General features: G+C 38.3%; 5 protein-coding genes across 12 annotated transcripts; 1 reads left to right on the top strand and 4 right to left on the bottom strand.

Annotated features, from left to right (window-relative positions):
- Positions 1-9,026: 9,026 nt before the first annotated feature.
- Positions 9,027-32,797, bottom strand: LOC139671833 (melanopsin-like). The gene is made up of 10 exons (XM_071555107.1): positions 32,664-32,797; positions 30,268-30,401; positions 28,600-28,803; positions 28,007-28,178; positions 25,697-25,852; positions 24,561-24,668; positions 17,605-17,778; positions 15,389-15,476; positions 13,582-13,731; positions 9,027-9,407 (listed from the first exon to the last, which is right to left on the bottom strand). The coding sequence occupies exons 1-10, from the start codon at positions 32,795-32,797 to the stop codon at positions 9,027-9,029; spliced, it is 1,701 nt and encodes a 566-aa protein (XP_071411208.1).
- Positions 32,798-79,348: 46,551 nt separating this feature from the next.
- On the top strand, positions 79,349-112,601 carry HPGDS (hematopoietic prostaglandin D synthase). 4 transcript variants are annotated; one of them, XM_071555869.1, is made up of 6 exons: positions 79,349-79,400; positions 92,858-92,999; positions 101,920-102,015; positions 104,579-104,688; positions 107,342-107,440; positions 108,075-112,601. In XM_071555869.1, exons 2-6 carry the CDS (start codon positions 92,867-92,869, stop codon positions 108,237-108,239), a joined length of 603 nt encoding a protein of 200 aa, XP_071411970.1. In that variant the 5' UTR covers positions 79,349-79,400; positions 92,858-92,866; the 3' UTR covers positions 108,240-112,601. The 4 variants fall into 4 exon arrangements, with proteins under 4 accessions (XP_071411970.1, XP_071411969.1, XP_071411967.1 ...); XM_071555868.1 differs by lacking the exon at positions 79,349-79,400 and adding an exon at positions 80,487-80,539 and having other exon boundaries at positions 108,075-112,599; XM_071555866.1 differs by lacking the exon at positions 79,349-79,400 and adding an exon at positions 80,778-80,796.
- On the bottom strand, positions 111,001-154,205 carry SMARCAD1 (SNF2 related chromatin remodeling ATPase with DExD box 1). 4 transcript variants are annotated; one of them, XM_071555863.1, is made up of 24 exons: positions 154,058-154,205; positions 153,539-153,795; positions 145,870-146,044; positions 142,586-142,763; positions 139,567-139,630; positions 134,986-135,074; positions 132,612-132,701; positions 131,903-131,984; positions 130,064-130,455; positions 123,783-123,985; positions 122,550-122,640; positions 121,278-121,377; positions 119,751-119,810; positions 119,473-119,548; positions 118,915-119,050; positions 117,767-117,904; positions 117,361-117,453; positions 116,406-116,523; positions 116,030-116,151; positions 114,677-114,865; positions 113,678-113,796; positions 112,615-112,797; positions 111,833-111,942; positions 111,001-111,554 (listed from the first exon to the last, which is right to left on the bottom strand). In XM_071555863.1, exons 2-24 carry the CDS (start codon positions 153,735-153,737, stop codon positions 111,493-111,495), a joined length of 3,069 nt encoding a protein of 1,022 aa, XP_071411964.1. In that variant the 5' UTR covers positions 153,738-153,795; positions 154,058-154,205; the 3' UTR covers positions 111,001-111,492. The 4 variants fall into 4 exon arrangements, with proteins under 4 accessions (XP_071411964.1, XP_071411963.1, XP_071411966.1 ...); XM_071555862.1 differs by having other exon boundaries at positions 117,361-117,456; positions 154,058-154,184; XM_071555865.1 differs by lacking the exons at positions 130,064-130,455; positions 131,903-131,984; positions 132,612-132,701; ... (4 more) ...; positions 153,539-153,795; positions 154,058-154,205 and adding an exon at positions 129,385-129,567 and having other exon boundaries at positions 117,361-117,456.
- A 99,054-nt stretch (positions 154,206-253,259) lies between these two features.
- On the bottom strand, positions 253,260-254,123 carry ATOH1 (atonal bHLH transcription factor 1). The gene has a single exon (XM_071557094.1). The coding sequence runs from the start codon at positions 254,121-254,123 to the stop codon at positions 253,260-253,262; it is 864 nt and encodes a 287-aa protein (XP_071413195.1).
- A 14,188-nt stretch (positions 254,124-268,311) lies between these two features.
- On the bottom strand, positions 268,312-980,662 carry GRID2 (glutamate ionotropic receptor delta type subunit 2). Of its 2 annotated transcripts, none has more exons than XM_071555860.1 (16): positions 980,096-980,662; positions 836,857-837,012; positions 573,324-573,608; positions 556,598-556,803; positions 504,593-504,646; positions 496,796-496,969; positions 491,641-491,802; positions 483,890-484,009; positions 427,681-427,782; positions 413,346-413,543; positions 405,814-406,126; positions 384,208-384,346; positions 374,523-374,718; positions 346,837-347,003; positions 275,112-275,352; positions 268,312-270,966 (listed from the first exon to the last, which is right to left on the bottom strand). In XM_071555860.1, exons 1-16 carry the CDS (start codon positions 980,181-980,183, stop codon positions 270,544-270,546), a joined length of 3,024 nt encoding a protein of 1,007 aa, XP_071411961.1. In that variant the 5' UTR covers positions 980,184-980,662; the 3' UTR covers positions 268,312-270,543. The 2 variants fall into 2 exon arrangements, with proteins under 2 accessions (XP_071411961.1, XP_071411962.1); XM_071555861.1 differs by lacking the exon at positions 268,312-270,966 and adding an exon at positions 273,726-273,937 and having other exon boundaries at positions 980,096-980,213.
- Between the last annotated feature and the right edge of the window lie 148,735 nt (positions 980,663-1,129,397).

The raw sequence follows: 1,129,397 nt of genomic DNA, 5'->3' as shown, positions 1-1,129,397 counted from the left end.
ATCACCATGAGGTCTGCATGTCTTAGGCAGCTAAAAATAGATCAGCCTCCCCCTCATTTCTCTCCCTGTAGCCTGTGGGAGGAAAGACCTGACTCAATCACTTGTGTTCGGGTGAGCCCTCTGAGCCCCCATCAGCAAAGGGAAACTAGGGTCACGCATGCTGAAGCAATACTGGTCTCTCCCTAAGCTGCAGCAGGCAGACACAGAAAATATAATCACCCAAGGCCATAGTAGACCTTAATGGACTGGAGCCTGGAAAGTGACATTTCTCTGTGCTGCTGCTCTGGGTAGATGAATACCTCCTGCCAATATACTCCATGCTTATAGTATTTACTTTTGGGAGTTCGCTGCACCAAAAATAGACCAAGGCTTTTCCTCATGCGCCCTGAGCCCAAGGGAGGTGACGCCTGCCTGCAGCAGAGACCCTGGCAGGGCATGTTGCTTTGATGGAGGCAGGACAGGTACTGGGAATAAAACTGTTCATGCTCTGCGAGGGCAGTACAAGGACATTTAGGCAGAGTGCAGCGTGTCCTCATCCTTATGCCACCTCTGACTGTTTCCTTTCAAAGACAATATAAGCATTATATTTATTTTCTAACAGGATTTTCTTCCAATGCAGCCCACTCACAAGATGCTGAAATTTGTAGTGTCATTGCCAATGTTTGATAACATTGAGACTAGGCATTTCAGTTAATATGCATAAAAAACATCCTATAGCCTGGAATAGAAACATGGGCTACACTTTTTCCAAATTGCTTATTAAAAAAGTTATATTCTTGGAGAGAGAAGACTTGGAAACCATGCCCTTAGAAATACGATCTTTATATTAATTTCTGGTTACTGCCATAAGGCATGCCAGATTAAGGTGTGAAAATAATATTAATTCAATGCTTGCTATTTATTCATGGTTCCTGGAGTGGTTCCCAGACATATGTTTTTGTGAGAATTCCAGTTGTGCATTTGAAGCCATTATTGAAATTCACCATAGAATTTCACACAGAGGAACATTCAGTGGGAAAATTTGGATCCCAGTTGAAATCCAATATCTCAGTTGTTGTGTTGTTTGGATCTATGGGATTGTTTTGTGTTTTTGTTGTAATACCTGCAGCTGAAACCCAAATATTTCAGTGATTTTGATCACATGCTGAAGTCAGGGAGGGTGAAGTGTCTGGTATCTAGGCTTGGGCTTGGACACTGCTACTGTCTGGGCACATGTTCACTCTTCATCTCATCCTATGTTAAATGAGGATAATTACATATTCTTCCCTTTCAGAAGAGCTGGGAGACAGCCTGTTGATAAATTATTCCTCACAGAGCTTGCCAGCTGCTTAAATAGTCTGTAATTCTTTTGTGGATACTCTGTCACTGAAAGTACAACACGTTTCTGCTCCAAGTCTTTCAGACTTTTGCACAACTTCCTAGCAGTGCTGTCCGAAGAGCAGATAGAGGGCAGGGACAACCAGGAGTGGGAGAGGAGGAGGCAAGGGTCCAAACCAAGGTGTCTGGGGCAAGGACAAGGACAAATGGCCCAGGACTTGGTCCTGGGATGAGCAACCAAAGCAGCTTTGCAGTTCACCTGCAGTATCCAAGTTTCACTGTGGCTCTGTGTTGATGGGATGGAGCTCTTCGATTCAGGTGGATAGAGTATGACCTCTTAACTGTGAGAGGAGACAATCAGTGGAGATGATGCAGCCTCAGTGAGACTCCAGCAAAGCTCTCCACCAGGCAGTCATCATCCACTCTTTTGCACCCTGTAAAAGCTTGAGTGCACTGAGTGCAATTACAAGCAAAGCAAGGCCAACAGTTCCGGGAGAGCTGAGCAGGAAAGTATTGGTACCTGTTTTGCTTCCCTTGTAGTTACTTGTTGTTGGTCACTGTTGGAGACAAGATATTGACTGAACTGGACTCCTGGTCTGAGTTTGTATGATTTTTTGGGGGGGGGTGGTGGTGGTGGGGTGGTGGTGGTGGGGGGGGGGGGAGGGTGTGTGTTTGTTTTGGGGGTTTTTTGTTTGTTGGGTTTTTTCATTTTTCTGTGCAAAAAAAAAAATCTTGTTCCCGTATATTCAGGCTGGAGAGAAACTTTTGCTCTGCTTTTTACCCAGTTTCATGATAATTCTAGAGTCTGGCTTGCCTGTGCATTTGCTGTCACTCTTCCTGAGCCTCACTGTCTGCCAGAGTCCAGGCCCAGATCTGAGGAGCACAATGGAGAGGACTTCTTTACTACCTTTTACCTGGACATGTCCATTAATTCCATCTACAGACTTATTTTCTCACTCTTTTTTTCCCTGGAGTTATCAAACCTGCTGATTTTTCTGTAGCCTATGTTATCAGAGTTTTCAGTATTTTAACACCAGTGATGTTCCAGAAGTGCACAAGTCTTTTCTGAAATAGATATATGTGAAGAAGAGAGATTCAAACCATCAGACTTTGTAGGGTGGTTAAAACCTATTCTTACACAAGTTTGGAAAAAGCATCTCAGTCAAAATGGAAACATGCCATGGAAGTTTCTCCTCTGGAAATTTTAGTTGTCAATTCTTGCTGGACAGGAAGAGCTCACCCAAAAGCAAATGTCTTAGTGCATCAACAGCTCCCAAGTGTGGCAGGACAATGCAGTCACAAAGGCTCATCTGCCAGGCACCTTCAGCACTGCTCAGAAGCTGCTGCAGGAAAAATCCTCACATGGAGAAAATAAATTCAGACCAGAAGAAAATCAAAGGCTTTTTGAGGAAGCCTCCCATGCCATCAGGGTTGCATGCCAAGGCATCCATGAAAAAAAAAAAAAAAAAGACAGAAAAGAAGAAAGAAAAACCACCCCAGTCACTCCCAAAGTAGGCAAGATAGTAAACCCTTGGAAAACCATAGAAGCCTCTTTTTTCACTTTTTTTTAAGTCCATTTCTCTTGGCCTTGCAGACCAGCATATCTGGCAGACTAAAGTCTGGGAGGACAAGTCATGCAGGAGAAAGTCCCAGAGACCTGTCAGGGGGTTCAACACTTTCTGCTGGTCTCTGATGCAGCAAAATAAGGTCTTAATCTACACTGTGATTGTAAAGACAATTTGGTGCCAGAAGGAAAAGGCCATACCAGCTCAAATTCCAGTCTCAGAAAAGCGCGTGGCTTTTAGGTAGCATGACAATGAGGAAGGAAATATAGCACAACACAGGCTCAGCCCTGCCAGGCAGCTGAAGCTCAAGTTATTTCCACATTATAAAATACCTTAGGGGACAGGCAATTTTCCCACTAAAGTTTACATAAAGAATAACAGAGATCCTACTGATCTGGACAGTTTTTCTTCACAGCAAATCAGAAGCAGTTACTTGCTTGATGGCTGTACATTGTCAGGAAACTTACTGCATTTCTCCAGCAGGACTCCTGCTTTGTGCACTCTCCCAACAGTCACACAGGCACTGAGACTCAAAACAACCTCAGCCTATTTAAAATTGTCAGTAAATAAGTCAAGACACTTTTTAACAGCAGGATTTGTTTCTGTGGGTATTTGCACTTTTAAGTGTGGCTGCTTGTGCCTGTCACTGACACTTCACCTCAACATCCTATTTTTCTGCCCAGACACAAGTAAAGATTGTAATTTTTTTTCTAGGTTTATCAAGGTGAATGAAATTTGCTCTTTTAAGAGAAACTTTTCATCCCCGTTTTCTCCACATACTGGTGCCCAGATAGTTGAGTCTGATCTCAGGGACCCGAGCATGAAAAAGCTGCCAGTGGCTCTGAGCTTGTTTCTTTTGCGTTGTCAATAGATGGGGCTAGACAAAAAGACCTGGGTGTATTAATTGGTTGCATAAAGCTTTTTATATCTTTTATGAAGATGGAGTTGGCCATTTTACTGCACTCCTGGTGGCTTAACAATTTCCACTCTAAGCTGCTGTTTTCATTTGGTTTACATTTACTGAACTCAAATGTGTTCAATTTCACATTTTCCACACTTGTAGTCTGCTCTGGCCTGGATTTTTTTAATCCATCTCAGGAAATAGGGATCATTTGTTTCCAAGGACACGCCTGTGGAAAATTAGTTGTTAATGTTAAATACATCCATCTGTTCCTTTGAAGAGATTTGCCACCTGCTTACAGTGGAAAGGAACCTGAAATTTGGCAAGAAGAAATTCTAGGGAGACATCTTCTGCTGCCCCCTTAAAATCTACACACACTTAGTTCTCTATAGTCTGGAAAATACCATTTTCATAGGCACACACTAGCACTGACTAGTCTCACTGTTCCACAGGGAATAGATCTGCTCCTTGGCATGGAGGGAAGGGGCTGGAGTGCATCACCCTAAGGACCATGCACCGCTGGTGATGGCAGGAGCCCATCTCACATGTTATTGCCTGTGTCTTTGGCTCATTCAGTCCAGCACAAGGTCCTGAAGATGACAAGGGTCTTCTGACGCTTTGCTTTAGGGCAAAAAATGTATGACCTTTTAAATAAAAATGTCCTCACGATATAATAAAGATGAAAAATAAAGAGGAAAAATGTTTCAGAATAAAAAAATGTCAATATATTGTATAACACACTATCCTCTACAGAAATTTTCTCTTAGGAGATTTTACCATGAAATATTGGCATCAGGATCACTGGCATGCAGTGATATCCTCAGGCTGGCACACAGGAAAATTAGTAACAGTTAGCTTTTCATGTCCTGCTACAACCTGTACCACTAACAAGTACAACCTGCTTGCAACTCCAACACATCATAAGATGAGCAAAACATATGGACTTCCTAGCAAGCCATAGTATATGTTAATACAAGGATAAGTGGGAAAGGTACAATAAAAGCAGCCCAGCAACAAACTTTACTTAAATACTTGTCCATTCAAGGTGCAGAGAGAACACTGACTGAGGCTATGGATGAGATGCAAAGCAAGAAATAATCATCAGCTTGTGCTGAGATGACCTGGGAGGGACAGCTGCATCTCAGCTGCCTCCACCTTTTCTGACTTCATCCTGCAGTTACGTGGTCCATGCACTTGCTGAACTGAAGCACTATGGGCAGTTTTGATAACTCTTAAGCAAGAAAGCAGTCACTGCACAATACACATCTAAGTTTCTCCCCACTAATTTGAAACACTTTTATGTATTTGTGAAAGAACCAGACAAAAAGTATCAGGAATAACCTGCACAGAGAAGCAGTAAAGAGCAGCTGGGGGGGGGGGGGGGGTGGCAGGGGGGAGGGAGAAAAACAAAAAACAAAAATAAAAAGGATGTGGGGTGGGGAAAGAGTAAGGACATAAAAAAACCCCAAACAACAAAACAGGGTATTCACATCCCAGTATTTTCCAGTTTTGCACATCACAACATAAGCTTTTCTCAGACAGCAAGGGGGAAGGGGTTTTGGGTTCAGATGTGTCTTCTGAAAGGAGGGAAATAGATGGGAACTGAATAAGCTTTCTGGGAGAATGTGGTATAATGTCCTGCTTCATACCAACCAAAGGCAGAAAGATTCATTAAGATTCAAGTGAATAAATTTTCTTCTTTGAAAATTTCATCTAACTATTGATTTAACCATAAAACCCCACCATTGTCCATGGTAAGAAAAAATACTTACACTTGTGGTCTGAATTTTCTATTACTTATGAAAACAGGAATATACCCTATAACTGTGCCATACAAAGATCTAGCAGAAACAGTTGCTCATTAACTTTCATTCAGCTTTAGGACAAAGATCAAAGTCTGCCATCACAGTTCTAATCTATTGAGTTTGGTTAATCTTTTTCAGTTCTGTTCATCTGATTACTAACATCTCAGTTAAGTCATTCTATTTCAGAAGTTGCTGAACAACTTCAGCTTTTACCAAGTCAGTAAACTCTAATTTTGGATGTTCTGCACTCTGGTAGGTGAGTGCTTGGTTGCATGTGAGCACTCTGAATGACTTGAAAATAGTTATATGTGTACCTTATTATTAAGTAGATTAGAGCACACATTTCAAAAGCTTTTACTCAACTTTTTAATTCCTCCTTCTGGCTCCAAATATAATGATTAAATAAGAAAAACAAACAATAGATAGTTTGGTTTAACTCATAAGAATGTTTTATTCCATTTGAGTGAACCAATACATTCCTTTGTGAAATGGGAAGCAACAGTAATTATTGTACATTTTTGTGTGCCATCTATTCTAATACAGCAACAGAGAAGTTTGCAAAATCTCCCTGCATTGTGGTAGTCAGTTTAAGACTCATTTATTCTGTTACTGATGCTTCTGCAAAAGTCTCACAGTGACTGTAGTAAGTCTACCTGATATTTCGTACAACTTTATGTTTTATCTTTCTGTGCTATCTCATTTGCTATTTTAGCCTACATCAGTTTAAATAAGCAGTATCTTGACATTAGCTTCAGAAGCAATGATACAAATAGTGTATGACATTAACAGTATAAAAGTGAAACACTTCCTTGCACATACCCCAAGCCTGCTAATTTTCTGACACACACCAACACACATGCAACAGATCACTGGAAAGTTGGCTTGTAGACTAACTAGTAGAATGCAAAACTTTGGATACTAAGGAGTTTGTTGACTATTTAGGTCTCCCTCTCTTCATGCTGTCAAAAAATATGGCAATATCCTGCCTACAGTCTTACCAGTACAAGTCTGTTGTAATCAGAGTGCAAAGTCTACTCCAGGGCATGTTTTTATATCATGGAACATCAAGTGCATTTTATCTTGTTATTTAGAGTGATGAGAACAGTAAAAGTCATGTCTAAGACTTGGAAGCCTTATAAAAACACTTGGTTCCTAACATCTGGCTCAAGAAGAAAGGAGATACAGCAGCTGAGGATATTAAATGCAAGAAGTAAGGTCACTGACCGCACAGTTGACATAGGTAAAAAACAAATCAGAGAGGGCAGGTTCAGAAAAAAAGAAAAAAAAATCCAAAACAGAGGGACAGTATGTTTAGCGTAGGACTAAGCCTATCCCATATTCCATGAAAATGATATTTAATTAACATTTGATTACTCGTTGTGGCCAAAACTATGCAGTGGATGAAAGCCTGGCACCAAGCAGATGCGAGTAAGCACGTCCCTGTCCCAGAAGCAGTCCTGCACTGCCTGCTCACTCCACTAGTCCTCAGATGGAAGAACTACTTTTGGAAATGCTGACCTGTTTGCAGATGACCTTGGCATGATTCCTGGCCCTGGCAGAAAACTCGGCACCCAGTGGGCACATGCTTTGGCAGCCTGGCACTGCCCTTACTGAGCCCTGGCCCTCTGGCACCACGCACCAAGGCTGCATGCAGCAACCATGAGCATAGTGTGGCTCCCACCACCCCTTTCTCCTCTTCTCTCCATGGCCTCATTTCTTATGAGGGTCCCTAGACAGCACAGTACCTCAAATAATAGCAGCATTAAGAGTCCTAGCATTGCATTAGGCAGCGTGTCTCAGTCCTCTCAAAGGTCTGCTGTGCTGCCACTCTGCAAAGCCTCAGGCCTGAAAGTTTGGAGGCATTCTTCTCTCTCCTGCCCGACTTTGGGGTTTAATTTTTTTTTCTTTCATGACATTCTGTCTAGATTGTTGCAAACAAGATTTTTATTATTTTTCTTTTGTAATGAAAAAGCAATTAAAGAAAAAACTTCTATGCTTTCCATCTGTTTTTTCCATTAGAAAAACAGGCAAAGAGAAATTACTTCTCAAGACCAGCCAGTGCATACAAAAAACCTGGAAATGCTCTCAGTGATCTCTGCACAATCTAGGCTATAGTCAAGGGAATAAACTGAGACTACGAAGATAAACTCTTACTCTCTTGTTGAATGTCTGAATGCTATTAGGCTCACTGGACCAAATATTTGCACTGTTATATCCAGAGGAACACCTACTGCCTACTAATATATACTGATTTTATGTGGAGAACAATATAGTTTAACTTGCTTATGTTTGAAAATCAGAGACTGAAAGGGAAGATGTGGAGATCCTGGGAAAACCAGTAGCAAAAAGAAGAATGCAGTTAGAGATAAAATTCTAGGAGGGTCTTGTGAGCCCAAGCCATAATGTGAAGCACAGATAAAATGAGCACAATTAGTAACCACAGATAATGATGTGAGTGCAGATTCTGTAGCAAACACCACAGTACTGTGGAGGTTTCTCTCCAAGATGATGTTCTACCCGCTTTGAAGGCCTCTGGTAAGTGACCTGTAAAAGACACCTGCTGGGTTATTTTAGAGGAAATGGGGAGAATATCCTCTGAATAGACAAGTGATATACAGCAGCCAAGGCTTTATTATTGTCAATGACTTGTCAAGCCAACTGTGAACATTCACCCTTTCAATCAGAGACTCATGAGGATCCATACATATTTAATTAAGACTGTAGCTCAGAAGGTGCCCTAAATGCTTCTACAGTAGTGTATGTTTTGGCATATAGCACCTTGCATTCTGACATTTAGGTCACCGTGCTAATACTGAGGTAAAACCCAGGCTTCTAGCGATAAAATTAAAAAGTTTAGATGTTGGGAAGCAGTCACTTCCCAGTTACACCATCAGTTTCTATGTTTAGCAAGCTGCCTATTTAAAAAATTAAACACAGCAAAAAAAATGCTGAAAATTATGTTATTAAAATAACAGGTCTAGCCACCTGCCTTACTGCTGGGGCTGGTGGAAGCTGGGGTCTTGTGGTGCTTGCCATCACTGTTCAGAAGACAGAAGACAAAATAGGAATGCTGTTTCATGTGCAGATAGCAGAAACATTCAGCAGTCGACCCTTCTCTCAGTCATTTTCCCTTTTGCTGGCACCCCCATCAGTGGCAACAAACCAGGGCCTCACGAAGCACACAGCCTATCTGACCACTGCCACTTGATCATGCTGCCAGACCTTCCACTGCTCATTTCCTGCAGCACAATCTGAAAGAAAGCCTGTTTCCATGCCTGAGCTGGTTTGGACAAAGATAACTCTGAAGGCTGCCTAGTGACTACCATATAAGCATACAAAAAATTTGATGACCTAACCTACAAAGCTTCAGTTATTTGGTATAATTAAGTGGAGAAGATGCCAAGAAAATAATTGCTGGAAAGTTTTCTTTTGACAAACTTATGATAGAAATTTCTCAACAGCTTCAAGAAACTCCATGGATGAGCTAAGCCCTTCCAAGTCCAGCATATTGCCCTTTTTGTCATTAAAGTGGAATAATTCAGTCTCTTCCTCTTCTTCCCGAAATAGATTGCTCTCTGAGGTAGGAATGATGATGATGCGAGGGACTGCATTGCTAACGCCAAAGTCCAGGACTCCATTAGCTTGACTTTCTTGAGTTGCCATCTCTGAAGTGCTTGAGTCTCCTCTGCTGACACTGGTGCTGTTCAAACCAACAGGCAGAGAAGCTGCTCTTAGGGAGCTGGCCACAAGTGTTGCAGGGGGACTGTGTAGGATTGGCTGCCCAAGCACGTTCTCCAAATAGCTGGAGGAGAGCAAAACCTGGAGCAGAGACATAAGCTTTAGTGTTGTCATATACCATATGACTATGGAAACCAGTATCAGAAATATTCATTACCAATAGTCACTGTTTGAGTCACCAGGCCTATTTTCTGAACATTTGAATCATTAACTAGGGCATAACATAAAGCATGATGTGCTAACAGGTACTGTTTGGAAAGCAGAATGCTAAATGAAGCAACAGAATACATGCTCAAATAGCAGCAGAGACAAAAAAAAAGGAAAAAAAAAAAGAAAAAAGAAAAGCCCATTCCTATATCTGACTTATTATTAAAAAAAAGGCATTGCTCCATTTTTCACACATCTCAGAGTATCAGACAATTGCACTTTATTCTTATGGAAGAGATCTCAGATAAAACTCAAGTATGCTGTATTCTTTATTTTCCTAAGGTTTCCTCATCCTCGTGACAATATCTATCATGGTGTCCCCAAAAGGCTCCTGCTACTGCCTCAAGGAAGTCAGTAGCTTTGTATTCACACATTGGACAGTACTTCCTCCAATAAAGAAGAAATGAACATCCACTTTGCTAACAATTTCTTTACATGCCTATTTTGAGAGATTCTTGTTTCTAACTTGGTCCTGATAGCAACTTGCCTGTGTCCTTTCCATAGATCTTTGTGCACAGTATGCAAATCCAGAGGAAACTAAGTGAGTTTTGGAAGTGTTAGTTAATATTTCAATACCCTGACAACAGAAGGCATAAGTGATCAGTTTTGGCTTCCTTTAAAAATTACAGTTAAGGCTATAAAACCATTGTGTCAGAGAGAGAGAGAAGTTGGAAGTCCCTCACTCCTGGGGAAAAACAATGTTTAAAAATGCATTTTTTACTTCATTACTATATGAATTCCCATGAAGTCTAATGGAATTCAGAGTATGACCAAACTTTCCTCAGATTGCTATAAAGTTTCTTTCAGAGTTATAGTTGTATTTATTTCTCTTAATATGGCTGTGGAACATATTAATTAGCTACACTGAGTCTTTTCATAACTTGAGCTTCCCATAACAGTTTTGTAAAATTTTCCCATTATTGCAGTTATGGTATTTTAGTCAAAATATACGTTCATTAACTTCAATATTCTTGAAGCATTCAGACATGTCATTCCCATGGATTTACAGAGTTTTAAAGTGTTAGATCAGTTTTCAGCATGATTTCAGTGCAGCAGGGGCTGTAATCTTGCCCCCCTTTGTCTCCACCTAGTCCATGGCCTGTGATGCTGTTTTTACACTGACAAACTAAATGGCTTTTAAAGCAAAAACGGAACACCTTTTTTTGTTTGTTTTGTTTATATCTTTTTAAGATTTAGGGCTTATCATTTTACTCTTAGCAAGTAGTTTGGCAGAACATGTCATTTCATAATGTAGTCTAGCCTGATTTTTTTTTTAGACAGAAACTGAAACACAGTTGTTTTTTACACAAATTTTGTTGTTAAAAAAATTATCAGAATTTTTAGTCCGTCCTCCTCTGCCTCTGATATATACTGAAGTTTTGTGTAATTCTACTCTATAAACAGGAATCATTTGGCAATCCCGATGATTTCTCCAGCTGATCTACCTACCAAGTGGAGGGAGGCACAACGTGCCAAAAAACCAAAAAAGTGGTTTAAATCAACCTGGCAGAGAAGAAAAGCTCATTCTCCCAGATCAAAGATAACAATAGAGTGAAAAACACAGCTCCAAACCCACTCCTCTCTGCTTCAAGTGCTGTTTCCATTGCAATAGAAGGATACATTTCTTTTGAATGTGGCTTAGTAGGCAGACAACCATTTCCATGGTTTTTTAATAGTTTTCATGATGGGTCTTTCCCTTGACACAAAACCTGGATGCAGAAGGACACTTAACATTTCTCCTTTGAAACCAAGTATACAAACCTGCATTTTATTACTAGCAGAAAGGCCTCTTCACTGGCATGCCAAATTTTCAGGTGTCAGTCTACATCAAGTCCGCTACTATCCTATCTAACTGCAGTAAGTCATGGGGCTGGATCATATCTTTGTGGCAGCACAGATGATAGTCCCATGCATTTTTATGCTCTGGAAAGCACCATGCCTGGGACACTGGCTGGCTATTTTACTTTCACTTGAAGGATGCTTTTACATTTTTGATGACCTGGTTGCAACTGTTCAGTAAAGAGCCTTCATCTCAGTTAGTGAAAAGAATTCAGAGGACCATAAGTTTTTAAAATGTTGTTGAGATGGTCTTTCTAAAGCAAACAAATTGTAAGATTATTTTCCTAAAAGAAAATATTTTGTTAAATCAAAATGGTGACCCTTCACCAAATTCACACTTGTATTTTCATAACTGAGCATTTTTTAAAGTGCTATAATTGGAATTTAGTCACAGACAATCCAGTGATGCTACTAAAACCTTAAAATAAATATCTAAAAATACAGTGGGTCTTCTTCACGGTTGGTTGGGTGGGGTTTTTTTAATGATAAATGAGTGGTCTTATACAGAAACATTTTAACTGAACTTGACAAATAAATATTTATTCTGATAGTATGAATATTGATAGATTGCATTTAGCTAACACACAAAGGGTCTTCATACCACACAGGAAATCTGCTGAAAACATTAAGAAAATGAGATTTTGAACATTCAGTGTAAATGAACTCCTCATATGTCAGTGAACACCACTGAAAGCCTCAGCATGGTATTACTCTGTTCAAGGGTTATCAAAGCCATTCAACAAATGTCTTTCAAAGGCAAAGTAGAGCATATGGGCATTCTTGTAGGCTACAGAATTGCTGAATTCCAGAACACAGAAGTATTTATTTAATTACTGAACAGTTTCATGTAGATCACCTCAGATTTACTTCTCATCTCCTTCATTGTGAGACTGAAAGCCAATGGTTTCTCAGAACCTGGTGGCAATATCTTGTCTTTGCCACTTGCCTACAACCTTGGACACATTGGGCTACTGATGCAGAGCAGCAGAATTGGATCATAGGTTTGAGCCCATGTTGTTTGCCACCACATTTGAACCCGCTGTTTTTCCATCAATACTGTTCACAACAGTTACAGAAAATGAACAAGGTTTCTCAGGACTTGATCCTTATGAGACACATGAAAGAAGACAGGGCAGATACATGCAGGAACCGGACAGCTGGAAATTTCCAAAACAGCTCCTGCTTTAAACTGCAATCTCTAGACAATCACCATCAGAGCTGAAAGGGAGCACAATGGACAGAAGCAGATGCTGTAGCTGCTCAAGTTGTGGGTGTCTGTCTACACACACTAGAGTAACCCCATGCAAGGGTGCTTCCATCAAAAAGTAGGTGCTACTCACTCCAGCCACAGACAGGAGATTGTAAGCCTCTGTCCATTGAAAATGCAGCACTGACATGTGCTTAACATTGTGCCACCAGTACAAATATTCATTTTGAAATTGATGTTACAATATGGCAGAAACTGACTTGTGGGTAACCTACTGCTCCCATCCCACTTCCTCAGGGAATGGGGTGCTTCTGAATAGCATGATGCCCAACTTCAGTGGTTTGGGCAATAAGTGTGATGCATCCACAAAAGATGCTTTGAGTACTCACCGTCTCCTCTTTCAGTGAGGGAAGGGTGGCAGCTGCCAGACTCCCACTTTTAGGGAGAAATGGGAGTTTCTTTCCTGTCTTCCGCCTCAACAAAAATAGAACATTTTAATGTACACTGAAAAGAAGAAAAAGGGTGGGTTCTATCATGTCAACCTCTGTTTTGCAGACTTGACTTTATTATGAAAGGAGGTTGCCACAACATAGACACAAGGGTCAGGATGAGAGGAACCAAAGCATGGCTAGGTAAACAGGCAAAGAGGCTAAGAACTCATCTTCTTACATTTGATGCTATTGACTATGTTTTAATGCAGCTTCAGAGCTGTAAGCTGATGCTGGCTTTCCAAAAAGAGGCAACATATTAAAAAAAGTTAATAAGGCATTACTGTCATTCTTATTTGTCAGACAAACTAAAAAAGAAAAAAAAAAGAATAAAGAAAAAGAAGGAAATAATAGCAAGGATGAAGAGGATGTTGGAATCAGTATAAATAAAGCCTATAGATGAAACACATAAAGATATAAACGCATAAAGGCTGAATTATCATTCCAGAGATGATGTACTGCAGCCAGATTAGCACTAAAAAGGAGAGTCCTCAACCACAACTTTTTCTCTTACCTTTTCAGCAGTTGCTGCATTGCAGCTGCAGCTCTTTGGGAGCAGGTCTCTCTTCTCTTGTCTCAGATTTGTTGAGAAAGAATGACTTCGGCGAGGCTTCAGTTTCTCATGAGCTGGCTCTACAGGGTCAAGCTCTACATCGCTCCATGTCTAATCACAAATGATGAAGGATTTCACACAGTTGCACCCTTTCGCAAATTCTTGAAAGTTCTCAAACTGTAGCAAAAACCATGTACACTTACACAAAACTAAAGCTGTTCTAACATAGGTATCACACTCATAACTCCCCTGAGGAGAGACTTGATTTTTAGTCTTGTCACATACCATGAATTAATTTGTTGAACAAAAAACCCTAGATCTTTGAAATAATGAAAAAATATTTAATCTCCTTTCACCATGATGATTTTCACCCTTTTTTATCTCATTGCTTTTGCTATGCTTATAACTGCAGAGTACCTGAATTCTAAAGATGGGAGCAAGTACAACCAATCTGTTTAATATGATTTATGTCATTCTGTGTGACCACCAACTGGTACAAAACCATGAGTGTGGACAGATCCAAACTCAGACTTGCACATATCCCAGCAGAATATCCAGAATACCCAGGGCTTCTCAATCCCCATGATTGTGCTGATTCTACAAACCATGCATGGGAGATAATGGGTGGGCTCTGTACAAATTTTCTAAGAGCATGCCAGTAATGAGGCACAAACGTGACATTGCAAACATGCTGTTCCATTTACAGGCTTGGGCAGAGGCCATCCATCATCCCTTACTTTGTGGTGACTTTTTGATGGAGTATCAATGATGAGATCATTCCACTGCATTTCAACACCAGCTTTTAGATGTGGATAGATAGATGACAGATAGACAGGCAGGGCTCCATACAAGTAGGAAGCTAGTGTGTAGTTCCTCTGCATCACCTTGCTCATACATCTATGTATTGCCACCTGTTTATTTCTCCTCACTTGCCGAATGAAACTGTAACTACTTGATATGATTCATGAACATGTTTGTTCCCTATGCTAACATGTGCATGACACATAGAGGAAAGTGTTGGTGGCAGCAGCTGTTGCTGGTGTCATTCTTGCCCATCAATATTTTATTTGAGCATTCCAAAATTTCACTCAGTTCTGCTGTCATGCAAGTCATCCATCTTAGCTTTTATTTCAGCAGCTCCTCTTTCAACTAAAATCTGTACAGCTGCATTGAGCTGTCAGCTGCCTCAAGAACAATTGCATTTGGCTGCATCAACTTGGCACAACACAGTGCTGCACATCACTAACAGAACGTGTTTTAATTGAGACTCCTAAGCCAAAGCTGTGCCAAAAGCTGAAGTCTCTTAGCCTCATTATCCTGTCTCTTGAAGGAACACCCCCAACCAAACACACACAATAACCTGCTAACACGAACAAACCAAATCCAAGTACTGACCAACAGTGAAAGCTTCTTGGATCAGGATGGATGACACAGCTGAAATTACTTCATTTGACATCAAACAATGGAATAATGAGGAGAAAATTTACAAATAAACTAAGTCAAGGAAAATTAAAAGGTAAAAGTGGAAAAAAAGCTTGGAAAAAAGTAAATGAGAGGTAATCCTGTTTAAAACTATGTCAACATTTCCATGTTGCTATGTGTACTACCTCAAGTAGTGAACGAAGCAGAAGTGTAAGAACACAAGCAGTCCCCCTTTCAAGGGAAATATGGATATGTGTATGTACTGTGTTTGCTCAAGCTGTTAAGTAATCCCAGAAAAATATACTCTTTTTTAACAAGAGGATATTGCCATGTTGCACATACTAACCTCATTTTGCAAGGATAATTTGGGTATTTCAGAATTTATGAAATCATCATGGTTGATACTGTCATATATCATTGTGAAATCAGTGGTTTGTGAATGGAATTAAATCAGCAGGATGGATAATCTCATTTTCCTTTACATTGCAATAGGAGTATTTATGTATTCATTTATATCTTCAAGAGCCATGACAAACACTAAATTTCATAGCCCATACAAAGTGAGTCACTTTTTTTCTACCCTTTCTTTTGCCCTGACATAGCAGCAACCAGACAAGCATACCCTTAAGACTATGACAGTCTAGGCAAGCAAGTTTGGGGATCTCTGTGCTGTGCACTGTGCTAGAGTAGCATCACAGTCCACCAAGAGTCTACCACCATACACTTCAAACTCACTTGGGCTCAAGAGTATGCTAAAAAAAGGCTTGTCCTAGGCTAAAAGAAGCCATTCACTCTTCTATTTATTGTTTTAGTTTAAAAGAAAATCTATGGTAGACATATTTCATGAAACATTACAGAAAAAGCTTGTCAATGCTATACAGTCTCTCCTGAGAAGTAGCTTGTCCATTGTGTGTTATTTAAACAACTTCTAATTTTGAGTGACAACACACAGCTCATTTAAGAAATTTCATTATTTTAATTATCATAATTACTACCTGTCTGTAATACCATAACCTGTAGTCTGTTTAGTGATAGTCAGGAATACTGCATAGTCACAAAGTGGAAGAGGATCCTTGTTCTTAGTTCACAGCTTCACAAACTGGATGGTTGAGGCTAACCATAAAGTGCAATGAGTTACTTTAACTGAAAGCCTGCCTGATGCAGCTGTATGGTTAATGTGCAAGCGAGGCAGTCACAGCACTGCAAAGTAACCTTTCTTTTGTAATAAGGTAGTTTTTGTTTCATTTGGGCTCAGGTGCTGAGCCTTCCTTTCAGGTGCTTAAAGTGTATGTGTGTGCAGGTTTTGTCCCTTTTTTTTAATCTCACAGCCAGAAGGCCTGAATTTCTTGTTAGTGCAAATACTATAGCATTGCCTGGGACTGCTTGGTTTCCTGGTGATCAGTGCATTTTTCACTCAGGTGTGTTTGCTTTACTGTGTGCCTGCCATCAAAGAGTTCTGAAATCTCCCTGTTGCTGTTACCCAAAATGACAATTTCCATTCTCCAGCAGAAAATTCAGTGCAAAATTACCTTGTTTGAGAATAGTGCACTGTTCAGGCTGGTTTTCCTGGTGGTCCTGAGTCCATTTCCAAATCAAAGACCGCAGTTTTCCCCAAAATACTAAACACAGTCACACTCTCGCTAAGGCACAGCTCCATGGCCTGACTCTCACACTGACAACATTGTCATATGTAACTCAGCCCCATCCTTGCTCAGACTGCTGACCCCAGGGGAGAGCAAGTGTTTGCCACTGAGTCCATCATGGTGATTTATACCTTTGTGAGAGTTTACCAGAGGCAGATGGTCACTCTGGTAGGTTTCTGATGCCTGAGCTGAGCAGGGGCCAGCACAGGTCCCTGGGAGGGCCAGCCCCAGCCCAAACCCCAGAGCCACCTTCCCAGCACCTCTGCAGACAAGGTCAGCTTCTTGTGACTGACTGAGAGAGGCAACTGCGATCATGCTGAGAGAGGCTGTGAAGAGTCCCAAGGGATCCTTTTATTTCTATCTTACTCAGTCACCAGCCTTACTGACACTTGGGGTGTGCTTCCTAAACACCAAGAATGCTCTAGAGTCTTTTACTCCTCATGGCGAAAATCTAGGGAAAGAAATAAAAATACTCCCATCCTACAGAAAATAGATTTCTTTTAAAATAATAAGACAGCTTTTGGATAGGTTAGAAGACTTTAGATGGGAGATGGTTTTGTTGTCCTCCAGCCCAGTCAGATACTGAATTATAGGCAGTAGCTGATGACATGGGGAGTGTCTGACAATGGCTCTCTTTCATTCGTATTAAAGACAGCCTGAACATTCTTGGTTTTGCTATACATCTAAACCATGCAAATATGCTGGTCTGGATGCTTTTTCTGATCATAAATCGTCATGCATGAACTCCCAGAAAGGCTCTGCAGAAATGACCTCACATGACCCCAAACATTTAGCTACACTCCCCTCCTCCCCCTTTTCCATTCTCTAATTTTGAATATGTATTTATAGAGTCATATATTTTGGGAGTCTGAGAAATTTTATACTCACTTTCCTTCATGGAAACAAGAAAAGACTTACAGCTTCTCCAGCAGAAACAGATGAAACACAAGTGCTCTTAGTCCTGCCAGCAAGAGATTGGTGGCTGGAGAGAGAAGTCCTGAATGATGACTCATTTATGGACCCTCTCAGGAGGTCATTCTTTGATATTCGTATTAGGAACCTCAAGCAGGGAACAGCACTGTGGATGGTTTTTCTGAAGGAAAACATGAGAAGAAAAAAATCAACCATCACATTGATGAAATTCATTTGGTGAAAGTACAATCTCTTTCTGTCACCATAACATGGCTCCTGTTTTGATTAAGGGGGGGGGGGGTGTTACTGATTATATGTAAACATCACGATATATCTAGTGGAAACTACTCAAAAGCCTGAAAAGAAAATAACAGGTGCTTCCAGGCCTTGTGTCAAAACACATGTGGAAGAGTTGCATGTATAAGTACTAAGAATTGAAAACATCTTAAAGAGCATGATTGCCTCTGGTTTATTTAAAAGGTTAGCCTAGAAAACTTTCATGCTAGTTGGTACAAAGGTCTTTACTGTGCAAAGGCACAAAATAAGTGGAAAAAAGGGAAGAAGGAGAAGACCAGAAGAATCAGATATTGTTACTTATTTGTATCATGACAGCTACTGTAAAATCCTACTGAAAATTAACACTGTACAATCATGATGATCTAGACCCCAAATGTGCCCCATTCATGAAATAATAATCTCAGTCATGGTTTTGCGAATTTACTTCTCCTGGCCCCAGTCCTGGCCCTGCAGGTTGCACAAGAGGCCAAAAGCCTCTCCTGTGCAATGCCAGCTGGCCTTGCTCCTGGCAGGGAAATGCTAGCCAGAATGCATTTGGTATAACACCTCTCCAGCACCTCCCAGTCCATTATTTCAGCACAAAAGATGAAGTTAATACTGGCACAAAACTAAATGAACAAGTCAAGAAGTAAAGCAGCAACAAGGCATATGGGAAAGAACAGAGGACTAGAGAGAGGTGGAGGATGTTGGTATATTGACTTTACACCGAGATGCAAGTCAAGGAGATGTATATTACAAAATCTTTGATTCTACAGTTACCAAGTGTGTTGAATAACTAGTGCATTTTAAATCATCATTTCTATTATCAGAAAAGGTCAGATGTTAAAATTTCAAGACATGATTGAGATCACTAGTTTGGAATAAAAAAAAGAAACTTTCCACCACCAAACCAAATATTTGGCATCATCACCATACTCAGTATACCAGACTCCTGCTCCTCTTTCCTCTCTACCTTCAAGGGCAAGTAAACAGCAGCTCTGTCTCTGCTCTCAAAATGAGGACTTAAAAAGCTGCTCTACCATCATTCCTGATTCTGCCAAGGTGCCTGTTGGTGACCTGGCAGAGCTCCACCAAGATACTTGGGGCAGAAGGATCCTTACATGGTGCTGGATAAAAAAAAGATAGTTAACATTGTGCACAAAATAAAAAGTTCTGAGAAATGCATGAGTTTACAGGATATGAGAAAAGGCCAAGACCCTGTAAGTTCCCTTTCATACTGAAGATTTCAGTCTAGTGCTGACAAGCAGCCACACCTCCTTCTCCCTTGTGTATTTCATCTGTTTCTACCAGAGCAGCTGAAAGTCTGAGAAGCTGAACCTCTTCCCTCTGACACAGATGTAGCTTTTCATGTGTCATAGCCTACCCAGGCTTGCAAGCTGTCTGATAACTTCAGGTTAGTGTAAAATCATTCTGTACATTTATAATCTGAAATAAAGGAGTCACCTAGTGTAAAATACATAGTATCTCGAAACAACTATTTGAAAAAATACTGCAAATCAAAATTATTTATGATTATTCATTATTTATAGCAGAGCAGTTTTGAACCCCTCATTTCTGTATAATTGTGCTTCACTTGAGAGCAAGTTGGAAACATGGAGATGCAGAATTTCCCCATTTGCTATGAAAGAATGATTACAAAACCTAAAACTTTCCTAAGTCCACAGATATCTGTTAGACTTATTGTAGAACATAGAGAGAACATACAAGCTGTTATAGAAGTGAAAGCTTTCTTCCCCATAAAACAGCACTTCATGAATTAAAACTTGAGTACATTCCTTATTTACTCACATTTGTTACTTCCAGTGACACCTATCAGGGAGAGGAGTGTTTTTCTCCTTTATATTCATGAGGAGTGTGTGGTTGGGGAGGAATATAACAATTAAACTCTCAGACCAGTTCTCAAAAGCCAAGTCCTAGCACAAAGGTCACCATTACATTTGCAGTTACATTCATTATACATTCAATGTACTTTTTTCCTCCATTGCTTAAGGTAAGAAAACCTCACAAAAAGACTTGTTTATTTTGTTAGGGTGTTATGTTAGGATGCAGTGACAGCAATTCTCTGTGCTAAAAAACATCTTGCTTTGCTGGTGGTACAGCACTGGTTTGAGCCATATTTGAATTCTTTAGATCCTGATTTCTAGGTGCCTCTTTCTAGAAAGATTTGGAAAATATATTAGATTTAACTTGGTTCAGTAGTTCCAATATAAAATGGCAAATTATCCACTGCTCAAACCCTTCACTCTTTGGCCCAAACAGACCAGCCCATTTATCTGTGATTGGATAAATTACATTCAAGGCATAATGTGAATAATTAGAAGATTTAGAAATTATCCAGAAACACTAATCTTTACATATATATTAATTATTCACTGTTCAAGAAAAATTGGTCCTATCAACTTGTTTTTACCAGCTGACTTATTGGTGTACTGTAGTTGCCTTTCAGTTTTGAAACTGTATTCTTGATTCATCACAAGAGACCCAAGATTACCTCTTTTCCTGACTGGATGGTTCCCAAGTGTATGAAATGTCTTCACAAAAGTCAAAAAACACTTCTCTTTTTGATATATCTAGAAATACAAGTCCAAAAAGCAGGGAAAAAAGAAAAAAACCAAATAATTATTAAGAATGTGCCTGAAATCTTGTGTGGATGCCAGCCTTTTTCTTAACACAGTCTTAGAAAAGATGATGCTGGTAGGAAAAAGATTAATTGAAGCAGTTCACTATCAGGGAGTCATAGAATGGTTTAGGTTGGAAGGGACCTTGAAGGCACCTTAAAGATCACCTAATTCCAACCCTGCTGCCATGGGCAAGGACATCTTCCACTAGATCACATTGCTCAGACTCCCATCCAGCCTGGTCTTGAACACTTGCAGGGATGGGGCATCCACAACCTCCATGGGCAACCTGTTCCTTGCAAAAGTAATATAAGGAATCACTGAACACAACTTCAGACAGAGGAATGAGATGCTGGAAAGCAGTGCTATGGAAAGGGACCTGGGGGTCCTGGTTGACAGCAAGCTGAATATGAGTCAGCAGTGCCCTGGCAGCCAGGAGGGCCAACTGTGTCTTGGGGGGCACCAGGCACAGCATCGCCAGCCATTCCAGGGAGGGTTTTGTCCCACTCTGCTCTGCATTGGGGCAGCCTCACCTTGAATATTGTGTGCAGTTTTGGGCACCACAATATAAGAAAGATATTAAGCTTTTAGAGAGTGTCCAAAGGAGGGCAATGAAGAGGGCCTTGAGGGGAACTACACATTCTCCTATTCTAAACTAAAATGCTTTGCAACCTTAAAAAAATCAAATGGGTTTTGGAGGATGCAAAAAGTGTTAGTTATGTTAGCACACATTTTGAAACAAAACTTGTCTCTAAACTGGAGAAACACGGATATGATGGATGGACCACTAGGTGGATAAGGAGTTGGCTGGATGGTCATAGTCAAAGAGTTCTGGTTAAGGGCTTGATGTCCAGATGGAGATCAGCAAGAGTGGTGTTCTTCAGCAGTTGGTGTTGGGACCAATGCTGTTTAACATCTTTCTCAGCAACATGGACAGTGGGACTGAGTGCACCTCAGCAAGTTTGCTGATGACACCAAGCTTTGTGGTGTGATTTATTATGCAGGAGGGAAGGCATGCCATCCAGAAGGACCTTGACAAGCTGGACAGGTGGGCCCATGCAAACCTCGTGAAGTTCATCAAGGCCAAGTGTAAGGTTCTGCACACGGGTTGGGGCAATCCCAAGCACAAATACAAGCTGGACAGAGAACGGATTGAGAGCAGATCTGCAAAGAAGGACTTGGAGGTGATGGTGCATGACAGGCGGGACCTGAGCCGGTAATGTGCTCTCAGAAAGTCAATTGTATCCTGGGCTGTATCAAAAGTAGCACAGGAAGCAGGTCGAGGGAGGTTATGGTCCCCCTCTGCTCTGCTCTGGTGAGACTCCATCTGGAGTGCTGTATCCAGTTCTGGAGTTCCCAGCACAGAAAGATGTGGTGACCTGTAGCAGCAAGTCCAGAGGAGGCCACAAAGATGATTAACAGACTGGAGCACCTCTCCTATGAGGAATAGCTGGCAGTTGGGTTTGTTCAGCCTGGAGAAGAGATGGCTCTGGGGAAATCTTATTGCAGCTTTTCAGTATCTAAAGGGGGGAAGAGAAAAGCTGAAGAGAGACTTTCTACGAGGGAATGTAGGATAGGAAAAGGGGGAGACATTGTAAACTGAGAGTAGGTTTAGATTGAATACTAGGAAGAACTGGTGAGGCACTGGAACATGTTGCCCAGATAAGTTGTGGATGCCCTATCCCTGGAAGTATTCAAGGCCAAGTTGGATGGGCCTTTGAGCAATCTGGTCTAGAAGAAGGTGTCCTTGCCCCTGACAGCAAGTTTGGAACTAGATGATCTTTAAGTCCCTTCCAATCCAAGCCATTCTAGAATAATATATTATGTTTTCACCCTTTCTGGGTCTATTTCCACCAGCCTTCTGAGAAACCTTCACTTTTCTGTCATGGATCAGACATTGGAAAAAATGTACTCAGTTTCAAGGTTCCCGTCCTGGTTGCAAGGCCAGTTTTTCCACTCCCTGGGTAAACAAACTTCATACCGATGACCTAACCCTGCCATCTAGTGGCATTTATACGTTTATCACATTTACCACCAGGGCATCCCTGTGTTTTGTCAGAACATTTGACACAGCATCACTTTGTGGTAGATATGCTTTGAAAGACCTGCAAAAAATCTAGAGATGTGATGAATAGCAGTTCTGTTGCAAGTATTTCCCCTTTATATAATCAAGTATTCTTGACTGCCAATGTTTAAAAAAAAACATACAACTACAGGGAAGAAATGAGCTCTATCTCCTGTGTGAGGTACAGCTTCTTCTGACTACATTACTCTGAGTTATCAAGTTGAAAAAAAAATATTTAGATGCCCACCTGATTCTGGAACTAGAGTAGAGAACACAATGGTGTGGTATCTCTTTCCTTATGTTAAATAAACAAACTAACAACTGCGAAAAAAATTCCCTAGAAAACCTATTTTTGCTGAATTTTTTGAAACTAATTAATTTAGCTGTTTTAACAGAAAATACTTACTGTGCCAGTACTGGAACACAGTTCTCAGCTGAAGGACATTTCTAAATATTGTTTGACTTCCAAAAAAGGTTTTAGCTTGCTTACTTTATGGAGGAGGTGCAAAGTAAGTTTGTCCTTTTTTGAAACCATTCAGTAGCAACCATGCCTGCATATTCTCTTCCAAAAGTACTTTGTAACTCTTTTTAGGACTACGTGACTGAAAAAAAACCTTAATTTTTGTTCTGTCCATACTGTGCATACCTCCAGGTCCTAGGTAGCCCAAAAAGACACTGACCTTTCTGAAACACAAGGTTATTCTTTCTTACACTTTCCCTAAATGTTGGGGAAAGCTGCGTTGATCTCTGGAGACTAACTTGGCTGCTCTAGAGAAGTTATCAAAAGAGATCGTGACGGACCTTCTTCCATTTTCCAAAGGGAAAGGTATCTGTTTTTTGGAGAACTGTCTTTTATGCGTGTCTTTATGCATGTCTTTATCATTCTATTCTCCTAATTTTTGTAGGTTTCTCATCAGAGTAAAAGTATGGAAATCCTTTTTAACAAAACATTGTTACCTTTCCAATTATCTACTCCATAGGAACAAGTTATCTTTATACTCTTTATCCCTCACCTTACTGCATTCAGAGGACCTGGATAAAATGTAGAATTCTGTTTTAAAATATACAGTAATTGATATCCACAAAAATAAGCATAATTAGAGTATTATTTGCCTATGTAGGTATAGGTTCAGAAATATTTCATACCTAAAAAAATTAAAGTATTTCAGAGAAGTGATCAACATTACATTTTGTATATTGGACACGGTTAGTGTAAAATCTTATTTTTTTGAGTCAAAGCTAATATTTTTTAAAATGGTAAAAATTGAAAAGTCTTTTCCTGAAATAACTAAATGAAACCAATATGAAAGCCTTCAGAAGGCAAATACTTGATCAATACTAGCAAGCCCACTAATGAAAAAGTACCCTTTTCAGTATATTGGGAAACTTTCTATTTGCAGGGAACTCTTGTCTGCACTACTGGCTTACTACAACTCTCACTTTGCACAGAACTTCTGTGAAAATGCTGTTTGCTTCTCAGAAGCTTTTTCCTAAGGAACAGTAACTTCTTTAAATTAATACTGAAGTTGGTGTAAAGAAAATACCTTTAGATGCTTCAGAAAAACAAGCCTCAAACATATGCATATACAGCTTCTTAAAATGGTGATAATGTGATTTTTGAGCCTCGCACTTTGGGACCTTTTGTCTGAAGAGTACTCTTTAATGGCTGTCCCTGGTATGATGAAAGATGACCTGAGCACCACCTCCTACTCCATCACAGTATCGTGCAGCTCTACATGACAGAACAGGGCTGCGGGAGAAGAACGGCTCTGTCCTCTGTTAACCATTCTTGAGGCCACATCTGGAGCTCCATGTGCAGTCTGGGCTGCCATGTACCAGGTGAATGTGGCATGGGGTCTGGCCACCTGGATGCCATCATGGGATGGTCAGCACAGGGACTCACTGCATGGGGTGAGGCTGAAAGAATGAGACTAATTCCTTCCTTGTAAAGAAATACATTTGCATGTACAATTATACACATACCTGTATCTTGGGTGAATTATTGCATATATGATGGGGTTGTAGATTGCAGAAGCTTTGGCAATAACTGCTGGCACAGATTTGGAATATGGTGTTAGGGTGTTGCCTCGACTAAAACAAAGAAAAAACATTACACACAGCTATGCCATGGATTAATACTCTATTACTAAAACATATGACTCCTGTTTACTATTATTTCTATTTTTAAGAAATACCCTTGAAACAGAGATTCATTACAACACATTTTTGCTCAAATAAAAATCTTGAATTTGATAGCATGTACTTGGTTTCATTCATTTGCAGAAGATCAAAGACGTGCAAGTTATCTATTTGAGGATGACTAGGAACAAAAACTCTTACCTTCCCTGTTTCAACAATAGGCCAAAAATCCCCCAAACCCCCCAAAAAAGAGTCCCCCTTATGGTCATCTGGGAAAAGTGATTGGCAATAAAAAGAAAACAGAATTAAACTATAAATCTTTTCAGCAGCAACATCTCTGCTGCACAGTAATGTGTGTCAGTGACTCGGTTCCAAACACTGCAGAAGGAAGTGGTTTGAAACCAGTATTTTCCTCTTCACTTTAAGCTCCTACAGGTGTGATCAGTGTCACTGCAGGATAATCCCACTTGATATCATAGTACCATAGAATGGTTTGGGTTGGAAAACACCTTTAAAGATCATCTAGCCCAACCTCTCTGCCATGGGCAAGGACATCTTTCATTAGATGAAGTTGCTCAAAGCCCTATCCAACCGTGGCCTTGAAAAGCCAAGACATTGACAAGACATCAGTTCCCTTCGGAGTGGAGAACAGTTGGAGGAGACAGCAGTGTATGGAGGAAGGTGCTTGAGACAGTGGGTATTAAAAGATATAAGAGGTAACTCCTCCAATTCATACAAAGAGAGAAAACAACATGCACCAAAAATGAAGATTAAAAAGTCATAATAGTTTTTAAATGCATAGTCAAAAAATCCCTTTCCTGGCTTTATTCACAAGGATATAACAAAGAATGAGATATTACCTCTAATGTAATAATTATTTAAAACCCTTTCAAAGAGGAGATCTGCTTCATGTGGGTGACAGCACTAACCATATTTGCATTTCAGAATAACCCATTTGTTTGGATTATTATTCCACTTACCCTGCCCAGGCAATCAAGGTGACACACGCATATGGAGACCAGGACAAGACAAACACAATGATGACCACAAAAGCAATTTTTGCCAGTTTCCACTCATTCTTCATGGACTGAGAGAGGTGGGATTTCCGACTGCAGGACCCCAGCTTTTGAACATTTCTGTGAGAAAAAAAAAAACAAACGAGATTTCATCAGAACAGGGAAAAAGAAAGGTGGAACATCTTTATGTTCTTAGCAACATGCAAAACGAAGTAGGTTTATTTCCTTGCTCTAATTCTTCTTTTGTCCTCTGATATTTAAAAGCTCTAGAAGGTAATTAATGTAGCAAAATGGTTGCAAGTGTTGTGTTTGCCTGTGAGACTGGACCAGAACCCCTGGGACTAGGATGGGACTGCACTGTCATCCTAAAACAAGGAGGGTTTCAGGTTGCAGAGGTGCTGAAATTGGTACCTCTTGCCCTTTGTTGCTCTCAGAGGTGGAGCAAGAAAAGGCATAGCTGGATGGAAAAATCTAGTCTTACATCTTTTCCTTTTTAAGGGAAGAACAGCTTGCAGAAATTCAAGTTCACAAGATAACACATGCTGGAATACCCCGACAACTCATAGGAACCTGTCCCAAACACTTACACGGATATTTTTACTTACCTGCCAATTTATTCACTGGAGAAGAATATTTTCAGGGAGAAGTAAAACAGGCAGTCCTAACATTTTTGCAAAAAAAGGTGCCATCAAATTCTCTTCTCACATCAAACACCCCCAACTTTATTTTAAAGTTTTATATGGTAAAGCATTTTATATTGCTTAGCATAGAAATAACAATTTTTACATAGCAGTGTAGTTAAATGGAGATATATTTAGGCTGAAGACATTAATTAACAGCCATCAGGGTAACAAACTCCTTCCTGGTACACTGTGAACACAGAATACAATCATGAATGGTTTGGGTTGGAAGGGACCTTAAAGATCATCTAGTTCCAACTGCGCTGCCATGGGCAGGGACACCTTAACTACACCATGTTGCTCAAAGCTCCATCCAGCCTGGCCTTCAGCGCTTCTAGGGATGAGGCATCCACAATTTCTTTGGACAACCTGTTCTAGTGCCTCACTACTCTCACAGTAAAGAATTTTTCGTAACATCTAATCTAAACCTACTCTCTCTCACCTTGAAGCCATTCCTCCTTGTCCTGTCACTATAGGCTCTTTTAAAAAGCCCCTCTCCATCTTTCTTGTAGGCTTGCTTTGGGTACTGGAAGGCCACAATTAGGTCACCCCTAAACCTTCTCTTTTCCAGGCTGAACAAATGCAGTTCTCTCATCCTTTCCACACAGGAGAGGTGCTCCATCCCTCTAATCATCGAAACTTATAAAATGAGGCTCCTGTATAAGTGAGCAAAAGGCACAGAAAAATCTTATGTCCACTGTGCTTCATGGGTGTGCAAGACACTGTTGTTTTAAGGATGCATTCTTTGCTCTTTTGCTTGGTGTCAAATATGCATACACAAAGGGTAGTAAAAAACAAGACAATGGCCAAAAAATAGAGTAGGAACTTCAGTAAGAACTCCAGTTTAGGCAGACAGATAAATGTGCATGTAAAAACAGAATTTAGCCTTATGCAGCCAAATGATTTCAACAAGTGCAGTGAAAAGGTATCAGAACTGCTGGCAGTGTGAGCAGCAGGAAGGACTCACAACACTGGCTGGTGTCAGATCAGACCAAAGATTAGCCATGTGCTCATTAGGAGAAAAATAACTGACAGGATGAAGTTACTTTACAGATCTAACACCCTGCTGATTTTTCTTTTCAAATATAGACCAAAAATTTTTTTGGTAAAAAAAAGTCCTAACAAGCATAGATATTGTATATGGAATTGTAATGCTTGAATTAAGCACAAGGTTTTCGGGCATGCTTGCGCCTTAAATAAAACTGTCAAAAAAAATGAAGACTGCTATGCTTACAGAACAGCTCAAAGGCAGATGTTGCCCCCATTGCTACATGTTATTTATTATCTCTTGGATCTGAAAACTACCGGAATACACAAGGACCAAGTTTCTATCAGATATACTAGTACTTAACACACTGGAGTAAGATTAGAATCACCAGAGACTTATTTTTCTACTCCAAAATCCATACATCCATTCCAGTTTTTAAATTGGCAAAAAACATTTCTCCTGTTACAGCTGCTAATGATCTGCCACTAGAGTTCCAGTTTCAATTCAGATTAATTTTTTACTCAGATTTTTCTGCAGCCAAAGAAATTGAGAAAATCTTCTAATACAAGAAAAAGGATATATATTTCTTTCAGCTACATTGCTTACCTGCCAGTACGTCTTATGGCCAGGAACATAGATAAATAACAATGGAATATTATTATTAGGGGAATAAAAAACACACAGCAACATAAAATCATGGTGTAACTTCTGTTTGCAGGGGAGTAGGTTACATAGTCCCACGTACAGGATATCATCAAGCCTTCAGGCACATAGGAACCTATGGAATACATGGAATGTATTATTCACACATATACCCAAAGTTAGCACAGTTGCTAAACTAATAACTGAGCCCTTAAAATAAACCTTGTACTGTATCCATAGCCTTCAAGAGCTGTACCAGCCATACTATACATGTGGCTTGAGAACATGAGTGCACACATGGAGAGGAGGCCCTGACTGCCGAACTCTCAGATACACACCTAGTAACTCCATCTGCAGTTTGTTCTGCTTGAATACCGCCTGGGGATCGAGGGGGCAGAAGGTACCTGCAATACTGTAGGTATAGATGTATGGTATGACATCAGGTGGTAGCTAGGTGTACACCGAGAACTAAGGAGAAAACTCTTTTTTTGAAACCCCAAGCAAGACTAAAACAAACCACCCAGGAAATTCTAGAAGAGAGAGATCAGACAACATACTCCACCCGAAGAGTGGAGCCACACTCCATCCCAGTGAGTAGAGCCACACGATGGCGATGACCTGCATGGTGCGTTTCTTTGAAGTCCACTGTATGGATTGCAGGGGCTTAGTGATCACAAGGTAGCGGTCAATAGAAATAGCCAACAAAGTCATCATTGAGGTTATTCCAAAGAGTGCCCCGCAGAAAGCATACAAGTCACAGCCTAAAGCAGAAAATGGCAATGTCAGGGGTTTTCTTGAAAATATGTCTACTTCCTTTCAGAGTCCGTCATAATAAATCTGCCATTTTTTTCCTGACTTAGGACTTCTGTCTCATTAGAAGAATTTTCTTAGCCTCACATTTTTCCTAGTTATTAAATGCTTAGGAGAAAAATACAAATATAAATAAAATACAAATATATTTATTTAACAAGTCCTATTCCACATAGGCTGCAACTGGGGACCTTTTGTCAATGGAAAATTGCCTCAAAGAAAATCCAATCTAATTAAAGTTATATTTTCCTGGACTGTTGCCCAATATATTGATCTTAATGGGCTGCAGCAGGCATCTGTCTACCAATGAGTGTTTCAAAAAATGACTTTCGTTTATGTGGTTTAAAAATATAGAAGATGTTTAAATTTAAAGACTAAAAGACTAGCTGTAAAATAGCTCCAATTCCCATTTCTAGTGGCAGTACTTTTTAAGAGAAATGACATTTTTTACATGAAACAGATTTTTTTACCCTGTCAGCTTTCAGGCATTGCACTATCAGACGAAACTTGTAGAGTTACACCGTCTTTAATTTAGTTCAGAAACCTGTGTCAAATGATCATCCATTTGTTTGAAATGTTGCATTGCCTCTTGTGGTTATAGATAAGAGCAGCACCAGGAATGGCTGGCAGTCAGAATACCAGATTCCATCTTAAAACAGACTTCGAAAGTCTTTATAAGTAACCTCCAAATAAGGACCATATCCCCCTCAACCCAAATCAATTGCTTCATTTGTGGCTGCACGATAATTTACACTGATTTTTTTCTAAGGGGATGAGCAAGACTAAAAGCATTCTCAAAATAAAGAAGAGTCCCTTCTGTTCTGCTAAATAGTACATGGTCCCTGGGCTTGCTCCATCATTATACAACCACTACTTCGTGTAAGTTTTCATCCAGTGATGTGATGACTGGCACCAAGCAGAGCATTGAGCCTTCTGAGGTTCTTGCTATACTCACATATCAGCTATATTTTGAACATTCATAATCTTTTTTTTCTTCCAGTTAGCAAAAAAGAAGCTTAAATTTGCAGTCATCAACTGAGTACCATTTTTCAAACATCTTAATTAATTACAAGAATCCCAGAAGCATGGTAATGGATAACAACATACATTTCTAAATAAAAGTAGTAACTATCCCTTAAACTAATAGAGAAAAATTACTTTCAACTTACTAAAACTTTTCTACCTATTTTACCTGTTGATGTTGACTTGTTCTTTTACAAAATATGTAAAATGAAAAAATCAAGACTATAATACAAAATATGTGACATCATGCTGACTGATGATGTTAAGAACTGGGGCTGTAGCTCAAGAGGTTTGTGCAGCTGTTTCCATGGCACAAGCCATGATTATTTATGGCTAAAATAGGCTGCAGACAGCACAGAGCTGGTGAGTTATGAATTAGTGCTAAAAAGTACCTATATCTCCAAGTATCCATTCTCTGTTCAAGCTGTTGACAAAGCACATGGGTGCCTGAGAAGCCGACATCAGGAAGTCACTCACAGCTAAATTCATTATAAAGTAGTTTTGGGGTGTCCTCAGCTTCTTGTTGCTTAAAAACATGAGAAATACATAATTTAAAATAAACAAAGTGAAAGTTAGTTATAGCTTTTCTTACTAGCATAAACACTGTCCAGGCTGGAATCAATAGTTACTTACAGTGAATCAATGGCTGATCATCAGTCAATTACTGCAGCTACAGCTGTAGTCATTTCAAAATAATAACTGACAAGAGCAGGAAGGTTAAAATGGACTGTTTCCTCTTCAGACCAAGGAGAGTTTCTGCTGTCTTGATAAATATGGATTTGTTCAGGAATAGAGAACTTCCCTACATGTTGTGTAATATAGATTTTGTCTTGCACTGCACATGACCAGGATCTGAAGCAGGTTACAAAGCCACAGGATCTGCTTTTGCTGATACTATAAAAGATGCTGACCTGAATAGCTGGCACATTACCAGTTAAATAAATGAACGTTTGCAAAGTACTAGGGCACAAACAGAGCATACACAGAGATTTGGTAAAATTACTTTTGCTTATATGCATCGCATAAAAGAGAACAAAAACTCTCAGCTGCAGATGAACATGCCACAACACCACCACACCACCACAACAAGGAGTGTGAAAGCAGACAGTCTGCAAGCAAAGCTTATCCAAAGAAAAAAAACATCAATTCCAGATCCTTTCCCAACATCTCACCACCTCATGTAGTGCCACTTCCTAGGGATATCTGGAGTTAACCTCCTTGGAAACTTTCAGTGGAGATTCAAGATTACCCTTGGCTCTGGTTGAGAGGAATAAAGATACTGGTAACATGATAAAGAATCTCTCACTTGTACTTAGAGTTGCTTGGTTGAATATGCCTTTGTTGCTCTGATCAAACATTGTGTCCAGCTAGGAAAGTTAAATTAATTTCTGAGTTCAGCTCACGCAAATCCTCAACTGCCACTTTTGAGAGATATAATGAGATGGTGTAGCACTGAACTAGTAGTCCCTCAACGTGTACCACTATTGGTTGTACAGTGAAGTAAAGAGCTTTGATACTTAGAGTTTGATTTCAGGGCTTTTGAGAGTGTTAGGTATATATCATAAAAAAGAGGTGACCTGGCACACTCTGTAAGATACAGGAAGGAGGCAGAATTTTATAAATAATTCTATTCTTGCAACCTGCAGTAATTCTCAATAGTTTGAAATAATTCTTTCTTTTGTCCAAAATGCCTTTTTCAGTGTAAGAAGCTGAACAACTGAGGCCTTTCTGATATGCTTTGCAATATCAGTATTTGCAACTAACATAAATTTGTTTCCTTGTGATGATAAACAAATACTGAAAAAGAAAAGTGAGAAAGCCATCTCAATGCTAACATATTCTTGGGTCTCATAAGTGCTGTCAACAACTGGGTGAGAGAAGGTACAGAGTTCACACCTTCCCAGGTGATCTTCTGCCTGTGCAGATTTTCCTGCTTTGAAATTTTAATGCCATTTTTTTTTTACACCAGCTAAAACACACACATTTCAAGAAAAAGGCAGAGTTTGCATGTAAAAAAAATCATGAAGGTATCAACTGTTGCAGAGAATTCAATTTCTCCATTAAATCATATTAGAAGCCAGTTATTCAAAATAACTAATTTATTTGTCTTAAATATCCAAGAATAGGAAACCCCACTGATGTCTCTAGCATTGTAAGGCCATCAATCTGCATAATAACAACAAGCAGTGAATGAGGAGGATTTTGAAATCTAGCATCACAGTCTGGGACAGAGGGCAGCTATTTTTTTCCCATGAGATTTTTTCATGCCCTTGCTGCAGTAACTTTGTCTATTGCTCTGCCAAGAGAATACACAAACTGACAGAAATCCTGTGATTTGCCTGAAACAGCAAATAGAGTGGTGGCATGAGCTTATTTCATGTCTCACTCTGATTTCTTGGTCCTTCCACCATCTGGGCTTCTGGGAGGAGTGTCAGTATTTGTCAAGTATTTCTGCAAAAAAAGAAGTCTGCAACAGGGAGACTATAGTTTCTGCCACTGAAAGGACTGAACCATTCTGTAAACTTTCAACTGGATCTTTTTATAGAATAAGGTATTTATTTTCTCATTTTCTTTGATTCCTTAAAACATGAGGAACTTACACAGAGGTTATCAGTGATATGCATGAATGTGTGTGTGCATAGGTTGCCTTCTCCCAGCCCCCCTCCCCAGTTTGTTGCCATTGGCCTCTTTGGAGATTTAATCCAAGAGGAAAACAATGCTGAAATCTGCACACAGGCAATGTGAACCTCAAAACCAGTCAGGTTAACCATAAAAGGAGTTTTTGTACCTGTAAAATGCGTAGAGAACTAGGAGGTTTCCAATGATGCCAATGGAGCCAATAATGAGCACACAAGTTCCTACGGTGTAAAGAACATGTGCAGGGATCTCTGCCTTGGTCACAGTGTGTGGCTGGGTGCTCATGTTCAAACCCTGAATGGAAAACAGAAGAAAGGGAAAGCTTAGCCCAATTGGGGCACTTATTCCAGGGAACACTTGCTCAGACTGTTGAAGCAAGGCAGAGCCTTTGCTTTCACGGTTCACGCAAATTGAATACACACCTCTTGAGTTCTTTTCAGATCCCCTGTAATCAAGTTTCCCTCAAGTAACTTTTATTACTTTGACAGTAGACAATTATTTTAAGAAAAGAGCAACAGGGAAAACAGACTGGAAAAGACAGCTAAGGAAATTATGATGATGATGATGATGATATGAAAAAGGCAAAGAAGCACTAGCATAAGACTCGCTCTGGGTAACTGCCCCACTTTGGGGCACAGAGCTAGATGACAACACAAACTGACAACAAGCAATAACCTGTCATACTTTGCCTCTATTAGGAGCAAGGATATAAAATCGCACACTTACAAACATTAAATTGCCTGGATCTCCCCAGGCTCGCTATTCATTAATTAACAGTGTTGCAAAACCTGGAAATTTCCCATGGCAGAGGTATGAGACAAGAGGTAAAACAGTGCAGTAACATTGTCTGTGTAAGAACAAATATATTAAACAGTCTTGACAACTCTTTCACTGCCCTGTATCTCCAGCACATGAGTAAACTCTAGGTATTTTTTAAAAAAAGAATCAAATCCAGTTTTATCACTGGCTAAATTCAGCAGCAAAGCAGCCTACAGCTAAGCCACTCAGCTCTCATTAGCATTATCAACGAGGAGAGTCAGAATTGCCTCATGGAGTTTCTTATTTACCAAGTCAAAAGCAGCTAAGCCTCACACTCGTGATCAGATCTGGACAGCTTAGCCAAAGGTGTAGCACCTTGTCACAGCAGGGGACCAGCTTCACTTCACCACATTTCTCCAATCTGTGCAGCTCAGCAACATGCCAGATGTGGAGTAAGACTGATTTTGACCTATAGGAAAGCAACTGAGGGACAGAACAGGTTCAAGATGAAAACTATTGTCGCACTGATAATATTTAAGCAGCCATTTTTAAAATTATGAGAACAGCCCTCCCTTTTTTGACCCCTTGTTGCAAGCTCCCAATCTTTCATACTGCTGCTTCTCTTTTCTGCATTCTATTCCTCACTTTGCTATGAAGTCCACACACTCCTGCTCCCTCCTTGTACAACAGTCCTAGCTGTGGGGATTATGTCCTTAACTCTGAGACCCTTCTGGGGCACCCTTTGGGCAGTTGCATCAGGCAACAGGGAGGGCATGATGAAACGAATTGCATACTCTGAGTATCCACAAAGCAGTGGGTCTGGGGTGGAAATGATGACAACAAGCTCCTGGGACTGAAGTGATGTAGTAATTTGTACAAAAGCTATGGGTCCAGAGCAGGAAGCTGCTTCCAAGCTTTCTCAGTTGTCTGGCAGACACTACTCATGATAGGATGGCTACTGCCAACATGGAATTTCATCAAAGATCACGTTGCTGGTAAAAACAGAAAGAAATAAAAGACAGCATCTGTTGCTGCTGGTGGTACCAGGAGTCTGTGACCGTTATTTCCTGTGGTTAAGCAGCAATGTCACAGTGTGTAGCATTTATCCTTGAAAAAAGTGTGAGACATAGTGTAAGAGAGAGCAGTGCATGGTGAGGTGACCCAGTAAGGAATGCAGTCATGGACGTCTGGTGGCACCAGGCAGAGCCAGGACCATGCTTTCAGAGCAAGGCTGACAGGGCATGTAAATTAACCACACTAAACTCATTTCCTCTTCTCTCAAACCCAATCTTCTTAGCAGCGTGCGTGCACTAAATCGTAACCCTGCCTCATTTCTGGCAATGCATACCAAAGAGACTAAACTGAGGAGAAAGGAAAAGGATCCCCTTTTTTTTGCTTTCTTTCCAGCTTATCTGTTAGGCATGCAAAGGATTTCCCCCTGTATAGAGGTTTATTATATAGAGGAGTATTACATAAATGTAATTCAGGGCAAGTAGTACTTGCCTGTCATACGCATTATGCTTTCCTCCAACATATGGGAACTCACTGTTGCAGAAATTCATTTGAGAAATGGACTACAAATTTCACACCCAAAGGTGCCTTGCCTTGTCTCTCTGCTGAAGAGAAACTGACTTGAACATTTGGCCTCATTTATTCATTTGCAGGTGGTGAGCTGTGTCAAAAGCTGAAAAATGTCTAACATGACACATTTGTAAACTCAGTTTACAGTTTGCTGGCAATACTGGATGAAATATATTGATGCTTACAGAGTGGAATTTGGAAGGCAATAAAGACCAGGGATTACATAGAGCCTTCAATCTCAGTGAAAAGCTAAAGTGAAGGATGTTTAGATTGTACAGGCTTTGGATCTTGCCTTCAGGGGAGTCCATAAAATAACATGGACACTTTTGCTGCAATGTTAATAGCAGTAAGAATAACTTTCAGATCTGAATGGAAACACAGCTACTCATTCACTCTGTCAATGTTACCCAAGACAGCAGGATGTGGCAGGCATCCAACTGTATGAAATGTAGCAATCTGATAAAGACCAAACCCCATTTATAATCTATAATTTGAATCTGAGAAGACAAATGTGTATAACTATGTGTATATATACATATATATTTCAACAGAAAACCTCAACTTTGATAAAAAAATTATTTCATTAAACTAGTAGAAATTTTCTAAATAAAACAGGCTAAACCAGTAGAAATAGCTGTGGCTAATTAAGGATACTATACCTCATTTTACTCACATAATGTATTTCATGAATTTGGCATAATTTCACAATAGAAATCTTCTAGAATAAAGATTTAAATACTCTGAAGGTTGACAATTTAAGATCTACTCTGTTGAAAATTGCTGCTTTTCTACTGCAGACCCATTCTCACTACAGAAAAACACCCAGCTGGAGACAAGTAGCAGTATCATCGAAGCTTTAGGATATTCGCTAAATTTAAACTTTTTCTCTTTTCCTACAGTGTCACCTCTGAAAAGCTGGCCTTTTGGCAATTTTTATTAACAAGTTAAATGCTTGTTAGTGTAAATATTTTACTGTATGAAGATGAGGACTAGAAATATGAAAAAGAAATTCCAAGCTTGGTGACCAGCTCTAATCACAAGCTGGTTTTCGCAGATAGTCTCTAAAGCTGCTACTACTCTGTGCATTTTTTTGTACTTTTAGTTTCTCACAAGTAATAAGAATAAAACTAAGTTATAGGAGAATATTCCAAGTTTCTATGAGTCTTTTCAGCCCAGGAAAACCCAAATAACTATTACAGATCTTTCCAGATAACTTGAAAAGCAGGACAGCAGCTAAGTACAGCAGATTGCATTCACTATAGACACTGATGATTCTTACTGGGCTGTATTAGCCTCTCTTAGCACCATAATGACATATGGTCAATGACAACTGGCATGAATCGGCAAATAAATTAGTTTGTACTAGTGCAAACGTCCTGTCTTTAGACTTAGCAAAGCACAAATTTTGAGTCCCTCGCATACCACCAGTGTCTAACTGCTAGAGCACACTGTGCACTTATACTTTGACTTACACTTCAGCCTGATCATTTTCTTTTTATTGAGATCAAACTTAGACCCCTTGAGAATGCAATTCAAAAACCTCAAAAAGCTATAGACATGTTGGGATATGTTCCCCCAGCTTCAGCTGTTTCACACTGTCACGGTAATGTATGGATAGCATCGATTGTGACTGTCTCAATCAGTTATTTTATGGGTGCTCAGTATCATCAAAGCCATATAACACAGAATGAAAAGCCTGTTCTGTATTAGCCACAGTCTTTCTCCTTCTTTTTAATGATGTGATTTAACAAAATGATAATGAAGGAAGGCATTATATTTTATTCAATGTATGTATTGAATATATAATGGATGAAGTGAGTTTTCAAGTGCTCATGTGAGATATACTCACCTGTTCATTTTTCCCCCAGATTGGCTTTGCCTCCCTTCAATTGTGGTCCTGGGACAGAATCCCAAGCACTCTGCCAAAGACACATCTATTTCCTAAGTGAAGATTTTAAAGGCACCATCCAGAATGACCTGATTATTTAACTCAAAAATACAAATGTAAACAAGCAGCCGATGAAGATGTCCGTTAGTGCAGCAGAGCCAGCTTCTGGCATTCTTGCTGACCCTGTGCTCACTTTGGCTCCTTCTGAACTTATGCTACAATCACTTGCATTTTGAATCTACAAGATGCTGGACCTGACAACTCCCATAAACCATGATGTGGCCTTACCCTTATATGCCAAGTGACTACAACATCAGAATGTTTTCACTATGAGGCTGCTTGCAAGGCTCTCCTGGCAGAGTAACTATCAGCTCTGCAGGCAAATGGAAGATAAACAATTAACAGTTGTCTCTTAACTATCTGGCAAAGGAAACAGACACCAGATATAAAAATAAACTTCATCTATTTCTCCCAAAATAAAGATGGAAAAATTGACAGATGAGGAAAATTATTCTATGAAAGCTTTTGTAGGCTTTTTAGTGATAAAATTATGTCCAAATAATTAGAGTTGTCTGTTTCTGCTTTCCAGCTTGTAAGATTAATAAAGATTGCAATGCAGAAAACAAAAAATTGTCATTAAAAAAGGAGGGCAAGGGCAGGTCCCCTTCAGTGGGTAGGAGTAGAAAATAATGGACTGAATTTAGAAGTGGTTGCATGATTTGCATTAGGTCGATGTAAGATTATCTAAAGCTTTATTTACTCTCTGATTTTGCTCATGGGTGCAAGCTCATCTTGTGGAAATGATTTACAATTAAATGAGCTTAAGCAAGGACCTGCTTACATGGGGGATTAATGTGCACTAACAAGGGAATGAATTAACAATGTAGCAGCCTCCCTGTGTTGCACCGCTATGTGGGTTCACAACATAGAAGTTTGATTTACTGTACCGAAAACTTGCCTATACTCTTACACCTAAAAATTTTAAATAAAAAACCAGTAAACAATACTTAAGTATGATGAGATAGGAGCAATCCATGTGTGCCAGCTACCAGACAATACTTGCCAAGTTCCTTGTGGTTTCACTGATAGTCCATATAAGAGACAATTTCAGTATGAAGCACCATCTGGTTTGAAATGGCAACAAAATTTGGGGCTTAATTAATATCTTGTACATATGCATAGCTTCTACTTAGGAACTCTTGAAACAGCAATAGGAAGTTGTTGCTATGTGGTAACTATAATAGAGCTGGTGATCATCAGAATTTTTCAAAAGATAATGTATTTTAAATGAACACTTGTGGAAAATATTTGTAATGTCTTTGGGTACTAAAAAAACCCCAAACCAAATCAAAACAACTACGTTGTGGTTAACAGTACTGCCTTTCAACACCACACAGTAAGTACAGATTAATTTGGTCCTCAGAAAATCAAGTTAAACCACAATCATTCACATGCGGAAAAGTTACTTTTCATGTCAGTCTCTGGGTGACAGTCTTCTTCCACAGCTTGTTCCCATTAGCTCACATGCTAAGGCAAGGACTATTCAAACACATATTTATAGTGTGTATTTAATCAAACTGAAAATTGGTTTACCAAATGGACCTGAGAATTCAAAGCAGTCCATCCAAGAGTGACAAAGGACCACAGGAACTGCCAGTGCTGTGTGCAACAGAACAAATAGCAAAGCCAGATGGGTACGAAAATCAGTTGTCTGCTCCAGACCTAGGCATGTGTTCATCCAGACTGATGTTGTAAGTTTGTGGAAAAACCTTGAGAATTTTTTCTACAATAAAATATGTACCTTGGTAATTCCATTCCAGCAATTTGCTTCTGGGCAGTTATTGAAATGAACAGCAAGTTGAAAAAAAGCATTTAATATATGACTTCAGTATCAGTTTGTGGTATGTATCCTTAACACTTCATGTTTAGCACAGCCCCTGCTTTGACAAGATGCTTTCTTTCAGGCCCTTGATATCTGTGCTTAAACTTCTTGCAAGCAATCTAATGACACATAGCCAGGGATGGTAGAAAAACCTCAAAAGACACCCCAAAGAGAAAGCCATCAAAATCTCATCATATTCTCAATACCATGAGAATAAAACAGAAAGATACTCAACAAAGTAGGTATATTCAGGTGTCTACATATCCAGACCAATAAGACAGTGTAAGCAAGGGATATTAATAATTCATACATTTTATAATTAATAAGACATTATATTAAAATTATGCACATGAGAATAATACAGCAATCAGATGCAAACAATAAAAGTGAAAGTAATTTTAGTTTTATATCAGTCTGCTAGTTATAAAACTGTCTAAGGGCATATTTTCTTATCTCTGGAGACTTACTAAAAGAACCCTAAAATGTAAAGTCTATTCTGGAAAGAAAAGAGTCATTGCTTTCTATATACATCTTCAGCCACATCACTGAAATGAGTAAAAAAAAAGACACATTTGCTTCTCAGAGTATAAAAAACCAAAAATAACTCCCAAGAAGAAATATCAGCCCAGCTGAAAAACAACCTGGCTCATGTTCCAGCTTGAGCACTGTCTGCATGACTTGGACAGGGCTTAGCAAACATGACACTTTACTCCAAGTTCTACAGCTTATTCTACAGAGAGTGCCTGCACAACCCAGCCTTGGGAGGGACACTGTGTTAGTTGCTCCCTTGGTTTTTTTTTTGTGGGGAAGCACTGTTAAGTAGCTAGCACAATTTTTTTTTCCCCTTCTGAAATCTGAGTTACTGTAATCAAACCTTGAAGCAATAGATTTTAGTTTCAAGACCTGAAATTTTTAAAGCAAGATACCAAAGGCATGTTTCCTGAGAGCATTTCTTTTTTGGTTTTTGCATAATCCACACAGGTCTTCGCCACATTTTCCCCTACAGAAATTTTATGTTTTGTCTAAACATATCCAATTCTAACCTGAGACCTAAAAGAACCAAATTCAACCATGACTTAAGAAATTTTGAAAAAACAAACAAACAAAAGCAGATTGAAACCCACTACCAGAAGCTGTTACTACTCAATTGAGTTAAGGGCTCAGTCCAGCTTTCCCTTACCATCTCTCACAGGCTTGCATGCTGGCACAGGCATGTGATCCCTGAGACACTCACATGGTATTGTCCCTCTTGCCACAAATGCCATTGAAATTATCTGATGCTATGTCCAAATGCACCTCAAATTGCAACACAAGCTATGCACACTTAGGCAGGCAGCACACTGAACACATCTAATCAATGCTGACACTGCATTAAAATTAGCTGGACTATCACAGTTCAGTGCATATTTGTTTGGCCATGAGGGAACAGATGACTGCTAGCACAGTGCAACAACAATGCAGAAGGCAGAAATCTCATGATAGATAGTTTTAGAACCTTAGGGCATGTTAGAGAAAAACATGGGTGGTCAAAACATGATATAGTAGTTAATTCCTTCAATATAAGAAATTCTGCAGTCCTCAGGGATTTGCTACAGTAAATGCTTGTTTTAATCTTATTATGCATCATACTTTCATAGGTTATGTTTCTCCCTATGAGTATCCTACTGGTAACTGCAGTTCTTTAATAATCACACAAAGTTCACCCTAAAAAAGAAATCTTGTTATCTGTGTTTGCAACTCGGTGGCAAAGGTGTTTTGAACTCACTGGCACTGTAACCCTTGGGGATAACATGTGCTCTTCACCTGAGCTGCTCTCCCTTCTCTGAGCTCCTATAGCTCATCCTCATCTGTTTTACCCATCCCAGGCTGCCAAACTACTGCTGCTCCCATTTCACTATCCACTGATGCCTCCAACCAGGATGCTCCTGCTCCAACCTGCCCACCACACATCAAAAGCCATTTCACTGGCTGCCACTGTTTGCTGATGAGAACACAGTGCCCCTGCATCCAACACCTGCCTGGACCAAGCCCTCTCCCTCTCTGTCAGCCCCAGGCTTTAGGCTGAGCAGCAGTGACCTCAGTTGCTGAGTGATGCTCATGTGTTACTGGATTTAACAGAAGCACATGAAGAAATGTCTCTGTCCACAGATGCTGGCAACACAATTTGAAATTCTGATCTCTCTCAGTGGTTTTTGATCTCTGCTCTGAGGTTTCAAAGAGTTGAATATATATTCTGGCTTCTGGACAGCTAGCCTTTTATATATTTTTTCAATATTACTTCCTTACTGTTGATAGCTGAAAGCAAATCCTTCATCAGCCACCTTTAGCTTTATGCACATCATCTAGATGTTAGTAATCTTTTCATTTCACTGTTCAACTTCATGGGGAGACCCACTCACCTGCTGCCAGAAGATCTGTGTGTGGAAACTGCTCTGAGAAGAGGGCCCTGCATTTTAAATACATACCATGTAAACATGTTCTTACTTTTTAAAGACTGTGAAAAAAACCCCATTAGTAGACATTAGCTTTTCAAAGGGTGATTAAAAATAAATCAATTAAAACAAGATGTTAATAACTTATACTAATCCTATATAGTCTTTCTAGTGCTACTTTTAAAAATACATTTAGCTAATAATGTTCATCAATGAGGTCATTTTGTTCTTGCTAGATTCCCTCTATATTTATTCTGTCAGCTGTGAAGAAGTATAGTGAATGATGAAGAAAGCACAAATGATAATAGTAGAATTACACTTCCTTCTTGAACTACATTATAGTAACATTTGTTTACAATTTTTACTAGCTGAGTATAAAGAACTGAGATTTACCAAAGAATGCACCTCACTCTCCACATTTCACTATTTATAAACAAAGATTTTTCTTCTGCAGGAAATATTCTTAACCGAAGGCCTGAAACTGGAGACATTCTTTGTAGGAATCTGAAATCCAGCTTACAGCAGAAAGAGTTAGAAATCTTAAACAGCAAGCCTTGGTCAACAAAGGCTGAGAGAAATTCCATCACCAAGAACAGAGGAGGCTTGGTAATGCTCAACTTGAAGATAAGCTGACTCCTGCCTTAATATAAGAAAAGAGTCTAGAATGAATGTTATCAGATATGCTGTAATCCCCTGCTGTCTTACCTCCATAAATTCCTGAAATTACCATAACCCTTCCTACCTATTAGCATGTGTCTCCCTGAAACCTTAAAAACTGGTCTAGTGTTCAATAAAGTATTCCAGTTTTCATCCCCATACTGGGATCGTGTAGTTTTTTTGACCTTCACAATTCTTCAACTAGGGTAATTTCCATATTTCAACAAGAAATTTTGGTCATGGTTGATAGGGTGGGGATGGAGGGCAACTCAACTTTTTGATGCCATTTGCATCATTCCATCATGTGCATTTGGGAACATGAATACTGCTAAAAGTAATCAGATCAGAGGCCCACCATCTCCCATATCTTACACCTGACAGTGTCTGGTAACAGATTCTTTTGGGGGAAGAACACGGGGAATAAAGCAAATGAACATTCTCAATCTGCTAACTTTAAATGCATTTGCGATATTAGTATAAACACTGTAGCATTCAGTTTTTGTTTAGATCAAAGTGTCTGATCACTCTAAATTGAGGATTATTCTATGCAATATCTGCTTGCTTCTGTTTAATATTCCTCTATGCACAGAAGCGGGGGTATGCAGAAAGAGCCAGACTCTTCCCAGAGGGGCACAGGGAACCAACAGAGGTAACACACACAAATTGCAGCAGGCAAAGTGTTCAGTGAGATATGTGAAGTACAGAAACAGGGACCCAGAAGGGCTGCACAATCTTCATCCATAGAGAATTTCAAAGTATTGAAGTTAGCCCTTCTTGGAGCAGGTGATGGGACCTGACAACCACCTTTCCAACCTAAAATATTCCATAATGCCAGCAATAAAACCCCCAAAACATACAGTTAAAAAATAAGGGTTTAAGCCATAAGTGAAATGAAATATTATTTCAGTTACTTGAGGACAGGTGTTCTGTCTAAGTAAATTGAAAATTTTTCTACCTACCTTTTTTTACTTTCACAAAGAACCGAGGACATCAAGAACCAAATGAGCCTAAATGGGTGTTTTGCACCCAAAGACTGTAAACTAATTTCAATTGATAATCTCTACAAAGCCAATATGACTTGAATAGGAAGGCTGCAGTTAAATGCTTAATTTCATCTGCAACCCTTTGTCCTACCCTGGCTCTAAATCCCACATGAAAAGAACGATTTCCAGAGGTTTTAGGCACCCCACCTCTATTGATTGCACTGGTGGCAAAACACCTACTCCTCTATGTAGTGTTGAAAACACTCCTTAGTGTTTATCTGTAGTGTTAGATGCACAAGTATCATGAAAATCTGGCTTTGAAATATTTTACAATTAATATTAGAGAATTTAACTGGATCACCACTACAATGCTCAGTCCAATGGCCTAATGCATTTTAGTCTGATGGATTCCCACTAGGTATTTTAAGTACTCAATTCAGAATAAAGTCCCTAGCCACCACAGGTAATGGAGACAAAAGAGATGACTGGGAAGAAAAAGAAATTATTGAGTGAAATATGTTCAAGATGATCCGTGTCAGCAGCAAGAGGCAAGCCTTTATTGCCAAGTGAAAACCATTTGGCACTAGCACAACTTCCCTTAACTCTCTAAACCAAGAGTAAAGCAAACTCTTATCTTGGAAGGAGATCACTGCTTTTCTACTCACATGGAGGGTGAAGCACGTACGAATTCCTTAAGGGTTTAGCTTTGCTGAAAGAAGAGAGACCAACGTCAAAGGAAAAGTGAAACTGGCAGATCCATTCATGATTGGAAATCTACTGCTGTACTGCAGACGTTTCAAAGGTTGGAGCAACACTCGCAAACTAATAAGAAATGGCAATATGGGCAAATTAGAGTGAAATTACAGCAATCAAAAGACTCACAGATTTCTAAAACACTAAACTAATGAAGCATGCATTGACACATTTGGTAGGAATAGGTGTGCATAGTAAAAGTAACTTCTATATCTCCCAGAACTTAATTATGTCATTGTACTGTTCATTTTGGAAGAAGAAACAGTATCTCACACAAATGAAATTATCTTTAAGACAACTTTGATATAGCAGTGAAAGGGCTTCATCCTTTTCCTCTCTTTTGCTCTGTGTAGCACACTCAAAATAGGGATGATGTAGTTGTTTTAATGTGGCCTCTTGCTTTAATTCTGCACAACCCTTTTCCAAGACTCTACGAAAGCTAACCAAAGTTTTAGCACAACTGTATTAGGAAATATTATCCTCCTCTCACTCTTGCCATAATCTTTAGATATGCAGTGGATTTGAAGCAAGTTCTATATTGCCTCTGCAACATCAGCTTGGAACAATGACAATACCAGAAAAGAAAATCTCAGCATAAGGCAACTTCTATTTCAGAGTTAAGAACAAATGTGCCATTTTACGAAAATGAAGCTATATTTTTAAAAGATTATAAGCAAGCCAGCAAAGTAATATGCACCAGAGAATCTTACAAAACAAACAAAAGTAAGTCTAACAAAGCACTGTGGTGGTCTCAAATCATGTCCATACTAGGTTTGAGTTCACGCTGGACCTTTCTCTGGCCACCCAACTCCAGAAAAGCATCACATTAAAGAATATCTCTCAATGGGCGAGGGAACAATTTTCTCACAACAGCTATGATACTCATTTAAGTTTTCTCCAGATGTAAAAGCCCACTGATTACAGATAATTACTATTAGTTGCAAACTTGCATTGAACTTTAGCAAAAGTTTATGGCTAGTTTCTTGTGATTAAGCACTAAACAGATAATAAAAGAGAACAAAGAAATTTCACAATAATTAATTCTGAATACAAAGTAATTCTATCACAAATGGGTTACTTAAGGGTCTTGAAGTGTTATCCAGGACACCATGAGCAGACTAGTACCTCCTGTGCTGTGGAGAGACAGCAAATACTACAAATTCCTGCACCCCTCCAGCATTTCAGACAAACTGTCTTCCTTCATCAGCTGCTTGAGAAGTAGTTGACTGGCACTTACCTAGAGCAGCGCCAACAGAGTTGTTGAAAGTAGCAGCATAAATCCAGGGTCTCCCTGGTGCTCTTGAAATCACTGCTAACCTTCGTTTGCCAACACTCAGCTTCCATACAATGGTCTCTGCAATGCCAAGGAGGGAGGGGCCTCATGCAACAGCAATGGCATGGTGAGCCCAATACTGCATGTTTCTAAGCCGTGCTCACTCCCTCTACACAGTAAAGTCAACTACATTATTTAAATGTTAGCATAAGTTTCAGTACAGAAATCAGAGCAAAAGAACTCAGGTACATAAGAAACTATGCATATTTTTTCTTTCTCAACAAAAAGCAAGTAATTTATTGAAAACTAAACTTACTGGTTGCAGAAAGTTCAATGGAAGTATTTTGTTCTTTTTATTATTAAAACCCAAATAAATTACCTTCTATTCGAGATCAAGTCCTTTTTCAGGCATTGCTGACTTAACAAGGCACAAAGAAGGCATGCTGCTTCCTATTGCTCTATGAGATCTAGATTAGCTGTAGCTATTGGCCATTTCATCATCCAGTCCACAAGAGCTTGGTTTCACCCCTAGTCAATCATTTCATGGGCAGCACAGCTGTGCTGATGGAAGTCAGTCTAGAGGTACCCAGCACATATTCCTACCTGACATTCAAGTCTTCTCGTCTGCATCCTTTATTAAATTCTTCTGGTTTGCTAAAACCACTACAATTGTCCATTCAACTCACTAGTCCTTCACAGTGCTCTGCCCATTTGCTCAGCAAGTATCAGAAAAGTCCATCTCCCTCTTTCTTGGGATTTCTTCTTAGCCTGTGTTTGAACTGCAAATGCTGTTAGACAAAGCTGCTGATATCATTCCCTGGGCTGGTGTCATCAGGACCACCAGTAAGTCCAAGCTCAGATCCCCTGCAACAGGTTGTCCCAGAGGTGCATGTAGTGATACAGCTGCACAGCAGCCTAAGTCTGCATCCTTAAACTGTGCCACGCGTTCTGCATGTGTCACATCACACTTTGAGCTAGTGCCTACCATCTGTATCACGCATTTCTGACTGCTTAGTTATCTACTGGCTAAGCATACTCTCAAGTTCCAGTGTCTACCAAAGCTGTATGTGACATTTAAACAACATCTTTTTGTTCCAGCATTTCCTAGGCTAGCTGTCCTGGTCACAGAATTCATAAAAGGTGTCTAAAGGCCATATTCTTGAGTGTTTGAGTAGAGTGCAATCAGTTTGTGCAAGTCAGCCTGATGATTACCTCTCAGCTGCATTATGAGTAACTACTTCAATTCACTTGCACCTGGATATTAAGATTTCCTACTTTTCAGGGCTCAGAGAGCCTGACTTGTATTACAGCTGCAATGTCTTGCAACTCCATGTTTCTTTTTGTTTGCATAACTTTGAAAAACTCCTGGATACCTTGATACCTAACACTGAATCATCTCATCTAGTAACATCACTTTATCATGCTCTGGTGGTTCAGGAGCCTCGTTTAATCACCTGCAACAATATGCAGATGCACATCTCTACTCTAGTCCCAGTCTGAAGCATGCAATGACTTCTGCTTCCAACTCTGCTTAGCCAAGGACTGTTGGATTAAGCAGACCATCTTCAGTAGCCACCCTCTCTCTGCAGACTGCCCCCTCCCCGCCCCCCCCCGGGCATTGGAAATATAGGACATTATTAACTAACTAAAAGTTAAGACCTTTATCAGTGCCAGAACACTCTCAGTACAGTTAAATAATATGGAGTTATGAGTTACATGCTCAACCTCCTGTTCACTTGCCATTTATTTAATATTTACAAGGACTCTATAAAAAGCTTGCCCAACTATTTCCTGACTTTTTCCAGGATAATGACCTGTTGCAATGAGATAACACCCACAGTTTCCCTCACAAGCTGAAGTTTGCTCCCATAATCTTTTCCACTCTTCAGACTAGAAAGAGAAACATATTCTTGGTAGAATTCTTTGAATGCTAGGGCTGGGCTGGAGAATAAAACTAAGTCTAGGCAAGTTATCAAAGATTCAGCAGTAAATCTTATGTCCTAAAAATCTCTACAAATTATTGTAATGGTATAAGAGTATACAGAGACAGGGTTGTATGAGAGAGAGGTACACAAATTCTTCATGTTTAGTTTGCTGACCTATCTCAGTCTTCTGTTCCAAAACATCATAACTAACTTGTAATGCACAAGAAAATCCTCTTTATGAATGTGTTGAAATAATCCTAGCTGCATGTATAAACAATTAACAAGCCTTTCTACAGCACTTCGTTTAGGTCACTTTGCATTACATTAATCAGCACCACAAAAGGATAACAGCTCTGAAATATGCTTTAGAACTTCATTTATATTTCCTTTTTCATAAAAAGTTTCTTTCTATTATTGACCAGATCACAATAATGTTTCATCAACTAGAGTCTGATGTTGTGACAAATGCCATCAAAAGCAATCTCCTGCTTCATCCCCCTCTGCATAACCAGTGTTCCCATCAACCAAAACTCCAATTCAATCTTAAAAATCTAAACAGCACAAAGAAAATACATTTCCTTTGGAAAGAGCTGTATCAGATGCACACATAAAGACAAACAAATAATCCATTACATTAAAACAATTACAATGAGATTTTCCTTTTACAGAAGAAGCAATTCATTTAAATCATTCCTTAGAAAACAAACAAGAAGAGAAATGCTCCCTTCCTTTCTCTTTGCCCAGCTCCCACTTTCTGAAGCCTTCCTCCTGGCACATACTTTTGGGTTCAGCCGAAAGCATTTCCCTTTCCTCCTCACATCTGCTCTGTGCAGGGCTGCCGAGATGCAACTCATCCCAAGGAGCGCTTGAAATCGCAGGCTTTAAAAAGCCGCTCGCAAGCCCCTCCTGGTCTGCCCGCCTGGCAGCTCGGCAGCGTATCGAACCTCAGAGGGAGCCCCCAGCGAAGCACACATCCCGTCATTCAGCCTCACTGGCCCCACCACAACTGTTTCAAGTGCGGAAAGATGACTTGAAACCAACAAACAAACCAGTCAATCCCACCCCATCTCAAAACCAAATACTTCCCAATTAAAAAAAAAAGTGTATATATTTTTTCATTATTATTTTAATGAATAAATAAATAAAATGGACACTCCAGGAGCTCGTCTCCAGGGCAGCCGAGCCGGCTACCTCTGCCCATCCCATCCCAGCAGCATCCCTAGCCCCCGAGGGTACCGCCCCCAACGCTGGGCATCCTTGGACAGTCAGTGCCCAGGACTCTGCCTGCTGCGTACCTGCTTCCCGCAGTCCCGAGTGGGCAGCCTGGGCAACCGGAGATGGAGGGATTTCTCTTGCGGCGACTCGCACCCGTGGCCTCTTATGCTTTTGCTGCGAGGAGCCTGGCTCTGCCTTCCCTCCCTGGAACCCCCTTTAGGTGGCTGGAAATAGCAGCCGGACACCCCCCGCCACCCCCCCGCTTCCCTCGGCCTCTCCTGGCTGGTCAAACCCGGCTCCGGCTTTCTCTTTACACGCCCTGTGCTCCATCCCCACGGCCCATGAGCCCCCATGGCTGGGTTAGGGTGGCTCTGCCCTGCTGCACATGTGAGCAGCCACATGCCTAACTCATAGCTGGGTTTCTTGCAAGGCTGTCAAGGAACAGGGTATAAAACTGCCATTTCCCAGGAACTCATGCCAGAGTTATTAAAATTACATTCACAGAACATGCCTCAACATTCAAACATCTCCTGTCACAGAGGTACTTGAATAACAACAGAAAATACAGTGTGCAGCAGCAAATGGGTCACAGGAACTTCTTACCTCACAGCAACTTGTTGGTGTTATTTTTGGAAAGCTGAGGACTTTAGAAGCGCTGGAAAGAACACGGATCTGATAGCAGGCATGCTCTTTGAGAGCCTCTTTCTCTTGCACACTGACCAGAAAACATCAGAAAAATAGTACATTTCTACCTCTGTATCTTTTGTTTTTTTTTTTTCCAATGTATTGACAATATTTTTCACATACCTGGTTTCAGTCTTCCCCTTTTAAAAGACATGAACGGAGAGGATGTGTGAGACTGAGCTTTGTCCTGAGAAGAAAAGGTTCAAAGTAGTAGAAAGAGGAGTAGAAACAGCAGTTCAAACACAGTTCAAGGGACTTACATGCCCCCTCCATCTAGGGCATGACGGTGGTTACAGCCTCTCAGGAGAATCTTAGAACTATTTCTACCCACAGATTAGGTCTTTTAACTGGTGATTTGAAAGATAATAGAAATTCAGCTACAGACATAAAACCTACAAATACATATACCACATGGATAATCTGTAAATGCTGGAGATTACCACGGAACTTCCTAAATTGAAGGCCTAGATATCTTTTCTTTGGCTTTCAATATGCCAAAACCATGATGGATATATTACAGTAAAATGTATCGTCTGCCAGAACAGAAAAAAACCCCCAACCAAACCTCCACTCCATGCTTCAGTGAAAACACAATGTGTTATGTATTGTATTAGAAAACCCAAAATTATAGTATTGTTGTATTACTTAAGAATTTAGGTATTTGTACTGCATGTTGGTCATTGTTACTTTATCCTTGGTTTTCATTCCTTACTGAAACACCTTACTTCCACTCAATCATTTGACTTGACAGGTTCTGCTTTCCTCCTCTGAAGCTGTCCAGTAAGTAACTGCTGTCTTTTACAGTCAGTTGTACCTTGGCATCTTGATGCTTTATTTTGCAGATCCACCTGTTGACCTGATCTCTTTGATCTGCCGATTACAGATATGTTTGCAAGTGTACTTCAGTTCTTTATATTACTTTATATACTTCATGTTCAAATCCATCAAATGACACATATGTTAGACATTGTTACAATTACATTGCTATTTTTCTTTTCTGTGTTGCATCTCTCTTATCTAAGTGATATGGTCCATTGGATTACCCTTATTTCCCTTAAAAATATATTGATGTTCTAGAAGTAACATGAGGCATAAAGATTTTGTTTACCTTACAACTTTTTCCATAAACTTTGGCTTTCAGAGGAAAATTTATACACAATATTGGAGCTTCTATATACTTTATTTTCAGCTTCAGACCCTGTAGATTCACAGTTTGTTGGCTGATAATGTATTTTATCATTAATGTGTTTTAAGTTTTCTTTAAGCCAACAGAGGCTGCATGAGAAATGTTGCAACCTCTAACATCCACAGATGGGTTCCCTTTTCCCCTTTACTTATAGAAGTAAGTAAAATGCTGGGAATGCTGCTCTTGGGAACAATCAGAGACCACACAAATTGCTAAGATGTCTTCCCAAGGAATTGTTTTCTTTGCTCGTGTTGTTGCTCACTCTCATGTCTCCAAACTTCTCTGAGGTCAAGCCACTACACACAGTACCTGCCAGAGCTGGGCTCAATATACACTGGATTTTCTGTGAGATATTCTGATTAAAGCTAAGAACTGGGAAAGTTAAATGCCAACTAAAGCAAACTTCTTCAAGTTTCAGACTTGTTTAAACTGATGAGGTTTGGATCAACAGTTTGAGCTGGCTCCATGAAAGACAGCGTTTAGGTACAAGTAAGCCTCCAGCTAGAGGCTTGTTGGACTGCTATCTCACACATCTCTCTTCCCTGCACTCACATCAAGATTAGTTTGTCATTAGGTCTTTCTATTTCTGCAGTTTGTAATTAATCCTAGCACATGGGAAAATACCAATCAAGTGAGTATTTGGACAAAGTATTTGGACTTACTGAGCTTTATGAACTGCATATGCTTTAGACTGACTGTGTGTTTGAGTAAAAACACTGCAAAGCAATGTCTCAAAATTACTCACAGAAAACAGATTGCTCAAGTAACTGGAGAAGCAGGTAGGGGAAATATCTGCCTAACAAAGGTCAGATAAATGTCTGAGACAGGCTAAGGTACTAATGGGAGTAGTTCAATGTAGGGAAATAAAGAAACCAACCAAACATTGAACAAAATGCAGGAAATAAGTATATGTGGTTGTTTGGTTGGGGGGTTGGGTTTTGTTGTTGTTGTTTTGTTTGTTTGATTTCAGTTTTTAAGAAAAGGAAGCAGAATCATTTAGGATAAATAACAGCACTTTACATTTCTATGACACCTTTCATCCCACAGGATCCCAAAGTCGTTGGCAAATTTAACCAATTGAAGGACATTATCCACTGTACATTTTATCTGTCACTAAAGGCATCCCCACTGGAGGAAAAAGCAGTATCTGTTTAATAGGTTAAATGTGTTGTGACAAACCACATCTAAGCAAAGCTACAGAGAGAGTGTAATTGCTAACAGCCGGAATTAGTGCTGAATCCTGGATTAAGCAGTTTTTAGGAGAAGTCTGCTAGTATTATTCCAGTTACCACTGGTGATGACAACTCTATCACAGATCTTGCAGACCTGCCATGCCCAGGGCAGGCTTTGTCATGACCCAGCTCCTCGGGGCAGCCGCCTCAGCATGGGATGCCTTCACATCCCACAGTCCCCTTCCTTGCAACACTTAGGTGTTATATTCACCAGACAGAGAGAGCAGAGATGGACCGTAAACATCCAGGCACAAAACCAGACCCAGTGGTCAATCAAGAGGTGCTGCACGCTTAAAATCATGGAATCATAGAATAGTTTGCATTGGAAAGGACCCTTAAAGGTCATCAAGTCCAATGCCTGTGCAATTAACAGGGACATCCCCAGCTAGATCAGGTGGGTCAGAGCCTCATTTGAGCTGACAATGAACGTTTCCAGGGGTGGGTCATTCACCATCTCTCCGGACAATCTGTTCCAGTGTTTTTTCAACCCGCACTGCGAAAACACTCTTTCTTCTAAATAATCTAAACTGACCATCTTTCAATTGACTTAAACAGTCAACTTTGATCTGAGCCTTCACCAAGGTCATCTTTCTTTCACTGCAGCCTTAATTCTGGCAACACAGCAAGTTTCAAACATGTTTCACATCCAACAGACTATTCACATATGCTACTTCCTAAGGCAAGGGCCTGACAACAGCCTGCCTGACCAGCTGCTTGGAAATGTCTGAACACTAGAGGTTAGCCAAGCAGGCTACATTCAGTTACAGACTACTATCTATAATGACAAGGGGAGCAGAATTGTGTTACAAAGCTCCTCCATGTTACAGATTCAGTGGGATGGGAGTGAGTTTCATACTTCCCTTCTCTAACAGTCATATCAAGGATCTCAGTCCTTCTTATGGCCAATTGTGGCCATACTTGTGGCCACCAATGCTATGATCACTGAAGAGTAAAAAACAGAGTGTTCACAGCATGATTATTAAAAAAACTCCTAAAACTGAAACAACAAAAACTGCCAGAAAGAAGAAAATTCAATGAAAGAAACACTTGGCCACTGAATTGGTAGATTCTAGCTTTAAAATGAAGAGAAATAGCATCCAAATCCCTCTACAGATGTGCTGTTGGACTAGACTAGGATGTTAAAGATTGATGGGTAATCTACAGTCACGTGCTCATTTTGAGATGGCACAGAGGCATGTTTGGAAATGTGTTTTGAGACGTAGAATAAGGAACAGTGAAAGAAAATGTGGGAACAGAATCATACGCCAATGAACAAAATGGATTTATTCAGTAGTTTGTGTCTTTCACTTGTTTAAAAATAGCTACAAAGTTGACCTGGGAATTAATCTCAGGACTGTCATAAACTGCAGTGCAAACACTCAATCCCATCCTGCTGAGTTTCTGACAACTCTGAAAAGTCTCGCATATGTCACATGGCAGCTGATACATTTTAATGGCACAGGCAAACAAAGTGCTAGTATGGGTCAGGTCAGCTTGTCTTGTGAAAGAAACAAATGTAGAAACTTAAGCACTTGGAAAAGCTCTGCTAAACTGCTTCTCAGGTAGGGTTAGTCATCATAGATAAACAACAGCTTTCAAATGCTGAACATCTACAGTAGAACCTAAGCTTTAGGATATGAATGAAGTCAGTTAAAATCAGGGTATGTGTTAGACTCAATCACAGAATTAGAATGCATATCTCTCTGTTGCAGTGCTCATGAGGGACAAAGAAGACTTGACAATGGTTATCTAGGACACATCTTTTGCACAGATCTTCTTACTAGCAAAAATGTAAATCTGTACAAGCTGCATCCTTTTTTTCTCCTCCCTCACTAACAGAGGCATATGTGAATTACAATGGTGGCATTTCATTGTGAATTTGTCTTTTCTTCCTACCCACAGAAACCCCTGCTTGCTATCACTCTGAGAAGGAGAAGCTGGAGGTACCTGGAGTGGTGGTTCCTGCTTGAACTGGGGCTTCAGAATAATTCCTCTTCTGTTCTCACAGCACCTTCCCCCACAGAGACTGATATCCTTCCTATTCCCTTATTTCACCAGCAGCAATGAGTTACCAGGACTCAGATACTACTTTTCATTACAGGCTCACCCTTACCTAGAGTCCTTTCCATGGAAAGAACAATCCAGTGAAGATCCACACCCAATCTTCTTCATCAGGTGAAGACATTCATTTCCTCAGGTACATAAAAGGATTTTGAGCCACATCTTCTAGTCTTCTTGGCCTTTGAAGCTCCTCTCTCGCAAGGTGGCACCAAGCCACAACTAAGGAGTGCTATCCCTGTTGAAGACACAAAAGGGCAGGGGAAGAAATGCAAGTGTCAAAGGACTAGAGGACAGGGAAATAAGAATTCAACTTATAATGCTCTGGGAAGACACTCACCTGGGGGACAGGAATATTTGCTCTTTGTTGCCACTTCTAGTGCACTCATTGGAAAGGTTGTTTGAACAGGAATGGAGATGGATCTATCCTGGAACAGGGACCTCAGATCAACAATTTGCTGCACCACCAATACTGTAAATTGACTCCAAATTATGGTTGTTTGAAAAAATTCATGTAAACACAATATAATATTTTTACTTTCAACAATTGTTTTAGTAGAAAAACACATTTGATGATACTAGAATTTTCCACAAGACAGACATTCTGATTTTTTACTGACTCAGGTTTTTCTCTGGTGTTTTTCAATCACAAAGTTTTCTCCAACAGCTTGTGGAAAAACCCTAGAAGTCACAACTTTTTCTGTCAAAGTCATGACACTGATAGTCACACAGATTTTGTTGTTGTTATTGTGCTGTTATCTTCCATACTGAAGTTTTCCATTTCTGGCCAAAGGTGACTTATTTCTATAAACAGAAACATTTTCACACTTTAAATGCTTAAAACAAACTCCTTTTGTGTAAAAAGCCAGTCTGGAGAATTTCATCCAGACAGCCAAATGCATCAGAGTCCTATCAATGCTTAAATGGGCTCTTGGTAATGAGGTTAAAAAAAAAAAAGAACCCTGACTTTGTGTTGACTTCCTAATTAATTCATTTTTTTAAGAAGAAACACACCAAAACAAGGAAGCCATTAAATGTCTTCAATTCCTATATGACAAAGGATAGAAGCATATACTTGAAGGCAAAACAACTGTGACCAGCATGTCCTTGAAGAGCCAGAGGGACAGCTGTTACAATCCAGAAGGAATACACGTTAGGCAATAGCCGTGCTACTACCCCGAACACTTAGCAGAAAGTGCTCTGCCCTGTTAAGTGTTGGCTCCAGGGGATCCCCCAGAGCACCTGACACTGCTTTGATGGTCCCTGATGATGCAGTGACATGGGCTCAAGGCAGCACGCCTGCAGGAAATGGCCTGCTGTGATCTAACTATGGCACTTTGCAGAGTGCCATGATGGAAGCAAGTGTGATGTGACCTTTTTGAGCTTAGCCCTAACAGATGTCACCTCACTCAGCAGACAATAGTTCCAGCTCTTCAGGAACCTTCATTGTGATCTATGGATGAATTATTCTACAAGCAGCTGGCAGATGTCTCAAAATCTCCAGCCCTTGTTCTTGTGGATAACTTTAACCTGCCAGATACCTGCTGGGAGCTTCATACTGCAGAGAAGAGGCAGTCCAGGAGGTTCCTGGAGTGTATAGAGGACAATTTCCTTCATCAACTGGTAAATGAGCCTACCAGGGGTAAGGTCCTGCTAGACCTATTGTTTACAAACAGAGAGGGGCTGGTAGATGATGTAGTGGTTGGAGGTCGCCTGGGGCATAGTGACCATGAAATAATAGAATTTTCAGTCCTCAGGGATGTAAGGAGAGCCACCATTAAAACCTCTGCTTTGGACTTCCGGAGAGCAGATTTGGGCCTATTCAAAAAACTGATTCAGAGAATACCCTGGGAAACAACCCTTAAAGGCAAGGGGGTCCAGGAGGGATGGACATGTTTTAAGAAGGAAATTTTGAGTGCACAGCAACAGGCTGTCCCAGTGTGCTGAAAGGCCAGCCAGGAGGGGAAGATGGCCAGCTTGGTTAAATAGGGAAATTCTGCAAGAAATCAGGGATAAAAAGAAAGTTTACAGACTATGGAAAAAAGGGCTGGTTACTTACGAAGAATTTACAGATAGAGCTAGGTCATGCAGGAAAAAAATTAGGGAAAGAAAAGTGGAATTTGAAGTAAATTTGGCTATTTCAGTTAGGGATAACAAAAAGTCCTTTTATAAATACATTAATAACAAAAGGAGGGGCAAGGAAAACATCCATTCTCTGTTGGACTTGGAGGGAAATATAGTTAAGGAAGATGAGGAGAAGACTGAGGTACTTAACACCTATTTTACCTCAGTTTTCACCAGTAAGACAGGTGACCCTCAAGACAACTGGCCTCTGGAGCTGGTAGACAGGGAGAGGGAGCTGAATAGCCCTCCTGTATTTCAGGAGGATATAGTTACTGACTTACTGAGCCAGCTGGATCCTAATAAGTCTATGGGACCAGATGGGATCCATCCCAGGGTGATGAGGGAGCTGGCAGAAGAGCTTGCCAAACTGCTCTCCATCATCTTCCAACAGTCCTGGCTCTCTGGGGAGGTCCCAGATGATTGGAGGTTGGCCAGTGTCACCCCCATCCACAAAAAGGGCTGCAAGCAGGACCCTGGCAACTACAGGCCTGTCAGCCTGACCTCCGTGCCTGGCAGGGTTATGGAGCAGTTCATCCTGAGTGCAATCACACAGCACCTTCAGGGTGGACAAGGGATTAGACCCAACCAGCATGGGTTTAGGAGGGGCAGGTCCTGTCTGACCAACCTGATCTCTTTCTACGATCAGGTGACCCACCTGGTGGATGAGGGGAAGGCTGTGGATGTCGTCTATCTGGACTTCAGCAAGGCCTTTGATACTGTCTCCCATAACATACTCCTGGAAAAGCTGGTAGCCCATGGCCTGGACAAGTGTACCCTCTCCTGGATTAAGAGCTGGCTGGAGGGTCGGGCACAGAGAGTGCTGGTGAATGGAGCTGCATCCAGCTGGCGGCCGGTCACCAGTGGTGTTCCCCAGGGGTCTGTGTTGGGTCCAGTCCTGTTTAACATCTTTATTGATGATTTAGATGAGGGGATTGAGTCCATCATCAGCAAATTTGCTGATGACACTAACTTGGGAGGGAGTGTTGATCTGCTGGAAGGCAGGAGGGCTCTGCAGAGGGATCTGGATAGACTTGAGAGATGGGCTGATTCCACTGGGAAGAAGTTCAATAAGGCCAAGTGCTGAGTCCTGCACTTTGGCCACAACAACCCCCAGCAGCGCGACAGGCTGGGCGCAGAGTGGCTGGAGAGCAGCCAGGCAGAAAGGGACCTTGGAGTACTAATTGACAGGAAGCTCAACATGAGCCAACAGTGTGCCCAGGTGGCCAAGAAGGCCAATGGGATCCTGTCCTGTATCAAAAATAGCATGGCCAGCAGGACCAGGGAAGTGATCTTTCCCCTGTACTCTGCGTTGGTGAGGCCACACCTTGAGTACTGTGTTCAGTTCTGGGCCCCTCAGTTCAGAAAGGATATTGAGGTGCCGGAGTGAGTCCAGAGAAGAGCAACAAGGCTGGTGAAGGGACTGGAGCACAAGCCCTGTGGGGAGAGGCTGAGGGAGCTGGGGTTGTTTAGCCTGGAGAAGAGGAGGCTCAGAGGTGACCTCAGCACTGTCTATAACTACCTGAAGGGAAGTTATAGACAGGTGGGGGCTGGTCTCTTCTCCCAGGCACTCAGCAATAGGACAAGGGGGCACGGGCTTAAGCTCTGCCAGGGGAAATTTAAGTTGGATATCAGAAAAAAATTCTTTCCAGAGAGAGTAATCAGGTATTGGAATGGGCTGCCCAGAGAGGTGGTGGATTCACCATCCCTAGAGATTTTTAAATGCAGATTGGACGTGGCGCTGAGTGCCATGATCTAGTAAATGGACTATAGTTGGATCAAGGGTTGGACTCAATGATCTTGGAGGTCTTTTCCAACCCAATCAATTCTATGATTCTATGCCCACCAACCAGTTCTCAAACCAGGAGAACTAAAATACAGGTCCCTTTAAAATTACATAACAACTTCTTCAGCCATTTTAGGCCAAATAATCCTGTGAATTGCTCTTCACATAACATTGTCCTAAAACACAGGCTGAACCAGAATAAGATGAAATTTAAACTACAAACTCCTTTAAAAATTTGGTTTTAGTCTTGACTTTAGTATCTTCAAGACTCAGTGGCAAATACCAAAACTGTTGTTGATTCTTACCTCAGAAAACAGAAGCAATAGTGTCCAGTAACTGAATTAGATGTCTAATAATACATTTATCCTGAAGTGAGAAGAAACTTGAATTTCTCTAATTGAAAAATAAGCTATCAATAATACATTCTGGATGACAATTTGATGTACAAATCTGAGATTGGTTTTCAAATGCAAGTGCTAGAAGTAATGAAAAATAAACTTAAATTAACTAATCTTTCTTTCACATAAGATCTCCCATGATTTTTATCTTCAGAAATTTCAGTTCTCTTCTAGGAAAAAAAAAAAAAGGAAACACTGGAAAAACACCTTGGAAAAATTTGATACTTAAATCAAAGAGGAAAAGAAAAAAAATGCTACTCAAAACCATGTGCTTCCCAGTCTCTGGTCTATATTCTTTACTCTGCCACAGTCTGAGCCCATTTCTTGGCCTAATGCCACCTGAGTTCCTGTAATCCTTATCCATGGCACAGAAGTCATCAAGATGCACTTACCTTCTTCAGCAGAATAGATATTACTGAAAAAATTCAGCACTTCACTAAAATGAAACATTTAAGATAAAACCTCTTGGCTTAAGAAGAGGTCATAAAAACAAAGAGACCTGATGAGTACCCACAAAGAAAGCTGGTGTGGGACTCAGGTGTCAGGGCCTCTTCGACCAGCTGGTGTCCTCCTTTCCTTTGCAACAGGTGCAAGCAAGACCAGCTACTTCCACAAGTAGCTTCTCTCCCACATTTCCCACAGAAACCATAGCACAAATGTATGTTTCCTGAAAAGGAGAAAAGTTTGCTTTGTCTAGAAATCATTATTAAAGAAAGCTTTGAAATAAGTTAGACTTTTTTCCCAAACACATAGTGGAAAACGGATAGCTGGAATGTAAAAGCAGCTGTCTGCTCTAGGTACTTTCAGGAATGGATACTCTTCCCCAAAGCTCAAAATTACAGAGCAGATACAGAAGCAGATGGAATAAGATATTAAAACAGCAAGCTAAAAGGAGATTTTTGTCAGGAGATGTGGTTAATTACATAGGACTACTTTAAGGATCATTTCAGGTATAACCAAAAGAAGTTTCATATTTCTTTTAAACATTTTAAGCAGAGTGGGTTTTTTGTTTGTTGTTGTTTTTGGTTGTTTTTTTTTTAAACCAAAATCTTATGGAGAAATAATACAAAATATTTTTCATTAGAGCTATAAGCAGATCAGATTATATATCCTCAATTTCTGGGAGTGCCTGTACAAGTGTACATGCATACATGCATTTAGATAAAAATTAGTTTCAAATAAAAAAACATTTCCTAATATAGTGAACAATCCTCATTGCTGAACTTAAGTGTGCCTTACTGATCATTTATTGTGGCAGCTGCAATTTTGAAGTCTCCATCTGACTGTTCAGCTCAGAAGAATGCTGGCCTACAGGAAAAAAAGCATTTTTTTGTTCTTTCAGAAGCATAAAGAGACGTTAGATTATAAAGTAAGCTTTGCTACAGTTAAAATCAAGAAATATAGCTGCATAGGATATCAGATAGTATTAAATAAATTACTGAGTTCTCTTATTCTCATTAAGCTTTTCCCAAGAGTCTGGAGCATTCTCCCCAGCTTTTGCTCAAATCATACAAAGAAAAGGAACTAAATGTTTCTTTGTCATAGTTACATTCTGGCAGCAAGGCTCCTGACTTTGAGGTTTAAACGCTTTAGCAACAACTGCACTTCAAACTCATTTCTAGATGAAAAGAAAGGTGTAGAACAGTGAGAGACCAAAAACTCAGAGACAGAAAAAATCTAATTAGATCATCCAATTTCTCTTTTGTCTGCTCCACCAGTCAGAATGGTATATTGTCATTCAAGGAATGATTGGAACCATTCATTTTTATAACTGGAATACAAGAAAAACTAATCAAATTTGCTTCAGAGGAACTAAAGCAGCCTATTGCAGATTCTGTTGGGCAGACAGCATAAGTTTGTGAGCTCTCAGGTATGTTTAGCATTGCAGTATTTGTCCATCAATTCAGTGTTGCAGCTCTGTCAGAAACCAGCAGCTAATGCTGAGGAAACACCTCATGCAGCATCACAGCAATGGTGTAGCTTCAGAAGTCAAGGAGGGAAAAACTCCTGTATTCAACTGGCAAGATCTGCCATAGTTGTTTTGTTATTAATAAAATAAAAAATAAATTAAAAATTCACTTCATTCATCTCAACCTTGTAGAGGTAAATGATGGCAAATTTAGATTTGGTATGATACACAGGAAAAATACTAAGCTATTTTTCAGCAAAAGCAGTTGATACAAATACAGATTTGTTACACCTCCTGTCAGTTTCTCCTTTAGCCATTAGGACCTCAGTAACAAATCACTTTCCTTAAATCATGGAACCAAATTCTACTGTTATGTCACAAGTGTCATTTTGGTTTTTCATATTTGACATAGTGAGAACAGGAGTTGGTTTACAACACTGATCTTCACACACGCATTGAAAATGCAGCTTTATTCTATTTTCACATTGCTAATGAGAGCTATTTCTGGGCATGAATCAATAACTGTTAGCCTTTGCTTCAAGACCAGTCTTTCTTGTTCTAACTCCTTCACTCTGCTCCCTTCTTGCCCACCTAATTTCTAAAATTTAAAGTCTGTCCAACAGAGCTGTTCTTCTCAAGTCACAGAATCAGGTTGGAAAAGACCTCTGAGATCATCAAGTCCAAGTTGTGACTGAACACCACCTTTTCAACTAGACCATGGCACCAAGTGTGACAACTGGTCTTTCCTTTAACACCTCCAGTGACAGTGACTCCACCACCTCCCTGGTCAGCACATTGCAATGTCTAATCAACCCTTCTGTGAAGAAATTCTTCCTAATGTCTAATCTAAATCTCCTTTGGTGCAGCTGAAGACTGTGTCCTCTTGTCCTGTTGCTAGTTGCCTGGGAGAAGAGACTGATCCCCACCTGGCTACAACTTCCTTTCAGGTAAGTGTAGAGAGTGATGAGGTCTCCTCTGAGCCTCGTCTTCTCCAGGCTAAACAATCCCAGCTCCCACAGCCACTCCTCAAAAGACACGAGCTCCAGATCCCTCACCAGATTTTTGTCCTTCTCTGCACTCGCTCCAGCACCTCAATGTCCTTCCTGAACTGAGGGGCCCAGAACTGGACACAGCATTCAAGGTACAGCCTCACCAGTGCCAAGTACACAGGAAGAATCACTTCCTAGTACGGCAGGCCACACTATTCGTGATAGAGGCCAAGATGTTATTGGCCATCTTGCCCACCTGGGCACACTGCTGGCTCATGTTCAGCTGCTGTTGACCAGCATCGCCAGGTCCTTTTTTGCTGGGCCACTTTCCAGCCACTCTGCCCCTTGCCTGTGGCACTGCATGGGGTTATTGTAGACAAAATATAGGACCCAGTATTTGGTCTTGTTGAACCTCATATAATTGGCCTTGCCCCATCAATCCAGTCTGTCCACGTCCTTCTGCAGTGCTTTCCTTCCTTCCATCAGAACAACATTCCCCTGCAACTTGCTGTCATCTGTAAATTTGCTAACAGTAGATTCAATCACCTCATCCAGATCATCAACAAAGATATTAAACAGGACTGGGCCCAACACTGATCCCTGGGGAATACCGCTGGTGACTGGCTGCCAATTGGATACAACACCATTCACCACCATCTCTGGGCCCAGCCATCCAGCCAGTTCTTAACCCAGCAGAGAGTGCCCCTGTCCAAGCTGTGGGCTTCCAGCTTTTCCAGGGACATTCCAGGGACTTTGCTGAAGTCCAGGTAGACTACATCCACAGCTTTCCCCTCATCCACCCAGCAGATCACCTGATCACCAAAGCAGATCAGATTGGTCAGGCAGGACCTGCCTTTCTTAAGCTTGTGCTGGCTGCATCTGATCCCCTGCTTGTCCCATATGTGCCATGTGATCACACTCAAGATGATTTGCTCCACAACCTTGCTGAGCATGGAGGTCAGGCTGACAAGCCTGTAAGTTCCCTGGATCCTCCTTCCGGCCGTTCTTGTGGATGTACATCACATTTGCCAACTTCCAGTCATCTGGGACCTCCCCAGTTAGCCACTACTGACGATAAATGATGGAGAGTGGCTTAGTGACCAGCTCCCTCATCATCCTAGGATGGATCCCATCCTGTCCCATAACTGGAAGCATTACATGGCTCAACAGGTCACCAACTGCTTCCTCCTGGACTACAGGAGGTCCATTCTGCTCCCATCCCTGTCTACCAGCTCAGGAAGCCAATTGTCCTGAAGATAACCAGTCTAAGTGTTGAAGACTGAGGCAAAGAAGGTGTTAAGAACATCAGACTTTTTCTCATCTGTGGTGACTCTATTCACCCCCGCATCCCATAAAGAATGGAGGTTTACCTTGCCCCTCCTTTTGCTATCAATGTATTTATAAAAACACTTATTATCCTTTACAGAAGTGGCTAGATTAAATTCTGATTGAATATTCACCTCTTTCACCTTTCTGTAAGACCTAATGACATCCTTTAACACACTTCCTGACTTGCCTTCCCCTTTTCCCAAAGGTGATACACCCTCTTTTTTTCCCCTGAGTTCCTGTGAAAGCTCCCTGCCCAGCCAAGCCAGTCATCTTTCCCACTGGCTCATCTTTCAGCACACAGGGACATCCTGCTCTTGCGCCTTCAAGATTTCTTTCTTGATGTATGTCCATGCTTCCCGGACCCTTTTGTTTTTAAGGGCTGCTTCCCAAAGGGCTTTCTGAAGGAGTGCTCTGAATAGGCCAAAGTCTGCCCTTGGGACATCCAGGGCAGAGGTTTTGTTGATCATCTTCTTACTCCACCAAATATTGGAAACTATAATTTCCTGGTCATTAGGCCCAAGAGGGTCTGACCACCACACCTCCCACTAGTCCTTCTCTTTTTGTAAGCAGCAGGTCTAGTGGGACATCACCTCAGGTAGGCTCACTTACCCGCTGCAACAAAATGCTGTCTTCCTCACACTCAAGGAACCTCCTAGTCTGCCTTCTCTCTATTGCGTTGAGTTTCTAACAGACATCTGACAGGTTAAAGTCTCCCACAAGAACGAGGGCTGGTGGTCACACCATTATTACAGAATAAGCTGTAACAGGCTCCAAAAAACCCTCCTTTAGAGTCAACTTTTCAGTGTAACAAGCACCTTCACCCCATCACCTGAGATGCAGCTGAGGTTGTATCTTCTCCCTTTTCTTGATTCTTTCAGCACCTCTCACTTCGGATCTCCCTAATCCTGTTTTGGAAGCCAGCATGGTGCATAGGGCAGCACAGTGCAACCTCTATTTTAGCCATGTACTGACTTGTTTTTATTTCGTGTAAGAGGCCTCACTGAAGGCACGACATTTTCATTACACTGTAGCACTCTATAAACAATACACCAACTAAAGGATTAACTATATAAACATCTTGTTAAATTTGCTGTCACTATTTCATTGTAATCTGATGATAACTGCATAACTTAGTGCTAATACTAATTATTAGCCTTGACAGATTTGGCAAATATAACCAATTCTACAGTCCCTTCCCAGCATAAGCATTTCCCTGCTTCACGATCCACCACTGCCTTTGTGTTTCTCAGAGAGCCTCCTGCTTTGCCCAGAGAATTTTGTAACTCTTTTGTTCCCATAGCTGCTCTGTATCCACCTAATTGAAGTAGTAATCTCTGGGAAGGAAATGTAAGGATAACTTGATACCATATTATGCTCAACATGGTATTTCTGAGTGATGTCATACATTGCATGAAAAGACTGCAGGTAACATGCATGTCAGGCAGAATTGAAAAGAAATTGAGGTCAAAAAACAAGAGCTGAAAGTATCTCTTTTTCCTTTGTGGCAAAAAAATTATAGTCATTGATCTGGTTTAATAGTTGTCTTATCAAAGGATTTACTACAGTCAAAACTCTGAATGAAGAATGTTTTTTGGATTATAAAATGTAATTATTCTAAAGTATTTTTGTTTAAAGAAGTAACTCAGCACCCTTAACATTCAGGGTGTCAAGAACCTGATAATTTTAGCTTTACAATTACAGCTAAAATAATGTCTTCCAAAAAGCTTTTGTCTTCAAGGTATGAGAAGCAGGTACACAGGAAACTTAGCCTGGGGTTTAGATTTAGTTTCCAAAATGACATTTTCTTGGATGCTTATACTGAGAGATAAATATTTTTATCAACTGAGGTTAAAAAAAGCTCTGCTAAACCTTCAGTGCTTTGGAGAAAAGGGTATTTGGTACATTTTAGAGAGAAGTCTAAAAGTAGAACTTCTGAGAGTCAGCATGCTAGCTAGTGCTTATCTTTCACATTTTACAGAAAGCAAAATATTCCCAAAAAGAGATCAATAGTTTCCATGAGTTTGTGCAATCTATGAGTTTATCGCATAGACTTATTTTGTACCTTTTGAAGAATGAAATCAAGTTTGATTAAAAGAAAGGAAGTATCCGTACATATATTTCTGATATTAACTATACCAGACATTGGTTAAACCTTTAGGGTATTACTACTGTAGTAAAAGCCACATTTCTTAAAATATGCTAACATATATTAGCTAATATGACACTTCAGAGCCTCAGGTTTCTTGCTTAATATGAAGAACAACGAAAGTCTGTTAACAAAGCTAGTGCTGTGTCTGTTTGTAAGGTCTAGCATGAAATGGCAATATGTTCATAAAATTGCATTCACCTACTGCTTTGCACTCACCCATAGCTCAAAATACACATACAGAGCAGTATCACTCAGCTAAATATAATGGATCTGTGATGATTTCTCTGGGCTGTGAAGAACTGTTGAAATTTGATTAACCTGTGAAAAGAGAAAAGACAATGAATTATGGAGATGGCACTTGCTTCTCCCATAGTGAAGTGTCTGCCACGTTATGATCTTAAAATAGTGCTACTATTCGTGAGGGACATTTCACAAAAGAATTGATACCTCACACCCCCTTCAAAAATCATAGCTAGCAGACAGATATCCTCCCTTAGCAAAAGGGCTGCTGCAGCAGTTCACATCCCAGTGTTAGTGCCATGTTCTTATATCCTCTACTGGCAAAATCCCATCCAGCCTCACTTCAAAACCTGCTGGCAAATGAAGGATTGAATCACTCTAAGTTTAACATATATAAAAACATATTAACATGTTAGGAATTATTTGAATTGACTGGTTTTTTCAGCTATATTTGATCGCATGAGTACTGTTTCCCTTTGACTTCCCTGCTTAAGAAAACTCTTTAGCTGTCTTCCAAAACTTATTCACAGATATTTTCTATACGTAATTTGTTGCTTGTTTTGCATTTCCTGCCCTGACCAAAAGTTTAAGACATTTATTTCTGTTTCTTAGTTATAACTTACAAAGTCAGTAATGCAATGAAAAAACCCCAACAAAACAGTATGATATTGGAGAGATGTATACTACTACTCAACATTCAAAAATTTGCTAAACCCAAAAACTCAGCAAAGGACTGAATACATCTTCAATGCACTACACAGAACTAACCAAGAGCTCTTTATTTTCCAGGGAAGCACAGATTTATGGGAAATTTATTGTACTAAACTAGAATGTTAAAAAACAAACAAACCCAACCCAAGAAACCAACCAAACCCCACAAACAAACAAACCCACAAAAAACCACAAAACCCCTCCCCAAACCAAAACCACCACTATCACTCCCCCACTCCCCCCCAAAAAAAAGAAAAAAAAGAAAAAGAAAAACAACCCCCAAAATAAACACCAAACCAACAGAATTTCATTTCAGGTTGGCTTGCACAGTATTTCATTTTACTGAACTGACTGACATGACTTCCTGGCAGTTAAGAAAACAGAAAACTACCCTTCCCTTTGCCCCAGAAGGAATATATTGACTCTCATTCTCATCCAGGGATTGTAACTATCTCTCTGGTTGAACTGCTTGATGTGTTGGAGTCACAGAAAAGAAGGTGATTCACTAGAAAATTATTTTGGTAAGGGAAGAATATCTATAAAGTTTTGAGTTTTTTTCCCAAAAGGATACTTTTCCTCTTGGCCACCCCTGCAAAGCACTGAAAATGAGAAAATCTGGATAAGTTACAAACTGTCTTGTGAGATTTCAGTAATTCAAGCCATGTGCATTTTACAGAGTTTGAAGTATAAAAATACCTTGTTGAGATTGAAAATACTTCTACATTGGTAAATTCTCAATTTTTAAGAACTTTGGTCCCAGGAAAAGAACTTTGAAACATGAGCATTTCATATCAGCAAAGCTCTGCACGCAAATACCAGTCTTCCTTGTGCAGGGGCAATTCCAAATCCTGATAGCTCTCATTATAGTCCCAGTCCATCTGAGAGTTTTCTGTAGCATGTGTCAGTGAGTGTAATTATTACTTTCCTAAAAAGTCTTCTATTAACACTTTCTGTTTATACTTCAAAGTAAAGAACAATTCCTTACGCAGGCCACTACTCAATGATACAGCTGCAATTTTCTGGAGCTGAGATATATTGGTCTATAAATCAAAGAAACCTTTTAAATACATTTCTCGACTACATCCTGATTGTGCAAACACAAGTCCATGGGGAACCAGATGGATACAAAACATCCCCCAGTACAGAAGCCTTGTCCTCTTAAATTCATCTTTCCCAGGTTGCCAGTTGCATGGAAAGCACCATGGAGCGAAAAAACCCAAACCACACCACAGAGCAAAAGCAGCTGGGCATCTTGAATTTCTTCAGAAATGCTGTTCATTGAAATGATTCAAAACCAAAGAAATTCATGACTACTGATGTGTAACATTCCTGCAAAGGAGATGAGGGATTCCCCATTCCAACTCCACAAAGAACTTATTCTGTGATCAAAAGGTAAACCATTTACTGAAGGTTTCTGTGGTCCCATTTTTCTCCCCATGATATAAATCTGGCCACACCAAAACAACTGCATCACTATTGCACTGATAACCCCTAAGACTGAGCTGTCACTTGCATATCACTAAGTAAAACCTGTCAAACTGTTCTGTGACCGCTAAACTAAGACTAATGACTTCACCAGCAGCCCCTGGGCTCTAACAAGTGGAAAATAACATTGATCTTAATCAGATCAGACACCAGCTTCTCTCAACTCTATCTCAAAGTCTATTTGATTTCATGCTTCATTATAAAATCAATTAATTGTTTCATTGCCTAGTCATTTTATATGTTTCTTATGAAACACATTGTGTTGATATTCAAAAGATAGCAGACACTCAGGATATTTTGTATGAGCCACACACAGTAAGAGTGGAAAACAGCATTATTTTTAAAAGATGCCATGAACGAGTTCACCAGACCATCCAAAATAGTGAGATCAATTGTACCAGCCAGGGGGCCTTTCCTGAGTGCCTAAAAGTCCTGCTTTGACAGGGGCTTCACCAGCTGTGACAAGGAGACAACTGCCATTCACAAATCCATCTTCAGCATCACCTTTCGCCAGGGAACAAGCACTTCCCAACAGAATATCTCAATCTCCTCAGAGCCAAAAGACAAAACATTTTCAGTGCAGTAAGCATTTTAGAAGCTGAAACTAAGAATGAAACACCAAGTCAATCAGTACAGACATCACAGCATGCTGGACATGTGAAAAATGTAGGACACAACGGGGCTCTTTTGTGGGTTTGCAATGATTTCGTTTTCCACACAACTTGTAAATTTGAGTGGATGTTTACAGAAAATGGGTTCACTCACTCAAGCATGATTTTCCAAATGAAGCTGATTTTTAAGGAAGTTATTTATAGTTTATTCTATCAAGCTTTTATTTACATCAAGATTCAATAGAGCTCTTAGCCATGACACATTTTAGTTCAAGATGCAGTTCCATGAATACATAACTAGAAATGTTCATTTCAGACAAATGGGATTCCAACATTAGCAATAAGAGAAAGAATTTTTAAAGATTCAACCCCACAAAAAGTAGGTGTATATCTTTTGTACAGCAGACAGTATTTGCAATAGATGTGGGCTGGAAAACTGCTTTTCTGTTTTTATATTAACTTTTGTCCCAGTTCCCATGCACATATTCCAAAGAGTACTTTGCCTTAGCTTTCCTGAAGAAGTGTTTCTATAACAAATATTTGACTTTTTTACCTTAGATTTAATTACATGCAGTTTTATCCATTATTCCTTAAGCTTAATCATTGATAATTTGTCATGTTTCCTTCTTCTGTGATGTACAAATATGATTTGGAAGTGAGACAATGACATTAACCCTGCCCTCCTTTTGAGGTGCCAATAATTTATTGAAACCTGTCTTGCAGCTCTTCTGAAACCATTCCTTATTCATACCGAAGCTGTACAAGTTACAGTCAGAGCAGCTTAAGCCAGAACAGTATCCTGCTCTTGACACCGACCATCACTAATTCTTTCAAAGGACATTCACCAGGACTTATAAAATGCAGATATGGAATAGCTTGCTGCCCATAGAATGATTTCCCCCCAAGTGTGTAAGTTGAGGTCACATATGGATGATCATGTCTTGTTAACAAGAGTCCTCCCTACCATGTAGGAGTGGTATGTCAGGAGAGGGAGGCAGAAGAACTTCCATAACACATGTGTAGTAAATGCCAGCTGGGAAGCATTGGAAAAGAGAGTCTGAAGGAATTAATCTCAGTCTGAACACTCGAGACTAGATAAGCCAATCTGACAAGTCCTTAGCTTTCGGAAGATGAAAACTATTATTCTTTTGGAATGAGGATGAGTAAACACTTGGACTCAGCAAATTACTGATAGTTTTCATTGACATGGGAGGGATTTATTAATTTTTTTTAATTTAAATCATCTGCTACTAGGAGACATTTTTATTTAAATATCAATTTCCGTTATTTTTCTGAGGCACAGAGGTCTAATAAAACTGGATTACTTATTCAGCAGTCTTTGTTCTCTTTTCTTCCCAGATACTTATCTCTAGGAATTAATATTTTTTCTGGCAAATCAATTTACAAAAGCACTTGCACAAAATTTCATAAGTTAGGTTGATTATAATCCAGTTCTCATAAGCTGAGAATCCCATTTCCTCATGTCTGTCATCCATAATAATAAAAAGACTTTGTTTCCAGGCTTCTGCCTTCACTATTTTAGAATCAAAGAGTGATTCAGGACTCACTAAATAACCCTCACATCCTGTGACTGGGAAGAGAGCCACTAATTCCAAACTGAGAGAAGAGACCACGTTTAGGGTCAGGGTCAGGGTCAGGGTCAGGGTCAGGGTACCCCAAACTGGAAGTGGAGAAAAAGTAGCTATAGATCATAATGTCATTGGTTTTAAATCCATGATCTGTCTTCCTACTCAGTTTGTTAAGAACCAACATCACCATTTGACACAGCAATGATGCACTATAGGAATAAGTGGGTTTAAGTCTAACATAATCATGAACAGGCCAGATTTTTCCACATTTCTGCTTTGTAGTATTTAAGTCTTTTGCTTAGTGTTATGATCTCATATCAAGTGCTACAGAAATTGAGGTTGTGCAACACCTTCTGGGAATAAGTCCTAAATTTGCGTAATTTATGTAAGTGTTACAACTTTGCCCAGAGGATAGCACAGGTCCACAGTTGAAGGTTCTTGCTTCTGGTGAGTGTACTTCACCAGCTTCAGTCACAGTTCTGAGCAACCCAGTATAAGAAAGATGTGGACTTACTGGAATGGGACCTTCCCAGAACCACAAAGATAACTAAGGGAGTGAAACATCTGTCATACATGGAGAGACTGAGAGAGCTGGGACTGTTCAGCCTGGAGAAGTGGATCTCAAGGGATCTAATCAATGTATATAAATAACCCAAGAGGAGGAGAGGAGGGTGTTGAAGATGAAGCAGCCAGACTCTGCTCAGTAGTGTCCACAGAGAGGACAAGAAGCAATCGATATAGGGTAAAGCACATGAAATTCCATCTTTGACATTCCATCAAGGACACACTTTTTTCTTTACTGTAAAGGTGGTAAAACACAGAAACATGTCACCCAGAGAAGTTGTGGAGGTATTAAAAACCCAGCTGGACATAATCCTGAGCATCTGGTAGTGGAACTTGACTAGAAGATCTCAAGAGGTCCCTTCCAGCCTAAACTGCTCTACAGTTAAGACCATACCCTGCAGCAGCCACACTAAAAGTTTATTTTATTACTGAATGCTATGTTCTTGCACACGTTACATTTTTTGGATCATCTGTAGTTTTAATTGGGCTACAAGTAACTCCAAATAGTTCCTATTGATTACTCGCTAGTTGGGTATAATGTGAGGAAATGAGGTCAAAGATAGCTTCAGCAATGGAACAAACATGTCATCTGCTTTAGTGGTCAGCTAAAGTGGTTGCAATCAAAGTCATACAAAGGGCAAATCCTCTTTCCAGCAACTTGCTGTGCTAAAGAGATAATCCTTGCCTTGCCTGTAATTGCTTTCAGTTCCATTCTCTGCTTAAGAGTAGAAGAATCTATATAAAATAAATCTTGTGAGAAAGTATAAATTGTGCTAGACTTAGAGGATGTGTGCTAAAATTTTTTACCTTTATTTTTCTGCTGACAAATGCAAATGCATTTCTGAGCCACTGAGTAACTAAATCAACAAAGGTACTTCTGCAAGAAACAAAGACTCTGCCTTGCTTTCAAACATTAACATGCACGTATAGCTTCTTCGAGACAAACTCTGACTGTACCTTTGTTCCAGAGCACTGCACTGTGCCTCATGCAGGATCCTCGAGGCCCTTACCACTCCGGCTATCAGAAGGTAACTGATCCATCTCAGACTGGAAAGAGAAATGTCACTCTTTAGTTCTACTGGGGATAGAAACCTCCACAGACAAGTCAGAAAAGAGAGATCCTTACCTCACTAGCTGCATTCCGTCATCTGTGCACTCCTCATTTTCTTTCTCATCAGAACAATGCCTGATCTTGGTAAAGATCAGCAGTATGAGACTTAGGCAGACAACACTGTTCCTCCTGTTTTTATAGCAACTTTCTGTAATGAATGTGTATCTTTAATTTCAGTTACTTTAACCCAACAGCTTTCAAAAATTCACAAAATACTATATATCAACAACACAAAGCTACTTGCATTTCTTTAATACTGTGGTAAACAAGTCAGAAGAACTGCCCAATGATTTTGCTGTTTCTTTAGAGGAAGAATGGAAGTGTAGTACTGAAAGCCTGTCCAAAAGCAGAGTTTGGCTGAAAAAAACCTAGAATGGACTCAGTAAGTTTACTGACATCTCAACGAAAGTGGAAATTTCCAAGCAGAAAGTGCTCAGCAGGAAGCATTTTAGTATGGAGAAAGAGACATACAGAGTGTGGTGAACCACATTCTGTAATGTTTTCTGCATGTATCCTGAGATAGCGTTGATGACTTCAGGAGAGTCTACACTTCTCACACTCAGCACAGAAGAAGTGTTGCAGCATCATCTGCTGCTGGGGAACACAGCAATCAGGAGAAGAGGGTAAGGGGGAAATCTCATCTGAAAAGAGACAGCAGTACCTGAGCAAGTGCTCTATCTCTCTCTCTGGCATACACCAAGCCTGAAAGCCTATTTGCACACAGGCCAGGATTGTCTCTCAAATGTCTCAACTCTCACTTAGCTGCAACTGTAGACCGTGACTCTCCAGCTCAGACCACCACCCTTCAAGGAGGGATCTTGTGCCCTGTTTGAGTGACTGCCATTTGCTGCATAATGGGAAAGAAACAGCTCTTGCTATGTGTAGATCAGCAGGGACACTGAGACATATGAGATACGGTTGGTTTGGGTAACTTCTAACAAAATCAGGAGACTACTTGGGTAAGCAAAAACTCCCTGATCACTCATTTAGACAGGTCAGGAGACTGGCAAAGAGAGAAAGCTTCCTGCAGGCAAGGTGTCAGACAGACAGCATCACATTTAGGTTGGACCAATACCTCTGCTTTACCTTCAGCTATTAAACCCATCTGGTGCAGACCTACATCTAACAGTCAACCCCACCCTAAAAACACCACCAGCTCCACAGGTGCTCCCTTCCTCTCTTCCTGCTGCTCTCTGAATCAGTAGAAACAAAAGGGAATACTGTCTGCATGAGGGAGTCATGCCAGGAAAGCTGAGCAACAGAAAAGTATATAGACAGATACAATATTTTGTCTCTGTTTATCTCTCCTCAGTTTCTCACTGCACCCCTGCAGAAGTGCAGGGATTATTTAACATATAGAGGGCAGAGAGGAGTCTCTATTGCTTGTAGGCTGCTGTATATTCACAATTTTGATGCTTAGTATAAAATAGTATGTCAAACCATGTGCCATGTAGTAAGACAGTGCTGCTGAGGTCAGAACACCACAAGAATTTGCAAGTAAGAAATAATCTTACTTACTGAAATAGTAAAATCAAAACATCATGGAGACAAGGACAATTTATCCAGGTACTTAACACTTGGAAAAAAAAATCTATTTTGGCTAAGAAAAAAAACACTTACCAGTACAGAGGATGTTGTAAAACCCTTAAGATTACGGCAAATATTTTGGATGAACATCAAAATATTTGTAGTTCAAGCAAATTATGTTTTCCTACAATTTTATGAGGGTAGACAAAATGGTCCAAAATATGTTCAAATTAAGTATTTTACATCACCATCCAAGTATTTTTTCTTCCTACAGTAGAAAATGACAAAAATATCAAAGACTTCAACATTACAGAGCTAGGTCTTTTCACATGATGCACTTGCAACTTTTTGGGTTGTTTTGCTCTTTATTCTCTTAACTAAGGACTTTCAAACATCACTTGCACTCAAACCCAGAACCATTTCTGGTGAAATGCAACTGTCCTCCTCTAGCCCTTTAAGTCTTGCAAAACCTCATGCAGCAAACATAGAGAGTGAACTGCTCTGCAAATACAATTTTATTTTAAAATAAAAAAAATTTAAAAGTGTTATAAATTCAAGGACAAAATATGTGTAGACCCTTTACAGTCCTCACAGTCAGTATTTGCTGGTTACATTAAGTCAGTTATACAGCAGCATCTCTCAAAAACAGGAGGCTCTTCTAATTTTCACTCCTTAAAAGTCTGCAGTTTATGGAAAAAAGAAGAAAGAATAATTGAAGAAAATTGGCCATTTGAAAGTCTTAATATTTCTGAGAGACTGATGCTATTCTGAAAAGAATACTGGAAACAGGAGGGAGGGCAGAAATAAGCATTTTCACAATATCATGATTGATGGAGGACCAAGAGTTGAAATCCAGAAATCTCTTAAGAACAATTCAACAAACAGGAATCTTAATAATTTCAGACTTCTGGAAGGGAAGCAGGTGGAATGTGGAACATATTCTGGTTTTGGCAAGGCAATAGAAGTACTGATACTGACCTTGAAAGGCTTATCTCTGGAAAGTTAGAGGCACTTCGTGCCATTTTCTGTTATTCTGAGAAGAAAAGGAGAAATACAGGAATCTTGACAGGGCAAGCTCTGGTCTTCATATGAATTAACGCTCAGATCACTGAAGTTGATCAATAATTTTGCACAGATAGAAAACAGTAATTGAATTGGGTCTATGCAAGTTCATTTTAACCCAAAGTGACTTCTTTCACCTATGTCACTTTGCTCAGTGCCATCTCTGCCACTTTGTAACTGTGCCATTATGAGCCAATATCTCTGATTACTTGTTGCTGGTGGACACACCCTGTCTATACAATAATATTTCCAAATGTCTCCCCAAAGCTAAAATGAGCTTGTTATTAGAAAAGACAGTATTTCTTCCATTCTCTATTTACAGAAGCAGTGCACAGAAAGAGTGCTTGCAGTTTCTCTCTGCCCTTTCATAATGACTGGTTATCAGAGTGGGAACAGAGCACAACTGCTGTTGGGAACTGCATTTCAACCCAGATCATCCTGCCATGCACCACACTGGTGTTGCTATTTTATGCTCTCTGAAGTCAAAGGCCAACACTGCTGCTCTCCCTGCAGAGCTTTTCCCAACTGATTCTCATTCTAATAATGCCTGGTGTTTGCTAATTTTTAATTATTTTTCAGTTTACACCTGTCTTATGTCAGACAAATGATAGCTCCCTTCCCCTTCTGCTGCTCCATAAGACACTACACAAAAGGTTAATATATTTAACCTCTGTGCCTACAACAACTGCAGAGAGGCACAGGACAGAGATAAAGCAGTAAAATATTTCTAACTAGCTTTAGAAATGTCCTCCAGATCTCTGCACCTAGCTTTATGCTTCCTTGCTTTCTATGGACAAATCAGGACTGCAGCTGCCTAGTGCACACAGTTACCTGGGGCTTTGCACCCAGAGCTTCGAGCCACTGGAAGCAAGTGCCCTTAAAAATATGCCTGCAGGTCTGAACAGAGTATTCACCCCAGAACGGATATGAGCAAGGGAAAGGCTGGGAGGCCAAGTGATTGCGCCATAGGGTGGGGCAGTACACCTTAGCTGAAGTCCCTGTGAGCCCCAGACAGAAATTGCACCTCATGCTGCGGGTGGCTCATCATAGCACAGTCAGCTCGTCTGGGAACATGGGTGACAATGCTGCGCTTGGGCAAGAGCTGTCTGTCTGCAGCTTCAGGAACCACCAGAGACAAATGGAGAAAAGAATACAGGAACCTAAACCCCTCTTACCTACCTGCTTTGCTTTTTACATATCCAGTAGAAATTCTGACAAAGAACACCCAAATAACTTCTGTTTAAGCAACTCAGACTATTGCCTAATTCAGAGAGGAAAAACAGCCAGCAATGCAAATACGAGATTATCTTTATTTTGGTATTTGAGAAGCACAATACACAGAGTCCCTTCCTCCTTAAGCATGAAAGAGCAACTAAATAAATTCCTTGCTCATAAATCCAAGGCAACTTTATATTATCTTCTGCTAACTGTTAATTGATATCCATGCTCAGACTTCTCTTGTTTTTGAGTTTAAACTTGTTTCTGGTCTACAGAGACAAAGATTTACCACTTCTTCCTCCTGCCTCTGCAACAAGTTCCAAGAACTGCCTCAGTCTCTTGGCATTAATTCATCGTCAAAACCAACCCTTTATTAATGGCATCCAGTGCTTCAGCTGAACAAGTTAGTTTTTCACCTGGTATTTTCAATAGGATTTTCTTACATATATGTATTATATTTCCTTTAATCTCCTTCACCATACCAATACACTGGGGACACAGTGAGCTTTAGAGGTAGGCTGGCTGTGGAACTGGGTAAGTTCTGTGATCTGGAAACAAATGCAAGCATTTCCCTACCGCATTTATGTTGGACTTACCAGTACTGGTTTCTACTGTGATTAGAGCAGTTGCTGCTGGAAAGTCACTATTGGAGCCATAGGGAGGCCCTGCTTCTTTAAAAGCAGCATTCTGGCTTTCAGGCAGGGTGAAGGATTGAACTGTGTGCTACCAAATCACCTACAGCTCTTTTGTGTGGCGCCATAACTAAGGCTCAGACATTGATCCTTTTGTCTCTCTCTCTTTGACAGATCAACCCCATATACTTCCAGGAACAGAAGACTTCTCCAATAGCAAAAGCTCAGAAAAGAAACAAAAAAGCCCCACAGGAACCAGGCCAAAACCAAAACCACGACCATCACCACAAAAAAAACTAAACCAAAACTCTCAAAGTTTTTACATCATTTTCTCCTTAATCCACTTTAGTTTCCTTAAAAGTGATTGTGACACTGAATGACTCATTTTGTGGAATTACAAAGCATAGCATGAAGAGATTTTTTTATTTAAGAACTCTCATATTTCAAAAGGTTGAAGTGAATGCTTTCTCTTCCTCCAGCCTTTCAGTGTATATCTGCAAACAGAAAGCGTGCCCTCCCTGCCCCAGTCCTGTGCCTGCTCAGGACTCCCCAGGTGCTCCCTAGTGAGACCATCTAGTACTTGTTCATGAGATGCAGGGGCTTCATGTTTTTAAGAAGGCCTTCTTTTAAAACTTTTATTCACTTGTTAAGTAACACATTTGTGTACTGTTATCTCTGCTGAAACTGATGTGGATGGAATCAGGCGACAGCACATGTTACATTACATTATGAGGCTTAACATTTCACTAATTGCATTGACCTACTTCTGTGAATCACAGATTATTTTCCTGCTCATAAAGCACATTTGATTCCTTTACACAGTTGTTCATGCAATGTGATACAATCACAAAGGCCTACAAGGGGATGAAAGCTTGTGATTTATCCATCCATATGTAAGCAGACAGTATCTCCAGTTTTCATCAATACTTTGACCACATGAACAAAGCGCTCTTATCTTCTGCAGCTTGTACCCAGATATTTCTTTCTTATCTCTCCTTCCTTTTTAAACAGATAAAACAAAACATTAATTGAAATAAGAAAAGCAGCTGATCGGCTCTGACTTGGCCACATGGTTTTTCAATTCCATGACAAGTTTCTGCAGGATGTAACGCGAAACAAAGCATCAGTATAGAGATTTCAAATGGGTATGGGTCAGGCAACAGCTGACATATCAAGAATCTCCATTCAGCATCTCTATACTGAACTGCATATTCTGAATAGATGGATCCTCTGGCTATTCATCAAGAATTTTTCTTAAATGTCATGTACTTCCTATGAGCTGGGAAGAGCATCATCGCTCCTTAGTCCATTGCACGAAGCCAGAGAAGCTATTAGAGTAAACACATTCTACAGGGTAACTGGGTTTTTTCTTACCTTGACCAGTTTCTCATAAATAAAAGTTCTAAGAGAAAGCAAATAGTCTTCCAGCTAGCTCAGGACTGAGCATTACTTATATGAAGTGCTGAAGCAAATGCACTAGGAAGGGTAATTCCAAATGCTTCAACTAAATGAGCCATTACGGTCCTGCCCAAATTCTCAATTGCAAAACCAGCCTCTGAGACAAAAGCCCACTCAAGTTAGCACAAGTCCTTATACCAGCTTCCCTGGACTTCAGATTAAAGTCTTTCATATAAAACCACCTGCACCTCTGAACTTTCCTATTTATGAATAAGGCTGAGACACCATTTCTGGACATGAAGAACTGTGTCTAACAGACTGCTCTTTATGGCTTTCACTATCTGTGTAGTAATTTGAAGATGAATCTTTCAGCAGATGCATTTCATTGTCCTATGCACAAAAGCTCCCTGCTGCCAGGAGTAAAGGGGGGTGAAAAAAGCTATTGGCTAAACATAAAAGCCTCAAATTGCAGACTTGTCTGTAGTTGATTGTTTAAAGGCCAATCTCATTATTGCTCATATAATAATCTCATTGATCATTAAACATCACCTTTTACTAGAGCTGGAAGGATATTTGATGAGAATGGATAATTTCTCTCAAATGCATTCATGACCCTTCTGCATACTTTTTACAAAATATCATAAACAAAGTAATGGAATATACAAGAGCAAAGCAAGCTGCACAGGTAGGAACATCCTTGTATTCACACAGATGGTGTTCTAAAACACACTAAACCTCTTTTATGGTTATTTTTCAAATTAGAAAAAAGCAATGAGCATATTAATAAAAATTTTAAAAGTGTAAACTTTTTAAAAAATCAAGTACCTGGTATTTTTAATTCTCCCACAGCATTTCTTTGATCAAAACTATTTGCAAATTTAAACTGCAGAGGTCCAACGTTAGGGCTGTTCAAAGGTGTCTTTTTCTGTCTGAATTTACTGCATGCCAAAGGAGCAGGCAAATTGCTGACCTCTATTATAAACATAAAAGGCTAAGTGTCTTTGCTGCATTTGCACGTCTAACATTTTACAGGCCTAATATCTCTCATTAAGGGAATTAAAAACTATGAAACTTGTAATTATTCACTTCCTTTATATTATCCTAAATGTTAATTGGCTCAAATCTGTAATAGCAGCATAGCATTGTAATAAAAAAAAAAAAAAAACACAAAAAAACCCACAAAAAACCAAGGCAGGGATGGCATGAGGAAACAAGGAAATTTCTAAGGAAGTCAACATGATGACGATATAAAAATTTATAGTAAAATTTTGACTTGAGTGCATTTATTTTCCTGGACACACAAGTTGATGCACTAACTGCAGGTTACCAGTCTCAGTCAGACGGTCATCTTTTGTGCAGCATAAATGTCAGCTGACCATAAAAGCCTGGATGGAATTTCCCATCGAGCAGGGAAAATCCTGCACCACAGTCACATACTTACTCCCATTTCAGCTCTGGTGAGCTGGGCTCTTGCTGTTCCTAAAGCAAGACATCAGGAATCATAGAGGTTTTTACTGGCATACACAGTAAGCAAGCCATCTTGCCACAAGGACGTACAACAAAACACAAACGGCATGAGATACTGTATCTTTTTTCAAATCTTCTGCTTAACTATTAATTCTGGAGTGCAAGGTGGAGCAGGAACTGTGACAGAAGAGGTGGGGAAGGTCTGGCCATGAGTCAATAGCCAGAGTGATCCCACAACACTTAGGGAGTCATGGGGCAGTTCTGCCCTGTGCTGTACTCATCCCCTACTAGCCTGTGAATGCTTTGAAAGGGACATCTGCCAAGCTAAATCTTGGATTTAAATTTAATCCAAGTGACTTCCTCTGCACTTATATAGGGGTTTTGAACTGAGAGGAGAGACACTATGCTGACCAAGAAAGATGTATCATTTATTTAACGTCTTCACTTCACTGTATAAAATACACAGAAAATATCCTTTCACTGACCTGGTCACTCTGTGCAAATGCCAGACACATCTATAAAGCTGTCCACAGGGCTTGGCTGACCACAAGAAATCTGGATGTTGCTCCACATCCAGAGAGCAAATTGTCAAAAGGCAAACTGCTGAGTTGTGGGACTTCGCCACAGGTCCTTCCATGATAAGGCCTCTGCCTCTGCTTGTGGGAAAGGTGTCCGACATGAATGGATGTCCCTGCACCCAGGTTTTATACACTCTTGATTTAATATATCATGAGCTTGACTGGTGTGTTCTGAGAGTCCTGAAGTTTCCAGAAGTTAGACAGAGGTGAAAGACATTTTATGCAAAGAGCCTTGTGCAACAGATTGATAGACAGTCCCAGCCTCACTGCTTTTGACTGGCTGTTCAGAACATTTTTCATGACAGCACCAGCAGTTGCAGGCCAAAAGGGCACAAGAAAGGGACTGTTTAATCTGTAAGAAATCATCAACAGTGGAGATCAAGGTTACACCACTTCAGTGCATCACTAAGTTCATAATTTTAAACTTGTAGCACTTCCCGTTTTAGAAAGCACAGGAATTTATTTGATCATTCACGGGTGCACTGAGCAGAATCCAGCAGAAAAACAAGAATCACTTTTTCTTCAGGAGAAGAAACCTAACCTCCTGATCTTGTACTGAGCTGCAGTCACCGAAATAATAGGAGCTCCTGAGCACAGCCTCTGTAAATCCCACTGTTTGTACCACAGTCCCTGTCAGACCCTCAGGTGCTCAGAGCAGCACTGAGGGGAAGGATTAACACCTGCCCAGGATGCACGGCCTGAGCACAACTTCCACCAGATGGGGGCTGAGTTACCCATTCAAAACATGAAGTTAAAAATTTGATCCCAGCACAGTTCTGCCGCAGGTTGGAAATATTTTCTTCCTGATTCACATTAAGGATTTCCTACAGAAAAGGCATAAAGTGGGTTTAAGTACCTTGTCAGTTATTGAAGATATAACTGTAGCACAAAGAAGTTCTTATGCTTCACACCAGCTCAGTGAATGAAAGTCCTGGATTGAAGGTACAGTATTAACTCATTGAATACCTCACATCGAAAGTAAAAGCTAGATTACCACTGTTTTTCCTAGTGCTTTAGCATGTATTATCCTGGTAACCTTGCCAGGGTAGGAACAAACTACTGTCTACTGGAAACAACTCCTGGAGAATTCTGCTCCCCTTTGAGAAGGCTGAGAATCAGATCCCACAACATACCACTGTGTTCCACATTCTGCTCCAACTTAAAATAAATAAAACTACTTAGTGGCTCAAAATCTTGCAAACACTTGTAAAATAAGTTTGTTTCAAATTCCTGAGCACCATATATATTCCTTTAGTTTTCTGCTAAAGAAATGAGGAAAATGTCTCCAACTGCTTTTCTGCAACTGAAGGAACTGTTGCACCCCACAGAGGCTGCTTATTCAACAATTAAAAACTGGTGAACTATGGTAATACTTAAACCACTTAAAATTCCCTTTTTGGGATGTACTTGAAACCACCATTCACAAGCTGACATGCTGGAGCAAAGAATGTTAATGTATAACTACAGCAAAGGCAAATTCAAAAGCATAGAAGTACCGCCATTAAGGTAAGCTTTGGCAATTTGGTTCACCCCTCAGATTACAATTAGAAGACATTTTGGGGTTCTTTTTGTAAATTTTCTCGTAGCTATAAAGGCTGTTGGTGATTGAAAAGTCAGCTGTGGACATCAGGGAAAAAACATGTATTGCATGGAAATGAGTTGACCTGTGGCAAATGATTAATGGTGTGAGCTACAAGAATCTGGCATATCCTTATCCTAGGGGAGAATGCTTTGGATAGCACCACTCCCTGCACCTGTGGAGAACACCCACAACTGTTTTATTCATACAAAAGTGAATGAGGCCTCAGAGCAGATCTGTGGGATACACATCAGACCTATCTTTTTAGCATCAGAACACTTTGCTCCGTTGCTGCTGCACTCCGGTCACACGCTCAGAGGAAAGCAAAGCACAGAAGCATTGAATGGAGTTTGTTAGGGCCAAAGTACAAAAGAAAAGGAAAAAGATAAAACAAACAGAAAAGCATAACACCCACAACAGATAAGAAGCAGTAACATCACGGAGCCGTAATTTCTAATGTGCATTACTCATGGACAGAGTTTGCATGAATCGTCTTCACTCTCCTTCACTGATAACAAAACCCCTCAAAATAAATAACCCAAACTAACTTAAATCACACTTCGTTCTTTTTGTAAAAGTGAGATTGCAGCTATTTAAGGCATTATTCTAGAATTAGATCAGATATTGTGGGGCTTCACATTACTTAGAAATAATCCAAGAAAGACATTTCTTGGCTTGTTCTACACTTTTTACACTTAGAAAAAACACCCATTATCAGACTCAGCTTGCCAGTGCCTGTCTTATTAAAAATTATTATATATATTTTTGAAATGGAACTTCAAAGTATTTCTTGTCTTTGAACATAAGCTGAAAAACTTCATACACAATTTACTATACTAGTCCTAAAAGTCACTAAACTTGCTTGTTATCTGAGAAAGTGATGCATTTGCTGTGTATGTGCCTGTGTGTGAGAGGCGGGGAGAGAGTGAGTAATGAAGGCATACTTGTCATGGGGAGTGGTTTGCATATTAATAAACAGGGCTTGAGCTTATAAGCCTTTTCTGGAGGTCAACACTCAGAGCGACTCGTGTGTGCTGAGGAAGGGACCACGTATCACTGCACCAGAGTGAGTTCTGTTTCAGCTTTGCTTACTGCCACAGCCTGGCTCCTCTCTTTCCCCTTTCTTCTTCTGATTCTACTCTGCCCTTCTTAGGGCTACTGTTACAGTGGCTGTGTGGGGGTTAGTTTCATCAAGTTATGTTACATGTAGAGCAAGTATCAAGAGTATTTAATTTTCAGACTTTTGTTTGGTTTATTCAGCATGAGTCTCTCAGTAGTGCTACTGCCGCAGAGAGGGATAACCAGGAACTCTACAGAATGACTGCAAGTATAACTCAAGTATCCCTTCTCTATGTCTTCTTTGCTACTTACTGGCATCTTTAAACTGCCTGCTTTACTTACAACATCTGTACAATCACATGCACTGCTAAAATTAGACCACCAGAAATTATGAACCTCTTTTCTAGAGGCAAAAAGTCAGGTCAGTAGCCTGTTGGTACATCAAGCCTTGGTTATCTCACCAGTGCCCTATGTAATCAGTACTGAGTTACTTTGATAATCAGGCTACATGTCAGGGTACTTCCCAAAGAAAAGACAACCTTATCAGCAAACAGCTGGAGTGAGGAAGCTCTGGACATTGTACAGGGAGTTTTCAGTAAGTGAAAAATGATTTCAAACCAATATTCCATTAGATGTAAACGCTGACTTCTATGCGTGCACTTACATAACCAAGCCAAATCTAGGCTAATGTCAGAGAAATTAAATGCATATTAAGCAGCACCAACCAATTCCTCTGGGTCATTTTTGTGCATTGCTCTGTTCATTTTTCAAATTCATGCCTTTTGGTTCACCAATGGATTATCATACTCTGGTCCTAATTCCCACCATCGTTCTATAGAGGAAAATCTCCTGCATCTGCTTCCACTTGCTCCATTTTTCCCCTTATCAAAGCTCATAGGGTTTATTGCTGTTTGTTTTTGTCTTTTACTTCAAAATGGTACACTGAATAAGCTGTTAAGAATTTTTTTCTTTAAATTATAACTGTTGCCATTTGCTAAATCCTCCTGCACACATTTCCTCTGATAAAAGCCATCTTTTGTTCACTGCTCATTTCAAATTATCCAAGTAAACAAACTGCATCTTTCATGGGCTTCTGTACTCCTAAGAACTGTTTGTAAACACAAGTACTTTCATACTCAAAAGTTGTGACGTTTGTAAAGAAAACAAAACTAAAAACCACAGAGGTCTTTCGTAAAGTTTACTTTTGTTTATCCTTTTGTTTTCTTTAACCCAAAATAGAATCCACCTCTCCCTAAAAATGGGTACATCCTGTAAATTATTCCTGGCTGCAGATGCACGAGTACCCAGGCACACCATTCTATGTGTTTGGATAGAAATAAGACCAAAGCTCGCCAAATTTCAAGCTGAAAATGTACACAAAGTTATTCTTAGAGTGCTGGGTTCGTGCACAAGCAAGCATGTTAGCCAGTCACCTTCAGTGCAGCACACTCACGAGCCACTGACAAACACACTTTGCTGCTCTTAGGGTTTGCTCTTAAGATTTCTGGCTGTTATCTGTCACACACAGACTTCTCCAGAGCAGTTAAAAAGCAAAAGTAATTGAAGTTGGTGCTCACTTGCAAAACACCTTTGATCAAAATCTCACCAGAAAGTAATTACGCTGCTCAGAAGCCACTGACATACTGCTGGTGTTGGACTAGCAAGGGGCATGATGTGCTGCTGAAAGCTATTTACACCAGCTGAAGGCACATGTATGCTGCAAATATCAGACAGATGACTTTTTTACCCTTTTAACAGTTAGTCCAAGAAGGGGAGAAAAAGAAAGAAGGGAAAGAAAAATCTGCCAAATCCCACATATACATTTCAAAGTGCCAACATTTTGAAGAACCTTGCTTATCTGTAGTCAATCTGCTATAACTCCCCCCCCCCAAAAAAAGATAAACCATGAACTGGGAAAAAAATATGTAATGCTTAATTTTGGATCTTTTTAGAAGTAACTAAAAATGTTGCTGGAATGACTCAGTAAAGCATAAGCATGAAATGGAGTAAGAGAAAACAAGGGCATTCAGTGATACCAGGCAGTCTTTGTGCTACATTTTGTATTTGGGTAGCAGGTGTAAAGGGACAAGGCAAACAAAGAAAGGTATACACAAAACCAGCGGTCTGAGCTCTCTCAAAAGCTTTCTTTAGTTGATATTTGACAACAGGAAAAAACTAATGTGGGAGGCCAGCCTCTAACTGTATGTCTCAGGTAAACAAGCAATATTCTTTTGCCCGGGTACTCTGGGGCAGAGCGAGTAAAGGGCACTGTCCCAAGGCCAGACTCTACCTGGTGTTTCCGTGAACAAAGGTGAAAATGGCTGCAAACTGCTATTTAGAAAGTACTTTCTTCTTAAGTGTAGGGACACATAGGTTAGGGTTTTACACACCAAGCAGTTTGTGACTAACTCATAGAGCCTTGGGTGTTTTTCACTTATGGCCAAATCCAGGTGGTCCCCAGGCTTCTGGCTGGGTGATGGTCAAGGCTGTAGGTCCACATTTCCCAGTGCTGCTCCTCTCAAGAAGACTAGCAATACATGAAGAGGGCTTTAGCAAGACTCTGTGTTTCCCCAGACTCACTCTGGCAGAGAAAACAATTCCAGAATATCTGAAAATACTTGGAATCTGTGCCCTGGCCCACATGCTCCTGGTGCCTCCTGGACGGGATGGCAATGTGCCAGGCATCCCAGGGCAGAGCAGGGGGACATCAGGAATTTGTGAGCAGGAGACATAGTGGGTGGTGCTTGAGAACTCTAAAATGAACAAAATCTTGCCCAGTCCAATCCACAGAGGCTACAGGCATCATATACAGTGCTTAAAAGCCTATCCAGTTATTTCTTTCACACTTGTAATTTTATTTTTAGTAAATTGTGCAGTGGGTTCACAACATGCAGCAGTTCAAGAACAAAGTAGTTTAGGCTAGCAGGGGGAAAGATTGGACACTTGTACTCCCCCTTGTACATATATAGACACACATGCAGATGTAGCTGAGATAGAAGATAAAGCTCACTTTTTCATATCCAAAGAAAGATGTTAGGTGCCCAAAACAACTGTTATACAAGTTACAGTGCTGGACAAGCTTGAGACTTCAGCAAATGGACACGAAATCATCCTGGCAAAACCAGTAGCTGCCTTTGGAGAGCCAACTAAACAACTTAATACACAGTAATGACACTCCCAACTGAGCTATACCCTTTGTAAGAATATTGTAAAGTGGTGCTGATTCATCTAAAGACTACAGAGACAGATGCAAGGCATGAATTTTACAGGACTGATTTGCTTTGGCAACAATTAAGATTATTTAGGCTTTTGTTCTACCACAAAATGCTTCAGGAAATTCTTAAAACATCTGATGAGGAAATGATGACTTAAATAGTTTCTCCTGAGGAATTATCCTAACCACTCCTTTGTCTGCATCTTCTCTGAGATCTCTCCTCTTGCAATTTTATTTACTAGTATTTCTTGGTTTCAGATGTGCAATTTATTCATCTGAAGTTCATTACAGCTTGGGAGGCTGTACAAAACTATTTCAAAAGTTATTTATGTAAGTCTATGACCGAGCAGATGAAAACCAAGAGAGTGAGGATCAAACAGAAAGCTAAGTGATCACAGATGCTCAGGCCCTAAATGGAAGAGCCTAGCAAGCCAGGCAGAAGGAGCACACTCTGCTGAGGTGGCTCAGTAAGCCCTGTCTGTCACCACCCTCCCACCTCCTCGTACCTGCTGATATATAAGAGCTCTCTCATTCACTTCAGTTCAAATGAACGGGCTGAACTTCAAATATCCCAATTCTTATCAGTTTGACCACAGTTGCCTGAGGGGCAATCACATGAAGGGCAGCAGCTACAAAGTCAGCTTAGAGAAACCCAGTGAGCCCTGGTGTCCTCCTTCAATAACAGTCTTGACAGTGAACATCCATTCATTGTCCACTCACTCTGAACTCTCAAAAGAATAAGTATTTTTCTATCATGCTCTTTTGCTGATACATTGTGGGTTTTTTCCTAAAAAAAAAAATAAAAAAATAAAAGTGGGGTTTTCTTCTGTGTTTCTGAAAGATTTTTCTAGAGCTCTGATTTTCCACATCAGTAAACCAAGCTTGGAGCTTCCTCAGATAATTCTTTTAATGACTGCTACAGGCCCTATTTTTTTTAAGCCCACATATTGACAGATCAGGCTTTGCTCACAGAGCAGAGTTTACTCATCAGGTCACTTAACATACTCATGATCATTAGTACTAGTCAATAAACCCACAGTAATGCCTTTAAATTTCTTCTCATTGTAGGAGGCTGATTTCCCTCACAGGTCACAAATAAATAGCACACTGACGTGCAAAATCCTCCTAAAAAACCCCAACTCACTATATATGCTTTAAGTCATGGACATACCTTACCCTGAAAGTCATGCAAAGAAATATCAGGCCACAACCATTGCATTTGGAATTTGTTATTTCAAAACTCAACCCTCATCAAATTGCATAAACATTTACTTCAGATGATTTGTGTACAGAAAAGGGTGTGCAGATTTTTGGTCTCCAAGGTCCAGATTGCTACCTGGCGTAGAAAAATAAGAGTTCAAATTGAAATGTTTATTTTCTGTAACTGAGGTGGAGTGGGAAAAGAGACCATCAATTTTCAGGAAGAGAGTTTATGTCAGAAAGAGAGGTGACAGGAAATAGATTGAATTACTTAGAGTTTTTAATTTCTCTGTCAAAACAGACGGCTGTGAAAATCTTCCATTGGAAGATCTGCAGACTTCCATTAATCTGCCAATATTCTCTAATCCTTCTCCCCCAAAAGAGAGGCAGAAATTATCTTATTTTCTTTGCAAAAAATAATAAAAAATATCTTTTGGCAGGTAAACCCCCAACAACATACAAACCATCAAACCATTACTATTATTAGTTTCCAAAGGCTGAAAATATCTTAAATCTGTAATATTTTTGACTCAGTGTTAAAAGCAGAAGTAGTTTATGCTCAAGGAAAGGAAAACAAGCATTTTTCTTTTTTTGCTCTGCAATAAGAGGATTCAATTCTCTGTTTTCTAACAAGAATCTGAAAGTTATTAACTTTCCCTTTCAGGGAACATATCACATAGCCCTCAGTTTTTCCCAGGTAAAGCCAGAAGTTATTTGTCTTAATGTTACGTATGTCTGGACAAAGTGCTTGGTTTATGCCAGTGCACTTGCCAGGCAGAGTTGCCAATCTTCCTCACAAATGAGGAGTTAGAAGGTGACCAACAGCCACTCCATGGCTGGTTCTTGCTGGCACTGAGTGATTTTTTCAGCATCAAACTTTTCCCTCCAAAAAGGACTGATACATCACTATTCCTCCCTGCAATTTCAGCTCAAAATTTAGACAAAAATATAAACACAGGGAGTCTTATAGAGAATAACATTTCATTAAGGGAAAAGAAAATTGAAGGCATTCCTGCAGCAATCAATTTGATCAGCAACCAGGAGAGCATCACCACAGCTGCAGGGAGGGCAAGGCTGCCTTCCCAGCTAGCTCCTTGTGCTGGTTTCAATGTAAACCGGCAGGAGAAAACAAACTCAGCACAGAAGAGATTATAAATCAGAGCTACAATTTAATAACAGTATTACAATAAATGCAATAGCACAAAGAGAAATTGGTTTTAATCCACAAAACTCAGAAGTATAACCCAGCACCCTGGGACATGAACAAAATGGTGTTTGTTAGCCCCTGTGCTGAGACCCACATGATTCCCCCAAGTCCAAAACAAAAGGAAGTGAAAAAACCTGTTGGTGCAGATGACGGTTGCAGTCTGATGGAGTGGTGGTCGCAGTCCAGTCGAGAGTGGTGGTCTCCTCCTGTCAAGGTTCTGATCCTTCTCCGGATCTGACAAGTGGTTCTCCAAGGTCTTCAAACCCCAAGATTATGTACCCTCAGGTCCAGGTGGGAGCACCCAGTCCCTCACCCACAGTGGAGAGTTACACAATGGGTGATCTGACTCTTGTGAGTCAGGGGGTATTTTGGAATCATTGATGGCCCCTTAGCAGACACACCCCCTCAGGCTGGGTGTGAAGGTGCTAATGACACCCTGGAGGGGAGTGAGGGGAGTTATCACAGCTCTTATCTCACAGGTGTCTTTCACACCCAGCTCACATTCTGAGGAGTCGGGTGTGCCCTGGGCAGCTGCTGCAAATGGTCCATTGTTAACAGTTCATGGGAAATAAATGGTGTAGGATACATATCTTTGGGCACCCACACACAGTGATAAATTGGTCCCACCTGCTGAACTAGGACACTCCTGCATTTTCATCATTGCTCAAATAGGAAAACTTAACCAAGCAGGCCTTCCTCCAAACCCTTCTGACTGCTACATTAGGTTGGTTAGATAAAAGGGAATAAATACTGCACATGGACATTTTCTATCTTTCCTACCTTGCTAAAACTGCAAAGTGCATTTTATAAAATTATAGCTTTGAATCTTTTCTTTACTTGCCTTCTACAGTAACTATTTGAGTCTTGTCTCTCTGGTTACTTCCTCTGAAAATTTTAAAAAATGAAACCAGAAAGACTGCTTTAATGCAAAAGGAGAGAGCTACTTTAATGCTCATCAGCTCTCCAATTACAGGGGTGAGGAATTCACAGAAATGAAAAGGGGACAACAAGCAGACAGGCAAAATTTAACTTAATATTCCTAATGTTTCTGAGGTAAAACAAAGCAAACAAAGTATTTCCTGGTTAAAAGTCTTTGTACTCCCAAAGTAACACAACTCTCTCCAACCCCTAAGGATCAGAACCAAAACCCCATGCTTCATACTTGGATAAGTCACTCCTGGATAACAATCTATGGAGAATCTCTCCTTTAATGTGTAAAGATTCTCTTGTCTGTGTATGCAGACATAGACACAGCCAGCTTCTCTCCTTTCCTTTTCTAAATTGAGCTTCCTAATTGACATTAGCACTACTTGGCCCTGTCACACTAGGAGTAAGGAAGACAAGGAATAATTTTCCCTCTGAAATCCCAGTGCTACCATTAATGGAAAACATTCAGCTGATACATGTTATAAGACTTCAAACTGTATACATGGCATGGTACATCTAGGACATCACAGAAATATATGAGTAAATATAAGAAGTGGGTAAAGTTGCAGTGCCCCCTCCACACCAGTAGGATACCCAAATCTGTTGGGTCTACACCTCTTTCAAAGCTACTCATTTGATTTCCAGGTCAACTTTGCAGAAACAGCTCCTAAAGAAACAGCAAATACTTTGAAAACAGTACTAAAAAACAAAAGAAAGAAATAAGATGCAAGAAGCGTTTCACTTTCAGCTAGATTAGTGCTTCCAGAGGGCACAAACTCCATGTCACGCTCCATAAAGCAAGAAGCTTCTCAGCAGAAAGATACCTTTAGGCTTACGTGAGGGGAATCTGATTTGTTGTTACATTTTCATCCTATAAAATCATGAACATGGAATATATAATCAATTCCAGCAACTCTAACACTCTGAATTAATATAACAGCTTAATCTTACAATAAAATAAACACAGGTATCCATTGAGTGAGTCACGCTTCTGAATCATCATCACGGTCTGGTTGCAATTCAAAAGAGGATGAAGGCACTTGGCAGCTGAGACTTCCAGCTTCCCTCTTCTGACAGGCCCAGAGCCAGGGCAACATTGTGTCAGGTGCTAACTGCAGTGCTTTCCATCAGTGACTCCCAAATTAATGAGGAGCCCTCATGTTAAATAAATATATATACAGGGTAATGCATCATCTCTTCCAGGCAGGCAGTTCTAGTCCAAATTTTTAGAAACATACAGATGAACTTTAATGCCAACCCTACTGGTTGGGAAGGGACAGCTGGGAGAAGGGAAGCTGGAAGAAGCTGTTCTGAAGGGAACAGCTGGGTTTTTTACAACCCCTAACGGTGATGAAATCTTAAGGCAAGAAAACCCTTAACTTCTTGCAGTGCAAAGTACAATTAAAGGGGAATTTGCACCACAAGCCCTTCATCAGACTTTGGATCGATGTGCACACACAGCTCAACTTATTACCCCACCTCCAGTCCAGGGAAAGTTCTTCCCTGTTTGTCACCTCAAATACTAATAACCTTATAAAAGAATACATAATTAAGTGCTGCCTTTTGGGTTTTTGTTCTGGTTTGGGTTTTTTAATTTTTTTTTTCTGAATTCCCATGCTGATCATCTGCATACAGGTTTTTGGTGTCTATTACTAGCCTGAAGAATATTTTCCTGTATTACACTGGGGGCTGGATTGTCCAAAAGAGATAAAACACAAATTCAGGAGAGTTTTGATTCTTTATCTTACAGGGCAGCAGCTCAGGCTGGGCATGCAGAACCAAATTCTGGTTAGCAGAGGCTGCCTGCTCTGGGTTGCACTGGGCACACACCTGAAACTCATCCTGAGCAGTTTCCAGTCTGCCAGCACATTTTCTCATCTCCACTAGTGCTATCTGGAACTCAGCATTTTACTTCTCAGAGAATGACATTGATTCCTTCCTGGGCTCTGTTTTAACACTCTAATCTTGCTTGAAGTTTTCAAATTGATTGCTCAGTACTGCTTCAACTGGAATATAAGCACTTCAAGTTCATCAGGTAATAACAGTGTCTCCATAAAACCAAGAACTATTTTAAATTATTTGAAATCTATCCTTAGGTGTCTTAGATGCTTGTAATTGCACCCTGAATTTTGACTCATGAGTAACATGGAGGATGCCACCTTTGACACATATTTGACCTTCTCTCAGATTTCCTGTTTGATTTTGTCACTGAGTGGCTCCAACAGGTGAATTTAATCATGTGATCCACTAATATTCTGTTTAAAGATATGTTAAAGCCAGTTAAGCTGGCTTTCAGAAAGTCACTAGAGGAAAGTTATAAAATCAGCTAAGCAGGTCAACAACTTTAAAGTATTAAAGCTCATTTAGCTGTAAATTTAAAGCAGTTGAGTTCACGGCTCTGAAAGTGCTGTTAGTGTATGGCAGGGCATGTGTACAGGGGCATCCCAGCTGTTGAACATCAGTTTATCAGTTAGAAATTGAAAAAACACAGCTTAGATGGCAGGTTAATTGGTGGAAGGTAAATCAGTTCCCTCCTGCACTTACACACACTTGGCTTTGTGATGAACTCACCTGAAGAGATTAATAGCATGAAGCAGGTACTAAATGCTTGCAAGTCTGGGCACTGAAGTCCACCTATCACCAACATTTCCCAGTATTTTTAAGTGTAACCTAAAAAGAAAGAGAAATAATTTTAAATATTTAAAAGATTTCCCTGCTTCTCTCTGCCAAAAAAAACCCCAAAGGCAAAATACAAAAAAAACCCCAACAAAACAAACCTCAGCCCCAAAGCATGAACTCAGAGATCCCAAATAGACCTTTTCCCTCTAGAAAGGACAATTTTCAATAATTCAGTAATTCTGGATTTTTGAATGATTTTAATTTGTTACTCATAATCTGCTCCTTTACAAAACACATTTGTAAAATGAGGTAAAGGAGGAAAAGAAACAACCCAAAATTTACTGTGTATGTTTGGCAAAAAGCTATTCTGAGCACAACCATTTCATTTAGAAACCTATCTGTGATTGTTTAGGAAGCACTACTCCTGACATTTCACAATAAATACAAATAAAAAATAAAACCTACAAACATTTACAAAAACATGCTTACAAGAAAGCTACAAAGGCTTTTAAAATGTCAAGTATTTCTGGTAAATTCTTTGTAGGGTGGATTTTGTTTTTCTTTTTTTTTGTTCCTGGATGGAAAAAAAATTAATAAGCTTTGAAGTACATCACCACTACAAATATTTGATTACTCCCTACAGTTGTTCACTGGAAATTTGTTTATCTTTGCTTTAGTCAATTCAAACAATAGTTTCCACTGCTTCCTTGACAGACCAGAATATTCCACAATCTACTATAACAGCTAGAGAGACTTCCTGATCTTCAGCCAAAATTCTCATTTCTTTACATCATTTTAGTGCTCCTGATTAGACAAGTCTTTGTATATAAAGTTCTCCCACAGTAAGCATTACTCTTTCAACACACTCACCTACAGAAATCAGTCATCTCTAGCCCACTCTATATATATCTGTCTACTCCCTTCCTGGTGACTCTACCTTAAAATTTACTATTCTTGTGCTTTTAAAAGCCTTCCAGCTGCCAACAAATCTTTGCTAACACAGAACTAAGTGGGCTACAGGTAGCCACGATACTAGAGCCACATGTGAGTGGCATAGTAAGTCCAGGCCACTGGAACTGTTATGGATGTTTATCAAAAAGCTCTGCGGACATGCCTAAAGAAGGGAAGCAGACATTGGATTTTGTATGTTAAAGGTCATATCCTCTCCAAATGCAGACAGAATCAGTAGTATTTGCTTGCCTCTTAAAAACCTGAAAATAATCAAGTGGGCTTTTTTCTCTCTTTTACTCCCAAATCACTGCATGTCTAATTTGAATCTCAAATAAAACATCCTATTTTAAAATTCAGAAGCAGGGATCGATTGGAAGAAAAAACCCTACAATGTCATTCTCTTTTCTTACATTAACTTTGTAGACATATAAGCCAAACTAACCCTTCATTAATATAGTACAGTTTTATATAGAATTATTATATAAGCACAATAAAGCATAAAAAGTAATAAATCTGGGCATAAAATTTCAAAGTATACTTCTGCCACTTACCTAAACCATGCCACTCATTTTGCCTGCAGCTTCCCAGTTTTATACAGTGCAAAGGAAAATACTTGACTTAAAGAAAAATAATTATAGTGGTGTCTTTTTTTTGAAACACTTGTATGTATTTCCATTGGGAACTCAATCTCTGTTTCTGCTTCTCTGCTGGGCCATCAGATATGAAATGTCTCCTTTTACTAGCAATCTCTTCTGAGCCTGCTGTGTGCTGTAGGGGAACAGGTAATTTTCACAATAAATGAAGCAGCCTCTAGTGAGCTCATTTGGTCTGACTATTTTTTTTGTGGTTACTCTGAAGGCAGAGAGCAGATGCTTTGACTTTTGAGAGGCAAGTGGCAAAAGCAGTTTGTTCTTTTCAATGTGAGTTAATTGCAAGCTTTCTATTTCTGAACAAAGAGCTTCCGGTTTTAAAGCAAAAGCTGATGATACATCTGCCTTCAAGCATGTGTTTTCAAGACAAGATGACTAAAACAAGGGGTTGTTTCTATAGCAAGGCACAGCATGCACAGGACTGGCCCCACCATTTAAGTCCTGAGGTTCATCTGCCATGGCCGAGTGAGCTTGGACGGTGGCAGTGAAGTCCTCAGGACTAGAACCTACAGCACCCGGCATTTCCCAGGAGGTCTCCCATCCAAGTACTAATCTGGGACTGACCCTGCTTAGCTTCCCAGATCTGACAGGATCGGATATCAGGGAAGCATTTAACTGCCGTTGGGTGAGGAGGTAGAAGGTGGTTTTTTTATCCTTTAGCCAGTACATTTATATCTCAGCTGAGGTCATAGGTCTCTCTTATTGGTCTGTGCAACATTTAAACACTTAGTTTTGATTTAAAGCAGCCTCATCTGTTCATCTTTCCTGAACATCCTTGTTGTACAGGCAAAATCCCATATACTTTTTGTTGCCTGTTTTACTGAAAAACAAGTAGAGTCTTTCTGTTATTCCTAAGTAGAACTGAAGGAAAAAAAAAGAAAAAACACATGAAAATCTAGCTAAATACTACCAAATTTTCTTTTGGCTTCTGTATAAGAAACTGTAAACTCGGTGATGATTTGCTCTAAATAACACTGTAGACTGATTTTCCTTGCAAATTTTCCTTCTAATATAATTTAGGTCAACTGCCTACACAACTATGGTACTAATTACTGAGAAAAACCACAACAGTTTGGCAATTCTCATGATTTGGTCTTGGATGAAAGTCTCCATAAGCAACAGGGGCTGAGCAGGGCAGGCTTGAACAGAATTGAGGCTGGAGACAGCAACTGTCTTCTGCCACAGTGTATGATTTTAGATTTGCACTCTGAAAAGAACGCTTTTCAAAAATGGTCTGAGCTTGGAGTCACAGGAAAAATAAATGAAAGCTGAAAATTCTTAATACCTCTGAAAAAAGTCAAGCCACCTTTCTAGAGATGCACAAGGAGGAACTGCAGGTTCAGCTGTCATTGTCCATGCCTGTACGTTGTGGCTGACAAACACAGAACAGAAAGGTGTGGGTAACACAATGATTGCAAAGTGCAACACACCATGGGCTTGCTGTAATATTTCCTTTGCATTGTACAAGCGTGCTTTCAAAAACAAGCCTACAGTGTGCTTCTGTGAAAAGGAGTTGAGGTGCTCCTGTCTAAAGCCACTCGGTGTCTCCCCTCGCAGGGTCTCAGCATGCCGCAGTACAAGCTGACCTACTTCAACCTGCGAGGACGAGCGGAAATCAGCCGCTACCTGTTCGCCTACTCTGGCAAGAAGTATGAGGACCACAGGATAGAAGCAGCAGACTGGCCCAAAATCAAACCAAGTGAGTAGCACAGGTTCTTACAACCAAAGCTCTGCTAGGAATGCTGCCAAAAGCAAAGCAATTTAAGAGGTACCTATATGTTTCAAGACCAGAAATATACTTAACATCTGAGTTTAATTAAGCCTGTGGGAATTTTATGGTGAGACAGCCAAAATGTCATTCTTGATGGTCTTGCAGAAGTCTGGATCCAAACCTTCAATCTAAAATGCCTTACCTCCTGTCATCCAGCTGGGCTTTTACTCCTTAACAATTCAGTACAGCTTTTGTCTACCTAGGGATAAGTACATGAGTGCTGATCTTCTCAGCTTCTTTGGAGAATTTAGTCTCAAAGATAACATCTCAGTCTTCACCTTGGGTTTAGAAAGCCAAACTAGAAAGAAGTGTCAGGAAGGACACCCCTTTGCTACCAGAAAGGTCTTCAGAGAGGCAAAATGATGAGAGAAAAAAGAAATCAGTTGATTAGCAAAGAAAAAAAATAAAAGGATCAAAAGAGATATTAGGAAATAATTGTTCCCATGAATAAGCCCTACCAGCCCTTCTGAGAGTACCCTGCAGGCTACTGTACCCCATCCATTGCATGTTTTTTGTGAAAGTAACCTCTTTCCAGCTATTAAAGGTATTTGTTATTTCTATTTATTAAATTAGCCTTAGTTCAAATGAAACAGATCTTGAGTTGGAAGACTGAGGGCATGAAATCAGAGAAATCTGTTCCCTCATTTCATGAATTAGGCCTGTGTTTTGCAACATGGGCTATGACTTTTCACATCCAGAAGGGAGAATAATGCCTTTAGTCTGGGTAAAAGGCACAAATAATGCACAATGTGCTTTCTACTAATTAAACAATGTTTGTTGATAGGCTTTCACACCATTTAATAAGCCCAGCCAGCAGGCCACCAAATTCTTGCCAGGTCCAGTTAAGTTTGGTTTCTCCTGTTTGCAGTGACTTGAATGACAAATACTCAAGCATCACTGCTTTTCACATGGCAGTTGAACCCTTCTCTAGTGCTCAAACCCAGAAAACACTGGCAAACAACCCACAGAGAGGAATAATGAAGCAGTGGAAATGGGATGTTTTCAGTTAGGGGTGACTGACTTTGGAAACCTTTTCTTTCTAAGAGCTTAAGCCTGTTGACATGTGGTACAGCTTATTTCTCTCCCACCGTAATTCTCAGGGAAGCAGGATAGAAACTAAAGGCAGGATTAAGAATTCAGATGACCCAAGGAAAGCTCTGCATAGGCTTTTCATACTTTCATACATATTCACACGAGTGCACACTCACTAATGTACTGACACAAAGTTGAGAATATAAGCCAAGTATAATTTTATAAAGTATAATTTTATAATTTTTAAAAGTATAATCTTGTCATTTTTGTATACTGATTTTTAGGTAAGACAAATTAAAAAGAAAAAGCATAATTAGTCATTAAAGACTACAGAGGCATTATATCCTGGGACAAGGTGTTCTAATAGCAGATCTATCAGAAAAGGTAAAAAGCATTGCATCTCTCTTTGAATGTTGTTGATGTTCCCATTGTCTGAGCCTGCACAAGAAACAACATAGGAAAACTCTTCCTATGCTTTTCTTCAGTGCCCACATCATGAACCTACCAGGGAAGATTTAAGTATACAGTACTTGTTCACTGCAGTGTAAGCCCAGCTGCAGCACTGTTACCACCAAAATACTGGAAGCCGAGGTACCCTGGAATCCCAAGCCGTACAGTTTGTAGCTGTATCTGCTGCATTAACAAATGTTGGCTTAAGTTATTTAACCTTGGGTTGTCATTGTTTCTCTTTCTGTGATGTGAAAAGTTTGCTAGCAGGTTTACCAAGGGTTAATTAAGATTTTTCATTTTCTCTGCATAATGACCTTTCACAGCAGCCTCTGTGACTGATCCCTGGATGAAATTCCAAGGCAGATAAGTCTAGCAAGATATGGGAGCTGGTGCTCTCAGATTTGTGAAATCATCTGTGTAAAATTTATGCTGGCCTAAGAGTTCTTTGAATGTCAGACTTCTGTGGAGATCCAGTCAGTCAGTGGATGGGAACTGGAGTGTATTGTGCTAATTGACCAGGAAAACATACACCTACAAAGAAATAGTTGGATGTACATCTGAAAGAGCTGTTACATCTTATGCCAGGATGCTAAATTTCTGCTCTAGAAGACTCAAGCACCACTGTAATGGTGCCATCTGCCACTAGTGACCTCTGCATTACAGGCAATATGCAATTATGACGTTTGCCAACTAAAACAAGAGTAAAGGTTTCTCATATGCATGAAAATGTAATGCTGCTAAGGAAACTGTCTAGAGATCATTTAACTGATAACTGCCTCCTCCTCCTCCTTTGTGAAGCAATGGTCTTTCTCATAGTATTTCCAGGTAAAGTATTCTCCCACAGGCAAATCAGTCAGTAAAACTCTGAATTAAAGGTAGCAACAGGGCTCTGGAGTAAACAGCCTTACGCAGTTCAACAAGACTGATAGCCAGTGCCCCAGTCTGTCTCAGGACACCTAAGCCATGGCTTTGCAGGCTGTGATTCAGCACAAGAAATGGTTTCCTTCTGCCTAGGGACTAGGTTGTACAGGGTTTGTGCGCCTGAACTCTAAAACAGTATCACAAAAAGCAGAGATGCAGCAGCATCTGCCACACAGAAAACAAGCCTTGCATTCTCTGGTATCCTGAATTTTCAAAATGTGCCTCTGCTGCCTCCACTGAGGCACTGACTAAGGAAGAAAAAGCACCAGGTAACAGGATCCTTGTCAAAAAATGTTCAATTCCTGGTGTGTTCAAAGGTAAATATGAAAGTTAGGGAATCCATCCAATACATTGCACATTGAAATGCATAACTCACTCTGCTGAGAATTTTCCTACATTAGTGTAATTTGTATTCTGTATTCAGATATTTCTTTAAAAACGAAAAATTCTCACCCCCCCCCCCCGTCCATTTTGCCTGAACTCAGTCTACTTCAGAAAGAAAAGAAATAAAATAGCAGATTCCAGTTAGTCTCATCCTGGTGAAAACCAATGAGTGTTAAGTGTTTAGCAATGATCAAGGGAATTACAGCTGCATTTGATGTTACAGCAGTTATTGTAATAGCAATTTGGTACACCCCTTATTTTGCAGCCCTCAAAGATCATTAAAATGGCTCCAATTAATTGAACATATTAATTATGCACTGAGATGTGATTAAGAAATATCAGACAAATTGAAAATCTTCTGTAATGGTGCATAAAGTCACTATTGCCCTGAGATGTTAGGCTAGCAGGCAGTAACAGCTTTTGATCTGCAGCTCCATCAAGAAATTTGAAGTAATGGCAATAACCCAAACTTTATCATCATAGTAAAGGACGCTTTCTTTGCACTGATGGCTGCAAACATCTCAAACTGTTTAGGAGGTGTAGAATGGTGTTTGAAAGGTCCTTAGGAAACTTGACAGAATAATTGCACTGAAAATACTTCCAAGATAATAGATAAATCTTGAGAAGCACCTAACTGCAGGCAAGAATTCCTCAGGGGAGCAGTTGTCCTGTATCCTGAGTGACTTGCTGCTATGTACCACTATTTAAGATGTGCAAATACCTGTCTCTCAGGGACCTTGTTCCTCTGCCAGCCTTACAAAAAAATGCATCTTTCATATATTTCTTATTAGAAGATGCAAAGTACCTCATATATTTGTTTCTCATGATCCAATTTAAAGATGGATGGAAAGGAAAAACAGTTATGGTTAGTCTTCAAGGCAAAGGTGAACTTATTTTGACACAGATATTGTAGTAAGAAGAAGGACTGTGATATTTTCCCCCACATTTGATCAATGCAGCTGTCTTCTTATTGAACCCATCTAAGATGCTTGATTGCAAAACTTTTGATTATTCAGCTTTTGAGGAAAAATCAAGTGCTTAAACACAGGCTTCTTTGCATCAAAGGCATAGATGATAACAATGCAAGCAGGGCAAATTATGGGAAAGAGCAAATCCGCTCAGGTGAAATGAGGGAATCTGAACTCATGTCTAGGAGCAAAGTCAAGGTGAATCAGTATAAATGTGGGAAGGACAAGGCAGGAATGAGGAGTACAATAATAATGAAGCAGTTAAGATCAGTGGGAATGAAGAAAGAGCTAAGGAAAGAAGAAAATTAAAAACTGTATCTTCATAGGGGAGAACAGCCGTGAGAAGCACAGCACCAGCAACCAACCATCCCAGATGCCAGGCCAGGACAAAACTATGCTCAGCTCTGTGTTGTGTTCCCTCTCGCTGTTCTTGACAGAGAAGCAGTCCCACACTGGGTTGCAGCCAGGAGGATGAGAGAGGAGCTTTTGCATTTAAATGGAAGGCCTGGATGCCAGTGAGAACCTATAGACATGGCAGGATGGGAATTGTTATCACAGCCGTCAGGGAATTTATGGGATGGAGACAAATTAAACAAATGCACTTTCTTGTAACACACATCAGGCCTCATCTCTCCTACTTAGCATCCAGCAGAGACTTATATAAACACCACAGTTCTAGTCCTAAAAGCCAACCAAAATTAAAGTAGTGTAAAAAGGAATTAATCCAATTCCTAAATACTGCACAGGTACTTCAGCGAGTCCTTCCTAAAATGAGAAGAGAGTGCAGATCAGTCTGATGACTTATACTCACCCTCTGAAAGGGTTTTCTTCATGGGAAGTGTAAAGTCTGTGCAGATTTCATTCAGCATGCAACACAAAAAACGATAAATAACATAATAGGAAATGCAAGAATTTGCTTATAAACGTTCAACTCAAAGAAGACTAAAGGTTTAGTTATTTAAACAGGATGCATTTAAAAAACCCTGTTCCTCTTTTCTGTGAGTTTTCAGTGTAAATTTAGGACCACCACAAGCATTTATAGCATCTTCTACTTCAGATGAACAGGAACTAAAAGCAAAATGTTCAATGTCGTGCATGCCTGAGAAATTATGCTGTTTGTATGACGTCAGCAAGAGATTTTTCTGGTTTTCCTTCTTAAAATTTATTGCTCAAGTGGGAGTTGGAAACATTCTAAGAAAACGTTGTTTTGAAAACATGAAAAAGACATCCTTATGGATACACAAGGGTATAAACTGATGTAAGTTTGAAGCAGTTCCCTAACTGATCAGGGTTAAAGAAAAACTAGTAAAAGTGACATGCACATTCTTCCAGTCTGCACCACTTTGGCTTAACTGTTCATTCACAAATGCTTCCCAATACATGTTGTTTCATTATTTGCCCCCATTACCCTGATTCTACCCAAATGAGATCCTTCTCATACATCAGCTTTTCACTTCCTCATCTAATGCAGGACTTGGAAGGAACCAACCTACATGCTCTGCTTATCTGGAGTTGCATCAACCATGTCTTTCACCAAAAGCATGTAAAATTTAGCAGGTTTAGTACAGTACTTATACACACAGGCAATTTGGGCATCCCCCGAGGCACCTTGAATGTGTCATGTCAACGAGCAGGGTAGGGCCAAAAGCACCACAGGAGGACCAAAGCAAGACACACAAGCCCATATCCATGAGTCCAAGGTAACAGTGCTTAAAACCATGTACAGACAGGTTTCTGTTGTACTTTGGAGTCCCTGAGTATATGGCCTGGGTGAGGGTTTTGCTTCAGCTGAGGTGTCTAGAGGCCACTTCGAGGTCATTTGTCAAACCCTGACCTTGCCTCCAGCAACTGAACTATGTCCATCCAGAGTGAAGGCTCTTCGCATCCTTTCTTAGGACGACCTGTGTGACACAAATTTACCTCCTTCTCCAGTTGGAAAATTCCAGTTTTCTTCCTGCCCACAATAGTCAAACTTACATGTACAAAAAAATCTTCAGGGTTTGCTATGAATACATCAATATAGGAAATTGTTCTTTTAAGTTACAAAAACAAAATTATACTTTACTGCAGATTCCTAAAAATGTTGATCATTACATGAATTTTGGATAATAATGTTTCAAAGGCAAAGGGCTTTTTTTCTTAAATTTTTCCAGACTGAAAATGAACTTTATAAACCATTGTATCTTCTCAAATATGGAGGAGGTATTTTCTGCTACTTGACTTTTCTTTGTTAGTTTCTTCAGTTGTAAAACAGCCTGAATATCTGCTGTACTTTCTGGTATGCAAGAATAGCATACCTTGTGGTCAAGAAGAAACAACAGATTTTTAAAATTAAAAAAGCACAAGTGGACTTTCTTCAGACCTCTCATAATTGCACTCATTTACAGCTTATTAACTCAATAATCAACAAAATTCAGTATAAATCCTATACATACACTCTATTAGCAAGGGAAAAAAACTATGTTTATATTCAAATCACAATTTTTTTCCTGTTCTTAATAAGAAAAAATTTAATAGATTAAATAGCACTTGGAACACACAAGAAAATAAGGAACATCTATTCACCATCTGTTATCCTTTAAATAGTCCATTGTTTAGTAATGATGGCAATAGATATGCTGCCTCCTAACAAAACCCCCCAAAGTCTCATTACAAATCAAAGCATAAATTCTTTAGGACATTTAAGGCTTGTGGAACAATGTGAAATAAAATCTACTCTCATTTATTAATTTTACAATCACATTATGCATCATGAAAGTGTATGAACACAAAACAAAGCTGTATTTGTACATTTTTAACTGCAAACTCAGTTTCTTTTTCAAGGAAGAATAACCAGGTCTTAATGAAAATAGCTCAGCACTAAGGAGGAAGTCCTTTGTAGGCATTACTCATGTTTTCAAGGAATGAATAGCAATCTCCTTGAATTCAGAAATTACCAGATTCCTGAGAAACAGAACATGAGAGATGACTACCACTGCCACCCAGCTGACTTTGATACCATAATCCATGTTCCTCAAACGTCAGAAAGATGCCTCCCCTGTAATCAAGTATTCTTTTTATTAAAAAAAAAGAAAAAACAAATAAGCTAACCGTAGAAACAAACTGACTTTCATTTTTCTTGTGATCCACAATGTGAAATATCAGTCAAAGCTGGGACTTACAGATTTCCTCTGTATGTAAACACAGCAGCAAGCAGTCTGTTTGGTTTCTAGATGAAGCAATCCCAGTTTCCCAACTCGAGCAACAATTTAGTGTGTTTTGACAGTTATTGCTACAGAGACCTGCCTTAGTCATACTGACCTGGTCAAAACTGCATTTAGCACCATGGCACTCCTACTGGGGCCTCCAGAAGAGGCTGGTTAAACCTTCTGGTGTGGCTGACATTGCTCCTGTGTTGGCTGCACTTTTGCTCTTACCTGTTGTCAGGCATTAGAGTACAGGCCAATATGGTCTGGCGTGTTCTGAAGGTGGCCACCACATGCTGGCATGTGCAGGAGTCACATGCGCTCTCTTTGCCTCTACTTGTGCTTGCCTGAAAGGTGTGCTGGTATCCTGCACAAGTAAACACTATTACACAGCTCTGTTGCTTTGGAGGCAGTGACACTCAGGGCACTCTGCACCATTAATCCACAGCACAGAATGAACACTCTTCTCATTTTCACACCCAGAGACCTTTTCAGTTAAATATTAAGGGGTGCATCTTTTTCTCTCTAGATTTTCAATGAAACAAAACATGGACTTCCCAGGACTGTGTTGCTGTCTGGATAATAAACTAGGAAGTCTTCTGTGCAACAAGTATATTATTTTTTCAATAATGACTAGCAGAGCCTGTTTTTTCCCTGAGGTACAGCAGCTAATGCTCATTGAGCTGTCTTGCTTCTGCTACTCATCAGCATGAAGATTTATACTGACTTTCCAGTGTGCTAAACTTAAGGGAAAAGAAAGGTATCATGAGTACTGTGTTCATGTGCAACCAAAAAAAAAAACAACAACCAACAAAAAGCACAGAGGAATCCTGGATGTCTTGTGTAACCACCAAAGTAATTTTGCAGATGCAGATGCAATATCCAAGATCCCATACCTAATGTGATTCACAGACTGCATGCTAAACTACAGAGCCACGTGGCAGTGTTCATCATTTATGAAGCTTCCTTCATAAACAGTTATGAATGCACAAGGCTTCATTATTTAGCACTTTTCATTAAGAACTAAAAAACCTCATGGCATAGAAGAGACATTCCAGCTGTCCCCTAAAGACAGTTCTCCTGGGTTTGAAAGCACCTTGTATATTATCAGTAGCCAATGTTTTCACTTTTTCACTAACACCTTTTTACATCTTAAGATATTATTAAGGTGAATATAGATCTTATTTACATAAAGTGCAATCCAGATGAAAATCAGGTGCAAAGCACTTAGCTATGATCAGGACTTGCAGTCACATACTTGGAACATATAGCATTGTTTGAAATGCAGAGATTTACAGTTCCTCTGGTGAACACCACCAGGTTCCCATAAACAGATTCTCACTGTCTTAAACATGACCAGTTTCCCCAGAATACGTTTTGCTCCAAGGTTCTAGCCCCATTTCATATCATGCCAGGCAGCTTCTCCAAAATGTAGCAAAATAGAATTCCATGTTTTCATTTAACTACTAAATTAATAAATGAAAAATAAGATTGTTTTCTTATCTTAAGCTCTCTTGCATTTAACCTTGGAAGTCAGTCTTCTGGATGGGTGGGGGTAAAGCAGGGAAGAGAAGGAACAACTAATCTTGCTCTGGAAATTTTTCCTACACAAAAAATCTAGATGCATAGCAGCACATTCAGCCTCTTCAGTGCAAGGCTAGGGAATAGGAAATGCAATGCCTGGTTTCTACACTACAGTTGCCTTCCTGCAGTGCAATCTGGTTGCATCCTTACCCCTTTCTTTTTTATTTTTAGTCCATGCATTTTCCCACAGAAACACTGTGAAACTGTTAAGAGGGTATGTATTGTTATAGCACTAAGTGGTGAAAGTGCAGCTGTCACAGACTCCACCTGTTAATGGCTATGATTTAACTTCTGTTTCTTTTCTTTTTTACTTTCTCCTCCAAGCTATCCCATTTGGCAAAGTCCCTATACTGGAAGTAGATGGAGTTATCATTCACCAGAGCCTGGCAATGGCAAGATACCTTGCCAGAGAATCAGGTAATAGATATTTGACTATTTTCTTTCTCTGTTCTGAACTCACCTATAATGCTCAGGAAAAAAATACATCCACAATGAAAACAGAAACAAACCAACAGCTCGGCAAGCCCAACCACGCAGAAGTCAACACCAGCATGGCAGCAATGGTACCAGTACTTTTTCCAGGTCCAAACAGCTAATAGTTATTGGCCCCTTTTTGCATCTGCAGTTTGCCAGCACCAAGTGCTGTGTACTAGAAATGCACTGTACCATACAGCATGCTATTAGAGTTGCCACTCAAAAAAGCACTGAAGAGCACTGTGTGGTGGCACTGCCACATTCAGCAGCCTTCCTTACCATAATTTAGTGACAACTGTACTCACTGGGTTGGGATTGCTGTGGCAGTCCCTGATAAGATCTCAGGCTACATTCCCTGTAGTTCCAAGATCAGAAAAAAGAAATGGAGCAAGGCACATGCACTAGGATACTGTATGACAGGATTTACAGTCTCAGATGTCATCTAGAAAGTAAAAACAACAGACAAAAAGGGTTCAAAGTAACAACCTGTAGTGTGAAATTCCATGACTTTCAGAGCTGAAGTCATGTGATTAAGTTCTGTATTTGCACTGTACATGTGTCTGTCTAGAGGAAAACTCAGAAATAATCCCTTCCATGTCTGATTGAGTTTCCACTCTGCCTGGAATTTGGGCAGACTTCCCCAGCCAACAAACTTTATTCACCTGCCACTAGATGACAAAGTGTGTACCTGTGGCTTCCCTAAGGCTCTCAGGGCAGTCTCCCCTGAAGTTAAACTTTGAGCTGCCAGGCTAACCAGAGAGATCACCAGGAGAAGGTTTTGGAAGCATTAGAGATTATCACAGCAGGCAGAGTAGTCTGAAGCAGATTTAGGCAACAATTCAGAGCTGGCAGTGAGATTATATCAGATGGTGACATCACTTGCATCTTTAAATCCTTACATGCTATGGAAGTACTCAACCAGACAGATAAAGTGGCATAAGACTTAGTAATGCAAGTAATCAAAGAGAGTAGCCAGGCTTTGCTTTAGATCAGCAAGCTGTCCTCCAAAACCATCTGCAAAATTGGTCTAGCTGAAAGCAGATGTGCCCATGGCATGCTGAATGTCAGCAGATTGAAGAGGGGGGCTGGGAAGAAAATACTATCCTACTTTGTTTACACTCTGAGCAAAGGGATGTAACCTTCCTTTCAAAATATTTCACATTTTCTAGTGCAGAGCATTATTCTTCAAGGCACTAGCACAACATTTTCAAGCATGTCTGCAGTACTGTGTTCCTGCACATGTACTTCAGCCTTGACACAATTTACTCCTTGCAAGAGAAGAGAGTGATGAGAGTCTACCTGGTAATGAAAAGCAAGGCAAAAACCTGCCTTCCACCATGCTTCCTCTCTGCCTGTCTCCTGCTGGGAGGCTGATCTGAAGCTGTGCTCCCTATGCAGCCTGAAGTTCTGGCTTCTGCATTCCCCTTTTTGACAGCTTTTCCATCAGCTTGCATCAGATACAAAGGATTGGGGTCTGGAGCACACTCAGACCATGCTGTTCTCTTTTCAGTGCTAGTCATGCTGTCAGCTACAACAGCAAAGGAAAAAGAGCAAGCATGGAAGAGAAAAAATATCTTTCCATTGTCATAGTCAAAACTTGCTAGTTCTACCATTGAGCTTACATATATGTTATTGATCCTTTGAAATTAAGAAACAGCATTTTTCGGTGCCTGTCACCAACTCTTAACTGAAGGTTCCCAGAAGTTGGTTCCCAAAAGGAGAGGTACAACCCTCACCTTCAAAAGCACAAAGTTTCACTAAGGGAGATGATTTGGGAGAGGAAGGATGCATAGTTTGTGGGAAGCAAAGCTTCCAGGTGAGGCTTAAAGTACAGAGAGGAAGAGAAGGGTGATCTGAACTTGCACAGAGGTGAAAACATAAATGCAGATCTGAGAAATGAGAGTGAGGGGAAAGAAAGTAGTAGCATTAAGAGAACTGCAGGGAAGCCAAAGGACAGCAGATGAGAAAAGCAAATTAATAAACACGATGGAGTTTGCCTAAGGCACCTGATTACAAGGAAATGGTCAAAAGCAAGTGGGATGTCATGAAAATATTCTCAGTGGGGCTGAATGGGAGGATAGGTGGAAAAAGAAGCAGACTTTCACAGGTGATTTGAAGAATTCAGTGACCAAAATGAAAAGACCACGAGATGGAGGATATTGAAAGCTGGGATGAGGAAAGATTAGTGGAAAGGAATTTGTGCTGACCCTCACTGAATGTACTGGCATGGTGGAAAGCAGGGAGGACAAAGAAAGTACTCAGGCTGTGGGCTCAGGTGATGGAAAGAATAACTTACTACCTCAGATGACTTTAAGAGGCTGGATGAGGAAAAAAGCAAAGGTAGATGAGATTGCACCTGGATGCAAGGAGTCAAATACACGTTGTTAGCATCAAAAAAACCCTGAGAGAACATGCATTTGTATGAAAACATTCAGAGTTTACCTTTGGGGTATCAAAAATTCCTGCTGATGCTGTCTCTAACCTCCCTTCATATGCTTGCTTCCCACAGGTCTGGCAGGTCAGACGCCAGTGGAACAGGCCCTAGCTGATGCCATTGTGGACACCATAGATGATTTCATGACGCTGTTCCCTTGGGCAGAGAAAAACCAGGACACGAGAGTAAGACAATCACTAATTTAAACAAAAGTAGCACATAAGCCATGACTCTGAGCATCTCCTTGGAGACACTGGCACATGTCAGCCGCTGGGTCCATCCTCAGCAACACTGACCTGGAGGAGCTCTGTGGCTTTTCCTTGAGGCTAAGGCAGACAATGCTGCCCACTCTCTTTCTCCTCTTTCACCTGATTTTTTCCACCCTTGGTGGAAAGGATAAGGCCATCATGAGTTGCCCCTTGCTAGTTCACCTTGAATCAAGGATGCCCTATGCATTTACACCAAACTGCTCTTCAGAAGGGGAAAGACAAGACACTTCCACAGCAGCTGGCACTGTGCAATACCTCTCTTGTTGCAAACCACTTACACTCATGTTTCTGCTAACTCACTAAGACAAACAGTCCCATCCCATCTTTTAGTGCTTCTGCATTTTGATTTCTTCTTGGTTTCCAAAAAGCACCAGATCAGCTGCTAGGGGAAGAGGGCAATGGATGAGTTAACTCAGATGTTACAATGGCTCCACACAGTTCTGACCCAAGCAGATGACCTGACCCTTTTAGGGAAGTGGCAGTGTAACAAGTCTCACCATGAACTACTAGTCCAGCCACCTTCCATTTATTCAAAGGTAACATTTCAGAATAAATAGGTACTATATTACAGAAACCACAAAGTATATAAAGTTGCCCCAAACCAATAATTAATAAATACATTTAAAAAATATGAAAATGCTCTGAAATCTTGTAGAGGAAAACCTGAAAGTGTATTTGGATGTTAGTATTTCATAGTGTGAATTACTTACATTTTCTAGTGATTTCCTGAAGTTTCTCACTTCAGGCAGGGTAGTTGACTCATGAATTTGGATCATTTTGGAACAGCCACACTATTGCTCATGTGCTAGTGCAGGAGCAGCACTACTCCCATGGCACTGCTCCTCCTCCGTGGGGAAACTCCCATGGTATTGCTTGCGTGTGTCCCAGCTCGTACTCAAGCACTTCTCAAAAATAAGGACTCGGATCATGTCACCAGTGATTAATTTAGAAGGAAAGAGAGTTGGCAGCCAACCCCTATGTGCTCCTACACACGTATACATGTAAGGCTGTGTGCTGGGGTCAAGGATGATCGAGAAACTTACTGTTCCACAGTCTCCCAACATTTTTCTTGCTGTTGGCTGTTCTCCCTCTCTCCTCCCGGGTCCGCTGCCACCACCTTGTGGTAGAAGTGGCGTCTCATGGTCTCTCCAGGCCAGATTTAAGTACTTTACCCAAACTGAAGTCAGAACACTTCCCCAGGCCTACTAAGTGCTTACAGGAACAAACATCCCTCAGAGAAAGGTGAAAGGATGTGTTATGCTATCTGGACAGTAGCAAAGAGATATCAAAGCAACGTAAGGGGAGCAGAGGTAGAGGCTGCCCATGGAAGCTCCCTCTGTGCCAGGCATAGTCACCCTTTGCCCTGCATCCCCCAAACCCACAGCTGGCATTGCCACAGCTTTGTCATACACCACTGCAGCACTCCAAGGCTGAGATGAGCAGGTTGTGCCACTCCAGAAGAGGGAACCTGGTTGTGTCCCCACCAGCTTCACAGCTTGACTGTGTTCTCCTGTAGGTAGAGGTCATTATCCCCACAATCACACAATAATTTGGAGGTTTCTTTGTGGAATGGAAGGGTGGGGTGGGGGATGACTCACCTAAAAGAAATAGCACAGGATGCAGATATGAGATTTTGGGACTGCAAACTTGTGGGTGGTATTTGCAGTCACTTCTTAACAAGCTCTTAACAGATGGCAGAAAATTATGTCAAATCTTCAATTGTGTCTGTAGAAACACCAATTTTATTTCAGCCTGTGTTTAGGTTGCTGCCTCTTCTAAATTTTATACTTTCCTTCATCAACCTGAATTTCAAGGCTGTAAAAATAATTCCATTCCTGTACACCAGTGCTTATTTAGCCAAACCTGAGTATATTCCTCCAAAATTAGGCCAAACACATTAACAGCACAAACTGTGCCACATGGGCTGATCAGAAGACCACAAGACTGTCCTAATTGCTTCCATGCAGGTGAGAAGAGAAAACCAGAAAGAGTTTCCCCTCTGCAAAGGAAACAGCTTAACCCTTCAAAAACATTCTTAGAGCTTTCTGCTACAGGGAACAGCTAGCAGAGAACCACGACCACACAACCTCCTGCTTCAGCCATTAACATGCAAATACTAAGACCAGCATCAGACTGACAACATGGGAAGACTGAGCTTGAGGGATTCTGGAAATTTGAAACTCTGTACTATAGAAAACATGACGTTCAAAAGAGCCTTCAAAAATGACCATGAGACATTGGGAATATATTTTGTAGCTGGCTTCTTTCCAAATCTATAGCAGGGCTGCTTCCTTGCCATGGCTGGGTGGCTGTTAGCACAGAAGAAGTAGCTGCAGCTCCCCAGACAAAATGTCTCAGCATCAAAGAGCTCTAAGGTATTCATTAAGGGAGCAAAAGATTTGAAGTCATGGCTCGGTGAGCCATGAATGCCATGTTTTGGGCATCCAGCTTTAATCTTTTCCACATTTCAGCTTTCTCTTCCACAAATAAGAAACCCCCAAAAATTCAGTTTTGCCAACTGCTATGCTTACATCTTGGTTTGCATCTCCGTGTTTTGTTCTTCCCCCAGAAAAAAGCATTTGATGACATCCTCACCAACAAAGCACCCGAGTTACTGAAAGATTTGGATACTTTCTTAGGTGATAAACAGTGGCTGGTAGGGAATTCTGTAAGTATAATTTTTGTTTCTCCCATTCCAATCAGGTTGCCAGAAAAATAAAGTATGACTATGGTTGAATTTCTGGGTTTCATGCCAGGCCATGAAACAACTTTCCCCACACTTTTAACTCTTTGTTCTTACCAATACACAATTGGTCACTCAATTGCAAAGAAATAAATTTTTTTCCTTAGTATTAGAAGACTGAGGTTAACCAGGACCAGGATCTGCATTTTCTAAACCAGTTCATAAGTATGTTGACACATAACATTTTGAAAGCCTTTGTACTATAATGACACAAGCTCATTTCACTTATAATCACTGACCAATGTAATAGGAAATATGAAAAAAAAACCCTCTATAAAAACTCAACATCCTTCTTTCCCCAAAACTGTTTAAAACACTCTTCTGCAGCACAGGCCAAGCAAGAAAGTAACATTTGTAGTAAGGGCTTTATTTTAACCAATATTTACTAAACTCAAGCCTTGCATTGCAACCTAATTACTAGCTCTATAATAATGGGCTTCAAAACAACCCCCAAAACAACTACTTAAACAAAACAGATAAATTCATGTGAAGTTGTTAGTAGTCCAAGGTTTTGAGATAACCAACTAAAATTTATTGCTTTCTCTCCCATTTTCTCCAGGTAACATGGGCCGATTTCTACTGGGATGTGTGCAGTACAACACTTCTGTCCTGTAAACCTGACCTTGCAGACAAATACCCCAGGCTTTTGGCTCTCAGAGACAGAGTGCAAGCACTTCCAGCTATTGCAGCCTGGATCCAGAAAAGACCGAAGACTATAATGTAGATCACCTCTTCAGAAAAACACATGCATATTTTGTTTTCAATATGACAAGCATCCTAAGTTATTAACACCAGAATCATTTATATTAACTTCAGATGGGTACGTTGTATCAAATCAAAATCTACCACTTTTTGTGGAAGAGAATCTAAAAACTGATTTAGTAGAATAATAAATACTGATTTAGAGACATGTGGTTTCAATCACATTCCCCCTCTACTAATACAGCCCTTGATCAAACTAATTAATGTTTTATGCAGTCCCCAATGGAGAAGAGATGAGTAAACCTCCCTGGAGAGGTGTAATCTCAACTTTGCCTACTGCAGTCTTTCAGTCTGGAGAAAAGCAAGTTAAATAGTGAGTGTAAATGTGTGGGAGGACTATGGACACTAAGCAAAATCAGAAAGTAAAAAAACCAAAAAAACCAACCAACAAAAAAAACCCAACCCCACCAAACCAAAAAAGACCCACCTAGTCAATAAAATTAAAGAAACTATAAAAAGCACTTGAGAAGTTTGAAGTTTAAGCTCTGTCACTGAAAAAACCCCAACTTACAACAATGATTAACATCACCTTTCAGTAAGTAGGAGACATGAATAACAGGTTGGTGGTGGCAACTAGATTTAGAACAAAGGAAGAGTTCGTTCTTCCAGGACTAGGGAAAAGGTAGGTGGAAATTCTGGCAATGTGGACAGTTTTAAGTGCAGGCGGTTTACGCAAACTCAAGCGGAAACAAGTGCTTGCTTAAGGACTCCACTGTGTGCTGTAAGCAGATAAGCCACAATAAATTTGGGCAATCCTCTGGGCTGAAAATGGTCACTGTCAGGAATGTATTTCTCTTGCCACTTGCTTTTCTCTCCCTCCATAAGCATTTCATTGAATCATGAGTAACACCAACCAATCACTAACAGTTCAGAGACAGGTTAAGGTATTGGCAGAACAGAAAGCAAGGACCAATCTTTAGCTCATTTCTGCTTTGAAACTCCTTGCATGTTTTTTTCTGGCTTTCACAGATTTTTCCTTTTTCAGCTCCTATCTCCTCTGTTCTTCAGCAGCTGATTTCAGGGCATAGTATTTTGGGGTTTTTTTCTGTCTGTATGTTTTTCCTAATCAAAGACATAGAATCATAGAATGGTTGAGGTTGAAGGGACCTCCCGTCCCCTACCCAAGCAGGGCCACCTAGAGCCAGTTGCTCAGGACTGCATGCAGACAGCTTTTGATTATCTCTCAGGATGGTGACTCTACAATCTCTTCAGACCCCCAGTTAAAAAAGGTAGAAATAGCTACAATAAAGAAAAAAAGGCAGAAATAAATATGAGCATCATAAGACAAAGACAGATATTGATCCCAGGGGTTTTACAGATATGATTGTTTGAAGAATAACCACTGTTCAGTCAGATAACATTAACTGATTCCATATACAACCAAAATACCACATAAACCACCCTACAGTACAAGGATTTTACTTCAATCCACATGTGAACCAAACAGGTGAGAATATGCAAATACATTGGGATAAGAGTTGGGTTAGCCTCATGCTCAACAGAAACAGACAACCTAATTAACTGTAGCATAAAACTCTTGTGGCTGTGTGTTAAATCCCACTATTTAGTCCAACAGAACCAGTGGAATTAAAGAAGCATGGCAGGCAAACTGATTCTTACCCATCTCCCCATATAATATAATATTTTTTCACACTATTTTAGCTGTGCATTTTGGAACATACAGCACAACCACAGAGTACTTCTAGGAAAAGCCAAGCTGTTTAGTTCAAACTTTGAAAAGATTTCAAAGGCTTTAATCTTCCATCCATTTTAAACTTGCAGAAATAATGAAGAGTTGACCAAAATACCCACAAAACACCCACAGCCTTGACCAAACAAACAAAAAGTATGTCCAACTCACAGATCACCTCAATGGCTTATCACCAGCACAGTATCTGAAAGACAGGCCAAAATACTGAGCAATGATGGAGTCCAGTTCCTCTTCCCTCCTCTCCACAGAACAGTGTTTAAGCTCCTTCAAAAGCTGAAACAAGTGTCTTTTGATTGTGACAACCACATCTAGCAAAGGTGTAATTATCAAACCCATATTGGAAACAAGCATGAATTCCCAGATGCAATCCTCTGAGCAGTTCAGCCTGGTACACATTTGCTGAGCTCTGCACAAACCATACAGCACCTGAGGCTTTGACAGAGGGCAGGGGCAATAAGGACTCCCCCACACTTTGTCTTTCCCCACTGCTTTTACAAAAGCAGTAGTGTGATTCAACCGCTCTGACTTTAAAAGACTAAAAAAAAGTTTCTGTTCAGGCAAATGGACATCCCCGTCTCCTGCCTCCTGAAATCACATCCTTGTCAGTAGATTATAAACAAGTAGAAGCGCAACCTCATCACTGATACTCTTGATGCTCTTCATTTCAACGAGATGAACTCAAAATCCATTGAAACTTCAAGAAGTGAGCAAGACGTAAGCTTTGCTTTTAGAGCACTTCATTGTCAGAGTGCAGATCTGGTATCCACAACAAGAACTGACAAAACAAATTACAATTTGGAAAGTTCCATTTGGCAGGAATTCTGTTCTTACAATCAATATCCTAACAGCATTGTGATGAGAGTATAATGAAACATCAGTAATTAAGCATTGCTGGATAAAGCCATGTCAGTTCAAATGGAGCATTTCAGCTAGTTTGAAAACTGCCTATTTGATTTATAACATGCAAGTTATTATCCCCCACCAGCCCCAAACAACCACAACCGTGAGAACGTTCTGTCAATCTATGGAATTTTATTTGAACAAGTTGATACAAAACCAGTACAGTACATCAAATGAACCAAAACAAGCAGAAACAGACTCAAGCATTGTCAAATAAGGCACATATAAAAAAATCTACACACAGTATCCAGTGAAACAGACAGTTTATATACATATACATATATTTGGAGGTAGAAATAATTACAAAAATACCAGCAAATCTTATGCAGTAGCAGATTTGTTAATTACTACTTAGGTCCCCATTTTGAAAAGTGATCGTAAAATAATGTTTATTCAGCATCTCTTGTTGGCACATTTGGGCCATTTATGTTTTAAGCATCCTAAGAATGCCATCAATGTTCAAAATTTTTAATACCATGAAGAATACAATAAAGAAACTATAAAAAGTTATAAATGGTCATAAAACTCCTGGTCATCAGTAATGTAAGAGTCCTTGGGGTACATCATCACCTTTCCTCCTTGGATTTCACAACATATTTACATTTTAGAGACCCAATGAAGCTTTTAATAGTGTGGCTATATCTGCTGGAATGGTTCCTTCTTCTCCTGAGGAATAAAAAAAATAGTAGTACAGCTTAAAATATTTTACATAAACAAAGGTCTACAATCGGTTAAAAAAATTCTCTGTTTATAGGACTTTGTCACTGATTTCTGGGTAATTTCCTGTCAAATTGAACAATAATCAGCATAAACACATCTTTCTGGTTTAACATAAAAAAACAGCAAAAGGTTTGTCTGCATTAAGAACCATTTTTTTTTCAGAATAAGTAAATTAAGGTTGCTGCAGTATATTAAGTGAACATCATTATGTGCAAGACACCTACCCGAATCTGCTGCAGTCATGTCTTGTTCTAACTTCAATTTCTGCTGGCTGATTTTGAGCATGGATTCTTCAATAGTCCCCTTACAAATTAGCTTTATGACTTTTACTTCTCTGAAAACCACAAAATAGGAAAAATCCATTTTTATAGTTTCTTTGCATTAGTGGAGAAGGGAAAGATGCTTTTGCTCAGCTGACAGTGGTTTAAAGCAACGAAGAGGAAATGAATGAAAGGGCAATACAAAGAGCTTCTAGTTTTTCTCCCTGGAACAACTGTGCACTGTACTACCAGAAAGAGTTTTCTCCTCAGCCACTGCAAAAGTCTGGACAGTCACAAAAATCTCAATTAACAAACAAGTCAAAATCCCTCTAATTCCATATTACAGTAGAAATACCTGTCATTAAAAATATTCTGTGGTTTCACTCATTATGATAGGGTGGCACTTAGAAGCTTAGAAGTCTCCTGCAGAGAGCAAACAGCTTGGCCAAACAATCCCAAAGACTTCAGATCTGCCTTAAACATTTCTCAGTACAAGAAATGTGAGAATTATACAGAATTTGAGACTTGCTGAGAACAAGAACACAGAGGAGAGTGTAAATAAGGTTTGTTCTAACAGCAAGGTGTGCTAGAACAATTACAATTCCTAGCTCCTGTAAAACCCAGAGCTAGTTTACACAAGTCTCTGCTTAAAATAGATTGTTTAATCATAAAATAATGTCCTTTTAGTCTCCTTTGACAGTTTGCCTTGAAGAAAATCCAAGCACTTCAATTAAAAAACATCTTACCTTGTCTGACCTACTCTATGGCATCGGTCTTCTGCTTGTTTATCATTATATGGGTTGCAATCAATGTCATGAAGAATAACGACATTTGCTGAGGTCAGATTAATTCCCAAACCACCAGCTTTGGTTGACAGAAGGAATACAAATATATCCATTTCTGTATTGAACTGATCTATTAGATGTATCCTGCAGAACACAAGACACCATGCATCAGGCTTTGGAAAAAACACCACACTGGCTACAGAGTTGAATACAGAAGTTCAGATGATGAGAGTACAGTGGCACTGCACAGCAGCTCCTAAGTACAGACGTTATGCACAAGGAAAAAGGGTATTGACAGTCCTTAGTGGTGACCAAAGAAACATACTGAGTGACAGATCAATAGCAAAGAATGAAAGGAGGCTTAAAAAATGATTTTTGATGAACACAGAACACAAAGAGTAAGTTGGAGGATGAGGGAAGACTGAAGTACATGAAACAAATGAGGAGGCAGGGGATGAGCTTTGATTCACGACTGTCTTCTGTAGTAACTAAACATGCAAGGGCAGTGACACACATCAGCTGTAAGTGGGAAGTAACACCACAGCAAGACAAGTTTTTTGAAACTAAAGAAAAAGCATCTAAAAATTTCTTTTTAGAATTCCTGCAACAACAAACCTGGACAGCTCAAATACAAGAAAAGCATTGCAAAATTTTCACCTGTTAAGGACAGACTAAATGGTTTGTCCTAGAGAAACAAACGAGTTTATCTGCCCATTGTAACAGAAATATACTGTAACTTTAAAGGAATAGCTACAGGTAAGCTTTGGTTATGGCATGCTGTCACACAAACACACAGTTTGCATTTCAATGGGTAAGACTAACCTGACAATCTAAAACTCATCTTTCAGCCTCACCCTACTAAGGTGAACTGAAATCCAACGTTAAAGCCCTTCTACAGTCAATGCCCAGTGACCACAGATTTCCATACATTGGAAGAGAAAAGTAAGCGGTTTAAGTTACCTCCCATTCTCCATTCACACATTCTCACTTTTTCTCTCTCATGTTTGGAAAAAGAGTCACATACCGATCCGAGATCTGCGTTTTTCCATCCAACCTAATATATCTATGTTGCCCATGTTTTAGGAAAACTTCCAAGATATCCAGCATCATAGTAAACTGGCTGAACAATACAACTCTGTCACCCTGGAAAAGACAAAGCAAAACAAAAGTTTTAAAACATGTCAACTACAAACTACAGAAATTCTTTACTGGTGCAAACACATGACTTTACTTTGACTGAATCACTGTTTTCCAAACTAAAAGAGTAAGCTGAAATTCATCAAGTCAGGACTGACTTTTATGAAGATACCATATCCAGTATTTCTGCTGCATTAAGCCACTGTTTGTCAGTGCAGTGAAACTTTACTTACTTTGTACTTAGGTGACTCAAGCAAATCACATATCATATGTATAGGTGACAGATTCATTCAATCCACAAACAAACTATTTTTATAAAAAACTTAAATTTAAATGATATTGCATAAAATATAGAGCAGTAGCACTCTTGTCTGAAATACTCATACACACAACACACACTTAGGCAAATTCAGGATCCTCTGAAGCATTATGGTACATGCTTATTTGTAAAATAACCCTGTCTGAATCTCAGGCCAGGACTCCAAGCAGGGATCACTTCTTACCTTTACACTGGCTTAACACATACATGATTATTCTAATATAATACAGTCTTACTCAATTGCTAAAAGAAGGTGAAGTTCATGGGGTGTAAATATTACTCAAGACCCCACATATTGAAGCAGTAGTGAACTTGGGATGAATATTCTGAAATTTGGGAAAATTGGAAAGCTTATTTCAGTTGTTTCTAAAGTGACATGCACTCTCAGGACAGCATACTACAAGCTGTAATTATTGCTGTGCAAAACCACACATAGCACTAAATCACATTTTAAAACTCAAAAAAGGCAGAAGGGTTACGTATACAGCTAGCAGGTGTCAATTTAACCAGTTATTTAGAGCCGCTCTTTACATGGACAGGAAAAGAAGTTTCAGCCATCTGTAATACCTTCTCTTTGAGGTCAGAGAGAATGCGTTCCAGTGCTCTAAACTTTCCAGAATCCAAGATCTGATCCATGTCTAACTTGAAGTCACTGATGTGAGAATATTGCTTACAAAGCAAATGTAGCTCAAAATCCGTCATCACTGTCATATCTTCAAAGATGAGGTCAGGGTTTGCGTCACAATGTGTGGGTTCCTATTAGAAAAAATGAAGGGAAATAATGCAATACATCATCTTATCAGAGAAGGAAAAAGCCACCCCACAACAAAATCCAAAATTTCTGAAAGAACAAAGTAGCACACCTAGACATGGACAAATGCCAGAGTATGCCTCATGTAAGCAACAAAAGATAAACTCTGTAACCCCAGGTTTATAGTAGAGGATCATTACTTCAATTAGCTTTTAAGGAACTTGTACTACCAAAAACTAAGAAGTATATGCTCAACTCCACAGCAATTACCTAGGTCCCATCAAGCCCTATGACCTTCTACCCCTTTATCAGATCTCTTCCCCTGAAGATACATTCCCCCTAAAAGGGAGGTCCAATCCTTAGACAGATGGTAGAAGACATGGAAAGCCCAGCCTGAGATGCAGGGTAAGTAGAGAGATGTCATGCCTGAAAGAAAGAGGAAAACAAAAGCCACATCTGGAGAGTACAATGGCATGAGTAGGATTAAAAGGGACAAAAATCCTTCACAAACCACGGGGTCATTTCTTCCGTTCCTCCACAACCTTTTCTGGCTTTGCTTTAACACAAAGATGAGGAAAATATTCAAAGCCATCTACAACTTTCTTAGAGAACCTCCTGCACATTCAGATTTTAGGTTTTTTATACTTCATAAAGAATTAACAATTTCCCCCAAGCTCCCTTCAGTATTAATTCCAGACAAATTATTAAAAATGAAAATTTTCAACAATTCAAAACTTATACTTTCTCTATTTTAGTTCAGTACAGCCCAACTTTCTTGCTGCTCAGAAAACTATTGAATTCAAGTGCACACTCAGTATTTTTTTTTATAAGCACGTTGGCTTTAAATTTTGGAGAGAACAAATGTTAAGGGGGAGCTAATGAAAAGGAGATGACTGCAGACCCACAACTTTCTCTCCATTCTAGTATCTGATAAAAAAAACGAACAAAAAATCAGTGTTAAACACAGGCAGAGCTTGATTACAGCACTGGATAGATGCAGAGAAATAAAAAGCAGCAACAATGAATTAAGTTTTGCAAAGATACACTTTTGACCAGAGGACAGACAATCAAAAAAAAAAAAAAGAAACAAAACCCACAAAGCAACTCTATCCAATTTGCGTTATAAATTCTGAGAAATTACGGACTGCTTCTGAATCTCACGACCTTACCTTGAGCATAAGCATGGACATGGTCCTGAGCTTGTCAGTTGTATAATTCTGACGATGCAAGAGAGGGTGATTAGCCATTTTTCTAAGTTGCATCATTACATTTCCCATATCAGAGTTTTTCTCTGCAAACAAAGAAAGTGCATTTAGTAATAGTACACAGATGCCTGACACATCTTTATCTCTCAGGAGAAGTTTATTGGAAAGAACTCGATTTTAAAATTCACCTATTAAATGGAACTTTGGAAAAAATCATGGAATGGACATAGTTAGTTTACAAGCATTAAACATTTTACAAAGCAACGGCTTTGTAGTCATGCTCAACATATGTCTTAGCATGAAAAAAAATCCCCTGAAAGGAAACAAGACTCTTACATACCATTGCTGTTAAAAGTTTTCGTGAGCTTGTTTAGGAGAGCAAGGTATAGCTGTTCCTGTTTCTCAGACATGGCACATAATTCAACAAGATCTTTTTTGGGAGGTAGTTGTTTAAGGACCTGAAAAACAAAATTGTGTCAGATAAAACCTGTTCTGTTGTGAACAGTCAGGAATTCTGTACTATCCTACAAACCTGCTTTTAAGCTACTCTACTCATTCTTCCCATCCCAACTCCTTTCATTGGTTGCAACTTCACTAACTAGGTCAGCAACTCGACATACTCAGATGTTGACTTGGTTTAATCATCAGCTCCCACATGAAGTAACATGATCTGCACACTCCAGAACTGCATGAACTAATATTACATGCCACATCTGGAATCTACTTCTCTGCTAATCAGATTTACCCTCTTCAGGGCACTGACCACTGAAGCCTGCAAGTACATGTTAACAATTTTTCAGATCAGTAAATTTTCTCTTTCTTCTATAAATGCAATTTAAATAGGTCTTTGATTTTTTAGTAAAAAACATTTTGATGAAAGAAAATAACATAAAACACACATTTCTAGTCATATATATACACAAATACATGCACCTTCACTCTTTCACTCCTTAATCCTTTCAGTTAAAATGCCATTACTATAAAGTCACAAATATTTTCATGGTCAATGGGGAGGATTTTTCAGTTCTTGTCACCAAGTGCACTGAAACGCTATTTCCTAACTAAAATTCTCAACAGTAAATAGCCAGCAAATAATAAAAATCAAAATACAATGCTGTACCAGGTCACATTTTTACTTGCAAAATCCTTAAAGATAGCTCAAGTTTCTTGCTCTTCCTAGACAAACACGTAAAACTAGCACTACCAAAAATTTCACCTTATACTAAGCTGTTGATCTCAAAGATTATCAGAACTTTAGATAATATGAAACAATTATTTTAAAGATAAAAGGTTACCTCATCTTTTACTCTTCTCAAGATGAATGGTTTTATTATCTGCTTTGCGTGTGCAATTCTCTCCTTTTCATAAATGCTTTGTTCTTCAGCACTCTTCTAAGGAAAATATTGCAAGAATTTGATTACAGTGTGAAGTTTTCAGCTGTGCTGCCACCATCTTAACTGTTCTAACTTGAGAAAAAACCCAGCCAGAACACACATTTTTAACATGACCATTAGTATTCCGAGATATCATGTTGTGACATATTTCTACTTGAATGGTTTATTCCATTGTTTCATTTTATAGATTTTCATAATCCTATTACCTGTTTCTGTAAGAAATCAATAAAACAGAAGTTATGCAGCAACAGCAGTATTCCAGCAAAAAAAAATGTTATTTTCAAGAAAAAGTATACATGATACTTACCGTTTTTGAAGAGAACATCCTTCGAATTTCACTCGTGCTACTGCTGAACATATGTGGCATGACAAAATTCAAGAGGGACATCAATTCCAACAGATTATTTTGAACTGGAGTCCCTGTTAGCAGCAAGCGATTCTTGGCCTGTTTGTCCAAACAGGAAAGAGCAGTGAGAAACACTGGTCAAACAAGCTAAAAATTATTATTTGCAGAAACAACACAGCCATAGAGAAGTGAGAAAATGAGCTTGGGTTAAATCATAACTATTTAAAGTTATTATATATTTGAATCTCATGCAATAATCTCTTTTTTAGTCAACAAAACTGTTTACAGATCTGTGGGGAGCTGTGTACATAACAATTTAAGGCAATTAAACAAAGGCCTTCCTGGATTTATTATGGGTTTTCTCGATTATTCTGTTTGGGTTTTGTTTTGGTTGATGTTGGGGGTTTTTTTGTTGTGGTTTTTTTTCTTTTAATGAGTGTGCTAATTATTGCTTCCACATCAAGGTCTCTAATGTCATACAGCACTTATGCACAAGTTTTGAATTGTAAATAAAAGCCATAGTTTTACTACTTAAAGATCAGCTTCTTAAAAAGGTTATTGATGAAAACATATTGAAAAATAAGTTACAATGAGTGACCTTAAGTATATGACTATTGGATAATTACTAGGGCACCAGATCACAATAATCAGAGAGAGCTGCACTACTTTTCTTTCTCAAAACATTGCTGACTGAGGCTGCAAGCTACAATAAAAATATTTTTAAGCTTGCTTTTCTTGCACAGTCCTACCAGAGCAGGCCCTTAAATATAAGGTTTCAGCAAAAGTCATCAGAATAGCATTTTTTGAAGTCTTTACTACTATGGTATAAAACTGGAAAATCGTTTAACACTGAAACTCAACCACTACCATCACTGTAATGGCTACAGGAAATTTATAACATTTCTCTGGGAGCTTCTCTCCCCTTGAAAAGGATCACAACGTAGGATCCACTCCTTAGACCACATCGACACTTAAATTCACTTGCACACTGTCTAACATTATATGTACAAGCACTTTACAGTTAATATTCCATTTCCCCCTTCTCATAACTAAAAAACAGAAAAAACAGGAGTTCTCCCCCCTAACCCAACAATAACTAAACCTCTTACATTAATTGTCATAAGGTGCTGGTAGCGTACAGAGCTCATGTTCTTGAGCATATGACCTTCATCAAAAATTGCATAGTTAAGCTTCAACTTGCGAAACAGTCCTCGATCTTCTGAGCTGCTAATTGCAGCGTTGTATCTGTCAGAGAAAAATATCACTTGCACTTAGAGAATTTTATCTGATTGCGATAACAATATAATCATTTTAAAAGATAGTCTAAAACTGTTAGGAGTTATGGGGAGAATACATGAGGAGCAGTGAAACTACCTGGAGGTAACCAACCATGAAATGGTTTACTACTGGCAAATAACTACAAATGTACTTGATGAGTCAAGGCTCTCTGTAACACTTTCCAAAAATCTGTGCAAATCTATTGCAATGTAATATCAGCATGTATAGATAGTATCTAAAGCATCTATGACACAGTATCTTACTCAACAATAAAGGTCTAGTTAACCACTACCCGAAACCCAACTCTCAAAACTGTCTCTCACTGTACCACTAGAGGTCAGCAGCACCTCACTAAAGCACACTTTTTGTAGTTTTATAGCTGTACTTACGTCGTTACAATCACATTAAAATCAACAACTTTATTAATAATGTCTACTCTGAGATGTTTCCTCTCTTCTTGAGATCCTACAAAAGGACAAAACACAAAAGGGGTAAAGTTACATAAATTTATATGCATATAAAAATTAAAGACAGTACACAGAAATCATTCATCAAATGTGTGTATTGAAACAAGTATCTTAACACTTTCATGAACAATTCCTCTTTTCTTTGGCTGACCACACAAGTAACTGTATTATTGGATTAATTTCTACACTGGATTCCTCACCATAGTAAAAAAGGACGTTCAGTTCAGGACACCACAGATGAACTTCTCTTATCCAGTTATCTGTAAGACATCATTAAAATAAAACCAAAGAAATTTATATTTTATTATGTCTTACATAACCTCACATCTCAGAATTTAATCAAACATCTGAGTTTAAAGCAAATCCCTTAAAATTATTTTGAAGGTCAAGAAAAATTCTCTCTCAGTATTGCAAAACTAGTAACATTTAAGAAACTGAACAACCTGCAACTGGGCCTTCAGTAACTCTTCCTTAACCAGCTTGTACTTTAAACGCCTACAGAAACAGACCCAGCATGCTCTGTAACCACCACATAAAAACAATAGACTGCCTAGACAGTTAATTCCTGAGAAAGCAAATCACTTCATTTGTCACTACTTGCCTCCGTAAGTATGCCATCAGGACAGACAGTGCCTCTGGGAGTAAAGAAGCCTGACAACCTGACACAGCTCCAGGTGTGCAGCCAGCAGAGTGGCCACAGGCAACATTATTGTGCCCAAGGGAAAACTGTTTTGACAGCCAACATCACCCTGACCCCAGCCACAGCAGAAAGGGATCTCTGGTAAATGTCACTTGGGCATGGGCTGGACCTAGATCAGATGCTGCCAGGAAAGCTGCCAGTACACGGCGCTTCTCAGGCATCCCCATGCTGGGGGGCTTGGGCCAACTTACCACTACAGTTCATGAGCCTCTAAGACTGACTTCACAAAAGTACCTTTGTTCACGCATTTATGTACTCCTTGGGTTTTAGTAATACACATTTTTAACAGTTATGAAAAAAAATGGTGAATTCTAGCAGATTTTGAAAGCACACTAAAAATGACAATTTCTAACTGAACAACTGGAAGCTTTTCTGAAGCGTTACCGAGAAATTTTGAGTATTATTAAGTATTTTATATTAAAAGCAGCATTTACTTTCTAAATTCAACTTGTTACTTTCTTCTTTCTATAATCATTGAACACCACCAAATTTAACTCCATCAAGAACCATCAACCTCATCAGCTTTGCTGATGAATTTTATCCCACCATATTCTTTCTACTTTCAACTGAGGCCATAAAACAATTAGAAAAACAACTAAAAGATAGTCAGCCTCATCATTTTAGGATTTTGATTTGCTTTGACAGATGCTGTGCAGCAAAGAGGAAAAAAGACATTAAATGATTCAAATGTCATGAAACCTAACCCCAAGCACAGCCTAAAGACTTAGAATTTCAGCCAATATTCAGTAACTAAAAATGACTACTTTGCTACACAATTTCAAATTCTAACAAGTAGCTTGACTTTTTGCAAAGCATACAGATCATTCAAAAAAATTCCATCTAAGTCTAATTAATTCAGAACAAGCATGCCTTCAACATGGTTTGCATTCCAATTTAAGTTACTTCAGAAGTTGAATAACACCATAAAAAAAATCAGGTTTTCTTTCATTAAATTATCTTTGCTTCAGCCTGTCCACGATTGCTTTTTTCCTTTTAAGAAAGAAATATTTTTAAGCTTGTAACTTACCTAATGTTGAAGCTGGCACAACTATCAAATGAGGACCTCTATTGCCCTCTTGGTAGAGATAAGCTAGAAATGCAATAGCTTGAATTGTTTTTCCTAAACCCTAAGAGAAAACAAATCCATTTAAACAAAACTTACCATCTGCAGACAATAATAGCATTTTGTACACATAAAACAATTATAATGTAGTGAAGATTCAGTAAATATTAGAAATCTGATTAGAAAATTTGTTCTGCTTAACCACACTGCTTTACAGAAGACAATTCCTCCTTAAAAACCTCAGTCTAACACCATTATCATTTCAGCTCAATATCTGAGCATCAAAGGTTCACCTTTTCTATTTATGAAGTCTTTCACATTAGTTCAAGTTCATCCCTCAAATCACCGTCCAAAATTTACCTTCCAGAAACAATGACGCAAAAGAACGATTACTTGGAAACGAAATGTTTATTTACATTTGAACCAGTTGCATAAAAGATATTCCACCTATTTCTGAAATGAAATTTTATAGGAAAATCAGATTTTTCAAGATCAGCCTACATTTCCACCAATACTCACTTTCATGCTTTCTGTATCAACAAAGTTAAAAATATATCTTATCCATCACAAAACACACACATCCTTACAAAAATTAAGACGTTGAGAAACACTGACAGGTAGTGAAGCAAACCACTCCATTCATTCATGGTTCATCCCAAGATGAACAGCAGCCAGGACTGAAAGCAATGGACAACACACTTAGCAGCTGCATCACTTAGTTTTGTTCTGCTGTGTACCTACTGGTGGTGTCAGAACTCAACAAAACCTCAACACATGAGATGGTGAAAATGCTGCTTCTGGAGAAGCAGAAAAGGCTTCTACTGACTTAGTTCTTCCTGTATTGTTAATTACCTGTTTTGAAATTGACAGAGAAATAAAAAAGATGGGGGCTCGTCAACACTAAACGCTGGACAAGTAGAGTGAATTGTATTTATGGACAAAGAGCTATTAAAACCATGGTTTGAGAATAATTTGTTGTGGTAGAAACTCTTTCCACAGTATTAGAAGACACCATGCGACTTGTAATTATCAGTATCCATGAAACTTAGGCTACCTTTCAGTTTCAAATTGAAAATAAGAATTTAGCAGCTTCTAAGCCTTTTCCAAAACTATTTGCAATTTAAGTTATATTAGTGAAAACAAATTACTTATAATCTGCTTGGATTTCTGGGAAAGGAAAGAATTTAACAAAGTAATAACTTTGAATGATTCTTAAATAATCAGTTTCACACTTACCATTTCATCAGCCAATATGCCATTCAATCTATGTTTATACAGCAGTGCTAGCCAGTTCAAACCAATCTTCTGATATGGCTTCAGTTTCAAACTGTTAGAAAAGTCAAGCTTGTTAACCACCTTTTATTTGTTTCTCCATGAAACACAACTTTACACTTATGGTAATAATCACAGAATGGCAAGTTTAACATTGCCTGTATTTTAATGCACTCTAGATCTCCTTTTGTAGTGAAAAACACAACTTAGTCACTCAAATACAAAGAGCATTTTCTAAACTTTTATCTAAACTTTCATATATCTTAAATGATCAAAATGAATAACACAATAAGTACTTCTCTTCTAAAATCAGTGACACACAAGCAGCTAAAAGCAATTACTGAGCTGCTAATTTTTAAAGTATACAATAAATGTGGCATTTAGCAGTTCCATGCCTAAGCTTGCACTGTTTTACAATTACTGTCAGTACCAAAGAAAAAGCCAAATATACACAACCCATAAAACACACTCAAGAGTAAGTCACCTAGTTCACCATTTTTTGCCAAACATCATTGACAAAGCTCTCTCTAGACAGTTCCTTCCTCTGAGGTTTTATTTTCACACAGTTGAGAATCCTTTTGATATTTACCACTAACAGGCTCCAAGTTGATACTTTGGTTATTCCCACTTCATCCCTGTGATTCCTAACCCTTAGGATAATGCCTCCCACCATATCCATTTCCATTCCTTCTAAGCTCTCTTTATTCCTAATATCCTTTTGGAGATTCTTACCAATTTACCTCTCTGAAATAAATCCTTCCACCCACACATCCCTGGTGCCACTCCCACTGGATACAGAATTCCAGATTATTTTGTACATCTGGACTTCTTGACCAAGCTCTTTTTTCCAGCTGATAAACTTTACAAGTTTGCTCAAATTCATTTCCATTTTTCATCTTTGAAATCTAAGGTCCCCCATTACAGAAGCAGGTTTGTTTGGGCTTCTGTTTGAAATAAGTTGACAATTCATGCTCCCATCATGAGTCAGAACTGACTTTTACATTCATCAAAAACTGGAGGAAGTAGAATCTGCAGGATTACCTCAAGTGCTGCACATCACTATCTGTATCACTGAAAGCAGTTAAGTGTCAAACATCTGAAACTCTACTTTCAGAAACTATAGTTTTGAAAATCCCAAAGTCTTCAAGTACACCTTAATGTCTAACACCCTTATACATATAAAAAAGGGAAAGAGACCTCTGATTCAGAATGGAAGGTTGCTCTATGTTCCATACACATCCTCCATCTTCAGTAATCCTGGTTACTTGTTTGGTCAGTTTCTTTGAAATGTCTTCACATTTATTCATGAGCTTTAAAACCACGTCCCTCTCCTTCAGCAGTATCTTGCAGTTCCACACTATATCTTCAGACAAACCACTAGTCGTAGTCATTTTTGTAAACTGCAAAATAAAAAAAAAAATTATGAACACTGGTAAAAGTAGCAAAGGTGCTACAGTGAAAATCCACAGCTGCTGCAGGCAGTAATTCAAGCATGAGACAGCAACTGAATCCTGATCTTCTCTTGAAACTTCAAATACTCCTTAAACACTTGGTCCACTGCAAACTGTGTGAATCTACACCAAAGGTCATCATTACAGCTTCCCACACTGTAAAACTCGAAATCCTAAAGGATTCAAAAATCTTTAAAGTGTTCCTAATGTAAAATACAGGAGCTTTAGACTCAAAATCCTCAACAGTGCAAAATAAGCTTTTGAGGTCAGGCCCACCAACAGAACAAAACCAAACCCCCAAAAGAATTAAAAATGCACTCAATATCATTAGATATCCTTTTCAGCAAACCCTATTAGATACTAAAGATACAAGATGTAAGCATAATGTAGGCATCAAGGCAGACTAATGAACCTAAGAAGAAGGCTATTGAATTTGATTATGGGTCTATCTGGGGCTCAGTATCACTCAGTTCCAGTTCTAACTTTACCACAAACGGCACAGTCAAACTGGACTTACACATATTGAAAAAAAAAGTATAAGAAGTTTCCCTAAACTATGCCAGATTTTCTACAGTCACCAAGTACTGACAGTACACAGAAGCCTTACTTCCATCACTTGCTTCCTCGAGCCCACACTAGTTACTTATTTCCTTCCTCTAAACTGCAAATCTTCTCTACAACATGGTTATTCTCCATGTCAGAGTCAAGAAGTCTGCAGCTGTGTCGAAACAGGTCCTTTAGGCCCATGAATTTCTCTTGAATTCCATCAGCAGAAAGTATAAAACCTAATAAATGTATTTCACCAGCACCTGGGGTTATACTTGGAATTATAGTATTTCATGTGTACCTAAGCATATTTTACTGTAAAAACATCTTTTTTATTAATGGATTTAAAGAAGTGAAGAGCACTAGATCCTCCAGATCTGCCATTCTTATATTAAAAGATAAGGAATTTCCAAATAGATTTTTTGAATTTCAAATTAGGGATCTGTTAAAATTTAGTACAAGACTTCATACACATATATTCTCCAAGAACCCCTTTCATAAAAAAGGGGTTGCATGATCCAGTTATTATGTGTTAAGTAACTCATCGATATTGCCACATTGTAAAGTAAAAGCAAGGGGTTTTAAAGTGAAGTGTATAATTAAACAATGCTTTCATAAAAAAAAAAAAAGGAGAAACACGAGTGATGCAATTATAGTTTGGGAGGTGGGGGGTGGGAGGAGGGGGCATGTGTGTTTTTTTTAATTGAAAAAACACAAACAAAAACAAAACAGAAAGTTTACTTATACTCACAGGGTAAGGAGAGCACATGTCAAACACCTGCAGAGAAGTTTTCTAAATATACATGTCTATTTGGAAACAAAAAAGAATATGGTTTTTAATAGGTGACTACAAAATTTCAAGATTTGTTTTGATGCCTGAAGTTTTGTTGGCATGAACAGAAATCCTGTAATCCATAAATAAAGGTGTGGAGAATTAAGCCATCTGTTAGTAACAGAAATTGTATTGATTCGTGTCAGCACATTAACATTCAGCTCCAAGTTGCAACAAGAAAAACTTTAGCCACTGGTGTGCATGTGAAACACAGGGTGTTACTCTGCTGTACAGAACATAAAGCAGATCCATGGGTGGCCTTTGGTTTTCCAGAGGTTATGATAGCCTACCAAGTTAATTTTTTTCAAATGAGGCCCCAAAATGTGAGACCATTACGACAACCCATGAGCCCTCACAGCACACTTTGAACTACCACACCAGCACACTCTGCTCATGCTTACTTTACACGATTTGAAGGTGATGCAGGATTTCATTTTACTGCTCTAATGGTGAGAGTCAGGCTCAATGAACTAACTCTAGTTCCACTTTAAGCAGTTCCCATTTCTAACCTGATGCATTTGCTGCTCCACTTCCGTCTATATTTCCTTCCAGTTTGTTTTTCATAGTAGTTTGTACATGTGCAGCCAAACAAAATGAGGTAATAAAAAAGCTGCATCTACACTCCCCTGTATCTCCTAGCTCACACACTGCTGTGTACAGAATATGATGGACAGCTACACCCTTTTTTGACTGCTCAGTTCTCCCATTCCCCTTACAATGACACACTGTGTCAGAATTTCTATGTAACATTTTGCATCAGTTTAACTTGTGTGTACTCCGTAAGATTTTCTACAGACATTGTTTAAATCACAAAGTCTTTAATGAGATGGCTTATTTTGTGATAGAATACTGTGAATGAAGGAAATGAGAGAAGATAGCAAATCTCACACAGATACATCTGTTTTTACAGTAAAAGGAAACTCAAGTAGTTAAAAATAAGAAACTAAGTAGCATTAAACCCTGTCCAGCTCATCCTGTGCATTTACCAGAGGCACCATGAAATTGCATTGGGCACACGCAGAAGGCCAAGGTACTGACCACCACCCCAGACACCAAAAGCTCAGCTGAGTTCCTTCAGGAGCCAGTCTTGGCTCTGCCTTTATTTCTTGGTATGTGCTGAACACATGCAGGTGTGTATTGCCCTTGCATGACCATGTTTACAGCCTCCTGCTGAGGAAACAGCGCTGAGCACTGTGATTTCAAACACTGATCCATTCCACAGTCTGGAAAAGAGAGCACTCTTAAAATATAATTAAGCACCAACAAGTTTTTTAGAGGAGCAAGGATGGGGAAGAAGGCTGATGGGTGCCCAGAAGTGCTTGCAGCAAGGAAAGAAACCATGCCATCTGCTGGCCCATTGTGTGTGCCAGTGGGGTATATCACCAGGACCTCAAAGCACATAGGAGAGTAAGGTGAGAAGCCAACACATAGGAGGCTGAGTGGGACCTCACAGCTGTCTACAATTTCCTCATGAGGGAAGCAGAGGGGTGGGCACTGATCTCTTCTCTCTGGTGACCAGTGACAGGACACAAAGGGATGGCCTGAAGTTGTGTCAGTGGAAGTTTAGGTTGGGTATTAGGAACAGGCTCCTTCCCCAGGGGATGGTTAGACACTGAAATGGGCTCCCCAGAGAAGTCACCACAGCACCAAGCCTGACAAGAGTTGAAGAAGCACTTGGACAATGCACTCAGGCACAGGGTGTGATACTTGGGACTGTCTTGTACAGGGCAGGAGTTGGAACTTCATGATCCCTGTGGGTCCCTTCCAACTCAGGACATTCTATATTCTATGAAAAGACTCATCAGGAGGAGAGGTATCTCATAACAGCTGTTGGTTTATTATCTCACATCTGTCCCAAGGACCTGTTACGGAGCTGTACAGACCAAGAAGCTCGTACAGAGCAGGCCTGCACTGAGAGAAAACCATTGCTTGAACACTGATCCTCTGCACAAAAACTACCTAACATACGACATCAGACCAAGACACGGGGAGGTATTTTCCTATTCACCCTGTCCTGCAGCCTGGTGTGAACCTTTGCTTCACCTTGCACTCCACCATCAACAACATTCTTGGTGCATATCCTTCCCTATCCTCCTGGCTCTCACAGCCACACTTTCTGCTGACCACCCTTTAGTTTGTCTACCTCTGCAACCCCATCTGTGCCCCTTGTGTTCTAATCCCCAGTTCCCAGCAGCACAGAACTGCTCCTCATCATCTTCCATTTGACCATCACACCTTCTCTGCTGTCTCAGCTCCATGCCTGGCCTTTGCAGAAGCACCTGGGGTCACCTTTCCAAAACTTCTGCCTCAGGAAGCAATGTGCAATTTCAGGCTGTGAATATGGGAAGTACTGAGAACAACATTCTCAGAACACAAATCCCAATTTCATTTGCCACCTACTACTCTCCCTATGCACACAATGGATCCTGGAGAGAGGCCACCAGTCCTTGCACACAGACACATCACTTCTCATATGAGACAGACACCTAAAGCCTCAAGGACATACCTGAGCACTCTTTACACGAGTAAGTGTTTGAGAGGAGGCACTCCTACCTAGTCGTGTTCTGCAATAAAGACTGGATAAAAACTACCCTCCTAAGAAAATGTAATTGATCTACAGTATGGGCACTTCTAAATTGCCACAGGAATTTATCTTTGTGAGCAAGGACAACTTCCAACTCTCTCCATGTATTTTGATAACCCCGTCTGCTGAAATTTTTTTCTCTGTATTTCAAGCATTACTAAATCAAGTTAAACATTTGTATAAAATAACCAAAGTATTTTGAAGTGCTCTTATTAGGTTCACAGGCTTAAAATTCATTTAAATCCATCTGAAAAAAAACCAAAACTCTCAGTCCAAGTTAAAAAGGCTGGCTAGAATAAAAATATTCTAATTTACATTTTCCTGGAATAAAACATTTAACTTACAAATAAGTAGGCTTTAGCTTTAATCTCAGGCTGAGAGACTTAAAATCTTCCTCAATTCTAATAATGAACAAGTGGTAACAACTTCTAGTTCTTTACATTGTGTTACACAAGATACCATTACAGTAAAAAGAGAGATTAAAACTAAGCCAATTTCTGTAATGCTGTAACTGAATCAGCTCTCTCCATTACTCTAACCACTCATTATTTCCTTGGTAGGAAAAATGCTGGGTTACTGAGCTACTGGATCTTTATAAATCCACACTGATATGAAGCATCTGCCAAAATCTGCTGCAAATCACTTCTACTTTGGGCAAGTATTCACAACGCTACATAAACACGTGGTTGCTGACAGCAGCAATCTTTATGAAAGACAAATTTTGAACACAAACAGGCCCATGCAATTTCTTTCTGTTAAATATTTTACACAGAGAAAAGGAGAACAGCCCCATAGCAAATATTTCTGCAAAGAATTAAGTTCAGGCAAAATCCAACAAGTTTAGAAAGGAATAGCTGCATGACAGATGTTCTGTGAGAAGCCAAAGGCTTGGGGCAAAACGGCTTTCTTTTGCAGCATACCTCTACCCTGCATTTTTTTAAAGTATCCTCCTGTCTCTCCCCCCTCCCCTTCCAGCACAACATACAAAGATCATTTGGTTTTCCTTAAAAATCTGTTTAGTATCTCTTGCTGTTTTGTGGTAAAATATTTCACACACAGACTAATAAATATTGCTCTTTTACACATATGGAAGAATTTAATGCATACATGAGTGGGGAAGGTTTCAGAACATATAGTAACAAAAAACCCACACCAATTACTCTCTAAGAGGGCCTATACACAGTTACTGCTTTAAAATCCAAAGCCCTAATAAATTAAATGAAGACAATCTGCTGTAACGCACTTCAAATTTCTTATCCAGGACGTTGCTCTTATAAGGTCTTATGTCTTGCAGTTCACTGGAACTGCATGAAATGTGAAGGCAACGAACAAACCATGGGAAACATTTGAAAGTAACATCCCAATGACAGTAAATAACGTACTTACCAACAGGTATTGTTTCCTCTTCTGTGGTGGACTTAGCCTTGTAATGCTTTATCTTTTATTAATAAAAACACAGCACTCTGCTCCACTAAAAATGGCTGCACTGCTTAGCTAGCAAAACCATGCTAGAGACTAAACTGCAGTAGATTAGAAAAACAAACAAACAAAAAAAACCCCTCCAAACTTCCCCCCCCAAAAACCCCCAGCAAAACAACCGTCCTTGCATGAAATTGAAAATATCCATATCCATTCTGGCTTCTTCAATCATGGATCTACCCTGGAAGCTGCTGCTGCTGCTATACAAGTGTCTGCAGTAAAGGTCCTTTAGCCACGTTCTTCCCTCCTGCATCGGTTTTCAGCTACAAGAGCTCAGAACAGGCTAGCAAACACCTCCTTCCCAAGTGAAAGCTCTAATTTCTTCTTCTGCAGTGAAATCAACCAACTTTCTATGCTACAGAGTGAGTGACAGTAATGTCAGCCAATCAGATTGAGTTTTCCAGAAAAATCACCCCTTAATTCATTCAAAATCATGTCATATGCCACTATTTGGAATGCTATTGGCTTAGCAGGAACATAGCATTTTAGCCTAATCAGGATAAGGCCACCCATCTAAGCCTCCCTAGGCTGAAGCCACCTTGACTCTAGGCAGGCTGGGGATAGGGAAAGAAGAATGCAGACCCACCAGAGCCTCCCAGCTGTTAAAGGGCCGGAGCGCGATTATCTTCTGAACCTTTTTCTGAGAGCACTGGGGGATCAGAGTCAGTTCACCCGGGGAAGCATCCTGCAGGAAGCTGAGGATTTTTACTTTGTAGTCATCCTCCATCACCTCGTCGCTGCCACCGTAGTCCTCATCAAGGGAGCTACCACCATCTTCGGACACTGACCCATCCTCTGAGTCTTGGGTTTCTCTTTTAATACTCCAAGTGCTCTTTTTGCCTTTGTCCTTTTTCTGAAAGCCATTCTGCTCCTTCTCAGAAGGCTTCTGTTTTGTCTTTTCTTTACTCTCATCACTTCTGCTCTCAGTGGAGGCTTCAGTGCAGTGAGAAGTTTTTCTTCTGGGAAGAAATCCCATTTCTATGCATGCAATATGGAAGGCAAAAAGTCAACACATATTGGTCAAGGGCAAACAAAACCCCACACTGTTCTTCCAAAACAAAACCTACATATCTGTAAAACACAATTCTATGATTTAATACACAAGAACTCAACAGCAGGTATTACTGAGAAAAAAATAAAGTCTGTATAAAAAAATGCAAGTCTGTATGAAACATGTAAATAGATCTAACTGTGAGTAAGAGATAAGCAATACTAATTTGTATAATGCTCAAATAGTAGAAGGCTTTAAGTAATTATCTTAAAATACAGATTATCAATGCCATGTAATATTGGTGAGCTGCAGAAGTAAGAGTAAACAGTTAAGAATTGTGATGTATCACAAGGATGAGATACTGGTCCCACTGCACCCAACTGCAGAGATGTTAATTCTGCTGATTTGAGAAAACAAGCCTTCTTTCATCATGAAAATGATATATTTTTTCAATTTTAATGCATTGCAGTACAGTATGACAGGTGGGACAATGAAAACATACCCTTGATTTGTTAAAGAAACTCAAAGAATTAGGCATTTCCAGCCAAAATAACCCTACTGTCTTAAGACAGAAATTATTTAACAGAACACCAGCAAGTAGTTTTCAGTAGTGACTTGTGTTTTTCTTCCCTCTCTGGAAGAGAGCAACTGAAGTTTCTCTTCTGTCCAGTCTCAGCTTGATGGTGATTGATTCCAACCCCAATGTCTACCTTTACAAAAGCAGCAGAGATAACTTCATGCATAGTGCTTGCTCTCTCCACTTCCAATTAAGAACACTGCCCTACCCCAAGTACCCTTAAACAGCTGATGCAGCAGAACACGTACCTATCTGACAGCTGTGTAACACACTGAAAAGCGATCGACTCAGTAAACAGTATTTAAGTTATAACTTGCAGATTACTCAGAATCACTGCTTTTGTTCCTTGCCACACTTAAAGCAGTGGTGTTTACAAATGAGTTACATAATTTAAGGCCTATTTCTGGTATTTTTCTCTCCTAGAATGTATTTTGAAACGACAAAATAGCATATGTCACTTGTCACTTATGCAGTTCTTTGCAGTTACTGATTTACAAAGCAGTAATCTACAAATAACGCCAGGTAAAAAACTTATTTTTAAACAATCAGGAAGGGACAGGTGTCAGCTTTGACACATTTCAAAATATATTTTAAGATATATCCATATATAATTACAACTTTTTATGAATATCTGTATTAGCAGGGCAAAGAAATTTATCTCTACTTACAGAGCAAAAGATCAAAATACAGAAAAATTGAGTTTCCTTCTTTTATCCTCCCCATAATATTGATTTCAAGTGTAATTGCAAGTTTCCAGGCATAGTGTTGTCAGGACTGTCGTTACTGGACATTAGAAAATATTTGCATCACAAGTCTGTTTTGTCTTGGAATAAAAGGGATTATAAATCTGTCTTTACCCTCATCATCTGCAAATATTGTCAGGGCCTCCAGTGCTTCATCATACACCCAGTTATGTTCCTGAAGTACTTCTCTCAGTTCCTAGTAAAAAATAAGACATTTTGTATTGTGGTAAGATAAGCACAAGCTAAATTTCTGTGCCTAATAACATTAGGCAAAGAAAACACCTCTAAGTCAGATGATTCAAAATGAAGGAAATCAAAAGCACAAAACCCTTCAGTTTCTCCTTATACACTCACTGTAGGCAGAGCTGCACTCCACTTTCTGAAAGTGTAAGAATAAACAAACAAGACTTGTGCTTCCAACAAATTAAAGGACAGTATGGAAAGGCCCCAGCCAATTGCAGAGTATCATCAGGTATCAAAGTAACACAAAGTGCACAATATGTCTAGTGGTCTGGGGGAGAAGAGTGTGTGACAGAGGGACAGATAATTTCCCCATGCATTTTTGTAACAGGCCATCAAATCTGACTATGCCAGGCTTGTCACAGGGTGAGAAAAGTAGGATGAGAAATTCCATATAGTCCTAACCACATTGAACTGCTCTTAGTTCAGGACAAGTTACATTTCAAAGGCAGCAAAAGGCCTTCCTACCTTGGGTGCTTTGCAAGAGTGCTGCTGGCCTAAGAACTATTTCCCTGGCCTGTCAACAGGTACAGTTTTCTTAAGTAGTCAAAACCTGATATACCATCAGCAAACAGGAGCTCACCTCCTTATCCAATCCAGGGAATATGTTTTGCAGCTTCTTCACAAGCATCTCTTGCCTTTCCCATTGTTTTTTAGGTTCTGACTCATCCAACTATGTTAAAAAAAGAAATCTATTAGGTTTAATATAAATTACAAATATAGAACAGATGAAAGCTTAATCAATACTGCTTATGCTTAAAGAGGTGCTCTAAATGGCAAAAGCAGTTAAGACAAATTTAAGTTGAGATTCCTCATACATAATCAATGATCAACATAAGACAAAACCTTTCATAAGCACAGCACATCTTCAGTCATGAAAAACCAGCACTCTTTACTTGATAAGTACACACAGTGCAAAGTTATATGCATATATAAAAATACATATACATATATATATAAATAATTTAGAACTCTCTAGTTTGTATTTCTTTAAAAATCAAAAAGTTATTAGCAATTCTGGATGGTATTTAAGGCAGAAGATGGCAGCATTGACAGTCAGATTATCAAGAATGTTAAATACCAAGTATTTAACCCACCAAAGTCTACAAACATGTCAAATGGTGTGTTTATAGTGAGATTTCTGGGTTAAAAAGATCCACAAATAGTATAGCACAGCATCAGGAAGTCACAGCAAAAGCTGGCAAAAGTTTGCATCAACAATAGCTTCACTAACAGCTACTATCAGCCTGCAAAAAGGGAGTTTTCTTACAAACAAGTGCCAAAACTTCCACATGCCACAAGCTGCTCTGTTTTATATTCACCACAACTACACAAGTTTGTGCAATGACCTTCGAATAAAAAGTGGTTACAGATCTCCTTATCTACAGCAGAGATACCAACAGGTTTGATTAATATTTCCTTTGCTGAATGATGCTATTTGCTGAAAGAGCACAAACCACATCACCCAGAAGTACTCCAAGTAACAGAGGACATTACTCCTTTCCTCAGTGAGCCTACAGTGCCATTAGAGTGCAGGTACAGTCCGTACAATAGCTGGCAAAGTACGCTCTAGTCTTGGGAACTAGAGGGAAAAGCAAAAGTAAGAAAAAAAGCCCCTGCAAGTTGTCTCCCTATAGTTCTCTATGATGAGTTCTAAAAACCCATGTTCCAGATTTTTCTCCAATCCTTCACCTTTTAATTGTAATGAAACTGTTAGGAACAGAAATCAAACTGCTGCACAAAACCAGGTCCAATGAAGCATTGTTTGCTAGGCTGGCTGGGCAATCATTCAGTAAATTCTCCTTTCATAACCAGGGGATAGCTAAGGAGGAACAAACCAAATTCACACCTTTCTTTCAGGAAGAAGGGGACTATATGTGTAATATTATTTTTGCTTTGATGGAAAACTGCATTTTCTTTATTTGGTTCTGACTGAGGACAATATTAGCCTAAATTTCAACAGAAAGACAGTCACCCTCCATCAACCAGTGTCCAGTATTAACTGCAGAATTCCCTTTATCTACCATAAGTGTTTTTCAAGGATGTCTACTGGGACGACAGAGATGGACTAAGGACAGCACTGTAGAATCGTGCAAATCTGCCAAATACCAACCTGAATGCACCAGGATTGTGACATAGTTCCTATTTATTAGCAGAGGTCAAAGCAATCATTCCTTTAAATGTAACCAATTCATTGCTCTTAAAGACTTCCCCATATAGGTTCAAATATATAGCTAAGCCATGTTACTTCTGCAACACAGTAACAGTGACAACAGATGTTTACTTCATTTCTTTGTGGAAACACAAGGAATGACCTGACCAGTCAAAGTGATCCATAACCTCTAATTCCCACTGGTGTTCACAAATACTAAAGGGTACTCAGCATCTCAGGCAGTTAAATGCCACCCTGATGTCCGTTCCCATCAGACCTTGGAAGCTCAGCAGGGTCAGCCCCAGTTAGTACTTGGATGGGAGACCTCCTGGGAATACCAGAGGCTGCAGGTTCTAGTCCTGAGGATTTCACTGTCACTGTCCAAGCTCACTCGGCTGTGGCAGTTGAACCTGAGGAGTTAAAGGGTGGGGCCAGTTCTGGGCACTCTGTGCCTCACATAAAAATCCAGGCTGAAAGGGCACACCCACGTGGGGAGAGCCCTTCCCAAACCTTCCTTAGCAAAGCCAAGCCATACGATATGATACGACTCAGCACCTCACATACTGCTACCTGTCATCAAACAATTCCACCAAAGCAGGGAACTGGGTACTGTACAAATCCACTAGCACTAAAGAACAAAGCAGGTAATCCCAATCAGAATGCCAAGAATAAGCAAGTAGAAAATATCCTCATTCAGATGGCAAGATCTGAATTTGACTGGATTTTCTGGTAAAAAACAACCCAAGTCAGGTAGTTTCATTTATTTTACAATGCACGGCAAGAAAAAAACCCACATGTTACTTACATAACTAGCTTTTGACTTCTTTGCAACTTGCTTATTTCTGGCTTTGCGATTTTTGGAAGAATCTCTTGCTTTCCTTTTACCAGAGGCAGCTACAAAAAGAATTGACACAGAAGAATTAGTTACTTACCATTAAGTTCACCCCAAAATGGCAGGATAATTACCAAGTACCAACACAGCAGTAGCTACTTACTACCTGCACAATATTTTCACCAGTCTCTGTAATAGTTTCCTACTATAGTACATAGATACACTGAAGTCATTGAAACTCAAAGCAAAGCAGCTGCTTGAAAGTACATGTTTATTTACCTCTAAGTCTCTTTTAGTAGTCTGGCAATTAATCAAGAAATTGCCTTTCACATATAACAACTGAAATTAACATTTTATTATTCTCTTTTACAACTGCCATATGTTTTTGCACACAAGTTGCATAACCTATATCTGTCTGGGTTTTTATTCAAACCTGTATTTAATCCAAGCTGAATACCATCTGTGTGTTGGAATATGTACATCACTGACGGTTTGGAAGCGCTGATGACTGATTTCTGGCACAGGTGCATACCAAAGAGTTTAACATTAAATCCAGATGTCTGAAAGAAAACTATGCATATCAAGTCTGTGATAACCTCATTACTTATGAATAGTCCGTATGAGCCATAACTTTCTGACTATCTTTGGGCCCTAGTGATTACCAAGAGATTAACATCTCAGCATTGAGACCTGCCCAGCCAGGTGCATTTTCAGACTGCGCAGAGCTCATGAAGACAAGAACACGTTACCATTCTTGCTGCACATCAGCTTTGCTTGAAGCAGTATTATCAGAACAAATGAGCAAAAATTCCTAGTCCATGATCTGAAATTGTACTGTAAGTAAAATCTTTTCTGAAAGAGTAACTGCCTGCAGAGCTTTGATGTCTGACACCAGCATCTCCGGCCAACTTCCCCTCCCAGCCTACCACAGGAGACCAGTGCACAAGCTCACACACACATGCACAGATAAAGAACACTTGTTTTCCAACGCAAAAGACTGTCTGGATGATCAAAAGAGGTTTACTTTAGAAAATTCAGTAGCCACATCTTTGCACAAGAAGACATTTTGTGTAGAAATACTTTCAAAGACATTTTTTGCTAGACTCATTGACTCTGACATCACAGATGTGACATACAAATACTTAAAAATAAATCATTAAAACATCCCAAAGGCAGAAAAGTATAAGCAATTCTTCCTTAAATGAAGGACCTAGCATGAAATACCAGAAAACACTAATAAGATTTGTTGGGGTTTTTTCAGTCTCTGTATTTATGTATATAGGTAAAAATATCAGGGAATCAGAGAATGGTTTGCTTTGGAAGGAAGCTGAAAGAACATCTACTTCCAGAATGCTCAGAGCTCCAGCCTGGCCTTGAACACTTCCAGGGATGGGGCAGTCACAGCTTTTCTGGGCAACCTGTTCCAGTGCCTCACCACTCTCACTGTAAACCATTTCTTCCTAAGATCTAATCTAAACCTCCTCTCAGTTTGAAGCCATTCCCCCTTGTCCTGTCACTACACCCTCTTGTAAAAAGTCCCCCTCTATCCTTCTTTTACGTTCCCTTCAGGCACTGGAAGCACACAATATATAGGAGAGGCAGTTCAAAGCATCCAGAAAATGTGCCAGTGGAGGGCAGGTGGCTCTCCATCATTCAGATCTTGACCTTTCTGCCCAAGACCTAATTTAAACAATATTGCCAGGAAAAGACACACTACTAGCTCAAGTCTGAGAAATGTGTGATGTTCTTGGTATGAAAGCTAAGAGCTGCAAGGCCACTGTTGGGTGAAGCACTAGAAGTCACTGGAGGCCTCATGCTATTATTTCTTATGCTCAATTAAAACTGCATTCAGGACAGATAATTCTGAATAAAAACAGTGACCCTGAAAACCTATTTGCTCTTAAAAAATACAAGGGCTCCATATAAGAGTATTTCAGATTTTCCTGCTTTTAGGTCATGGGCTGAGCACTCAGTAGTATGTGAAGAAAGGTTCGTCATGAGCAATTTTAGAGGCCATTAAAGTGTAACAAAGGATCTGGATAACCATGGTCTCAGTAATCTATCAACACGGAATTATTTAAAATAACCTGTGGTCTTTTGAAACTCATCACATTTGCAAATGACCATAAAAATGCCAACTTTCTGAAGACATTCACTTTGAAAAGAACACTTAATTACTCATTCCTGTGCTAAGGGAGCATACAGCTGAGGGGACAAGGAAACTATTCCTGTTAGATGGGAACCATCCCTGGAGTGGAGGCAGGCCACACCAGGCCTTCTGGAGGGATCCTTGTTCCCTCCATAAATTTTGCACCTAATGAGCAATGAGAAAAGCAGCTCCAAGGTCTCAAGTTTTAGAGAAGCATCAGTAATTACTTCTAGTGTTGCTTGCTGCTACCTCTACCAAAAAAACCCCCACCTTAATTACTTTAACTTCCTCTGCCATTACTAAAACCAGTCATTTCTGACTGCTTGAAAAGCAGAGAACATCAGACAGACTTACACGAGGCTACAGCTCAGAAGCAGCCTCGCTGATTTCAAGACACCACCAAAACCAAATCACAAGCAGCAGGTATTACTATAACTTCATACCTTACTTTATATGCATATTGTCAGTGTGTCACATCTAATCTTCATACCTGTAAAGGGTCTGGGATGTTTCTTGTTTTAGCTGTATATATTCATTTCAAGTTATAAACACAAGTTTTTGTCAATTTGAAAGGACAGAAAAATTCAAGGATGTTTCAATCACACTTTTTTAGCAAAGCCATGCTTTTTAAGACTATCTTGCCCCAACCTCTCACACAGTCAACATTTCACAAGTGAAGCATATCATAAATTGACACAGATAAGCAGATGTTCTGTAATGTCTCCATTCTTAAAAAATGTGTCCAAAATGAGGTGATTTATACTGTCACTTTCAGGCATGCTTAGCTCTAACTAAGTATTTTATACAACAGCTGTGATTAGTGAGAATTTTGCTGCCAAGATTTTTTCCATGCGCTTATATGGAAAGGATGTGAAACAACATTCTTAGATCAACATGAAAATGGCCAAAAGGCAGGACTTACATACCAGAAATCAAAGTGTTTGAGTTCAAACATCATGAAATGCAACAAAATTTAAAGATATGTATTAGCTTAAATTGTTTTAATATTAATCAAAACCCTTGAAAAATAATCATAGTCTTACAGGAAGGGATTTTTCAGGAACAGCAGCACTCAGAAGTAGTGTGCTTCTCAGAAATATGCCCAGCATACAAGATATCCCATCTACAGAATCTGGCCATGCACACAGTGATAATCCCAAAATGTTGGTCTGGTTGGGTAAAAAACTCCACCAAACAACACAAAATGCAAAAGCAACCCTTCACTAAAATTAGCTTGAATGTTCTTAGAGCTTTCTTATAAGAGTTAAAAATCTTTTAAGTCATATATAAAAATCAGAAGATGAAAATATAGTATGTAGAATGGGGGAATCAAATAAGCAAAAAATTTTGTACTTTAAGAAGAGAGTAAAACTGTTTTCCCTCAGCTTCCCAGATATATTGCTTTCAGATCCATAGGATACTGCATGAAGAGAGATGAATCACTTAGAAAAACTGAAATACTCAAGAATTATCATATATAGCTTTTTCCATCATATCCCTGAAGATCACCTAGGAAAACCATGGAGAACTGAACTGTAAATAGGCAGTGGTCTGCTTTTTATAATCATATCAATATTTATACAGACCTTCCACGCTTCCCCCCCAACTCCAATAACTCAGTCAAAAACATTAAGACAAAAGACTTAACCCTGGCCTTGGGTGATGTCAAAACACAAACCCAAAGGCCAAAAATTAAGACCTTTTAACATGTCTAACACTTTAAACACTCCCACATCATATGCTGTTTTGTTTTGTTTTGCTATCAGCGTGGGACTGCATAAACTCAGGTGCAGAACAAACACCTCTAAATAAGCTCTGAGCGTTCAAAAGCATGGCTTGAGTGACATTTTCCAAGAGAAAATGTGTGAGGATCTGTCTAATGTTTAAGACTAACAGATGTAATAATTATTACATTCTTTTTCAGAATTACAAGCAAGTTTTGAAATCAACCTGAACAGAAAACTGTGATGGGCCTTGATACAAACAGTATCTAGTTATGAATGGCTACATACTCCAGTATATTTTTTCCATACTAGCAGATTGCTCACCTACAAAATATAGAATTACTATTAACCCATTCCTATTTGCCTCAAGATCCGGGCAAAGAAGGTACCAGCAAGAACAGAAATCACTTAAGGACCTATGTGTAAAGCAATCTTGAGCTTCACACAACAAATTCCCCTTTTCTTGCCTTATTTATGGATTTTGGTCCGCATCCTCATTCCATCTTTCTCTTTGCAAGGCCTGTAACTTCAGTTTTGTGCTATTATAATAAACAAACAACAGTGTAACTTTTACCGTATCCTTCATCACTTTTTAAATACTGCTCAACCAATTTCACATAATTAGCTACAGTTGCTAAAGCAGGGTTTGGTTTTGCTCAGGGTGGTTTTTGTTAAACATACCTTTGTCTTTGAGCTTCAAACCAGCAGCTACTGCTTCATCCATTGTGCATGATGAGTCTATCAACTGCAAAACAAAAAAGTCAACTGCTCAGTGGAGGTATTTAATACAGCTGAACAGAGGAAGACAATGCTGGATCAGTGTAAATGAAATGTAGCTTATAAAAACCATCCCAAATACACATGCATTATGAAATTCAAGAACAAAATCTACTGGTATCAAACTAGCCAGACTGATCACATAAGCTGTATTTGGAAACACTTAAAACCACATACTGGAAAACATTTTTAATACAATTTTATTTATTATCACTTTTTCCCTACTTCTCAAACATATTGTGCATATTTCCTTAAAAGCTTTTTTTCAAAGACTATTCAGTGTTACTATCACAAGACAAGACACAAAAAATAATTTACTGACACAAAAAACATCTCTACACTGTTGTCACATTGGTCCATTTCCTCCAAATATATGCATGAAACTTACAACACCCATCAAGGTTTATCTACACTTCCTTGGAATCCTAGATTCTTTCTTCTTCCACGTGTAATTTCAAAACAGACCCTTTTTACGAATTCTATGTTGAGATTTTCAGAGTGATTTTTGCAACTGAGATAACTGCACCAAAGGCAAATGATCTGAAGGTTACAAACAATAAAAACAAACCACAATAAAAAAAATGAAGTTACAGGGAATCTTGATTCCCAAGTTTCTGTCAAGGTTTGGAAACAGCATCTTACAATTTTGCTATAAATGCAGAATTTCCTTTTCAAAAGGCACGTAATTTTTCCTTAATAGCCTTCATCAGTTGTGTAAGATTTGTCAGGAGAGACTGTTCTAGATCCTTCATGAAGAAACAATAGATTTACCTAATATTCTTCTGCCCTTCTTTAAAAACACTGCAACTATGTAACTGCAGACATAAGTCTGCACAGCCTCCATTTCCTACAAAGTTCTGCTGACAGAAGAGCTATCTTACATTCACCTGAAAACAAACATCACCAGCACTACAAACTGCTCAACAGCTAAGTCACAAAACAGCAGTCAGACATGCCACATATCATTTCTAGCTGGTTTCTAAGCTACAACAAACTGTTATTAGTCTTTGTTTCGAATAAATTCTACACAGCCAAAAATTGAAAAAAAATACAGTCTGGATATACACAATATGAATTTTATTGCAAAGAGGAGAAAAATCTCAAAAGTGCTATTTGCAAGTCTTTTGTTCTTCCTACAGTAAAGGAAGTCTAAACATACCACTTGATCCACTGGGAACAAAACATCCAGCACGGTGCATCAGTAAAACACATGTATTTCTTTAATGCCATTTCAACAACCAGGAAACTTAACACGTTAATTGAAACACATTTAGCTTTGAAAACTAAGCTACTGAAAACCTAGTTACATATCAGCACTGAAAAGTAACCTTGCTAAAAACACATTTTGCTGTACTGAATGTATTTGACTGTAATGTTATCATAATACCATAATGTTCCTGTAGATTTGCACTGCACATTGGACAGTGGCCAAGAGTGTATCATATTCACATGTCAGCATAATTAGAATAAATGATATTAAGTTGAAACTTACAATTTTTGCCTCATGGAAGTGCTAAAGTCTTTGCATGTTATATGTCAAAACTGTAAGGGTGCAATATTTCATCTACTGGAGCAGATGGCAATGATTTCACTCATTCTCCCTTTCATCAGTTAGCTGCACTCCATCAATGGCAGTTATCAATAGTTATCAACAAAACCAGCTAGAATTGAGCTTAAATGCCACAACAGAAAGAAATAATAGAAAAATGCTCTATACGTTGAAATTCATGGTTGTTGAACTTACGGAAAGGTATTTATATAGTGTCTGGGAATATATGCCACTTTTCCTATGTATCTAAGTGCCCAGGTATGTACCCACATGTGTAGGGAAATATTATGTGGCTGTACTTCCCCTCAAATATGTTACTTTTATACACCCTTTAGATATCAATAAAATAACAATGAAGACTTGTATTGTGCATGCATGGCAAGGTTTGTTGGGGTGGGCAGGCTATAGGGGTGTTTGCTGTGAGGAGCTGCCAGGATCTTCCCCCATGTCTGAAAGAGCCTATGTCAGTTGGTTCCAAAACTGGCCCACAACTGGCCAAAGCTCGAGTCCATCAGTGATGGTGGCAGCACCTTCTGGGATAACAGTTAAGAAGGAAGGCAGGGAGGGGGGCAGGGAGGGACACATGCAGCAGGAGAGAGGAGGGAGAATTCATGAGGGCAACAGCACTGCAGACACCATGGTCAGTGTCTGCAGTGTCTGAGGCAGGCTCTTCCACTGCAGCCCATGAGTGTAGCCCACAGTGGAGCAGAAATCCACCTGCAGCCCATGGAGGAGCCCACACCAGTGCAAGTGGGTGCTGGAAGGAGGCTGTGACCCCATGGGACACCCACTGCTGGAAGCTGGGCTCCTGGCAGGACCAGTGGACCCATGGAGAGAGGAGGCCGTTCTGGAACACATCTGCTAGCAGGACTTGTGACTCTGTGGAAGGGATCCACACTGGAACAGTTTGTGGCTGAAGGACTGTACCCTGCAGAGAGGGACCCCCAGTGGAGAAGGGGAGGAGCCTGAGGTGCCCTCACACTGAGCAGGAAGGAGCAGTACAGATCCAATGTACTGATGTTAGTCCCCATGCTTGGTTCCCCTGCACTGCTGGGGCAGGGGGGAGGAGGTAAGGAAAATCAGGAATAAAGTTAAGCCCAGGAGTAAGGGAGGGATGAGGAGAAGGTGTTTTACAATTTGGGCTTATTTCCATTATCCTAGTCTTGATCTGATTGATAATACATTAATTTTTCTGCAAGTTGAGTCTGTTTTGCTCAGGACAGTAACTGGTGAGATCTCCCTGTCCTCATCTTAACACAAGAGTCTTTGCTCTATTCTCTCGCCTATCCAGTTGAGGAGCAGAGTGCCAGAGCCCCAGGAATACTGCCAATGAAACAGTCACCAAAACAAAATCAAAGAACTGAGCATTATTACTTTGAGTAATTCTTGGTCACTTCTTTGGGGAAAAATTTCTTTCAGTGTTTGCAGCTTTGAGTCTCTCATGTCTTCCTCTACATCCTTCTTCACAGCTGGCTGCTGATCCCCATCATTTACAAATGCCATCTTGGGCAGTTCATCTTCAGGCTCTTCATCATCATCAGACTGATCAGAGCTACAGGAGAAGGAAAAAAAGCATTAAAATAGATTTTTGCTTTTTTGTTTATGAATGTTTTACTCTACCCAAACATTACTGTAAACTAAAAACAATGGGATTACATAAAATGTGTTTAAATGCATTCAGTAACAGTGAATCAACCTGTACTTAGAGTGATACCTCTATTCAGGACAAAGGCATGTATTAAGTACAACCTTCTGTTTGCACGAAATATATTTACTTAGCAAAGGAAAAAGAGAAGAATGGACAAGGGAATACCATGACTTCCCCTAATACTGTGCTATATAAAAGGTTACTTGCCAATTTAGCAACAACTACCTTAATACCTGAATTACATCAGTCTACCTCAAGTTTGTCTCAGTCAATCTTGCTAGTGTTTATTTGCCCAACAGATAAACAGATGTGGATTAAGATCTTTGTAAACACTTTCCAGGTGCAGTATCAACTCTGTCCTAGTTCTCAGGTCACTGAGAACAAAAATTCCAAGACCCTTATGCAGCATCTTAAACATATAAATATGGAAAGAGTCTTTCAGAAAAAGAACAGAATTTACTCAAAGATTTATTACTAGAGCTAACCTGGAGAAAAAGCAATCCATATATATCTTTCACAATATGCAGTTGCACAGACAAGACTGAACTAAGCACAGGTCACTCATCCTACTTCCTTCAATAGGCACAGAAGAATCTGCTTTTCTGAATGCAAATTAATTGAACTGTATGGAGTTTGCCATTTCATGAGGATTTCATCATCATAAAGGCTTGCCTGCAGGTGTCTACACTGTATAGGTAAAAGACTGAAAATAAACTTGGTTTTCATCACTACATCTTTCTTAAGGAGCTGCAAGAAGCAGATTGCAACACAATTCTGGAAAAAATAGTAACATGCCACTTACATAAAAGATACATACAGAGAACTGTTCACCATACAATCCTTTTTCTCCTCATTCAAAAGGCATACACAACTACATGGGCTCTCTGGTTGTGCCTCTTAAGACTAAGAAAATAAGATACAATAAACCAAATTCTTCCTTAGTCCAGCAAGCTCTCAAGTTGAAAATCTCAAAAGGTAAATCCTACTTCCACATTAAAAAAAAAGTCTTAATGAAATGTCACATTAAAATTCTCCTGGCATACTTCTGATTTTTTTGCATTGATAGGGAAAAAGGTTTCTTTATAAACTGCATTGCAATTATCCTATCTTTTCCTATCAGTGAATAACATCTAGACAATTGTCAACAAGGCCAGAATTGCAAACATCATAAATCTTGTCCTCACTGCATAGTCACATTCTTATCAAGCATGAAGAAAAACATCCATTTAACTGCTCAAGTACCCAGATCCACAAAATGTTGTGTTTAGAATTTTTTTTGCTAACAGAGTCCAGACAGCAACTCTGGTAGCAAAGTTTGTGGCACACTTCCTTTAAGGAAAGACATGCTTTCTGATCTACACTTTCTGCTTCTGTTCTATTCCTTGTTAAAAATGAGGAAAACTAGGATGCTCTGCAAAAAAGAAAATCAAACAAAAGAAGTCACAAAACCCTTAAGCACTAGGTAATACACACACTAAAATGCACAACTCAAAGACAGTCCAATGATTGATTCTGTGCAAAGCCAGGCTAAATTCAGCAGAAGCCGGAGCTCCCAAGCCTGCACACATCCAAGCTAACTCCTACAACACTCTCACTTTGTTAAATCAATCAGAACAGCCACTTGTGACAAGCCTAGTGCGTTCAATACACATCAGTTAACACCCGAGACAACACACCCTGCTGAAGTGTCAGACACTGGGGTACCTGGTGCATAAGAGACTAGTGGCTACACAGGAATACTGACAGTAGGACAGGGTGCCGCTTTATGTTCATCAATCCCACTAGGAGTCACTTTGCCATCTCTCTCTCAGTCCCAGCAATCACAATACAGTATAGGAACAGCAAGCTGTGGCTCTGCAAGTTGGATCCTGCATGGCTTATCAGCATTGACTCCACATGGTACAAAACCACTTGTCTTGCTTCCAGGTGGGCTTGATCCCAGAATCAGTGCAACTGCATTTACACAGCACTGCACACAAGCCAATTTGGTGCATGCAACCAGCTGGCCATCCTGTATCCTTGCACAAACTACAGCTGTACCCACACACAGCAACAGGAGTTCACTCTACTAATTTTTTCCTTCTTATCAAGTAGCTGCCTTTAAATTGAAACTTTGGGGAAGATGCATAAAAAAAAAATTGAAAATAGAGAATTTCAGTTAATAGCAGCAGGAATACGCATTATTTCACTTCTGCTGACAACCTCCAGTGGCTCCATGCTCTGTGTAGGACTGAAAACCTAACAAGAGACTACACCTGTTAAGGCTGCAATTCCCATAAAAGTTTTCTGCAGATTAGTTCAACCAAACTATCAAAAAAGCAGACTAAGCCATCTTGTTTTGCTTAGCACAAGAACATTTGAAGGGCCCAGACAATTGCCACACAGATGTGTAAGTAGCAGGAGTTTCCTTAAATCATTCCAAATGGTTACAGATGTCTGTCTACATCTTGTCTCACCTGCACTCTCATTGGTGCCTTTTTAGCACACACACAAGTGACTCCTGCACAGTGACCTCCCTCCTAGTGCATTCAAAAATACTTATTTCCAAACCACTTAGAAAGAATGCTTTCACTAAGCATAGCAAACACACCACACAAATAATGCTTAAGTTTACCTTGGGAACTCATACTACAGACTGAAGCTCTACTTGCTTTCCTGTCCACTACCATTTCATATAAAAAAAAAGTGAGAAACAAGCTAAAATCAACTCCCAACAGTTTAAAATTAATAAAGCTGTATTTTATGGTTAAGCTTTCAAGTTCCATTAAGAGGATTTCAGAGGGGCAAATGCACAAACATCACAAATATTTAACATGACAGAACTCCTCCCTCTGAGAAAATATCTTAGCTGGATACTTATTCCCTGGAAATCTAGTAGAGTTTAGTTAGAGGCAGGTATATCACAAAGCAGTAATCCAAAACTCAACCTAGCCTCTGATTTTCAATTCAGTATTTCAACTTAGAAACATCAGGTTGCACAACCATTACAGAAGTCTGGTTTGAAGCTTACATTATGGTCGTGTCTCTCCTTGGAGCTCTGTTTTCTTTTGCAGCACTGAAACGTCTTGGTTCTTCATCTTCGCTGTCTGAAGATACATCTAGGAACTGCACATCCTGCTGATGCTTGAAATAAGATTGTTTCTTCGTTCTCTCAGCTTCAGGAGTTTCAGGGATGATAAAATACTCTGCAAGCCATTTCAACAGGGAGAAAAAAAATAGGAGAAAATGACTTGTAACTTCAAATAATTATTTGTACTTAAAGCATCAGATAGCTGTGATTTATTCTGTAGACACACCACTCCTTCAAACAGAACTCACATCCTTGTGCAAAGATAATTCCCGTAAGCCATATACCTTAAAGTGGTAACTTACCTGGCAAATGATCTCCAGTCCTTTAACATCAAACAAGTAATTTTTGCACCACAAAGTTTAAGAGAACACATATTTTAGGCTAATAACTACTTATTAATACATATTCCTCTTTTGAACAAAATCCTCTGAACTATTTCCAGGATGATCAGGACATGGATAGAAACATAGGTATATGACTGAAGAGAGGAAGATTGATGCACAGAGCGGAAAACATGACGGCTGCAGAGAGCATTTCCTGCATGAAAGAAATCTTGCAGAAAATAAAATAATTCACTGTGGCAGCATTGGATGGAAAAAAAGATAAATCCTAGAAGTAGTACAAGCAATTTGTTGCCACAGGAAACGAACAGGTTTTGAAAGGGAAAGGCACTCAATAAACTAAAACAACATGATATCTAATGTTACAGAGAACACTACTGAAAAGGAAGAAAGTAACTTTAAAATGGAACTTAATAGTGATTAAAGAGATGGGGATGAGTGTAATTCACTATGAGGAAACATATGTAAGAGTTCAATGACAGTTCAAAAAGCCATCATCAAAGCCTTAAGACTTTGGTTGTTAAAAGAAACTTCCCCGTCTGACCATTCAGGAGCCACCCTGGCAGTCACACTCACACCCTCTGAGCTGGGACTGAGACTCCTACACAGCTACACACCTACTCAGACCAGCTTTCCCATAGCTGAGTCTCAGATATCCAGATCCTTAATATAATTTAATCATAATACAATAACTAAGTAACAAAACAACAACTTGAACCCATGTCTCCGAGGAGGGACCCTGAACAAAGGAAACACCCTGGGCTTTTAAACTCCCAGAGTGTAAGCAGGGGAAAGATCTGGAGTCACTGGCTTCTGCTGTGTCCTTCAGTGTCCAGTCACCTGGCCCGTGCCACAGGTCACGAGTTCATGGCCTCTTGCCTGGGGCTTCTGTCCCGCAGAGCTCAACCTGCAGCTGGCACAGCAGCTGGCATCACGAGCTACCTGCACTGAATGGATTCCTCCAGAGGGTGATCTTAGCTATGCATACGAAAAACCCAGGATAAGGGGCATGACAGCCACCTACAAAACTCCCGGCAAAACTGTATTTTAGCAGTACAAATGTCAGTGTAAGTCCTGTTACAGAAAGATCTTAAATCTTCATAATGCAAAAACAGAATCATAGGCATCCTCTCCCCTTTTAACACAGCCACCCTTTCTTAAAACTCATGAGTCTGTAAACCAAATAGCAGTGGTGCTGCTAACTCCAGAACCACAGCTTCAACTGGAAATAAAGCCAGTTTATTCTGCCTCTCTTCACTAATGCAGAACCTTGCTGAATCAAATTACTATAGAGTGCAACATCAGTATTCAAAGTTCATTTGCCAGCTGACAGTAGACACAGATGAAGGTAGAATAAATTAATCTGATAAATGCAGAAATGAGCTACATAGTGTCTAATTCCTTTATCTGTGACAGGCGGCCTCAATCTTAGCTGAATTATAATAAAAATCTAAAGCTTTTCTATCACTTTCAAAACACAATAGAGGATTATGGTAATGATTTTTAGAAAAGGTAAAAAGTCTCACTTTGCAAATTAATCTTGTTATTTTGGAAAGCGCATACACATGTAAGCTCAGGAATGCCTAAAAAGTATTAGTTCTGAAGCAGTAATACACTGTTCCAAGACAGACCTCCCTGCAGCCAAGACCAACCCGTCTGTAGAAGCTTCTTCAGAAGTACCTTCTTCTATCTGCCCACTTTGGAAGGTGATGTGTTGCTTTACATGGTGACACAATTGCTTCACCTGAAAACCATTTAAGTTTTTAGATGAAGAAAGCAGAAGAGCAAGAGAGACCTTTAGGAATGCTATAAAGCTGGGTTAGCAGAGCAAGGGCTACCACAATAGAACAGAAATACAAGACGCATAACAAGATGTGAGTGGAATTACTAAAACAGATCTGTAAGAAACATAAGAAGTTCACATCTACACTGAATGAACAGAATTGATCAAGACAGTTTTCATGATCTTTACCTTGTAGATTAGACTTAATTCCAAATATATTTCTCCTGCAAGTAACATGGCAGAGAACTGACAGGCACTCACGAAAACTTTGCAAAGAAGTATCCTTATTGGATTTTATAAAAAACCCCAAAACACAAGAAATTTTACAAAAAAACCAGTACAGTTTTTAAAATAATTTTATTCTTTACAGTATAAACCTTGGGTGAGGTTTAGATTTAAATAAAGAGTATTTACTGTTTCACTCGGTGATTTATCATTTTATTTAGCAATCACTGTCCAGTGTTTGTGACAACCCCAATACCCACACCTACAAAACACTGAGTGGACTGAAAAATAAAAACCAACAAACATTCTAGAGGGAGGGGGGGAGGGGGGGAGGGGGGGAGAGGGGGGAGAGGGGGGAGAGGGGGGAGAGGGGGGAGAGGGGGGAGAGGGGGGAGAGGGGGGAGAGGGGGGAGAGGGGGGAGAGGGGGGAGAGGGGGGAGAGGGGGGAGAGGGGGGAGAGGGGGGAGAGGGGGGAGAGGGGGGAGAGGGGGGAGAGGGGGGAGAGGGGGGAGAGGGGGGAGAGGGGGGAGAGGGGGGAGAGGGGGGAGAGGGGGGAGAGGGGGGAGAGGGGGGAGAGGGGGGAGAGGGGGGAGAGGGGGGAGAGGGGGGAGAGGGGGGAGAGGGGGGAGAGGGGGGAGAGGGGGGAGAGGGGGGAGGGGGGAGAGGGGGGAGAGGGGGGAGAGGGGGGAGAGGGGGGAGAGGGGGGAGAGGGGGGAGAGGGGGGAGAGGGGGGAGAGGGGGAGAGGGGGAGAGGGGGAGAGGGGGAGAGGGGGAGATCACACATGTAATAAGTTGTTCTCATATTTAGAGCTAATTATAACCTTGTAGAGTAGTAACAGATTAAAGGTATTGCTGCAACATGCAATTATAGGAGGCAGAATTTCCTGATTATAGGCAGCTAAAAAGAACTATTAAGGAATGCCTGCAATGGTAAGACCAGCATTTGCCTCTAAGGCCAGAAATAAGAATACACAGAAGTATCGGTACCTGTAGACATCAACAACAAAACCAAAACCCAACAACAATGAAGTTTTGCAATCACAAGAAAAGAACACACTGCCCTGTAGTCCTAAACATAACCTCCTACTCAAACTATTTGCTACACTCCGAGAAAGGAGCTGCTTCTCCCCCAAGCAGAAACAAAACTGAGGTAATACTTCCATGCTTATCACATTGACTAACACTGTCCAACAAACATTGTCAAATGAAACTAACTTCCACCTAGTTTTGAAAAGTAGTATCAAGAATACGCTGCTCAAGTTTACAAGCAAATAAATATTCTGTTTTCAAAGGAAAGCCTTAATCCTAAACGTCAGTGTTACTCCAAGATGCTTCTTAAACAGGCCCTTTTAAAATTATTATTTCTCCAGCATATCTTCCCACGAATCCTCAGGAAAGTTCACTAGGTACTGCAGGCGTCACCAGAAATGCTTTAAGTAGAATTATACTCTATGAACTGAAACATAAACAAAAGACATGACTTCCTCAGACCATAAAGCAAATGACAACAGATGAGTACAAAAAAGTGCACTCTCAGTGTGAGAGAACTCTCAGCATTATAACCTCAAAGTGCAGTCATTTGGGATGCATATTCAAACAGTATGGAGGGGATATCAACAAATCAACCATCAATAATAGGATTATATATTGTAGTTTAATCTCCAACTTTTATTTCCATTAATTGCTGAAGCATGAATACAAATCTCATGTTGAAATTAATGGTAACAATTATTCTAATTTGTGTAGTTCTAATAGAGTTCTGTTCCATTTCACCAACGGGACTAATTTCATTATCTTAAGTACACCAGACTATTTAGATAACTAAAAACATCTAAATGATAATTAAGATGATGCTTCATTGTTTTCTTAACAGTAATATTAACCAAATTATTCAATAATACTAATTTGTATACATAATTGTAGTAAGCTTTTCCAATGCATTTTTCCACTCTTTACACGTATCTTGCAGGTATAATTTGATAACTTTCCCCATAGTTGGTTTCTGCCACACAGTTAAATGGTGTTCAAAATTACTGCCTACAATTTGGCTGCAAAGTCATTGCAAGCTGTGTAATTTTAAATACACACAAGTGCAAAAAGATGACCAATTCCTCTGGCCATCCTGCCACAAACTGCTTCTTAAAGCACAAGGTGTGCATGTTCAATACAAAGTAACAAGAAGCATTACATACAGACATATCTGGGGGTACAAAACCATCTACCAATATTAGTTTGTTCTGGGAAAACAAAACTAAAAAAAATCAGCTAAAAAGATAATGGTTGTTTCATGACACAATAGACATCATCTGACTATTTTTTTCAAAGATGAATGCAATTAAGACAATCATATCTTTGTCAGAAGCATATTTCAGGGCACTTGACAAAACAGGAATCTGAACAAATCCCAAGGAAATTATACTGAACTATTTGTGCTCCTGAAGGAAAAAGTCTGATTTTAAAATTCTTTTTACATACACAATATGATTACATGATACCAAATGAAATAGGACAAAAAAACATCATCAGCTATTTAATAGCTTTTTTGTTCATATAAGTAAAATAAAAATCATTCTTCTCCTGTTTCCCCACTTTCCTGTACTACTATTTTGTTAATCCACTTTGTTTTCAGAAGAAATAGGCGTAATTGTTGTCCTCACATGATTCATTGAGCATTAAGGCAAGTTATTTTTGCTTAACTTAGTGTAAACTGCTTTTTGTAGAGAAAACTCAGTAGTCTGACTTGTTTGCGTATTCAGCAGTAGAGAGCACAAAGTGCCATGTCTATACCTTTTCCATGACAAAATCTGAGTCCTTTATTTTTGCTTAACTTGTGTAGCTGTAGAAAGTGATTTGATTTTCAAAATGGTTATTAATTATTTTAAATAGGTTACATAACAACGATTTGAAAATAAGGGGGGGAAGAGTCACTAAACCATTCCATCTTCTTTAAACACTCAGTATCTGTAGAAGATGAAGCACTATGTAAATGTAAAGCACTACTAATTACATCTCAATTTTAAATGTTAATTAGTATCCTGGTTCTACACCAGCATCTGGTCTCTTACTTCAGTTAGACACTTGCTGTCACTTTGCCTGCACTTGTACTCTGCTGTTTTACTGTTAGCAACCATCTCCCACTGGCTTCCCTCACAACTACTCAGCCTTCCACTACAGTTGTTCTTTTAGGCTGCCCTTCATCTTTCATTATCTCACATCTGTATGTGTGTACGTCTGGCCAAACTTCGCGAACGCAGATTTGGGCAGGGCTCTCCCCACGTGGGTGTGCCCTTCCAGCCTGTGCAGTGGATTTTTTAGGTGAGGCTCAGCATGTGCAGAACTGGCCCCACTGTTTCAGTCCTGCGGTTCATCTGCCACGGGCCGAGCGAGCTTGGACAGTGACAGTGAAGTCCTCGGGACTGTCACAACACCCGGTACTAACCAGGGCTGACCCTGCTGAGCATCCGAGATCTGACGGGATGGGATGGCAGGGAGGCATTGAACTACCCGGTACGTTCCCCACTGAGACTCGAACTCACAACCTTGTGATCAGAGTCTGGAGTGCTCACCATTACACCACAGGACCGCCCTATCTCACATCTAATCCCACACATATAAACTGAATATTATATCCTTTCTCCTCCCCAGTCCTACCCCTGCAGAACTTCAGCCAAGCAAGACCAGTATTCTGAAAAACAAGTCCCAGAGTTTGTTGGCAGGTATTGTGTAGCTACATACTTACACCGACAAAGACCACAAGCAGATTAAAAGAAGTATAATATTACAATAAATCCTGAGACAAATAAACCACAAAACTAGCAGCACCATCCATTACTTCATGACTACTCTCACAGTTCAAGAAGGGTCCCTGCATACAAGTAACTCCTACACTGTACAAGGCAGTGATTTGTCACAAGCAGGAGGACAACACATATTCCCATACCCGTTCCACTTCCTCAGAGTGCCTGATTTTTCATACAACCATTACAAAGCACACACCTGCAGATGCCAGAACTAACAGTTGCTTGCTTTTTCTGTTAAGTTCTCCTTGTCATCAAAACATTCTTTTGCTAGTGGACAGGCAACTCAACTCCAGAGCAGCAACTCTCAAGCCGAGTTTTAGGAGGTTTTACAAATATATTTTTTAAAACATAAACCATCGATTAATATTTACTCATGTAAACAAGAGGGCACTCCAGTCAACTGAAAAAAGACAACCTGCACAAAAACAAAACTCACTGAAAAGTAGCTACCTATATTGTAATTCTAACTTGGCTCAGCTTTACAAGAGGAACTTCTCCTTGCACAGGAAAGGTTCACTGTTATCGCATAGACAAGGTATCATGATAAAATGCCTTCCACCAAGAGAAAGTCCTGTGCAAAACAAATACAGTTAAACAATACCCACAGATATTGTTGTTCCATTTCAGAGTAAATGCACAGTTAGAATCTGTCTGACCTCTCCAAAAACACTTAGATCTTGTCAACTGTATCAGAAGTTATGTGGACTGTCCAAGATGCATCAAATAATCAGCAGTAAGTAATGTCTGTTCTCCCAGTCCTATTCTTTCAGTCACAAAAATGCTACTGGTGAACGTGACTATGCAGTCAACAGCCATTCCAGTTGTTTATTAGGGCAGGAACAACACACCTCTACTGTATCAGCCAAAGGAAACCAATAAATTAAATAAGCAGGTTTCCCACATTTCCATGGAAATATCCTGAGTTTCAGCCCAAAAAGAGGACAAACACAGTCAGTTTGTGAGAATCTGTGGCAGGTTTCTCAATCCTTTACAAAACCATGCCCAACTGAAAAAACACTGTTTTTTTTAATCTTTTCAGTTTCATCTGTAATATTCCACATTGCCTTATTCTACTGAGTAAGTTAAGTCTACAGTGTTGCAGTTAGACAACAAAAAGCTGTATTTTTCTTTGAAAACCCTGAGATGTTAGTACAAAATAAGCATCAGTAAACAAAGTTAATATACAGGCAAACATAATATATTTTCAACAGCTGAAATTTACTCAATTAAAAAAGTCATTTGAGAAGGCTTCCAAGTTGTCGCTAAATGCACAGGGTCAATTAGAGCATTCCCTGTTACACGAGAATACTTTTGTCGAAATTGTTGTGAAACGTGTGCACACAAAAACACATCTGTAAAACAATCAAAGAGGGAAGAAAAAAACAAAAAACAAACACAAACCAAACGACAATTATTGCTAGAAATAAGGTATTTACGCTGCTCTTACGCCGCTGACTCACCATTTATCTCTGTCACACTCGAAGACGGAGTATCGGGCCTGTTGCTGTCATCTGTAGCTTCATCCTCATCCTCTCCAGCGGCACCACCCGCTGCAGCAGCACCAGGTGCCTCTGTCCGAACCGCCGGCGGGGACAGCGACTCCCGCTCCGCGCCCTTCCTCTTCTCAAAGCGAAACCGGTCCAAATTGTAGAGACTCATATTCTTAAGGTATCTTTCCTGTCCGCAGGAGAGGAGCTGGAGCTTGGCTGGGCAGTCTCTGTGGGAATACCGAGGAGAGGAGAGAGCCGGCAAGGCCCCTCAGACACAGCTCAGGAAAACGCCGGTGAAGGAGGGGGCCGGGAGGCCCCGGCACTCCCACCGAGACGTGAGGACCTCGCCGCTGTCAGTGTTGCGCTGTCAGTGTTGCACTGCCCGCTGCCCTACCCGCTCCCCGCGCTGCCCCGGCCGGCCTCCCCCCTCCCTCCTCTCTTCAGGGCGCCGGCCACCCCGCGGGCAGCGACGGCGAGCCCCACACGCACCTGTCGCACCCCGGGGCGGTCCCGGGGCCGCGCTGAGAGGGCGCGGGGTTGGGCGCGGGTCGTGGCGGGCCGCGGGCGGGGGCGGCGGGTCGGGGCAGGCCCTGGTGGCGGGAGCGGGGCGCGCTCCCCTCAAGACCCGTACGCGGGGCTGCCGGCGCGGGCAGATGACGTCACCGCGCCGCCAATCGCGGCGCGCGAGCGCGTGCGCCCTCACGTCTTTTTTCTCGAGAGCGGCGTGGACCGCTTCTGTCAGGGGCGGGAGTGGGAGTGGGAGTGGGAGTGGGAACGGGAACGGGAACGGGAATGGGAACGGGAACGGGAACAGGAATGGGAACGGGAATGGGAATGGAGGCGGGTCCCAGTCCCCTTCGGGATCCCCGCAGCCTCACGGTCCTTCGCAGCTGGCGCCGTGACAAGGCCGATTTGCGTCTTCCAGCCTCTCACACCGCACTAGTGTTTTTGCTGTCACGTCGTTGTGTCTTCGCGCCGCGCCCTCCTCTCCCACGTTGAAAACTGGGTGGTGGGACCGCGAAACAAACATCGTAATAGATCTGGAGCCCTAGAACACGGAATCATAGGATTTTTTGGGCGGGAAGGGACCTCAAAAATTCATCTGGTTCCAACCCCTCTGCCATGGGCAGGGACACCCTCCACTAAACCAGGTTGTTCAAAGCCCCATCCAGCCTGGCCTTGAACACTTCCAGTGATGGGACATCCACAGCTGCTCTGGGCAACCTGTGCCAGTTTGTCACCACACTCAGTAGAGAATTGCTTCATAACATCTAATTTAAATCTCTTTCAGTTTGCAGCCATTCCCCTGTGTCCTGTTATAGGTAAAGAGACCAAATTATTGAGCCAATACTCAATATTTAGATTTTAGCAGCAATTTATTAATCAAACAGGATGAGCAAACAGCGTGCTGCAGACACGCTGGGCACAGCTAAGAGAACTTCCTCATTCTCCCCAAGCTGGCAAAGATCGCAAAATTTTCGCTTTAGTCTCTGTTAGTTCCTTTTTTCGGTCGGTTCCACCAAGCCTCAACACATCGGTGATTTTTCCACTTTATCTCATCCTGGACTTCTGCACAGTCTCCATCCTGTTGCCAGGGGGTCAACTTCCTTTTGGGTGGTCCTGTGGTGGTCTCAGGGTGGTCCCGGGATGAAGTCAACGACTCTTCCTCAGGTTTCACGCATTCGCAGTTTATACTTTTATATAACTTTTACTAACTTTCACCATCTCAGCACATCCTAAGGACCATAATAGGCATCACAGAATATCTTGAGCAAGCATCACAGGATACATGAGGAAGTGCTATGTGGTTATTGTGGTCAAGCCTTGCAGTCAAGCTTTGCGGTTAGGTTTCCAAAAACGGCTAAGCACTGATAAATTTTAAATCCTACTGTACGCCCTTCAAAACCACAGGTCAATTCAAAACTTTATTTAACTAACAACTTTATTTAATAAGCAAATTTTATTTTATACTGATCTACTTATCACAATGTCGTCATGTATTCACGCCACGCCCTCCCCTCCCACGTTGAAAACTGGGTGATGGGACCATGAAACAAACATCGTAATAGATCTGGAGCCCTAGAACACGGAATCATAGGATTCTTTGGGCAGGAAGGGACCTCAAAAGTTCATCTGGTTCCAACCCCTCTGCCATGGGCAGGGACACCCTCCACTAAACCAGGTTGTTCAAAGCCCCATCCAGCCTGGCCTTGAACACTTCCAGTGATGGGACATCCACAGCTGCTCTGGGCAACCTGTGCCAGTTTGTCACCACACTCTAGTAGAGAATTGCTTCATAACATCTAATTTAAATCTCTTTCAGTTTGCAGACATTCCCGTGTCCCATCACTAAAAAATCCCTCTCTATCTTTATTGCAGACTTGCTTTGGATACCCAAAGGTTCCAAGTAGGTTACCCCTAAGCCTTCTATTTTCCAGGCTGAACAATCCCAGCTCTCAACCCTTCCTCCTAGGAGAGGTGCTCCATCCCTCCAATCTTGGTGTCCCTCCTCTGGACTCACCCCAACAGGGTGTCCTTCCTGTGCTGTGGGCCCTGGATCTGGATGCAGCACTCCCGGTGGGATCTCACCAGAGTGGAGCAGAGGGGCAGAATAACCTCTCTTGATGTGCCTTTGGTGCAGCCCAGGTCACAATTGACTTTCTGGGCAGTAAGTGCTCATTGCTGGGTCATGTCCAGCCTCTCATTCAGCAACACCCCCAGGTCCTTCTCGGCAGAGCTACCCTTGATCTGTTCATCCCCCAGCCCATACTTGATAGCAGGGATTTCCCTGACCCAGGTGCAGCACCTTGCACTTGGGCTTGTTGAACTTCATGGAATTCCCATGGGGCCACTTCTTGAGATTGTCCAAGGCCCTCTGAACGGCATCCCATCCTCCAGGTGTGGATTTAGGGCAGTTTCCAGCTTAGGTTCCTCAACATGCTTCCAGGATTGTGTGCCTTTGGCAGGATGGATGGAGAAACACCTCCTTTTGAAGTCTTGGGGTTAGGACCCACTGCCAGGCTGGACTTCAGCTGATGGTGTGTGTTGTCAGGGGACATGCAGCCAGGTCTGCACAGGCAAAGGCCCCTGAGGTTACCTGGCATTGCACAGAGAGCCTTGCCAGGGCAGAAATGGTGGCCTTAAATATTGAAGTAGGCAGAGAGGTAACAAAACTACCTTTACACATCTGCCCTTCAAATACTAGCCACCTGTGAAATAAAGTGTTTCAAGGCCTGGCAGAAATGAGTAAATATTATACTGGGGAGCCAGGTGCAGCAGCTATTAAAAACATTCTGGAGAGACCTTGCTAGCTAACAGAAAAACAAAATAAAAAGCCACTTCCCCATCCGTGGTGCCAGCCCTGTAGCACTGGGCTCACAGAGAGCTTCTCTACCGTTGATGTTATTTGCCTTTTAAATTGCAGCAGCCCAAAGAGCCAACCAAGGGTCGTGGCTGTGCTGGACTAGTTTGTGTCGCTGTCAGCATTACTTATTACCAGGCTGCATGGAGGCAGGGCTCACTGTGTTGTCTGACAATCTGGCTACATCCTGAAAGCTGGAGGGGATTCAGTTATTTCCAGAAATGCCACCTACACATGGGTTACCTCTACCTGAAAGTTTCTTTGCATCACAGTTAGTTTCTATCACCAGTAGTTAGCACAGCTACATCTTGGCTACCTCATACTAAATCATGATGATGATAATAATACCGTTTGGTTTTCTGAAGGTGACTCTGATGGACAGACATTGCTTGATGCTCCCCTCGCCACTGTGGCTTTTACAACACATCCTGGTGCTCTACAGTTGCGTTCATCCAGCACAAGCAGCTTGTTCTAGTCATTTCTGCAAATTCTAATTCTCCTGCCCTTTCCATCAAGTAAAGGGCAGGGAGGAGTGGTATGGGCTTCAAAAGGCTTTTCCATTTTCCACATTAAAGTGGTGCCTCCTCTTACTCCAGCCTCAGGGCTGCGTCACAACAGTGTGTCCTGTTGGTTTCCGCTAGAGCAAGGAAAAAATCCTCAGTACTGAGCAGGCAGGTAAGCTTGTAGAAGGAAAAAGATTTGGAGAAACCATTTTCCAAGTCAATCTTCAGTCAAGATGCCTTGCCTCCAAGTCAAATATTAATCCATTATTTGAATAACAGATGAGTTGAAATTTGTTGCAATCTGTATTCTGCTAATCCCTAATTCAAGTAAATGGCAGTAAATGGAAGAGAAGACAGATTTCCCCCACAGAAGTGGATGCCGAGGCACAGGTGGATTTGCAGACTGGCTGGTGTGCGTTCACAGTGTGTTCAGCGCAGTACAGAGATCATCTGAGGTTATCCCCTGAGGCTGTCCTCTGAGGAGGGAGTTCCACGGCAAGACTCACTGTTGTCATATAAAAAGGCAACTGGCCTAGGGCTTTCATGCAAACAGCAGGTCAGTCTGAAAACATGCTCACATTACTACCAGCTTGAAATTCCACCCACTTAAAAGTCAAGTTACCCCCCAAAATAAAGCAGCTTGTAGGTACATCAGAAGCTGAGCTGGGTGAGGGTTGTAGAAGGAAAAATGATTGACTGTGAGGATGCTTTCACTTTAGCATGTGGATTTAGCTCCTTCCTGGGACCACATAACCATCACAAAACTGGTAAGCTTCTTTGCAAAGCATTAGTACTGCTGTTAACCCCTCTGGTGTATGTACTTGCCTCACACAAACGTATAGCAACACAGATAAATATCTAAAACTTCAGAACACTGACAAGGCCTAGGCTTAGACCGCTTTTTCTGTGAGGAGTGGATAACAAACTATACATGTGATAGTGTAAGTCACATTTTTTGACTGACTTCGAGGACACAATGACCACAACTGTAGAGACAAATGGGCTTTGAAGGTGCAAAGGTGAAAGAGTAATATGAGAAAAGCTGAGAAAGGAAGATGAACTGGAGAAAGCAAGTGTGAAGGGGAGCATACACTCAGGTCAGTCTCTGTGACTCAACAAGGCAGTCAGGAACACCAGTCTTGGGGGAACAAAATAAGAAAAAAATAAATTCTAGAACTTGGGAGAGAAAGCAAGTTCAAGATAAGAAAACAGTGACAATGAAAGGGATTAAATTCAACACTCCAGAACATGTCAGATTTTATTGGCATTGTGTTAACAGGAATTAGCATGAACCTAGAAAATGCTGCAGCAGATTATTTCTTTTTTTTTTTTACAGTGCTTTGAACTTGAAAAGACTGGGTAATTGGTAGGTATTAGTATTATTAACAAACTGTGGAGGATTCCTGGCAAGCAAAGCAGGCAAAATGTCTTTTTTGAGGTGCTAATGACACAGGTTAGACAGCTCCTGCTTACTGGAGGACTGACAGATTGCTGTCTGCTATTGTTTTGAAGGCTGATTTGTGAGATTTTTTTTTTGAATAGTAGCAGAAATTTGAAAAGAAACTATTTATATACAGAATTGCTTTTATATGGAACATTAGGGCTGTTAAATTTGACTTGTTACTTAAGCTACATTTTGTTGCTATGCCAGTGATAGAGGAGCATACCAGATGGTTTGTAGGACTTCTGAGATCATTGTAGAGGTTTATAGAGCAGTGATATATAATAATGACCCAAACAGAGTTCACAATGAAACAAAAATACCAGTTTAAAATTAGTCATTTTGAAATTGATGCAAATTGAATTTGCATTATGTTTAGTAGAAGTAAATTCATTTTTAAGAGTTTGGTAATAGGATTTAAAATGCGTTGACATAAAAAGCGTCACATTTTATGTTATGTTTTACAAACTGATGAGGCAGTAAAATTGTTGTTCATTAGCAAACAGTGAACCAAGTCAAAATGTATCTGCAGCCATTCCTAACAAATCTCTGTTGTTTCAACTATTGTCCATGTCCTTTTTGTGCCCTGTCACTTCAAGAAGTATTCATGGATGTGCTGCTTTGCATTAGGGGAAGGTCTACATTAACGACAACTCAAGAACACGCTGAAGTTTTACTGTGGTATAAAATCAACAGGGTCTGTGACATAGATAGGTCTTTACAGGATATCTGTTGGGGCTTGCCCCCAGATACTGTATAGCATGGGTGGAAAGTCCTTCTGCTTTGTTATAAATTGTGAACAACAAGACAAGTCAAATGCAGACAGGTATGTACTCTATCATAAATAATAATAATTTTTGAAAAATCTAATAAGTGTTGAAACTAGTTCAGCCGCATCTGGAAAAGCAATGAGAGTTGTACATGGTACATGATGGTGCTGTAGCAACCTCACCGTACCTAAATATGTGAATATCCAAACTATTTTTTTGTGGGAGTTGCACAGTGATTGCAGAGTAAGGCCTCATGTTGGAACTGGCCCAGAGCTGTCTCTTTTCTCTCTTACTCAAGCAGTTATTCCTTTTTATTGTCCATTGAATTGTCAGCTTTTTCTATTCAGCAGATAATAAAAAAGAACACCCTTTGGGGAAGAATAAGAGGGTAAGTCTGGTTTTGTAGTATGACAGATTTTATATTGGTATTACCTTATGTGAGTCGCATTTTTTTGTGTATGAGGATATTTTAAAAGTATCTAGTATGGTTCATGTTTTCTAGGAAAGTGTTATTCCAATGTCTTTTTTTTTTTAATTACCTGAGGTTATTTGAAATTTTTTATTTCAAGTAATATTATTTCAAGATTGATTGTTTTACCTGTAAAAAAACCCACCACCGTTTATTTTTATCTACTTCTCTGAAGTAGTTAGTTGCTCCTTTTGGGTTTGTATGTATTTAACTAAGAAACAAGAGAGAGAGAAACTTGAGTGTAGGGTTTCAGACATTGTGCTTGTCACCCATTTCATTCATTTGGGTAAATGCTCTCTCAGAAATCATGTAAAACATATTCAAAAATCTGACTAGCTCTCAAATGGCTGTTGCTTGTTAGCAATAATGTATCTATGATACTTCTTCTGGGGTTTTAGTATTTTGAGGTTAATTGTCACAAGTTTTACAGCATGATGCCCCAGAAGAAATATGCAATATGATTCAGTACTTAATCATAGAATACATGGATTCTATACCAGTAAAAATTGTGGTTATTTCTCCAGAAATCGAAATGGCAGTATGCTCAAGCCTAATGTGCACAAATTGCCACCCTTCCAAGCTGCATTGCCCTCCTCCTGCAAAAGCTCAGGTGCATTTCAAGCAGCCCTGATCCTTTGTACACCATTGTTTAACATTTTAATAGCTCAGTGAGAAAGTAAACAACTTTATTTGGTAACAGTTGAGTTAATGAAACTTGTTTTCCTATTAGTTTTGGTCTTTGTCTTTCATTCCTCCTTTCCCTCCCTATTTAAGTCCCGATCAACACCCTCACCTAGCAAAGAGAGCTGCCTCGCCATAGCACATGCTGTGTATGCTGAACAGTGGAATATGGAACAGAAAAGTTTTGCCTTGTTGTCTCTGCGTTTCACTGTCAAGGAACTTCTACATATTGTAAGGACTCCTGCTTGATTTTCAAATTTGGTTGAAATTTGGGTGTTCATTTCAGAAGTTTTTGTGAGGATCAGGAGGAGAATTTGCTTGATTGGAAGCTTGTCCTCCTTAGGAAGCTGGGCTAAATGTTTCAGCAGCCAAACAGTAGTAAATGTAAGAGCAGTAAAAAAAACAAACCCAAAACAACAACAGCAAAAAACCAAACCAAATCCAAAACCCCCAAACACCCAAACTGAAAGAACAACCCACAAAAAACCCAACAACAACAAAAAAATCAACCACAAAACCCCCAAATAAAAACCAACAAAACCAAAACCAAACCAACAAAAAACCCCCCCAAAAAACAAAAACCACCCCCCAAAAAAGGAAAAAACAACAAAAAATCCCAACAAAACAAAAAATCCCCAGTAATAAATTACAGTCATTTGAAGATGCCATGTTGACTCTTGGAGAAAAGCCTAAAGGGCATTTCTGGGCTCTTTAAGTGCTAAGAACTTACCTTAGTCTTACAGGATCACAATAGTGTGCCTTCGGGTTAGGAGTGCAAACTCAAGTTATTTGCATTGTCAAGCTCACCTGGGCATCACCTCTGGCCTTTATAAACAAGGTCTTGGAAGGGACACAGCACAAGCTCGTGCCTACACCAGGGGAGTCATTCTTTCACCAGGTGTCACCTACTAATGCTCCTGCATACTTAGATAGGCTTTCCTCATTGTTTCTGTATCTTGCTCTTCGTATGTAATATGATTCATATAACCTTTCCTACACAAAACAGGAATGCCTCCTGAAACTTGCTAATTAGTGCTGATTGAAAGGAGTAATGCCTAACCTATTGCTGATTGCACAGAGTAGAAATCCACTAGTTATTTCCAAGAAATACTTTCTGCCTATGAAATAAATTTTTGAAAACACATATTTTACCTGACTATTGAAATATTTATTAATTGTTTCCTTAGAAAAACACAAATATTACTTTCAAAGTGCTTTATATTTTCTCAGAGTCCATTCATGATGTTCAAATAATTCAACAGTATGCAGCACTATTACTGGCATAATTGCTTAAGAAAAGGATGCAGTCCAGGGGAAACAAAAAACCCCAAAACTTTACTGCTTTCCATACCTGTTGCAAATGGTACCATTTCCATTTTATGTACCTCTTGAAGGTGTGGATCTTATGATATTACAGTTGACATTTCCTCTTATTGTTCCAAGAAATGAAGGCAGGCTAGTCTGAACCAGCCTTGTAGGTTGCCCAATGAAAAACTCAGTTTCATGAAACACATTTAGATCTATGGTTTATACCAGAGGACTTTCCTTTGCCCAGATATGTTCCTTACAAGTACCTGCCGAATTGTAGATAAATCTGCCCAAGGCTGGAACACCAGTTTCACTGGAACAATCAGGGAGTTCCACATTTCATTGTGATCCCACAGCGGATGATCCATGCAGAGTTCCCCACAGGACTGCAGATTATCTTTAGATCATTTAAAACATTCATGATAGTGCATGGTCAAGGATGATCATTTACTGCCCAATTTGTCTTCCCTCAACACCCCTGACTTAATGGCATCCTACATATTCTGAGCACTTAGAATCTATATTGGGTACGAAAATTATGCTAGAAGGGCAGCAGTAGTTGCTGTTTCTATAATACTTAAAGAGTTAAATACATTTGAAAAAATGCAGCTTCATCAAAATCGGTTTTGCCTGAACTGCTGAATATATGACATTTGGAACAATAAGAAGGGACATACATATTTATTCCTTTAAGTAATTGCTTGTATTATTAACTAGTTAAATACACAGTCTAATAGTGAGCTTTGCCATTAATTTATAACAGCACAGGTCAGAAAGCACATTGGAGTACATTTTGAAGATTATTCTAGCGTTAGAATATTATTTTAAGAACCTGTTGTAATAATGGGGGAAGTTTCTTTTAATACAGGTCTCTGGCTGACAAAACCTTCTATAAGGGTTTTTAAATAATCGAGTTGCTAGAAACTTGACATATCTTAAAAAAACTCCAGGTGTGTGCTTAAGGTTTGATGCCACTAGATGACTTCATGATGCTATGGCAATGAGCTTAAGTTGCTCTCTGTAAAGCTGAGAATGGACCCAGAATGAGACCCTTAGAAAGGCTTTTTGAAAATACTTTTCTACACACCTTCATTTGCTAAGTTACATTGCAAAAAATGCCCACATTTTATTAGTCAGATACAGTTCTTTAGCAAGACAGTTTCAATTATTTATAAACACTTTTTAATTTCTCTTTATACCACATTCAGAGTTTGTTACAAGAAAAACTAGTAGCACGTTAAGGCTATCAATAACAGCCCAAGGTCCATAGCTGATGACTGAAGAAATATTCATAACAAGTTTTAGAAACAATTAGTCAGTTTAAGGAACTGAAGTTCAAAGGCAAAGGTGATTCTGTGAACATCAGTTTGCCAGTACTCATTACTTTGAAGGGGTCTCAGGGTCAGAAATATATGAACATATATCATTCTCAAGGATCTCAGGTTGACTACCTGCAGCAGAGACTTTCCATATTATTTGCAAATCACAGACAAATCACTTTTTTGTTTGAAGGAGCCATTTGGCGAGGAGCATAACCTCAAAAGTGCATGCCAAAAGGTATTTTTGTCCTTCTGAGTCAAGTGAAACAAGTACATTTCCAATGCACACTTTCATGCTTACTTTTTGCCTTACTGCTATCAGGCTACACTGCTGTAACTGTTGCATTTTTGACATTGTATAGGACAGATTAAAAATTAACAGGAAATTAAAGATCTTTGGCCCAGCATTCATATAAACGTCCTCATAATTCACCAAAGCAATGTCACAGGGGTCTGCATAAATAAATACACATGAACAGGCATCTATTTGCAGCAAACTTTTTTACACCTTTTTTTTTTCAAATTGTATTTATAAAACCTATCCAGCTATTTTTTTTCTCTAGCTACTTTTGAGAGAGAGAAGGGCTGAACTGGACTTCAGAAAGAATATCTTTCAAGATGGAATTTATTGAAGCAAGTAAAAGTTATTCACTAGCATGTTATTAATGCATAAGCAGTAGCAGAGTTCTGTCATATAATGTTCTGAATCTCTGGAGCAAGGCGGATACACTCATTACATACATTTGTGTACTATTTTATGCCCCTTTACTAGTCTTTAATTCATGCTTTTAAATTCTAAAAACTCATTTTACTGCAAATAAACTACTAACAGTATCCTTGACTGCACTGGATAAAAAACATCACCTAACCCTAAAATACACAGAGCAGTTATTTTTCTAAAAGAAGAACTAAAGTAGTTCTTTGAGCTATTTTTATACTTCCTTCAGATTTCTTTATAACTTACTATATTTTGTTACTTCAATTCTTGATATTTAAAAGCTTGATTAACACTTCATGTAAATGCCTTATTTTGCATTTAGGAATAGATTTAGTACCTGTATACTTCCACTCCTAAGATCAGTGTTGCTTCCTTCATTTCTGTTTCTGAATTCGAAACCATGCACTTTGTTTCATTTTATTTTGTGCTCCAGAAAAAGAAGCCTTATTCCTAAAAAGACAGATTCATACTAGAAAAATGCTTTTACTTCTTGTTTCCAAAACTTCATAATCTCATTAAGAAGCTATCTTTAAAACTTTGGGACTTTGTAAACTCACACAGGTAAACTGAGATTTGCATAACTTTTTAAAAATAATAACTGCTATCTAGGTTTTTTTTTCTTGTTATAATAAGCTTTGAAAAAGAGAATTACTATTATTAGGCTGCATTTAACCATTTGCACTCAGTAAAAGCTTCACACATTTGGGGAAAGGATGACAGTTTCCTGCCCTATCTGTGTAGTGAGATTTTGTATTTAAGGTGAAAGATAATTTTCAGGACCACAACACAACCAGCTGAAGCTTGGAACACTTTCAATGAGAGAGATTTATTATGCCAATAAAATGCCAAAAATTTCTAATCACTTAATGCACACCCACACACTCACCCCCCCCACACACACCTAGGGGGAAAAGCCAGCATGGATTTGTGAAAATGCGCTGTCAAACAAAATTAACTTGTTTTGAAGCAGAGCAGGAAGGTTTATGAACACAGAGAAAACAGCAAATGTTGTATATGTTTGACTTCAGTAAGGCTTTTGGCAGTGTGTCCTTATGACATACCAGTAACTTGGGGTATTTTATGATATATCCAAGCCATGGAAACACAATCCAGATTAAACACCGGAACTGAGTAAGGGGCCAGTAGTGAGTGGTCAAAATAGAAGATTCTGTCATATGGGATGTGTTCACATGGCTTCTGTCCAATCCTTATATTTGCCACCCAGGTCAAGGGATGCAAACTGCATGTGCCCAGTTTGAAGATGACACGGAACCAAGACAGGACTGTAAGCATGCTGGAGGTTCCGCACTGAAATTAAGATTAAAATTCAAAGTGTTATTGCAAATTAAAGAAATTGCTAGAAAAAAATTATGTCATGCAACAGTAAAAAAATCACTGTTCCATGCAGGGAAGACAAAAAAGTGTTCTACATAACCATTCTTCTGCAGAAGCAGAACTGTGAGTGATAACAGGTGACACCACTACGAAAAATGAAAATGCCATGTTTGGTTGTATTGAAACAGTATATCCCAAAGACTACTCTTTTCTTTGAGTAGAAATGTTATGCCCAGTAGTCAGCAAGACAAGAGCACAGTGTCCAGTTTCGGACATACAGGTTTTTTATTGTGGTTGAATTGGAGATAGTTCGGAAAAGACCTGTTTAGTCTCATTTCTCTAAATCATGGTGTTATAAGGGAAGGTTAAGTAAATGGGATATGCTGAATTTAAAGTAAAGAATACCAAGGAGAACATGTCTTCAAGTACACATAAAGATACAGCAAGGAGGTAGAGAAACATCTGTGTCCTATTTTAATGAAAAGCAGAACAAGAAATGATTGCATTAGGCTTAAGAAATTCTTTCCAACCATAGAGATAATTAAACATTGGAGTATAACATCTGGTGAGGTTCTGAATTTGTCTTCATTAGGAACTTTTAAGAACCTGTTAGGCAAACATCTGTCAGAGCTGACATATAGTTGATCCTGCCTTCAGGCAGAGCATGAACTGGATGATCTTCTGCAGCATCTTCCAACTACATTTAAAAAATTATTATTTTTCAGTCTTCCTCTGTTTCCTTAATATGCTTTTCTCACTCCCTTAATCTGTCTTCTTACATTCAGTTTTAACAAGAACAACACAGGACAACTCAGAAAGTCATGCAGATCTCATGAAAGATTTTCTTAACTTAGCCTTTTAAATAATTTTTACCATGTAAGACAAAATTATCATGTGAACAAGCCTGTGCAGTTGATACATCACAGTTAATACATTACAGTTTTCTTTGGTCAGTATGTACATATGTCAAATAGGTAAAAACAATGTTTGAGTCTATTTACAGTATGGGCTGTAATTAGATTATGAGGGATGTAACAAAGTCCTAAATTCCCAGATCTTGCTTTTAAGGTAAGAACAGAAAGAGTGAAGAGGTAAATGTTGAATAAAGAACTGGTTCTCAAGCTATGAAGAGCCAAACTGCAGTTTCTAGAGATAGATACTACTACATCTAGCTACCTTCTTCTTTTTTTCTGCCATGGCCTCTGCCTCTGTAATGCAGGGATGGAAGGAAAAACAGGCTGTGGCTGTGCAGGCAGAGTTCATAGCCCCTTACAGTAACTGCAGCTGTTGGTGAGGTCAGGTGTTCACTGATCTGTTGAGGGCTGGGGCTGGCAGCAGTTCTCTTATCCCTGCAACCAACCACACTTAGTGATGAATGTCAAAAGACAGACAGAGAGACCATGGCCAGCATGGAAACAGGCAATTTTCCTTCCCCTCCCACAATCCCAGCAAACCCAAGAGCTGGAGCATGAAGGTCATCTGACTGATGCATCTCTGGCTCCAGAGGTGGGAAAGTCAAGCTGACACAGCAGTCCATAAAGCAGCTATCAACTGATGGACATGACCTTATATAAACACCATGTTCTCCCTGTTTTTTTCCTGTACCTTTTTCACTGTGAGAACCACCACAAAAGGAGCTTGGCACCACGTAAAATTAATCTCCAGAGCTTTTCCAATTTCTGACTCTTTATATTAACTTCTTTTTGAAGGGCAGGGCAAGGAGGGTGGCGAATAAGGATTTCTGAAGACACGCTTCACATTTTAAGGCTTTGTTGAGATTTTCAACTAAAGCAGAATAAACCTTTTTGGATGAAAATCTCAACAAAGATTAATTAGCATGGCACATTAAACACAAATAAACACATTATATTGCTTGCATAGCATGAGCTATTTGCTAAGTATTCCCTAGTAAGTACTGTGGTGCCTTATTTTCTAACTTTCTGACATGCTGACAGCTCAGTTTTTGAATACTCATGAAGTCATTAATATTTTTGTTATTTCTGTCTTAGCTTTTTAAAAACAAAACAACAAAAAAAGCCCAAGTATGTTCTCTCCTTTAAAAAGACAAAGAATAACAAAATGCATATTCTTAGGCCTTTCTCTTTTCTCTAGCTATTTGGTTAAACAATCTAATTATGACAGAATTTTTTACTGGGGCAAGGCAGGCTCCATTATCTGCATGTAAAGAATTTAATTACTGCTCCATTAATGTCTTGAGTGTCACTCGAGAAATCTCTTGCCACTGCCATCAGTAGCAAAGAATGACTCCTATGCTAAATCCTTGCCCACCAGCAATTTTAATTTTCGGCAGAAATCTGGTCATCAGGCCCTAAGGAGGGAGAGCAGGACGAGGGATGCTGCTGCTAATGTAGGAACCGAAGCAAGCTCATTCTGGTGGCCACCAGGGGGAGAAAACTGCCACTGGCATTTACAGAGTGCTCAAAATCGACGCACCCCTTTCACTTGCTAAGGCTTTTTCAGAGTCTTAGGTCCATCAGTTCTCTTACTGAATTAGTTACGAGAAAATGATTCATTTTGGTTTCTTTCTAAAGTACTGTAAAACCCCCAATGTAATACAATTTTACTTAATTAACAAATATAAAATCATTACATTATTACATGGATCATGTTATTCTGTTAATGTTGCATATTATCTTATTTCAAAATTAATCCTATTATTTTTAATAGGGCTGAATCCATAGTAAGATAGCAATTAGCATGAGTAAGTGCAGAAGAATACTGTTCTAAGTGAAAGGAACAAATCTATTCAAGTAGCTATGCAGCATGACACATACTTGCATCTTGGCCTCAAATAAACTCTGAATAAGACTAGGAAAGGAACATACTGCATATAAATGTTGACTTGATACTCAAAGAGAGTGATGTGCATTCAAATTACTTTCAGAATGGAAGCAAAGAATAAATTTAAGGGAGTCACCTTGTTGGAACAACTAAAGAAAATACATTTGAGATGAAATTACTATAATGTGAGTCCTTCCTGTAGTTCCTTTTACAAGTATCTTGTGTCTCTCTGAGCAGGTTTTCAGCATGATTTCTTCAAATATCTCCTGATATAGTGTTTTCCACACATTTACATTCATTGTGGCAAAAACTATCCACAGAAAATAAGATGTATGGCACAAAAGCAAATCCCACAAAGGAGCTATTTATAATAGAACTCAGCTTTTTAAGTGGCAGTGGGTCAGATTTAAGAGCTGAAATTAATTTTCACACATAATTAGGACTAAAGCTTGTGGTCAGGCAGATGAACTTAGGGTCAGGACCAGTTTTTGAGTGGTGTATAGATTGACTTCAGCTCTACTAACCAAAAAGGCAAAAATGATGCAACAGCTAAATGTCCACTAGATGCCAGGCTTCCTTTGCGGAGTGAAGCAGTCGCGCCTGCTTTCCGCACTCCTCATACCGATGGCCTCTGTGGAACCCCTCTCTCTGATGCTGTGGACAGAAGCTTTAGTGTTTAGCACCAAATCTTGATCCCACTCAGGCTGCCTCCGGATTTATCTTTGTTATTTCCCACAAATTTTTAAGAGAGGCACAATGCTTTTCAGAAGGACTAAAAATAGGAATTGTCTGAAAGAAGAAGGGTATTTTCTGTGTCCCTCTTTTCTATACAAGCAGAAAGCTCCCAGTGAAGAGAATGGGATGAGTTTTGTGATTGACGTACTCAATCTGCAAACAAACATAGTCGAACAATGGCAAAGAAGATTGCTGACTCTGCCTCCTGTGCTCCTGCTGCCATCATCAACAGGTAGGTAACCTCCAGCCTCTGGCTGTCATCAAATAGGCCAAGCAACAGCTCAAAATATTGACTTTAAACTACACTGGGGCAATATTTGCTTTCAGACTATCTTGCTTCTGTATTTGAGAGAGGCTGCCAGAGTGCAAGCATCCCTCTGCAGGGGGGGAGAGGGAGATGGCAGGCCAGTAGCTCTGCTACTACTCAGCAGTACCTGGAGCAGGGCACGCTTCATTTCTCATCGTGGACCAGCCAGATCACCAGCATGGGGCAGACCATCCTTCTGCAGGATTGCACATCCCTCCAGGAGGTCAGAGCTGTTGACAGTACTACTTCTGCATGCTGGCACAAATTCAGGCTTTCTGTTGGGGTTTGGGTTACCTCTAAGAAAATGGCATGGATATTGGAAGCCGCACTAGCTCCAGTTTCTGAAGACACCTAAGTCATGTGGTGCTTGTGGTCTCTCTAAATGGAGAGTCTGGTGGTCTGATTCCCTCATTATTAGAATCATAGAATCATTTAGGTTGGAAAAGACTTCTAAGATCATTGAATCCAACCATCAACCCAGCCCTGCCATGTCCATCACTAAACCATGTCTGCTAGTGCCACATCCACATGGCTTTTAAATACCTCCAGGGACAGTGACTCAACTGCTTCCCTGGGCAGCCTGTTCCATTGCTTGATAGCCCTTCCCATTAGGAATTTCTTGATAATGTCCAATCTTAGCCTCTCCTGATGCAACTTGAGGCCATTTCCTCTTGTCCTATTGCTTGTTACTTGGGACAAGAGACCAACCTCCACCTCACCACAATCTCCTTTCAGGCAGTTGTAGAGAGGGTTAAGATCTTCCCTGAGCCTCCTTTTCTCCAGACTAAACAACCCCTCAACTGCTTCTCATCAAGCTTGTGTTCCAGATCCTTACCCAGCTCTGTTGCCCTTTTCTGGACATGCTCCATCACCTCAATGTCTTTCTTGTACTAAGGGGCTCAAAACTGAACCTAGGATTTGAGATGTGGCCTCACCAGTGCTGAGTACAGGGGTATGATTCCTCCCCATGTCCTGCTGGCCACAATATGTATGGTAAGTTAGTTCAGCTTAGTAGTTGTCTGCTGTGAGCAGGCACCTTAGTTTCAAAAAAACTGCTTGCAGGAGAAAATACCTGATTTGAATAAGGGCCTCTGGCAAGTTAGAAGCTACAACTGTTAAACTGACTATTTCTAACTTAGAACATTTACTACTCAAAAATTACTACCTGTGTTATTGAGAAAGCCCTATCTTGAATTCAGAATAGGATAATGGATATGAAATCTTTCTGGAAACCATAACAGACCAATTTCTTGAGAAAAATCACTACTGGAAAGTAAATACTTACTTCTGTCTAGCATAACATAATTGTATTAACACAGCTTCATTAAAAGAGAGAAACTTCTTTTGGTCATTCATTAAAGTTCATTTTGGTGAGTGGGCTGGTTTACAAGTGTTCAGTATTTGTATGCATGTTTCTTTTCCCTGCTCTCAGATTTTGCCTCTGGCTCTGCAGGCCCTGTGTAGATTTATGGCATGATTTGCAGAAAGGATCCTGCACCTTTCCTACAGACTCTGAACAGAGATCCAGATGCCCAAAGGTTTTGTGAAAATCACAAAGTGTAACAGTTCTCTGCTTACCTACCAGCTCTTCACGATAATCCTGCCATACACTATTTGGTGGAAACAATTAGGGGGGATAGAGTAGGGCCCTCTGCCACTTTGCTTGTCATCAGCTTCCCTGTTGAGATCAAGTTGCATAAATGTTAATGGTCTGACCAGTCTCATGCTCAGCATTGTTGCATCCCTAAGCCCAACAGAACTTTGGGTTTGAGTCAGAGTAATCAACATGCATGAAAAGATTGCTGCGGTGTTAAACTTTGTCAGCACCATGACCTGGAGATTTATTTTAGAACTCGATTTTCCTTGTGAGTAAAAAGGCAAAATTATGAAATCTGTTACTAGTATCGCATACAGGAAAACATGTTATTCTCTAAACACATTAGAGAAACGAGGCATTTTACACCGGGCAGATCCTCGTAGATAGAGACATTTCTTTATTCATGTAACTCAGTGAGTGGTAAATGAGGCATGCTCACAGAAATTATTTGGGATGGAAATGAGTCTAATTAGTCTATCCAACTTAGGAATAGCATTGTGAGGCAAGTCTGGGGAAGATGGGAGTTAACAACAGAAACAGCAGTGGAGAAATAGCATTATGTGCTTTCCAGAGTTAAGCAGAATATTTGTTTGAGATTTTATCTGACAGAATAAACAATAAATAAGGGACAGTTCAAGCAGGCAAACTTTTCTGAGAAACTAGTTTAAAAACATTCTTATTTTAATTGAAGTGTGTATAAGTAGCCTCCTATATATTCCTACCTTAGTTTTCAACTTCATAATTTGTTGTACAGTAAACAGTAAAAAGCTGCTCAGTTAATTCAGCTCTTTCTCAATGGGGCAAAGGCAAGTGTGCTCCAAACTTATACAATAAAAGTTGGTTTCTTTTAAGGTGAGCAAGGGCATAACAGTGATTTTAAAACTAGCTGCTAGAATATGTACATGTGTTTTATGTACTGACAAATCTTTTAATCTGCAAGAATCACATCTAGTAATGAATCGCATTCTTGGAGTGAATAATTCAGCCCTTGACGCCAACCTCTGAGGGAGAATATTGTGGTCATGGTGTCTGAACAGTGTGGTAGCTATGGCTACCTATATAATTCTTAGCAATGGAAAAAAAAGTGACAATGACATTAAATTTAATCAGGTTCCCCTTTTCTGTGGTTCCCACTGGGATGAGCCACTAGTGTCTTGCCTTAAATATTCAAAGCCTTCAAAGTTTGCATGTGTTCATATACTGGGACAATATCCTGCTAATACAGAACAATGGATCTGTCATGTATTTCTCCTGTGGGTAGCCGTAAGTCTGAATTTAGTTAGTATAGGGTATTATGATTGCTGTTTCTTTAGTGATTGTCTTTACATTAGTCTTCACTAAGAAGGAAGAAGAGCAGTAATGAAATGTAGCAAAACTACAATGAACTTGGCTATTTTGGTTTGGAAATATGGAGCAAAGGACTGTGTCTTCTTAAAAAGATTCAGCTTTATTTCCAGTCACACTTCATCTGATATGAATGAGCTGGTACTACATATCACATGGCTGAATACATTTGGGAAACATGACCTAACATATATTTAGGAAAGAAAGCTTAGAATCAAACTAGAGTAGTTAAATGCACAATTTCTTTGAATTCTCATTTGGTAACATTCCTCAATTCTTTTTGTATTTTGTTGACATAACTGTGAAAATGTGACTTTTGTTAATATTTATTACTGCAGGAACTTTAATTTGGATTTTCTTAATCAGAAGCAAAAGTCAGTGCTGAAAATATTGAAGCCGACTTAAATATTTGTGAGTATTGATTTGAAGTAGTTATTTTAAAACACAGCCTTGAAAACAGTTTGCTTATTTTTAAGTGGGAAAGGAAAATGAAAGGGTATTTTTTGCTGTTGTTTTGGAGATAAAAGTTTCACAGCAAGAAAATATGCCACTGTGAAAAGCTAGTGCCTGTAACTCTTAAACCATTTGACAGAAAATTTTCCCCTCAGTTTATATTTCTTTGAAGAGTCCCCATGATCAGAAAATTGCCAGATCTTTTATGATTTTATAATCTTTCTCTGACTTTTTGGTATCTTCATGGTGCTTATCTCTGTTTGTCTGGCATTGTAAACCCAAGACTACTCTTAATACTTTCTCAGAGCATCAGAGCCACAATTTTGAAAGCATCCCTAGTAAGGTGTGCCTTCTTTCACACACATACTCATAAATTAATACAAGTAGGTGAACACATAAGCACTTGCCACTATTTCCACATGCAAACCAAAATACTAGAGAAGTGACTTCCTCTGCACGCCACAGACTATATCTCATTAAATGATGTACAAATAGGACACCTATTTGTTGCACGGGAATTCAAACTGAAGAAAATACTACTATCTTCTAGAACGAAACAGGATGAGGATGTCATTCATCTCTGTTTCTCTAGGTTATTATAGAGTTGTATATGCTACTCATGATCTTGTTTCCTGAATGCTTCTCATAGTTGTGATGTATACCTGTGGAAAACCCCAACTTATTTCTCCTGCCTTTTCATTGCTTGGTTCAGAACAGAACAGGGACCCAGCTTTATTTTATTTGGTTTAGGTAATTTAACATTAAAGAGTTAGGTGTATATTGGTCATGTAGCAAAGACTACATAATTTTCCTTTTATTTTTACATCAAAAAAATCCATTCTGCAGGGAAAAAGGAACCAAAAAAGCTTGTTTGAGCCAGTGCAGTTGCATCCTACCTAGAAAATCAGCCTCCATAGTTTGACCAGGGATGTCAGTATCATCAGCTTTGGTCCCTGGAGCCGTAGCACATCAGTTATAATCTAACGGTAGAACTAGACATTTAATTCTATTTGAAAATAACAGCATTCTTTTAAGACATAGTCTGTCCCTACAAGATCACAGAACGTCTTGCCCAAAGAGTAGCAAGAGCAGGACTGTCCATGTTCCCAGACACACTTGCTTTCTCCACTTGGAGATTTTCTCCAGGTGGGATGCAGAGGCTTTGGGCTTTTGTCTAGGTTTTTACAGGCTGCCCTCCTTAGCGTGAGCCTCTTGTTCTGAATGCAAATTTCACACCAGTGGCTTTTACACATGCACAGGCTGATGACACAGCATGTGTGCAGTAGTTACAGTTCTTCCTCAATTTAACACTCACATGAAGGTCGGACGTCTCAGGCTCCCCATGGATGTGTGCTGCATAGCACATGCCTCTATCCAGGAGATGCCAGATAAAAATGGCAAATCTGCTCAAGACTTTTGGGTACCTTCAAGGATGAAGAGAGAAATTAATTCAGCTTGTTTCTCTGTTCTTCCTTGCTCAGTACCCAGATGTTCTTTGTAATGATTGCCCAGCCCTGCTGCAAGTATACAGATTTTGGGTCGAGATCTATCTGCATTCTAATCCTGCATTTGGTCTGTTGTATGAACACCAATTCAGACTTTGAACAGAACTAGATAAATGTATGATTTTGAACATCTATAGAACTAGCAATCCAGTTTTATTTTTATGTTTTACTTATAATTTTCCTTAAACCTATCCTCACCAAAACCAACCTACTCCTTTTTCTGCCACTCCAAAAGCTTTGCTCTATACAGATCACTGATGTGATAATGCCAGAAAAAAAAAAGGCTCAGAAGAATAATCACCCCAAACCTGTTGACACCACAAAGTGATGTCTGGTCCAATTAAGACTTAATAATGAGCTACATGTTAAGATGCAGAACAATAAGACTAAGTCAGGAAAACAGAGTTTTACCCCTTGCTGAGTCAGACTTGTTAACTAGACAGTCAAGTGCAAGAGATGACATCTGCTTTGACAAAAAAAACTTTTGCATCTCCAAAAAGGTGACAACCAAATTTAATCTACTTTAAGAAATACCAGATCTTTCTCTTAAGCACAGCAGTAGCAAATACCTGACTAGTCAATAGCACTTTAAACAGGTCAGTAAAAGGGCTGGGACATTTGGTTTAAAATTACCATGCCCCCAACACTGGCCACATGCTTCCCACCAGGGTTCCCCTAGTTGCTCAGAGGTGTTAGGGTGAGCCAGCTCAGTTTACTGAGTCAACTGAGGCCTGGAAAAAAAATCGCATTTCATATTTAATCTTGATATAAGCAGATATTGTGTTTTCCTTTACCTGTGTATTTCATGAATATCTGGAGATGCAACAGCTAGCCACTGTGCCTTTAACAAATATTTTTATTAGCATTTCCCCCTGCAATAAGTAAAGGGTGAGTTCAAAGTGACTGTTACCAAAACATTTCTTACCCTACATAGCAAATCTACAAACTGGGACACCTAGATATGATAACTCCTGCTATTCTGTATGTTCTTAGATGAACCCAAATGGCAAAAAGATGTTTCCCCACAGAAACTGCATAAACTGGTTTGGGAACAGATATTACAGAAGTTGAGAAGAACAAGAGTCTTCAAAGGAAGTGGTGACAGCAGGAGGGTTCACCAAGAGCCAGCAAGGTGTGGGCACCACACCTGAACCATAGATATGCTAAGAGGAATTAACACAATCATTAATATATTTCATCAGAAAAACATTATTCTCTCTTGCTTGGACAGATTACTGATGGCCAAAACACTTCTTCCAGCTGCCTGATAATCACTAATTGATACTGATTTCTCAAACTATAAATCTGAGAAAGGGTTTTTGTCTGTGTGGGTTTTTTTTTCCTGCAGTAATGTATACAGATGATAATACACACTAGTAGGCTTACTTGTAATTTTAAATTGAAGGAGATACCACGAAGATCAGGAAAACAGCAAACTACAAAAAGGACAAATGTGCTGTAAAAGAGAATAGAAAAGCAGGTTGTGACAAAATGCTGTGCTCCATGCAGAGACAAAAATTCAAATATTGGCATATCAGCTTGAATTTTGTCAGAGATTCCTAAAGCAATTGCTGCAAAAAGCAAGAAAGCTACCATTAAAATTTTTTTCTAAAAATTAATACTGGGCCAAGAGAGAAATCTCAGGGACATTTTGTCTTCCCCCTTCTCTTGAAAGTCAAGTTAGGATCTTAGCATTAATGCCAAAATTACTGCAGAATTAAACTTTTTTTGTGCATTTAAGGAAACAGTGATATTGCCATGCTGCATTTTCTTTCTAGTTACATGGTCAGATCTTAGTGCAGGGCTGTATTTTTCCAAGGAACTGTATGCTTGAAGGGATGTTTAAAGAATACACCTGTGAAAAGGTTTAAACTGTTTTATATGTATGGATAGTGGGATTCATTCTGCTATAACATGACACCTAAACTTAAGTTTTCATGCATGTTCTATTTCATATGATTACAAAGAATACTGCACATTGTTTCACTTATCTTCATTTGACTTAAAATTGCTCAACTGACTGTTTCATTATCATAGCTTTAACTTCGAAGTCTTAAATGGGTCCAAGACTGAAATGAATATCAGTGTACATGTATTTACGCTCTAGAATCTGTGCCTGTCTGCATAAGTATTCAGTCCCAGTGTATCGGCTTCACTCCCTGCATTGTCACAAGAGAGGCACAAAATGTTTTAGGTAAAATACCACTAAGTGCTAAAACTGGCAAGCATGAGCCCCTAAGAGGTAAAAGCAAATGTACCGACAGTGATCACTTCCAAAGCAGTGTAAGAGAATTTAGAATAGTTACATCATCAATAAAGTAATTTTAAACCAGAGGGAAGAGTGATAATCTCAAGATTTAGTAGAAGAGCTAAATAACATTACCAATGGATAAGAAAAAAACCCCTAACCGACCAGAAGAGCCTTTCAAATCAAGGCAGCTAACAAGAGTCATGGGATTTCTTCTTGACCAAATGGTCAGAGAAGATGTAGACTCAGGCAGAAATTAGGGGCTGGATCCCCACTGTCCCACAGTAGCTGAGACACAGGATAAAATCCTGTTATTTTTAATAAAGATTTCAGATTATGTGGTTAATGGGCCACAAGTTAACACTTTTTTCTTCAACTGCTATTTCTTCCAGTCCTGTTGCAGAAAGCACACATGCCCCAGCTATCTTTTTGTATTTTAGATGTATTCCCTTTTTCATGCAAAACTCAATCATGCAATCTTATTTGTGCATAACTAAAATAGTGGCCGGCCGGAATGAAAAGCTCTTCCTTCAGCTTTCTACATTGACCATGGGGAAACCACCTAACTCCCTTTCTGAGGTATAAAAATGCTACCTAAAATTGGTGCTGTTACAAAGTAAGGCCATGCAGGCTTAATGAAGGTGTGGGGGTTTTATTGCTCGATTTTCTGAATCCCTATGATAGCTCTCCAGGGGGGGAGCAATATAATAAAAAGGGTAAGCTGATACAGCCCTTTAGAAAAACAGTCTCCTTAATTGTTTTACTCATCCCTTCCATGGACTTGCCTCAGGGCAGCACACCCTGTTGTCAAACAGCAGGGTCTGTAACGCAGGTATTAAACAGTGATTCCAAAGTGCACCAACTTGCGTGTGCCTGGCAGAGCCCAGCTGATCATTTATCAGCTCAGCACAGGGGTGATAAGGTTATTTACCACTCTGTGTCACAGCAAGGTTAGTTGTAACTAATTCTAAAATGTGTTCCTGTGAATCAGTATAATATTTATGTTATCGAGTGTTGGAACCATTTTAAAACTGGGACATGAGCTACACATCTGTGTAGCTATGAATATCTTTTGAGCTAACAATACTTCTGACCTGGTGCCCAGTGTGTCTCTGTATCCCTTCAAATTGGGGAATAGTTTTTCTGGGGAGCTGGGATATTATTGTTGTCACAAACTGAAATGTACGGCATGACATCTTTGGCGCTCTCTTCTTGGGTAGGATTTGGTGACAAGCAAATATTCTACCTTTGTCATTATGACAAAGACTCACTGTTCTTCCCATTGCACTAAAATAAACCAGCCAAGTTGGCACAGTTGGGTTTCAGATTCCAGGGGACAGTGAGTCTCACTTGGGAGAAACTGTTTTTTATTTCACGTACTGACCGACACAGACAGTATCGGTTGGAGACACACTGACTCTGTGTAGTGTTTCTGGTGTTTGTGAATTGGCCTATAAACTCTTCTCGCTTCAGAAGCCAGTCATTCCAGAGCTTGTGGGATTGTGTACCTTCCTTAGTCTCATCAAGTACCGAAGTCCCAAGTTTGCCATTGTGGTATGAAGAATTTTTAACTGCAGTGTTTGAATTACAAGAATCTATGAGATATTCAGGAACACCTGAATCACTTATGAACAATTAACATCACCAGATTAATCAAGGGTCCAAGGGTCCAATTTGAACAAATGCCACAAACACAAATAATTTACAAAAGTCATCCTGCCAAATACAAACACCACTGTCCTTCAGAAGGGTAACTGCTGGCAAATTAAGACTCTCACAAGTACTTTTCCCTGGTGTGATTCTATGCTGAATGCCAGGAAGTAAAACCCGTAACTTCTCTTCTTAGTGTGATGATCATCTAGTTGACTGATGGCTGGAATAGCTTTGCATTGCCCACTCCTACCTGTGAGACTGCAGGACTAAGGCAACCCAGGTGGGAGGAGTGGATTCTGCAGCGTGCTGGTGGGCAGGTGGCCACAATCACCAACTTCCTTGACTTTTCGCTATATGTATTTTCTTAATGGGTCCTTGTGAAACTGAAAGCTTCTCTCTGGCTTTGGGAGAAAGTCTGCTCAGAATTACAGCTTAAGATGACTTGATTAGGATTAGTGCTTGCATGGATGGCAGAAAAAGCTATGCCCACTGCTCCTGGAAGCCAGAAATAACATTTTCACTTTCCAGTGAAGTAAGAAGGCAGAGCTGTGACTGAGTCATGAAAGAACTCATCATTAATTCTTTCAAATCGACATTTGATGCCCCAGTGTGTATGTCGGTTGAATTCTGAAAGATTTTTGCAGCTTTCATAATCTGCTTTCTCAGTATCAAAAGTTCATACACTCCTTGCTCCCAAAAATACTTTCCTTTCTTCGTACCTTATATACTTACAAGTGTAAATTTATTTGAGGAACAGGGACAATTTTTCTTAGGAAGGATAAATAGAGAAAAATAGCTTTCTAAAAAAGATGGGCTGCTAAAAACTTGCCAAGGACTCACCAAAAATTGTAAGGACTTTTTTTCTTATCTTTTATTAGCCTGCTGGTTTGCAAGTACTTCCATCTTTCTTCGTTTATGTCACTACAGGTTGCCAAAAACATGTGGGTTTTTTCCTATATTCAGAGTTATTATGAACTGATCAAAATTTGTCCCATTAGGAATCTTTGGTCTATTCTTATATTGTGTTGATACTGTCATAGAGCAGACACACAAACACTGTGGCATTTCCCATGTTGTGCCTATCACAGCCTTTGAACTTGCAGCTCTGAAAAACAAGGGCAGTGTAGGAATACAGTGAATCTCTCTCAGTCAGGCAAAATTACTAGTCCAAGGGATTTTGGATTTTTGTTAAGATGCACTGGCTCTTTCCAACACAGCTAAATGCTGTTTGCTTTCATATGATGTCAAGGAAATTCTTCCAGGTAAATAATAAATATTTAGTGAGCCCCCCCACAGATTAGTTACTTCAGCCTTTGGAGGCTTGAACATTTTGAAACGGAATAGGAAAGAAGGGGCTAAGTTTTTCCCCTAATAAAATTATGTGTTTCAAAAGACACATTGGGTCAGCAAAAATGGCAACCACAGAGCCTGTAACTTTTCTGACAATTCTTCCAGTGGCTCTCAACCTTTTTATGTCTGAAAGACTCTCCCAAATTGCACAGATTAATGTGAGAAATCCCACAGCTGAGTTGCTCTGTGTGTGCAAACCCCGGAGAAGCAGGGGCACCTGACTCCTGGCCGCTGCTGACAGTGATGGATGTCCTCGAGCAGTGCCGGGTTCAAGTGCCGGGATTCCTGGCACACAGGCTGTGCGCTGCTCCGCTCTCAGATGCCGCATCAAGAGCTAATGTGCCGACAAGGCGCGCCAATCCCTAAGGCTCAGTGTCTGCTAGTTAGACTCATTACAATTAGTCAACTTGATATATTGTTTACAATTTACACCAAACAAGCTTGGGGCTAATTATGACTTAGCTAGTTTGTCTCTTTGATGTCAAGATCCTCTGCAGGAGGCCCAGCTACTGAACAGCTACTACGTTTAGTCACAAGCACAGGTACTGGGACTCAACATGGCCTTCAAATTCAACTGTAGCTATGCAAAGCCCTCAGACATTAAGAATTATATTAGCACACCTGATAAACTTGATGCAAATAGATTTATTTCTACATTGTCTTAGAAACACCTATCCATGAAAAGAGCGATTAAGTAAAGAAACCACACAGGTGTGAATTCCAGCCATTTCACAGTATGTTCAAACACAGGACGACTTCATCCACAGAAAATGCAGAGAGACTTCCAAATATTCCTTCATTGCCCTGAAATTTATGGATTGTTTTCCTGGTTTAAGTTGTACTATTATGAAAGCTATAGCATAAAAGATGCTATGACGCTTTCATGCAGAATTTTAGGTTTACTCTACCACTGTGTTGCTAAAATAATGTTGTATAAATGAAAGCTACATGATCAGATATGCCAGTGTATTTAACCTACAATTTCAAATTACAGAAATTATTTAGTAATTCAGGAAGAAACTAGATCTAGTCAGAACTAAAAAAAGAATATAGAGGCTTTCTGACAGAACATAGTGCTCCTTCCCTCGACAAGAAGAGTGAGTCACAAAAATCCCCTTTGCCATGGACAGCACTGTCAGATCATTGAGCTTGACTCTCACTCTCACCTTTGGCACTGGATGCATAACTCACATGAGACCTGATTATCCCATCAACATGCCCACAGTGGCAAGAAATGTTATGGCAAGAAAAGTCTCAAATCATATAACCTGTCTTAGCAACTCCTAGTCAAATATATGCGTTTTGTTTTTTACTCTTCATTGTTTCAGCTCAACATAGGAAAAACCATTCCATACTTCTTTTAGCTTGGTAGCAGTAATAAAGAAGCTTCAGCTAGGTTTAACCAACAACTGTGGTGGTGAATCATGAGACAAAATACCATTCCCTTTTTCTTGTATACTTGGATGGAGTCTGCCCTGCCTCTCAAGGAAGTCAAAACGTATGTCTATCCCCATAGTAAGGCATTGTGCTGGACTGTGAATATATTGACTAATTTGGGGTTTACAGTTTTAACTGCACTGGGATTATTGACAACTTTTAAAAACTATACCCAGAATTTTTATTTTGACAACACTTAAGCTTGCAGAACTAGTTCTGAACAAAACCAGAGAAGATCCCAGCCCTGGCCTAAAAGGTGAGAACCCCTGGGTGACAAGTGTCACCAGTGGGAGGGGGGAGGAGGGAGTGGAGAGGAGAAGTGGAAGAGGTCTTGTATCTCTTCCTGAAAAGTTAAGTAAAAAGTAACAGTAATGACTTGGGATGTCACAGTAAACTCTACCCCGTTCCTGAACAGTAATTTTATCAATTAGTACCTAAGTATTTTAAAAAATTGACAGACAGTTGCAAACGGCTTAGAAATAAAATCTGAACAGTCTTCATTTTACAGTATGCTCCCAGCCACTTTGTATTCTTTTGTCTCTGGCTGTATTTTTCCGTAATTACAGCAAAAATCATTTAACTACTGAGGCAAAATGAGGTTAATGGATGGGATAAAACTTGCGATCATGAAAACATTAAAAGTGGGAAATCAGACAAGATGATGTTTGTAAATGCCACTTTCCTTGTTTGCCTGCCAAAAAAATGCCTTGTGAGTAGCATTGATGAGGGAGAATCACAGGTAGAGCCCCTGTAAAAAATACCATGCCTAAACAAAATCAACCCACTTTTGTAGACCTTATTTTTAAAAGGTATTTCAGTTGTGCATTTATCCCTTCAAGAAGATATATGCCCCAAACTTGCAGTATGAAATGGGATGCAAACTTTCCCCAACATTTTAGACAGTCAGTCAGCTTATCCACAGAGATGGGCATTAACTGTGACTTTCAGACTCACGGTTTGCATTAACCCATCTCTGCTACACAGAGAAACCTGCAAATTGAAATACCAGTATCTGAGAGAGTACTAACAAGCTTTCTCACAAGACTTTAGTACACACACAAAAAAGGACCTTTCTACTGGATCCCTTTGAGTAATTGCATAGTGTGAAAAACTCTTCAGAGAGACCTAACTGAAGTCCTCCTGAATCCTCATGTGCATATCTGAGAGGATAACCGCAGTCACAGCAGTTATGTCCGATTTGGAAAGAACTATAATGGAAAATTTACTAGCTACAGATGGGATTTTCTGTTTCTTTTGAAGCTGAGGGACCATTGTGTGGCAGCTATGGCTGCTGTTATCTGCTATGTTTATTCCACTTGAAAATCTCTGACCTCTGCATTCCCTGTGTCATAAAAAGAACAAAGCAGTGAATATTGATTAATAAAAGTCTTTGACTCTACTAGCAAAGCCTTTGCAAGCACTGGCTATTTGTTTGAGTTGAAGAGTATGTCCTCCAAGACTGAACACCTCTAGTTTCCACTCTTTTGACCCAAAGGAACCTGCTTTACTCTGCCTCCACTGAGTAAATTCACCTAGCCAGGTGGCAAAAAAAAAAAAAAGTATTTCCATTCCTCCTCTGAAAGTAGGATAAAGTTAAGGGAACGTCATAACGCCTTTATAACATGAAAACCACTGGTGACTCTGAACCACCTGAGTTCTGTCTCTGCAGAACAATGATAAATGTCCGCTTGAAGTGCAGAGATCAAGTGCTGGGAGAGCAAGGTCAGATGCTTTACATGTCATCTAATGTGACTGTCATTTCTCAGGCTCTGTAGCCGATGGCAATGTGGCGACAGGATGAACCAATCACTAAGTTACCACGTCTGGCATTTAAAGAGAGTGCAGCAATTCCAGCAGTGCCAAATGATTAGAGATCTAATTGCCATTGTCTAATGAATTCCTCTGTTGTATGGTGTGCATGTTCAGAAAAGTAAGCTAAGTCCTGCAAGGTACTCTCACTAAAAATGCATTTTTAAAAGACTAAATTCTGGTTTTCTACTCCCAAATAGTCTCATGAATTAATAAAAGGTTTCATACAGGCATATCTATAAATAATGGATGACCGTTTTGCTGTTTTATTGGGAATTACCTTTCTATAAGTTCCAACATTTGGCTCTAGGGAAATACCACTGTCTGTATTAAATGCCCCTCCAAGATCAAGAGAATTACACAATTCAATTTTTTGGTTTAAAAATCATTATCAACTTCTTTTCTTTGAAAAGTATATCACCTTATGATTGTTTCAATGTACTAGTGACAGATACAAGATATAAAGTATCTATTAAAGAAATGGAAAATGTGATTTATTGGGAAACTGAAGACCTCCCTGTATTCAAGTTAAGGTGATTTGGTTGCACCCTATGAGCACCTCTGGGGGAACAGAAATTTTGTGACAGATTGCTCTTCAGTCAATTTAACTCAGGCAATTACACCATCCTGTGGTGTCATGTAACAAGTGTAACTTGGGTAAACTCATCCACAAAATTAGATGTCCCTTTTTAAAATGGAATAGCAGTGAGCCAGTCACACAGTTCCAGAAGACTGTCATGGCCTTTCTGTTCCTGCTGATGTCTAAATACAGAGGAAATCTTTTATTTTCTAGGAAGCTATGTTCTCTTTCAAAGAATTATGGACCAAGTCAGGCAGTCCTACGGCCTGTGTAATACCAACAAATCCCATGGGCTGCAGCAGTATGATTCCCATCTGCTCATGTAACCTAAACATTTCCACTTGGATTCAGATTTTGACACTGGCCTGTGACACCTTGCCTAAAAAATAAAAAATAAAAAAATATTTTCTCTAGAATGATGATTCATTGCAATTCATGAAGAATGTAAAATCATAGAGGTATCTAAAAACCTTGTCAACTGAACATCCACTGATGAGGGGTGTTATCTGCTAGTGAAGTCCACTTTCTTCATAAATGGGGAGGTCTTCTAAGTGCCTCTCCACGTCACTCTCTGATCTCCTCCCAAAGGTCAGATCAAAGTGAACAAATGTAGGCATATGAAGTTGAATGCAAAGGGTTCTGAGCTTTTTTCAGATCCTGTGATTGACAGCTAAGGCCTTGCACAGTGACAGTGTCACTTGAGAGACCCTACACTTTTTTTCCCAGGTTTTCTGCAGTCTCTGGTGTCACGGGGGGACAGCCCCCTGTGGTAATGCCAGGCTCCTCACTGTCAGGGGGCTAAGACCTGGACTAATTCATTGCGGTGCAGTTTAATTAAACTGCACCGGAGTTGTTTCCCTGGTAAAATAAGTGTGGGAAGAGAATGTGTGTCAAAAGAGACATGCCTCTTACTGTGTGTGCTTTATTGTTACACCACAGCTAATATATTGTGGGAATTCCCATGGAGTCAATGATAAACTATATTATCAAGCTCCATAAAATAGGCATTCTACTAGTGAGGGTTACTGTAGCCCACAATTCCATTAATCCTCCTAATTTATTATATTATAGCTGTATGTGAGGTCTCATAAATTTATTATGCCCCTTTCATCTTGATAAAAATGCTTGTTTCTCCTCTCAAATAAAAACGCTTATTATTTGTTGTGTCTGTCTCTAAAAAATAAATGTATCAGCCACTTGAAAGAAAATATGATTATTGGCTGAGAAATGTAAACTGCACTTGACATGTCTTCTGCCATAAAATTAAAGAATTTTATTAAACCTTGCTTTCTGAGTACAAAACCCAGTATATGAAGGTCCATTGAATTTTTATTTGCTTTTGTTTTAGAGCATTACACATTCTCTTTTATATATATATATAACTTTACAAGATTTTGTAATTTAAAGCCACAGAACCTGCATCTGTCAGCTTTGCCTTTTATGAAGAAGGCAATTTCTGAGACTCAGCATTAGGTATCTCTTGAACATTGATCTGAGTGGCAAATAAAATCATTCCCTTTTTTAGGGCATTTCACATGAGTAAAATATTTGATGATAGATTATGTTACAGTAATCTATACTGAAACATTTGATATATGCTAATATTTATGCTATGTTAGGTAAGTTATGAAAAAAAATAGCAAACTTTTCCCTTGGAGCTTATGTCCCTGAAGGAGATGAAACTGGTCTCTGTCTTTCACTGGGACTCAATGCTCAATTGGTGGGATAGAAAACTTACTTCAGTCATGATCTAAAGACAGGAAAAGCCACTCCTTGCACATCTACATTTTAAGAACAGGATTTCCTCACCCTCATGTATCTTTCTTCCTTTTTTGGATTCTAATTCTAATCATCCAAGTAAATTATAAGCTCTGTTATGTCATGACCACCTCTCCTTGTAAGTCAAGTGCCAAAAATGTGTTAGCTTTATCAAGTGGTTAGTCCCTCTTCTTACCACAAATAAGGCTACCAAGTTGGTCAGTATTCGTGCACTTGTTACTGTGGTGGTGGTTTTTTCCCCTGTATACTCGATGCTTTCCCCTGTTTTTGTTTTAAAATGTGTGCTACTGGCATTGAAGACTTTTGTCAATAATTTTCTGAAAGAATCTCTCCCTGTGACCTCAATCAGACCTTAGATTTGCACTAAAATACAATAGAGGAACAATTAATAAATTCCATACTGCCTGCTAAAAGCTAAGAAACTGCAGAAATGGGAGCACCTGCCTCATATAAAAGGTACTCAAAGCTAGAAAGTCTTCATGCGACGCTTGCAGGATCAGTGCATAAAACTGGCTCACACAACTCCAAGAGGTCCTATGCTTTCTGCCATAGTAGTCAGGAATAAATTGAAGCTCACAGCACCTTTAACACAGGGAGCCAGTGGCCTTAGGAATCCTTTACACCATAACTATCTACCACCCAAGATACAGCCCACAGCATTCACTATCAGGAAACACAGTACGAAAATGTGATTCCAAATCCCAAATCAAAGATTTGAATATAAAGAAATTATGCAGAAATCCTACTGAACAGGAGATTCCCCATACTTGAGCTATGATAGTTTAAATGAATCAACCAAACATAGATCTCTCCTAGGACATGTCACAACAAAAGTCAGAATCAGCACGTCATGTGGATGTATAAATTGTGAAAAGTTCCTAATGTTAAAGATTACTTTTAAACATAAACAAAAAGGCTGAGGGAAAAGTTTGGAAATGCTACAATATGGTCTTAAAAGGAGGGACAGGGGCAAGGACAAGAAGGCTAGGAAATGCTCTATGCAGAGACTATGGTGGAAGAGAATTCAATGTTGTTTCAAAAACTATCCAATTATTTTTTTCAACACGGTTTCCTGCTCCAAGTTAGAAAAAGTCTATTATCTCAAAAAAAAAAAAAAAGTGAAGCTGTAGGAAGTGCCTGATTTGATACAATTAACTACAATTCAAGAAATTAACATGTAGCAAGTGGTTTTAGAGGGAAATTGGGAAGAAAAAGGGCATTGTTTCCCTAACAGCCTGAAAAATAACAACTGGCAGATATCTCCTAAGCATGCCTTTTCTGAGATCCTTGAGGAAGAAAATGATAGCCTGGGTAATTAGTAACAACAGAAACAATACTAAGAAAACGGTAACTAGTATCTACACAGGTGCTTATCTGGTGTATGGGAGGTGGGAGGTGAAAGACTTACACTTGCCCAAGGCAATTGTTATGCTTTGTCACCATGGGAGAAAAAAAATCTCAAAAACTCAAGCTGTTTAGAACAGGCTGATGAGAGTTGCTTTCTACAAATCTTTATTGAAAGCCCTCAAAGTGGAATGTGCGAGTCTGAGACAGAACTCACTCATTTCCATGCTGATCTGCACTAGAGTGGACAACACAACTAAAACTATCCACAATGGAATTTTCTTGAAAGTGACTGAAATAAGAATATACTCCATTTCATATCTCTGCACAGCGACCTCTTAACTGGACCAGGATGGGATACTGGACTCCTAATTGCCTTGAAAAAAACATTATGTTGGGTAGGGAATGAGCTCCCACTTGTATCTGCTCCTGGTGTGGCCACTTTCAGATTGTTTGTGCCTAAAAGCTTCTGATTTCATAACAGAAGAAAGAACTTTTAGATATTAAACCAGGATCATACTATTAGTTCGACATTTAAACTCTTCAGCCACATTTCTCTATCTACTTCTGGAACCACAGTGAGACTTAACTTCCACAGCTGCAATAGGCACCACAAGATAGAGAAATAGTTGTGGAAACCTGAAGTAGGTCATATGTTGGCTGTGCCATGAAATGTGATACTCTTTGGCTATGAACTCTGTTGTTAAAATTTCACCAAAAATTATGAGTGAGATCTTAACCACAGAGCTGGTACATTCTGGAATACTGCTTTGTAGGAAAACTCACTGTTCAAATGGCAAATTTTCACATATTATTCCCCACCTTGACCCTTACCTTTGTGTCAAAAGATGGTCTTTGTCAAATAATCACATCATTTGTGATGATTTTATTCTGCTAAGTTGTTTACTAAGTTAAGGACATCCTTCTCCAGTGTTAGGTATGGATTTCCACAATTATGTTTCCCAACTAAAGATGCATGTTTTTAGAAATGCATCATTCCACATCCTGCTTGTAATGACAAAAAGGGAAATCAACATAACTATGGTCTGCCAGTATGAGATAGTTTCTCATTCTGGATTGCAGAAATTGCTCCTTTAGAACTGAACATTGTTCTAAAACTATTCCCTACACTGCAATCTTAAATTTGCAGTCCTGTTTTCGGTATTTTGCTTGGTCATATTTACCAGCCATGTGATGAAAACAATAGAAGTCTTTAACCCTCCATACAAGTGGTATCCTCAAACACAAGCAAATTTCTACTTTATGATATTAAAATGATCCATTTCACTTAGGGAAACTGATTCCTCAGAAGTAGCATTATTAAAAGTGTGCTTCAAAATCAGTGTAGTGCAATAACAGTTAAATACAGCCACAGTTTATGACTATCACCTTAACAAGTTTTTAAGCAGTGTGTATTTGCCATCCAGTTGGAGGATATGTCACTACTTTCACAGAAAACATTTACTGCTTGCTTTTTTTTCTTTTTTTAAAACTACATGACATTTAATTCTACTTTTTGACTAGCCAAAATCCAGTACATGAAACAGAATGAACATGAACCTGAATAGAACATTTTATCCCATTTATCCTTTCACAGGATCTAAGAAAATTGAGTAACTCTTGCTGTTATTAATGGACTGTTCCTGATTTGAGTGTGATTTGCATTGTTCCAATGTTTTGAGACACGTGTGACTACTGCCATTGCTGTATAGTGGCAGAGGAAATGGTCTTCACAGAAATTGAAGCTTTGCATTTTTCTGCCTTAGTCTAGGAATGTGATTCTTCACATATTAAATACCTGGCTTAATTTTAAAGCCGATCAGCACAGGTTAGAGGAGTGTACACACACCCACTGACCTACCTTGGCTTACATCTCCCACTGGCAGAGTAACACTTCATTAGTCACAGATAGAGGAGTGGTGCTCTCAGGAGAGAGCTTAGGATGCACATAATCCAGTGCAAAGATAGGAATCAGACACAGACCAACAATATTTTGGACCAACTGCCATTAATTGCAATAGAAGGGAAGCACTGATGTAGTCCATCGTTGTGTGTACCTGTACTTCTGTATTACAGTAAGATTAAGGAATGTGCAAAAGCAGCAGGGAAAACTTTGTAGGACAGTTTTCTAGACATCTAACTTAGAAATATAGGCTAGAGGGAGAGTAGGACCACATGGAGACTGAAGATCCATTTTCTCAAGAAGGAGGAAACAAAATTCAGTAGGATTTACTGTGCACAGCTACAAAACCACAGTTAGTGATTTTCATATAGATCAGCAAGAGAGGGCAAACCCCATCCATGTTTTTCATCAGTGTTTAACTCAGCTCTCTGAAACTGGTACATTTTTTTTCTTTATCAGAACAGATCTTACTATTAGTTAAATAACTTTGGAAAATGCAAGCTATTGTATTTTGTAAGCCCCCCTAACTCTGTAGGCTCATTATATCCAAACTGAAATCAGGGGGAAGAAGAAAAAAAAAGATGTTCATAGAAATAATCCATTCTTATCAGTAGCATGATTTGATATTGTTGATTAAAATTGGAATTAACCAACCATACAAGACAATTTTCCCTGAACTGTAGTGGACAGTTATGACTCCATCACATGCTTTGTGCATCCTATTTTATTGACACATTGAGAAACTACAACTGCTGCACATCTTGTCCAAGAATAGAAATGTACCAACAAACTAATGAAGTTACCTCCAGCCCAGACAGCAATCCGAATCTGAAAGTTCACCTCATATACAAATGTTTGGAAGAACTGATTTGAATCATGCCCAGAAAATTCACACTGAAAGACACTGTGGGGAAAAGTGAATGCTAACAAAGAAGTCATTTCAGGGAAACAAGTTCCTTGTTCTGGAAAGTAAAGCTTCTTTTCTGAGTCTTTAACTTGGCTAAACTCAGTTGTAGCACTAAGGGGTGAAAAGAGATGATGCAAGTTAATGGTACAACTTTTATATTGCTTTATATTTCTTTCTTTCTATTGATTTCTAACTCCAGAAATTTAGTTGGGAAAAAAAAAGATCAGAGATTTACATGACTTGGCAAGGAAATAGAGATTCAGGACAGAGAGGTGTGTGGGCAGGGAAAGGGTCCAAATGCTAATTACTCTGATAAAGCTGAGAAACAGTGGGTTCATACAAGGTTCTTCTATGTTGATTGGCAGCAGTCCTGAACTGAAAGAGGTTGTTCAAGCTTAAAACAAAACAAGACAAAAAACCATTACACTCTTTGCCTTGAGGAAAGTTCAGGGGAAAAAAACGGATGAGAAAGCTATGCAGATGGTCAAGGTGAGGATGAAATAGAAACATAGGACAGTTTCTCAACCCGAGGAATTTTTTTCACTAAACTTCTGTTGGGACTTTGTTGGACTTTGGGGTTTTTACAGTACTGCTGTAACTTGCAAGTACTATTGTCATAGCGCATACCTAGTGAACAGGTGAAGTGAATAAAATTTTGCCCCTGCATTCCCATCTGTATATTACTGTGGAATGTTGATCTTGGATGGCTGACAGATACCCACTCAGCCACTCTCTAACTCCCTCTACTCAACAGGACAGGGGGCAAAAATAAAAGATAAAATTCATGGGTTGAGGTAAAGACAGAGAGATCTCTTGTCAGGTATCATCATGGGCAAAACACAGTTGACTTGGGAAAAATTAATTCAATTTACTGCCAATTAAAATAGACAGATGGTGCAAAACAAAGAAGAAATTTAAATACCACCTTCTGTTCTCTTTGTATTCCCTAGCTCAACTTCACATCTTCATTCCCGACACCTCTACCTCCCCAGCCCTCCTCCCTTGAGCAGCAGAGCAGGAGGGATTTGGGCTATTGTGGTCAGTTGATAACACCCCTCTCTTCTGCTCCTTCCTCCTTTCATTTTTTCCTTACTCCAATGTCAGTTCTCTACAGGCCACAGTCCTGCAGGATAAACCTGCTCCAGCCTGAGCCTACCGCTGGCTGCTCTGTGCTGGTGACTGCAGCACTGCCTCCTGCTCCATCTTTCATGATAATGCTTTTGGGGATGCTTCTTACACTGTTTTTCCTCACTTTGCCCTTCTTAAATACATTTTCACAGAAGCACAGCCGTGCCCTGCAGTAGGTCCATTGGAGTTGGCTGTCAATGCCTGTGTCCAGCATGAGTCAACCTCTGGCCTCACTCCACAGATGACAATCCCTGCAGCCTCCCACTGCCAGTGCCTGGGCACCTGTGCCCAATACTGCTACTCATGAAATTTCAGTGATAAAGCCATAATAAGGACTTAATAAAACCCCAAACCAAACCAACCAACCAACCAACCAACTAACCAAACCTTCCCCCGAAAAACAATAACACAAAAACAACACAAAAATACCCCAAACAACAGTTAAAGAGAACATATGCCAAGGGACAGAAGCCCAGATATATATGTGATATGTAAAAACAACAATTAAAGATTAGCATATGCCAAGGGACAGAAACTCATTATGTGCTTTCCCTCCAGCACCTCCTGCTTTTCCCATGTGTGACTGCTTACACTCCAAATTCCTTCTAATGACTTTAAAAGGGATATGTTAACACATTTGCCACTGATCATCGACAAAAGCAAAGCAATTAAAAATTATACTACATGTGGCAATCGTGCTTCTTAGCACTCAAGAAAACCTCTGTCAAAGGCTTTTTAGACAACTCCTGGTGAACCACAGTCTCAGTGAGGGGAGAAAGGACTCGCTGCTAGTAGTTTCTGTGCTTGCTCTCAGACAGGATCCATTCCCATACTTGTTGCAAGCACAACCTGCTCTGCAATAACCACAAATTTGAACATGCCCAAAGCAACCCAAGTTCCACTAGACATAAATTTTACTTTCACATCTCCAGCCTGCCGCCGGGACTGGTAGGAGCCTTGTGTCTACACTGAGGATGTGCTTCCAGGGGGTGGTGACAGCTCTCAGAAGAAAGCAGTGACTGAAAGGGGAACATGTCAGGGGGCCCTGTCTGACATGGACCTTAGCAGCATGGGAGAGGTTGCAGGGATGGCGGAGGGAGTCAGCACAGCCTGGCAGGGGATGGGGCAGTCGACATTAATTCTCACCCTGAGACAGAGCCTTCTGCCAGCAGCTCAAAAAGAAAAACCAGAATCAAAAAGAAGAAAGGTTTGTTTTTAAATCATAAGGAAAGTTTCAGAGTTTTAGAGAAAAAATAAAAGTCCACCATAAATAATGTAAATTACAATAAAGCAAAGTTTAAAATGGACTAAGGGTAATACACAATTCTGATCGAAACAAAAACTATTTACCTCAAATTGCTCATACACGAAACAGTATTATTTTGTTCTTGAGTTCGCCTTCTGCCTTGACTGTTTATGTATTTTATTGATTTGTTTGAACCTCTGGTTGGGGACGATTAAGAATTTGAAGTAAAGCAGCATGTTGTAGAGACCAGAATCACAATGTGTGAGAAATAACTGAGTACGCCTATTAAAACCTCAGGAACCCTCTAAGAAATAATGCGAACATTTTCAAAGATAATTTTCTGTTTCTATAATGAAGAAATGCAAATTAAAATCAGAGTGGAGGCAGTGTATAGTTAAAAGCCGAGGCTCAGCTTTTACGCGTGGATTAACTTCAGCAGTTGTGATTGATTACCCAAGTCAGAGAGCAGTTTTGCTTCCGCTATGAACTGCTTCATCACTTACAGAATTCATCTTTGCTTAAGTAAGAACAATGCCAGTTCACAGGTAATAGTTGAACCAACCCATACACACTCTGGAAAGAAAACAGGCAGTGAACATGAAGGCAGCAGCAACTTTCAGACAGGAGGACTTGGATTCCCAGGATTTCACATTGCTCTGCCTGGTCTTACAGACCTGGTGGAACAGCGGCTACAGAAGATACACACTCCCACATTTATTCCACAGACACACTTGCTGACCAAAGAGCATCCAGCTTTATCAATCCAGCCTTGAATGGAAAAGTCTGAGTGCTGTTCCTTTGCTCTTATATTGCTGAGTTTGTTTTGGGGAAAAATAGCAATACACATCGAGCATTCCTAGATAAAAACTGTAGTAGAAAAGAGTAAGTGAGGGCTGGTGATTTTCTCTGGTTTGGTCTGAGAATGAGGGGAGCTGGCAGTTATTTCAAACAGTATCTTTTAGAGATGCTTAAGAGTATTATTATCAATTGGCCTCCAATGACTAGTAAAATATATTAAATGTGAGACTTACTCATCTTTAAAGAGTTCTTTAATTGTAGTAGCATAAATTACAGTAAGTTTTAAGGTCGAGGTATATCAGGGTATATTAGACATATGCACTTATTATATTACAAAGTTCAATCAGAACAAAACAGCACTTTACCATGGTGCAAAATCACCATTACTTTTAACACAAATGTTTGGAAAATTAGTTGAAAAACAGCTTCCAAAAGGCATATCTCACTTTTCTCATACATGTTATGAAGCAGTGAACATCTTTATTAAGTGCAGAAAACAGCCTTAATAGGGAAACCCTCTTAGTAATGCTGAATAAAACCCACATTAAAGCATATTTCAGAGACATACTGAAAGTATAGAACTGAGTGTGGCTCACATTGCCACATTCAGAAAGCCAAACTGAATCCCAGCATTACCAGGCTGGTAAAAACTGTGAACAGTGCTGAGATAATATCTTAATGTTGTTAGGGGGAAAAAGCACATCACCTATCAGCTGTCATCATTGGCCAGCACCTGAAATAAACCAAAATAACTCTGCAAGATGCTTTATGCAAGCCTCCTCTGCCATAACACAGGAGAGGTGGCAGGAGAAGTTGCATAAGAGCCTGGAAATCTGTCTGGAAAATAAGCAATTAATAAGAAGCAGCTGTTGGTCACTGGCCATGCCACAAGGTCTTTCCCAAGCAAGCCTTAAATCTGTACCTGTCATGCCTAGCACCCCCAGATATTTCGATTGGCTAGAGTCTTTCAGGGACAGAAATTCAACTGGATAAAAATCAGTGTCTATCCTGAATAAGCAGGTGTAGAAATACTGTCTGACAATGGCCATGCTCAGAGGTTACAGCATGGGAATTCATATAAACATGATCCTTCACTGAAGAGGAGCTAAAACACTTGCCAGCACAGAGCATCTTGAGAAAGAAAAAGCTAAGAGGAGAAAGTTCTTCAGAAAAAGAGACTTATTCAGTAAAAAAAATTACCAGAAAGAATTACAGGAGTAGTAATTCTGAGCATCTGGGCTCCGCAGGCATACCTTCCTTTTAGAGGAGTAAGGGAAGGGCTAACTTGGTGCTCTATCAAAACTCGATGCAGGTAACTCCGCGGTGACTACTGAATTACTCCATGTAATGTCAGCTGGACTTGCATGACAATAGTGGATCACAGTCCTTTTTGCAGGGAGCTCTGGGAAAGACCTGTCTGAATTAGTCTTGCAGGTACAGTTTGTGACATCCTATGTGATCTTCCAGGTTCTGTAGCACATAAATTGCAACTGCAGACCAGATATTGTTAAAAGACAAGAAGTTATTTGATAATGTGTTGCAGGCAAGGAACAAGTAATTTGTTGTTTTCCCTATAGATTACTTGGACTATAAAACAGAACTTTAGGCAAAAAGTATCATTTGCCATTAATTTCTAGCTCAATGGGCGAGAAATATTTGCAGTACAAAGTGAATGTGGTCTCCTGTCAAGGTGCAGTATTTTCTTCTGTCTATTTAAAGATATCAGAGAGGAAAGTGCAAAGGAGCAATGCCCCTAAGGAAAGCCAGATAAACTCTGCTTGTATTGAAAAGAACCTGGAATATAACGTGGGACCAGCTCTCCAAGCCAATCTTTGTGCGAGAAAGTAAATGTTAAGGCTTGAAACGGGAAACTGAAAGAGGTCACTCTGCTTTTATTTTGCTTTTCCTTCATGTCAAACCAGCGGGTTGTGTGTTATACTCCTCACGGGTCACTGATAGCCTATCACAAAGCCTCTCTGTTTGGATACCATCCCCGAAACCTCACCAGCCAGCAGAGCAGAAACACTAAGGTAGAGCTACCGTCCAAAAAGCTTCCCAGCACAATAACTGCTGCTGTCATGGTAGGACAATAAAGTGGATTTTATGCTGGTATATTTTTCTCATCATATGCATGACAGAAAGTCTAATGGGCCTTGCTAGTTTCTTAGTGGCTTTTAAGGCCCTATAAAATAGCCTACTATCAGTTTGATCTGTGTTCTCAAGATGTCTGCCTGAACATCAGAAAGCTCAAGCAGGAGCTATGTTTTTCTTCCCCCAACCTGTGTGAAAAAGATAAGATAATTAGCTGAGAAATTAGAGAGGGAAACTATTAGCATTACAGAAGTGAAAATGAAAACACTATGAGAATTTATAGATGGGAAAGACCTACCCCACCTCCTGCTCTCTGAGGTCTGGAAGGGTTTTGTTAACACATCATTTACTTTCCAGGGGAAAGCAGTTCCTGCCAACAGCCATGATAAGCTGGGACTTTTCTAATATTGGTGGAAAATATTTAATATTTATCTTTCAATAGTCTACTTGCAGTTGGATCTCCAGCTTTATGGAGTTTAAAAAGGAGCATATCTCTAGAGGACAAAAGGTTGGCCTTCAAAATTACGGTTGAGAGAAGCTACAGGCAATGATTTGGGTAAACAACTAGAAGGGGAGATGCTTTTCTTCTGATCAGCACATCACATTTGGCCACAGAAGTCATACCCCTCTCCCTTCTTTCTCAGCAGCCCAGGACTGTCCTGTGTTGAATTGCTTGGTTGGTGCCACCTCCTTTTTTGGGACTGGTACATCCTCATCATTACCCTGTATCAATTCTATACTTGAATCAGGACTAAGTACAAAACTCATTATTTTTCTCCTCTCAGTCTTCGTTATACTGGGCTGACCAACTGTAGCTAAGCCCACAGAAACAGTTCTTCAGGAATAGAGGATGATTCCATATTCTTTTTTCAGCATAACATATAAACTTCATTTTTAGAAGACAGAGATTAATTTCTTCTGTTTTCAGTTCTACATGGATCCAGATTTACTGACTTCTACCTGTTCACTTATTATTCAAAAGATGCAACTCCAAATATATAGTCTGCACAAACACTGTTGGCACAGATTCTGCCAGACTCCTTTGCAGGTAGGAATACCTTTCTTTGCAAAAATTTCCCACAGATTTAGCAAAGCTTGCCATGGAGTAAACCTCTTATGGTTTGGACACTTTTAGCCGAGTAAGAAGGCTGGTGTAGACAACGTTGAAGTTTTGCAGAGAACAGCTAAAACTTGTCTCTGAAATAGCTCACGTGAAACTTCAGACTCTGAAAACTCTCAGGTTTGGGTTAATGTCCAGAGATTATTTCCAGAATTGACATTTGTCCTATTTAAAATGAAAGCTGCAGAAAATGTTAGACTGAGGTGACATGTATGTTGCAGCAGATTACATTGGGACCTTAGAGACTTATGGCAAAATGTATCTCTGTCCTCCAAGCAAGTGTGCCAAGGTGATGAAGTTCTGCAGATAAAGTACAGTCATATGGGTTTTGGTGATACAAAACAAAGAAAAACTGGACTAATGAAACTTTTGTCTTCTCATTAAAAAATGCAATATACATTTTAAGTCACATAGTCACCACATTAAAAAAAATAGGCAAAACACATGCATAGATTCAGGGAAAGCCCATCAGATATTTCACAGAAACTAATCATACATTTAGAAAAATCAGAATCAGCTGCAAAACACTTCATTTTTAACTTCTTCCCTGAGAAATATGAAAATATTCTTGGCTCTAAACACTGCAGAAATCAAGGTTGGTGGTAAAAAGAAAGAGAGAGACAGGAGCAGACCTCATACATCTGAAGTAATTTCTCTCACAAGTTTTGTTCCTAGCTCTGATCACAGTTCTTTCTGGCTGAGGAGAACACCTTATCTGTTACATCTCCCGACACATCTGTTTCCTGAGTGATTTTCCAGAAGTCTGCAGACCTCTAATGGGCCTGCTCCAGACTGCCCTATAAGAACTCTTCATGACTGTTCCCATGTTCCTGTCTTGCCACTAGAGCAGTTCTCTTTGTTTCTCTTCCCTGTCTCACAGCAGATGCATTCCCATAAGAAGATAAGTACTTTCTTTTCAGAAAACTTCCATATAACCAAATGAATGCAATGATCAACGGTACATCCCTTTTCACTTAATGTTTCTTTAAATACCTTCCCAAATATCAAGCTTCCTTGGTTGCCGGTTCCTGGAATTCCTCTTCCCTTCTTGTCCCACAGATGCAATTGACCGTGTACGGAGAAACATACTCAGGAGGCAGCTCACAGAGGGAAAGATACTGTTTTTCTGCCATGGTAGATTTGACCATAGGGTACCCACATACCCATACCACTTCTGCTTCATGTTGAATGTGTGTCCAACCACCGTACCTGTCCCTGTGCACAAGACTACTCAGTTCAGGGATGTAATGACAAGTTAGTTTTGCAGCTACGTGATGAGTATTTCCTATGTTACTATATACAACAAACCCTTGCAGCAGCTTCCAGGCCTCTCCCTGCAGTGTCATGAAACAGGGAACAGGCAGAGACCCACGGAAGCAGAGAGACATCTCTCTTTATCCAAAGTCCCTAGGTTAGAAGAGGTGAGTATGCATCACAGGTGGTTTTTCCTGGAGTGCCCAGACCATTTGCAGGACTGAAAACACTTGTTATATTACCTAAACATATGTATTACAGCAGTACCTGGCTCTTTCACAGGCATCTGGGAACAACCTGACTTCTTGCACTCTCCACCCCCTTCTATGCATTACAGTGTAAAGACATGGGATTATGTGGCCCAATGTCCTACAATAGTCCCTTTGAAGAACATGGTAAAAAGTAGAACTTAATAAAACTCTCTCAATGCCCTCTTGAAAAGGCAGAGAGTTTTTCAATAACTGTTAAGGAAATGTTTCTTCTGTCGACTAAGACTTACACTAAATACATATATATTTACATAAGCATTTTGTATATTTACATTTGGTTTTGAGAGACATGATACACATGCCTTTGAGGTCAATAACATTTTAATTCTAAAGATTTTTTTTTCCAAAGCCACCTGGGAATGGTTAAAACAGGATACGGGGCTTTTATTCCTGGCTGCCTTAACGAAGTGAGCTTCATTCTCTGCTGTAAACACGATAGTTGCTATGCATACAGATAGAGCCTTAACAATACTATTCTGACATTTAAGTATTTCACGCTCTGTGCAGGACAGCCTGTTTGTATTTTTAAGCTTGGTTCTTGGGCCAAATGCAAAGAGACTACTGTGTGACTCTGAGCTTATCTTCTGTACTCCCATCTAAAAAGTTAATGCTTGGGTGTGTCAGGTATCACCTGGGGATTTAAGCAAGAGGCTTTTTGCAGTTAACCCAATCCTGTGACCTGCTCTGAATTACCTTTGATTTGAAGGCAGTTTCATTAAGTACCAAACTGCCCATTCCATTAATTGGAATCAAATTCTCCTGAAATGTGGGTGCACAATAATTCCTATTTTACCTCCTTAATGGCTCTATACATACTCTGTTACACCTTACAGCAAAGGTACTGATGAGACACAGGTGGAGAAGGTTGTTTTGTTGTGCTCACCTTCTTGAATATGATTTTCTTTGCTGAATGTTTTTGATGTACCATTTGTTTATCCTGACAGTTGTCTATATAGAGGTTAGTACCTCCTTGATAATAGTGCTTTCTTGTCAACAGAGAAGCATTTTATTCATCACTGCTTTCTGTTTTACCTATATTATGATCAAACTTAGTTTTGTTCATCTTTCAGCATCTGGCAAAACACAGTAATAGGCATTAGCTTTGTCTCATTTCTCCTCATTAGTGATTGAAAAGTTGGTGTCCAACTTGTGTGCAAAGAATGCACACCTGGTTTTCAGGCTAAATAAAATCTAATATATTACATTATATAGTTCTCAGTGAAGAGCTTCAGTAGGATCTTGTAGTGATGCTACAAAGGAACTGAGCAGGTAATAAAGGAAGCTTATCTTTATGGAAAATTGTACTAAATGGCATAGACTGTGGCTAAGTTATTAGCTGAGTTTTAGACTCAGGAAGAGACATCTGGGGGATTTTTCTGAAAGGATTACTGCTCCAGTGACACTGTCAGCCAGGGATATTATCCCATGCTGAGTTGTTCCATGCTGTCCCAGTGTTAGCCCACAGAAGGCACAGGCAACTGTGACTGCACTGACATGATTCGTACAGTGTCCTATAGAATCCATGGGATTAACTATCCTTGTGTGTCCCTTCCAGCTCAGCGTATTCTGTGACTCTGCCACTACAACCAGGATCAGTTTCTCTTGCAAGTCAGATTATTCAATCACTCTACAGCAATGCCTCCTTAGCTCCAGCCACACACTATTGCATTGTGCAGAACAGGCAGCCAGGGGATGATTTAAGAAATCGTGTTTCAGAAAAGAGAGGTATTTGATGCAACATCAGTGGCAGTTACTTTCAACAGTTTGCCAAGTTACAATTGTTTGATTAATCCTTACTTATGACAAGAATAAATAACAACTGAAAAAGGAGCATCAGCTGGAACTATGCCTGGAAAGCTGGTACATTTCTAGAGTCCCTATCCTTCACTATACCTGCTGGTGCTGGCACTTTCAGAAACATGTGGCACATATCTCATCTCTTTCTTCTGCAGGCTGACTTGCCCACTTAGAGAATGGTGTGTATGATAGATAGCCTTCCACAACTGATGCCGAGACAGAGGCTTTACTACAGAATCACTTATGTTGACCTAGGGCACACATGGACATCTGTGTACCCAGGAATTGTTATCATTTTGCCACTCTAATAATTCCTTTAGGACTCAGGCCTTATGCTTACTGTCCCCTAGGTTTTTAGAAGCAGCCAGTTTAATGGTTATGTGTAAGATACACATTGAAAACAACTTTTGATAATTGAACAACACCTCTTGAAAATCCTGCTAGGAATTGTCCCTAGGGCATTTCCTTTGGGAGAACCTAACTCAGTTTTGGTGATTTAAAGGTTCTGCCTAGTTCTTTTAAATATTCCTTTGACGTTACATTGCTCTGCTTGTAATAGATTGTTATTGCCCTATATTGAGTTTGCAGAGTGAAGGTAAATCTTTTGTGATGTGATTGTGCTACCCCAAACTCAATATTGTTCAGAGGTCTTTCATAACTCTCTGGTTTCACTGCAACAAGCGGGACAAATTTTCATTTTTACTCTTTTAGATTTTTATTCTCTGTTCTGAAACCCTAAGGGACTATATTTACAGGCAATTTCTAGTGCACTTATCATGAACTGAGAACTCAAATGCCATGGTGGGAGTATGGTTATTCCCCCATCCCAATTTACAGTATATTTAGGGAGTGAGAAGGCAAGAGAGACCATGTGTGAGTTCTGGTATCCTATAGTAGTATTCCTAGTAGTATACAAAACAAAAAGGTTTCCAGTTTTGCTATCAAGTATATCATGGCAGCTCTTGCTTTAGAAATACATAACACAGACATTTTCATATAATATCATCAATCTACTTCCTTATATTGGTACTACAGGTATGGAAACTAGCTACACACCACAAAAGCCTTGTTGTGGTAATCAGTACACTAATAATCAACAATCATTAATGAGGTAATCAGCCATCAGTGCACTGTACAATATATAACTATGTTTTTTCTATAATGTGTCTATACATGCAAATGTATGCATAAACATGCATACAGTGGAAAAATTTCTTACTTTTATGTCTGCCCAAATATTTTTTTTTGAGGGCTCTTCCTAGATGGATGAGTGGAATTTTGCAAGCATGACATCAGGTCCAAGCACACAATACAGATCAGGAAACCTTTCCTGTCAGATGTTAAGGACCCAACAAGTCCTGAAAGCATTCACAACCTTTGGCACAGATCTTGAGTGTCTTCCTAGGTTGCACGTACACGGCCAGCAAGAGCAAATTCCCAGATCCTGTCCCAGATTGTCAAGAACTGTCTAGGTCAGAGAGCAGCCCTAAGACCAGTTTTGAAGTAGTCTTTGCAGCTGCTTTTCAGCAACTGTGTATGGCATCCCACTTCAAGAGGACCATCCCTATGCTTGCTCTTCTTTTTCACGTCTTGTGTCCAGAAGGCTCCCCTACTGCCAAATTTCCTCATAAATGTTTAAATAAAACGAAGCAAAACATCAGAGGCAGATCACATTTCTTAAATGAGGCAATCAACATCAAATCTCTGCTTCTTTCTTTTTAGAATATTTGGTAATGACAGTGAATTTTGTCATGGAATTAGTGAAAATTTTGCATGAAAATATTTTCATTTTATACTCTGTCAAGTAGCTACCTAGACAGAATAATAAAAGACAATTCTCAGCTTACAGAGGGATCTCTTTAAACATCAGCTGTCCCCAAAGCCTTTATGTTTTCCTAAATGCTTTGAGTCCTTTTAATGTTCAGGTTTAATTTGGAAAGCCATGCAGACTGCAGAGACAGTGTTTCTTATGAGGAAAAAAGGAGCATTTTCTTTTTCTCATCATTGTATTAGCAAAAGATATCTGTACTGCCTAAAGCCATTTAAGAGAGAGACTCAACATTTATACTGGTTAATAAAGCAAAGAAAGAAAATAGTTTGTTACTATTGTATAGCCCTTCTTGTTTCATTTTGGTTTTCATTTGGGGTATCTTTTTTTGTGTGTGCACACATACTTTTCAGGAGCTAGAATTTCATTACAAATGTTAAAGAAAACCAATCTTAATTAGTCTGAAACACATCAGTAAACTCAAGCTTGCTGGCTCAGAGTTGTGTAGTGTGAAAGGCTGATACACTGGTGTCAGTCATGGTGAGTTAGTGGTTTAGTAAGACTCCCATGAGTCTACCTCTCAAAACTATAAGCGGTCAGCAAGACAAAATAGCCTTGATCAGCATTCAAAGTCATGCTTCTCTGGACAGCATGGTTAGCTACAGTTTTCTGCCTACTAATGTTGCAATTATTCGTGGTTCCCTTTGTATCCTGGGTCTCTTATTCTAAAATGTTTGGCTCAAACCCTTTTCCCAGGTGAGTGCGCTTTGACTTTCCCTAAGTTAAAGGTCCTTTGTGAGATGTGGCTTTGACTCAGAGAATACAATCTGCAACCATTTTATAAGATATTTTGGGTGAAAATCCATTCCAACTTCAGGCAGACAACCCACACAGTACAGGCAGTGCTGGCTGGGCCAACAGATGTACCTGCAGCGTACCAAAGACCTTGGAGTGAGCTAAGCTGAATTTCATTGAGACACTCAAAACATTTAGCACACAACAAAAGAGTTGTTGATTCTTTTTGATATTCCTTTTTTTTTTTTTTTTTTTTTTTTTACTCAGCTGCTCAGCTGAAAAACTGAGATTTTGGACTTGTTTGGAACAGTTTTAGGAGAGTGGAGAACAACACTCATCAGGAATCGAAAAAGCCAGTAGGCAGGGAAGTCCCAGGCAGGATGCAGTGAGAGTGTCTGGTTTGGCACTGAGTCACCAATGTTACAGAGGGGGATTTGGTTCTCACTCAGACCAGTAACTCGGCTAGATTTATTGTATTTCAAATACTGGCATTCCATGTCAACAATAACAAGTCATAAGTATCTTGAGGTTATAGTTTCTCATTTGGTGACTTCCCTCTGGTCACAAAACTGAAGGTGTGTTGGGAAGGAGGATGAAAAAAGAAGTTTCAAGGCTATTCTCAAAAATTCTAGGTTCTGCAATGATGTGAACTGAGAGAAAAGCCTGGTATCAAATAAAAAAATTCCAACATTGCAAGACATGAATCAGCACTGCAAAGCATTACCAGCTGTAACGTAAACAGACCAACTAAGATAGGCATCCACAAAAACCCAAATGTGTTCCAATCCTACCTATCTGTTTCCTGAACAGAAAGTAACCTCCTTGCCAAAAAAATCCAAGCTGTCCTTGCATCCTGAAGAGATTTCACTTTCCCCTAAGAGAGCAGAAGAAAAGGCATGTTCTGGTGTCCCTGCTGACCTGACAAGAGGAACCACATAAACAACTCTGGAGGGATTTCAGAGGGCTGTTCATTGGATTATAAGAAGCTGCCCAAATTACTGCAAGGAAGAGGGATAAAATGCAAGAAGTTGGGCTCCTGGGGAGGCAGGGAGAAAAAGGGGCCCCTCGGCCCGTTTTGCGTATTTGGTCAGGGTTTTTTTACTTCTGTATCTACATGGAGATCTCTCTGGCTGATGTTTAGCTTTCTTTGTAACGATTTTATCGCTGCTACATAACACATCCCAAGGCATTAAGAAAAGAATAAAACTTCTGGGACAACCCAGCTGATCACCAGGCTCTGATACACAGAGGTGCCATCATCTGTCTTTTCATCAAGAGCCTTGACTGAAAGGAAGCTGGAAATAGGAGGCGAGGAGCCAGTGCCCAGTGACATTTCAGGGACCACAGGAGGAAGATCACCTAACACATTTTGCTTTCTTATTGTTAGCTTTGTCTGATCACGAAGTACAGGTGCTGGTAGGTGAGTTCTCCTAGGGTCACTCCCCTTTTCACACTCTGCATTAACTCCTTCACTTCCCCATGGTTACAGCTCTCATGCACCATACGCACAGCACTTTGAGAAGTTATGTGGAAAATCAACAAAGGATTTAAAAGAATCTTCCAATGGTAAAGAACTTGGAATGGAAAAAGTACACTGAAAACAATGAAAATTGCACACTCTTCCTGGAGCCTGGGTCCTTTGGGTCATATATGCGTACTAATGCTTAGAGATGTTGTCTCTTAAGGAGAATCACAGCTTAGTTTGCACAAATTACAATTTCTCAACATTTAAATTATTCTTTCTGTAATGAATAGCAGAGTAACAAAATCACACACCATCTTTCCCTCTGTTATAGATCCTTTCCCCCTCTTGCCCATACTTTGTGGGATCTGTTTTTCCAAAGAGTTAAACTAGGTGGTTCTCAGGGGTTTACAACAGGCATAACTATGCCTGAAAAACAATCTGATACATTCAACTTAGCAAGGCCCTGCTCTTTCCCTCTAATCTTTCAGCAGGACCCAAGGGAGGCTAAAGCTGAGATCAGCCTATTCTCCCCTCGAACTTTGATTTGCTATTAAATTCCGCCTAATGACGATGACTTTGCCATCTCACGTTCATCAGCGAGCTACGCACAGAACAATGCGGGCCCAGCGGCGTATAGAGGGACATTGTTCCTGCCTCCTGGTTGCTCTGTTTGAGCAGCATCACGTGAAAATCCTCACAGAGAGGAGACATGTAAAACCAGTAAAATGTATTACTCTCCAGGGTGCAACAGTAACTCAAGTCATACCTTGTGCGTGGATGTTTGTATTTATGTGATCTCCTGCTGAGTCTAGGAAAACAACAACAAAACCTACAAAGAATAATGTGTAAGGAAATTCCAGAGGATGTGGTGGAAAGTGACATGCAACGCTCAGATGGAGGAGTCTTGTTCATGTCTGCTGCCTGAGTGACTTAATGATCTGTGCTAAAATCCTGTACCTCAACTTGGACATTTATGCATGGCAGAAAACAATTTTTAAAGCCTTCTAAATCCCTTGTTCCTTCGCTCTTTATAAATAGCACAGTCTTTAGCAAGTAGCATGTTCCCCATCACTACTAAACACTACACAAAAATTCACATGCAGATTTCTATGATATTTTACAGAAGTGTCCCAGCCAGGAATAGCACTTGTTACTCCAAATAATAGTTTGGTTTTCTTTACTGTCCTGAGAGCTTATCGATTTTTGTCTGAAATATCCTAAGCAAACAGATGTGAGTTTATATCTCATGTGATATCCACAGGGTGCTGCAGCCCAAACCACATGGATTGTGCCACAGGGCACTGTACACACAGGTCAGCACGCCCAGCAGCACTATCCCTGGGGCTGGGGTACAGCCAGAAGATCAGGTGCATGACCAAAATCTTCTTCTCCACCTGCATTATTCCACCAGGTACCAGCCCTACTTTACTGTAATAAGCACAGCAGTTCTTCAGTAATTGTCCTTTTGTTTTCTACCCCCCCATTCTGCATTTTCAAGCTTGGGTGTAGACCATTACCGGTGCACACTGTAAGCAGCAAGAGCTGAATCTTCTGTGTTAGTTTAGTAGACACAAGGCAAGAAAACAACAGAAGCTTTGCATTTTCTAGACTTGCTTCCCTTTTCATGCACTTTGTAACTCTTTCACTGCTCTGCTCCAGTAAATAACAGTACACAAACATTGTAAACTCTGGGGAAAAACCCATGACTAGAAAGCTGTAGTCCAGGCATGAAGAACTTTTGATGCTAGCAATACTTGGAAACAAGGATTGTGTCCTCCTATCATCCCCTCAGCTGTCTCTCAAAACAACCCTATATCTAACAAATTCAATTTCATAATTTCAAGTATTTTTCTAAATTACTTTTACAACTAAACTAAGTAGTTTAGTTTCGTATTCACTAAAGCTACTCAAACTTGGCGCTTTTTTGAGCTGCTGCTTGAATGTGTTAGTTTAACTTTTACCAATCCAGCTCAAAGAGTATCCACTGCAAACAGGAGTCATTTGTCCTCTATTTATCTTCCTGCTATTTTTACACTAGCAAGGATATTTTTAACCATTCCATATGAGACATTCAACCTAAAGGAGTAATTCATTAGCCTAGTGACAGCAGAAAAACCAAGTAGAAAGAAAGTAAAAGAAAACTCCTATGCCACATATCAAAAAGTACTGGAAATTTTGAAGTTTCCCTGCAGGCACGCATGTCATCTTGACTCAGGAACATAATGTCTAAAGTCATGCTAGCATCAACATTGTCAAGGGACAAAGAAATCCATTCCCCAGTACAAAACTTAATCTGATTTTTCTCACAAAGGCTATTATGAGGTTTTCACTTGAGTCACTAGAACAAACTGATGCAGACATCAAATCAGGTACTTGACATAAATTTACTGAAAATCAAATCTTAACCGGTTTGTGGAAGTTTAATATACAGTAATTACCATCCAGATAAGTGAACAGAAATAAGTGGTGAAAACAGAACTTTATCCATATCATGAAAATAACCAAGGTTAAAGCTGTCTGCTCATTTATGAAGGGACAACCTAGGCTCACATTTCACGAGGGCAATGAAATTTGTGTGCACTAGAACACAAAATACTGTTGCGATATTACCCTTACAGGGGAAGAGAAACAACTTCAGAAGCTAGCACTTTTTTTATTTATTATTGACTGAAAGGTCTTTTAGTCCTTTTTCTGATTATGCCAACAAAAGAACAAAGATCTAAGTACTGGCAAAGAATGTTTTAACCTGTGTTCCAGTCAAAAGGAGACAAATTACTCTGCCCTTATCTCTGAAAGGAGATCCAGCCTCAGAATAACTTTGACTCATATGAGGATGTGCCCAGTACCAAAAAGGAGAGCTCCAGCATGAAAAGGAAATCTTTTGTCTTCATGATTATTTTTATTACTTGCTACATTCTTTCCCATATCAGGAACACACATTAGGATTCATTTACCTAACTAGTCACAATTTATTTCCCTTTTTAAGACAGGGAAAAGGAAGCCTCAGCTGATTTTGAGTGCACCTTTCAGCCATTTTGAAAGATAAGCTACAGCCCTCTTGTGGAATCATTGCTGAGGTTTATCCCTTGGTTTATCAACCAAATGCCAGAACAGAGAGGGTGTGGGCTAGAGACTGCAAGGAGCAGCACGGAGAGCAGCGAATCATCACAACCTGCCTTCCAAACGGAAGGGCAGAGCCCTGTGAAACACCCCTGCTCCTGCAGTTGCCATTTCATTCTTCTGTTTGGCTTATTTTGCCTGGTTTCTTAGCTCTTGTTTCACAATCCTGTTCTGTGCCCTGAAAGTGACTGCAGTAAGTCAGGCAATGTACTGCAGGTCTGAGTTCTGAGGTCTTCCAATTATAGCAATTCAAGTGAGATTCCAGGTAGCTCTGTTAAAGCAGTGGTTCTGCAAACCTCACACAGATGACTCCCTGCTTGCAATGTGGGGTGCTTCTTCCCCACCTTCCCTGGGACAAGGGAGTCCCACACTCATTCCCAAAACACTCTGGGTTCAACCCCACACACCTTGCTCCCAACAACTTTTGGGTGCCCTGTAATGGATTTCACATCAAAACCTATATTCTAGTATATCTTGTATGAAAGCAGAGCTCTGTCATGACTTGTGTCAGCTCACACCACCTGGAACCATAGTAACACCTTGACTTGTCATTGTGGCAGAGGCAGAAGGTGGCAATCTCTACTACGTACAAATATATAGGTAAAAGCTACTATAATAAATAGATAAATGATTTTTCAACATCTGAAGTCAACCCAGACTGTCTGTTACACTTATGCAATTATTCTTAAGCCAGGACAGCCAATAGAATCATCAAACCACACTGCAAGGCTATAGGAATCAATGTACATTTCAGGTATAGACTACTTATAAAAATGGTCTTTGAACGAAATATAACTTTTTTGATCTAAAGTATTTCAAATATTTATTTTTTCATTTCCCTTCTTTGTTTTGGCAGAAATGTTTGCAATCAATAATTATTTCATAAAGCAAAATGTTATTTCAGAAAGGAGGTAAATTGCAAATCTCCAGCTGGCCTATTAGTCATAAAAATCTAAAAATCCTAAACTTTGGATCAATTGTTCACTGTGCAAGAGAAGCAAAAAGATTGCTGTAATATCATGTTTTCTTCCATCTTTCACTCATCTTTCAAAACTCGGATGTGAATGGATTTTTTCCTTCTCAAAGCCTCTCCCCTTTAAATGCTTGTTGTCTCTACCACTGATCAAGTTTCTGAGAAATGACTTTATGTAAGAGATTGAGCAAGATAAAGTTGCCACATTTCGTTTTATCTTTTTGGTTGAATTATTAGGACTTAAAGTTGTGGTGACAAGACTGCTACCTTCTAATAGGCCTTGTTGCCATGGGAGTGGGCTTTTTGAAAAGAACAAGACCCACGGCCACCAAGACCTTTTCTGCTATTATTTCCCTCCTCGGCCAATACAGAAATCCTTAGTCACAGACAGGAAAATGTGGTATAGTATACACGGTAACACTTGCTGACAGTGAAAAACAAAAGGAGTGGAAACTAATACTGCAGAAAGCTGAATTGCATCACAGCCTACAAGCAAAAAGCATTTCTCTTCTGTAAAAGAAATGCTTTGTGCATCCAAACAATTCTCTTGCTCTGGGTCTCTTCAGAGATAAAAAGGAAAGAAGACTGTCATCGTACAAAGTAGGCATTTCAGAACTGACAGGAATTTTTTTTCCTGTAAAGGAAGAAAATGCTATGCAGCAAAAACAGGCAAACAAGCAAAAAGAATCTGCCAGTGGTCCAACAGGTCTGGTGCCTGATCACCCCTGGAGTGGAATTAGCCACATGGAGAGGACTAATAGGGAAGGACTGCTGTTTGTACATACAGGGAGACCTGCTTCTGCCACCCCTATACAGAGAAATGCCTTCAGTCAGATAAAGAACGTTTAAAGCCCAGCTGGAGGACTCCATATAGAATCACCCACGGGAATACAAAGAACAGGGACAGGTTGGAAAAATACGGCACCTATCTGTAGGCAAACGTTTCACAGCCTTGATTGTCTGCACACAGTTAAACCTTGAATTAAAGAGGTCTGTCAGATAAAAAACTGACTGCAAATTGATTTTTGTGACTTATCACATTCTATGTGGCTGAAAATTCTGAGATTTTTCGGTAGTTCTGCAAAGCATACCCCAGACTTCTTGAAAGAGAGGTGTAAACATAGCATGGTTGCTGATGAAAACTGTAAACAGTTTACCTGTGTGACAGACATACACTAATATTTTCTATTCACAACAATACAAAAAAAACCTCCACCAGTTTTATTAATAACTAAGAATTATTTTAGAGGTAGATACTAATTTAGCTGCAGTTTGAGACAAAAAAACCTTCCCAAAATCAGAAAGCTAGAAAGGGAGACCTCCATGTTTTGTGTGAATAGAGTTATCCATGCATTCTATCCAACTGTTATGACAAAAATTGTAAGTATTACACTCCTGTGGAATTTTTGATATCAAAACCAGGCTTGTAAAAGAACAAAAATATTTTTGAAAGAATGCATCTGTAGAAAATTTTAACACAGACACTGACATAAACATGCACACTCTTTCCTAAGCAGCTTATCTTTCTAGACTAAAGGTAAGAACAGAACTACACAAACAAATTGGCATGAAAAACCTTAAATTGTAAGATGAATCTTATTTAGTAAAGCCAGGTTGCTCTCAAAAAATATTCTACTTGTTTTATCCAGTCAAGTTTTAAAAGATGGTACACTTACTCCTCCTGTGCATTCTCAGCACAGCTCTGGATATGGCACGTTGTCTGAAACCAGGTATCACAGCAAGAAAAAACTTAATTTTTATTCCCCCAAACCACAAGTTAAAATCAAAATGTTTCTCAAGGAAACCATCATACTGCACACCCTTATCCATTTTCATATTCTTTTCAGCACATTCCCAGAACAAGAGATTGGAGACTACCTTTCCTGAGCATAGGTCTGATGTACTAAGGCCAGCTAAAGCCCATGGTAGAAGCAATGTCACCTCTGCCTCCCATATCATCAGGGATGATTGCTTTGTTTGAAATTCAAGCGCCACAGCTTTGTGGCAAATGCTACTCCCATTCTGCCAAGAAGCTCCTGTGAGTACTTTGGAGGGATAGGGCAGTAACTCACACAGCTTCACTGAGGACAGGGTCTGGAAGGCAAGAGAAATGCTGACAAGTGGCTTGACTTTAAAAAAAACCTCTAAGAAATAAAACTCATACTGAGACATAAAGACCAGCATTGCAGTGCCATCTAAGGCACAAGAACACAAGAACAAAAGAACCACCACCACTGCATTCTCTTCCTGCTTGTATTACCCTCTAATGCGCTGATACATAAAAAAGTTAGTGGGTAGAAAATGCTAGTTTTCTCATCTTAAAGCAATAGCACCATGGAGAAACTTTATTTTACTTTATTTTTGCTTTTTGAAAGGTGAAAATTGTTTCGCCTATCTGTGATAATCTACCTGAAATGCGAAAACATCTTGCTGTATAAGCTTACTTAAAGCCTTTCTTTCCTATGAGCAAGCAAAGAGTTGAAATGAGAGATATGTTTTTAATTGGAGAAGCGAGCAGTTGATACTACAGGTCAAGAGGGATGAATCAAGGCATGTCAGCAGCTATGGAGGCCAGAGCAAGTGTTCAGGAGCAGTCAGGAGGCGGATTTGGGTGCTCCACGGCAAGGATGCAGGGATCTCAGGATCTGTAAACAAGGTGGTTTATTTTCCTTTCTCTCTCCATTTCCCACTACTAATCTGCACTGCTCCTGCAACACTCTCCTCCTCATCTCACGTGAGACACCCACCTTCTGCCAATACCTTCTGCTCAAAGAGCTGCCTGTATTTGCATTTACACCCCTCCAAAATGTTCTTTTCATTCACAGTCTTCAGTGCATCCCCCAATCACTTTCAGGCATCTACAAAGGGTTATTAAAGGGATTGGGGCTCAGAGGAAAGGAACAAATACACTGTTAAGTGAAGGGTTTGGACCAGAGAACTTTCTACTGCTACATCCATGTACAGGAGAGCTGTTGATGTTTAGGATAAAATGTGAACTACTGATATTGTTATCAGCTATTATATATATGACTAATTCTTGCTATAAGTATAAATAGGGAGTTCATAATGAAACAATAAGCTGTTTCTGAATGCTTGTTTACTGAGTTTACATTTGGACTCAATGATCTTAAGGGCCTTTTCTAGACTAAATGATTTTGTGATTCTATTCTATGATTCTGTGAATACAACGTTTAATCAAAGAAGTGCAAACAAAAAGAATTATGTGAAATAGTTGTGATGGCTTTCAGTCTCTATTTTCAGAATACATTAAATATTCAAGCAAAATAAACTCTCTGAGTAACAACAAAGCTTATGAAACATAGACAAGTCACTCAAAACATAGTGAAGAAAGATGCATATTTTAAGGATGAAAAAACTGTATAGGAAATTGAGGACTGGATGGTCCTTGCTAAGGTATAACACTTGCTAAGGTATAACACAGCTGTCTACTTATTTTACTTTTCTTCTAAATTCAAAGAAAAACATCAATTAATTTCCTGAAATTTCTGTGCATACAATGTTATTTCTCATACTCACAGCATTGTTCTTCCCAATATTTCATATTAGAAATACTTCCTAATATCAACAAAAAGGCAGCAGTTTTCTTGAGAGTCACTGGGAAGAGCTTCTAAATTTCATAGACATCAATTTAATTTATGTAGGAGAAATGTCAAGTGCCCATGAAAGTGGACCTCCTGGGAAGCATTCAGAAATGTAGATGTAAGGCCTAGTTCCTGTTTAATCACACACATCCTTAGAAGCAGAGACTTGAAACTAAGTAGGGGTGTTCTCTTGATCATCAGCTTTTTCCAGGCATGTCTTTCAGAACTGTCTCCATTTTTAGTGCTCAGCTTACACTTAGTATCTGTCTTCTAAGGTAGTTTCATAAGGATCTAGATACAGTGCTCTGTAAAGAACATTGTCAGGCAGACATCTCTATAAATACCACGGTAATAAGTCCTAACAACATTTCAAACTATGCTCAGGTGTCTGAATATTTATACCAGACTCCTCCTCACTGACCCCAAGCACCTCCTGTGCAAGTAAACAGCTAAACAGATTCACATTGCCATTTTACCTCCTGCCTCCACACCCCTACAAGCACGTGTTTTTACTCCGACTTTCTTCTTTTCTCTCAGAGGATGGTGTACTGGGGGGAAGCACAAATAAAAAGCCATGGTCTTTAAATTTGATTTGAAGGTGGCAAGTTTTGTGGTGGTTTTGATCTCTTCCAGGCATTCCATAATCGTGGGCCAAGTTGCCTAGAGATCTTTGTCTCCCACACTTCCAAGTCTCTCTGTTGTGGCTGACAGATCCATTGTCTTGGAAGCATGTAGCTGTCATGGGAGGTCATGATCTCCCAGGCGTGAGGCAGTCCCTTCCCTACTTTGGGTTGGGCTTTGAAGATAAAAATGGTAAATTTGAACTTGGGCACAAGTGTGTTTGATAGAAAGCCTTTCCCTGCACTCCTTCAAAGTTTGTGCCAGCAGACAGTGGGCATTGCAACAGCAAAACACAGATCATGATGAATTTTATTAATATTATGGTCCAATAGTTGAAGTCAGCCAGGTCAGGGCCCATAGTGCCTGGGATAATGCAAACACATAGTAAGTGGCAGTCACTTAGCCAAAGCACTTACATTTGACCTTTATATTTCTTCCACTGCATTCCCTCACTTGTCACCAAAAAATGTCTGTAGCGACATCAGTGTAATGTCAATGTGGTATTGCCTTACAAATTTAACTTAAGGATGAAATCTGGAAGGTTCTGAAAGTGAATCCCATGCACACACTTTAGAAACATAGACATGAGGCCCATGCCTGCTCCTATATTATAAAATTTTTAAAAATCCATACCAAACATGTTTACATTATACTCCTGGTATGGAGTCTATCTTCCTATGTTGTATCTGTAATATATACCATTTTAGAGCATATGCCCTCCCTCTGCAGAGGGGAGATAACATCAGTATGAACACAGGTGACATTTGCTACTGCTAAGATGACAAACACATGCTCAGGTGGTCCTGACTGAGCCCCTCCTTGTAGTTTTCTCAAGAGCCAACTCTACCGCATGTTGTGTGACTTCAATTATTAGATCTTTTTTTCCTTCCCTCAATAATGCTCTGTCATCTATGGGTACCAGCAGAGTGGATTAGAACTGCCTGTCAGCTTTCTCTGACTGTGTGAGCTCTCAAAATAGCCTGGGCTCACAGCACGCTGGCCCTACTCCTGCTCCTCTTGGCAGAGAGTTCAGATCTGGTTTCTGGCAGTGCATCCCCCTGGCACACAACAGATGTGGGGCTGCCCTCACCCTAGTGCAGCTGGACAGCCTAACAACAGGACTGGCCACGTGCTTGCCCAGCTTTTTCTGCTCTTCAGTGGAAGAGGAATAAAACACATTTATACTGATATATCAGCACATGTACAAAGGATTGAAAAACATAACTGTACTGAGTAGAACATTGTAAAAGGGGGGAAAAAAGCAACAAAAAATTCTACAAGGTTTAAGACAAACATCTTTAAAAGCAACAAAGTTATGTTGCTCAAAACCTGGTTAGCACTGCCTGCACCCCACATCACACACCTGCCAACTTCCCAGCCCACCTCAGTGGCTCAGGCTTCACTGAATGCTGACACTTGGTCATATAAACAGGGAGTCAGGACTGGGAAAAAGCAAGCTGCAAAGGAAAGTGTGCTCCAGCTTTCTCTGAGACACCTGAAGGAAGCTGCAAGACAATCCGTCTGCTGACTGCTTTTACAGTTGAGAGCTGCTGGATCTCTGCTTTCCAAATAGACTCTCCCAATATGTACTCTTTTGTATTGAGTGTCACTGCTGGACACATCAACAAACTAATGCTGCCTAAAATGTAGATTACCGCTGGAAAGGCAACCTGTTGCTGGTCTGCTATCCTAGCAGGCAAACCCAGTCCTTCAGAGCTGGTATGCCATACTCTGGGTTGTGCAGGAGGCTGGCAGCCTGCTGGCATGCAACATGGCTGCCCAGTACCACTTATAGGCACACAGTGCACCTGTGACCAGAGGGGACTTGCACCAGAGGGGACTTCAGAAAGAGCTGGTCACTAAAAAGGCTTTGTATCTTCAACTGTGCCCTGAGCAACAGCATACAAAGACTCCATTCCCCACTGGAGAGCTAGCACTGCTGCCTTACAAACCCAGGCAAATGAGAACATTAGAGTCATCTCAAGGTTTAGTTTGGGTGAATCAGGAGAAAAGGAACCTTACTGGCCTTGTTTGTCCCTCATTCACCCATAAAAATAATGAAATAATATTCCAACTACTACTTATTCATATGCTTTACAAAATTGATATATAAGTTGTCCCTTGGAGATAGAAGGATTGTTAATCATATTGAAACTGGAACAAACAAAGTACTGGATCATTCGTCCTCACCAGCAAGATGTACTTGGCAGATGTTGTAGGAAGTTTCAGGTGCTAAAACAAGCCTTACTGAGTCAACTAAAGCCTCCCAGGAGGCGCACTTGCTAAGCCTCCCAAGATGCACACTTCTTCTAAACCAGAAGGTAGGTTTTGTGGTGCTTCTCCTTCCTCAAGTGCATTTCTGCGGAGAGGTAATTGCTCTCAGAGAAGTTCAGAGCAGCTTTTTGCTCTCGCTGGGTAGTGTTTACTGGTCAGCATGTTTGGAATGGGGCAGCTGCATTATGAGTGAAATTTCAAACAGGAAACAACTGAAATACCCCAGTCAGCTGGTGGAGCAGAATATTTTAGCTTGGGGGCAGACATTATGGGATTAGATTTTGATATCATAGAACTTTATTAAAAATATTATGGAAAGTATTAATGAAGACATGAAACCTTAGAAAGCCTAAATCACTGGGATTTCTTTTCATAAGAAGGGGAATAATAACTCGTGCCCAGCTTTGCTTGCAACACTATCAGGCATGAATAGTACGTCTGCTTTTTCCCTTCTGTCTTTTCCTCCTTATACAGAACAGAAGTGTTAGAACTTGAAAGTACAGTGAGAAATAAAGAACTATGGTAAAAAATTAATATCTTACAAAGCTGAATTACATAGTGCAAAAATTGTCATTCCTGATCACAGTGTTATACTTTTTTAATTTCAACCGAGACAATTATTTTTTAGGTAGAAAAAAAAGAAAAGGATTAATACAGAGTTTTAGATTTTAAAAATTAAAATTCATTAATTATTCAAGTAATTAATTACTTGATGAGTAATACTGCCTGGAAGCCACTTCATTGCATTATTATTGTTTCTGTTTTATAGCCATGTCTTCTCCTGCTGTTTTATGCCTCATGAAAATGAGGCAGCTTTGGTTAGCCCGGGGTCCAGAGTTTTCCAGGTATGGGAGAAGACAAGAATTAGCACCCAGCATGGAAAAGGACACTGAACACTGGGGAAGAGTCTGTATGTTAGCGGTTGAAGAGCATGGGGTAACTGTGGTGGAGAAGCAGGGAAAGGAAACCTGATGCAGAGGAGATGACGCCTTTTGTGATATCCTCATGTGCAAACAAAGGGACCAGGGCAGCAGGGAGAGCTCTCAGCTACAACTCCCAGTGACCTACTTGCTCCAGCAGGGCCTGAATTTGTTGACCTTCAGTGTCTAATTCAAATGTTAACTAAACACTTAGTCTGCGTGTGAGGAAGATGTTTGAAGAACTTTGTGCTTTGAATTTTGATTTTGCCGGTTTATTCAGCATGGTCTCTTTTCACAGGCACTAGTGGAGATCAATACTGACAGGTTACAGTGCAAAAAGATAACATAAAAAACAAATAACTATTTTTGTGCATAGACTGGGAAAGGGAAGTCTTTAAGAATGGGACAGGGGATAAAAGGAAAAACTAGCACAAATCTCAACCTTGATGGCAATAAATAAATCTCTTAGTCTCTGCTTTAGTTTAACGTGTTAAATGCAAAAATAATTTTCATTGGTGAAGTCAAGAAATGCTGATTGTTTGAGAAGTAGGCTGGGACAAGAGGAAATGAGTTCAGCAGACAAAGTACAGTGAAGAGATTAAAAAAAGAAATGAAAGAGGGAAAAAAAAAGCCAGAAGAGAGGGACTGGGAAAGGTCTTCCAGAAGGATTGATATTCTGAACACTTAGCTTTTCAGTTGTTATCTTTTATGTATCATTCAGGTTTTTTAAACTAATTCTTTCATAGCTAAAAGGGCATAGGGAGTTTTCATACCTAAAACTCAAAGCAGACAAAATTCTTTCTCCCTTTTAAACGGAGGGGAAAGTGATGCACAGGTGCAGTCATTTGTTTGAGGTCCCCCAAGGAAGTCACTGACAAAGTCAATTAACATCTTGTCCACTCAACCACAGTGTCCTGCAGAGAAGGCGCTTCTACGTGATGTGGGTCAAATTCATAGCACAAGCCATACCCAAAGATATTTTAAATCTATTCATCAAAAAGATGGATAAAGCACAGATAACTTTTTATTTGCAAGTATTCCAAAACTTCATCTTAGCTCAGAGCTTCGTCTTGTGCCAGTGTTTCACCATCATAAGTTACATTTATGTAGATGTATGTATCACTCCATAAAATATACTGATGATGCAATATTTCCATTGTTAAGCTGTCAGTGAAATGTTGACCTTTGCTCTTTCTAAAACAAACTTTCCTGTCAATCAAAATCTTGTTATACATGGATATGACATTAGACCTGCAGATAATCTTGTTGATGGACAGCTCATCTGCAGCAACTCTCTCTTTAAATTGCCCAGAGTTTAAAGCCTTGAAGAGCCAACTAACCACATCCCTCTAACCTGAGAGCTATACTTGAAAAAGTACAATTAATTGTCATACAGACTGCAATTTCCCCAAAGCAAACAAGCAAGTTGGAGAGTTTTAATCATCTGAGGCTACACCTGAAAAGTAGGGGAAAGAGAAAATAAGTGAGAAAACAGCAGAAGATGAGGTACAGCCTTCAATATGCACTACAATGCCCCTCACCCCCTGCCCCATCTAAGGAGGCTGATATTTAAATGGGGAAATTTTCATTACTTTTAGCAACTACCAGTTTAGGGGGAAAAATAATGAAACAAATAGTAAAAGGTAGATTAAATAATAGCTGATTTCTAAACAAAGAGAGTCAGTGACAAAAATCAGTCTGAGTACTACTGTAACTTCCTGCCAGCACGATGCATTGACTCTGTAGGGAACCTCAAGCCTTCTTTATCACAAAAGTTGTAGTAAGGAGCTATCACTATTGCCTAACATGCGTTTTTACCACTAGACAGCCTAGTGTGTGGCTACAGAGAAACCCCTTGACTTCAAGTCACAGGGTAATTTGGGTTGAAGGGGAGAGCAAAAGGTGTCTAGTCCTTTCTCCTACAGAGATCAGGATCAGCTAGAAGACCAGACCAGGTTATTTGGGGCTTTATCCAGTCAGGTATTGTAAACCTATTCATTTTGAATGAAAATTTTCTCATTACTAGAGTACTTCCAGGGAGCATGACTTCAAAAGAACTCTGTCACTCCTACTTTTTATCAAATATGGACACCAAAAATTTCTGTGATGGGGGGGGGGGGGGGGGAGGGAATAATTCATTCATCAGGGTAAGTTAGAAAGGATATGCTTGTTTGAGCCAATCATTGTAGCTTTCAAATAGATACCTGACCATATTTTATGCCATTTTGCTCATTCTGCTGCTAGGAAAGCATCAAATTGGCTTATCCGTTTCCTGCTATACCACTAATATGCTCTTATCCTTCCTATAACTAGAAAGGCTTGAGATAACTTGCCAGTAGTTATTCAGGTTTACTATCTTCCTTTAAAAGTTCCAGTAAAGCAAAATCTTGTAGAAATACAGAACCACAGTGGTCTATGCAGCAGAACCTGCTCACACCACAGTTTCCCAGCATCCAAAACTCATCCACCTCCTGACTACTCCTGCCCAGCCAAAAGATCCTGCTCTCTCCCATATACCAGACACAGACAACTACAGCAGAAGAGAGAATGCTATTGCTGCCAGTTTAGTCTGCTGAAACATCTTAGGAGAAGAGCACTAAGCACCAGAACACCTTGTTGCTGGTATCTGTGAGAGGCTTTCAGCACAACTCAATATTAGTCACTTCTTGGCCAACAGGACTCAGAGGACAGCAATTCTCAAAAGACACAATATGGTGGGAAAACCTCAGTATGTGTCAGATACTGAACGATCCAGTAGCACCACACTTATTAAATACCATATCAGACACTCACATCTATAGAATTTTTATGTGCCAAGACTATTTAACCTAACAGCTTCCCTTGAAGCACTGAGAATATTTTTAGGGAGCACAGGGATTAGAAAGTGGATTGTTTCCCAGAAGGCTGCTGTGTAGATTTCCCTTCTGTTTTTGCTTTGTCTTTCTCATATGTACTCTCAGATCTGGCTGCAGTCCATGCTTCAAAGCTATGGAAAGGGAAAGCTCTAGACAGCAGAACACAGTTTGCTGACATACTTTTGTTCTGCTTCTGCCAGCTGTGCAAAAATAACCAATTTTTATATGTTAATGTGACTTCGAGATATAGGGGAAAGACAACACTCATCAATTTTATATAGAAAGAATGAAAGTTCTTGGGATTTCCAGAGTATACAGGATTTCAGTTTAGGGGAAGACTGTGAAGTTAAACCACTTGCAGAAACTTGGTGAGTACGTGGACATCTCTTCCCTTGATCAAAATTTGGAGTACAGTGAGTGGGGATTCTCTCAAGTTGCTCAAGTTTTGACTCAATATGCACTTTGTGATGACATTTTGAAACTGCTAAGAAATTGGATTATGGGGACCATCATTGTTATTTTAGTGCAGTTTTTGTTGTGTAAAGTACTAAAGGTTGAAAAGTACTGGCTGCTCTTTTGACATTACCAAATCCATTCCTGCTTCCGTGCAAGGCAACAAAAAACATGTTCCATCACCTACAACAGGAGCAGAATCAAACACAGCCAGGTGGCTTGCAGGATGGGTATCCACATACTTACACCAAATGCTTAGCCACAGGGCTCCTCCAGGCACGTCTCTTTTCTTTCTACAAACCTCTTCACAGGAAAAAAATCCAACATCATATCTCAGAGAAAGTAGGGTCTACATTATTCATAAGAGCCACATCACAGGTCCATATGATTTACAGATCCTATAATTTAGAAGGCGGCAAAGAGCAGGGGGGAATTGAAAGTGTATCAAGAAAGAAGGAATCATTATGCTATTCTACATTTAATAAGCATAGTGCTGTGCAAATATTACTGTAAGGAGCTGTGTTGTGGTGTAAAATCAAAGAAGATTCACTTCTACTAAACAGAATTTTTGGAAGTTTCTGATCAGAATTAAGAACTATACCTCAGAAAGAATAAAAAAAAAAAGAAAAAGGTTGAACCCACAGAATATCATATCTGAAATATTAGAGTCAAAGTTGTGTTGTTTTTATGGGTGTCGCTTTCAGATTTGGGAAATTACAGGCACCGTGATAAATATTTCAGGCAGTTGATTACAATGAAAAAGTAATTAACTCAGCTACAACAACAGGTGTTGTATGGGGAAATGCTGGCTTTTATCATGAAGTTGTGGGTGCATGTGCTAAGTGCATTCGTCATTTTCCCCTTTCTTTTATTCAGGGAATGCCCTGGGGAAAGTATTCTAGTGCCAGCATTTATAGGATATAATGAAAACCTATTAAATATGTATCTGACTGCTAACAACTCTGTAGAGAAAGAATAACTTAACTATGGTTATGTAAGGCTGTCCAGTCAGCTGGCTTTGGTGGTAGTAGTAGCAGTTCCATTGGATCTCATTTACCCTGTATTTAGCCGCTGGTTCTGAGTTGACGGGAAAACTTATTTTTTGTGTAACTCAATTTCATTTTCTAATTAACAAATGCACACAACGGTATACAAAGCTCTGCTTGCTTTAAAAGAAACAGTAAAAAATGCCATTAAGTATGAACATTTCTGTTGGTAAACAATTAGGGAATGAAGTTCAAAGTGAAAACAACAGATATTCAGAGAAGTAACACATAGTACACACATGGATTTGAATGATGTTACACTTACTCTCTCAGAGCCTGCTCCTGACAGCCAGGCTCAGGCCATGACTCCAGAAATTGGGAAGGGAAAATTCTGTAGTCACTGTCAGAATTGCACTTGTTTTTTTCCTGCAGAAGTCACCCTTATATAGAAAATGCCAATAGATATACTGCAACTTCCCCCCCCCCCCCCCAAAAAAAAAGCAAAATATATGCAGAAGCTTCACTCTTCTGCTCCTATCTGCATTTGGAAGGAGACAAAGGAGTTGTGAGTTTGATTTTCCTGATTTCCTCTAATCTGATATTAACCTCTTCAGGCTCTAAGAATCTTGAACAGAAGACAAAATGTAGGTAAAACCAGTACAGACAAGACAGGTGAGCGGCTTCTGAAAAATGGTAAGGGAAAAACAACACTGGTTTTACTGCCCCAAGCATTCTTCTCTTCCAGACAATAAGAACCCCATTGGTTTTTTGCAAGAAATGTCTTGGGATGCCTGGGGTGGTGCACAATTGGAAACCAGTCAGGAGAAGCAGGTTTAGCACAGAGCATACTCTGTGCATACTGACTCCTTACAGCCCTTGGGGAAAGGTAAGCACTAAAGTCTTATGGGAGGAAACACAGTCACCACTGGCAACTTGAAAACTCTGTGAACTCATATACTTTGCATTGTCTTTCTCCTTCACAGGTTACTCCTCAGCAGGACTGTGCAGCAACATGGAAAAGAAAAATATTAGTATAGACTGATATATATATAGATATATATGTATATATGCATTAGTATAGATTGCTAGATTTCCTCAGCAATAATGAAATTAGCTGCATGCATTCTCCAAAGAAAAGGGCAAAGAAAATACCATTTATGATGGCACTTGTTATTTTTCTCCAGTAGGAATAGATACAGGGAGTGTGTTTGCAAGGCAGGTTTGTTTGTCTAAAGATAAACAGTCATCTCTCTTAATCCAGTCTCATGAATTATGAAGGAAGACTTTTCAGCCTCTAAACAGCCTTAACAGCCTCTAAACATGTGCATAAAGTGTAATGTTCCTCCCATCTGAGGCTGCATGAGTTCAAAAGTCATCTCCCACTTGTGCAGAGATCGCCGCTGCCTCATAAACTGTGAATTTACGGGGAACAGGTTACATCCACTGACCCCCGGAGACAAAAGCTGAATGGGACACTGATTATTTAATATCTTCCTGACAAATGCAGCTCAGAACAAAAAAAAAAAAAATCTGGGCATTTTTAAGGCTGAACTTTCAGGTTTGGTTTGGACTTTAAAACAGTGGTTGGTTTTTTGCCTTGGTTTTTTTTAGGGGGAGTGCTTTTGGGGGTTTGTGGGATTTTTGTTGGGGGGGTTCTTTTTGTTTATTTGTTTTGTTTGGGTTTTTTTGTGTTACTTCCCATGATTAAACACAAACAGAAGCATATTTTTTTAAAAAAAGGCATTTTCCTTATCACTAATATAAGGTGGTTCAAAAAAGCGTCCAGTCACATGAAATTACTATAATTGCTTATGGTGGCTTTGAGAGCACATTTTGGCAAGTTGAAAAGAAAGAGCAGACAACATGATGTAGGTAGAAAAGCTATTTGAGGGTAAAAGGCCAATTTCCCCCAGGCAGCTTTGAATTTCCATGTTAAGCACCAGTCTCAAACCTGCTACCTAAACAGCAACAAGCAGCTTGCAATCCAAGTACAAACACATTTATCTGTTAGAAAAGGCTTCTTGGGAAGCCCATGCCTTGACACCTCGAGATTGACTGATAATTGTAATAAAGTCTGTTATCTGGCAGGGGGTTGTTTACCCCTGATATTCAGTAGCACCACACTGGTGTGTAGGTACACACACCACTTGTGAGCCGAAAACAAGGTCATCTTCTGGCACGGAGAGTCCTTTCCTTGCAGAAATACCAGCCCCGTGCTCAGCATGTCCTGTCATGCCATCAGCTCCCAGCATGCCTGGAGATGCCCCTGCTCACCAGACTCAGAGAGTCTTCCCAAGAAGCTGCTCTCCCACTGGGAGGGGTAAGATCCAGAACTGCAGGAGAGTAGCTCTCTATTGAACCACACCCAAACAGTGACACTGGAAGGGAAGGATGATGCTCCCCAGGAAGGGCCTGGTTGCCCAGCATCCCCCACGGCTGAGGCTGTTACAGGTTATGTTGAGTAAGGTCTTATGCATGTTTCTGCCCAGAGATTTCTGCACATCACCATGTGAAGCTGATATCAGAAGGACTGGTGAATATACTTGCTAATCCTCTCTCAAAAATACATTCATAGAAATGAAACCCAATATCAAGCAAAGTAATTTTGCTAAGAAAGCAAAGTAGCTGCAACAACAGGAAAGTGCCAGGTAACTGCTGAATAAATTCCATGATCTGAAGCTAATAAAAGAAAAGCTATTTAATATCTTTGGAGAGGACTTTCTCCCTGTTTTATAAATGAAAAAAATTACAAATATTTCACCAGGGTCTGTTTTAGTATGATGCATGAGATATTTTTGTTCACTTTTCCAATTTATATTTGGACAAACCACAATTCCCACTGGCATTTCTGGCAACAGCTTGAAAAATAGAAAGGCTGAGCATCTTCAGTTATAGCATCACTTGTTATACAGGCAAAAGTCCACACGATTTGACCAAATTATACACCACTAAAAAATTCTTCTTGCAAAAGTTCAAACTGCTGATGGACACACTCTGAGCTACTGAAAGGGTGCTGCATCCCTCAGCTCTAGGGACTAAATAATTCTGAAGAGATTCCTCTGCAGCTGCAGCCCTCAGCAAGGGAGCTGAGGGCAGGGAGACCATGCTTGCTTGCACTGGTGTCTCTCAAAAAGTAGGGAGGACAGCAATGAAGGCAGCTGGGACAGCAGTGTGATGGGAGAGGGGCAGCAGGTCAAGCACGGGAAGAGCTGGGCTGCTGCAAGGGCAAGCAGTGCACATGAACTCCTGGCAGTCACCTATGGCCCTGCGAGCCTCAACAGGGGTCAGCAGCAACTTCTGAACCCTGAGAGAAGAATGGACTTCTAATCACGATTAGTAATAAACAGTAATAACAGTTTCATTCCAGACTGAGACAGCTACTGTAACCCATTACCTCAAGGCACAGAAGGATCTAGTCCTGCTGATGGCCAATATAAATGTTAATGTGAAGAGAGGCAAAAGGAGCTCCAGTTTACTTTACTAACAACTTCAAAAAAAAAATTAATGTAGAAATCACAATAAAGCATTTGAAGGTGCTGTATCACAAGCTAAAAATTCAGGAAGTACTAGACTTGCTGTTACAAACATACTCTGCAATACCTTCTGTTGGCACAGACCATTCTTTTTTTTTTCTATAAAATAATTGCTTCATTTAATGCATTTGGGAGCAAGTCAGGATGGCATGGGAAGAAAGGCTGTCACCTGTCTTAAGCATTGCAAATATCACAAGTGGTCTGAAAAGCCAGCAAGGGATGGCAGAGTGGCCCTACACTTTAGGGCAAGCACCAGGGATGGCCCTTCCTAAACTATAGACACATGCTCTGCTAATGCCTAACACTCATGGGCAAGGAACATGGCCAAATTCTTCACAAGTGGATGCCATTTTTCCATCTCTTGGAAAACCCTGCTTCTGAAAAGCTGAGTAGCAACACCTGGAGCTGAAGCAGTGTTAGCTGTGAGGCCAGCTACAGGACCACAAGCATCTTGGACTGAACATCCCAAGCTGGTCCAAACTTCAAGCATGGTCTCTTTATTTCTCTTCCTGCCTCCCCAAAAGAAAACCAACCTCCCCACACACCCTACTGCCTTATCCCAAAAAGGAGTCTTGAAGCTAAACTAGTATCTGTAAGCACTCAAGATACTTTACACAAATTAAATAGCTGCTTCATGTACAGAGTATGTGCATACAGTAAGGACCCAACTGAACCATGCATTCGTAGGTCAGTACCTACTCTCACAACAGCAGTTACCCAGTAATTTATCTAGTTAACTAATAATAGCATCATGTGCAGAATTGTACTCTGTGATCGTGTTATTTAAATAAGTCTCAAGCATTTAAAAACACTAAAATGTTACAAAATGAGTTTTCATGACAGAATTTCATCTGACACCCTGTAACTGCTGAAATCTTTGCCTTTCCACCTTTTATTGTTTATAAAATACTTCATAGGCTTTTAGGTTTTTGTACATAACTGATGCAGAACGTGCTTCAGAAGGGTGCATCAGCTCAGCTCCCATGCACAGGGGGGTTATATTGATTCTGGGAACCAACTACTAGAAGACTGCATAACTGTAGGGGAGTTTGGGGTTTTTTTTTCAGAGTGTTTAGTTAGCAGTTTAGTTCTAAATAAACTAATTATTTCTAAAGAGATCTCTTGGGTTGCTTTTAACTCTTTGAACAAAAAAAAATCACTTCCATTGGCCTAGGGTTTACTTTTTATTATTTAGAAGAAATGAAAATCAAAACTGGACAAATAATTCTTTTTAACACAGACTCTAATTTAAACCTCACTTTAGCTAGGCAGGAGATAGAGAATTTGTGGTACACGCTGTCTAGAGATGCTGAAAGCGCAGCCTTGGCAAAATAAAGGTTTGAGGGAATCTATCTGTAGTATTATTTACAGACAGGACAGCTGTGCCAGTGACTGAAGTAAAACACACTGACTAAATATAATCTGAAGCCAGAGATAAGTAAGTGTTTCAAAGCTGCGTCCCTACAAGAGGCACATGTTTAGCTTTTCATGCATCACAATGGGTGTCCCATATGAACTTTTTTCTTCTTCAGGTTTCCTTCAGCCCCCGACTGTCCCTGTCACCCTGTGCCAGATGGGAAGTGAGAGCTAAGCCGATCCACCTCTTTGTGGTGGAAACCCCCCGAGCTTCAGCTACAGGTTACTGAAGCCTTCATGAAAAATTCAGAGCTGGTATAACAAGCTTGCTGAAAGTAAAATGTGTGTCACATTATCCACCCTCCCTTTTTGCTAGCACTGAACAACCATCAGGTGAAAAACGTGCCTGTAAAAAATTTGTACAGGGATATAGATGCAAAAATAAGCATTAAACAGTCCTGTTTCCACCTTTTATTTTAGACGTGAAATTAATATAGTGTGGCAACTAAGGAGCAATAAAAGAACACAGAAAATTGATTTATAGAGACAAACAGGGAAGTGGGTACTGAAAACTGTTAAGCTTCTTAGAAGATTGGGATATAGAAGTAATTTGTGCTTTTCTTAGTAGTTAAGTCCTGTTATCATTAGATGGCATTTATGAGTGGTAGCATATCACTTAAATTTGTGAAACTTTTTCAGAAGTAAATTTAATGTCTTTTAAAGCTGTTATTTGCTATAAGACATCAAGCAAAATGATTAAAAGGAGAATTGCCTGAGTAGAAAACAGCTTTGTAATTTGGCCCAACTTTTCTATTTGTGGGTTTGCCCTGCAAGTAGGAGGGGACACACACACACACCCTGTGCTTACTGTGGGTTAGCGAGCAAGCTCATCCCAGCTGCCCAACACCCAAAATACTTGAGAGGGGCCATGGAAGACATAGAAACGCAGCACATGGCTTCATTCATTAAGAGAATGTGGGCTCAGTGAGGTGGGGAACAGCCTTTCACTCTCAGCTGATTGCCGGCCAAGTTACCCCCAAGGGTCTTTTCTTCTTGCCTATTTACTCTGTATTAGAGAATTTGTAGGAAAAAGCATTAATAAGAGTGATCAACCAGCGAGAGGCCCTATAGGGATATAACCAGATTTAAGAAAGAAAAGGAAAGTCAAAGGCAGCATATCCCTCTGATAAACAATGCTGGAAAACTGGAAACAGTGGATGAGGAGAAGGCTGAGGTACTTAACAACTCTTTTGCCTCAGTCCTCAATGTTATACCTTCTTCCCACACCTTTTGAGTGGAAGGACAGCAGGAGGGGAACTTGGGCAGCAAAGTCTCACCCACTGTAAGTAAAGATCAGGTTCACGACCATCTGAGGAATCTGCATGTACATTAGTCTATGGGACTCAATTAGTTCTGAGGGAATTTGCTGATGTACTTGCCAAACCACTCTCCATGACACAAATATCATGGCAGTTGGGTGAAGTCTTGAGTGACTGGAGAAAGCAAAGCACTGTACCCACCTTAAAAAGGGTAGAAAGGAGGACCCTGGTAACTATCAACCTGTCAGCCTCACCTTTGTGTCTGGCAATATCATGGAACAGATCCTCACAGAAACTATGCTAAGGTACATGGAGAACAGGAAGGAGATTTGGGACAGCCAGCACAGCTTCACCAAGGCCAAGTCCTGCCTGACCAACCTGTTGGCCTTCTATGATGGAGTGATCACATGAGTGGACAAGGGAAGAGCTACAGATGTCATTTGTCTGGACTTTTATAAAACCTTTGACATGGTCCCCCACAGCATCCTTCTCTCTGAATTGGAGAGAGATGGATTTGATGGGTGCACTGCTAGATGGATAAGAAATTGGTTGGACAGTCATGTCCAAAATGTAATGGTCAATGGCTCAGAGTCCTGATGGAAATCAGTGACAAGTGGTGACCCTCAAGGGTCTGTATGAGGACCAGTGTTATTTAATACATTTATTACTGACAGACAGTAGGATCAAGTGCACCCTCAGCAAATGTGCAGATGACATCAAGCTGGATAACGGGATTGCCAAACTGAAAGAATGAGGTGTTATCAGAGGGATTTGGGCAAGTCAGAGAATTGGGATCATGGAAATCTCATGAGGTTTAAAAAGGCCAAGTGCTAGGTGCTGCACCTGGGTGGGGCAACCCCTGGCATCAAATACAGGGTAGGGGATGAGCTGATTGAGAGCAGCTCTGCCAAGAAGAACTTGGGGGTGTTGCTGGGCGAGAGACTGTACATGAGCCAGCAATGTGCACTTGCACCCCAGGAAGCCAACTATGTCCTGGGCTGCATCACAAGCAGCATGGACAGCAGGTTGAAGGAGGTGATTCTGTCCCTCTACTCTGCTCTGTTGAGACTCCCCTGGAGCGCTACATCCAGCTCTGGGGTTCCCAGCACAGCAAGTCCACAGGAGGGCCACCAAGATGGTTAGGGGAATGGAGTACCACTTCTACAAGGAAGGACTGAGAGAATTGGGATTGTTTAGCCTGGAAGAGAAGGCTTAGGGATGACCTAATTCCCACCTTTCAATACCTGAAGGGAACCCACAAGAAAGGTGGAGAGAGATTATTTACAAGAGCATGTAGTGACAGGGTAAGGGGGAATGGCTTCAAACTGAAAGGACATTGCTTCTTTCATTAGAAAAGCTCCAAGTCCTGGTCCCATATCCATTTCTCACTTAATTATATCCTTCCCCAAATTAAAATTGAGTCAAGTATGTCCCAGGGTGTGGGAGCCCCACATGCCACCTCCAACTCTGTCTGCTGGGAGAGTCCCAGGAGAGGCACCCACCCAGCTTGTTGTGGACAAAGCAGCAGAGTCCCAGCTCTATTTTTTAAGAAAATACCGTTCCTCAAAGATGCCGTTTGTCCTTCACAAGTGAAAATCCCATGCAGGTGAAGTGTGGGCAGAGAGATCTCTATGTTCTTAACACTTAACTAAAATCTGTGCTTCTTTCAGCCCTGATGCTGACATGCACAGCTCATTTTGGGCCGGGCACACCACGTCATGGGGCTCGGGCACACTTCAGAGCTGATCACAAACTATGTTCAGCTGTTTCAGAAGTATTATCAAACTACAAGCTTACAGGCAAAAAAAAAATTCATACAGCAACCTACACAATTTGAATTGATTCTCAGAAAGTAACATTAGCAGCAACTAACAGTTTAAATGAAAATCACATTATCGTAACAGAGAGAACAGTCTCAGGGGAGTTTTAACTTTCAGCAAGAGCTTTACCAAAGTACGGTGGGGATACAGAGGAAAGATTAGCATCAAAACACAAACAGATTTTAACAATAAAATTCCTTCTACCTGGGCATATAAATTGCATTTCTAAACATTCAATAACTATAAGACTCTAAGTGTCACCTTATAAAACAAGTCCCACAACAGAGTCCTCTGGGGCAGAAGAAGCATGGTGAGGTTCAGGATCATGCAACAAGTCTTAAAGCCCTCTCCTGCTGAAAGAGTTATGGAAAGGACTTTCACTTCTTATATCCCATAGGTTTTATGCGTGTTATCATGTGAAAATGTTAGGATCTGTAGTCTTAATGCAGAACAATCTAATGGAAATAAGAGCGCCACAAACTCACCTAATATACTTTTTATAGCACTTACATGGTAGCACATGTTATTGTAAACTCTCAAACTGTTGCTGGAACCTAAAATTCCTGGTTTATGTTTCACTTGCTGTTTAGAAAATCGAAGTGGGGAGGGGGGGAAAAGGTAACCAAACCCTCCTAGGAGAACAAAGCAAGTCTTCAAGACATTTTATATGCTGTCCCCTGCTGAGACAAAACCTCACACTTGCCAGTAGGGTACAGATGTTAACCAGAACCTTCTCTTGGGCATGTGGGATGGTGTAAGCCAGAATGGAGGGGATCCTACTCCTGTTTCTTCCCCCCCCATTTCCTTACAGGGGCTGGCACAGCAGACAGAAGGGACCCAGGAAGAAGTGGTTGCATCTGCATGATGCCCCCATATTTCACTGTCCAGAGAAGTAGAATTCAGTGGAAAGAGGTTGCAGTGGTGACTGGACACACAGCAACCAGTGGATTTCAGTAACTCTATATGAAACATGGGAGCCGAGCATGCTGTGTGCAGCACACCTCAGCTTCACAGCAGGATAAGCAGTATTCCCCTCTCTTGTCCTGATCCCTTTTCCATGGGAAGTAAACATGGGTGCCCAGCTGGGCAGCTGGGGTTCAAGATGCAGAGCTTCCCTGCTTCCTGGGCTGGGAGCAGCACTGCCAGGCTGGGCAGTCCTTTGACCTGCTGGCTTGGCTCAGCCAAGCCAGGACACCATGTACAACAGCCCTAATAGACACCCCAGAAGTAATCTCCCTAATAGTTAAACTATGCATGAGAAAACAGATTCCTGGAAAGCATCTCACTTACTTGTAGTACATACGGGCAACAATTGCTGCTCCATGGCATCTATAGCAATCACTTTCTCTTGGAAAAACAGACCTTTGCCTTCATTAAAGAAAATTTGGATAAAGGCATAATTACATGCTTGCTTGGAGAGTTTAGATAAGAGGTTTTAGGCTAAAAGAGTAGCTTGTGCAGCTATGTTATTTCTAAACATGTTTTTTGCTTTTCCAATTCCTTCTTGCTGAGAAGACTTCAATGTAATAATTTCTGCATGAGTACTCACTGATAGGATGTCATGTCAGACTGCTGTGTACACAAGTTACTGAGAGCATTTAAGTAGACTTAGACACATTGGAAAGAAAACTACAAGAAACAGAAACTCATATAACCACATCTGTCTTTCAAATCACTACTTTTCTTGCCAAACTCAGACATAAAAAAAAGCAAAAGCTTAAGCATTTTTTATCTTAACCAACTATGAGATTCATGACATGATTTTACTCCAACTTGAGGTAAAAAAATATCTTGCAACCGTTTCCCTAAGTTTTGCCTTTTTTTATTGATGTTTTGTGAAACTCTGGCTTTTGAAGTCACATTCATCACATCCTGCTCTGTCGTCTAACACTGGTGCAATTACTTTAATAGAAACGATTAATAATTTACTGGTGTTTTCTTTTGCGCTATAGGAAGGCTTGCGACAGTTATGAATAATATTCAGCTTTGTTTGCTAAGGATTTTTTCCTTATTTTCCCCTATCTCTCTTATCTTACAACCTAATTGTCTACCTACCTGCCCTGGCTGCTTTTACACTGCCTCATTGTTTACAAAATGAATAATTAATGGTTGATAACCTGCAGCCAAATCCCTCCCTACCTATTTCTCCTGTTTGGCCTATGCCATTTTCTAGTTTATTCCAGCAGCTTGGTTTACAGGACTTGATATCACTTACATGTTTGAACGAGAGAAAAGAGAGTAAATAAAATTGTAGCAAGGTAAAAGTTCATGTTAACCTAAGCTATAATTGGTCAGTTTTGTAGCATTCATTATTTAGAAAAATTAAATATATCTAGACATATCTTTATAAAATTATATTAAAAAATGCACAGCCCATCTACAGCAGCAAGAAAATCACTGGAAATGCCTTTTCCAGTTTCTGAAGCACTTCTCCCATTTTCCGGCACCAGCCTGGGTCATCGCTGTCCCTCAGGGCATCTTCCCAGCAACCACAAATGCCGCTTGAATTCTCCAGCTCTCATGGTTCAACAAAACACTCACGTCTACTTATCACTGGTATTATAATATTTTGTCAGTCAATGCACAAACGTCAAAAAATGATCTTTGCCCCAACCAGCAAGTGACAACTCACAAACTCTATGAAGCAGAGCCATCTCATGGGCACACACAGCCCTCCATGCAGGGATGAGCTTCCGCTTCCCTGCACAGCGACAAAAGCTGGGTCAGGGGATGCTCATTTTGACTTTCCTGTGAAGGCCCTGACTTCTGAAGACTCATTTTTAATTTGATTTTCCAGTTCAGCATCTAAACTAAGACCTGACTGCCTTCTCGCTTCCATTACTTTGCTCTAGCAGTATTTTTGTTCAAGTCACTTGTGGGCATCAGGGTGCCCTCAACACCTGCACAAGGAAGCTGAAGCTACCCAAACTGCAGGTGAATAATATGATAAAATAAATAACTAAATAAAAAAAGTTCATGCAGTCCAGGCTAGGCACAAAATTCAAATACTTGGCATCTGTTTTAATCTTAAAGCTAAAATTGCATATAATTGTTTTGTCATCAGAGGCACCAAAACCTTGTAACCAGGAGCATTCAGATATCTGTGCTGGCAACGAGTACACACCAGTATAGTTTAAACCAACTGAAGTGGACTTTTGCTTATGAAGCAGTGCTAATAAATTTCATATTGTTCACACACAATACCTGTTCAGCTGGAATTTTATGAACCAGAGCAGTAAAGGATGTATTCTTGGTTCTATTGGTGGTTCAAAAAGTTAAGACTACACACCTTTACTGGTCTCCCACTAATACATTTCATGCAAACAACTACAAAGCCTGTTGGAATTGATAACACATATATAATTAAATGTGTCACATACTATAAACTTATCAATGGAAGATGATGATAAAATGAATTAGTGAAATGCAAAAAGCAAAGCTAAGAACTATTAAAATGCATGTAAATTATAAAAATAGTTGATTTAAAGCTAACACTTTTTAATAGAAAAGCCAAATTCATGCTTGCTAACAAATAGTAAAAGAAGACTCTCACAATCAATCTGGGGCCTGATCCTCTGTGATATCCTTAGCAGAGGGCAGAATCAGATTTCTAGGTATTAGTGGCCCTTTCACCAACACAGTTAGTTGCTGGTAAATCCTCTGCTTTTTGAGAGAAGGAAATTAGTCAAGCTGCCTGGAAGAAAAACACTTTGAGACCTGATTTTTTTCTAGTACCCATTCACTGGAAATTCAGAGGGACATGGTTTTCAACATGCCACCTTCAAGTTTCTGAAATGAAATCTATTTGGCACAATGGCTGTGCAATGAGGAAATGAGTTTCTACCAGCAGCTGCCCTTCACAGTCCCAGACTCTGAGCAGATTCTCACTAGGTCCAGACACTGCCACTGCTTCAAGCCACTTTTCTTTCTGGCTCCCTCAGGATAATCCAAGACCCCCAAACCATCCCATTGGGGATTTCAGGGACTTTCACTGCCCTGGGTTTAATGATGATCCTGACATCAGGTTATCCCCTGGAGCCATTCACACTGGAAGGTTTGAGTCACTCTTTGTCACAGCTGAATTCTGAAGGGCAGAAGAACTTCAAGCGTCAGTGCCTTTGACGGAGTAACAATCTACCTACACCTCAAGAAATGTTATTTGAACCTAAGAGGTTTTCTGTAGCGCAGTTTACAAAACACAACACTTTCTTTCCACAAACTTATTTAAATAGAAAATCCTGAAAAGTTTAACTGTTTCATTTAGAAATTAAACAGAGGAACACTTTAAGAGGTTAGCAGTGCAAAAGGATAGAATATATGAGAGTGGTCTGTAGGATATGAACACTTGGCAGTATGTTCTGGATTCCACCAACCAAAATACCATTGCTGGTGTCTCACTAGGAGGCAACATCCAACTTCTGATCATTTCTGCTTTTGGAAACTAGCATATAGTGGTAGGATGTTCAACTGTGTGCCAGGAAATGTTGGCTTATTCCTGACTGTATCATAGAGCTTAGAAAAGCAGCTTTGAATCAGGTCCTCCAAATCTAAAGTGGAGATGTTAATACTAGATAAAGCTAAGCAGGATACTTAGGCTTGCTTCATCCAAGCACACTGTAGAACTTGGATGACAAGTGCTATGAAACATAAGAAATGTTTAAAGCAAATCAGGTGGGACTGTTGAAAGGTACAGAACAGGAAGAAGGTAGAAAGATTCCTGCAGTCACAGGTAAAAGAAAGAGTCAATAAAAGATGGCATAGGTATATGGCAGAAAAAGAGAGCCAGAACATTTTTATAAGGAAGATGACAGGAAACACATGAAAATTTAGGATGAGAAGTGAGGACATTATAAATAGTTGGAATGATGTAACTATGAAACTACTATATGAAATAAAAGGTAGGGAAAGAAGCTCTTAGAAGGATTTCAGAACAACCAACACAATTTTAGTTTGGTCCAAGCAGTATTTGCCTAGTCCAAATAGAAGATGCTAAAAAAAAAAATAGAGAAGATGAAGTGACACACACACCGGGGGGGGGGGGGGGGGGGGGGAAGAAGGAGTAATGGCATCATCATGATAATATAATAATAATAACAATAATAACATATTACTTAACCTAGCAAAGAATCAAAGTATTTGTGTAGGAAAATGTCATACTAAGAAAATGCATAGCTGTCTAACTTCCAGTTAAATCCAAGAGTTAAACCTTTGTATTCTTTGCATTAAAAAGTTAAATACTGATGAAATGACTTCTAAGAAATCAAACAGTTTAATCCTCTCTCTAAGAGACTTCTATAAAAGGGTTTTTAGACTCAGCAGTTAAATGATTACCAGAAACAAAGATGTTTTGAAAAATTATATCCACCTGAAATCAAAGAGTTTAATCCTCACTCTAAGAGAATTTTATAAGAGGGTTTTTAGACTCAGCAATTAAATGATTACCAGAAACAAAGATATTCTGAAAAATTATATCCACCTGTGTGTTGCATGAAGGCTTTGGGGCTATTTTTTGTGTTCACACTCTTGTCAAAGTATTGTCAAATAAAAATAACCTATTAAGAAACTAAGCAATGTTTTTCCTTTCTTTCTGTGGCACAAGTTTTACACAAAGGTTCAAGAGGAAATTCTTTCTGTATGTTTTATTTCAGCTATAAAATACACATTATACTAGCACTGAAACTCTACAAGACACATTTATGCCATGCTCACATGGCTTTATGCCACCTGGCCAAGAGACATTGGTAAGGCAGTCGAGCACACACCCTGTCGTGTGTACTCAGTTTTTATTGCCCATTCAGAAAACATTGTTTTCATCATTTTGAAATGGAACAGAACTCACTCCAAAAAAACCCCCAACCTGGATAAAATTAGAGCCAAAATGCAAAGAAATCTGAACACCAATGTACTATGCTAGAAAAATATTTAGCTGGTTCATTGACTTTTCCATTGTCACACTGTACCTCTGTGTTGCAAGCAGCACTAAAACTTTCAGAGCTGCTGATATCACATGAAGCTACTCTTTGGTTCTGATTTAACATTTTTTCTTAGGAACTATTTACCTTCTGACTGGAAAACAGCGCACACACACACACACACACACACACACACACACACACACGTGCAGCTACCTGAATTTTCAAAACAAGCTCAGCAATAGCCTGGGCTCAGTAATTCACATTAGGCTCTGCTGCCCTCCTGAATCCCCAGCTGCTAACTGAATAGATATTCATTCGTGTAGGGGGCTTTTGAAATACCCCTTATGGTTGTGTAGGAAAGGGCAGACACCCACTACAAACACCATTGTTTTGGGGCCCTCTAGTAGAAGGTTCACACAGAGTTTGCAGCCCTCTCAGTGGGCAGTTCCTGTGACAGAAGAAATTGCTGTACTGGCAATTTAACAGTTGTGTCTGCTACAGAAATGGGAATGGAACGAATTTCCAAGTTGAAATTCTCTCTCTCTCTCTTTTTTTTTTTTTTTTGAAGTGGAGATCTGTCCCAGATGACCCAACCAACAGAAATGCTCCCAGAAATAAAAAAAGTGATACTTAAGTATCTGGTAAGGGATCTATTTCTTTTGTAAGGGGAAGAGACATGTTTTATAACTTAGAACATCACCCAGTTTTCAAAACCTAAAAGACAAAGATTAATTTTTACAAGATGATTTCAAAACACATCACAAGTTGGCATTTGTGCAGTGTGGTGGAGAACTGATCACATAAGTTCACCTGCTATGTTTGCCTGTGGATACATTCATACATTAAGTACATAAATGACTACCAGACATTCAAAGTCAGGGCTTACTACCCTTATCAGAGTGATCACATCAGAGTTCTAAATGAGGCATCCAGCTACTTTTATGTGAGCAGGGCTTTGCAGGACCTAAAGATATCCATGTGAAACCAGCTAGAAATATATAGCGAAACATTGAACGCCAACATATAACTAGCTAAAAATATTTTAATAATGTTTTCTAACATCAACAACAAGGGCCTCATGCATAAGATCCTTGTTTTAATTATGCTGGATAGCTCGCTTTAGTTTGGTTTATAGGCACATCCTGTGCACTCTTGCACAATTGAGCAATTCCATTCAATTCCAAAGGCTTATTTATGAGCATAAATAGGACTTACAGTAATAAAGAACTCCACCCTTGTCGTTCCAGCGCTCACCTGCTTACTGATAATCTTATCGTAATACAAACAATAAAAAAAAATTCAGATTCTGTTTTCAGCCATGCCTGAGCACAGCACAACTACGCAGAGAAGGATAAACAAGGATCCTCCCACAACTTCCAATTCCTGTACTGGCTTAAGCTGAGAGAAGGAAATATGAACTACAATTCTTAGAAGGATGAAATTTGTTGAAAGTTGTTTGTTTCATGCTTTGAGTATTTATTTTTGATATATCAAAACTAAACTCTCATGAAAGACAACATAATTTTAGCAACATGCTGTTTTGGACTATAATTGCAAATTCAAGTGGATTATAGTTGTGCAGTAACTGGTGTTTTTTACTCCTTGATTTTGTTATATTTTGTCAGTGGCTTTATCTCCATGAGAGATAAACCTCCATATCTGTCCTACAGATTTCCACACAGAAAATACCCTTGACTTATGTAGATTTTCGTCCTGTTTGCTTCTTGTCTCTCTCAGATAGAGGCTTTGCTGCAGCAGAGAATAGATTAACATCCTGTGGTCAGAGCCAGTTCAGAAGGAAACAGGTCTTTCCCTGCCAGTCACAAACTATTGGGAATTCTCCCTACACAGAGGCAATTTTGGGAGAGGCTTCTGACAATGTAAATCCAATTAGGCTGTATAAACTGAGAGAAGGGCCAGAGATTATGAGCTCTGGAAAGAGATTATTTCCTTGTGATAAACTCAGTTATAATAAGTTTTAAAAAGACCAAGATCTCAAATGTTGACAGCTTCAAAGAAGGATCAGGTTATGCAAAGGTTTTGGGTGATATTTTGGGCAAAACCATTACTTTGCACCTGTAAAATGCACCCTTTATTTAGGCTTCAAAGACTGACAAGAACAGAACACTTAAAAAAAAAAAAAAAGAAGGAAGAGAGCAAAGTCCTTGCCTCCAATGCCACAGCTTATCCCTGCCAGTGCAATGGACTACACTGCCATGCCAGAGCCAGATAGGGAAACACTGGAAATGTCTGTCTCCCAACTTGTGACACCTGCTAATGTCTCCTAAGTGATGTTAGCTTACAGCAGAAAGCTGCTGTTTCATATCAGACAGCAGAGTGAGGCACTGAAAAGAACAAGGGGAGACTACCAGTGATTTCAAATACCCACCCTTGTTTTTCTTGATGCTTTCCATCTATAAGCTCTGTACTCTGAAAATATGATGCATGCCACATACAAATAATTAATCACTAGTTACCAGTCCTGTCCACTCTTTCTATATCTCCCTCATGTATGAAAAATCACCCACTCAGCAGCCCAAACAATTTACTTTTACATGGTACTTTTTGAGGGGCTTTGTTGTGGGTTTTTTCTTTGTTTCTTGTGGTTTTTTTCTTCGTTTGTTGTTTGGGGGGTTTGGGGTCTTTTTATTTTTTTTATGAGCAACATTGTTAAATTAAATCACCACTCCATAGAGCTCTCAATGAACAGCCTAACCAAAGAGTCAACATTCCTCACATATCTCAAATTGTGTGTTAAGTTTTGGATCTTTCACTATAGGAAGGACACTGAAGTGCTCGAGCATGTCCAGAGAAGGGCTGCAAAGCTGGTGAAAGGTCTGGAGTAAGTCATATGAGGAGCAGCTGAGGGAGCTGGGGTTGCTCAGCTGCTCAGCTTGGAAAAAAGGAGGCTCAGAGGGGACCTTATCACTTTCTAGAAAAAGAAGGTTGCAGCAAGATTGGGGTCAGTAACAGGGGATGACAGGAAGTGACCTCATGTTACACCAGTGGAGTTTTAGATTAGATATTAAGAAAAAAAAATACAGAAATTGTTGTCAAGTGTAGACTACACCAGGAAGTGGTGGAGACACCACCACTGGAAGTGTTCAAAAAATATGCAGATATACAGCTGAGAACAATGTTTAATGGTGAACTTGGTGGTGGTGCTACATTGGCAGTTGGACTCTGTGACCTTAGAGGTCTTTTCCAGCCTTAATGATTCTATGGCTGTGTGATTTTTAGATTGAGTCTTAGCACAGTTATTGCAAGAACTTCCTATGTTTCATTTTGAGCATTTTTTCAATATTGTCTTTCATATTAAAGCTCATCAATTGAAATAGAGATTGGAACAATATTCTCTGTCTTCAGTTACATCATAATGAAAATTCCTTCACACAGTTTATACAATTGAAAATCTGCAGACCCCAGAAGAAATTACTATTGTGTAACAAGCCAAGCTTCTATGTTTCATATCTTATTCAAGTCTTATAGCTGAGCATGATATATATATAGATTAAAAATACAGGGCAAGGAGAAAATGTTTTCACTGAGGTGTTTGGCAGGTTACTTGGTGGGTTTTGGGTTCTTTTTCTTTTCGTTTTGTAGAGTCAGTATTAGCAGGAAGGGACTAAACTAAGGGGAGTAAGAAGGGGGAGAAAGCAAAAAAGGGAGAAATTTTTTAAAAAAGAAAAAAGAATTTTAAAGAAGGAAAAGATAAAAAATATCAAAAAAGGGGAGAAAGTATATAAAAAATAGAGAGAACGCTGGGGGGAAAAAAGTGAATAAAGGGAAAAGCGACGACAAGCCCCCGAGGGTCCCGGGCGGAGCTGGAGCTGCCCGGGAAGCCGGAGCTACCATGGACAGAGCCCGCCGCCCGCGCCGTCCCGCTCGGAGCGGAGGTGGCGGCGGGACCGGCCGGAGCCGATCCCGCATCCCGGCACCGAGTGGGGGGCCCGGGCACGGGCAGAGCCGGCCACGCAGAGCAGCACTGCTCCGGGCAGAAGCTCCAGCCAGGCCGCCGGTGCCGGGAGCGGCGTCACACGTCGCGGCGTGTTTATGAGCTCCGCGTAAAGCAGTTTTATGGCGATGTCAGGCTTAGGTCGGATTTGCCTCTGTTGATTCAGGGCACCCTTCGGAACACCTGCCCCGAACAGTTACCGCCGTACTATTAGGAGAGCGCAAGAGCCACGAAGTTCAGTTGCAATAAAATGTTAATAAAAGAGTTTATTGCAGGATATGTAAACCTAAAATTTTAAATTAATCAAGAGAGCAGCTTATAGGCAAGTCCAAAGGCTATTAAAAAAAATAACAGTGTCCTATTATTTGCAACACAAAAGCTTTGTTAAATACATGTTGTTGGACAAACTACTCTTCCTGCAGAGGGGGAAATCATGACCCCGATGGATTTTCGTTTTGAGTATATGGTATACTCAACACAGAAATTTCCTGTTATGGACTTTGTAGTCCATTACTTCTGAACAATTGTTGCCAGTAACACCTATTCTTGCTAGATAATGTGATGCTAAAGGGAAATCTGAATTTGGACACACTGTAGTACATGGAGGGGAAAGGTATGTCAAAACCTATAAGCATGGGGTTAAGTGTTTGAGAGGAGAGAAAGAAACATCACAAAAAAGTTTAGAGAGCTAATAGAAAATACCCTCATTCCTTAATTTTGTTTAAAAGCCTGGACTAAGCAAAAATATGAATTCATTACAAAAGAAAAGCTGTTACACTTTGTTGTCATAAATTTGAGCCTAGTGATGTACTTGAAAGCAAGAGCATTGCTGAGGATGTTATTTCATGACACTACCTATGTGCTTCATAGAGAGTGAAAAATTCTGAATGTATTTAGCTGAATAATGAGATATTAGCATGTTTCTATGTAACATAGATATGTTTTCATTTCCTGGGAATTCCTGTAATTAATGATGTGAAATCATCTGCTGGTGTTTGAATATCAAGAATACATTGCTAATGCTGTCAGAACTTATAAAGCAACTCTCTTTTTCTTCACTATAGTGTGAAGTTTGCAATGCTTATGAAATGCCCTGAGAGCACAATGGGTTAAACATTATATTGTGACTAAATGAGATTTTTATAGAAATGCCAAACTTCTCAAGAAAAATTAAAATAATCTTCTACATCAGCCTATGATCTGCCTGATAGTACTGCAAAATGGCCAGTTAAAACAGTGTTTTCCTAACTGCTCTAGAAAACCAGAGGCTCAAGAGATATCAAACTGTGTCTTGAGGATGGAATTAAATACTTGTTCTAAAATGTAAAAAAAAAAAAAAATTAAAAAAAATCACCAAACAATAACCAAATAAACAAAAAACCCTTACAAGTTACTTACAATTCTAACTCCAAATCACGACAGATCTATTTATTTATAAATGTAGCTAAAGACGTGGTGGAATTGTTCACCTGAAAAATATGGAACTTTCTAACTTTTGGCTTTATCCAATTTTATGCAGCCTATGTTCTTATTGAAATAAAATTACCATAAATACAGAATGAACTTTTTCATTATGTTGACATGGCACTGTTACTTTTCTGTCAGACAATATCGGTGTTATGGATTATCTGCCTCCTCCAATCCCTGTGCTTGAGAAGTGGACAGTAATATGCTTACTGTTGGTCTGGAGCACAAAATCTGTGTTGGTGCTAGAGTCCAGGTTCATTCCAGAGGCTAGATTTCAGGGATTTGTTGGTTGTAGAGCTGTGACAGTGTTGGTGCAGTAATTTCTAGAGCAGGTATGGATTCTGGAGTTGGCAGTTCCACTGGGAGGCGGTTCTAAATTACATTCCAGATTGTTTCTTTAGTCTAGATTGCATTCTGACTCACTTGCTGGTTCTGGATCCCACTCCAGCTCACTCACTGGTCCTGGAGCATGGCTTGGCTTACTTGGATTAGGAGCATGGTCTAACCAGATTGCTAACTAACTTGCTTGTTGCGGGGTTCAGGACTGTTTCTTGGTTCCAAAGCAGGTTCTGGCTCATTTTTTGGTTCTAGATCAGTTTCCAGATCACCATATGCTTTTAGAGTGGGGTTAGGTTTGGGGGAGGAGCAGGTCGTAGGATCCAGTCCAAGGGATACTCCTGTTTCATCATCTCACAAGGATTTGTAGTACTTGTTGCTAATCAGCTGGCTGAAGTATTTTCTTTTTCTCTTTTTTTTTTTGTCCATTTGTTTGTGGCATTTTTTTCCTCTTCTCTGTGATTCATTTGGGTTGAAGGTTCATAGGGAACCTATCATCCCATAAATGCTGACCTGCACTGCCTTCTGTGACCGCTCCATTCCCTGGCTACAAAACTGGAAACTGGACACATGGCAAACTCCTACTTCCTTCACAGCAACAGGTTGTTTCCGCTTCAGGGACTCTTGCCAGCCTTTGTACCCACTCACACTCAGAAGCACTTCAATCAGGGCAGATGTGCCAATGCAGCTCAGAAAGGGCTCAGTAATTCCCTCTGTTCTTGAGTACTTGCCCCCATACTTGTGAATGACTAACCCAAAAGCTTAAAAAGAAAGAGCTGAATCACAGATTCAGCTTGGAGTCTGATTCAAAGACTGGAATCTGCTGCATCAACTTGCCTACTCACTACTCATGCACAAGAATGTCAAAATAATCATGTCTCAGCTGCCAGAGCCATTCTCCAACCTTGCCTAAAGTACCATTTGAAAGGCATGGAGATGAGATTACCTGATCTCTTTATTACCAGATGCCAGCAATTAGTTTGTGATTGCTATGGGGAGTTAAAGCCCTGTAAGCAACTCCTAAGCCAATACTGCTGCTTTTGTACAACAATGTCAAGGGTTAAGTATCAACACTCATAATTTTGTGGTCCTTTAAGTTGTAGTCAGAGCTGACTTGCTAATGCAGGCATGAGAGGACTTGAAAACAACTGTGCCCCTTCTATTTGCTTTGAAAAAGTTTAGGCATATCTGTGCTCTCAAATGTAATATCTTACTCAAGGTTCACTATTTCTTAAGGCAAAACAATAGTTTTGGTATAGTTTGGTATGGTATAGTAGTACATAAATGCACATTGTGCTGTGATGACTGAGGTGTGCAACCACTTCTGCAGTATTGCCAGGAAAAACTATTTGTCATGATTGCTAAAAAGCTACCTAGAGTAATGGAAAGTAGAGGGGGAGGAAGGTAAATACAGGCTTTGGATATACCTTTTAATAACTATTTGCACCTCTGTTTCACTTTTCATCCAAGATCAAACACTTTACAAGTGTACCATTAAGCACTATTTTAGACGTGAGGAAGAACAGCAAAATACTTGAGTTTACCATATGAAATTAATCAAAAACAGAGGAAAAATTACAGAATTATTTTGGGGGTTATTTTGTTCTAAATCAGATCCACTAATATCAATGAAGATTTACATTTGAAATAATTATTTTAAGCAAAGGAAGAGTAAGAAGATAATTGTATTAACTTTCTTCATGTTTAAAGCAAGAGCTAAGAGAAAATCAAGAGGAAAATTATTTCCCTACTAATGCCACTCTGCAGTGGAAAATAAAGGAAAAAGGGCAGGGGAGTTTTCTCTGTTTAAAAGGTAAAAAGAAGTTGAGAGTTACAGTGTTCTTAATGATCTCAAGAAGAGCATGCAAATGGGCATAACTATCTTGTGTCTTGGGTTATGCCAGGAAAGACTTCAAGTATTCAAATTAAGTTTCTTTTTAATTTATGTGCTCAGACTTTGACTGATACCATGTTGTTACCTCCATATACTGCCTTCAGTTCCTGTCACATCCAAGCCAGCAATGTTCAGGGTTTTATGATAAGTGCCTCGATGACATAAAAATCAAAATTTGGGATGTATATAGGAAGCTTTAATTAGTCACTGCTCTGTTCTGCTTTACTGGACAAGCCTCTCCAAGAACTCTGAGCCCACAGAAAAATACATTTTAACATATACTAGCTTACTTGATCTTCAGCCTTGTGGCCAGTATGTAGACTTAAAACTTCAGGAATTATTTGGAATTCCATTCCATTTACTAAATATGGGGGGGGGGGGGTGTTTTGGGGAGCTTTTTTGTTGTTTTGGTTTGGTTTTTGTTGTTGTTGTTGTTGTTTGTGCAAGCTTATACTAGTGGAGGCTGCTTAAGGAGATTGCCAGTAACAGCACTTACTGCACAAGCTCCTCTACCAGCTCTACAGAACTGGCTGTGGAGTGGTCACCATCCAAGAAACCAAACGGTAAGATGTTATATTTACTTTTGTAAGTCAAAGATTTTGCAAAGAAACAGCAGCATTTTCTCAAATCTGGTTAGAATATCCTTTTCCCTGTCACATAAATTGAGGACCAAAAAATACATTGCCTTGATTTGCCAGTCTGCCATTAAACATGTGACCAAGAAGACCAATGGCACTCTAGCCTGTATCAGCAATAGCGTAGCCAGCAGGATCAGGGAAGATATTGTGCCTCTGTACCTGGCATTGGTGAGGCTGCACCTTTAGTGCTGTGTCCAGTTCTGGGCCCTTCACTTCAAGAAAGACACTGCAGTGCTGAAGCATGTCCAGAGAAGGACAAGAGGGCTTGTGAAGGGTCTAACGAGTAAGTCTGCAGTGATTGCAAAGAGTTGCTGGTCTAACATAAATGAAAATATTTTAGGACTTTTGAAACTGAGAATACAACTATTGCAGGATAATTTTATGATGTCACAGATTTTACTGGTAAACACTATCTTTGAATAAATGTGCAACAGAGTTCTGAGAACTTGCACTTGCATGGACAAGTATCTATGCACATGAAGACAACCATTTTGATCTATTCACAAAATGAGCATCAGCATTCCTGCTCATAGCAGAGAACTTGGAACTAGATGATCTTCAAGGTCCCTTTCCACCCAAACCAATCTGTGGTTTGCTAGCTATTACAAGACTATACAGGAAGAATACCCACAAAAGAGTGCCTGTATGTATTTAGAGGGACAGTTCCTGCAATGCAGGTCATGATCTTTGCTGTTGCCACATATATACACTTCATCACTTACTCCGTATCCAGGACATGCATGTAAGTGGACAGCACAGGCAGATCTAAGCAATGGTCTCATATTTCTCTTGATGTCAGGTCAGATTTCCTGGTCTTTCCAAATACAAAGAGAGAAGCTGTTTTTCCCAAGCAACCTTTTCAGTCCTGTACATGAATACAGCCCCAAATATATACACTGTGTGGTAATTAACTATCTCCTGGCTTTATTGCATCTCTCATCTTTTCCATTTAGGAAATCTCCAGTCAACTTTATTACAGTCTATTCTTATAGTTAAACTGCTGCCATGATCCTATCTAGATCATGTTTCACTTCATACCACAATGTTGGGTTTTTTCCCCAAAGTGATGAGACCTTCTTGATTACATAATAGGTTTATGCTGATGGAAAATTGACACACACATCCATCTCCTATCCAGTAGGGTGTTCTAAACAGTTACCATTAAACTGTGACTCAAAATTTCCCTACCTATTTTGTACAAAGAAATTAAATATCCCTTTGAATAATCAGAGACCTGAAGTAATTTCCAGTAATTTCAGAACTTTAGTATATTACATTCCATTGTGGGTATTTGAACTCATACAGTAATTCAGCCATTTGTTTTAAAATCCAAAAAATTCATGAAGGGGAAAATACAAAGTGTGGTGCAAGAATTTTCAAAGTAAGCATTTGGATGAAAATAGCAGAAATTAGGAAAACTGCTGATGCTACATTTTCTATAATGTTGATTGATTGATTCTTAGCTCATTAAATGTATTGATGTTGGTGTTTTAGTAGAATACTAAAAATCATTTAAATTGACTCATTTTTGTTCCTTCCATTTTTTTCTCTATCAACTTTACATGAGAAAATAAAAATTAAAACCAGCTAAGAACTTGCTTCCCAAAAAAATTCATATTTTCCAATGGCTGATGGCTCAATCCTCAAACAGTTGCAGAGTCTCCTAATGAAAATGCCCTGGCTCCTCCACAGACCAGTAGCACAGTCACTGATCTGGAGCCATTCACAGAATATGAATTTTATGTGATAAATGTGGTGGATATCATATCTTTGGACTAGATATCAGGACAAACAGAAGAGGCTGGTAGCTATTGGTTTGAAATTGTTTGATAAAAACAAAAGGAAAAATAAATTAGACTATATTCTTAATTTTTTTGCAGGCAAAAGAAAAGTTGAAATGGATCTTCTGACATTACACTTTCAATGATTTTTCAAAAAGCTCCAAGTGATTATCTTTAAACACCTCAGTAAAGGCCAGGTGCCAACAATATTATTCAAATCAGTGAAGTATCCTCTAAATTAGAAACTGAACTCAGAAGTACAAAGAAAAATGTGTAAAGCTGATTAGACTATCTAATGCTTCCCATTAGTAAAATAAAATGTTTCTTGCCCTAACTGAAGGTTATTCCAAGAGCATCAATTTTCCTTCCAAAACCTTAAGATGACTAGGTTTTTTATGGGATTACTTGAGTGTTAGAAACAAATTCACCAAAATGCAAAAATGTATTTAATTTTTAAACACAGTTTGCTTCATCTTACCATTAAGATTTGCAGAAAATGCAAAACTGAGATTCATGGGTAAGGTAGCCACAGCATTAATCAGAATTGCCTCTAATTTTGCCTTTCAAATAGAGACCTTGACTTGATGTTTTGAATTCATATTTCTAAAATCTGAATTTTTGAAAATTGAAAAAAGCCTCAAAATTTATATTCATTAAAAAGTAGTTCTCAGTTTTGATAACCTGTCGGCATTTTATTTGAATAAACAAAATAAAGGTATGCCAAAGGAGGACATCAAGCTATTGGATCCCAATGTTTCCTGCAGACTTCAGAGAGCTTTATCCAATCTTGCCTACCAGCCTTCTGTATAGACCATGATCCTGCACCACCGTCTATTTCAGAAGTCTCCAGGTCAGATACCTGCATCAGTTCCACCAATGTTATGAAGGTGTGTAAGTGTAATATCTATGATTCAAAAATCACCAACAGACACCACTTCGGTAACAGGCCAAGTTTTCCTCCCCTGCTAAGCACTCAACTGCCACAGAAACAACCAAAGACCTCTGAACACTCAGTAGCTTTGAAGACAAAAAGCCTGATGCTTTAGATGCTCCTCTCTCATTTTCCTTATTTCTACTTTGAGGAATAACTTTCTTTTTCTTAGTTTTAGGAACAGTTGAAATTATGACCACAGAGTCCCTGTGGTAAGTTTTGGCCCACTGTTTTCAGCTGGGCCAGGCTCTTTTATTTACCCTTCTTGATTACTTGGAAAAACAAAAGGAAAACAAAGATAGAAGTATTCTTTCCAGATGTCACCTTCTCCAGAGTTGGAAACAGTAGTGGGAAAACTATTAATTAAACTCTTATTTAGCCTGAGATGTATAAACATTAGTGTCCCTTACACACACCTTTGTAGTTGAATAGCCACACACAGGCACAGACAGGGACCCTACAGCACTGGAGTGGATGAGGTAGACTGTTCTCTGGGGCTGCCATGACAAGTTGTGGTTCTAGAGGAGCTTCAGGTGCAGGTCTAGGGATACCTATCATGAGTGTCACCCAAGCATCACAGCAGCCCCAGGCAAGTGTGTGGCAATACTAGGAACTTCCTAGCACACCACCAGTCCCTCACAGCTGCTTCATTTACACTGGACCATGCCCAGCCTATGGAGCAGCCCAAACCTGCAGGCTAAGGTTTTTAAAACAAATTAAAACCAAGGCTGCCATTAAAACCACAGAACAGAGTCTTCACACCCCTAAAGGAGCTTGGCTAAGAATTGGTTTTATTGAAAAGGTACCTAGTAGCCTTTTCAGAATTAGCTAATCAAATAAAATTGCCTTTTCTATAAAAGTATATTACTCCTTCATCCTAAGCTTTCACTGCTGCTCACTGCAGTTTCCCTGAGGGTGTCAGGGGTGGAGTCAGCAGTCACAGGCAACAGCAGCATCCAAGTGAAATAATATCATTACTTGCTAACCTCAGCGTTACAGCCAGCAATGCTCCTGAGCTTTCACTGTCTTCCCAAACAGGCAAACCCTGGGAATTCAATAGCTGTTCATAGGCTTTCTTTTCCAGCTTCCAGACCCACAGCACCAGACTTCTGTTTTCCAAGCCTTTTTAAACAAAAGCCTTTCAGGATATTCTGCAATGCCAAAAGGAAACCACTAACTACAGGGCAGGGAAGAGGGTTAATTGGATGCTTTGCTAGCCAAGTAATAGAAGCAAAATTGATTTAATCCAGAGGTCCTTCCACAACCAGAGGTGAACCACACAAAAATTTGCTATGAAAAAAATTTTACAGGACTTTCTGATAAGCAGTGAAATGTAACAATGCAACTCAGGCTATATTTATCACAGCCTCACTACAAATATTGTCGTACTCTTAATTTCAGAAAAATAACATATTTTTCCTACCTGAGAGGTGATCAAGGCTGGTACTGCATGTTCTGTACATCAGAGTGTGCCTTACAGTCTCCTATGCCCGGGAAAACTATCTCACATCCATATTCTTGCCCACAGCAGAAAGAAAACTCCAATAGGAGCAATTTATGCAACTTCAGACTTAATGAAAGAACAACCTAGGTGTCAGAAGAAGCATTTTCCTTGCAGAAGCCTGCACCTAGCTGCCATTCTTCCCAAGATTCTGCTCAGCTTTACCCTTCAGCAGCTTTGCCCTTCAGCTTTACCCTCCATGTCTCCCTCCCTCTCAGCCCACCCCAAATAACAGGCTACAGCTGGGGCAAGGTACCTGCTCTGCATCCTGCCTCCTCAGACATTGGAAAAGGATGACCCTACCAGGAGGCATGGTGAACCATCTCTGCAGGTGAAAAGCCAGCCCCTGGCTAAATATTCTTTGCTTTGAGTGAAGTTGTACAACTGGAAATGCTTTTGAAGTGAATGGGAGAAAGTGTGTGGTGTGAGAAGGTGTTGGCACACATCCTGCACTCATGCCCTGCTTTTGTCCTTGGGCTCCTGTTGAATATAGCAAGTCACTTAACATTGCTGGGCTTCAGATCCTTCTCCACAGACAGAGTAATACCCCACCCCGGGACTGAGAGCAGCTTAGGGACTGAGAACTATGTAAGTACTTCGCTATACGAGCTTTAGTTAAGCTCTCAGCTGGACTATTTCTGTACCCTTATGACACTCATACCCCAAATCATCATGGCTTGCTAACAGCCAGCATTTTGGGGATGTAACACTGGCCCTTAGTTCAACATTAGTACTTGCATGAGAAAAATATAATAATATGTGGCTAATACAAAACAAATACTAAAGTGATATTTTCAGCCCACAGCAACTGAAATCCAAAGCAGACTAGCTGTGTGGAAGTACTTGGCCCACTTTCCATTTGTTTCCAAAACAGAGCAGGGAAGAGCCCAGTGCCCACTCTGACAGGGGTTCCTCTTATCCCTGCCTCCCAGCTTTGCTCTGACCATGTGGACAGCCTATTCCTGCTCCAGTAAAAACCATCAGCAAGACTTCTCCCAGCCTCTGCACCCGCAGTAACTCTTCCTGCAAAACACTTAGGCCAAAGAATTAGCTTTCCCGTGTGAAAAAATAATAATAAATAAATGCACTCCCTCCCTCCTTTTTTGAAGGGGACTTCAGTGAAAACATGTTTCAGGAGACATTATCATGCTTGGCTTTTCCAGAAGCTCGGCTGATGGATTTAATAAGTGTAAAAAGCCTGCCTCCTCGCACTGCTCCCCGGGAGAAGCGGGGCAACCCCAGCTGAGGGGGGTCGGTGCCCTCTGGCTGCCGGGGGAGTGGCAGGGGGCCGGGGGCCGGTGCCCACTGCTTGGACGCGGATGCTGCCCCAGAGCCGGGAGCGAGCAGGAACTACCCTCCTACAGGATAAAAATGTTGACTGTAGATAAGCGAGGTGCAGGTGGGGACTGAGGGCACAGCGGCAGCTCCGGCCGGTCCCCGAGATTTGCTTTTGGGGTTTATGGGAAGCAGGTGATGCCGCTCAACGGTCTCGGGCTTATTCCAACGTGTTCTCTGAACCAGAGTTCAGGCAGTGCATTTCGGCGGTGCAGCCATCTCCCGGCTAGACAGAGCCCTGGGGGGAGGAATGGAGCAGAAGAAACAAATAAAAGCTCAGAAATTTGCAGAGTCAAACCCTTCCCCTGCCCGGGGCCGGAGCTTTGACAGCTCCGCTACGTCGTTGTCGGGACGCCTCCCTGAGGTGCCGAGGGACTGCCGGGGTCCAGGATCGGCATTATCCCCAGGCTCACCGCCCTCGGACGAGGTAGAAGGACCGACCACCTCGCGGCCGTGTCCCGCCCCGATGCGCCGCCAGCACATCGGTCACCGGTAGCGGCCACAGGGCCTGCACTGCCCACGCGTGCCTCTGTCCTGCGGGCCGGGTGGGGACGTGGTGTCCGTCCCGTCCCGTTCCGTTCCGTCCCGTTTCCTGCAGCTGCCGGGCTCGGTTACTCTCTGATTCAGAGGGTTTTTGCAGCGCAGTGCAGTGTTGCACCACAGCCCGTACGTGATGCACTGCTCACTTCTCATCCTCTTGCTCTTGCCTCTGGATAAAACTGTACTTCTGAGCATCGCATAGGAACGAAAAAAAACCAAACCCAACCATCCCGAAACACAAAAATATCAGTGGGTGATTGGAGAGAAAATGATACAAGGTGACCCGGTACGATAGACGGACTTGCTTGTCCCAAAAAGGTTTTTTAAACGCTAATCTGACAAGCCGAAGAGGGGTTTACCGTGCCGGTGGGCTGGGTGTCCTGTTTCAGCGAGTCACGTACCATTAAAGAGGCACTTTTACAAGTTTGCGGCGAGGCGCCAAGGCATTCAAAGCTGCTCGCTCGGAAGGAAAACCTGCGGCAGCAGCACTTGGGGAAAGGGTTAAACCGCTGGCCGCCCTGCCTGGGAAATGATGGTAAATTACCCGGCGCGTTCTCCCGGGGAAGAAATTAGACTTCAAAAGGGCTGGAGCCCTTCTGAATATATATCAAGCAGATGGGTTGATGCGCTGTCTCGCTGATGTGCGGTTGATTAACCGCCCCATAAAAGTGCTGCAGCCCTGCCCGCCCGCGGCGGGTGCGCGCCGCCGCCCGTCTCTCTCCCGGGCACCCCGGCAGCGGCAGCGCGCCTCTCCTTGGCTGCTGTTTCGGTGCGGAGAGGGGGAAACCGGGTGGCCTCCACAAGACACCAGGAAAGGAAGATAAGAAGATATCAGAAGGGGACGGACCGGGGGAAGAAGGAAAAGAAAAGAAAAGAAAAGAAAAGAAAAGAAAAGAAAAGAAAAGAAAAGAAAAGAAAAGAAAAGAAAAGAAAAGAAAAGAAAAGAAAAGAAAAGAAAAGAAAAGAAAAAAAGAAGATAAAACAAAAACGGGGGGGGGGGGGGGAGAAATAGAATGAAATACAAAAAGAAATTTCTTCAGAAACGTAAGGGATTTGATCTCCCCTCTAGAAATCTCCCTTCCCTGTCAGCACTTCAGAGAGCCCACCTACGCCCCAGCACAAGGTCCCAACTCAGGTCCCAGCTAACCGCTCTGCTTCAGCGGGTGCGGCGGGTTGGCACCCACCCACCCTGAATAGCCTCAGTGAAACCGAACTGGGGGCGAAAAGCTGCGGTGAGCGTCAGAGGAGCTGAGCTATCACCGCTCCCGGACGCAGAATGGGGCAGAGGCGGCCGCTCTGCCGCTGGCTCCCCGCGGGATAGCCCGGCTGCAGCACCGGGCTGGGGGGCTGCGGGGGCTGGGGAGTGTCGCACCCACCCCTGGAGCAGCTCAATAAAACGCCTTCTCCCTCCTCCCGGTCCTAAGCGAGGAGGGAGAACAACATACGCCAGAAAGCCACCCATTGTAGCGTTTAAATGGTTCGCCGCTCAAATCGCCCTTGACAGGCCTTGGCTAGGCTCCCGAAGGCATCCCGAGCCATTCGATAGCACTTCAGAAGAGGCCTCTCTGTCTGCCCCACTCTGGGCAGCCTAGAAATGGCCAGCAGCGGCAGCGCACCCACCGCACATGGTCATCGCACCCATTGCACAAGGGCAGCGCATCCAGTGGAGCGGCGCTCCCACCCACTGCTGGTGGTGCAGCTGCTCTGGAAAACGTACTTAGAGAGAGTCCACCTGAAGTTAACGGGGAATGGTGGCTTTCCGAGGCCCGAACACAGCTCTGGGAGTGCGGCCGGCCCCGCGACCTGGCCCCGACGGACACACAGCCCTGAGCAAAGCCCCTGGCAGTGCTGCAAGGACTTGGCCACGGTCAGACAATTTGCCCTCTTGTGCCCCTGGGCGCGCTGCCGGCTCCTCGCCCCAGCCTCGTCGCTGCGAGGCTGGGTTGCCAGCGGAGAGGTTGCTCCCCACGCCGGGCCGGCATGGCCTCCACTTCACCGAGGCAAAAGCCGACCCCTCGCCACTTTCCCCGCATTTTTCTCTCCCGGATGGGCACATCAGCGGCACATGCGACGGCAGGTGACTGGACGCAAGGACAGTTCCTGCCGGGTACCCAGGTCGGTGCCCGTGAGTGGCAGTGTCAGAGGTGGGGCCACAGCTGTCGGGGACGCACAACAGAACACAAGCCGGGAGATGCCCCACGCGGGGTTAGGGGTGTGGGGCGGAAAGCTGCAGAAGCGCACTGTAGGAAGCGCGAATGTCTCCATCCCTGCTGCAGTGGCTCAGGCCCCTGTGAGCGTCTGCAGGGATGTGCACGCGTGTGCGTGCCCGTGCGTGCCGGCATCCGCGTGGGCTCGCCCGTCCCTCTGTGGGCGTCTGCCTCTCCCACTGTCGAGGCAGACACGCTGGACTGTTCCTGCGTATCCTTTTCTCCTCCTTTGTCTCCCTTTCTTTGGCTTTGACTCTTTCAGGTGCCCCGACGGTGCCCTCGCGTGCTGCTGGTTGCTGGGAGGTGGTGTGGCTGCCACTGCGCTGCTGTTGTGCGAGGGGAGGGAGGGAAGGGGGCTTGAATGCTGGCTGTTGTGCTCGGCTGGGGTGGGGGGCCGCCGAGGAGGAGGAGGCCGATGATGATGATGATGGAGGGGAGGGGGTGACGATGGAGCTCACCGCAGGCGCGCAGCTCCCTGGGGAGCCGCCTCAAAGGCCGCTGCGCTCACCAGCTGACAACGCGTGCTTCGCTCCAGACACGGCGCACCGCGGCCGGGAGCGAGGCCAGACCCTCTCCTCCGCCCTCCAGCCCCCCTGTCCTCCGCATTGTCCGACCCAAAGCATTGTCCGCCCCGCTCTAATTAAGAAACACTGGCCCCACGGCCAGCTCCCCCACAACCCCCCCTCCGTGGTCCCTTGCGCTTTTCTGGTCTCCCCTTGTTGGGTTTAACCCTTCCTCCTCCTTTCCTTCCTCATCCCTCCCCGAGGCCAGAGGTTGAGCAAACAGCAGCCAGAGAGCTGAAAGGCAGCGATGCGCCCCGGCAGTGGCGCCCACCCCGCCACCGCCGCGCCTCGCCCCCCTCCAGCTCCCCGAAATCCCCGTCGCCGAAACGGCCGGGCAGAGCCCCCGCACCGGAGCCCGTGACTGCGGTTCATCGGGCGAACCGGGCTCAAAAGACAAAGGAGACGCCGTGCGTCTCGCACAAAGGCGATCGCCTCCCCAAGTCCCCGCAGTGGTTTCTCACACCTCAGAGGACAGTTAGCGTTCAGCCAAAATTTAACGCTCGGGTAGTGCGCTTCTGACTTTCCCTTTTCAAATAAAAGCCCGTTTAAGATGATAAAACCCCACGAAGCAAACCGGGCGAAACTGCTTCCAGGGGCTGGTGCGCGTCCCTTCACTTGTTAAAAAAAAACTTTGCCGTAGTCTATGCCAAACAAACACTGTCGCGAGCTCAATAAAGCGATTTATCCATCTTCATTACTTAAAGAAATGTTGTCTCTTTGTTTGTTTGGGAGATATTAAGCATGCTTAGCTTGCAACACATAGTTGATTCCTTTGCTAGTATCTTGGATACTTGGATCTGACTTTGGAAGGTAGGAGCTAATTGCTAATAATGGAGAGAAAGGAACCAGCCAGCATAGCGGGAGTGGCCTGGCATATGGGGAATGAGCGGTCTGAAATACTCAATATTCAAGTTTCCAAAATATTAATGAGATTATAGCAACCTGCAGCTATACGTTACAGCTTGTTAACGGAGTGCAAGAGTGGGGGGCTGCCAAGCGGTTGTTATGCAAACTCTATAGCTGAACCTTAAAATGGGGATGTGGCTGGGTATCTCTTTCAAAGAAGTGTTAAAAAAAAAGGGAAAGAAAAAGCCCCTCAGACGGCGAGTGTTGCGCTGCGGCTGCGAGCACCAGCCGCGCCATGCGGTGCGCTCATCTGTCGGCGGAAGGGACACTGCCGAGGGAGCGGGGAGGATTTTGATGCGCTTTTTTCCACCACCTCGCATATTCGCAGCCGCAGAGGAAGCGCCCGGTCCGGCGGGGGCGAGGGAGGGTGCACGCACCCTTTCAACCCATGGAGGACACCCCCGGGACCCCTGGGGGGGGGGTGTGCTGTCCCTCAGTCATAGCGGCAGCTACGGCTTTATCGGCGCTGTGTACATAACCAAACCAAACCAAATAAACAAAATGACACCCCTAAAATTGGTGATATTTTTCTCTGGCGCACCACTCCTGTGCTGGGACCCCACGCGTGCTGCCGAAGTTGCGGAACCAGCTTCCATAGCCCAGAAATCAATGCCCATAACGAAAGGCGACCCACTCCGAAAAAGCGGGGGATTTTTAGGGAGGGAAATGATCCTTTAGATGAACTTTACACTCAGCGGGACCGTACCCCGTTTCAGCAGGTACGGGCGGCGGCCGCGGATGTTCGCGGCGGGCAGGACGGTGCAGCAGCCCAAGGTTACCGGCGGGGGAAGGTGCCCTGTTTCTGTGGGGAAAGTGACACCCTCACGGGTTTTGCTCCCGCGGGGCGGCTCACCCGGCTGCGCCTGGTTAACTGATCACCGTTGAGACATCCCCTTCCCAGGTGTCACCTGCTGAACTCAGCGGGACCCCGGCAACGACACGGCTCCGGTTTAGCCCCGGGTCTGGTGTCACGGGCAGGCTGGGCAAAGCATCAACCTCCTGTCCGTCCGTCCCCGCCCCTCCTCCGGGTTTAACCCGAGCGCAGGGACCACATCCTGATTCCCCGGCGACCCACTGCGCCGCTCGCGAGTCCCACAAACCCTGCCGGCTTCCCCGCCCGTTCATAGCCCTTTCCGCCCGGCTTAGACAGACGAGGCTCCGTGGGTAGATCCGCTCGTATCCCCTATCGAGGGGAAGGTGGGGAGGAAGGGAATGATGTGACTCTAGCGGCAGTGCGGGGCACACTGCTACAGGGCAGCGCCGAGCCCCTCACTCTGCACCTGTTGCAGTTACCCCGGTTCCGCTGGAAAGGGCGGGACGGAGATGGGGAACGGTCCCGGCGACGCAGGCAGCGCCGCGCCACGCGGGGCACAGCCCGCCCCGGCTCCGGGGTCCGCCTGGTGCCTCTGCAGGCAGGCCGGGCGCCCCGCTGGCTCCCCGGAGCATCGCTCTCCGGCTCTGTACCTCTCGCCACCGCCGCAGGGTTTGACACCACCCCGCCTCGGGGAGTGCGAGGGGAGAAGCTGAACCCGACCACGCTTTGACGCTGGTATTGTTTTAGTTGTTTTGTTTTTCCCACGTTTATTTGATCTCAAAAAATTTTAAAATACATAAAACAATGGCAGCTGGCTTTGCTAAAATTAAAATAAACGAGTCCCGTCGTAGAAAAGAATTTTTTTTAAAAAGCAGAAATAGTAGTAAACACTGCATAATAAATACGTTTCCTATTACCATAAAAGGAAAATAAAACGGACATAAAAGTTTGACACGACAAAGCTGTTTTCGTTTTTAAGAGAGCATTCGAATTAAGTGGCTAAATTAAATATTGGTCTCCAATTGGCGGTTAGTAGCTTTCCTCCTGAAACTGCATCTCCAGCCGCTGATAAAGTGCTTGCGCCAAGTTTCCCCTCAAAAGACGCTGACATGGTGCTCTAAGGAAAATCCAACTTTTCTCCGCTATTTACAGGTCAAGACGGTGCATTATTGACTTTTTTTGTGTGTCTGTGTTTCGACAGCAATACGACCCAGAGCAGGATCGGTGTCCTGGAAGACGCGGGTGTCAGGGCGGGTTCACAGCCGGGTGGGGATGGCGCCGGCGGAACCCCGGCACCCCCGGCAGCGGGGCCAGGCTTTTTCCTTGCGCATCACCTGCTCATCGGCGGGGTAAGGCAGGCTCCGCGCTGCGAGGCGGCATGTTGGCAGAAGGGAACGGCAACGACTTCTAGGCAAAAGAAACTTTCAAAGTGATAACTAAAAATGAAAACAACCAACTGACCCTGACAGACAGGGAGGGTACAGTCACTCGCTAACAGCCATTCCCCCTGGACAAACCCAGGGGCTACCGGGGGTGGGAGGGGGTGAATTTCAAAGCGACTTAGGAGAGCCGATGCCGTCCGAGGCAGCACCACGGCCGGCTGCTCACCCCACGGCGGAGTCTGTGCTTCGAGGGGCGGCCGCGGCCTCACGGCGGCCGAGGGGTTGCCGGGGACGACACCCTCGCCTTAGCTGGCCTCGTCCGAGTCGCTGTAGTGGGAGCGGGGCGAGAACTCCCCGTCGCTCCTGTGGGACCGGGGCGAGGTTTTGCTTCTCTCCTGCGGCGGCTGCCCGGGTTGCGGCATGAGGAGGGCGGGGGAAGGGGCTCTCTGTCCCATCAGGGCGCCCTCCGCAAAGGAGAAGTGCAGAGGGTCGAGCTGCACCGAGTAGCCCCCCGCGGCCGGGGGCGGGGGGAAGCGAGTCCTGCCATGCCCGGGGGGCGACGCTCTGGGCGGCCCCGGCGGCGGCGCCGTCGGCCCCGGCGGCGCTCCTGCCCCGACGGCGGCGCAGGGCGGCTCGAAGGGGGCCCCGCGGTGCTCGGCTTTGCCGGGGGCGTCGGGAGGGGCGGCGGGGCCGTGCAGCAGCTCGGCCAGGGCGCTGATGTAGATCTGCGCCATCTGCAGCGTCTCGTACTTGGACAGCTTCTTGTCGTTGTTGAAGGAGGGGATGACATTGCGCAGCTGGTCGAAGGCGTGGTTCAGCCCGTGCATCCGCCGCCGCTCCCGCGCGTTGGCCGCCAGCCGCCGCTGCTTCTGCACGCCGCTCACCTGCGCCCGCAGCCCGGCGCCGCCGCCGCCTCCCCGCGGCCGCCCGCCGCCCCGCGCCCCGCCGGGGCTGCTCCCGCCGCCCCGCGCCGCGCCGCCCTCGGCCGCCTCCTCGTCCTCCGCGGGCAGCAGGTAGCGCGGCGAGGTGGCGGGGGGCAGGCGGGCGGCGCAGCACACGCCGAGCCACGAGCCCGGCGCGAAGGCGGCGCACCCGCTCGGCTCGGGCCCCGGCCCCGGCTCGGTTGGCCCCGGCGGGTCGCGGGCGCGCTCGGCCCACGGGAGGCTCATGGCGCTAGCGGCGCGCGCACACGGGCCGCGCGTGGCGCCCCGACGGCTCCGGTGTCGGACCGCGCGCCGCGCCCCCCTTTAAGGAGCGGCACGCGCCGGGTCCCCCCCCTCTCCCCCCGCCCTCCCCTCCCTCGCGCCCCACCCCTCCCGCCGCGCGCCCGCCACTCGCGCCGGTCGCGTGTCGGCGCGGCCAATGGAGCGCGCGCGCGCGGGGCCGGCGCGTGCGGGGAGCCAATGGCGCGCGGGACGCGGGGGGGGGGGGGGAGCGGAGGTGGCGGGGGGGGATCCCGGGCCGGCGGCACGCGCGGCCCCGCCCAGGGACGGCGCGCGCCGGGCGGGCGCCCCGCGCGCGGCGGTGCGGAACAGGGTGCGGGGCGGGGGGACAGCCCCGACGGCGCGGCCGCCCCGCACCGCCGGGCCCTGCCCGCCGCTTCCCCCGCTGGGGCTGCTCCGTCGCGCCGGCCAGAGGCAGCATCACTTTCCTTCCAGTCCCTCCTGGCCAAGTCCCGGAGCCTCCGGTAAATGCTCGCTTTGGCCTTCCCACGCCCGAACGGCCCTCACTGCGGCCTCAGCGACCCCGCCCGAGCAGTCGGTCACGGAGCAATGCCCGCCCCGGGACGGAGCAGAGAGGGGAGCGCGGCGCCGCTGTGCAGGGGTCCGGCCGCGAAGCCGCCGAGGATGTGCTTGCGACTTTAGGGCATTAATCCCGGGGACACACCGGGAAGCTCGAGTGGGACCCGGTAGATGAGAAAAGGTGGCGTTTGCAGCCAAGAGGGACCCGGTAGATGAGAAAAGGTGGCGTTTGCAGCCAAGACAACATACTGCCCTCGGAGCTGCCACGTGTTCGGCAGGGTCCCGATCCCCCATGAGGGATTCCTTTTGTTGGGCCAACAATAGCTGCCCAAAGGTGGTGAAGAGGGAAATAGCTCCGTGCACGCATCTTAACTTCCCTTCCGCGCAGCCTCCCCTCCCGCCACCGCCGCCTGCCTGGAGAGGAGAAGCGGAGGTTTGCCCATGTGAATAGGCGTGTGGAGAACAAAGTGATGGGCACAGTATGAGGTAGATATGTTTTTTCAAAAGTGAATAACTCGCAAGCCAAGGAGGGAGCGAGGGAGCCCAGCAGCTCAAAGCTGAGCGGCGGTGACATGGAATAAGCGGACTCACTAGTTTAGGAAGCTGCTGGGCACACTTGGCACATGGCAGGTGTCTGGGGCCCACCTTCCACAAGCAACTGGATGTTTTTAAGCAAACGGGGCGCTGATGGTTTGCTTTCTTTAAAAACAAACTAAGGCAAGCTTTGCTATTCTTTTTTTTGTTGTTGTTGTGGTTGGCAACTCTGTTTCAAAGGCAAAAGCTGCTGTATATCCCCAAACAAAATTGTCAATTTCTTATCAAAATGAAAGCGTTTACTTGTTAAGAAAGATGATAAGGAGCAGAAATTAATACTTTGTTTCTGTATATTATCCACAAAGTTACCAGACCATTATATGTATCTGACAACAACTTTCATACACTCCTTTTGTATTACAGCCCACATATAAGTGCTTGTATAATTAATAGAATAAAAAAGTCCTCTGCCCCATGATGGTGCAGCGTGGACGTTTTAAATATCTCATTCCAGGCTGATAAACTGTGGGGCTCTTGAAGTCTCCTTGACAGCAGGCCCCTTCTACCACCCCACAAGCAACCACTAGACCCTGGGAATGGAGGGGAGCAGCAACCCATTAGCATCTCATGTGGATGCAAGGTGACTGGTGCCCAGGAGAAGCCCTGGTTTATCGGTGCCCTGTGCTGCTGGTTGGGCCAGGGCTGCTGTCAGATGCTGGTGGGCTTCCCTTAGCAGTACCTCAGTGACTTTATGGAGCACTTGAGAGATCAGCCTAACTCCTCGGCATTCTACTTGGATGGTCAACCCAGCTAAGAAACACTACTGGCTGCTTATTTTTCAAGTGCATGTTTTGTAAGCGCGTGCACGCTTTGAAGCTGGAGGCATGTGGGACTCACTCAACAGTTTGCCTTTGAAAGTAAACACACAGAAAGCTATTTTCCCCACCAACACCACTGCTCAGAAGGCAAAAATGATTCATTGACATCCAGTGCTCTCTGTATGCCTGTATCTGTTGTGTGTGCGCTGCACTCAGAGTCAAAGTCAAAGGCAAAGGGTGGTTTATGTTAGTGCTGGGTTTAGCTCTGCTCCCAGAATAAGATAAATGTAAGTGATGAAGAACTCCTGGGGCTGGCTGAACTAATTTTGTATTCAACACTGCCTGGCCCTTTTCTCTTCTCTTTCTCCCTCTCTTTGTATGTTCAAGCCTACTTGGGTTTCTTTTTTTCTTTTGTAGAAGTTGGTTCTTTTGAAGCAGTTCGAGGCACGCCCTGCTGCAAAGGGGACTTCACGGGAGTCGGAAACACAGGCACACAGGTCTGAAACACTTACTGTACAATAGCAGGAATGTAGGAAGCCTTGAAAATGATTCTGCTCTAAGAAAGTGTCAAAGTTTTCAGAGGAAAACAAACTAAACTTTTCCCTGTATCTTTATGCAGATTTCCTCCTGATCCTCCCTTCCTACCCTGCAGCGTGGTTAAGGGCTGAGGCAGGGGTCAGGCATGTAGTAGCGTTACAGAAAAATGGGTTACAAAAGCAGAGAGAACAGACTTGCAAAAAGCCTCCTCTGTCATTATAGCCAGAGACATTTTGAAAGCACACACAAAGCACAAAGGTCAGTCCTCAGCTTAATTGTACTCAATAGTCTAATTGCACATTCAATTCCATTTCAAGATCAGCCGGCTGCTCTGCAGGCATCACCACTGGGCAGGAAGTATTTTATTCCTTCTCTTCCCTTGCCCCACTTTCTCCACATGCTCTCCCATTTCCTCCGTTCCTTTTGAAAAGTGGAGCAGGGACACACGACCCTCTTTCTACCTCCCCTGGTCGTCAGGCAGGAAAATCCGAAAGTGGATAGAGACCAACCTATGAGTCTCACGCACTAAGATAAGGCAATCCACGTTGAATCTCAACCACAACCTGCCCAGGGCTCCAGCAGGAGGAGTAAAGGGGGATTCCTGCCCCCCTGGTGGCTGTCTTGCACCCTGAAATGGTCAACCCCATCTAGAAGCTGCTACAGTTGGCAAAACCAAACACATAAAGACAATGCACAGCTGAATAATTTTCAGTCTCAGCAACTGCATCATCAGAATATTCACCCTAATAAAGTCTTCATATTTGCATTATTTGGAGCAAGATTGCTTAAAGCAGAAGAGGGCCCAGCAGCAAGTATTTCTTAGGTTCTTTCTATGACCAGCGCTTGTTGCTTTACTGTCCAATGTGTTTTAAATAGACATTAGAAGTGATGACTGCAAGGAATGCAAAAGCCTGGGGAAATCACTGCAAATTTCAATGTTTCTGACAGCTGTTCCTTTCCACTCAGGACAACCAGGACCGTGCTGCTGCTGAAGCAGATGTGCTCTCATTTCTGCCGAGCAATCTTCCTGGGCAGATCATTACAATTACACAACATCATTTGCTTCATTTCTTTGAGGATCTGTAAAATTAATTCACATTTCTTGGTGACATTTACCCCCATAAAAATCTAGTGCAGATCTATTCTCTGTGGCTGCTCCTGTGGACACTTGCTGTTGTGTACAGGTAACTGCAGTGCAAGTGCCTTCACTGCCTCCATGAGAAATGCAAGTATTGCTGTACCAATACTCACTTACCTTCTAAGGTCATTGTAAGGCCTAATGAATTCAGCTTTCTAATATAGTTGGGAATCTTATCAGTGGAACATGTAACTACATACACTTTGCCCATTTATTTAAATGGCTATAACTGTTACTGAGAGTTTAATCTATGCTCATATTTTAAAAATAAAAAGCTCCATATTCAAGGAAGCTCCACTTATGAAACAATTTTCCTTTGGTCACTTTGTTTTAAACACCTTGTATTACACTCAGCTTTGCAAAGAGGTTCCACTAAAATTGCTAAATGCCTTCAGTCCCACCAGTCTTGGAGAGCTGAGACACTTCTCAGCTGTGAGACACTTTGAACAACAGGCCTTCAGAAAAACAAAACCGAACCATCAAGGCTCATCACATGAGAGTTTTCAGGGCTGTTGCCATGGTCTGATGTGTACTGCTATGGTCCAGACAATTAAAGGACCTCGTTTGGAAGGTGGCAAGCAGTTTTCTCCTGTCCTAAGCTGAAAATCTGGCCACAGAGGTCTGCAGTAGCTTGGACACTATTTCTGACAGGAACTGTAACCCAGAGAGCTAGCAATAGCTCAGAAAACAGCTTTTGGATTAGGATCTGTATTACTAAGCATACTACAGAGATAAGCTCCTGGAGGAAGAAGAGTTAATGACTTAAAATATATACACTGTACAGAATTAGAAACTTTTTCTTGCAGTGAAAGACTAATATAATGGGGAACACTAACATAGATCCAAGAGATATGGTTGTATCAGAGGCTTTATATCTTCCCCATCCTTGAGCTCCTTACATCTCTAACAGTAATATTCTTTCAGGTATAGTTTGTTTGCCCTTTGCAGCAGAAACAGTTCTGCAGGGCCTGTGCATGCTCACGTGCACCACCCACAGGTCCATCATTTTAGTCACTCTTGAAATGAGCAATAACAGAACTCTAAAGACTGTCCCTGCATGTTCGAAATTGCTTTATGAACAAGTGTTGTCTAGCATGGTTTCATTAGGCTGATAGTTGGTATGTTTTACTAATATAAATCACTTAACCAAGAAAATGACCAGTGCCATCAATAGTCTTACAACATACAAACAATACTTCATCTGGTTTAGGATCAGAGAATTAACATCAGTCCATCCACAGAGACAATGTATTCCCTTTAAATCACATCTGGTCACTTCTACTTGCTCTCACTGTCTCTTGCACAAGAGCCCAAGGATTCTAAGTACTCTGGATTTTCTGGTACTAGGTTTATTTTTTCAACTGATTGCCACACCATTCACTCTTTCACTTTAAGTTTATCCATTGGACAAAGTACAGTCATAAAGGTTTGCTCTGGAAAAATATTCTTATCATAAGCTTGAGGTATAAGCTAAAAATTTAACTGGAAGGCTCTTGGTGGCATAGTAATAACACCTGACATGGAGCCAGAGGAAAAAAGTGAAAAAAAAATCGACTTCTGAAGCAGTCTGCCTTGCAATAGCAGCGTTACTCAAACAGTAGCCTGGGAGCTTAAGGGACCTGCTTCAACTGTACTGTGTCCTTAGTCTTGTGTTCTCACATCCATCACCCACAAAGCTTTTGGCAAATAGGCAGCCCTGTGCCTGAAGAAGGTTTAGTTGTGGAAATGCCAGCCTGGAATTTGAATCCTCGTGGGTCTCCTGAGAAGAGAAAGTCTCCAAAATGCAAATAATAAATATTTAGCCACAGAAGCCGAAACAGTGTGGAGAACAGTGGTTCCTTTAAGGGGAAAAAAAGCAAGTGAATGACCCAAGCTGATGCTAATCAGCAACTCACATCAATCCCTCAGAGCAGAGTATTTCCCCACCACAGAAATACTTGTCAGCCAAGAAAAATTACTACCTTGCCATCCATGGGAAATCTTCCCATTTAATTCCTGACAGCAAAGAGCATGGGGGCTTCCAGGGACAATCCATTTCCAACACAGTACCAACAGAACTTTCAGGAACTACCTTTGTGAAAGGCTGTGAAAACAAACCCTTCTGAAGACATTATCTTCTGCTCATCTACCTTGTAAATTAGGATGTCTTAAGAATTTTTACTTGTTAAAAAAGTAGAACTTGCTTTTAGAAATTCCTAAAGGGTGAAGTGTAATGCTCATCTGCAGTGTCTAAGAGCTCGGTTGAGGTAGGTGAGGCTGGGCACCGCTGGTGGCCTGCAGAGGCCAGGTGCTTTAGGGCTTTCATCAGGAACCTGCAGTTTTCAGCAGCCCAGGTGTATGGCTTTCACAGTCTGTGTGGCATCCCCTACAGGGGTCACGGGGTTCAGTGTGAGAACCCGAGTGGTTCAGCTTTGGAAGGAGGAATGGTAGGAGTAACCAGCACTCCGCCCTGCCTGGTTTATGAAGCAGAAACCCCCGTATCTTGCTTCAGCACAGTTGTTGCATCCATGCTAGGAGGAATTATCTCTGTGTGCCTTTGCATCCCGGTGAGAGCACGAGGAGGTGACGTCCTATGGGAAGGCAACACACAAGCAACGTCCAGCAAAAGCTGCTTTGCTTAACAAAAGCCTGGTGTCTCTACAGGTCCTGCCACAGCCGTCTCGGATGGACACACAGGCATTTCTCTCCCACCTCTCCCAGCGCAGCGGGTCCCCCGAGCGCGGGGCACCTACCCTGGCAGTGGGCAGTGTGCGAGGGGCACCGTTGGCCAATCGGGCTCGCAGAGCCTACGCCACGCTGCTGAAGGTGCCCCCAAAAGCCTCGCCTCGGTGAGATGGCGGCGAGGCCACCGCCCCGTCCCATCGGGTGGGGTGTGCACCCCGGGGCCGCCCCGCTGCCGGCAGCAGGTTGAATATTGTAGGTGTGGGCGATTAAAGTGTCGCCGGCACAATGGCGGTCTGTGTCCCATTCTCCACGCCCGGGCTCCTCTTTGGAAAGTGCACACAAGAGGTGACACGGCGCTGGCCCTCGCCATTATCCCGGCGGCATAGCGGCGCGACCAGCCCCGTTTCCCGGGAAATGGGGCTCCTCCGGCCGCCGCGGGACCACCGCGGCCGCGCACGGCTCCGCGCCGGTCCCCCCGTCCCCCGCCCCGTAAGGACTGCCCCAGGGGAGGAGGGGAAGGCGAGCGCCTGGCGGGAGAGAGCCAAAAAGACGGTGGCGGCGCTCCCGAGGCACTCGTCGGCAACAAGAGCCCCCCCGCCCGCGGGCAGCGTACCCCGCGCAGGCACCGGCGGCACCGAGCGGGACCCGACCTCGGGAGCTGCAGGCGGTGCCGCAGCGCCACCACCCGGGCGGTGGCTGGAACGGCAGCGCAGGGCAGGGCAGGACCGCCCGTTCCCGGCACTGCTGCTCCGCCTCCGCGGCTTTTCCCCCAGCTCCTTCCACCCAGATCGCCCGAGCGGTGAGGAGCCGGGTGGCGCTTTCGATGAGCAAACGCGATGGATATCTGAGGCAGAAGATATGCATGGGATGGACGGATAGTAGGAAATTCAAGCTGGACTAAGACACAAGGACAAATTTAGCCCCTTCAGTCTGCCTTTGCCTGAACCAAGCAATGTTTGAGAAATGACCAGTATAAAGCTGGAACTCCCGCAAGGGAAAAATCCAGATAGCTGTTGCATAACGGAAATAGTCTGCTGTGCTCGAACCCTTCTGACTCCAGCAGCAGAGTAACCAGCACTAACAGTGTTGGGTTTTTTATTTTTCCTATATTTTCCACTTTTTATCTATCTATCTATCTATCTATCTATCTATCTATCTATCTATCTATCTATCATCTATCTACATCTATGCCATGCTATGCTATGCTTTAGCAAGTGACCACCATTTAATCAGGAATATGAAGTGTGGGGTAAAACATGGAGATATGTATGCAAATGCACCATGCCTGCTACTTCCTTACATGGCTTCAACCCATGCAATAGATATTCCTGTCTATACTCCAGGTTAACTTCTCTTTATACTCCAGCAAATTACTCCATATCATGAATGATAACCCTCTGGCTGTAATGCCATGCATAAAAATCCACTGGCTCTAAGTTTTGGAAGGAAGGCTGCTTGTATGTGTCAATACTTATGGCATTAAATGTTTAAGAATATTAATGGTAGGTTTTCCTTTTTCAAACAACCCTTACAAGACACAACAGACTTAATATGCATATGAGTAGGCCTACACTTGTCAGACAATGTAGCCAGTCTTAAAAAGTGAAGATCATGGTGATATTTTCTGAAGACAATAAGTGTGCCTTTGAAAAGTCAGGTTTCCTGGTGTATCTCCACTGCTTCTAGCTATCTTTTATCCTGATGTAGGTAAAACAAAAGCTCCCTTTGTCCCATATCAGCTATACCTTCTGTTTTGAATAGATAGACTGACAGGATAATTTTTACTCGTATAAAGGGGTTTAGGGAATTTGTTTTGTGCGGTGAGGCGGTGGGGGAGGTAAGAAAACTTCGTCTGCAGTCTCCTAAACATGGGGAGATATAAAACCAATCCAAGCAACTGCAGATATTATTCAGAAAGGTCTGTAAAAGTTAGACCAAGACAAACCAGTCCAGTGTTGCTTGAACACTATTTCATAAAGTAACATGCTTTTCTGTTACACTACATCAATTTCTTGCTGTGTTAGCTGTCTTGCCACAGAGACTACTCCTTAAAAATGTGTCAGATAGCAGGAGTAGCAAGTAACCACATTATTTGCTTTGTTCACAGTATTTGCTTTCTTTCTCCCGTTCCCCATGTGTAAGCAAAAGAATTAATTAGTAACAACATGGGTCAGCTGTGATTGCTCTTACTGTGGTCCACAGTGAATATTCATATACAGGGAATATTCAAAACCAAACAAGACCTCCCCACTGTGTGTGTGAAGAAGCATGTCCCTGGCCAGTGGGGGAGAAAGGCAACCTTACCAGTGGTGGCAGGACTACAATGCACTCACAGAGCTGTCTTCTTTTTTTTCCTGGCATTTGACAGGGACATGAGCTAGACCAGCAGTGAGGAAAATAAAACACAAACAACCCACTAGGTGGTTTGTTTTGTTGGAGTTTTTTTGTTTTGTTGTCGTCCTCCCCCCCCGCCCCAACTGTGCTTTTTAATTTCTAGGAGTTGTATAATATTTACCACCTTCACACTAGGATTCCAATAAAAATGCTTGCATTGGAATCTTCTGGCTGCCTCTGGCTGTGCTGAGTAGGAAAAGAGGGTCCTTCTGCAATCAAGTGAGGGGAGTAAGTGACACCTTTGAGTCTTTCTTTGAATGGCTACAAAAGGTCCATTCAGGTGGGGCATTTTCCTATATGTAGAAGGCGGATATGGTATTTCCATCATGAGGGTGATTCTTGCAGATGTTTGTAGATGGGGCTTTGATCCACTTGATGATGCAACCCACATAGTGAATGAGAGAATTAACAGGAAAGCTGTGAAGTTAGAGGGGCAGCTGAGAAGGAAGGGGCTGCTTTTCTCCTACTTGGCTTGCCACACTTTTTCAGTGATGCCCTATGTACCAGTGTGGGTGACTGGGATACTGTACCCCATGCAGCCCTCCAGGGAGGGGAAAAGCAGGCAAAACTTGGCTGTCATATTGAGCAACCAGCTATGAAACCTCAAATTAAGTGTGTGTGTGTCTGTGAACACTTTTGTCCTGAAATAAATGCCCATCTCCTTTTTCCTCTGGCTCTCCATAGCCTACCCAGGCTCTGGTGCTGGAGTCCAAGTGGAGGTGGAGGGAGCCAGCAAGGGAACAGTTGAAACAGATGGAACTGTGTCAGGGAGCCAAACAGATGGAACTGTGTCGGGGAGCCAAGCTGCTGAGCGCTCACCTGGTGGGCTGTATCACTAGACACTTATGGTGCTGTGAAAGTAAACCTCAACAGAAGCTGTACCTGATCTGCTGTGGTGGGCTGCTCCTGGCTGGATGCCAGGTGCCCATCAAAGTTGGTCCACCACTCCCCTTCCTCAGCTGAACAGTTGAGAGAAAATATAATGAAAGGCTCCTGGCTTGGGATAAGGACAAAGAAATATCAATCATCCATTACCATCATGTGCAAAAAAGACTCAACTAAGGGAAAATAAATTAAACTTATTTCCAATCAGATCAAAGTAGGATAATTAGAAATAAACCCAAATCTTAAAACGCCTTCCCTTAACCCTCCCTTATTACTGGGCTTAACATTACTCCTGATTTTCTCTGTCTCTCTTCCCCTCAGCATCACAGAGGGACTGGGAATGAGGGCTGCCATCAGTTCATCACATGTGGTATCTGTTGCTCCTTCCTGCTTGGGAAGGAGCTAGTCCTTCCTCCACAGACTCCTTGCATTCTCCCCCTTCTCCAGTGTAGGGTCCTTCCCATGAAGGACAGCTCTTCAGAAACTGCTCCAGCATGTGTCCCTACCGTGAGGTGCAGTCTCTCAGGAACAGACTGTTCCAGTGTAAGTCCTCCATGATGTCATGTGTCCTGCTCCCAAACCTTCTCTGTGGGCTCCTCTCTCCACAGGTCCATGGGTCCTGCCAGGAGCCTGCTCCAGTATGTGCTTCCCACACAGCCACAGCTGTCTTTGGGTATGCTTTGGAATGGAGTCCTCTGTGGGCTGCAGGTGGATCTCTACTCCACCATGGACCTCTGTGGGCTGCAGGGAGACATTTGTCTCACCATGGGCTGCACCATGGGCTGCAGGGGAATCTCTGCTCTGGCAGCTGGAGCACCTCCTCCTTCTTCTTCACCAACTTGAGGGACTGCGGGCCTGTTTCTCTCATCTTTCTCATCCTCTCTCCCAGTGGTGACTGCTCCTGGGCAATAACATTTTTCCGTTATTAACTCTGTTATCCCTGAGGTGCTGACACTGTCACTGGTTGTCTCAGCCTTGCCCAGTGCCAGCTCTCCTTGGAGCTGACTGTCTTGGACACAGAGGAAACTTCTTGCAGAAACCACACCCGTAGCCCTTCCACTATCAAAACCTTGCTACACAAACCCAATACAGCTGTCAGTTTTCACACCTTGTGAGGCCAAGTTTGCTATGCTGCCACATCAGCTACCGTGGGGTCAGGAGAGCAACCTAGGGAAGCACCTGCAGCTGAGTGGTTGCTTCAGCAGCATGTGCACCCCCCAAACCTTACGTTAATGAATGTGTTTGCCTTTAAACTCTTTCTTTTGATTTGGAGGGTCAGTCTTATAATGGATGATAGCTGGATTTGCAAATAAAGATGTTGTTAATTTTTGTTTTCGCACTCCACACCAGTCCTGTATTCTATCTTGCATTGGCACATCACCCCCTTGGAACTAGAAATGGGACACAAGCAATTTTTTTATTTTTAAGAAAGGGAAAAAAATATCTTGCATTGAAAGAAATGTTGGCCTTACTCTTGCTGATAGGAACAATTAGCGACAGAAGCACTGAGCTGTCATGTCATGGTGGAGGGGTGTCCTGTGCTTGCAGGCCTGCAGTTAAATTTCTTTTTCCAATGGTATGGCAGTTATTGATCCCAGGCATTTGTACCAGGACTCATAGGGTCACTGCACCAACTCATATATGCCCTACTTTGGGCAGCATGACCAGCACCTCTGAGAAAAGCTCCCTGCTTATGGGAGAATAAGCAGGGGTACAAAGACCTCCTGCCCTGACATGTGGCATTCTCCAGCTGCTGGTGAAATCACACTGTGTATGTAACAAACTCTGCTCTTTTTGAGGGGCTGAAACTGGTCTGAAGTGACTGCTGGGTCAGAAGGAACAGTGGTTGAAGTGTATCTCTCTGGCCTGTAAATAGGACCACTGTAGTCCCTTCCTGATGTTAACTCATCTGGGTGGTGTAATCCTCCCCTTGGTTCCCTGCTTGCATCTCTCTCACACCAGAATCCTCAGCTAAAAACCCATCTGAGCATGTTGGGGAGCAAAGATTTATTTTTACCCCTACATCAGTGAACTGATTCTGACATACTGAATTCTTCATCCTTGTGCCTCAATTTTAGTGTGACCTGGAGTATAGTAGTTCATGACTTGAGAGTTCAGTTTTCTAGCTGTAATGTTTTCCTTTTTTTCTGAGAAATGTTACAGAAATAGATCCTGTAGTACACACAAAGCATCACATCACTGCAATGAATGGGACTGGAGGGTGGGGGCAGATTTTGCAAGCCTTGACATATAGTAAATTTATTTTTGCAACTGCACCTCTTGAAAAGTTATTTGTTTTTCATTAAATTCTTGGCTCTTGTAATTTTTGGGCATTCATGCAATTTATTTTTGTTATCAATTTGTTTTTGTTATCAATTTGTATCAATTTGCCTGCTCTGATCTTCCTCTGGAGGCTTCTACCTCATGAACAATGCCTTGGGTGACACTGAGAAGCTGATAGATTGTGATGATGTGTTCACAATTGCCCATCACTCTAGATGTGACATGTGGATGTGCATGTTCATGTCCCAGAGTTTATCAAAGCCTTTGTCTATAAATCAAATTAAGGGGCAGATACTTGTTTTTATTTCAAAATAACTCTGCAGCGTAAAGAGGAAACATAGATATTGGGATTGAGAGAAAAAGGGTTAAAGCAGGGTATGATGCCCTTGTTGTTTTGAAGACTTTTTCATCAACTACAGCATGAGCATGTACATGGGAATCTGGCTTAGTTTTTGTCATCACCCTCATGCAGAGTTGAGAAATTAAACTTATCGGGGGCATTAACCTCCAGTGAGCTGTATTGACCCAGCTACTGTTAATGTTTGTAGAAAGGCAGCTTTATGTTCTCATCACTTCATAGCATCTTGTGTAAGTGGGAAAGGAGAAAGAGATACTTCTAAAAATCTGATTTGTTTGGAGAAATGATACTAACACTTTGTTTTGTGAAGAGAAGATGCAAACACAGGAGACTTTGGCTCTGGTCATGCTGCGTTGTGTCACTGATGGCTATAATCATTCACTTGATATGCACAGCAGGACTATTTATCTCCAGGTATTTCACTATTGGTCAATAGAAGCATCTTATTAAGCGATTTTTTGAAATCAGATAAAAATGTTTTCTTTCACTCCTTGCTTTTTGTTTGTAGCTGGTATCTCAAAAAGGTTGCAATCACCAGGCAAACAACTCATCTTTATACAGCTGGTTTGTATCTCCAGTGGAGCTACTGCAGCAGACACACTTGACAGTCTTTAACACAATTACTTCAATGGATTTTTTTATAAAGAAAGGGAAGTGTCACACAGGGCTTGCCTTGATGTAGCCTGTTACAGAGAATACATATCTTGTATCTGTAAAACCACCTAGCTCTAGAGGTGTCTGTGAGCATAAGTGACAGGGACAATGCCTTTGTTTAAGTGAATGGCTTATGATACCAGCAACACAATGCTTTCCAAAGGGTTATGGTTACTTGACAGGCCAGCAATAGCCCAAAACTAGGACCCTGATCATGCAAGCATCCTTGTGGCTAAGGGAACTCCTCTAGACACACTGTAAGGAGCATAAGGGCTTGTAGGGTCAGTGCATCTGTTTGCCATAGCTCTGCCTCATAGAAAGTAAGTAGACCTTGTCTCTTGGCTGATTTTTTATGAAATAACAAAAGTAGCCTGATTATAAAAGCTTCTAGCACCCTGTTGGTAGGCTTTTAGTGCCCACTGACTTAAAAGCCTATTGGCATTATTACATAGTCATCTTTAAATTGTAACTTCAAGCCACTTTCAATAATCTAACTTCCTTTAGATTTTTAAGTTATCTGTATTCAGATTTTTTTAAATGTAGCAATGAATTGACGACTCCTTTCAATGTATTTTTGAAATTATAAAATGAAACACCCTGAATGCCTGTTAAGCTTAACAGAAAATTGTAAGAGGTCAAAAATACTATTTAAGTGAATAAAATACACTCAGTGTAAAAAGCCAGCAGACCAAGTTTGGATGCTGCCAGTTAAATTGTCATGGCTGATGTTATTGATGTACATTCTGCACAGCTTGCAGGTCATTAAGTTTAACATGTTAATGAAACTTAAAAATTGAGAAAGACATCATGAATGAATATAAGGGCTACATTCTCTGACACTAAAACCTTCGTTTAAGAAGTATATGTCCAGTATCAGAGCAAACTAACCTCTGTGCAAATAAAGATGGCAGAATGTGATTCTATAAAAATAAAGGCCACATTCTAAGAAAATTCCTACATTACACTAAAACAGATGAAGGTGAGATGCAGTATTTCTACAAATCATGTCCCATACATGTCAGTGCTAATGAGCTCTAAAGACATTGTCCAAAATCCTGTTCACAAATGTTTTCTGAAGCCTATGTCTCACACTGATAAACATAGTAAACCTTGGTGATTTTCATGGATGCTCTTCACTGAGGTGACTCACAGCAGCCGGGTGAGCTCATCCCATGTCCATGGGCTTAAATGCCCTTCAGTAACAGTGCAGCAAAACCATTTATGAGTGAACACTGCCATAGGCTGAAGACCTTTCAGCACTCAGCAACTGAACAGGAAGAAACACAAGTTTAGAAAACAATTTTATTAGACAAATTATTTAGACAAATTATACACAGAAAGCTCTGCCACTTGTAACTGAGGCTTCCAAAAAGTGTTTTGTGTATCTGTATAATAGGCAACACATCAAAATAGGCCTATTTTAAATATCATACATGGTTAACAGGTTTTTTTAATAGCTAAAATCACTGCAACATCTGGTATATCCCTACGTAGCTTGTTGGAAAGAAATTTTCTTTTTGTTTTTCCTCTTTTTTTTTTTTTTTTTTTTTTTTTTTTTTTTACTCAGAAGTGTGGATGACTTCATGAATGTTACAAGGGGGAAGCAAGTTGTGCATGCTTTTAGACACTTGCTACCCTGGAAACAAAATGGCCTTTTGCACGATTAGAATTCGTTCTGCCTTACACAGTAGACAATATTTGAAGATTTAGTACAAAAAACAGTGACAGTACAAGATGCTCCCCCAGAACAGAATTAGCATCAAAATAGAATAGATCTGAAGAATATACCTTTTAATTTATCCTAAAGCAAATCACATAGGCTGATTCCTATTAATCCTAGCCAAAGAATGAGTTAGATTAAAATAAGTGTATGGTTGCGCTAAAAAGAAAACCAAACCAAAAAACTCACAGGATAAACTGCTTGCTTTATACTTAACTGCATTTTTAGTTTTAAGGATTACAAATTGAAAGCTCTTCCTATGTTTCTAACAGGTAACTGTTACTTAAAAAAGCTGGTGCCAAAGTGGGCACTGGTTTTGCTCTCACTGCTGTTCTTTTTCTTACTCTATACAGTTGGCACTAATGTAAAAAATACATAGCTCCTCTAAATCTAACTTAATATAGAAAGGGTTAAAATGAGCGCCTGTTCATATTTCTTTTCCTTAGAACAATATGTGATTATAATTAAGGCCACATCTGTATATCTCGAGGGCTTTCATTTTTTCTCTGCTAACACCATTATTGTATTGATCAACTGTGCTGACTTGGAAAAGGATTTATTAACCTTTGATCTATGTTTAACTTCTCTAGAGCTATATTAGTTGTTCATGAACATTGTATACCTAAGAGAGATCCATTTGTCTAATTAATTAAAAGGAAAATTATCAAGATTAGCCTTATAGAATGCTCAATAGCCAATGCAAAACCTAACCAAAGGAGTTACATCTAGGTAGAAATGTTAAATTGGCCCAGATGTTCTAATAAAAAAGTATAAAATATGCTCTGTCGCCAAACGATGCAAGTCAGAAAAACGTTAAAGCAACCTGTCTTTTCTAAATGAAAAGACACCCTGCACTGTACATCTCTCCTGTATACAACACATTTTTACTAAAGCTTTATTAAATGAATCGCAATAGCAACGGCTGCCATTTTATAGCTATATATACATGTATATATATATACACATACCTGCGTGTATATATGTATATATATATATGTATGAGATACTGATTTATTTAACACAACAGAGGCTTCGGCCATATGATACAGTTTTCTGTACATAAGAAAAACTTTTAACACTGTACAATCACATAAAGGTCATATGCACTGTTGCAGTGCAAAAGTAGATTTAACTGTAGTCTTTACTGGCATAGTAATGGCTTTTTGTAATCCTACAAAATTGCATTCATGTATTATGGGGCCTGAATTATCTTTTAACTTCATTTGTTTTCCTTTCTTTTTTTTCCCCCTTTTTTACTTTTGCCATTTTTTTAAATTTTTCCATTTTTTTAAACTGCAGGGTTTGCCTTTGGTCCACAGTTAAAAGGACACACAGCAGTGGAGCGCTGACTGGATGCAGCAGAGTACATGAAAAATACTTAAGTTATTGCAATTATAGTAAAAAAAGGCGGTGGGGGAGGAGGAGCAAATGCCCTTCTGTAAAGTAATCCTCAGGGTTTTTCTATGCATGAATCGCTGCATGTTTTCCTATATTTAAAGTATATGAAAAGCCTGAAGTAACAAAAAACTAACATGATGATAAACCAAAGAATAAGTGATTCAAGTAGTAAAGAGAATATGGGGAGACAGAAGAGATCAGACTGAGAAAGCAAAGAAGGGGAGGAGGAAGAGTTGCTACTGACAATTCGGATTCTTAAATAAAATAAAGGAAAAAAAAACCCCTCAAAACCCCAAACAGAAAATAACCCCCCAAAAGAATAAAAAGCCCCCAAACCACAACCCTCAAAACCAAAAAATAAGGAAAAGAAGTAAGGTTACATCCATGTTAGTCCCGCAATATTACAGCTGCTCCTTGCAAAGGGAGTCCTAAATAAGAAACAGTGAAGAAACTTGATCTGATGCTCAGATGGAGGTGCCTCGGTCTGGGTCACTACCAATATTCAGGCCCAGAGTAGGAGTTGGTTGGTAAGGGATAGATGACATTGTTTTGATGGGGCTTCTGAAAAAGCCACCGTTGGGTGCCCTGTGCCTGAAAGGGCCAGTTCGGTGCTCGGGCACACTGCCGAAGGAGAAACCCGAAGCAGCTTTAGCAGACAGCGTGCGGCTCAGAGTCTGGATCTGTTCTGGTATGAAGGTGGTTGTGGTGATGTGAGTGTTTCTGAAGTCACTGATTTGCTCCAGTGCCTGACGTGTGGGTAAAGTGTCAATGTCCAATGGGGTCAAGTCAATCGAGGAGGTGGAGAACTGTTTATGGGGACTGTCATCATCTGTGCAGAGGCTGTTCACGCGCCTGTGGAGGTGCTCCAGGTCAATCTCCTTGTCGTCCTGGGGAATAAGAAAAACAAGAGGCACCACTCACCACTGCCATTTGTGCTGGGTTGAAGTTTCACAGGGTGATCAGAACTGCTAGGGAAGCACAATGCACAATTAACTAGAGCTGACTGTTGGATGACGGGGTCTCTGAATGTCACCAGCAGACACCCCCATTGCTTGAAGCCAGGTGAGTGAAGCCAAACAGAGGCAGACCCTTACACCACAGCTACCTTCAAACCCTGAATCCAAACAAAAAACCTCAAAGCACCACTGGTAGATTTACAGGAAAAGCCAGGCTTGGAGCTAGGTGGGTTAGTTAACAACAGCTGAATAACAGTAAACTGCATAATCTCAAATGCCTGGAACAATGCCAATTCTTCAGCTCTGCAAGAACTAAATTTGGATATCAACACGGGAGGCTCTGAGGGATCAGGTTGCCATTCTGTCATCCTCTCAGGGTTTAAGGAAGGGCTAGAAACATCTCAGGTTCCTTTTTGCCTTTATAATGTAAATTGTGGTATAGAAAAGCTGAACATACAGAGAAAAAAACCAAGCGCTGGTGACTCATTGACATCACAGAGAAAGGAGTGCACCAGGCTATTTTCAATTACAATGCCAACAGAGGGATTAATTATCTTCTTACCTACAAAGTAGCAATTCCATCTACTCTGATGGAATTATTCTTTTGTGGGTGAGAAGGTGGCTTGATGTATTTATTATAATATATCATCACTCCTCTTACCTCTGTCTCTTTTCCTTCTTAAATCTCTCCTCCCAGAGAACTCAATTAAACAGGTTTGTTTGTTATTATTCAAAATTTAAATGCAAAGAATTTAAAAAAGAGGAGGAAATCCTAGGTGACCCAATGAATCACCTGTATTGTACATACATATTTCTACTGAACTGCAAAGCTTAATTCAAAGCAGCATTAAGTACACACGTACAAGGGTATTCCCTCAGTCTAGGTAGTGCAGCTCATTCAGAACAAAAATCAATTTTAACTAACCTTAAAATTTACCTTAATATCTGTGAAATTTACTGGCTCTTCCAGGCCACTAGAAATATCTCACACTCTAGGACCTCATAGAGGATAATTAGGCAGCCGATAGATGTGCACTGATGACTTCCAGCCTTGATTACTGAAATTCAATGACTGGCTTGATCCAGAGCTCCCTGAATCAATGGCAAAACTCCTAGAATACCGAATGGGCTTGAGATCCCTCCTTTGTCTAGGAATGAAGTCAAACATTCTGAAAAAGTCCACACCTAGAACAGACTGCAGGAGTTCATCTACTTAGCAAAATGGATCACTGAACATTTGCACTGGTACCACGCTGAACACAGAGCCCAACTGGAAGGAGACTGAGAGGCCAGCTCCCCTCCAGGGTTTTACCCTCCAGGGGCAGGGACAGGGAGACAAACCAGGGGAAAAGGGTCAGGGAACAGGGCATCAGGGATCTCCCAGAGACTGGATGATCACTGACTACAGAGGCTTTGGTTTGACCTCATCACGGGAAGAAAAAATGCAGTGCTCATTTCTCAGACTTAGGTTTCTGTCTATAGTTTATTCACATGTGACATAGACATGGATGCACATAACAACCACACAGGTGACATCAAATCCAAACGCATTCACCAAACGCTCTCTTCTAAAAAATTTGGAGCTGCATATGAATGCAGTAGAACTGGTGCCACATCAGAAGCTAAAGAAATATACAGAGGCTCCATTAGCATGTGCAAGTCATGACTATGTCTCTGAGGGACAGTTCTAAACATTTTTTCTTTTCTTATTTTCTTTCTTTTTTTTTTTTTGGCTTGTTTGGAGTTTGTTTGTTTTTAATTTTGAAAAAAACATGCAATCACTTCGTAATTAAAAATACCAATTGGGAAAAGATTGGAATTTTGTAATTTCTGAGCCTCTATAAGTTACTCAAAGAGTCCTCTTTCTTTTACAGAGATGCATTTGGGGCTAGGGTCAGACCAGTGAAAATATAAAAGCAGTGATATTCTCCCATGCTTAGCCCACAACCCAATCTCCACCCAACTGATACACCAAAATGAGACCCACTCACAGTAAGATTGTGCATATCTCCATAATATGATCTTTCCTCTTCTCTCTTGTGTGATCAGTAGTGAAATATTCAGCAGTTTTCACATTTAAATTATCATCAGGCTTCAGAGTCAACATCCCATTGAGATTACTGGGGCGGTTCATACTTCTCTCAGAGCTACTGTTTAAGGCTGTCTGCAGACTCAGGCAGACATCATTGAATGGATTACTTCTGGTACGTGACCGAAATGTTATCTTCACAACCATAAGACATTTTTTTTTCAGTATAAATGCTTGCATTCTGGAGCACAAGATGGCAGCCACCAGGAAAAAGGGTTGGCTTGCTGACCACAAACTGGCCCAATCTGACCCCCGACTCTGGACTAGTGGCCTGGAAGAGCCAATGGATTTCATGGAAGCTAAAATGAATTTTAAGAAAGTTAGTTAAGATGTATTTCTTTGCTGAATGGCCCCCACATCCAGGATAACAGGGACATTCAGAACACATGTCCACGTTAAACTCAGTTTTGAGCCAAGCTTTTCAATTGAGTGTTGAGATGCAATTTTAAATGCTAAGCTAATGACCTTATAACAAAGATCATGGAGGCCAAATTATACCATTTGTGGAAAGTATACACTTGAATTTCTCAGCATTTGAAAAATTGAAGCAGAATAAAATATAAATAAAATTTTATACTGGTATAAAATATCTGAGTTGCCTTTTCTTTTCCTTTGTTACTGATTTTCATGTTTTGCACCAGAAAAATATGAAGCATGAAGTTCTGAAAGTTTGGGTAAACAACAATCAAGTAAATGTTAGGTTTTTAAAATAATTTACCAGTTGAAACTATATGATTTCCATTCCTGAGAAACCCAATTTAAAGACTAGAGATTCCTTTTTTTTTTTCCTTTTAATAATGGTCCGGTCCAGATCTTGAACAAAAAAAAAATCAAAACAAAAACAAAAACAAAACAAACAGAAAAAAAACCAACAAAACAAAGCTTGGGAATTAAAACAGGCAAGAAAAGATTAAACGTAATTTAACATCAGTGCCAATGCTGTCTAATTAGGTAGGGTAATTAATCCTGCCCTATTACACAGCATTAGATTAGCAGGAATAAACACAATGGAGAAACTGCAGAGAAGGCAAGACCACTGCACACAAGTTAAAAGCAATACCCCACAAGCTACACGGGTGTACCTAAGCTACTCAGACAGAAAAGCTAGATTTGATAGTGCTGCATTAAAGCTCATATTTAGGTTCAGCTTTGGGTGTTGCTGTCAATTACATTTTAATAAATATTTTTTTTTCCTAATTTGTTTTAGCATTTTGTGGAGGTAATTACTTAATTATAAAGGTGAGAACTTTGAGGTAAAGTTGCTTAAGGCTTACATGGCTGGTAAAGGGACAGGTAGACTACCCCAGGAAGGAAAGCATTACACATGCAGATGTAGAAACAAACTCATCTCAGCTGTAAAATAACATATCTCCCTGTGGCCTCTGTCCAAGATTTACTGAATCAAGTCTGTAGTAGATTTCAGAAATAGGTCTGGCCTGAACCTGAAAAATCTAATGTAGTCTTGCTTCCCTGGACTTCAGATAAAATAAAGAGAACTGAAGTTCATGGAAATCTCAAGAGGTTAACATTTCTGAAAATAGGGACAAGCTTATTCAAGGAGCTAACTAGTGATTAAAAGGGTCAACTCTGCAAACGTATTTTGAAAGACTTGGCCACTGAACTTAGGGGATATATTTTTCAAGAAGACAAGAAACCTGGTGAAAATTAGCTGTCACCAATAGGAATAATGAACTAAATATTGATGTATTAATAATGTACTATTCTACAAGTAACAGTTGTGTTTTACTCAGAATAGTTCCATATTTATACATCACCACTAGACATTCCATTGCATTTCCATTCCAAGATTTTATTTTCCAGAAATAATAGCTAAAAAGATTTTGAGAAACAGCATTTACCCTAAAAAATCAGGAAGTTAATGAAGTATCTCTGAATTTGATTTCCCACCCTCCCTAGTATTAGAAAGTCAAGGCAGCAATATTTAGGATGCATGAAAATTCCCCAGGAGAAAGGGAGGGTCTAATACCTCTTTTGATGGAACCCGGGAGCCTTTCCTTTTATTCCACCACGTTTCCAACATTGCAATGAAACAGGATAGGACAATCCCTGCGGCAAGGATGCAGAAAACACCTGCAAAACTTTTAATGTCCAGGGCACCTCCTTTCTGTTTGGTATCCACAGATGAGTAAAGATCACACTGACCATTCTTCGGCCACCATTTATGCTTCAGTATGTCCATATCACCATTCTGCTGCAGCTCCAAAATCCTGGAGGAGAAAGCAGAGAGTCAGGCGTTACAGTGGGGCAGAGGGCAGTGGCACCTAAGAGTGTGAGGATGTAATCTGACTACTTGCAATCTTCCCACGGGTCTTTGAAAACCAAGCAACTGATGAACCCAGACTGACTTAGCCAGAAAAGAAAGCTTGAACATGGGGTTGCCTGACAGACCGAGTAATATAGATATCCAGGTTCCACTCCTGCTACAGGAGAACACACACAATTCTCTCTTTTCTTCTTTCAACAACCTCAATGAAAATGCTTTACTTCATATATCATATTTTCTTAACTGGTTTTCCTTACAGAGTATGTCAATTGACTTTGTAGTGCATTAGATATTTGACAATATTCTGAATTTCATCATTGCAGAAGAAATTTCAATTAAAAAAAATAAAAATACCAAACCAAACAAAAAAACCCCAAAAAACAAAACAAAAAACCAAAACAGAACAAAAAAACCCAGAGGGAAAATAGACTTAAGATGTACCACAGGTTACATGTGCCATTATTGTAAATTGATCTTTATCAAGTTATCTACTCACTGCTTTGGAGGGAGAGAGCAAAGCCATCTTACTACAGTAAGTGATGACCTAAACTAATCATGCTGAATGGGAGAATGTGACCTGATAATAAGTGATTCCACAGGAAGGTTTTGTGCCGTGGAATTCACTGATCCTTGGACCTACATACCCAGCCCACGATCAAAGATTTACTGCGGAGTTTGCAAGGACAATGTATTTAACTAGATTTCCTGTGGGATGAGCAGTTTGAGAAATGAGAATTTTGTTTGGAAGAAGATTTTCATATTTAGTTCATTTATTTCTGAGGAGAGTGTTTTTAAAAAAAACATCCAAAAATGACTAAGTATCAGCTGGGTGCCTCTGGTTATCCAAAACAAAAAATTCAATGATTACACCTAACAAGAATAAAACAGAGGGAATGTTTTCCTTCATGTAATAAATTTGTTTTTCATTTCAGTGTTGGAAGGCAAACAATTACTTGTGCAATCATTTGACACAGCATGCAAAAAATTCCAAGAGCACACAAACCAGCAGAGGTCTGGGATGTTGCTACCAGAGACTGTACTGCACCAGAGGGAGAAGAAAAGCTATCCTACGGTCTCAGGGCTACCATATCAGCTCAATGTAGTGGCCTGCATCAACCTCAAAGAGGAGTTTGAACACACCTTGGAAGCACACGGCAACTGCTGTAGGCAGAGGTTACTCAACCTGCTTGAACAGGTAATTATGACAATGAAGTCACTTAATTTTCTATGGCACATCCAAATGCCCATATATTTATGCGGTGGTCCTCCCTGCCATCTGATCCTGTCAGATCTCGGAAGCTCAGCAGGGTCAGTTGCAGTTAGTACTTGGATAAGAGACCTCCTGGGAAATGCTGGGTGCTGCAGGTTCTAGTCCTGAGGACTTCACTGTCACTGTCCAAGCTCGCTCGGCCGTGGCAAATGGACCTTAGGACTTAAACGGTGGGGCCAGTTCTGTGCACGCTGAGCCTCACCTAAAAAATCCACTATGCAGGCTCGAAGGGCACACCCATGTGGGGAGAGCCCTGCCTAAATCTTAATTCGTGAAGCCAAGCCACACGCACCAGGAATGGGAGCCACCAGTGGCTGAAATCCCAGCACAGCTCTGGAGTGAGCTCCCAGTTCCTGTCTAGTAGTACATCTGGTGGCTGAGATTATGACCTGTTTAGCAGAGAACTGCTTGTTCATTTCTGTGCTGTACCAAAGGGAACAGTGCTTCTGAGGAACAGATCACAGGTGATGCACATGTCCCTGGAGATGCCAGAATCACCTTGTTCATGTGACTTTGTGTCTTAAAGAAGTGGGACAAATCCTGTGCAGTGCCTGCTGACAGTACATTGCTGAAGGTCCAGTCCTAGAGAAGGGCAAACAAGGTCACAGTTGCCTGGGCTATATTTGAATTCTCCCAAACCCAGTGCCAATATAGGGAAGCCTCATCCTGAACCATCCTGAGGGAGCAGGGATGTATAAAAGATGGGAGGATTCTCCATTGTGTTGCAAGAGACAGAATAGCTGTTATGAGATGTCCATTTTCAGAGAAGCTTTGGAAGTATGGAGACCACACAAAGGAGTGTTGTCATTGCTGCCTACAGCTGCCTGTTGGGAGTGTTTAGAGAAGCTGAAGCTAGACCCAGTGACAGGGATAAATGAGAAGATAAGAAAGTCTAGCTAGATAAGAGGAGAGTGGGAGAGGTCAAATGCTGAAACAGAGAATTTACAGCATCACCACCCTTGGTGATGTTCAAAGACCCACTGGGAAAGACCCAAAGTAAACCAACCTAACTGGACCTGCTTTGAGCAGAGGGCTGGACTGGAGACTAGATTACTGCTCTGCAGCTGCAAACACAGTCCATATACTGCTCTCTGTCATGGCATACAGTCCTTACAGAAAGAACTCACCATAATCCTGGTTCTCACTGCCCTAGAATTCTGTACTAGGACTTAGCTGAGTATTTTGCCCAAATATTCCAGTCTGACAGGTTAGCAGGAGCAGATAGTCAGCACATACAGAAATGCTTTATATAAATCCTTGTGGAGTAATAGCAGATTAATTTTCAATGCCTAATCCAAACACACATTTTAATATTTAGGAATTACTGTACTATCTACACAAGGCAGTAACAGAACAACATCCATGGGGTTTATTTCTTCCAGCAGTGGCTCTAATCCCTAAGCAGGGCTATTTTCTCTCTTTTATTCAGTCAGGAATAGAATGAACCATCCAAATGATTGCTCTATTTTCATTAATTAAATGATTCTTCACTTGTCAGTATAATTCCTGATTACACAAGACATCTTTTTAACAAAAGGCATTTGCATAAAAACACTGAGCTTTGGCTTGTTCCTTAAAGGAGATTTATTCCTAATTGTACTCCTGGTAATTATTGGCAATTTTCTTTATGGATGTAATATATAAGTTCAATTATTTAAAGGAAAACAGAAAAAAAGAAGCAGAAACCAGGGATAGTAATGCTATCATTACATGGAAAAACTTGGGAGGTGGAATAATAAGCCTTATAGATGAAGCCTTGTAAAACTGCAGCTTAAAACAGATGTTGAAGAATAAAATATATATCAAGATAAATGATAAAAGCAGGAATATCTAACTCTATTAACGTCACATAGAGAAAGAGGGACATCCTGCTTCTGTTAGACTTCACAAACACTCTTTCGGAATGCAACCATTTGTGGAACCAAAATAATAGTCAACATACCAAGAAAATGTAACACTTCCGACTTGTTCCTAGTTATGGGACTTGTTATTTTTGCAGCTCATTTTTCTAAACTAAAATTGTGCTTTTATGAAAACTCCAAGAAAAACACGGGGGGGGGCGGGGGGGGAGGATGGAAGGTTGCTTGCAAGCATGCCCACCGCACACGGGCACAGCTATCCCTGCGTGCTGCAGGAGTCTCCCACACGATGGCACTCTTTCCATAAAAATACGTGGTTTTGCCGCAGCTCCTGGTGGGTGCCCTGATACACTCTAATCAGATGTACCTGTTGTGTGGCAGACTAAAATCAGTTCGATTTTCAAATTTAATAAATGACTAAAGTAATATTGCATTAACCAAATGCTCTGAATGACAATGATGTTCTAATACTGTAATTCCAGCAAGTACTTCTCATTCTGTCCTGTACTTTTACAACTGAACTTTTTCCTCGAGAACCTTGGCTCCTTTGAGCCTGCTGTATCAATACACAGTAGTATTGCAACACATAAGCCAGTAGAAAGAACAGTGGAAAGTATTAAGCAGGGTGCATGAGTTCCTGCTGTTTCGAAATACCATGGTCTTAACAAGCTTACAAAAGAAGCCTATATATTGAAATAATCTGATTTGTCCAAAAACCCCATGACCTTTAAAACTTGCTTATGGATAGAGCGCAGATCTTAATATATTTTTCTTTAGCAGGCTAATGTTAGAGTAACATTTTTCAAGGCAATGACATAACTTTATTGAGCTGAAAAAAAAAATGTCTGCATGCACTCTAGCTGATTTGGCTCTGAATTCACAGTGCCAAATGATGTCTAGTGGATATAAACATAGAAAACTTCACTGCCTGTAGTTCCTAAATCTAACAGGGATGTGAATAAATCCTACTAAATCAATGGGAATAGGGCTGGATTCCACTCAGTAACTACATACTTTGCTGCTGGCAGTGAAATGTAATTACTCCTCCAAAATACCTACAGATAAACCGCCCCGCCACCAAGTAAATAGGATAGCAAGGTGTCACAAATGCTCCAAAACTGAGACTTCTGTGACAGCACTTTTTTAGATCTAATTTTATTCTGAGCTATCAGTAGTGAGCAAGAGATAGGACAAAAATGCCAGTGTATGTTCTGGGATGTCAGAGGTTACTGAATATCAGCTTCCTACACCAGGAACATGTTATTCAGCGGGATAACTTCACCATTGGCATTGATCAGGAAGGGGATATAATGGTGCTATTCTGTCTCTAGTCAGCAGATCAGGCTGCTGCAGAGAGCAGATGCCCAGAGCTGTGTAATGAATGTCCACAGCCTAAAGTGGGAGAAAAGGTAAAAAGAAAGGAAAGGAGAAAAAGGAAGGAGGGGGAGGGGAGGGGAAGGGGAGGGGAAGGGGAGGGGAAGGGGAGGGGAAGGGGAGGGGAAGGGGAGGGGAAGGGGAGGGGAAGGGGAGGGGAAGGGGAGGGGAAGGGGAGGGGAAGGGGAGGGGAAGGGGAGGGGAAGGGGAGGGGAAGGGGAGGGGAAGGGGAGGGGAAGGGGAGGGGAAGGGGAGGGGAAGGGGAGGGGAAGGGGAGGGGAAGGGGAGGGGAAGGGGAGGGGAAGGGAAGGGGAAGGGAAGGGGAAGGGAAGGGAAGGGAAGGGGAAGGGAAGGGGAAGGGAAGGGAAGGGAAGGGAAGGGAAGGGAAGGGAAGGGAAGGGAAGGGAAGGGAAGGGAAGGGAAGGGAAGGGAAGGGAAGGGAAGGGAAGGGAAGGGAAGGGAAGGGAAGGGAAGGGAAGGGAAGGGAAGGGAAGGGAAGGGAAGGGAAGGGAAGGGAAGGGAGGAAGGGAGGAAGGAAGGAAGAGAGGAAGGAAGGAAGAGAGGAAGGAAGGAAGAGAGGAAGGAAGGAAGGAAGAGAGGAAGGAAGGAAGGAAGAGAGGAAGGAAGAGAGGAAGGAAGGAAGGGAGGCAGCTCTACTTGTATACCTTGATGGGCTGTGCTTTGGTGGTCTGAGCCAAGGCCCCAGGCCTTGTGCTGGCTCCCAGGGGGCTCCTGGGAAACTCTTGTGGGTCATATTTGGGAGTACTTGGTGCTTGCAAATGGGATCAGGCAGTTACAAGACGTCGAGTAATTTCTCCAGTGGTTAGCCAAGAGTCAAATGCCTCAGGCAAAACCTCTTCACTGGAGCTTTTCTAAGAAAAATCTGGAACAAAGTAATTGCAGAATTTCGTTCTCTTCTTCAAACAAGATACAAAACTGAGCTGATATAAGTATCCCTCAGTTATCAAAGCAGACAGGTAGCAATCCACAAGCAGATTTTTTTTTTTTATTTCAGACAAGCAATTGCCTAAATCTTTCTTACTCACTGCAATAACTGGAGTGATGTCAACTCCTACTGCATCTCCCAGAGCAAGCTTTAGGTTTTGGCAAAGCAGGGCTCTCTCTTTGCAGCAGACCAGCTTTCACCAGGGCCACCTGGTAGGCTGGCTCACAGCTTTGGTGCCAGAGAGGGATGGCTGCTGCCCAGCTTGGCTTGCTGCCTTCTGACAGGGAAAGAGACAGTCCCAGACATGGGGAAGGAAATGGGAACTAAGAATGGACACAGGCAAGTAGGAGACTCCTGTGGTCCTTTTCATCTCCTCCACCAACAGTGGCACCTCATTGCCTCACTGAAACCTGACAAATTTTCATATTTTGCCCTTACCCTTCAGGCCTTGCAGGAGATACATGTTGATGCTCAAAGCCTAGATTTTTATGCTATAAATCATGTTTGCATCACATTTCAGCCAGGAAAAGGACATGTGTGAAAGTATAGGGCAGAAGTCATTGTCCTAAGGTGAAAGAAAGAGGGAAGCAGTGTCAGTGCCTGCTCCTGAGTGGACTGAGGTGACGCTAGGAGAGCTTGCAAGATGAGCCAAACACCCAGAGACAGAGAGGTCATTGCTATTCCATTCCCCCCTTTGACTACAGATCTTGATATCTGTGAGAACTTTGGGGTTTGAGGAGACGGTTTTCTGTTTTTCTGTGTGGATTTTTTTTTTGAACTAGCTTTTTAATGAGCTGCCAATCATGGGTTTCATGGGAGGAAATTTTTCGTGCCAGCCAAATGCTGCCAGATTAGATGAAGTGGTGCTCCCCCTTCACCCATTCTCACCACTTAACCCAGCAAAACTGTGCTCTTGGGTCCAGCTGCAAAGCCTGTTTTATGGCAGGGACTCCAAGCAGATTTAAACTCAGTTAGCTTGTGGCCCATGAAGGCAGGCAGGTGGTCGCCTTCTGATCTGCCCTTCAGCAATGCTTGGCACCACACTGCTGTCACCAGGAAGTCAGTGCACAGAAACAAGGACAAGTGTCTTACCTTTTAGAGAAGATAGAAGAAGAAGCAGTAGTAAAACAGAAGATGCTGTTTGGCATTAAGGATTTGCATATCAAACAATATTAAAAGAGAGAAAGCATCTGACCTTCTGTTTGCTCAGTAGCAAACCATTAGCTTCCAAAGATGCAGCACTCATGACTTGCCTTCCATAAATTAGTATCACTTTGTTCAGTTTAGTGAACTTCTTTTTACTTTAATCTTTTTGAATTTATATGGACACTCTCTCAAATACAGAAGGCTAACCTTTAATGAAACAGCACCTGCAGTAATAGGAAATGAGATATTAACTCTATGTATTATATGACTGGTGGAATTTTATAAGATTGGCTCTACAATAGTTTTGTTCAAACCACACAGCTTTGCCGAGTACACAGTAAAAATTCAGAAACCTAGATAAAGATAAAAATCAAGTTATTAAAGATCTTCTGCTTACTTTTTAGATAGAAAAATAGAAGTGAGCTTTACCGGCCTTTCAATGTGAAGAACTTTTCTGCTCAGGGGAAAGCAGCAATAAAAGTATTAGTACCTATTTATAAATCCCAAATGACTGTCTACAGACAGTCGCATAAATATCATGAGTTCATTAAGCTCGGTGCTGTTATGGTAAACACCAAATTAATTCATTATGGTGAGTCACGGTACACCGGCAACCTTATTAAAACAAAGAAATGTACTTTCAAGGTACATTGGTTCCTGTGCACTACCCATATTCCACTCCTCTTTTAGAAAATTACTTGAAAAATGACACTTACTAAGCTTTATAAAAAATTCAATACTTCATGGCCACATGAACAGCTGGGACCGAATTTTCCTCTTGCTTTCATTACTATAAGCCAAAAGCAAATGCAGGGACAGCTCGTGGCGTCTGCAGAATAGCAAAGCTCCCCTCAACTGGGACAGCTCTGTGCTCACTCTCCTCAGTTTGGAAAGGAGTCTTGGTTAACTGCCCATGCTTTCAACATTGTCTCTGAGACCCAAAGATAAGGTGTGATGCATGTGACTGCCACAGAATGGGGATAGCACTCATTCCTAAAATTACACTTTCTTCAAACTGTCCCCTACAATAATGCTTGTGCAATGCTGGAGGCAGTCAGAAATGACATTGTGGCTCTATCAGTAGACCATATGGTTACATACGTACAGCTTGAGGACTTGAGCTGCAAGTCTCAAGTAGTATGTAAGTACAACAGTAGCTCCTTTCATAACTGAAAGAATCGATAATTTCACACAAAAATCAGGAAACAGAAGTGTCAAAAGTCAACAGGATTTTCATCCTTAACTTACAGACAGCAGAACCCAACACAGAGCACATCAGCACACCTGGGAACACCAACCCTTCTGGATAGGTTGTGACAAAATTGGCATTTTTCTGAATCAGGATTCCTAGATTACCACAAAATGAAATGCTTGAAAACATTCTTTTCAACCACCACATACTTTTTAGATGTCTTCTCCCCAAAATCTCACCACACTGAACCTTTCCTCTAGTGTAATTTTTCTGCTGACCCCTGACTGAGAAGCCCTGTGGTTAATAAGCCTTGTAAATAATTGCTCTCCTGTTTAGCAAGAGAGAGAAAACAATTCATAAAGGCCCTTTAGTTTGACTTTGTTATTAGTTTTCTTTTCCAAGAGTGAGATGCAAAGAGACAGCTATTAGGCTCATAACTATTTCACCTAGAGTATTCTCAGATTTTTTGAACACAAAGCAATAAATCAAACACTGAATGTTTTCATTAAGAAAACATCAAAATTAAATACTAAAATATTTGTCTTTTGAGGACTTGCTTTTTAGTTAGATCATAAGGAATTACTTTAACTAATTTGTTTAGACCATCTGCTGATGTTCTGTCAGAAGGATAAATAAACCAGTTCACTGAACGTGACGTAGCACTGAATAAACCCACAAGCCAAGTCTTCGGCTGAGAAGCAATTACACTAGAAAACAAATTATTAACATAATTAGTCTTAAGACTTATGGTAACTAGTGAACTTCAATTTTTATATATTATATATGTTTATGCTACCTTTAAAAATCAAGCACGTATTATAGCTATGACAATATGGTATTTGCTAATATCAAAATTGGACCCTAGTGAGTTGAACAGGCAGAATGAAAGCAAGCTGAAGAGACCTAAGAGAGGTGAAAAGAAAAAGACAGAAAGTCCCACAGAGACCCAGAGCATATCTGCAGTCAGAAAGGCAACACTTTGGGTGGTCTTTGAAAATGTCAGCATTGTCCTTAAGCACACTGTGATATTTGGGTTATCAGGGTGCAGGAAAACATCTTTCCTTTTAGTGTAAGAACCTGGAAATGATCATCTTTGCTTGGAGTCATGCTTTGGGCAGTGCAAAGCCTTGTTCTGTACAAACTACCTACATCCCCATTTTGAAAGACAGAAGACAGATTAGTTACGTTAAGTCCTGTTAACTGACAGTCTAGCACATCTCTTTTTTAAAGTACGACATCTAGCTGACACTTGCATATTTGACATTTATTTGCTATGTAACTAAGCAAAAAATGACAAAATACATTTTGTTATGATCATTCTCTCAAAATATATAGCTGATGATTCATGTTTTCCATTGTTTGCACAATGGGTTGGGGTTTTTTTAAGCCCTTAAAAATTAAAAACAAAACCTTCAAAATTTTCTTTTTGATAGTGTTTAAATGCACGATTTACATAGCTTTCTTTAAATATTATTATTTGGATTATAAAGACCTCAAATCAATAGCTTAAAGCTATCTCCAAGGTGAACAGAGTTGTTGATAGAATAGGAGAAGCTAGACAGATAAATAGAGAGTCTGAAGATCAAATCACAGTAATACTCTTTGTGTCTGAAATTTGACATTTAAAAATATCTCAAATGCTTTTATCTTCTTGGTACTTGGTTACAGTAGCGAAAGCTTCCCAGATTCATTTCCATCCAGGGTTTTAAACACATTGAGGTTTGAAACCAGTACTTTTGTACATGAACCCTGTGATAACCAACCTTATAGATTAACATTATACTGAGGAGAGCTCTCTCCAGACAATCCATTGGACAATGAAAATGAAAATTTTTAGGATTATTGTAAAGGATATATTATTGCTTCAAAATTTAATTACTTCAATTTGTTCTTCCAAGCAAAAGCATTTCATAGAGGAACCATCCCAGAGACAACCCCAAAATATAAACTTCCTTTAAAGTCTATATCAAATCATACTAATGAACACTCTTCAAATACACACAGCAGTATAGTGGGTATCTGGGGAAGCCTAAGGAATAGCCACAATTCTGTCTAGAAAATTATGACTCCTTGCCAGATTTACTGGAGACATTGAAGAGTGGATTAGACCACACATAAAAAAAATATTTCTTATTTCACACCTTGAGGTTTGAGGAATTCTGCCCCTGCTGTTGAGGCTAAACTTGTGTCAAATCACATTTCTGAGACAAGCCTGGCCCAAGTTACAAACAGATCTGCCTGAGGTAGGTGCCCTGGAAATATTGCCTAGGGCACCTCAGCTGGTCTGGGGCTTGTTTTGCCTATTTCCCCTTCCCATGCACATCAGGTACACCTTCCTCAAGGACATGAGAACATAAATTTCTCTACCTTGGTGAGCAATCAGATTTTTTAATGTCCCCCAAAGAAGGGTTTTAGCCTCTCTTGAAAGAAAATGATAAAAGACAAAGTAGTACAACTTTGCAAGCAGGAAGCTGTCTTGCCACTGTGCTATGGTCAATGTGTGCGCAGCATTAACTGATGCGCTGTGTTGCTGCTGCCTTCTGTAACCGTGTGGCTCTTATGTATGGGGAGATAAGGTAGAAATTGGTGTAGTTGCTCTTCTTCATCAGACTTATTTTCAATAACATATTGGTCCTCCAGACTGCCACCTCTGTTATGCAGGTTTTATGCCAATGGGAGAATTTACTGGCAATCAAAGTACATTCTCATGCTCTTGCAGGGCCACCAGCAATGCAGAGAGATGAAGAAGCCTGGCACAGAAACCCTTCTAAGCTACTAGTGGTTACAAAAGTTAATAATTGATGGTTTATTGCCTACCTTCCACTGCAGTGTGTGTCCTGGGGGCTGCAGTCTACTTTGCACGATAGGAGTCAGGGCTTTACGTAGCATGGTGTTTACTTGAAGGATAACACTACCTGAGATTTCCATGTTATGAAGAAGTGTCTTGATAAGGACCAAGTGCCATTAAATTTGGATAAGAATATGCAGGAGGACTGTTTATTCTGTTAATAAAGGCATCTCACTGGTAATGTGGCAGTTTTTCAAGAGGCTGTATTCTTCTCTCAAGAACTTTGCCTAATCAGGTCCTCTGGTCCCTTCTGCATTGCAATAAGAAAGGACTATCTGTACCTGTTCATGTGTGAAATGTTTTGGTTTTTTTCCCTCTGGATTTTAGTGCTTTAGGCAGAACAACCTAGACCTACCATTACTTTTCCTGCTGGAGGAAGCAGAGCAGAAAGGAACTGGCAAGAGGATCTGAAGTTTTGCACTTCTTTTCATGCAATTTTCCCCCTAAAATATAGGCCCATAATATTCACAAAAGCTTGAGGGACTGTCTGTTCTGTGCAAAAAAGCTTGTTAGAAAAAAATATGCAAGCATGCAAAGCTACTAGTTCTTCTGTCAGAAATTTCAGTTCAGGCAGAAGCAGGAGGAAATAACTACTTTTCTTTGTAACTGATCTATCCAGATCAAACTGAGTCTTTACCATAAAATAGAATACTATTAAATTGTTGCCACCTGCATGAACACATCCCTCTAATGACCTTTATTTCTAATATTTCGTATTGGACCATCCAATGGTTAGATTCATCAGCAAAGATACAGAAGCATGTTAGAAACAATGTAACCAGGAAAAGTTTCAAAGGGTAATCTTAATTCTTAAATTGAATGTTAAAAAAGAAAAAAAAATCAGCTTCCTGACAAAGCAATAGTACAATCTAAGTTTTTTTTTTTAATTTAGAATGGTTTTAAAGCATTTGATACTATGCCAAATAGTGATTTCCATTATGAACTCTGTCTTTCACTGTGTACTTTGATTATCAACGTCTACATAGTTAAACCAATTAAGTATCTTACATTCTACTGTTAAAAGTAAGCAAGAGTTCTGTATTTTGTTTTTCAGTCTTGGAACCCCTAATTGCTTCTCCGTATTTGGGGATTTTCTACGTTTTTAGAGGTATGAACTTTCCCCCTTGTAGTGGGTCTGGCTGTGCCGGAATTTATTTTCCCATAGTAACCCTTATAGTGCACCAATCTATTGATAACTGGCCAGAACTTTATATTCTGTTCAGCTCAGGAGAACAGGAGAAAGGAAACATAAACTTGCATGGCAACGACAGCACACATCATTTGTATCCTAAAAGTGTTTTACAGCTTGACCAATGAAATCTTCAATTACAGCAGATGCCTTGGAGAAAAAATCTTTCATAGTCAGCCAGACCAGATAATGAGCTCACTTGCCCTCTATTACTGTACCTACTGTCGCTTCTTTTATAAAATTATTTATCTTACTTGCAGTTTTGCATTTTCTACCATGCAAACCTCAGAGGAGGAATCTTGGGAGCAAATAAATGAACCTTTCCCTCCTTCTCCCTTTACTCCCACTCCACTAGACACAGCTCATGAAGCAGCTTCCCACAGGGGTCACTGAGCTGGGCTTGCTCATTGTCTCATGACACCATGCCACAGCTGACTGGCACAGTTCGCTACTACTGACTGACAGAAGGCAATGCCAGGATTTGCTGTGTAACATTAAAAACACATCCCATCGTTTTCCTGTGCATTGTGCCAGATGAACTGTGGTTGAAAGAAATAACCCCAGAAATAAAATGCAACAAACTCCCAGGTGCTATTCTATCATCTTCCCTCTGCAGAATGTCAATGGCTTTATAGGAAATTTAACAGTTTTATAGCATAGGTCAAAAACAAGCGACTTGGCACTGAGATTCAATTTGGATAAGCCCATGAGCCTGCTCAGTTGATCTGTGCATATCTTTTTCAAGATCAAGGACATGGGGTCGAAATTCTACAGCTCTTTTTGACACCAGAGGGATGTGAGTTCCTTTCTGCTGGCAGAGGCAGATTTGAGAGCTGGGTGAAGGCTCCTGCTACTGCCACAGTGCATGTTCTACAGCTCAGAGCATGGGGTAAGTTTGGTGATCACCAGGTCCCATCGAAGAGTCTTTCTAGTAAGGAGAGTCAGATGTAGAATTCGGAGGAGAGACAAGAGAAAGGGACCCATAGATAAAAAGTTGCCCATGTTTAGAGGAAGAATCAAGACTATCCCAACTTCACTGGAAAAAGCTGTCTGTCAGGAGAATGGTAGAGTATTCCCAACCCTAATTTCCCAGTTCCAGGAAGTAAAAGTTTATTTGTGTGAGTGCAAAGGAGGATATTAACAGGATTTTATTTTTACCCAGCCAGTTCACCTCTCTCTGCCTCTGTGTCAGACTAAAAATTAGGACTCCATCAAATGGCCCTGTTGCCATGCTGCAAATTCACAGCTGCAGAAGATGACACACAGTAAATCACTGTCCTCTCACTGAGAGCCGCCATAAATAATGCCACAGGAATTTCCCCCCTGCAACCAGCAGCTGCCTGCAACTGCTGGGCACAAAGCTGTAATGCAGCCCCCAGGTAGGGAACAGAGAGAAGGTAAAACAGAACAATCGGGAAAATAAGATCCTGGCATTTATCATCACATTAACTTGCATGCCTTTAAAAATATTTGCCTCTTCTCCTCCACAGAATTTCTTAAGAAGCTGTCATAACTTCAGACAGATTTCATGAATGCCCATGTTAATTTTCTAAAAGTACCTAATCTTAAAAGTATTTTCATTTAACAGCAAGTATTACCACTCTGCCAGTACAGAGAAGAAAGCTGAGTCAGAGACCATGAAGTAAGCATGGCAAGATCAAACCTCAGGTGAGGAGTGAAAGCAGTGGCTGAACCCAATCCATGTTTTCTGTGCTCCTTTTTGCAGTTCGTATATTTATTTCTTTTCCTAATAGAAGCGTAGGAGAAAAAAGAAGGCAAGGAAAAGAGCAGTTTGGCAGCCTACATTGGCAGGCAGAAAAGGCTGCAGACATGAAAGTTCATTAGCCATGACTTCCCAAGAAAGCAATTGGCTGACTCCATTGCTCACTCTCTACATCAAAGACAGCTTTGAAGGCTTCTGCTTCAGCACAGCCTCCCTCTTGCTGGTCACAGGCACTTCCCAAACACGGGCACAACCTTAGGGTTACCAGAAGGGCCAAACTCTGGGCAGGACAGACCTACAGGCAAATTCCAAAACAAAGATCTACAGAGGACTGGAAGGGACATGGACCTCATGGCATCTGGGCAATACCATGGCCACTCTCCAGCTTTGAAGGGTTCGGAGCAGCACCAGTGGCCAGGGACATAAGTGGGTGATGGAAAAAGGGAGCGAGATCCTTCTTTAGTTTGCCAGTAAAGCTGTAACATTTCCCTGCCCTTTACAGCACCACTTGGCACCATTCACACCTTGGATAACACACTGTCCTTAACTACCATTTCTTCACCTAATTTGGGTCAGACAAGCTCCAGGGGTTGCTTCTCTCCTTGGAAACACTTGACTGAAGAGAGAGATCAAATATATGTACAGTACATCTCATGGATATTGCCTGCAGATGGGGGTAAATAGATAAAATCCTAATATATGTCAGATTCATTCCTCTCCTGCCTGGCAAAATGTAAGAGCTGAGGCTTTTTCCAGTTCTGTAAATACATATTTTTAATAAAGATCTATTAAAACTCTGATAATTGGCTAAAAAAAAAAGACTCTAGGAACATTCACATATGGCTGTGATTTACTGTGATGACAGAGAGAGTTTTGCATGGAGACTGTTGTATGAATATTTGGGGTTGAGCAGATTCCAATGCAGTTTGGTGAAGGTTTTGTATGTTTATTTTGTTTCTAATTCTGACTTAAATTATAAACTAAGGAGATGAGTGTTGGTTTTTTTTCTTCCAGTTCTCCCTTTGGGTTGAGTTTCAGCTCAGACTGGATATTCTGATCCAGCTTCTCAGAGACGAAGGTGCACACTCAGGATGTAAGCAAACTGAGCTCCTGTGCTGCTTGCCCAATTCAAAGCAAGGACTGGAATTGAAATCTCCTTTATAACAGGTACAGAAGGTACAGAACTTTTGTCAGAGACAGCAGTAAGAGTCTCTTGCCCCTGCAAGTAAGTGTCTAGTTTAGGAAGCTACTACAGGGAACAGGAAAATCAGATCTAGGAACCTGCCTGCATTATTAAAAGCTGTAAACCTCTGGAAAAAACCCAATATATTGAAGCTTAGGTTTCTTCTTATTTTTCCCAATTTGAAACAGAATGTTGTTTTCCAACCAGCTCTTCCAAAACCTGGAATTAAATACCCAGCACAGCATTCCTCTGTTGGAGAGGGGCACCTTCAGCTGTACTGCTGTTGGACCAGAGCCTGCACTAGCCACTCATCAACCTCTCTGGCAGACACAGGATATAGATGTGAAAAGTCAAAGCTCAACCATGCTGCCTGCTCAAGGAAAGCTCTTTGTACCAAATAAAAAGATTATGGAGGAGCAGCAGCAACACTACTGCTTTCCAAAAGTCAGAGGAAACCTTCTGACACCTACCTTCTCTCCATTCCCATCCCTTCAGAAGAACTCAGTGCTGCAGCCAGATATCCCAACCAACAACATGTTGAGCCCAAGTCCCTGCCTGCACTGTGGGAATGAACCAACACATGTTGCCCAAGTAGCCTGTAATCATGGTCTGTGACTTCTGATTGTGTAATTCCAGTTGCAGGTGAATGGGATCAAAGAAAATGGAACAACCTACAGAATAGGGCAGCAGAGATTTTCTCCTGCTGGGAACAGAAGGCAAAGAGTGGGAGGCATATTTTGATTCATTGCCATTGCTGGCAGAGAAGAAACCCAGGCTAGGCAGCACAGCAGAGAAAGCTTTTGCAGGCAAAAGGATACTTATACCAGCTAATTTCCTTCTTACACCCATTTTGTTTTATAGCAGTAATGCTGCCAAAACAGTTGATTTTTGTTCACATCTACAAGAGAAGTCAGGTTTTATTTCTTTTCCTGATGGATAAGCTCCTTAACACTGTGCATGTATTTGCAAATTGAATTCATATTTAACACTGTACACTTGATTTTTTTAAACTTATTTTTAGAGAAAGCTTTGAGTTTAACCAGGTTTTAAGTGGAACCGTTCAGAGTTTAAAATGAATTTTAATATTATGGGTTGCTTTTTGATTTTTTTTCTTAAGTAAACAAAACAAAGAACAATGCCATGTGAAGACTCACCAGTTGATAAGGGAGTTCAGTAGAAATAGAGATTCACAGTTAATTTGAAAATAATTTTTAGGACACACTAAGTTTTCAGGTTTCTCTTTTGTGATTTTCGTTCAGAAGATGTGAACCTGTTTTGCATTTGTGACTATTACCTGTCTTCCCAGTCCTGTACATTACCTTGGGGCCAGGAAAGGACTTCACTGGAAAAGTGGCCACCATTACAGTGGTTTCTGGAATACCTGAGCTTTGTATATCTGCTTAGATTTTTAAGTCAGGAGGAGGGCTCTGCTTTCAAGGGAGATATTAAGATCACAAGGTTGATTGAAGTCTAATATCAAAAAAACACATGGAAAGATCACCATGCTCGGACACATGGATCCTTTGCATCTGTAGCATTTCCAAGGTTCCTAATAAAGCCTTTTCCCTAAAGTACATGCTGAGACAGCCCAGTGAAAATTTCAGGTTTGCATTTTGTTAGCTGTTCATTGTTTGCAATCTGCCTTGCTATAGGGTAGAACTTCCACAGTGTAACTTTAAGATTCTTGAAAAGCAGACAGAAAAACAAAAGATTAATTTCCTTTTCCTAAAGTGTATCCCTTTTGAAAAACACTATATACTTTTTGGGTGTCTGATTCACAACTTCGGGGTGTGTGGTGTTTTAGACCACAATTGTTTTTCTTTAACTTGCAAATGAGGGGATGTAATACACTTCTGTTTACCTCATAATAGTAGTTGCTTCTGCTTTATGGATCACAGATTAAAAAGGAGGCAAAATAGGTCACATGCAAAGATAAGAAAGGTTAGAAGACACATGAGTTGAAGCTGAAACAAGCAATCCTATATGTAGGAAAGAGATGCAGAGATGGGACATGAGTGGAGACTGCAAGTACTTGACAGGTAGCAGAGCAGCCATTGGGATTTGATTAAGCTGATAGAGAAAACTGGGTGGCTGAGTTGAGGCAGGATGTTTGATCAAGGCCACCTACAACAGGGGAAGAAAATTCTGACAGGGGACAGAAACCTGCAGCACTAATCCCAGAAAAGTCTCGCTTTGCTGGGCACAGTAAGGAGGCATGGTGCTGGCAGAATCAGTGGCAAATCTTTCCCTAACCAGGGCCCATGGCCACCTAGTGCTTAATTCTCTGTCAGGGAGATTTTGACCTTCTGTGTCTGTTGGAACTGTTCTCCACAATTAAAGGTTTAATGGAGGTGATGGGGTTGTCAAGCTGATTGACCTCATTCAGCTAGAGAGGGACTGGTTACAGCATGGGTAAGTAGCCAAGAAAGGTCAGTGGGCTAATTTTAGTCTCCCTGCCTTCTACTGCAGAAAATCATATATGAGGGCTTTTATGACAATCTGATAAAAAACAGAATTACCTGATAAGTGGCACTGGAGAGGCAGGTGCTTATGTGCTCCACAGAGACATATAAAAACAGCACAAAGGTTGATAGTCACTGGGCCTTAAAATGTAATTAATTTATTTTCTTTTCATACTGATGCACAGTATATAACATCAGTACATTACCTCCCAAGATGAGAATTTCAGGTAGAATTTTCCAAAGCAGTTAAATTACGTGAGCATCTCAGGATTTTGCAAAAATACACCATAGTTTTGGGCAATTTTACCTTCCTTGACACATTATAAACAGTGACCATAAAGGTCCACCAGTCTATCTCTAACCACTAGAACAAGCCTTTCCTGTCACTGAATCCCAGACTCTTTTCTATGTCACTATATTGGAGCAATATCCTGGTGGAATAGCAGCAGATTCAGGGAACACAAGCACCTCAAAGGGGGTGCAACTAGATCACAAGGATCACATGCTATAGCAGTTCCTCATGTGCAGATACTGTTTAAAGAGAGATGATCATTTCTTGCACAAGAGCTTTTTGCTTTGGTATAATATGAGATCTCAGCACTGAGATAACCAGACACATGAACACATCCTTGTTAGAGCAGGCAAATTCCATCATCTTTATGGAGCATGCAGTACCACACATGGCAGTACAGCGGCAACGCTATTTCTCTCCTTGTAATTACTTGCAACAGCATTTCTTAACCTGTACAGCATAACCCCTTCCCAATCCTACCCCACTCAAAGGCTATGAACAGCAAATGAGGTGTAAAGCTCTTACCTCACCTCAAGAGTCATCAAATACAATAAGGCATGTAAGGCTCTTAATTAGGCTGCCACGGATTAGAGGAACAATTTAACATGCATGAAGTTTTTGAGAGCCTATGAGAGAGGTCCCTGTCTCCAAGTGCACTCATACAACATGAGCTCCGGGTCATGACTGACCTTGACAGAAAACACAGAACGCCTCCCCATCTCCCTCCTGGTTACAAGGGGCAGTGGGAAGAGCAGCCATATGAAGCTGTCCTCACAGCATTAGATTTTCCTCCAACATACAGTGCAGAGATAACAAGTAGTGCTTAGCTTGATGCCTTTATGGTTTGCATATGACAAGACACTGGTTCAGAAAAGGTCTCCAGCACAGACATTTCATTAAGAATGGAGACCATGGCCTTTCAAACATGAAGTCCTTCTTATTCACTAGATTATTATCTGTTTCCACTGGGATAAATTAAGCAAAAACACCCCTCAGCTCACTCATTTCAGCAGCCAACAGTTGCTTAGTTTTCCTTATTAGCACCTTCTAAAAGATTTTCTAATGTGTTTAATTTAAAAAACTTGATAGTTAAAAAGAAAACAAAAAACTAACTAGAAAAAGAAGATAAAAGGCAACTATAGAAAAAATAATTATCTTAATTACACAGCAGTTTTGTCCTCTAAAGGAAGGTAATTTTTTTACAAGACATTCCTCTAATGGAGGATGCACTTTAAATAGGATTGCGGTTTGCACAGTGCACTGACCTTCTAACCCCTTACAACTTGTATTTACTGCATTTTGCAATTGTACTAGGAGATAAAAACGTCTCTTTTTTCCCCCTTCACGACTGCAGATCCATTTTGTAGTTCTCTCCTATTATGGAACTAAAGGGCTGCAAGCAGGACCCTGGCAACTACAGGCCTGTCAGCCTGACCTCCGTGCCTGGCAGGGTTATGGAGCAGTTCATCCTGAGTGCAATCACACAGCACCTTCAGGGTGGACAAGGGATTAGACCCAGCCAGCATGGGTTTAGGAGGGGCAGGTCCTGTCTGACCAACCTGATCTCTTTTTACGATCAGGTGACCCACCTGGTGGATGAGGGGAAGGCTGTGGATGTGGTCTATCTGGACTTCAGCAAGGCCTTTGATACTGTCTCCCATAATATACTCCTGAAAAAGCTGGTAGCCCATGGCCTGGACAAGTGTACCCTCTCCTGGATTAAGAGCTGACTGGAGGGTCGTGCCCAGAGAGTGCTGGGTCCAGTCCTGTTTAACATCTTTATTGATGATTTAGATGAGGGGATTGAGTCCATCATCAGCAAATTTGCTGATGACACCAAGTTGGGAGGGAGTGTCGATCTGCTTGCTGGAAGGCAGGAGGGCTCTGCAGAGGGATCTGGATAGACTTGAGAGATGGGCTGATTCCAATGGGATGAAGTTCAACAAGGCCAAGGGCCGGGTCCTGCACTTTGGCCACAACAACCCCCTGCAGCGCTACAGCCTGGGCACAGAGTGGCTGGAGAGCAGCCAGGCAGAAAGGGACCTTGGGGTACTAATTGACAGGAAGCTCAACATGAGCCAACAGTGTGCCCAGGTGGCCAAGAAGGCCAATGGGATCCTGGCCTGTATCAAAAATAGCATGGCCAGCAGGACCAGGGAAGTGATCCTTCCCCTGTACTCTGCATTGGTGAGGCCACACCTTGAGTACTGTGTTCAGTTCTGGGTCCCTCAGTTCAGAAAGGATATTGAGGGGCTGGAGTGAGTCCAGAGAAGAGCAACAAGGCTGGTGAAGGGACTGGAGCACAAGTCCTATGGGGAGAGGCTGAGGGAGCTGGAGTTGTTTAGCCTGGAGAAGAGGAGGCTCAGAGGTGACCTCATCACTGTCTATAACTACCTGAAGGGAAGTTCTAGCCAGGTGGGGGCTGGTCTCTTCTCCCAGGCACTCAGCAATAGGACAAGGGGGCACGGGCTTAAGCTCTGCCAGGGGAAATTTAAGTTGGAGATCAGAAAAAAATTCTTTCCAGAGAGAGTAATCAGGCATTGGAATGGGCTGCCCAGAGAGGTGGTGGATTCACCACCCCTAGAGATTTTTAAATGTAGATTGGACGTGGCGCTGGGTGCCATGATCTGATAAATGGACTAGAGTTGGACCAAGGGTTAGACTCGATGATCTCGGAGGTCTTTTCCAACCCAATTGATTCTATGATTCTATAAACATCTCATTCAACAAAATAAATCAATAGCAATGGACATTCTGTTCAGTGGGATTGTGGTGTTGTAGGTTGGTTAGTTTTGTAGGAGCTTTTTGGTGTTTGTGTGGAGATTTTTTTGGTTTGCCTTTTTTTTGCAATGGCTGGTATTACTCTCCTGTCTGCAAATACACCAGACAAACTTGCAGAGGTGGAAACCACGATCCTCTGACTTCCTCCTACCACATAGCTGTTGGACTGCTAAGTGCTTCTAGGAAACTAGCTGAACCAAAGAGGGTATTTTGTTTCTAGGGAAGTATTACTGACACCCACTCATGCTTTTGAGGTCTGATGTTCCAGCTGCAAGCTGAGGGAGTGCCTGGAGTCCAAGAAACATACTATCACTAAGGTTGGAAAAAGACCTTCAAGGTCCTTCTTTGCATTCAAAAATAGTGCCATGGCTCTGCCCTGAGATGGCAAGCTGCGCATTACTGGTTGGTTCTGTCCCTGTTCCCATCCCCTATTACTAGCTCCATCCCGAAGGTAAAGCTGAATGCCCTGAATTACTGTGAATGCCTACTCCACAAGAGACTGCTGAAAAGGAGTTACTGCTAAATAATTTTTTTTTCTGTGATCACTCTTTTGTCTTCTTGACTCCAGCAAAACAGAAAAAAACCCACAAAGATGCCCCCAACCCTCCTTGTTGTAGGTAACTCTCCCTTTGCTAATATTGAGTATTGCACTGACTCTCCAGTTGGAAACTGATCAAGATGTTAACTCTGAAAAATCACAGCAGCTGAAGTCATACAACTTAGAACAAAGCAGTTGCTTTCTGTGTTCGGAAACTCATTAAGGGTATCCTAACAAGCTGGATGCCTAAGTGGCTCTGCCCAAGGAGATCTGTAGCAGATTTTGAAGATACAGTACTATTTTACACAGCTCATATCCTAGCAAAAACAACACTAAAAGCATTGATCTGCTACGTGTTTTCCTGCAGTGTTGCAAATACTCAAATTCTCTATTGGCGTTATCCTTTTAGAAGAAAAAACTGTTCTTTTCAGATTTTGTATAAAACCCATGCTTTTCCTGGGTGAGAGTCAAGCCTTTGAGAGCATCAGATGAAGTCTGAAACTTGAGGCCATCTCATAAAGCTTAAAAAGGACATACGGGCTGGAAGATTCATGCAAGTCTTAAGCTAAAGTCTTTATCTGGGAGGTGTTTCTGATGCAGTTGTTCTTGAAAGGTACAAGGGCAGTTTATAAAAGAGATACATTCTTTTGAAAGACTGAAATGCAAATGATAGCTTTGAGGAATCCATTGTCAGTGGGGTAAGAAAACTCATGTACACAATTAGAATGAGAAGATGCGCCAGCTATGAAGATTCCTAAAGAACATTGAAGTGACTTAAAAATAGGAAGCCACTTGAATATTCGAAGCACTTCACAGGTTGGAAAAGATGTTTTGTTGCCACCAGTTTAGTCTGGGAATCAACATCACCAGAAAGGTCTCAGCTTCCAGCAAACTTTGGCTGGCAGAGAACATATTCCATCCACTTGCTTGGATGTAGATGGGACAGAAAGGAACATCAATGCTAATGGGCAGAGTTACAACTTCCTAGGATTATCTCTAACATTTCCAACAGGAACTTGGAGGTGTAGTCTGACATCGTTCCTCCTTGCAGCTGCAAAGTATTTCTTGTTTGCCCCAATAGCTCACAAAATCTGTCAAAAGGAAGAGAAGTCTGATGTTCTGGGGATATGCCAGTAGGAGGATGCTGGTCCTAACATTCGTGCCAGAAGTGCTCTTGAAGCTTTCAAAAGTTCACTGTAAAGTGCCACAGAAGCAACTGAAGGAGACTGAGAGTATATTTCCCAGTGGGCTTGTAGTCAGGCTTAATAATCCACACTACTATAGATTTCTTAAAAACCCAAGAAGCAAGGCTGAAGTATATCCCTCTGTTGCACCATGAGAAGAAAAAAGGGTCATTGCATTTGGTCACAAAGGTGACCAAAGCTATCAACAGAAAGGCTACTCAAAGAACAGCAGGACTCATGGAAACATACTGGCTGCTTTCAGACCTGTGGAAGGTCTGAAGTAAGGTTGCCCACCTCAGAAAAGCATTTCTCAACTGGCACACATGAATGGCATGACCATGGCACTGCCATGGGCAGAAATCCCATACCAGAATCTCAAGGCACTCATCTCTGGCTGACCCTGAGAGATAACAAAAACAGAATCTCCACCTTCACTGGGGGTATACACAATTTCAGGTGCAGCCCTCTGCTGAAAAAGTGCACCTCCTGAACGTAACAAGAAAAGTTAGGCCCAAAGGCACTTTCCCACTCAATTTTCATTAATTAGGTTTTTCTCTCAGTGGTCCACTTTGAGTTTATAAGACAACTTATGACAAAGACATTTCATTTTCTATCAAGAGTGCATCACCCAGCATAGACCCATTATTGATATGGACAAAGCATAATAGGAAGGATTTATTTCTGAACTTAAGCACTGCTCGGTGAAGTAGTTGTAATTCTCTTAATTTATGTATGTAAAAAAAAAAGGTAATTAACCTGCTCAACATCTGCTCAAGATTCTTTTTTGATAAAAGCTATATGTAGTGCAGCATAACTAGGAAATCTAAACATTCCATGCAAATGCCAAGACACACTCCAAATATTTGATCCTACATAATGCACGGCATCAAATGTGACAATGAAGGCAAGATTTACTGCTACTGGTCCAAATACATAAGCCACCATTAACTGAAGTGCTGCCAGAAACTGATCTACTTTATGTAGAAAAATTACACTCAAATGTGAATCCAAATTTGAGCTATGCAAGCTGAGCTTTCAAAAAATATTGGAAAATAGTGCCGCAATGTTAAAATTATAACTACAAATTTTATTTTCAGCACCCAGTTTGGCATATATAATTGCCCATTTCTGAGAAGAGAGTTTGGGTCAATTTTTGATCATTTTAATGCAATACTTTCGTCATCATGGTGGCTTGTGGAACATCAGTTAAATGAGAATGAAATTCCTCTTTTTATTCATTTAGAGCTGCTCATACTTGCAATTCCCATTTTTGTTCATGGCTTTCTTGCAGCATTTTTCTTCTAAGGATAAGTGTAATGTTTTTGAACATTACCATCCATAGAAGAGCTGGCTTCTTGTTAAAGATTCAGAAGTAATAACCAAGCAATACAGATTCAGTTCTTTACCAGGCAACAGCCATCCTCTTCTCTCATAGAGGAGAGCCTGATTTGCAACCTTGTCGACGAGAAGACAATGCAAAGTATAAATTGATCTTTTATTCTGTGCTGCCAGGGGAAAATACATTTCCACTACAAAAACCTAATTCCTTTCAGAGTTTCTATGTCCTCATTCAAATACAATGACCAACCAATAGGCTGTATCTACTCTTCTGTCTTGATCCATAAATATCATTATGGAAAGTGTTTCTGCAAAAAACTTTGTCTAAGGGATACTGCAAACCTGACTCTAAACTCTAGAAAACTGAGTTCCAACCTTGGAAATTTAAATTAGGTTAGTATAATGTTGACATAAATGACTTCTTTTCTTTCTGCTCTAGAATAATTTAAAAACATATCTCTCCAAAATCGAGAAGACAGTCTTAAATCATGAATGAAGTCTGGTCATTCTTTCTTCAGTCAAAAATTTAAGTTTTAGCAATAAGCAATGTTTATTTTGGAAAGTAAAACATGCTAACAAACTTTAAGGCTAGACACAATCATCATCACAGAATGGTCTCCTGCAGAAGAGAGAGGAGAAAGAGACAACTCTGCCCACAGGTCCCACTGCAAACTCAGCTGGTTCTAGAGTGATGGCACACCTTTCTAAAAGAGAAGACTTAAAAATCTTTCATGTCCCCCTTCCTGTCTGTGGAATTATTCTGAAACTTAATTCATAGAATCACAGAACCGTTTATGTTGGAAAAGTCCTTTTGGATCATCAAGTCCAACTGTTAATCCAACTCTGCCATGACCCTAAGCACCACATCTACACATCATCTAAATCACTCCAGGGATGGTGGATCACTTCCCTGGGCAGCCTGTTGAAGTGCTGGACAGCTTTTTTGGGGAAGAATTTTTTCCTTATATCTAATCTAAATGTACCCTGGTACAACCTGAGTCCGTTTGCTCTTGTCCTGTTGCTTGTTACCTGGGACAAGAGACCAAACCCCACCCATCTATAACCTCTTTAAGGTGGTTGTAGAGAATGATAAGGTCTCCTCTCAGCCTCTTTTCTTCAGGCCAGCTGCTTCTCATCAAGCTTTTGCTCCAGACCCTTCACCAGTTCTATTGCCCTTCTCTGGACACATTCCAGCACTGCAATGTCTTTTTTGTAGTGAAGGGCTCAGAACTGATCACAGGCTTTGAGGTGTGGCCTCACCAGTGCCAAGTACAGGAGGACACTCACTGCCCTGGTCCTGCTGGTCACACTATTTCTGATACAGGCCAGGATGCCATTGGCCATCTTGGCCACCTGGGGACAATGCTGGCTCATGTTCAGCAGCCTGTGGACCAGCACCTCTGAGGCCTTTTCTGCTGGGCTCCTTTCCATCCACCTTGCCCCCAGACTGTAGAGCTTCTTGGGGTTGTTATGATATAAGTGTAGGACTTGGCACTTGGCCTTTTTGGATCTAATCGGCCTTACCCCATCAATCCAACCTGTCCATATCTCTCTGTAGAGCCTTCCAACTCTCCAGCCAATCCAACTTGGTGTTGTTTGTGAACTGTCTGAGGGTGCATTTGATTCTCTTGTCCAGATCATCAATAAAGATATTAAACAGGGCCGGTTCCAACACTGAGCCCTGGGGAACATCACTCGTGACTGGCTGCCAGCTGGATATAACTCCTTCATCACCACTCTCTGGGCCTGGCCATCCAGCCAGGTTTCTACTCATTGAAGGGTACATCCATCTGAGCCTTTGCCTCATCCACTAAGTGGGTCACTGTGTCACAGAAGGAGATTAGGTTGGTCAAGCAGGACCTGCCTTTCCCAAATCCATGCTGGTTGGGCCTGATCCCCTGGTTGTCCTGCACATGCTGCGTCACGACCTTCAAGAGGATATGCTTCATGTTCAAAAGAAAAACATAAACATAAACCCAAGCTTTAACTCATGACTGAGTTCACTTAGCTTCCATTTCCATTATTTTCCAATCTATTCAATTAGATTTTGCTATGCTTTTCTAGATTTCAGTATCCTATTATCAATTTTTTCTTCCCACATAATCACACTATAATCACACCACAATGGTTCACCTTTTTACTCTCATTTTGATAAGCTGAATAGCTTGAGCTTCTAACATCTTTCATGATAATCATGTTTCTCAGATTCCAGACTGCTTATATAGTTCTGAATTTTTATGAGGTATCGGTACCAGAAAAGCACTTAGCATTAATGACCAATAAAAATACCACTGGCGTTGCATTTAGAAACAAGAAGTCCTTTTTTCCCTGCTCAGTAGCATCAAACTTGCATATTTAATTCCTGTTATTTCTCCTCAGGACTATCCATGTAATTAATTTTAGGGGCTGCTTGTAATAGAAAAAGTTAATTTCATTTCTAACAAAATATTTCATCTGGCCTAGAGTAAAATGGTTTGTTACAGACTTAAGCACCTAAGAACTTTAATTTTCAAAGTTGAAATAAAAAAAGTATATTTAAAATTAATTTTTAATATAACAATTTTATGAATATTTTTAATGTCAATATTTATCATTCCTTTTTGGGCCCAATTTCTGAATAAAAAAGTTTATGTCACCATCCTGGGATGGTTTGTTTCCTCTTCTTTTCCCTCTTGAAATCATCTCAACAGTTTCACAATTTCTACAGGGGCTAATTTGGGTTAAGGCAAACTGCAAAACTGAGCAGCAACGACTACAAAGGTCTCATTTCTATGCACCTTATTCCAGTTCAGCGTGAATGAAGTTAAGTAAGAACAAAAAAGCATTTGAGAAATAATAGTTACAAACACAGTTATTTAGACGAACGTGGATGGTGGCGACCTGAATACAGGGCCCCAGTACATGCCGTACATGCCAAAAAAAAAAAAAAGAAAAAAGGACAGTATACCAAGTCACTCAAGGCAGGATGCAGTTTGGAGTAACTTAGTGCTAACTGTGAAGTCAAGTTAGGACTGAGCTGGCACAGCTGGCAGCTTGGGAAGCAAAGAAATATACCTATTTGAAATGTGAACACCACTGATTTGAAAATTTAAAAAATTATAAACACTGGACCCAGAAGTGTCATTTTACAGTTAATTTCCAGAAAGCTAATAAAAAAGCAGTCAATGCTGGAATAAACCAGCACACCTCACTGAGCTATGTCAGAAAAACAGCTATGATACACACCACTCCTATTCTGGAAAACAGCCTTAGTATTACTTTTTAAAAGGGTGATGAATGCAATAAAAGGTTCTCAGCCTCTGCAAGAGCAATAAAAATATTAATGTAATTTGAAAAGATGGTCAAAACACTTTGCTAATGCTCATGAATCATCAACTGTTTTTGTAATATAACTGCGGTGTTTGGAAATTGCATTTCCCCATTCATTCATATGATTCTAATCATTCTTCCAGTCTGTCTGTTTTTTAAAGAGTCATCACATGTCCAAGAAACAGTGATCATGAGCTTTGAATGTGCTTTTGCCCTGCTTTCATTACAGAGAGGAAAAAGACACTTGCAGGTGCCCCATGCGAGCAAGAAAACTTGTCTCTCCCAACAAGCAGCTCTTCAATGTGACCATGAGCTGCTGATGGAGTTACTATGGTTATAAAGAGGTCCTCTGTGGGAGACATCTTCACTTGTGCTTAGGTTTTGACAGAGGCAGAGGGATGCTTGATGTGGGAACGAAGAAAGGGAGGAAGTATTTTTGGAGAATGCCCAAACCTTGTTTCTGACACACAGGGCATTTCCATAAAGGCCAGAAGCAACAGCAATACACAGGAATAAAATAAGTAGAAGTGGAGTTGTTCCTGAGCTGTGGGTTTTCCTGCAATCTCATGCAAGAGGACATTACACTCTCCTCAAGACAGTGAGACTAAAAATCAACCTAAAAGATGAGCAAAGACCTGAATGTGGCAGGGCCTAAGTGAGGTTTTGTGTCCCTGCACAAGAAACACTAAAGGAAAACAGCATCTGAGCTTTTCATCCTAGCTGCTTCCACTTTTGTTCTTGAAACAGTGCCTCCTCATTAACGCAGGCTGCTAATGAGCAGAAAGGCAGAGAGAAGTCAGGGAAGATGGAGGTGGCCTCTGTTAATTGGGGCAGAATTTAAAGGAGTAAAATGCTGAACATGGGTGTGCAGCACTTACAGACTGCTGAGGAGCCTGGTTAAATCATTAAACAATAAAACACCCCCTTTCCTTTATCTCCCTCTGCCTCTTTTCCGTCCTTTGGGATGTGGCCCCTTGCACAACACTCTTCCTCTCTTGCTGCACACTTCTCCCCATCCATCCTGCCAGCTACAGTTGAGGGGGTGGATTATCTGAGATAGCATGGGAGGGGAAGCTGTGTTACATTTTGATGTTTATTAAATTATTTGCGTTATCATATAAAATGCGTGAGTTTTCTCCCCTCTCCCCACAATCTCATCTTTGGTCTTCAGAGCAGACTTTTTAATGGGAGGATGGGGTGGGAGAATCGCATCTGCTATAGAGAGAATATATACCCTTGTAAAAGCCAAAAATGAACCAAAATCTTAAATTCAAAATACCAGGAGAGCTGAAATACCAACAAGCAAAAATCATTCTGAATAAAGTTTTAGTGAAATAAAGAAGGCTGACTAGAATGGTTCAGAGTGTGAAAAATAGTGACTAATAAACAATATGAGTTCTGTTTTACTATCAAACCTTATCACATAAAAAATCAGTCCTGTGAATCATCCTTGATGCTGGCGAGCAGACTCTGTGTTCAGAACACAAAGTTTGCACTGTCCATAAATATTATGGCCAGTAAACTCAAGGCAATGACAAAGGGACTGTAAAACCATTGAGGGTACCATACACTGCAGCGATTGTAAAAAATGCCATAAAAGTAAAATGATCTTTCATTAAATCTTTTGTTTGGGAGGAGCATTGTATTTTAACAGGGCATTTAGCACGTAGGATCGCTTTCCAAAAGCAGCAGTCTCTCTGTCCTTAAATTGGATTTGGATGCCAGTGAAGTGCTAAAATTCTTCAGCCAAGAAGGCTGAAGATGGGCCTATCCCCATTTGAAGAAGTAAGATTTCCAGTGCTCACACAAAGAGCTCACCATCCCCTCTTCCCTGGTCTTTTACAGCTTTTATCACATGATGTAAGAGGGAAGGTGAGATGCCATAAAGGCTCTAAAGCAGCCTTTTTTGTTCCAGTTCTGCTTTCAGGAAACAGAAACCGCAGTTTGCAAACTTGCTCTCTACCCAGTTAATGCCTAGGGACAGTGTGAGGCTCCACTGCAGGCACAGAGGCAGGAGCAGGCCCCATGGCACAGTGCACAGCATGCATTGCTTGGGAAGGAGCTAGTTCTGAGCTGCTGCTTGCTCTCAGGGCATGTTTGACAGCTCAGAGTCTGTGGATGGCTGATGGGACACATCTCTCCATTGTTACCAATCCAACTATTGTTAGCATGGCAGGCAGTGCACAGCTTTCACTTGCAATGAATTCAAGTGAGAGTGCAGCCTGCTAAGTCTGCTTATTGTTTTCTATGTTCTCTGCTGAGACCAAACCTTCATTGCCTCACTCAAACATTTTTAATTCAAACATGCAGGAATTCAGGAAAAAAAGATACTACTTCTAAAAGCTCAACACATAACTGCAAAAGCCCAGTACAGGACTGCAAAGTCTGACATCTAAAAAGCTACACACAAGCCACTTGGAACTAAACCCCATCCATTTTATTTATCCTACACAGCTAAAGGCAGTGGCAGCATAAGAAAGTTGCATGGGGCCTGATGGGCCAACTATTGTGTTGTGGCTTAGTACCACATCTGATAGCCAGGTTTTTACTGTTCTTTTCATGCAATAGAATACAACTTGAAGCCCTCTGAGGTATCCATAAAAATCTGAGTGGTAGGGGTTTCTAAAGTGCATCTGTTTTACAAGATGAGGGGAAAATTTGGTCTTGACCTCTTGACTGTTTTGTGGTCTTAAGGCAAATACTAAAGGACCCCCAGTGCCCTGACCAGAGTGGAGACAGCTCACACAAAGACACAGATATTATAAAACTCAGTTAAACTGCCTTCTGCTCAGGTATCAGGACTGACAGGATTATGACCAAAGCAAGGGAATTTTAATATTAAAATTTTCTCAGACTAGACAGACAGACGTTGATTACTTAAATAAAATAAAAATAAATATATTGCGTACAAAACAAATTAATATTTTAGAGGTTTGATAGCATTTGTCAACATGTGCAATCATAACAAAGTATGATACGCTCTAGAGATTTAGTATGACTCTTGTGTAATGCCCAATGAGTACTCTGGGAGTTGTTTTTACATATTAGAGATTTAGAACTCGCTCATAAGAGCATTAATATTTCCTCTGGAGTAGCATATTAACAGCAAATCCAGCAAAATTCTTCACACTACGCTATAAAACACATCTAAAACAAACTCTACCCTCACCTACAGAGAGGTTCAATCTTAGGTTAATTCCACATTCCTCATTCCTATTAAAAAAATTCTTCAGATTCAATAAATTCAATAAATTCAATAAATTCAATCTGTATGATTTTTTCTATTGCAACACAGCCTCTCTATATTAGGACATGCAGACTATAATCAAACAAAAATGTTTACTTAAACCAGTCAAGCTCTGTGTACTTTGTAGTAAAGCCAGCATATCATACCTAATTAACCCTTCTGCTTTCCTGGCTGTGTTGTTTGCATTGCACTGAACTGAGTCCTAAACCTGTGACAATGAAATTAAGTAAAGAGCTCATGAGGGAAAAATTGCTCTCCATTCACCTTAGTCTTTTGTTGCATAAGGTAGTAACATTTCAATGTGGCCTGTATTCCACCAAAATGCATCCCACAAATATTTCTACAACTGTGCTGAGGGGGAGGAGGGCAGCACTGCTTCCATCCAAACAAGATTTGCAGAATCACACTATAGAATATAAGAGCAGTATTTGCTCCTGCAGGCACAGTAACTGAATTTCCAGGCTATAATTGGATGATGTGGTTTGCACCATCTCCAGAACCCCTTGATGGAATTACATCTGCCTGATAAATTATATAGTTTTCAGAACTGTGTTTTACACAGTGCGTGGAGCCCTGTGTCCTAATGTCTTGATGGGTATCATCTACCTTCTGCTCCTGACATCCCAAGAGAGGCTTAAAATAATATGAGCTGCCCTTTGCTCAGATATGAGGCAGAATGGGAATGCCCATGAGCTCATGGGAGCCTGCTTCTTGCCAAAGGGGCTTTACTTTCACAGACTGATGTTCATTCTCCCTCCCTGGGCTAACGATAGAAACTGAGTGTGGCAGGGAAATGGGATGTCTGCTGTTGTCTACAACTCCTTTTCTTCCCCCAGAAAAGCAGTACAAATCCACAAAGCCACTGGGTTTTAAAGTGCTTGGTAAACTGCAAGCATGACCAGCATCAGGAACAGGCTGCTGAGTTTGGTTTGACCCGATAAGTCTTTGTTAAAGAAACCCAGTGTTCTTTTAAACCTGAAATTTTAATGTGTTGAAACAAAGTGGAAGTTAAGCAGGATTACATTTTGGCTTCCTCTGATGCCTTTAAGTAGAAGACAGTGCATGCCAAGGGAGTGAATTTTAATCTGAGAATGTAGAAGGAATTGAAAAATAACCTATATATAACTGCAATAGTCCTAATGGCAGTCTAAGCCTCTGAGAACTGATGAAAAAACAGGGTCTGCCTTCCACTATCTATCCCCTGACTAAAAGAGAATACACAATGAGGTTGGACAGAGAATAAATGAATGAGAAAATAGTCATTTACTATACTTATTTAATTAGTTCTTTCTGCTTCTAATGGTAATGTGGCAGAATATGAGACTGAGCAGAACAAGGTAGCTCTGCCTATGGCATAATTAGGCCTTTTAAAGAGGAAGAAAAAGACATCAGTCTGCACTGCACAGGCTGGTAGGGAAGGGAACTTCAGTGAGCACCCAATTTCCATAGCTGGAAACACTCTTCTTCAATTAATGTCTCTAATAAAGCATTTAGATTTTGTTTATGACTTTTAAATAAAATACAACTTCACCTGTCAGTTGAAATACACTTATTGGTTTGGGTTTTTTGGGTTTTTTTTTGCATTACCGGAGCCCCATACTTGTGGGTCTCTGGCCCCAAATATGTAAAAGATTGCGATAACACCTCAATGTTTTTTAAACAAGAGGGTCAGTAAGAATGGAGCTCCCCAGAAGGAAGGATTGCCTCAGACTTCCCTTCCTCTTTCCCCTTTCGGGCCCAAAATCACTTTGTATTCTGACTGCGTGCCCTGGAGCTGAGTGCTCACTTTACTAATAAATGGAAGGGGCATTTTAAACACACAGCCACATCACCCCCCAGCCCTCCTTCCACCCCTCACCCTGGTGGAAACCTGTGGAGAACCAACACCTTTCAAGAAGTCATTTGGGCTGCTCAAGACACTACTGGAAACCAGCAGCTTGTGTAACAAAGGTAGGGTAGGATAAAAAAGCTGACCTTCTAAAAGAGGGTTGGTAGATCTGCATGACATGTTTGACAATTACATAAATGTGTCAGGACCAAACACGCTGTTAAAAATTCTAGTTACAATAAAGAAAGAGCCTTCTTAAATTAAAAATATTCTTTTGTGCAAAACATAAATACTTTTGTTGGGCCAAAATGCATATTCATACTTACATATCCTCATCCTCAGGTGAAGTCTAACCCAATTATATATAACTCTACATATGTAGCATTAAAATCTAGAGACACACATGAATTGATTTTTTAATGGATTTTTGACCTCTTTAAAGAATCCTGCCCCAGATCTCTCTTTGCTGGGACTTCTAATGTATCCAGGCATCAGACAGCTTCAGCGTCCATCTGCAACATACGCTGCAGCTTGGCAGAACTCTTTCCCTTAAACTTATCAAAGTTTTGCTCTAATCTACACTTCTGTGAGATGTAGGACAACCATTATCTTATGTACCAAGACAGTGCATCTCTGTTTACTTAATAGCCTAATTTAGGGTACAGTAAATACACACAAGCAGAGATCAGGATCATATCTGGTAAGATGCTACTCTGACTGAAGTTGATAAATATCTAGTTACTGATTTTAGTTGAAATTGGATTTAAGTACCCAGTAGGTCAGTAAAATAGTATCTACTTGAAAATTATTGTAACTACTCCAAATTGTCACATAGAATTGCATAAAATTAATTACAGGATCAAATGAGGGATTAATATCAGGACACTAACAAAAACTTAGAAAGTAGCATTAAAAAAAAGGTCTGATGGTGACAATATTTATTCCTAATCGAATAACAATAATGCTTATGTCTCTCTTGGTATTAATAAACTCATATTTCCCTGCAACCCACTGATCCTTCAGTCTTATTTATTCATTAGATAAGCATCTCATCAATTTTTTTTTTTGCTTAGCCATGCTTTGCACGGCATTGCCCTTTCATCTCTTGCAAGTCTAATTATGCAATTAGGAGGTTTTTTCCTTTCTTAAAATTCAACTCAGCCTTGTACTTCAACAAGTTATCTTTATCTGGGGAGATAAGTAACACCCCTACTGAACTTTTATGGTGGAATTTTCAAAGTCTGATGCTGTTGAGGCCATTCCTGGCAGGAGTTTGGCATTAGGCTTGCTCCTGTAGAGCAGGTCCCTGGGTTTATCAGTCTGCAGGATGGTAGCTGACCTCTCCAGCTGCTAATAAAGCACAGCATCAGGTACCTCCACACTAACACGCCCTCATATCCACCACCCAGGGTTTGGGCTTGGCATTTGCAGTCCCTTCTGCACACAAATGTAAATTGCTGCAACCAGAGGCCGTGCACCTTCATGCAAACATAGTAGGCATTGGTTGGACACCTAAAATTAGTCTCTCTGGGTGTCATCATGATGTCCCCCATGCCTGCATAGGACTGAAGACTCAGAACTGCACTGGTGGTAGTTTTCTTTTAGGAAACCAGAGCTGAAAGGTGTGTCAGCCCCCATCAGGCAGGTGCGCTGCCCTCGTGTGCATGAGGCAGCGCCTGTGGCAATAGACTGCTTAATTTTCAAGAACACATCTTTTTCTCTTCAAGGGAAAAAATAACAGCAAAGAAGCTGGAAGGTGAGGGAGGACTAAGCCAATGTCTGCTAAATACCTGGAAGAGAATAATTGGCTTTCGTGTGTCTTGGATCTCTCCCTCATTTTGCAGGATTATTATTTTATCTTATGCATGCATTAGTCCATATAAGCCCTGGTGACACTTCTGCAAATACCCTGACAAACCTGATTTTGAAAATACAGAGTAATGTACAGTATCTTTGGAGAAGAGAGTTCATAACAACACTACAAAACAGTGTATCTAGCAAAAAAAAAAATCAGTATCTGAAGTCACTGCCATTTCTTTAATCATACTAATTAAGTTGGAACAGAAATTTTGCAATTTTCTGAGTGAGACTTGCTCACTGCTAAGAACAAAAAGTAAGCACAGTTAACATTAGACTAAGCAGTGCACCTTGTAAGCTTCTTACAGGAAGAAAATATTCATGTTTTTTCCAATCATGCTCCTTGGATAAGAAGCAGCTCTTTCTCTTTTAGATGGGTTTTAGTTACAACGACATATTTAGAGTTACATGTAACAAAGTGAACAAAATAGTAAGTAGGTTTCTGGTGGTTTTGTTTCATCAGGTAAAAAGCATCAACTGAAAATTCCTGTGCCCAGTATCACTTTGAAAACACAACAGGTGAACACGGCAGTGTTGTTTCCAGGCATTTATCTCAAAGACTAGAATATTGAGGGGCTTTTTAAGCAGAACTTTAGAATCTCAGCATTATATTAAAACTGAGATTTGCTAAAGGAATTAATGGATTTTGTTTACAATTTCTATTCAGTGTGTTTATTTTAAATGAATGTTTATGTGACAATGACACAAGATCAGCAAATTGATGTGAAAAATTTCATAATTATTGACCATTACCTCTTTTTTATTATTATTAAAATGATAAAAAGCATTATGTGAAATAAATTATTTCATTAGATAAGTTAATTTCATACATAACACGTAAATATAAAAAAAATATAACAGTTACTATTTATTATCAGCAGAAATAGCTGCTGTCAGGGTTGGGTTCATGGAAGTCAGTGCAGAGCCATGATCTAACCTGAATCAATAAGACCCAATAACTGGCAACATCTTTCTGAATATGCAGCATTGATGCCAAACCAGCATGATGGGACAGACACTCTAAAACGATTATTCTTTAAAAGGAATTTGGCTCATAGGTTTCCCACAGTGTCTCCATTTCTTCTGTCCTTCCTTCCATTTCCTGTTCTTGCTGCCTGCAAGAGCCTGGCAGTGCATGTGATGTGGCTGTTCAATAGACCAAAGTATGAAAAATACTTAATAAAGACTTTTCCCTACCACAGTTAGCATGCATGAAATGAATGAGGCTTCCTGCACAAGGGATAAATCTATAACTAAATGTCAAAAACTATAACTCTCTCTGGAGGTAGCTTATTAAGAATTTGCTATGGTTCATTTTACAGTGACACTTCCATATTCAGGAGTGTCAGAGTATAGAGGAGCAGCCTGGGATCAATTCATTCTGACATTAAAAAAAAAGAGATTAAAAAAGGAAAAGAGGGAGAACAGAACTGGTACCTAACAAAGCATCTGGACTCATTCAAAGATAAAGAAGATTCAAGATTCATTATTGAGCCCTCCAGTCCCAGTCAGGCAGGCTCAGTGACACAGTCAGGGTGATTGTAGTTCACTAGAGGAATGCATGACAGTCCTAAAGCCCAATTTGCTTAAATAGCATAATATGGTTCTTCCTCTCAAATCACATATTAAAGCTCTATAGAAAAATAGCATGAGTGAAATACACAGTATGCATATGACAGAAAAGACCAACAACAAAGCTGTTGGGAGGAAAGAAACTTAATGAGTACAGTAAACTCAGGTTTCTGATACTATTAGTTCTTAAAACCAATACTGGAAGCAAAGCTTAAAAGTAATAGAAAAAAGCATCTCTAATTCTGCAAATTGAAAGACAGCAAGAATGTAGGTTTGGGGTTAACAACTAAAAAAAAAAATTCTCCTCTAGGGGCTGGCTAGAAAACTCCAGGTGAAAACTTCCATCTGGAACGTGGCATCTCTGTAGCAGTGTGACAATCTCGCCAGAACACTGATGGGGAAAGCTTCCACATCACTGGGAAGGGAAATGCCTGCCTATACTGCCTCCTCCAACACACAAACCTGATTACTGTTTGTCATCATCTTCTTGGAAAATGAGGAATGGGCATTTTTCACCTTTAGAGAAGCTTTTAGGCCTTTCTGGACCAGAAAAATTGCAGTGAAGCCAGGCACAGCTCAAGGGAGCACTGCTCTGCTCATTTGCTGCCTCCAAACTGCTGCAGAGGAAAATGAGGAAAATGAAGGGGAAGTGTGGAAGTTACAATGTGTCCCTGCTGGCTCAGTGGGACCCCAGCAATGTGTGACAACAAATGGGTGGTCCTGAAGGCATTTATCTATGAATTTGCTTTCACAATAGCTCTCTGACAGGTGAGATGGGACTGTTACCAAACTAACTGGGTGGTTGCTGGCAAAGTACTGAATAAGAGAGAATAAGACATGTTCTAGCACCTCCGTGATACACAGCCGTATTCCTTGGAACTACTACCTCTTAATGACCCAAGTTTGATGTCACCTTGTTAGCATTCAGCACAAACTGGAGGAGAAAGCTTGAACCAGAGATCTTTGCAATATATTTTGGCTTTGTTAAGTTCTCATACTTCTCCAGTTCTGAAGCAGTTTCCCCACTTCCATATCCTAGTTTCAAGTTTTTATATTGAACTTTACATGCTAGCATTTTTAAATAATAATAATAATAATAATAATAATAATAATAATAATAATAATAATAATAATAATAATAAAATTAAAGAGCCACCTCTTAATCCATTTTATCCTTCAGAGTTATTTGTATCACCACATCAGAAATGAAACTCAGCTTCTAATGAATTAAAAGCACCAGCACTCCCAGACTTGTACATCTTTTATGGAGGCTGGTCTGTAAAAGACAGTTTATGAAAAAGAAAATTACTGCCTGGCCCAGAGCTTGGACTCTTAGGTTCTGCCTGCCTGTAAATTTGGAAAAAATCCACAAGACATAAAAACCACAGAGATTAAAACTGGGATGCTCTCAAAGGTCCTCCCACCCCATTAGCATTGTCTCATCTCCATAGCTCCAGTTTTGGGTGTCAGCAAGGTTGGATGTGGCCTGCAAGGGAGACATGGTGTTAGGGCTGGGGGGAGGCTTTTAAGAAACAAATCTGGGGAGAAAGTTAACAGTGAGGGTCTCTTGTCTCCTTTTAAAAAACTGTAAATACATGTAAATCTGAGGAATATAAAGTCTGGTCATGCTATGAGAAGTTACCTGTGATTTCTATCAGGCAGCTTTTCCCTCTCTCCCTATTGAAAAGGATGCCTCAAAAGGATCATAACAACATTACCCATGCAAGAACAGCTCAAACACTGCTGATTTTTCCATCCTTATGAAAATGAGCAAGGTCTGATGCTAGAGAGTCACCTGACATTGCTAAGACACTGCTGCTGCATCAAGTGCCACTTTCTCAGGTGCTTTTACTGTTTTTTAATGATGGAAAAAAGTCAAAATAGTTCATATATTTTAAACAATAAATAATCAAACAACACTCTATAACAAAGAGATACACAGAGATCAAGTGAAAACAATACAAAAATAAACTAAAAGAAATCATTAGTTTAAAAAGGATGCTTAAATCTGTTTGTAAGGATTCTCCCATTTCTGGGGGAGACTCCCCATACCCTCATGGAGGATGCTGGCAGCTTTAGTGCCCGAGTACCCTGCTGCCTAGAGACTGTTGCTACTCGGACCATACTTTAAAGATCTCCATGTTTCTTCTCCCCTATGTAAGTACATTAACCTGCCTTCCTATCTGGCAGCATTCTGTCCTGCTTAGCTGTTCTGCACTCAGTGCCTGGAGCTGACTGGTGGGTCATCAAAGGCAATGTGAAGGGCAGTGCTGGTTAGGCAATTGTCTCAAGACCTGTGCTTTTTGCAAAACTCCTCCCAAGCACATTCCATCACAGAAGCAACTGTTCTCACACTCAGGTCCTGAGAAGGAAGTGCTTGGAGAGGGACCATCATGGTTTAATTGATGGGAGTGTGAGCACCTGTAATGCCCTAATGCACGAAAAGAGCCTTCTTTAGTAACTCTGCTGGTGTTAAAGAATGTATCACATCAGAAAACTTAATTGCACAAGTGCATGCTTCAGGACAAAGTTGAAAAATATTAGATAAATAATGCATTTCAAAACCCTTTCTACTCATGTTTTTTTAGTGGCTACTATCTATTATAGTACTTCCGTGCACTTTGAATCACAAAGTTTTCGAGTAAAAACAGGATATATAAGTAAAATATATTACACATCTATTACTTTTTATATTGAAATGATTAAAAAGACAACTCTGATGCACAAAATGCAATAGGGGGCTCTGTTCTCTCTCCAAGAGGCAAGGCAGGAGATTTCTTCTGGAAATTTCTGGATGGCAGACAGTTACATTTGCAAAGGAACAAACTGAGAAACCTTCCTCTCCTATCACCTGACTATTTTCTGCCTGCTTTTTTCTGCCTGTTTTAGGAGAGAGGCTTTCTTGCTTGCATAGGAATATATAATACTTCTTATCCAAAAAGCTCCCCTTTTAATCACATTAGCATTAATTAGAAGAAAAATTTGATATTCTAATGATGATACTAACTGCTTGCAGAGATCTCAGTACCTTCAGAGCATTGCATGCGAATGAGTAGAGTAATGCATAACTGTGCATGCCTTTTATCAACTCTAGTATTATTTCCCATTCCTTAAATATTTCATTGTATTAAAATGCATGGTACTTGATAACTGAGAGCCAAGAATAGAAGCCACAGAAGTAGCTTTCGGTGATGGAAGAAAGCTTCATTTTCTCATCAGAAGAACAAAACATGTTTAGCTTAGCATGTTTACTGTTTATCTTATTATTCCAGGGAGCACTGTATATTGTGATTGCGTGTCTGTTTTTCACACGGACTGTGGATAAGTAGAGTTTATTAAACCCTGCTGAGGCAATCTGTTGTGTCTGTCTGTTTTAATGTTGTTATAAGTCAGTTAGGCATGTACCATACTTGTTAGCTGCATATATACTAATTTAATGTATTGATGGGCTGTCAGTACAAATACCTAATGAATATTAAAATACAAACTCAAATACAGAAATGCAAAGCAGAGCCAGCATGTGGTCAACATTTTGAGGGATAGGCAGAGAAAGGAAAAGACCAGACTTCAGAGTAAATGACAGTAAACACTCATGAAATGAACCTGAAAACAAATCACTAGCTGCTTCCCAGGAAAGATGGAGAAAAATAATAATTAATGGTCTCAAAACCGTGGGCTCTAAATATACACTGTGAACTTTGTGTTCTGCCAGCTGATTTCAATATAAATGAAACAAAGGGTGGTTAGAAGACCAGTATGCCAGTAAGACAAAGGGAACTAGAGAAAACAGAATAAAGACACTGTACCAGGGGAGGGAGGGGAGGAGAGAAGGAAAAATCTCCCACTGTCTCTTCCACAATGCTAATTTTCTGTTTAACAATGGGTGTAAAAATGGATAGCAGTCAATACTTTGCATGCTCTGCATAATATAGTCTTTCAACAAAAGCATGTACATACAAATCTCTTCTGCTTCAAGTGAATATAGCAGGAGTTTGCTGGGCATGTTGCTCCCTATTAGATCATATTCAGAGCTGCAGCCAGCTGCTTGTTAGAGATTCAAAGCCTTATGCACCACTCAGACTGAGCTCAGAGGCATGCGGTCTATCCTTCACAAGGTTTGAAGGGAAAAGCGAATTACAAAGAGAAAACCCTTGGGCCAGAGGAGGAAATATCAAACCACTGTGAGTGGAGAGGCAGTAGGGTAGAGACACGTGAGCAGATACAGGGATGATGAAACCAAGAGAAACAACCCAAGTAACCCAGGGTCTGTCTGGAGTTCGATTGCTGCTTCCTTCTCCCTGTCCCAGCTCTCCAGAATCTTAACAGTGTCTCAAAGGTGACAGGGAATTGGCACATCTACCAGCTGCAGGAAAGGGAAGAAGGAAAGAGCAGTTAAACAGCAGCCAAGCATGAGGGTACTCATGATAGGCTCATCATCATGGCTAGGCTTCGTGACAAAGATTTGGGAAGGGCACTACCCACGCTTGCTGCAAGTGTGCTGGTGGCTAAAAAGGCCGATACGGGATAGGCAGGTCCGGTCACAAAAGGCACAGTGGAACGTCTCCTTAGGTGATATTGGCGAGGAATGGTTCTTTCTGCGGTGTCTATTCTCCTCAAGACTGACTCTCCATGCATTCTCAAAGAAGCAGCAGCGTCGTGAATGGTGTGTCTCCATGAATCCTGATTGGAGGCCAGAGTGGACCATTGATGGCAGACAATATGGCCAAGGCTGAGGTGTTGTTTCAGGGAGTCCTTGTATCTCTTCTTCGGGGCTCCTCTCTTGTGGCAGCCGGTGGCGAGTTCACCATAGAGCACAATCTTTGGAAGGCGGTGATCCTCCATCCTGGAGACGTGCCCTGCCCAGCGCAGCTGCGTTCTCATCAGCATGGCCTCGATACTGTTGACCCCTGCCTGTTCAAGAACAGACACATTGGTCACGTAATCAGACCAGTGGATGTTTAGGATTGAACAGAGGCAGCACTGATGGAAGTGTTCGAGAAGCCGCAGGTGGTGGTGATAGATGACCCATGATTCAGATCCATATAAAAGAGTAGACAGTACAATGACTCTGTAGACACTAATCTTTGTACTTTTCTTCAGGTGTTTATTGGACCAGACTCTTTTATGGAGTTTTCCAAAGGCTCTGTATGCCTTTGCTAGCCTGTTGTCTATCTCTTTGTCAGTCTTACTGTCTGAGGAAATGATACTTCCCAGATAGGTGAACTGCTGGACTGACTTAAGCTCTGAATTGCCTATGGTGATGTGAGGATGATGGAAGACTTCTTGAGGTGCAGGTTGGTAGAGAACTTCAGTCTGCTTCAGGCTGACTTCCAGCCCAAAAAGCTAAGCAGCCTCTGCAAAGCAGGATGTTAAGCACTGCAGGGCTGCTTCTGTGTGAGCAACGAGGGCGGCATCATCAGCAAAAAGCAGCTCCCGGACAAGGTGATTCAGGGTCTTGGTGTGGGCCTTCAGTCGCCTTAGGTTGAATAGGCTTCCATCTGTACGATATCGGATGTAGATGCCGTTTTCTTCATCGAGGTCTGCTGTGGCTCTTTGGAGCATCATGCTGAAAAAGATTGTGAATAGAGTTGGTGCAAGAACACAACCTTGTTTCACACCATTAGTTATTGGAAAGGGCTCAGAGAGTGCATCGCCATATCTGACTTGTCCACGCTGATCCTCATGTAGCAGGATGATCATTTTGAGGAACCTGGGGGGACATCCTAAACATTCCAAGATCTGGCACAGGCCTTTTCTGCTCACAGTGTTGAAAGCTTTGGTGAGGTTAACGAAGGTTACATAGAGACCTTTGTTCTGTTCCCTACGCTTCTCTTGCAGTTGTCTGAGAACAAACACCATGTCTGTGGTGCTCCTATTGGCTCTGAAACCACACTGGCTTTTAGGTAGAAGTTCTTCTGCAATAGTGGGTACTAATCTGTTCAGAAGTATTCTTGCAAGGATTTTACCAGCAACAGAGAGTAAAGTAATACCTCGGTAATTTGAGCAGTCTGATTTTTCTCCTTTCTTCTTGTACAAGGTGATAATGACTGCGTCACGGAGATCTGATGGTAGTTCCCCTTGTTCCCAGCTACACACAACAAGCTCGTGGAATTTGGCATGGAGTGCTTGACCTCCATGCTTCCAGATTTCGGGTGGAATTCCATCAACCCCAGCTGCCTTGCCAGTTTTCACCTGCTGTATGGCCTTAAGTGTCTCTCCCATAGAAGGGGCTGCATCCAATTCATTTTTCACTGGTTGTTGTGTAATGTGCTGAATTGCTGAGCCTTGGACTACATGGCTGGAACTTAAGAGAGTCTGAAAGTGCTCAGACCATTGGTTCAGGGTGGAGGTTTTATCTGTGAGAAGCATTTGACCATCTGCACTGAGTAGGGGGCTTTGAAACTGGTGTGTGGGTCCGTACACTGCTTTCAGGGCATCATAGAATCCTCTTTGGTCACCCAAATCTGCGCATAGTTGTGTCTTTTCTGCTAGGTTGAGCCACCATTTGTTCTGGATGTCTCGAAGTTTCTGTTGGAGCTTACCGCATGCAAGATGAAAGGCGGCTTTTCTTATATGGCAAGATGGCTGACCAAGGTGTGCTTGGTGAGCAGTTCTCTTCTTCTTCAACAATTCCTGGATCTCTTGAGTGTTTTCATCAAACCAGTCTTTGTTTGTCTTGGAGGACAACCCTAGAGACTCTTCAGAGGACTGCAGGATGCAACTTTTAATATGTTGCCAAAGTGCTTCAGGAGAGGGATCTATGGGATTATCTTTAAGTCTAGTTTGAAGGTTTACCTGGAAGCTGTCTCTCACTGTGGCTATTTGGAGATTGCTGACTTGGAGCCTCCTCCTTGGAATGCTGCCTCTCTTAGGTTTGGGCTTGAAGTGGAGGTTAAGTTTGCAACGCACAAGGTGATGGTCTGTTTGACATTCTGCGCTTGGCATCACTCGAGTATGACGGACATCACTGACATTTCTCTGTTGCACTAAGATATAGTCAATGAGGTGCCAGTGCTTGGATCGAGGATGCATCCAGGTTGTCTTCAGGCTGTCTTTCTGTTGAAAGATAGTGTTGGTGATGCTGAGCTGCTGTTCTGCACAAAACTCTAGCAGGAGGCGTCCGTTGTCGTTGCAGTTTCCAACGCCATGCTTGCCCAGGACTCCTTTCCAGGCTTCAGAATTCTTACCTACTGTGGCGTTGAAGTCACCAAGGATTATGATCTTATCATCTGCAGGAACATTTTGGGTGAGGTGGCACAGATCGGTGTAAAATTTGTCTTTTTTTCCACTGGGTCATCTTGAAGAGTTGGGGCATAAACGCTAAAAAGAACAACATGTTGCTTGTTGTGTAGAGGGAGGCGTAAGGACATAAGGCGATCGGAGTGACCTGTCGGCAGATTTTCAAGTTTGGAGGCAATGGAGTTTTTAATCATGAAGCCAACTCCTGAAAGGTGTCTTTCGGTTTTAGGTTTACTTGACCAGTAGAGTGTGTAGCCAGCACCATGTTCTTTAAGGCTGCCTTCCTCATGAAGATGAACTTCACCGAGAGCAGCAATGTCGATGTTGAGCCGTGACAGTTCGTGGGCAATTAGAGCAGAACGATGCTCAGGATGTCCACTATCCCCAGTATCAAGCATGGTTCTGATGTTCCAACATGTGAGTGTTAGTTCGAGCACACCTTTGCAGGCAGGTGTATGCCTTTGAAATCTCTGTCTTTGTTTGACCGCATGGAAGATGCCGGTTGGCCGTGGTTATCCAACCAGGTGTGGAGATGAGCTTTGTTTAGGCCACCTTTGCTAGGCCCCTCTCTGTGTGGAGCAAGCAGTGCTGTCCCTAGAAAAGGCTGCTTGGTCATTCAGGATGCTGCCTCAAGAGACTGTCATCTCCGGGGTCAAGTCACTAATGACCAATATCCTGAACCGCCTGCATGCAGGGTTGGGTCTGCGGCTTCCAGCTGCTTCCTATCACCTGCCGTTTTCGACCCTCGCCTGTCGCTACAGGGCTTTGCAATGTGGGTGAACCCTTCAAGCCTGCGCAATGGATTTTTTAGGTGAGGCACAGCGTGCGCAGAACTGGTCCCACCCTTTACTCCTAAGGTTCATCTGCCAAGGCCTAGTGAGCTTGGACAGTGACAGTGAGTACCTCAGGAAGTAGGTTTGGTTAGAGTATCCTTCTCTTAGATGGATGGCCTTACAGGGCTAAGCGAGCTCCATCAGCCCAGGTTTGGGGTTGGAGTTGTCCTTCTCCTAGGATGGTTGCCAGAGGGCTAGCGAGCCCATCCTGCCCGTGGACACACTGTCTGACCCTTCAGCTGAGACCTGTCTGGCATGGGAGACCCTACCGGTGGCACAAACCACCGCCAGCATAGCTCTCAACCTCATGAGGGCATGCAAGTTTCTCCCCCATGACAAGGGGAGTATGATAGGCTACCATCTAGGAAAAGCCTATCAGTGCAGAAGATGCCCTGAAAAGGGTCTGGTCCAAAAAGCTACCTCCTCGTGGCTCCTTCACAGGTGGCAAAGCCTGCATGCACCTTCTGCTCCCATCCTGTGGGATGGTGACCCAGTGCTGTGCAACCAGGAGGGACTGCAGGGATCTGCAGTGTCCCAGGAATGAAGGAACTGCAATGCAGATGCTGCATGCTCATCAGTGTGGATGGACATGGGAAGGTGTTGGGAATACAGGCAACAAAGGACATGCAAAGCTGAAGTGGTTTTCTTGTGTGGTCAGTAGGGAGAGTGGTCAATTTTGTTTTACATGTGAGTGACATTTCTCAGCGCAGGACCAAATTGGGCAGGAAATCTGAAAATTTATGGCATAGCCTTCCTAGTTTGCAGCCAACAGCTGTGGTTGTTGATGGGGAAGAGAACATGTTTTGGATCTGTCAGAATTTCAAGTGTTACTTAAACACCCAGTGGAAAGACAGACAGCAAGCCTTTGAAATGAAAAGAAAAATCAGTGAAATTGTAAAATTCTGTCAAGAATCCAAATTCCACATTACATTAAATATACGCTCACCTAGTGGCATCAGATTTCACAATAATCTTCTGATTTAAATACAACCTAATATGATCCAATACCTCACCTTATTGTTTGAGCTAGAAGGGTAAAGATACAGCTTTCTCTGACATCTCTGTGCTGCCCCTCCCTGATTCCTTTTCAAATGGTTTGAAATGACTTCAAATGACCCCCATAATCCCATGAGGTGTGAACAGCTCTCTGCTTCCCTGTTCATTTGTGTCCTGACTCCTCCTCCTCCAGACCCCGAGAGCAGTTGCAGTGGTGGCCGTCAGAAATCTGCTTGAGGAACTGCAGCTGGGATAGTAAAGCAGAGGAGGAATTATTAACCTTAGCTTGGCAAGATGTACTTCATCACCTTTACTTTACAGGTAAGAAATCTTGCTGAGTGAAGTGGTGCAGGCAAGGTGTTATGGGTTTAGCCAGGTGGGCCTAAATTTAGGCTTTAAAGTTCAGCTAGGCCTAGGATTGTCAGCTGATTTGAGCTGGGCTGAGCTAGCTAACAGCTGACCTCTTCTAGCCAATAATATTGTATTCCATACCATATTGCATCATCTCAGAAGGGGTAAGAGCTGGTGTGTGGGTGTGGCTTGGGCAGTTGCTTCACAGCTGTGGTGCCAGCAAGACACTCTGCTGTCCCAGGAGGGATGGGGAGGCCCAAGCCCAGAGCACCGGCTTAACATCCTGTTATCTGAGGGAAGTAAAATGTTTGTTCTTAGCTTTTCTCTCTGCTTAAGTCTGTCTCTGAAGAACCAACTTCTCTAGAATGATTTGTAGTTAAAATGGTAGAATTTGTGTTTACTGGGAAGTGGGAAGTTATTTCTTGTTATATATGTAACTTGTGTAAGTGTGTGTTATATTGTAGTATCCTCTTAATTTTCTCTTCTCGGTATAAATACAAGTAGTTAGTTTCAGCATAAACCTGGCTTTGGAAGTTTTTTTTTTCCTCTCTCCCTCTTCTTTTCCCCTTAGCTGGTTGGGGGGAGGAGGAACCCTTTTCACTCTGTCCTGGACAGTTGGCGTTTTGCCAGCTCAACCCAGGACACAAGGCCATTTGTGGTAGAAAAGAACAACCTGTTGGGAAACTTCAGGAAGAAATGACTCTTTGGTCTACTGGCAGATATTAGGTGATGATGGAAAACCCACTTACAGAGATCAGCCGAGGAGAAAGAGCACACATTTTGAATCCAAAGGGAACTACATTTTTGGGACAGTGAAGAGCAGAAGTTTGCACTCATTAAAGCTTTCCTACTCAAACCAAACTGTCTTGTGGAGATCTCAGTGCAAAGCCATATCCAAAGTTTTAGACAAGAAAAGCAGGATCTGGACAGGTACTAACACCTAGATCCAAAAAATTTGTAAGTCACTGTTCTCTGAATTTCCAGGGGCTTTTTATTTGCTTTCTGCCATCAGAATAAGGCCTGGTACACAAAGGTAGATGTCAAGCAAACATCCAGTTCAGTTTAATAAGATAGAGTGTAAATAACAGCCTCTACATTTGACGTTCACTAAATATGACTGCATTATTCCTGTCTCTTGTGGTTTTTTCATTGCTTTTGGCAGGAAAACATAGAAAGGCAGGAAATCACTTACTCCAAGGTAAAGGCTTTGCTTCTGTAATAACTCACTAAGGGCCTAATTCTGTTGAGACTGAAAAACTTTGGTAGGACAAACGGTATTTAATTTAATCAAGTATTAAGGTCATGTGCAAAACAAAAAATAAAGAAAATGAAGATGAAATAAAATAGAACCCTTCCACCCAGAGGCTGAAGGAAAGACAAAGAAATAACAGTCTAACTGATGGCTTCATGGATGAATGGCTAGAAATATCTGCTATGCCCGGAAAGTAACTGAAACATCTGAAATCACCCTTTAAAACAGAAAACAGCTCCTACTGCTGAAAATGGGCAAACCCATAAAATGCTTCACTGCACAGAACTGAGCAGTGGTGAAACTGCAAGTACAAGGCTGCAGTACTAATCTCCCCAAAACCAGGGAGGAGAGGAGCAATGCAGGATCAGCTCCACATGACTCCACTCAGGGAGGGATGGCATCTGCAGCATGTTGGCACAGCTCCCAAAAAGTGCAGCTAGAGGGAGACGATGCCATGGCATCGCAGGGATGTGCTGAATGAGGCAGAATAAATCCCTGCTCAGTAGAAGCTGACCTGGTGAGCATGGGGAGGTGTAAGTGTGCCCACTGGGGCGAAAAATTTCCAAATTCATGCAGCCATCCATGCATCTATCATCGAGACATGGGGGCAAGGAAAGGGACCTCTTTTTCCTTGCTCAGTCATCTTAACAGCGACAACAACAGAAAAAACCACCTTGAAAGCTTGGCTTAGCTTATATACATGCAATCACAACTTCCCATCAGTGTCACTCCTGCCTGCTGCCTGCTTCAGCCCTGCCACACTCCAGACACATTTGTCTCGCCTTGCTTTTACCTGGATGGTAGGTGTGAGAGTTGGCTATGGTACAATCCTTCTGCTTCAGATGCAGACTCAAGCATCATGTGCTGAGAACTTTCAAAATGCCTCTTATTGCATTGCTCTGGCCTTGTGATTTGTATGTTGTTAAAGGTCCAGAAAATAAACTGGTCTCTGGCACTGTCTTTGGAAGAATTGAAGAAACGGAAATGTATTGCCACTAAATTTCACATTTGAAGCTATGCAAAGTTAGTTCCAATCAGGCCATCACTTGTCACAAATTAAGAGAAGGCCATCATTAGGCCTCATTTCAACTGGTTTGAAATTAGTAATTAACTTCTCACAGAAAACAGATATTTTGCAGGGAATCAGAGATGACATTTTTACATGTGATGTACTTTGTGAGCCAAAGGAGTCTGCATATTGACAGTAAATATTATGCCAACAAATGTCTTCAGGTTGGAATAATCTGCCCTCGTTGGGGATGGTTTTCAGCAGTGGGGATATTAAAGCTTAAGTAAGGCAACACATTTAAACTGCAGTCAGCAGAGCATTGGCAATGTGAGATGTTCTTATTAACCACTGTGAGGAACAGCAGGAATGAGAGGAATAAACACAGCAGAGATCACCTCTGACCTGGTTGAGGAGCCTTGATCTAGGATAAAGCAAGCAGGGACAGAGGCAAAGAGACACCAACCCATCACAAACCCTAGATTATAGGGTCTCCAGTGTAGGAACATTTCAGCTCTCAGGTGCTTTTCTCTTGCTGGGATCTCATGCAGCGAGACCAATGAGCAGTTGCAGGCTACAAAACTGCTGGCAGACCTTCCTGGGTGGGTGACACCAGGCAAAGGCTGGGTTTCTGCAACCACAGTGCTTAGTTGTATTTACATGGGTTGGTTAGTTTTTCCTTGTTTGCTTTTTTAAAAAAAAGTTGGGAATTTGAGGAATTATAGAAATGCCTGTCTTATTTCACATCCAAAAATGCTGATACAGGCTAAAATCAGCAAACTCTGCAAAATGCTGCAACTTGTTTAAATGAACATAACCCCACACACAACTGTAAGTATTAAGAATACAGCTGACAGTCAAAAATCATGCCAACTCACTGTGCATACAGCAAGAGAAAAGAAAGGTGTCACTTTGGTGCTTGACAGCACAGTGATGGGCACCATACAAATGGATAGCGTTCATCTAATATAAATGAGGTAGTTGTTGCCTAAAAGACTACCATTAGGGACTACAATGCACTGAAACTTGGGTAAACCAATAATATAATATTTTCTGTAGCAAGAAAGACATGAGTGTCACAGGACACTGAAATTTTTCTTATTAATGACTAAATAAAATACTTGATTCATTCCACTTTGAAAAAAACTCAAGACAGAAGAAACACAGGGAAATGCAAAGGATGGATGAAGCACTGGGAAAGACAGAGGACAGATCTTCTCTGTGAGGCAAGAAAATAAACTGAGTGATCTAACAAGCCTCTTTCATCTCCAGTTCCTGTTCCTGTGTTAAGGGCAGCATGTTCTTCAGTTTGAAGAACTGTGTCTGCCCCAGTCAGGGCAGCATGAGAGAAAGCACACTAGGGGAAATTTCCTGGCCTCTTTTCTGCAGGGGTGAAGGCACATGAATCTGCTAACCTGCACCCATGCCTCATCTTAGAGGGTCTCAGCTGCCACGGTTCTACCCAAGCACCAGCACAGTCTTTGCTGCTCCAGCTAAAGACCAAATTGGTAGCTTTTATGTTGTAAAAGAAATTTAATACAACTGGGAAAATCAATTTTATTTTACTTTGTTTTGTTCTAAACTGGGATCTACGTGCTGACATGGATCATTAAGTAAAGTGGAATGAAAAAGTACTTGGAATGACTGAAAACCTATTTAACAGAGCAGCAGCACTACCTCTAAGGAATAACAACAAGAAGACAATGCAGAGTATGTAAGGTGGTGGATGACATTTCATGTTCATCTAATCATGCCAGCATAGTCCAGCTATTCTGAAATTTGTTCATGTAAATCAAAAAGACAAACAGCACACTGCAGCAATACACAACCTGATGAGAGAAAATTAAATTCCCTACAACAGTCACAACCAATGTAGACCCTTGGAATGTCTTTTATTATCTTGGCTACACCAGGCTTTGAAATGTGGTCATTAAAAAAAAAAAGCTTCATAATAAGACTTGGCATACAGCAGAAGAAAAGATCTTAGTCAAAAAGGAGTTGTGGATTTTCCTTTTCTCTGTACAGACCAAGTCCTAAATTCACTTACAAAATGAGAACAAATAAATATATTTTCATTAAAGATGAATTAAGCATGACAGTTTGGCCTGTCTTACACATAAAAGAGGGAAAAGGAGGTTTTTCCTCATTTAGAAATATACTACCTTTATGTGCCACAAGGGCAGCTTGAACCTAAGCAATAAAACCTGGCAACTGATTAATTGCTTAGGGTATTTAAACAAGTTCCACAGCACACAGGATGGCTATCACTAAAAACAGTGTTTGCTTTCTCAAATCTCCCTATTATATCTCCTTTCATCTGCATATGTAATCAGAACCAGCCTAAAGCTGTTGAAGCCTGTCAAGCCTATGAGTTTTGTATTTCCACTGGGTCATGTGGGGAACAGGCCAAATAGACCTTGCAGCACCGGGGTGAGATGCTGCTGAGACAGAAGGGGAGCTCCACAGATCCCTCCAGGTAGCACAGCCCTTATTTATCTACTTTCCCAACAGAGACTTGTTGCAGTATCTGAAATTTTTCTTCCCACAGAAAGGATGCTTGGCTTGCTGGAACAGATCTATGGTAAAATGCAAGAAATCTTGAAGGAATAAGCAGAAAAAGCAAACCAGGCAACAAAGATTTTTAATACAAACATCCCACCTGCAGGTTGACAAATAGAAAAGCTTGAGCTTTAAGATGGCCAGAGCCTGCATACTGCCAGCTACAAATGAAATTTGAGAATATTTATACTCATTAAAGAAGTGGCTGTCAAAGACAAATATCAATTTCAGCAAATACTAAGTTGCTTCAGTAACAAAATGTGCAAACAAAACCCCCCAAAATTTTCTGCAAAGAGATCTCACAGGGATCCAGTCAATGGGAACAGGTGAGAAAAGACCTGCAAAATTCTGAATTATCCCTACCTTTTATCCAGTCAGTCTGGAAAGCACTCTTTTTAAAAAGGGATGGAAATTAAAGCTGATTTAGCAGGACATATGGAAAAATCGAATTCTGAAAATTAAAATACAGCTCTCCTTTTTACAACTGTGACAGTGCACAATGTTAAATGCTTTCTATAGTTGCTCATGCAAGTGATTACAAGAGACTGAAATAGCAGCTTTATGAATGCTCAGTGTGTACAACCTGTGAGACTGCTTTGTCAAGAATATTGGCAGGGTTGGTACAAAAGGAGGAATTTTCTAGTAGGACTGTGTTGCTCAGCCTATCTAGCTCAGATTTTTGAAAAACAAAGCAGAAAACCTTCTCCATTTGGTGAATTCGATTTCTGGCTATTGTCTCTCAGCTTTGCCAATGGCTATTATATGCAAGTGTCCTTTATGTAATAGATTCCTCTAACACATTTTATTTCCTTGGCTCCCACCAACAGTTTCTAGAAAGGATGCGCTGTTATTCACTTAAATTAGACAATTCAACAATAGTGGAGGGAATAATGGAGAGGAACCACAATCCCTCAAAGTGATAATAACCTGCAGAGGTATTTCACTGCTCATTTTTTAACCAAAACCTGACATTTCTCATTATTTCAGAGTGCAGACTACCTAATCCAGAAGTATATCTATCACAAGTAATTCAGGTACAGAACCGACATTGCATTTATTTTTACTAGTACTAGCCAAAAATGAACTAAGTCTCAATGACCACACATCAAATCTCTCCTACAGATACAGCAGTATATCTGCATTAAAAACTTCCAATTATTGGAATGAAAACATATAGTTGTCAATCCAAAGAAAGTGTTTAGGGAAGAAAGGGTCCCTGTTTGACTCCATTTATTACTTTCCAATAGCCTATCCCTGTCAAACAACAACTGTATTTTATATGTTATTTAAGAAGTAAAAATCCATCAGAAAGCATAATAAATTTATCTTTCAGGCAGAAATAACAGTACTACTAGTGTAAAATGATTGCAATAAAATTTCAATCCCTGGGAAATGCGCTGGAGTTCAGCTTTTGTTGGAGACTCAAAAGCATGTCTGTTTTGCTAAAAGATTCAGGACCCAGGTGAAGAGCACAGAGGCAATTTGGTTTTCATCTCACAGCTCTTACATGAAACCAGTCTCTCGGTGGCAATCAAAAATGCTGCCTCTGACTATAAGAAAAAGAGAAAAATAGACTTTGTTCAACTCTTACCAAGGCTGTTCTGCATTTTTTTTTTGCAATGAAGTGTAGTAAATCTCAGTGGCACCATAGAAATTCCTGTAATGGTCCTACTGCAATGAATAATCAGAGAGCAAACATTGTGTTATTATTATCAGTTACATCTCTGATGCAATCTGCATTTATTATTCTCCAGGTTTGCAAAGAATAAAGACTTGCTTGGATGAAATGAAAGCTTTGGTTTACAACAATGGTGTTTTCTCCAGTGCTATCATTTCCTTTATGCTGAAGGTGTGTGGGTGTGAGGAAAGTGAACAGATTTAAGCTCTCTCTCTCAAAAAAAGAAAAAACCCAAAACCAACAAAAACCACCAAATCCCTGAATAACCAAATAAAGGCTTGAGATGTTTGCTGGTTTTATTTTCCCCCCGAACTGCAGGAATACATTTACACTGGGTCTTTTACTACTTAAATGAACAAACTGGTATTACTAAATTGTTACTTAAGTACATGATACGGATTTTTCTATGTAATCTATCTATCTATGTAATTCAATCTATCTTTGGTCTCAGAGTAAAACAAAAAGATATAATAATGCACTCATGCCTCCTATATTTATATATTTTACTGAGGTTTAAGTGAAAAATATTTACCATATTTTGAGGGTGGGAGTGCACAGCTGAACAGGAACAGCTCACTATAGCAGCTAGGCATTCATTGCTTGGACATGAACGAGGACAGCAAAGGTTGGGGTGTAACAGTGACCAACAACCACCAGCACATGGAAGTTGCAAAATGGGCAAATGCTGTGCCAGAATATACCAATCAAAGTATTTCTGAATCAAATTCTGGAAGGTACATGTGAGATCTCCTCCAACACACCCTTGCAAAACAGGCCTTTACCCAAGTTCAACAAACCAGAACCAGCACAGACAGGAGATACAGGGATGAACAGGAGAACGGAGCTCTTAACTCAGGAGAATAACAGCCTTGCTGACATGCATGAAAAAGGAGAACTGAGAGTGAGAGAAGGCAGAAACAGAGAAGAGCAATGTGAGGGAAACACCAATATTAACAAAAGCTAACAGTTACATGCTGGCTATGAAGAACTCTGGACTGTAAAGGATGCCTCTGGAAGTAACAGGAAGAAGGAAAACCTTCCCAGCAGGAACAGCATCAGAAAAACAACTGAACTGTCACATGAAAACACTCGAGTGAACAAAAAAGTCCCAGACTGGTATTGAGATGGTACTTGATGAAGTTATGAAAGGGCTCATATGGTGTGCTTGCCTATCATAGCAGGATAATGGATTCAGCGACCCAGCAGATCCCTTTGATTCTTATGGTCATATAACAGCAATAAAGCAAGTTGCCTATGGCTTTGTCACTTGGTTCATCTATCAGACAAATTAATATCTTGGACTGCAGACCTAAAACAAGCAGCCCAGTGCAACAGTAACAGGTTTTGTCATGCCCCATTGGCGTTCTCCCAGTGTTAGGGGAGACCAGGACACCAGACCCCTCACCTTGTTGCTCCTCCCTCTCTCTGCTCTGTCCTCCTGTGTGTGCCCCTTGGTGCTCCCCCTCTTGTGGGCCTGCCTGGAAAACCTGGTTAGGGGCACCTGGCTTGCCCAGCTACAAACCTCAAGCCTAGCTCCCTGTGCAGCCAAAATGGCAGAAGGATCTCTGCCCAAAGACCCCATCAGAGGCAATTTGGAGCACCTAAGGCAAAGTAACTTCTAGAGATCCTCACACAGTGCAACAGCTGCCAGTAGATGGCTTCTGAAAACTTTCAATGGCCTAGAGTAAGTGGTCTTTCTAAATAAAAATGTCTATGTAATATTAAGGAATCATAACTTTATTAATGCAAACCAGGCTTACTTAAATTTTATTATAATTGAGCATATAAATAGCTAAGTAAATGCAAAGTTATTTCAGACCTCCACAGGGGATATTAATAATGATAACTTCACTGCCGTGAGACCCTGAAGACTCTACTCAGAAGTTAAGGTTTTCTTAGTAAAAATACACTTAAGCCTTCCCAGTCCAACAGAGATTTATTTACAGCAACCCACTTTCAGTACTGAGGACCTATAACACTATTATTCTAGCTATATTATGAGTGGGTAAAACACATACACTAGTGAGCTGAAGCTAGAATCCAGGTGTTCTATGGATGAATGGTTCAGGGGCCACCCCTCCTTTCTCTAAAGATTTTGCACTCTTTACTGTGCTAATTTGTGATATTGGGAAGCAATTTCTTTCCTTTCACTCATTACATGTCCACAAAGGAATATAAGATTAACTCTCGCTTCACCAGCCCTCTAAATACCTGGAATCTCAAACCACTATCTACAGTACCTTTTGGTGGTAATGATCCTCATTATACAATGTCAGCACAATTATGAAATTAAAGCATGTTATGGCAAAATCCCTTCCAACATGGTTAAAAGTTTTGGCCTCCCACATGAAATGAATCATTAGAGTATTATGTTTCCTTCTGGCTTTGCTGTGAAGTTCTCTGTAGCAAAAAGCTGCTAAGGGTTTTTTAATGGCTTCTGTCCCCTTGCACCCGACTGCCTCAGAAACACGTGCTGCTGACTTCAGCCACTGCTTTATCCATAATTTCTTCCTAAACAACCCCAAGCCCATAAAAGCCACAGAAGAAAAAATCTCACTTTATTATCATATTGAACATGTCATGTTCTTGAAATAAACCAGCATCATGAGGCTTTAATCCTCTTTCAACTTCCCCTAAACGCCATCAATCAGAAAACTGTCAGGTCAAGTGTGACAAAAAACCTGCTTCCATTCCCCTGAGACCCTGGGGAAATGAGTATTATTAGCCCATTTTTTCCTTTAAAAGGGACTGCAACAAAAGAGAGAAGTATCAAGAAATGCAGTCTCCAGCAGAAGATCAATATTGATACATCCTGTTGAGAGTTTTAAAAGGCTATCCAACATATGGCAAAAACCTTTGTGGCTTTCCAAAGCGTGTGGTTAAGAAAGGGGCCAGAAAAGTGGCTGTGTGACTTCAGCAGCATGTGACAGAGCCTTGTGGCGGCAAAGCTGGAACATGTATGTGACAACCTGTGTGCAAAGACTGCTCTTTTCCCTTCATTATGAAAGCCAGACTCTCAACAAAGAAGTCAAGAATGATTGTCCAGACTTTTGCCAATCAACTAGCTAAAGATCCTTCTTCTCCTCTTTGTCTAAACATGAACTGACCATCAAGCAGTCTGGAACATTTCAAAACACCTCTGTTTGTGTCAAGTTGCTCAGTAAAATAATAAATTCATATCTAGATGTGCCAGAGACACAATTTTGTCCCATTAGAAGTATCTGACTTCGAAGGGCTGCGAAATATTTTCTCCAAATTTTGTCAGAAATTACTTTGATCCCATCTATGAGGCTATAAACTGAGAAAATTCAATACACACTTCTCCTTTCCATACTTGTCTTGCAAGGAAAAGATTCCAGGAGAGCATATTTGGATAAGTATATATTGTAATACTGCTCCAAGACCCTGCTCTACTAATTTTGTCATTGTTTTACAGAAAAGAGCATTGATAGATTACCCTTACAAACACCTGGCATGTTTACATTATCTTGCATTTTCTCTATCAATTTATGTCTATTTACAAGGACTTCAATTTCCTCAGCCAATATTGATAAAACCTCCACAGGGGAGATTTAGTGGGTGAAGAGGTTTAATAGTTGAGGGTATGAAGCTTTCTATTTTGTGTTTATCATCTGGTAAAAATAATCCACAATTCATCAGTAATGATGTACTGTTATCGTACATGGGTCTTCTTCAACCTTATGCAAAGAAGTTTTCAAACTAAGTTCTGTCTCAGCTTCATAAAAACAAATAAACAAATAAACAAAAGCAAAGCAACTCACCCATGTTAAAGGTGTCAATAGGCAGGCCCAATGTTCAAAAGCACTGAGATGGAAATATCAGTCTGCAGGCACCATTCCCAATGTCCCACAGTCAGATGACAGGAGAGGTGTGGTTAACACTTTTACAGTCTTTCTTTCCCAGAGCACCAGGGATGCCGGGGCTAAGCATTGTGGAGAGGTTAAGGGACATTAAATACAGTCCCTGTTTTCCCAAACACGTCTTGGGGCTTCTTTGTAAACTACTTCCTTGTATAAAATGGCCACACCACATGCAAGATGGGCAGATAATACAAGATGGGCTACTATTACAGCTTGAAGAATGACTTCTCAGAGAAAGACCCATTTCTTTCATCAATCATTTCAAAAGTCATTGTGATTCTTAAAAATTAGACCAATAACATTCATCTAGGACCTAATATGAAAGACACCCAGGATACTGATTGAAGCAAAACTATCTACCAACCACTACAGCCCCCCAAATTTTGGTCACTAAACAGTATTTAGTTACTGACATTTTATGCTTCTTTGAACTGCTACTTCTTCTAGCCATCAGCTTTCCTCCTCCAAGCATACAAGCTGCAACCATCTGACAGTAATTTCCACGACAACTGATGCTGGTCCCAAGAGTACAAAAGACAATACCGCAAGCAAAATTCAATAAGGAATGTAATGAAGTTGAACAGATCACAGGAAGTTAGTTGTGGTTTCATGGTATGGACAGAGAGCAATCTCTGGAGGATCCCTCAAGCGTCCCAGGGCTACCCATGTCCCAGCTTGGAGTATGCACATGTGCTGCTGAAGGTGATCTTAGTTCCCTGAATAAGATTGAGAGATGCTGCAAAGGAGCAAATTATAACCTTGGAGGAGAAAGGCAGCAGGGTGGCAGGGGAAGAGGGTATTAAAAGGAAGTGATTTGCAGACAGGGGGGCCAGAAAGGCCATCATAACTCTTAGTCTGGTCTACAAAGAATCTCACTCTGATGTAGGAAAAGCAAGAGGAAGATTTCCAGAGCACTAATCAGGATTAGGCACTTCCTCCCATGCATTTTCAGCTTCTAAACTTTCAGCTTACTGGCTTTTCCATCCCTGCCACAAAATAATCTGAAGACAAAAATCCAGTAAGTTCTAACAAAATTGAAAAGAAAAAAAGCACACTAGTTTATATCTACTCAAGTTCCACTAACTAAGGAAATGCTTATTTATAAGAATAGGTTAACTGCATGGCATCATTATATGGCTAATTTGGAGCTCACTGATGAATTAACTTCATCCCTTACCTTCAGGTTTCTTTGATGTGGAACTTTAATTCAGACTTTCATCATTTTATGATGACTGATTCTGGAATTATTACAAGAATTCTTTTATATTTCCTTTCATCAAATAATAAGTTTCCACTTTCAACTTTAACAAAGATTTCAGTTTCTAATGGCATTCAAGTATCCAGCTGATACTGGCTAATTTAGCTAACTACAGTGTTCGCATGGAGCAGACAGGGCAACTCAGGAGAAGTGGTATGCTAAAAGCAGCAGTTCTGATTGGCAAGACCTTGAGCTATCATCTTATAATTTTTAATTTGTTCCCTATTTTGAGTTAAAAAATAATCCCTGGATATCATATAATTTCCTCCTTCAACCACAAATTACTCCATTTCATTAAAACCAAATCCAAAAAGATAGCTGAAATTTCTATAAAAGAAAAGTTCAGAGTGGGTAATAAACACCCATCCAAGAAATAAGTGTCTAGAAAAATTAATGTTGCCAAGAATGCTTCCTGCAGCCCTGCTGTCAGAGCACTGTGACTTAAGGCAAGCATCACTAACGCTCAAATGAAAGTGGTGCAGACTGCCAGAAAGAACAGCAAATGGAAATGAGGAACCTTTTTTCCCAGACACAATGTTCATATTAATGCTAACAGTATAGCAAGAAGCTCATGAAGTCCAGCATCAGGCCTATGGAGAAAAAGATTTTAGTTTGTATATCACCATCTCCATGAACAGCAAATCATCAGTTTTACCTCCAAGCACCACAAACAGAACTTTAAGGCACCTCCAGATAGGAATAAAGTATCTTGTTTCTCCAGATCAGTATATCAGTGCAGACCTGCAGCATTTCTCCTACTGAATAAAGATATGACACTATTTATACTATTTATATTACTATTAAGTTTCAGCCCTATGAAAATTGCAGCTGTTAAGGATAGGCTAGATGTATATTAGTGATCTAAAGGGATGTAACATTTAAAAATTTTAGCAAGGAGCTTATCATTGCGTAGGCAAGATGAAGGACTGGCATGTCTACTTTTTCCTCAATTCAGAAAAGGATACACTAGTGGGTATGCAATGCCTGTGGGGGATAAGAAAGCTTCTCTGTGAGTAAGAAAATCTTCAGAATAGAACCTGAAATGCAGCACTGTGGGAATTATCTTGGATTGCAATAGGCTGAAAGGCACACAGCATGGTCTGCTTCCAATCCTGCCAGCCTAGGACAAAAGTCTCCTGGTGAGAGTCTCTTACCCAGGCTTTATTTCCAACACAAGCAAAAAGATGACAACAGTTCAGCCTCATGAATGGACAAACTACTTACACTTCAGAGAAACAGGGAGAAAAAAGAAATGAAAAATCCCCACTTCTTCCCAGTGAGCAACATTACTGACCCCAAACACTAGGGGTTTTCTTGAGGTGGTTTTGAGCCCATCACCCCAAGATAACAGGTACTTAGAGCCCTCTTGGTACCTCCCACTCCCAGACAGTGTCCTGCCACCCCATGGGTTGCTCCCTTGTATCCAGTCCGTTCTTCACCCCCAGACCCCACCGCAGACCACTCCCCCTGTTTGGCAGTGCAGGGGACAACAGGTTTCTACATAGCATTGTAGCAGCTAAAAGGGTCTGTCTTAAATGAAGCAGCAGTAGGAAAACATTTTGGGCAGAAAACAGAAAACAGCTGGAGATGCCAAGGCACCAGGTAATTTGAAATAAAGCTGGCAGGAGGGAGAAGAAGGAAGCTGTGTCTGTGTGCAGCTCGCAGCTGTGCTGGCTCTGCAGCCTGCTGCCTCTCTTTATCTCAGTTATTGCAGCACTCCATGAAAGCAGAGGGTCTACTTCTCCTAAACTCAGCCCTTAAAAACAGCCTAATACCAAAACCACCCTGGATTTCTTCTATGAGAAAAGGCCTCAGAGCAAGAGAACAGGTAAGCCATGTGCCCTGCACTAGGAAAAACTGAGCAAATGGGCAGAAAACTGCTGGTGGGAGAAGCCAGGGCTTGGCTGGCCACCCAAAATATACGTGGAGTCACTGTGGAAGTGTCATTCATCCCACTTGAGCTTGGTTTCCCATTGCAAGTTGGAGTGACAGCCCCTTCACTTGTAAAGCAGGAGAGGGTATTGTTACATGCTATTCTGCTCTCTGCTGCCAGCCCAGCTACACATGCAAATATTTCATTTTTGGGGTGAGAACAAAATATAACTGCTGCTGGAAGCAAAGCAACTTACTTATACATACAACCTTGGATATATTTGGTCTTGTGCTAAACACCTGTCAGTGGTTCTTTCTAAAACCCCTTATTTGCAAGGATTCCTTATATGTTTAAAGTGGTTGAAGATTGTTGCTCTTAAAAAAAATTAGCTGTTTCTAATTTAAGAGGAAGATGAAGATGATCAACAAACCTTCACTTTCTTTGGGATTTAACCATGCTTCTTTTTCCATTGCTTTTCTTCCATGGACTTTACAATTTCCTTCATATTTATATAAAACACAAGAACACAGGGGAATTTGATGCTGTGGGTGAACCTTGATGGCTTTTTGAAAGACCTGATTGCTGCCCAAGCGTGACTGTCAGAGCTGACATGTTTCTGTAGCTTTGCATAGTACTTCAGAGGCAGAAAAAGAAATGAACATAAATTCCCTGTTTCATGGGGATGTTAATCTTGAGCCTTACATCTAAATTATGCCAAAGACATATTTATAGGATTAAATTCTCCTATCAGCTAAACCAGTACAAATCTGGAGTAATTCCATGATCTGAAGATCCACTGCTAATTAGTTAAATCCCCCCTAACCCAAGAAAATTAACCGAAGGAAACAACATATAGAACACGGTATCTATTTCTCGACTAACTGAAGGCTCAGTTTTTCAGGCTTTTTCTCACACGTTGCCTTAGGAATACCCCAAGCAAAGCCAAAAAATCAATCCTGGGTCAGGAACTTCTAATCCCTGCTCTAACAGCTGCTAAACAGTGCTAAAAACTCCTCTACTTTTCTCTGCAAATATTACTGTAATGGAGTTTGCTTGGGTTTTTTAATTAAAAAAAATAGAATTTTTAATTGAATAAACAACAGCTTATCTGTCTTACTGGCTTTCTGTAAGAATCTGATGTCTTTAAGGTAGTAATGATCTCTTTGGTCCTGTACAGGCATCCTACCTATGAAATTGCAGCCAATACAATTATTTTTCCCTTTCATGCTTGTTGCTAGCTGAAACCTTTCTGCTTTGGTGGGAGCAGCTGTAGTATGCAGTTATCTATAAAGTCAGTTAATTAGGTGGCAGCTTTGGAAATTCAGCTGTTACACTATTCTTTCAGCTCAAGAGAACACTAGCACATGCAAGGAGAAAAATATTTTTTAATTGCAATAAGCATAAAAGGATCATAACCTTTCCAAACAATTATACTTCCCCCTGGTTCAGTCCTAAACTGTAAGGGCTTTCAGAGTGAACTAGCAAAGTCTCTGCATGCTATTAAGCACATGCAAGAGGGAGATGCGGTCATGTACCTTGACAAATTAATACCACTAGGACTTAATCAGGAGTCTAAGCACACATTTGGGCTAGGCCAAACCCCCCTTTTATATTCTGATGTGACTATAATGGACTGAATATAAAAATCTTCTATTGAGAGTGATCATTAGAAAAACATGATAAAGTATTTAAGAGAATATCCAAGTATCATGTACTTTTCTGACTGACTACCAGACAGCTGAAGAGAGCCATTTTCAATATCTTGCATATGAACTTAAAAGACCAAACCTTTCCTGATTAATTCTTGTATGGGGTTATAAATCCTGCCTTTCCATTCTCTCCTCCTTTATATTAAAAAAAATTGGCTGGTCATTTAAAGCATCTATTTCTGTTCATTTACTCTAATTTTATTCTGATTTATCTTTTTTTGAGAAATTTCAATATTTTGGTTCTATATAAAACTTTTCCTTTAGTCAAGAACTGCAGTCTGTAATAACAGCAATCAAGGGAGTCCATTTTGGCAAATGTATGTCAGAAAAGGACTGCTGTGACTTTGAAATATTGAAAGTAACTGAAAACATAATGTGTGAAGCAGAATAAATACATACAAATGGAAGTTTTAGCTGATCAGTCCAAGCATGAACTAAATACAGTGCCAGAGCTCTCCCCTGAAAGATCTCTGTGCAGGTGGTTACAATGGCAAACTACTAAATGCATTTGGCAAAAGTGTTTCATGAATAAAGTGGCAAACACAGTTTCTCCTCAGCCATATAATCCTTTTGTCTGCTTGCACACCATGTTTAAGTAGAAAATTTGTTTCTGGAAAGGCACTTGGCTTTTAGGAAAGTCATTAAAGCTATGATGTCTGGGATCAGGGCCCTGCTTTACCTTGGGCTAACTTAACACAGTTGCCACTAACACAGCATATAAAACACACTGTTGCCCATTGCCCAAACAAGAGTCTCCAGCATGTTCAACTGGTTCATGTCAGCAAATGCTTCTATCTGTTCTGACCCTGCAAAAAACTAGAGAGCTGAGTCATGGTTGTTTGGGAGCTGATTCTGAACCATGCTTATGGTAGAAACTAAGTCTGTTAAAACATTCAAGGGAAATGTGGATCACACTGGCACATCAGCTCCCTGTGCCTGAGTTTTGATGAGCTGCAGCCTCGTGCTCCTTGTTGTGCCTATGCCAGGACAAGCCGCAGCAGCCGTACTTCTCTGCCTGGGTTGGGCAGAGGCTCTGTAATGCCTGCAGCATCAGGGCAGCTGGATGTGTGCTCCAGATGCCTACATGCTCAGTTCCCATGACTCACACCTTTGGGGGTCTGGTACATGGTGCAGCCCAACTGGGATGAGTGGTAGCTGAAGCACATAGCACAGAAGTTTTCCACCGCCACTTAGTCTTTACTCCATACCAGGCAAAAAGCTTGACTCAAATCCCTCTGCTGCAACCAAGTCTTCTTTGGGATTTGGACAGATGTCTTTCAGACTTCATGATACCCTATCTCTAGATTATTTTTGTCCTCAAAGCTACTGAGGCCCCATACAATCAGAGAGTAAAGGCTTCCCCATCCCATCTTTGTCTTCCAGCTAATCAGCACTCATACCACTGACTCTGCTGGGGAAGCTCTCTGGCTCCTCCTCCCAATTTCCTCCTGATTACTCTGGGGAGCAATCTACCTCACTAGTTTGCTCTGAGACACAGCAGAAGGCTTCTCAAGATAGTTTCCTTAGATTTCTCACTTGGTTAATCTCCTCTGTGCATGGAACTAAGCCATAAGGAAGGTTCCATTTATTCACCCTCCATAATTGTCGGAGGAGACCCAGGGTTTATACAGTGGCAAAAATACTCCAAGAGATGGATAGATGAGGACGCCGAAGTCCAGGAACCCGGCTTCCCGAATATGGAAGCTCTGCGAGAGATTTATAAGGACTCTAATAAGCTCACACCCTATATTGATGTTTCCCCAGTCTAAATGTTATACCCTTAATGTGGCTACCCTGGTTATTTTTCCCTTAGTCGTTCCTTATCCAAGTCTCCTCTTCCCACAAAACCCTCCGGGTCACAGCCCCCTGTCCTGGCCCGACCCGGCCATGGGGGCAGTTGCCGGCGGGGCCGCCCACGAGGCACCGCTGGAGCCCGGGCGGGGGCCGTCCCTGCCTCGGAGTGCCGGAAGCCCTACGGTAGACTTTCCCCACCCATCTCATTCTCCTATTGGTCCTTTTGCCGCTCCTCCCCTCCCTCCTTCCCTTCGTTTGCATGCACCCAATAAACTGTGTTACTCCACCCCGTCTCCGCCCCTCTTCCCCGCCTACATCCGTGGAATTCCCATGCTCTCCTCAAAAGCTAGCGCGGCATTAAACTTGGCTTTTCCTCGTGGACTCCTGGCAAGCGCGGACTTGTTCCGTTCGGGGCGGTCGCCGGGCCAGGGGCGGGAGGAGCCGACCTCGCTTCTAAGGGGCCTGATCCTAGGGGAGCCCTGCTTGTAGCTTTCCTAGCCTTGCTCTTGGAGGCAGACTACTTTCCACCGTATCGGTGGTTATTTACAATCCGCTGATACATAATCACTGAGAGACACTCAGCTCCTCAGTGTGTCTCCTTTCACTTCCTCTGTCCCTGCAACAAGCTTCCTTCTTCCTTACATCCCATTTCAGCAAGGGAAAACAACTCTGCTAGAAAACCTGCTATCATTCTTCCTTGGCTCTACATTCTGGAGAGTTTTCCACACACACTTTTTTCCTTTCCCTGCCTCTGAATTTGACTGAAGTCATAAAGCAAGACTAGCACCTTCTTTGCCTACTGACGATTCAAGGATGGGTGACAAACAGAATCACAGAATATGCTGAATTGGAAGGGACCCACAAAGATCATCGAGTCCAGCCCTTAGCCCTGCACAGGACCATTCTAAAGAGTCACACCATGTGTCCAAGAGTATTGTACAAACGTCTAACCTAAACCTCCCCTGACACCACTTCAGGCCATTCCCTTGAGTTCTGTGTTTTACAGCAGAAGAAACCTCTGCAGGCTGAGGTAGCTTCTGTTGCAGCAGTTTGTAAGTAGAAGCAAAATTCTCTGGTCATTATGCATAAATCACTCCAGTTGTCCTACCATCAAATTCACTACTTACCGGACCGTATTTCTGCTTTGAAAACAAGCTTTATATCCAGGTCTTTCATTTTTATCCAGAAAAGAAGACTAGCTGAAAATGAGCTTTATGGTCCAGCTAAAGGTTAATTAGCTTTTAAGCCAACAAAATGGGTTAGCAAAGATCTATTATTCTTTCCTCTTTTGATGCTCTTGCTCCTTTTGACTGAAATAGGTTGGCCAGTGTTTTGAGAACTCAGGTCAGGAGTCAGGAACCCTTGGCAAGTAGGGCTGATATGGGGTAGGTGGGCTAAACCCCTACTTGTGGTTATTATGGTTCTGTTATCAAGACAGCTGCATGACTGGATCCTTCCTATTTCCAGGGAAAGTTTTGCACTCATTTTCCATTCCACTTTAAAGGCAATGCTGCTGCTCAGCTGAGTCCAAGTGAGTAGGTAAATGTGTTCCTATCAAGACTGATGCACATAAACATAAGAGAAGGCAGACAGAAAAGAAAAAAAGGTACTAGGGGCAGTGAGCATTAAAGGTAAACTTAATATCTTCTTTATGAATTCATAAAAAAGCAGGTTCTTGGAGGGAAGCCACTTGCCAAGCCTTCTTTTAGCTTTACTGTCATCAGATTTATAACCAAGCAGTTTCAAATTCTGCAGCCATGCACTTACTCACTCCATAAAACTTTAAAACACATGAATAACTCAGCTTACAATGAATGTTGCTTCCATAGAGTTGGATAAGCAACACTGTTTCCACTGACTGTACTGCACAGGTTGCTGGGTAATATCTGGCCATTTTACACGCCAAGTCTGAGGTGCCTAAGGCTAGAGAAGTGGAGAGAAAGTACCAAGAAATAGCTTGCAAAGCGATATCTAATGGTAATTTAACACGTTACAATTAGACTGTTTTCTTTGGGGTGGTTCATGGGTAATGATGGGGAATTAATATGCATAAATAGCTTAACTGGTTTGCCTTTCTGAAGCTTTGAATGCAGTGCCTTCTTTGAAAGTGAGCGGTGATTAGGAAAAGAGAAGGCATGAAGCTGCCTTTTTCATGGTGCCTCTTTTTTCCAACATGCAGCAAATGCCTGGGATGCAGAGGTGCCTTTCCATGGTGAAGCAGGCAGGCAGCTCTTTGGTTCTCATAGCTCTGTGCTGTGAGAATGCAAGACCTAATGCCTTTCCCTTACAGTTTTCTTTCTCAGGCTTCCCAGTGCTGCTACTTCATGATTATTTACCTTACCCCATCAATTAATATTATGGTATATTTAAAAAATGCACTAATCTACTTGCTGCCTTTATATGTTTTCATTGATTAACTTTCCATTATGTGTATATTATAAACTTCATAACTGCTGCAGAATCTGTAACCCATGTCATCAGTTTAATATTACAGCAGATTAAGAAGTTGCTCAAGTCTGTGTTTCTGCAGGTGTCTCCATCTTTTTCAACTTCTAATTGTGACCTGCAAGCACCATATCCACACCATCAGGAATCAACAAAATCATTTTTCTTGTTCTCACCATGTGATTGTGGGAGACACAGTTTCTCTACAGTGCTACAGCCAGCAGCCCCTTCTAGCAAGCGAGATATGAACAGGTAATAAAACCAGGAGAAAATTCTGATGATGGTGCAGGAATCTTCAAAACCTGCAGCTCTGCATTAGGCATTAAGTGGAGTAGGATGCAAAGGGACAACATCAGATCACCTGGTCCTTGGGGAAAGCTATTAGCAATATGCTCGTACAGGATTACAGAACACTGTAAGCTTGGATCACATGATTGTGGGCTTGGTAGAAAAGAAACAAAAAAGAAGAGAGAATAGTGGGGGGACAAAAGCTTTCTGTTAGGACTTTTCTATGAAGTAAGGGATGCCATTTTTAAAAATTAGAATGAAGCTACATCTCTTATAATCTGTTTGAGGTTACAGGTCTTCAGCCTGGATCAAGTGGCCCAGGGGTGAGCTGTGTAGAACGTGACCACTCTGCAGCCCCACCGAGGCAGGCAACTGGTTGAGCAGCACTTCCTCAAGGTGAGCTTCCCTGCATGAAGGGCAACTGCAATTTGTCTTGGAAGACCTGGATCAGCAAAAAGGGAGAAGGACGTGTTTTGAGACCTAGGGCCTGGTGCAATTCCCAGTTTTACCCCATAAGGCTAACATAGACAGCAAAAAAATGATAGACTATGTTATTTTGGATAGTCAAGAAATATTATATTGGTGTGGTACAGAAGTTTTTTTTTTTATATTTAGTATCCTAGTTATCTGAGAAACTATGTTGTTATTATGTGCTACTCTGAAGTTAAGGATATTATTAACAGTGACTATATCTGAATCAAATAAGACTGGATTCTCATGTCAGATTGCTCAGAAATCTGAAATTAATTTTGATTTTTTCCCCTCTAATGTAATTTGAGTTATATGAACTTGTGCATGATCTAAAGGCAGACTCTCAAAATTAAACTCTTCTATTTAAATGCAGAAGTTTGCTTCAAATCCAATAATACTCCCAATTTGCAGTCTCTTAATTTTCTGGAATAATCAGAAAAAAGTATTTTTAGGAAGAGATTTTATTATTTTCTCATTTTCTCTGCTATATTGTTATATATACAGCTCAGAATAGAAGTTTGGTTCTCAGCAAACTACCAAGATAAAGTAAAGTTGAGCTCTTACTAAGGTATCTACTATTCTGCAGAAGATCACTGTATTTAATAATTAAATATTCAATTAGATAATTATTTTCACTTCTCTACAGGGTTAGGGTACAAACCAAAACTCTTATTTTCATCATAGCTGATAAAATATAAATAATGGACACTTTATTGGGTTTTCATTACAAGAAGATTAAAAAAAACCAACAAAGAGAGAGGGAAATCTTCTCAAAGACAGAGGTACATAGTCCCAAGGACAGAGAAAAAGAAGTCAAGGTAGCCAGGAAAGAAGTAATTTTCCTTGCTCTGGAGTTTTTGGACATAGTAACCTCCAAGACACAGAATGAAAATTTAAGGAGAGAGAATTAATAGCAAGGAGATAGGAAGAACACATATTTATGGCTCAGGGCAGGAACTTTCTAAGACTCAGGGTTTTGCTGATGAGATGTAAAAAGGAGAGGAGAATATCCATACCATTTATTTAAAGCATATGGCTAATGAATTGCTAAGGGGCAGTCTGAAATGCTGTATGATGTCCCTCATCTTTGCCTCCAAACTTTTGGACATCTGAAAGTGCAACACTTGCTGCCAGTGAGGTGTCTTTAGGCTTGCCATGGGGAAATCATTATAACTGTCCATTTCTTTTTCCCCCTTAGGATAGAAAGATGTGACTGGCTTCTCTAGCAGCAACACAAATTCTTTGTGACTTTTTGTGATTAATGTCCAATTCAGTCTGAGGTTTCTGCAGAAGCTATATGGTAGTTGTACCTTCTGTACGTTATGCCACCACGTACCCCATCTCCCACAGATGACCACCAGGAGGTATGCAACTGGTGCTGCTTCTTTTGGCACACAGACAACTGGAAGTGTCCCTGAGCTTGTGCTCAGCTGGGGTGGTGCATTTGTAGAGACACAAATGATGAACAACAAGCAAGAGTCCCACACTGTGGGCTCTGAGGGAGATCTTTTCCTCTTATTCTACCACCCCTCATTTCCATTTTTTTTTGTTTTGCTTGTTTGCTTTAGTTTGGTTGGATTTTTTTCTATTGTCACTGTTTCCTTCTATTTAAAAGTGAAGTCTTTGGGGTGGAATGCACATAGATGCTCTTGGGATATGAGGAATGCAAAACAACCACGGCTTGATTTTTCAGGGGTTTTGGTAGCTTTTAGTTACTTAAGAGAAAAACTGGCTGTTGGCCTCTGCTGAGCGTGAAATTAGTGTTTCCTCTCCCTCTGCCTCTAGCGTGCTGCATGGCCAGGACTGTAGTGCAGCCGAAGAGAATCAGCCAGCAGAGGAGGTTGGAACATGAATGAGATCTGGATGCTTTGCTGATACCCCTCCTTGATCCCCACCAAAAACCAGCCACCAGCAGAGTGCCTGAGCCATTGCTGCAGCACTGTAGGAAACACAGACATCCTATGTAATAACTCTTTAAAGTGGATGCAATTATATTTATACCTCTCAGGAGTGCAATGGAAGTTTTAAAGTTAAGGTCTGAAAAGAATTCTTAACAGGTGTCAAATTTAGTGTCAGCATAGAGTTTCTCATGAACCAAATGACACATCCTTTTCAAGCTCTCCTAGGAAATTTGGCAGTTCTATTATTACAGCCCCTGTCATTACCTTGAAAGTAAAATACATACAGAGAGAAAACTGACACACTGCCTGGAGGCTGCTGGTCCTCAGAAGGTTAAGTCTTGGTGGCAAAGAAAAGAGGATAGCAATCTACCTGAGCACATCAACTGGCTGCCTAGTGGAAGGGCCAGTTGTTTGTTAATATCTACAACAAGATGAAGGAAGTAATCAGGATGCTATGACAGGCCCATCTTTCAAATGTTACCCAGATTATTTTCTATATTACTTGTGTTACAGCCACACACCTGTTTTCAGGATGGACTTGAAGGACCTGTTTTCAAAGAAAGCATTAGGCAGTAAGTGGTCACAGGTGCTGTGTGGGACTCCAGCTGTCCACTTTGCCATGCAAAAAGCCAAACTCATTCTGCAGTCAGACCACTCAGTGCTGCTCATGGCATTGTTCTGGCCTAGAAGAGACTTTTTTTTGCATGGGAAAAACAAAGGTCTCAAAGACCAGCTTCTTTACAGTGCTTTCTGTTGGTTACCCTTCTCCTTCGCTAAACCATACCTGCACAAAATACTGTTCTGGAGGCATATTGATATTGCACTCTGAATGATTTAACTTTTCTCATCAAAAACATTTTGTTCATTCCCAAAAGTTTAGATTTCCTTGAGTCTGTAAAGAATAATCCTGAACAGGGTTTCATCTCCTGTGGTATGGCTGGAATCAATTTTTTAAAATCCCAGGAAAGGTACATGAAGTTTCTAAGTGATGTGCATTTTGCCACACTCTCTGCTAATATTTCACTATAACCAAACTTGCATTTGTAAGAATAGCCCTGATTTTAAATTGCATTAGTCCAAATACACAGGAGTGCTCGCGCTTCTCTCTGAGGGGTATAGTCAATACTTTATACTTGTAAAGTTATAAACACAGTATGAACCCATGCCAGCAAGTGTACCTCAATGACAGCACACCCCTGTACAATATTTGCTTAATTGCATCAATTTAAAATCATGTATATATTGAATATTTTTTGTTAATTTAGCTGTAGCCTACTGTAGGCATTTTCACTTGCTGGTTCCTTGTAATTGGAGGCTCATTCCATACTGGTATTACTGCATCCTATGAAAATACACAGGCACTGAAAATACACAGGCACTAAATATACACAGGTGGTAGTGGCAGTTTGAGGCTGGGCAGCAGCTCTGCCCTGTGCTCAGACCACTGCAGCTTGTGTGTTTCTTCAGTGTGGTGGGTACCAGGCAACCACGGGGTCACCAGCTGCAGTCCCACATCCCAAACATGGTACTAGGACCATCACTGAGGCTTTGGTTCTCACTGAGTTCTCAGTTGCTTCAGGGTTATTTTTAGCACCTCGCAAACTGCGTGGGGTATAAAGGAGCCCACCATCATGATCACTTGTGGTAGGAAATGAAATCAGGGAATTAAATTTTTGCAATACCCTGGACATTGTTTTGATGGCACCTCAGCATTTCAAACTGATCACAGGTTTAATGTCTTTTTTTAAGTAGCCTAACTGATGGGTAAACTCCTGTAGAGATGAATACTTCACAGAGCAGGTGGACATCACAGCAGTCCCCAAAGGCCACAGTATTTTGCATGTGCAAATCTACTGGAGAACAACATAGAGCACATACCAAAAAGAGAGTACTTCTGGAAATCCCAAATGCCTAAACTTTACCTCAGTGTTACCTTGACTGCAACTCACATCCAATAGCACTGGAGAGAAGGGGTTAGTGTTTATACCTCTCTGTCTCTTTTTGTGTTTCTCTGGGAATCACCTGAATGTTTGGAAAAGGTACTAAAAAGCATTAAACTTGTGTTCATGCTTCCTGCACAGGAGAAAAACCTCCTATAAACCTGCCAGACCTTTTACAGCTGCACCCTAGGGATTTAACACTGTGCAGCTTATAGGTTTATATGAAATTTCATAAAAGATAAGACCGGCATTTTCACATAAATATATTTATTTTGGGAAAGATCAAGAAATGCCAATATATTTTAAACCAGTTCCCTTCTGCGTTAAATAATGTGAAATATTCAGGTGAACAATTGGTAATCCTACTCAATGAAATCTATTTCCCTCTCTATTTAGCATGCAGGCTGCAGCTATTGAAGGTTGTTCAGCCTTTTCATTAGGAAGAAAAGTACAGGTGATGTGTGAAAACCACGTGGAAGTAAACTTAAGGAACAGAATGGAAGGCTGTTTAGAACAAAGCCTTGTAAGCATAAATTCTCTTTCATATATTTGTTTCGTATATGGTGTTTCACTGCTCCAAACTGTAAATTTATATTTATGGACATAATTAGAAGTGCCATATAACATGCTCTCATAATACAGAAATAAAAATATAAGCACAGCAGCACACACATTTTCAGAATATATATCTCAGGTTTTCTAAATTCTCCATTAGATAGAATCACTCAAAGCAAATTCCAATTTCTCTGTTCAACCATTACTTTTGGTAATGTAATGAGTTGCTTTCTCACCATTGCTAAGTTCTGCGTATCCATCCAGATCATCCTGTGGCCCAATATCTGATAAATAATCTCTTTTTCATCTAACTGAACTCTGATAACAATAGCAGGAAATCAAAAATGAGAGCCTATGATCCCTATGATTCCACCAGGGGACAACATATGACCTTGGGAATTCATTTAAGTCTCCTGACGCTATGTAATCTCTAAGCATTAAATGGAAATGGCATTTACTTTCCACTGAGAGATTCTAATAGTTAAATATTGCTTTGAAGATCCTCACATAAAAAGACCTATATATGTGCAAATTTTTATGCTTCTTTCTGCTTTTCTATAGCTTCAAGATATAATAATACACTGAAAAGCTGAAATTTTCTTATGAAATAAAATTGTACTTGGAAATGTCGAGCCTGCACAGACCAATGATCCAGAAGTTGCTAAAGGCAGTGTATCAGAAGCAGTTGTAATCCAACCCCTCCAGCTACTGAATACTGCAACCAAGAAGCTACTCACTAACCAGAATGAGCCATAACCATTTCCCCCATATACCAAGAACTATAATCCCTACATAAACATTAGAGGCAGTTTCTGAGGAGCAGTTTGATGCATCCCCATTGACTTGGAGAACAGCAGTGGTGGGCATGAAGAATGCTCATTTGTGCAGGCATAAGCCATGCCAAGCCACTTGGAAGTTTCACTGTATTTAGTAACAAAGGCTGTAAAACTCTCCAGAGTCTTCAAATTTTTGTACTTATGCTTACATGGATAATGCTGTGAAGAGGATGACTTAATACCTTGACCTGAGATCTCTAAGAGCTGGAAGCATTTCTCAGAAAGGTTACAGGAAGAAATTTTACTCCTTTGCTCTGCATAGAGACCCCAAATAGTTCAATGCCAGAGATTTTAAGCAGAGCCAGCATGTTCAGAGCTGGAATATGAAAGTATTAATTTATTCAGTAAATATTTGCCTCTAATGGTCATTGTAATATACAAAGCATATATATGTTTCATTGAAATTAAATTTTTCTTGATCCTTTGAACTTTTATATTATGTTACTGCTATGCTAGCACAAAATTCAGCCATATTATTCCCAGCATAGAAGAGATTCAAAGAATTCAAGTCTTTATTCATGCAGTGTGTGTGAGGAAAGAGTGATTCCTCTGAATCTGCATACTGTTACTGGCTACTTTTCCCCCCTACTTTAACTCTGTGGACTGAAGGCAAAGGCAATAGCCTGAATTAAGCATATTTGTATGTTTATGTGGCAACCACACAAGAGAAATTTCACCACAGCAACTGTAAAGTTGTTTTACATGCCTCTAACAGAAACCATATAAACCAAATTGAGATAACAGATTCAGAATGAAAAAGGATCATGAGTTTAGCCCACATCTTCTAAATGCCAGAGCACAGATACTACACTTCTAAAATGTTTGCCTGGTTTTTTACATTTCATACACATCCTGATTTAGGAATCAAAACTAGAGTGAAGCAGAAATACTACAAAGGCAAAATACATAAAATTAATGAAGTACTTCCAGTCCTGATAGAAACACAGTACCAGTACCACCTCCAGCGATGTCACTTTTGTAGCCCAAGAGATTGATTAGTGTTGGAATAAGCATCTGTGCTTTTGGGAACTAATAGGGGTCTTTCCACCAAAATATCAAATGCTGTTTTCCCATCAGTGTCTTTTCTTTAAGAAACGGCTTCTGTAACAGGAAGAGTTGAGTTATTCTGACTCTATAACAAATGAATCAAATCTCTCCTTATTTTCCTGCTCATGAAGTTCAGTTTATCTCATTAATGTTTTTAAAAAGAAACAAGGACAATTCAAATAAGAGCAACACAAAGTGTTTTCAATGCAGTTTGTAGAAAAGTGAAAAATTCAATGTTTCAGAGAAAGTGAATGTCTATGTAAGAAATCGATTACAAATACAAGATGTTTCTCCTTCACTGAAAATTAAATTAAAAGAAGGACCCAGAGCTGAGAGAAACCTTCCCTTAGGACCTGCTCCTCCTACTCCTACCCTTACCTTTGTGAGAAAACATCTCGGTAGGGGCTGCCATGCTGCAGTGCAATCCCATATCCTCTGTCTGCCACTGTGTTCCCGACTGTGTAAAAGGAGCACTCTGCATCGTTGATGGCCACATACTCCAGCACTGCTGCATCCCATACAAAGGCATAGTTTCCATATTTCACCTGCAGAAAACAGAGGAAAAGCTCAGACTATGAGCTTGCAAGTCCAAAAGAAGGCCAGTGCACCTAAAATTGTGGCACTTTCAGCACAGTCAATTCTTTAAAGAAAGTGAAGTTTGGGTGTCCAACTACTGCCAGCATAAAAGGTGCAGTCACTCGTACCATGCAGTGCTTTGGCTGAGCCCCTCAGCTGAAGCTGAAGAAACGTGACCTGAAAATAACATGCCATCAGTCAACCAGCACAGTGGAGGAAATCCAGAACATCCCTCTTCAGGGAACAAAAAAAACATCAGGGTCCCTCCACCAATGCTAAATTCCACAAGAACCCCCCCACTGATTTTTCTTTGAGCCTTAAAATTAACCACGTAGAGGGAAGGTAGGTATTCACGTTGGAAGGAGCATGGGCGGGTAGGCATGGCTATGCAGATGGCTAGCCATGGTCCACAGTTCAGTCATGTTTCCAGTTGTGACAGACTTCATGAACACCCATTTGTCATATGGTTTCTTATGGAAACATTGTGCCAACTAGATTGCTGGGGATTACTTTTCTCAGCATGAAGTGTTTTCACATATTTTAAATGACCTTCATAGAGCTAGATCATGTAAGCCATTTTGACTGTTTGAGTATAATAAATCCAACTAGCTCATTGTAATGAAAATCTTTTAACGTAAAATTTTCCTATCCATTCACATTTGAAACAAATCCAGATTATTTTGTTTAAATTTAAATATATGTGTTGTATACAAAATGTCAGCACTTATTCAGACACAAACCTTTAAAAATGAAAATTCAGTACAAATAAATCTTTCCCATTTCAGTGAATTTCTACTTTCCAGTCAAATCATGTTTTTCTGAAAAAATAATAATCTTTAGTTGCTCTACCAGACCCAGATCTTTTATGAGTTTTCTGTTTAATTGGCCTCTATGTCAGACCTGAAGAACCACATTGCTTTTTTCCTGGTCCACTACTTGGCTTCACTCAGCACTTTCCCTACGCTGTATTAGCCAACTAAACTGTAAAACTGGGCTGAATCCATTGACTCTGCACATCTAATGGGAATAAATACGTGACAGCTAAGTGAAAAGTAAACAAAACACAAAAAGGCCACGTGGGGCAAGGCAATCCAGAGAGAATTCAAAACCAAGTCAGCATATCAAAGTAAGCAATGCCAGTACATCATTTAGATTAGGCTTTGACAATGTAGATTATGTTTTTAAAGACTGTTTACATATAAAAGTTACTGAAGCAAGACACACCGTCTGCCTGCTCACAAGATGTAGTGCACAAGGAACGACTGCTTTTGGGACACATTGCTTTTTACTGCAGGCCTGGCTAGGGAATATTTCCTATTTCCATCTGTAGGCACAGTAGGGGGAGGATTTGCACAGATTTTGGAGCTGAAAGGGAGCCACAGTATCTGTGGACTCCACATGATGCACAGAATAAAGAAAATTCTTTTCAAAGTGCACACACTCACTGTACTGGGTCAGTTTTAATCTTCAGGCTCTGAAAACAGTCAAGAAGGGTTTTTCTTTCCTCTCCATGGAGGTTTAGGTCTATCTCAACCACCAGGGAATAAGGGATACAAGTGAATTTGTGGTTAACAAACAATACAACTTGTATGCTTCTCTTTATAGGCACCAGCAGTCATAGATCTCTTCCTAGCATGGGTTATTCTGATCTTCCTACAGGCACCACTTGACTAAGAAATAGTATGACTGAGAAAAAAGCCCTTCTTAGGAGAATTTAAAAGGATAATGACTCAGCCTGAAAAATGATCATGATGTGCAGAGAACAAGGGAGGGAAATAGGAGACAAAAACAGAAGATCAGAAGTGGGGAAATGAATCCCGAAAAGGATCAGATGGACTTTCTGAACAAAGAAATTCAGGAAAAGTGAGGTTCATGAAACAAGTAATTTTACATGTGGGAGATAACCTTTGAGGTGATGGAAAGAGCAGAGGGTTATGTTTTGACACTCGCTTTTGTCCTAAGCACGCTTTTAACATCCTACTGAATTGAATTCATGTAAGTGCGTGTAAAGAGACTTCTCAGCTGCTCAGCTGGTTAGAAAAAATCTCTTGATTTGGCCACATTGCTGTAAAACTCACAATGAGAATATACAAAAGTGGTAAAAGCACTTACTGTCAATAATATCTGTGATGGAGTGGTATATGTAAGATCCTTAGAGTAGACCTGATAATATCACAGTTCAGGTTCCCATGAAGCTATTACTTTTCATAGATAAGATCACAGCAAGCCTCAGTTAAAGCACACGGGGCACAAAAGAGATTGAGGAGTCAAAAGGGGTCATTCCAATCATCTACCTTCAACACATGGTTGTTCTATGCTTTAAAATACATCATTAATTGTATTGATTTTTGCAACTTATTTTTTAAATAACTTTCTTATATAATTCCTAGGTATTTTTGCTTTTGCACTTCTAAGTACTCTTTGATGTTAACACCTTTCAATTATTGATGGATCTTTCCATTACTCAGCTGGGCTGGATATAGCTTTCTTTAATCTTTCCTTGCAAATCTATCAGTTTGGCCCTCCCATTAGCATTGACACTACTTTTGAACTGTCTCCAATTCTCAAATCTTATGTATGAAAAAACCACCTTTCTCACTAAGAGAGAATCAGGTTTTTGGCAGCTGTGGAGGTATATGATTTTCTTTTTAGCACATTCTTCTTCTGAGAATCATAGTCTAAACTGTCTGCCCATGGATCTTTCATACAGCTTAAAACAGGTTTTAGCTTAAAGAACTAAGAATAAAATTTTGCTAGAGCATAGCATATCTGGAACACTGCTGATATTTCACAGATTTGCACCTACAAATAAGGAGTAGCTAGGAAAAGGGGGGCCGGGGTGATGGTCTCTGTAAAATGACAAAGGAATTCCAGAACAAAATGACAATTAAAAACTTATACCTTTTTCTCTATCCCTCTCACTCTGGGAAGCACGTATTTTGTTGCTTTCTAATAGCTGTGCTGAAGGCTTCTACTTTGGGCCTCAAAATGAACAGCAAAAAATCCAGCTCTGCATTATGAGTAAAAGTTAAGGAGCTTACCCTCAGCCAATTATGGGGGCTAAATGAAAGCAAAATCTCCTTGGAGAAAAAACTGCTTCCTTGTAATACATGCAACTTACTACTCTCAGAGGAACTGCATCCCTGATTCTACATTTTCTCATCATTATATTGGCATTTTGTGTAGAGGTAATAACATTTTAGGATGGTGGCAAATCTGAATGCTGTTCACACATGACCATGCAGCCCAGGATCACCAGGGAAGCGTTTGTAGGAGGGCAGCATATTATCATTCAGCAGTAAGCCCAGCTTTCCAGTCCACCAGGGCATGGAGAGCTGACACTTCAGTCTCCTTCCCTGTGGCATCCTGCCTATCAGCATGGCAGAGCCTAAAATGATTTTCTGAGTATCTGACATCTACTGTCATAGGAAAAAAAATACAGCCAAAATTGAACCTGTTAGTTGTTCATCAGGGTGTTTTGAACTCATGCATTACACTGGTCATTAAGTGAAGCAGGGAGTTATGGTACCACACAGAAATGCTTGATTTGACTTCACGGTTCTGTGAGCAATTCTGAAAGAGTTACTGTAAAAGGAGTTGTTACACAGAGTAAGGGTCATCACCATATAGATGTTAGAACTTATTTCTATAAGGCTGTTATATTTCTATTTTCTATCATTGAACATTTATAAAAGTTTTATTCACTGAAGCCCTGTCTGTAGATACTAGTTAAAATTTATCTTTGATGATTCTGCCAAAACCCAGTTGAGAAATATGAGGAAAACATTTCAAGCCATTAAATTGTTGCATATGCATATATTTTATGCCAACACAGATGTGGATAGTATTTCTTCTTACAGCTAACCTATTCACACAGAGTAGGTTGAATAATGTATTTGTGTACAACTTGGCATTACGAAAGCACATTTCTAGGTCTAGCAAGTGACAAATTTCAGAAAAAAATAATTGTAAGTAAACAACAACCAATTACTGCAATTTTTCATACTTCAAATCTTGGATAGTATATTTTCTGTATTTTAAATTCCTCTATTAAAGAAATGCAAAGAATTCTCATGGATGAAAAAATTTACACAATAGATTTCAGGTTAAAAAGAACTGGCAGTTATTTGTCCTGCAGACCTCTTTTAAATATTTCATCATACATAAGTGTTGTAGTTTGGGATTATTGTGTAAATTCTCTCCCCTGCCACTAACTGCCCATGCCAGCAGTTAACAAAAAGAAGTAGTTAACTGCTGATCGCTTAGTTGGGGGCAGGTTGTCTCTTTTGGTTTTGGGGACATTTTTTTTCCACTCTTAGCTCGGCGGAGGAGCGGTGTGGGTGCTGCCGAGGAGGGAAGCTGCTCTTTTTCTCTCCTGCTCCTGCTGTTGGCTACTCTGCTGGGGCTTCTGGCTGAGCTGCTGCTTTTCTCCTTGCCACGGCTGTTTCTCCTGGTTCCTGCATCTGGGGTCCCGACCTCTGCTCCAGTCTCACCGCCGCCTGCAGCGTCACGGCCTGACTGCCCCGGCTGGGGCAGCGACCATGGAGAGAGAGGTTTGCAGCTGCTTTCCAGGACACATGGCAGTTCCCCACTTTCAGTTTTTTTTTCTTCATTTGGGACAAGAGACACAGAGTCCATCTGAGAGCTCACCACTCGTCTGTCTCGCTGGAGAGGGACTGGAAACTCACTCCGCAGCCAGCCGGGCTGTGACATTGACACTGCTTAAGTATAACTTTCCTCCCGGAGGAAAACCTGCTGGGTTTTGTTGTTGGTTTTTTTTCCTTCCTCTTGTGGAGTTGGGGAAGTGGTTTGCACTAGTCTGTTTACATATATATATATAGCAGTTAAGAACAGTTATCCTTCTTGTATTAAAATTCATTTTCTTAAATTTGATAAAGAGTGGCATGATTACTGTGGAGAAGGCCCCCTCCCCTGCTTGTGGGTAAACATTTTGGTTTTTCCCCTCAAACCAAGACAATAAGATGTATTAGCTTTTATAAAAACAACATAACTTTCAAGGCCAGGGAAATCTCAAGTTTCAACTGATTAAAATGATAATAATTTTCTGGAAGAAAATCTGAAGAGTATTAGATACTGCTGATGAAGCCCATTTTCTGAACACCCTGTGCCTACACCTAAGAGACACAGTGGCAATGCCTTTTCTTTATGACTCAGAGGCCATCCTCCCTCTCAACTTCTGTACACCTCTCCCTGACTGTGAACTTGTCAGTTGTGTTTTAGCCAAGAACATGTGAACAGAAACAGGCTCTTCCTCAACATAACAGCAGTGGCTCCAGCTCTGACCTAAACCCAGTCAAGAACACTGTTCCATACATCACTTGAGGGTCATGTTCTCCAATATACACAATTCCACGGCACTGACTATGCAGGGGAAAAATCACCATCAAATGCTTCTAGCTAGACCCACACCCATCAGTGTGGACCTGAGATTTTAGTATATATAAATACCTACATTAAATTTTTGATTTTTGACATAATCTTTCCAAATTCAGTAAGTGTGCTGCAGCTACGGCCTGCAGAGGGCTGTGCTCCATTCCACAAAACAGCCTCACCAAGGAATCTATTATATGAGGTGAAGGAGAGGGAAGAAAATTGAATGAACCTTTGTAAATACATGAGTGAGAGCTAGTGTACTCCAAAATGGGAAAAGGCAAAGATGAAATCAGTGCTGGAAGCTTAAATCTAGATTTTCACATTGTCAGATGTTGGCAAACAGCTTGATGCCATTTGCAAGAGACTTTTTTTTTTCAGCTGAAGGAAATGGAAACACTTTGATCTCCATAATCCTCTTGCAAGTGGCCAATGAAGTTGCTGTTCATCGGACTGAAGCAGAAGTCAGATCTTCTGCCTTCATAGAAATTTTCATGTGCTAATTTGTTTTTCTCGGAGGACAAAGGTTTCAAGTCTTGGGTGTGTTCACAAAGGGCACAAATCTAGCTAGTTCTGTCTGGATCCCAATGAAATAAAATCTGACATTTCAGCTTTGTTGAATAGATCCCACTAATTTATGGTTGTCTCAAAATTAATCTTTCTGTACACCTAAAGAACAGTTTTGGAGCTTCTTGCCCCACACCTCCTTGCACACCAGCACGTGTGGCTGATCTGCATAACTTAAGAGTGAAATGCGGTCATGCACTCAGACAATATGAATCTGCATCTGGCCAACAGCTCTCTACAGTGCATGAAAGGAGCTGGAGTCCCATGGTGGTATTAGACCACAGAAAAAAAAGTTCATATATATATATATATATATGTATATATATATACACACACACATACTGTGATATATATACACACACACTTATATATATATAAATCCATTCATCAAGACAAGAAACTAATTAAATAATAATTAAAAAACCCCAAACCAACCAACCAACCAACCAACAAAAAAACCCCCAAAAACAAAACCCCAAACCTTTAGGATGTCATTTTGCAGAGTCTATAGAAAGTTATTCAAATTCAAGGGCCACTGTTTGACAAACATTGAAAGTTACACTTTGTACTTATTCAAACAGAAAAGTGTGCAATAGTTTCTAAAAGCATTATTAAGCTAGTGCCCAGGAGCGAACAGCAGCAGGAAATAAAACACCGGGAAGCTTAGGGGAAGAAAGAAGAGGTTACAAATCCCAGCCTCATCTCTTCTTCAGTATGAAGTTTATCTTACATTACATTGTAATATCAGCTTGAATGGCATGTCTATTTGTTGCACATAAAACTTAATCAGGAAAAGCATTAATTCCTCATACGCAACCTGCTGCCAAATTCTTGAGTCTCATGATCACATATTCACTTTTTGCACTGGGCAGACCTTGAATAATTCATCCAGAATAAGAATTACTCAGCTATGAGAGCTCTGTAATGAGAGGGCACCTCAGTGTCAGAATTTTGCCAGTGCTCAGTGCCTTCACATTTTGCCACTGTAATTAAATGTATCTTGTAAGCTACAAGAAAGAAAATAACAAGCAGAGCAAAACAGTGGAGACCAATCAAAGGTGCATTTCTCAGGGTGGTGGGAGAACAAAGCCAGCTGCTTCTTGAGGTGACCACAGCAAAGCCCTAAAAACAGCAGCAGATCATGCTGATCACTCGCACACAGCTAAACCACAGGTCTCCACCATAAACATTAATTTGAGATAGAAAATAAATAGGAGGAAAAAAAAAGCAGAAAAAAATGTCAGCAAAACAAATCATTAAAAGGTAGGGAAGCATTTTCTTTCTTTTGTTTGTCTTTTTTTGTTTTAGTGCCAGCTTCTCATTTGTTTTGTGACAACTAAGTGCTTCAGATAGCAATGCATACTATTTTAAGGGTATTACTAGTGAAGGTCACATACAGAAATTATATGACAGCACTACATGTTCCTCAGAAAATTAGATTTGTGGTAACCAAGTGCTAGTCTCTATAATGAGGCAAATTTAAACCAAATGCTGATAAAGTGATTCCCCTCTTCTGATAAATTTTTGTGGCAGTTAACTCCCAACCAAAGAGAATTTAAATAAGGAAATATACATAGATCAATACTTAACATTTGGGTGGAAAAGTAAAATTTTGTAGATTAAGGTATCAGGAAAAAGTTAAACTAAGGTGAATATAGAGAAGCAGTATCCCTCTTTAAATTAAATCAATCCAGTATGACACTCACTGAAGAGTTCGTGTTCCATTCTTTAGAATAAAAGCAGAATCAATCTAACTGCAATTCTTGGCATCATTCCTTATTCAAAGATAGACTTACTGAATACCAACTGCAAGGATAGAAAAATCATTAAAAGTAAAAAAACTACTCATCAAAACCATTCATCATTTGAAAAAGAACTTTAACCACAAGAAAAGTCTTTGCAAAACTACCGGGGATACTGAAAAAATCCTTTAGTAAAAGCTCATTTGAAATAATAGTTTTATTTTAGAAACTTATTTTAAAGAAACTGACTTATCTTTCATTTTTTTACATTCATTGTACATGAGCCCTGACTTTCATAGTGGTAATAGGATTCAGGATGCCCCACTACTCACACAAAAGTATTAAACTATCTTCTGAACCATTGCACTCTTCCCTTTTTGATAAGCATTTCCTTCCCAGAGCTGGATGGAGCCAGTTTGCCACTGCAAATCTAGACAAGGTATCTTGACGCTCCAAATGAAACGGTTGCCAGCCTCTCCTTTTTCCCTCCTCTAAAATTACATTGCACAATGATTTAGCATGTTTCCCCTCATTTTGATACCCTGCATGGAGACAAGAAGCACTAACTGCTGGCAACCTGCACAAGCCTGGGCTGGGGCATGAAGGAAAAGGTTTGGATCATGAGGCTCAGTGCTTCCACATCAGTCTCCTTTCATATAGGCTGTGGCAGTATCAAAAGCTGCTTCTTTTCCTGGAAAACCTGCATGAAACCACCTATCATCTTTAGCAATGAATCCTCCCCGTAAGTGCAGTGGTTTGTGTGGGGCTGAGATTTTTCACAACTCACTCAGGTTTCTGCCTTTCAGTGACACCTGGTACCCCCTTTCCCTGAGAATTCAGTAAGGGCTGCCACAGGGCAGCTCTAAGTACTTATTTCAGAAGACTGTAAGTTCGGGCTGCTGTGCAGACCAGTGCTATGGACTGTTTCCACAGAGATAGTTCTGGTCTATAGTGTTTCCACTTAAGGAAATAATTTTAAGACCAATCAGATCTTCTACAGGCAGGTCAGTCTCTCCCGACTTTACAGCTCAGATGGCTGATGCTGCACCAGTAAACTCTCCTGTATCCTCAGGTCAGTGTATTTTTAAGAGCTGTTATTCCTTCAACATGTGGGTTCCTAATGCCATCACACCATCCCTTGCTGCTGGTTTGTCATGTCTTTGGAGACCCCACTACTAAATGCATTTTCACTTGCGAGAAGGGGCTTTGAACCGACAGGAAAGGAAAACATTACGTGTCTGAACTAAGAAGGCTTTCTTTTCTTTTGCAGTTTAGGACTCATGGAAATGATGCCAAAGGGGTTTTTGTTCTGATTTTCACATTTTGTAGATTTTAGGAACACAGTAGTTGTAGATTTTTAGAGGGATAATATTTCTAACAGTTTAAGTTTAATGCCTTTCTATCACTACCCCTGTCCCAGAACAGGGAGCTCAAATTCCTTTAGCTAATTAATCTTGTTCAGACTCCTTTCCAAGGTAGAGCTGAAAGATATCAGAAGGCCTACAAAACGAAACATAAACACAGGTCAGAGTGACCCAGAAGTCAGAACTGGATGAACTCCAAAGGACCTTTGTGTGCCCGAGGAAGAGGAGCTGATGAAGACAGAGTCTTGACGACCCCAGACTCAATTCCAGGGGTTGGACCAGTGGTTGGACCAGGGGTTGGACCAGGGCTGGACTGAGAAATGTGTAAAGCAATGATTGGAGGGATCTTATTATAAAAGCCATGGAAACAAGAACTGAAACACATGCATGTCATCATGTATTCCTGTGGGCCATAAGCCTGTGATATTAAAGGACCTTTACTTTTTATCTTACCCTACACTAACATGGCTCGAAGTCCTGTTTTTTTTTTTTTTTTTTGGGGGGGGGGCACTCATGGCATCAGAAAACACTAGGAGCTGTGGGAGGGTAGAAGAACAATGCAGTCACATTTTTAACTCAGTTCAGACAGCCTTCTTCCTATCACCATGCAGACAAGAGAGAAGATGACACAACAGAACAAACTGTCTCACAAGACCCCTGTAAGCCTTAAAAGCTAGCTGGTCTCTGCTGCTGCCTTCCCTGCAGCAAGCTTGCAGCCCTCTTTGCGCTCACAAACTAGGAAGTCAAATCCCTCGTGTAAAACAGTTAATACAAAGAATACTGTTACAGTCATTCACAATGCACAACTGAGACTGCCAGGCAGAGCAAGGCCAGGTAAAGGAGCAGGCACCCAAGTTCTACATGTAGAAAGGTAAATAAGGATGTAAACAGTTTCCAGGAGTTTCAAGATCAGACAGAAACCAAAACCGTGTAACATGTATCTAGGTACTTTCACATCCAATTAAGGATTTCACACATTTACTGAAACTCTAATTTCAAGTGATAGTTGGGCTTTTGCATCCTTAGAGAGTGAAATACTTACAGCCTTTGACTTTAAGTGTACACAGACTACAGTCTGCATAAAAATTTCCACTCATCTAAAGTTCTAACATTTATTTTGCACCCTTTCGTAAACAACATATGAAGTACAAGTCACAGACTCCCATTAGATTTGCTTCTAATTCATCCTGACCTGCCCACACCACAGCTCAAATGCCAGAAGTCAGTTTACAGCTGACAGAACGGAGAAACAGCCACAAACATTAATGACAAAAAAATGTTGTAAAACAGTCACTTGTGCTGGAGAAGTTATTCAGGACTGATATTTTTCATGAAAGATTTCTAAGCCCTTCTTTCTCCTATAGCAGGAATTCCTGGGCAGTACACTTACCACAACCTCAGAAAGGTAATGTTAAACAGGAAAATGTTGTGTGATGAAAGTGATAAATTAAGCCGGACAGAAACTAGTTACCATTCTGCACAAGGAATTTAAAGATTTTGAATTAAAATATAACAAATTTTGGGACTAAAATCAGTTAAAAAAAAATAAAAATCAAACTGAAGAGTATTTAATTCCAAAAAGTGACTTCAACCTGAATTACTTCCCCTGCAATAGATTAATATTTGAAAATGAAAAAAAATATCAAAAAGAGGTAATAGTTCAATATGGAAATAACACTATGAAGACATTTTGACAATTTTAGTGCTTTTAAAGCTAAACAGCATTTTATAAAAATACCTCCTTTCTTACACAGCTCCAATTTGAATTACTCTAATAGTCAATTACTAATATTCAGTTACTATAATGACAACTCATTCTCGTTTACTTGATCTGTTTGTGGGCATTTTATAAAAAACTAAATATATATAAATAGAATCATTAATAGAATAAGCAGTTGCATTTCCAGCTTCACTCTAGATTTCCCATAAATCTAATAAATCATGGAAACTCTGTATGTCTCTTTATGCATTGCCACAGCCTCTCAAATTCAAACTTGGACAAAATCTGCCAAGAAATCTGATTATATCATAAACAAGTATAGTTCCTTGTTAAACATACAGCGTAATTAGTCACCCAGTCTTATTTATTTTCTTAATTTGAGTTTGATGTGTATACCCTCTGTCATTGGTGTTGTTTTCAAAAATAGAATAAAATTGGGTTAAAATCAAGTACTTGTTCTAGTCCTACCACATCTTTGAGAGAAATAGTGAGAAAAGAGGAGTTAAAATATTTATGGAAAGGAAACAATTTTAATCATGAAAATACAATGCAATCAGCTGATTTGCCTTCTTAAAATGAATTATCGTTTCACCTAGAACTTGGACCACCAACTGAGATTTTCTTAGTTAGAAAATGTACTTGCAAATCAGGTATTTGTGCATACAGTATGGACAGCTAAGTGCCCAGCTAATCATGTACAGCAGTAAACATTTTACTCGAGTGAATGAAATAATTTCATTAATTAGTACCAAACAATGGGAAAGGAAAATGCAACAGCATCATAAAATCATGAACTTGATATTTTAGCACTTCATCCAATGTGTAGCAGGTATCATTCACCATCTCCATGGGGATGGCTTGACCAAGGCCACTCCCCTGTTAGGAAATGTAATCTCATTCAGTGTTGTCTTATTTATTTTACTGTAAACCAAATTGGACCTTGTCTATGTAAAGAATGAATACCTAAACTGATGTTGCTTGTTAGTTACATTTATATCACAACATAACTTGAAAAAACCTTCTCTACCATGAGAGGGCTAGTACATTGGACACATATATAATAAAAGCAGGGAAGAACTGCTGTTTTTCTCTGGCTTTCAGAAATTAGGGACAAGCCATGATTCTTCACTGCACCAGGGAACATGTGAGCTGCCAGCACAGTGGCATGGTTGGAGAAAGGCCTTAACTGACTGCCAGAGCAGAAAAAGAATAATTTACTTGCCCGGGTCTATATTATTGGCACTCTCCTGGTTCCTTCAGTATGAATTTTTAAATGGAAAACGATGAACACAATTTTCTTCTTCACTTGTTAAGAGGGATATTAAAGGATGCTACACAACTTCTGACACACAGGTGATAAATGCCTGACCAAGTTTTCAGGAAAAGCAGCTGTGTGGCTGCATCTGTACACAGAGCCCACACAACCAGCTCTGCAGCTGCGCAGTGCTCTGTGTACAGACACAGCTCTTCTGTGCTCAGTTATATTAAAACACCATACACAATGCAACTGTACACATGTGGGTTCATAGTCTGAAAATTTGATCCCTTAAGACACAAATGGAAAGCATATTTCCTACGAATAAGCATCTATGTCAAATCCAATATAGCATTATTGTTGTTATATCATTCATGTTAAATTTTAGAGTTTAATTCACAAGATGTACACAAGAAAGCAGAGTAAATACAATGCCAGAAAAACATATCCTCATTTATCTTATGTATGACATGTCTATGAAGAGCATATTTTATTGTAGCTGAAGAAAATAAAACCACAATATTTTCTCTTGTCTCTTTTAAAACTTCCTTTTAGTTGTTTTTATTATTTTTGTCATATTTCAAATTATTTAGAGCTGAATAATGCAAGTCCTGTAGGAATCTAAGGCCTAGTAGAGGCATCTACACTTGGCAGCCAGTGAATAACTAATAGCCAGTTCAATGGGCTTACTCTGGACCTATGTGGGGCACGCACCAGAACTTGGGTCTAACAATGTGTGAGCTGAATTAACTGAGAGATAAACCACAGACGATAAAAATGTGACAACAGCATAATGAAAGGTAAAGAAATCTACAAATTGAGGATAATATAATAAACATGAGATCAAAACTACAATCACAGAATGTACATAAAACTTGCTATGGGGTGTTAGAAACGCCCGATAGCTTACAAATATATAGAGCAGTAATAACTAAAACATACTGAAAGCTGTATAGAATGCATGCAATATAAATCCTGAAAAGATACAACAAAATTTGACACTGTATTGGTCAAAAAGTGCACCATGTAAAACTACGTGGGGGCTGAAGACACTCCACCAGGCCTAGCCATGGTATTAGAAAGAAATTCAAAGCAAACCTTCTGCAAGTTTCTCAGTTATTTAGATGGGATTTGCCTTTATTCAGCTAAGAATGGATGTGGATGTTATATAATGTTATGTAAAATAATTCTTGCCATCATGAGATTTTTCCCTTCATGTAATTCTGTTCACGAGGTCTGGAACAGTCAAGTCAGCTTTCAGATTGGTGGATGGAAATACAAACTGAGCCAAAGCCCACCAATGTCTGTTTTCAATGGCTGATGTAGGGAGAAATGACCTTTGGAAATATAAGAAAGGTTGTGATAGATATGAGGCAGGGAAAGCCTTTGATGAGATGTTTCAGGAAAGTGGAGAAGCCAGCTGATGCGAGGCCAAATTGGGCAATTCAAGACTGCGAAAAAGAGGACACTGGTTTGGGAGTTGAGAGGTGCAGCAAGAAGGGTAGCAAAATTCATCAAAGAATTTATGTGACAGTTAAATGGTTGGCTGATTCTTCCACTCCACACTATAAAGTCTGATAATGTGAGGAGACTCTCAACACTGCACATGAGAGGACATACTCAAAAGTACAATTCTCTAAATCAAGATCACTATTGGCATTTATGGAAAGACAAAATAATACCCTGAGTATTTTCCACAACTGTTGTATTCACAAACATATGTTAAATAATTAGCCAGACTTCTGGTATGAGCTCTGGGTTTGCCTACTTTCTTTTCTGAAATCTCATATTGTTCTGCTCTCTTTGTTGTGTTCCATCTGCTGCTCACTTTGTTAAATCTAAAATGATTTAATGATTGCTCTAATCAAGAATAAGATACTGTTTAAAGAAAACCACTCCTTCAGTTTTCAGCACAACCATAGCATAATCAAAGATGTTCAATTTAATAATAGCATAATCTGAAGGATTGACAGCACTTTGTAAACATTCATTAACTCATGCTCATATATACCTTTTGTGAGAATACATTCCTGCCCTTGCTGGTTACAACTGCCTGATGTGCACCTATGTGTTGCCTCCTGACTATAACATGAGACACAACATTTGGACTCCAAGAGAGCAAGTAAGCAAGTAGTTGTGTAGGACTTAGCTGGCAGTGTGTGTCAAACCATGACAGTATTACAAAGAAATCCTGCTCTGAGGTCAGAGCGATAAAACAACATAATCTTCTGCTCTTTGATTGATGCTGTGACCAGAATCCCTTGGCTTTTATAATACTGCTGCTTATCTACTGGTTTTTCATTACAGATGCATTGTATTTGCTGCCCATCTTGATACAGCCCCTGGGATGGATATCTCCCCCTCTCTTACATTCAGCAGGGAATGGGGTCTGTTTTATTTGATTAAAGAGCCGTTCTGCAAACAGCCATAAACACCAATCAGCCCCCATACAGCGGGAAAGCTTTAGAGCTGGGAATGGTAAACAACTCTCTCCTGCCATTGTAATTCAGGAAGGGAGTCATGCAGCCTATCTAGAGTGGGTATTTTATGCAAAAAAAAAAAAAAAAGAAAATCGACGAATGAAATGTGATTATAGCCTCGCTAAAATGCTTCTTAAAATACTTCACGTGGCACTTTAATCCTCTCCTCCCATAGCTTGGCTATTGAGAAGACACTCATTTATTGTAGTCACATTTTCAAATGAGACAACTCTGCCACCTAATTCAAATGCAAAGAGACATAAACTGCTTGATAGCCATTTAAGTATAGAGAGTAAATGGTGGAAAAAACCCTAATTATAATTACCTAAGGAAAGATTCTGCTTATTTAACAGAAAAATTTTAGCTTTATTTTTAGTTGACACGCTTTAAGAAAGTCTGTTTGCCTACCTGGCACGCCTTCCTCAAATGCTATTCTGTTACCTCTAAGTTATCTGGAAAATTCACTCCATCTACACTTCTTTCCAAAGAAAGTGCTGAGAAAGCATCTTCTCAGTTGCTTGAATCAGGTCAGAAAAAGACAGTAGCAGGAGGTTTTGTAATGTATGGCATAGAAAACCCACAATTTTTTGTTTGTCTTTCTAAGGATTTTGCTGTGTATGAAAGGTGCCAGAGAATGAAAGGTCTTTTTTCAGTTTAATTTGTCACTGCCTATATAAATACACCATTGACAGATGCCAGTCTTGCAGGTTTGACTAGCAGGAGGGGAAAATCTGTTTTTCTACATCCATCTGATCCTCTCTTATACTTAGCAGGGACTGCCACTTTGATGACTATAACCATGCAATACCTGCAGGAGCTGCAACTACCATTTAGGTAATGTTTAGAAAAGCTTCCCTCCACACCCACAAAGGAGCTCAGAGAGATGACAGCCTGGACAGGCTTCTCCCTGGTCCATATGCATGGCCACAACGGTCTCGTAAAGTCTCATGTTAGTTCAAAACAGTCCTCTCCTTCACAGCTCTGCACAGATGTTAGGAAGAAACTTGTATGAAACTTCAGACTGAATGGGATTTTACCCCCCCCTGAAATATTTAGTGGGAGTTAAAGAGGTGTGTTCTGGAGGAGGTAAGTGAATAAGGCTAGAAGGGCAAAGCACCCACAGGAAACTCTGAACACAGTCATGACACCAGACTTTAGAGCAGCCTGACAACCTCTGCACTGGAGACTTTCTGCTTACTGTAATTATCCTTTAAAGGAATAACCTTCTACATCGTAATCTTAGGTTTTTGTTGGCATCAGTATCAGTTAAGCCCACAAAAATTTACTGTAAGTTCTGACATACCTCTGAGTCGGACAGCAATTACTTTTGTGTAACAACTAAGCAGTTTGAACTGCCTGATCTGGTACTTCAAAGTGGTTGTCTTCCTCCTCTCTCTCTCTCTCCCCCTCTCTCTCTTCCCCTCTTAAACACCACATAAACTTCTTTTTTTCACATAACACTTTGAATAAGCTAACAAGTGGAATTGATTGGAATAAATCAATAAAATTATATATTCCAAAAAATGCCAAAAAGCAGCCAGCAGCAAAAGTTGCCCAGTCTCTAGTCTCATGGACCAGGTATTTTCAGATAAGACACTGGAGATCTCTTTACAACATATACTTGCATTTAATTCCACATAGGTATTTAGAAACACAGATCTGGAGTGTGTAAAACCACCACCATTTTGTGGAAGAATAGGTAAAATTTTAGGTTCCTATTTTGTATCTGAAAAATTAGCCTTTTCTGTGTTTTATTTCTCTACATGATGTCTTAAACTGCACTGGACTTCCTCCTCTCCCCTGTTTTGAGACTTTAAAGGCAATCACCTGTTTTAATTAACTTTTCTGATACTAAGAGGTTTGACACTTGTATATGTTAGAGACTAGAAAGGTTGATTTTCCCAAGTATTCTGCTAGTGCTTTTTAGTTTGCGGTTTAATTTTCCTGCACAATTCTTATTACTTCACTATCATTTAACTGCCTACCAATATGTTAATTAATTTATTGACTATTTAAGGATGATATTCTAAAAATTTGCTATCCAAGCTTGATCTGTGAGTTACCTTTCTCTTCTATGTCTCCCTCTGTAAGACTATTAGAATGAAAAACCTGTGAATCATTCCAGCATGAACTATTAAATGTCTTGTAGTTGACACTTGCTACAGATTTACTCACTGCAATGGCATTTGCCAGTCTCTGGAACAGACACTGCTTATTTGTTTAGTAACAAGTTATTTAACAGAAATTATCTAAATCTATCAAAACTATTTTACAAACAATTGCTATAGCAGCTCCAAAAACATGAAACCTCTGTTACCTCTTAGCACTCTGTCCTGATTTTAGACTTGCAGCCTTATAGCCAAATTTGTGCTTCAGGGCTGGAACATAGAGCGCATTTTATAAATCCCTTTCTCATTATTCTTATACATGTATTTTTTTTCTCTTGCATATATCCTTTATATAACCTTACATTAATTCCATAATTTGCATTTGTTAATGCATCACAATGTATTTGGGTATTATTAAAATATGTTAATCCACAAAAATGATAGCTGGAAACACTTCAGCAAGAAAGTGAATACATTGCCAAGTTCTATGCCTGGAGCAAGAGTGTGCTCTCCTGTCTCCATCTATTGATCATTAGACAGAGTCTGCACTTCCTCTCATCTGTGTGTGATACCTGCCCTGAGCAGCACAACACACTATGAGCCTGTAACTGGGCTTCAAAGTGACAGTCAGAGTTTCTGGAACTCTTCATCTGACTTTAAATGGAAAGCAGCAGAATTGTTGAACAAATAAACAGTGAAACAATGTAAGATGGAGGTAACAAATGGGATGTGGAAACATGTAGAGAGGTGAAGGGTGGAAAGAAGAAAGGATCTGAGAGTGGGAAAAAGCTGGAGTAGCTGTTATCGAAGCAGAAGGGACAGAGGGTCAAAAAGCATAAACATGAAAAAGTAAGAGGGAGGAAACAAAGTGAAGTGAGAATTCAGAACAAGCAGACGTTGCTCGAGCTGTGTAGGAGTCTGTGTAGTCCCCAGACACTCTCAGAAGGGTGGTGTTATTAATCTTCATGAACCTGGAAATGTTACAGAACCTTTGTAGAAAAAGCATGAAGTTAATGGAGATATAATGGAGAAACAAGAACTCACAGGACCAGAATACCAGATGCCTAATACCTTTTATGTCCCCTGTAGCCAAACAAGAGCGCTCCAAATGTCAAGCTACTCTTCTCTGTCAGGCATTTTATAAAGTTTTTCTTTCTTAGGATAATGAGAATGCAAAATGAGGTATCAGAGCATGGACATGTCTCTCTGCCATGGAAAGGGGCATGAGCCACAGAAAGAGCACAGTGAGAGAGCTGTGACTTAATACTGCCTTTGCATGAGTGAGTTAAAAAAAGCAGCGGGATGACAGGAGAAGACCTAATAGAAATTTCTATTTCTCTCTGAAGCAGCAATATTTGACAGACCTTTTGTACTGATACTTTTTAAAAAGGGATATGGAACTAGATTTGGGCAAAAAAGAAAATGTGTGGTTGTTAAACCACACAGATTCTTTTGTCATCCTCCCATAGGAAAATGGCTACAAGAAGTGACCTGAAGAAGTAAAGGAATTACTTCAAGTAGGACATCTTACTCCTCCCAAGCTTTGCGTCCCTTTAAGTTGCGCAGATACGGCCCATATCAGATGTGACTAGACTAGGGAAGCATATACATGACAGGTTGTAACGTCCCTCAGGAGTGTCTCTCGTTTAAGAAAGAACACTACTTGCAAATCCAAAGGGTATTCTCTCCACAAGCTGCTGATATACAAGAGGACATTCGCTGATCTGGTAGCATCTCAGCTCAGCATGATCATCCCTCTGCAGTTTTTGGTCTGCTGGCCATAGTCTTTTTTTCCAAGGCAATACCATAGATGGAAGAGCCTAGGAAGGTAGTATGTACAATTTTAGCAACTGCACTAGAAGCAGATTTATGATTTGGAAAAAGTAGCAAGTTTTTATTACCTAGCAAAAATTTCCTTGACTTGCCTTTTTATTATATGTATATATATATCCAACAGGTTTTTACTGTAAGATGCCACACCAGGACCAACACCACTGTAGCATCAGTGCCCAAATGACAGCTGACACCTTACAAAACTGGACCCTCACTATCTTTCTGCCCCAGAGAAGCATCTCCCAAAACCTTCCTGGCCCCTGCAGCTGATGGACAAAGGGGAAACATAATTTGGTTTTGGTTTTGAGAGAGCAACATGCAGCAGAAATTCCATTTTGCTACAAATATATCCATAAAGACATTTCCAGTTTTTTACTCTTTACTAAATTCTGTGTTTTTCTCATGAGATGGTCTGTAACAGCACCCATGAGACCTGTTTCTCTTTTAAACCTCTCCTGTGCTAATATATAATAAATGCACTCATCACCTAGTAAATACTCTAAATACTCATAAATCCTTTGGGTTTTTTTTTTAGAATATGACAACAGCATTGCTCTGTTAGAGCCAAATATGCACAAACTAAGCTACTCATTTGTAGGGGTGGGTTCAGCACCCTTTTCTGTTTATACAATCCTTTCTAGAAGATGCTTCCCCAATACTGAGTGTGACCAGCTGAGAAATATTCAGCAACAAATAATACTAGCAAAACCTTTCCTTTAAGCATTATCCTGACATGCTCACGGCTCAGCTTTTACAACCACTGACTGAAAATGCACACTTTTTCTTAAATTACTGCCTAATTGTCAATTTTCTTACTCCCTGTTGCCTTCCAAAATTTTTTATCTGCTAAAAATCCCAGCGTCAGGACAGAGCTCAGAATTTCTACAATTAATCACTTAGCAGTACAAATGAAAGCAGCATTCATGCTGTTTAGTTATTCAGAAATTTAAAGTCTCATATATAATGCTTGGGATTGTGGTATTCCGATGATAGGGCTGTGGAAACAAATGGGGATGCATACTGGTCTGGCAGCAACTCCCAAAGTACTCACTGCCAGAAAAATGCACAAAGAAGACATAAGGGGGTGAAACTATGCATTGCCAACTACAAAGCCCTCATACACGTAGTCACACAGTTACTCTGCATGTTGTGGTCTAGGTACACTTGCCATCACAGTGTAGTGTTGTGTTCCTACCTATCAGAAATAGCCAAAGTCCTCTAGAAATTAAAACAAAACAAAACAAAAAAAGAAACAAAAAACAACAAAAAAACCTCCCCCCCCCCAAAAAAAAAAAAAAGAGGAAAAAAAGGAATTAAAGGAAACTCTTATTTTTTTCTCTCTACAGTTAGGGACTGCTGCTAGCTAGGGGTTACTAAATACAAAACTAATTCTACTTTTTGTGTATGCCTAAGGATACCTCAGACCAAATGCCTGGCAAGGCACCATGTGCCATATAGTGGCAGCTACCCACACACAGAGCTGGTCTCCTACCATCAGGACAGGGATGCATTCCAGATGTTTCTCTGGTGACTCCATCCTAATTAGTCCAGTTCTATAGAAGAGAAACGTTAAGTGAAATCTCCACTTGAAAAGGAATCAGTTTTCCACTCTGGACTGTTTTGCCCTATAAAAAGATGACTACAGGATTAGACACAGGCTAAGGTGTGAAGTATTTAGCTTTGTATTTGGCCATCAGGATGAAAGATTGAGACCCCCTGGGTGGGGACCACCTCCCCCATCCCATGCTCACTCCTCAAAGGCCTATCAGCTATCTTTTCTACAGCTGAAAAGTCGGGACTCAGCTCTCTGCAAAATGCAGTTTTACAGGATTGAAGGAAAATTAGTTCCTCAGAGTATATTTTGCTATTTCTTATTTTTATTGCCATTTCTAGTCATGGAATATGATCTTAGTTTGGTAGGTACTGTACAAAATAAGCCACCAAGAAAAATAGGTACCCAGCTTAGGGCACTCCTGACCACTGTCTAGAGAAGCAAATTATCTGTCTACAACAGCTAGGAAGGAAACTTGGGCACCTAAATTAGGCACCTTAAGTTACATGTGATGGGGGCCATTGACAGATCTAGGTGAAGGAAGGTTTTAAGAGAGATTTACCTTTGAAATGAAAACAGAATGTGTCTGTGGGGAGAGCCCTAAACAACCAAGTTTTCAAGCAAACAAACATTGAAAAAAAGGCAAAAAATTGCAAGATTACAAAACTGTCTCTGAGATTAATACAATGATGTTAACCAGAGAGAGAATTCAAAAGAAATGGGTAGCTGGAACTATTGACGCTGGAGAAATTGAGAGATAGTAAGGACTAATTGCTCAATAAATTCTTATTTCCCCCCTATGTTATCATATTGTATGAGACTGTTTAGAACTTTAGTTCCCATGCTCATCTTTTGAAGTTAGGCTGTAGCTGTCCTTTGAGGATGAGGGCTGAAAAGTCAGACACAGAGAGGTAGTTTTTTGAGAAATACTCTTCATCTGATCAGGGTGGTGTTCATTAATTCAGTTCATTCTGGGGTTTAGTAGTTCTTAGGTTTCTCTCACATCACATCTATGCTAGTATTTAGATGACTATGGTGTGAGTTCCTCTATCCTCTCTGATTTGGCAGTTATAAAATAAACCAAAGGAAGGGAAAGAGCATAAAGAAACAACAAAACAGCACTGCTCACCTGACGGGTAGTGATCATAGTACACCAGAGACCTAGTTGTCAAGGTTTTTGTTACTGTAATAACCAAGGTGAGCGTTAGGGAGCTTGAGGAAAAGACAAGACTACTGTCTTGAGGGAAAATATACCTCACAGAAGAGTCCTTCGAGAAAGCATAAAGATGTTGCTTGAAAAAGGAGTTGTACTGGAAGCCTCATACAAGTGATTTCCAATTCAGAAATGAGAAAATGAGAAAAATACAGGGAGAGTCAGAATCTACCATGAAAAGCCTTGAAGGTCAAGACAATTTTTTTTTTAATCCAGGAGCATTTTCAATGGAACTAAATGCAGAAAGAGTGCTTTATAGAGGCACCAGAAAATAACTCTACTGAACTAGTGGACTGGAGGTTGTATGGTAAGCAACAGATGTGTTATGGAAACTAAACTGGCAAAACTCAAATAGATACACTAGCAACAGAAAGCCATAGGAAGGAAAAATAACATGATGAAGTCAGCTACTGTAGGTTTCAAGTTGGACTAAGTTACTGGTCAGACATGAACAGACAGCAGAGCAAAACACAGAAATGTTATTTCAGATGAAAGAAGCTCAGTTCAGTTTAACAGAAGCAAAACTACAAGTTGTCTCGGTGAAGCCAATTTATTTTTTTTTTTATTTAAGAGTAGTCAGGGATAAGCTACAGACAGAAAAAAACATGGTCTTGGATGTAGGGTGGCCCACAACAATTTCAAAACAGGTCTGGAAAATTCTCCAAAAGAATAGAGAAATAAAAGAGAGAGCAAGCAAAGACAGTCATGGAAGGTAGAATGGCACAGCACCACAGCAGGACATCAGTCAGTGACATGTGTTACAGTGACTGGCAGGCATATGCAGACTGACCTTTGAACAGAAGTCATGAGTAACTTGGATGGCATTTCAGTGAGAGCAAAAAGGGTGAGGTACATTCAGGAGCATGTCAGATGAAACAGGAGAAGATGAACTCAGATAAACTTCTCAGAAAACTTTGGAGACAAAGGGAATACAGCCACAGTTGCCAGATAAACACATGTCCATGTAAATCCATTTCTTGATATATACGCTGACTCAAATTTTGACTTACATATTCCTTTGAACAAAGCCCAGCTCTGCAGAAAATAACTTTTACAGGTGTTTTGCTCAAGATAAAACCCATGAAAACTCTCCTGAAAGTCAAAGTTAGATCAGACTTTAATATAAGCTCAGGAGCATTGGTGAGGGAGATCAAGCCTTTTTTTAAACCTACTTTGAATTCTGAGAAAATGAGGCAGAAGGAAAACAGTTTTACATTTCATTTTTAAAGCTATGCACAGGATTTTCTTTGTGCTCTGTTAACTGTCACAGACCAGTTATTATACTTCCAAAACACACTGACCTCCCCAGCTAACCCAGATAAGTATTAGCCTTTTGATAATGCCTGAAAGTAACACCACACTGCATTTGTAGTGCTTTCTGGTCAGGATTCTAATTGCTTCACAATGCCATAAGTCTTTTTAAGCCCCTTATATGGAAGCAAAGATATACAGGATTACAGGAAAGAAAAATAAATAGCCAGACCACACATGATAACACAAAGTGAGGGAAGTAGGTGCACCTGGTACCCCAGGCACCTGTCAGCTCCAAGTCATGGACTGTGCAGGAGACAGTAACTGCAAAACAGATGAATCGCACCTTCAGCTGTGGGACTGAACACATCAAGGTCTTAAGGGTGGTTGTGAACCTCATTACTTGTAGAACCAACACAAAACATCTCAGCTGCCCAAGAAGCATCACCTCGAGGGGCACAGGGTGAATCAGGGAACCAGTGACTGGGCTGATAATTAGCTGTCTAATCAACAGCTGCATAATATAGCTGATCCTCTTGAGAGTTAAGATATACTGGAGTATTGTCCCAGCATTTTTATATTCTCTTCCTTTTTTAGTTTTTATCCCTTTCTTAACCAATGTCAAATTGCTGAATCATGGTACAGATACAATACCCCAAAACCCTGCCTTAGTTCTCTTTTTTTTGTCAGCATCTTTTCATTGGGCTACACCATGGTCAGAAATTTTCACAACATAGATTTATTGACTTCTATTAGCTAACTAGATATTTTGTGGTGCCATCAGTGTATATGCCACAAGAATGGCAATTCCAATGGCAATTTTGTGAGTATATCAGAAAAATTACTTAATTCAGGAGGTTTGTTTAACTCACCAAAATAAATCTTCATAACGTTGCTACTGCTGTAAACAAATTAAGAATATCCATGTTTAGTTTTTAATGATTTGTTTTACCACAGCATTGTAAATTGTTATTATCCCTTTCTTCCCTATACAAATAACCTTGGCAAAGCTTTGCTATTGTCTCTTCATAAGTAGTTTAAACAATATTTTTACTATTACAGTATTTTCAGAAGGGTAAAAGTGCCATCTCCAGTGTCCAGGGAAAACAAAGGGCCTCAGCAGTTGCTAGCATGTTTCCACTGCCCGTGCAAGTAGGATCACAAGAAAATCCAAATCTCAAGGCCAAATTCCTTTTGATACTACTCTGCGCAGGTTGAAAAGGAAATACTATGAGCCTACAAAGAGTTTCTCTTAATGCATCACCCATAAAGATTATTTCACCTGACAGTCATTCACAAGTTTTCTACCAGCTAAATATTTTGCAGATAGATTTAAATAGGCAGAGGTTTCAAACGCATTTGGATTCTGCCTGGGAAAGGAATTTTCCACTCTGTACTACTAAGAAAAATGGAGATGCTGTAGGCTATGGTATCATGTTCAGAGGAACAAGGTGGGTAGGATAGGGCATTAGGCACTATTATACTCCAGGGAAGAAAGAGCAGACAGGGGCACAATAGAAGCACTTCATTATAGTTTAAATGGGAATAGTTCCAAGGATAGGAAAGCCTGTGGTGCTTGTAAAGGATTAAACAGGGTAATGTGCTTTTTAAGAAGACATAAAGAGGTATGTAATGGGATATGTTTAAGCCTAAATGATTTTTCTTGGAGTCCTCAATGAATGTTTAAGCAGGCATGACTTAGGCCTCTGAAAATCCTCTCTGAATAAATAACTTCCTCAAAAATACAGTTTCCTTTGACTGAATGAGATGAATATTTCATAACCTATGCAAAAAAAAAAAGGAAAATCAATTTGAGACACACAAAACACCTAGGAATAATATAGAAAAAGGGAGGATAAAAGTCAGTATTCTCCAGAAAAATCAAAGTTTATATAAAAATACAGCTACCTCCCCATCCATTTTGATTTGACAGTGTTGGAAGATAAACAATTGAGTGTTTCCCTACCTTAAATTCCAACCTTCAATGGCTTTTTGCTGTCTTTTGAGAAAGGAGCAGACAACAAGTGGAAGTAAATATCTAAAGTGCACGTGCTTTTCAGACTGTCTCATTTGAGGTATCTAAAACTGCTCCCTCATCAGGGTAAATCTACCCAGGTGCTCTCTAACGAGACCTGATGGTACATAGAGCTGTTCACTGTTCAATATGGATGGAAGAGGAGTACACATGGTGATACATGTGCACCTGACTTATGAGAAGAACAGGACCAATAAATATCAAAACCTAAAAACTTACAATGGCACGATCTTCCCATTTTATTCTCTTGCCTGTCCTGCCCTCCTGCCAAGATAAGCAGACCAAAGCTTAGATTGCCTGATGTAAAGTGGGACTAGGCAATCATTGTCATTTGACTGTATTGTATTTTCACTCACAGGGGTGCCAGTCCCCATGAAGTCACTGGTACAGCAAGCATGCAGTCCTGCTGAGTGAGAGGGGGGATGCATTGAGTAAATCACTGGTTGATTCCTCTCCCCTTCCCCCTGTTTATATATACATTAGTATTAAACTGCTACTTTCCTCAAAATAAACTAATGCCAGCTCCACTGGAACTGTTGGAATAAAAGCAAGACAGAACTAAAGAACTTTTACACTTTAAGAGAAACTTTGAGGGAAGGATCTGCTGTGAGGGCTGCTTGTAAACACCAAGGATCTGCTGTGAGGGCTGCTTGTTAACCTTTGAGGTGGGGTAGCAGGGAGTATTGTTAATGATGAGCATGCCCACTGCACTCATAACATCCTTCCTGTACACCTCTATCCCATGGTGTCCCTCCCACCACAGGTCATTCATGGCCCTTACTCAGCTGAGTGTAAGTCCCTTTTCCTGTATCCATTTGGAAGCACTCAGTAAGTCTCTATTCTCTCACTTGGCACTCCAGGAACATGTGCTAAGGTAACAGCATGGCAGAGCCTGGACAAGTTGCTCTTTAGTCATGCTTTAGGAATGGTCAAAACAAACTGATACATAGAGGAAGACCTGTTGGATTAGCTTGTCCAGGGTTATATTCAGGTTAACAGCTCTGATGTGGCCAGTTAAATTCATTAAAGCGCCTAAAGAACATTATGAAGCACAGAAATAGGCCTAGGGGGCCCATGATTTCTTTCCTCTGCAATGTTTTCATTTTCTGAAGTGTGTTACAAAGATTATAATCTCTGTCTCTTATCAGCTATCTTTCAAAATACTAGTTTTCCTTGGCTAAGATTAGTTTTTAACATCACTTTCTTCATCCAGCTTTCTTCCTGAGCAGGCCAAATACGATCTCCCCAAAGCTTCTAGGTGAACAGCAGCTGGCAAGTAATCTTTTTCTGTGTCATTTCTTCCTGTAAGTTGAAGGAAGGAGGGGGAAGTGCACAAGAAGGTAAATGTGTATATTCATTAGAATCAGGCCTAAGACATCTGATTTTTTAAAACTGGAGGCTGGTTGCCTTGTTCACATGGCACAAGTTTTGGAACATCATCATTTGCAAATCCTTATTCCTGGGAAGCAGAAGCATGGGAAATTTAAGAACTTAGATATTTCTGGTTTTGTAGGTTTTAGGACAGCAAATGCTATATTTCCAGAAACAAGAAATCAAAGACTGCAATCTGGAATTATCTGCCATTTGTTTGGTTTTTAAGTCAGTGCAGTTGTGTTTGATGTACGCTGATTTTTGATTCTTCTGAAACCCTTTGTATAACTTGGGAAGGCAAACCAGAAGGAGGGCAGAGTTTATATATATATATATATACAGAAAAACCAAATCCTAGCTTTGTCAGACCCTTAGAAACTGAGCTAAAATATATTTTCTCAAAAAAAGCAATTTCCTCTAGCCAATAAATCTTTGGACCTTTTTTCCTTGCTCTTTCAGCTTATGACTTTATCTAAAGGGGTTTCAAAAGTGCAGTTCCCCAGGGCCTCTCTTGCCTCTTCTTTTATGCTGTTTAGTCCTTCAGAGAAGAAAATATGATCTTGGTTATCCACAGGTTGGATTGGTGATTTTACAGCTCCAAAGAACCTTTATTATTTTGTAGTTCTTTTATTATCAAGACATCACCAGTGATTTCATCATTTAACATACTCCTTTCTCTTGTTTGTATCCAGTGTGAAAACTTCAAAAAGTACAGGTTTTCCTGGCAAATGGCTTTTGGAGGAGACAAAAGTCAGAGTTCGTCTGGATTTTTAGAATTCTCTAAATCAAGCTTATAACAAGTAAGCACACAATTCATGGATATTGTCTCTAATCAATCTTTACATTTTGAAGTTTAAAATAAAGTCAACAAAATATGGTACTTCTTTGATTTGATTTAAAAGTCTGAATATAAAGATGCAATGGTAGGGAAAAAGTTTGTATACATTCATCAACACATATTCACTCATACTGAATCCTTTCATGGACTAGTGTTTCTATAAAATCTGTAGCTGTCAACCAAATATCTGGAGGGAAGTATGAATTCACAAATGTGCCCACAAAAATTGAGTCCTATATTTTTCCACTGCTAAGCCCACTACAGACAGTGGCTGTGATACTCTTCTTTAAAGACAGATCATCTTTTTTCTGCCTTCCTCTCTCAAAACAACCATGTTTCAGAACTGAGAGCCAAGATTTTCAGTGTTGAGTATTCAAAAATAAAATAATCGGTGACTTATATTCAAAGTTCTTTAAGCATTGTGCAGTACATTGTTGTATCTTCTGGGGTTCCAAGCCCTGAGTTCCAGGGATTCTATTCCCATTTTGCATCTTGACATCTTGCACTCATCTCCTATAAATACACCTATAAGTCCTTTTTGGGCAAACAGTCTAGATATTTACACTTTAAAATGTTGTTGAAAACAAACTACACAACTGAGAAGTCACAATCCTCTGCATTGATGCAAAGGGCTTACAGAAACTGGTATCAGGCATGATGATTATCTGCATGCAAATGCATTCCTTATAGTTAAAAGCAACAACTAAGTGCATGTGGCGTTACACAGGGCATGTCCAAGGGGAAGCAAAAATGTAAGCGTAGCAGTACCTTTTGAATGCCTGCGGTTGACTCCACAACGTTGTTCTCTGAGCCGTTGCTTCTGTTCATCATCCTCCACATCTGGGAATACATGCTGTCCCTCTCAAAAGGATTCATCCCTTTCACTCGGACGTGCTCATAGACTGCCGAGTCCAAGACGGTGCCATAAGGAATATCCGTCTGCCTTGAGAGATCCTGGAGAGACCTTAATGGTTGGTGAAGAAAAAAGATACAGGAGACTTGAAACCATTTAAGAGGAAGGAACTGCAGGCAAGCAAAGGGCAACACATAGAAGATAGCTGTCAAGACACCCTCTTTTGTTGTTATTTGTTTTTTTATTTTCCTTTTCTTTTTTTCTTAAAAGGTAAAGTGAGACTGAAAATTCGAGGTTTTTTTTTGATTTAAGACACAAAGAGGAATATGAAGGGAAAGGAAGGGGTGGAAAAAGTGAAAATGGATGAAAAGAGAAGAACAGAAGGAGTAAGAGGATCCTGTGAAATGCCAAGCTCCTTTTAGCAGGGGCAAAGGAGAGAAAGGAAACATTGCAGTCCCTCCAGCAGTATGCAGGAAGTTCAAGAGAAGCTGGGTAACAGCCTACAAGAGTACAGTGCAAACACATCCTGCTGCCGGGCAGCGTTAGCACTAGAACTCACCAAATCTGGCCCAAAGCACCTGAGCTGAGTATCTCTATGTGCTACTGCATTACATGGTGAATGGCAGTTTGTGGTAGTATTCCTGCACTGAACTGGGCATCCATTGCAGACGTCACATCTTATATTATTTTCATCAATAAGATTTGTGTTGTAGTTTCATGAACTGTTTTTTCATCACAGTTTGTGTTATTTAGTCCAATAAATTTGTTCTACTTTACATGTTACCTAGTTTAGACTTCTCTAAAGCATCCCAACTACAGTTTTTTCAACCCTGCTCTGGACTAAAACGATATATATTAGAATCCTTTAAAGTCTCCTTACCTCTTGACCTTTATTTTCCTGTCCTGCAGAATTGTCCTCCTGTACCTTTGATTCTTTAATGGCATTCATTAAAGTTTCAAAATAACTACTGCAATATGTCTCCTGCCTAAAACCCATTACAGCTTTCCCTGCACAAATTAACTGTGTATAAACTGCACAAATCTAGGAGATGACACGTAAGGACAAATCAAGGCCCCAAATGCTGTCTTAAAGAAAGCCATAGGAAATTGTAAAAACTCATTGCAGATACAGAAAGTGCAAAGATAAAGGTGGGAAGCTCATCAAATTCCAAATTGTGTTTCTGAAACATGTAAATATTGCGGCTAGTGAAAATGGCCTTACAGGTGGGGAAGAAGAGGAATTCTTAGGTGTTCTGGGGATGGCACTGAAGAAAACAATAATCAAATCTCAAAAGATATGTCTGCCTCTGAACAACTAGAAAGCAGGAAAAGAAAAAATCAATAGAGCTCAGTGGCAAGGGTTTATAGGTTAGCTAAGTAAAAAAGAAATCCTTTCAAATTCAGATATATGAGCTTAGAAAAACACTGAACAAGAGCTAAATTCTAATCAGATAATGTATAGCATTTATAAGGAAGGGATAAATTTAATTGTGAAGAGTAAATAACAAATGGTATTAAAACCCCCCATATCCTCTCCACTTTCTCCAACAAGGTTTCTCTTCAACAGGCATCCTGCAAAGAAACACTATATATATATATATGGAATCATAAAAAATGAGATGCCACATATAACATTTCCTGAAATCAAGTGTATTGGTGTTCTGCTAGAGGACCAACACATGCCTCTAGTGGACTAAGAGAGAAGGAGAATAACTAACATGGCTAATTTCTAATTGGAAAGTAAAAAAAAAAAAAAAAATTATCAAGTCCAGATTAACACCTATGAGTTCTGCAAGATTAAACATAAAATGGCTGAACTGTTAGCAAAAATGGGAAACCTTGCTACAGCTGTGAGTGAAAGCAGTAAATATTTTAAAAAGTAGCAGTCAGGGTAATTGTGAAAGTAAACTACTTATGTGATACATTTAAATCTAATAAATATACTGAAATAAGGATTGATACAATTTTAAAGATCAGTCCTGAAGTTTAGACACAGCCACCAGGTAGGTTTCTCTAGGAAAAGCAATTCAATCATCCATTACACTTTGAAATTACTAAAAAACCCCAGGAATTTAAAAAAGGCCTTCATCTCATCAAACAATATACAGATGGTGGAAGTATAGACAGTCTTCAAAGTAGGAATTTAGAAACACTTCCTGACAACTCTGGATAGCATTAGTAATACTCAGCCAGAGTGGATGCTCTCAAGAGATTTCAAGGGTAACAAGAACAGCTTTTGCAGAACTAAAAGCCTGAATGAGGAAAGTGTGAAGCTGACGATGGGAACAACAGACACAGCTAAAGCTGAGGTGCTCTATACCTGTGTTGCTTCACTCTTCCTCAATAAGGTCTCCCAGGTCTCTGTGACTAGAGGTAGAGTTCAAGGAGGCAATGAAAAACTAGCAGGAGGTGGTCAGGTAAATGCCAACCAAACAAGGCAGGGAGCGAATGAGATCACTAGACCCATAGAAGTCCACGGGACCTGCCTTTACTAATAACCTGGAGGAGATAAGCAAGGACTCTACTGTCAGGTTTGTAGATGACATGACATTGGGAGACCAGCTGACTGCTCAAGAACAGGCACTGTTCAGATGGACCTAGAAAGGCTGAAAGAATGGGCTGTGAAATTCAGCAAGGACAAATGCAAAATCCTGCCCCTGGGGATGAATAACTTCCTGCAACAACCCAGCTGAGGCATAGCTCTGCAGAAAAGCATCTTTGTAGGCAGTGGTGGGCCTTGGTGAGAGCTTCTTTCTATTTTACCATTAGGCAAAGTGTTGTTTAGAAGTAGATGTATTACTGTAGTGTTGACTGTCTACCTGTCAAAAGCATCACTGATGAAAAGCACTAGATAAATACAATATGCTATATTCCTCCATTCTGTGTTACTGCCATTACCCTCCTCTATCTGGCAGTGCTCAGCAGTGCAATGAACTGTCACTGGATGCACATTGTAATGTCCTGTGATTGTTGTGTTATTTGTCTGAATAGGAAAGTGCACATAAAGTATTTATTGAGTCTCCAATTTCCAGTGACAACACCTAGCAAAACTGCAATCATTACTTTACAAGACTGTATAGCCATATAATTTCTAGTATAACAAGCAACAAAGCTTTTTTGGGCTATATTATTGCTAAGTGGTATATAATTGAAATGTGTAGCTGCTGCCACAAATCAGTATGGTTACAAACAGCACACAAGAAAACCAGTTTCTCTGGATATCTTCTGGGTAAAAAAGCCACTTTGCTATTTTCAGAAAGGCAAAGTGGCACAAGACACGAGCTGTCAGTTTTGAAGTGTACTAAAGTCAGGTGTGGGAAATGTATTGCAAGCAGGCTGAGAAGCAAGCAAGATGCTATCACACACAAAGGCACCACCAGCAGGGAAATAACAAGGAGAAGAATTATGTCATGCCTTCAGGAAGGCATGTTGTAGTTGCCAAGTCTGGTATTAACCACAGTCTGCAGTTCCTCACTGTTAGATGTGCTATCCTAAAACACAGGATGCCTCTGAGCTGCCCTTCTCTGCATCTTTTCACAGTTGCAGGTGATGGTCCATGCTGAGAAAATAAAGGCAGTAGGACAAAAGCAAGACAAGTATACGGATGTGCTAAAGTCTGTTGTTGGCAGTAAACCCCAAGATTTTGTTCACCTGAACATACACTGAGGAGTGAGAAAGAAGTTTCAGAACCTTTGAGATGTATATGTGTATATTCTGCTGCATAGGCAAGCTGCAAACCCAGTAAAGATCCATCACATCAGTGGCTCCCTCCCCTCACACAAACATGTAAAATGGGATCATAATATATATGACCTCCTTCAGAAGCTGTGTTTTTTATAACCTGAAACTCTTCAGACTCCTGGTGTGACATTCAGAACCTAGAATCTGTGGCACAGCAAAACAAAGAGAAATGACAAATTTTGACAGAACTAATAAAATTATTAAACCACTGAGGTTCCTTTGCAGAAGAAAGAACTTTTATAACTACTTTGCCTCCAGCCTGGTTTATAGGTTACACATTGTTTGGTGTACCTCTGTTCCTGGATTAAACAATTCATTCTTTTTTTCAGACAAATACATTTAGTGAATACATAAATTCTCAGCCTCACTATGTCACCCAGTGTCACCACACAGCTGCCACACCAGATCTCAAAATAAGCAAAAAACATTTGTCAAGCTGATTCATTCCTAGAGGGTATCCTTTGATACCCTAAATTCTGATACCATTACCCACACTGGAATTTTATTTTGTGATAGTTCTCAACTGAGCTATCTGCAAAGCAAAGTATACATCTAGCATGAGTAAGCAAAATATAATCCCACATTTTAAAAGTTGTATCTCCTTGAATTTCTAATTTTGAAGCAATAAGGTGGCAGACACTGATCTCTGTGGTGACCAGCGATAGGACTTCTGGGAATGGCCTGAAGTTGTGCCAGGAGAGGTTTAGGCTGAATACTAGGAAAAGGTTCTTCACCAGAGCATGGGAGGGCACTTGAAAAGGCTCCCCAGGGCAGTGGTCACAGCACCAAGCCTGACAGAGTTCAATGAGTGCTTGGACAGTGCTCTCAGGTGAATGGTGTGACTCTTTGGGAGGGTCCTGTGCAGGGCTAAGAGTTGGACCTGATGATCCTTGTGGGTCCCTTCCAACTCAGCATAAGCTGTGATTGATTCTGTGAATGGTGAAAAATTTTCAAAAATATAAAAAAGCAGATATAGTTGAAAAAATGGTTATAAAAAAAGATACCTTTAACTGAGTTTGTATAAAAACAAATTCTACTTCTAGGGAAGTGGCCATGCAGTCAGGTCATAGTTCAGCTTATTTGTAGCTATCACTCATGCAGCATTGTGGGAAAAAATGTTATGTGTGATCTTTATAGTAAGTATATCACAGTATCAATAGTATCCAAATTAACTAGGCTAATAGGGCTATTCTGAGGAATGGAGTCATTTGAGGATGAATTTTAAACAGAAATATCTGTTTTCCAGCATTTTTTGATCTTGTTTAGCATTCTGCACTTTAAATGGGCAGCAGTTGTCAGGTCAGTTGCATTTTATGGCTTAGTAAAAATGAATTACTTTGTAATTTAAAAAAATTATCTCTGCTTCTAGCTAGAAGAAAACCATAGTAGGATTTGGATATGTTTCTTTCTTCAAAGCAAACCTTCTTCTTTAAATTCAAGCTCTAGACTCACAACTGATAACATGTTCACATATGTCATCCAAAAGTTTTAAAAAAGTACACAGAAAATGTTGAAAAGCAAAAGGTCAGCTCCATAAAGAAAAAAAAAATTTTTTTAGGTGATCTGACCACCGAGGTCAGATACTTGGGCACCACTGTATCTTCGTAGACCTGTGTTAGAGATAAATTTAAGCTAGCTATGTTAGACTTCACTGTTGCATAGAGCTGTCTCTAATGAGTAGTCACAAAATTTTAGGCAAAAAATAGCTGATGTCATGGTTTACACTGAAGTGTTTATGACTAATTCAAATAAAGTTTTCCAGTTCTTTTATTGTTTGCTTCCTTTATTGATTGGTTATTTTTTTCTTCCTAAGACAGTAAAGATTAATTCATAGATAGATTTAGGCTTAGGGAACAGGACACATTAATCCAAATGATTTAACTTTTGGCAGGGACAGCTGTGGCAGAAAGTAGTGATACTGCTTGCTAGCCGGTTGGAAGATCTGCATGAACTGTGTTAAAGGAGAGATTAAAGAACATTCTGTTTTTCAGCATCAGGAAATACCTTATTACTGCATTCTTGTGTAACCCCCTTGCAGAAATCTTGTAGTCGGTTGCACTGAGCTGTTTAAAGCCTTGGGGACATCTTAGCTTCAAGTGAATCGTGGTTTAGCAAAATATTGTGAAAGAATGACTAGGCAAGAAAGACATGCTTTACCATTATTCCTCCATTATTCAGAGGCAGAGGTCTCACCTATCAAATGAGACATACTAGTTATAACATGGAGAGAACAATGTGAACTTCTTATTTTACAGAAGACACAAGACAAAGAGTCTCCTCCACAACCTGTACAGTCTAAAGTCTTAAGCTTCCACACTTTTAGAAGGGGATTAATCTTGAAACTGCCTAACACCAGCCTTTCATATGACAAATCCTTTGACTTCTCTGTCCAGTCCACTCCTCCAACCTTCCTGCAAAATGTCAGTGCCCCTGAGAAGGTGGTGACACCCTCCTCAAACACAGAAGAAAACAGTGCAGTGGTTTGAGTAAAATCAGTCTCTGCCAATGAACTCTAATTCCATCCTAAAGGAATCATAAAACACAATAATGTCAATACTGGCTCACTGATTAAATTCACAGCATCAACACCTATGAGAAATAGCTCAAGACCTCCAAACTTATTTGGCATTTACCAAGAAAAGCCACTCTTAATTACTATTAATTCATGTTGCATTTGAGACAGTGATCTTAAGATTTAAGGGGCACAGAAATTGTGCTTTGCTTTGCTGCCACAATGTTTTGGCATTTCAAATGCTGACTGTCTTGATTTAAATGTCATTTGCAATGTGGGTCAAGTGTGAAAAAATGATGCAACCAGGAAATACTTTATAACTTGAGTGCCCCTACTCTTGGTATTGCGTGTTGGCAGAAAATGAAAAGCTGAGCTCCCAAAGGTATTGAGTAACTGTTTGTGTGGAAAAGGAGATTAACGTCCACTCTTTCTTCTTCTAGTTCCTCTAAATTAATTTAAAAACTCTAACAGTTTGATTCAAATTGAACACTGAAGCAGAACATGAATGCCATCAAGTGAGGTTACACAGCAAAGATCTACTTCAAGACTCTCTAGGGAAACTGAACATTTAACTAGTCCTCCCTAGTGCACTAACAAAATTTTGCATGCTTTGCTTCTCAAAATAGAATTCTGGGTACCATGAGACATTGACTAGGAAGAGTGGCCCAGCCTTCATAGCAGGCAAGAAGGGGAAGCTGCAAGAGCTCTGAACTGGCTTCATATCCAAAAGCTGAAATGCAGTAACTACAGAAATGAAATGTGCTGTGGACTGCTTGAATCCTCCGATCTTTTGTAAAAGATATCACGAGGACTATACCTTCAACAACACACTGTAATATCTGATGCTAGGTGGAAATCTGAAATGAAAACATATTAACTAGTTACATCTGTGCAAAGTTACTGCCTTCAATGTCTTTCATTTTTCTGACTTCTCTGAAGCTGGGTGGAGAGTACTATAACCAGAATCTGGATTATTTTCTCTAAATGCTTATACCCATTTCCATTCTGGCCTTCAAGGCTCCCCAAGGTACAGTGTGAACTGGTAAAAACAAAAAAACCCAACAACAACAAAAAAAGCATCAGCTTTTTTCTTTATTGCTTATTCATGTTTTCCACTTTGCAGTAATTCAGCATGGTAAACAAACAGCCTCTTTCTCATGTGCTGGTTTAAATTCCAATTTTGGCAGTTTTGTAAACTAAAGTTTTACACTCCCACCGTAGTTAGGATAGCTTCATTCCCTAATGGATACTTAACACATCTAATTACTCTATTTTTGAGCTGAAAGCACTGTTGAAAAATGTTTCTGTTCTTTCATTTCAGGAGCTTTCCAGCTGCAACATTTTCTACTGAATAATACATTTTCAGTGACTTTGCCCATAAATAATACAGCACAAAGACCAATGTAGTCCCAACTGTACATAATAACCTCAGATTTCCACTGGGGGTTTTCTAGTGACATCATAATAAACTGCAAGAAAAAGCTGAAGATATATTAAATTATAGTTTGGGCATATTTTATTCTTTTTATAGACGTGATAAGAAAACAGACATTTTTCACAGCAATCTGAACATTTTTCTGGACTACTTCAAAACTAGAAGGAACATGATTTCAAAGCAGGATGCAGAGGCATCTTTCATTCTTGTAAGGACAAACTGAATGACTGAATATATCACTACTGTTTATTTTTCATGTAAAAATTCCCGTGTTGTTTCTTCACAGTCTTAAGTCAAATTTAAAGCTTTTTAAACGTAAAAGAAAAAATCAACTTCCTTCAAAACCTCATGCTCAATGTTGACAAACATTGACGCATACGGTCATTTTACTCCCCTATAAATTGTGAAGGTATTATAATTGAGACCACAGAGTCAAACAGTTGGATGGTGTCAAAACGTCCCTGCAGCATTGCATGATCTCAAAGTCTCTTACTCAGAAAACAAAAGAAAGTGATAACTGGATTTAATTGGTAATACAACTGGATCAGGGGAATAATTTGCTCATGTGACTGTAATTTATTTTACATGTCTCTTTCTTAGAGCACTTAGTTCTTCAATAGATGAAAATATTGGGGTTGTTATCTCAGAAAGAAAGGATAACCAAAAATCCATTGAAAATTTCCAGCTGGGAACGAATAAGGACTGGTAAAGCCTGGGCAATTTGGACTAAGGCATACCCCAGAAGTAGGGAGAAAGGATTCATGAAGTGCAAGAGGATGCTCCTAATGGGGAGAGTCAAGAGATAACCAGGCAAAGTTAGGAACTGTTTCTGCTCTTGGGTCTGAACTTCATCTTCCAAATCAAACTTATCTGTTATTGTAGATGTTTACTTCCGTATGTGCTGTGAAAGCCTGCACTGGTTTTAGTATGTATGGGAAAGGCTAACTTTGTCACTCCAACATGCTCTCATTGCCTGAAGATTAAAAACCTGCTATGAAAAAATGGCCAGATGCCCCTTAGAGTGTTTGGCTAGATAATGCTTCACTGTATTCTTTTAGTCTTTGCTTTGACCCAAGAGTGAGCATTTGAAGGTGGAGAAGGTCACTAGCATTGTGGGAATGAGGATAACTCAGCATGCAGCTTGCTGAAGGAGAGGATACTGGAGTACAAAAGGTCAGAAAGACAGGAGGAGACCTAGAAAGTTTCCTGTGGTATGGAGAGATGGTTGCACAAAAAGGACTGGAAGGTATGACAGAAAGAGGGTTCACTATAAAAGGGACAGGAGAAGACAAAGAAACTCATGTTAGGGAGGCATTGAGCAAAAGAACCAATAGATAGAAAAAGAACAATGTGATCTGTTTATGTGGTAAGAGAGCACCGGGGAGCTGAAGGAGCAAAGCTGACTAGTAAGTGAGTTTTTTATTGTTTGTTACTGCTAACATATCTTTGCCTCGGCAAGAACAGGTGACTTCAGCTTCGAGCTTCCCATACACTGAAGAAGCACTGGGTTCTTCTTGATCAAAGTGTCAGAACACTGGTATTGTAGGATACACCTGAGTCAAAAGCATAGCTGGAAAACTCAGCAACAATTTATACTTTCCTATTTCATATACTGATACACTGGTTATCTAAAACTCAATTGCTTCTTTCAAAATATGTATGTGTGCATACATACATATGTATGTGTGCTACAGGCAAGAGTATATGCTAGAGGCCAACCATTCTGATCCTTAAAGTGTCTCCAGGGAGACTGACAGTCTATGGTATATTGTTATTTTTCCAGCTTCCAAACTATTTCTCAGGATAGTAAAAATTTATTCCTTTTATCACATTTAAGTAGAACATTCATACCGCTCTACATGTATATTTATGTTTGCCCTCCTTTCTCTCAAATATTTTTTTATCAACTTACTGGATAGAGTTCTCAATGCGTGTGATGGTGAGGAAAGCTGCTAGGTTTGCTGTGTAGGAGGAGATGACAATCAAAGCAAAAAGCCACCAAGCTCCCATCATCAGTCGGGTTGCCAGGGTTGTGTATGGAACCTCTCCTCCTGTGGGGAAGAATGAAAAGTGAGTTTTCATTTGGCAGAAGGAAACCCAGATCCTCATTGTTCATGCACTGCTCAGGAGAACTTGACCCCAAGACCAACAGGGTAAAGCAGTTTACTAAAGCCTGGTGCAGTCCTGAGCAGGACTTGGAGCCACACTTTCTATCCAACAGAAAGTACTGAAGGAAGCCCACACTGTCAGTCATCATTTCTGTATTTAATCTCTTTTGCTATTGTGCCTGTAATTGCAATTCATCTGCCAGTCCTGTGCAGTAATGGAAATAGACTCAAGGATCTCAGAACAAAACCAGCAAAAGTAAATTCTTACAATGTTCTTTCCTTAGAGATCTTATCTACAAACCTTAATTAAGTTTTTCTTTCATTCTGGGGAACATAAAGTCCATCAAAACACAATTACTTTTCACAGTTCTGTAGGCAGGCAGATGCTCATGAGAACCATATGTATGCATACAACTTGCTGCAAATGAACTTGGACATGCAGGAAAAAAATTTACATGCGCTGAAGAATAAAGCAAAAAATGTTTTGTATTCCCATAGTTGCTTTCCTTTAAAATCCAACTGTCATGTAAACAGAACATTAGCAGCAATTAAGCCTATCACGATGTGCTGCACACTACCAATTACGTGACCAGAGCACCGTTACTCAAGCAATGAAAAGTAGCACTTTTTATTCAAACAGCTGCCCAACACACACTAATTTGGAGCAATTGCAAGAGCTCTTTCAGTTGAAAACATACAAATCACAGATTTTTTAGATGAAGAAAATTTTTTTTAAATCCCCCTTTTGTTTGCAGTGCAAGTTTTGTCACAGCTACAAGTAATTAGGGGAGACAGTGAATGCAACAAACACACACAGTCAACTGCTCAACATGTTCACCCTTTTCCTCTCCTTCTACACTCAGCAATTTGAAAAATTGACATTATTTTTTGAGGTAGCTTTCTCAGATGCAAAATCTTATGATGGTACAATACCTAGGATTTGCAAATGCAGTTTGTTACTGATTCAGTCACCTGTAAGTAAGTTTGGTTTTTACTTATGTAAAAACTCCTTCATGTTTCCCCAGCACATTGGTTTGAAGGGAATACAAATTGCAATTTTTCCCTTTCCAAGAACAAATAATATTCAATTACGTACAGAAACTAGGTATTTAATCAATTTTGTATATGAAGGATTGTCTAACTGTTTTGTTGAGTTTGTCTTACCTATACAAAGCACTGGGAACTCTTCATCACCACACAAATTTAAAGCTTGATTCCTGTGTCAGTGATGTGGAGTTGTACCATATGTGAAATAATAACTGACTCCACTCATTTATACTTTTGGTATACAAACACTGAAATCCCTTGCCTTTTGAGAATTCCAACATCACGAGACAAAATCTGTTAGACCTGCGTAGCTGAAAATTAATTTTCTTTTATTTCCAAGATGCCATGTAATTGTCTGAAATAAGAATCTACTGATCTGATTGGGAGATATTATTTCAATATAAGGATTACTGAAGACAAACACTAACTTCAACATCTGAAGATTTGGTTTTCTCTGCTGCATAAATTTTAAATGATTTTTAATAGAGCATTTCTACTTTACAACAGGTTTTGCAATGTCTTTGGAATACGTAATTTAAAAAGGATTTTTTTAAGAAAATGAAAAGAGCAGACAGTTACATTAATTTATCAGAAAAGGCTGATTGTCATTTTAACTTTCAGGCACCAATCCCTGCAGATAATCTTCATATTGAATTGAAAAGGAGAATGTGATTGAGAAGAAGCCAATGACCTCCTGGATATCCTTGCATTTTCATTTTTCAGCTTAATGAGTAAAACTCTAAGTTCTCTCACAATTTTTAATTGAAATTAAATGTTAGAAAAGAGAGGATTGTTGAAACAGACATGGCTGCCTTCTGGTGTTCAAGTAAGGGTGCTGTGCAATACATGAACATGAAATCCATTATATATCCCTCAGCTACAGCATTCCCTACTGTTCATACAGCATAGCTTTCCCATACATGGGTAAAGTCCCCACTATTCACTGTTAGTTTGTTCCATTTTCCTCCATGTTAAAAATAGACTTTAAAAACTGTGAATGCTGATTAGCCCAAATGCTTTTATCTCATCCAGGTGTTTGTGAAGTCTTGTTCCTAATTCACAGTTGTACGTTGTATATCAGCAGTCAATAAATGAAGTTTGAGGACAAAGCTTGTATGTGAGTAGATCTACAATAAACAGATATCAAAGTAATTCATCACTCCTCTAAAAATCCTTGCACTGAGGCTTCTTAAACCACCATTTCTAAAGTAGGGCTGACACCACAATTGCTTAAGCAGTACAGGCAGTGTACTCCACCTTTCCCAGTGGAAGTAGGAAACAAAAATCAAAGGAGATCTTTTACTGCCATAGTATCATTTCTTTGGCATCTATTACGAGACTTAATGTGATACAGTCTTGTTCTGTTGTACTGTTTCCTAAAACACTTTCTGGACCATGACAGCTCACCTTAAGAAATTTCTTCACTATCACAATCTCTTTGTTTCTGGGGACAAAGCTTTCCAATGTTTTCTTTCAGTCCAAATTTACGTGTTTTCTCAGTGCAGAAGTGTACCAATTTGCTCAGGAGAGCAACAGTCACTCATTTTTCATGAATATTACCATGATAAAGAGCTACAGACCTAACAGACGCTATTGTTGACTGCAAATTAGTATGCAGAATAGACATGCACACAAACCTCCCTGAGTTCTGCTCTCCAATATCTAGTAGGACTTCCAAGTGCATCAATATCTTTATGGATGATAACATATTCCAGTTACCAGGGGCTATGCACAGGATACAGAGTACAAATGAGAAGGAAGAGAAGAAAATGGAACAAATCTTTGCCTGCTACTTTCTTTTGTATCATATCAGCAAAACTTAATAACCTCTAATGGCAAAGGGGACCACCTGATGCCATGTAAACCCACGATGATCACCAGAGTAAAATCTGCTCTATGATACCTCATTCCTGTAGCAAAATTCAGCAATGGGAGTTACCATACTGGCTGTTGTTACACTACAAACACTACTGTTATAGGATGCTGAGCAACTCTTTTGAAGTACTGAGCTCCACTCATGAACCAAACTGAAATCAAAGAAGACATTCAGCAGCCCTGGAGTTGCTTTGTCATCTTGGCAGGCAGATCTCAAATTAATACAGAAGTTACATTATTCTTTATCTTGGCTTTTCCAATACACTGGCAGAAGAGTTTAATGCAGCACAAAATGCAACTACCTGTCGATCACCTATGTTGTGGATACAGCTCCTCGAATAATTCATCTGACACATGATGTGGGCTAAAATCCCTAAAAAAATTCTAATTTGCCTTTAAAATTTTCACATTGTATGTGCAGCAAGGAAAAGATATTTCCCAGAGTAAACTGAACCAGAAAAATCAATCTTATTGGAAGTTTTCTGAAAAAAGTTGAATTACCACGGAAGTCACATTGAAAGAAATTACTTTTAGTCCTCCCACTCTTATCTAATGCAGCTCTCCTTCATCAATCCTACACCATTTTAATATTGGCCTACTTCAGATGGCAGGCTTAGGCCACAACTTATCTTATGAATTTTTCTTTATTCTCATTTCTTTCCAAGTGCTTCAAGCTAAATAGAAGCCAAGAGAAAGAATGCATTGTCTTGACAATGCAAACAATACAATGCATAATTATGACAGACCTAAATATCAGGAAAAAAACAACTTGGGAGATAAAAAATGAACCTATACTATTCCCATACAGATTTTTAATATTTTTAAAATTATTCTCCTTTATTAGCAGCCAGTTCAAAAGTTTCTTCAAGTCAAAAATCACAAGAAAGGATTATAGGCAAATGCATAGGCTCTTTCTCTGAACATCTTTTTCTCACAGATTTTTCAACTTTGATTGAAGAAAAACTTCATTCAACTGCATAGTTCAGAACTATGAAAGTGTTTCAGATGAAAATAATCTCATTTGTGGTCAAAAATAAAAGTTGCAATGTTTCCTGAACAATTTTTAGCTGCAGCTGACAATTAAAAGGATTCAAGCCTGGTGGCAGCCATCTTGCTGAAAAGTGATGAAATGTTTGTTACTAGTCAAACCAGGCAGTAAATGTGCAAGATAAATTGTCTTTCTCTGATTTAATAACAACCTAACAACTTCATTTGGATTACACAATATTGATAAATAAAATTAATTTGCTTAACAGCTCAATTTTTTTTTTTTTTTTTACTATTAGTAAAGCAAATAACTTGGCAGCATAGAGCCCACAATACTGAGACTACTCAGAACTGATGATCATGATGATGGCTCAACTTCGTGAATGAAGGTTTGGGAAGGACTCTCCCCACGTGGGTGTGTCCTTTGAGCCTGTGCAGTGGATTTTTTAGGAGAGCACGGTGTGCGTAAAACTGGCCCCACCCTTTAACTCCTGAGGTTCATCTGCCATGGCCAAGTGAGCTTGGACAGTGACAGTGAAGTCCTCAGGACTAGAACCTACAGCCCCTGGTATTCCCAGGAGGTCTCCCATCCAAGTACTAACTGGGCCTGACCCTGCTTAGCTTGGAGAGCCATAAACCTCCATTATTCTATGTTCTGGATTTCATATTTGAACTAAATGATGTTTCTGGGGGCAGTTGAGAGCTGGATTGGGATGCAGCTGTTCCATATGTGAAGAAAGAGGCTTGGATGAGGAGGCTCTACAGGGAGGACACTACAAAAATATGGCTTTTATTTGGGATACCCACAATTGCCAGGGAAATACCAGGAACTGGGTTTTTATGATAGATAAAACTCAGTTTGTCACCAATACTTACCACCAAGGCTATCTTACCCTTCTCACTGTAAGAATGTATCTCAGTTATGAATAACTGTCAAATTTCAGTTGTCTAATAATGCAACAGTCTCTGCGAAAGGTCTGCAGTGAGCGGAGTTTCTGTGTTAAGAGTTTTCCAGATAATTAGAGAACCATGAAAAATACATTAATTGTGACTGTTTCATTGAGCAACTTATACTATCACACTTGAAAACAAGAATCTTGACTGTGCTTGGAAAAGGAAGGTGAAGAAATAATAAATAGGGTGGGTTATTTGGGGACAGAGTTTGATTTTGCTTCTTATTAAAAAAATTCTGTCCACATTCAGTGAATTATTGGCCTTTGGTAAAAAAAAAGACAAAGCAATGGGATTTGGCTGCAATTTAGCCTTCAGCTTGTTAGAACAGTCACATCAATTATGCTGTGCATCTGCAATTTCCATAAATAAAGAAGTGTAGCCTTCTGTAGCAAATAGTTTAGATCAATGTATGTCTTCTGTTTTGTCAAAGGGACATTAATAGAATGGGTGTAAGGGAAGGAGTTTGTATTAACAAAGAGGCAAAGGCATTTTGTATTTCCACTTTTTTTTGCCACAAGAAACAAAACCTAAAGTTTGACTGAGGTCTGTTATCTTTACAAAATGCTGCAAAGCAGAGCTCTTCAAAGGCAGAATCTTTCAGGGCATTAGCTATTGCTATTGTTCTGTTAAAAACTGTCTTGATAACATAAAATCCATCCCATTTTCAATTGGAAATTTTCAATTCAGTATAGGACAAAAATAATACTTCACAGTCAATGACGCCTATACCTATTTCTACCAGCTGTGAAATAAATGCAGCTTGGAAGTTGTCAGAAAATCTCTCATCATGAATTTTTCTTTCTTTCATTTCAGTTTTGCATCCATATTTTTCCATTCTTCCTTGAAATATGCAGAGTATATTCATTTCCATAAGATTTAAGCTGGCATGTCGTAACATGAGTTTGTAATATTACATTTTGTGCTGAAGTTAACACCCATTGACCACAGCAGGCACAACATATTATACTACAGGAGAATACAACCCCTTGAATTGGTAATGCCTGCCAAGTATGCTTGTATATCAGTGGCTGAATTCCGTATCCTTGCAAATATTGGCAGATTGCAGGGGACTGAGACCGGGGAAGGAGCTGATCATGAGGCAGGGCTGGAAGCCAGAATTTACAAGGTCTGGAAAAGTTTGAGAGCCAGGTACTGCTTTTAGTCACCCCACCACCTGTTCCTCCTGTAGCATTTAGTTTTTATTAAAATGTACTGTTGCGTGGGGGGTGGTGATTTTTTTTTGTTTTGTTTTTTGGGTTTTTTTGTTTGTTTGTTTGCTTTTTAATTCTATATGAAAAGAGACATTCAGATATTTTATTTCACACAAAACATTTCTTCAGGTCTTTACTTCCTAAAGAGAGAGAACTGCATCTAGATATTATTGCTATACTGTGACAATACTCCAAATATACAAGGAATTTTATTGGGGGTTCACTGGAATTAGTAGGATTTCAAGGGAACTAATACTTTTTTTACTAAAGTGATTGCAAAAGTTTCCATCAAATATCAAAGTTCAAGCAATTTTTTAAAAAAATGAAATAGTAAAAGTGATGTACAGTGGGAATTTTCATTGTCCAGATATTCTCACATATCAGTTTGCTAAAAATAAACATGAAGTAAATGAGAACCCCCCCACCACGCCCATTTTTAAAGAGATATTTGAAACATGCAAAAATGTTGAAATATTTAGAAATGTTCATATTGGCTTCAATTTACAATAAAAATAATTTAGTAAGGCCATTGTAAATTCATGAAAATGCAAGTATTCATTAATCTTAAAATACGAAATATTAGAAAAACTTTTGATGTCTATCTTCCTAGCATGCAATTGATAGAGAAGACATTTTCGTATTCCTACTCAAACAGCATCAGAGCTCTTCTGAGTTTATAGCTGGCCTATTCTTTCCACTGAACACAAGTCTTTCATATGTCAAACACTGGGCTTAAGGGACAAACCAAACATATCCTATTTCTGTCTACTCTGAAAATCTTTCTCATATCCTCTGTTACCATTTCCCAGCATTATTGTCTTTTCAGGTACTGTGCATTATAAAGCATTTTTCTCTATGCCACTGGTGTACTTAACCATGGACATGCTTTAGATTCCTTTCCCCCTGTTATTTCTACAGTCTTTGCCTTTTCAGGATGATTTTGAGAGGATTGTTGTCTCACTCTTTGAGAAATGCTAATGTTTTTTATAAATTTGTAACTTCAATACCAGACTTTGTTGATGGTGATATCTTTTGGAACTGTTAAGAGTCTGTTTAAATTTGTTAAGTCTTTCAAGCTGCTACATCCATATTTTAAGACAAAAGAAAAACTTGAAATGAAGGTTCAGTTTGGTCTTTAGGTATACATTAGACTTTTTTGCCAGCTTTCTAAAACCTGCCCAATGCCCCAAGACTCAAATCCACAAAAATACATGCTGGAAGCCACAGAGTAAGCTCTCTTAAAATATAGTTTTTTAATTTTGTTTGAATTTGCTGATTTGAAAGTGACTGATGCCAGTAGCTGTCATGGAATATACTTAATTTACTTTTCACAAATATAGAAGAGAAATATTTATTGCCTTTCTGGTATAACTATTTCAAAAAGTTCACCTAATCCACCAATATCATTAAGGTTTCTTTAGCTCCTAGTAAAATTTTCAAAGCCTCCTTGGTCCAGTTGTTCTCAGCTTTGACTCACCTCTGTGTACATTTGCTTCCCAGGTAATTTTTTTCCTGAAGCTTGTAGTGTCTATCAGTTTGGTGCAACATTCCTTTTTCTTTCAATATGCTGTCTATGTGCATTCCAGATTCTTCAGCATGGACAGCTTGAGATTTGAAACATACATCACTCAGACTGAATGCCCCTATTATACCTCACATTTTCCGTTATGCATTGCAGATAGGCAGCATGAGAGCAAATCATCCTCTACTCCAGTGTGATTTGGTGGTCCACAAAAGACATTGACTCCCATCTCATTTTGTGCTCCAGCCATTAGCACATAGCCATAGAAAAAAGTCAAGATCAGTTCTTTCCAAGCTCTCAACCTCTGGAACACCTAATGCCATTTTGACATAGTGACACTCTTCCCCTTTTACCCACCTTGTCCTTCTGGATTTCAGTACTTCAAGGGGTCATACGTTCCAACTAGATTACAGAAATGCCTTGATGACCAAATCTATATTTATATGAGTTCAACTGTTCTTGTTTATTACTCAGATTTCTCACACTGATCTATAAGCAATTAAAGAATGTGTCCACTTTGTCAGTTGGTGCCCTGATTAATTTTCTTTGCTCCTTAACATCTTAATTCTGAGCTAAACAATCACTCACTCTCTCCCATTTGTTGTTGTTAGTGTAATGATCCCCTAACTAATTTCATTACATTTGCTTCCTGGGAGATTGTTTCCTTTCATCTGGGTGGGAAGCACTGCCCACATTGCACTCCCAGAAGGGAAGCCATGATGCACAAAAGAAAGCTCTCCTCATTTATTTCTTCCTGTACATGACAGGGAGAAAACCCGAGACTATCAGTTCTCTCCTTCAGGCTTATTTCAAATCACTCCTAGTTATCTGAAATCTGTGAAGGAGTTTGAGAAGCTGCATCTTATACATGCTTAAAGATCCTTATCAACAACTCTGGAAGCCAAGCTGACCTGAGGGTATATGCACAGCCCTGTGCAGGCAGATGTAGGCTTCCCCCAACTTCCTACCAAGGGGGCCAGACGTGAGCCAGCTCCAATCTGAAAGAGAGATTACCATGCTACCTTTTCACTGTCTGTTACTGCTGACCAGTAATCACCTCCAAGCTGTATTTCATATCTTGCAAATTCTCTGTGAAAATCCTCCATTCACTGTGTATCTGTTTGGTTGTGCGCCTGGCATTTGACTCATATATTAAGGCTCATTGCTCAGCTCTGTTTTCTCATTAATAGAAAGAGATGCTTTCCCATGCTGAGATTTCAAATGCTGGGACTAATCAAGGACCAGTGGTAATGTTACTAAGCCCTCATCAAGCTACTGCCCAGTGTACCCATCTCATAAATCTGGTCAGAGGTCCCTGACACACAACTCAATGAACAAATAGAAATAGCCAAAAGATAGACCAAATGACTACTCACAAACTTTTGCCTGAAACACAGGCTCCTCAGTCATATTCTTTGAAACTCTCCTCTCTGAAGCTAGAAAATGCTCTGACATCAAGGAAAAGGCTAGTGCTACCCAGTGGAAAGCATTTCAGTCTACTACAGCATTGGCTTACCACTGCTAAGGAACCTAGAGTGTTTCTAAGTTTTGAATCTCTTCTACACCAATTGTCAAATTATTTTTCCATCAGTCTTCAAATTCCCAGCCTGTCTAACCTGCTGTCTCTACTGCAACAGCTTCATTCTAGTGGCAGAGGGCTAATCATTTGGCGACCAGGCTCCCTTGTAAAGTTCTGCCAAGATACAGCAGGAACTGTCAGACATCCTTGAGTAAAATTTTGTTGGAAAATTAATCTATCTGCAGAAGTCTGTCAGACACACCATTTCACCACATGCTTCCAATCACTTGTTTATGTAGAACTCCCCTTTTCTCCCTGGGTCTAATTTATATACAACAGTAGTAATAGACACTACAGAGAAGAAAAATAAACTGTGACAATAACACCCCTAAGGGCAAACCAAGGCGGGCATCCAGGCGATATACACCTTTAATTAAATAGGAGTTATAACTATAAAGGTCACCTTTAACTCTCTTAACCCTCAGGTACTAAACATGCTATTTCCATAATGTTCACCATTTCCACTAAACTGTGACTAGACTGTGCAGCACTAAGCCTCAGAATAATCTAGATAGAACTGCACTCTGTCTGCTACTACTTTTTAAAGCGGCTATGCTTTTATAGGTGTAAAACTATTCCATAAGCCAAAGCCTTATTTCTCCTAAACATAATGATCAGGTTTGCAGAGATGATAGCAGAGAAAATTTGTTTTATGGGAAAAGCAATAGCAAGTCAAAACTAAAACCTAATGGACTTTCTTTAAGGCTATTTTAAGTAGAAATTCAAGCCTTTATTAAAAAGGAGAACAGTACAATGATGAAAATTTTAACTAACTTTTTCTATTCAGAAATTTAAAAAAAACCCCAAATATTTAAATATATACTGAAAATATAAAAAAGGGTCTAATAACTACATTCCAGTAGAAAGGGAACTAATGTGATAATGGAAAGTCTAAACTCTTTTCAGTTGAGCTGAGATTCCAATTTTCTGCATCACTAGCAATGATAATGTTACACAAACAGTATTCAATCATTAAATTAATTCCCATTAAATCAATGTCCTTAAAGGCCAAACAGTCCTTTGATAATTACCTGATTAAAGTGATGTTAGCATAATGTATTAGTTATAGTATATTTATAATTCTTTTCACAACAATAAATCGTTTCTTTTCACCCATCTTGATGAAATGGTGATAATACTGCAGGAGTTGGGAAAGGAAGCATGTCATAGCACCAAGTAGCAAATGGATGTGGTCCAGCTTCTCCTGGTATCTCTGATACTTCAATAACATACATTAATCAGATTATAATTTCTACTAGTATTTACAGTTTGAATCTTCAAAGCTATAAGAATGAATTCCTGGCTTTTAGGCCTAGACTAGTAAGGTTAATGACTTATTTCAGATATTGGTAATTTTGCAGTAGTCAGATCCTGTCTTTCTGTGGAATTAGCAAAATCTGTTTACATGTGAAAATCAAAGTTCATAAGAGAGGAAAGAAAAATTTACAAATAATAGTGTGCCGTAATTAATGTCGAAACACTACAGTGACTTGTGCAACATAATTACACAGGGAGAGAGGGGATGGATAGTCTTTAAAATACTTCTTAAAGTTCAGGAAAATGGATCAGAAACTATATTTTGTTTTTCTCTTCCGCTGCCATTACAAAAGAGGAGCAATGACTGCAGCTAAAGTTTAAAAATGGAGGCACGTGCTTGTATTTACTGGTTACTGGTAGCTCTTAGATGAAGAATTACTAGACTTACACTATGCACATCCAGATGCTGAAATAACATACAACTCTTGATATTTGAAAGTGCATCTTTTGATATCTCTAACTATGACCGCACTGGAACTGTGAGGCTTGCTGTCCACCTCTAATGAATATGTTGGCCAAAATATATTGTATTAATGCTGCTGAAATGCACTGATGTAGAAGACTTAGAAGACTTAGCAGGGTTTCAAATTTGGAATTTTAATTTTGGAGTTACCAAACATGGTACCATTGAATTACATAATCATAAATAACTGAGGAATAAGACTGACAATTTTATCAACAGCTCTTTGCTAAAAAAAAAAAAATAAAAAATTTGTGACCAGGTAGTCTTTTGTTGCCACTTTTACAACACAGGACAATTTTGCATTATACAGTTACTCACACATGAACAAACACAGACTAGAGCTCAATGTGCATGTGCAAGAAACACAGGGAGCTTCTGGGGATCCTCTTCTGCAGTGCTGTGATGTGTGCTTTTAAGATTGCACTTGACTGCATGCCTGTATAAAGGCGCTATTTGCAGCCACTGTGAATGCATCAAAGTGATATATGCTTGCTATTATTTCACAGGATATTGGCACTGGATTTTAACAAACAACCCTGCACACTGGAAACATTCTGATTAAATTTCAAGAGATGCTGTGACCCAATCTTGATTACTAATGGCTGTATTCAAATGCTCTGAAGCCTTAAACGATGAACCACGATTATCCTCTCTGGTACATATTCCTAAGTGGCAAAGAAGATCACTGCCACATACAGTTTGCATTGTGGTAGTCTTCCACAGACTATTGACAGTGTTATACATCGTACCTTCAGAGACAGGAAAAAGAACTGTGCACAATGGACTGCAAACAGACCATCTGTACATAAAATTATCATCAAGCTAAACAATGTCATTAATGAGGTATTAAAGGGTGGCTTTAGCTAAGAGCCTGTCAGGGAGGACATTACGAATATGAGGGAGAGAGTCCCCTTTAGCTGAAATTGAGCAACAATGAACCAAGCAAAACAAAAAGCAATGCAGTAAGATCATAAAGACAAGCAGTTATTCAAGTAAAGCCTCCACATCTTTTGACAGGTCTTTTCCCCCATAACCTTTTTACCTCTACATAAACTCTGTGATTCAAGGTTTTGGGGGTGAAGGGAATGTAAAAAAAAATCATATTAAACTCCAGATTTTTGTTTGAACTTTTAAAGAATTATAAGATGTTTGTTTGTTGTTTGGTTTGTTTGTTTGGTGTTTTTTTTAATAAATCTATTCTTGCAAGATTTCCAAGCATCCATCATCACAGAGTGATTAATTCAGAGGCAAATGAATCACAGGCATCTTGGATACATTATTTCAGTTTTCATGTCACTAATTCTAGTTATCCTTTAATTTTCAGAATGCTTCTCTGCAATGAGCTCCTAACCTTACAGGTTTAATCATCACTAGGTATAGGAGCTCTAATTATGTTCCCAAATAACACATCTTAAAATTTAGACTAAAATTCCAATTCAGGTACATCCTGTAATGCTGTTAAGAAAGTGATCTGTAAAACTCAGATGACCTAAAGTAGTATTATGACAGTGAACAGAGGACAGAATAAACCTCTCATCCTTTACAGTTTCACAGAGAATAATGCTATGTCATTTATTGATGAAAATCACTAATACAAATGCTTATGTTTGAAAGTTGAATAACCTGTTTTTTTACTGTAAATCAGCTATCACCCTGCTTAAGATCACAACTCAGATTTTTTAGAAATGAAAAGTAACTTCAAAGGTGACTTTACAGGATAGTGAGGTTTTCCTCTTTGGGGACAGAGAAATGAAGGAAGCTATTGTAAGAATGAAATACATGCTCGTAGCTAAAAACGCTCTATTAGCAAGTATATCTGTGCATGAACAAGGAACACCCCACTCCACAGATTTATTATCACTGCTCCTTAACAGCCTGTTTGCAGAAGACTTTATTTCCCTTCCTTGTTACCTTTTCTCTGTCCTAGTGGGGGGGATGAAGACTCATCGGTCAAAACCACACGCGTGCCTTCCTTTTTGTCTGGTAGGTGAGATATAACACATTTTTAACCCAACCCCATCTTTAACTTCAAAAACACTGAAAAGGTAAAGTCCTTCATCCACTATTGACAATGGAAGAATACAAGTTAAGCAGCAGGAGGTTCCTACACAAGGATGCTGCTATAATGAAGATAATCACCTTAATTTGCATGCTGGGAAGCTAACTAAATAAAAAAAACGCCCAATCAACCAACCAACCAAAAAAAAACCAAACAAAAAACCCCACCAAAACAAACACAAACCTCAAATAAAACCCCCAACAGCTCTCATTTAGCTCTCATTTCCCCATTTTTTGCTGAGGCCAATCCTGCATCTCAACAATCAGGAAAATGAACAGGTTAGTTAAAAAAGAAATCATTTGGTAGCATTTTTTTTTCTTTTCAATATCAATTTTGGTCTACTCCTTTTAGAAAAGATTTAGTATTACAAGAGGTCTGAAGAAAAAACCCTCAGCTGCTGAAGGGAGGGAGACTTTCCTGTCAGCAGCTTGAAAACGTCCTTTCTACTGCTGTCATTAGATCTTTCAGGCAATTTTCCTGGCACTTGCCCACCACTTGGTGTTATAAAGAAGAATCCGTATGGGTGGATACAGCTACAGAACAGCTGCTGCAGGGGAGGGACCCCCCACGGAGCAGAAAAGCAACAGAAAACTACCACGGGTTCCCTTCTAAACCCGTGTTCATCTGGTGCCTTGGACGTCCTCAGCTGAAAAAGGCTGATCAGTTAGTGGATGAAACTGCTGTCATCCAAGCAGAGGGGGAGTATTTTTAACAAAGCTAAAACTCATTACTCACTTCCTCCCTACCTCACACAGTCGAAGTTGCCAATTGAAGCATACGCTTCTGCACAGGAAAGTCAAATAGCAGGACAAGTAAGACTTGCCCCTTCAGCTTCCAAACTTTTTTGGAGATAAAAATGGGCATTACAATCCTCCTCCATGCAAGAAACACTGTGTTCCTGACTAAATTGTTCCACCATGCTTCCTCAAATATATATTATAAACAAATGAACACTGAAAATTCAAAATTAATTACTTAGCCTGAACCTAATTTATCCATTCTTTACTCAACTATAGTATAAAGTCATATGAGAAATAATAACAACTGGAGAAACTGTTCTGAGTAAAATATTCATTCTAGGATGCTTTTGAAAGAACACAGAATGATGGACAGATGCCACAGACATCTGATTCCAGCTTCCTTTTGCCTCATTTAGTCTGGATCAACATTTATACTACAGCCAGACAGACATTACCTTCTCACAGTCAATTAATCAGGCTTGGAGCTAGTCCTAGAGGAATTAAGGTGTTTTTCGGGCTTTCACAATGTCATTAATTCTCCACCTCCTCACATAAGTTTTGTCAGACATATCTCTAAATATACTGCCTCATATACCTGGTACTATTACTCAAGCAACCAGGTGCAGAGAAGATATAGAAATGCATTATTTCAGATGTCTCTGAGAACTGCCTGAATCTTAACTTCAAATTAGGGAAAAATCCAAGCATATCCTCTGATAGTTTAACACTAGTGATATCACACTGCTACAAACAAATGCCCACACTACTGAAAATTTTACTTGAGCAAAGTTATTCCTCAGAATTACATTTTCAGAAAGAGACAAGTAAACCTCTGAAAGCACATGAAGCTACATCCAAGGTTTACAAATGTGTACATGGCAGTAATTCTCAGTATGTGCTGTCAGCTCCAGTAATCACTTGTAGTTTCCACACAAATTTGAGACATAGGACACAACTGCCAAAATTAACTCATTTTTTGGTGCTGTCAAGAGGACTGGCCAAAACAATGAGACACACAGAAAAGAAGCGTGGGTACCACAGGGGTGCAGTACCTCTTTCAGAGAGACAGCTTTATGAAGGTACATGCACTTACTAATATATGAGCCTAGATTTAATATAACATGAGAATTTGGGGGGTTCATATTTAAAGGTGCAGCTATAATGTCACAAATATACCTGCTGGTGCATATGGTTTGCTTCCTAATATGTTTGGTATCTGACTTTCATTTTCCCAGCTTAGTGCTGTGCATTTTAGGCTCAACAAGTCTGTTCCCTTGCTACATGAATATGTCAAGGCTGGCATTAGTTTGAAAAGGAATTAAAATTGTTAATTAATGAGACTGGCATTTAAGTTTTGCCTTACATCAGAAGATATAAAACATGTTTTTATGAAGCAAGATGGATAATATCTCCATTTTACAACTGAAAACTGGTATCTAAGATACTAAATGAAGTTTCTATGGTCAGCCAGCAGATCAGGTGCAGAATCCAAATTAGAAACTAGGTCTTAGTCCTAAAGCCTTTATAATGGATCCTTTTTGATTTTCTAAAACTTAAAAGAAAAAAGAAAACTAAAAGAAATCAGGTTTCACTACTAAATAATACATGTGAAGATATGCTTGATTTCTAACACAGGTTTTTAAAAAATTCCTTTAGAGTTTTCCTCTAAATACTAAATACACAGCGATTTCTCTACAGTTAATTAAGAGAAAATTTTGCTACAAAAAGTGTTACAGCATAATGGTTTCCTGCTGATAGGGATATGCTGAGAGTGAGATAAGCAAGATGGAGTAATTTATTAAGCAACAGCAGACTCCACACAGTGCATTTCAGGAGGATTATATCACACCTTGGGTGGTAATACAAAGAACAAGACTGAGAATTCTGAGCAGCTTTAACCATCCAGGAAGTAGCATTATAATGACTGAGAACTGCCAAGGCTTGGAGTCTGTTTTATTACTCTTATGAAATGTAATTTACACAAGGCAAACAGTAAGATTTGCTCATTTACCAGGCATTATGAACATAACTAGCCATTACAGACCCCACCGATGACCAATAAAAATCTCCAGTTGTGACCAGCATTTCAAACAAACCAAAACATAAGTGGATACAAAAAATGACCCACCAGTGATGCTTTAATATCAACCACTTCATAACTTTCCTAGGGTAAGAAAATATATTAAGATATCTGAAGAAAATAATACTTTTACAGGCAATATTTCAAGCACATATTATCCTATAGTAAAATTCCATTTATAAAATTATAGTCAGTATTTGTTTTATTGCAATCACAGAGAAGTCATTAAATCTTGAATGATTCAGTCATTTAAAAGATATTTGCCATTATAGCGAAAAAAATCCCAAACAAACATCATCTCCCTGTTTCTCTTTCTTACAGATATTTCCAAGTGAAACAGAGCCTTACATCTTTACATGCATAATCTAAAACCCTGCTGGTCCAGTTCAGAAATACCTCCTTCTACAGAGAAAAGCTCAAAGCAAAATGAGCAGGCTGGGATAAGAGGTAGACTAAGTGTTTTATTGTGTCTTTCATATTAAATATAAAACATTGCAATTTTCTATAACTTCCTTAGTTTGTCTACATTCAGTTGAGTTGTATTTAAGTAAACTTAGTGCATTCTGAAGCAAAATTTGAGAGGCTTCTCTGAAAATAAAATCCTCTAGAACATTCTTCTGAAAGTCCTCAGTAAAAATCATTCAGCATTTCACCTGTTTCAAAAACTGATCTATTATACAAAAAGAATTGGGAATAGCTCTAATTCTTGAAATTCTGTTTCTTAAATAATTGATTTTCTCCAATAATGGTGAGCACATAGAGCTCCCTAGAGTATTTCATGACAAGAGCCCCTAATAAGAAGCTAATAGAAAACCTTCAGGAGATTAAACCAGGTTCCCAGAAAGTATAAACAGGCATTTTGCCATTGCAGTGAGTTGATTCATTAATATTGATGTAGATTTTAGTAAAGTTTTTAGAAACCCCAAGTTTCTTCTCTGAGACTGTTCTCTGGTCCCTGATCATATGGCAGGTTCCCAACATTGGCAATTCTAATAAGGGCAAAATTTGAGTGAGCAACAACACTATGTCTGAAGAGAAGGCAAAATGTGGTTTGTTTAGAGTAGCACAAAAGTTAGAGCAAAGACTACACAACATATCATTATTCATATATCCCTCAGACTCATTGGGGTAGAAAGGGACCTCTGAAAATCATCTTGCCCAAACACACCCTGCCCAAGCAAGGCCACCTAGAGCTGGGTGCCTAGGATTGTGTCCAGAGAGCTTTTGAGCAACACCAAGGGTAGAGACTCCACAACCTCCTTACACGACACGGGACAACTGGACCTGGAGCATGCACCAGTGCATGGGGCTGTTCCTCCCCAGGGGCAGGACTTTGTGCTTCTCGTTGTTTAGCTTTGTTGAATATATGCTAATATACATATAGTCCTGTGAAGGAGCCAGATCAATGGGGAAGAGCAGGAGAAACAGGACCAATGAGGTTAATGAGTGATACCCAAGAAGAAGGTACAGCAATAGTGACCACCAGCTGCCGTGTGAGACAGGCAGAGAACAAAACCTGTGAGGAAGGGCTTGAGGAGCCAACAAGAAATATGGAGGAAGATGGATAGGAAACCCACTTGGAAAGGAAACTTTAACATTTTCCATCCAACTGACAAAAGGCAAATTTCAAAAGAAGCAAAATACAGAGCTTTAGCCACTTAGTTTTCTAGGATAAAAAAGTGGAAAAGAACAAATTCAGAAGCCGTGACACTGAATTTCAGCACAACTGCAATCCCCCACAGCCTGAGTTTCTGAATTTGCTTCATATTTAGACATAAATAGACAACTCTGAGATATCAGATATTATCTGAACTACTCATGCCTGAATGAGTACTTCAGAGTCAGAAGCATTTGTTTTTAATATAATCCACAGCAGCATGGCCAAGATCACCTAACAGTCTCTGCCTTCTTAGTGATCACAGTATATTGCAGATTCAGTGGGTATATTGGATAGCAAGCCAAGACATTACAATGCACTGGCTACCATTTGTGGTGAGGTTTTTTTTGTTTGTGGCTTTTTTTTTTCATGAAGTGCTGGAGTACAGAATAAAAAAAAACCAAACTACTTTGCAGTTTATACACTTTTATGTTACTTGAAACTCCCCAGTTATATTGCAGCTTTATCCTCAAAATTGTCTCTTCTATGAAAAAAAATCTCACATATCTTACAAAAATACTGTATATTATTTTGATTGATCTCTGTAATGAATGAATATTAAATAAAAAGGGTAACTTAAAATATACTTCTATATTAACAGTCTTAAAATGGTACCTAAACTGGTCACTGAAATATGGGAGGAAAAAATGAAAGCAAAGTTCAAGACCCAAGTTTAAGTTATAGAAGTAGCAGTGACATTAAGTTTCAGACTACCTTTAAGGAAGTAACTAAAAAAACTTAAGTTTTGCAACTGAGTATGACAGTAATCACAGACCTGCCTTCAAAATCACTGAATTGATCCATGTTGACTTTTGCCTATAGATAATGATGCAGTATTTTTTGCTGGTGTTTCAAAAATTGCAAAAGGTTAAAGCTTGTTAAAAATTGTGAAAGGTTAAATCTTGTTAATAGAATTTGAACAGAACATCAGGGTAAAGGCTGAATAAAATAAAAAGGGACACAGCAAACTAAAGCCATTTGGTAAAAATCTAGTTTTTAACTATTTCAGAAGAAATGAGCAAAATAAGTCCTTTTTCTTTCAGTCATAATAGTTTAACAGTTTCCTTAAAGAATTACTTGTATTGATGTACCAGAGGACTCTTTCTTCAGAGCCATGGCAGGTCTGGAGCCAGTCTGTGTGCTTGTAAGTTTTTCCTCTATCTAGAGGAAAAAAAGAGAAGGCAATGCCAGAAAGCGCTTGTGAGCTCCAAACAAAGAACCCAGAACTATCGAAGCACTAGCAATCCTTGGTTCATGCTGCTTTGTTCCTGTCAGCACAGGATATAAAAGCATCTTTGGCAGTATGTTTTGATAACAGAAATGAGTACCTTGTCATGCTTTAAATCAGCAGCCGAAAGACTTCTTAAATGAATGCGACAGTATTTGAAATGTCCCATGCTGATGCACTTAAGATATGCCAATCACAATTAATAGCAACAGATTTGCTATTTCAAAACAAATAAAACCTGCAGAGATTTTCTGCTGAATAAAGAGCTGATGAGTGAAAACAGAGGCAAAATTACCACAATAGCCAGTTACTCTGTCAATGAAAATTACTTTCATTTGTCTGTATTCACAAGGGTTAGTAAACAATAATGCTTCAGCTAATATAGTTTCTGTTATATTCAAATTGAATGTGAAATACAGGCTGACATTATAAATTGTCTCTTACTCTTTTGTACCGGATTTCTGAGTTCTTCTGAGCCTTTATGTTTAATTCACTCTGCAAGTTTGAAATACTTTGATATTAATTGATTACTGAATGTGTTTAATTTTTCCATCTAGAAAATTAAGGACAGTACTGCATCTTGTTTGAAGGAGAGATGTATCTATAGCTTTCCCTTACTCAGTAAGAACCAAGTGAATGTTTTATATTATTCTAGTAGATTCTATGGACTTGTGTTGAAAATCCACTTGGTAGCGTAGTAGGATCTCTGTCTTTCTGTAAATAATGACTCTCAGATTCCAAATTCTGTGAATTTCTTTTTCTAAAGTCCCACAACAGTTTTGGTGGTCTCAGATGCCATGTACCACCAGCACCTTCTAATACTACTAAGTCGCACCTCATGTCCCTCTTACTACATGGAGTGAATACAGATCTCTTAAAATAAATTCCTTTCTCCCCCCCCCCCCCCCCCCCCCCTCTTTTTGTCTCCTGGTCCCACTTCTTTTCATCCAACTTCTCCATCAACTTCATGCTGATTTCAGGTCTTCCCTCTAAGCTCTCCTTAAGCAATCATTTTCACTGGCTGGTCAAAACTCCCTTTTCCATAACTGAGCATGTATTGAAGGGCTCCCTTGTGGGCTACTACTCTGGAGCTATGACTTAGGCAACTTCAGAACACCAACAAACACAAGCTAACTTGGATAAACACAAGACAAACAATTAAGATAAGAATTGTTCAGATTGAAGTGTGTGATTAAGCTAACTTTGCCTCCTTTAAACCTTTGCTGGGCAGTTTCCTTTAAAGCTTTTGGGGACTAATGTTGGGGGTACAGCAGGGATGCTAAGGCTAATAAACCTATGTAAAATGACTCGCATTCATGCAGTAAAGAAACTAATTCACAAGTTCTAACCTAACAGGAGGACAGATGTAATGAGTCTCATTCTGTAACAGACCAACTTCTCTCCCACAGTTGAATTCCCTAAACAGTTACACTGGGAATATTTTGGGCAGAAGGAAAACTTTATAAACCCACCCACACACATGCAAAAAACTTCTGTAGCTCTCAGTTGGCTCTGAGGTCCTCAGTTTAATTGAAACAATCTCTTCAGCTTTCCTCTTAAAAGCTGCATCTCTACATTTATGGGTTTAAAATTATTCCTCTTGTGGAAAGCCTCAGCTTCAGCTTTTCTTTTTTTTTTCTTTTTTTTTTTTCTGGACAGTGACATTATTTTCTTTTATCATTTCTAGGAGTTTCATACTTGATTTTCATGGATACCTTTAGCTTTTATGTATGTCATCTAATTGCTTCTAACAGAGAATAATGTAATTCTAAATTATATATTGCCAGTAATGATACCTTTGCCTTTACCATTCCATTCAAATTCATGTTAAAATCCACAAAATAATCTGAGAGTTTGGGTACTGCAGTGGCCATGGCTCTTTGTAGAGCAGATGCTCTGTGCAATTACAAATAGGTGTACCTGCAGTGCCAGTACTGACTGACAAACAATTATATGCCTAAGCCAGAAGGTATTCATTCTGTTTTATTGTTAAGTGCTATTATACAAACCTTATTTGTTCTTATATTAAGCTGTGTTTTCTTATTCCACTTTGCATTACAACCTAACTTGTAGACCAGAATTCTAAGCAGTATGTACGCAACCAAGATCTGTAGTCTCTGATGTCTTTAGAACGCATGGTTAAAACTCTGCCAGAAGTAGATTGTGAAGGACTTGGGAATATAAGCAGAACTGGGGACCAGCCTGGGCCACACTAGATGCTAGAGGGGATTGAGAAAGCAAGGAAGTGAGGATGGTACAAGAAGCTTGAGTCTAAACATTATACAGGAAAATCAAAACAAATAAGAGGGAGGAAAGAACAAGTACAGTAAGACCATTTAGCAATGGTGACTAGTCTAGTTCAAAATCCTAATCCAGCATTTTCTGTCTGACTGTGTAAGAACATAGCACTCATTAGCGATGAATAATTCTCCGGCAGCTGATGAGAAATACTTTTGTTTTTCACCCAAAGGAAAATCACCAACACAACAAATCACAACAAGCTAGCATGCAGTACTCCAAACTTCTCATGGTTCCCACACTGGGCAGACAAATATGTAGGACATCTTTTAGCACAGTGCCCCCAGTTCCTTGTGGGCTGGGGAAGGGTGGCAGGGAAGAGGAAAGTCTCTATAGCAATGGGGAGGATATGTAAGTTTTCTCTTGGAGGCAGAGTCTGCCTCTGTCTCTTACCTTGCTGCACAAAGGATCCATACACAAACCACATGGAGTTGTAGAGAGTTGTAGATGTCATGGATCCCATCTGAAGGCGTGGGGGGTTGAGCCAGTTCAAGAGGTAGACCAGTAGCCCTACTAAGAGCACAGTGCCAGCAATACATGCCCAGAGGGAGAGGTCAAATGGTGCTAAGCAGGCAAACATGTCCACTGTCTTCTCTGCCTTTCGAAGCAGCACGCCCACCGAGTAGTCCATGTAACGTGTTGTGAAGTCCACCACATTTTCCCTGTCGGGGGTGATGGTTAGGGCAGAGATCCCTATATCAGCTCTCTGAGGAGAAGAAGAGAGAACATGCATAAGTAAGAGCTAAAGAAAAGATCTTTATTCAACTGTGATTTATAACAGCTAAACTTATGGAGAAGCAAATATCAAGTTTAATGTCTTTAGCATCATATACTGAGCACTGAAACATGACTAAGGCTTGAACAGAGTAGATATACCATGCATCTTAGTTTCTACAAGCAAATCTCACTTGGTGGACTCTGGCACATCAACTCTCCACATTGTTATTTTCCAAGAAATCAAAATACTACAAATACAGGTAATACATGAAAGAAATCTACTTGTGGTCTTTTTTGTCACCCTGGCTTAACTAAAGATGTCACTGCCATTGTTGTAAAAGGCAGATTTTTGTATAGCATACCCAATCAGAGGGAATTAGTTACCTTATAGAGCCACGTTGTATCCAATATTTTCATGATCTGATGATTATGACAAAGGACTATTACACTAGGAGTACTTGCAATTCTGTAAAATGTCAATTTTGTCTGCAAAGTCTGAAGTGCAGACGAGCAGATACGGCATGCAGTTCCTTTAGTATTAATTCTTCTATATCCTCCTGATAAGCAATTTCTCCAGCAATGCCAGCCTGTCCTGCAGGTACCCTGGACTTGATTTGTGCCACTTACAATTTTTTTTGTAATTTAATGAACCCATTTCTGATGAAAAGAAGATGAATAGCATTCCTTGATCTAATAATTGTATTTCACAGCATGTATTAGGTCTCCAGAGACAGCAGGCACAACTAGAGCAGGTGCTACTTTACTTTTCACAGGTACAATTAGAACTGCAGTGAAAGCAAGAAAGGTTATTTAAAGCAGACACATGAATACCATTTTTAGAAGCCCAAATATTGAGCAATAAGACTGTGAATTCTAGATATTTTAATACGAAAAAGAGTACTTAAAATATTTAAACTTCTACTACCTTGATTTAATCCCTTTTTGTTCTGCCTAAAGCAGCGTGTGGTCCTCTGGAAGGAGGTGAGGAGAGCACAAAGGCTTGAAAGTACTGTGTCATATTTTATTAACTCTATTGAATTTCTTTCTTCTTGCCCAAAGAAGGCAGAGCTTAATTTCCTTAGGAATGTGCTGTGAAATATTGGGTGGCAAGGTATGGCAGCTGGAACTGATTAGAAAAATTTGTGAGTCAACTGGGCTGTTTTAATATGATGTGCAAAACACCCTCCAGCCCATAGTAAAAACATACTTCTAATCACAGCCCACTTAAGACTTCAATTTAAGTGATGTTAATTTAAGTTTATATTGATTGTTCATCGGATTGAGAAAGTGGCAGAAGATAGCTGGGGGCCTGACGATTTGGGAGAAAAAAAATGTGTTTGAAAACACTGATTTGTTTAAAAGCTATGAATTAGAGCTTCAGCTTTAATTTGTGTGTTAGATTCTCTAGTGTCATAAGTGAAGTTGTGTTGATCAGCACAGCTGAAAGCATGGCTTCATGAATTCACTTCATGTCCCTTCCTAACACAGTTTTGTGAGTGATGATTTAACTGTCCTTTGCCCATGGGCAGCAGCAAACTCAGTCAGTAATTAGAATTGTCCATGGAAACATTCAGGTTATCTGAGTCTCTCTGTCCTCTCATGATAAAACTTCTGGTCCATCAGTGACTCTAGTGATTCACAGTATCTGCTAACAGTCAAGTCCTAGCTCCAATGAGCAAAATGCAAAGCAGTCAGCATTTGAACTCTTTTCCACAACAGTGACCACAAATATATTTTTAAAATAATTAACAAATTTAAAAGTCCAATAATTGTCAAACAAGAAATTATTATTGTATTTAATGAATAGCATTGGTGTGGGTTTTTTTGTTGTTTTGTTTATTTGGTAGGTTTTTTTCCTGAATGTGTATACAAAAGCAAGATAGGAATTCAGGGTTAAAGGAGGACACTTGGAAACAAAAAGCCCTAGACTTAGCTTCTGCTTCTTAAGTTTATCTGGGGTATCGATTATCAGTAGGCTTACTAAAATACTTCCTTGATGCACTGATCATAGTGACTTACTAGTTCAAGTTGTATTGTTATAAGATGCTTAAAAATTCTGCACTGAAAAGCAACAGGCACAAGTAAAGACACTTTTACTAAATAATAGTTTACTGTATGACTACCATAATATTTTTTCTTCCCCCCTAGTTTTTACAGTGAAACATTCTTTTTTTCCCCCATGAAATACATTGAAGAATATTGCATGAAAAAACCAGAATACATGGTATTTATGGAAATACTACCTGTAATTTGCATCTCTGGGAAGCAGTCTCTCTACATTCCCCACCATCAGGGTTCCACTCTGGTTAGCAGCCAACTATGAGAGTGGAACAATATTGTCCTAATGGAAATGTTGCATTTCCTTGTTATATTGCAGCAACAATCAAGATATAATTATGTCTTGCTACTTTATATGCTACATATATAATTAAAGATCTGAGGTGATCTAATAACAGTCTCTCAGTACCTGATGGGATTCTACAAGAAAGATGAAGAGACAATTTTTTACAAGGGTGTGTAGTGACAGGACATGGGGGAATGGCTTCAAACTGAAAGACAGTATGGTTCTATTAGATACTAGAAATAGTGCAAGGGTGGTGAGGCACTGGAACAGGCTGCCCAGAGAAGCTGTGGATGTCCCATCCCTGGAAAGCCACGTTGGATTGGGCTCTGAGAAACCTGATCTAATAAATGATCTTTAAGCCATTCAATGATTCCATATCTCCCTACATCTTGAGAGGTAGTAAAGTCAAAATTGGAAAGGAAAGAGTTAAGTCCCAACTTCTGAGTACTCCTGTGTTCAATTGTTAAAAAAAAGAAGAAAAAAGGGAACACTGAAATATGACAGTTCATATTCTTAACTTCCTAAAATGGATCATAAACACCACTTTATCAGAAAACTATATGCTTAGCACACAACCAAGCTTAAGCTTCACTTGATTTACTGATGGCAAGCATTCTTGATTACATATAGATTCTGTCAAGTTGTTTCAAAATTGGAAGTTGAAAAAAATTAAATACTTGTCATTAACATGTCAGATTGGATCAGAGAAGACATCAGTTTGAAGAAGCAAAGGTTCACTTATTGCTTCTGAGATAGAAAGGCAAATGCATGCAATTATGTCAATATTTAGATATAAACCTGCCAATCTGAATTATAAACATGTATAGCTCTTCACTCACTAAGTTTTTGCGGTGCCAAAATCAACCAACTATCATATGCCTTACACGTTTCTCATGAATGAAACTGCGCCTTCTGAAACTGACACAAAAAACAGCAGAGGGCATTGTTTTGCTCTGTGTGACCTGCTTAGGAATTTATATTTATCTTCCTTATAACAGTTCTCCTGAGGCCACTGTAGAGCAACATTACCAGAATCAGAAAATCCCAAAGAAAGGACCAAATAGGTCTGATAGCATTGTTATTGGTGTCACAGAACCAGCTTATCTGCAAAGCCTAGAAATCCATGAAATGCCCTTAAGCTACTGTTTAAGCAAGCGAATCTCATACACATGGAAAGCAATCTTCTCATGATTCCTGTGGTTCATGATCAAGAACGGGGAAAATAAATGAATATACTCTCAATTTCTCCTGTGAGACCCCTCATTTTATCCATTTGAAATGTTAAATCAAGTTTCAACAAGTGCTAGAAGCAATAAACCACAGTCCCACATGTTACACAGTTATTAATATGGACATGCAAAAATTAATCAGAGAGACATTGTTACTCATGTTAAGACATATATCCAAATAAAAATCCTTTTACTCCGCTATTATTTTTTTCTTCTCACTTTATGCTGGCTTCTTTCTTACGCTACTCTCCATAGGAAGTTGCAATAGAAAAAGACCCTCATGAGAGGCTTCTATTTCGCTTGCAGTTTCTCTTAAAAAATGATTAAACTTGTATTTAGTTTTCCTTTTTGGATGGACCTGACTGGAATCAGGAAGTTTTCCCTATGCTATTTGTTGCCTGAGGGCTCCTTATTGGAAAAAAAAAATCCTAGCAATCAAGGTAGGACGGTGAAATGTGGAAAGTAATGGTTAGTGGATGTGAATATCACCAGGGATGTTCCCTCCCAGAAGTGGCATCAGCCACTTCTCTTACCTGTCACACAGGCTTATCCCTCAAGCACTGTGGATAGAGGGCAACTAGGGGAATCACTGTGAAAAGGCACAGATGATTAGCAGTAAGAGAAAAATTTGTGGTAAAGCGCTGCTCCTTTGAGATGGTTTTAGCCTCTCCACAAAAAGCTGCTGCTCTCTGAGCTAATCCTGTTTGTGAGATGAAGCTCTACAGGATGCAGTGAGAGCCCTGGTCATTTGACAGAAGAGTGACAAGAGCACCACGTGCTTCTTTCAAACAGCATTTATTCCCTGAAGTCCACCTGATTCAGGTGCTTAGCAAACATAAAGCTGTATGTAGCATGGTTACATTCAGTTCATATTGATGAGAAAAGGTATACGGATCAAGTGCGTACCTAATATAGGTCTTGACAAGCAAAGGAGTGAAGGCTTGAATCAGTTTCCAATTTCAAATTGAAGACCAGTTGCTTTGTTCTGCTGATTCCAGCTCCTATTTTAACAGCCAACAGAAACCTTGTCTTCCAAGCTGAAACAGAGTGAACTTGGCGTATTGTCATGTCTGTGAAGCCAGCTGCGGACCCAGGGCATGTACTTGGCACAGCTGGGCTTCTGCCCTGCCATCCAACTCAAGCAGGGATACTGCAAACAAGATCAGCCTAGGACTGCTCTCACTGATACCAGGACCTACACTAGAGACTGCTGCATACTGAATATGGTTAATGCAAACAGCACATATTGGTCTGTAACTCAGGAATCATGTGCTTGCTACAGGAACTGCTAATTCATATGTCATATCTTCTGCAGTGGCCACAGACACTCTTCTCATTGAGATGCTCCCTACCATTACTCTATACAAGTACCTGAAAGGAGGATGTAGGAAGGTGGGAGTCAACCTCTTCTTCCAAGGAACAAGCAACAAGACAAGAGAAAATGGCCTCAAGTTGTGCTAGGGAAGGTTTGGATTGGGTATTTGGAAAAGTTTATTCACTGAAAAGGTGGTCAAGCTGCCCAGGGAAATGGTTGTGCCCCTTTCCCTGGAAGTACTGATGTGGCACCTGGGGACATGGTTTAGTGATGGCCTTGACAGCGCTCGGTTAACAGTGGGACTTGATGATCTTAAGGGTCTTTTCCGACCTAAACAGCTCTATGAGTCTATGCGCGCAAAAAGAGAAGGCAGCTCTTTTTCACTACCCTTGTGTGAGACTTGTCTTTGTAGAACTCATTTCTGGCTGACACACTAACAGGCAAAGAGCGTTCCCACTGTTTCTGGAATTCCTCTACTGTTAAACTTGGTTGGGAAAACAAAGAAACACAGTGTTTCAAACAGGTTAGACCTTTAATTTAAACTGTTCTCTGCTTTTCTGCTCTACCTTATAAAGTTGCCAAGAAGATAAATATTTGACTTCTGGGAGCAGAACTCAGTTCACAGTAAATAAGAAAGCTGCCTTTCAAGAACAGCTTGCACTTGGTAAGGGGTAGATATACACTGGCTGCTCGCCCAGAGGTTCTCATTTGCCTTAAGAGGAACAGAGGATGGGAGCGAAGGACACAGTGAACTTTACTGTTAATTAATTCTATAAGGGTAAGGAAGACGAAAAATTATACAATGACATAGTATTGGGAACATATGTTTTTTGAATTCCAAATGCAGGGCCATTAACTCCTCATACTTTGTAACTCTACAGAAAGACTTGATATCCATGAAGACTCATTTGCAGCAAAATTGGAACAGACTGGTAAATCTGTTGCACTCACGTCACCAATTAAGAGATCTGGGTGGTTACCACCTTAAGTGAGCTATTAGAGTTGTTTGGATGCCTGCCTACCAATGGGACAAGAATGCCACACATATTTTTTCCAGTGAGTCTTTCCAGTTATTGTGAGTTCTGCCTTGTCAATCACACATTGCAAATAAGTAAAAAATATTCTATGAACAGATAACTCCCCCCTCCAGCTTCATAAGGGCATAGGGAGGATGGCAAAGAAAGTTTATTACAACAGTGTAGATATATATGATATATGAATATATGATATATGAAATGTGCCATGGGTACAACTTCCTGCTGCTCAGGAAGGCAGAATAGTTTAAATCTATCATTAATTTTTAAAGCATGGAGATAATATTTTTTTTTTTAATTTTCTTTTCCTTCACTGCAAGACTTGTTTTCCAGCATTTTGCTGACTTTCAGCTGAAGTATTTAATGGTTAGGTCCTGTATGTGACTATGTTACCCTTTCCTGTTTGCTGTGCTTATCAATTAAATTCCAATTGCAGGTTTGGAAAAACACTTCTGTAACACATGTGTAAGTTATTTACATGAATATCTACTGGAGGAACTTAAAGAAACACAACAAGAGTACGTCTCTTTAGTTGTCAAAGTTGCCTCTCCATGTTAACTAAGAGCAAACAAAACACATATATTCATGGTACAAATGGGGCACCAGCAGAACAGTCTGCCTAGCCTTTCCTCACTCAACGGGAGAAACTGCAAGCAGATAAGATGTGAGGACTGGGGGGAAAAAAAAAGAAAAAGGAAAATATTGCATATGTCTTTGCTTTAATTTATTTATGATGTAATATTGAAAATTTAATGTAAAATTAAGTAGACTAAATGGTTTATTAATGGCAGAATGGAGAATATATTACTCTTGCTTCATATATCTACATAATGTGTTATTGTATAACAATAAAACATTTTCTGTTGATTATATAATTCGTGTATTCATCACCCCAAAATTTTTCTAAGCGCTATACATTATTTATGTAATGTATTGCTAATTACTGCAACACCAATTCTTCCTCTTTTGAACAGCCTCTTCAATACAATTATGTCAGGTCTTGCCAAATTAATTAGGATGCTGTGCATCCCATTATTTGACTGCATTTAGATTTTACTTTGGTTGGAAAAAAAGAGATTGCCCTGATTCTTAAATAGTTACTACCAAGTGCTATTTCCAGCTTTTTCTTTACTGCTCAGTGCACACTATGAAATGCCAGCAATATGCGATGGACAAAGTGCTATCAAGGACTCATAAAAAAAAAGGGTACTGGCTGATGCAAAGAGAATATACCATGTATTGCTTAGCTTTATTACATGACCATACCAAGTTATTAATAAGCTTACCTTAAATACCAGTTCTCCTATCAATCCATTCCATGACCCATCATCCTGAGGACTCCCATACTTGTGATCCGGAGCAACATAAATTTCATATTTAAAGCCAAGATAAGTAGCCAAGGCTTCCAACACATCTATTGAGAAGCCCTGATACTTCTTGGGTTTTCCCAGAACATTTTCAGACACCATGACAAAAGGCTCTTCCTAAATAGAAAACAAAGGCAGAAACTGTTAATAAAGCAATTACATGCCATGTTTGGGTACTGGGTTTTTGTTTAAAGTAAAGGAGGAACTATTCAAATACTGTTTATACAAAACTTTCCTATGACACTTCCTGGCAGAGTTAATTGCATTTTGCAAAATACTCTTTTGTTATGGATTTACTTCAACAGGTAGATTTTATTTTCTGTTATGTATTTCAAAAATAAAACTTCTGCTGTAATATTACAACTGAAATGTTTTTTGTAATGCCTTCTGACTGCACTTATGGTTGGCAGAACAGATCTACACTCAGTGTCTGGCCATAAATACAGAGGATTCTCAAGTGCTGCCATCTTCCACTAGCTGGGCAAACACTGTGTCTAACACAACCACTAATTCATGTTGTAGGGAATGAAAACCACAGAAAAACAGAGACATGTATTGCTCTTGTCCTTCTACTGTAATCTGAATCCGAATACAAGCTGCTAGAATTTAAATAGTTCTATCCAAAGAGAATCCCTTTGATTAATTTAGGGATCATCAATTATGGGACAAAAGTTTGTTCATAAGAATGGTTGGTGAATATTCATTGAAAAGATGATCATAATAAAGGATACAAATAGATACTGAAAGCTGTAATTGGTTGGTCAGATTTCCAAACAACATACTTTTTATTTTCCTTAAAATCTGTAATGTTTTCCTCTATTTTTTTATTAATATTTATGAAGACATTGCTCTGTTATTCTCCCTGTTGTGTAATTAATTTCCAGACATTCTCCTTCATTTCTTTTTAAAATGCTACACAAAAAGATATTGTATTTCTAAGCACAAAAAAAATATATTTGCCATAGGTGGATCTCCCTTATGTTCTTTTTTTTTCTCTGAAAACACTTGTCTGATGTAAGTAGAGCAAAAGCATTAAGTCTTCCCCAAAAGCGTGAAGGCACCATAACACTTAGTTGATTTTTTACATATGCTCCCTTTAATTCTTTACATGGTGCTATAATTTTGTATAAATTTATCAGAAACATCTGTTATGAGGTGCAAAAAAGTTCTGACTTGTCATAGTTTGACCAGAACAAGTACATGAAACCACTCCCTGACCACTTTGTCCTAGTCTGCAAGACCCACAAGCACACAGAAGAAAACAGAATTGATTTTTGTGTAATATTTGTGGCCCAAATTTTAATTGTATCTCCGGTGACATTTTTGCTACTCTACTACTTGCCTCAGTCAATGATTTTGAAGCCAAAGTACTTTTTCACAAATTTTTCCACTAATACCTCATTAATACTTTTAGTTTTTTGGGATGTCCTTCTATATGGACAGGTATCACTGAATTGCAGGCAGGATGTTCTGAGAAGACTGCACTGGAAGGATGTTCTTTTTTAACTGCAGAAAAACCAGGAAAAAAACAACCCCAAAACAAAAAAAAACACCAAACCAAGCAACCAATCTCACTCCTGACCAAAAGAAAAGGAAACAAACAAAAACCCAGAAGACTGACTATCTCAAATTATTATTTCCTAGCTGTCAGATAGAATGTCTTTCTTTTATGTTATCCAAGTGAAATTGACTGAAAATGAAGGAGAGAAATGCAAATGAGTTTTCAAAGTACTCTTCCAGTGCCCGTGTTTCAAGAACATTGAAGGAATTGAGACTAAGCTGAAGAAAGCTTCTCCTAAATTAAAACAGAGTGAATTCAGCTTTGCTGATCAGTTGAATGAGAGATCCCATAAATACGGACTCAAAATTACTGGGAAAAAATGCTTCTGCAAAACATAAATATGGTATTTTACCATATGCACAAAATTCTAAAGATTCGTGTGTATAAAGCAAGTTTTAAAAGTTGATAATTTTCATCTTAGAAAGTATTAATTTTTATCATTTCTAAGTTATTTAGAAGATGCTCATAAACTGATTTTCTACTCAATCAGTTGAAAAGCAATTTCTCATTGTGCTGATTTAAAACCCACTTGAAAATGCAGCTTCTAACAACTAATATCAGTGTTTTATTAAGCTATGTAATATTGTTTGTTGTTGAGAGATTTACAAAAAACCCAATGTCCAGTGTTCTACAGTCAATCAGCTTTATGCAAAGCAACTAAGACTTCCCAATTTCTGTTGAAGCCTGGAGCAGAAAACTAGTTAATGATATTCCAAACTAAACAAAACCAATTTACTGCTATGATTTTGTTGTTGTTGTTGTTGTAATTGTTTCAATTTCTAGGAAACCATCAGAAGACAAATATTTGTCTTGATTTCACCCCCCCACCCATAAATGCTGCAGACTGAAACTATGCCCGTTGTCCTTCTTTTTGCTTTGGAAGGCTGCTATGGGACCTCCTAAGGAAAGGCATATACATCCCTACAATATTCACATTAAAATGATTGCCTCTATCTTTGAGAAAGTCGAACTTGTAGAAAGAAAATGGAAAACCTAAAACCACTCAGGGTTTCTCACCTACTGAACATGAAATTTATGAGGACAAAAATGAGCTTGTAGAAAGTAAGTGTCAAAAATAGGAGAGCTAATTGGTGAATCTGGAGGGGGAAAAATTCACCTGGGTGATAAAGGTTCCATTTGATCCCAATAAATTCAAGAAAATCCTGATACACTTTCTCTCCAAAGAAAATGGTAATTCAGATTATGTAAGCAGGTCTTTTTCAGAGAAGTCATACAATTGCCATGCTTGGAGATGCTCAAAACTCTCCTGGGTATTGTTCAACCAACCTGCTCTAACATTAACCTTGCTTCATACAGTTGCCATCCAATGGTCCCTTCAAACCTACATTATTCAAGAATACAATGAAGTGATCCAAAGAAGGCCACTGCTCTGGCTTCTCCTTTTCTTCATTTTGGAGGCACCTCTCCAAAGGACTTATGAGCTTCTGTGGGGCAAGAGCAGACTTCACAGCCTGTAAAGTCAGGAAAGTCTGGAAAATCAAACAAGTCATAAATCCATGAGTGAGGAGGAAGAAAAATGAAATTGATGGACAGATCTCCTTTAACTTCTCAGTTTTGCAAGATAAATGATCTGCCTTACTGGACCTCATAGGCATCTGGTATATTTAAGGGATTGTTTTGCATCCAACTTCAATAGAGATCCTTTAAGAGAGGAGTCACTTCAGTTCAACTTTAACTCCAACCTGTCTCCTTGTCAGCTGAATGCAGCATCACCAAGCCCATGATAAGGGCTCCCTCTCAACATGGCTCCACAGTTATCACTGTCTGATTTCTTTTTGGGATCTAAGCTGTGCTGTCCTGATGCAAATGAGGATGGGTTTAAGACTGGATTTTACACAGCATTGTGGGGTAGCCCTTGTGGACTGTTAAGCACCACACAGCCAATACCATCTGTAGCAAAATGAAAGTCAACAGGAAACAGATAAAATTTATACTGGGTGAAGTTGTGCATACTTTGCCTTTTACAGCTGTAAGAAGGCAAGTCTGGTTTCAGAGGTGATTGTTTGCCCCTGAGCAAGAGAAACTGCAAAATGCTAGCAGACAAGCACATTCTTAGGAAGGTTAAAGGCAGGCCCAAGTTAAGGGTAACATGACATAAAAAAGGAAAGAGTTGGGAAAGATGACATGATTGTACAAGTACTTTGGAGAAGTAGATCAAGACAATGCTTGTCTCCATTCATTTGCCTATTATCACTTTTTAAGGAAGAAGCCATACATTAAGCCTGACGCATGCTACATATTAAGACTACAGTCTAACATTCTCCTCCTGCGTGAGCAATCTCCTTATGCAATAGCTCAGCTTTTGTTTGGCTCTTTTATTCAAGTAATTCTAATACTCAACCATTACACAGTTTTTGTCAGGTGAGTTGATCTGACTTCCAGAGATTCAGACAAATGCCAGAGCCAGAACAAGTGCTAGAGTAAGACTGTAGAAGCAGAAGTCAGGAAAGCACAAATTATATACCCTTTGTGGTATCATGAATGGTTAAGCAGTTCAGATATCTTACCCAACCCTATTGTCATATATTCAACACAATATTATTTGAGCACATTTCACAAATTAGGCTTTATAACTGAACTACCTATTGAGTAAAAAGAGTTACCATCGTAATTTTCTGCATGCAGAACTGAAATGCACAGATTTCATGACTTGTAGAGCTGAGTGAATCCAAGCATGATGGGTCAGGGACAAATGCCTTAACCATAGATTGTTTTCCCTCTATCTTATTTTAATGCATTAAAACATTTGTTCTTACATATGTATCTGTGTTCTGGTGAACCATGAATGTAAAGGCATGGAAACCAATAGTAGAAAGCATAAAGAAGAAAGAACAAAGGATCATGGGATCCAAAATGTGATGTGTAGACCTAGGGAGACCTTAGACCTAGACATAAGGTCTTACTCTTGAAAGGATAACTTTCCAGGGTAAAACTGCAAGTGGAGAATACAGATTCTATGGCAGTCTCTCCCAGGGAGAACTGACAGCTGGAAAACACAGGCATTAAAAGGAAGGTCACAAATCCAAAATCCAGCTCTCAACCCCTGCCCTGAATTTTACATAGTGGGAAGTAGGTGGTAGAGAATTTATTTTATTTTATTTTAAACATATCAGTGGAAGTCAGAGGTTGATAGTATAGAGTTCAGAGCAATCTTGATTCAAGATTAATAGAAGAAAATGTAGCACTGTTGTTTTTTCCGACAAGATAAGGGGCTAACAGTTTTGGCTATTCAGGTCTGGTGCATATAAAAATGAAGTAATTAAAGGTTTGCTAAGTGCATGAAGAATATAAGTTTAAAAGTAAAAAATATAGGGTTATTTTATTCTGCTGAAATTCTCAGACTTACCTATATAACTGATACCTAAATAGCTGATCTGAAGTAATCTTTTTATATCTTTACTAGACCACATAAGAAAGTTAAAAATAAGAAAGAAAATGAAAGCCTTTAGGCAGAGAAGACCTTCATGTTTGAAAACAGAAGGAGTAATACTGAAATTAAATAGCAGAAAAGAATGATTACACTGAGTTTAACGTGGTTATGTTAATTAATTAGACAACCAAAGAGAAACATTTGTTTGTAGCTGCATTACAGATGTGGATGAAAAAGTCAAGCAATAAATTGGGGCCTCAGAGGAGGCAGGGAGAAAGTACAACACAATTATTGCTTTTCAGGAGTTCAGAGACAACTTACATGTAGGGTAAAAGTATATCTCTAAACCCAGTGCCTCTATCTGGGATGATTGTTAGCCACCACAATAGTGACTTTCAATTCCAAGCTTTAATAGTAATATTTTAATTCCTCAGTGAAAAACAGGTTTAGAAGGCTCAGTATTTTTTGATAGATTCTTTCTTTTTGGACAAATTACAGAAAACTTTATTGAAAGAACAGAAAAAGCACCACTCAGATTTAAACACAGCACTCTATGTGAGAGGAGGAAAGTCAAATTCAGTGGCCTGTTTACAATGAAGTGGTAGTCTTAGCCCAACTGTTAATTATTTTATATGCACACCACTTTACAGAGGATCATTGAATGGACAATAAGGCAGATTTTTGCTGCAATTACAAGGGTGGATTCGATGGCTTTAAGTTGATACTTATGTCAGGACAGAAATTATGTAGAGCTAGAATACACTGCTCTTCTACACTCATTTATGAGAGTCTTATAGTTGCTTTAAATAAAAGAATGCTAAAAAATGCTAGGACATACATTACACAGAGAGAAAAAAAAAGGAAACCAGAATGTTTTGAATTATTTTCCTGGTTAGCTGAATCCTCTTTGCCCCTTAGCACAGACAGAAATACTTCCTAGCCAGGAGGTTATACAGAAAATATTAAGTGAAGAAAAAGTTACTTGCATTTGAGTGAGAGAAACTGATCACTGCTGGGGTTTACAACACAAGGGGAGCCTTATATGCTTCTGCTATGTTTAGAAGAATACTTGGGCCCCTCACTAATAGAAGGATATTGAGGTGATGGAGCATGTCCAGAGAAGGGCAATGGAGCTGATGAAGGATCTGGAGCACAAGTCCTGTGAGGAGCAGCTGCGAGAACTGGGATTGTTTCACCTGGAGAAAAGGAGGCTCAGGGGGACATTATGGACCTCCAAAATTACCTGAAAGGAGGTTGTGGTCATGTGGTGAGAGGTCTCTTCTCCCAAGAAACAAGCTATAGAACAAGAGGAAATGGCCTCAAATTGTGCCAGAGGAGGGTTACATTGAATGTTACGGAAATTTTCTCCACTGAAAGGGTTGTCAAGCATTGAAATAGGCTGCCCAGGGAAGTGGTTGAGTCCCCATCCCTGGAAGTATTTAAAAGACATGTAGATGTGGCACTTGGGGACATGGTTTAGTGGAGGATATGGCAGTACTGTGTTAATGGATAGGCCTGATCATCTTAGAGGTCTTTTCCAACTTAAATGATTCCATGATTCAATAAAGAGAGTTTTGAAATTAGGTAATTATATGGGTGATTGGAATTCATAAAGCATATGAAAATGACCCCTGAGTCTACTCATCAGAAATTTCTGAACACACTGGAATATAATACTTTAATATTGACACTCTGTATTCATCAAATAGGACCCTGCATTCATTAAATTTTCTCTTTTTCTCTACTGAAAATAGAGAGAGAAAAAAACAGAAGCAAGAAATGAAGCTCACTTGTGTGCAAGACAGTCAATCTGTGCTTGACACTGATTCTAGAAACACTGGACAGGCACATTAAATGATTTGCATAGGCCAAGCAGAGCCTTGGCAATCTCATGAAGTAAATATTCACTGTGACACTTTAAAAACTCCCATTACCTGCAAATGGTAGGAAACTGCTCCCAAAACTGAAATTCACTCTTATTACTAGATTTCTCAACTCCCTTCCAATGGCTGCTGGATGACCAAGCACAGCCGTTATAATTAACAAGAAGAGCTAAGTCTAATAAACCACAACCAAAACATTTTCAAGCACAGGATGTTATTATTTTGTTGCTGGGCTTAATCTCCTTGCCTTGACTCACAAAATAATTACACACCACCCCCCCACTCCCTCCCATCACCTTTTAAATGTTAGCAATTTTGCATTTCCTTCCCCAAAAGATTTCAGTGAACTATGTGAAATAGTTCAGTGAAATAGTTAATTTCCTCAAGTGCTTTATTGACCACTGTGTTTGAGATTTTATTTGCCTAAGAACAGCCCAACAGCTTGTTATTTTTTAATTGAACAACAATGTACATAACTTCATGTTAGAATCAGTGACCAAAATTTAATTGAAACATTTCACTTTCTCATTACAGAAATTCTCCCACTAGCAAATTATAAAAGTTGCTGCAAAACATAACACAGTCTCCAGTCCTTAATAAAACTAAAGCAAAGATGAAGGTTTCAAATCTACAAAATCTTGGATAATTAAATACTTCTCATTCAATATCCTGTTGTGCCAATGGGCTGTGTAGCAGTATTGGCACTGAAAATCCCTGTTCTCAGACCCTGTGCTTTTCAAACACATTGATTAGAAAGTAGTCATTTGTACTAAAAGGAAAGTTTCCTTGTCTGCAGCAAGAAGCTATTCTTATGCACATATGTAGTCTGTCACTTTTTTGATGGTAGCTTTATTGTCACCTTCAACAAGTCATGAAGTTTGTTCTTTCAGTAGCAGTACTTTAAACAATATTTTTTCTCCTGAATGAAATTGTAGCTTCTGAATTTACTATGCTCTTTACTTCAGAGCTACTTAGAAGAAATGAACAAAAATGTTAGCCCCAATTCCCCATTCCTTCCATTGCAATGCAATGGGACTAAGACATCTTTCAAAGCGATCTGTGGCATTGTTCTATTAGGATGCTGCCAAGCTTTATGTATTGATTTTAATTCACAATAACCTACTGCAGGTAATAGCTCTTTCTGAACCATGATAGTTATATGATAGGAATATGGATTGAGACTGGAATTGATTGGAGTGTTTTAGAGTATGTCTAAACAGAACAATGCTAGCTTTAATGTAGGTATTCAGGTACTTGAATTAGCAGGAGTGTAGCATGGGTATATTAACCTGCTGAGAGCTGCATTATACTTCTTCCATCAGCCTTGCAAGAGGTCCTATTCATAAGGAGCTGTGTCATGCAGTTCACCTCCTTTTCTATCTTCCATAATATGGAAGCATAATTACAATCAGAGTAAGAACCTTTTTCTTTTTAAGTCTGATTTCCTGTGTGTTCTGTGAACTGTATGAATTGCTCTGGAGTGCAAATACGCCCACAGAGCAGAGGGGTAAGGGTCAGTGAGAAGATAAGAGCTAAGGAACCCTGAGAGGTAGCCCTTGACATACAGATAAGTTAAAAACTGGTCCTACCAGGTTTTGCATTGCACCTACCTTGCTGTCAAACTGTGGCCCCAGTCAGGTCCCAAAACACTTAAATTACTTGATATTCACCTCATCTAGTATATAGTACCTGGTACTTTAGAAAAATGGATTGAAAATTTTAATTGAAAACAAAAGGGGCTGGGTTTCACAGCAGGCTATGAGATTAAAGCTTGCCAAACAAATGATCACGGTAGGCATGTGCAGTGTGAATAACTGTAAGGTTCATGACCTGTTTTAACACAAGGTAGGTAGCTCAAAGGGACATAAGCCAGCTATTAAAAAAGGCCTGTGCTCAGTCAAGAGCAATTTAAATTTGGCCCTTTCATAGGTGCATGCAGGGGAAGAGGAGTGGAAAGACAGGCTCTGTCTCTATCAAGAAGTATTAGTTTCTGCTGTTATAATAACGATTTTAATTATACCTGTTTTGCGGAAATCTCATCAAGGTACGGTACCACTTGAGAAAAAAAAAATCAAAGTAGAAAAAATCGCAGAGAAACCCAAAAGCAGAGGTTTGCACAGAAAAATTGAATGGGAGTACTAGGGGAGAAGAGGGTACACCAACCCCGAATTTCTGGCAAAGCGAGGAATACCTAATCAAGGCACACACTACCCTGACAGGTGCTTGTGCACCAGTTAGGGTGCTCAGTTATCAACACTGAACAGTTACAAGGGAACAGCTGAAATGGCTCCTGTCCCCATCTTCTGCACAATAAAGTAACCCTACACAGGCCTGGCAACCCTCAGAAGAGAGGTAGGGCAAATGACTGAGAATAGGATGCAATTCAGGAATCTTATTTTTTTCTATGTCTGTTTAAGGGTCATCATTTTGAGCCCTAGGAAGAAAGGCACAAATTCCACTCCCCTCTGCATCTTTGCTTTAATGCTGCCACTTTTTCTGCAATGATCAAACAAACTTTTTAGTAGGGTCTTTTGCATTAGGACAAGGGGTATGGTTTTCAACTAAAAGAGGCTAGATTCAAACTGGATGCAAGAAAGACATTTTTTATAATTAAGGTGGTGAAACATTGGAACAGGCTGCCCAGAGAGGTGGTGGATGCCCCATCCCTGAAACATTCAAGGTCATGTTGGATAGTGTGCTGAGCAACCTGGTCTATTTGACCATTTCCCTGCTCATTGCAGGGGGTTGGACTAGAGGGCTGTTAAAGGTCCCTCACAACTGAAACTGTTCTATGAGTCTATGTTTCTATTCTATATTATTTTTTTCATTAAGTACCCAAGTATATTAAATTATTTGATGTACATGTAACATTGGCATGCTCTCTGCGCATATGGAGGAGAACAGTATGGCCAAGTATTTTTGAAATACTTTAAGTATAATACGCATGGTATATACTAAATGGTATAGACACGGTATATAATAAATACATTACTAAGTTATAGTAAATAGAGATTTTATCACAAACTCCAGAAACAGCAAATTACACCACACAGATTTTCTGACATTTAAACTCCAGTGCATAAATCAAAGAAGGATTTATCCCTTTCAGGTAAGTGAGTGGGATATGTATGTTCAAAACACTAATATCACAGCTGATGAAGACAGTCAAATAATGTTTCTTAATGTTACCACCTCCTGAGGCATTTCTGCTGCCAGAAGAAATTCATTATGGTGCACTATAGTCCAATATACCAACAAGGCTGATAACACCGAACAGTATAGAATTTAGTATAATACATATCAAAATTATAATTATTTTTCGTACGAGATTGTAGGCTCTGGTGCAGAGAAAGCACAGCCTGATGGCATAAAGAAGGCTTTACAGAAGTCTTCACGATTCAGCTGTGAAAATGGGGTATGGATCAGGACCACATGAGAAAAGTGATAACCAAAAAAAAAAAAAAAGGGAGAAAGTAGAAGAGGCATTATCTGTGAGATTATTCTACACTATTATAAAATACTTATTCAATATTTCATGAGATATCCTGCACATAGTCTTTGCTGCAGTTGATCTTTATTTTAAAGTAATTCACTGATGTTTTAGTCATGCCATTTTTTTATCCTTTATCACTTCTGACTGTTTGTTCCTCTTCATATGCTTAAACATTGTCTTATTTCATCTTTCTTATGCTTGTCCTTTTCCTAAACACCCTGAGAGCTACCCCAGCTTCTTGGACAGGACTTTTTTTTTTCCTTTTTTCTTTATTTAAACCAGTGCTGGAAATCAAATTCCAAAGACAGTTTCAGCTTTTAAAACCAGGCCTCAGCTTCATAGCTTACTTTTCATCTTCTCTCTGAGTGGTAAGTTCAATAGAAGAAGGAACTGAAGATGCAGACCTCCTGCCAGCTCATTTCCCTAAAGCCATTGTCTGCTTTCAGGTTTCTTTTTTTTCCTAATCTGGGTAACAAATGCTCATGAATTTAATGCCAGCTACTGAGAATTGAGCTAGTCTGCACATGATAACATTTTCCATGGTTCAAATGATGGTGGTTTTGATTTGTTTTGGATTTTTTTGCTATGCTTATCTACCCTTCTGCCAGTCCTCTCACTACATGTCCCACAGTGCCTACTTGGGGCCAGGGGTCGTCAAACTACAGCTCCATGCAAGTAACCAAGGTAATAACTCTCACCAAACAGTGCATAGGGATGTATGGCAAAGAATAATTCAGCATGGCTTGCTATTATCTTTCTTTCCTTATCCTGCCTGTAATTTTGGAACTTTCTAGTTATGAAAATACATTCCTGTTTGGGAGCTGTATTGAATTTTCATGTCAAGTCACAAACATCTTTTGCACCATTAGGATATTATATCTTATGCCTTTTCAGAAAAGGCTCTGTACTTTTCAGTCAAGATGCTAATGCTTTAAAATGGGGAAATTCAAACTTTTGCCTTTTTTGAACAACAGGGGCTGTTTTAGAAACATGCTTTTGCACATACCTGCTGGCTGGCCTATTCATTGTCAAACAGGCCAAATCTCATTCCATTTCTAATGGCTTATCATTCATATGAATAATTCATTAATTGCCACAACTAGTAAAATGATATTATATCCACTGTATTCTAGGTCTCTTTTAAACAAGTGAACAGCTGAAAAACAGGTGGATAAACTGAAATAGCCAAAATGGATATATAGCTACATTTGTTCTTGGACAATTGTTCATTCAAGACACTCTGAATTTGTTTGGAACTATTATGCTGACCTTTGACTGAGCTACATTTCAGAAACTCAGATTGCATTTCAGAAATTCACCAGCAAGTCACTTGAACTTAAGAGCAACTTGTCAAACACAAAGTTCAAACCTCAGCTGTATGTGTGGTAGCAGTCCAAGACAGAGACATCTGATATTTAAGTAAGACAAAATAAACCTTTTCTAGAAGTGTAGAAAGTGCAATACTATTCCAACTCAGATTCAAATGTTGAATCACACGAACACAAACATGACTATAGTTCCCCTCAGAATAAAGCACACAAAAATATTGTTATTTATGCAAAGGAGAGTATTCGCATTAACTGCAGAGGAGCCAGGATTCCCTGCCAAATGAAACCAGATGGTTTCCAGTTTGGGGCCACACTGTATTGTGTCAGATTCACAAAGAGATGATGTTTTGAATCTGCAGATATGTAGCCCATAATTATTAAATTTATCTAGGGAAAGGAATTAGTAGATAGATGCTGCTGATGGGAATTGTTCAGCACTTGCTTAGTGAAAGATTGCTTTGGGGAAATTAGTTACAATCATTCATCATTTTTCAGACTCCAAATGTTTCATTCCATAGTAAGCATAATGCAGTATAAACGCAGGTGTTGCAATTTGCTATCCTCTCAAATTCTACTGCAATTTTTAGAACAAATCCTTTTTAACCTGAAGGCATAACAAAATGAAATTAGAAGAGGAGAAGAGTTGCTATCTAGAAAGACATGAGACATTGAAACTGTTAACAAAAATATTTACAAATTAATCTTAACTTCTCAAATCTCACTGAAAAAGAAACATTAATATTCAAAGGTATTATTATTTAATTTTAACAAAAAACCTTCCTGTTTCCTTGGATCAAAATCGTACTGTTAGAAAGTGGCAGAATTAATAACAATAACTAATCATTCATAGCCTGCATAGATTCTTTAACAGAAATATATTGAATTAATTAAAGAACTGGAAGAAAGATAGAAAAGAAAGTATAATAAAGATCATTAATAAAATAAATTTAACTGGTGAAATCTCTCCTGCAATCGTGTCAAAGGCAAGAATTTTAATCTCACATGTAAAATATATATCTCCAGTTTTATCTAATTTTGTCCTCAGCAGATAAAACACTAGTGAGGAGACTGAGCTGCCATGTGCTCTGTGTTGAACTTAAAATGTTTGTCTTTATTTTTATTATTAATATAGAATTCTATCAGCACAACTAATTACTTTTTTGTATATTTGCAGGTTGCTAAATATTCATGTTGCAATGACTTGGAAAAAAATGCTCTCTGGCAAGCTGAACTTAAACTGTGGGTAAATCAGTAACAGAGCAGGCAAAGAGGGAAGAAGAAGAACTGAGAAACAATTCTAAGAATCTAATTTGGCTTTATTTTTCTATGCAACATCCACAGATCACTTTTGTCAACAGTATATAACTATACAGAATCAACTACTATGAGTATCAGGCAAAACAAAGACCAGCCACTGCCATCATGGTGTTATTTTGATGAATGTGCAAGGGAAGTATTGCACCCCCTCCCACTACTTTTTCTGTGCCTGCATCCTTCTTATTTGGTTGTCTTTTGTTTGGCTTTGGTTTTTTGAGGGTTTTTGAGTTTTTTGTTTACTTGTTTGTTTGCCTGGTTTGTTTTGTCTTGGAGATATTATCACAGGAAGTTCTCTAGTGTACTAAATGCTGTAACAGACTGGGCACCCTGACAGATATTAGCTTTTAAATACTCTTAAAATAACTGAAGGGGTACAATACTGCTTTGTCTGTGGCACTGACACACTCCGGGGATTTCACTTTTCACCCCTGACTGAGGCTCTTCCTTCACCATGCAATGTCAGCAATGTAAACCATGAAAACTCCTTGTCCTGTTCTTTATAAACAAATGGTCAGGCCCTCAGACACTGAACTGGTACTTAAAAACATGAGTAGATAGTAGAAAAAGGGAAATAGCTCAACATAACCTTTACAGTTCTGCAGCCCTGATTTAAATTTTTATTTGGGTATTGGTGCAAAGAGGGATCATATTAACTTCTTTTTCTTTCTATTTTTTCCCCCCACTCTAACAACTTGAGCAGCCAAAGTTTATGGCAGGGAATACAGTGGCCCCAGGACACAAAGTACCTTCCTGTTCTGGTAGACACTGTCTGCTCAGCTTTAAATCAAGAACTTTGCTGCAGATGCCTACAAAAGGGAAGAACCTGGCTGAAGAATAGCCAGGAGACAGTAGATGTTTTACCAAACTGATGCTACTCACCCTAAGCTGACCTTGAATACTTTCCAAATGTACCAACTTGTTTCAGACTGCATTCAGTTTGGTAAGGTAAATGGAATTGAACCATTTAGAGTTTCAGCTATGTAACTTTACCTACCGGTGCACTTGAAGTTGCCCTTTATCAGTTCATATGATTGTGTTATCTAATTTAGAATGTGTCTGTGGAAGAAAACAGTTCTAATGTGTTTGATTAACTATTAATTGAGCTGTACTGATAAATAATTTTATTTTGTGGAAAATGCTCCACTGTTCCGTTGTTGACAATCTTTTATCAGACACTCTAACACCAGCTAATTTCTTGGTAAAATGTTGTACTAACAAAAAGACGAGGCAAGAGGAAGAAAATACATTCCTGCTAGCGCAAAAGGATGAGGATCTGCTTACCAGCACAGTCACCACACGCAGAACCACTCCTCGCATGTTATTCTCCAACTTTCTGTCTGTTAGTGACCCATTGAGACCAGTGATGGGGTTCCAGCAGCCGAGCTAGAAGAGAAAATAGAAATCATTTTCTCATTGCCCATAAATGTTTTATAGTTATTCCTCTTAGGTGGCTATAAGTAGAAACATATGAAATAAACAGAACACCTTCTGGAATCAATGGGATGGAAAATCAAGAAAGGGTTTGACCACAGATTGATCTTAATTTGAGAACTAATCAATTAGGGATATCAGTTTGCACATTTAAATACCAGCCTCCAGGATTTAGGGTTATATGCATTGCTTTAAAAGAGCTCAGGAAGGACTTCTATAGTACTGGAAAACATTTAAAAAGTACTACGGCTGAAACAAAACTTCTACCTTACTTTCAGTAATATACTAATTAAAGAAATAATAGCTACCATAATTTTAGTACTCTGTCAGCTCCAGCCCATCTTTCCTAGTGGAACTCTGACAAAAGGAATTACACTAATTTTAATTAAAGCTTATATTACTACTAATTGCTGATGAAACAGCAGTGATTTTAAGCCAGGTTAAAAATCACTTTTAAAGATTATTGAGGAAAAGAGCATTGGATAGGCACATCACAGTATTGAGAAAGAACTGCAATGGATAATGCAGAAAAAGAAATTCAGCTATGACATTGTTCACTTTAGTGCCATCATATTTCTTGGGCTTCTGTGGATGGAAGCTTTTGCTCAGGAATCTCTCTAGGACTAACTGCCTTTCAATCTGAGTTTAGTAGATACTGACTTGTAATTTAGCTTCTCTGAAAATATAATTTGCCTACATTTTTACATAATGGCAGATGCTTGAGTACAGAGAAACAAATTAATCAGCCACATATCCCTCAGCATCACATACAAATGTAACCAGTTTCATTTTTAAATTCATTACTACACTCAACAGGCCTGTACAATTACCAGTGTTAAATGCAAAACCCAACAGAAAGACAGTGACTGACTTCAGTGGACTTTGAAGTAGAGGCTCAATTATGGCATGTAAGCCAATGCTTATGTAAAGCTTTTACACAGCCTAAGAAATAGGCACCCAGAGGTACCACTTTTTGCTCTGAGTTGCCTTCTCCATGGACTGTACACCTTTCCAGGGATTCTCATCTTCTGACTCGGGTAGCTACCCTAAGCCTCTAAACCCAGATACTTTTCATGCCCCTATTTAAAGGAACAAAAGGTCTTGCTCCCTCTGAAAAACCAAGATTAACATAAGTAGGTTACTGATAGGTCCAGAGACTAGTCTTGGACTAGTCTCTTTGAGAATTCAACTTTATAATCCTAGAGAAATACAAACTGTAAAACATCTAAAACCTTTCTGTGATTTCACACAGTCACAGAAATAGCAGCCTCAAACCATCTGAAAGGTCTGTAAAGAAACTATTATTTTCAGTCCTTCACATCAAAAGTCTTTGTATATGTGTTTCATAGATCTTTCAAAGCGAAACAGAAAACAAGGAAGAAATTTCAAGTAAATATAGTTTGACAATTTCAGAAGTGGAAAATTTGAAGTATTTATTTTCTTCATTACAGCCATAAGACTATTTCAGAGCAACCTCTAAATTTTTTAATTTCAATATATATTTGTATCAATTCTTTAAAGATACGTCCTTAAGACATGAGTATATCAAAAAGTATAAAACAAAAGCTTTCTCCAATGATATATGTTAGGTTTGCCTCTATGATCTCAAAGGTCTTTTCCAATCTAAATGATTCCATAATACTATGTTTCCCAAAAGAAGACTACCTTAAAACAACATAATAATTTATCTCTGCCATTTTCAGAAGCACTCGGAGCTGTCCTAATTCTTGCCATTTTGAAGGCAAGGTTATACTACTGTCAGGGAATAAGCAAGGGTAATGCTGAGCATACTGGTAATCTCAAGTAATAACTGAATCAAGGATCTACTGGATTCAGAACACCAGCAGAAATCATCAAAAGCAGCAAAAGGATACAAGGAGGAACAAAATCATGAGGCATCATATTAATGTCTTGCAATTACTCATGTTTCCTATACTTATTTGTAAATAAAAGCACAAATTATCACTGCTTGATTTCCTCACTTCATGTTCCTATCTGATGACAAAGACCAACAACAGATCATAGTAGCCATCTCTGTTTCTTCTGTACCTCCACAGAGTATCTGTTCACAGCTGTTCACAGCTGCATGGACAGACTGCTGACCTCCTCCAGGTCCTCATCATTCCTCTGGCAAAGCAACACTTTGAGCTGAATAACCTAATTGCTGGCGTGTATTACCTGTAAAAATGCGGTGAAATGTAGCAAATGTACTTGAAGTAAGTGCACTGTACACTGTGTGTGATAACCCATCCTATAAAGGAAAGCATTTGACAATCTACATTTTCTGTACTAAAAGTATTGAAAACAGCACTTAAGTTCAGAAGAAAACTGCATTAAATTAATTTGGCGATTGTCATTCTTAGTCACACAAAGAAGCTAATTAGAGCTTAGATCCAATTAGCATATCCAAATGTGTTGGATGTATAATTACTGCAGAAACTGTGCTGCTTTTGCCAGAATTAAAACCCTAGGAAGTTAGTGAAGAGCCTTCATATCCTTTTTGAGGTTAAAGTCCATTTTTAATTATGTACATTGATGTGCACATATTTATATAATGAAATTTTTAGTTTGACCCATTCTACTGTTTTAAGATAAAAAACCCTACCAAACATAACTGATTCCTGGAAGTTCAGTATAACAATGATTTTCCTTTTAAAAGGCACTTTTTACTTTCAATTATTGTTCATTTAATTTTCAATTCAATTGTTCCTTTATGCAGCACAGTCACGGCAAAGACAAATGTGCACTGTCTTGCCAACAAAGTTGAAATTGATTTTGAGTGGGAGCTGCTTACTGTTATTAGGAAAACAAATCAACATTTATTGATGACAATTTGAGCTTGTCATTGCAGCATGGATCAAATGTAACTATTGCTGAAACAGCGAGATGGGGGTGGTATGAAGCTACCTCTTCAGCTTTATGTCTTGCTTAACTGCTTCTGCAAAACATTTGCTGCTTCTGCATTTACTTCCTTTTCCTTTTATTCTGTCTCTCATTTTTCAAATGAGAGAAAAGATCAGACACTAAAAGAATCTCACATTAACTCTGGTGGATTTGTGTCGATGGGTGATGGAAACTTTCTTCTGGGGCACAGTGCTTGTCACTTTCATACCATATGAATTTTGTTATTTCTGGTGCTTTGTAATTCTGTTGCAGTGTCTTTTATTTATTCTAATGACAGCTTTCAGTCTGCTACATTTGATATAATATTATAAAGATGGAAAAGTTGTCAGTCTTCTACTTCCTTTGATACCCAATTTACAATCTCTTTCTGGTCATCCCACTTCCCAGCTTGTTATTCCCACTATCATCATTACTGGAATGGGCTTTGCTCTCCTGTTTTGTCAGCAGAGCCAAGAATTTACCAACCTCCTTAATAAGAAATTTTTACCTATATAGACAATGCATTAAGGAAGGTCTTCAATTTGTATATCAATATTAAAATAGGAAAAATGTCATGTGCATTTCCAATTTCCAGAGACTGATTTATTAGGAACTTGGAACGCTAAAATATGTAATGTCTTTATGACAGATCTTACAGCCGGTTTTTCTCCCCTGCTCTGGGAACTCTGCTGAATAACTGAGAGCTTTCACTTTTATTTCTGGCAGAGTAAAATGCAGATTAAAACCGTGTCAATTAATCAAGAAAAATACATTGTCCTGGTATGATCACAGTTGAGGACAATCACAGAAAATAGGTAAAACTCAAATACTGATACGAATACACTACTTAAGTGCTTGTCACTACATCAGAATGTAGTGTTCTGCTACTTCAATTAATATAGGAAACACATGGGAACTGGTTCATCCAGCACTGCAGTGCAACCACCTCTGAACTCAGACTGCATCACAGCAACACTATCAACAGTCAAGAGCAGAAAACACCACAGAGAAGCTGCAGTGGAAATTTGGAAGATAAAATCATGTTATATCTGCAACAGAAATCTACGAGAATACTTACTTCTCTTTCCTTTATTTCCCTGGCATTTAAATAAAAAGAAAACCCCACAAACCAAACAAAAATCAAAAGAACAGTATCTTGGTTTTAGTATGGACAGTCTGACAAAACATTTTCAGTGGAAATACCCACCACAGAAGACTGCTGAGAAACTGTTCCATTAGCAGCTTGTAGAGACCTGGTCACCCACAGAAAATACAAGCTTCCTCACCTGAATAACCCACATGTTCTTCACAAACTCTCTCCTCAATTTTCACCCAGGCCCAAACTGCTTTAGAAACTGTCATTTTCCAAGACATGACTTCAACAGAAGAAATGTGTGTTAATAATCCCCTTTTCCATTCCAAAGCATAATGAATTCACAGAAATGGAAAAGACACCATGAAGCTGTCATGAAACAGCACTCAGCTACAAGATTCTGACTCCCAGGAGTGCTCGGAAGACTCAAAAAGTATGCACCAAAAAAAAAAAAAAAAAGAAAAAAAAAGAAGGAATAGGGGTGGGGGTTTTTTTGTAACATGTGGATTCAGCATTTTCAAAATTTTCTAAGACACCAGTTTAGGCAAACTTCAAGCAGGAAAAAACAGAAATTGTTTTGGACAGAGTATTCTTGATGCCTCTTGTCAGCTGTTTAAAAGGACCAACAGGAATTAGGAAATCAGAGACTAAATCCTACTGAGGAAAGACTATGTCTCACAGAAGAAACACCATGAAAGATATCATTTGATTGTCAATCTGATACTGTCAATGATGTAAAATTTAGGCAGACACTCTGTCACCTGGTTAAAGTGTCCTTTCAATTCAGCTCTCTAGTCAGCAACCAACAGTTGGTCAGCCAAGTCTGCAAAAAGTCTGATGGCCAGGGATTTACTGAGGGCCTTTGCAACCCTGGACTTGAGTAAAGAAATAAGGGTCAGTTCTTTACAGCAATTTCCTAACATGGTTGGTTAGCAGGAAAACTTTCTGTGTTTAACTGCTACCTTCACTGGAACCTAGGTAATAGTCAGCAAATAATAAGCTATTAAAATCAATGGAAAATACTGTGTTCAACAAACTGGATAATGTATAGCAGCACTCATTTCTCCTAAATTCTTTGTGGTGAAATCTATAGAGTTCTGTGCATTTGGTTAATTATTCTATACAGTATGTTTTATTGCTTTAATTTGTCTCTGGACTAGAAGAAATGCCTGTCCCTGGACTTGCTCTGTTATTTTCAAGCTCTTAGGAGAATGTGAATATCCAAGTTTAGTTTTATATCCATTGGGCCAAAGATTATAATTGCAGCAGTCAAGGTAGGCTCTTCATTTTGTTAACTGATCATAGACACAAGTGCAAGTGACCTAACTAAGAATTTCTTTCCTCAAAGCCAAAGCACATGGCAGAATAAGGCTGCACAGAGTTAATAAAATATTTTGCTTTAGGGACTGCCGAAACTTCCTTCTGTTTTTGAACTGAAATAAAGAAGCTAATGGAAAGTAACCTGCTGGTAACCTGCTGTTTGTTTGCCTACTAGTTCCTGACTGAATGTTTTCTCAAGGCTTCAGATCGGTGCCAGAGGTTATAATTGGATGTTTTAGACCACTGAAAAATGTTAGATATAGGAGGAAAACACCATAGACTCCATAGCTGTTCTCTCTCACTGCATGCTCTACTCACAAAGCTCATAGTCAGTACTCAGGCCAAGCTTCTAGAGGATCACTAATGGTACATTTTTGAAATGTATCGTAAATCACCACATCTCAAAGAAAATTAACCATCTCTCCAAGCCAGTGGTGTAATTTTAATAATCCCTCACTTTCTCCCTGATTCACCTCTAGCTAACTGTCTCTATTACTGCTTTTCCTTTCATTTGAAGTTTGGTGGTTTTAATTTATCATTTCCCCACTTCTAAGTGTCAACTCTTTTATCATTGGAAAATATCCTTTTCTTCCTTCTTTAATCCTCTCTGAGAATTCACAACTCCCAGTGGTTCCCCAACCTGTGGTTATGTTCTTTTTTCCTATATTGCCATTTCTCTGTGTACTTTGAGTGGACTTTCTGCTTTGCTTTTCTTTCCCTTTATCTTTCTTGCTGTTTCCTGTGCCATTTTCCTCCCTTTAAAAAAAAAATGGTTTTGTTTGGTTAAGCTTGGGGCTAGGCAAGGTACCTTACTTTTCACTTCATCCAGCTTTGACTCATCCTTCAAATGGCTTTGGGTCCTGTCCCCTTTCTCTTTACCCTTGGATCTACTTTTCTGTCTGCCAATCCTCTCAGGAAACTTCCCCCAACTCCTCCTTCTCCTATTGTGTTATGAGGGAGATGGGACTTAACTAAATAAGTTACTGTATAGCTGTTCTTCCTTTGCTTTCACCTTTCATGGTTTTTTTTCACTCCTGTTCCCTAACATCCTTACACAACTCTGAAGAAAAGGCCTAGACAAGGATCATAATGAGTCAGATGGTGATCTCTTTTCCCACTGCCTCTATATTTCAATTAAAGTCAAATATGCACAAAAAACTGTTCTTTGACCCAATACTGACATAACCCCTTTGCTGTCAAAGTTTTCACACTCCCACAGTAAAACTTGTGAATATCACTTCCATTTTACACTGAAAGTTTGCTGTCTGAATTATACCAGGGAAATGGATAATACCAAATAAATTCAGGTTTGTATACAGTGTAAATACACCACTTTGTTTTTAATTGCAAATTCTTGTCTCCTTTCTCATGAAGTATATTAAGAATTTAAAAATATGTCTTTTATCTAAATCATGTGAGGTCTGAAAAAACCAAACCCCTTAAAATTAGGTTTTATAATTGAACTTGGTACATTTTCTCAACCACTGCATCTTTATGAAATCAAAGAGGAAAAATATTCAAGGTTACTAATCCAGCTTCTATTAGGTCACAATATATAAGCTTTCCATATCACAGTAAATCTTTTAATCAAACCTATTTAGTGACAAATGATGACAAATACCGTTTTCCACTGGGTTGCATGAAGCTCCCTTTCTACAGGTAGAGAAAACACGCACGGCACAGTTCAGTTTCTCATCAGTTCCCTGGGAGTATACAAACATTTTTCAGCAAACTCTCAGCTTTCTCTTCAGCTTAGTGAGGGGCTTTTTCAGGATTTGAATATTCAGAAAATTTTGTCAAAGTGGAATATCAACACAAGCCATTTGCTGTTGTAGGGCTTAAAAGTTCTGGGGGCAGCATTCCAGTAAGAAATCAAAATTGTAACAGCACAGAACGAAACCACCACTGTTTCACTTGGTGAGAAGTGAGTTTAGGGAGCAGTATTCTGAATAAACCTAGTCCAGTAAACAATATAAGCAAATCCTTCATAGTAGAGTAAACTGGCCTATGCTGAATGCCCTGCTTCTGCAGCAGACTGCTGCCAGTGCTGAGCTACTTGAGCACCTCCACTGACTGCATTGCAGTCAGCTCTGTGACCATGTATGCTGAGAAGCACCTTGGCTGTTTTTTCTGTAATGAAAATCTCCCCTTCAATATAATCACTGAATTAGCAGCCTGGGAGTCAGTTCTTGAAGGAAATCCACACAGAGAATTGTGTATTGGACTCATCACTCTCCAAACTGGAAAGAAAAAGAAAGGCTTCTCTATAGTTCCAGCCCAGGAACTGCAGTAGCAGCAGCAGTACAAGTAGTGCTTATACTAAAGAAATCTGTGCTTATTTTAAAGGCAGCTGACAAGGAATGAGTGCTTAGGCATAGTATAATCAGGGCCCAATGAGGCTACAGAACACCTGGACTAATGTCAGTGGCACCTCTTTAGCCCCGTTTTTGAAATGTAACAAGAACTGTCACACCACTGCTTGCACAGAAATGCATCAAGGAACTCTGCATCTGGCTATTTTTCATGTGAAGCATGAAGTTATGGAGTACATTTTTTTCAGGTATAGCATATGGAAATCTCCATTTTCCCTTGGCAGGCAAAAGGATTTTAAATGAAGCAATACTTCACCACTATTTACTCAAAAGTGGATTAGTTAGTTAGCTACTGAATGCTCAACAGCCAGTACTGCTGCTGTCATTTTCCTTAAACCAAGAGTTGCATTCACTGGACTTGAGGGGAAGCCATACAAGGAGCAGCTGAGGTCCCTTGGTCTGTTCAGCCTGGAAAGAGGAGGCTGAGGGAAGACCTCACTGCAGTTACAACTTCCTCAAGAGGGAAAGAGGAAGGACAGGCACTGATCTCTTCTCTGTGGTGACCAGTGACAGTACCTGAGGGAATGACATGAAGTTGTGTCTGGCAAGGTTTAGGTTGGATATTAGAAAAAGTTTCTTCACCTAAAGAGTGGTTGGACATTGGAACAGGCTCCCCTGGGAAGTGGTCACAGCATCAAGCCTGACAGAGTTTAAGAAGTGTCTGGGTGATACTCTCAGGAACATGTCATGACTCTTGGGGATTGTCCTGAGCAGGGCCAGGATTTGGACTTGATGATTCTTATGGGTCCCTTCCAACTCAGAATATTTTGTGATTCTGTAACTAGGGTGAATGGTTGGTGATGTCCCTAGGATGCACATACTATGGAAATATATGTCCTGAAAACCTTGGAAATAGAACAACCTCATTTTATATTGTACTTAAACTTAGCATTTTTTTCATTGCTATATGACTCTTAACTTCACCATGTAAAAACAAAATAAGAAAAGGACACAGAAAAACACCCCCTTTCCTAACTCAAGGCACTGATATACTGACATGAAAACACTACTTCCAAATCCCAGATACAAAGAGAGATAGCTGTGATAACATACTATTTTTATCCCAAAGACTGTGGGTGCCTGTCTCCGCCACACGTTCAGCCTCTCATCACTAACATGATAAGCAAAGAAATTAGTATGTAGGTATTTTGAGAACATACACTAGTGCTCAGTACAGACAGTTTATGTATCTAAGCATATTTGTTCCTGTCTAGAAGCTGTTTAAACTCACACAACATCAAAGTAGCTTACACTTTCTGTTGCTCAGCACAGCAGTTTGCCAGTTGCTTCTTAAATGTAGTACAAAGAAAGATGTGACAAAAGCAGCATCTCCTATTCATACATGCTAGTGCACCATGGTTCCCAAGCACAGGGGCTATGAAACAGCTGCTCATAAGCATCAACACCAACATCTAAATACTAAAAAAAACCCCAAACAATAAACAACAACAAAACAACAAAAGAAAAAGAAAATAAATTGAAAAAAGATACAAAAAAGCTGATGGAGCTTGAAAAGTTTGCATGAAAGGCCAATTTAACTAATTTCTATTTTAAATGTGCACATGTGAAGATACTCTGGAGAGTGCCTAAAGAATGGAGAGCTTTGGCGACAAGCAGCAAAACAAAACAAGTTGTTAGGAATATTGCCTTCAAGTGTCTCACTACAGGGAAACTAACATGACAATGCAGCAAGAGTAGCATTAGATGACAAACTGCTTTCCACTGATTCTCCAGATTCCTGTGATGCTTAAATGGGAAACAGAAATGGAAACAATTTTTGCTTATACATAGATCAATACTCTGTTTCTAAATCAAGGATTTATTCTCAGTGTTGGCAGAAAAAAAGAGGTCTGCTAAGTTGGATATGTCACCGATTTACCAGCTTGATGTTGCCTACTAAATTAAAACCACATTTTGTAACTGATATGTTAGAAAATACTGTTCCAATATCACCCATGATCACAGGATGTATATATACACAGTCACTAGCTTTCAATACATGATGGACCAGATATTACAAGAGATTTACTGGAACATATATTTTTGAGGGTTTAGTAGTAAAGCAAATAAGACTGTGGGGTGTTCTTTTGTCTCCTTCAGCATAGAGAAGCTTTCCTAAGAATAAGAACTATCAATGAAGAAATTAAAAAAAATCTTAGCAGAGCAGTGATCAAGCAAAGTAACAGTAACCAGGCCATAGCTGAGAAGAAACAGCAGCTTCTTCTGAAGGTTGCTTTTTAACTGTGACACTTAGGGCAGTGGAGAACAGAAAAGTCAGCAGTGAATTTGAGATGGTTGTGGCCAGCAACCTGGATTACAAGAGGTAACTTCTGCCCACTAAATTCAACTACAATGAGAAGCAGATGTGTTCCCCTAGAGTCCTAAAGATGAGCATCAAGGGCCAGGAGCATCGAGCACTGGGAAATCTTTGAGTTACTAGGTCATGGTCTGGTTCATATCAGGGATCCCTCCCTCTATGGGGTCCAGATAATACTATCCAATTTTTTTGTCTGAAGATGATGTAGCCGTAGCTGCAAAGCACAGGACTTTTTAGTATCAGTAAACTGTTAGCTGAAATTACCTTTGTTCTTGTCATAAGTCTACCTAAGTGGGCCTAAATTTAGGCTTTAAATCTAGAAGTGGGCCTGGAGCTGTCAGCTGACTGGAGTCAGGCTGGGCTAGCAGCTGACAGCTTCTAGCCAGTAGTATTGTATTCTATACCATATCATGACATCCTTTCCAAAGAGGATAAGAACCAGTGTAGGAGTGGCTTGGGGCAGCTGCTTCATGGCTGTGGTTCCTGAGACGGTGTGCTGTGCTGAGAGAGATGGGGAAGGCCCGGGCCCACAGCATCGGCTCACCACCATACAACCCTAGCGAAGTAAAATGTTTGTTCTTGGGTCTGTCTTTCTGGAGATTAAGTCTTCAAAGGTGATTCGGGGTTAAAATTGTATGATTTGTAGCTCACTGGAAGATGAAAGATTGTGCCTCACTGTTTTTAACTTGTGTAAGGGTGTATCTGTACTTCTTTCTAGTCCTCTCTCTCTTTTGTGTAAAATATATGTAGTTTTAGCATAAATGTAGTGTGAAGATTACGACAGAAACTGCTATGCCAATAACCAAATGTTATACTGATAATGACCAAAAGCAGCTGTGGCCCCACCGTTTCAGTCCTGAGGTCCATCTGCCACGGCTGAGCGAGCTTGGACAGTGACAGTGAAGTCCTCAGGACTGTCACAACACCCGGTACTACCCGGGGCTGACCCTGCTGAGCATCCGAGATCTGACGGGATCGGATGGCAGGGAGGCATCGAACTGCCTGGTACGGTCTCCACTGAGACTCAAACTCACGACCTTGTGATCAGAGTCCAGAGTGCTCACCATTACACCACAGGACCGCCCAAAAGCAGTTCTCTAACTACTAACACTACACACTCACCTTCAGCACAGACAATACATTCAGCTTTTTTCCTTTCTGTAAGCCACAGGGCATTTGCTGCATCATTAGGTAGCAGAAAGGTTGCCCCTAAGACAGACCCATGCTCCTATGGACTTTTGACACTTCAGAGGCATCATCACCTTACCAGCAGGAAATGTGTAATTCTGATTGCCCACTGGTTTTTCCTGAGGGTGATGCTGTAGATCAACCACAGCTGAGAGTCAGCCTGTACAAAACCTGTTAAAGATGCTCATGTTACAATGTGCATGTTAGACAGCATACATTAAGACAAGTTTGGAACCCACTGTATTTACTACTGATCAGTGCTCCACAGAGCAGTATCCAAATCTTAGCAGGATCCGTTCAAAGCTAGTTCAATGGAGTCACATACAGGAGTGGGTAATTGTGCATTAAAGAAACAGAGGAATGAGTGTGAGTAAATTTCATATGCTGAAATAAGGCTGAGAAAAGAGGCTGGCAGCTGAAGCAGGGCTTATATGAGAAGTATAACATTTTGACTATTATTTGCTACTGAAAAATTTAAAAAGTGTCACAATAAAATAGCATTACAGCAGCAGGCTATGACACTCTGATGCATAAAAAACTTCTCTGAAAATGAGACAAAAAGTTTCTAAAAAGTCTTGGAAAAATGGTAATAATAAAAAAAATCTCTTCTGCTTTTACCATCAATTGGGAAAAAAATAAATGTTAAAAAATTTTGATAAGGAAAAAGCTGAGTTTTGACCACCAAGACAAAACATTTTTAGTAGATTGCTCTGGAGAAACTGAATGGTTGATAGCATGAGTGATGTTACGAACCTGTAGCTCCATACAGTGAAAGTACTTGCTCTTATTATAGTAAATAAGCTTGTTGGAACAACCCACATATCATAGACATTGAATGGCAAATGATGCTGTAGAATACCTGAAGACTTAAATAAAAGATCCTTGTGGAAAATAGTAAACCATTAATTGAAAAGATCAATTTGACACTTCTAATAATTGCTCTCTAGAACAGCTGAATCACTAAAACCATTTTTATTACAAATAGAAATTACTGCTTTAATGACACTAGAATTAGCAACAAAAAATAGATTAGCAATATATCTTGGTAACTAAAACTACAGAAACACATTATAAATCTGTCTTGCAAAGGATGGGAATTACATTTGGTTGTACACTATATTCCCACAATAGATCCTTTTTAGCAATCACAATGCTGAAATTGTGTAAAGAAACTAAGAATTTTAAACCACTGAGATTTTTCTTAGTTTGATATTGCAAAGATCCTCCTAAGAACATATTTGCATATGTGGCAGTGATTATTTAACCGGCTAAGTAATAATATTGTGCTCATCACTACAGTGTTTCCGGAATTTAATTTTAAGGGATAATACGTATTTTAAAATCATGTTTCCATTTGAAAAGGTCTACTACTTTTGAGAAGGGAGAAATATCTATCTTAATATTACATTAAGAAATCAGTAATTGGGCGCAAATTACCATCTTGAGCTCATTACAGCTACTATACTTGCCCTGATCACTTGCTGCTTCCCATTTTCACTTCATAGGACTGTAAACTGAAGTAGGAATTACATTCCTGTATGCATTAGTTAACTGTGTAATGGAGTTTTTGACTGTAATCATAATTAACATGTGAAATATAGCCAAAATGAAGTATTTTGTCCTCATTTTCCCCTGCGTTTCAGCTATACCTTGCTTACATTGCCTGTCTGATAGCTATCTGGATGTTTCTCCTGTAAAACCAACTACTGAGGGGCTGGAAATGTCCAAGAATCCTCCCTCAGTATGATCTGCCTGTGGATATGCCAGAGTGACAGTCTTTAGGCTATGCTGATGAAAGTATGTCAAGCTTCTTTCCATATGAGAAATTTCTTTCACTAAGAATGTTTACTTAAAACCAATAATATCCCTCCAAATGTTAGACATAGTCCAAAAAAGAGAATTCTGGAGTCCTGTTTTTCAACAGCCCGTGTGTAGCACTGCATTATCTTCCAATGCACACTCCAAGCTTTTTTGCTGGGGACAGTAATCATCTTCTGATGAGTAGGCCCTAAGGTTAACAGCTACACTAGAGAAGGGGGAAACTTCTGTGGGACTAATACTGCCTGCTTGAAAGCTAACTCTTGTCTGGACTAGTCTTGTCTGAGTGTTCATCTCCATTATAGTTTTGACAGAGAATTTTACTGGTTTTCATAAACTTAGAAAGAAGACTGTTATTTAGTTCCAGACTTTACCACAAACTTCCCATAGTTACTATTTTAATTTTTTTTTTTTTTTATGTCATGGTCTTTTAAAATTTCACTGTAGACCAACCTCCATCTATGCAATCCCAAAAATGCACTAAAAATCTCCTGCTTCAGGCTAAAGAGAGAAGAGTCAAAAGAGCCTATTAGCTGGTGTGGCATCTATCTATCTATCTATCTATCTATCTATCTATCTATCTATCTATCTATCTATCTATCTATCCATTGTCTAAAGCAGAGATGAAGGCTATTAGTCTGTCAGCATTAGTTCACATTTAAACACTTTATTCGAGACACTTTCATTACCTGTGTTGACATAGCTATATATTACTCATTTAACCTGCACTACATTGCATTCCTAATAAGCAATCAGGTTTTGCAAATGTGAACCTGACTGTAAGGCATTTGAAGCTGGAGTTTTGGTCGGTGTAAGTCAGACTATTTTAGTGAAAATAAGCCTCACCAGGCTGGATGAGAATCCAACCCCATCTCTACACCTGCAAATGCAACTATATTTCTTCTTAGAATAGACCTTGAATATGTCTCCATTTTTAGTACAACACCTGGGAGTTATGCTCAGCTCACTTTTCATTGCATTAAAACACTCATTAAAATGAGAATTTGTACTGTTATAAGGATCATAAATTGCCTCCATGCAAGATGCACTAAAACTAAGTGAATAATTAATCTATTTTTCATATACAAATTTATTCATGGAATAGTATCCTATAATAGCTCCTTTATGGAGATTACAGGCAGTTTCTCCAAAGCATTCAATAATGAGAAAGCTATGCTGGTTTATTTGCCTGGACACATTACCCTTAAGGAACACTTTTTTGTTGTGATTGGCCTGTCAGCTGTCTGGGCATGAACATCCGTATTTATCAATTCAATTCTTACCAGCTTCACAACCCATGAAAATACAGACCACATACTTTCTAAAGAAAGTATCAACAGTAACTTAGTGTAGGCATTGCACAACACATGACAGTCCTACTCTTAGCAACTATCATTCTAAGGTTTTAACAAATATAAATTTCTTGAACTATCAAAAGTAAGTCCTTATACAAACAAGTTGTTTCAAGTCCAAGCCCCTGACACCTAAACCCACTTAGTCGGTTTGTGATTTCTTTTTAAGATAGATCAGAAAACTCAGAATACTATTAACAATGTATTAAACTATAAAATATTCACCAATGTCCTTCTCCCATTAATGGCATTCATAATTATCTCACTTCAGTAGCTAAGAGAATTACCTCAAGATTTCTTTCTGTTACTTCCTATATGCTATTTCCTTGATGAAAACTAGGTTTAAATCACTCCAACAGATCTTTTCCTACCTTTAATGCACTGGCATTTTCTAGTCCCACCTCCAGAAACCTTTATTAGGTTTCTATCTCTTTTGAAAAACATTCTAGAATCATCCCAGTCTATTTCTGGGCTAATTATCACTATGCTCAGAATGAATATATTGAATAGACAATCTTAACATATATAACATATATTATTTTGAATTGTATAGGCTTCTGTCTCCCTGCTCATACAAAAGTGTCATTGTAGCTCTGCTGGTGTATTTCTATGAACAGGCTAGGCTTGTAAAGAGAAGTAATATCTTCTATTAGAGCAAGAAGTATAGCCAGGGAGAAAACAAGCTTTGAGCCCAGAAATCTAATGAAAGTCCTCTGAGACAAAAACCTTCCTTGTTTTTCTTCCAGCTGTATTATTTGGTCTTATCAAAGATATAACCTTTTCCCTGTAGGCTTGACTGTCCTTGGTTATAATAGATTACTTAGGATGGAGATAGGTCAAAAAGGAATTGTAGAACAACAAACCAAAAAGCCAAAAACTCAGTTAAGGAAGGCAAAACCATAGCATAGATAAATAGCAACTCCTTACATAAGATAATTTGCCTGACAGTACTGAAGATGGTCTCTTCAACCTAACACCATAGGATTTCTTGCCAACTTTAAGCCAAAACACAATGGTCAGTTTTTTGGAGAGAGTGCACAGGTGAGTTGCTAAGGGGCACACTGTGAGGTATCTGCATAAAGCAGGCAGGAAATTGGATGTTACTCAAGTGATGTTCTGTACATCTTGAAGGTTTTAAGGATATGAAGGCACTGAAAGCAGAGCTCCTCCTGCATATCCATAGCAAAAGGAAGGCTTGCTGCTCCATGGGCAGGGGACTCAGGGACAACAGTCATAGAAATAGCTGAGGAACATGCTTTCTTTGCCTGGATCTTTATTGGCAAGGTTTGTTCCCAGGCTTTCCTGCTCCTACACCTTGTGTCAGAGTCTGGGGGAATGAAGTACTTACTATCCATGACAAAGGGAAGTCAATGAGGATATACTTAAATAAAAAAATGAGTCCATGGGATTCACAGGATAGAGCTGATAATGCTGAAGTAGCTACAAAATTCCAACATTTGAAAAGTCTTAGTGGCTGGAAAAAAGAGAAACATCACACCCATCTTGAAAAAGTACAAGAAAGAGGACCCAGTGAAGCAAAGACCAGCCAGTGCAAGCTCAGTTCCTTGAGGGATTATGAAACCCTTTCCATCTGAAGGTGATGCCCTATGGGGATGAAGGCAGGACATTCTGTCCATGTGCTTCACAGACAGTTGATGCCTTTGAAATGGGAAAGCAAATTTCTGTAAATAAAGTGAAGAAAATTGGTGCAGATTTTAAAGTTTCATTGAAGCAATTTCTACCATATCATCCATCAAAACAATTCTCTTTTTCTATAAGACCCTGATCCTTTAAATCCCACTTTATCAATTAATCCAGATTGCTTTTTATAGTAGACAAATCTGCAAGTTATATCAATGATGGTTATGTAGTTTCTTGAAGATGATAAAAATATTTTAAAAAAAGCCAATATAAATATATAAATACACCTCAGAATTAGTAGCAGCTGTAATACACAGTCATAATATGTACTGATGCATTCCCAGACAGATATAATAGATGGAGGTTTAATCAGTAATTATTAAGGTTACCTTATGATTTGTGCTGTGAAGCATCTTTTTTTTGTTTGCTTAATTTGGCAATTTCAACTATGTACTCTGAAGTTTTCCACACCAGATGTCAAATCAGGATAAAACAAACTATAATAAATCATACAAATATATCATTTGAATTACAAAAGATTGTGTTCAAAAAAATTGGTAACTTTCTAATATCTGAGCCATAGTCAACCTTGGAAATGTTTTTGAATCCATTTTATTTTTAAGTGATAGAACAGTAGGTAGTGTTTTAGCATAACTTCTACCAAGTTCCCCTCCTACTATTTATCTACTTGTTTCACACTTTCTAGCTGGAAAAGTTCCAGGTTTTGTCTTGGACAGATGTTTAATTTTTCTTTTTTATTTTTTTTTTAAAAACTAGGGCAAAATTTTTCCAACTCTGCAAAAGAAATATTCTCAAAATAAAATAATAATAAAAAAAATTCTAAGGGCATCATGACCTACTTTCAATGCTATTTGCCACAGGAAACTCAATTCAGTGAGGAAACAGAGACTGTGAAAAGTTTGCATTTGATAGTTCAACCATTTCTGAGACAAACATCTCCATTCACCATTTTGCTTTTATACTATCCAGCAACTAAGTGATCTTGTTAATACCTGCTTTCGACAATTTTAAAAATCTTACTAATATGCCTTTTCTTGACAGAATAGGACAAGTTCTAATTCACAGCTCAGGACACTAGAATTAGAGCTTTAGAATTTATCAGGCTTTTTAGAGATTGTTTTAAATCATAACACAAAAGGCACTTCTAACAGAATTAGCACTAGCATTAAAAACCTGAAACTTCCTGTGGACCACATGAAGTTTCTGACAGCTCAGATAATGGTTTGCTACTCATCAGTCATAAAAAAAATAACAACCCACAACACTGTTTTATGGCTTTGGTTTTTTCTGTTTCTTTGATGAAACAGTTCTTTGAGCTTCAGGAATGGGTGTTTGTTCTTTAAAGCAAAGAAATTTTTCTTTTAATTGCTTGGGGGTTTTTTTGCTTTGTTTTTTTTTTTTTTTGTTTGTTTTGGGGGGTATTTTGGGTTTGTTTTTTTTGGTTTGTTTTTTTTTTTCAGTAGGGCAGAGGACTCTCATGTAAAATACATAAGGAAAAATGTGTCTTTGAATAGGATGACATTGCTTGCCTGTCCTAAGGTAGGCTTAACTTAGGGATTTGTAATTTCTTCAGGCTTCAGACTGGTTATTTTATTCTAACTCAAACTCTCCTTTGAAATCAATCGTAGTTGCATATCATAATCTAAATTAATACCTTAAAAACTTAACACACTCTTTCTTAAATGAAAAACAACAAAAGACAAGGCAAATTTTGACACTGAAGAAATAATATCTTTTCTATTCTTTAGCTAGTACAGAAAAAATATCAAAAAAGAATTTTTCAAAGGGCTGTCTTTCACTCAAGTCCCAAATCAAAGACTCAAGGAACTGATGAAAGTCTACTGACTTCAGGCAACTCTGGATCAGAGTTCTCTGACTTAGACACTCAACCCCATTTTTATTTTCTTCTTCTCAGATTCTAAAGGAATATGGCTGAAAAAATCACTATGAATGAATTATCTCATGGAATGATCTGCCCCAGTTCCTCATGATTTGTTCATAGCTTTTAGGTATTGACAGAGTTAATAAAAATCAGAATACTGTAGAACCTCAGATGATCATTTCAGCATTTCTATTCTTTGACTGCATGTCTGAAATCCTTCATTGGGTCATCTAATAGGAAAAGACTGTGGCACATTCTTGGCACAAGTATTTAGCAGAGAAATCCGAGACAAAGAGCAAAGGTGAGCTATGATGGAGGACTTCAGGCCACTCCCAGAGCCCCCCAGCTCTGGGCTGTGCCATGAGCCTGGCAACAATACCAGAATGTCTAGCAGTACATGGAGGTTACAAAACTGCATGAAATCAAACTAATATCTGAAAAGATTATTTTTTAAGTCATATATTGTTTTTAAACCCTGCATGTCTTAGCCTTAGCATTCCTAGATAAAATGCATAAGATCTTAAGTGTATGGTTAGAATTCAGAAAATGAATTAATAAGCAATGAGAGTGAAATTCTATAAAAAAAAAAAAGCAGGTCTACAGTGGGATCACAAAGGATGGGATTAGTTGGAACACAGAAATGTTCTCTCCTGATTTTTTTGTGTTAACAATTCTGTAAAATCCCTAGTTATTACAGCATAAGACCTGCAATTATAAAATCTAGAGTTTAATATCAGGTTTTCTTGGACTGGTTTTTGCTCTTATGCCAGGCAGATCCATTTGCTATGCACTTGCTATTCACTTTCTCTGCAATAGTGAAACAGCACAATGATGACACCACCACAAAAAACCAAAACCCAAAAAACCCAGAAGATGACAGAAAAGATGCTGTGTGCCATTAGAATAATAAAACTCATTGCAGCTGCAGAAATCAGTACAATCTGATTTCATTTCCAAGGGTAGAGAATGAATGGTAGGAAAAAATAAATAAATGCACAAACCAGCTCCTCTGGCTCAGAGCCAGTATGCCCAACATGTAAATTATCTAGTTCCCACAGATCTCTTCCTAAAGCTTACTGCTGCCATATCAGTTACCTACTTAATATTTAAAGATAACGGATGAAGTTAGTGCAACTGACAATTTTTAATTACCTTGTTCCAATCACATGAATGCTGCAAAGCCCATAAGTCCATGGGAATGGACTCATAAAGCACAAGTTAAAAATGGAGTTAGGATTTTTCCTGTGTTGAAGCTACTGTTGTCTTCCTTCAAAACACAGATAAGATGACCATCAAGCCTCTTACATAGCACAGAAGATTCTGGACTACTAATGCCTATAGTCCCAAGCGGGATATGCAGGAGAAACTTCCAGTGACGCTGAACTTCACACTGCCCTATTGTCTTGGTTTGAGATAAGCAACTGCCAACCCCCCAAGCACAGAGAGAAAAGCCTCCCTCCTAACACCAGGGAAAGGGAGGAAAAGAGAGGGGAAAGAAAAAAAACCACTTCAAATGGCATTTATACTAAATCTACATATATTTTTCACAGAAAGAAAGAGACAATTAGAAGAGAGTACAAATATACACTCACACAAGTCTGCAACACGCAACAAATTCCTCACTTCTTAATGAACACACAAACTTTACTGTCTTAACTACACTTTACTTAAGAAGAAGCTTATTCCCCAGGGAGACAAACTCAAGCAGAAAGGAGAGACCCAGAACAACACATTTTACTTTCCTGAGGTACCCTGTGAGCCAGTGGTGGGCCTGGTCCTCTCCATTCCCCCTGGGACAGCATCGTGCGTCCTCCCAAAAGGAGGGCTGAGAAGCGACTGCCTTAACCACTCCCACACTGGTTCCTACTTCCCTGGAGATGATGTCATAATGTGGTATGGAATACAAAATTACTGGCTAGAAGAGGTCAGCTGTTAGTTCAGCCCAGCTCAAGTCAGCTGACAGCTTCGGTCTAGTCCAAACTCCAGAGCCCAAATCTAGGCCCACCTAGGTGAACCCATAACACCTATATTCAACATCTTGTCCAAATGAGCAGAATCAGACATAAAGGCATATTTCTTGCAAAAATTGAAAACACACAAAAAATCCCTTAGGAAAGACAACAAAAATAGATGAAGGTTCTGGCCAACCAGTTATGGATCCAATTAACTCTTTGAAAATTACATATCTTAACAAAAGTTTTCATTATCTCCATTGATCACCATCTGCCTTTTTATGACCCCCTGTAAACCATAAAGTGTAGGTCACCACCAACATTACATTAAAGAATCGCTCTTCTCTCCACCTCACATTCCTACTTTTGAAACCATAGGAATATAATGAACCTCTAAAAATGTATATAGTCAAAGGTAAAATATTGACAGCTGTGATGAGAAGAATGAATTCCCCTTTATCTGAAAGTTGTGCTTTTCAAGCTATATATATATATATATGAGTAATATAAATGTTGAATTTATTCCTTGATGCAGTGTTCATATAAGAATAGCAATTCAAATAGACACGGCAATGCTGGTGAGAACTGTAGTACGATATAGACAAAGTTTCAACAATTCTTCCGTAGGGCTTCTTATCCCTCCAAGTGATGTTCAAATACAATTCAGTAGGAACATATCAGCAGTGATAAGGTTCAAAAGAAAAGAAAAATCATTGGAGAAAAGAATTCTAAAAAATTTCTTCTCTTAATGCTGTCCAGCACACAAAGATCAATCTCATTGCCAAAGATAAGCTCAGTGATCTCAGTTGACTGTCGCCATTTCCAACTATTACACCGTCTTAGTCTTTATTCAAGTCTTATCAAGGGATTCCGCAGTTTGAATGAGCACTGAACTTAATGCCTGAGCTCTCACTCTCTAAATTGGGATGCATTAGTTACCTTGCCTCATTAGGGGGTGCCAGAAGTATAGTTCCGTACTTATTCACTATTTAAAACAAAGAGATTTTACAGATAGCAAAGAGACGAGTACTTGACATATGACTACAGGCCCAAGTTTAAACTGAAACAGCACAGAATGACCCTCCAGAACTCACTACTGCACCAAAATTTTCCATCTTTTTAGAGGTTTATGACATTCCAGCACTCCCTTTGCAACACAATCTGTCCTGAGCTGATTCCTAGAGAGTCTAAGCACCCCCTTTTCTTCCCATATATATCGACAAATCTAATACTGTCCTCAGTACCTTCCAGTGCAAATGATCTCCTGTGAACCTTAAACAAGCAAACATTCACATAAATACTGTCCATGTTCACCATATATAGCACTTGTGAGAACACCAAACATCCTCCTATAGGTTATTTTGGTTACAAAGCTGTGGTGCTCAAAATTGCATGTTTCTTTTATGAGAGACTGAGAGGAGACCTCATCACAGACTACAGCTTCCTCATGAGATGAAGAAGAGGGACCAGTGACAGGACCCAAGGGAATGGCATGATGGTTGGTCAGACGAGGTCTAGGGTAGATATTAAGAAAAGGTTCTTCACAGAGGGGATGATTGGGCACTGGAAGAGTCTCCCCAGGGAAGTGGTGATGGCACCAAATCTGCCAGAGTTCAAGAAGAATTTGGAAATGCTCTCCAGCACATCCTGTGACTCTTGTAACTGTCCTGTGCAGGGCCAGGAGTTGGATTTCAATCATCCTTGTGGGTAGCTTCCAACACAGGATATTATATTATTCTATGTTATCTGTAACATGAGACTAGTTTAACTGCTATATTAAATAACACAACAATATATTAAAAGGGTAAATGAAATAAATTTTTTGATAGAAATTTCAGTTTAGTGACTCAAATTGAAATGTGATGTAGATATGCTTAACTTATAAATTCCTGATCTACGCAAGTTTCTGTTTATTATATCTGTTCTTTTAAATAAATATCATACATTACTGTGGAGGCCAGGGAAATTTCTGAAAGTTTCCAGGCACAGTGGTAGTTTGGGGAAAAAGTCAGATACCTTCCCTTGCAGAATTATGATCCATCATCATACATGAAATTCCAAATAATGATCACTCTCAGAAATAATTATTCAATATGAAATATATAATTTACATGCTGAATTACCTGGGAGAATTCTATGTGATCAACAAAGATTGTTAATCATATCAAGTTGATTAACTGGAATGTAAAACCCAATAAATTTTAAGAATTTTGGACAGCTCTTCTATTCTAACATAGTGATATTGACTAAACTCTGTCCTGCACACCCTAAAAATAATAATTTAGATTAAGAAAAATTGAAGGATCAATATGCATAAGATTAAAGAAAATCATGACACAGCACCAAATGAGCAGTTGTGGAAAAATTTTATACCACAAATACCAAGGAAGGAGTTTTTTGGTTCCTTTTTAATATGGACAGACTAAATCATTCAATCTCAAACTCTACTTTGACTTTGTTGTTGACCCATAACTGCTTCCTGTGCTTAGAGCTGATAGTCTTCAAAGCTTGATGTAAAAAGCAACTAGGATATACTAGGTTTCTTTCTCTTTGGAACTTCTACAAGAGGGTGGAGAAGAGTCTTATCAGCATGTTTATTGAGACATTCTTATTATTAGAGATAATTGGTAATAGTACTTATGTAAATTACTAGCTTTGCTATTTATTACGTGGTAGCATTATTATGAGGTTGTGTTTGGATACCTAATCAGCACTAATATTGTCATCATAATGATGACTGGGAGAAGAACTAAAGCTCCGATTTGGTGAATTAAAATACAAGAAGGATTTTGAGATGTTACTGTCAATCAAGTGCTGCCTTACAGTTCAGCATCTGCTGGAAACATTTTCCTTTCTACTCAGGCTCAGCTGCAGCTCAAATACACCATATGTGAATTTTTAGATTTTCCTCATTCACATGCAGGAAATATTTAATTTATAAGATTAAAGTGATTAAGACTCTCTCCAGTTTCATAAGGGTTATTTAAGGATGACAGTCAGTCACTAGCGGCTTGGACTGGATTCAAATCAATGACGTAAATATGGGACATTCTGTAATCTATTATCATTTCCTGGGCAAAGCACAATGATGTTTTACATGTTCACATCAAGGAAAAACATGTAATTTGATCAAGCTGCAAATGCAAACTTCTTGGCAGAGCCTGAGGGAAAGAAACGACTACAATAAAATGAATAGGCAGGTTGTCAAGAGAAGGGAAAGTATTTTCAACTGCAAAATTTTAAAGAAAATCTTGCAGTGGAGAGGCTGAAAATATTGACTACAACAGTGCCCACGGCTGTTCTGGAGGTGAAGGATTAGTTTCTTAACTGGAGATGTGCTATTATGAAATGAACTCAGATAAGAGTTAAATTCATTCATTTACTTAACTCTATTGTTGGCAGGGGAGCAAGTCCTCAGTGATGTAAATTGGAATTGGAGCCATAACAATTTCTAGCATCAGTGTCTGACCCTAGCAGGATTTATTTTGCTTGAAAAGGTTAAGACAGTTTATATGTAAATGAGATGCAGCTTCCCAGTTTTGTATAATTTGTCAATATGGGTGTTAATTTCACAAAGACTGGGAAAGCTCTATTCTAGAATAAATAACAGGACTTGATGACACCAATCCTTCCTTGTAGCTCTAAGGGTTTTATTATGGTAGTGGGACTGCAGGAACACAATAAAGGCTAGTCATGAACATTTTCATGTATCATGTGATACTTTCCTTCATATAATTTCTTTGAAATGCTTCCTAGTCTCTTTAAACATAACGATTGATGCCAAGAGCTAAACGAAATACTAGGACAACTATTAAAAGTGAGCTATTCCATAGGTTTTCAGGGAGTAGTATTTTTTGCAACTGGATATGGGTGGAGGTAAAAATATTACAGGGAAAATCTGATATCAAAACTACTGTTACCCTTTCTTCTCTTCATTACAAAAGGATTTATGCCTGGATGCACAAAGTATTATGGAGCTTAAACCTGTCACATGAAGAGTTTCTTGGGAGAACTTCCCCTCCTGAGAGTTTGAAATATAAATCCAGATTCTCTGATTTATTCCCACTCTTGATAGCACTGGTCTCAGTCTGGAGATTTGGCTTTTAATGATTTCAAAAGACCCTTCAAGCATCTTTAAAAGTGAGAGTGCTCGATCAATTTCAAAGTGTCATAAGATCATAATGCAGGCTATAAACATATTTTTCAAAAAGGATACATTTAAAGTGTTTGCTCAGACACAGCACTGAATTAAATTGCTTCACCTAAGAACTACCAAAAGAAAAAGGTGCAGAAGATGAATAACAGAACAATTCATTTACGTTTTCATTTCACTTTCTCCTTAAAACATTTGAATGTATTTCATTTTCTTCTGACCTAAGTAATACTGACTCACAGATTTGCAGTTGACTAATGAACAGATCCACCTGGATTGTAGCATACTGTTGTGAGACTCTTTCGGTAACTTTTTTTAATAATCTTTTTACAAATAATTCTCATTGTAATAAAGTCTTTAATAAAAACAATGTACAGTTTTGTAAAATATATGTGTCCTGTGATACAAGTTTAAATTATCTAGAACTCATCTCAATATAAAGCTAAGAAGCCTCTGCTCTGTTTTAACAGGTATTCTAAACCCCTATGGTCCACTAATTTAATGGGTGAATTAGTTAACTTACTTAACACAGTCTCGTTTGTTTTTGCTTTGCTTTGGTTATTTCAACTTCTTTTCTAACCTGCCAATAATATTTTTGTCTTCTTTGTGTTTATGACTCTATTCATTTTTTACGTCCCTTACTCTTTCCTTTATTATTTCCTGCTGTCTGCTAGACATAATCTCTCTAGCCCAGCAGAAAGCAGTAAATATAATTCAGGAACATAATAGAAGCACATAGTTCTACCTACCAAAATTCCATGAATGTCACTAGAATTTTAGCCTGTACTTAAAAAATAAGAAAGCATCAAGAGACTCAAGTGTTTTTCAGACTGGGATGATTAGAAAATGGTAACCTGGGAATCACAGCAGTACCATTTATCTGGATTGAAAAGTCAATTGCCTCAATGAAAAACAAAGGAGTTCATTGGTTGGTCTTGGTTTCAGAAAGATCAACTTGTATCATACTGAAAATTTTAGAAATAGACAATCAGTACCTTCCACAATAAAAATCTTTTTCATATTCTGAATGACACTTTAGTATTAGCAAGGTCATTTATCAACATTAAGACACATAGAGTAAGTGTCTGCCAGCCTCATATGGTTTCTTGAAATATCTACAGAGCACAAAGGTGGAATGCAAATAGATATAGCAACTTTTTTCTAATACTCTTTTCTTGCCAGCAACTACTGCCCTTGTCAGAAACAGGCTATTGAGCTGGGTTGATTTTGAGTCTAACTTCATACAACAGCTTTTATCCTTCAAACCCAAAAACCTACATGCCATATCACAGAGCACTGCCAGAACACTGCTGATGTTCAAACTTCATCTAACAATCTTATTTAAGAAACCAGCTTAATGCAGGATAGCAGATACCATATACACCTGCTTAGTTTTAACCTTTTAAACAACTAAACACATGCTTGATTGCTCTATTATTATTTTTAGTAAGGATGAATTAGGCATGGCCTTAACTGTTTGCTTGAATCTGGCCCTGTACATGTTTATTTCCAACACCCATACTTGAAACCTCCCATAAACAGTCCTGTGCCTTCAGAAAGTATAAAACATGAAGTATATAATCCAACGTCAGTTGTCTACCCACTGAATGTGAAATCAAGATCAAAAGCCCAAAGACAGTTTTAAATAAATTAAAACCATGTAAGACCCCCTTTATTTATTTTCACTGATAAAGGTGAGTTATTTCACCTTCTTTTCATGGAAAAAGCTGAGGGAAAATCTCCTTTCCTTCTCAGTCCCCTCTTCCGTTTCCTTCCCTTCACTCTATAAATATGTAGCACTTTTTTCCTCCAGTTTGCTGCACACCTCTCCAGTAGACTTCTTTTACATATGCAGAACTAGGAATAGGGATTTCTGAGCCACATTCTCTTTGACTGGAAAAAGTTAACAGGTTTTAAAAAAGTAAGGGAACATGAGTGTCGTATCAAGGAGGATACAAGGCATACATGTGCAAAAACATAAGGGTGTAAAAACAGAACTCTGTAGATCTTTTATTAAGGCTATTTTTTTCTTCTTAATTTATTGTTAATTATATGCATTTTTATTTCTTTAAGGACTTACTCTAATGCTGTCCTGGCAGCCAGCATCTACTAAATTTGTGGTTTTCTCTTTTGTAGATGTACTCCATGGACACAAGCAACATATATTTTATTTTCACACTTATAATTCAAAGCTTTCAAATATCTGTACCATTTATTATTCTTGCTATTGTCACAGAATCACAGAATATTTCTATGAGCCATGACACCTTCTTCTTTTTTTTTTTTTAATCACAAGGCAACTGAGCCAGAAAATACACTAAAAGCAACACTCTCATTTTCCAAGGCAAAAGTATCACAGAACGCAGGTAAAAGTGCCCTTGATGTTTCCAAAATGCATGTTTCCTTGACACTAATATTTCAGCATTTACTGACTAGAAAACAAAAATTAAAAAGTCAAGGCCTCTAAAAAGACTTAAAAAAATTGTTGGTGAAAGATATATTTTAGAAAAACTCTTATTAAATTTTCCAGTAAATGAAAAAACTTATACACCTTGCCTGCTCTGCCAGATTATCAGGCAGTTATCCTGTTCTCTGAGGAGTATAAATTACTTGGAAACAAGAAAAATAATTAAGGAAAAAAATCCTAGGTTTATATCACACATTCCATCAACATCAGTCTATTTGATTATCATGTAAGGAAATGGAGCACAAAATCATGACACACAAAATCATAAAATAATAAAAGAAATACAGACATAATTCAATTGACAGGGCTGAGGTTCATACTTTGTTATCTACCTTTACAGCAAAAGTTACTGGCATCTATGTTTTTAGATGGGTATGGAAGTGGCTAATAGAGAGTGTAGGTATTATTACTTTTACACAGGTGTCTCTCTCTTTATCCAGCAAAATAACATAAATTCAAATATTGTCCACTCTAATTGCAGATAGTGAAACATAATTATTTATATGTTTGATTTCTGAGAAGAGACTGAAGTATATATCCCACACCATATCTATATAAGACCAGATGTCAACACATTCTCTCTCCTCTCAAAGTCAGTTTGCCTAAATTTCTTTAGGTGCAAGATTTTTCAGTTCACTCCATCGATTTATTTTTTCTCTAAAGTAAACACTGACCTTTTCCTTCTACTCCCAATCTTTCTCTTGAGGTGACACAGCCCTCTCCTTGGAAAAGTAAACATGTTAATTTTAGCCAGAACCAGACAAGCCGGCATTTCCCAATAAATTATTTAATCAAACAGCCTTGTAACACTAAAACTGCAATGACAGGTAACTTGGTCATTAGTCTAGTTGTTTGTGTTTTCCTTGCATTTCTGTTGCCAGGCATTTCAGATCAAGTTAAGAGGCCAGCAGCTCTCCTGGTCTGAATAACGTCAGTCAGATCTGAGCTGGGGTGGGGGATACATGAAGGAACCACAAACTGCATCAGAAAATGAAAGGTCAGTCATCAAATGCTATACTTTGGAGAAAGTTAGAAGTAGAATTTCCAGCACTAAATATGTGTGGACATGCTTCAAACAGCACCATGCACTAACTCTGCACTTACACTGCCTTTTACTGTGTTGAGCTACTATTCAACTAATTTTTGCATTTTACTTTTGAACCATATTGCTTCAGTTTAACAGCAAGATTTTTTTTTTTTTTTACTTTTAGCAAGTGGGAGTAGACTATGTTTCAAGCAACATGTAGAATAATGACTCAAACACAGCACGGGCGTAACAGGTAGGAGTGTTTGATTTAACTGGGTGCAAACTCATCTCACAGTGCATCTTGTATTAGGCTCGCTCGAATGAGAAGACAGCTTCTGTGTCTAACACCCTCCCTGAACTGGTTGTCCACAAAAAGATGAGGCAGTAATTCCAGAAGAAAAAAGGTCTATTTTTCCTGTTTTAGATGGGGACAGAACAACAACGTCATTTGCATAGGCTCCTAGAAACCCATCAAATGGTTGTAATTTCTGCTGTAGGGTCTCAGCCAGGATTTAACCATAAGCTGAAAAAAAAAGCTTATGCTGATATTCTGCCTCTAATATAAAATCTCAATGCACGTGGAAAATGTTTACATGTGTTTCGTGATCTCAGGCTGCATCTTATTTAGTCAGAGTAAAACTTTGTGAAGTGTCTGGCAGAAAATACTCTAAGCACTGTAAAAGGAAAGATTTTACATTTATAGTACCAATAAACCTAAGACAAGTTTACACAATTGCAGTTCTGTCTCACAATGAAGCATTTTCATTCAAAACTATTTAAGGAAAATATATACAATTCTTTATCTACAGTCAGACAAATAAAAGTGCATTTACAATAAACAGGCAACATAAGATATTTAACAACAATCCAAAAAGAGGCTATAAACACAATGCTTTCAGCTGTAATGGAGAAAGAAACACTGATTTTATGATCCGCCATGCAGTGTGGAGAGGTTCCTTTTCAAAACAAGATGACACAAAATGAAACACAAAGTAATTCAGGCCACAGCTAGGACAGAAAAGATAGCGAGTGTAAAAGGAAAATGAGAGAAGAACCAGATTTGCAGTGAAAACAAAAAAGACACTTATGAAAGGAAATATAAATAGCAGTTTGATCTCAAGACAAAACAATAAATTTGCCTGCACAACACCAGGAAAAGGAAGAAATCACAGCAAATGCTTTAAGAGGCATGGAAGGCTGCTTCATTCCACCACAGCAGAAGCTGATGAGAACCATCAAAAATGCTACAAAAAGATGAGGCCACCCCACTGCTTTTCACCCCCAATAACCTGACTAGCTATCAGGCAGCCTTGGCTACAGCATTAAAAACCTTGGATTGCCACATTTCCCCTATGTTGGGGTTTAACATCCCTCGTTTGCCAAGGAGGATCTTGCCTAATCCTATTCTAAAGCAGCTGCCAGGCACCTGGGGCTTTTACAGTTTATATTCTCTGGTTTTGGATGTCAGCTCAAGACATAGGAAAAGAGATAAAGTTGCACCTACTGCATATCTGTTACTCAGACTCTTAACTAGCCACTGGTACACTGCTGCCAGCAATCCTTTCTTGGGGGTGGTGGCAGTGAAGCATCTGGTGGACATCAAGGCTAATTGCCATCTAGTTGGTGCTCTCTGCCCTTACTATACTTTTATAGTTTTGCTGCACACAAACTACAGAAATCAGCGTAGTACATCCATTATCTTCTGAATATCTCATTAGTAAAGACAATATTGCACACTGATTTATTTTTCACACAGTTCACTAGCTATTATCAGTGCTTACAATTAAATTCTGCTGTTATTATTATTATTGGTAGCAAAATGATTGCTAACCACAAACGAGTGTGCAGCAATAAGAGAGAAAGTAAGTGAATATAAAACTATGCAGTAGAAAACTAGGCTTGTGGAACATCAGATTTCACAACCTATCATATGTAATTACAGAAGGATGAAGTTCTTTGAAAAAGAAAAATGAGTATAGTTTATAAATACGTTCCATCTTGCAACCATATCACCTTTTGAATTTTGTGGTTTAAAGCACTGTTTTGTGGTTTAAGGGCTGTTGAAAGCCTGCAGCCATATACCACATTTATTTATGTGAGTAGTTTCACTGATTTCAACCACTGGAATAAATGAAGATAAGCAAATGAAAGAGGATATGCAAAAGTAATTACAGTTACACACTTATTTCTCATCACACTTTGGCATTTCTGGTATGTTACATTACAACTGAGTATTAAAATTAAGAATTAGGGGCAAAACTCCCAATCAACATTTCAAAATAATTTTAATAGAATCATACATGAATACACATGTCCACACATACAGATAGATTAATAAACATTTTCTGAACATGAGAAAGTCAAAGGCCTGTGCTTACAAACAAGGCCACAGATTCTGAGTACATAAGTTTCCAGTTACTCGAATTTCCATAATCAAGGTCTGATTTTTATAGACGTTCTAACTGAAATCAGTGCCTCATTATCTCAATCCTTACTGGGTAAAATGATTCAATCACTTGACACCCAGAAGACAAAACACAGAATTTTTTTTTTTTAACCTGTAACCCCCCCCTCAAAAAAAAATCACCAGTGGTGTCCACAGATTTGTAGTTCTAATTTTATTTAGAATAAACACAGAACAAGAAAGACACAGTGCATAGATCAAGTGAACTTGGGAATATGGTATCCACGGAGACAAATTTATCCTACCTTTCTTCTACCCATGTCAATTAGGCGGAACTCACATCCAGGAAATAGGGAAAAGGAAGAGGCCAAGTTGTCAGTAATGAGAAGAAAAAGAAAGAGATAGAAAGATTATTCCCTGCCTAAGCATTGAGAGAGGTAAAGAAAAAACTAATGAAGAAGGAACTGGAAGGCCACCTAACTCCACCATTTTTATAAGGCAAAGGTAAATGTAGCCATACACATTTTGAAGAGAGACTTTTGGCTCATATTAATGTATCAAATCATCATATTTCCATGTGATGTATGCTAACCAAACTACAACTTATCATCAGATTGCAACACGATGCATTTTATTTTAAAGCTCTCTGTGACCGTACTGACTGAAGGGGTTGGCTTCTGGCTGTTAAAAGTAGACACATCAACTTTAAATACAAGTGAAAGGAGTTTAAAGCATTCCGTGCCTGGGTGCACTGAGCAGTAAGAAAAAGTATTTGGTTTTCATGTACTTGGTTTTTTGTTTCTAGGGACTTTTCTCACTTAGTATCAAATCTGTAATGACTGACTGTGTTCTTTTCCTCCTATGAGTTAACCCATTAGAAAAATGATGATCAGAACCATATTAGGCATAGTTCCTTCTTGTACAGCACAAAATTCAAATCAGATGAATGGAAATGTCTACATGAATCAGGCTTCTGTATTAGAACACTTCATTCAGTTAACAGAAACACAGTACTTGATTTATTACAGTCCCATGGCACATGAGTAACCCACAAATGTCATGCTATAATATATAACAAAAGATATACTATTAAATAAAGTGTTTGTGGATAAATCAGCAGTGATTTGTCTGCAATGTCTAAGTATGAGCTAAGTAATTTGCTGTTGGCTTTTTTACCTTTTGTATAGGATACAACTGCAAAATACATTTTGAAATCTTCTATTAAGTTGCAAGTTGCAGAGTTTGTCATTGGCATTATTAGTCTGACATTTATCCCTTTTTTCCAAACAGCTCTCCCTAATAAAATGTCCATATCTTTTTTTTAACTACAGTTTTCCTATACACTTAAGACTTTAAATGCATTTTAAATATTAACAAAGCTTTCATTAAAATGCAGAAGTAGGGGTGGAGGACCTACTAAAAAGGCTTTACTCTGTCTCCTTTAGTTTTATGTGGAAGTATTAATCAAAACTTTCATTAATGTTGTATGAATTCAGAGCCTTTGCACAATTGGAATGCACATTACTTTTTATTTACAATACTTTTCCTTTAAGATACTCCATTTAACAACAACAACAAAAAAATAGGAGTCTGAAGATATTTATCTACACACAGAAAGTGCTACATTGCAGAATTCACATTCCAAGCAAACTTCTGGATTTACAAAACAGAAAATTGAAATTCTACAGGAATCTCAAACAGCATTTCCAGAAATCTGCATTTGATATGACAACTCTGGTTCTGCAAGTGACTGATTATTGAATACTCGAGATTTATGGTTAAGGTTTTCTATTTTCCTTCTAAGACTTCAGGTGAAAAAAGATGCCCTGTTCACAGATAGAAATATCCACAGCCTCCAGGAAACTGGGTGAGGTAAAGCAGAACTATCAACTGTGCTGCTAAACACAGAATTATGGGGGGGCAACAACATGCCTGTTATGGATTAAAGTCACAAATAGAGGAAGTTGTCATGACATGTAAGGGAAAATTCTTTTATAGTTTAAGAGAGAAAATGATAACAAAGAAACAGTTTCATATGAGCTGGACATTACCAATATCCTGGTATCTATACTAATCTCCTGGGCTGTGTGCTGTTTCACATAATCATACAAGGCGAAGAAAAGCTAAATAACAGCAGAGTGACAAAGTTTGCTTATTGTGCTTAAATAATTCAATTGAATAAGCATGAAAAAGGACAACAAAGAATTTAGATAGATCTCATGGTACTGAGTGACTGTGATACAACAACAGATGATGCTCAGTATTGATAAATGTGAAGAATGTACATCGGAAAGAGCTATTTTAACTGTAACAGGACAAAACAAGGAAAGGTCACAGGTTTGCATTAATATCCAAACCTTAAAAGGCTTACAAAAACATAAAAAAAATCCATTAATCCAGATTTGTTAAACACAAAGGCACTACGTTAGTTTAAGAGGTCTTTAAAACTTGCACTGCCAAAAGGTGTGATGGTTTATGGAGGAAACACACTGTTTTTATGGTCTTCCTTACATATTCTCTATCAGTCTTCAGCAAAGTGTATTGAACTAGAGGACCCTCTCAATCTCTTATAATGTCTGAAATTGCAGTCAAAATCAGACCTCTCATTTATTATTAAATACAACCATTACCCTTTTATGCTAAAAATATAACAATGAAAACACTTAAACAATACGTGAAAACATTCATGCTTTCCCTTCCTCCCATTAAAACAACTCTCTTTATTCCTCTTTTGTACTGTCTTCTCTCCCGTGCCTACAACCTTACATACATAGACAGAAACTCCATAAATTCAAAGAAGTTTCTTTTCTTTGGACAATATTGGTTCTACTAGATTAGTCCAGCTGTGTATATGAAAAAAAACCCAGAAATGACTACTTTTGAAAAAATATACCTGGAAAAATGGCATTCTGTAGGAAGAACTTCATTGAGACCAAAATTTGACTTGTGGATTCAAAGAGGTAGCTAAGAATTTCACTGAAAGGTTTTTCAAAATCAAAGGAAAGAGAGGACTTGAGATCAGGCTTTTAATTGGAGAAAAAAAAGATTGTAAAACAAATAACTTCTACAAGATAAGTAGAATGCAACAAAACTTCCATGAAGTGGCTTAGTTTTTTTCCTCCCCCAGTAGGACTTATCAGTAACTTCTGGCTATGACATTTTAAATTCCAAGCAGCAAAAAAAGATAAATAGATAAATATGAAACCCAGAACTAGTCTGTGATCTCCAGTCAATATTGTGACTGTTCTGAGTGAGTCCAACTATATAAGTAAGCATATTAAATTTATATTAATGGTTCATTTGAATGGTGTAGACTTACCATGAATCAGTATGCAAATTTTATAAACAGCATGAATATGTCTCTGCTAGAAACTCATTTGAGCATTTTTATTATATGTATTAAACTTTAAGAAGTTAAAGGATTTTTTTTGCATTTACTTTGTGTCATCATACAGAGCATTTAATTTTCAGTATTTTTATTTGTTTTTGTCAATTCTCTAAATACATAAAGTACAAAGCTAATCTCTATTTACACAGGGTGATTTAGGGCAGCTGCTTAGCTCATGCCTTCTCCAGAACTTTTACTAAGAATCAAGTTTATGTAGTATGTCTCACTGCACTAAGATATTTTTCAGTTCAAATGAGTTTATATTTGTCTTCAAGATTGCAGTGTAAACACAATGATAAAATCTCCATCCCGGAAATCAAAAAAGAAACCAACTTAATAGTGCTTCCACCCAAAGAAATGAGCTATTATGTCAGCCTGAATAAGTCTAATAGGAGAAAATTTGGAATGTAATAAAATGTGTTAGATTTATATAATTTGTCTTATTTTAGAAAATAAAAATGAAAATTTTCTACCCAAAAGCAGCACCACATTCTATAATAGTTAAAATACATTAAATCCACCTTGTAATTTCTAGATTATAGCTCTCTGTCTTCTAATGCACATGTTCAAGGTAGTAAATTTGCAGGCAGCAACTTTAAATTTTAGTGTAGGAATATATCCAAGGACCATACATGTTGAAAATTACACTGAAAATGTCTTCTAAAGCAGTTTGAGTGTATAAAATTTGTAGATTTTTTCATTTGAGATTGTTTATGCAACCTTCAAACCAGGAGTTATTCTAATTCAAGATATACCCAACTTCTGATGCTGGGGATGGAGGGGCTGTATTTCAAAAAGTGACAAGACAGAAAAGCACCTTAAATTTACTGTAATAAAACTACTCACATTCTGGAGTTACAAAATCAAAAAGGGCTTGAGGAGATCACTTGTCTGAAGCTACAAACCTTGGGGGGAAGAATTAGCATCATGTTTCAGTTTGAACTCCTCCCTTTACTTTGTTACACCCATCTGTTTTGAGTTAACTATCTGGGAACCATTTCCTGGTGTCTTTCTAGTGACACATCAGAGTCACAGTGGTAATGAGCACACCAATTGTGCACTCAAAAGCACTTCGGTGTTTTGTGACAGTCTAGCAGGCTGAAAAATGAAAAAAAAAAGGAATGTGAAAAAGGAAGATACAATGCTAGGACTTAGGAAATATGTATTGCACTAAAATAGAGGCAATTTCTTTCTCCACTCAGAACAAAAATACATAAAAGTATATTCCTATGGTAAATAAACAACAAGAAGTAAAAACACCAAGGTTAAGATATTTGAGGAGACAATCCTAACTATTTGTGTGTGTGTATATATATATATATATAAACATATACATCTGGTTGAAGATATCAATGAAGCCATGATACACATGGATCTGGGGCACAAAACCTCATATTGTCAATTACAGTAAGCATAAATCAACACTACTGAAGGAATTTTGAAGCTTCCATTTTATTGAGATGAAGTACAAAAAGGAAATGTTTCCATTCCAGGCTGGTGTACTACCTGCACTTGATGCTGAGGATGTCACCCATATCATTTGATGCCTCCTTACCTCTGATACTGCTGCACAGATACTAATGCTCCTACTACTGTAGGACTTACAATTTTTCCTTTTTTTTCTTGCCATATAGCAGATGTCTTGTCCTGTGTTTACAACCCCTAAATGCCTTAGTTGTATAGCTGGCTTTTCCAGTTATCCAAGGTTTTACTATATGTGACCACAGACTTAACAGGTAACAGCTAATTATAAGGCAAGATAGTTCAGTCAAGCAGCTCAGTTCCTTAAAAATAAAAAAGACAATTTCTATTGAGGTATTAAGCTGCATAGAAAAATTGTAGCGCAATAGAAGGACAAGAATAGGATTGATTAGAAGCTATGATATGTTCACAGATCATGCTGGGAATCTCTGGTAAGCACAATACATCTTTGATGCAAATCAATACAGACAGTCTGACGATGGCCCTTGAGAAAGGAAGTGCAATCAAGCTGCTGCTCCAAAAGACAGAGCCAGTCCAGCAGTGAGCACATGGGCTCCCTCTCCACAGCATCTATGGGAATGAAGAATTCATCTGATAATTAGAGCAGTTCAAATGATTTTTGCTGTTAAGTAGACTGTGAAATTCAGGAAGGTATTCTGGGCTTCGCCTTATAATGGCACAATTACTCATTGCCAGAGCACAGTAGCACCATTGTGGTGAGCCACTAGCAAACAGCAACCTCATGAGCTGCAGATGATGCATAATTCAAACAGAAGTTGTAAAGTTTTCCCCATATTGTCTTGGGAGCTTCAAAAACCCACTTTCAGACCCATGAAGTTATGCAGTAGCTTTTTTAAAGAGAGAAGTTACAAAATGAAGGCAAATATATGCTTCCACCTCCCCCAGTCTTAGATGCCCAGCTGTAATCATGTAGGTCCTCTTCACCAGAATAGGCGAGTAGTAATTTCTACAACATTTACTCATTGATTTCAACACGGTGTATAGAGTTACTGGAATAGTAATTGAAAGGAAAAAAGAAGCATACTGCTTCCCTAACAACTACATTTCTGACAACAACGATTTTTTTAAATGCCACAAACTATGTATAGGCACACAATTGGCTGCAAACTGTACTCCTGCAGACCAAATGCAGGAGGAGATGAGAGGGCTGGCACCAGCCCTTGCAAGGGTTGCTCAGGGCAGTTAACTGACCTTGCCCTTTTGACTCCTTGCCTGGGTAATTGTGGTGGGGACAGGAGTCCGGAGGGGCACCTCTGAGCTCATACAGGTCCAGGGTGAATGGTTCAAATCAATTTGTGGAGCCCGGGCCCTCCTATCAAGAAGAGACGTTCAAGGAATAGCACAATCCCGGAGACGCTGAAATGAACAAAACACTTTCTAGGACCGCACTGAGCCTGCTCTCTGCACACCATGTATCTTCACTGGAGCAAACAACCAGCAAGAGAGCAAAGTTAATTATTACCTCAAGGACTAAAACTCACTCCATGTGATCTTTGAGCCCAGTAGCTACAGTTTCCCTTTGGCTTTTCCAAGAATACTACCCCAGGTTGCGCCTGGGTGAGGCATCTGAAGATGTCAGATGATAGGAAGTTTGACACTCAATTTCACAGGAAATCTTGTTGCTACCAAAAAGCACACATCCTTTTAAGCAGGTACTTTTCTTCAAACCCAAACAAAACCAGACAAATAACCAAGAAATCACAAATTAATAACGAGTGCTTAAAACTCACATGAATAAATCATGCTTGGAGCTTAATTGAGCATACAGTTCTGAACATTCGGTTAAATGGATTAAATACCTGTAAAGTAGTAAAAAAGGCTTAGATCTTATTACTTCTGCACCTAAATTTAGCAACTTAAATCTTTAATTGGCCATAAAAATCTAAGCATTTTTATCTTTCAAGATGCTTAAGACTCTTAGCTCCCAATAACTTTGTAAATGTAGGTATCTAACACCTACTAAGCAAAAACAACTCTCCACGCTTCTAATGCTTCTGAATATACTTGTAGCCTGGGATGATATTACCCTCTCTGAAGAACAATTATATAAATTAAATTAATATATATGTATTTATTCTATTACACACTAAAAACACAGCTAAAATTGCTTTTATAGTGCACTGCTTCACTTTACAATCTTACAGTTTAATGATTAACATAATTTACTTTTCCTTTTTTAAGTACTGATGTGTTGATTATTTAAGTATCCTACCACAAGAAAGAATGGGAACTATGGCTATGTAGGCTTTATTATTTAGTGCAGATTTTGCCACACCATTACTAAAGTAACCTAAAGAGCCATACACAAAAATTTAGGAATACACAAAAATTTAGGAATTCTACCTGGCATACAGAAAAATAAAAACAGTTTACAGCAAAGAGAATCTATCACAAATAATACCTCAAGCGAATAGAAAAATCATTCCAATATGCCACAGACAGAGCATGCATCTAACAAATCCTCTAATGCTCAAACATCAGGAACAAAATTTGAAGAGTAAACATCAAGGAGAACTACATGGCAGAAAATCCAAAGCAAGAGAGAAATAAGCATAATAAGTGATACCCAATCATGACCAGAGGCCATAGCATGACACAAGAGCATAAAATAAAATCATTTCCTCATAAATCTGTCATCAGGAGTCATGATAGCTCTAATGAACTGCTCCATCAAAGCCTAAAACCAAGAATAAAAGGCAAGTGACCCTCTTCTAACTACCCATCCAAGTCACTTGGCTCATTACACACTTACATCAGAGTGATAAAAGTCTGGTGAGTGATTCATTCATCAGATGAAAAAGAAAATTCAATTTGATGCCTTCCCTGAATCTGTCTATCTATCATCATGTTAGGGAGGGGCAAAAAGAAGGAAAAAACTGACGACAAAAGCATTAAGAGTTAAGAATGTAAGGACAAATAGGCGATACATTAAGAAGAAAAGAGAAACTAAGAGGTAAACCATCTCCCATGTAAAGCTACTAATCTCAGAAGTTAATCCCCAGGCACAGTTTCCTACAACTGTCTCATCATAATATAATCATTATTGCTATAAATAGTGTTGATGGTGATGCTCTGCATTTACTATCAGCACTTGGGAAGAGAGGAGATAGGGTGACTTTCCATTTCAAGAGGGCTCAATGATAAGGACAGGAATAAAACCAAAGAAAGGCTAATAATATGTGCTATTGTTCACAAGCAACCCATGAACAAGCAACCTGAAGCAAGTAATCCCTTCTAGGAACTCAGGCACCCTCTGAAAAAGAGATTTCCAAAATATATAATGATGTCCTGGAGGGAAAAGCCTCAGGGCTTTAGAAATAGATAGAACTGGAGTCAGAAGTCCATCTCACCTTTGGGGCATTCAGGATATCTGAATATCCTATAACTGAGGACAATCAATCTATTTTCACACAGAGAGCTCTGTGGCTTGGGGTGTTAGACGAAAACTGTAGGTCATCAGGTTTTGTGTGCATGCATTTATACGTATGTATGTATATGTGCATACATATTAATGAGCTTCTGTATGAGCTTAAAATGAAACGGACCCCAGCCAAATATTTTTTGTCAGCTATCCCAGTTCTTTCCAGTGCTCTGTGCTTCACAAGAGGGGTGCAATTTAAAGACACTATAGCTATTTCTACATAAATAAGATACACAAATAAGTAATTTAAAATTAGAAGTGGGAACTGCATTGGAAACTCTTCTCATTAGTTGAATTACAAGGAGAAATCTCAAAGCAGTGGCAAAAAGCTAGAAAAAATTTTTTCTTCTCTATTAGTTTTTCAACTTTTTAGGAAGTCAGCAGGAAAAGCTGGACAGTGATCTTCCAACTGTAAAGGGGACCAGAGCACATATCGGTGTTCAGCTTTTGGCATTTCACACTGATCACATAAAATTGAAACACTTGGACAAGAAAATCAAAGCAAGAGAAACAACAAAGCCAGCAAAAGAAGTAGCCACATTCCTTCCTTTCCCATGCTTCTCTCATAAGAGTGTTTCTTTCTTTAAACTCTTCAATTCCCACACTGATGGAGACATGTGAAAATGAACATCCTTGCTGTTTTATCACCCAGTGATATCAGAAAATAAAAATACATAGGAAAAGATGCCTTGTCATTCCACATTATTGAAGGGCTTCTCCCTACCACTCAACTTGATCTTCTATCTGCTTGTCCTAGACTCATGTCTAATTTATACCCATTGTCAGTTTAAAATTCACCTTCGTGAGGTGATTGCCCAGACTAGTCAAATCCCAGACATGGATTATATGGAGAAACGCATCAGCCAGCCAGAATTGTACTTTTAAGTTAAGACTCTGGCCTTTCTACTAATACAGAAATCAATAGAGAATTCTGGCTAGCCATGAGTCTATCTCCTTCAACAGTGCAGGAGGGAATGGGATGCATCCCACTAGACTGACTTGAAATAACAGCTACACAAGAAAGGCAGGGAACTGTGTGGCAGCCCCGAGGCACTTCACAACATTGTGTATCAAGATTGCTGCATCAAATACATTGCAGTTTTAAAACGTGTCATGATTCCTCTTTTCTGCTGGTTTGGGTTGAAAGAGATATGATTGTTTCCCCTTTCCGTTAAGACACGGACAAAAAAATTAATAACCATCTCTCAGGCTGATTCTTGAACCACTTTTAATCCTTCTGATTTCCTGCCCAAGTATGTAGTCAGTTTGCAAGGTGACATTTCCAATAGCTCCTTACACATTGATTGGCTAAACTGCTGGGAAGCTGAAAGAATTCATATAAAGAATGGCCTTCAATCATTATAAAGTCAGACCTGCTGATATTGCCACATGTCAGAAAAGTCCAGCTGCTCCTCACTCATTGCTCAGAGAGAGCCACTGATGGATGCAGATCACAAGCAGGACAGCAAACAATAAGCTGGATGATCGGCAGAGTTCCTGACAACCCTCTGGTGAAAACTCAGGTCATGGTGCTGCCTACTGAATGCTAGATAGGAAAGGAAATAAGCAATCTTTTCTTGGAAGACATCATATATAGTAACAAAGAGCTACTTGGAGGGTGATAGTGGCTTCAGGCAGTAAACATGCAGGTTCCTTCCCTTTGTCAGCATCGGCAGGCTTTCCTTGTCTTTCCATCATGATTTATCTCCCTTCTGGCCTTTTCCTTGAAGGTTACTGCACTCTTGGTATGGCTCAAACTTTCTACCACTGACACATCTATGTCTCCACCTTTTCAAACCTGGCAGCCTGGGACGGGGCCAGATGCCAAATTTGTATTTGGTACAGAAAAAGTCATTGTTCTGTATTAAAAAAATCTAACATGAATTAATAATTTTGCTACTCTATCAATAACAGCAATTTGTGTTTTAAGTATTTCTCAGTACAAAGAAGCATGTCTGTGCTTTGGAAACAGAACAGATGCTAAACTGCTCATGTGGCTCTGGACATGTACCACATCTCTTTTTTCTTTTACTTTTTTGGCTTGAAAAATCACATTGGCAAAAAAGACATGCTGGTTTATTTTTGCCCATTTACTTCTTTGTAAATATTGTCATAACATAGACCTCCTGAAATGTACAGCAAAACATACCTCATCTAAAAGATCCCTTTGGGAGTTTTAAGTTATATATACAAAAATCTTTGGCATTTCTAAATTATAGTTCTTCCTGCAGCGTAACTTCCCAGCCTTTCTGAACCAATAATGCTATCATTGAAGAATTTGTTTGATTACTTTAAAGTAAAACACAGAATTGACTGAAGTTTAACTACACTCTTTGATTTAATTTAATCAGCTATAGTCATGGCATAGAAATCAAAGCTTATGATTTTGTGATGTGTTTCACAAAACCATTCATAATAGCATGTGGTTAAGAAATCAGTCGTGGTTTAGGGCTCCATGTGTGACTTCTTGGCTCTCCTAAATATCAGGGATCAGTTAATAGGTAACTCAGGGAGCTTGCAAATCTTGATCTTTTCACAAAGAGGAAAGATATTTATAAGCTTTGAAAAAAACCCTGTGAAATTAGCTGGCTAATATCCCCAAATACCTTCTGCAGTTTTGAACTACCTTCAAGGCAGCACCTTCCTCTACATGTTTTAGAGGGAGATAAGTGGTTAACAAGAGCACGTGAATTAGCTGTCTAAAATTGTTGGGTTTTAATAAAATAGTGACTAGCTTATTGTTCCCGCAAGCAATTAAAACGTCATTACCCTTTTCAGTGTTCACGAGACACAGATTTTGTTAAAGCTGGTTTTTTTAAACATTCCTATACAATTATGGAAAAAGATATACTGTAGTGATGTTTTTGTAAGGCTGAATACATAAATAAATATTCCTACACACATAGATCCACACATCAGAAATCAAAATAGTAAGGTCACTCACAATCAAGTTGAAATGAACAGTGCAACCATTACAACTTCATGGCTACTTAACTTATCCACAATATCCAACTTGCTGTTATTTCCTAGCAAAAAAACCCTGTCTTGAACAAGGGAAAATCCTCTTTACTCTTTAGTTGAGGTTTGTGAACAAGAGGCCAGTTTTAACTGTCACCAAGAGAGGGCAGTGACATCTCTCAAATTATTAGAAGATCCCATATAAGAGCCACATACCTTTATAGCAAGTGTGATAGCAAATAATCTCTGCAGACATTTAATTTTAAATTCTGTGGAGCATTCAGCTGATGCTGTATTATTTTTAATTAATATCCTCCCACCCTCGAGTAAATATACTGTTATGTTTGGAACTAGAAAAAACAGAAAGGGATTATGGATAAAACTAAGTCCCTATGAAATAAGACTTTTTGTTTGTTTTCAAATAGGTTTTTCAAAAGCTGAATATTAAGAAACAACTAGCTTCTACTATGAACCAGGTTCATAGGAGTGTGGAAGTTTTATTTTTAATTTTGACTGACTCCTCCAACCTGTGAGGATTTTACCACTTAGATCTATTCTATACTTTCTATTCTTTCAAAACCCAAAATGGCAAGTTACAGGGCTGCTTTTGTTCCCAACTCTTAATGATCTTTTTACAGCTTAGCAGTTGCACTATGCTGTTCAAGACGGTTATTTTTTTTTAATTTTTTTTTAAAGAAGTTAGTATATTCATTTTTTTGCATAAGGTTACCTCAAAACTATTGGGTTAAGAAGCTTAAATTGTTCTACATTTCTTTAATAAGGCATCCTAACATTCTCTGTTTCCTTTATTATTATTATTACAGTTTTCTTTTGCAGAAATTATTTGCCTCAATGTGCTAGAGAGTCACAACAAACCAGAAACCAGCTTTTAGTGGCTAATGGACTGACTGACAGTTTAGATGTTACAAAGCTTCTAGAAAAACCTTCAAAGGAATATATAATTGGAACCAAAACAAATTTGGAGGAATTGATCTGTAACAAATGTGGAGTATTACATTACATACCAAACACATTAAAGAAAGTGGGATGTGATACACTATCAGAAAAAAGTTGATCAGAATTTCTTACTAAGGCTTCCTATCATATTTGTCACCACATAACATACACACACTCACACCTCTCATTGTAAAAACAGCAGAAAAATATTCACCACAAAATCAGAGTAGTGTGATGTGAAATTCACTCCCCTTTGGACTGAACACAAATGCTTCAGTATGTGCAGATACTAAAAACATTTGTATTCAGTGCATCAATCCTTGTTTAATGCAATCTGTTGGTGGCCTGCAGTCACAAAGCACATAAAGATTATATTCCCATGTAGGAAGATATCCATCACATAGTTGGCTTTGTCACATTTGCTTTCCTGCAGACACAATAAGTGGCAAAGCTAAAAGCAAGCAGGTGCGAGGACTTCAGTAGTAAGGTTGGTAGCAAGAGAGGACAATAACTCTCACATACTGTTTAACATACAACAAGTCCCAAGGCCAAACAGAGACTCAATGCAACTATCCAGAATCAAGCATATCAAGAGAATCATTATAACTTTACTGTAGACCAGACTAGCTGTGAATTTTTCTAGTCCTTCAAACATATTTGAAAAGGCAATTTGTGAACAAATAGGTCACAAAATAATGTGGAAATACAATTTACCTTAATCTATACAGACCAAAAGGCTGTACTTAAAAATCTTTCTGCTAGCAACCAGATGTGTTGACAATCCAAGTAGTGTAGACTGAGCTTTGGAAAAAATACTTCTGTATATCATTACCATCATAGAACAGACTGTCCACCTTATCTGTTCCTTGATAACAGACTGCTACAGAGATAACAAAACTCCACTCATATGGCACCTTTTTTTCCAAATTGTAGCCCCATTCCAGAATAAACTTTGTGGAATTATACCCATTGACCCCTATCACTACATAAAATCCACTGTGTGAACAAAACTGCTCTGACAGTGAACTGAACCACTCTCTAATGCAGATTTTGGACTACCCCTCCTGTCGCCTTTTCTGTGCAGATTTTCTGGCATGCAAATGAACTTTTCATACATGTTATGCCATTGCTTACATTGCTGCAGCAAAGCAGAGACATTCTCAAGTGTTATTTTTTTGCTAATGAAACATTCCTTATGACACAATTGGCAAGCAAAGGAGGCTCCAATGTCAGAAGCAGAACTTGTAATCTGTGGACAAAAAAATGAAAGAAGCAGCAAGAAACATATCAATACTCATACCAGCAGGCCTGGTCCAGGGATTACAAGGCAAGATAGGAAAAAAGAGTTTATAATGTTTAACTATTGTGGCATGAGTGGGACTGATAGTCCCTTTAAGCAGTTCATAGATACTTTTTAAAAATTACATTAATTGACTGTTTCAGTGGGTGGTAAGTGTGGTTTAATCATGGATATTTAACTAGATCCTAATTAAAAGACTTATTTTGTTACTTTATGTTTATGTCAAATATTTGTCTCAAGTAATATAACATACAGCTTAAAATAAACTGAATAATGAGATCTCAGACATGCACATTCAATGGGGAAATCACACATTTTATCAGTAGTTAATAAATTTAGAGAGCTAAGAGTACCTGAATACTAATTCAGAATACTAATGTTTAGAACACGGAAACATTTTAAAGCCAAACTGATACAAAATACCAAATCAGAGCTTTAAAATAAAATACATTATTTTAAAGGCAATAATTTTATAATTCAGAATCAATAGAGGTGCATAGGAACTGCATGTTGCATTAAAATATTCTTTAAAAATCCCTATGGTTCATTATTAAGGCACTCCATTAGAAGTCATACTTCAAATCAGATTAATATGAGCTATAAGTACATTAGTTATTATAAAAATGCCTTTAAAACAAACAAATAACAAAACCCCTAAAATCAAATCCCGCATTTCAGACTAGTAGGTTCAGAAGCAGACTGATTGAGCGTGGACCAGGAAAATGCAGCAAAGATGAGACTAGATCTGAACTTCAGTGGACACCATAAGGAAGTAAAGACAAGACAGAAGAAATACAAAGAGGCAAAGCATCAGGTAAATGAACTGGAAGCACACAAAACTGCCAAATATAATACACATGACTAGCACGGGGCAGGGTGAGCAGTAATAGGAAGAGAGGGCTCTCACAGCACCTGCAATTACCACTGCTCACAGGGAAAGAGTGAAGGGTCCAGACACAACAACCCATATTTCATGCTCCAACGATGGCTTGACTCCCATTACCTGGTTTTAATTTGGCTCCCTTATCCATATCTCCCAGCCAAAAATGTAGGGTAAGTCCATGAAAGAAACAAGGGGCTTTATGGGAGACACCATTGTACTTGGTGTACTGCACCATACACTTTATTTTCAAAGTATGTTTCAGCTGTTTGTAACTATGTTAAAGTTATTAGTTTAAATTGGAATGTTTTCAACTTCAATGCATCTTTTAACTCAAATCTTTAACTATGATATATTATGCTATGTTTTTCTAAACCAATTAAAAATTATTTACATATATAACCAAAATTATTTGATCTCAAATTTCAACAGAAGAACTTCTGCAATTTATCCCAAGCTATCCTTTTCTGTTTACATGAGATAAATATTCTATCCACTCCTATACTTTGAGAAGAAATGGCTATAAGATTTTTCATAGGTTTTGAGAAATGGAGAGAAGTAGCGCTGGAAGTAATGATGAGATTATTTTATAACTGACATCTGCCACAGGTGCCAGACATACCTTGTCAAATTTCTTAAAATAAGTTTTTCCCCATTTGCTTCTAGCCAAAGGAGTTTCATAAGCCTTTTTAGTGCTTACGATTTCCTCATAAGCTTTTTTTTTTTAAAGAGATTCTATCAAATAAAATTAATTCTGTTTATCAAAATGAAAATTTAAAGTATTGGAGACTTCATACATTTCACTTTTTCTATTACTCCTGCAGTGCATTTTAAAGCAGGAATAAACCATGACAAGAATATTTATTATTAAATTCTATTGTAACTTACCCTTTGATTAAGGCATTATATCATAACTTTAGAACAGGCAGAAATCTGAGCACTGTAATTTTAAGGCTGAATCATAAAACCCCTTCAACACTATGAAAGAAGTATAAATATTATGAAGTCATTGAAAGCTTCACCATCCTCATCTTTAATATTTGCAAAAAATTCAAAAGGTACAAAGAGGTGTCCCTAACCAATTACACAGAGGTAACTTTTTATCTCTGGAAATCACTTTTAATATTCTTTTAATTGAAGGACACAGCTATATCCACCTAATGGAAAACATATCTCAGCATTACCATAAATGTAATATTGAGAAAAAATGACTTATCATTTCCACTCCTGAAGTTCTTTTTGCAGATAAGAAAATTTAACTGAGAACTTTTACTTTAGAAATAACGATTTATGCATAGTAAACTCTGCCAAATTTTGAAATACATGAGCTGAGTATTTTATTAGGAAACTATGGTATGTTATAAACACAATACAGCATCCAAGTTGAAACCACATGGATGCCTCTCTTTGTCTTATGAAGTATCACTATTTGTGTCTTATCAGTCTTAAAAACACCACAAACCACAATAGATTTACTGTACTTTCAGCTGTGTTGTGCTAACAACAGGGGAATGCAATTTCCACAGTTCGACACATCATTTTTTCTCTTTTTCTCTATCTAACCATTGTACTCAAATACATTTTCTGCTCCGACCCAAACATGAGACTCCCCACTGATTCAAGATGTTCTTCCTGATGGGCACCACTCTCTTATTACTAGGCCACAGCTGACCCTCACCTCTTTGCTGATGTAACCTTTTCTGCCATTTGCCTATAGATGCCTTTATCCTTCTCATGGATTTGGGAGCATTTTGTAGCTTCGTGGATGTTTTCACATTTGTGCCTACTGTAAATGTACTCCCACAGTTCTGGAGGCTGAGGGTAGTAGATATCACTCATATACACACAGATATATATATAAATAGTGGGTGTTCTCAGTGGAAATCTACAATCACAGTTTCCCAATCAGCTTATGACTTGCCAATCTCCTCTAGATCCTAAACTGTGAAGGGAGGACTAAAAGGATTAAATGTTTGTGCTTGGATTTTCCCTTCCTTAGTAGAAAACGATGCTGAATATTTTATATCCATGGAGGCAAAGGTCATTTGGTTTACCAAGGCTGCTTACCCCCACTGAGGGAAAATAGTGCCTATTACTGTCAACAGAGAGTCAGTGAGCATCATGTTCAATAAAATGCAGTCTTTCCACAAAACAAACAAACAAAGCCACAACAAATCCCAACAAAACCCAAATCCCCAAAAAGCCATCAAGTGTACAAAAAACTCAGCCCCGCCCACCCCAAAAAACAAGTAAAAAAAAAAAACCCACAACTTTTTTTCTGAATATTCATTTTCTGATAAGAGGTATTTTCATATTTTCCTGCTAATAGGCTAGCTTGGATCAGAGAGATCTTACTGCAAAAGAAAGCTCTGCCTACTTTAAAACTTGTATCAGCAAAGTTTTGATTAATGTGACCATTCCAGGCCTTTCAGATGTACCACAGGGACTCGCCCAACATTTATCAGCCTACAAGACCACACAGTATTCAAGAAGAAGCCCTTCACAAAATGTGCAAATTAGAAACAATTTATTGAAAGAGTGGACCAGATGATCTTTGAAGCCCAAGCTGGGTGATTGCACAATTCTATGATTTATTATTTTGAGGAGACACAGTGGGCAGGATATAGCAGGCCATATAATTGTGTCAGTCTTGGCTTGTGGTTCTTGTACAATTAGGTAATTTATCAAATCTTGTGAAATGACCCAGGTTGCCAAGAAGGCCAATGGCATCCTGGCCTGTATCAGAAATAGTATGCCAGACAGGACCAGAGCAGTGATCAACCCCCTGTACTTTGCACTGGTGAGGTTGCACCTCAAATCCTGTGTTCAGTTGTGGTCTCTAACTACAAGGAATACATCGAGGTGCAGGAGCATGACCAGAGAAGGGCAATGAGCCTGGTGAAGGGTCTGGAGCACAAGTCTTATGAGAGGTTGAGGGAGCTGAGGGTGTTTAGCCTGGAGGAAGAAGGGCTCAAGGGGCACCTTGTCACTCTCTAACAACTGCCTGAAAGGAGGTTGTAGCAAGATGAGTGTTTCTTCACTGAAAGGGTGGTCAAGCACTAAGTCAGGCTGCCCAGCGAAGAGGTGGAGTCACCATCTCTGAAAATGTTCAAAAAGCATGTACATGTGCTGCTTAGAGGCATGGAATAGTGATGGGCTTGGAGTTGGACTTGATCTTAAAGGTCTTTTCCAACCTAATTGATTCTCTGGTTCTAAATCTGTGCAGGTCTACTTCCATGTATTATGGTCTAAAATCTGCATTATAACCCTTAGATAGGTATCAGGCCTCTTAAGACTGTGCATTGAGCCCTTAATTCTGAGAGCCAAACAGTACTACCCTTCACCACCGTCAAAAGCTAAAACTGAATGACCCATTTTGTACTACCATCTCTTTATGCTTCCTGTTTAAAGAAGCAGTTCAAGTTTTTACCATTACTCTCTCTTGTCTACATGGTTTTCCAATTAATATGGATTTTTGAGTAGGACATCCAATTCACATCCAAATTTGGATGGAAATATTTAATTTACTGAAGATACAGTTATTATCTCTCTCTTCACATGATTAATTACCAACATATTCCTTTTCTTTTGAATTAATGGAGGGTTAAACACATTTATTGCTTCTTCCTACTCCTGGAAAATGTATGTTTGTTCCAGTTAGCAGTATTTGTGAAATGAAGCATTTTCATCGGATGAGAACCTTGATTGAAAACAGTCATCTATAAAGAGCAAAAGACAAGAACTGAAAACTGCATTTTGGAAAGATGCCTATAATTCATTGATACTGTCCACCCTAAAACAAGTAATTCCAAGATGAGCTAAGCATTTTATCCTATTAATTTCAAGGATGATGAACCACATTCTTAAAGCAGCACCCACTGAGTACTCTCTTAAAGGTGAAGAGAAGTCCCTAATGGGATTTCCAAAATCGCATAGAGGCATTACTGCCTGAGAGGTCAATGAAGCATTAAGTCCATTCTTAAATCATACACACTTCCTTCTAACATTATTCAAAATGTCAGTTTTGAGGCACTTCAAAGTTCCCAGGCACTTCAGATCTCTGAAGTGAGTTACAAAACTAATTTGCCCAGCTGAAGCATTTGAGGATAAAAAGTCACAACTTGCCAGCCAGTTCTGCAGATCCATGTTCACCAGAAGGCTTTCACAGCTCTCAAACAGAAGAAAATGCCATATAACCATAGCAAAGGTATTTCAAAAGTGGCCCAACCAATCATATTGAAAACTGCAAAGGTTTTGCCAATACTAAGTTTGGAAAAACAAAAGTGATCTAATCCTTTAAACTGGTTGACCTGAGCCAACTGCAAACAGTTCAAGAGGAAGAGAGGAACTAAAAAAATGAAGGAAAAACATTTAATGGACACAAATTGATTTAAGTTCTGCATACTACAAAAACTTGATCAACATGAAAATCCAATTTTTCTTTTCAATTGTAGCCATTAAAAAACCACCATGCTATTTCTGTTATTCAAAATAGTCAAAAAATCTCTGCTGCAAAAAATGAATAAAGTTCTGTATCCTTCTTTGCTCTTACATCCATTTTGAACCACAGAATAATCACATGGGAGTCTCTGTGGTTAGGCAGTTGCCTGGCAGCACCAACAGAAAATAGGAGTTGCTGATATAATTCCCAGTTCCTTCTTCCTTTTTTTTTTCTTTTTTAATTATTATTAATTTTTGACTGATCTTTCTCAAGTTTCTATTGTCACAATAAGATACTAAAGGAAATTAAAACCATGGGTGTCAAAGTGGAAAAACTCCTGCTTTTTTGCTATCACACTATATTTTCTACAGGAGACTGATGAAATGCAACCTCTTTTCCCGATGAACAAAAATTAATAAAAAGCATGAAAATATGTAAGTTAAAGTGCATAAAAAAGATTTGTCTCTCTCTGATGAAAGCAATCAGTCAAAATAAGCAGTTCCCAATACACTGAAAACATTTTTCAGTAAGAATATTCTTATCAGTTTTGACAGAAATGGATATTCTGAGCAAAAGGGATATGGTCTTATCCCTGATAAAACTATGAAGAGAAATACTACCGAGCACTGAGTCTCAATGGGAGTTTCTATTTGACATCATTGCTTCTCTTCAGGGTTCCCTTTCTCCTGTTCTGCCACCTTGCATTCTCCCTTTGTCCCCGCATTGTTCCCAGTTCAGGAGCAAGCACCTCTTCACTCCAGAGTGGTGCAGTTACTTAGAGGCCTGAAAGATTTTTTTGTGTTCAAATCCCCCCTCTAGCCCTGTAAATGTCACTGCTAAGAGCCATCCAACCTCTGTGCTGGAAACTGTATAAACTCGTATCTTAATTATTTGAGTTGAATTTTAGCAAAAGCACTTAACCTTATTATTCTAGACTGGGAAACCTGGACAGTCTAAAATCATTTGACTGTTTTACAAGAGGTCCTGCTATGCTCAAATGCCTGAACACACTGGAGCTCAGCAGACGTGTCTGACTGTGCTGCTAACAAGAAATAGATGGTATAATGTGTCTCTATTGCACTGTGCTTGCCTTGCCTTTGTGGGCATTAGTTTGGAGTTGGAGTTCTGCGTCACTTTGCTCATACACCAGATCCTGTCTCTCCTGCATTCCTGGTGGATATTCTGCTCAGAGGTGAATAATTCAAGGGGAACAGGTTGCTCATTACATTGGCTGCAGTAGCAGCAGCTCTGCTATGCATTTACCAATGATCATTAGAAGGAGGAATTCATCCTCCATATTCCTGGGGCAGAATCTACCAAGCCACCAAATCCATCTCTGGCTTCGTCACTTTGCATTTACTGTGAACAATGAAATAATCACTCATTCAGAGCGGAGGATCAGGGCAGGCAGCTGGACAGTCCAGTATCAAGAATTAGATTTCACTCCCCACCATCTGACTCAGAGAGTCCAAAACCTGAAAAATTCTCCTGATGGTACACTATTGTTTACTTTGAGTCAATCTGTCCCTCTGCAGCCCTCAGATTTTAAAAGAAAATGCTCCATTCAAAGGCAGAGGGTTTTTTTAAAGACTTTTAAACTGTTTAAAATTCAGGAATACAATTATGGATGGATATTTTTCTTCATTTTCCATTAGAGTCAAATTTGTATTTAGTTTGACTTTTAAGCTAAATAGAAGTATACTTTCAAGTAAAACACAGTTTTCTATTAGCACCAGTTTTATTGTGATAACATGCAAATCCCCCACACTTTCCAGCCAAATTGAATTTCACTGAAATATGACAAAAGCTTTAGAGAAGCTACCAGAAAGTAAAGAATCAGTCACTGTATCCTAATCTATTGCATAGCACTAAATGAAGGACAGAAATGGTGCTCTTCAGCAGGCTTACAGCACAATTCCAGCACTGTGCTGAACCAGGACAGCGGTCTCGGTTCACCAAGGTATTTAATTACCTCTTCATCTTTAGTGCTATGTAGTTTACTTCATTTCTAGCAGGCTGATTATTTATTTAAAGTTGTTTTAGAGAGAGTATCATGCTAGTAGTGTGCCAGGTCCATCTTTTTCAGCAACACTACAGGCAAAGCAGTCAGACACAGCATCATTTATTTTCAACTCACTAGAAAATACACCATCAGTAATGTCTCTGTAAATTGCAAGGATATCTTTCAGTCACATCATAAACTGCATGTCAAACTTGAGAAACAGCTGCACAGATCACAGCTTAAAATACCAGATGCTGATACACATACATTTTAAAAATCACATTATGCAGGTCTATCTTTGACCATAGATCAAAAAGGGAACAGGTGAATGCATCATTTACCTCAAGAAGCTGACCAAGAAGCTAACCAAGAAGGAAATACTTCTCTTGGTTATTAAATGGTATTAGTTAATAAGCACCAGCAGAGTTCTATAACTTTTTACCTAACAAAACAAAAGGGAATATGAGATGAAGGATGCAAAAAATACACTTTCATTTTATAAGAAGAGAGAGCACCTTCATGAAGATTAAAATGCTTGGAACATACGTTCTTCCATAAAACAAATGAAAGAAAAAAATTGCATAGTGTATTACAATGAAATGCCAATACTATGATCAACAAATGCTCTCAGATGAAGTTGAACTAGCAATTATTCTACTAGAATGATAACAAAAAATGAAAAACAGCTTTCCCAACTCTGAACAAATAGCACAACTGTGGAATGTTGCACATAACCCTTAATAATCTGTGAAATAAAAACCTGCATGTGTTGATTCCATAGGGAAAATCCTGCCATTTGCACAGGCAGAAGCAGAGAGGAGCAATGCATCTGTGAGGCATTAAGGCCAGAGGCCTTCAACCCTGTTCACATGAAATGCTTTGTGCCACAGATGCCCCTTGGATTAAACCAGATAACATTTATCCTAAAGACAATCAAATAAAAATGATTTGACTGAACCATACAATTCTAATGGACAAATGCAGAGCACTCAAAGTGTCCAGCTACTTTTCCTTCATGCTCATTGCTCTATTCCTTTCTCCAAGACATCACTAGGTGTCCCAAATGCAAAGAAAGCCTTGATATGAACATCCTGTAGAGAGTAATTGATGTGAGAGCCTGGTATGTTCTCTTATTCCTCCACTGGGAGGAAACATCCTAAAACATCTTCAGAAGAGAATAGAAATGTGCAGGAGGTGGGTGTATGCTAACAGGGATATGGAGGCAAAGCAAAATGCACCACATCTTCAAATGTCCACAGGTCATAAGAAAACCAGTGTGGGAACAGGAATAAAAGTCCTCTAAACTTCAAAAGGTTTAGCACAGAGCCTTTGAGGATGAGCTCATTCTGAAATACAAGGAGCACTGAAAGAAACATGAGAACCACTTTATTTCTGCAGTGCTGTTTTCTACACCACTAAGATACTAGACAGTACTCTGAGCTATCAAATCCCTTTTGTTCGCTTGTTTGTTGCATGGTTATTCACAAGAATGGCAGCTTTTATTTCAACAGTATAGATAAAAGTATTGCACTGAAATTTAAATGTCAAAGAATACATACTCAAATGTCAGGCACCAACAGACAAATGCCAACACAGAAAGGCCAGAAATACACCCCTGTCTCCCACTGAATACAACTACATCGGCACAAGTGCAAGTCACAGTATGATGTGTAAAAGCAAGAGTTTTTCTTCAGTTCCTTAGGGCTTGTAATACCACTGGTGTCAATAAAATCAGTACCTGGCATCAATCTGAATGTATTACTCCAAGTACTCAAATCTGGCAACAAGTATAAGCTATGCAATCTGTGGTTTGCAAGGTGATGGATAACATTTACAATTAAATAGTGCAAAATTTCCATTTCAGGCAAATCCTATTCCTCTATTTACTAACTTGTCAGGAGATGACAAAGGCCAACACAATGAACTTTCACTTGAATTTTCCCACTGCTTTGCAAGTGTGACAGTTATCCATGAAAGTTGAAGGAAGGGACTTGAAGACAGTTTCTCCTCGGTATATGGCTTAATTTGTCCAAATAAAACTAACATATACATGAATTCTTGGTGTAAGCTAACCTATTTACTTTTTTAAGTCCTAGCAATATTCACCTATGAATAGAAGTGAATTTTGCAGAAGTATAAATGACTCTAGGGCACAAGCAGAAGTGGCTTCAAGCAGAATTTGGACTCTAGAAATTAGAGTGTATTTTAAAATTTTACTATATTAAAAGTAACCAACAGTTCCTCAGGGAAACAAAATAGAAATTCTTTACACAATTGATTTGATGTGAATCTGTGGTCCCAATGACTTCCATGGGCCTTTTGTAATGATTTTGCCTTTCATTCTCTCCTATAAAAGTACTTGAAAATATGTTAATTAGGGAAGATACATTAATTTAGAAATTTCAGTCAGTCTGCTAATTGCAGTTGCTTCCACTAGAGTGGAGAAATAAAGACAGGTAGTTCTGCAGTCAGATCTCTAACTACATGAAAATCTGAAGTCAACACTGTATGTATGTATGTATGGCCAAACTTCGCGAACGAAGATTTGGGCAGGGCTCTCCCCAGGTGGGTGTGCCCTTTGAGCCTGCGCAGTGGGTTTTTAAGGTGAGGCTCAGCATGCGCAGAACTGGCCCCACCATTTAAGTCCCAAGGTCCATCTGCCACGGCCGAGCGAGCTTGGACAGTGACAGTGAAGTCCTCAGGACTGTCACAACACCCGGTACTAACCGGGGCTGACCGTGCTGAGCATCCGAGATCTGACGGGATGGGATGGCAGGGAGGCATTGAACTGCCCGGTACGGTCTCCACTGAGACTTGAACTCACAACCTTGTGATCAGAGTCCGGAGTGCTCACCATTACACCACAAAAATATTTCTGACTCCTGTAACTGTGATTTGCTTACAACATTAGCAGCTCATACACTGTGAAGTAAAACCTAACCAAAGAAACGATGTAAACTTTGATCAAAAGAGTAAAATCCCCTAAATTTTTTTCTCTCTATCTCTAAAGTGATTTAGGAAGCCAATTTATTTTTTAAACTCTGCAACACTTATTAGAAATACTATATTTATTATAAATTATTATTCAATTTATTGTAAAAAATACAATTATTATCCGAATAATTTTTTTTTGAAGACGCTTCTGAGAACAATTACCACATTACCCCAATATATACAGGAATTTCTTTCTAAAGAAAATTCCTTTCTATACACCAAGACTCTTTCTCAAGATTTCTCTGGATTACTGAATGCTGTTTAGAAAAAGAATTGGAACAGATTTAATCTGTTCTGCTCTGGACGCCTTCTTCTTTTTGACCAGATGCAGCACTTCACAAAACTCTCAGGCTAGGTATTTACTGTCTATCTTTTTCAACAAGAAAATTTTCTTCTAATATTTATATTTAATTTTAAATGCTCATCTTGACAAATGCAAAATCCCATATACTTTCAGTATCTTACTTTTTAACTTTGCCTTTCTTCCGAACAGGGTTTTATGAGGCTGAGTTTCTTCCTCTAATTATATTCTGTGCAAAGATCTGTTCTCCTTGACCAACTTCAAATCTGTTTACCTTCCAATACAGTGAATGTCTCTTTGTCCTTGAACTCTCACAAAGAGTAAACAAGGAAGGGTCAAAACTCCTGTCTATACTATCCCATTGTTTTGCACAAGATACATGTACCCACGGTGGTTAATATCTTTTTTACAAGTAAACAGTACCATAGCTTAAATTAGCACTCCAATTTACACCATCAGAAAAGAATTAGAAAGGATGGGAAGGCTTTTTGTACTTCTACAGTTCCAAGACCTTTCTGTGAGACTCTCTTACTCTTTTATCATTTTGGGAATGGAAGAACACAATTTAATGCTTCACTCAGGCATTCATCCAGACAGGCCTGAAGTTAAAAGAACTCCAGCCAAAGTCAACCAATTAAATTAAGTGAAAAGATACAGATTTCTCTTAGGAATGGCTACCAGGTAGCTCTAAAGAATGAATAGTTCCTAATTGCATAGAATGGAAAAAAAAAATCAAGTCCAAATATGTTGAAACAGGCAGAACATAGGTAAGGGAATAAGGACTAATCCAACATTCCGGTCTGCTAAAGACTTTGTGAAGTTCCTCCAAATATCAGCAAGAACCAGTTCTGTCTGAAGCATCTGTCAGGATCTCTGCTCAAGGTGTCATAACTATAGGCACATGTACCTTGGGGTATTGACAAGATATGGAACAGCACGAACAGAATAACAATTCCAATGAGTAGCATAGAAGGAATTTCAGTTTCCAAAATCTTTAAACTTCTTATTTATCTTTCCTTCTTTCACAGCACTTATCTGTTACTCCAGAAGGTAAGCAGACAAATTATGTACTTCATCATATAGTGACACTGACATACACATATTAAGAAAACTCTACCATTTGCTTTTAGACAATTGCCTCCCATATAAACCCCAGAATGACCTGATACACTAAATAAAGAGATCCTGGTATTTTTCAGGAAGTCTGTCTTTCAAGGAGAGTCTCTCCTGGAAAAACTCTAGCAGTCTTTAATTTACCTATGAAGTACCATATGATTTTTGCCATACCAGATGAGCAGTTGTTCAATATGCATTGCAAGGAGAGACCTATTTCCATAATTCCTTACACACAGAACTTAAATTTAGTTTTAGCCTGGCAAAACTCAAATACCAAGAATGAGTAATTTTGCTGGAGATGCATGCCATTCCCTGCAACAAGCATTTGAACAAGCATTTGAACTGCATCTAGTAGATGAATACATAACATTAACTTATTCTGTAAAAGTTAATTCTGACTAAAACACCATGTACTTATTTGATGAAGAGGCTATAGAAATTTTATCTATGCTGCAACAGATTTTCTCTTTCCATACCGATGAATTTCAACCATCTGAGAGGAATCCACAGCAGAACCCACTTTGAACCCACTTTGATCATGAGTATCAGGGACTAATCTGGGTGCTCTAAACACAACTCAATGTAAAATTCAGGGTTTTGGATATGGCTTTCAAGAGTTACAAAACAAGAGCTTTCACTGGACTTTTGGGACAGTAAACCAGCATCTTAACACATTCTGTATTGGAAATGACACCTTGATCAACACAACCTGCTCCAAGGCCTCTTCGAAATAATAAAATAGATGCATGTCTAGAAGTTCAAGGCTTTTTACCCATATCTTCCTCCTTTAACAATACACAACATCATGTTATCTGCCATATAATTGCTTTTCTATTAATAAAGAACACAAGGAAGGCTTTTAAAAGATCAGTAAAAATAGTCTTTTCTTTGAATATATGTAGCCTCACCTTGCGGATTCCTCTGCCAAGATCTTCTCCATAATTTGTCCCCAAAATTTCAAAATGCACATTGGGATTCCCCCCATTTTCTGCAAACTCCAGTTCTCCAGTCAAGCCATTCACTCCACCCTATTGGAAAAAAAAAAAAAAAGAGAATGGAATAAAAACTCATGAGTGGTTAATTGTACAAACCTTTTGTTTCTTGAAAGGTTTGATGCACTAACTGTGCAAAATATATAGAAAACTACAATAACTAAGATAGTGTTCCAAAGACCAGATTTCCATAAAAATTCTGAAGTTTAAATAGTTCCTGTATAATTTAAGTTCTTCACAGAAGAATTAAAGCCAGCAATGTTAAGCAGATGCAATACAAGCAATAGTCTTAGTGTATTTGTACTCTAATTTTTGTTCTTTAACCCATCAGCATATATGTATTGACAGTCTAGCCCCTCTCCCAAAAAAAAATAAAATTTTGCAACTAATTTTAGTAGAAGCAAAGCTAAACACAAATATATAAAAGAAATTGCACACAAAAAATTTTTGTTGATTTTTGCTTTCTTCCCCCCACTGTTTCTCACACATAAATGATTTTCACTTAAGGTCAGGTTGAGTTTGAGTTAAAATTACATACTTTTTTAGCTCAATGTATGTGATTTGCACAAATGAGGAAGAGCTTGGGTAGCTGAATGTAGTGATTTTCTGTTTTTTTCCACAACTCTTCTCTACTATGAAAAATATATGACTTGGGCAACAAGGTAGGATATGTTCAAGCTTGCCTTAACTGTTTTGCATTTTAGCTGGAAGAGGTTAAAATACTAAAGATGAAAGAGTTAATATTTCCTACAAAGAATTAGAGTTGAAAGGGCTATACATGCCACAGCCAAACTCAAAATATATTCCAGAGTTAATTCAACATGACACACATTTCATCTTTGTATAAGAACTGTGATGACCTGAACTGTAAAATCAACAGAGTCATGTGAAATGCCTATGATGAAAACCTTTACCCTCCAAAAATTCCGTCAGTTTACAGGTTCAGGGAAAATTAGATATTTAACCCTCTCCCTCAAAAAACCCATGAACAATATTTTAATAATGTAGAAAAAATCCGCCCCTGGTGTAAAACCATATGAAATGTATAGCTTTTCCCCAAAACACAGGGCTAGAATTCTGCAGTTGTGATTGCTGTTTCACCTAAGAGCTTTATTATTTGAACTGGAAAAACTTGCAATATAAGCTACCTAGTTAAGACCATGAGCCTTGCTGAAGCATGTTTCTAAAAGCTCTTTTCTTGCATCTTCAGTTTGGAGAAAATCCAGGAAGGAATACAAAATCTGCATCTCCACTGCAGATTGCTATGACCTAATAAATTGTTGTTATCCTTTTATAAAACATGATAACAAAGCTAATGAAATTGATTATCGAGGTAATACATTTAAAATTTAGTAGAGACTACTGGAGACTAGTATTATCAGAGAATAATACAGAAATATTTCATGAAGGGCCATTTACAGTTAAAACCAAGGCAATATTTTGTGTATATAAATTTTTAATGCTTTCTTTTGTTTACTTGCAAGATCATTTGAACATATGCTTTGGTAAATAACAGAGTTTCACAAATATAAACCTTTTCCTCTAATTTAAATTGAACTTCATCCTACTCATGAACTAGAAGTAAAAAATTGTTCCACACACCTTTTTTGTCATATAATCTGGCTTTTTGATTAATTAAGGCAGAATTTCATGGAACATGTGATGTAGAAATGCCTGCAAAGCAGCACAGACTGCAAGATTTGAGATGCCCAACTGATGGCCCAAAGCCTCCACCTGGCTGACTTGCCCTCCCTGGCAGCATACACACACCTATTACTACTTCAACACCACTCTAACCCCTTATCAACTACTGAATTTATGATATTATACTCAATGTTTCCTATAATACTTCCCAAAACTTTCTCCCACACTGGTTAAACCTGTGGGTCTGAGGTAGGTAAAGTGTTAAAATTAATTAAACTGAGCAGCATCATGAGTTCAAGTGACGCACAAGCAGGACCTGGAAAAAGGAAGGTAAGACTCTGGAAAAAATGGTAAAGGAAATATTCCACAAAAAAATTACTGTTTCTTAAAACAGATGCTTTGTGCAGCAGAAAATAAAGAATATAGAATTTTCAATCTGGAAAACTAAAGTGATTTTATTTTCAAGATTGAGAGTGGCCTCAACAATTTAAGGAACAGGAAGATTAGAACCATGTCTATAATGTAAATGATTTTTTGAGATATCACTTTAAGATTTTAGTAAAATTTTTTATTATATTTTATAATAACAAAAATAAAAACAAATATGACTCAAAATAATCTAAAGAATCATTTCACCTCAGTTTCATTTGAGGCAATAAAAATCAATTTCTTAAGAAAAGATTCTTTGGAAATATATGTCCTCTTACATACCGTACAGGTTAACAGACTTACCTAACATATTTTGGAATTAAATCTCCATCAAAAAAAAAAGTATATGTTTATTTACCTTGATTTTTAAATGGCTGCAACTGTTGGGCAATGTACAAATTGCAAATTTGCTAGTTTTATTTGACTGGGATCCAGTGGTAACCATAACAACATCTTTTCCATTTATCTATTCTGGCAATTCTATCATTCTTTGAACATTTCTCATGTAGGAGTGCCTTTGATTAGAGCTTTTTTTCCTAGACTGTGTATGTCTGCAAATAGTGTAGTAAGAGCTCCCATTAGATGGGATTAGGCAGAGGCAGGAAGACAAAACAGTGAAGAACTGCCCAACAACAATACTAAATTTATAGCAAATTTGTTGGAGGCCCTGATTTCTCCTCCTTACCTGGGACCTATCTTGTTGAACCTGCAGGCCATGCAATCCTGTTATTGCTCTCTCCTCCTCACTGACCCACACAGCCTTTTTACAGGGTTTACACAGGTCTGGTTTATTGCTTAGGCCTGATACAGTGGGACAGCCTAGGAAGAGATTTTCAGGGCACTGCTTCAATTTTATGCATAGCCCTTCACATGCGGTCTCTCTGAAACACTTACTTGATTTATGGTGTGTGTTTTATCCATCTGCTAATGCATAGTGGAAGGAGATCACAGAGGAAATGACCATCTGTATGACGGCTACTGCTCCAGTAACCTCTTGATGAGATTTTTCCTAGTGATTTCAGGGTTAATTATGATAACAGGCAAGACTCAAAGAGACTTTTCATTCCATTTTGGGGAAATGAAGACACATTTGACATCTATCTTCTCAAATTCCTCTAAGGTTGAGCTGCAACCATGCAATTTCTTGACAAGTATAAAACTGAACAGTGAAATGTCAGTTGTTAGGACAAAAATGTTTTACTTAGGTTTCTGATCACCACTCTGGGCTTTGCAGAGCTGTTATAAAGCTTGGCAATATAGTTAAAGCCTACTTGAGTCCCATCTAGACTGGCAAGATAAACTACAGTTTATATATGCTTAGGCACTACTATACTGTAAGTCCCTGAAGAAAGCCTTATTTACCTTGCAGTCAGGACCCCACTTGGGAATGTCAACTTGCCAATCATCAGATATAAAATGTAGTACTTGCTCTCATAGTTTCAGTTCAAACTTCCTCTTTTTTTTCAAAATATGGTTACTCTCAGACAGTAGCTATTTTGCAATTAAGGATAAAAAATGTGGCTACAGGCAGGAAAAAAAATGGTATAAGCATTAAATATGAGTTTCGCACTTTATTATTACAAAAATCTGATCTGGAGAAGGCTGTTGAGTTTTCAATCCAACACACCATTTTTAGCTGCTAGCACAGATTGTCCAATCTTGAAAAGCAATTTGGAATCTTTTTCACTAGTCACCACTGAACATCACTACATTTCTGAGACCAGAACTAGTTGACAATTCCACCATGATTCATGAAACAAGATTGGGCTACGGCTTATTTTTGACAAAGGAATAGACTGCATGTTGCTGCTACCACTAAAAATTTGCTGTTTGTCAGTGAGCTAAACAAATGTGACTTGAAGAGACCCTATACATGTAAGAGAAGAAATATGCAGAAACTTGTCGTATTCCTGAGTTGATCCTCCATATAATCCTACTTACACTTATTCTCTGACTACTCAGGAAGATTAATTTTTTCCAACAGTAGAATTATTTTCTAGTGATGTTTATTTCTATGACTGTGAACTAGCTTTACTGAGAAATAAACAAGTGAGCATGTGCTTTGGGATAGCTCCCATTACAGAAGTGAATTTAAACTAATTGCTAGAGCTGGCCAAATTCATTAGAAGGATTGTATTTCCTGATGAATTTAACTATTTATTCAGTTCCAGAATGGGTAGAAACAGATATTAGATTTAAATAATTGTAGTGGGCTTAGAATGTTTTCTTTAGGCTTTGTCCGATCAGCTGAATTCACACAGAAAAAAACAGCTTTTGGAGTTTGTAGAAATAGTGATGCACAAATCAAACATTCAACAGTGAAAAGTAAGAAATGACAATAAAGAATGATTTAGACAGCTATTTTGCAATTTTAATAAATATTTGAACCTAATTCCCTCATTCCCTGCTCTCCTAAACTAGCTCATTAACCATAAAGAAACCAGTTTATTTATTTTTAAGAACTGCTGCTGCAGGTAGAACATCAATATCCTTTTTTCTACCTTCTTCAATGTGTAGCTTTATAATGATTTCCCAACTTTTTTCTTATTTCCCCCTCCAGAAATCAGAGAGATTTTCCTCTGCAGCTAAAACACTACCAGCCATTCCTGTTTCTGGATCTTGAAGTCTGACAGACAATATCTCTTCTATAGAAGCTTCCTCTAGAACTATTTTTTTCCTGCTCATTTTTAGCAGTAAAAGCTCAGTTGTACTTTGCTTCTGCCAGAACAACTACTTCACTTGCTGGTCCTCTCCTAAGGCAGGAAGGCTGGAATTAGATATCTCTTCCCTAATACTTTTTCCCTCCACCATGATACTTGACTACAATTTGACTCCCAATGAAACTACACTGAGACTCTGGGCAATCTGAGACAAGATAGTGATTTCAGCTCTACAGTACAGATCATCACGAAGGGAGAATTAAGGTTGTGCAGACAATGGAAGTTCTTTTTCCGGGAGTATTTAAGAAATCTCAGAATTTATCTTCATCCTGAACTGTACCAAGCACCTTCTTATGGCATTCCATTATACATAAATTTAAAAAGCAGTGATTTCATGAAAATATGGATATTTTATTCAGAAGCTATTTAAATAACACAGGGATTTTTTTTTCAGAATTAAGGAAAACTGGTATGTTTTTCAGAAACAGTTTGTATTTCTGTTGATTTTAGAGGATTCTCCAGAATGACAGGAGAGAAAAGATGTTTAAAGAAAAAAGCAAGATGGAAAATAGCATTTTCAGGAATAGAGATTAAGTGGTTTTTATTTTTTCCTTCATTACATTTTTATTTCATTATTTTTCTGATACCTTACCAGGCATTCATCAATGCCAAATTTTTAATTTCAAAAGTACACAGCTGTGATCCTGAAATTCTTCTACATAAGTGCTTTAGTGAAAGAAAAGGGAAAGTAGGCCACAAAACTAAAGCAGGATTCCTGCTCCTGTGCAATTCCAGCTCTCAGCTACAATCCTTAGCTTTCCCGTGCCCATGGATTGAAATGCTACTGATATACACACAGAGGAAATTTCTGTATTTCATTTGGATTAAATCTTGACTTTCCATTTTAGCATGTTACTTCTAGAAATTCATCTCTGTCAGCACACTGCAGTGTAAGGAGTATTTGAGTTATTCCATTTACACCATAAAATGTTTTCTTATCAAAGCCATCTCATTGAAACAGCAGAGAAACCCAAAAGTGACTGGGTGCAAGTTTGGTCAGCTACACATATCAGGAATTTCCTTGGCATTTGGTTCATTTCTTAGCAAGCTTTTTGAATGCTTTCAGATTTTTCCTGGTTGTTTCCTGTCATGTTTCAGGGTTAATCTTGAACACAGCACAGCGCTTCTGTGAACGGTCACAGAAGGAATCTGTTTTATTAATCACATCATTTTAGAAGATGAGAATTGGAAAAAGATAAACTGGATACCTAGGATGATGTGGCAAAGAATGAAACAAACTGAGATGCAAAGAGAGGTTATGGTGGTAAGATACAGCATAAAGGATGTTTATATGAAAGAACAGGATCAGTGTTGCACCCACAACACAAGGAAGAAAATAGTTATAATACAAAAGAGTCAGCAGCCCTTTTCATGGTGTAGTACTTCTCAATTTAGAGATGATGGCAGGGCTGCCAGACTTAGCCTGAAACTCCAGCTCGGAGAGTAAAATCTAATTCTAAAGTGGAAGTTGGTATTTTGACTTTTCCAGTTCAGGCATCCTATTTGGATTTGTGTAAGTAGAAACAGCATTTAGTTTATTAAGGAAAAAGTGTGCAACAGTATTTACAAAATCCAAGTTGAGAGAAGAACCAGTCTTGCCTGAAACATAGCTTAAAATACCTGGGACTGCCAAATGGGAATTTGAAATTGCTCTGATATGTTAAGAGCAATACAGTTTAGAGCCCCTTAAAGCCATATCCTGCCCCTGAAATAAGACATGTGTCCTGGATTATCCTTGCAGTCTCATGACTTCAAACTGTTAGAATGGAAACTGGGAACAGGCACCAAAGAAAGCCCTGAACTGTTATTTTGAAGTTAATGCAGATTAACCTGGGACTGGGTAAAATATAAGCAGTGCTCAAAGGAATCTTACATTTTGCCTGCATCATCATAATTTCTAGTATATTTAAATACCTCATGTAGAACAGCAACTTCTCAAGATAACATTACATTTTAAATTATTTTTATGTCCTTTAGTGAAATCCATAAATAAAGCACTTTTTTTTTTAATGTTGAGTTTGTTTGTATTTATAATGTTGGCACTGCCAGCACTTTCAATGTAAGTAGACATTACCAGAAAGTACATGCAGAAAAATGAGAAGGCAGTTTTATGAAAGACATCAATAACATAAGGAGAATGAGGTGAGTAACTTACAGGGAAGGGTAAACTATGAACCTGTGCATATTGACTAAATACTGATCCAGAAGGCTGTGATATTTGTCTGTATGTGGAGCTTGTAAGCATCATGAAGAAAGGAAATAACTAAGGAAAGCTATCTTTAAGGACTGAAAAACAGGAAAAGCATCTTGAGCATGAGCATGATTAAGGCATAAAATAATAATCACAGGGAAGCAGTGAAAGTTTGACATTGGATAAAGCATGGAAGAGACTGTTATAGGAATAGTTCTTCAATGGCAGGACATAGCCTAGATAAGTTAAGGTTTTCCTCACTCTCATTTCTATGATTTCACTATAGTAATGTCAAAAGCAGCATAACAGTGAATTCCCCAGAACATTTCCCAAGTGTAATTACACAGTTTTTTTTTCTTTTACAAATAGTGAATTTATTGGCTTTTCTTCCTAAACTATGACAGTGATGCTTCTTCACTTTTTCTTATTTGAACATCCTATTGGTTTGTAATTTTGGTAAAAAAACTCATCGAATTTATTTCAGTATGATTATTATGACACGGTAAAAACCAAACAACCAAGAAATAGCCCAAACCAAATAAAGGCTACTTTCATTCAGGAACTGTGGATATATTAAAACTACATTGCCAGTACTGACAAGAGTAGTATGCACCCCAGGAGGAAATACTGCCTAATGTATATATTTTAGAAATCAAAGATGAGAAAATACAGGGGAAAGGTACCTTCTTGATGGTTTCCAACATTGATCGTCCTCCTTGCCAAGGTTTAGAGTTCTTCCTGATGCAGGTGAGGCTGGCCATGCTGTGCCACTTCCTGTCCTCCAGCTTCTTATGGAAGGCATTTGCCAACAGGAGGACAGTGTCATATATATACAGGTTTGAAATCTGTAAGGAGATCAAAAGGGAAATATTAGCACTATTATTTGTAGTCTCCTGCCAGCAGCTACAATTTATCATTTGTTTCGCCTCACCCATAATCCTCAGGTAATTAAACACCTTATTTGGTTGTAAGAAAAATTTGTAGAGTCCAAATGCCATACCTTTGAGCTCTGGTAAAATCTGTAGCTAGGGTCTGTAACACTGCACGTGACTCGCATCAACAAACTACACACAGGAGAAGCAGAGGCAGCCCAATCACTGGCACAGCTCCACTTGCCAGATTTAAAGCCCTACTCATGAACGCAAACAGACTTGCTTTTTTTTTAACCAGTTGCTTGCAAGATTCAATTTTTCAACTATTAGGTATTTGGACACCATTAAGTTATCTTCAAGGCTGTTATGTTCTTCTGGAAAGCATAAACTCTGAAAACTCAAAATAAATAATTTTGTTGTGTTTTTCGCTGCTGATTTTTTCAGTCAGTTCTCACTGAGTCAAATTTTGGCATGAAATATGATTCAATGAAATCTCCGTCAGTGGCAGTGTGCAAATGCATGTAGATTCTGCAATTTAAAGTGCTTCTTGTCAGAGCATTTGGCGTTGGCTGCTAATTCCTCACAGGACAAAACTCATACAGAGTAGATGTGTATATGTTTCACTGTGAGCATAGTTACATGCATACAGTGAGAAGAAGTTCCAGTTTGGGATCAAAGAACACTTGAACTGAAGAAATTACATGTGTGCCAGTTCCACTTACCCATGCACTATTTCTATATATGTACTCTTAAATGCCCACAGTACAAAGTCAGATGTGAAAGATACAATTAAACACAAAAGAACAGAGGCTCAGAATTCATGAACACTTTTGAAACAAGTAATTTACAATATAGCTTTAAATCAGTCTTTTCTGCCCTCAAATGGCAGGAACGTTTAAGTTACTGACAGCAACATAAAAAGAAACCTCAGCTGCCCTGAACAGAAGTTTTGAAGAAAAATCATGTTCAGAAATGGAAAGGACCTTTGGAAATATTATTTTTAGATACCTATTGGTCATTTGAATTTTTTGAGGGAAACTCAGTTTCCTCAGCTGCCTGATCAAGGGGTCTGTAGAGCATTCCTAGTGCCTGACAACAAATTAGCCAGCGGCAATTTGTTAACTGAGGCAAAGTTGCTGTGTTTTTCACTCCATCAGCTACAGACAAGCCAAAAAATATTTCCTCAGATGTGTGGAATATATTGACTTTTCTCTGTAAGGGGTTTTTACACAGATACAGATGGTGTGCTCAAACACTTAAAGCAGAAGGAGGCTTTCAATAGGAAAGTACATTGATTTTGCGAAAAATGCCCCTATTCTGCTGTTTAAATATATTCAAAGGCAGGGAAAGTCCTACAGCTGCTGGGAGGGGATACATGGCAAGGAAGCAAAATAATGCTGAAGATCTGAGACACTGACTGGCAAAACCACACATCACCTTAAAAAGTAAAGAAAAAAAAACACAAGGAAAAAAAGAAGAAATAAACATCCTCTCTTCCTGCTTACTTTACTCTTTTTAATATAACCAAATTTTATGGTTTTATTTTCTTTTGTAAATTCCACCTTTATGTTGGCTTTGCTTGTGTCATACATAACCTGCTCTATTCCGTTTCCAGGAGGGCTTTGCGCCAGATTCCTGCTGCCTAGCACCCAGGGAAGAGGGAGCCTTACTCCTTACCTTGTCAGAATTACTTGAGACTTTTTGACTTACACATTTTATCAAAAAGGAGATCTAATTGTCTGTTGCTTTCCCTTCTGATAAACTCCCAGAATCCTCTATTACCTTTACAGCTCTACAGTGTTAGTTCCACAGATGTACAGAACCTCTGATCCTTATTGCCTTTTTCCCTAAAATGATAAATTTCACTCAGGCTTCTCCAATGACTATGAATATTTCCATTTCTGTATTCACCCAGGAACAAATTTACTTTCTGGAGATGCATAGGCCAGGCATCACTGGGTATGACAGAACTGAAAACATGCATTGAGGATCTCAGTTCAGATAATCAAGCATTTTTAAAACAACTTAGATGATTTCCCTGTGTGTTGTAAACCTATAAAGAATTCAAAGTATTTCAGCAAAAATTGTATTTCTCCAATGAAATCAGCACTAGAGGGATATTTCTTGGAATGGGAAGGGAAGGAATTATCACTATGCTGTAAGGCAAGGGTGGTTTTTTTTGTATAAGCCTTTGCCAAAGGGCCCTACACCACCTCTGGAGAGCAGAGGGAGTAAGGTCACTAATGAGACTAAATTGGTACATGAAGGGCTATAGATGCTAAGTCATCATTTCCCAACAAAATGACATTGCTTTCAAGGTAGCTTCTGTAACCTACTGTCACGGGAATGGAAGACAATTGTCACAGTTCATGAGGAAGGATGCACTCACTAATCTAAGAGTAATACAGCTGGGTCTCCATCAAGTCTTAACAGGGGCTCAGCAGGACAGAGTTCAGCAATTATTAAGCATTGTCATTCCCTCACTAATAGTTCCGCTTAACATTTACAGCAATCAATCACTGCTAATGCAATGATAAAGACACTACAATTAATTTCTGTTTCTCAAAATCACCCTTCCCTGTCACTACCAGAAGTATGCTTCATTAGTAACTGTCTTGATGAACAAAGCAGGGTTGTAATTTAAAGTCACTTTACACCTTTATTAATTTCCCACGTAAATTTACTGGGGCATTTAATGCATTGCCTGGTATCCATTACTGAACCTTATTTATTCCAAGTCTCTCTCTTAGACTAACAGCTGGACACTGGCATTACCAAGTACTATTTAATTGCATAATCTTCTGTTGATGTACTTCAAAATTCAGATGTGAATTTTTGTTCCAGAGTGCAGAAGAAAGGTATTTAGCAATTAGATTAGGGATGAGTGATTAATCTGGATTAACAGTGGTTATTTTATGTATACCTATAATATTACACATAGTTTTTAGACAAAAAGGTTACAGTACTAAATACTTCTGTGAATCCAGTTTTTAACTTCCTGCCTTCAAAATGCTAAACATTTATAGAAGTTGTTTCAACTAGAAAAAATCCAGAGACACAATGAGACACCTTCACCAAAATATTCTGCAGTGTTTTAATAAAGACAATGGAAAGAAATTAATTATTCACACAGACTTTAGGGGGAGTAATTTAGAAAAAAATGAATCAAGAAATCCACCCTTATAATTTCCAGAGAATGTTTCTGATTAGTCACACTTCAATGTCATAAAAAAAAGAAGCATTAGTAATTTCAATTTATAAACTGTTCCAACTCCCTGCTGGATTGGAAACTAATTTATAATATTGTTGAGTAGAACAAAGAAGCAGCAAACAAATCCCACAGCTACTCAAAGGTCTGTGCATCATATGAAGACACAGGGGAAACTGTCAAGAGTTTTCCTTCCTTTCACTTTCTAAATGTTGTCTCACTTAGCTAATAATGAAGTACAGCCATCTTGGGGAAAGCATGGAAAAAGCAAGTCCACTGCTTTTTGTGAACAGATGAACCAGTCAAGCTTTCGTCGCTCCTTTGAACCAAAATTTTATGAAAGCTTTCAGTAGGAGTATTACAGCTCCTCAAGCTATAGGTTGATCATAAAGTACAGGTTAAGGTATGGCATTCAATTTAATACATTAAACAGAATTTGCCAATTTGTGGAGAATAAACTTGGATTTCTTGAACTTCTTTTTCCTAGTGTCAGGCAAATGTTGAAGTGAAAATGAAAATGAAGTTGCAGAGAAAGATAAATCAAAACATGAACCTTCCCATCAATATATGATTCTTGTTTTCTGCCTTGCTGTAGTTAGTTTCATGAACTTTGTTCACGAAAACTGCTCTTTGCAATCTCCAGCACCTGCATGTAATTACAGCCTCAGCTTTAACACATTATCCATAGACTACCAAAGTTCCCTCTATGACCTTGCTGCCACAACAGAACAGCACAGCCTAAAGGACTTTTGCACTTCCCAAATAGTCTATAGAGATATCTTATGCATCTATGTACCTTACACAGCCCTGTTTAGTTTAGGAACTCTAATAAGATCGTGCTACAGCCAAAGATTTTCATACTATCAGTTATTGCTTACCGGCTGTTTTGTCAACAATTAGGGAGACAAAGGCTCTTGCAACTAATCTGAAACAGGGCAAGACTATCTACGCTTCTCTTCCCTTTACACATTTTCCTTTTAAGCAAAGACTCCTCAAAACCTTGCTATTTTGCTCCCATTGGTCACTCTCACTCTTCTCCCACTGTTAAAAATAATAAAATGCAGTCATCTTTCCACAACTGCGTAAATGATCACAGACAAAAAGAAATCCAAGTAAAATCAACATTTTAAGCCAATTTCACACTCCTGATTTGCCATAGCTTTGCCAGGATGAAGTCTAATGAGAGAGACACGGGACTTTTTCTTGGAAAAACTGTGAAGTCAGGAGGGCAGCGACCATGATCCTATTGCTCAATTCATGTGGTAAGAAGCCTTTAATTGTAATTGGTGATTAACAACCCTGAAAATAAGGCTGCTTCATAACTTAGATTTAGATGTGTACACTAAAACACTTGAAACAGATGATGTGGGTGCTCCCCAGGAAGACTTTCTTATTGACAACATGTTTGAAGCTTAGAGAAGCACAACAACTCAGGAGACATTGATTACAAGGAGGAGATTCTTCTGGGTGAGATAACAAAAATTAAAATTCAGCAAGGCAACAAAATGAATACCCCACTATGTGGAGATGAGGTAACTTTTTTGGATGTTTATTACTTAGTGTGGGCAAGTTGTTGTTCTCCAGTGGTCACACTTGCCCCCCTAACCCACGTATTTTTTGTCATGCCATAAGCCATTAAACTATATGTCAGAGATGACATGAAAAATAACAATAAGTTACACTAAGCCCCTGGGGAAAAACTTAGAACTTATCTAGAAAGACAGTTCCCAGGTGGGGATAGACTAGTATATGAACTACCTCCATGCTTTGGGAGAAAGGGTCCTTCGGATCACACAGTGATGAAGATATTCTGTGGTTGCCACGGAAACAGCGCTGACTTATGTTTTGGGGGACTGGAAATGTCTGACGAATAATTGTTAACCTTCCAATTGACCTTCTCACCAGCTCCTGCACATCCACATCGTTTATTTCCTGAAACATAAAGCAAGGGAGAGAATACGCATGAGAGTTAAAATTCAGAAATGTGACGACCAGACTATAAACAAAAAATAAACTGAATGGACCAAGAGGCCTGTGATTGATGCATTGCTATTGCCAAGCTCTGCCACAGCCTCAAAAACAATGTGTGCATGCTCATTAAAACAACTGACAGATCACCCTTAACTGCAACAGTTTAAATTGTACTGTGCCCAAACCTCACCAAATATTTGTAGATGTAATTGAGCCTAGTTGTTCCATTTGGGGTTTTCTCTGCCTCTCCTTTTACCTCTTCTGATCTTTTATTTAAAAAGCATTTCACAGCAACCTTGACAGATAATGTATAAATCAGTGGGAAGTCATACCATGATGTATTCCTGAATGTAGCATTACTCAGGAACTGTGAAGGTACTGACAATTGTTCAGGCCATGAGTATTTATTTCCTACATACAGACTATTAAGAACCTATAAACAATGTGCAAGTTAGAAAACATCATTTACCAAAAGGGCAAAGAAAATGTGTACGATCATTTTAGGTGCGAATGTGCTTGTTTATAGCAAGACCTAATTCAAAACCAGATTTTAATTCCATAAGGTACCTATTAAGGCTTACACAGTGGAACACAGCTCTGCAGACACATATTTTAAAGAAAAAATGACTAAGTAAATACATCAATATGTGAAACATTAAGCTTAAAATATTAAGTTTAAGACAGGCTAGGGAAATCAGAAAAACAGTTCTTTACACAGCATAAATTCCTTCAGTTTGGGAACATGGTGTTTTACACCCTGAAATGATGAGACCCTCAGGGAATGTGTTGTAAGAGGAGCAGGGGCTCACAAGCAACAGCAACTGTCTCCAACCTTCACATAAGAACTTGAACTTTAGTTAAACCTGAGTTTTTTTCTGATGACTCAAATAGGGTCAGCTGGTAGCTTTCAAGTTAATTCTGTGTCTGTATTTTCTGTAAAATAGTAGAAACAATCTAAAATTTTTTCAGTCTTTTTAAACAGAATACATTTTTCATTATGCTGAACTGTTTGTTCGTATTCTGTCTTAATTACAGAGGCTCACGTCCTAAACTTTCTAGACATTTAAAATTGTGAGTGTGCCCCTAGGAAGGGAGGTACTTGAGGAGCTCCTATTAGCAGTCTGCATTTAACATCCCCCTTTCATAAAGCCACAGTTGAGTCAATATTTTAGATTCTATTTGTATATTTATAGCTTTTTACTTTTTGAAGGATACAGCACATCTGTTTTGTTGTACCTGTAAAGAAATGCCATCATCTTTTTCTGCCTTTAGTTTCCTGACTGAGGAGACATGAGGAGATAGATTTGATCTCAAATTGTGGAATCTTTCATGTGAATGGAAATCCAGGTCTTTTGAAAAAACAGCTCTCTAAATGTTAAGACAACTATCCCAGTTATTTTGGATTTTTTGTAGCATCAGTGTAATATTCTTTCATTATTTTGAAGCAACTTCTTTGAGCATACTGGTATTTGTTTATTTTCTTTAAATTTTGGAAGAAAAATATGTGAGATGTAAATTTTAACTTCTATGCTCTTTACTACAGTAAAAGTATTTTATTTGCCTTCACAGATTATCATAGTTTCTGAATTCATCTGTTATCAATGTTCTTTATGAAATATAGATTTTTCTGCAAAGAGAAATAACACATAACATCAGCTGTGTCCAGTGTAATCTCTTGCATTTCTGGTCGATTAATTCTTAATGTACCACAGATAATGGTTTATCTCAGCTTAAGATGCCATCTTTTCATTTAGCCTGTATCATTTCAGTAGCTGCAAGGTAAAAATAAAATTTAAAAAATGCTGCTTTAGCAAAATAAATATCATGTTTCTAAAATACTTTCAATGTAATCATAAAGGAGAGCTCAAGAAACTTCTTATCCTGATTTTAAATTATATCCTTTCTCAGCGGATTTAAAAAGAAGTCTGCCTGGTTTTATTATACACCATGCCTAAACTGTAAACCCAAGATTATTCGATTTGTTCTAATAATGTAAAAACAGATACCTGCATGGTCACATTATGTTGCCAAATATTACTTCAAACAAGATTTTGACTTTCAAATCTTCAAACATTTATCTTTTCTGCCTTAAAAGTGTATTTATGTTCTCTATAGTCAGCATTTTTTGGTGTATTTTAAATAGAGTGTTCTCATTTTAACCTTTAGGTTACTACCTCATATTTTTATACATCACCTGGGAAATAATAACAGAATTCAAACACCAAAGAGATTTTATATGGTTGCCAATGAGGTATATACATCTATAGATTAATGGCAGCTATTATTTCAAATGCTGTGCATTCCACTGATTATATCATAAATTCAGATTTTAGGTTAGCAACAACGCAATGCCATACAAACCCAAATTCAACATTAGTCATTTGCTATGTATTTCTTTGTCATTTTTTTAAATACTTGGCACTGACTGAGTGACAAGCCTTTTATATAATGACTCTCCAATATCATCTCTCATTCTTGAATTTTGGATCTGACTTAAGAAAACTATATAAAGCAACTATTGTATGAGAGGAAACAATTTTCATTTGCACTTCAAAAGAGGATACAGTGTAATGATAAAAGGATGGCAGATGATCTGTTATGCAAGCATCAAATGTCAAAAAAAATAAATTAGAAAGTTGGCCAAGTTGAACTGAGTTGGCACCTGTATAAATTTAGGCTAGGTTATGTGGGGTTGTTTGTGTTGTTGTTTTTGTTTGTTTGATTGATTTGGTTTTTTGTTTTATTTATTTTTTTAATCAGAAGTTCAATATATAGTTCCAAGCCTTTGTTTGTTGGTCTGAACTTGGAATGAAGGGGAGAGTGTCCAGTCACAAATGGAACAAGGATAAAATTAGAGGTACATTTCATCTCAGCAGGCAAATAAATAAGGAAGTAAAGGATGTTTTAAATTAATGACTCTTTAGAGATGAATCAGGAAAAGGGAACTGAAGAGGATCATGAAATATAAAGCAGAGACTCTAGTAGGAAGAAAGAGTATACTGGACACCTAATATATATTGCCATTCAGATTTGTCCCATTATTTTAAGATGAACAGCCCAGGCACAGACTTACTATTCACCACAGAGCAATTGCATCTGTAGTGAGAGACATGGAGGAAAAGAATTTACTTACATACTCCTGCAGTAAGTCCCAAAGAAAGGCAGCAATAGGATTTCTCATGGAAACAACTTAGTTTTGGGCCAAGAGGATGACTCCAGTATTTATAATATACTTGACTTGCTCTATTTTCCAGTGCATGCCAGCATTTCATCACATGAAATCATGACACTAAGAGAGGAGAGTGTCCCTTCCTTTTCCAAAAGCCAGCACCAGTGAGCACAGGGCAGAGTAGGAAAGGGTAGCAACTGCACACCCTCTTGAGGCCTCTGGGCTGCCACTGCCATGCCACAGCATATTTGTGCTGTGTCCTTCCTGAATTTCTCAGTACTTTCCAAAGAGTTGCAGGAAAGGCATGACTAGATGAAGCTCCTAAACAAGTAAAGGGAGATCTTGAACTGCATGATCACTTGCTTCATTATATCTCCCTTAAGTTTCTTAGACTCTGAAGATGAGGATCAATAAAACCTGATTTGACAAGGAGAAATCAAATTTTAGCTTTCATAGAGAAAACAATGAAAGAGGTTGGAGAAAGCAGGGTTCAGTCTGTCAGTCCATTAGCTCTCACTAAAGCCAAGAGCTGGCAGCTTTGTTGCCCACCTGTTCCAATGAGAGTGTCACTGGGCCCACCAACCCACTGGAAAATGTAAGGGTTCAGATGAAGCTCTAATGCTACTATTAAATCATTATCCATATGAAAATATAGAATTATGTGTTGTCCTGGTACTGAGCTGTGATTTTAGGACCTGATCTAACCGCTCAAGTTTAAAACACAATTATGCTCTATGGTCTTCTTTATGGTGGAGTGCATTGGGCTGAAACACAGTGGAAAAAGTTGAATACATAGGCCAAAGATCAACCCTCTCCAAGAAAAATCATATTCCATCAAAAAATAGTCCTTCATTACAGCCTTACAGGTTCCCCAGTCCTCTCATGTGCTGTGATGAGCAAACTTGTTGGATCTTTTTCCATAAGCTGGTCTTTAAAAGAGTTTGGAGGTTGTTTTTTCTTTCTTTCCTCAAAGGAGAATTTTCAGACTCTGATGCCTGATAATTAGAAACCTTTTACCAACTTTTGACCTCAGTTTACTCATGGACAAATTGAAGCCATTTGTTCTTGTGTCAACCTTGTCCTCTAGCCCTTGACAATGATGCATTTATTCACACTCTGTATGTGTTTATAAACAGAGAGTACATCCTCTTCCAGTCTTTATTTTCATAGGCTAATCAAGGCAACCTTTCCAGTCGCTTCTCACACAAATCAGCTTTTCTGTGCACTCATTCTATTCTAATTCTAACAGAGCTGGTCATAATTCTGCACATTATTGCATATGAAATCCAACCAATCCTTTGTAAAGTAGCATTAATAGTTTCACCTCCTTTATGGTAACTGTAGGCAATAGAAAGGGTTTGGGGCTGTCCTTGAGTAAACAATAGTAATAACACAAGTGGTGGCAGCCTTGAGTGTGGTAAGACAATAGCAAGATAACACTGAAAGTTTTAGCAAAGGAAAATGCTCAAGATAGACATGACATAAAATGAAAAAGGACATTTATTTCATTTTAAAAAAGGAAAGGAAAGCAATGAAAATCATACAAATGCCCCTCCTTCAGTCCCTCTAAATAAAATGACACTTGTGATTTAAGAGTCATAGAAGAAATATAATTTTTCTACCCTGGGATTTTTGAAACTATATTTACTATTATGCAGAGGAAATGAAGCAAGCAAGGCAGACAGACAGAGGGAGGGAGTGTGAGAAATCCATTTTCACATTCTGTTAAGACAGACTAGTGATCATGACTACATTCAAATCTATGATTCCTGCAAATTTTAAATAAAGAACTGCAACATCTGCTTTAAGGCCCTGAAGAAATAGCAACACTTATTTGGAGACTCAGCTGACTATAATGATCAGGAGAGATTTGCATTATTTGCTAAGGACTAATATGATGCATTATGTTTTAGTAAATTATGAAGTCATTTTATGGGAAAAAACCCCCTTCTCCCACACATACATTTCCTTTCTGATACAAAGTCTTCAAGAAAATTTGCTGTATGACATAAAGTAGCAAGTAATGGGGCAATAAAAATTTAGGAACTCTTTGCAGGCATTATAGCATTAAGAGTAAGCAATTAAGTTAACAGATGTTCCCTCACAGAGCCTAAGCAGATTCCTGATCACAAAACTGAAGGTGGTATTTTCTCTTGTATTACTATAGTCGGTAAGTATGTTATATTCCCTTGGCACAGTGATGGAAAAAGGAAAGACAATTCCAGCTTATTTTGGTATCTCAATGCAAGGAATTATTTGATTCATATGTAGAATTTGCAAAACAATGCATTTTCAATGTAATGCATCATCTTAGAATTTGAAATTAGGAGGCTAGAGATGCAGTGCTACAGTTAGTTCACAGTCTGACTTGGCCAATATAGGCACTCAAACACATGTCTAAATTGTCACAGAAGATTCATACAAGCAACAAGCAGAGCTCTGAGATCATTTCACAGTCATATGGAAATACTGTGGTCATGAACAGGCAATGCACAGCCATCCCCAACAGACTAGGATATAAGATGGCTGTTTTACATACCACAGAGTAAGGGGCCTGCTCATCACTGCATTCCAAATCTTGCACTGCCAAATGGAGCCATTTAAGCCTTGTTTTTGAACTGGCAAAATGTTGCAAAAAGCAAGTGATCTTACATACATTTATCATTCAAGAAATATGTAAATTTCTGTTGTAATTTGAACATAATTATAAGCAAAAATTAGGCAAAACAGAATTCTTTCCATACTATTATCTACCAATCTTATTTATTGCTAATCCTATTTCTGTGTGTGCAAAATATTGAGATTATTAGTATTTTTAAACAAAGTTTGAAAGTATTTAAGTGAGAATATGGATTTAGGTCCAGAAGCAGATTAATCTGAGATAGCACTAAACATATTCATTTTCTCCAAAACTGAGTGAGATATAGATATTTTATTGACTATAATTTAAAGCACAGTATTCCAGAATTACTTAATCATGGCTTTCACCTATTTCACACACAAGACTATAAAAAGAAAAAGGGATCATGTATGTTTCTCCGGTGTCCAGTCTTACTGATACAGAGAACAGCTTTATATTCAGCTAATGGTGTCTTTCAAATCCTACATTTTAACTAAAGAGTAGAGAAAAACATTGTAGTTCAAGATTCCAAGTGAATTCTAATTTAATCTGATGTGGAAAAAAAAACCATATATGTTGTTCACATGACTGCCTGTAGATTAAAGCTGGATTCTCAGCCAGCAAGGCTCCATTCAGTGCTGAAAAACACACACAATACTGGTCAGGAGCAATGCAGGGTCCAAACTAAAAATTTATGCTGGACTTGGTTTGCTGTCACAGTATTTTTGGGACCTTTTTTTTTTCCAGGGAAAACTGGCTAAAAATCTACTAGTTTTGCACAGTATACTAATGAAAATCTAGTAAGTAAGTATGAAAATAGAAGTGTATACAGTAAATCCAGATAGTAGACCCGGAATTTATACACAGTTTCTCAAACCCATCTTATATTCAGACTGGATGTGGCACTTAGTGCCATGATCTAGTAATCAAAGTGGGGTTGGACTTGATGATCTCGGAGGTCTCTTCCAATCCAGCTGATTCTTTGATTCTTTCCTGAGAATATTCAGGAGTTGGCATGATCCACATGGTAGAGGAGAGTTACTTACTCAGAGAATCCAGCTATTCTGGACCTAAATTGTTTTTCAAAAGGCAGCCCTCCCTCCCCCTGAATACTGTCAACTCTAAGAACTCTCTTGTTCAAGGTTTTATATGAAAAACTACTTCACATATTGACTTGTCATATTTTAGCTAGCAAACTTTCACGGAAGAACTTATTTCACAGCTTAAAAACAGGATCTCAGTTTAAATTTCTTTTTTCCCTTTATGAACATTCACATATGACCTGACCCAGAAGACTACCAAAAAGCCTTCCAGTAATATCAACTGGTTTGGATATCAACCATTAAGGAATTCTTAGGGAATTCAAAAAGGAAAGGGAAATATGGGATTTTATTAGTATTATTTTGATTATTGAGAAATAAATCATTAAAATATAAATAAAATTCAAGAAGGCCACTTAAAAGATTACACACAAAAAAGAAAAAGACCTTAAAAAGATCCTGTAAAAACAGTCAGCTGAAATGTGAAATCTCCAGATATTCAGAAGCAAAGGGTTTTTTTCATTTTCTTTTCCATTTATTCATTCAGGGACTTCCGTTTAGAACAGGCAAGACAAAAAAGCAAAGTCCAAGAACTTGTCATTCTACTTTTAATAAGCAACAACTACTTCCCTCAGTGGGCTTGAACTTTGTCATAGCTACTGCTTCCTGTTGGCAAAGTGAGAATCAGCATGAATATTGTCAGCAAGCCTGAAAACAGGATTCATGGTTCACAACAATGTTCACTTGACAGTTACCTCATTTATAATGATCCAGTGACAGTCAAAAGCAACCAAATTAGTCTCCACGACCTGAAATAGAGAACAAACCAGCTATCAGTCAGCTTATTGTGAAAGCCAGAATAAAAATAAAAGGATGCCCTCTGCAAATGACAAAAACCAAAGCACATGCTCTCTAGGACTTTTCCTATTGAATTGAGGACAGAGAACCTTTAGCACGATTCTGCAGAAGCATTTGTGTTATTGTTTGACTTGCCAATTAAACTTAGAAAACACATTTCATTGCTGGAATCACAGAAAAGATGTTTCAGCTGACTGAAAAGCAAATGAAAACATTTTTGCCTTAGTATTGTGTGTTGAGAGGAAGCAACAGAGAGGAAGGAAGAAAACAAATATCAAGTAACTCTTGTCAGATTTCTGTATTTTCTGCATCTAAGGCCTTTCCAGTGTATACCCACCCTGGAAGCCTATGAATTGAAAAAAAACCCAACAAAACAAACCCAAACAAAAAAAAATCCACACCACAAATTCTAGAGGTCATGTCAGTGCAAATAGCAGGATTGAAAGTCTTCTCCTGAGAAAGAGGGTTATCACAGGGATGATGTTTGATACCCTGTCCCAGGTTCCATGCACAGAAGGTGTCTCACCCTCCTCTCATGCATCTTCTTTCCTTTGCTGAAAATTATTCCAGGATCTGTCCTTATGCTAGACTGAACTTGTGCTTCCTAACTCATCTTTCACTCAGTCTGTTTCCTTCTTGAATCCACTACAATTCTGTGGCAAGTCATATCTGAATCAACTTTGCAGTGGAAACAAAGAGGGTAAAAATACATTTCTTCTGCTTTATTAGTTAGGAAAGAAATCATTGACAGAAGGGAGATGAGAAATAAACTATAGAAAAGGCTGGACAGCTCTAATTTCTTTTCTTCTTTTTTTTTTTCTTAAAGAAATTAAATTAGCATTAACATGGAAACTTTTATAACCAAATTAATCCCATTTTATTATATAGTAACTATGCTTATCTTGATTCACAATTGAAAACTACTGGATACTTAAAACTGTATTGAATCCCTGGGAAGAAAAAAAAATATAAAAACAGAAACAGGGTTTGGAACTTAAAATGTTTAATGACTAGTGCTGGGCTGTTACTATTTGAACCATTGCACAGCAGTCACGTTTGTCTTTTAATGATGACCAGCACAAATAGCATTTGTCAAGGATGATGGCGATTTATACTGTGTGATGTCCAAAGGAGAACAATTTAACTGGCCACAAATCTTAAGAGCAGAAAAAGACTCCATACTGACAACCTTCATTATTAATTCAAAAGCTGTTAGAACTGGGGTCTCTGCTTGTTTAGCAGAATGATAGGCAAGACTGGAAATTCCGACCTGGACAGACTGGGGGGTGGGGGGGAAGGAAGAATGGCAGTATATGAACTGACTTCACATTTGAAACTCTCACAGCACCGATAAGAAATGATGGGGAATGAAAGCCATAGCTGCTAATCTGCTTCTGGAAAATTTCAATATTATTAGCAGTAGGAATCAGGGTCCTCACTTTATGAGGAATTGAGACTCACTGTTCAACAACAGCATTATATTTTCTTGTGTTGTTTTGCCATTTTCTCTCATTCTCCACTGTAGGTGTTCACACAGCACATACTAAAGAACAGGATAGAAACTGAGTAACTGTGATGGGAGGCACCACAACAGACAGTATGCTTGAACTTGAGCATGGCTGTTCTTGTCAGATCTCTCATATCAAACCAGTTGGAAGACAAATGCACTCAGGAACCAAAACTGAAAGGTTAAAAGTGGACAGAATAGTAACAGAGTTCTGAAGGGAGCATTTGCTCCTTATATAAAGTTCCAAAGCATAGAAAGTTTATCCCATTTACAAAATAAGCTATGCCATTTCAATTTTCCATAAAACAGAACAAATCAAAGCCTTACTGAAGCAGAACCAATTCTGCTAGTCAATCTACATACAGTTCTGCTGAAAGCAAACAGAATAACAAAAAAACATAAAAAGAAAAAAAAGGCAGTACAGTTGACATATTTCCTGGTTGCTTGTCAGGTTCCTAGCAACTTTGTCCCTCCTAACTTTTGGCTCCAAGATGTCCTGCTGGGAATGTCTGCCCTGCTGTAACTACTCTGCTCAAGATGAGGTCTCACAAGTTTTCTCTGGCTCCGAGGCAGCCTGCCAGAGTGACACCCTTGAGTCAAGTCTCCCAGCGGTATTAGAGAAATTACAAAGATAATTATGTTCCAGAAAGGGCTCCTAAGCTCTTTCCCTGCTTCAAAATGGCACTCAACTGAAAATTCAGAAGGAAGAAATCCACAAAATGAAAATTCACATTTTCTGTTCAATTTTTAGTAAAGTGTTAAAGGTGGGCTAAATCACTTCTTTGTGCTGGGAGCTTCAGCTGATCAGACTTTAATGCATTTTATCTTTCATTAAAACTTTGGTTTCAGTTCATTTAGTTTCCCTATAAATATTTGGTTTCAAGTATCTACCTTGCCCATGCTGTCAGATTTCAATTAGACATTTTCAACAGAATACGATTCTAAGTGTCACAGGTTTTATTATATACAGCTCGCAGTCAGTCTCTGAAAGAGGCTGACTAGTCTCACAAGTCACTGTCATTATTTCAAACAGCTCAGGCTACCTGAGACAGATTTATTCACAATTTGCCAAAAACAAGACGAAATGTGCCCTTTTTTAGTTACAGTTGAAACTCCTCAGCAGAAAGATCATGTTTTATCCATTAAAGTTTCTGCATTCATGAATCTACTTAATATGAAAAACATTTTCAAAAAGCTTATGTCAAATTGAGATGAACTTGTAGTGCATTCAGAGACACTCAAACTAATATATTCTAAGTTTAGATGGGCTACAAATAGCCCCTGATTTATAAATTGACTTCTCCTTCGTCTGCCAGAAGCTGCTTTTTGGCATTTACCTTAGCCCATCCATGCAAAGCTTGTTGCCCACAGAGATGACTGATCATGCCCTGATAAAGTTGCTAGGTTTTGTTTGGTTGGCTTTTTACATTTTATTTGGTGAATTATAGATTTCCATCTGAACTAGGACTCAACGTTTGACTGGGATTTCAAGGCCATCTTTTCATGCTTGGGTAATCCAGTCTTCGTCACAGTGACGTCATTCACAAAAGCACTGTTCATTTCAGCAGCATCAAGGTGCTGCATCTTAGTCCCTTCCCTCTTAGCATCTCCTCTGACAGTATGGCCTTTATTGTACATTTAGTTGACTTTAAGGTTGGCAATGCACATTCTACGTCTGTAAGAATTGCAGGGCACTATAATGTTATCATCATCATTAACAGCCTTCCAACAGTTTCCAATTATTGTCTTATGTTTTTCAGTGCAGTAGAATGCACTTGCACATCCACTGTTTTATAAGAAATAGATAAATATTATGTAAACCTTCAGTTTTGATGCTTGAAGGAAAAAGTCACTTTATCCCAAAGATTCCTTCAAACACTAAGAGAGTAATCATATGCATAATCTCACAGTCAGAAGATTATCTCAGTCAGCAGCTATTAAGACTGTATTAAATAAGATAAAAACCTCCCAGAACTATCTAAAGCCACCAGCAACACAAGTTAGATGCAGTTCTCAGTAAAGCAAGTCATTCCTTGCACACAGCAGGTCTTTACAGTCATGACACAATGTTCCAGAATGACCTTGTCTATCTACTGTCTGCCATTCTGTTTACTTTAAAAAGCCACTACATTTTCACTTGGAAAGGATGATAACAAATAAGATTAAAGGATAAAAAAACAAAACAAAAAGAGCAGAGCTGAGTCTGCATAAAACTGCACATATAGCACAGCTGCAACAGAAGTATATAATGCAGTTGGGTAGAATGTTTCTATGACTAATATGTTCAGAATGATAAAACCCATATTTGTTATCTGAGTGATGATCTTTTTCTGGTTGAAATTCACATCTGCATGCATATCAACTGAGCCAGCATGAATTTGTGTTCTGTGCCAGGGAAAAATGTATGTACAGAATAATGCTTGCAAAGGCATTAGGGCAGTAATGAAAAAGAAATCTGAAATCCTGCATATTAGAAGAAATAAAACAATTTGATAGGGACATGTAGGGGGCAGGGGCTGCAAGACCCCAAGCATTTGAGTACATTGCAAGTTCCAGATTTATCTGCTGCTTCTGCTGGATCTGTGGCAGGAAGCAGCATGGTTCCCTATTGAAAGTTAGGGACAGATTGGAAATTTCCATACAAGACAGAAGGCAGGTGAACCTATTGTTTATGCAAATCTCCTCAAGCTAAAACAGAGAAAAACTAGAGTGCACATTCATAATGAGGGCTGGACCTCAAAATTCTCCACAGATACTAAATAGAGGAGAGCTGAAACTTTCCAAATAAAAAAACAAAACACAATAAAAAACCCCAAAACACCAAAACCAAAAAACCAAACCACAACATGAAAGGGACCTTGGGGTACTAATTGACAGGAAGCTCAATATGAGTCAACAGTGTGCCCAGATGGCCAAGAAGGCCAATGGGATCCTGGCCTGTATCAAAAATAGCGTGGCCAGCAGGACCAGGGAAGTGATCCTTCCCCTGTACTCTGCGTTGGTGAGGCCACACCTTGAGTACTGTGTTCAGTTCTGGGCCCCTCAGTTCAGAAAGGATATTGAGGTGCTGGAGCGAGTCCAGAGAAGAGCAACAAGGCTGGTGAAGGGACTGGAGCACAAGTCCTATGGGGAGAAGCTGAGGGAGCTGGGGTTGTTTAGCCTGGAGAAGAGGAGGCTCAGAGGTGACCTCATCACTGTCTGTAACTACCTGAAGGGAAGTTCTAGCCAGGTGGGGGCTGGTCTCTTCTCCCAGGCACTCAGCAATAGGACAAGGGGGCACGGGCTTAAGCTCTGCCAGGGGAAATTTAAGTTGGATATCAGAAAAAAATTCTTTCCAGAGAGAGTAATCAGGCACTGCAATAGGCTGCCCAGAGAGGTGGTGGATTCACCATCCCTGGAGATTTTTAAAGGCAGATTAGACGTGGCGCTGAGTGCCATGATCTAGTAAATGGACTAGAGTTGGACCAAGGGTTGGACTCAATGATCTTGGAGGTCTTTTCCAATCCAATTGATTCTATGATTCTATATATTTAGCAAATTCATTTTACACTTCCTTAGGGGAAATCATACAAGAATTCAGTTGTGGGTTAGTAAACCCACAAATGATGGGTCAAGGTAGAAATCCCTCTAAAGCTAAGCATAGCCACTAGCTGGGAGAGCATTAGGAGACAGCATCATTTGCACCTACCCTGCTCTCACTGCTCCCTTAGGCACCTGAGCCACTTTTGGGGGTAAGACACTGAAATAGTCTTTGGTCCAACCCAAGATAGCTGCTTTTGTGCTTCTAAATATTCATTACTTTCTCAGTTGTGATGAATCAGATTGCCAATAGCTAAAGGAAGCAGAAATTTATTAATTCTGTACCAACTTTTGTGCATTTCTGGCTGGTTTTATTTACTGAAAGGGGAAATATTTGAAACAATCCCCAAAAAAGCATTTTGTGCTTTTGAGATGCCATTTCTTCTGTGACACTGAGTACCTCCACTGTGCAGGAACACACTTAAGCAGAACTCCAAGATGAACTGGGGAGCTGCATTTCTATCTAATGCCCATAGCAACTGACACATGCCTGTCTCAGACAACAAAATCAGTGTCAGAGAGCAAGCAAAGGACAGCCTATTAACAAGCACCTTCAGACAACATTTTTTTCTGAATGCAGCATACTTTAATCTATAGAATATTAGTATGTGATTATTTATAATGCTACATTACATAATTCTCTACTACTATCAAAGCAGCAAGTTAGCAGGCCAGTTCTGAAACAGAGTTAATGAAATTGTGGAAAAGCTGAAAATCACTATCTACTCACTCAGCCACTGCTCAGACTTAGAGTTCACACTGAAGTATTTGAAAACATTGTGTCATTAGTTGCCTAAATCCTGCAGCAAAGGCTACAGCCTGTCAAGTACGCAGTGCCATTCATACACAGACATAGAAATCCATAGCAATAGATATAAAAGAACATTCTTAACATCTTTGTAACTTTAGAAATGTGTTCATGTCAAACTCCAGCAGTTCTCCTAACACCCTATTAAAATAAATCAAACTTATGCTTCACAAGGAAGGTGTTTCACTTAGTCAAACACAGATGCTATTGAACTGATGAGCACAAGAACATGGATGAAGCAGAAACTAATTTTCTTTTTCTAAAGAATTCAACTACACACTGAGGGAGATTTTGCAGAGAGCAGAAAAACACTGTCAAGATGACAAGTGATGAGCAAGGACAAATCATCTGTCATTGGCAGTAACTGCAGAACTTCTGAATCTTTGAAAGACCCTGACAATTTATCACAGCTATTTCTATTGTTCACACTCAAACCTTCAAATGGCCTAAATGCAAGACAATCTAAAGCAAATAGAGCAGTAGTAGTGGGAGCTTGCAAGCTTTTCCCATGTGCAATAGGAAGCAAGAAAGTAAAAGTTTCTCAACACAAAGAACATGTAATTTAATGGAAAATGACATCAAAAGTTCTTTATATCACTTCTTTATAGACAGGGGCTCACAGGTGGGGGCCAAAACTGCAAGATACAGATCATAACCCTACAAAGGAAACACAGGAAAACTGTTCTGCATTTTCAAAATTCACTGCCACACACCTGAAACTAGTCAGACAAGCTTTGCAGTCACCTAATGAGCAATAATGTTGCCTATATGAAAAGATCCTTACAGGGTAAGGCCACCTCAAGTATCTTCTGTTGGAAACACAGGAGAGAGCTCCTGGGCTCCAGTTTTACCTTTGTTACAGCTGGGGCTGTTCTTCAACAAGCCACCCAGATGCCATGACTCATTTCTCAAAATGTTGAAGAAAAGTGTCTCCAACTAGAGCTAGTCTTGCTGTTCATTTTCTGCTCCACCAGGAGCTGCAGTATTGACTATGAATCTCTTTCTGCTGGGCCACCACAGAGAAAACCATATTTTCCATTTGATTTTTCACAAAAGCCAACAGATGGCACTGCATAATCCATGTTTCTGGAAATGGCTAATACTGAAATAATTTAGAAAGAGATTTAGAAATTTCATTTTCCTGAGAGTTGGGCTAGGACATCATCTCCCTGATAACATTTTCCAAACATCATTTGTCTACAATGTCTCATTTATGTGGTCTTGGAATCTGAACTGCACTCTTCCAGCTAGAAGACTGATAAAATGTTTTCATCCAATACCTCTAGATGTATTGCCCATGTCTTTTCATAGATCAGCCTCTTGGAGTCCCCACTGCTGTTTTATAGGTGAACACATGCCTTAACCTTTTTTTCTCTCCTAAGGACACAGCAATTTGCTGGTCACTAAGATATCAATCTCCCAGTAAACATATAAAAGACAGGAAGCCACTGTTCCTCCCCAAAAAGACAACCTGACCCAAAACTCAACAGCCAATCAAATAAAAAAGTCAGAGGATATTTCTTCATATTTCCTTTAACTAAAGAGATATGATTTGACTAATTTGAGCACCTGGAGCAATCTCCCATAGTACAGATGACCCTTCAAGCACTGGTATGCAAAGCAAAATATGAATGTTAAATATCATTAAATAGTTAATGTACTGGTAGTACCAAGAAAGTTAAGTGATGAACTAAAGATTATTTTAACTCACCTGAGGTTTAGGAAGGTAACATCATGGAGTTGTACTATTTCCTGTTTTGTACTATGTTAAACACTAGAGGACTTGTTCATGAAAATCCTCCAAGTTTTCTTGTTTTTAGTTTTCTTTTTTATTTCAAGCTGCTAGTTCATTAACCCACCACCATTTTATCAGTCTATCTGTACCATTTCTTCCTGCTGATCCCACAGCAAGATCCTTCTGAGTCTCTACTCTTAGCCTTTGAGCTTCTCAGTAGGGAAATCAGTTGCTGATTTATAAAGCTCATTCTTGCACACCAGAAACTAAAGCTCATAAAAATCTCTCATCACCGAAGGCAGTATTTTTGGAATCTAATTTTAATCTCTACCCATTTCCACTCTTGAGAGACAAAAATCCCCCAAACACACATGGCAATACTTATTTTTATTCTTTGGGAGAATCATCTCTTTCTAGGATTCCTATCCCTGGTGTTCTTCCTAAACAAAAACAAAAACCCCCAAAACTAAACCAAACCAAAAAAAAAAACAACAAAAAACCAAAAACACTGGGTGAATCCTCATGGAGAAATCTCTGGGTCACCAGTCATTTATTTACCAAGGATTAGGAAGCAAGGTTCAACTGCATTTTGGGGGGGAAAATTGTCTTCTAGTCTCCTCCTAAGAATGGGTGATACAGCTGACATGGCTTCATTTGCTTGTCTCATGAAAATGCATTTCTTTAAAAAGAAGCACTTGATCAATTTTCCACTTTTTCAGATTTACTTCAAAAGATTACACTTTTTAATTAACTAATTAATTAGTTTTATATTGACTTGGCTTGCCATCCTAACTGCATTTGAAACAAGTCAAGCTTCAGGGATGACATTATCTCTCTTTTCCAAAGATTTTGAGATGGAGGCAGTTCAAATCAAAAAATCACCTCATGCTACAGAAAAGAAGTCAACAGTTCAATGTTCAATAAAAGTAAATAAACACAGCATTAACACTTTAGCAAGTTTGACCATAGGCTCGTAATGAAAACATATTCTGTCTGGTAGAAATAGCCATTTTAAATTATTAATTTCCGTAATCAGTGAGAAAGGTTAATAATGTGTTTATTTTACAGGAATCCAAACCCATGCATCCTCCTCTGAGGAGCTCAGCCCGTATCTTTAAAACAATAAGTAATTTAAATGCCTGCTATTAAGGATTATTTTATTCTTACAGACAGTTTTTCTATTTCCAAATATATGTTGTGAATTATATTCTGATTATACTTGTGAAAAGTGTTTGTAATATTCATTCTGGGGGTGGGGGGAAACAAACCACACCAAACCACCACAGGTTTGTTCTAGAACTACTTGGCTTTAACTCAGAACCATGAATACATTACACTACCTGCAATGGAAGACAAGAAAGCAGAATAGTATCATTCTTAAGGAACGATAGTGTACCTTCCACCTAGAAACTATTTCAAAGTAACAAGGTGACTCAAACCATCATGTAAATGCAGAAATTCAGATTCATTACTGTTGAGTGGTTGCCTGTACCTGCCTTTCTTCTCAAGAACTAGATTTGTTCATAGAGATAGTACTAAACTGGTGCCTGAAGATCTCCTGTTCTTTAGCTGTAACTTTTGGGTTTTCTTTTTTTTTTGTGTTTTGTTTCTTTTGTTTGTTTTGCTTTAAGCTGCATTCCAAATGAAAGTCTGAAATCTAAGCAAAACCTCAAGTATTGGGGTTGAACAGGGGCTTTGGATCAAACTGGTTGTCATCACCTTTGGAGGTGAAGAACCAAACACAATAAGCCTAAATCTATGTTAAAGTATTAAAATTCACTCATCTTTATAGATTAAGAGCTGGAGTCAGAGATTTCTCCCAGCTGGGGTGTTTGCTTTTAAACACCTCACCATCTCCCACACTCAAACACATTCAGGAGTTCACATTGAGTGAACTCACTCTAGATTGAAGGCTGTTGACAAGTCCTTCAACAGAGAGAAAATAATTGCCTTGCTGATTTCATCATCTTTGTAATCAACTTCAGCAAGGCCAGAATCTCTCCATTCAAGTGAAAGTTGGGGTTAATGAAGCTTTCTCAGAGATTTATATTTACTCTATCTGCACATGTAAATTATTTTTCTAAGCAGAATAAAAGGTTCACTTCCTACTTTCAACCTGTTTCAGACTTTACAGGTAGCAGCTGGTTTATTCCAAGCCTTACTGATACAAGGAAAGTTTTCAACCTGTTAATGTGACATGAGAAGCTCAGACAAACAGCCATTAACTCTGGGCTTTAATTCATAGAGCAAAAAGGAATATCAGTTTGACAATGGCTCATTCTTAATGTATGCTGTAGGTAATTAGGCTTCCAGTAAAGAAAACATCAGAGGCTGCAGGAAAAAAATACAGATGATAAAATGATATCTGTCATAATTTCAATGTATGCTTTTTTGGTAGCTCATAAAAATTTGCAAATTCATATTTATTTCCTCTTTAAACTTGTGGCCAATATGGAAACATACATGTAATATCTCTAATAGAGAATCACGATTAATCAAAGTTATGTAACACTTTAGTAAGGCAGTAAACAGTTGAGACCCAAGAAAAATACACTTGTGAAGCACAGATTCCTTCCCAGTGTGCATTACTTAGGGTTGATTGCACTCAACAAAAGGACTATTGGTTAAAATAAAACTTGTAAAGAATCATAAAATGGTTGTAGTTTAAATAACCTTTTCCTTCTCATCCTTACTTGATTTTATACCTTAATAATCCTACAGATTGTAGTACAGTTACTCTTTCTTTACAGCAGCTTAAATTAGAAGAACAGGTTAGAATAGAAATCACTGCCAGAAAGAGGATGAAAATTATGGAGTTTGAGGAAAAACTTAAAGGAAGTGAAGAACAGGAATGGAACAGGGTGACCAATTCAGAAGGCTGTTTGGTAATGTGAACAAATACTTTCAGACTGCTACTACTTAAAAGAAAGCAAACAGAAAACCCAAAGACAAAACACTAGTTTTCTTAACAGCAGACATTTTCCATAAAACAGCTTCATGCCCACCCCAGGTACCAGCATAAATAAAAATACTGATTAAATTTAAAATAATATGGCCCATTTCTGTCAATTATTTCCTGATAGTAGGTGGGGGTGCTGTTGTTTTTCAAGGTTTGAAAGAACTTTAAGAACTATTAAACATATATTGAATTTACCTTCAAACTGAAAACTCAAGGCTTAGTTCACCTTTTCCCTCTTTTTCCAAGAATATGAAGGTAACATTTTAGAGCCAGGCACACTGAATTGCTCAGCATACATAAGTTAGTGAGATTTTTATCACCAGGAGCTGCAGGATGGATGCTGAGCACTTCTGAAAACTTGCCCGTTCCATTCAGGTTTTTAAATATAAGTTGAATGCCTTGAAAATCAAGCCCTGATTATGCTGGCAGCATGTTGTTTATTTTATTAGTGATATGGAAATGTGGTTTCAACTCCTTTGCATCTGTTAGTAAACTGAAGATTTAGTCTGACTGCATATAAGAAAAAATATTAAACATCATACACTACAGAACAGAACAGTGCTGCTCTTTTTTCTTCTTCACTGTCTTCCTTAAATGCATTTGTTGCCAAGTATCACACTGACATTACAGAAAGTATTTCATTTTCCTATCACAGGCATTATTAATGAAGGCCACTGCTCAAGTGACGAAATATCAATAGAGCCATCAGCTCTTTTTGCTCTTCAGCTTTATGGTGGTGCCTCTCCTGTCATTTTACATATCTGTCGAGAACAACAGTGGCAGAGGTTCAAGCGAGATAGCCCCCATTTCTGACTTGCACATAAACTTAGCATTCAGCTCTCCTCCAAGAATGCAGGCTGAAAGCATTTTTTCTGGTAATATGAGTTCAGGAATATAGAGGAGTTCTAACTGGTTGCAGGCTTGAAGTTCCCAGTGAAAAAAAATCTAACCAAAGACATGCATACCAAGAAAAAAAATCTATTTAAACATTTTGAAAACATTTTGATCACCATTTGCAATATCAAATGTGAAGCCCATCGGCCATTTGGGCTTTTGTGCTTCACAACGGATGAACAAAATGGATCACACCCACAAAAGGTCTAAAGGCATTGCAGGCCCAGAAGATCTACATAAGGACTCACTGAGTCTTAGTGAGGGCATGGATCAAAACAGCAGTCTTTTTTCATAATAGTTCTCAATTTTCCTAACAAAGAACCTCTACATTCTGGAAAATTGTGCTCTTACTTTTGAAAGTAGTTCAGCCAGTCAACTACATGAATCTAAGCCATAATTTAAAGATTTTAATATGACCATAATTTTGATAAGCAATGTCTGTCCTAACATCAACCACGCAACACAGTTCAGATTAATCTTTTCCACCAAAACCTGCTGGCCAGAAATCTTCTTGCAGACGTTTCATTTGAAATTCTTCCTGTATGTCATTGAAGGTTGTTTCAAGAGTAATGTTCAAAGTGAATAGAAAGTACTTTCTCGCTAATGGCTAAGCTAGCAAAGTGCAACAACTCAGCAGAAACAGATAGAAGTTAAATTATATTCCAGCCATATAAAGAAAGAAAATGTGTACTTTTTTCATCTTTGATTGATATTGAATCAAAAGCTGGTTCCACACACCAATTGTCCAAAGAGTCCAAGCAGCCTCTATCCCCTGACACTGGGGATACAAACATGCCAGAATTACAGGCTCAAGCACACCGGAAACACAACTGCAGCTGGGACACCAGCTCAGCTCTAATATGGGGCACATACAGACAGAGAAGCACTTCATCAATGGAAGAACAGAACAACAGGCCAACATATGTTCTCTTACAGAAAAAGATAAAGCTTTCTAGCCCTCAAGTATGGCTATTTTAAAACAATTTGGATTCAATTTTTTGCAAACAGAATACAGAGGTATTACAGGAGAGGCAAATGTTGAAATAATAATAATAAAACCCCAGAAAATTATCAGCATTTAGCACACAGAGCGTAATTTGAGGCCCTCTGTACAGTTCTTTAATAATTTATAGAGATTAAATTGCTACAAATTGTTTCTCAAATTTTCATTATAGAATAGTTGCCCATTTCTTTTGGCTTACTGAACAAAGAGGCTTAAATTAGATCCTTGTTATCATCTTTTAAAAGTAAATTGGAAAGTGATGATGAAGAAAAGTAAAAAGTTGTTGTAGTTTGGGATTATTATGTAAATTCTCTCCCCTGCCACTAACTGCCCATGCCAGCAGTTAACAAAAGAAGTAGTTAACTGCTGATCACTTGGATGGGGGCAGGTTTGTCTCTTTTGTTTTTTTGGGGACATTCTTTTTTCTTAGCTCGGCAGAAGGCGGGAGCGGTGGTGGCCGAGGAGAGAAGCCGCTCAGCTGGCTACAGCTGGGGCTTCTGGCTGAGACGCTGGTTTTTCTCCTCGCTGCTGCTGTTTCTCCTGGTTCCTGCATCTGGGATCCCGGCCTCTGTTGCAGTCTCACCACTGCCTGCACTGACCACCGCCTGCACGCCCTGGCCGGGGCAGTGACCCAGGAGAGAGAGATAGGTGTGCAGCTGCTTTTGCAGGACAAATGGTGGTTCCCCATTTTCAGCTTTCTTTTTCCTTCATCTGGGACAAGAGACACAGAGTTCATCTGAGAGCTAACCACTCGTCTGTCTCGCTGGAGAGGGACTGGGAATTACTGGGAACTCACTCCGCAGCCAGCCGGACTGTGACATTTGACACTGCTTAAGTATAATTTTCCTCCTGGGTTTTGTTGCTGTTTGTTTTTTTTTTCTTTCTCTTGTGGTGTTGGGGAAGTGGGTTGCACTAGTCTGTTTACATATATATATATATATATATATATATATATATATCAGTTATCCTTCTTGTATTAAAATTCCTTTTCTTAAATTTGATAAGGAGTGATGTGATTATCATAGAGGAGGCCCCCTCTCCCGCTTGTGGGTAAAAATTTTGGTTTTTTTCCCCTTAAACCAAGACAAAAGTGTGGAAGAACTTTAAGGGGATTTGACCATTCGAGAAAGGAAAAATAGAATCCTCTTTGTTAAAAAGACAATTAGTTCTGCATTTTAATATTGTAAAAGCAACGATAGCCTTCACAAGTTGAGCTATGTAGAAAAATAAAGACCTTTTTAACTTCTGTAAAAAGAAACACAGAAGACCATTCTATCTAAACCTAGACTATGACTTTTTTTTTTAATGGAAAATAAACCCAAACCATGATTTTAAATTGCCTTGGTTTTTTTGGTTGAGATCAAAAAACATCAGTAACTTGACTCATACTTATGGTAACAATTCCTCTAAAGTCAGTGTAATTACTCAGTTGATGAAATTACTCATGTGAGGAAAATAACTCATATGTATAAGAGATTACTGGCACAGCTACCTTGATGCAAATTTTGAAAGACACATTACAGAATATTGTAATTTTTCTAGAAATACATTTCTTTTTCCCAGAGGTACTGTCAAACATCTCTTTACCCTTAAGCACTGCATTTTTGTAGCATTCTTTCAATCATCCTTTTGAATAACCTGAACCAGAACAGTGATAGATCTCTCCTGTTCCGACTATTAATATTACGGGCACGTGGTCTTTGCTCTTCAATGGTGATAGAAGCAAACTGACAGAACCAATATCCAGACAATCCTTGATGTGATACATGAGCTTTACACAAGAATGATCAACAAGATAGAACACTATTCTCTTCAGACTGATTGATAGGAAAAACAAGTTGGCTATAAGGCTGTGTTTTCAGCTGGGAGCAAGAAGTCCTCTGTGGACCTCGACATACACAGAGTACAGAGCTTAACCCATTAGAAAATTAAAAAAAGTAAAAAGGAAGAAAGGCAAAAAGAAAAAAAAATCACAATAATGTAGGAAGGTCATTTTTTTGTCTATTATGAAGAAAGTAGAAGAAATACACAACTGTTATGAAGACCTAGGAAAATTCTGCATGTGTGAACATAATTATGGCCCATCTGAAGCCCAATTAAATCCCAGTTTAGGTGAGGCAGGCTGGCACAGCCCAGTAGAGCTGTGTTGAATGCCAGGTGACTTTCTGAGCCATTTTCAAAGCTAAGCCAAGGATAGAATGGGGGAAAACCCTTCCCACGTGCCCCAGCCAGGAACCTCACACCTGTGAGCAAGGAGGGAATGTGATTGTTGCACTCTGCTGTGCAGTTAAACATACCTGCCTAGATGCTGCTAAATAACTGCAACTGAATGCGCTTCTATAGCTGCTTTCAGGGGCATACTGCACTCTCTCCGTGTGCTTCACATATGGCACTACTTGCTCTGGTGATGGGCTGTCTGCCCCAGATCTCTGACTGGGCTCACCATGCTTTTCTGACCTGTCAAGGCCATGTTTGATCTCCATCACCAACTCTCCATCAGGTTAAGAAAAAAAGATTTCAGAGACAGAGGAGAACTGCACCAGAAGAGCCTTTGCTGGATTTTTTCTGCATATTACCCTTCTGTGTTTTTTCAGCCTTCCTAGTTGCTGGCTCCCTACTGAATAAGAGGCCATCTCTCTGGCTGTCACAGCAAGAGATGTTGTGATGCATTTGATCCTACTTCTTGCAACTTGGAAAGGCAGCACTTTAGTATCACATCTTTTTATCAGTTCTTGCACACTAAGCATTTTGTGTAGAGGAGTCAAGAGAATTATTTAGAAAATAACAAAGATAAAAAATACAAAGTAAAATCTTATCCACAATCTACCAGAAATTCAGAGCAGGGAAAGGAAGGGACTTCTATAGTTTCATGCCAATGTCCATGATAGACAGATATAGATCAAAGCTCAGTGAGACAGACAAAAGCGCCAAGGAATCATGAGAAATTCATGTTCAGATCATTTTCTGCACTGGCATCCTGGACACATTGAAAACCTTCATTACTGTAATGTCCGATGCTTGCAATATAGGCTACAAAACATCTACCTGAAAACTAAGCAAAATGAGTTTATTCCTCTTGTCCTACAGCCCACAGTTCATGTATACACATATGCATGAAGCGCAAGGTTTTTCTCTTTCGTTCATCTACCATATCTTGTCATATACACTGTCAGCTTTTTCTGAGAGACCAAAGACGTATCTCTGTACATGTGAAAATGTCCTTTACATGAATTATAATCGAGTCCCTAAATTTATTTTTCATACCAGTCATTTTCCAAGACCCTGCAACAGAGAGAATTTTCTTGATAAACACCATAGAAAATTTATTCTACTGAAAAAGATTCTAACATTGACCCATGACACTCCAGACATAACATGTCTCTAAAATGGAAGAGAGGCCATCAAAATTGCTTATTGTGCATCTATTTCACTCTTCCCTGGGCAAAAGAAGATAAAAGCAGAGCAGTACCCTATTTCTATCAAAATATGAATCTTTCTGGATGTATGTTTCAATAGCTAATAGCTGAATTTTTTATATTTATGGCAATAAAAGATATTTTTATCACTATGTTTCTGCACTTGTATGATGTCTAACAATGGCATCCAGGCATGTGAATGAGCAATAACTGAAAAAAATGAGGCACCTTCTCTAGCACGATGTTATCATTGTTTTTATGATTATACTTTGACACTTTCAAGAAACTACTATTCTTTTGCCTTTACTCTGAAAACAAATCTTGGAATTAAATATCCAGTACCACATCTCCCAACCTCAAAATCAAGTTTGATGTGAGATTAGCTAGGATTAGAGGTATCGTGGCAAGAACTACTGCTTTGGTCCAGTGTGAGAAGACATACATGGAAAAAGAAAATTCATACTCCATCTAATGAGATTAAATGAAGCACTGCCATCTTGGAATATTTCATGTTCTAAGCACTAAATCTCTTTTTTGGAGGCAACAGGATTTTCATTACATTCCATTTGTAGCATTCCCTTATACACACCCAAAGGCTCCCCACAGCCACCCACAGCTGTGTTTCACTTGTTTAAACAACATTTAAAGTACAAATGGATTTGGCATCACCTAGCTGAAAAAAAGCCACATGAAATTCTGAAGGTCTCTGAGGCTTTGTTCAGCCTGTGGATGTATGCTTCTTGAGTTTTTGCACATGCATAGATATTCGGGCAGGTGGAGGTACTGAAAACAGTGCTAGGTACACGATACCTGTAAGCTGAAGTATCTACAAGTAAAAATACAGTGACTGCATCTTTGTAATGCTCTTCCTCTCTTCCTAGGGAGAAGTGGAAAATGCAGGAAGGTGTCACACCATTCTTTCACACACTGAATGAGTTCCTACTTCATGTGCAACAAGTTCCCATCGATTGTGCTTGAGACAGGGCAGTGCTTTGCAGACATTCAAGGTATGGTGAGCACGTACAGACCTGAATGTTAGCTATGAGTGCTCTTACACACAGGGGCATGGAGCCTGGGCTTTACACCACCTATAACTGCCACAAGTCATTAACTGAGACACAAAAAAAGGCTCTACATAGAAGTGATAGTTTCCCACTAGTCACTTCAGGTTCAGTCCCATTATCCCCTTACCAGTAAGGGCACATATAAGTGGGAAAGAGAAAGAAGGTTGTATGGTTCTACCTTTGTTTCCAGGGGCAGGCAATTTTGAAAGGAACAATTATGAAAAGTGCTACAACAGTTAAATGGACTATAATGTAACAGGGAATGGCTTTTTATTAATTTTTAATACAATTAATATTCAATGGGGTTCTGATCCTACATTCAGCTGAAAAACACATTCATACAAATAAGTGATAATCATGCTGAAGTAAAAAAAAACCAAAACCAAACACAACAAACCAGCAAAGGACTGGGTTTTCTGTAACTAGTCTCCTGCTTCCAAAAGTGAGAAACAAGATACTGTCTACAACTACACAGGCAAAGCAGCAGTATTCTCAGTTATAGCCACAATAGCAAAGATAATATCCAGTTTACCAACACTGTTGCAACTAAGCTGCTGGGTATAACTGAGCACTTAAACCTTATTAGGCTGACAGACCACTGTCTGAGGCCTGTTTATTTTAAAGCAAGTATTGGTGCTAGAATGCACCTCCAAAAGTACTAAATCAGATAATAAAGTGACCAACAATGATGCAATTGCAATGCAGTTTTATTTATTTTAATCAGAAAAACTTTCTCTATAATCTCAAGCACATCAACTAGCTGTAATTTTGCCATGTCTGCTGTGTAGGCACAGAGAGAACCTGAAGAGAGGTATAAGAGAAAAGGACAAGGATGAAAATGACCACAGAGCAATCAGGCTGCCTCTGGATTAAACGTGCACACTAATAAACCTGATTGCTGTTCTGTCACAGTGCTATTCAAATACTATTATTCAGTATCTATAGCAAGTGTCACTAACTACAAAGAGTAAATGATACATCAAAATCAACAAAAAACACAAATCTTTTAAGCCTGAACCTTCTTTTTTTAATCCAGTGCCTTCCTCTCTGCTTAAAATGATAGGCACAATAGAGAAAAAATACCTGACCATATTAAATTTGGTCACAAATTACATCCCTTATAAAGGTGATTTTAAGAAGCTTTTATTCACATTAAAAAAATATGTAGTTTCCATGACAGCTCAGAAAAACCTAGTGAAAGGAACTTATATTATGTGTATTACTTATGACAGTGTTCAAAACTTAGAAGTGAAGGATCTGTGTTGGCTAGTGAGAAAATGAAGCCAATATAAATTGATTTAGCTTTTGCCTTAAATAACCTGGAAAACTGCTGTGTAATGTTCATTTAATCATTATCACACAGTGCTTTACCACAGTACTCTGCTGTAAAATAGGTCTAATAAGCTAATGTTTTCCCATCTAAGCTTCTGCTCTCCCAAAAAAAGAGCTAAGTCAGCAGCCTCCTGCCAATTTATACATATTGATCTTTGACACCTAGGTTTTAATGTGTGTGGTAAAAACGAGGTAAGTTTTTTAATCTTTTATTTATTTATTTATTTTGAAAAGTTGGTGTAAGGAAATACTTCCCTTAAAACTATTTGCTTCCTCAATTCTAAAGGTAGAAACAAACCTTTTTGTACAGCCTCAGGACCTCTGACCCTGTTTCATGCAGTGGAAGCTGTTTTCAACCAATTGCTGTTACTTGCCAGTGCTCTCACCTCATTTCCAGAGTAACAGGATGATATTAGGGATTTATCAGGGCAGAAACACAACTTGCTCCTGAGAATGAAGAGACAGTGTCACTGAAATAATAATGTAGAGATTCTTCAAAAGACTTTTTCAAGAAATCTTAAAAAAATTGAGATTCAGTGTGAAGGGCTCTTGCCCAGCCTTGTTTTAGTGACAGTGATATTTTCCCATGCTGAGAAACTCACCTTCCTTGTGTTATTCTGTCATTTCTTCACAGATGAGTATCAATGCAAATGACTAAGGACAGAGGGGACTACAATGAATTCATTTTTTAAAGTGTCTCTAACTCTTTAATTAAGGCAGTTAAAGCATGCAACAAATACTGACAAAGTAAGACCCTACCTAGCTTATTTAAAATAAATAAATAAAAAAGCAATCCTAGGCATAACATCCCCATGTGACCCTGTCTCATTTTATTAGGTTTGTGCTTTTTCACAGTTTATCTGCTTTCATGTAGAAGGCATCAAAGTCTTGCAGTCCAATGCACTGAGGTAGATGGTGGTACATCACCTCTCCCCACCTCCTCATAAATCATGAAAACTTATTATTATATTTAAATTAGACAACCTATAAGTGCTCCAGGGAAAAAGGCAACTTTCTTACAGTGACCACAATTAGTCTGAAGTTTGGAGTCCAGACTGAATGTGAAATTCCCTGTGAACCATTTCTCAACAGGATTTGAAGCTGGATGTGAACTTTGAATTCAATAAGCGAACTCTCTGGCTTATGGATTGTGGGCAGTCACACATCAGAGCCCCGAACAGTATCAATATCCCAGTTTAAATCTTACAAAATAAATCAAGAGTACACCTTCTCCTTCTAAGGACGTTAATTAATGATGTACCATGGCAATGCTTAGAAGACACAACAAGAACAGAGGTTTGTGCACAAGCTGTTTAAGACCCGATTTACTTGAAGTTATTCTATCCTTCCTATTCAATCAGTTACTGTGCTAAACAAAGTCCTTGGGGTGAAGCATTTACAGTTAATTATGGAACTGCTACAATCTGTCTTGCGTTCAAATTAACAATTTATCATAGCGACAAATTAATTCCCCTTTTTTTCCAGCATATTAGCACATCAACCATAGTGGCTAGCCTTATTTCACTCCCATTATTAAGACAGTTTTTCCTTTTAATTTAGACAAAGCATGAAATTTTACAACCAGGTCTAAAACTCAGCTATGAATAACTTACTGAGAAGATTTTACATTTCAAATACAAAATGAGTTACAGGTGTAAATGCACCCAAGACTAAGCCACTGTAGATAGTTCTGGTGATGAAAACATTAACTTTTTGGATAACAGAGAGGTTTTTTTATTTATTTCTTTCTCAGTTGCTACTTTCACACAACACTACTTATTACAATAAACAGATAATTAACAGTACTCCTAATAAAATGTTTCATCATGATTCTTTTCACAAACTCATTCCCTTCAAAATCTGTAGTGTTCACTATTCATAAAAAAGGAATAACTATAATTACAGCAGTGCAAGATGCTTTCATGTAACAAACTGTCAGTCTGATGGCATCAAAGAGTAAAAATTACACCACAAGGTTTTGAAAAGAATTTTCATCTGCAGTAGTTTGTTTTCAAGACCCAGGATTTAACTAAAGTTTTAAAATATATCCTCAGAAAACAGTTATTCTAGGAGTATTTGTGATCTTCAGAGAATCTAGGAATATTACTACAGTTCCTAATGTGTTTCCAGACTAAAGACTGTCTAGTTAGCTAGACATGACCATGAGATAAATTGTAACTATTTTAGCCTAAATTTATAGGTTTAGAAGAAAACTTTACAGCTACAGGAAAAAGTATCTCTGCCTATATGTATATGTAGATGCATTTCATGCTAAACAATATATTTCTGTAGTATTGCAACAGAAATGGAGAAAAGTCAGAAGAATAAAAAAAGAATCGAGTGGAGAACTGTTTGAATAAAGAACAAAAGGAAAAATCTCACAAGCATCCATATATACTTCTATTCAGGAGACTGTCTGGGGCCATGAGCCAGAATGAGTTATACATGGAGGCCTAAATGAGTTATACACACAGACACATATTGTATAGTTCCACTGAATTCTCATGGCAGTTGGTAAAGCTGCATGTAGGAAGATATTATCAGTGGAGTCTGTCTTAACCTTTGTGACAATTTAAAGCAAGAAGAGAAGACAGCAAAGACAAACACCTCTCTTGGCCCAAAGCCTGAAACGAAACTCTATTAATTATGTGTAATGACTGTTGCCTGGCCTACTTGCTCTGTTATAATCACAAGCCCATCTTGTTGCTAAATTCCTCTCATTTCCTCCAACCAGCACACTGCACTTTCATATCAAGTTATATATATCCAACATGAGAGTTCCATAACACCTTTGACACAAAGAAGCTTTCAAAGGGCATCTTAAATAAAATTACCTTCAAAATGTGAAATAAAATAGTATGATATACATACTTAGATGGTTCCATAACCACATGCAAGAATATCTGTGCTTGCCTTTACATGCACAGACAACTTCTAAACTTCCAGTAACAAAGCAATTGGAAAACATTAGAGGTATGGTCAGCACACTCTCAAATTACCAAGTCCCTTGCCCTCTTATCTAGCCTAATCAAAATCAAATATGAAAACACAGAAAAGAGGAAATGAAACAACAACTGATAAGAAAGCCAGATATGGGATATCTGTGACACTGACCAGCTAAAAAGGAGGAGGACCAGTTTTCCCTCATATCATCTACTAACGTGTCAGAATTCCCACAAGTTTGTTAATAAACAATAATACTGTTAATAAACTGTTAGATACTCCACATACACACATAAAAACACATGTGATTTTTACATTTATGGTGATGTTTACCAACTGCAAGATGTCTTTAATCACTGCAGTGATGCTCTCTCTCAGCCTCAGAGATGATGTGAAAAAACAGACAGGCAAGTAGAGAAAGCTCAACAGAGGAGATGAGCATAATTGTGAGGCACCTCAAAGCTCCCCCTTGTACCTTCCAACCTTTGCTCTTTTCCTTCCTATTTTCTATTAGTTTCCCTTGCTGTGCCTTTCTTGAACTCCAGCTCAGCATAAAATCTCATTACCAAAATGTCAAGGCAATAACTGTATCTTATTTCTCTCCTTTCCCCCCCTTCCATGCAAAATATATAAACACTCAAGGTGTTATTATGACTTTATTATTTTAGGTAATTAATATCTCCAGTTCAGAGTAGGAATGGATTATGCTCCATGTTCTGTAGTGCATACTGGAGAACTTTCAGCCCATATTAACTGCAAAATACAGTACCTATTCTATGTCAAACATATAGTTGGTATTCAGTGGAGAAATATGGAAAGAACAGTATGGCTACTATGAGATTACTTAAGAATCCTAAATCTTATCCAAATAATGGCAGGTACAACTCACATTCTTAAGGATCTGTAAGTTTATTTGCTAGAATACACAGAGTTATGCAAACTGATTTCTTGTGCTTTGCCTGAAACACTCAACACAAGTTGAGGAAAGCCTATAACAAGTTTTTTTTTTTTTTCTTCAGGAGAAAGGACACTTCTCGTGGTCAGTGGGAAGTTCTCAATCATTCCGCACTTCTGATTGCAATTCATTAAGCCTCCACATATAGTCCCAACCTTTCTGTGATATTGCAAATTGACAATTATGAAATGGGAAGGATCCAATCTGGCTGCTCTGACACAGTAACAACAACCACCCACGAACCCAACCTGTTTACCTTTGAGAAAAACCCTCCTAAAGTGTCTCTCCCATCCATTTGGTGAACAAGCAGAAAAAAACCAGTTCAGGTTTAAAATCATCACAGAACTCCTTGTATGTGATTTCTAAGCAATCATTCCTTGTTGCAGTTGTTTTTGTCACCTTTTCCCTACAAAACAGGTGCTTGTGGAGACTGCATTGGTCAAGAGTAAGTAGAAGAGCAGTATATATAGATCTATACCAAGTACATATACGCACAAAGTCACACCAACTTCTGATGGTTCAAGAACACAAAGCACTATGAGAAGTGGAGTATATCAAAAGAAGAAATCCAGCTGTAGATATGTCTGCCCATCTGAAGCAAGTGAGGGCATCTTCAAAGATGTCTCTATACTGCAGCTTTCAGAGGTGAAAAAAAATGACAGAATATAGCTAATTTTTGTGATCATTAGTCACTTGTCCAGACATCAGTAATGAAGGCATTTCACATATAGATTATTTCCTCTTTCTTTTGTCCATGTAATGGATATATACCTGTATCCCCCTTAAAACAGGTTGCCTCACTCAGTGCAAGGAACCTGTATACAATTCTACTTCAACATACATGGACAGACAATTGTCAGTGATGCATCTCTGCTGCCTCATGTGAACAAAGACAAAACACCCAAACCAGGGACAACCTATTAAGGAGGAGCAGCAACATGAATATTCTGGCTTGCTTTACAAATTATAGACAGAGGGCAAGTCCCCTCACCTTTTGAAAATGACAGACTAAGTGCTACCTGTCAGAGTAGGGCAAACAGCCAGAGAACCAAATCTGTTATTCCTGATTTTAAAAAAAATCTAAGTAAACAAATCAGGGATAAGCCCATACCTGGAGACTTTATTATTTTAAGGCAGGCTTGCCATGTCGAGATTTAAACACTGTTCTGTGCCAGACTACCTACCTACAAGTCCTTTAAGCAGTCTAAATTCACATCATCCATTCCCAAGCCCAAGTATCAGTGCCAGGAAATGCTGCTCTTGAAGGTCTAGCCAGCAGCAAGGTAATGTGAAAAAAAAAGAACAAAACGCCCCAGTGATCCACTTCTCCTCTCCAAACCCTGGGTTCTTTTGCTTTGCCTACAAAACCGGAATTGTTTCTGGTCCTACAATGCATAATCCCCAGTGTTTGGCTCCATTCCTCTGCAGGCTATAGGGTCCCACTGCCTCTGTGACACTCCTTTGGAATCATGGCTTTCCCTTGGGAGAGCAAGGGGGAGCAAAGTCTCCAAGGTCTGCAGACTCCACTGTCTGCTTTCAGCATTGTTTGTATTCTCCAAGAATCAAACGTTGCATCAAATTTATTACGCTGAGCAGCTGAGCGTCTCCTTTCTCTTCACTGAGTTAATAGCATCAGACACAGAAGCCACTGCAGAGCACAGCCTGCTTGGTGACTGGTTTGTCTCTTGCTTTAGACATTACTTGGATTTTTAAGGTTAAAAGGCTGTCACAGTGCAGAGATTATTCCATTCTTTGCATCTTGTACAGAACCTGAAGCTGGCAGTAAATTAAGTACAAGGCAATGACACAAAGAGGATGTCGACAACTACCTCTTGTCAAAAGCCTCGCCATAATAATAACCTTTTCTGTTAAAAAAAACCCCCCAAACTAAACAAAACACACCCACCCCGTACATTGTTATGAAAACACGTCTTTTCATTTTCTGTTATGGTCTTTAGAGATCATACACATCTCAGAGCCTCATTCTCTCAGCTGATGCTCTTAATACAGTTGCTGCTACAATTCATATTAAAGCTAAATTGTTTTAAGATACTGGGAAAACAAACAGAACCACAATCAGGGGATAAAAATAGGTCACACACCTTCAAGGGATCAGCAAAATTTCTGCATCTGATGTATGTTTATGAAAATTCACCTCAGTTCCCATTCTCTCCTACTTCTTAGTACACTGAATCATAAACACAAGCAAGCAACAAAACGACTATTCTGAGATACAAGGAGGAATCCTTTGTAGCAACAGTGATTTCTTTCACTTCTCAGGCTCATTAATTAACGTTTTTTTTTCTGAACACCCATAGTCTGTGTCCAGAAGAGTGTTTAAGAGGAGAGAGTTTAAAATAAACAATGGTAGAGCTGTGGTGACACCAACTAATGAGGTGACATGAAGCCTTATGTGACCAATTCCTACTGTCTACAGTTAGAATTTACAGTGATCTCTACAATCAGACCTGCTATTATTAGAAATCATAAGCTATTAAAATATTGAAGAAAGTAAAACAAATCAAACATTTTGAAAGGGTTTATTCTGTTTAATTGTTTGCTACTTGTTTAAGTTTTGTTTTAAGGACAGGGCACCTCAGAAGCTCTGTTGCCTGGCCAATTTAAAGCAGTTATGAAAGTCTGTACCCATATTCCCAAGAACTTTAGTTCACTTGTTCCTAGCCTTTGCAGTGATAGCAAGTTAGAAAGAACTTTTATAAAGCACTTAGAAAGCTGAGTGGAAAGAACTACCGGATTCCAGAAAGGAGACTAGTATCAGTCCATATAAATTTCCAACTAAGTATGAGAAGGAAAGAAGCAGTTTAACAGCACAAATATTAGCTATAAATCATAAAAAGAGGCAGGCAGTTATTTAGAAAAGCAGTATTAAGAGAATTTTATGAAAAGTTTGGAACTGACATTAAACTTTCCTATAGGATGAAATAACTTCATGTGCACTTACACTGATAAAGTTGGTTTATGTACAGGCATTAGTTTCTCATATGTTCTAAGACTCAAATTTGTTTCCACAGCCAAAGTCCTAAACTGACCTAAGACTAAATTTTCTTCCATTTTAAGGTAAGTTGACACAGTTCAACACAATGAAATAGCCAACCATGAACAAAAGTGAGGTCCAAGAAAATAAAAATTAGTGCAATTATATCTCAAAGTCTAGCAACAATGGGTTCAATATTTTTTTAAAAATCACAACAGATACTATGCCTCAACATAGTTCTAAGAGTTAAGTCCATGACATGTGTGTCTTCATCAGAAACCTTTGCTTTCAGAGAGAATTAATTTGTAATAGAATAAAACATTCTACTCCAAGTGGAAAAGGAGATTGTAAACCAATCATTCTGGAAAAGCTTTTCTGGAACAACAGTACAGACTGAAAAATCCTATTTTTCTCTCATAAAAACTACTCCAATACCTTCCTCCCTTAAATTTTCAGTCTCAACTGAGTGGAATGTATGGAATACCAAAGTAAAACTAAGTAGAGTGGCTTCAGATGTAAATAAGAGGAGGTGAAAACACAAAACTTGCCTCCTAAAATTATTTCTTAGCTTTAAGTATAGCTATACAAATAGATAAGAAAGCGGAGGGCAAAAAAGAGAAGACAAGAAAGAGCTGTAACTTCTGCAGGTTCTTGAGAAATCCCAGAAAATTCCTTTGCCAATCAGAAACTCAAAATGATGAAAAGGACACAACAGTAGAGAGAAGGCTCTTGCATTCACTGTACTGATGTCCAAGGAGACAGAGTAAGATATGGGGAAGGAGGGATGGGGGTGGTGTGTGTGTGGAAGAAATGCTGAACAAAATAGCCCAGAACAATACCATAGTTCAGTCAGGTACAATATCAGATTATAGCTCGTAGATGTTTGACTACCTCTGGAGTACACCTCTAGTTTGTGCACTTTTTTTCCCAAGCTGTATTCCGAATTTTTCCAAGGGGGCAAAAAAAGGAAAAAAAAATAAAGAGAGAGGAACAAACCCACCAAAAAACTCTCTGTCCTCTCCATCCTGATCATAAAATAGAATTTACTAGGGGCGCTAAGAAAGAATTTTATGAAAAGTTTGGAACTGACATTAAACTTTCCTATAGGATAAAAATAACTTCATGGGCACTTACACTGATAAAAGTTGGTTTAAGTATAGGCATTAGTTTCTCATATGTTCTAAGACTCAAATTTGTTTCACAGCCAAAGTCCTAAACTGGCAGGATGGTAGCCTGAGTATGATGATAAAATCAGAGAGTTCATTTCCTAAAAGTAATAATAATTTGCATCAGTATTTAAGGGGTTGGCTATATTTTCTAATTAGGTTGTGAGTGTTTCACATCCAACTGTTTCAAAAGGTTTCATGTAACAATTCATTCTCCAGTCTAGGTCCTTTTCATTACTCTAATTCCACTGATCTAGTATCGCAAAGTGATTCACTCCTACTCTCTCATGAGTTGTTTATTACATATATTTTAATTTCTGCTGATAGTTTCATGTCAAGCATTGCCAATTTCTGGGTCATAATTTTATCCATTGCTTAAGCCTGGATGCCTCAAGTGTAGCCAGGAGATCTCAGAGGAAGTTGCATTCATTTTGGCATTTCTCCCTTGAGAATTTGACAACCGAATATTATTCAAATAATATTCAGAAACGCTGGGTTACTAGGTAGGGAGAGTACTTTTTTTAATCAGGTTGGTGAATGCGGCATCTTTTGCATCACCCGAATTGCCCGCTTCTGAAATAAAGAGACCTCACAAGAACCCATCAACTTATTTTTAAGGCCCTTGGATTTATACCACAATAATAATATAAATATTCAAAGCTTACCAAGAGTTAAAAAGACAATTATAGAAACCTGATGTTCAGATTCAATCATGTCCAAATCTGTGCAAACGACTTTTTCCCTTTCATACATGGAACAATTCTGCAGATAAGTTTTTTTTAAATGACTAAAGACAGTTTTAATTCAAAGAACAGAAATCCCAACTTTCTGAATGGCCATTTGCATCTACATTGTTATCTTTACATCTTAGTGCCAAAATTATTTGAGTGAAATACGAAAAAATAAGAGACAATGTCAGTCTCTTCAGGGTGTCTAGTTGCTGGTTCAGTTCTTCCCTCTCCACTGCCAATAACTGAGCTTAAATTGCAAATCATAATAAAGTCAAGCTGAAAACCTTTCCCTAGGGGCAGACCATGTTGATTCTGTATTTTTTTCAGATTTTTTTCAGTATAAATAAACTTTTTTTCTGTAACAGCAATATATGGTTGACTTGTATTCTTCAGAGAGGAAGTCAATTACACGTCTGACTTCTCCTAAATCCATCTGCTGTCTTTGAGAGAAAAAGTAGCAATACATACACCAATATTCCATGCAAAGCTATTGCTTTTGTTGGCAATATATTGACATTTCAATAGCATAATTTCTATATAGTATAGTATCTTTCTTTAGAATACTTACTACTTGTATAATCTGCATTATGAAAATATACGAGTCTTAATTTTTAAAGCGTGTGTATTAATAATATCTCTGCAGCTTTCAGCTTGCAAAAGCTGCTTATCTGACTACTGGCAAGGGGATTCATTTCTTGCTCTGGATTTCTGTTCTGTTTTTTCCAAGGTACCATTAATGGAAACTTCTTTATATGACATTCATTGCCAGTTTACAGGATTTGTTCAGGGTATTTAATATGCAAATAATACCAATAATGGTATAAATTTGGATTATATGCAGAAATAAAGTGCATAACCACTCATTTCTTTACTTTTAATTACACTCGCTAGAAACAACAGAAAAACAATAGTACCAAACAGCCTGATTAGACAATGCACTGCTGTAGAGAATGGAAGATATATAGAGGAAAGAAGACAAGCATAGGACTCATTCTGAAGGGACTGTTTCACCTCATAGTCCTCTGTTCCTTGAACACAGCCAGGAAAAAAGAAGAAAGAAAGACCTCTGCACTTCTTTCTTCTCTCCCTTTAATGGGCTCAGCTGCAATAGCATGACCTTTCCTTTGAGAGTATAAAAGGCAGGTGGAAATTCTAATAGCTTATACAGAGTACTTGATATCAATAAGAAATAAGCATTGTTTTAATTACTAGTCCAACTTAACCCACCGCCCAAAAACAACTCACAACAAAACAAACAAAAAAGAAAACGCTTTGAAAGTAATTATAACTTACTAGGAGTGTCTTAGCTTGTTTAGGCAAGGACAGTAGGGACTATTCTACCCATCACAGGATTATACTTCTGTCTCATCTTCCACAGTGTCTAAGCACATCATGATCATCACTTGTAGCAAACTGTGCTAGCTACAATCAGATAAAAGAGAGGGAAGACCCAGAAGACATTTCCCTTCCTCCTCAACTCTTCCCTAAGCAGCCACCTTGCAGTTAAAGGCACAGCAGGGCTTTCCTGCATCTGGACCTTCCATTACTGCAGATCAGCATTTACTTGAGATGGAAAGAGCATTTTATAGAAACACAGGCTGCTAGCACTGCCTCTACCAGGCACTCAGGCTTGAATTCCTGCATTTCCTCTAAAATATTAAACCTTTACCAAAAAGGCAGCTATCACTCTTCTACTTACTACTGTTTCTGAGAAGACTTTTCAATTCCTTTCAGGAACATGAGTCCTGTGTTCTTCCTGTACTAAACCAGAAATGGAAACACAACGGATGTGCCAGAACAGAGCTTGAGGATCAAATTCACCCAATTTTCTACTTGCTCTATCGTGTAAAAGTCATGCTAATCAAGAGGAAAGGAAGAAAAGAACTGGAGGGGACCTTTCCAGCAAAGTGCTGGACTTCATTCCTCAATCTGGAAACAGACCTAGCAAAACACCTGCTCCTTCTGCAGCATTCCAGCCTGAATCACCAAGTAAATGTTTCAAATGGTTTTTAGACTTCAGAAAATCAAATTCAGACAGTAGGCTAATGAAACACTCCTCTGGGAGTTTAAGACGCTAGAAAAGTTCCTGAATTAGAGTGTTGACTTAAGCTTGTAAAGCAGCTATTCAGTAACTATCAAAACAACAAACGATTGCAGTTTTTTGGCTAGAAAAAACATTTACTGGTGTATTTGGAGTACCCAGAAAGTTCTGTATGTAGAGTTTTAACAGTTTTTTCCTGACTCTTCCAAATGCTGCTTAGGAATCTGAAGTGATAACGACTGCATATCACTAAATTGCCTCGTTTGAAGAACAAATTTGAAGCTTCAAAACATGCATAAGATAAAGGTGCCAGATAAGTTATCACAAGACAAATTATATTTCATGCTTGCATTGTTCAGTCATCTGAAAGAGAAATGTAAGGCAGGGACACTTTTCCAGAATGTAACACAGTTTTGGCATTAATCTTGGTATAGTTTCTTCTTGATGAAAAAAAAATTATGACTGAGATCACCCATGTCAACATAGCTTATTCAGTCCGAGATAGAGCTGAGCATCTTATCTTTAATGGGTTTGGCTACAGTCCAATTTGAAATGACTCAAGCAAATGTCATTTAAGATCAATCTACCTTCCACACCTTCAATTACCCTTGATATCAGAGGCCTGCTCCTGCATTTCATAACACAACAGCTTTGTTATTAGGTCATTTTACCTGGTTAAACTAAGCTAAGTGGCTAAAACCAGCAAAAGGATCCTTTCCCAAATACTTGAATTTCAGAGATGAAGCTGCAGCAGCCACAAGTAGTGAAGACACTTGGCCAGCTACTTTTACAGAGCAAGTCATTAGCCGGCGCAGGAGTTTAGATTACTGAGCCCTACAATAAGTGCAAGAGGTCATCATATACCTTCAAGGTTTCCTTACCCTATTTTACTACTAAAAAAACCAAAACTGTTTCCATGATAACAGAAGTCTTCAATTTTCCTTGGAAATAAATGTTAACTTCTGGTTTTGCATAAGTCAGAAAGCCAGGTCTTGTAAATGGAAACATCAGCAGACCCTGAAATGCAGCAAAACTATAATGTATCTCCAGTGACTTCATCTTGGCTAATGCAAGGTATTGCCAGTCAACAGAGGGTAAAATTTCATTCTGCTATTTATGCAATATGAATAAAACATAAATTAGTTTTTTGCTCAATGGCATACAATGAAAGTGCTCAATTTTAGAGCCCCCAGATTTCATGCAGATTTCACCTCAATTCAGACATTATACTGGTGTTTGGAAATATGAGTCTTTCTGTGAAATTTCCATAAAAGTCCAACTTACCTACTTTATAATTTTAAAGGGTTAAACTATAGAGCATGATTTGTGTTCTCTGTAGCCCTGAAACTGATTTGGTGTTTTCCTAAGCTTTGTTGAATAGTATGTGACCTTCCTCCTCTCCTCCAAATGTCTCTCTTTATAATATTAATATTCAGAAATCAAGGAAAATAAAGAAAAAGCAGGTGTATCTAACAAAGGAGATGAAGGCAATAGATCATGGCTCTTAAGATGAGGAACAGCTTTAGAACATATGTAAAAATAAAAAAAAGGCTACCAAATGAGCCAACATCATAAAAAAGAGGTTTCTCCTACTTTTCTCTATGCTTTTGGACTTCAAGTCTCATTGCAAAATAGAGAACTGATCTGGGGAGTGAGAGTAAATAATGGCACTGGAAAATAAATACAATAAATGAAATTTTGGTACAGTCCATTAAGTATAAAACCTTCTAATGCTGCCCTTTCTTTTATAATGTACTTACCTCCAAAGATTATAACCCCCTCTGTAAATATGGATGAGTAAGTATTATAAGAATCAAGACTTATAAAAGGTTCTATTCCCTAAAAATGCCACTAGAATTTCCATTATAAATACACTTCTTGTACCCAGAAGAGAGATTTAAAAATGTAGAGGAATTGTGATTAAATTTTACCTCTCTGTAAAATAACTACACAAACCCCCATTTAATCTGATCATAACATCGGTAACACAAAACCATGTGCATTTTAACAGTATTTTCAAATGCTGTTTTCATAAAATTTAGGTTTGGCATCTTTACAATATACTACGAACAATTATGAGCTTGCACCACCCATGCACAGACCAGAATGAAAGTCAGGAGAAGCACACACTCCATATTAATATAACCTTCCTGTCAACAGAGATAATTAAGTGATGTTCAGCATTTTAACATCTGAACTCAGGTAGTTTCCTACTCTCTCTGACTGTGGACAAAGAAAGCTCATGTTTGCCTAAAATGTATTCCATAGGCACAACTCACTGGAAATTTATCTGTTACCAATGTCCCACCCCAAAGATAAAGGCACCTGCACTACAAAAATTTCTCTCTGTGTGTGAACTCATAGGCTTATGTAAGTGCACTACTTGTGTAATGTGTTCTGTCAAGTAAAGTATCAGAACAATTTAATTTTACATTCTCATTTCATCCACATCCTACCATGCTGATATTGTTATGCATTTATGCTTTTATGCCTGTTTGTTGGTTTTTTATATTATTATTATGTTGCATTTATACTTTTACTTATATTAAGTGTCATAAACAGAAAATGCTTCAGGATTGTTCCTTCTCTGAACTTTACATTCAAAAAGAACCTTTCAAACAATAGCTTTTCATCCCATTTAAAAAAAAAATCAGAGGTCTTAGGAATTCTCTCTTCTGATCAAGTACTTTTACTGCTTAAATTGGAAATATTGTCTTCTTTATATACAGTTAAAACATGTAATGGAACCCTCTTTCAGCTATTCCAAGTAATTTATAATGCAGATATGTGAACTTGCCTATTATTTTTTAAGTAGCATCTTTTCTCTCATCTCCCCACATATTGTTGCTTGATTAGGGTTCTGATATAGTAGTGGAAGTTTGAACATCTATCCTTACACCTTGTGAGTTGTTAACCCTTGTATTTCACATCTACAAGAATTTTCAAGAGTAATTTTGTTATTACTATAACATATATTAACTATACATTACCAATAAGTAGATATGCCAAATAAAACACATCAGTACATTTAATTCTAAGAGATATATAAGGTATGTGTGATACTTTGTGGGTGTAAAGTCAACATTTTTAGAAGAGTTTAGCAAAAGCAATACTTGAGCACACACTTGAGCCCTAACCCACCTGCTGGGATTCCAAAAGGTCTACATCACATAAATTTTTACTGAGGAAGAATGTGAACTAGAAATCAAAGGGAATTTTAAGAGTTTAACCTCCCTATATGTCAGCAATAGATTTTAAGGGATCAATACAGATATAATAGCAACACTTTTCATGTTTAACATTTTAAAGAATTTAAACTGAATTTTGGCATGCATCTCAAATTATTTTGTTTTCAGAGTTTGAATCCAGATGATTTAGTCCAATCTATATGAATAGCTAAATGGAGTATTTCCATTTCATAATATCAGAAGCCTACCATTGGTATCTAAATTGAGATTCAAAGCTTAGTTCCTTGTCTACCTTGTAGACCAGCAGTAACCTTAAGGACTGATAACACTGACATTGGAAACCTCACTGCTCTCTAAGTTATATGCAGGAATATATGCTGTACTTTTTTGGTTCTGAAATTAAAAGCATAACCTATCTTAATTTTCCTATTGCAATGTGAAAGCTTGTTCAATTAATTGTGTCTGACATTTTTAATGACCCTTTTCTTACAGTTCTAAATCTTTTCTAAACTAATTACAAATAATGTACATAAAATAATATGAATGAGAGGGGTGACAGAGGTCTTCATAATTTCTGTCTGTGAAGGACAGATCCTTCCAGAAACCCCAAGAAGTGACTGGTAAACTCCCAATTGCAATGAAAATTTGATTCCTCATTCTCCTAGGTCTTTTAAATCGTATGCCAAATTTCAGTTTGAGTCACCATATTTTTCCTCTACAACCTAAACCATAATATTTCTGACTTTTTTCTCCATGGCACTACTCAGAGCAAGTAGACCTGATCTCTGAACTGTCAAGTTTGACACTTAGTAAATTTTAATTACTGTTGCAGGACAGATACATGTAGGACAAAGCACAGTTATTAGAATTACAATAAAGTAAGGCATGAACTACTATTTATATTAATCAAAACAAACATTATTTTACACTATTTAGATCGTATATGTTTGTATGTGACATCTTAGCATAAAAAAGAAGAGCGAGCTCCAGCAACTTAGTGACAAGCAACGAGCTTCAGCAAAGAAAACTGCAGAAAAGTATATATGAAATATCACATACAGCCTTAGACCTGTCAGAGGAACAGCCTCCATAACTATTTCAAACAGACTTACGTACAAATCTCCTTTTGATATTATGCCATACTCACAAAATCCCTCTGAAAATGTAAACAGAAATTTTCATTTAGTTGTTCTCTAAATCCACGCTGCAAAAATCAACATCTGAATGTACCAGCTTCAGCATAGAGATTATGTGTCTAATACAAGATGATGGGCACAATTTATTGTAATTGTGAGGTCTTTTTTTTAATGGTTCTTTATTGTTTTTTTACTGGTTCTTTTATTTTTTTTATACTGGTTCAGTGACCAAGACAATGTAATTTGATAATTCTGAGGAACCATATTTGAAACAATGGGAATCTCATGTTTGCTGCTTTTATAAGGAACTTCTCATTTTCTAATTAGCTGTATTACTTTTTCTTGTTCTTTTCCCCAACACCTCCAAAATCAGTTTCTACTACAGCAGGAAAGCTACTACAAAAGCGATGAAATACACTGGATTTCTTAGTGTAAGCACTAGTGAAGTACTTTCAAAATGTAAAAAGCCATGGATATGGAAAGTAGTTTTACCCCTAATAAGAAAAGGGCAAGGAATATTGGAACTTGGTCATATAAGATATTTTCTTACTGTACATCAAATTGTTTCAAAAGAGACAGACTGTGTAAAATGAAAACCTGTGTCAAGCTCCTGCTTAGACCTTCATGGGTAAGAAAAACAGTTCCAGTGTCACAGGACACAATAACCCAGCTATCTCCAAGACATGGTCATTTTCTGAATAACCTGCTCAGCTTAAGGGCTCCCTGTGTCAGATAATAACTGGCAAAAAACTAGTGCTAGAAATAGCAGTCACCTCTTGAGTGTGAATGGGCATAAGTCAACACAGCTCCAAGCTGGCAGCAGCAAAAGAACTGTGTGCTCTTTTGTCACTGAACATTGTGGAAGCACCTTTAGGAAACTCAGTTCAACACCACGCACTTGAGAGAAATATTTTTTTGGTAAATAGGCACCATGTTTTGAAGCTGCTACCTGAATGACCTTCACTGGCTTAAGTTGTTCTCACTCTTTTTGTTATATATGATTTGGCATCACTAATTTTTGAATTGATCTGTTAATTTCACAATGTACTCTCCTACTTAAATAAAGAAACTCTTTTAACACTATCAAGACTAAGAAAACACTTAATTGTTACTGAAAACAAAGGCACATTCCTTGAAAATAATTCCATAAGCTGTTTAGGGATTACTTACAAGTATAGGTAAATAATTCTTTCATGAAAATGAAAGATATGCCACTGCACTAGTGGAAACTGCAGTGTGAGAACAAAAGGTCCTCTGCTTTGACATGCCATGTAGACTCAAGTAGTCTGTAATACTGACTTCCACCTCTGATTGCCCTCAGAGTGACTTGGGTATTTGAGATGGTAAGTCTACTTTAGCAGTGCTGAAGTTTACAAGCATAAATGCCTGTTGCATTTCCAGTGAGACTAAAAGCCCTCTAACATCTTACTACTCATGAATTTTTTTCCCCTAGTCTTGCTATGGCAGTTCCATCCTGTTCATTAGATAGAAACAGTTTAACAAGTTTAACAAAGATGAAATAAATAAATGCCTCAGAAGTGTTTGGTTTAAATGATGAACCAAACTGTAATTAAATGATACCCTAACATTCCACACTGCCAGAAACCTTTTTTCTTGGTTAACCAAGAGAAAAATTTATCCATCTGTCACATAAAACAATGTTCCTGACATTCTATGAGGAACTAATTGCTATGGATAATTTGATCTTTCAAAATGAAAGATTTGTTGTTCCATCATCACCAAAATTGGAAATGTCAAAGATAATTCCTCTGGGATGAAAGAGGAAAGGAACTGCAACCTGAGAGACACAGATGCATTGCTGCTTCTTTATAGGAATATACAAATATTGAAGGACATGATTATTTTTGGCAAATGTTAAAAGGGAGAGCACAAAAGGCTAATTTCTCTTTCCAGAGAATGCTTTACTCCAAAGGCCAACTCTGGAGGTAATGCTACACTAGATAAATCAAAATGTATGCAACCATCTTCAGGAGACTAACAATCGAAAGAAAGCCACACAAAACCAATGTGCTCAAACTGCAGAAAATTAAATGTTGTTACTTTTACCAATGACTTAAGAAATTCTCCACGATAGCTTGGTTTATGAAGAACACCTAGGATTTAATCCAAACAAATGAATATAGATTCTTTTTTCTTTCATTTCAGCAATCACAATGGATAGAAAGAAGATCTAAACAATAATTTTTCACCTCAGTGACTATGGCTGTAAAACAGCACAAGAAATTAAATTGTGATATGCACACTGAATAACAGTTTAAATCCAGATATGCTACTCTGATGTGTACAAATAAGGCAAACCTTGATTTAGGCTGAAGTATTGAAGTCTTAGAGCAGAGGTATTTTAACCCTCCTATGCTTTTCCAGTACCTAATGCAAGTAGGCACTTATCAGGCCTAGGCTACAAATACCACATACAAAATTGTAACATGTAATATCTTTTGTAGTTAAAATTTTCCCCTGAGGAAACAGAGTTGACAGTGTATGCTCCTGGAAGATGAGAATATATGACCAGGTCAGGTACGAGTGAAATAAATATTAATGAAAGAAAACCTTTGTACATAACGAAACATGCAAGTTGCAGGGTGCAGTCAGTACAACTGCACACACTCATGCATTCAGTATAGTTCACCTCCCTCAGATATCACCCTTTATGTTACAATATCTTTGAACAAATTAACTGTGGAAACTGAAACCTCATTCTTTGACAATCGTAAAATAATTTAATCTGCTAGTTTTATTGAAATTCTGTTTCACTTTTAATTGTAATAGTCTTTGTCATATTTTGTATTACCTGATATGTTTCTGATCATCTAGTCTATTTCCAAGAGTTTCAGTAATAACTTAGTTTGTGAGTTCTACACGCATCTTAATAATTTGTTGTACAAACCAATTCATATTAGAGCTACATTAAATATTAATGTGTGGCTTTATGACATCAAGAAACACACTTCATATTTCAAGTTTTAATTGGCTATACATATGCAATAAAAAAAAACATTTCATTCATTTGGACTGTTAATGGAAGGTAACAATGTAGCTGTATTACATGAAAAGTGAGCTTAGAATCACAGAATTGTATCACTAAAGCAAACATATCACAAATAAGCAAAGGGTTGAACAAGTGAGAGAGTTGTCCTACAGGCACTGCAAAGCGCAAGTAGGAACACAGAATAAGGTGGAACCACAGCAGTCAGGAAAGGATGAAAGTGTAGGACCTCAGCACAAATAAATCCTTAATAACATTGCACAAAGCCCTGTAGGTCAAAACCCACTTGGCACGTCTTCTGAAAGTTAGTATTTGAAGTGTAAAAACAAGATAGATTGGTTAAGGAGGTAGACAGAGCAATAGGTAGACAAGCGATTGAGGAATATAAAGAAGAAAGGGAATATTAATAATCATCACAGTAGGCAGTTATCTCAGCATAACAGCGGCCTGTATATTGTCAAGTTAATCACAGGAGAGGTGACAAAAGGGTTTGGAGGAAAGGTCAGAAGCAGAATAATGAATTGGTTTCGTGTGAATTAGTAGTGCGTTCTTTCCACGTGCAAGGGAAACTCATGACAGAAACCAGATCAATCAGACGAAAGCAATGAACAATAATAAATGGGCAAAGCAAACAAGATATGACATCTGAACACCACTTAAAATTTAAAAAAAGGCAGCATTCAATAATTCAAAGAAAAGGCTCTGGGAAAAAGCAAAGCTTTGTGTTCTATACCACAAAGAAGGCACATCTAAATTCAGGGAAATGAGCTGAGGAACAAGCTATAAAGGTAACCTTTCATCAGCATTTTTAACAGCTTCATGCTGGGTGAGATTGTATTTATTTATCAAGAGCAGAGAGAGATTTTGCAATTGTAAGAAAAACAGTGTTACTGTGAACCTTGTATTGAGAAAGTCTGTACCTTAAAGTTACTTCCTAGATAGATTCAGCTATACTTAAACACTGGGCAGATATGAAGAGCCTGAGAAAAAGCAAAATTGAGCAATAAGGGATGGACAAGAATATTGCAGCTTGGCCAGAATAAGTAAACAGAAGAAGGTTTAAACTTGCTTAAGTTTAGGTGATTAGACATTGAAAAGATGTCTGAAAGACAGGCACTATGTTTAAGTTGCACAAAAACCCAGAAAGAGGGACCAGCAGTCACTAGGACAGAGCAGATTCTGAATTTATGTTCACAAATATAATTTTCCAGGCATTACAAACTTAGATAAGACAGCAGAAAATAATTATGTCCTATTCCAAATAACCAGTATCCCTACTGTGAGAGTCATCCACAGGATGAAAGTTTGGGTAAGAACTGTTGACAAAGCTCACCACAGAAAACTCCAAGACAAAAGAACGTACTGATGTTGATAAATTTCGTTAACTAGTAACTATTGCTGTTAAAATCTTAACAAGAAGGGAACTCTCCTTTCCATCCCAAATTATCATGTAGTAAAGAGAAGCTGTGAAGTCGTGTTTGTTATCACTAATAAAGAGAGAACTACAACTTATAGGGAATCACCAGTATGGAAAAATGCATATCACTAATGTAGAAGTAGAAAAAAAGAAACATCTTTGTGCACAATGTACGCAAATGTGACAGAAGAATCAAATGCTACACATGGAACAAAAAATATTAACAGCAACAGGTTGTGCCAAACAAATTCACCCCACAGATATTGTGGATAAAAGCTCCTTGAAAAAAATAACCTACACCAGGAAAATCAATTAAAAAATTCATACAAAAGGAAACAGTGAAGATGTTTTGTGGAAACAAAAATCTGCTAACTGTGAAAAAGTAGAAGAATGCTATTTATTTGCACAACTATCCTTTGGTGTGAAAAACATTTCTGTGAAATACATCTAATGCTCTGTTTATCTTCAATTCATCATCTGTCTTCTGCATCAGAATAATCACAAGTGCTGCATTTTCAAGCAGAAACAATGAAAACATCCTTGCTGAAAATATAGTATTTTTGTGTATCACCTAATGCTACATCAAAATTGCAAAACCCATCAGGACTAGAAGTGAAACTCTTAAGCAAGTAAAGATATGGGACTAAGCAAACTGCAAGATGAACTAATGTCAACACGGCAAAGGAGAGAAGGCTGCAATGGGAATAGAACTATGAGCTCTGAGGAGGTTATAGTGTTCTACAACTTGACTTGAGGAATATGAAAACAAGCATAATATTTAATAGGTGGATTAAACAAAGAGAACCAAAAATGTTCAAGCAACTAGGAGTTAAAATTTGCACTTAAGTAATACTGAGCTCAGTAGGTGTGACTGCCTCAAGCAAGCAAGAAATGTGCACACTAGGCAGAGGGTTCATCATCAAATCCCAAGAACTTTGCTTGCAGTCAGATTGACTGTACTGGATACAATAAAAAAAGAAAAAGTAGAATATTTTTAAAGTTCCCAGGGACATCATGAAGAAGTCATATCTCCACCCTAGTACGCTGTGTGCTGCAAACAAGGAAGGGAATCTCAAGTCATCAGAGCATCAACTCCTGGCAAGGTAAAACAAAAACAAACAAACAAACACACCCAAACCAATCACAAAGGGGACTTTAGTGTGAACACCACACAATCATCACACAAAGGAGAATCCAACTCAGCCTGTCCATGAAAAATAGTATGCCATCATGGAAAATGTTTTTGCGAGATACAAAATAAGTGGGAGTTGCATGCTGATTTTCCCTCACTGTATGTGGTGAGTCCCACAGAGAGAGTGAGCTGTTGACAGTGAGCAACAGCTCCAGTGAGCTCCATATGAGCACCAGCAACAAGGTGAGGGAAGGCAGCCATGTGCAGAAAGGAATCTATACAGAGCAATAGGGAAACACATTAATTGGTTAAGACAGAGTCTGCAAATGATGCCACAGCTAGAGATGAAGACAGATAAACTGTCTGGAAAGCTGCAAACTGTAGTCCTAAGAGAGTAACAAAAAGCTTTTTCGAAAGGAACAAGATCATAGCCATATTATACGTATGTTTTCATGCCAATCTTACAAAGATAACAAGGCAAGAAGGATGAAATAATACACCTGATTTCAAATAACAACTGATATGAAGAGCATCTCCTGAATCTTGTGTAATGGAAGATTTACCAGGCTAAACATTAAGAAATTTCATAATACATTGTGGCAAAGCAAAATTCAGTATACTAAGACTTAAAAAAAAGAGGTAAATATGTACAGAAAAACAGTCAAAAGAATAAAGTGATCTTAAGTGGAAACTATATGAACTGTATTGAAGTATATTCTACATTAACATTTCTGAATGCAAGCAAACCATGGAAGTACATTGAATGCTAATCTTTTCATTTAATTTGAACCTCAACAATCATAAGTTTTCTGTGGTCTTCAATGGCTCTTTCCACTTTCTCAGTTCTTTCTTCAGTGGAGTGGGACAATAAGAAAAGTGGCATTTCTCAGTAAGCAGCATTACCTGCCAGTCCTGGGAGAGGTTGCACATTTGTTTCAGGATAAAAATTGTATTTCTCACTCTTACTACATATTGGTATATTTTTCAACTCAACAAATGTAATCCTGTCAAATTTATTTTACAGTCTAAACAAAATATTTGTCAAAACTGAAAGCAGCTCCAACACTTTCTCCCAAGGGAATCCTATGCCTCTATTCCTCTTTTCCTAGGCAAATGCATTATACACTTGAAGTAAACCTTTCCCCTATTTTTGTGACATATATTAGAAGTATAAAAACCTTGAGTGTATGCATCTTTTCAGTATTGTACAAACATAACAAACCATTCCTTAAGCAAACTGTAACAGTTATACCTCAGGGAACATCACTGCGCTGACAGAGAGACAGCCAATATATTGTAAAGCCTCTGATTTAGCTGCTTGTTATAACAAGGACAGTGAACAGAAATGACAATATGAGATTAAGGTCTAATTTCAAAACAAAAAATATCAGTTATTTTCATATATTCTTAATACTGGCTTTGAAAATATGAAGAGTCTCTCAAAACTCCAGAATAAAAAAAATATAGCATGAAGTATCTGTAAGTTATCAGAATGGACCTTATATTTCATTAATAGTTCTTTTGCTGAACTTCTGCACTATCAATACATATACCTGCATATGTTACATGTAAGTTTTGTTGTGGCAAAATAAGTTTTATTGTGAGAAATCACATATTAGTATCCTTCCTTCTGCCTAGCAATTTACTATTAGATCTCAGGTCTAAACAGACACTTTTTTATTTCTTTCTTCAGCTGATCATTCCCCTTTGACAAAGGCCAGAAGCCAGCTGATGGCATTGATTTTTGGACATGACAGCCGTCTTTAACGTGGCTCATCAAGACTCACATGGTTCACCTCCGTGGGCAATGACAAAGTTAGGAAATGTAGTCTGAGGGGCTTGTCTTTTCCCACACCTCAGGTGTGATCAGCCAGCTGTGATGGGAAAGTGGCAGTACATTATGAGTTCTCTCACCCTGTTCTGCCTCCTCTCTTGTTCAATGTGTGTCTAGTGGATCCAGCTGCACTTTAGTCTGCCTAAGTCTGTTAACCAGACTGAAGACAGCACTTAGCCTTCTGCGTCCTCTTTGAACACTGGTTTGACTGCTTGCAAGGCTAATTAGGATCCTCGGTAATGGCAGGCTGGAAGACTAAAATGAAGATTGATTAAGTGGACAATGAAAAAGTCCTTTCAGTCCAAACTTAGCAGTTGGCAAGATGGATACTTAAATGCCCTCCTATGGATGCCTTAATGGCAAAGACTGGGATGTTCTCTCTGTACTGAAAGACCTGTGACTGCTGTACAACAGGCTGCAATATGAAGCGCTTGGCTTGGAAGTAAATTTAAAAGCTAGTCAGGAGAAAAGCAGAATGAAAAAAAAAAGTCACAGAACACTGCAGAGTATGCAGATATTTGAAAATCTGGTTTTATTCCAGCTTGGAATGAAGTACAAGAGTTTTGAAATTCTGTGAAATATATTTCAAGAGTCTGAGCCCTCAGGTAATCTGCCTGACTATCTCAGAAGCACAGACCATAGGAAACCAGGAAATTTTTGATGGAAAAAGCCTCTTAGTTGGCTTCAGTCAGGATCTGATACCTTAAAGTCAATGAAGTTTCACCAACATTTAACTAATTTACGGAAAAGAAAATACAAGCTTTATTCCTTAAATAATGATTCCAACAGCAGCATACTGCTGGCATGATTTCTGCACTACAAAGACACTTTTTGGCTCATGTATGTGTCAGAGAAATGTATGTGAAAGAGTATATAAATAAAACATGATTTTACTTTATAATTATTAATTTCCACTCCCTAAAATTAAGGCAAACTGTTAAAAAAATAATCAATGAAGCACAAATGAGATCCACATTTACACCTCTACCATGAGGGTGAGCCAAAGAATTAACAGGATATAAACTGGTGCCTTACACATTGAAAGTGTGCGTTTTAACCAACAGATGAGCGTATCTTGCAGGCTCTTTGTGCTGATCTGCAGAATACAGACAGGCTCTGTGACTTGACTTTCCACACTAGCTATTCCTTTGAGCTCTAAGATGCACAGTTCGAACCTGGCAGTTATCACATGTTGGTTATTCAAAGCCACCCAGTTTAGGGTCTGACAGACAACCATACTGATAAAGATCTGAGCATGCACCACCTACCCTCCCAGATGACCATCTAACTTCACCTGAGACCAAATCAAGAGGGCATTCAGAGAAACAGGTCTTCACTGAGAAGGAAAGAACGACTCAAGTATTTTATCAATCACAGAATGGTTTACAGTCAGATTGACACACTGAGTCATACTCTGAAGGGGACTAGAAGCAACTGTATAGACCAGGTTTGAAGGTCACACATCAATGTGGACAGCTAAAGAGAAAAGAAAATATTTTGCCCATGTCAGAAAATTAAAGGAATAGGGCATAAACTTCTACCTTTACTTCAGACAAACTGGCAAGAGCTTCATCAGTGCAACAGAGAACATTATCTAAAGAGAAGAAATACTGGCTTCTAGTTCTCATTTCAGTGTAACAGATGGAAAAAGCAATTTAGATATTAATTTATTGTGAGTCAAATAATTGTTTTTGAGGGTCAGAAACATTCAACACGGAGTCTTCAGGGTACCTAGGAAATCATTTACATTTTAAAGAAACCAAGCTAAGCTAATATAGTGACTATACCTCTATTTTCTGGTGGGAAGCAAGGATGCAGAACAGTTCTGCCAATCAGGCAACATCACTTTGGAAGAAGAATTGGATTAGAAATTTGTCAGATTTTATCTTCACTTTAAGCTAATCCTCTCTAGCTGTCATTTTATTTCAAAAAGACACTCATCCCATTGCAGTCAATTGCATATTAGTTTTGCAGATTTTCAGAGGCAGCTTTTTATAACACCTACATGATTCAGTCACCCCCAGTTATGTGGAAACTATGTAGTTTAACACTGACTGTCTCTACAAAGGTGTATGAAATATCTTTGTTTCATTCATGTGGGTTTTTTTTGTTTTTTTTTTTAATTTATTTACTCTGTTTGGCTTGTTGAAGCAATTTACTCCCTATGGGAAGACATTTATCTCTCAAGAGGAACATAAGTGTTTACAGTGAAGCTATAAAAGCAGGGAGGAAGGATAAACAGTAACCAAGACTATCACATCCAATTAAAAATGCTGATATAACAATGGGAGAATATAATTAACTATGATAGCAATTTAAGAAAGCAGAACAAAGAAAAGCTGAGACAAATTGAGGAAGAAAAGAATTATTACATCTTTAAAGATCGTGGGCGGTCAGCTCCTCAGTTATTTGTTTTAGTCCAGAAAACAGCACACCCTGCAAGATCCCAAAGAAGGGAGTGCCAGTTACTGAGTCACCGGAAGCCATGTAGAGTAACCAAAAGAAATGATAAGAAAGCAGAACCAAACAGATAACTGCACAACAGCAAATATTATAATATTCTTATAAAGTACATAATACATCTCCTATTCAGTAATCACTAAAGCTAAACACATTAGGGTTTAACTATTGCTTTCAATACAAACTAGTGGTCAACGCTTATATACGTAGAGTTTTTCTTCTTTTATCATACTCCAAGATGAAGAGGTGTTGTATAACTACCAAAATTCTGATACTTTAAATAATTATATTGATAACGAGACATAGATCAATTACATCATACATACGGTCATGAATACATCTAAATAATGAATGTATGGGCACATTTATCAACAAAATAAGCTTTGGCTTTATAAAAAAAATAATACACTACAGCTTTTGCTGTTGCCACTAGAGAGGTAGACCTCCTTCATACCTCACAGTTGTGCTACACTCTGGCATAGGCTAGAAAGCAGCATCACGTGAATATCCATCTGTAACATATGTCTCATTGCTAAACACCATAAAGCCAGACTAAAAAAAATACTGAAAGAATTAAAATGCAGAGATATGCTGCAAAAAAAAGGGCTCTAATTCATATTGGCTTTGCACGCAAATTCAGTTGAGTGTCTTGTTATACCATCAACACCACAGTAAAGGATGTAAAAGCGTAGAGAATCATGATCAAATTCATAGGGTATATTGGTATCACCAGACTTGTCACATCAGACAGGCTTTTGCCTCACTTTTCACATATGAGGCATGGCTGATTGAAAGATGAGTATACCCATATGCTGCTTCTCCTCAGCTGTTGTTATTTGCAACCTTAATCAAAAAACAAAAGCAAAATCAAGCCAAAAGAAATGTGCCAGCTGAGGTTCAGCCTACTGATATTCAACCTTACTTTTAAGTAACAACTAAGTAGAGTCTTAGTTCTAGAATTCATATCAGTGCAAAAGACCTGCAGACACCTGTCAGTTCCTGTTTTTCCAGATGTAGACCCTCTGTGTCAAGACAGACTTCCCACAATATTTTCTCTTCATTTTGGATACTAAAACAAATGACCTTAGTTACAGCCAGCACTGCATTCTGTCCCCAAACCCCCAACTCTACATTGCAAAACTAAATTTCACTGTGCCTGAAAATACAGAAGGAATTGCTTTAGTCCCAGTAATGACACATATGATACAAATCCCTGTGAAGTCGATTTATTTTACCAGTGAAACTTAATTTCCTAATTCATTGTTTGGTAACTAAAATGTTACATCTTTTTCACCTTATAGTAAGCAAGTGTATATGAAATCTAAAACAATTAAAAAATAAACTCTAATTTAAACTAAAATCTAAACCCTATTCATTGAGACTAAGGGAAAAAAAACCCCAAACCCAGTGATATTCCCATCCAGTCACTGAGCCATCAGCTGGATGGCCTATATTCAAGATCATAAAAAGACAAGAAATTAGACTAAGGAGTATACCAAGAATTTTCTCAGATTTTTTACTGAAAGGTAAAATCCAAAATCTTCCAGGATCCCTGCTTCCCCTTCTTGCAGGTCAAAGAAAAAGCCAGAGGGATTCTTGTGCTACATTTAAAGGATGGTTCAACTGGTTCAACGTTCTGAACATGTTTTCTGAACATCCCTTTACTGGAGATTTGGAAGGTCCTATCAAGTAAAAAATCTTTTAAGCCTGTATCTCAATTTGCAGCTGTAATTTCTGTGCTTAATGCTGGTGAAAAACAACAACAACAACAAAATACATTTCATAAAGTTGTAATTAACAATAATAAATTACAGTGGAGCATACTGAATAGGATTTACATCACCACAAACAATGGTGTGGAGAATGGACTTAAAAAAGACAATTGCGCTCTACAGGTGGTCTAAAAGGCACAAACACTACGGTGAAAAAGATGACCTTAAAGATTAGAGCATTCAGCTTACTTATAAAAAAAACAAAAGAGCAGTCACTGACTGAAAAATCAGATTTTCATCTCTGAAGACCACCACTCCTAGATAAAAACCAGTAAAATCAACATACAGATATATGACAAAATTATAGGAAAAGGAGATAGAAACAGCAGTAGGTAAGTTCATATGTCTGCTGCTGATTCTTCCTTTTCATCATTGCCACCTAAAAGAGAACTTCTTGAACAACTCTTGCCTTTAGAGTACTTCAGACTTGTATTTTATGCAAATAGGATTGTTTAAAAATTCCCAGAAATCATTAATAAACTTTCACAAAGACAATGCTGAAAATCTCTAAGGGAATGATGCTACATATCTGATGCATCATAAGCATCAATGCACATTACTAAAAGTTACTTCTTTATTACTATTAGGGCAACTGGCTACCAGCTACTACCACATTCAGCAGTGTCCAGGAAATTATGATGTACATACATGTGTGACGAATCATCAAGGTACTCCTCAGAGTAATGGGAAATCTATCAGATTTACAATGAAACCTGCATATTTATCCAGACCATCACTGCTGAATTCAAGTGACAAATCCTTGTTCATCCAATCTCTACGTTACCTTAACAAGAAGAAACTTTTCTGCTAGAGTCCATTTGAAAACATAAAACTCAGGGCAGGTTTTAGCTGATAGATCAAAATGTCTTGACCATTGCAGAAAATAATACATACACAAATTACCTTTTAGCTCATATGCACTATACTCAGGTATGCAGACATACACATGGCAGAGGAAAATCCATCTTTCCTAAATCCCAGTTTGATGTGTGTTCCTCAATATACCTGGAACTAGCAGCCTGTGGCACACATGCAAAAAAAAAACCAGCAGAACTTACATGGAAGATCAAAAGCTCAGCTTTACAAGCTTTTAAAGAGGCACCTGTGGCAAACATTAGCTAATAGCACCAAATCCACCTGTGCCGCAGAGAAGCAAGTTACCACCTATCACATGCAAATCAGGTGAAGCAATAGAGGATAATGTCTTCTGTAGGGCTAATTAAGTGGACCTGATATCTGTCTGAAGTCTTCCACATTTCCCTGCTATGTATTTCCTGTCTACACCTGAAAACCATCACTGCCATCTTCTCCCACTAGAATCTTCAGAACTTTTACTGTAGGTTTCAGTGGAAGTGGCACACAGGTGCATTGGATTCTTAGCTCCTAATTTCAGCTGCATTAACTCCACCTCATATCTCTATGTATCATACTTTTGACTAAATACAGGAACATCTTTCTTATTAATAAAAAGAAATAGAAGAACAAAACAGCTATTTTTTTTGTCCTAACCTTCCTCAGGATACATGAAAAAAACAATAAGCACAACATTACAAAATAAATTTTAAAAGAAAAAAAAGGAAAAATAAAAAAAGACTAAGCCTCCATGAACTTTGGACACACAAAGGCTGAATAAATCTTTTGGAGAAGTGGAATAAACTGTCCTAATTCATGGTAAATAAGTTGCCTAAAGATATAAGTCTGGTTAGAGCTCTATGTAACATTAAAGCAATCTCTGTCCCTAGATCTAAACAATCCATAATTTGCTTCATAATCAGATCCAATACAAAAAACAACTATGTCAGCATATTAAAAAAAAAAAAGAAAAACTTGTGGTTTTTTCAAATAACTACATTTTAAATTAACTATTATTTTCAACAGAGGGACAATAATCAAATATAATGAAACCCAGGGCATTCGCCAGCAGGAATAATCTTGTTTCACAGAATAAATGTTACCTCTCATTCTGCTCACAGTAACCATTAGAAAAAGTGGGGTGATGGTTCAATAACATGAGGCAATTTAAATTACATTTGCTCCTTAAATATTCACTTTTTTTTCACTTGTCCACTACATGGCAAGAACTATTCAGTACTTAATTTATAAGCTTCATTCAATTTTTCCTGTCTATTTTATCATTTCATTTAAAAAGAGTTCTTTTATTCATGAATGTAGCAGTGTAGCTTCTTTTCTTCCAAGGGAACATGTCCCACATTAGTTTGGGATAGAAAAAAGAAATTTATTTACAAAATCATGTGTAGTAGATTATACTAATGCTGAAAGCTACATAATGTAAATTTTCGTTGAAAACAAATATAGACAAATAAAAAAAGCACCTATAGAAGTTAGTACAAGAAGCATGTCTGCATACACACAGGTCAACATGGAGGACTTACTTGCTACATCTCTCAGATTTGGCAGCAGCTAATTTTTTTGAATATATCTCTTAAATCATTATAACCCAGTTCTATCATGCAGGTGAGCTTAACTTAAATAGATGTTTAACAGTAAACCTTTACAATATCTATACCATACTTGAAGTCTGGACATTGTGAGATTCGGTAACTTCAAGTTTATTGCAGAGTGGAACCTTTGCAAGAATGAAGAGTTAATATTTTCATTTACAGAAACCATATAGTGTACAGTGAGCTGAAGTGCAGTACCCTCCAATCTGGGAACTGTCAGTGCTCACTACATCAATGGCTTGAGATGGTCAGGCCCACAAACAGCTTTGTTGGCTGATGCACACTGACAATGCTCTAAAATTTTTTGCTGGATAAACTTCTGAATCTCGATGCTGCAGCTAAAAATTGTTCTCACCTCTTTCTGTAGGTCACTACCTCTTCAACAGAAGCAAGAGAAGGGACTTAACAAGGGGTAGGAATGTATACAGTCCTTTCTGCTGAGTTTGCTGGGCTGGTAACCCCTCCACTGAGGGGAAGCTGGAGGCAGCAGTGCCTTCAGTATCTAGACCAAATCCTTCCAAAGGTTGCTTGTCAAAACTCCAGCAAAATCCCTGGCTGATACTAGAGGTCTTCCACACATGGCTTACTGGATTTGCAATGTGTGAAGTCCTCTGCGAGTTGATACAGTTTTTCTCAATGACTAAAAAGATGAATTAGCTGCATCATCCTTCCTTTGTAGTCTTATCAACTCCCGGAGTCTTTGACAGAAGAACACTTCCACATTTCTGCACACAATTGATAAAGTAATTTCCTTGGCTAAACAGAAATAAAACTGTATGCAGAGATGTACTGACAGCATTTTGGCCCAACTGAGGACATCTTGATTGCATTCTAAAGTTCTGCTTCCCAAACTTGCTTTGTTATCTCCAGAACCTCTTCTGCAATCTGACTCTCCTGACCGCTCTGTTCCTCCTCCTGCCCAGCATTCTCACACTTGCCTTTAGAAGTCCTTTGCAAGGCAGGCTCAGCACAGGGGTATTTTCTCTTTTTCCTTTCTTACTGTTATTTTGAGATGCCTTCCTAAGAGGGCTCACATGATGATAGAGACTTTCTTGGCACAACAAGTTCCTATTTTTTGCTAAAGAACAAGGTGATTTTTTCTTTTTTCCAATTTTTTTTCCTGCCACTTGCCCCTTAGTTTTTCTTGTCATGCTGAGCTGGCAAGGCCATATTATTTCTCTTACCTTACATGGCTTTTCATGTCCTGCAAGTTCATCACAGACCAGAAGAACACATGCAAAAAACAAACAAACCAGCCCCCAAATATAAAGCAAAAAAGTGACACACAGTTCACATCAGTCACCAGTGCTATCAGATAACATAGCAGGTTTTGTGCAAGATGGTTGGTTCTGAGGTGCTTTTTAGTAATCACTAAAGTTTTAGTGGGAACATTTTGCTTCGCCTGTGACTTGGATGATTATTCAAGAGTAGAGAAAAACTATTCTACTGAAAAAAAACCCCACCTGAGTAACTTTGAGTATATCCTTGACAAAGAATTTTCCCAGGTGCTGCCACAAACTGTTCTGGGGAGAGGTCCCAGTCTCGCTAGCTCCATACCTCCACACTCCTTAGCCTCAGTGAACATCAGTATTTTAGCAGATTTTTTTCCCTTCTGCTCCCCTAGGCTCAGCTCAGAGCAACAAAGGACAATGGGGAATTCGGGTGCACCCTTCCTCTCGCTTTACATTAATCCTTCAGCCAGTAAGGAGAGATGCTGTGATACTTGCTCCCAAGTCTTCCTGACTTTTCATGATGTATGGAGGGCAAATTAATACATAACAGTTAAAGAGAAGATGGGGTTTTATTTCCACAGCCAGAGAAGCATATTTACTCCTTAATCTCCATTTTACTGAGTATATAAGTATAGATCTCATCTGTGCCAGCTCTAGAGATAGAAAAGCTGGAGAGAAAGAAGAATCTAACATAAAAAACCAATACTGCTTAAAAAAAAACAAACACAGAGTTTCAGAGTCTGAACAAAGATAAATTCTAGACAAGAAAACTCCAGTTTACAGACTGCTTATTTACACAGCCCAGTGTCTGGCTATTTACCCTGGAATAGTTGTTACTTGCATAGTAATCAAGACCACGCTTACTACAGCTGTTGCAGAGTGAATGAACCCTCTTCTCAGCTAAACAATGAAGGGGTTCAGCCAAATCAGTCATCTAAGAAGGGAACAAGCAGCAGAGACTATGTGAGATCTGGAGAAAGGAGCTGAATCCAGCTAGGCAGCCAAAAGCATCTCCCGGGTAGAAAAGCCACAAAAACCCTGAGGAATTTTGTACATGTGCAGTTTTTTTACCTTCATAAGGTTTACATGCTAAATCCACTGTTACACTGAATTTCTAAACTAAACTGATCATGCATAAAGTACAGGCTTTGGAATAATCATGTCCACACTTGAATTGTTTAGGAATATCATAATACATTGGCAGTCCATAGGCTTTTTAATTTGTTTCCCCATACAGTACAGCTACTTCTTTGACTCAAAATAATAGTTTTTAATATCCATTGGCTAAGCTATCCCAGGAAATTTCTCCTTGTGCAAAGACTTAGTGCTGGAGCACAGTTATTTATTCATTCCCTGTCATCAATAAAATTAAAATATGGCAGTAATCACACTTCTGTTTGAGTAATTCTTCTTATGGAGAGGTTACCTGCTGTCAGTTTACCAGCGACATATCATCCTCTAAATAAATGCTACTATCCTGGCAAAAACCTGTACCATGGCACCTGATGTGAGACTCTGTTTTTGAATCCCATGTGCACAAGAAGATAATGACTTTTCATGGTAGCATTACAGATTGCAGGAAAGAAGAAATAGTGTGAGTCTCCTGTTTTTCAGGGGTTTTTTTCTTTGTGTATGTATGGTTTAGAATTTTTTTTTAGGGATGGAAATTGTGGATTTAGTTTAGTTGGTTTTTCAGTGGTCTTTCAATTTTGGGGGTTTTGAGTGGACAGTGCCAAAGTAAGAGCTCTAAAATAAATTGTTTACTTTCTTGATAACACATACATGACAGCTTCAAAAGATGACAACGACTTTGTTACTATGCTCAAGTATGTGAAAATAAATTATAAAGAATGTGTATTTTTTGAAACAAGAGTGTTTCTCTTTAGGAACGATACAGGAGTTTTGTTTCACTGAGTTATTGTAATTAGAGCCTCTAACCATGCTGCTTTCAGGTAGAAATGTGAAATACCTTATAATGCCAGTTACCAAAAATAAACTACTTGTGACTTCGGTAATGAAAACACTGCAGAACAATCTAAACATGCCCACAAATTGTGTACATCTTTTAAAGCACTACAGACATTTGGATAGAGCAGAAAGCTCTCATAACTCAGAATTATCAAGCTTCAATGTGTAATGAGGGCAGAGAAATGCCTAGCCAAAAAATACCCAGGAGAACAAAAGTTAAAAAAGAAACCAACCCCCCCATATTTTAACTAATGTTCACTTGAGACTAGATATGCATAGGCAGTTTTTAAGCTTCAATTTCTGAAGACCAAGGCAATAGGAAAATATTGAACAAAAAAAAATACAAGTTAAAAACAGATCCAAAGAGAACTTACTGAAGAGAGAAAGTATTTCTATGGAAAAAAAACCAAGTAGATTTTTAAGCATTGGTTGATGATGAAGAGTAAGTTTTACTTGTGTAAAAAAAAGCCTATTTGAAACAGAACAGTGCCATGTAAAAAGAACCATGCCACTCATTAAAAAAAAAAACAAAATCAAAACCCTCGTGATAGTCAAATGTAATACGCAAGTCTTCTGCCCCTAAATTCCAAAGATTTTTTTTTTTAAATCTGGTCCATACTGCTTAAAAGTATGACTTCAACCCATCATTTCAAGTTCTTCATGCAAATCAAATCCTTTATTACTTTACTACTACCCAGTGGTAAATAACAGATCATTATCAAACATTATTTTACACAAACCCCCTAAAATTCCAATTAGGTAAACAGATATTATCCACATATATATATTACATATATCTAAATAATAATAAAAATTTCAGTTTTAAAGAATTTTTTAGTGAGGGACACAATGACAAAGGAAATGGCAATGGAGTATCTATAAGCTTCAAACAGAAATCTGAAGGCTAATTCTTCTGCATATTTCCTAAACGCTTTTACTCATGCAGAATGTGTTTATACTGTTCTGCATATACATTTGAGAGCACAAAGTAACACCTTTGCACTCTGATCTTTGAAGATAGAATATTTGTACTTTTAATTGTGGCTTTTGTGTTTTGGGGGTTTTGTTTGATTATTTTTATGAAGTCAAATAAACAGAATCTTTAGACAAACAGCTGCAGCCTTGTTCAGCAAAACAAGAAGATAACTTCTTGTTAAAACACATACCTCTGTTAGGAATGATTTGGCTGTCGAAGGGTTCATTATGAGGATAGCCCGTCTCAGAGTATCCCGGTAGCGGTTCAGCTCTTCTATTCGCATAGTGGCAAAGAGTCCCGTGATCATTTTATTGATGTTGTTCTCTACTTTCTGCAATGCTACATCCATTCCCTGTTGAGATACTTTGTCTAAAAATTCTTGTATCCCACGGATATCTAGAAAAATCAGAAGCCAAACAAAATGTGAATTGGTAAGTGGAAAAAAGACACAAAAACTAATCAAATCATCTCACAGAAGCGCTTTGTCAGATAAAGCCCTATAGGCTTGCACTTTGCATTTCTCAAAGTACTAAAACAGGAGGAAGATCACCTACTGTCCAAAAGAACCACTAGACACAAACCCTACAAATACTTCTAGCAACTTTCCTAATTTGGTCATTTAATCATCACAACTTTTCCTAATCTTTCTTAATGGACTTTCACACTAAAATCCATACAAAGTAGTGAAGTCATGGCGATTGTAACACACAGTGCTTCCTTCAAGTGAGGGTTGTTGGAGGGCAGTTGAGGATGAGAAAGGTAGGAAGGAGGTTGCATTCTGTTGTGAATCTCAAAACCATGCTACCCATTGCCATGCAGCTACATGTATGTAAGTGAAGCTTGGGCTGTTCTCTCATCAAAAGCCCTTAATGTTGTTCTAAATTTCACAGTTATTTATTTCCTTCAAAAATAAAAGCTAGATGTACAGTTGCAATGGTACTGCCTGCTCTCATCTGCAAGTGCTGCTGCTGGCTGAATTTAACTTTGAAAGGACTTTTTCCAATACTGAATTCCAAAGAGTGAGCAAAAAGCTTGCTTGCTTCTTTTTTTCATTTTTTTTACCTGCTCTCTTTTGAATGGCTTTATCTAAAACCCTCTAACTTGCAGATTAAAATTTAAAATAATTCAATGACTTCACAAGTCAGATCAGGGTCTTCTGGACCTCAGGAAAATCCGTTCTGCTTCACCGAGTCCTCACTATCTGACCCCTACTCACTCCTGCAGTTTCTCAATCTTTTTTTTTCTGGAGCTAAGCCACCAGTCCCCTAACGTGACTCCTCTCTGCGGCAGTCGCTCTGACGTGCTGTCCCAGAGGACACTCAGCAGGACATCTTTCCTTCTCTACTGGCATGCAAGCCTCCTGCACACCCAACTGATCTCATTTAAGGGAAGAAGACACAGCCTTAGAGTCAAGACAACAGACACTGTATTTCCCACTATGGAGAAAAAAAACAAAGAAAAAGAAAGGAAACCAGAAAGCCAACTTAAAAATTTATTTCTGAGGAAATATTTCTTTGAAAATAAAGGTTCTTCCGTTTTGGGAGAACACTTGTGCTTAAAATCACCAGAAAATATTTCTCACATTAGAATACTAAATCTGGTCTCTCCTAGGTGCATAGTCTTATATTCAGTCTCTAAGGGACTGAAGTTCCCACTCTGCTTCCCTCCTGCATCCTTGGTGCTCTATCAGTTCCTTGTCCCAATGACACATTTTCCAGGGGAATGGTCAGATCTGAAGCTACAGGCTGATTCTGTGTCTTTCTTCATGAAATCTCTCATATTTAAAAAAACTTCCAATTAAACTTTCACAACTCCTTGGCTACTCAAATATCCTGACCTGTCGTCTTCCTCTTCTTCCTGTCCTTCTTAGGGTGGGTGTGAAGTTGGAGAAGCTCTATTCAATCATAACATGAGATGAGTAAATATGGGATGAAGAACCTCAAAAGCATTCATACTACAGGAAGCACCTTAGTGTGATAGTTTTGATCCAGGCCTTCCCTAGTAACCAGGTGCAACTAGGGAAAGACCCATTTCCCAGGTTTTCCACGCTTGCTTTTTTTTCCCTTCCACGTGACAGGGGAGTATAACTAAGAGGGAGATAGGAAGTTGCTGCTCTTCTTCTTCCAGCGTGGGCTGATGCAGGGAGTTTTCTGTTTCGGTCCCTGGTCGGAGCCTCGCAGGAGTTCAGAGAGGGAGAGCATGAAAGGAGCTGGTCTTCTTCCAAGGGTTGTTGGTAGGAGTGTGTTGTACTGGTTTGTTTGGGGGGTGAGTGGGGGTGTCTGATTGTACCTATTTGTTCTGTTTTGTCCCTTTGTTGTCCCTGTTTCTCCCGTTCCCTTCCCTTTCCTTTCTGTTTCCCTTTTCCCCTGGGAGTTTTTTCTATCATAGGTGCAGATTGTGTATATATAATTGCAAGTGTTTGGAAATATACATATCTACTCTGATTTAATTCCTTTTCTTTCAATTTTTTTCCCGCCTTTGGTTTCCTTCCCCCTGCTTTGAGGAGTAGAGGGAGAAGGAGAGGCAAGGCAGCTCAGGGCTGGGAAGCCAAATCAAAACCTAGACACTTAGATACAGTTCACACATGATGCAAGAGGACAGCAAAATGCTGGGAAATCAGACTTAAAGCAGACTGGAGGGATGCCAGAGCATGACAGACTCTAAGACCTAGAAGAGATTTTACATAAGTAGTCATAAGCTCTACCAGGAAAGGGCTCTTGGCTGGCCCTTAATGTGGTCTGTTTTCAAGTGATGCAAGTGACACCATGATGGCATATTGGGATAATAGCTGAAGGTAACCCCATGACCAAGCCCAGAAAAGAGTGGGGTGTGTAACGGTTGTTTATTGGGACTGTGATAGCTACATTAAAGTAGGGTTACACTGACAAGTGACAGCTTGTAGAGGAACTGAAATTAATTTTAAAGCCGGAGAAAATTAATGAGAAAAATATTGTGAGGAAGTTTCTAAAATTTCCCTTCAAAAAAACCTGCCTAGATTCCAACACCATCCACTAGCCATCCAGAGAGCAGTGCTACGAACATCAGCTGTGGTCAGTACTGCACACATGAGATGAGCATGCTCAGGCATCTGGGCTGCAGAGAATTCTATGACTCCCTCCATCCCAGCAAAGCACCAGCTAAATGACAGACACACATGTAATACAAACTTGAGAAGATTAGGGTGATGGCACACGTGGATATACTATGGGAGTTATAACAGTGAAAGGGTAATATCAATGCTACCAAGGTGTAGATGATGACCACAGCAAATGGGCACCACATGGTCCAAAAGGAGCCTAGGAGGAATAATCCAGCATCTAGACTTGATAGACCTTCAGGGCAAAGCTGAAAACACCTGAGATAGAAATCTTTATGTTGACATTGCTGGGAAAACTGTACCAAAATTCAAGCTCTCCTCTATGCCAAACTTAGGGAATATTCTCTTTACTGAGCCATATATACACTTGAGGATTGGACAAGGCCTAGCATACCCCAGAGTTTAAGGCTTCTGACAAACATGGGTGATTCTGCCATTGACTTCAGGGTACGACAAAATAAAATTGTTAAGAAGTTCTGGGTTGCACAGAAATCCGGCCGCCTTAGCAGAAGGATGTGAGGCTTAGACCTTCACACTGCTTATTTTTGGCCACAAACAGCATAAGGAAAAGAAAGTTCAGTCTGCACAGTACACAGAATGTGCTGCCTGCATCACCATCAGAAATGTACTAACTAGAGAATATAACAGAGAATCATCCTCTTCCAGCACTAGAATACCGAAATGCTTCAAATTATGAAGAAGTAGTCATGCAAAACCTTATAATCAAACAGTACACAAACCCAATTCAATCAACAGGGTTAGTCCTGGAAGTCAGACTGTCACATTCAGCAAGTTGAGTCTCCTGTCTAGAGCTTTAGAATGTCATGAACTGGAAAGAAATGGTATTTTAGGCATTTAGGTTATTTTAGACACTCATCACCAAAACCTAATTCTCCAGACACTGCCAAAATATCCATATTGCTAAACACTTGTAGGATAGTTTAACCATGAATAAAACACATGCATACCCTAAAAATAAAGTTCCATAAGAGAATCAGATACTAATTTCAGCTTCTATTTAATATCTAAATCAGGAAAATTAGATTCAATCTAATCAGAGATGTTAGAAATTTTTTGGCACTTTAAATACCAACAAGATTATTTGAAGTGCTACAAATATGCTTAGTTTTATGCAAATTATAAAATAACTTCTTTCTACTTTAACCCCTTCATTCTACAGTTCCTGAGGCTCACCCGCTGATGATTATTGAGCATGCAGACAAATTAAATAAAAAACAAGTTGAAGGCAAAATTATTGAAGCACAAGGAACACATGGAGATGGGATCTAGATAAAAGATCAAACTATCAGGGAGAATACTTACTTAGGCTAGGAAAGCCTTTTGAAAAACTTAAATTTTATCTCATAAATCCATATATTATTCTCTGACACCAGAAGAGAGTGAGCAGGAACCACCAAATAAAGTTGTATTTGTCCTTTTTCAAAACATGAACATAATTTCACTTGACCTGAATTTATGAACATTTTGTTGACTGATACTCTGCATAATCTGTGTTGACCCAGAAGCCAGATTATGAGATCAAATGGCTTTTATTGCCATGGATATCTGCAAATATAAAAATGAAAGTATATTCAAGCCTCACTTAATTATAGGACAAAAGGGACAGAGGTCCAGTATTATTCTACAGCTCTACATTTATTAGGTGACCATGCCAACAGTATTGTATCTGTGGAATGTGCTTTTAGGAAAACACCACCATTCTAATGGTAAAGAAACCAAACCAGAATTCCTAAAATTTCTTTGCTACTTCTGTCTTTGGCACTGATACAGCACAAAGATATGGGCAGGAAATTAATGCTTCTACCTCAGCTTACCCAACTGAAGAATAGGGATATTGGTGACACTCACCTGCTGCTATGAAACAGCAGAGAGCACATAAAAACATTCTGGAATTTCAATGCTATTTAAATCATGATGGTACTTCCAATATTTCAGCAGCAAGTCACTAGCAATGATCATATTCAAAGCGTGTGCCAAAGAACAGATGCTGCCACTGAATGGGCAGCATTATCTTTCCTGCGTGGATTGTCTGAAAGTGGCACATATCCACACTGAACTGTGGAATCATGTTTCTAATAGATAAACTCCTTCTGCAGAAAAATCTGGCAAGCAACCTGTGGCACAGATGGCTTTGCTGTGGAGACACAGGACTGTTCGTGTCTGGAACACAGGTGTTTCTCACCCTGAATTTGCTAGCCAACCTGTTGCCCAGCCAGAAGTACCATTTCTATTTTCTATTTAAATCAGATGAGTCACAGTTATTGCCAGAAATGCAGAAGAGTTTTCCATTATCAGGAGTATTAATTATCCTCCTTAGTGATGAAAGCCCAAGTTCCCACTCAGAGACAGAGCAATGCTAAAGCCAAAGTTGTTATCTCCTCTCCCAGGTCAGTGTCACTATAGTACTACATTTCCTGTTTTTTAACTGTACAGCTATCATTTCCAGTCTACATATGTGTGCATAAAAACAGAGTACCCTTCTGCAAACAGCATCATCTTTAGGGTTAAAACAGGCTGGAAATTTAAAAGAAACAACATTCTCCTTATAACACAAACTGTGTTCATTTTAAGAGATTGTGATGGCTTGGAAATGCTAATAAACAAAGAGTAAAGCAAGTAAAATTTATCAAGATCTCTCTTGGGAATGACCTTCCCTTTATATCCAGACATAACCATTCCACGACAAGGCAGAGGTCTATAAGAAGGTCTTATGGTTGGCACCACTGGTGCAGAGAAAGTCCAACACTGGGCACACACCAGAGTGGCTGCAGCACAGCTGAGCTACATGTGCAAAGCATCCTGCAAAGATGAGCACAAGGCCCACAGCCTCCGAAGCACCAAAGATCTGGACACTACTCAAGCTCAGATCTGGATTCAGGTGACAACTTCACCACATGTCATTACTGTGTCAGTTACTGTGGACTCTGACCTAAGAAAGAATTAAGGAATTGAAATATAAGTCAAATTGAGTGCAAGCACTTAAAGTCACACACCATCTTTTCATTGAACAGACTTTTTGATACTGAATAAAGCACAAGAAACAGGTAAGTATCTTAAATGCTGTTGCAGAACATGCTCAGGAAAGAGCAACGTGTCCTTCACAGGCTACACATCTAAATCTTAAATTACCAATCTGGCAAGAACACTCAGACCTCACCTAACGTAAACAATAAGCACCATCTAATGGAAAGCTCAGCAGGTGTGTGGGAGAAAATTCGCACAGCCAGGTGATAGGGTAAAGGAGCCAGTATTTTCAGGAGATCAGGCCAATTTAAAATCTGCAGCTTTCCTCCACACCAAATTACAGGAGAAATTGTGTCTTTGTTCTCTTTTCATTGAGATTTCTACACTGTATATGTGATAAACCTGGATCAAGTTTACTGACTTCCTGTAGTGGTTTGGCCATCTTTGTTTCTATACAGAGTGAGTAAGTCCCTTAATTCATCTTGGGGAAAGTCTAATGATTAGGACACCCTGGAATAAAATACCCTGGTTTTCAGGCATCTCATACAGTAACATCAGGATGCATATGCAGTGAAGATTTTATAACCCATACAAAATGAACAGGAAATACTAAACTCACATGCTAAGTACCTCTTATATCCTTATTAAAAATGAGAAATCTACAAGTAGATGCAAAGTTGCTAAAAAAAAATCAGACCACAATATAACCAGGAGAAGAGAAAGATGGCACTATTCACTAATGATAATAAATGAATCCATTCACCTCTATCACTATATTCCACCTAAATTACAAGGGACTCACTCTGCACTTTGGTTATCTCAAACCTGGTTTACAGTCATTAGCTCACCCTTCCTCTGCCATTTTTGATCTTAGAACATTTTCCTCAGCTTATCTAGTTGATAAATGCCAACTGATTCAGCTGTGGTAGCAAAGGTGAATGCACTGGCATAAATATTCACTGGCTGATTTACGCAAAAGACCATTTTATTTGTACAGTTGATGAGAAAAGCCATTGTATAACAAATAACACTTCAAATGCTTATCAAAATAGCTTTACAAGTCTAGCACCATGATTCTTCCTTACATAACGATGGCTAACATGACAGCAACTATTAACTGTGGAAATGCACAGTACGCTTGGGAGATGTGCAGCTTCAGCTGAACTCCGTTGCTGCCACTGCTCTGTATAAAGACTTGAGCAAAGCCTATGCATTTCTGTGAACTTGTTGATATCTATTAACATGGTTAAGATCTAGACTGAGGAAAACAACAATTTAACATGATGATTCAATAATAGTCCTTCATTTCACTTTCACAGCAGTGGGATTCCCTCTCATTAGTCAGCTTATATATAATTTGATGAACTTCCAATTTAAAACAAACAAATTTAAAAAACCCCAATATTTAAAAAGTCTTCAAAGTTCTTTCATATTATCACTGGGAACAGAGAGAGACGAGTTAGTTGAGCTATTTCAGCTGGATGATCTAGCTTCAGGGAATAATATAGCAATAGTTCAAACTGATTAAAACTAACTCAAGTTCAAATGTTTAATTACATATGAAATCTCATTTATATTATTAAAATTTCTGGAATCTAACAAGTGCGGATGGAATTTCTTGGGGGAAACTGAAAATTTGTAAATGGTAAGAATGACTGGGGTTTTGCTCCTTCTTTGCAATTTTATGACATTTCTTGAGGGAGAGATATCAACATTTGCATTTTTCAAATCCTACTAGATGTCAGTTTCTAATGTTACTGATGACTGACACAAGATGTTTCCTTTGGGTTTCTCTTTTTTCCCCTTTTTTTTTTAAACTATGAAGGAATCAAGCAAGGGATAAAAAAGAGAAATAAAAAATGAAACTATAACTAATCCTAATATCAGCTGTTACCTTAGCTTCTCAAAAAATAGAAAGGAAGTCAGATTGCGATCACTTCTTGGTTGTTGAAGCTGACATGGCAAAATATTCTATAATCATGTACTTTTGGCTGTTTAATCTGCTTTCTACCTCTTCATTCAATTTCCTTTTGACTAAAGTTTGCATTAGAAATTTCCAAAAGCCTTCTAAAAGTTGTCTCCTGCAAAGAAATAAATTTTCCCTGCCCAGTGCCTTCACACCATGGCAAACTTGAAAAAATATAATTAAACCCCATATAACTCTTCAATAGAGATTTATAGCTCTGTGTAGATAAACTTGTTTATTTAATTACAAGTGTGTATATATATACATTATGTTTCTGTTTGTATGACACACCATCTCTTCTGTAGGTCACTACTGCTCCCTGTTGGTTGTTCTAAGCATGAGGAACTGTGCATCTCTTCTAAGGAGGTGGGGTAAGGAATAGCGAAGTAGCTGTTCTTGCAGATTCCTGGTACTAAACTATATGATAGGCCGATAAAGTTGGGGCTGTTCAGCCTGGAGAAGAGAAAACTGAGGGGAGACCTCATAGCAGTCTTCCCTGTATCTGAAAGGGACTCACAAGGAAGTCAGAGAGGGATTCTTCATCAGAAACTGTAGTGAAAGGACAAGGAGCAATGGGTTGAAAATGAAAGAGGGAAAAATTAGGTTGGCTATACGGAAGAAATTCTTTACTGTAATGGTGTTGAGGCATTGGCACAGGTTGCACAGAGCAGCTGTAAATGCCCCATCCCTGGAAGTGTTCATGATCAGCTTGGATGGGGCTTTGAGCAAACTGGTCTAGTGGAAGGTATCCCTGCCCATGGCAGGGACATTGGAACTAAATTATATTTAAGGTCCCAAACCATTCTATGATTCTATTCTATGTGCTGTAAACTTCCTTAAGAAAAATTGTGCTCTGATTGTGCATCAGTCACTTCCTAGATAATTATTTTAGCACATTAAAAGTTTGCAGTATAGAAACAGGAATATTTTACGAGTGAACTAGGCCTATGAAGAACATAACCTAAAGAACTAAGACTTAGGAATTCTGCAATAAATATTTTCTAGCTTTCACCTATCTCTCTACTTTCTCTTCTTGATGGGCTAAAAATCTCAGAGAGAAGTTTTCTTTTCAATTTATGATACAGCCTGACATTTATGATGTTATTATATCTAATTCATGCCTTTTTTCCCCAATGGTGATATAATTTCTTCAATTCAACATGTGAAAAGTACTTTTCTCAATAGTTTCCTCATTTTATTACTGTTCATTTATTTGGCTGCCAAAATATCAATTTACAAAGTCAATTTTGATACTTCTCAGAAGATAAAACAATGTGTTGAGAGTTGATAAATACTTAGCAAATATCATTACAAGCTTCAGGAATTGAGATATTCTTAAAATAAATCACTTTTCTTCTGATGCTTGCAGACTGCATATACAAATGCAATATTGTACCTCTGCAAAACCTCAAGATAGCACATCACTTACTGTTTATCCACAACACAGATATCAGGGAAACAGATTTATTTTGACCTCAGCTTACAAATACAACACAGGTTTATCAAGCCAAGTCTGTGAATGCTTTATCCATTCCATCCTTAAAGACTGCAACATGAGGGAGTGACAAACATTCTCTTGCCTTTCTACATATTCACTTGTAGCTCCTGGAATATATTTCTCCAACTGTTATGGAGCTAAAAAAAGAAGCATTGCTCCACTAGAGAAATTTTATAGAATAATTCATAAGTTATCTCAGAAGTTGAAAAATTTTAGGGTCAACCAAAATATATACTCAATTTCCAGTTCTAATGTCAATCAGCAAAACCAAGTTGTTACAGAAGTTCTCACAAAGAGCTGATAACTTGCAATATAATTAGTTGACATAGTAAAGTTACACAGATGAAAAATACATGTGCCTTTCCTTATCTGAATGACATAATAAATACTAATGAGGAAAAAAAGTTCAATAATAAGCTTGAATTAATTATATGTTTATTGAGGCACAGTGAAGTAAATGAGTATGGGAAGTTGGCAAAGAGCCAGATGAGTAATAAACAGTTTTAAGACTGTCTAGAGACAGACTCAAGAATATTATAGTCATCAGGCAGCTGAAAACAGCCTCAGGGTAATTATAACCATTTGCAATCAATTAAAGAGAGCACGATTCTTTTACGAGCTTTTATCTAACTTGCATTAAAACTTTTAAGGATTTGAAAATGTTATGGTTTCAAGTGCATCTATGCCAGTGGTCATCGTACATTTATTTTTAGCAAATGTATGTGCTGGAAAGTGTTGATAGGATTACTTAATCTATATGAGTTTTAGATGAAATGCTAGAAATCTAGGGCCCATATGTACAGATGGACATCATCTCAGAATATCACTCTGCTGACAACACGGGAGGTAGCCTTTCTGCAAGCTGCTCAGCCTTTCAAGTTCCAGGTATAATCCCTTTTTTCACGGGATCTTTAAAGAACGGAATGCCAACTCTATAGCATTATACGTAATTTCCTGAAAACCATTTCTTTCTTGGGTTAGGGATGGGAATAATGCTCTTCAGTTTCACAGGCCTCTTTACTTAGGTTGAGCTCCTCAGTTAAACAGATGTCAGTGCTCTTCTTCTTGAGATTCTATTTTATTTTGTGTCTTTCTCCAACACTCTCTCTCAGACTGAACTTGAGACATCTTCTTAGAGACCAAGTACCTCACACCAGTGCCTTCATTCTTTCACGATGCAGAAATAATTAGAAACCCTGTATATGATGAATCACAGAATATTCTGAGTTGAAAGGGACCCACAATGGTCATCAAGTCCAACTCACAAATGCATGGCCCCTCTGGGGATAAAACCCCCAACCCTGGCATTATTAGCACCATGCTCTAACCAAACATCGCCAGCACAACCACACGCTCTGCACCGGCCTCTCACAAAGAGCAAGAGGGCTGATCCATGAGGAAATTTCTTCAAGACAGATGCCCACTAACCTCTTTCTTATGGCTAACCTCTTTTCTTTTGTTCCAGGCAAGTAAGTCTTTACAATTACTTCCTCAACCTCTGTTTGCTATGGGAATGGCTCCTTTAGCCTCACAGAGCAAATCCCTCCAAGAGCAATCTTCACACTGGCTTTGTTTCTCTTCTTTACAAAGGTTAAAATTAAATTACCACCTGAGGGAATGTCAAATATCCATTGCCAAATATCTGTAGTATTACTAGGAAGGTCAAAAAACTGTAAGCAAAGATATCTTAGTCCTAGAATCAGTAAATATTGCATAAATCCCCAGTGATGGCTGCATATCAAAGGCATGTTGGGATGAAAGACACAGGACTAGGCCAGAAATTTGAACAGAGAAGAGGCATTAAGGTTTTTTTTTAAATATAAAATATAGAAGGGTTTTAAAATGTTACTACTATCACTGTGAAAGAGATTAGGGATTAAGATAAAATTAATTCTCCAGAAAAGATCTTATTCCCTCAGTCTTTTAAGAGAAAAAGTGCAGAATCTATCTGCTTCAGCAGCAACAAAACATTAAAAATATATGTGTTCAAACAGCTAGACTTTCTGTCTTTCATCTTAGAAATGCAGAGCTACCTACAATGTAAATTACACAAAATTCACAACTATGTTCTTGCAATGATTGACTGGTTTCTTCATAAAGAATTTACTACTACAGAAAAGTATCTACATATTCCTAGAAAATACAGTGAAATGTAAACTGCCTGAAGAGAAAAACATGAATTACAAAAGCTTGTCCTTGTTGATACACCACAGAGATGAAAACCAACAATATTCTGGGATTCTAGGTCAATCACTCTGCTTATATATCCTGGGCTCACATGTTCTGATCTTAAATTGCTATTTCATTCTGTGAGTAATGTGCAAGGCTCTTTTTCATGCTAGATTTTGGGGACTGGCCATTTTCAAGTGCCAGTCTGTTGATGAGGTAGGATTTGCTGATTCAAACTGCTTTTTGCTTGCTTTGAACTTGAAACCCTAAAGGTGCAATAACTCAGCAAAGCTTGCTCGAAGTGTTTACAGATGTCAGTGTTTCTTTTTACAAATCCAAACTTCGTGATTTCCAGAGGCATAAGTTATACATTTATAGTGTCCAGTCTGAAAATGCCTTCACTGCAAGGGTACTGATGGTCCTAAGGATGAGTTCACAGACGTGGTGGAGGAACATTCCAGTCTCTACATCTGCTTGTAAGGAGATGCACAGATATCCTCTGCAAGTGATCCTACAGATTGAGTTGAGCAGTCAAAAATGAAGCGAGTAGAAGCTGATTTGGCTGCTTAAATGAAGTACATTTCACTTGTGCACAGTGTGTGGACAGTAATTTTAATGACAGTTTGAGAAAGTCATCAGTCTACTGCATATTTTTTCTGCATTTCCTGACACCTACTCTTTATCTCTGTAAGAAGACTGTTTTTAATGACTTTTGAATAAGTGCAGAATTGTTCTTGAATGGTTTTAATGTTCTTATATTTTCTTAAACAAAATCAGATTTTATATCCTGAGCAGGCCTTAATTTGTTTTACCTGAAGAAACAAAGCACACTGAATATAAGGAAACTGATTGCATGGGGATTTTGACTAGGTAACCCCAGCAGAGAGCAAGGATGGGGCAAAAGAAAACTCATTCATTTTTTCAGAATTTCATCTGAGTTTATACACTAAAGGTAGAGATACAATTGTAATAAATGAAATACAAACAACCACTACCTAAGCCTGCTCAAGTTCTCTTTTCTCACAGTCTCACTTAATAATTGTTTCTGTGTGTTAGCCTTACATATTCTACTGGCAAGACTCTATCACTGACAAAAGACTATGGCTTTAGTAAAGTCTTTACTCAGATTAACTAAGTCAACAGTAGCAAAATATTTTTTGGACTACTATAAAGATATCTTTTGTTCTGTGTCAGCCTACCTACAATTTTATTTGGGAAAAAAATGATCAATTAAAACCCTAGATGTCAATTATTTCAGAAATGCATTTGTATCTCATTTCTTCAACATCAAGCTGGTTATGACTTAATGAAAGTATTGCCTCCTTCAAAGACTTAACTTTTTCTTGTTGGTAAAGAACCTTTAAATAGACTTGAAGTTTCTAACATTTAGATAGCAGTATCGTAGTGTTGAAATCTTAAAACCAAATATGCACACTTGCTTGTATTCAAAATGATAATTTGAAAGTTTTTAAAAGATGATAACATTGAGGAAAATATTCTTGGGCCTGCAGAAAGACATATTTTTATTATAAAAATTCTCTGATAATTACAGGAATCTATGATAGATTGCAAGATAAAAATGAAAAGCAATTCAATTGATTGGATTAAAAAACTATGATATTGATAAATTGACACATAAATGGTTGCAGCCCATAATAAAGCTGCAAGGGAACCGGTTTAGTACAGTATGTACCTTGGATAAGATCCCAATTTTATTGTAGGAATATTTATTTTAAATAAACCGCCCATTTTCTTTCACAGAGCAAAATTATTACAGTAAATAATTTCAGTAAAGTATTTTGGTTTAAATCCTTAAATTAAATCACCATACAAAATAATTTATCAGGAAGGAAAGTGCTGGAATTCTTGTGGTTGCTGGAACCAGTCAGTCTATCAGCACTTTTTCTAACTTACAAAAAGATGGCAGCAGTGAGAAAAAAAATAAAGGATTAACACATATCCGAATCTATATTCCCGTTACTCCTCAAGTGTCATTAACTGCTATGGAGACATAAATTCATGTTATGATACACACCTTGAGAAGGAACAATCACTGCATATGGCAAAATACCGCCAGGGCAAGGAATTGCTGTTTGCACAAGTGCTAGTTTTGCAGAAGGGTTTGTACAACATAACAATAATGTTTTCCTAATATGTAATTAATTCTAATGCAAGTATTGAACTCCCATCTACTTTAATGTTTGATACTAAATGTTATATTAAAATGTCTAATATTAACTGCTGCAAACAGTTAAACCGAGCAAAGCATCCAACAAGAATTTTATTTTATGTCTCTATCTGTTGAGAAAAGAAATGAATCTCACACTAGTAGATCCTCTCAAGATGGTTGAGGAACGGGACTTGGATCTTCCAGAGGAAGCTGCAATCAACCCTAGTTGCACTGACACTGACCAATGGGATGGATTGTCCCTGGACTTCTACATCCATTTCTGCATACTCAGACTTGACTTCTTTCTCAAACAGGCACTGAAGCTAATGATAGTGTTCCCTTCCTCAGCATATTCTGGGTTTCTTGGGCCAACTCTCTTTTATAAAATCTAAACTGATGCTGCATTTTTTTAATACATATTTAAAAACATTTCACATCTACAGACCCATGTAAAGAATGGCTTTCTCAAATATCACTGTCACAGAATATTAGAGTTGGGTGGGATTTCAGGGACTCACGTTGTACAGACTGCTTCTCAAAGCATGGGGAATACTGAATTCAGGCTTCTCCCCTCTGTAATCCATTAAAAAATGATTCCAGCTCCTTTTTTCATGCCGTTAATTTCTTCACCCCTCCCCCTGTGCAAGTTCCTCTTCCATCAATAGAGAAGCCAGGAAGAGAAAATTTGCACTGCTAACATATAGGAAATGCTTTTAGTTTATCAATAAAGTAGCAGGAAAATGGGAGAAAGTGACTTAATTGTTAATATTTACAACAATCTGGCAAGACTGTTCTCCTGGGATTGCTAAAAAATAGTGTATCATGTGTATAAGAAAAATTCCTGTCATAGGTCAAAACCCAGGTAATAGAATTATGAACAGGCAAAACACAATGCCAAACCTAATAAAAATAGGGTAGGGAAGAATTAGAGAGGCATTCCAGTCCAAGCAAGAAGAGGTAATGAAGAGTCAGCAAACAACTCTCATGTAAATGGAAATAATGAAAGAGGCTTCAAGTTAGAGATGGTGATTGGAAACTTCTGCTCTTTTGTTCCTTATTGAAAGTGGAGGAGGGGATAGTCAATGAAATCAGCAACGTAATGCTTTATAAAGAAACTGTAGGAAGTAAAAAAGGAATACAGAAATTGCTTGCTGCCCTAGGATGGCTGTTGAAATCAAGAATTTAACACAGTTTTCAGAAACATACTATTGCATAGCTAATAGCTCTATACAAAATTGCAGGTTAATTTAAAAATCTGGTTGCATTTACAATCATTCTATTTGTTGTATTAATCTCAAACTAAGCACACATACCTCTCGACACACATGCACAAAAAAAAAACACAACAAAAATCCCCCCAAAAACCCCAAACCAAACTACCCCTGAAAAACATTGAAACCACGGAAATTGTCAGAAAGGAGACACACTGCTGAGTATATACAACATGCAGAACTTAAAACACCTTTTCCTGATGTATGCGATAGCCATCACTGATCACTCACACATACATGTCTTGGCCAGTATAGCATTACCTCTAGATTACTGAACTCAGAATGCCATAGAGGCTGATAGAAAGACTTAATATTCGCCAGAGGTCAATCTGAGGATGATGTGTCACTGAATGAACTACTGGTCTGAAACTCATTCCTAGAAGTTAGATATCTTTGTTATGTTAGTCCTATCATTCTGAAGTTCTTACCCAGAAATCAAGGACAAAATAACATGGTGTGTGAACTGCATTCTCAGATTAAATAATGAAACCTTAATAATTTAAACCCAGTAATTTTTAATATAGTTATTAAAAATATTACTTATACAATTTTTTGAGGTTTTAAAGCTCCAAAATACATAGCTGAAACGATTATAGTTGTTTTCATAGCTACCTGGTAGTTAAATACACAAACTCATAATTTCTGAACAAAAGTACTCTTGGCAGCAAGATTTTTGATGTGGTTTGGGGTTTTTTTTTGTGTGTGTGTGTGTTTCTTATCCCATGGCTGGTGCTTTTAGGTGCTGCTTTGTCATTGAGAGGTATTCTCCTATTCATCATTTTCTAGCCTTCTAATTTAAGAATTTATTATGTAGGCAGGGAACAAAAATCAATAACACCTGACCTGAATGAACCAGATATTATGCACAGCAAATTGCTGAAGTGAGCATTTTTTCATAACTTAAAAATTTACCTTTGAAAATAAGTTTTAAAATGCTCATCCAAACCCATCATGATTACTTATGAATATTTGATGCATCTGAAGAAAACAGGTCTGGTTTCAATGCAATTTTCCATAGAAGAAAGGATCATTAAATTAGTTAGATCCTACACCTATACTGGAGCAATCTGTCCAGCTCTCCTCTCAGCTGTAGAAAATATCTGTTCCAAAATTGGCTGAGTCACTGAGCTGGATGGTGCAGCCTTGTGATGCTGCCATCTGTGTCACACTTACTCAATCACACAAAACCCATCAATTCCGCACCTTTCAGGAACACTCAATGAACTTAAAAAAAGAGGGAATGTTGTCTTCTCCAAGCCCTCCTCCTCAAGTTCTTCACTCTACAGAACTTCTTTCTACAAGTTTTACATTCATGAATAGCAAGTCATTCTTGCTAAACCTCTGACCTACATTCGCCATCACTTCCATTTCTGGCCTGCAAATACACTCCAACAGAAAGAGGAAATTCACCACACAATGAACAAACCCAAGAATGCAAATCTTACATATTGCTTCTTGAATTGTCATCTTATATTTCTACAGCCCCAAAAAAGCAAGAGAACTTGCTAAAGTCTGGCAGAATAGAAAGCCACATAAGTTCGTCCTTTATCAGCTAACTCTAACAAAGACATTCTCAAATAAACCTGCAAATGTTAATGGATTTTAGAAATATATTTCTCTGAGGTACTGTGAAATTCTGCCAGAACCATAAATGCTCACATGCAAAACATAATCTATTGGAAGACTATAAAGTTGTAATATGACTGCTTTCAACAGAATTATGGATTTGACAAAAATCACCCTGCTAAAAAAATACTTACCATAGTCATTATCATAAAAAATAATGAATTTCTGCCAGGCATACTCTGTGACCACTCTCAAGATGACATCATTTAGGTAGACAGGGGGGCGGACAGAGAGTGTGTAGTCATCGTTGCGGTTGCTCCTGGTGAGCCCACAGCCGCTCCTCGGCGTTCCTGCCGTTGAGCGCTGGATGAAGAGGTGAGGGATGTGCATGGCATCTGCCAGTGACTGCAGGGATCCTGCTGACGTGCAGCCAATGGAGCTCACAAGGGCCAGGATGCCTTGGTTCATCAGGTCACAGGCTGTAAGAAAACAGTGATATTTTGAGTGGGAGTGGTTCAGTGCACAGGCCCTATTTTGCTGTTGAAATACAGGCATTGGGAGTTGAAACACCACAGGTTCAGTCAAATACAATATGGATAAGAGTACAGTATGGATAAATTTTTCAAATTGAGTAATCCAGACCTAAAATTCATCAAAATCACGAGGCTTGTCTATTCACTTTGAGGTATCTTGCGGTGACAGCTGGAAGACTGACCTGTCCATGCTGTCCAAAAATGAAATCTCCCTTAAAAATGAGACTCACCACTGGGTCTTAGAAACATTAAGAACTGAATTCAGCTATGGAATTAACATGACCACCCAAGGAGAAAAGCACTCCTCAAAGTCTAGCACAATAGCTCCACGAATAGTATCTTTGCATTATACAGAAGAAATAACAGCTTAGGTTTGCTGTCAACTTCTGAAGACGACTGAATAGGATTATGTACATTAACTTGTCAAGGAAAAATGGAGTTGCTTTTGGGTTTTAAGAGGTATATGTACTAATCTTATGCTACTTTTTCTTTTAAAGACAAACAACCCTCCTTCCAAAAGGTAGTCTTGCATATAGCAAAATGTTTTCAAAAATCAGTGAACAGTTTACATACATTTGCTTTCCTCACCTTCTTAAGAAAGCCTTGAAGTTAACTATGCATAAAACACCTTGTAACTAATGGTCTTTTTAATGAAGGCTGTTACAACAGTCTGAAGTACAATACTAATGACATCTACATTAATACTAAAGGTGTTTATCATTAATGTTACTGTAATCAATAAATATCAAGGGAATTAATGATGATTAGGTCTGTAATTTTGAAGGGTTACATTGTGAAATAAAGCAGAGTCAAGTGTCTATTCTGGGTTTCCAACAGACTGGAGAAGTTGAATGAAGAAACAACAGAGACTTGTAGCATAATTCCCCAGAGCACCCCCAAGGCTAAATTGTGAAATACTCAATTTGACATTGGCAAAGTTACATAAGCAATTAACCTGCATTTACACATGCAAATTAGGTAAGGGGAAAGGGGATGGTAAAGACTAATATGTACTTGCATATGAATATCTAATACTAAACTGTACAATTACTTATTTTGTTGTTCTGTTCTGTGCATACAACAGGTGCAGGCAAAACCTAGAAACTCATATGTGAGAATGTATTCCTCTAAAAATATGAAAGCATATTCTAGTTCCAGACTTGTTCTCTCATGCCATTTGGCCCTTACTCACAGTAAGTGATAATTTACTTAACTAATACTTATTGATCTCAATGGCAATATTTAGCGTGAGGAATGGAGTTCCACATTCATGCCCACATGGAGCTTGACTTTGAAGCCAAAGGATAGCACCAGCGGTCATGAGTGCAGAGAATTACCTTCTCCTAAAGCCAGTGTATTGTTCTCATTAAGATACAGAGATCTGGAACATGCAACAGCAGATTCCCAGGGCCTACTGGTGCTGCTGCTGCTGAATCTCTGTTCACTGTGAATGCTATGGAATTCCTTCATTCCATTAAATATGGGAGGGAGAGCATTCCACAGGGAAGTTTCAAAGTATTTTGGCTTAGGATAAAGTGTTCCCTCTGTATATGCTCTGAACATTGCTCAGGTATGGTGTTTATGTTAAAGGTAATACATTTTCAACAATCACAAGTATCTTTTTTCAGAAAAGTATCAAATATGATTGGTAAGTGGACAAAAAAAATTATCAGTATCTCACAACTTTCTAAAATTTGGAACATTTCAAAACAATCTTAATAGCTATTCATCTTTTATGCTGCTTGTTACAGTCCTTTACCATCACTTTCCAAGAAGATAAAAGACCTGTCATGTTACATTTTTAGGGAGATGCTGAATCTCTTTCTTGATATGGTTTTCCTGTACCAAGGGCTGCAAAATCTGAGTTGCACATCCCAGTGAGAATGTTACTGCTTGAAAACAAACTATTTTGATTGAGACATTGCTAGATATTGACAGAATTGTTATGAATGAAATAGGTATTAGATTTTGCAAAAGCCCGCTTTTAATTCAACAAAAATTTTAGTTCTTATGGCTGTGATGCCACCTTTTCAAGTAAAATATGTAGTGAGACCTTCCAGTCTCTAAAATATGACTTTTAAAAATATAGCAAAGTCAAACTGCATTACAAAAATTGCTTGAAAAATCTGTAAATTTCCAGGCACACTCTCAGATCCTGAATAACCAGTACACTCCCTGTAATGCTGCGATGTGGAAAACATCCTTTTTATGAAAATTGTTGTTGAAACATGAAGGGGAAAAAACCAGCATGGAACATTTAACTCCACAGGGCCCAATGTTAATACTGGCAAACAAACTGAATAAAGCATCAAAATCTTCTCCCTTGACACTGCATCACATTTGTTACAATAGCCTCAGGACTCAAGTTGCCTGTGTGTCTCTTGCTTCCATGATATGTTTATGAGAATCATGTGTGTTGTATTGGTGTAATGTGCATTTAATTATGCTCACAAATAGACCTTACTCCTGTACACTTAGAGACCATTTAATACACAGAGAGTTGGCTGCTGAAGAAAGGACTGATACCTCAGAGGTTTTTCTAGAAAATGAGTGTGTGAGTTGTGCCCACCTCTGAGCCAGACAGATTGGATTATTCTTTAAACATAATTTCTACAATATATACACATACAAATTAAAGCTTATACAATATGTCAAACTACTGCGTACAATATTCATATATTCCTCAGCCAAGCAGAACTTTCGTTATCTCGAGCAGAAGAGTTGCTTGGTAAAAAGCATAATACTTTGATCTACAGGTTTTCTTAAGCCTTTTTTCACCTCACTAAAAAAAAGCTGTATTAAATCCTTTTCCTAGTGATCCAAATCTTTCCACAGTATCAATTAACTAATAGCTATAACAAACATATTTCAAATTCTGGTTGCATTCCTTTCTTGAGCCTGAAATATCCAATTTCTATTTTACCCCATCTGTGTTAAGAAACCCACACACTCACATATATACATATATGCATATACTGAAATGCTATCTTGGCATTCAAAACTCTGTTGCAATTAAATTTACAATTACCTCCTCAGAGGTTGCATTTCCAAGCTGCTATTCAGTCTACTGCCAGTATGATCAAGGAATATTATTTTGTGTATCAACTAAAAAAACAAAGACTTCTGTGTCAGTTATGTCCTCAGCCACATCAGTAGACACATCAAATTCAAATGGATTTGTACACAGCACTATTGCAAATTTAACAAAGAAGGACCAGAACATTAGTAATAGTGTTTCTAAACTACTGATTCATACCATAAGTTACATTTAAACATATGTTGTCCAGGTACTACTAATTCACCCTCATAACCACCAGATAACAGACACTACTGACAATTGCATCTTCACCAGCTAAAGGAATAAAACCAACCACATAATTTTACACATTATGTAATAAGAATATCAAGAATGTCTATAAAGTAAGATAATTTTAAATGTTTCTTGATTGTATATATACATAGTGTGTACAGCACACGCTGGCATACACCACACATTGCATTCAACTCTTCAGCTTATCTTGTTTTTTTTCAAAATGGAGTTACTGAATTTTCAACACTGGTGGGCCAATTGCCAGTAACAAAAAAAGCAATCTTTTAGAGTAAAATCCCTTGTTAGTTTGGCAGGCATCTAAAGAAAATAAAAAACGTAATTTTGTCTTTAGTATGCTATTTTTTTAAATAAAGAGCACAGCCGATGCAATTTGAAATAAATAATTTACATCTAGGCTATCAGCTCCTACAAGTACTTCCAGCAAAGCAGGATTTAAATGGCTCTGGTTACAAATGTGTGCTTAAAATGAGTTCTCTGTAAAACGGAAACAATGGTAGGTCCTTAAATAACTACTAGTTGCTATAATTTAGAAAGAAAGGAAAAAAATCTATAAATAAGAGCAAGTTAAAACAGATGTAGGAATAAATAAGAAGCGCCAAAAAACTGGGTTACTGAAAATTAACTATTGTTATGAAACAGAATTTTCTTACTTACTTCTCCCTTATTCTTCCTGATACTAAATCATAACACATCACCCTCATATACCAGAAGCTGATGACCCAAACTAAAAAATATAGTATGACATCTCTGGAGACTTCAATAACAGTCCAAATTTACTTCCACTTAAATTGGAAACAAAGTAAGACCAACTCTTAACATTACATTTTTGAAAATGCTAAATGTTGTACATAAAGAGTGGGGAGGATACCTTTAAACTATCAGAAATATGTTATAGGGTCCTTTTCATCTTCTGCAATTTAGAAACTATCAGGATCCTTCTAGAACTGTAATTTTGTTTGACTGAGATGATGAGTGTACAGAAATTAGATCTAAATCCTGCTCCCAGAATTGTCGTCCCATGGGCTTGACTTGTATACCCCAATGTCATTCCCCGGGATATTCTCGTCAATGTTGACATTGTTTCAATCTCTGATCCTGGATGTTTTCCACACATTATCCACATATATTAATGCTTCAAAACTATTTATCTGAATGAGAAACTGGGGAGGAAACCCTCTTGTGACTGATAGCTCTAGCTTGGGATGGAAAGTGATAAGTTATAAACAGTCTGTTTCCCTGTGCGTCTGTTCTGTATTTTGAAAATGGTCCAAGGACTTTGTCACCAGGAGGGCCAAATTAGCTTTCCTTTGATTTCTGTAGAAGGTGAGTACAGTCTTTCCACAGACATATTTTTGTCTTCTTACTCTTTTGGACCCTGTACAATGCACCACCAGATGAATCCACATTCCCTGAAAGGATACTCAGATTCGTTCCCCATTCCATCCAAATGGTGAGGAATCTACACTCTGTCAGACATCAGGGAGAAAAATTTAGTCTATATGAACCTTAAGTTTCCCCCAAACATTAGACATGAAAGGAGTATTAATGGATTTATTAATGCATTCCAGAAACTCTTCATCCCTTCCATCACCCTATTGGTACTAATCCACAACCAAGTCAGGGCAAACAGCTAATTCGAGGGGCAAAATACAACATCAGGCAACTTGAACAGCTGTAAATGGATATTAGGCAATCAGAACTGCTATGTAGCTTTGAAAATATAAGCTATTATTTCTTGTTTACTTTGAGAGTATGCTGGTGGTTTCTCCACAAATCCTTACTTTGTTTCAGGGTGCTGATGAAGACTGAGGGACCATAGCATGCAAATTCCATCTTTCAAAGGCAAAGGACCAAGGTTCAAGTTTGCATTTCTTTCACTGAGATGTTCTGCTCCCTCCTCATCAAATGGCCATACTAGCCAAAATGCCTTTTTTTTTTGCCTTTCTCATTGTTTAACAACACTTCCAAAAACATTTGTGAATTCATTGCAGAAAGATAATGCATTCATATAAATACAGCCACGAAAACTGACTACAGGTCTTTCTGTTTGGTGTTCATAATCTCAGATGCAAGAAGTATAATGTGATTATGAGACCCATGATCAAGTGAAATTGGCCTCAAATTTTCAATAAATCTTTTTAGCCACTCTTGGATAGCAATTCTGTTCTTGCAAATTATTTTTCCTTCCTAACAAAATGCTTCATCTCTGACTTAGAAATGAATTATTTTTGAGAAGAGTGACAGCACATTTTTAATATATCTTGAAAACACACCAGAAGGAAATAAGGATAAGATGAGGAGAAAGGGGGATTATTAACTGGATCTTAAAGAATATTCCCTCTGCAATGCAGATAAGAGTCTATCCTGTTCCTTTTCTTGATAAGGTTATAGAATGCCACTTCATTTACATCTTCTCTGTAAACATTAGTCAGTCTGCCCCTCCTGCCAATACACTACACAAAACTCGGACTGCTAGCAATATTTTAAATTCACTTGTAATTAACCTTTAAGGGATTTTAGTTTGTCCTGACTGTAAACCAAACTTACGTTTGAGTCTTAACAGCTGTGCTTTCTAAGCCTTGGGATTTCTTTGTTTGGAAAAAGTAATCCAAACTTCTGATATCTAACAGTAAAAAAACTATTAACAGAAAGCAAATTTGCATCTGAGTCGCACAAAACACCACAACCACTTTAGGATTTTTTGAAAATGAAAAGCATTTTGTGAGGGTCTTTTCTGGATCAGATTTCTTCCTGTATACAGGCTTTGCCAATTATTGTGACATTACATCCATCTCATTAAAATTTAATAATTCATCTGAACCCTGGAAAAAATAAACTAGAAGTCTCACAAGTTTGGAGGAAAGCAAGATTTATACATAAAAGGTATTTTGACAAATCTCTTGCAGGGTGCAATGTGAGAGCTTGAAAGAAGCACAGCTTACAAAGTCTACCAAAGAGAAGGCTCCACAAGTTCTCTTTTTAGACAAATGTCCTGACTTATTTATTTTTTCCTGCAAGTTCTTCTGTTCTGTTCTACAGAGGCACAAAATGGGTATGTGTCTTCCCAGGCAGAGAAACAGCAGTACAACTTATATTTCTTAAAACTGGTTTCACCTGGCACTCAGCAATTTTACCCAAGCTTTGTCTCAGAGATGTAGTGGTTCCTAGCCCTTCAAGAAACCTCAACTACTTTAAAAAACATTTTAAGAAATCCTCATCACTTTAAAAGTTACACAGCCACAAATCTTCAGCTGCAGAGTGGCTTTAGCTGCCATCTCTACTAGCATGTGAACATGAGTGTACTCCCCAAAATTCCCATGCTTTCAAGAATGTTTATGGTTGAGACATTAAAAGAGCTGTAGTGCTGAAAGATCTGGAAAGAGAAGACTGTGCCAGTTGTTGAAAGCTTTGATATAAAGACTAACATGTGAAGGGGGGCATGTAAAGAAGGAAGTTAAATCAATTAAAGCCAGGTAGTAACATTCACTGGAGAAAATCTAGAGACACATCATAAAATTGACTTCTAGGATCATGGCATCCCAACAGGGATGTCTATCTGAAAAGTTAATGGAGGCTACTGGAAAATAGAAAATGCAAGGAAATGGAGGCATAGATTCCAAGACTGACTCCAGAATACTCTCTTTTATTTGTGCTGAAAGCTCACTGACATAAGCCAAATCTCATCTACTGCCAGCATCCTTGCTACAAGTGTTCATGAGCAATTTCTATTCATCCATTCAGCAAACTTAAAACTTTTCATTTCAAGTGCAACCATCGGTAGATTACACTTGATTACCTAATTTATGATGAAGTGCATATCACCTCAGTATAAAATGCAACTTTCTCCATCCCTTACTTACATCCTCCACCCTTGCATTGTTACTGAATCTTTTAATTTTCCTAACCAGCACTGTGTGAGAAGTTATTAAGCAGCAAACACTGTCTGATACCCTTTTAATATCTAGCTTGTCTGCTGCAGAGCAGACAATTGCTGAATAGTAGCAATTATACAGAAACAAAAAGGCTGAGTCTTAAAGCAGCTTAATATAGAATGAAATACAATTTTATCTAAAGATAACATCCTGATAAAATCACAGGGATTTACTCTAGTGCTGTGTTCTCTGGAAGTCTGTGAGGAAATACTGAAAGAAAAAACATCAGCAACAAAACCTGTTAAAACCTTGAGCGTCAACATTTCTCATTTTATAAACTTGATCAAAACAAGTCACAGTAACTTTCTTGTTAAGAGAATAAAACAGGGAACTTGATGCCATTTGACAAAAATTACACTTTCCTTGCCACCTGTCAGTCAGACTGTCAGGCAACTTCCTCTTCCATCCTTTCTATCTTGGTTCTAACTTTACCTTCCTATCTCCTTTTTCTTTCCCTGAGCATTGGCTTTCATCATCCTCCCATTGGCCATTCTCTTTCTCTCCATGGAATCTGCTCCAGCCAAACAAATCAATTTGCTTTTCCACTTCATGTTTCCTCCTTCATCTCATCTTTTTCAGCTTTTTTGCCCCCCACTTACTTCACCCCATCTCCTTCAATGTCATGAAAAAAGATCTAGAGGACTTAGCACTGGACTGAGAACCTGAAGATTCATATCCTGGTCCCACCTTTGCCATTGCTTTGTCACCTGACTAATTTTGGATTAGTAATCTCATTTCCTTTATCCTTTGGTGTTATGATACTTTGACACCTTTGTAAAACACTTCTGAATGATGCAAATACAACAGATTACATTTGTGTTCCACTCAACAATTTTTCTCAAGGTTAGAAGGCTCGTTTCTTGGCATAATTCACATCGCCAGAAGTTCCTTTACATCTCCTGTCTTTTCTGAATGCTCATGTTTCATTGCCCCCCTTCTCTTGCCCAAACTATTAATATGGAGACAACAGGCTCTGCTGGAGAGATGCAGTGTGAAGCACAATACCACAACCTAGTCCAGGGCAGACAAAAGAACACACAGCTGGTAGCATTAGCTTAATTGGAAGCCCTACAATGGCAAGAGCTGCCTGTGCTGCCCTGGATGAGCTTGGCATTCTTCCAAGCACAGATATTACTGAACAATATTGTTCAAAATAAGACCAACCCCCAAAGGATGAGAAATCTGTGAACAGCTATCTGGGAGAGCTTTCTTTCCTATAGTGCAAACAGCAAATATTCAGGGAATGTTCTGCTAAGGGGACAGTTAAATAATCTTTCCTTTTCTTTTTTTTTTTTTTAATGTGGCATTGTAGACAAATTATTTTCATAAGCCAAAAAAAAAAGTACACATTTAAGTTAACCAACCCACACACCCCAAAAAAAAAACTCAAAAAAAAAAAAAAGAAGAAATCTCAACAAAACCAAACCACTAAAATAAAAGAAAAAATAGGCAATTCTACAGACAAATGAATAGAGAAGAGTAATTTAAGACCAAACAATACTAAGACCAGATCTTGCATTTGCCACAAAAAGGGGAAACAGACTCTACATCAAGATAAAGAGCTTTGTATGAGAAAAAGCAGAAAACAAGGTAGACAGTACATCAGTTGCAAAAAATACTCGGCTGTGAAAAAACTTAGAAGTCTGTAGGAGTTCAGAACATCAGTTCCATTAGCAACTTAGCCACTCAAGGAAACCTCCAATGAGTCAAAACAACTATCACCATTATTATTTGCTAAGAATAGACATTGTGCTTATTTCACTGACTGACACACAGAATAACAAGCATGGTAAGAACTTCAAAAAATAAATTATAGAACTCATTTTATTGCAACTCTGAAAATGCTTTGCAAAGATGCTCAGGATCTTCATCTCTATTTCACAGAATAAAAAAAACAGATGTGCCAAGAGGAGTTTCTTGCCCAAGGTTAGAAAGCAAAGCAGAGAAATTGTTTTCCATGCCAAGCTCAAACACGCACAAAGGCTGAAAACAAAGTCCTTTGTTGCAGCTTTTCATTGTTTGTTTTGTGCATTAATGTGCCATTGAAAAGGTTTTATGTTCTGAGCCCAAAATAACTATGCTTTATGAAAAGGAAAGATTTTTGAAGGCAAGGTGAGGCAGCCTACAACAACAGAATGAAGTGACAAAGAGTTCCAGGTCCCTATCGACCCCAAAGAAGGAGCACTGTTGATTATGAGAAATGGGGACTCTGTGCCATCATAACAAGATACCAGCACGTGTGTAATGGGGAGTGAATGCTGCAAAAGAAAGCAGAGCTGTAGGTGGGATCCAAAATATTGACAGAATACACAAAAATGCTAGTAGACATGAAGAACGTATTATAAGAAGAAATATTCAATAGGGGAGTAAACATTTCACATGGAAAATTATAGATACAGCATTCAAGAGAAGGGAAATTGTAAGGTATTGAGGTAAAGGTGGGGGCAGGGTGTAACCATGCACAGAAAATTCAACTCTTGGGAAATAAACACTCATGATCAGGAGTTTGGGAAAAATACACTTGCATCAGGGGAATCTAGCATCTCAGCCCCTATCACTTAAAAACACTCTCAACATGATTTGATACCTGATGTGCAGCATGATAGGTTCTAACATTCTCAGATATGATACATATTCAGTAACAACTATATAAGAAATTGAAACCCAGAACAACACATTTACAAAGGGTTGAGGGTGAAATGGTTACACAGTGAACTTAAAAACTGAGAAATGTTAAAACAGTACAGGTGCAAGGCACATGGATAACAGAAAAAAGGGAACACAGGGTTTTGCAAGGAACAGCAATAAAGGAATAAAGAGAATAAAGGAATGTAATCATGGCTTTGAGATAACAGAGAAGAATGTTATATATTAGTTGGTAAGTGATGAGGTGGTAAGATTTGAATTTGTGAAGTAATAAATCCATTTCAACACGAGGAGGATGCAGGGTGCTGCAATGTGGGAGTAATAGAAGAGAGAAGATACAGTAAGGAGGACAGTGAAAGTGATGCTGTATTGTATTTACTGAAGGGCAAATAGTCAATACATTGACAAAGGTCTCAGTTAAAAGGGTACTGGGGAAAAATCAACTTGCTGCATGTTATAGACAAAGCAGCAGCTGGGCTTGGCAGCAGCTTCAGCATGTGAAGAGAAGGAGAGAAAAGACAAAATGTGCCTAAGTCTCAGATTCTATTTTTGCTCTCTTACTCCGGGAATAATAATGGTGCAGTGTTCCTTTAGTGCCAGTTGCAACCTTTTACTGAGATTGCTTTGACTGTAACGACTGCAAGAGATGCCAGGAAAAGAAGGTAATGCAGCTTTTCTTCTCCCTTGACTTTTTCCAGTGTACCAGAAAAAGAAATTTGCGTAACTCCAAAATGGAAAATATAAATTTTCAACAAGGAACATTTGGGTAACACTAAACACTTAACCTTAATTGAAAGTAGCAGTTATTCTAAACCATGCACACCATGGAATAATAGGATTGAAAGGAGATTTAAAACCCGTCTTGGACAATGGTCAGATGCGTCCAAGGAAAACTCACCCAATCAACTATCAGAAATCAATTAACACAAAGCCTATTTAGAATCACAGGTAAAGCTTCCCTTTGCCTTTAAGTAGCATTTCAGAATTGTACCTCTCTCTGACAAGCACAAAACCATGTGGGGAGTGAAAAAAAGTAGTCTCTGCCTCCAAAGCTGGAGCAGAAGTAGTTTTCCATAGTTTTACAGCACAAGACAGCAGTGCCATGAGCAGGAATACCATGTGGGGTGAAGCATTAGAACTGTTTTCCCTGAAATGGAAGTTACCGTTTTCTTCCCGGATCTTGTAAAAGTTTTTAATTGCTATTGAATCTAAGCACCAGTGCTCACTGTGTTGTTTTGGATACCAGCAACTTTATTCCTTCATTGAAGTCTTCACTCCTGTGAGTGCAGCATTTCATGTATTTACTGACATGATTTTTCTCTCATTTTACCAGCTTTTCCATGAAATGCACTGCCACAATACCTCTACAAAACAAAAGCACTGACTCCACTACAGGATTCTTTCTTCTTGGCACATTTACTCATTTTGCATTGGTATCACCTCCCAAGTCATAAGAGAGTTGGTCTATCACTAACTGGATACAAAAGAGAGGGGAACGAGGCTTCCTGTGTATATCATGAGCTCCTGGATGTGGATGGCAATAGTGTTATTTGCTTTAGATTGCTTTTTCTGTGTGTTTAGCTTGTGTAGCTTACCAGGACGTCCTGAACCTGGCAGTAAACCAGAGAACTATGTACCACCTTCTGATCTGCACTATTAGAGCAACCAGGTCATAGGAGAACAAAGATGCAAAAAAAAGAGCTGACATAAACAGTATTCTTTTCATTCAGGCGTCTTCAATACTTTGTGAAAGCAAGGAATTATGGTTATTCCCATTTTATCACACTATCTGAAGGTTATAAGAGATTTAGCAGGACATCTGAAAAACTGGAGGTACAAAAACCAAGTCTTTTATTCTGCCCAGTACTGAGTAAGTGGTAAAAGGCTGGTCCATATTTATGTAAATGGCACTCTAAATGCCTATTTGCTGTTTGAATCCCATGTGCACAATAGAAAAAATGCTGAAGTTTCAAAACTATTTTCTTAGGACTGAGTAGAGCACAATTTTCTTAGTTGTACTAAAGCCTACATGGTCGTTCTGCCACTGGGTTAGTCTGATCAAAGTTCAGACACCGCTTACCTTTCCCACTGCATCTCATTACTGTGTTGCAAGACGTTTCATAGGAAAAAAAAAGGTCAGCTTTCAGAAGTTTAGTTACAGATGACTAGCTGCCAAGAGTAAATAATTTGAAAATGCATTTTAACACATGAGTTTGCATAATTCTAACACATTATTCCACTGCCTCTAAGTCTGTTTCTGCAGAACTTGGGGAAAAAAAAACAAGAAAAAAAACAGAAAAGAAAGGAGGCTTAAGCTTAGCAAATAGCCCCAATCTCATTTCACCAGTTTAGAAAAGTGTGATGCTTTCCGACTTTTCCAAGAGTTATGCCTGATCTTCACCTGTGAATTAGTGAGGAGAGACAAGTACATTTTTCTATTTCTCAAGTCCTATACCATCAGCTATCTTCCTTTGTTAGCAGGGGAAGTTCAGATTGCTATATACTAAGCTGCTGTTAGTTAGCCTGTATGCATACATTTTCTTATTTGGTTTGTCTTCAGCACCCATGCATAAAAATGTGTATATATATAGAAAGAATATATCCCATGACTGTCTCCAACTTCTCCCTGTACAGAGCAATATATTGTGACAACATGCATGGGTCAAATGCAAAACCAAGAGAAAAAGACAGGCTTCCACTTTAAGAACATTAGTCTGTATCATTTATGGAAGCTGCCTGCACTCCTAAGCCTTTAAGACATCCAAGTACAGAAAAAGTCTAAAGTCAGTACTTTCTAAAGCTTCGAGTAACAAAGGCTAATATTTAGTATCGGTGCAAGAGATGACCTGAAATCCAGTGATTTTGTCCTCACAATAGAAAATTAAAGCCTTGTTTAGTCTGAAGTTGACATTTGAATTAATGCAGCTTTCATTACTCGTTATTTTTTCTGAAGGCAGATGAGCAATGTCAAATACCACAGATTAAAATGATTTGTCAAATTACCACACTTTCCAGAGTAAGAAATAAAAGGGGAGATGGAGCATAAAGGGGAGAAAGAATCACTGTCACTTCTAGAGAAAAAAATCAATCAGTGTTAAAATCCAGGAATGTCAAATGAGGAACGGCAAAGAGTAAGCCTGGTATCTTCATGCATCTCCAAGATTTGCAAAGAGAAACTGGTGGAGTATTTAAAACAGGGAGAAAACCCCCCACAACCAAGGAACAAAACCAAAACAAAGAAATGGCCTACCCCAATTCTCAGACTTTATGTATTTGAAAAACAAATCCAGTAAAAAGTCTTGTTGGGGGGGGCGGGGGGGAACCACTTTTTTTTCCTATGACCTCATATTTTTTGGATTGTTTTTTGCCAATTGACACATGAAGCAACCCAAGGTTCTGAGGTTTTGCTGGCAATCTAAAATTGTGATTACAATTCTGTTGAATGCCTAGGGAATGCCTTCCAGGACTGGCATCATCAACAAGCATTATCTCAACTCCTTCTTGAAAGGTCTTGTTTCCCCAAGATTTCCTTTTTCTTCGAAAGATAGGCAGGTAGCCTTGAAAAGATTTAGATCAAGTGCTTTAGCCTACTCCCTGCCCCAATGAAACAAACTGCAGCCACAGTCTCCCCCTGGAACTCATGCATTTACCTCACTTTTGATGTTCCTCTGCCTACACCATGATATAGAGTAAAAGCACTCTACAGGAAATTCCATAGAGAGTCCTTTTTTATTTTATGTTCTGGGAAGATCTCCAGGTGTACCACCAAAAGCCAGATTTTCAGAGTTCATTGGAGGACAACAATGAAATACACCATAAAAGCTCTTCGAGATGGAAGGGTCTCATGGGGCTGCAAACTTCAAGCCACACTCTTATGTCACCTTTTCTAGAATCTGATTTCAGCTGTTTCCCCCCTCCAAAAAAAAAAAAAAAAGAAAGAAAAAAAGGATGTGGTTAGTTCTGAGATACAATTCCCATTCTAACACATTCTACTGCTTTGGAATCACATATACACTGAGATGTCACTGTATCACATGTTTCTATCAGCTAAAGGACAGCTTTCTTCACATGCAAATTTTTTTATACCTGGGAGTATAACAGAAATAGAAACTCCTCTGGCCGCAGAATATGCAAACTGCCCACTGCCTTCGGTGACTGTCTTTTTGCTGCTAATAGAAGCTGGCACAGGATCAGGGATTCACAGTAACGTATCCTGCTGCAGTTAGGGCTGCTGCTTTTTGTAAAGTGTCTTCTCCTTTCATGAAGGAAGGCTTTAGCACAGAATACTGTTTCAGTGGACGGATACCCTTGTTTTATTTTTAATAGATACAACTGCAAAGGGAATTGTTAACAGTACTGTTGCTATGAAAAATAGATTAGACAAAACAATACATTTTATAGGGAACACTGATCACCTGAAGAATGATAAAATTATTGCAGCAACTGTTCTAAAATACAGACTACAACCACTTTCCTGAAGTAAGAGGATTAGCAGTTCTGCAGATCAGAAACCTGACCATTTCAAGTGAGGAAATTTTGAAACAGATGGCCCTGTGATGCTAAGCAAGCTTGGACAAACTAGACCAGGAAAAATTTTACCTGAAGACAGACAGCTTGACACTGAGGATGCAGACACCTGTGAGGGAGAAGAAGGAACTGCTGGCTGGCAAAGATCACTTTTTATCTGACTCTGACATTAGTTTCAGAAGGCCATGCTTCTTTAAAAAATTTTTTTAAACACCAGTCAAAGGGCACTCCAACTTTCTAGATTTTATTTTCACCATACAACTTGAAAATACAGTACCACTTGGTTTTCCAAACTGGTATGAACAGGAAGGAGTCACTGTGGCAATTTAAACAAATCAAAGACTGGCTTTTACAAACTGAACTCAGCTAGCTCATACCCAAAGCAATGTAAACTACAGGGGTAAAAAAGTCCAACCAGCCCAGTGCAGGCATACTGTGGTATGATGGCTATTTTGTATGCCACACATTTCCTCTGTAATCTAATATTAAAAGAAGGACTATTACAGTCCATGAAAATGTGGTATTAATTTTACCAATAAAATGGTATTATTAATTTTACCAATTCAGGTCAATCAATACAGATATATGAAAAAAACTGGAATTGAAAGTAAAGCCTTAATTTCATCTTTTTGGGATATCTATCACTAACACAAGAGTTGTTCTAGGCAGGATGGGTGAAACCCTAAGAACAGACAGGCTGCTGAAGGATTTAACCGTCATATTACACAGTACTTTAGAAGACTTCAGACAGGACCTCTGCATAAATTTTAACAGCATTTGTCTCTGCAAGCAAAGGTCACCAGTTTTTCAACCAGAAGACTGCTGATGCCTTCAAATTCCAGAATTAAACTGGTTCACCTGAATCTGGGATCATAAACTCTTCTCTTTACCCATTTCTCTAACACAGTGCTAAATTACTATTCCTTTATGTGACACAGCCCTTGCAACAAAAGAAGCTACCTGATGAGAGTCTGCACTACTGGGATAATTTTTCCACTAATTATGAGCTTGCTGGAAACTACAATTTTTGACACATGGCTTACTTGGAGAGACTAACCCCTTGAAATTCCTACACACAATGTGATTAACATGATCACTCAGGATGTGGAGGATTTAGACCCAGTTTTCTTCTTTACTTAACACCACCACCTCATGTGGTAGCGGCCGCTGGATGGGCAATCCCAGCTCCCGCTCCCAGCATTGCTCCCGGAAAGATGACAGGACTCCAAGATGCAGTGGAACAGAAGCACTTTATTAAGGCAAAATGCCTTCTTTTATAGGGTTAGGGATGGAAGTCTCTGGAAGTATGGGTGGGAGCTGGAGGTATTCAACCACTAACCAATAGGGGATCACATCCAACAGCCCATCAGAGGTGGGAAAGCAGCCCTGAGGGGTTAGGGGAGCAAAAAAATAGATAGCATCTCTAAAGGAAAAACGAACAACCAGGACACTATTTGAGTAACCATTACCAAACAGGAGAAAACATATATAATGCAATAAACATTCATTAAATGTCCATTAGAATCCCTTAAACAGTCACCGTGCATTGATCTTCTTCAGGGGCAGCTGGTTTAAGGTGGTCCTCATCACTATAAATCCATGGCCCGTAAGGCCTCTTCCACTGATTGTAGAATTGCCATTCTCCTACAATGTGGCCCTGTCTCAGGGAGACTGTTGCTAGTCAGAGAGGAGTATTCCGGGTAGCAAAGCCCCAGCCTGCCTCTCTGACCATTTCACTCTGCATAGGCTATACAAACATGTAATGCAACTTGGACTGTAACCCAGGGGTCCAGCAGTCTGCTATTCTCCCATCAGACACTCTGTCCCTATAGTACAATGATTATGAGAGATATAAGTTGAAATCTTCTGAGGCAGAAAAGAATTTATGCCTCCTATATCCTGACTGTGGGCAGAAGTCACTCAGCTATCATGTAAAAGAAGAAAATATCCTCCCTTAGGAATTCTGTGAATCTAAACTCTCACCTTCCTCGCTGCTTCTTACAAAAACTTCAGACAAAACATTTTTGTTTGGATGGAGCAGATACTTGCCTACTGAAATATTTTTTCTTTTATTTTTTTTAATCTATTCAGCAGAGAAACTAAGAAATCTAATTGCACACAGGCATGAAATACCACATTATCAAAGCAGTCCTTAGTAGATTGCTGAGAAGACACATGGAACACATAACCAGCAAGCATCATAAAGGAAAGGAAGTACAACTGTGTCTCCCTGAAATCCACACACAGAACCCAACTGATAGAGAATCCTGAAATCTGGCAATATAAAAGATTCCTGTGGTGACACTTTACATACATTTTGAAAGACAAATGTGCATTATTTCATTTATTTAATTTAGGGAAAGTGACATTATAAAACCAAAATGAGTATACAACAGAATTTGATGTTTAACCAATATTTTGCCATTTTTTTAGACTGCCGGAAAGAGTACACTTTTGAGGAATTGCCTAAGAGAGCTCACTTTGAGTTATCCAAATTAAAATCAACTAAATAAACAAAAAACTCCAAGACTCAACCCAAATAAAAACCTGCTATGCAAACAGGAAATGCAAACAAAAAAGTGAAAGGTCTAAGCATAACCTACATATGTCCCTAAGCCCTCTCCCTGAACAACCAACTCACAAACAAACAAAAACCTCCAAAGGAACAAAAAACCATAATGTTTTAAGGATTAAATCTTAAAACAAGCCCCTTCAAAGCCTTTCTTCCCACCCCAAATATTCTCTTACAGAAAACTGGGACACTTTGCATCATACTAATTAAAAAAAAAAAGATATATCAAAAGTATCATTTTAGGCACTCACAGGAATCCATTCCACATTCCTCTACATCTGCTATGCTTTTATTCTTTGCTGAACTGAAATTTCTTGGCTTTTGTAGTTTATGAGACAGACATGCTTTTAAGCAGGGACCACAAAAGAGCACACACAGCTTTATTCACAAGACAGTGATAACAGATATTGAACTTAAAGTTACATGTAAGACAATTTAGCTCAGCCACATTTTTAAAATTTCAGTCATATTTATTGCTTTGCATCTGAACAACACCAATACATCTAAAAGATTAGCTGTCAAAATATCAAATACACAAAGAAATCTTCAAACCTTGTCTATATTCAGTGAAAGAGTGCAGTGAAGAAAGAAAAAAGTTAAAAGTATCAGTAAGTAGTTTTATAGACTGAAAATGTTGCAATATGAAAGACTGAACCAGGGTTGTTTGCAGTAAGTTAGAAATAATATTCATGGCACTCATCTGAGATAAGGGAAAACCAAAAGTTTGAGATGCTGGTCCAAAACCCCCTGAAAATAGAACAAGGAAGAAATATTCTACATGCTGTCAACACATCAGCCTGTCTGGCTACTTTGGGGCAAAAAAGACTTCATTGTGGGCCTTGATAAATATATTTGAATAAGTTCTGCTAGAGCATGCACAACAGCTTGATTTTTACATGTAATGAAAAAAGTATCAGTTAAGTCCCATTAGCAATAATTAATTTAAGTAGATAAACTGGGGCAAATTCAAAGCTAGTATAAGCAAATGGAACTCCATGCTGTTATGGAATTGTTAAAAAAAAATCCATATGCTTTCATTTTCCCTCTTCTTCCTTGATACCACTGCTCCTAAGGGAAAGCTGCCTTATCCCATTACACTTACTAGAAAGATAAGAGAACTAGCAAACCTACCTGACAGTGCTGTTCTGTATCAATTGGGATATACTGTTCAGTACTTTGAGGTTAAGTAAAGCACTGTGTAACATCAGGAGATTCATATTAGATTGCTGGAGGTAACATTGCTTCTAATCCTAACAGAGAGGCTTCCTCACTCCTGGTTATCCCTCAGGAAGCAGGGAAAAATGACATCAAGGTTGCTTTCCTCTTTACTTACTACACACAGGACATTTCAGGTTGCTGAGTCATTGAATAGGATCTAATCCTCCAGGTCATCCTTAAAATATCACATTTAATTAAAACTTTCTTCTCCTCCTACTTCTTTGTCATCCTTCTTTCATCAAAACTAAACCTAGACATCAGAATGCAGAGCAGCACCTTGTTTTCCTGCTGCCAAAACTAACCCTGGCACAAGGCATATTTATGTTTCTAAGTGGTTTGGGCATGTCCCTAGTCTAAATGTGCTACAAAAAGAAACAGAAAATTAATCTTTTTTATTTTTTGTAATGATTCCTTAAGTGATTCAAGATAATGCCACACTTAGTGCTTCATAACATCTCTATCAAGGACTTATAAAGAGAATGGTTGTTAAAAACCCACACATCTAAACAACTTCAGGAGGTTGAGAGACACAGATAAGAAAAGAATATGGAGCAGGGAAGAAAATGTTTATTTCTTTTCACTCCCTATGGCATTTGTAGAGAGGCTTTGGAGAAATCAATATTCTCAGATTTACAGGGAAAACAAGCAGGGGGCCCCAAATTTCATGGCCTTTACAGAAGCAGACTCACTGTTGGCTCCACTAAGGAAATGTCAGATCACAATGACAGCCCACATCAGCAGCTACCCGAGAGCCATCACACTCACTAAATAGCCTGGAATAGGGAAACTAGAATCATCAGCTGGAAAGTGCTAAGAAGCTGTCAAAAAAAACAAGCCCAAACACAAAACACATACACAAGACACTGTGTTGTTTTTAGCCAGAAGTGAGCATAGAAATAGGTCTTCTATTTATAAATTATTTTTGGTACTATAGAAAAGTGATGTGCAAAGGCAACCTCACTAGATAACATCCCCCTGCAGAGCAAACACAGGCAGTAACTACCCTCAGTAACTCACTGGTTATGCAGTGGCTGGCAATGATGTGCCAAGTCTGACTTCAGGAGCAAAATCTCTACTGTAGGAAACAGTGACTGATGTTTGACCACAAGCAATATGGTAGCATGTTCACAGAGAAAGCAAATAGCACAGATATTGCAACCCTTCAAAAAGAAATCAGCATTGATTTTTAGCTTATTTATAATAAAGGGGAAAAAATTAAACTGACAACAATGTTCATGTAAATGCATTTAGTTACAAATGCTCTATTGGATCATCTGGGCAAACCCCACAAAAATAGCAACTTGTGAGAATGATTGTTGGCCCGAGTGCAGGCCAATCAACACATTATAATGTAAGTGCAAGCTGTTCTGATAGAGGCATTAGTTTCCTAGTACATTGCATTTGCCAGTTTGGGCCGGTGGAGGCTGTTGGAACCAGAGACCTCCAGGACTGGGCCTTGCCAATGACTCACAGATATCAGAGAGAACCTTGTTCATTAGCTCCAATGATTTGTCAAGATGTCCCATATTTACAGCACATGAAAAATGTTCACTTTTCAGAACAAATGACTGCCTAGGAGTAGAGACATTTAGAGTATATATTCTCATAACATCTAGGATATGAGAAACTAAATTAAAAAAAATGTTCCCAAGCCAAGACATACTGTCATCAAAATGCATTTTTCAAACAGCACACCACACCCACCAAGATGTGAAAAATGTAATAGATTCATCACCAGAATGGTAGACAAATATTTTTCTATTAAAAACAGAAATTTAACTTTTTGGGTGGGGGAGAGAAATTGAGAGGAATATAATGAAGTAAACATATATACTATACAAAAACTTCACTAAAATCAAAGTGCAGAAAGAAACATTCACATGCCCAGAACAAGATGGCAATATATCCTGCATTCATTAACAGCCAGCCTATGGCTTGCCAACTACCTGAACTTTTTCCAAATGCTTTAGCTAGCTCAAATTTGACTGCAGTCCATTTTGGCCACAAATTTAAAAATATGTCCTTCCGTTCATGTATATTGCAATCATTTTGCACGTGCTGAAGCCAGGCATTACAATTCCGACATGCATTACTCAAGTATTTATGTGCTCTATTTGGTTATTTTTATCACATTCATGTATGCAAGTATATATCTCGAATAATTCAGACCACATCAATTCATTTAAAGCACAGAAAATCTTTATGTTCACTTCGGAAATCAAAGAGATTCCTTAATCAGAAATTGGAAACATTTATTTAAATGCCTTATTTTTAAGGCAATCTGTGGTTTTTTTCTTCTTAACTGGGAGCCACAGAATCACAGAATGGGTAAGGTTGGAAGGGATTACAGTGGATCACCTGATCCAACTTCCCTGCTCAAGCACGGTTGTCCTAGAGCACATGGCACAGGATTGCATCCAGGTTGGTCTTGAACATTGCCAGTGATGGAGAATCCACAGCCTCTCTGGGCAACCTGTTCCAGTGCTCAGTCACTATTTACTATAGCACAGTAGCAGTAAACATTCATGTTCATCATGTATATTGTAACAAATCTCATTTAAACAGAATCCTGACATTTCTAGTGGAAATGCTCAGCTTGCCACAGATCTCTTCCACATCAGTAATGAGTTTCAGCAGTGACAAATGATACTCTCAAAAGTTTTTTCTCACTCATCATCTCAAAACCTATTTTCTTCAGTATTTTCTGCTGAGTACCCTTTAAAAGTTTAAATCATCTTTTGAAATAATGGACAGGCTAGTGTTTAAATAAAAAGTATCAACAGGAAATCTAGCAGGATCAAAACTCCAAATACTACTGGAGCAGGGAAAGAGGCATTCTATAGGTGGGATGTCTACAACAAATCAAGTTAACTTAGCTTAAAGGCTTGAATAATTAGTTGTTGAACACAGAAGCTGATTCAGTCCTTAACAGAAAATATTTCTAGAGCTGAATCTTGTTACCTTAGAATTGTGTGTTTAAAGAAAATATGTTTCAGTAGAAACCTATATCCTTTGTTTCACTTTGTTCAGTCCTTATATGTACCTCTTTCCAGGTATGAATTACTCATTATCAGTGAAGATTCGATACTAGAAACATGTTTTTCATACTTATACACCTCTCATTCTAACAGCTAATATCAAAATGAATCACTTCTAATTTTGAAACATGATAGGAAGTTTAAAGATTACAAAAACTCTGTAGAATTAATTTTGTGTTTACCTAGATGTTAGGTTATTACATAAGATTTTATGTCTCCTTTGTCATGCCTCATTCCAAAGAAACGAGGTGGTAAATAGGCTTAAAAATTTGCTGCAATGTACCACAGAATAGGTCAGGTTGGAAGGGACCACAGTGAGGTCATCTGGTCCAACCTCCCTGCTCAGACAGGGTCATCCTAAAGCACATTGCACAGGATTGCATCCAGACAGTTCTTGAATATTTCCAGTGAAGGAGACTCCAAAACATCTCTGGGTAACTTTTTCCAGTGCACGGTCACCCACATAGCAAAAAAGTTCTTTGACACGTTTGGATGGAACTTCCTGTGCATCGGTTTCTATCAGATACCTCTTGTCATATTGCTCAGCACCACCAAGAAGAGCTTGAATCCATCCTCTTGACACTCTTCCTTCAGATACTTATAGACATCGATAAGGTCCCTTCAGTCATCTCTTCTTGAGGCTGAACAGGACCAGCTTCCTCAGCCTGTCCTGGTAAGTGATGCTTCTGTCCCTTAATCATATTTGCTGCCTTCAGCTGGACCCACTCCATGTACCAGAACCTATGAATACCTGCTAACCATGATCACTTAAGCAAACAGCCACAACTCTCTTCACCCACATAAACCTTACCTAAAACCAGCTCTTCCTTTTACCAGACAGTGTTTACCAAACACAGAACAGGTTGGAAATACAGAAAAGACTGTAAACAGTGTCCATGATCAACGGTCTCTCAACCTGGGGCAAAGTACGGGTACAAAAGTCCAAATTTACCTTCTTCTCTGTGAATACTCACAGGCTGCCTCACTGCATAACCACTTCTTTCACCATAAATATTTGATCCAGAAAGAGAACTGTCCTACTTTGCTGGTATTACTTCAGTTTGGTCCATGTCATATGAAGCCATGAAAATAACTGGAATTGTAAAGTATTTGGCTAGAGAGAGAGAGACTTGACAGACAAAAGCAGATAGAAATTGGATAAAGCAGCTCTTTAGAGTTATATTTCTGTACTTGCACATGACAAATCCTGTAGCATTTCTGTGATAATAAATATAGTAACTAGCTATACTAATATACACTGCTGCAACATTTTACACTTCTTTAACTTGGTGTTATTAATGATATTGCATAAGCATATCAATTGTCATGAAAAAGGCAGCAATTAGAAGAAGATGAAGATCCATGGAGAAAACGGTTCTACTGAAGGCAATGGCTAAGCTATCCTCCTTTATAAATCCTATGCCTATCAACAATCTCCCTCTTGATCTGTTTCCTTACTGTCAGACTCTTATAAAAGTTTTGATTTTTTTATTAGAAGGACTGTAAAAAATTTAGTTACCTATTCCAAATATATCTGAGATGCCAAACTCTGTATTCTGTTTCAATGACATCAGAAATTTGAAGAGTTGCACATCAATTATTAAGGGTATAGAGGAGAGTTTTGTAAACAATCATTGCTTCTGAATTGCAGTGGTAGCTTTTCCCTCTTTACATGGGTGAAATAAATGCATATATATTGTACACACAGATTAACATGTAGTCTACACTTGACATGTATGTAGTATATAGAAGTTTCTGATGATTGATAAAAACAATGAAATACCTAACAAAACAGATGGGATGACATGCATTATCAGAGTAGACTTATGAAAACTCAAGCCAGATCTGAAAAACTGAAGATCACAGAGTCATTTGGAATCATTTGGTTGGAAAAGACTTCCAAGATTATCGAGACCCACCTTTGAGCAATCACCAACTTGTCAACTAGGGTACAGCACTAAGTGCCACATCCAGTCATTTCTTGAACATCACAAGGAATGGTGACTCCTTATGTCTTAAAATAATGTAAATCCTACACTTAAATAGTTTTTGACTGAATTTTTTTATTGAAGAACAGTAGCCCACCATATAATGAAAAAAAAATCTACTTTTTATATGGTATAAAGCATAAAGCTATGAAATACAAGAAGTTCATGGGGATGCTAGTAATCCTTTCAATACTTCTGGAAACAGTAATTCACCTATTAAATAAAAACTTTCAAAATTCTGCCATAATTTTCCATCTCTTTTTCTTTCCCTCCCCCTCCTTCTACTTTTTTAATTAAAGGTTCTAAGGAACACTTATTGAAAGGTCTTTTATCCTCTTATTGCTTTTTTAATTCTTTACCTCAGTCCTTTTATACTCCTCCTTAATCATGAATGCAAATAAAATTCAAAGTGTAATCAGCAGCTGCCTAAGGAGAGCACTGAGCTCTGTTGCCATGGGAACAGTCAAGTCAGTCCTTGACCAACAGAGGAATCACACCTACGTTTTTGCTTTATTCCTAACACCATCCCTCACCCACTTTGGTTTCATATTACACATACTTCCCTGGAACATGTGATATATGACAACAAATGTTTCCTCTGATCTAATTACAAATGATCACCAACATGAAGTTCTTTTATATATAAAAAACCAACCACCAGCAGCACTGGTCCTCCACACTGAGTATCATCCTAGGGATCATGGGTATGGAGTAAAGATCCTGATTGCCCAGAGATAACTCAGACTCTGCATCTCTACAAAGAGCACTTCCTCAATCAAAAGTGCTATGTATTTTTCACTTAAACATCTAGAGAAACAAAATTACTGCCTTCCTATTTAATGTCTCTAGAAAGGTCTAATTGACTTGTTAAAATAAACTTAAAGGTACCAAAACAGAGGAATACGGACATGAATAGGAATATTTACATGAGTTTATGACTCCTGTTCTACTGTGTGTGTCAAGATATAACATCAATTTCAGCAACAGTGCCCATCACATTGTAGGTGCATCTAGCAACTAAAAATAATGCCAAAGTAACAGAGGACTAGATTTCAGTCCAATTATTAACAGAAGAGGAAACCAGACAGACATTCCTGCAGCATTATAAGGCAAATGTTTTGAATTGGAGAGTAAAGTTTCCAACTACAAGACACCACAACACCTAGATCTTCTGTACAGGGACTATTTCTTACTAGAGCGCTCTCACTGGTGCTTGATAGTTACAGGAAAGGTAATATATCCAAAATTCTGTACATGATATCTCCTATTTCTATGATTTCCAGGACAACTGTTCTACCATCCTGCACTTCCAGCTCCTCAATGCTCTGATGAGGTTCTTGCTATACTTTGATACTTAGAGCACTTTGTTAGTGTAAATAGCTTAGCCAACTGTTTTCAATAGAGGAGCAGAAATGTGATTAGATTATTACTGAAAATCTCCAGACAGGGCTGCTTAAGATCCACTTTAGATAAACTACAAATATCTGAAGTGGAAGTATTTGATAATGATGGCCAGTTTTGTCTTATTTCCACATTCTGCATCACAGTTGGAGCTTTTGCACAGCATTTGATAAATGTCTCAATCTTACTTTTTCTTTGTTTTTTTGGTAAGTGCACTGGGACTCAACAAATTGTAAATATGTTAGAGACACTCAGCACTAATTAAACTTTTGAATATGTAAATAGGAAACCCAGTAATCACAGAAACTCAGAGAGAATCCTCAGGGGGCAGCTGTTGCCCTGTCTGAGGCAACTGGATATTTATACAACTTACACACAGACATACACACACATTTCAACACAGACACACATATACACATATTCAAGAAAGCAAATGAAAACAAATTAATAAATAAAAAAATAGCAATTTCCTTTTGTTAACCTTTATCTAGAAACTACATTATATGGCCAAAGTCTAGAATTTCATGCTTACTTAATACTTGGTTAATTGCACATTCACCCCTTGGAACCTGTTGAAAGAGTCTTCATTAAACTGAATAATAAGTTAAAATATCCCAATTAAACCACAGTCCTCTTCATTCACACTCATTATGCCAAATCAGTCCCATCAGAGATGTCCCAACTCTACTAAGTCTATTCTAATGAAACAAAAGCAAATCACACAGGATCCCACAACATACCTTTGGTAGAAGTCAAAACTGAAATGCACCACATTGCCCTGCTGAGTGAATTTCATTCTGAGACATTCCCAGTTATATCTCTGGGAACAGAGAGAACCAGCTTGGGCCTTCTTTTTAAATTGAGATCTGACAGTTAACTACACGACTGCTTTCTTATAATGTCTTTATTCCTCTTTCAATCATTTGAAAGCTGAGTACAAAACAGAGCATACTTGCAATGAAGACAAAAGGGCAAGTCCTTAAACAGAACCTTGTGCTTTCTAATGTTTCAAATAATTAACATGTCATATTAAGAAAGGTCTTTTTATATAAGCAAAGCTTGACATTCTAAGTATTTCTTAAATATTGGCTACATAAGGCCAGTGAAGCATATTATAAGGTCTATGTTATAGTTATAGACAAGTTTTTTCTGGCAATTTTAAATTCAGGCATTTTTTTAAAAATCCATCACATCAAGAAGGCTTCAAAAGTTTATTTTGAATGTTTCTCTTATTTTCTACAAAGACGACAACATAGAAACTGTCATCAGAAGAATGTAACCAAAATAAGAGATAAATGAAAGATAAAAACCAAGAAAAAGAAAAGCAATCTGTGAAGATATTGCTTTGACATCCTATATTAGAATGACACTTGTTTTGGCACCAGGTCTTCCTGGCTTTATGCCACATGCTTACTCCAAATAAAAGTATCATGCACTGCTATGAGACTTCATGTAAATCTGAGAAACAGACTATAATATAATCGAACAGATTCATCTAACATTGCAACTTCTTGTGGACAGTCATTGTCTTCATTAAGCCAAATAGATGGTAATAAAAAAATAAAATATTTAAAGTGAGTGATAATAGATGACAATTTGGGAAATAAAAAGTAATACATGGGAATTACACAGAGCATACAACTTCATTCCTAGTTTCTCTGATTAGGTATGATCCTCTAATGAAGGAAGCACAAACTATCATCAGTATAAAGGACTCCTTGATGTGGCCAGGTTTCCTTTTTTCCAGCAGACTGGTGGAGATAGGGAAAAGGTGAAATAAGTTGAAAACATGTTTTATCTTCCAGTTTTTATTTAAAAGCAGTAGTGTATCAACCTCTCTATACATACTTGTTTTGCTCAGACAGGGTGAAGCTGGGAAGTCCACACTCTATGAACATTTACTACAAAAAAAAAATTCCACCTATCTCAGGACAACTGGTAATCACAAAATAAATGAAGTCACTCTGCCCTTCTCTTGCAGCCTATGATTCTTTTATATCTAGAACGTTAACCATGATAAAACATGATGTCTGTACTTACAATTATGCCAATGCTGCCTCTGGAGGGTCTACGAGGTTTTTTTCTCTCTTACTGTTTACCATGCTGTGTGTAATTCATGTCCTTCAATTACACTAATAAAGTTTATTAGAAGCTTGTTACTGTTGTGCTTGTTTAATTTTTAGTCACAATCCTGCTTAATACATTGTTTTGAAACCAAACCCAGATGCTCATGACTCTTTCCTAGGTATAAAATAGTAAATCAAGTTTGCTTGCAGTCAGTTGCAAGGCTCTGTTAGCACCATACATTTTATGCTCCTGTGAGCATGACACGTAGAGCACACCCAGCTCTTGCCATGTCTTTTAATGTTCTGATGCTGTATATTCCCTAAAACCAACTTTGTGGGAGCATGGTGAAGTTACCTACATTAAAAGAAAACTGAAGAGAAGCACATCACTAAAGGCCTTCTGGAAATGCCCTGCAGTTCCAGTTGCATGATAAAGACTAGTGATTTACTCATTCCCTCTGTGCACAATACCTAGAGAGTGCATCATGGTGGCTTGAATCCAAACCCTGTTGGTTTTAGGCACAGACAAGCTCCTGAGCTGTTTCATGGTCTGAGAAAAGGATGTAAAAACACTATCATTTTCATTTGAAGCAATGAGTTGGTCTTCCTCAAGAAGACTAACTCACACATCATTTATCTACTGATAGAGGAGCTAAATTTTAAAAACTAAAGTTCTATGTGTAGAATATTATCCCTTTTCTTTGTTATCTTACACAAGATAGATGTGAAAGATGGATTATTCATTTCCCTTTAATACTTTCTTGTGTTCTGAAAACTTAAAATCAATATGTAAGGCTGCTTTTAGAACAAATGCCTGTTTGTAATTTCTACTAGTGCTATGCTATGGCATGTGAAATTTCTAGAAATTTCTCAAAACTATTTCATATGGCTGGAAATGCACATACATAAAATGTATATTCATTATTTGCTTCTTCTGCATTGGAATGGCTACAAAGTGAATGAAGAAAAAATATTTTATACTTTTAAAAAAATATTTTAGGTTTAAATGTATTTTGCATTTCAGTTCAGTTATATCTCATACAAATGTTTATTTACATTTAGTCCTTTTAAAAAAACCCTCTCTGTTTTCCCCTGTGAAACCTGATCACAAAAATTCTCCATCTTGCATCAGAATGTGAGGCAGGCTGTGAAGGAAAAGCATCATTCAAAATAAAGTCAGGATGTAATAATTACAGCAAAAGTATTTTAGTATGCATTTGCCTGAGTAAGATATCAAAAGTCACCTCACCATTTTTATATATCTTCAATTTTAACTTCTGAAATAGTTTTGTTTTCCCTGTTAGTACCAAAATAAGCCAGTTACTCCTTTAATCTAATAGCCTTCAATTTTTCTCTTGAAATAAAATGTCACTTTAAAAGCAAAGAGTAGTTTGTTGAAAAATTAGTTTGTTCTATTTTTTTCCTTTCTGATCAAGCATGACTCTGCAATGTCAACATGAAATTATTTTTATCCTCCAGGAGTGATCTGTATTTAATGAACTTTTTAAAAAATGTTCTGACTGTGAAATGTAAAGGAGGATGGTGCAGTTGTTAAGTTTCCATTGCAAAAGAATAACGTTGCAAGGTACTCAAATATGTCAGTTAAATAACTGTGATATTACTTCAAACAGCATAAACCAAATTGCAAAGTCAAATTAAAACAAACAAGCAAAAAATAAAAAACACAATCAAAAATTCACACTCCAAATATTCAACTTCAAATCTGCATTTGACAACTACCTGACTCATTTATAAAAAAATATGCACCTCTCATTTCTCTCTTAGGCCTGAAATCTCTTTTGGTATCAGACATGATTGCCCCTTCCTCCTTCCTCAGATTTAAATGGGATGAAAATATATTGCACTCACTGTGACTAGGAGAGCTAATCATCAACACAAGCCATAACAATGTTAGAATTCCTAGCAAAGCAGTATGGGGTTCCATTGCCATTCCTGGGAGTTCAGAGCTACGATAAGTACAGCCAATTGCAATGTAATCAGCTTAAGTAATTCTAGTTTAACAAGTCTAGTTCATTTAAATTAAGATTTTGCTATTCACTTTTTAAAGTCAGAGTTGGAATTATTTGATATAAAAATAGAGTCTGGGGAGACATCAGTATTGTAAGACAAGTTTGGGGCATTTAAATGGCTTTATATACTCCACCATTATTGCTCATGTTTCATCTTGTGTTTGGATACCCTTAGAAGTGAAAGCACTACGTTGGAGGGAAAACAAAGCAATTTATTTGTATCTTGTTTAATGTGCCTATAAAAACTGCTAATATTTCTCCATAGTGGTTGCCTTTCTAGGTTTCCTGTTTATATGCTTCAGCTGTTTTCTTTAATAACAAAGTTAGTCTTTTATTCAGGAAGCAATGCCTGAATATGAAATATTACTGATCAGATTGTTTTAAACGTAGATAAAAGTGTGGCACAGTAAAATCAAAAATAAGTTGCAGTACCTCCAATAAAAGGAATTTGGAACTCAAAATCACTCTTCACAGATAATGTTTCATTACAGCTATACTTACTTTGTTTTAACCGGAAATTAAAGCAACATTTAAGCAATAAAAGTAAAAATTTCATTACATGTTAAGAAAGTCAGAAAAGAACAAACACCCTAATGACATATCAAAGACATCTAGAGAATACACACTCTCCTTCACCAATGGAGACACTTTAACTTAATCCCATTAGTAAGATTTCCTTCTCCTGAAAAATCTGATGTATCTCCAGTAACACTATGTTCCAGAGTGTATAATTTTGTAACCAGTGTTAACCTGATATTTCCACAGAAAGGAGTAATTTTACAACTCTCCACTTAACATGGAAGTATAGGAGGAAGTTACCAGGGATAAACACAAATGTTATTTATAAGCAATTAAGGCACAGCAAAACAAAGGACATAGCAGTGAGAGAAATGCCACAGCCACAAACGAAACTGCAAAGAACAAACACAGTTGCACTTCCTGATGTGTAAAGAAATACGTTCTGGTTGAAGAGAAAGAACTGGCCCTGATCATCAGGCACTGACTTCAATAATACTTTTTGAACTATTTGAGCTAATGTAGTTCTCTATGCAACACTCCTGATGCAGCAAAGCTTACATGTACCTGTTAGGATGCTCTGCTGAATCAGGCCCTTTAGGCACTTACAGGCACTTAGACCACTGATCTATAAAATGAAAACAAGCATTGGAAGTTACCAAGAGCTAAACGTTACCTGATATGTTAAGATAACAAGCAAACAAAAACAAACAAAAAACCCCCACCCCAAACCCCAACAAAACAAATCCACAAGAAAACACTAAAAAACCCAAGCCAAAACAAAATCCTCCTCCCATTAAACCCCACAACCAACAAAAATCAAATCCAAACAACAAAAGGCAAATCTTTCAAAACACTAAAAAGATGATTTTCTTTCAGTCAAAACGGTTAACTCCTGTTGGAAGTTATGTAAATATTTAAGCATAATTAACTACTGGCCATGGAGTTCACAGCTGTGCTGTGCTTTGCAACACTTCAAACAGACCACATTTCTTTTGTACTAAGTCTCATATACTCCTCTGCTACATGATGAAGACTCTAGCTCAGAGAAACAATTGAATGGTGGGTTTTGTTTTTTAGAAAGGATTGATAAGTCTTTTTGCTTTGGTCTCTTCTGCCTTCAACGACTCCACAGATATTTCTTCATTAAATCTCCAGTGTAGGGAAGCTTAATACAGTGATTTCCCTTTTACCTACTAGCTTAATGGCCTCTGAAGTTTATACCGGTACTGATTTTAGATGATTCCCTTCTCCTCATTTCCCATACTGACTATTGGCTCAGCTTACAACCAGCACTTGCCAGCCAAAATAGTCATGCTATATAGAGTATCAAGGATGATGACTGACAGTTTTACCCCTCTCTCATGACAAAGAGACTTTGGGGGGTGAGAAAATATTAAGATAGGTACTACAGGCTTGTATTTCCCAACCTGTGACAGCGATTTTCAGATTTTATTTAATCAGTTAGTTGAGACAAAAGATGTCACTTCTAACTTTAACATTATGAATGCTTAAGCTGCAACTCTTCCTCATCCCTTTAGAAGCAGATCCAATCTCCATGGTTGTCCTCAAATGTCTGAACTATGCAATAGAGGAAAAGATGACAAGTTTGTGTTCTCAAGCAACAAAACAAGCAGCAAACCTACTTAACAGATTTGTCTTCTTCTCTGAGTCAGAAATATCTTTTCTTAGAGTTGATGTAAGGATATCTTTATGTACCAGTTGGCCATCCTAAATCAACATCTTGCTCAAACAAAGGATACAATACACCTTCAAGTCAAAATGATGTTCACACTCATATTCTGTCAGAAAAAAATGTAAGCTTGCCCAAGTCTAGTAAAACATCTGGAAGGTATTGACAGACAGTGAAGTGCTTGAGGTAGGAATGAATCCCTTGGAAATTACTGATTAGTTGGATATTTTGTAGAAGACAGACTGAAAAGAGAAGCAGTTTGCAAACCCCTTGTAAACATTGGTGCTATTATAAGTACAGTACTTAATGCTTTCCTAGTTTCTGTTTGATTTACAGATAAAAAATGTTCTGCAGATTTCTCCAGCTGTGATCCCTTCACAGATTGTGAGGTGCAGCAATCTGTTTGAGAGCAGCTGTTAGTTCACATGTAGTTTTATTTGCATCAATGTAAAATAGCAGCTTGCTACATGAATAAAACATACTTTCTCTTTGCCCTATTCTGGTAGAAAGATTTACCTATTTAATTTAGTTTTATATGGAAGAGATTTATTTTTAAATAACACTATTTTTTAAAAAAATGAAAGATCATTTTTAATTATGTATTTTAAGATTCCAAAAAGTCCATGTAGTCTTTTTGAAATAGTTGTCATATCTCTTTGGTCTAACAAATGCATAGTACACTTTCAGAGTTCTATGCAGAAATATGTCACCTTTAACAACAATGGTAACTACACAATGCTTTGGAAGTTTTCAAACTCTTAGGGGCTAATTCTAAATACCTAGGGAGATATTAATGATGATCCCTCTTCCCAATGCCAGAGATGCAAATCACCATGCAGTTTCAGTCGAAATAAGGAATCCAAAGGAAACCTGTGAGAGAGGCTCCAAAGTGTTTAAAATCCACTTAAATTGGATTTTGCCCATCACATGCCAGTGGGACTGACCCTCCCTGACCATGCACACTTAGTGATGTCTGTTAATAGAGAGGCACTCCCTGTATAAGGCCACTTATCTCTGCTGCAGCTTCTCTAGGTTTTCAATCTCTCCCACCAAACTGACCTGGGAACAGGCTCCAGTCAGGCACCTAAGAGAAACACTCCAAACAGCAGTTCCAAGCAGCTGTGGCCCATTTTCTGCGCTTTGTCTGAATACTTTCAAAAAAGCTCTGTTTTTCAGGGAACACTCACCCTGCTGGTGCCTTAATCTCTGTCTTAGATTTCTGTCGTAAGTCCATCTTTTTATGATTTAGGTAGAATAATTTAAATATGCTGCTTCATAGTTCCTTCCTCAATTGCGGGAATTTTTTTGATCAACAACAACCTATGGCTTTTTTTGTGCTGGGATGTTGTGGGATTTTTAAAAAATTATTATTATTAGGGTTTTTTTGTTTATTTCATTCTTTTAATGCTTAAGTAAGCTTGTTTAAATATAACTTAAGACCATGCTACCACTCACAGACGCTGCACAACAAGAGCAGCTGAACTCAGACCATCTCCTTAAAACATTTAGAAAACACTACCTCTTTCTATTTCTCAAAAGAGCCAGAAAACTGAGGGTAAAATTAAAATGTGAGGTTTACTGCATATATATTTACCTTTCCTCTAAGTGCTGTAAGAGGGCAGTAAGGAGGAATCATCCAATACACTTAATTTCAGACACATGTCTGGAGAAAGACCAGGCTTCAAGGAAGATCAGTGTTTGTTTGAATATGTTTACCTGCAGCCAAATGCAAATATCAGCATCTTATTCTTTTCCATATGAAATAAGTAACAGCTTTCTCTGATTCCATCAGGTTTTGTCCAATGTTTCTTTTATTTGTTAAGATCTCCATTCTGCCTCTCAGACTGCAATTGCTCTGCCATTCCTGAGATTACATCTTTACTCACTAAAGCCTCACCAACCTTTACAATGGCTCCCAGATAATTTCCACAGATACAGGGCACCATCATTTGTCATTTTTCTGCCACAGCTGAACTTTCATATCAATTACAAAGGGAAGCAGTGATAAAGTAAACAAGATATGTCACCAGTGTGGATTTCAGGATCCAGATTTTCCCACTCTGACAAACACCATTACTCGCCCCAGGGGGATAACCAGGCTATTTATAAAGCAAGACACCATCCACATTGAATGAGGGCTAAGGACCAGACTCTACATAGAATACAATCATTTAGGTTGAAAAAGACCTTTAAGATCACCGAGTCCAGCCATAAAACTAACACTGTCATGCATATGCCTTCATAGATCATAAATATATATACATAATCTACATAATCATATATCATATATATCACACAGTATCTTCTCCCAAAAAACAAGTGATAGGATAAGAGAAAATGACTCCAAGTTGCACCAGAGAAGTTTAGTTTTGATATTAGGAAAAAAATTCTTTATTGAAAGTGTTTCAAGTATTGAAACAGGCTGCCCAGAGAAATGGTTAAGTCACCCTTCCTGGAGGTATTTAAAAGATGTGGCACATGGGGACATGGTTTAATGGTGGACTTGACAGGGCTGGGTTGACAGTTGACTTGATGATCCAAGAGGTCTTTTCTAACTTAAACAGTGTTATGATTCTCTGTACCATGGCACACACGTGGACCCCTGCAACTATTCAATTCCCATTTTTAGTCTTCTTTCAGTCATACAAACCATGTAATAACTATTCAGCACACTGGCTGGTTTCAGAACCTTCCATTTTCACTTAAGCGTTTTTCTAGATTTTTGAATGGGTTTTAAAGAGGGATTAGCACACTGCTCTGCAGAAGACGCCAGAGAATTTGGGGTTTTTTATGGAATACAAATTGGATAACACCATTAACTTCCTCCCCACTTCACTGTCTAATAAGTAGATTTATCTGCTTTTTCAATGTGCTTCTTGCTTCACAGACAGTGAGTATACCAAGATGAGTGTAAAAAAAAAAAAACAAACTTCATTTTTTGAACTGACTTCAACTTGTTGCCTGCAAAAGTTCCCAAAGCAGTGGGTCCTACTGCCTACTGTCCACTGTTTTCTTTCTTTAGACACTTTGTGAGGTGGTTGCATGAACTTTCCCCCATGCAACCTCACTGTGAGAAACAGCGAGTGAATAGTTGAATAATTCTTCACATTGTTTATACCTGTTGTGTTTTTCAATTAAACAGTTGTATTCTTCTCAAGAATCCTATTTCGTTTGAACCCCCTGTTTTGCAAAAACTCTCATTTTAACATTGCAGAGTTCAGCTAATCAGAGTTGCAGTTAGTTACTCAGGACAAAGATAAATCCAATCTTTTTACCAAATCCCTCTCATACTTATTGCTGATTCTTTTTGCTCTACCTGAAACATTCAGACAGCATGAGCTGTAGGAAGCAACCTGTAGTTTACCAAAGCTGACTAAATGACCAAAGCTGCTGTTGTCAGTTTTCACAACAGTTTTCAAAGTAATTTCTTATTGTTATTAAAGACATAGCTGCTAAAAGTAACTGGAAATTACCCTTCATTCAAAAAATACCCCTCAATCAAAGTGCTCAGGAAACAACATCCTCAAAAACTGGGCTAAGAGAGTAACCATACACATTCCTGCTCCATTTTCTGAAGAAAAGGCATTAATTTTAATTACTGGCTACAAATATATCTCCTGTTTTCAGTGTTATGAAGCTTTATGAGAAATGAATCCCAAGGTTTGAAATCAGATAGAAGTCAAATTAAAAAAAAAAATCTTGTGGAACCAGTTCACTGCATAAACTGACTGATATTTGAGCTGAAGCTCACCTGAAAGGCTTAAGGGCTTTTTGTGCCCTCCAGTTTAGATTAGACCATTGACACTGACTCCAAACAAATTTAAATACAACTATTCATTTCTCATTTTCTCTCACTTTCTTCCTATTATTATTCATCAGCCAGTTCCGTTTTGAAATAAGATTCTTACTAAAGAGCAGTTTGACTCCCTAAATTTTGAAGAGAATTTAATAAAATTATTCATTAAAATATATTCAAATTATCTTAGCGAAAAACACCAAACCAAACAGAAAAAACCACACACACCTACCCACCCCCCAACAAATCAAATTATCCCCAAGTTTCAGAATCAGCCATGTCCTAAAAAGTTCTGAAACAATCCGCTCAGCAGACCTTTACTACAGAACTGGAGTTGCAGGATTTTCCCCCAGTCTTGTTAGATCTCAGTGTGGGCCCCCCTTGAAATCTCCATCTCTTTTATACCTGAAACAGCTGCTATGCCACTGATATCACATCCATCATATTCCCCAGACCTCGCAAGTGACCAAGAGCATGATGCATGGTTTGAAAAGGATGATGGAAAGGTAAGATAAGAACCAGGAAAATATAGTGCTAAAGCCAATATTTGCTGCTTCCTGCCTTCAGATGTAGTCTAAAGCTCTTCCATCTTTATACGCTCCTCTGAAAGTTAAACAAACAAACAAACAAACAAAAAAATCTCCTGGCTATTGTTTCTCCAAGACTGGAGGTAGGGTGGCTGGTTTTAACAAAAGGAGAGGAAAAGTCCTGCAGAATTACTTATTGTCACCCTTCCCATAATTATTGGGCAAAAAGAAATGCATCAATAGGTATTGAAAGACATAGATAGACTCCCACAAATAATATCAACCAGAGAGAGAACTGACCCTATCTTCTACTCGACACTGAGCACAGAAAAGCAGACTACTTTATGTTAGTTAGCACTGATAGAGAGCTACTATTTATTCCTCCTCCCCACAGGTTTTAGGAGAATATTTATAGTTCAACAAAGCACCACATCCTTGGGGGTATGTGTAAAATAGAGCACTTCAGTTCTGAATTCAACTCTTAAACTTGTGTCATAGGTCCAGGTTTGCTCCAAAGACTCCAAGTGACATTTCTTCCTGCTTTAGCCTTTGCCATTTTTCTGCTGCAGCTGAAGTGTAAAGATCAATGTCAATGGGAATATCTCAGCAAGCAAAGAGGAGATGATACTAGTTTCATTTCTAGTGGCAAGATTCTGCCACTCTGCATCAGAAATAATTGTGTCCTTTACTGTAGAAGACCACAGGGCCATACACAAGCTCAAGCACAGCTTGTGGCAAAACTCTGCTTTTAGGGAAGGTCAGTGAGAGATTTGTTACTGTACACACAGATATACAGGCTCACAAGATCCCCATTTACACTATTTTGAAGGATTTCTTACAACTATACTCACAAATAGAGGGCTTGTGTGTTTTGCTTTTTTTCTTTTAATTAGAAGCATTACACAGCAATAATGCTTCAAAGCCATACACAGTGCAGAGTAAAAATGATCAGAACCTAAAGATCCACGTTCTCCCCCAAAGTTAATTTAGTCAGGTTCTCACAAATGTTTCTGTTTCGTAATTAAAAGGGAGTATAAAATCATAATGAAACCTGGCATAATTGCAGTGCTAAAATAATCCTGCACCTGCGCAGTGAACTGCTTGGCAATCAGACAGATGTTACATTTCATCTAAATGTCCATATTAAAATGCTGACAATATTCCTGTGTACCACCTTCGTGCTTTTCTTTGTCCAATAACACTAAAACTCTCAGAGTGCTCCCACGGTTGATCTCAAATTTTAGCATCAGCTTCACAGCTGTGACTGACTATGAACTAAGCCTGGATTTCAGTCAACTTGAAATTAGAAGGTATCAACCAACGGGCCTTGATATTACAATAAATAAAATGTTTTAACTGCAAAATTTAAGAAAACAGAAAAAAAAAGTAGTATTTGGAACTGACTAGAATCGATATTTTATCTGTTAACAAATGTGAGATACTACTGCACATCATTCCATAAAACACACTTTTCCCTGTCTTTATAATTTTCACGGTCTTCAGACAAATAGAAAAATTATATACACTCTTGAAGTTGTATTTGTGCTTGTTAACAAAACAGAGGAGCTTTTTTAACAATGTGAAGCATTATATATTTTTTGTTCTCAACAATCACAGAATCACAGAATATTCCAAATTGGAAGGGACCCACAAGGATCATTGAGTCCAAGTTTGATGTGAATGGCCCGTACAAAGATCAAACCCACAACCTTGGCATTATTAACACTGTCCTCGAACCAGCTGAGCTGGTGAAGCTGCTCTTTGCCTGCTGCTGACTTTAGAATATTTTTGTCAAATCCAGCTAATGTTTTTATTTGCCAGCATGGGATTTCATAATGAAGCTTTGTCTTCAGAAAGTATGATTTCTGAAAAGACAGATCACTGGAGTTTCCCATGCTCCTTACTCCAAGCAAAGCAATGAAAACATTAGTTAACTTCTACCCTTCACCACTCGGTGAGCCTCACACCTCTGCTGTCACTAAAGCATGGGCTTGCTATTATCTGGGACTGCCACAGGTATTTAAATAACAAAGCCTATATAAATGAAAATAGAATTCTTTTCCCCGTTAAACCAGGATTATGCTGTAAGAAATATTGAGCACAGTAAACCTTTATCAACAAAAGCAAAAAAAAAAACATTTTCTCTTTCCCTCCTGAGTTATTCTTATAATTACACTGAGTTTTAAAATAGCACAACTTAAAAAAGGTAAAGTACACAATTACTGATAAACAGTTTATTTTATACCCTGTTGTCCCCTTCTGATTTTTTCACTTCCCTTCTCCTTATAACAACATTAATTAATGCCAGCCACCCACCAGCTGATTAGAGAGCACATGAGAGCACATGTACCTACACTAGGCTTAGTGCAAGAGTTTAATAGTTGCAAGAGGGATGTCCAGCTGAGATATTACAACAAATATACAAAGTACTTCTAAAAAGCAAAACCAAACAGGAAAAGAAAAATAAAAAATTCCCTTTTGTTCCTCATGTTGCAGAGACAAATGCTGAAGCTGCACATATATTGCCATCATCAAAATACAAATTTACAAGACAGATACAACTACATGTTATATAATCACACAATATTTAGTGATTTAAACATTTGAATATATAGGACCTGGTACTTTTATAACTGTACACTTGCTGTTGACATACTGTTTCTAGGCCTTGGAGACAGAACTGCCACAGGAGAGGAGGACTCCTCTGACGTCCCCATTCTTCTCTTACCCAGGTCTGTGGGTCTGCAGCTGTTGCACACTGGGAGATTTCAGAAAATGTAGGAAATGCCAAATGGCCAACTCTACACATTACAAAACCAATAACCACCTGGACTGCTACCTCTTGTCCTACTCCAACACTGTATTTTGCACACTAAGACTGAAATTTTCTTCTTTCTAGAATACACAATGGCCTTATGCAGCCCAAATGAATTGGTTGATTTTGGTCATGGTGAGATATGGACTGCAATACAGTTTTCCCAACACTTATTAAAAACTATTTTCTCATTTCAGAAAGAAAGATCTAAGCTGTTTTTATCTAATGTGTGTCCTGTCATTTCTCATCTTATGCAACAACTTTCTCCAAGCTATTTCATTATCTATTTTCTTTTCCCATAAGATTAAGATTCTTTCTTCAGTAATTCCAGAAAGCATTAATGCTTTTATTCTCTTTTAAAATGTTATTTGCAATAAACTCTATACTTTGCTTTTGAATACTCTAACAGTTTAAAACTAATTTTTTACTCTATATTGCAGACTTCAAAATCAAAATGTTTTTTGTTAAATATTTAAAAGGAAATTAATTTACCCACAATTATTTTTTGTAATTTAAGTCTTCCTTCAACACAAGTCTATGCCAGCGAAACAGATGTAGCAGTGTGACAGGTCTTCAGAAAATGGCATGAAGCTGAGTCAGGAGGTTTAGGCTCGATATCAGGAAATGGTCTTTTACCCAGAAGGGGCTGGGCACTGGAACAGGTTCCCCAGGGAAGTGGTGACAGCACCAGGCCTACCAGAGCTCAAGAAGTGTTCAGATGATACTCTCAGGGACATGATGTGACTTTTGGGGATGCTACTGAGCAGGGCCAGGAGTTGGACTTAATCCTGATGGGCCCCTTCCAACTCAGCATAGTCTGTGATTCTACAGTTCTATGATACATGTTTCATGTATGTTTCCCACCCACAAAGCACTTAACCAAATATCATCACCTGAAGCATTCAGAACATGCATGAATAAATATGCTACTTATCCCTTCTTTGTGCATATGTGGTATAACAGACTGTCAAACTGCATGATTACATATTGTCTTTTCACCAACGATGCAAGTTGCACTTAATGGACACTACAAGCAATGTTAACATATATAGTTATTTTATATTTTATATTTTTATCCTTATTGGCCAATGTTTGATTACAGGCTTGTCTAGCCAACATTTCACAAGTTAACACTTTTATACTTGGATTAAAAAGCAACTGTCCTATAAAAGTTAAGGGCTATTCCCTTGTCCTTATTTATTGCTTTCCTAGCTTACAGGCAATGGGAATGTTCCTACTCTATTTAAATGCAGGAAAAGCAGGTCAGATTACATCACTATAGATAATCACTATTAAAAAAGTGTTGGCTATGTGGATATAAAGTCACTACATGTGATCAGAATGGAGCTTCTCCATCAATTAGCACCAGATATATTTTTTATTTTGCTTGCTTTATTTTTACTTTAAAACCAAAGATCATGTGTAGTGGAGGGAAACAATCTGAAAACAAAGAACAGCAGGGCCAGACAACAATGAGGAATATTCTCTTGAGTAGGAGGACAATGATTTTTTTATTCCATACAATATTAACAAACCCATTATTTCAATACTCTCTCTTACACTGTTCACACTTTATAGAAGACATTGATTATCTGTAAAGATTAAAAATGTAAATGGATAAGAAACAGTAAGAAAACTTGGAAACCGGTTTCTCAGTAAGATATTGAAAGAAGCTCCATGCCCTAATTAACTCAAACTATTGAGAATAACAAAAATCAGAATCTGTTTGCTCTCTAATATAGCTAGCAGATGCTGACAGAAAATTATTCAGTGAGACAAGACATAAATAAGGTTTAGGAGCACTTCTGAATAGACACAAAAAATTTGAAAAACTCTTAATTCAAGCCTAACAAAGACAAAACATAACTTTAAGTACATCTTGAGAATCATAGCACTCTGTATAAAGTGATTAATATAATTAGTTCAAATAGGAATTTGGACCAAGAAGTGGCATCTACTTCTTAAAGTCACACATCTCAACATTAAATGATTAACTCCTGCAAATCTCTGATCATCTAAATTCTGACTACGCAGGCAAGCTTCAGTAAAATCACCTCCTTCCCCTGAACCACTCAAAACTTGTTTCAGTCAATAAACTCTCACATATTCCACCAAATTATAATTAAAAAACCCCTAGAAACATGTTCAACTTATTTTTGCAGTTCTTTGGAGTTTGCTATTGACAGACATTCAAATCAAAAATAATAAAATGAGAAACTGATTCAACATCAAGACACACACTGAACAAACAAGCATCATCAACATTCAAGACTTTACTATTATCAGAACATAGAAACAACTCCCAATCTGACATAGAATCTTTCTGTTGACCCTTTCTTTTTCTGCTCAAAGAAATAGCCTAACACAACAGAGAGAAACTTTTTCACTATCTTCCCAATATTTTCACAAACAAAATAAACCTGTTTCTAAGTTGGCTCTTCTCATTAACTGAGGGTAAACAACAAAAAAGCCATTGAACTGGATACACAAGAAAAAAAACCCAAACAAACCCAATTTTACCATGGACAATTACAGTCACTGTTCAGAAAATGACACAGTGATAAAATAATTTTTAAAAACAATGGCACAATAAAAAAATATCCCCAGAAATCAGTTCCAAAAGTATTCTGTACCTGTGATGGATGTATTCCATTTATCATCATCTGGACAAAAATGGCATTCCCATGTAGAGTTTTAGCACAGCTCAGGGAAGTGTCTCACTTCAGCTGTTTGCCTCTGAAATCCTGGTACACTAACATAAACTTTTTAGACACAGGAAAAATGGCAACCTGTAAACTACTCTGTACAAAATTCTGCCAATCTGTTCACTGTCTTTGGAAGTATAAGGACTATACCACATACACAGAGGAACAGGGTGTACACAGTTAGGCCCCTCAAGATATTTTCTCAACTTTTCTGAGAAAAACATTCACAATAATGACAAATTTTACCAGTGTGATACATATCCTAACAGTTGCATTGGTTTAGACCAACTAGACCACCCAGTCCAACATCTTGTCTCCAAATGGCATTAGCAGGCACTGAGGGAAGAGTAAGAACCGGGCAAGCAATTATGCCATGTTGTACTGGTGGGAATGGGACTTGATGGTTCATACTTTTTGATTTATTTCAACAGAAAAACACCCTCACAAGAAAGCATCAAAATATGTAAATATGAAGCATTAAGAGCTACTACTATGGTGTCAGTGGTGCAAGTCACGCACTACCCAAATCACTCCAATATTCGCTCTTGCTTTTTGGCATGTATTTGTTGCCTGCTTGTACATCACAAACATAAGCATGGCAGAGCTCCATCAGAATGAACCAGCATGTCTGCAACATCAATGAAATATTAAGACAGCCTAATTATGATTCAAGGAGATCATTAGCACATTGCCGTATCTGTTCCTCTTGCCTAGGCTGGGAGTGGTCAGAATTGCAGCAAGCTGTGGAGTATCATGCAGTGAGAGTCCCCAGCTTCTGGTAATCTTCATCTAGAGTATTACAACTACTACTCTATGTTGCAGAAAACGTATTTCTGATTATTTAGTATGGAAATGCGTAGTTTTCAAAAGCTAACAACTCCAGCATGAGCTGCTTTTTTCTATTAAATTCTGCCAGAAAGCTGACATATATTTAGCATAGTCTTGCTGCTCACATTTATCTTTTCATCTATGTCATCCCTCCTTAGAGAAATGCAGTCTGGCCATCCTTGCACATATTTAACAACATAAAAGAGCAAAAAAAAGCAAACAGGAAAAGAGAAAAATTTCTTCATCAGAAAATGCTACTAGCAGCAAAGAAAACACAATACATAAATATTGCCATGTAAACAGCATCCTTGCCTGTAGCCAGCCTGTGGAGGATGGCAATGCCATTCATTTTATAGTGCCCTAACATCATGTTTGAATTGTTTCTTTTCTGCAGATATGGCAAATGAATCTTAGAGACATTTATCATACTCTCAAACAAGATTTCCCTCCCCGTTAGACATGAACTCCATTTAACAATAAATGGGATTTGGACAAGCCTGAGATGTTGGGTGAAAGAGCTGCCCTTGCTGCTAGATGTAAGAAACACCCACGAATTTTCCCCACGACTGCACCTTTGGGAGCTGTGCCACAGCATTACTTAATAAAGTGCTGACTCTATGAGAAGCGTGACCCTACAAGTCAAGTGTGATTTTCTGTTAACATAACTTACTTAGACTTACTGACTGATTAAAAACAGATACAAAATCTGTCTGCTTTTACTTATCTTTCTACAGCCTCACTTTATGTAGCACAAAAAAAAAAAGTGAAAAAAAAAGCTTCATTGCTTTCTTCTTTCAGCAGAACATAAAACAATCTCCAAGCATGAGTTACCATCATGATGCACACTAACGAAATCACATAAACACTGTAACAGGAAGATAGTTTCCTGAGTTGAGACAACAATTATGTCAGCTATGGAAATTACAGTATGCATAATCTAATCCCTTTTATTATTCAAAGGAATTAAAGCCACTGAAATGTATGTAATTTATTCAATTATTTTATTGAACAAGCTCCTATATTAATCTGTCTTGCACGCAACAAAGTGACGACCATACTGCGCATTTCCGCTTTCACAATTAAAGTTACTGGAGGAATGAGTTGCAGTAGTTGGAGCTATTCTTGTCCCTCCAGCCCTCACTGTGGAGGAACTAAAAGCAAAAATCTACTCATATACAGTCAGCTTTATGTTCAGATATGACTTTGTGAAGCAAGCAGGCACTGGCAGTACATAAAGGAAAAGGAGGCAGTGCATATTTTCAAAACCTGTGCTATCTCTTCACTGAGAGAACTGAATGTATTTCATTTAAACAGAATATGAAATAATTCCAAATATTGCTTGGAAAATTAATACTGATGGGAGAAAAGTGATCACATTTACTTAGCCCCATTTGCTATTTTTTTTAAGCTGCAGACTAAAATGCAATTTAAAAATAAACTCTCTTTGAAATATGATTTTTCAAATGTTAAATATGAGAGAGGTACATTAAGCAGCAGCCTCAGTAGACCAGTCTGCATTTAAAGCTATTCAATTCTATTATAAAAGATCACACAGTTCAGGATTGATCTAAATACAACTCCAAACTGTTTGGACAATTCAACAGATATGTGGGTGTCATAAATATACCCTCAGTTACCTACATAATTATACTTAAATTTCCATTTTGTTAATGCTATACCATCAAAGCTGTAAGGAAATTTAGAACCAGATATGCTTACCACAGACTTTTCTACACTTTAAGGCTGGAATTTTATGTGAATATGAGCATAACATTTTTAAAGCGAAAGATCAGGCTATTCAGAATAATAAACGCAGACAGGATCTTGAAAATATATGTCAGAAAAGGGTAAATCAAAAGTCTAAATGTCAACAGAAAGGGATAAATTAAAAAATACCCCTTGTGCCCATGCTACAACTATGTTTTAACTTACAGGATTGACAATAGTATCTCCCTGATATTTTTCCCTGTAAGTCTCATCATCAGTATGAACTTAACACAGAATAAAGATTTTCTGTATTTTTGGGAAAGATTTTTTCTTTCCCAAACTCCCTTTTTGTTACAGATGTCTTTCCACTGAGGATTATTTGGATTGGTGTTTTAGTTATATAGAAAGCAGGATAAAAGGTGGTTTCAAGGAGGGCACTTAGTAGAAGAAACTGTATTACTTGCTTCTACTGAATATTCTCCATGAAGCCACTTTTTCTCCTGCTTTCTATACAGTTAAAATTTCAGTTTACTCCTCCATCAGTATAAACTGAGGTTACTCTAACACCTCTCACAGAGCCTTCTGTGTCGCTTTGTCTGTTCAAATGAATTTGACGGTGAACTTCAGCTTTCCTGGAGCGTAAACAAGGGCAAACTTGAGCACCTATTTTTGACTACTTTCCTTTAATCCATCTGGCCATCACTTACCAAGCCCACTGCATATATTGCCTTTCTAAGAACATAAATTGTCTGATCTTGCCTAATAATGCTGCCTCATTTCTGTGTCCCTTGGGTCCTTACTATTTGGGATACTGCTTCCATCATTTCAGCCAAGTCAGCATCTTCTCGTTTTGGGCAGCCGCTTACACAACCATTTGGCTGGATGATGGTAGCTGGAGAAGGCAAATTAAGCTCTCTGTATTCTTCAAACAAGCCAAGGGAAAACTAAAATCTGCACAACAGCAGTACACACCACTTGACTAAATATTTCTGTCCTTAGAGTAAAGGGTTTTTAGAGACATAAGAAAAACTTGCAACTCTTTCAGAAATGCTGCTGAAATTGCTTTTCTATATACAGCCTTATAAAGAACTGCAACAAAACCGAAGTTCAGACCCTGTGATAGGTAGCTGTTATTATTATTTGTTAAGTGTAATAAAGATTTTTGTGTAACTAAGCTGATTGATGAATTTGTTACATTTGTTTCTCCTGCCTTTTTTTTTTTTTTGTTTTCTTTCTTCATTCGGGCAGTCTTTTGCCCATGTAGAAATGTCACAGGCTGTGGCTGGAATTCCAGTGTTGTTTTTAGGTAGAATTTCAGACCATGACAACTCTGTATCTTCACATCTTCTATGTGGTCTCCAGAACATACATTGTAATACCATGTCCTTCTACATATGGAGCCTGTGACCACATTGGACTAGCACTGTAATAACATTGCAGTAGAAGATAAATATTCATGTTATTGATGTCATTATTATTTCCTGAGGAAAATTCCTTGCTGTAGTCAGATTAAAGAATGTTCTTATCTGATGCTTTCTTATTTTGTTTTTAAGTAAATTTCCACACAATTTGCCATAAAATGATAAATTAGCATGAAGGGGGAGGAGGGTGGGTGGTGGGGAGAAAGGCATGCTTATTAGCTCCTGCAAAAATTGAGAAATGTATTTAAAAATCTCTGGCTGATAACCAGACTCTCATCTGGAGCAAGCCCAGAAATAACAAAATCAAACTCTTTCATGTGACAAACTCCTTCATTTGACACAGGAATGGGAAGCTGGCACAGCAAATCTACCTCTTGACAAGCAACCTCATTTAGGTCCAACCAAAATGTTCTGAAGTCACAAAAGAGGAAGAAATGTGGAGGAAAAAATACGTGCTCTAGGGGATGAACAGTCAGAAAATCAGGAAAAAGTTATCAGAAAAGTGGAGCTGAAAGAGATATTGAGAGTGAATTTAGGAAAGAACTCAGACATACTTGGGAGAGCAAGTAAGAGGAGACAATCTTGCAAGACAGCGAAGAAAAAGATATATGGGGTATAGATCAAAGTAGATCATGTGAAATCAGAGCAATGGAAAACCTAGCAGCCAAAGCAAAATCTGGTAGAAAGAATGAGAAAAGGAGTAGGCATTCAGACAAGAAAAATTAAGAAGAAATAGAGGCGGTTATACTGAAAACAAGACAATGAAACTATAGGAAACTGCTACGAGCGGGGAAGAAGTAGCGTGGGAGAAAAGAGACAGTGGAGAGACAATCTAGACTTTCACATTTAAATTGGTTCAATTACTTTTCAAAAGGAAAGGCACAGGTTTATTACTTTAAGTAAATGGAGGAAGAGTGGGGGAGAAGCTCTTCAGAGCAGGATCATTTTTAAATCTGAAGAACAGCAAATTCAATATTCTAGTAACAATTAGTATATTAATCATTTACTGCATGACACAAGAAGTAGAAACAGACAATCCTGCTAAGTGAAGAATCCTATAGAATGACTGGGAAATCTAAGAATTTAATATAACATGCTCAAAATCAATTCATCAGGCACAATGGATGTTTGTTTATGTAAAATAATGTATCAAAAGCTGTATGAAATTTGGCTCAGGGATTTGGAATGTTTGATACTTGAAATTTTAATAGGTTTGAGGGAAGAAAACTCTCCAATGAATAAAGCTGTTTTATCTTAGAGCCATCTCATAAACTGTTTAAATGGAATTTAAAATATATTAGCTATCAAAACCAAAACTGTTTTTAAAATGGACTTATGATGAAATCAGGGTTTAATTTTCCCCCAAGAATCTCAAATACCTCACAAAAGGATTGTATAAGATATATGTCAGTTTCTTTTGTAGCTTTTACTAATCTATTTCTTAACCATTAGAGAACTTTGCTCCTGAAGCACGCACTCCACCTTTACCATCACGCCATCTCTGGGTGCCAAGCATTTTTACTATGGGAGGAAGTGGTGATGTGTGCAGAATTATTATGTGGCTCAATGAGCTGTGACACAAGGTACAATAGTCATGCACTTAGGATTGAGTAGTGAATTTTAAGGTAAAGCCCAAATGTGAGGTCAGCTAAGAGCCTTATCACCACATCACAGAATGCTCTGAATACATGTGGGTGCACTGGTTGGAGGTCAGGCACTGGCAACTGACAGTGGTCAGCCTGAAGTGATGCTCAAGTTTGACTTTTTGCGGCCAGGATGATGCATGCTTTGGGGATGGTTTAAATGAAGAAGAACATTGCTGGACTCTGAAAAAGATAAACCCAGCTCTTGTGACAAGGCGAGGAGGTGGACTGCATCTGGCTGTGACAAAATTTACAATTTTTTGTAGCAGCCTGAATGGTGCTATGCTCTGAATTTGTGGCTAAAACAGCACTGATAACACACCTGTGTTTTGGTTATTGCTGAGCAATGCTTGGAAAGCTCTGAGACTCCTTTTCCCACTGTGTCACCATGGTTAGCAGGCTGGGAGTGGGCAAGAAGTGAAAGGGGATTCTGGTGACCAAAACTGACCATACTATATATTGTAGTTACTGATAAAAGCTCAGGAGGAATTCAGGATGTTTGTAGGTATGATTATTATTTTCCCAAGCAACTCACTGTTAGGACTCGCTATCCAGGAATTGACTGGACACTGGCCTGTGAATTGGAAGAAGATAATAAGTGTCTTATTTTGCTTTGCTTTCATACACAACTTTTGTTTTACTTACTAAACCATCTACCTCTCCATCCCTCAACCTTCTTGCCTTATTTTTATTTACTCCCTGTCCTGTGGAAGATGAGAGTAAATAGGCAGCTGGCTGGGTCCCACCCACCTAAGGAGCAAGGGTTTGTTTTTAGTTTTTAGGGGTTTTTTTTTCTCACAATGTAGCTTGAAATTCGAATCAGGAACAATTTTTTCCCCCACCCCCTCTCCTATCAAAGTGAGAAATGTAGGATCCTCTGTTATACACAGATGCTGCAGCACAAATATTGATAATGACAACATAAAAGCTCTTCCCTATTCCAAAATTCTACACTACAAGGTGCATGATACCACTTGGAAAAATAGCTTTAGGTCTTTGTAAATACGTTTAACAGTTTTGACTTATCTGTTTGACAGATATCTGACTACAAGAGCCAGAGGTAGAGAAGCAAAACACATTAATAAAATTTTTACTAGCTGACTCAGCTCTGAAATATGATACAGTGCTGCTGCAAGCTAAGGGCTTGGACTGCCCATAACCTATCTGCTAATTAATGCTGAAAACATATGAAACCAGTTTAACATTTCTCCTGGGTGGACTTCCTCACAGATAAGGATTACTACATCATCAGTCTGATATATCTGTATTGCATTTCTCAAAAATATGGCATCTTCTCAAAAATAAATATCAGCTTTCTGAGCTTGTATGAACCAATCCAATTTGCCTGCTGCTATTTTTCTAGAAGAGGAAGATGATGAAACACTGATTGAAGCAATAGATCAATGCAGCAGATGATACTCAGATGAAAACCACAGTTTTCACCTCCACAGTATCTGTGCATTGATCTTAAAATTTTAGATCTTGGATTTAAATCTGGAAAGCACTCTAATTCCTTAATACAGCTGTCAGCAGACATCTGCCTGCCTTTGTTTTGAAGACAGCTGCTGTGGGAGACCTAATAGCAAGGAAAATATATAAAAGGAACAGAGCCCTCCATAATGATTGAGAGTCAAATATTAATATTTGCAACTACAGACAATTCTAATAAGCTATAATTTTTATCTCTGATTAATGAACACATTCTTAATGAATCCTAGGTATGAAACAATGAGTAAAAGGGACAAGAAAGGCCATACATTTATATATTTAGCATTAGTGTAAAGGAAGAGCTGAAATGTGTAAATTACACTGCTACTTTCATTAGATCTTTTGTCATTGCTCCTTCAGTGAATATGAGGGATACAAGTGAGGAACTTCAAAAGAACAGATAATATCTGAAGGATGGACAAGCTAATAAAAGAGATTAGTGTTGAGATGTGAGAGATTAGCCCCGCCAGATAATCTTCAACATCTCTGTAAGAAAGAAAGAAAGATGTGAAGGTTATGTATGGGATTACATTTCCTGGCAAGAAGAGTCTGAAGGACAAGAGAAAGAAAAAGTTAACATTAAAGACAGTTACCATAAAAAGGTAAGTATAAAAGTTAAATGGCAGTCATTGGTGCTTTTTAAAGTGGGAGGCAGAGGCTACATGAACAAGATTATGTGAGGTAAGAGTTGTGTTCAAATATGGAAAATGCTATGAAGAAGAGAAGGGAAAATGAAATAGGAATGCCCATGTCAGGATGTTGCTAACCTCTTGTTGATGTCCATTAACACTAGGCATCTCTCCAATCTACTACGTCTTGGCTGTATTTCATAGACTTTTCCTGTTTTCTTTTTTGCATGTTTTTCTCAATATGCTCTGGTGCTGACACTTACTTCTGGAATCAACTCCTTACTATGTATAGGAGAATTTTCTACTTAAGATTAGTACTCTGGGTTGTCTGCAGGATGGCCCAAACATCCTCCGTTAGTGCATACACCTTTTATACTATGGTCTATACATATGGTTTATACTAAAAGTTCTATCACACAGTTGCATGAGATACAGGACTATTAGAAATACCTAGTTTCTGCTGTACATTGTGCTGGCTGCACAAAAAGTGAGCATCGATTTCCTTTCCTACATTCACACATCAGGGAAATAACAGAACTTGCCTATTTTGCCACCACCACATGTCACAGTCTGATATACAGTATATATTAACTAGAGGGAAAGAGACATGCAAAATGAGCAAGACACTTGGAAAAGGAAATCCTGCAATTCTGCACATGCTTAGCCCTTCAATGCGCACCAGTAATTTGAAAAAGGTATGCCAATGAACCTATGAGTCAATTGAGAAATTACTCTTTAGAAATGATGTGGGACTGTAATGTCTTTTATACTTTACCAAGAATAGCACAACTTTGATCTTAATCACTTCTTACAGAAGGTATTTACAGCTGAGAGCAGAGATTCTCGTCAGTCCCAATGAAGAGCCCAGTAACCGTTGCACAAGCCTTGCTCAGAAACCCAGGTCATGTCATGTTACTAATCCATAAATTGTAATGCCTGCCTGTGTAACAGATTCCTCTACAACTTACTGCATTAGTGATTTTAGCATGCATGAAAGGTATTCAGATCCCTTGGGGAATGCTGCATTTTAAAGTCCTGAATAGGTAAGCAGTTTGATTATTTAGCATTACATCTCAACAATACCTGAGTGCTTTGGAGTTTCAGAAAAAGTTTGCATGTGAAGAAACTTGTATGAGTGTTAGATGAAATTCATTAACTTGAAAAATTTCTTCTGGAAGAGCCTGTTCTGTAGCAACAATCAGGTGCTGTTATATCATCTTATAGCCATAATTTTTTACATAATTGTTGTATGTATGTATGGCCAAACTTCGTGAACGAAGATTTGGGAAGGGCTGTCCCCACGTGGGTGGGCCCTTCCAGCCTGCGCAGTGGATTTTAGGTGAGGCTCAGCGTGCGCAGAACTGGCCCCACCGTTTAAGTCCTGAGGTTCATCTGCCACAGCCAAGTGAGCTTGGACAGTGCCAGTGAAGTCCTCAGGACTAGAACCTACAGCACCCAGCATTTCCCAGGAGGTCTCCCATCCAAGTACTAATCTGGGGCTGACCCTGCTTAGCTTCCGAGATCTGACGGGATCGGATGTCAGGGAGGCATTTAACTGCTCATAATTGTTGTACGAACAAGTTCATCAGACCATCAAAAACCCCCTTTGAGAATCAAAACTGATATAAATCATTTTAGCTACAAATTTACACCAGTTCAAAGCAATAATTCAGGCCTTTTGTTATTGTTGAAACTCATACTTGAAAAATTAATAATTTTACATTTATGCTGTAACCAACAAGGACCAGAACAGTTGTGAACTCTCTTTTGCTTCCACTCCAAAATATTTAAAAGAATGAATGTCTGAAATAAATGTCATTAATGCATCTATAGCATAAGCATTAAAATAAAATACAGTGGCATCTAGAGTGGCCATTGATCATACTTTCAAGCAGATACAAAGACTTACCTTTATGGGAGTTCAATCCCCGGCAGAATTCTTTGCACAGAGAATCATACAGATCATCTGCTTTTTTCAAAGATTTAAACTTGTGCCTTGCCACACTGTGAACCCAAACCACACTGTATAAAATGTATTACAGTTTCCCTAAAGGATCTCAACAGGAATACGTGGATAACCTGAATTCAGATCCCTCTGACTGGTGTGTCCTTTTTATCTTAGATTCCTGAAAACATAAAAATTGAACAGTACCAGTATTACAGCACTGATTTGTTGGAGGAGCTATCTGTGACTGGAGAGTTTTGAAGACTTCATAGTTATAGCTTTAAGACGCATAAGTAAGACAACAAAAGAGGCCAGAATTTTTTAGAAGATGAGAAGCAAAGAAGATTCTGGTAGTGTGGTATACTGATAGAGGTTCACACAGATTTGCTATATAATTGTGTATCTACTAGCTTCAATTCATAAACAAAAGCCTTTCACACTACTCATTAATCTCTTTACAAGTAAAATAATCAGAATATATAAAAAGGTGTGTGAATAAAACAATTGACTGGAAAAAAGGAAGTCAAGTTTTAAAATAACAGCTTTGCCTGAACCTCTGGGGAAATTGTTTCTGTGCTTTTCATTTCTATCCAGTTCTACTTTTTGTTTGAATTGTTTTATTCACAGAACTTAAATTTTATCTCACAGGAGTGTTTCACAATTCCAGTAGCTCTTCACTGCTATTCCTCAATAAACTTTCCTTTAATAATTATTATTAACCTTACTTTTTCAAAAATTATTTTTCCCCAACAAATTCCCTCCATCCCTTATGTAATATTTTTGACAATATTAATGTTCCGTGGTAAACATCTTAGCATCAAAAAAAGAACAAAAGGAAAATAATTAGATATTTATTCTGGATACTCATTTTTGAGAGGGAAATAACATTGTATTCTATTATTATTTGGAAGAAAATAATACCAGAGAAAGAGGATGAAATTCGTTATACTTGTCAGTCTTGCTATATATGTGGAGCTTTAGCAGTGTCATGACCTCAATTACCCCATGATGTTTCCATCAATAATACTAAGGACGTGGGTAGAGTTTTCAACCTCTTCATCTCTTCCTGTTAATTTGTCACTCTCCAAGTTCTGGGGCTAAGAAATTCCCATGTTTTCTGCTTTCTATTCATATTTAAAAAAAAAAAAAGAAAAGTCAAAAAGCTGAACGAAGCTCAGCTGATTTCAATCTAAGGACAATGAAAGAGCGTTATCAGATGTACAGCAAATTCAGTGGCATGTTCAGCAAAAGTTTTAAAATATATAATCTGAAAGTAGAGATTTGTGAGCCAAATATTAATTTCTGAAAATGTTCATCTGGTGCAAATAATTACCCAGTATATGCATTTTCAATATTTGGAAAAGACATTTACAGTGAAATAAAAATATATTTTAAAGCATTCACCAAAACGTCCACTCTCTTTGCAACTATGTAACCATATAACTACATAGCATCCTATTTTCCTTTAGAAACCTCTCTGCTGTCATCTCCTATATTGAGATACCACAGAGCCCTGCATTTTTAATAAACTTTCTAGAATGTAACTTCAGGTCTTCAAAGGTGTTTGCATACCTAATTCTCTTTGATTTAAATGATAATGAGACAGTTATACAATAAAATGTGCAGGAGTATAAAAAAAAATGTTATTTTTTCCTGGGAAATACTTAAATGTTTAGACTACACCTCACATAACTACCCTCAAGCAAAGAAATTCTTATCACAGCTATATCAGAGGAAATTTTCTGCTGGTCGAGATATTTTCTTTATTGAATTCAGTGGATTAATCAATTGGTTATCAACACCAGAAAACAGTTTTGGGGTTAAAATGTCTCAGAGACTGGTTCAGGCAAGGTCTGGATAGGGAAAAATTGTACAATTTCACTACTTGCCAAAGTCTTATTTTCGCTTTTCATCTGCCTTTACAAGAGATGTCCTTCCCTTTCTCTCTTTCCCCAGTCACCTGTGTTACTCCTCTTCCCCTGAATTATACCCACACTAGGATGTGAAACTCCCCACAGCAGCTAGCAGTGATTCCCAGGCACTGTGCAGGGGTTAGAAAATTCCAACAGCCATTCCCAATGTGTTTTTATTCAGCCCCCTGATTTTTGGAGACAAAATGAACTCACTGGCTTACACAATGGCTAGTCATGTCAGTCGACTCAGTGCCTGAGGACACAGTGTCAGCATCCTTTACGTCTCTATCCGTGTTGACATTATTTCTGCCTGCTATGCTTTGTATTTCTCCTGTTGGGTCAGCTTTTACACACCCATGTCTTTTGGATAGGAAAGGAAAGGGAAAGGGTAAAGGTCTACACCTGGGCTGCTCTACGACAGGCAACTCAGGTAAATTGAAAAAAAGAGTGGAAAGAGGAGGACTGAAAAGTACTAGAGGTGAGATGAAAAGGTCTTTCTCTTCTTGCTGACACTGGCAAAAAGATGACCAGGATGTCATTGGAAAAGCTACTCTTCAGTGCTGTAAGGGACACCGGCAGCTGGAAAAGGTTTGCCCAAGAAAACATACAGGTTTCTTGTGATTGCTCAAAACATCCAAAACTTGTCTCTCTTGACTTCAGCCACACAGTCTGCTGGTGTCTTAGTGCTTCTGCCTATTTTGTCTGCTGTTTGGTACCAAACCTTCATAAATAAGGGCAATGTGTCAACAAAAGTCTGAAGAATGGAGGTAGGCTCAAATGTCAACTTGAGAAAAATTATTTCTTTTTCCCTTCCAGAAACAAGTACTACTAATCACTTTGACTAGTCTCAGAAAGAAAGTGTCAACATCTGATGGCATAATGAAGGAATATTATATGAGAAAATTAAAAGTGTACATTTGCCTTACTGTCTTTCAGTTACACAAAAATTACGCCAGTTGAATGTGAACCTTTTAATGTATGATAAGTAGGGTGGAAACACTGTTTGAAAAGTTCCAAAATGCGCATTAGCACTAATTAGTCTTCTTTAATGGGATTAAACAGCTACAGTTAAGAAGAATTTAAGCTTATTTCATAATGATTTATCCTTATACAGCATTTCTCTGAAATGCAATTTCACCATCAACCTCTCAATTTCAGTCAAACCAACTCAAAGTAAGTCTTTACTAAACTAAAGTTAGATTCTTTTTTCTTGGCATACTACTATTCATATGCCTGAAAGAATATGCAAACTAACTGAAACTGTGCTATTGGAACCTGTGTGGGTGTGGAAACATAATGTTAGGCATGCACTTTCATAAAACAATGAGGTATAGGTCCCACTGGTTTCAATTAAACTTCAAGGAAAGACTAAGTTTACAGAAGTGATTTTAATTTTATAAACCAAGACTAACACTTGTTCATGGAGCAATATTCAGAAGGGGATCGAAGTAAGCCTAAGTAAGCCCACATGAAGAATGTGAAAGAGACCATTTAGGTGGTTCTCCAGCCCTCAGTCATAAATGAAATCAACTCAGGCTTCATATTCATATGCACTTGTTAATGATGCAGCTCATGTGATGTCCTTGAGAAGGCTGGTATAAAGGATGGAAACCAATACTGAGCAAACCACAGGAGAAACTCATGAAAACAATCAAGCTGACTTTTCAGCTTTGCTAAAACACAAAGCCAACATGAGAAATGTTGAGAACTGCCTTCCACCATAATTTTGGGGGGTGGGGGGGTGTTTATGGCTCTGAGGCATATAAATGACATTTTAATTAAGTGGAACTCACTGAAATATTTAGCTCAAGTCTTGAACTACTCTTGAACCATTTCAATTTTAAATTCAGCCTCAAATGACTACTGTATTACCAGGGTGTTCTATATAAAATACAGCAACTTTCATCAAAAGTCCATCCCAGAATAATTTACTCAATGTTTATATACTGTTTGGGTTTTCCAGAAAAAAAATTTGCAACAAGACTGAGGAATGAAGCAAACATTCTCTTTTAAATCTGAACGTACTCCCACAGCAATGCTTTTTATAAAAGCAGATCTGGTAAGTCATGATTTAAAATATGCCCAATATAAATCCCTCTAATATTCTGAGTGGCAAAACATTTAGAACATTATATCACAAGAACTGGAGCTTGGGGGGTCTTTTTTTTTAAAGATTATGGGGAATAACTGCCTAGTCTTCCACTCAAATGCAGTAAACGCATAAAAATACAACGATGGTTGAGGCACCAATATAAAAATAATTTAATATATTTGCCTGAAAAGAACAGGGATGTGCAAATATTTTGAAAAAATCCTGCTTGTTATATCATAAGTAGCCACTGCATTTGCTGAAAGTACGATGCTTTCATATCTGGCTATATTCCAATTTGGGTAATTGCATTCTACCTGCACAAATTGCATTGGCAGTTTTTATTAGGCATGATATTATTCTTTATTTCCAACCTTACACTGGTGCTGTATGGTATTAGCACATAGTTTCAGGGCTTCAGCCAAGAAGCAGCCACATACTGCAAAGAAAATCCCACACATTTGTAGCTGCTTTTTTATTCATCCATTCCCCACCATTCCTAAAACCAGTATTCTTGATAAAATTAAGAAGCAACTATGAAATCACTCACACATTGCAGTAAGTCTCTAGATTTACACACACACACACCACCACTTTTTTTAAGGTTATAAAAAAAAATATTTTTTGTTGGTTTTCAGATAATTTTGAGGTAGTTATAAGATTTTCTGTGTTTTGTTACTTTAAATTTTTTTAATGTTTAGGTATTTGATTAGCTTATGGCAAGTAGAAGAAAAATCCAACTGGTATTCCATTAGAATTTCATCCAAAACTAAATATTAAGGAAAAGAAATTATCCTCTCTGCATAGCATACAACACAAGCCCAAGACAAGAAAATAAACATCTGTGCTGATGGACTGAAAACAATGGCAGTGAGGCTGTGACTACAATGCAGAATCTGTCCTAAGAGAGATCTTTGCATTTATTTTGATATGCCTCCGCAGGTTTATATTCATTTGCAAAATTCTACATCGAGTTAGTCTATTTCTTTACAGTTATAACACAGTTTCTTGTGCCCATAGTTTGAAAGTAAATGTTGATGAACCAATGTTTTCAACTTTTGGAAGTCAATTAATTAGAAGTATGGAATTAGATATGAATTACTATCTCTTTTGATATGATTGTTGATTATAAAACTCTGAGTGGATTTGGTTCATAAAAAATATTCTGTCATGTAGCAGAATTCAGATTCTGGTAATAGAGTCAAGAAGGCAGTTTACATTAAATTTCTGCAAAGAATGATTAGCTGGCTTGGGGTTTAGTGGTTTGGTTTTGCTTGTTTGGGTTTTTTTCCCTTTTAACTGTAGAGCCTCTGCAATGGAAGATGAAGTATGAAGGCAATGGTATTAGCCTCATTTTGCAGCATCAGCAGCATAAATAAAAAAGATAACTTAAAGATAGTGCTCAGCTGTACATTCTTCACTGCCTTTCTTCTGCCTGAAGTAGAAATTAGATAACATAAGGTATGTTCATCTTCATTTATCCAAAGATTTTCTTGACATTCCATAAGTTACACTCATGGAAGACATTTTTTTAACACATCAGCCTTGATGAGCTAAAGACAGGAACAAATATATTCTCCCATGGCTGCAGAGAGTTTTTCAGATCATCTACCACAATTCCATCATAAATAATATCCAGAAGGGGCTTATTATTCTCTCTTGAAAAGCACGCTTAGACTAGAAATTATACCCATAGTTACTGATCCTAGAAAAATATCTTATGTGTCAACACATGAAACCAGTAATGGATTCAGGGGAGGAGGAGAGGAGAGAACTAGAGCTACAAAGGACAGCTTATGCAGCAAAGTCAATAATTAAGACTTTAGGCAATTGTACTGGAAAAACAAACAAACAAAAGCATTCAGAATTTACTTTCATCAGGTCCTGATTTTTTTTAACTCTTTTCAGCAACTTTATCAGATCTAACATAATGACTCAATATCCCTTGGAAGATGTGTTATTGATAAAAGAGCTCCACGGTGACATGACATCAATAAGGTAATTCCCAGAGTTGGAATTAACATCAAATACACAACATGGATCCACACAGGCAAGACTGTGGCTGCCCACAGTTTTCTGGTTAGATAACTGAAGCAGTATTTTTCTCTTATTGATATGCAATTACCAACACTAAAGGCATTATCTCAGACGTGCACTTTGCTAATTCACTATATGTGACAGTCAAGGCAGTCAAAGACTCTGTAAAGCTTTCTAGACAAAATTTTAGCTTTGCCAATAACTCCTCAAGATTTCTACAAGACAGACATGTCAGTGAAGAATGGCCATTCCCATAACCAAGAATTGCAACTAGCCCAAATATTCCTTGAAGTGATGAACCTAGAGAACTTAATTGTATGACTGTATAAAGACTAGCTAAAATGTTGAAATACTGCCAGAGAGATTAGGTATTATTTTGAAGGCTCAGATGTCTTGCAAAACCAGATCAACCAGGACATGTGCAGTCAAAACTAGAAATCACTTCTAGTGATACTTGAGTTGGCTTAATACACATGTATGATCAAAACTAAATTAAAAAAAAAAACAAACAAAAAACCAAACCCAGCAGTAAATATAGTTGCCAAGGAACACTTTGATAGGTAGCAAGTCATATGAGCATTGAAGAGTTGTGGTGGTATAAAAAGAAAGAGGACTGACAGCCTGAAAATCTTGATGACTTGGTTAGCAGTTAAGTTGCAGTGCCATTTGATCTGCAAATCACTTTTAGCTCCCTTCCAAGGAGGTTTCCTTTGGGGTTTGCCTCAAAGGTGATAATGAAAGAGGACAGCTTTCATATTCTAAAGGTTATAAAAAACTTTAAAGGTGTTTACTGTCTGAAGTTATAACCCTTTTAAATTAAAATCACAATTTCTATCAGCAGAGATCTTGCATTCACAATTAGAGTTCCACTAAGTAGTCAGAGCTGTTCTTTTAGCCACAGATATACATTTTCTGTTTTTCTAAATTTTAAAACCAAATATAATGAACATATTTTACATTTAGGCTCTGGCTTTTCTAAGTTTTTTACCAGAAAGAAAATAAAAGTTTGTATTTTGTACTCATGCAGCCAGCGAAAATCCCCATAGTCTTCTGGACAAAGAAATTAGCATGAGCAGGGTAACCCATTCAAAATACTGCTGAAGTCCCTGTTGCTAGCAAATTCTAGTTTCTTTTTTCTCCCTTTTTGCTGATAAAACCATTAAAGCAAGCAGAGCTATGAATATAAACCATCATCTTGCACAGGTCAGTTCCCAAGGCTCAACTGCCACCGTTGCATCCAGAAAGGATGTGCATTTCCAATATTGCTCCAGTGGATGTCAGTGGAACCTGCAATTTCTTCTTTTGTGTTTCATCTATTAAACACTCTAACTCCCAGTTTTTCTATGATATCCAAGCCATGATCTTGCGAGCTTATAGTACATGGTAAAATCATTCAAGTATTTTCAAGTGTAACTTTCATAATGGTTTATGATGGTTTGAATATTGTGTTTGAGAACTGATTCCAGTCAGTTCTGAACAAAAAATGCTTTTACCATAGACATGGATACTACTTCCAGGACTACATGCATTCTTCATAAATTAAAAAAAAAAAAAAGATGGAGTGTATAAAAGAGGAATTGTTATCAACCTACAACATTTCTATGTGAGATGCAGGAGCAACATGACAAAAAAATAGCATTTGGGAAATGTTTTGGCAGCAGAACTTGCCACAAAATCCCTCCCTATCAAATTTTAGGGCACTGAGCAAGCAAGTTAAATTTTACAATGAAAAAGTTGCAACAAAAACCTCTTATTGTTCATAGGAAATCTTAAAACAAATATAAAATGTTTCTACGTAGTGCCTTTGTTTTCTCCATATTTACTTCACATCCTTGACATAAATTAATCGATTTCACCCTAATTCTCTGAGATTGCTCCATTGTGTGTGATAGTAGGCAACATTAAGAACTGTTTCTTACTTCAGGACACAAAAAAAGTTGACCATTTTTACAAATTGGGAATAACATACTTGCATCTTTCACTATGAATTCTCTAAGCCCATTTTGTGTTTAATTTCATTTAAACCTCTAAGGCATACCATCTGCACTGGCAGCCTACACTCTAGATCTGATGTTTGGGTTGAGGTGAAGTTAAAAAATAAATAAAAAAGATATTGTAAATACTGAAATGTGATTAGCCTGATGGAATCCCTCTTTTTTTTTTCCTCCAAATCCTGACATGATCTGACTGACTGCTCCTGAAGCTACTGGATTTGTAAAAGTGAGTAGTCAACCACCTCACTGCTCTTTTTTTGACTTTTTTGTGTGTCTTTAGAAGGAATGTCCATTCCAAATCTGTAGCACTTTTGGTTTCTGGCCAAATACTTTTGTGCTCATTATCTCCCACAGCTTCCAATTGGAGCATCTTTTTCCCCTTGGGGAAACTTAACCCTTGGCACTAGATGAAACTGGTGCACTTCTGTGGCTTCCAGAAGGTAACTGACTGATCAGTTGGCCCATGGCTTTATGAAATATCTATAATCTTTAGAAGACTGTAGGTGTTGTGAAGTTTTCCTCACCAACTCTTTCACTGAAATTCAACAAAAACAAAGGTATAGTAACCATATGCAGATGTCAAACTGAAAATTTCTATGCCTCTGCCAGTTTACCAAAATCTCAAACAATAATTTTGTTTTGCATTTATTAATGCAACACATTTTTACTAGCTGACTGAAAAGCTTTGCATCCTATGTATAGTAATAATTTTAAAGATTGCTGATACTATTTTTTTCATGTGACCATAATAACTATAGGTGAGAAGAGCATGTTGATTTCAAAGAATTATGAAATCTTCATGTACATTTAAGCTATTAGTGTTTCCTGAGGTGTCCTGAAGAATTATGAAGAATTATGTTACGTCATGAAGAATTTACAGATAGAGCTAGGTCATGAAGGAAAAAAATTTGGGAAAGAAAAGTGGAATTTGAAGTAAATTTGGCCAATTCAGTTAGGGATAACAAAAAGTCCTTTTATAAATACATTAATAACAAAAAGAGGGGCAAGGAAAACCTCCATTCTCTGTTGGACTTGGAGGGAAATATAGTTAAGGAAGATGAGGAGAAGGCTGAGGTACTTAACACCTACTTTGCCTCAGTTTTCACCAGTAAGACAGGTGGCCCTCAAGACAACTGGCCTCTGGAGCTGGTGGACAGGGAGAGGGAGCTGAATAGCCCTACTGTATTCCAGGAGGATATAGTTACTGACTTACTGAGCCAGCTGGATCCTAATAAGTCTATGGGACCAGAGGGGATCCATCCCAGGGTGATGAAGGAGCTGACAGAAGAGCTTGCCAAACCGCTCTTCATCATCTTCCAACAGTCCTGGCTCTCTGGGGAGGTCCCAGATGATTGGAGGTTGGCCAATGTCACCCCAATCCACAAAAAGGGCTGCAAGCAGGACCCTGGCAACTACAGGCCTGTCAGCCTGACCTCCGTGCCTGGCAGGGTTATGGAGCAGTTCATCCTGAGTGCAATCACACAGCACCTTCAGGGTGGACAAGGGATTAGACCCAGCCAGCATGGGTTTAGGAGGGGCAGGTCCTGTCTGACCAACCTGATCTCTTTCTACGATCAGGTGACCCACCTGGTGGATGAGGGGAAGGCTGTGGATGTGGTCTATCTGGACTTCAGCAAGGCCTTTGATACTGTCTCCCATAACATACTCCTGGAAAAGCTGGTAGCCCACGGCCTGGACAAGTGTACCCTCTCCTGGATTAAGAGCTGGCTGGAGGGTCGGGCCCAGAGAGTGCTGGTGAACGGAGCTGCATCCAGCTGGCGACTGGTCACTAGTGGTGTTCCCCAGGGGTCTGTGTTGGGTCCAGTCCTGTTTAACATCTTTATTGATGATTTAGATGAGGGGATTGAGTCTATCATCAACAAATTTGCTGGTGACACCAAGTTGGGAGGAGTGTTGACCTGCTGGAAGGCAGGAGGGATCTGCAGAGGGATCTGGATAGACTTGAGAGATGGGCTGATTCCAATGGGATGAAGTTCAATAAGGCCAAGTGCCGGGTCCTGCACTTTGGCCACAACAACCCCCTGCAGTGCTACAGGCTGGGCACAGAGTGGCTGGAGAGCAGCCAGGCAGAAAGGGACCTTGGGGTACTAATTGACAGGAAGCTCAACATGAGCCAACAGTGTGCCCAGGTGGCCAAGAAGGCCAATGGGATCCTGGCCTGTATCAATAATAGCGTGGCCAGCAGGACCAGGGAAGTGATCCTTCCCCTGTACTCTGCATTGGTGAGGCCACACCTTGAGTACTGTGTTCAGTTCTGGACCCCTCAGTTCAGAAAGGATATTGAGGGGCTGGAGCGAGTCCAGAGAAGAGCAACAAGGCTGGTGAAGGGACTGGAGCACAAGTCCTATGGGGAGAGGCTGAGGGAGCTGGGGTTGTTTAGCCTGGAGAAGAGGAGGCTCAGAGGTGACCTCATCACTGTCTATAACTACCTGAAGGGAAGTTCTAGACAGGTGGGGGCTGGTCTCTTCTCCCAGGCACTCAGCAATAGGACAAGGGGTCATGGGCTTAAGCTCTGCCAGGGGAAATTTAAGTTGGATATCAGAAAAAAATTCTTTACAGAGAGAGTAATCAGAGACTGGAATGGGCTGCCCAGAGAGGTGGTGGATTCACCATCCCTGGAGATTTTTAAATGCAGATTGCCCGTGGCGCTGAGTGCCATGATCTAGTAAATGGACTATAGTTGGACCAAGGGTTGGACTCAATGACCTTGGAGGTCTTTTCCAACCCAAGCAATTCTATGATTCTATGATTCTATATTGCAAGACTTTTTTTGAGACAACTTTCAGGCAGCAGCAGAACTTGAGACCTGCTTGGCCTGTCTAGGCTAATATCAGTTGCTACATTTTTGTCCACTGTCTCTGTCAGTGTCCACATAAGGAGGCAATTGCCATCCGTCTGTGTAACAGCATCACCCAAGCACTGCCCTACAACTGAGCAGGAGGAATTGGGACTGGGCTCCAGCTATACATGGATATAGGAGGGGATGCTATACTTGGATACCATTTCTTACTAACTGAGAATATCAAAAAGAATGCCCTGAAGTGTTCTGCTATCCCTCTTATCCACATTGAAAAAGACATTATCTAGAAAACTGCCACAACAATGTTGCTCTGCCTAAATGCACAGGAATAATGGAGCAAATCTCAACGCAGATAAGGGATATCTCTTTATGCAGCCAAACACCACTTCTCTGGTTATGCAGCAGTATGAAGCTGTTTTTTCTTATTTTTATATTACTGCACTGTATCTGACAGAAACTGAATTCCAATATATTCTGGCAAGAAAAAATTAATCAGAGGAATATAGAAAGGATAAATATACATAAAACTCATATTTTGTCTCACACCTGCCATCCTCAGATAAATAATGTTTACTAACCATATTGATGCATATTCATTTACTGCCATCATATAAGCTGAGAAGCACAGACCAACATATATGCCAACAGCCAGAGTGCTGACAAAGATAGACCAAAATATTTTTTGAACTAAAATAGCGAGAGTGCTCTATGCACTCCATATACTACAGTTCAATTTCATTTCGAGAGTTCTATTAAGCATTGCTCTAATTGTACATCACTTACAGTTCTTGATCTGTGAAGGGGGATCATAAATGTCAAGTCATTGCGCTAGTAGCCATTCATTCACTTTATATTTTTAAAATAAAAATCATACAGATCTCAAAAATCCTTATGAGCACACTAAAAGCAACATCACAAAGCCATCTGTTTTAGCCCATGTAGAGCTCAGTAACAAAACAAATGTTGCATTTCGCTTTCAGATCCAGGCTTATTGATTATTTTATCTCCAGTGCTACAGAGTATGCCAGAAGGCCCTGCTCTGGAGGCAAGTTGCAATGAAAAGATACAAGAATTTTATTAGTGTTAGAAGACACATAGCTCTTTGGGAAAAATTACACAGCTCTCCAATGGAAAAACATAATACAAATGAATGAAGCCTGACCAAAAAAAAAAAAAAAAAAAAAAGAAAAAACCTGTGACTGCCATAAAATTGATAAAGGCTGAAAGGGAGCTCACAGATAATGTAATGATGCCTAAGCCAATGACATTTCATTATTATCTCTCTGTAGTTGTCTGGGAGAGCAGGTGAGTCCTTGATGCATTCTCTACCATGTCAATCACTGTTTTGTCAACCAAATTAGAGACAAATCGCCCACAGGATCTGCAGAACAGTCTAGCACAGCTCCTTTTGAGAGAACAGCTCCTTTTTACAAAGCAACACCTCCAGTAACATCATTACTGCCAGTTTTATTACCTGCTAACAGCACCTAGAGAATTCATTGCCTTTATACATCTATATTTTTACCAGTGGCAAATGGCACAAGGAAACGTTGAATACTCTGTGAGTGGGTGCTGTTTACAGTGCTGTGATCCTTAAGAAGACATAGCAGAGTCAGTATCTCCTTCCCATATTTTCCAATAGAAGAAAATAATTTGTCTGGAGGTGCTTTGATCCCCTGTTTTCTACTGACAGAAAGATGTCTTCAACAGACATAGCTGAGTACTGCAAATGGACTAATGACCACTACAACTCATCCCTCTCCATCATCATTTGTGAAAGGGCAAAATTAAGTTTTGTCTCAGCTGGGAAAGAAAATGTATTTAAGTAAGGGTACATTCCCAAGTAACAGTAAAGAAAGATTCCTGCTTTCCCCAGTTGTTCAAAGGTGATGGTTGGACATCAGGTCTAGTTTCAAGAAACTTCGATAAGTAACAAACTAAGATGTATAACCCAAATTTATCCAGAAGTTAATATTTTCAAAATCTAGATCAGTTCCCTTCTGGACCAATTTACTCAATGCTGACTCAGAACACAGGGTCTGTTTTTCATGTGCTCTCTGCATAGACAAAGAGATTCAATTTCCTATGAATTAGTTTCTTTTCATTCCCCAAATTCTTAGATATCTTGGTGATTTAATTACTTATCTCTAACAATAGCATACTAACATCAACCCTGATCCCTCACTCTCAGGATTTTATACACCTTGATGATAGTCCTACCATTCTAGACCCCCTAGAGCTTCACAGATCAAATCCGGCTAATCTTTCATATCATGCAGACTGTAAATTAGAGGTCTCTGCAGCAGCCTAATCACAGCAATGTCCTTCTCATTATAAGGTCACTGGAGGTGCAAAAATTGCTTCAAATGTGATTTTATTATTTCTTCAGTTTGTGCTAAAATAATTTAAAATTATATAACCATAGTAGTCTGTTTAAAACTCTATATCAAGACTTGACTCTTTTTTCTGCTTCTATGTAATATTCTGTTCAGACTGGACTAATTAAAATATTATATTAAATTAAAGTCTACATTTCTATCCCTCTCCTTGTTATGGGTTGTTTACTATTACTTTTGGGTCTAAGTTTCCTTGGCCTGTAAACTGTCACATCTCTAATTCATTAAAACAATCCAATACTGCTTTGTGCACCAGTAGAAAGCAGTACTGGATTATTGTAACGGATTAGAGCCATACTGTACTTAAGGATAAAACACAAGTTTTGAGTTATCAGCATCAGTGAAAGTTTGATTTTACCAGCGGCACAATCTTTTCAATACCTTTCTCCAAGGTAATTTACATATGAGATAAATACAGCTGTTTCTAAAAATGAGTGATGTTGCCTAGAAATTCAGCCAAAATTTACTGGCATTTGCCTATTAGATGAAACAACAACCAAACCCCATGTTTTAAAGCACTTGATAGGTTCCTATTTGTATGGCTTGATTTAATTTTTCTGTAGCAGTGTATTTTGTGTTACAGTAACAAAACTGAAATTTAGCTGATGAATACCATAAATACCATAAGAAATAGTCCTGTCCTATATTATAACAGCAGGGCTCTGTGGAAAGGCAAAAGAGGTTCTGCAGATACCAGAAGTGATTAGTTAAATTGTGATAGACTTTCTACAGAATCTTTTTAAGATTCTTTGGAATCTGACAGCAGGTATTTAATTCTGTGTTAAATTCTATGTAGCAGTAATATTCAGGCTGATGTACGAAGCATACTTTGACTTATAAGTGAAATGTCTTGCCATTAATCAGCAATTATGTCCTTAATAAGTTCTGACTATTGTCAAAGATTTCTAGCTTGTCACTGAAGGTATGAAAGAACTGATCTCTACAGAAAGATTTATAAATGAAAAACCGAAACCAAACAAAACAAACACCAAAAACTAAAAACCAACTCTTCAAAAAGCTATCAATAAAATCTGCCTTGAGGATCCACTAATAGTTTTTATGCACAGCTTCATAGGAATCTCCCAATCTGGGGTCAGAGTAAATAATTTAATGCAAATGCTACTATTCATCTCTTAAGAAAATATTTGTAAACAGATCACAGTTTCCCTGAGTGTATTCATTATCACAGAGAACTGCAGTAAGCACAAACTCTTCTATTAATTTTAGTGGGCTCTGGATTTTATCCTATTTTAATTTCCTCTAAATGCATTTTAAGTAGGATTTTACTTGCTTAGAAAGAAACTTCTATACAGAGCTCATTTATAGAACACGGAGTATTTGCTGCTTGGTTTATTTGGGTATCACATTGTTGCTCCTGTCAACATGAATGACACCATTCTTTCCCATTGGAGGAACATGACTGTAATCCTAATGACAGGGAGCATGGACAGGTAATGGGATATTTTAATCTCTCTAGAGAGGCTGGGGGATGAACTGGATTAGGCTTCTTCACAAAATTCTTACACCAACTCAATGCTGCTCATCATTAGGAAAAAAAAATCTATGTAAGTTGTAGTGACATCATTAAGATACACTAGCAGCATGCAATCTTTATATTAAATTTATTTTGCCCTTCGTGGATGGAGGATGGGGAACATAGAGGCAAAAATATAGAAGCAATGGTGAGACTATTTTACTTCAGGGGTGAACAGCATTAGAGCTCACATGGGGAAAAAAGAATCAGACACTTACTGATTTTTGTCTTCATCACAAGTCTGTTTCTTACACAAATTATCAGTGTGCATGACATATCCATATTACAGTGGACATAAGATTACAAATGCCCTGCTCATTTATGAACTGGGGGATATTTTCAGGTTCGTGGCAAAATATTTGGGTGTGCCTGCAGTAGGCACAGCATGGTCCTATCCCTGTTTACCCTTTGAAGGAATATGTTTAGCATTCTAATCTATGAGAATAGCTGCCTATAAGAGCATCCTGGGAACACAGACATAACTATTCACCCACTGCCACAATGGATATACTGCAAAACTTCCTTCTCACCCTTGTTCTGAATCAAGAAACTTCTGTAAGCAAGTGTTTAACAACTCAGTAAAACAATTCTCTCTATGCCCTCTCGACAAATGTACAGACAGGAGTAAGAGCAGGATGAATTTATATAAACAAACGCAGCCTTGTTTATCCAACAGAAAGCTGCAAGTTGGTCAAGTACCCACCAAGTAATATTTAGAATATGTATTTTACTAAATACACTGTTTTTCTTAAAAGTTCAAGAAATCTTCCTTTAGTTTAGCTTTTAAGCAATTTGCTTATTCTTTGTCATCCTCCTACATGTGGAATTTTTCTCCAGATTTCAGAATTACGAACAGGTCTTTATATTGATTTTATCTTCTTTAATTGTATGTCACATTTCATTTTGTAGCAGGACATTTTTTAATCCTTTCATTCTAAATTTATTCTGCCCTTACCAACAACGAATATGGATATAAATATGACAGATAATCAATACTCTGCAAGCACTGGTCAATGCAACCTAAACTGTATAATACTTCTTGAGTCACAATCCCCTAAATCTCAAAGCACCTAAAAAGAATCCAAATTCTTTATCTTCCTGGTTATCTACAGAAGTTTGTTCATTTGAACTTTCCCAAGGAATTGAGGAAAAACTATGCAGAGACTTTCAGCCAGCCAAAGCCTGATAATTGCACTGTGCTCCCAGGACACGATTACTGCAGAAGAGTGTAGGAGTAGAGTAGCTTCTGTTAGTTTTAGTTCCAAAATCACGCCACCAGAGAACCACAGCTAATATCCACTTGCTTTTATAACTGCAGACTATGTCTCATATTGGAAGCCAGTAACAGCAATAACAAGGGAAAGCACAATTAAATGGATGTGGTTTGGTTTTCCTCCAAAGCTATGGTCCAGTTATATTTCAGAGCTAGATGGACAAGATAGACTGTTAGTTTGCTCGGCAGTTGGGTCGGCAGCAGCCAGCACTTCTTCAGTGTATGATTTGTCTGGAATAACAGTACACGGATTTTTACCACAAAATTATGAAGTGATTCAGAACTGCCCAGGATTCAAATAGACAGCCACTGGGTAAATATACACAAGGGAACCATGGGGGGAAAGTAAGGGAATGAAGAAAGACCTCTGGAGGTTTTGCTTTTGCTGTAAGTACAAGAAATGAGCACATGCTAAAAGTCATAGTGGCAAAAGAAAACCATAGGCCACACAGGCAGTCCCCAGAAAGGATGTTTGAAATTCAGCAACTCCTATTACACTTTGTAAAATACAGACTTTCTGAAGAGTGTGAAAAATACCCTATTGGCCCTGCTCTTTTGATCTATGATTGCTCTAACCCATATGTAAGTGCATATGTCAATCCACCTATCTTTTCTGACTGTGGCAGTAGGGAAAGCTATGGAGCAGCAGGTATCTGCAGTACACCCATTCCCAGTTCTCCTTTCTGGGCAACTCCAGGTACTCACCCAGGAGTACCAGAGAGAAGAGACTTCCCTAACGAACCTGACACCCAGAGGCTTCCCTTATTCTCTCTGAACCTCCCACTCTTGTCTGTCTGCATTTTCTGCTCTGGTAACAAATTCTTGAAGTTCAATACTACTGTTAAAAAAAAACAAAATACAAAAGGAGTTTCTCATCTGCAGTGTAAATAGGTTTCCCGTAGTTTTGGTACAGGCAGCACTGTTTTACTTTATGATTTTGTTCATCTCAGCCATATCTTCAGCACAACATTTTCTTCTCCAAAGCAAAGAGCTCCAGCCTTTCTACTCTCCCTTCAGTAGTTTATTTCTTACGTCAAGAAAACTGTTACTTGGCTCTTTTAGAGCTGCTAAGAGCCTTGACATATTTTGCCTATCTTGGTCCTGGCCCCAGAGAGTGTGTTGATCAGCAAAAGAAAAAATATTATGGTCTGAGACTCCTACTGAAAAAAGTGATTTTCGCAGAATGGTGTTTAAGAACAGAAGAGTTTTGAAATATCAGATTTTTTTCCTGATATTTGGAAGATAGAATGCAGAGCTTAACCAAGTAAATTAGAGTAATCCTTTCTGCAGTCATGAAATGAAGCATTTAAAAGTGAAATAAGCAGAATCACAGTTTCAAGAAATAATTGTTATCCCTGGAGTAACGCTCCAAATCCTCAGGAGCTTTGTGCATTTCTCACACATTTTAAAACAAGAAAAAAGGGCGGATCTTGGTAATTCTGGTGAAGCTCAGGACTACAGAGAGTAACTTGGTGAATTGCATTATTAGTGTCAATATTGATAAATACATTAAAATTTTTTCACATTTTTGCTGTCTCTGTAGATTTCAGATTGTTATAATGGAGAGTTATGCAGACATTGTATATTTAGAAAACAAAGATTATGAAAGATTACTGAAGTTGATCATTATAGCATAACAACTGTGGATCCTCCGGGACAAGTATATATTACTGTGATAATACCTGAAATATTAGAACTTCAAGATTCATTTAGTATTTATGGAATAAAAACAAAAACTTGATTTCCCGAGACCTTGCCAAGACCTCAGCACTTCAACACAAATTATTTAATAAGTAAGAAATAAAAATGAATGTTAATTTTTAACAGCTTTCAAGGCAAAGAACTACAAGGACATATCCAAAAATAATTCAGGTGTTTCCTCTGTCAAAATCAAAGGATTCATGTAAATCTTGGCCTAAGTGCTATAATTTGGTGGTATCTGAAATATATTTTATTTAATGTGGAACTATGAGGACTATTAAATTGGTTCCTAATGTCAGTGCAAACATTTCCTGTAGTCAATTTTCAAGTTTGTGAATTGAAACTAAGAAACAGAAAAATGGTAATTTGGGAGAACTTTGTTATGCAGGTTGTGAAGACTGGATATAACTTTCCTTAATTAAATATAACTATTAAATTATTAAATTCTGATTAGTTATAATCTTTCTCAACAATGTTGAGATTACCTAAATCATATTACCTATATATGCATTTCTTAGCATCAAATTTATCCAAAAAAATGGCAGCTCATAAGAGCATAAAATATTTTCTTTCCCCCTACTTTTCATCTCTAAAAAAGAATTGATATTCATTGCTCTTTCAATATGGTGACTTCTGAAAGTAACCACTGACACAATACAGCACAGAGGAGCTCATGCAGTTGGTTTTATTTCATTTCCATCCTCCACACAAACTCTTGAGCTTAGTGAAACGTCCACTATCTCCCAGTTAGCCAGGCGTGATTGCAAGTAAATGAATGACAGACACTTTCTATTAGTAAATAAATGAAACTCCTGAAGGCTCCAGTACAAGATACACTGGTATGCTTACCCCAGATGAAATGTTTCCTTGCCAAGATTAAAATCCAAGAGTCAAGAAAAAAGAACAATTTTAAACCAGAAACAAAACTCAAAAATGTCAAATTTCACAAATCTTCAGCTCAGATTTTCTGCTTAAGGACATAGGTCTTTTTACTTGTGCATTTTGCCAGCAACAAAAAGTCAGTAGTTTCTAAATATAGCATTATTATTATTACTATAGACCTGTATACATTCATCATGGCCATGAAGTAAATAGACTAATACACAGCAATTCTGAAACACCAATCCATATACTCCCTTGAGTATTTATAAAGAGACATAAAAGAATAGAAATAGGACTATGTTAAATTCCTTCACTAATTTGATTATTAATTCACAGAAATATGACCTATTTAATTAGACTGGAGTACCACAGGAAAATGAAGTGTGGGATTGTCAAAAAACCAGAGGGTTCATATCCAAATTGAAGACCATGAAGTTGCTGTATTTTTTTTTTCATGTTTAAAAGAGCCACACAGCTTTCTACTCCCACTCCAACTACCACAGGGCTCAGCTGAGATCCAATTAAATTTGAATATGTGCTTTTTCAATATCCACAAGTTTGACCCCAGGTATATATTTTAAAGTGTCAATATTCATGTTTTACCTATTTCTAATTCACTTTTTTATTTCCAATTTCAGTTTCTAATCCACTTTCCAAATAATTTAAATAATATACCATCTTTTAACTTTATTTCGTTTGGTTTTGTTTTTTTTCCCAAATGAATTGTTTCTCTTAAGAAAATTGATAACGAAGAAAATGGAAGAAAAGAGAAAATAAAGATGAAAGGGACACTCTGGCCTTGGTGGTGTGTATTTAGGAAGGAAAAGGCTGAGAGATACAACTGTGTCTCTATAGTCTCCTTTCCTGAGACATCACTTCACACTAAATGCATGTGTATGGGATCATACACCTATTTTAGGGTGGGTTGTTTAATGCTTTATAGTATGTCACAATCTAAGTTGACTGATGTACTACAAGATGGTAGAATTTTACCCAGGAAGACACCCCCATAATATGTTTCATTTAGCTGGAACAAAGACAACAGCAAAGCCGGAAACGTGGCCTTAACTGCATCCACTGATCTGCCAGGTGCTACCAAAATCTGTGTCAAACTGATGCCGTGAGTGACCCTCCCCCAAAGCAGAACTCCGAGCCATGGTAGTGTAGGGTAAGATAAAAAGTAAAGGTCCTTTAATATCACTGGCCTATGGCCTACAGGAATACATGATGACATGCATGTGTCTCAGTTCTTGTTTCCATGGCTTTTATAATAAGATCCCTCCAATCATTGCTTTACACATTTCTCAGTCCAGCCCCAGTTCCACCCCTGGTCCAACCCCTGGAGTTGGGTCTGGGGTCGTCAAGACCCTCTGTTTTCATCAGCTCCTCTTCCTCAGGCACACAAAGATCTCTTGGAGCTCATCCAGTTCTGACTTCTGGGTCACTCTGACCTGTGTTTATGTTTCGTTCTGTAGGCCTTCTGATATCCTTCAGCTTCAGAAACTACCAAAATCTGTGTTCTTTCACTGGTCCTGTTCCCTTGGCAGACTAAAAAATTGACTATGGAGTCCCACACAGGGTAATCATACATTCATTTACTAGCTAGACACATACTCAAAACTGAAAAATAAACCAAAAACCAACAAACAAAACTGCAAGAGAAATGGACACCTTTGCCTCAGACAAGCACTGTATTTCCAAATGTAAAATGAGCTATATGTGCCCAAAATTAGTGGTAAGTGGATGATCCATTACCTAAAAAACCAGTGGAGTCTGAAATTTTAAGACTGTGTGCTGTAAAAAAGGGAAACACTTTTCAGATGTTAGGTACGTGATGGACATCCTTTCCTTTCTTGAGGATTTAAAATTCACTGGTTCTGGATAACATACCTTTAAGATCTTTGCCTCCGAACTGAGGCAAAGCTTCAATAATTCTCTCTACACACTAGATAGTCTGAAGCTGCTTATAATAGCAAAATAATAGCAAATGTCTGCTCTTCATATAAACCTATACTTTTGCAAGGTAATATATAAGTCTGAGATTAGTACCCCAACAGCAATAATATGCTAGTGCAGCTGTACTGTCTCTCTGGTCAGCATTAGCCTTGCTGCTGAAGCTTGGTTCAAGGTGAGTGCCACAATACGATGCCAGTCTTTCAGTGCTCAACAACATTTTTTGACTACAGGTCCTTGCTGTGATGAATAGAAAGCCACTAGGACATTTTCTAGCATTTAAGGTGTTTGTATAGATCAAAAGCTCGTTGATCAAACCAGTCCTGTGATATAAAAAAAATTAAATTTCTAAGACTCAATAAAGGGAAACTGCACTGCTGTTCTGTATGAAAACAAGATGCATGACATATAAACCACTCTGAGGGTAGAGGGGTAATGGAAATAAGGTAAGTGACCTTTCAAACCTCTAGTTTTTACTTCTGTTTTGCTAGTCTCAAAGTATGAATTGAAAGTAAACTTGTATGAAAAGCACATTTCAGGCAGCATCTGGTTTAATTTTACTGTTTAGACATACGGTAAAATACAGCTCCAACTTAGAAGTGAAGTTCACATGTAAATGAAGCTTCCATAATCTCCTACAGACTAGCTGACTAATAAAATAATGAAATCAAAGTAGTATTAGTTTTAATACAAAGAAACTTAGCCAAAGCTATATGATAAAATGTTTCAATTTGATATTGTCTCTTCACATGCAAATTGAGATCAGTTCACCATTGTCTTGTAATAAACAGAAAGGAGGGCAGGAGGTGGAACTGTAAAGAAATAAAGTCATTTAGCACAGAATTGTTTCATACAAAGCAGGAAACAGATTCTTGCTGGAAGAAATACTTTTGTGAAACAGAGATGCCATGCTGTTTATCTAATGACAAAGCAGTTGAACCAGAAAGATGGATGGATTCTTGCTGGCATTTCCTGCTGACCACGTTAAGTACCATAGCTGAGAGAATTTTAGACTTTCCTGGAATTATTTTCCCTAAGACTTGATTGAATTAAATGTGCCCTATGCAAATGTCTGTATATAATGAAAACTGGAATCAGCAAAAAGGTTTTTCCTTGCACTCACTCAACCACAATAAACATAGCTACATCACCTAAAATACAGAAATAGTGCTTGCACAAAGAATTCATGGTGGATAATAACCTTTCTGTGCTTTGTCAGAAGTTTCAGACATTTTTTGATTTCACCCTGAATTACAGAGGAAATGAGGTTGAGTTTCCACATTACTCACAGTGCAATCAATTATAATACTTTGAATTAAAGCAACTCCCTCTACAAACGCACATCACTACTCTGCAACATAGTGCAGACAGGCTAATTTCATTAGTATATTTTGAAGCCTTAGTTACAGATCTTGCAATGCAGTCCTCCAAATGAGCTAGTGTCAGATTTGCCTAAAATTGTCAAGAGAACAGTCAAAGGCAACTTAGCTATTATAAAGCTTTAACAGGATTGAAAGATAAACTGTGATACCACACTGCTAAGGTCTTCGCTCAGCCAGCAACCCCTCTTCTCCCCACAAAAAACAAAAAATCCAGTACAGCTTAAATTGAAATAAGCTTCACTCACCACTTTGTGGCTAACTCAGTGGCTAAAGTAAAACCAGAAAATTACCTCAAAGGAATTTCAGAGAAGAAAGCATTTGATCGCTGTCATTGTTAGACTGTCGAGACTATTGTTCTCAGAATACTTTAGCCTCACTCAAATCTACCTAAGTTCAAATTCTTTTCATTTATAACTGTGCTAACCTGTGCAGCCTTTTGCAAAGAACTAGAGTTGTGTAGATGAACTGCACAGACTTACATCATTTCAGAATTTGACTCAAAAGACTAAGTACCATGCTGAGATTGGATATGTAACATCTATACCAGAGCATCTAGGATTTGATTGCAATATAATGAAGAGTCATTTAAGTAATTACTTTTGCATAAATTAGTCTATTCCAATCTATAATTGCAGCACATTACAAGCACCATGGTTACTAATCAAGGGGAGAAAGGAATCTGAGGTATGGAAAGAGCAAGAGAAATTAGGTAGGGCTAATGTATGGTTAGACTAAAGAACACATTATTCATCTTCCATCCTGACATGTAGTATGCATACAAGAAGGAAGGTAAGAAAAAGAGCCCAGAAGTGACACACCTACCTATCCCAGTACAGGAAACATGTATTTCCATGTGTCACAGAATATATAAACAAAGTTACTAGATTCAATCAATATAATAAATTTACTCATCATGGCTTAAATACAACCATAAATCAAGATGCCAACATTGCCATATTCTGTAATTCCATAAAAATCCAATATCCTTAAATGAAATTGTTCCATTCATGAGAGAAAACCCTGTATTACACATGTAGCAGCCTCACAGTCTTCCTGTGCTTCAAGAAAGGAGTCTTTGGCCATAGCAAAGTCTTTAAGCTGATTTCCAATAGCAGAGGAAACTACTACATAGGACCCCTGGCAAATGCACAAGAGTAATACGAAGTAGAACAATGGTAACCTGAGGGAAAGCCCATCCATTCTTCAGACAGAATGGGAGCAAGTTTCTGAATTCTGAGGCATATTTGCAAAATTTTTATGATCCTGGCCCAAATAGCATATTTTCAGTCAAAGCAGTTTTGACTGGTACTCAATTTTTGTTAGGAATACTTGGCACAGCATCTCTCATATGAAACTAAATGCCTTGTGACAGTCAGTGTAGCATGATGGAGGGGGTCTGGCAGAGACACCAAATGATCTTTGGCCCTTATATAGATGTGACATTTCCAGAAAAAAACCATTTTATTAGATAAGCCACTAGGGAACAATCCCTCAATAGATGGCTACAGCCATGTTCTTCTGGAAAGGATAAGCTTCTGAGAACACAAACCACAGGTTAGGAGGCTACATTCTGCAAAGCAAAGTAGAAATGGAAGAATAGAGAGGGAGAACCTTTAAAGGGGAGTTATATTAGGGCTGAATGACTCCTGAGGTGTTAACCATTAAGAACTTATCCTGGTAAAGCAAGGCACCACCTACCAAGCTCAATTGTTCCACTATTCAAATATCATCATTATCACAAGTCATTATTACATACACTCAGACTGTACTAAAAGCAGAGTGGAATTTGATGTAAATACAGGGAAATTAAGAACAAAAGAAGATTAGCATAATACACTGACATTTTCAAAACAGCACAACTCAAGATGGTTTTTTTGATGAATTTCATTTTCAGTCCTGATTCACATAAAGTATGCAAAAAGACAAAGTCTATAACTTTACCCACTATGAAAAATAACATGTGGGAGAAGATATCATGTCACTGATAACACATTCAGCCATCACCAAAACAAAATGACCATATATTCAGGAAAGTAAGTCAAAGTCTGATCTGCTTTGTTATCATCTGGAGTGAAAAGAGATGCAAAGTTTCTGCATAAGGCATGGAGAGAGTAATTAGTCATTAAATGACATAATTGATGAATACAACATAGAGTGAGGAATACAGGAAAGAACAGCCTTTCCCCCCTCCCTCCCCCTCCTTATAGGTTGTGTTGGTGGGCTATGTTGTCAAGCAATTTCAAGGAAAAGCTAACAAAGTCTTCTGTGTGGGAATAGATTTATATACACATATCATACACACAGCTACATAAACACATATGCCCAAAGAAAAGCTAATCCCTTTAATGAATCCAGCACACAACAGTCTAATAATTACAGATTTTCTTTTTAATAGATGATCAGATGCAGAAACACAGTGTAACCTCACTTGTAAAGTATTGCAAGCTTTAGCCTTTTTGAACCTGAAAACAAGGTCTGGTTATTTTCTCTCTAACTTTCAGGTCTCTTTGGGCCCAGATTTTAAATCTTTCTGATGTTAATTTCTGCAGCTTAATTATGCTACTATGATTCTTCTTTCCCACTAGACATAAAGTGTACAAACCTGCAGAGGAAACCTCAATTCCTGGCAAGTGCTCTTGGCAAAAGAGCCATCCTTCCCACATTGCAGAGCAATTTTGAATACTAAGACTTTGCACAGACATACTAATGGGATGTCACGGGATGGTTAGGATTTGTTGGAGTCCCCTTTAAAGACCTGTTGAAATGTTTGAGTCAGGTTTTGAGCTTGGCCTTTTCCTTGACACAAACAAAGGCGCAACAGAGTGATGCATAAGAAGAAGAAAACTACAGGAATGAAAAAATATCTTATTAGACTAATTCCTCCAAACCTCTACTGCACTAAAACTATTGTAAACAGGTAGGTAAAGGTGTTATCAAGTCAAAGCTCTTACTTTAGGTGAAACCTGTATTAGGCATAGAAGTTTCTGCTGCTCAGTAGTATTACAAGTTGCGAAAAGAATTACATTCAATATACTTACACATCTGAACCCTGCTGGCTAATATTGTGTGTGTCCAGCCAGCAGAATTTTCAGGTTAGGATTAGGTTAAATGGTTGAGAAATATAGCCCAGGTGATAACATGACCTGTACAAGATGAAGAAATTTCCACCCAGAAGGTAAAGAAGTAAATGAGATAGCAACAAAACCAAAAGTTCATTAAGTGAGTTATGGTTCTCCAGTCATTATTCCATTTTGTAAAATTATCTGTCTATAAAGCCAGACTTCTGAAAATGAAGAGTTTCATTGATATGGGCAGTCAGTTAACCTTAGTTTTCCCCTCTACTCTCCAAAATAAGTGAAAACCAGTATTACGGTGAGGGTTTTTTTTGTTTGTTGTTTTTTGTTCGGTTGGTTTGTTGTTTTTTTTTTTTTTTGGAAGCCTCGCAGATGCATTCATTGTTTCACATATTTGAAAATATATTGAACCATGAGTAATTAGTTGCAATCAGCTTAAAAATAATGTAATCCTAGGAATCAGGCTGGTCGTGATCAGTGAAAATGATCACTGAGATACACATACATCTCTTCCAAGAGCTCTGCCTATGATACAGAAAATTCCTGAGAAATACAGCATTGCAGCATACATTGTGGTAGTTGTCATGTAGAGGAGGTTGTCAGCAGTTGAAAGTGAAAGAAAACAAACCAAGAATCCCAGATTTCACTAACAGAAAAATCCTTGCTTTCATTCTTCTTCCAATGAAAAATACAGTTCAACACTAAAGATACTGTTTTCAGAAGTATCAAATTCACTTATTTGAATAGAGGTATCTATGTAGTCAAATCCCTAATGGAACCCTTAATTGTCCAAAAGGATGCTTTTTTGTGTGTGTGTGTGCTGAATTATAGGATCTTCTGTAGACAAGTAAATTAGACATTATGTGGACTAGATATACTGCCGGTACAGGAAGAGCAGTATTTGTCCTATAAATTGCTGCGACACTATTTGCTACATTCCCACTAGCTAAGACTAGGCTAAACCAGGTGAAATACTGTTAGTATGTCTACTTCTGTATTATTAGGGCATTAAAAACCTTGTTATTACTAAGATTTCAAAAGCAAGAGAAAATTATTTCCAGTTGCCATTTGTATTTCAGTTGTGGAAGGGAAAAAAAAAGCTGAATTTTCTCTCAAAAATGATTTCAAATTTCAGATTATGCCAGGACATATTACTGCCCATACAACATCAATTGTTTTCAATATCCACAATGATCTTCAAATGCCTTTCAGCTACAGATGTTAAGGATACCTAAGATTTCATTTTAGAAAAGCACAGAAAATAAGCTGTTTCACCTCTGTCTGTCTGGAGAATGAGGCTGCATGTCATCTCTGTTCATCTCAGTTGTGAGCAGATTTTAATACACTATTATCCATGTTCTGCCTGGGACACAGCTTCAGTGGTCATGCAAAATAAATTTCTGGGCTTTTCTGGCTTATATTACATTTTTATGTTACATTTATATGCTCTATTACTACCATAATAGTCAGGTCTGACCTACACAAGGATATATGGACTGTCAACGTTAGGTGAGCAGAACAAATCAGGGAGCAGTGGCATCCTCCCATCTTGACTGCAGTACTCACTTGGACTCAGCAGATGTCTGCTTGAATAAATCAATTTCCAACTTATGTGGCATATTATTTTTTCCAGGTCTTATTATTATCAAATATGTGTGGTTTATTTAAAATAAGCTCAGAGAATACTCAGGGAGAAGGCCATTAATTAGATTCAAAGTACTTTGTTTCTCACTAAAACAGAGATTTGAATTTTTATCAGAGAACACAATGATTCATCACCTAACTCTGAGAAGGAAGATTGAAGTTTTACTTACATACTGAGACATACAGCCAGACCCCAGAGCTATCACATGGGTATTTTAAAATGTAACACTGCTAGAAATTGTATCATAATAAGTTGGTATAAAGCATATTCTTTAGAAATATCATCCTGTGAATAACTCAATTCCTCAGGCTCTCCAGTCCCAGCTGGTTGAAGATTACCACATGGTGAAAAGGCTTACTGCAGATTTTGTTGGAGTGCTGCCAGTTTAAGTTCTGATGCAAGGAAAGGCACCCTTTGCTATGGGGAAATTGAGGACAAGATGCAGTGCCTGATGTGATCATCAGTTGCCAGCCTTTGCTTTGATTCTCCACAGCATGTGAGATTTGGGCAAAGTGGAGAGTTTTATACAAAATGCAAGCTCCAGTCACTGGCAGGTGATGGACTTTGCAAAAGATGAAATGCAGATGCAAAATACTGACTTATCTGTACAACTCCAACTAGAAAATGCAGCTACATAAGAACATCATGAGAGCAAGAAAGGACAGAGAAGGAAGATAAAATGATGAAAGAAAGGTGAAAAGGTAAAAAGAGTGACAAAGATCACTGCAGAGGAGACCTTTAAAAAAGCTAGGACCTTCACATGACCTGTATGTTTGAAATCTACATATGGCTTTAGATCTAATAGGCTGGAAACGTGACTTTCTACCTCTTTCCCTTCTGTGCATGGTGACATGTAGCAGATATGGGAAAACATCTGAGTGCTTGGGTTTTGCACAGGCAACCAAGTGCTGAAGATGCAAGGAAACGGAAAGAGGAGGACTTAAGGAGCCACAGGAAAAGCAAACCAGATCACAATCAAATTGTCATGTTCCAAGTAGCTATCATGGTTTAATGTGCTAAAATTATAATAACTCTATTAACCAGTCTAATCAGATTTCAAACTAGAAATATTTCCTAAAAAATATTTATCAGTGTTAAGGCAAGTTTCTTACTCAAAGTTGTAAGGACTTAACACCAAACAGAGAAAGTCTACGTTGCAAAGAGAGAGGAAAATATTTATGATTCCCAGTTGAAGACAATGTTTAATTAAGCCAGTAAAAATGCAAAATTGTTTTCTGACTTCAAACTCTGCAAGACATTTCAATGCATTTATGTCAAGAACAGCCTGCTTTCAACAGTTACTAGTACAATCCATTTCACTGCAGTCTTGGAAATAGAAGTTTCAGACTTTTATGGCCATATTTTCCAAGTCATGTAGACCTTATGCTGTAAACACATCTGTTTGAAATTAACTCATGAACATGATTATTTAATGTGTGCAATAAAGTCAAAGGGTCTAGCTGGCCATATGCTAACAACAGAATGGTACACTTGCCCTCAGCTGCACCACAGATCAGTTTGTGCATCAAACTACAAAAGCCTGGGGAAGTTTGTCTTTTTTTTCCTGTTTCATTTTTCCCTCTGCATTTCTACACCACTGACTTACCAAACAGCAAACTTTAGGTCTGAGATAAATGTTTTCTTACATGGTGTTCAGCATGTGGAGAATAGTATTAGGCAGGGCTTGCTTTTCAAAGCAACTCTGACAAGTAATTGCCAGCACGCACTTAAATATGTGTCAATCACAAGAAACCTTGAAGTCTGTAAAAATGTACAAACCATTCACTGTGTTATTTTATGTGACACTACTCATGATTCACAGGGAAAAAAACCCAATAAAAACAAAAAAAAAAAACCAAAACCCCAAACAACCAATGCCAGAAAAAGCTATATCCTGTAATGATCTGCTTCCCAGTTACAATGAATCCAATGTAACTATACATGCTATCAAATATTTATGTTGATGCTTCATGTGTCCTTGCTGCTCTTAATTAATTTATCAGCAATATTCTCTAAATTTGCTGGCACTATGCTCAAGAGCTTTGTTCGCCTTTTACTACTGAACACTACATTCCTAAAAACAGTAGGAAGCAACAGTTTGATATCTGACAAAATACATGAAACACACTTTAAAAACCTGAAATCCCAGTGTTACCTGTGAAGGCAGAGAATGAACTACAGAAGTTTTGGGATTTTATTTTTAAAAAAAAATACAGTATCACAGGAGGTACTTATCAATATTTACATTACATTTATCCACTGAATCTGAAATATTTTTTTCCTTCAAAGTACAAATGGAACCTTGCTATTTCATGAGCACATTAGGAAATGAGGAATCATATCCAAATGTGTGGTGGTTTAGATAATGCATGATATCATACTGCAACAGACTATCTATATTGATTTTTTTAGTATAAAATGAGATGCCTGCCCTCCTTGCCTGACTTCAAATTTCCTCTAACATTAGCATTTGGAAATGAGATTCAGACAAAGGCCAGAACACACAAAAATTAAAATGTAAACACACTGCTAATACATTTGCTGAACCTTCAACTACTGCTGGCTAAAACTAGAGTTCATGTCCCCTAGTTAATGGCCATTGGGGGTTGTTTTGTCCTTTAATTTGTCTAACAGATTAAGATTTGTTTTTAAACTTATACAAATTTTAAGTATTGTAATGGGACAGTATCCACATAATTTGCCAAGAAGATTCACAACATAAATATTTCTTGTGCAAGAAGTAATTAGGCTGTGTGTGCAAAATATACTTGTGTGCAAATTAAGTACATTCTTGGCTCTTACGGCATTCTGAACATGGAACTGGGCCAAATAGCAGACAAGTTAAAATAATTTGGGTTAATTCTATTATAGAGAATATACTACTATAAACTACAACTACTGGGAGACTATAGTTAATACTTGGACCTCAATGATGTAAACAGTAAATTTTCTTTTTCAAACTAAGACCAAGGGGGATCATCTGTTTGAAATTATGACTAATGTATGCAAGAGCTAAAACATAATCAAAATAAATCTAGACGAAATCTAGATATCATAATGATCACTGAACATGCTGAGGGACTTGACCCTTTCATATTAGAAAAAGCCACAGATCTACAAAGCCAATGTCTTGTGGATTATGGCTACCCACTCTCAGGTGTTATGCTGTAATGAGGACAGACTTGTTTAATATTCATTACTCTTGTTCTTGTTTGCTCAGTAGAGAGGGTATTTGAACTCTAAAGTGTTCAAATGGACTTTACAGACTAATTTCCCTTGGGTAGTTTTTATTGAAAATTCTATAAATTGATACTAAATCAAGGGAATAAAAGGGGATGGGAAGAAATAAACAGTTGCAAAGCTTGCTAGAGTTCATGAACAGAAGTGTATTTTCTTTTCTGAGAGCACAGAAATTTCAGACATCAGAAGATTATTTGAAGTTTAGCCCAAAATTAATTTTATCAGATTGCATTTTCTTCATACATTTCCACAGGTGAGAAAAAGACCCATTTTTAAATTATCAGTTTCCTTAACAGGAATAAAATGCACATTTGTGCCCGAGTTAGTCTGTTACAGCAAAGTCAGAAACAGAAGGCAGTCCTGTTCTTGTACTTATCTCAGAGACACAGGAGATTTGTGACAAAAGATCATCTACTGGATGAAGCAGTGCAACAGGCTGCTTCTGGCACTGCCCAACAGCTCATGCATTATAGCAAAGTATATCAAACCATAATGCATTTAGCCATACACACACTGATGTAACAAAGAGAAAGGCTGGTTGTTCTTTTTTTATTACTATTATTGGTTCTTGCATCAATCAGCTTATATTTTTAACATGGGAATGGTTTATTCTTACTTTCACATAAGCAGTAATACAAGTATCTTTGATGTGTGGTCCTGGAATCCACTTACAAGATGAATTCTTGTCTAATACAAGAACAACCCAACACAGAAAAAATTAGAATTATAATCTACTAAAAAGACAACAAACCAATACAGCAATATACCACCTTGAACAGATAAAAGAGTAACGCTTTGAAAGGATTTCTTGGGTCATCTTAATCTGATGGTCTTGTGAATGTTCTTATATTACAGGTTTTCCTTCTATTGTATCATAATCTATCATTGCCTTGAGAAACAATTTCTCAGCATTTATAATGCTTCTGCAAGCAGAAGTGCTTTTCTTTGTTGCCTGATTTTTAACCCTACAAAGTTAATCAGTTCAGCAGAAGCCGAAGTTCTCTAAGCAATCATGGTGAGCCAAAAGGAAAAGGAAAAAGGCAAAATTGAAGACAGGGCTGAGGCCACCTCATCAATGAATTATATGTGTTTAGCTGGCAGAAGTTCAAGGCATTGTATAGAAGAGACTCATCTAACTAAATTATTAAATTTTGAACTGTTATTATTAATGTTGAAACTCATGAAGTGACTTGTAAACAGTTCTTTTCCCTAGCTTTCCAAATGATGAAATGGATGATATTGCAGCCCACAAACAGCATCTCCATACTGGTTTATATATAACTCTTTATTATCCTTTAACATTCAGATCTTGCAATAAAAAACAGCAAAAATACACAAATAAAACCTAACAGCAATTAAGCAAAAAGCCAAGTGTCTAGGGTTGTAGCCTTTGAGGGAAAAGAGGAGAGGTGTCTGTCTTACTTTAACACTGTCTTTTTTTATGGAACAAAACAACACACTTCCCCTTGCTCCTTTGCCTTCTCCCATTGTCTGCTTGGGCTACATGTTCTTGCAAAGTATTTGTGGGATGTCTGCCTGGAGGAATGATATCCCAGTATTCTCTAGAGTTCTGCTACCTTCCTTTGACCCTTTACTCATTTATCAGGCTTTGATAGTCATTCCAAAGCTTGGCTGTGATTGATAACAGCAAAATACCAAGATTGGGAACTGAGATTTGTTATGAATTAAAAAAAGTTATTTACCAAGCTTTACTAACCTGAGAAAACCCATAAGACTAATATTGTGTAATATTAGGTCCTCATTTTGCTCTATGATCAGAATCCACAGCTAGATCCATACTGATATTGTCAACTCATCCTACTTGTTTAGAGGACCTTTGATGAAATTCCTCATTTTCCCAGAGGGACCATGATTTTTTGTGTGTTTTTTTTCCTGGTGTTTTTTTTTTTCATCTTTTATTGCTACAGTGAAGTTGAGAAAGTAGTTCTGATCCTAGGCTGTAATCTTTAATGAAAATTCTGCAAAAATGGCTTTCAGAGTTGTGTGAAACATTACACAAAGCTTAACAGGGTTTAGTACTTTAAACTAGTCATTCACCTACATGATATTACATTTGTTCTCTACAAATCTGCAGTGAGAGTCTTGCATAAAATGCACGGTAGGTATCTTTTTACTTACCAGCATCTCTATTGCTCATTCCACTTTCATGTGAAAATTTCTCAAAACTGCCCAATGACTGAGCCATCAGTGTCTCACTTTTCAAAGGAGACTTCAAAGGTGGTCTCAAAACAACATAGCAGAGTTTTGTCCCAAAAATCTGAGCTGCTTATTAACCATCTTTCAGGCTGCTCTTAGACATCAGAAACATACTTGTTCGTCTGCTCTACGTGTTTAGTCCTGGACTAGAAAGCCGTGATCTAATGTGCTTACAAAATGGTCAGTACTACACATGACTGACCCTGAAAGCCTTACAGATGATCAATGCAACAACGCTATTAAGCCCTTGCTAAGAAGAGCAGCTTAGCTACACCACTTCCACAGTGCAGTTTCTAGCTCCTGAGGAGATTAGCACACGGTGACCGGCAGCAAGGCCCAGCAAGTGCCAACCTGAGGAGTCACACAGTTGACAGTGTCTACACTTTCCATGTTTCAGGTAGGGCTTAACTTGGAGCTGTGCTGAGCCTTTGGACTGCATGCCCTCTAGTCAATGGGCTAGATCTGCCAGTAGAAACTCGCTTAAAAGAAACCTATTCAAGTTCCTTCAAATTTACTTCTCTAGGAGGTGGATGGGGATGATCAGAAGATGCCATTAAAAAGCTAAATCCCCATCCAAATAGAAAACTCAACACGATCTGGCTCCCAATTTCCTCCACTGTTCAATGCAACCATGCCCATGCCCTTACAAACAACAACAAAAAAAAAACAAAACAAACAAACTAAAAAAAACTCAAAAAAAAAAAACAAAAACAAAAAAACCCCCACCATACCAGAAAACAAAAAAAACCCTTCAGTTCTCCATATTCTGCAATATATTTACAATTCACATTGATTTTGAAGGATAACCAACTACCAAACAAGTCAGGTTCATCTATACAAACTGCATTTGATGTAGTTTGAATCTTAAGATTACAGTGGATGATTAAAGGGAATTCCCTAAAAAATGTTGAAACTCAAGCGTAATGAATTATTTGACACTGTCAGGACTACTAAAATATGCAAAATTTATCACTCCTTTGTCTGTAGGACCAAGGAAAAGGGTTAGACCTTTCAGTAAAGTTTTAATATTTGATCCAAGTTCAACTCAATGTCCACAAATCCACAACCACCTCAATAGGAAGAAGTCCTCAGGTGAGATAAGTTGTGCTGCCAGAAAGCAACCATGAGACAGGGCTACAGGAACTATGACCCATAAATTAGATGTCACTGACTTTATCCAGTAGAAATCCTTCAACGTAGGAGTGTATCACTGCTGGAGCAATTACTTTTCAATAGTTTGCTGGGGATGTTTTGGTCCTTTTAAATCATTTTCTAACCCAGCACAGTCACATTAACTCTGAGTGCTGGTTCTGTTGGAGATTATCTAATTGTAAACTGAAATTCCCTGACCTTTGAGGCTCAGAGAAGACCTGATAACATAATCTGCACTGATCACTTTTCCTAATTTAACTTGGGCTTTTTTTTTCATTCATTTCCTTAATTTTCTGAAAAATGACCACAGTGTGTACAACAGAGACTTTCAGACTCTATAAATTAACCTGGCTTGACCTTCCTAAGAGAAAAATGTTTTAAAAGGAGAAGCTTTTTGTCTATGCTGCTGGGCAATTTGCATAGCATTATCTATAATGTTTTGCACAGCTTTTTTGGGGGGTCATCTAATCTTGTTAAATCTGTCACAGGGTGCTCCCATATCAGAGGGTACATTTGCACAAGACAAGTCTCTGGCAAGGGTGATAAATGTGTTTGTTTCTGGCAGTCCAACCACACATGCTTATTATGTATGTATGCATGCATTTATGTTTTTTAATCAGCCTCAGAAAGGAAAAAGAGGTCTTGGGCAGCCAAGATACAGTTGGCTTTTGTATGTACTTACAGCCTGCTCATGATAGTTGTAAGCAAGCATTATTTGCCAGCTGAACCAGAAAAATCATGAACTTCTTAAGGATATGACACCTTTAGTATTGTTACTTTTTATTTACAGAGACCTAACCATGCAGATGGAATACCAATATTATCTTTATCATGGCTAAAACACTCCAGCTGGTAACTAAAACCTAAGTGACATCAAGTTCAGGGGAAGACAAATCTTGATTGCTGGACTTTTTGCACGAGAAATTTCCTTGGGCTAAAAAATATACATGAAACTAGTAAGTGGACTGTGCACAACTCATCTGCTTTTATAAGGCACAAAACATTAAATTAATTTTCACTTTAGAAATCTACTCCATTGGCTGCCAGAATCACAAGATGTTGAAGGGAAAGTCTACAGGCAGAGGTCAATCCTGTAAACCCACACTGGAAAAAAAAGTGTTTCAGGCACACCTAGAATTAAATAAGGCAATTAAAAAAAAACCAAAACAAACAAACAACATCCCCTCACCCACCCACCCCCCCAAAAAAAACCCAAACAAACCAAACAACAAACCATCAAATATTATTCAGAATTCTGCAATCAAAAGGTAAATCACAAGCAAGCCACTTATTCTCCTGAATCTGAGAAAAAGGAGCATATCCATCTCACCATTTCATAACTCCTAAAACTAGTATCAAATAACCTGTTTCAAGAAGAGCATAAATCCATAAACTACATCAATTATCCAGAAAACTCCTGTTTAATTACTGTATACTTAACTAGTAGTTCTCACTGCTAAATTCTAATTGCTTGACCATGTTGATTATTACTGAAGATGGTCACTCTCACTTGGTCACGCAGAGAATGCATATACACATAGAGAATTAGGTTCAGTATTCCCATGACATATGCATTTTCAGGTAAACAATCTCTCATAAATAAACTTGAAATTGCTTGGAGATAACAGAGTATTTCCAGTGTCTTCCATTTCATCTCAAAAAGGTATAACCTGTACTTTATATAACCTGTGGTTTAAATGAATTTTTTAATTTGAAAGGCAATTTTTTCTGTTGATTTAATGACAGAACATGAAGAACTAAAAAAGAGAAACTTGGGTAGTCTTAGTACTGATTCCTGTACTGGTGGAACACCTCTTTGAGACCAGATGTTGGTGCCCTCTGTAGAAAGATCTGTTTGTTTGGCTTACAATGGAGTTATATCTATTTCAAACTTGATGTTAGGTCATAATTTCTTGAAGGGGGTGGAGGGGGACGGGAGACCTTATCCAGCTGTCAGGTGCCACTCCAGCCACTGTCTCACTACCTCCTCAATAGGGTTGGGGCCAAAAATAGGACAAAAAAGCTCGTGGGTTGAGATATGGCCAGGAAGATAATTTACCAATAACCATCACAGTCAAACCAGAAGGATCATGGAGAAAAGTAATTTAATGTATTGCCAGTTAAAATAGATTGGAATGATGAGAAAGACAAAAAACTACATCACTTTCCCCCACTCTCACCTTTTTCCCATGCTCAAGTTCACTCCAACATCCTCAGCTCCTCACCAGACACTAGATATGCTTAGGTAGACAATGACACCATATTTTACAGGAAAACACTGATATTTTAATGCTGGTTTATCTTAGACCATTTCCATACTCATATTAGAAGATAACTCTTAAGTCACAAGTCACTTGAAGATTGACTTGACTCTGAGGGCAATAGTAAGTTACCAAAGTCTGTAGATTATTTTTAATCATATTCCTTTTCCAATCAAGACCCTCTGTCAAGTAAGAATTTAGGAAAATTTAAAGTAAAGCAAAATTAAGAACTCAGGCTTCAATGTTCCCACATTAGAAATCCTGTTAATAAGAAAAGTTACAATGGAGATTAACACAAACACTACCTACAAAAATCCTCCCTGAAAAATATTACTTTCCTTTATAAGTAGCAAATGACTATTAAAAGCAGCATGAATATTTATCTAATTTATACTTAATTGATATAAAACTGTTAATTTCAATAGATTTACATGTATTTTACATAGTTGACACATCTAATAGTTGATTCAAACCTAGTTTTTCAATCTGCATAATAGGTTTTGATAGAATAAAAAAACACAACTAATTTTTTGTTTTTTGAGAAACAAAATTACTTTCAGTCTATCATAAAGTTATTTTAGGTAATGTGGTAATGTAATAAAAAAAAAAATTGACCTTTATTGCAAAAGTAAATTTTTAGTTTCCAATAACAATCTGACAAGAATCTTGTAAACATAATAGATTTTTAAAAATTTAAAAGGAGGTTACTCAGATAGTTTCATGCATCATAATCTGCAGATTGCCAGAAAAAGAAGGTGATCACACTCACACTACTCTGAGTGAGCTGACCTGCCAAAGCTTGCAATGGAATCTGATTCCCAACACTCTGTTTATCCAAATGCAATGTTAATTTATGTTGCAAAATGAGCATACTGTAGACCAAGACAGAGGTGTGTTCTGGTTATTTTCATACAGATAGTGTACTGTATAAGTACTGACTGGAAATAAACCACTTTTTCACTTAGAGAGGCTACTGTGAGTATTTCTACTTGTACACCATGAGGAGACGGATTTTGAAAGGGAATTGGGAGATACAGATTATCAACAAATTCTGTTAAATGATAAGACATGACATTCCTCTCAGCACTTTGAAAATTGTTCTCATTAAGTGTTTCTACTTCTAAAATGAGAAGGTAAAATTACAGTGTTTCCAGTACGGTCATCAGTCTTTCTCTCTTGGTTATGACTACAACTGTCTAAAATTTCTGGATGCATTTTTGTAAGTGAGAAAATAAACATTCATTGGTCTGAATATACTGGCAAATGGAAACATATAGCACCTATCATTTGTCAAGGAAAAAAAAATCAGATTTTGGACTATGCAGCATATTTTTTATTATTGCTATTTCTCTTAAGAAATAATCCAATGCATTCAGTACTAAATCATAAATTCAAAGCTATCCTTAATCTTACAGACGGTTATTATACTAATATTGACTCAAATTGTTTCTTAACAGTACTTCTCAATCTTGGCTAAATTTTCCAAGTTAAACATCACAAGAGAGAAGAAACTCTTGCTTAAGAGTCTGTATCTTTTATCCTCATTTGGGTTCGAAGTGGCAGAGAAAAGGAATGGGTAAATTTACAAAAAAATTAGTCTGAGTATTATTTAGGAGAGAACAACTCCAGTTTGCTATGAATAAGCTTTCATGTCCAGTTTCATTACAGAAAGACTGGCACACTTTCTTCTCAAAAGAAGGGAAGCAATGAAATCTTAACAGTGATGACAATATAAAGATAATGAGAGTATTTTTTAAAAGAAGAATCCCAACTGTGAAAAAAAAATTCATTTAATAGACTCTTTGGAAACAGCTATTTAAACAAAACTAGTGTGGGGTTTTTTTGTTTTCTTTTTTTGTTGTTGTTGTTTTTTTGGGGTTTTATGTTTGTTTGGTTTTTTTTTACATTTACTTTAAAGCAATCATGTAATCTTGCAAGAATATGAAAACAAATTGGGAGTACTGCCATAACTCCAGAAAGACTACTGTTTGTCTGATGGAGGGTCTTCAGTCTTGCACAGTGTCAGCAACTTGCTATTCAAATTAATTAACCCTCCAGGTAAGAAATTCACCTCAAAAGAGAGAATGAGGGGGTGGAAGGGGAGAAGCCAATACAAATTATTAACAAGGCATGACATACTTTATTTGAAATATCTCTGGACCTTTAAATAAGAGCTGATTGACAAAAGATTTGTTCCAAACTTTGATCACTTACAAAGATAATTTTTTGATCTGATTGGCTCAAACACTTGCAGAACAATAACCTTTGATTTTTACCTTGGAGCAATTTAGGACGGTGATTAAAGAAAGAAAAAAGTGTTCAGTGTATGGAAGATATAAATCAGCCATTCAACTAACACTTTAACTGGGCTGTAAACTAACACAGCTGTGAGCAAGGCAGAACTCTGGACCCAAACACGCTTTTTTCCCCACCCCACAAAGAAGTTGGGTCATGTTGGGAAATGTGCAATAGAGGTGGAAAAACACCAAGGTGTAGGACATTTGTCAGACTACTCCAGAACCGATTCCTAGAGCAGGCTATTGAGCCATGAGCAGAGTAGGGACAGACTATATTTTTTTTAAAAAAAATTGGTTATATCACAGGATAAAATATACAGCATCTTAATTTCAAGGTCCCCAAGGAGGCAAAGAATAAAACATGTCCCACTTTCAATCACTCAAATATAAAAATACTGGAAAATGTAAACTTCAAGAAAACTTCAAGGAGGTAACCTTCAGGAAATTATCTGAAAATCATTTTGACAGAGATCTCAATTTTCTAACCTGTTACACTGGGAGTAACTTAAGTTGACAAAGTATGTTCTTTTGTGATTTTGACAACACTGCAACTTCCTAAAGAGGTCAGGAAGCACTAGAGAAATTACAGACTCTGTTATTGATCAGGTCAGTGAAGATGCTACCAAAATTAAACTGGAACTATGAAAGATTTATACACAATTTTCAATAACTATTTGTCTGTTACAGAGTAGCTCCATGGGATTCAACCTACATTGGCTCAGATAGACAAAGTTACTTATTCATTCCAGAAATATAGCACAGTCCACGCATAAATCTGTAAGAGGATCATAAGAAAATAAGCAAGTAATTGAATGAAGAGTCAATTTTTTACTGGATGACTTCACAGTGACAAAACTAGGAACTGTAAGAAAGAAGCAGGAAAAGCAAAAACCCATACACACATTTAAATATGGCAAGAATAAATCCAAACTTTACTTCAAATTACTCTGAGATTAAAGAAAAAGTCTAATTAACTTAGCAAATATTTGTGCTGAATCAGGCTAGCTGTGGTCCTTCAGGGGAGAACAGGCTGAAGAACGCATTACTAACCTCCAGGCTCATGTGTGCTTAGTGAATAGCTAAAGGTTGCATTTTCAGAAGGGCACAGCCTTGGCAGGGAGAAGGGAAAGTCTTAGCAAAGACACGTGCTGATAATTGTCTAAGTGTGACAGAGCAAGGATTTCAGAGCTGGGAAATGCCCACACTGACCTACATGGAGCTGGAGACTCTCTCTATTTTTCTATTTTATGTATTCAATGTATCTACAGTTGGATAAAATTATATTAAATAATGTTATGATTCTAAACATACTGTTCAGTATGAAGCACATTATCTCACTATACACAGCTGCCTGTCAACACAAGCCACTTTTGAGCACTTGCGACAGTTTTTGGGTGCTGGGAAAAAGCCCTGATGCTGTGCACTCACATATAATAGCATTTGTTTACATGTACTATGTGCATATTCTTTTTGACTATGCATATGTCCTATTACCCTAAGAGAATACATAATTCTGACTCCTTTGCATATTCTTCTTCCATCTGAAACTCAAATTTGGGAGTGGAGGGGGTGGGGTGTGGCACAGAGGGAAATCTAGTCTTGGTTACATCCATCACTGGAAAAGAAAGCAGCAGCAGGATACTTTGCAAAGCAAACTATCCCTGTGAAATTCCTGTCTACTGCAGATTCAGTTGGCAGCCTAAGCTTTCAATAAGCTTCTCAATTTCTAACATGCTTCTTTGGAAAGCTGCTGCACATCAGAGTTTCCAAACATGTGTGAGACATTCAAACTGTTTATTTTTCATGTCAAGATTACTGAATTATTCAAATCTGAAAATACATACCAGCAAGACACTCTTGCTTCTTCACTGTACTATTTAATCATTTACCAAAGACATTTGATGCTGGAAGTGGTTGATGTCACCAATTAGATGCTTACTCAACTTGTGTTTTTGTGTCTTAATTCCACCCTCACAGAAAGCTCTCTGCAAGAGCCCAACTGCCCATATCCTTTCCAGAGACTTCTGAAACCCTCTTCCATTGCTAAGACACTCTAAAATGGCAAACATGTAATAAGTGGTCCAGGTCCTCCTTTAATATTTGTCCCACAACTTATCATTTTGTGCAGCATCGGCCAGGGAAAAGAAAACAGTGTCCCTGTGTGGGTTTCTCCTCTTCCTTGTCCCATATTCTCAATTTCCTCAAGTATCAGGATCCTTTGATTACTACTATTCCTTGGAGCTCTGGGCCACTCAACGTCACTCTTTCACAGCATTCTTCATTCTTTTCTTTCTAAATAATAGATGTCATTTAAATTTATATTTAAATATGCAAAGTTGAAAGCTAGCAACAATAAACTAAAAGTATCAGTGGCTTTCACTAGTTAGATCTTGTTCTGTATCTAGAGTCAGTTTTATAGGTTGTGGAACCTGCTATTTCCCTCCTCCCATCTCCAGGATGAGCCCCAGTTCGTTTCTAGGCTAAATTAATCTTTACAAACATTCATATGTAAAGATAACTCTAATTCACTGAAGATGACTTCCAATTCACAAAAACGCAGATGTCTGACTTTAGAGAGGAACAAAATCATCACCAAGGGGAAATGTGTGTATTTCCAGAGCATAACACATTCAAGCATCTTCAGCATCCAAGTAAAACTGACACTTGTTTCAGCAAAGCGCTGCAAATTCAGGAAAGTATGTCTTTTTGGCAGACCCCCATGACAAACACGGAGCTTTAAAAGATGTCACTTTGAGATGATTGTTGTGTAAGAGCACCCACTGAACAAGAATTGCTAAGATCTTTGTCTACTGTGTATCAGTAACTAATATAATAAATTTTCTATGGCACATGTGCAAAACAGAGTTGTAGCTCGCTGAACATGTGAAAATGCTTGACTTTTAGCTTGTAGTGAGTGTAGTAGCATGTCAATAACCCATGTTACTCCAAGAGGAGCATCAATGGATTAAAACATTCCGTAATTACGCCATAGAGCGCAATAGACTGTAACAGCTGTGAAAGAGTCATTGTGTCACTAGTAAGTGCTTTGTCATGGTCTGTCAGAATACTAAGGAAAATTGAAGTCTGTAGATTGCTGGTAAGATAAAATGAAACAGCTCATTCAAATACATATAAAATCTCTTTGTCAAAGATTTATGTGTGAAATTCCTCTTATGGGAATTAGCTCTATGAATCCTGTACACACTTATGACAGCAGGATAGACCCTTGAGACAGTGTGGCAACAAAAGATTTGGAAATTTGTTATTGAAAGAGCATTGAGAATTTACTAGTACATAGGCTTGTTGTCTTTCATTGGTTCTTTTCTCTGAACAAAATAGCAAGCCGTTTTTAATCCTTTTGTACTCAAACACCTGAAAGGCAACACTTCAACCAAGCAATTTCCGCCTCCCTGCTCCCCAAGATCTCCTTTGAAAAGCATCTATACTCCTAAACCTCTCATGCGCCTTCCTTCTGAGTATAAAAGGGAACATTTGTAATTTGGAATTTGAAATTTTTCTACAATGTTAATTCGCAGATCTGTACCAGTGAGAGGATTTCCTGACACAGAAAACAGGACTGTTGGAATCACTCTAAATCAGAGAAGCATGCCCATGATACCATTGCAAGCAACTCTATCAGCATCAGGTTTATAGAAAGTCCAGGATGACTGTGCTCACTGCAGCTTGTTGGGAGCCTTTAATTAGTCCTACAAAAGGAAGATATTGAGAGGTAGGGCATGTGAAACATGCCAAAGTAGAACCCAAGGTCACTACTCCAAGACCTGTGAATCCTCTAAGATTACCGCTGCACCACCAGTGGCAAATATCACTCCAGGGAAGAATTCAGAAATATTCATATTTTTACTTTTGTATTTTTTCTGTTTCAGATACAAGGAAAACAGCTACATAAGCAAGTCTTTTACATGTGTTAGTTCTTTAGGACCTTGTTCATTCTCCCTCCCTTTCTGTTTGTTCCTTTATATACTAATGTCCTATGTTGTTTCATATCATCAGAAGCTTCTAATAAGACTGTTTTAAGAAAAGGAGACATCTCTAATGTAATTTTTCCTTTAAACAGATGGTCCCACATTACAGCCCACTGTGTTTAGATTCACACAAAACCTAAATAAATCTTGAGCATCATACACGCCTTGAATAGCACTCAGTCTTAAGACAAACTGAGCTAAGGTAAGACATCTTTAGCATGCTATTCTATGCCAGATACAACAAGGCAGGGAATTTTACCAAGTCTGTAACTCGTATTGGGTTGGAAGTAAGACTGAGTGTTTTGCTTTGGGCACCCCTTACTACAGGCTTGTGTTTCCATTTAACAAAGTTTGTGGCTAAGTCTTTCCATTAAATTTTTCTACCAACCAAACACAAATATGTCACCTCATTTCAACTTGCACATTTTTGAAACATGAGAACAATGGAAAAAAGAAAGTTAGTTGCCAAGAGCAGTCTGACAACGTCAGACTGTCAGAAAACACATTAAATTAGAAGTTTGTATCGTTTCTGGCCTCACATAACAAAGCAGAGAACAGCTTTGGCCGCAGGGCCACTCTAATACAGAAAGATGTGTTTTAATAATGGATGCAAAGTATTTTATCAGCACAGCAAGGAGGGATGAGGGTGGGAAGATGATGAATGACTTAAAATTCTGCAGGGGGTTTCTACTGATGTAGTTGTTTAGAAATATGCCATGCTCTGTCACACTGCTTTCCCTTTCTCCAGGCTATAATGAATTGAGTGCAGCTAGGGAATCATAACCTCATGCAAGAGCACGGCATGGTCTTATCTATCTTTAAGATCTAGTGCTTTACTATCTTCAGTCGTGTGGCATCAGCTCAGAAGATAAATTTCTTCAAAAGAACCAAGTCAGAGTCTAGACCCTTTGCCTGCAAAAAATGGTGTTTAGATTAGCAATCACACGATGACCTTTTCACTGCACTCCGAGACAGAGTCTATTAGGATACACCAGATTTGTTTCAGACTCTTTACTTGCATTGCAAAACACCAGGACCTTTTTGTTAACTACCTCAATACTAAATATTCAAGGGACTAATTATCTCTAATTACCCTTCACGAACAAGATCAACTACACCCACCTTACATGCTCTTGTTCAAAGACTTTCTTCTTTTGATTAAATAAAGAAGGTGCACTTGTCTCTTTTGCAATTTATTTCATGGTAGTGTTCTACCTAATGCCTAACCTAGATATTGACCCTTAACATCTGTATTAAAGGCAGTTGAACTTATATGTATGTACATGTCCTATTTAAGACCAGAAATGCACATTTACATTTTACTTTCTCTAGCACAAAACTAAATAACAAAATAAAGGCCAACACTTCTAGAAGAAGTGCCTACACCTTGGATGTGAAAATTTGAAACCTCTCTATTCGTTTATATGTAGACTGCACTTATGGAATATGGGGATGCTTACACCATTTTAGAATCAACATTTCCGTATTTACTGTACAAAAAAAGCCACAAGGAATTGGACCTTTTTTCCTCTAAGAGCAGCTAAAGAAATACACAAACCAGAATGCTCTACTTCAACAGTATGTATTTGTGCTTTATATAACAGGCAGTAAAATGGTGGAATTTTACCCTGATTTCATAAGAATCATTGTAAATTTTTTCCAGCTTACTTTTTGCTCATCCTTTCTTAAGAAAAGAGTTCTTCACTAATTTTTAGTAAGACTATTTCCTGGGTGTTCTAAGGATGCAACTGAAAAGATCCAAGAGAAACAAACTTTGGAATGTGTAACCAAAGAGACAGTTTCACATACAGCACCTTGGAGCGTGCCACTATTAAATGACACATGTAACATTCGTAATAAATAACAAGCTGCAAATGCTGTGGCTAAAGCATACAAACATTAGATAAAATGTTACATTAGAGGGGAACAAAGAAGTACTTGGTCTTCAGCAGGGAGTAAATCACAGGGAGACCAAGTGTTGCATACAACATGTATCAGGTGTCAGGGACTTCAGAGAGCACACATGGAACACCAATACTAGTGTCACTACATGGTGTCTCATTCAGCTGCAAATTGGAACAAAATGGCAGATCCTGAATCACAAACCACAACGCTTGTAAGCAAATTATACATAAAATATCTAGGAGGTCACAATCATAGAACACAGTTTAGCAATACTGGAGATAGAATGATATAAAATCAAGCTGGATTTTGAGTGCAAGACCTGGAAACTACAGTAAAAGCAGCATTACAAGCAGGAGATAGAGAGAAGTTCTAACACAGAGAGCGTAAGCCAGCCCGTCTGCTTGTACAAATGAATATGGTTCCTAGTCTTTCACCCCAGCTGGGAATCTGACTGCTGGCCCTTCTGAAGGGCAGGAGTTCCAGCCTATTATCTCCTTTGTATTTATCTTGCAGAAAGTGCATGAACAACACAGAATCTCTAGTAACCAGTTATGCCTTTGAGGGTCTAAATGGCTAAGCAGCCGACCATTCTCAGACCGAATACACTGTGTTTAACTGGATTTGAATATAGTGGAGGAGGCAGCATAATTTCAGCTGCTGAACTGTTAAAGGCTGTTTATTGCAATTTCTAGGAAAATACATGCTTATATTAGATTTCAGAGAGTATAAGGATGTATTACAGCAGACCTAATTGCATACTTGACCTTATGTACATGCTGTTTTAATGCCAAATAAAAATATGCCAAGCATTTTATATTTTTGAGAATGAGGGCCAAAGGCAACCGGAGGATCAAACTAAAGACAGAGAAACCTTTTCTTTTTCCCTTTTTTCATCATGGCTAAAACAACTTCTGGATGTCCTCAGGTTAAAATATCTTCATACTAATAAATAAGATGCTTTACAGAAGAGGAGCTCTGCTCTCTTCAGTCCCAGTTGTCCCACCCACTGCTCTGCATATATACTTGCATCCTCGTGCATCTCAGTGGCAAAACAGTTGTCCTTAGAGGAAGTGGGCAATAGTTGGTAAAAATGATGTCACAGTTAAACTGTTTTCACCTTTCTATCTCCATTTTGTTGAATTTCCTTTCCTACCAGTACATGGCAAAGCAACAAGGGCCACTGAGGGAAATCACCTCCAATCATTTCCAGTTAACCACTATGCATCTCAGTGCTAATATCACAGGGGATACAGGGACCTAAATTGTCTCCCAAGGCTCTGGAAGGAGATAATACATGATTATGTATTGAAAAAAATCTTTTTGAGGATAAAAAGAAACAAAATAAAGCAACATCTACATTCACTCAAAACAAGAAAACTGAACTGGGAGAAAAACCACAACAATGATATCTCCTGTGCTTGAACCTCATCACCTCAATCATGTACCAGGGAGTCAACTCATCAGTCCGAGTCACTCTGCTGGTCTCAGAAGTCTTTTATAAACTAGTCTTCAGGGAAATGAAGCAGATAAAATCCTCAGTCTACAGACATGTCCACCTCCATGCACCAAAAAGGGACAAGGGTGTGCATTTGAGAGGAAACCTACCTGTACCAGATAGCAGAATTTTCCTCCCAGTGTGAGAAGGGAGGATGTGAACTGGTTATTTACATATTAGATACTGTGTGATCCTTGTTCTGTAAGCAAAGACCATGTCAGTATCCAAACAGAAGTGAAAATGAAAATTATTTGGACAAGCAACCTGTGAAGCATCATCAGCTGTAATCCAAGACAAAACAGGCAATGTGTCTTCCTGGTTTCACAAATCAGCAGTGCCTCGGGGAGAAGAGACTTGTTACAATGGCACACAATAGCTCCTGACAGCCTGGGTGAAAAGAAGTCTGCATATAAGCAGACCATCACAGAAGATGGGGAACTGACACATGCAGATCTGGATATTCAACTCAGTACATCCATTTTTAGGATTGTTCCAATTTCTTACCAGACACTAAAGATTTATACCAAACTTGAGGCTTAGTCCCAGAAGATATGTGACTTGTTATAGAATTCAGAAAAGAAGAAACAGAAAAGCTACCAAAACAATTTAGTGGGGTTTTGGGGTTTTGTTGGTTTTTGTTTGTTGTTTGTGTTTTGGTGGTTTTTTTTTTTTTTCTGAATTCCCTCTATCTTCACTCTCTGGTTGTGTCTGTTTAGCACGAGAGGCTCAACAGTAAGAGCTGTGTGTGAATGTGTGACTGAGAACCCTCCTGAGACTGGCAGCCACTGAGCAGGTGTGTGCTGTGCATGCCTCCTCCTCTGTTAACACAAGAAACCTAGAGGCAAAGTGACCTATTTGCCACAGTCAAACACTAGAACATAAAAATAAGCAGGCATTTGAATACTAGCAAAATAACTTAAGATCCTAACTATTTATCCAACTGAATATTAACTATGCTTTTTCCCGTGAGAATGCCAGCATGTACTGAAAATAATACTTTCTCGCTTCTTGCAACACTGTCAGCAGATATACTGACTGAAATTCCAGTATGTGACAGAAATTGTGTTTTTGTATTCTCAGAGGTGTGAAAGAATGGAAAACAGTAAGAATCATAAGGTAATATAATGTACCAATAATATTTGAACATAAAATATTGTTCTGTATTGTGAAAATAATGCATAAATGTTACTTAATTCCAGAAGCATTCTAACAATCAAGCACATATTTTACTTTACAATTTCAGATGGGAAATGGAGGAAGAGAATTGTACTTTTGAAGTCAAAGACACTCAGAACTTAAAGTTATGTCTTTTCAAATCTCTCAGTCAGTTGTGCATTAACCAACACCACACATTTATTCTACTATCTTGTATTTTGAGACTTCACAGGAAGGAAAGATTTGCTTGCTTTTATCAGCACTCAGTTGGGCTTGATGTTTTTTAAAGGATTTTCAGTCATTTGCATTTATTCTTTTTTTTTTTTTTTATCAGCAGTGTTATTCAAATTTTTCATTCTGTTTACTTGCCCTTCCAAGTTTACCATGAATGAATGAGCAGATCATTTATTAAGAAAAAAAAAATTACGGACCATTCCCAAAATGGGGAGGAAGGGGAAGACTTTGTCAATGATCCATGAATTATTTTTCCCTTTTATGAAACCAGGCCAAACTATGCACTAAGATCCAATCAAAGTTTAAGGTGAAAAACTGACTAGGCAGATTAAAATATTTAAGGTTTCTACCACTGTGAAAGAACACACGAAGAATGTAGAACAGCAAAGGGGGATTAAGAAAGAAATTACTTAAGAGAAGAATAATTAAAAAGTTGACATGTGGCAAGGCTGGAACTGCAGCTTATCTGAATAGTCTTAAGCTCCTATAAGTAAACAACCAGGCAAACAAATAAAATCTACTTCTGTTGACTTCCTAATCCCCTAACTTGAAAGAAATCTGTTCACTCCCAGAAAGTTCACTTACAAGCAGAAATGGAATTGGAATTATAAGAGTAACTCTGAATATGTTCAATGGAACACAGAGTGTAGCATATTGTCTGACGGGGGGGATGTCTGTTTCAGACACTGCAGGGATCAATGGCTGAAGTTGGGCATTTCTCAGAATCTTAGGAGCCTCCAAAAAGATGGTCAATATCAGGAGGAAACCTTCATTTCTCCCTCCTCTATCTTCATTAGTGTTTCATTCATCAAACCCAAAGCTAAACCAACACTTCGGTGAGTTAAAAAAGGCTACAGTTGCATCAGACAAAACAGCAGAGCTCTGTCATCCCAACCAAGAAAACTGAGCTCATGAATGAATCCTCTGAGGACAACTAAACCAAACCCATACCCATGTGGATAAGCTACCTGAGTTGCAGCCTAATTTGATAGCCCATGTACTCCTCTTTCCAAGGGTCAGATTGAACTGTGGATCTGATTTTGAGGAATTGCAGTATTTCACAGTCAAGTGAGTGAAAGCAATATTGTGGGCAATTTAAATCCCCACTCCAGAGGGGGAAAAAAGCTTCCATGTTGTCATGCTACCATTTATGAAACACTTAGCTCCACTGTATCTGCACTTTTCTTTCTAATGAAATTCAAGTACTAAAAAAGAAAAGTACTGACAATTTATCTCTCCAGTAAGTGCTACTTCGTAAGGTTTTTTTTTCTTCTCTCAGTGTTTTCCATTTGATTATTTCCAGACTCTGCTGCTAATACCTACATTTTGTATTTTGTCATATAACTGGGTACAAACATCAGCATCAACAGAAACAGGACAACTAAACTGTTCTTATGATGAATGCCGTGCAGTATTAGATTTTACAAACTTGTCTGTACTCTTATCAAATTTCAAAATACACTTCAAAGGACTTAAAATTGCACTGCAGTTTTCTCCCATGAACTATGAGTCCCTAAAAATACATTGTTTCCATACACTAAAAGAACCCCTTTGCCATACACCTTCTGTACCTATTTAGAGAAAGCTTTCAGAAGAAACCTTTTTCTCAGAGATTGCTACAAAAATCAATATATAACACATGATTTTTTTAAGACCATAAACACAACTAGGAATGTCTCCCCCCCACCCCCTCCTCCCTCCCATGGCAAACATTTATTCAAGTCTAGCTCAGAGAATTCTAGGAATATTTTAATTAAAGCCTACTCTGTGTTATAAGCTGTCTTTACTTGTAAATTCAAGGATAACTGCTGAAAGTAGGAAAATATGCTGTAGAATATCTTTGATGCATAAATAGTCAATAAGGGTACAAATCTCTTTAAGCTATTTAATTGCAAATTACAAAAACTGCTTAATATTATTGCTATATATAGTAAGTTGTTTTATGTATAAATATGTCAAGGTCATTTGGTGCCATTACTAATATAAGAAGCCATTTCAGTATGAATGTTATTAATTGGAGGATTAATCAGTCATACAGCAATGCTTAAGCAATTTCTTCACAAACCTTGCAAATTCCAGTCACCTCTCCAAATATCTAAAAAGGACAATGACTTCTTCAGTTTATAAATCTCTCAAGGACACTAAATCTAGTTCCATCTATCTATTTATGAGGAATTTCTGCCTCTATGGAGAAAATAAATAATTTTCAAGCAACAAATAAAAGACTGGCTCCTACTAACAGTGTCTGTGCTCAGTAGGTTATTTCTTTCATGTCACTAATCAGAAGCTCTTACTATGATCTCAAATTGAGTACATTCACCATTATCCACTTTAGTTTAACCATGACAAATTAAAAAAAAATCAAGAGTGAAAATCAAGTGTGGAGAAGCACCTTTCAACAGTTTACCATTTGTAGCTGAATAGTCTCTATAAATTTAAAAAATAAGTGCAATCAAAACTAATTGTGGACAACAAAAAACCCAATAGTGACTAAAATAATGAAAGATGTATTACTGACAGATTTAAGCAATGACTGAAACTTGGCCTTTTATGTTTTGCTAGTATTTAATGATTATAGGAAAAAAACCATAAATGAATCCCCCAAAAACCCAGAGCAAACCCGAGCACATAACATGACCACAAGTCTCTAAAAAAGAATAAGAACCTTAGAGCTTAAAAATTTCTTTTATTCCCACTTCTACCAGAAATAACTCAACATCCTGTTCCTTTCCAAAGGCCACTAAACCAGGAAGAACAAAACCAGCACAGATATGAATCACCAAGGTTAACTTCCAAATCCTATGAACTGAGATAATGCATTCCAGGAGATATGAGTTTAAAATGTAACCCAACAGAAATTACTGTTCTGGGTACTGGCTGGGGTTTGTGTACATCTCTTTTTAAAGGTTGATAAAATTTTAAGCTTTCACTTCATACAGGGACATCTGATATTGCTCTGGGAAGGGAATAGCTTTCAGGTGAAAGATGACGAAAAAAACTGAAGTAGACTGTAAGCTGTTCATGATCCATTTTTAGAAACTAAGAAGAAAAATTTTACTATATTTCATGATTTTTTCACAACTAAAGTCACTAAAGACTAAAACTACTTAGAGTAAAATGAATGAGCTTTGAATTAGCACCTAAAATGAGGAATTAGGATGTAACTGAGGTAAAATCTGAAAAGATATGTATTTTTAAATTTTTGAAATTCATCAAAAGCCTGACTTCTTTCCTGATTCCTACCTATACAAAATGGAGATAAACAAAATAAGATTAGGCCAAATAACAAGAAGAGGAGCTCTAAATTTTACAGATACTAGAAATGAATTATTTAAAGTTGTCCATTCAATTGGTATTGCAAACACTATTCATTGAAACACCATTGATCTGTTTGATTTTTTTCCCCTGAGTAGAATGACCTTCCCAAGTTAAAAAGTACAGATGAGATTAAACTGTTTAGAGATCCCGATGAAGCCCATATAGATTCATATTTTTCCTTTAGCTCAATAGGCCTTAGGTTGCTTCCTTTGGAAATACTAAAAGATGGGCTTCCAGCTCACTGAGAAATGAGTCATTATGTCATATGCACAGTTCATGAACATCAGCAGCATCCACCTATTTAAAATAAAACACCCCTTAAGAAATTAAGAAGGTATACTAATAACAGTTATACAGTCATACTTTCATATAAAATTTTATATACAAACCTTTGTGTCAAACTGTTACTCCCCAACCATTTTTCTTCCACTGTTTATTTTTTCCTGTAACACCACAACACCTTCAATACACATAGATTTATAAGGGCTGTGGCTTCCAAGATGATGCTTCTGCTCCCTTGTCATCCATCCTGTATCTATCACAAATGCAAATCCATGACTCTTCTCTAGGTGCCTTTAAATAACCTGTCCCTTTCCCTTCATGCAGCTGAGGAGAAGGTATAAGGCAGGAAGGCAAAGCACCAGTTCCTACCATCAGATACAGCTGGCAAGTCAGTCTTTTCATAGTAAGGCTCTGCAAAAAATGGGACAATCAGCCCAAGCTTGTGCTGTGACATTTTCTGGGCAGGAAGATACAGTACTGCATGTAAACTACTGATTATCTAGCTACAAGTGCTCCAAAAACTGTCTTTGGTTTTTAACCTGCAACTTTTTTTTTTCAAAATTCACACCTGATCTCAATGCAGTAATTCATCTGATATATTAGAGAGAAACTTCACCACACATGGCTTTACCTAAAAGAGAACTGATATTGTCAGGAGGAGTCTGCTCCTTTTGGCCTGGTTTAATACATGACATCATGGCATAAAGTGCCTTTTCATTCAGAGATGGGTTTGTTGGGTTATTTTCCCCTGCCCATTTCACATCTACTTTTTATAGTACTTGATGAGTCACAGCAAGACAGACAACTTAGATAAATTGGATCATAGCCAGTAAAACCATCTCACAGCTGCTCTCTACCTCTGTAACAGAAACATCCTTCATCATAAGATCTGTTAAAATAAGCTGTCAATAAAAATTTCCTGCATTTATCTGAGAAAGACTTGCTGGCAGAAAAGGCCAGTAGCAATAAAAGCAGAGGTAGGCACTGCAGCATCAGCCAGCACTCAGTGAGGAAACAGAATCAAACCACTGGTTTATATTTTATTAGGATTAGGTGGAAAAAAATATGGGGCCAAATATTCATTGTTTCTAAATCACCTGTGCTCCACTAAGCTTTACACCTACTGATATCCACTAAATATACAAGTGTCTTCCTCTGGAAATGAAATACTATATACACTGATTTGGAAGAGAAAGGAATGTGTTTGTACACTCCTGTACATCCAATGTTTTCCTTTCAATGCAGTGCCATATGGACATACAGTAGCCTTCCCTGAGCAGTCAGCAATTTCTAAACAGAAAATACCAGACTCTGGTCCTGCATGTGGTACTAGTTTAACTGCAGGCAAGAAGCTGTACTGCCTGAGCTGCTCTGCTGCTGAGTATGAAACAGTACACTATTTCTCTATGCATTGCACAAATAAATGAATAACCTTAATAGTCAGTCTTGTTGCAAAACCACTAATAAAGTAATTTTACATGTGACGAAAATAAGGCAGTCCAGCCACGGGCAGAGCCAAGAGTAGAAAAGAGATTTTCAATTCCCAATCTGTTGCTGTCACTTCTAAACCATATTTTCATCTTCTTAATTGTCCTCTATTGATCCCCATATAGAGCTCCTTTCAAACTCCATATGTCTTAAGCAGAAAAGACAACACCAGCTGATCTTTATTGGCATTAAGGCACTCGATTGTCTTGGTCTGATCTACTAAGAACAAAATAAGGTTCAAAACAATCCAGCACCAGGCGTTACAGCTGAGGAAAAAGTAATTAATCTCCTATTCTTCCAGGGTTTCACAATACTACTTTGTGCTTTTAAAAAAGTATTTATCAGCATTTCTAGAATTGCATCACTACTGCTTAGATGAGAGCTAGGAAGAGGCAAAAAAACCACCCTCAAAATTCTAGTTACAAAAATATATTCTTTCAGAACTTTGAAGCATCTTGTTGCCCCATGTAAGCTTATGAGGTCTCCAGATTTGAGTAACTTAGCTACTGCACAGAAGTCCTGTTCAAACTGGGTGGACAGAGGAGATCTGGTCCTTTCAAAAGAAGTAGCCAGAGCTGCATTTCTCTGTGTATAATTAAGTACCAGTGAAGTCCTCAAAATCAAATTTAAAGAATACTGAAGTATGCAGATCTCTCGCAGGTTCCTTATCAAGGGATGCCAATCATTCAGTCAACACAGAGTTGATTAGCACCCAGCTTCATACTAAGGTTCTCCAAGATCCTAGACAAGTGGGGGCACTGCATTAGGTAAAAACATCTACTGTCCTTCACTGAAGACTATGGAACCTAGTGAAACATGAGTGCTTTTAGTCATTTAGATTGTCTGTAGAGAAAAGTTTTCACTTCTCAAGTTAGCTGCTAACTGAAGGCATATTCACATGATAGTTTGAAACCAGATTTTAATGTTTGAGGTTTGATCGTGAAGCTGTCACAGATTACACTGGTCAGTGCTATTTCCCACTGCCAATAGTTATGGGGCTTGCACAGAATATCAAACTCCCCTTTTGATCTGAGGGAGTTGAAGCTGTAGCTCCCACTGAAACCACTTGGCTATTTCATAGACTTGGGTAAAGTGCTCCTGGTTTCTCCCACTGACACCTTCAAAAATGGGCTTGAATATTTTAAAGTAAAAGGACTGCAAGTCAGTCAACCATCTTCCCTTCCCTTTAAAGTGACTATGGATTTGGCCTCTGGATTTGTCTTTGGGTATCCTGTTCACCCAGGGATGAAACACTGCAACCCACTTATAGCATGAAACCTCTGTGTATTCCTTTTGGAAGAGCTTTAGTATAACTTGTTTTTATTTATCATGAATTCCTTTTTCTAATCACTGATCTGAATCCTTCCCTCTATACATTATCTTTACTCAAAGAGACAAAGTTTCACTACTTTCTTATTGTGCATTTTATTCTTCCACTGTAAATCAATGCATTTTGCTTTAAGGCATTTTCCTTCACATTCTTTTAACCAGCAATGAGCTGACTATTCATCAGTAGCAAAGATACAGTAAAGAGTGAAAGCAAAATGAACTGCAGGGCTATGCACTGCTTCCTTTGGGAATGAAGGAACAAATCCAATAAAAGACTTGCACATCTTTTATCTAACTTTCCAAAGACTGCATCACAGAGCACAAAAAGTATTCGGGGTACCCTACCTTACACTACAAACTGAGCAAGAAATGGTCTGAAGTCTTCAGATTGATCATGCAACTGTCAAAATTTCACCAACACAAGTACCCTGAAAATGGTGTCAATCCTTGCCACACTGCAGCTTCCATAATGCAAGGCACACTGAAATGACACTCTACCAGTCACAGCAGTCTGCTTGTAAGGCACCTACCTACTGTCTGTTTACCCAACACTATGTAATGTTCATTCCTATGGTTTCACGGTGAAACAGTAGAGAGTCAAGAGGCCGCAGTGATGCTCTCCTTACTCTTTTTGCCTGAGCAATAGCCAAGTGTTGGGAATTCATAGAGAGGAAAGGACAGCTCTTGGTTCATTCTCACTCTTTGGCTAGAGACAGGCTTAACTGTGTACCTACCAAGGGAAAAACAACCCATGCAGCACACTGAATAAGGAGCTTGGAGGTGCAGCACAGTGAAAATAAATCAAGGTTTGAGAAGTAGAGGAAGTAGCGCAACTTCATAACTGAGAACTCACATGCAAGACGTTATCCTGATCTCTTTTCCCTGGACTGCCCACATCATGCAACAACTGGCAAATTGGCAAGTTTAGACTTGAAAAGTCTAAAGCAAAGGCACAACAGGAGTCAGGTCCCCCAGGCGTTAAATAGCAAGCACTGGTCAGTATGTTAGCCCTCATTTCCCAGCAATAACATTCGACCCCACAATCTCACTAAAGCCTTTCAAGTCTGTTCTCCACTCATCTGAGTGAGATCAGTTCAGTTTCATGCTTACTTTCCAGGAGCCTCTTAATAACAACATTATCCAATGTCCATTTTTGACCAGTAAAAGTTTGATGTAATTATTAAATAAATTTTAGAAACAGTTTGCTGGAAAATAATGTTCTGCCCTTGAAATCTACAGCATTTACACCAAAATCTCTTCATTATGTATATGCCTTCTACTTTGTAATCAAAACATCTTTAAAAGTAGTCTGCTGGCTTTTTTATATTCAAGCCTTCTCAACTACTTTCTTTAATGAGAAATAACAGCCTTCCATTTATACAGCATTATTATGTGAAAATTTTAATGTTGAAGAGGAATGATGTTGCACAAATACACTGGCATTTTTTGGCCATAGAACTAATGCGCAAAGTCATTAAGTTTTCATAGTGAAATCTTGTATGTACTAAAAATGCCAATGAAGATATTTGCAGTTCTTATACTGAAAATAAGAAGATTAGAAAATTTTACTTTAGGCAGACAGAACACTCAGTAGTCTCTTGAACTACCCAGCTTCAGAAGATTCTTTGACTGCTGGACTCCTGTGAATAACATTTCCAGCAATACATTTCCTTATGTTTTGAGAATTACATTTGCCTTATGGTTGAAATGTCACTGAAATTATGATTGCACATAAATATGTGTGTCTGTCTGTGTTTATTTCTAGAAACAGTAGCATGAACCACCTTCTGTAGTAGCTGTAGAAAAATCCATTTTGATCCTCATGCTCATATCTTCAGGGACTCTCATAAAAACCGTATCTCTTGCTGATCATAGGCAAATATATAATAAAGAGAATGCATAATTGTGGGTGTCAGTCCCACAATTCCATCTTATATATAACAACAAAAATAATTATCTTCTATAAATATAAAAACCAAAGCAAACAAACAAAAATATTAAGATGGTAGTAAATGCTACTTTTGAAATAAAAAGGTACAAGAAGCATTACAGGAGGAGCACCTTTACTCTAACACAGGTAAGCAGGCAGAACCTATTACTGCAGCAAGAGTATCTTTATCTTTGAATATGTCATTTTACACTAGAAAGATGCAATAAACCACCCCCTCTACCTCCCTTCCCCATCAGGAACACAACAGTTTCACTGGACCTTTTCTTCACTGAAGATATTTTTTCAGGCTCAGAACAGAACCTTCATTGCACAAGAACAAGTAATGAAGTACCAGTAGGGTTTGAAAAGTTTCCAAATTACTTTCTTGAATTCAAGTATGCCTTTTTAATGTCAATCAACTAATGGACATTATAGGCTAGGTGACTATTGTACTCTACTGACTTCTACCTACTGTATCTAGCCTAAGCTTCCTGCAAGGCACTAGATTTATTGGACATCTACAACAACATCCTTGGCAATTTTTCCCCTGTACTACTTTCCTGGAAAAAAGGAGTTAGAGATGAAGGCACCATTAAACTAGAAAATTATAGTTGCCACAAATTCAATGCAATGATTCAAAATATGGGTCAGATGCCTAATATGGTACACAATTTCCAAAAAGGTTCAAATTATTTTAAAGATCTCTGAACAGAAGGAAAATTTTCAGGAACTGACTTCTTTAGATTGGTTTATTAGATGACATCCTAAAATTTCTGATGACTTTCCAATAGCTAGCTAATACCATACTGATGGGAAATATCACAGAGACCATAGGCAAACTAAAAAATGGCCGTGTGTTTCAGACAGTGATTTATTCAAAATACTTACAGATCCTTGAATCCTTTCACATACTGTGAATCTTTTCACTTCATTGTGCCTTATCTTCGCACATGTCGTAACATTATATATAGGTGGTGAGGCACTTCATGTCTGTGTTCAAGAATAGTCAACTCTTAGCTGTTATGTGTCAGTATTAGAAGAAGGTATTTGATCTCCTAAGATGAGATCACAAGTTGGCATAAACTGGCTGTTGTACTTCAGGGACTTTTTCAACCTGAGAGTAGAGAGCAAAGCGTTTGAGCACATTCAAATTTCAGAGCTGGTCTACATTTTCACATGAAACAACAGCAGTGTATCCCACTGTTTTCTCCCCAGTGCTGAAACGGTCTTCAAAAGCAACACAGGTTTTTTGACAAAAATTCTCAAGGACTACATCATTAGTTTATATCTTAGCATCTTTTAACCATCTTGGAATATTCAACAGGAATGGATATTTTCTACTTGCAAACTGCATATATACACCGTTTGGGTATATAAAAGTGAATTGCCTTATATTGTACAATACCCAGTTACTGACTTTGTAAAACTAGTAAACTCTGCTTCTCAAAATCTACACAAAAAACTAACACTCAAATGACAGGCAGTAGAGCCTACTAGGAATAAGCTATTTTAAACACCTTCTACTTAGGCATAATGAATTATATTTCCAGAAACAGACAATTCAAAGGGCTTCACTCATAAAATGGATAAGACTAAACTGAGAATGAGGTAGCTTAAGGATTCAAATAAAGAATTCTTTCCAAGGGAGATTCACTGCCAACAAGCCATTACTATAATCTGTTATTTCTGATTTGCAAAATGGTGATTTTACCAATAGATCAGTTTGGTGATCTGAAACTAAACGTTCTGCACTTCTGAAGTCAGAAACTCATTTTTAAATGAGCTACACCTTTTGTGTATTTCTCTAGAAAGCCTCTTTCAAAACAGAGAGGGGAAGATTTGACTGGATAAATGATTCAGTTACCCATGAACAAATACAACAAAGCTATTTATATTATCTTGCCTACACAGCACAGTATAACATTTTCCTTCTATATAAAAGCATACTCTGCATTTACAGAACAGAGATATTATATGTTATGACAGAACTGTTTTATTCTGCTCAAAAAATGACATGCATCAATGAGAAAATATCAAAAGAGCACAAGGAGAAGATTTTTTATTATTACAGACATGGTAGTCTGTCATAAATTAGTGAGGCCATTGTAAGCCAGAACACCAATATATGCTCCCTGACAGAAGCCCATTTCAGAAGCTGGTGACATTTTGATTAATGCTATATAATAGCACTACATTTTACATGCTATGTATCTTTAGGAAAGCATGGCACCTTGGACAGGATTTCATCTTAGTTCTTGCCAGCCAACATTAAGAAGCTGGGTATATGCCCTAGTTAAACGATTGATTATTACTACTAATTGCTGCTCAAAGTAAGACAAAGAACAAAGGGTCTAATAACTGCTTTCTGTAATAAAGGGTTTCTTATTTTTATACTATGTCAATAAATGCACAAAAAACATCCAGCAAGCTACAGGCATTAATAAAGGATAATATGTTTTCAGAAGTTAAAACAATCCAGTTGATTGCATTAAGCATTGCTTGTGCTCGCAAATTTTCTAAGGTGTTTTTTGCTGGAAACTGTTTCACAGGTGATGTGTTTCTGTAATGGTTCCATTGTTTCATTTTTCATACAAAAGCATGTCAGGGTCTTATAAAAAAGCTGCATCAGGGATCTGAGACGTAACACTAGTGAGTCACAAACACCTGCATTAAATTCGAAATTACTATTCTGTTTTCTAAACGTGGCTGAGCTTGAGTTGCAGAGACAGTCATCAAAATCAGGTAGAAAACAAGACATAGCTGCCATTTATTCAATAATACAGAAAGAAATATTTAAAAAGAGATTTTTATTTCCCTGACACACCTCCAGGGAAGGAGTTCCTATACATTCAATCTCATATTAGGAGTAACTGACAAAGAATGAGAAACAATGTCCCCAATGCCATATACGAATTGTAACTTAACAAAATTAAAGAGATGTAGAACTCCATAATTCATCTGCCTTCAACTTCTCAAGCCAGGTCCTTGATCCTCCCTTCAGAGCAATAGCACTGCACCAACTTCATCCTCACAGCTGCCCTTCCCACCTCTCTGTCTGAACGCTAGAAAGGCAACGGCCAAAAAAATACAAGAGCTTTCATCATAAGCGCAATCAGCTAAAATTCAGGAGAAAAATCAAATTTATTTTCAGGAAAAAATAAGATAATATTATATGTTTTAAAATAATACCACTTTCACATGCCTTTTGCCAGCAGCCAGAGTAAGGCACTCTGAAGACGCTGAGATACTTCTGTGAGTTGTCAATTCAAGTGAAGCCAATGAGACACATCACTGTACCAGAATTGAAACTTAGTAGACCTGCACAGTTTCTATTTGGCTTCTTTACTCTTATTCCAACTGGGTTGATCAGTCTTGAGAATCAGAATGCTTTCATATAGTGTGTGTTATTCAATTTGCAGATAAAGAGCACCAGTGGTATTTGAGACACACACAGTGCAAGTTATGTCCAGAGATTATAGACAGGGTATGTTGCAGTCCATAAACCTTGAAAATTCGTGGGTCATTAAGAATTGCCTGAAAAGTGAGAAACAACAATCAAATTGCCTTCAAGACTGATTCCCAACCATACAACATGGATGGCTGTGAACACAGTACGTGCCATTTCCCTTACTGAGGGCCAGAACACAAAAAACCAAAAAACAACAAAAAAAACATAGACACAAAGAAGTTAATTTCAATTAGTAAGCAAAGTACTGCCTGAGGAAGTCTGAATTTAGAAATATGAAAGCATGCGTAATCATGGCGCTCCTTTTAACTGCAGCTTTGTTTGAAATGCATTTGTTAAGGATTTGTGGGACTTTACAGTAGCTCCAGACTTCGATTTCTTCACAGCTTCCCCCAGTGATGTTGCCCTCGGGCTCATACTGGTGTTCTCCCTTCTTACAACTTTTGCAATCAGATCAAATTCCTTATGTTGGGTCAGCCCAAGCCTGTGTATTTTACAGTCTCTTGGGTGGATAGTGTCAGACAAGAAGACATTAATGTATTATCACACAGCTTTTGATTTAAAATTAGCTTACCTATTGAATCCTTTCAACTGGCCTTTTGAAAAGGATAATATATTCCAACCACTGAGCAAAGATGTCTCCTCTAGCATTGATTGAAATAAAAGAGCAGTTTTGCTCCAAGAGGATTCCCTTTCTGACCCTTCTTTCACTCAAGACTTTTGCCTGCAAATTTTGGTAACCCAAGGCAAATCTCTAGCCTATAGTCATTAACCTCATGAACCAAAGCATGAAACTTGGCAAGAAAAGTACCTATTTTACCCTGGCTTTCCACTAGCAAATTCCCCACTTAGTTTAATTTTCCACTCACTGTTCATTTATGCCTTACAAGCTGATCTCTTCACTCAGAAAAGAAATAATTTAAATACTGCGTTTATATACAATTAATGGTCAAAGTGATTGTGAAAGGAAGTCAGTTTTTGCTTTGACTTAATTATGTGAATGGACACCAAAAAGAGTCAGACAGGTGAAGACCAAGGAGTCTCATACATGAGCACGTTGGCTTAACCCAGCTGAGCTTCTTTCTGCTTTGATGCACCCATACAGAGAATTGACAATTATTTGACAGTGGAAAGTTCGTATTAATCCTATTGCAGCCCATACTACCTGCCTGTGCAGACAAGAATACCATACACTGGGAATGAAGGCTATACAAACAGCTCAAGCTATACCAAAATTAATCTATCACACTAGAAAGGACTGGCAATTACATCTGCACAGAACCATGTTTAAAATCTTACTGATGTCACATGTCCACAATAGTATACCTGCTTTTACAAAATAAAAGGGACAGTTCTGTGTTGGATCCTCTACTTTTGCTGCACAGCTTTTATTGATAACTTCGGAGATAAAAGTTTCCTACTGGCAAGTGATTTAGGGCCAAAATTAGTAGTATGTGTGATAAAAATATTTCATGAAAATAGGACTTTTAGAATGCTTTTTCTAAGGTATATTTTTGTGGGCATGTGACATCAGTAAGATTTTAAAAAGAGAAATCTGAGCTACAGCATATTAAAGATCTCACTGATCTTTCTTCAGACTCTAGCTAATGTTCAAGAGCAAGTCCATTTACCACTCCCTCAGCTACCAGCATTATTGTAGCTGTTTCTCAGTGAAGCTACAGAAATCAGAAAGTGCATCATTAGGGGATAGCAGCAGGAAATCTCCTTCCCACAGTGAAACTCTTCCATTTCCTTTGACAGACTAAGATTCTGAAAAAACAAAGCTTGCCACTGCTGACTCTTCAAACACACAGCTCAAGTGAAGGCGTTCTGCTCAAAAAAGCAATGCCCCAGAACATTTGTTTCCAAGTACTTGAGATGGACCGAATACTTACAATACAGCTGTGAAACATTTATGCTTGCTTCAATCATGGTGAGCTAGCAAGACTTCAAGTGCCCTCAGGCCTGAAAAGACCATCAAAAATACTGGATAGGAAAGGATTTTATTACTTGGAAAACAGACCTCCCAGATTCACGAGTTGCCCAAAGTAAGACAGCATAAACATCTACCCTCGCTTCACAGCCTCTGCCATGTTTTTTCAGTAGATAAAACTGTTATTGCTTCAAGCAGATACACTATCAACAAGTTTGAAGTTTGAGATGTTTTATCACATGGTATGAAGTAGGCTTTAGCATTTTTAATGAAACAGTTGGTTTCAGATGTTACATAGTATTTCCTTTTTATCGTAGCCTGCAAGGGATAGGAAGCTCATCTTTAGTTTTAAAAGCTGTTTTACTGTGATATTTTTCAATTATTTTTTAGAAATCTTTCATTTCCAGCATTTATATAATTATGTTTTTTGAGATTAATGTGAATTACTGTATGGTTTAAAATGAAGCAATTTTGCATAAGGCACACCTGGCTAAGTCAGGATAAAGGGATTTTTGTCTGTATCATATTCAGTGCCTAACTCATAATCAAAGACTAGTAGGGATCACACAAAAAACTCTTGATGAGCCATAAATGAGCCTCCATCAATCCACAACCCTAAAGCAAACCCCACTTTGTTGCTTCAATATTTTTACACATGCCACCCTATGCAAGGGTAATAAATTGGTGATGGACCCTAAAAGGGTCAAGTTCTTTATGCTGTCTTTCAGACTCGGTAGCTGACTTTAGGAGCCAGAAACCCAGTGCTTGCACACAAAGTGTCTGTGATACTTTTTTCTCACTTTGCACCCACCATTTGTATGAACATACAACTTTCCTTATACAGAATGACTAAAGACATATGTACAGAAGATCCAGTCAGGTTTTAGCTGTCTTGGTAAGTCTTAAACACTAGGTCATAAGAATCCTTCTGCCCAGATGCTTATATGGCAAAGCATAAAATAGTGCCAAAAAATAATAGGAAAACCATACTGTATTACATGAGATTTTGTTATTGCACTTCCATATTGACCATCCTGAACAGCCTGATGTTATTACTGAATAGGGCTGGTTAGGATTCATAAATTATATGCAACTGAGCTTAATTCCTGTGAGTAGCTCAGCGCACACCCAACACAAACTCCCATTAAGTGCATCCAATGAAATGCAAAGGAGAGTACCAGAAACATAGTTGAAGAAAAGGAAATATGCATTTTTGCAATAACAGCCTATTGGTAGTATGCTCTTGGTCAATACAAAAGTCTAAACTGGTCCCTCAGTGCATTTTTTCTTGACATGGAACAAGTAGCTGAGGAACACTGCAAAATTCAAGGGAACAGAAACAAAGAGGTGACTTGATACATGAAGAAAAGGAAGAACCCAAGGCCCATGCCATTCATCCCACCTCTGTGGAGGGTAAGCAAGAAGAGACCTGCTTTCTTCCTAGGGACAGGGCTTTTTATCTACTTGGCTACAGTCATGCACTTTCACAGCATGAATGCCTTTACTGGAAGGCATGCTATCCGTGTTTCTTAAAAAAATGATGAAATCAAGTAGAACCACTACTCTGTAGCAAGACTGTATCACTCCTACAGACAGATGAACGAGTAAAATTTGATTTAAAATTCTGCATTACACCAGAATAACCTCGGCATGTCCCAAGATCACGTTGTAAGTGAATATATAATCATGAATTTACCAATAAAATGTTATCAAGTCATCCATTTGCCTACAAACTACTTCTTTAAGCTGAAAGAATAAAAGTAAAACTAAACATAATAAGCCTTAACTTGTTTGTCTGTACAACAATTAAACACTCTATTCCAAATTTCTGTGCTGACCTTTGAAATGCAAAATAGAAAGGGGAAATACATGAAATATTAGAGAAAGTCTCAATGCATTTATGCTGTCTCTAAGTGAAGCAGCACCTAAATTCCTAGCCCTATGCCAACCCACTCAAGTCAGGTAACAGTTTCACCAATATGATTCTCATGAGAAATGTTTTGCAGGACTGGAGGTGCTCCAGTGCAAACACTTCAGGATGAGTAAGATCTCTGCAGGCAAAGCTTCTCTTCATAAAGGAAGGAGAGAGCTAAATTTTAATGCTATTTTCATATTTAAATTCCTGTCAAAAAAGAATACTTTGCATTTTTATAACACCTAATTTATATGAATTTCAAAACACTCTGATCATATGAATAAATCCCATTTCTTACCTTCTATGAAGTGTGAGAACATTACTCCCATTTTAACAAGAAGGAGCTTAAGGTGTTGAGATTAAGCAATTTACCATAGGCTACAAAGCAAGAATAAGGAGGAGAAACCAAAAATGCTATAACCCTCTCAGCTCCTCTTCTCCCTGCTCTTCAACACTGTGCTTGGCAGAAAAATTTTAAAATAACTGATTTTTTAAAAAAATAATTAATTTTATATTTGCTCCCAACATTTAAAGAAATATCAGTGTGACATAAAGGGGAATTCACAGCTTTAGCAAAAGGGAAAGAATAAGTAAGCATGCTCTCAAGGTCTTCCTTTCAGCAGTCTTCTCCCAGCTGCACAGTTCATTTGTCTTCAAAATATTCTTCCAGCATAAGTGATTCCAAATCATCCCATCTGATAAAATACAAAGAGCTCTATTTTCTCTCACTGAGAACACTGAAGCTCAAAAGTCAAAACTTATGCAAAAGTTCCTAAGGACTCACTGTGAAATACGGAATTAGTCAGAGATGAATAAATAAACTTGTTTCAATGGTATAAGTGAAAAATACCTTAAACAGTTTAATGTGTGTGATTGTAGGTCAATCTGGGATTCTTTTTATTTTTTTTCATTTATTGTTATAGTGGAGGAGAAAAAGCCAAGAAAAAGAAAAAATAAATATTTGTCCTCACACAAGAAATTAAACGATACTACCTTTTATTTACTAGAACTGCTCATAAATTTAATTTTCTCCAAAATGAAAGATAAAATTAATAACACATTGCATTATATTGAGGGGTTTTTTAATTGAAAACAATTTTGTATAAAAACACTGCATTTTAAAACATTTCCACTACCTTCACTCTAGTTTGAAGTCTGTCTGAATGAAATCTAAGGATCCAACTATCAGACAACACCTTCGGGGACTGTGCTTCTCAAGGAGGTAAGAGGGCCACTAAGTAAAGAATCATAGCTCAAAAGCCACCTGTACACTCTACATTCCTTCTGAGGGCTGCAGACTCTGATGTTCAAATCAACTGACTCTGCCATGTGCTTTGAAAACCTTTTGCTATGTTGTGACAGGCTTTCTGCATCAGGGAACCCAGTAGCTAAGAGGAAAACCGCCATAAAAACATGCCTACTGCATACAGCCAGCTGTGAGAAGTGGTGACATATGGGCCTCTGGCTCCAGGGTTGCAGATGTCATGGGGTGGGTTAAAGCTGACCTGGAAATCATATGTATGCATTCTAGTTGAATACTTTCCATTTCTTCTGACAATAGTAAATATATGGATAGCCAAAAAGAACAAAGATAATCCAGAGGGATCCCACCCTTATCACACCGATTTTCTTTTGGAAGAAATTGCAGGAAGCACTGATTTCCAAGACTGGATCAAAAAAGGTAGAAATATGGCTGAGATGTGCAACAACCATATAAGCCAGAAAAGTCAAGTTGTTAGTTACAAAGCTGGTAAGACCAAATTGAAGGATTTTGTAGCTATGGAAGTCAGTCCAATCACAGGATTGCAGAGATGCTCCTCAAAATATTTTACTGGCCATTTCCTTTATGACCAAGCTGGGGTATACAGTTTGTATGTCCCTTTATAACTTTGTTTCAAATATTTCAAATATTTCTTAATATGCTTCAAATATTTCAGCTGGATTTCATCTGCATTTATGTGCAAAAAAATAATATGAAAGGCCTCTTCTAAGGAAGCACATTAATTGTGAACCTCTTTAAGAAGGCCATGACAGGGCCAAAGGCTCAAGCTCCAACTGCATTAATCAAACACCAAGGGGACAGGGAGCAAGAGAGAATGGTGAATTTTTTACTCAAATATATCATCAAATACACACATTACTTTCTGAGAAGTAGATAAATTAGTAGGTTTCAGAGTTTCAGAAGTAATATTCAAATTGTCAAGAGTGTTTGTGGATCGAGATCAGAAATGAGATGCTTATGATTGACTGAGAAGTTTTAAAATACCAAAACCTTAGAGAGAATACAAATAGGGAATTATTTCCATGTGTCTAAAATAACAGCTCTATTTGTCATGAAACAATTGTGCTGGATACTTACTCAGGACTTAATGATCCTTTTTTACTACATGAGCCTGGTCAGATGAAACAAAAAAGCTCAGTCCTACCACTTCTAGTACCAAAGCCTGTTTTCCACAAATTTGGAGCACTGCATTTTCTAATACAACGTATTGCCCTGCATCCACCACTGTCCCTGTATCTGCTCCAGCCCAGGAACAAAAAGGAGACAGAATTCAGACTTCTGGTATCTTTTCCACGCTTCCTACAGGGGACATGTTAACCCAGAAAGACAATCCAGGACAACATTTCTTAAGGAAAGTCAGAACAATTGCCCATGAATTCTTCTGAAAGGTGAATGCACAGGACCTTAAGCCCCAACCTGACGATGATCACCAGCCAGGTGCTGGACACAATGCTTCAAGCAATGGCTAGCAGTAGCTGAAATAACAGCACATGGGAACTAGATTTTGTTCTTTTGAGAAACTGCATTTTCCACAGAAGCTGTTACTTGAGACCTAAAACCTGCTTATCTTCAAGCTAAAACAGAATCCTGAACAGCAAATAAAATTCAACAAGTGGAAAGGAAGCTGCATGGGATACAAAGACTCCAGTCCCATAGAACCCACTTGTTTCACAAAGAATTTCTTATTTTCACTGTTGTCTTAACAACAGATGAATTCAGCTATCATCTATCTAATGTGTCTCCTTCTTTTCTGTCACTTGTAAACCAGACTGTCCTTTGAGGTCCAAAGCAACTGAAAACACATTTATTGCCCAGTTTATATCAGTGCTAAGGCTCTATAGTTTCATTGGAACAATATAATAATATTGATAAGCTCCTACAGGGTAGGCATTTGTGCTTTTTTTTAAACCTGGATTGGAAACTATGTGTCTGAAAAACTAAGTTATTTCATCCTACACAGAAATAATTCAGAGAAGTTCTACAGACACTATTGTACAGTATTAATGATTTATCAATCTTTTTGCTTTCCTTCTTTTACCCCTTTAATGAAAAGAAAAATTACCAATTTAAGTGTTCCCCAATTCAGGATCTACTTTACTAATGCAAGACAAAGTTTAACTAAAAATAAACAAAAGAAACCACATGATACTGGTTTTAAAATGGTCTCTACTTCCAGATACATAGTGTAGAACACACTTCCTCTGTACCAAATTACAGTACCTGAATTTCTCAAAACACAGCAGGGCTTCTTGTTTCTTGCCTGCCAAAATGCATTTCAGATAATTCTAAGTTTTTAATGACAAGGTAAAATGGGCAAAAGCAGAAAAAGCTGTATAAATATTTTAATAGAGTACCATTCCTATTCGCTTCACTTTTGAAACTGCTTTTTTTAGCAGGTGGGAGGCCTTAACTTCTCTCATTTTAAGGGTAAATTATAATTAAACCTGTCATTTACATATGAGAGTAAACCAAGGATATTTTGGTAGGGAAGATACTGTTCTGACAGCTAGGTGCTCCTTTAAACACTTCACTTGTTTTCACTCTCGTAACCTAAAGCCTACAAAAGAGAAACATGAGAAAAAAAAATACCATCACTATAATTAGCGAGAAAGGGTTTCATTCTTTCTACATCTTAGCCCTGTTCTGCAGGAGATGACATCAAGTGCTTCAAGAACTGCATCATGCCAGCAATCCTCAGCAAACTGATGTCACATGTGTGTTGTTACCATTCACCACTATTCAGAAGAGCATCAGCACCTTTAAGGAGTGGGATCTTCATGAAAGTAGGAAGATGATTTTCTGTGTAGCAGTGGTAGGGGTGGAGAAGAACAGCAACATTACTACTGCATTCTGCTCTCCTGATGGTTTATTGGAAGAGGAATGGTGTTTTCTTTGCAAGATATAAAGAGCCAGTCAATTCAGGAAAAATAATTAAGCTTCATCTAGCTGCCAGCTGTGTTTTTCTCTGGACTAATATTTCATATCAATTGTGTTTTGTAAATAGGTAATGATGGTTTGGGGGGTATTTTTTCTTTATCTAAACCCCCCTAAACTTCCATATCAAATGAGTTACAGACCTCTGCAACAAGCCTTCTAATGAATGCTTCCAATACCTCAAGGGGAAAAAAAACCCAACCAAACAAACAAACAAAAAAACCAAATCAAACCTGCTACATCTCATAAATTCAGATATGAAGACTTCCTAGAAATGGCTTTCATTTCAGATTCATGAGATGCTTTATGAAAAAAAGGCTTTCAAAATTTCTTTTGCATGATCGCAATTTTTAAGACAAAGCTAAAGGGATAAGAAAAAGGGCTGATGAATGATGAATGGGTTAAGAGTAGCTAAGAACATCCTTTGCTCACCATCCTGACTTGTCATAATATGTCATTGTTTTAGGAGGAAGAAGACAAAACAAATCATGTCTGGTTGCATTGTTGATATGATTTTAACCTCGGGATAAACATCTGGACCAACTCTCAGTATCATTATTATTTGTTGCCTCTATTATCCCAGCATCCACAGTTGTGCAGCAAGACCACAGTAATACTAAAACATTGCATGTTGACAAAATAAAAAGGCTGTCTCTTCCTCCCCAAAAAACTACAGATATTGAACAAAAGAACAGAAAATATAAAAAGCCCTAAACAATTAAAAACCCTTATGGGAATGAGAATGCTGTAGCTGCTCTCTTTCCATTGTCTCCTTTTAAATAATCATTTGCATCTTTTCATGTCTCTTCCTAGTACACAGAAAGGCATTTCTAGTTGACAATCTTTAGAAAGCCTTCCAAAATAACATAAATTTTACTATAACTTCTATCACACAGAAAGAGCTTATTAATCGCATGTGTAGGCAAATCCCCTTGAGAAGCATCTGAACACTGAAAGAAGGAATGTGACTGACCAACACAGAATGTACCCATTGCCTTTCCAGGGAAGCTGAAAACAAGATACAAAGCTAAAGCAGACACTCGAATACTAGACATTTTCCTCAATCTCTCTAAATGTTCATTAAACAAACCTTTGCTAAATTTTTCAAATCAACAGCTGAACAGCCCCTCTGTGGTGTTTTTCTGCCGACCATAATTACTGAACACATCTACTATGGGTTGTAACTGTGACTTCAGCACATTATCACCATTAGGTTTAAAATACAATCTAATGTGATAGTAAAATTTGCTCTTGTATTTTATCTATGTGATTATCACCAAAGCTAAAGAGAAACTGCTGCCAAAGACCATGCAACTCTAACATTATTTGTTGAGACTGATCAGTAAGATAGAGAAGCCCATTGGCATAACAGAGGTTCCAACATTAAACCTAGACTAAAGAAGGGAGGGGCAGAAAGTCTCTTCTAGCCTCCAGATTCACCAAAGGGAAGGCTATTTGCATCCTTACATTCAGTGATAAGGAGTTTCTCAAAAGCATCCAGGATTTTTGCAACAAGTCCTATTTTGAAATAATTGTCCCATTAGAACAGTAGAGATTTATTTTTACAGATACCAGGTATATTGTACTAGCTCTTCCACTTATGAAAGAGATTCCTGTTTTTTTTGAGATTTGGTGGTTGGGGGTGTTCTTTTAAAAAGATTTTTCTGAGCCTGAAAAATATTTGGGTTTTTGCCTTTTCAAGCTAGAGGAAAATGAAATCATATTTTGTGTTTTAGAAGCCTGTAAGCCTTCATTTGAAAAACCATTAAGTTTATTAACAAGCATTGAACAGTACTAGTTGACAAGTTTTTTGTGAAAAAACTCATTTTCTCCCTAGCAGGCACAGCATAGGAATGCATCTACAACAGTCTTTAAATCAGCTAGAATTCAACGGAATTACAAGAAAACTTGCGAATTCAAATACTAGTATAAATTCTTATCATTATTATAAAATTTTTGCATCACTGATTTCCTGAACACTTTTATTTTTAAGGAAAAAAAATTACTTCTTCCCTGTCCCTCATTTCATTTACATACAGGACAAGCATCATTTTTCTGGCACAAAGTGTGTGCCAAAATATTTGAACTGGCAATGTGGTTTTGACAAGTTTTCCCATGAAATTGGGATTACCGTCATGGTTGATCATAGGACCAGAGACTATCTCTGAAAGAGTGATGATATGTGTTAATCAACCCACCTTAAAGGGAAGGAAAGTATTTAAATGAATGTTCTGTTTAGATGCATGCATTTCTCATGATATTTAAAATGAAGGACTGATTTCAGAACTTTCACAAAATTCAAAAATGGTATATAATGGGAAGGAAAGAGAAATACTGATCTTTGAAACCTAGATGGGTAAGATCCCTACCAGTGAAAGACTTGTGAGCCTTTGAGTTGTAGTTAGCACTTCACTTCAAGTCTGGCATCAAATGAGCTTCCCCAGTTACCTGAGAGGGGATCTGCAGGGAAACTTTGCTATTTGTTGCCCCTGTCCTGGACAGAAATCAGCTCACCCATGCCACTACATCATACGTGACAATCTCTATTCAAATGACATTATTTCTCCAGTTCACAAAAAAGACTAAAAGGAAAAACAGGAGAACATGAACTAAGTAATATTGACAGGTTCAATTTAATAGACTGAAGTTTTATGAGGATTATGAATCAGAGTAATTCAGACTTTGAAGGCATCTGACAAATATTTCAGACCTCTAAAAAGAACACTTGAAGAGATTAATCAGCTGAAACAACATTGTGAGTCCTGAATACAAACTGATCATTATACAAGTGGCAGGGGGTGTCTTCCTATGTCTGTAAACACACACTTCCACTGATACTAATAGAGGGAAAAACAGTCTAACTAGTGTTGTATGTTTATCTATTTTTTTTTTTTTAGTCTGGGGATTTCTTGACTAAATGTAATTAAACTGTTCCTGTGCTTTCATGCTTTGAGCTTGGATGGGTGGGTTGAAATGTGCATACTTGATAGTCTGTTCCATTTGCTTGACAGTCATGGAGGGAGAAAGTTAAAAAAAAGAAGGTGAAAGAAAGTATGTCCGCTGAGTCACTTTGACTAAAATCTGCATTTCTGCTTCACTCAAAATTTACATAAAATCATTAAACTTGCTTCTCTGATTATAAAAGGACAGAAACTGATTTTAATTCCAGTAATCTGGTCACTCCACATTAGCACTATATATAGAGGACATGATGACAAATTTTTTCCCTTTCTTTTGTGTTTAGCAATGGAAAGTAGGTTACATACATCTGCATAGGTCTGTAATATATCAGTACCAGCCTACAAGCTGAAAGTATACTATGACCTTGACAATCAGGTAAGAATACACAACACAGTCTAATTCAGTGTTATCTAATTGCTGGCTCTTTTTTTCTGGAACAGCCGTTATTTCTCTGTTTGTCAGGTTTTTTCCGCTGTGAACTCCTAAGTGGGTAATCTCACAACTGAAGTGCTTATTTGGGCCTAAAAACTGAGGATAAAATCTAGGTCCTGCTATAGCTGAAGTGAGTTTTGTCACTGACTTCAAAAGTGTTATAATTTCACCTTGTGAAATTTAAATTCCTTGCCTGGTGGATCGTGTCTATGTTCTCCATGAATACCCAATTCTGTCAGCTCTGAAATACCAAGTATATGGGGATGCTGCAGGAAAAGTACAGGAGAAAAACAGAGCACTCAGTTTTGACAGAAAAAGATCTTCATAGAGGCTTTGAATGAAATGCCAAATGTGAGGAGTACACAAAAAATAAGGAAGAAAATAGAAAGTCTGAGTAATGTACTTGACTATCAACTTCATGTATGCATTGTAAACATACTGCATGTGAAGAGCTATACTACTCCATGAGCCAGTAAATTCTGCTACAAAAGCCTATAAATTTGGTGTTTTGTTAAGATTCTTTTCATCACTGAAAGCCACAGGGAACCTTGAAAAACAGTTTTAATTACTTCCACATTTCTGATCAGTTATAATTTCAGGAAAAATATTATAGTAATATTATGAAATGATACCTCACATAATATGACAAGAAAAAACCTTTCAATGCATAATCAGTTTGCTGTAAATTTTCATCTAGAAAGTGGCTCTGGAAAAAAAAATCCCCAAGTAGGAAACAATCACATTTTTCTCCAATAATCAAAATACTCAACCCAGACATGCAAAACCAGAGTATAAGCCATTCTTTCACATTATAGTACTTGGACCAGTCTTCCATCTATTTTTTTGTTGTTGTTGTTGTTGATTGTGCTAAAAGCTAAAGAAACCATTCATAGTAGTACTCATTAACCTGCAGACTACAGATTCAGGTGGATGCAAAGTGAGTTACTTAGTTTTTCCTGATTTCACTTACGTCAACCAGTTTAGCAATGTTTGCAGAAGGCAAACCAAATTCTGTAAGCAAGCATCATGTATGACAGACTAAGGTGCTTGTTTCCTTTCCTGTCCCCAAATTCAATTGAACTATTATATTTACACACACTCCAATGGTAAGACCTTTTGTGAGACAACACATATTTCTGCCCATATATATATAACTGAACACCTAGAGCACAGTATATGCAAACACGGAATAAAATTGTGCAAACAAACCATTGCATTGCATTCTTGCAAATGTAAATTATAATCACCTCTTCTTTCACCTTGTGGAGAGGAATAAGGACATGCTCATGAAGCCTGCTCCTTTCCAGAAGTACAGACCATCCTGGGCTCCAGGCACAATGATCACACAGATTAGCTTTCTCTGGGTATGCTCTTATCAAACTCAGGCATTTCTCAGCTATCTGGGCAACTTACCTAACTATCCCACCAGAACTGTTTTCCCTGTGGAAAGGTGCTGCACCCAATATTCATTCATCCCTGCACTGCTATAATTAATGCTAAGCTCCAAATTGGATTAGCCATGTAAGGCAGCCCTGTAAACAAGTTAATAGGATCTCTCTGCTAACAATACTGTTACCAATATCCAATTAATGTAACCAGGTATTAATCTAATGGTGTTAATCTGTCAGATTCTAAAATTTAAAGCACACTGCGGTAACATTTTAATAAAATTAAAAATTAATTTTCCCCCTTTACTAAAATATGTGTATTAACTATTTTTTTTTACTATCACAGCAAAGGCTAATATAGAAAACAAACAAACAAAAAAACCCAGATCAGCTGGGAACTGGGACTTCCATTACTGCATTAGTCAAACAGTGATGCTGACAATTTTGTTTGGGTTTTTTTTTTTAACCTATTAGGTAGCCCAATGCATCCGACACACTACACTGAATAAACAGCAAGGAGTTTTTATCAATTCTTCTCAATACCTGTAAAAACAAATACTAGAAATAATAGTGATTACTATCAGAATCCAGTGTGGAATAACAAAGAGAACACCTGTCCCATTATTTAAAACTTTTCTCTCCTAATTTCTTTTATCCAAATGTTAAATACAGCCTATTTAAGGGCAAATTACTAAAACAGAACCAACAGCAAATTTAAGATAGACCACAACTTGTATCAGACAAGTGAGTGTTTTCAATGTACTATATAAGAAAATAACTAACCCAATAATTATGATTTCTCTTTGTTTGTCCAGCTTTAGCATACTAAGCCACAAGTGTGATGAAGCACTTACACCATCCTGGTACAGGAAGCTACTACACCAAGACACAATGTGCTGAGCACAAAATAAAAAACAAAGACCCACTAAAATTTGCATTCTGGATAGCACAATTATCTCCTTAAAAAGCATTATTTTCTGAATATTCATACCAATGTAAAAAAAAAAATTAAAAAAAAAACAAAACTAAAGGTAACAAGAAATAATTTATCATAGATATCACATTTCTGAATGAATACTAGTTCTCTTTTTGTTTCCAACCGTATGTCCTCAGCGCAGCTCCAAGTAGGAAGGAAATGAGATGCACTCTGTCAGGGACAGTAACTGTGGGCTCATCTCGTAACTCACTATGGGCTCCACACTCAGCACATTTTGGGAAGACCCTTCCCTCCCCACTGCAGCATGGTGTGTACCCACCAGGCCAGTGGGGATAGCCAGGACCCCACTGCCACCCTGCCTTCCTGGGGCAGTGGTGCTGCTGCTAGCAGGTACTGGAGATGCTGGAGAAGCAGATGCAGAGAAACTGGTCACAGCTATAAGTAAGCCAGGTCACAGTGCAAGGTTTACACACAGTAGTAGGTGTAAGGAATTCAGCTTGCTCTGAAAGAGAAAGAGCTTTTAACTGAGCATAGGATCATAACACTGATGTGCTCAAGAGTCTGAGAGAGAAAGGAGAAATCATTTAGGGGTAAAGCAGTGGGTGTCACCTTATCTATGTCGTCCTGAACTTTCTGTTAACATTAAGCACAAGAAAAAAGCAGATGAGAAAACAGAAACTAGGTGACAATTACTAGAGTATAAAACAATAGCATGAGGCTGATGTACAAGCAGAAATCTGATGCACAAAGTCAGATGCAAGTAGAAAGAGATATCAATGGGAAAAAGCAATCACAATAAGCATAAGGAACTAATGTAAGTAACATCAACTTCAAATGTACTAGTGTATATGTAAAAAAGTTTCGAGTCCATCTGATGCAGCTAACATAAAGACACCTTTGCTAGGTATTTAAAGAACTCTCAGAAGCACTGTATGAGAGAAATAGGGAAAGAGCAGAAAGCAAATAATGATCTTTAAGAGCCAGGGACTTACAGACCAGCAGCATGAAGAAACACAACTGCATGGCAGATGTACGAGCCTACATAGATTCAGAAGTTGAGGCACATTCTCAGTGCGGTGGGGCACTACTAGCAAGTTCCTGGCTGCCAGTTACTTACTTATTGTGGCTTTAGTGCTTGACCTGAGCTGGCCTATTTACTTTAGCACTTACTTTTCTGGTATGGACTTACTGACTCAGGTGTCTGCTGGAGTTGGAAGCACAAACCTGTACTCCAATGCACAGCACCTATGTCCTACAACTCTTAATATGGAAAAAAACTCTACTCATAGAATCTACATTTTATTTCCCCTATGAAAATTAAGTACTTGTATAAAGGCTTCAAAAATATTAATATGGAGATAACAAACATAATATTCAACAGCTTACATGCTATTAAAATGTTAGATAATGGTACGTGCTACTAGATTTCAGAAGTAGTCCTAACTTTCTATTCCATGGGAGAAACTGGCTAAGACTTAAAAATTGTAAGCAAAACATTTTCATGTAATTACAAATTCTTAGGTACATATTATCAGTCCCTCAATTTCTCCCTGTACAACTCAAGCTACAAAAGAAAGCAGAGTTGTAAGGGTATGACTTTTTAGTCCACTCTTTTCTGACACCCCATATAAACCTGTTTCACAGTAATAGGAAAAACCCTTAAACAGACAAAATTCCAGATCACTCACTCTTCTACTACTAATGCTCAAGTAAATCTTCCCACGAGCTTCTATATGCCTTTCTTTGTATCCTATAGATCATATTGTTTGTATAGTAATACAATAAAAAATGCAGTTAGGTATTTTTAACAACCCTTCCATCTCTTAATATATTCAGTTTTATACTTCCTTAGCTAACATAGCAGGTTGAAAGTGCACCATATTTAAAAATATAAGTACATAAACTTATATAAAGTATAAGTACACAAAGTTATGTTCTAAATAAGCTAGTGAACTGTTAATTAAATTTAACTACTATTTATTCAGGATCAAGTTAAAAAAAAAATCTTCTCTTTTTGATTACACTTTAAAAGAAATGTAACTAACATGTCACAAAAGAGGTACCACAAGGAGATTGCCACATTTGGCCATCAAACACAGATCTGAGATAGGAAAGAGAATTCATGAAATTTCCATTCCAACACATCAGCCTTGACTGAACAGCTTTTACCTTCCTTTCTATCACTCAATAACCAGGGGGTTTATAGTTTCTTTTAAACCATTGCTACAAAGCTGGGCCACTGAGACACACGCATATAACATATCCACTCACACATGTATATAAAACATCAACTGTTCTAGGATGAATGAATAAATTGTAAAGAAGTTCTCTGAATCTGAGATGACTTGCTGCCTGCAACAGAAGAGGTCAATGGTTCAGAAATATCTTCCTAACCCTTCTACAGTCCCAAAGAGCCCTGCATATGAAGAGAGTGGCGATCTGCAACACTTGTCAGTGCTTGAAGGCTTCATCTTATTTTTTGTTTTTTATCCAAGCTAAAAGGCAAGCCATGGAAAGAGAGACAACTGTATGACTAATGATTTTGCAACCTAAAAATCAAGGCTTACAAATGCTGTATAAGGTTATCCTTTCAAAATAAATCTGTATTATTTCCCCATCTCAAATTCAATTTTTAAGTCTATTGACAAAAGAAGTTACACAAATCTTGACAAAATTAATTCATCAACTTTGGCTGTATAGGGAACCTATTACAGTGCAAATGGTTTAGACTCCTGTACACATTCTCCCAGCTGCAGCATCCTGGAAATATTCTGCACTTCCCCTATTGTTATACCTATACAAGTTTTCAATTAATCACACTTGCAAACTGCTGGAACCTAATATCTCCAATCTAAGTAAATATTAAATGTGTTATATTCACTTGCTAGAATCACCAAATAAGGTAGCAGTATAGGTTTGACTTTTTTTTTTCCTTTTGATAAAGAGGTAGATTTGAAAAGTAGCCCATGGAACTAAAGGTAGGTACGGAACTCAAGGCTACAAAAATCCTAGTATCATCACCAAAAGAACTTTTTGTTGTGTGGTAAAGAACAGCTGGGAACAGATACCTGTTACATATGCCAATTAAATTGAGCAGGTTTCTCTCTAAACAGAGTAAAGATAATACAATCTGTTGACTGGGGTATTAAGAGAAGACACTTTCACTCTGGTTTAATTGCCCAGACACTCCCAAGCTAACAGGAAGATTCATGCACCACAGTATCAGGCAGGCAAGTTATGTACTTTTAACACTGTCATGCCTTAGAACTTCATGTGTTCCTCCCTGGACAAACAAAGATGTATGTAGGTACCTAAGGGCACCTACTCCCAATTATTTTCAGGTCTCTCTTGATGGCCAGAATACTGAGAACACTTTACCCAGGAGCCTGCCGGGTGCCCAAGGGGTACATCATCAGGTGCTGAGGGACACCCCCAGCACTCTCGACTGCAGCACAACCCTTGCAGGACTTCTCTGCCTGATCAGTTCTTCTACGTCATAAATATACTCCATAAGGAACACTTCTTTTCCGAGCTACTTTTTAACCCATCTACAAAGGGAAAGAGGCCTGCTTACACCCTTTCCCCTTATAACCTTCCAAACACGCAGACAAAATTACTATCTCCTAAAAGAACAGGACACCTTGCAGTGTCTTGGCCCACGTGAGCCCGTGGCAGGTTGAGTTCTCTTTTCTAACACAAGACTCCCTCACTGGACTTCCTAAGAGGTCTCATGTATACACCTTCTCCAGTCTACCCCCACTCACGACACTGGCAGCCCAGGGCCACAAAGAAGGTGCAGAAGGAGGAATGGCAGACTAGAAGCACAGCTAGAAAGAAGCCTGCCCACATATTCACCACAAGGCCCGTGTACAGGCTTACTTATATGCTTCCCAAAGCAGAGATGTGCAGAATTCTGGGCAAACAGTCACTCAGAAACATGCAAACACAAAATACCAGCTGTTCAGCTGCAGGGCCAAAAGCATTTGGAAAGTTGGGGGTATTTGAAGCCCATGATGTTTTGCAGATTCTGCTTTAGCATGTGGCAAGACAAATCCTGCTGGCAGCTCCTAAACTTAGGCGTTTTATAGTCCCAGCTGCCACGCCAAGTCTATGCTGGAAGTTCCTGAAGTTGCAAAGTCCCATTGGGTGTCACCACACTTGCACACAGGGCAGTAAATCCAGAAAATATTTTATAAAGCATAGAAACACTTCCTTATGTATAGCATAAAAAGTATTAAAAAATGTCTTTTTAAGTGCAAGCAAGCAATGCTGGTGTTGCAAAAGGACTACCTGACCTTGAACGAAGTTCAATCAGCAGCACTGCATGGATTTACCCATCCACTGAGAGAACAAGCAAATGCAAAAGAGAACATTTATAAAAAGGTTAGTCCCTTTGCAGTGACACTGGTATATTTTACTTAGACCACAGTCAAATTAAATGAGTGAAATTCCTTTTTATTTTTCTTAATGCGGCCAGTACAAACTGGTTTTCTTCTACAACAGAACTCTTAGTCACAGGAAGAGATCCCTTAAGACCTTTTCAGATGTACTTATATACTTAAGATTATTTCCATGGAAGGAAAGATAATTCAGAAAAAGAACATAAGGGCAAAACATGTTTGTCTTGACCCTCATAGGAAGTTGAAAAATAGAGCAATCCCCAATAAGACTGATAGTCTGAAAGACCGTCTAATGATGACAAAACAACCTTAAATTACTAGGTTCCTTGTCTTTTCTGGTCCTGGCATCCAAATTATGAGCCCAACTTATGATTCCAAAATACGAGCCCTGCTCTCAGAACGTGTTTGTTATGGCATTATTCACCCCTACTCAGATGTGTGTGGAGTCATGACAAGCCATGATCACACAGCTGAACTCAGATTCAGCAATTCAGAACGTGCACAACAATCTGTGAGCAAGCACAGCTGCGGTGGAAGAGGAAATGATGTCTGATCTCCCAGTCTTGACTACTGTGAGCTAGTACCCATGATGTTATATCCCAATGTCAGTTTAGATGCTGCAGGACTTCAACCTCCAGCTACCACTCCTGAAGGGTATAACAATCTCTTTGGATCTATGTTTTTGTCCAAGATATTCTCTGAAGCCTTTCCAATCAGGGATGTAGCGCTCCACCTCTTATTTCCACATTGAAGCCTATGCTGAGTGACAACAAATAAGGAACACACAATAAGGAGGCTATTTTTTTCCTGCTGTCTCATCATGCAACACAATGAAAAAGATAACAAGGTCAGCATAAAACCTTGCTATCAATACGCAAATTTTTAAAAGAAAAATGGTTTTAAAAGGCTGTCACTCCTTAAGCAGGTCACCAGCATTTTCTATTTATTTTTTAAAATCTTTTTTAAAATCATATGCCAGCCTGAAGACACAATCACCTATGTGAGGTTTGGGGTAGGGAACATGTAGTAAGTATTGTATAGTTATTGCCTCTTAACTCTATCTGCAGTCCTCTTTCAGGATGCCTCACCTACCCTGAACTCATTCATAACATAAGGTGATCAAAAAGTTGATTCACTGACATGCTGCTCCTACTCCTTAAAGGAGTGGGTTGCCTGATAGAGACTATTCACATGGGTCTTCCCTCTATGTCAGGGTACAAAAAAAAGGTCAAACCTTGTAGCTCACTGTGGATTCCTTGTGGCTGCCTTACAGCTCCAGAGAAGAGCTGGTCAAATACTTGGGCAGCTGCTGGTCCACAGAGAGACTGAGGCACAATCTCATGAAAAAGAGCCTTTCCTCTGTCCCCACGACATTTTGAAGGTTGTCTAAGGACCTTAGAATGTTAAGGGAAGCTTAGAATTCTACAGATTTGCAAGATGTTTGCCCACTTTTTTACAAGACATACTTCCATTCTTTACACCTGGTGTGCTTCCTTTCCTTCTCTCTTCTCCTCTCAAATATGTGCCTATTCCATATTTCAGACTCCAGCCTCTTTGTCAAAGCCCTTCTGGATCTCTGCAAGAAGATTATAACCATTAACAGTTGCTCTTACTTCAGAACAGAGCTCCCTGACCTTCCACGTGGCTTTATGGACACCTCTGTTAAAAGTGCTTTGCATGCATGCAGTGTATTGAAACGAAGACACAGATGTCCCCGAGCTCTGGGCAGAGCAACACTCCAAAGCAGCATGCCATGTGTGGATGCATCCCAACAGCAGTGGGAGATGGATGGTATGGACCATACCATATGTCCTTTAGAGAGATGTGTTGGCAGAACTGGGTCATTCTGAGTGGGTCCCTGTGAGGTGCGAGTCATCCAAACTGCCTGCACACACTTTGAAGGGTGGGTTCTCCTGAGGTTCACCCACATGTGCCAAATGGGGCACCCTACTGGTACCACTGGGCACTAGTCAGGGAAGCTGAATACCTAGGGAAGCCTATCAGTGCAGTACAGACAAGACATATCCATGAACACCATGAAATTATATTATAGTAGATACACTTTCAAGACCGGTGGATAGCAATGACTGATACAAATCCATAGTCGCTTTTATAGCATTTCATAAGACAATAAATGCACAGCACAAAGACTCAAAGGGCTTTTTCTTGGGCATTTTCTCAAGATGACAATTATGAGCATAGGTTGAACTCTATGTCCAATAATGACTGAGGTTCACCAGCTACACATGATATTTTTATTAAATGATTCTTCACTATCCAAAGACTTTAGTCAATAAATGTTCTAAGCTGACAATGTAGTAGTTAAGATTGAAAATAGGCATTTTTCATGCTCCTATCTGCCATTAAAAATTTCAGTTAGCTTATGTACTTTTTTTAGAAAATAAAGGGAATTCACTACAAGTAATGTCAAAATTTCAGGTAGTTCTCATGCTGGAATTGGTCAAAGACATTAAATTTAACATATTTTTTTCTTAAAAAAGTACCATAGTGGTCTGCTCACTTCTTTTGCTTGGCCTCTCACTGCAAACACAACAATAGCATAGTACTTTAAAGCCCTATTTCAATACCAAGTAAATAGGAAGAGAACACCTCACATTATTTCCAGCAGTGCTTATGTCAATACCAGAAGTCACAACTAAACCTTGTTAAGCTTATGAAATTCCATAGAAGCACTACACAGATTAGTAGTAGTAAATATAGTTATTCTGTATACCAAACTACCCAGAAGCACTTTGATTTACTTAGATTAATTCAGGTTTGATACATCAAAGCTTCAGGCCATTTAGATGGTTATACATGGTTTCTGTCTAAGGTTTAAAGCAGCATTAGAGATTTAATATACAATCTGCAGTACTTTTGCTGTTTTTACTCTCTGGTACCAGATACCAGGTCACTCTAGGTAACAAGAAACTCAATGTCCACATAGAGACACAAGATTTAATTAATTCATTCATTAACTACAGACTTTTCAACATAATAATCCACTACCACCACCATTATATTAATTGCAAACAAGAGTGAATCAATACTTTTTTTTTTTCCCCAGAGAGCTTTATACTATTACTCTACTTGTCTACCACTTGAGATGGTGATTACCCTCAGGAATTATGAGACAAAAAGGTAAATCACTTCAGTTCAATAGACAATTCGCATTACATGGAGCAGTAATTTGTACTTCAACACACATGAAATCTCTTACCTCTAGGGTTTTCCTCTATCTTTTTTCCAGCTAAACACAAGATACAGACTATGAAAAATGTGAGTCAAAAGTAGGCTTTTATGATAAAATATTTACAATCCAACTATAAAATTTACAGTATGGAGAGCTTCCCTGTAAGGTATTCAATATTATTGATTTCAGTGATGTCTTCAAGCACAATTCTCTGTCCCTTCCTTTGATCTCTGTTGCAGATGTAAGTTGATGGTACCTGCTGTCAGGTATGTTAAGCACATATTGCTTAATATGATGTGCAGCTATCATCAAACATTAGTTTCAAACATACAGGAAAAAAGATATTTACCCATTCTAGATAATAGCACTATAATTAAACAGTGATAACTTCAGGTACCCTGATGCCACAGGCAGGTCAAAGGGGAAGAAAAGGGTGTAAAGGGGCAGAGAAAGGCAGCGAACAGCAAAGATGAGCAGAAAGGAAGAGAAAGGGAGTGGGCTGTCTGGCCTATGCTTACAGTTTTGTAACACAGGGGAGAGCAGGGCAGAAAAGGGTGAAGGAGGACAGATAAGGGCAGAAAAAGGCCGAGAGTGGAGTGTAGAGATGTGCAGACAGAGACCAAGTGAGCAAAAGGGGTGAAACGCAGACAGGGAAGGGCAAGGAAGGTCAAAGAATGTAAAAAATAGTCAGAACAGCACAGAGAAGGGGAGAGTATGGCAGAGAAGAGAAATGAAGGAAAATAAGAAAAGCAGAAAAGAAGAGTGGAGATGAGCAGAGGTAAAAGAAAGGCAGAGAAAAGAACAGAAAGTTGGAGAAGGTCAGAGTTCAAAAAACTTCAAAGAAGGTTGCTTTCCCATATTGGCACTAAGGGTGTACTAAGGAAATGCATCCTGTGATTGATCAGAGTTGCTTAAGGATTCATGATCAGCGCAGGGAACCTCATTTTCCTCAATAATATACACACATATATGGATTTTTCAAAATAAATGGGAAACATGAGAGTTTTGATCTCCTCTTCACTTTCCCCACTCCTTTTTGATCTGGGAACAGACAATTTCAATTCTACTCAGCCCTGTCACAGCAAACAATTTCCAAACCATCTGCTATCTAATAAAATAACTCATCTAGGCAAATCCCAACCCAGGAAACAAATCTGACATTGTACTTGAAGTCACCATAAGTATTAACAAACTGCCATACATATAAAATAAAATATTTCACAACCAAAAGACTTGCACTAAAAGAATATTAAGGATGGAATGCTGAGTACTCAAACCCTAGGCAAAGAGCTGGTATTCACAGTTCTATCAGTTTTTAATTTCATAAAGGCACCTTTTATTCCCTTTCTGTGGGATGAGTCCTTCATTCAGCGTGTAGTGTGGAGCCATTTGACAGAAATGAAACAGGGCTGAGCAGTGAAGGTTGCTGTCCATGCCTCATTTGTGCCAATGCTGCAAGGAGTTAATAAATGGAGTTGGAGACAGACGGAAGAGAAATGAGGATTTGATAGTGAAGGCAATTGAATGTTACTCTGGAGAACTGGATTCCAACACCATCTCTGCCATCAAGTCTACTGTGATGCTGGACAAACATTTCACAGATGGCTACTAATTGTGTCTTTCTCATTTCCTGCATGCTCAGTGGGCAACACCTGAGGCCAGATTTACATAAGTACTAAGCATTCAAACTGCAACTATACTCAACTGAAGAGGCTTTCTGAATAGAAACACCACCATAGAAACTTGATGCTTCAGATCATGCCTCTTCAAACAAACGTCTGCTTGGCAGTTTTAGTCATAATCTCCTGAAGACTCAATTGTGTATTTATACAGATACAGAGATAAGACAATAACTTTCCTTTGGGTATGATTAGGATAAATTCATTAAAGTTTTTTTGCCACTTGAAGACCATAGCCCTCTAGTACAAAACTCCCCCTACAACACTGATGATGACGATGTATTTAGTGACAAGTTGCAATGAAGTGCACTAAATAAAACCCAGGATTAGAAGTACAAATACATGCACAGAACAACTGACAATTTCCTCACTATGTAAGACTTCTGAGAAAATAACGTGTGGTATTACAAGAAAAACTATTTTACAACAGAACTATATACAGAAAGTTAATGGATTACTGATAGGCAATTTTAATTTTGGTATCTCCTATCTTTATAATATTTAATTTTTACAATCCTAGTGTTCATATTTTCTGACACAATTTCTACTTATATGAATGCATATATATTGTAGAAAGATTTCTGTCAAATTTCCTAAGTTTACAACAGTTGCCTTGGCAACTATATTTAAACAGATCCACTGGCTGCTATCTTGACCCTTTCTTTCTGAAGCTGTTTTGAAATTTACCTTTTCAATACTCCTCAATATCCTTTTGCTCTGAAAATGAAAACATACAACAGGGTGCAGGAATATGGTTACTATGAGATTATGAGCAATTTCTGTCCATTGTTGTTGTACATTTAATAAATCAGGCTGAAAGTAAAAGTCACACTGATTTCCTTTCCTCATATAATCCACCTGAAGAATTATTTCCAAAATTAGCCATAACCCCAATTTGTGCTACAGAACAGGTATGGAAATTTTATGTGATTTTGTGACTGAACCCTGGGCTTTTTTGTCTTTACAGTTTGTGTATGCTGTCTTTCCGTACCAACAGTCAATAAATTCAAGACAAATGTGTCACGGTAGGAGTTATCTTAATCCTATTGATGTACTAGTGGCTATACCTTGATCTCTGCCTTTTCCTTTTATAGTCAAATCACAAATTGGAGCCACCTCAAGGCTGCTCTAAATTGTGTTCAAGTGCAGTAAAGTAAAGAAAGCCTTGCTAGACTCTGGCATTTACTCTAGCAGATTTTTTTTTCCCCTCTCCCTGTTCCCCATGGTGTCATCTGACACTACTTTCATATTGCAGGCTGCAAGGAGGAGTGAATAAGACAGCTCTCCTGGCATGATGCCACCAAGGGATTTTCTTCCCTCCACCACACTCCCTGAGCAGTAAGTTGTGCCAGCTGCTCTGCTGCTCCAATCTGCAGGAACAGTGCAAAGCAGAGTAGAAGACGACAGAAGACCTAGGCCATGATATCTTTTTGAAAAAAATAATAATTCCCATTCTGCGTTTTTTATTCAGAAGGTTTCAGATTAATGTGGTGGGTTTTGGTTTTTTTTTAAACTGTATCTTTCAAGTTAAGGAAAATAAAGCTAGTTTTATGTTTCCTTGCCTTTGCCTGCAACAGGCTAAAGTTCAGGGACTTGGTGCCCACAAGTCAGTGGGGACAAGGAGAAGTAGACAATGAACACAGATTTGCAAGAGTTGATGAAGCGTTTGTCAATGTGCCACCAGCAACAAGAAATATCATTAACAGTTCTCTCATCTAAGGTATTTTTGAATGCTTCTGTAAAGAGCTTTTTTCCTGTAGAAAGGGAACCATAGTTATTTACATGCTGTTTAGGTTGAAATAATTACATTTGCAGGCCATTTAAAATAGTATTAGGAAATTTCTATTAAAAACTCAACAACCTAAATTTCCACTGATAATGGTATTCACCAAGTGACAGTTTCAGAAGAAATACTCTATGAAGAATTGTCAGCTTTCATTTGAGTTTTACATTAGAAGGATGCATTTGGAATGATAAACTGTAAATTACAGAAAACTAGAACAAAATTTCATAAATATTAGTTATATTAACCAAAGCATGATCCCAACATACTTAATACAAGACAATCAATCAAACTCAGCTCTAATTAAGATCAGATACTAACCAAAGAGCTGCAATTGTCAGAAATGGTAATTGCTTTTGAAGTTTTGATCTAGAATTAAAAAAGCAGTCTTAGCATGTGGTATGTCATGTGGAAAAGGAAATCCTTGTGGCTTGGATACACTGTGAAAGGGAAGCCCATGTGGCTAACACTGAACAATGCTGTTAAGATATAGTTTATGCACATTTAAACTTCAAATAATTTTAATGTGGTTTCATTTCTGTGGCTTGAAATATTTCTCATTATGCCCTTCTACCCTTTGACCAAGCTGTGCTCAGCTGAAGACATGCACTGAGCAAGAATTTGATAGAGTGCCATTCAGGCCATAAAGGTCCATATTTGTCAGTGGTAATGCTGAAAAAAACACAGACGTATTTCATTCTAAAAGCAGAAACTTCAGTAAGAGGCAAACAATATATGCTACATAGGATTATGAGTTTGCCCACGATATCTGTTTAACTGTACACACCTACAGAACAAAAGTCACATAGAAGAAAGCTGTCTTCAGACATAGCCTTCTTTTTTATTTTTTAATTAAAAGGCAAGACCTGTACATTTGAATTAATTTCTCATCTAAGGTGAATAATAAAAATTTTTAAAAATTGTTAGTATTATATATTTAAAACAATTATCTCTGGAGGAAAATGGAATGATAGATGTACTGCCAACAAGTCTTCCCCACAATTACACACAGACAGGGTGAAAGTGGCAACTGACCATCAGCTTCGCAATCCCATCTGCAGCATTTCAAATTCTTGTATCTCCTCATTAGAGAGAGAGAGAGACAAATGGAAGTGCTGTGATCATGCACCAACCTTACTAGCCTGTGCCATAAGTTTCCATAATACAGTGTCTGATCTCCCTTATTTACCACAGTTTAGTACTGGAGTTTGTTTGCTTTTTAATGATAAATATACTTAGTTTTAGCTTAATGCTCACATTTGAAGCAATAGACCTTGATGCACTTCATGCATGTCTATGTTTAACCAATGAGAACAGGGCAAAACTACCTCAGCCACTACACGCCCATACATTACTTTTAGTGTACTACAGTGTTGCTACAAACTATACCTTCTCTAGTGCCATTTTGTCTTCATTTACTTAGAATATAAAATTTAATTTTAAAATAAGACCTGGAACTTTCCTCATAGCTTTCCACATTTAGAAATGTAGCTTTGTATCACCTTTAAGTACTTCTGCCTGGCTACATGAAGGATCTAAATTCCTTCTGGCTGTCAAAACCTTACAACAAAAACTTTCCATGATATTATTTTCTTTTATGATGAGCTTCCATCTTACAAAAAGATAAGGGGGACATACAAGCAATTGAGGCCAGACATGCATGGAATCAAATGATAATTGTCTTTGCACGTTCTATAGTCTTTACTTCAGCCACAGTTCTTTCCCAGATGACAACTGCCCTTCTCAGGACAGGAGTTATTGCTGGGGCTTCACAGCATGCTAACAGAGTCCTACAGATTTTTTTCTCTTGCTCCAGTCACTGGAAAACAGAGCTGCTAGGCAAAACAAGCCCAGACAAGTAGAGAATGTGAGCATATGAACAGAGTTTGCATCCAGCTTTGTCGCCCAGATTGTGCAGCACTTCATATTATTTCCTCCTAATATGTTTTGCTTTCTGACCAGAAAACTAGAAGTCTGCAGTTCAACTTTGAAGTTTTTTGTTAAAGCAAAGCAGAACTCAACTTTAAAAAAAAAAAAAAGTCACACACAAGAATAAATTACTTCAGGTTGACAAGGATGCTGCAATGTTACATACTTTAAATGCACTATGATGCCAAACCAGCTTGCCTTAGACATATTTTAATGTAACATTTTTGGACCAACTTTCATTATGTTTATTTACCAAAACATTACTTCCAGCCAATGAATTTTTACTACAAAATAACACCTTCCAATATGCTCTCTACACCAAATCATAAACTATTAACTCAGCACTAATCAGCACATGCTAAAAGAAGATAACATAAATATACTCTACATGGTGCCTTAACATTGACATTTTGGAGTCCTTGCACACTTCTGGAAGGAAGTATTGACCTACTGGAAGGTAGGAACGATTTGCAGAGGGATCTGGACAGACTGGATCAATGGACCCAGGCCAATGGTATGAGATTCAATAAGGTGAAGTGCTGGGTCCTGTACTTGGGTCAAAACAACTCCATGCAGCACTACAGGCTAGGGGAAGAGAGACTGGAAAGCAGCCCAACAGAAAAGGACCTGGGGGTGCTGGTTGACAGCAGCTGAATATGAGCCAGCAGTGTGCCCAGGTGGGCAAGACGGCCAATGGCATCCTGGGTTGTATCAGGAATAGTGTGGCCAGCAGGACAAGGTCTATGATTGTCCCTCTGACCCTCAGCATTCGTAGGGCTCCCCCCTTGAATACCATGTTCAGTTTTGGGCCCCATATGGCAAGAGGGACATTGACGTGCTAGAGCATGTCCAGAGAAGGGCAATTGAGCCAGTGAAGGGTCTGGGACATAAGTCATATGAGTCACAGCCAAGGAATCCTGGACAAAAAGAAGCTCAGGGGGAACCTTAATGTTCTTTGCAACTACATGAAAGTAAGTTGTAAAGAAGTGGGTTTCAGTTTCTTCTCCCTGCTAACAAGGAATAAGTCACGGAAATGGCCTCAAGTTGCACCAAGATTTAAATTGGATGCTAAGAAAAAATTTCTTACCAAAAGGTTTATCAAGAATTGGAACAGGCTGCCCAGAGACATGGTGGATTCACCATTCCTGTAAGTATTTAAAAGACATGTAAAGGTGGTATTTGTGAACATGGTTCAGTGGTGGACTTGGTAGTGTCGGGGTAATGGTTGAACTCTATGATCTTAAAGGCTCCCATATTTGCAACACAGAAAGTACACAACACTTGAATGTAGGCTCTGCCGACAAGACTTCATCACGCTAGAATTAACAAAATTTCCAGAGCAGATAGCAACAATAAAGCTTGACAACTTTTTTTATTTGACTTTGCATCCTCAAGAAGTGAAGCATAACAGTATTTATGTCGCTATTTCATATTCTGTGTTCATTTAGATTTGAGAAACCAGGTTTCCCTAGCAACCTCTATTGTTTTGCCTCCACAGATTGCTTTAGTCTACCATCACCTTGGCACTAGTGACACAGTGCAGCCAGTACACCTGAGACAGAGCTGTTCTCACTTGGTGCCACTACCTGCAAGAGCTGCTGACCTTCAGCAAGCTGTAGAGCCCATCACCAAAGGACCCAGGCTCTGAAGTTTGACCTTGCCTTCTTGGTGGAAGCCCAATTAATTTTCACAGATCTTTCCCACAGCTTCAGGTTGTCAAACCACACAGCATCAACCTGGGTTAAACTGCCTCCAAAGAGACAGCAGCTACAGACCATCTCTCTGATACAGCTGGCAGTTCACCTTAATGAACTGATATTCAAGAGCTGAAGGGAGGGAACTGGAGAGAGTGACAGACAGACACAGGGTGAAGTCTGTTTCCAGAGGATTTGCCATAATGTGTCTGAGCAGGTAGCAACAATGAGAAGGAAAACCTGTAAGAATATGAACTTCATTTCTACCTCAAGTTAATAGTAGTTGAGGCAAAAGCCCTTTCACAGATGAACTGGCATTTGGATTGATCAATACTGACAGCTTGTTTACTGGGGGGATCTCAAGAACTAGAAGTGTTCACCAAGTAGCTTAAGCTCCTTCTTTCCAACACAGTGAGGGGGAGGCTAGCTCCTTACACTCTGCTGCTACAAGAAGAAAAGAAAACCTTTCACTTTCTGGTTATGCATTGAAATTAGAAAATTTGACTTGCTAATCTTTTATACGTTGGCATTCTTTCATCTTCTTGAGAGATAAATATTTTTAATAAGGCAATTCCCTTCAGGATAACAATGATTCAAATTATACTGATGAATGATATCAATCAGTTATTAGACATGAAAAATGTGTATGTCAAACTCTAACAATGTTTATACTAACAAAAGTCCCCCTTCTCAAAAAACCCCAAACCTCTAATAGTTTTTTATACACTCAGGAGGGCTTTTTTCTTCAAATGTTAGGATAAATCCAGCTCCTAACTAGTGAGTTCTGTTTGCAGTAGACCATTATTAAATGCTCTAATTAATCAAATTAATGGGAGATATACCATGCCACATCCCTGCAGATACATTGAAAATGTTTTAAAAGGCTGCTTTTTAAAATGGAAAATTAAAAGCACTGCTGACTTTAAAAGCCCTAGACATGATTGTCTTTTCTTTCACATTATTTTGCCAGATATCTATCTTGATTCAGACAGCACCTGACTTTTAAAGATTTTAAATGATCAGGACATCAGGGCTTCTCCCATGGCAGTTCAAGCATAGAGCTCTACCGCTTTCTGTACTTCATCCTAGGAGTCAAGACTGTGACAGGAGGTGGCTTTGTTAAAACAGTACATGTCATTATCAAAGCTGCCATCACTTGGCTTCTTCAGGCAGTAAGGGAATTCTTGGGCCACACCATGAGGTTTTCATGTAAATGGCTGCTCCAAGGCATCTTAGCTATATCTTGCTATTTCACAAACCATTTAGAAATTCAGACTGGGGAGCTGCAAAAAAATAACATAATGAGGAGACAGTGATTTAAGGCAGAACCCAGAGGGGGCATAACCAAAGGTCTTGCTTGTAGAGACCCATATGCTAACAGAAGTAATAGCTATATAACCTGAGCATACACCTTGTTTGCCTTTAGCTTGCTCCTGTGAAGATGCATAGGGACAGCTCTCAGCAGATCTCGGTGGCTGCTGAACAAACTTAACTGCTGACCTTGTAATGGAGAAACCTGTACGTAGTTCCTACCTAGGCCAGGTGTGATCTACAATTGTGCATGACACAATCTACATAATTTTTCTTACCTTTGGATTAAGCCGCACATCTATATACAACATTTTTCTAAGTGATAGCAGTAAAGATGAATATGTATGTCTATTTTTAAGAGAATCCTATGAAACATCCAAAAACCACAATGCTGACAAAACCTCATCATGGGCAGGATCTGCATAGCATGATCAGCTTCAAGGGATTCTTTTAATGTTGAGATAGTCAAGGTTTTCAGAGGTTTAAGCTTACTGGCAACTCTTCCTGTTAGTTCTCTTAGAATCAGAGAGGACACAAGATTGTGTCCTTCCATTCTTTATGCAATAAAACTCAATTAGCCTCAAGCCTTACTTACTGAGACCCCAGAAGAACCTGCACACACTTCATGAACAAAGAAATTCATGATGAGTATCAAGGCTATCCACTTGCTCCTGTCAGCTACCATATTCCCTTAAGCTAGGAGAGAAAAAAAAACAACAAAAAACAAACAACGCAAGTCTCCCTAGCCAAACCATTTGTTCTGAGGATAATAAAAGATCTGTAACAAAGAGCTGGAAAAGAAATACACTGAAATAGCAAGTACCAGATTTGTTAGTTTCACTTGTGCTCAATATGGTCTACTTCCTTCATGGGAACAACATTAGGAGACTGACCTAAGAAGTCACTTTTGCTTCACCTGCTGTTCACAGGAGACTTGTCCCTCCCCAGCTCTGCAGTCAGAAGTGAGAATGAAATGCTCCATGAAAACCAGTTTGACAATTCCCAACATTTTAAGCTCCCTCTCAAGAATAAAAAACCTGAATGTTAGATCTCCACCATTCAAAGAAAGGAAGACATCTTAATTGGTGTTCACAAAAGGATCTCAGTAGATAACAAAAACTAAAAATCTACAAAAGAAATGATGTTCTGAAAATGAGTCAGGAAGTACATGCAATATCCAAACAACTCCCTACACAAGGGGGATAGAGGACAAAAAATGTTCATCTTGATTAAGTTACAGCAAAATTAATTCACTTTGTAACCAGAAAATTCTTATCAGTAATAAGCAGTATAAACACCTAGAGCAAAGGAAGATGCAGCTGCAAATTATGGCAAAATATCTTCTTTACAGTTACTTTCTTTGTTATGGAACTACTAATATTATTTAGCTTCTGGCTTCAGGAGTCATTTTTACAAAACAATATTTATTTTACGCAGAGTACATCTGGTGTTGAAGATAAAAATATATACACGAAGATATTTTGCTTAAATTAACACAGTCATTTGAAACATCCCATCTTCACAAAAAGCACCAAAAAACCCAGAAGAACTTCCGACTTCAATTGTCTATGCAAAAGATACATTTGTTAGCAGGTTTTTCTCACAAACCATGAGTTAGAAGGTGTTGTTCAAAGGAGTATATTTGGCACAGAAAAGTAGTAAAGACAACCACCCGATATTCTTGAAGAATTACCAATCCTGTGCACAAAGTCCAGTTCCCAGCAGTGGGTAAATGCCTAATACAAATTGATTCTGGCCAATATTTCATGCTTTAATTGACAAATATATGTGGTAGAGAGCTATCTTGGGAAATTTAAAAAGCAACCAAAAAAAAAGGCAAAACCATAACAAAACAAGTTCTGATCTAATGCCATGAAGCATACTCATTAATGCAGCAACAGATGGTTAATCTGCAGACTTAAAATATGTCAACTTCATTTAATTAAAAGTTAACATTATTATAATATTGCCATCACAAAATCAGGTTCTGACAACACTCCAAATTTTATTGTTGTTTCACTTTTAAACAGAAACTTTTGGATGAGGAGCAACACATTCACCACTTCTGTGAACATTCATATATCTCAATAAAAGCCATGCAACTTTTTCTGTGGGCTCCCTCCTGCAGTGGCTTTGCCACACACCGCAGGATTTTGATACCTCTACTGAGCAACATTTCCGGCTGCAGCAGCTTCTGGAGCCAATACAGCTACACTACTACTGGTAAGCAAGGTAGCCAGTCTTGTGCCAGTTCAAGCAGCTCAGCCATCGCCCTGTAATTTTCAGTGTAAATACACAGCAGTGTGCCTAACTGTAAGTGAAGAGTAACTCACTGCAGGGGTATCAATACCTGGCTTAAGTTATTTGTAGGTAACACAATGCAGGGATGCACCTGACATCAGGGAATACTCATTTTTTTAGCATCACATGATACCAAAGTAAACTGGCACTGAGGCACAAGGGTAACTACTAGAGCTGGCCGTTAGGACTGGATAGAGCAGTCATTACAAAATACCATGCCACCAAAGTTATCCTGATCTCAAGTCCATTACATGACTCTAGTTTTGCCTGAGGCTCCTCAAATACCTCATTAAGAAACACCTCAATTTATTCCCTAAAATTTTTGGATTTAAAATTCCAGATGGCAGGGACTGTACCTTCGAGAGACTGCACTGCACTGCTGCTCTGCAGGAGTTTTATTCTAAAAAACCTCTTCTCCTAGCACAGAAGACTTCAGGTCTTGATGGGAGAAGAGCATGAACTGCAGGACTCCACAAAGAGCAAGCATTTGATACCCACTGGTACCTGAGCAGAAAGGAATCAAATCGTAATGCACAAGCCCTGATGTCAGCTGATTATGGTTTGAAAACCCTGATATAAAAGTGTCAGGGAAAGAGACATCCAAAGTCTCACTGGTTATGGACTACTTCTATGCTCTGAGGTTTGATGCAGACCCAGTTCTGTTAATAATACAAAACACTATCTTACTGGCTTGGATTAATTTTTCCCCAAAAATAAGAAAATAAAGGCAATATTTTCATCTGGAGGAAAAAGAAACTTAAAAGAAAAAAAAAAGAAAGGCTAACAAAAAAAAGCACCTAATAGTTGTGAAGTATAATGCCCCATATGTCACTGACCCGCAAATATAAAGTATAAGTAGCAGCAGCACCAGGACATAGTGGCTCAGGGGCCAGAGTACAAGAGCTTATTTTTATGCTCAGAGAAAACACCTATAGGCAGTCTTTTAAAACCGTTACAAGTATGTGGTCCACAGAGATTTTTTTTTTTTGGGGGGGGGGGGGGGATAAAAAAAAATAGACTGCTGCTTGCTATATGTTCCCAGACATCAAATGGGGAGCTAAATTCCTGACAGTCACATCTGCATAATTACCCAGTGGCCATCTAACCCGTCATCAGACCCTTTGGACAGTTTCACAGCTGCTGCAGCTCTGAGCAGCAGGGCTGCACAAGGGGTCAGGGAGGAGGACAGAGCCCATCACACAGATGCCATGGTTGGAAATAAACAGCCAAAGTCTATGTTTCATAGCTCCTAAGCACACCTCTTATCTGAACGCAGTGTCTGAATTCAATCAATGTAGCAGGGAAACCAAGGACAGATTCATTGCAGCTCTAGTAGGAAGGTGTACAATGACAATGAATGATACAGTATTTACATGTGCCTCAAGGTATTAAGGAATGCTAAGCAGAACTCTGTAAATGCTACAAAAACTTCGTAGATCCTAACTTCTTATTTACATTGTAATAATTATCTTTTCCTCCACAGTTTTGGATCTTACTCCTTGATATTGACAGACACAGTCTTAGAAATACCAATATAAAAAAATGCACTAAAATCTTCAAAGTTGAAGGCAGAAATGGGCTGCAGCATTGCCTTAGCAGTTTGTAGTGCTTTTTATTTTAATTAGAAACCAGATCAATCACTCCAGATGCCTATCCCAAATCTGGATGCCACAAGAAGAAAGCAGGAGAGTTAAATACATAGAGGACAAGAAGGCAGGCATCAGTAAATGCTGATATTACAAACCAAGTGGCAAAGCAGCAGCCACAGGGAACTGATGCACTCCTGGCTTGTATTTTCCATACGCGACCTTGGTTGAGTTTGCTGTTAACAGTGCCAGAAACATGGAAAAGAAGCAACCCCTCAGGTAACCACAACCTAATCCACTTGAAGCTGCAGTACAGTGTAGAGATTTCTGTTGTTGTCAGTGGACACAAAAACATCAGTGGAAACCCAATGTATAGATAAAATATAGGTCTAAACCAAAACCAATTCTAACAACCCCATCCTGCAGTCCCTGAAGTCCCATAAAAGAGTGGAATTCTATTGGGTTGAACTGTGAGAGAAACATACTTTCTGCTAGAAAAATATGCAGTGAAATCATAATCTCTACTGTACGTTGTGTGCTAAATAGCACAGAATTTCAATAAATGTGATGGCTTGCTAAGTATAGCCAGATGTTCGGCCTCAACTTTTCCTGATATTCCAGACAGTAAGTCTGATGTGAACATTACATAGGAGTAATACTGCTGTTTGCTCAAGGAAAGTATTTGTGGAAATAAGACTTTGTCCTTTTCTGTAATTGAATTTTGAACACTGATTGACTTCAGTGTAAGAAATCATCAGCCATTTTTTATAGTTTAATTTTTTTGTCAATGTAATGAAAAAGGATATAATTTTCATATAGACAGGAAACAGCTATACCAAAACCTCACTGATATTAACTGCCTTAGTAACTCTCATATCTCTTGGAGTTACATGATGCTTAAACACCTATTCAAAGGCAAGAATAAGAGTTCAAGGACATCTCCAGTAAAGACACATTTTACATAAGCAAAACATTTCAGTTCCCAGAGCACTTCAGGATACATCCCAAGTATGTCACTAAGTCAGAGAGAGAAGAGAGAAATTGCAGGGAAACATGAAATGCCCACATGAACCGAAGGCCACTGGGATCAAAGGAGACATTCATAATGAGTTCAGCAAACTTTCTGACTTGACCAGAGTCACTCAGAAAAGGACATTAGGAACAGGTTCAAAGAACTAACAACAAATACATACAAATAGTTGAAATATTCAGTACTGCACAGTGGTTAAGTGGTAAAACACTATCATTCTCACAGCATTTTTCATGGAAGTGAGAGTGAGAGCGTACTAAACTCTTGCAACTCCAATACATTTTAAGTATGATAAAAAGAGATCATATTCAAAGATAAAACATATGCTGATTACCTTACATTTTCAGATATCACAAACTTTACTTTCAAGTCACTTATTCTAATCCTAACTAAAAATAGCAGACTTACCCATTCCTCTGCTAGCCTGACAAGTAGTCTAGACACAGTTAGATAATAGCATTCACCTTTGACAGTCCCCTCTGAGGTATTAAACATTTGTTAATGGTTAATAAATTCCAGTCAAATAGCGCTTTATAATAGTCATGTCAGTTAATAAATTCCAGGATGTTTATAATTACAAAGACCAGCTTTGTCCTCAGACACCTGAATTAGCATAAATTATGAACATACAGATGTTATTGACATATGGCATAGAAACATAATTGATTGAAACATATTGCAAATTTCTCTTCATGCTTCCACAAATACAGGCAAGTAACAGTTACATTTATGACAGATACTCTAATGACCAAATAGAACACTTAGATGATTTTTGCCCTTACAAACATCTTGAGTTTTGAAAAAAAGTATTTAAAATTTTCCTATTATTCAGTATTCTGTAATCCTCATGTGTGAACAGCTTTGACAAGAAGCAATTCTCAGTAGCACTTAGCCACAAGTCCGCTACAACTTCTTCTTCATCTTGAAGTATTTTCTCAAAGTCTCTCTTTTCCTCAAAATCCATATATCCTTATTTTTCTAGAATACTTACTTTCTCAAACTACACCCAGTATCTCTGAATAACACATGTCATTTTACAAGATAGAGTACATTTTCTTTCAAATACACCAATCCACACAGTAAAGAAATTTTTCACATTACTGAATAATATTTAAAGAATATATGCTATTTCCAGGACATGTACTTATCTAAGCCTTGTCCTTCAGCTTTCATATAATATTTCAAGCCATCACTGCCTGGCAGAAGATTTAACAAGTAGGGAAATAATGCCTCTTTGTGACTCAGCAGCATCTTAATACAACAATATCTAAATATGTCCTGACCCTAAACCTGCAAAAAACGTCTGTATTTACTGATAAGCGATCTATAATTATTAGGTCACAGATCATTCTGCCTCAATGTTTCAGTTTGTTGCAGTAAATCCTGACAGCTTAAACAACTACAAATGCTTTCCTCCTACAATAAATGTTTAATATTGCCAAACACATTTGTTCCCTCCAGCCTTCTTTACTCCCTAACACACAGCATAAAAAACAGTAGACTATAGTATGGCTACACTCAATGAGCATATGGGCCTCCATTTAAGAAAAATAAATTAATTCTCTGCTGATTACTTGGAGAAATCTAATTGCTGTCCAGTTTCTGCAACTACTCAGAACATCTGGGTTTCCCCTACCTCTCCTTTTTATAGACAGGAGAAGGATGAAAATTTCCTTTTGTTTAATGACTCTGCAGAAAGGAGAACATTGCTGTTGTTCTTGACTGGGAAGAAGGAAATTCAATCTATTGATAGTAACCTGTCAAAAGTTTAGATTGGGATGACTCCCGTGTATTCCAAAAGGGCAAGGCAGGGAAATGAATCCACTGGCAGTTAAACAAAGAAAAGCAGAGTCATAAGGGATTTCCTACATATTATTTTGTTAACTTTTGTACCTGGGCACTAATCAAGAGATCTGATGACAGCATATACATTTTAGAAGGTCATGGTCAACTGAACTAGTACAGTACTTGTGATGGGCAGGTGTTGATCTTCAAAGTCATAAAAGTTCAATGATCTAAGACAGACAGTGCAGAGGTGCTTTACCCTTTCCTTAAAAGCTCTTTCAAAATGTCTGCAAATGCTTCAGGATCCAGAATATCAAATTACAAACTGATTCACAAACAAAAGGCTCATGGTTGAAGAGAGATAGTCAGTCTCACAGATGCTACATTTCTCAAATTGTCACAGTATGGTTAATGATTATTGGTTTCCCTTTTCCACATTTCATTAATTCTTTGTCCAAGGGTAACAGCATCAATCAAAGCATCTGAGGAGTCACACTGCTTTGTTGGAAGTCTGTAACATGCTAACTCAATATGGAAAGAAATAACATGCAATTTTGTGAAATCTGGCCTATGTGGCCATGCTTAGGTCCTAAAACCTTCAGTGGTGTCAATAACAGGAGAAAAGGCTGGCCCTGTGGTTTGGTGCCAAGTTGGCCACAGCTTCCAACAGCCAAGAATTGTATCCAAATAGTGTTCTGCAATTCATTGCAAATACACCTAAAATAGTGCTAAGGCTGTCACTCTGGGAGCACTCCAAAACAGTTCCACACATTTGAATTTTTCCAAGCAAACCATCAGGCACTACAAGTAGAGAATTACAGAATCACAGACGATTCTGAGTTGGAAGGGACCCACAAGGATCATCGAGTCCAACTCTTAAGTCAGTGGCCCACAGAGGGGATTGAACCCCCGACCTTGGCATTATTACAACCAAGTTTTAACCAACTGAGCTAATCTCAGGGTCCTACCCTTTGGATCAAAGCCTGCACCATATTGGTCAGATAAAGACTGTCTGCACTGGAAAGCTGCTAGCCTGGGCATGCATACTAGGGGGGCAGCAGCAGGAATGCTGCAAGCCTGGAGACATACATCATCAGGGTAGAATAATTCAGGGCAATCTGCTCTAACCATAAAATGAAGAAAACACTGATGTGCCTCCCCCTGCTATTTTCAGGCCTGCTTGGAGCCCTATCCAGACACCATACCAACAGAGCAGGTTTTGACCTCTATCAGAAGGGCAAGTGATGCTGTGAAGATAATACTACCCCCCCTTCCTTCCCCTGAACATTCTCTTTGCGGAATCAAAAGACAGTTTTCCCCTTTACACAGTGCCTTGCTGTGCAGTACCCTGAGGTCAGTATGCCAGACATGGTCTGGATATAAATGGCCTGATTTTTTCCTGCCACCTCTCCCCCAGCCCCCTATCATGCTTCAGAAGTTTCAATAATAATAACAATGCTAAAAAAAGAGAGGAAAATATCCTCCAGAAAATGGTTCGGACACATTTTAAATACTTATGGCTATGGAGTTCAGGAGGAGACCTTATTCCTTTCTGCAACTACCTGAACAGAGCTTGTAGGGATGTGGGATTGGTCTCTTCTCCCATGTAACAAGTGACAGGATGAACAGGAAATGGCCTCAAGTTGCCCCAGGGAAGACTTAGATTGGCTATTAAGAAAAATTTCTTCACTTAAAAGGGTCATCAAGCATTGGAACAGGTGGCCCAGGTGAGTGACTGAATCACCATTCCCAAAGGTATTTAGAAGGTATGTAGATGTGGCACATAGTTTAGCAGTGGGCATGGCAGTGCTGGGTTAATGGTCGGGCTCAATGACCTAAAGGGCCTTTTCCAACCGAAAAGATTGTAAGACTAACATCTCAAATTCACCTCTGCAGCTTCCAGTTTCCCTCTCCATCAACATTTTCCTATGTTTCTCCACACCACTATCTCTGCTCCATAATGAATCCTACAATGCCAGCTTTTCCCTTTCCATCAGGGCCTCATGCTTTTGCTTCTACTTTGGCTGGGTGCTTCTCTCCCTGCAGACATCCATCTCTCTTGTCCTTCAACTTCTCCATTTCCTCTCACTCTTCCTTTCTCCCTGGTCTTCTTCAAAACTGCCTCAAGCACCACCCTTCTCAAAGCACTCTAACAACTAAATTGATAAAACGTAAGCAATTAATAATATCTTTTTGAATCTATGATGTATCTAGGCTTGCAATATCTGTCAGGTGTTAGCTGATATCCAACTATTTAGATCTTTCCTCTCAGTAAGTCCCTCACTACAAAACACACAATTCACTTGCACGCATCTTTGTTTCTTGCTACCAAGTTAGCTACATGCAAATGTGAAGTCAGCTATTGGTGTAGGTTTCTCAATTTTGAGATTCCTTTTTTAACTGGAACATATCTCTCCAGATGAACAAAACCCTCAAAACAAACCCCTTCAGTGTATTTATAGTTGAATAAATTGCACAGCTCACTAGCAGCTACTCCCTATGGCATTTGGTTAATATAAGTTATGCAGGTTTACTTGTTCTATTGCAACTTTGTCTTGCTTGCCGTTTAATGTGGGTTTTTTATCCTTTTTCCTTTCCTCCACTATAATTCAATTCAAGAATTTTAAGACAGAAAACAAAAGTAACAAATCCTACATGCACCTGTTCCCAAATGAGAGATGATTTTACAATAACAAACACTTAAGTGGCTCAAAAGCACCAAGCAATTTATGGTTTTGCTTACTAGAAAATCACCTTAAATATAATATAAAGTTAAAAAAAAATAAAAGGAAGAAGGAAAATGGAATAAAAAACTACCAAGTTCCTGTCCCCAGGAGAAGGAGCAACTCTGCTTCGGTAAGTATTTTGGAAATGATCATGGGAAACCTACTCAATGTTTTTTCAGTAGAGAAAAACTAAAGGGTCAGACTGCTGCATTATCAGGTAACTCTTCTGGTTCAATATATAAATGTACTAATCACTCAATATCTCTAAGTTGGAGATGCAGAGCACTTCTTGGAGAAGAGACAGGGTAGGAAGTCTCTTGTAAGCTTAGTAATGAAAGTAATGAAGGCAAATGCCTCCAAATCCACAAGGAGGAAGAGATATTTAAAAATATATATTTTCTTATATTCTGAAATGGTTTTTGGTTCTCCCAATATGTTACTTATAAAGGTAAAAGTTCAGTATTAAAGAGATGGCATCAACATATCCTATATTTCCCTGAATAATTTCTCCAGGATGACAAAACAAGTCTAACAATCTAACAAAGAAACAAAACTAATGCAGAAAACACTAAGATAGACCTGGACAACTCACTGACAATACAAATCGTAAGTTATTTGGTTCTCATGTAAAAGGTAAAAACCCATGAATATATAGGTAATACTTTTGGGGCTTTTTGATATAGGACACCTTTGTATATAAATAGGTATAAGTATTTCTGGAATGAAATAAACAAGTAAGACTATCTACACTGAGCACAACCACAAGCTAACTAGGGAACTACAAATTTATCTTTAATTTGCTTGGCTATAGTCATCCTTTCCTGGCTAGACAGGAGAGGAAAAAAAAGGAACCAAAACTTTTCTAAATGCTACCACAAAACAGGAAAAGCTGCCACACTTCTATTTTCAAAAGAAAAAATGTCACAGGGATGAATATATGGAAACTATTTAGATTTCATCATATTCTCAGACTACGGAGAATTTCAGGGATGGTACTTGTAATAGACATAGTTTATATTTAGCAGGAATTCCATGTGATTTTGAAATAAACTGATTAATATTTTCGTTATCACTGTCAGCCAGAAGTATTTCTGTAATTAGAGTCAATATTTTCTGCTAATACACTATCAGATGAAGATAGAAGAGAGGTCATTGAAAACAGGAGAAGAACCAAGGCCATACTGAAAGCACAAATACTCAATGTGTTGGGTACCACATTTTGCAACTGAATTGCCTAGAGAAGAACCAAACAGCAGTTCAATCAGTTTTATTTTCACATTCAGTTCTTAGTTTACTTCCACACTACATCTGGTCATGTGCAAACACCAAGCCAGGCACTTCACTAAACAATGCCAAATTCCTAAGGTCATTATCTGAGAAGTACATCACTTTGGCTAGTTTTTCAAGAAAAAAACCAACAGTGTTATCGATTCTGGAATGTTGCCCTTGTTGCCACTGGAATGTATGAGGGACTTTTACTCTGTCTGGACATCTAATGCACAGTGGAACAGGAAGGTAAGGACAACACATTAAAGACTTCCTAACACATATAACTAAGAATTGTTGCTGAAAGATGGTTAGATTTTCTTTACTATGCCCGTGCCTTTGCGCTCGATTTCAAGCCCTCCACTTAGTCTAAGGAGAAAAAATAAAGCATCAGAGACAAGATTCATCCTCCCTGAGGTAATTTCTGAAAGTGATTTTATTTAATTCATTGCATTAACTGAGAAATAGATCCCATTTTTAATAAAGTGCTGAGTCATTCTTATGTTAAACCAAGAACAATTTCCTGTACCAAGATTATTATCTGCAGTGCATCTGGTTGGTGTCAGACATCTTTAAACAATATTTATCAAATCAAATACGTAGCTTCAATTTTTGTTCTCAGTTTGTTCTTTGTCTGCCTGTTCACTAACAAAAAATCCCAACCAACCAGCCAAATAAAACAAAAACAACAAACCACCAAACACAGATTTCCTCTTTTCTTTTGCAGCATCAAACATTTCCATAAGATGAATTATGAAGCATACCTGGAGTCTTTACAATACCACTGAGCTGTTTTATGTTTTTAAATCAAACTAAGGAAACTCATTAGAGCTTTTCAAAGAGCGTGAGAACAGTTCTTCAAAGAAGCATCAGTAAATTCTAAATATACATATGCTTACTTCAAAAGTTCTCAGTTGAGCAGGAAATGCATCTTCAGAAATACTTCAGGATCTAAGCAATGTCAAGGAAAGACAAGAAACACAAGAAGAAGGAGAAAGGAGCTTTTTCTAAGAAGTGACACGGAATCGGATGGAGCAAAGCAAAATTTTCAGAATGAGGCCAAACACCCAGGGAAGAGAGCTGCTCTTTCAGAGGAGAGATAACAGCTAAGATTACCTTCAAGGACTTGGGCATCCTAAGTCCAGATATTTAGTTTTCTCTACACTGTACTTATGTAAAGATGACAGAGGCGTCCTCTGGTAGATTTGCTACTCTCCCATCAAGTTCAGTAGCACCTGTCTGTACAGTCCTGATATGGAATTGCAGTACTTCATTAATGTCACACAATTAAACTATCCCTAAACAGACAACCTAAGGCATTAGCATTTGAAGAGTTTGGGGGGGGGGGGGGGGGGAGGGATTTGCTGTTGTTTTCACTTGTACAATGGTTTTTTTTGTACACTAATTTTACTTCATCATACTCAAGGTTATGATTCTTCCTCAGCCCATTTTCAAATTATACTAATATTGCCTCTGTGACGTTCCCCTTTTGCAGCAGCTTATGCACTGCAACAGGAGCCATTCAGAGCCTCTGGCTCTTTCCAGGCTTAGATTTCCAAACCATTACTCATTGTAGTGTTCCCCATAAAGTAAATCCTGAAGTAAAATTGTGTTTCCTAATAGAGGCTGCAAGCCTCATTAGAACAACTTAAGAATAGCCACCCATTTAAATATATTAAAAAAAAAGAGAGAAAGAGGGAAAAGTGTCTCTTCACAACTGCAGTAAAAATAGATATTAGACAGAATCACAGAATGGGCCAACATCCTGTTCAGCTGAATACTAAAAGTGTCCAATGTTGGGGAATCAGCCCCCCACTTCCCAGGGGAGATAATCCAATGGTTGACTGCTCTCATTGTGAAAGATTTTCCTCTTGTCCGGTTGTAATTTCCTCAGGAGTAAGTTGTACCCCTTAGCCCTCATCTTTTCCATCTGACTCCTTGTAAGAAAGGAGTCTTCAACCTCTTACAAGCCATCCTTTAAATATTGAAACATGGTGGTTTCCTTAGGTCTCCCCTAAGTCTTCTTTTCTCAAGGCTGAACAAATCAAGCTCTTTCAACCTTTCCTCATATGGCAAGTTTCCCAGTCCTAAGATCATCTTTGTGTTCCTTCTCTGGGCTCTCTCCAGCCTATCCCCAACTTTTTTGCACAGCAGGGACCAAAATGGAACACAGTATTCCAGGTGTGGCCTGACAAGCTGAGTAGGGTGGGGTAATAGTGATTTCTTTATCAGATGGTGGTTCCCTGGTTGATGCCACACTGTCCTATTGGCTTTTTTTACTGCAGCAGCACACTGTCCACTCATACTGAGCTCACTCTTCCTCAGAACCACCAGGTTCCTTTCCACAGAACTGCTCCCCAGCTGAGCACGTTTTCCTATGTGCAAGACCCTGCATGTGTCCTTGTTGAACTTCATAAGGTTCTTGTTAAGCCAAGTTTTTCAGCCTGTCTAGGTCTTCCTGCACAATGGTGCTCAGTTCTGAAGCATCCATTTCAGTCTGGTAGCATCAGTAAACTTTGCCAGAGTAGGCTTGATACCATCTCATGGCTCACTTAGGAAGATATTAAACCATGTTGGGCCCAATATTGATCCCTGTGGGACCTCATTTGTGACAGGTTGCCAGCTTGAGCTGCTTTACCACCACTTTCTGGGTGTTCCTGTCAGACAGCTCCTCAGCCACCACATGGACCACTTGTCTAGACCCAAACTCATCTTTTTCTCTCAGAGGGGGCTTTGGGAAACCATATTAAAACCCTTGGAGAAATCCAGGTAGACAGCAATTGCTGCTCACCACGTATCAACCAAGCAGGTTACTTTGTTATACAAGGCTATCAGGTTTGTCAAGCATGATTGGCCCTTGACAAATCCATGCTGGCTTTTCCCTGTAGCATGTTTCATCTGAGTTGTGATGACCCCCAGGAGGATTCACTCCATAATTTTTCCCAGGGAGAGAAGACTGAAATTTCCTGAATCTTCCTTTAAACCTTTCTTGCACATAGGGGTGCTATTAGTTCTCTTAAAGTCTTCTGGGTCATCTCCCAGTATCCACAACTATTCAAAGATTAAAGAGAGCAGACTCATAATGCTGTCACACAGCTTTCTTAATATCTTTGAGGAGAAAATGTCAGGGCCCATTGATCTATAGAGGCCAGCCCCTGGAATAGTTCACATATGAATTCTTCCTTCACTGATAGTGGGTCTCTGTTTGTATAAGCCTGGGTTTTTGTTCCCAAGACCCGGGACCCAACAGTGCTGGTAAAGACAGAGCTGAAGAAAGTGTTGAGAACCATTGCCTTTTCAGGATTTTTGGTGACTAATTCACCCCTCCCGTTTAGCAGCAGGCCATTATTTATCTCCTTTTTCTGCTTTTGTTTACATACCTGAAGATCCCTTTATCATGGTTTTTGACATCTCTGGCCAATTTCAATTTGAACTGAGCTTTTGCTTTTCTAACTGTATCTCTCAATGCCCTGGTAATGCTCTTGTAGTTCTCAACAGGTATTTTTCTGCTTTTCCATCTCTGGAACACTTCTCTTTGTTTTAAGAAGACTCAGAAGGTCACAGTTAAGCCAAGGGAGTCTCTTTCTTCACCTACTTCCCTTACCTTTGAAGGGTATAAAGCACTTTTGTGTTCCCAGAGGAGTGTTCTTGAAAAACTCTCAGCACTCACTAGCTCCTTTATCCTCCATGGAAGCTTCCCATGGAATCCCTCCCACCTGAGCTCCGAGCAAGCTGAGATTCCTCTTCTAAAAATCTAAAACCTTTGTCTTAGCACTAGCCTTCAGTGTGCTCAGCAGGATCCCAAACTCCACAGTATTGTGATCACTGCAGCCAAGTCTATAATTGAGATATTACAAAGCAGGTTTTCTTGGTTTGTGAGTAATGAGTCCAGCAGTTTCTCATTCCTAGTTGGCACATCTAACATTTGTGTGAGGAAGCAATCCTCTATGCATTCCAGAAACTTGATGGATGATGTGTGAGCTGCTGCATTGTTCTTCCAACAAATGTCTGGGTAGGTGAAGTCATCCATAAGAACCAGATACTGTTGATCTGAAGCTTGCCCAAATACTCCTTTTCTGTCTTTGTTATCTTGTTTTGGAAATCAGTAGCAGATGCCTACTGTAAGATTCCTCTTGGAGACAACCCCTTTGATCTTGACCCAGAGGCATCCCATAGGGCTGGAATTAGCATAGTTCACTTCCATACCTTCAAGATTCTCTTTAACAAAGAGTGCAGTGACTCTTTTTCCTTGCCTGTCTTTGTGAAACAGCTTATAGCTAACCATTGTGAGCCGCCAGTCATGTCCGTTGTGCTGCCAGGTTTCAGTCATTCCTAGGATAGCATAACTTTCAGACTCTGCATGAAGCTCCAGTTCCTCCCGTTTGTTCCCCAGGCTGCATGCATTTGTATACTTACACTAGGGGTGTTTGGTCTTCTGGTTCTCATCTTGGGAAGAAGCTAAGGAACATTTGTCTGGCTCTGGTTGGCCTGGCTTTTTCCCTGTCGGTAACAACGGTGTAACCCATCCCCCAAGCCCTTCAGTTAGAATCTGCCTCACCAGGACTACAGTAAACAAAGAAGGAGCCACTGTAATAAAAGCCAAACCCCGTCACAACAGCACATGCCATGAAGCCAGAAACTGATTTGCATTATATGTCAATTTCTGGATGCATCCTTTCCTCTAAGTGGTAAAATGGAAGAAAAGATAACTTTGGTCACCAGCACTTTTTGCTTGTACCCACAGGGCTTTGTGGTCTTCCTTGATTCTGCCCTGGTTCTGCCTTTCAGTGTCATTCATGCTCACATGAATGAGCAGCAGTGGATAGTGGTCTGTGCTCCTGAAAAGCAGTGGCACCTCTTGGCAACATCTCAGACCTTAGCTCCTCCAGGAGCTAAGAAAGGCAGCACAGCTCCTGTGACTCCCTGTCACGCTGTTCCATGAGGTTGCTCAATTTAGTCTCCAGATATGCAATCCTGCCCTCTTTTCACTTGCCACAGATTACCTGTAAGCTAAACAGTTACTGAGGGACAGCACCTATGTTACACACCCACATTACAAGCAGTGCCTGCAAACGCAACAGTGACCAGACAGCTTAGCCGACACTTCACTGAGGGGATCAATGTCAAGCACTTTGATCAAATTCTGATGGGAAGGAAAATACCTGCACATTAAGCTGTTCCACCTTACAAATGTAAAAGTAGCCAAAGTAGTCAAATTTCATCTTACAGCAAGAAGAGAGATACAAAAGGCCCATTGCAATGTTACTTTTAACACCCTAGGAAAGTGGACAAATTTCAAAATTTCCATATATGTGGATCAGAAAATTACACTAAAATCTGAGGTTGAATTTGAGCTGACAATTAATCATCCATTGTTTCCTATTATTATTTCATCCTATCCTTTGCAAATAGCTCAATAAATCATACTATCCTGCTGTACAAAAACCACACCTGCCAGGGATTTTCACAACTAATATATTCAAAATTGAATGTCTTCTCATACAAGAAAGAAGGTGCATGCATGAATACAGCTGCAAGTACCTAATCTCAATTAACTTCATACAATTCATAGTTTATATGATTTTTCTTCCTCTCATTCATTGTAACTCATTCCATTCCCTTCAACTTTATTTTGCTTGATTTTTCATCTAACATCTCTATCAAGTTCTCTAGGGACTATAGCATATATTGAAATATAGTCTGGGCTCTGTATTCTGAGTCATACAAAACCTATGTATCATTAAAACATTGAGGGTGGAGGAGTATGTACCAGTGAATATGAAATCTCAGTGATGTATAAACAAATAAATATGACATCTGCCAAACATTTACTGACCTACTAGAAGGAACACTAAAGAAGCAATAGCTACATAGATGGAGAACTGGTGATCCTCCACATCTGGCCCAGCTGTCAAGTTCACCACATATGCACACAGGCTCTGTTACAAGGCAATTACAGCTTCAAATTCATAAGCCTAGGGCCCAAATCCATCTTGTATTTACCTGAAAAAGCTTTCCCCTTTTGCGACCTCCAGACACTAGGATTAACCAACAGTTTGAAAGATGGGACATTGTCCAAGCTTAAAGGAAGTCAAAGAGGATCCTTCCAGGCCCAATGCAGGTACTATCTGTGATGCCCAGAAGCAGCAAGCATGGTGTAAATACTGACAGCATAGGCTTCAAACTCAACAGCAGTTGTAATACGTTTCAGAGGTGTATGATAAAATCCCACAGATGCTTCTGCAACCCCAAAAATTCAAGAACAACTGAACCTCTTGGGTTGTTGTTGTTGTTATTATTATTATTAATGATTGATTACCCAAAGCACATACCAGTGAATAGAAAATCACTTGAACAGGTTTTCATGCATATGTATTTATGTATTTAAAATTTCTACAGACCTAACAGTGTCAAAATATATTATGCTATACTAGAAAATCAAGTAATTGAAATACTGGCACAGCTGATGCAGCTAAACAGTCCAGTAAAAACGTATTGTAGTACAAGGCTACTGGAGCTTTTTTAAGCTTTAAACATGAAATACAGACTCAGCTATTATGTGGTTAGAAGATTCTGCCTGAAAACTTTTACTCTTAGAAGATTTACCATTAGTGAAAGATTTGGCTAGATAGAAACAACCTGGTGGCTCTTGACCCATGACTAAGGAAACACATTACAGAACCCAAACTGGCAGACCATGACCTGGGAAAGGAGAAGAACACCACCTCAAATTCAGCTACATGCATCTCCTTGTTCCCCTATCACATTTCCCTCCCCTCCCATGCTGCACACTCTCACCCTCCTGCCCCAAACTATTTGTTTCAATATCCTCATCATAGCGAGTGGTCACCTTATATCCATGTACTAAATGCAAACTATGATCCATTAAATTTATGTCAATCACACAGTCAAAATGAAGTTACAATCTTAACACCTGTGTCTGTGTCCTTCTCTGTGTGTCTAAGCTACTGAAGCCATGGTCATTTCAATCAGGAAGTCTCTTTATGTTTTCCCTAAATTAACACTGAGAATCTCAACCTTGTAAAACCCTCTTAGAAATGTTCAAGGGAGTCTCCCATCACCTGCTTGCACACTTAAAGGAATTCTGCAGCAATTAACCTAGGAGGTCCCTATCACACTACCAAGTCTGTAAACAGACAGATATAAACATTAACAGACCAACACACACACACATATATCAGCTACTGGGAAAATCATTTAAACTGCTTCATCTTTTAAAACGACAATTTCTTTTGCTGAAGGAGACTGCATGAATCACTCCTGTAAGCCCATTGACAGAATGCTTAGTTGACACTTGCTCAATTGAATAAAAATGTAGAGACCAATAGAAGCTGAAAGTAGAAAAATAAAGAACATAATTGTCTGATGTCCTTTTTTCTTAGTCCTCCTAAATCACAGCAGCACAGATTTTTCTGTCATTCCAATTTGTCTACCAAACTCTCAGATCTGTTTCAGACCATTTTAAACTGTGCATTGTGATACTCCACAGACAAATGAAGAGTTGGAAGCTGCAAACAAACATATAAATCTTTATATTAAGTTCTTTGAGTGATTTTAAGTTGTTTATCAGTCCTAGCATGAGGACTCAATTATCTACTAAGGATTTTCCTATTCCTATAGGCATACTGTGCTCAGGATTCTCTTTGAAGCTTCCCAGATGCATGTTATGTGAAAGAAGAAAGCAGGCAAACAGGAAGAAAATATATGGACCAGAGTCTGCCCAAACACTTCTAAATGTTCATGTTCTGAAAAAGAAGCAGAAAGCTTAGAGGCATACATACTGCTTCTGGCAGTATTTCTTCATTAAAAATAACCCAAAAAAGTAAAACAGGATCAATGATTTCTAACTTAAAAATAAGCCTTAAACATTAACTTGTCAGGCCCTTTACTGAAAACCTCACCTTTAAAATTTCTGTGCTGTACATAAATGAAGCTTGGCTTCTGTCATAAGTGCAAAACAAGGTAGGGCTACATGAAATCCCAACCCTTCCAGCAGGAGCCTTTTAGGGTTTTTTGTTGTTGTTGTTTATCTTTAGGTCTATTAGTTTGGTTACTTCTTGTCTTCACTCTGAATATATTTCCCCTTCACTGAATTCCCATCACCACTTTTAACTCTTCTCGAAGAAAACCCCTTCATCTTGGCACATGATATTTCTCTTTGTTCATGGTTCTTTCTTTATATATTCATCTGCAACCTCTTCAACACGCTGCATTTTTTTTAACTCCAGAGTACAATAGATTTGCATTCAGTCACTGCATTAATTCTGCTAATACAAGAATAAAATCTGCTTTAAATATGTCCTACCCCTGCAATGAACACAGCACTAGTCTAAAATTACAAAAGTCCAAGAAGCTTTGACGTAGGACTTAAAAGAAAGACCACCACTGCCCTACAGCATTTATCACCTTTATTCAGTACCCTTCTCTCCACCTGCAGCTCTGGCACAATCACTTGCCACTAGCTTTATAACCACATCTATTCAGAATCTTTATCCTATGTTTTTCTTTCCTCACCTTTGTCTTTTTAGTCCCATTCTGACAAGACTTTCATAACTTTTTTGGCAAACAATGTTACTGTTTCATCATGATTCTGTTCCAAAGCTATTACAGGAACTCGAAAATTCTATTTCAAACTTGTGAAATATTTTTCAAAAACAAAAGAAAACACAAACACTTCTGTTCTTAAAACTTTTTTTATTTTCCCTGAATGCCCAGTGATATTTCAATACTTTTTTCATTCTTCTCTGCTTTTGTTTTGAAGTTCTAAAAAGATACCATGTGTAGTTGCCTAGTTTCTACATGATTTTTTTCTTTTTCTGATCAGCACAAGCAGTGATACTTTAAAGAAAATTTTGAATTTATAGAAAAAACAAGATATTTTTCTCTTAGTGCATTAGACCAAGCCCCATCATCTGTCCATTTCAAATAATACCCCTCTTCATTCTAGTAAAATTAATGGGGTAAACTAATTTCAGCCTTTTAAAGTAACAATCAGGCCCAGAGAATTCACCTTGTGTTGCTCACCAAGTATTTTTACCATGCTGTAAATAAAATATTAGTTTCCATATAAATTGGCATTGGTCTTTAAAAGAAATGTCATTTTCTCCCTCTTTTGACTGGATTATTCCTCTCAATAAATTTAATCATTTAAAATGTCATACACATTTTAGCAAAGATGTCTTGAAAAGGTTTATTACTGTATAAGTTTTAATTTCAATGAAGACATGAATTAGACACAGAGAGAAAGAAAAAAAAGGGGGCCAGGTGAAGAAGGACATGAAAGAAACTATTATCCAAAAAAACCATAATGAGGGTGGATTGAACTCACAAACTAGGCATAAAAATCTCAAAACAGAAAATTTGATTTTCAGTGATATATATTTATAAGTATCTTCTTAGATAATGTGAATTTTCAGAAAAATAAAACTGAAATAAAAATGCAAAACAAAATTAAATGAGAGACAAGGAGTTAAACCAAAAAGAAAAAGAATAATCCTCCTGAGGATCTGCTGAAACCAAGGATTTAAGATTTCACATTGACGTTCAGGATAAAAATCAGGTTGGACTATGTAAGTTAAAACTTACATCATTTTAAACTGAGAAATTGTAAAAAAAAAAAGCAATTTGAAATAACAAAATACATCTCCCACAAACTTTATGCAACTTTGAATTCTTGGAAAAACACTGATTAATTTTACCCATCTGCAATTGCTCTTGAAAAAACAGGAAAAAATTGTAGACAACACAAAATACTTTGAGAATAATCAATAATAACATGCTTCACCTTTGGAACTGTATCCTTAACATCAGTTGATAGGCAAGTGAATAAGTAAGAATGCAACTAGATTTCAAAAATCCTGATTCATTTTCCTTTGAGGTTGCCCCACCTGTACATTACTGAGGAAGGAAAGAAAAGGAAGTATGTGTTATGCTGTGCTGGCAATAGGGTTTAGACTTTTTGGGTTTGTTCAGGCTTTTTTGGTTTTTAGGGGTCTCTTTCTTTTCTCTTTAAATACTAGAACCCGTGTTGGAATCACTTGGTGGGTGGCTGGGTGGATGAGTGTGCTGCCAATCCTCTTATGTGTCAGTTTATTTGGGCATGTGCAAAGAGACAGTATCAGCAGTACACAGACAGATCAAAAGTATAAAGCTATTATTTATTCATGAGCACACACACAAGACAGCAAGTGTAAGACTTGCTGGGCTACTCACTACCCTGATAAAAGAATGAAAATTCTTGCCAGCCAGGCAGATCCAGCTCGGAGGAGAGGGTGAATCTTTGGAGCTCCCTAGAGCAGATACACTCTGTGACCAAGATGCCACTTCACCACCACCTCTGCTGGCACCAAGGACCTGACTGACTCACAGCTACCTCTGCCAATCTCCAACCAGCCTCTCCATCTTCTTAATAATCCTCCACACTGACTCTTCTTTCAGATTCTTTGAAGTATTAACAGTCCTTGTCTCTGCAATTCTGACTCTGCCTGTAATTTTACCCCTTTTTCTTACAAGCTCTCTTACAGCTTTTTCTCATAACATCACAATTCTCTCAGAAGTCTGAGCCCAGGTTATATAGCTGGGCTGTGTTGCAGCTAGGCTTTGGATCCCTGGAAGACACAAGCAGAACTGGGTAGTTCAGAAGGCAGATGAGGCCAGAAGGGGCTACAGTGTACAGAGAAATCAATACAAGAGTGAAATCGTCATTTTGACAGGTGTCGAGATCCAGCTCAAGCCAGAAATAAAAATATCTCAAGTGTTGCATCAGGGAAAAAAAAAGCCCAACAAATCAACCAGCCAAAACCAAACCAAACAAGCAAACACACATCACAAAACAAACAAAAAAACCACCCAAGGGTTGAAAACCTAAACACTGCCTATGCTCATGTTTGGAGATCACACTTGATCTTCAAACTTCAGCATTTATTGTTACAAAACCTTCTTGCTAAAGCAATTTGCCACAAAGGATTGATACTCTCCTCACCAGTACTGGAAAATTTCTGCACTTACACAATTTCAGTACAGTATCAAAGCTTACAGTGTTGGTTGTCACCTTTCTCTGATTGCTTACCACTGAAAATGTCATCTTTGAAACATTTTCTAGCACTTACTAAGCCCAGATGTTAGTGAAAGAGTTAAATATAAAGACTTTAAAAGAGCATTTTTTTCCACTCCTTTTGACCCCATCCTCTGTTAAAAAGTGGTTAAATCTTCAGAGCATCTGGTTGTATTTGTCTGAAATCATATTTCTCTTCTCTTGTGATTTAATCTTTAATCTTTAGCATTGCATTGCCCTTTGCCCTGCAAAGCCACTTATTGCAAACCAAAGCTGTTTAGGTGCCCTCTCATGCTTAGCCATAAATACCATGTCTTAACATATACACAGGATACTTTGGTTCCTCTTATTTAGACAGAATAAGTCTAATTCTACGCTTTAATATATCCTAATATTTGGGGAGCTATTGTTCAAGTATTTAATGTAGAAGTATCTTATTTCTATATTTTCTGGAATGAAAGACTGAAATGCAGAAAACAAATGCATATCATCTGGATAAACAAAAAAATTACATTTTCTCCTTGAACTAGCACATCCTAGTTCTTTACTGGCTTCTTGCAATTTTTTTTTCAGAAAGCAGGAAGAACCTTTTTCACCATGAGATCACCTTCTAAGTTTCTTAATGCACACACAGGTCTTCTGATGCAAAGTTAAACGAGTTTACCCACCCAAAGTTACACAACTTGAGATGTTCAATCTCTTCAATGGCAGCCAATCTGGAATCCAAATACATATGTACTTCAGGCAGTCCTAAGAAATTACAATGTCTAAAATATCAAGATACATCTCAGAATTCCTTCTGAATAGATAATCAGTTAGGAAAGGATGCAAATATGACAAAAGTCAAAAAAATTTGACTTTCTAGACAGAAATTATCTTTGCTTATTTTCAACTTGAACTTCAGAGCTTAAAAACCTTTAGCAAGAGAAATATTTTTTATAAGACTAATTGATAGCTAAAATATTTGCAGACAAAAAGTGGCAGAAACACTTCAGAGATGGAGAATGGCAATATACCTTTTCAAAAGCTACTCTGTCTGTGCACTTCATTACATAATCTATCAGACTGCTGCTATGTTCAACAAGTGCTCAGGAGTTTTCCTAAATCTCAGTAGCAATTTATTTATTTTAGCCTCTGTCATATTACTAGTCCAATAGCAGAAGGATTTATTTTTTTATCACATTAGCAGCCCTTTCAGAACAAACATTATAAAATATATGTAATTATTTCCAAAAATGCCTATAATTTTGTTCTGATTCTTTGACCACTGCATGAGTGAATTAAAATTATATATCACAGCTGTAGTTGCAAGCCTACAATTAGTATTTCAATTTTTAAAGTAGTCTACAGAAGTTTTTCATAACACAGATTTATTACCATTGCTACAGAAGGATGGAAATTTCAAGCTTTGCTGACCATTATTCTGTAACAAAGAGCCCCAAATGACACATCAAAATAAGCTTCCAATTCATTTTGGGGTCATAGTTTCTCAGATAATAGGGGGTATCTGGATCTTACTTCCATTTAGTTTATGAACACAAAGGAAGAGAAAGTATGTGGTCTCATGTTTTGTTACCCTTGAAATTCAAAACCCCTGAAGTTTAACCTAATGCTGGTAAGTTTTCACCTAAAACTTCCCAGGCAGCAAAACTGACCTGTCAACCTCACTGGCAGCACCTCAGTGCTCCCCTTGCCATTGCTATTATCCTGCATGTTTTGAGGAAGTAAAGTCAGTCTTTGTGTCTTAGAGTAAGACAGAATATAATATATTTTTAAACTGGGCTTATTTACACAAATATTTTTATTTGAGGATCAGCAGCACTAAAGTAATATTGGCAAGTAATGCTTGTTCAGCTGTTCTTTCATTAAAATGCTCTTTAATAGCAACTATTCAGTTGCTGAAAAGGATAATAATGATTTCTATACTGCAAGCATATGAAAACAACTGCAAGGAAAGTTTTATCTATTAGCATTTTACAGATGCAGCTGATAACTTTTGAGACTGTAATACCACCAGGATTCCTCACGAATACCACAAAGGAGTTGAAATTTCCCTAAGAAAGAAGTGATAACGACCAAAATGTTTTTTTGACAAACTTGTATTTCCTAACCTAGTGTGTCACTAGTAGGTGATCCAGTTGAAGAGAGAATAATTCACCAGTGTTACTGTAAGCAGACCCTGGTATCTTAATTAGACATTTAACCCCACACTGAGTTAAAACAGTAAGTTTCCATATTGTACCTCAGTCACTTTTACAGGACAAAAAAAACAGGTCAGTTTGTGAAGAAAATCTGGTTTTGTCTAAGCCTAATGTAGTAATTCACAAGCATTAGTAAAGACAGAAAAAACTATTATCACAAAATTTGAGGGCTTATCTTTTTTTAAACATAACTTTTTCAAAGTTTGGTTGCTGTTTTTCCCCCATTAACCCCTAACATTTTCCAAAGACACAATTTCCTATTTGGAGAAAGTAGGAGAAGACAGAAGATGTTGGGGGTTTTTTCCCATTAACAGACCTGTCTCATTTAACACTGATCACCTCTCTAGATTTCTGAAGCTCACACAGCTGGAAATAGCAATGAACATCGAGAAGACAGAGAGAGTCCAATGAAGAGAATTCAAATTAGTAAAGGTATGACCCATGCCCATCTCCTACCTCTTCTCTGAGGAATACTTAAGGACTCTGAAACAAGATCAGCAACAGCAAACATGCAATCAGTTACTGCCTACGTTAGGAAAAATAAATCAAAGAAAACAAAATCTAATTCTCTCGAGACCAGGTTCACAAATAAATACAGAGATTTAAACAGGATTTCTATATTTCTCAAGCCAAGTTAAATAATCATTAGCATCTAAACTCCGCTATCAGGATGGGGAGAGATTCAGAGAAGAATTCAGGAAGTGTAACCTTTTGTCAGAGTCAGCTGCTTAAACTACTTTCTACACACACAAAAAAAAAATCTAATAACAGCTGGAAGAGGACTTATACCACAAATGTGACACCAAGATTCAGTTTCCTCCTCACGCTTTCAGTCTTCTCCCATCAATCTCAGGAATACACCACTATGAGCTTTTTAGATGACTCTCTTTCCAAAACAGAACTGCAGGTTTCACAGGCCATTTGAAATGCCCATGGTCATCTAGACTTTGCCACCAGAGTCTATACATTAACTGTAAGCATGTTGTGGTGTCCAATGATACAGATTAATTTTTGAATTAACAGGTAGTTCCTGTTTTAACTTCTCTAATGAGACCAGTTGCTTTTCAAAGACATTTTTCTACTGAGATTTAACCTTTGCAGCAGTTATTGGGAAGCAGAACTTCAAGGAGGTTTTTCCCTATTTTCTATTGATAACATAAATTAAAATAATTTTCTTTTTTAATTTTACAATCACTCAGACTTAAACAGTTTCTCCTTAGTTTCTCTGATGATGTCAATGTTTCATTTTTACATGCTTGCAATTAGTTTATATGATAAAGCCCTTAAAACAGTTAATTTTCTCTCATTCTGCAAAAGCCAATTCTATTGACATTGTTCCACCTCTGAAACTTTCAGTACAACATTTTAATGACATGCTCAAAATTTTATGATTGCCACAGTTGGTCGCAAATCACACGAGTCATAGAAAACTGAGGAATCCTTTTCTATCTTTCAAATCACTTTTGATCATATCACTGGAAGCTCCAGGAAATGGACCTACATCTTACTTCTGTTCTTAAACCTGCATTTCATACTTGTCAGAAAAAAACCCACTACAATAATTCAGGCAGAAGCTCTCTTAATAGTGAGTACATGCCCTATTTCTATTGACTGATTGAAAAAAAAAATCCAACCAAACTACTTTAAGTGCAGCTGGTAGATGCAGAATCTCAAGATGAGAGTAAGTTCAGCCATACCACTACAGTCAATAGGCTTTGGAATTCAATCAATGATGTCTTCCTTGAGTGGCAAACTGAATAATTGCAGGTGCCCTCCTGTAGTCAAAAACATCATTTGCAGATTCATTTTAGCCTTCACTGGGATAACACAGCAAGTAATCTCCATCAAGTCACTCAGTAATCCTTTCCAACTTTTTTAGCCCTTGCAGCTCCAGGTAAAAGAAATAATTTAACAACAAAGCACTCTGTCTGACTGAGAAATCATTGCCTCATTGATTTTTTATCACTTCATAATAACACACCAATATTTCTTACAGAAAATTTACTAAGCCTTGGAAGAGCCCAGAGTGCATTGGGCTCAGCCAGGTGTGCAGTTCTATTGACATCTTGTGTGTTTGAGGTTCAGATTAGAGAGACTTATTTTTCTACATAAGATAACCTCTCACAGAAAATAATTACAATCTCATTTTGTGAGTCCCACATCATACATGAGTCGTTTTAGTTTGTGATCCCTATATCCTTTATACTTTAATCATCATCCAGTAAAATTTCCACTGGTAACAGGTTTCCCAGGCTTTTTAAGCTTGAACTAGCAGCTTACACAGATATGAAAAAAAATGTCAGCTTTACTTGGAAAAAAGAACCACCACTACTCTTACAATGTTACCTTTCCCTGCTTCTGTCAGTAGAATTCATTCAGGTACTATCCTCCCTCTGCGGTAGAAGCAATTTGTATACAACTAAATTAATTTCACATTCACAAACACACAGAACAGTTAGGAAGATAAATCTTTGAAAAAAGCAGAGGGAAGGTTTTAATTATTTATAAACTGTAAAAGTTTTATCAAAAACCTGACTGTATCAATTTAAGGAATGCATTCTGACAACAATGATTAATTTTCAGATAGCTCCTAGTAAGCCAAACAAATTACATTTTGGATACTTACCAGAACAATTTCTACAAAAGATTACTGTCCCTTTGGAATAACTCATTCATAATTGTCATTATCATCCCACTAATATAAAATTGCCAGTCTCTTGACCATTCTCCTCTTAATGCTCCTAGGTTTCCCTGAAAATTCCACACTATTATCTGTTCACTTGAAATGGATTTTTCTGTTTAAGATCTGTTCAAAAGCTTGTGAAAATAAGATCAGCAATCTAAGCTCTCTAATGAAATCAGATTTCCATGTTTTGTCATGACAGCCTGCAGAAGCATTGTATTAAAATTTAACTTATCCAGTAAGGTTGACCATAGTAAACAACCACTATTTTCATGTCTTAATTGCAAACTACTCTTCCTTTCTTGTAAAATTAATGAGAGAGAAAGGCTCAGTGGTTCTCCTCTCTCACCTTACCTTGATGGAAAGCAATTTTCTTTGTGTTTCTGGATCTGATAAACATCTGATAATGAAAATGCTCATGTGTTCTGAGCTGTTTTGTTTTTTTCTTTTTTAACTGGGAAGGAATACATACAACCAGACCAATTAGAATATAAAAGCTTGTGTCAAAATCTCAGTCCAAATGCAACATTAATAATAAGCACATACTGACAACACATAGAGTAGCAGTTCCCATGGCAACCATACATCTCACTGCACATCTAATAAAGTAGGGCCTTTCCTCATTCACAGAAGTGCCAAAAACACAGCTAATTTTCCAACCCCTTGTATGATATGTATTCATATGGTGTATTTGCAACCTCTAACGCATTAGTATGAATCTTACTAACTACAATTAATGTCGTAGTCATTCTCTCCCCCACAATCACTGAAGAAAGCCACTATGGAAAATTATCACATTATACACCATTTCTCAAATATTTTGACACGCCTGTCATGACTGTGTGACCTTCAAACCTCAGACACTCTTTAAACATCCCCTGACGCTAGTTAAAAGGGTCAGAGTCAAGATTTCAGAGTAGCTGCTAATGCTGCATGCAGTGTCCTCTTTGCAAATGCAACTTCGTGGTTCATACTTTACTTAGGATAATTTTTGGTTCCTAAGAACTTCCCTGCTTTCTCCCGTCAATTTATTTTCCCTTTGATGAAACAGCATTTCAATTAGTATTTAACCAAAACACCTAAGTCTCTCAAGCCTCTAATCATTCAGTCTGACAGCTCACACCTCACTCTTGGGGCAAGAAGTCTTCAGGTTTCCCCCCACCCTCATTTCACTGCTGAACTTTTACTTTCTCTATATCTGTCACCCCTCCCCAATGCCCTTTTCAGTCTACTATGTACACATGTTCTCTTGAGCAACATGTAAAACAGTTGGATGACTAAAAAGAGCAATTTGAACATGTGTTGAAGACTAAAGTACACTTACTGACCCAGTCTGCATTCAACCAATGACTAAAAATCCCAAGCACTGCACAGCTTCAGTCTGGATGTTCACTCAAAACTGCACACTTTCATCACTCTCCTGTAAACCACTTCAATCTAGAATTTGGAAGTAAAGTACCATAGCCCTGTCAAGAACAGAAAATGTGAGATCATCAGAAAATAAAGAGCTTCAAAAACAGCAAAACATTTTTTTTCCATAAGTATAAAGTCGAACAAGTTGGTTCCCATGGCCAAAAGCTCAAAACTTATTACAGCCACTGGCCTCAAAACAAGCAGCAATAACACACTTTGGATAAATACGTGCTGTGGATCTTCATGCCTCTGAACACTCATTAATGCGTTCTCCAAAAGTACTCAAATACAGAAGTATGACTGACCTTCTACGGCATTAGGAAACATACAGTGACTGTCTTTTTAAACTGTTTATTATTAGAATCACAGCTTTAAGTCAACAGAGATAGAGGAAGTCTTTTAGGATACATTAGAAGACAGATTTAAATTAAAAACAGTGCAAATCACCACTACTAACATCTGTGCTCTTAAGAGGTCAAAAATGACCATTTATAAACCACATCATACAAAACTTTCCAAAAATAAAAAAATAAAATAAAATAAAAGGAAGGAAGGAATAAAATGACGTGCATGGAGAGAGCTTCACTCAAGAATTTCAAGAATGAATTGTGCAACTTATTCACAAAAAAAGCATATGATGATAAAAATGTAACTGGGTTTCTGAAATGGGTAACAAAGGAAGTGATTCCAAACAAGGAGGAGCAAAAGAATCAGGAAAGAAAAAATTGAGAAAAACAAAGGCAGATTTTTCCAATTAGTGCTAAAGGGCTTCATTATGACACATAAAAGATAACATATACATAACACAGTTGTGCTCATAATGTACTGTATTTCTAGTACAACAGAATATGTATACTAGGAATATATTAAGAGATATTACCAAAATGTATATACTGCATACACTCAGATACAGATTTTTACCCTCATTATATTTACTTCTCTTTTTGTGTGTAAGTCATTTTCCTGACCTCCTTTTTGCTTTTTCTTTTTTTAAATTTCATTAATTTCTTGCTTACTTTTTTTCTCTATGTAACTTTCCCCATATTCTGACCATTTTTCCATTCTGTTATGTAATTTGTTTAATTTTTTTCACATTAACCAGGTGAAAACCCTTGGGAAAGAAAGAGGTTCTTGCAATGAATGTCATAGGAGGAGTACAAAGCTATTCTATAAATTTAATTAAACTTAACAACGTTCTGCCTGCTGCAAAAGATTACAGTAACGAGTTTAAAGATGGAAAAACCGAAACCTAGAGAAGGTAGGGTCCATCCATAGCTGCTGAAATAGAAAAAACCCACCACATTTGATGTGGTGATTTGGGCTGCTGCTGTCTCAGACCTTGTAGTATCCTCACAGCCTAAGAGGCATAGAGAAGGCTGTCCAAGACTAGGCTACAAACCAGCTGCCAGAACTAATTCTGAGTTAGAGGATCCCAATTCAATAACAGAATTGACAGACTATGTAGGATACACATGATATATTAAAGGCAATAATGTCCTCAAAGAAGACTTGTAAGAGCATCATGCCCTGAGGGCTGGCAGTCAGGCTTTGCAGGGGTCAGGCACAGGAGGGAGAGCTCAAGATGCAAACTTCTGCTGCCTATTTCACACTTAGTATATCTGCATAGTCACAATGACCTGAACAGCGTGGCTGGCATCTAACAGTCGACAAAGCTGAGACCTATTATTACAGTTATCACAATTAAAAGCGGAAAGAAGGTATTCTAGAGAATCGTATATGTTTAATCCAAACACTTGATCTGGGAATTTCTCCATATTTTATTTCACTTTATTTTCTATTAATTCAGATTTTAAAAAAGTCCTCCTTTAGAACTTCAGCATCAGCAATATAGTATGCACTTTTTGGATTAACTGAGTAGTAAATTTTCAAACAGCAAAGTGGAGAACTATTGAATCTGTGGAAATTACTTAAAAGCTATGAAAATCATTATGAACTTTACATGAAACTTCGAATCATAATTATTTAATACTCAGTGACACTAGCCTCATAAATCACATCAACTAGATCTTATTAAAAAGGGAATGATCTTTATACATAATCAGTATTAACATTTGGTGAGAAGAAACAGCAATGGGAGATGCTATCCAAAGGAGGACTACACTCAGATAGACATTTCTTCTGAAATCAACTGACAAAATAGGAAGAATCCATACTTTTTAAAAACTGATTTGAAAGGATTGATTTGAAAGGCGCTTTCTACCCTATGGAACAAACACTTATCACCTCTTTGAATACTATAAAATTCTTCTGTGCCATTAGAAAACAATGTTGACTCCTCTAGGAAACACAAAGAATTCACTTAAGAAGCATGACTGAACCCATGGCTGATTTCAAAATTAAAAACCAGTATGTCATCTTTCCCTGACCTTTGAATTCTGTTGCCATGTCTTACAGCATCTTGATTAATGTCATTCATAAATGAAGGAAGCAACCATGTCTATAAGCAAGAGTCATATCTTGTAAGGGCACTATGTTTGACTTTCAAGCAAAAGCAAAACACAGCTTTGCTTTTTCTCTCTAATTAGCCCATTGATTTTCCAGGAAATATCATTCATCTAATTCCATCCTGCCCATGTCCTCTTAGCCAGAACTGCAATTAAAAAGCCAGTTCCCTCAGGTCCTGGTAAAATTAAATGGAATTTGGGACCTCACAACACAGGACATTTCCAAAAGCTAGCAGACAGCAAAGAGATTTTAATCTTGATGCTCTGAATATTATGGATCAAATTAATTTCTCCAGGTAGCCTTGTGGAAGTCACAGTAATTTGCCCCAAGGGTAGACTTACAGAAGATGTAGGACTGTCTTAGTGTTGATGACTTCCTGAGTTGCAAGCCAAGGGCTGGTAAACTGCAGGTTTAAAATTCTGAAACCTTTGAAGTGAGTATTTGTTGCTCTGGAAGAAGAAAACAGCACTTATTCCCTCAATAAATATGTCACCACTATGGCCTCTAACAAGGTTCTAATTAATACATTTAGCTATAACAATGCACAATCTGTAATACAGTTGCTTAGTCCCTATTGTGATACTTAAAATTCCGTAACAGAAGTGAGAATAGACAGGAGCACTGATAAAAAGTTGTCAAAATATTAATAAAATTAGAGGACACGGGAGGGAAAAAGTGTTTTTTAAATCCACATCTTAAGTATTAGATTAACTTGAAAGTGGTACAGTACCTGTAGCAAAAGATCAAGTTATAGTGAAAGTTTATGTATCTCATGTTCACTCTTGACTGTCGATTTCATAAAGTTCATGTTTTCTGGAATCCAATTGGTATTTCATGGCAAGGCTTTCTCATTAAGAATTGAAATTTTGATACTAAATATTAATGCATTCAGTCTCCCAAAGTTTGCAGTCAAGGGCAGCAAGCCTTAATGATATCTTATAATAAGCTGTGACATTTGCTATGAGAAAAAAAAGAGCATTTAGTAGATGTCTATCATCCATAATCTGTATCCCTTACATGCTTACCTGGTCTGATATAGGTTTTTCTGACATGGGGCAGAAAAACTGAACATCATGTTCCAAAAAATACTGCACTAGTGGTGTATATGACAGCTTTATAATATTTTCAGCTGATGATGTCTCACTTCTGGATAGTGCAGGAGGTCCCTGACTAGACACCTCTAATCAGACCTTCTAAACCCATCAGTTTTTCAATCATGATTTTTGAGCTTTTTAAAGTATATCAGTAAAACAACTTAATTTTCAGCTATTACAGCTTTTTCCACAAATTTCTGTTATCTTACCACTATTCAAGATACAGCCTGAATGAAAAACACTCTTTCCAGGAATTTTATATAACTATCATCACATTTTTAAGAGCAGCTTAAATTTCTTTGTCAGCTCTCAGAAGCTGAATAAGTATATGATCATTCAGTTGTGAAGTGATAAAAATGTTCCAACCGAAGATCATTACAACACCTTTACATGTAGATTTCAGTGCAGTGTCTAGCATGTCTCACTCTGACTGCTCGCTGTATTACAGCTCACTGATGCTTCTCCTTACAGCTCATTTTTAGTCAAACGATATGTACTGCAATTAGATGCCCAAGTCCATATATCCATGTGCTTTCTGGTGCTCTGCTTTCCATTTCATGTAATTCCTTCTCTCCATCAGTACAAACTGCCTGCTCATCTAGAGACTAGAAATATTTAATGCCACATCCTTTCCATTTTGCACCAAGACTTCCGAGTGCATTTTTGTAGTGTCATCTGTTACGATTGTGCCAAACATGAACTACAAGCACATTACACATTTCACAGGTAATAAAGACAGATGTTTCTGGCTGCTTCCTTGTGCCTTCTACCAAAAAATTTCAATGAGTGTAACCAATAGGAAGCACACAGAAATATGGCCCTATTCAACATTTAGTCCCCTTCAGGCATCCAAAAGTAAGAATATATGTAGACTGGCTTACCTCTAGCAATTATAATTAATTTTGTCAACCTGGCATTGACAGTCTAAGAAAATAATATCTAAGTTTGAGATATGCAATGTCACTGGAAGAGACTAATAATATTAATGGATAACAGATGAATTATCTTGCTGTTAGCTACAGGACGTTTATCCATAACCTGTAGTATTTTATAAGGTACTTTAATACTTTGTACCAAGTTCGGTATACATCCTACATTAAAAAAATATAGAGGCTTTTACAAGATAAAAGAAAAATAAAATTGGTAATCTATGACATAGTTGAAAAGAGATAAAAGTATAGCTTTAGGTGCTACATCTGCTCTAAGTGAGAAAAACAACTGAATAACACTATAGGCACTGGCTAACTGTTTTTTATTATATACATTAAACTATGAAATAAAAAAAAAACCTGTACAGAGTCTTTCTCTTAGTATTTACACTAATTTTACTAAGATAAGATTTTTTCCCTTAGTTATCTAATTAAGGAGAAGTCCCTGTTTTAAAAGAAAAGGTTTACATGTGGTACAAGCTGCCTGAGTAAGTGACAGACACCCTTAGACTGTGTCCAGAGACAGCAGGAGCATCTGAAAAAGTGCAGTCAAAGGGCATTGGTTATATTAGAGGCTTTTTAAAAGAAACTGACTTACACATCTAAATGGATTTTAATTTCAGATTGCCATAAAGAAAGGCAGCAAAGTATTCAGAACTGTGCAATTCATGTCAAATTCTATCTGCCTGACACACATTAATTGGGTATTAGCCAAGTGAAGAGTACACAACACTTTAACCCAGTGTCAGCAATAGCCAAAGCAGGGTTTCTATGCCTTGCCAGTGGAAGTGCCTGCTAAGAAACTAACACTAATAATCTATGACCATTCTTATTTTCTCCTATGTGTATCACATCCCTTGATATACCTACCATAGGACAGAGCAAAACCTTGGTGGGATGAAAGAGGCGAAAGTACAGGTCGAAGGAAACCACACACACACATAAAATTCTGGTCCCAGAGGTGTCAATTTATTGCTTTTTTGCCTCTAATAAGATCAATTCATTTCACTCTAGTAAATTTGCAAGGCTGAAAAAGCTACAAATTTATCCCTTCCTAGCTGCTCAGTCTTTTATATACACATATCTATTTTTCATTTCAGTGATTTTCAATTACAAAACATCACTCTGTCTTCTGAAACATTTCTTTTCCTAAAATCTGATATATAGTACATAGCTTGCAGCTAAATATTTTTCTATAATATGATTTGCTAACAGCCTTTTCAACAGAGCTTTTCCATTGCTGCTGCTGCAGAACAAATATTTTGCCTCAAAAATCCCTTTTTCGGACTGCTATTGGACTGACCACCTTAGAAAAGGAATCTGAAAATGAAAAAAACTAGAAAGCATTCAACACAAAGAATATTAAGAAGTACAGTTGAATATTTGGATATTATATGACAAGACACATCTTAATGTCAGATTTACATAATCTGTCTGAAGATAAAGGTAAGTAAAAGTCATTTTTTATCTGATCTTTTTATTGACCTTCAAGCAGTGATGTAGAAACAGTAAAAACTTCATGGTACTATTAAAATGAAGGTGAGCTGAATGCATAACCTTGTGATAATCAGTTGCTACAAAAAAACATTCAGTCTCAGGCTTCTTCGTAATATTTACCTAAACTTTTTCCCCATCTCAGTGTATTTAGATCTCTGATGGCTGAATGCCCTTCTGAAGATGACCTTATTTCTTGCTTGGCCCTAAAGTTCTTTAAGAATTGAGGTAAATAATTATTCTTGGATAGACTCTATGAGTAAGTTTGATTTGAACTCTTGTGACATCAGTAAACTTCACTGCAGCCTAGGAGTGTTTTGTCACTAGATGTGTTTACTAAAAGGTTTAACCTGGGAAAGAGAGATACCCTGATGGCAAAAACTCTCTGGCTACCAACATTCTGAAACACTCTTAAAGATACAAATTAGTCCATAAGGCTGCACAGCCACACATATTTGAGCATAAATCTGATCTGTTCCAAGGAAAAAGTAAATCTCCCTAACGAATTCTTCATCACGGACAGACTGAAGTTATAGGAAAGACAAATCTGTCTGCCAAATGGAATAAAATATTTCTAGTGCAAACTTCATTTTATTTATATAAGGTCTATAAATTCTATCCTACAGGGAAATCCACCCCGTACTAGACTATTACTCTCTTCAAAAAGTAATGTCATAAACATACAAAAGTGTAGGAAGCATCAGCCCCAAGACATTCTCCGTACCGCTCTCAGAGAAAGGAATTATTTTACCATAATAAAATAGCACTAAGTAAATTATAACATCAATGGAATATTATTTTGGGTAGGCAGAACACTGAGAGATTGAGGCTTAATTAATATGAGCTGAATTAGTGCACCACATACACATTTTTGTCAAACACTGTTTATGTCAAATCTTCCCTCTTAAGAAAAGCAAAACTCAGAAAAAGCATATTGATTTTTTGCTTATAGCAGCGCACTGCACAGAGCAGGAATAGAAATCCTATCCTTAGCCTTATCACACTTCTGCTAGTAAAACATCTTCTAAACTTGCAGCATAAAATAAATTCATTGATAACACTTCTTGAACTCCTTACGTTAATAAGCTTATTGTTTATAAATTGTATAATACAGCATAAGCCACTAACTGATCACCAGTGAGCACTTGGTCTGCAAAACTACTACGGCTTTCTTATCAGACATATTGTTACACTAAAAATACCTGGGTTGTTCAATATTGAAAGTATGTTCTAGTGTTATCATTACCACCTCATTCAGAAAAAACAGGAGGATGTTCCCCACTCATTATGGTGATAACACCTACATAGGCACTTGGGCTGCTTTTGCATTTTTATGATGTACCACATAGATCACAATCACTAGGGATGGTGGTCCTGCAAAGTGACACTTAGGCCATAATTTTAGGTTTTCTGTGAAAGGCAACCCATGTGCAACAGAGGCAGGAATGAAAGGCTTGTGCGCATAGCAGAATCAGGACACTGCTGATGCACAGCTGGACTCAGATCAGTGTGAAATAATTTGTGGAATACTCTGAAATATATAGTATGAATGTCTGTCAACTTCTCCTTCGTTCAAGCAAATATCCCTGAAAGATATATTTGCTTAACAAAAAAAACAAAAACAAAACAAAAACACAAACAAAAAACCCCATCATCTGTTAACTATATATTACATTCCAAAACAATTTATAAGTACTTGTGAAGACAATACAGATATGTAAGATTGACTGTGAAGGTAAGGTGAAAAAGTAAAAAAATAAGTAATATTTTGATATCCCATTACAGCTGAATTTTATGGATATTAGAGATAGCCACATCAGTGGAACTGTGTTAATTCTTTAGGAAAACAATAACCTCTCTCTTAGCTAAACTGCCAGGCATTTGGACTGCACAGTAATACATTACTGTACAGTAATACAGTCAAAATACACCTACAGTATCCTTGTTTATTTTCTGATACCTATGGAGATAAAATAAACAACCAGAAGAGAACAACTACAGTAACTCGTTTCACCAAGCTCATAATCTTCAAGGGTTTTAAATATAAACCTACTTTGAGGTCCATAACACTACGTACAATGACTACTGGCCTTGAATTAAACTGTGTATACATTGAGCAATGGAGCTGATAAACCAGACATGATTACATTATAAAGAGAGCTAACTAGCTTCTAGCTCTAATACAAAGCGAATGACAGGGAGGAAAAAAAAGACAAACAAAAAAGCATAATTTCTATAAGTTTGAATGAATCTGTAGCAAAAATTGGAAATGCCAAATTTGGTGTGATTGCATATGTGACATGGAGAGACTAGCTCAGATAAGTGAGGAATATCACAGACCAAAAATTAGCATTTTTCTGAAATTTAAGAGTTCAGCTTTAGAGATTTTTTCCCTTGCAAATTTTCCCAAGAGAATTAAAATTTGAAGAGAGAAAATTATAAACATGATCAAAGAATTTGGCATTTTTCTGCTCCATTTGTGATTTTAAGGAGCTTTCAAGAAAGCTTTTCCCCAGGAGATTTCTGATCATTTTTCCAAGAATCAAGTGTCAGAAAGATAAATTTTGAGGTTAAAAAAAAATCCCTTTAGTATGTCATCAGGTGCCAAAAGTATTGTTGTTTTTGTACATATATAAGTTACCTACTTTTTTAGATGAGAGGAATAAAGAATGAAGTTTAATGCTATAGAGACTAAAATAAGAATCAAAACACACAAAAAATGTACTTGTATATCATTTGTGTCCTCAAAAGCACTGAGGTGGCAGGTGCAATGCAAATGCTTAGGGCATTCAAGACAGAATGCCCATGGTCAAAGGCAGCCTTGAAGAAGGAGGAAGGGCAACCAAAGGAACACTTCAATGCATGCATCTTAACCATATTGAAACAATTTGTTTTTAGATGCCTAGGAGTTAGTTGTTTAAATCTAAGCCACTCACACAGATCCTTTGTTGGGGTCAATGGAAGGAAAGGGGAAGCTGTGGAGAACTCTTGAGTTCACATATTTTAAAATGGGATAAACTACCCTTGGAAAGCATGTACCTTTCCATTTACTTTAGAAGGGCTTAGAAACTATCTTGCATGCTGAAAATTAACATGAGAACATTTGTTTCAGTCAGTGAATGGAAATAGTCTCCCTGGCTGATGTTACACTTTGCAGGTAAAGATGAGTCTGAAAAAATGACCAGCATCTGTTTTGTAGCACATATGCACAAGAACTAACCCTGTGGGCCACTGAAGTTCTTCTTACATTGTTAAATGGTAAGAAATCTATTTTTTTTCTGGCCTGCTTTATGAAGAAGAATTTCATTCCACAGAAAAGAAGAATGAAAGAAAAAATCAGCCAAGAAATGCTGGAATTTGGAACTGTGGATCATTCACTCTGTAGCCATGAGCTTACAATGTGAGTCTGGGCAGATTAAAAATAGAAACTGAAAGCATCCAAACTGTGTTGACACTTTTAATTTGGTCTGGTGCTGAGAATAGGCTGCTTGAAGGGACTGTGTGATTTCCCATATAAAAGGATAGAGAATGAGCAAAATGAGAAATGTACAGTCCTTAATGTGTTTTTCCTTCCAGGATATCAGATGTCTCAGCCCTTGTAGACATTTACAAATACCCTGTTCAAATGAAAATACTAAAAAACACTGGTCTCTACCAACATAGTAGTACCAAGAAAAAATGAAAAAGCAGCTTGAAATGCACAAGGGAGGTAGAAAAATTAGGCTGAAAGGGTCATTGAGAACCAGACTGTAGGTTATGAACTAATCTTCCAAGATTAAAATGCATCCTCTAACGTAGGCTAGGAGATTATTATTATCTACTCTAAATGTTTGCTTCTTATTGAGAAGCTCCATTCCTTGCAGCATGTAACTTAATCTTTTCCAGCGATGTATCTTCATGCTTTCATTGGCTTTAGAGAGAGCTACTGTACATTATATGCATGACTTTTACAGGAAAACCCTGTAACTAAATGTTCATTGCTACCCCTTGTATGGAATGCTGCTAACAATATGGAAGGTTTTTTTGTTGTTTGTCTTAGTCTCAGATTAACTTGCCACATTCTGATTGAATAAGCACATGTGGACCTCTGCCTACTGAAAAGGGGAAAAAAGCCGAAGTATTACTGACTATATTATGATCTGCTGAGGACATCAAAGTGCATAATTTTCTGAAGGTGAACTTTTGATAAAAGCTGACAGAGGTCACTTTCTGTTTAGATTGTGAAATGACATTACTTTAGCAGTGACCTTGCAAACTCACTTTACTAACGACGTATGCTGGGAAAGAGAATATGCTCGACTAGTTTTTCTTATTTCATTTCTATCATATTTCTTTTAAACTTGAGTAAACCATGTACTGTAGCATACACTGTTTCTATTTTCCTACTCTCATTCTCCTCAATATTGTAATTTTTGGCAGTGCCAGGGTCCTCCCATTTCCTTCAATGTCAGAGGTGCTGTTTACTGCATGAGAAAGCAGTAAGCACAACTACTCAGCATTTGTGCTGCTGAGGTGATGACTGCTGTGAGATGCCATGTAAATCACTCAGGCTCCTTCCTGTCTCATGCTCTCCACCCACACAATGGCAATAATTCTCTCTACCTGCTTCAAGTGCCACAGAGATTAAGTAGGATTTATTGGGAATGGCCTTTTGATTCCAAGGGCAAATTTAGTTCTGCATCTTACATTGACATTTTGGTTGATTAGGGGGTTTTATTGCACTGTTCTGAGCCACTATTAAGTATTTGCTTTAATACAATTGTAATGTGAAGTGTATCAAATTTGATGTCAGTTCATCAGTAAGAAGCATGCAACAGCTTCGGTCACTGCCATCCTCTAGCTTCAAAGAGCAATTTGGCTAGCAGCAGTCCATGGGAAAGAAGGGACAATATTCCAGAGCATGTATGAAACAGCTGCCTTTTTCAATGCTTCCCTGAGGGAATGCAGCACATGATTTCTTGGACATAAACATGCTCCACTGACCCAACCAACAGCAGAGGTTTATTTCTAAATTTAACGGATGCTTAAAATGTTAATTCTATGTTTTTCTACTGCATGTAAGAATAGTTGCATTTTGTACAGAACCTTAAGCATGGATACATATTTTCTAAGCATAAGACTATTTAAAAATGGCTCTGCCAAAGAACAGTATTGACACAAAAAAGCATAAGGTCAGCAGATATAGGGTGGAGGAAAAAAAAACACAGAGGGAGAAAAACTGAGGATAAATAGTACCACAAAAAGTGTATCATAAATGCTTTGCTTCTAAAACAAGAAGAGATTAAAAAAGGTTGAAAAGAAAAATTTAGCAGGAACCTCTTCAAAAGAAAGTAAAATTCAGGTGGACTCTGCTAACTGGTGATATTAATTCAGAACATACAGGAAACAAATGGCTTGTATCCAAAAGAAAACAAAGCATCTGTGTTACTTCTTGGCAAAACAATCACAATGCAGTCTCAAAAAATCATGCTAATTCTTTTTCAGAATGATAAATCAGACTAAAATAGTTACTTTCTGGTATCGTTATGATGAGACAGAAATGTAATGTCTCCATCATATTACAGAACTGTGATAAGTTTAATTGGCAAACCTTCCACTGTGTTTACTGTAAAATTGTCAGTTTGTTCTTTTCTGGAGATAGTAAGACAGTTTGCGTATGATCCAAAGACAGACAACCTCTGCCCGATAATTTACTGTATTTCGTTTCAGTGAGTTTTTCTCTAAGGAACAGAGAGTGTCATACACTATCAAGTTTTGCTCTCCCCCATGCTAGACAATCAAAATAGTTCTCACCGTGGAAACGAAATGATAAAGTCAAAACATCCTTTTAAATTACATTATCAAGTTCCAGATACAATACAGGGGAAGAAAGGTGATAAATACCCCAGAATTCACAACTGTATTGTTCCAATTTAAAATGCATCAATTATTCTGCAGAAATCTATACTAGCTTCCATCATGGTCCTTTATGCCACGGTATAAGTGAAAAAAGCAGTTATAAGACAAAAGAGCTTCAAGGTGAGCGCTGTGTGGACTAATGAATTATATTATATATAATTTCACTTTCTTTGCATGACTGGCTCTATAAAGTTTGGCTAATGCAGTTATAGATATATTTCTAAAGTTAGTTCCTAATTTCCAAATGGACCACCCACCACTCTGCTACTAAAATGTAGTACAGCTGATAAATAGGAAGACAAGTTCCTTGGAGAAGGATTCACTTCATTATTTGTGTAAAACCTTGCCACAGTAATAACAATAAGAAAACACAATATTATCAATTCATCGTGGTCTGTTCAGATAAGCCAGTCAGAACTGCAGTCTTGTGCAGAGTTTTATTTTCAAAGTTTCAAGTATTTAAAGGTTTAATATGCATTAAGGAATACAACAGTAGCTTTTTTATATAGGACGAAAAGAGGTTCAGTTAAAAACAGACAGTGTGCTAATTCCTGGTCAGAGAACTAGTCTGAGGCTTGGGAGTGGAACAGAGCAATGATGAACAATTGCGCAGAATTGCAACTGCAACTTTAAATGACTTTTAGAGTTTATTGATAACCAGAACTGCCAACCAAATTACACATTACTACTGAACATTTTAAGATGCCTACATTCTGTTTGACAGCTATTTCAATGCATCTACAAATTATTATGTGAATTCAGATATTTTTAATTCTAAACAGTGAGGTAACATTTGTGATATGAAAATTTTACGACCATAACGTTACTAGGTGGCTCTCAAGCACCTTTCCTTTCTCAATCTCAAAACGTATTAAAAATAGGGGTAAGTTTTGAAATGTCATCATTACTCTTTTTAGTAGCTTTCAGCAGTAGAGCAATATCCAGTCAAAAAGTACGAGTCAGCATCAGTTTATATAAGGACGACAGCTATATATGGAATATGTCTGAATATAGCCCAACACCTTCAAAAAAAAACCACCGAGAGGCAAGGCACCTACACACACAGGATGAGGATCCAAGGAAATGCTGGAATTCCTCTCTCCAGCTTTCATCATCTTAGAGAATCCACAGTAATGTAAAGACAGTGTAAAACACCAGCAGTTGATGCAAATCACAAACACAGAATCAATTAGGCTGGAAAAGAGCTCTGAGATCATCGAGTTGGATTATTCATTACCCATTAAGCAGCTATGCAGGCAATGTATACAGAGGCTCTCCACTACAGGAGGAAAGGTCTTCCTTGCACTCCATTCAAACTCTGCCAGACTGCAAAAAAGGGAAACAGCTCCCACCTCACCGCAAGTCAAGCTGAGTCTCCCTGTGCCTGGATCACTCTGGACAAAAGGTAATGGAGTGAATCGCCCTCAGTGCATTCAATATGCAAAGGGAAGCCTCCTCTATGCAGGTGTTTCTAAAGGTTTTGCAGTAACCCCAAGCTATATTTAAGCCAGAAGCACTAAAAAGCCCCTGTAAAGGCAGACTTCCAGATTTGTTTGCTTCAAAGCTTCCAATGCTGAGTGTTCTAAAATTGAGCCATAAAACTGGGCTCATCTCACCATTATACCCCCAGAACTCCTGAATTAAATACTAGAAGGCAGTGGAGAGCACTTGGCCTCCTTTTCACTTTTGCCAAGGTCCACTGCTTATATCCAATGCAGTTTTCCCCACCAGACCTCATCTAGTTGCATTATCCTTGAATATTATTAATGGTTACTTAAGTTATAAGCAAGTTTTCGGAGTATTTTCAATTATTAATAAAGTGACATGAGAATCACAGAATATGATGACTTGGAAGTGACCTACAAGGATCTAACTTGTTTTAAACCACAAGTCCAACCCCTGGCCCTGCACAGGACCAACCCCAAGAGCCACACCATGTGCCCAAGAGTATTGTCCAAATGCTTCTTGAACTCTGTCAGGCTTGGTGCTGTGACCACTTCCCTGGGGAGTCTGTTCTGGTGCCCAACCACCCACTAGGTGAAAAAGCTTTTTCTAATATTCCCCACATATTAGCCATTTGATCCTTAAAATGTCAGGTACAATGTTGCTCTGAAATGAGATATCACAGCTTGTGTATTTAGGTGAAAGCTGAGCCAACAGAAGATTAACATGATGTCCCAGTATTTAAAGCAACAAGATAAAGAGGACATAAAAAATTTTACCTTTTTTACAAAATTAAAAACATGAAAAGGACTTACGTTAATATCTGTGTGTACAATTTACAAGAGCACATGATTTGACTATCGATTTCTTTTTAACAGGATGAGAAGAGATGCAAATGGCAATGGGAACTGGAGATTCTCTGAAACTAGAAGTCGAGTTTAATTTTCAAATTACTGGCACTTGGTTTTGAAAAAATTAATCATGTTTTAAAATCTAGAAGCTTTCATTTTTGAGCACAGTCATCGAGTTTAAATTTTCAACTCCTTTTCCAGGTCTCTCATTAATTCTATATTCTTCTGTTTTCCTACTATATACAGGACACTGCTTTGAGGCCCCTTGTGCACCTGGACCAGAAGGAACTGCTCAGAGCTCCTGCTATGGGGAAGCTCAAGCAAAGAGCCATTTTAATCTGTACATGTAAAATAGGCCAGTGCTATTTAAAGTGACAAATTTAGGCCTTGATTCTGCAAAAGAATTATGTACATGCCTAACTTGACACACATGAATAGCCACCTTGCTTGAATTTATTGTAAGGGTAAGAAGAGTTTTCAGTGGCTTAGGGTTTTAAAATCCATTTCGAAGTTTGTCTTACACGCTTATTAAAAGACTTCATGGTTTTTAAAACAGAACCTAGCCCTGGTTGTCATTTCAGTGCTTATAATTTATGCTAACTGAAAATATATTGTACAGTACCTTCAATTCATTTTTCATGTCTACCAAAGTAAAGGAATGAATCCTTAATATAGCAGCTCTTTGGAAAGAGACTGCCTGCTGCAATAAATAACACCTAAAATCAATGATAGTTGTGTGTTGTTTAAAATGAGTGCTGCTTTTTCTTTTTTTGTCATCTCTGTTCATAATTTTCAGGCTTTGGACATTCAGTCAGGAAAATCTTGGGGGTTTTCTGACAGATGAGTCTGTGTACTCAGGTTCACAATTAATAAGACAATTAAATTCAACACACTATAAAGTCTCAAAATTTAATATTCAAGGTGCTAAATATTTTAAAATCCAGGTAGGGAAAAACAGAAACGTGTATGTGTGTATATATGTTGTTAAGCTCTTATAAACATTATTTTGGCAAAGATCTAAGATGTCTCAGGCACTTCTAGACACAGTAAAGCAAAAAAACCTTAAATGATTATAGGTACTTGAATGCCACTGCAATTCTCTGAGGCACTTTTACTGTGTATTCTATGTTTACAGATTAAAAACATAAAGCAGTGTAAAAATTTATAAATACAAGTAATGACTTCTGCCAAAGGTCCATTTACTCAGTATGCTGACTGTGATGTGCAAAGATTCAAGGGATGAGAAAACTGATCCCTCCCTTCAGCACAGCCTGTTGCTTTTGCAAATCAAAGATCTAGAGGTATCAAGAGCAAACATCATGTAAGACATTTTCTATACTTGTAGAGTTAAAAAATTGCACATGATAGGCAAGGGATGAAGGGTCAGATTCTATAGTATTCATGTAAATATTCTTTATCCCAATGAGTTTTGTGATGCCTCCAGAAACTCCGTTAATTGAATTTTGGCATAAAATTATCCAAAAACCTGATTAACCTCCTTCAGAAACTTGATAAACGTGAAATACTGACTTCCATACTGCACATGCATTTTGAAACTCCACATTATAGAAGAAATTATTTTTAAAAAGTTTATGCCATGAAAATGTACTATTTTGTTACACAGAAGATGAGCAATGACACCTCATTCTCAAAAAAAAAATTATATTAAGTTTAAAATTTATATCAAGACTAATAAAGCTGGCATAACGAATCAATTCACTGGAAATTCTTTTCAACTTCCCATTGTCTTTTTGTTGCATTATGAAGGTCAAGGCATATCCAATGCTGCAGTAAACCATACTGTAAAAACGACAATGTGAAGGCTAAGATGTATCAAGCATTTGCCATGCCAACATGTCCCTCATGAAAATCCCTTCCACTTCATGAACTGGACAAGCTGCATGCTTCATTAAGTCACAGACAGCACACTCATTAAAGATCAATGGCATCTTCCAAATTCATTTTGTTTTGCTTTAGTCCTAACATATGGTCATAATAATGTATCTAACAGTAAGTGGAGCACTGATTTTTAATGAAAAATAATGTTCAGACTGGCCCATGTAATTTGCTTTTATGTTTCTGACCTTGTTCTGAAATGAATCCCCATAGTTCCAAAACATTCTCATTCCAGGTTCTCAGTTCTCTTGCCAAGAAAGGCAGATGTCATGTTTGTAACTTACAACGTCTCTAAATCATACCCCTTCATATAATGCTGGTCTATATTTTGCCTTCCTAGGTTCAGATCAACTACCAAAGAAGAAAAAAAGAGATCCAAAGCATTACCTGTCAACTAAAGACAGTGATAGCAAGGCAGATATTTATCATAGAGGCACTCTGTGCTTCTGTCTAGCATGAGAAACCTTGTCATTTCAGAGACATACTATATCAACCTATTTTACCATCTGTGTAGGAGCTCCATGAGCCCAGAAATTATCACAGTGAAGTGTGATCAAAGGTTTGGCAACTATAATGACATATTTCATTTTTGAATGAAAAAAAAAGTCTCACCACATTTGCTACTAAGGCACTCCAAAGAAAAAATTCATACATTGGGGTTTTCCTTCACATATAATGGCTTACACTCTCATTTATGTTTCCATCACCTTTGCTAATTATGTATACTGGCAACGTCAATCCTTTCTCCACTCCTTTTCTGGTATCCATTTGAAGATGAATGCTATCGTGCATACAGTTAAAGTAAAAGCAATACAGCTGAGAGGCATTGAGTACATCGTTTTAAGTTGTTTAAGTTGTTGTTCATGGGGGGGTTGAAATAGTCACTAAGTTTCTTCAGGGCTGTATCCAAGTGCTAGACTTACATTTCTCTTAGAGTAGATTCACTCACATTTTCAGTTTGGCCAGTGGACTAAGCCATCTTTACTGTTATCTAGTTTTTAGTCAGTCTTTAGGTATTATTTAACCTCCTTTTTAATAATTTAAAGATTTACATCCCTTTGCGAAGGTGCTGATTTCTAGAAGAAAAAATTAACTATGGTATGTTTTTATTCCACATTAGCTTAGTTCAACATTACTCTGTCCTGAGTCCATAAATGTTCGCTCTCCCAAGCCTTAACTGTAACTTTGGCTTTAACTAAAGTTCTCCAGGCCATATCTACACCACAGTGTGCTTACATTCCTTTAGGCTTTGCTCAATAAACTTATCTCCTAGATTTTTAATTCCTCAATCTCCAATTCTGATTCAGAAATATATTTTCTCCCTCAGTAAGGCCTAGGAACCAACACTTTGGACAGTTCTACAGTAAAGACAGTGCTTAGGTCACTGATTTCCCACACTCCAATACTAAACATAATTCTGTATTTAACTGCAGTTCATTGGCCACACTCCTGCACCAAAATAAAGTTACACGTATCCATATTCATCTTATGTGACCTTCACATGACGATTTTGAGACTTCTCTTCCTATAACCATAATGCAAGTTTAATGCAATAGCAGCAAACCAAAATACCATCAAAAGTAAGAGGTTTTTTTCTGTTGTTTTATTCTGAGAAACTTCAAAAACCTGGAAGAAACTGAGTTTTCAATCCTCTTCCCAAAATCTAACCTGACTTCTAGTGTTAACCAGCTAACATAAGTAGCAGCAAGTAGTCCTGTAGATCTTCCTTTATTACATGATTGACAGTCTCATTAAGTTCTTACTTTCCAAATTCCTTACATGAACTAGAAACTTGAAACAGAGCAATGCCTCCTACTTTTCTTACACAGTGAAAGTAGAAGTCAGTTATTGTTCCTCCTCATACCAGTACTTGTTCAAAATCTGGAGCACAGGTGCAGGACAAAAAGAAATGGAGTGCTTATACCCCAAGTTCTGGAATCTTCCTCATAGCTGCAGTCTAATCCTAGTTTTTTATGATAGCTGAAAGCATCTTAATTTTACAAAAGCACACCCTGAAAATAGTTTCATCAGTAGTATCAAAACTAATTTTAGCTCAGGAAGCCTAAAGAAAACAAATAACCAGAGGTCCTCAGCAGGAGGCCCCCTTTGTTTTAATTACAGTCTAATGATCATGACAACATGAGAACCAAAACATCCTTCAGATGTTAACTACCCTCTTTAACCCCAGTAAGTTTGCAAGACCTGTCCAGTATCTGAATTCCATATTCAGTTTCTAATCTTAGATTTAAACATAGTATAATGAGCCACCAACACAAGTATTAAAAAACCTCAGCAGTCCTTTGCAGAGGAGCATAATCTCTTTCCTGTTGATTTTTTAAATATATCAATGACAGGTGCAAAGAGTAAAAAGATGAGAAGTGACTGCATCCTTTTTCTTTCAAAGAGATTTCTAAGAGTCCTTTCATAGCACATTGTCACTAAGAAGAGCATTATAAGAAAGTTATAAAATGAGGATTAAACCTGTTCCAAATTTCCACAGTTTTAATTAGCTAAATGGCTTTTTCTTTCTTCATGATTTTTTTCTACAAGGTACATGCCTGTATTTAACATTTTATTATATGTCATTAACATTCAAAACTGGAACTAAGTTTCTATCAAAGTCAAATGAATTAACACTAATTCAAGGAAGAGAAATTTTCAATTAAATTCCAATACTTTATTTCTACAGTTTGATTTCAATCTTACATGTCTCAATAGTACAAAACAGACAGGATATATTTAATCACTTTATGCTTTTATGATGAATTAATATTTGAGTAGAAAAATCCTTCAGCAGTATGTTTAATTCCAAACTCAGACTGTTTGGATTGTCTAGAGTTCACATATGCGAAGTGTCTCAGATATTTTGCTAAATTTTAAATTTTGTTCAAAAACTTAGTTTCTTTTACCTAACTGTGCCTTGGAAAGCTGCCACTTTTCATGTACAGGTGTCTTTTTAGCAGTGTCGTCATGTATTTGCAAAGCAGCTCAGAACTGGGGGTTTGAAAGACACTATGAATATTTAAGTTGTTATTATCACATTCTCTGATTTTTTTCTTGACAAGGACTCTTCTGTGGTTTTAATATCTTATTTTTCTACTTTTCCCCAATTTGTACTCACTTCCCTAATCCTTTAGCTGCCTAGAGGGTTTTCTACATGGTTGCAGCCACTGAGTATTGTGACAGTCCTTTGCATTTTCCTACAGACTATGCTCAGCGTCATTCACTTTGTTGCTCTTACAATTTTGTTAGCCTTATTTAAAGATGCACTTGTTTTAGACCTTAGAGTGGTCTACCTGCTGAGTTAACAGTCATTATTACCTGTAAGGGGAAAATGTATTTTGAAAGAAATGGAAAACATGTGTTAGTGGAGAAGCTTTTATACCAGCAATTAAACACCATCTGAACTAAAGTTACAGATTTCCAACTAAACTAAAAGGTTTCTCAAAAATGACACTTATGAGAGCATCAGTGAAGCACAATTACTTAACTTGCTGTAAAGGAATGTAATTCCTGTAGGAATGAACAATACTATAGCAATCACAAGTCTACAAACTTCATTTTTTTAGTAGGGCTCAAAAGACACATTTTCCCCTCACTCTTTCACATTCATTTAACAAAGGCATACTTTGTAAATGTAAATGTGTTTCTTTTACTAACTGTTGAGTGAGATCTTGGTGAAGCTAGCCATGAAGTCAATTCTTCAGTTTAACAAGAGGAAACACAACTGACGAAAAAGCAAAGACAACTATTACTGAAACATCCTCAATCTGAGACAGAAGTTTTTAAAGAGAGTGTCTTCTATCAGTTTACAAAGAAACAGAAGTACCAGTGCATACAACTGTCCTGACAGTCGCTGGGTTTTGGTGAGATTACTGGTACACATGAAATACCCAGCACTGGCTGCATACAGCCGGTACTAACATACCAACATCCAAAAAAATTTTTTGGTCATAATTACCAAAACTAAATATGTGCTTCAAGTTCAGCACATATTTAATCGCTATTGCTATACTAGACTCGTAATTTGTGAACTGCTCTGTACCCACCTAGGATTAAAGAGACACCCTAACTGCAAAATATACTAATACCAGCCGTAAAAATTGTTTTTGCATTATTCACATATTGCATAAATAACGTATGTGTAATTTCACTGCAATCAATGGAAATTACATATTTCCATATCACATACTAAATGCTCAGGTTGATTACCATGATATTTAATTTCTAGTAATCAGCATGAGCCAAGTGGGGCTTTAATATAAGATGGAGATTTACAGCAAGTTTTATTTTATTTTCCTTTTTCCCACCCTCCCTCCCCCACTCACCCCCTTCTCCCCGACCCTCCTCCCCTTCTCCCCCCAGGAAAAAAACCCAAACGTAGCTATGGTCAGAAATGGGTGTTCATACACAACACACACAGTAAGTGCTTAAAAAAATTATAGTATATATTTTAAAACTATTTGAATGTTGCTATTTGAAAATATTTCAACAGAAAGCTTTGTCTTTCCTTTTGGAGATGTATCCTCAGCAAAGACAAAATCATTTAGTAATCTTTTAAACTCCATTTATTTCTAAAGGTTCCTAAAAATTACTTTCTTCACAAACTTCACATACTTATGGAGAAAATTACTGAATAAAATCATATTAGCACATGGTAAGTTACCTCAATACAGATTTCCTGATTTTATATCCTCACAGTGCAAGTGCATTCTATTGCATGACACATGATGAAAAATGAAAACAGAGTGAAATAAAAATATCTTTCTACCATAGAGCAAAAGACTTGCAATATTTCAAATGGTGGAACTGAAAGAAAGAAGATTTCAAAAGGCATGACAGTGCCAAAATCTTGAAATGCTATCAAGCAACTGAGAACTCTCACTCAGCGGAGGTGACACCTGGAATCAACTGGCTATACTATAAAATAATTCAACACTGACCTCTCATATTTACTTATCTATTTGATCAGGAGTGGGTTTCTTTTCTGTTTGTTTTTTTTTCTTGGGGAGAATGGGAGATTGCACCAGTTGTGTAGGCAGGAGAATTAAAGAAGTGTTCTATACAACCTTCCATAGTACCTACTACTTCTCTAGGAAAGTAAAGAGGCTGGGCTTACTCTTTTAATTTTATTTTCAAAATGAAGTGTTAGTCATAGTGCCATACAAGTGAACCATATCAGTATGTTTCTTAATACATCTAGATTTTCCTTTTCATTTAACTGATTCCCATTTATGGCAATACTGTTACACAAGAGAAAAAATCAGGTCTTTGTTGGAACTTTTTTTTTAATATACAGCTTAAAATCCTCTCCCATATAAAAAAAATGAATCAATTCTGATTAATCAATTAATGATGAAACATCAATGGTTTAAGAAACTAGAGGGTACATGTGAGGTAGAAGCACAGAGCTGGACGGCCAATCAAAAATAACAAGACTGCAGGATGAATTTCAAGTCAAGCAGGCTTACATGACATATGAGGTCATATAGTCCATTTCAGGCCTATGAGGCAACATGAAAAACAGATCAATGGGTGATCTGTGGACAAAGCAAACCAAAGTCATTTGTATCGGGTTTCCTCTTGACAATGTAAAATGCATTTAATGCATGGGAACAAGAAAAGCTTGGTCACTTAAGACAGAGAGGGTAAGGATGAACTGAAGCCTGTGGAAGGAACTCAAAGGAAAAATATAATTTCTCACCATGAGAAGCTGACAACCTAATTCGAGGATCATGAAAAATTGTATACATTCATATCTTTCTACTGAAGCCAAAACGACCATTTACTTTCCTCTCTCACTGACTTGCAGAAAATATGTTAGACTAAAGATATATGAGGTAAGGATTACCTAATTATCTCTTTGAAATTGAACTATCATGAAATTCTGAATTTAGATCCAGAGCTCTGGATTAATTCAAACTTGCAAATTATTACTTCTTGAAACACTCATCTAATTTAATATTAGCAAATGATGAATAAATAAGAACAATAAGAGTGAGAATTCTAATAGCAAATACCATTCCAAGTTATGTCAGAAATTGTTTTAGGCTAGCCGAACATTTCAAGTATTCAAAAGGAAATAGCAAATGCAAAAAACCCAAACCAAACAAAAAATTAGGCATCTTTTCTTTGTGACTTCTTATTTTTAATCAAGACTCCAAGGCTAACTTTGTATGAAATAGCTCACGCCATTATTGGTTTCTGATTTAGGTATAAAAGTGTAAAAGAGAGTTGGCAGAGAAGGGGTGAACTCATAAATCCACATTTCCTTCAAGAGGGAACATGGAAAGCAAAGGCAGAAATAGCAGGTAAAACATAACAAAAATCAGAAATACCTTTTAAAAAAACTGCTTCATTAAACAACATGATATTCCAACTCATCTATTTTGTTGTCACATATCAAACCTGCACAGTTCATAACAACTTTCACAGTCTGTCATGGGAGTTTTGAAGGGGATTTCCAAGACCTAAAAGTCTGCAGAAGACATTTCAGAAGAGAAATGTTTTCTGTAAGGAAACACCATCTCACAGCAAATAAAGACCAAGGTACTGCAAAATATATCCCCAATCCTTATCTTTCTGCATCACATAGGGTGGGGAAGGAGACAGAGAAATCAGGGCTGAAGGACTGAATTTGAACCTAGGATAATGGGAGGAGGTATTGTGTTAATTTTTGGGTTTGCCTATTACTGGCCAGATTTATTTCAATTGACAATAAATTAAATCAGTTTTTGCAAAGGTATATTTTCTTGTTAGACTAAGTAGTAAGTGGACTCCTTAACCTTATCTCAACCTACTAGCTCTTCCATCCTATTTTTTCCTGCTGTTCCATCAAGAAACAGGAGTGAAACAGTGGCTGGGTGGGCACCTGGTCAACCCACCAGTATACAAAGGCTTTAATAAAAGGAAACAAAATATTCAGGATGTACCCTAGTGTGTTACTCTGAAATTAAACATCACAAGAAAGTGATGATGAGAGAAAAGGTGCCTACATTTTCAGTGTCTTCCCCTCTACAAGTTACCTGGAATCTAAAGTGACTCAATGTCAGAAGGCATCATATCAGAACATGTGGTTGGTGCTGAAGGAATGGATGATGTTAATTTCTGCTTAACATTAATAGCTCCATGGATAAGGAGATGTCAGGTCAGCTTTGCAGGTCTAGCTATTACCTGCAAGAGAGCACCTTGTTTTGAGAGTTTCTATGTGAAATTTCCATTTCTTTGCTGCTTAGAGAGACATTGATTTCCTTATGGTGCTTCAGTGTCTACTGCCACAGAGCAAACCTGGAAAAGCATAAGACAGGGCCAACATGTATCCTTAAGTTAGGTTATCATTTAGAGATTTAAAATTATACTCACAAATGCAGAACAGCTGTACTCTTTTAAGGACCTCTTACTAAAAAGTAATAATATCAAAACAAATTTATGATCATGTGAGATAATTAATTAGGAAGGCTAGATTTTTTTACAGTCCCTTTTACATTTATCAATGTTAAAATGAATGCATAACATGCATTGGACTTTTAGATACTAAGCACAAATGCAAATCAACTCTTTGATCAGTGCATAATTACATTGTATTGCCATAAGAGCTGTTGCTCCTTTTGTTACTGCTAAAAATTCAAGACAAAATTACCTTCCTGAAAGAGACAAAATCGAATTAGCACTCAGTCAGTGAAGTTTGAAACTCATGCAGAGAGAACAGTATTTTGGAGTTCAGGTGCACTGAATAGGCCTGAAATGAGAATTCAGTCTTCATTTTCTGGTCCTTACTGCACTCTAGAATAAAGATTCTAACCAAATATTTGCAGATTTCTTTCTGAAATATGAAGAAGAAAATGAGTACAGGAGGGAAGAGGTTTTGCTTGAGTAGCCCATAAGAGAAGTCCAGAAACTTTTTCTTTGAAAATGGGTATTGCATTCACCACCTCACAAGTTAAGATTCCAATTCTTACTCTCACTGGAACAAGACAGAAAACTGAGGATTTTGGTCGTACCCTGTTCAGTGGAAATGACGCATATCAAGAAGAAATGGAAGGCTTTCTCCTCAAGGATAGAAAAAGTATCCAGTTGAATACTTGTCTTTCATTTTACTTATCTTGATTTTATCTCTAGGAATATTAACAAAGGCAACAACTAATGCACAAGCAATGAAGAGCTACAAGTAAGGTCTAGAAGTATGCAATCAAAACTCTATGCTCAGAATAACCTCAGCTATAGGTCTGAGAAATTAAGGTCTGAAACTACTAAAGAATAAGTGAGACCAGAATTTATCCAGTTGCTCTGAAAATTAATTTATGGATATTAACTTTATTAGTAGTTTCACACAACACTGGGTTTCCTTCCCTTACGTTATTTATTCTTCTTTATTTTCTTCTCTAAAAATATATTTCACAATTTGGTATAACCAACTGAAAATGCAGCTTGTAGTACTGACACTGAATATTGACATAAAATTGTCATTATACTTCCTGCTTGTATAATCTCAGCACTTTTCATGGTCAGTTACAGTGTCTAAACATGAAACTCAATTTTTCATTTTGAAATTTCTCATCCAAATTCCAGCAAGAATAGGAATTACTGAGAAGAAACAGCTAGCAGGAAAAGTAGGCTATAAGGGTTCTTAATATAAAAAGTGTGGCAGAGGTTGGGTGAAACTTGTACAAAGCTTCCCCATAACTGTGAGATGTTGAAACTTTCATAGAAAGTAGAGCTGTAGAAAGGGTAGTAGACAAGCTCTTCAATACTATTCACAAGGAACATAATTCTTCCTTGTTGCATGGGGAAAGTGGGGAGTGTGACATCCAGAGGAAAAAAAGCTTCCTCGTGGTTTTTCAGATTTGTTATTTGCAATAACTAAGCTTGTGGGCAAATGTTTTTTGAGTCCAACAACAAAACCACAGACCCAGTAGGAGATCAGAGACAGGAAGATCACACGTGCCTTGTCCAGATTATATAGGAAAAGCAGGCCAAAATTCCCACTGAATCTGGCTCCATGCATCTAACTGGAGGACAGTAGTGAGAACACAGCATATGAAGTCTGTTCCAAACAAAAGGCAAATGCAGTTTTACTAACTGCTGTTAACATCATGAACCCTGTTCTAGAAACCTCCAGAAATTTAGCACAGAATTGCAACAATAGTCTGCTGAGTTAGACATTTTCCTGTTTTCAATGGTATAGCACCACTGGAAAAAGCTCCTTGGCACATTCTTACTGCTTTAAACACTACAAGCAAAGGAAAAAAAAATAGATACAATGTACTGGTTCCCAGCCAAATCCGATTACTTGGAAACGTAAATTTACATTCTGAGCATGTTTTTTTTTCTTTCTTATCTCTATTTTCTCATTTTGCAGCACTAAAAGTAGCTTCAGGGTGCTTTAATATTTAATTCCATTGAGAACCTTCAATGCTTACATCTAGCTTTGTAAACGTAATAAAAAAAATTTAAACAGAAATCCTGCACATACCATTGCTAGAACTTCAACATCTAGAAAGATCAAAAGAGAGAACACATACATAGATACAACATCCAATAAAGATTTTGATACTGTTACAAAAAAAAAAAGAAAATATTGCCATTCATAGTATTTTAGTAATTTAATTTGTATTAAACTTTGACACAAGACAACACATCTGTATAGATGAGAATCAGGTCACACAACAGAGCAATTGGGATGCAATTAATACATTATGTATATAATTTTTTAATAGAGATTTTAAAGAACCCAAGAACATTCTTCAGTCAAGGGGAATTCTACCAAATACTTTTTCAGATTTGAAATGAGAGTTTATTCTCACTTATCAGTGACCCAAAGGTTACACCACGGAATCTTTCCAATGAATATAAATTTCATGGGGTAAGGATCATGAATAGTTAAGAAATTTTGGAACTGTTTAGCTGGAAAAGTTGCTGGACATAATTTTAGTTTAAATAGTGATTTTATGCCTGATTACTGATCTCAGTTAAGAAAAAAAAAATTGACTTACAGTGTGATTATTCTGAAATGAGTGAAATAAAAAATGACTGAATGCATTTTTTAAGGAAAAGTTGTGTAAATTTTATACACCCATTCTGTACAAATATTCAACTGCAGAACTGTTTTACCTTCTTTGAAACAAATTTAGACTATGCACTAGCTTCTCTGCAAGTCTGTTTTCTCTTTTAGTATCCCTGTGACATCAGTTTTAAAATGGTACTTTTGTAAGGTGCTCATTTTTCAACAAGTTTTATGGGGTCAGCCTACCTATCATCCTACCATTCTTTTCTTTTTTCCTTTGCCTTCCAGACTTAGCCAAGCTATTCACACTTTCCTTTAGAAAAGCAGGCACAAAAATTGAAAAAAAAATACAAGATACAGTTTACCTTGTTGTATCTGAAGTCAAGAGCAAGGCTAGTATTTTGTGCATGGTTTTGGCCTTAAAGGGAGTATAGTTAATCTTTCCCCTTCCTAATCGAAGCAAAGACACACAAATTGTAATAAAAATTACATCAGTAACTAGTTTTGATACTGGCAGCATTAGAAGGGAGCTTGCTGTTTAGTCTTGGTTCTAAAAAGCTGTATTCAGGTATTGTTTTGGTTTTTGTTTTTTTCCTTTGAGCTGGCAGTAGAATTGTTCACTTTCTCAAGAATATTAATAAAATTCTGTTTAGGAAAAAGGTACTGCTTTTCAAGACTTGATTATAATAAAGTTACCTATTGTATTTGTAGATATCAATTCAGTGTGAGGACCTCACTAAAATTTTTCCACAGCAGATATGTAAAACTTTATTTGATGCCTATATCATTTTTTTTCCTGAGTTTTAAAATATTTAACTGATGGATTTTATCTTCTCAGTTTTGAGAACATATTAAATCAATTTTCCTATGATTGAGGGTGCAACCATCAGCTAAGAAAATTGGTCAACAAAAATATTCAGCAGCATGCAGGCAAAATATTTCGAATGAAACAAAAATAAATAATATACAGATAATATACAGACAAGCACTATACATGGTTCCCTACAAGCCTTCTCTAGCATTTTCACAAAGAGCCACTGCAAAAATGAAGAAATGCTAAGAAACTTGATGCTCAATTTCACTAACTTCTAGTCAATCCAATTTAAGTGTCTGTCTTGCAATGCAATACAACTGCACAGAGGACAATGCTAATTCTAGTCAGAAATAAGTTTTCCTTCTGAATCAGAGCACAAACACATAAAGCTCAGCAAAGATACACATCACATAGAAAAAGCCTCTAAACTCAGATGTCAAGAAAGGTGCACCCATGAAACAACTAGCAATTTAAAAATCATCAATTTCATGTTTTTACCACAGACCTTAAACTTCTTCCTGATTTGGAAATCTAAAGGTTGTACTCAATGTAACTGATACAAAATAATGTTTGTTCTTAATGCCAACTCTTGTAGGATTTTGAAGTTTAAAAAAGGGTTCATTTTTCAAATGTGAATGTCAAAGCAAAGCTGAGTGGGTTCGAAAGAATCAATGCAATAACTGAATACAACTTCAACATTAACCTTAAGGATGAAATTTAAGCAACATTTGTAAGAGGGACTACAATTTTATTAACTGGTGTAATTTATCTATTTGTTCTCTTTCTCACTTCACAGCAGAGCAATAGTAGGAGCTAAAGCAGTATGTCCATACAAGCATTTGGAAGCAGAAAAGTTCACTTGCAATGGAGCTTATGTATCTCAAACTTTTTCTTTCAAGACGTAGCTGTATTTTTTCCTCATTAAATATGACAGCAAAACAAAGCTCTGACCATAAAAAAACTGTCATAACTAGAACTGCCCACACTATTGATAATTTCAGGAATGGACAGATGTTTGGAGATACAGCTATGAGATACTTCTACTGTCTCTCTAGCAGAGTTAATCCTACTTTAAGAGTCTTACCTACACGTTTCCACAAAAACAACCAGCTTTTCTCACTCCAAGTATATTTAGAGATAGGAAAAAATAGTGAAAATACCCTGAAGTCATTAATCTGTAAATCACAGGGTTTTTTCTTTACTGGGAAGTAAACGAATGATGAAGAAAAAAGCAAAATGAAGAGAAGAAGGAAGAGTAAGGGGGGGGGGGTGTTGGTAGGTTTTTTTTTTATTTTTGCTTAAGTGTAAAAAATCACCAGTTTTGCAAGAAACTTTCACCTCACATGATATTACTGGAAACTCTCATAACCTCAGACTCCAAGAGCAGGGGCTGAGCTAGCACAAGAAGTTCTAACTATGAAAGATACAGGAATATAAAAGCTACGGAGAGCAAATTATCAGCCCATACAGTGGATCTCCTGGGTGGCACTTCAACACTGGGAAAACCAAAAGCAGAGCAGCATGATGCTATTCGTGCAGCTGAGCTTTCTGCCTGTGCAATGCCAGTGTTCTAAGTTGCACTGAGCCTAGGCCAAACTGCTGAGCTCTCAACTCCATTTGCTGTGCCCCAGGGGAATCAGACCTCCTAAATGAGCTGCACCTGGGGAAAACACTCTCTTCCATCAGCACACCCTGACTGAATAATAAGGAAAAGGGCTCTAGCTTCTTTGAGCACATCCAGAGTGAGGTGGCTGTTCTTTTGAGAGATATCTTAACAGCACCTTGAGCAGCCCTGACATTTCATTCTAGGGTTTCTACAGCATCTCTGCTGTCTAAAAACATCACCTTTCCATAAACTGACAAGAAAAAAAGACAAGACAGAGATTCAGAAAAGATATTAAGAAAAATGGTAAGAATGTAGAATATTTCCTCCATTCACCATTTCTCTAAAAGTGGCTCTCCCTCTTATCCTCTTTTCCCCTACCTTTTCCAAGACACCTTTCCCTGAATTTCTTAGCTGACCTTCCTATTCCAAAACTTGAAGATAATTGATTGAGAGGAGATAATGGAATGCAGATTGGTATTTCACATTCCTTGGCAATCTCATATTCTGATTTCCAGAAATAAGATAACCTGTAGATGAGCTCCTAAATACACACTTAGCTGCATAAATAATGGGATTGACTTTCAAGTACAGAATTACTTCACCCGTGTGCTGTAGAATGTTCAACTCTCTTCAGTGTCAGTCTACTTACTTTTTTTTTCTTCTAAAATCTCAGTCTAACTATGCACTTAATCATCATTCCTCACAACAACTCACAGAAGAAAGATCAGAATCATACTTGTTTCTTGACCAAACTACAGGGTCACCGGTTTCCAGATTCCCATTCATGCATGCACTCCACATGGGAGGAGAAGGAAAATTTGTGAGCAGGTCCCACATTTCTTTCACAGATACAGGCAGTTACAAGAACCTTGGAGCTGATTTTTATCTTGAAATGAGGAACAAACACATCTAAAGACTAGAAAGCCCTCTTGGGTTTAAAATTACAGGCACAGTCAGAGAAAGAAAGGATACACTTCAAAGCTAATTAAAGTAATTAGTGGTACTTTGAAGACAATAAACTGTATTTAGCAAGATTTAAAAAATGATTAATGAATTGGTCAACACACTGACTTCCTAGGTTGTTTAGTGTTTGTTTATTAAACAGGATGCAATCATTTGTCATGGAAGATTAAATTTTCCAAGATAGCACATTTTAATTGAACACTTATTTTTCTATTTAACATCATCTGCTGTATCTACTGGTTTTTTTCATGCTATCAGTAACAAATTCCTAATTTTAGCAATTCTAGCATGGGTCATACAAATTTTAGATAAATTAATATAGCTTCACTGCTGCATGCACCTGTGCTATGTATCATTCCTGATATCTACTTCTGTGAGCTAAAAATATGCACCACACTGAAGCGTATATTGTTTTTTTTCTTTTTTTAATAGAATCCATGCATAAGTTGGGGAACGAAAAAATGAAGTGTAAGAAACCACTGTTCAGAAAGCTGTATTGAATGTCTTCAGCTAGTCTGGAAATCTTTCATAAACATTCTCTTATAAAGAATTTGAACTGGCTGATGTAATGGATTAATTTGCTTCAGCAACTGCATGGTTCCAGACACAATCCATCTAAAACATAATTAAAATACATTTGGTAGATTTGAGGCTAAGCTTTTTGAGAACAACAGATTACATTAGAAAGATTTTAATGAGGCCAAGGCTGATTACATCCTTGCTTCCTCTTTTGGATAGGGACTGGGGAATCCTCTGAATGAGGCTAACATACCATTTACCAACTAGAAGTATATGGAAAATAGGAAGAAAAGGACTGAAATAATCATGGGGTCTTTTGAGGTTTTAGTAGCATAAAATGAACGTGCTTAGCTTGTATTGACTTCATTAGAAGAAAAGCAAGTGGCTGTTATATATCACTGTCACCAGAGCACTATTAGCTATGTATTATTCCTGTACCACTTCTACAAAATACTGCAGTTTTCATATTATGTCAGGCATGTTTTAGTATGCATCATCCTCCACAGACTAACTAAATGCTAAGTACTCGGTGAAATAAAAAGTGTTTGGGTAGAAATGTGCCACACTTCTGACGTAATTTACATGAATTAGAATTCACATTAGCAATGTTAAACATCCTCTGATACCTCTAGATGAAAAGCACTGAGTCTTCTGTGGGATGACAGGATGCTTTAATAATTATCAAAACTAATTGAGGAAGACAGAGGTAAGGTCCTCCTCAAACCCCAAACGTTGTGGGTTTAGTTCCCAGTCTTGTGGAATATTTTCTGTTTCTTTCACTTTAGGCAGATCAGAGATAATTTCTCTAATGTCTTTGGCAGATTTGGGAATGTAGCAATACTCAATATTTATTTTGTGTCTGCAAACTGGAGATAATTTTTTTATTTCCTACTGTGCTACATGGATGCATTCATTAACATTTGGGATACATCCCATGCTAAGGTGGCAGAAATCATATTACTGAAGCAGGGTGAATGGTCTAATGCTTATAAATTTCCAAACAATCACCTGAATAAATGTCCAGATGTTCAAAAGGATTTACCACCTAAGGGTTCCTGTTACAGACATCTTGCCAGCCCCTCCATTCACCCACTGCTAGAAACAAAGACCATTGCTTTTGGCCTCAAACTGTGAAGTCAGAAGACCATGCTGTTTCTTTTAAGATCCTATGCTGAGCCATCTACATTTTCCAGAGAGAACAGGTGAAACAGACTATCTGAAATAGATTTTCCTCTGCCTTCTTTTAAAACGCATGCAGAAAATGCAGGCAGTCACCAGCAGTGAGATGGGACTTCACAAATTCTGAGGGGTTTTAACCACGTCATAAGGTTATCAGGCAATGAAACCTCACTGGCTCACTGTAAGAGTTTAATTCCTTATTAGTATAACTTCATAACAAGATTAACATTGCCCAGTGTTCACCTGAGCATTTAAACTTCCCCACTGTCACTGTGCACAATTCCTCCAAACCTGCAGCTACTGCAACCTCTTCAGTATATGATTATAGATTTGTAAGACATTACATAATTACTACTTAGCACCCACTGTTGCACTTAGTTACTATTTTATTTCAAAATTTTATTGTCAAAATACCTTTTGAAAATCACTTAGGTAAATTATTTAATGCTATGTACAAAAAGTATAATACTGTGTTCCATCTTGAACATTTACACCATATCTCTGTTGCAAATCACCACAACGATACGCTCAATTCGCATTTTAAAACAAAGTAATCTTTCCAACAATAAGATGTAGATGAACATGCAGACAATAGCTCTTGCAGTTGATTGAAAGACTAAATGTTTATTATGGTGGTTAAAAAATAATGCTAAAAAATATCTACTGAGCTTATTTGCAAGAAGATCATAAACAAGGGAATGTATTTCTCAATACTAATTTGTTAGATGCCTGAAATTAGGCATAACTGAAGTACCAGACACACACATACTGCAGGAGAATAAACAAGCTTACACACTGATCCCAATTAGGACTGAAAATTACTTAGCAGTATTTTTCACGTTAAACCTAAAATATATCAAAATACAATGAATTTGTTTTGATGGTATGAAAATTTTGCTTCTAGCTACACTTACAAATATTTCTAAAGAAATAAGATTATTTTTCAACAATATGATCAAATAAATTTTAAAATATCCCAACAGATTACAAGAGTTAGAAATTGCAAACGTCTTCAAATATAAAGATACGGTCTAACAACCATACAGCCACCTAATGCCAGTTGTAAAATATTCAAGTATGTGCATGCAGGGTCTGTGTCAGCGAACTCAGAGACACTCAGTATAAAATTAAAGACAAGGAAGCAAATTCAGAGTGACCCAGCACATGACACAGTCACACGGAGAGACAGACTGGATTTTTCAGATTTTTCACGCTTGCCCTATGTGCACTCACTGCTGACCAGGCGAGTCAGACTGCTGTTAGCAATGCCTGAGCCCGAGGAAATAACTGTTCAAACATTTTGGGTATTCCAGCCCAGGTCCAGGGCTGTGCTTGCCACCTTCACACAGCCTGGGGGAACTTGTCTCTCTGCGCAAAGCTGTGCTAGCACAGGCACAGATAAAGAGGTGTCACAGAAAGAACTGAGCGAAACAAAAGGACAATGCACTGGTCAGAGTGTGAAAGGAGAAAGGCCAAGAGAAAAAGAATCAATTACTAGCACTCCATCAGGAAAGCATCATGCACATCCTTTATTTTTCTGCCATGATCTAAAATTTCTTGATTCAACAGACTATGACCTTAAGGTCTGCCTTATTTTTAGGCATGTCACACTGTACAGAATTATCTCAATTTTTAGAAAATGCAGGAGCAACTAATACGATGGGAATTCTCCCATTAAACATTAAAGCTTTTCTTTTCTATAAATAATTTATATTTTAAAATGTTGCATAATATTTTAGTACTGAAATTCCACAGCCACAAAGACTTAAAGTTATATTGTAGATGTAGAGGATAATTTCAATCCAAGTTGCTCAGAGAAATTCCGCTTATCCTCTTTTATTTAGGTGGTGATTCAAATACTAAACTTGATTTCCTTCTGAGGAATCTCATCTGCAAAAGAGTTTCTAATGATGCAGAAGTGTATAAAAATGTAACAAGAAGGTTATTTTTTACAGGAATTAGTACATCTTTCAGAAAAGTTAAACAACTCAAATACATATGATTTAATGGCTTAACTCAGTACATGAAGAATAATTCTCAAAATTTTTGGTTTTATCCATTCAAAAGACATGTGTTCTCCAATTTTCACTTCATTAAGCTATTTATCTTTCCTAATTTCTTTCAGTTTTATATTTAATTAACTGACATTCAAACTTGCTTGATTTCTAATAGGAGGATTCAGGGTCATGTAAGAGTGAAACATGAAAAACTTGCCTGTGGAGTCCACTGATTCAATATGCACTTGTGCTAACCAAATCAAACCACACTAGCCCTTAATTTCAGTCTTTCATAGCAACCTGAGTATTTGATATGGGGTCACTTCAAGAATCTTCATTCTCACTATGGCAAAAGAGTATGACCCTTATCTGGATGTGCAAGATTTTTAAATTGGAACATTAAAATAAAGTAATATATAGCAATTTGACTTATGAAAATTGAAATATTTTAGAAAATATGGGATGTATGTGTAGTGCAGTGACATTAAAAGGCACACTCGCTTCTACTTAATTTTCACTATATATTTTCACCTTTGATATTCTCTGCAAATGTATACTGAGACATATACATTTAATTCCCTTTGTTTCCAAACTCTCTAATCAGTTTCAACTACATTCTTGTAATTCAGTGAGGCATGCAAGAAGGAGAGAATATTTTTCATTTCAAAAACTCTCAAGGATCTTTGTTTCATATACAAAAAACTAAACTCAAAATTGCTTAATGGGAGATGGGCAGGTTTCTGACATCCCAGAGAATACAAATCAGCAGTTGCCTCTTTACATTTCACCTCAGTGACACTTTCATGTGTGACACATTCTCCTGTGCAATTTATGCCGAGGAGAAAGCGTAGCCTACACAAAGAAAAATAAATTCAAAAAATTGATGAGATTATTTCAATGACTGCTAACTAATATTGCCTATTTTTTAGTAGCAGTCTGGCTCAAAGTAAGTGGGGCATCATTCAGGACCTCTGACTGTGGCCACCAGTACTTCTAAAGTTATGGGTAATAGTTAGCTAGATATAAGTGATGGCTGATTCTTTAAATAGTATTACTAAAAATGCATATACACAATGCAAGTGGAAAAGGGGCTAAAATAGAGCACTTATCCTTTAGCAAATCTCATCTCTACAAAAGAAGGGATCCTAGCTTTCTTTCAAGAAATTGTACATAATGTTTCAAGTCTATTTCCTTTTAAAGTAGATAATTACATTTTGCAATTTCTGTTGATAATAGAACTAGAGAGATAAAGGACAGCCATATAGAACTGCTCACATAATCAAGATTTTAATAAATAATCCCTCTGTTTGCTATGCAGCTGAATTTTCCTACAAAGTCTGAAAGGGAATTATATCCCTTCTACTGAGCACTGTGGGAGGTTAAAGAAGGCTACACAGAGTGTATTATTCTCTATTTAACTGCAGAGGTGTTTACTCCAGATTGTTATTTTAGATCCCTATTACAGATATCTTTAAAAAAAGTTATGTATCTAATATATCATATTGGCTTTTGTTCCTTTGATGGAACTGTTTGATAGAAAAATCTTAGTCTTTCAGACTAGTACTACTTGTACTGAGTTATTTTGACACTAGCAGTTTTTCAGTGTAAATTTTCTTTGCTGATAAAGGAGGCTTAGCAGTTTGGGATGACGAGCCAAGCCCCACTACTCATGTGCTGTGAGAATCTCCACTGCTCTACATGAAAAGACTATGGAGGTTCCTATGCATACATGAAGATATTTTGTTGAATAGGGTAAAAAGAGTGAAGCTATACCACTAAGCAGAACTGCCAATCATCCCATGCTTCAATGGAATATCCCATGCTGAAGCCTTGAACAGCCAATTTAGGCAGCACTTGAAGCTGCATCTCCTTCAACAGAGGACAGTGTCCTAGCTGCTGCATTGCTGCTGGGATAGATTTTTGCCTCTGCCCACCAATAATGAAACATTAAATAATGTTAGCCACCTACGGCACAGGGCAGCAAGGCTCAAACACCAGATCTAATGAGTAGTTAATTAGCAATACAACATAGCACACTTACAAATTAGAGTATTTGAAAGAAGACAAAGCAGGAATGTGGAATATTTGAGATGAGAGTCTGAATCAGGCAGGATAGGCATTTGCATCCTGGCTTTCTATATCTGTATGTTTGAGCCTTTACATTCGATGAGAAGTCTTAACACTGGAAAAATTGGCTGGAGTATTCCTAAAGAATGTGTTTCTTTGGCAAACCTTATGAGCAGAAGCAATATTTTTCCCCCTAATTTATCGCTAATGTTATTGGGAACTTGAAATGCAGGAATTAGATACTTTCTGGGCTGACTGTCCAGCAAAAACAACTAATTGAATCTGGGAAGAATCTGTAATCTCAAATGAACACAAAGCAAAAAAAAGAAAAAAGAAGAAAAAAGCAGGTTATAGCCTGGAAACCAAAGAAATTGCATCTTCCTGGACAATGCAAAAGATTTGAGAAGTATACAAACAAGCAGAGTAGGTGCTCCTGACCAGCAGGAACAGCATATTGCTCAGCAGTTGACAACTAGGTCTCACTAGTACCAATGTGGTATCTAATAGAAAGTAAAATACAAAGACAAAAGAATACATACATGGTGCCAACATAAGGTTTTCTATTTAAGGTTTCAGAAACCATATCAAATGAAGTACAAAAAAGTCCACTGATATGGCTCTTGTGCCAGTGGCACAAGACAGTTAATTTCTGTGATTTTTTTTTTTAGACACAATTTTTTAAAAAGACCATATGGAAATTGCACATTCCATATAATAAATAGAGCTTCATTTATTTCCTCCCCACTTTGCAACCCATTCTTCATGGAAATTGATACCACATAGACTTGCAATGGTAACTGAGAGGGAAAAGAATTCACAACAATCACCTTTGCTGATAAATCCCCAACTTATCTTAGAAAACACTATTTGTCCTCCTGTCTGATAGACATTAGTTTCCGTATGCAGAGAGAGGATCTGTCTTGGAAGTATACAGTGTATAAAATCAGTTCCTCAAGAAGTGATTTTTAATCAAAGGGGGGAAAACCCCACATTTGCAGCTTTCAACTGTTTTTCTAGGAGAGCCTGCTTCTTTTCATTGTATAATCTCTGTGCACACATTTAAGCTCTTTATGATATGAAAGGAATAAGTTCTGTTACTTTAAAAATCAATCACTGGGAAATGGGTAATGTAAAAACACAGGCAAGCAGTGTGCTGTAATGGAATCAGCAATACCCAGAGAATGTGCTATTCTGAATTCCCCAGCACTTTGCTAGCATCAGTTCACAACAGCTTATCTCTTGCCCTGCATTAATCAAGACCTCTGACACTGACTCTGTGGAGCGAACTGATAACATCAACAATAATAAAAAACGTTTGGTGCTCGGTCCCATGTTTGGTGGTGTACCTTTCTAACAGGTATGACACTCTGCTTACCATGATGGTTGGGGTTGAATAACCAACAATAGATACAACTTCCAATGCACTGCTAGAACTGTTCAATCATAAAATAAACACTGCTTAGCACGTTTTAAATAAATACTAAAGAATTAGAGAGCACATGGTAGAAACATTAATCTCATAATCCTCCTAGTGTGTCTGCTGTTTATGTGAACACAGACAGGTGGTTCGGGCTGGAGCTGATGGCTGCCATCAGCTCCAGCCTTGAAATACACTCAGGTCTTAACTTTAAAAAACAATGAATAATCACATTCTGCCTGAAGCTGTTGGATTTGGCCTGGTTGTTCAGAATAGACTGCAAACTGATGAAGGTGAGATGTGCGTAAGACCAGCCTGAATACATAACAAATAAAAGATGCAGGTATTGTGCCCAGGACTCCTTACAAAGAGAAGCATCTTCCTGCTTTCTCATTTCCCTGTTTTCTCTTTGGAAACCTATATCCAGATTTCAGCCTATAAGATATTCACACAGTACAATTCCATTAATAGCTGTTTTTTACAATCTATTAATGCTGCTGGTTTGCACCTCTTTCTAGAGAGCATAAGCAACTACTTGGTGTGATATACCAAGACCACATGTGTCCCTACAATTAGACATGCAGTAGCTAAAGAAAACCTTTTCCCTAAATCAAAATGCCACAATCCAAATGTATGTATTGATTTTTATTCTGAATATGATGTTCATGACACAACCTAATCTTATTTCATTTTTTAAAAAATGTCAAACTATGAATGCAACACAAATCAGATTTCTGTTAATATTTAAAAGTCTTCTGAGGTCTTCTGTGATCCATTAGCTACTGTTTATCAAAATATTATATGTGCTATGCACAAATGCATACAAGATGAAAAGCTACAGCTGCTTTTGTTTTTATTACTGGACACTAGCAGAACGTACCACAGATCAGAAAACACAATCTCTAAAATGATTTAGGTCTGGATGATTTTATGTCATTAACATATTACAACCAGAACTCAGAGGTTATCTTTGAACTGAAAGTGTTATTTCCAACTAAACAGAAAGTGGCATCCCTTAGTCTTGAAAATAACAAATTAATTGTTTCCATAGGGAATCTAATTCCATTTCTACCTGTAAACTTCTAAGTATTCAGTTTCTTTATTTTTACAGTCAAGATTTCCACAGTTGGACTACCTGATTCTTTTTCATTATTTGCTTTTAAAATCCCCAAATTAGATGCTAGTACACTGCAGAAAGATTGTTGCCTGTGTTAGCCTGTTTTGACAGCGGTTTCTGGTAGCTACAACAAATAGTGATGGTAGGAGCCTCTCAGAAACAGAGTAACTAGGGTGAATGAGAGCACAACCGGTCCTACACGCAAACTCTTAGTTGCTACTAAATCCAGGAGGAAATGTAAAATTAAACTGTTAGAATTTTTACTTTTATTTAAAAGGAAAATTATTTCCTTACTTTTACTCAACTGCACTTATACTATTCATAACCAGGGCTTCATTTACTTTATAAATTTCCAATTTCATGATTAATTTCTCTAATCCCTCTCTGTTTTGTTTTGTTTCTTTGGGAATTTTTTTTAAATCTAATGGCAGAGGAAAAAAGCAGGAGTGGGATGAAGGGAAAGAAACAGAGGACAACTTACTTAGAGTTCTCTTTCAAACTGAGTTTTAGGATGTGGATGAGAAGGGAGCAGAGAAAGTAGTGATAGTGGGGGATGTGGTGAAAAGTGAGAAGCCAGTGTAATAGTTCTCTTTTAAGCTATGAAGTACACTGTCTTTTCTCTACTGAATGAAGCACTGCTTGCTCTGTCCATCAATATTGTTCTTTCAAATCCACAGTCTCTCCTTCAACAGGATTTTTCTCAAACCTTTCACTGTCTTGAAAATTTGGGTCAAGCTTTGCATTGCATTGCAATTTTTAAAAATCATGCAGCTTTCTCCATCCCTTGCCAAGTCTCCAAAAGCACAGGAAAAAGGCAAAAATTATGAAACTCTATGTCATTTTGCAGAGGGAATGAGCCCTTTTTCAGATACAAAGAAAATTACTGTTAAGGCATTAACAGCACTGTTTCAAACCAATGTTAAATTTTTTCCTTCCTTTTTTTTTCTTTGCTCCTTACTGTTATTTCATCCCCAGACAGTTCTATGTGGGAAAGAATTATGATTTTTACAATTAAATTTCCAGAGCTGACAAGATAAGATTTGAATGTGATTCTCATAAGAAACAGATTACTCTATTGTTATCATAGCATAAGATCAAAACATGAACCCACTCTTAAGGATTTAAGAATTATTTTGATAAAAGTTACTACTACAGCCTGTATCTTAGGATCAAACAGTGCATGAGCTCAGCAATGGGTGAATTTGGTCATACAAGTACATTGAAGTTAATTTCTTGCATACAGGAAGAAGCAAATTACATACGCCAATCGTTTCTCTGTTTCCACCTTCCTTAACATTCATTAAGTGACACTAAGACTATTTACTTTTAACAAAGCCTTCCATGTTTTACTGGGATTTACAAAAATACCTACATGACATGGGAGCACAACTCCCACTGATTTTTTTTCCAGGAAACTACTTCCAGATTACTTGTACATTTATGAAAATCCAGACTCCCACGCTTACACCTTCATTCTGCTCCAGTCAAATATAGACAAAAGCTTTAGTGCTGTAAATACAACATGTGCCGTCTAGGACAAATGGTGACTAGCAAGAAGGGGAAGGAGGAACCATGCTGGGGTTGGAACCACCCTAGAATTGAGAATCTGAGAAGGTCAACTCACAGGTGAAGTTTGGTCATGACTGAGGCATTTAATTGCAAAGACCAGCTGTACAGTTCCTGCATTTTTTTCCTAAAAGGATACATTGTGTCAAGAAATGCCCAAGAAATCCAACTAAGCCTTCCCAAACACATAAAGCCTTCATACACATAAATGAAATATGCCCTAGTTTCTCCCAGTTGTCTTTGGCAAAAGTGACTGACTTTTCCAGAAATACTTGGAATAGTGTTTTGATGGGCAAAAAGGGCTGAAATTTTAGTGATGCAACAAATCAGTAAAACCACAAGTGCATCTTTGCTTCTAGTTCACAATCTGTGATTCTCAGTATTGCTTTGAACCAAATCCTCATTTCTACAATCTGAAAGCTTGGGTATTACTTGTCTCCAATTTCTTAAATGCATCCCGAGGGACTCTGAAATAGTCTGAACCAAAGTCTCTGCTTCAGACTTAACTACTGAACACTAACATTTCAAGGTAAACTTCAAAGAAAGTGAGCTTCATGCACATCCACGTGAGCCCTCACTAACTAATACAGAGATCAGACTATTTCAGAAATGACAAGCCCTATCTTTTGTCCCATTTAAGATTCAGTTTTACTGTTCTAGTAGGAAAATGAGGACTTAAAAGTTATTTCAGGAAGATGGAAGGAAGTTGGGAAAAGCAGAGATGTGGGTGACATGGCACCACTAGGTCTCACAAACACTGTTGATCTAGTGAAGTCCATACTGCTGCTCAGCCGCAGGACTGGGAGGAAAGGGGGGGTTGGGGGGGGGCGAGGGGAAGAGAAAACTGCAGGCTTTCAGTCTCTACATTGAGCAAGGTGAGCACAGTTTTGCTTTCAATATAAAGGTCTCTCACCCATCACCCGAAGCATGGTTATGAACATGTTACATTAAAGAACAGATGCCAGCAATTAGCACAAACAAGTCCTAGTTAATTAAAGTAATTTTTTAATACTAGTATCATTATCATTATAACAGAAGGAATGAAGAGGGATGAAAATGCTTAATAATTTAGAAAAGATACTGAAATAAATAGTTTTTCCATGTCTTTGCCAACCATATTTCAAATGGAAATATTATATACTGGAATGGTCTTTGCAGTATGTGTGGAAGAGAAGTTTAATTGATATACATTGGCATAATTAAAAATTCCTACCTGTTTTTTACAATGAGAACAGCTGGATTTTCATAATATCTACTGCTATAACAAGGTCTGCAGTAGAAATGCTACTTTATACTACCAAAAATAATACTGCAAGCACAGTAGCACAATCATTGTAATATTTTGAAGCTTTCTATTTCACTGGTACAGGAAATAAAAAGATAAATCACTAAAATAAAATACAATACAAAAAATAAAATGCAATAATTTGCTTTATGAGTAGACTGAGATAAGATTTTTTTTTAAATTTAAAGTGAGAAGGCTGGAGTGAAGGGGCAGTGTGACACTCTTGGGTGTTAGGACTAAGATCACGAAGGAGTACTTCCCCTAGAAATATCTCCAGGTCTTTGGCGAGACTGGTTGCATGTTTTCTCGCCCTGTGTACCTCTGACGCATCAAGAATTGGCCATTTATGCAAGCAGGATCATGCCTTCAACAGGCCAATTTCTTTATCTTGTAGAGCAACTCACATAGTTTCTCCAGTGGAGAAGAACAAAAAGAGCACTTAAAAAAAACAAAAGCCAACCAACCAACACACAACCAAACACACAAACCAAACCAAAATCCCCTCACCAAAAAACATACATAGCCCAAAAAATGCCAAAACAAAAACCAACCAAACAAAAAATCCCACGCATACAACAAACAAAAACCAATCCCAAAACATGAATGAAAAACCAGCTGCAGAAGCCTAAAAAGTGACAGTATATTTGATAAGTAGCAAGTATCACTGTTAGTTCTGTTGCAAGAAGAAATTAAAGCTGCAAAGATGCAGCAAATTACTGGAGCTTGAAAAAGTGGAAGAGTAGAAAAAACTGGCACTGCAAAAGAGAAAGACTCAGGGAGATAAAAAGTAGTCTTGAAATTTAGCTTCAAGATGCTGCTCAGCACTAAACCCTCCAAGGCAGCAACCTTTAGCATCAATGTCTGGCTCCTAAGGCTCCAGCATGCCAAGGAGAGGTCTCAATTAGGAAGGGTGGAAAGCAAAAAGCTGCAGAAACTCAGTTGGGTTGATACTTACATTTGGAAGAAAAAAAATAAGTTGCCTGGATTAGAGTCTGTTTTCTTCTATTCTAAGTGGATATTAGTGTAAGTAAAATATTTTATCAAATTAGTCTGAACAATGAGATTTACAGAAATATTTAGGTGTACAATCAAGCAAATCTTCAACAGACACTTGATCTTCTTAAGTTATATTTTATATAAATCTCTAAGTTTGATACAGATGATATTAGTTTAAGACAATTATGTAGAGCTTCTTTTATAGCAATTTGTAAGCTTTCCAATTTTTTTTTCCCTTTCTTTTCAGGACTCACTACCTTGGGCTCACCTCAAATTTTAGAAATCTATCCAACATGTTGGGGGTTTTTCAATTCCTCCTTTTCTGCAGAAAAGGTTCAGCCCATAGATGTATAATTCAATAAGGCAAATAAACCATAACTTGGTAGACACGGATAATAACATTTCCAAGCAATGGTGGTGTGTGAGAATGGGAAAAGACAAAGTGGAAAATTATCCTTTCCTCATAAGTAACAAACTTTGGAGGCAAAGCTCTTTTATTAAAGTAGCTGTTATATAACTCCCAACTTACAAATCGGTCATTTCCAGTATACATAATTCCTGCATTTTCAGAATGTTTTAATCCTCTTGTATTACCTGAGAGCCTTTCCTGAGTCCCTATCAGACTGCAAACAGAGAATGAAAAGGACAGCGTGTGCCCTAAAGACCTGCCAGTCCCAACACAAGGCACAAGACAACTAGTGGAGAGAAGCCAGGAAGTCAGCATTGCAGGCACACCAGTCGCCTGGCTGTTGTCAAGCTTCTCCTGGGGACAAAGGATGCATTAAGGATATATATAATAGTCAAGGTGGTGGATGGCTTTGTGTGTCAATGCAAGTGCTTCCCAACCTAAAAGGAGAAGCACACCAGCATGCTCACACATGGAGGACAAAATCCTTACCTCACTGTCTGCCTGAAACACGACCTCACGGTGTTATGTCACACAGGCAATGTACAGGCTGGGAAAGGCCTTCAATGGCACTGACAGTAAAAATAAGCATATTTTACTGATAGGATGGAGAAATGGAGGACCATGAGGGAGGTTAGCTGAGAGCAGGCAAAATGTCTGAAGTCATAGGTTAAAAAAAATGTTTGGGCAGCAGATGTGAGTAGATGGGGATTAGAAAATATGTCATCTGCCAATACCAGAAAATAGAATATTGGAATGTGAAATGTTATGACTTTTACATTTGCACATGGCTAGCCAAAGCTGTATGTTAGAGCTCTCATATAAAAATAAAATCATGTAAGAAGGAGGCAGATGCTGGGATATAACAAGTAATCAAAACTGAGATGAGAACAAGGTTAAAGGCCAAAAAACAGTAAAGAGATGATACTGCCCACAGCAACTAGGAAGGCTGCACCCTGCGCTAATAGAAAGGAGATAAAGGGCTCTGTTTTAGCCCCTTTAAAATGACAGTCAATGGCAGGTGAAAATTAAACATTTCCTGAGAACAACATCACTGTTAGAAAGGATATGAAGAAACAACCAACACTGCAATCAATGTGTTAATTGTTTCTTACAAAAATACCTTTTAAAGAAAGAGGCTGTAACAGAGGCTCCTGATACCTCAACCACTAGCTGGACCATTACTGAGAGCTTTCTCTTGCAATCCTTTTGTGGGGACCAGAGGTGTGCAAAGTAGTTCATATCCACACCTACTTTAACTTAGATACACTCCCTTTTCAAAACACCACAGTATCTCCAAGTTCTTTTCTCAAGCCGAAGAGGGTAGGGTGCAGCATCCTTACTGTGCTTTCAAACGGCTCAAGGGCACTGCTTACTACTGTGTGATATGAAGTTAGTCTCAGGGATTATGAACACAGTCTCCAAAAGCACTGCCCCACTCTGATCCTTAGGAAATCATGGCATTAATTCTGTGAATCCAAGCAAACTTGAGAAGTGAACACTGTAAATGTAATTTATCAAACAGTCATAAATACCTCATAAAAACCAGGAGACCTGAAGCAGCTAGATAACAGATTTTAAGAGCTGAATAAATTAAACAAATGGCACCTCCACAGACTGCTTTTCTTACACTTTAACCTTCAATTCTACAAAACACTAAACAAAACAAAATCGGGAAAAAAAAAAAGAGGAGGAGGAGGAGGACACACTTCCTGTGATGCCTTTCAGTTCAGTAAAGCAAAGGTTAGCTTAATCAAACCCTCCTTTTGGGAATATGTGAGGATTAGAGTGTGTGTAACAATGGATTGGAAAGGAAGAGGAATAAGAAGGACAAACGACAGGTTGAATTAATATGTTCACAAAGGGAACTAAGCAAGTGCCATTCTATTGTTACCTGTCCACAGTTCTGACTCCAGAAAATGCCTAATTTCTCTTTACGTGAATTTAAAAGAAACCTCTCTTCACAAGCCATATGAAGTCAAATGTTCACGCGGATTCTACCAGAAGTGCTCATAATGCCTAGTAAAAAAACATTAGGCACCTGGGAATGAAACATTAATTTTCCAACACCAAAAGAACAAATCATAATGCTTTTAAACCCACGCATTTTTGTGCATCTATAAACACACACCCACACTGTTCTGTACATACAGGAAATTCTCATTAAATTAAATCCGAGCCCATTTGCAGAGCTTGCAATAGTACCACAAAGAAAGTGAATGGTATTTTTGAAAGTTCATGAATAATTTAGGGCAACAGAACAAGTTGTCTTATGTGTCACCAAAGTGCCATAATGTTAATTTTGAAACTAGAAGATATATTTAAGCTAATATTTTACCTAACTACAGCACAAGCCATCCTACCATCCTGAAACTAGATTTTGTATGTGTTTCTGCCTGTACATAAGTACAAAATGACATTCTAAACACATTAATCTAGGCATTTGTCTTACCATCAGAGGCAATTACAGATACACATGCTACAACACTTTGGCATTATCTTCCCACACAAAGAGAAAGGATCCTTCTCTTTTTCATCATCATCATAAGACATTTTCAAAAGTACCTTTTTCACAGCATGGGGCTTAAGAAGTGACTTTCACAATGTGCTCAAATTCTTTGGAAACAGTTTGAAAATCACAAGTGTGTTTTGAAAAAAAATATTTCTTTAATAAAATATTTCATCAGAATATGAATAGGAAAAAAGGCTCTGTATTTCAAATATTCCTTAAACAGGGAGAGATTTATGGTCAAACATAAGCACCACTGAACAGTCTAGGTTTTTATTTCCTCCACACGCATGTTTCTGCTACCAGTTACGGTTCCTTCATTTTCACTTTTACGCATGGCCCAGTACTTTTCCATTTCTGATTACATATTTGATCTTTTTTAACTTAACAAGAACCTTTCATAACAAAAGTAATCCAATCTAATCATTTAGCCAGGCTGACCAAAAACCTCTGCAGTTATATTTGACCCTAGGACTGCCCACTCTGTCTTACATACTCACAAAACACACGAACTCCACCAACACACCTGCCTATGTACAGAAGAAAATTCACATTGCCTCAATGCCAGGCAGCATATGTGAAAATTTCAAGGTTTTTATTTCCACACAATTACTTTGTTAAGGCCACTGTGACTTTCAGTATTAGACCAGTTATCTGTATCATCTAAGTTTTATTTGCTTTAATGTCTGGCAGGATATTATATAGAGAAAAGATATTTAGGAGCCAGTCAATGAATGGCAGAGAATTTAGATGAAAGATAATAATAGGACAACAGTAAGGAAGACCAATAACTTTACTAAGGGAGACTCATCAAGCACCATCAATTCCTGTAACTAAATTGAAAAAAATATCATTACTGGCATTTAACACCTGTGAAAGAATAAACCTTGCTTCAGTTCAAAAATTAAGGAATGGGTTAATTCTCTATTTTGAAAATGAAGGTATACAGTTCTTGTTGCAATGAAATCTTTAAGGGTCCCAAATTAGCAGAGAGTGAAGAAGTCATTCAAGTTGCACACTACTGAACCTTCCTGGACTAAGATGTAAGTCTTTGGGACTAAGCAGATATATCTCAAAAAACCAAGAGCCTAAGGCATAATCACAGAGATTCAAGAAAAGAACTGACCAAAGACAATAGCAAGAGGCCTGAGACTAAAATCTTAAACCCAAACTAAAGAAAGGGTAATTTTTATTTTCCCTCATATCCCTAAACTGAACTGATTTCAGAAGTATCTTTTTCCTAGGTGTGGAGAAGGGCTGGTTTTTTTGGAGTTTTTTTCTATAGAATACTGTAGCAATTATAACACTCAACTAGACAGCAATAAAACTGCTCCACCAGGAGGCATAAACCAAGGCTATAGTTTGCAGGACAACAAAGGCAAAGTAGTGATTTTAACTCTGCTCTTATGTACAAAATCAGCAGTTCCAAACAGTTACAAATACTCGACTGAAAATAACAGGACTGCACAGGTGTAAGTGGTGGGCAATTATACAATGAAAAATATAATTTAAGCACAGCCAACATCATTAAAGTTGCAGCAAAGCCTGATTTACAGTTCTCAGAGGTACTATGTAGGGTTGGCAGTTTACAAAACACATCACTTGAAAATAATTTATAAAAAAAAAATCACTGAAATACATAAATTAAATACTAAGATTTCATGGTTACAGATCCACCGCTCAGTCTTGGGCTTTCATTCTCTACATACAATACCGATTAAAGAAAAGGCTTGATCGCAGGGATGCAAAAAGAGAAGAAGAAAGCAGAAAGTCCCTAACACAGAAAGGATGCTTGGATTTGATCAGGTTCAAGAGGTTCAAAGCTAATTTAATGTTTCTTCCCAGCTGTCTTTAAAACATGTGGGAGCATCAGAAATGAATGACCTTACAGCAGCGCTGGTGAACCAAGCTGGCCTTTTCCATATATCTTCAAAACCAATATAGGCTATATTAAAACTGGTTTCCTCTGAAACAAGAAGAAATCTGAGAGCAATGGCAGAGGAACATAAAACACTCTAAGATGACTTAAGCATCATTGTTATAACAGTTCTTGTCATTCTTTATTACCTCTCCAAAGACTGCAGAACAAGACAAAGCTTTCAGAAAGTGAATCGAAAACAATACCAAGGATAAATTAAATTTTGAATTTACTGCTAGGCATCACCATGAAGCATTAACAATGTACAAGATTGCATTTAAAGTTATGAAGAACATGACCATTCTCCAGTGTTTTTTAAAGAAATTAGGCAATAATTTTATTCTAAGTGAATGTTCCAGAGGGTAAATGACTTCTGCAGTGCAATAAATGGTACAGCAAATTGAGGAGTATATTTTAAAAGTAGGAGCAATTTTCCTTCTGTAACCTTCACTTGAAAGAACATTATTGCTATTTTATTAAATGGACTAAATGAAAAATAAATTAGAAGGCATTTTATGGGGTTTAAATACACTTAATATCACAGTAAGATACGTGAATTTAAAGGGCAACTTTCTAAATTATACTACATTGGCAGCACAGAATATACAGAACATTTCAAAGAAATAATCAAGAAACAGGATTGGACACTCACTATTGTTTCCTAAAGGACCCAATAACAATATCAAATATCTACTCTATCTCTGCGTATGCAACTTATTATTCAAAATTTTGCTCCATATAAATCTAAGACTTTGACAAGTTATTGCTCCCCTGCTGAAAAAAAAAAGTAGTAAAATCAATTATCTTCAAGACAGACAGTCTGTATAATGTATGTGAGGGGAAACTAAAAGGTTGCTGAGCAAGGCTATTTTCTTAATACTAGGAGAGAGATTGAGTTCTCAGAAAATATGGAAGGAGCTTTTGATGCTACAAGATGTTCTACAACATACTACTGGAGAGACAATAATAATACAACATTACTGGGATAGATCTTATATTGAAGCTGCACACAAGAAAAACAACCTGTGACTGTTTTTTTTTTGGTTGCAAGAACAACGTCTGTCATTTTTACCTAACTTGTAGCTAACTTGGGTCTTTATGTTTCCATTGGTTTAGTATAATTCCATAATGTAGTTAATATACTTATAAAAAATGGCCAAAAACATGGGTCTCTCCACTAAACCCAACCCTAAAAGGAACTTGTTGCCCTATGCAGAAAGAGAAAAGCCAGTGGTGAAGGGGAAAGCGTTGCCACTGTACAGTACTATTTCTCATCAGCCTGTACTCGAGGCCCTGAGGATATTGCAAGCACTGACATCGCTGTAAGTTGACTCTGGAATGGTTGCAGAGCTTGATGGCAAAGTTAGGAGCCTTTGAGTGGAGAACTGCATGGCCAGGCAGTTTGCCTTTAGCATGTGTAAATATGGAGTGCAGTGTTCATGGTGTTTTGCTTTCTCACACAGCACTCAATGCATTTCCTTACAAACCTAAACTAAAATGTATTCAGCTCCTTTATTATATGCTGGTAGTTTTAGGCTGCCTCTTTACTTCTGTTTATCAATTTTCTTGGCTGAAAGTTTTCATATAATGTTTTGAGAAGTGGCATAAATGTGAATATTTATTACTTGATCTACACACAGTGAGAAAGCATGTGCAGAACCATGTTCAGAAATACCCATTGCTGATGAAAAGGCTGTAACTCTGACTACTCCTCACTTTTCTCCTTAATGGTGCTATCAGTTTCTTGGTCTCTCTCATCAGGATATTCAGTCTACTTTTGGCATAATTCCAATTTTGGAAAAGCATTCAGATCTTCACCCTTTTATGTGGACTGGCAGCCACCCTTTTTTACATACAGAATGTTTTCTTAGTATTGGAGTACCAAAAAAAATTCACAGCTATAAAATCAGGTATTAAAACCAAAAACCCCAGTCCAACAGCTCAACATACTTAGCCTAATTTTAAGTGGAAAACATGGGTCTACTACTGCTCTTTCCACTATTCCCCATTATTTTGATTTCAAGGTCTAACGCATTTAAGAAAAAAAAAAAGTGCAACACCTGCTAGAGAACAGAGGAAGAGCAGCACCAAGAAGTAACTCTGGGAAGGCTTCTAAAGCCACCTGGATACTACTCTTGGACACCAAGAAGAAAAAGCTATCACACATGGGCTGAGTTCTTGGACCTGAACTAAAGCCCCTTGTGCAAAGTCAAACAATACCTTTGGAGAAGGAAGAGCAAGAAGTGAGACAAACTACATTAACAGTTCTTTCAGCCTAAAACCTCTTGAGATATCATGATATTCAAACAGGCTGACTGAATCTGACAGGAATCTCTTCATCTCTTCACAAGTCTATCCCAAGCCTTTTGAGCTAACACATTTGAGACCCAGACATTCCTGTGGTGGAACTGTAAGTAACATCTAGAATAAATTTAAGACTTTCTCAGAGTCCCAGTTCAGAAAAGTGAATTACCAGTAATAGTTTCAAGGCTCAAAGTCACTTTTACAAATCTATACTGGGCTAATTGAACCACTTTCCAATTTCACTGATAGAGCCATCATATGACAACTACTTGCAAATCAAATATTGCTCCAAATCTTTCAGAGTTCAGACACGACCCGTGCTTCAAAATGTATCTTAAACATGCTTTCAAAACTGTCACAATGCTTTCCAAGCTCGGGATATAATTCATATATATGTCAGGAAGAAGACAAATGCTCAATCTTGTATCTGTAAGGCTTTTTAAGATATGTGCCTGTTTTAAAATTGGTATTTTCTTTTTAAAATTTCAAGAAAGAAGTTTAAGAGTAAAACAAGAAGGCTTGAATATAAATAACTCTTTACACATGAATGCAACAAGCTGTCCCCTGTCCCACAGAATCTCTATGGTCTGGTGTGCCAAGGGCAGCTTTCCCTGTGCTGAGGCAGAGTTTACAGTGGCAGATGTCTCATCCTTGTTGTTCAAATTAATCTGGCATAGTGAGTAAAGAATGCAGTCAGAGAAGGGAAAAAAATAACTTTCTAAGACAGTTCTGTAATACACAAGTTATTGTTGGTTTCTCTGCTAGTTTTTTTTTATTTGTGCACCTTGCTCTTCTATGCACTCTGCCTTTTTCTCCAATAAATTTCTCTTCAGGATTAAATCTTATCTATGATTTATAAGTGCTATTAGTTAAGAAATTATGGCCAAACTGAGCAGCACTCGCAGAATATTGATATAATTTATTTACTGACACCTGTAAAGCAACACTTTGAAACTGCAAAGTGATCTTAAATCATGGTCTTATTTTGTTATGCTCAACTCTGTAATTTTTCTCTTCTCTTACTTTTTAGTCCTAACTACTTCATTTTCCTTATACAGGTACTAAAAGACCAGATGGCCCATTCACAGGCCAAGGCAGTTAAACACACAACAGATCATGACAGCTCATTTCTGACTGGAAACCTTTGGTACTGTTGCAAACCCACATATCACTACCAGCAAAAAGGAGAAAGACTAAAAAGGAACCTCCCACGAAAAAAAACCCGAACAACCCAAAAACCGCCACAACCAAACAAGGAACATCAAAACCAACTAACCAAAAAAACTGCTAAACCCTTGCTCCTTCCAGTTCCTAAATGGTTACAGAAAACCTACATGCTGTTCAAGTTATGTGACTAGCACAACTGGTGTATTTCTTCAAACACAGATGAATGCAGGCAAACAAAGGTAATTTTTTCCACTTCATTTTATATCAGGTTCTTGAAGCCTAAAATGAACATGTATTCCCATTCTAAATGACAATAATTAAATATCCCATCGCAATGATACTTTATTCATTGAATAAAACTGAAGAAATGTTTTCTTGATAAAATCTCCACCTGAAACGTACATCCATGGTAAAACTATATTTTAAAAGGTTCTCCAGAAACTGGGACATGGTCTATCAGGTAATTATTAAAGTAAGTTATTTAGGGGCAAAAATGCAGTAACAAATATGGTTCTGTGCTACAACAGTAGCGAGTGGGCTGAGTTGCATTAGAGGAGACAGTCTGAATTTCCTGTAGAAAGGAAATTGCTAGAAATAAGCAATAACCGAGATGTTGTATAGTAAAGTCATTTGCTTTGTCATTCAATAGCTATCTGTTTTGAAAACAAAACTCTATTAAAAGATCACTTATACTCCAGCTTGATTGATGATTTGTCACTTTTGTTACCCTTTTACTGAGCAGCAGACCAATAAATAGAGAGTGACTCTGAGTGACAGTAAACCCAGAATTTCAAGTAAATTGGAGGAAAATAATCTGTATGGATAGGAGTCAAAACAAACACCAAAGTCTGATATTTTTTTCCCCTCTTCTCCTGCAAAATTGGGATGTAATTTAATTTTGTAATGACAGCTTTGAACTCAACCATCTGCCTTTTTTTCCATCCCCCCTCATTTTTCTTATAATTCCATGTAGACTATTACATTCGTGTTCCTAGGAGTAAACAGCAAAGATTCGATTTACTGAGTGATGACTCTCTCCTAGGGAACAGCATCTGAAGATGCAGATGTGCAGGTCACCTCATCTAGTCACATGAACCTGTGCTCTCTGTAGGTCAAAAAAGGAGCTTGGATGTGTACAGATTAGAAACACTGAGTAGGCTTAGGAGGGTCCCAGTATCTCTTCGTCTCTCAGTGAATCAAAGTGCCTCTGGACTCACAGGCCCTACCTGGTTGTTCATATTTCAGAAAAATAGTTGAAGACTGAAGTATCTCCAAAAGCCAACCTCAATCCCTGAGCCTAAAAAAATAGGAAAGAATGACATAAAAAGGAGTATCAATCTGTTTCACTGATCTAAAGGAACATGAAGGAGTGACTTGATTACAGTCCTTAAGAAATACATGAAGCAGAAAAATTTGATAATGGAACAATCACAAATGAATGGCCAAAACCTAAAGTAAGATTAATACAGTCCTAAATTAGGAGGATATTTTTAACACTGGAGGCAATGAAGCACTGAAGCACCTTTTCTCAGATTGACATCAGCTCTTCAGCATTAGAAACATTCACATTAAGCTTGGTGCTTTCCAAAAAGCACAGCTTTATTGCAGCTTGTTGAAGAAAGGTCCCTGGTCATACAGCAATAATGACTCCTCACAACCTGCAACACTGAACCTAGAGAAGTGATGAGTGTGTATGCAGGAGGAGAAACAACTGGAGTGAATGGGTCTCGATTAATTTACAGTCCTGCACACTGAAACCTCATAGCAGAGCAGATGAGGTAAGATAAATTCAATTTTCAGCAGATAATATGGATGAATTGTTACAGCATCCACTTCCTACTTGTTTTATCTGAATGCATTTCAAATTCAGTGGCATCCTCTGAATGGTTCTTGCTCAATAAAACAAAACAAAAACACCACCCCCCCCCACCACAGCTTAATTAAATTCTATGAACTCAAGAATTTGAATTGACAAAGAAGGCCAAAACCAACATGTGTTGTCAAGGCAACATGGGCCAAGAATTGCCTTTGATATCTGTTAGACCTGACAGTTGATAATATTAGGCATAATTTTTACAGAATACTGATGCATCTAGGGGTAATTTTAATTTTTAATGAGAAGTGAAAGCAATGCCTATAAGCAAAGATAAAAATCTCATGTTTTAGAAATGTGATGTAACTCTTAGTTTGATTTTTACTTATGCCAATCAAGTAATATTGAATATAACCCCTGGATGCTGGTGTCAGATTTAACACAACGTAAGGAAGTGTTATCTCTAAGGGCCCAATTTCATTTTTAGCAGTTTAGGGTTTGATCAATGTTGGAAATTAAACAAAAATTTAATTCCCTCTGGCAATCTCTGTCAGATAGTTTATTACAGCATTAATAACTCCATCTTTGTCCTGTATTTAGAAAGTAAAATACAGGAAGGTATTTGAAAAACATACCTTCATGCGCAACTTTTTTCCTAGAAAAAAAGCAGAAAAAACTGTAATACAATACTGAAAAAGGAGGGGGAGGAGTATTATAATTTGTGACAAGCCAGAAATAAATTCAAAGGCACCTAATATGCAGAACTACAGAGATTTGAAATGTACTTCTGTAGACTGGAGGACAAGATTTAACCCAGACCATTACAATCATGGGGTGAAGGCAGAGCAGAGAATGGAAAATAAAAGGACAAAATTACTGTTTCAGGCAGAATGTTTGCATCAGAGTCCTGGAGTATCCACTGACTCTATGGTTTTTTTTGGTTTTTTGGTTTTGTTTTTTTTTTTTTTTGCTGTGAGACATATCAGTAAGTGCTGGACAGCAAAAGCTCCTGCTTTTACTAATTCATTGCTAAAACATCTGTCTCTAATAAGCAGAAACCTGGAGCTATATAGTTGTCAGAGCTTCTCCTCTCTCCCACTTTCCTCTTTACTTTAGAAGAAAAGGATGACTGACAAAGAAACTGGTATTATTCTCTCTCTAGCACTACCCTGTTCCAGTTGGTTTGGCACATAAGAAAAGTCCTGCAGGAATTCAAGAACAGGTGAATAGAATAATTCCCTATATTACTAGACAGATTCATCTGTATCCAGATGTTCTTGAACTCCTCCAAACTACAGCTGTTTCTGAAGAGACTACAGACTAAAAGTAGTTCCTCAAAGGTTTTCTACTGAAGTTTTTGTTACTTTATAGATGTAATTATAGTTTGCACAGCTGATCTTCAGAGAAACTCTTTGGTGTTTCCATACTACTTCATTAGAAGATGAAGGTTGACAGAATCCCCTTGTATCATAAAGCACATTCAGACCCTACCATATCTGCCATGCAGGTCTGCCAGACATCTGTTGCAGTTCCCAGAGATGAGGTCCTCAGACGGATGGGGAAGTTACATTCCTTCATGATCATCATGTATTTCCCCACTACCACTTACTTTTCTACTCACTCAGAGAGCAAAGTGCCCAATTCTAAAACTAACTGACTTTAGAACCCTGTGATGGATTTCTCATTGGCTGGCTGCCAGATGTGTACCCAGATGCTCTCTCACTCCCTATTCTCCACGGGATAGAGAAGAAAGTACAATTACAAAGCTTCTGGGCTGAGATAGACAGGGAGATCACTTAACAGTTACCAACACAGGCAGAAAAGACATGAGTTAGGAAGGAGTTAATTTAATATATTGCTAGTTCAAACTAGACTAGAAGGTTGAGAAAGAAAGACAAAAGAACCTTACGAGACACCTACACCCAATACATAACCTGAAAGCAACACACTAAAGAAAGCACAGTCTCTGCATGTCAGACATAGACACAGGTCTCTGATTGTTTGAATATGACATTTAGACAATCACTAAGTGTCCCATCTCAGCTAAATTACAAAATCCAGAAGCTATTTGCCATCATTTCAATGGCCTTAGTCTTTAGCTTTTGTAAAATGGTTGCATGTATGCATTGCAAATAATGAACAGCAAAAAACCCGATTTCTCTCCTCAGCAAACTAGTGAGGAGACAAAGCTCTGGAAACTGGAGCCTCCTGAACTGGCAAAAAAGGGGAAATGTTCCATTCTGTTGGTTAAGCGTTTGGGAACAGTGGTAACCAGCACCAGAGCAGTGAGTGGAAAGGGATGTCCACACAGCTGAAAGCCTAAATATCTCTACTTGAAAAAGTTCCATATAGGGTTTTGGGAACAAAAAATACAAATACACATAAAATTTGAACAATGGCCTTGCATATAGAGTACTGTGTAAACAAATATATGGAAAACTAGACTGCATTATGGAACTGTAAGTCACAAACTGTTAGAGGAGAAAAAAACCATGTGAAAGTCAACTTGAGAGAGATGATTGATTTCTATGAAGTAAACTGAACCTCTGAAAATTGATACATTTCTAATTAAAAGTCCAGAGGAATGAATCAATTATAGTCTAGCCTGGCCATTAGTTCTTCTCTGTGCTTTTCTTATTGGATTTCATTGCCAGTGCTAGCCATGTAAGAAGGCTTCACTATTTTGTTGGTTTTTTTTAATAAAGTAATGGTAACATTAATTGCCCTTCCTATGCTACTGAAAGATTAAATGATCAAAATAAACTTGAAGTTGAAAGTTAAAAGCACATAAACTTATAAAAACTAGTATAACAACACATGAAAGTTACTTACACCGACTATGTTTTCCTTAAAGCCAGACAGCATCCTGGAATTGCATTTAACTAACTGAGCACAGATATCTGCAGTATCACTAACACTCTGCTTCTCTAACTGTATTTATGAGAGAGAAAATAAGAAAAACTTAGAACTGTCTATACAAGACCAAATATTTGCTTTGTATATCCATGTCTTTGAAATGCCCATAATTTGTACACCTGCATGTCCTAAGACCTCACTTTCAACTACAAACCACATGCATGTAGATTTTCAAATTAATCCCTAATCTTTTCAACTTGATCCCTTACAGCTTATAGCTGAATTTCTGATCCTTCTTGTTACATGTAATTCTGAAGTACACTTAACGTATTTTTTGCAGAAGACATGTTAGGTAGGGAGCAGTTGTTTGATCACCATCTAACAGTAAGTTTTACTGTCTTGCAAATTCATTGTAGAGAAAATGAGACGAGAAAAAGATATACGTATGCAGAAAAAAAAGGTTTTCCCTCCCTCCTCCCCACCTATGCAAGCATATGTGCATTCAAAAACAGATTAACCATCTTCATGGAAGATCACCTAGGCCTGCAAAGCATAAAGAAACAGCTATAGCAGGAAGGTGAGAGGATAAACCAAAGTGCTTGTATATTCTTTTCCTAAAGACCTGCCACTATTACCGCTGCCAGCATATGACCCCATGGGACAGTCATGTTGTTGTAGTTAATAAATTCTCTAAATTGTTTGTGTTTCTTTTAGCATTACTAAATTACATTTGAAAATGTTTGAACCCTCAAAAATCATCTCTGAAACCTCAAAATACAAGTAAGACTACAAAGAAAAACTACAGCCATACAAAAGAATAGCTCTGATATGAAGGTAAGCAAAAGACAGCATAAAGAATAGAGAATACTCTTCTTTGCATCTGTTATCAAGAATATAGAGGGAAGGCATTTTAAAAATCATCCTTTGCTAGTCATGTGTGAATGAATACCTGAGCATTACATGACAAATTGTTCTGCAGTTTAAGAATCATGAGAAAAGAGAATTCATCGCATACCCAGCTCAGAATTCTATTGCCTCCCGCTGTGACTGTGAATTAGAATTACTGGTCTTTTCTGCAAGTAGTCATCTCTGTCTCATCCCTCAGATAAAAATTTATTTTTGCACTTGTTTTCACAAAATATATTTTTCTTGCCTGCACTGACCCAATCATCCCTCATGTATGGTCTTGCTTTCCTACATGTGACTATAATAGGCAAAACCACCCATAGTACTTCAAGCCTGAGATTAACAAGACCACATATCATAATGCTAAATAAATTTACACTTTATTGATATTTTCCCTTTTGTATCCAGTGAACTATCCTTTTCACTGCAGCTCTGATTATTCTTTTTATTCCTTGGGATGTTTTAAGTAAAAGTAACAAAGGTCAAGTCCAGTTCTAATGAAATGAGGAAAAGCTTTGCCATCAAACTTAATATAACCATGAAACAGCTGCTGGTGAATAAAAGCTGTGTAACTTTTTACATTACTCAATCTTCACAGTATAATCAATATTTCTAGACTTTTGTAGCTGATTTCCTAGTGTATTTATGCTTTCCTGCAAATATGCAATGTCTTGCTGCCATGACCGCCACCTGTATCATTTTAGATTTGCCCTCTACTATATAATGCACATGTGTATTGTATAAGGTATGTTATAACACAGCACATTGGGAGTGCATATTAGGGAGAAATCTGTTAATTGTTTTGTCCTGCTTCTGCACACTGGTTCATGATGAAGCTTCTGGGGAGAGCAAATACTTCCTTGGGGCTGAGATGCATGGAGAATGAAGAGAGGGAAGGAAGAAGAAAGGCTGGGAAAGAGAGCTTACCAAAATGACACAAGTCCAGACAGCAGAAGTGGCTGAGAAAAGTGAGAGACGGTCAAACCTCAGAGGTGATGGATAAAAGCCTTTATCTAGAGACCCAGAGGAGAAAAAAGCATTGTTCTCTAGTCACTGGGGTAAAAACTAAGCCTGAAAGAAAAACTGTGGTTTTACTAGAGAAAGCATGTAAAGACTGCAAATGGAGGGAAATCAGGCAGAGTAAAATTTGTAAACTTTTAACATCAGTTTCAGTTTGCATGGCCATTTTGAGGGGTTTTTTTCTTCTTCAAAATATTAACTGCTATAATTTATACTCAATAGGAGTCTGGCTTTTGGATTTAAAGCTATTTTTGTCTTTGTTTTCTTATTTTTTGGGAACACTTGCTACAAAGAAGAGTTTAGGAAAACCCACATGGAAGATACAGCTGATTCAGTCTCACCACACCTACAGAATGCCAAATATTTGTGAGACTTTTCAATCTCATGAAATATGAAGCCATGAGCTCTCATCTGAAGACTGAGAATCTCCATTACCCACACACAAAGTTGCACTTCTGCTTGTACACTCTCTCCCAGAAATATCATAACTCTTCCAGGAAGCCTCCTCAAGTCACAACTCTTCCATGGAGAAGTTGCAGTCATGTTTTTAAAATTTATTATTTATGCTCATTGGAGAGCTAATTTTCTAAAAATGGGTTTGTGTACAGTAAGTTTTAATTTCTAAGACCCTTTCCCTTATTCTGCTCAGTTCTAGTCTCCTTGATGACTTACTGTTATTAAGTAGAGCTCCCTGGATCTTTCCTGCAGGCAATGCTTGATCTCTCTCATAATTTCAGCAGTAGTACCAGCTTATTTTGCATAATTAAAAAACTGCTCTAGTTTATCAAACACTTAGATGAAATTTAGATTTGTATGCTTCTATAAAGAGGTGTTCTCTAAAGCTTTAGTTGGGCTTCAAGAAATTTGGTCTGAAGCATTATCCCCCTTATATTCTGTAAGTATTCTTTACTATTTGGTAAATATACAATTACACCAAGTATACCAAACAGTCCTTCGGTAATTACAGTTGAATTTTTTTCTGCTAAATAATTGAAGTGTTTTTTCAATAAAAGGAGAGGATAGCTGTATACAAATGCAGAACTATCTTACATGTGATCTATTTTATAATTTCTCTGAAAGATTATTTAGATGTTGCCCACATCAGTTCATCTTCCAGACAAATCCATGGCAGTTTTTGAAGAAAACTTTGGCCTTCTACTTTTCCCTGCTTTCCAGAAGGCTTGATGTTATACTAGAGTTCCTACAACATGAAAACTTTCAAAAATCAAGGCTGTTTACTGTCATCTAAAAGCTCTCCAAACACCAAATCTCAGTCCAGATACCCACTTCCCACCTAATCCCCTTTCAGTCAGTCTGCTAAGCAGTTGAGAATACCTGCAGGAATCAGTCTTTGGAAAACATTAGGTAGGGGAAACATCTTGGTAGTAGCAACTGTATTTACATCCTTCTAAGAGAAGCTGAGGAAAACCATTACAAGGATGCACAGGTTCTTGCAGACTCTGGACTGAGATGTCAGGATGGGACTGGTCCTCTGCACTTTCTGCCAACTAAATACTCCCAAATGGAGTGACTTGCATGTACAGCTTTTACAGAAGGAACTGATGAAACCTCTTATAATTCAAATATTAATCTAATCAAAAATTCCATTAACAAAGAATGTTGAGTGGTGGTGTATTACAGATTAATCAGAATTCATTACAACTCTCTCCTGTGGTGCTAATGATTCATTGGTCTTTCAGTAGAAAGCTGAGGGATATCTCTAGCAGCTTACAAGAATTACCTAAGGAAAAAAAGTAGTAGCACTTGCTCATTCTGCAAAGTGCCAGCAAAAAGTATTCCATCTTACAGGTGAAATACCATACTGAAAAATAAGTATGTTCATAGCACATATCATTATGACCACACACAGAGAAAAGCAGGTGTTTTAATCACTGAACTTGCTCAAAAATTAAGAACTCACTCAATACTCTCAGTAGGCTCACAAAAATCATACCAGAAATCAGCAGAAAGAAAGGAGGCAGTAGGAAAGTAGGTATATGCAAGTTCAATTTTTGAGTCCCAGTGTTTAGTTAAGTAGTGGGGGGGAAGCAACACTGAGCATAAATGTTTTGCACATGGGGAGCTTCGGGGGGGCATGTTCATTTCTTTTCCTCTGAGGCAAGGAACATTTGATTGCAGTGGTATGCCTTTAATAATTGGAGGTGTTTAACACAAGTTGCAACCCAAACAACTTTCTGCAATCTAATTTACAGTTCTTCAAGGCACAAGTTCTTTGCACAAGAATAGGCAAGAGATGCCCTACAGACTGCCATGATTTTGCCATTTCTTTTCTACCTTTTTTCAACTTCGGAAAGTGCCAACTATGCAGTAAAACTAGATAATAGTTTGTGGCTGATGCTACAGCTTGTGGTATGTCCAGATATTGTTCCAGAGTAGTTGTGAGAGACACAAATAAAGGTAATTTGATCTTCCCTGAAATGCATTACAGCATAAATAGGATGGTAACACAAAACAACACTAGATTCTATTTCCAACAACGTGAATATAGACAACTGTATTTGTTACACTTCCTGTTTTCTTCTCTATCCAAAAATAGTTATACTTTTAAATATTACCTTCTGATATATGCAAAAATAGTAAATAAATAGCATATCACACAAGGAAATGCACATCCTGTAGGTTTTACCCAAGGGCAACACCAAATAAAGGCAAGCACCTAAATTACTGATCTGTGGAAGATATAACAGGATACCTGTTTGTTTGGTTTTTATCTTCCATTAATATACATCTGCCAGTTTCATAGAATGATACAGAAAATACAGTTTTATCAGACACAGTCTTCAGCTACCATATCAAAGTTGAGGCCCTGCAGAAAATGTCACTGAATGAGAAAAGGCCAGATTTTACATTCAGATGATATGTAACACACAGCATGTCCTGTCACATGGAATCTTTTTTTGCTCTCATAAATACAATTCTTATTGTGACATCAATTAACATACAAACCGAGGAAGGAGGGAAGTTACAGATGCTAATGGGGTCTAGCAGAAAACAGACTAGGATGTTCTGGTACATCTTTCCCAGCCCTGCATTCTCCAAATTTTTGAATCATTTCACTGTACTTGTATGTGAATAAGAGAGGAAAAGAAAGAACAAGAGATATCTTAAGTAAACTGAGTTTAACCTTAAGCAAAGAAGCAGCTGAAAATAACCTACATCAATCTTACATTTAAGAGACAGAATCATACCCAATTAATTTTAATTAAGTTATTCCATTAGCACTGATTTTCTTTGACACTGCAGAGCATGACCTCCCCTACGGTATGGGTTAGCAGCAAGGCTGAGCTTCCATCATAACAAACTACCTCACTTAAACTTCATTACATTGTTGCACTAATGGAGTGGAAAGGATAAAGGGAGTATTTGACTCATCTTCTGCCAGTATCCCTGCCCTCCGAGAGGTATTCTGCTAGTTCACAAGCTCATCCATGCACTAGAAAGATACTATTGTCTGCTACAATAACTTCAACATAAACTTCTATCTTCTGTGTAACTTATTTCTATAACAATATGGCAACAAAAAGCACAAATTAGTAGATCACTTTTTGTTCTATTTGCTCTATTCTAATCCACGCATACCAATTCCTATTCCCCTGCTACCAAATGTTCCTCTCCTTCCCACTCTAGACCTCTTTCCATCCTTGTCTGGAGTTAATATTTTAAAACATTTTGCAGTTAGAATTTAGAAGAATACAAACATGCTCCCCTTCTATTGTCATCATAAACACATCCTATCCTCAGAGCAGGCAGTAGCCTTCACATTGTGCCCTACCGGCAAAAGAAACATTTGCTTGCAGGAGAAAAAGCACATTTCTTCCTCAAATTTCTAGATCAAATTTACTGACACCCGAAATGACAAGCAAGAGGAATTTAGAGAAAAGTCATTCTCCTTCTTTTTCTTTAAAATACATTTACCCATTGCAGTGGCATCTAATCCACACACTAAAAGGGTCCATATATTTTCAGAAGATGTCATGGATGAAGACAGCACTTCCTGAAGCCTAGTGACTAATGTAACATTTTACAGCTCAATCTAAAGGTAGCTGAAGTCTATCACGAGAGATTACTTTAGACCACTGTGATCATCCAGAGGTAATTTCATTTGATCATCTCAATGCTAGGCTTTAAATAGTTAAGAATGCAACTTGGAAGATACTGCATTCTTAAAAACAGTATTTGAAAGGTAAATTATACGCAGAACTAAACACTAAGGCCCTGGAGACTCTTTAAAGCCATTTCTCCTGAGAAATGACCCAAAACCTCTTGAATTATCAGAGGTGTCAAAATCTGGTTTTTGGTAGAAACTCTCCACAGATCATTTCATTAAATAATTTGATCACTGGCTATTAAATAAAAAGGAAACAATTTTGCTGGAGAGCAGAGAGGGAAAAATAGCTACAATTAAGTATAGCAATTTAAAGTTGCATTGTTCACACATCATTACTGTCATTAGAAACCTACTAATATGCTAGCATAGTCACATGCTAGAACCAAAGAATAATGAAAAGAGGATACAGAGTTTGAAGAAGTTCAACAAAGTTCATTTATCCCCACGGTTATCTGAATTGCTTGCTTAACTTCATGTGTGGAGTACTGAAAACAAAAATATTTGTGCACTGGTACCAGTGGCCAGCTCTCTGTATTTCTCTGTTCACTATTTAGTTTGAGATTATTGAAGAAAGTGCAAAAAAAAGTTAGAATTTTGATTCATCTTCTTGGTATGAATTGTGTTCTACCCTCCTTTTTAAGAACTTGATCCAATATCAAATAATTCATATTATTTGTACATATATTAACAAATTGAAATGGAATTCATATATTTGTGGCATGACCTTGTTTTCCATTATACAACTCTAGGTCTCAGAGGGCAGAAACAAAGCACCAATATGCCTGCTACGTCCTCAGTAATAAAAACTGTAGACATGAGGGAGAAGGAGAATTCAGCTGTGTGCATGAGGGGAAAAGAAAGGTGACTGTCATGCAGAGAAAAAGAGATTACAAATTTGCTAAAATTAATAATCTACAATTACACAAAAACACGTCCAAAAAAGTTTTTCCTTAAATGAATCTTAAAAACCATATAGAAACTGCATTTTTTAAGTCTTTAACAACACAGACTTTGCCAGACTGCATGAGGCTATTGGTCTGTCAAACCAATAAGCCAGTGGCAGAGGTTTTAGGGAGCTCAACAAGGAAGCATCTGTCCATTTGCTTTGGACAATTTTTGTTTTCTTCTAGTATTCATTATACATCCTAAAAGACAGGCTTTGCTTGTTTTTTCTTAGTATCTGGAACTGTGTATACTACTGAACATAAAAAGAAGCATTACATGTTGATTCTGTTTTGTCCATATTCATTGTTGCAAAACACAAGAGAACAAAGGAGACTCTACTACATGGATGATGACAACTTCTGCCTTCATGTAATGGTTTTAGCTAGGCCTCAAATTAGCAAGCTCAGAGAATCTATGTGGATTGGGAGACAGCTATCACCTGACTAACCAAGGAAATATTTCATACCAGATGATGCAAACCTAAGATACGTGTGCAGCAGTGGGAGGTGTTTGTTCAGTTCCACCATGGCTGAAGTACATAGAAGACATGCTGCAGTTGTTCTGCTCTGTTGGGCCCATAAATGAGGAACATCACACCTGGACTAGCATAAGGGAGAGTTGTTCCTGGCTCAATGGGCCCATGATGCCTCAGGCCACCTGTAGGTGGATGAGGCCGAGGGGTGATTTAACCATGGACATAATTTCCCAAGGTTATCCGCTATTGTGAAACCTCTGAGAAGGGGATAGTGACCCCAGTGTGGGAATGGAAACCCCTGAGAAGGGGGTAGAGGCCCCTGAGAAGGGGATAAGGACCCCAATGCGGGGATAATAACCCCAGTGTGGGGATGGTGGCCCTAATTAGGGTATAGTGACCCCTGGAAAGAGGATGGGATAATCCCAAAGTGTGCCTCAAGGACATTTAACCTTGAGAAAAAAAGGTAACTTGCATTTTGAGTTCTGTGTTGTAGGACATGAACCATCAGATGAAGAAGACCTGAGCTGAACTTGTATTGGTGTCCAATGATGAACTGTTTTTCCTGCCTGAAGAATCTACTCCATGTTAATGGACTATTGCCTACAATATGGAGGGGTGGAAGACAGCTCTGAAAGAATAAAAACTGTTTTAAGCACAGGAATAGATTTAAAATATCAGTGACATAACATGGGATAAGGGCTGGAATGTTATGGGTTTAGCCAGGTGGGCCTAAATTTAGGTTTTAAAGTTCAGACTAGGCCTGAAATTGTCAGCTGACTTGAGCTGAAGTGGGCTAGCTAATAGCTGACTTCTTCTAGCCAATAATATTGTATTCCATACCATACTACATCATCTCAAAAGGTTTAAAATCCAGTGTGTGGGAGTGGCTTAGTCAGTTCCATCATGGCTGATCTAACATGAGGACGTCTTGCAGCTCCTGTCTTGGAGTAGGCCTTGCTCCTGCTGCTGGCGCTACTTGCCTTTTGTTTGAGTTAGGGGAAGTAGAAATCTTTTGTTGTTATACTTTCTGTTTCTTGCGGGGTGTCTTTTAGAGTGCTTATGAATCTAGAGTAATGGGCTTTGTATTAACTCGGGAGTGGGAGGTTATTTCTTGTTATACATAACTTGTGTAAGTGTGTGTTATATTGTAATTTTCTCTTTTCTGTATAAATACATATAGTTAGTTTCAGTAGAAAACTAGTTTGGAGGTTGTTTTTTTTTCCCCTCTCCCTCTTCTTTTCATTCTGTCTTGGACAGTTGGCATTTTGCCAGCTTAACCCAAGACAGATAATGGTGGAGAATGCAGGCATGACCAAGGACACTGGTAAGTGTCCCAGAAGCTTGGCAGGGTTCCCGGGAGCATTGTTATAGAAACATTCCTTGATATCTGCATTGGTTTTGGTACATCCAGAACAAATAAGATAAACAATGTTCTCTTGCTACTGGATGCTCGTTTTATTCCTTTTACTGACTATTTTTTGTGAGTTCAAACAGCTCGACTTGTGCCTGCTGTGAATGTAGCCACTCAAGAGAGGCTTTACATGCCTTGTCTGATATCTGCATACCCTCTAAGTATGGATGAGAAAGACATGGACAGAATGTGTCAATGGATACGGAGAATATCAGAAACCATGAGGATCCCCTCCAAACTCTGGCATTCTTCCCTCTACATTGGGGAAGGGGTAGAGAGAGATACTAACCGCTATGTGCTTACCATGGTAGAAGCGACCACCGGATGGTTAGAGACATATTCGGTACCACATGCAACGGCCCAGAATACTATCCTGGGCCTTGAGAAACAGGTCCTGTGGAGGCATGACACTCCAGATCGCATTGAGTCAGATAATGGGACTCATTTAAAGAACAATCTAGTGGCCACTTGGGCACGGGAGCATGGTATTGAATGGGTATATCACATTCCATATCACTTCACCAGATCGTTGAGAATAAAGAAAAAGCTCTGTAACACATCGCCTTGAGCACCATCACACTGTTACAGAAAATATCTTCATACACTTTGAGGCTATTATTTTTTCAGGTATAAAGTCTGAAAGTCCAAGGCAGTTTTAAGAATCATCCATGCTATAGATCTTACCCATGCATATGTAAGGAAAACCTTTTAACTTTCTATCCCAGGAAGTAGGGATCCCATACTGACTAAATGTAAATTATTCCCTGCATCAGAAACATTTCACAGGACTGCAGTCACACCCAGAGCTTAGTAACTCTCAGCATAATATGGAGATTTTCTTAAATTATTTTTTGCTAAAAGCTCAAAAAGAGCGAATAAAAATTACTTCAGTATAAACCTAGAATTCACTGGCAGCAGAAAGACCTCTCTGCTGAGCATCCTAGCCAGGGAATGCTGAAGCTGTGACTCCTGAAACTGCTCTGAGCAAGAAGTTTCACAAGGGAGCTGATAAAACTATTTGCTGTTTATGATAAGAAGTAGTTATCAAAACCCAGTCCCCTATCCTCCTTCTCACAGCTGTATTTGAACTGGAGACTTGCTTCTGTTTGACTGGGTCTGTTTTCTTCTAAATTGGTAAACTCAATTGGCCTGCTAAGCAAGTAAGTGACCAACCAAGACCATTCATAGGGAGAAAAAGCATGTGGCAAGGTGTGGAGGGAGCAAAGGAGGAAGCTGCAGCCTTACTTGCACATTAAACATAACCATTTCAGTTCCAGCATGCCCAGACTTGACAGAGATAACAGAGAACCATCTTCTCAGGTAATAATCACTTTCTCAAATATACTCAAGGAATGAAGGCTGCAAGACCTTACTTATTACCTGTCAGTTTCTGCATTTGACTACACTTGCATAAAGGGTCTGCCACCAACCTTAAGGGTATTTTACCTCCCGTCTTTATGATTTTCATGACAGTCCAAGCATGTTAAAAACTGCTCCGGTCCATTCTGTATGGGAATCTTAAATAAAAATTTTTAACAAGTCAACTGATAGATTTTTATGACAAAGCTTCAAAGCTTGAACAATAGACATATGGAACTTAGAGATCCTGACCTAGATGAGGCTAACAAACAAGCTATAATTTATTCCTTCCTAGGTACTGGAAGAGGGCAAAAAAACCCCAAAAGCAATCAATTAATATAAGCATTTTGCTTAGTTTGAGATATGCTAAAAATCTTACTATAAGCCAATTAACAATCATCATGATTAAAGAAGCAGTCTTGTGTCTTGGCAAAACTTTTTCTATGGGGAGTTTAGTCATCTGCTTAAAGACCAATGGTCTAATTACCCAGAAGCAAAAAGATGCCATTAGAGCATCAGATTCAATTTCACAGCTGCTGGCCTAAGGCATAGATAGGGCTATAATGTTATCCTTGTAATTTTTTCACATTTCCATGTTTTAAAGGCTTCCTGGTCTGTGCCACCATCACACTTCTGCAAGATAATGCAAACACCCAGACAGTCTACTGAATCATTTCCCTTAGTCCTGGTTTGCTTTAAATCCATCAGAGAAAAAGAGAACATACCTGCAATGGCCTGGCCTTATTTAGTTATTTCCCACTTTTAGTTCATTGTTACTATTTAGTTTGTTAAGACAGACAGATGACAAGTCAAGGAGATAGATATTTTAGTGCCTCTCACCACAGCATCTAATCCTCAATCTAAATAGTGTTTGAGGAAGAAAAATGAAATGCAGGTTGTGATGTGAGAAGGACGAGATGGAAACTTCTCGACCTCCAATTCTTTAAGCTGAAGAGTAATGTGCCCTCTAAATTTCAAGCCAAGGAACATAAAAGGAAGAAATGTGTCCCGCCACCTTGGTCTAATCATGCATAGTTAGGTGTTCCTTGCCATCAGCACTTTAGCATACTTGACTAGTGATGTATGAAGTAGGCCACCCTTAGAAATTGGTTTTCTTGCCCTGTGTCCGGAACTAGTGCAACCACAGCCCATAAATACTTGGGCTGTTCAATATCCTCTTACTTGTATTTTTTTTAGAATGATTTACTCATGTAACCAGGTTAAAATTGCAGCTGTAATTCAGATTGGGGATTGAAAAGCTGTCTAGCTTCAAGGCACTTGGGAGTTATTACCCATTTAGACTACAGGCAGAACAAGCCCTGTAGCCTGATTTGCTGACATTTGTCCAAAAAGGTTTCAGCACTGCTGTGTTAATCGACTGGCCTTGATCTGGGCAGGGGACAGAGCACAGATTTACTCCCCTATTTCACCATAATCTCAAATCCTACTTCCATCCTCTTTTGGACCACTTAAAATGTGTCAGCAGAAATAATTATTGAAACTGAAATGAAATGCTCCTGTTGATTCTGTTACCCAAAAGGTTCCAAGAATTGTGGTTCACTGAAATTAGCCATTAACAACAAAGTACAGTAAAATAAAGCTTCTAGCAATCCTGTTTTCAGAGTGCTAGCTATTGGCCTCAAGTTGACTTCAGAAGAAACAAAAGATATTGCAATAAAAAGGAAAAGCCTGCTTCAAGCTTTACTAAAAAGAGCCCATCCTAGTTTTCAGGCACATCACATCAAGGATGCAATTGCACTGAAATTTTGATAATCCAGATTATATTCCGAAAAGTGACTTTCCCATCTCCCTGACACAGTCCTGTCACCTAAGAGCCAATTTTGAAAGCAGAATTACTCACAAAATTCATAGAAACATAATGGCATAGTACCCGGATTATATCCCCCCCATTTCACTTACTGGACTGAGAGCTTTCCATAATGACACCTAGAAAGTGAATAAAAATATACCTTCTTTTCTAAACAGAAAGACGCTTTTGATTTTTCACACCTGCAAAATAATATTATTAGCTGAGTTGGAACAGTTGGGACAACAGTCCCAGAAATGGAACATTGAAGGGAGCTGGAAAATCAAAGGACCTTCAGATTGATGATCCAGCACTAGTTGCTTTCACTCCTGTTTTAAAATTCAATGAACAACAGTCAATGCCTTTCCTACACAGTAGAAACCAGATGTAGTGAAATTATTTTATAAATACAGGCCTACCAGCTTTGTTCATGGGTCTGTTCTCAACTCAACATGTGAGAAAACACTTTCCCAAACAACCTGTTAATACAAGTGTGAAAAAATGCAAAATCATTGAAGAAGGTTAACTTATCTAGGAGCAAAAGCCAACCCGACACAAAAAAAGTACAGACACACCCTTTACACCCACTTGCCTGGGTTCTGGGGTAGGCATCCTGACAAGCACTTTGGATCCGTATGATTCCTGCTTCTGTCACCACTACCCCATTACTGACAGATGCAATTGGCATTTGCCCAAAGAGCAGAACATTTTTCAGCACCATGGACACCATACACTACACACAGTTGTGCAGAAATGGCAAGAATAGGGGTATAATCTGCTTTAATTTGTAGAAATATCACTTCTACCTGTTTACTTTCCTGATACTGAGCTGGCTAACTGTACAAATTGCAGCAGAGGAGAGGAAAGAAAATTCCATCAGGAAATGATTTCTGAAAAACCCTGTGTAACAGACCTGAGATACTAAATTGCTGCCAAGCTCTAAAGCTGGTGACTGATATCTCCTTTATGTTAGCACAACTAGGGAAAGGCATCTGGGAGAATTTTCTCTGCCTCTTTGTAGCTTACCTAATTTACTTAGCTTGCTTAATTTACTTAGCATCGTATCTTAAACCATGATTGCAGAGCTTATCTGCAAGCATCCTACCACTACCCTCTGCTTGAAGTGAAGGTCTGTAGGTCTTCCCAAAGGTTACGTTTTTCTCCCTTCATTCTGAATGTGTCTGATCAAAGAAGCTATTTTAAGTCTCTTTAATCAGATATTGGTCAAAGGTCTTTTTTCTGGTCTGTAGGAACTAGGAAGCTGAAGCTCTGAGATCTGCCTACACTGGAACAGTTAGCTTTAAAATAAAAAAATTCACATAACTATGACAGGAAAGAATGTAGTCAGCAGTGTTAATGCAGTATCAGGCAGTTCTCAGAGGTTCTGTCAGCCTTCATCCTCACACAGTCTTTGGTATCAGTATGCTCTGTGCACGGTGTGGTAACAGACTTTCACCGTGCAGAAAGAAGGTGAAAAAATGCAACTCCTGTCAGTGGAAGGATGCAATGGATATGTAGGGACGGGACAAAAAGCATGTTGCTGTGCCAGGACAGTGGGAAAAAGTTGCTTCACTGTGAAAAGGTCATTTGTGAGTGCACAAAACTGCAATCTGGGCAAAGCACTAAGAGAAACACTGGATGGGACCAGAGCTCATCATACTCTGTCCAAAAATCTGGGTAAACTTCAGAATACCTACAAATGCAAAATACCAGCTCACAGTTGACCGCCTTCTCCTCATGACAGAGGTAGCAAATACAAATATTATTTACAACTCTCCAGTAAACATACAGGTTTTTGTGTTGGACCTAATGGGGCCTCAAGTCATGTTGTGAGGAACACTTGGCTGGGTGGTGTGAGAGAAACTATAAAGTCAGTGTATGTGGAGATAAACAGAATACTAAATACTGAAGTGAAACGCAAACACATCCAATGATTTGGAAAATGTTTTTAATCACTGGAATACAGAACCAACTTTAGAAAAGGAATGAAACAAACAAAAATAAAAATAGAACCATTCATCCCATGACCAATCTCTCCAATTGAAAAGGAATGCTTGGAAGAGCTTTCCACACAGATCATTGATTGCTAAGTTTGCTTTTGCAAGAAAATAAAAGTACTGTAGCATTTTCAAGTGTTCAGCATGAGAATCCCTCAAGAACCCAGAATTAATGTTGATTATTTCTTTCAGTAGCCAAATTCAAAACTTCTTAGCTCTTCTCTAACTTCAAGCTGTACCTTTCCGCCCTCTACAGTTTTAGACATTTAGAGTATCCTGCACCTTTGAACCAGAGTGGTCGTTACACATACAACATATCCATTATATTTTTGCTGCATGGTGTTGGGGGGAAAAGGGAGCTAGAAATTTACCCCTCAGTACAAGATTCACTATACATACAGCTGTGGGAGTTGGGAACTAAGAAAAAATGGTCAGTACCCATTGTCTTTTGACCTGAAAATCTGGAACTAAGATTTTAATCCATTATAAATTTGACAGAGATATAAACATGTTCTATTTGCATATACATATAATGTTATTTGTTGTGTCAAGAGTAAGAAGTTTGGCAGAAAATAAATCCCTTGCATTCCAGCTGGTCCCCAGAGTTCAGATGGGCTGGGGGTGGCTGGGCTTAATTTCTGATTACAAGACATTCAGCACTGTAAGTCTAGTAGGAACTTCCATGAGCACAGATTTATAAATAGGGCAGTTTTCCACTTCAATACTATAGGTCTGATTGCATTTGGTAAGAACTAGAGTGATCACAGATTCTCAAGTAGTGAGGTTAACCAATGCAACACTATAGGTCTGGTCATAGTTAGTTAGAAGCTTGAGATGATAGACTGACTAATAGTACAGCTTATTGAAACAACAGAAAAAAAGAGTTTCAGAATTGCCCTTGAGAAATGCACTAGCTGTGGTAGAGTTCTAACAATAATATTGTTATAACTCAGATAATAGGACGTGGGGGTGTGCCCTTCGAGCCTGTGCAGTGGATGTTTTAGGCGAGGCACAGTGTGCACAGAACTGGCCCCACCGTTTCAGTCCTGAGGTCCATCTGCCACAGCCGAGCGAGCTTGGACAGTGACAGTGAAGTCCTCGGGACTGTCACAACACCCGGTACTAACCGGGGCTGACCCTGCTGAGCATTCAAGATCTGATGGGATGGGATGGCAGGGAGGCATTGAACTGCCAGGGGACGGTCTCCACTGAGACTCGAACTCACGACCTTGTGATCCAGAGTCTGAAGTACTCACCATTACACCACAGGACCACCCAACCCTATGAAGAAGCTTAAAAAGAAGGCTTCTTCTGCTTGGAAGGAGGGAGAGAAGAGTTGCATGGTGACTGTCTCTTAGGAATTTTGGGTCTTCCTCCTAACTAGGTAAAATTTCTATTCTTCTTATATACAGACCAACCTTATTCTTCTCCTCTTATGTTACATATAGCATGATCCAAGCAGAGAGTTGAGTAATACCGCCATATATGTGGCAGCATGTACTTCATTAAGTGTATGAGTATATACAGGTCATGCTTCTAATATTAATGACACTCAATCATGCAAAATTTACTTTTCTGGCAATGGTTTCCCTCAAAGTTCCTGTCCTGTGACTTTGTTATCTTCTATGCTATTTGCCAGCGCCAAACAGTACCATCCTGTCTCCACAGGACCTCATCTTTCAGCCAACTCAACTTTTCTTGACATCAGCTATGCAGATCTCTGCCAGCAAAGATAATGAAAAGAGTACATAGGATCAGCCATGGATAGTAAGCCTCAGACCTTGCCTTTCTTCTTGGTTGTCATCCCACAGCTATTACGTCAGTTTCTCATTGCTTCTGACATCTTTCTAATGACAGAAATATATTCAAATAATATCCTAATACATAAGATAGATAAATAAGTCACTTCACTAATTTATTTGATAGCAAAAGGCTAACAAGGTGATTGTTGGCTTGCTGTTTGCAAAGCAAACTAAAGTCTATGCACAGACTGCCAAATAGGAAAGGTAATGAGAATCTACCAGACATAGTGTGGAAAAAGACAGTGCTTTACCTTGCTGGCTCTTACAACAGATTGCTCTTTTTCCTTTTGAAGAAACTGGGCCTTTTTCAACTGAGAAGGAAGGAAGCAAAATCACCACTTAACTAGATTAAATGAGCCTTTGCTTTTCCCATTTAGTAATTTCTTTCACTGTGATAACTTGGTTTTCAATACATCTTACAGTCTATGTGATATTTGTGCTGTTCTAAATAATTGTTGTAATACCTTTCATATTTTCCCAGCCTGAGCAACATAATAAGAGATATAAATAAGGGATACAGACACCACAGAGAAAAAAAAAAGGAAGAAACACATTCTCCACTTTTTATATGGTAAATAAACTACAGCTTCTTGATCTGTCATTATATATCACATTAAATAGGTTCTATTCAACATACAGTACACTTTTTTATTAAGAAGCTATGCCATTTATTTTCAAAGGCCTAACTGCCATTCCAATATCCTCATAGAATACTTAGAGAAATTGGGAACCTGGGACCTAAATACCTTACTGGATTGAGATTTCATCATTAACTTCAGCAAATATCTATTTGTCATAGTATACAATATAAATATATCCTACAGTACAACAAAGTTATCTGAATCATGACACCAATTTTATTTTTCTTAATATGGCTGAGACCTGTTAAAAGTTTTCCTGTTTGAAAGAATAACATAATATATTCCTTTTTCATTTATATTTCTTCAGAAAAAAGAGGAAGGAAAAAATAATGACAAGAAAAGATACTGTAAAAATACTTAACCTTTTAAAGTACCCTCTTGAAAATTTCACTTTTTATATTTCATCCCCAAGGACAGAGATTAGTACTAATTGAGAGTAGTGTTATTGCACTAATTCCTAGAAAATTTACATGGCCTTGGTTCAAAACTAAGAGAAACTCACTGACTAATATGCACCATACAGAACAGATACACTCTCAAAAGACAGAATCTTTGCATGTCAGGTCTCCCATATCTATGGTTGTGTCTACCTCTGCCAAACAGACTGTTCATTCCTGTTGTCATTTTTATACATCAATTCTATTTTGCCTTTGCCCTAACTGCACTCAAAAAATTTTATTGAGTGTATTACTAAAGGTAAACTGAATTTACTGAATTGTTTTGACTTAGGCATTGGACTCTGAGTGCTCATCATGTCTCTCATGTCCCATCAGTGCTCATAACAATATCATTGTTCTCCTTTTGGATGCCACAAACAGAAATTATTTCAGATAAAAATTAAATCCTACTTGGCAGATACAGCAGATATTTTTCCACTAGATGTGCTTCTCATCTTTGAGATTTCCACCTTGCCTGAACATGAATTGATTTTCTCCTGATTAACGCCTGTGTATAGTCTTTCACAAATTATGCCAACTGGATGGAAAAATAGTGTTGTTTTAATCTGGTAATGTTTTCCACCCAGATTTTGCAAATAATGAATTTTGAAAGGTTTCCGAGCAAGACTGATTTCTTTTCTATCTGGTCTGCCCCAGCAATGTCTCATAGATAATTCTGATAATGCCTTGTTTTATTATGGGGAGATGCGTGTAAGCAACGCAAGTCAGTGGATAATCACAGCTGTATGTATGGCAGAGTTAAGGGTAGAAGTGGCTAAATAAGTCATAGACATACTTCTTTTCAATCACAGAGCAAACATAAATTAAATGGCATTTAAAAGACTTTTGGTTGGGATTTGGGTTATACAGCACCAATAGAAAAAATCTGCATTTCTAAACTTGCATACAGGCTCAGATGAACCAAATCTCCAATCTTGGAAGAGGGCCATCTCTAGCTGGGATGCAGACAACACTGCTATTTATTGTATATTTTGATACAACTTGTAAAATGAAAGAATTCCCACAACATTATGAAAGATTCATATGAAATGGTGGTAAATAATGATTCGTATCTCAAAAAACATCCAAACTAATGAAAAGGACCAAGAAGAAATCGCAATTGTTTCACTAGTTTGGGGGGAAAAAAGGAAAATATTTAAAATCTCCATTAAAAAACCTTAACCCATTCTTCCAAGAAAAGAACAGTATGTGATCAAATGAAGAGCCAATATCGAAAATAATAGCGACTTTTCTCATAAGTTTAATTTGTAGTTATTCCAGATTCAAATACACACAAAAAAAAAGGAAAAAAGCCATTTGTCTAAGGTTATTGCTAAATTAGGTCAGTGTATAATTCAAGAAGAAAAGCAGGTTCTGATTATTAACCTCATCATATTCAGCAATTACCAACAGGTTGTAAAATCTAAGAAACAATTTCTGCTGCTGATACTATTTTACTTTCTCTAGCACAAGAAAATGGCATTTTAGTGACCTGTCCAAGGTCACACAAGGAATACAAGTGGGTTACTTTCTCCCTGTTTTGCCCCTATTTGAAGTTAAATGGGCAAAGTGAACCAGAAAACAGTCCATAACAAACACTTTGTGTCTGTATGTAATTTTATACATTATTGGAAGAAAGTACTAACAGAATACTTTTACCACCAAACTTTGCAATGACCTCCATGACACACTCTGCTTCTCTAAATTCAATGAAAATCTGTTTCTAAGGATGCTTTCATAGCAATGAGGTCAGATATAGAACGTATCAAATAGGAGAAGAAAAGGAAGCACTATTTCTTCCCAGCATCTTTTCACATAGGTCAAGAAATCATAACCAAAATTTATCTGTGCCTCCTCTATCCATCTGGGAAAACAAACAAACAAAAAACCAAAACAAACAAAAAAACCCAAACAAAACTGTAAACTCACATAAAACCGAAGGGCAGTTTCAGCCTCTTTGTATCAGAAAAACAATATGAGAACTATTCTTTCTCTACCTTGCTCGCTCCATGCTGTTGAAAGATTTCTAATACAGATTGGCTCTCAACTGTTTTTAGGATCCATTACCGTATATTACAAATGGTGTTTCCTTTGCAAGAACGAGAAAAGACTTTGTATCAAATCAGAAACTTGCCTCTATCTGTATAATGAAAGAAAACTGGGCTTTACACGTTTGGGGTGTGGGACTTTGCATTTAAGCTGCCAGAATACTCATTATCCAGTGATGAAAAGATGATACACAGAAACACAGGTGCTTTTCTGCTACCTCAATGTGAAATCTGGCATGTGTCTCAGCAATATTGAAATTTTAAGCGCCAACACCTACAAAAATAAAATTAAGTCTAAATACTTCTACTAAACAGGTGTGAAGTTCTGCAAGTCCTCATACAGTCATAAAAATTTCTCTGCAAGTCCTGATACACTCACAAAAATTTCTTTTTACCATAAAAACATCCAAGCAAAAAAAATTACTTAGAACAATAAAAGCAGCTTTTTAACCATTTTGAAGTGTCATAATTTTCCTTGTACACTAGTTTGATGAGCAGACGTTGAGCTTCTTGCAATACTCAGAGCTGCACCATTAACATAAAAATGTATGACATCTATAAAAGTTAATAGGCATAACGTTAAAAGCTGCCAAGTATAAGAGCAGAATAAAAATAAAAGCTTTTGCTTTCAGAATTCCTGTAACTGTGAAATCCATACCCATCTGAGCACTGCACCCTACATTATTTTGCTCCAAATATAACACTGCCAGAATGTTATTTAAGGAGTGCTGTGAGTGCTCATTACATTTTAGAAACACAGTCACCCTTCAACAGACAAACTAACAACAACAAACACCCCCCCTAAAAAAAACCCCAAACAACACAAAAAAACCAAAAACCCAGAAAAATACAAAATAGAGAGTTCACAAAGGGATTTTAAGTCACACACCAAACTGAAAGTGAATAAGTCTTACTACTTTAAGTACTGCTGTTACCTTGGTTAAATGAAGTCTGACTTCCAGATTGTTGACAATACCCAATAAAGAAGAAATCTAGTAAGTCTATTAATAAAGGTTTACTTATTACCATCCTAAATTGTGAAACAGTTGATGTCTGTACTTTGTCAGCTCCTCCAGCAAGATCTGATGCCTCAGAAGAAGGTATAAATTGATCTCCAATTGACCTACTCATCTGTACGTAGACATTATCTCACTGGAACATATTGGAGATAATAACAACAGAAATTGCATTTTATGCATGTTTAGCTCATTCCACAATTAAGCCTCAATTGTTCTACGTGCCTGTAACAGTGCTTGATGCCGTCTCTGACAAGAAATGTAAAACATAAGCCTAAGCCTGTGTTTAATTAAGAAATCCCTGCACTCCAAAATAGATGGCTGCAGACATGTAAAATCACCACGCAAACTTATCAGTGCAGATGCAAAGACTCATTGTTTCCACTTATAATGATTATGAGAGAAAAGGATGATCATGCTAACAAAAAACCACGACAATGAGAATAAGCACACACACGTTAACATCACAAAGAAGTTTGATGGAGTAGGTTGAGTAGAATTGTACAGTCGTCCTAATAAAATATTTGTAGAATCTCCTAACATGAATTAGTGGACCAGGACATTAGTGGATAGAACATGAGAGTTGACCGTATGGTCAGAAAAAAATATTTTCTATTTCACAACCCTGTTACTAATCCATAAATATCATTCTCCTGGAAGCATTAGCAATTTCCCCTCAGATTATTATACTCCAAGCAGAAAATGATGAAACTGTTTTTTACACATCAGTAAAGTCCACATGATCTGCTTCTCTCTGTATAGCTTTTCTTATCCAATAGGAGCTCAAATACAACCTAAACTCATATGGTACAAAACCAAGTATTATTCAGGGATCAGTTTGTCAAAGTCAATATCCATCCACCTACAGATGAAAGCAAAGACACTACTTGATAGTATACAGTAATGCTTCACAGGCTTCAGGAGGACAGTTCTTATTCTAGCTAATCACATGTGATGCTGGCCAAGATGATCTCAGTTTATCCCTTCAACTAGACTGGGTTTTGCTCTTTAATTCCAGAGAGCAGGATAGGTAGAGAGTAAAAGTGGTCAAATAGCATTAACTGAGTCAACAAACACAGAAAGTCCAGAGCAGGCAATAAGAACCAGGGTTTGGAGGAAAAAGACATGGATCCATAGAGCAGCTTGCGGGGACTTGGCACTGAAAGCTCTGCTGAACAACCACAAACAGAAGCTTGGGAAGCAAGCACAGGAAGACATGTGCAGCAACTACAGGTGTTTCCAAGCAATTCTCCTGTGTGCACATCTGCTACTGAATGTCTGTAGAGCTGGGACATCTACCTCTACAATGGTTTGAAAGGAGTTCTTGATTTAGCACCACATTGTTCTGAGGCTATAAAAAAAAATTCCCTCCTTCCCAATAATGCCAATTTCAGCAGCATGGCAGTTGAATGCCAATACTTCTTCCTTCATTCCTTCCATTTGTCTGCAAAAATGGCTACATCACAGCTCCATTCTCCATGTCCCTCTCCTTACTGGGAGAATATTAAGGACCTTTTCAGGTTTTCAGCAGCTCTTTGTACCTTCAGATGCTTTCCCTGTGCTGAGAGGTATATGTGTACAAAGTTGAATGTAAAGTCTTCAGACAACCAGACAGAGCAGAGAATGAAATGATGAAAGAATACAGCAGCTCCTTCCATGCAGGAGTACCATGGGGCAAGGAAGTACCATAAAATATGTCCTGCTAGTCTGAAAGTGTTGCATCAGAAGAGTGAGGTAACACAAAGTTGCCTGCAGTTACGTTTTACAGCATCCTGAATGTCAGTCACTCACAGAACATTTTTATACATCTCAAGCTCTGCAAGGTTCAGTTCTTAGGAGTGTGGGGCTAATTTGTTATGTTAATCTACAGCAATTGCCCAACAGAACTACTCCTCAGATGGGAAATTCTCTTCTTATACAATTCCTTATGGAAATAAATAAATTCCTCCTTCTCTATGTTGAACTCACCCAAATTAGTTTCAAATGTATCTAGGAGAATAACAGTGTTGGGCACATCTGTAACTTTCCAAGTAAAAACACCAACCTGCTGAATCATTCTGCTGTGATCTGCAAGCATCAAGGGAGTAAACCCTCCTACCACAGGAAGAAAACATGAACTCCCTTCTCTTGGAGCCAACCTGTTGGCACACGCTCTGCATCAAAGCCAACAGGCCAGTTCCTCTCCATCCCATCATTCTTCCTCGTTTTACAATTTGGCCTATTAATATATTAGTATAGTAAAACTTAGCCAGAAAAATAGTTTAAAATACTACTGCTGTCCAATAGATAGCTATGTTATGTCTTTATGCACATGCCAAACACTGCGAAAATGTTGCTAAATCTCCTGTTTGCCGTAATATCACATTTATGTATGCACATCATGGATAATAAATACATGCTCATATCTTGAAAAAAAAACCCTCATAAATTAAATATGCAACAAAAACCCAAGAAATTATTTGGTGACAAGAATATTTGGACATTTTCAAGGACATGTCTCTCTGTAAATGGTGGAGTTTTTTAAAAAATCTTCTTGCGTAAGAGCTTCTGCTTGAAGCCTTACAGCATTTGCTTGTAAAAATTACAAAAATACTAGTTTCTAAATTACAAAATCTCCTGGAAAAATGTATTTGAACCTAGACAATTTCTCAGAGATCTTTCATTATAAGTGAGCAGCATAATTCCAAGAAAAAACCTGTAAGACAAATTAAAGAGCCTAACAGTGGTTACCTTTTGTCAAAACCCCATGCAGGACTACGGTGCTTGTTTTAAACTAGATCACGACATCCATTAATGCCATTTTATAAACCAATGGTTCAGACCTGGAATTGCACTTCCATTATAAACACAAAACCCCCTTTGCACAAGTGTTTAACCATCTCTGCATGGTATCCTCCAGGCCTCTTGCTGTACAGTAAAATTAAAAATAAAAGAAAGGCACATTTAAAGCAGCACTGTGTCTATCAACCACCCTGCAGTCAAATTGCCACAATTGCTTCTTTGGGGATTCTGTTCTCATTTAGCCCTTCCCAGGGTTCCCAATGCTATGCAGGAGTTGGCTGGAGGAAGTTTTTCATTTTGAAGTTATTTGATGAAGCATCCTGCTCTTCCTTCAGAACGCTGCACTGCAGTATACAAAAGAGTTACGCACTCTCTGACTAGTTTTGGTCTGAAATCACTGGTTCATCGCATAAAAAATCATGAGTGTCATACAGCACAAGAGTAATGAAAACAAATTTTCTCTCCCTTGATTCTTCTTCTCTTATTTTTAAATAGGTAATTGCACCGTATATGCTATAAAAATAGAGAGTGCAACAGGCCTTGGTAAATTGTTAGCAGAGAAAAATATATGTGTGGTAATGCCTTGCAAAGACAAATATTCTTGGGGGAAAGAAAAAGAGAGAGCAATGGACAGAAGAAATTACAACCAAACAGGGAGTAAAAATCAAGCCACTTTCAAAAGAGACCAGTGACTTGGGAAAACAGCCACAACTGGAGACAGCTTTGACTGAAGATCATTATTAAGGTGCTTGTAGTAATAATTTTAGCAACTGCTAGCATGTGGGATGACACAACAGTCCTAGTACAACTCCCAATCAATTTTCTCTCCCCTCTCTCTACCTTCATCTGGACTTTAAAAATTATCCTCCAGATCTGCATTTTATTAATAAAAAGAATAATTGAAAGAATTTAAAAGCCTGGCATAAAAAATTCTTTGAAGTTTTCATCTCTAAAGCCAAATACTCAACACAATACAAAAGATAGATAGGTGAACAGGGAGGCCTGAGTGCTTTCCTGGCATGCGGCCATTAAATGAACAGCAGATGGTAATTAATAACCTTTATCTAAAAAATAATTCATACAGGATTAAACTGCTTACAGATGCTATAGTTTGATGCTGCTGAAATTACTATGATGTAATTTTAACTCAGTGTTTTCAATTATATCATCCCCTAACCCGTTCTATATGTGTATTTTGGCTTACAAGAGGGAAAGTAGGAGGTGCAAGGATGTTTGATCTAGTGAGTCACAACACACCCACCTCTTTTTTTTTTATTTTTATGCCAAATACATTACAGAGTAAAGCAGACCAAAATCTGTCTAAAAAGAGAAAGCTAATGAACGAAATGCCAAGCTCCTGCACACTACACAGAACCTCTTCATCAACTTCAGATAAGTAATTATGTGTATATTCATAATTTTGGCTTCCAAATGGTAAAAGATACACTAGAAGGACTAAAATAATAAAGAACATGTATCACTGTAGAACAGGAAGGAGAGGAATCTTAGGAAGATTAACCCACTTGAGATCAAAAATTTGGCTCTTTTCACATCTATGTTGTAATGGATATAATCAACTTCACACTAAGAAAACACTGCATTGCAGGAACACTTCAAAAGAATGAGAGTAAAAAAAATTGAAGCTTTAAAGAAATGAAGAAAACAGTACATGATGTGTTTTAGGTGCTAGTCTGAAACTATAAATTGAAATGAAGATGTAGAAACAGGCTTGGAAGAGGAAAGCATACACAGTGCCTTGGTATGCAGTTCAGTTCTAGGACACCAGCTTTGCTGACATATACCTTTTTAAGAAAATGGAGTCTTAAAACTATCACCAATGTTATAAGTAGCATTAAAAAAGCCAACAGTCAGCCATATGAAGAAAAACTGTACAAACAGTACCTTGTATCTTTTTTTGAGTAAATTCTATTTTTGTAATAACAGCTTGATAAAACATGAATAGTACAATTACACACTACAGATAAATAGCCACTTTGGACCAACTTTCATTTGATTAAAGAGATGTTTCCACTTGAGTTTGCACTCAGATAGAAAAGTTTGCACATTTATTAGCTTGTTGGAAATATTATACACCTTAACATCTAATTTGGAGAATGCAGATCCTTCTGTTTCATAGACTTGTCCCCATATCTAAGTTGGAAACACCGTAGCAAAAGGCATGCAATAGCCATCAGAAATCCCAGGGTGTTCCTGTCTCAACTTCTTTTGTGGTATCTTTCATAACACACAATCTACACATGCAAAACATGCCATCTTAGAAGCCCAGATTTTGCAGGCAGACACTGGATTAGGAGCGAAAAATTTCACTATCACAAATTTTATATACTCCCCTTTTTTTGTTCCTTCATATGAAAAGGTATACAAGTAAAATTATTACTTCAACCATTCCCAGTGGCAGAGAAATAAAAGAAAGCATTCAGCAGTGTTTATAGCATGGCTTGGTAGCCTCTATTTATCCCTTTAGGCAATATTGAAATTAAATGAACAGGCAACACTGAGACAGCTGTACAGCTGTAACTCCCTGCTACTTTGTGGTGTGTGACAGTTCAATACAGGTGAGCTTTTCACCAGTACACTTGTTCAAGGCTTTGCAACATTTCCCAATGAAGCCATTTCTGAGCATCTTATTATTGCCCTACAAGCAATTAAATTACCACGTTCAGTGCTGCCGAAGTTATCTTTCACCTTTGAAAACACTGAAAATGCAAATTAAATATACATTGTATTAACTGAATAAAACATGAAGCTCTCTTGCCCTCTTACAATAATGCAGAATAAGGAGCATAAGGTGAATCAGGCAATAAACTTCAGCTTGGGTACTCTGTATTCAGAGTTCTAGTTGGAATAAACAGATCTAATTTGTTTGTACAGCTATTAAAAACAACCAGAACGTGATGTCACAGGAAGCGGGTGAATGCAATGGAATGCATTCATGATGCTCAGGGATGTCTAATTCTTGCTGTTCAGGCACAGTGCCTTTCAACAGCAACTACCATGCTCTGAAACCTCTCCTCTACCCTGTTTCTGGATTTCTCAATCTTCCAACAACATGCATCATTCCAAATGGCACCCACAGGAGCCTCCAAAACTTGAAAATGGCAACTGGCTCAGTCTGGGGAAAATTTCTCTCTTCTACTTTGACATTTGCCATGTATTATCATAGCCTTGCTTTTACTGATGGATCATGATCATCACAACGAGAACAGCCTTTCAGAACAGCCCAACTACTGATGCTGTACTCAGATAAGAAGCTGGGCTGCTGCCTACTGCACGCAGACCCAGTGGAAAAACCAGCACTACCATTCATAAAAGGATGTATTTTCCGTATATGTTCAGAGCATTTTCTGGAAACAACCTATTTCACCAAAGAGAAAACACTTCCAAATCAGTAAAGCTAAGTGTCTATAATCCAAGAACCCTAAAAGTTAGGTAGAGAAATAATTCCTAATATACTGGTACTAGTTTTTAAAATAAAGATTTAAATAGTGGATATTTTCTGCAACATTAAAAATATTACTACTGCAATACTGAAGGAGAGTGACCTGACAACTATAAACCTTTCACTGTGGTATCAACCACACAAAAAGAATAAGGAAAAATTATAGAGAATTAGAGGACAGGTACCAATGAGCCTGATAACTGCATAAGGCTGAGGTAAAGTGCAGGTACCCTTATGGATAAATATATAATCTGTTTTAGAAAATTCCAAAATATATCTTTATATAAACTGCAAGTTGCCTGGAGAGGCATGACTGCCTGAAAAGACAGCTATGCCTAGAGCAGCTCTTAGGTAAGCTCACAAGACAGCTTGTCTATAATGAAATCTTACATAAGTTTTCTATTTTGCAGAAAAGTAAATGCTGATCAAAACCTCATGTTATATAGGTAGAGAACCAAATAAAAAACACCAAAACAGAAGAAAGGAAAATTCCACATCAAGGAGCACTAAGAAGTTTCCTTCTGTTCCCTCCTAATCCTCCTCTTTAATCTTCTCCAAACTAGATGAATCATTTACACACATGAAAATATTAAACAAGAAAATAAAAGCAGAGTATCCTAAACATTAAAGGACTTTTTTTGTTCTATGTTCTCCTACACATTATGGTCAAACTTTGTCTCAAGTAGTCTGAAATTTTAACACTTTAAGTTCCACCTGTATGGAAATCTGTTCCAGAATATCTGTTCAAAATATTAGATCAGAAATAATTCTTTCTCTTTTAATTCATATCCTAGCTTAACACGAATAAATTCCTCTGGGTACAAAGTAACTTTCAAATCACTTTGGCCCATTGTAGATTTCTTGTTTCTAGTCCATATGACCATAGCCCTGCAGATCTGTAATAAGAAGATGTGCCATAGGGAACCCAGCCAAGGATCACATGCTCCTTCCAAACTTACTGATGTCCAGAGCACTGTAATCAGAAAAACAAAACTTGATTCTACTATTTCAAGAGGCAGCCTGGAAACAGCAAAGGTAAATCCCATAAAGCAGACCATTTAAGTTTTCCCTTAAATATTTCTCTCTATGTAGTTCTACACTGAGTGTCAAAATATGAAATTGTGTTACTGCAATTAAATTGTATCAATCTGTAGGTAAAGAAACAGTTTATGAAATGATCACACTGCAGCCTATGAGTGAGCTCTAGGAGATTTTACAGACAAGTTACCAGAAGTAGGTAAGCATTTCAAAGTTCTCTTTCAGCCAAGTGTAACATACAACCTGGGAATCATATTTTACTTTTCCAAAGGTCTGATACTTCCAAAACTGCCATCTATTTATCAAGATATATATTTCACCTGCCAGATGTAACAACTCTGCATGACAGATACATCTGCCAAGTGATTTTTTTTGCCAGGTAAAGCTTTAGAAAATGTCTATTTCAAATGCTTAAGTTGCTGCTACAATGATGAATTTAATGGAAAAAAATTATTGATGCATTTGAAGATTACATCATGTATACATTTTTAGCCTTGGTACCTCACTCACATCTCTACCCAAGACTAGTACTCTGGCTTGCTTTTGGTTTTTCTAATTGCAGTACCTTCTTTTCCATCAATGCATTGCAAATTATAATTACCAAGAAGTTTTAGACAAGGCTAATGTGAAGACAAATCTTCAAATTCTTTATACTAGCTGAAAAATGCAAATCCTTTCCTATCTTGCACTGTCACTGTTCAAGATTTCAGCAGAGTCCAACATAGGTTACAGGCATAGCTTTCTACTCAATTTCCATTTTGAAAGTGAGAGCTAGAGAATTAGGTTTAAACCCTTCATATCTCTTTCTGTGATCTATACACCAATTAAAAGTGTATAACCCAGCCCCACAGGAGACAGCTTTTCAACTCTTTTAACAGAATCTGAGACTCCTCAAAAGAAATTGAGAGAAAAAAAAAGGGAAAAAAAAAGATCCTGGATTAGTCAGCAACACCAGAAGAAAATTTTTAAACTCATGACAAGCAGGTGCATTTTATGTTTTTCTAATGCATTTTCTGTTAAAAAAGAACCAGATACACAAATAAATTTTTAGACTTGGAATGATATAATTTACTGTTGCTTGATAAATATTTACAGTTAAAATAAATGTGGTTAATTTTGCATAAGTTCTTCTGTGCGTCACAACTGAGGCCCTCAGAGGCTGCAAGCCTTTCTTCTTTCTTTCCAAAAAGAAAGCAGCAGCACAAATTTTTTTGTACGCAAAGAGGGTTTCCCCAGTTTTTCTGTATTCTTTATAGAATACAGCTCTCTCCAGGAGATAACTGTTTAGTACTAAACTCTTTCAACTTAATTGAAAAATCTGTTAACCCTTTCAGAAGCCACATACATTCACCCCAAGACTTCTAAAGTTCTCCAACTCTGCAAAATCTCACCAGCAAATGTGTGTAAAGACTTACCATTTATTTTTAAATCAAAATAGCCATCCTTATTCACCTCAAGAAACAGAGCAATTTGAAAAGCTTAAGAAAATGATCATTTCCTAGATAAGAGAATCTTCATTCACCCTGTAATCCTGCAGATGAGTGAAAAGTAGAGATCTCCCGCAATGCAGAGATCTCTCAAACAATTGCATTTAAAAAAAATCTTTTGCTTCAAGTTGGAATGTTTGTTCCTCAAAAACATACAAACCCTCTTCTGCAAGTAATACAAAAAGCCTTGCAATGAAACATGCACTGCTTCCCAAGTGCCACCATATCAACAGTAACATCTAAAATCTGAGGAGGTTGCAGGGAAGAAGGTCTTCATGCCATTTTAATTGTGATACAGTCAATAGACATCTACATTTTTATTTACTTGGCTTCCATATCTCCTAGAAAGCAGTAAAAAGTCACCACATTCTTCACTTTGTACCATCCCTGACTATTTTCCTGCACCTCAGTGGTGCACTTCAGTTTGTCAATCTGTGAGAAAGGAACCTGTTCTGAAAAAAAAAAATGACAGCAGTGTCTCTTTTACTACATTGCTTTTGTTGCTTTTTGACAGACTTTCTTAAATTTCCTATATTTCAACTACTTTTATTAAGATTGAACACCTTGTGAAGGAACTGAGTTTAAGTCTGAAATAAATTCTTCTGAGCAGTGACACCACCAAGATCTCACACAGCAAGGAAACTTTGCAAAACGCACAGAATACTACAATAACCTAATAGAATTAACAAATTAGGTTATGTCAGGATATTTTCTTTCTCTTTTCAGCCTTGACTCTGAATAAAATCACTACAACAGACATTGATGAAGCCATGTATTTTTTAACATGTAATGTTTTCCAACTTGCCATTGTACAACTGATCATACTCAAGTTATCAGCAACATCTGCTGAGCCTGATGCTTTCAAGCATTAATAACCATACCAATTTTCAGTGGTAATTTAGAGTCAGTAATGTAGGTTTTGTTTTGTTTTTTTCCATAATGCCAGACAAAGCTGAGTACTTCTGTTCTAAATTCTTACACGATCATGTCATCAAAAATGACAAAATGACAGATAAAAACAGGCACTTTCAGATATAACCAATGACCATCTAGAAATAACTAACAGGAATAAAATGGGCAAGGGGAGAATGGATACATTTCAGTCCTGCATTAAAGAAGAACTCAAGCAATTCTCTAGAATGTGGAGGAATATACTATAGTTTAGCAAGAAAAGAAGAGTTCCTGTTAAGGGAAAGTACTCAAAATTCTGCATTTCATGATTACATAAATATGAAGTCACTAATCCACAGATACTTCATGAATCACTTTTTTTTAATGTTGCAAAATAAATTACTCCTCCAGTTTCAGACAAAGAATCACAGATCATCAAGTTCAACTCCTGAAGCCAATGAAAAGACGAGGAGGGTCCTAGAAGAGTTGGTCCCAGCACTGAACGCAATTACGCATGAAAAATAAAAGGAGACAAGCTCTTCAGTCACTGTTAGTCAAGGTGATAGGCTCAACTTTTCTTCCTTCCTCCTTAAATTCACTTTCCATTAATGCAAGAGAAAAGTACAACTGTACAGCACATTCATCCACATCAAGTTTTTCATCAGGAATACATTTTGCACTAACAAAATGTGGTCTATAAAGTCAAAGTGCATAAGCTGAGGGCACTGAGTACAAACACATAGGAAAACAGATTTTAAAATACCAAATAGAAAAAAAAAAGATAACAGAAAAAACTGGAATTTAAAAGTCCCTGACACAATATTCATTTTTATGGGACCAATTCTTAAAAGGTGACAATTTTTAAACTAACAAACCAATGCAGCAAAATAATTAAATTATTTCTTATTAAGTATAAGGTCCAGAAAATAGCTCTAACTTTAAACACTGATGTGTTAACTGGTTTAAAGAATGTCCTTAATATTAAGAAAAGAGTGCAAAAAAGATTCTACCCCTCTACCTCTTTTGGAAGCTGTTGATTTTGGCTGTCCATTTTCATAGGTTTGTTTTTCAAGGGGCATTCCTCACAAAAATATCAGAACAAACTTGTTGATAGGCTAGACCAAGCAATCATGCCTTTCAAAGTTGTCCCAATTGCAGCAGCAACTGACATTATATAACATAAAGAAGAAATTCCACAACTCTTCTCTGAGGCATAGTTCATGTCAGACCTTCGGTATCAGTAGTTGCCAAAGGAGACTCCAGATGCCACATGCACTCCTCCAGTTCTGGCTAGGAACAGAAGCTGATCCAGTATATTCACTATCTGAACCCCTTGGAACCTGAACCATTAATGTCTGCTGAATCACATAACTTTTTACCTTTTTCCATAAAGTTAGATTGCATACGAACTGAAAGTCTGAAGAACAAAAAAATCATGGAGAGGAGAAATATAGGTGAACTCTCAAATGTGTTACATGTATCAACCTAGTTTAGGGACCTGACACACAAATCAACCTGAGTTATCTTGGCATACACTTAGCAGGTACATTTCAGTTGAAAAAGTGATTTGAGTTTTGAAACTAGTTGTGCTAAACTTCAAAGGAATCCTAGGATTACAGAACTTGCTAAAACCAAATATCTCAATACTTTGCCTGTCTTGCCAAGTTTATTGAAAGAAGGAGTAAGAGACTAGCCATAGCCAGACCTATTTGTTACATCCACAATCAATTTTTATACATGGAAACCAATTCTTAAAGAATGTTCATGTTATGTAACACATCATAGCTTGTCAAATTGGTTTTATGGCACTTTGTCTGTGAAGAATCAGAACCTAACTTAAACAAGACTTACTGACCTAAACACTCAGCTGACAGCAGGTTTAAGTAGTTCTTTGCATGAATTATGACTGCTTCTTTCTTCAGATGAGAACAAAAAACCACCTTCACAATAAATTTTAATGGTAGCTTTTCAGGCATGAATACTATGCAGATAAGAAACAAAACAGTGCAAGAGGAACTCTTCACGGTATATTTCAATATAAACAGCAAAATTATTATTTTCCCCAAGGCTCTCAAAAAACCAAATTAACAAATATTCAAAGAGAAGCATGTTTAATGTTTACAAATTTGTGACTTGAGTGAGACTCAGAGCCACACAATACCTGTGCATGGGGCTTCCCTGGATGTTGACCTTCTATTAAAATGTTAATCCTCAAAATAATGAAATTCAATGAAAAAATGTCCAAACTGCAGTATTCCTGGTAACTCTCAATATAATGCTCTTACCTGCTATTAAAAATATAATTTAAGCATTAAAAACCAGCATTCGTTACTAGCAAAGACGAAAAAGAAAATCTTCCTTCCTGAAATATAGGAAGACGTTTTTCTCAATAGGTTTTCTTTTTTTTCCCCCCACCAAGATAATAAGAGTACATCTTTTAATATCATGTAAACTAACACAGCAAATAACATTACTTAAAAATACTTCCTTATTTTAGGGTTTTTAGGGGGTTTGTTTTACACTTCTGAATCAGGGCAACTGTGTTTGACTAACCCACCCATGTTAGGCGCTACTTGCTCCTATGCTGCCTAGGTATCTTTAGACTCCCTTGCTCTCATGATAGGAAGCAGTTTCTGTTCCATAAAGTGTGGAACTCAACAAGCCAAGCACACAGAAGAATATGCTCTTGGCCCAGGATTTGATCCATCAGTGTCAAATCAAGATAAAGTGAAAAATATATTTAAGAGACAAAAACATCAGAAAGGTGAGATAACCAAATGAAAGTTGTATTCTTCCTTCTATACCAATTTACTCCATTTTCCTTTCCACTGTCAGAAAATAAAGATTAGCCAAGAACTCAGAAACTAAAATTTAATGTGTTTTAAGTAGAACTACTGAGCCTTTTTACAAATGTCTTGACAAGTCCATCTTTTTGTGTCACCTTCCTCTTTAGATTGAACCCAACAGAGAGCAAATTAGCCTTTGAAAACTTCTGCAATTTTTTTTAACTCCTTGTAAGCCTGAATGGATTCCATCTCCTCAAAACATTTACCTTCTCTGTTCAAGAAACAAAGTTTTGGCACCTCTTTTCACTGAAATGGCATTTCAGAATTGCAAAAGACTCTTCTTGTAGGGCACTGTTTGTTTTTTTTAATTTGTTGGATTTTTTTTCCCTGTATTTGACCTATTGATTATCATTTACTTTCAGCTTCTGGCACCCAACATTACAGCAAGCTGATTCAACATCTGGCTGCACCTGGAAGGGGGAGTTCATGTTCTTTCCCAAGCCCTTAGCAAGGGTCTTGCCACTGAGCCACAGCTTGGTACTAAAGAGATATAACATTTTTGAAAAAGAAGGCAGCTTCTTGCTGGCTTCCTTTCCCGCACCAGGTCACAAAGGGATGGGTTGAACATAAATTGCTTACCTGTAACATGAAACTGCAATTTCTGAGTACAGCTTTCTGGTACTCTGATGACCAAGCCCTCTTGTCATAACCCTCTTGTCATGAAACATAAGTGTCATAAGTCAAACCTCTGTAGGATTTTAGTTACTTCGCTGTGCTTTGTGGCCTGACACTCTGGAAGATTCATTGTGTTTTCAGACTTTTTTCCAGATATCACTGGGCACAGCCATGACCTGCTGCCACATTTTCTGTTTCCAGCAGTAGCAGAGGAGCTACAGCCACCTGGCACATTTGGACAACCAGAGGTGCAGAAAGTGAAAACGCTGAAAAAATCTACAAGTTTCTGGAAAAAATATGCCCTTAAAGTAAACAAAATAATGAATACCAGCTGCCAAAGAAAATTAAGTCACTGATTTGGGATTGCTTAAGTATATCCCTGCTCAGGAAAGCCTTTAAGCAGGTGCTTAATTTCCACATGAAGTTAAGCCCCATGTGTTAATGCTTTATACCCTTACATAAAGATCCCAAGCCCAAACTCCCTAGTGTGTATCAACAGCACATGAAAGGCTCTGCAAGGCTCCCATGTCTGTTCCAGGTTCAGAGTAAATGTTTTCTGATTACCATCAACACTACCAGTTTCATCTCCCCCCTGCGAGTGCTACGCTTAGCAGCCACATCCTTCAGAGTGGCTTGGCTCACCTCAATACTCTTTCAGACTGCACAATGAAGAACTTAAAAAGATTGGACTTTAAGGAGAAAAGTAAGTTTCAGAAGAGCCAGTAATCAGAAAAGCTGAAGGTCCACCGATAGTTGAAATGAATGAACATTAAGTCCCACAGCAGACATCCTTTCAAAAAGATAACATGAAAGGTTATGGTTTTCTGATGTGATTAGTGTTTTAATAAAATTCTTCCTATTTCAAAATCTGTCCTTGTAACTGCACTCTTTTGCTCAGATAATTTTTCATAAATTGATATTTAGTCAAAATTACTTGGTAGTGCACAATATAAAGGGTCTAAGTAACAGGGAACCAGGCTAAAACATAATTAATTTCCCCATCTAAGAGAATGACCTTCATAATTCACTTCAGGCTTCACCTCCAGAGTTGTCATGGCTCATTTCCTCATTACCAAAATTAGATTTTAAAACACTACTGTCCTCCATAAAGTACACTTTGTCTCTGATTATACAGAGAGAGAGAGGAGTGCGCTTAAAATTATTTGAGCATATAAATACCCAATTGCCTCAAATACAGATCAATGTACTTACTCAGAATACACTGCTCAAAGAGATAACAGATTATAACAAAAATAGCTTGTAAATGAAATAAAATATATTTGAGAAGGGAATAAAGAAGTGCAAGCAAGGCTTTAAGAAATTCATTAAAATTAAATAGCTATATTGACTTTTAGACAAGCACTGATACAGATAGATACATCAAATATGGATCTGTAAGCAGTTGGATGCATATACTGTAAGGTGAAACAAAGACCTGGTGACTTTTGCTTAATTCAGAGAATTTAGTCAGGAGAAACAAAAGCAACATCTCTAACTGAACATTATTTTACAAGAGAACTTGGGAGGACTCCATAGAGCATAAAACAGCTGCATGTAGCAATTAATTGCTTGGTAGTTGCCACAACCTGATGCACGCTTGCAGGCTGTGAGGCCTGTCTGGGAATATACATGTCAGGTTGGACAGTGATGATTGACTGCTGCAGTGATTTTACCGGACACTGCCTCACAAAAAGATGAGAAGAAAATCCACATAGGGTATCCATTACTTATTTAGGGAGATTACTCTAGGGGACTGATAGCCCAGGGTGCTAGTTAAGTAATTGGCATCTAGGAAGATGAAGCATCTCTCATTTACGTTGCCTCTGTGATTCTGTTTGTTAAAATACCCCAGAAACCTTCAGGCACAGTAGCTTTAAACGTTTGAATATACTACTGATATTATTTAATCACATCACAATTTGCATAGCTCTCTTAAAAGTAAACCACTAGCAGCGTGTCAGAGTACATTAACACAGCAGAGTGAAGCACCGTGTTTAATGTGTGAAAACACTCACTGGACACTTGTGAACTGCAGAGTGAAAATATGTCTATTGCAAAATCAGAAATGATCCAATCTACATTTTATATGTAAGTATTGCAGATTATCAGGCTGTCTAGCTATTTCTATAGTAATGTGATAAGATTCAGTCCACACCTCCCATCAAAAGGTATTACACTTGTCCAGTTATTTATTCATTTCTTTGATTCACCTTCTAAAAAGAGGTTAGAGGTTAATAGCCTGTCTCACAGACACATGCTTAAGCAACAGCCTGGGAAGGAAACTCTCTCAAGCTTATTAAAATGCCTGTATGTCATTCAAAAGTGGAAACCCTGATAAAACCTGTCAAAATTTTCCATATCAATTAAATTGAGTCAAAACTTTGGCAACTGACAATGGCAAATGGCATCTATGTTAGGAAAAATCACTCGTCCTGTTTTCAAGTCATGAGAAAGCAGAAAGGAAAAAAAAGAACCCCAGAGAGGTAGTGGGGTAGGTAATGCCAACTCTGAAACACCAAAGTGTTGTTTTGCCGTGTGACCCCATTGTAAACACCTTCAGCCACACCATTGCATCTGAATGCTGCAATGCAGTCAAGTAGGATGCTACTGGGTTTCCTGGTCACCTGAAGAAAACTGGTTTCCATAGAAACACTAGTATTGTTTCCTTAAACCACAAGAAAGACACAGTGTGTTCATAAAGTGTACGTTCAATGTGGTTCTGGTACTCTATGAGACAACATGGATAACAGTAACTGAAAGATGGCAGGATCTTGTCCTAGCCTGCACTGCAGAGTAAACCTCTCTTGCCCTCATAGGCTTAGTTATTTGGAAAGCATACTGCAGAGAAGGTATTCAAATGCTCTAATACCTGTATCTTCATTTATTTAGACTTTCTAGCTGCAAACACTAAGGACCATCAAGACTTCAACCTCTTTTCCTCAAACAATATTTCTTATATTGAATAAACTACCCTGAAGAAAGCCATTCCTGATGGACAGGTTTTTTATTTTTTTATTTTAATTAATGTGGATTGGAGGGAACTTTATGGAGCTGAATTTTTTTTTTTTTTTTTACTTCAAGTACTGGAAGTCTAGTGCAGCTTACAGCTGCCAGAGTTTGCTTTCAAACTGGAAACAAAGATAATGGAAGTTATCTTGCAATTATAGAAAACATTACTACAGAAAGAATTAGGAATTAAACACTGCAGCTCATATTCAAAGGCTGGACAGTGATTGAAGTCTTGAAATTATTGTATCTGCTGTACCAGTATAAGGTCTTCACTGAGAATAAATCTGACCTCCAACCACAGCTTGCTCTGGGTAGATTACTTGCAAGCAGAGGAAGGTCACAGTGGCTTTGAAATTGTTGCTGAGAATATGTTAAATATGCATCCTGTGCATCCTAAACTAAGCCTCTGTTACATGTCCCTTTTCTAGTTCAATCAGTGCCCTTCTTCCCTGATCTTTTCCCATGCAACAATCATCTTCTCAACTGCCACGACACTTTCACCAGTGTTGCAAGATCTTTTTTCTTAAGCTGTCAACACTTGGACTCCCATGGTACATTTATACAAATTGGAGATCTGATTGATTTTGTAGGGTTAGCAAGACTTAAATGACGACAAAGCCCGTGCAAGAGTATTAGGCTTCTCTCCCTGCACTTTGAGAACAGGGCAGTGCCACAACTGACAGTACATTTTGGGGATGCACAGAGGACAGGCAATTCGAGAAAATCTCCTACCATATTTTCTGAAGTACCTATGACACAAGCAATTTGCAACTGCAAAGATTTCCAACAGTTTCCAATTTCACAATAGAGTATTACATTGTTATATAAATGATTCTTCTCCTCTTCTCCCTTCACTTTTCATGGTTTTAATCCTACTTTAGGTTTTTGATTGCTCAGTATATCTTTTCCTCATCAAAATCCATTTTACCGGGAAATAAGAAAGCAAATACGGAATGAAATGGAAGGGGAGTGCAGAAGTGCAACCCCATAAAGGTTTATCTCAAACTGAACATGTACTGGTTAATAAACAGCACATGGAAGTCTGAGAAATTTGAAGAAATAAGTGGCACAAAGTGAAAAAAAAGTTTAGTAGTCCATGAAGTCTGTGGATTGAAACAAGTTTTTACACTGATCAGAGAAATGGGAAGGGACAATCTTATTACACATCTCTAGTCCCAAAGGCCAAGCCCGATGTATTCATCGAGTCATAATTTCTGACCATAAAACTTTGCTTGAATAAAATGCTGCATGTGACCTTCATACATATTGCTGCCCTACAAACCTCTGTTACTCTACAGCTGAATCCCATTTAGTTATGACTCACTGCCTTATTTACTTCACTGATCACAATAAGCTTTCAAAAGCCATTACGAAGGCTCGAGTTGGTGGCTGTAAGTACACTCTGGTGACTAACCTGAATGACAAAAGGGATAGTTTAAAAAAAAAAGAAAAGAAAATATACATGATTGCAATAGGAGAATGTGCGAAAAAAGTCAATTTAAAAAAACATCAATCAAATCTATTTGTCATGTGTTAGATAGGTAGCCTATAGAAGTAAACATTGCATTACTAGAGAGTTATTATTCAAGATATCCAAGTTAGTCATATTGTCAAGAGAAAATAGGACATAGAAGACAGGAGTAAGATAAAAATATATCAGCAGTAAACGAAAAGAAAATATGAAAATGTCTGCCATTATGTTTAAAATACGGTCAGTGGATCTCTAAGAGCCATACACATCTTTGGACATAGGTCCTGTTGAGCTCTGACTACACTCCAGATGCTGTAGATGCCTCAAGCACTGAAAACTCCTACAGAGTTTGCTTCATAACTCCTGGTGTTAAAGTGGAAAAAGCAGCATGAGGGCTGTAGAAACTGTGCTGCCTAAGGAGGCAGATCAGCAAAACCCCAAGTATTACCTCTGATTCAAGTTACAAAAGCTGCCCTTACCCTCCACTTGCCACAAAAATGCAGTCTATTGCATATTTTATATTAGCCATTCAGCAACTGTACTATCGTATTATTGATACATTAAGGATTGGAGGAAATAGCAGGCTTTGAACCATAAAATTTAAGCTTTAATTAAGTGTTTTGAAGTAAGCACAAGAATAATAAAAGAGAATGCTAAGAGAACAGGATGATTTTACAACTAGAAAAAAGTATTTATTTCTACCAATATTCCCAGTGAAAGAAAAAACAGTCCATTAAAAAGAAATATAGAAGCAAGACTTATCAAAATTAATTACAGTGTAAGTATATGTAGAACTCAAAAGCTTTTGAAGGCCTATCCCACCCCTATTTAAATACTGCTGTAAATTGAAATCTCACAGGAAAAGAAGTAAAATTTATACTAATATATACTATTGCCACTATCTGGCTTCATAATTCCTTGTTCCATAGTGCTAAATTACTGACTTGCTACCACCATGCAAAAACTGACTATCCCTACTTCCTTCAATGACTATACAAAGAAAACCTAAATTCCTGCTTTCCCTCTGTGGTACCCAATATGAGCACAGGTTAAAAAAGCCAGCCACATTATTCTTCCTGTCAATCACATAAGCACACAAATATTTTGAGAAATCACACAGAAGAGTGCTTTAAATATTATGAAGCAGTTTGTATTGAAGCAAGGAAGGAAGAGAGGAATGAACATGGCATGTTCCACATTTCTGCAGCTGCATGTCACTGTGAAATCTCAGCAACTGGATGCAGCTTCCACAAGAGCACAGGATGCAGCATCTACATGCCTCAGTCGCCCTTCTCAGCCACTCTCTTCCTCTGCAAACACGTCCCTGTGTTAAGCTAGAGCTATGCACATCTGGCAATGCACTTTGCTGGTCTTCACCCTGACCTACAAACTGGGCTTTCTCTAGACCTGCATCGCCTGCTCACTGGCAGCCTTAACCTCATCCCATCCATATGGGTTCCCATGCTACCCCATGCCGTTGACATGGAAGCAGGAGTCACACAGTAAACTGTATGTATCACACTTGCTGTCAACCCTTTCTACAGAACATGTACCAATGGAAAGAATAGTTTCCCTAACTTCAAGTAATTTCACCTCCTATTTCTGTGCACTAGAACATACCTATAAATTGTCCCTGAGGGCACTTCCACCAATATTATGGGGCTTGTCCTTCACAGGTCTTCTAGAATAAAACCACTCGGTTTTGCTATAGTATCACCGCTCTAATCAGAACTGTTAATGAGATGCCCTAAGGTACAAATGGAAGACATTTAAGGGTACCATCATAATTTATAAAAACAGACTCAGAGGGAAGAACACAGTACTGCAGAGCTGCTGATCCTCTCATATTCTTTATCTTTAAATCCCCAAATCTGAGTATTTCTGTTTAATTTGTTTGGGAGTTACTTGCTAATTTCACAAAGAAATAGTGCATGCTGTCCATTAGTGGACCATTATGAAAAATAACTTTGTAAATATTTCCTCTGCACCTAATGCCTTTTTTTGTGACGTCTCTGCTCATGATTTCTTTTTTTTTTTTGAAAATCATAGTCCTAGGCAATTTTTTTAACTTTCTCTGTTCACCATGATGGGCAGATTTTAGACAAACTTAGACCAATTTTAAGTTATTGTTATGGGTCTAATGCTTTAAATTAGCATTTTAGCAAGCATTAAAAGCTGTTTTCTTAAAGGCTGTTCTGTAGTTTAGACAATATGAAAAAAGTCAAAATATTAAAAACCCTCAGATATTGTAAGCTAAGACAAAGTAAATATCAAGTAGTTTATATAAAACAATGTAATTGTGGCAAAAATACAGTGGTCCCCTTTCCTGCTACTAACACTTCTAAGAAACACAGTTAAGAGTTATAGGTCTTAACAGAGGGAAGAAGAAGGGAAAAAACTGGTGTAAAGCAGTTGAGGCATTACACTGCAGCTTATGCTTGCGTTAAGTTAAAACAAAAGGAAACACATTCAGTGTGGTACAATAGTCCAACATGCAAGATTTCACAAATGTACACATGCAAAAAATAGAACTTCTGTTTTTCACTCAACTTACTCCAAACAAAACCCAGGACACTTAAAATATACTGAATATGATGCTTGCTAGGAATGCAGCTGTATTTGACCATGTATTCACAAGAAACAATTTTTACAGGAAAATACTTTCTCAAACTGTTCAGTATCTTAACAGACCTTTCACCCCACCACAGATGGTAAGGAAATGTATGTCAAACCTGCTCCATTCACATTTCAGAAGTTGACTATACTATATTTTCAACAATGACAAATAGAACTTTTTCCTAAAATAAGTAATTGAACATTGAAGCATTGGATCATTAACTCCTTTGAATGCTCTAATTTACTGGACACTCCTAATTTCTTTAAGTTAAAAGTAAATAAGATGCTTAAAACATAATTTTGTGGAATAATTTCCAAGTACACTACCACAATGATAAATAAAATTAATTGCTGAATTTCAGTGTTAATCAATGCTAAGCACAGAACACCAGTTACCATTATCCATCCTGGATTAATTGAAAGAAAAAAAAAAGAAAAAAGAAAAGCTAAAATACCAACAGTGTGGAAAGTAACTTAAAAAGATTAAGTGGACTTACTCATTTTTTCCATTTGAATTCTAAAAGTACCAGATAGTTTCAGTTTTTATGTTAGCTTTTTCAGATTCAAAGAGATTGAATTAATTCCAATTGGAATACATTCAAAATCACACCTTCTTCTGCATCAGCAATGGTCCTCATTACATGAGTCCATTCCTTTGTAAAATTTAACAGAACAAAAAATAACTGAATTCTCAAAAATTAAGAATGTCATTGGTAAAAACACTGTCATAGAAGTATTAAAACCCTCATTAGCATTGATTTCAATAGACTACAGACAAGACAAACTTATATCAACCTTTGACCTCAAATAGTGGAGCAACTATTCACGTATTTTCCTTAAATCTCAAGTGTAAATACAGAGTCACTAAGGATACAGAAAATCCTTCAAATTTTGTTTTGTTGTTAAGAAAAGTTCAACAATATACCTACAATAAGTATCTTTTGCATCTCAGACAGAAGTCAGTGTGCCAGAACCGCAAAGAAATAACGAATTCTTACAAACTGAATTCAAATCTAAGGACTTCTCATAGCTGTCTTTCCAGATATCTGCTCAGTCACACCAGCAATGTCCTAATTCAGCGCAGATGTATTTCAAATTCTATGTTTGTTTATCATCCTACCACTATCACAGGAGCCCAAAGCAACATTGTCATCCGTTGTCCATTGGGGAATGACAAAGGACAGGCTGAGAATAAAATCATAGTGAACACAGGCAACTTTCTGAGTCACCAGGTTATGGCTGATCCCTCCTGCAAAAGAGGTAGTTTTTCACGTGTGTGGGCTGAAAAGGTCGTCCAGACAACAACTTATGTAATTCAACTAAGTGCCATTAATTGCACAAAATTAAACTGAAAAGTAATAGGAAGAAGTCATCAGTTTGACAACAACTTCAAAGTAGCCTGCAAGAGAGGAAAGATGTAGGCAAAATATGTCTGACTTCTCTACTGCATTTCAACAGCCTACACCTACAAAATGGATAAAAGCTGACTTGATAGCTTCAAGTCACTAGACCAACACAAACCAAGCAGGTAAATCTAAAATTAAATGCAATGTTTGATATTTCATAGAAAAACAAGCAAACAAAAATTATAAATCCTCATAAAGCTAGGATGATATTTTGCATGTCACTGAAGAAACAAGAGCAGGAAATCTCTTTAGTTGTCCTACCTTCTTGAACCGCCTGAAAAGGATTGTTGCCATCCACAAATGTCACTGAACATGTGATTTTCTCCGTTTGTAAGATTTCATCATTCTGGTTGAGATCAGCAACAGCCATTCGAAAAACTTCCTCGTCTTTTTTGGCAGATTCATCAAAAATTGCCCCTGTGGATGGAAAAACAAAAAGAAAAAAGAAAAGAACAAAAATCATGTTGCACCTTTCATATGCAGTATCCCAAAGGCTTAATAATAAGCACTGAAGGTATTTTATTCAAGAACTTCATACCTTCATTCACTCACTGAAGAGCAGTTACCTCAACCCAAAGCCCAGAAGCTAGTTTGCAATAAACAGAATTTCCACACTTACACATAATTTGAGACATAAATTGAAGGGAAACACTGATACCAGCTAGAAATACTGGGAGAAACAAGTTAAGCACAAAGCAAATTATCTGTATAAGAATATGGTCATTAAGTGAGAACTAAGTTCCCTTCCAAAGGTGTCATTTAACATATTGAATGACTGCAAGAGAGTAGGACATACATTTAACATAATATCAAGTGACAATTAAAAATATAAATTTCAAACAATGTGAGAATAAGCCTAAAATGGTAGCAGCACTGGGAAAATGAGGTAGAACTGACACCCATGATCAATAGCCAGGTCAGCAGCCAACATAAACTATTGGATTTGTAAAACAAATTTGAGTCTTACTCAAACTCAGTAAGCTACATTTAAATGGTTAATTAATCATTTCCTTTATAAATCTGACAAAAAGTGAGTGTTCTGCCTATTTCCCCACAATATTTAAGTGGAACATTGTAAACAGAGAAAAATTACATTCAAGACGAGTCAGAGAGTGAGAGTGTCCAACTCTCAGAGAGCCAATTCTTCAAGTGTATTGAAAAGAACTCCAAGACTAATACAGAGGGTTTGGCTTTTGTTTTTTTTTCTTTCTTTCTTTGAACTATTGATGCCGAAATGGTTTCTGATTTTTCATTTTTATAGATTTTAGGAACACAGGAACTGTAGCAAATGTAGTGTTCATATTTGTAACAGCTTAAGATCATTGTTCATAAATCCTAACCCCTACCATAGATTAGTAGCTCAAATTCTTTTAGCTATTTAGGCTCTCTTCAAGGTACAAGAGCTGAAGATTATCAGAAAGGCCTGCAGAACAAGACCAAACATAAACCAACAACCTTGAGTCTAAGAACACTGGAAAAACTCCAAAGCCCAAGGAAGAAGGGAATGAAAAACAGAGGGTCCCAGTGACCTCAGCCCCAAAATCCTGGGGGATGGCACAGGGGTGGAACTGGGGTTGGACTGAGAGATGTGTAAACTGGGGATTGGTTGGGCAATATTATAAAAAACGTGGAAATCAGTGTTTGGGGGGGGGGGGGGGGGGCGGTGGTGGTGTTCGGAGACGTCATCATGTATTCCTAAAAGCCCTAAGCTGGACATTAAAGAATGTACCTTTTTATCTTATCCCACGTTAACTTGGCTCGGAGTCCTGGTTTTGGGGGCATTCATGGCATCACTATAGTGCCAATTTTATCATCACTAATTTCCTATTATTTTACATTTGCTTCTTGTATGAATTATTTGTGCAAAGATGGCTTAAATTACACTGCTGTAGTCCTATGACAAATGCTAGATTCTTTAAAACCTTAAAATTAAGGCAATTAGATTTTCAAGCACCTTTTGTAAAGCTTTCATTTCCAGACAGTAGATTAAACAGAAGGGATGCTTCAAAACCAGACTTTTGAAAACTGTGTTATTTATTCTTGAGTGTGTTATCAGTACAAAACTCAACTAAGGCAGTGTATGTGTTGAGGTAGACAAAGATAACAGAAAACGCTGATCACTGATGATTTCAGACATCTGCAATCAGTGCTAAAACAAATTTAAAAAATTCATTTACAGAAAATGACTACTTTAAGATAAACTTCATACAGAGTGTTTACTGTGTTTTTCCCACTGACCTCCGACACTCATCTCCCTGCCAGCACCACTCATCCTACATAAGCATCATCTCTTTCTACAATCTGACCGCTTTGACTTCAGCATTTTCCCTCCTGAAGCCGCTACCATCTGGAACAGCTGTTCTTTACCTCTCCACCTCATTCACCTGTCATCTCTGTGCAAATCTCAGCTGAAAACATTCATTTTTCTCTCTTGTCCCCATTTCAATTTCCCTTCTTTTAGTTTGCTCCGTAAAGGAAAGCTTGGTATGTGAGAAGCTGCAAACTGTGCCTTCTCCACAAAGACAGCTATTTGTGTATCGATGTAGTATTTAAGAGTACAAGAGGCTTTGTCAAAGACATACCTCAAAATATTTTTCTAACCTCATGGAACTCAAACAAAGCCCACACAGGCTTCATTTTGGAGTTACACCTATACTGATGACAATGACATAGCCCAGCAAACATTTGAAGGACTCATTTTACATGGCTACTAACCAGCAAAGGTAAAATTAGGTAAAAAAATGAAAAAAAAAATTAGAATAATAATTAATCAACTTCTATCCCTGTAGAGTAATTCTGTAACAAATGCTATATTGTAAAGAAATGAACAGGCACAGATTTCATGCACACACATAGGGCAGCTAAAGACTCTGTTGCAGAACAGCATGGCAAAACAAAGATCTTCCAGCCAACACTGCAGAGTACAGCCTCTTTTTCCACAGATGGGAAATGTCATGTTAAGCATGGCTTTGTTTCTAGAATAATCCAGGTCATTTATTGAGGATACAGAAAAGTCCCAGGTATCTAGTTTTCTTTTCCAAGTGTCATCACAAAAATCCCCTACAGCCCTTACACTGGGCAGCAGAGGGCTGCTCCCAAGACAATCCTGGACCGGTGAATGCATTAAGTTTCTCAACAGATGAACCTTCTTGAGACTCTTTTCTGTTTCTTTCACAGACAGATATTCCTAATAATATACTTATGCTTTTTGTCCCATTTCTCAGTCTGAAACAAATCCTACCTCTGACAGAACCTGAATGTGTAAGCAACTGAGATGAAATTCCAAACTGTCTTCACAAATGAGACTTTCTCATTTTGGTACAATTTCACCACTTTTGTTCTGACCACTGCTTATTTCATTTATAGCTCCTTGTTTCAGATGCCAATTTCAAAATTTCTCATATAATCAATACTGGTCTGACATTTTAAATAAACTACATTACACAAACAAGATGTTATATATGTTCTACTGTTGGAGTATCTTCAATATAAATACATAGGTGAATTGCAAAAAAAAAAAAAAAAAAAGAAGTAAGCATTGGTTCTTCCTGAGCATCCTAGCAGAAATTGGATTGCCTTCCTTCAGAAACTCAGGTCTTATTAGAGTATCTAACTTTGCTATGCAAAAAGCCTGTTAAGGTAAAATAAAGATTACACTGCTCCTTTCAGGAGATGGCAGTGCACAGCAGTGCATGCATTGCACTTTAAATGGTGAGAAGTTTTATTATATAATTGAGTCTTAGAATTTAATTTCAATATCAATAAAATTGGAAAACTAGAACCAAAAGAAACCTAAAATGAAAAAAAACTCCCGACTCATTTTTAAATTGTTCTTACTCTCATATATATAATTCTATGCCCCCATTTCAGCTGTATTTTCTGTCTCTAAATTAGAGAGGTGTGAGGAAGGGGTATTATTTTGGTTTGTTGTCTAAAAGAAAAGCCATTTCAATGAAAAGGTGAAAGGCATTGTTTTGATTGCGCTAACATTGCTGGAGTATTTTCCTTTCACTGTAGTTTCAGAAGTTATCCTCTGGTTGACAGGAGTGATCTTCCTAATGTGAAAGAGGCATACCAAAGTTTTTACATCTAGCACAATATGCAGCCTGTAACTAGAGGTTAACTTTAACGTTATGTATCAGGTATGATTTTCTTTTGTTGGTGAGGTTTGAAATCACACTGAAGTTTTTACGTGTGTTCTTTCAAATATAATCATTTAACCAAGTCAAAAAAATCCTAATGAAAAAAGTAAAGGGTATGAGACTTGAAAATTACTTCTATGGTGGGACCTATATGTTCTCACATATACCTGCAAATGAGAGAACTGGGATGAGTGCAAACTTATTTAGAGTACACGCTTAAAATGAACCCCTTTTGGCTGTAAGAAAAATTGTTACAGGAAGTAATAAATATCTGAGGAGAAAAAGAAAATTATTCCTACAGATACTGTAAGACATTTGCTTTCTAGAAAAATGACACAACAGTACTACTTACAAAGGAACAAAGTCTTCAAAATTATGGAAAAGTAGATGCTGTTCATTTCTCATCCACCCCCACTGCTCACCTCAGCTGGAACTGGCCTCACACTAAACATGTCATTTCTAACCATACTCAAGGAGCATTCCCATGATTGCATCAGGAGCCGACATGCTGACACAGCAACTGCTCTGCACCAGTTCCCCCTCCTGTTTTATTAGCATGTCATTACTTTCAGTTTTATTTCAGAATCTGGATGAGGACAGCACAAATGTAATTCTCTACTGGCTTTTCAAAAACCCTCAGCACATCAATAACGTCCTATGACTTAGTAGAGAATTCTTTGCATTTAACTATCACATTTGCACTCAGCCATGTTACCAGCAATCTGTCAATTTAAGTTAATACAGACCAAATCAGACAAACGTTCAATAAGTTCAAATATCAATAACAGCAGTAGAGAGGCTTTCAAAGATCCCTTGACCTACTGGCCCATCCACATAAATATTGAATCCAAATTAAGTATTATCAGCTGTTTCTAGAGTAATTTCCACAGTCTTCTGGAATCAGCCCAGAAAATGTAAAAATGGGAGAGAAATATGTCATGACTGAAAGGATGAAGTGAGAAGATCTAACCCCATGTTCATCTGTTGACTAAGAAAGGACAAACCTCACTGCTTGCAGTGTTCTCAAGTATTATAACTTTATTACCTACAAAAGTATGACATTTCTAGACCTCAGTGCCCCATATTAGTATCAGAAAATTAAGTACCTCATTTCAAGGAAGAGGAAGACTACATCGATTAAATGCCATTGTGAATTGAGGTCACAGTTCAATTTCAGCACACATTTGATTTTCAGTTTCTAACACTGCACACACATACCTCACCAATAAAAGCCATATACACTTTGCCCAATAGTTTTTTAGTTCACAAGTCCAGGAATGTTTGGAGAGAAAAATAAGAAAATGGGAAAGTGTATACATAGGAATTTTTTGAGTGACTATCTCATGTTCTCAGCAGCTGCTGATTCTATGAAAATACTTGGTCCCGCTAATATTGTCAACCTGTTCCAGTGTCTGAATCCAATTTCATTGTACTTTCTCAACTGCTGCTATTGAATTATTACTTTGAATGAGAAACTTTACATAGCTGCTGGGATAAGGGTGGCCATGCTGTTAATGCTCAGAACTGAAAGCTTTGACTTCTCATGGCAAATCTCATCTGAGATGTCATTCCGATCCACTACGTATTACCACAGGTATAGCTCCCCTGTGTGAAATAAGGTTACAAGACATTATTTTCTGGAGGCCTAAATTGGTAAGACTGGTATTTGAGATCCTCAGATACACTGTAGAATAAAATCTCCTGTTCTTTCTAGGCCATATAAGTGCTTGCTTGGGGAAAATATATAAAATCCATTAATTTTTAACCATAGTGGCAAATGCTTAGCTATACCACATACTATCATGTCTGATTTGATGAGTATATGCATATGCAAGAGGGACTTGACACATGTGAGAGAGTGGCAACACTAACGTAGAAATTTAGAAAGTTACATACAGAGAACTTCCCTTGCACATGCAGCTCCCATTAGCATGGTATTCACCAGGCACTAATACAACTGGACCCTAAATTACATTGTGACATATTTAGAGCAGTTAAGTTTCTCTGTTGACTGATAGGCAGTCGAGTACATGCAATCATGTCATGATTTTGTCAATGAAGGGAAAACAGCATGTTTCAGCTTTCTAAGTTGACTAAATTTAAGAAACAGCATGGTAAGCTTAATTTTGTCATTGCAGCACAAAGCAAGTTGAAATCTTCCACCTCCCCTGTAACAGGAGGCAGTTCCCAGCAGATGTGTCCTCAGCTACCTCACACATCACACTGCGGATGCCAAGCACAGCACAGGGCTTGTCTGTTGAGCCCTCCAGCCCTTGGGACTATGGTTGGCTCACCCAGGGCCAACATGAGGCTTTAGCTCAGGGCAGAGTCAGTCCTTCACATACGAAATTCCCAGCCTTGTGTTTGCTCCCCAGAGGCTCCCTACCTCACACCACAGGGATCTTGGCACTAGAGTGCATCTAGGTCAAGCTGAAATTTTTGAAAACACTACTTGTTTGTTCATTTTAATTTTTCAAGACTTTCACAGCTCCCATCATGATGATGAAGGAGACAGCAGGGTAGGCTGAGGAGCACCTGCACCAGCTCCTTCTGCAGAGAATATAATGTACCCCTGCATATCAAACTACAGGTAAGATTTCTATTTCATATATCTTGTATTTTTATGAGTACATTAAAGACATTCAGCAATACATTAGCATGTATCTTTTCCTACTTAGGGAGACATATAAAAGAAAATTAATCAGCTGAACAGAATGTATTTGCCAATACTAAATCTATCTATACATATGGAAGTTCTGCTCGTGACATTAAGCAACACAGGTGAGACCAGAAAAACTTCACTACAGCTTCTGGATTACCACTGATGCAAAACTGCTCAAGCAAGGGACTCATCAGGCCTACTGTTATTTTTTTAATGGCCTTTTGTAAAGGTCTGCTACTGATAGAGGAGGGTGAATGCTTTTCCAGACCATGAGTAATGTCAGCTTCCCTGAGATCAGTGGCACTGGTTGACCATACATTACATATGCCTGCATACAGGTTGCTGCCACCTCCAAAACACATTCTTGAAACAATCACAACTGCAACCATTTTTCATGTCATTAAAAAAAAGGCAAAATTATTAAGTACAAGATCCACATCTAATCAGAATATATGGGAAAAAACCCAAACACCACAAAACAAACCTCCCTAAATAATTTTCTAGGGACACCACACTCACTGAGAATCTTGCCATATAGTTCTGCAATCTGGTGGATATATACAAATTATATATTAGTGGTATTCAATGAATTAGGAAAGATACCCTTTTCTGTTGGACCCAATAATTAAATCAGAGATTAAAGAGTTGGATTGAACAAAGAAATAGTTTTCACCGTTCACACCCAAGTTTAGCAAATGCTTTGAATGTACAAACCTAAATTTAGTCCTGTAATCTATCTAAAATCACAGCTTCAAATGAAACTCTTTGCTGATCTTCATCCAATACTGCCAACTTGTTATTGCACCACTTACTCAAACCACTGCAGAAGGTATCTCCACTCACTTGGGGAGCTACATCATAAAAATACACAATTTCAATTATAAGTACTTAAACCCATTCTCAGTGCAGCTATATGACTGGAACATCATGTAAATGATACAGCAACTCTTTTCTTTTGTTGCTTTTCAATTTCTAATTTTAAATATTTGACACAAAGAGGTGAATGAGGAATTTTATGGTGTTTCAGCCTGGGAAATTGCTAGAGGCAAAGTCTGTCTAAAATACAAAGTCAAAAAAGTACAGTTACCATCTAAACACAGAAAAGTCTCTAATTTCTTCTTCTGAGGCATGGTTGTTTATTAATGTACCAATCTCACAGTAAAACAACCAACACAGTTCTGCTTAGTTTTGAAAACTGATATTTGTTTTAAATTATTTGACTTGGCGAGGGTATCCCACTGTACTGAACCTTCTTTTTTCCTCTCTGGAATATGCCACCAAGTTTTGGAAGCATTAAGGTGGCTTAACAGGTTGACCAAGTAAATAAAGACTCCAGTTTTTAGGCTCTTCTGAACAGATTTATGTACAGTGAGAGCCAATGCTTCAGGTATTGTATGTAAAACCTATTAATTATAAAGCAATACAGAATTTCTAGGAAAGCTGAAACACAAGGTATGGGATCAAATGTCATTGTGCTGCCTTAATTTAATTTTAATATGATTAAAGGCAGCCTGGGGTCAGTTCATCTGGACACAATAATTTCTAGAGTTATGTGGAGCTCAGGAAGTGTTGAAAATTATTGCTGTCAGTTTGCAGTGCAAGAATGAACATTGCAATTTTTTTCTGTTTATTTTTACTGCAACATCATGGATACAAAAAGTGTCATTTGGAATTATGCTCACATTTGGAAAGAACAGACTCAGATCTTATAATCCTTACACTGTCTGTTGAGCACATATCCACAAGCACAACCTCTTGCCAACCATTGCTGAATTATTTTAAGTTCATCTGACAAATATTTCTAATTGTTCTCAAGTTCTAAACCAATATTTCACACTTATATTTAATATAGCAAATGGTACAACTTGTCAAAATCATCTGCTGAGTCTTGCTAATCTCATTTAAATAACAGCTGTCATTTTCCAGTCCCTTTTTATGATATGTTATTGTTGCCTAGAAAGTAGAAGACAGCGAAGGACAGAGGGAGAGGAAGGCAAAACATTGGGGTCCTGGCAAGAAATGCATTTCACAGAACCATAGATTATCCTGAGCTGGAAGAGACCCACAAGGATCACTGAAGTTCAACTCCTGTCCCTGTACAAGATGGCCCAAAGAATCACACCGTGTGCCATTTATTCATGTGCATTTTTTTTCTATGCAACATATAATCAAAGGCATCTTAAATCTCCTGGTAAATAATGAAGTCCCTTCTCAATTATTCTACATTCTCATTAACTTAAGTGATCCTCGAGTAGAAAAGGAGTGTAAAAGCTACTACAAAGGAATAACAACTGACATGCATCTTGCTTTTCTTTATTAGAGCCAACTAATTGGTTGCACAAATTACAGAGCCCCAAAGAATATGTTCCTGCAGATTGAAAAGTACTGCACAAGCACCTGTTGTGGCACTGGAGACTGCTAACTACTCTTGTAAATGCAGCAGGGCACAGTATTATCACCCTACAAACAATACATTTTATACACAGTGTACCTTTCACAGGATAAGAATTAAGATATCTTCTGTGCACTGCTCCACTATAAACTTGATGTGGTGATTAACTACAGTGATAATATCTTCACATTCATTATGCACCAAATGAGCTGATAATGATGAGAAGCTTTTCATGATTTCTATCATATCTATAACTACCAAGTTAGGGTCTAGCTGTGAAAAGCATCTGGTTTGGTAGAGATTCTTGCCACATTATTAATATCTCATACAGAAAGTTAATGTGATGATAATAAATTTGCTGAATAGTATCTGCATTCTTGAAAAAAAAATTTAAAAAACCCTTATATTTTCAGAGCTTGTTTGAATGCTGATTTAGAACCACAGCAAACACTGATTCAATACACTATTTTGACATTTTCATTAGCCCCTACCTTTTAGTGGAAGAACACCTCACCACCAGTGTCAACAAAGATGACTGATTCCTAAAAAATCTCCTAAACTGTTGTTAGGCATTTGTCACTGCCTACTGTCTTCCAATCTCATACATGTTGCTCTGTCTCAATGCACAATTCTGCTTTGTAATTTTTGAAAGACAAACTAATTCTTTAATTAATCAAATGATGCAGACTAGTAGGTAGAGATGAAGGGAAGACTGCTGCCAAACCATTTCTTTATGACATGGAGCAGCTGCAGCACCTTACTCCTCTAGCAGCTGAACTTCGTAGGGAATGAGATTGCCAATATGCTAGAGATGTGGTTAATACACAAACATATGCCTACATACACACACACACAGACACAAAAGTGCAAAGATTATAGTGTGAGATTTTTCTGGAGGGCATTCTTCTGCTTTTTCCTTCCTATTTCACTCTGAAATTTCACAGGCCTTTTGCTGCAAATAGTTTTGAATCACTTCATGCAGTACAGCAGCATGGCTTACAAGACTGAAATATGGGGGCTGACACTAAGGATTGCCCTTGGGAGGGTATTACAGGAATAGGCAGTTATTCCTGAAATACCACCCAGTATGTAACTTCATCCTCCTATTCACTGTAAAAAAGTTAAGACAGAGGTGCTGAGTCAGCATGCCATAGGCCCACAGAATGGTGAGTTGGAAGGGACCTTTAAAGACCACAGGCAGGGACATCTTTCACTAGATCAGGTTGCTCAAACCCAGATCCAACCTCACTTAGAACATATCCAATGATGGGATGTCCACATCATCTCTGGTTATCACTGAGAAGTACAGACAGATACCCAATTAAATATACTGTACAACATGTAGTGACATGAATGCCATGGCCAAGAATTAAGTAAGAGATAAGAAAGCAATAATGAGAAACTGCTATGGGACTGACTGACAATGCAGACTCTGAAATTAATCCTTTCTTTAAACAGCTTTTCTATTCTGCTGGAGGAGAGGCATTCAATTCACATTCACATACAAACATGGTATTGGAGTGGAAATGGGGAAAACCAAATAAATTAGTCTCAGAGTCATTTAGCCCATTTTCTTGCCAAGTCAGGACAGGATGGTCTCCTTGAGTGCAATTTAAATTCCAGTTGAAAATTAACACTTTCTCTCTTTTTTCACAGAGGGTAACAGATCTGTAAGCAACCGATTTTCAATCTCAACACAAAAATCACATACAAACCTGCCCCAAGAAATAGCCACTTGCCAAAATGGTACAAATGACCCTGTTTCTACTAACACATTTCTTATTTACTTCTAGGTGCAGATTATTATTGTATCATTTTGGTAAAAAGACAACATAGCTGCTCTGAAGTTTTCTTCCCAAATATTAAAGACTATGGGTTCAAAGTGCCTTCATGATCAAGGATGTTAAATACTGAAATCCTTTGTAATTTTTATTAGAAGACAGCGCTGTATTATCTTTGCAGTTCTTCAAGTTTGAGAACATAACTTCTACTTTCTCAACTCATAATTTACACATGTGTATAAAAATGGACAGAAAATATTTATCAGATAAGTTTGTTTAAAGTTTTTAGTTCATAAATTTTACCAATAAATTCTGGTAATGATGATTCTGTTTTGCAATGAGTGAAATAAGTGAGGCATAAGAAAAGCTTAATGTCATTCTATATAAGTCAGACTAAAATATGACCAAAAGTCCTGCTTTCAATTCCTTCAATTCTCTGCTGCAATTTAACTTCACCCTTTGTTTTAATAACTCTATAATCAGTAATATAAAGCTCTTTGAAAACTATAATGCTGTCATGTGAAATGCCTGTGAATTTACATTTCCCGAAGCCTCACTGCAAGTCAATGAAATGTAGTCAAGTTCTGGTAAAAAGTAGTTTCCAGGGTTCAATAAATGATTAAAAAACCAAACAAACAAAAAGACAAAGGTACAAACAAGATATGACAAACTCTGAGGAATGAAGAACAACTATTTCTTCCATTGCCTCCCATAATGTCAACCTTCAGGTTCACAATTCCCCTAAACTTAAATCACTCAAAGATCACAAATATTTTTGAGAAATTAGCCCTGATCTTTGAATTTTGAATGAAACCTAGAACTACATGTTTGGTTTAAGCTACCACCTGAAAAGAACAACTTATAAAAAGCCCTATGCAAGCAAATAATTACATTTTCATTCTAGACATTAAGCAATATTAAGCAGAGATATATTGACTTTTCCAGACACTCCATAATCAGTTGTCTGTCAGAAGAATCTAATAAAAAATATGTGATTATTCAAAGTAAATGTCTTTATTTCACTCACTTCACACATATAATCTTGGAACACTGATAAAATAACAGTAAGTATGCTATTATTATAGATCCTACTTATCTGAAAATTTCATCAGAAAAGAGGTTTGGTTTGCTTTTTTTGTTTGGAGAGTTTCAGAAGGGGAAGTTGTGAGCTTTGGTTTGTTTTCTTGGTTTGTATAGTGGATGGCTTTTAAGTGAAGTGGCTGTAAACTGAAGGTGAAAAAAAATGTGTTTAATGCCTTTGAAATCATTCTAACTTGAACAGGCTTGACATCCAGTAACTTAGGCAAAGACCTTCTTTTTAAGACCTTACTGAAATTAGGAAAAGAATGCAAGCAGAAAAGTTGGAAAATAAAAGATACAATTATACAAGAAACAAACCAACATAAAAACCACAAAACCAAACCAAACCAACAAACAAAATTCTTAAAAAACCAACAAAACAAAACAAACAAAAAACAAAACCAAAACACAAACCCAAGAAAAAACATTGTGTTATTAACCATACTTAAATTTAAATGTAATCTAGAGACTGGAACATGACTTTGAAAAGTTCCAGAAGTGATACGTATGGAGAGATAAAAATTGTTCTTGTTACTGCATGGTCTCTACTGAAAAATTTAAGTTTGTGAGGAGTCAACCAAAGTTAGAGAGAAGAATTTTGACAGCAGCGAGTTGTAACCAGATCATTTTGCAAAAATTTTCCTATTAGTTTACCAAAGTGATAAAAAGAGAACAAGCAAAGCCCTCACTATAGTAAAAAATATGCTTAACTTTTAACAAAGCACTAATATAATCTTAAATAGTTCCTGCTCCTAACGTTTTGGGAATGAAGATCAAGGTTTGCTTTCCTTTAGTCAGCACAACAGTACCTATAAACCTGTGTATTTTAATTTCTGTCACATTTCATAAGCACCTAATAAATGTACAGAGAAACCCAAGCAAGGAGAATAACCTTCATACTATTCTTCATGTAGTCATTTTTAGTATTAGCAATTCTCCCAGCTCACTAGTTTAAGAAAAAAACATTTCTTATACCCTAATTTTGCAACTTTGAGAAAACAACACCCACAATCACTATACATGGGAAATACAAACATGAAAGGAAATTAGGAAATTATTCTACAAAGCAAAGGACATGTTACAGTCAATTCTAGAATCTTAATTCTGCTCTCCCTTGCACTTAAATACTTCAGTGGATATATGTAGTTCCATTTTTCAGTTGCTTCTGCCTTAATCAAGTCCTTTTATGGCTTGGGAAAAGATGAGTAAACTCAGCTCACCCTGACTTTTACTGCAGACCTGTCATGTGACTAGACATAAAGCTTTAAAATTTGCCTACTGGTTTTGAATCTCATTATTACTGTCTCACTTGACTATTACATTTTAATTAATTACTGCATTATTACCAATTAATACAGAATACCTTGAGTATATTGTGGCACATTTTACCTGGGAAAATGTTAAATTAATTTGTCAAATTACTCCACAAGATTATGCCAGTATTCCAGCTTATATAAATGCTTCTTGCACCCGTAACTCCTGGTACTTGACTTCTAACCAGAGGTTAGTAGAACTCCTGTAAAATTAAGCACTGCTACAGGGATTCCCCAGTAGACTGTGTCAAACACAACTGGTTTCTTAGAAAATATTTTTTTAAATCTCTTTCTCTTTTTGGCCTCTTTCCAAGCAAGAAGAGGATATCTAACTATTCTATATTTAACAGTAATGGAAAAGGCATTCCTAGGAATTAGATCTCAGCGGCAGGCATGACTTCAAATCTCAAATTTTTAAAAGCCAGTACTACTTTACTGAGCTCATGATTTTCCATGCTAGGTCATTGCTGTACAGTAATTTAGTGTTTACAACCAAGTGGAGTTTACTGTAAGATAAAATTCCTGAGGAAGAGGAAAACTAAACTGCCCATGATTTGAGAATTACAAATGTGTTGTATAACAACAGACTGTGTATACTAAACTGGCCCTTAATGATGACAGCAAGTATTCACACCCACATCTCTTCCCTATCCTATGTTCCAGACAAAATGTAATGTGAGTTTTGTTTCATGAACAAAATTCAAATTCTTTCCTCTTGAGGAAAAAAACCTTCAACCTCAAAACCAGTTAATATTCTACAAAGAAGATGACTATTCATCAGATTGGCAGAGCAAGTTGAAGGTATTTCCCTGATTCTTGGACTGCAGAGGATTTTCTTTCAGTATTACCCTTCCAGCCTCTAGTCATCCCAGTGAAACATCCCCTGATGGTTTCTTTTACAGGTTGAAGAAAAATAAGCCTTGCAAAGCATCTTATACACCACTCATACACAAACATCTCCACTTGTCTCTCTTCTTGATTTTTCCTTTTTTTCCCCCCCATCCATAAACACAGAACAATTTTCATCTTTGGTCTCAGAAACAAAATGCTAAAACAGGATTCCCTGAAGCATAAGGTAAATTTTATATCGGGCATAACCTTACAGAATCTTCCCATGTTTCTCTTCCCAACTCTTCCTCACTTTCATAGGTTTTAAGTCAGTAAACTTTGAATTCCTTTCTGGACAATAAAATAGCGTCACCAGTGCTATAGATACACCTGCTGCAGAGTAGCAGGACCCTGTGATGGTGGCTGTGATATTTTCATGAGACAGAGTTTAAACTCCTGAGAAGGAATAAAACTGAGCAGACATCTTGAGCACTTTGTACAAGTTCTTTTCTAATGTCCTAGAATACAAGAGGAAGTATCAGGACCACCCCATCCCCCCCCCCCCCCCCCATTCCATGTGTCCTAAGTAAGGGAGTTCATGCACCTGACTCCTTTAGATTCAGGGCTATAAATTCCAAGACAGCCAGACCATAGTTTTCTGCTTCCCACAACTCAGGAAAGAGCCACGTTTGAAAGCACACCATTGTCACCAGCTATGCTTACAGAAGCCATTCTGGCTGAAGTTTTAGCTTTTCTCTTTGGTCACCTCAGAAAAAAAACAAACAACACAACAACAATAACAACAAATAAAACACCCCACACACATGCAGTCACATTTGTGTTTCTGATATAAGCCTCAGTGGCTGATAGAAGTTTGATGCCTGAGTAACTTTTTGACTTGTTTATTACATAAAACTGGCTATTCCACCTTATACAAACTGGTTTTGAAGTAATTACTTAACGTCAGTAGCTTTTAGTTTCTATTTCTGCTTATATCTGTGTCTGAATATATACAGAAAACTAGGAAGATGACTACTACTCAAGCTTGAGGATGCATTATTTCCCATATTTTGCTTTTTTAATTACTAAAAAAAAAAATTAAAAAATCCCTCAATACTACTTTATATAAGGTGGAAAGGAAGTCCCCTTTTCTATCTATGCAGGGTATATAAATAAAAACCATTAAAAGGTCACATTGTTATATTTACAGTCTTCAATAAGACATCCTGCAAGATGAAGTTCATGGTACTTTTGATTAAAAAATGAAAATGCATATACAAGCTCACAGAGGGGGAACACTATACAGAATTATCATCTCATGCATATGCACTCTAAAAGAAAGTGAAGAAGCAAAAGAACATGGTTTCCCAAAGAGAAATGGCACATCACGTTTTTGAAGTGAAGGCAAAGCCTTTTAAAAGTATAATAAAAATTGGTCAGGTAGAAGTCATTTGGGTTTTATAAGCTCTATCCTATAACATAGAAGAATGACAAGGCTAATGAAGACTAACTATTTCCATTATAATTTTTCAGTGGTAGCATATATAGTCCATTATGTATGAATCTATGTCTCAAGCTTCATTTTTCAGAGACAGTTTCAAGCCTCAGAGAACAAAGACCCAAAAGTAAAAAAAAAGGCAGCAAATCTCAAAAAGGCTTTTGGAATCAGTTCTGCTTTTTAAAGTAAACACTTATGTCACTGAGTCATTATAAAACTTTGACACCTTGATTTCCACAAATAAAATTTTCTAACTTCCTCTTCCATATGACTGCATAAGAGTTGGTTTGCATACTACAAATATAGACTTACATACTACAAATATAGATTTGCATATTACTCTCCTTTTTTCTTTTTTTCACTTATCATTTTTATATTAGGTTACTTTATTCTCAGAAATATGCAGAGGAGTTAGAGAGAATTCCAGGAAAACAATAATACCCAAACTCACATTGGGAAATGGGAAAATGTATATGCAATAAGATTGTCAAATAATGATTAAACAGCCATAAATCACTGCTTAAAGGAAAAAGGGAAAATATTTCCTAACGAACTCTCATAACGAGATAATTTTTTCTAAGAACCCAGCAGTAAACAGCTATCCATGCACATTTCATCTACAGTATCTGCATTGCATTTCCAAAAATATTTGAATGAATTTCAATCTATAACTCTACCCTTATTTAAGTAATAAATATATCTGCTTTTGAAGATATCATCTAGTATCTCCCTGGCTTCTTTTTGTAGCCTTTTCACTAACAAATACTTATATTCAGGTTTTAGCAACCATATCAAAATCTTGGTATCATCTTCCGAAAGTAAAGGGGAGTACAATCAAGCATCAACACCTGTGTTGTTTCTACTGCAAAGCATATAAGTACCAGATTACCTTCAGATACTGAAAATAGTTATCTGTGTTTTAAAAAAATTATTACCATTTCAATAAATAGAGCCTGTAAAAGAGGGGGTGGAGCAGGCAAAGGTGGGGAGGGGGTTAAGCAACAAGTAGAACAGCAATCACAATAATCACTGCAGAGAGGCTAACCTGCCTTTCAGCTACTTATGATGTTCATGTACTGAAACAGTCTTGGGAAAGTAGAACTAATTTTCCAAAACATTATTTCTGATACATTTCCTGGAAAACTGGGTTTCAGGAAGAGCTTGACACTTAGCCCACTTTCTTCAATAGATTATCAATGCACTGCTCAGCATCTCTGCACAGCTCAAGCACATATCATCATCTTTGAAACAAGACCATTCAAAACCAGATTCTCACCAATTCTGTGCTGGTAGTGTATGGAAATTAAACAGATAGAAAGAATTTTATCAGCCATGGCAAACCAATGCTAAACAGTAGCCCTTATTTCAGGGAGCAGCAAATCATCAGAAGATACAGACAGAATCCCTTAACCAGGAATCCTCATGCATCCACCAATTTAGACTACAGTATAAATGAATGGAATACATTTTCTTGCACATATTTGAATATATGGTGAATATATTTTCTTTTTTAATCGCAAATTCTACGAACAGAAATCAGTGTGAAAAGAGAAGTTCCGGAAGATGTAGATGAGGTTTTTAAAAAAGTGGCAGAAATAGCAAGCAGGTTACTAAAAAAGCTTTGCATTACTTTCTGTGGATTTGCAGTGGGTTGGAGGCATTATCCAGAAAGCCTGAAGTGGTTGCAGTCATTTTGCTATTGTGCAAGTGAAGTACTGTGCTGAAGTACTACAAATATAGAGTAACTGGCAGTTCACTTTTTACTTGCAAGGTTCAAGCATCTCTCTTGCTGAATTAAAGGGCTTGGAAGGTCATCAAATAGTGACCTGGAGTTGTCCTTAAAAGAAAGTGTGGCATGGACTGCAAGTCAGCTGCAAGGTAAACACATTCTTGAATAGTAGCTGATCATGCGGCACCCTAGGACTTAATGTAGCTGAGGGAATCTGAACCAGAACAACATTTATAGGGTGCAGTGTTTTTCCTACACATTTCAACAGACTCAAAAACTGTGCTGTGTAGCACAAGACAAAAGCTTACCCAGTCAACAGGCATTAGGCTGATTTATATAACAAGCCTTTCTCATGCATGTATATTCTTCAGCATCACAACTATTAAGTTACCAGATCTTTTAAAGCTGCTTGGTAATCAAAAACCCACCAGAACCATCCACTTTCAGCTGAAGAAAATAGTGTCAAGCAAATTTCTCTATATATTGTGTGAGGAAGTGACACTTCCTGCAGCTTTGCTGCCTTGAAGAGGCAGGCACGCCAAGCACTGACAGCAGAATGAATAGAGCCAGTCATGCTAAACATGCATCCTATTGTTTTGGGCTGTGTCGGTCAGATCCACTGTCAACACATTTTTTGTTTCTCCCTCTGCCTCCCCCACTACCATCTTTTGTTGCTGTTGTTGGCAACTTATACTCTCCCATTGGATTCAAGAAGAATATGCTTCCAACCACGCTGCATCTGCCGGAGCCGCTCTTTTAAAGAAACACATGCACATTTACTTCATTAGTTTTGATATTCCTCCTCCGAAAGGACTCCAAAAATAATCCCTGGGGAAGGAGGATATGTTTTTCCCCCTTTGAAATTAAACCAGTGAAATTTGTGGCATTCCCTCCTCACTACAAGGATGAAAGTTTCAAAAGAAGGTGCTGGCTGTGGGGACACCTCTAAAACACAGGTATATGTGCTGCCATGGCACACACAGATGTGCACCTCTTCTCATTGCTTTACAATGATGAGCTTTTGAGGGGAGCAGTTTCACAAAGTTTAATCATGTTTTTCTTTAAGACAGGCAGCCTGACCAGTCATTTGATCAATAACTCAGCCTAAGCCAGCTCTGTGCGGGCAGAAAGAGCTCATGTTGAATTAGAGACCTCAACATGGGACACGCAAGTTGGGATTCAAACATGGGCAAAGTCTGAATGCACCACAGGTGTTTGAGGCAATTCTTATTTTACCTAGTGAAAAATTGTAGTTTTTCTACTCTTTTTTTCAGATAAAAAAATTTTTAAACCAAAATATTTCAAAATAAATTTAGCGAATGCTAATGAAAACTGTTTTATCTGGCAAAGAGACTTATAAATTATGAAAGGAAGAAAGAATTTAAGGAAAAAAAAACATTTCATCCTCTAGGAAAATATTTTACTTGCAGTGTCACAAAGGGATACCTTTCCTGAAAAAAACACTGTTTCAGGAAAGCTTGGACACCTGAAAAAACAGAAAACATTTTCTAAGCTGTAACATCTCTTAAAAGTGACACACAGAAGTTGAATAAACAGCATAGCTTCCCCTAGGAGGAAGACTGGAACAGGATGGCCACTTAAGGTTACAGAACTTTGCAGGCTACATCTGATCAGCAAGTTAAGCATTAAAAGCCTTTTAGACCTTACTCGTGCTTCCCAACCTTATGATGATTCTAATGGTATCACTGAAGTGTGTAAAATTTACTAGATCCCATTTTACTTCAAACTCTGGAAATTTATGAATAGGGAAAATGAAATAGCTTGCAAAGGCTGAATTCTTTGACACGTGTTTTGAGTAGTATCAAAAGACTAGATAGTGCATTCTGCATTTATAGTGGCACAAGGCAAATTATTTAAAAAAAGAGAAAACCACACAAATACCACTTCCCCACCCCCCAAAAAAAAACCAAAAAAACCAAACAAAACCAAACAAACAAATTATAAAACCTCTATGAATTTTTAAACATTTAGTGAGAAAAATAGCCTGAAACTTCTGGGTTACACCATCTGCAGAGTTTGGAAACAAAAGAACAACTTCCCATTGGCAAGTTTTCAGACCCATGTGCTTCAACTTTAACTTGCTAAGTGGGTAACAGAACTGATTACAAAATACCACCGTTTTCATCCTGTAAGAAATGTCTCTGAAAGTAACTTGTTAAGTGACCTCAGACTACAATACAATCAAGCATGGATACTCTCAAAAGGTCTCCTTAATGTCTTCTTTAATCTTGGTTTTCAGTGTTCTGTTCACTAATGTTTGGATCCTTTCTTGCATTCTCTTCTCACCTCCCTGTTTTCCCTTTCAGCCTTAGCTCCAAATCTATTCTCTGCCCCATGTACCACAATATCTCCCATATATTCCTGACAATCTGCTGAACTTCTGCATTTCTTTGCAGTTCCTTTCAGAAAGACATCTTCAATCATACCTAAAAGGCCTAGCTTGCCTTTTGAATATAAACACAATGTGTGAGAATGAAATAGGAAAAAAGTCACAAAATAAGTCTAATCACTTTGATAAGTTTTCTACTTTCTATCCCAAACATTTACTCTCAGTTGCACATTTAGAGCAACTTTTTAAAAACAGAGCTGTTTAAAAGAAATTGGGACCTCGGTTTCCCTGGTTTCCATTTGTATAATCACCTCTACTATAGAGTTACATGTCTATTTATTTTCCATGACAAACCCTAATTGCTGGATTCCTCCTACAATCCACTTTGCTATAACTTAAACACAAACAAGAAAGCGAAGAAGTAAATGAAGATTACAAGACAGGAGTGCAAATGTTATGAGTAAACTTTATCTTCGCAAATCAACTTAATTCAGAAGCCTACATCAAATTTAAATCAAATTTATTAAATTATCATCGGCTGCTTATAAATGGAAATAAGGGCAGAACAGGTCATCATTTATATTTTGGCCCTATTTTTTGAAAGAAAAAATTTTTTTCCAAAGGCTTCTGATAATAGTCGCTTTCCAATCTCACATAAATTCTGTGAATAGGTACATGAAGAACTGTGCAATCTTTTGATACTACAGCAGCATGGGCTGCTTATCACCCACCCACTACCATTGGAATGCTGCGGTAGAATTTGTCTTGACCTCAGATTTGACTAGCGACTCAAAATCAGTAAATGTCCATATTGCAAGGGAATGTAAATGAATCTATCAAAAGGAGAATTCAGAAAGACAGGAAACCTTAGCCTGGATTGCTTTCTGGTGCATTTGCTTATTCTTATCATTCAATATTTAAAATCAGAAAAGCTTTAGCACAGTTAACAGTTTTTCAGAAATGCACCAGGCTAGACCTTGTCCCATATATGAACTTCTAGTGATTGAAAACTTGCTGTTTTATCAAGAGAAGATTATTACCTCTTATAATTACTGTTATGACATGCAGCAGCATTGCTAATCTGATGTTACAAGTTAGCTCAATTATTCCAATATTAGGTATTAATAATTAAATTAGTTGTCAAGATTCTTACATAAAGACTTAGCACTGTACAGTATAAAGTTTTTACTTATTCTAGAAAGACTTAAAAGTAACATTTTGCATCATTAGACTCAGTTTGGCTTTATTTAAATACAAGCACTACATTAAGATGGAAATCAAACAATCCCAAGTGCAACAGCAAACATTTCCATCACTTCACTGATACACCATTCTGTCAGAGATGTCATTTTCCTGAGAGCAACAGTGCAATTACAATATGCAGTGAAGAGCATCTGGAATCTAAAAATCAACTTATGCCTGTGTAAAGACATCCATTAGCTTCACTGGGTTGGATCAGGCAGTTGCTGCAGATCGGTCAATGTAATTCTCGATGTGTCAGACGTTAATGAAGTTAACACGGGAACGAACGGCACAGAGCAAACAGCTGATGACAAAATTGCCCAGAGCTTGCACCTACTGCTGAAGCTTGCCCATCAGGCACAATTTTGTAAGGTTCTGAAAAGCTTTCAGACTCCAGACAACATTCTGTTGCTGTCATTACAAAATACATGTTGACTTTCCTCAATCATTACAGGTTAGAACTCACAGTTATTTCCAGTTGCCAAGAGGCAGTACTCTGGCACTGCTTTACAAGCAGCTATTCCAAGTAGGAATTTTCCAGCCCAAGTTTATAGGTTTCATTCTATGCTTTCTACAGAACCAAAGTCAGAATAGGATAGATCTTTACCACATCCTTACTCACTCCAGCATACAGAACAAATAAAAAAATTTGCATCTTTCTATCCTCCTGGGGGCCTGCTACTCTAATAGAATTTATGTCATCAGCTTAGACAACTTGAGGTGCACGAATCCCACATCCACTCATTCGTGAACAAATGATTATGTTGAGAAACATAATCACTAACTTTCCAGAAGTGAAGTTGCTTTTGAAGACAAGCTTCCAGATTCCTCTCTAACTCAATAGCTACTAATTCTGTTGAAAGCCTAGCAATATTAGCCTTGGCAATCAAGAACCTGGAGGCTTTTGGTTTTCTGATAACTTACTAACACAGGTGGAAATTAACAGCAAGGCAGTCTGCCTATAGCCTCAGTACTCAGTACCAAGTCAGAGTATGTACTTCCCAAGACAGATTAATCCCAATGATATAATGTAAGGCTTCAAATACCAAATAACCTCTGAAGCATTGCATCAGAGCATCTAGAAACTTCCTGCATTTTTCTTTACAAAACACCTTTATCTGTAAATATTTTTGCTGCTGTTCTCCAACTTGGAACATGAAACTCTTCCTTTGCTCTGCCCAATGTCTGACAGATGTGAAGAGTCTCAGAACTTTTTCCATAGTAAGAAACATAAGATGTAAATGGTCTTACTAAAAATCAGTATTGCTCTGATTTCTAAAGTGAGGCATGCACTTGTACAACAGCAGTATTTTTAGAAGGCATTGGAGATGCCCTCCATTCACCTTTCCTGTGTGGGATTCTGAGTACTCAGCACCTCAGACCATTAGATCAATACTGCATGCTAAACAGTTTTTTTGTCAAAGGCTCCTCTGAGCTGGTACATTCAAGACAGTTGAGATCAACATAAGTAATTCTAGTGTGAGAGATTTCTTGCAGAGTATACTTTTTAGAAACTTTCTTTTTCTACACAGCTATCTTCCAGTAGGGACTAAATTACAAAAATGTAATCTGTTTCATTTGATTTAGGCACATTTTTCACTCTCCTCTTGCTTTGATTTACCTTATCTCCGTTTCCAGCCAAGACTGAGTAACTACAAGAGACGTATTTTCTGTTGCACTGCAGTGCAAGCTCATTGCTGCTTTGAAGCCCCTAAGCCAGGCCTTTCAAGATTCTGGGGAATACTTCCACAGTGTTACATTCTTTTGGGCTGTTATTTTCATCCTTTTTGCATCATTGTGCAGAGTAAGTGTGGCAATACTAAGGCCACCTCACATATCTGTTACTTAAAAAATTACTTCATATTTACAGCAAGCACAGAACATCTGGAACAAATTGGTAGGTCTTCATATAGGAACACCCTAGGTAAAAAACATTACTGATCAGAAAGACTAGAGTGACCTGGCATCTTTGGGGAACCTTTTTCTTCTCTGAGAAACACTGAGTCTAATGATTGCAAGATCTGTTCTTGCATCAATAGGGCATGGAAGGTTTTCAAGGAACAGAAAGCAAGGTTTCTCCACTCAGAAGAACAAGAGGTCAAGGCTATAGATACAGACACCCACCAGTTACAGAAAAGGACTCACAGATTAGAGGACGGTAGAGGTGAAGGAAATTGTCCAGGAGTCAATTTGGATGTGCGCAGAGAATAAACTCCACAACGGTTCAGATCAATTTTCAATCATGCAGAAAAAGAACTAAGAAGAAACTAGGCAAGTTTCTGATGGTACCTCCTTCTGGGAAGGTTTCTGTTTGAGCACTGCCTGTCTTCCATGTGGTTTTCATCACCATCACTTTCTTATCAAAAGAAACATCGTGCAATTAACTGGCTTCTGCAGAAAACACCAATTCTGATATTTTTTTCTTTACTCTAAATGACAGCCAACCTGATGCTAAATGTAGCTTACCAAGGTTTAATGACACAGACGGTGAATTGTTGTGGATTAGAAATATATTTTTGCTCTCTCTGTAAAAATATATTCCCTTTTTATGGAACAGAATAGACTGAGACTTGGAAGGCTTCTGCTTTAAGTACAATTTCAGCTGGTACAGCACACCATTCTCTATTTAGTAAATCTCAAAGATGTTTTGAGATTCTGAAACTGACGGGTCTGAATTAAAGAACTTGCCTTCTAGCTCAAGAAAGAAAGGTTCATGTTTCCAGACAAGGGGGCCAACAGTTACATCTTCTCAAATGCCCAGTCCAAGGAACTCTTCTACAGTTTGAGGATGTACTGGACTTTGGTCATAGTTACTCATTTACAAATGCACTGCATTGAATGGATTTTCTTCAGTTAAAATAAGATTATGTTCAACACACTACATCACCTGAATATTTTTTCTCTATCAGTATTTTTAGACAGAGTTATTCTTTTATTCCTTTCATTAACTCTCTGAATTGCACATATACATCTTTAGACACACATTGCTACACCTCTTTTTTAGTTAGGTTTCATTTTCATTGCTATATTACTATTTTAAACAACACAGCAAGAGATAAAACACATGAAATTGCATTTGTAAGAACATGACAAATTGGCAGGGTGACCCAGAATCAGAGGAGGTTTCTCAAACCACTGTGAAATTGATCTTTTTGCAAATGACAAGATTTTTTAACTGTCAACATCCCTTTAAGGTACTATTTTCCACCAGTCCTCCGAAACAGCTGTGAGAAAGGCACAAAGAAAGAATTATATGTCTTAAATTAATGCCACAGTAAAGTTTAAGAGGGAGTCAAATTGTAAAAAAATCCTCCTCCCACTGCAAGTAAAAACAAACCAGCTGAGTGGAAGTAATCAGTCATTCAACATTAGCCAACCCCAATAAAGAAAAATGGAGAGTGCTTAAATATTTCTACTTTCATTAGTACAGCAGACTGCATAATTTATATTCAAGATAGGACAAACTTTGCCATACAGTGGAATGTTGTTTTTTATCACAGGCTTTAGAGAAGGTAATTTTCTCAGACTATATAATCCTCTGTCCCTGTTTTAACAGTATAAAAAATTAAAATATTGTCAGAAATAGTTAGTCTGCTACTGAAATACTCAAGAATTTTAACTTACAACTTGTGTGATCAGCTAGAATATATTGTTGATGGTACACTTTAATACAAATAAAAATGATACACACAAATTGATGTCAGTTATTCAGGTGATAAATATTTATCCTTTGAATTCAATTGCTTATACTAGTTCTGCATAATAAACTGATAATACAAAATCAGACTCCGCTGTTCTTCAGTCACATAAAACTTATTATGGCTATCTTGTCCTACAGAATATTTCTAAAATATCAAGTTATTGTCATCCACTTACAATAACCTGTGTACCTCATTTATGTTATCTAACCATATAGGATTTTAGCTTCCATTTAAAATAAAATAATAACTGAAAAGTGCAGACAGAAGACCCGCAGTTCGCACTCAGAAGTTAACCAAACTACAGCAATTAAGGGCAGCTCAGCCATTGACAAAGAGGAGGTTTGCCAACAGATTACAGCATGGAAAAAATCACAGCATTTTAATTTTCTCTCACATGCATTATTAATGAAGTAGGAAGGCCTTTATTTTCAAGTTAACTGTGCTGTTGGGGCATGGGCCTTCCCCATTAAAATATAATTCGGACAAGAGTCAAGCAAATATCTGCTACCTGCCAAGCACAAAATACCAGTGCAAAACTCAGCTAACGTCCCTTCTGCATTGCAGAACACACGCAGACCCTGTGAGGGGAAAACTGCAGGATTCACTCAGATACAATTAGCTCTTCAAAGGGTGCATATGTTAATAAAAAGGTTTATAGAAAAATCTTACAGTAGAAGGCCTATAGGATTCAGTTCAAAATATGTGGGCTTTGCTCACCCTACAGCCCAGATAAATGTGTAAATCCCCACCATAACATATAAAAACAGTTTAAGAATGGATATGGCTGGGTTACTCAGATCACGAATAGTCTTCTCTCTACAAATACTCCTGAATACACTTCCCTGAAAAGCCAACATCAGAATGTTAGTATCTTACCATATTAAAAATACACCCAACCAAAATACACACCTACTAGAAAACAAAGAAATAAAAAACCCCAAATCACCTATCAGTCATAAACCAGCACGAACTCAGGTATTCATAATACATGAGCACTGCCATGACTGCTAGCAGTCTGAGAACATGTTTCGTCTCAGTGCTGTATCTCTTCAATGCTCTTGTCACTTAGTTGGTTCAAGAACAGATAGAGAATGCAATTACAATGCAATTCTATATGGGTACTCCCATTAATACTATGGCTGTCAGACAACAATACTGAGCTCTAGAGATGGGCCTGGAGGTCAGATATGCCTTTTTTAAAATACAAAAGAGCTATTTTGTTGCATGTGCAAGCAGTTCTGCTGTCAAGCTCTCTCTTCCTGACATGGTATGTTAGAACCAGACGGCCTTAAAAGTGCATTGAATATGAAAGTGCTGATGTCTGGGGCATGTACAGTTTCAGGTAATGTACAGCCACAGTCAGCTTGATCCTAAGCCACCTATCTCTCTGATCAATTCTTTTTCTCTACATTTTTGCCAACTAAGAAAAGAGATTGGCATTGAAATAAAACTATTCTATCACAAGTAGATGCTAGTATATACCTTCTTAAAGTGCAAAATACTTGTCTCTCAAAACTGTGTTCAAGTGTGGATAGAAATCTTATTTTATGAGGGCCAAATCCTCAACTGGTTCTACCAGCTTGCTGTTGAGCAACTGCACTATCACTGACACCAAATAATACTCTGAATAAGCACTGCAAAAGCTGGAAAATTCCAATAATAAAGGTCATCTTTAAGTCAGCCTACATGAACAGCAGACAAAACTCTCCCTCAACAGAAATGGCTCATTGTTGACACCAGTAAGGGATTAAAAATGATAGCCATCTGCTACAATAGGTAAAATTTTGAACATCTGTTCAGGTTAACAGACAGGTGGGTTGGATGGATCACAAAGAGATTCTTTGCAAGGGTGGTTTATGTGCATCAATTAAAGGGGGAAACTGGAATAACTTGCTTTAAGAATCAGCTAGTGATTTTGGCCTGAAAAGCCTGAAATGTAGGTAAGGAAGAAAAGAAGGAGGAAAGACCATTACAGATTTTAAATCACAGCGGACACTAACACCAAACACGAATACTTAACAACATAGAACTCTACACGTATTTAATTCCAATCTTATTAATGGTTTTAACATAAATCAAAGAAAACATGCATCATAAAGCAAATGCCTATATCCTATTTAAACTTATTCAGTTTTGTAATTAATGTGTCTAAGTGGTAGCAAATATTACTATAATGAATTCTCACCTGCAAAGCTCAAAACTATAGCTTACAGTCTTAGGCAGCAAGACAAACATCTGTTGCCTGAACATTAAGCAAAATTTGGTCTTGATGCCTGAACATTGCCATCTAAACAGAAATGATCCCAAATGACAAATAAAAATTTAGAACCAGGCTCTTTGAATAGAAGTTCTTCTGTAGGTCTGCATTAATTCTGCATGAATATGGTAAAATCTTACCCTGCGGCTATTTTTTGTGGGATTCTGCAAAAAAAACAAGAGGGTAATAAAAGGTCTGCTGGAACTCTGTATCTTGGGAGTGCTGTAAGACCAGAGCTGTACATGGGGACTAGAAATAGAAAAATATTTTTCACTACTGTTCAGAGACAAGCCATGGCCCTTGTACTTGCTTCCTGATCCAAACAAAATGATTCTTTCCTCTGTCATTAAGTGGAACTGTAAAGTTCAAAGTACATTTTCTATTTGGTTGGCTCCTTGATGTCCACAGCTTTCACAGGGATAAGGAAGACCACTGGGGGGAACAAGAAGTCCTATTACAGTGCACTGGGCTTTGCAGGTGAGGCAACTTGCTTATTTCTGAAGAATCATTAGGATGGTTGGGCACCAGTACATTCTAACAAAAACAAATAAAAAATTCACATCAAAACTTCCAAGTAGGAAAAAAGGTGCTGTTGCTGAGGTCCAGAAACCCTAAATACCAGAGACCTTGATGATACTCTTACTACAAGAGTAGGAAACAGAAATAAGAGTTCCAACCAAGATCTATTTTCTTAGCTTCTTCAGCAAAATGTCAGCAAACCAACTCAAAACCTTTCTTCAAGGAGTAGTTCAAAGAGTCAGTGTGATACAAACAGGACTCTAATGTTTTCTCTCCAGGTACTCATTGTTTTTCTACTGTACAGGTTTATTGTGTTTGGTTGTTGTTTTTTTCTCTTATGTATTGGCTTGACTTTTTTGTGTGGAGGGGTTTTTTTGTTTTTCTCTTTCCTATTCATTTTCTGTATGGCCACACTGAAAGGCTAATTTCAGATTGAAGAAAAGAGTGGGAATCTTTCTCAGAGCTTTCAAAAAGTACTAATGTAATAGATTAAATAATGTCTTCATAGACCTATGTCTTCAAGCTCATTTCTTCCTGATCCCAACATAGCTGGGAGATGGTTTTCTATTCTCTTGCAAAAATGGACAGGGACACACAAAATTTTCTGTATGACTACGAAAAACATTAACGGCAGTTAAATGCCTCCCTGACACCCGATCCCGTCAGATCTGGGAAGCTAAGCAGGGTCAGCCCCGGATTAGTACTTGGATGGGAGACCTCCTGGGAAATGCCGGGTGCTGTAGGTTCTAGTCCTGAGGACTTCACTGGCACTGTCCAAGCTCACTCGGCTGTGACAGATGAACCTCAGGACTGAAACGGTGGGGCCAGTTCTGTGCACGCTGAGCCTCACCTAAAATCCACTGCGCAGGCTGGAAGGGCCCACCCACATGGGGACAGCCCTTCCCAAATCTTCGTTCGCGAAGCCGAGCCACACACACACACACGAAAAACATTTGAAAAAGATAGAAGGCCCATAACTACTACATGACATGAAGCTCCTGCACCTGGCAGTGTCAAGGACACTTCCCTGCCTGACCATCCAAGAGCCACTCTGGCACCACCTGAGCTGGGACAGAAGTCCCTTCACAGCTACAAACAGCTACACAGTCAGACCAGCTTTCCCACAGCAAAGTCTTGGATGTTTAGATCCATAAAATAATTTAATGATGGTACAATAACTAACTACAGAAATAACAGCTTGATCTGGGTGCCTCTGAGTAGGAACCCCAAACAAAGGAATCTCTGGGCTTTTATATCCTCACAGTTTAAGTGCAGGAAAATCTGGAGTCAATGACTCTTTCTGTGTCTCACTGTCTGTTCACCTGGCTGGACCACATGTCCCCAGGCCCTCTGATGTTCACAGCCTCTTGTGTTGGGCTCTGCCCCCCAGAGCTCAACCTGCAGCTGCACACCAAGCTACCTGCTCTACATACATTCCTCAACAGGCACAGCACTACAGAATACAGGCATACAGGGACACTGGCACCTGCAGCTTCCACACCAGGGAGACGAATTTTAGTTTGTCTGGATCCAAACCTGAGCAGCATTAACCCCTCCTCTAGCAGTCTCACAGAATACTGAGTGCCTGGCTTCCACAAAAAATGTTATGGCAACCATGTGCTCCCCTCAATGCCCCAGATGCTCTGTTTCATGACAGAGGCCAGAAGGGAACTGGCACAACATCTGAAGTGTGACAGTGAAGTCAAGATAAAAGCCTCAATGATTTTTAATGACACTGGCTGAACTAACCTGGAAATTGAACAAATGTTTTAAAATAACAACCAGATTTAATCTGCTAAGAGCACCTAAAAGCAATGGTATCCTGGATTTCATTCTTGACATAAGAAGCAGTGACATACAAATACTACCATCTGCTCTGACTAGCTTAGTTACATCTACAGTACTCTCCTGCTGTGTCTCAAAGTATTTCAAAAAACATGTTTTCCCCAAACAGTGCCAGTCATTCATATTTTATCCTTTTGTTTGGACAATGATCAGTCAAGAAAACTTCAGGATGAAAATTCTGGTTGAGACAGAGCTGAAGACTCAGACCTGATTTGGAGCTGGGTTCTTCACATCTCAAGAGAAGATACTCTCTCTACTGGCTACTGAAAATTCTCTTCCCTTTCATTTATTTTTATTCTTCCAATTCAGACTAAAAAAACCACTAAAATAAGAAAGTTTTTAATGAGCAAAAATACCACCTTCTTGTCCACCCTATTTTTACGAACTCTGTGGGCCAAGTCTGCTTAGTGTAGGTTTAACCTTGATGGCACTTACAAGCTGAGAAAATCTCTTGGCAAAGATCTCCCCATTTTTTACACAGATATTTGAGTAATATGCAGAAGTAGGATGTATTAAGTGATTTATATCTTTTTATATTTTAAAGTTAGCCAATAATCAGTGTCTCTGGAGAGATGTAGAAGGGCCTTTCAAAAACATAATTCTGCAGTATCTTTTTTTCCCTCAGAGGAATAAGCATCAGACTCTTGTAAGAATTGTGTCTTCAGAACTATGAAGTAGTGATGTTTGACTTAATAATCAAGAAAGCAATTTCAGATTTTTTAAAATATTCTGGTTTGGTGAACACATTTAACTCAGACATCTGGCAAAGCGGCTGGAAGGAAATCCTTGTGATTAAGGGCCAAAGGAGATATGAGAACTGGGAAGATCTCCAGCAAAAGAACAGATAAAACTGGTAAGAAAAAAAAATTTAAAAATAATCTAAACCTTCTAGGCTTACATGATAAAGAACTAGAATAGAACAGAAAAATAATACAGCATAGAAACTATATTCTCTTCCTTTTGTTTCAAGTTGTTTTTAGTTCACACTCTCAGTCTGGTCTTCCAATTTATTTTTTTTTCTCCCAAACCATTTCTATCACTGGTCTTTGGATTCAGAACCTACTTAATGCTATCACAGGACGGTGCTGCCCTAAGGACACAGTAGTACATGGTAACACACTTTCCCTTTCCCCTTGAAAGAATGGCAGGATACAAAACTGGCTCAGCCTTTAAGTGTTTTTCTACATGCATCACTCTAGGGCTGTGTGCCTCCTAGGATGAGTTGTTAAAAGCAAGTAGTCTCTGCTCTTATGACTGTATTCCATTAAGACATTTAGTGCTGTCAGAAATTAAACTCAGAGTCAACAGTCGAACACGTATGTAAATGTGATCCTGAACTCTTCAACCCAGCTGTATTTCAGACCATAAAGAGGATGCTGCGCCAACTTAGTTGAACTACACAGAAAAACCTCATAATTATCTCTTGTTCAATTTAATTCTTAGTTACTTCTATTAATAATTTAAAAAAATAATGAAAACCAAAACCAAATAGCTGTAAGAAAGCAGCAGGGAACTGCTTTTAACTCCTCACTCCCACAGTTGTATTTCATCTTCCAGAGCTGTCTTTAAAACTCTTTGACAGCTTAGTTCTTGACTTGATAAGCTTCTCAGAGCTAACTGTTCAACTCATCCACAAGATTTCAAAATTCTCATTAAAACAGGATGACTACAGGCAACAATGAAACTAAAAGAATGCTCTACAATCTGGTTGCATAAGGGAGACCAAGGTAACTTTAAGAAACTCAAATCCACTCATACTTGAGAAAGAAAACAGTTCTTCTGGGAGAAAACTTCACAGAAAATGCTCAGTTGGAAGAGACCCACAAGGATCACTGTGTCCAATTCAGCCATACACAGGGCCATCCCCAAGTGTCACTCCATTTGCTTCAATGTACCATCCAAACACTTATTGAACTCCATGACCACTTCCCTGGGGAGCCTGTTCCAGCACCAACCCACCCACTGGGTGATCCAACATAAACCTCCCCTGACGACTTTAGGCCATTCCCTCAGGTTCTGTCTCCAGTTCTTCCCCTATCCCATGCTTCTCACTGCATTTGCTTTCGATACTTAGAGGGGGAGGGGGGGGGGGAAATCTCAGAGCAGTAACAACTTGCAGCTAGGAGAAATGGCTGAGTGCATATTTCACAAAGGAGCTTTGGAAATTTCTTCCAGATGTCATGTAGCCTACATTTACCATGTTGAAAAGCATTTGAGTTGGTCTGGTTTTCTGTTCTGAAAGTATAATGGCACAGCACAAGGGCAGAGAGGAAACATTTTAAACTTTTCTCTGGAATTTTTGTTTTGTAATTACTGAACATACATCCCATGTCCTAGATGAGCCCCCATATAATTTTTGAGAATTACAGAACTTCTTCCTGTAAACAGTGATTACTACAATATATAGACAGATAGATCAATAGACCTTGATATAATGATAACTAAAATCTGTATCTGAGTGCACAGAGTAAGGCTGGAAATGTGAGAAGGGAAACCAAGAGCCAAGCAACGTGTCAGTCAACTATTCCAAAAGACTTCACCTAATGGAGCAGGCTTGACTGAGATTTTGCCCACAATGCAATATACACAGCATCAAAAAGACACAGTGCTTGCTTTGAGTTTTGAGACCTGGATATGCTTGAAGGCCCTGAAGCATGAAGAGTTTCGTCCGCACTTTAATTAGCTCAGACATCTTTGTTGTCTCAACACTCAGCCAAAAGCAGCTATGAATGAAAATTACATTAAACCAAGAAGCTGTCAGCTAATTTGCACCAAATTATGTAATGGCATATAATTTGAGATGGTGGTCACCCTGTGAAAATCCGAAGGGACTGAAGCAACTCCAGAGACTGAGGCTCAAAGGCAGAGAAACAAAACTGATGAAAACAGCAACAAAACAAAAAAAAAATCAAAAAAACCCCACACACACAAAAAACCCAAAACAAAACAACAACACAAAACCAAAAATGTTTCGAGCACTAACAAATCTTCCATGCTACAAATGAGAATCCAACCATACCTAATGGCTGGTCAATAAAGAGCAAAATTTTAGGCCATGAACTTTTGACAAGGAGACTAGAAAAAAAAAATCTGAGGGAAGAAATGGATGAAACTGTGTCTGGAAAGCAAGGAGGGTATATGGCCCAACATCACTCTCCTTTAGAGAACAATTTCTGAACAGTTCCTCAAATTTGCACTAATATTTACATGCACTTATTTCCTTAAATGTGTATTAAAATATTCATGTGGAACTCTAAAGAAACTGACTGAGAAGACAGTCAACAAAACTTAGTTTCAACAAATTCAACATTATAACCCATAAAGTAATAAACATTGATCATTAGCTTAGCTACAATAATTTCCTCTGTAGATTTTAAATAGGTACATTTACTCCATATTTCAAAAGCATAATAAAACATTCACTGTGAACTACTCTAGATATAAATTGTACAAATGGTGATCTTTTGCTTCAGCGGGGTTTGCTCAAATGGAACTAGCCCCTCAGATTCAGTATGCGACTGCATGAAAGGCCCTGGTTTCTCTCTCAATGTGCTGTTATAAGAACTCATATTCACAAATTTATTTAATTTTATACTTTTAATTGCATTTTCTGCCACAGTTAGGAAATTAGCAGATAACTTGGTAACAATTAGGACTGGTTTTCAATCATAATCTAAAACAAAGTATTTTTCAGGCCTCTGGGCTCTTCAGAACACCTGGAGAGCAATCCAAAACAGTATCTAAAGAAAACTCAGAGAAAATAGAAAAAAATAATCAGAATGCCTACTATATCGTATATGTTATTACTACTTTAAAGAGCCTCATCCCATTTTAACATCATTGCATTTGCATTAAAAAAAAACAACTTCTTCAGAGAATGTGCTATTAAGAAATGCAACCCAAGGGGTACCACTAAAATATAAAATGAAATAAAAGAGAAACTGATTTGCCTAGGGATTGGAAATAGCTCTCAAGTTTAAGCCAAGACTCTTCTCCTATAAAACTCTATCTTAATTCTGACAGATTTCTCTATTTGATGGTTCGCTGAACAGTTTTATAAAGTCTGTTCAAAGAACAGTCTGCAAAAGTTTTTGTTTCCTTTCTCTACACAAGGCTCCCTTCCCTTTGCACCTGGCTGATTCAAAGATCAAAATATAACATAGCAGAAAATCTTAACTGAAACCTGTAAGTCTTAATTGAAACATATAAGCTCTAGAAGTCACCTATATCACTAGCTCCTAAAACCTAGCACACCAGAATAACCTATCTCAAACTCACTACAAAACACACCAGCATTATTTAACCCGTAGGTTTATTTGGTAAGTATCTAGTAAGCAGAAGCTTTTCATTATGTTAATGAAAACAAAAAGTACATTAGCAAGCCAACCATCTTATGAGCAAGTATAAATGGAAATCATCCACATACTAAAGTATCTCTGCTCTGGAAGGATTGCTGTATTTAAAAGAATGGGGTAAATACAATAGTGAACTGTAAACTATTTGTAGTTTATTTATAGCCTTTAGATTTATTTTTTTTTGTGCTGTCCTGAAACCTGGTGGTAAATTTAATGTCTCAGAATTGGTTCGCAACACCTTGCATGGCTCAACCAAATCAGATTTCAGGCCAAAATTCTGACTTGCTTCCTCTTTATAAAATGGTCTGCACTGCAAAAGGAATATTATTCTGCACAGAAAGTAATAAAGATGTTTATGTGTCTTTATCCCTAAAATAAAATGCACTTTTAAAATCCTCAAATCTTCCACGTTGAAAACTTGAAGCTGAAAAATTAGGAGATAATGTGCAGGGTCTATCAGCGACAGAGATGTTCTTATGCAGTAGTGCTACAGCCCTCTCCACTAATCATCCTCCAGAATGGCAAATATTACAGTATCCATTCCTGAAAGCACACTATACCTCTCATCAAAACAGAAGTCTTGGCAATTAGAGATATTTAAGTAGCCCTTTATGCTCTCAAGAATTCAACAATATTGCAAAATAGGACACATTATTCATCACCAGATTTTCAATTTTCTACAATATACTGGTATTTGTGCTGGTCCATATCTACATTTGTAGCTTTGGATGGTGCAAAATGAAGAAATACTCCCTTTTTTTTTGTCACAACACTAAAAGGTTCACTGTTTGTTTTGAGTTTTTATTGGCATATAAATTCTAACATTTAAATGAATGTAAAATGTGGAAGAGAATACAAACTAACAGAGTTTTATAAACACACACATGCTAAATAAACTGAGATACTACAGTTATTTCCTTTAAACAGCTAGAAAAAACGGGCATACTTTATGCATATATTTTTTAGTTATGATCTGAACTAAGAAGAGAAACAGAAACAATGAGCTGCACATGTGATAATTCAAAAGAAAACCCATCTTACCCATTTTAATTATCAAACTGAATATCGTGGAAAAAAAGTAAAATTCAGAGTATGTAAAGACCTAATGATAACAAATAACCTCTCACGATATGTAAGGCAAAGTGCTATGACTACTTTTGCAGACACTGTGCTGTTAGATTGATAAACTGTTCTTGAGAAAGTTATAGTGACTGTTAACCTGCCACTTTGCTGTTTCGAGAAACTTCCACCGTCCCAGCCATATAATAAATTTAACCATTAATTTTAAATTTAGACATTAAGTGCTTGCATAATTCACAGATATTGGTTCATTACCTAGATCCTGATTCACATTAAAACTGAAATCTCCTTTCCATCAGTAGAACTTCAAGTGAACTATAGGTCAGTTCCTTTTATTTAAAAACACAGGGCTTGTTTTTATTTTTCCTTTGCACTAAGTGAGTACAGGAAAGTTCAAGGCACTCTCCAACTAGCTTCCACCTATAAAGTCCACATTTTATCTGCAGAAAAAATCCCTGACAAAGTGTTTGTCTAGAAACTCAGTAGACGTTACTATATATCTACAGCATTCAACTAGCCATATCTGGATGCACAGAGTGGCACACAAATGCCAAGTCACCAGTTAACTACATCAAATGGATTGATAAATTGTACTTTCTCCCTGTCTCGTTAGTCCTGAAAGTTGAACTGCATGTGGAATTGTTCATACTAAACCTAGTAAGCTTATTTTATCTTGCAAAGGTCATGCAAGTACTCAAACGGGTATGAAAATTTAAAACACTGCATTAGTGCATTTCATTTTCTCAATTTATAATCCTCATGACTGATTTAGTACTTTTTAAGAGTTACAAAGAATATATTCATGAGACCGAAAATATCTATTAGGTTTGGATGACAGACTATGGATCAGCAGTCATTACTGGATATTTTTCCTCTTTATGTTCGCCTTGTCTCAGGCATTTTAGTTTTGTATCTTGAAAATGCACTTAGCCCTACGCATGACAGTGTAGAGTTGAACACACTGTACACGATGCATTAAAAATTACAAATCTGTTAATTTTATGTTCATGCTACACAGCTGTGACAAAGAATAAATAGGGAATAAAAATGAAAGAGGTTAGCTGCAATATTGGCTTGAAAAAGAATCAAATGACACTATCTTGAGGTTGAAATATGTTTTACTTGCCTGGACATCTCTTAAATTTCTCCTTCCCTCATCAGAGATAAATTATAAACAAAAAACCAAACTAAAACAACAAACCATAAAACCTTGACAAACAAACAAGAAATAACCCACAAAACCAAACAGCAATGTCAAAAAAAAAAACAGAGAAAAAATGTTATACGATTTGGCAAAGGTCAAAAAACACACTTAGTGGCTCATGGGGAACCAAGGTCTAAAGCCATTCTAAAACTGTGAGTCAACAGTACCTCCCGGGTATGTGTTCACAAGTGAGTTTATTGGGTTTTGTGGCCAGGTTTTTGGTAGCAAGGCTGGGGAGGTGCTACAGGAGTAGCTTCCTCCATATGCCATAGGTGCCCATACCAGCCAGCCCCAGGATGGACCTGCCACTGGCCAAAGGCCAAGCCCATTAGGAATGACAGTAACATGTCCATAGTAACATATTTAAGAAGAAAAAAAAAGTTACTACGCAGATGAAAATTGCAGCCAGAGAAGAGCAGACTGAAAACATGCGAACAAAAATGTAGACACCATGGTCAGTGAAGAAAGGGAAGGAGTTGCTCCAGGAGCCAGAGCTGATGCTCCTCTGCAGCCCATGATGCAGACCATAGTGAAGCAGCTGTGCCCCTGCAGCCCACAGAGGGGTGCAGAGATCCAATGGCCAAAGCAAGCTGTGACCCCCCATGGGAGGCTCACGATGGACCAGGGTCCTGGCAGGGACCTGCTGACACTTGGAGAGAGGAGACCACACTGGAGCAGGTTTTCCTGGTAGGACTTGTGGCCCTGTAGGGGACCCACATTGGAGTGTCCTGTTACCTGAAGGACTGCACCACATGGAAAAATGACCCACACGGCAGCAGTTTGTGAAGAACTGTTGCCTGCAGGATGGACTCATGCCACAGAGGTTCTTGAAGGACTGTGTTCCACAGGAGGGACACCACAGGAGCAGGGGAAAGACTCCTCTTCCCAAGCAGCAGCAGAAAAAACAACTTACTGTAACCCCCATTCCCTGTCTCCCTGCACCGCTGTGGAGGAGGAAGTTGAACTTGGAAGGAAAGAAGGGTAGGAGGGAGGTGTTTTAAGATTATTTTACTTTTCACTCTCCTGCTCTGTCCTGTTAGTAATAAATTTAATTACTATACCTACTTTTGAGTCTGTTTTTCCTGTGATGGTGATCAGTAAGTGATCTCTCCTGGTCCTTATCTCAACTTAGGAATCCTGTGTTGTATTTTCTCTTCTCTGTCCAGTTGTAGAGGGGTGTGGGAGGGTGGCTTTACTGAGTACCTGGCAGCCAGCCAGGGTCCACCCACTACAGTGTTGCACAGAAAAAGAAATTCCTTAAAATACTTACATTATCTACGAACCAAGTTTTCTGGTCCTGTTTTTCTGAGACAATAATGTCAGGATGTTGCAACCTTGACTGAGCAATTAAGTATACAAAATTGTGCTGGCACAAAATGGTATGGAAAGGTGCCATGCAACTTTAAGCCGGAAGCATCCTATTATCAAGGAAACTTAAAATGCAAAGAATATGAACTCTCTGAAGAAGAACCAAAGTAAATTAAGTAAAGTCTGGCAGCTTGTACCTTAGTGAAGCAAGCTTAATTTATACAGTAAGTGGAGAAACCTCTTCCACAGAGCAAAGCCGAAGTCAAGTACCATGAAGAAGCCATGATCAGTGTCACTTCAAATTCAGAGGCCAAGCTAATCAAAGGCTGTGAAGAAGGAAGTAATAGTTCTAATTCAGGCTGTGAGTTACTTTACTTCACTGTAATTCTTTTAATATTTTACTGCTCTCAATACCTTCCTGGTCTTTCAGTTTATCAGTTTACTTTTGACTCCTTCAAGGTAACTCTGTAAGAGTGTCAGGCTCAGTAAAAAAATTATGCACCCATTTATTCATTTGTCTACTTTTATGGATACTTTTTGTCTTAAAAAGTTGCAGTTACAAAACAAGATGATATTGTAATTAATTTCATATAAGAGAATCTCAGATCTCAAAATAGAGCTGGAAAAAAACCACCCTAAACCCTGAAAAATGCAGTATATTGTGGTTCTTTCTACAGAAAAGGTAGGATAATCATAAATAGATTTAATTTATTTTACTACAAAATGCTTGACTGGAAAATATCAGAGGCTACTCCAGATCACCATCTACAATTAAAAATACAAAAGAGTGTAAAACTGTCAATCTCAGACGTCATTTCATTTTCTGTCACAGCCACTCAGAAATGAAGCAAAAATTACCCATCTGTATAAATATGTTGTCTTTCTGAAATTTAATAGCAGCTGAAGCATCATTATGAATCTGTTTTTAAAGCTGAGCATACAAAACAAAAATACAGTGAAAAATGTACAAGTTGTAACTGTGAAACTAGAAACTAAAATGTAGTTCCTGAGGAAGCAATAAAGCTTCTCACAGGTGGAATCATAGAATGGTTGGGGTTAGGAGAGAGGCAGGAAAGAAAACACATGACAAAGTAAACTTGCAAGTTACATGCTAATTATACAAGACAAAGTTATCCAGAAGTGTGACTTCTTACCCATTCTAAAGTCTGGGAACCTTCTTTACATGGTAAATATTCAAATAGTGTATCACAACTCAATAGCCTGGCTAGGCAAGTTGCATATGCAAACAAACTAAAGCCTCTGATGTCTGCTTGAACACATGCAGACCTCATGCAACAATTATGACCATAATTTTCCCTGAGCAAAAGAAATAGACTTTTTATGTAAATACAGAACTAACAGAAATCAAGTAGGACTTGGTAAAAAAAAAAATTCCAACACCTCCAACATCTAAAGGAGTCTTTTGAAGCCAGGAGAAGATTCTGTTCTGCTTTTTTGTTTCTCCTGTTGTAGCTCACACAAAGCTATTGTTCAGGCTTTCACAAGATCAGCATTACTATTTTTAGAAGGAAAACAAAGATTTGTTCCTCCCTTCACAAATCAAAATTTGTTCCACATTCATCCATTGCAAGACTCCCACTGATGTCAGAGAAATCAGGATCTGAAATCACACCTTTGCTGTTCATCCTCCAGTGACTGAGCTATTGGTGCTACAGTTACCAGCTATAGGAGAGGAACTATAAGACTGATGATAATTTTTTTGAAATCATATTGGTTGAGTTACCTAGTAATAAGTCTTAAAATAAAATCAAAAATAAAATTTAAAGGCCCAAATAGTTTTTCACGCCTGTGAAAAACTGACTAGTAATCCAGATTCCTTGCTCATTTACACAATAGCTCGTCTGGGTGCTCTCTTAAGTGAGAGCAAAAGCACAGGTAGAAGAAATTCCCTATGGTCATTTAAATTGCAAGAGCCTTATTTTTACTTATTAAAGGAAAGCCCCTAGTTGTCAAAATGGGCTCACCAATAAAAGCTATCTTGAATTCTGCTTTCCAAAGGAGAGAGGCCAAAAAGTCATTTGAAAGCTTTAAAGGTTTATCCCTACTGGAAAAATCCAATTAAACAAACATTCTGGCAGACCTCACTTTGTGCAAAAGGTGCTCCTGAAGACTTTAAAATTAGCTATAGGGTTTTTAGCCTCCTGAGGTCAGTCTTCCTTGCACAGTGACTGCCAATCTCAGTACCAGTCTTCTTTGGAACTGTCAAACTTATAGGACCGATTGAGAAATGTTCTCCTGAGTGGAAAATATTTCTCTAGCAATGCTGATAAACACTACCAAAAAATAATAATCAGTTAAATACAAACAATTTAGCAGAGAAAGACAGACATCCACAATATGAATGACATCTTTTTGATGTCACAATATCAGTGATATCCAGCATTGGTATCTGGCTAACTACTGCAAAAGGTTCCCACAGGCATCAGCACAGTCAAAACTTATTACAAGAACTGAAGTATCTAGTTAAGTATTTGATTGCAGGACAGAATGGAATGGAAGTCCTTGAGGGAGAAAAGCTGTGCTTGAATGACCACACAAACAAAGGTTGTTATAAAACAAAGTCTACCATGTTTCATGTATCCCTTTTGAAAACAGGTTACTGGGATGAGTGCCAAAATAAAATAAACTCATTTACCAAACATTATATTATTTCTACAGTGGAAATGGAATTAATAGTTCAATGCTAGCAAAAGGCAACATAACCTCCTTGTTCTTCATAACTTTTCCTATAAGTTTTACTCAGTTTAGAGTCAGATCCTTATAAACAGATAATAGATATTAGATATTCTCAAATAAAATTTTAAAATACAATTTTACATCCTTTGAAATTGGAATTCCTGTTTCTTAATGAATCTGTGGATAAATACTGTAAACACGGTTAATGATAAAGCATAATTATCATATAATAATGTTGCATTTGCATCATTTACAGTTTTCTCTTTCTGAAAGGCATTAGTGAGGCTACCAAGGAACTTACCATATCACATGTACTAGGCACACCTTCCTACATGGAAGCAAGGCACACGGGTTTGACATTTTTTTATTTGCAAACTCATATTGGTTTACTCTATTTTTTAGGTTCTTAAGAACTCGTTGTTACTTTACCCTCTTTTCAACTCTTGGAGCAAGGAAAGCAAGACTGTTCTATCAGTCACTCTTGCTTTTCCTCTTTTGAAAGATTAATTACTATGTTTGCCCTTCTTCAGCCCTCTGGGGCCAATCCACACTTTATGAGCTCTCAAAGATAAACACTACCAGTTTCTGAGCCATTGATCAGGTTAGTTCCTGAGGGATTGTAGGTAAACCTCGTCAGACCCAGATGACTTAAATACATCAAGCTGGGATAAATATTCTCCAATGCATGCTTTTCCTGCTCTGGTCTACGTTCTCATCGTATTCTTTAGTATATTAAAATTTTATAAATAACTTTTTTTAAGAAGGCCTGAAAAATAGAAGAAAATAGACCACTTCAACTTCATTTGAACTATCATTTTCTGTTCACCAATAAATGGATTTATGGTTTTCCTTTGATTTCTTTTCACACCTAATATGGTGAACACAACATTTTTATGGCCTTTTAAAGGCTTTTATTCACTGGAACTTAATTTTTTTTTTGTCTCTACATGTTTATGTCACCGTTTTATTTGTGCCAATGCCAAGTCAGTGCCATTGCCACTAACAAAACAGTTCTTTTCTGATTTTAAGAAGCTCCAGAAAACCTGTATTTTTCTCTTATTAGTTTTCACATCTCAGTTCCACATTTAAGTCATTTTGGGTTATGGTTTTGATATTACCTCTTTAAGGAACCTTTCCTGAGACCCTTATCCCTTAAATTACTTCTTGTATCTATTTTACAATTTGATGGAAATCTACCTTTCAATGCTCATTAACTCCAATTTTCTGCTATTGTTCCTTCTTTCTCTTATAGTCAGAGAGATAGTACTCACTAGACCAAGTGATCTTTTGAAGTATTATGTTACTAAGGTGTTTTAAGAACAGTTTCATCCTAATGGGCTCCTGCTTTCAGACTGAGCTCTGTTCTCACCACTTGTTAGAATCAAGTGTGAAACTGTTCTTCCCTTGGTTATTTTCTCCACCTTAGGAGGTCACCTTTGTTTGCTAAAAATAAGGAGAAAATTAAACTTATTTCAAGGTGTTTGAGCAAACACTGAATCTTTTAGCAGAACAGGTACTTTGATCTCAGCTGTACACCTCAACTATTCTCCCTGGTACAAATCTATTATGATAAGTTTCCATTTATTATTTAAATATCTTTATTTTTTAAAATAATTCTCTAAAACTGTTTGATAATGAGCCAGCTGTAGAGTTAAATCTGCCTTCACAGTACTTAGCAACTGACAACATAAGCTCCACATATTTAAGGAAATCACAGAAAAATGGTTGGGGGAAAGCTGTAGAACTTCTTACTAAAAACTGTGGGAACCCTCTCAGCACACAACATAGTGGCAATTTCTATGAATACATCAGCTCAATCAATTCTTCAAAAAGGAATTTTTCAGCTAAACTGTTTTCTACAACTAATCTCCAGAATACTGGAAAACCAACAATGTTCAGCCAAGAAGTATATATCTATCATTACAATTTCCAACATCCCCAAAGACAAAATGGGAACTCTTCAGCTAACATACAAAAATGATATTACTAGTCTTGCATTTTTTTGGTGGTAGCTGAAAAAAATGATATAAGGCCCCAATTGCAAATGCACAAAAGTAAGCCAAACTTGCTATAGCTTGTTTCAACGCTGCCCTACATTGAAGGCCAATAAAATGAAGCACTTCTTGAAATTTGGAAACTCTTTTGACAACTTCTCAAAAAATTCCCAAGAATATGAAATCTATAATTCTTGCTATTCAAGATTTAACAATGAGTCCTTGTTTGAGTAATTTTGTCACAGCATGGAGCATATGAAAAAAGCAATTATCTAGAAACAAACATTTTTTCTATTACCCTGTAGACAGAGATGTATCTTTCTGAATTAATCTGTGTATTATTAGCCGCAAATAAAAGTGCATTGTCAAAGTTCAAATGTATAATACTTTTTCAAATATTTCTAAGCATTTCACTGCTCAACTGATACTGTTTGAGCAATCCCTTGCAACTGGATAATAATGAGTAACTATGAGAATTATTTTTCTGTACTCATGCACTGAGGCACCAGAAAACAACATTTTCTTTCCAATCATATCTTGAATGGTTTTCTTCCTAAACTTGCATAGACTGAATAGTGCAGGGTATTACCCTCCCACCTACTTGACCTGGGTCTGGTGTAAGAAGAACACCATCTACATGCAGGATTTACGCCATAAAACAACAACAGTAAAATATTTTTTTAACATGAACAAACATTAAGGTCTAAATTAAATATTGCATAATGAAAACAGGAAAACGTCTCATGGGAAAACTTGATTAGACGTAAGTGGATGCAGCCTGAACAAGCATGCTTTTGCTACTAACTTACATTTTGCTGGATTTCTTTCACCAGAACTTGCATTCCAAGTGCTTAAATTATAGTCCTGCTATGTCAGTGCCACAGCTTTCTAAAGATAAGAGACTGGGATGAGAGTGTAATCCTTCACTGAGCAAGAAACATCTCTCTGGTGCATTTTGGGTCAAGCATTATTAAAACGTAATCTATTGTTTCAATTCACTGTTCCTTTCATTGCATGAATCGCTGTTATGTTGATAAGAAAATACATTTGAGGAGAAGCAGTAGTTACTCCCCAGATGACATCTAAGATTTCACTCTCTGTAGAAAACGGACCGTTTTCAGCAGACTACAGAACAGCCTACAGGTCTGACACATTAAAGTCTTTTGCATCTCTTTTTGCCTAGAAGTAATGCACAAAGGCAACAGAAATTGGGGGAAAAAAAAGGAAAAAAAAAGGAAATATTAATACAGGTTCAGTATTTAATCTCTTTTGCACTACTCAAGAAGTAGAAACTTCCACCATGGGTAAATAAGTTTAATGATAGAAATACCAGATAAGGACACAATAGACCTGCTATCAATTCCACGAAGTTTTTGGTATAGTATCTAAGGATGGAAAGAGACTAGTAGAAACTATACATCTCTGACAAAATAACCACGTTTTGATTATCCTAGATAAAGCCCAGTCTATGAAAGTTACTTGGCACTTGAGCTATAGCATTATGGTGGCATTTCATACTTTGAAACTAAAAGATCTTTGAAGAATACAAAACCAAAACAAAACCCTCAGAGATAAAGGACACAAAAAACCCCCAAATCAACCAAAACAAAAAACTACAACAGAAGCAAAACTCCCTCCACAGTTCTCAAAAAACCCAAAAACAACCAAAGAAAAACAACACCAAAAATCCAAAAATAAACCAAACAAAACCAACCTGCCCAGACCATTTTTGAGAAGTTTGGGGGTTTATATATTAATACCATATTTTCTTTACTAATCCAAAAAATTCAGGTGAACTCTGAAAAGTGGACAACTACTAATGATTTTTGTAATTAAGAGTAGCAATATAATAATCACACAAGCCTCTGTAGTTGGATTTCAACTGCTACACAAACCCTTACTGAGGTATTATAATTTCAGCTAAGAAAGACTGCTTTCTATGACTAATGTCATTAGCTTCGCTGGGCATAAAAATGATGATAAACTTTATAGATCACTGACTAATGCTAGACAACATGCAGGAAATTGTTTGACCTGTTTGCACTCATAATAGAGAAACCATTTCCCCTAAGGACCTAGAACTGCTGTGTAAAATTTCAGTGCTAAGGTTTCAGAGTTAATGTTTACTTGGTCTGGGGTAGGAGCCACTATGAAAACACAAAATAACTTCCTATGATAAAAGAGGGAAACCCATAGAAAAGCAAGCATCTAATCCTGAAAGCAGAAGTGCCATAAGAGCTCTTAATTGTTAACCATAATTATAAACTTATGAATCCTTAAAAGACTACTATGCCATTGGGTGCAGCATATTTTCTATAACAGAAAAGAGAAAATGACAAGTTAGGTAATATTTTTTGCAGAATACAATTTACATATTATAATGGTCACAAACTCAACATAAGTAAATGCTCTTATGTTTTTACAGGGAAAGATAAATATCACACGGGGATGAACAGAGTATTGTTTAGCCTATAAAAGACATCAGTTAATTCTTTTACTCTCTGCAGTGCTCTCAATGAAGTTGCAGGAATATGTTCCAAAACAAAAAGGGAAAAAAACCCAAACAAACACACACCCAATCATTACACCAGTGACGACATTAAGACCAAGAAAACCTGATCTGTCAGGAAAGACTCAAAGACATTGTGATAGTAAAATTAATATTCAATAAATGAGATGTATGGCTAAGAAACTATCCTTATGAAAATAATATTTCTTTTAACTAAAAGCTAACAGTCTGTGATGGTCTCCAACTCCCCACTCATGAGCTAAGGTAAGACCAGGTAAGCCATTCTTAGGGCCTCCACCAAGAGCCATCTCCCCACACTGTCACATTTCCTGACCCTGGCCTGTGGCAGTTTGCATACTACTTGAGTTCATCCCTCCCAGGGATGGACACCTGGTTTTAGGACTGAAGTAAGTGCTTTTTCTCACCTCTTCCTCATTTGTCAGAAACAGTTTATAGCCTAGGTCTCTGCAACCACTTGGAAGATCACAAGGGACACAGAGGGCGAGACACCATCCCACTGTTCTCTCCCCATGACCATAGTGAATAAAGCTTCTGTCTGACCTGTCCTAATTTGTACTCACACTGCTAGGCACTTGAAGCACACAGATTCTCCAAAAACAGCATTAATCCTGGGGAAACCAAAATAGCCACCGTGTGAAGGAAAACATTTCTGGCTTCCCCAAAGGCTACAGTAAGGCATTTCCACTGGGTTTTAAGAAAATTCAAATTGAATTCCTCTCACTATCTTTTGATTTGTATTTATTTATTATCATCTTGCTTTACCTATCTAACATAAAACTGTGACAAATTTTGTGTTAGAATTCCAGATGAATGAGTGCCTAACCTCCTCAGGTCTTTTTCAATCCTACTAATTAAGATTTTACAAAACAAAGTCTACTTTAGGGTAAGGATACAGAGCAATCATGAAATATTCCTTTGCGGGGTATAGACAGAATGGCCCAGGCCCATAAGACTGACAATAACCATGCTGTACTCCAAAACCAGAATGACCTACAGCATGTCTTTCTTACCCCTGAAATCACTTTTAGGGAAAAGCCATCAGAGATAAAATATTCACACAATCCAAATACTGACAGCATATTTACAAAAGATTTAGAGAGCCCTTAAAACATCCAAGACTAACATTTGATCACTTGATCTGATTAAAGATGAAAAAGCTTCCACAAAAGTCATATGACAATATTCTCAGTACCATAAAGGTATTTCAAAGCAGGAAAAGAGCTAATCTTAATTTTCATGTGCCCATTCAAGGCTTGCAAATATCATATCTAGGATTCATGTTGGAAAAATCCGATACCTTCAATTAGTAATAATCAAATTGAACTGATATTTTTCTCACAACTATATTACAAGAAACAAACTTGGTCAAAAAATTAATCTAGAGACTATTTCTCACATTTTCCTTTGTTTACATAATGACTGAAAGGGAAATCCTCAGAAAACTTTGTTTTTGAGAGGGAGCATTAGGGAAAACTGCAGATGTGTGAAAGTGGGAGCTACAAGGGAAAGTATTTTACCACAGTTGCTACTAGCAGCTGATATATTGTTTCAAAGATAGCATAAAAATGCTCTGTTTTACTTTTAGATATCTTTCCATGAATATTAATTTCATATTATAGTCTTTAGTACCTTTCTACCTTCAAGTGCAAAACTAAAAAAACAAGCACACTGGGAGGTTATACTGTTTATTCATCAATACCCTATTCCATCCTTGGAATAGATTTCTTCCTTCATCCCCAAATATTTTGATGAGAAAGCACAGTTCAACACAGTAATCCTAAAGGCAAGTAAGTGATACTTAATTCCTACAGAAACCTTAAACATCCTGGCCACTACATAACTTTGACACTGTCTACTTTCCTTATCTTGAAATTCCAATTTTCAAACACAGTTGGTCTGTGAAGAAACACGTTTCACAATTTAAGAGTCCCTTAGGAATTCTGAAAAGTTGGGAGGAAAAAAACAGATTTAGCATTGGCTAAAGATGACCATTTTGACAGCTCAAGAACAATTATTTTATGTTAATCTGGCTTGTTTTGCTTTCAGAAAACGCAAAAGGATTTGTTAAGTAAAATAATGGCATTAGGAAAACACAAAGCTCTGTGTCAGAAACAAACAATACAGAAATGGAAGAAAGCATTAGGGATGAACAACTTACTGAATTCATTTAATAGGAATTAATTTCCTGCTTTGTTTAAAAAAGAAAAAAAGGCATTTTTTGCAGCACAAGTAATTTTCTATTCACTTACACCCAGTTCCATTAACACACTGAGCAATTTGGCCACAGTTCAAGGAAAATATTCCTTTTTGCCCAAAATACTGCACTACCTCTTCTATTTGCATTGCAAAAATTGCTCCCATCTTGCTTTAAGTGAAAGAAGAGAAACAAGGGTTAGGCATTTCTACAGGATAGGCAAAAATCATCACTCTTCTGTGTTCATGTCAACATCCCATTAGACCTGTCATTTTCAGAGCCCTCCTTAACGACACAGATAACATCAATTACCTACTTCCTTTCTGGTCAGTAGTCTTCTGACACAATGTTCAACATAGAACTTTTCTCATTATGCAGATAAAGGCTAATTGTTGCTGTTAAGAGTTTTGCAGTTTTGAAATACCTATTTCTTCCAAATTTTTAAGTCACATTTGTCTTCTGCAGAAGCAGGAAGGTAGTATCATGGGCACTGATCATGGCATGAGATATAAAAATAAGACCCCTCAACCAGACAATCAAAAAGACTTGGCTCCCTCCCTTGCTCTTTCTTTTAGCCTGGCACCTGGGCCTCACAGGCTTTGCTGCACACTCAGACACCTCAGTAGCCAGGACATTTCGTGACAATTGGATAAGTGAAAGCACTTGCTCCCAAAGGGTAAGAGACTAAGACCTCAACAACTAAGAAGCTGAAAAATTTATAGTTTAAGTACAATTTTTGACATTTGTTTATCCCCACTGTTATTCCCCCTGCTGTCTTCAAGAGTTCATTACCAAGTCTGTGTTCTCAACCCTCTCAACAAAGAACACAGCAATATATAATGGAGTAGCATATGCACCAACACAACAAATAATGTGTATCTCAGCTCTGAGAAAAGTCATCTCTGAAGGCTGTTTGCTCTGTGGGAAATTAATTCTAAGCATGAAAACACTTGGATTATAAATGATTTTTGACAGAGGAAGCAGTATAGGCTTGAGAAAACTGAAAATAAATTACAATGAAATTTTTGTATCTCAAGGGAGGTTCAAACTAGAAGAGAAACAGACCAGCTCTCTTTCTGATGCCTCTGGTATCCCACAAATATGCAAATTAACATAAGGCAGACTTAAAACAGATACTTCTACTGAAAAGTCATTACTATATTCAATTACTGGTAAAAGAACAAAGAAAAAAACCAAACAAACAAGAAAACCCCACAACCCACCAAATGTCTAAGTTATGATTTCTAAGCATTCCACTTTTCAAAGGTTATGCAATAGAAGGAGCCTTGCCTCTGATTCCCACTAGACTAGATTGAACTACTGGGGTCTTAGTTACTAAAACCTTTTTCTTTCTGAACTCCTCTGTTTCTTCTGCCACCAGATTAAACTGATGTAGACCTGCTTTCCGAGTTGCATTTGGGATGAGTCACACAGGGAGTTCCACTTCTTCAGCTTCAGTTAACATATTGCACTAGAGTGCTAATTAGTGAGAAGATGACTTATATTGACAAGCAAATATCAGTCTAATTACTAATGATGAGAAAAGAAATACAGAAAACACCCTTGTGGTTTAACTGTAACACATCATTGATGAATAATATAAATCCTATTTAACTATATGAAAAAGTTGTGAACAGAGTATTCTCCAGCTCCTCTTTTAATCAAAGCAATCTCTACAACCTCTTTTAGAGACAAGACTCTTCTATAATATCCTCCTTGGTGTTCAAAGCTACAGGAAAGACTGAGTCACCCTGTCCCCACCCCCATTCAGTAACTTTGCCTTAATCTCTCCTCTGGTGTTTCACTGATATCTACATATCACATTTTACACGTCCATTGAGGTTTTCTTAAATGGCTCTGACCTCTGACTTTATCCATTCCCCAGTTCCAGATTAGCTCTCCCTGTATGTGAGGGGGATTGTATCCAGTGGTGAAAGAGTGAGAGTGGGTGTTTTTTAAATATATGCTGCAATATATTCTGAACTAATTTGCAGGAAGAGGTACATATATTGAGCAAATGAGGCAAAAAATACCGTAGCAAATTAAAACCCTGCATTTGACCTTAGCCTGAAGCCCATTTATTTCCAGATGATTGTAGAAAACTATGTCCCAACACTCCCATTTGGCTAGAAATGGCTCAATAGGTAGATTATTAAGAAATTACAAAATGCTTAGAAATTAGAAAAGCAGATCAATCAGATTTTCAATGTTTTACTTTGCTTTTTAAAGCTACAGAATGATGAAAATAGATTGATCCATTCATCTAATTCTATTTTTCAGGTTCTCAAACAGATGGACACTCCTGTATCATCTAGACCTCAAACACTCTAGGCAAATATTTCAAAAAGTTAAACAGTGATTCTGTAGGAGTCTGAAGCAGGAGTTTCTTGCCTCTTTAAGAAGTCATTACCATTCTTGGTTTCATGTTATGCCATTGCTATTTCACACACGAACATTTCAGGAAGAAGCAGACCATAACAGCCCCACTGCAAGAAATACTAAGATACAGTTGCACAGTTTCATTGCTTGCTATACAGATGGATTTGTTTGATTAGCAACCTCCATTCAGAATCTTAATGCCTCTCACTACCTGTCTCTAACAAAGAGTGTGTCCATCCAAGCACCATTGAACACCCAGGAACCAACTCCATATCTGTGATTTTCTGCTGTCAGTGTATTAATTCTCCCCTGCTGCTATTATTGGGTTTTATGAACACCTTGAGAGAGCACTTGTGCATGAATAAAACTTATCTAGTTAGAAATTCAGTATCATGTTAAAGATGCAGCTTCAGGGATGGTCACAGCACCAAGGTGACAAGTTAGAACTGCAAAAAGTCACATCAGGAAAATAACAGAGTCCTCAAGATAAGAATTACACTTAAGGGCCACTTAGAGTGTTAAGGAAATGCAATCCCCTTTAAGTGCAAGAGTTCAAATTAAAAAGTCAGATGTGACTTTTGGTGTATAGTACTATCCACAACAGAAGAAAAAGAATGTGCTTTGAACAAGAAGGAAAAAAACCACACACGCACACAAAAGAAAAAGGGGATGGGGGGAGTGGGGGGGGGGGGGGGGGGGGGAGAAAGAAAAACAGGCATTGACATGAGAGACAATTTATTAAAGGTCTTCAGTAATCAGGCAAATGCAATTTAAAAGTGACTTCAACAATAAGCAGACTGGTGCTGAAAGACTATCCAGTGTTACAAGAAACTATTGAGAAGTTGCTGAAACTGTCTTGTCTGGCATGTGTCTCACCTCTGAGAATCATACCATAATTTTGCTGAACTAAATACACGCTAAAGTCTTCTTTTGCCTTGTAACTTTCCAACTCCTTCATATAACTTTGTGGGGTTTAATAGCTGAAGTTGTTGGGGAGGTTAGGCTGGTTGCTTCGAAAATTAGGTGAAGTTTTTAATGTTTGACAGATTTCTTTCTAATCCTTTCAAGAGAAATATAAAATTCAATACAACCAAAGAAAATAAGACAATGACTGTCACTGTTACTCCTTTCTTTGGAATAAAAAAAAATTCAATTGTTTCAAAGAAATGTCAAGAATTCCATCATGCCAGAAAAGCTGCTCTGGAAAAATTTATTTTCAAAGATGATCTATTTCAATTTCATTCTAACTCTTCCACAGGGACTTGATCCTGGGTAAGCTCATAAAACTCCTGCCTTCTCCTGTACAATGTCTGCACTCCAGTATTCATATTTTTATTCAAGTCTTGAGGTGACTCCTTCATTTTTAGTTCTGCTTTCACATTTTCACCTATACAGACATCAGGTAGGTTTATTTCCTCTTTTTTGCTTGAATTATCTCTGGGTCTCAGGAACCCTAACTGCACAACACTTCTGCTCCCCTAAACTAAAGCAATCCATCTCCATCTCCGTCCTGTCATACTTGGAAAAACTGCTTCCTATTCACAGTACAAAAATCACTCTTTTCACACAAAGACCTGCCTTAATAGTCACTTGTCTCAGGATTCCTTTCTCCTTTTTAGCATGAGGGATAGCATTCTCAATGCACACAGATTAATACTCAATTGTTTAATCAGATGTATACCAAAAAGGTCTACAAGGTAGAAGAGGATAAAAAAAGACAAAGCTCTACTAAAAAAAGTAGAAGGCAGAGGGCAGCCTTATTAACTATGGATGACTGTATATTTTTAAATTTTTGTTCTTTTGATCTCTTTCCATACAGTGGGAAGTCCTAAATCTTGCTTTAAAACTACAGATTGTTGTTTTGATTACATTTGCATGAATACAAAAAACAAAAACTAAAACAAAAAAACCCCAAAGTTAAATAAACTTGCCCTTGTTTTTCCATAGTCAGCTGACACAGGTCTAGTTTTCAGTACCTTGTAGCCTTCACATGAAGATTTCACTCACTATACAGTGCAGGCTCTATTTGGCAGCCAAACATTCACGTATCCACCACCTTCTATAAGCACAGGAGTGGAATAAGCCATTTAACTGGGCTCTTATTACTTGATTGATTCACAGTTTACTAATGATCTTCACATTGAAAGGAAAATCCAAATATTGCAAGACTAATAGCAATGACATTGTGTTTTATGAGACTGTTCAGAAGTGCCTCTCATGTACATAACTCCGAAGTACCTAAATCTTTGATGCCAGCTATACCGACTGCTACTTTCTTTAATAATAATGGGGAATAATACCTTTTAATCTTTTTTTAATCAACTCAATTAACTAATTACCTATAGATATATTTGAAACAGATACTATAGTCTTCACTGTTCTTCCCTAGAATTTGGGGTCTGGATGACAAAAAGCCCTAATAAAAATAAAGCACAGTTTTATCTCACTTAAGTGAAAGATAAGAATCAAATCTATTATCTGATAGAGAGACTAATTATTTTCTAAACAGCACCTATACTTCTGAATTCTGTGAGTAGCACAAATCACCTGTTCAGATTACATGTTTATCTCTCCCTTAGCCAGCTGGATTTGGCTAAAGCTACATATGAAGCAATAAAAAGATATAATACATAAAAATACATAAACATATATTTGATTTATATAGACAAGTAGACACATAGAGGCACACATGGTCACACACACATATATTCCTTTTGCCACAAAGTAGAAAAATGTGCTTGCTCAGAAACCAAAGCAAAAACTAAAAATAAATATGGATTTTTTAAAAAGTCCTCTCTTTGCTTTATTCTTAGTTTTTAAAATTAATTCCTAAAAAGGTGAGTCACAGCAGCTCTGTTCACAGTTCAAAGAACCTTCCAGATCCCAGGGAGGGGACCCACTAGGATCATCAAGTGCAATTCTAAAGCAAATAGCCCATACTGGGAATAAACCTGCAACTCTGGGATTTTTAGCGCCATACTCTAATCAACTGAGCTAATCACAGTTATTCTCTTCTGTTTCTGTCACATAATATAGTTTTTTCACAGAAAAGAAAGTCATCCTGAGACCAGAATCGCCAAGAAAAAAAAAACTAAGCAAACAAACAAGCACACACTCCCAAAATTAGATTTAGTCAAATGTCTAGAATGAGCCCTAAGGTCACTGAAATTAGGAGTCTGCAAGCATGCATCAATGAACTGCAGATCAACACTGTAACAGGTGCAATATATGTATCCCAGGATACTGTCTCCCCTCCCAGTTGTCACCACACTACTACAAACAAGCTATGAAGTGTACCTATGTTGTATCTGTATTCGCAGACTCAATTATATTTGATTTGTCGACAGGTCCTCAGTGCCCATTCAGGGAAATATTCACCACCAATTTACCATCTAACTTTCCTTTCCTAAAAATTACAAAGGAAATAGTAGGTTGAGGAAACAAACTACTCTTGGCAATGTACTTGAGCATTGCCACTGCAAACTAATGATATCCAAGCAGTATGTAACACTCATGCTTTGTATAATGGGAAAAGAAAAACCCACAGCAATAACAAAAAGCCAAATGAGTCTAACTGTGTAAAAGCTTTGGTAGTAGGTACAAACACTGCACAGAAACATCTGCTTTAAAATTTGTAAGGATCTTTTTCTTCCTTTCTATATTTTTTCTTGAGAGTTAGAGAATTATGTTAGCAAGTAAACTAAATGCCAATGACTAAAGGAAATCCAGTGAGGCAGAGACATCTCAACATCCCCTGTGCATTAACTACTTGGTCACTTCTTTCCAATTTCCATAGACAGACAAGTGTCTTTAGCTCATCTACTTTGGATTGTATTAGACTAGGAGGACTGTCATTACTGAAAATAAACTATCAAGGATGGCATGGCTTACCAAATTTTTCCATGGTGAGATTAAGCTATTGAGAAACTTTGGGGATCCATTACTATACTGAATACCTAAACTTAGCTCAGTCTTGAGATTCTACAGTCGAAATACACTAAAAAAAATAGTGATCATCTTGATCTTTACAGTTTTGTGACTGTGCTTGAGAAGGGTAAACACAACATTAAGAAAGGCTGACACTTCCCCACAGGAAGGCTTATAAGAAGAAAATTATGCCAAGTATCTAGTAAAAAGTATTCTTTATTACCTTAGAAAATTGCTTTTCACAGCTTTGGGAGGTCTGAAGACCACTAAAATGTTTGATAAGATTTAGCACTTCTCCAGTATTGGTGCTTGCTCAATTGTGCCACAGACCTGCAATTACTTCTTAGTAAAAAGAACCTGGGCAGATAGTCTTCAAATCACTTTGCTTTAGTTCCCTCTTGCCTCTTCGGGCAACTTTGACATCAAAGAGGAAATTCTATTAAAACACATGTCAACTTTGGAGACACTTATTAGAAATGCATATTTCAATTCCACCACAGAAAGCTGAATCTTCAATGATGGCTTCAGTGATGTGACTGAAACTATATCTTTGAATACACTAATGGTAAATATACTAGAAGCTGAGGAAATCCAGCTTTCTCCTCTCTCTGGTTGTGAGAGAACTACTGACTCCCACAGTAGGAATCCTTTACATGCAAATGACACAATCAATTACTGCTAAAAAAACCCTAAAGCTTGGAGTCAAGTACAATATTGATGTCTAAGAACTTTTAACTGTTCTTCCTGCAGTAGGAGCTGTTCAACTCCTGTCAAGTTCTCTCACTGCCAAGATGGCAAGCTGTTTTGCTGCTGTTGCTTTTCCAGATCTACAACAGAATGGCTGAGATTTAAGTTCCCTTAGGCTTAAACACACAAGTTGCTTCTTCAGTTGGCTGTCAGAACTCTCCTGGCTCGGCGACATTTATAACTGGTGATTTTGGCTGGGGTAGAGTTAATTTTCCTAAATGTTCCTCTCCCATGTGGGGGATACGCAAAGGAAATTCAGAGCTTCCTACTTGGAATTACCCTTACAAGGCATCATCACTACACAGTCAATTTTACACCAAAAGATATACCAGATACCTTTCTGAGATACTAAATAACTCTAAGAAGTGCTGAATATACAGAGTCTATCTTTCCATGACGGAAGAAATCCTTAGTCCTCATGTGGAATGATCTGCAGTTCCTTTGCACATACATGCTACAGTGGAAAATCAGCCCCCAAGCCCTTTTTGAACCACTACTGGTTTCTTAGCCATGTCTCAAACACCAAGCTGTTTCTAGGTTTTTCCCTACAAGGGGCTTCCAGACTTTCTCTAGACCTCAGCTTTCAGTGTAATGCATTTCTATTAGCCATGCTCAGCATACTAAAGTAGCTAAGCAAGCTAAGCATTCCAATATCAATGAATCATACTGGAATTATCCCACCAACAACACTTCCATCAAACAAAATAAACATTAACGTAATATGATGAGAATCTGTAAAATGGTTTCAGTACCTTGCCTTTGTCTGAAGTATAAAGTCAAGGAAAAAACCTACGCTGCTTACCAAACCTCCCATGTGTCATTTACGCTACATGGCTACTATTGCTAAAAGCCCAGCAGCATAAAAATAAGTCTAGTAAACTTGCCCTTCTGTCAGTTTGTATTATTTATAATAAGTGCCAGGGGATGGAATTCTAGCAAGCTTTTTAACCAGCTTGGCCATGGTCCCTGTCAGCTGATAACAGTGAAACAAGTTGAGAGAATTGGAGGAATTATATTGATTCAAAAACTGGTCTGAGATCATTGTGCTTTGATGAAAGATATCCAAGAGACCCAGTAGTTAAGTAAGGCACAAATTAAAAAAAATGCACGTAGTGTTTTTACCTGGGCAATAAAGGTGTTTGAATCAATCCACAATGGGAAAAAAACTTTCAAAATAATTTAACTCCTCCTAGAAGTCCTACAAAACAGTACAGTAAGATCAAATTCAGGAGCATAAACACACTCTTGGAATTCATTTTCTTTATCACAGCAAAGTGATTTTAAGTGGCCTATAGCATATATATGAAGTAATTTTAATTTAAAATACCAGAAACCTCATGCAGCAGGATGTCACCAGGCCTCAGAGATGATACTCTACAACTCACAAAGAAATAATTTAACTAGTTTGGAATGGGAAAAAAGGTGATTTCCTGTCAGATAACAAAAATACTCTCATTTATCCTTGGCTAATATTTTTCATTATAACTGGTCATTTTTACAAAGTTTATAGTCATACGGTAGCACTCAGCTAACACAATATTACATGAAGTGCACTTGAAATATTTTTTTTTTTTTATTTTTGGGAAGAGTCCCCTAATAGAGAATTGAATGCACAGGGTCCACACCATGAGGAGACAAACAACAAAAACAGAAGAGCAATGCAGGGGATGGTATACCTCTAAAAACAGATACATATGTTTTGAGGTATTCTCCCAATTGGCTGCAACTTGCTGTTAACCCATTGTTTTTCTTTTTATTATTATGGCATAGACCAGGTGGTCTTGAATCAAGGCAAATAAAAGGCTTCAACATCATAACTACCTTTCTACTTTTACAGTTATACCTTATTTATCATCATATATTCTCAGATTCTACCCTGTACACATCTCGTTGTGAATTTTAAAAAGATACTTCAGTTAATTAGGAACCCCTTCCACAAGATTTTTCCGTAATTTTATTTATACAAGAATATTGATAAGTACAGATTTTTAAATGGATAAACCAAAGATGCTCTAGAAGTTTGGTATTAAAAAAAAAAAAAGCGGAAGAAAAAATACTCAGGTCAGAATTTAAGTTTAACCTTGCAAGAGAAATGTCTGGTAGTTGAGCAGTGGGAGAAGGAGAACTCTGACTTAACAATTATTTTTAAAGTGTCCTTTAGACCAAGTTACCATCCAAGGTGAACTGTACTGACTTAAGGAGTAACTGCTTCTGCCACAGATCTGGATCATAAAACAGTATAACTCAATAATCATCAAACTTAGAGAAAGCTGAGAAGTTGAAAATCCCTATCCATTTAGCTCTCTTCTATGATTTTATGATAAAATCATTGTTTCAGCAGCAAAACCAATGCACAGAATAGGAATATCCAGGTGAGGGGGGGAGAAGACAAAATTATTCACATGCTGTTTTTTATTCCTCAGAGATCACTGTAGCTGCAGGGAATCCTGAGTAGATGTTCACTTCCAGAATTAATGTTATATAGAAAGAACAAACAAAACTCCTCATTCTCCATTTTGCTGCTTTTGTTGCTAACATGAATCCTTTATATACCTCACTGCATGCAGTCATCATTCTTTTAAGCACCTGACAAGCCACTAAGCATAATACCCTATCCTTCACTGAGAACAGCTCAATAAAAAACTGACAACAGCTGTTTTCTAAGTATAGTCATCAAATTAACAAAATGTCTTTTTTTTTCAGGAAATCCATTACTTAAGAGGAGGGAAGCAGGCAGGTGTAACTGTACACAGCCACCTATTTAGGACAATTACACTTTACTCATTTCTATTCATACTTAAGTGCACATTGTACAGATGGAATAATCCATTGATATTCAAGCTTTGTATGTTAACATCATGCATCCTTTTCAGCTAGATTAGAGTTCAACTCAGTGAATCATAAATACAGGTAATTAGTAGTAGAGAATGACTATTCACATGGATAGTTAGAGTGATACCCTGTCCTTCACAGGAAGGATTCCTATAAACAAGAGCTGACTTTAACCACAATAACCAGTCTACCTCAAAAAACACACCACCAACCCAAGCACAAACCCCAGGAAAGCTACTAATGCGAGGAGGCGCATGGTCAAGCATGTGCGAGTAAAACCTCTTTTTTTTAACCAGGCCTCACTATCAGCATATAATCTGCCCTTACAGCACCACTGCACTCTGCCTTTAGTTTTTCTTTCTTGTTTCCCTCCTTTGATATTTGAATTCCTCCTGCTATAGACTACTGACTTTTGTGTGAGCACATTTGAATATAGTACATTTTAGGCATGATGAGAAACTAGAAATCAATGGAAATGTCTCTGTCAAACTCAAAACCGCTCTTGTTTAAAGAGTGTATTTCTGTAAGACTCTACATTTGTCTCATTACTTCTCAGTAGTTGTACTGTATTAGTAGTTCAACAGATTTCTGCAAAATCATCACCCCAGTGTCAGACATCAGCTAGAATTGAGCCCTAACTTTTTTTCTGAGGTTCACTTCTGTCCAAAACAGTCATCTTGTATGAGATGATTAGGACTGATCCTATTCATACAGGGGTACCTGGACAGATTACTCAGGTATTCTTTATGGTTAAATATAGAGACTACAGCAGAACAATTTCTGTGACCCTGATTCCACAGAATGAAAAGAGAAAAAAAAATAAAAGAAAGAACATACAGGTGAGATACTGCTCCCTGTTACTTTAACTGGTTTAAATTCCTTACTCAAAGTTATAAAGTTGCACTGACATAACCCAAGCAGTACACTAAAAAAGATATTCAGCACAAATAAGGATGGATAAAAGTTCAAAGAACCAAAAGCCTAATATTTTGTACTGTAACCAAAGAATAATTTTAATCTGGTTTAAAATATTAGTAAGACCCACTATGGGAGGAAATGCCTGAGACTATGTAGAGCTCTAACAACTCTAAGGCCATGCAGAGCTTGACAACTGGTACCACAAACTTAAGGCAAATGAGAAAGCACAAGGAGACCACAAGCATGAAGTGTATGCTAAAGCATGTGAGAAAGAAAGGCACCTCAGAAGGAAAACAAAATTAAGAAGCAACAGGAAAAAATAAATAGGAAGAACTCTGGAAGAAACTGTTTAACAGGAGTACTTCCCAGAACATGTTGGCTGATATCAGCAAAGACACTTCCCCTTATTTCATTTCACAAGATCATACAAGAGTTTTGGTTGAAAGGGACCTTTTAAACATCTACTCCAACCTGCCTGCAATGAGCAGGGAAATTTTCAACTACATTAGGATGCTCAGAGACCCATCCAGCCTGACCTTGATTGTTTTCAGGGATGGGGCATCCGCAACCTCTCAGGATAACCTGCGTCAGTGTTTTACCATCCTCTTTGCAAAAAAAACCCCTTTTTTTCTTGTAACTAATCTAAACAGACTCTCCTATTTAAAACCATTAACCCTTGTGTTATTGCAACAGGCCTTGCTAAAAAGTTTGTCCTCATCTTTCTTATAGGTCCCCTTGAAATTCTCCAAGTCTGTTGTAAGGACTTCCCTTGTCCAACCTGAACAAGCCCTATCCTCTCAGCCTTTTCTCATAGGAGAGGATTTAACCTATGATTTCATCAAAGATCAGAGGCGATTTCACTAACACAGGGAGAGATTTGGACTTAACACATCTATTGCACTTAACTAAGATTGCATCAAAGATATATGTTTTCATCAGAAATTTCTCCCTAACAAAAGAGTTCCTAGACAATGTAACCATTTTGGGGGTTTTCTTGTTTGTCTGTTTGTTTCAAATTATACATTGAAAACAATCATCTGAGGGGATATAGTCTGTCTTTGTTAGGCTGCACTGATGCTAAGGCCTGTCATTCGTGGTTTGGTACTACAAAAAAAAAAGTAGAGGAGATAGGAAAACTCTTATGTTCCAGGAAAAGGCATTTTTTATCTTTGTAAAAAGCAGTATCTTAAAGTATCCTTTGGAGTAAGAGAACATCTTTATATTCTTAAATCTGTTCAGACATTCCACAAGTTCAGTTGCCTTCTCTCAGAGCTATAGCACAGTGAAATAATGAAAGCTTCAATGTGTATATCCACAATGTCTGGCACTGGAAGCAGAATTTTCCAGTTATGTATATTCAGTTATATTTCCAGTCCAGAAGAACCAAGTTGCAGTTATCCACTGAAAAAGCTTATTCATTCAGCCCAATACTGTGAAGAGCTTCTGACAGATGCCATAACAATGTGGTTTAGGATTTACTGTGTAATATAAAAAATTATACCAGATACATGAAATTATTTTTATTGGATAGCATTTAATCAAAAACCAGCTTATTGTTACCTAAAGAAACTCAGCAGGCACATCAGCTTGTCAGCTAAGTCATCTTTCATCATTGCTGTCAAGACCTATGCACACCTAAGGCACAGTGACCCTGTATTCACGCATACCAAGCATCCCTTCACACAGCCCCACACAGCCCTTACAGCGGGATACAGTTTTAGTGAAAAAGCTAAAGATATCATAAGCATTGTTGTCAGAAGACTGGGGCAGAGATGACCAAATAGAACTCTGGTGGTGTAGTATGCAGCATTTCATAAATTTAAGACTCCTTTTGGCCCACCCCTTTCACTGGTCTCACAGAGATCTAAATAGGGATTTTAGAAGTGGTTGTACTTTTCACTGAAGTTTCCATATTTTGAATGAAGGTGTTAAAATATTTCTCAGACTAAGCTCAAAAAACAAAAAAGGGGGGTGGGGGTGGGGGAACTGGGGAGAAGAAAAAACCATAAACACTCCCATGGGTTTAAAATCAATATCTCACCAGAGACAGAATACATGCAGGTACACTTGTATTATCTATGTGCAAATTCTACCTACATCAGTTTAGGCTCTAACTATCTTTCAGAAAAAGAGGAGAGGAGAAGAGAATCCATGCACATCTGAAGGTAGGGAGGAAATGTTTGCTCACCTGTGCATAAAAAACATTCTAGAAGTCTCTTCTGGTCTCAAGGGATTTAACAAAAATTAAAAATTCCAGAAGAAAATTGAGTCATTGTTGCCTTCAAATTTTCCCTATCTCCTGGTTTCAACCCTGGTCAAAAGCAACTTTTCTTACTACGAATCTTGAAAAATAATTATCAAAATCTTGACATTTTATGCACTTCTTGTCATTTTTTTCTTAAACATTTCACTTGTGCATTTTTCTCTAAGTAGTCCCAGTACTATTCCCTCAACAGAGACATGGTGATTGACAGAGTTTGTCACTTAGGAAGGAAAAAAACCACGTTTCCACGCACCTGCTTTCCCCTTAACATAGTAAAGTCATGGCTTTCACTATAGACCTCTAATCTAATACACATAGATGTTTCTTTCAGACATGACACTTGCTATAAGGCTTTTTTCATCTAAAAAGACAAAAACTGTAATTTCGTATTCCTTAAACACAGTAAGCTTACTTTGTATTTTGCAAGGATTTTTTTCTTCCTGTTTTATTCTAGCTCATCCTACTTTTTAAGTCCCCAGAATCTCAGCACATCTGCAAACTATTAGAACATTTTTCAAACTAGAAGTTCTGTCCAAACTCCATTAAAACTATCACCTTTTTATTTCAGATCTTGACAGCTTATCTTTTTATCTTCTACCTGGCTCTTTTTTACATTGTTCATCTTTTCAGCAAGAAAAAATCCCTTGCCACGCCACTTTCTCACAGAACCCTACTTTTCCTTTTTTCTTTCTGCTGTGTAGCTGATTTAGTTCAACCCTAATTTCACGTGTATTACAATTCCTTATTTCATTGGTTACATTTATAACTTGTGGCACTTTTTAAAATAACAGGAACAACAATATATATAAATAGCAGAGAGTCTTTAAAAGTTGATATTTAAATTCCTATTTAAAAGCAAAACACCATCACATCCTGCACTGAGGAGCCGTTGTCAGTCACCACAATTTCATTGGTATTCATTTTAGGTCACGAAAGAGGGAAGAATTGCAGACAGGAGAAGAAGAATATGGTTTGCATGCAAAGGCAAACTGCTCTACTGCAAGGTTAAACAAAGATAATTTTAGAAGCCATTCACAGTAACGTATTTATGCAGGTTTTTCTGACCTAAGAGGAAACTTAAACAAAAAACCAAAAACCATAACCCAACCAAAGGTAACACAAAACAACAACAACAAAAAAATAAACAAACAAAAATGCAGCAAAACCCAAACACCTGCCCACACACAGAAAAAAAAACAAACCAACCCAAACCAAATTCAAGACCAAAAAAGCCTCACACCACAACCTTGTCAAGATAGCAAAAAATATTAAAATATTTTCTGGGTGGAATTCTCTCTATCCTCATAAAAATGAAACAGCCAACAACTTAAACACTCAATATTCAAGCTTTTTCTAAGACTAACCATTCTAAAACACCATTTTATTATGATTCACTTATCAATATAGACAGGTTCATAAATACCAGTTCTTTCCTACATTTAGATATATAAATCAACCCAGAAAAAACATGCTCTCCCTCTCTGTCCACATATTTTCTTTCAAGAAAAGAGGAGAACTAGAGCAAGTCAATTTTTCCTTTTTTTTTCTTTTTCAATATTGCCAAATTCTGTCTCCTACTCAGCCATAATACATCTACATATGTATTGACAATACATGTGGTAGTTACCTCCCTGGAATGCAAGATTCAAACCACTTCTCCCAACCTGGAATGACATTTTAACAAACCACCAAATTACCATCACACTGCTGCTGGTGTCTTCCAAAATGTTATTTCTACTGAGCAAAAGGACTAGCACTTTTAAGTGAACCTTGCTCTCTCTCCAGATACATATCCCTGAACATATCTTCAGTAATGACAATCATACCACTTCCTAGGTACTTTGGCCATTTGTCAAATGGAGATGACGTGCAACACTTGAACAGTCTCTTACTTGAGCTTCAAGTATAAACATTAAATATCCTCAGATCAGAGACTGCACACACACCCTCCAGTATCCCAGGAATCACAGCTGAAAAAAAAAAGCATTTAGAAAATTGTTTAAATACTTTAATAATCTGTGTGCCATCACATACATTCCTAGTTTTCTCAGGTGCGAGAAACTCAAATTTGCAGAATACTGTTCTGCAGCTTCCACTGACTACATTGGTAGTGAAGCAGAGTCAGAGCACCATTTCAGTGCAGGAGAAGGTGGTATTGCACTTCTCTTGGCATTTTAGCCAAAATCAGCAGGCAGACCACAGGAATCTGCCCTCTGGTTCACAACATGGCCCTTAATGCTAACTTATTCTGCAATGAGACAAACACCAGCATTCAAAGCAGAGTCTAGCACTCTAAATTTTCACACAAGCTTTTACCAGATCCTTTTCAATGGTATGCTTGTTGTTTTGGGGTTTTTCAGTGGTACTTTCAAAAGTGGTTGGACAGATCAGAGCTTGAGGGTTATCAGTTTTCCCCACATTCAAATAACATGAATTTTCACACACAAAAATAATTTCATTTAAGTAGTGATGTGAAAGAATGCAAATCAAACATTATTTCAGGGACCAAATCAAGGGGATTATTATCAAAAAGGAAGAAGCAGAGACTTTTACACCTTGGTACTCTCACATTCAGAACTGTATTTCAAAAACAACCCAGTAATACTTTTACACATAGATGTAGTATTCAAATAATTTTCACAAGAAAAAGAACATAAGCCTATACTTCCCCTAGTGAGACCAACAAGTCCAATACTAAAATAAGAGATACCCTGTCATGACTTTGTACTGGGGAGTACATGATTTTTTGCCGGTTAGTTTAACAACTTTTTAGAATAAATTCATCATACCAGAATGCTGGATGTCTCAACACAGTCACAACAATAGTGAACAATAAGTAACAACCAAAATTTGCTAAAATTACTCTTTTTTTTTTTAATTAAAATCCCAAGCAAACAAAAACACCCTACCAAATGAAACAAAACCCAACATTTTTCTCTCCTGTTAGAAATACATGCACAATAACTTTAAGTTTCTTCTGTCACCCTGCTCCAACCTGCAGTCAAAGCACAACTTCAAAGTCTTGCATAAATGAAGGATATAGCCAAGAAATTTCTCATGCCGTGTTCATGCTTTCTATGACATAGGAATGAGGCACAGTCTTACTGTTTCCATGTAATGACTCTGTGACGTTAATATATGCACAGAATGAAGGACAGAATTCTAGCCTCTGACAAGAATTTGATCCAGTTAACCAAAGTGTCACAGAGGCTTGCATAATTTGGAAGAACTTTTGATGGTTTAATCCTTCTATTTTAATGAAGCTTTACCCTTGAGATGTTACTTAAAATCTGATTTGGCATTGGCTCAGAAAGTACTCTGCTAAAGCAGAGTAAGTTCCATACACTGGAGAAGGAATTTCCTTGATACATTTTACATGAAATGCACAGAAATTTATACTTTTGATGCACTCCAGAGAATGGAAAAAAATGCCTTTTTTTTTCTTAAAGGAATGAATCATCCCATATTCACTGGATGCAGAGTGAGAACAGGTAAACAGGTCATGCTATTAAAAACTCATCAAAAAGTACCATAACCATTGTATAACCACTAATTCTAGGCCACTTCAAAAAAACCCAAACAACAAAACAACTAACAAAAAAAAAAAAAAAACAAACACAACCCAAAAAACAAAACTACACTTTAGATCTAGATTTTCTAACAGAACCAGTATTCTTCAAGAGTTATAATAAATGTGTGAATGAACAGGTGTCTGCCTGCTGGAAGTTGGATGCTGCTGCTGTATTTTCAGTTTTCCAGTAACAGATAACTATTTCTATTTGATGGTGTTGAATTCTTGTTTCAGAACCCTAACAAACAAGCAGCTTTTTTAGAAAGTTGCTTCTCACAGAATGTCCAATATATGTCATATTTCAGTAAGTAAAACTGCTGTACCTTCTGTATATTTACAATTAATTTCATTCTAAAATATTTACAAAGACAGCTTTATTTCATTTTAATCTGGATATTCTACATGTACTGGCATTACAATATGAAAGGTCTTATCAAAGGAAATTATCTATGCTCTTTTTACTCTGAATATAATCTCAAGACTCATTTGGGGTTTTTTCCCTACTGAAAACTGCAAAAGTAAATTCAGACAAATAATACACTTTTTTAGTTGAATTATCTCTGAAAAGAAACTAATCAGTTTACAAATCTGATTCAGGTCTAGGTGTCAGGTGCCTGTTATGAAAACAACATTGAATTTTTTTCCCCTGCTGTTGCCACACCCACACAGTGCCAAAGATCATAAAAACAGCTTCACCCTGTAGACTTCCAAGCACAACAAGGGCCTTTACTGGACAGAAAAAGCAACCTGGCAGTTGAAGAGCACACAGCTTCAGATCAAGAGTAATTATAAAGTGTCTTGGTTTGAGATAAGCAACTGCCAACCCCCCCAAGCACAGAGAGAAAAGCCTCCCTCCTAACACCAGGGAAAGGGAGGAAAAGAGAGGGGAAAGAAAAAAACACTTCAAACTGCATTTATACTAAATCTACATATATTTTTCACAGAAAGAAAGAGACAATTAGAAGAGAGTACAAATATACACTCACACAAGTCTGCAACAACAAGTTCCCCACCTCAACTTCTTAACGAACACACAAATTCTACTGTCTTAACTACACATTACTTAAGAAGAAGCTTATTCCCCAGGGAGACAAACCCAAGCAGAAAGGAGAGACCCAGAACAACACAGTTTACTTTCCTGAGGTACCCTGTGAGCCAGTGGTGGGCCTGGTCCTCTCCATTCTCCCTGGGACAGCATCGTGCGTCCTCCCAAGAGGAGGGCTGAGAAGAGACTGCCTTAACCACTCCCACACTGGTTCCTACTTCCCTGGAGATGATGTCATAATGTGGTATGGAATACAAAATTACTGGCTAGAAGAGGTCAGCTGTTAGCTCAGCCCAGCTCAAGTCAGCTGACAGCTTTGGCCTAGTCCAGACTTCAGAGCCCAAATCTAGGCCCACCTGGGTGAACCCATAACATAAAGCAAAAGAAGGAATATTCATAAAGAGGCCAATAACCACATACCCAAAAAATCTATATTGTAGGTTTCTCCAACTTCCTTAAATTGGTTAGAAAAAGTATTGAATGCTGATAAGAACAGCAGAAGCATTTAATTAAAGTATGGTGGATTTAAGTTTATTAGATAAAAATTTAAAGCATCATAATAAAAAGTCAAACTATTCCTACACAACTTTTGTTTTCATCTGTCATTCTAATGGCTTTGCAGGCTGGACTTGTGAAGTGAAAGAAGGACACATATTTAAGCTGTGATCATAACTTTATGTCTCAACAATACAATTTCTTTTCATGCAACTGGGAAGGACATCTTTGCCTCCATACAGGGTGTACTAATTTATAACTCCCAACCACAAAATAATGAGGTGGCAGAACAGAAGTAACAGAACAGACCAGTAAATTAGACCGTGTGTTTAACTCCAGACTCAGCCTACACATAGAATAGGTGGAAAGAGACCTCTTTTGCTCCCTTCTGGTTCATTCAACCAGCTTACTTTATGGGTTTGGTTTATTGTTTTTCACAGCTGCAAAAATTCAAACATCCTAAGAGCAAAAGAATGTGAGATTCCTCATAGATTTTCAAATGGAAATTTGGGGCGAGTCATGAAGTGTTAGATTGTGCTGGCAAAGTGCCAACTGCCCAATACAGAGTTAAGAGCCTGCCTGCCTTCCTCCCTCCCTGACTAGAAAAGGGAAAAATGGTGAAAAAAACCCCTAAAAACTAAAACTGAAGCTTAAACTACACATGATTAGAAAAACTTCTAATGCCCTACCCCAAAGATGACCCACCAAGGCAAAAAGATGGTTTAGAGCTGTTGGCTAAATAGAAGCAAAATTTTCTGATATCCTCATATTTCCTAAGTGCTTAGGTCGCTATTCAGTTCTGTTTAAGTTGAAGGGAATTTAAAAATATTTTGACTATGATAGCTAGATATAACTGATAAGGGTTTTGTATTTAATTATCAAAAAATATTCAGCATGAAAGAGGAAGTACTGAGATTTTCATTCAATTGCAATTTGAAAGTCAGCCCACCTTGACAAAATTGCCTATGAAAAATTGAATAATTTTCACTTGCTATATCCACCCCACTTCTTGAAAAACAATCTTAAAATTATTACAAGCTGCTGTTTCTAGACTCATTTAACATACCAATCAAATGCTGATTTGATATAAACCTCAGTAATACTGAAGTCTGCTCTAAGAAGAAGCTGTAGTGAGCTAATCTACACTAAGCAATGAATCCATTACCCTTCCTGGATTTTCTACAGACAGAATAGGAAAAGTAGTCACTTATCAACAATGTCATGCAACATTGTCAATTCCTGGTGACAATACCTTTTTATCAATAACTATTATTAAGGGAAAAAACCCTAACAAACAAAACTCCAAACAAACAAAACCAAAAAACCCTCCCCCTCTCTAAAGGGACTCCCCCCAACTTCCCCCCCCTTCCGTCCTACTCACTCCAAAAAAGTCTTAAACCAAACTATGTACACTGAAAAAATCCTATCATGGGGTTAACAACAGCATCTCAAGCTGTTTCCTAAGCCCTGCAGACAGATATCTGCAGAAGAAGAGGTTGTAAGAAGAATTTCAGGGTTACTCACCTGTTAGAGGATCCTTTCTTTAAGGCAAGAATACTTTCTAGAAAACAACATTCTTCACTGCTGCTATTGTGTCAATAACATTTACAATGAAAACACAACCACGGAAAGAAGCAAGGTCACCCCTCTAAGACACAAAACTCCCAAATGACTCCTCTGTAACTTATGACAGAATTACTGATTGCTTATTTGGTGTTAAACAGAATTTTGCAAAGTGACAGTAAGAATAAACAGATATGAGTGTTGTTAATGCCACTTTTTAGCACATGCCACTATTAATGCACTCCCTTGAATGGTATTTTCTCCCAAAATACATGTATGTATTGCAAGCACTTATGGATTTTGCACACATCTATATAATCACTTTTTCAAAATATCAAATTTACATTTATAAATAAACAAAATCTTTCTAGGTGAATAAGTAGTGTTACTGGGGTGTGTTTGAAAAGTAAACAGGTTAGAAAACACCAAAATCATGTACGACTGTACCATCTACGTGCCTATGAAAGGAATTTTCACTCTTGGTAATGTTTGCAGTGCTTATCTCTGAAATACTGAAGTGTACCAGATAGTTCAACCTAAAGCATTGGCTCAACTCAGACTTCAGCCTCATTCAGACTGGAGACTAGTTCTTTGGTAAGTTTATGCTGCAATCCTAAATGTGCAAATACTACCTAGTATTAGTTGTCAAGATGTTCAATTTAGGCTCTACAGCTGCTCTGAGAATTGCACAAAGAACCAGTGGCACATGATGTTTGATCCTTTCTTCTGACAGGCCATCTAAAAAAACTACAAGATCTTTCAGTAATTTGCCAACTGCTTTTAAAATCCCCTCAATTTTCCAGCAGTGAGAAATTTGAAGTGGTTTTCAAAAAAGACACACACAATTAAGGTATTCCCAGGGGAAATTTGAAATAAAACTGCTACTAATTGATGAATCCTAACTGAAATTTGTAGATATATTCCATAATTTAAGACTTTTGAAGACAATAAAGGATTGTAGATGCAAAAAAACATACAGCCATCTCTCAGCTATTACCATTACAACTAATATTATATTATTTAACAAAACATTTTTAAGTGTATAATAACCTCTAATTGCTCTTCAGAATTTTGTTTTGGTTGTAAACTGTGGTAAAAAAAATCATGACAAAATACTTGCAAATAGGGAGTAAATGTGTACTGAAGATAATTTTCTAAATTGTCAGTTTCAGTTATGTGGACCTGTAGTATATTCTTTCCCTCATTCCTGTTATTTCTTTTTCTATTCATCACAATGTTGCCTATACAAGTATAAGCAATGTAATTTAATTTTTCTGATTTTTTTTAAAAAGTTATTATTCTCCACATAGTTACCAGTTGCCTGTCTGCATTAACATCAGAGTAAATACCTCACAACTTTAACACATGAGATGAAGAGATCTAAAACACATTTTCATTCCTGATATAACATTGAGTTTAGCCCTCTATGAATCAAAATACTTCATTTAATCACCGTGTTTCTAACAAATTCCTGTTGACTTTGGGCTACTTACGTTGGTCACCAAAAGTCACATCATGACCTTAAGATACAAGAGTTTCTCTCTATGCCTTGCTGTTCTCAATCCTTGCTTTCCTACTTCTGTTCAGATTCCTGTGACATTCAAGTTGCAAACAGAATCCACATTTCCCTTTTCTAATCTACATTAGGAAATCTTTCAGCAGCAGGTGGTAACTATAAAGGAAAAAAAATCAGTATGAATTAAAATATCTAAAATTATACCTCATTTCAAAATTCTTTTGTCCTCCAACAGAAATATTTAGCATGCACACAACAAGATGGTCCTACTGCCTTCAGGCTCTGCAATAGACAAGGTACCATCCTTCATCAAGCACAGAAGCACCAGTCAGGGCTGTTTTGCTCCCTTCTCAAATACTTTCAGTATGTCCTCAAAAGGGTTCAGAGTGCCAAAAACTGAGTAAACTAGAGAAGCAGAATGAATGAAAAAAAATCAGTCTAATAGTCTAAACTATGAATATGAGGGACTGCACCAAAGACCTACTGCCATCCCCAAGCAAAATACTTATTTATACAAATCCCAAGAGTTTCTAAAGCTGATGGTTGTACCCTGACAGTCACTCCATGGCAGCAGAAAAACCCGTTCCAGAGTAGGAGATCACCAAGCCAGTGATCCTTTACATGATAAACTAAGAACAATCCATCTTAAAAACCTTGTGGCTTTTATATACAGAGAGTGTGATTCATATATTAAGGTCTCAGTGAAGGATTAGTGATTTAAATTAATACCTTCTTCCTATACACAATTCTGTTGACTAACTACTACACTAGGAAGCGATACTTATAATTTAGCATACCACAATTTCTGTAGAGGTAAAATTCCAGAGTAAAATAAGAAATTGTTGGGAAATAAACTACTCCAATTTCAGAAAGAATAAATGGAAAAACCTTGCCTTCTTATCTAAAAAAACCACAGGACTTTAATATACAACCTTTTTCCTTTTGCTCTAGATCTCTTCTATTCACTCTTGATGAGCTTCAGCAAACCATTTGGAAAAACATTTTCCCTTGAAATATCAATAGCTGTACAATGATAAGAATTCTGTTAAAGACAGAATACAATTTTATTGGACATGGCAGTTGAAAAGTAAAAAAAAAAACAAAAACAAAAGCCAACCAAACAAACAGAAAAACAACACATCAAAAAGAAACCAGCACCCCACACCCTAAAAAAATTTCCATAAGCAAGCCTAGGGAATTGCAGAGAAAGAAACACCAAACTGCATTTTATTGACACTGACCATCACTTTCTTTGATAAAAAATGAAAACTACAAGGTTTCCAAGTGCCCCTGAGGAAACTTATTTCACAGCTACCATAATTTGCCATCTGTAGCTTCCTTCTTTAATGAAGTCCTTAGAATAGACTTCATTACAGATGAGCAGGAACTGTTCACTCTTTATTGTGGGGGTTTTGACAACTTGTGCAAGCTCTTCCAAATTAGAATTTTTCACATATTAAAATGTGGGTTTATCCTTTCCTATATGAATCATTACACTCTGTTAGCCTGTTAGTCAGAGGAAACATATCAGTTGCACTTTGAAAGCTGCAGATCTTATTACTATCTAATGATACGTTCAAACAATCTGCTAAAACTGAACACCCATAACTTCACATTTAATGCTGTAATAATATAGGCATGACTCATGTTTCATGTATTCTATTGTTCACATTATTAGATGAGACAAATTCAAACAAATATGGAAAAGATTGTCTTCAAATTATTATATATTGCTTCTGTATTTTGGTAATCAGGATTAAAATCATCACTTAATACTTTATTGAATTATGCAAAGAAATCCCCAAAATTAGTGAAATAACTTACAGACCATTTGCAAGTAACATATATTACAAAAATTATTCACCTGCAATCATTTTCAAGTCTTTCTTGCTTTGAAAATAAGCATCTGGATCAACATGATGCTGAGCCAATATCCATGTTCATTGCTTTATTGTCACCTCAACCTTTCATTCCCCATCTGTCTCATTCATCACTTTCATTCATTCTGTCATGACCTATATAAGGAGTTCTTGAGGAATATCCTGTAGCTAATAGAGCAAACTCAAGTGAATAATAAAGTACACAAACAATATATGAAAAGGTGATATTGAAAATGGGGTGGTTTAGTATATTTGTCATTTAATTGTTCAAGTCATGGTTACTTCCCTTTATTTTGGCAATTATGATCATCAGTACAGTTGTGAAAGCCCTCATTTTGTAGCTGGGCCTCATTTACCTACAGTATCTTCCTCATCCTTAGACTTAATAGTCTGTTAAATCCATGGGCTGTACAAAACCATAAAATTACATGTAAGGAGAAAAACTGCTTCTACACAAACACAATGATTTACTATATTGTCACCATGCCCCCAAGGCATCAATTAAATGAATAAAAGAGTTAAGCAGCTGAAACATCGAATAACCCACTTTCCATCCCTCAGTTCCCCTTTTCAATCTCACCAATATCTTTTTCATTTCCCTACCCCCATCTATATATTTCAATTCTTACTCCTCCTGAAGCAGTGATCATGCTTTATTAAAGCTTCAACTAAAACCTGCACAGCTGTGTATGTATTTATGGCCCAAGTTAAAGCCATATATTGGCTCTTTAGGCACAAGAGTGGTTTGTCAGACTACCATAATGGAGGTTGAAAATAGCACCATAAACGTGGAGTAAAATGGGGAATGGAAAAATTCATCAAGTTCCACCATCCCAGTGTATGAAATATGCAGTAACAGCTATATAACTAATAAAAGTTAAGTGGAAATACACAAAGAATAGCAGGCATTTTTTGGAGTGAGGGGGGAAAAAAGCTAACCCTAGAAAGCAGTAGCCCTGTACTAAAAATACACCCATAGTCTTCCTTTATTTATGATGTACGTTTATGCAGACAATATCTTCCAACCACTTCATATTTACAATTATAGTAATGTAATCTAATAGCCAGTCAAATATGAACCATAAAATATTCAAAAAGCAAATAGTTCCATGGCAATTCTTAAGGCCTTGCATTTAATCACCCTGTTTTCTCAATTTATGATCAAGATAGTGAGATGCACTTTCAGTGTTATCTGTACTATGCTAATGGAAATGTAATTTACCAAAATACTAAATATACCATCCAAGTTCAGAACACAGTCTACTAAAATATAATGTCACAAGCAATCTTTTATCTATGCCATCTTTTGAATATACTATGTAGAATGAGATAATTTATAAAGCTGTAGTTTTACAGTTTCTTTTCATACTAGTATTTTGATTTACATTAGTAAGTAAACCTGAACTTTCAGCAAGATGTTACCTTTTTGACACCATATGCTTCAATTCCAGTTAGTGCCATGTGAATAAGAACATACTTATTTTTCTTTCTTTCCTCTTGTCAGCTACAATGACAGAACACTAAAGAATGTGAGGCAGTATAGTGTGTGATGTTTTATCAAAATTTCAGTTTAGAATATCCAGTCTGATTTCCCAATTCCCAATAATTTTCAGCTTCAGAAGTTACAACCACTGTCAGAACCACGTGTATATACATGCTGTCCTAAAAGAATTAGTCAGATAACTGAACTCCATACAAAATTCTAGTTGAATGCCAAAATTGGCTTTAGAAATAACATTAACCCAGCCAAAGATGAAATAAGGTTTATTTAGACTAATGCAGAAAAGATTTCTTACCTTTTTTTAAATGGACTCAGACATTGAACATGTCATCCCTAGGATTCAAGAACCAAAACACAAGCAAACTCCTACATGAAATATAGCTTGAGTAGAGAAAGCATTAACCTTTGAGAAAACAGTGTCTTCTCAGTCTTTCCCATGGAGCCTAAAACTGCCTCTGCAAGGGTCAGAGTGGGAACATTTACATCTTGCACAGTCACAATCAAGCCATGATATACTCCCTGCTACTTTGTGACATGAAGAGCTTAAGTAACCCAGAGCAAAACTCAACAAGACTTAAAAAGATCTTATAATTGCATAAAAAATACTCCAAGTTCACATTACATTAAGTGTATTTAAGTCTCAATGTTAACTTAATCAAGCTCTGAATAAGATCATTTGAGGAAAAGAGGAAAAGTGCAGAAGAAATAAGTTAGGTTAATTACTCTTTCAAAGATCGAATCCTGAGAATAACAGTGTTCTGAAAAATAGTAACTGCCCCAAACTGCTTACTGATGCTTGGAAGCCTTAACATCTTATTGTACTTCCTGTAAAACCTTCAGCTTAGTGTATATATTGGTAGTAAAAAAAAAAAATAAAAAAAAATCAGAGCCTGCAGGATTAATAGTCTACAAACCTTTCTTGCATATTTTTACATGCTCTTTATTTTCTTAAGAAGCCTTCTCCCCTTACTTTCCCATGCACGAAGACTACTAAACACCATCATTTTAATGTCTTCATGTTAACAGACCTAAGATGCCATCCCTTTCTTGCATCAGTAGGGAAATACATTATGTTAATCAATCACTCTTCTTTCCACCTAAAGAGGAACAGTGACCGCTAACAGAAGAGACTGCATCAGCTGGTTTTACCTTTGACACAAAGTACTTTGTTGGACTTTAGAAGGCAAGCTTGGCTTTGAGTCATTTGGCTTATCTTTGCTTTTTTTACTGTCAATAGTGACACTTTGGCAACTTTGTCTCAGAAAGCAGACAATTCTTCCACAAGCCAGGAATTTGTTCAAAGCATAAGGTCAATTAAATACAACATGTATACAAGGATATAAACAATAATTTAAATGTCCTATAACCAGGACAATCCCCGAACCTTGGGGAGGTAGGAAATTGTGTAATATAGAAAAAAGCGTACCCAGCATTGGTATTTTAGCTTTACACTCCCAGGGCTGGAATTCCCACCTGCTGGAATTGAACAGAGTATTTCTCCCTTCTCAAGTTCCCACCAAATGAAATCAATTATATTTTGTTTATTCCTATACTGCATCTTACTATTTTTTTTCCTTTTTCAACACAAAGGGGGTGACTTGCCTTAAAAAATAATAATCTGCAGAGTCAAAGAAGGAGCGGGGGAACAAAAGTGCTAAGAAATTCCACATATTTTCCAATCTGTCAAAAATAGAGCTTTTAATTTGTAAATGCCAAGATGAACAAAAATATCTTACTAGGAAAAGCATAAACACAAGCTTGTTATGGATAATGAACTGAAATTGCCCACTGTGTAAATAGGGAAATACTGCTGAGTCAATACAGCGTTGGTAGAGTGAATAACGCATCCTCCTCACTCAACATCTCAGAAAAAGACTACTCTGTAAACCAATGTCAATTTAGACATACTGGCTCACAGGTAGGTGATGGTTATTGTGAGCTGTGTCTAAGGATTCTGAATTAACTCCTGACCTCGAATTTTATTCAAACCATAATCCTTTACAAGTTCTTTTGAAAGCATCTCTTCTCCTCCTGAGTGGGTTTAAAAGTGCCCTATAAAATGATAAAAAAACCAAAACCACTTTAGATAAAATAGAAGCAAATAGTCAGAAAACAAGATACAGTAAGAAACCCAAGTACCACAGCCATCACAGGTATGATTTTTTTTTCTTTCAAAAAGAATAGTTCTCATTTTCTGAGTAAGGAACTGTTCCATCTTTAGAGTCCTATATTCTAGGAGTGAGTAGTTCTGTGAGCACCAGTGCCTCCAGGATGATATGGCCACTTATGTGGAAGAGTTAGATCCTTCTGTCTTCCAAACATCCACTTAGTTCAGTTTTCCTCTCTCACCCTTCCTTTTTTTTTTTTCAGCCTGTCATTTCAAATGACAGCAAATAAATGTAGATGGATCTTTATTTCAAAGCATCCTCCTCCTCTCTATAGAGGAACTCCACCTAATGACCTGAATAGGTCATCCCTGGAGTTGAAGGGAGGCTAATACTTCGACCAAGTTCTGCATGGCCTAACATTTTCCTGAATGGATATTGTTATACCTTCTGCCACCACTATAAAGTAAACAGTGACTAAATTAAGACTCAGTGACCACATTCTGCAAGGCAGATCAGCTATTTTAACAATAGGACAGAATCCATCACACATATGTTGTACCATGTCTGTACAGTCTCCAATAAAGACAGAAGACGAAAAAGAGTGGTTAAATACAGAAGCACTAAGATTTCCAAATGTGCAACAAAACCTGGTCACGTATTTCTGTAAACAAATCGAACACTTCAAGAGATATTGTCACTATAGCTATGAAAAAGCACCTGATGCTCTTTGAAATGGATGAAAAAAGTCAAAGAAAACAAAAAAACCAATAGGTTATGCTAATGACAGCTGAGGTCAAGTGGAAATTTTGAGAATAACTGCAATTTTGCAGTAAAAATGGTACTCAGCATGAATGACTTAAGAGCATATACTCTAAAAAAAGTGAAGTTTTTATTGCCACTGACAATCACATTCTCCAAACGTTGCCTAAGAGTGTCTCACAGTGCCAACTAGAAATTGCTCATTTTTCTGTTGATTTTCTGTATTTGAACAACCTTGACTTGCATAAAGGTGTGTTCTTTCATCTGAATCAATACCATTATTTACTTTTCTGTATTAGCCTATACCTCAATTTGCAAGCCATTGAAGAAGATGAACATTAAAAAAGGCTCAATACTCTGCTAACTTTTAAAGCAAGAAGGGACCACAGTTCTAGTACTTGTTCACTCAAGGTGACAAGAGCAATGTCATACCCTGACAATTTGATGGGAAGAAAAAAAATAAAAGTGAGAAATACAAGCAGAATCTTTGTTAGAGGTAGATAAATGAACCTGTGACAAGGTACAAGTCTCTTAATTTGCAAGTGAATGGTTTATCACCTAAGACATTTTTCTCTCTCCTCAGTGATAATACTTAATATTCATTATTGTAAAAAATGTAAATAATTTTACAGTTAATGCATAATACTGTATTAAATTTAAATAAAATATATATGTAGTATGTCTCAACATCATCACAAAATAGCATTGTAATCCTGTCCCAAGCACACAGACAGAACTGCATGACTTCCTGAGACTTTTCCTGGCCTATCTTTCCATGGGTTTTTTATGAAAATAGGTTGCAAGGCACACTGTACCACAAAGTATGAATTAATTAAACAATGCCCTATTGTTACATAGATAAATACAACATGAGGAACCACACAAAACTGAACAAGGGCAAAGCAAAATCCTGCATCTTGGATAGATGACCCTTCCACCAGTACTCCTAGGCCTAGAATGCCTGGTTAGGACATCTATGTACAAGGAACCAGGGGTCCCTGTGGATGTTTAGCTAAATATGAGTCCACATGGGACTCTGGAATCAATGAAGGTGAGAGCCCACTTGGGTATAGCAAGAAAGACTACATCAAACTTGAGCAAATCCACCAGAAGGCAACTAAGATGGTCAGGGGGTGGAGGAAACAGGATTAGAGAAAACAGGATTTGTTCAGCCTTGAAGAAAGACTCCATGGGGCTTAAAGATTGAGCCCCAGTACTGCAAGGAGGCTACTGCAAAAACAGAGCCAGGTTATTGACAGAGGTGCAAGGTGAAAGGCTGAGACACACCCTGCCATAAACATATGGTTCCAACTGGGTAAAGGGGCTGGGCAGGGAGTTGAAGGGTTTCATGATGTGGATAACGAAACATCAGAATCCAGAAAGGTTGTGGAATCTCTGTCCTCAGAGATGTTTCAGCCCTGGACAGCATGGTCTGTATTTAATGATAACTCTGCTTTGAGCAGGACCCTGGACTAGGGATCTCCTGAGATCTCTCCTGACCTGAGTGATTCTGCAATTCTACATTGAAAAACCAAAGAGATACAGAGAAACTCCTTAGATAGAACAGCAAGAAAATCCTTTATGCATAATCATTTATATAACTCTTGTATTGCTAATGAAGCTGTCTTTTCAAATGTCTGAACAATTGATTTGAGGACTAATGGATTTGACAATGCTACCATCAAATTAGGAGAAGAAAGTTGCTCATTTCTCTAGCATTATTTAGTTTGGAGAGTCAATTTAGCAAAAAGCATCATTAATGATGTATGAAGCATAGAAACATCTGAATCACCAGCAAATACAAGCAGAAGGTTAAATAACCTCCTAACTCTCCCATATTACATAGCTCAGTCACTCTCAGGAAATAAACAGTTTACCATACAAATACATCTCCTTAGTTGAAAGGCCAGTAAAACAGTAAGTGATCTCAAGTTAAAAACAGTAATTTACATACACCTCTTTCATCCCAAACTGTGACATTTTCTTCTTGGGGGATGCTGGAAAGAATATACAGGAATGAAAAGACAGGAAGTAAATCTCAAATTGTTCATTTTATCTAAAACTGGCTTTCACCTCTTTCTAACATTTCGCTTCAACTGCTACAACTGTGATCCTTCTAGAGCTGCTTCCTGTACAAGTCCACACTATAGTTAAGAATTCCCCAAAGCACCCATGTGGTTATTCTGCAGGAAGACAATACAATCTTCATTATTTCAAATAAAAACTACTAAGGTTGTTCTCAAACTTTAATTATCACTGACATGAATTATTCATGAAAGATAACAAATATTGGGGTTGGGGAGGTGCTCAGTGCTTTAATGTTAGTTATATATAATATATATTAATTCAAGCAAAGCAATTTATCATGAAAAACAAAACAATATCGTTCACAGAAACCTAAATTAATGCCTTGTCCTGACTTTGGCTTCCTGCAGCAAAACACAGAATATACCCCTCCATAAATACACAAATGTACTGATTCACACACTATGATAGTCATACTGACTTCAAATAACCTCCTTATTCATGCTTTCCTGAAAGTCTCACTTTCCAAGGTATCATCCAAGGGATCTACACGTCCCAAAGAGAGGAAAAAACAACCCAAACCAATCAAACAACCCAGTCAACACCCCCAAAAAGAAACCTAAAATTCCAAAACATCTGTGACACTTGATGAACACTATTCACATCAGAAACTAAAAAGTATCATATACCTGGCAGAACCCTTGCATTATAAGGAGACTGAAGTGTAGTAGCCAAAAGATGTCACAACACTAATAAGTTTGCTTGGTGAAAGGGAAAGTTTTAAAAAAAATTGAATATGTATTAGCAATCATTCTTGCATAACTTCCATGAAACGTTACCATTTCTAACACCAGAAATTACTCTCTGGTAACAACGTTCACTTCAGGTCAACAAATACAATTCTTATGACTATTCTTTTGGAAGAAAAGCCCCCAGTTCTTTAGAAGATACATAGAATTCTTTTGCTGACCCAAACAGCAATGTTCCTTTTCTCAAAAGGAATAAAAGGACAAGCTCATTGGCCTCCTATTTCGGGAACTTCAGTGTGAAAAATCAATTAGGCTGTTCATGCACTTAAAATTAGGTAGTTGCTTAAACACTGCTGAATCAGACGCAAAAAAAAAAGTAAAAGCGGAAACAAAAGTCTCACTCTAGCACATGTGCGTGGTTATATATCAGTTAAGACTATTTATTTTCTAGGCTGTGGGTGCTACCTAGAGAAAATTTTCCCCGCAGATCTCTTGCAGTGAGTAGGAGAGCCACCTTTTTTTACACAGCATTTATTTTCCCCTCTTATGCCGGGCAAGCAATGAAGAAAACTGATTTTCAGTAAGCTTTATCAAAAAGCAATCAAAAACTCAGCATTGTTACCAAAAGAAAAATTGCACTGATTAAACAGAAAAATCATTCTAATATAAACCTGATAGATGTGTAATTGTGACTTATTTCTTCTGCACAGAGCAGTGGAAAAAAAAAGATAAAAACCTGTGAACAAAAGATAAACAAGAGACTGAAGCAAGTACAGGCAAAACTACAATTTATCTCTGAAAATGGTATTTGAAAGTCACAGTCAGAGCAGGCTTTTCATAGTCAGAAGACAGGAGGTGTTACATTCAAAATACCACTAAGTAAAATTAATCTCACTGCACATTAATTTAGTTTAATTCTGTTCTTAATCCAACCGGAACTCTGCTAGCAGATTTCTTTATTTTGCAAATTTCATATATATAACTGAAGATGTAGGAAGAGCGTTGAGCAAAGAGTTTTCTAATGATAGGATACAGCAAAACAGAATTGAATTTTTAGTCAACATTTCTCATAACCAAAATGTTTCATTAAGGTCATGTACTGCACTAATTGAACAGGTTTGGGAACAGGTAGTTGATACTTGTTTTTTCAGATACCTTTTAGGAAAAAAGATAGCATTTTCACACATTGTATAAAAGTATCAGTGGAAGTGGGCTAGGGTGTTCTTCTCTATGTGTTCAGGGAACACCTGGGTGATTGTGGCTCATATAAAGAGCAGTGGAGAGAACATATTTACCTTAAGAAAAAAAATATTAAAAACCCTCACAGTTTAATGTGTTAACTCAATCTGAACACCTAGACTAAAACAGGAGAGGTCCTTTTTGAGGTCACTTAAAAAAGGTAAAACACAAACTGGGCCAAAAGAGCCTTGGGTAACAACTTAATTCAGCTGTAATCTAGGTAGTGATTTTAATTATACTGCTGAGGTAAATTATACAGTCAGAGGATGGGTACAAATGGCAAATTTGGCATCTCAACAATGTTTCTGGCGCAGGCAGGGAAGGCAGGGAAAGGACTAGCAGGAAAAAAGCAAATAAACTTGGCCTAAATATCATTCCAAAGTGCCAAGGTTGAATATATCTTTTGTGAAAGTGCCTCCATACTCTTATTAATTTAAACACCAGTTGTGCCACTTACCCAAGTGCTCAGATTCCATCAACTCAATATTTTGGTCACACAGATTACAGAGCAATAGCTGAAGTGCTTTACATACCCTTGGCATAAACCAACAGCCACCATCCCACTAAGAAATACTTTGCCTTCACAAATAGCACAACTAGGGATGAAACTAAATTCATCAATCTAACAACTAAGTTCACATCTTACAGCAAAGAGGTCACTAAACTACAGATAACAAATTCATTTTAAGACACAGTTCACACTCAGACTCCAATATCTCCTCGGAACTTGTACAACAGAGTGAAGAATCTGCTCACACATGGTAACATAGCACTTGTTAGGGGTATCCTGCATTTTTTATTCATATGTACACAACACAGATACTATAAGGTCTTTTACTAGGAAAAAAAGGAGGGATTTACAAACTGAACTGAGGCGTGAAGAGATCCAATTTTCTTTTTTCCCTCTGTCTTGCCTCCCTCTGCAGCCTTCACCAAAGGACTTATCTCTGACAGTGAAATAAATAGCATTGGGAATGAAATTCACTTACCATAAATAAGTTGTGACAATGCTCATATAAGTGAGCTGACTCAGAAATGTATTCATATTACACCTTCCTCCCTTCTACACCAGCAAAAACTGTATCCTCATAGAGAAGTCACCACAAAAATCCCTAAACCTTATCTCAAAAACTCCTCCTCCACAACTTCCTCAAAGCAGAAATTGCTTTACAAGGCCTTAATGAGAAACAGGTGTGTATCATTTGACCAGCTGTGTACCATTTGCATCATCATCTCCCTTCAGGCAGCAACACCCACTTTTTAAATGATCTCTTACTTCCTCAAGAGGAGTTGGAAATAAGTTACAGCAAGGAGGTGACCTCAAAGAGGCTTTTTTACCAAATGGCATTCATCAAGTAATATGAAGTTCAGCTGCTGTGATTTTAACAGCTATGGAAAATTTTCACATTATTACAAATACTGTTCTGTTCTTCAAGAAACGAGTCGTGTTACTCTCTTTGATTGTAAGGTGGATAAATTCCTGCAGCAGTGAAGCAGAGAGGAATAGTGCAAGGTAATTTTACACTAAGTAATGTTCATCAGAAAACTGTTAACATAGATGACAGTATCCAAGTCTCTTGTTAATTACTTGACTGTAAAACTTAAAGAGCTTTAAGATGATGAGCATTCTCAATGGAACAGACATAATTAATTTCCTAGCAAGGGAAAATAAACTACATTTTAAAAAATGCATACTTCTATGTACAATGCAAATTGTGTTTTCTGTATTTCTACCTTTTCCTTCCCATCCCCTCATAGAACAGAAAAAAATCCACTTACATTAGTGTTCTCATAGTACAAAAAAAAAAAACAACTATAAAAGCTAACTGTTGAGGACTTAAATTACAGTAAATGTGAACTATGAAAAAGTATTTAAAACTAAGAGAAATGTTATTATTGGGAAAGGTCTGTAAGAAATAGAATATATTTTGTTAAGGTGATACCACTTTCTATGACTACTACATAGTTAGTCTTTACTAACTATTAAAACCAGACAAAACAGAGCAGAAAAATGAACAAAATTAGATCCTTCAAGTATACCATGTATTTTCACATGGCTTTTAGCTTTAGTAAGCAAAAGGTGAGAAAAACATTAAAATACATTATTTTTACTAATTTTTAAATGTGGGGGTTTTTTCCTACAATATTTCTAAGCAGTAAGATACAACAATGTACTATAAAGAAGTTAGTGGAAATGGGATTGATAAAAGCATCAGTACTTTTAGTGATGTTGTGAGAAAAATACAATGCACTGCTTCTGTTATCAAACTAGTGACACTGGATTTTCTTTTAAATAGCAAAGGGTTATCTGAAAAAAGTGTCTTAAGTAAGCTATTAAGGTCTAAGTCTGCCTTAACAGAAGAATACCTCATTGTTTGCAATGTGCATTTTTTAAGAAAAGAATTAAAAAAGGGTTATGTTTAAGTTTTTATGTAAGGTGTGACAGGAAGCTCAACATGAGTCAACAGTGTGCCCAGGTGGCCAAGAAGGCCAATGGGATCCTGTCCTGTATCAAAAATAGCATGGCCAGCAGGACCAGGGCAGTGATCCTTCCCCTGTACTCTGCATTGGTGAGGCCACACCTTGAGTACTGTGTTCAGTTCTGGGCCCCTCAGTTCAGAAAGGATATTGAGGTGCTGGAGCGGGTCCAGAGAAGAGCAACAAGGCTGGTGAAGGGACTGGAGCACAAGCCCTATGGGGAGAGGCTGAGGGAGCTGGGGTTGTTTAGCCTGGAGAAGAGGAGGCTCAGAGGTGACCTCATCACTGTCTATAACTACCTGAAGGGAAGTTCTAGCCAGGTGGGGGCTGGTCTCTTCTCCCAGGCACTCAGCAATAGGACAAGGGGGCATGGGCTTAAGCTCTGCCAGGGGAAATTTAAGTTGGATATCAGAAAAAAATTTTTTACAGAGAGAGTAATCAGGCATTGGAATGGGCTGCCCAGAGAGGTGGTGGATTCACCATCCCTAGAGATTTTTAAACACAGATTGGACGTGGCGCTGGGTGCCATGATCTAGTAAATGAACTAGAGTTGGACCAAGGGTTGGACTCGATGATCTTGGAGGTCTTTTCCAACCCAATCGATTCTATGATTCTAAGAATATTCTTCAGGCTTTGTATGGGAAGAAAAATGTACTGTCAGTTTTCCTTTCTCTTCCCTAATATTTTTCTCCTAGTTTATAATGCATTGGCAAATGGAAATAGGAAGCTATCCTATTTCTCTCTTTTCTCTAACACCTTCAGAAAAGAGCCTGAATTTTTAGAAGCCTCACCACATTAGGTGGAAGAAACCATCTATTTCCCTCCTACACATCTACCCATTTAAATTTTCAAGACACAATCAACTGAGCTTGGAAATCTCATTGGGGTTTCAGTCTATTACCAAGCTTAGATTTTCAATCATGACTGAGCTCCTGAGTCCTGGCCGTCTGATTTCCCATGCCTCCAAACCACCTTTACAAGTAAGTCAACCATCTCACTCTGAGCCACTTTTTCTCTGGGCACTATTTCACACACACAGTATGGGTAAGATTACACCTCATTTGACCCTCACTATGCACATCTGGTATTAAGGAGACTTGTCTGCCTGACCATTTAGGAGCCACTCTGGCAGCCACACTCCCACATCAGAGACTTTAACTGCTGGGACTGTGGCCCCTTCACAGCATGTGGTTCCAGTGCGTCAACAGGTGCCCTGCTTGAGTCCTACCCACAGCCTACTCACACAGTCAGACAAGTTTTTCTTACTGGATTACACCCCTAGTTCCTGAAAGCAAAGTCTCAGACCTTTGGTTACTTTAAGTAATCTTATCATGGTGCAACAACTAAGTAACAGCCTGAGCCAGTGACTCAAGTACCCTGAACTAAGGACTTACCTGGGCTTTTATACTCTTAGTTTCTGTGAATGGTAGGATGAGATCTACCAGCTGAGACATTGGGTCTTGCTGTGTCTTTGAGTGTCCATTTATCTGGTAGGTGCCACAGGTCCCCATTTTTTTTGGTGCAAAAAGTCAGCAGTTCATCACCTCTTGTATTGGGCTCCTGCCTTCCACAGATCAACCTACAACTTGAACTGCAGCTGCACCTCAAGCTACCTGCACTGAATGGATTCCTCAACACCTGGAACACTTTTTTTCTAACACTTTCCCAGTGAGATCTGTGCCTTCAGTCACTCTCATACATCCTTATACCAAGTCCCAAGGTATGTAACACCTGCCCTTGCTCTCTTGCTTCAAAAACACAAATTTATTGGACTGGAACAGAGATTTTCCATTATTTCAGTTAATCTGTACCAAAACCAAATGAAAAAAACACTCCAAGGTGATCAGGAACAAACATTATGGTAAAGGGATATTGAGATGAAATCGGGATGTACTCCACAGTTTTCACTCTGCTGTAAAATGGATGAGGACAAATGCAATTCTGCATCTGGTTTGGGAGTCAGCCATAGCATGGATTCAATCAAAGATGACAGTAACAGCTGAAAGTGCATTTCATTAAGAATCAAGACAACAAATTACTATCAGACTAGGAAATCTCTACTGCATTTCCCACAGTTAGTAAACTTCAGCTTTTTCAGATTCAAAGGATCAAAAATTAAGGTTGAACTCTGCGTAATTATAAGAGGACATAAAAGCCACTAGAATCACTCAGCTGCTCCTAATAAGGTATTGCAGCAGGTTATCTAAAACTCCTAGTAATTTTCAGGAGATGATACTGGGTTTGGATGACAGTTGGCCTCACAAAAGCTCTTTTTCATCTTGACACTGTTTCACCCATAACTTGCTGGCAGATGGAACAAGACAAAGATACTGATGAACACAAAGGGCAAACAGAGAATGAATCTTCTTCCTTTGCCTTTGAATCTTCTTCCTCAGGCTGTTCTTGTGACACATTGTGTGTTTTAAACATCAAAGTTCTTTCTAGGCCTGTAATGACAATTTTGAGACAGAAAATACAAAAACTAGCACAAGCAGAATGTAAGAAATATGTCTTTGCCCTTCTGTATATTTTCCCCAAAGCTTTCATGTATGCCAATGCTGCATGTCATGAAGCACTATATTGAATGTCATAGTGTATGACAGAGTTATATAATTCTCACATTTGGAATAGTTGCTGTATCTGTGGCATAAAGTCCTTTTTTAAAAAAAATCAATACACAGATAAAACTAACTTTGAATAAAGATGCTTATTTACATAAAATGCTGCGAACAGCATACATATCCTGATGCACAGAAAATCAGCATGATAAGTAGGTGTTCAGAAAGTGTAGTTAACTCATTATATAGCTGGAGTTTAACTGTAGGTCTCCTGGATTATTTTTCTAGCTGTGCCACTGATTCTTTTACAACTGGAGTCTATAGTACTTTATAACATTACAAAGAATCCTGAGGGACAACTAATATTTACAGCATAATTTAGGACCCCAAGTGAAAGGCATATTTATCACTATGACAATTAAAATTTCCTACTTAAAAAAAGAAAGTAATTAGGGGCATAAAAATTCAGGGTGTGACGTGACTTGGGCTTATTGTTTCTGATGAAAGTCTTCTCAACCATGCCATGTGAAGATCTGCCCATGTCATTTGGAAAGGTGTGCTGATAATTTTTCACAGAATCATAGAATAATTCAGGTTCAAAGGGGTCTCAGCAGGTCATCTGGTCCAATCTCCTGCCCAAATCAGGGTCAGCTATTCTTTAATCCTTGATAAAAGCCATTAATCATTCCCTCAGAGTTAAGTTATCAAGAGGATCGTGAATTGTTTAGTAACCTGATTATAATGATGAATTAATCAAGCCTGAATTTTGCTAATCCAATTACAGTACTCTCAAAGAACTCAATGCGTGTTTGGATGCACAATGCAGTTACCAGTGATACAGGGCAATTCATAATTCATTTTGAAAATAAAGACAGTGTGGTTTATTTAGCACTGCCTCTGCTGAGAGAGTGTAGACATAGGCATTCTCTGTTAAGGAGCCAAAGGGTTTAACACTGCATGGTAATTGTATATAGTGAGAGAGAATGCTTACAACACATCTTCTATGGATGAGGAGTCAGGAAGGGGGAATATTACTACACGTCTGAGAGTGAGGGTGCAATTCAATTGAGGCACATGAGCCACAAACAGCCCGAACGGTCACCACAGCCTTTTAATACAGAGCTGGTAGAGACCAGCCTTCCCTGAAAACATGGACAATCACTTAGAATGTGTTTCCTGTATTCACTTTAGGAATGGCTGTGAATGACACACTTCCATTTGAGCTAACATGTATGTTGACTTTGGGGACGAAGAACCACAATAGGAAGAAAACTGAACCTGTCATCGTCCTGAGTGACCACAGAATTTGATCCACGCAAACCTTCTTACCTCAATATGTCATGTATCTCATAGGATCAGCACAAGTCTGGTGTTTCAGGGAGACAACATTGTTAGCAGAGAAGTTATGAAGACACAGCTTCTGTAAATATTCTTACATTTATTTACAAGTTAACGTATGTCTTTGCTACTCAAATTCCTCTGACAAGACTCCATTGCTGATTTATGCATTTCATATTATTCAGTCCACCATAATCTAAGTTATATTTTCACAAATATTTTCATGTGCTGTTTGTATAAAACTGCTTTTGTTCTTCAAAAGAAAAGAAAAAGGTGACACACATAAACAACTGCTTATTTGAAGTGGCATTTAAATTTACTCCCTCATCCTGCAACCACTGGGGAAGTAAACAATTGTGACCTGAACGCAGAAAGCAACTATGAATATATGGATCTCAGTCCAAAGGGAATACACCTAGAGGAAGTACACTTATTTACCATGCATATTTCATAACAACTGGCATTTTTGTACAGCGAGGAACTGAAACATTTGTTCAATTTTATTTACCAAAAACATGAGTAAAAAAATGCCCAACATTAAGATATGATACAGAGTTGCAATCAAATCTTCAGCTATATATAGGAGGAAAGTTTAATGCATACTAGCCAAGATACAGAGCAGGTGACAGAGAAGCAAGCTAAAAATAAAATTGGTGGGTGAGTGTGTGGGTGTGTGTTTCCACTGGTTTAGCATGAGAATTCTTTTCAAAGCCACACAGAAGGCCTCAAGTGCATCTAGTTAAAGGCTCCTTTTAAAACTCTTACCATTGATAACAGTCGAGAGGTTTTTTCATTGTTACATATGTTGATTTCTCTTTCCTCTCCTGTGAAATGCACACCCACTCCCTACTTTAACTCTCCTCCACTTTCAAGTCTGTGCTTGTACTGAGGATAGCCTCTCTGGGTATCTGGACTTCAGTGCCATCACATTCAATCTGAAGTATCTTTATTTAAAGAACAGTTGTTTAAATCCTACTGTACTTCATAATAAAGCCACATCAACCTGCTGTTTTGCTTCTGCTCCTGGGATGTTTACAATTAACTAGAGCATAATGTTATAATGTCATCCCACTCCTAAATTCAAGAATGTGTGAAAAGAGCAGACAGGAATGCACTCCAATGCATGTATTTTGTGCTCCCCAGTCCCCAGGCTTAAGAAGGCTATATTCAAAATCCTCTTCTGTAATACTAACATGATTAAATGACTATGTTTAAAGCCCATAAGTTTATAAACTGTACTGAAATAATTTGTGTTGAAATTACACCATTTCTCTTCTGAAGTACAAAACTTATCACAATCTATCATGAGAAAGCAATATTTTTCGTTCTTTATATAATGGAAGCAATCTTGTTAATACTCTAAGCAGGTAAATGTTATATATTTCCCACAAATCAAATAGAGATAAATAGTGAGGATACAGCAAAAATATCACTTTCTGTGTCCACAGAATTCCACCAGGCAAACAATTAAGCAGTGCTTTGACTGACTGGGGCACTTTGACCAAAATTTGCACTTTCTCATCTAACATAATAAAACGAAGTATATTTTAGGTCATGCCCAGATCCATTAATGTAAGTATACTTGCAGCTTTATGCACCATTCATAAAATATCTCCATAAAGTCAGTCATAGTGGTGGCTTCTTTGCATAGTCATCCTGCCCTTGCAGACTGGGTCTTGTACAGTCATAATTAAATTCAATCAGCACTAATTTATCTTGTATTTTAGCCAAAATTATTATACTGAGATAGGCTGGAAGTAACTGTAGGGCCTTCTTTATTCAATTATTACGGGAATGCATTTGTTTCCAACAACTAATAAATGGGAGTCGATACAGCTATAGGACAATACATTGGCAATAATGCCAAGCTATGTAGATTAAAATCATTTCCAGATATAAGTAAAAAAGGCACTTAAGAGAGGTGGAAATACAGATTTTCAGGCTAAATGTACCATTAACAAATTCAATCTTTCATTAACTAGAGCCAAACCAAAAACTTTCAAGTTGTCTCAGTACAAGAAAGGAAAAGGTTTGTCAGCACAAGGGTCATACTGCATGAGCTTTTGATGTAACATTCAGGCAAATACTAGAATAAGTAAGTGAAAAAAGCTGGTATCAAATGCTGAACAATTATTTTGAAATTACGTATAGTTTTGACTTCAGAAGTAACTTGCCTGGTTCCTCTTTTCACTCATGCCAAAACAAATTAATTAAGAACTAGAGACAACCGCACATAAAAAATAAAACTGCATATAACTAAATACTTTACAATTTCATCATGTAAAAATAAATTCAGTTGTACTAAATCATCTAATGCTATTGTTATTCTGCTGTATGCCCAAAATACCTCCATGGATACAGAACTGTTTTTCAGCATCATTATTGCTGTTCTCCATGGAGCTATAATGATTTATATGAGGACCTAACCCTGTTTTCTTTCCTTAAACCAATCCAACATTTCACATGAAATTCATTTTGCAGAACATCTGTTTAATCTTCATTATTAATACATGATCATCACAGATCTCATTCTGTTATCTTCTGCAAAAAACTAGCATCATGAAAGAAACATCTGAAGTACATTCTGTCCTTCCCAAGTCATAACACTTTTTTTTTTTAATCAGATGACCAGTTTCCTGAATCATATTACATTGTAATAATATCTAAGGTAATTTTGCCTCTGAAATTGGAGTCCTGGCATTGTAAAGCATGATTAAACTTACGGTGCAATGTTCTCTTGGTCTAGGCTAAAAAACTCACACCTTTCTCTAAAGCTAGTATTAAGTGAAAAAAAGCCCTAATTTCAAAGAATGTTCTACAACTAATTCATAACATTTACTTCCATATGATAAAAATACCTTTCAAGAGAGTTCACAAACAAAAAATACAAAAATAGGTCAAGAGACTAGAAGAAAACACAGAGAAGCATTTGTAGTAGTTTTGGCTTTAGTCAGCATAGGTCCCCATTTAGGCCTCAGTTTTTAGCAGGCCTCAAAGGCTGTGACACAGATTAGAGGGGACAGGTATTATCTGACTTAAGCAGCCAAAGAGGTATTTCATATCATCTGACATCATCAGGAAGTGTCGGGGAGTATAACAAGCAAGGTGGGAGGAGTCTCTGGGCTCTTCGGTCCAGGCTTCTGACCAGGACGGTTCCCGCTCCCTGACTGCTGATATCAGGCCCTCCTGCCGGTCGGCACGTCTGCTTAGCCGGGGACGTGAGCACATTCCTGTTAATTCCTCTTTCCCTCTTGCTGGGAGGTTTCCTTTGGGGAGGGGGTTTGGTTGGTTTGGAGTTTCACCTGTTAGCTGGGGCGACCTCGGTGAGCCTGTTGTTGTTTCCTGTCACTATGTGCTATTTCATATTCTGTGTTAAGCTCTCCTCTTCTCTGTATAAATATACAAACCTCACTGTGTTTAAAGCCTCGTTTCTGCTGTTTTCCCTCACTCTCCTGCTCTGGGAGTGGACTTTTTGACTGGGTACCAGGCAGTTGGCATTTTGCCAGCTCAAACTATAACAGCATTTCTCCATTAAAATCACACAACACTACATTAAAGCAAGTTGGGCAACCCTACACAGAATCATGGATATCACATATATTCAGTGGATGAATCTAAGTGATGCAGATGATAAGCTACGGCTGAACATAGGTAAAGAATACCGTCTTTGGGAAATACTCGCTTTTTGGATATTTCTGCTGATACAGGAGATCCTGTAGCCAAAGACACCCCACAGCCTTAATCGTTTATGTAGGCCCTGTACTTATCAGTCTACACTCCCTGTCAGTAGTGTCACAAGTACTAAAAAAGAGATAGAAAACCTTTCAAAAATTGCTCTGTTGAGTTTTACCTACTTTTTCTCTTCAGATTGTGGGGAAGGTCATCTAGGTTAAAAAAAACACCAAACAACAAACCAAAACCAATCCAACCAAAAACCAAAAAATCAACAATAAAGCCCCAAACAAATAAAAACCCAAAAACCTAGAAAAACATACCTAGAAAGCCATACCAAATGGAAATAATTCAAAGTTTCAGTCAAAAGCTTTATATATCCATTAGAATAGGAAAAAAAAAACCCTGTAACACAACCTCCAACATTTTGGATAAAGTCTTAACTATGAAAGCAGGCTCACATCAAGGCCATATCACAAAATGCTTATAGTGATTTTTCTATTAACTTTTGCAAACTATTTTGTTTTGAATTTTGTTCAACTGAATGGTCTTTTCTGCTAATAAGGGAAACATATATGACAATGCTTTATGTTGATAACATGTATGGAAATACATCTAGAAATACATTACTAAAGTGCATTTAATGTTTATATTAATTTTAAACACGCAGTGCAGATGAGTTCTGATCAGCAAGCAGATCAATATAGAATATCTATGTAAAAGCATGTATATAAAATTTATGTTGTTTATACTCTACTTTGCATAAACAACAATAACAATCACTGACAGACTGGTTTGTTATATAGGATTATTTTTCATAATAATACTGATTTGTTTGTTTGTTTGTTTTTGAATTTCACAGCACAGGAAAGGGAGGCCTTAATCTACTGCACAATATCACAAGCAAAATAATATGGTTCAGCTTTGGTTTTTATTTTTTGCCTTCAGACACAAAATGAAAGAATCATGAATTTCAGGATAAAAACAGAAGCATTTTGTCTGCTGTCTAGAAATAAACATGCTAGAGTTCTCTGATGGTGATGGGAGAGTGTGAACAACTTTACATGCATTTTGGATTGCCAACACATTTTTGCACATGCTTTTCCATTGTACCCTGTGCATCTGGCAAAAAGCATAATCTTTTCTGTTATCCTTCAGCCCTTCCCATCTAAGACTGGGATATCAAGCCTTACCCTGATCTTGCCATACTCTGCCTACAGAAACCTCTGTCCATTCTAGGTCCAACTGTCCAAAGCTGGGAAGAGAAGTCTCACTACCTCCCATAATAAATCCATTATTAAGTACTATAAAAGAAAAAATACCAGGCTGTAACTCTAAATTTTGTACAGCATTTAGGACACTAAAAATAAAATAATTTTGATAACTGCAGTTATTTAAGGTAAAATTTTGAATTATGATGTTTTTCAGTCAGTGGTACCGGTGCTTTCAGTGGAGGTGAAAAGCAATTTTCTAAAGCTAACAATTAAAAATTTACTTATTGCCAGTCATCTGGGAATTAGGTTACTTAAAGTAATAATAATTTTGTTGCTTTGTTGCATTAATAACTCAAGGTAGTTAATGTTAGCAAAATATATAGTTTCTTCTTTTTTTTCCCTTCATATAAAACCCATAATAGCCCTTTTCTTCTGGAGAAACAGAGAATATTGCCACTGTCCTGCCCAGGACAGTGCCCATCAAGGGCCCAGAACCAGCACAGTTTCTGGCATTTAGGCATTTAGCTTCAAAATTTGACTGTGTCTTATTGGCATCACCTACCTGTAGCTATTAATCTACTAGTCATAAAGTACTTGTTGTTGCAGTGGCCCTGGTTGTTTGTTTGTTTGTTTTCTGTAAATAAACATCAACACAGTATCTCATCTCAGTCTTTTCTAGGCAAAGCACTGAATAGGCAAGAAGACTTGGAGGAGAACTTCATGATTATTTGCATCACTCTGAGATAAAAGTAGAGCTTCATCAAGCATCTAATTTGTGGAATATGGAAATCTTAATAGTTACCTTAAACATACATGTATGATTTTTAAGGTAAATTCACTGGTGATGCTCCCTCTATACTCTAACTTCCATTACTCTGATGATCCAGTGACACTTGAGAGACCCAATTTAATACTATTCCTCCCCTTTCAAAAAATGAGGAAGGTATTTTCACTGTTGTCAAATCGTGCTCTGAAAGATTTGATTTTTTCCCCACTATACATGAATGCTTAAAAGCAAGGAATGTTTCATCATGAAGTCCCTAAAAGAAGCTATAAGACACAGTGAGCTCCTGACAGAAAGAGCTGGACACTGTCCTGGGTGCAGGCGCCCAGGTGCTGGCGGTGGTGCCAGTTGGCTTCACTTGACCCACCTGGGGAATGGCTGAGCCCCTCAGCAAAGGTGGTGGTGCCTCAGGGAAAGAATATTTAATAATAGGTAAAAAACCCTGTATAGCGGTTGGTAGAGAATAGTTGAAAAGGAAATGTGTGAGAAACAGCCCTGCAAACACCAAGGTCAGTGAAGAAGGAGAGGGAAGGAGGTGCTCCAGGCACCAGGGCAGATAGCCATGCTGAGGCAGGTCTATCCTGAAGGACTGCAGCCCATTGAGAACCCACACTGGGGTAAAGTGTGAGGAGGAAGGAGCAGAATAGAGGAGCTGTTACACACTAACTGAACCTCTTACTCCCCATTCCCATGGGGAGAGCTGATAGAGAAGCTGGAGATGAAGGAGTGAAGCTGAGACAAGGAAGAAGCAAGGAGAGTCAGGGGAAAGGAGAAGGTGAGTTTGTTTTGCTCTCCATCATCCTAATTTTAATTGGCAGAACATTAAATTAATTTTTCTCCAAGTCATGTCTGTTCTGGCCATGACACACCAGGTAAGAGATCTCACTGTCTGTTTCCTGACCCAGGAGCTTTCTCATCTTGTTCTCTCTCCCTGCCTTGCTGAAGAGGGGGAGTGAGACAATGGGCATTTGGCAGTATCCAACCCATCCCAGACAGAATAGTGACATGAAGGCTGTATACTGCAGATACAGAAAGAGAAGTTCTCAGTGACTACAATACCCCTGAGTTACGAATACATTTCTTCTTGCAGAACTGCTGATACCTTTTTCTCCTCATATACTGCCCTGTGTGACACTCACACTGGGCAGCATATGATGGGCACACTGTAGTCTGAATATCAGACTAAGATTTCCTGTTCAGATTTGAAAATGTTACCCAACACTGCAGTTGCAGGAAATTTTTTCCTAATTATGTGTCAGACATACATAATTATATTAACTTTGGCTTTTAAAACTTAGAAGACTTCAGTGTTCTTGCAAATGAAGATCACTCCATTACAGAGTACATGAACACATAACTAATTTTAAACACATAATCCCACTTACTTCAATAGAACAGATCAGTGATTTAAGTTATTGACTCAATATTTAAAGTAAGGTATATGATTATGATTTGATTTCTTCATCTCTTAGAGATATCTGGGGAATGTTTGGGGAGTGTTTTATCCAAAAGTAAAAATAAAATATAGAATTTACCTGTTTTAACCAGATATTTACAAGCACACATTTTATTCCAGGTTTATTCTATTGCTGACTGTGGAAAGCAAATTTTTTGCACCACAACACAGTTGTTTCACATGTATCTTACCAACAGTCACTGGAATTTTTTTCCTATAGACTCTACTAACCTGCCCATTAGGAAAAAACACTGTCACTGTACAAAAGCAGTGTTAAATATGACTTGAAATCGAGTTTCAAGTTTCAAAACTCTCTGACAGTGTACTGCAAAGCATAAATTCCCATCTGACAGAGAAACCAAGTGTCCCTATTCCAGGAAATGCAGTTTGGCCATAACTTTTATTCCTTTAGAAGTGTGTAATTTACATTCTTTCAATTTAAAAAGGCCACCATAAAAGGAGTCACCTTTATAAAAGCTGTTTCAATAAAAATTTACTTCCACACTATATTTTAAAATTAATTTGACCTTGAATTCTAAATTTCAGAAAAGTGAGTATACTACACTTCTTTCTAAATGACAATTTTAAAAAATATATAGACATTTGACAGCATATCTACAGCATTTGAGACCACAAATTAGGACACTTGTCAAAGAAAGATGTGGTCCACTGTAGCTTTTACAAAAAGTATACACTATGGTTTGGAGTATGCTACCTCAGTTCCCTTAAAACCACTACATTTTTCTAACAGCTAATTAAAAGCTTAACAGACTTGCATTTCTGGCTTTCCGAGATGGCAGAAGCCAAACTAATTATTCCCCACAATTATGCCAATAAGGGGAAGGATCTGAATCTCTTCAACAGGAGGAATTTAACACCAATCTTGCATGGAAAAATACAAGGTACAGACATCAACATAGAGTAGCAAAGCTAAGATCATCAAATACTAGCTGTATTACTAAAAAGAAACAAACAAAAAACTGAAAACAAAAGAATAAAAAAATAACTGAAATAGAATCAACTTCTTGTATTTCTTCTAGCACATGACTCTTGAGACAGAGATCAACTGCCAGCTCCAAGTGTACATCCTCAAAATATCACATTTTTTTAACCCCTAACATCCAATACAGGTGTAGTAAAACAATACCTCTTGCTAAGGTGTAACTCACCACAAGACAAGCTTTTTCTATGCCCAATGTGCCTCCTGTGGTAATGTAATGTTGTGCATTTCTTAATGGTGCTCACATTATGGCCCAACATCTTTTCTTCAAGGATCACCCGATTTGCACTCTCAAGTATTTTTCTCTGCTCAGACACTTAGACTTACCTGTGTTATTTCACAGCAGCTATCAGCTGCATTCATGTAATTTCTTTTTGTACCTTTCAGTACAGAAATTATATATAATGTACTGCAAGTCCTCACATGCCCTTTTCTCCTTGCTACAGTCTTGCAAATCACTAAGACATTCTTCATAGTTAATCAGTTATCTCTCTGCCCACTAAATGTGTGACACTTTATACCACTAGTTTTGTAATTGCTCTCATGGTTTTCTCCTCAGCTTGAAAGACATCTTCTCAGTGAGTTTTTCACATTTCAGTTCCCTCAAACTACTGGTAGTGCATGACATTATTTCTGAGAATGAGGACATGCAAAGTGACTGAAGTGATTTTAGACTTAAATTTCTATGGCTCACTTCTAGGATATATCTGACAATTTAACTCTCTTGGGAAGAGGAAGAGAAGCACTCTCCATAAGATTTAGGATTTTTCTCTGCATTCTTTTATATAGGCTGATAAAACCATGCCTTCTTGTCCTATAGTCACAAGGGAAGCGCTAGTTGGAAAAAAACTGAGTCAACAGCAAGAGATGACTCATGAAAAATACCTGTCAGTTGAACTCCCATTAAGCTGGTTTTTAATTCCTATTAGAAAGAGCAGGGCATCTGTGAAGATGAGTAGATTTTTTAGTTGAGCACAATGCCTGTTTGCAAATATACTTCCCTTTTTATTAGCAGCTGTGTTTTCAGTTTGAATATATGCTATATTAGATGTTTCCATAAATTATTTATCTAAATGGTGCATGTGAAAAGCATGGGAAGATATTCCTGAGGCTTACAAAAGCATATAAATAAATATGCTATAATATACACATTTTTTTCCTTAAATATTTTCTTCTTACTGCTCTCAGGGTTATCTGTTTGCACTTTATGAACAAAAGCACTTTAGTCCACTATAAACATGTGCACTAAATATTGTATGAGAGCACTTGCAAATGTAGGGCATATTCTAAAATGTACAAAGAGCTCTACATTGGTGGTATCAATTCAGGAAATACTCAATGGAATATTTTATTCTTTTCTTCTTTCTCAATATAATTATGACTTTAGTATATCTGTTGTAAAGTCTGTTCAAATGGGAGGAAGAATGTTTGGAGCAGTACTAACACTTTCTGAAATATACAGAAAGTGAAAAGATGAGATCAGTACACAGAGTCCATCAAGAACATCCAAATATTCTAATTTCCCACTTCGTAAAGACTTTGTGTGAGCAGTAATTCATACACATGTGCAGATTTCTCTGTAAATATCTGAGCTTCTCACATATTTGAACATAAACACAACACGTGAGTCTTCACACAACTGTGATCTTTTCCAGCTCATATTGACTTCACGGAGAATTAGTTCACCTATTCTTCAGGATATCCTTCAGTCTAGCAAAAAGCATGTTAACATAGTTAGACTAAAGATAAGAATAGATGAATTAAAAGTATCAATAATAATTGAGGCTATTTCAAATGCCACAACACATATTTTCCTACAAATCACTGAACTGAGAATTCCCTAGCTTTTCATGTTACCTTTTCTCCCTAGTTTTTGTGCTTGCAAATGCAGGAAGATATAACTTCCCCATTTTCAGATAATAAATTTTGCACATCAATAAAACATAATAACAATATAGTAAAGAAATAAACATCACTACTTATAAAAAAGAACATGCCAGCAGTTCATTTTCCTCTGCTCTTTGAATTATCTAGGACATGACAGAAATACATTTCTCCTCCCTTATGGTAAGAGAATATTATGGTTCAAATTTGGACTGTGAGAGAAAATCATCTTTGGGACTACTGCTATTTCATAAAGAGAGAGTTTTTTCATGGATTGTTTGTGTTTGTTTGTTCTCATTGCCTTTTTTATTTTATTTTTTTAAGAGCAAAAGAAAAAGATCAATACTGGATTTATATTAGAATCAAGACCTCTTTATTAGTGGGCTAAACCAAACTGTACTTCTTAAACATAATGCTTAAAGACAATGGGCTGAGACTGTCAGCTATTTCTTCGTACCACCAAGGAATCCCACTGTCATTATGATCATGCAGAAACAAAAAGCCCATAATCTGGTCCAGGCATGATATTATTTCTTGCTGAATAAGCAAAGCTCTTAACAGAGATGGCACTTAGATTTATCATCTGGGTTACTAGAAAAATTGAGGAAATTGAGGTTAAGAGATAAGAGTGTTCAAAAATGTCTTCTCTAAAATGATGGGATAATCCTAATGCTTATACAATAAGCTAATACAGTAATCCTAAATTATTCCTAAACAAAGATTTATTGAGTGGGGTCATAATGCAAGTTTGATTTCATTATATTACCACAACCTGCTCATGACTCATTCCCAGCTGAGAAGTTTGCAATAAGATCAACTGCGAGGTGATATTCAAAGCTTTTGAAACTAGAAATCTCCTATAAAAAGCAGTCATCCCCACACCCTTTTCTATAATAAATCTATAGACTTGAGCTTTGGTGAGATCCCATCTGGACAAACTCCTTTTCTCACACAGAGAATGAGTCCAGAATTTCTGAACCACATTTTTTCACTGCTGCAGTCCTTGAAACACAGCCAGAGCCTGATCCGGTGCCTTTGAAGCAGATAGGTAGGTCTTAGTGGCCAATAAAGAGACCTGAACATTGGGGTCCCTCCCTGCTACTCTAATTTGGTATCTGCATGAAAACATACAACTGTCCTGTTAGATCTTTGATTTCAAGCCAGGGCTTTGACTATACTGCCCAGTATCAACCCTTTCCCATGGATTTCTTTTGCATGCACACACACAATTTCAAATAGTCTATTCACAGATGTCGGAAGAGGTAATTGGCTTTCTGTCAAAGTTAGTAGAAGTAAAGTAGTTAAGCATATCTAAAAAAGCAAGATGAGCAGTTCTGCTGCTACAGCACAGGGAATTTTCTGAAAGGGGCACATTCTGAAAAGCTTTGCTGATTTTAGCACTACTAGTCTCCTTTCAGTTAGTAAGTTTAAAATCAGAACCTCAAATAGAGATGGTTTCTTCAGAAATATTAATATAAGAATTTTGATTCATTAGACTCAGACTTTTCTCTGTACAAATAGGACATTACCAATTTTAAAAAGAAAAATCACACTTCAGTCTGCATATTTTGTGCCTTATTTGGAATAAAAACCAAAAACACACAAAAAAACCCACATGAGAAAAAACAGTTGTTTTGCTGAGTTTAAAATTCTCTCTTTGTCCTCTAAGGAGTGTATTTTCTTTGTGCATGATTAATAAACTTTCTTTTTAGACCTGAACAAAGTTGAAAATTCCAGAACTCAAAGTAGAATTATTCTCATTCAATTGGATTGCATGGTCCTGTACAGAATCCGCAGGAATATTAATTCGTATTTTCAAAATAGCTTCTCTTTACTGATTTTTCTAATGATAAAAAGACATAAATTACTTGGAAGGAAAGAGAAAAACAGAGTGATAAGTTTTTCTGCAATCAATGTCTCTAATATGTATGAGAATAGGACATCATTTCACCGAAACAATCCATCTGTGAAGTATGCTAAGGGATGACTGCGTTTGGATACAGTAATTAATCACCACATTATTTATAGCACTTCAGAAGCAGCTTACAGTACATTAATCAGGGATAACTTCTGCTTAATTAACAGAGCTGCCGAAAACGCCAAACAAGACCATAAAAAACTGAATTGAGAAAGAAAGTATTAGCAAAAGACTGGCAATGATGGAATATTCAAAGTTCCTCTTCAGTAAAGGTCTTTTTCCAATTTCCCTCCCTACACCACCCATAAGCAACAAATTCCATCTACAAAAAACTATGTGACTATATTGGTAACATTAAATACTCATGAGTGAAAAAAAACCAAAGCAACAAAATCTCAATTGCATCAGTTTTAGTGCACTGCCATGCACACAGCCACATGGCTATGGAAGACATTGGAAATGAAGAAAGAACTTATTTATTTTATGATAAATAAATTTCCTTTGTGTAATTCGAAGAACCACTAGAGTTAGAAGATGCATGGATCACATCTGAATTTGTTGCCTCTGCTACAGTATGGACACTTAGAAATAAAGAAGAGGAGTAGTGTGGGGTTTGCTATTTAATCAGCTTTTAAAATCATTGCTCAATGGAAGTCTCTTTATTTTGTAAAGGCTCATAAAATAAAATCCTATTTTCCAGAAGTTTGAAAGTGTAACTCTCCTATTCAAAGTACTTGAAAAGAAGTTTAGCAATTAAAACTAAGTAAAACATTACTGGATATGAGGAACATGAATAATTTGTGTGTTAGGCATATGCAAATTAAAAATAAGATCTGGTTTAAAGGAAAAAGAACTTAATAAAGTTACATGGCTATTAAAATTAGCTTATATGCTAAGAAGTATTCTGATTTACATAAGCAAATTTATTTCAATTACTACATGCAAATGGTAATTATATCAAGTAAAAACAAATTTTTATTGAAAGCACATTGCATTATAGAAAACATTAATGAATCTTTCAAGTTTGGCTCTTCCATAAGAAGGGATGATGAATAAAATATAGAAAAAATGCTTTTATTATTCAATGCACAGCTGAAAGTTAAACTATGAAGCAACTGTAATCAGGTCTTGTTAGTCTTTTTTTAGCATAGTGTCTATAGAGCTCCAAAGTGAAATGCTTATTGTTACCTGTCATATTTTAACACTGTAATAAAAATAGTCTTTTTTTACTGATGGAACTGTGTCTGGTCTTATGTAAATAAGGATATTTAAATCTATCATTAGCCTAACATTTTACATCTATAAATGCGGATACACCTAGGAACTTCTGTTAAGTCTGAGAGCATTCATAGAAGTCTTCATGAAACTGTCACTTGACACCAAAACATGCATGCATAAACCCCACTTCAATGTATATGTTTGTATGTATACTGTGCTTATGAAACAGAAAAAAAATCAAATGGCTGAAATGAAAGTGGAACCCTCTGCATATCAGATGTTGAAGAAAGATCTATCAACTGAAAGAAACTATTTCGGTGTCACTTACAGCTGAAAGAAAAAGAATCATAGGACCTATAAAGACAGAAAAACCCAGCAACATATTCCTTTGCAAAATACAGATTTACATAAATACCACTTCAGGCTCTCATTGTGTCCCTCCTGGTTAAAAGTTGCTTACCAGGTAGTAGAATTCAGGGCAGTATAAAAGAACACTGCCAGCACTTTTGTTATAGTCATTTCATACAGTATCATTCACACAATTATAATTTGTCTTAATGGGTCTCAAAGTGCATTTTTCCTGTTGTACTGGTAAAAAAGATTGCCATAAGGTCCCTCAAAACACAGTTAGAGGGCTCAAATTAAATATTCATCTTACCCAGTAACGATAACATCTCCAGTCACATAACTTCAATTTATTCTGGAAAACAATATTGCTGTCCTGTAATTTGTGATATGCTGAGTTCACTGATCTTTCTCCTGACAAATCAAATGCACTAGAGATCAATTGGACCTGCGGAGTGGGGAAGAAACCCTGTAGAGTTAGGTACAGAACACATGAAGAAACGTGATTTATGCTATTTTGTCTCATTACTCTTTACAGGAAACTATCAAACAAGAGGCCTATACATTGCTGAATTTAAATTATATCAACACTTTTTTATATTTTTTTAGTATTCATCAAATGAAGATTGCAGCATGTGAGCTTGTATGGTAGCATTTCCTCTCAGTGATTCAGACCAATAAAACACTAGCTTAGTCAATTCTCAGCAATGCTGGGCAGATGGTATACATTCTTCCAACAGGTGTGGGACATAAAACGTGCCTCTACCTTTACACAGTGACAGTTTGTTCCAACAAATTGCTGAAAATAAAAGAAACAGAATCTAAAGTGAATGAAGCCACATGATTATTTTTCAGGCATCCAAGACTCCTAGTGATTTAAATGGTATTGCAGCATGTACTAGAAATGGCAGATGAATCTCTAAGGAATCTTATCATTTCTACCTAAAATGAACTCAGTTTGCTAATTCCTGATGAATATTTTATACCTGAAACCAAATACTATCCATTTGAAGTCTCTATTTCAATAAAAAATTGCACTGAACCACAGAATCACAAATACAAACATACTCCTGAATATCTCTACACCGTATAGTAACATATACCTTTCCTTTCTTTTCTGCAGAAGTCCTTTTTATCACAGATAACTGCTCTTAGACAGGCCATGTTCTTTCAACACTGATAAGTCTCCTAGACAGACAGACCATGCCAGACAGATAAAACTGATGCAGATAAGTACCTTGAGCATTTCATAGAACTATAAATAAAAAGGTTTCTAGAAATGAATGATAACAAAAGTAACACTGCAAGTCCAGTGAAAAATGTCTAAACACAATGAGAGGGAGAGTTACACAGAGAATGGGAAAAATACGAACAAGTATGACAGACAGAAAAGGCTCCATCTGTAGCAAAACAGCATTCTGCTTTGAATCAGAATGAATTTAAAAATGCAATGGAAGAAAACCCAGTCAGGCAAGACAGGAGCTCTCTGTAAGCATACCCAAGACAAATCAAATAACTCACCATATTTAGCCACAAAATCAGACCTAAAAACTAGGACTGCTGTGAAGGCCTATCTGACAAAGTAACAATACCCAAATGGTCTTGTGAACAGTTCTGTATGACACAGAAAATAGTTACCTGAAAACCAAATGACATGGCATCAGCTTTCGTTAACAACTTCAGAAACACCTTGAAGTCTACAGGAGACTGCTGCTTATCTAGTTCCTAAAAAGGGGGCAGATTATCTCCTTATCACATGTGAGCTCTGAAACAAGAAACAATCTTCAGACAACTAGTGAAAAAGAGATGGGTTTGCATATCTTGAAGAAAACAAACTCGCTGAACCTCCCTAGGTCCTGGAATAACTGCAGGCACTTATATGGACAGATAACTACCAACTATCAAGCAACTTTGTCAAGTTGGCCCAAAATCACTATCACAGTCCATTTGAATGACAGGTAAGAAAGGTAACTCCTAAGCCTCTGAGAGAACTCCCTTTAGAATAAAAAACTATTGCAAAATGGTTATTCCTCATTCAAACCTTCAGATCCCATGGTTACTTGCATTTTCACATATAATCCAATTAGTAAGATTGAGACTAAGCTAATTGAAGTAGAAAAAAAATCCAACACCAACCATCAGGTAAACCTTGTGGTTTCACACTTTAATACCTTTTCAGCAGATAATACAGGATTTTCATTCTGAACCACCTCCCACTGCAGCGGGATAAATAAATAACAGAAGTACTCAGGAGTTATATGCAATGCATTCTGCATAGAGTATTAGGTTGGAAATGAAACCATGCATGCTAGTAATCAAAGGACTCAGCTTTCAAAGGAAAGGTAATTCTCCTTTAAAACTAAGGCACGCAAATAAATCTAGTAAAACTGTACCCCACAAAATCTTTGCCTTTCACTAGCAGATGTTGGAAAGCAATCAACATGAATTAGAAGCATTCATGAAACTGATATTTTACTAGATAATTTCTGATTTGTATGAAATACTTAATTGTGAAGCATTTTGCTTGTCTGAATTAACTAGACATTGGAAATAACTGTAATAAGGATTAACAAGTGATTTGACAAAAAAGTTACTCAGTAAGTAAAACATTCTCTTCTCTGCTTCTTTTATTAGCTATATCTTTGAGCTTAGGTTTATCACTCCTTTGAAAGCACTGTGTTTATCAGCCTTAATTTTATGTCTCAGCCTACTGTAAAATACAGTCACTTAACTCTTACTCAGTGGCCTTTCCTCAACCTCTATGTAATCAACTCTTTGAAAAGATTATATTATCATTTCATCCACTGACATTTTTTTTGAAAGAGCATGCAGCAGTGGAGACCATAGAAATTCATTTCGATTTTCTTTTGCTTGGATACCTAGAAGATTTTGAAGTTTCAGTTGTTCCTCAGTATGCTAACAAGTTAAACTAACTGTGCTCTGACAAAAGAAAAAACTAATGAAGAACAAAACAAAATAAAACCAAACCAACAGATCTACTGCTGATGTAAGAGAGGTCTGTAACAAGATCAAGAATGAAACTGCAATTTGGGCTCTGCAAATCTACTAAGGTAGCTGATGATTCTTATTTCATTATTATACATGTAAGAAAACATTTATGGATTAAAGAGACTTGGATTGTACTTAAATTTACATCTCAACACATCTCTGATTCTCAAACTGTTTTATATTACTTTCTATGAGCACAATAGCTTACAAACATATGTAGATCTAATCCTTGGACTTAAAAAAATATTCAGTCTACTATTTTCAATATTGTTATGTACACAAAATATCTGAATTTTCAACTTTGCCATTCTCTTGTTGCTTTTTTGTCACTCCTTTCCTAGAAAACACGAATGCTACTCAGCACTAGTGTCAAACTGGCTTTCTTGCTCTTCAGCCACCTGCAGCATCTACCAGTTCGGCTCACTCCACTTCCCGTCTTCACCCTTTCTCATATACCGCATTCAAACCTTCCTATTCCTCACCATTGTTATTATATTCTTCCTTTCATCATAAAGGTATACTTTGTCCCTCCTTTCCGTACTTGTACCATATTCTAAAGTTCCTTACATCCAGTGATTGCTGCTTAAGAACTTTCTCAGTCAGTGGTAGTATATTTATGTTTAACAGCCTTCTGAAATCTCTTTCCCTGCTTTTGTGCACTTGTTTTTTTAGATCCAGAAAAAATCCTCAGCATTCCTAATACCCAATGGCACACTTGCTCATTTTAATTATGTCTTCTGAGGAGTATCTTCCCTTGCTTGCTTTGAGACTGCTTTTTGCTAGCTTCCCTTGATGTGTCAGTGTTCTTGCACAGAAAGAAACTGTAAATAATAATCTTCTGTTCATCTTCCCTCAACCTAAAAATGATTTCTGGATTCCTGTCATATACCCCTCAGTCATATCTTTTGTTTCTTGTCTGAAGAGTCCTTGATTATTAATTTGCTACTTAAGATAAAGTATTTTTTATAACCTTCATCATTCTTTTTCTTACCATTGCAAGTACTAAGACATTCAAGTTCAAGAGAAACTTCAAGACATGGGGACACTGTGAGTTTATATAAAGCCATAAAAATATCTCATTCTTAAAAAGCAGTAGTTAACTGGCTGGCCATCATAGTGTATGATTGCAATTTGGATTTTTTTCCTAGCTTCATAGAATCATAGAATTGATTGGGTTGGAAAAGACCTCCAAGATCATCAAGTCCAACCTTTGGTCCAACTCCAGTCCATTTACCAGATCATGGCAGTCAGTGCCATGGCCAATCTCAGTTTAAAAACCTCCAGGGATGGTGACTCCACCACCTCTCTGGGCAGGCCATTCCAATGCCTGATTACTCTCTCTGGAAATAATTTTTTTTCTGATCTCCAACTTAAATTTCCCCTGGCAGAGCTTAAGCCCGTGACCCCTTGTCCTATTGCTGAGTGCCTGGGAGAAGAGACCAACCCCCACCTGGCTAGAACTTCTCTTCAGGTAGTTATAGACAGTGATGAGGTCACCTCTAAGCCTCCTCTTCTCCAGACTAAACAACCCCAGCTCCCTCAGCCTCTCCCCACAGGACTTGTGCTCCAGTCCCTTCACCAGCCTTGTTGCTCTTCTCTGGACCCGCTCCAGCACCTCAATATCCTTTCTGAACTGAGGGGCCCAGAACTGAACACAGTACTCAAGGTGAGGCCTCACCAATGCAGAGTACAGGGGAAGAATCACTTCCCTGGTCCTGCCAGACATGCTATTTTTGATACAGGCCAGGATCCCATTGACCTCCTCACATTTACTTATGTTGAATTTCATGATCTGCTCTTTTGCTGCTCTTAGAAGTTGCCCCTTCTCTTCCTTGCCCTGGTCAGCTTGTCAATCTCACAAGAATTCCATTATTAGTCACTACAAGCACAGTTGGTGTGGGTTTGTTTTTACTTTAAAGATATTTCTCTGTGTTGAGTACATCTCAATTTCTCTCATGGCTACTTAGATTTTCCTTTTTTTTTTTTTTTTGTGAGAAATCTTTTCAAATACTTTCTGAAAGCCTAAGTACACTCTGTTAAAAAGACTAGCTCCCAAAGTGAATTCTAACAGTGAGGAATGACTAAATAAGCCATGCTGAGTCTTTCCCCTAGCTATCATATGTATTTATATGTCCAGTTACTGTTCCTTGTTATAGTTTCTATCAATTTGGTGAATGCAGGCTTAGTGGTTACTAGTTCCCTGGATACTCTCAAGAAACCATTTTATAGCTTGGCATTACATTAATCTTTCTTCAAGTCTTTGGTACCAAGGAAGTGTTAGGCAAAAGGCAACACAACACAGTTCAATAGAACTATTTCACCCTTAGTGGTACTCTAGAACTCTTGGGCAAATGCCACTGGGATCAGAAATTTTTTACCAATATTTATGGTTTATTTTCTCAGTTTACTCTGCTGCCTCTCATATTTTCTCTAATCAACTCCTGAAAAAAAAAAAACCAAAAGAAATTCACCATGTGGGAGTCTGAACAGTTTATTTGGCATTTGCATTGTTACTACAACAAATCCTTTTTCTCCATGTATGCTGTTCTTCAGCTTACACTGTGATCATCCACTGGATTACAGGATGGACTACCTAATGGACACCCCACAATTCATGAGTTTGAGAAAAGTCTTTGGAAGTTCTTCGTCCATCTTGTTTGCTCTGCCTTACAGGTTTTTACGTTTAACCTAACAAATTTTAAATTCTTTTATTTGTTAGAGATTTGAATGGGGATTCAATTTTGCAAAGAACATTTATGTATTTGATAATTTCTCTAATTAAATCTGTATTTAACAATTATGCTTTTTAAACTTGGTCGTCTTACAATGCTTTAATGCATTTTTTAGCTTCCAATACAGTGGCTTGAAACAATGTCCATGCCATTTGTTAAGATGATTTTTTAGCTCCCTCTATCAGTTTGTTTTTAGCAAGCATCCTCATTTTTTCTAAAACTCCCATTGTTGAAATTAAGTACTGCTGTATTGGTTCTTCTTATCGCTGTTGTTCCTGACAGGATGTTGAATTTAAGCACGTGGTTACAGAATGCACTTTGGTAATAACATTGTGTCAATAAACTGCCCGTCTATTGATTCTCCAATTACCTTCCTCAATGAAAAGTCATTTACGGATTCTAAAAGTTTATTTTGACTTGACAGCTACTGTCCAATTGACATGGGGAGACCACAATCATGGAGAGCTGAAACAACACATTTCTCTTGTCTTTCCTGACAGTGTCTCTGACCTCTCCAGGTAGACTGATCAAGCACTTATAAAACTTATTACTTATGATAAATTTAGGCCTACAAATTCAATAGGGGTTCTTAATTTGTCCCTGACATAGTCAATTTGTTTATTTACTATAACCTCACATTGCATTTACTCATAGCATTTTTTCTCCACGGTCATGACCGCCCCTTCATATATTACCTGGTTATTATCTCAGTTCTTCTTTCCTTCCAGAAAATTCCAAGTATGCTTTTTATAGCAATAGGCTAAATTAAAGCTAGGCATCCTATAAAATCCAGTATCATGAAGTTTACAGCCTCCCTCCTAAAACTCTTAGCATTTAAATAATACAGTATTGGCAAATTCAATACCTCAGATGTCTAATACCTTAGATAGAATAAGCCTGTCTAAACCAGCTCTCCCTGACATCCTTGTATGCATATGGCATATTCTCTATTTGCATTAAAATACTGTATTTCTACAGGACAGCTCTTCTGTTCAAAGGAGGTTATGGATAGTACTCAATTGATCGTTATTCATCTCTTGTTTCCACATTCACCACCCAGACTGTAATCCCACAGTGTATTTACTGGACACGATCCAAACCCTGAGCTGAATACAGAATTATTACGTTCCTCATGGGCTTTCAATAGTTCTCTTATTCTATTATCTTAGTGTGCTTTTCTTTTAAACAAACATAATTAATCCATCTTTGTAACTCTCCTGTAAAACAAGGTGGTCCATATTACACACAAAAAATAGAGGGGCAGCAATCAAAGGCAAAATTGTCCATGAGTCAATTAATTTACCTGGCTCATTAGAAAACACCTTAAAACCCACTCTGTATCTCCAGGAAACACATTTCTAATGATATGATTAACACTATAACCACTCCTCAAGTAAGATACCATGTGTATCATGGGGATAGCTAGGGAGCCAGAAAAGAACAAGCATGAAACATTAAATTTTTGTAACTCACTGCATATTCAGCAAATATTGGTTCTCTACAGCAAATTTTTCTAGTTTATTTTGACTTCTATTCAATTGTCACTTTTTCCATGTGATGTGCATCAAATAAAGAACAATCTATGCAACTTTGCTTCATTCCCATAGCACAGGTTATTATGCAGTCTTGAAACCCAACAAAACTACAACAAAAAAACAAACCAAAAGACACTTCATCATATCATTATATTAATGCAATAAGCTTATGAAATAACTGTTAATAAGCACACTGTGATTGTCTGTATGGACACTGTAGAAGAACATGAGTGGTCTACACACACAGGAGATGTTTCTACACAGTGTTAAAGTCTGTTAGGGACAACAGGTTGGGTATGGAAATAGTTTAAAGAGATCTCAAAGAAATACATAGAGAAATTTTCTTCCAGGTAAACAAGGAGGACTTTTTCCAGCACTTTAAATCTACCCATCTGCCTATGTAGATACAGTATCTGCCTTTTCAGAAATTCAGATAAGCTCCAGTGAAGAGTACTTAAGAAGCTAGGATAAAATTCTCTCATTTGAGATCTCAGCAATTAGCAAAATAATGTGTAGCAGCATTGAATACAGGCTACAGATAAGCTAGAAGAGATGCAGGATGATAATCCACAGGTACATTAAAGGCTGCTAACAAAGAAGATGAGGATAGTCTGTTTTCCATGTTCATTAATAGATTCCACTTGCAGCAAGAACAATGCATATTAAACATAATGGAAACTTTCAAACAGTGAAAAGAGTAACAGACTGTGACAAATTGCCTGGCAAGGATGTGGAAAGTCTGTAATTAGAACAGGCAAGACAGATATCTGCTTGGAACGATACATATAAAATTACTTGGGGCAAGAATATTACCTCTTGAGGCCCATTGCAGTTCTAGTTTTCCACTTTTCTTTATACTCCATAACATCATTAAAAAATTAAAACTATTTCTCTAAATTCTCTCCATATGGAATGTATATTTAAAAGAATTCATCTCTTCCAGTAACCAGTAAAAAATTGCTGTGACTATTCAACAGAAAAAGAAAAAAGAATATTTCATGTTTCCTTATGCTAGTTTATATCAACTGAATAGCTAAGGACATAAGAAATGCTTCCACTTTTATGGAAAAAAATGGAAAAGCTCCCTGTGCACACAGACATCAGGTAGCTGCACATATACAAAATGATGACATGCTAAGTCAAAGCACAGTGGCACAGCAGCATTCATCTAAAAGTTGATTACCTGATTGGAATAAGTCTCATCTTGAAAAAAAAGAAAAGGGGAGGGGGCAGCAAGGAATCTGTAGGTAATAGTGTCAATTTTTCACTCAGACAAATGTATTCCAATATGACAATTATAAATTCCTTATCACTGTTATAACCACCTTAGCACTTTCTTCCTCTAGCAAGTATCTGTCTAGGTCTAATTGTTCTTTTTTAAACCAAGGCAATTAGACTAGTGTTGAAGAAGAGACAGTGTTCCTCTTGTTGCCGTTTCAGTATGCCAGTCCCCTTAGGGTTCATTTCAAAGACGTGCCACAGTCACCTTCACAGATCTCTGACACACGAGGGTTCAAATGTTCCCTGATATTGGATTCATAAGATCTCTTCTGATCCGAATTCACTACCTACACCACACCACTGAGCTCAAGTCCAAGAATGACAGAGACTGTTCCTGAAGCTCTAGCAGACTATAGGCAAATCAGTCTCATAAAAGAAAACAACAAAGTTCTGAACTAAACCTAGAGCTGTTGAGAAGCTGGGGTGGTGGTGTAATGGGTCAATGGAATAGGAATGGGATAAAGATGTCTAGATTTGGATCCAGAGAACAGGGACAGGGGAACAGGAATCTCATAGTGAAAATGGGAGGAAGGGTGAGAGGGTGGAAAAAAAAAAAGACTGACTCATAAAATGGCAAGACAGAGAAAGAGGCTTGTTGGCAAGAAGCTTGAGTAGTGAAAACTAGGTCTCAGTAAGTAAAGAGCCTAGAACAAGAAAAGGAAAAGCTGGAATCAGACATAGGAGTAATTTGAAGTAAATGGAGTATATTCCACACCAAAGCCTGGAATGCAACCAAAGAATCCCCAGTCTTGCCAACACTCTGCTGTCAGCAATCACCTATGAATCCCATCTGACAAAAACCTACATACAGTGAACTCTCACAGATAGTCAGCAAATGCTTGCTCTCATTTTCTGGTTGCCTGCCTGGAGACCCTTGGGTCTGACTTGCAGAAGTGTTAAGCACTTGCAACAGCAAGTGAAGTCAACAGAAGTTACTGTTGTGAAAATAAATTCATTAGTATTTGTGATGCACTCAGATACTATGACAGTGAATGCCATGGTGAAGCTCATGAGAAAATGAGTAATTATGACTTCATAAAGATTTTAAATGGAGTGCAGTAAATAAGATACAGAGAAGATACATGCTGAACGTCAAGGTAAAAGCAGAGTATCAAAGCAGTTCACAGAGGAAAACTGTTAAGTCTATCTAAAGCACTGTGAGGTAGAAGATGTATAGAACAAGGACTATTAATGTAGGTACACAAGGAGAATATTTGTTATGCATAGTGAATGCTTGACTTTTGAAGATATATTAGCTGATTAGTTCTATTCATGTCAACGTCATCTACCTATTCCACTCACAAGCAACTGGCATGACCTCAATAAACAATCTACATCTGAAATGCAATGCCTGTCTTGCAATCTTACTATTATGCATCATATACCTTAAAGTCAATAGGTGGTTTGGTGATGTCTTCTGCCAACATGACTTCAATTCCATTATTAGTTCCACTTAAATTAGTAATACAAAATGTTTTTCTCAAATTTGTAAGTATTCTGAAAAAGATAGTGTTTATAGGTCCATTACAACCTAATACGCATCAAAAGAAATTAAGTAAACAACTACTATGGTGCTGTAAAACAGTGAAGTGATAGTTTTAACAGTATTGGAGGGGACTTATTATGCTTAATACTACCTGATTCCTCTTTCCACTATTGTCAGTTTCTCTAACTATCAAGGCCAGCATCATACCCACACTTCCTGAGGCTACTCAATTTCATAGTTTCTCCCCTATTGTTTTTTAGACTAGGGCTCAGGGCAGTTTGAATTTTTACCTTCTTCACTGCTATTTTTTTTTCTTGTATTACAATCAGTTCACAATGCTAGTTTTCAAATACTGGTGCAATTACTATTTCATGACAGTTTTCCAGTAAAGAGAAATTTACCTGGCTTAACAACTAAGTCAAAGATTAAAGTCAGACAAAGGGAACTAATGGTTCTGCCCAAAACCCAGAGGGCAAAATAAGTTGGAATGTAAGTTAGATATACATCCAATTCCTTCACATTCAAATTTCAACCCTTTGATTTGGCATGGAGACAAAATGCACAAAATCATTCACTGCTGATTCAACTGAATCATGAACGATTTAGATCCTCATCAGGATCAGCATTTTCTCAAGCTACAGTCAAGGCCTATCAGTTTTTCATATTATTGGATAATTTTTTTATCTGTTTGACAGATTGCTTACATCAAATATTCCTGTAAAAGCAGTAAGTCATGTGGTATTTGTAAAGAGCTGGAATTTTTTACTTACATGTTGAAAACACCTTAAAAAACAAACTGACCTTAGAAAAAAATCTTTCAATTCCTGTGATCATCAACAATGCTGAAAAAAATGTAATTTTCCTGAAAGCTTATGAATATCTGTATATGGGCAAAAGCAGGACTACAGGGCATGTCTTCCTGCTATTTCCGAGAAGCTAAATTTCCTGCTTGTAGATAAAAGCTTTCAACACTTTAAAGCATGTTATTCTCTAACAAAGCAGTCATTACAACCACACTTGAAGATTTGGGGTTTTTTCTTAAAGTAGAACAAAGACTAAGGCTCTCATGGAAATGTTCTATGCAGTAATTTTCACTCTGGATGTGTGAGAAAGTTCAAATAAGATACGAAAGAAACTCCAGCTGGAAAGCCTTTTAAAATTTCATTTTTTCAATGCTTCCTGGTTATCCTCAATAACACTCCTATTCATATTGCAGTAGCACCCAGCAACTCCTGGTGGACACCAGGACCCACATCAGCATCAATATTTCAGAACTTTTAAATTTATTTTAATAAAATATACACTAACCTTGGTATCTATCACAGGTGTTGTCTAGCAATCCATTTCCTAAATGCACACACAGCTAAACAGAGAGATCACTAACCCTGGAAGCCATGAGCAATACTTTTGCATACCAGTTCCCTGGCGTCTGCAACACACATACATCATGATTATTCTCATTTTTGAGACTTGAGTCCAATTCTCTTAGCTCTTTGGGGTTTTCCCCTTGTTTAGATCAGTGTTAAGAACAGACAGGATGAAGTAGGGAAAGAATCACTGTTCTAAAGATATTTAGCAGATTTAAGAGGCAATATCATGTTATCTGCATGTGACCTGCAGCTTTACCCCACCTATTGAGAGCTGGAAAGAACAGCTGAAACACAAAACATATTCTCTCATGATATGGCTGGCCATGTCCCCAAAGATTTTCTTAAATCTCCAGAAGAAATTCAAATGGAAAGAAAACAATGAAGAAATGTTTGACAAAAAGAGCTCTTATGTCATCCTTCAAAACAGAAAAGGAATATAACTGAATAGAAAACATGTGTAAAATTCTAATTAATTAATTAATTAATTAATTAATTTTATTTATTTATTTACTTACTTACTTACTTACACTATTGTTGGAGGAAAGGTGTCCTGACAGAAAAACAAGACAAACCAAATTAGAATTTGCAAAACAACAAGATTTATCACAATATACTCGTTTTCTGTTTAATCTGCAGCATTAAAAGGGATCAGGGTGTGGAATTTCACACTTATTTATCACCTGGTTAAACAACATTTAGTAACACAGCACTAGGGAGCTGCTGTGCCACTGAGCAGAACACAGACTAATTCTACCCTGATCAAACAGCAGTCACTGCTTCTCCATATCATTAGGTTACCCTTAGAGAGACATCCCACTATTGTGGCTATTCTAATTAAGTTTGCTATGAGTGAGTTAAATGTGGTGCACAGTAATTCCAGCATGTCTATGGCAGAACTATAAAGTATTTCAACAGGTATGTTAAAAAAAAAAGTTTTGTTTTGTTTTTTTTCAACATGAAAGCTCTGGTACAGCAATTGAAGAAGAAACATTCCAGATTTGCATCTTCAAATCTGCCTGCAGAAAGCCAGGACTGAAGTCAGCTGACAACCTTAAAGGCTTAATTGAAAAGAATGCCTGTCAGTAGCTTTCAGTCTCATTTTGCTTCTGGGTAAGTGACTGTTCTAATTTGTTGTGCAAGATGAGCATGAAAAGGTAAGACTCGGTCACCTAGTGAGTCACCACACAAAATAAATGACTAATGGGTCTATCTGCATTTGACAGATTGAGGTTCAAATCCTGCTGCTCCTTCAGGAAAAGCAGATCTACTGCTTGGAGGAATAGGGGTTTACAGCACAGGTTATGCAGACAAGTTTAAAAAAAAATAAAATTAAAAACCAATCACTTCCTACATGCTGGCTTTAGAAAGTTCCTGTTAACTCTGTCTATCAGGAAGAAAACATGACTACTGTGTGTGCAGCCATCTGCCTGTTCACAAACTCTTGCACTGACAGATACCACCGTCTTCATTCTAATGATGTGACTCCTCTCTGCCCCCTCCATTGACCATCCTTTGTACAGCACAGATTAAATTTTTTTTTGTTATGCTTCCCTGCTTGTCTATACAATTCTATTCCTATTTGCTCTTTCCCCACACTAAACCAGTCTGGTCAGTCATTTTTGCTTTTCTTTCAAATTTTGACTTCAGCAAAATACAGAGGTTTATCACACCTTCTTTAAATCCCCTCTGAAAAAGTTTTGCTTATCATAGAAATAGCTACTTGCTAAAACCAAAGTAGTTTCCAGAGGTTGTCTACTTAGTGTCCTTGAAACTTCTTTCCAGTACTGAAGCATTATGCCTAAGCTACATGCAGAACAGAAAAAAAACCCAAATCAATACACATGCCAAAAAAACCAGTTCCAAATCCCAATATTCCTCAACCCCCTTTCAAAACCAAATGCTTTAGAAGGCCCATAGCAGTCCAGAGAACCAGTAATTGCACCAGTTTCAAACCTGGTGTTCAGACCATTATACATATTCTGCGGAATGAAAATATTTTGTAGGATTTCACACCAGTCAATCCTAAACCTCCCTCCCCCCAACCTGGCCCCCAATTATCACAGTTGTTTCCTGTTTATCTGGAAGAAATAAACATCTCAGTCGTGTTTTTAAAAAGTTGCTTATTTTTAATAGAAGCAACTTGAACATACATGTTAATTAAGATCACAGAATAGCTGACGTGGGGAGATAACGCTCTGCTCCACCAGAGCCAGTTAGAGCTGACTGCCCAGGACCATAACCCTAGACCAAGGCACAGGCCATCTCTCCTTCTAGCAAAAATGTTTTTCACCAGCTTTGTAAGGTAGATCCTGTCTCTTCCAAGTAGCCTTCAGAAAGTGTCCCATGGTCATAAAATCCAAAAACTATCCATTAATATTTTCCTTTTGAGTGAATGAGAGGACAAAGGCAATAAAACAACTCAAGCACAGGTCTAGTCATCCTATTCAGATGGACAGTTTACTCAGACACCTACCAGAAGTTTTAGTTGGATAAAATAAATCATCAAGGAGCTTAGAAATTGACCAAAATAGCTTGTTCTGTCTTCCTTGTACAAATCTTTCAATTAGGGAGCCATGTGTAATTCTTCTACCTTCGGTGTTCAAGCCAGAACCCTCTAGTGTCAGTGTCTACCTCTTACATCAGCTCTAATTGAAGCTACTTTGGTATTGTTTGCTTTGAAGATGGTAAGTTGAGGACATTGCTATGACAGGATCACAGAGTTAAATATTTGAAACCAAGTGGAGCCTTGTGTTTGTTCTGAAAAGAAGCAGAGCAGCGCTGAATAACATTTCCAACAGAAATCATCACCCAACTGCATCTGCATTAGCAGCTTGTGGGGAGGAAGGCAACCAGAATGCAGGGAAGAAAATTACTGCTAATAGGCAAGAGAAAGAAACAGATTGATGAGTTACGTCTTTGTTTCACTGCCCGCAAAGGTGGCCTGAGACTAATTTATTCTAAAACACCAAGTGATTTTGTTTAATTAGATACTTAGATTTAGATACTGATTACACAAATCTTTATGATTTGTTTTTATTTAATTTGTTGGATATTTCAGAGATGTGACCAAAATGCTTGTTTCTTCCTTCAAGTGGAGATAAAGTAGTGAATTCATAACAGATACAGCTTCTTTGTTGTTTTTCTTCAACCCTAGAGCTTTAGTTAAGCAATATAAAAAATTTCAGAAGATTAAAATATTATTCCTTTAACAGTTATTCAAATGTTCCTTGAATAACATTTTTATGTCAATGCTTTGTTAGTCAATTGTACTACATTCAGTGCAAATATGTAACAGTGATCTTTATTCCAAGAAGTAGATAACAGCTGGATGTAAGTAAAGTACAAAAATGAAAGTGGTATCTCTGAGTTACACAGTCAATCAGTTCCACAATACATCAAGGTCTGAATTTTTAATTACCAAAAAAAAAAAAAAAAGGAGACCCAGACCTTTCTGGTGTATCACAAATCCAAACAGTGCAGAAATTCATTGGTGGCAAGAAACAGTTGATTCTGCAGCACCAGGACATGCATATCTGCTATGTATGCCTAAACTAACATGAATTCCCACCTGCCAATTCCACTAAGCTGAGTAGGCAGCAGAGTCCAGACCTTTTAAAACAGGTGTAAGTACAGCTTTGCTTATCTTTAGATTTCTGAACTCTTTCAAAGCCAGTAAGTTCTTCATCCTACCTTGTAGAGTGGAGTTATGTTACCAGCTGATGATAAAGAGAAGTCAGTATAATACCAAATGCCACTGGGAAGGAGAATTCAGTTCAAGGAGTCAACTTTACAGATTCTGGAGTTTCCATCTGACAAGGCTGAAAGGCTCATCAGCCTCAGGGAACTGTCCAAAGCAAGGCAGACTGCCACTGACAAATAGTAGAAATTCTGGCACAGCTAAGGATTAGATGCCTGTAGAAATGTCACTGGCATCAAATTAGGAAAAGGTAATTCAGCTCACTGTACATAAGCAATTGTGCTTTGAGACCCTACTATACTGGGGTTTTGTTTTGCTTAGATTCATAGTCAACTTTAGTCAAGTAGCACAGAATATCCAAATGAATGCTTACTACCTATTGACAGACTCCAGAAGGACTGTCATGCTAATAAACAAGGAAGAAAATTAGCTATTCTGATGCCTTAGGATTTTTCTATGTTTGTGGATTTAAATATTTTATATATATTTGTAGATTTTTATATAGCTGTATAGTTTCTCAAGCTTGAGGCTAACAGTTTCTCACAGTTTGTGCCACATTCCTGAATTTGTCTTTAATGGTCTTTTCAACACACAAGATTGCAGCAAGGACATCTTGTCTGGGACACATGCACCTGGACTGGAATAATAAGACATATTGTAGTCAAAACAAGAAGACCCAGTACCCTTGGAGATGCTCCAACAGAGCAGTTCTGAGGGTGGTACCAGGGGCAAATGGTTTTCAGCTTGGATGTACCCATTAGATATGATAATTGAGTAGTTTCATAAAGATGTACAAACCCTATACTGTGTGTGCGTCTATATACTTTATACACCTGAAAGCTTTCATTAAAGAACTGCTCTCTACTACCTCTACTAATATTGTCTTCAAATTTTTTTCCTCAATTTTAGGCAACAACTCCACCATCAGTAGTTCCCATGCCTGTCCCTACCTTCTTTCTACACTAAAAAAAAACCATCATGTAGCATTGAATTCACCCTCCGTTCCCCATATCAGTGCTTCATTTGAACTCAAGCAGCTTTATTGAAAGGAAGATTATTGGCAGGGACTGCAATATTAGCACCCTTTTTTTTCAGAACTCATCAAAATTTGAAGAATTGCACAAAATCAAATACTCCAGCCAACCCAACAAACAAAAAAAATCTCCAACATTGTTAACAGTAATTATCTCCCAGTTTTCTATTGGAAAATGGTTTAGAAATTAAAATAGTAAAATCAGATTTAAAACAAAATTCTCTATTTCCTAAATTCCTTCTTCCCCGCTATTTTATTCATTTGTCATACTGGCTTGTAAATCACTGCACTCTTCTTGACCTGCCTGCAGGAGAAGATCTGTTTGAAGGTACAGTTTCCATGATTTGACTGTGAAGGACATGCCCCTTCCAGTCACAGCATTCCCGAGCTTCTGTCAAAATAATCCCTTTCTTTGTAATTTGACACTGACATTCTGGAAAACTTAACTTGAGGGGGGAAAAAAAGGCAAATATACACATATAGACATGCTTGGTTGATGGATTGGAGTGGGTGAACATATCCAAGGAAATCAAAAGAGCATAAAAACCTTCCATAGCAATGAAGTCTGGGGTGCAGCACCATTATAAAGCTGCTTCAATTTCATTTTGAGGAGAAAATGATGTATGTAAGGTTTAAAAATACTTTTGAAAGCTTTAATGGGTAAAATAAGTTGTTGGAAAAACATCATTTCTCAAAGTGCAAGTGACTGGTCCCCCACATGTGAACATCTCTGTTTGCACCAATGTCCATTCAGAGCACACTGCAGCATTGCCTTAGAAATCCAGACTACAGTAGTTAGAAGCAATGTCCTATCCATGGTGCTTAATTGATATTGAAAAGCACTGATTATAAAGGGTCATCAGGTATTTTGGAGTTAAACAGTTACCTCCATTTTCTCTGTAAGATTAGGAGACAGTATTTTTATGTTGCCTTTCCTACTTACTCATTCTCTCTTACAAAAAATTCAGGTGATATTAGCAACTAATCTCAGTTTTGGCTTTGGGGATTTTTTTGTGCAGAATGTCTGGACCTGTTTCCCCTCTTCATTTTTAGAGAAATGTTTCTGGGAGTGCCTACAAAGCTGACTAACCAGCCCACAATATCTTGGTATCTGTCTGGATGTTACTGCCTACATCCAGCTGTCATCTCATCCTGTATTCAAACTGTAGGTGCTTTAGAATTTCAAGTTATCTTTGTTTTTTATCAGTTTAGTAGTAACACAGTAGTATCACTGGTAAAGATCAGATGTCTTCAAGTGCTAGAGTACTACTACTAAATGCAGTATTTACAACTGTTCACTGGCTTAATATCATTTTGTAGTTCAGATTTCTAACACTGCAAGAGTAAATAGCAAGCCAAATATACATATTGTCAGACCAAGTCTGGGTCCCACTCAAGTCTACTCAGGTACAGTTTAGTTTCCACTGCCTGCATGCAAGTATTCTGACTTAATAAGCTCTTCATCTCAATGTGACCACAGTGGTAGTATAAGCAATAGAAAACAAATTTGAGCTTGCCCCTCATCTGTCAAAAGAAACATTTGTCAGAAGCAGAACAAAACATGAGGTGATACCAATAAGTGTAGCTGAAAATTGTCAACTGTCCTAAGTTTCTGTGATTGCAGCTTGTACAAATTAGTTGAAAGTAGCTCCTTGAATATTCCTTAATTGCTAGCTGCTGCTGCGGGAGAAGGCTAGCAGACCAGACAAACAAGAGCAAACTTGGATAGGCTTAACGCACCATGGTTCTGCTCTCTGAATTCAGAAGCCAAGGAGCACCTTGGAGATGTTTTTATAAAGCGTGAGCACACAAAAAAATGCTAATTTTCACTCTCAGTAACTTGCTGAGTGTTTCATAAGGCATACAGACTCTCATATGCATAACACTTAAAAGTATTTAAGAATATTAAAAATACATATTATTGGAGGCAAAATAATAACAACAGCTAAGATCACACCAACATATTAAAGGTAGCCACACTTTCAGAAGTCCCTGGAAATGTCAATAGTCATTACCTCAGTTTTCACTGTAGTGTTAAGGTCTTACAGGACAAAACATGTCTATTGATTACTACTGAACAAGGGCTTGGTAACTAATGAATACAATGCAGTTATTTTTCTCCTGAAATCACTAAAACTTGATTAATGTATAGTTGTTTGTTTAGGCTAGACGCAATTCTTTCCTATTACATAGTCCATTTCTCTTCTAAATCTGTGTTTTTATTCTTAGTCTTTAACTTCTTTCATGTATGATTTGTATTCTTACATTTTTATAAGAAAGAGCGACAGCTCCTTTTATGCTTTTCTAAATTATTTAGTCTGTGTTGCAAATATGAACTCCTGTAAATATGACGTTTATATCAGTAGGGACTCCTTAGCCTTTTAGCCAGTAAGGATATTAAAAAAAAAAAATCCATCCCATTCAGCTTGATCATAAAAAGACCTGAAACATATACTTGAATAATAAATCAGCATCATTTACCCCAGAAATGAAACCATGGGGCAGCCAGGCTGCTGAGACATTACGTAACATACCACCATGTATCATATTTTCTGCTCAGGTTGAGTTGTGCATGCCAGTCTCTAAGGCTGTGCGAATAGTCAGGGAAAGCCTCACTGATAGCTGATGATGATTTCAGGTTGCCAGATTTAGTGCTAATATGTATTCTATTCAGAGTTACAAAAGAGGGAAATACAGCTCAGAAAAATTATAAAGCATTATAACACTCTGGTGACATTAGACAACACAGTTCTTAAGGCTGCAGCCTCCTTGGTTTCAATTCAGACCAATAAGCTCAACCACATCTCTTCCTTTAAGCTCAAAACAAGGTGTTTAGGTTGTATCCTATACCCAGGTTCCTGCTCACAATCACTATTTTTGAATATATTCTTCCAAATGGTCGGAAAAGTTTCTTCCCTCATGGGATGATCTATTTTATTAAATAGATCTTAGTGGTTTAGCTGCAAACACTTATTCTATTAATGCAATAAACTGTAACCTTCTCAGCTATAGGATTATAAATTACCCAGTTCCTGATCTCATTAGGAATTGCTTTGTAGATGACGTGTCAATGAAACAAAGTAGAGATACCAGTTCTCTGATACATGTTATTACAAAAGCCAGGCAGTTAAGTTTGTCCAAAAGGGGGTCAAATCCCAAAAGGGCAAACTGATTTGATCTGTGCAGTGTCTCCTTAACCCAGGGCTTGTAGAAGAGGAAGTACAAAAGAAAGTTTTTTTTCAATATAGTATGAACAGCAAGCAAGAAACCAAATGGGAACAGAAGTTAAGGTTTCTGTTAATCTGTGCATGTATCTTTGAAACTCCACTATAAAGGTCAAGGGTGCAGTATTCAAAAGGAAGGACTTTTGGCATAGGGAAGATAGCCACATAAACCAATAAGATGAAAAGGACATAACAGTTAGCTTATAAGGTTTACAAGAGAAATGGTTTGTTAAGATGAAACTAGAGATCATGCTTAGTTCTTATAAATACCTTTACTAAAGACAACTTTATCCATCTTATTGTCCATTGACATGCAAGTCACTTCTAATTAAAACAAAATTTAGAACTCTAAAATAAAGCTGGATGATGTGCTTTTAAGCAGATGCTACAGAAGTACTCACCAGAAAGCATGAGATTCTGACTCTCATAACGTGCAACTGATACAATTTCTGTACAAGCCCATATGGCTCCTGATTTTGAAGTTCAAATATAAACTATTCTACTCCCATTCCACAGAAACAATAAAACTGCACATTTACATGAGTGCTTCTAAATATTCCTAATACTATTGGCAGTAGTACTAGAAATGCCTACAACTGTGTGCTTGACCCAAGTTCCTCACCAATTCAGAGGGCAAAACAGAACACAGTGTCATTATCCTGTGTTTTGCAAATTGCCCTGTAGCCAAGTCCTGGGGCACTGCTGCTGGGCTTTGGAGACCAGTTAAGGTGAATTTATTGTGGGCCATTTAATATTACAAGAAAATCCTACCAGACTAGGAGATGCTGGTGAAGGGACTGTCACACACTATCAGAATTGAATATATGAATCAATATGCATTACTCTGCTTTGATATAAATCAATATGACATGCAGGAAAGTTATATGCTTTATCCTTCCTAATCTATAGGGAGTCTTGTTTTAAGCAGCATCATATAAATGTTGTAACAGTGTTTGATTTCCTTAGCTATCAATTGATTACACGTAACTAGCCCTCCACCAGCTTTTTGTTCACACAGAGAATTCTAAGTAGTGATTCTGGGTGGTGTTCCAGTGGAGACAGCAAAACCCTGGATAAAGAGAAAGGAGGCTTAGTAAAATATTTAAGCTCTAATCACGCTTGCTTCTAGTTGTCACATAATGAAATACATGCAATACAATATAATAACAATACAGAATTGTACAATTGTGACAATACATTCATCCCTGGCCTTGAATACTGTGAAAGCTTAAGCATGTGCCTCTGGCCTTGAATGTAACCCTGAAAGATCCTCTCCTTGACAGGACAAGCTGAAACACAGAATCCTGCAAGAAACTGCCACTCACTAGACAAAGAACACCAGCTCATGGTATGACCTGCACTGTGTGCTGAGAATCCAGCAATAAATACTAGCTTGCTTTGCCAACCCTTCAGGCTGGGAAGAGGCTGCTGATGGCTGTGCCAGAGGGGCTCCATTATCCCACCAGGCAGTGTCACCTCGTGTTGCTGGAAACAACTACTTCTTTCTGGAGCATTGAGAGGGCAGTGATCAAGAGCAGAGGCTCAAGAATTTGTTACTGCTCAGCATGAAACAGTTGTTACTTGCTGATTATGGGTTATTGCTAATCCCAAGTGAGCATGTGTATGTGAAAACTGGTCCTTTCACCATGGAACTTGTGAACCCAAGTCACAAATCATTAAAGGTGGTGTGACAGCCTTGTCATTCCTACACTAAGCCGCACTGCTGAGATTCACTATGCTTTCGAAGAGACATTTTACAGTTCAGGCAGTTTCAAGTCTCTGAAAAGCTACTTTCACCCACAGCATGGGATCATCCTCTGAAAAGTGATCATGTTTGTAGGGTAAGATACCACTGTGACAATAGTAAATGTGACTGTCACCATTACTCTGAAGTTTCAGTTACACCACCCGCTTACTGAAATAGACAGACTCTGGTTTATTCACTTCCAACATGCAAGATGCTCTTAGCAAACTTTGACCAGCCAAAATTCTGGAAAAAAAAAAAAATGGAAAAAAAAAAGCAGTTTAAAGTTGTCTGTCTTCTTCAATGCCATTTCCAACACACCTAATACTTCCCTTGGCCAGGAATTTTAGCTTGGTAGGATTTAGTTTTTATTTGACATCAGGAAATGTACTACAAAATGATAAAAAAAGCTGCATGCTACTTTTCCTCCTCTCAGATGGGGTGTACCTGGAAACAAACTGCACTGTAGAGAAACAAAACAAAACACAGCTTTGCTGACTGAACAAAATCAATGGCCTTCATATACGTTATGCTTTTTTATACATAGTAGATTTAATTTCCTGTTTTATTCAGCAGAATCTGTTTGCTTTCTTCTCAACCAGTTTATCAATCCGACTCTTGCAATACACTTAGAACTAGGGTCTGCAGTTTAAAGACAAAAGCTAGATGATGCATATTAAGCACTTTCTTTTAAAACTAAATATATACATAATTATAGAAAAGGTATTTAATTTGTTTTTGTGTTGAAATTTGTAATCACATTAGACTTAATTTGCATGTCAGCAAATTGAAAAACTTTGAAGTTCTCTGAGAGGTGTTCTGCATAGGTATGCACATCCCAGTCTGTTTCAAGATCAATACAGCTGAACCTTGAGAGACAAGAGAGATAATATTCCTTAAAATGATGAATACACAGAAAAGGACTGTTTAAGAAGCGATAATCCCCAGCCTTTTTGAGACCCTCTGATCAAAACTTAGTGTCTAAAAACAAATACAAAATTATCTGTATATTTCCTATGTGTAGTGACTTTTTCTTGTCTGTCTTAGTGGTATGAGATCTTTCTGAAGAACATCAGTAATTATGCAAGGATACTCTTAGGAGAGGTTTGAAGAAGTGGAGTAAAAATTTTTTGTTTCCCCCAGAATGGAGGTATATTACTTTTTATTCAAAGACAGACATATGCAAAATAGATACTTGCAGTTAAAATTACAGCACAACAGAAACAAAAACCCTTAAACTTCTGATAACTGAAAATTGACATTAATTTCTTTTAATTCACCCAAATAACTTGTACATGAATAATGAATGAAAAATTGATACAGTTCTGTGATACTAGAACCACAGGAAAAATTCTAACTTAGAGATTTTTTTCCATAAGTAGTGGGAAAGATATAGCTCGATTAATCTTTTCCAAGACCAGAAATTAACACAAAAAAATCAGTCCCGTTTAGTTTCTAGGCCATTAGATCAACACCAGCTCTGTCAGTAAAACACCAGTGGGAAAGGAAAAGGACTAATCTGACCAAGAATATTTGTCATCACCAAGTAATTCAAGCTAAGTCCTTTTCTGTGTGGTTCCCCTGAATTTCTTGGGTTAGTAACTATTAGCTTACTAAAGTTATTGTTACTTTTTTAACAAGAAGGTGAATAGTCTTATTTATATTTCAATTGACTTCTTGTCACTTAATTTTACTGGAGCTGTATTCACTTTCATCTCTGCTAAACTGAAGGACTGGCCAAACTGGTCATCCAGGTTGATTAACACATAGTCCTTCCCTACACGCCAGTGATACCACCACAACTTCTTACATGAAAGTCAACACTTAGCTGTAAGTGAAAAAGAGATACAGGGAACACCAATTCCTCACACACTCAATGGCTGAGAGGATACCAAATTCTGGTGAGCAGCCGAGCCAGGTGTCTCCACCTTAAAGCACTGGAACCATTTCATGACTAATGTAATGATTCAGTGAGTTTGTATGTATACACAGAAAGAGAGTTTGTAATTTGGCACATGCTGTGTACAATGAAGCCATTTGTTTACAGAAGCATTCATGAAATATACATGAGGAGTTTAACTTGATTTTCAAAAAGTTCACGATTCCTCTGTTTTTCTAGCAAGTTACCTCAAAGTTGTAGCCCTCAAAGGAACTAACTGAGCCAAGAAATTATTCTGAAGAAACCAGACATTTTCTTTAGCTTAAGAACATATTGAAATAACCTGCTCCTTCTGTCTGTAGCTACAACTTACTCCAAGAGCAACAATACTTCTTGGAAAATATCATAATGAAGTGAAAAGGCAGCAGTGCCCTGGAACCAGTGATTATAAGAATGTGGTATCATACAGAGGGCTGTACGTAGGAGGGAGAGAATAACAAAAACCCTTATGGCTTCAGAAGCTGCTTCAGTAAAATCTTTTGAAGGCCATCACTTGCCAGATAGTAAAAAGAGTTTTCCTGCTAGAAAACAAAAACCCCAAATGACTTAGGGCAGAAGTTTTTCAAACCAGCATTTGGAAGTCAAGGGCCCATGTGAAAGCCTATTTTGCTCACATTTGACTGCAAGTAGACCAGAAGCTATCACAAGTAGCAAACTCCTGCAAATAAGTACTAGAAATCAATTATACTCATATTTGACAATACAGAATGCATAAATATATTACCTGTTTCATCATTTTTTGTCCACACCAATCTCATGTATCGCAAAACACATAAATCAAGCAAACAATTTGCAGATTGTAATTGTCATTTTGCTTTTCATATCCTTAAATTCTTTTGCCTTTCACAGACATCAACTGCACAACACTATGGGGATTAAGAAAGTCACATAATAGTTCTCTGCAGTATTTTAAGAGATGTTTCTAAATACAAAACTAGCACAAAAACAAATGCCCTACAGAAGACAAGTGTCTGAATCATAATCTGAAGTCTCCAACTTCTTAAGTGTTTTTCAATTGCTACAGACATACATGTTGATGGAAATACATCACCTAATGAGTTTCCAGCTACTTTGAGTGGCCCATCAGCCCTGATAACAGAAGTGTGTTTCTTTCTCTTCTTCACATTGCTAATGTGCTAATGGCTAAAATTTATCTTCCTCCAGCTCAACTCTGACCAGCTAATCTAACAACTCACAATACAACTCCAGAGTGGCTTAAAATGCTAAAAAATATAGGCTAGGACACTAATTTGGTTGCTCTTCAGAGTTCAGGGAATGTACTTCTCCTCTCTCTTTACATAGCAAAAAAAACCCAAACAAACAAACAAAACCCACATCTTTTTTCTCATTCAGAGAAAACTCAATAGGCAAAGTTGGCACAGGGGCTCATGGGAAGTTTTGAGAACTGGTATGTTTCAGAAACTAAATTACTTGCTTCCTACAGAACTGGATATTGATTAGGTCTAGTTTGCAAATATCAGCAAAACATTACTAAAGTCAGTAGAGTACAGAAAAACAAGTATAGATACTTACTCACAGGAGGCCAAGTTACCTGCTAACATTAACACCTACCTCCTAATATTCCATACAAGCACACAGCCCCTCTAAAAATAAACACTATATTTAACTGATAAAGAGAGTTTATAGCTGACTGTCCCTTTTAAATAGGCAGCTATGGATTTAAAGAACAATCGACGTACCACATTTTTTCCCTCGTCTTAATTATTGCTCTACATAGTTACAAATGATGAATAAGGAAGAAGAAAATTAGAAGACAAATTAATTCCTTAATCTATTCAGAAAACACTGTAGGATTATACAAACAAATACAGAATTATCCATAGAAGAAGAGCTGTATCTGCATACTGGAACAGAAGGAAAAATAATTGGTAAGTAGGAAAAATAAACATTAGTAACCAGAAGGAACTTTTTATCTTCTACACTAATAACAGCAGCTATCCATATAGTCAAAGTACTCCACTGTCAGTCTAGGATGAGGCATCATTATAAAACACCACAGGGAAAAAAAAAACAACAAAAAACCAAAACCATCAAATATCTTACAAGAAAGTTTTTACTAAGCTATAAAAATAGTGTCCACCAATGTAATTTCTTTGTCTTGAACAAAAAGAGTAAGGTATGGGATATTTTTCTTTACATTTTTTACATTAGTATGTGTGGTCAGTCATGATTCTGTAACCTTAAAATTCTTCAAATATTTTTTTTCAATCAGTTGGAATAGAAGCAGTAGTCCATTTCCAATAATGGTGCAAGTAAATTGTTTATCTGAGTATTGCTGGAGGAACAAAATAGAAAAAGTATGTAGCTGCATGTGACTGTATAAGTAAATATGTGCATGAAAAGTCTAGGAAGAATTCCCACTGCTACACTAAAACATTTTATATATATGCTTTCATCACCTTGTCAAGATCTAGCAATACCAGCTTAGTTGCATATTACATATCTTATCATTCAGAGGGAACAGAACATTCTGAGTGTGCCTCAAAGAGACATAGAAAAGCTCAGGGCATGGACTTTTCTTTGTTTTGAAGCTCCGGATGCTGCTTATCTGTTCAGCATGCTCCAACTTTTCAATGTTCTCTTAGAAATCCTAATAATTGCAAAATAATATTCTGAAGATAGTGACAGAGCCAGCAATAGTCACTGTTGTTCATACAATGAAAAGAGGGAGCCACCCAATGTCAAGCCAGAATTAGTGGTAGGTAATGTCACAAAAAAACCACGGGAGTCTCCCAAGCATAAGTGCCTTAACCACAGTATTATTCTTACATCTCAAGTGCACTGCTAATCTGACCTTTTTTGCTCAGAAAATATTCCTAGAGTTCTACAGTGACTGCTAACATTTCTATGTAATAATATTTTAAATAGGATTTGACTAATCCAGCCAGCATAATAAACAACACAAACCTTACTAAATGTGAATTCAAGCTTAACACTTAAGACTTACAATTGCTGGATAATGTTAGAAATTTCCTGCTTTTACAAAGCTTGGCCTGACATAAAATATCATCAAAATATTCATTATTTTAGACTTCCAGATGAACTCTGAATGACTTTAAAATAAGGTGCAAAGTGTGTGAACTTTTCAGAGTATATTAAAATTATTCCCTTCAGATATCTGAAGTATACAATGCTGCAAATCTGTTGAGGTATGTCTACAAAAAAGGAATATGTAAATGATACACTTCATGCTTGTACCCCTTAGCTACCTGTACAAGGCAAATACAGATCAGATAGGGGAACGAAAGTTAAGGGGAGTTTGCTGCCCTTAAGAGACACAACTGGAGTTACACATGCACCCTAGGCTAGCCAGATGAGGAGGATGAAACCCAAATTCCAGAAACTCCACAGAGGAAAAGCAGGGTAGAAGAACATCCTTCAGAACATAGCAGTGGATGTTATCTGAATCACAGAAAAGGTGAAGCTGATCGAGTGATGGCACACAAGTAAGGGTATGTAGAGAAAACACTTGTGTTGGATATAGAATGTTCAGTGGAACAACACACTGTTTTCTTCTCTGCTCAGGAAACATGGCTCACCTCTTGTTTTGAAACCTGTTTTTTTGATCAAGTATTAGCGTTGTGTTTGGGGGAGGTTTCCCTAAAAAAACAAATAATCCAAAACATGGACATAAGCAATGACCCTGCCAATGATTTTTATCAGTTTATGGAAATCAACTGATCACTAGGATTGTTTTACACTTTGTACATGTTTTGCAGGCTGCACATCAATTTAGTGATTTCTTTTTTCAAAAACACACAATATTTGTAGCATATACATATATAACCTAGTATAGCATCTTCTTAATACAAGATAATATTTCCAATGGGAAGGTTGTTCTCAGAAATACTTTTGTGTTTCACCACAGCACCTTGGTAAGAACACACAGATGTGTGAAATGAAAGAGGCTTATAAAGCCCACCTAAAGTATAGACAGCATTTCAAAAACAGATGTGCGCTTCTCTGCCCTAACACCTGCTTTGCCTTGTAGAATATATCACAATGTTTTAGTTAGCCCACTATCTGGTGGATTTACAATGGTAAAGTATTTTATGCCAGGGAAAAAAGAAAAAAATGTAACCCTAATTTTCTGGTAATTCAAAAACCATTTACAATTTTCCTGTTTGGGTTTTCAAACTGGATATTGCAGATTCTAATTGAAAGTATTGCAGCAATTGCAAAGTAGAGCAATTTCTTCAGATAACATATTTATCTGCAATAGATAAGAATATGTAAAAAGAACAAACTAGTTGTTTCCTATTCATGTGGAGATGCACCTACAGTGCCATTTGAAACATAACTACCTTTATACAAGGCTAGAGCTTAACTGCTTTCATAAATGCTCATATGTATTTGAAACTGGCTTCCAAAGCCCCAATTTCTGTCCATAACAGTAGGAATCCACATCAGCACTTTCCACCCTCCAGCAAAACTAAGTGAACAGTCCAGCTCTATCACTCACAATCATCTTGGAAGCATATCATAGAATAAGCTCATTGCTTGCATCCAAATTTTGCTTTCTCAAAATAGAGTAGCTTGTTCTAGTCATTGATGCAAAAAATACATTTTACAACTAACAGTTGTACCGTAAACTTCAAAGCTCTCAGCTGAAATGGTATCACTGTCATTGGCCATGCAGGTACAATATAGCACGAGGCAGAGCTCTACCAGTAGAGTGAAAACACAGCAAAGGCAAAAGGTGTTCAGTAAGGGGATATAACTATCGACATGGAAGAGAGGTTCAACAGGTCAAGACAACAGCTGAACAGAGTGCAATACTAGCAGATATGCAGGGGTTGTCCTAGACAGACAACAGCATAGACCAATGTCCATCTTTTTCTGTCTTTAGTAGCTGACAGTGATCAATGTTTCAGAAAGGCATCAAACCCACTGAAAATTAACTAGCTTCTAAATAGGGCTTTTGCCTCTTGAGATAAAAATACTTAAAAGCATTGCTAAAGATTGTAACAATAACAGGAATAATGTGTCAGTGGGATTCCCACCTATGTTTAAATCTGAAACACGATATCCCTATCAGTCTACTTCAATCCACAAATACATGCATAAACCACATGAATTACTGAAAGGTTGCTTATGAGTATTGGCAGCTACTAATGCTTTTGAATAAAAAAAGGTAAGGAAGTAGTTGATGGGAGGAAGAAGAAAAGGATAAAAGGACAATAGGGGATTACATAACCATAGAAGATGTGATCCAAAATCCAAAAAACCCAGTGAAATTATTCATATTGATTTCAGAAGCCATGCAAGACAGAGTCTGAAAATGCAAAGAACAGATTTCAGGCCCAACAGTTGACATGCTATTTCTCCAAATGTTCTACAACAAAAGACATGATGTTTAAAATAATCATCTGTAAAAAGAGAGTTATAGCCCATTTTCTTTCCTTTCAAATGGGTTTTGCAGCTTTTTCTGACATGTGATATAGAATTTTTTTTTCTTTCCCCATCGTATCTCCTAAAAGGTACTATCCACACACATTCATGTCTATCAGACTGCCTTAGTGACCACACTATCACAGCCCTTGGGGATGATGAAAATAACATCAGCTACAAATTACATGTCCTGCTTGAAAAAGTGGCAGTCAGTGACTGCTTTGAAAATATCCTTAGCCCTTCACTACATTCCAGTTAGAAATCAGAAAAAGGAACACGGTCAGCAGTCTTTAACCTGATGACCATTCCAGTAGGAGCTATTACCTAAAAAACAATTAATAGAGGGATAAAGCTCCATTCGAACCCAGAAATATGTTCAAATGTACGTTATGGTTTAGCTTGCTCAGCAGGTAAGATGAGACAATGACATGTTCTTTCAGGTCTTTACAGAATAGGAAAAACTGAAAGTCTGGGAGTATTTCAAGACTACATTCAATTAATAGCATCAGTGATCTGCAAAGATATTGTTTTGCATGACACAAAAACAAAGCATCAAAAATCCTTTGGTGTGTCACTGCTTAAACTTCTGGGCTGCACAATTTATTATTATTGTTTAGAAAAAAAATTTAACTTCTCTATCTGCTTTTTATTTTTTATTACATATAAAAGCAGTTGAATTCATATTATAAATTGAACAGAAGAACAAGAAAGAGTGAGTTTGGTACTGTGCCCAGCCAAGTTAGCCCTAGGACCCAAACCAGTGCCATTTAAAGGCATTGTAGTATACTATGAAACAAGCAAGAACCTAAAAATCCTATTTTACAAGGACCAGACTGATAAATAAGCAATTTAACAAGGATTTTAATATGTATTTTGGATCCAAAAGTTGTGTTGTGCTAATAAATATAATCTGTCAGCACAGATGGAGAAAAATAAGAAGTAATAGAAGCAGACATATTTCCCAAATAGTTTCAGGCTAAAACTATTATTGAGACTTTCCTTTGCCTTTCTAGTAACATGAATGCAAGGGCATTGTCCTGGGGCATGAGACCGAGTAAATGAAGCTGATGAGAAACAAGACAGCAAGACTACAGAAACTTCACCACAGACTGCTTTTTACTATGTACACGAACAGCATGTCAAACTGGTCCATGACCCCAGCTACTATTAACGCAGCATGGATACTAAGCAATCCTATTGGGAGAATAGCACCAAGGTACATTTCTCTTGCCATTTAGATACAAATTTCATTGACAGCTCTTGCCTTAACGCTGTTGCTTCAGAAATTTCCTTCCTACCATTATGCCAGATCTCAACATAAATATACTTGCAGGCCAGTCCACAAACACGTTATCTTAAAGGTCTGGATCTCCATAAACAATGGTACTCTGCAATATAGATAGTGGGATGATAAACATCATTGCAGGTGTCAAATTCAGTCTGGAGGGACTGGCACAAGACATGGTGACAGAGACAGACAACTGATTGCTGTAAGTACTTGCCAAGTGGCAGAAAACTCTCCAGTTGCTTGGCTTCAACCCCTGGCATTTCATGAACACAAGAAACTGCTGGCTTTCAGGTAAAGACTTAACTGTCCCCTGGAAATGGTTTCTGTGGCAGGAAAGTAAGGGATGGGATTGGATGAGATGAGCTTCCTGGGAATGATATAGTAAGCAGCTCCATACACAAAACAGAATAGCTGGGGCAGCCAGGAGCATGTCCGAGTTTATTTGGTGTCAAGGTAATGAAAGAAGGGCAACCTTACACCTGCCCAGCTAAGAGCTGGTTTAGTTACTGTGAATGGCTTCTCAGCAAACTGTATCAGGATATTCCTGGGCTAACACACTCTCACTTTTGTGTCATTTAGGCCCCCAACATTTTCAGTCAGGCTACTCTACACACTTGCTTGTTTACAAATAGAGATGGATATTGAGGAGGATTCACTGTAAGGACTATATTTCTGAGCACTTCTAAATTTTTTTTTAAATCTCAAAAAGCACTTTTGTGCACAGTTTTAAGAAAATGTTTAGACCTAATGACTCTAAACAAAGTGGCAGATAATGAACGTGTGCCCTGCACAGCACTTCACCATTTTTACACTCAATCATGGAGACAAGAACACATAATGATATGCAATCAAGCCACCTCCTCCCTTGCCCCTTCCTCTTAGGTGCTACTAGAAAAATGCTTCCTCCCCTTGCTCCTAGTGAAACCCATCTCTGTCTTTGTCAAGATGCTGGGAATGAGAGCGGTCAGTAAAAAGGTATCTGCCAGAAACTGCCGAAAGGCCTTTCAAAAATAAGGGATTCATGAGATGGAGACTGGCCTCCCTAGAGCTACTACAAGTTGCCTCTTAATGAAGTTCAGTTCCTGCTCATATATGCTTTGAATCTCTCAGTATTGAAACAGTTTTTAAGAGGCAAGATAAACATTTACATATGAGAAGACAAGCAGTGAAAATGATGTGGGAATACATCTGGCTTCATTCTCACGCAGGGTCACCATGTTTTAGACCTGGTACAGATTACTCAGCAGCCAGTCATGAAAAATGGAGATCCCTCAAAGGGGCAAGGTGATTGACTGACAGCTATAGACGGCAGATTCCATTTCATCAGCCTATTATTCACTGTAAATGTGTGGAAAATCCATCTGTTCTTATTTCTCTGTATACACCAGATATGAAAGGAAACAAAAGCCTGTCTAAGCAAAAAGCAAGAGCATGACAGGAATACTCTTAAGATAAGACCTTATTCTCACAGTACAAACAGTCACTGTTCTCTGTGTCTCACATAGATGTTTGCTAACACAATAGAAGGTGGCTCTCTGTACTCCCTCTCTCACATCAGATAAACCAAAATACTGATGGTACAAGACAACATAGTTGCTTGGATTGAGCAACAGATAGACAACAGATAGACAAGAAATCTTTCACTTATGATGAATTTACAGTGACTAGCCTCAAAGAAGTAACTTTATAGGTAATCAGCCTGTCTACATGAAAAACAAGAAAGTAGTATGGCTTTCTGACAGGCCATTTAGAAGACGTGACAATCTTTACACCTAAAGTAACAAGTTAAAGACCTGACTCCTGAAATACACAATCAGTTTCCATTGTACTTCCAGTATGGAAAATAATACAAAATAATAATACAAGTTAGAACTGGTTTATAATTTAAGACAGTTTTTCTTAGTGTGTCTTAGCTGCATGGATCATCATAAATAGGCAGATGTACACACATGTAGTACCTGTAGCTCAGCATGAAATATTGATGAAAATTATTTCAGCTAAAATCATGTATGATCTACTTCTGTGCAGACCAAGTTAAGAGTATTAATTATAGTCCATGCAAGACTGTGAAAAAACAAAACTCAGTGAATCCTTTTCAGAATAGGGTTGAGAAAGACATGAAAAAAAGCTTCTCCTTGGCCACTTTTTCTCTTTACTTCTCCAAAATCCTTCCTAAACTAGACAATCCAACATGTAATCTGTCATTAATAGAGTTTTCTTCTTACTCCCTTCTTCAAATATTGTGCAAGATTTAGCTATTTGTTAATATAAGTAAAGTAGCCGTATTACTGCCACAAAGAGCATTTCCTACCAGATACCAGTAAGTTACGCTGGCTTTTGGAATAGGTTCAAAACTGGTCTGACCCTCTTCTTACTAGAAGATGAATTACTTCTGCATATTCAGCTGAGAGAAGTCTAGGGATGGAATGTTCTGCTGCTGAGAACATTTACAGCTGCAGATCATACTCTTAAGCACAGACCAACTTTCATGTGCAGAAAGGGCTAGTGTTCAGGTGGTGTTCAAAACTCCATAGGAACACTAAGCAAAGAAGTGCTTCTCGGTCCACAAAGGTTAAATTATAAGTAATGAAGCTTTTAAAATATCCATGGTGAGCACATTCCCTTGGTATTTTACTGTACAAATTGTATTTGTCGTTACCACTGAATTGTTGCTCTGACATGAATTAGAAGTGGTTGTAAATAAAAAGGATTCTGCTGCAAAACTGGGGACCAAGCTGGAAACTGTTAGAAACAGGCATCACTCTAGTTATATACCACAAATATTTACTCCCTTGTATGAGCTGAGAACGTGACACAAAATCTCTAGTAGTCAGTGGCCCTCACAAGGAGCTTGTGACTCCCTGAACTAAAATACTAATCTAGAGTTAGACTTTTCTTCACACCATGACTCCTCTGCTCTTTCTGGGAATTATGGAGATTTTTAAATAGTACTAATTCTCACTAGCAGATGGTAGTAGCACTTTGTCAGAGCATTATTACATTTAAGTTAACACTTTGGAATTTTAATGCAACAGCTCCAAGAGTTACTTCTCAACCCCCTCCATATAAAAGCCATTTCAAAGCTTACATCTGTGACTGCTGTCATGCACTGGCTTCAAACCATTTTGAGAAGTGGACTTAGGAACACCAATATTAAAAAATTATAAAATACCTTCAAATCCAAAATGGTCAGGGGAATTTATGAAATCAACCACAATCAGTAACTTTCATTGTATTACTAAAGCAATGCTAACAAACCAAACACATCTCTGTGGTACTTACTCCTGAACCTGTTTCAAAAAACCTAAATGCTGGTTATTTCTAAGTAGCAGACGTTTGCTTACTCATTGCAGAAGCCTGGAGGCGAGAGGAAAAGAAACTGCACACTCTTGTTCTGAAGAGAGGATTAGGCAGAATGAAGGGAAGGGGGTACTGGGGATGATTTAACAGCTTCTAAAGCACCAACACTGACAACTTCAATATTTGATTTTTTACTCCAAGTTAGTGGTACAAAATGATGCAAGGACCTTGTTTATAGAAAGTTAGTTCCTCTCCTCTCCCTTTCATGTTCTGGATGGAAGTCTATAAACCTAGTATTTTCTGAAAACACTTGTACTCCTTACTTGACACAACACAAAGAGCCAGTTAATTCTATCCTCAGGGACATCTGGCAGTCTTACAAAAAATGGAGGGGGAAAATGCATCCCTTTTTAAAAAATGCTAAAAAAATCCAAATCCACGGTACTTTAATGAACAGACACTTTTATTGTTTTTAACAACTAAATCCTGCTGAATATGATTTTCAGCAATAGCAGTTTTCAAATGCTATCATTCTCTACCTTCCCCTGAGGAAGCATTTGCCTCTTCTTTCCACACATCATTCAGCACAGTCGTTAGAGATCATGCATTTCAAACAAAAAAAATCTTTTAAAAACTATTATCCCCAATTCTTAATGTCTCATTTATAGGAAACACAAGCCAGTTTCTGGTGGTGTCTTCTGTATGGGAGATTTGCAAAGGGGTGGTTGTGTTTAGGAGTGGTGGGAGTTGGGTGGCGAAGGGGTACAGGAGACATTTGGAGGGAGCTAACCTGAGCGATGGGCCAGTCTAGCTTTGTAAGTGTACAGGACACCTTTAGAGAACAGCAGGTAAGAAACATGAGATTTGCTGCTTTGAATGGGAGTTGGACAAGGTTGATGTTGACAGAAAACCAGATTCTAACCTCAAGAGACCAAATGAGGACATATGCCACAAGATAAGTGTGAAAGCAGATCCACTCACCACTCTGGAGCTTCACTGAAGAGAGGTGTAACTTCTAAAGGAAGCTATGCAGCTATTTGAGATGAGGAAAAAACTAGTGCTCTCCCTTTCATTTAATGAAAGACATGGCAGGCTTTGAATCCAGAAGGATGCTACATTATTTACCCTTTCCTTCCTTCCTAAATTAGGTCAAAAGCCAATGGAGCAGAAAATGTGGCTGTGTTCATCCCTTCCTCCTACTCACCAGCCACAGAAGCTGAGTTTAGAAAGAGGTAGGATATATACCAGCCTATAAAATAAACTGCTGCACAGAGGAAGCAAAGGAAGACTATTCAATCAGAGGGACAATACTAAAAGCACAGAAAGGTACAATACACTTGGAACTATCCTGGGAGCAGAGAAGTGGAAGATGACACCTTAGTACTCATTGTTTGTATCTCTGTGAAACAGTATTAAACAATACAAAGATAAAATGGATCTCACTTTTCTGCAAAGTAACCAGGTACTATTATCAGCTTAAAACCCACAAAAGATTAAGATCTACCACACAAGTTAAATGTTTTACAGTAAAACTATAGAGGCTAGACAGGGAGAAGCAATCCCATTTTCTAATCTATAATTTAGTTTCTTTAAAACTTAATATTATCTTCTAGATATATTGTTCTCAAAGCATCGTTTGGATTGTATTATTAGTCTTTTCAGTAATATTTGTGCCATTCCAGTGCCTCATTCCTTTAGATTTCCCAACTTTTCTTACATCCATAGACATACACCTCCTCTACAAGGCCTGTCCCAAGTTCTTAAATCCCAGTCTTTAAACCACGTAAGTGCAACATTACCTGCTATTCCCTAGAAGTATCCTGTACTCCAATGAGGATGGACTGGCAAATCACTAAGGCTAGCCCCTTCCATATGTTTCCTCCATCCCTTCACCACCTAGCCAACTCCCGCCACTGCTAAGCACAATTATCCACTCCCTTTCCAAAATTCCCACATAGAAAGCACCACCAGAACCTTTCCCACAGTAGTCCTGCTTCCAGAGCCTCTCTGTCACAAAGAAGACCCTGCCAATACCTTGTTTCTTGCCAACTCATGCTGCCCTTTACCTGCAAGCTCCTACTCACCTCACAGCTAGAAACAGCATCAACAATGTTCTTAAGACATCACCCTCCCTGATGGTGACACCAAACACAACTGATCATTCTGTCTAGCATACACATTATATACAGGATATGCTTTTTTCCTGCCCACTCCCCTCAGCCATTTTATTTGATATATGCCCTATACTCTTTGCAGCACTGTTAAAAAAGAGGGAACTTTTTCAAGTAAATGGGCATTTTTCACATATCTCCAGGATGCAGTCCAACTTTTTAACAGGAAAGCTGCTCCAAGGAGTTGGAAAATCATTTCTCTAGATTGTTTCAATAATGTTTCAATAATATTTCCATAACATTGCAGAAACTCCATCAGACTACCTAATGAGGCTGCAGATACTTTCAGAATCACTGACTATATTTAAATAACCCTTCTAAAAAAAGTAGGGAATTTTACAACATACGTTGTTCCACTTTCGCAAAAAGGGCTCTTTATTTCCTATCTAGTCTTCCAAAACTGTACCATGAAATATTTGTCCAAACAAATGAGACAGAGTGACAGTGTGAGTGTGCATAACCACATGTTACCTCCTGTACTAGGTAAAGCCAGAGAGTAATATGGTGGCAGCTGACAAGACAGGGACTGGTTTTATTTTGCCAATTTAACCAGTGTTATTGGCAGTAAAGTATTGTAGGTAATGATTATACACACATTTTGACCACTTTTTGTCAACTCGTTCACCTGACATCTGCAGATCAGGGAGCTCTGACACACTGTCTGCCCTGACAGGACATCCCTGTAGACGTATCCACCTGCTTTCATCCCTTCCTACCCAGACTGATCATTCACCAATATCGAGGAGTGACTGTCTCTCAAAAGACAACACAAGATGTGTAACTTTGTTTCCAGCTGTACTTGAGTAGCAAAGAGATCCAAGCCCTATCTTTCGCTTTGCCCTCAAATCTCCTGACAGCCAACTTTTTGTTTCATATCTGTAGAGCTTCTAGCACAGTGGGGTGCCCTTTCATGATTTGTACTCGTGCTATGACTTCCTGCCTCTAAGCAAAAACCTCCCAAATCTCTGTATTGTTCCTTAAGCTGAAAAACAATGTCATCCCAAACTAAAGAAAAATCCAGTCAAATATTTTAAAAAAAGAATAATCCTTCTGATTACTGAAGTGTGTTTATACATTGCATATGCATGCATTAATACATACCTCAGTGCTTGTTATCAGCCTCTAGTATGAAGCTGGAAATTTAAGTAGTACCTTCATAGTAAATGTTTAAGGACATTTATAGCTAACATATTAGTGGATATACTGCAACAGTGCTTTGGTTCTATATGTTCACAAGGGGGAGTGCTGAAGGAAGACTACCTTTAAGAATTATAACAAACTTTTGAAGGCATATTTATCTCAAAAGATGTCAAATAAGTGGAATTCCACAGAAATAAAAGCAGTTTTATCTGTCCAAATAACAGATATTTGTGTCATGGTGTGTTTCACATTAAAAGCAGATATTCAAGAGTATAGAACACAGTGACAAATACAACTTCTTGCCATGAGCTTAGAATATGTGAGAGAAAGAAATGAACAGAAATAGTAAAAGGGAGAAACACATGTATTTTAATATGCCTAATAATAGCTATCACCTTTCACTTGCATTTAACACACAGTCCATACCATACACTGGCTACACAGTCCTGGTACTCTGCAGTGGCTTCACTGAGCAAGAACTGAGCCTTTTCTACTGTCTTTTTCCCTTTAATAACACTCCAGTACATGAAATGACTTTAAAATATTTCTCAAATGCTTAAGCTGAACATTATAAACACTGTAGGAAGGCAAAGGATATACAAAAAGAAACATCCCTGCTTAATAGTGTTTGGTCTGGAGATATTCCCACTATGTGCTTTCAGACCATGGTATACTGCCAGACAACTTTTAATACTGATTGCAATCAGTGAGGTAACTGCTGTAGTGTCTTGTCACCTGAGAAATACAACTGACATCTTCAAAACATCCCAATAGCCCAGGACTAAGCTCAACTGCAAGTCAGTCAGAAGAGCTCCCGCATGCTTTAAAAAAAAAAAAAAGAAGTTACTACCTGCCACCAGGTCTGGTTCCAAACAGAGGGTTTGAGCTGGAGAACCCTGCCCTGTGCAAATTTTCATTTATGTGTTTAAAAATGGGTTTGCAAGACTGTTATATCTGTGTACATTAAAATTAGGCACCACAAATCCTGGCCTGACATTTGAGTCTGCTCCTATGCAGAGCAGTCCTCTGTTCTCTCCAGAGTTCTCATCTGGAGCTACTTTTCACAGCACTGGAGTGGTGCTATTTGATTTTGATTTATCACAAGTGAATTATTATAATGAAATCAACAATGAGATTTAAGCCTCTGAGAAAGATACGGTTGGACAAACAAAAAATTGTTCTGCAAAACAAGCAATTACTGTTAGGTTCACTGGATATTGGCCTCAGCAATCCAACTGATTATAGAAAGTTAATGTTTTAAAAAGCAATGAAAAAATAAGAAATTAAATCCTTTAAATCTGCATGAAAGACTCCAAGAGGAATTTTACAGTTATTTTCACTGCATATTTTATTAGATATGTGATATTTTATTCATGGGTAAAGCAAATATAACAATTAGGAATAATTAGCATTTCAGCACAGAGTGTTATCTAATACATTAAAATACACATATAATTCTTCATATAAATTCTGTTTCCTCACATTTTCCCCTTTCTGGTTCAGAACTTTTCCATTTAGCATAGCATTTACAGGAACATTATAGAGCTCACAAAGAAATAGAAACAGACAGAACTAGTGGCTTTTGCCTTTGATATCTTATTTTCCTCCCCTCCTTCCATTTTTGCTCATTTTCTTTTTCAATTTCCCCTTGAACATAGCTTGTAAGATAAACCCACAAAAATGTTCAAGAAACCTTTTCCCTTCCACCTTTTTTTTTCCACCCTACTCCCACCCCCCATTCCAAAACGTGTGCAATGGAAATCTACTTTAAATCTAACCTTGCTCTTACAAATCCATCAGTTTACAGTTGACTAAATGTAGAGTAATTGTCTCTGTACCATCTCTTCCCCCATAACTTAATGCTACACAGAAATGCTGTAGTTACTGCATTATCCTCTCTCATTAAGTGTCACTTTTTATGACACCTTTTTTTTTCTTTTTTAATGCAGCACTTACAACACACAGAACATCCCTTCCTTGAGCTTTTGTGGTTAGTCCCAGACCAAAGCAGAAAGTTCCTCCAGCTGAAGTGCACTCTGTGGCACAATACAGAACACAAAATACCTCCTTCTCTGAATTAAATATATTATCACTGAAACTAGGACATAAATTCTGTGCCTTACAAAATTACAGCACTGAACAATTCAAAGCTCATTCCCTTGCCTAGTTTCATAACTGTCATCCAAACACCAGTACATTTCATATACTAACCTTCAGTTTTAGCCTGTGTCCTCCCTGTTACACAGATCAGTTACAACTCTCCAAGTCACACAAACCATTATTAATTATAGTGGCTCCAGATACAAGAAAATCTTTCTGTTAATACAACACCTCTCTCAACTGCTTGGCCAACAATAACCAGAAACCAAAGCCTGACTCCTGCAATCAAGAATAGCAGAGGAAATTGCCCTGACAGTGCTCATGGGAAGAGACTGCAGAACAGAAAGGTGCATCTAGAAAGACACCTTTTCCTCACCCTCTCTTCTTCTACATCCTTCCAGTTTAGTCTTGATGTTTAAGTTAGTATATCAAGAATACATAATTACATTCTACCTTTGGAGTGGGAGACAACAGCACTTCCTCTTCTCCATGTGCTGCTTCAAATGCACAAGCCAGTTAAGAACTGTGCCCAGGCCCTCCTTACCTGGTGTTGAGGACAGATTAACCAGCACTGCATCACACTTATCTAGCATGCATTTAGCACATACTCTGTGTCACTTATGGCATTCCAGTGGCTCAGTATTGCACCTTTTCCACTACAGTCTATGAGCCTAGATAAGCAAGGAAGCCACAATCAACACTACCCTAAAAAAGGCGAATGTAGCTCATTTTGGTAACTACCACCAGCAACAGCGCAGCTCAGACATAATAGATGGTGTAGGAATATAACGTAACACCACTGAAGGAAAGGAACTGCATCTGTATCCAGGAAGCCCAACAGGAAGCCAGTTGCTAGACAGTCAGTCTAGGGTACAAAATGCCCCAAAGAAACATGAGCTTTCAGAGCAGCTCCCAGCCACCAAGTCACTTTGCCAGCAACCTGCATATTATGCCCTACTGTTGGACTCATGGCACTTCTAGATAAAACAATCAGATGACAAACATGACCAGAGCAATGGACTGTAAGGACTATAGGATGCATCGGCCTGTAGCTGTCCAGGTTTTGACACACATGCAAAGCCTGAATCTGAAATCAAAATTTTCTTCCAATTTCGCCAGCTTAGATAATAACTTATTCGTTCTGGAATTCAAATCTAATGGGGGGTGGGGGAAAAGTTATAACTGAATTTGCAGATGCAGAAGGGTATCCAAATTTGCCTCATTACCAGGGCATCACCTGAAGTCAAACTTTTTCACATACCAAGAGATCATGTATAGTAATATACTTATAAAACATATTTTCAAAGTTTAATTATTTTTTATAATTGCTCAAAATATAGATAATTTTTGAAAACTACCTCCTTTTCTTCTTTGTCACTCATAAATACAACCAGAAACACTGATTTTCTGTGTCTAAAAAGTTTTAAACACTAAAGATAAAAAACAAACTATGTTTGGAGAGTATGTAGATCAAAAGAGTTTCATCATGCTGTCATATAAATCCAGGTAATCAAGAAAATTAACTAGAAAGTGATAGCTAAATAGAACTAGTCTTTCACATAAGCTATTTCTAAAACCATTCACACTATACTGGAAACATAAAAAAAAAAAAAAGAAATCAAGCAATGGAGTAGCAGCGAGAAAGAGCGAAAACACAGACCTCAAGAGGCAAAAGCCTACAATAAATTTAAACCAAAACCAGGCTGTCATGGCAGATTATAGATAGCTATATATCCAATGGAAGAAAATGATGTAAGTTCAAGTCTATATGTAGGGAATAACCTAATGGCTTACAAAAGTCATCTTTTGCCAATACCACTTGCTTTTCAGGGCCAGGGAGTGGAAAAGAACCATACTTAATGCCTTTGTTCATTAAGTTAAATGAACCTTAGTTGGTAGGTTTATGTAGTCACAGTCTTAAAAGATTTTTCTCCAGTGTGTTTTTTCAAAGATGGCACTGTGAGAATAAAGGCTCTGTGCATCCATAAGTAGTCATCTGAAAGCACACAGCAGCAGCAGTGATTGTCATGTCAGACATTTGTTAGGGCACCACTTGAAAATGGATGGTTGGTTTTTTTACTCTGTCTTTATCAAGGACAAAGAACCTGATATAACACTAAGAGCTATTTAAGAACATGAAAACGAGCTGCCTGCTGCAGTCAGCAATTGACAGGCTCAGTTTAAAATCTTCTGAAGTCAACTAAGCAACTCACCTGGATCAGGACAGACCCTGATGATGACTAAGAAACACTCCAGAAAGCAGTGACACCTAATGGCAAACATGCCTTTGGATGACAGCAAGCTGTAACCTGTGGCTGCAAAGTTACCCCTCTTTACACAGCAAGCAGCACTAACACACATTACAAGGACTGAAATAGTCTCACAAATCTCATCATCTGGGAAAGCATTTAGGAAATAAGGCACATAGAAACAGAGAGTATGTCATGCACACTGAGCATTTAAGTAGAACATGGTTACTAATAGAATCTACTGGCCGCTAAGCCACAGTGCGCTGTACTCCAGGTCTTCATTTGTATGTGTATTTAAAATAAGCAAGTAACCTTGGCACATTAGAGAGCAGGGAAAACAGGGACCTGAATACTCATCTGTGAACACTATAGGCACACAGACATTTATTTGTTTTTTAATAAATCTGTTTTGTTTTCTTGTCCTATGCTTTACAAATATATGTGAAAGTACTGTAATGAACAGTAGTGATATACACTACAAACCTTCTAATGAGGCTTTACCAACTGCACAGCAAATTAAATTCCTATTATCAATGCATAACACAATACAAGCCAAGCTACACTGTAGCACATCAGCTTACAAGAGTAAATGTGGACATGCATACCACCAAGCAAAAACCATCTCTGAAAAAAACCAACAACAACAACAAACCAAACAAACAACAAAAAAAACCCCAAACCCACAAGGTTTTAAAGTCACTACCAATATAAATAAAAGAAACAAGCAACAGACCCCACGTTAGAATTGTCTTGATATTATTATTATCTGTGGTACAGAAGTGCTTAAGGGTATGAACCAAAACTCAGGAGCCAACAATGCTGGGAACTTGTCCAACACAAGGAATCAGCAGTTCTGGCCTTCTGTGAAAAGTCTAAAAGCTGTGAGGAGTAAGGCAAGAGGAGCAGAACTCATTTTCTCTCTCAGGAAAAAAAGTATAGTATATAAATACGTATTAAAATCAAATGTATAAATACATGTAGAAGCATATATAATATATATATCTATATATTATATATATATTGCTGATCTCATAATTGAAAATAAAAATGCTAAGGGCAGTACACAACTGACTGCATATAACTGAAGTTATTCATAAACAAAAAAACAATTTGCAGTTATCAGGGGGCCTGAACTAGACGAGTTAGCTTTGAAAAATACTTTCAACAAAACATTTGTATCATGCTATGTGACTGCTCCCGTAGGTGATTTTGCAGTACCGAATACACACACATCTGCATATATATTTCTATAAGTACAATAGCAAACCCATATGCACGTACAGATGTATTACTATGCACATGTCAGGGGAAAATAACGAGCACAAAGTACAAAATATAAAAAGCATGAGACTATCAGCTGTAGAAGATACAAAGCATACACAAATTGTGCAGTTGACAAGGAATGCCACCTAATCCCTGCTTAATTAAAATACTGTTCTAAACTCCTGTTTAGGGAGTGAAGAGTGTGGGACGACTGATGTATGAAGAAAATATCAGGCAGCGTGGCTAATCTCAAAGACTTGGGAGCTTTCGAGCTACATAAATCAGAGCGACTTTTTGAATAGCCTCATAAAACACAGAATCATTGCCATTCCACTCACGACTTTCAGATTCTTCCTACAGCATACAGATCATTAGGAAACTTCTAAGCAATCAAGTAATGTGGGACTGATGAAATTACTCAATCAATGCATGGGCTGAGAGAAGCAGCATAATACAGAACTGCACAGCTTTGACATGGTAACCCTGCCCCTTTCTTTTTTATATAGGGGCAATGAAAATTACAGTACAGTTGATTCATTTCAACATTTTCACAAGAGTGCTTAATGTAGTCTTTCTGAACTGCCAGTTCCTATTTATAATAGCAGGGCAGCAGAAACGTACAGACTATAAGCAGCTCTACCAATGTTTAAAATATGACCCAGGAAAACGTAGGGTTTTTTTAATGTGCACATTTACATACATGCAGACCTACTGTAATGATCAGAAGCTGTAAACAAGACAGAAAGAAGAAAAAGCCCTACCAAAGATAGATTCAAGTCACCATATCCCTTCCACTACCATCACCAAATCATTAATATCTGCTCACTAAATTATAACACTTTTTTTGGCATTGTCTAAGAGATGACTGATAACATACTTTGATACAGAAAACATCCCTTTACAGGAAACCCATAAAACATAGGCAAGCTAGAGTTTCTGCATTATACTGAAAAAGTATGTGCTATTAGAAAAAGGATATACACAGGTAACGTGTTATTTCTTATGACCATTGACCTCTCCCAAACACAGGGAAGTATTTTCCACTTGAATATCTTAAAACTGCAGGAGAAAAAGATATAATGCACTTATGCTGTCTGTTGCCTAAAGCATCATTACTACTTCTGGCAGTATTTTTTTTACCCTGAACTGAGCATTCTAGTTTTTTATTTGGCTTTATGAATTCTTCTGTAATTAATGTGTTCAGAGTACCCTGCTACTGCTTTTGCTAACTCAGTTAAACAACTATAGTTTATTACTTATGTCTAAATATTTTATACATACGTTTACGTAGTACAAGTGGAAGAAAACAAAAGGGGGTCAGAACACCAGGTCACAAAATACAGTGGTGTTACTAGGGGCCAAATTTTCATCTGTGAGCTATACAGGTTGGAATACTTAGCTGTGTATCCATTTATTGTTCAAAAAGTTCTAATTTCAGGTTGTTTATTTTCAGGGTATTCATTTTAGTAGATTTAAAGCTCTGGGTAACAATCACATAGCTTGCCATTTTCATGGCAACACAAACCAGCCTATAAAAAAAAGCTAATCCCCTTGCCAACTGTACTAATCGTCTCTCAAGACAAATTAATTGTATGAGAAGCAACTACTTTAGTTTTGTTGGGGGGTGGAGGTGTTTACTGTGTTGATGCATCTAATCACTAACAACATTATTAAAAAAAAGAGGGTTAAAATGTGTTGTGTTTGTCATATAAAAACAAGTAAAACAAATTTTCATTAACGTGAGGAGAGAAAAGCTATCGTCTTCCTTGATGTTAGTGCAAAGGCAAACAGCTTGCCCAGCAGTGCTCCTTTAGCCAAGAGGATGGGTGACAGGGGATTGAAGAGAAGCTTATCTGCTACACAGTCAAAATTTCCCCCCAAATCCTAAGATGTGATCGTTTGTTACAAGCTCTTAAGAAAAAAAATCGTAAGACATAACTGTCTCCTAGTGTCGCTTTAACAGTCTACAACTGGGAAGAATTAAAAAAGTCATTCTCCCTTTAAAAGGAGGGCATAGAGCGCTGCCTCCCCAGAGCTGTATCTGCCGCTCCAGTCGCACACAGCTATGAGGACTGACCCCTATAAAGTTGCGGTACCCGAAGGGAGTGGTGGCTCGTGGGCTCGAGGACGGGGAGGGCTACACGAAGGGCTGGCGCATCACTGCCCAAATATCAGTGTCCTGAAGGAAAGCTCCTGACCGCAGGGCTTTCCAAATGCTCTTCCCGCTTCCCCTCTCACAGAAACCCGCTACGGATCCCCACGACAAGCACTGGCAGACATATTTATAAAGCCAGCCCCGGGGAGAAAAGCAGATGGCCCACGGCCGGTGTCGGCACCGCCCTGGGTACCTCCCCAAAACCCCGGCGGGACTCTGCCCCCAAATGCACCTTCCCCGGGGCAGCGCGGCGCCGGCCGGCCGCCCGCCCGCCCCCGCTCCGCCTGCGTGCGGTGCCTGCAGATGGGCGAGCGACCGCGGGGGAAGCGCCCTCCTCTCCTCTCTCTCCCCGCGCGTCCCCGGCCGGCGCAGGGGGGCGACCCGCTCTCGCCAGTCGCGGGAACAAAACACCGCTCGGCAGCGGGGCTCGGCGCTTCCCAGGGATAAGCCCGCAGAGAGAGGGCTGCCGTGCCCGACATGGCTCAGATAACGGGGAGTGAGGGGCATGGGCGGCGCGAGGCAGCCCAGCGCTCTGTGTCCGGCTGGGAGTGCGGGCAGCGCCGTGCATGGGCATCCCCCGAGCTGCCCCGCCGCCTCTGCCGCCTGCCACCCTGCCCCCGCCGACCGACAGGGAGGCCGCTGCCTTTCTCCTGGGTGCCGCGGCCCCGGGAGGCGCTCACCGAGCCGGCGGGGTGGCGGCCCGGGAAGGGGGTGCCGGGCGGTCAGAGCCACCCGCCCCCGCGGCGCCCTCCCGCCCGCGGAAGGGGAAGCGCTCACGTTGCCAAACCACCTGTTCCGCCGCGGGAGAGGAAGACGGGATGAGGGGTGTCAAGGAAGGGAAAAGGAAAAGTGGGGGCGGGGGGGTACGTGGCTGTCGCGGTGGTGTGGGAAATACGGGGAGGTTGGGGGTCTCCCCCGCCCCAGGGCGAGGCAGGACAGGCGGAAGGCAGACTGGGGCTGAGGAGCTGCGGGGAGGGACCGGGGAAGTGCCTGAGCCCTGTCCCCCCCGATCATAAGGCTTATCCAAACCTCAAGGTCTAAAGCACGCACATACCCCGCCGCCAAGAAGAAACCTTTACACAGCGCGGTAGGGGCAAAAGAGGACGCCTGAGAACCTGGTGGAAAGCAATTATAAGAGGGGAACAAACAATTACAAAAAGCAAGCGAACGAGGGCTAAAAGAGCGCGGGGGCTGCAGGGGAACGGGGGAAAGCCTGCCAAGAGAGGGAAGGTTGCAAACGAGAGCTGAAAAAGTGTTCAGCAGCACCAGCAGGCGCAGCACCCCCTTACCGATATGAATGATTGAATCTGCAATCGCCGCTTTCCAGGTTCGAGTCCAACAGACGGACACGACCAGGATGAGGGAGAAAACTTCCATCTCCTCCGGAGTTCCAGGCTTTGTAACAACAGAGCTCTTCTCCAAACGGTGCCGCCGCGGAGGACAGCGCAGCGCAGAAAGCCCAAGAGTTTGAGGTACCGCGGAGGAGCGTGTAAATCCCGGTGGCTGGCGCAGAGCCGCGGCTGGGCAGGGAGAGAGCCCGGGGCTCGGAGCGCTTCTGTCCTCGGCGAAACCCCGCGTCACTTCGTGAGCCTCCTGGGCAGCACCAGAATTGCTGGGAGCGCCGGCAGCAAATCCATCCAGCCCGGGCGCCGCCGCGGGCAGCAGACGCCTCTGCTGGTCAGACAATCCCCATCCTTCCGCCGGGTTCAGGGATCCGCTCGGTCCCGCTGCTATACAGCAACTTCCAGCCCACACCACGCACACACTCACACACACACACACATACACACACGCACAGACACGCACAAACCCTCTTGGCCAGAGATGCCCCAGGAGCCCGAAGCAAATAGCTCGCCTTCAGCGAGGTGGGAGGAGCGGGCGACCGGGAGAACAGGCGATCCCGCTTCCAGCAGCCAGATTCCTGCAGGAAAAGCCCCCCCGGAGGCCAAAAAACAAAGTGAACTTCAAGGTAATGCAGATAGTAATGCAGAGATTTCCCCCCACCCTTCGCTAAGAAAAATCGCTTCCCACAACTGGAGGAAAAAAAATAAATCTGCCAATGGAGCCCAGCGTGCTGTCTCTGTCGCGCAAGGTGGTGGTTGGACAGGGCAGGAGCGAGAGGAGGAGTACCCGGAGCGAGTCAGAGGAAAGCAGATGATGGTCTGCAGGTTGCTTTTGGAGCTCGCTTTGCTGGTGGGATGCAGAGAGAGCTGGCAGCTCCAGCACCAGCCAGCACGTTGCCTAGAAATGGATCACCTAGGAGAAGGAGAGAGAGCGAGAGATAAGTGCTATCAGCCTGAGAGGGAGAAACAGAGAGCGAGCGAGCGAGCGAGCGAAAGCGCTTCTCTCTAATAACCACCTCCTCCCCCTATCTGCAAAACAAGGGAGAAACAAAATAGAGCCCTCATCTCCCTTGAAATCTTCAGCTGGGACTAAGGAACAGACATAGGCAGGAGTGCATGCAGACTAAAAATACATGGGGGGAGAGGGGGCAGGGAGAGAAGATCTTTTTGAAATGTTATGCACAGTTTAAGAAAAAAACACCTACCCATCCCATTTATTTAACCTTGTAACTTCACTGCAGGTATCAAGTTCAAAGCTAGACGGACACTTTTGAGTCTCAGTCTTTCACAACTGAGTCAGGGACGTTCCTTGAAGGGGAAAAGGAAAAAAAATAAATCAGGGACACCTGGCCTCAAGGGGAAAAGGAAGACCTAAAAATCTATTAATATTATTTTAATTATCTGTGTTCTTGATGAAATTTTCACAATTCTTTAAAGCAATGAGTTGGCTTTTTTTTTCCTCTCTCTTTAGATAATGGAGAAATTTCTATGGGAAACATTTACAGCACACTTTTCATGCTCAGGGTTCTATGAATTCATTAACCGATTAATCCTCAGACTTCTTGCACTGTAGTTAAATACATTATCCCCACTACACAGACAGAGAATAGTACAGAGAGGTTAAGTATGTTTCTATAAACCAGTCTAAATCCCTACTTTATGTCTTACTATACTTTACTTCTTACTCTGATTTTTCTAGTCACACTAGACACAGGAAGCAGAAGTCAAAGAATTGCTTCAAACTAGTAGCTATGTCCTAAAGTCACACAAGCCATTGATAAGTCCTGGTGGTCAACCAGAGATTGACCAACCCATTTTCTTCAGAAAGAACTTCCTTTGAAGCTATCTTCTTAGTTATAGTACTTCTAAGGTCATCATAACTGACTTGCATATATCTCCTATTTCTCCTGACTTGCGTCTTCTTTCAGCCGTAGGACTAGTTAGCAAGCACAGTTGTACATGTAGAAAATGTAAGGATTAAGAGGGAGAAATAAGATTTTTAAGAAGATATAAACTAAACTAATAGCAAGATAACTGAATCTAATAAAAAAAACCAAAACAAAAGCCAAACAAACAAAAAACCCAACATAAGACACCAAAACTCACACTACTAACAAAAAGCACCAGTAGCAATTTCAACTTTGCTTAGGTCCACATTGGCTGGTGAGTACTTCCCTAAAAATGGCAACACTCAAAAAGCTTCAAGCCAGATCCAAAGCACAAGGCAGGGCTCATCTTTTAACTGGCTAGATTGAGCTCTCTCCTAGGAGCTGTAACAAATCACTACTAAAATTACTTTAAGTGGCAAAAGACAAGGTATGTAAAGACAAGAGGGGAAGAGCAGTGTGAACCAAAAATCTCACAGATTGCATCACTCACATGCTGCATTTGTCCATATCCTCTGTACAAACATCAGCTCTATTATTGATAAGAGTAAACAGAAATAAGAACACCTTTTCCTATAAATGGCCATTTATGCACAGTATCAGTGAATGTAATGGGTATTAATTTTACAAGTAATAAATTCTGATTCATCTGAGAAACTTTGGAGCTGCTTGAGTCATTATTACTTCTTCACAAAAGAACAGAGTTCATAAGAAATGTTAATTTGCTTCTTTGGGGGGCATGTCAGAGGAGTACTCTTTAATAATGTACGAGGCACAGTAGGCAGAATAAGAAATGTAATGGAAACATTTGGAAAATTGTAACTTTTTAATCCTCAGTTTAGATAATACTGAGAATTTTGAGGCCTTGTCTGGGAACTACCTATCCTTATTGGCTTTTTAAGGCATCCGGTACATTGAACTGGTCACACTGAATGGAAATTTTTTCATAAGTTTGTAGACATATTTAACAGAATACAGGAGATAGCTAAGAGTTTGTAGCTCACAAATACCCTCTAAATAATAAAAAAATTCATTTTTGAGTGGTAAAGAACTCCACCTGAAAATTTGAGAGAAAAGAGCCTGAAGTAAATTTTAAAAGTAAATTTAAATAAAACTAATTAATGAACTTTATATACATCCACCACAGAGAAAAAGTAATTTTCACTTCTTTGCTTCCATTCTCTTCAATTCTTATTCATTAAAACCAAAAAATTATGTCACCCATTTAAATAGATTGAAAAAAACTCTCACGCATTGTGGTTAGCTCAAGGTATCAGAGAAAAATTTTGGAAAAGAATAATGGCCTTTTCTATTTAATAAATGCTAAACATTTGCTGAAAGTTTAAGCTAGGGGAGAAAAAAAAGAATTCCAGAACCAAGGAGTTACTGATATATCCTAAAAAATAATAGACCAATGCAGACCTCTAATAAGACGTAAGCATTATTTTCAGGACTTCGGTAATTGCTGCTTCAGGCACTTTGGAAACTGAAGTCCCACAGGTTTCAGCCATGATGCTCTTCCTTTGCTTCAACTTTCCTCTCAAAATGTCCTCAGTTACATCAACAGCTACACCATTAACATACATGGGAGAAGAGCCACCATTGACCAACCATTCTTTCTAACAGGGAGTAGTTGTCTTCTTTCTAGTCATCTAACTGAAATGTGGTTAATGGCTGATGTACTTTGTTTTTTCACTGATCAACTATTACAGTGTTGCACATTAATGCAACCCCTAGAGGAGCAGCAAAGAAAGGATGTTCTTGTAAAACAGATGCAGCAGGGTAAAAAAAGTGTCCATCCAGTGTTTATTTCCTCACACCCACATATAACACACTCTACCTTAACCAAGTCAGCCTGGGACCTGAGCTTCTATCTACAGAGGAGAGATAGCTAAATCCAAAAGTTTCAGTCATACATGCTTTTCAGTCATCTAAAGCCTTAATTTTGACAATGCCATGACCCTTTCCCCCCTATGGTTGGCCCAAAAAAAAAGATATCATAATGCAGAGGTCAACTTTTGGTTTGTTTAATTCTAAGTCCCTGGAGATCCTTGAGGTATTTGGAGAAATTAACACAGTGACTAGACAGACACCCTTACAATCTTCAGTTTTGGGAGATAAACAGAGCAGCTAAGTTTTACTAATGCATCCCTAAATAAAATAGGAAGTATTATCATTCTCACACATGAGCATTAAACACACTTTTTGCACATTAAAATTTGGTATTTTATGTTCAGGTATACTCCCAAACTTTAAAAAAATGTTTAGATGAGATGAAATAAAGTCACCCTCTAGGTTATTCCACCAGTCCATTTGCTCCAACACATTTTTGATGAGGGCTTATAAGTTATCACGTCAGAGGAAAAAACCTCAACCACTGTACCCATCCAACTGTTCTGCATTGTGAACAGTGGGAAAGGGAGATAGGAGAAATTCCTTCTTGACCATACTAAGCTATCACCTCCTGTCTTTTTTTTTTTTGCCTTAGATCGCAAAGTTATAAAGCTTGTTAACAGACAAATAAAATGGGAAAACCCCCCATAATACAGCAGCATTAAACTCCGTGAATTCCAGCAGTGCCAACTGACTGTGAAAAATAACATTTCTTTTACTTGCTTCTAATTTATTCCACCATCTTTGATAGGATAGTTCATATTATTACATTGAGAGGTGCGATTAAAAAGAACTGATCATCTGGTACAGGAGAGAACCATCAATCACAAATACATGGCAGTCATACCCAAACTGTTATTGGTGCCATCTGAACACTGGAGAAAGGCCAGGAAGGCCCACCTACTATTGCTAAGATTGGTTTCTATTTCTGGAATTTTAGTACAATTTGTTGTCTTTTTAACTGCATCTGCTGCTTCTTCTTTGAGTCTTTGTGGGTCTTTTCTAAATGAACACTCCTGATGGAAAAATTAACAGTAATTTTGTAAATCACCACATTTCTTTGATGGCCAAACAGAAGCATGTGTGTTTTTATCCCTCTTCAGATGATATTGGAAGTTGTGATTTATCACCAAATAGCAACATTATGGATGAAATACAGAAGAACCCAGTGACATCCTCAATGCTACAAATATAGCAAGTAGACTTGGATCAGCATAGGCAGCTCCCTGTAGAGAGCCATTTCAGTCAACTGTTTCATATGATTATTAGGATGTAGGCTCTGAGAAGATATGTCTAAATTTAAAACTTGGTATACACAAGGCTGGACAGATAAATATTTCGTGACAGTAAAACAACCAACCACGGGCCTCCACCCCATGGTTTGCATAGGACAATGTGTTCCATTTGACAGTGCTGTTTCAACTTAAATAACACAGTTTCCCCCATTTTAAAAACACAAACTGACAAATATGCCTCACCTTGCATTGCTACATTTTTAAAAAATACATGTGTTCTAAAAGTGCTGGTAAAGAGCAACTGACTGAGAGACCTAGCAAGAGATCATGGGACACAGACAAATGTTCCTCTGCCACTGAGCTGGTGCCCAGACTGTTGGGGAACACTAGCTCCAAGAGGTTACTTCAGCTGACATGTCTACCCAGTCTTTGCTTTACCTGGCATAGCTTCAAACTAAAAGTCATCTGGGAAGGCTTTAGTTAAGAGGATATTTGTCCATTAGGAAATGGACTTGTTTCAGTGACCACCAAATAACCTTTAAATTAAAGCTTTAGCCTACAGCCAACTCTTAAGTTGCTCTCTGTACTATGAGAGAGGTCCAGGTTAATAGGATGGTTCCAATGCTTAGTGGCCCAGACATTGACTCCATCTGTCCTGTCACACTTTGAGTGAAACACATGGTCTTGGGACTCTGTCATTCCTCCTGAGCAATGGGGTAATCTTGCCTTTACTTAGCAGAATAGTTTGGGAACTAAATCTGTTCATTTTTTTTTTCAAATTCAAACTATTATATCCTATTTCCAATCTCCTTCACTCAGTTTTTGCATAACTTAAATAAGTGAATGTATGTGTGTATCTGAAAGAGTGAGTGTGTGCATGTGCACATGCAGATAGATAAACGGATAGAAAGAAATTTCATTTGGGCATTATAGAAATAAACAGAACATTAAATACTTACTACATTTCAACAGATAGTGCACGTTGTGGTCTTGAATATCTTATCCCAAAGGAACACATACCAAACCAGAATCAAGAGTTATACTCCTGAGATGAAGAACTAAAAAATTTTTTTTAAAAAATGTATTGGTGCAGTATATAGCAAGGAGTTCAAAGCTTTCTGGATTTTAACAGCTATGTGATTGAGTTTAGTTGAGAGCTTGTCTCTTATCCTTTAGCCTCACTACACAAAACTCAGAGAGTGGTTATGAAGTAAAGCCAACCCTCAGAGTAACCAGTGTTATCAGAGTGATTTAGCAGGGACTGCTGCTGAGGTAGATTTATTTTGCCTCCTTTTAAACTCATGTTATAGATCTCCTGTGTTGCCTGAGCCATCCTCTTATGTACTTTGCTTAGAAGCTATTACACTACTGCAGGGAGGAAGATAGTACCTAAGAGCAGTAAGGTTTCTTGGGCATGGTGTGAACAGATAAAAAGGCTTGAGAAAACAAAACAGAAGAAAAATGGTGTCAAATTATTAATTTTGTTGACACCAGAGAGAATGTGATGCTCTGAGATATATAAATATGTAACATCTTTTTCAATCTTATCTATGTTAAAAGAAAACCAGAGAATAAATTTTCCCTTCACTTGTTTCTTCTACTTGGTGAATATTAAGCCAAATGGTTCTAATGCCAAATCCTTCCTGTCTCTGTAATCACCCAGATAGTTGTCCTCCATCTCACAATCGCACTCAAACTCCCTGTTAATCACCACTTTGCAGTTGTTGTCCTCCATGTCTTTCCTAGTTTCTCCTGAAAATGCCTTACTGTACACCTTAACATGGTATTTATACAGTTTCATTTTTCTCTCTTGCTGACATTCCTGTCTTCTAATATTCCTCTTCTTATTATTCTCTACATTTCACAGTCATGTCTTTCATGCTATCTTCTCTTTAGCCCTTATTTCCTTTCTCTTCAAGATCTATAGAAGTGTTGAAGGGTTGAAGAGGTGCAAGGCACTTTCTCCCAAAACCATCTCACAATTAGGTTGGGTGAAAAGCGAGTCACAAATGGAAGCAAGGAAGAGGAAGCAAGAGAAGCAGGGAATATACTGACAACTGCAGCCACAGCTACAGCTTCTACCTGTGAATATTCTATTGGCAGCAGGAGGGCAGTCACTTTCAGCAAGTATTTGGACAGGTCTAAGAACTCAGGTAGGGTATGAATGGCAATGTGAATGCAGAGATAGCATTCCTAGCAATTGGTAGGGGACATGTGTGTGTTCTCTGTGTGACGTCTGTCTATCTTACTCCTAGCTCTTCTCCCAATACCCATTAATGACTAGGTGCATTCTGGCTTGAAGCCACCAAGATGGAGAACCACCAAACCAAGTTCAACAGTCTCTGTAAAACTGTCTTTAAGAACTTGACACAGTAAAGTGGAGAGAAATGTCTAGGAAAGCTTTGATGAAAGACAGCAGAGTGATGGAAGAAGACACTGAAGTCACAGTTCAGATCCGAGTAGCTCTTCATTTAGCCTTTTAGTGTCACACAGCTGAAGGACTCAGACTATTCTGGGTACTATACGGAGTGAAAAAGCCAACCAGGAGTAAACCATTTTAAGTGGTCTCATTTTACATTTTCACTGATGCTGAGAAGAGGGGAGGCAGTTTCAACGGTGAGTGTAAAAGAAAGGCCAGATAGAACTCATCACTGAACCAGAAATGCCACATGCTGCTTGCTTTGTACAATGCAAGACCAAAATCAGCTGAGTCTTTTCAACTTCAGGTGGTGCAAGAGATAATCAGAAAAGCATAGTATTGGAAAATAGAATTATTGTTGCTCTGTGAGCCCATAGTTCAAGCAGGGGAAAATGTGGCACTTTAGACTCTTTTACCTATTTGGAAAAGTTAGCAGGAAGCCTGTTAAACTTGATGATTTAATAAAAATATGACTCAGTTATTTGTGAAAGACAAATAGTTCAGACGTTACTGACTGTTTAACACTATAGTGAAGCTGACACCTGCAAAGCTCTACATATTTTTTTCTTGCATCATTATTTAGTGGTATTCATTAGTGGTTTGTTAGTTTATACTGGGAATTCTAGAAAGACTAAGATTTCGTTGTGGCAGATACAAATCAAAAAACATAGCAAAATAGTCCTCACCACAATACAGAATTACATAATCACAGAATCAACTAGGTTGAAAAAGACCTCTGCTATCATCAAGTCCAACCTTTGACCTAACACCACCCCGCCTACTAGAGCATGGCACTAAGTGCTACATCAAGTCTCTTCTTAAATACCTCCAGGGATGGTGAATCCACCACCTCCCTGGGCAGTCAATTCCAGTGCCCTGTCACTCTCTCTGTAAAGAATTTCTTCCTATTGTCTAACCTAAACCTACCCTGGCATGGTTTAAGACTGTGCCCTCTTGTTCTACTGCTTGTTACCTGGGAGAAGAGACCAAGCCCCACCTGGCTACAACCTCATTTCAGGTAGTTGTAGAGAGTGGCAAGGTCTCCCCTGAGTCTCCCCTTTTCCAGGCTAAACAACTCCAGCTCCCTCAGCTGCTCCTCACAGGACTTGTGCTCCAGTCCCTCCACCAGCCTTGCTGCCCTTCTTGGGACCAACTCCAGCACCTCAATACCCTTCCCTAAACTGAGAGACCCAGAAGTGGACACAGTACTCGAGGTGCAGCCTAACCAGTGCCAAGTACAGAGGAAGAATTCCTTCCCTGGTCCTGCTGGCCACACTAGTCCTGATACAGGGCAGGATGTCATTGGCCTTCTTGACCACCTGGGCACACTGCTGGCTCGTGTTTAGCCTCCTGTCAATCAGAACACTCTGATTACACAAGAAAAACGAGAGTCAGGAAGGGAAACAAAAAGGCAAGCATGTTCCCAAGATCCCATGTAATAAAATCTGAAGCAGAATTTCGATCTCCCAAGTTGCAGTATAAGAAACTCCCTGCCAAAAAAATCCACTCTCTCTCCTGGTGCATTTGAACACCATCTGGTCTCTTTCAAGCAGAAGCAGCAGCATGAGAAAAAACTAACTTCACCTGTAAACTTAAACATGTTTTTAGTAACAGGATCCCAGAAACATTTGATAAGTTCTTGCAACACAAGATTTGAAGTTATGGTGTGTGCTATTTCCTGTGTGCTGGCTTTAAAAAAATAAATTCTCAGTACAAAAGAAATCTCATGTCTTGCCTAAGATTTACTGTCCTATACAATTATTTGTACTGAGTTTTCCCAACAAATAAAACATTAACTCAAACAAATTAAGACCCAGGTAAAGAAAGATGACTGCTGAATTTGAGAACTGTGTAAGTCACTACTTTTTATCTGAAGAGTCAAATAATTCCCTATGCCAGAAGGCACTAATTAGTCATTACATAGTTGGATGTTAGTATGTCTAGTACTCTGAAAGAATTCTCTTCATAATGAGAGAAATATGTTTCCATATCTAAGAGTCTTTATCCATTCTTTATGTTTTCACACTTACTTTTGGTAATAATTCCTCACCTTTCTTTCGTTCCCTTCTCCCCAGAAGACATACTAAATCAAGGTAGCTGAAATAACCTATTTAAAATTTCTTGCTTTGATGCATTAAACATAATTTCCTTCTCTCTGTGTTTTCATCATAACAAACAGCATCATTATAGTTGACATTTACCTTATTCCACAGTATTTCTGTCATAAATTAAGAAAGAACCATTAGATCTGATGACATGGCAAGGGAGAGAGTACCTAAATAACGTGATAAATTATTTGTGGTGATTTTTAGGATAATTCAATTTGTCTTTACAGTACCTAAAATTAAAATAAACAACCTATTTTTCTCAGTTGTACTGGCTTCTACAAGTACTTTTCACATAATATTTACCCTGTACAAGCATCCCAACAGGACTGGAAAGGCTATACAACTGTGAAGTGCTACTATTTCAATGAAAGCCAATCAGAAAGACTTCATTTCAATGGGCCTTCTGAAAACATACAATTCTAATAAAACCCTACAATAAATGGGTAAAAAAAGGCAACATAAAATAAAATTACCTTCCTAATATGACCTACTTTTCTTTAATGCCTTCTTCCTTTGCTTAGAATTACAAGTGAATTTTGAAAAAGAAAAAACTGCATTTTCTATTTTGACTAGGTTAAACATTTTCTTCACATTAGTGAAGTCATGCTGATAAATTGAAACAATTCCTGTCAGCAGAATGTGTTTTGGATAACTCCAGATATCGAATGTTCATGCATCAGCCCCATTGCACACACAAAAAAATTCTACAGTATCTGTTTATATTATAAGCTTTCCAACTCTTACTGTTGTCCATGTTCTTTAATACCTTTTCTCTTTCCTCTTTAATGTTTGCCCTACTGTTTTTTCTCACCAGCTTAAGTCACAAAAAGTAAGCAGATCGCCAGTGTACATTTAGGTGATTAATACAGTATATTTCTGTCCACCCACCTGCTTGGTGAAACACTGGAAATGAATTCACCACTGGTGAATAAAGTGCCCCATTCTGCTGTCCTTTACCTTTCAAGTTTGTGGTCTATTCTGAAGAAGCAAGAAGCAACAATAAATTAGCTTTTTGAAGTGTTACTTGCACTTACTAATTTTTACATTTCAGTAACTAAGAGTATAACTGTGCTCCTGCCCCAAAAGTTTCTACATAAAATCTAATTTTATTTTTCAGAAAATAAAATATTGCTAACAGTAGTAGTGAATGGCTCAATAACATTCCATTTGTCATTTGGGTGTGGAAAAAGGGGGACATGTTCAATGAACAGAAGGCTTGCCTATATTACGCTATAACAACAGAATTCAAATGCTTAGCAAGGTCTGAAAGAAAAAGTACTTTATGCACCTTAAAAAAACCACATGCCTTCTAATTACTTTATTAGACTATCCTCCAAGCAGTGTAACAATGAAAATGCATATAAATTATTCTTGTAGATAAGCAACGACATGTTCCTCACATGCAGAAATTTAAATGAACTTCTACTGACACACAAGCTACTTATTTGAAAAGCTGTAAACCATTTAGCCTGAGTATCTGTGGCCTGATTGCATTCTTGTCTGGGGTATCAAAAAGTTATTCAGGTTCATTAAGTTCCACTTCACTGAAGATCTGCTGTAAATTCTGTTATTCTCCACTTTTACTCTTTTTTTTATATACAAATATGGTGACACATTTACTCAACTACATGGAGGTTTGGTCCTTTAATATAAATCACTTCTCAAGTAATTGCGGGGAAGTTTAGTGGGATTGCATAAAGAATAAAGGACAGGTGACAGTGGTATGCACATCAAACTGCGGCCCTTGACCTGTCCAAGCTAATTGATGAGCTGCAGTTCCAGACGTTCAACTGTCACTCTTGCAAAATGAATTCTGTACTGACAGAGGAAGGACCCAGTGAGGAGAAAACAATAATTGCATTAAATCTCATTTAAAATATTTCTGACAGGTGAATCTTGGCACAACGTGGAAAGAGTAAATCACCTCAGGCGTTTAAAACTCTGAACGTACCCAGAAACTTGTGTTAGCATCACGACTTGATTACTCAACTCCCTTCCCAAATCAGTTAAAGTCTCAACAAAATTGAGGCTAAACACATCTGCTCAACTCTCTGCTTCAGAGAGTTTCAATCAAATCAGAGACTTTTCCCATATACAGAAAGATGAAGACACAAATACAAGTTTAAAGGACTGGAGTTTAATGACATATTATTTATCAGTTCCCCATACCATTTTTTCGTCACTGTTCTTAAAAAAAAATGAAGCAGAAAAATCAATAATCCATAGGAATTGCCATGTCTCCTGTTTGGATGTCAAAGTTAAATGGAAGGGAAAAAAACGTAGTAGGTGACAGATCATAAGCAACTGTATTCAACACATTGTCAGAGAGATTCTTCTACTCCTCAACTTCGGGTGAAACTGGCAGGCACAACACGAAACAGAAACAGTCCAATTTCAGACTCAAGCATTTGCTCCTTTGTAAATAGAAGTCATTTTGCAAGAAGATATCAAATTTGGACTTGAGCTTAAATATACTCATTAAAAGTGTTATAAGTGTTACAAAAGGTGAAGTTCAACAGGCAAAACTGAGTTAAAACAAACCAAGTAATGAATTAAGCACTGTAGACTAATTAGCTCTGTCTTCTATCAAGCTAGATATAAAATGAGAATTATTTCTATATAAAAAAATCAGTCTTCAAATAGAATGAAGTGAAAACTGAATTTTTGGGTCTACTCAGGCGAACAGAAATAAGGGAATGATGTCTCCTATTTGCGAGAAGGGAGGGAGGGAGGAAGGAAGGGAGGGAGGAAGGGAGGGAGGGAGGGAGGGAGGGAGGGAGGGAGGGAGGGAGGGAGGAAGGGAGGGAGGAAGGGAGGGAGGAAGGAAGGAAGGAAGGAAGGAAGGAAGGAAGGAAGGAAGGAAGGAAGGAAGGAAGGAAGGAAGGAAGGAAGGAAGGAAGGAAGGAAGGAAGGAAGGAAGGAAGGAAGGAAGGAAGGAAGGAAGGAAGGAAGGAAGGAAGGAAGGAAGGAAGGAAGGAAGGAAGGAAGGAAGGAAGGAAGGAAGGAAGGAAGGAAGGAAGGAAGGAAGGAAGGAAGGAAGGAAGGAAGGAAGGAAGGAAGGAAGGAAGGAAGGAAGGAAGGAAGGAAGGAAGGAAGGAAGGAAGGAAGGAAGGAAGGAAGGAAGGAAGGAAGGAAGGAAGGAAGGAAGGAAGGAAGGAAGGAAGGAAGGAAGGAAGGAAGGAAGGAAGGAAGGAAGGAAGGAAGGAAGGAAGGAAGGAAGGAAGGAAGGAAGGAAGGAAGGAAGGAAGGAAGGAAGGAAGGAAGGAAGGAAGGAAGGAAGGAAGGAAGGAAGGAAGGAAGGAAGGAAGGAAGGAAGGAAGGAAGGAAGGAAGGAAGGAAGGAAGGAAGGAAGGAAGGAAGGAAGGAAGGAAGGAAGGAAGGAAGGAAGGAAGGAAGGAAGGAAGGAAGGAAGGAAGGAAGGAAGGAAGGAAGGAAGGAAGGAAGGAAGGAAGGAAGGAAGGAAGGAAGGAAGGAAGGAAGGAAGGAAGGAAGGAAGGAAGGAAGGAAGGAAGGAAGGAAGGAAGGAAGGAAGGAAGGAAGGAAGGAAGGAAGGAAGGAGACTCTATGAAGATGCAAAACTAGTTTCCTATGCAGCAATATGATATGCTTGCAACATTTTTGATTAAGAGGGGAGTAGAGTACAGATCACAACATGTTCTTGCTCTGGATGACCTTTTGTTATCCAAATCCGTGTATGAAACAACACAGAGCTGTGGATAAGGACTGAAGCAGAAGACAACTCTTACAAACCCTATGGGAAATAATACTAAATGCATGTGAATTTTGAATCCCATGTTAGTTTTCTGCGGCATACAAAGCAATACAAAGGGACTCATCCAAGACCTGTGTACATTTGAATAGTTGGTTGGAGTTTTGCCATCAATTTAATCTCTTAAAAAAAAAATCTCAAAGCAAAACCTCACATTGAAACCACAACATTGCATGATATATTACTATTTCAAAACCCCAAATGAAGCAGTATGATCATATATTGGGGCAGCACAGTGGCTGAAACCCGAATCTCTGTACATCAAGTGAGTGGCTGACTTATTATGCTACATATAAGGTCTAGCTGAATGGTAGTCAGAGCTCTCAGGTCATGGTTTTCTGAATGGGTACCTGGCCAGAACAGAAACATTTGCCTTCCCTCGATAATCAAATTGCTGACAAGACAGAGGCTGTCAAACACACCTAGGACTAGAGCCTGACACAGCAAGGGTGAAAATGCAGCACTAGGAGCTCAGAGGTACTCCTTGGTGCAGCAATTTAAACAATGCACCTGAGCTTCTCCTGACAGAGCTGTCCCACTTTCTATAAATAATGCTCTAGCTAAGGGAGACTGACTCTCTGCTTAAGCCTTTGTCACATATGATTTAATCTGGACTTTCTACATTGGTTGTCAATGGCCTAGTCCATAAAAGTAGCAGATACACTGAATTCCCCCACCCTTTTTTTTTTTTGTGTTTTGTATGTTTGTTTGTTTGTTTGCTTGCTTTTGAGGGTTTTTTGTTGGTGGGGGCGTTTTTTGTTGTGGTTTTTTTTTTTTTGGTTGAGGATGCACTTGATCAGATTTAAGATTAATTATAGGCAAGGGCAGATCTAAAAAGATTTGAAAACATCTTTGAAATAAATTAATAAATTGTTTGTATTACATACCAGATCCATGTATATTATGAATAGCTCCATGACTGGGGGGGCGGGGACGGGGGAGTTTGTTGGGTTGGGGTTTTTTTGTGTTAGGCTGAATTTGCCTTAGCAGAGTGAACTAGTGGCACTAAAACTGTTCCGTGTTTTCAATTTTGGTTATAAAATTGCTGAGAGATATCAGGTAAAAAAGTAAGATGTGCACCCTTCTCTGTTAAAAAAAAGGCACAACAAAAAACCAAACCAAGAAATATATATATATAAGAGAATGAAAAGCTATGACATAAAGGCATCAATGGTATATTCAGCTGGTCTTTATAAGTTTGCAGGAACAGTCAGTATAAGTAGGAAAGCCCATCCCCAACTTGACAAATTCCCAGCAGGTCATAACCACTGAAAGGAAAGCCAGTATATAACACACAGACTTCTTCCTGAACTCCAGCCTAATATCAAAGTGACTAAGCTTTGTTTCAGCTCCTTTTAGTACATCTAGAGGAGGGACAGGAATGCTTTCTGTGTGGGAAATTGCCAGGGAGACAGAGAGACAGGGTCAATATTTAGCAAGAAGTAACACTCCCTACTCCTCTTGGCTGTTTGTACAATTTCTACCCCTGGGTAGAAGTCAGTCTGAAAAATCTTTAGAGAGAAAAATCTGAAGAGTGGTGCCATAGGCAGAGTTTATGCTATGCTATGGAAAGAAGTTAAAAACTCTTACTAAAGATTAAGTGTTAATGATGTACAATAATAACTGTCAGGCAATTTTTGGTTGCTTGATTTTTAACCAAAATAATATTTTGCACATACAACTTCATGCAACTGAAACTTTCCACGCACATTTCCAAAATATGTGGCTTAGCCTCAAGTAAAGGAAGGGAGAATCCCTCCAAAGCATCTCATCTGATTAGCAACATTTTTGATACCAGACAATCACACAGAAGACCTTCAGCTCTCCAGTTTTCAGGGAAATCCTCTGCTCGAGGATTTCTGATGGATAGTTCTAGTCCACACCATCTCAGACTTTTACATACTAGATGTGAAAACCATTTTTGCAAAGTAAGTTTCCATGCTATTTATAACAGTGCCTGCTCAGCACTGTAAGCCATCTTTTTAATCATACCAGTACATAACAGAGAGCACAGTGGTATAAAAGACAAAGTGAGTTACTTGGTTGAGTGTTGCCTGAGTGATTAGGAAACTTCAAATATATTCACATCCATGCAAAGAATTTGCTCTCCAATTACATCACATTTCATAAGTCAGTTGTGAAGCAGATTTAAAAAGGAGGCAAAAAAGTCCTTAGAGTTGATAAACAAATATGCATGAATATTTCCCTCCAAGTCATTATTTATATGGACTTTGAATTTCAGTTTACATGTATACTGAGACATATTTGAGAGTGGATCCGAGGTTTCTCTAAAAGAAAACCTATTCCCAAAGTACAAAACTTTTTCAGGTTAGAGTATTAGCACTAAACCTTACAAAACTTCTGACCTTAAGATAGTTTTACCTGCATTGTTTTCATATACAGTATATAACATAATTTGTTAGTTGTTTTGAATTTACCTTGGTCAGTTCTGTATACATTACAGTAGCTTTCAGTTCTTGCTAAAAGTTACATTAATACTCACTTTTGTTCCTACATTTGATGCCTCGGATATTTATATGACAGAATGTTATACTGTCTGGCTGGGGAACCAAGCAAAGCCCATTTCCTTTGTAGTGCAAAACCAGAAAGTTCCTTGAAGGTTGCAATAATTTTGAGACTCCATCAAGACCTCTCAAATAAAACTTCGACAAGTCAAATATGTGCTTATATTGGTTTGAACTAAAGAAGTTACCAAAAGGACAGGAGAGCAAACCTACAGCCTGTTATTTCAGCAGTGAAGACCTTTCTCTCAACATTTCAATAACTTCTATTTACTTTCAAAAGGCATATAAATACTATTTTTATTGCATATCTTACATACTCTCCAAAATAGTAAAGCAGATAAAGACAAGGAAAGAAAAAGTATTAGAAAAATCTCAGATGAATCTGGGAGTGCTAATTTTTCACAAGCCAATGAAAAAAATTTAAGTTTTAACTTTTAAACACTTAAACTTTTTAAATTTAGACACAAAAATATATATAAACACAAATACACATATGAATATATATGCACACACATATTTCAGCAATAAAATTTTTGTCAAAATCTGAGTTTTTTTCAATATATGAAACATACCTTAATGTGATCTTCCAGGAAAGACAAGACTAAAAGTTTTACTTGAAGCTTTTATGAATTCCTAGAAATATTTGTGTTTTTATTTGAGCTACAGACTTAAATTATTCCTTAGAACACCAATCAATTATTTTCATTAACCAGAAATAGAATGTTGGTAGTTAAAAAAAACTAATTTGATCTTCATATCCCAGAAAGGTGTATTGTGTACACCGAAGGGTGATGGGATACCCCCCTGAAGTATTTAATTTCTCTAAGGGAAATGTTTTATCTCAAGTGCTCTTCCATATCATGGAAGTCAGCAAACTTGGTGAAACAAATGTATAATATCAATCATACAGCATTTAGAATAAGTAGGACTTCTGTTCCTGGTCTCTTTGTCTTAGCCCAGAAATTTTCCTCAAGCTTTTCCTCTCATTACAATAAAATTTGCTGAGTTGTTCACATACTTACCTCAGTGCTTACAGTTTTGGCTGTAACACAAATATACTCTGGTCAACAGCAAATTAGCATTGAAAACAGGTCTGCAAATCTTTGTGATCACTTTTAAATAGACCGCTGGAAGAAAGAACAAGCTCATTTGATGAAAACAATCAAAGAGGTAATTATGTATCAATTTATTCTTTCCTTGCAAATTTAATAGGTATGTACTGATCTTCCCTTATCAAGATTTAAATCTGCTCAATAGGATCTAACAGATTTATTTTTAGATATTCTTTAGATTTTTCTTTTATGTCTAGCGATGCTACTCTGATTACCAAGAATACTTATAAGTAGGTGTGGAACCCTGACAATTATGAGGATTCATATTTTGCTAATGTAGTACTCTACTGACATTTTAACAACTCATCTAGATACATCAGACTGTTTCCACATCATTTGTTCTCTTTCAGACATTCAAATTTCTTTCAGCTGATATATTCATTTCACTCAAAGCTGTCAATTTGTGATGTTCCTTGAGTGCATAAAATTTCAGTAGTTATTGAATCATGCATTTTTACCTTCCATTTTTTAATACATACCTTGAAAGCTTACTCCTCCTCATCTGGAATTCACTTAGTCTTGGAAAGGTGTATGTCTAAACTTTGTGCTTTTTCCAAATATTAATTCCATGCCTAATTAAAATATTTAAAGCTGCCACAGTTAGTCAACATCTAAAGTAGATTCTCCAGCAAAAGAATTTCTTTCTTAACTTCCCCTACAGAATCTAGAACATACAGATCTGAATAATCCAAAGTGTTAACACAGAGTCACTTACTGTAGGTTCATGATGTTCTCTGAGTTGTGGATCTCTTGGTAGGAAAGCAGAGCAGACAGTACTTCTCAAACACACCCCAAGCTTGTCCAAGCAGTTTTTATTTCTGTACAGAAGCCCGACCTCATCTTAGGTTTTAACTGAAACTTTTCTTTGTAGTCTCTTCCCAGTGTCCCACAGATGTTTCAGAAAGCCAAACACCATTCATCTCAATTAAAATTTCTTTTTCTAATCCTCAGATGTCCCATATTGACTCTTCTTCTATCTAGTTATGTTAATTTTTAACTGTTTCCCACTATTCTTCAAGATTTAAAAGATGACTCTTCTCTTTGTCTTGTGTTAACTGCACAGACATTTAACAAACATTTCTTCAGTGCTTTGAGAATTGCATGAGATTACTAGCTTTGGCATATCTGAAGATTACAAAGGGTAAAATGTACTTGTGGACTAAATGTGCAAACCTGAATTTCTACATCCAATTTCTTACGCTACACAAAAGGCTTGGAAAAGCCTGTTTGAAGACACACTACAGAAATGCATTTTATCTTGGCCATTCTGAGATTAAGTGGAGATTTCTGGGAAAGATCTGTTAGAACTACTTATTTTTAACTCGGGTAACACAAGCTCAACTCAATGAATACACGGGTATATCATGCAGTATCATTGTTAGTACAGCAGCGAGCTCACATCATGAATCTGCATTTCACTTGCACTGATCACAGAATCATAGAAAAACAGAATAGTTTTGTGTAGAAGGGATCTTAAAGATCATCTAGTTGCAACCCCTCTGCCACTGGCAGGAACACCTTCACTAGACCAGGTTGCTCAGAGCCACATCCAGCCTGGCCTGGAACACGCAGGAACAGGGCATCCACAACTTCTCTGGGCAACCTCTTCCAGTTCCTCGTGGCCCTCACAGTGAAGAGTTTCTTCCTAATATCTACTCCAAAACTACTCTCAGTTTGAAGCCATTCCCTCTTGTCTTATCACTACACACTTGCAAAAAGTGTCTGTTCATCTTTCTTGTGAGGTCCCTTCAGGAACTGAAAGGCTGCAATTAGAACACCCTGAAGCCTTCTGTTTTCCAGTGAATCCTAATTCTTTCAGCCTTTCCTCATAGAATAGGTATTCCATTTCTCTAATCAATCTTGGTGAGGTCTCTCAAGAGTGGAGTAGAGGGGCAGAATCCCCTCCCTTGACCTGCTGGCCATGCTGCTTTTGATGCAGCCCAGAACACCATTGGCTTTCTGGGCAGCAAGTGCACATTGCTGGGTCATGTGCAGTTTCTTATCCAGCAACACCTTCCCAAGTCCTTCTTGGTGGGGCTGCTCTCAATCTGTTAATCCCACAGCCCATATTTGACAGCAGGGATTGCCTTGACCTAGGTGCAGCACCTTGCACTTGGTCTTGTTGAACAACATAAAATGGCCATGAGCCCATTTCTTGAGGTTTTCCAGGTTCCTCTGGATGGCATCACATCTTTCAGGTGTCACTTGTCACTGGTATCCATTGGGATTAAGCCATTAACTGCTCTTTGAATGCAATCATCCAACCTTATCCACTTGTAACAGTCCACTGCTGGAGGAGGCCAGGGCGACCAGGAATTTATTAAGTGGCAGATGTACTGTAAGCGATGGGTAGATGAGGATGTGGACATCTGAGACCCTGGCACCCTGAACCAGGAGGCCCTGCAGCAGCTCAACAAGGACTTTGATGGATTTAGAGGCTACATTGATGTTTCCCCTGTTTGAAGTTGTGTATGTTAATATGGCTACCCTATGTCTTTTCCCTTAGTCATCCTGTCCAAGTTTCTTCTTCCCACAAACCCTAAGGGCATTTTCCCACCACTCCTTCCCTGATTGGCCCCAGTTGCACTGCAATGCAGTAGTTTCCTATATATGGTTATGTCTCAATCCCCATCTCTTACTGGTCCCTTTTCTGATTCCTCATTTGCATATACATTGACCAATGGGAGATGTCCCCCCTCCTCTTTTTCTGGAACCATCCACTGCTGGGTTATAAAAAGCCAGGCATCTCAATAAACCGTGCTTCTCTTCGTGGACTCTTGACTCATGTGACTGTCTTTCTTCGGGGAATTAGTGCCGGTTGGGAGCAGGAGAAGCCTCCCTGTGTTTCAAGGGGCTAAGGCCTAAAAGAGCTGCTATCACTGGAGCTGGCTATCACTTGCCCCTTGGAGCCGAAGACCCCATTCACCGTGTCAGTGGACTTCTTCATCCACTCGTGGTCCACCACCTACTGAACACATTTCCATCCAATTTAATGAGATGGATTTGGTGGGTGAACATGTCAAAGGCTTTACGGAAGTCCAGATAAATAGTATCTGTAGCCCTTCCCTTGATTACTTGATGTAGTCACTCCATCTTAGAAGGTCACCAGCTTGGTCAGGAAGGACTTGCTCTTGGTGAAGTGATGCTGGCTACCTCAAATCACCTCCCCGTTCTCCATGTGCCTTAACACAGCTTCTAGGAGGGTCTGTTCCATGATCTTCCCAGGCACAAAGGTGAGGCTTAGAGGTCAGTTCCCAGGACCTCCTTTCTACCCGTTTTAAAGATGAGTACAATGTTTCCCTTTTTTCAGTCAGCTGCGACTTCACCTGACTGCCATGATTTTTCAAATGTTATGGAGAGTGGCTTGGCAACTACATCAGCCAATTTCCTCAGAACACTGGGATGCATCTCACCAGGTCCCACAGACTTATGTACATTCAGGCTCCTCTGATGGTCATGAACCTTATCTTACTTAGAGTGGGAAGCACTTTGCTCCCCCAGTGCACTGATCCTGAACCACTGGTGCTATATATTCGGTCAACATGGGAAACAACAGTATAAAACCTGGAAAATCAATACATTTTTAGCACATGTTGTAAATAAAAGGATAAAATAAAATGAGCCAGAGTGGTTTCTAACCACTAACCTCTATTAAACTGAAGCCTAAAGCAAATTTCCTCTTTCTGTAAATAGTGTAAGCAGAAGAAAATACAAGACATAAGGCAAAAAATATTTTCACAAGATTGTCTCTGAACTTCCAAAAGTATGAGGTCCAGAGATTTCCTATGCCCTTCCTTATTGCCTTATATAAATACTCAGTTTAAAAAAGTAAAATCTGAAGTAAAGCAGGAGTTTAGCAGTTTTTCCAATTTTTATGCAATAAGTACAACTTGTCTTCGCAACTTACTCTCCATTACAAAAACAATAGTGAATTTTTAATGATTTTCTATAGGGAGAGATTTGCTTAGTCAAAATTTGCAACAAGTAAATTTCATAGCTCTCCCTTCTTCGACCAGGCACTGACATTTGCTCTTTTCCCATGAACTCCAAGTTACTTCTGTGTCTAGTCAGATTTATTTTGTCTTCTAGTGTCAGAACAAGACTGTGCATTCTTAATTGTTCAGCTTATCACATTTCAGATTGCTATGACACCAGGGTAGGACTGAACTCCATGCTCTCTTCTCGTGTGTACCTGAAAGCTGGGAACTCTTCTAATCAGGTATGCTTTTCTCTACTTGTTATTTCCACCCATCATATGACAAAGATGTCAAAGTATATTTTAGAAGTTAAAGTGTAAATACATGCAAATTTCCTCTTTTAAAATGTTGTTATGCAAATTATTTTTTCTCTCACATAGCATGGTTTTTCTCCTTCCCCACACTGTATATGTATATACACTGATGAACTTTCACTGTGACCAGGGACCATTACCAGCAGTTCAAGATATGTATCACTTCTCAAGGGACTGTAACCCACGGTTTTGAAAATAACACCATCCTTTATCAAGTAGTACAGATCCTAGGTTAGAATATGACTAAATAGTTCCTCTAAATTTTCAGCACTCTGTGTTTATTTTCACATTAGAAATACCAATAACAAAAAACCCCTGCTATTGAAGTGGTAAGGATTGCATTTATAAACAGATGCATCTCAGTACCTTGAATCTCAGATCTCTGGTATATTTACCTGGTGTTACAAAGCAGTATTTTAAGCTAGTACTTAACACTGTCTAAAGAGATGACAGTAACATCCCTGTTCATGTGAGCCATGAACAGATAGGCCCACTGATGCTGTGTTAGGTTTTTTGATTAGTGCTTCAATCAACAGGCTATCTGTAAACACTAGGACAGAAATTGCAGAAAATATTTTCTTTCATTATTCTTGTTTTCACACTCTGGCAGTGAAATTTCAATTTATGGAAAATTTCAATTTACATGGAAATTAGAAAATTTCAGATCTTGCCAATCTATTTGCCATAGACTTTCCAAGAATAGCAACAGAATCCCACTTAATATGCGGTTCTTGTGAAAACATCCTTGTAGAAACAATGCTGGGAATTCCATGAGCAGGGTTTTTCCACTGACTTCCATATTAAATATTTATTTTGAATAAGAATGTTGGCACTGTGAACTTCCTGGGATCAGATGCTCCTTTCTATCAGTTTCTTCTCATAAAACACATTAACACAAGTAAAAGAGGTTTTGCAGACCCACAGGTACATCTGCAAAACCCTCTTTTACTTCACCTCATACACTCACACATGTACATATCTATTAGTCTTAGATAGTTTTGGATTTGCAGCCCAGGGGAATAAACCAAATAGATTTGGGTTGCTCTGGAAAAGTCTAGGAAAGCGACAGGCCTTCAAGGCTTTCTCTGACTACAGATAATACATAAAAAGGAAAGAAGTTGGTCTGACTGTTAAATCTAAGATCTGCTTTCAGGGCTGCAAGACACACTTTTTGTTACAGATAAGTATACATTAAACAGGGAGAAAGAAAGTAAAAAACAAAAACCAAAACAAGAGACACATAATGAACACAGAATCCTACAAAACAAGTATATGAGTAGTCCATATTTTACCCGCAGCAACAATTTAAAAAGACATTTTTCTCATCTCCTGACAAGACCTCGCTGTATAAATCTAACATTAAAATGCTTGTAGGATTTTATTTACAGTGATCAGAAGACTATGCAAGTTCATCCAGCAGTTATATCTTTCAACAATGAAATGATAGGTCAGCAAGTTTGAAGTCTTTTATCTATTTTCTTGGTTTGTGTAGAAGTATTTGAAGATTACTTTGCACTGTGTGTTTCAGTAACAGATCCTGCTTAACATCAGTGTAGTAGGAAACTGGGGGAAAAAAGTCTGGGTTCTACTCTTTATTCAAGCTACTGGTATTTTCATAGATATCATTTTCTGTTGGTAACAGAGATAAGGATTTTCACTGGTATTTTTGCTCCTAAATCACTAGAACATTAAAAAAAATTCCTGTATATTACCTTTTACCCTTGCAGGTGCATTCTGTGCTTCCAAGTGTGGTGAAGGATCTATCTGTTAACCCCACTGCTTTACTCCAAAGGTGAAGGAATTTCTTACCATGACGTGTGCACCATTCATCAACACTGAATTTCAAAACCTCAGGAAAGCACATGACTTCAATTTCGTGGTGGCTCTCATGATTGATTTTATGTCAACCTTACAAGATCTGCTAGTAATCCCGTGCAGCAAATCCCTTCTTAGCATTACTCTATTTCCTCAGTTGTACCAAACCCCCCATGAACTGAGCTGCATCAGGAGAGATATCACCTGGCACTTAGGGGAGACCTTGGAAAAAGGACACCTCGGTATTCCTAAACCAACTCAGGGTCTTTTATTCCCTATGTGTGTATCTCAGAAAAACATTGTGGGGCTCAAAGGTTTCAAACAAATACTGCTTTCTATGTTGTTACTGATTATGTGCATTTGAGGCATTCAACTGACATATCAGGGCTAGAGACAAAAACCCATACCTTGATAAATGTATTAATATTTATACAAAGTAAATAAAATTGGGGCAATAGCATTTGTCCTGCAGCTAAAAAGCACATTTCTGGGGTAGTGTTGGGCAATCCAAAGGTGGGACCTGCCAGGGAAACCCAGTCATTTTCATGGTAATGTTTGATAGCACGCTGGGAAAAGCACCCATTAAATTCAAAAGTTTTATCACCTAATAAATGACTGCACAGCCACTCAGGGAGTAGGATCCTACCTGATATCACCTTGTAACTCATGATAGATTTGAATATTTTACTTTTCAGACACAAATATAAACTATTGAATGGAGGGGGCTGATTATCACTTTTTTTTTTCCTCTGATCATAACCATCTAGAGGATAGGAAGGATCCCTAACACATGCAGCTTGAAAACCATGAGCAAGTATATGGATGTGCCAGTGCAGTATCCTGAAAAGAATCCATGCAGCAGTGAGCCTTCATCTTTGCACTGCTCTCTCTCTCACAAGATGTACACTGGGTTATCACCACATCACCAAAAAGAGTTTGGGAAATAGTCTTTGCAGGCCTCAGGGGCAATAGCATGAGGGAGGCTGCTTAGCTTCAAAAGTAAAAATTTTGAGAAATCTGTGAAACATACTCAGGTTGAGTACTCCTATGCACATGAATTTGCCACTTGTGTGATTATTTACACACCAAATTTTTCATTTAGAGGCTAATTAACATAAAGGATGGGGTCTCTGAGCAAACTGAGGTAATTGAAGGTGTCCCTGCTCATTACAGGTGGCTTGGAGTAGATGAACTTCGAAGGTCCCTTCCAACCCAAACTATGCTATGGTTCCATGAAAGCTGTCATTATATGCAGAAAGTTGTAATCCCAAAACTTTATGACCATAAACAACTGAATAAAGTCCACAAAACCGGCTGTGTCCCCTTAAACTCCAGTTTTCCCTCCTGTCTCTTCTCCATCCTAAGGGGCATCCAGCAATAATGGCAAAAATGTAGTTTAGTACACGCATCCTGGTTTTCTTCATACAGACTACATTATAGATAATTTAGTCCTGCCCTTCTGGATTTTAGACCACAGGCACAAACCACTGGTGTTGGGTTACATTGCAGTTATGTTCATAGCACAGCTGCACTTTCAGTTTTCACATTCATGAAGTTTTGCTGCATAGGCACTAGACATTTCACCAACAGTCACAGTTAAACAATCAATTTCATCTATGAAGCTCTAGCAGATCCTCAGGCAAAGGAATGTCACTCAGCATGACCTTCATATGCACAGACCAAACCTGTTTCTCAGACAGCTCTTTTGCACTGCACCTGTAAGATCCCTCAATGCTGCAAGTGCTCTGAGACTCCAGCAAAACAGATTGTCACTGTTATTTTGATCAATCAAATTTTTTTCTGTAATGTTGGGATGGGGAATAAACTACAGAATTGTGCATACCCTGACCACAACAGCTTTTGATAGATAAGAAAGTTCAAGCAAAACATAATTCTCTCTTAGTTTGATAGAGCATACTGACCCATCTAAAACTTTCACTATCATCATAAGATTTAAATTAATAGCAGAAGAATATAAAGCCGCACAAGTTGACAGTTTCAAGATAGACTTGAGTGTAGTCACCATGCTCAAACAGGTGAAGTGATAAAAAAACATGCTCTACACTCTAAACAAATGTTTCATAAACTTCACATAGTGATATCTGATTTAAATAAACACACCTGTATTCTGCTATCCCCAAACCATCAGCCATTCCTACTGATGAACATGCTTCCTGTAAACCCCGTGTAGAATGGTCTGAACTGTAGCTTGTATCTGGCTCAAGGCAGCACTCCATAGCTGTCAAAATAAGCCCAAACTAAGTGCTTGGAAGACTGGAATCTTGAACAAAAGGGAGAGAAAGGCTAAGAATCAGTTGTACAATGACTCTTCCAACAGAAGAGCCAGAAATTCAACTGACATTCCCATTCTACAGTCACAAGAGAGAAAGTGGTTTTTCCTCAGACACAGCACCCAGACTTGTGAAGCTACAAAAACTGCAGGTAAATCCTATGTGCTTCTGGAACATAATTTTCAGCAATTCTGTAGAGATGATTTATGGAGAGTCTGGTGATTTCTGGGATCTTCTAGATGCCTAGATAGGTCTTAATCTGAATAATTTAGCTGGTGAATTTTAAGATGATAATTCAATAAAGATTTACTACAGTTCAACTTAAAATAGATAGAAAAAAAAAGCCAAAAGATTGTGTCTCTGATAATATACTGCTAGCCTTCAGTATAAAGACTGTACTTATACTGCTGCTTTCTTTGTCTGTTTAGTGACTAATAGTTTAAGTTGGAAAGGACCTCTGGAGATAATTTACTCAAACCTGGATCTTGAAACTAGGGTAATGGCTTATTATTTCTCTATATTTTAAGCATTACTTGGGCTTTAGGTAAGTGAACAGGAAAAGGCAGTCTCAGAGACCTGCCTTTTCTTAACACATCCTTCATTTTATCAGTATTAATAGATTAAATATTCTACTAAACTGGAACAACACACCATAGAGACATCATGGTTTTGTTTCATAGTAATACACATTTCTCTTTACTCCCATTGAAGTTAAAAGCAATCCTTATGTCCTGCTTTACATACGAGAACAGATACAGGTCAATGTGAAAGTAAGGTGATCTCTAAACACAAGAAAGGTGGCCTCTACTTGTAATCATCCCCATGTGGAAGGGGGATTCCATTTTTAGATTGCAGTCTCTTAAAAAAAAGAAGAAACCAACACCTGATACACTTCTTGAAACAGTGGAATATCTGGATTTATCTTTGCTGTGTAGGAAAATGGGACTTTGTGTCTGGCCTGTGACATTGTCTTAACAGCTCTACTCATCTCTGCTCGAACTGTGATGATGGGCTACTTAATTAAAAGTGTCAACCTCAGCTGATAGGGCTGAATGACCCACCACTTATAAGGAAAAAGAAAAAAGGTAGATATTTCTCTGCAGTTTGATAAATTTTCTTAGGAAGTCTCCATATGGCTCATTCTTTTTGTAAATGATGGAGATAAAGTGTAGTCTGAATATTAAATGATTTTTTACTTACCATTTTGCTAGAAAACTATTTACCAACATCTTATATCTCAAGTTTCCCATTTCTGCCCTGTTAATTGTACCAATGGCACTGTTTATTCAGGCAGACAGAATACTGCATATCCTTTGGCAAATCTGAGCCCTTTGACTTGCACAAACAAGTAAAAGAGAGTCTTCCTTTTAACTACATGTCCTAGTTTTCATAGAATGGCTTGGGTTGAACAGGACCATAAAGACCATCTAGTTTCAATTCGACACCCCACATCCCTCCCATGGGTACTTTTGACTAGAATGTACTTAATTTTCTTCCTAGTAGCTGGTACAGTGCTGGGTTTTGGATTTAATATGACAGCAACATTGATAACTCACTGATGTTTTAGTTACTGCACAGAAGTTCTTACCCTGAATAAAGGACTTTTTAGCTTCCCATGCTATGGTAATAAGCAGGTGAACAAGAAGCTGGGAAGGAGCATGGCCAAGACAATTGATCCAAACTGGCCAAAGGGATATCCATACCACAGAGCATCACACTTGGTATATAAACTGATGTAAGTTGGCCAGGAGCCATTGATCACTGCTGAAGGTCAAACTGGGCAAGAGTGCAGAACCAGTTTTTGTGGTATATTTTGTCCTCACTTCTCCTTTTGGTGTCTTGGTGGGGAAAGCAGTTATATTGAGCATCTTAGGTTTCATTAATCCCTCGCCTTTCCATTAAAATTATAATTAGTATTATTAGTATATTTTATTTTGTTTAACTTTAAAAAGTGTTCTTATCTCAACCTCTTTTATTTTTTTTCCCTCTAATTTTCTTCTTCACCAGGGGAGTGGGAGTGAGTGAGCAGTTGCACCAGTATTTCATTCCCAGCTGGGGTTAAACCACAACACTATAGCAAGCTTTTGTTCAAACACCTTATTTCAAAGGCATTTCAGATTAAGAACTCACATAATTTAAAAGAGATTACTAGCTACCCACTCAATGATACACCATGTTACATGCTGCCTTTCACTATTTTAAAAACAAAATAGTCAATAAATACACACCACGCACAAAACCACCCAGACATAAAAAGGAAAAGTGAGGACAAAATATACCACATAAATTTGCTCCTGCACTGGTGACTCCAGCATTCTACACAGACAGTGAGCAAAGCTAAGAGCTGCTCTCTGCAGGACTTCTGTAGAGGGAATTTTTCTCACAAGGGAATTAAACAAAAATGAAGTCACAATGCCACAGGGTTTTGCTGGTCATAATGGAGCAAAGATTACTTCACAGACTTACATAATAGAATAAATAGTCTTTTGAGAAAAAGACTGTCTGCTGACATAAAGGACTGACTGACATAATTGCATAATTAGGATTCCACTGGAATGAAGAAAAAAAACACATCAGACTCTGCTCCCAAGTAGAGATTTCTTTTTTCCCCTTTGTATGGTAAAATAATTATATAAGTGAAGTTCTTGCCTTAAGGGAGATACTGAGGTGCTTTTCAAATGAGTTTGCAAACGAGTAATGGCCAAAGCAAAATGACTTCAAAAGGTCGAGAACCACCCTGTCTGCCATTAATGTAAAGGCTTTTAAAGCCTAAACTAACATGGTGCCTTTATAATACACCTGTCTAAGTAAAGAACATAGAATCATAGAATCAATTGGGTTGGAAAAGACCTCCGAGATCATCGAGTCCAACCCGTGGTCCAACTCTAGTCCATTTACTAGATCATGGCACTCAGTGCCATGTCCAATCTGCATTTAAAAATCTCTAGGCATGGTGAATCCACCACCTCTCTGGGCAGCCCATTCCAATGCCTGATTACTCTCTCTGGAAAGAATTTTTTTCTGATATCCAACTTAAATTTCCCCTGGCAGAGCTTAAGCCCGTGCCCCCTTGTCCTATTGCTGAGTGCCTGGGAGAAGAGACCAGCCCCCACCTGGCTAGAACTTCCCTTCAGGTAGTTATAGACAGTGATGAGGTCACCTCTGAGCCTCCTCTTCTCCAGGCTGAACAGTCCCAGCTCCCTCAGCCTTTCCCCATAGGGCTTGTGCTCCAGTCCCTTCACCAGCCTTGTTGCTCTTCTCTGGACTAAGGGCTCTTCTAAAGTGATAAGGGGAGGAGACAGCACACGTATACCACACAGGAAAATTTGTTAATGATGAATTTTTGGCCAGGTTGTTGGCAGATGCTATCAGTTTAAGTGTTTCACAAACAAAACTATTGCCAATTATTTCTCTCACTCAGTATTTTAAAAAAGAAAGTATGAAGAACTGGAGGTGGTTGCTTCTTGAGTATACTGGCCTATATCTGAAAAACAATAGCTCTGTGTTTATTTCAATATATCACAAAGCAACAAGAAGGACATTAAACAGCTCTAAACACCAAACAGAAATATTATTAATAACTCCAAGCTGAAATATTATTCATGTTTTCTAGAAAATTCTAGATATCAAAGTCCTGCATTCTTATTGAAGCTGCAGCCTCACTTGGAAAATAATTCTACCCACCAAATGAGAGCCTGCATTTCCATCTAGACCTTTTTCAAGTTTCTGAATACCTATCTGTCACGGAAATTGCACTACATCTTTCCTTCTACAAGATTCGCTTCCCTTGGAGGAATTTTTCCAGACTGCATCACTTAGAATTAGAATTGCAAGCATCAGACACACACAAGTCACTGTTTTAAGGCTAAAACTCATTTCTCACTGAGATTTGTGGTTGCTAATCCATTTCTGGAGTCAGGTCTTTAAACACAAGGGTTATGTCTACTCATACAACAATAGTTTAATTATACTATTTATGAACATTATAATTTCATGTAAAACAATTACTCTATGCAGGTTGCAGCTATTAAATTATATTCTATATTAAGTTACTCCATTTACTGTATTTTTCAGTTCTTCCATTCTTGAGAAATTAGTTTATTCTGTACACTTGCAAGTGGAGAAATCTTTCTTTTACCTATGTTCTCTATCAGTAATAGTACTCCTTAAGGCACATGATTAAGCATCCTCCAAAATATTTCAGCTATTACTTTCATTCTTTTCTGCTTTAGGTGTTTCCTTGCAATTCTCCAGTAAACTCTTATGGACAGATAAATATGGTAAGCAAACTTCTGGCTAGAATATGTGTAGAAAATTCCAACTTAGTCAGCAATCATTGGTATACCTGTTCTCTCCAGCTTTCAATATATATGTATTTCTAAATACCTTTTTAAATTGTAAATGCAGATTCATGTATCCTATGTCACAAGTTTCTCTTATTTTACATTGCTACAATTAACTTTGGCTTGTTGAAGACAAATTGCTCGTTGTATTTTTATATTACGAACAATATGAAGGTTCTCTGTTGCCATGAACTATAGTTAATCACACGAGAAGATGAGTGTCTATATTAGAAGTAGCTGTATGATACTATAATTTGAGAAAACATATGCATCCTGATAGATACCTGTAATAGGTAAAGTTAGTCCATCTTACAGAATTTCAACTTGATCAGTTCCTGTCTGCTAGATACTTCCCTTAATCATGTAATTTTAGCTCAAGACAACAGCATAAAATTAGCATTATTTTCTTTTGGAAACAAGATTTTTGGCACATTCCTGTTAAATATATGATTACTGGAGCATTCACTTGACAGATTATAAACTACTGCTCATTAGAAGTTACATGGTTTCAAAGGTATAATTGCTGGAAAAGTTTTAAAATATTTTCTTTTGTTTAGAAATAGAGAAGTAATATTTCATTATTTTTCTTGTATCCTAAAGTGACTTCACTTGAAAAAGATAATCTAAAGTTAGCTACTCAAAGTATTATGAAACTTTTCAGTTCTGATGAAAGGAAATTAAAACAAAACCTCAGCTATACCGATTACACAACACTCAGTGTCTCAATCTTTAGCAAAGATAACTGGAAAGAATTTTGATTGCTACATACCTTTTATATTCTTTAAAATATAGAGACAACTAACCTACTGCTGCACAACCCTGTACAGAACTTAAACTGCCAAATTTTTCAAAGGCAGAAGATTTTAGCTTTATATGTATGTACATATTTTTTTAAGCTTTGTAAAAGATTTTTTTTTCATAAAAAGGAAATAAAAGAAAACATGATTGAAGTAATTGAAGTAACTGGGAAAGATCATCCTGAAATGTGGCCTACTGTTTTTTTTCAAAGGATGATGACATGGGACTCACATGCCACTAGGAATATTGCTCAGTTGCCAGTCAGAAAGAACCAGATTGTTATTTCTCCAGTTAAATGTATCATGATAACCCTGCAAGTTACAGTCTGCAACTTTGAAATGGAAATGAAACTTTGAAATGTATTTCTAAGACAAAGGCTGCAATGAATTATCCCTTTTTAACTCCACTAATTAGCTTCACTTCCCCTGAGACCCTCGTTAGTAGCTTCTTTTAACTTCAATGTCACCCTTTCATGGTGACACCACCGATCCACATACAAACCCATTATCACAAGTAGGCTCTTAGTTCAATGATGAGTACAAAGAAAGAGAGGGAATAAACAAGAAACAAGAGTATTAGATTGACAGGTATAATAAGTTTGAAGACTCTTTAAAAATAAAAATTAGGTGTGTCAGCAGAGATAAAACTAAAACTTTTTAACATTAAGACTTGGAGTATAAGTATCTTTCACTTGCTGATATATGAGAACAAAATGCTTTTATATGAACATAGGTATTTATTATATATTGCACTGAAAGTGACAAAAAGTATTCTTTTGTACTTTGGCTATAACTTGGTGTCCTCATCTAGCAACATTTTTTTAAAAATTATTACCTTTCAAAATAGTCAATAGTTTCTTTCACATACATTCATCATGTTCACTTATCTATGCAGATCCTTTTCTATAAAGTATATCTCTAATTTATGTTTAGGTTTTTCCCTCTCAAAATGTATTTTGATGAGGACAAATGTCTCAAAGGTTCAGCAACTAACATATGCTATTGTAAACACTGAAGTTAATTCTTACATTGATTTCCTCTTCTATTTGGTGAAATTTACATATATTACACATCTAAACCAGCTATAAAAAGGCTGTGGGCTACAATAATTTGTTTTCCAATGCACAAACAAAAAAGTTCTACAAAAATTCTATTCAATTAATCAGTAAGAAATAGTATTTTATTCACTTAGTTCTTTGCTCTCCACCCCTTTGGAATCTATTACTAACCTATTAGATGTGTCATTTTAATCACACACTAGTTCTGTAGTTTGAGAAGTTACCTAATTTCACATATGGGGCTGGGACTATTGCTTTAATGCTCCATGAACAGAGGAAAATTAGAACACCTCAGTCTCTCTAACTCCATGTGTGCCCAAGGGGAACAGAACAGAAATAATTTCTTCTCACTCATGGAAAGACCTGCCTAGCCCCTGCTATGAACAAGGACTGCAGTTAGATTTGCTTCTGCTTTCCATTCCCCATTCAACCTATTTATTCTCAATCAGGAACCTGGAAAATTAAAGAGGCTTTCTACAGTCTGACTGGACTCACAGAGGTGGCTGAATAAGCAAAGTGCCTGCCCCTTACCCTTCTTTACCTCTAACAAGAGCAGAGATAGTCTGTCCTTAACCATGAATGGTATTCTACTCACAGACTGTTTTCACCTTTCTGTAAGCAGTCTCACTGGCAAAATACTATCCTCACTAAAATTAGTAAAGAGCGAAGGGCCATAATGCATGGACAGGAAGCAAAATATTTGGAAGTGATTCAAACATCTAAAAATATTTTTTTGCCTTGCCAATTCTATCTGAAAATTCAGTGCTGCTCATTCAGCTCAAGTCCTGACCCAAATTAAAAATCAGGCACATAGACTGTTTCAGCTGTACTGGAGTTTGCATTGGTCAGTCGTAACACAAAGCGCTGAGTCAGGATTATTGTGCCTGGTGGTTTTTAGACTCAGGCAGGGTGAAGCTGTGAATACAGGGAATATTAATTTTTGTAGGAATTCCTAACTCCTGTACAACACGAAACAGTTGCAATGGGGCAAAATGAGCCAGTGGCTTACAATGTAAGAACTAAAACCTAATTGCATGTTATGACTCAAAACGTACTTCATTGCTATTTTGTTTTCAGTGTCTTCGTTTTTTCCATTCTGCTCAGGTTTCCAGTGGGTCTGTTCAACTTGTTGTCTCTGACTACTCCCTCCTTGTAGAATCCCAGAAGATAAAGGGCTAATGGGCATGTTTCAAACATAACAGCCAGATGGCTGTGGAGCCAACCAAGGGTTGTTGGCACTGACACGCAAGAGTTTTTGGTAATAATGCTCAATGGGAAAGAACAAAGTGCGGCTGGAAAAGGGCACCATTCAGAGGTAGAGCAGCAATTTTGCAGGACAAACATCCTTGTTCTAGTTCCTGGAGCAAAGCACAACATGGTACAGTGCAAGCACAGGAATGAGGCCAAGGAGTGCGCATGGATTGTAGGGGTGGGACTGAGGCTACCCAAGACCCCCAAAGCCCTACAACTTATTTCCAGAACGGTCTGAAAGAATGGTCTGTGTATGATAACTGATCTGCTTAGAAGGCGAGAAGCCTCTCTATAAAATGGTACCCCCACCAAGCCTGGACACGCACCCCAGAACACTGGACATCCCAGCTGGACATGCTGGAAATAGAACTGGTGATTTCTCTTTCTTTTTGCTGTTGTTTTATCAAGATTAATCAAGCATATAGTAAAGAAGACAGTATGTGAACATGTGGCAGTAAACATGTGAAAAGCAATAAACAGTGTGGGTTTTTTAAAAACTGGTAGGTCATGCCAAGAGAACCTAATAGCTGGCTTGTTCCTGTTTATTTCTGATTTTGCTTTAAAACAGAAGCAGTAGATCTTGCAAACTGAGCTGGATTTGGATTGGACCATGAGAAGATTATAGAGTAAGAATATAGTATCACAGTGTATTGACATTAGCTTATGGCATTCACAATGCAATTCAAGTGTAATACAGCGTAACGTGCTCTAACCTTTGAGTAGTACTGCATATGTTTTAGTGAGGAATAGGAATACACGTTTAAAAAAGAAAATACAGATAAACAGCAAACAAAATATAAGTATTATTTTAGCAAAGATTAAAAATGTCCTAACAAAATCCACACTTTCTGCATCTCCTACCTTCTCTTATCTGCACAATCAATTAATTACAGTAGTTCATTTAGCTCAGCAGAAATGCCAGAAACTCATGCTGTTTACCATTTAGACAATTTTTCATTCTGAATTTTTACATGCTGCCAAGTACAAAAATGGCTTTTGTCACCAGGAAGGTATAATTGCTTGCCCAACATACAGCTCATTTATGTTGAGATGCAGAATAATGCATCCAACTAAAATTGCAAAAGAAGTTGTAAGCAATTAGACTCCAAAGAAGGGTCTGAAGAACTCACATGAGTAGAGAATTTTGGTGAAAAATGCTTGATTTCTTCTATTTTCTGAAGTGATGAATACCTCAAGATTAACTCTCAGTACAAAGTCAGCATCAGAAAGCTGCATGTTATGCAGGGATTTTTATCCTCCAGCACGTGGTCAGGAAACCACATCTGTAGCAGAAGATTTGTCTTAGCAATTTTTACTTTTCATATACAAGCTTTAAAATTAACTACTCTGCATTGCTTGGTTTTATCAAACAAGGTATAGGAATTTAGATTTGCACAAGAGTGCAGTCTATTGTCTTCTAAAAACAGTATGATGATTCACTGAACAATAAAATAAAAAATACGTTTAATAAAGCAAGTCCAAATGGAATACTACTGCAGTTATGTGATAGTGTAGCAGAACAGGAACAAAAACATCTACTTTTGGAATTGTGCTGGTTTGAAGGTGAACCAGCAGGGGAAATGAACTCACCACGAGAGAGATTATAAGTCAGAGCTAAAATTTAATAATAATATTACAATAACAACACTGATACACAAGGGAAATTGCTTTCAACTCACAATACCCCAGCAGTATAACCCAGTGTCCTGGGGCACAAACCCAAGGGGGTTTGTTTGCCCTTCTGCTGAGACCCCTGTGGCTCCCCCAAGTCCAGAGCAAAAGGAAAAGAAAAACCTGTTGGTGCAGGCGAGGGCTGTGGTCTGGGCGAGAGCGGTGATCTCCTGCTGTCGAGGTCCTGCTGCTGCTCTGGATCCGACGAGAAGGTCCTGAGGTCTTCTTACCCACCACTTATGTACCCTCAGGGAGCACTCAGTCCCTCCCCCTGGGCGGGGACTCACACAATGGGTGATTAACTCTGGGAGCCAGGGGTTGTTGAGCTGTTGATGGCCCATTAGCAGCTCCGCCCCCCTCAGGCTGGGTGTGAAGTGATAATGGCTCCCTGGGCAGCTGCTGCTAATGGCCCATTGTCCTTGGGGAATGAATAGAGGGGGTGGAATACACAGGTTTGATCACCACCACACAGGGTTAGCTGGTCCCTCCAGCTGAACTAGGACAGGAATTATTAAGCAATTATGTATACAAAGAAACTATCGGAGCTATTGCTTCAAGTACTTACTGATTGTATTGCATGGTCACCAACAATACACAACAATACAATTTGTGCTTTATGAAGAAGAATGAAATATATACAAAAATGTTTGTCACTATTTACAGTTTAATAAAGTATATCCTATAGCTCAAAAATGTAAATTTTAAAGCAAAAGTTTCAATCCAAGAATAATCAAGCACTCAAAAATGTAACTTTGTAGCTTATTCACGAGGGGAACAAAAAAAAAAAGAATGCATCTACCACGTTAGCATGACAAAAATCTATGAGGGAAACATGTTAGGTTTTTTCCCCCCCATTCAAAAGCATGCTGTACATAATGTATTTATGAACATATAGGCCTCCCTCTCATCTGTTTTAAAAGGAGCACTCTGAGTAGCATGGAGGGGAGAAACCCAAATGAGATTTACCAATCCTGTTAAAATGTACACTAATGGTTTATTACTTAACATGTACTTTAACCTTCAAGAATAGGCCCCCAGCACTGGTGAATTTCATAGGTACCATAGAGTTTTTCTGCACCAACTTTCCTTCAGAAGTGGGGTGTTTGACTATGTCAGAAAAAGCATATACTGTAATAAAATACATAGGGTGATTCAGCTGGAACATTCCTTCCTGTCATGACAATTTGTTCTGTCCAGAAAATCAAAAAAACACATTTGACAAAGATTAAATGTCAAAGCTGATAGAGCAGACTGAACCTCCAAGAAGAAACCATGGGACATAACTGTGGAAAAAAGTCATCTTTACCAGATTATGTCAAGTTACTGCTGAATTTTGAAAAATAAAAATAAAAGAAGACTGCTAAAAGTATTCCATGTAAAGTTATCAAAGTGAGTAAATACACCTCTTATTTGCCATTAACATAATGCATGAGAAGGTGTGGAGCTAAGCTCTCAGTGGCTTTGTTTTATTATACAATAAAATTGATACAGAATAAAAGCTAATTGGATACTCTTCCTAAAATATGACAAATAAACCCCTTAAAATTCAGTTGCTTATATGAAACACAAGCTTCAGACTGTGGAAGAATATTTTCTATTTATCTGTTTCAAATACTTCCTAAAACAAGAGAAGAAAGGCTTTATCTTGTGTCCTGCAGATTAATTTCTTGTACCAAGAAAAGAAGGGTGAGAAGTACCTCAACCACAGAGCACAGGGCCAGGCTCCCTGGCCTTCAGATTAATGGGGCAGCAGTCTCAGTTCTTTACCAACTCTGCTATTGACACAATGGCTTTGCAAGAAAAACAGCCTCTGAAAGAGGGAAATTCAATACCATTTAAGGGTCTGTAAATTCCTAACGAATTCTGCTTCTAGTCCAGTGCCCTCTCAGTGCATTTTCAGGATTACTGTGTGCTTTACACAGGGTCTGAAATGGAACTCTCCAGATGGAAGCTGGATGGAAGTAGAAAAGCATCTAGCAAACAATCCCTTCCAAAATGCACACAAAAAACCACCACATCTCAAACCCCCTTTCTTGTGTGAATAACAGTCACTGTAGATACAAAAGCATTAACTGCAACAGAAGACCTTCCTTAATGCTAACTAAATGATAATTGAAATTAAACATGTAACTATCTTACTGTGACCTGCAATTCCTCATTAACTCTGCAAGTCATTCTGGAGTAACATTGAAGAAAATCATGGGGAACAAGAAATTTCTTTTAAAAACCCAACAACTTTCTCAATTTTTTTCCCAATTTCCCTACACTGATAGCCAGTATCTCCTCTTCCTTCCTTTCACTGTTCTGTTAACAATCTCTGAGCAACATATGTATGATAGTACCTTGTATATGTATTAATGCAAACATGTTCTCATTTCATTGCATGTAGAATATTACCTATTAGTTCCTGAAGCAGCCCTAAGGAGTTCTTGGAAAACTGATAGCAATTAGATTAGAAATATATTTTATATGTTATATATTATATTGAACCTATTGCTATAATAGAGAAAAGCTGGACATGAACCATATAATTTGCCACAGACACACAGGGAAGCTCTTTGACAATCTGACCTTCCTAAAGCACTCACTGACGTACACTACAAATAACAATATTATGTTACTTTTCTCAAAGGAAAATATGGGGGAAAAATGAATAATTTAATAAAAACACATTATCAGTTGCAAATGTGCAGCACGTAACACAGTATTCAATTTGTCAACACTCAGAGGCATCACATGAAATTCAAGGGCAGGTGCACCACAGACCAAGACAACTCTTAAACTTCCTTCCCTCTTTGTCCTTTTATAATTCTATCTTGAGAATGTTTGCTTTATGAGATGCGAGAGCCGATAAAAATGCTTCGTGATCATCACACAAAGATATTCACCTTTTAAGTGGATAGGTATCTTTGAAGGGCACCTTATGGAAGACACATCAATCTTCATCAATTTTTGTTTCAGAAACTGTTTCTACAAACACAGCTCCTTCAAATATGAGCTTTCATCAACTTTCCTAAAAGTTAAGAAGCTGGGAGGCAAATTACCCCATAATGTGTCCTATTTAATCTGACCTTTTAAGTGGCTGAGCCTTTTCTAGCTGCATTTGGTAATTTTGTGTCTTTATTTGAATGACCTTTATTTTTTCTGAAACAACTTTTCCAGCAACTGCTAGACATTTTATGAAACTACATAAAATAAGCATCAAGATAAGTGCAGGAAGAACGCAGGTGGCAGAAATTCAAATCAATTGCATAAATGTGACCCTTGGTATTTGACAAAAAATTTAGCTACTGTGACTTAGTAAAAAACTGTATCTAGACAAGGGTCTGTAAGCCTGAACTGAAATGTAACGGACAATCATGGATTCACGTAATTGTGGATTTAGAATATGCTAAGAAAAGATGGGAGCAAAAGGCAATGTGGTATAGTGTGAAATAGTATTGCTTTTAAGAGGAAGATTAGAAACAGTGTGGTGGTACCTTAAAAGGAGTAGAGTTTATTTCCACTCAGTATTGGAAACTGGAAGAGATTAGTTTTTAACTTTTTACTTGCTCTGGTCAGAGCACGGATATTATGTCTAAATGTTTGCAAACTTGTTTTATTAAGTAAAACTTAAGAGAAAATACCTATTGTACTACATCAGCAGCAATTTCACATGTAAAACATTTTTACTGGTGGAACTAAATGGAAAGATGACATGAAGTTAAGAAATCCCATAAATGAAGAGGGAGGAGGTCCTGCTGACCATTTCGCTGTCCTGCAATCCTTCAAGTGTCTCTTATTCCAAGAGATTATTTGTCTGTATTGCACAAAGGAACAAAAAGTAGTCATTCTGTGGTAAACCCTATCACGACTAGGGAACAGTTTATTTAATTAAAATTCTAGGGGAAAAGAAGAGACAAGCTTTTTATCAGATTTTGCAAGAAAGACCAACTTGTCTATACATTCCTCAAAGACAGAATGGGTAAATAAAATCTGTCACCTGGTATTTACAGATAAGGCAGAGCATTTCATTCAGGGGGAAAAAATACTTAGTTCAATATAGAAAAGCCTTCCTTTTAGCTCTTGAGAAACAATATAATCAGATTTCAGTACAGTCCTTACAAATACATTTAAGAGTTTGCCTTATGGATCTCCAGAAATCACTGCTTCTCTCCAATAGCCTTATAGCAATATTGGTGGTGGTATTTTTGGAGAACTTCATCTTGCAAGTCAGACACAGGACATATGACAAGTCTGTACTGCTAAAATGTCTGTTTAACAGAGGGGTGGGATAGGACAAGAGGATGCAATACAAGAGGAAAGGGTCTCTAATTGCACCAGGTGAAGTTTAGATTGAATAGTAGGAAAAACTTCTTCAGCAAATAGACGGTCAGGCATTGGAACAGGCTGCCCAGAGAAGTGGTGAAGTCACCAGCCCTGGAGGTATATAAAAGACATTTAGATGTGGCACTTAAGAACATGATTTAGTGGTAGGCTTAGCAGTGCTGGGTCAAAGGTTGGACTTGATGACCTTAAAGGTCTTTTCCAACAAAAAAAAAAAAATGTGATTCTATGATACTGCGGTCCAAGTGAAGTGTTCTAAAAGTAACCTTTCCCAAATTTTAAGTTGAGTTGCTGCAAGAGTTTCCTATCACCACTTGCAAAGCTAAATCTTTGTCTCTCTACCAGTTTCATGAACTTTTCTTTTTTGGGGATATATCAAAGTACATGGGAGCCAAGTGGGACAAATTAAAGAGAGTGAGTACCTTCTGTCCTTCTTCACTGATAAACAGAGATGGTTCTCCTCTCCTAATGAATGATTCAAATACAAGTGCCAGTATCACTGGAAAGGCACACATGCATTCCAACCTTTTACGCCATGGATAAGTGTAGGATTAGGCTATGCAGCAAATTATTCACAAGCACACATCTATGAGGGAGAGATTTCTGACTACATTATTCACCTGACCAAAAAAAACCAAACAAACAAAAATACAAAAACCACACAACAAACCAAACTTTGTTGAATACATAAATAGCTTGCTTAGAAGTTATCTGTAAGTCATACAATAGCATTCCTGCAGGAATGTAGTTACAAGAACAGAAAAAAAATTATTAAGCTATATCTAGATATAACACAATGTTTTGATATGAAATATTTATAAACCACTTTTTTTCTGTCTTCCCCCCCAACATACACACACCATTTTTTTAATCAAGCTCTGCTGCACAAACACTCTGTTCAATGAAAACCCTCCAGAAAACAGACACTTATTCTATAGGTACATTTATTCCAAGGTGGAAACTCCATTTAAACTTTCTCAGAAAACACATGAGAACACAAGATGAATAAGAAATACCTATTTAAAAAGTCATTAAAAGTGAAGAAGCAGCAGCTCTATTTGTTTTACTGGCTGGATGGATACCAACAACATCTAAAGGAATTAAGAATCCCGTAAAAGAAGACTGAAGACCTCAAGGAAAACAATTACCTGCATTATAGTAATTGGTAATTTTGTCAGTTAGTGGCTTCCATTTGGTGGATACAATAAGCAGTAATTTTGGTAACCTGCAATCCATTACCATAATCACACGAGAGAAAAACTCAATTCCCAGTCCAGTATAATAGAAATTATAGGAGAGATTTATATCAATCCCAGATTTATAACAGTTCCAAATTTTTAGTCAAGGTCTGAGAGAGAATAGTCTAAGCATTGCATCATCTATCTTTGAGATAAATGTAGGCCCACTCTAGCACAATGAATCCAAACATACAGTAGTTGATGCAATGCCTGAGCACTTCAGAAGTAGACGGGTCTTAGTAAGCAGAGCTGATTAGCTCATCCTATAAATTATTTTAGTTCTTCAGTGCAGCATAAAATTTAGTGACATCTATACACCAAAATTCAAAAGCTAATTGCCTAGCTATTATGGTCTTCATGTTATGCTTAGGGAAACCAGCAGGCAGAGGAAGCAAAGACACTTGCTCAAGATTATACAGCTGGCTCACCCAGAGGTGGAAGCAAAAGCATAGCCCATCAGTTCAAATGTATGTAAACATCTCTGCAGTTATTAGATGCTTGTAGAGCATAGCTATATAAATGTAGGATTTCTCCCTATCAGTGAGTTTTGGGGGTAACAACAAAACACACTTTTTGTCCTGGAATGTTCCTAAAAGGCTTCTGACATGGTTTCTGGAGTTCACCTTCTTCTGCTGAAGTTTTCTCATACAGGACAGGGAAGCATGAGTCTTTGTGGGACAGTTTTCCCTGGCACGTTTCTTTTCCTCCTTCCCCGCACACCATTTCATGATAGGGAACTTTTCCTGATCTCCTACTATTTATTAGTGATGACATCCCAGTGTCAAACTCTCCGATTATCCATAATAGCTGTCCTGCTGTCTCAGAACTCTACTCTGTACCAAGTAACAGGCTGACACTACTTCAGGCACCAACTCTGAAATTAGGAGGTGAGAAGGAGAGAAATTATCTGTTGTGTCCAGATGATCCTGAAACACACCACCAGGAGACCTAAGCACATGGAATTTGTCTTGGTCACCCTGTCTTCCCTGCAACTCTTTTCTCCCTGACCCTCATTTCATATGATGTTATTTGGAACAGAATATTTCAAATGCCTTTCTGCAAAAGCCAGAAAGGAACAGGCTGCCCAGGGGAACAGTGCTGTCACAGTCCCTGGAGGTATTTAAAAGACATGTGTATGGGGCACTTAGGGACATAGTTTAGTGGTGGGCTTGGGTGTGCAGGGTCAGCAGTTGGACTTGATGTTCATAATGGTCTTTTCCAAGCTAAATGATTCTATGAAAGAAAGTTAGGACAGGTAGAGCAAAAAGTGGACATCTAAAGAAATCAGCTCCTAAATGCTCAAAGTATGGGACGTTAGATATACAAGGGAAGTGTCTGCCTGGGCCAGACAGCTGAATCAATATTAAAAGGCATCAAGTAGGAAATGTTTAACTGCACTTTGAATAGCTAATTTAAGGAAGATGAATCTTGTCCTTAGGGCCACATTTTGCATCCTTGCCTCTTTCTGAGTAGTACATTGCTTAATCCAAAATGACTACTTGCAAAGTATATATCTTTGCAAAATGAGCAAGGGTATTACAAGCTGACACTTAAACTATATAATTCCAGAGCCAGGGAGTAGGTTTTATTGTATGCAGAACAAGCTTTGATTGTGCTGTTAGACACTATTGAATATACAAATATTAAGTAGGGAGTAAATAAGCGGTCTAAGCAAGCAAAAAGCACTGAACTAAATATTTGTTGCTGAATTCTCCTAATGTCAGAATGTCAAGTAAGGAAAGATGGATTTTTTTCCCTCCCCTTAATCTTTGTGGCTTCTTTCTTAAGCTAAACTTTTACACTAGAAAAGTGCTGCCATATTCTTATGCATACAAAAGAACATAGGACAACTGAAAAAAAGATCTTTGTTATCATGATTACAGACTTAATGACAGTCAAACAGTTCACAGCAGCCTGGTAATATGAATATTGTATGATCCCATCCAGCTGATTACAACACTCTACATGCAATAGTTGGGGACAGAGTACTGAGTTTAGTGCTGCAGATGTAATACTAAACAATGACATTGCACATAAAATTTATAGTGAAATTTACAAGTGAATTTTAAGTACAAAAATCAAATTATCATCATAAAAGAAGAAAAATACATATATTATTAACTTTTACTACTTAGAAATTGACCAATAATAGCATCAAGTCAGGCCAGGTGCAAATTACTAAACAGAAGTAAACCACACCATTACCTAGTAGTAGTTGAGTATGAACAAATATATTCATAGTCCTTAAGGCATCATTACATCATCTAATCTGATTTCCAGTACTTCATCAATTAAAGTTTTGCCCATTTTTCCTGTAACATGCTAATAACCAAGATTTTACTGTGGACAACAGAATAAGAAGTTATGATCTCATTTGAGCCTCCCACACCCAAACTCTGAACTACCACTTCCTATGATCTGCTGGTTACAGTGCACTTAAACCAGTGGCCAATAATTAGAATCCAAAAGGAAGGTCAGTAGTTGATGCTGTGGTTTTAACAAGTTGAGTGGAAGAAGTAAAATCAACTATGCTGAAAATAAACCAAACCAAACTCCCCAAACAAACAAACAAAAAAATAAAATCAGTTTCACTTAGGGAAAAAAGATTAGACTATTTGTGCACTAAGCTTAACTGGAGCTTAACTGTCAGAAAGAACATTTGGTATTAATTTCAAATTTTCAGGAAATACACAATCCACACTTCCCCTTGGCAGTTTGTTTCAAAGGTTACTCACTCTCAGCATAAAAATCTGTGTCTTATTTCTAATTTGAGTTTATGCATCTTCTGCTTCCAGTCATTAGTTCTTGTTATGATGCATCCATTAGATTAAAGTAGCCCATTAGTACATTTTCTCAAGCCTGTCAGTCTTTTTCTATAGCTCATTTTCACGTTATCTTCAGGTTGTTGTTCCATTAAACACCAACATCAAATTGTGCAGTGCAGCAGAATCTGTCTCAAGGTTAGTTTTATTACTGATTAATGGAGCTAAAAATCACTACTTTGCTGCAGATCTGCTAAGATGTAAAAAAAAAAAAAAAAAAAAAAAAAAAAAAAAGAAAGAAAAAACCCAACAAATGTAGGAAATATCTGCAAAATACCATCTCTTGGTAGCAAGGCAACAGCTAGTATTTCCATACTGTTTCTGCAATCTCTTTCTAAAACTTCTAGTGATATAGATTCCTCAAGCCTTCCTTCCAGGTTCTCCGAGACTTCTCCTAAAATATGACAACTCACCTTTATCATAAGCCAATCATGTTGTGTTTTATGCATAGGAGAATATGGAATATACTTAATTCAGTTCATCACTGTACCTAACTTAAATATGCTTGAAAACAATCACCTCACCTCCTCTGCCCTCTTTGTATCTCAGAATCCATTGCCTTCAAGACTTCTCCAGACCTTACAATTTCCTAAGCTTCCTAACATTTGGTCAGTGAAATTTTCTAGACTTTATTCCCTTAGCCACAAATTCCATGAAGTGTGATGCAAAAAGTTAGAAACATTAATCAAGCTAAGGTTTCACCACTACTGTTAAAGCAGTAGGCAGGTCTCCTTTCCTCGTTTTGCTGGTGATCAGCATCTGTGTAGTCTGTCTTCCTTTAATAACTATCACCAATAATACTACCTTGTTACTACTCAGAGGGCTACATGTATGGCATTAAAAATAAGCTCAAATGTAGTGCACATGTTTATACAAGAAGTTAGATAGCATTCAACAATGCTCAGCAGTGACCAGCATGAAGACTCTGTTCAGACACAGTTCTGCAGAATAATGTACTTTTTTCATTTATTGAAGAGATGTAAAAGGATGACTGTGCAGTGGACTTTATACTCTCTTTTGTCACATCTCACCTGGCATGAAAGCTTTACTTGCCCTAAGCAAGGGGAACGTTTAGTCTGATGTATATACTCTATGTGATATACTATCTCTACTTTTACAAACAATGTGGCTTTATGCAGTTTATTCCCTTTGACAGCATTAGGCTTCAGTCCTTCCCTGTGCCTGTGTCATCTTTTTATTACTACTGCAATCAACAGTGTCATACCTATGAAAGCATATGATCTATATCATCAGATGGACAAATGAAAGGCCGTGTCAATATTCCACCATAACAGGTCTATATTAGAGATGCAAATCACAGTTTCCAAGAATAAAATTTCAGATTTTCCACAACCTGGTTATACATTTTCTGTTTACAATATGTACAACAGAAGTCTTACGTGGATAATGAATTCCATAGTTTAGGCATATGCTCTGCCACTGTAAAATACTGCAATTTTACCCTTTCCTCCAGTTTTAAATGTAATTGAGAGAGAGTTTTTCTGTGATAGGCTTCCTCCATCAACTTCTATCTTTAATATCACGTTAAGTGTAAGATCTGGTCTCTTAATGTTATGTCAGTATTATGAATAATAATAATGGAAAGGCAGGACTTTTCTTATAAAACTCCATTTATATAATGAGTTCCCTCAACTGGATACTCTATTTCCTATGTTCGTATGAGATTTTCAACAAGTACCAGGAGTTTAACTGGAAAAAGCTTGCACATTTGACTGACTTCTCTTCACAAACACAACTCTCTCAGATATATTTTGTTAAAAAAAAAAAAAGAAAAAACAAACAAACAAAAAAAGCAAATGAGTACAAATATCTAGGAAAGGACTAAAGAAACACCAAAAGAGAACTTCATTGTGTTACGCTACATAGCAACTTTGCATCTCAAGGGCTGTGCAGTAGTGCAATATGATCCTCTGTCAATACAGACCTAAGTAAAATTGGAAAGTCTTCAAAAAAGGAAGATGAGAGGATTAGATGGATTCTGTACAAAGCAGCAGGGTTAGACTTGAAGACCCCTCCTGAAATCCTTCTAACCTGAATTTTATGAATGAATAGGTGCAGGCTTATTAGTCTGGATAAAGAGAAGTACAGGAAGCAGCTGTCTACTAAACCATAATTGGCATGGAGTAAAAAGATCTGAAAGGATCATCACCTCTTCTGACACAACAGTTAAATTGTCCCAAATGAAAATTACTAAATGAAAAATTCAAAACAACAAAAAGTAGTTGATTCATCATATTGCTTGTAACAAAACTGTAGAATTCCTAGCCACAGGATGCTGCAAGTTAGTACAAGTTCAAGGACAGCCTGGGTATCTTCATGAAACAGAACTCCTTTGAGGGCTAAAAAAAACACACAGAAAGCCCTTCTAGCTCAGTAACTTTCCAAATTATAAATGGTTTGAGGCTAGGAAACTAATGAAGTATTACTATGTACTTGCCTCAGTCTTATACTCTCTTTCAAGTATTTGCATTTCCCTTCCAGACACTATCAGACACAAGACACCAAGAGAGACAAATGTCCTGCCTGTCCCAGTACAACTTTCTCATTATATTACCTTCCTTTGTCCTTAAGCTAAACCGTTGACTTCCAATGTTTTAATCTGAATTTTGCTCATGAGTCTTTCAGCATACCCCTTCATTTTCCCAATTTCAGTCAAAACAACTCCCCAATAAATCTTGTCTCGACTTAGATCTGCAAGTGAAAGATGCTTTCTTGAACCAAGTTTTACAAATGATCAGTATGTTTTAATTACATTTCTGAATTTGCTCAGAAACCACTTATCTGTGATTATCATGGCCTGACAGGTTTTCACGGTATGCTGCCTAAAGAGTATGTCTACCTAACTCCCACAGCTGTCAAGAAACAGCACAGCTCACTCTTGCTCTCAGTGGAGTTTATTTCAATGTGACTGCAATGAAAAATCATTGGATGTTCCCATGCATCCTACACACACACACGTTCCCTCCCCCTTGCATTTGTCACTAATAGGCAATGTGATTTGTCCTAAGAACACCAGGTGGGAATGGCAGGAGGAACTGTCAGGATATTGAATAATTAATGAATTCCAGAGATGGGGACCTCTGAGGATTTTGATTGACTTTGGTGCAATTGGCTTGCAAAAGGGTGTAAAATGCTGCCAGAGACTGGACCAATGCGGAAAACTGTTCTTCCAAGGCTGCAGCCAGCTTCCCAGTGGATCTGCTTCTGGCAGGGATGCCTGCAGGGTATGTCCAGACCAAAGACAGGGAACGCTCACTTTTGGACAGGTGTGTAAAAGCGCTAGGATCTGGTAACATACAGAGATAAAACCTGAAGTAGCTCCATAGGTGCTTTGTGGCTTTGTAACTGTACATTCTGCAAGGCTAAAGACTGCAAACCTGTGTGGTTTTAGCCAAACCTGTCTATATTATAACCCTTTAGACCTGTTTATGTTATATACTGCATTGATGATATTTAGATACTGTATTAGTTATAAATCTAATCAAAATAATCCATATAATCAGTGTCATACTTCTCATTCCTAAACAAGAGAGCTTCTCCCTACTACTCTGTCACAGTCAATCAGTAAGAGAAGCTGGATTAGCCCTCAAAGTGAAATAGTACATACACTAACAACTGAAAAACCCCAAGTTTCACCTGCAGTTCTGCTCAGGAGCAAAAGGCAGTTGACCACAAGGAAGCTGAACTAAACATCTCTGGAACACTGTTGCATGGTACCAGTATGGACATGTTTGCTTTGCCTTCAATGTTAATACACATAATCAAGTTTTACCCTCTAGAAATATCTAGTTATACTAACCAAGCACTTAATAATTGGCCTTGACATCAATTCATTAATCCTGTCCTTATGTGGTTAAAATTTAGAGTAAAGGTGTGAAAACAGTGACTAAGATAGTATTCAAATCAAAGTCTACTATTTCTTTAGGATTGATCTCTCTGTTAAATTCAATTGACTCAGCTGAGCAGTGAAAATAGGTTTTATTTAGATTGCATTAACTAAAACGTCACATCTGATATCACTTTGCCCACTTTATGTTTTGCCTTTAATTTTTAAGTCTGCCTAAGTTCTGGGTTTGTTCCTTCCCAGGAAATGAAGGAAAACAAAGAATCAAAACCCCCCAATCAAACAAAAAAGCCACATGCACAAAAAAGCCTCTCACCAAACAGGAGAAGACAAATCTCTGTGCTAACAAAGTCCAATATAAAGATATCTTTTCTCTTTGAATGCATTCTTAAAGTGTGCAGCTACATCTTATATTTTTTTTGCTCACAGACCTATGTCTTTAAATATCTTTGAAGGAAGATGACATACAAACATGCTCTATACAGTTAAAATGAACAAAAATGTATTCTTCTTTAGTTTGTACAGCAAATTACAGCTATTTTCTGTGAAAGGGTCCAATCACTTTCCTGGATCATCTCATTCCATCACCTTTTAAGTATTTCTTATTGATAAGTTTAAAAAGGCTCTGTAACTATCTACAGTTGCCATGATGCTAAGCTATAAACACAGAGAACTAAAGAAGACTGAAGTACTGTACCTGCAAGCAAAGAGACAATATCATTCACTTAGAAATTCCATATACTTGGTTCTACAGAGGTCACATTAAATGCTCAGAGCACAACTCAGGTGAAGGCCTTGCATAAAAGTGCTAGCAGGTCAGTGGTTATTGCATTTATCCTTCCAGCAAATTCTAAGGCCTTGAAAGTCCAAATATTTAAAAACAAGCTGTCATTCTGAACACTTGGAATTTTATCACTTAGAGTGAAGCAATCTTTCTAGTACTCTCTCTCCTGTTTCCAAACATACCTGACACACAACAACACTTGTGCACGGGCATTAAAACATACAGGAAGCACAAAGGTTGAACCATTCAACATCTAATACCTCCAAATATCAACTGTCTAATTATGAACCAGTAATTTTCTTTGAAACTCTAATCTTGGGTAGCAGTTTATCCTGGTAGAAATAATTTTACACTACTGGCATACTTGATTTCAGGTTATAGAAAGATCCTCCAATGCTGTAATGAATACTATGTCTTTATTAGTCTCTGATTTATTGACTTACATTCCTGCTATCATAAAGGAAAGGTACCACAAAGTCACTTCAAACAGAATGAAATGTCTGTTATGGGAGAAAACATGAGTAACGAGAGAAAAAGTATATAAAGAGGCATATTTATATTTTATTTTGCACTTCAGAAGACAAAAGTAGTTCAATTTTCCTGTACATGGTGATGCTTTATAATGAACTTTGTACAGACTAAATGCTCTTCCATTCAGACAAATACATTTTACAAAACAAAAGGAAGTTCTTATTTGTAGACAGAGCATTGGAAACAAAAATTCCTTCTAGCAACACTTGCTGGCTCTCAATGTCATATTGTGGCAAACCCAAATAAACGCAGAGATGACCAGTTTTTCTGTAGCTTTTTTCATGGTAGCAAAGTGGCATGTGCAAATCATGGGTAAATTAATGCTGAAGAAATAATTTGGTTCCATTTTTTATATAACTATAGGTGCCAGACAGCTGTGATTTGCTTTCTTTCTTTGCAACATAAGCCAGGTAGCCAAATCTTTCATGTGAGGAACAGATGCTTTAAATGCAAGCAATTTTTATAATCATACCCTTCTCACATTTTGGGGTCTGGTAAAAGTAATATTTTAACAAGCAGATTGTCAACAAGCAGATTTAGCAGAGAGAGCAAGCTATAAGTAAACACTGCAGAAAAGTTATAAGAGGTTTTTGAATGTAATATTTTCTGTTTTGAAACTATTTTTCCCATCACAGTCATTGGACTACTTAAGCAATATTACATTAATGAAAAAACCTGTTTGCAGGTTCTTGGCAGTTCCTTTGTATCAAGGGGATTTAATAACATACGTGGATTCATTTTAGACCAGATTGTTAATGCAGTCATTTAGTTTTGAGATTTCAACAGAAGAACACATTGCAAAAGCAACTCATGATGGATATAAAGATTAGGAAAAAAACAAAGCTGATTTATATGATGGGAAAACTTTTTAAATAGTTAATTATTTTGTCAGTGAGGAAGATTAGGTTTAGAGAATTACTACAATTTCTACATAACTATTAAGAAAGAGAAACACAGAAAGTAACAGAAGCAGATGATGCCTTAAATACCATGAATTAAGTACGTATTCCAGGCATTTTAATATTATGTAATATATGAGGTAGAACAAGAAAAAAAATAGTGTTCACCAACTGAGCAAGTGAAGACATGGTGGCACTCTAGCTGATCATATACCAACAAGTTCTCTCTGTTGCCTGAAGATAAAAAGCAGATCATTGAAAATCCCATTTACCTTTGCAGCATTATTAAATGCTCCAGAGCAGTCAGGTGGAGAAGATCAGTTTTAGGATCCCAAGGCATGCTTCTAAAGTAAGAAATTAACTAGCTAGACTAACACTTAGCTTCATTCCCATGGTTTTGAATTACATTGGCTGGTACAAGCTTCCACAATTGTGACTGCTGTGACTCCAGCTGCTAGAAAGGTCACTGGTGTGGTTGCCTCCACCCAACAGTGGTCAAGCTGCAGCTTTGTCTAAGAGCACCTGTATAACTGAGGACAATCTGAGAACAGGTAGAACAACACTGCTTCCTCCTCCACTGCTGACTATATAAATTATCATTTTACAGTGGCAGTCTCAAGCTCATTGATGGTAACTCAGGTGCTTACATGCTACTGCAGTACAAATAGTAATTTTAAAGTAATTTCCTGCAGGAAATCACTCACTGTTCAGCCCAGAAAACCAAATGCTATGTTCTGATAAGCTGCACTGCCTTATGTTACAATGGCCTAAGACATTCTTGTATTCAGTAGTTGGAGACTATGCTGATGAAAAAAACTGTCCCTGAACACTTGCAGAAAGTAAAAAATTGCCAGTTCTTAAGTTACTTAAACTAGTAATTAAAATAATAGATAGTTCTAATGGTGGGTACTGTGACATACTGGTAAATAATTGCCTGCTTCATTGGAAAGACCCTCCTATTTCTATTACAGCAGATAGTGACCAGGATGTTCTAGAACTCATTTTTAGTTTCACAATACATGTATGAGCTTAATCATGTTTTAATTTGTCTACACTGGGAGGTTCTTACAGGATGAAAATTAAGAGGATAAAATCCCTATTAGATCAAACAACAGTATTTTTCTTCCAATAATTTATTTGAACAGCTATTGACACATTTTCCTATAGTTTCTAATTTTTTCTATTCTGCGGCATTTAGAAATGTCCTTTGTAGGGTGAGGGGACAGAGAGAATTCCATTTATTGGAGAAAGAGCACTACAAAATGGAGTAGCAAGTCCCAGTTAGTGAAAGCCTCACTCAGCAGTTAGTTATAGGATAGCCTGGAATGTTATATACTATCATAACAATTTGTGATTAAAGTTGCTCAAGGATAAGGATGATGTGTCTGCAAGGACAGCTAAAGAACATTTATAGTGCAAGACTCAAGCTCATTTTCAGAGATAGGCAAAATCCTGCCAAAGCACTTGCATTTTGCGCATGAAGCTTTTAAAAGAACAAACTTCACACAGCTGTCCTGAAAAATAAAATATCAATTTAAGCTATTATTTTTACAGGCTCAATAATTTTCAGTTTTGCTCAGCTATATAAAATAAACATGGTATATGTAACATTACTTTTAATTAAGTCATGAGACTGACATATGGTAGTTTCTTATACTGAGAACAGCTAAGTAAGACATTTGTGATTTATTAATTGGAACATTTTAAATTCCAAATATTTTTGAAGCTAGAACATAGAACAACACCTCATTATTTTGAATACATCTTGTTAAAGGGCCAAGGTCTTGTCACTTTCCCATGAGGAAATTGTCACTTCATATTGTGCACTTGAATTTATAGAAGCAGTAACTCAAGTAAGCCAATGTTTCAATTACAAGGCTTCATATGAGTATCAAAGTACTTTCTTCTCTCAGTTATCAAGGTTTCAGTCTCAATGGATCTGTGACTTGCTCTACATTGCACTTCCTCTTCTCATATTATAAGTTATATTCTTCAAAGTCAAAGTTCTGTGTGACTAAAGTATTTCTAGGTCACAGAAAAAACTAGGATGAAACACGTGGTATAAGACAGTTTTACTTGACATAATTGGTCCAAGTCAAGCAAGTCAACGGTATCTGTTCAAAAAGAAGTCTCTTCACTTGTGTTCCCAGAACTGATAAAACCGGCCTGGACTTAATCAGTCTATATGATGGTTACTTTGTATCACAGCAAAGAAATATAATAATAATTTATTAGCTGATACTGTATATGACACCTAATCTTTGCATTTTCTTTTAGGATCTTACACTAATTGTAATCATTATCCTTCTTCTTACTCTTAAGGCCATCTGCACGGAAGGATTCAGTTAAGCATTTATCCTTGTGTTCTCTAATCACCTTCCAAACTGTCCTATAGGAATAACACACTAATCTCTTGACGGGATGTTTGGGCTCTATCCACTGTGTTTTTTCAAGAATTGTCATCTCTATCAGGACTTTTTCTTCTCTCACCTACTATGTTCTCTCTCCCCCCCTCCCCCCAAAAAATGTTAAGTATCTTCAAAAATAAAAAGAGAAACACATGGGGAAAGTGACACTACCCTGATTTTTAGTTCTATGGGAGTCATGGTAGAGACACTGTACATGTGCAAGTCAGTTAGTTAAATGTTGATGTAGGAAACTCATCAGCTTAGCCAAAAATGTCATATCACAGTCACATCTGCTATCTATCCTCACCCACCCATGATTTTTCTGCTCTAGATGCATCTCTTTCTTTTGCTTCAGAACAATGAACTAAAACTATGCAGCATAAAAACCCCAAACACCAAACAAGTGATTTCTAAACACTTAGGTAACTCTGAAAGTTTACCAGATGTATAGTCTTGCTTCCAATAATCACTCTTCCCTCCCATTTGCCTTGGTACAGCAACAAAATCTTGAAAGTTATACTGAATGAAAAAAAAATGGAGAATTTTTTTGGGGGATGTTTAGGTGAAGAAACTTCAAATTTAAGGCTGGAGAAGAACATCTTCTAACTACTCAGGGAAAAAAAAAAACACCAAAACCATTACAATGGCAGCCTTCTGTCCCAGGGTCAAATGATAACAGTATTTCCAGAATAAATAAAAGCATTTCTCTCATTTTTTATTTATATAGATCACCCATCCTAAAAAGCATTTCTAAGCATCCTAAAGTCATACTCTTATTCACACTATGTCTTCTTCACATCACTCTGAATATAGCATATAGGAAAAGCTCTGTACTGTCTGTAAAGCAGGAATAAGAACTGGAAGTCTGATGGGACTTTGATCTTTCTTTTTGTTAATGCCTTGTTTTTGTGTGCCCAGAGAAGGACAATGAAGCCAGTGAGGAGTCTGGAGCACAAGTCCTATTAGGAGTGGTTGAAGGCATCAGGGTTGTTTAGCCTGAAGAAAAGGAAGTTCAGGGGAGACCTTATTGCTCTCTACAACTACCTGAAAGGAGCGGTTTGGTCACATCTTCCAAGTATCAAGTGATAGGACAAGAGAATATAGCCTCAAGTTATGCCAGATGTAGTTTTGACTAGATATTAGGAAGAATTTGTTCACACCTTCAAAGAGGTTTATAAAGCACTGTAATCGAACAAGGGGAGATGTTCCAGGAATATCAACACTCCTGGACATCTTTAAAAGATTTCTAGATGTGGCATTTAGTGACATGGTTTAGTGCTAGACTCAGTCGCATTGGATTAATGGTTGGATTTGATCTTAGAGGTGCTTTCTAATGTTAAGCATTCCATGATTATACGGAGTTTTATTGTGGTGAGGGTTTTTCTTTTCTGTGGGGAGTTTTTTGGGGTTTTTCTTCAATTTGGTTTTAATCTCTTCACCTGGAAATAAGAAGACCTTTTTTTCATATTTCTCTCAAGAATTTGAGCTTTAGTTGTTCTGGAGTTTAGTCTGAAGCTTCCATTTTGGAAAAATAAAATTATTTCTCTACATGCTGATAGTGTACAGCCTTCAATAATAAAATACCTTTCTGGAAAGCATTTTCAACCTCCTGCTAGATAATATCAGTTATCCCCCTCCAGATAAAGATGTCAATTTGTTGACCTGAGCATGAAAGCGTTTGTTATTTTGAAGAAGCACCTACAGAGGTTTATATTAGGGGATGTATGTCCAGAAAAATAGCACAATAGGATAAAAATGGAAAAGTAAGTACAGATCCCACAAATTACTGAAAGTCAAACATTATGCACAGAGAATAATATCAAGTGCTGCCAAGTTAATTTTCCCAATCTTTTATCTCATTTTGCTCCAATCTGTTTAATGTCATGATTTTTTTCAAAGATGTGAAGAATTCTCTCTTTAAAGTGTACTACTATGGATCTAGGTTAAAAAGTATTGACCAAGTTTCCTTGAAATTTGGGGGTGTTTCAGTCAAAAATTCAGGAACTAAAATAAAGTCTAAAAATCACTGTTTGTTTCAAGACATAACAATCAAAAAGTTCTACAGCCTTCAGTGCAGCAAAACTAACCGAGATCCAAAAAACCGAAAACACCAACACAAAGTTCGTTTACTCCAGCAATGTCTCCTTGCTGTTTATGAACTCTATTTTTATTATCAACTGATAAAGAAATCATGTAATTATCCTGATGTCCTCTGTAAATTATATGAATTTATAAACAGACTATACAAATAATGAATTAAATTATGAAATAAAGAATAACTACATATTATGGCTTCTTTCATTCATCTGAACCCTACTATAAACAAGCTGTTTAAGATCAAAACATTATGCTCATTCTTTTTGTTTTCACTCATGCATTAGGGACAATAGGATATAATTAGAAAGCTGTGGCCATTTATAAACCTTACAAACTTGTGGCAAAGAAATTGTAACAAAATAGATTTATTTTCTTTAGCAGTCCTATGTTTTGCTGCACTGTTAAGCACTTTTCATGCTCAATTTCCATTTTATTCCCATGATTTGAGTGTCAGGAAGCCTCTATTCATCTTCTTTCCCACCATAGGAGCTGAAATAGATTTTCTGTAAACAATGGTTCATCCTATAGGTGTGTGTGCCACTGAGGTTCTGTGTTATTTATGAAGTAATTTGACTTAGATAATGTAAAAACATCCAAACCCAACTGTGAAACCCCATTGTTGTCTGATATCCTTTCATACAAGTGTGCTGAATGAAAAGCATTCCTTTTAGGTGCCAGCACTCTGTATGTACATAAGAGTAAAAGGAATTGTCTTGGTCATCCAGCATTTGACCTTTAGCAGATATACTGGGCTACTGTTCTAAAAATTTTTCATGTCTGTATCAGTCCTTGTTCTCAGCAGACAGCACATCACCTCAATGTGCTCTGCTGACAAGCCTCTTGAATATTTATAACACAACATCTCCATACTGGTGTTAATCTCCTGTCTTCTCATGTGCATTTTAGCTTGTCTTTTCTCAACCCTTTCTCTCCTATTCTCTTTTTGCCTTTGTCTAATAGATCTCTAAGTTTTCCTGTTTTTCGGGTATTAGTTAAATTCCATTTTGTGAGATCATCTGTTAAGCCTTTACTTCTAGTTATTCCTCAGTGCAGAAAGCTTTTTTATAACTATATTGTTTTCTGCTCTAGCCAGTCTTGTTTGCCCTGTCCTTCTGAGTGTAAGCATCTATGGACTGCCCCTCTGCTCTAGAGTTTTGCTTCCTTAATACTTTATTTAGAAAATATTTGGAAACTTTAAGATTATCATCTCTTCTTTTCCATTGTATTCCTTAGCTGCAACATGTCACTTCCTCCACTTGAATCTAAACAAAGTATAAACCACGAGACATAAGAAATATTAGACATTCTATTAGTGCAGGATTACAATGCTGAGCCTCAATGATGAGTCACATCATGCTTTTCTTTTCACTTTACAACAGTTACAGCTTGTTTATATAAAACAAGTGATGGTTCTGCTCTGCAATCACAATGGACATTCAATGGCTTAGTGGAAGTGGCAAAGAGTAAAAGTTCATTTAGGACTTATAAGTACCAGGCAACTTTTCTTGAGCCATTTGGCACTTCAAGGAAGTGAATAATGCCACAGTCTCTCAAAAATGAAGGGAAACCTAAGGAAGAAGGCAATTTTATCAGCTGCTTTTGTTTTAACAGTAAAACCAGCACATACCCCCATGTATAGTTGCCTAACCTGTGTCACAAAGCCTAATATTTTGCCTCAAGATATTTTTTCTCATACTTTGACTAGACTGTCTGAAACTGCCTGTGGTTCACTACTCCACCACTGCTTTCTTTTTCTTTTCCTTAACTTTAGAGGAGGAGAGGTAAAACTGCCGTTTAAGTTCAGCAGCAAAGTTGCTCTTTTCCTTCACCCAGCTGGGCCCTGTCATTGCTATTCTATGGCATTTTAGCATTGAACTGGAAAAAAAAGCCTGTTATGCCCAGAGGCCCATTGTTGTGACTAATAGCAGGTAATCACCTTCACCACCAAACCAGTGAGATCTAGAGGCATCCAGGGCAGAAATTGCTGTCAGCCCACATTTTGCACACATATACAACCCCTCATTTCTACTCAACCTAAATATAATGGTGAATTTAATTGGGCACAATCTGAACTATAAAGGATCAGGGATGGAGAGGGTGGGGTTGGACCCCAAACCATAATTTCCATTGTGGATGTTCCAGATAAGCATCCTGATAAGAACAAGACAAAAACATTCTACTTGACAATCCAACCATAAAGTCTTGAAGCTATGGTATTATTGCTAATGTTTTAGTGTAGTAACTCAGGGAAAATGGCTATGCCTTGATTGCTATATGTGAATACTTTAAATCACAGAAGGGTAAGTTCAAACTAATTTACATTCTTTGTACATCTATTAGACTACTGAATTTCTGTGGAAATACAGATAAAAAATGTCCCTTATGCTTTATAACGTGTATAAAACAAATTACACTGGAGGTAGTTCAGTGTATAAATCTCAATTTATTAATATTGTATTTTAACTCACTTTAAGGGATCAATTTTCTCCCCTTTCCAGAAAGCAAGAACTTCAAATACAATATTATTTTGTACGAGATTAACAATCTCGTGCGATTCCAATACCCTTAATCATGTTGAACAGCACATTGCTTTGCTAGTACCCTGAGTTAGTATTTGCAGAGAAAATTACTACCCAACAGCAGAAAGAATGTCAGAATAGGATTTGTAATAAAATTAAAATTAAAAAGAAAAAAAAAAGAGAGAAAGAGAATGTCATATAGTATAACTATTATTAGGAATATTGAAATAATAAAATGGTAATAGTGTTCCTTATATGTCTGTTAGATAGATAGCAGCAATTCAACATGCACAAGATTGTTGCATTGTCACTGAGCTATAACAATATTTTTTGATCCTTTATTGCTGAGAAATTACAGATATTTGTTTCCTAGAATGAGACCGAGTCCTTAAAAAGCAAAGAAAAATTGTTTCCTGTAACCCTACAGGTAAATTTACCATCAGAGGTGAAATCGGATTTTCCCTGTAATAAGGACAGCAGGAAGAGGGTCAGGAGGCTGAATGAAGGCTGTATGCTTTATTTTTCAAGGTGTGGTTAAAAGTGTTTATGCAAGGTTGAACTGTCAAACTGGCTGTGTTTCCTTCATCAGTTCTTGGCTTTTGTTACTTGCAGAAGAACTGATACTTCTCAATTGTAACTTACATAATATACCTTAATGAGATTGAAGAAATATTATTAGGAAGAGAGTTATAACTGGAAACTGGTACACCTTAATTGAAAAAAATCACTTATAATCACATTACATAGCACATTTGTTGATAAGGGAATAATGAAATACCCTATCATTACCTGAGTGCCCTGCAATGATCCACAGACTTCTCTTGAAGAGTATGCATAATTTTCATAGGAAGTCAGATTTGCGAACATAAATGTGTCATTATCATAAAAAACATTATATCATAAAAGGGTAGTCAGCTATGACAAAACAGAAAACAATCCAAGCTTTATAATTGTTTAGGAAGTTATATTCTTTCCCTCAAATTATTTTTTTTAAATATGATACCGTCAATATATAAATTTCCATATATTTGAAACTATCAGCAAGCCTAAGATTCTTTCTGATTATGCTGGAAAAGTTTAAATCTGCCAGTTTTATGCGAGTAGCTACATAATGAACAGAAAATTTTTCAGTAAACTGATGTGCCTTGCCACCCTTGAGAAACAGAGTTAAAAAATAAATGTTTTTTCTTATACCAATGAATATTGTAACATTTATAAACTTAGGAAAGCTGCACTTTTCCAAAATTTCAAAAGGTAAAAAGAAAAACATGAAAATTCCCTCACATTGCATATTCTCATTACATTCAGAAAATGAAGGCAAAGGGAAAAACTGAAAATACCAACAAGCAAAATATATTTATTTGTATTTTAAGAGTTGGAAAAATTGCTAATCTTTATCATCATTGTTCCAAAAGAAACTGAAGCCATGGAAATTGTAACAAAAGGATATTGAATGATAAAATCATGAGCTACTTAAAGTTCCATCTTAATCCTACCCCTTTTAGGTTGGTGTTATGATCCAGACACTCAGTAGTCAGTCATTCTGCTTTTTTTCTTTCTTCTGAAGGCTGTCCTACCTTTGGGATGCATGCAGAAATGTGGAGAAAAAAGTTAACCTGTAGAAGTAGTATTCATCTATTTAATAATGACACATTTTCATATATTCAAATACTTAACTTGTGATACATTTTTTGAAGACACAGAAAAATAAGCTTTTCAATCAGGAAATCCATCAAGGACTTACTTTAAGAGCTTAGAATTGATTGCATCAGCTTTAAAGAATCACCTTTCCTCAAGAAAAGGTATCAAACCAAAGACTGGTATGAGGACACTATATATGAATAAGATTCTTTGCCAGACCATCTTTGGGTAGATGAAAACTAAACTAGGTCTTCATGGGTGTTGCTTCACTATGAAGTTGCAAGTCCTGTGAATGCAGGTACCATCCAGTCACAGGCATAGTAGCAAAAACATGAAGTATCATTGTTACTACCTTGCTCTTTGCATATTCTAGGGTTCAAAAATAAAAAGGAACACATATCACTGCTTACAATATGTCTTTTCAGACCTTGACTGACCAGTCATGACTCTGGCTCCAAGGCTGGTTTAACACACTTCATAGAATCGCTTAGACTGGAAAAGAACTTAAAGATCATTGAGTCTGACCATTAACCCAGTACTGCCAAGTCCACCACTGAACCATGTTCCTAAGCACCATATCTACATATTTTTTAGCACTTCCCCAGTGCTTGACCACCTTTTCAGTGAACAAATTTTTCCTAATATCCAGTTGAAACCTCTCCAGGCACAACAATCTGCTATTGTCCTATTGCTTGTTACCTGGGACAAAAGACCAAGACCCGCCTGTCTACAACATTCTTGCCCCAGGTTGCTGCAGCTAAAGCAATCAGCAAAGAACCAAAGAATAGAAGCAGCAAATTGAAACTGTGCTGCACTACCAGGCTGTTTAGGAAGTTTTTTGAGCCCTGGTTAGCCAGCATTGTTCCAGCAATGCCAAAACCAGCTTGCTGGTTGTACACAATGGCAGTGGTATTCTGCAAGCTCCTTACCCATCATGTGCCAGCATGTAGAGCATGCTTTTGTGGAGGGTGGTCTCAAACTGTGCATGCATGAGAGGGAGGAGCAGGTATGCTGAATTAAACCCACTAGTATAACTTGAAAATGTTACTCATTATTTCTGCAATGAGTACTTGGCTGATTTTACACTTTAGCACTACCACACTGGCAAGGCCTGCAAGGCCAGGATCCTGCAGAGCTCTGATATGCTCAAGGTTGCACAGACTGGCATTCTTCACTGGTGGCAATTGTAATACATTAGTAAGTTAATTGATGTACTGTCAGTGAGATTCATTTGCCTATCACTCTTTCAGGGATCCCACTTATTTGCTGCTGCTGTAGATGATGAAGCTGCACTTGTACCACAGTCGGGCCAAGTACAAAATACAGTTATATTCAAAACAGGTAGATGTAGGTAATTGAGCAAGCACTTCAAAGGCTGAAGGGAAGATGGCACTAGCTCCCAGGTTGGGTGTAATGGCTGAAAATACTATAAATAACTCTCACTGGCTACCTATTGTTAGCACCACTAAAAGGGAATGTTTTCATAAAGCATGTGCCCAGCGCACTGATTTTCTTTACTGATTTGTCCAACTAGAAATTAATTCAACCAGCAATATCAGTCCAGTTGGAAGAGAGGCAGTCAGTGATGGATAACATATGTGCATATTTCCAATAACAGGATTTAGACCTTGTTATACATCTTGTCTTTGCTTTACCATGGGATATACTATCCTGCATGATAGAAGTGTAAGTACATACTTATTTTAAATTCCTGGGATGCTGTGAAATATAGTATTTGCAAACCATGTGCCTGTAAAGATTAATAGGCTTCAGGCAAGCATAGGTGTGCTGTTTAGCAAACATTACATCAGAATTTTCATAAAATTAATTTCTACAGGTTACTTAATATTATCCCAAAACATAAGTAAAAGCTTTTGGCTTAACCACATCTGTGAATTTCCTCATACATATGCTAAACACAGCCAGTTCATAAAACCAAAACTAAGCAATTAATATATTAAAAGCACCACAGAAAAGGAAGTTCCAGACACATCATCTGATCACTAGCAGTAATAATACTGCCTCATGGTAATCATCATTTAAGATGAACATTCCAAAAATGTTCCACATCCTAAGAATGGCTACAGCCAACTTGAATGTCAGCAACTTCATATCTCTAGTCTGGTGTCAATAGCCTACCATTCCTTTATTTCTACCTTCATATATGCTGCAAGAAGGTGAACAGGTTGTCTGTTTCTGTACACACCCTGTAGTCACCAATGGCCTAAATCCCGCCTTGGCTGCTGCCTAGAGAAACGCAGGGAGAGCATCACATGGGCAAAGGTCCTTGAGCAGCAGCATACACCATTCCAGGGCTCTACATTGAAATGGCCAGATATCCATCCATCCCTCTACCCATTCCTCTCTCCCAGCAATGGATAAAGTTCATGGGCACTCCTGGAACCTGCTAACACACCGCACATCATGAGTACCTCTGTAATGTGTCACAGCACAAGTCCTCCTGAAAGCCAGGGTGACATACAACATTTGTAGTCTAGCGTTGGTTGCAGGGAAAACAAGACTGAGCAAGGGGACACAGAGTGTCATCCAGCTGACAGAAAAGCAGGTGGAAAGGCTAGAAGATGCTGACCCACAGTGGAAGAAATATCACCAAAGATGTCTCTGTAGTGCATTTGTGTTTTCCTGGGATCAAGACAAATTCGTGCATCCCAGATTCATACTGAAATAAACAAAACATTTTCTTTTTAATGATAATTACAATATAAACTATGGAAGTGAGCAAAAATGCATAGGCAATTTGGCACTGTCCTTATAAAATGGACCAACAGTAGAGAAAAGAACAGTCATTAGAATCAGGTTTCACATTTCATTCCTTAAAAAAAAAAGATGTAAAATAGAAACACAATACCATTATTTTCTAAAATTTTCTTATCATGCAAAGAAAGAATTTTGATCAATTTCTCTGCTGTGGAGAAAATTATACCTACAGGGTCATTAGCAACATTTTTCAACAAGTTACACTGAAAGAGTACTACTGAGATGCAAAAGCAAGTGGGGTGCTGGGGGATGAAACAAGTTGGCCCCTCGAAGATAAAGAACAAGTGACAAAAAGACAAGATATGACATTTTTCTTACTGTGTTCAATTATAGGTGACCACTAGAGAGTGTCCAGAGCTGCAGAAGCATTTGACATAAACTATTGGTAACCTTTAAAAAATTTTGATTTTTTTCTTACCCTAAAGGCAATGCCTGAAAGTAATTTATCTAGCCACACCACATGCTTTCTGAGAGCAGTGTACCTTCAGAAGTCTGTCTTCATTGTGGTACTTATGAATGAAAAAGAGCCCCCCAAAATATACATAAATCTGAAGAAATCAATCAGTGATTATTCTGTGGATCTTTTTTAATGCATCATAATAAATTCCAAGTAGGAGTTTAAAAGGAAAATGTTTTACATTAACATGTTTCTTCCACATACCACCTTACAGAAAAAGGGGGTCATCTCTGTTCTAAATAATATCATATATAAATTATTCATACAAATAATTCAGATGTTTTATTTTGAAATATGCCAGAAAAGTGACACAGTCCACCTCATGAGCTGGTGCACAGCAGTTTGACGTAAACAAGCTATGGGTAATGCCAGAAATCCACATTTACCTACAGGCTGCATTAAAAGCAAACAAACTAAAAAGTGTTGGTTTTGCTTGTTTGGTTTTAGTCAGGGTATTATAGAGAGCACTACGCTACACCAAGATCCTTGCCTTGCATTCCTAAGGCTCCTGTATATGGTGAAAGCAATACCAGCAGAATATTCCTTCCAAAAATTCTAGCCTAAAGAAGGACTGTGAGACCTGACCTGAAGCAGTTATTATTTCTCCATAGACAGCTCTGACTTCCTTAAGATTTTAGGGCAAAAGTTGTGCAGCTATATAGCACTACTACTGAAGAGGAAAAAAACCCCTTTCATTTCCTTATGTGATGACAAAGTAGAGCTGATTTGCATGGAGGGATCATTCTGTCCAAACACTCCGGAGTTTTATAACTGGAGTCATTGATAAAAACAAAAGCCTTATGTAGAAGTACACACATATTGGATACCACACTTCAGATTGAATGCTAATAGTTGTAACGGGGCACCAAGATAAAAATAAGAGTACTTGCACTTTGTATTATTACATTTTTCCCATATACAATAGCATTCTTTAATTAGCGTTCTGATAAACATCACACCCCTCTCATTGGGATTCCTGCCAGAGAGCAGATTCACCACAGTGTATTGGCAGAGCTCTAAGCAATAGATAAACAGTATACCTGCCTACAGAAGACTTTAATTATAGCTCTGCAGTAGGGACAGCACTAGATTACGATTATTTACCCACAAGAGAAGAAAAGAAAGGTGGTATGATCTGATAGACTGGAACATGGTTTGATGCAACAGATCTGGATTAATTTTCCTGACACAGAGTGCTGAATGTTAAGTGATTTACAGAATGAATAGCTGCTCACTAACTGCTCTTGTTCATTTAAAGTGTTAAGTAAAGGAGCCATGCACCAGTGCAGAGTAGATACAGAAATATCTGAGGTTTTAACAGTTTGGCCTCTCAAATGCAGTGTTAGGGGGTAAGGTTTTCCACACTATGTATGGGGATGAGCAGGTCACGTCAAAACCCTGTACAGCATGAGGAAAGAACTTCAAACTAGTTGATACCTGTGCACTGCTTTTCTTCCCTGGGGCACTGAACCTTGAACTGGTTTCACACTGTGCTTGCTTTGACTTGCTTCAGCTTCAAATCCTCCCCCTGGAGTCAAGGGGCAAAACTGTGCAAAAAGATCTGATCAATTTTTTCCTCTCAATCGAGTGCTGATTCTAGTAATGCCAACCATGGTTTCCTTATGTTAAACATGAGTTATCAGTACTCTCAGTTCAGGAAACTAGAGACCAAGCTCACTTTCTCTTCTAGAGCCAGAAAGAGCATAATGTTATACATTTCTTAAGTATTAAGACATTATTTCCAACTCTATGACTGGGCTATCCCTCAATATCTTTACAGACTGCCAAGAAAGGTCTCTAAACACAACATCTGCCCATATATTTTTGTTTCAATACATACTACTGCCTTTCTGTATACCAAATATCTGCAAGTAGACTATAGTAAAGACATGATAATAATGACAAACGAGAAAACAAACAGCTTGGGCAGCAAGTAGGAACCTAAGTAAATATAGAAAAGGACAGCTAGCTCCCCAAATAGTTACCAAATTATAAAAGTGAGTAACTGGTTCCTAACTGCAGCTTCCCTTGTCCTGCATGAGCACATTAGTGAGCCTCTAAGAGTATCCAGGGACTTAGGGCATGCAACAACCCTACAGCTAGGTCATAACAGAAATGGAATTAAAACAAATAAAAAAAAAACATTAGCAATAAATCTTGCCAAAATGATCCTCATAATCATAGTGTCCTACTTCTTGCACCTGGAGAAGAACCTTCGCTTGACAGCTCAGCTACAGATACCAGAGCAAACTGGATGATATATTAATTCTCACTGAAGAATGTGTACTTAGTCCAAAATGAAACTAATAGCTCAAACTTGATTAAAATACACCCTACAAACTTTATAGTGATCTACTAGGAAAGGACTTCTCCGTTGAACTGTTAATTTGCAGTCCTATTCAGAAAAATTACAATGTGAAAATTGTAAGTTCCTGCTCCTTTCACAAGCGGCCAGTCTCACATCATCTGACTAAGGTCAAATAAAAGATGATACATTTTACTCCTCCTTCTCCTATAGGATTGGAATAGATTGAATCATCTATGTGCTATTTCTGTGTTTCTATACCTGACTGACAGAACTGTCACTAAGTACTAATCAATTACACTTGGCAAATATATTGTAAAGCAGGTTTAAATAAGCTCTGTTTCCAGTGATCAAATGAATGATAGAAAGACATAATCATTATTGTACCCATAGCTGTTTACAAAGCTGGCAGTTTGTTTCCAAGATGAATAATTTCTAGATTAACTGTGCTCACTTAATAAATATCAACTCTCTACTTCTAAGTCTGTTAATAGCTAATTAACTTAATCAATAGACAGATGTATCTGGAATATCTTTTTATCAAAGAAACCAATGGCAATAATTAAGTCTGCTTTCAAAAGAGAATTCCCCCTTACTACTACTGTCAATATCTAATTGCTGAACGAAACAACAGCTTTAAAATGTAGTTCTTTACCTATTGATCATGAAAGGTATTGAACAATCCATATTCCAGGAGGAATTAAAGGTGTCAGAGTACAATAAAAGAGCAGCCAATAATTTGTAGGCAGTCATAGCTCATGGTTTGGGATTCATTTGGTAATCATAAGATTTCTGAAAAAAAATGAGCATGAGATGGGTGGAACAGACTAGAGAACCAAGCAGCAGCCAAAGTTAAGTTGGTAAAATCCTGTCAACCTTCCTCTAAAGGGTTTTTCTTGCAAGAAAAAGCAACAGTTGATTTATCTCATTTAGACAACATGCTGAAACCAATAGAAAATAAGTGTTTTGAACAAATAAAACAACCATAGTGCAGCTTTTTTTGCCTCTTATGATAAATCAGCCAAACATTACCTTACAAGTGCATTCTAAGGATTTACCTTCCTTTACAAGGTCATCTTATATAACTAGTGATAACTGGAATTTTGCAAGTGCTCCATCTATGGAAGCATTCAGAACTGTACAGGTTTTAATGTTGACACACTTTTTGCTATCAAGTTTCTTGCTAAAAAAAAAAAAAAGACAGACTTTCATATGCTGCTTTCCTCCAAGCTACATTTAACTGTGATCATTGACCTGATTTAAGGATGCAGAGGCTAGACAACGATTTCATACAGAACAATGCCTTCAGCCAGTAAACTGGACACACTGGACACCACAGGTGTGATAAGCTAGGTACCTATATTATCCAACCACATCCTGACCCTCAGGTGCATTCACACTGTGTAGTCTTATAACCTTCCAAAATGTTCCTCTGATGTAGAGGCCTCTGAAATCAGCAGATCAGGGGCACATGCTTTCTTACAGTGAGGCCCACGTGTTCATGCTGAAGTGCCAAGAGTACTTCAAATCTACAGGAGAGGAAGACACAGGATTCAGAGGCAGCTCTAGCTGCCAACAGGACAGCTTGCACTGCAGCAGCATCCAAGAATCCCTGAAGACCACTTCTGATAGCGAACACGAAAGAGAAGGAGACTGCTGCCTGTGAGAATTCTGAATGGAAGCAGAATGACAAGTAACAATAGTTTGATGCAAATACTTACAAGATTGAGACTCTACCTTACATTTTGCTTTCCCCATGGTAATAAGAATGTCTAACACATTCTCAAGATCCTCAGACCTGATGATGCCCACATACCATTAATTCATCTGGATAGTTTAACTTTAGATAACCTAAGCCTACAAGATAACATTCAGCTACTTTGCACAGAGCTCAGAAGGAGAAAAAAAGACTCACCTGGGAAGCATCTTGCTCTTATTACTCTACTTCCTGGACCTGATATAACCAAGTGGTATTTATTGAAATACAACTACTGACCCAGAGTACTTACTTGGCCTGTAATGTTAACCTAGCTTGAAGAGCTGCCTGCCTTTATGTTTAGAAAATATAGAAGGTGTCTTGTGCTTGACTACATCAATACCTACACATAAAAATCCAGATAGATCGCTTCAGAGAAACTAGTACAGGATGTTGACATTTCTGGTTTAAGTTAGAGCATCAAAACACTGTAAAGGCTGGGTGGGAATACTAGAATACTGAAGCATAGAGATGTTGCAGAAATTGAAGTAGAAGGATCCCAGAATAATGTTAGAAAGATTATAATCGATTTATAGAAATAATTTATAGGGACATAATTCTTATAATACTGACAATTAACTTATTTTCTTGCTCTAATTAGTTGTACTGAAGTCAACACCAACCTTCTGCTTTACTAACACTTTCCTAAACTGGTACTAGATCCATACTACAAACAGTGACAGAGGAAGGATTTAATTTTTAAATGGATAAATAGAGGCTCCCAAGTAATCCACATGTAGAGTTGTGTTATTGTCACAATGTATCTTAAACTTTTTTAATGACAGCATTGACCATAAAAGAATGTTGTAGTATCTTCATGCTAAGACTGTTTTGATCTCAAAACCATTCAGGTTAAGAGAATGCACAAAGGTGCTGTAACATTAAACTACTTTGCCCTCTAAAACTTTTTCATGCTGTTCTGGGAAAGACAGAGCAAACTTTTTACCTACACTTTTTTTGGGGGGTGAGTTTTTTGTTTGGTTAATTGGTCGGGGGTTTTGCTTGTTTTCTTATGTTGTTCATTGACTGGGATAAAACTGACAAAATATTCCGGAACAATGTTTCATCCTTCCCTAGGAGCCCAAAAGTCACAGTTTCAAAAGTAGGAAGGCAAAGACAGCACATAAAAATTAAGTAGCATATATAACCTGGCAGTCAAAGTGGACTTGGAAAAGCTTTTCACATTTGCCTATATATCATGGCTCACTGCAGGTAAGCATAAAGAAAAGCTTTTAGATATTATAGCAGCACCTGCAGCAAAACGTTATGCTCAAAGTATGACTCACTTTCACAGTTCCATTCATAATGTGGCTAGCACCTACTTCTCAAGTGCACGGCTCTGAGAAAAGCACAGGCAGCTACAGGCTGCTGAGCAGAGCAGAATCACTACATTGCCTGCAGTCAGCAGAGGGCAGTGGAAAGTATTTTCTTCTCAGAAACTTCGTAAAATCCTCCTATTATCCTCTGCGTTTAGAAACTTCCCTGATACTGATCTCCCATGGTTTTATAATGAACAGAATAGAAAAGCTCAATGGTTTTTTTGTTTTGTCTCATGCCTTCAGGCTTTTGGAATTTATTAGTCCATGCCTCACACCTCCTGGATTTTCAGTTTTGCTTCATAATACAAGATATTCTGGAAAATAGACCACTCAAGTATTTATTTCACTACATACTAAGCAATCTGTTTTAAAAGATACAGAGCTCCAGATATATTCATGGCTCCTCAGCAATCCATGGTAAGAAATTTCCTCAGTTTGATATAGTCACAGTATGTCTACACGCAGTAGCAGAGAGAGTGCTGGTTCAGACTGGCCGGGGTCAGCAGCAGCACAGCCACTGCTTGATTTACATCTGCTTAAGTCTCCTCCCAGCTGAAACAGCAACTGCTAATTAAAATAGATCAGTTGATCACAGTAGGAAATACTTAGAGAGCATTATTTCATGATATTTGGCCAAATTCGCTAGCTGCATTTAGGAACTTCAATTGAAAAAAAAAGGGGGACAAATTAAAAGATAGAGCAAATAGATCACCTAATCCACAATACTCATCTCTACTGCATGACAGCACGTAACAAACTGGCAACCATTTTTCTTTGCACTTCCTCATCATATTCTATATTGATAAATCACTAAATAAAAGTTACTAGATTTTTCAAATTACCTTTTTAAAAGGACAAATTGTTAGAAGATGAGAAAACAATTCACTCTTCAGCATACAAATACCATATTAACCCCATTTTCAATAAATACTTTTTCCTTACTGAAGTGGTGTTTAAATGGTTTGAGAAGAACAGAATATTGCTACAGCAAAAGTAAATGATTACAGATTTTCAGCTAGTTTATTCTTTCTAAAGAAACATATATAGCCAGAGTGGTCCTAGCCACCACAAACAAATCTGCCTCCCTGGAAAGAGCTGCAACAGCTAAAGGGTACTTTGGTTTCTTAGACTTACTGTACAGTAAGAAGGCTATCATAAGTGCATGCAGCTGCTTCTGATAAGTCTTTAGCAATTTTTATCATAGGACAATTAGCCTTCATTTTATTCATAAGATGTAGAGGGGCCAGGAAAGAGAAGAAAGAAAGAGAAGGAAGACAGATGTGCCTTATCGGGAAATAAAGCTACCGCCAGCAGCTTCATATGTTACTATTTGGGTCCTTGGTTTCTTTGCAAATGTTTACCCTGTTTCTAGCTCCCAAATTACTACAGATTTACTGAAAAGTGTCTGAGTAGACATTTGGTATCAAATTTTTGTGTTAGGATTGGCATACTAATTTCTTTCTGCAAGCATCTTGTAAATCACACAAGACTAAAAAGGTAACATTGTATCTGAAAGCAGATAGCATGTCCTATTAAACTGTATTTTTATACTATTTATTAATAAAACAGTCATAATTAAGACAAAAAATCTGTACTATGGAAAGCCTCCTCTTTTTATTAATCATTCCTGATGACAGAATGTGTCCAATAGGTACCACCAGGACCACATGGTGCTAGTTATTCCACAGTCCATACTGTATATTGCCCTTAAATAGTTATACTGTCACCTGCTTGCAATAAATCCTATATGTAAAGGCAAGTTCTACGATATTTTTTTCTTCTACCTTTTATTTGATATTGAAGTAGGAAAAATACACTATGTCTTGCTATCACTTGGACTCATTGTTCTAAATTTCAGATGTTACTGATAGTACATGAATGTTATGTAAGTTACTTGGTGCAAGGGCGGGGGGGGGGGGGGCGGTGCATCAAAGACAAAGTTGCATTTATGATTGCCATACACTCCTAAACCCCCAGTTTATTTCAGGGTTACAAAGGAACATCAAAAACTTTCTGCCTACTTTCCTGAGGTTTTTGGTTGTGTTAATACATTGTGAAATATATATCTATATAAAATTGATATTATGTTAGAACAACCCAAGCAGCATCTTCCAAAAAAATTTCTTCAAAGGTATCACTCACTGACAAGTGCATACACAGACTATGAAGTCTAATCCTTACAGCAGTTCCTCTGTGGAGACCACTGTTGTTTCCTCAGCAACACTACCAATGCCAAAATTAACTCAACCTAATCTTTTGAAGTTAAACAGGTAGAGACAAACAGCTCAAAAATCCCCCAGTCCTGCCAAATATCAATGTTCCACTAGTCACCTCAACATCACAATTTGTTTTCTAGGCATACACACAAATGCCTATGACCTTATCACTCAGCATGTAGTTGTGAGATCCTTGAAATGCTTTTCATCAGAAACAGAAAAAAAAATAAAACCAATGAGTTTTGACATCCTAAGAGCAAAGTTAAAATTAATGAAATTCACCCAATAACATTAAGGCTGCTTACAATCAGAAGGCATGGAAAACAAAGGCAAAAGTAGCATAGATAATCCATTTCATCCCCTTTCCACTGATGGGTGCCTTATGTTATCATCAGACAATTGTCATTCAGTTTAGCTTCACCCAAACCTGACCTTGATTATTTTATAGCAAGTCTCTGAAAGTTCTGTAGCCTGTGGAGCAGCTCTAACCAAATAACTTAAGTAGTTTAGGGCTTCAAACATATGCATCATGCCTCATGAATTTGCTCTATTCTGAAAGAGGGTGTCGGCAATAATCTGCAAAGGAGATTCAGATTTACAGCTCTCGAGTTGAGCTTGCAAACTTATGCAAAGGCTTAGAAAGGTCCCCAGTCAATGCTTATTTATCAGAACTTACTATTTCCCTATATAGAAATTACAGAAAATTTTACTTTGCCAATATTTAGACCATCATATCTTCAGTACCCCAGTACCTGCAGCCATGTAGAAATACTTTAAGGGGAGTGGGTAGAGGTGTGGTGGGTATATTGGAGCCAAAATCAAGGTTTTAATGATTTCCATCTGCTGGCAAGGCTACTTGGATCCAGCTGTTGAAGTAGACCATGATGTGAGTAAAACGTAATCTCTAGGAATTTTTCTCTTTTGCCTCATAGGTTATATAGGTTGCTCAGGCTGTTTAAAGCTGTAGGAAAGTGTACCTGAACTTTTTCACTATGGTAAGCAATTCTTTTCCCAAAAGAGGTACTCATAATTATCTGCTTTCCAAAGTTGTGGTGTTTTCAAAACTGCACATAGTATTTTTCATATGGAAAAAAGGCACTTTTTCATACACATACTGTTTTTCCCTTTAAATTTAGAAGTTTCTTTTGCTAGGTGCTGTCACATTACAGGTGTCAGATATTCTCAGTTTCCAAACCTCTGTAGGGTCTACACATATCTATGTAGGCAACAGTCTCTTAACAAATTTTCTTCATATTTCAGGTAAGACAGAGAGGAAAGGGGGCCAGCAGGTTTACCTTTCCCAAATGGTCTATATCCTCAGTTTTCATGCCAGCAGCATTTGTCATTGCTTTTCTTGGGGCATTCTTTGGGGACTGTTATATATGAACCAAGCTTGCTTTCACTGCAAGTAAAGGATAATCTCCTAACACACAGTCTGTGCAAAATCATCCTATTTATCCTGGGAACAGTAGCAAAATTTAAGAGTTTAACTATGGCAGCACATAAATGCATCTCTATAAACTCTAGAGAGTTTCACAGCACAGCTACACAGCTCTCTCTGGGAATATTCTTGCCTTTCAAGTTATGAACTGCCTGCTGTGGCCAAGCTGTACAAATCTGAAAGGCTTTGTGTTACAGATTATGATAACTCCAGGATATGACCTGTAGACAAAAATTCACTTGGGCTCAAGCTGATGGGTTTGGGATTTTTTTGTACACCTCAAGTCTTCCTACTTCATTACAGAAAATACAGCATATAAACCCAATCTGACCCAATACTATACAGTGCCTTTACAGGAATATATTATAATATATAATTAAACAGTATGGCTCTCATACTCTTGCCATAAAAATGCTAAAATATTAAGACTGCTGTAAAGCAAATATTTTTGTGAGATGCAGAACTACTTGGCAGTGGCACTTTCCTTTGCTCTTGACTTGTCTTACCTTTACCCTTATCGAGTTAAGCCAACATCTGTAGCTATACTTTTTGCAGTGAACACAACTTGGATTTAAATGCCAAGCATATGCATATTTTGCATCTCGCTCCATCTCTCTGCCAGCCTCATGAACAGACTTGGGGTCCACATATGATCTTTTCTGATTGCTTACTTGGCAAGGTCTTTGACAAAACCTAATCATTTAGAAAAGAGCAACACTGACAGTAAAAAGAGCTACAGAAGACTCAGAGAATTTAAGTGGGTTTGATACCACTTCCTTAGACTCTCTGACCAACTGATGATGCCCTACCATGTAGCAAAGTTCAACAGTGTCCTCAATCTCTTATTACCAAATGAAAAGAATGGTGAATCTCTTTTAGATGCTCTACTTGCTTCCAGCATAGGTGTTTCTCTTCAGTAGACTCAGTTGGTAAGAGTAAACTCCAGCCACAGTGTTCAGTCTTGTACCCTTTACACAATGGTAGCTGACTGATTCCCTTTCTAGAATATATCCCTATCAACAATACTCAATGCTGTATGAAGTAGAATCCGCTTAATTGTCTACATTTCCAGCCCCAAAGCCTATGAGAAAATCTGAATTGAATATGCAAAACAAAAGAGTAACTAGGATTGCCTTTTTCCTCTCACTTTTGGAATTTGCCTGCCTAACTGGGTCTGTGCACTGGAGAGGAACATGCAGGTTGGGAGAGAAGTAGTCTTTGTATATGGAAAGGGTTTGGTAGTAGCTGAAACAACTCTTTTTGCAGTGACAGAAAAGTAATTTTGTGGAAGGCATTTTAAACAGCAGGCATTTAAGAACTCATTCAGTTGTTAGAGGTAGCCAATACACAGCACAACTGGGATCTGTGCACATAGTCATGTGAGGGGTGATACATTCATAAACTCAAAGAGAACTGGGTTCATCAGCACTGACACAGGTTCTTAATGCACACAGCATTATCAAAGCAGTTTTGAATGGAGGAACCTAAAAACTGAAAAAATAGGTTTGTACTGAAGGGTCTTAATGAGAACCTTTGGAGGGTAGGTTGTAAATAAAGCCCGTATTTAATTTCAGCAAGAAATCAATCATCCCTATCATCTCATTGAGTCATAACAGCATGGAATGACTTGTTATTTATACACAAACACTTCACGCTGAAGCATGTTAGTAACAAAGAAAGACACAAAGCCACAAGCAGCCTCTAATAAAGTACCAAACACTAAGTAAGAAGAGGTAAATAAACCAGTCTACCATGAGATTAAGCTTGCAACACTATGTGAGGTCCTGCTGTGTAGAAGCAACCTCTGAATGACCCAAACAGCCACATAAAAGGAGGGTGGAAAAAAACACAAAAAAACTAATCATTTTTACGAACAATATTAAAATAATTTTTTAGGATAATCCTGCCTTTGAAGTATTCCAAGAGGACAGAAACGTACTAACTATTCCTAAGAAAATGTTAAAGGTCAAAGAATTGTACAGCCCACAAGTTGTTTGGTACTTGATACAAGAGATATTTTATCTTAAATGCCACAAATACACCACTTCCTAACGTAACATAGGTTGCACTCTGATAATCAACATCCAACAGCTTAACAGTGAAAAGTACAGATCTAGATATCAACAAGGTGAAGGCTGACCTACTTATTTAACACTTGATATAAGCCATTGCAAGACATGGGGTAAATTTTACTGTCTTTGCTAGGCTAAGGCTTCCATTAATTTCTAAGTTTCGCCTCCTCAGGAAAGATCAGGCCCTCTATTTGTCCTGAGAAATACATGGAAAAGGAGCTACCTATGCCAAAAGTAGAAATAAAGGCCTTCACTATTAACGAGACATACAAGAGAATTTTTAAATCGTTCAACTCCAGATATTATTTGTTGAGAAGTTGAGAATGAAGAGAAAATGGATGAAGGCTAGGAAAAGGCCTCCCATGACAGAGGGGTTGAAACTAGATGATCTTTAAGGTCCTTTTCACCCCAAACCACTCTATAATTCTATGAAAACTTAGGGCAGAAGGACAGACCAGAACAGATAAAACTAAACCCACTTTAGTCAACAGCAAGATTTCTCTGTTCTATTGCCATCAGCTTTTGGTCCAAAGAGGTGCTAAACTGTTCTGTTTAACTTAAAGGACAAGATGGTTTCACCAGCACCAACCACCTGGTCTCCTATCTTGCATTTCAGACGTTTCTATTTCATGCATTGGTGTTCATTTATGTATATTATATATATACTGTAAACCTTATGGACCTTTATAAATAAAGCCACTAGAAGCCTTACCAGTGGGATGTCTTCTGAAAAGCAGCAAGCCTTGTAGACCTCTGATAGCGCAGTGTGTAAGCCCCCGAATACTGGCATAGGTAAGGGGGAACTTAGGGAAGGGCTGAGAGGATGCCACAGAAAACCTATTAAAGCAACATACATTACCCTTTCTAGAGTAATAATAAGAAGAATTAAAGATATAGACAATGTTTATAAGTAGAATGCAGGCATACTTGAACAAAGTTTAGTCTCACAGATAAAAAGCAACTCTCAAACTCACATTATTGACTGCCTGTAAGATTATCTAAGAAAACAGTTACTTAACCTCTCTGTTGTCATTAGGTTTTGTGGTGTATAAACCTATTCCTGTCATTCACAAACGGCAGTGCTGCAAGCCAAAGCTCATTGAAAATATATAGAATTAAATGATACCAAGAAATAAGCACAAAATACAAGAAAACCTAAACCAATCAAATCACTATGACTAAAAATCTATAAACTGAAAGATGAACTATAATAATAAGTCATCTATCACAGACTAGTGAAGTATGCATATTTGTAGGAGGGAAATAAACTTTGCTGCAAAGGAGAATGAATCTGTTATGTCTTACATAAGCCTGGAAATGAACTCTACCTGAAGGGCTTCCCAGAAGACCTGTGTGGAGCACCTTGGGAAAATACTGACTGTGAGAGCTTCAGAGAAATCAAGAGAGAATTGCATGCAAGACTAAACCAACACATGGCAGACATCAGCAAAAGCCCAGCCAGCTTCCAGCTAGGAAAACATGCCTTATCCACAGGTTATAGAATAAACACAGATGCAGCAAAATGAGTCACCAGAGGAAAACAAAAATTTAAACTGGAGGCAAATAAAGCTTTTTGCACATGCATGACAAGAAATCCATTGAGCAAAACTAATTTTATGTCTGTGCTGGAATAGCTGTCTTCCATGTTAAAAATACAGACTACAACGATAAGAAAGGAAGTATCATATAGCTCAGCTTTCAGTGAAAAAATAGAATAAAAAAGCCCATCCAAATAAAATACTCCTTTTATTCATTTAATAAAAGATAGATTCTTCTCATGGAGCCTTATGTTAGTACCTTTTTTTTTCCTATTTACTGCAGGCTAATAAGATGCCATGGTCATTCAATGCACCTTAGCTGATAGCAGCTCATTAACCCACAATCACTGGTCTGTGAAAAGTCTAGTCCACATACTGTTTCTTTTCACACTAAAAGGTCTTACTTTGTTTCAAATTATAAAGTAACTAGTGTCACCCCATATCCTGGGGCATACAGAATATTGTTTTCAAAATGTAAATTTGTGATGAATGCACTGAACTAAAAAAAAAAAAAAAGGAAAGAAATAAAAACCCTTCACATCATAATGATTTTATCTTCTTTAATAGCAGAATTGGTCATTAAATCATACCCTTATTCCACTTGTTGCTCTGCAAACTCTGAGCTTAAAGCCATGTTCAGTTCCAGTGATTGTACTTCAAATATTATTCAGACATCTTCTGAAATGTGTGTTAAAGATAACAAATATTTTCATAAAGGCTCAAATATGAGGGTTGTTTCAGAGGAATGAAGTATGTGAGGCGGGCGTTTCATGCACAGAATATCTTAACCTCTACTCTATCAAGGGATGTGAAAAATGCTTCCAATAATCTGTGAACATTTTCACTATAAAGTAAACAGGATTTATAAACTCCTTGAAAATGCAGAAAATAACCTACAGCTTCTAGAAATTTTTTATACTATTATGATTTTACATCAATCTATCTCCCCATAATAGCCTTTCTAGCAAAAAACCCCTATTCACACATTAAGAGCCAACCGTTTCTTACAAACCAACTCCAAAAAAATAACTGTTGTTGGGGGGCAGAAGACTTGTATCAAATGCAGGAGTCACAAATGGGTTTCCCAGTGCAACTCTATGGTTTTAAGAAGTTGCTCAATCTTCTTGACACCTTACCACCCATACATGCTGATTCTTGTTTATCCAACAAGAGAAGGAACTAAATAAATAATTTCAAAGCAATCTGCTATTCTCATTTAATTGGGGACTTATTGACAGCTTTGCAGAAGTATACATGAGTATATGTTTATTTATATTTGTGTGCATTTGTGCTTTACATTTAGTAAGTTCAAATACTGCAGACTTTAAAAATCTAAATAAAGCTAAATTATTTAGTTTGTGTAGGAAGTGAAGGAAGCACTTAACTACATCACTTATTTTAAGAGAAGTAAAATGATAACTAGTAAATGAATATGAGAAGAGAGCGTTCACTCATACATAGATAGCTGGGCCTTACAGAAAAGTCTGCCTTTTTATTTTGTAATGCATAGTGGTACATGCAAGTTTATAGTCTTGATTTTGGGCATTGACCCATAGGAATTGAAACACATTGAGTTACAAGGTAGCTCTGAGTTTTGGAGTCTTTCTCCTTTGTTTATTTGCATTTTAAATTGGTTAAAAAAAAATCCAGACAGATGTTTTTGTTTGGGGATATACTTGCAACAGAAAGAAATAATTGAGAAGAACAGTAAGTGCTAGTTGCTAAGCAATCCACTTTTCCTGGTCCAGATGGAGTGTCAACCTGCATGGGATTCTTACTCTTTCCCTTTAAATACTGTATAATAACATCAGTGGAAAACATACTCTCCAAATGGCATCCTCTGGGTTTGCAAAGTGGAGTGCTTGGTTCAGCCTCGCTGAAGCCATGAGTGCTGCCTGAGGAAAGCCAGGCTGTCAGGCAGTTCCTGTGCCTGAGCTGTTCAGCAGTTGTTCCATTAGGAGCTCGTTCCATTTATGGGGACAGACAACAGCATTTGTAACTGCTCTGGGGTTTTTGTCTCTTTGGCAGGTGTGGAAGGTTGAAAAAACAGAAGAGATGGAAATTTCACTAGTTCATGCCCATTCACTGCCAGGTGGAATAGTCTTTCTTGCCACTTTACTCCCACTCAGGATGAAACTTAAAATAAAAAATCAAACCCAAACCCTAAATGTTTGCACACACATACATGCACACACCCAGAAGCAAATTACACAAAAAGGGGAGTGGAGGGTGGGGGTGGAACACAGTGGAGGGAGGGAGAAAATGAGGAGTGGCAAACCAAGGATTCATCACAGTTCAGCCTTGCTCAGTGCAGGCAAGACCATAGGGCATTGGAAAACCAACAGGTGCAGCCAGCTCCACCAACTTGATCTCAAGTTGAGGACACCTCCTAATTTGCTGTTACAGGTCAACCAGAAGAGAATAGATCACATGTATTTACTTGCACACACATAAATTTCTTTCCAATCACCTTTGCTGGCTTAATTTTCTGAGATATTGATCAGTCTTACCAAGCATTATAGTTTGAGCCAGCAAAATGCCAACTGCCTGGTACCCAGTCAAAAAGTCCACTCCCAGAGCAGGAGAGTGAGGGAAAACAGCAGAAACGAGGCTTTAAACACAGTGAGGTTTTTATATTTATACAGAGAAGAGGAGAGCTTAACACAGAATATGAAATAGCACATAGTGACAGGAAACAACAACAGGCTCACCGAGGTCGCCCCAGCTAACAGGTGAAACTCCAAACCAACCAAACCTCCTCCCCAAAGGAAACCTCCCAGCAAGAGGGAAAGAGGAATTAACAGGAATGTGCTCACATCCCTGGGTAAACAGATGCGCAGACCGGCAGCAGGGCCTGATATCAGCAGTCAGGGAGCGGGAACCGTCCTGGTCAGAAGCATGGACCGAAAAGGGCCGAGAATCCTCCCACCTTGCTTGTTATACTCCCCAACACTTCCTGATGATGTCAGATGATATGAAATACCTCTTTGGCTGCTTAAGTCAGATGATACCTGTCCCCTCTAATCTGTGTCACAGCCTTTGAGGCCTGCTAGAAACTGAGGCCTAAATGGGGACCTATGCTGACTAAAGCTAAAACTACCACACCAAGTTTCAAAGTAGATGTACCCATAAACAAGTTAAGCCAAACACCAAATATTTAGTTACTGACAATTTTCAAATATATGGAGTAAATATGAGTGTTATTGGAGTGAGATGACATGTAACAGCTGGGAATCTGCCTTTTCTGGGTATTAAATATTACTGAATAATGTTAAAGACCATTCTTCTTACAGGGCCTGATTTCTGAAGATGAGAAGCTCTGACTCCCACTTCCTTTGCTGGGAGCCAAGAGAATTCATCTCAGAGGAACACTTTGGAAGAGTGAACTTTAAATTAAATTTTTTATTATTATTATTATGTTCTGGATCTTATAATAAGCACAGCTGTTTACTTATGTGCTAACTATATTTGTATAGACATTAGAGGTTAAAATTTAATTTTCTAATTTCAATAGCTTGCGCAAATGGTCTTGATGCTGCCAAAAGGGCATAGCATGCTATAAAAATCCATAACCATCTTAATCTCTGTTTCCATAGTTCACATGTATATTAGAAGGGATGAATGTACTGACATTCAGAAGCAGCAATGAGCTTTTTGAAGTGTCTGCTCACAAATGGATACTGTAGCTAGGTGCATATCACAGCCTACGAAACTCATTTGAAAAGACTGTATATCATTTTGCTCTCTTTCATGTTTATCAGACATTTTGCCAGGTAAGTCTATGTTATACCACGACCAAACCAGAAGGGGTTTTGCCTTTCTTCTGGTTTCCTTTCATTGCTTTGCTCATTTAGAAAATGAATTGCCACCACTTGGTAGCCCCTGCAGCAACATGTAGAGCAGTTCCTTTCTGTATCACAGTAAAGGCATCAGAACATGGCTGTTTTTCAGAAAGGGGATGTGTTGTGCCACAAAACAAAACAAAACAAAAGGATAAATTAATATTTCTTTATTTCCTTTTAGCTTTATTGCATTTTTCTTATTCTGCATGTTGTGCCTGAATGTGAAAAGCTCTTCTTGTTAAATAAGGTAATTCAGTGAATGTGCTTTGTTTGTCTTGTTATCTTTAGAAAAAATTCAAGCCATTAGAAGAATAAGAATTCATGCTGCTTCTCTTGCAACTGCTAGTATTTGTCAAGTTATTGATTAGAAAAGATGTTTCTTCATTTATAATTCTGTTACACTTTGAAAAGCCTGTAAAGAGAGTTTAATATGAGCTCTTTTTTTGTGAGCTGCAAGCATATCTTGGTTGGATTTTCAGCCTTTGATAGATGAGTGATTTTTTTAAATATCATGATATGTGCTTAAATTATTATGTACACTATGTGTATTTATGTGTAGATAAACAGTAGGTAAAGCCCTAAGATTCTGTTTTAAAAGGTTAAAATATAACATGGCATTATGTAGCACTGATACAGCCAGCCTTTGAGTATTCATTGATTACCTGCTTAAATAAGACTTTTTAAAGGATAAATTATGTTATCATAGCCTCTTTGGCATTGTAACATTTCCACTCTTTCAGAACTTACAAAGCTTTATTTTAGTCTAATGCCAAAAGTAACATCACAGAAAAGTAAAGAAATGGGGAAGTGATTTAATGTTGAAACAACCATCAGCAGAAAAGGGACGTAAAGCAACCCTTCTTCCACATGCATGAGCAGGTTTAACCTATGAAAATATGCTCACACAGGTGCTCTATAGGAAGAGAAACAGTTTCAGAGCCGGGCTTGGCAGTACGAGAAACAGCCTCCAGTTTGCGGCTGACTGCACAGCATGGAGGGAAATTGCAAAGGGAAGAGCTCTAAGGCAAGAAGGAGGAGAGGAAGCTGCAAAGGGTCTTAAGTGAGGACATATTTTCAGAGGATATCGGTAATCCTTAGTGCTATCAGAGACCTGGTAAAATTGGAGTGCATAGCTACTTTTTAGCCATGGAGAACAGGGGCTGAGCTCAGCCAGTCTTGGGACAGCATGCTTGGCAATCTGCAAGATCCTTAGTGACATCACTGGGAGTGTTTGAGGCTCATTATGCTTCTCAGTATGACCCCAGGTTCTTATTTAGAAAAATAGGCACAAAAATAGCCAAGTGAAATGGAAAGATGCAAGGGAAGCAGAGAAGGAGAAAGAGAGCGGCACTAAGATGCTATTTGAGAACACTAATATTGAGTTTCACAGCTTAAAAACTTACAGAATGCAGAACTCAGAAGCAGAATAGAGCACTGACATACATGGCAGTCTGAAAAATTTAAACATGGATACTGGGAATTGAGAGACGAAATTAATTCCCTTATTACTGAAAGCTGAGTGCCATTCCAGTGTGGCAGAAAAGGAGGCACTGCAATGGCAACATCAAACATTTTAAAAAACCCTGATATTATATCATATTCTTACTCAAAAACATGGTGAATGTCTTAGTATGACATCAAAGGAAAAAAGGGAGGTAATCTTATCATAAAGATTGGTTCGAGGCTATCTTATATTAAAAGTCATGAAGTGCAACTGAGCACAGAAAAATCCTGGGCAGCAAAAAGTATTTACCAATAACTGTGGAAGTTACAGAGAGAAGGCCAAGAGAAAATATCTTCATCTGATTTCTTTAAATTGGACATCTACCAGGTGTAAAAACATAGGCAGACAGAGTGGATTCCCTAATAGATAAAAATCTCGTGTATCAAACATATGCAATAAGCAATGAAGTCTAGCTTTTGGTGCACTTCCACATGGAGACAAACATACATTCAGATGGAAAGTTCTTGTAGTTTCAGACAGACAGTCTGGTAAAGTATAGCTGTGGGTTTAATTTAACATTTTTATCTATCTGAAAGTACTAGCCAGTGCCTTATCCTACTAGAGGAGGAAGATGGCCAGATAGAACCAAAGATCGTTCTTACAAACCCTTTCAGCCTCTTGTTATTCTCCTTCAAAAAACCTTTAAGACCATTTTTATAAGCTTTAAGATCTTTAGGAGTCTGAAGCTCTGTAACCTACATTGTACTGAGACCTCTTTCTGCCCGATCAGTCCATATAGTCTTTGTTTGCCTGACTCCACAAATATTCCTTTGCTGTCCTCTGCTGCATTTTAGATCAAGAGTCATTTGGGCAAAACATCCTTGTTTTGTAAATACTTCTGTAAACCCAGTACAATTTAGCCCTAGCCCAGAATAAGGATTTTAGATATGACCATAATTAATAGTGAGAATAGGTGTGGCCAGAATAAAGAAGCTGTTCTCTAATAATGCCATGTCACTTCGAGATGTTAACAAAGCAGCTGAATAACTTTCACTTCATCAGTAGAAAGAACACAGAACTATGCAGTACTGCACGTACTAATACAGTCCTTGAGACAAGCCATTAAAGAGATGAAGCATCTCATTGCTGGAAAATAGCTATAATTTAAGACTTACTTATGCCAGACAGAAATGTGGACACTCATTTCTCTGCAAATACAAAAATTTACCCAAGATGTAGAGTTTTACTTGCAGTTGTTTTAAAAAAATTTCAAAGTTGGGGGAAGGGGTGGGTGAGAAAGTAACTGCAATTGTACTTTGTCTAAAATTATTAAACTGATTTCCTGCTCCCCCCTACCCCCCATATGTGTTAGTCAAATGTTGGATGTTAACAAGAAAACTTTAAAAAGTTGTGCAAACTGGTATAGCTTAAATGAAAACAAAGGTCAAACCATGTTAACTTGCAGGAAAGTAAAGTTATACAGCTAGAAGAATGGGAAAGGTGTTATGGTGAAAGGAGGTGACTAGAAGAGAGAAGAATGACTGCTTGCTAGCATTTTATACCATTCCACCCTCAGATTTGAGAGAAAAACAATAAAGAAAAAACCAAACTCACTAAAACTTAAAGTAGCAATAGCTTTCCAAGGGTTTAAACTGTTTGAAAAGCTGTCTGTGGTGAACGCTGTTAGAATGTACGAGGTGCACCAGAGGGGTTTGCAGGAAAGCCAAAACCAAAGTAACTTTCAAGATCAATCAGAAACTGCTGTTTCAGTAGCTGAGGTAGAGTTAATGCCAAATAAAATGCATACTACTCCACAGAGATTTTAATGAACCTGCTTGGAGGCAAGAGAATGAAAGTGCCACTGGCAGGGAGCAACATTTCAAAATAACCTGGAGCAAGTTGCTTAAAGTCCAAACATTTATAACAAAACTGAACAAAACACAAGCAGAAACTGGGAAGAGGTTAATGAAGTCCTGCAAGCTGCATCAATCACTTCCTAAAACACACAGAGAAAACAAACTATGTTCAAAGGTGGTTTTTTAAGCACTATGTGAGATACATTAAAATACTTTGAAAAGGAGTGACTCTTCTTTGAACATCTTTAAGCATTTACATTCAGTAAACAAGACATCTAGAGAAAAATTCTAGTCAAGCCCTGCTGTCCCTCCAAGCTAAGTTCTTTGGTATTTGTCTCTCTTTTTCTTCGCCATCCACCCCACACTTCTTTTCATCTGTGTTTCACTTTCAACATTCCACTTGGGATCACTACACAGCAACAGCCGCAGTGTTCCTGCATTAACTGTGCTGTGCCAGAGCTAGTGACGAGTTTATTCACCCATATGCCTAAGCAGCAATTCCAAGGCATTCCTTATTTCAACTTTTTTGTGTTAGGAGATTTGCTCGCTACTCCTGGAATCTGAAACACGTTTCACTCAGCTATGTGGTAATTAGAAATTATGCTCTAATAATCAGTGCATTTTTAAGCATCTCAGTGTTTGCAAGGAGATATTTTTCTAGCCAGCACTGGAGCAAAATGGGTGCACTGGTTGGAGTAAAATGGGTGCTTCTGTTGTCAGCTATATTTTGCCCCCTTTATTTTTTGTTTGTTTGGCTGGTTTTGTTTTGGGTTGTTTTTGTTTTGTTTAGTTCTAGCATGCATCCTGGCCCTTAAAGGAAATGACCATCACCACCTGACATAGAGATGAGCTGCTCTTGCTAGAATGAGTGCTGCTTGTTTGAACTCTAAATATTGAGCCAGGCTATTGCTCTAGTAGCGTTAATTAATGGTGATGAGTTCCAGTTGTACCAGGCATAACAAATGCTGGATCCTGGCACAGTTCTCAGGATAACTTCTTTGTAGTGGTGTCCCCCCATGGTATGAGACTGCAACTGAATCAGTAAAAGCATGGGAGGAAATTTTTAAGACTAATGAGAAAAGCAAGACCATAAGCTCTAACTTGTTAAGCTACTGTAAACTTTCTGGAGACCTTTAAGAAACTTATTTTTATTTTGGGGACAGTCTTTTTCCTTTGTGATTTTTTTTCTGAGCAGCTTGAGTGGATGACAATATATAAGGTATGGTACTTCAACAAGTATGTCATTCTGATGGAACAATTTGCCACAATACGGTTTGGTAGTTAGATTTTTCATCCCTTTGGTAACTAAGATGATGCCATCAGTTTCAGATACCAAAAGTACTGGAAAGTCTTTGCTATTCAGTACTCACATTAATAGCAACTATTGCTGACCATTATGAATGTCCCTCTCTGCCAATTCTTATTGCTCTCCTATATCTGAGCCTGGGCTAGCTAGAGCTAACGCTCTTCCTGAACAGTAAGAAATTATAATAATTGATCTGTGCCACTATTCAAGCCTGGCTGAACATGGTATGGATGAATGCATTTGTAGCAGATGTTGAGCAGTTCACTATAGCTTTTGCGTTCCGAAAAAGTGAACCTGTTTTGCTAGTTGTATGCATCGGGACCACTTAATTACCAACAAGGAAAGGCTCCTATTAGCAAATATTTATGGTCTTGGTTATACCTGGCAGGTCCTGAAGGTAGTGGGAGTGTGTATGTGGCTTAATTCTTCTCTTTCTCCTACCTAATTTTTAAGATTTTTAAAGTGTTTTAATGAAAGCTGGTCTGAAAAGTTTCTGGGGTATTTGTGTGGCCCTCAGCAAAGCTGAGGGAAACAGCTATTGCTGGCAAGCAGGTAAATGTACCAAAGTTATGAATATCCACAGTAAATGTTTTGCAAACCTTACAAACAAGTATTAAGTACAGCTGAAAATTGTCTTCTACTTTGTGTTTTGGTTCATATCAGGAAATGTAATTTTTGTAGGTGTGCTAGTTTAAAGGTAAACCAGCAGGAGAAAAGGACCCACCACAAGAGAGATTATAAATCAGAGTTACAATTTAATGAAAGATATTACCATAAATACACTGACACAAAGGGAAATGGCTTTCAACTCACAAAACCCAGCAGTATAACCCAGTGTCCTGGGGCACAAACCCAAAGGAGTTTGTTAGCCCTTGTGCTGAGACCTGTGTGGTTCCCCCAAGTCCAAAGCAAAAGGAAGTGAAAAAAAACTGTTGGTGCAGGTGATGGCTGTAGTCTGGTTGAGAGTGGTGGTCTCCTCCTGGCAAAGTCCTGCTGCTCCTCTATATCTAACAAATGGTTCCCGAGGTCTTCTTACCCACCGCTTATGTACCCTCAGGGAGCACCCAGTCCCTCCCCCAGGGTGGGGACTCACACAATGGGTGATTAACTCTGGAAGTCATGGGGTATCCCTGAACTGTTGATGGCCCATTAGCAGCCATGCCCCCCTAGGCTGGGTGTGAAGGTGCTAATGACTCCCTGGGCAGCTGCTGCTAATGATCCACTGTCCTTGGGTAATTAATAGAGGGGGTAGAATACACAACTTTGATCACCCCCACACAGTGATAACTGGTCCCACCTGTAGAACTAGGACAGTAGGCAAGACTAGGAGGAACAAAAATCAGCATAACTCAAAAATGTTATGAGCATGATGAAAGAATAGGTGAGTGCCAGCAGAGCACCATTTCCATTTTCTTCTTACTTCCTTTTAGACAGTATATGCAGACGTAAGTCTAGTGGCCCATTCAAAGTCGCAAACAGTGATACCAAAGATGCACATGGTATAAACAAAATCTTTCTAAAGAAGCAGTAGGCTGAATGAAATCAGGTTTAGGATCTCAACAGTCTTTCACCACAGACCTCAGAGATTTCAGGACTAGGCTGCAAAGGCCTACTGAGAGAAACATTCATTATTTATGACCTTGGATAAGGATAAATGTAAACAAAACACTGACAAACAAAAAGCTTAGCAGAACTTATACCATGTGGTCTTACTACATTAGGAATTTTGATTAATAAAGTGTGGGGGGATGTTTAGCAACAGTGTATCTATTTAAAATAATAAAACCTAATGAAAAATTAACAATAACATTAAATGTTTCAGTAATGTTCTCTGTAATGGCTGTTGACATGGGAAATAAATCATCAAAAGGATTTCTGAAGAACAAATTGAGCAAAGAAATTTGTAGTAAGAGTAGCTTAGATAGCCATACTCAGAACATAGATTTAAAATGTAATTCTACATTCTCACACATTAAATATTTAAATTCTCATAAGGAACAAAGAGTATGAGACTATCTCTCTCTTCAGGCATATTACATTCCAAAGCCAGGATGTCCTTAGCATCCAGCTAAAGCCTGGAACTGCAACTGTGTTCTATTGTTTGGCCTCAAACTAATTGTAGCAGAAAATTAATTATGTCCAACATTTCAAATATAAGTTTTTAAAAGCAGCTTGATCCTGAAGGGCAGGAGTTGCTCAGCATGTTACACATTGAAAGACTAAGTGGCCTGATTTTTCAGAACTGCTTGACTTGTCTAACACATTAGTTCTTGATAGAACCAGATGGTGTTTAGGACTCGGTATTTCAAGGCACCTTGACACAAATCCTTAAACGCATTTTTTTACAGTTCAAACTGATTTTTAACATCTTTGAGGGTCTTGCCCCTGTGTACATAATGATACTATTTGGAAACTGCATTCTAAGTATTCAGCCTGTATGCATGTTCTGTGCACAATTTGAGGATTAGAGAACAAGGGAAAAAGTCATTTTTGTATCAGCCTAAACAGAGAGAGATTGCACTAAAGTTCTGGCTTTTCTTTCTTTTCCTTTCTTCCTTTCATCCTTTTCTTTCTACAGTCTGTAACTTATAAAAGGATTCCAAGGTTAAAAATCTGTTCAGTTGCTGTAGCTGAAAATTTCCATTTTCTTTTATATATATCAGGGATATCAGGCTGTGTATCACAAATCACTTTTCTAACAAATAAGCGGAATGGTAAAGGAAAAACAAAAGAGAGAAGTCCCATGCATTTAAATAGATTACATTATGGTTTTTATTACCTGTACTATACAAAAAGCCTGATTTTTAATTATTAAAAGTAGAACAGCTTGAAATTAGGGCTTGTTGACTAGCCATGGTAGTGTGAAAGTCTTCTGGAAGATTTTGCTTCCAAGAGGTGGGCAAATGTGTGAGAAAATCTCTGTTCTCCCACAAAGGTTCATCACTGCAAGGTGGTTACACTGAGTATTCTCTAAAAGGACTGACTTGCAGTAGAAATGTCCTGACCTTGGCTTGTGTTGAATCTGAAATTTTCTGCATTTTTTACAAGCTTAAATGTTGCTCATACTTTTTGGAGGCTTTCAGTGTTTTATGTCAATATTTATAAACTCTGAAATAAAAAAATGTCAACTACTAATTGAACCCCATCATCTTTTATGTAACCATTCGACTCAAATATAATTTCCTAAACCTCTTTCATTTAATATTTGTTTATAGCTTGACATGCTGTTGTTTGAATTTAACTAAAGCTGTCAGTGAAGTAACACTAAGGTGTTACCAGAGCAATCTATGACATCCACCCCCAACAACCACAAACACCCTGTTCATCTTCATTTTCTTTTGTGTGCTATACTAGCTCAAATGTCTTCAACATAATGACTTTCCCTCCTTCACCCTTTTGTGAAATGAGCTGCATGACCTTTACAGGTCTACTAGAGATAGCATGTAAAGGGAGAAAAAGGTAAATAGAAATAAAAAGTTCTAGTGCATTTTAATTTTCCTATTGGTTTTTTAAATATTCCATTTTCAAAAATGAGGCATAACTGAGTGTCAAGGAAAGTAGTTTCCCCAGGTAGCTGTATTATTCATAGCATTTCAGATTGTGTGACTCCTTTGCTTTTATTTCAAGTAGATCCAAGTAGATATTACTTTTATTTTGTGTTTTTGTTGTTGACATTAACAAGGAAAGAAGGAAACAGGAGGTTGCAGCAGCACTGAGATGAAGTAGCAATGTGTGCAGAACAGCGTGCGGAACTATAGCCAGTCAAACTTTCAGTGCAACATTCAAGGCAAGACTTGGCTTGCAATAAATGTCAGTAAGATCCTTAGTGGCCCTGAGTGGCCAGAGCAAGGAGAGCTCACTGCCTTGCTGGCTGCCCTGCTAAATCAAATCCAAATACAGAAAGGCTGCCTGGGTCTCTCAAACCATGTCAAGCTGATTTCAAGACTGGCAGACTGGCAGCATTCACCTTTTTTTTTTCCTCTTTAGTCTTGCTGGATCCTTTAGGCTCTCTGAATGTCTAATTTTTCCCAAGAACTCTACTAGAATATTTTATTTAACCTCATGTTTAATTCTCAGACCAGTGAGAAAATACCTTACATTTAAAGAAGCCCCTCAACTTCAACTTGTTATTTACTCAGTATCCTGAAAGAATCTATGGCTTTATTTGTTTTCATGAAGTTGTGTCATAGTTTGGGATTATTATGTAAATTCTCTCCCCTGCCACTAACTGCCCATGCCAGCAGTTAACAAAAGAAGTAGTTAACTGCTGATCACTTGGATGGGGGCAGGTTTGTCTCTTTTGGTTTTGGGGACATCTTTCCTTTCTTAGCTCGGCGGAACGGGGGAGCGGTGGCTGCCGAGGAGGGAAGCTGCTCAGCTGGCTACTGCTGGGGCTTCTGGCTGAGACGCTGTTTTTTCTCCTTGCCACTGCTGTTTCTCCTGGTTCCTGCATCTGGGATCCCAGCATCTGTTGCAGTCTCACCACTGCCTGCACCGTCACGGCCTGCCCGCCCCGGCTGGGGCAGTGACCTGGGAGAGAGAGGTGTGCAGCTGCTTTTGCAGGACACATGATGGTTCCCCACTTTCAGCTTTCTTTTTCCTTCATGTAGGACAAGAGACACAGAGTTCATCTGAGAGCTAACCACTCGTCTGTCTCGCTGGAGAGGGACTGGGAATTACTGGGAACTCACTCCGCCGCCAGCCGGACTGTGACATTTGACACTGCTTAAGTATAATTTTCCTCCCGGAGGAAAAACCTGCTGGGTTTTGTTGTTGTTTGGTTTTTTTTTCTCTCTTGTGGTGTTGGGGAAGTGGTTTGCACTAGTCTGTTTACATAATAGATATCAGTTAAGAACAGTTATCCTTCTTATATTAAAATTCCTTTTTTCTTAAATTTGATAAAGAGTGGTGTGATTATTGTGGAGAAGGCCCCCTCCCCCGCTTGTGGGTAAACATTTTGGGTTTTTTCCCCTCAAACCAAGACATATTTCTTAATCTTCTTAATCTCAGGGTCATGGGTTCGAGCCCCACGTTGGGCGCCTACAAAGCTGATTTCTTTCACCATCTGTGTATTCATGTGGAGTCATTTCCTATCAGATCTGACTTTTTATTGAAGATACAGGCAAAGCAAAAGCATTTTATAATGTTTATCTATTTAAACTTACTGTCAAAGCATCACAGACATAAATAGAATTTTCTTGTGAAACATAAAGATTAATGTTTATACAGAATGACCTGCAGAGCATGGAGGTTTTAAACTAAACCCACTTTTTTGGAAGGAAAATTATAGAAGCACTTGGAGTATAACAGCAGAGGAAATGAAGTAGTTGACCTTTTATTATGCTGTTCAGTGTGATCTTTACTGTGAAATAATAACGATAATGATGGCAACAATGACAATGCTTGCTGATTTGAGCTACTCAGAATAATGAGGGAAAATATGTCCTTAAACCTGACTTATAAGCCAAAAAATGAGCTCTTAATTCTCACAGGATTCTTCTAGTATACAAACAACATAACTGCAACTGATTTTTTTTCTTTAAATCCACATTCCTCAAAAAAAGCAACAGATCAGAATACAACAGAAGAGCTAATCATACTATGAAGTATTTGCCTACTGATGCTGCATTCAAACCAACTTTTGGAATGAATAAATACAACAGTTTTATTGAGTTATATACAATTTCATTTTATCCAAAAGTGTGATGCATTTGAATTGTTCTGACTCTTCTCAGATGAAGACTGATGAAAATAATTCAAAGAGGGAGTTCACTGCTAATCTAGAGGCAGATCAGAATCAGGCCTTTATCTCTATGCTCTGCAATCATGCAACTGATTTTTTTGCATTAGACTGCAATATTTTTTTAAATTGAGCTTGGAGAAACACAGAAACCTGGCCTTTTCCACCTGCTAAAAATGCACATGGGAAGGAGGAGTATTGAATGTGCAGAGACATGAACAACATGAGCTGACAGGTCTTTTCAGCTTTGACCTTGTTATCTTATGGGTTTATCAATAGGGGATGGAGAAAAATCCAATTACTTTCCCAGCCTGAAGATGTTAAATATCAGACTCCCTAAAAAAACCACCAGTCTTTAAGGTGCGACAAGCTAGGATTTTGCTGTTGCAATTCTTCAAGCTAATTATCATTTTTCAATTCTGAATTTGTTCTTTTCTGACTAAAGTACCTCCTCCTTCTTTTCTGTGGGAAAGAAAAGGTGTGCAGGAAAATCCTGCTTGCTGAAGTCCAGTGTGAAATTAGACTCCCCTTCAACAGAATCATGAGTTCACAGCAATGATGTCAAAAGGCTTAATCTTCTGTTCCTTTAAAAAATCTTATGGGTTTGGGGGCTTCTTTTTTTGTACTGTATGTTTTTATAGGTGAAGTATCTGCCTTCCGTACGGCTTTAGCAATGGTACTGAACAGCCTTGTAGAGGTTAACATCAATTAGATTATATCTAAGCTGTAAAAATGTTTTTCATCTTTTACAAAGAAAAGCAGTGATTGTTTATATCCATTGCAGGTTTCCTTGACATGCTGTGGTAATACTGGTTGTATGGAGAGGTGAAACAAGATGGATTTTGAAGGAAGAGCACCTTTTCAGTTTAGGCTTCTAGGGCCAGTATATTCTTTGCTTCCAAGGACTGTCCACAGGTATTTTGATCTTGAATATAACCTAGCCCATTCAAAACCTTTATAAATGAATCAAGTTAAACTCCTTAATAACAGGAAAAAAAGAAATAAGTGTTGAATATGATGAAAACAGTCAAGCTTAGGAGTGATCATTCCACTGTATCCCAAATGAGCAAAAGACTGATATAAAGGATACATAACAGTCAAAGTTTGAAGTTGGAAGAAATTATTTGTGATGTCTCTATTGATACATAAATACATAATGTATGCAAATAGGCAACAAACAGGTGGAGCTGAAAGCTATTGCACAGGAGGAACATTATGGCATAATGGAGACATGGTGGAATGACTTGCACAACTGGAGCGCTGCAATGGATGGGTATAAACTCTTCAGAAGGGATAGACAAGGAAGGAGAGGTGGTGGCATAGCCCTATATGTTAGGAAGTTTTTCGATTTTCTGCAGTTTAATGGTGGTGACAATAGCGTTGTATAAGGTAAGCCTTGGGGGAAGGCTAGCAAGGCAGATATCATGGTGGTATTCTGCTGTAGACCACCCACCCAGGATGAAGGGGCAGATGAACTACTGTGTAAGAAGCTGGGGGAAGTCTCAGTATCACTTTCCATTGCTCTCCTTGGAAACTTCAACTTACCAGATGTCTGCTGAAAACACAACACAGCAGAGAGGAAGCTGTCTGTGAGATTCCATCCCTGGAAATGCTCAAGGCCAGGTTAAATGGGGCTCTGAGCAACCTGGTCTAGTGAAAGGTGTCCCTGCCCATAGCAGGGGGATGGGAAATACATGACCTTTAAAGTCGCTTCCTGGATTGCACGGAACATAACTTGCTGACACAGATGGTGATGGAGCCAATTAGGGAAGGAGTCCTGGCAGATCTGCTGTTGGGGAACAGAGAAGTACTGGTGGGCAATGTGGTGATTGGAGGCCCTCTTGGCCACAGTGATCAGACAGTTATTCAGTTTTCAATTCTCAGAGAAGTTAGGAGTGTGGTGAGCGGAACTACTTTTGAATGGCAGACTTCAGCCTATTTAGGAGCCTGATTGAGTCTGCTGGGAGGCAGTCCTGAGGCACAAAGGACTTGCTTTAAGAGGGAAATCTTAAAGGTACAGGATCAGGGCATCCCCATGTGTAAAAAGCTTAGTTTACAGGGAAGAGGACCAGCCTGAATGAATAGAAAGCTTTGGCTGGAACTCAGGATCAAAAAGTACAGGACCATTGGAATAAGGGACAGACAACTCAGAATGACTACAAAATAGCATGAGTTTTTTTCAAGAAGAAAATTGGGAGGTCTGAAGCCCAAGTAGAATCTAATCTGGCTACTGCTGTAAAAGACAAAAAAAGTCTCTATTAATACATTAACAACAAAAGGAGTGCTAAGGAGAATCTCCATACTGTACTGAATGTAGGGGCAGGATAGTGACAAAGGATGAGGAAAAGGCTGAAGTACTTAATTCCTTTGCTTCAGTCTTAAATAGTAAGACCAGCTGTCCTCAGAAACTACTGATGAAGCTACAAGACAGAGCAATCTGCTGCACTGCTTAGACATTCATGTCTGTGGAGCCAGATAGGATCCATCCAAAGGTATTAAGGGAGCCAGTAGAAGATCTCCCTGAACCACTTTGAATCATCTACCAGCCTTCCTGGCTAACCAGGGAGGTCCCAGCTGGCTGGAGAACAAACATGCCCCCATCTACAAGACGGGCTGGAAGGAGGTATTAGGGAACTACAGGCCTATCAGGTATTAGGGAACTACAGGCCTGACTTTGGTGCTGGGGAATGTCTCAGAGCAGATCATGTGGAGTTGCATCACGTGGCACATACAGGACAACCAGTGGATCAGAACCAGCCAGCATGGGTTTGGGAAACACAGGTTTTGCTTGACTAACCTGATCTCCTCCTATTACAGGGTGACCTGCCTGGTGCACAAGGGAAAGGCTGTGGATGCTGTCTACCTGGACTTTTGATACCATCTCCCACAGCTGTGTCCTGGACAAACTGTCTGCTCATGGCTTGGATGGTTGCATTGTTCACTGGGTCAGAAACTGGCTGGATGTCCAGAGTGGTGATAAATGGAGTTAAAATCCAGTTGGCAGCTGGTCACTAGTGATAACACCCAGGGCTTGTAGTTGGGACCAGTTCTGCTCAATATCTTTATCAATGATCTGGACAAGGATGGAGTGCACCTTCAGTAAGTTTGCAGTCAACACCAGGGTGGGTGGGAGTGTTGTTCTGTTGGAGACCAGGCAGGCTCTGCAGAGAAATTAGGTCAGGCTGGATCATGTTTTGCAATGTCAATGGTATGAGGTTCAAGAAGGCCAAGTGTTGTGTCCTGTCCTTGGGTCACAACACCACCATGCAGTACTACAGGCTGGGGGCAGTGTGGCATGAAAGCAGACTGGCAGAAAAGACTGGAGAGGGTGCTGGTCGACAGCTGGCTGAACAGAAGCCATTAGCATCCTGGCTCATAGAAATAGTGTGGCCAGCAGCAGGACCAGGGCAGTGATCATCCCCCCATACTTGGCACTAGTGAGACTGCACCTTGAATCCTGTGTCCAGTTCTGGGCTCCTCATTACAAAAAAGATCATTGAGATGCTGGAACATGTCCAGACAAGGGCAGCAGAGCTGGTAAAGGCTCTGGAGAACAAATCCTATAAGGAGCATCTGCGAGAACTGGGATTGTTTGGCATCTGGAGAAGAGGGAGCTCAGGGGTGGCCTTATCACTCTCTACAACTACAATTACAAGGAGGTTGTACTGAGGTGGGGCTTGGCCCCTTCTCCCAAGTAACATTGATAGGATTAGAGTAAAAGGTCTCAAGTTGCTCCAGAGGAGGTTTAGATTGGATGTTAGGAATAGTTTCTTTACTGAAAATGTTGTCAATCATGGGAACAGACAGCCCAGGGAAGTGCTTGAGTCATCATCCTTGAATGTATTTAAATGACATGTAGAGGTGCCATTCTGGGACATGGTTTAGTGATGGACTTAGCAGTTCTGGGTTAATGGTTGTACTCAATGATCTTCAAGTCTTCCAACCTAAATGATTCACTGGTTTTATATTCTAGATAATTTTTAACCTGTCAGGGAAATGAATGTCATTTATGTATCATTAAAATGCCACAGAGCAAATATTTAGCATAACTCAAATATAGAAGGTTATATACCACAGGGCCAGGCTTACCTTAATGTTTGTATATTCTTACTCTTTTGTTCGTTCAGCCTTTCAAAGGCCGAATATCATATCGCTTACTCACAGTACTCGTTAACTATCTATTTCCTTGATACTCATTAGCATTTTGTTTTTCTTTGGTGATGGATTCATATGCAGACATATTAATTTTTTTGCTTTATCAATACTCACAGAAATAATACTGTAATTTAATGTATGAAAACAGATGGTTATTTAAAATTACTTAATTCTAATGTTTAATATTAATATTCTTAATAAACAAATTTGACATTAATTAGACATAATTTATTCATGTATCCCTTTGAAACATGGATGATAATTTATTTGAGAAAACTGGGCTCATCTGTATGCTAGTTTATTTACATAATAAAAAACAAAAAAGATTTTTAAACTGGATCTATTACTATAGATCCACTTTTATTCAGAAGAAAAGAATGACAGTTCTGTCTTACCTTGAAATTTTTTCTGCTGGCAAATTAATTTCATAAACTGGAAAAAAGAATTGCTAACTTCAAATAAAACCTAACAGAATTCTATGTACACCTTTATGTCCATAGGAATATATACCTGCTCTGAGAATTCAGATAAATAAAGTTGCAATCACACGATCTTAAAAGAAAAGATGACCAGGCTAAAAGTGTATTAGCCATGTAATTGCTATCTATGTACAATACTGACTAGTATCTGTTTTCTGGAAATAAAACCCCAAACCAAAAAAAAAAAAAAAGAAAAAACCACAATTCAGATTTCTTGTTCTTAGCCAGTCCTAGGTATTTCTTGGCACCTGGTAAAAAATAACCTAAAGTGTAAGGAAAACATTTTAAGCAAGATGCTCAAAACAACTTTCTGAAAATCTATAATTGGGAAAGTCTAGGAATATATAAAGTATACAAGGAAAGGGAAGAAACTATTTATTGTCATTGTATACCATTAGTAAAAAGCCACAGAGTGAGAAGGATACCTACTTTAGATAAAGCATTGACAAGCTATCAACATGTGAAAAGAGAAATCATTACAATAACTATAGTAGCATTTGGGTTCAAACATTATATGAAATATATATATATATACACACACACATATATATACATCTATATATATATCTTTATGGAAAGAAAAGGGGTAACAAGGCCCTCCAAAATCCACAGTTTTCACACCTTGATACAAGTGATCAAACTATGAAAGAATTTCTTCCAAATGCACCCATGATAGAATCACAGAATATTCTGACTTGGAAGGGATTCCTGAGTTCAACTCTGAAGTGAATCATCCGTGTGGCAAATCAAACCCCTGACCTTGGTGTTATTAGCATCAAGTTTTAACTAACTATCCAATTGTGCCAAGGTAGAAACAAACCTGCAATCTTTACAAACCTGTGCAGCCACGAGATGGCATCCAGAGTGACAGTCTGCAAAAGGCACATTGTCAGGGCTGCGGGGTGCCTACACTCTCATTAATTACAATTTCCAGTGAACCATAAACAATGCCTGTTTAGTCCTGGCAGTTGCATCCTCTGACATGTTAATGAAGGAAGACAGGAGTACAATCTTTAAATGCTTCTCAGAGATAGAATACTAAGTATGAAGGGAAGGGAAAAATTAAATAAATGCAAGCAGATGGTGGGATGCATAAAGAGAAACCAACAGGCAGATTACATTCAATCTCTCACCTCAGCAATCTTCCATATTCTGGAGTAGCATCATTTTTGAGACAATAAAAATAAATAGAAGATTGAGCCTTTGGCTTTATTATCTCTTGTCACAGCACTGATGAAATTATGCCTTTGGGAGTCTCTGCTCAGTGATAAAACTATTTATTAGGATTTTAATAATTACAAAAATGAGGGGAAAGAATGGAATATCACAATACACATCATAATTCCAAAAGATAGTTACTTCCGACATAGATAAAGAAGCCACAACTTGGATGCTTTTAGTTTGAGAATAGAATTATGTGATGTAGTGGGATCTGCATTGCCTTTATATAGAAAAGTGGAAATGGAATCCACTTTTTATTATGTGTTAGCATTTAAATATTAATATACACTAGCTCTGCAGGAAGAAACCGCTCCTTTATATTTTCTTATTTGTTTCCAAAGTATCAGCCATGCAAAAGATGCCGAAAACAGCAACAAACAGGGAGGTAAAGAAACTAAGCTTGGCCATTTGATAAGTTTCAAGAAATCCAGGTGCCACGATTTATTTTCATCACCTCACATGAACTCTTCCCTTGCTGACTGTGCCATTCTTTATGAAGTTTTGTTACAGCTTTAATTTCCTCTCTATAAGCATCAATAAATGAGGCTAAGAAGCCTGACAAGGATTACTCCTGAATATTCTAATTACAGTTGCCTTTGTATCATCTCTCCTATTATCATTCCTCTTGCACACTGATGCAAGACAGCTGGGAGAGTCTTATCCCTGTTTGCTGAAAGCATTCCTTACAGGCTGCTTACAAATGCCCTGAAATCTAGAAAAGATACATGTAGCTTAAATTATACTTGACTTCAATACTGTTGAGCAGAGCTTGGACAGAGGCAAAATCTCCTGGGAGAGTTTCGTCATATTAGGCTGCACCAGTTGCTCTAATTAGAAGTACAGCAACACTTTCCAAGACCAGTTGCTGTGTAATGGATCCAGCATCCACCAGTCTTCATCAGGAATGGGAAAAAAATTTAAATTGAGACAAAAAATACCCGATACCCATGAAAAGGAGGCCTGGATGAAGAGATCAGTTCTTCAATAGAATAATTAAAAGAAAATGCATTATCCTTCCAAAATCTGCAAGATTCACACCACATCAGCCAAGTCAAACTAAAGAACAATAAAGGGCCTGACTGTTTCCCATACAGTTGCACTACTCTTCTGAAACAAAGGCTTAAGCTAATTATCTGAAAATACTCATTTGTTATTTTACAATGGAATAAATATCACACCTCCTGACTGTTGTCACACCTGTGGAGTTACTGAAAAGATATTCTAATTGAAAAAAATGATGCTTTCCCAAAGATTCTTGACTACAGATTTCTTTTGATCCTTGCTTAAAAATAGTATCAGGTTCAAAGGTATTTTCTCTTTCAAACTTGTATGAGTAAATCATAGACAGCATCAGGGCCAAGAAAATTCTGAGTTAAGGCCCCATTCATTTCAGAAGATAGAAAACAAAGCAAAAATGTTACCTAAGAGTATTAAAATAAAAGGACAATTTCCCACTGACTTTTATGAAAACCCATTTCCTAAAGAAATCAGAATACTTGCCTACCAGAGAAGACTGTCACTGATTTTAAAAAATATAATTATTCATATGACCATCCCAAAAGATATTGTCACCTGATTCCTGTAGAGAGATAGACTGTTGTTCTTGCAGTAGCAGCCACACATTTGAATGAGATTATAGCTGGGTTTCTGTTCACATGGCACTCAGGAAAAAGTAACATTAATATTGACTTGTCCAAATTAGCAGAGCAGTACTGTGATTGACAAAAGTAAAGAAATGCAGACCTTCCAAAATCTTTTCCAGTGAATCAGTCTGTCCTTCAAACATATCTATGATTTAGAGAGTAACACCTTCCCTTGTGTTTTGTTATATTATTCTTTCCAACAATGAAATATTTCCAGGGAAGTGCCTACTGATGTGGAAATCAAAGATGTGCCAGGTTGATAGGCAACCAGTGATATCACCTAGTTCATCTTCCGTCTTTGAGGCAAGATGAAGTGCATACTTAGGACACCCCAAGCAGATGTTTGTGTCACCTGTTCTTATAAACTCCTGGCTTACCTCCCTTAATCCTCTGTCTGCAGATTAAGATAGTTATGTCTTATCCCATGTGCAGAAATGACACAAATTCCTGATAACAGTACTGAAGTGCTAGAATATTGTGTTTCCCTGTCAACACTCCCTTGCATTAATAAAGCAAACCATCGCTTTTAGCTTTCTAAATCAAAGTTAATTGCTATTATTTGAAGCTTGTTACTCTCTTCCAGGCACCACATCATTCTTAAAGGGGGGGTATGTGGGATAGGTCGTGATACTTCTGAGCACAACATATCTCCTATTATGTTCCATGCAAAAGGGAACAGAAACAGTGCCAGCATCAGCAACAACAGAATCTGTTTGCCTTCCCCCTTCGGGAGCAATCCAACATGTGGAAACATGAGGGCTCTGTCATTTGCAGAAAGTGAGGTGATTTAAATAAGACAGGATCCATCTGCTTCAGGATGAGCAGAAGACTGTTTGCATGGTAATAACCAATTTGTACATTGCGTAAGTTCTCTGCCACAGTAGCTAATGGAGAAGATGTGCAATACATCATTTACTTATTTAGCTCTAAGTCATAGGTGTCAATATTATGGAGGATTTCACACACAGTTGACTTTTGTTTAAAGAAAAGATTACAAATAGAGTTATTTAAGGAAATTTGGGAATGAAACCAGAAGAATTGAGCATTTTCTGTTGAAACCTCTGCTTGATTGTGCCCACTTCTCACACAACTCAAACTTTTAGCAAATCTCATCTGTTACGATTAACATGGAATTAATTTCAGATATGACGTGGAGGATCTCAGCAAGAGGACACTCCACCAGTTGTGGGTGCAGAAAATAAATCTCATTTGTAACATAGAAATAAGAGCAAATACCTATTTTCCAGGTTTATCTAGCTCACTGCTGACTTTTCATCTGTTACAATAATCTCTTTTCCTCTCTTCATTAATTTATGCCCATAATTAACTTGTGCTTGGTAAGTGTATGAAATGGTATGTAACACTCTTATTAAGACTAAGCTTGGTGTAAGTTTAGTTAATCATTTTGACCTCTAATATCAGGTAAAACCTAGAAAAAAACTATTAAAGAAGCCACTAAAGACTCAGATAAGACACCATAAAACAAGTCACCAACACAAACAGATTTTACCTGTAGCTAATTTATTTGAACATCTTGTCTGAGATTTTTCTCATGAGCATTTAAAATAATTTATATATACAAAGGATGGATTGCAACTCTTCCATCAAAGTATTTATGCAAATACATGGATTAGCAATTACCATTTTATAGGCAGTTAAATGCCTCCCTGACATCCGATCCCGTCAGATCTCGGAAGCTAAGCAGGGTCAGCCCCGGATCAGTACTTGGATGGGAGACCTCCTGGGAAATGCCGGGTGCTGTAGGTTCTAGTCCTGAGGACTTCACTGGCACTGTCCAAGCTCGCTCGTCCATGACAGATGAACCGCAGGACTTAAACGGTGGGGCCAGTTCTGCGCACGCTGAGCCTCACCTAAAATCCACTGCACAGGCTGGAAGGGCACACCCACGTGGGGACAGCCCTTCCCAAATCTTCGTTCGCAAAGATGAGCCACACACAATTACCATTTTGGTCCTTAAAATACTGGTTATATTCTCCCCCTTCCTCTTTTCAGAAATGTTTTGCACAGTGGTGCAGCTTTCCTCTGAACTGGAGATTTATGATGAAAGAATGAAGCAATATGCTATGACACACTGCACATTATGTTAGATTTCTCCTAGTTTGGGGTTTTTTTAATCTTTAACTTTTGGAAACTGTATAACCTGGCTTTTAACTACTGCAGTATGGTTCATAAAGCATAGATCTTTACCACAGTTTGCATTATTCCTCTGCTGGAATATGGATGAAGAGCAGAGATATGCATCCCTACTAGATTATCCAGCAGGTAATCTAGTACTGTAATTTTAAAATAGTTCTCAAATAATACACTATGTGCCTTGGGAAGAGGGAGGGTAGCAAAAGCTCAGCCTGTGCAATAGTAGCCCACCATTTCACTGCTCTCCTTTTGGTCCACTAGTGGTCTGCACAGACAAGAGGAGCTCTCCCATTACATCACCAAGGACTGGGTCTACAATTTGCTGTGTTTTCCTCTGTCCTAGGAGAAGGCACAATGTATTCTGCATCTTCTTTCCTGTAGTACAAATTTGTTCATTTTAATTAATAAGACTGTGGAATAGAATCAAGGTTGGAGCAGACCTTTAAGATCATAAGTCCAACCAGCCACCCAGCATTACCACTGTAATCCCTAAAGCTCCATTTCATGCAGATCCAGATCTCTCTGAAACACCTCCAGGGATGGTGACGCCACAACCTTCTCTGGACAACCTATTTTAATGTCTGACCACTCTAACAGTGAAAAAAACAATTTTAATATCCAATCTGAATCTCCCCTGCCTCAGCCTAAGGCCATCTCCTCTGGTCCTCTCACTGCAGGCAGGGAAGAAGAGACTGGCCTTCCCCTGGCCACAGCCTCCTTTCAGGTAGTTGTAGAGAGCAATGAGGTCCCCTCTGAGCCTCCTCTTTTTGAGATTAAAATCCAGCTCCCTCACCCATTCCTCATAAGACATGTTTTCTAGACTCTTCATGAGCCACACATAGATGCAAGGCTTTCTTTTCAGGACATTAGCTGCTCTTTCAGCATCTTTTTGTAATTCAGTTCACTTCCCATTATTAACCTATTGATGAGAATTTCCTTTCATACAGAATAGGAGTGGAAGCTTTCTTGCTTGTGGATACCTGATCAAATACATTTGGAATATTAAACACCTGCTAATTGGAGGCAGATTTCCAAAATCAACATGTGTGCCTACTTATGTGGGCAAATTACAAATTCCTCTCCAGCTGGATAAGAGAACTGGTTCAAGGATTTTGTTTTCAGCAGAGAGATCACAGCCATATTCACTTGGAATTGCTTTGTATAGAGGGATGTCTCTGGACAGGCTAACTGGCTGATGCACATGATTTAGACTAGTTATTTTCTAACAGCTATGCCATTAGACTAGCCAAGTACATGACAGGTTTTCTTCACAGCCTTGTGAAACATCTTTATATAACCAATCATTTTCACTGTCAGACTGTATTTCTTTTATCCTAGTGTTGTTCCCAGAAGGAGTCCTAGACTTACACATACCTGCAAAATGTCGTCTTGCACTGAGGTACCTAAGGCACCACCTAGTGCATGGAGATTTTCAGGACTAACAACAGTGATGTTGCCTTTTAATAAACTGTGAAGTAAGGAACAAACTTAAAATCTTGCCTCTAAATAATCATCTGTTGTCCACTAAATGTGTGTAACACTAACAGAATTATAACTGAAAAAGGCATATAATTTTGAAATGAAGTTCTAGGCACAGTGTTTGTCTTAAGAAAAAGAATTTGACATGAATCAAAGACCAAAACAATTTAAAATCAGAAAATGTAATAAAATTATTCTATGTTAAAACTAGAATAATAAGGAATATCCTTATCTTTGTGTTACTTCTTATTTTCTTTCTTTCTCAACTCCTTATTATATATCTTGTGTTCTAATGCAAACATAGAAAAAAATCTCTGGTTTTTTTTTTCTTTGCAACTACATTCCAGGAGTATAATTTTCTTACAAGTAGGCTTGATATGAATGCTCTTATTGTGCCTTTTTTCCCCCCGAGATATATAAATATACCTAAAGGAATACTGGTCTTGTCTAAAAGTGTTTTGCAGCACTTTTATAACATGTGACAAACCTTCTGTGTATCAGAATGGAAAAAAAAAAAACCCAAACCAAAACAAAACAGAATTTTACAGAACAAAAAAAAACACAATCAAAACATTTTGGATATGTTCTTCAGAATAAACTTGGTTAAAAAAAAGCTAGTGCCATTAATTCCCAGGAACAAACATTTCCCATCTCAAAAAAGAACGTCAGTCCTGTTGCTCACAATTTCAACTTCAGATCCCTAAGGAATGTTCTTTAGAAACCTAGATATTTCTGGGTTTGTTCATCTCTCCTCTCTCAGTACATCTTACTACCTATGCAGTGGTTTTTCCAGCAAGGATACCAAAAAAGTTCCCCCAAAAACCAAAAATAAACCCCAAAACAAAGAAAAACACCAACACAAAACAAGAACAACCATAACCCCTCCCTACAAAAAAAAGAAACAAACCAAATAAACAACAACAAAACCCCTCTAAACAAAAAGAAACTAAAAAAAAAAACAACGCGGGGGAAAAACAGGGAAAAAAACCCCAAAACAACACAGGAAAAAATCCTCAAACAACAACAAAAACAACACAGAAAAGAAAAGGGGTGGGGTAGGGGGTGGTGAGGGCGGAACAAGGGGAGAACTCCAAAAACTATCTCCACACCTCTAAAAATCAAATATACTCAAGAAGATGGAAAAAAAGTTGAAATGTTGCCTTAATTGTTGAGAACAAAGAATAAATGACATAGAGTAATGGTGAAGACACAAACCCAAGGTGTATATAAATTGATGGATGAATTACAACGTTAAAATTAGAAAAGAGGGGAGAAAGATAATCTGTCATTTTCATAATACATCAACATTTTCTCATGATCAGAGATCTTTTTTAAAACCCTTTTTATCACAAACTTCAGATTTCTCTTTGACTTGGTAACAAAGCATCCAAATGGAGGGAATAGAGCAAAATTGTCTCAACAGCCTTAAACAGAACATTACAATTGGATGTTACTATAATAAAACTGCAACGTTGCTCTGAAAAGGAAACAGAACCTCATGGCTGTTACACAGTAATTTTCTGAAAGATAGGTTCAATAAAAATATATCCAGTTTCTGCACTACTAAATCTCACAAGGCTGCAAAAGCTTTATATATTTTATTGAATTATGCCTGAAGCATAGATTTGTAAATGAGAAATTATCTGTTCCTGAAACTTAGCAAGAAGGTATCACTTTATTTTCCAAAGTTAATTGTATCACTCCCCCCCCCCCCCCCTTCCCCCACTCCCCCCTTTTTTTTTTTCCAGGACTAGAGAGAACAAGCTAAAATAGTAGATGTTGAAGAATTTTTTGACTGATTAAAATACTTATCTGCATGTCACAAAAATGAGGATATTTTTCTTAAAAGTAAACAGTGCAATGAGATATCATTACACCATGACAGAACAGTCTTTTTTATGTTCTTGTTATGATTTTAAGTAAGTAACTTTACTGCAGAACAGAACTTAGAACTCACTATATTAGTGAAGCATGAACAAAAAGACTGTTGCTGAGATTTTTAAAAAACCAACTAGGAAATGCTTTGTGTCCATTTTCTTTCCAACCCTAATGTATGTTTTTGGTGCATCTATGGGTTAGGTCTATGCAAGCTGGCATATATGCACACTAGAAAGAAGTAAATGTTCCTCTCTATTTTCAATAAAAGAATATCCAAATTATTTGTTTAGTTTTCAGTAACTCACTGGCTTGAAGTCAGTGCATAATATTCCCTTGGAACAGCTATCTTCAAGAAATAATTGTGAAAAGTCATTACATCTTATCTACTAACATAACAAGACTTCAATACTGAAGAAAATCAGAGGAGAAGGAAAAATCATCTAATGAATTTGCATGCCTCTTTCCAACAAGGTCAGAGTTTCTAAAACAACTGGGCTTTTGTAAGCCCAGAAACCAGTGCTGCAGCCAGAGATCGCTCCATATCCTGTGTAACATCTCCCAGCAAGAGGCCACATAAATTAGAAAAGCAAATCAGAAGACTGGTGCCTCCCTGTGGAAAAATTACTGTATTTTCACAAATGTCAGGCAGATCCAGCCATCAAAGGCAATGCTGCTGACTAATGTCTCAGTCAAAGACAAACAAACAAATCTAAAGATAACTTTAATGGAGCAAATATAAAAGGATCAAAGACACAGAGGAAAGTAGGTGCATGCAACAGTAGCAAACATTGGGAGTTAGCTGAAAAACAAGGAAATTCAAAGGGAGGAAGGGAACATGATTTTCGGCTTCCAAAATTCAGACATAAGCATGGCACCTATAAAAAGACATTGGGACATAAATCTGGTTCATCTCCCCACCACCACAGCCAGCTTACTGGCAGTAAAGCCAGCAGCAACCCCACTGCACACTCTGTCAGTGTACAAGTTGACTGCAGGGCAAATGCTGTGATCTTAAAAGCAGACTAAAATCTCAGCTACTAACTACTAGAAGTTCCACTGGGAAATCCTGCTGAGAAGTCACTCTCTGTGGTTTTACACAACCGCTACCCATTATCATGGAGTTACAAAGCCACTCTGTACTTTCTAAGCCAAGAGGGTAATGTGTAGAAACAAATATTGAATGATAAAGATGATAAATTTTGGATGATAAAGTTGGACAGTTAACGACTGGGTAGGTTTGAAATGTTTGTCGATAGGAACAGGAAAGGACAGAAAGGGAATTCAAAGCACCATTTAGGGATTACTAAAGCATGAGTTAAGGACTGAATTCTCCTCCTGATTCAGGAGATTCGTAACAGCAGTGAACTGACTCTTGATTTACACCCCCTGCTGATGAGGGCTCAGCTTTTACTCCAGTTCATGTCATTTGAAGAATAAACTTTTAAGGCCCAAAATCAGAAACCATAACTAATTCCCTGATCTCTATCTATCTCCAGATAAATAGCAATAGAGAACAAAACTTAATATTGTTCATATTAGCTCTATTGTTATTTATAACAGAAACCTCAATCTCTTAATCTCATGTCAACAGCACTTTGCCTAGCTGTGCTGCTTAGATTTTCCTTACCTTACTAGTAGTTATTCACCTCTTAAAAGAACACACAGTTACATTACAATAAAACCAATTTGCCAGCATTGTTTTTCCAGTAGGCAATAGGAAATTGCTTTTTACTAGATTTAGAGCAGTTTTTAGAGTAAGAACAGTTTTTAACACATCCTAGAACAATATCAGTTTATCATCATCAGTGAATTGCATCCCTGTCACTGAATTTACATAATGATTTCAGAAAAGGTAACTATAACCATTAACTTTAGTAACTCTTCTACAATTTTATGAAGAGGAAGCATCTCTTGTTATCTCTAAAAATAAGCTGTTTGAGTTAGCAGCTTTCCAAAGCGATCTATATTGGAATAACTTCAGCTCACCTTACTGTGGAGGTCAGATAAAAGTACTACTTCCTCAGAAATACTGACAGTAGAAACTCACCTACTCCTTGAAAACAAACTGGAAAAAAAAAAGGTAGAAGTGCCTCTTTCCATTCTAAATATGTTCTTCCCCTTTCTGCTTAGAAAGAACACTTCAGGAGGACAATTTATCACAAGTCATATATTAACTATTGGTCAGCTCCATAATCCTCATATCCCATCAGCTGGAGACTAGAAAAATCAGAAAATTGTGGTAAAATGAACATTTTATCAGAACTGAGATAGATCTTAACAATTCTTTTCCTCTGATTCCCATCAAAATGTTTTAAGTAAGACTGTTTTAGACCAGGTCTACCAGGAATTCTACATATTTCAATGATGCCTCAGTGAAGTTCACCTCCTCTGAGACTGCAGTCAAAAATTAGCATATTTTCAATATATGTCACTCTAGATGCTTTAAAAATAAGTTAAAAAGTTGCAGTTAGTAGGAAGAAGGGGCATAAACTAGGTTTATTGAAAGCCATAAAAGACCAAGTGAAAAAGGAAGTCAGAGTACTGCATATAGAAGATTATTTTACTTTTAACACGTTTTCAGAAACTTGGTGAACAGAATGATATCTAAGATAGTCTTTAACAGAGCATTGATTTCAAGTTAAACAGTTGAGCTACTAGAAAGTAAATCATAAGGGAGCTGGTGAAAACGGAATTGCCCATTACCAGAGAAGTGGAATCTGAAGAGAATATTAGTCCTCATTTTGATTTTTCATTTTCTACACCTGTTATGTACCATGCAAAATCCAGTGGTTGCTAATCACTCTGAAGTAGATAAACATTTAAATATTAGAAAATACATTTACACGCAATTTTCATTATATGTCTCTATATATTTCTATATTAGCATACACATATTCCTTGCCCATCATATATCTATGCTTTTGTGAGCTTCCAAGGTTCAAACTTTCTTTAGAACACTGAGGTATGCAGATTTATTTAATGAGTTTCTTTTCTTTCAACTAGATATAAGGTTGAAATAATTTAAAAATAAGAAGAATCAAAGTGTCTTTTGTGAAACAGGAATCAACTCTAGGGAAAACAAGCACATTAGGATAAGGATTCTAACTGCTTTTGATTAATGATTATTTTGAGATAATTTTTTTAATCAATATTTTCACAGATCCAAAAAAATTCTACAAAACTTTTATTTCCTACTTTACAAAACCTTGATTAAATGTAATACCATGTAAAGAGAAGTAACGAGAAGGAAAAAGGGAGATTATCATGGGTTCATGTGACTTCAGGAGCTACCAATGCTGGTTGACAGGTGTCTGAATATGAGTGAGCATTAAGTCCAGATGGCCAACAGCTTTTACCAGAAATAAGGTGGCCAAGCAGGACTAGGAAAGCAATTATCCTTCTGACATTGGTAAGGCCAAACCTTGAATCCTGTGTTCAGGTTTGGGTCCCTCACTACAAGAAAGACACTGAGGTGATGGAGCATGCCCAGGAAAGGGCAACAAAGCTGGTGATGGGTCTGGAACACTGGTCTTATGAGGAGCAGCTGAAGGAGCTGGGGTTGTTTAGACTGGCGAAAAGGAGGGTCAGGTGAAATCTTATCACTCTCTACAACTGTCTGAAAGTTAGTTGGGGGTCAGTCTCTTCTCTCAGGAAACTTGTGACAGGTCAAGAAATTACTTCAGGCTGTGGCAGAAGAGGTTCAGATTGGACATCAGGAAGATTTTCTTCACTGAAAAGGTAGTTAAGCATGGAGCGGACTGCCTAACGAGGTGGCAGAGTCAACATCCCTGAAAGTGTTCAAGAAACAATGGGACACGGCACTTAGTTTAGTACAGTTTAGTTGACATGATGATGTTCAAAGGTTGGACTTAATGAACTTGGAGGTCTTTTCCATCCTTAATAGTTTTATGATTCTATATGGTAATAATTGTATAGATAATGTTAGCTCTGGCCCTTCAGGTTAGTCCTGTATTTCACACTGGTCTCTAGTAATCTTTAATATTGTCTTGCATGGCCATATGACAACATAATGACAAGTGCAGTAGTTCAGAAATGTCACCTGTATACAATAAAAAATTAATTAAAATTGCTGTGGGAACCATAACCTCATTTAAACACGTACCTTATGATAATCTCATGGAGTCCATTAGATGTTTGACATTGGCTACTTAACACTAGATTTCCTGCTGTTACTTTCGCTAAAGCATTACCATGGTTGTTTTTTCAATTAGATTTTGTAAATGTTGTGATATAAAGAAACAATCTGAAGTTTTGATGAGAGTTTTTTGCTTTTTAATGTGCCCATAAGGAATTAATATGTCTTTGCACAAAATTAAGCTGTTGTTGTGATGGTAAAACCTTTACATATTAAAAAAACCCAAACAAACAAAAAAAACCCCAAAAAACAAAACCAAAATATTTTGTGCCCTTACATAAACCTAGAAAGCTGTGAATAAAATTCAAATGTATTCTCAACCTGTATTTTAATAATTGCTACAGGATTTTTGAAACGTTTCAGCACCTGACTTGAGTTTGGATGGAAGTTAGACTTCATCTGGGTCTGCTAAATGCTTGAAACTCTGACTCACACAGCTATCAAATGCTACATGTGCATACATTATGAACTGGGATTAAACTTTGTCTGATCAGTATAGGATCTACCTAGAACAACAGCCCTAGCTAATGTTGCTGAAAACTTTCCACAGCAAGAATTTCATTTTGGTAAACTAAATTCACAATATGTAGGAACAGAGTTTATAAAAGTCTGTTTTTCAGCCTAAATTAATTTTCTGTACACAGATTGCATCCTTTGTAGCCTAAATTAGCCTAGAAACAGCAGCAGACAAATTTAAGCTACTCAGACTGAAATTTTCTATGTGGCATGTCTACTTCAGGGTGATTTCTTTTTCCTTCAAGTTTCATTTAAAATAGTTCAGCCTACTTTTAGGGGACAAAAATATCATGCTTTACACAATGCTGGAAAGCTCCTGTGCTTTGAAGTGAAGGCTGAAAATCAGGATGTGAAATGTCTGGGTGTCAAGAATATGCCTTTTGCAATCCTAAGAAAATCCAAGGGAAAAAAAATAAAAGAGAATTGGCAGGGCAATAATAGCCTCCATTTGTCTGCTCAGCCGATTGAGTGACTTAATGTGGAGCCTACGGCAGAATGACACACACATGTGGGAGCCAAAAAATACCCTAGTTCTGATCTTTATGTAGCACAAAAATGGCAAGCTGAGCATGCGAAGAGGGAGAATTGGTTTTCCACTCAAGTGTTCTGTGTAAAAGTTTGTGTCATTTTCAGGAAATATGAAAATCAATGATCAGAAATTTGTGCTGATTGGTGACAGTTAAAGTAAAATTGCCAAACTTCCCTGAGGTGTGTTGGCCATGAAACTATCTCCTAAAGAAGTAGCCCAGCTCTGCCTCTACACATTAATACTGCTGTACCTACCGAAGGAAATGGGGCAGGAAATGATCTGTGCTCAAAGCTGAAGCAGTCAGATTTATACATGTATTTATGGAGATCTAACCTCCAAAGAGGAACTGCTTCTTCTAGGCAAAGGGGCAGTTTATGTCGATTTCAATGTACACAAAACTGTGGCCTTAAAAGAGACTTCCAAGGAAAAAAAATACATTTGCTTAACCAGGCATTAATTAGGTGTGAAACTCAGACAGTCTATTAATAATGAAGTTGCCAAATAAAAATTTAAAGAAGCAAAGATCAAATAAAGATAAAACAGACTGAATCTGAGTTTTATTCTTGCATCCTTATACAGTGGAGTTTTTAATGTAATTTAGTCTTTTTACACTTAGAGTAAAAATGACCTCCTACTGTTTTGGGGAGGCTGTTGAACTGGACCAAAACTGTCCACTGGGATACTGCCAGTTAAGGAGATATTATGGAATTGTATTGCATGTCAGAATAACAATTAGAAGTCATATGTGTGGAAATATTTTTTTTTCAAGAGGAAGACTCAATTCTCCATAGTTTACAACAAATTTATTCATTAATATGGGCAGAAGCAGGTAATCTGTGTAAATGAAGATTCCTCATAGGGTTTCATTGTCATTGCATAGGTGGAAGTGAATCAAGATGATACATTATAGTTCAGGCTACAAGTGCACTTGCCATTTTGGCTTTCTATTTTTCTGTTAGGGAAAGGAATAATGACATGTTCATAACAAAATATTTCATGACAAACCATGCACAAAGTATGTGCATCCAAACATATTTTATGGGTTGCTTTGTAAAAGCATGAGCTAGCCAGAATTATTTAAAAAACTCCCTCCTACCTTTTTCTTGCAATGAAGGTGCTATGAGTGATATTTTTGCTTTGTAGTTCATTTGCCTCTCCAGACAATTCCCCTGCAATCTTATTTTCCCTTTCCAGACACTTTTATAAACAAAAAAGGCAAATGCAAACCCAAAAGAACGATAAACATGATACATAATGTATTTTGTATTATATTCAAATAGATTGTATTAAAAATTATATTAAAATAACAAGTTTTATAAGTGAAAAAGTTTGTAACCATTTCAAAGAATACAAATAATTTTCCCCGTTCTTTTAGAATTGACTACAGATGTTTCATATCCATCATTTATTGTTGGTATTTTCTTTCCAAATATGCTCTTTCAGTGTAGTCTAATACCTTGGTTTAATCTATTTTGCAACAATGTATTTGCTTTTAATAATCCCACTTTTTAAAAATACAGTTAAAATATTTTTAATAATATAGCAGAAGACATAGGAATTCTGTCTTTTCCTGTGTTTACATTCTCCTTCCTTACGAATTAATCTGTACTGACAGCAACCAATGCCAGTTAAACTGCTTTAGAAACTGATAAAACGTCCTTGATATGGCCTTTATGTAAAAAACAATGAGGCACTTTCAATTTCATAGAGATGCTTTAAACTTCTACTAACACAAACAAGACTAAATTCAGGTGTTGATTCTTCAAATATGACAGACATTTACACCAAGACCCTCTTCACAGAATTCCTGCTTTCTGAAGCAAAGTCAGTGCAAAAGTGAATCAGATCCATTAAGTCAATTAGCCAGTAGTTGATCTATTTAAACTTGGAGAGGTGGAGGGAGGTCGGGTGGGTGGGTATATATAACTGGCTTCTTAGAGCTTGTCTATGCTTGTTCCTTGAGATGTGTGAATAGTTATTGATTACAAGACATAAAACTTGGTATGTAGTCCTACCAGGGACATTTTTAGTTTCTTTGTGTTTTTCTAAATAAAAATGAACATTTAAAAGAGCCTCCCTTTTAAGACATTGTGATGATCTAAAATGCATAGGTTCAAGAAGAATTTGTTAATACAACTTTTGAAAGTATCCAGTTGTCTATAATATAATTAGATGCTTGAGTGTGTTTTTCAAAGCCTATGCTTGACTCAAGACCATTATGATCACATGAAATGGCAACATCTTTTCCAAGACCTGGTACTATCAACAAGAAAAACACTGACTTCCATCCTGGATGACAACACTGTCTACAAAGTCTTGAGTTCTCCTTCCAAAAGGTTTAGTGGTGATAAATTAGAATCTTCTTTTTTATGTGTTGTGACCAAGACCTTGAGCAAAACAAGAATGTGCTCATAAGAAAATGTTAGCAACAGAAGGTTCCACATCCAAGAAGGAAAGTGCTGCTATCCGTAATTTCCAGATATGAAAACTTTTGCCACAGAATAGTGAGAAAGCAAGGCAATTTTATTTCTTTAATTTTCTACTCAAGTGACAGGGGCCATGCACTCCTTTAACTCCATGCCCTATTCCTTCTTTACAGAAATAATCCATGGCTACTACTGTAATTTTTTTTTCTGCTCAAAAATTGCCTCATTGGAAAACTGTATAGTAATACTTCAAGAGGAATGAGACCTCTTAGCCCTCCTGTGTCCTTGGCTTATGTCAGAGCCTTAGCAGCCTGCAAGGTGCTGTATATGCACACAGAAGCTGAGTAATTATGGTTCTGTTAAATAGAATTCTAAAGAGAGTTCACCAAGGGTGTTTAGAAATTAACTAATCCACAAAGTTGGCTTGTGAATCTGTTTACCATCCAAAGAAGACAATAAAAACATTAAACAGATATAGCAACCCTTCGATTCTATTGTAAACACTGAAAAAAACCCCCTCAAGTAATGACACCAGGAAGGCCAAACATCTGTAGGGAAACATCTTGTATTTACACCCATTCAGCTGAAAGGTGATGTGTAAAAGTTATCATAGTAGAATGTGTTCTCTTCCTCCACCAGTTTTTCTCTATCAGCTTAGAAAAGCAGTCAGAAAAAATTCTATCCTATTGTCCCTGCCAAGTAAAATTAATATTTACATAATATGATTATTTTCCTGCCCATATCCTCCAATCATTAATATAACTAAGACACTATTGAACCCTGAGACTCAGTAAAGAAGCAAGGACTAAAGAAACATCCACTACTGTTCCATGGAAGATGTATCTCTCATCTCAGCTTTGCAAGGCTCAACTTTTATTATCAATTTTCCTTCCACTTCTTTAACTCATCTCAGTATAGAGGTGAGGAGATGACAATAACATCTGAATATATTTTATCTCTCCAGTTCATCTCCATTTCAGTTCTTTTTTAGGAGAATGATAATTGCTACTGTGGGAACATCAGCATTCTTGTTGTACAAAGCAGATCGGTCGAAAATGTAAATGTTTAAATATTAGCATATTCCTTTATGGTAAAATGGATCATGGCTATGTGTCATCCTACCAGCACCCTGAAGCTTTCCCCAGGACACTTCTGAATTTCAAGCAGAATTTGCTAGTCAAGCACTGTCTCCAATTTGCCCTTCTCCTTCACATTCTTGGTGATGGACACTGTGAGAAAAGGCCATTTTGAGTTGCTCAAGCACCAAGAAAAACCAAAAATCACTGAATTTTCTGTATGTGGCAAGGATTTTTTAGGATGTGCTGCAGGGGTGCCCTTTGTCAGAGAGGGTTAGGGGCTGAAATGCAAACAACTGTTCTACCTACTATGATAGCCTTTAAAATATGTGTACAATCAAATTTGGTATGTTAAGGACATCTAAGAAGCAAGGCAACTTAGTTATAACTAATTCCACAGATTAGCAAATGTCCACAGACACAAACTATGAAAGCTGCAAAAGAGTGTATTTCACCATTAAAATACCTTGGCTCGGGCCTTCCGTTATACCTGAATTGCTTACTTTCAAAATCCTGCTGCTCTCTTTCTGTCAGATGGACCACTTTTCTTTTCTTTTTTCCTTTTTTAAATAGCTAATTACCTTGTCACAGCCTAGAGGTATATTGCTGACCCATCTTGTTCCAAATAAAACGCTTTGGGTTCTCAATATTCACAGAAAACATTTCTGATCAAAGTCCTGTATTTGGAGAAATGCTGTTGCTGTTTGTAGAACATACAAACTTTCCCTTTCCCCTTAAACCTAAAGTAGCAGTTCAAGTGCTTTCCTTTCCCAGTAAATATTGCCCAGGGAGACATGACTGGCTCTCACTTCAGGGTGGTGACAGCATTTGATGCACAGCTGAGACCAGTTGACCACTCAACCTCAGCTTCATCTGCTGCCAGACCCACAGCATTTTCTTACCTCCTGGGCTTTGCTGTTGTTTCTATATCAGCTGGGGCTGCTTCTATGACTGCAAGAGGCACTACAACAGCCATCCATATGCTGCTTCAGGTCTTACAAAATAAATCAAACCAAACAAAATAAAATGCAAACCCAAGCCCTACAATCCTAAGCAGACTGCTCTGATGGTGATGCTCTTTGGTGCTTGGAAAGAGATGAAAGAACTACCTTTTACTTGGGTACATGTGATGTTCCTCTTGAGATAAAGAGGAAGAAAACAGCCCTGTTTTCTCAGAGGAATACTTGCTTAGATTGGTAGGCTGCTGCAGCACAGGGTAAATGGATTTTTGCTTTGGAAATTGTCATTAATTTCAAGTTGGGCTAAAGGATATAAGTCAAAAATTTGCCAGCAAAACTGACAAAGCATCAAAAGAAAATCCATAAGTCATAATTATAAAACAGAGCAAGACCGTATGTTTTATAGTGGGGCTAAAGGCTCATTAACAAGTGAGGAGGTGGTGAGAGAAAAAGAGGGAAGTGGTGATGATAATGAATCTCTGGGTTTTTTTACCTTGCCTGTATGAAAGCAGAGCTCATGTCATGTATTTTGAGATTAAGAGCTTAATTGCTAGAGGAAAATAGAGAAAAGAGGAGAGTTTAAAGTTAAGAGACTTTTTTAGAGTAACATTTTAAAATAAACATTGGAGTAGTAAATAGAAGATAGGATTCTCCTGCTCAGTTATGGGCCCAAGACAAGCATTCCTTAATCTCTCCTTTTCCTACTCAGTTTTCTGTAGCAATGCATTCTCAATACATGGCTTGGAGAATGTCATGTCAGATATGGGCTGATGAAGAAAATACACCAGCCACTGAGAATGCTTTAAGAACTGATGTTTTTAATGTGGTTTGAATGTATTGAATGTAAAAACTGCATAGTCATTGCTTCTTCTTCCCATAACCCCCTGCCAGGCCAGGGGGCTGGGAGAAGGACAGTGACCTCATATTTCCTGTCACCCCCTCCCATTGAATGTAAATCCCCTTACTGCTATTGGCACAAATTCAAACTCTCCTCCTTTTCCCTTATTGGTGACTTAGTATCCCTCCAAAGTTCACATAAACCTGAACCCCTGATTAAACTTCCTCTTTGTTCCTGCCTTCTCCGGTGGTCCCTGTGTGTCCTTTCTGGGGGCTCTCAGAGACCACATGGTCAAGGTAAGCAGAGAGCACACACTTCTCCTAGGTTAATGGACAAATAATCCAGGACCAGGCCACATCGTTGCAGATTCCTTTAGCACACAGCATAACGAGGCTACAAGAAACCAAACCTCATAGTTTTCTGCTTTTCTCTCACTATTAAAGAAATTATGGAGTATGTCTTATATAAAAATTGCTACAATCAACCCAATGGGAGCATGAGAATCACATCAGGTAGAGTATTAAGCTGAACTAGATCTACCACAGTCATGCACAAAGATTTTAAGCATGGCAACTGTGTGAGTAGAGAATGCAGTTACTCATTCTCTCTTAGATGACCTATATCCTCTAGTAATGACTACTGTGTCAAGATCCATGAGGCAGAAAGTTGGAAGGAAAGAAAATAACCTTTTTCTGGATAGACATTATTTTTAAGCATGAACTAGAATACTCAATCCTCTCATAATTGAAGCCTTTTTAGGCATGAAGAGAAGCAGTCTTCTATGTGCTTGTGGAAAATAGAGATAAAAAAAGTATGACAGTATTAGAAGAGAGAGGCTGAAGCTATTTGAAAATCTTTAGGGTTGCAATTTAGGATTTATTAACATTTTTATCTGCAGTTTTAATGTTTGCAATACGTGATGTGCTCTAAAATGTACTGACTCTGGCTTCCAAGTGTTGGGCCAGAGGTCATGTAAACTTCTAGAAATCAGTGTTTGTATCAAGCTTTGATTCTGAAGTTTTTCAGCTGAGCCCAAGATAATAAAAAATAAAAGCAACTCAAAGTGAAAACTTAAATCCTACTTTCAAACAGTAAATTCTACTGACAAATGCATGTTTAGTCACTGGGACAGGACTGGGGAAAATGGCATTTAGTTACTATACTCCTGCTTTCAAAGTAAGTCCTACACCACATCTGTGCTGTGAAAGGGACTAATGCTTGAATTCCACTTATTTAGCTGTAATATCCACATCGTAATGTAGATAAATTTCCATCATATTGTGTCTGGAGAAAATATCAGCTCATGACCTAGAATCACTCTCCCTGCACCCACACTGATTCCCAGACCCAGAATCAGGATGGTTGATGCTTGACTATCTTCCAGCAGAATAGAAATGCATTTGACCTTATTGTTAAAATCAGTTTAATTATCAAGTACCACATAAATACCACTTAATCTCAGAATAAAGGAAAAAGCAAGAATGGGTGGGAGTAAACAAGGGCATGTTTCTGCAGTTCTGCTCAATGGAGCTAGAAGGTTATGTTCCCTAACTGCTCTGAGAATTTTTCTTACTCTTACCTACATAGTAATTCCTGGTTCTGAATGGGGAAGGACACTGGAGAAAACTGAAAGTCTCCAAGTGACAAAACAAGCAAATTCTTCTTATAGAAGTGTGAGGATGTTGGAAGGGGGGATGGCAATTTCAAGTCATCTACTCTTTTTGCAATACAAAGTTTGGGAAGTATGGTAGACAGTTCTGAGACTGGTAGACTTCTTTAGGATGGTATAGGAGCTCTGAACAAAGAAGCAGCAAAAAGCTTGCCTTAATGAAATTAAAATAAACAAACAAACCAAAACAAACAACAACAAAAAAACCCAAACCAAAACCCCCACAACCAGGCCAGACTTTTAGCTATATCATGTGACAAAAAACCCCTTTTAAATACTGCCATTCAAAACAAATTAAATATACTAGACAAACACAACTAGCTTGGCTCTTCCAAGACAAGATCTCATTGCAGATGACCCACAACTCCAAAGTCAGATTATGTAATAAAGTTGGTTATTAACATCTTGTATGTAAAAAAATTATAAGAAACTTTTAAAACCAACATTCCATTTTGCTGGTAATGCTCTTAAAGAGACATCACTATTCCTATTGTCTCTGCCAAGTAAAATTAATCTCTTCCCTTTTCAGTTTATTAATAATCTCCAATTTTCTGACCAGATAACAAATTTCTCTCACATTTTAGGTTTAAATTTATATGTCTTCATCAAGAGTTCTTTAATAGGCAAAATTTGGAAAGAAAGCAGCTGTCAGTTACATTTTAGAATGTGGTTTTGGCAGAGACAATTATTTTCTGAGCACTGAAGTCAAATCTGTCTAAGAACTGATAGGCCAAGGTCAAACCACAGTAATTTTTGGAAAGTAAATAATGAATCTCTTCAAGTATTTTGACATAAATCAAACTTTTCCAGCTGAAGGGTCATAGAGATACAGTACACAGAGAGCTGTGCACAAAGATATATATTTATATACACAGGTGTACAAATCTATGTGTGTGCGCTCATGTATATGCATTAAGAACCAGAAAGAAACATGGCTTTTGCTTCATAGTCCAAAGGAAACTTGATGAAGTGCAGGCTTTATACTACTTTATCCTCATTCCTATAGGAAGTAGGGAAAACATGTTAGGGGTGCAGCATTCAGGAAAGTAGGTATTTTTTCAAAACCTCAGGCAACACTGCATTTCCCGCTGAAGAGCAAAGCAACTGTTAGAAATATCAGGATAAACAGACTCAAAAGAACCACAGCTTAAAACATTTAATGAAGTGATTGATGAATCTGAAGAAATGTAGTTTAGTTGCAGATATTAATTAACTCTTCAAAACTTACAGATCCTAAATATCTGTACCGTAGTTGAACATAAGGCATAGTAACATATCAATGGATGAGCAATTTCCCTCCAGTCCATGACTCTTCGGGGACCTATGTTAACATATTATTGATAATTCTGCTTTCTTCCCAGAAGACCCACAGAAAACAGTGCTGCTTACTAACAAAAGCAACAAAGAGAAATGCATGGGAGATGAGCTCCTATCCATCCATTCTTCCCTGGGGCTATACCTCCATGCAATTTATTACTCTCCTTGCAAACTGTCGTGTTAGACTGCTACTGTCCTGAGGACAAATGTGATGAATAGGGTCCCAAACTTGTGTTACTAGACATAAAGTTTAAATTTCCCTTCCTCCTAACTCTCAAAAACAAAAGTATCATTTTTCCCAGCACAGGTTGGTTCATTTAAATATCCAGATGAAAACAATACTAGCACTTTTTCTGTTTTCCTTTATAACCAACTTATAACAGATCCCAGCTGGGGGAATGGAGAAAAACAGGAAAATATCCTGGCAGTTAGTCAAGTCTAGAAAGTGATAGAATAACATCTAGCCAGCTTTAGAAGAGCAGTCACTATTCTCAAGGCACAGTGAGATGTCTTTATTACAAGAAATATGCATTTACAAGGGTAAAGTGCAAATAAAGTAACAAAGATGTTTTCACCTGAGAAGTGAGCATGTTGCTCTGTTTTCATCATGCCAGTATGCAAAATAAACATGAACCAATTTTCATCTTTAAAGTTTGCTTCTGGGAAGTCATGAAAAATATGCCTTCTACAATTCTCAATGCATATTTTAAGCAATAGTCAGAGGTATTCATAAGGTTATTGAAAAACTGAAAATACACATTTTCAACACTCAGTATCACTGCATGAAGATCTGGTGACTGCAGAGTTAGGCATGTAATTACAGCCAAGGATCTCATCAGTATTACAGATCTGCATTTGTCCTTTTACTGTTCTGTGATTCTAAAATTAGACAACCCTAGAAACAATGATTTTAAAGATTTCTCACCTCTGACACGTGCTTTCAGTTTTCAGCAGTCCTCTTAACATTGAGAGAGTTACTACTTTTAGAAAGGTAGATTTATAAAAAGCAAAGTTTTGTTTAATATTTGTCTCAGAGTGCTACAAAATCTTGGTTTGCCCCTGAATGACAGAATGAGTAGCGGGTGGTGGAAAGCATTCCTCTAAAAAAAAGCACACTGACATAAAAGGAAGAAAGCAATACTGCCTGAAAGAGAAGACCACCACAGTTTGCCACTAATGTCACTATGCTTGCACTTCCTGGAATTATTCTACCTACATGTAAAATGCAGGTCAAAATGGAAATTGTGTTTGCAGGGCATTTTAAGCTCACATAACACCAGTGACAAATGTGGTAACAATACATGGAGAATATATTGGATAAACTGCAATGTTTGAAGATCTTTTTAGAAAGCAAAAAGAAAAAAAAAAGGGACTTAGATACTATTTCAGAAAACAAAAAAATATCAATAGCAAAAGGAGTAGCTTAATTATTGTGATTTAAAAAGTTAAGTGGTTCTTGATAGTACTGATACTGAAAAAGAGTATTTGAGTATATTTGCACTTATGAGAGCAAGACAGGCTTATTATTTCAAGCTTATTTACATTACAAAATAGAGCGGCTCTTTCCTTCCTCTAAAGAGGGAAATAGAGAGTCTTAATGTTCATCTACTGAACATTTGTTCAAAATGCAAAACACATCAGAGAGAAAGATAAAAAAAATTCCCAGTAAAGTGGATCTTTTTAGTTTTCCCTGTAATTTAGGCACTCAGTCATACAAATATTTATGTAGAGCTAACCGAACTGAGCAGAAAACTTTATTCAGAATTTTCTGAGATGAAGCATCACTGAAGTGACATAACTGTGACGTTAACTCTGCTGCAAGTTTGAGTAAACCCACTGCACTTATCCATGCACCAGCCATTCACTGCTGTGTTCAAACCATTAACAGTAAGCATCTGCTGCATTTCTCAGCAAGCCTTATAATTCAAATTAAAACAAGTCATGTATGTATTTCTCTCTAAATTGACACACATATAAGCAAGAATATCACATTGCAAATAACATCCACTAGTTATGAAGAGATACTGTAATTCAAAAATAGACACAAAATTGATTTTCTGCTTAGAATTTTTGTTTAATCCATCCAAAACCTAAAGATTCTACCTGCAAATTCTACAATTTTTCCCTTTCTAAGTCAGGCAACATTTTTCCTTAGTTATTAGAGTTGCAGAATCAAATACGTTCCTACTCCATTCATGGCCAGGCTTCGCGAATGAAGATTTGAGAGGGGCACTACCCACGCTTGCTGCAAGAGTGCTGGTGGCTAAAAAGGCCGATACGGGATAGGCAGGTCCAGTCACAAAAGGCACAGTGGAACGTCTCCCTAGGTGACATTGGCAAGGAACGGTTCTTTCTGCGTTGTCTTTTCTCCTCAAGACTGACTCTCTGTGCATTCTCAAAGGAAGCAGCAGTGTCGTGAATGGTGTGTCTCCATGAATCCCGATTGGAGGCCAGAGCGGACCATTGGTCCAACATGCGAGTGTTAGTTTAGTTTGAGCACACCTTTGCAGGCAGGTGTATGCCTTTGAAATCTCTGTCTTTGTTTGACCGCATGGAAGATGCCGGTTGGCCGCGGTTATCCAACCGGGTGTGGAGATGAGCTTTGTTTAGGCCACCTTTGCTAGGCCCCTCTCCGTGTGGAGCAAGCAGTGCTGTCCCTAGAAAAGGCTGCTTGGTCATTCAGGATGCTGCTGCAAGAGACTGTCATCTCCGGGGTCAAGTCTCTAATGACCCATATCCTGAACTGCCTGCATGAAGGATTGGGTCTGTGGCTTCCAGCTGCTTCCTATCACCTGCCGTTTTCGACCCTCACCTGTCGCTACAGGGCTTTGCAATGTGGGTGAACCCTTCAAGCCTGCGCAATGGATTTTTTAGGTGAGGCACAGCGTGCGCAGAACTGGTTCCACCCTTTACTCCTAAGGTTCATCTGCCACGGCCTAGTGAGCTTGGACAGTGACAGTGAGTACCTCAGGAAGTAGGTTTGGTTAGAGTATCCTTCTCTTAGATGGAAGGCCTTACAGGGCTAAATGAGCTTCATCTGCCCGGGTTTGGGGTTGGAGTTGTCCTTCTCCTAGAATGGTTGCCAGAGGGCTAGCGAGCCCATCCTGCCCGTGGACACACTGTCTGACCCTTCAGCTGAGACCTGTCTGGCATGGGAGACCCTACCGGTGGCACAAACCACCGCCAGCATAGCTCTCAACCTCATGAGGGCACACAAGCTTCTCCCCCGCGACAAGGGGGTGTCCCCAGAGAAGTCCTACTCCATTATTTCCTAGAGAATATATAATTTGTTCTCAACTTTCAGCCTGTATGAATATTGGGAGAAAGATGTGAAGGAAGATGATACAAAACTTGTTTTTAAAATGCAGTAGGGGGATAAATGTGGGCCTTAGATTATACCCTACTGAAAGAGAGGCAGGTTATATTCTTTTTCCTCTACAGTCAGAAACACTAAGTGGAACATAAAGAAATTTAAGCTTTCTCATTTCTTTCTTTTTCTTTTTCCTTGAGGCTCAAACTAAAACATTTCATTAATTGGAAGGCTGGAGAAGAAAATCCCCAGAAACATATTAGAAACAGCGGGAAAGAGAATACCATGTAATTTTTTAAGAATTTAATTCCCTCCAAAACCTAGTGGAAAAAAAATAAAAGAGTAGGCTGCTGCCAAGCTCTCTAGCTCTACTCTAATTCAAAATTGTATTCTTTTGTTATTAATAATTCATTTATAATCTTACTTAAATCATTAAGAACAACCAATACAGAACTCCTAAGAAGAAAACAAGCTTTTAAGAAAAACCCAACAGAGACAACAGGCTAAATATAAGAAAAGAAAGAACAGAAAATAATTGAGGGTAAGGCTTTTTCAAATATTGTAGCCCTCATTATTGGACACAAGAAGAAATAGTGTAGTGCTGGTCAACAGTACACTATAAAAATTGATCATAGATCAAAGAACCATCAATAATGTAGCTGCACCACAGTTCCCTGTATGTTATTCCTGATGGAGCTTTCCTTTTTTTTTTTTTGTCAGAGGGAACACTCTAACTTTTGACTTTTCTTTACCCTTTCCCCTACTAAGGAGTAACATCAATAGTTAAAATGCTGATTTTGGCACAAATATCATCCCACTTGAGGATTCTTACCTCAGCCTACACAGGCTGCTTAATGCTTGTGTTGTGTACTGTTTCAACAGCATTTCCACCTCATGTGGGATGTAAACAGTAACAGGGTGTACCAGAATAAGGGAGTGGCTTCTTTCCAATACAGTGGCCACTGCTGCTGATCGAAAACAGGCTGGTACTCCTGCTGCAACTGGATCTAGTTGCATGCAGTAGTATGGAACAGGTCTCTGGTGAGTTCCTAATTTCTGTGCTGTCACTCCACTGGCGGCTCCTTTCTGTTCATGCATGTATAAATTGAAGGGCTTTGCATAATCCAGGAACACAAGAGTGGGCACTGACACCAAAGGTCCTTTTATCGTTTTAGAAGCTCATTCCTCTCCCAGAATCCAAGAACTTCTACCTCATTTCTTGCTGCTTCTGTCAGAGATTTGGTTAATTCTCCTAACCCCTATAATGTGTATTACATTTTTCTATTCTCACTGACTGAGCAATAAACAACGTGGAAGAGATTCTGTTTAAGCCAGACTTTTTTCCTCGACCTTTTTTTTAATGTACTTCCAAGGTAAGTAATACGCAAACTGTATTGAGCACATTTAGAGACGGCAATTGAGAATAACTGTTTCAATACCAGAGATAATAAAATAGGTCAAGAAAAGGCATAGACTGAATCAAGTCTTCCAAGAGGAGGAAAAAAACTCCAAACAATCAGAGTGGAAGTCACAGGTGTTTAATTTTTGCTAGCCAGATCAAAGCAAAGTATAAGCAGAAAGAGCTACTTGAAAGCGTTTGACGCATGCTCAAGGATGCAATCTTGACTGTGTCTGTTATCAACACTTTTTGACCTGCCTTTTTAGATAAAGGCAGTAACAACTGTGTTTGCATACAGTTTTATTGTATTTTTCATTTAAAAATATCTATTCTATTCACAATCTCAGAACAGTACCTCTTACTTTACTTGGGGACACTGTAAATTATATGATATCACTTTTCTCAGTTTATCTGCTATATTTTATATGATGTGCTATCAGATGCTTTGCAGATTTTGAATATACTCCGTCTACCATGCCAACTGTTAGGTCCATGACACTTTGAAAGAGCTAAGATTTCTCACAACTGCTTCAGCCTCTAGCCCTGCTGATCAAATCACAGTTGCAACTTGGAATGCCTAGATATCTATGTCCAGGACTTTTTGGTTTTGGGATTTGGAAGGGGTGTGTGTGTTTGCATTTTGGTTTGGTTTTTCCTTTTACATTGAAGAACTCTCATCTTTTTAAATCTCAAGGGAAAATATTACTGATTTCTTAAAAATCCCCCATATTTCATGCCAAAGTCTGATATTAATTTAAAATAGCTGATGTTATGTGAAGGTCTGAATAGCAGGGAGAAGTACCTGCAGACATGTTTCACAGCATCTGTAAGTAACGCATGTCACTTGGAACAATTCTGCTTTTTGTGGCTTAAAGGTTTAGACTAATGTTGTGGAGAAAAAAATTAAAATATTATACTAATTACCAAGCAAAGAAAATAGCTCAATACTGTGGCAAACATCTGTCACCCAATTCATTACAATCTCCAACTTACACTAAATAAATTTTAGTTTCATTTTGTGTTTTGTATTTTGGTTTTTATTCCCATGAATTCACTGGTACTTCTGTGACTTTAGAAGCAGAATCTGTCATCTGGATGGGCAGTTGTTTGTTCAACAGTAAAATTGTCAAGTTCCCCATATTGGACAATTTCAGGTCACTTCTACTTTTTGCAAAAGTGTATTATTGTTCCTGCCACCCTCACCCACCTGTAGAGCTCTGCTGCTACTACATGTGTCCCATACAGATCTTGATACATACACCTCTCACTGGTGCTGCCTGAGTCTGGAGATTTCAACCAAGATCTTAAAATCCAAGAACACTCATATTCTGAGCCTTACTTATTTCCTGTTGGCAGAAAACTGTTGCTTACTTTTGAAGGTTTCTAGCAACAATTTTGTTTTGTGAAGCCAGAAGTCTGCATTCTGCTACAGCAGTATTACTGAGGGTTCATACTTTGCAATTTCTATAGAAGCAAAAATTACTTTGTCTTTTTTTGTTCTTACACAGAGATTCTATGAAGAGACCATTTGGGCATGCTGGAGTGAGTAATTTCTGGCAGACAGAACACAAGTGAAGTCATTCTCCCTGTCACTGCAATGGTAGGTTTCTGAACCAAGATAAGAAGCTGCTAAGGAAATACCACCCCACTTATGGTAATTATATAAACCTTATCAGACTCTGGTGCTGCACAAGACGAAAGGAAGCAAGAGTGAAAACTGCACTAACCATGAAAACAGAATTGTCCTGAGTTTTGTATGGGTTTTTGTGAATCAAATCAGTGTCATAAAATTAAACCACAGTCATTTTTCTTGCCACACATGCTGGGAATTACCTGACTGAACACCTCTTTTGCTCAGTGTGCAAGCTGGGCTGACCTGGGTGGTGACAGCACAGCTACAGGAATTTCAGTATGAGATATTTGTACATGTACCAAAACTCCAACTCTGTATTCAGGAGTAACAGTCATAGGAAATCCTTATTAGAAAAAGGTTTTATCATTACATAGTCTCCTTCTGACATTAAGATCCAAAGATAATGGTTCAAATGGCATGTCATGTACAGCATGGTTGAATAGTGCCCAGGAGAATGACAACAATACAGTGTTTCAGAGTGATGAATGGTATCCCCCTCCCCTCACAAAGATGTTTAAAAACATACAAATAAAAGTGATTAGTTTCAGAAAGCAGCATACTAAAAATGCTAAATTGTGCTGAAAATACAGTTTCAGCTCGCCTTGAGACTAATAAGGTAATACATATGTTACTTTATAATATATTTATTAAAGTACCTTCTGTGTAAAAGTCTAGGTGACTTTTTTACACTGTAACATGTGCTGACCAGAGCATTATATACTGACATAAATAGTTTAAAATTACTTATATTTCATTTCCCACAGCACAGTAGCCTGTTAATAGTAATACTGGGATCAGCTAGAAAATAAAAGGTTTTTAGAAAGAAAATAACATTTACTAGACTTCTACCAAGTGGTTCTGAGATACCTTTTTTACACTGGGAAAAAAAAGCAATTTTCTCTACATAACTTTTTGTCAAAATACAGGTATATAACCAATCCCTCATCCCCTTGTTAAACCGTTTGAATACAGGTTTCAAATGCACAAATGCCCTCCAGCCCCAGTGTTTGATTCATCCAAGAATAAGGAGTATTTATCTTTCATTTTCTATTGTGCTTTCTGCAAAGTCCTACTTTGTCCATTAAGAAGTCAAATAAAGGTGCAATTCCAAACAAGACCGTGGCACAAAAGTGGCCATTTGGGATCTGAGTAGAAAAACATCTAGTTAAGTTACAGGAACTTTTCCTTGTCTGTATTCTTCCTTTTGAGAGTATGATAGGAATCAAAGTTTGGGAGGATCTTTGCCCTGGGAGTTAGCAGTATGACAAGGGGCTCTTGAAACAGAGCAGCATGTCGTGACACAAAGCAAACGTGTAGAAGTACACCAGAAATCAGGTTGAATAGTACAGGAATGAACAATTCCTCCCCAACACTCACGCTGGACCAGTGAATATTGAGTTGCTAACAGTAAACTATGCAACTACCCCCTTTACTGTTCTGTTAGATTACCAAGGGGTGTGAACTGCTTCAGGTTATACACAGCACATACTCATCACCTATGTGAAGATACAAGAGAGAAAGGAAGCCCACTTTCCGGCCTGCCCCAAACCTGTCTCTACCTCCAACACCTACATACAAGGGGATCTCTGAGAAGCTTATGTCTAATGGTTTCTAAGTCATGCTGTCCTACATTTTTGTTCTAAGTAACACAACCAGAGCAAAATACATTTGTTTGGCTTTGGTTTTGGTTGGTTTTGTTTTTTTAATAATTAGATTACTCTGTTGACACAGGTTGAATTAGAGAACAGAGTCTCATTGCATTTCATGTTTCCTAGACACACTGCAAAGACACCTTGAAGGGATGATTAAAATAAAAGATAAGCAAGATAAACAGAAATTAACTGTATGTAGAGATGGCTAGGCAGAGACTAAGATGCCAGAGGGAGAGAGGACAGTGAAGGTCAGAAAAGTGAAAGTATGTAAAAAAAAAAAGGCAGAGCAGGACAGACTAAAACAATAAAAAAACGGTAACGAGCAAAAATGGGCAAAGAAAGGTGAAAAGGCAAAGAAGAAAAGAAAGAAGAAAAGAAAGAGAAGAGTGGAGATGGGCAGAGGTAAAAGAAGGGCAGAGGTATAAAAAAAAGGGTGAAGAAGGTCAGAAAAGTTTAATGAACTTCAGAGAAGGTCAGACAGAGCTGGGCAGATGGGACAGAACAGTGGAGAAGATGGGTGGAGATGAATGAAGAAGAAGGGCAGAAGAGCAGGTCAAATGAGTAGAAGAATGCAGAGAGGAGGGAAGACAAAAGAAAAGAAAGAACAGTGGAGATGATGGGCAAAGAAAAAGGGTAAAAAAAAGGGTAAAGTAAAAGGGCAAAAGAGAAGATCAGAGGCTAAGAGAAGGGCAGAAATGGGCATGCAGAATGGAAAGGATGGGAGAGAGGATAGGAGGAGAAGAAAGAAGGGTGAAAACACAAGGAGCCAGGCAGAGAAGGAGGAAGAAGAAAAGCAAAGAAGAAAGGCAGAAACAAAGATCAGAGGAAGTTGAGAAGTGTCAGAGAGGGGAAAAAGAGAAGGATGAATTAAAACTCAAAGTGAAGAACACTCAAAGATTATAAATTCATTTTCCCAATATTGACCTTAAGGATGTACTAAGAAAATTCATCCTGTGGTTAATCAGAGTTGCTTAAGGATCCATGATCAATGCAGTGAACCTCATTTCCATCAGTAATACACACACACACATATATATACATATGTGTATATATATATGCATACATACATATATATATATACACACATATATATACATATATATATATATATATATGTATGTATGTATGTATGGCCAAACTTCGCGAACGAAGATTTGTCCCCATGTGTGTGTGCCCTTCCAGCCTGCGCAGTGGATTTTAGGTGAGGCTCAGCGTGCGCAGAACTGGCCCCACCGTTTAAGTCGTGAGGTTCATCTGCCACAGCCGAGCGAGCGTGGACGGTGCCAGTGAAGTCCTCAGGACTAGAACCTACAGCACCCGGCATTTCCCAGGAGGTCTCCCACCCAAGTACTAATCTGGGGCTGACCCTGCTTAGCTTCCGAGATCTGACGGGATCGGATGTCAGGGAGGCATTTAACTGCCCTATATATATATGCGCATTTTTCAACCTGAATGGGAAACATGGTAATTTTGCTCGTCTTTCTCTACCCCCATCCTTTTTGATCTGGGAATAGAGAATTCAAGGTTTACCCAGCCTTATCACAGCAAATAATTTATAGTTAGAAATATTCTTACCAGAAAAGCAATGTTAGTTTGAGAAGGTTTGAAAGAGAAGGCAGTTAGTTCAGTTCCCAAGGCATGCACATGAATAGTGCTAAGATTTATACCTTGCAATAACACGTTCTCTGTTAAAATATTTTCTCTATTTTTGTCTTTAGATTTAAAATATTGTTCTTAATTACTTGTATTAACTGTATCATGGCTAAAAATTGATTTCTATTTTGAATCATGAAGATCATGATCTTTATTTGTTCCATCATAGTTCTCAAATGTATCTCTAAGGAATCATTGCAACTTATTTTGGAAATTACAGATCCCATGATGTTTATTTATTTGTATTTTTCATCTATATTCTAATTGATGTCTCTTAGTAACAGGATATGTTTGTGAATTTAAAACACATTTTTGATAATGATAGAAAAACCTTATGCTGTATGAAGCGATCTGCTATGCAAAGTTGTTATAGAATTCCTGGCCATAAAATGTCTGTTATTACCATGGGACTGCAATACTTTGTATAGCCTATTTATGCACAGTTTTACTGATGTAATTCTCTTTTGGGTATGTTCGCTCCTCACCATTTTTGCTTTTATTTAAGATTAGTCTGGAAAAGGTGTTGACCATTTAGCCCAAAGTTTTGACTTCCTTTACACCCTTCCCTACTTTTTTAATAAATCATGGTTCATGGTTAGTGCATACAAACATTTGTAGTATTACTTAAGTCAGTGAATAGTTTACACCATTAGAGGATAAGTTCAGTTATATACATAAATCTATTTCTTAGTCTTGAAAAAAGTTCAAATAAGGCTTCTTCCAAATATGTATCTACTAAAGGTCTCAACAAGATTTAACTGTCCTCTATAGCAATAAGAATATATTTTATGCTATACAAATTGGGAATACAGAATAGTAGATGTATTAAATTCTCCTACTTTGCAGCAAAATCTATGCTGCCTTGCACTGGATATTCAGTGACCAGAGCTGGCAAAACTCGTGTCAACAGGGCATTCACACCTTCACTTATACTGCTGGTCAAAAGGGCACATGTACTAACACAGTTCCACTCACCTCTAGTCCCCTTTCATCCTCATCTCAGTCCAAATATTTGTGCAGTCAAATGGTGAATCACACCAGGCAATGACATAGATCAAAACCAATCAAGGCACAAATAATCATAACCCAAAACCACTTCAAAGTAAAACTCCAACAACTGCACCTTGTACAAAATCAAATATGAAGTGGCACTGACTTCAATGGTCCAGAAAAATCTAACCCAAAGGACTGAAAAAGTAAAGTTCACAGAGTATTGTGAGTTGGAAGGGACCCATAAGGATCGTTGAGTCCGACTCTGAAGTGAATGGCTCATACAGGGATCATACACATGGCTTTGGTGATATTATCATGCTGTAGAGCCAGCTCAGCTAATCTCAGGGTCACTTTTTTCTATACCTTTGAATTTTTCTTTTGTCACTCTCTTCAGATCAGATGCAGCTTCCCTTGCACATCCTTCTTCAGTACAATATCTTGAATTTAAGACTTGAATTCAATAACTTCCCACCTTGCTTCCCCTGTCTTTTTGGGTAGATTACCTTTTAGCAGCCTTCTGCTTTAGAATTCAAAATAAACTCTGCCTCAGGTAGGTTACCCACTGAAATCATTAGGTCTCTCTCCTGACTGAGCTAAGTAGATACAGACTCTGGTCTATTCTGAAGTTCATATTAAGGACATAATTTACTGCTGAGAGAGACTAATAATCTAGGCAAGGATCTAGCAGTGGAATGAAAGAGTTTACAGTAAAAAGGAACAGATGTACTTTGTTCTCATGACCAGGACTAGGTTTAGAGTAAAGTGATTCCACTTAGTATCTGAATCCCAAAGTGGAAAATGCCATCAAGGAACTTCAGTTACAAAACCCCCTCTGATTTATAATATTGCCATTATTATCTCTGAAGACACAACACATGCCAAGGTCTCACTGGGTACCTGTCCTCCTGGGTCACAGATGGGAGACACTTTTCTGCATGAATGGACATAGGAGGGGAAAGTGCTTTGTCACAAGTTTCAAGAGCAAGTGAGTGTGTCCACAAAGATGCATACCCACAACATTCCCATGAACAAGGGGAGCTTTGAATCATATAGCCCCAGTTGAAAAAAATGAGTGTCAGCTAATAACAACTGGGAATGAATTCGGGATAACACTTGACTATTTGCTGAATAACAGGAGTTGTGATAAGGTAATAGAAGAAGGAAGAAAAGGAGTCTGGTTGGAGTCTAAGAAAAATGCTGCATTAAGAATAATCCAGAAGAAATACTGGACAATCAGCAATGGTAGTGATGTTGAAATCTGCATACAGAAATTTCCATATATGGATTAGGGTGTAGGAAGGGAGAAAAAATGTGATTGACATGGGATTTTTACCAAAGGTAGACAGGGCAGATCAGATTTTATGTCTGCTCCTGGTCCCAGTATGTGTGCAGTTCAGGAATAGCTCTGTTAACAAAAAGTGTTCATTGCACTGAGAGAAGGAAGTGAAAGGGAAACAATCATTTTCCTACAGTATGTCACATCATCTTGATCCGAATTTAAGCCACAGCACTGGAGAAATTCTTAGTTGAATCAAGCAAGATTTCCACAGATAAACTTCAAAAAAGTACACAAAGGAGAGCAAAAAACTCAAGCTTACTTTTTGTAATCAGTGACTAAAACCGTAGGGGCTGTGGCTTAAGAAGTAGTACTAAATTTAGAAGAAAAACAGTTGGAAAGAGCCCTATTAGGCATCTCTGTTGCTGATCTCCTGCACTGTTGGTGTCTTAGGCCTCCTCCTATCAAAGCCCTTTCACAGGTTAAAGTGTTTGGCAGTACATCCTCAACATAAACCCAAATGTAAATTGCCTAATTACAATTACTATTCTCACCTGACACTTGCTCACAGACCACATGTTGACAACCAAACCAAAACAAATAGAAAATAGGTAAAAATTCAGATTTTGTATAAGGCACTTCTAAAGATACATTAAAATGGGTGAATTATGTATGAGTGTGTATTTGAGATGTGTGAGAGCTTCTTGTAAAATAAATTTTTATTTTAGTCCTTTTGTTGACCTCAAAGACCCTTAAAGTGAAATAACCAAACAAATACAGGGCAAGCAATTGACCATTCTAATTAAAAAAAATTTTTTTTAGAAATTTTTTTCCAGAACTATACATAGACAGACAAGAAACAAAGTGCAGAAGGAATAAAGAGAATCCTAACAATCTATTAATAAATTGTCTTCTTTACTGATAATGAGAAAGGATTGTCTAAAAGAAAGACAACCAAGGGTCTTAGAATGTATGCAAAGAGAATTGCATCTCATCAGATAATGAACTTGTTTTTAAGTGACAAAAATGATAATGAACCCATTACTAATGCTATTCTCAGGATTAATAATGAAGATGGTGATTGTGAATGCAGTGTAGAAATATTTTCATTCTGGACAGGAAGAAATGGTTTAAACAATAGGTAAATGAAAGTTAACGAGAAAAAAAAAGAAAGAAGGAAATATATATGCTAATAACCTATTAGAGAAGCAATAGAAACTTCTCTCAACAAATGAAAAAATTTAGAACAGAATATGGTGGTATTAGTTTTCAAACTGGAAACTACAGAAAGCAAATAAATAAACCATGAAAGATATGAATGCAAACCTGTGTTTTCTTATCTCAGTTTGAATACTGTAATGCATTCTGCAAGTCAATTAGATGCTTTAAAATAAGTCATAACCTTATAGTTTTCATCTTACAGTGTACAAACAACATTATTTCCTATACTGTAAATTTTACCCATTGAATCTCAGAACATCTACAAAGTTTTTCTCAAAGGAAAGATGCCTGAAGTGTATTTTTTACTTCAGTAGTGATAAATATCATCTTGAATCAACACTTGGTATTTCCTAACCAGTTCAAAATTGCAATCATACCAAATAATCTTATTTTTACATAGTCATTAGTAACTGCTCATCACATGTAGAATTCAAATCTCATTCTCTAGGTATTTGGTGGAAAACTTGGCCTGAAAAAAAGAGCCACCACAGAGCTGCTTTTTTAAGGTGTTTGACATTTAATAATCTTTATAGCATTTCATGCCTCATAGTTCAAGCAACTAAGTGCACCACCCAGAACTCCCCATTAAAGACCATTTCAGGTCAGAGTTCAATCACCTACCCTATACTACTTAAGTGAACAAACAGTAAAAAAATATTTCTTTGAATACTTGTTAACTCAAAACGCTATTATTATCAGAGTTACAGTCCAACTAACAACATGCATCTGCTGTGCTAAAATGCATATTTGACATTCACCAGACTACTAATTAAAACTTGAAATGGCAAACCGATACAGGAATTAAAGAAAAGCAAGTGATTATTAACCCCTACAGTGTTATTTTTGTTTGTTTGCTAAACCTGAAAACAAAAACCGTGGGCTATTTTATTCTCAGTGTTCAAAAATGGCATCATTTTTTCAGAGGTAGCACAACAGAGCAACAATGGCCTGAAAAGAAAATGTTTCCTGAACGGTGCTTTCATCTCTCCTTGAAGAAGAGACAAAGGAAGGGGCTGAGGGTATTCTGTGTTGGAAATATGGGGAGGGAAATGTTTAAGTGTAGTAAATTACAAAGCACATTGGGACTAGAAGTGTTCAGGGCCAGAAGAATGCAGACTGCACTGTTAGATAATTTCAGCCAGCATCTCTTTAAAAATTCCCTTGGGAAGAAGAGATACACGTGCTACTTTCCATGTCTCCAGCAGTTGGGAGGGTACACTGAAGTGGAGGAGAATTTCAGAATGTTTTTGGTTTATAGCATTAAAAAATAATTAGAAAATGCTTTATTATCACCTTTTATCCTCATCCTTGTAACAGACCTGACAACTTGTCACTGCTGTAGTTGTCCATGGAAACTAGAAGCTATCTATTCATATAGACACAAATTCTGTTTACTGATTTGGACACAGTTCTCCAGTGTCATGCTGGAAAACAAAAGTTCATTCTGTAAGTGTATTTTCTCACAAAGTATACACCAGACAATTAGGCCCTTATTCATCTGGTGGGACCTTTTTTTAGTGGAATGACTTAAATCTTCCAATTCAAACATACTCAGTTTTACACTGTTTCTTTTTTTAAGTTTCTGTTTCTTGTTCTTCTGACTGACAAAATATACAATCAACCAGTTGCACAGTACAAGTTAACTCCTTCCCCTCAGAGTATTGTGGCTTTTTCATCACTAGGTTTCATTGTGGTTAAAGTCTACCTGGCCAGTTCATGTCATTTTGTGGGAGGTAAGTTAAGACAGAAAAGAGATCAAGGCTTAGAGTATGAAATATGTGTAACTTAGATATTTTAAAAGGCTTATTACTGCAGTAGAAAACAGCAGATTAATTTTGCTGCATCAACATGCCTTTCTGTGAAGGGATACGTACTCCCATTTAATCACCTCAGAAAATGCATTAATATTTACTAATTAAAAAGGAATATGTGAACTGAGTATGTATATACTAATCTATAGCGGACTCTCTGATGCACAATGGCTGCAAGAATTCACAATGTTTCATTTGGAATGAATCAGGCAGCTGGTATATATTCAGCATCAACACATTCACAGCAAACAACTGCTGGGCTTTCTGCTCTCTGGTAAAAATAATCAAGCACTATTTTATAAATAAGAGACAGTGAGTAAAATTAGCTGATGTTCTATATCTATAAACACCAATGCATCATTCATTGAACCAAGTACTGAATGTATTGGAAGAACTTTTGCTAGTGTTCATTTCAATTGACTTTCTGTTTCTTACACAAATCACATAATACAACAAAGCACTTGTAATGCTCTAAGATCCTTATATGCTGTATTTTGCACAGTAATTGAAAGAGTATATTCATCTAGAGATATATTTGAGTGCTATAGTCCAAATAATTGTAATGAAACTGTCTCCAATCAACAACAGGATGTTAAAGCAGAATCAATTAAAATTCAATACAAGGCTATAAGCATCAAATTCATCCTGGAAAAACACCATTTACAAGCCTTATTAGTTTTTTATGGAAACAAGAATCAACATAGCTTTATCCACAGAAACATCACATACAGTGGTGTTAAGCATAGAAAGATTTTTACTTTTACTGTATCTTGGTGCCATTCATAGGACACAATTTCTGAAATACTTCTGTAGGTTTAAGATTTCATTTCCCATCATTACTTGTTAGTGGAAAGCATAAGCATGAGCCCTGAAAACCGTAATTTTATTCTTGTGCATCTCCACTGGTAATAAAGTGCCAGAAGGCCCCTGTGTGACCCTCAACAACACACTTCTGCAATCCTCTTTTTCCAAGGTCCAGGACAGAGAGAAGAAATTGAAAAGCCATTTATTCTCAAGTGACAAAATAGAAATAAAAGAGCTTCCGGGACATCTGGAATACAGCAAGAAAGTTCTGGAGTAATTAAAAGTGTTTGCTATCTATACTAGTTACAGTAGATGCCCCAGATTACCCTGCTAAAAAGAGCAAATGAGTTATAGATGGAAAGAAATTATTAGTTTAAGGTGACAGAAAGAGCCCTATTCCTAGAAGATACAATTTTCTTTGATTCTTTAATTTTTCTCCTTTTCAAACTCTGGGAAAAACTCTGTGTTAACTTAATTCAGTCTCTGTCATATAACTTGTAATATGTAGTTGCCTTCTGTTCCCCCACTCCCACACCTCATATCCATTTATCACTTACTCCTTTTACACGAAACCTGCATATCTCAATGCATGTGATATCACTTTGCAGTTAAGGGTCCATAGTCTCATTAGCGGGTGCCAAAAACTAATGACATCCCCAATTCCATTTAGTCACCTTGCTTTTGAAGCAGGTCGACATCCTTTCTAAAACATCCGTGAGGTTTTGAAGAATTTCTGTCCAATTTATATGCACAAATAGAGATGTAGTTATTTAAATGGCATTTAGCCATTTTCAAATACACTCATCTTTGAGGTGAAGTTGCTGTGCATTAGTTAAGTAAAAATTCATTTATTATTACAAAGGTATCTAAACCAACATATTCTAGTGTACTCTTTTCCTGAGCCTCTTTCCTCTATTCTCATCCTTCCTTCTCACAAAAACAATGATAGAATTTATTTCTTTGTATTTCCTTGTCTGCTATTTGCAAACATTGATTGTTAATTTGAACATATTCTCTTAAGCTTCCTAGTAAATAATTGATATTTCAAGAAATAATTGAGCACATTTGTAATTATTGCAAATTACTTTTAGTTAAGCAAACTGTACTGCTAATTTGAACCGTTCCATACTAGTTGGCAAAATACACAGTAATAAATATTCATTTTCAAACATTGTGTGATTGAACTTGATAATCAAGTATCTACTGAGAATCAATTCATTCCAACCCTGCAAACAGGGAAATGCTCTTAAAGGATTATTTTGGAATATAGAACTATTACTGCATTAAGTGTTCTTGAGACCTAGGAAAGCAAACACAAACAATACCAACAAATTAGTCAGAATAGTAGTAGTATCCCTCCGGAATACACATTACAAGGAACAAAAATTAAACAACTTAGCACAAGACAAAGTACAGCAATTGCAACTCAACCCCCCCAAAATGCACCCCAGAACTCTCTCTCCCTCTGAACCCTTTTCTTTCCTTTGGCTTTGCTTTTAATTTGCTTTCTCACTTTCTCTGTTTATTCATTCCCTCTGCTCATTTGGCTTTCATTGCTTCAATAAACCTTTTTCTGCCCCAAACTACTCTATTAGTTTCTTCATTGTTCTTCCATACTCCTCTTTGGTAGGCATTTTAGCATCAAAAGCCTTCCCGTTTGAACAAAAAATGGGCAGGCCTCAGGAAAATTTAAATATAATTCATGTATCATCTTTTGATTCAGAGTTGATTTAAGCCATTCAGAATAGGTGAGATGAGTTTTTCTTTTCCATGGTTCTTCTTCTTCACTCAGGTAAAATTTTAAAGAAGTTCGATTATTTCCATGTTGTAATTTCTTCATTTCATTCATAATTTGTCTATATAGTGATACAAACAAATGTCAAGCTGTACTAAGCAAAAATCAGTAGACACAATTCATGTATGTGCCATATCGACACCCATCCTTTTCACCTCTCAGAACTTCATATCTTCCTGTGATGGGTTTTGTCTTTGTAGTAAAGACATGGAACAAACATGAGGAAAGAAAATAACTTATGCAATTCTCAAAAAATACAAACAAAAAACCCCAAACAAACAAAACCCAAACAAAAAAACATACCACCAGCACCAGGAATAGTTTTGTCAGTTCCACCAAACTAACCTTCTCCAAGAGAACACATTGAAATAAGCAAGATAAAAGAAGTTACGATGATCCAGTACCTCCATTATCCTCAAAAAATGAGGAAGACTTCAGATGCTTAATGAAAAGATTCAGAGCACTCATCTTCAGCAGATTACTTTATTCTAAACAGAATCCTATTAGCTAAGAACAGCAACAGAGGTAAGAAGCAAATGTTCCCTGGAATCTTGGCAATAGAAGTGCAGCACTTACACACTAAGTGCCAGATTTACACCTCTGAAACCAGCGATGAATTTTGATTTGGCTCAGTGTAGGATTGCATATGAGCTATTAACACGTGTTAAATGCCTCCCTGACATCCGATCCCATCAGATCTGGGAAGCTCAGCAGGGTCAGCCCCGGATTAGTACTTGGATGGGAGACCTCCTGGGAAATGCCGGGTGCTGTAGGTTCTAGCCCTGAGGACTTCACTGGCACTGTCCAAGCTCGCTCAGCCATGGCAGGTGAACCTCAGGACTTAAACGGTGGGACCAGTTCTGCGCACGCTGAGCCTCACCTAAAATCCACTGTGAAGGCTGGAAGGGCACACCCACGTGGGGACAGCCCTTCCCAAATCTTCGTTCCTGAAGCTGAGCCACACACACGCATTAACACGTGTCCATATACAAAGCTGTAGTTGTAAACAGTGAAACGTGTTTTTCCATGCTGGGGTGCCCAAGCTGCATACAGACACATTAATGAATATTCTCAATGCTTTACATACAAGACACACTCAGCAAATCAACTTTCTTGTATTGTTTTCAGAAATGCAAATTACTGTAAAAACTTTTTTAGAACAACATAGATGCATTCAGAGGTTTGTTAATGATGCACTTCATGTTGCAAAATATTATTAAGGTACAGCCATTGATAGATTGCACAGTGTGCTGTCTTTCATTCTGCTGTCTGTAGGAGGCAGATCCTCAAACAGTTTGGGAGACATCAGTTTATGGCCCACACAGCAACTGGAGTATGAATGAAGCATTGTAACCACTGTCACACCTGTCCTGCAGTTTCTCTTCCTTTCCACAATTATGTAAATATAAACTGCCATCTTTCTACGCCAGAGGTAGGAAAAAAATTACAACAAAATTAACAGTCCTACTTTTAGCTAGTGGTCAACTTTACTTTCACTCTATTTGAAATAATTTACAGAGAAGAACAATGATCAGTTTAAAGGAAAAATTCTTCACATATTCAGAATGGTATTTAGAAAACAGATGAGCCTGAAGAAATAATTGGGGGGGAGGGGGGGAGGAAGAGCTTTGAGGAATAGATTTTAGTTTTGAACTCTGTATTTCAGAAACGATTGAATGTAAATATTGGTAGAATCAGCCAATAGAATATTAATGGCTGGAAAATAAATGCTATTTTCTGTCATGAGGTGCCTGAAGTTAGTATGTAGTTCCAAAGGGAGATTACATTTCATAAGCTTAAAATAAAAAGTACCTTTCAGATGTTAATGACATTGTTAGCTTAGAATTTATATTAATCTGGAAAGTCTGAAAAGGTATTGCATTGAATAACACCACATAGAAAGGGATGATAATTAAAAGTGATTGTAGGGTTAAAGAGGATTTTTAAGTGAAATGCTAATGAATTTAAAGAAGCTTAAAGGTTATATTAAAAAATACTTTTTCTAGTACAAATTTAATGGAAGTCCACAGATTAATTTCATCATCAAGAAATGTGATTTATATTTATATTGTCCTGTATTTCTTTTAGTCATTTGGAAAAGAAATATAAAAACTCCCTATATTATGGGGTTTGATTTACTACTAAGGAACTTGTTCTAAGGAACAAGTGGGTAGGGTGGGATAGATATTTATGTTTCTGCATTGTATTTCAGAGGCAGCAATATGAAGAAAAAGAAAAATTTATTCTTGTGTAATCACTCTGTATTTATAGGGCTGTGCATATATATACACATGTAAGTATACACATATACACACAAACACACACACATAGATAGATATTTATGTGCTGTATTTATATAGCTGAGAACAAGTTTTGGACCTGTGTTTGTTTCCTAATGTACTTGTTTCAGATAACGTATTTCAATACTCTAGAATGAAAAAAAGATCTTATTCTTCACAATTCATAAACTGCCTACAGAATTAGGGTCCTTTATTAAAAACCACAGTTAGCCAGTGATATGAAGCAACCTTTATAAGTTGGAGAACTCATAAAATTTAAAAAATTCAAATAAAGGGAAAAGAACTGGATTTTAAATATATATTTTAAACCATTGATAACAAATATTAAGGACCTCGCCTTGCCTAGTTGCAGTTGTTTAGGGGGTTTTTTGCTTTTTCTCTCCCCCCCATCCTTCTCTGTATTGCATTTTCAGGTTTATCTTCAGAGACTTCAGCATTCAAAGGAACAAGAATGCAGCAATTAGAGTAGTAATATGTAATTGCAATGTAAGATGCAAATAGAGTGGCAATACTAATACTGCCAGAGTTTGGTAAGGGTGGGAATGAGAGCAAGAGCAGGCAGATTGAGGTGAGTGACTAAGAGGAAGCATAAAAAGAACACATAGAAGAGAAGGTAGTGCAAAGGCAGCAAACGAGAATTACAGAAGGTAGCTCACAGAAACAGGTGCACATTTTGTATTTTGTGTGGCGAATGACTGGGAGGAGTGCTGATTTAGCAAACAGAGGTTTTACAGCCATTGAAGGATGAGCTAAGCTAGCTTTGTTTAACAGCGTTGTGTAGGAGCAGGGAATGCAGTGCTGCCCCATAATAATTAAAATGAGTGGGAGGACTGAGCAACGGGGACCTTGGCATTGAAGCTCATTCGGCAAGTGACTGCAACCTGAGAGAAAAAGGAACAACATTCCTTAAAGAGAGCACAACAGAAGGGAAGAGGGCATTACTAAGACACAATCGGGAAAAAAACACACCAAAAACCAAAACAAAACAATCCCCTCCCCCCAAAAAAAAAAACCCAACCAGAGTTGTTTTCAGAGTTCACCATTTTTCTATTTTGTCATTAAGACCTGCAGAATAACATGCAATAATGCAAACTGTTGGGTTTGGCAAGAAACAGTAAAAAAGTGTACAACATCTGCTCTTGTCTGTTCAAGACACCAAGGAACCTAACTGGACACATAATCAAAGGCAAATCCTTGTTGATCCTGTTGAGCAGGAAAATGAAAATAGAAAAATAAGAGAATGATGCTCCTATATTAATTCTTAAAAAGCTAGCCAATGTTTCTTTCATGGCAAGTTGAAGTATGACCATGAACAGAAACTAATCTCAAACACTGAGGTACAAATGCAGCTACAGTCCACATGAAAAGAACAGGATCACGTGCTAGACTTTTTTTTTCACAAGTCTTGTCCTACAAGAAAAAAAAAATATACCCAAACAATTTAGAAGATTTTATAGTGCTCCCCTGTATTTGCTTTAAGCTTTACAGCAAAAAGAAAGGTAAATATGATCATGTTTTATGAAAGACTTTTGTAGAAGTCCTGTTGTGGTGCAGGTAAAGACAGGTGATAGTGATAAACCTTTTGTCATCTCTTTCCTTCCTGCTCAAGATCAAGCACGCTATAACTAGAAGAGGTGCAAACCATTATAAGAAGCTCTGCACTAATAAAATTAAAAACTGCTTAATGGAAACTGCCGTGCCAAAGTACAGACTCACTTCTGTGGAAAAAAAAACCCAAAATGTAATTTGATTCCACCATTTTCTCCTTCCATTAAGTTGTACTCTCACAGAATTTCAGTCATCTAAGTTTGGCACTTTCGTCAGTGACTTGGGTTGGCTTACCAAAGTGACAGAAAAGCATTTCAGAAGGAGACAAATAGCTCATGTTTTCTGTGGATTTATGGAATAGAACTGACTGATCAAGGGGTAAGTCAGCCTCCATAGCCAACACAGGAAATAGTTTGGGATCACTTATCTTGAAGTACAGGTTAGAATATTTAGCTCAATCCTTAGTACAGCACTGAGTTCAGCTCAGTTATCTCAAACATCTCTGCTATTGATACATTACTGACATCGTCTCAGAATTTGTCTTTCTTATAGTGGGAACATGTTGTTTGGTTGACTAGAAAAATCACCACCTATTGAACATATTTCATTGATTTCCTTCATTTCTGAGTGGTTCCAGGGACTACAAACTCCCTTACTAAATGTCACTGTTCCTCTTCATTGGAAAATTGTTTGCTTTTACTTTCAAAGACTCATTCAAATTGTCTTAACAGAAATAGAATTGTCTACATAGAAATTGCAAAAACATCTGTTTAAAAACTGACAAACTCAGATGCTTGGCTGCCTAATCAACAATTTTCCCCTCCTACCTTCGAACTGGTAAGTCATCCTGACAAAACAGTTGAATTTAGAATGGAGCAATTCTATCTACTGAACTATATGTAAATCTAAAAATTAACAAACATACTTGATACTAATATCTGAGTGGGATTACCCTGTTCATTATTTAAGCATCACTGAAATAATAAATCATGGTAAGTGAGTGCTGGAAAGATAGGAGCTTAATAACTAACACAGCCTAAAAATACCAAAGTAAATGCGTTTCATGAAATTCAGTTGTGACTTACATTCCTGACCAAGTTCCTTGCCTCTGAACTGCAGCTTCTTTCTACAGTGAGAAAATTACTAGAGAGAGTGCTTGACAGAACATCACTCATTCTGCCCTTTGTCATATGCTCACACATGGAGCACACCAGTAAGGGTTATGTGGTCACTGCAGTAGAAACAGGTTGGTAAAGGCTCACAGCATTGCTTGCCCTGTTTAACAGGCTTATAAGCAATTTTCACCAGGATAAGCACCTTCAATTACTATTATTGGCAAAAGAAACTCAAGTGCTTGGCAAAGCAATAGTCACTGACAATCACTGGTGCACAGAGGCTCATTCTTGCATGACAAGGCAGAATCAAAATTCTTATTAGCATTCTTCGACCATACAGAGTGTTTCATGGTGAGAGCTTCCTCTGTTCTTCCTAGAGGAATTGTATTGGTGAATATAGTGTTCTAGGGGAAAAGAAGAAACAGGACAAAATCCTTATCTCCTTAAGGCAATGTAGAATGTTCTGGTTCTCCTTTCCCATTGAGCTGTTTGCATTCTAGTTATAGACAATAGTTCTTTTGTTGCAGGAAGAGCTTAAGTTCAATTTCACGTTGAGAGAACATGGAAATTGTATGAATTAAAATTACAAAAACTGAGCTTGCTAAACCCAGTCTTTCACAATCAGCCTTAGTGCCATGCAATGCATATGTATTAGGTAGAGGTATCAGTTCTTTCAGTGGACTCAAAGTTCACTGTAAACTTCCCTGATTTGGCCTTTGCTTGGAATACACGCTCAAAAACACATCGGTTGAAAACAGGCCTCTAAGAGCACAAGTTTGGAATAAACTTGATACAGAATTGCTTAAGAAGTAGAATTTACTCAGAAGTATTTTCATGGATTTTAATTTACTTAAACTTAGAAATTGTCTAAGCTCAGACTGCAACATCCTCCTTCTGAAATTAGTTCTGCTTGAGTATTTGGGGAGCATTGGGCTCATCAATGTGAATTCAGGTACAACGATGATATTACAAGCTGCCATGGCTACTTTTTCAGTGTTTTACCACCTAACTATAAGAAAAAGGCATGGAAGTGGCACTAGTGATATTCTTATAAGATACTGCCTGAAATGACACTAGGTAGATGACTGAAGTAGTCATATGCTCCAACCAGAAGCAAGCATTTCACTGTAATAAAATAAAAAGAATAAGGTACTTAGACTATTTATCTTTTTGTTCAAAGTATGAATTAGAGGTGTATAGGTTTAATGTTTACAAACTTCCTGAAAAAAATTGTGTTCATAGAGCTTTTGTGGGAAATTTATATTTATTGTTGACTTAACTTATAGGCAGTGAATATGATATCACAGAATCACAGACTATTCTGAGTTGGAAGGGACCCACAAGGATCATCGAGTCCAACCCTTAAGTCAATGGCCCACACAGGGGATTGAACTCATGACCTTGGGATTATTACAGCCAAGGTTTGTGTCTTCTGACTTTCGCCCCTGAGACTCACATTGGTGGTAAATAAATTTTACAATGACAAACTAAATAGTATCATTTTTGCTAGCACAACCTTTCAGTACAGTAGCAGAAGTACTCTGCTGAACCCCTGATGCTGCGATTTCCTCTCATTGTTTGACAAGTTAAAGTTGGTAACAATACTTAAACCTTTAGGGTCTCAGATTTGTAGCCCCAGAATTGGCATCCTAGTCCTCAAAGTACGTTGTGGGTAACTGAAACCATGTTACATGTAATTAGTTTTCTCCTAGGCTTCTGCCCTCAACAAATTTCTGATGTGTAAGTGGAAAGAAGCTTCTGGTATTGAAGGTTAGTTTACATTCAACATTTCATTAAAAACAATGCAACATCATCTATCTCTGCTCATATAAAAACCTTTAAAAACGTGTACTTCAATTATTATCTTGCTCAAGCCTAACACTCTGCCTGTAGAGTATCTCTTGGCTGTCCATGAAACACTGTTCTTACTGAACTTCTTCTTACTGAAGAAGCCATTAAATATGATTAGTCCAAGCACTGCATGAGGTGCAGAGCCTTCACTGAAGTCAGGAGACAGCCCCTTCCCGGGTCTGGCTCAGTCTTTGTCCTCACCAAAGACAAAAGAAGATAAAGCCTGGAGGCAAGGGAGCTAATCAGAAAGCAGTTTGCTCTCCAAATCCCTTTGTGGTGCCATCACACTGTTGGAGTACTTCCAAATTCCCAGATGGTTAGATTTGTATTTAATTTGCATGTTGGAATTTGGGTCTTTGGGGTATTTTTTTTCACTGTAAAAAAAAAATAAATGACCTTAGATTCCTTCAACAACTATGTACTCATTTTAACTGTCCTAGTGAAGATACTGTATACTGCTTACATTCAGGTTTCTTCATGATATTAAACTCTCTTTGAAATAAAACTCATTTACTTTATGTCCATGTTAAAAAAAAATTACAATTGAGGTTTGAATGGACAGTTAAGTACATTCTTCTGTGCTGATCTGAGCACATTTTAGGAAATTTGTCATTTTAAACCTATACCATTAAGATCTTCAGGAGCTTCCTTGTATTATATGAGCTTTCTATGCCCCTATTAGCAGCTTGCCTTCATCACAGAAGAATCAATGTTTAGTACTTCATATCTATATTCCCACTTTTTTTTTTGAATGGACTAAATTCTTAGACAGCATTGAAAAGTATTACTCATCACTTGAAGGCTTGCAGTCAATGAAGTGTACCAGTAAAACACCTATCTTAAACATGCTAATAATGTCTACAATGTATGCACAAATTGGTTGCCAAGAGGTCTTCAGATTGGTTTGGAATTAAGTTACTCTAAGTCAGACAACTGCCCTTTCTGAACATGAGACATGGGGATCTATTTAACTGTTTGGCATAGAACTGCATTTATTCTCTTGATATATTTGACCTAAATAACCACATTATTTTAAATTGTTATTATGTGTGTGGCTGTCCTACTCTCTCCTTGTTGTTGTAACCTTGACAAATTAGTAGTTTTTAGACTATCACCTCTGATCTACATTTTCCAGTTCAGGCATGTTTGTAATCCACACCAGTTGTTGTGTATCTTGTAACTGGCAAAGCCCTCTCATACCTGTCTCAATCTTGTGGTACAACTTCAGCAATTATTTTTTACTAAAAGCAGTTAAATGCAAGACATCAAAATGTGCATTTCCAACTTCACTATTTGTTTTCCTCCATTTTCCTGAACTACTACCTCTCACCTAAAGTTAGAAACTGAAGTTTCAGCAAAATAAATTCCATTTGAACAAGTTTAACAAAGGGAAAGCTCATGTTGCATTTCCAGTGAAATAAGACAATTGTCCATGTATAAACAAGCAAGTGTCCAGCATTCAGCTGTGTTTGTGCAGATCAGTCCTATCCTCTGCATGCACTGAGCCTGCTGAGAAACCTGTAAGCAAGATCTGCTGATTAATAGTTCCTTTACTTGACCTGAGAACAAATAGATGGAAGTGACAAAGTTCTAAATTATACATTGAATTTGTCCTCCTAGAACTGCTTAGAACAATCAGCTACAATTGTCCTAGAATAGTCTTGGAAAATAAATGAACTAAACAGAAATTTTTTCTCCATCCTGTTCAAGTCAAAGTCAGAATTTATAAGCTGGGCTGCTTGGTTTGCAAAATTATCATGTATACAGAAGGTAAAGATGCTCTTGCCCCTCTGAAGTAAGAAGTATCCAGATATAGAAAGAGAAACAATAGATCTCTAATTCATCAGAATGTGTATTGGAATCAAGTAGTTGTACTTGGAAGAGTCAAGCAAAGAAAATACCTATCTCCTCCAAACCCAATCAGCACCACAACCATCCCTGGAGGGGGACGGGGGGAAAGAAAAAGGGTAAAGGCCATATCACTTACAACTAGGACCATTGCTGATGCCCTGTACAAAACTTAAAGCATCTATAGGATCATATGACTTATTTCTTACCAAGAAAAGTTAGCTAACTGAATAGGCATGTGTCTAACAACTATTTTCATAATTTAAAGTGCTGCCAAAAGATTTTGACCCCTCTATCAGGGAAATGTTTCTTTTCCTTGGTTGTCTTACTGACAAAAAGAAATCTCTGATCTTTGATAGTTTTTCTGAAAACATGCTAGGTTTTCCTTCTTTCATTTCTTCTTTCATTTCAAAACACGATAAAACTGGGTCAGAAATGAAATACATATATACTTAATAACAGGTGCAGATTTTCTTAAATACAAAAAGAGTTCTCAGGCTAAGACATTCTAGGGTGCCTTGGTCTCAATAATGTAGCAGGTATTTGAATGCAGACATGCACCTGAAAAAGAACTAACCTTAACACACAAACATACTGAAAAAGCCCTGCAGGTATTGCTGGAGTGAGAAATTAGTAAATCTGTTCCAAAGTTATTAAAAACACACTTTCAGAGTTCAGCAATTAGTGTTTCATAGGAGTTCACTTAACAGTGAACAAAAAATCCAAATTCCACTGCCAGTGTCTCAGAATGAGTAGACAGAGCAGCTGAACAGAACCACTGCAAACTTAATTTTTACAAGATCAGGGTACCCAACTAAAAGAAACCATTCAGCAGGTCTTTTGACTTCCCATCTATTGCTGGGGAAAGCAAAGGAACAATTTAAACTTCATGGAGCAAATGCGAATCTCCCTTAACAGTCTCCCAGATTTTTCCATTGAAATATATAAACCTTTTTTATTATTATAATCCTAAAACTGTGATTGTTGTACATGACTATTCAAAACCCCACCAAGGAAGAGAATACCTCATAGCAGTGCAAAGTGGTTTTATAGCAATGGTTTAATTAAAAGCTGGCAATAAGTGTTAGTGAATGTCTTTATCTTCATCCATGCCTTGTAAATCTGTCCACTGAGAGGCAGAATGTAATAGCAAGACCTTTCTCTCTTTTGCTTTGCTTTCTTGTATGGGTTGGACACTGAGCACAGTAGGGGTGGGTGGGCAGGGACAGACAAGTAATATGCCTGCACTTAAGGATTAATTATTTAGTGGAAGGCTGCCTCTAATCTGTTTAATCTTTTTCAGTAGGGCTGGTTTTCTAGCCCCTCTTCCTTTTACTGAACATTTAATGAGTTTTTATTCAGTTACTGTTATTCTGTTCTGGATCAAAAAAAAATAAAAGTCACCCAAGTCTATCTTTTTCAAGACTAAGTATAGGAATTGTAGATCCTCTGACTCCTCAGACAGCAAAAGGTGATACCTAAATATTACTTGACTACTCTATTTTTATCTATTTGCATTTACAGTTGATGCAAATTAAAATCGGCTTTCATGGGTTTGGTCATCCAAATTAGAAACAAGCTCTCATTAACCTGAGCAGAACTAGATTGGATGTATTACTCATAACAAATATAATTTTAAAAGGATCAAGTCAACCCTCACCTACAACACCAATATTGACACTTCAGGGTCTCAGACATTACATGGACTGTAATGGTTGCAAAAACTTGCTATGAACTGGTTCAGAATCAAGTATCAAAACAGAAAAAAAAAAAACCATCTCTCCAAATATTTGAGAGATTAGCCTGAATTGGTCTTACAGCACTGCTTGCACAGCTCAGTATCCAAACTGTGATGTGCTATGATGCATCATTTATGATGCATTTGAAGCTTCAGACTCTTCTTTTTTTTCTGAATAATCTAGCTTTGTTACCTGAGGCAGAAGGTTATGCTATTACAGTGCCTTATTCACACGCTTGGAGCATCCCTTGCAAGGATTCTGAAAGAAAGAGTGGTTAACTAGAATACTTAGAACCTAGAACTCTCACAATCCTAACCCAAAATGATCAGTTTGGAAAAAGTAACATGGTCCTGTGCTGTCAGGTCACATAGAAAAGGTTATTTTTATAGTAACACATACAATTTTCACCAATCTATTCCTCCTTGTCCTGTCATGCAGGCTGATATGCTGTCACTATAATCACATATATGTAGTGGCACAGAGCAGAAAGAGTATTTTTAATAGTGTTTATCAGAACTTAGAAAGATGAAAGGAAAAGCATAATATGCTCCTGTCACAAAGAGAAAGCACTTGCCAACATAACTGATGGGCTAATGAAGGGTCAACCTTCAAAGATACCTTATCTTCTCAGCATCTTAAAGTATCCATCTTCCTTTTCCTCAAAGCCCTATCTGGTATTTTGATGCCTAGTACTTAGTCCTTTTCTCAATTTTCTTCTGTAAAACTAGAAATTGAGCAATGTCCTTGCAAATTAAGAAGGAAGCATATATATTTCTCCTTCCTGATTGGGCTTTCTGCTGGCTATTGGAAAGCAATAACCTTCAAAAGGTGACTGTCAGCCAGATTATTGGCAAGCAACATTCTTGTAATTCCAAACAGCAAAGTATAAGAGACAAGGACAACTCTGTCTTTTTAACCTCCCAATATAGCAACCTGCTTTTATTTTTACACAATGACCATTACTTCCATTAGGGACATACTTTGAAAAGTTCTTCACCATCAAAGATTAAAACTGACAAAGCAGGATCAAGAATTGCTCCAGCCTGTAATATTTGAAAATTACAAACCAAACTCTGCTATCAGATATTGATCACATTTTACAATAATACTGATAATAAGAGTGATGGTAGCCACTCACACACACACAAAAGCAGCCCCCACGGAGTGGGGTAGCCAAGAGATATGTCACTGGGAAAGATGTGGTTACCCAGACAAAACTTCCATAAAAACATGCAGCTGCCCAGGCCCTAGGCTGCAGTGAGGGCCAGAGCCTGTCACTGGTATCAGAGACCACCAGAGACAGCAGCTGTACAATGTGCAGACAGATGGACAATCTGCTCAGCCTGGTGGCAGAGCTAAGGGAGGCATTAGAAAGATTAAGGAGCCTCAGGGATTCTGAGGAGTCGTCAAATTGGTGTAGGCATATTCTGCTATCCCTGAGACAAACACACTAGCCAGAGGTAAAGGGTCCCCCACCCTCTCACCACCAGTCAGGAGGTGACCCAAGAGATAAAAGCATAGGTTTCTGCTTGGAGCAGCAGGAAAATCCCCTCCCAGCCTACCTCATGGACCCAGGTGCCCTTACACAACAGGTACAATACGCTGGAACTTGGGGACCAGGCAAATGACAAAGCGGATTAAGGTCCATCCAGGCTGGAGGAATTGCCTGGGGCGAGTCAGTCTATGTCCTACATCACAACCACCTCAGTTAAGAAAAGAAGAAGGGCAGTTGTCATCAGTAACTTCTTTCTGAGAGAAGCAGAGGGCTCAGTAGGACAACTGGACCCAATAAGACAACCAGATCCAACCCACAGGGGCCCAGGTAAGAAACAGGACCAAGAAACTGAGACTGTTACCCATTACTGGTTTTCAGGTGGACAACCATGAAGCCCTAAAAACAACTCTGAGAGCAATCAGGAGGGATCTCAAGCCCTTGGGACAATGGGTTGAGGGACCTAGAGATCAAGTTTCTGCAAATAATGGGAGCAGAAACAGCAGAATCATACAGATCAATACCTGGCCCTTAGCCTGGTGTCCTTAAAATAAACTTTACAGCTTCCCCCCTCCCATATTGTAACCAGCCTCTTTTCTGAATGACCCTAAAAATCTAGACAAAACTTGGGAAAGAGATTGATGAGAGAGATATAAATGAACAAAGGGCCACAGCAACTTTTTTTGGACTAAGTACAAACTAGCACAAAGAACATAAACACACAGTAAATCTGACTAAAACTATTATATTTTGAGTGTATGTTTTGTTTAGCAAATAACTTACTTATTGAAATCAAGCTTTCTTTTTTTTCTCCTTAGTTTAGCAAAGCATTGGCATGTTTTTAAACAAAAACGTCATTCTTAAGCTTAAGTATCAGCAATTTGACTAGGCTATGACACATCAAAAACCTTATTGTAATGTATTGTAATGACAGCACTGTTGCCAGGTGTTACACAGGGCTTTCCTGAGTCAAATTCTCAGCTGCTTTTGAAGATGTTTTAAAAAACCCCAAAACTTTTAGTTTAATTAAGAACGACAGGACCTTTACCTTATTAGTCCTCCAAATACCATAGCAAAGTGTTAAACTCTTAAATCTGCCATCACGCTGAAGAAAGGTCTCTATTCGACCCAAAAAAGCAACCATCTTTCCCAGAAGTGCAGATGCAGCATATTAGAGCAACTGACACAGCCTTAAGACTATAGAATTCACTTCAATGATACTCGTTTATCAAGGAAACTACACTTTCCTTAGAAGACAAATGTGGGGCCAAAGAGCCACAGGTATCTTCAGAGCCTACATAAGTGAATGCCAGGTACTTGCTCTGAAGGATGCTAACACTTTTTGCTATTAGTACCAAAAGGCATCCCAATTACATGGCTAAACTGATCCAGGCATAGATGTATCTGCCAGTCCTTCAGTATGCATTTACAGTGCAGTAACGGTCACTGAAAGAGTGGCTGTAATTGGAACCCTTAGGGCATCTCATCTAGGGGTTACCGAACTCCACTGCTTCTCTGATATATAAAAAACTGCTTAGAGGGTTCCAGTCTGCCCCACACCACCCAATACCAGTGATAATGGGGAAGTTGTCTAAATGTGTGAAAAGAAGTGGGGATGATCAAGCATTTCTGTGACAGCAGCTTTATGCCATAGGGTAATGTTTCAGACAGAAAATTGGACAAAAAGCCCCAAACAACAAAAAACCAACAAAACTCAAAAGCACTTTTGCAGTAATTTCTCTGCATAGACCACACCCCTTCCCCAGAGGGTTAGGTATGAATAGACTCATATAGATTGTCTTGCAAAGTGATTATGTTGACTCTACCTTATAAAAATACAGCAGATGTGTTTGAAAGTCAAAGTGTAATGTGGGGTTGGGGTTTTGTCATTAAAAAAATAAGAAAAAAAATCAGAACTTGCTTTCCTAAATCATCATAGACAATGCTTCCTAATTTGTTATGCATGGGCAATTGTATGAACAATTTTCTTAGTCTACATAGGAGAGAAACTAAAGGCTTCTCTCCCTGCCCTGCCTTTCTCAAAGTGCCAGACAGTTTCAAGTATTGCAGACTTTGAGCAATCATCAGGACCATTTTTAGGGTGACAGATGGAAACTGTCATTATGTCTATAATTATTTAAAGGAGCTTAAACAATTTCTTCTTACCTTAAGTAATTCACTTTCTCAATTGACTGCAATGACCACAGAAAGTAAAATAAGAACTCAGCATCCTTTATGACATTCCCACTGCAGTTCTTTCTTTCCTACGTGCTATGTTTTAATTACACATATGTAAACTCACGCAGTGAGATATTTGTCCCCAGAAGGTTTTATGCTAGGAAGCTTATCAAAGTTTCAGTGATACAGCATGAATCAAGTTTAGTCTTTCATGGGCTAAAGACTTGTCATCTGTGAAGTTATCCTACGTGTAGAAGTGGGGGTTGGGAGCTGCACACAGTCTGCAATGATCTTTCATTATATTAGAAGATAGAAGGCTAAAACCACCTGGATAAATTAAATACCCATATGGCAGTTTCAAATGTGATGTGACCCAGTGGCCACATGCCCATGCTGCTGTGGAACAAGCTGGAGCTATTTCAGAAGGCAGAAATTGACATTCCCCGATATCATAGCACCAAGGTCAGAGCATGCACTCCCGCGTGGGTCAGGGTATATGATCCGACATGTTCATTACATATTTACTCAGCAACAGTTCTATAGCAACTGTTTATGCTAGACTCAGATGACATCTATTTAAGATACCCTTAAAGAAAGAGGTAGGAGGGACTTCTAAACCTGGGATGGTTTTATGTCTAGCTTAAAGAATAGTCTTCTGGCTTATACAGAAGGAACTTCTTGGAAAGCCTTTAGAACCACATCAATGTAACTTGAAATATAAGCAAGGGAAATCATAGGTTTGTCCTGAAGCAGTCTGCTCCAAGACTGCAATTTTGATTTCTTAAGAAAGGAAGAATATTCCTCTTTGGGGCAGTCAAGCATTAAGAGCTGGCTGATTACATTGCCATAAACAGTTTAGCTCTAAATTATAGATACAGACAATAAGATTCAGATTGCATTGCCTAGAAAAAAAGGTGACTCTCTGGTCTTGTGTTTGTCATTCTCCAGTACCCAAATTCTTTGCTGATTTTATAAGCTAGCTACTATAGACAGCCACCCAGCTGCAACTATGTCTGGTCCTAGCAGGGTTACCTGAGTTGCAGGGAAGAGATTACATGACAAGGATCTTCAGCAGAGTAACAAGCTACTACTGTGGCACATAATTTCTGGTAGGTTATAACTCAATGTTTGGAATAGATTAATTTCCTAAGAAATCAAAAATAAGTGAGCTGTTTCCAGCAAATACTGTAAAAACAATATAAAAAAGTGGGGAAGTGAACCAGACCATTGTGTGCCATTGCTACCAGGGTAACTCAGATGAGCCAAGTACTTGCTGCCCCTCCCTGAGAACTGCCACAGCCAACGGCTTCCTTTAATTTACTTTATCAGCTCTACCATTACCAATTTATACAATCACACTTAAACATGGGAATACAGTATTGAAGGGAAAAAAGGATTCTCATTGTTCAGGTGTTTTTTTCTTTCATGCAGAGTCCTGAAGTCACTATCTTTCCAGCTTCTGATCCTTGCTGCAAACATCCGCATTTTCTGAAGACTTCAGTGTCTGTCACACACACTGATCACAGAGGAAATTCTTTTTAAGAACCGTTCATAGCAAAAGTTGCTAACAGGAGAGATGCTTCCCCAATTATTTATCTATCAGATGACGAGGTTGACACCTGATGGAGCAGATCTAGGGATCTCACTAGCAGTCAGTTCCTCAAATTTTGATATGCCATCCCATTGCTTATCACTGACAAACCTAGTTGTGTCCCTTTCCCCCTTTCAAACTAGTCTACAGAGCCCTCCTAACTTCTGCTAAACCCATTTTCCCTCTCAGAGAATAGTGTGTCCTCACAGGTGTTGGTAGACCTTCACAAAGAATAATGCCAAAGAAGCAATCTATGCTGTGTTGGTGTAACAACATTTTCCTCTTCAGAGTTTCTTCTGTTCCTCATATCGAAACAGAAATAAGTCACTAGGATATACTTAGAAGAATTCCCAAATGAAAAAAACACCCCAAGCCCCTCAGCAGGTTGCTTTGTCTGAGATTTCCTTTACTGAGTATACACAAATGCCTATTAACAAGCCCTAAATTTCCACATTCTAATAGAATTAGAAAGCTAATTACATTTGAAAGGATAGGATGAGAAAATTAAATTTATAAATTAGTTTATAATCACTTTTGAAATAGAGTATAATAACTCATTCAAACCAAACTGTCCACTGCTAGTCTAGATGTCCCCCTATACCTTCTAGCTGTTGCTCTGAAGGAGCACAAGCCTTGATTTTTTTGTTTATTTTTTCACTTTCTTTGCTTGTATACATCCATGGGCAGAGCCACTAGGACCAGTCAGACACTTGGTATTTTAGCTACTTGATACAAGCAAACAAGGGAAATGGTTCAAATGGAGAGTGGGACAGCAAAAGAGTTGTAACACCATAAAACACCAAAGCAATTTAACAAAGCAATCACTGAAAGAAGATAAACAAGGTCTTGAGATGACTATTACATAACAGCTAAGAAATAGATGTAAGATACCAGCAGTTTAAGGAAACCAAATTGATATATATATAAATACCTGGAACCACTGCTGGAAAATAAAAGGGCAAGTGGTTTCTGCGCAGACAGTTCAGCCTTAGAAGACAGTGTCAAGAGTCACGTGGTCACTGTGGCAATGCGGCCTTCTGAGAACTACATTAAGTCCTTTTTCAAGGCGTAACCTGGGAGGGATTTCAGATTGTTTCAAAGAAATGCACCACATTCTAGATCAGATTTTTTTCTTTGGAGTCTGGCTTTTAATTCAGGAACCTGAGAGTAATGTCAGAACTGCTAAACTCCAAGTGGAATTAATTGGGATGTATAAAAACCTTTACAAAAGGAAACCAGTTACTCTGTATGATTTGTTGCCTTTTCCATTCTGTCAGCTTTTCCACCAGTTTTAAGTTGAAAGACCTTTCACAGTATGAGAAAATTTTTATTTTGCTTTCATTACTTCTGTTACAGAGTAGAAGCTTTTTGAGAAACTGTGGGTCAATAACTAGCAGTGCCATCTCCCAGTCCATACAAATTGCAATATCACAGTAATGTCTTGCAGTGTTATGGTTCCAAGATTCAAGCTCTTAATTTTACAGTTAGATTGCTCCCACTATATATTACACTTATACCTTTAAGCATCAAACACTGACAGCATTCACATGGTTGAATTAACACTGCATTTTGTGGACTACTTCTTCCTTGGCTTTATGCAGTGGTGTGTAACCATAGAAACTAATAAAGAAAATTACTTACTCATATGCGCCTTATCTGATGCTTCTCTAGTTAATACTTTTTTAAGCCTTGGTGCAGCTAAGACGCTGAGGTGCCTTAGCTCCACTTAATGTAATAGAGTGAAGTGGAGGGCATAGGAAATTCCCGTTCACTTCCTCTGTTGGCTTCAGTGCTTTTCTGTTTGCTCATAAGGGCTAGTTTTAACTTCTTTTCCTCCTTCTCCAAGGTCCTATCACAGTATTTTTCTTGTCATTTATTTT

Source organism: Pithys albifrons, chromosome 5 (assembly GCF_047495875.1).
Source record: "Pithys albifrons albifrons isolate INPA30051 chromosome 5, PitAlb_v1, whole genome shotgun sequence".
Lineage (NCBI taxonomy): Eukaryota > Metazoa > Chordata > Aves > Passeriformes > Thamnophilidae > Pithys > Pithys albifrons.
The sequence above is the reverse complement of the archived record's forward strand: the minus strand, read 5'-3'. Positions and strand labels throughout refer to the sequence as shown.

Bases quoted from the DNA above. Each gene is read 5' to 3' on its own strand.
- ATOH1 (XM_071557094.1), bottom strand. From the start codon at position 254,123: ATGAGCCTCCCGTGGGCCGAGCGCGCCCGCGACCCGCCGGGGCCAACC.
- GRID2 (XM_071555860.1), bottom strand. From the start codon at position 980,183: ATGGAAGTTTTCTCCCTCATCCTGGTCGTGTCCGTCTGTTGGACTCGA. The intron at 837,013-980,095 runs GTAAGGGGGTGC...TTCCATCCACAG, and splicing joins AGATTCAATCATTCATATCG to GGGCAATTTTTGATGAATCT. The intron at 384,347-405,813 runs GTAAGAGACAGA...TCTTCCCCACAG, and splicing joins TGGATCCTTTGTGCAGCAAG to GAGGAGAGGTTCCATACACA.
- LOC139671833 (XM_071555107.1), bottom strand. From the start codon at position 32,797: ATGAGCACCCAGCCACACACTGTGACCAAGGCAGAGATCCCTGCACAT. The intron at 28,179-28,599 runs GTATGTTGTCTG...TGTATTCCATAG, and splicing joins GGCTCCACTCTTCGGGTGGA to GTTCCTATGTGCCTGAAGGC. The intron at 25,853-28,006 runs GTAAGCAATGTA...TTTTTCTCACAG, and splicing joins GCCATAAGACGTACTGGCAG to AAATGTTCAAAAGCTGGGGT.
- HPGDS (XM_071555866.1), top strand. The intron at 93,000-101,919 runs GTGAGTAGCACA...TTCTCCTCCAAG, and splicing joins CTGGCCCAAAATCAAACCAA to CTATCCCATTTGGCAAAGTC. The intron at 107,441-108,074 runs GTAAGTATAATT...CATTTTCTCCAG, and splicing joins AGTGGCTGGTAGGGAATTCT to GTAACATGGGCCGATTTCTA.
- SMARCAD1 (XM_071555862.1), bottom strand. From the start codon at position 153,737: ATGAGTCTCTACAATTTGGACCGGTTTCGCTTTGAGAAGAGGAAGGGC. The intron at 146,045-153,538 runs GTGAGTCAGCGG...AATGGCTTGCAG, and splicing joins GAGTGTGACAGAGATAAATG to AGTATTTTATCATCCCTGAA. The intron at 117,457-117,766 runs GTAAGTATCATG...TATTTTCCTTAG, and splicing joins GGATGTTCTCTTCAAAAACG to AAGAGTGCTGAAGAACAAAG.